Raw genomic sequence first — 1,076,107 nt, 5'->3', positions numbered from 1 at the left:
CCAGACCATTCTGGAACCATGGAGAAACTAGATCCACATCAAACCTCCACTTCTCCAGGACATACACTCTCTCTCTCTTTCCACACACACACACACACACACCTGTTCTATCACAAATTAGGTCTGTTCTGTTTAATTTTAATATTTTCTCTTAATGTTTTGGAACTCACTGTTTGTATAATGCTTCATGTAAGTGCTGTCTAACCCATACCTCTAACTAAAGGTCTTCATTCTTGGCTTGTGCAACTTCCATAAATTTTATTTTGTTTTATTCAGGTATGTGCAGGGAATTATTTTTCCAGATTTATATCACCTTATCAACTGACATGTAATTATATCCCTTACCATGATGTAAAGGGGCTTATTGCCATCTGTTTCCAACTTTGCCTTTTTTCTCTTTCGTGGAGAATTCCTCAAATTTGTCTTTCAGGCAAGAGAGTACTTTGTTCTTCTGTTGTGTGGTTATTTCCTCCGAATTGAACATTCCTGGTTTCAATGAGGAGGAAGACTCATAATGTTCAGGAAGTAAGTGAAACTTAGGAGGTTCAGAAGCATCTGAAACTTGCAAGCTTCTCAAGGCCCCTCCCTAAGGTTATGTAAGCAATGACAACTGCTGGCCTTCAGGAATTGTTGTCCATGGTGGAGCAGAGTTTTTGGTGGTGCAGCTGCCACTGAGTCATGTCCAGGCCTGTAAGTAATCCTTCACCTATGCTCCTTTAAGTAATCCCAATAAGATCACTGGTTTACTAAACTAGACTTTGGTGTAATTGTTTCCTGGTGGCATCTCCCCAGAGGAGAAAAAAAAAAAATCACGCATCTTCAGGTTCCCCTCCCTTGTAATCCCATATCTGTGCTTCATAGATATAGTTCCTCTTATTCCCCAGAGAACAGATGTTTTTGGAGTTTCCCTCCTCCCTAGCTGATTAGCCCTCCAGCTGCCTTTTGCTATCAAATTACTTTCCACCTATATTAGTTTCCTCCAGTCCTTGACTATATATTTGCTCACACTTGAGGATCAGGCCTGCATCAAGTGCTTTATAGCTGTTTGGAAACTCACAGTGTTTCAGGTTTTGATTGCAAGAGCCTTTCTGGGCTCTGCATGGAGGTAGTTTGGGTACTGGGGTGCCAGATATTCAGTGGTCACTAAAATTCACCAACCAGCGGCTGCCCAGTTATTTGTCTCCCAGTGGTGTAGAGAGTGAATGAGTGTAGGGAAAGTGAAAGAGAAAAGCGAACCCGACTTGATTTCAACAGACAGACAGTGTTTATTGAAGTGCAGCGAGGGGCTACAACCTTCCCACCAGATGGAGTCCCAAAGCATTCAGCAGGGAAAGGGGCTCAGCTCATAGGGGCGCTGTTTGAGGAAATGACAGGAATCAGGTGCAGTCTGGTGGGGGCAGACGAGTCACTGAGGAACAACAACATCTGGTTCGTTGGATCTTTCACAATGACTCAGAGGAACTGGCATAGCGGTTTTCTGCGGGGCAGAATGTCTCAAATCGTTTCAGTTCCTCAGAGCTTTCTGAGTTAAAGAAAGTTCAACAATCTTTCATGAAGAAAGTCCGCCAACCCTTCAATGAGGACAGAAGAAGGAAGGCATGCAGGAAAGGGTTTGCAAACAAGCTTCATTGAAGAGAGAGAACAAAGCTCTTCATAGAGGCTGGAGTGGGGCTAGCAGTTGCCTTCTCATAGCTAGGACGAAACACCCAAGCAGAAACAGCTTCTGGAAGGGTTTATTTTCACTTGGCGTTTCAAGGGGAAGTTTCATTATGGAAGGGAAAGCATGGCAGGAGCAGGAAACTGGCTCACATTGTCACACATCAGCAGTGAGCAAACAAGTCTGAGTTAAGGTAACACTGGTAAAGGGGGACTGGGCTGTATAATCACAAGCCCCCTCACTGACACCCCTCCTCCAGCAAAACTCCACCCCTTAAAGGCTCCATGAGCTGGGGATGGAGTGTGAGCTGTCATCACAAACACATGAGGATGAGGCTATGGGGACACTTTACATTCAAACCCCCACAGGAGGGGATTTAAAAAGAGGACCATAGCGGCTTTTATGGATTTGGAGGCTGGCTCATATAGGATATCGGCACTGTATAGATATGGATCATGGTAGGTCAACATAAACATATCCCGGGGGTCTTATTGGCGAAAAGGTAAGGTGACATTACACAGGTCAGCCTGTCAAAACTCTATGGAAGTCAGGAACTGGAAGTTGAAGCCAAAATTCTGAGGAAGTTGTAGGAACAAGAAATAAGAACAATAGCCGGGCGTGGTGGTGCACGCCTTTAATCCTAGCACTTGGGAGGCAGAGGTAGGAGGATCACCATGAGTTGGAGGCCACCCTGAGACTACAGAGTGAATTCTAGGTCAGCCTGGGCCAGAGTGAAACCCTACCTTGAAAAATCAAAAAATGAAAAAACAGAAAGAAAGAAAGAAATAAGAACAATAGACAGAGCAGGTGGTTGGCCAGTGTCCTGATGAGTCAGTTGGATGGATCCTGGGGCAGATGGGTCTCTTCTCTCCTTGAAAGTTGTCTCTCTGATCTCTTGGGAACTTTCAGCTGTGGGTGAGTTTTTCCCTCGGCTGGGCCTGGGCTGGCTCAGCTCAGGCTCAGGTCCAGCCGGGAAGGCCCCCCAGCCCTTACTCTCCATGGGTTCCTTATCTCCTCCAGCTCCACACATGGCAGCAGTGCCTTGAACTTTCTTTTGTCTGGTCACATGGACTCCTGAGCTACACGTGGCCCACATGGGCTTTTGGGCTGTACGTGGTGTACTTCTTTTCTCCCCACTTTATCTCCACTTACCTCCAGCCTTCCCGTTTACCCACTTCTTTGTAAAATCTGAATAAAATGTGGTATTTAAAAATTTCTTTTAAAAAAGAGCTGTGACCCTGATGAAACTACTTAACATGTTCTTCTAAGAGTTTCACCATAGGATAATTTAGGTAGCACTTAATTTTGGGTTCTTAAGGCTTTACTGAGGCGGTTTGGTCAAGAATCACAGAAAACTAACATCATAGACAGAAAACAGGCACAAAAAATGATGCAAGAGTCTGGTGCTTGTTTGCAGTGGCAAGTAAATAAACTTTTACTTAAAAAAAAAAGTTCCAGGGCTGAAGAGATGACTCAGTGGTTAAAGCACTTGCCTGCAAAGCCTAACAACCTGTGTTCAGCTCCCCAGTACCTACATAAACCCAGATGTACAAAGTGGCGCATACATCTGGAGTCTGTTCCCAGCAGCTGGAGGCCCTGGCATGCCTTTTCTCTCTGTCTCTATCTGTCTGTCTCTCTCTGCTTGAAAATAAACAAAATATTTTTTAAAGTTCTAAAGATGTTTATTTATTTATTTTAAATATTTTTATATTTTTATTCATATTTGAAAGAGGCAGATAGAGAGAGAGAATAGATGTGCCAGGTCCTTCAGCCACTGCACATGGACTCCAGAAGCATGTGCCACCTTGTGCAACCAGGCTTACCTGGGTCCTGAGGAATTAAACCTGTGTCCTTTAGCTTTGCAGGTTAGCACCTTAACCATTAAGCCATCCCTCCAGCCTGCAAAGATGTTTATTATCAACCATCATCCAAGCTGATTTCCTGCCCATTCCCTTGCCTCCTCACCATAGATTTGCAGGAGCTGGACAAGTACTCCGAGCTCGACCTCCAAAAACTCAAGACCTCGCCCCCATCTCATGCCCATGGGTCTAAAGATGGATAAGGACAAATAAACTGGAGTTTGGAGTCAAGAGAAAAGTAGATACTGAGTTTCTAAAATTATAATATTGATTTGAGGGCTGGAGAGATGGCTTGGTGGTTAAGGCACTTGCCTGCAGAGCCTAAGAACCCAGGTTTGATTCCCCAGAACCCATGTAAGCCAGATGTACAACATGGCACATGCATCTGGAGTTCATTTTCAGTGGCTAGAGGCCCTGGTACACCCATTCTCTCTCTCTCTCAAATACATACATACATACATAAATAAATAAAATATTTGTAAAAAAATTTTGACTTTAAAATTATAATACTGATTTGATAATTTAGATAATAATTGAATGTACAGTTTTATGGTTTTATGACTTTATAATTTGATACTTTTAAAATATTTTATCTCTGTTTTTATAACAAGAAGAAATGGGCAAATGGGGATTAACACAGTTTATAAAAATTAAGACATAAAAATTTAATGATTACATGATAGAATATATAATACAGCTAGGACTAGAATTCAGTTCTAAACTCAGCAGGAATTCTGCTCTAGGTAGAACAATTCACAGTGATTATTAATATCTGTATAGTATATTACAATAAGTATTATTTCAAACATAATAACTATACAATTAAAGAAGCATTCTTGAAACCCCAAAATACACATAATTTGCATACTGGCCTCTTCTGAAATTGAATGACACTTGGTTAATATAACTGAGTGGGAAACCAGTACAAGGCTCTGAGTTTGTTCCCAGGCATCACCAAGATAAATGAATAAGTTGAGTGCAGTTGAATGAAGCCTGTCAGCGCTTTATCAAGTTCCTGCAGTTATTGCTTTTCAATTCAATACTAACAGAGTCATGCATAACTGACCTTTCTGTTAGGAGGAACCCATTCTCTCTGTCTACTAGCTCCTCTCCTATAGCATGTAAAATATATTTTTTTAAATAGCTACTAACTAACAAATAAAAACCTCTCTTGATCTCCATCTCCATGTGAACATATGGTGAGCAATCCCGTTTCCACTTTCAGGATTCACACACACACTTGCATTTATATGGAACTAGGAAATATAGTTCTGGCCAACAGAATGAAGACGAAAGTGTGTGTGTCTACTCCACTTCTGAGCATAGCTCCTGACATGCCCAGTTTGCTTTCTCTTTCTTCTCCTGGCAAAAATCAAAACACTCAAGATAGTAGAACCATGCTTTTGAAGCAAGAAAGATCTTTGAGTTTAATGCCCTGAGGAGAGTTACCAGGGAGAATTTGTTCCTGGTTGAGACGGGCGTGATGGTGCACAACTTTAATCCCAGCACCAGGGAGGCAGAGGTAGGAGGATCAGCATGAGTTTAAGGGCAGCCTGAGACTACATAGTGAATTCCAGGATTCTAGGTCAGCTTGGACTTCAGTGAGACCCTACCTCAAAAAAAAAAAAAAAAAAGAAAAGAAAGTAAATAAATAAATAAATACATGTTTGTACAGTAGAGTTATATTGATCTTATTATACACACAAGGTGTTCTTCATAATTAATCTCCCCCATTTCAGCAAGTGGATACTCTCATTTGCTTAGCAGCATTCATTAACTTAGGGCCAGTGCCATAGGGGTGTGTGTGTGTGCATGTGTGTGTGTTAACTATACAGTTGCACAGGGTCCTACACTCACCTCATGTTTAATTTAATACTCTTGTATCACTATCTTGACATGCTTAATAATTTTACTTTTGGACTTGTGGGGTATTGTGGTCACCTTCTTGTTGCTGGGACAGAAGCAGCTTATGGGAAGAACGAGTTTATTGGCTTGCAGCCTCCAGGGGAAGTTTCATCATGGCAAAGCAGAGGCTGGGCATCCTATCTACAGCAGCTGGGAGGATATGGTGGGGAATTTACATTCAAACTACCACATGGGCAAAACTTTTTTTTTTTTGGGGGGGGAGGCAAGCCCAACAGACTAGCCTATTTTTATGTGTGTGTGAGAGAGAGACAGAATATGAGAGAATTGGCATGTCAGAGCCTCCAGCTACTGAAATCAAACTCCAGATGCATGTGCCACCTTGTACATATGTGCGACCTTGCACGCTCACATCACTTTGTGTGTCTGGCTTATGTGGGACCTAGAGAGTTGAACATGGATCCTTAGGTTTTACAGGCAAGTGCCTTAACTGCTAGGCCATCTATCTAGCTGTTGAGCAAAACTCTTGATCCTCCTGATTCTGCCTTCCAAGTGCTGAGATTACAGGCATACACCACCAGGCCACACTGAACTTATATTTTGTAAGTGAAGTTAAGTTGGTCTGTCTAATGCACATGGCTATTCAGTGAGCATGTGACAAGGGTGTGACAAGTAAATGTGCTCACTGTCAGCCTGAGAGGCCATGGCTCCTATCAATCAAGACAGTTGCTTTGAATGAGGAAAGAACATAATGTCAGCCAAAGTCACAGGGAACCTAAGAACTAGCTTTCTTGTTGTTTTATTCTATCAGCAGCTACTTATGCTGAAAATGATAAGAGGGAGAGAGGGAAGGAGAGAGGAATGAAAGGAAGGGGAGGGAAGAAAGGTAGGGCAACCCATACTTTTTTTCCTCTCAGCTTGTCCATACTCAGCAAGCTGAAGAGGGAGTGAGGTAGGATATGTGCATATCAAAAAGTATCACAGTCTTGGTAAAGCAGTGGTCCACTCCCATGTCCCAGCTGCTTGGAAATCTGAGAAAGACTATCATTTGAGCCTAGGGATTTGAGGCCATATTGGGCAACAGCATGAGAACCTTCTCTTAAAAAAATGACAACACAAGCGACTTAGTCTTGTATTGTATATAATTTCCAGAGTTCTACTAAGAATGGAATATATGATATGATATAAATGACAAGTGAAATATGAACTGTGTAATTTCAGTGATTTCAAATACAAGGTAAATGCTCTTTATATTTACATCTAACTTGGCATTCCACAGCATAAAGATGTGGGTTCCACAGTGTAAAATTCAATGAAATAATTTAATTTTTCTTAAATTTCAGATAAAAACACCATATACCAGCCATGCATAGTGGCATATGCCTGTAATCCCAGTGCCTGGGAGGCAGAGGCAGCAGGATCAGAAATTCAAGGCCAGCCTCAGCTACATAGTGAGTTCAATGCCAGATGAGACTACCTGAGATCCTGTCTCAAAACAATACAAACAAACTAACAAAAAAATCACAAATCAAGAGAGAAACTCTAGAAGGGAAAAGCCTTTCTATTTATAATCTTTATGGCTGTTTTTTCCCTGTCAATTTTTTTTTAATTTTTTTTAAATTATTTATTTATTTATTTATTTGAGAGCGACAGACACAGAGAGAAAGACAGATAGAGGGAGAGGGAGAGAATGGGCGCGCCAGGGCTTCCAGCCTCTGCAAACGAACTCCAGACGCGTGCGCCCCCTTGTGCATCTGGCTAACGTGGGTCCTGGGGAACCGAGCCTCGAACCGGGGTCCTTAGGCTTCACAGGCAAGCGCTTAACCACTAAGCCATCTCTCCAGCCCTCCCTGTCAATTTAATAAGGAGTTTCAGATATCCAGAGAGGCATTAGGCTCAGAAAATGATGTAGTAGTCCTTGAATCATGCTTTCCCAACAGAACCCTGTCAGATGTTTCTTCCCTGGCTTCCATAATGCAGCATATGTAACTCTGGGGAAACTACATGCTACTGGCTCATGAGATGGGGTCTGTTTGACTCAATTCGATAACTACTTTACATTTCTTACTCGTGTTCTTGAACACATGCCCATCCACAAAGAGGCTCATATCTACATAGTCCAATGAGCATGAAGCTTCTTTGATTAGAACTTATCAGGTCAGGCATGAATGATGTTGACAACTACTGAGACCATCTCGTCATTTTAAGGCTAAGGCTAACAATTAACAGAGAAACAAACCATGAGGAGCTCAGCCAAGCTTGGGAGATTTTCTCACTTTTGGTTACAGAAGCTTCTCTTTTCAGATGGCGGTGGCACTCGGGAGACTTGAATCTCATCAACATGCTGAGGAGAAGTGACAGAGTATTCAGCACCGAGACATCTCTGTCACACTCTCCAAGGTTCAGGGACCACTGTGGAAGAGATGGCAGAAAGAATGTAAGAGCCAAAAGAAAGAGGAGGAGTGCTTTGCAATGCTGTCTTCACACAAAGTGGCCATGGCATTCATGACCACACAGTGGCTGGTGCACTTACACAAAACCTGAAAATAGGAAAAATTGATGACATCAAAATAGAAGATAGACTAGTTGGAAACAAAAAAAAAGATTCCATGGAGAGAGGATAGGGGAGGGAGAAAAGAGAGGGTAATGGAAAAGCATTGTGCTCATTGTATATTTTTCTACATGTATGAGGTTGTCAAGAAAAAGAAAAATAAATGAAGAGCTGAATTCAGTTCTTGTTGGGTTCCTTCCTGCACAGGTAGTGCCGAGGGAAGAACCAGGCCTACTGGTTCCTCCCTAGGGGTTGAGGGGATGATGAGCGTCCCACGACCCAGAACCCGGAGAAAAACCACACTGAGTCGGGAGTCCTTTCCAAGCAGGAACTCACTTTATTGTTACAGGCGGGTGTTTATATAAAGTTGAGAAAGAAGGTGGAGACTTTAGGGTGGGGTGAGATGTAAGGGCCAATAGCATACCACTGCCGCGGACTGACTCTCGGGGAGATCAGGACCGAGGGAGAACAAGGGCGAAGGCTCAAGGAGAACTCGGGATTCGGCGAGGAAATGACAGACAGACACACTCTAGGTAGAATATGCTGCTGCAATTTACTGAAGGTTTCATGAAGATTTTATATAGATTGAACAGGGAAACTTAGCAAGCCAACAAGTGATCTCAGAAATCATTAATCTAAACAATCTTAAGTATTGTTCTATTGTAAGCATACATGCAATGTTGATCAGGCAGGAACTGTACCCAGTTTTTAAGAAGGACGCCTTGCATCATTGACCACAGCTTTACATGAATAGAAGCTTGGGGTAAGGGATGTAAGGTGAACAATAGGTTATTTATTTTTTATAAACCGAGCAGAGAGCCATCTCTTTCCACTTATAAGATTATTTATATAATCCTCATATTTATTATAAAAGTGTTTCTATCCAAAAGACCACCAATATTTTAAGGCTGGTTTAATGTTTTTCAGGAATTCTTTTCTTACTTGTCTAGAGTACAAGCACCAAGGCTTACGTGTCTTTGCTAAGCATTTCATAAATGGAAGAGAATGCCATAGCCTCCTTATTCCTTCATAATTCATTCATCTATTACCGAATTCATCATATCCTCCCTCATAGGGGAGTGGATCTAGGTAGTTCCCAGCTCTGGGAGTCTACTATCAGCCCTTGATCAAGTACTGAACATACCCCCCAGGAAGTTTCCTGGTGGGAAAGCCTAAGTTTTACAACTCCCTATCTGTAGAACTGTCATACTTCTAATGAACATTACCGATTAACATTTCTACTTTCACTTTCTCAGGATCAGTATTGTTCTAAAACATCATAAGCTGTTTCTACTCTACACCATCTAAAAACTGTTCTAGAGTTAATCTTTTATTCCTAGTAGAGTTATACATATCCTCCATTGCCCTAATCATAGGAGGGGCACATTCAATACTCAAATTGTTTTTTGTACTCTGATTGCGTGCAAGATTAATAGTAAGTGTAGCGTAGAAACTAGCTGTTCTTTGACAAACAACTAGAAGGGAGCAGGAAAGAAACAGAGCGCAGAACACAGCTCATTGGCACCGGCAATTAGGTCGTCGTGACTTCATGGGCAGCAGGAACCTTTACAGTAATCGACTGCCAAGGGGTCACCGGGGGCATCCCTCCGAGGAGTGCTGGCCCTCTGTCCTCAGCTCTCATCCAGTACAGAAGCATCTCTGCTTGCTACACAGGCGAGGTCGCCGTGGACGTACCATACCACGACCTTTGAGATGATTGGTTCTAAGCACACATGAGCGGGAACTCTAACTTCCTGTGCGGAAGTGGCAGGCCAGAGGCCATTTGGCCCCCTGCTGAGTCATAGCTGGGCAGAGGCAGTTAGGCTCAGGAAGTTCCACTAGGTCTCACATCCGAGCCTCTTAAGGCCCAACAAGTTCTCAGCCATCAGGGTAGCTGATTTTGATGCCAAGCCAAAAGCGAAAGTGTCAGTCTCTTAGTTATTTACAGTGAGAGTTGGAGGCAGAGAAAGTGCCAACTACTCCAGTCTCATTTCTGCCCTGGACCCGAACACCAGGTGAAGGGCAGGTGGGCCAGCCCAGGCATGGGGTCTTCTCAGTGTTAGGAAGACAGGGCTGTAGTGCTTGTGTTACATGTGTGTGTGTGATGTGCATGCATGTGTGTCTGCATGTTTGTTTATGTATATGAGGGCACATGTGCACTTACGCGTGCACGTATGTAAGTCAGTAGGTGTTGCAGTCAGGTTTGCATTGCTGGTAGATATCACCCACCCAAGAGCAACGTGTGGGAAAAAAGGTTTATTTTGGCTTACAGGCTTGAGGGGGAAGCTCCATGAAGGACATCACCCTCTGGCCAACATAAGGTTGATAACAGCAACAGGTGAGTATTCCCAACACTGGCATGGGGAAGCTGGCTATAACACCCATAAGCCCGCTCCCAACAATACGTTGCCTCCTGGACGCATTAATTCCCAAAACTCCATCACCTGGGAGCTAGAATTCCAAACACCTAAGTTGATGGGGGACACCTGAATCAAACCACCACTGTAGTCAATGATAGATGTCTTCCTCTATCAGTTTCCACCTTATTTCAGTGAGATTCTCACTGAACCCAAAGCTCACCAGTTCAGCTAGACAGACCAGCTCACAAACCCTGGAAACCCACCTGTCTCCACTCGGCTAGCGCTGGGATTACAGTGCTCTCCATGTCCCCAGGGCTTTATGTGGGTATTGGGGATGTGAATTCAAGTCCTCATGCTTGCATGCCAAGCACTTCACCCACTGCGCCATCTCCCTCATCTTCATGATCCTCAGAGCCTGCAATTCTGTGGACATTGGAAGGAAGTGGGAGTCATTTGGTGGAGGAAGACGTAGAGAAGGATGGGAGTAGAAAAACAATGGGGCAGGGCTAGAGAGATGACCCAGCAGTTAAGATGCTTACCTGCAAAGCCTAATGACCCAGTTTCAATTCCCCTGTAGTCACATAAAAGCCAGATGTACAAAGAGGCGCACGTGTCTGGAGTACATTTGCAGCTGCTGGAGGCTGTGGTACTCTCATTCTCTCTATCCCTCTTTCTGTTTGCAAATAACTAAATAAATATTTTTAAAAAAAAAAAAAGAAAAATAGTGGGTCAATGTAGAGAAAATGGTTGTCAAAGTTCTTAACCCTCCCCCATAGGAAGACCTCAGCAGAGTGGCCTACAGAATATGTCTGGGGCTGGAGGGATGTCTTAGCAGTTAAGGTGCTTACTTGCCTGCAAAGCCAAAGGACCCAGGTTTGATTCCCCAGGACCCACATAAACCAGATGCACAAGGTGGCACATGTGTCTAGAGTCTGTTTGCAGTGGCTGAAAACTCTGGTGCACCCATTCTTACTCTCTATCTGGATCTTTCTCTCTCTCTCAAATAAATTTTAAAAACAAAAAACAAAGACGAAAAAAAAATAAAATTTCTGCCCAAGCGTAACCTACTGCTAAGGTTAGAAATACAAAGGCTGGAGACATGGCTTAGCAGTTAAGGCGTTTGCCTGCAAAGCCAAAGGACCTTGGTTTGATTCCCCAGGACCCATGTAAGCCAGATGCACAAGGTAGCACATGCATCTGGAGTTCATTTGCAGAGTGGCTGGAAGCCCTGGTACACCCATTCTCCCTCCCTCACCCCCTGCCTCTTTCCCTCTCTCAAATAAATAAATATAAATATGAATATCAAAAAATATAGGAGTATGACTTGCCATAGGGGACCAAGACCTTAGCTACAGCTCCTCTCAGATGCTGCTTTGTATGCTGAAGCTGGTGCAAGCTGGCCAGCTTTCTCCCATGAGGGTGGCCAGGTAAAGGGATTCTGTAATTGCTTCTGGTGAGGTCTGGAAAATAAAATATAGCTTCTACTTCAAGCTGGGCTCCAGGTAAAGAAAGTGAAACTCAAAGCCTATCTAACTTCAGAGCTTTATTTATCTATTTACTTACTCACAAGCAGAAACAGAGTGAGAGAGAAAGAGAGCAGGAGAGAAAGAGGGAGAGAGAGAGAGAGAGAGAGAGAGAGAGAGACTGACAGACAGAATAGGCATCCAGGGCCTCTAGCCTCTGCAAAAGAACTCCAGATGCATGGACCACTTTGTGCATCTGACTTTACAAGGGCACTGGAGAATCAAACCTGGGTCATTAGGCTTTGCAGGCAAGCACCTTACCTGCTGAGCCATCTCTCCAGCCCCTTAACCCAGAACTTCAAAGAGAAGTTGGCTCAACGGTTAAAGGCACTTGCTTATAAAGTCTGTTGGCCCTGAGTTCAATTCCCAAGCCACCCACATGAACTGGATGGAAAAAAGAGGCACAGGCATCTGGTGCTCCTTTGCAGAGGCAACAGGTTTGGGCATGCCCTGCACACACATACACACATGCAAGCAAACTAACAACTTCAGCAAATCCCTAAATTTCTTTTTCAGTGAAATCTTTGTTATTTCAGCCCCAATCATTCCAGTCAATAAATTCCACAAACCAGATAATATATATAATATAATATATATAATATATAGTATAAACATATTTTTATATATTATATATAACATATAATATATATAATATATAATATAATATATATATAATATATAATATATAGTATAAACATATTTTTATTCAGGTTTAAATTTATTTATTAGCCAAGCATGGTGGCACATGCCTTTAATCTCAGCACTTGGGGTCTAAGGTAAGAGGATCTCTCTATGAGTTCAAGGCCAACCTGTGCTACCAAGTGAGCTCCAGGTCAAACTGCAGTGAAACCCTACCTCAAGTAAAAGAAAAAAATATTTACTTATTTGCATGTGTCTATGTAAATGGCGGTACCAAGGTCTCTTGCCTTTGGAAATGAACACCTGACACTGTGCTAGTTTTTGGTGTTTGGCTTATGTGGATGGCTTGGAAATTGAGTCAGAGCTGACAGGCTTTGCCACCAAGCACCTTGAACTGATGAGTTATCTTCCCAGTCCCTTAGTCAGGTTTAGTCATGACAACAAACACTAGAGATCATTTTACTGACAAAAAAAGGCTTGTTTGACTCAACTTTTGGTGGTCTCCCTCCATAGGCAGCATATCCCAGCAGGAGCATGCTGTAGAGAAAAACTATTCATGTCATGTCCTGAAAATGAAAAGAAATAAAGAAAAAAAGGGGGGTGGGAGAGACCAGCTCCCCACAATCTCCTTTGAAGCCATTTCCTGAATGACCTAAGACCAGATCTTAATAAGCCCTACTTCTTAATGATTCTACCACTTCCCAGTAGCCTCAAGCTCAGGGACTATGATGGTTTGAATGAACTATCCTCCATAGCCTCAGGTGTTTTGAAAAGTTCTTCCCCATCTGGTGGCAATATGGGAAGGTTGTGGAGCCTTTGGGAGGTGGAGCCCTGCTGGAGGAGGTGTGTCACTGGAGGGTGACCTCAAGCTCTGTTAATCTCGCCCACTGGGTGCTCAGAGCACTTTCACTCAGACATTTTCCTTCATGCTGATGTGGAGATGGGACTCAGGCTTCCTGCTCAGGCCCGCCATGCTTTGCCCACCTGGATGAAACTTCCCCTTGAAATCGTAAGGTGAATAAGAAAGAAGAAAAGAAAGCAACAAAGAGAAACTATATACTGAGGTTAACCCTGTCCTCGCATGAGCTCCTTCTGGTCAGGTGTTTTGTTCCAGCAGCAAAAAGGTGACTGTTAGAAGGACCAAGCCTTTAATATGAGGAACTTTGGTGGATACTCCAGATACAAACTGTAGCTCAAATGAAATATGCGATATATAGAAATATCAGGCTGGAAATACAGCTCAGTGGAAGCATGCTTGCCTAGCATGTGCAAGTCTTTTATTTACTTATTTTTATTTTTTTAGAGAAAGCATGTGTGCACGCATAAGAGAGAGAGAGAGAGAGAGAATGAATTGGTGTGCCAGGGCCTCAGCCACTGTAATCCAACTCCAGACACTTGAACCATCTAGTTGTCAGGCACTGCCAGGCACAGGCTGGAGCCTTCAGGAGACGGGCCTGAGCTGTCAGGCATGGCTAAGGACCCCTGGGCTACAAGAGGCCACCCCTTCTCCAAGCCCAGCACACCTGAACTTAGGCTTTGCCCATAGCCCTGTGACCTTTTGCCAGTTGCCTAGGAAACTCCTTATCAGCCATCGGCCTTCACACAGCCTGTCCCCTTGTGGCCCTTTTCCCGCCACTATGTAGATCACCTGATTCCCTACTGCTGGAATGAACATCCTTAGGCATCAGCTAGCAACCTTTGAACCCACCAATCCCCTTAGAACCCACTTCCCACCCTCAACTACTTATAAACCCATTTCCCTGACAAATAAAACAAGATGTTCACTGAGACTGCCTCCCAAAAGTGGTTCTTTCTTTGTGCTCACAGCTGCTCAAGAACCTGCTCTCCATAGTTGCCTGGATGCCTTTGGGGAACTGAGGCCCCAAGGATCCAGGGACCAGCAGCTGACGCCTGACCAGGGACCCTCTGAGACACTCCAGGGTAGGTGAGTGCTCTCCCAGAGGGACTGGAGATATCGGCCCATGTGCCCTTGCCTCCACGTTTTTGAGGGCTGGCAGGTTTCTCTTTCTCCTCCTTTATTTTCAGTTCAGGCCATCACGCAGGACTGGACACGATAAACTGGCAGCTGATGTCTCTTGGCCGAGGTCACTCTTCGGCATGACTAAAGGCCAACCATCCTCTGTCTGGACCTAGACAGCCTGTTGGGTGTTGGCAAAGACCTTCTATCTATTTCTCTCCAGCACAAAAAGCCCGTAACGCATCAACCTCATAAAAGCCTGTAGAGCAGGTCTCTTAAACTTGTGGATAAACGCTTGTGTCCGAACCACTGGGGAATCCCCCCTTGGGGATATTCAGCCCTCGGGAATGTTGCCCTCTGGCCTTAGCATCTCCACTCTTTTTCTATCATGAACAATATTGTCTCCCACCAAAAGGAATCACAGATTCATAGATTAAGGGCTCTCCTGAAAGTTAGGGGGATTAAACTCTCCCAAAGAGAAGCTATCTCCTTAGAAGAACTCCTCCAGGTCGCCCCCCTGGAATGATTTCTGGGGATCCACGTGACCTGGACATGTGGACCTGCATAGCTTACCTGGCTAGGACATGAAAAGTTCAGGAAGAAAATTTCCCCTCACTGTCTTGTCATCTCCTTTCGAGTTTCTTTGTTAGGGCAGCGGCAACCTGCAAGCCGGCTGTACAAGCACTCCAGAGCGGCTCGGGTCTGGCGGTGGACTCATGCACATCAATTGAGACAGTGGCGCCTTGGCCTGTGCAGGCGCAATGTCTCTGCCTCCCTTCCCAGTGGCCCCCGGTGGTCCTGGCCCCCCTCCCCCTTCTTTCCCCTTCATGAAGCCAGACTCTGGAGGCTCCCCAGACTGCCAGGCAGCCCAGGCCTGTCTCCTGAAGGCGCTAGCCTGTGCCTAGCAGTGCCCAACACTAGTGGGCATGTGTGACTTTGTGCCTGCCTCACCTTTGTGCACCTGGCTTACGATGGATCTGGAGAAAGAAGGAACATGCGTCCTTAGGCTTTGCAGGCAAACACCTTAACTGCTCAGCCATTTCTCCAACCCAAGTGTCTGGTTTTGATACCTAGTACTTGAGTAAAGAAAATGATCACTATGTTAAATAGAAGCATGTTGTGTATAAATAATGCTGTTTATATAAATCAACTCTAAAACTCTAGATTATCCTCTTTTAAAATGTATTTCTGAGACAGAGAGAGAGAGGGAGGGAGGGAGGGAGGGAGGGAAGGAGGGAGGATGAGTGCACCAGGACTTCTTGCTTGCTGTGGTGGTTTGATTCAGGTGTCGCCCATAAACTTAGGTGTTCTGAATGCTAGGTCCCCAGCTGATGGAGATTTGGGAATTAACGCCTCCTGGAGGGAGTGTATTGTTGGGGGCGGGCTTGTGGGTGTTAAAGCCAGTTTCCCCTTGCCAGTGTTTGGCACACCCTCCTGTTGCTGTTGTCCACCTTATGTTGGCCAGGGGGTGATGTCCACCCTCTGCTCATGCCATCACTTTCCCCTGCCATCGTGGAGCTTCCCCTTGAGCCTGTAAGCCAAAATAAATCTGTTTTTCCCAGAAGCTGCTCTTGGTTGGGTGATTTCTACCAGCAATGCGAACCGGACTGCAACACTGCTACAAACTCTAGATGTACATGCAATGTTGTACATTTGGGTACTGGAGAATTGAACCTGAGCTTGCAGGATTTGCAGGCAAGTGCCTTTAACCTCTGAGCCATCTCTCCAGCCCTTTCCCTCACCCCCTTTTTTGTCCTTCCCTTCTTGTTCCTCCTACCATATCTAACTCCCATCACTAATAAGTGTGCTTAGAAAGAGAGTAAGCAGTTAACAGGGAATTGCCAGATCCAATGGGAAAACACTAAGCTAGTGGGGGTGGGGGGAAGCCTTTTATGTGAGTGAATAAAATCAGGAAAATAAAATTATTTAAGGACTATGTTTTAGAAATAATATCAATTTTCAAACTCAGAAATATTCTCTACAATAGTTTTTCATATTTCTACAAATTTCCTATTACTGATTGACTAAAATTTCTGAAACTAAATACTAACGTTATTATATCAAATCTGTTAACAAATTCTGTTGTTGAATAAGGATCTTAGATGTAATAAAAAGATACTTTATTTATTTGAGAAAGAGAGAGAGAGAGAGAGAGAGCCAGACAGAAAGATAGAAAATGCATACATCAGGGCTCCCTGCCACTGCAAACTCCAGCTGCATGTGCCACTTTGAGCTTTTTCATCTTACATGGGTACTGGGGAATCAAACCCAGGTCATCAGGCTTTGCAATCAAGCATGTTTAACCACGGAGTCATCTCCCCAGCCTCCTAAATGCAATTTGGTTTTCACTTCCTCTTCTCCTCCTCCTCCTTTTTGGTTTTATGAGATAGAGTCTGACTCTAGCCCAGGCTGGCCTGGAATTCACTATGTATGTAGTCTCAAGCTGGCCTCAAACTCACAGCAATCCTTTTACCTCTGCAGGGATTAAAGTCATGTACCACCACACCTGGCTGAAAATATTTTAAAATTATTTATCATTTGTTTATTTGAGAAAGAGGGAGGGAAAGGGGGGAGGGAGGGCTGGAGAGATGGCTTACCGGTTAATCACTTGCCTGTGAAGCCTAAGGACCCCAGTTCAAGGCTCGGTTCCCCAGGACCCACATTAGCCAGATGCACAAGAGGGCACACATGTCTGGAGTTCGTTTATAGTGGCTGGAGGCCCTGGTGCACCTATTCTCTCTCTCTTTCCCTATCTGCCTCTTTCTCTCTCTGTCACTCTCAAATAAATACATAAAAATGAACAAAAATATTAAAAGAGAGAGAGAGAGGGAGAACAGGTGCACCACTGCAAATGAACTCCAGATGCATGTGCCCCCTTGTGCATCTGGAGTATGAGGGTTCTGGGGAATCGAACATGGGTCCTTTGGCTTTGCAGGCAAATGCCTTAACCGCTAAGCAATCTCTCCAGCCCTGAAAAATATTTAAAAAAAATTTAAAATATGAGACAATGGCTGCTCCAGGACCTACAACCACTGCAAACAAACTCCAGATGCATGCACCACTCATGAATCTTGTTTACATGGGTACTGGGGAACTGCACCTGGGACCTTAGGCTTTTCAGGCAAGCCCTGGTTTTCTCTTAACAAACCTTTGTTAGCTTTCTAACTGGGAAACGGGGTTTGTCATATATCACCTCACAAAGCAGCTGCTTTAGAAAAACCCTTTGCCTAACTGTCCTGTTGCTTCTGAAACTTTCTTGTAAGTAAAGCTTTCTGCTCATGGCCTCAGTCACATAGACAGAAAACTTTAAGCCCACCCGGGATAGGAGGAATCAGAAATGATTGCCGGGCGTGTTGGCGCCCGCCTTTAATCCCAGCACTCGGAGGCAGAGGTAGGAGGATCACCGTGAGTTCGAGGCCACCCTGAGACTCCATAGTGAATTCCAGGTCAGCCTGGGCTAGAGTGAGACCTTACCTGGAAAAACAAAAAACAAAAAAACCCCAAAAAACAAAAAACAGAAATGATGCTGAACTGTCTATGAAAGCCTGGATAAACAGGCTTTAGGAGTTAGTCCCAAGTCCATGTCAATATGAATAAATAAAACTTCTGATTTTCCACTCTGCCTCTGGTGCCCATTTTGGGAGCAGAATTTTTTTTTTTTTTTTTGGTAACATTATTAAAAAAAACAACAAACCAACCCAAAGACGTACCGCTGCTAAGGTTATCAGCCAGGTTGACCCCCAACTCCCCCCAACAGGCAGGACATCTCCAGGAAGAGACCCCAGCTTCCTGGATTCAGCCAGCTCCAGAATGCAAGGAAACAAGCCCGTTTTTTTTTTTTTGCTTCTACCAGCAGAGGGCGCCCATTCCCTTTTTTCCATGTCCAAATTTGACATACTGTTAACTCCCCCTTTTAGGTTCAAGAACAGGACTTTAAATGTGGGGCTTTGTCTATGCACAGGATACTTTTGAAGTGTTAGGGAAATAATGTCATTGTCCGGTTATATGACTCAGATCTCTAAAAAACTTTGTCCCACACAAAGAAACCGGACACCTAGAATGAGCCTTTAATCCGCTCCGTAGTTGATTTAGCACTGTCAAGGGCGATCTCAGTGCATTTTAGTTTTCTGTTGCTGTTTGCACCATTGACCAACGATTTGGTGACTTAAGCAATATTGTCTCATAGTTATCCATCACATATCTCAATGGTATAGAATCAAGGTCCCCAGGATAAGGGGAGGTCTCTCCAGCCCTAAAAATAGTTCTAAAAGGTGACTAATTAAAAACGCAGCATTTTCTAGCGACTGATATCCCATGGCAATATGACCAGCACATAAGCACATGGGTGGGACTCAACTATCAGGTTTTTATTTGTTTATTTGAGTCAAGGTCTCATGTGGCTCAGTTTGGCCTCAGACTCACTATGTAGCTGATAATGGTCTTGAACTCCTGATCCTCCTGCCTCTACCTCCTTACTGTTGGAATTACAAGTGTGTGTCATGACAGCCAATGTAAGAAAGTTATTTCTTTTTAATGTATATATTTACTTATTATTGCTTTGTGTGTGTGTGCGTGTGTGTGTGTGTGTGTGTGTGTGTTAAGGGGATGCACCAGGGCCGCTTCAGTGCAAGAAAATGTCAGACAGATGATCATTTTCTGCATCTATCTTTATGTGAATACTGGGGAATTGAACCTCAGCCAGCAGGATTTGCAAGCAAGAGTTTTTAACTATCCAGCCATCTCCCCAGTTCAAGAACTTTATTATTTATTTATTTGTTTCTAAGGTAGATCTCACTCTATCCAAGGCTGACCTGGGATTCTCTATGTAGTCTCAGGCTGGCCTCAAACTCACAGCGATCCTCCTACCTCTGCCTCATGAGTGCCGGGATTAAAGGCGTGTGCCCCTACACCCGGCGAAAGCTTTATTTTATTTTATTTTTAAAATTTATTTTATTTTATTTTTTTTAAAATTTTTATTTATTTGAGAACAACAGACACAGAGAGAAAGACAGATAGAGGGAGAGAGAGAGAATGGGCGCGCCAGGGCTTCCAACCTCTCCAGATGCGTGCGCCCCCTTGTGCATCTGGCTAACGTGGGACCTGGGGAACCGAGCCTCGAACCAGGGTCCTTAGGCTTCACAGGCAAGCGCTTAACCGCTAAGCCATCTCTCCAGCCCGAAAGCTTTATTTTTTATTTATTTATGAACAGAGTGAGAGAAAGTGGCAGATAGAGAGGAAGAATGGACATGCTAGAGCCTCCAGCCACTGCAAACAAACTCCAGACACATGTGCCACCTTGTGTATCTGGCTTACTTGGGTACTGGGGAATTGAACCTGGGTCCATAGGCTTTGCACGTAAGTGTCTAAACCACTAAGCTATCTCTCCAGCCCCAAGAACTTTATTTTTATTTTTATTTTCTGGGTTTTCGAGGTAGAGTCTCACTCTAGCCCAAGCTGACTTGGAATTCACTATGTAGTCTCAGGCTGACCTCGGACTCACGGTGATCCTGCTCCCTCTGCCTCCTGAGTGCCGGGATTAAAGGTGTGTGCCACCACGCCCGGCTAGAACTTTATTTTTTAAAACAAGAATTCATACCTTACACTTCGCTATTTAAAAAAGCTTCATTTGTTTTAGCATATTATTTTCTAATAACTTTCCTAAATTTCAGTATGAGAAATGAATGCAAATCAATGCAGTGCCTGGACTGTGGGAATAGTGTAAGCAAATTTTATACCTAAATGGCTCAAACCATGATAACATTAATTCAGAAAGGTAGACTGTTAATTTCCAGTATTGGTCCATATACCACTATAGTCATTATAGTGAGGTTCTGAGGACTATAGTTTTCAAACTTACATACGTCTTAAAGAAGATGTGTCTAATTTTTGAATATCATTTTCCAGGCCACTTTTTTTCTGTGGCAGGCAGGATGGGGCACAAATGGCTAATGGCAGTTCACAGCCTGGCTGCCATATTTCTGAAGAACTCCTGGTTCAGCTGCTTTCAGCACACACACTAAAACCTGTTCATTTACTTTTGTATTTTTGTTTTGTTTTGGTTTGCTTTGGTTTTTCGAAGTAGGGTCTCGCTCTAACCCAGGCTGACCCGGAATTCCCTAGGTAGTCTCAGGGTGGCCTTGAACTCATGGTGATCCCCCTACCTCTGCCTCCCAAGTGCTGGAATGAAAGGCGTGCGCCACCATGCCCAGCACTTTTCATTTACTTTTCTATGGAAGAGAATTTTGCATTGCTGACCTTGGATGATGGATGCAACTTGCGTCTCTGATTTAGAGAAAACATTCATTCAGCATTCCTGCCATTAGGAAACAACAGCAAAGCTATGCCAAGACATATGCTAGTTTCAAGTTTTATTTGCAAAGCATTGGCCTACTGTGTGTGCTACAGTGACACTGGTAAATTATTAAACCTCCTCTGTCCTGCTTGAGTCCCCAGTCTTGCTTACCTCTCTCTCCTCTTCCTTGCAGCCTGAGTCTGGAAGTAGTAACTACCTACTGTGTTTCTGCATATCATTTCTCCTTATCTGTGAAGGTTAATATTTTTTAATCTTTCTTTTAGTTATGTTTTTTATTTATTGAGGCAGGGTCTAGCTGTAGCCCAGGCTGACCTAGAATTCACTATGTAGTCTCAGGGTAGCCTCGAACTCATGACAACCCTCCTACCTCAGCTTCCCAAGTGCTGGGATTAAAGGCATGCACCACCATGCCTGGCTAATCTTTTTTTTATTTATTTGTGTGTGTGTGTATGTGTGTGTGTATATGTGTGTGTGTATGTATGCCAAGATTTCTTGCCACTGCAAACAAATGCCTATCAAGCTTTATGTGAGTGGCTGGGGAATTGAACCTGGCCCAGCATGATTTGCAAGTCAGCATGCTTTTAAATATTTTTAAATGTATTTGCGGAGGGGGAGAAAGAGAGAGAGAGAGAGAGAGAGAGAGTGAGAGAGAGAGAGAAAGAAGGAGGAGAATGGGAATAACAGGGCCTTCAGCCACTGTAAATGACTCCAGACACATGGACCACCTTGTGTATCTGGCTTACATAGGTCCTGGGTAATTGAACCCAGGTCCTTTGGCTTCGCAGGCAAACGTCTTATCCACTAAACCATCTCTACAGCCCAACCAAGCAACTTTAACTGAAGAGCCATCGCCCCAGTCCTTGTGATAATCTTTTTTAAAATTATGTTATTTGGGGGGGGAGAGATGGCTTAGTGGTTAAGTGCTTGCCTGTGAAGCCTAAGGAGTCCAGTTTGAGGTTCAATTCCCCAGTACACATGTAAGCCAGATGCACAAGGTGGTGCATGCATATGGAGTTTATTTGCAGTGGCTGGAAGCACTGGTGCACCCATTCTCTCTCTCTCCCTCTTTCTCTGTCTACTGTTATCACATAAATAAAATAAAAATTATGTTGTGTTATGTTATTTATTTAAGAGAGAAAGAGAGAAGGAAGAGAGAGAAAGGGAGAATGGGTACACCAGGGCCACCTGCTGCTACAACTGAACTCTTGATGTATGTGCCACTGTGCATCTGGATTTATGTGGGTACTGGGGGATTGAACCTAGGCCAGCAGACAAGCTGAGTCAAGTCCCCAGCCCCTGTGGTGGTTCATCTTGATTATCAACCTGATTGGATTGAGAAGTGACTAGGGATAGGTTAAGCACACCTCTGGGCATGTCTGTGAGGGTGTTTCCAGAAATAATTAGCGAAGGAAGGAAACTGGCCCTGAGTGGGGGCAGCACCAATCCTATTGCCTGGGACACTGGTCGAATGAAAAGGGGAAAAAACAAAGAGGAAACAGTCCACTCAAACGGCCATGCCTTCTCTCTGCGTCCTAGCTGTCATGCTGTGGGCTGCCCTGTTCTCACACCCTCTGCCCTATGGACCACGACCTCTGAAACCATGAGCCAAAACCACTGTTCCCTCCCTTAACTTGTTCTTTCAACAATCAACACACCACTTTCAATAAAACACACATGTAATACAGGAAAACGCATGTGTAATACATGGGAATTTTATCCTTATTGTTTCACAAAATAAGAAGTGCTAACTTCTCTGCATTTCCCCTTTCTAGTAAAAAATACATAGTAAAAAATCCTCCATCTCAATTGATAGTTTTTCATTTCTCTCTTTTTTATTATTATTAAAAAAGGTTACCATCACCATGGGAATTGCTATTCTTTTTCAATTATTGCCATTTGGTAAAAAGTGACTGTTGAGTATTACGGTTTGTTTGTTTTTGAGACATGTAAGCCCAGCTTGACTTCAGCCTTGTTATTTAGCTGAAGATGACCCAATCCTCTTGTTTCCACCTAATACTGGGATTTTGTGCCACTGTTTAGATCAAGTGGTGCCCTGCTATAAGCTATTTCATATAGTGTGTAAAACTATGACTTTTCCTTCTCCTTAAGAGGAATAACTATATGCCCCAAATGACTGGACTCTTGGAAATGTTACTGAGTAGAACGCCCTTTACTTTTGGTTACATTTACTTTCCGTCCTCTGATGTGCAGATATTGTGCCAACTCCAGAGTGGTTGCTAATCTCCTGCTCACTTGGTCCAATAAGCACAATATCATCAATATAATGGAGCAACATGGTACCCTGTGGAGGGGCAGGTGATCAAGAACCCTGTGAACTAAGTTATGACCCAGGGTTGGAGAGATAATATAATCTTGAGGTCAAACAGTAAACGTGTACTGCTGCTGGCCTTACCAGGTGAAAGAAGATTGCTTCTGGTGATTCTTAGGGACAGGTATGGAGAAGAAAGCATTGGCAAGATCAAGAGCTGCACACCAGGTCTCAGGAGATGTGTGAATTTACTCAAGTAAGGAATTCACATATGGTATAGGAGCTACATTTGGAGTCACTACTTGACTGACTTTCTAACAATCAACTGTCATTCTCCAGGGATCCATCTGTCTTCTGAGCAGCCAAGTAGGAGAGTTAAAAAAAAAATAGGACAGATATATGGGAAAATAGCTTCCAAATAAAAGATGTAGTGGGAACCACACCACCACGTCTTTCAAGTTCTTTATTGTGACACTGAACTCTGCAGTCCCTCCAGGGATGTGATATTATTTTTGCTTCACTATAGAAGCAGCTCATATGGCTTCTATTTGGTCTTTCCAACCATAATTGTCCTCCTTCACAGGTCAGGGAACCAACGTGGGGATTCTGCCAACTTCTAAGTATATCTACCCCAAATATGCATTTCTGTATTCACAGAATGAGTTTGGAGACCCACTGGGCCCGCCATGAGCCAGACTTTGGCTAAACCTTCATTGATCACCTTGACCTCCAGAAGTCACCTTCTCTCCAGCCCCCACTAAAGTGATTTTTATCAGATGTTTTGCCCAGCAATGAGAAGGTAGCTAATACACAAATCAAGCAAGACTTGGTACACTTCCTGTGTATTTCACTTCCGAAAATGCCATGATTAATCCCTCAGTACAAAATGCCTACATGAGTCAGGCCATTATGAACTCTGCTTTGACTATGCTATCATATGGTAAGCCCACTAACCTCACCTCTGGCCATTCAGCACTGCCATTTGGCCTTGTTATTCTGGGATCCAGTTAGACCCATTGCATATAAGTCGTCCTAATTCAGTAAACCATGGCTTCCACAATAAGGTCATTATAGAGGAGAGTAATGACAGAGCTCTTCAAGTATGCTGGTGCTCCCTCCCATAAATCTGTTTCTTACAGTTTTAGTGACAGGCACATCTTCTGGACCCTCCAATTGTGGAGGGTTTCACATGACCAGTTCACCTCAGCATTCCAATTCCCTTGCCACTCATTGGTTTGAAAATTCTGCTCTGTTTCTTTTATATCAATACAAATAATTTTATTTCTCTTTGCCAGCTTAATTCATTGGTTAAAGAACTATCTTTCCTCTTGATTGAGATTTGGGTCATCATCCTAATTCTATCATTTTTTTCTTTTATTTAGAATTTTTAAAAATATTTATTTGAAAGATAATGAGTGTTAGTGAACCAGGGCCTTTTATCTCTGCAAACAATCTCCAGACACATGTACCACCGTGTGCATCTGGCTTTATGTGGGTACTGGGGAATTGAACCTAAGTCAGCAGGCTTTGCAAACAGGCTTTAAATGCTGAGCCATGTCTCTAGCCCCCATTTTATATATTTTGAAACCAAGGTTCTTAGTTGTCATCTCTTCTGAAAAATTAATCATTTTATCATTAAGATGTCTTGCTTTTTTATATTTGTTATTTATTTATTTGACAGAGAAAGAGGGAGGGAGGGAGAGAGAGAGAGAGATAGAGACAGAGAGAATGGGCGTGTCAGGGCCTCCAGTCACTGCAAATGAATTCCAGATGTGTGCGCCCCCTTGCGCATCTGGCTAACATAGGTCCTGGGGCATTGAACCTGGGTACTTTGGCTTTGCAGGCAAACACCTTAACCGCTAAGCCATCTCTCCAGCCCAAAATGTCTTGCTTTTTATCTCAAATATTGCTTTTTATGTTAAATTCCATTCATTTGTTATTAATGACATTAAATGTTACCAGTGTTTGTATTTTGTTTTCATTTGTATTGAACTGTTTTATTTTTCTTATTTCTGTTTCTAAATTTCTGGATTATTTTTGGTGTGCCTCTTGAACTATAGGGGTTTGATTTTGCTTTAGTCATATAGGAGATTAAACAAAGTATCCCACATATGTGAGGCAACATCCTACCACTAAGCTATAACCTTAGTCCCTGGACTATGGTTCTTTTTGGGTGGGGAGGAGGGTGTTTTTGAGGTAGAGTTTCACTCTAGCTCAGGCTGACTTGGGACTCACTCTATAGTCCCTGACTGGCCTTGAACTCACAGTGATCCTCCCATTTAAGCCTCCTAAATGCTAGGACTAAAGGCATGCACCACCATGTCCAGTTGAACTATAGTTTTATCTGTTTGCTTGCTAAAAAATGAAATGAATGGTTTTTTTTATAATATATTAATAAATGAGTTACATCCAATTAACACATATAGTTGCCCAGTATGTTTGAATTCCTTCCTATTATCAAATTTAGGTCTTTTTTTCATTTTGTTTAGTTTTCTACTCTTCTTTAGGATTGATATTTTTCTTTTCAAAAAGTATTTAAAATATTTTATTGATTTATTTGCAAGTGGGAAAGAGAGAGAGAATGAATAAATATGGGCATGCTAGGGCCTCATGTCACTGAAAATGAACTGCAGACACATACACTATTTTGTGCATCTGGATTAACATGGGTACTGGGGAATTAGACTTTGCAAGCAATTGCCTTTAGCTACTGAGCCACCTCTTTACTTCCTATCTTAAAAAAAAATTTTTTTTTTCTAGGCAGAGTCTCATTCAGCCCAGAGCTGACCTGGAATTCACTATGTCGTCTCAGGGTGGCCTCAAACTCACGGTGATCCTCCTACCTCTACCTCCTGAGTGCTGGGATTAAAGGCGTGCGCCACCGTGCCCAGCTCAATAAAAATATTTTTTAAAGTTATTATTTATGTGTGTGTGTATGGGTGTGTCAGGACCTCTTACTGCTACAGTGACTTTGTAGCTTACATGGGTGGCTTGGGAATTGAACCAGGACTGACAGACTTTGCAAGAGAGTGCCTTTAACCACCAACCCACTTTCCCAGCCCCAGGACTGATTTTTTTTTTCTTTTAAATTTCACAAATGTTTTATTTATGCACTAGTGTGTATGTGTGTGTGTATGTGTGTATGTGTGCCCTAGAGCCTCCTGTCACTCCCAACAAGCACTGGACAGTTGTGCCATTGTTTGTACCCAGCTCACATGGATACATGGCTTGGAAAGTGAACAGCAGTCTTTGCAAGCAAGTGCCTTTAACTGCTGAGCCATCTTTCTAGCCCTAGAATTGATGTTTTATTTTGTTAAAAAATTATTTATTTATTTGAGAGAGGCAGGTCAACAGAATGAATGTGGGCGTGCCAGGGCCTCCCACTGCTGCAAATGAACTCCAGACACATACGCCACTTTGTGTACCTAGCCCTATGTGGATACTGGGGAATTGAACCCAGGTCCTCAGGCCCTGCAAGAAAGTGCTTTTAACCACTGGGCTATCTTTTCGGCACCCAGGATTGGTGTTTTCTATGTAATTTTTCCCTTCTTTGTTGAACTTGAAGCTGTACATTTATTTCTATTTTTTTAAAAATATTTTTATCTATTTGCAAACAGAGAGAGGAGAGAGACAGAGTGAGAGAGAATGGGCATGCTAGGGCCTCCAGCCATTGCAAATGAACTCCAGATGCATGCGGCACTATACGTCTGGCTTTATGTGGGTACTGGGGAATTGAACTTGGGTCCTTAGGCTTTTCAGGCAAGTGCCTTTAACTGCTGAGCCATCTTTCCAGCCCCAGGATTGATGTTTTATTTTTGTAAAAGCAAATTATTTATTTATTTGATAGAAGCAGATAGACAGAATGAATGTGGGTATTCTAGGGCCTCCTGTTGCTGCAAAAGAACTCCAGATGCATGCAACATTTTGTGTACCTAGCCCTATGTGGGTACTGGGGAATCAAACCTTGGTCATCAGGCCCTACAAGCAAGTGCTTTTAACCACCGGGCAATCTCTCCAGCTCCCAGGATTAATGTTTTCTATGTATTTTTCCCCTTCTTTGTTGAACTTGAAGCTATACATTTATTTTTGAGCATGCATATTCATCTATATTTTTTCTACAAAGTCTTAATTATGCAATATTTGTTTCTTCCTCCTGATCAAGACACAAGGTGACATGTACTCAGTGGCTCACAAAATACACACAATGATTTGTAAAATCCATAGCTAATTCCATTTGCTAGCTTAACTTACCAATTTTGGTACTTGACATTGCTTTTGCAGCTAATTTCTTCCGTCTGAGGTGACGTTCTTCTAACTGATGTATGTACGTGTTTTGATAGCTCTTTTGCTATAGGCTTGTAGTTTGTAAATTCTCTTACTTCTGTATGTTGATTTCATATGTGTAAACATGTACTTTTATGAAGCATTTATTCTATCCATCCTGTACAATGTGGCCAACTAGAAATTAAAGCGATGGGGCTGATGAGAGAGCTCAGTTGGTAAAGCTCTTGGCTTACAAGAGAACTTCAGTTCTATCCCCAGAACACACACATAAAAGCTGGGCAATGCGCTGGAGAGATAGCTTTTAGCAGTTAAGGTGTTCACCTGAAGAGCCTAAGGACCCAGGGTCAATTCCCCAGGACCCACATAAGCCAGATGCACATGGTGGCACATGCATCTGGAATTTGTTTGCAGTGGCTAGAGGCTCTGACATGTCCATTCTGTCTGTCTGTCTGTCTATCTCTATCTGTATCTCAAATAAATGAAATAAAATACTAAAAAAAAAGTTGGGGGCTGGAGAGATGGCTTAGCAGTTAAGGTATTTGCTTGCAAAGCAAAAGGATCCTGGTTCAACTCTCCAAGACCCGTGTAGGCCAGATGAACAAGGGGGCGCATGTATCTGGAGTTCGTTTGCAGTGGTTGGAGGCCCTGGCATGCCCATTCTCTCTCTCTCTCTCTCTCTCTCAAATAAATAAAATATATTCGAAAAAAAAGTTGGGCCTGGTGGTGCCCACTTGTTACTGCAGTGCTAGAGAGGTGGACACAAGTGGACCCCGGGGACTCACTGGCCAGCCAGGCTAGCTTACTTGGCAAATTCCAAGCCAATGAGAGGCCTTGTCTCAACAAATGATGGACAGTACCCAAGGAATGACCCCTAAAGTTGACCTTTGGCTTCTTCACACATGCACAGCACACACATATGTAACCATACCCCCCCTAAAAAAAATGTTAGTACAGAAATTTAAGAAAGAATCCTATCTACTAACCAAAGAGTGAAAAACTAAAATCTCAACTTTGGAACTTGTACTTAGTGAGTCAGTTATTGTCAACATCATCCACAGCAAAAAAATATCCGATATCACGTGTTACATGTAAAAGACTATGACTCTAAAATCATAACCTGGATAGGATCAAACCCATAAGCCTACGATTCATTCATGGAAAATGCAGAAAACAGAACAGTGTGGTTTGCAAGGGAATGTGGCCTGCAAAATCTAGGTGTGAGCAAGTCTCTGATCCAAGTGGAACAATCTAGTGTTTCCAGAACTAAGTGATACTGGAAAAGGTAGAGCAAGACACCAGTGAAGGGCATGTGAGAAACGACAGGGAGATGCATATCTCTTTTGCCTTGTGTGGTTGCAAATTCCCCCAATATCAGCTCTCCTAAGGCAGAGGCAGGCAGATCAAAGCATTTAAGGCCAACCTGGGCTACAAAGTGAATTCAAGTGATAGAGCTGTATCTCAGTGGTAGAGTGATTGTCTAACATATGCAAAGCCTTGGGTCTGATCCATAGCAACACACACGCACACACACACACACAAACACACACATGCGTACACACACACACACACATACATACACACACGTTCACACACATGTATATTTTTATTTATTTATTTATTTTTTGAGGTAGGGTTTCACTCTAGCTCAGGCTGCCCTGGAATTCACTATGGAGTCTCAGGGTGGCCTCTAACTCACAGCGATCCTCCTACCTCTGCCTCCCCAGTGCTGGGATTAAAGGCATGCGCCACCATACCCGGTCTACACATGTATATTTTTAAAGGGAGAATTAAGCTTCAGAGTTTAGACATAAGTCATGCTGAATAGGACTATTAAGAGAACAAGGGAGGGCTGGAGAGATGGCTTAGCGGTTAAGCGCTCGCCTATGAAGCCTATGGACCCCAGTTCAAGGCTCGGTTCCCCAGGTCCCATGTTAGCCAGATGCACAAGGGGGCGCACGCGTCTGGAGTTCGTTTGCAGAGGCTGGAAGCCCTGGCGCGCCCATTCTCTCTCTCTCCCTCTATCTGTCTTTCTCTCTGTGTCTGTTGCTCTCAAATAAATAAATAAATAATGAACAAAAAAATATTAAAAAAAAAAAAAGAGAGCAAGGGAGTGATGACTGCAAAAGTCAAGATGTGATGACTTTGTGTGAGGGAGAGGGAGGAAGGGGAAGCTTGGGACCTCTGGAGTAGCTTGGAGAGAGTATCCAGTTAGAATATAGGAGAGAATAAAGTCAAGGCCCCAGTCTTCAAGGAGTTTACATCCTACTGGGAGAGAGAAAAACCAAAAAAAAAAATATATATATGCACAATACAAAGCTAGTTTTTTCTGTTTTCTATTGCTATAACTGAGTACCACAGACTGGGTAATTACAAAAGGATAGAAACCTGGAATGGGAGATGGATCAGTGGTTAAAGGAGCTTGCTTACAAAGCCTGCCAGCCCAAGATCAAGTCCCTAGCACCCACTTAAAGCCAAAGGGCAAGTAAGTTGGCTCTGGCAAGGGGTGGGCATGGGCTATAACATCCCGAGGCTTGCCATAAGTGACACGCCTCCTCCAGCAAGGCTCCACCTCCCAAACTGCCACTGACTGAGGACTGAGTAGGAGGGTTATTCACATGAGGCTTATGGGGGACACTTCACATTCAAACCCCCACATAGACAAGCTGTAGAAAAAGCCAAAGAACTTGGGTTATAAATGAAGAAATCCCAGGTCTGCCAGGATATAAGGAGAGGGATTCTTATGGCACTGAAAAGAAATAGAAAATGGAATTCTGTCCAAAGTCCCAAGGGTAGCCTGCAAAGAAAGTCACTGAGCATTTGCGTCAGCGGTTGAAAGAAAAAAAGTTAAAGCCATTCTTGTTATTTCCCTGAAAGAGGTGGAGAACATGCTGGTAAACACTATTGTACATGCGGATATAAAGCAAAACTAGGCCATACAGGAGTGAGGGCTGAAAGCTATTTTTGATAACAGGAATGCAAGATGCTGAGGAAAAGACCCATGGCCAGTGGACTAATGGCTTATGATGAAGAAAATACTACTGTCCTAGCTTAAGAGGATTTAGCAGAAAGATTTTTGCCTTTGTGATTTTGAACTCTCAGGGGCTCATAAATATATATTGTCTAAGTCAGGCATGGTGACCCAGCACTCAGGAGGCTGAGACAGGAGAATTGCCATGAGTTCCAAGCCTAGCCTTGTCTAAAGTGAGACACTGCCTTAAAAATAAGTACACTGACTAGTAGAACAGGTTACTTGACCTTGAAATCATGGGAGAAAAACCATCCAAATATAGTATGGAAATTTACATTAAATACAAAAATTCAAAGATGGCTTTTAGAGACTGTTTCTATTTTCTTAACACAGACCACAGAATTGGAAGAGATGAGTTGTGACTGATGTTGCTGTGGTTGCCTATGAAGCCCCAGTCACAGGAAGAGAGCTTCACCCAGAGCCACGAGCATCTCTCTGCTCTTGGGAACCAGATCATGGTCTTTATGGAATTGGCCACTCATAGGGTTGTTCACGTATCAACACCAGAAGTCTCATGGTCAAGATCTGGACTTTTGTGACAAGGAGACAGTCTATTTGAACTATTTGAATTTTATTCTCTTTTGACAGAAGGTTTTGGAACACTCAGATAATCCATATCATGTTAGTATTCCTACCAGAGAAAGCAGATAAAACAATTGTATTAAGCACTCTCTGTAAACCCTACTGCAAGTCTCAAGGTTTTCAAGTTACCGGTTTCATAACCTGTAACCTTGTTAAATGTGTATGACCTAAATGTCAAGATCCTGCATTTTAAGACAGTTTTCTACAATACACATCCATAAATCCAGTTCACTGGAGGCTTCACAAATCAGAGAAGTAGAATGTGCCAGAGTCCAAGGATAAATGGTATTATAATGTATATTAGTTATATTACCTAAGTAAAGCCATGATCTGTTAAGACAGATAGGGATTTATTTCACAAGGCATCAGATATATTGCTAAGAGTGTTGTTGTAATTTCCAGTGTTGGTGAATTTATTAAAGCTCTTCACTTTCGTAGAGTCCAGATTGAGCTGCCAGGCGCTGAAACTCTCCTTCAGGGTTAAAAGCTTGCTTTACATCCAAACCTTTCCCATTCAGTGCTAAGTATTTGCTGAATGTTGGTCGAACACGCAGCTGCTTAGGAGCTGGAAGAGTTTGGTTTGGACGAGCTGAAATCAAATGAAAGTTTATTCAGAAAAGTTGTTGTAGGGCTTAGCAGTTAAGGCACTTGTCTGAGATGCCTAAGGACTAAGGTTTAATTTCCTAGTATTCACATAAGTCAGATGCACATAGGGGCACATGCATCTGGAGTTCATTTGCAGTGGCTAGACATCCTGGAGTGCCCATTCTCTCTCTATCTGCCTCTCTCTCTCTCTCAAACAAACAAATAAAATAAAATAAAGTTCCTCTCACTTTTTGTTAGAGAAGCTTCTCATTTCAGATGGCAGTGACCACTGGGATGATCCAAAAGGCACCATAGTGTCGAGAAGTAACAGAAGAGTATTCCACAATGAAATATCCCTATCATATCTTCCAAGACTCAGGGTGCATTGCAGAAGAGGTGGCAGAAACAATGTAAGAGCCAAAGGAGGGTAGGACTACTTACAAAGCAATTGGTAAGACAGAAATTAGCCTTGATATCCATGAACTCACAGTGCCTAGCTCTACCTCACAAGAACTTAATAGGAGAAAAGAACATAATAGGAGAAAAGATGATGATTTCAAAATAAAAGAGAGCCTACTTGAGAGGGAGAGGGGATATGATGGACAGTGGATTTGTGAAGGGGAAAGTGGGAGAGGGGAGAGAATTATCATGGTTTATTGTCTATAATTATGGAAGTCATCAATAAAAAAAGTTTTAAAAATTTGTTTTAACAAATTGATTAAACTTGATGTTCATGAACAAGCAGGAAAATGGAGGTGGGGGAAAATTATTACAGAGAAAAATCCCTCAAGTGGCTCTCATGCAATGCTGAGATGTACATTTCTGGTTCCTTCCCGCCGGCAGAGTGGCGTACCTGTCACGTCTAATCTCGTGTTACACGTCGTCACTCCCGCTTCATTCACTGCCGACACCGTGTACCACCCAGCGTCTTTCTTGTTGACATCTTTAATCAGTAAAGTTACCCTGCCAGCGTCATCATGATATAAGCTGAAATTGGAGCCCAGGAGTTAATATTTTGTGAGGTTTAAGTGATATCTCTGCCCTTCATAATCAGACATAGAAGAAAAAGCTGTTAAAAATTCCAAGCTGGGGCTGGAGAGATGGCTTAGCGGTTAAGCGCTTGCCTGTGAAGCCTACGGACCCCGGTTCGAGGCTCGGTTCCCCAGGTCCCACGTTAGCCAGATGCACAAGGGGGCGCACGCGTCTGGAGTTCGTTTGTAGTGGCTGGAAGCCCTGGCGCGCCCATTCTCTCTCTCTCCCTCTATCTGTCTTTCTCTCTGTGTCTGTTGCTCTCAAATAAATAAATAAATAATTAAAAAAATTCCAAGCTGTGGGGGCTGGGGAGATTGCTTAATGGTTAAGGTGCATGCCTGTGAAGCCTAAGGGACCAGGTTCAATTATCCAGGTTCCATGTAAGCCAGATGCACAAGGTGGCACAGATATCTGGAGTTCATTTACAGTGGCTGGAGGCCCTAACATGCCCATTCTCTCCCTTTCTCTCTCTCCGTTTCTCTGTCTCAAATAAAAATAAATATTTTTTAAAATTCCAAGCTGTGGGCGTGGTGGTGCAATACCTTTAATCCTAGCACTCAGGAGGCAGAGGTAGGAGAATCACCATGACTTCAAGGCCACCCTGAGACAACATAGTGAACTCCAGGTCAGCCTGGGCTAGAGCTATGCCCTACCTAAAAAAAAAAAAAAATCCCAAGCTGGATTTACTTCTTGCTCAGTAGCTTTTTTAGTTTGTTTGAGTTACATATCTTGGTTTTGGGGGCGGAGGTGTAGCTTGTGGTTAGAGTGATTGCCTTGTGTGCACAAGAGCCTGTGTTGAATCCCTAGCAACTCTCTCTCTCTTGTCTCCCCTTCTCTAAACCATCCTCTTTTCTATATCATTTATTTCCTGGAGCCATCTTTCTTTATTGTCAATAAAAAGATAAATCCTAGGGGCTGGAGAGATGGCTCAGTGGTTAAAGATGCTTGCTTGCAAATTCTCACACCTTGTTCTGATTCCCCAATACCCAGGTAAAGCCAGATGCACAAAGTGGTGCATGTGCATGGAGTTCATTTGCAGAGATCTTGGTGCGCTCATGCTCTCTCATAAATAATTTTTTCTTTCTTTTTTTTTTAAGGTAGGTTCTTGCTCTAGCCCAGGTTGACCTGAAATTCACTCTGAAGTCTCAGGCTGGCCTTGAACTCATGGCAATCTTCCTGCCTCAGCCTCCATAGTGCCGGGATTAAAGGCGTGTGCCACTACACCAGGCTAAAAAAATCAATTTAAAAAAGACAAATCCTAGGCTTACCTTATGTCTTCATTTTATGATTAGTGAATTCTGATACACACAGACACATACATATAATAGATCTCAATTTAATAATTTAATGTACATTTATTTTAAAAATTTTATTTATTTCCACATGTGTGTGTGGGGAGGAGGCACCAGAGTCTCCTACTGCTTGATGCAAATGAACACCAGATGCTTGCATCATTTTTTGTGGGTCCTTGGGAATCAATCCCAAACCACAGGCTTTGCAAGCAACCACCTTTAGCTGCTGAACCATCTTCCCAGCCCCTAATATATATTTACAATGTGTGTTAAAATATAACTGAATTCATCCCAATACACTTTAGGTAAGTGTAGAAATCCTTGTCTTACCTTATCCGGTCAGTGTTGAACTGAACCATTTCATTATTCCTCTTCCAGAAAAGCTTTGGTGGAGGTATAGCTGAGATCTGGCATTCAAATTTCACAGAGTCTCCCTCAAAAACTTTTTTGCTCTGTGGTTTGTAGATAAACATCGGTGCTCTTTTATGTTCCTTTGCTGCATGTTAGCAAGAAATCCAATAAAAAACGATTATGAAGTTAAAGCAAAATATTATGAAATTTGTATGGTGACATGAAAGCTTTAAAAAGCAACAGCAGGATTGGAAAATTTTGCTTTTAGTTCAAAATACGGCCACCCACATTATTATTTTATGATATTCAGAGTTCGTGAATGGTAAGATAATGATTTGTTGAATTTAAAATTTTTTATTTTTATTTATTTATTTGAGAGCTACAGACACAGAGAGAAAGACAGATAGAGGGAGAGAGAGAGAATGGGCACGCCAGGGCTTCCAGCCTCTGCAAACGAACTCCAGACGCGTGCGCCCCCTTGTGCATCTGGCTAACGTGGGACCTGGGGAACCGAGCCTCGAACCGGGGTCCTTAGGCTTCACAGGCAAGCACTTAACCGCTAAGCCATCTCTCCAGCCCGATTTGTTGAATTTATAACCATGTTGTGTTTAAGAATTTTAAGTCATCTCATCATTGGGAAGCAACATGCATAGTGGAAAGAGGACCATACAGTTCGGGTTTGAATTCTGCATCATGGGAACTCTAAGAACATTTACTATTATGTATGAGGCTGTGGGTTGGATCCCCGGCATTATTAAACACCTCTGTGGTTTGAATTCTCTATTATAGGGTGTAACTTAGCCCTAGAGTCTTTCCCTGTCATGCACACAGCTGTGGGTCTCATCCCAGCACTACTAAAAACATCTCTATTGGTTTCACAAGCCACATTCAGTTGGAGAAATTTGCTCAGTTTCTCTGGGCCTCGGATCCATCCTCTGTAACTAGAACTGACAGCAAGCAAGGTAGTGACTAATGAGCCCATCGTGTAAAATAACTGTTTGAGGAACAACTTAGATAATAAATGAAAAGATAACCTTGAAAATGGATAGCACTATACACAGTAATTATTATGACTCCCTGACAGCTAACAAGGGAAAAAAGAAAGGAGAAATTAAGGAATAATACTGTTAACTGGGCTTTTCTGAAAGAGAAAGAAAGAGACTAGATAGATGCCCACCAAGTTCTCAGGCATGTGTGTGTGTGCACGTGTGCATGCATGCGTGTCCCCTCACTATATACCGTAGAGGCAGGAAGATTGCTGTGAGTTTGAGGCCAGCCTGAGACTACATAGCGAATTCCAGGTCAGCCTGGGAGAGAGTGAGACCCTACCTCGGAAAAAAAATAAAATAAAAGAAATTCAGAGGGCTTAAGTGGATTTTCCTGGGCTGGGAAGATGGCTCAGTGGTCAAATATACTTCCTTGCAAAGCCTGCAGTTTCAACGTAAAGCCAGATGCACACAATGGTGCGTGTCTCTGGAGTTCGTTTGCAGAGGTAAGATGCCCTGGCACACCTATATTCATTCTCTCTCTCTCTCTCTCTCTCACACACAAACACAAATAAATAAATATATAAGATAAATAAACCACATTTCCTCCTCAAACTGCTGCATTTGAAGGGTTTCTGGGGAGGCTTACCAAGGACGTCCAGCTGCACGGTGAAGGTGGCCTCCCCGGCCCTGTTTCTGGCCACACATGCGTAAGCGCCTGCGTCTGACGCTCTGACCACTTCAAAGATGAGCGAGTGAAAGCCCTTCTCCGACACTATCATTTTGTGCAGTTCATCCGACTGCACTGGCCTCCCGTTTAGATACCATGACACATCCGGGGCCGGCAGCCCGCTCACCTGCAGACAGAAATGCAGCACTCTTTCCACTCACGTTAACAGCTTACCAGTGACCTGGGTTTGTGTTTGAAGATGGAAAGCAGACAGCAGTGGTCACAGACACTCGCTTGCAGAGCATGATGGCATGGATTCAATTCCCCAGCTCCCATGTACAGCTGTCTGCAAAGTGGTGTGTGTGTCTGGCATTTGTTTGCAGCTGCAAGAAATCCTGGCACACACACACACACACACACACACACACACACACGTCTGCATGTGCATGCACAAATAAATCAATAAAAATTCAAAAAGAAAAACTGGGCATGATGGCTCACACCTTTAATCCCTGCACTCAGGAGACTGAGGTAGAAGGATCACTGTGAGTTCTAGGTCAGCCTGGGTGATAAGGGCCATCATAGAAGGGAGAAAACAGCTATGTGTCCATGTGCATGAGAACAGCCTTGAAGCCCCATAGGAGGTAGTGAAGGAGAACTAGAGAAAAGAGAAGCAAGGACTATGTGCAGCAGGCTGATCAATGCCCTCCAGCCTCCTTCCCCCTGCCTCCTCTTGGAATCCTGTCCTGCCTGGAGACAGAAGTAACCAATCATGCATTGCCAAGGCTCATCAGCATTACTGCGTATGGTTCTTCACTATAAGAAGTGTGAAAGGGCTGGAGAGATGGCTTAGCTGTTAAGTGGCTTGCCTGTGAAGCCTAAGGACCCCAGTTCGATTCTCCAGGGACCATGCAAGCCAGATGCCCAAAGGGGCGCATGCATCTGGAGTTTGTGTGCAGTGGCTGAAGGCCCTGGAGCACCCATTCTCTCTCTCTCTCTCTCTTTCTCTCTCTCTCTCAAATAAATAAGGCAAACATGGCACTAATTGAACATCTTCCCAGACCCTAAGTGGCAGTTCTTGAACTGTCTGTATATGCACCTTGGCAGTAGCTTTCATTGACAAGAAATCTAGAGAAACATCTTATGAGAAATGAAGACAATAAAAATGTAGTCTCAAGGTTGGGGAAATGGCTCAGCGGGTAAAGTGCTTGCCGTGCACACGTGAGGATCTGAATTTGGACCCCCAGTACTCCCTGTACAATGTCAGGCATGGTAGTGTGCACCTATCATCCCAGTGCTGAGGAGGTGCGGACAGGAAACCCCTGGAGCTCACTGGCTAGTTAGTTAGGAGACCTTGTCTCAAATAATAAGGTGAGCAACTGTGGAAGACTCCCGATATTGACCCTGGCTGCACGTGCACCCATACCCAAATGTACACACACACCTGCATGACACAAGTATAGTTGTGCCCTCCCGGGTTCAGGGAACATTGTAGAAGAGGAGAAAAAAAAAAAAAAAAAAGAGCCAGAGGATAAGGAGCACTTTGCATGCTGCCTTCCAGACATGAGTGGCCATTGCACTTATGACCCCACAATGACTGTCGTTATCTGTCCAACACCTGCATAATACTGGGCTTGTCAACATTTCATCATGCATGATGGAGGAGGGAAGAAAAGCAAAATAGACGAGGGACTAACTGGAAAGAAAGGATTCAGACAAGGGAAGGAGGACAAAAGAAGTTAATGGGACGGGATACAGTATATACATGAATGAAAATTGTCAATAAAAACACATATTTTTTAAAGTGTAGTCTCTGAGCTGGGAGAAGGACTCAGTGGTTAAAGGTACTTCCTTCTAAAACAGATTGGTTCAGAGTCAGTTCCTCAGTACCCACGTAACCCTCTAAAGCCAGATGCACAAAGTGGCCTATGCATCTGGAGTTCATCTGCAGCGGCAAGAGACCCTGATGCACCCAGACTCTCTCTCCTTCAAAATAAATTAAGAGAGCCAGGCGTAGTGGCGCACACCTTTAATCCCAGCACTCGGGAGGCAGAGGTAGGAGGATTGCCGTGAGTTCGAGGCCAGCGTGAGACTCCATAGTGGATTCCAGGTCAGCCTGGGCTAGAGTGAGACCCTACTTCAAAAAACCAAAATAATAATAATAAAAGTAAATAAATAAATTAAAAAATCTTCTTTTAAAATGTGGCCTCTTCTAAAGAGCTGTTTTAGCTGAAGAGAAAGCACTGTGTCCTTCATTGGTTGATGGAGAATTAGGTGCACAGAGACACCTTACTGTTGCGACACCTTCACTAGCAGTAAGCATTATTCATTTCTATTTACTCGGTTCATCCTCATAATTTTATAAGGTAAATATTAGTTGTTATTCCCACTTTACAAATGTGGAGACAATAGTACAGAGAGGATAATGACCTGTCTAAGTTTACACAGCTACAAAGTGGCAGAGCCAAGATTTGAAATTGTGTCAACCTAGCTCCAGAATTTGTATTCTTAGCTCATTTTGCACAATACTTTTCAAGTTGTGCAACAAGCTATAAAGCAGAAAGAGGCCATTTCCCCAAACTTAGTATCCCAGTGTCCCTGTTCCCCCTTCCCCAACATTTAAAACCACTTCTCTTACTTTGAAGTCCATTCTACAGAATCTTCCTTCCTCAATGGACATGTTCTCTGGCACTTGAATGAAACGTGGTGGGTAGAATTTCTCCTGGATTGCATCCTGGTCATTGGCATCTGCACTTGAGGATGACCTGCTTCTACAAAAAAAAAAAATAATTTAATAATAATTGTGCATAAATGCCATTGCTTTTCCTTTCCCACAATACACTCTGGCCATTACATTAGAAAGCCCATAGCCTATTGCTTGGTCTGATGGTAACAATGGAGACAGGCTTTGGGGATGTATTTATCTGTGGCATGTTTGATGACCACTAAAGAATGTCGCAATTTAGCTGGGTGTGGTGGCACATGCCTTTAATCCCAGCACTCAGGAGGCAGAGGTAGGAGGATTGCTATGAGTTCAAGGCCAGCTTGAGACTACATAGTGAATTATTGGTTAACCTGGACTGGAGTGAGACCCTACCTTGAAACAAACAAAAAAATAACTAAAATAAAGAAAGAAAGAAAGAAAGAGAGAAAGAAAAAAAAGGAAAAAGAAAAATAAAAAAAAAAAGAAATAGTAGCATTTTAGATGAGACATCTCTATCACACCTTCCAAGGCTTAGGGACCATTATGGAAGAGGTGGCAGAAAGAATATAAGGGCCAAAGGATGGGGAAGAGTGCTGTGGAGTGCTGTCTTCCAGACACAAAGTGGCCACTGCATTCATGACCTCACAGTGGCTGTCCTTGCCTGTGCAAGGCCTACTAGTTCTCGTAGAGAGTGGAGGAGGGAAAAAATGATGACATCAAAATAGAAGAGGGACTGGTTTGAAAGAAGAGGCAGTTCAGTGGAGGAGGAAAGGGGTAAGGGGGCAAAGGAGGGTGATGGGAGGTGTGTATGTATGCAGGTTGTCAATAAATTTATCAAAAATATTTTAAGCTGATAAAATGTAGCAATTTAGAAACATCTGTTACAAATTGTGCAACTCTTTATTTTTTTAATTTAAAAAATATTTTATTTATTTGAGAGAGAAAAAGGGAGAGAGAGGGAGAGAGAGAGAGAGAGAGAGAATGGGTGCACCAGGGCCTCTAGCCACTGCAAACTCCAGATGCATGCACCCCTTTGTGCATCTGGCTTCTGTGGGTCCTGGAGAGTCAAACTGGGATCCTTTGGCTTTTCAGGCAAACGCCTTACTCACTAAGCCATCTCTCCAGCCCAACTCTTTTTATTTTTATTTTTGGTTGTTTGGGTAGGATCTCACTCTAGCCCAGGCTGACCTGAAATTCACTATGTAGTTTTGTCATGCTGGCTTCACTAGGTAACTTTTCTTTTTCAATGTGTACCCACTATTAGAACTGGATTTCCCTTATCATGAAAAAGTTGTTTAACATAGATATGTAGTCCTGATTTATTTGGCTAAAATGTTTTAAAAGCTTCTGAGATAGCTCTCATAATTAACATAACATTTTTGGTCATATCTTTGATATTGGAAAGTTTACACTGTGTTTTTAAAGAGGTAATATAGTCAACTTTGAGATCACATATAAAATATTACATTTTTAGAGCTGGAGAGTTTGCTTAGTGGTTAAGGCCCTTGTCTGTAAAGCCAAAGGGCCCAGTTTTGATTTCCCAGGGCCTACATAAGCCAAATGCATAAGGTGGTGCATGTATCTAGAGTTCATTTGCAGTAGCTGAAGGCCCTGGTGCATCCATATTCTCTTTCTTTCTGTCTGTTACTTTCTCTCTCTGAAATACATAAAATTTTTAAAAATTACATTTTTCGTGGAAAATATTTCAGGTAGCAAAATACATGCTTCTTTTCAAATTAAAAATAATTTGACCTGCCGGGCATGGTGGTGCACACCTTTAATCCCAGCACTTGGGAGGCAGAGGTAGGAAGATCACCGTGAGTTTGAGGCCACCCTGAGACTACATAGTGAGTTCCAGGTCAGCCTGGACTAGAGTGAGTCCCTACCTTGAAAAGCAAAATAATAATAATAATAATAATAATAATAATAATAATTTTACCTTACTTGGGATGTAGGAACTTGCAGCCGTGCATGTTCTGAGTTATGCTGCTTGAAGTGAAAACAAAGTAAGAATGTTAGCATGAGACTGTTACTATCCAATGATGCAGAATTTAGTAGTTGAAAGGCTTATTTCTCTACCGGTTGTAGTCTTATAGTTATGGTTAGGTTAGGATAACCATCACTGAACATAGAGAAAACAGGGGTTTGGAAAATGGCTTAGACGTTAAAGGTGCTTCCTTGCAAAGCCTGATGGCCCTGGTTCAATTCCCCAGTACCCATATAAAGCCAGGTGCACAAAGTGGTGCATATATTTGGAATTTTTTTTTTTTTTTGCAACAGCAAAAGGCTCTGCTATGCCCATGTTCATTCTTTCTTGCTCTCCTCAAAATTAAATAAAAAATATTTGTTAAAATAAAGCAAATAGTACCTACAACTTCTCTAGCAAGAATCTCCAGAATTCAGAGGACAGTTTCACAGGTACTATTTAGGAAAATTAGCTGGGCTTGTAACCAACTGATGGTGGCTCATGTTTCAGATGGCAAATTTGTGACAAAGGTTGGTGCGTCCCCTGGTATATTTGAAACATAGTACAGGCTGTCCTTTAGCAAAACAGGAATAGACATGAAGTCACTTGTGCTGACAGTAGACAGGGGGTGTTATGCTTACTGCTCAAAACTGGCACCAACAGCAGTGAACACGTATTAATTAGAATGGAAACTACTTCTCCTTTTAGCTCATGGCTCACGATCCTGTTGGATATCACTAGAGATTTGGATAGAGTGGTTAAAAACCTTGAAAAAGCATCAATTATTTTCTGTTCAATAAAAGCATATTGACCTCTTACGATTTATATCAGAGTAGCAGAAAGTTACTTCTAGTTGAAAACAAAAGCAGGGATTGATGAAAAGTATGAGTAAATATTTAGTGCATATTTTGTGTAAATATTGCTATTCTTGGCCCAGTGGAAATACAAAAGTGGAAAATACAGTCTTGGTACAAATATGTATGGTACATCTGTATAGGAACACAGAAAATCTGAGTACAAAAATTTTATTTTAGAGCCGGGCATGGTGATGCACACCTTTAATCCCACCACTCAGGAGGCAGATGTAGGTGGATCCCTGTGAGTGAGTTTGAGGCCAGCCTGAGACTACATAGTGTATTCCATGTTAGTGTGGGCTAGACTGAGACCCTACCTCACAAAATCAAAAAAAAAAAAAAAAAAGAAAAAGAAAGAAATTTATTTTGGTATGAATCTCTTCAACCAATATGTTTTGCCATTTTAGAATAAGCCTGAGGCTAGGGAGATGGCTTAGTGGTTAAAGTTGCTTGCTTGCAAAGCGTACTGGCCTGGGTTCAAATCTGAAGCCACCTACCTAAAGCTGGATGAGCATTCATTTGTAGCAGCAAATGACACTGGCATACCCACCCACATGTGCACAAATAAATAAAAGTTCATAAATTAACAATTTTTGGATAGCTTTAAGATTCTTTAAATTAAATATCAAAGCAACTCACCCATTCATCTATTTATAATTTTCAAAATTAATCTAAAACTAAACTAAAAAACTCAAAATATTCAAGTTAAGTGCTTACTTTAGTTTTAATATATTCATAGATGGGACATTTTAGTTATAGCATAATTTGATGACACTTGTATTATTTAGGTATAATGTTTTGAGTGCAGAGAACAATCAGATTACCTTTTCTTGATTTGTTATGATGTTTCTTTTGCTATTTTTTTCCCTGGTACTATTATCTTCATTTTACTGGTTTTAAACAATGAAATGAGGGGCTGGGGAATAGCTCAGTGGTTAAAGGTGCTTGCCTGCTAGAATGGGTTCAGTTTCCCAGCCACTCACTGGATGCAAAAAGTAGTGTAAATGTCTCATGTTCATTTGTAGCAGGATGAGACCCTAGCATGTGATTCCCCCTGACACACACAAATAAATAATAAAAAGAGAATGAATGAGAAAAACTATCAACCTTTGTCTTTGAAATTATATACTGCGCATTTATAATATTAACTGTCCCTCCTCATAGAGATGGAATTGAATCTATTTTTGCTGTAGTTTCCTGAACCTTGTCCAGAGTCCAGGACAGCCCATGATCTGTGAACACTTGTTGAAGGAATGAATGAGCTGTTAGCTCACCCAAAAGAAATTCAGGTTGTATCTTTGGTGTCTACAGTCTAGTTCTGGCTCCATCAGAACCTGCTGCAACCTTTTTGGTAGATCTACCTGCATTTAATAGAATTGACTTTTCTTGTTGCTTGGTTCTTCTTTTAAATTTTTTGTATTTTTTTTAAGAGAGAGAGAGAGAGAATGAGAAGTGCCACACCAGGGCCTTCAACCACTGCATTCAAACTCTAGACACATGTGCCACACATATGCACATGTGTTTTCATAACCTTGTACATCTGACTTACATGGGATCTGGAAAGTTGAACATGGGGGCTTCACAGACAAGCATCTTAACCACTAAGCCATCTCCCTAGCCCTTGTTGCTTGTTTTTTTTAGGAAGGGTCTCACTTTGGCCCAGGCTAGCCTCTAATTGCCAGAGATCCTCATACCTCAGCCTCCCGCATGCTAGGTTTAAAAGTATGTGCCACCACACTCAGCTGCATTTAACGAACAAAAATATAATATAATATAATTTATTTATTTGCAAGAAGATATAGATAGAGAGCTAGAGAGAGTGTGTGTAGGTGCACTAGGACCTGTAGCCACTACAAATGAACCATTTTGTGCATCTTATTGGGGAAGCGAACCCAGGTTGTTTGGCTTTGCAAGCAAACACCTTAACCTCTGAGCTAGCTCTCCAGGCCACAAATAAAAATCTTATTTTCAGCTTTCTGTATTTGGCAGTTTGAGTTCCCAGCTTCATCTCTGTGGCTCAGCTTCTTATTGACTGTGAGAGGGGAATGACAGGTAATCACAGAAGGAAGACAAAATAAGTCATCTCTCACTATGTTTCTCTTTGGGTGAAGTCACTTGTTTAAAGCTAAACTGGTCAGAGACATGCCTGTACATTATTCATTTTATGCCCTCCATAAAGCTAATCTCTTCTTGGAAAACATGCGTTTGTTAATCTGAGAGACATTGCTCATAAGAGGTTTTGTTTGTTTCCCAGGAAGCACTGTTAAATTTAGGAACATGACAAAATGAACAGGATGTTCCACTCATCACACAAGTTCATGTAAATCACTGATATGATTGACAGCTCATGATAAAAAGTTATTACGTGGGTAGTGTTTGAACTTCTATGTCTCTAAAGCTTCCCAACACAAATTCTCTAACCTTTAAGTATCTAAATAAAAAGCAATACCATTAATCTTTTGGCATTTTGAAATACCAGAAAATTGGTTAAGATTTTACTGACACACACACCACCTGTCATAGTAGTAATATACCTATTGGAAAAAGGCAGTGACTGACTTCTTTTGCTAATGCAATTTAGAAACACAGACACTTAAAGATTACAAAAAATAGAAGTGCTCCAAGCCAGACGCGTGCCAGTCACATAGGAGGCTGAAGCAGGAGGATAGTTTGAGCCAGTGTGAGGGCACCCGGGGCAACAGAATGAAGCCCTGTCTGAAAAAGAAAAAACCCACCAAGGCACACATTCCCATCATTTTAGTTTACCTGTGGCAGATCTGGGGCGTCACTGTTCTGAGCCTGAAATACAGCCGCTGCCGTCTGTGGTCCCAACAGTCTGCGGGCCATCTTCTCCTCGTAGGTCAGCCGCTGGAACACAGAGGTGACAGTTCAGAAAAGGTGTTGGAACAGAAAGATCTTAAAGCTATCACTTTAAGTCAGACCTGCAAAGTATACTCTGTCTTAAAATACCTTCGACAGTTATTAAAGAACCTTTTCTTCTACTCAAAGCGTTTGCCTTCCCTCTGTGTGTGTGTGTGTGTGTGTGCGTGCGTGCGTGCGCACGCCACTTCTCTCATCTATAGTAGAATCTCCTTTGAGATCTTTTAATTTAATTAATTTATTTATTTATTTGAGCGAGAGAAAGAGGCAGAGATTGAGAGAGGGAGAGAGAGAGAGAGAGAGAGAGAGAGAGTGCCAGGGCCTCCAGCTACTGTAACCAAACTCCAGAATCGTGCGTCCTCTTGTGCATCTGGCTTAGGTAGGTCCTGGAGAATTGAACCGATGTCCTGTGACTTTGCAGGCAAACGTCTTAACCACTAATCCGTCTCTCCAGCCCTTCTCTTGAGATTTTTTTGATCCCAGGAAAAGCAGGCCTAATCACATATTTTTAAAGTCTGTTTTTTTAAAAAATTTATTTATTTGAGAGCGACAGACACAGAGAGAAAGACAGAGAGAGGGAGAGAGAGAGAATGGGCATGCCAGGGCTTCCAGCCTCTGCAAATGAACTCCAGACGCGTGCGCCCCCTTGTGCATCTGGCTAACGTGGGACCTGGGGAACCGAGCCTCGAACCGGGGTCCTTAGGCTTCACAGGCAAGCGCTTAACCGCTAAGCCATCTCTCCAGCCCATCACATTTCTTTTGTAAAAAAAATTTACTTAATGTATTTGCTTCTTGCTACAGAAAACAAACATCAGGTGCTTGCATCATTTGTTTTCAACTGGCTTACATGTGTAGTTTGGGATTGAACCTGGATCTGCAGGCTTTGAAAGGAAATGCCTTTAACCACTGAGCAATCTTCCCAGCCCCATAATCACCTTTTTTGTTTTGTTTTGTTTTTCAAGGTAGGGTCTCGCTCTGGCCCAGGCTGACCTCAAACTCACAGCGATCCTCCTACCTCAGCCTCCGGAGTGCTGGGATTAAAGGTGTGCGCCACCATGCCTGGCTCATAATCACCTTTTGACAAGGCTCTTCCTAGTAAGGAGAAATTTCATCCTCTTTGTTCTGCATGTACTGACCTCTGTTTTTGAATATGGTACTGCACTTAATATCAGCAATACTTTTGCTAAAAATCCCTGCAAAACTGCCGACAAGCACTGTTGATTGAGAGCAGTGAGCCTGACGTGCTAAATGCATACAAGGCTGTTTCAAAGATAAGTAATGGGGTAGTAAAACTACATGGTAATTATAGCTATTATTTCTTTTTCTCTCAGTATTATACACCAAAGTGCACAAAAAGTTCTACTGACAATATTTCCTATTTGTTACTTGGTCATCAGACATTTTTATAGGAGAGCAAAATTTATTTATTTTCTTTTCTATAGTTTTGTTTTTATGAGACAAGATCTCATGTAGCCCAGGCTGACCTTGAACTCACCGTATAGCCAAGGTTAACTGCCAACTTCTGAGACTTCTGCTTCTACCTCCTCCTCCTGCCACCAAGTGCTCGGGTTATAGGCCTATGCCATCCCATCTGGTTCATGAGAAGGTGATATTTGGCGGGAAATTTTTATTACATCAGTTTGAATGATGTTTTTCATTGGTTTCATTATTTTCCTACTGAAAAACCAATAATGTAGACTAGCACACAAATGCCCCTCCTCTTTTTTAAAGAAAAGTAATTCTGGGATTGGAAAGACGGGTCAGCAGTTAAGGCACTTGCTTGCAAAGCCTAATGACCTGGGTTCAATTCCCCAGTACCCATGTAAAGCCACATGCACAAAGTGGCACATGCATCTGGAGTTCATTGGCAGTGGCTAGAGACCCTGGCATGCCCATTTTCTCTCTCTCTCTCCCCTTGCAAATAAATAAATAACAATAACAATAACTTTTGAACAAAGGTGGTTCTGTTCCTAGCTGCTTATATGGACATTGGTCCGTTAGACAGAAGTGTTTTCTTTTCTTTCTGTGGTGATGGGGATCAAACTCAAGGTCTTGCATTTACTAGGCAAGTGGGATGCTACTGGTCCATATCCTTAGCCTCAGACCTTTCTTATCAGAATTAGACAACTCCTAGAAATCCGAATTGGCCTTGTATACAAAATAGCTTGCCTACTTGATTTCCATTATGAAGAAGGGTGTCCTTGCATTTCAGCTTTCTCTCCAAGTCTTGGATCAGAGCCTCTTTGGATCCTTGGATTTCATGGTCAGGAGTCCTGGGTGTGGCCTTGGCACTTGCACTTGGCGATGGGTTGGCATTTACAGGTTGACCAACTGAAGATGGCTGATAGCTTTACAAAGGGGGAAAAATGATTTTCAAATTAAAATAAAAATAGAACTGACTTCATTCTACAAGCCAGCTGCAGACACACTGAGTTTACAGCTTGGAATTACTAGTAGCCCTGAGAGCCATCCAGGAGTTTACAAGAATGGGTACTGCCTGGGTTACATGGCAGAGGAAGAATGTAGATATAAGGAAAGGAGAATGAAAAAAACCTTCTGTGAAGATCATCCGTAGAGAATGTGAGAATGAGCCTGACCAATGGGCAGCTTGAGAGTCCTGCCAGTCTTAGAACTGAATTTCTCGCTTGGTGGGTGGGTGGGTGGTAAGCAGTGGCATGCATGAGCTGACTCACCTGGACTTGAATGAGCTGATATTTAGAATCTCTTCTTAGCTACCTGTGATCACAAATTATGGTTTGCAGTTGGTAGTTATGGAAGTTTCATATCAGGAAAATTGGCAAATGATCACTTTTTTTTTTTTCTTCTTCTTCTAAAGCCAAATGTTAGATGCTGGCCAGCACACCACCATCTCTCATGAATATTCCATCCCTTTGAACAGACTCTACCACTTCCACAGGCTCTGGCTTTCCTATTAATTTCCAGTTCCTGTTAATTTTATATTCAAGAAAATCCAAGTATCACACCACATAACAAGTAATGTTTGAAGTCATGACAGTTTCTTCAACATTGCCAAACTGAGCTTTTTGAGAGCAAGAAAGGGATCCTTAGAGGAAGATGGAAAATGAAATGTAACTGACGAAAAGGGATTTAGAAAAATCTTACACATTAGAAAAGCATTTGAAGAGTTTAAGTGCTTATTTCAAATTTTCCTAAACTTTGTTCTAAGGTATTCTTGCCTCTTTCCACATCTCTCCACAGACGTTGATGGAAAGCAGGGGCAGCAACAAGAGGGTGCTGTAAGTTTAGATCTATTTACTAAGACTCCAGAGTGTTTTATTCTGTTATAACCTCGTTTATTTATTTAGAACTCCACCTGGGGAGGTTTACATCAGTCTTATTACTATGAGGAAACTGACCACTGTCCTAGTGAGCATTTTATGATGCCACAATAAATGTTCCCTAGTTATCCATGTATGAGACAGCCTTGTCTGTTCTTGCTCACAATGTTCCCGTCCACATATATTCAGGGATCAGTGAAAGGGTTTGTGAGCTAAGAGGAAACAAAGCTCCTCTGAGTGGTGGCTTTTGGTGGCTTGACTGAACTTGGTTGGAATCCCAGTGTAGATTGTAGACATAGGGACCCTGCATATCCACTAACACAAAGCATGGGTGGTTCTGTCCATTGAGTAAGTGGATGCTTTGACTGTAAAAACCTGATAGTCCACATTCCCCTTACATTTCAGGTCTCTGGATTTCCTTGTGATATTAATCCTTAGCTAAATTCCAATTTGTTCCATTAATTAAGTAAAGAGCCGAAACAAGTGTTTAAATAAACAGATCGAATTGCTGGCCCAAAGTGACAAAATTTCCTGGGACCTATGATCTCATATATCTCCTTTATGAAATGATAATAGCCTATTATGATCATCATCTTTATGAAGGTCACACATGCTCATTAAAGAGGTGTAGAAACAGATAATTTGATTTCCATTATTTAACATACAAATCCAGAGGTATTATTACTGATAGCTAACCCTGAAATCACAGGTATATGTGTTATCTCAGTTTCTGAGCTCAGTGAATGATCTCAGAATCCTTACTTAAGCAGGCAGGTATATTAGATAGGATACCTGCTCTTACTTATAAACTAATTTTATAGTTGTACTATGCTTTATAGGTCTTGTTTTCCTATTATTGACTTTCTTTTCTTTTTTCTTTTTGAGGTGAGGTCTCGCTTTAGCTCAGTCAGACCTGGAATTCACTATGTATACTCAGGCTGTCCTCAAACTCACAGCAATCCTCTTACTTCTGCCTCCCAAGTGCTGGGATTAAAGCAGTGAGCTGCTACACCTGGCCTTTTTTATTTTTTTAAATTATCTATTTGTAAGCAGAGAGATAAAAAGAGAGACAGCATGAGAGAGCAATAGAATGGGTGTGCCAGGGCTTCTTGCCTCTGCAAACAAACTCCAGATTCATGTACCACTCTGTGCATCTGGCTTTATGTGGGTACTAGGGACTTAAACCCAGGCCTTTAGGCTTTGCAACTTTTAACCATATCTCCAGTCCTTTATTTTTTTATTTATTTGCAAGGAGAGAGAGAGGAGGGGGGGAGGGAGTGTGTCTGTGTGTGTATCATTGACTACATTATTAATTTTGCCACAGGTCAGAAAACTGGATCACCAAGCAGGTTAAGCATTTGCTGAAAGTCACATAGCAAGTTCTTTAGAAGGAGTCACTAGAATTAAAGTTCCCTTCAATTTCCACTGTGTGGCTTGACCAACTGAATAAAACATTTGCTAGATGAATGCAAAGTTAAAGAAAGCTTTCAAACTTCCTTAGGTCAGAATGAAAATGGTTCCTTAGGAAGACAGCCAACTTGAGCCCAACTTAACGATGCAGGAATTACAGACAAATGTTCATGGCTCTTGACCCCAAGGCTAGGCTCCAAACAGGTATCAAGCAGCCATGGGGGGATTAAAAGAGTTCTCTACAGTTGTTGAAGTGTATCAGCTAAAGCTTGGCCTTTGATCTCTGGTCTGGGGACCTCCTAGGCCTTCTCTCTTTTTTCCTATTTTGCCTTCAGTCTTCTCTTCTTAGTTCTGCACAGAGCTAGGTACATGGTTGAGGCTGTGTGTGTGAATATCTGTTTAATAATTTTCTTTTCTGGAATAGGGGTAACAGAATTTTACTGGGGAAATATTAGCTAAGAGTAAGATGTTTTATATTTAAATTGCTTATATAAGATACTTGGGGCTGGGCGTGTTGACATACACCTTTAATCCCAGCATTCAGGAGGCAGAGGTAGGAGGATCACTGTGAATTCCATGCCATCCTGAAATTACATAGTGAACTCCAGGTTAGCCTGAGCTAGAGTGAGATATTACCTTGAACCTCCCCCCCCACAAAAAAAAAAAAAAGAAAAAGAAAAGAAATTTGGGACTCTAAAAGGATGGATTCAGTGAAGGGGGAATTTGGGAGGGAGTTATGATCATGATATGTTGCTTATATTTATGGAATTTGTCAATAGAATAGTTAAGCGAAATTTGGAAATAGTAGAAAATGATCACCTGAAGTAAATGTAACCAAGAAAGATATAATGGCCAGGCATAGTAGTGCATGCCTTTAGTCCCAGAGGGATTGCTGTGAGTTCTAGGTTAGCCTGGGCTAGAATGAGACCCTACCTTCAAAAAACAACAACAACAACAAAAAAAAAAAACCCAGAAAAAAGAAAGCTATCATGAGATTTAGGAAGGGAAGTGGGACTCTGAATTCTTGAAGGCATTCTTTAAAAATATTAATCAAGACCACAGCAATGACAATTTCTAGGTCTAGAGCGGTTGATGATCAGACATTTCAAATAGTTCAACCTACAGGATTCTAGCAGGTTTCTAAGCATCCTGAGTTTGACTTTTAAAAGTAGGGACTTAGGTTTCTCTGCATGTTGGCTTTCTGTGGTCAGATCAACTTGTTTTCTGGAATTATTACCAATAACAGAATTTCTAGAAAAACTAGCTTAGTTACTTCAGTCACTGAATGTGTTCATTATTTCCACTTCAGATGTCATAAGCACCAGGACTGGATCTCTGCTTTTTATATAAACTAAGATTTCTGCACACTGCTTTGTGGGCCCTTTCCCCCTCCCCTATCTAATATCAGAGAAGTCTCTAGAGAAGACAGAAAAGTTAGCAGGAGTTTCAGTGAATGTGCCAGGAAGCCTGCAGCAAGGCATTTTCCATGAGACAGTTTCTGAGATACCTCGGACTTAATTCTCTGAGGTTTCTACCAGCCAAGAAGTAAGAAATCTGATAGCGCTCAGTGTGCTTAAGCACAAAGTATTCGGTTCATGTTTTAAAAAAAGCACATCACTGTGTTGTCCCTTTTCATATCAAATTCTTCCAGGACAGTCTTGGGGCTGTGAAAATGGTTATGTGCTTGCATAAGGCTCCAGGTGTCTTCTCCTGGACTTAGATCAGCCAGCAAGACTAAATAAGTTATGGTTTCAACTATCAGAGTAAACCTTAAGATCACAAGCTTCCATCTATTCAAACCTTCCTTCCAGTCATAATAAGAATGAGTCATCCATGTGAATGTCTGAATCCTAGATTTTTTTTTTAAACGTTAATTTTAAAGTATCTTAGCCAAGTGGATATGTAGGATTAGAGGGGGATATTGGTGGGAAGAAAAGACTAAATGAAGAAGAAACGTAATAGCCCTTGCTTATGTGAGAGGAAATCCTGGTTGAAGCAGAACAGACAGGTGTCCTTCATCTCAGCGGGGCCTGGCTCGGAGGAATTCAATTTACAGCAAGAAGAACTTCGTTTAGAGCCAAGCTAGAATGTCGCTGTTTGTGGTATGTTAGAAATCTGTCTTTTTTTTTTTTTTTTCTTCTGAAGGTGAAAAGTGATCGGTAAGAGATTGTTGTGGGGCAATAGGTCATTTGAATTTAGCTGAGTCTGGATGCTGGAGAATAGGTGAGATAACCTCTTAACTGCCAGCACCTTGCTCAGCGTGTTCCAGGAGGTCTATGGATCAAGGCTGTAAAACCCACACTGTCTTTTTACATGGTAAAGAACGAACCCACTGCACACCCCCAAAACCCTCTAAGACAAGCTCATTGCTTGTCTTCACTTACTTGGAGTCCGCAGTGGAAGGGACTTTACTGCTACTGTAGTCGGGGTGTGATGGCAATATGGAGCTGAGGAAGCTGGCCGGGGACTGGTTATAGGTGGCAGAAATCCTCTGGCCTGGGTTGGAGCCGGTGAGCTGCTGGGAGGCAGGGTAGGCAGAGGAAGACATGGTGATGTGAGAACTCACTGTGGAGGAGGCTGAGAACCGCTGCTCTGTACATGGACGCGGCTGGATGGTGATGGAGGACTGTTTGGTTTGTGGGGAGAAGCTGGAGGTCTTCGGTCCAGGGGGCTGCAGTCTGGAGCCACATGGGTTTTGGGACTGAATGAAGTGTTTTGGACGTTCGTAGTTAAACATGCTTAGCTCGTGTATGGAAGGTGAAGGCAGGGTATCACTGTAACTATTTGTTCCTGGAAAGGCAGGGTCCCGAAGATCAGGCTGCAAGGCTGGTCGCAAGAAATCAGAAGCAAACTTGGTTTTTCCCTGGTGGCTGAGGTCTTGAGAACCCTGGGCTCCTGGTTTTGGTGGAGTGGGTGTCTCTTGAAGAATGTTGTTCCTTCAAAAGAAGAAAATAATTAACTACAATTTTATTTGTTTAAACTATATTATGTGACATTAAAAACTAAGCTTATGGGCTGGAGGGGTGGTTTAGTGGTTAGGGTGTTTGCCTATAAAACCAAAGGACCCAGGTTTGATTCTCTAGGTCCCACGTTAGCCAGATGCACAAGGTGGCACATGTGTCTGGAGTTCGTTTACAGTGGCTGGAGGCCCTGGTGCGCCTGTTCTCTCTCTCTCTCTCTCTCCCTCTTTCTCTGTGTCAAATAAATAAATAAAAATGAAAAATATTTTTAAAAATAAGCTTATATGCTTTTAAGGTTGCCTCAAAGTTGAACTTTCCTAGATTCTATATTTCCTTTTTGTCTCTGTCCACACAAGTAGCGTTTTTCTTTTTGTTTAACTTTTTAACAGTCTCCATGCATATCATGATCATATCCATGCATATCATGATATAATCCCCTCTCACCACCTTCCCTCTCCACTGAATTCCTTCTTCTTTTCAAGTAGTCCTTGTTCCTTTTGGATGTCATCATTTTTTCTGTCCTTCTATTATGCAGGTCTTATGTAGGTAGCATCAGCCACTGTGAAGTCATGAATGTTATGGCCACATACAAGTGACTTTTCCCCTGAGAGTAAGACAAAAGGATTCATAGATGCTTGTTTGCCTCTGAGGGAAAGAGGATGCAGAGGCTCCAAGACATAACAAAATAATTGAATTTTCCAAGGGGCTAGTTTTGGAAAGGAATTCTTTGACATTACTCAATGAGATAATTGTATAGTCTTATGATTAGCTCTTATTGAGTCACTGCAGATTTGTCAACTTCAAGGATTTAATGATTTAAAATTAACAGCATGTAATAGTATAATGGCAACCTGTATTTACTATGAGTTCTGCCCCTTGTTCATTGAAAGTGCTGGAGAGCTCTTCCGACACCCCAAAAGTCTCGAATGAACAACATCTTAGCAGACCTAGGGAAGTGATTTACTGTGTATGAGTGTGTGTGTGTGTGTGTGTGTGTGTGTGTGTGTAGAACTTTAATGTTTATGTTGACTCATTTAAAATACTAAAATTCACTGCCTACTTTTCTCACATTGGTTCCAAGCTGACCATCAACAGAGATGGAGCGTGCGCTTTTCTCCACGTCTATTTATGATTTTTCTGTTATTTTTGGATTATACTTTTCAGTGATTTGGTCTTGATGGTCTCTTAATTATCTAGCTTTCCTTTTTATGACGTTTAACATACATTTCCGGCTAATTTCTTTTCAAATCAAATAGGAAGCATAGATGTAAATGGCACACCCATGAAGCTAGCCTGTACCTTATCAGGGAAAGACGCTGTGTCTCCTAGCTCTGCCATGGCCCACCTGCCTTCCTACCACAGACCCCCACTTCTCCTTTACTTTGCTGATAAAAATCAACCTTCAGGGTTATGCATGCCTGAGTTCTTCCTGCTACTATGATGAATCCAAGCAAGGCCATTATACACAAAAACTAGGCCTACACATTAAAATAACCCTCACCTGTTGGCCCCATTTCTATCCAAAATACCAGAAAAGTTAACCCAAAATACTTCACATAGTATAAGCCAATCCTGAAATGTTTACTTATTTACAAGCAGAGAGAGCCAAAGAGAATGGGCATGCCAGGGCCTCCAGCCTCTGCCTACAAACTCCAGATGCATGCACCACTTTTTGCATCTGGCTTTATGTGGGTACTGGGAAATTGAACCCAGATAATCAGGTTGTACAGGCAAGTACATGTAGATAGCTGAGCCATCTCTCCAGACCCTAATTTGAACTTTTAATTGAAAAAAAATAACCAAATTGTTTGTCAACATTGAAGCCAAATCTGATAAATATTTGAGTTACTATCTAGAGGGAAATTTTTTAAATGAAACTTTTCTGGACCAAACAAGTTTATTTTAAGATTTTTCTCTGTAGCTTAGAGTTACAATTAGTTAGAACAAAAATTCAACAAAATAACCTAGTGAAAGGCTCCATTGAAACACACACATACACATACACACGCACACTCACACTTGAAAAGTTACACAGTCCTTAATTTTATGAACAGTGAATATGTTCAGAAGTGCATTGTAGGAATGAACTATATTAGGTTTTTCAAATAAACATTCAGAAAGGCGGTGGGAGCTTAACTAGAACTGAAATAAAAACAACTCTTTTTCAAGGCAACTAGTTTTGTAGTTATTGGTCTGTTTATTGAAGAACGAATGTCGAGTGTGGTTCTTAATTTCCTGTCTGGTGGGGGGGGGGCAAATTATTCAGGCTCATTTCCAGTAGGAATACGCTGCTTCAGAAGAAACAAGCAGTCGACAGTATCCACAAATAGTTGTCTTATTTTTATTCACATATATTCTCAGAATGTGAACTGTCACTTATTGTGGTAATACAATCATGTTTTTCAAGCTCCATTAAAAATACATGCTTTCACAAGTTTTATCTATGTCTACAGATGTTCACAGAGCTAACTCCAAACAGCTTTCCTCATGTTTGTGGCTCTGGTTCCACAGCTCACTTCTGCAAGAGAGTTGATGGCAAGGCTATGCTATGCTCAGCCACAAGTAATGAGTATATCATAAAGATCTTATAAATAAAATGGTATCCCAACTCCTATTTTAAAAATATTTCTTTAGAACTAGTTACTTAATTTTAACAGCTAATATTAGCTATTAGTTTCTCTAATGTAGCGCAGACTTGTACAAAAGACTGATGGAAGACGTGCTGCATTGATAATACACTAGCACAATTACAGTCAGGTCAAATGTACCCTTTCAGGGAAAGATACTGTTTTAAAAATAATGGCACACAATTGTCTTTCTCCATCTCCCCTGTGTTCCCTGTGTGCCTTCCAGTTTCCAGTTATAGAGTGAATAGGTCCCTCTCTTTAAATCTTCCTATAACACCATTATGCAAGTGTAACCGTCAAATTTTTAAATCTGAAGATCTCCTTTGTAAACACTTCTTTGATTTGGACAAAAAAAAAAAAAAATCCCAAACCACAGCACAAATAAAAGAAGGGACTTACCCCGATTTCCAGAGGGTGCCAGCTGGGCTCAGCCCACTATTGAGGGGAAGGAAGAGACATCGCCTTCCCCTGGACGAATCTAGCAGCCTTGAGCCTGGTATTATAGCACACTGACTTTTATCAGCTGCCAAATAGTGACATCTGATGTGCCGGCCTGTCCGTCTACCTATACTGGCCTGTCAAAGTAAGAGTCTGCCATGTAACCACTCTCTCAGATGTCTTGGTGTATTTCAGGAGTGAGGTTACATGAGCTTCTGTTGCAGGCCTCTTTATTTTAGACATGAATTTTGACTTTGAGTTAAGCAAGCTCGTAGGGGGAGAGCAGTAAACTGGAAGATGAGAACAAGTATAAAGAAAACTCAAATTTCTGTGTTGAGGTGAGGGGTTGAATCTTCTTTGATGGGCAGACAAGGTCTAATTGGGAAACGATATTTCAAGATGAGTTTTTCTATCTAGTAAGACTTCACTAGTGATAAGGCTGGTGGTGAGAGGACTCCAAGACTGATTGGTGTTGCCTCTTTCTGCATCTGAACTCTTCTTTATTTGTACTTGCTTAGTAAGAGTGGGGGCGGAGTCTGACTCCTCCAGAGCATTCCTAGAGGAGGTGTGGTCTGGCTGCCCAGCAGGGTCATGGTGACACGTCACTGGGAAGGTAAACAGGTGGAAAAAATGTGATTTGTTTTCTTCAGCAAGCTTTCTGAATCTGTCTGACACACACACCTTTGGCTTAGTGCTTTTATTTTTTAAGACAATATTTTCTTTTTTTAATTTTTATTTACTATTTATTTGCAAGCAGAAAGAGAGTGAGAGAGAGAGAGAGAGAGATGGAGAGTGAATGGGGGAGAGAGCTGGCACAATAGGTCTTCCTGCAAACAAACTTCAGATGCATGCATCACTCTGTGCACCGTGCCCTATGTGGGTACTGGGGATTCAAACCATAGGCCATTAGGCCTTGCAAGCAAGCACCCTTAACTACTGAGCCATCTCTCCATCCTCAACTTAGCACTTTTATTCAAAAAGTGTTTTGTTTAAACACTTAAACAAACCAACCAACCAACCAACAATGTGAGTAGGGCTCCCATTACTTTCTTTCATCTCTCCTTACTCCTACCATATAGTTTTCTGTCTTTTTGGAGACCATTATGGGTATTTAAGTTTCCATTTAAAAAAAAATGTGCAGGGAAGTAAATATCTACAGAAGAAGAAAATTTCAAGCCAACAGAAGCAGTGAAATGAGGTAGATGGAATGAGGATCGGACCAATTCATTAGACTTATTTGCATTTAATGGCTCTGGTTTCCCTCCCTGCCACATCTTGCTTTAATTACCACCTCTATCAGGGTCCAATAAATACATGTTTGAACACATGTCAGCCATATAAAATTCTTCCCAGTGTTCATGTCTGACATCCATAGTTCCAGCTACTTAAGAGGCCAAAGTGAGAAGCTCACTAGTGGCCAGGAGTTTGAGGCCAACCTGGGAAACTGCCTCAAAAACAAAAAAAAAAAAATTCTGGAGCCAGACTTGGTGGCATATGCCTTTAATCCCAGCTCTTGGAAGGTAGATGTAGGAGGGCTACCATGAGTTCAAAGCCACCCTGAGACTACTGAATGAATTCTAGGTCAGCCTGGGCTAGGGTGAGACCCTACCTTGAAAAAACAAACAAACAAACAAAAATTCTGGAGAGATAGCTTAGTGGATAAAAGTGTTTGCTTGCAAAGTCCAATGGCCTGGGTTTGATTCCCCAGTACCCATAAAAAGCCACATGCACAAAGTGGCACACGCACCTGGAGTTCATTTGCAGTGGCAAGAGGCCCTGGCATGCCCATTCCTTCTCTGTTTGTCTGCTTGCAAATAAATAAATAAATAATTTTACAAAAGTCTTCATAACTGTTCCTTGCTTTGCAGTTCAGAGAAGGCTGGGTAATGCCTGTCTGGGTACAGCCATGACTTAGTGGAAAAGCATGTGAGATTTGATGAGTAGGTGGTGGCCTACAAAGTCTTATTTCAGGAATCTCCCAAAATATTTTCCACATCTGTTCTCTGATATTTAGAATTCCATTAACAGGGACAAAACCCTTTGATCCAAATCAGAGCCACTTGAAAATGCAAGTGTCATAAAAATAAGACTAGCTAACACAAACAGCATTTCCCCGAGACATTATTTTAGGCATATTCAACAGATTATCTGTGGCTGACATTTTGTTCTGCCCGAGAATAGATTTGATAAGGGCAAGGAAGAGAGGATCCATTAGACGTGAGGCGTCTCAGTACTAAAATTTGAGATATCTACTTCCCATCGAGTGCAGAAGACGTTGAGGACAAATGACCAGTGACCCAGTTTTGCTGAGTGGGTTCCAAAGGTGCTCTTAGTTGACGAGAAGTTTCGTTCTGCTTGTCCCTTGTTTCCCAGGCTTTGCCTATTCTCAGGGTTGATTGAGCATTTGTAAGATGTGATTTGTGTGCTAGCCTGCACGGCTGGTCAAGACTAAAGTTCTTCCTGTACAGGAGGATTGAGGAATCATGTAGGAATGAAAAATAGGTCTTCCTTTATCACAGCAGTTGAGGGGCTCCATTTAATAATCCATTATGGGTCTGGAGATAAGGGCTCCAGCGGTTAAAGGTGCTTGCATGCAAAGCCCAGCTGCCCAAGTTTGATTCCTCAGTACCCACATAAAGCCAAACTCACAACGTGGCACATGTGTCTGGTGTTTTTTGCAGTGGCAAGAAGCCCTGGCATGCTCGTTCTCTCTCTCTTTCTTCTCTCATTCCTTGTGTCTCTCTCTGTCACACACAAATAAGCATATTAAAAAGAGAAAGAAACCCATTATTAACCAGTTTCTCTGCCTTTTAATGTTGGGTTTACTTTTGTTTTTGTTTTCAAGGTAGGGTCTCGCTTTAGCCCAGGCTGACCTAGAATTCACTATGTAGTCTCAGGGTGGCTTCAAACCCACAGCAATCCTCCTACCTCTGCCTCCCGAGTGCTGGGATTAAAGCTGTATGTGTCTAATTTTTTTGAATGGTAGTTCAGATTTCTCATAAATGTGGCCATTTGACTGGTTTAGTTTTTAGTTAACAAAAATCCTAAGATCCTTAGACTGCAAGTATCCTTAATATTCCAATTTGGGTGAACCTCATTTCATATGGACCACAGAAGGTGACCTTTGCCATGTCTTTTCCCCTAGGAATTCAGTCTCCTGCCTCCACCTGGCTACAGCCTTCCTGCAGCAGGTTTGAGGAGCTTTTTGTCCTATCATTGCTAGAAACAGGATAGCTACTTAACTGTCGCCCATTCGCAACTCTTCATATATAGCCATTGCTGATTAAAAAAAAAAAAAAGTAAAAGAAAATGGCTCCAAGAGCTGCTCATGAAGGCAGCGATCAAGTGTTCATGAGAGAGACAGACAATTGGCACTCTAGGGCCTCAGCCACTGAAATCAAACTCCAGAAACTTGTGCCACCTAGTGGTCATGTGCGACCTTGCACTTGCCCCACTTCTGTGTGTCTGGCTTACCTGGGATCTGGAGAGTCAAACATGGGTTCTTAGGCTTTGCCAGCAAGTGACCTAACTGCTAAGTTATCTCTCCAGCCCTCAAGTTTATTTTTGATGAAGTTCATTTCTGCATTACTAGCTGAGAAACACACATTGTGGGTGGAAGGAATGCAGAGTGAAGAAAGCCAGATTTACATCAGGTTTTATGCCAGCGGGATGACTGAAGTTCTGCACAGACCCACAGTGAGAGGGCATGTGTTATTTGAAATATGCAGTTGAGCATTTGATTCAATCGTATATTTTGCCCAAATAGTAAGTAATTGTGGACTCCATGGAGTTTGGAGTTCCAGAGTAAAAATGATGGGATTAATTTGACATATTAACATTATTTGTTTGTTTGTTTGTTTGTTTGTTTTTTCATGGTAGGGTCTTGCTCTAGCCCAGGCTGACCTAGAATTCACTATGCAGTCTCAGGATGACCTTGAACTCACAGCAATCCGCCTAGCTCTGTCTCCTGAGTGCTGGGGTTAAAGGTGTGCACCACCATGCCCCGCTTAACATTCTTTTTTTAAAAATGAAGGTAGGACTTTACTTATTTGTTTATTTATTTATTTGATAGGGAGAGAGAGGGAGAGAGAATGGGTGTGCCAGGGCCTCTAGCCACTGCAAACAAACTCTGCCACCGTGCAAACAACTGTGCCACCTTGTGCATATGGCTTACATGGGTACTGGGGAATCAAACCTGGGTCCTTTGCTTTGCCAGCAAGTGTCTTCACTGCTAAGCCATCTATCTAGCTCTTAACATTCTTTTACTATCTCTTTTGGAGACCTAAGTGAGTTGACATTCTACCACACAAACTCTGAGTTTTAAGCAAAAAAAAAAAAAAAATCGTTTTTTAATTAAAAAAATATTTTGTTTACTTTTATCTATTTATTTTGAGAGTGAAAGGCAGAGAGAGAAAGAGGCAGATAGATTAAGAGAGAGAGAGAGAGAGAGAATGGGTGCTCCAGGGCCTCCAGCCACTGCAAACGAACTCCAGATGCTTGCACCCCCTTGTGCATCTGGCTAACATGGGGCCTGGGGAATCGAGCCTCTAACCAGGGTTCTTAGGCTTCACAGGCAAGTGCTTAACCACTAAGCCATCTCTCCAGCCCCATTTTTTATAATATTTTATTTTAATTTATTTATTTTGGGGGGAGAGGGAGAGTGGGTATGCTAGAGCCTCCAGTTGCTGCAAATGAACTTCAGATGCATGTGCCACTTTGTACACCTGGCTTATGTGGGTACTGGGGAATTGAACCTGGGTCCTTTGATTTTGCAAGCAAGCACCTTAACCACTAAACAATCTCCCAGCCTGCCAATGTTTTTTTAAAAAATATTTCTATTTACTTGAGAGAGAGAAAGACAGAGAACATGGGCGCACCAAGGCCTCCTGCCACTGGAAACAACTCTGGATTGTGTATCTGGCTTCATGCAGATACTGAGGAGTTGAACCTGGGCTGTCAGGCTTTCTAAGAAAGTCCCTTAACCACTGAGCCATCTCTCCAGCCCCCAACTCTGAGATTTTTTTTTTTTAATTTTATTTATTTATTTATTTATTTGAGAGCTACAGACACAGAGAGAAAGACAGATAGAGGGAGAGAGAGAGAGAATGGGCGCGCCAGGGCTTCCAGCCTCTGCAAACGAACTCCAGACGCGTGCGCCCCCTTGTGCATCTGGCTAACATGGGACCTGGGGAACCAAGCCTCGAACCGAGGTCCTTAGGCTTCACAGGCAAGCGCTTAACCGCTAAGCCATCTCTCCAGCCCAACTCTGAGATTTTTAAAAATTAATTAATGAACGTATTTATTTGTGAGCAAAGAGAAAGAAGGGGAGAGATAGATAGATAGAAAGACAGTATGGATGCACCAAGCCCCCTGGCCACTGCAAACCAGCCCCAAATGCATGCACTACTTTGTGCATCCGGTTTATATGGATACTGTGGTATCGAACCCTGGCTGGCATGCTTTGCAAAAGCATATTTAAGCCAGGCGTGGTGGCGCATGCTTTTAATCCCAGCACTCAGGAGGCAAAGGTAGGAGAATTGCCGTGAGTTTGAGGCCACCCTGAGAATCTATAGTGAATTCCAGATCAGTGTGGGCTAGAGTGAAACCCTACCTTGAAAAACCAAAAAATTAAAAAAAGCATACTTAACCACTGATCCATCTCCCCAGCACTAAACTGTAATAACTGAAACTTGTGATAACTGAAACATGAAGATGATTCCTGGTTTATCAGATTACCTAAGCTGGTTGCTCAGAAACCCCAAATGAGAAATAATATTACAGGCTGTTATGTGGGCATAATGTACCTCCTTATCTAGATTTGGACATTCCTGAGGGAGAGACTACCTGTTACTTATTTATCTCAACTAGCACAGGGAAATTCAGGGTAGACATTCAATAAAAGCTTGTTAACTTTTCTTTAATATTTTTTTGAGGCAAGGCCAACAGACTGCTCTTTTCTTTATGAGAAGGAGGGAGAGAGAGAGAGAATTGGCACACCAGAACCTCCAGCTACTGCAATCAAACTCCAGATGCACGCACTACCTTGTGCACATGAGTGATCTTGCGTGCTTGTGTCGTCTTATACGTCTGGCTTATGTGGAAGCTGGAGAGTCGAACGTGGGTCCTCAGGCTTTGCAGGCAAGTGCCTTAACCACTAAGCAATCTCTCCAGACACAAATTTACTAAATTTAAGGAAAATTAGAAACTCGTTGTCACCCCTGATGATTTTTCTTAATGAAGATGGGACTCTCGTGATAGATACTGTGTCATAATTTCAACATCTTTAAATTTTTAAAGGCTTACTATTAGGCACAGGTATTCATAAAGAAAAGTTTTAGATACCAGAATTGGCTATCTTTTCAGCAAGCTTATCTAACAGAATATTCTAACTCTATGCTAAAAGAATATACTTCAATAAGTGTTAAATAAGTTGTAGTCTTATTTATGTCTGACATACCTATTCTTCTCGGAAGTCATGAGGAATCTTTAATTTTTTTGTTATTTTTATTTATTTATTTAAGAGTAACAGACAAAAAGAGGAAGAGGCAGAGAGAGAGAGAATGGGCGTGCCAAGGCCTCCAGCCACTACAAATGAACTCCAGATGTGTGCACCCCCTTGTGAATCTGGCTTACGTGGGTCCTGGGGAGTCGAACCTCAAACCAGGGTCCTTAGGCTTCACAGGCAAGCGCTTAACCGCTAAGCCATCTCTCCAGCCCTCATAAGGAATCTTTATAGAAGGGATTTCCAGACCATGAAATCCCAGAAGCTAGAGAGGGTTCAAGGAGACCAATCCAGAACTCATAGTTGTAGCTGGGGACTGTCTTTTTCTTTTCTTTTCTTTTCTTTTCTTTTCTTTTCTTTTCTTTTCTTTTCTTTTCTTTTCTTTTCTTTTTTCTTTTCTTTCCTTTCCTTTCTTTCCTTTCTTCTCCTCCCCTCTTCTTTCTTTCTTCTTTCTCTTCCTTCCTTCTTTCTTTCTTTCTTATTTATTTATTTATTTATTTATTTTTTGTGGTAGGGTCTTGCTCTAGCCCAGGCTGATCTGGAATTCACTACAAAGTCTCAGCCTGGCCTTGAACTTACAGTGATCCTCCTACCTCAGTCTCCTGAATGCTAGGATTAAAGGCATGCACCACCACACCCAGTTTGAGATTTTCTTATCTTGATTTCAAAAAACAATGTAGTAAGAGAGAATATTTAGCTAACCTGTTTATAGAGTTTCTGCTGCACACTGGCCATTTACTGTTTCAGGTCTATTATTCTCCAAAACCAAAGTCTTTTCCTCTCTGTCTGTATTGTAGGAAACACTTGAAGTACCTGCTATCCCAAGGGCATGGAAACATGAGGAGCCAGCCCACAACAATACACAATTCTCTACAACTTGAGTCACTTGAAGGAAGCTATGACTCCTTCAATCTCTAACATGACATATTTCTCTCACTTTATAGGCCTAAATGCTACTCTTCTTCAAAAGGGTTTAATTTTGGTCAACAACGTCATTTGGTTATAGCAGATAAGTATTCAAGTATGTTCATTTACTGAGTATTATTAAAAGCACTTACTCTGGGCTAAGATGCTTGCCCGTGTAGCCCAAGGACCCAGGTTCAACTCCCTAGAACCCATGTAAGCCAGATGCATATAGTGGTGCATGTGTCTGAAGTTCATTTGCAATGGCTAGAGGCCCTGGCACACCTTATCTATTTCTCCCCCTCTCTCTGCCTCTCAAATAAATAATGTACTTTTAAAAAAGCATTAATCTAAAGGTAGCTTTAGTCTAGTAAAATGCTTATTGGAAGGTGTTTGATATTGCAAAAGCAAAAATATTTAAATGACTTTTGGCATCAAGTTTCTAAGTTTTTTTTAAAAAATTATTTAATTATTTGAGGGGAGGGAGAGAGGGGAAGAGAGAGAGAGAAAGAAAGACTGAGTATGAGTACATCAGGGTCTCCTGCCATTGCAAACAAACTCCAAATGCATGCACCACTTCCTGCATCTGACTTTATGTGGGTACTGGGGAATCAAACCTGGGTTATGAGGCTTTGCATAAAGTGCCATTAACCTCTGAGCCATCTCTCCAGTCCTGACATCAAGTTTTTAACAATCAATACATTTTGGTTGAGGTGTCTGTTGGGTGCTGGGAATGGTGACTGTGGTAGATTAGGAGGATTTAAATACAGTCTAGTTGGCAAATCACTGACTGAACTATCTCTTCAATTTTATATTTGTTTTCTAAACACAAGGACAGGTCAATCTTTATTCTAAGACTGGCCAAGAGGAAACCTACTTGGCAAAATATTTTACATATTTACATTAGGATAAGACATTGGGACTGGAGAGATGGCTTAGCACTTAAGGCGCTTGCCTACAAAGCCTAAGGACCCAAGTTTGACTCTCCAGATCCCAGGTAAGCCAGACACACAAAGGTGAGGAAAAAACAAGGTTGCACATGCCCACTAGGTGGCGCAAGTGGCTGGAGTTTGATTTCAGTGACTGAGACCCTGGTGTGCCAATTCCCTCTATCTCCCCTACTCAAAAAAAAAAAAAAAAAAAAGATAAGACACTGGGTAATATCACAGTTGGTAAAGTAATTGACATGCAAGCTTGAGAACACTTTAAGTTCCATCCCCAGAAGCCATGTTAAAATAAAAAGCCAGGAGGCCTGAAGAGATGGCTTAGCAGATAAGGTGCTTGCCTGTGAAGCCCAAGGATCCATGTTCGATGCTCCAGATCCCATGTAAGCTAGACACACAAGGTGATGCAAGTACAAGGTTGCACATGAGCACTAGCTGGTGCGCGTGTCTGGAGTTGAATTTCAGTGGCTGGAGGCCTTGGTGTGCCAATTCTTTTTCTTTCTCTCAAAAGAGAAGGATGAGGGGACTGAAGAAATGGCTTAGTGGTTAAGGCGTTTGCCTGTGAAGTCTAAGTACTGTGGTTCGATTCCCCAGGACCCATGTTAGCCAGGTGCACAAGGGGTGCATGCATCTGGAGTTTGTGTACAGGGGCTGGAGGCCCTGGTGTGCCCATTCTGTCTTTCTCTCTGCCTCTTCCTCTTTCTCTCTCAAATAAATCATTTTTTTTTTAAAGAGAGAGATAGAGAAGGGGGCTGGAGAGATGGCTTAGAGGTTAAGGCATTTGCCTGCAAAGCCAAAGGACCTCTGTTTGATTCCCCAGGACCCATGTAAGGCAGCTGCACAAGGTGGCACATGCATCTGGAGTTTGTTTACAGTGGCTGGAAGCCCTGGTGAGCCCATTCTCTCTCTTTCTTTCTTTCAAATAAATAAGTAAGAATAAAAATATTCAATAAAAAGAGAGAGAGAGAGAAGGATGACATCTGAGGTTGACCTCTGGCTTCCATAGGCATGGACACACGTGAACGTGTACCTACATGTACAAGTGACACACATGTGCCTCTCACACATGAGCACACACAGACACTGAATTCTATTTTGGGAAATGATTCTGCTTCTTCATAAGTCTTGTGTCACTTTAGCATCAATCTTTTGCTCAACAAATGACTGTAACAACCCCTTAAACGTGCATCTAAGCATAGGTGTACTGTCAGCCATGGTAAGAGGGCTGACAAGGTTATAGTGACCCCTCTCTCTGGGCAAGTTCCCCAGCAGCAGAAGCTTTGTCAGGATCTATTCGCAGAACCAAGAACATTTGCTGGAGGAGTGAATGTTAGGTCTTTCCATCCTTACCGTTGTGGCTGTTGCTCAGGGGAGCTTCCGTTAATAGTGCAGACATCCTGTTTTGGAACTTGGGTCTTGTATTCACCATGACTGGCTGGTTCAGGAACAGATGGCATAAACTTTATGGATGGTATAAACTTTATGGAGGCATGATATGGAGTTTGATCATTTTTCCAGGGAAAGGAGGCTGGCAGAAGGGGGAATTTGCTCACGGATAACTTTGGAGAACTCTTTGAAGTCTTTAGTTCTTTTCCTTCTGAAAAATATAATGACTCATTAAAGTAGATAAAAAACAGAGAATCTTCCTCTTGCCACTAGGCTTGCGATGGTTAATACCGATTCCCAACTTAGGAGGATCACTCTACAATCTTCTGGGAAACAAATCTCTGGGCATGTCTGTGGGGGAGGCTTTAGATTAGGTTAATTAAGATGGAAAGGCACACCGTAACTGTGAGTGGCTCCATGCCATGGGCTTGGATCCCAGAAGAAATAAAAAGTAGAGCGTGAGCTGAGCACCGCATTCATCACTCTGTTTCCTGACTGCGGACTGAATGTGGCCAGCTGCCCCACACTGCTGCCACCACGCCTTCCCCGCCATGATGTAACCACTCCAACTATAAACCAAAATAAACCCTTCCGCTCTGACCTTGCTTCTTGCCAGATGTTTGAACAAGAAAAGTAACTAGCATAAGTCTGAATTAGAGCAAGGATTATTTTTTTTTACTCTATTTATTTGAGATGATGGATAGAAAGAAAGAGGAAAATAATGAGAGAGAGAGAGAATGGGTGGCATGCCCAGAGCCTCTAGCTACTGCACACGAGCTCCAGACACATGTGCCACCTTGTACATTTGGCTTATATGGGTACTGAGGAATCGACCCTGGGTCCTTAGGCTACATAGACAAGTCCCTTAACTGGTAAGCCAGCCATCTCTCCAGCTCCAGGAGAGAACGTTTTTGAAATAACAGTTCACAATAATGTATTATGCATTGCAATCTTGCTGAAAGTAAAGTCCTTGTTTTAATTTTGACAAGAAAAACTGCATTGTGCCCAATGTGCAAGGATGTTTTGAAGAGCGTTACCTAAAGAAACAAAGAGTTTTGCAGCCGAGACTGCAGTCCCGGCCTCATTTTCTGCGATGCACTTGAACTCTCCAGAGTCTTCAGGAAATGCTTCTGTGATAATCAAAGTGCACACTGCCTCTGGAAAGGGAAGTGAGTCATCTGATTAGCATACGTGGAGGCCCCAAGTGAACAAATCAGTTGAACAGGAGCATGCTAGAATGAGTAGGTACTAGGGAATAAATGGAATTTGCTTCAGATTCAGAAACATCCATCTGATTATATACTTTGTCATCTGGGTGGGCTCATAAATTTTAAAAATATAATCTAAGGGGCTGAGGAGATGGCTCAGTAGTTAAAGGCACTTGTTTCCAAAGCCTGTGCCAGCCTGGGTTTAATTTTTCAGTAAATACATAATTTTGGATGAGAAGTGGTTCAAGTGTCTGGCATTCATGTGTAGTGGTAAAAGACTCTGGTGCATCCCCCACCTATATAATAAATACCCATATAAATAAATAAAACTTATTTTAAAAATACAACCTGCCAGGCGTGGTGGCGCATGCCTTTAATCCCAGCGCTCGGGAGGCAGAGGAGGAGGATCACTGAGTTTGAGGCCACCCTGAGACTACATAGTGAATTCCAGGTTGGCCTGAGCTACAGTGAGACCCTGCCTTGAAAAACCAAAAAAAAAAAAAAATTATATATATATATATATATATGTATATGTATACATATATAGATAGATAGAGAGAGATAGATAGTTACATAGATAGATAGATAGATAGATAGATAGATAGATAGATAGATAGATAGATAGATAGATATGGATCCTATAGGACTATTTTCTGAACTGAACTTAACCTATCAGTATCCCGGTACTTAGGCCTAGTGCTAATAAAAGCATGGCCCCTGTGTGATGTGCACTGCTGGACAGGCGACAACTAGGGTGTTTGTTGTCTGGATATCTCTCTCTCTCTGCTACTCTGTGGAGTTGGTGAATCCAAGTGGAATTAGAGGAAGAATCCATTTCAGAAAAAGGGATCTTGTCAGCCTGGCTCAGGGCTAGCTCCTTGGCAGCCAGAACAGCACCTAGCCATCATGTGTACTCAGGAAACATGTGCCAGGCAAAGGAGCCCCGGAGAGCTGCACAGCACACCTCACTTGTCTCGCTCCTGCCGTGTCCTCTACGCGTTGGCGCAGGGAACCTCAAAAGGGTTCATGACAGCAACAGCGATGCAGGATGCCTTGGAGTGCTGGTTTTGATTTAATCAGTCATCAAAATGTGAAAAACTTGTACTTACCAGGGACGGATGATGAACAAGCTTCTGAAAGATGAAAACAAGAGAAAAGGGGATTTAAAACATGACCTCTGGAGTTGCAGACATGGCTCAGTGGTTGCTTGATTACAAAGCCTGACGACCTCAGTTTGAATCTCCGGTACCCACATAAGGCCAGATGCACAAAGTGGCGCATGCGTCTGGAGTTCATTTGCAGTGGCAGGAGGCCCTGCCTCTCTCTCTTGCTCTCTCCTCTCATTCTCTGTCTCTCTCACAAATAAATAAAAAATATTTTAATAGATAAAATATAATGATTAATTTAGTTGGGAGAAGCAACCGTGTGTCTAAGAGAAATAACTGGAGGCAAATACTAGGTTGGCTGGAATCTGGAGTCCCAGACTACAGTCTCAGAAAAGACACAAAAATGAGCACTGAGCAGGGGCTGGGCCGCAGCTGAGCCCTGGTGCCACCACTGAATTGCTCCGTGACCTTGGCATCACTTCAGTCCACTAGGCCTTCATCCTTCTTCTTTGCTAGCAGATAACATCAGATGGAAATAACACCAGGTAACTGTCACTTCTCTCAGAATGAATCATGGCTGGAAACACTAATCCTGAAATGGTCTTCCTTTCTTCAAAAGAATCATTTTCCCTTAATTTTTGTGATTTGAAGAAAATAAAGCCTCACGTGGTGGCACACATCTTTGATTCTAGCCCTTGGGAGGCAAAGGTAGGAGGATTGTCGTGAGTTTGAGGCCACCCTGAGATTTCATAGTGAATTCCAGGGCAGCCTGAACTAGAGTGAGTGAGACCCTACCTTGAAAAACCAAAAAAAAAAAAAAAAGAAAGAAAGAAAGAAAGAAGGAAGGAAGGAAGGAAAGAAAGAAAGAAAGAAAGAAAGAAAGAAAGAAAGAAAGAAAGAAAGAAAGAAAATAGGTGGAAACAGGAATCAACAAAAATAAATTGTATTTGAAAATACCCAAAGTGAAAAAGATTAAGAAAATAGGATATTATAATATTACTATAGAAAAATATACAAAAGATTACTATTTTCCTCTGGAATGTGAGACTATTGGTTACTTAAGATTTTTCTTTATGTCATTTTCCCCCCAGATTTATTACAATGAACTTGTGTTAGTTTATTTTCAAAAACTGAAATATTATTTTGAAAAGGAATAGCATTCTTTATGAAACAAAGGAATGGCTATTCCTAAATGTAATGTGGAGGTAGTGTTTGTTCTGAATTAATAATTAAATACATATATTTTCTTAATTTAGCTGAATAACTACATTGTACTTTTACTAGCTTGGTTACCTTGAATAAGGTTTTTACATGTCTGATTCATAAAGCAAGGGTAATAGCGCGTATCTCCAGATACTTATGTGAAGAGTAAATGCTGAATTACAGAGTGTGAGAGACCTCAGAGTTCAGCCTGGGGTCGATCATAGTTGTGCTGTGCTCCAGTTATTTTGCAGAGAAATTATGCAATAAAATATTTAGAAAGTCAGGCATCTATTTTCATTTGTTTTACCCCTTAAGAAATATGCCCAGTCTCACATCTCTTTGTTGTTGCTATGCCAAGAAACCAGTAGGAAGGTCATTATGACTAGCGTCTATAAACCCATCTTTTCACAGTTACTAAATGCTTCGTTTAGCTGAGCGCTTGGCATGCTCCTCTCATGCAAACCATCCATTCAGGATGTCGAGGCATCAGGATTACCTGAGTCTAAGCAACATACTGAGACCTTGATATACAAAGATATAGTTTCATGGGCATGGTGGTGCACGCCCTTAATCCCAGCACTTGGAAGGCAGAGATAGAAGGATTGTGGTGAATAGTTCAAGGCCACCCTGAGACTACATAGTGAATTCCAGGTCAGCCTGGGCTAGAGATCCTACCTTGTAAACCCCCCCCCCCAAAAAAAAGTTCTTTCATCAATGCAAAAAGCTAACTTTCTTTTTTGGGGTATGTTTTCATTGACAAATCATTTGGATTTAAAATAACAGTTACTTAGCCAGGTGTGGTGGTGCACGCCTTTAATCCCAGCACACTGGAGGCAGAGATAGGAGGATCGCCATGAGTTCAAGGTGACCCTGCGAGACTGACTACATAGTGAATTCCAGGTTAGCCTGGGCTAGAGCTAAACCCTACCTTGAAAAACCAAAATAAATAAATAAATAAAATAATAAAATAAAATAACAGTTACTTGATAGAACTTGTCTGGCCTAGCCAAGCATGGTGGCGCATGCCTTTAATCCTAGCACTTGGGAGGCAGAGTTAGGAGGATTGCTGTCAGTTTGAGACCAGCCTGAGGCTACAAAGTGAACTCCAGGTCAACCAGGGCTAGAGCAAGATCCTACCTCGAAAAACCAAAAGCCAAAAAAAAAGAAAAAGATTGTTTGGTTTGTTGCATGTCAGGCCTTTAGCTACTTTAAAACCTGAATTAAATTGTAAGGGGAACTGGAAACCATTGCATTTGAAAGGTTTATCACAATACTTTTCCTCAGAATCCGGAAGTCCTCTGAGCTGGTGATCCGCTCCTTCCCTCTGTACCAGTGAACTTGAACGGTGGCTGTGGCCTGGACTCGGCATTCAAACACAACCAGCTGACCTCTGGTTGTAGAGATGTCTTGCAGATGCTGAGGAATGAGCACAGAGTTCTGTGAGGGGCAGAAATGATCATGCCCGCACCACGCAGACTTGAGACCAACCTCAGTAAGTGTGCATGCGCATACCTCCCCATTGTGATTGCCAGCTGATTGCAGTCAATGCTGAAGGACTTGGTAGTGTGCTTCAAGTTAAGTCTGGATTGTTTTTATCTTATGTCTAGTGTGGGGACATCTATCACTCCCTAAAGAGCCATTTTTAAAAATATTTTACTTTTTTATTTGAGAGACAGAGAGAAAGATGCAGATAGAGAGAATGGGTGCACCAGGATCTCTAGCCACTGCAAACTTAGTCCAGATGCATGTGCCAACTTGTGCATCTGTCTCTATGTGGGTACTGGAAAGTTGACCCTGGTTTCTTGGGCTTTGTGGGCAAGTGACTTAACCACTGAGCCATCTCTCCAGCTCCCCAAAAGAGTACTTTTCCATATTAAAAATAGACTAATTGAAAAGACCACCTTGTCGGTTTTGATGATCGTCTTGAGTCACAGATTTCGCCTTTCTTAGTGATCACGGTCACGTGGACAGTGTTGCAGTGTGTTAAGAGCCCAGGGAATCAGTTTACGGGACTTGGACCACAGCTCAACTCTCACTGGCTGGGAGAAGCTGCTAACAGGGACTTGGACAAGACATTTAGCTTTTGGGAAACTCAGGTCTTTTCTTTAAGAATTATAAGCCAGGCGTGGTGGTGCACGCCTTTAATCCTAGCACCCTGGAGGCAGATCGAGGCCACCCTGAGTCTACATAGTGAATTCCAGGTCAGCCTGGGCCAGAGTGAGACCCTACCTTGAAAAACCCAAAGAAAAAAAAAAAGAAATATGGCCAGCCAAACCTGGATGCTCTCAGAGCAGGAGTTGCATGGATACGTGAGAGGTATTTCCTAACCAGACCGGTCTCGTTTAATGATTCACAGATGAATGGTGCCATTTGTGGCAGCAAGGATACATTACATCCTTATCTCCTTCTCCTCCCTCCTCCAACCCCAGGGTGCTCCAGAATCTACAATCACATTCAGATTAAAATTTGGCTCTGGGGGCTGCTCAAAGGTTAAAGGCCTGATATCCCGAGTTCATTTCCCCAGTACCCACGTAAAGCCAGATGCACTAAGTGGCACATGCATCCAGAGTTTGTTTGCAGTGGCTGGAGGCCCTGTGACGGTGAACACGCCCTTCACCTTTTCTCACAATATAAAACGACAGTAGTAGCCAGGTGTGGTGGCACATGCCTTTACTCCCAGTAGTACTCAGGAGGTGGCAGAGGCAGGAGGATTGCTGTGAGTTCGAGGCTAGCCTGGGACTACAGTGTGAGTCCCAGGTCAGCCTAGGCTAGAGTGAGACCCTACCTCAAAGAAAAAAAAAATTTTTTTTAAATGATGATAGTTTCTAAAGTATGTTCCATCGTCACGTTTCTTTTTTGTTGCCCCCTTTGGTAAAGCCTGAGTCATGTAGCATGGATAGGTTACCTTGGTGAACACAGGGGCTACGGTACAAGTGGGTCCTGACAGGTGGCTGCAGGGCCTCTGAACCTGGTTTAAAGAATAAAAGAGAATGTGACACGTCCATCCATGTGGTCAAGCCCCCCGCCCCACAAAAAAAAACCCAGGCACCTGATGGCCATCAACAAACTGGATCAGTTCTAGTTGCTGCCTACCATACCCTAAATTGACTTGGTTCTCTCTTCATGTGTGTTTATAGTGTAATGTGGGTGTGTGGGGGTGGTGTGTGCACATGTGTGTGCCCTTGCAGTACCCGTGTGCTCACCGGTGGTGGTCAGAGCAAACACTGAGTGTGCCTCTCCATCACTATTCTGCCTTTTTTTTTAAAAAAATCTGGGCCACAGTCTCTTACTGATACCAGCGCCTGCTGATTTTTGCAGGCCTGACTCCCCGGTGTTTGCTCCCCTTGGTGAAAGTGAAGTCACAGGTGTGTGCGGCCGTGCCCAGCTGTTCACATGGGATCTGCAGAGTGGAACTCAGGTGGTCTCAGGACCCCTCAGGTCCTAATCCTTGCGCAGGAAGGGCACTCACCTGCTGAGCTGTCCCTCCAGCCCCAGATTTACTTTACTTGTTTTTATTTTTATTTACTTTTTAAAAAATTTAGCTGGGCATGGTGGTGCACGTCTCTAATCCCAGAACTCAGGAGGCAGAGGTAGGAGGAGCACTGTGAGTTCGAGACCATCCTGAGAATACAGAGTGAATTCCAGGTCAGCGTGGGCTAGAGTGAGACCCTACCTCGAAAAACCAAAAAGAAAAAAATCATTATTTTTATCTATTTATGTTTGACAGAGAGAGAGAGAGAGAGAGAGAGAATGGGCATACCAGGGCCTCCAGCCACTGCAAATGAACTCCAGACGTGTGTGCCCCCTTGTGCATCTGGCTAATGTGGGTTCTACAGAATCGAACCTAGGTCCACTGGTTTTGCAGGCAAATGCCTTAACCACTAAGCCATCCCTCCAACCCTACTTTTATTTTTTGATGAGTGAGGGAGAGAGAGAGAAAACTGGTGCTGTAGGGCCTCCAGACACTGCAACCAAACTCCAGACACGTGCGCCACCTAATGTGCCTGTGTGGCCTTGCATTTCTGTCACCTCGTGAGTCTGGCTTACGTGGGTTCTGGAGAGTCAAACATGGGTCCTTAGGTGTCACAGGCAAGTGCCTTGACTGCCAAGCCATCTCTCTAGCCCCAGATTTACTCCATTTGGATGAAGCCTCTAGTTTAAACTTCTGTTTGGATGTCTGTTGCTCTGCCACCACACCCAGACTTCTTTGTCTCCCAGCATGCATCAGCTGAGATGCCTGTATGAAACGCCAGGCAACTGGGTTTGAGAAAAGGGTATTTGCAAGCATTTAAACACTGCATATGAAATGGTTAAATAACGTCTAAATTTTACTGAGTAATTTTTCTCCCTCCATACAATTGTTCTTGTTGGATTTTTTTTTTTTTTTTTTTTGTAAAGCACCTACCTCCTTTTTGAATTAAAAGTGACATGATTCTTGAGTTGTTTTGAATATTCTTTTGTAGGGCTCTCTGTTCTGGTTTTTCACACAGAGAAACAAATGAGCCACAAAGCCATAGTGGACTTACTCCTGAGAACCATAGATTTCCCTCTTGTTATTTCAGAAGTCATGAAGCGGGAAGCTTTTCTCATGTAGATTTTCTCTTTTTTTGTTGTTGTTCATTTTTATTTATTTGACAGTGACAGTGACAGAGAGGGAGAGAGAGAGAGAGAGAGAGAGAGAGAGAGAGAGAGAGAGAGAGAGAGAGAGGGAGAGGGAGAGAATGGGTGTGCCAGGGCCTCCAGCCACTGCAAACCAACTCCAGACACATGCGCCCCCTTGTGCATCTGGCTAAGGTGGGTCCTGGGGAATCGAGCCTTGAACCGGGGTCCTTAGGCTTCACAGGCAAGCGCTTAACTGCTAAGCCATTTCTCCAGCCCTCATGTAGATTTTCAAAACGTAACATTGATTCTTTTTTTTGTCAAGGTTGGCTGACCTGGAATTCACTATGTAGACTCAGAGTGACCTCGAATTCACAGTGATCCTCCTACCTCTGCCTCGAGTGCTCGAATTAAAAGCGTGAGCCACTACGCCCAGCTACATTGATTCTTTCTTCTCTGGGCCCATGCCTTTATTACTGGGATCCTCTTCAGATGGTTTAAAGATAAACCTACCCTCTGAGGGTCAATACACAGTGGTTGAACTAAGGTGGAAAAACTTGATCTGATATCGGAGTGTTCATTGACTGGGGAGCTGATGGTCAGGGAAACTCTAGTGATTTTCTTCTTTCTCCTGTGGAGAAACAAAAATCAAAGACAGATCAGAGATCACTGATAGAAAATATCACTGGGGATCAGGAGATGGCTCAGCTGTTAAAGGTAATTACTTCAAAGCCTCTGCTGATCTTGGTTCAAATCCCCAGCACCTATGTAAAGCCAGATGCCCAAAGTGGCACATGCATCTGGAGTATTGTGCAATGGTTGGAGGCCCTGGTGTGCTCATTTTCTCTCTCATCCTCTTTCTCTCTCAAATGAGTAAGGGGAAGGAGAATGGGAGGTTGGAAGGAAATAAACATAAAGCTAAACCCAAAGTGAACTGCTACCATAGAAACCTTTCTTCTTGATAGGAGACTAGAAGATATAACTCTCAATAGGAGTATGGTGGGGGAAGGGGAGGATAGTCTGGTAAGAAGGTTCCTGGAGAGGGTGGGATGAAGCCTAACCTTAAAATATTTGACTCTGGCCTGTAACTACGCCAAGTTCCAGAAATCAGTTGCTACCCACAGTCAGCTGTTGATCTGCGAAATCTACAAGGTCTCCAAAACAAGACAGGTTTCTGTCAAGCTACTTGATTTCCTGCCTGAGGTAAAAGGTAAGACCCTACTGCTCAAAACACCACATGCTGCCAACATAGAGCACTGAGAGACCCAGCTGGAATCCGGAAGGGAACCTGTCCCCAGGTGGTTAGCCCATCTAGTGCTGGAAAGCGTTACGTGAACTACTCTGGGAAAGTGGCCAACATTGTGAGCAAGCAGAGCTCACAGGCTACTCAAAACAACCAGCCTGTCAAGACGTACACTCCTTGGGCAATGGTGGCACACGGCCTTGGGGGGCAACCAATGGCTTTCTGATTGGCAAAGAGGTCCGCTCAGTGGAGGGGAACCCACAGCTCGACCTGGGAACCAGGTCAGAATCCCATGGAGACCAAATTTATGGTCTCGACCAACAATCTTCCACTAGTCATTGGCCAAAAAAGGGGCTGCAGCCATCAAAAACTATCTAGATTAACTGTGCTTATCCCATTTAACCTATCCTAACTTCAGTCTCTGTTGGAGAATCTGTTCTTTTACAGAAGGTAGCGAGGCTGGAAGAGGTAAACCACCCTTTGCACTTCAGCCAATTCACAGCTGAAGCCACAGGGACTTGGTGAGATGAGCAAGGGAGCTGTTTCCATGGGGAGCCTGACCCCCTGCTACAGGGTGAAGGAGACAGACACTGAGGATACTCAACACACCAGAGCAGAAATCCAGAAGCTTCTGAGAGCTTAACACTGGAGACTTAAGAGTCACAGGTCGGGAGGGCATACCCAAAGGCGTTTCCCACCCCCAATGACTGACTTCTGCTCCCATAGCGCTTAACCCACAAGCCCACGGAGACTACCAGCAACCCCCCGAGGAGGACCCTCAGCGGATTGGGGGCAGGGAGGAGGGAAATGATGGTATCAAGACATGTGTTCGTACAAAGTATACCTGTAATATAAATCACTAAATAATTCTTTTTAACTTGTTGTTGTTATTATTACTATTATTTTTTTGAGAAAGAGACAGAGTGTGAATGGGCACACCAGGGCCTTTCAGCCTCTGTGAATGAACTCCAGAAGCATGTGCCCCCTTGTGCACATATGTGAATTGCACGCTTGCATCAGTTTTGCCTATGTGGGACCTGGAGATTAGAACAAGCATTCTTAGGCTTTGCAGACAAGTGCCTTAACCACTAAGCCCTCTCTCCAGCCCAATAAATGATTTTTTTAAATGAAAGAAAAAGGCTGGAGAGAGATGGCTTAGCAGTTAAGGCTCTTGACTGTGTAACCTAAAACCCAGGTTTGATTCCCTAGAACCCATGTAAGCCAGATACACAAGGTGGCACATGCATCTGGAGATCGTTTGCAGTGGCTAGAGGCCCTGGTGTGCCCATTTTCTCTCTCTCTCTTGCTCTCTCTCTCTCTCTCTCTCTCTCTCTCTCTCCATCTGCCTCTTTCTCTCTCCCTCTCAAATAAGTAAATAAAAAATATTAAGAAAAGCCTTACCGCATACATCTGAGTGCAGCCAGTATTACTACCACTGATCCTCATTTTGCACTGGACTTGGGGAATAATTTCAATGCTTTCCCCCCACATTGATTAATTGCTAGTACATTATCTTCTCATTGTTTCATTTTTAGTTTGTTTTGTCACTCTGGTCGTTTATGTTTATCAGAAGAAATAATTTATAAAGCAAATAGTCACTTTTGAAATTCTCCTCAATCTCATGTGTTTTTTTTTTCCCTCAAGCATAATCTCTCCATGTTCGGTTGTGACAACCCCACACCCGCATGTGATACTGTACATACGCTGACATCTTTGTAGTACAGTCCAGGCACAATCCCAGATACAAAACTTTCCCTTACTTCCCTTCCCTGGGCACCTGCAAGAAAGAAAAAAAATTATATTAGTCTGTCATTTGGGTTTGATAAAGTTTAGCCCAAGAATATGGCATTTGCTATAGGATCAGCAAATCAGTTACACATAGCAGGTTAGTCTCAAGCATCTGAATTCTTTTTTTTTAAATTGTTTAAAAATGTTTTGTTTATTTTTATTTATTTGATAGTGACAGAGAAAGAAAGAGGCAGAGAGAGTGAGAGAGTGAGAATGGGTGTGCCAGGGCCTCCAGCCACTTCAAACGAACTCCAGATGCGTGCGCCCCCTTGTGCATCTGGCTAACGTGGGTCCTGGGAAATTGAGGCTCGAACCGGGGTCCTTAGGCTTCACAGGCAAGCACTTAATCACTAAGCCGTCTCTCTAGCCCCAAGCATCTGAATTCTAAGGAAAAACATTCATCTTTAAAAACCCATTTGCGGCTGGGTGTGGTGGCGCATGCCTTTAATCCCAGCACTTGGGAGGCAGAGGCAGGTGGATCATTGTGAGTTCAAGACCACCCTGAGACTACAGAGTGAATTCCAGGTCAGCCTGGGCTTGAGCGAGACCCCACCTTGAAAAAAATACCCCCCAAAAATTCATTTGTGAGAATGGGAAAGATGGTTTAGTGGTTAAGGCACTTGCCTGCGCAGCCTAAGGACCCAGGTTCAATTCCTCAGTACCCATGTAAGCCAGATGCACAAGGCAGTGAGTGCATGTGCCTGGAGTTTATTTGCAGTGGCTAGAGGGACTGGTGGCCCATAATAATTCTCTCTCTGTGTTTATAAAATAAAGAAAACATTTAATATAAAAAGTAATGTTCTCTGTTGATACAGAGTCAGGGTTAGAATCCAAATATCTTTCTTCCCATATAATCCCTAAAAGTTCCTAGAAAATGAACATAGACATTTGAAACTTTTGCCATAGTTTCCTCTCATTGGGGTAGAGTATGTCCATGGTGCACTAAGAATAGAATATTTATTTTTCCTATGTGTAAGTTCTACAAGGTCAGACCCTTCATCTGTTTTGTTCTCTCCTGTATCCCAGTGCTTAGCACATCCTGAGTTACACAGGATATGAATAATAAATGTGTTGAGTGAATGAATTTGTCTTGCTTCTCATACTGTTTGAGAGACTTCAATTGCAAATCTTTGTGACTTCCAAAAAGTCTAACCTTTGAATTGCAAACTTTGGAGAGAAATTCCATAAACAACAGTGGAACTGGCAGTGGCAGGAAGATAAAAATGAAATGCCTCCTCCACCCCCCCCATCCCCCCAGACAGGGAAGATTAAGAATGAGTGTGTGTATGAAGCCTTGGGGACTTCTTGGAAGAAACACACCATGTGAGTACATGGAAGATCAGTTAGTGCGAGAGGCTAAAATTTCCTCTAAGCTCATTGGTGTGACTCCAAGGAGAAGCTGGGAAAAATTAGCAAAATGGTTTTAGTGGTGAGTGAGACTCAGGTTTTGTCACATGCACCAACTTGTTCTGTGCCCCCTTTTAATGTGAACAAAAAGAAGAGAGAGTTTAACCTTTTAAAAAAATATATAGTCTTTTAAATATATATTTTATTTATTTATTTGAGAGAGAGAAAGAGGCAGAGAGAGAGAAAATATGGGCACGCCAGGGCATCCAGCCACTGCAAACAAACTCCAGATGCATGCTCCCCTTTGTGCATCTGGCTTACATGGGTCATGGAGAATCAAACCGGGGTCCTTTGGCTTTGCAGGCAAACACCTTAACCTCTAAGCCATCTCTCTAGCCCCTAAAAATATAATCTTTTTATGAGAGAAAGAGAGTGAGAGAGACAGTTGGTACTCCATGGCCTCCAGCTATTGCAATCAAACTCTAGGCGTGTGTACCACCTTGTGCACATGTGCAACCTTGTGCTTATGTCACTTGTGTGTCTGGCTTATGTGGGACCTGGGGAGTTGAACATAGGCCCTTAGGCTTCACAAGCAAGCACTTTCACTGCTAAGCCATCTCCTCAGCCTTTCTCTTTAAATGGAAGATATCTTTATGAAGAGGAGGTCATACCAGTGATGCCTGACATTCCAGAAGTTTCCACTTCTGAGCTATCAAACATCAAGGACAAAGCTCCTAGCAGCCCATGGTATCAGCTAATCCATGGGGTATGGACGCCAACCGGGACATCCATCTTCCAACCAAGGAAGAGAGATGGTGGTAACTAATGGAACCAAGAAAAACCCTGCATTTTACTGCGGGCATGCTACTGAGCGACATAATCTGTGTCTCAAGATCATGTAGACATGGATAAGATGCAGAGAGGCCAGCAGGGTAGGGAGACACCACTAACTCAACCCTCAGCCAATCTCATTTATGGTTTCAGGTATGTCATGTGCGGGGCTGGAGAGATGGTTCAGTGGATAAAGGCACTTGCATACAAAGCCTGGAGGCCCAGGTTTCAATTCCCCAGTGCCTACCTAAAGCCAGATGCACGAAGTGATACATGTGTCTGGATTTGTGTTTGCAGTGGAAGGAGACCCTAGTGCACCCATACTCTCTCTATTATAAATATATGTTCAGGGCTGGAGAGATGGCTTAGCGGTTAAGCGCTTGCCTGTGAAGCCTAAGGACCCCAGTTCGAGGCTCGGTTCCCCAGGTCCCACGTTAGCCAGATGCACAAGGGGGTGCACGCGTCTGGAGTTCGTTTGCAGAGGCTGGAAGCCCTGGCGCGCCCATTCTCTCTCTCTCCCTCCATCTGTCTTTCTCTGTCTGTCGCGCTCAAATAAATAAACAAAATATTAAAAAAAATAAATATATATACACATATATATGTGTGTGTGTGTGTGTGTGTATTTTTTTTTTTTTTTGGTTTTTCGAGGTAGGGTCTCACATTAGTCCAGGCTGACCTGGAATTCACTCTGTCGTCTCAGGGTGGCCTTGAACTCACAGCGATCCTCCTACCTCTGCCTCCTGAGTGCTGGGATTAAAGGTGTGCGCCACCACACTCAGCTTATTATAAATATTTTTTTAAAAAAATGTCACTTATTTACAAAAAGGCCTTAAGTACCAGGTTCTCTTGCTAAAGCCACTTTTGATTACTGTGTACTTCTCTCTAGGGAAAAGAAAATGTTCTTTAAAAAAAAAAACTATTTTAAGGATATATTTATTTACTTGAGAGAGAGAGAGATAATGGGTGTGCCAGGGCCTCCAGCCACTGCAAATGAACTCCAGATGTATGTACCACCTTATGCATCTGGCTTCCATGAGTCATGGGAAATCGAACCTGGGTCCTTTGGCTTTGTAGACAAGCCCCTTAACCACTAAGCCATCTCTCCGGCCCAAGAAAAGGTTCTTAAAAGGGAACAAAAGAGGGTTCTTTTCCTCTATGCCCATGAAACTGCCATGCTTTGGAATGTCAAAATGAGAATGTGGGGCTGGGGCTGCAGCTGGGGCGCCTGCTTAGCACGCTTAAAAACTCTGGGGTTGGAGCCTCAGCACCGCATGAACGGGACGCATGGTACACGTCTGTAATCCCAGCACTCTGGAAGTGGAGACAAGGGGATCAGGAACTGAAGGTCATCCTCAACTGAATAGTGAGTTTGAGGGCAGCGTGAACTATTTGGGATGCTGCTGAAAAAAGAAGAAAAAAAAAAAAAAAAGGAAGAAGAAAGAAAAAAGGCAATGAACGCGTGGATTGAGAGTGCATGGGGGCTCTCTGTGTCACGGGCCCTGAACTGGTCATTCCTTCCTGATTTGAGGTAGCAGGAGGGGTGTCCTTGAGAGCAAAAAATAGCCAGGAACTTTACTTCAGTGAAGAGTTATGCTAGCAGGCTCCATGCCTCACGTAAATGGTAACCTTTGCCGAGTGTAACCCTAGCCCTTTGGAAAGAGAACAGAATTAGACGCCGCCAAATGAAGAGTCCAAGAACCTAGGCAACCTTGTCCTGGAAAGATGACAAGCTACATGGACACCAGGCAAAGGAACAATGATGTTGTCCTTTGAACATCGCTTGAAGAGCTAGGGTGTTATACTTGCTCCACTCAGTGTTCTGAAAAGGGGCCTCATAGCTCCTGGAAGTGTACCACAGCAGAAGGCTCTGGTAGTAGACTCAGTGGGGAAATGAGAGACAAAGAAGAGGGTTAACGGAGGTTCAGTGGCTGTACAGTATTTTGTGTCCATACACCACAGTAATGACAAGACAACACTAACCAACACAGTAAGCCATGGTTGGAGCATTCTTTTTATTTTATCTTTTTCTTTCTTTACTTGGGCGGTGGGGGGGGGGGCAAGAGGGAACACTGTAGCCACTACAAACAAACTTCGGAGGCATGTTCCACTTTGTGCTTCTGGCTTTATGTGGATACTGGAGAACTGAGCCTGGGCCAGCAGGCTTTGCAGGCAAGCGCTTTAATCGCTAAGCCACCCTCCCCCAGTCAGGAGCATTCTTCTTACATATTACCTGTTATTGATGTGATAGAGAGGTTTAGTGAGGTTGCTTCCTTTGCATCTACTTTAACATTTATTCAGATAAAGATAACTTATCTGACATGCCCACAAAGCCATACATTGTGCAAAATGGTTGCTTTTTATTTTTAATTTTAGTTATATTTTTAAGTATTTATTTATTTATTTAAGACAGAGAGAGAGAGAGAGAGAGAGAGAGACAGACAGACAGACAGACAGGCAGAGACAAAGAGAGAGCCAATGGACATGCCAGGTCCTCCTACCACTGCAAACAAACTCCAGACACTTGTGCCACTTTGTGCATCTGGCTTTATATGGGTGCTGGGGACCTAAACCCTGGCCATCAGGCTTTGCAAGCAAGTGCCTTTAACCACTGAGTCATCTCTCCAGCCCCTGGATTTATTATTATTATTATTATTTGAAAGTGGCCGACAGAAAGAGAGAGAGAGGGAGAGAGAGAGAGAGAATGGGTGTACCAGGGCCTCCGGCCATTGTAAACGAACTCCAGATACATGCGCTACCTTGTGCATCTGGATTATGTGGGTACTAGGGAATTGAGCCTCAAACCAGGGTCCTTGGGCTTCACAAGAAAACAACCACTAAGCCATCTCTTCAGTCCCCCTGGATTTGTTGTTGTTGTTGTTTTTCCGAGGTAGGGTCTCCCTCTAGCTCAGGCTGACTTGGAATTCACTCTGTAGTCCCAGGATGGCCTTGAACTCATGGCAATCCTCCTACCTCTGCTTCCCAAGTGCTGGGATTAAAGGCGTGCACCACCACGCCCGGCTCTGGACTTGTTTTTAATCATGTATTATATATAGCTTGTTTTCTTTCTTTGTTCCTTCCTTCGCTCCTTTCCCTCTCCTCTACTTGTCTCTCTCCACTTCTCCCTCTCTTCTCTATCTTTTTCCCTCTCTCCTTCTCTTTCTCCCTTCCTCTCTCCCTCCCTCTTTCCTTCTCTTCCTCCTTCCCTTACTTATTTCCTTTCTCCCTTCCATGACTGTCCCCTGAGCCCCAGGACCTTCCAGCCTTCTGCACAGGTACCCTGCCACTGAGCCATGCCCCCAGCTAGGGCTGAATCTTCCCAGGAGGACCTTGATGTCCCGAGGACATGTTGGTACCCGGGAAGACTGGGCATACACCTCACCATTTCTTCCCTAGTTTAGCAAAAACCATTTCTCACTCACAACAGTGGAATTCAACTTGTTCTGATCCCTTGACTCTCTCTTATGGCTTTCACATCTTTTCTCCATCTTTATCCCCCCCCACCTTCTCTTTTCCCCTCTTTGTTGCTTTGCAGAAAAAGAAATTGCCTCTCTAAAATTTTAACATACTAAAGTAATTTTCAAGGCTGAGCTAATGTTTCGTAGATGTTTAGAAATTTTGCTTCCTCATACATACACACTTTGCAGCCCCTTTCTTAGTACATTATCAAATTTCTTGATTTTTGCCCAGGTGTTCCTGATGGTCTCTTTACCCTCCCACAGAGCAGGCGGTCCACTGCGCCTCGCTGAGGCTCCTCCACAGCTAAGTGGCATTTGCATAAAACCATCTACTCTATGAGATGATTCCAAAAGATACGTACCAAACTTGCAGTACTGTACACATTTCTCTTTTTTAGACATTTTATTGACATATACACATGAACCCTGATGATGATCCTCTCCTACCACCTTTCTTTGTACCCCCTTCTTCCCCCCTTCACTGAACCCCTGCTTCCTTCCAACTAGTCCTATTCTATTTTGATGCCATTTAAAAAATTATTTATTTATTTGCAAGCAGAGAGATACAGACAAGAGAGAGAGAGAGAGAAAGAGAGAGAGAGTACCAGGGCCTCTAGCCACTGCAAATGAACCCCAGATGCATGTGTTGCTCCGTACATCTGGCTTTACATGAGCACCGAAAAATCAAACTCAGGTTGTTAGGCTTTGCAGGCAAGTGCCTTAACCGTTGAGCCATCTCTCCTGCCCCTTAATGTCATTTTTATTGCCCTCATATTATGCAGGTCCTATGTAGGTAGTCATGACTGCTGTGAGGTTAGAAAGGCAACTGCCACTTTGTACCACACACGTTTCTATTTGGACATCTATGTAGCTTGACCCTTCCTGTTCTTGTTTTCTTGTTATTTAAAGTCACATGGTTGATGGCCTTTCTCACACGGTTTCTGCATCAAAAGACAGTGCCTGGACGTGGGCTCAGAATCCACTCCTCCTTGCCCCTATTGCTGAGACCCCACTGGACTTGTAAACAGAATGTACTTTAAAATTGCTCGCTGGGGGATCTTCTGAGGCATATGGCCTTTCTCCTGTGGCCTGATATGTGGGGGGTCTGACTTCAAGAAGAGCTAGCTGAGGGCTAATCTCTAATGCCCGTGTTAACAGTTGGGGGGGCAGATAATGCATGGCCATGATGATTTTTGCTCACGCATGCCTGATACCTGATTTCAGTCACTGTCTCTCTGTCTCCCACTCTGTGTGGTATGTTATATTTAACTATAAAATGTTTATGTCTGTTATTTTACCTGTCACTGTAAGAGGACATTTCTCTTTTATTAACAAAACATTATTTTATTTATTTGCAAACGAGAGAGAGAGAGAGAGAATGAATGAATGAGTGCACCAAGGCCTCTAGCCACTGAAAATGAACTCCAGATACGTGCACCACTTTGCGATCTGGCTTTATGTGGATACTGGGGAATTGAACCCTGTTTGTTAGGCTTCACAGGCAAGCGCCTTAACTGCTAAGCCCATGTCTCCAGCCCATTTATTTTTCTTAATGCCACTGGCTTAATATGTAAATTTTGCTGTACAATCATGGCCAATTTTTAAAAGAGGCCATTCTGTTTCTGTTTGTCCTATGCCGACAGAGAGAGAGAGAAAGAGAGAGAGAGAGAGAGGGGGGGGGGGGAATAGGAGTTTTTGCCAAGAGAAATGCTGTGTGCACAGGACAATTAAGACCACATTCTGTCATTAGCTGGGTGTCGGATTACCCCCGTGTGTGCCAGAGCTATGTGTAACTAGAAGACTCCTAGGGAGGAGATTGTAGCATTAAGCAGGCTTTGCAAATTAAAGAAAAAGGCCATGCACACAGTCCTCTCTGAGCTTGATTTCTAATAGCTGTAAAATGACGTTCATTACCCAGGCATTGTACCAGCCACGATGTCGTTCACCCCGACATGCACAGATAACATTATTCCCAAGTTATGAATAAGGAAATGTAAGTTTAAAGAGGTTCGACCATGATGCCAGGGAGGGGAGCTCGCCCTGCTTCCCTAACTCTCTCCCATTAGCACAGTTCAGTTTAGCTCATTGTCACCTTGCCAGTGTGGAACCGTGTGGGAAACAGAAGTGGGACAGCGACGACACGCTTGTGCAGCAAGGAGCAGTTTGAAGCGCCAGGAAATGCAGGCAGAAGGTTCGTGACAGAGGATTTCGGGGGAGAGCAGGAGCAGTTGGGGAGGGGAGACGAGCTGAGGACTAGAGAGGAAGCAAGGTTTTGTATATTCCCATTGAATCTCAGGTCTTGCTCATGCCTCTGGGACTGTACAGAAATGATGTCCTCCTTCCAGTCCCCACAGTTTTGGTAGGGGAGGGGGCTGCCAGGAAGGTGGTGGGGTGAGACAGGACAGAGATGAGGTGGGGAAGGTTGCTGGGAGGGGGTTCCCCACAGTTTCACTTAAAAGAACCAGACCGTCTCAATCCTTGGACCCTGCCATTTCATTGTAACCCTTGGTTTTCCAAGAGTAACCCAATCACTCCCGATGATCACGTTTCTGTAATGACCCACACCACCGCACCCCATGATCACCCTCCTGTAGTGGCCCAAGCCTGGAGGCCTGGTGGACTGCTCTGCAACCAAGGAATTCCCATGACCCCCATGGTCCCGTAGGTATCCCCAGTCTGTAAGGAAAGGTGGGGCGTCTGACTGCCTGGTCGGAGCCCTTCTCAGACTTTCCCTGATGAAGCCTGTCTCTGCTGTTGAGTTGAATTTTCCCTCTTGTTTCATTTCCCACTTTTTCTAAAAGAAACTTAAGTCATTGTCCACTCAACACCCCAACAGCCTTCACGTCCAATTTTCACATCAGGTTATTGCATTTACTTCCTTTCACAATTTGTTCTCTGTTCAAAAGACCAGTGTCAGGAGGCCCTGGTGTGTCCATAGTCTGTCTGTCTCTCTCAAACAAATAAAATTAATGTTTTAAAGGCTCTACTGTTAAAGGTGCTTGCTTAGGGAAGAGAATGAGAGATTGTGATTTGGGGTTTACTCTGTTAACCACAAAATTGGAACAAAATTCTCCAACCTCTAGCTATTTATTGAGGATTCACTCAGTGTATGCCCTGATTTTACTACTTAAGTTTTGATCCCTCTGAGCAGTTTACAGAGAACTTTCATGCACGGGAACATTCACCCTGGGTTGTACCCTTGGATTCTGTAACCAGAGACTCACTGATCCCTTTGTGAATATCTTGGAAAAATGCAACATGCTCAGAGAATTGTTGCATTTAGCATCCACCCAACATTAACTGTTTCCTTTAAATATTTCATTAATTAATTTATTTATGAGAGAGACAGAGAGGCAGACAGAGATAGAGAGACTGGGTACAAACAGGGCCTCCATACGCCACAAACGCACTTCAGGCTTCATGCGCCACCTTGTGCATGTGGCTTACGTGGGCACTGGACTATCAAACCTGGGTCCTTAGGCTTTGCAGGAAAGTTCCTAAACCACTAAGCCATCACTCTAGCCCCAATATTAACTCTTTATTATCCACTGAAGTGATACCAGGAGAAAAAGAAATACAACCATGGAGGCTGAATCCACTTTCAAGACAGAAATGATGTTTGAAAATAGTTCCTCTCTTTGTTACCTGTCCTAGAAAGTGCATGGAGTTCTGGCTTATTGCTTTGAACAGAGTTGAATGACCATATTCTACATTATAACCTTGCAAATTTATTGCTATAGAAATCTCATAAAATTAGGGTGTATCAAAATACAATCAGTGTTAAAAGTATTCTGAGTGCTATTTAATTCTTTTGAGACATGACATACCTAATTTTTTTAATTTATTTGAACGAGAGAGAGAGAGAAATAAAGGCTGATAAAGAGCAAGTGAGCGAGAGAGAGAGGGAATGGGCATGCCAGGCTCTCAAGCCACTGCAAACGAACTACAGAGGCAAGTACTACCTTATGCATCTGGCTTACATGGGTACTGGGGAGTCAACCCTGGGTCTTTCGGCTTCAAAGGCAAACACCTTAATCACTAAGCCATCTCTCCAACCTCTGGTCTTGTTTTGAGTCTGAGTCAATCAATCTGTCTGTCTCTCTCATGACTATTTCTGGACCTTGGGGCAGGAGTCTGAAGATTCTAGGTCTCTACACCCCTATGGGACTGGGGTTATAGGTGCGTGTGGCCACACTCAGCTGTTTTATGTCAGATCTGGAGATTTGAACTTGGCCAGTCTGTGCCCCTATCAGAGCAGGAAGCGCAGCTAACCACTGAGCCTTAACCACTCCAACCTTGCTGCACCCCAAAGATCTTTAAAAATAAAAGTTACCAATGCTTAAGGGCAAAAATTGCAAAAGTTTCAAGAGTATGGAAGGTATAAGGTGAAAGAACAAATTGACCCTTTCTATCCTTAATTTCTTCTGTCAACAGTTACCCTCATAAACTTTGGGAAAAATTATCTTTTATAATAGTCTATAAAGATCTGATTTATTCTTCTAAGTTCCTACATAGTATTGTTTTACATGACTCATAATAGGTGACCCAATCTGTTACCTTTGGAAGAATATGCAGAGTTTGAAACAAAACTCAAGTGAATATCTCTGTATACTTCTGTCAGTAAATCTACGGCAGGGGGCATGAGGAGAAAACATGCATTTTACATTTTAATAGCTATGGCCACATTGTCCTTTCAATTGGTTCATCCTCAAAATGAGGATAATTCTTCATTCTATCCACAGTATAATATCTTACTATTTGATAAGGCCTGCATGTTTTTAATATTGACTCAAATGCTCTGCAAGGGCTATCAAGCATAACGTTGAGGCACAAGCTAAAATTATGGACTTGGAGAACTTGAAGCATATAATATCCTCTCCCTTTGTTGATTACGCAAGCAGAATCTTTGACCACTCTTTAGTCGACTATCATGGATGAAACATAAATAAAAATAGGTTTAAAATGCAAGTAGACTCTCCTAATTAATTTTTAATGTACATAAAACCACAAAAACATGTGCTTGCTTATGGGGTCTAATTAAATGGTTTAATATGCATGGCATAGCATCTAAATCAAATTAGACATATGTATTTCTTCAAGCCTTGTGAAGAATTTATGGAGAAAACATCGGGAATCCTTATTGCTTTTTAAAATTTATATACATTGTTGTTATCTATAATCATCCTAATGAGAAATAGAATACTAGAACTTCTAACTGCTAGCTGCATGTAACTGTCCACTGACCAATCTTGTTTACCAGTCACTTCTGCACCTCCCTTTTTAAACTATACTCAGAATATTAATAATTCATTTTATAGCTACAGTTTTATAATCAGAATACATTCAGGTCAGATCTTTCACAAATAATGCCTTAAAATATTGAGATTATAGTATTCTTCCCTTTTAAAAAATATACTACACTATCACACCAATTGTGCACTATCAAGATGATGTTTGGTCTTTCATATTTGACTTAAGGACCAAGTGGTACTTTACCCAGACGTCAACCTATTTTGAGCTTCATGTAAGTTTAGAAAATTCCTGGAGTGGAAAACACCAAAAGAAGGGAAGGGGGTCATGATATCACACTCTCCCAGTTCTGTCAAAAAATTTAAGGAGAGGAATAACATTGGAAGTTAATCTGCAGTTATGGACACAATTCTGTGTGTTGAAGGCTCATTCCTCTTCTGGTGCCACAGTCAGTCTCTGTACTAGGGCTGCTTAGGAAGGGCCCAAGAAAGCAGCAATAATGCTGGCATTTGGCTTGACAGTTGTGGCCCCAGTGGGACAGAGAGCAGAATTCTTGAAGGGGAATATGATCCTCGCTTGATTCTAATTTTATCTTTGTGGTACAGCTTTTAAACATGAGGACAGCTGGTGTTGGGTAAGTCTGTCGCCACAAGCTGTATGTGGTTGAAATAAAATTAAATATTTGAGGTCAAACCCAAATGCAAAGATGTGGAAACGACTGATTCGTCTTGGGCTAGTTCGCTTGGTGGAAGGGCACCGCTCATTGGGAACTACTAGCAGAAACTGAAGCTCAAGGTTAGAGGACGTGGGCCCTCGCTGAAGGTCTCAACTGTCCCTAAGAGGCAGAGCCGAGCTCCGGCTTTGCACACCACCCTCCACCCTGCTGATCCGATGATAGGGTGCACATACCTGATTTGTTAGCAACATCTCTTTCTTTGTCTTTTTCCCTTGAGCATAAGTTTGCTACCAAGAGTGAGGCCCATACAGAGGCCTCTGAAAATTCCCCCATGAGGGAATCCCAACCTCTTGTTAGATTCTTCCTAGGGGGACTAAATATTAACATGCTAATTGTTAAGGAATAAATCAGGGTGGTGAGCTCAGAGAGTCATTGTTGGCTCCTCTGCTAACTGGATTACTAAGGTAGAAAGGCACTATAAATAAATCAGGGCACAAATGCTCCTGCCAGGAGTTGAGTGTTGAGATAACTTGCCATCATCTGTTCCCCTAATGCCCTGTGCGGATAGGAGCCAGGATGAGGAACGGATTTGACCAGGACTACTTGTCAGTAAAAGTCCTCAGTGCTTGTCCTGGCATACCAGGGTATACCTCCCTCTCTAGGGTACAGCCAAGTACATCCAGGTGAGAATCTGCAACCAAGTTCACAGGAAATCACTTGAGCTCACCTACGTGTAAAAAAATATATATATTGTTCCTGGATGGCTTCTGTCAGTGGGATTCAATGTCTCCCCCATGTGGTAAGATTCTACCAGGGGTGGAGATGTTGGAAGGACCTCTCAGGAACTCAGCACTCTGGAACCAGATGATCCATCCATGTCACCTCCCAGGGAACAAGGAATTTTGACAGCTGAATTGCTGTCCCTGTGGTTTTGCGTGTCCTGAGCAGAAAGCCTTGATCAATGGCAAGTTACCTACAATCATCTGGGAAGAGATCCATGAAAATCCCTACCTCTTAAAAAAAAATATGAGAGAGCGAGAGAATTGGTGCACTAGGGTCTCCAGCTGTGCAATCAAACTCCAGATGCATGTGTCACGCTGTGCACAAGCACACACTTGCATCGCTTTGTGCATCTGGCTTATGTGGGACTTGGAGGGTTGAACATGGGTCCTTAGGCTTCACAGGCAAGTGCCTTAGCTGCTAAGCCGTCTCTCCAACCTACAAAGCATTTTTTTTAAAGTGTCAGGACCTGTTCTCTGTCTTGCTCCCAAGGAATTAAAAACATTTGATTCTCCTCTTCTGTAGCACCCATATTAGGAAACCTAGCCAATAGCATAGGTGGTTTCAAAGGTACTCCTGGCCTCTGTGTTGGCTGCCTAGCTTTCAGCCTCTGTTGATCACACAGGAAGAGCACCTCAGGCTGTCTTGGATTGAGGTACATCCTCGATCTCCAGCTTGGAAGGGGCATAAACTGGGATGACAGCTGAGTGTAGGAAGGGGAAGGTGTCAAGTGGAAGGGTGAAGGGTCAACCTACTCCACCCTGTTTGCGTCCCATCTTATTTTTTCTTCCTGAGGTAGGGTCTCACTCTAGCTCAGGCTGACCTAGAATTCACTATGTAGTCTCAGGGTGGCCTTGAACTCACAGCGATCCTCCTACCTCTGCCTCCCAAGTGCTAGGATTAAAGGTGTGTGCCACCACACCAGGCTTGCGTCCCATCTTTTGACTGACCATGTTTGGGGAGGTCTCATACTCTCAGCAGAAGCTAGAAAATAAGTGACTTGAGTTCACCACTAATAATTATACTCTAAGTGGAAACAAGAAGAAAAAAAAAAGAGGCAAGAAGAACCAGTCTCATGGTGTACAAAACATTTCTAGGTGGAATGTAAGGAATTTGGATTTTGGCATTTAAAGGGATTCAAGCTGCCCTTCCCCTTGATCCCAGACAGGGGATAGCTCACGCTTGTTAGGTCAGGGTGTGATTGTACTGATTTCAGAAATCTAATAGTGATGTTAGCCCAGGTTTCACTAGGGTGACATACAATGAGGTGGATATTTATGGAAGAGACTCTTTTTAAAGTTTGTTTTATTTGTAATGGACAAACGACTGCACGCGAAGGTAGATGTGGTGGTGCATACACACCTGTCACCCCAGCACTGTCCATGGTGATACGTGCCTGCAGCACACTATTCACACACGTAAGGTACGGAATCAGCGTAGGTCAGTGTGGAAATAGGAATGGATAAGTTACACACACACACACACACACACACACACACACACACACACACACACACAGTATTAGTTAGCCACAAAGATGAATAAGAGGCTGGAGCCAGATTCAGAAAGGTAAATATTGGGAGAGATGACTCAGCAGTTAAAGGCACTTGCTTGCAAAGCCTGATGGCCCAGGTTCAATTCCCCAGAACCCACATTAATCCAGATGCACAAAGTGGCAGGAGGCCCTTGAACACCCATACTCATACTCTCTCTCTCTCTCTCTCTGTTTGTCTCTCTCACAGACAAATAAATAAAAATATTAAAAAATAAAGTTGAGACAATGTATATCAAAACATCGTGTCATATATCCTAAATATACACATAACTATTGTTCAACTAAAATCAAATGCTTAAACAATTGTTATGAATATAAATAATGAAAATAATCTTAGTAGACTGTAATTGATTTACTTTCATAGTAAATTTACCTTCATTTTCTCTATGCATTAAATGAAAAAAATCAAGCCTTTATGTAAAAATGTAATTAGTATATTTAATATATGAATATGGAAAATAAACTTAAATTTCCAATACTTAAAAAAAATAAAGGTGAATATTTCATGTTTGGCCTACATGTAGAAGATTAAAATCCGAAAGTAGAAGAGGGTCTGTAGGGAAAAGGGCCCTGTGAGGGAAAAGGGTCAGGAGGTATTGGGGGAAAGACGAGAAAGGACAGTAGGGAGGGTAGATATGAACCAAATATAGTGTCACAGTGAAACCAACTAATTTGGACAATTAATATGCATTGATTATAATTTTAAGTAGAAAGAAAAAGTGCCAGGAGTGGTGGCACATGCCTTTAATCCCACCACTCAGCAAGTAGAGGTAGAAGGATTGCTGTGAGTTCAAGACCAGTCTAGAACTACAGAGTGAGATCCAGGTCAGCCTGGGCTGCAGGGAGACCCTACCTTGAAATGAACAACAACAAAAAAAAAAAAAAAGAAGAAGGAGAAGAAGAAGAAGAAAGAAAAAGTTAATGCTGCTTTTAGGTCATGAAAGAAACTAGGGACATTTCTGGTAGTTGTGCAAAGAAGGTTCATCTCTCTGGAATGAGTCATTAATCACACAGCCCCCTTCATCAAAGGATGGTGTGTTCTGTCACAAGAGTAGGAGTTTATGGCATGCATTCACGAGTGCTGACAACTTCAGGAGCTCGGTTGCCTGCAGGAATGTGGAACTCAGCATCTGAAAGCAGGTTCTTACAGGCTGGTGGAAGCTCAAGTGAGCTTGAAGTCATTCAAGCCAACCTTCATTTTTTTTTTTTTTCAGACAGTGGTCCAGGCTGACCAAAAAAAGCTATGTATTGCCTCAGTCTACCAAAAGCTGGAATTATAGGCACACACCATAGTGCCCCACTTTCTTACAACAATAAAAATAAGAACAAATAGCTGGATGTGGTGGCACACGCCTTTAATCACAGCACTTGGGAGGCAGACGTAGGAGGATCGCTGTGAGTTCAAGGCCAGCCTGGGACTTGAATTCCAGGTCAGCCTGGGCTAGAGTGAGATCCTACCTTGGAAAATAAATAAATAAATAAATAAATAAATAAAACCTTGATGTCAGAGAAAAGGACCGTTTGCCAAGGTAGTGAGATACTGCCAGAAAGATCAGGCAAAAATGTAAAATTTGCACACACAAGAAAGTTACTGAGCATCCTTCAGAATGCTGGAACTGATATGTAAGCACTTCCTCTGGTCCATTTCAGCTCTGCAAGGGTGGTACGACTGCTCTTGCCCACAGAAATGCAAAGGAATTTTTGTCTTGTGGCCTATAACTGGGCACTAACCCTACACACAAGAAACTTATATCAAAATTATAGAGAGATTGGTTTGGGGGGGGGAGGGGTCCTTGGGCAAGGGACATAGGAGGGAAGAGACAAAAGAAAGTTATGGGAGGAGACTATGATCAAAAACATGTACATATATAAAAATTGTCAATAAAAATTATATATAAAAAAGAAGTTTCTCCAGGCACTAAGGCAATAGCTCAGTTAGTAAAGTACTTGCCTGTTAAGTACGATGACCTGAGTTTGATTCCTGGTACCCACATAAATATGTCAGGTATCATGGCAAGTGCTTGTACTGGGAATGCAGAGACAGGGAGAATCCCTGGGGCTCCATGGCCAGCCAGTCTCACCCAACGGGTGAGCTCCAGACCAATGAGCAGCCTTGTCTCAAAAATAAGGTGGCAGTGTTCCAGAGGGATTCACCCAAGGTTGTCCTTTGACTTCCATGGGTTTACACACACACACACACACACACACACACACACACACACACACACACACACTAAAAATAAGTTTCTCCTCATTCCTTCCTCCCCTTATCACCTAGCAAACACCAATCTGGATTCCATGTCTATAGAATATTCTATTCAGGATACTGTGCAAATGGATTCATGCAATATGCCGCAATTGTTTATACATTTGGGTTATTTCTACCTGCTTGCAGCTGTGAGTAGTACTGCTCTGAGACATATGGAAATGTGCTTGCCTATAGGCCCATTGTCCATTCTCCTGGGTGTTTTCCTAGTAATGACAAGTTGGCATGATATAGTGATTCTATGCTTAAGTTGTTGAGGAATTGCCAAACTGCTTCCACAGAGGCTGAACTGCTGTACATTCCCACACGCAGTGAGCGAAAGCTGTAATTTCCCTGCATTCTGGAAAACCCCTTATTTTCTGCTTTTTAAATTCTAGTGGAGGTGAAGAGGTACCTGTTTGTGGTTTTGCTTTTTGCATTGCCTCAATGGCTAAGTACACTGTGTCCCAAGTGGGTGCCGGTCTTGCAGGAGTTTGAAGGTTGGATCTTTGAATCTGCTAGGTGCAGTGGCTACGTTCCCCTTACTGACACAAAGCACTCAACCCCGGAAGCAGCTCATGGGAGGAAAGGGTTTATTTCAGCTTGTGTTTTCAAGTCTCATCGTGATGGGGGAAGCATGACAAAAGCAGGAAGCTGGCTCACATTGTCACATCACCTCGGAGGAAGCAGCAAGAGTGAGCTCATGGTGAACAAACACCCAGTGGCCTGGACTGATAATCTTAATGCCTGACCCAAGTGACACCCCTCCTCCAGCAAGGCTCCACCTCCCACAGGCTCCACCAGCTGGGGATGGAGTCTGAGCTTTCATCACAATCACTGAGGCCAAGGGGGACATTTCACATTCAAACCCCCACACCTGGGCAGCTGGCTTGATCAGCCAGTGGGGTATGTATGCCTGTTGTCCTAAGTACTTAGAAACAAGGCTAGCCTGGGCAACATAGGGAAAGCCTGTGTCAAAACAAAAATAAACCAAGTAGGATTAATAAAAATGAAAATTAGACTGGAGAGATGGCTGAATGGTTAAGGTGCTTGCCAGCAAAACCTAAGGGCTCATGTTCAACCATCCAGATCCCACGTAAGCCAGATGCACTAGGTGATGTGAACATGCGAGGTTGCTCATGCACACAGGGCTCTGTGTGTCTGGAGTTCAATTGCATGGATGGGAGGCCCTGTTGTGCCAATTCTCTCTGTCTCTCTCACATAAAACAGAATAAGGAGGCTGGAGAGATGGCTTAGCGGTTAAGCGCTTGCCTGTGAAGCCTAAGGACCCCGGTTCGAGGCTCGATTCCCCAGGACCTACGTTAGCCAGATGCACAAGGGGGTGTACATGTCTGGAGTTTGTTTGCAGTGGCTGGAGGCCCTGGTGAGCCCATTCCCTCTCCTTCTTTCTATCGGCCTCTTTCTCTCTCTCTCTCTCTGTCACTTTCAAATAAATAAGTAAAAAAAAACAAAAAAATAAATAAATAAAAAACACAGAATAAGGCCAGTCTGTTGGGCTTGCCTCAAAAAAAGAAAATTAAAAAAAACAAAACAAAACAAATGGGTGTGGTGGGGCAAACCTTAAAATCTCAGCACTTGGAGACTGAGGCAGAGAGATCATAAGTTCAAGGCCAGCCTAGGATATACAAAGTGTTCAAGGCAGCCTGAATTTCATACTGAGACCTGACTCAAAAAAAGTGGGGTTCTGGGGGCCACTGTGGCCTTGTCTACTACATGTAGTACCCTAGGCTCGATCCGTTGCACAGAAAAACCAAAAACAATCAACAAAAGACCTATTGAGTACCTGTTTTGTCCCTGGTGTTCTGTAGGAACATAGTTATGAAAGTAAATGAGCCTTTTCTTGAAAAAGCACAGGGTCTGGTGGGATGACCAGCTACTTAGAAAAGTGCCTCCTTTATCTGCAACCGGTCCACTTTGGAAAGGAATGAACTTGGCTGCCCTGGGTTGATGACCTGAGCTGTTTTTAGCCTTAGGAACAACCTCAGGATGGATAGCATTCCAGGAGAACAGCTGCCTACTATATTCTGAGAGTGACGAAAGCGGCGCCTCTGTTTTTCCAGACCCACAGCGGTGACCAGTGACTGGTGACCGTCTCTGGGAAGGACAGCCAAGCCTTTACCCTCCTGGCTTCTGCGTTTGGGTGTTTCTGGTCATAGAATTTTTGGAAGGGCTGTTTCAGATACTCTTGCCTTTATCCTAAGGAAAGGGGATGTAGTAGATGGAAGGAATGAGAGGATCATTAACAATACAAGAGGTACCAAATTCATCTGTTGGCATTTGATGCCTACAGTAAGAGACAATGATGTTGATGGTATCAAGCTAGCGTGGAACCTGGCTTGATGATGTGGACCTGTAATTCCAGCACCCAGGGGATTGAGGTAGGAGGGTTATGAGTTTCATCTAGCCTAGGCTATGTAGCAAAACCCTGTCTTAAAACAATGACAAACAAAATCAATTACCATTCTTATGCCACACAGATCATAAGTGGCTAGACTGCAACAAGAAGGGTATTGGAATTCATTTGGTCTTTCATATTTAACAGTGAACACTAGGTCTCGAGAGAAGTACTTAGTCTACAGTTCTGGGTAGAGTGATGTCACAACCAGAGTTAGAATGATGTCCCAGGACCAGCAGGCAGGAAGCTGCAGTCTATAAACTAGAGTATTAGGGCTATGTTCTGTGTGACACACTGTGTCGTTTCTTCCCCTAGAATGTAGAATTTCTTACATCCTAGAGGGTTTTTTTAAATGTCTCCTGTTTTCCTCTTTTTTTCTGGTCTTAAGATAGTTGTCCACCCTTTCTTCACATACCAAATAACTCCAAAGTGCCCCCCATGACCACAGAAAATCCTCTACCAGGTTCTGAGCTGCTACTGGGCTCCAGGCTCCTTTCCTCACTCTCCACTGAATCCCATGCCCCGCTAGGCACTTCTCTGGTAGTATATAAACCATATGCCACGCTGGGTACTTCCCTGGCAGTACTATGAACCATATGCTGTGCTGAGGACTAGAGTAGAATGAGCAAGACCTAGCTCTTACCTTCTGGAGCATGGTGGAGCACAAAAAAGACAGACTTACAGACAAATACATGTAGCTATCCCAGAGTACAGTCTTCTCTCTTCTTAGTAAATACCAAGAACTCAGTACAGTACTGTTTCCTTTAGTCACTGAGGTGCATGTTAGACCTTCGGATCATCACATCCCACATCACTGGAATTCTCCTCCCATTGCCCAACATCTCCTCCTATCCCTAGACTCTGGTAGTACTTTTTCTAACACATTTTATTATTACTTTTTCTATTCTCTGCTTTTGTGATGTTTTGGATTCCACAGTGAAATTAAACAGTATTCTTCTGTCTGGTTTATTTTACTTTGAAATAGTGTCCTCTAAGTCCATCCATGCTGTTGAAAATGGTAGGAGTTCGTTCCTTTAAAAAAATAAATTAAAATGAAAAACTTTATTAAAAATTTATGCGGAATTTTGTGGAAGAGGGGGCAGAAAGAATGGAGGAGCCACAGGGTGGGAGGGAATATCCAGAGGCATTGCTCCCCCCCCCAATGCCTGACTGCTGCTCCCACAACCTCATGATGAATACCAGCAATCCCACTAAACAGGGCCCTCAGTGGAGTGGGAGCAGGGAGGAGGGAAATGATGGTACCAACACATGATGTGTTCATACAAAGTTTCCACTTAGTAATAAAATGATAAAATAAAGAAAAGAAAAAAATTACAAGTCTGGGGAGATGGCTTAGCAGTTAAAAAATCTTGCTTGCAAAGCCTGAAGGCCTGGGTTCAATTCCCCAGTACCCATGTAAAGCCAGGTGCTCAAAATAGTGCGTGTATCTGGAGTCTGGCAGTAGGAGGCCCCGGTGCACCTGTACTCTCTCCTCTTTCCCTCTTTCAAATAGACGAATAAAAATATATTTATTTATTTACTAGAGAGAGAGTCACAGATAGCGATAGATAAAAAGAGAAAGAATGGGCACACCAGCACCTCCAGCCACTACAAATGAACTTCAGATGCATGCTCCACCTTGTGCGTCTGGCTCATGTGGGTCCTGGGGAATCAAACTTGGGTCCTCTCACATTGCAGGCAACTGCCTTAACTACTAAGCAATCTCTCCAGACCTAAAAGTATTTTTAAATTTACATAATCACCATCCTGCTTTGTCCTCTCTTCCTCATTTCCCTCCTCTGAGCCACTTCTTCTTTCCCATTATTCCCTCTTCTATTTTAATATCTTATTTTCTCCTGTCCTCTTCCATCATCCCCGGCGGCCTGTTGATAGACCCTACACTGTGCAGGTCTTGTGCAGGTAATGGCAGCCACTGTGAGCTCATGAATACCGTGGCCACTCTGTTTCCAGAAGACAGTACTGCAAAGCGCTCCTTCCCATCCTTTGGCTCTTACATTCTTTTTGCCACCTCTTCCACAGTGATCCTCGAGCCCTGGAGGGTGTAATAGAGATGTCTCATTTAGTACTGAACCCTCTACCATCATTTCTTCTTAGCACTCTGGTGACTTTTGAGTCTCCCCAGTGGTCACAGTCATCTTGAAATGAGAAGCTTCTATAATCATATGTAAGAGCAACACTCATATATGAGCATAAACATAAGTACTTGGGGGGGACAGTTTGATGAGCGTAGTATATCCATGTGTCCTTCCTTTTATAAAAGATGAAATACAGGGGCTGGAGAGATGGCTTAGTGGTTAAGCACTTGCCTGTGAAGCCTAAGGACCCCGGTTCAAGGCTCGATTCCCCAGGACCCACGTAAGCCAGATGCACAAGGGGGCGCACGCGTCTGGAGTTTGTTTGCAGTGGCCGGAGGCCCTGGCGCACCCATTCTCTCTACCTGCCTCTCTCTCTCTCTCTCTGCCTCTTTCTCTCTCTGTCTGTAGCTCTCAAATAAATAAATAAAACAAAACAACAACAAAAAGATGAATAACAGTACATAGCATGTGTACACAACATTTTCTTCATCTGTTCATCCCTTGGTGGGCATCTAGGCCCCTTCCATCATGCAACTATTGTAAATAATGTCGCAGTGAACTCAGGAGTCCAAATATTTCTTCAAGAACCTGACTTTGTAAAGAACTTTCTTTTGCTTCCTTCATACCCCCTCACTCTGTCTCCTTTATCTCATGACTGCTCAGCCTGGAGTGAATGAATGAATGAGTGAAACAAAAAGCAGTCCTACTTAAGGATGGACAGGTTACGGACCTGGGCTGGGCAGGTCTATAAGGAATCCTGGCTTTGGTGTGAGTGGAACTCTGTGACGAAGCTTTAGGCCATTCCTATGTGACATTTGGTAGGTTGAAGAGCCTCAGCATTGCCCTTGAGGCTTCAGTGACCAGGATCCTTGTGAGATAAGCCAACTGTGCTTTCTGATAAACCTTCAAGGGTTGAGCCACCAATATGCTGAGTTCGAGCTCAGGGACCTTATCTATCCCAGAAGTTTCTGGATATGGTGAGTTTCTTGCCTGGATTCATTTGGTTTTCAGCACTTAGTCCTTTGCTCTGTGGTTAGGCTGCGCTGAAAAGGGAAGAACATCCCTAGAGACTTGGAAATGCTAAGCCCAGACCAGCCACACCAAGAAGGAAGGCTTAACTGGGTGCCTGTCACAGCCCACATGTAGCTGGTTGTGTGTTGGTGGAATAAATAAATGGAGCTTTTATCTTATCCCAAGGCTCCCTCCCACAAATGCCTATCCTGGGACCACACCTAAACTTGTCCTATTAACTTCCTACCCAGTAAGGAACGAATCATTAGATTCAGAGTGAGTGTATCTCCTGAGCCAGCATTGGAGATGTGGGTTCAAAGTCATGACTGCCAGGTACTTGGACATTAGACAAGCCGGTAGTCTCTCTGAGCTTTGGTTTCATCTACTGTAAAAGGGAAGAATATCACTTGTGCTGCCAACCTCACGTTGTTAAGAGAGCAACAGTGTGTTGTGGGGAGCTGAAGAGAGGGATCAGCAGTTAAAGGCACTTGCTTGCAAAGCCTGACAGCACAGGTTTGATACCCTGGTGCCCACGTAAAGCCAGATGCACAAAGTGGCACATGGATCTGAAATTTGTTTGCAGTGGCAAAAGGCTCTGCCATGCCCATTCTCTCCACCTCCCCCCCCTTTTCTCTCTCTCTGCTTCCAAATATAAATAAATAATGAAAGAGTGTGTTGTGACTCACCAAACTCTGCAGTTGTAGAGGAGACAGATGTGGTTTCCTTGGGGAAGGGGAAGGAGGAAGAAGCAGGGAGCAGGGTGGATTTGGACTGTGATGTCCACATTGAATAAATTGTTTTTTTCTAAAAAAAAAAATTATTTGTACGTATGTGTATGCATATTCAAGAGTCTTTCGTCACTGCAAACAAACGCTAGATACATGGGCTACTTTTTACATCTGAGTTTACATAGGTGCCGAGGAATTGAGCCCACGCTTGTAAGCTTTGCGAGCAGGTGCCTTTAACTTCTGAGCCATCAGCTCAGTCAACTGTTCTTTTAGTATGTCTCAACTGTGCCACTGGGGGGCAGCAGAGGCCCATCTTCGTCCTGTCTTTAGTGGAGAACGGTGCATGTAGGGAGGGCTTTGGACACGTCAGCTTCCTGCTGAATTTCTCCAAGGACCCACATTCTCAAACCAGACTCTTGGAGTATTTTTTCAGTATCGAAGAGGCACAAGAAGGGAAATAGTCTGTTCAAGATTAAGTAAGTAGTTCATTCAAGAATTAAACTGTAGCTGGCCATTGTAATACACGCCCATTCCTAGCACTCGGGATGCTGAGGCAGGAGGATTGTTGCAATTTCCAGGCCAGCCTGAACTACATAGCAAGTGCTAGTACAGTCAGAAGTACACAACAATCCCCCATCTGAAAACAAGCAGACCAGCCGGGCGTGGTGGCGCACGCCTTTAATCCCAGCACTCGGGAGGCAGAGGTAGGAGGATTGCCATGAGTTCGAGGCCACCCTGAGACTACATAGTGAGTTTCAGGTCAGCCTGAGCTAGAGTGGGACCTCACCTCGAAAAACCAGAAGAGAAGAAAAGAAAAGAAGAGAAAAGAAAACAAAAACAGACTGACGGCTAGACAAGAATTTAAAGTTCAACTAGATTTCTTCTTGCCTTGGGGACTTACTGGCTCCTTTGAAACGTGCTTCCAAGGCACTTGGGTGTGTGTGTGGCTTAAGGCATTTTGCTTCTTCTAATGGAGAGGATTTTGAGGGTTTTCTGAGGCAGAAGGCAACAGGAGACCTCTTTGTAGCATGTAATGGGGTAAATATATATATTTGTTTATTTGCAAGCAGAGAGGTGAGAGAGAGAGAATGGAGCATGCGAGGGCTTCCAGCTGCTGCAAACAAACTCCAGACACACGTGCCACCTTGTGCATCTGGCTTTACGTGGGTACTGGGTAATTGAACCTGGGTCCTTTGGCTTTGCCAGCGAGTGCCTTAACTGCTGAGCCATCTCTCCAGCTCCCTAATGGGGTAATCTTTAAGAAGTGATCCCAGAGCCCCCAGGTTAGGCACCCCAAGTGTCTGAAAGGTAAGTTGGGAACTCAGACTAGTGTGGTGGGCAGACTGCACTGAACTCCAGGAGCCTCCATGCCAGTTTCAGACTCTGCCCTTTGGCGTGGGGCTGACCCTCCCATGTCATTCATCTTGGAGGCACACATTCAAATGAAGCCATTCTCAGAATGCCCTCATTTCTGCCAAAAGTTTAAGAGGGAGGGAAATCACCTTGAGTTCTGGCTGTTGATAATCCACACCAATATGGAAGAAAGATGAAGTACAATGGGGACTTCAGGATCCAACAGATACTTTAAAAAAAAATTATTTATTTGAGAGTGACAGGCAGAGAGAGAAAGAGGCAGATAGAGAGAGGGAGAGAGAGAATGGGCGTGCCAGGGCCTCCAGCCTCTGCAAACGAACTCCAGATGCGTGCGCCCCCTTGTGCATCTGGCTAACGTGGGTCCTGGAGAATTGAGCCTCGAACCAGGGTCCTTAGGCTTCACAGGCAAGTGCTTAACTGCTGAGCTATCCCTCCAACCCAACCAACAGATACTTTTTCAAAGTCGGCCCCAGTTACTTACTTTCATGTACAGTTTTCATAGGTTCCAGTTTCCTAATCTGTGAAATGTTGATGATAAAAATCTAGGTTTCTAGACAACAACCTTGGGCAAGATACTGAACCTCTCTATGCCCCAGTTATATTGTCTGTATAATGAGAACAATAATAAAACAAATGATCCTACTTCATAGAGTTTTACGATTATTAAGTCATTAACTGAGCCATGCATGACATACAAGAAACACTTTGTAAGAATTCACTGTTTCTCTTTCGGCATTGTTATCATTACCCCCACCACGAGTAGTCTTGTGAGGACTAGAGGAGGCGTTATCTGCAAGGTGGAATGGATCCTAGGCAAAGAAAACAAGATCAGAAGCACAGAGATAACTATTAAGGGATCTACCCATTCTCTCCTGGGTGTTTCCCTAAAAGAAAGCAAAGCAAAGGCTGGAGAGATGGCTGAGTGGTTAAGTGCTTGTCTGTGAAGCCTAAGGACCCCAGTTCGAGGCTCAACTTCCCAGGACCCATGTTAGCCAGATGCACAAGGGAGCGCACGTGTCTGGAGTTCGTTTGCAGTGGCTGGAGGCTCTGGTATGCCCATTCTCTCCCTCTCTCTCTCTGTTGCTCTCAAATAAAAAGAAAAGAAACCAAAGCACATGACTTACCAGAACTCATACATAGGCCAAACATGGTGGTGTACGCCTGTAGTCCCTGCACTCATGAGGCAGTGGGAGGAAGATCACAGTGAGTTCAGGGCCAACCTAGGGTTCCAGGTCAGCTTGGGATAGAGTGGGATCCTACCTCGGAAAAAAAAAAAACAAAAACAAAAACAAAAAAACCAAAAGCTCATCCATGAGTGTTCAGAGCAGTTTTATATACAATAGTTCCAAATCACGAAGCTGTGGGTGTCCATTTTCAGGTAATGAGCTACACATATATAGTATATTTAGCAATAGAAAGGAATGAATGACTGCAACATACGGGATACAGCATGGCTTATTTTCAAAAAGAATTATGTGTGGTAGAGCCAGACAGGCAAAGAAAAGAAAGAAAGATCAAAATTAAAACAAATAAAAAGAAAGGAAGAGGAAAATAGCTTAACAGGTAGGAGTACTTGCTGTGCATCATGAGATCCTGAGTTCGATCCCTAGCACCCGTGTAGGAAGCCAGGCGTGGCTGTGCATGCCTGTCACCTCAGTGTGAAGGGCAGAGACAGGAGGATGGCTGTGGCTCTTCGGTCAGCCTGCCCAACTGAGAGAGGAGGGGGAAATAAGGAGCGAGGGGGGAGGCCACCCGATGTCTTCCTCTAGCTTCCACACATACACATGCATAGTGTGTGCGTCTGTCCTCACATGTCCGTACACCACATACATGCATGCATGCACACAAGGAACAGAATGAAAAAGAAAAAAAAACCACATATTGTACGCTTCCATTTGTATAAACTTCTGGAGGGTGCAACTTGGAGCTTGGCAGAGAAATTTAATGATGGTTGAAGATAGGCACAGGAAGTATCACATAAGGACACTGGACAGTTTGGGGGATGCTGGACATGTTAGTTTTCTTGGCCGTGGCAGTAGCTTTGTGGGCATACCTGCACATCAAAACTTAATAAATTAACGTTACATATGGGTAGTTTTGTATGTCAGTATACCCCAATAGAGTTATAGAGACTTAAAAGCAGACACCACAAAAGATTTACTCCAACTCAAGTCAGCAAACATCTCTTCAGCTTATGCTCTGGCACAAGAAATATGCTGGGCATAGGTGAGGCAAAAGCACCTGAATTCAGTCCTTGGGCTGAGGACATGGCCCAGCAATTAAATGTGACCTCCTGCAGAGCCTGCTGGCCCAGTTTGATTACCCACACAATGTCAGATGCACAAAGTGATGCACGTGATTGAATTTTTTTTTTTTTTTGCAGTGGCAAGAAGTCCTGGTGTGCCTAATCTCTCTCTCTCTCAACGTACATACTTACAAATAAATTAAATAAAAATATTTTTTTTAAAAATAAATGCAGGGTGGCTGGAGAGATGGCTTAGCAGTTAAGGCACATGCCTGCGAAGCCTAAGGACCCAGGTTTGAATCTCCAGGACCCACATAAGCCAGATGCACATGGTGGCGCATGCGTCTGGGGCTTGTTTGCAGTGGCTAGAGGCCCTGGCACACCCATTCTCCCTCTCTCTCCCTCTCTGTCTCTAATAAATAAATAAATAAGTAAATAAATCTTAAAAAAATAAAAATTAAAAATAAATTCAGGGGCTGGGGAGTTGCTCAGTGGCTAAAGGTGCTTGCTTGAAAAGCCTGCCAGCTTAGGTTCAATTCCCCAGTACCCATGTAAGGCAAGATGCACAAAGTGGCACATACATCTGGAGTTAGCAGAAACAAGAGACCTTGGTACCCATTTTCTTTCTCTCTCTTTACCCCTCCCCTCTTTGTAAATATATTTAAAAAATTAAAAAAGAAATTCAGTTCTTGATCTCAAGTCACATATTTTATCTTGAAAAAAATACTGAGAGCCATACTTTGTTTTGCTTTTCTTTTTTTGAGATAGGGTCTTAGTCTAGTACAGGCTGACCAGGAACTCACTCTGTAGCCCCAGGCTGGCCTCCCCAGTGCTGGATCTAAAAGTGTGTGCCACCATGCCCAGCTTACTTTCAGTTGTGCATGAATGAGCTTATTAGGGACACACCAGCCAAAAGTAAAAGAGGAAGCAGCCAATGTCAGATAAAGAACAGAACATCAATCTGGGCACTGAACAATACCAAGCAGAAATGACTGGAGCAGCCCCACTAAAAAGTAGAAGAAACAGAGGCTGGGAAGATGGATCAGCAGTTAGAGGGATTTGCTTGCAAAGCCTACTGGCACAGGATTTAATTCCTTAGCTGCCACAGAAGCCAGATGCAAAAAGTGGCACAAGCATCTGCCATTTATTTGCAGTGGTAAGAGGCCCTGGGGTGCCCACACTCACTGCCCCCCACAAATAAATAAAAATAAGTAAATAAAATAATTGTGTCTTTAAATTGAAAAAAGAAAACTTAGTAGAACATAGAACAGATTTATCACACAGCTAGTCAGCCCAGGGCTATCTGGTGTCAGTTTCTAGGAGTTGGGGGCACTGCTGCTGAGGGAAGGGAACAGGTGTCTTTTGGGACCCCAGGATGTTTAAAGGCTTCCAAATCAATAACTGGAAAATGTGTGCTTTCAGCCTCCCTGTTTCCTCATTGCAGAAGGGGACTCCATCTCTCTGGAAACCATAATGTTCTGCTCTGCCTTGACCTCTAAAAGTCTGATTTCTTTAATAGAACCCTCATAGTACCCAGTCTCCAGGAGGCTGGGTGCCCTGGAAGGCCTTTCATTTCTAGAAGCTGTTTGCTTCAAGAACCTGTCAGAACAGCTAGTTGGGAGTTAATAGAACACAGCAGTTACTGTCTTGTAGTCGCTGGGACAAAACACCCGGCCAGAAGCTGCCTACGGGGAAGAAAGGGATTATTTCAGTTTACAGTCTTAAGGGGAACTTTCATCATGGTGGGGAAAACATGGCAGAGCAGGCAGCTGGGGCATCACATCGTCACATTAGCAGAGTGAGGTAGCTCTGAACACCCAGTGGTTTGGACTATAAAATCCCAAGACCTTTCCCCAGTGAGCCTATGGAGGGCATTTCATTCAAACCACCACACAACCTAAGTGTCCATTGGTGGGTGAATGGATAAAGGAACTGGGGTGGAAATGCACAATGGAATTCTATTCAGTCTTTCAGAAAATATGTTTTATCTATTATATATTTGCAACAAGAGAGAGACAGGTAGTGAGAGAGCGAATAGGCATGCCAGGGCCTCTTGCTACTGCAAATGAACTCTAGACACATGGGACACTTTGTGCATCTGGCTTTATGTGAATGCTAGGCAATCAAATGCAGGCTGTTAGACTTTTCAAGCAAATGCCTTTAACCATGGAGCCATCTCTCCAGTCCTGATTTTGTCTTAAAAAAAGAAATCTGTTGGGCTGGGGAGGCCCTGAAGTTCTCTTTTTCATTTTTTTTCTCTTTCTGCCTGCAAATAAATTAATAGAAATGTTAAATAAAAAACCTTGGGTTGGAGAGATGGCTTAGTGGTTAAGATGCTGGCCTGCCAAGCCTAAGCACTCATGTTCAACTCTCCAGAACCCACGAAAGCCAGACGCACAGTGATGCAAGTGTGCAAAGGCTGCACATGCACACTAGGTGGCGCATGTCAGGAGTTCGATGGCAGTGGCTGGAGGCCCTGGTTGCCAGTTCTCTCACTCTTCCTTCCTCTATTCCCCACTTCTCCACCCCCGTCCCATTTCTCACATAAAAAAAGGCCAGTCTGTTGGGCTTGCCTCAAAAATAAAATAAAATAAAACCTCAACTACATTATAGTCTTTAAAGCTGTATCTTACTTTTTTTTGTATACTTAACATGATATGTAACAGAGCTTAATGTCTTTTTCTTGGTTCATTATTTCATGAAAAATGAAGCTCAGGGCTGGAGAGATGGCTTAGTAGTTAAGGTGCTTGCCTACAAAGCCCAGGGACCCATGTTCAACTCTCCAGATCCCATGTAAGCCAGGCACACAAAGGTGAGGCAAGTGCAAGGTTGCACATGCCCACTAGGTGGCACAGGCATCTGGACTTTGATTGCAGTGGCTAAGGCCCTGGCTCACCAATTCTGTTTCTCTTTCTATCTAGTGTGTGTGTGTGCACACACACACAAAGATCATAGGCTGATGAGCCCTGCAGTTCAACCACACTAATTTTTCTAAGTTGAAGTTTCATGCTACCTGAAGTCATTATATGCCTTTTTCAGAATATTATTATATTTCATTGAAGAAACATACAATGCACACTCACACACATTTTTCTTTCTTCCTTTCTTTCCTCCCTCCCTCTTTCTTTTTTTCTCCTCTCCCTCGCCTTCTCCCTCTCCCTCTCCCTCTCCCTCTCCCTCTCCCTCCCTCCCTCCCTCCCTCCCTCCCTCCCTCCCTCCCTCCCTCTCTCTCTCTCTCTCTCTCTCTCTCTCTCTCTCTCTCTCCCTCTCTCTCTTTCTTTCTTTCTTAGGCAGGGTCTTGCTCTAGCTCAGGCCGACCTGGAATTCACTATGCAGTCTCAGGGCAGCCTCAAACTCACAGCAATCCTCCTACCTCTGCCTTCTGAGTCCTGGGATTAAAGGTGTGCGCCATCATGCCCTGTTACATTCTTTGTTTTGAATAGTGTGTGTTCTTTGCACTCTATGGAGTTGTCTGGATATTACTCTTGGGATCATTTAGGAAGAGGCAGAGTGGAGCCTCAGGGGATTCATCACAAGGGTGCTTTAATAGCTCACTCAGCTCTGCACAGGTGCATGTGGGATAGTGAGTTTACAGACAAACGCTCACTCATACCATGGAGTCTTCTTTGCTAGAAACTTTTGAAGACATGAGAAATTTCTCTCAACTCAAAAGGACTTGAGGTAGATGACACATGCTTATTTTTGGACTACTGGCTAGAGGACTATGTGGCAGACATCCAAAAGTTCCAGTCTCAGGTTTCTAACGGGGTGAAGACAGGTCCATTTGACCCTGGTAAGAACTGGGTGAGAAGATGAGACCTTATTTTACTCACTGAGTGGCTCAGAGGCAGACTAAACTGGTCTGAATTATCCACAAACACTACAAAAACAGAGAGGAGAAGGCTGAGTTTCCTGAAATGTTCCATATTTCTTCTCACATGAGGTTCATATCTACTGGGCCCTAGCAACACTTAGTTTATATTACAATTTATCTTCCTAGGTAGCTATTTCCATATCTGCATTTTCCCTGCCATGAGGCAAGGCACTTAAGGGAATGGCTGGTGGCTGAGAGTGTAGCTCAATGGGTGGCGTGCTTGCCAGATGTATGAGGCCTTGAGTTTGATTTCTAGCACTATGTCAACCAGGCATGGCAACTCACACCTGGAATCCCAAGGCGACAGATAGCATTGAAAGCATTTCACTTGGAGATGGAGAAATCACTTCAAAACAAGAAAAAAAAAAAAAAAGAAAAGAAAAAACAAGAAAAAAAAAAAAGAAATCACTTAGCTGTTAAGGCACTGGCCTGCAAAGCCGAAGGACCCAGGTTCAATTCTCCAGGACCTATGTTGCAGCAGCTGGAGGCCATGTTGTACCCATTCTCTCTCTCTCTCTCTCTCTCTCTCTCTCTCTCTCTCTCTTGCTCTCAAATAAATAAATAAAATTAAAAAAAAAAGTCAGGAGTGGTGGCATGCTTGTAATCCCAGCATTTGGGCTGTGGTGGCAGGAGGATTACCACGAGTTAGAGGTCAGCCTGGGCTACAGAGTGAGACCATTTCCAAAATTTTTTTCTTTCTTTCTTAATTTTATTCACTACTTTCTCAAGGTTAAAAATAAGCACAAGAAAGATGATTGTCGGTGGCTCATCTCAGTGAGCTCTGTTTCATGAGACAGAGTCTTGTCTGGACTAGGGAGATGGCTCAGTGGTTAACGGTGCTTGCTTGCAAAGCCAGCCAGGCTGTGTTCAATACCCCAGTACCCATGTAAAGCCAGATACACAAAGTGGTGCATGAGTCTGGAGTTCATTTGTAGTGACGAGTGGACTTAGCACACCCATACTCTCTTTCTCTTTCTCACATAAATAATGAAAAAGTATTAAAATAGGCTTGGAGATATGGCTCAGCAGTTAAAGGTGCATGTTTATAGAAAGCCTGCCAGCCTGGGTTTGGTTACCCAGTACCCAAGTAAAGACAGATGCACAAAGTGGTGCGCCCATCCAGAGTTTGATTGTGGTGGCGGGAGGCCCGGATGCACTCATTCTCCCTCTCTCCCCCCCACTTGCAGATAAATACATAATATTTTAAAAAATAAAATGAAAAGTAGCTTTCTTAAAAAATATTTTTGAAATGAAATCATTTCTTTTAAAATAAGAAAGAAGGGTGTTGCAGTCCAGTTCTCATTGCTGTTAGAAATCACCCAACCAAGAGCAGCTTCTGGGAAAAAGAGATTTATTTTGGCTTACAGGCTCAAGGGGAAGCTCCACAATGGCAGGGGAGAACGATGGCATGAGCAGAGGGTGGACATCACCCCCTGGCCAACATAAGATGGACCACAGCAACAGGAGGGTATGCCAAACACTGGCAAGGGAAACTGGCTATAAAGCCCATAAGCCCACCCCCAACAATACACTCCCTCCAGGAGGCATTAATTCCCAAATATCCATCAGCTGGGAACCTAGCATTCAGAACACCTAAGTTTATGGGGGACACCTGAATCAAACCACCACAAAGGGGCTAGAGAGATGGCTGAGCAATTAAAGGCACTTGCTTCAAAGCTTGATAGTCCTGGTTCACTTTTCCGGTACCCATGTAAAGTCAGATGCACCATGTGGCACATGCATCTGGAGTTCGTTTGCAGTGGCAGAAGGCCCTGGTGTGTCCATACTCACCCTCTTTCTATTTCCCCCCTCAAATAAATAAAAAATATTTTTTTAAAAAATAAGAAAGAAAAAAAAGAAAGAAACTGAATTGAAGAAAAATTACTGTTCTCATGGAACCAGAATGAATATCATACTATTTAATGATATATGGAGAGTTCCTTTGGGTGCTTGGGGTGAGATTGAGGGCAGAGGAAAAAGGAGGGGTGGGGTGCTCAGAGGAAGCGGCACCCAAGTTGGATGCTATGACCTGGTTTTAGCAGTGTGATCAGAATTGTTTTACTAATGGAAGCTAGGATGAGCATTTCCTTATCAAGCAGGTAAAACTTCACAATAGATCCTAATTATAATACCCCCCCCCCCAATGAGGAGAGGTAGAAGGGTATGCAGGGGGACCACGGCTGTTGCCCGCTCCGGGGTCATAGTCTTACGGCTTTAGGATTCAGAAGCCATCACTTGTACTTCGTGCTTAGCTAGGAATATTATTTTTTGTTTATTGGGGTGTCGTCGTGTTGTGCTTTTATAGTTCATTTATCCTGAAATGGTAGAGACTAGAAATCCTGAGGAGAATGGGGGAGAAAAAAAGAGGGGAGGGAAAGAAGCAGAGAGGGGGGTCAGGAGAGGTGGAAGATTTTTCGAGAAGGGAAAAGTCACAGGTATTCAGAGACTATTTATTCCCAAGAAAACACAGTCACACTTTCACAATACAAGTAAGCTGCAGTTCAAATTTAACAAGTCTGAAGGAGGGCTGGTTGTCTAAGGAAATGATGAAGATGGTGATGATTTGGTCAATGCCTCTGAGCTCACGGCTGTTGAACCATATGTTAGTTACCTTTTGGAAGACAAACTTGCTGTGTGGGGGGATGAACGAGCTTTTAAAAATGTCTCAGGAATGAGCTACACAAGAGATTTCTGGAAACCTAGAGTTAATTATGAACAAGCTACTGATGAAAATCTCCTGGACTATAGAGTTATAATGACTCCTATTTAATATACATATATCAGGATAAATAACCATTTTGTATGAAATCTCTATCTACATATAGGCCATTCATTAGATGGAATGGTGTCTAGCATAATTGGAGTGCTAAAGAGTGTGGCCAGTTCTAGTAGCTATAATAGCATCATTAGTAAAGAAAATGTCTTGTGATATACCAAGGACCTGATTCAGGCGGGGAAATTGATTCTATATTACAATGTTTTGTTTAAATGTTAAGTTAAAAGCATCTCTTCTACGTTAACCGGGATATAATCAGTTAGCTCACAAATGATGCTGAAGGGCTTTCTGCTTTAGCTAATGCACAGAACAGCTACGTGGCTGAAAGTTACAGTTTCCAAATCTGGGAGAGGAACTGCTTCTTGACTAAGGAAGCATAGCATTGTTCCTGCTGGCCAGGTCACCAATACACTGACATCTGCGGACATCCCTTGAGTAACAGGATCAGGATCTAGAAACTGTTGCCCAGCCCTCTCTCCTGCTTTCCTATTTACCTGCTTCCTCACTTCCATTGGCCACCACTAATGGTGGTAGCTACATTGTTTGGATTGCTCAGTGATTAAGGTGTTTGCTTGCAAAGCCTGAAAGCCTGGGTTTGATTCCCCAGTACCCACATACAGCCAGATACACAAAGTGGTGCATGCATGTGGAATTTTGTCTTTTTTCCTATCAGCAAGAGGCCCCAGGGAACCCATTTCTTTCTGCCTCTCTTCTCTGATAATAAATAAATAAAATACTTAAAATTTTAATTTTATTTATTTTTTATTTGTAAGCAGAGAACAAGAGAGAGAGAAAGAGAGAGAGAAAAGGTATGCCAGGGCTTTTTTTGCTACTGCAAATGAACTTCAGATGCACACCTCAGTTTGTGCATCTGGCTTTATGTGGGTACTGGGGAATTGAACTTGAGGCATCAGACTTTGTAAACAAGTGCCTTTAATCACTGAGCCATCTTTACAGCCCATATTTTTCCCTTTAATTTTTTTGTTGTTTATTTATTTATTTGAGAGTGACAGAGAGAAAGAGGCAGGTAGGTAGAGAGGGAAAATGGGTACGCCAGGGCCTCCAGCCACTGAAAATGAACTCTAGATGCGTGCACCCCCTTGTGCATCTGGCTAACGTCAGTCCTGGGGAATCTAGCCTTGAACCAGGGTCCCTTAGCCTTCATGGGCAAGTGCTTAAGCACTAAGCCATCTCTCCAGCCCCAGATTTTTTTAAAAAGATTTTCTTGTAAGGAAAAGGGACAGGGATGTTTATGCCTGTGTGTGTTGGAGGGTGTGTTGGGCAGGCTTAGCCTAGTGAAAATCTGGTTACAGGGCTGGAGAGATGCCTTAGGAGTTAAGGTACTTGCCTGCGAAGCCTAAGGACTCAGGTTCGATTGTCCAGGACCCACATAAAGCCAGATGTACAAGGTGGTGCATGGGTCTGGAGTTCTGCAGCGGCTAGAGGCCCTGGCACACCCATTCTCTCTCTTTATCTGTGCCCCCTCTCATATGAATAAATGAAAACATTAAAAACAAACTGGTTACACAGCTTCTGTGTGTGCTTAGCGATGGCTTCTTTCTGTATCTTGCCCTGTCCCATGCCGTCACCTCTGCCAATCTTCCATTCAGGAAAGGGCCTTGATGTCGTTTTGGATTTTTATACACCTGTTGGTAGATGAGCCAGTCTTAAAGATCCCTTGGACTCATCAGTGTACATCGTGGAAATGGCGATGTTTTCATATCTTTCCCGGGGCGCAAAGCACCAGCAGTAGTGAAAAAGTATCAGCAAGTCCTTCTGGAAATTTTTGTTGAAAAAGCCATAAAAGAGAGGGTTTATGCAGGTAGAAACCATAGCAACCAAATGGCAAACTATAAATACCAGGTCGTGGTGACAGCTCATCAGCACCTCATGGGACCAGTCAAAGATGACATTGAAGATGTTCAAGGGCAGCCAGCAGACGCCAAAGGTCACCACGATGGAAATGAGCATGGCATTGATCCTCCTGTTCTCCCTGAACCGGCTCTCCTTTTCCCTCTTCCGGTCGGCCCTCCTGTGCCTCCTGCGGAGGCAGATGACGATCTTCAGGTAGCAGATGAGGATGAAGCCCAGAGGGACAAAATACTGAAGCATGAACAGCGAGGTGGAGAAGAGGAGCTGGTTCGTTTTGGAGGGCCAGATCTCCACACAGGCCACTCGGTGGGTGTAGACGTCGGTGGGGAGAGAGAGGTTGCGGAACGGCTCGTCTGTGAGGTGGTTGGACAGGAGTAAAGGGACAGAGAGCAGAAGAGAAAGGAGCCAAATCAACGTGATACCCCAGTAGGCATGAGCTATCCTGGGCTTCCAGCCACGGGGGTTCACAATCAGCTGGTACCTTTCGACAGCAATTAATACCAAGGAGAATATGGACACGGAGATGGAGACGCTCTGTGCATAGGATGTGAGCTTGCACATGGCATCCCCAAAAATCCAGTGGTCCATCAGAGTGTAGATGACGGTGAAGGGGACGCACATGCCACACACCAAGATGTCAGAGAGGGAGAGGTTGGCAATCAGTATGTTGGTGACGCTCTGAGCTTCTCTCTGCTTCTTAACGATTATGATAATGAGGGAGAGGTTCCCAAACAGGCCCATGATGAAGACCACAGTGTAAGCGATGATCAGTAGGAGTAAGGGTAGAGAGGGAGGCTGACAGGACTGAAAGTACGAAAATGCTGAGTTGTTGCTCTCTATACTGGTTTTACTAGAGCCTGGCTGGTTTGTCAGGGAAGGTTCCATCATGGCAGGATTGGAAGAAGAGATTCTCCGAGCTCGCGTAGGTTGTCTGGGGATATTTTGGGCATCAGTTCCTGTGGTATGGGGGCTCTGAAACTCCTAGTGGATAATTAGTTGGCTTAGTGCGTCCCAGTCTCTGTTTGTCTTTGGTGGAAACCCATAAAAATATCTTGAGAATGCTCTTGAGACCCTACAAAGTCAAACAGAACCCAGAAAATTAATGTAAGTCCTTAACAATATGGAACATTATGCTGGTGGGACAATGTCCCCTAGAAGACAACGGACACATATCAAGTGACCCTCCACATGCCACCTCCTCTAACCTCAGGATGCTGGATAGTCCTGTCAGGATGATCCTTAGACCTGGTGGGACAAGAATCATGACCACATCCTGTTTACCATACAACAGCCCAAATATCATTTCAGGTTCATGTGACTGTGTACCCACTTGACCCCATAGGCCGTGTAAGCCTTCCGTAGAGACTATACTGTGCAGGTCAGAGAGCCATATTTGGAGATGGGTTCTGCTACCAGTTGGAAGTTTGTATTCCATCCAAAATCCATGTCCTAATACAGAAGTATTAAGAGGTGGATTCTTTATGAGATAGTTGGGCCAAACAGTACTTACCCTCATGAATGAATATAAAATGAATTAAGAGCTAGTGGCAGAGTTCTTGCCTAGCATGTACAGCTTCCCTAGCTGGGCTCCGTCCCCAGCACTGCCAAAAAGAAAGAGAAAGAAATCAGTCAATCAACAGCGTCCCTTCTGGGATGGGGGGATTGCTTAGTGGTTAAGGTGTTTGTTGCAAAGCCAAAGGACCCAGGTTTGATTCCCCAGGACCCATGTAAGCCAGATGTACAAGGAAGCACATGCATCTGGAATTTGTTTGGAGTAGCTGGAGGCCCTGGTGTGCCCGTTCACTCAATATCTCTTTGTCTATCTCAGAAATAAGTAAATAAAATATTTTTTCAAAAAAGTTTGTCTCTTCTGCCATGTAAGCTTTAGTCCCCTCTTGATGATGTATCCACAAGGTACCATCCAGGTAAGTGGAGAACAGCTGTCACCCAATTCTGCTCCTGCTGGTACCTCGATCTTGGACTTTCTGGCCCCAGAACTGAGAGGATAAATTTGCATAGTTTATAACTTACCCAGTTAGTGGCATTTTTGCATAAGAGTACAGAGGGACTGGGGCAGGTTCCCCTAGAACATCACAACGTGGTACCTGTATAATTTGATGTAAGTCAATGTTTCCTTCCTCTTCAGTTTCCATCTGTAACAATGGGAATGCACAGCATCTTACTAGGTGTTATGAGGATTAAGTATGATCGTGCAACTAAACTGGTCCCTCACTACTAACAGAACACAGAGTAAATGCCGAGCATAGGTGTGAATTAAAATGTGTCCTCCCCATTGCCCAGAGCTAGCCAATAGCCTTCAGTCAGGGAGGGGCTAGAATTACAGAACTCAGCTGCTACGGGATAGCATATACCTCATTCTTTTCTTTCACTCATTCTTTCTTTTTTTTATTTTTTCCACTCTCTGGGGATAAAGACATGCTTTACACATACAATTTTTGGGTACAATGTGCTGAGCTTTGGGGGCTCAAAGTAAAGAGGTCAGTGCCTAGCCATCTACCAACTAGAGTTAACTTCAGAAACCATTCTTCCTTCCTATGACTCTCTTCTTCTGGTTTTCAGAGGATTGAGGACCCCGGTCCTATGGCTCAGCAATCTACGGTGGTCATAGTCAGCGGTATTACTCATGCCAGAAGGCACGGCAGGCTGTCCTAAGGCCTGCAGAGGTCATGCAGAAGGAGGACGAAGGAGGAGGGAGGAAAGACTTCTCATCTTGATTTTTTTTTTCTTTAGGAATTTGAGGGAAGCAACATACATAACTGATAAAGAAAAGTGAGCAATAGTCACGAAAGGGAATGAACTTTCATTTGCTATGTGAAATTACTTCAGCCTGCTCTCACATTCTCTCCTGAGTTGAAAGGCTTAGCAGATTGCTACTAGAAAGAAATCACCTCAAGAATCATTTTGTCTGCAACATTTTCCACAATAGACGCCATAATGAAGAGGATTCCGCAGATGAATAGGAACTGTTGATAAAGACAGGATACTTTATAAAGAGAGACGCAAGGGCCCTGTGTCTGGCTCAGACACGATGTGATTGCCAGGAGAAATAGCAATGTTTTTAAACAGTGGTATTTGAAATACAGGATTAGGGCTTGAATGACTCAGGGCTTCAAGAGGCCTAGAGTTCATAGGTACTGGCTAAAGGGTAATTTCAAAATAGACTTAAACTCTTATGCCAGTTGACAGACTAGAACTAGAAGAGAAATAGAAAGCTTTGGTTGCTAATTAAAGGCCTACTCCTAGGCAAGATCCACCTGGGGGAAGCAAGGAAGGAAAAGGAGATGGACACTCTCTGCATATGTGGTCTGATATGCTTGTTAGCATGAGCACTGGACTTATCTGGGACATAGCCTTTTCTCACAAGCTGAGTGATCCATTTCTTTCTTTCAAATGAAATTTTAAGCTGGCCACCCCATCTTGTGCCTTGTTATAAGGAACAATGAAATAATATCCTGATAATATTTTATAAACTGTCAAACACTGCCTGTTATTTTTATCATTATCATTGAGTGTGTTAGTCACATGGAAGGCATTTATCTAGTCCCCATCTTCCAAAGAATTAAGAATTTTTTTTAAAAAATTATTCATTTTTATTTGACAGAGTGGGAGAGGGAGGGGAGGAGAGAATGGGCGCGCCAGGGCTTCCAGCCTCTGCAAACGAACTCCAGACGCATGCGCCCCCTTGTGCATCTGGCTAACGTGGGTCCTGGGGAATAGAACCTGGGGTCCTTTGACTTTGCAGGCAAATACCTTAGCTGTTAAGCCATCCCTCCAGTCCAAGAATTAAGAATTCTTTTACATCTGCTGTGCTATTTATTTCTCCAACATCGTCTTTGTTGGGAACTTAATTTTCACTTGCAGAGAGACAACAATTTTGAAAGGTCCAAGACACAAGACATTAGCTAATGCCAAACAAACTCAGCCACATTGAGTGTGTGACTTCTTTGGAGCCCTATTGCCTGCAAGAAAGAAAGGCTGCCTATGAATCATGTGAAGCTAGGTATAAATAACAATGTTCACTTTACAGATGTGAAAATTCATGGCACTTTCCCCTGTTGCTAGTAGACAGGTTACAGAGGTGGGAATGAACTTTGGGAACCATTGTGTTGCCCCTTCTTACTGCTGTGGGCTCTTTTCATAGTGGGTAGGGTTACTCACCCTCCTGCAACAGCAGGTCTGACAAGCGAAAAGCCTCTCATTAGTAGCCGAATAAAAACTTGCTCTCCTGTCTATAAATATCTATGGAAACCTGGAGCTCAGAAAAACCAGAAGAACCTAAGTTGAGCTTCATGTGGGAGGACTCAGATATGGATTCAAGAGTTATAGTCCTTACTCCACCCCCACTGAGGCCTCAGCTAATTTCAGAGATTAACAAGGACATCCCCAAATATGGACTTTAAATCGCAATATGGGATTTATACTTCACGTAATTGGCAACTATTAAGTTGAAATATTTAAATCCTACTTATCTGTAAGCAAAGTAATACTAAGCCCAGATTCATAAAAAAAAAATTCTTGGGATTCATTTCTGTTTTAGGAAAGTTTGTCTTTGGCTTGCTTGGTTGAAGGCAAGATCTCAAACGAACAAGTGATACTTTGCACACACAAAATAGTGAGTATCACGTGACAGAGGTAGGCATCTTCAACCTTCAGCTTGGCTGTATCTTGCTCATAAGGCAACTGCTCTATTATTTATGTCTCTTAACACAACAGTGCAATGTTACATTATTTTTCTAGGTTTTGTGCTTATACGTTTCAAGATAAATAAGAGTATTACAACATGAAATAAACATGTGCATATGTTATTTACATATCTGTTAGTGTGTATATATCTTCCTTTCATTCACACAATTAGTTAGGAGAGTAGAGTTTATACATGTTTGTCTTGATCTATTTTATTTTTACTTTTTCTTCACTGTCTGACTATCTGTCATTCCCTATCTTGTTTTTCCTTCTCCTCTATCTAGAACACAGAAAACTTAAAGTATACTTTAGATGATTTATATCTATAGACTATAATATTTTGATGGAGGTAACTGAAAGTTTCTTCCATGCTTTTTTCCCCCTTAGACAGTGTCACAGTGGCCACAGCTCAAGTCCCCTGACCCTGAGAGTTCCATGTTCTTGCCACTATCTTATATTGCCCCCCCATTTTATACTTTTGAAAAAGGTTCTCTATTTCCTATTCATTGTTAAGAAATAATTTTATTTATTTGCAAGAGAGACAGAGGAGAGAGGGAGAGAGAGAGAGAGAGAATGGGTAGAGGATGGGTATGCCAGGACCTCCTGCTGCTGCAAAGAAACTCCAGATGTATGCACTACTTTGTGCATTCAGCTCTGTGTGGGTATTGGGAAATTGAACTCAGGTCCTTAGGCAAGTGCAGGCAAGTGCCTTAACTGCTAAGCCATCTCTTCAGCCCTGTAGTTCCTATTCTTAATTTTGAAAGGAGGTGATGTGAAAATTTTCTGCATCTTTTATATTACTTTTCCCTTCTATAACTTCAGAAAGTCTATGGCCTTGGGGAAAATAAAGATTTCTACGCCTCTTACTCCCCGGATATATACACATTATAGGGCTAGAGAGATGGCTTTGTGGTTAAGGTACTTGCCTGCAAAGCCTAAGAACTCATGTTTGAATCTCCAGGTCCCACATAAGCCAGACACACAGTGATGCAAGCTCACAATGCTGTATATGCACACAAGGGGCCAATGTGACTGGAGTTCATTTGCAGCAGCTAAAGGCCCTGGCATATCCATCCTTTCTCTCAAAAAGTAATAATAAACAAAACAATAACAAAAAGGTCAATCCAGCACCTTTCCCCTAAAGAATTCTCTTCCTTTCCTTAAATACTGTAAGACTCTATGGTTGCGCTAATGCAAATAACACTTTTGCTTGTTAGGGGCTTACTGATTTTCAAAGTAATGCCCTGTTCTTCAGTTCATCCATCAAGCCGTCATGCCTGATGTGATGTCTCACATGTGATCTCCACAGCAGCCCTGGGCTCTTGATGGGAATGACACTTTACACTGTCTTCCAGTGTATTTGGTCATTTCCTTTTTTGATATGTCATTTGTTAAAAGTATCAGTCAAATGAATTATCTATTGGATGAAAACAAAAGGAGTTAGAGTCTCTGTACACATCTTTGAACTTTCTCTAAGAATAAAGAACTGCCAGAAGTAACTGCAACAAGCACCAAAAAGCAAATGCTAACTCTCTCACAGCCTCATTAAAGTGTGCAGCTGCTCTGATTGTTCAGGATATAAAAATCTTCTTACCCTATTCAATTATTTGTCCACATCAGGTGTGGTGACTCACACTTATAATCCCAGTATAGTAGGGGCGGAGCGGGGGCTGAGGTAGGAGGATGGCTGTGAGTTCTGGACCAGCCTGATCTACAGAGTGAGTTCCAGCTCAGCCTGGGGCTAGAGAGAAACCGTGCCTCAAACAAACAAACAAGCAAACAAAACATAAGAATTATTTATCTACTAAGAGATTGACTTTGGGGGGCTTGAGAGATGGCTCAGTGGTTAAAAGCACTTTCTGTTCAAGCCTGACAGCCAGAGTTTTTAATCCCTTGAACCTGAGCAAAGCTAAATGTAAGTTGTGTGTGTATCTATAATTCCAATGGGTTTATGGCAATAGGAGGCCAAGTCAGTGCCTGTGGTCCAGCTAGCCTGGTGTCCTCAGTGGCAAAGAGACCCTGTCCCAGACAAGGTGGAAGGCAAGAACCAGCACCCCAAGATTGTTCTCTAACCTCCATATACATGCTGTAGCATGATTGCACTGCCCCCCACCACACACACACAAAGAAATTAAATTTTATGCCTACCCATTGCAGAAGTTTATACTATCTTAAAATTTGAGGATTAAATTTGACCCACACATTCCTTTACTACACTCTGATTTTTCTCTGCTGGAAATTGTATATGTCTTTTCCCTGAATTTAACAAGTGGCTCACTCATGAGAAGCGTTAGAGGAAAATACATTTCATTTCCCAAAGCTACTCTTTAAATTCAAGCCCATACACATTGTCTGGGTTGGCTTTAATTTTCTCTGAAGGTTAATGATGGAGCCTGCCATTTTCGGGATGTTAAGGTTTTCAATTCGCAAAGAGCATCACACAAATGTGTCAATGAAAGGGGGCTTAACTCTCCCAGTGAAAAGAAGTATACCAGGTTTTCAAGTTTATTTACTAAATAGAGACAAAAGTAATTAAGTCCCCACTGTGCCAAAAGTAGCTTTTGGAGATTTCTTTTGACAATTTTCCTACAATGGTACATTATGAAGCTGGAGGTTGCTTCTCAGACCACAGGAGCAGGAAGACAAGTACTACAGTTAAACCTGAAAGCATGAACATTCTAATTTTTATCAATCACGAGCTTTAAAATTGGAATATCTTAACACAAAATTGCTATTTCAAAAACACACTTGCAAGATTTTTTTAAACATGTTAGAAGTTTATTTCCTAATTTCTTACCTGTTAGAAATCTCCAGCTCTATGGCTCTCCTTTGGTCTGCTACAAGTTTTCTTTCCTTGTTCCCACTATTAGTATTTTTTTAAAGTTTATTTCTCTGCCAAAGGATGACCTACAAGCCATCTCTCCTTGTCGCCTTTCTTGGTATCCACTAAGCAGTCTGTGGCTGTATTTCAGAAGCTGCTTCCTGGAGTCACAATCCAGGAACCGGGCCAGAGAATCCACCTCTGGAATCCACTGGGCACTGTGGGCCACTGGGGAGCTGAAGGGGAGGAGTCAGGACGTGTCACTCTCTATCACTGTGTGGAGGTGATAACAAAAGGCTATCTTGAAAACCTGTGTATGAATCTTCAGTGTTGCTTCATAGTTCCTGACACATATAGCAAGTCTTCAAAACACACACACACACACACACACACACACACACACACACACACAAACACACAGTTGTTTTTTTTTTTTTAATATAGGGTAGCCCAGGCTGACCTGGATCTCACTCTGTAGTTCCAGGTTGGCCTTGAACTCACAGTGATCCTCCTACCTCTGCCTCCTGAGTGCTAGGATTAAAGGTATGTGCCACCACACCTGGTTTAAGAGAATATCTGCAGAATGAATGAGCTTGAACTCAGAAGACAGCACAAATTAAGGCTGGCAGATTTGCCTATTTGAAAAGTTTAAAACTTTTGACTAAAAAAAGTATAACTTTGATTAAGATACAAAAGTAAGGAAAATATTTATAGTTATGGTGCAAGATATTTTACTTTCTGAAAATATGTGATTGACAAGAGCAATACTAAGCTTTCAACAGACAGCCAGGCGAATGATATATTGGGGAAAATGGTTCACCATGAATACTCTGAGACATAGAAAACAGAGCAACAATGAATTATTTTCATTTATCAGATCATGAGACATTGGGAAAGGAATGTGTGGTGTGACAGTGGATACTGAAGGGTACTGTGTACATTACTGGGAAAGTAGAGTGTGGAATTAGTTCTTCTAGAAAAGCTGAAGGCTGCTAGGGGTGGCAGCATATGCCTTTAATCCCAGCATTCAGGAGGCTGAGGTAGGAGGATCTGTGAGTTCAAGGCCAGCCTGAGACTACAAAGTGAAATCCAGGTCAGCCTGGGCTACGTCAAGACCCCTCCCCCACAAAAAAAAAAAAGAAGAGAAAAGAAAAGAAAATTTGAAGGCAAACATCCCCAAAACCCAAGAAAATTATTTCCTTGGTCTCAGTGCTTATGGTTGTAGAAATCTACCCTAAGGAACTACCAAGGACACAGATAACAATGTTTACCTATGAAGATTCACTGTAGTGGATGTCTACATAACAGACTATTATGAAGCCTTTAAAACTGGCATTGAGGGCTAGAGACGGCTCAGAGGAAGAAGGTACTTGCTTGCCAAGCATGATGGTCTGGGTTTGATTTCCCAGTGCCCATGTAAAGCCAGTTGCACAAACAGGAACATGCATCTGGAGTTCAATTCAATTCAATGCTTTCAGAGCCTGTTGGCCTGGGTTCAATTCCCTAACTATCCATATAAACCAGACAGGCATTCATTGTGGTGGCAAGAGAGTCTGGCATGTACACACACACACACACACACACACACACACACACACACACACACACAAAGTCAAACAACCAATCAATCGATAAAAAGTGGATTGAGCAGATGGCTCAGCAGTTAAAGGTGCTTGTTTGCAAAGCCTACCCACCCTAGTTCAACTCCCCAGCACCCACGTAAAATCAGACACATAAAAATGGCATGAATCTGGCATTCATTTGCAGGGGTAAGATGCTCTGAGAATCCAAATGAATGTGCAGGGCTGGAGAGATGGCTTAGCGGTTAAGCGCTTGCCTGTGAAGCCTAAGGACCCCGATTCAAGGCTCAATTCCCCAGGTCCCACGATAGCCAGATGCACAAGGGGGTGCACACATCTGGAGTTCATTTGCAGTGGCTGGAGGCCCTGGCGCGTCCATTCTCTCTCTCTATCTGCCTCTTTCTCTCTCTGTCTGTCGCTTTCAAATAAAAAAAAAAAAAAAAGAAACCAAATGCATGTGCACACATACACACATGTGCAAATAAATAAAAATATAAAAAGAAAAAGAAAGGCTGGAGAGATGGCTTAGCAGTTAAGGTGCTGGCCTGCCAAGCCAAAGGACCCAGGTTCGATTCCCCAGTACCCATTTAAAGCCAGATGCACAAGGTGGTGCATGTGTCTGGAGTTCGTTTGCAATGGCTGGAGGCCATAGCAAGCCCATTCTCTATCTGCCTCTGTCTCAAATAAGTAAGTAAGTAAGTAAATAAATAAATAAATATATTTTTAAAAAGAAAAATAAAATAGTAAATAGTACGTAGTTAGAATATTACATAAGAATGAGTAAAGCCAGATGTGGTGGTGCACACCTTTAATCCCAGCATTTGGGAGGCAATGGAAGGAGAATCATTGTGACTCTGAGACCAGCTTGAGACTACACAGTAAATTCCAGGACAGTCTGGGCTAGAGTGAGACCCTACCTTGAAAAACCAAAAATAAAGAAATCAAGAAATAAGAGTGAGGAAAAAGTATGGTATAAAGCCCCAGGAACAGTATGATCTCAAATACATAAAACAATATAAAATAAGGGAAACATACCAATTAAGCAGACTGTTTTTAGAATTAGAATGATGGATTATTTTTCTTTATAGTGTTTGGGATATTTCTGTGTTTTTTCTCCAAGTTTTCTATAGTGAGTATAAATCACTTTTATAACTCAAAAAGTAATTTTATTTATTTTTAGGATACAGTGTCCAAAGTATTGGTCTCTATATGCCATGCATATTGGTGATAACATTTAATGACTATTAGAGGTTAGTTTGTCTCATTAAAATGCACTGCCTTGCTGGGTGTGGTGGCACAGGCCTTTAAATCTAGCAGTCCAGAAGTTGAGGTGGAAGGATTGTCATGAGTTTGAGGCCAGCCTGGGCTACAGAGTGAGTTCCAGGTCAGCCCGGGCTAGAGTGAGATCCTGCCTCAAAAACAAAACAAATCAAAAACCAAAAAACAAAATTCACTGCCTTAAGTAAGCTCATAGGCTAATATACTTGGATAGCAAGTGATATAGTTGATTAAAAAATATTAGAAAAAAGAATGAAATTTGATTTCCCCCATCTCTCCAGAGCCCTTGCATCAGTGATAGCTGCTGTCTTTATATTTATGGTAGTTTGAATGGATGGCCCCAATGGACTCGGATTTTAATTTAAATTGAGCATGCACCTTCAGCCCCGAGCAGGCAGAGCCCTGCTACAGGGGGCATGTCACTGGGGGAAGGATCTGAGTCCAGCCCTACTGGGTGTGTTCAGAGCAGTTTGAGCTCAGGCTGTTTCTGCTCGCTGGTGTTGGTGTTTGCTCACTGCAGTTGTTTCTCCCTGCTATGGGTCTATGGAAGGAAGCAGCTTCTTCTGCCATTGATGAAGTGCTCCCTGGACTCTGTTAGCCTGAAATAAATGCCTTCCTCCCATAAGCTGTGTCTGGTTGGATGCTTGTCACAGCCACGAGGAACTGGCTGCAAAATTAGATCTCTCTTGTTTAAAATAATATTTTTATTTTTATTTATTTATTTGACACAGAGAAAAAGGCACATTGAGAGAATGAGAGAGAAAGGGAATGGGTGCACCAGGGCCTCCAGCCGCTGCAAATGAACTCCAGATGCATGTGTCACCTTGTGCATCTAGTTTATGTGGGTTCTGGGGAATCAAACCTGGGTCCTTTGGCTTTGTAGGCAAGTGTCTTAACTGTTAAGCCATCTCTCCAGCCCTAGATCTCTCCTTCCTAAATAAATATTTAAAAAACAAAATCTTGGGCTGGAGAGATGGCTTAGCAGTTATGGCACTTGCCTGTAAAGCCAAAGGATCCAGGGTCTATTCCCCAGGACCCACATTAGCCAGATGCAAAGGTGACCCACATGTCTGGAGTTCGTTTGCAGTAGCTAGAGGCCCTGGAGTGCCTGATCTCTCTTTCCCTCTCTATTTGCCTCTCTCTCTCTCCAATAAATAAATAAATAAATAGTAATAAATGATTTTTTAAAAATCTGGTGAACAAGCCTGCAAGATCTACGCTTGCTCATCTCTCTGCTGCTCCTCCCTTGCTGCTGCTTCGCAGTGCTCTCGGCCTCTGGACTCCTCCTTTCTCAAGATAGACCTTTACTGTACTTGTGCCCTCTAATCCTAATTCTTTCTTTTTTCAGAAAATAAAAGGAGGTGTCACTACATTCTTAAAATATAACTTCAACTCTGACTCCTTTTAGAAATTACAAAAACTTTTAAATTGTCACCCACCTACTTATGAATAAATTTTCTTTTGCAGATGAATATCAAAAATGGAGACACTCAGCTGAGTGTGGTGGCGCACGCCTTTAATCCCAGCACTCGGGAGGCAAAGGTAGGAGGACTGCCATGAGTTCGAGGCTACCCTGAGACTACATAGTGAATCCCAGGTCATCCTAGGCCAGAGAGAGACCCTCAAAAAAAACCAAAAAAAAAAAAAAAGGAGAAACTACCAGGTGTGTTGGCACACACCTTTAATCCCAGCACTTGGGAGGCAGAGATAGGAGGATTGCAGTGAGTTTGAGGCCACCCTGAGACTACATAGTGAGTTCCAGGGAAGCCTGGGCTACAGTGAGACCCTGCCATGGAAAACCAATAAAATAAAATAAAAATAAAATGGAGAAGCTATCAGTAAGTTTTGATCAGGTATTGCTTATTGCCATTTCAAGTCCAAAACTTCTTCTCCTCTGCTCTTATCTCCGCTCTTCCCTTCTCCTCTCCTTTCTTTGAAATCCAGAAACCCTTAGGGAGGACTGAACAAAGTACACATCTGCACTGGAAAGAGGGGGTGAAGGTGGCAACCTATATAAGTTGATGAGGTAGCCTGTGAGGGGGTGGGGGTGGTGGAAGCCTAAGGCAGGTGTCATAGAATTTTTTTTCCCCTGTGGGTATCATGACATTTTTAAAAAGGCTGTGAAACATTATTTTAGGCAAAGGGAGCCATCTATGAAATGGCCTCACACTCAGACAAGCATGTCTTTAGAAAGGCAAGTAGTTCAGCATGTGCAGAAAGTAGAATTGATTAGGTGGGTGGTGGTTTTTGAGAGAAAAGACATCTGACAACCTCCACTGGACAGTGAAGCCCTTCACTGATATAATTAAAGTCATATAAGGGCTGGGGAGATTGCACAGTGGTTAAAGGTGCTTGCTTCCAAAGCCAGTGGCCCAGGTTATTTCCTAGTACCCACATAAGGCCAGGTGTACAGAGTGGTGCATGCATCTGGAGTTTTTTTGCAGTGGCAAGAAACCCTGACATGCCCATATAACCCCCACCACATACATACACTCTCTCTTTTGCTCTCTGTCTTTCACATAAATATTTTTAAAAAAGAGTCAAAATAATTCCTTTCTATGATCCTAAAACTGATCATCAAGGGCACATTAGTGAGGCTGTTCCCCCAACTAGTAAAGACCAATGTCTGAAACTACCCAATATACTTCTTGACCTCAGCATTCAACTTCAGACCATCCTAAAGAGGTTTCTCCAGCAGGTGCATCTCAGCATGTGAGGAGAGAGAAGAAGGCCTCCATCATGCCTATTTTCAAATAATTTGGTCAAAAGAATCCCTTAGTGGCTGATAAGATAGCTCAGTGGTTAAAAGTGCTTGCTTGGAGCTTCCAGTTAAGATGGGGGCGTAGGAACCAAACCAAAGCAGCCTGGGTGTGGGAGAATAAAAAATAACAAAATACACTCTTCTACTAAAAAGTGAAGGTGTATAAGAAATTATCAACCACAGCAGAGAAGTAGGAGAGATCCAGAGCATCTAGAGACTGCAGAAGCAGGCAGAAGTGGCTCCAGCAGCAGTGGCGCCAGGTCACAGTGGCCACAGCTGCCAGACTCAGCCTGAGCCACAGGAAAAGCCAGGTGAGGAGATTAAATATATATATTTATATATTTAATCAACTTTTATACTTACAGACAACAAACCATGGTACTTCCCTTACCTCCCATTTCCCCCTTCATAACTCTGCTCTCCGTCATATCCCCTCCCTCTCTCCATTAGTCCCTCTTTTAATTTGATGTCATCATCTCTTTCTCCTATTATGAGGGTCTTGTGTGGGTATTGCTAGGCACTGCGAGGTCTTGGATATCAGGGCCAATTTCTGTCCAGACAGTTGCACTGTAAGGAGTGGTACCCTTCCTTTGACTCTTACATTCTTTCCGCCACCTCTTCCTCAATGGACCTTGGCCTTAGAGGTTATGAGATGTTTCAGTGCTAGATATTCCTCTGTCCCTTCTTCTCAGCACTATGTTGCCTTTTGGGTTATCCCAGTGGTCATTACCATCTGAAAATTGACTAACTAGAGGTCAGAGTAGCATTAATATATGAATATGAACATTAAGTACAGTGATTTCAGGGCAATTTGGTGAGAGTAATATATACATTTATCCAGACAACAGCAGGCTTTATACTCCTAAGGCTCATGACCTCCTGTTCCATAGGATTTTTTTTTTCAGGTTTTCAGTACTAGCCATGTATTCCCTCCCATAGAGTGAGCCTTCAGTCCAATTAGTGAGAAGTTGTCTTTCCTCAGAACAGACATGCCACTGTTGCACTCATTCAGTCATTTGGCCTGTCTGACCAAACTTGAGGCTTCCAGTGGCAACTGTTTTCACTGCTGATGACTTCTGTCTCCCATAAGCCTGTATACAGTGCAGCTTTTTCCAGCTTTCAGATGGCTGGGCTACAAGGACAAAGTTTTCTGCTCAGCACCAGTTAGTTTCTCAGTGACCTCGGCACTTAGGCATGTGAAGTCTTCAGCAATAGGGTCTTACCATCTCTTCCTCATGGGAAACCAAGGGTCTTGGCAATGGTTTGGTCAAAAGAATTCCTGTAATGTTTTGGAGGCAACAGGGACCTCCTTGACCAACAACACACTAGAAGGAATCCCATTCCTGTCACTGAAAATTTTCTAGTAACAATCTATGGCTTCTGGATGTGCCATTATTTGAAAAAGTAAATTTTCATTTGTCCTATTCAGAATATCTTGAATTTTGATTGACCCTCCCACCTGCCCTTCTTTGATACAATTTCTTCCCCTGACCTCACTTAGCCTTTCCCCTCTCTGTAATCGGTTCTTCTACTTACATATAAACAATACCATCCCCTTAAGACCTTCACTCTCCTCCCTCCCTTATAGCCTTTTTCTAGCTTACGGGCCTCTGATACTGATTTTTTGGTTCCAGAACACACAGAAGTCTACACATTTGTAGCTAGAATCCACATATGAGAGAGAACATGTGATGTTTGGCTTTCTGGGCCTGGGTTGCCTCACTTAGTATAATCCTTTCCACATCCATCCAATACCCTGCAAATTTCATTTTTCTATACCATGGAATAGAACTCCATTGTGTAAATGTTCTACATCATTATTATCCATTCATCTGTGGATGGACATTTAGGTTGGTTCCATTTCCTAGGTATTTTGTGAATAGAGCGGCAATAACCATGGTTGTGCAAGTTATCTCTAAGGTAGTGAGAAGAGTCCTTAGGATATATGCCTAGGAGTGCTATAGCTGGATCATATGGTAGATCTATTTTTAGCTGTCTCAAGAATCTTCACACTGATGTCCACGATTGTTGGACCAGATTGCATTCCCACCAATGGTGTATAAGGGTTCCCCTTTTATTGCATCCTCACCAACATTTATTGTCATTTGATTTCTTGATGGTAGCCATTCTGACAGGAGAGAGATGGAATCTCAAGCTAGTTTTAGTTTGCATTTCCCTGATGGCTAAGGATGTAGAACACTTTCTTAGATGTTTCTATGCCGTCTGGATCTCTTCCAATGCAAACTCTCTATTTAGTTCCAAAGCCTATTTTTTAATTGGGTTGTTTGATTTCTTATTGTTCTGTTTTTGAGTTCTTTGTATATTCTGGGTATTAATCTTCTGTCAGATGTGTAGCTGGCAAAGATTTTCTCCCATTCTGTAGGTTGTCCCTTTGCTGTATTCACAGTGTCCTTCGATGTACAAAAGCTTTGTAATTTCATGAGGTCCCAGTGGTTGATTTGTGGTTTTATCTTATGAGCAATTGGGGTTATATTCAGAAAGTCATTACCTATGCCAATATGTTGAAGGGCTTCCCCTAACTTTTCCTCTAGTGATTTCAGAGTTTTAGGTCTAGTATTAAGGTTCCTGATCCACTTGGATTTGATTCTTGTGCATGGAGAAAGACAAAGATCTATTTTCATCTTTCTACATATACACATCCAGTTTTCCCAGCACCACTTGTTGAAGAGGCTGTCTTTCCTCTAAAGAGTATTTTTGGTATTTTTATCAAAAATCATGGGCTTGAAAGATAGCTTAGCAGTTAAATGCTTGCCTGTGAAGCCTAAGGACCCTGGTTTGAGGCTTGATTCCTCAGGACCCACATTAGCCAGATGCACAAGGGGGCGCATGCATCTGGAGTTCATTTGCAGTGGCTGGAAGCCCTGGCACACCCATTCTCTCCCTCCCTCTTTCTCTCTCCCTCCCTCCCTCCCTCTCTCTCTCTCTCTCTCTCTCTCTGTCTCTCTCTACTCCCTTACTGTCTCTGTTGCTCTCAAATAAATAAATAAAAATAAACAAAAAAATCAGATGGCTGTAGCTGCCTAGATTAACATCTGGGCCTTATATTCTGTTCCATTGATCTACACGTCTGTCTTTGTGCCCATACCATGCTGTTTTTGTTACTATGGCTTTGCAACATAGCTTAAAACCAGGTATGGTGCTACCACCAGCCTTATTTTTGTTGCTCAAAATTGTTTTGGCTATTTAAGGTTTTTTGTGCTTCCAAATGAATTTTAGGACTGTTTTTTCTATGTCTGTGAAGAATGCCATTGCTATTTTAATGGGGATTGCATTAAATGTGTAAAAATTAAATTAAATTAAGTGTGTAAAAACTGACATTTTCACAATATTGATACTTCCAATCCAAGAACATTGTCTTTCTATTTCCTTGTGTCTTCTGCAATTTCTCACTTGAGTGTTTTAAAGTTCTCATTGTAAAGATCCTTCACTTCCTTGGTTAAGTTTATTCTAAGGTACCTTATTATTATTTTTTTTTTTTGAGGCAAGTGTGAGTGGGAGAGATTCGCTGATTTCATACTTCTCATGTTTGTTGTTAATATATAGGAAAGCTACTGATCTCTGTGTATATATTTTGTATCCTGCTGCATTGCTAAAAGTGTTTATCAGGTCTAACAGTCTGACAATAGAATCTTTAATGTATAGAATCATATCATCTGCAAATAGTGATAATTGGATCTCTTCCTTTCCAATTTGTATCTCTCTTATGAGTGTCTCTTGCCTTCTTGCGACAGCTGAGACTTTCAGTACTATAGTAAATAAAAGCGGGGACAGTGAACACCCTTGTTTTGTTCCTGAATTTAGTAAAAAAGCTTCAAGTTTTTCTCCATTTAGTATTATGTTGGCCATAGGTTTGTCATAAATAGCATTTATTATGTTAAAATATGTTCCTTTCATTCCCAGTTTTGGTAATACTTTTACCATGAAAGGATGTTAAGTTTTGCCAAGTGATTTTTCTGCATCTATTGAGATAATCATGTGATTTTTGTCCTTCAGACCATTTATATGATGTATTACACTAATCAATTTGCATACGTTGAACCATTCCTATATCCCTGAGATAAAGCCAACTTGGTCTGGGTGAATAATATTTTGATATATTATTGTATTCTATTTGTCAATATTTTGTTCAGAATTTTTGCATCTATGTTCATGAGGGAGATTCTTCTGTAATTTTCTTTTTTTTTGTTCTGTCTTTTTCTGATTTTGGTATGAGGGTGATGCTGGCTTCATAGAAGATAAAGGAAGCCTTTGGAATATAAACAGACAAAACCTGGAAAGAACCACTCCTTGACATATTATAATTAAGCTACCAAATGCACAAACCAAAGAAAATATATTAAAAGCAGTAAGAGAGAAAAATCAAGTCACATACAAAGGCAAGCCCATCAGGATAACAGCAGACTACTCAACAACACAAACTTTAAAAGCCAGAGGACTTGGAATGATGTATTCCAAGTTCTGAAAGATAACAACTGTCAACCAAGGTTACTTTATCCTGCAAATCTTTTCATTCAAATAGAGGGAGAAATAAGGGCATTCCACAATAAAAGCAGGCTAGAGGGATATTCGAAGACAAAACCAGATCTACAGAAAATTCTTGAAAGGATCTTCCATGCTGAAGAGAAAGAAAAGCATACATATAAGGAACATGAAAAAACAAATTATACTCAAATACTAGTTAATCCAAGGGAGCAGAGGTAAAACCAGAACTACAAAACAAGAAAAATGGCAAAAATAAATACACACTTTTCAATAATAACTCTTAATATCAATGGCCTCAACACCCCAACCAAAAGACATAGATTTGCAGATTGGGTAAAAAGGCAGGATACTTCAATCTGTTGCCTCTAAGAAACTCAGCTTTCTACAAACGATGGACACTATCTCAGGGTGAAAGGTTGGAAAATGGTGTTTAAAGCAAATGGGCCTAGAAAACAAGCAGGCATTTCTATACTAATATCTGACAGGGTAGACTTCAGACCAACGTTAGTTAGGAAAGATAAGGAAGGTCATTTTATATTGAATAAAGGCACACTCCAACAGGAGAACATTACAATCCTAAACATATGTGCACCTAACATGGGGACTCCCAACCTCATCACGCAAACACTACTAGAACTAAGGTCACAGATAACATGAAACACAGTTGTAGTGGGTGACTTCAACACCCTACTCTCATCAATTGACAAATCATTTCAGCAAAAAATTAACAGAAATGCATTTGGATTAAATTAAGTCATAGAACAAATGGACCTAACAGATATATACAGGACATTTAGTCCAAATGCTGCAGAACACATTCTTTTCAGCAGCACATGGAAGATTCTCTAAACTAGACCATATATTAGGATACAAAGCAAATCTTAACAAATATGGGAAATTGAAATAATTCCTTGTACACTATTCGATTACAATGGGATCAAATTACAAATCAATAGCAAGAAAAGCTATAGAGCATACACAAAATTATGGAAACTAAACAATACACTACTAACTGATGAATGGGTCAATGAAGAAATTAAAAAGTAAATAAAGGAATTCATAGAATCAAATGATAATGAGAACACAACATACCAAAACCTCTGGGACACAATGAAGGCAGTTCTAAGAGGGAAATTTATAGTTTTAAGTGCCTATATTAGGAAATTACAAAGGTTGTAAGTAAACAACTTAATGCTTCACTTTAAGGCCGTAGGAAAAAAGAACAAAGCAGACCAAAACTCAGTAGATGGGAAGAAATAATAAATATTAGGGCAGAAGTTAATGAAATAGAAACCAAAAAAATAATCCGAAGAATCAATGAAACAAAGAGTTGGTTCTTTGAAAGGATAAACAAGATTGATAAACCCTTAGCAAATCTGACCAAAAGAAAGAGAGAAGGAACACAAATTAATAAAATTAGAGATGAAAAAGGTACCATCACAACAGATACCAGAGAAATTCAACAAATCATAGGGATATATTGTAAGAACATATATTCTATTATGTTTGAAAATCTGAAAGAAATAGGTTATTTCCTTGATTCTTATGACCTACCAAAATTAAATTAAGATGAGATTAACTACTTAAACAGACCTATAACAAGTATGGAGATCCAGTCAGTCATAAAAAAAGTCTCCCAACTAAAAAGAGTCCAGGCCCAGATGGATTCACTGGTGAATTTTACTAGACCTTCATGGAAGGACTAACACCACTGCTTCTCAAACTTTTTCATAAAGTAGAAAAGGAAGGAATCCTATCAACCTCCTACAAAGCCAGCATCACCCTGATAACAAAACCAAAGACAGAGCAAAAAAAATAAAATTACAGACCAATCTCCATCATGAACATAGATGCAAAAATTCTCAACAAAATACTGGCAAACAGAATACAAGCATATATCACAAAGATCATCCACCCTGGACAAGTAGGCTTTATCCCAGAGATGCAGGGATGGTTCAACATATAAAAATCGATGAATGTAATATGTTATATTAAAGGACTGAAGGACATAAATCACATGATCATCTAATTAGATGCAGCAAAACCATTTGACAAAATCCAACATCCCCTCATGATAAATGTCTTATAGAAACAGGGAATAGTAGGAACATATCTCAACATAATAAAGGATATTTATGACACGCTTACAGCCAACCTAATACTAAATGGAGAAAAACTTGAAGCTTTTCCACTAAAATCAGGAACAAGACAAGGGTATCCACTCTTATTTAATATAGTACTGGGAGTCTCAGTCATAGTAATAAGACAAGAGACACACATAAAATGGATACAAATTGGCCAGGCATGGTGGCACATGTCTTTAATCCCAGTACTTGGGAGGTAGAAGTAGGAGGATTACCATGAATTTGAGGCCACCCTGAGACTCCATAGTGAATTCCAGATCAGCCTGGGCTAGAGTGAGACCCTATCTCGATAAACAAAACAAAAAGATACAAATTGGAAAGGGCAATAAAAAGTTAACATTATTTACAGATGATATGATTGTATACATAAAGGACTCTAAAGACCCTACCAGCAAACTGTTAGGCTGATAGAAACTTATAGCAATGAAGCAGGATACAAAACAAACATACAGAAATCAGTAGCCTTCCTATATGCTAACAACCAACACACAGGATGAAATCAGAGAACCATTCCCACTCATAATTGCATAAAAAAAAAATAAAGTACCTTGGAATAAACCTAACCAAGTCCGTGATGACTTTAAAACACCCATGCAATAAGTTGCAGAAAACACTAGGAAATGGAAAGACATCCCTTGTTCTTTGATTGGAAGAATCAATAGTGTGAAAATGGCAATCTTACCAAAAGCAATATACACATTTTATGCAATCCCCATCAAAATTCTAATGGCCCACTCCCCTTTTGAAAAAAATTCTAATTTCATTCTTCACAGAAATAGAAAAAAAGCAATCCAAAAACTCATTTGGAAGCAAAAACAAAACAAAACAAAAAAAAAAACAAAAAAAACCCTCAAATATCTAAAACAATTTTGAGCAACAAAAATAAGGCTGATGATATCACCATGACTGATTTTAACATATATTACAGAGCCATAGTAACAAAAACAGCATGGTACTGGCACAAAAACATAAATGTAGATCAATGTAACAGAATAGAGGGCCCAGATATAAGTCCAGGTTGCTATAGCCATCTGATCTTCAACAAAAATGCCAAAAATACTCATTGCAGCAAATGGTGCTGGGAAAACTAGATAGATATCTCTAGAAGGATGAAAATAGATCCTTATCTTTCTCCATGTATAATAATTAAGTCCAAATGGATCAAAGACCTTAATATCAGACCAGAAACTCTGAAACTGTTAAGGAACAAGTAGGGGAAACCCTTCAACATATTGGCCTTGGCAGAGACTTTCTGAATATAACCCCAGTTGCTCAGGAAGTAAGACCATGGATTAACCACTGGGACCTCATGAAATTACAAAGCTTTTGTACAACAAAGGACCCTCTGAATAGAGCAAAGAGGCAACCTACAAAATGGGAGAAAACCTTTGCCAGCTATACATCTGACAGAGGATTAGTATCCAAAATATTCAAAGAACTTAAAACTAAATAATAAGAAATCAAACAACCCAATCAAATGGGGTATGGAACCAAATAGAGAGGACTCAAAAGAAATAGATGGCCTATAAACATCTAAAAAAAATCTTCTACATTACCAGACATCAGGGAAATGCAGATTAAAACTACATTGAGATTCCATCTCACACCTGTCAGATTGGCCACCATCATGAAAACAAATGACCATAAATGCTGGTGAGGGTGAGAAAAAAGAGGATCCCTTCTACACTGTTGGTGGGAATGCAATCTGGTCCAACAATTGTGGAAATCAGTGTGGAGGTTTCTGAGACAGATAAAAATAGATTTACCATATGACCCAGCTATAGGACTCCTAGGCGTATATCCTAATAACTCTTCTCACTACCTTAGAGATACTTACACAACAATGTTTATTGCCACTCTATTCATAATAGCTAGGAAATGGAACCAGCTAGCTGTCCCTCAACTGATGAGTGGATAATGAAAATGTGGCACATTTATACAATGGAGTTCTACTCAGTGGTAAAGAAAAATGAGATTATGAAATTTGCAGGAAAATGGATGGATCTGGAAAGTATTATACTTAGTGACGTAACCCAGGCCCACAAACCCAAATATCACATGTTCTTTCTCGTATGTGGATCCTAACTACAAATGCTTGGACTTCTATTTGAGTAGGAAGAAAACTCAGTAGCTGAGGCCAGTAAGCTAGAAAGAGGACATAAAGGAAATAGAAAGGGAGGGAGGGGCTCTTAATAGGATGGTATTGTATATATGTAAGTAGAAGAACAGATTAATGAGGGTGAAAAGGCCTAAGTGAGGTTAGGGGAAGAGATTGAGTAAAGGAAATGTGGAGGGATGGCTAATCAAAATATAAGAGGATAAGCCATATGGAAACCTACTTTTGTGGACAATGGAATACTCAGAAGCCATAGATTGTTACTAGAAAATTTTCAGTGCCAGGTATGGGATACCTTCCAGTGAGTTGTTGGCCAAGAAAGTAACAGATACCCCCAAAACATTACAGGCCATTGCCAAGGCTCTTGATTTCCCAGCAGGAATAGATGGTAAGACCCTATTGCTGAACATTCCACATACTTGGGCTGCAAGGTCACTGAGAAATCCTGCTGGAGTTGAGCTTAAAACCTCCTCCATATAAACTAGCTAACAGAAACCTGGAAAAAGCTACACTGCATGCAGTTCAATGGGAGAGAGACAAATCACCAGTGGAAATACTCAACAGTGGACACTGCATGACTTAAATTTGTCCAGCCAGGGCAAATAAGCCAACAGGTGCAATAGTGGCATGTATGTTATGGGGGAAATCAACCATTCTCTAATTGGACTGTAGGCCTGCTGCATTGGAGGGAATATATCCCTGATACTGAAAACCTACAACAGGTGTAGTCATGAGTCCTGGGGTTGTAACATCTGCTGGTGTCAAGATAAATATATATACTATGCTCACCAAACTTCCCAGTAAGCACTTCTCTCAATGTCCATACCCATATATTTTTTGTTCATTTTATTTATTTATTTATTTGAGAGCAACAGACACAGAGAGAAAGACAGATAGAAGGAGAGAGAGAGAATGGGCACGCCAGGGCCTCCAGCCACTGCAAACGAACTCCAGACGCGTGCGCCCCCTTGTGCATCTGGCTAACGTGGGACCTGGGGAACCGAGCCTCGAACCGGGGTCCATAGGCTTCATAGGCGAGTGCTTAACCGCTAAGCCATTTCTCCAGCCCCATACCCATATATTATTGCTACTCTCACTTTTGGTTAGAGAACCTTGTATTTTCAGATGGCAATGACCTTTGGATGACTCAGAAGACACCATGGTGCTGGGAAGAAGTGACAGAGGAGTGCTTAGCACTGAAATATCTCTATCATACCTTCCAAGGCTCCGGGTCCATTGTGGAAGAGGTGATAGAAAGAATGTAAGAGCCAAAGTGAGGGTAGGACTCCTTACAACGTGCTCCTCCAGACACAAAATGGCCTGGATATCTATGACCTCACAGTGTCTGACACCACCTACACAAGATACACACACACACACATACTCACACACACATATGTTTAAGCTAGGCATGGTGAAGCATGAATTGGAGGCCCAGCCTGGGGCTGTATAGTGAATTCCAGATCAAGCTGGGCTAGAGTGAGACCTTACTTTGCAAAAAAAAGAAATAGGGCTGGAGAGATTGCTTAGTGGTAAAGACACTTGCCTGCAAAGGCTAGGGACCCAGGTTCGATTTTCCATGTTCCACATAAGCCAGATGTACAAAGTGCATGTGTCTTGAGCTTGTTTGCAGTGGCTAGTGGCCCTGGTGTACCCATTCTCTCTCCCCTTCCTTCTGTCTCTAACAAATAAATAAAAAATTGAAATTGAAATTAAAAATAATTAAGAAAAAATTGCATTTAAAAGAAATGCCTTACAGGACTGGGAAGATGGCTAAGTGGACAAAGCGTTTGTCTCTTAAGCCGGAGTACCCAAGTTCAAGTCCTTTTGTAATCCCAGCATAATGAGTGACAGCAGATGGGAGGCAGTGAGAACAGAATTTCCTGGAAGCTCTTGCTGAGCACAGCAAAGAACAGTAGATTGAGAAAACAGAGTGAGAAACCCTGTTTCTAGTGAGGTAGGCAGGTGAGGACCAGAAAGAAATCATCTGCCCCCCCCCCCCACTGTGACCTGTGCACATGCACACAAATAATAATTTCCCTGAACCATGTGGGTTCATTTTAGGTCTGCTTCAGTGATGAGGTCTTGGGATTCTCTGTGTCTCTGGATATCTGATTTGGTAGGAAATGATGGTTCTCTGTGTTGATCTCCTTCACCCTTGTGCTGGTACCAGGTTCATCAAGAAAACAGCACCCTTGCTTGTTTCACCAATTATTCTTAGTTTCAGCTGGGGCCCTTTTGAGGTATGATGGGGTGGATCTCTCTTTAGGATCTGCATCTATCTGAAAAAGAGAAACAGATTCTCCAGTGGAGAGTAAAGTTAGCACCAGATAAATGGGATAACCATTATTTTTTTAGAGAGAATTTAATAGGTATAGGCCCTTTTGTAGCCCACAATTGGTGGTAGCTTAATAATGAAGAGCAGGCTCATTTTTGGATCTGGTTGTGACTTGTTTCCCAGCTCTACCTATGGGTTCTGTTCCACTGAGAGGACCAATTAGCTAAACCAAGAGCAGTTGTTTTCCTACCATGGTTGTGCACCACTATTGCACTTGTGTGAGCACAACACAATAGGTTATTTGCTGCTAAGTAGGTTAGACCATGAGTTGCTTGGACAGATATTGGTCATTTTCCCCCAGTTGCCCATGTAGCACCTTCTGGCACTAGACGCTCTGGCTGTCTGCAGACTGACTCTCTTCCAGCTTCCAGCCATGTCGCTCCATGTTACATGTCAACCACATATGATGTCTTCATCAGTAGGGTCTTACCACTAACTTTTGGTGGGTCATCAAGTACTCTGACAGAAATCTGTCATTCTTTTAGGAAACCTTGTGGGTCTTTCTCATCAAAAGCTCATTGTGGATGACAGCCCCATGCTTGTACTGGGAGTTACAGGTCAGTGCCCATGAAGAGAAGGAAGAAAAAGATAAGTAATATAAAAGGGATAGAGAGATGAGAGAGAAGAGGGAGAGATGGGGGGGGCAGTAGAAGATTATGGTCAGTCTTCATCATACCCTCTCCAGGGCCTTGTGACTCAGGTGTTTCCTCTAAGGACCTGGTGAAGGTTCAACCATTTGGTCTGTCTTTTAAGATGTAGAATAACTTTTTTAAGTTAAAAAAGTACACCTTAGAGAAGACTTCCATGATAGGATAATTTACTGAAATAGTAGTTTGAGCCGGAGAGATGGCTTGGTGGATAAGGTACTTGCCTGAAATAGTAATTTGTCTTTAATTCTCACCATTTTCCTGCTCTGTTTTGAGAATGAGCTTTCTTCTTTCTTTCCTTGAGCTGTTTTTCAGACATCTAAGCAGTGTATGTGCCTTTTGCTATTTTACAGCCTAAACTCATTACCTGGATTAAACCAAAGAGTGTCAGAGAAGAAGGGAAAGAGGCAAGAGCCCAGGAATGTGGGGGCATGCTACTACTTCAGGAGGCTTTGAAGAGAGAGGGCTCCCTGAAGGAACAGGGACCAAGATCCTGTCCCTCTGAGCAGCGTGGGGTGTGACCCGTCCTCCCTGTAGAATGGCACTCTGGAGCCCTGAGTCCAGGTCTTGGTATTGGAGTTAGTTACTGGACTAGGCACTGGAGTTCCCAATGCTGACCAGGAGCCCAGCCTAGGCTGGGAGGACAAGTTTCAGGAAATGGCAGAGTCACCTCCTATAAGGGAAAATGATTCTAAGACAAAGTTTATCCTCAGTGATCAGTCTGGGGAGCAAAGTTCAGGGCTCATCCTAATTCTGGATGCTGTGAAGCCTGAAGTCTCTGCCTTCATGACAGACACAGCCCCAGGATTAACTGTGGTTAAATGTCCACCTGCCTTCAGCGTGCTTTAAGAAGAGATTTGAAGGCGGGGTGTGGTGGTGCACGCCCTTAACCTCAGCACTCAGGAGGCAGAAGTAGGAGGAGCACTGTGAGTTCAAGGCCACCCTGAGACTACATAGTAAATTTCAGGTCAGCCTGGGCTAGAGTGAGACCCTACTTTGACAAACTTTAAAACTTTAAAAAGGAAGAGATTTGATAATACAAAAACATGTGATATTTTTCTTTATTTAGATCCATGAAATGACTCTCATACCCATGATCCCCCATTTATAGCTCTTAATGTCTTACACATGAAAAGATCTTTTATTCTTCAGATAAATTCAGTGTAAGTCTCTAATTGTGCCTTTCCTATGAGAACCAATGAGAAGGATATTTGATATTTGATATTTGATATGCCCCAGAAATTAATACCAGTTGTTCTTAGGCTGCCTTGAAAAGCTTGGTTCTCTCTCTCTCTCCCAAAAGCTGAGTGGTGGAAAGGATGCACAAGTTTGCCTGACATTCACTAGAAACAGATGCCAGTCTAGTCCCTTGTTTGTCAGAACTCTTTGAGCTGACTTGGAGCTGGGAGTGGGAATGCAGTAAAAATACCAAATATCTAACCCTCCTATTGCTTTTCTTTCTTTCTTTCTTTCTTTTTTTTTTTTTTGAGGTAGAGCTTTACTCTCGCCCAGGCTCACCTGGAATTCACTATGTAGTCTTAGGTTGGCCTCGAACTCATGGTGATCCTCCTACCTCTGCCTCTCGAGTGCTGGGATAAAAGGGGTGCACCACTACATTGAGCTAACCCTCCTATTTCTTGCAATCTTCATTTAAGCTGGGAAAGATTTAGCCTTGCATATGCCATTGTGACAGATGGTAAATAGACTTTAGGTAAATGATGGCTTGTAGACATAGTACTAGAAGTCCTAACCCAGGCAATAAGACAGTTTAAAGAGATAAAAGGGATACAAATTGGAAAAGAAGAATCAAATTAGCCCTATTTACAGATGACATGATCCTATATATAAGTGACCCAAAAGTCTCCACCTCAAAACTTCTAACAGTGATTAGTTCCTTCAACAAAGTGGCAGGATACAAACTCAACACACACACACACACACAACCCCAAATCAATAAACTTTCTATATGCAAAGGACAAATACATACAGAAAGAAATCAGTGACCCTATCTCATTTTCAATACACACACACACAGAGAACAAATCCCTTCTATTAACAGTAGCCAAGGATGTAAAAGATCTATGTAATGAAAATACGAAAACAATAAAGAAATTGAGGAGGTCATGAGAGGATGGAAGGACCTCCTGCGCTCCTGGATAGGTAGAATTAATACTGTGAAAATGGCAATTATACCAAAAGCAATATACAGACTTAATGCAATACCAATAAAAATTCCAGCATCACTTTTTCACAGAGATAGAAAAAATAATCTCAAAATTCATATGGAATGGCAGCAGGACTCAGATATCTAAATACATCCTCAGCAAAAGAAACACCTCTGGAGATACCACCATTACTGATCTAAAGGTATACAACAAAACCATAATATTAATAATAAAAAACCAGCATGGTACTAGCATAAAAATGGGCATATAGACCAATGAAATAGAATTTAAGACCCAGCCCTTAGGTTAAGTAACTACAGCTACTTGATCTTTGACAAAGGTCCCAATAATGTAGATTGGTGAAAAAACAACATCTTTAACAAAAAATGCTGGACAAATTGGATCATCACATGTAGAAAAATGAAACTAGACCTACTCATCTCACCATACACAAAAGTCAACTCCAACTGGATTAAAGACCTCAATGTAAGACCTAAAACTCTTCAAGTACTAGAAGAAAAAATGGGAGGACCTCCCCACAATATAGGAGTGGGGAAAAGACATCCTGAACAACACCCCCGTTGCCCAGGAAATTAAAGACACAACCAATGGGATCTCATGAATCTAAAAAGCTTTTGCACAGGCAAACATTCTATAAGCAAAGCCAATAGATTACCCACAGAATTGGAGAAAATGTTCACCAGCTATAGCACTGACAGAGGCCTAATATCTAGAACCTACAAATAACTCAAAAAACTTAAACAATCTGCTCAAAAATGAAGTAAAGAACTGAATAGGGAGTTCTCAGAGGAAGAAATAAAAATGGCTAATGTGCACTTAAGAAAATGTTTAATACCTCTAACCATCAGGGAAATGCAAATTAAAACAACTTTGAACTGGAGAAGATGGCTTAGCAGCTAATGCATTTGCCTGCAAAGCCAAAGGACCCTGGTTCGATTCCCCAGGACCCATGTAAGCCAGATGCACAAGGGCACATGTGTCTGGAGTTCATTTTCAGTGGCTGGAGACCCTGATGTGCCTATTCTCTCTCTCTCTTTTCCCCTCTTTCTCTCTCAAATAAATAAATAACATTCATTTAAAATAATCTTTGAGCTGGGGGTGGTGGCACACACCTTTAATCTCAGCACTTGGGAGGCAGAGGTAGGAGGATCACCAAGAGTTCAAGGCCACCCTGAGACTCTATAGTGAATTCAAGGCCAGCCTGAGCTAGAGTGAGACCCTACCTCAAAAAATAAAAAAAACAAACAAACAAACAAAATCTTTGAGATTCTATCTTACACCAGTAAGGATGGCAATCATTAAAAAAAAAAAAAATTAAATGACAACAAATGTTGGCAAGTATGTGGGTAAAGAGGATCCCTTATCCATTGCTGGTGGGAATACCAACTTGTACAGCCACTATGGAAATAAATATGGTGATTCCTAAAAAAGATGAATATAGAATTTTCAACAGACCCAGTTATTCCCTTATTACGTACTTTAAATACTCTATGCTTCACTACAGAGATATTTGCTCAATCTTGCTTATAGCTGCTCATTTCATAATAGCTAAGAACTGGAATCAACCCAGGTGCCCATCATTGGATGAATGGATAACAAAGTTGTGGTACACTTTACATAATGGAATTCTGCTCAGCAGTAAGAGAAAAATGATACACTGAAATTTATAAGAAAATGGATGGATTTAGAACAGATCATACTCAGTCAACACACACAATCACAGAAAGACAAACACTGCATGTTCTCACTCATCTGAGGTTTTTAACGTAGATCAGCTTGAGTTGCTGGCATACCTCATAGGCAAATTGAGGCCCAGACAATAGGAATGGAAGGGTTTGGGGGTAGAGGAAAGGGAGGTTTGGGGGGTGTTGCAGTCAAGTTAGCATTGCTAGCAGAAATCACCTGACCAAAAGCAGCTTTTGGAAAAAAAGGGGGTATATTTTGGCTTACAGGCTCAAGGGGATGCTCCATGATGGCCGGGAAAATGATGGCATGGGCAGAGGGTGACATCACCCCCTGGCCAACATAAGGTGGGCAATAGCAACAGGAGAGTGTGCCAAACACTGGAAAGGGGAAACTGGCTATAACACCCATAAGCCTGCCCCCAACAATACACTCCCTCTAGGAGATGTTAATCCCCAAATCACTATCAGCTGGGAACCTAGCATTCAGAACACCTAAGTTTATGGGGAACACCTGAATCAAACCACCACAGGGGAAATAAACACTAACCCCAAAATGAACTAGTACCATAGAAACGTTTCTTTCTGAAGACAGACTAAATGATATAACTCCTCAACAGGAGTATAGGGGGAGTGTCTGAAAAGAAGGGCCCTGGAGAGGGTGGGATGAAGCCTAACCTTAAAAAATTTTGGCTCTGACATGTAACTGCCAGTACCAGAAATTGATGCTACAAACATTGAGCTGTTGATCAGAAAGCCTACGAGATCCCCCAAACAAGACAGGCTCCTGCCAAACCACTTAACTGCCCTCCTGAGGTAAAAGTTAAGACCTCATTGCTGAAGACACCATATGCTGCCAACACAGAACCTGGAGAGACCCAGCTGGTATCTGGAAGAGAGCCAGTCCCCAGACAGCCAGCCTTTCTAGTACTGGAAAGCACAGCATGAGCAACGGGGGAAGTGACCAACAACAGTCCCAGCAACCAGGGGCCTAAGCTACTCAGAAGCAAACACCCTGACAAGATGTACACACCAGGACAATAGTGGCATACAACCTTGGTGAGTAACCAGTGGTTTTCTTTCTTTTTTTTTTTTTTTTTTGATTTTTTTGTTTATTTATTTATTTGAGAGTGACAGAGAAAGGGAGGGAGAGAGAGAGAGAATGGGGACGCCAGGGCTTCCAGCCACTGCAAACAAACTCCAGAAGCATGCGCCCCCTTGGGCATCTGGCTAACATGGGTCCTGGGGAACCGAGCCTCAAACCAGGGTCCTTAGGCTTCACAGGCAAGTGCTTAACCGCTAAGCCATCTCTCCAGCCCTAACCAGTGGTTTTCTGATTGACTTAAGAGATCCATTGGAAAGGAACCCATATCTGGAACTGGGAACTGTGTCTGAATCCTATGGCGACAAAGATTAGGCTCTCCAGTGTCAAGCTCCCACTAGTCTTTGGCTAAAAGAGGGGTTACATCCATCAAACTCTCCCTAAATTAAAAACACTTTCCCCATTTAACCTATGCTGACTTTACTCCCCATTGGAGAATCTGTTTTTCTTTTTCTGAAGGTAGTGAGAGTCTAGGAGATAAGCCACCCCTCACTCTTCAGCCAAGGCCAAGGTGAAACCACAAAGGAATTGGGGAGACAAGCAAGAGTGCTGCTTCCATAGTGAGCCTGACAGTCAGCACCAGGGTGAATGAGTCAGACGCTGAGGGTACTCAACACATATCAAAGCAGAGATGCAGAGGCTGGTAAGAGCTCTTCACTGAAGTACACTTAAAACACACCCACCAAGGTTCAGGAAATTTTGCAGAAGAGGTGGTTATTCCAAAAGTTTCACAGTTCTTAGAGATTTAAGCAACAACTGTGTACTAAAGCATCAAAATAAACTTTTTGGGTTGTGTGTGTGTAGTGTTACTTAGTCTTGCCTTAACAAGGTATCACAGGCTGGATGGCCTCAACAATGAAAGTTTATTTTCTCAGTGTTTTGGAGACCGGAAGTCTGAGTCATAAGAGCTGGTTTCTTCCCAGTTATCTCTCTCTCCTTGGCTTGTTGGTGACCATATTCCCATATGTTTTTCCATAGTCTCCCAATGTGTGCATCTGTGTTCCAACCTTCTCCATTTAAGAAGACACCAGCAGTATTGAGGTAGGCCCAAAAGGCTGCCTCCAAAGACAGTCACAGAGGGGCTGAGAAAGTGGCTCAGTGTGGTAGGATGCTTGTCTAGCATGCAAGAAGCCCAGAGTTTGGCCCCAGCACCCCCATAAAACTGGATGTTATGATGCATACCTGTAACCCCAAAGAATGTGAAGCCAGACCCAGCTGTATAAGAACCTCTCTCAAAAAAGTTCCGGGGAGAGCAGCTGGAGAGATGACTCAGTGGTTAAGATGCTTGCCTACAAAGCCAGTGAACCCAGGTTCAATTCCCCAATACCCATGCAAAGCCAGATACACAAGGTGGTCCATGCATCTGGGGTTCATTTGCAGTGGCTGGAGGCCCTGGTGTGCCTATTCTCTCCCTCTCTCTCTCTCTCTCTCTCTCTCTCTCTCTCTCTCTTAAATAAGTAAATAACAAAAAATATTTTTAATTTTTTTTGTTTATTTTTATGTATTTGAGAGCAACAGACAGAGAGAGGAAGAGACACAGAGAGAGAGAATGGGCGCGCCAGGGTCTCTAGCCACTGCAAACAAACTCCAGATGCATATGGCCCCTTGTGCATCTGGCTAACATGGGTCCTGGGGATTGAGCCTTGAACCGGGGTCCTTAGGCATCACAGGCAAGCGCTTAACCACTAAGCCACCTCTCCAGCCCCACAAAAATATTTTTAAGCAGTGTTTCAAAGACAGTGACAGGCCAAGGCCATAAAGGGTATGACTTTAATGTTAAAACAGGAGACGGTAGCTGGAGGACAGAATTTAATTTTCATAACAGTGCAGTTACTTATGTTATGAAAAAACATGAAAATGTAAGAATCTGTTCAAGGCTCTCTGATAAGAAAGCAAACAGTCAGAAGCAAATAGTAAACTAGGTTTCATCAGCTTCAGAAAACTCGGTGCCTTGTCTGCATGGTCTCTTCTCTGACCTATAGTGTCTCAAGGCAGTTTAAGAAAATAATCTTTAAAAACTATTTATTTATATATGAGAGAGAGAGAGAGAGAGAGAGAGAGAGAGAGAGAGAGAGAGAGAGAGAGAGAATACCACAGTGAAAATAGTATTTTAAAAAATATATTAATTAATATATTTTTATTTGTATCCATTTGTATGTGAATAAATTGAGGAGGGAGAAATAGTGAGTGTACCAGGGCCTCTCACTATTGTAAAGAAATTCCAGACACATGTGCACCTTTGTGCATCTGGCTTTACATGGGTACTGGGGATTTGAGCCCTGGCCGGCAAGCTTTGCAAGCATGTGCCTTTAACCACAGAGCCATCTCCCCAGCCCTTTTATTATTGTTTTTGAAACAGGGTTTCTGTTTCAGTCTGGTTCACATACCCAACCAAGAGCAGCTTGTGGGGAAAAGGGGTTGTTTTGGCTTACAGACTCGAGGGGAAACTGCATTGTGGCAGGGGGAAATGATGGCATGAGCAGAGAGTGGACATCACCTCTTGGCCAACATCAGATGGACAACAGCAACAAGAGAGTATGCCAAGCACTGGCAAGAGGAAGCTGGCTATAATACCCATAAGCCCAACCCCAACAAATTGCCATCAGCTGGAGACCTAGCATTCAGAACACCTAAGTTTATGGGGGACACCTGAATCACACCACCAAGTCTCATTCTAGCCCAGGATAACCTGGAATTCACTCTGTAACCCAGGCTAGCTTCCAATTCATGGTAATCCTCCTACCTTAACCTCTCAAGTGCTAGCATTAAAGGCATGGGTCACCATGCTCAGCAGGAAATAGTTCCCTATATTCATTCTATATCCTATGGTATTTTCTTGTAATTTTTTTGGCAATTTTTATGAGAGAGACCTAGAGAGAGAAAGTGAGGGAGAAAAGAGAGAGAATTGGCATGTCAAGGCCTCCAGCTACTGCCCTCGAGCTCCAGACACATGCACCACCTTACACACATGTACCACCTTGCATGCTTGCATAACCTTGGGCATCTGGCTTATGTGAGGCCTATGTAGTAGAACCTGGGTCCTTAGCCTTCTCAGGCAAGCACCTTAACCGCTAAGCCATTTCTCCAGTCCCCATGATATTTCTTTTCTTTTTTTTTCTTTTTCTTTTTCGAGGTAGGGTTTCACTCTGCTCAGGCTGACATGGAATTCACTATATAGTCTCAGGGTGGCCTTGAACTCACAGTGATCCTCCTACCTCTGCCTCCTGAGTGCTGGGATTAAAGGTGTGTGCCATCATGCCTGGCCCCATGATATTTCTTTTTTTTTTTTAAACTTATTTATTTATTTATTTGAGAGTGACAGACACAGAGAGAAAGACAGATAGAGGGAGAGAGAGAGAAAGACAGATGGAGGGAGAGAGAATGGGCGTGCCAGGGCCTCCAGCCTCTGCAAACGAACTCCAGACGCGTGCGCCCCCTTGTGCATCTGGCTAACGTGGGACCTGGGGAACCGAGCCTCGAACCGAGGTCCATAGGCTTCATAGGCAAGCGCTTAACCGCTAAGCCATTTCTCCAGCCCTGATATTTCTTGACACTCTTCAACTCCCTTCAAATCTGAGAGCAGAGTCGAGTCCAGTCTCCCTATCTATGGCTCTTCTTTGCAAACCCATGCAAAAGCTTGCCATGTTGTAGGTTATAAAATTTAGACCAGCAGCAGGTGGTGTGGAAAGAGCCCGTGTCTGGAGACAGAGCAGGTTCTCACCTGGCTGTTAACTTATTGTCTGTGACACTGAGGCAGGCTGTCTTCTCTGAGTCTCAGTTTCTTCACTGGTTATGGTTTTCTCACAGAGTCTGTGTGGGATCACACTTGCTAGTGGAAAGGAGCAGGTCACACCTACTGCATGTGACAATGTTGTGATGACACCATAGGTAGTTCAGTGGGAGCTATGATCTCAAGTTTTATTCCCAGTAGCCATTCAGATAGTTGTGGGGCTGGAGAATGTGTGGGAATGTTTTATATGAAAAATGATTGTGATATGAGGTCTTGTCTTTGGATGTGTTTTGCTTTCTGGGATATTTCTTCAACAATATGTTTCTAGAGTCTTTATTTCATTTTTTTTGTTTATTTTTTATTTATTTGAGAGTGACAGACAAAGAGGCAGATATATATAGAGAGAGAATGGGCACGCCAGGGTCTCCAGCAGCTGCAAATGAACTCCAGACGCATGCACCCCCTTGTGCATCTGGCTAACGTGGGTCCTTTTGGGGAGCCCCTTGGCCCGCATGGCCAAGGCCTATGGGGAGAGTACCCCTGGCCAAGCCCTAAAAATGGCGCCTGGCGGAAGTTCAGTGCTTGGGACAAACAAGTCCATATTTGGAGGAGTTTGCCATCTCTGCTGCTCATTGGTTTCTGATGCTCGTCTGGAGGGGTTGTGTGGCCTGGAGTGATTGGGCGGAGTGAGTGCGCGAGTGAGTGCGCTTATAAGGAATCCCTGCCCGAGGCTCGGGGGAGATGAAGCTTGAAGTTGCCTGAATAAACTGCTGTAAGAAGAACTGGTGGTTGTGTCTTCCTTGCTGGTCGAGGCGGACGTGACAGGTCCTGGAGAATTGAGCCTAAAACCAGGGTCCTTAGGGTTCACAGGCAAGCGATTAACTGCTAAGCCATCTCTCCAGCCCTGTTCCTAGAGTTTTTAATTGTCATTGTTTCATCACTGCTGTCCTATGCTTAATTTGCACAGTTCTTTTAAAAACATTTCTATGGCCAGGCATGGTGGCACACGCCTTTAATCCCAGCACTCGGGAGGCAAAGGTAGGAGGATTGCCATAAATTCGAGGCCACCCTGAGACTACATAGTGAATTCTAGGTCAGCCTGTGCTACAGCGAGACCTTACCTTGAAAAAATAAAATATATAAAATTTTATGGGGCTGGAGATATGGCTCCTTTGCCTGAAGGGCCTAACAATCTGGGTTCAATTCCTCAGAACTCACATAAAGCCACATGCACAAAGTTGTGTATGCATCTGGAGGTTATTTACAGTGACTGGAGGCCCTTGCATGCCCATTCTCTCTATCTCTCTTCTATCCTTCTCTGCTTACAAATAAAGAAATAAAAATAGAAATATTTTATGTGGGAGGAAGAGAGAGAGAAAATATGGGTGTGTCAGGGTCACTTGCCACTATCAACACACTCCAGACACATGTGTCACTTTGTATATCTGGCTTTATGTGGGTATTGGAGAATTGAGCCCTGACTGGCAGGCTTTGCAAGCAAGTGCCTTTAACCACTGAGCCATCTCCCCAACCCCAGAGGGTTCTTTTTATTTTCTTAGTTTTTGCTTTTTAAAATCTCATGCTTTTTTTTCCCCCAGGATTGCCATGTCTTCTCTTTCTTTGGTATGTGCGGTGCGTGTGTGTGTGTGTGTGTGTGTGTGTGTGTGTGTGTGTGCCATTTCTTGTGTGTGCACTCCTGCCACACAAGCATGCACGTGGGGTCAGAGGGCAGCTTTTGTGTGCTGGTCCTGCCTTCCCCCTCATTTTGAGGTAGAGTCTGTTGCTCTCATTGTTTCTGTTGTTCAACACTGCACTTTCCAGGTTAGTTGTTCAAGAGCTTCCAAGCTTCCAGGACAATTCCCTGTCTCTGCCTCCCTTCTCTCTGAAGGTGCCCTGGGATCGCAGGAGCCTACTGTAACTTTTGGCTTGTACGTGGGGTCTGGAGAGCCAAACTCAGATGCTTTTTTTTAAAATTATTTATTTATTTGAGAGTGACAGACACAGAGAGAAAGACAGGTAGAGGGAGAGAGAGAGAGAGAATGGGCACGCCAGGGCTTCCAGCCTCTGCAAACGAACTCCAGACGTGTGCGCCCCCTTGTGCATCTGGCTAACGTGGGACCTGGGGAACCGAGCCTCGAACCAGGGTCCTTAGGCTTCACAGGCAAGCGCTTAACCGCTAAGCCATCTCTCCAGCCCCAAACTCAGATGCTTTTGCTTGGTTGGTAAGCGCTTTCTCCACTCAGCAACCATCCCAGTCCAGTATATCTTCTTTCGTCTTGCTAAAACCCAGCTGTTTTAGTTTTCTTTTCACTTACTTTGTTTATGGGTGTGGTATGGCTGTGTGTATGTGTGCTTGCATGTATGTGGGCAGGCAGTGGAAGCAAAGGACAGTCTCAGGTGACTTCCTCAATTGCTTTCTGCCTTATCACCCTTAAAAAATTATCTGTGTTGTGTGTGCGTGCGCTCACACGCACATGTGCCACAGTACATATATGGAGGTCAGAGAACAATTTCAGGGTGGTGGTTCTCGCCTACCTTGTCTGAAAGAGGGTCTCTCTGTTGTAGTTTTTGCTGTGACAAAGACAAAACTAGCTGACCAATGAGTTTCAGGTGCCCTTGCCTCTGTCCCACTAAAGGCATATTGGGAATACAGATGCATGTGTTACTTTGTATCCACTTGTCCAGTTTTATGCTGGGGATACAAACTCCAATTGTCAGGCCTGTAGAGCAAGCATCTTTAACCACTGAGTTATCATTCCAGCCCTGAGATAGTATATTATTTATTTACATATTTGCTAGTTAGACAGACAGGGAGAGGGACAGAGAAGAAGGAGAAGGAGAAAAAGGAGGAAGAGGAAGAAGAAAGAGAGAGAGAGATTGAGAATGATTGAGTGTGGACATGCTAGGGACCCTTGCCACTACAAATGAACTCCAGACACATACCCCGTTTTGTGCATTTGGCTTTATGTGGACATGGGAATCGAACCCAGGGCACTGGCTTTGCAAGCAAGTCCCTTCAACTGCTGAACCATATCCCAAGCCCTGTTTCTTTTTATGAGACAAGATCTCACTCCAGCCCAGGCTGAACTGGAGCACACTCAGTAGACCGGGCTGGCCTCATGGTAGCCCTCCTACCTCAGCCCCCTGAGTGCTGAGATTAAAGCCCAATCCATCTGGAGTCTACTGATTTGGCTAGACTAGCTGGCCAGCAAGGCCTAGCGATCCTCTTGCTGCTGCCTCCTCAGTGTTGGGATTCTAGATGTGTGCTGCCACATCTGGCATTAATCTGGCTGGGCATCCAAATTCAGGCCCATAAGCTTATGTGAGAAGCACGTTGCCCACTGAGCCGCCCTCTGCCCCTGTTTGCACTTTACCTGCGTCTTCTTATAGTGCCCTTTCTTGCCACCTGTGAGCCATTTACTTATGCGTTTCTATTTTTACAGTGAGCGATTTCTCCTCATGTCTGGAAATTCTTAGCTGTTGGTTCACATTAAGGAAAAAGGGACTGAAAAAACAATTAGAAAAAAAAAAAGACAACAAAAAATTAGGGATTGGGACGATGGCTCAGCAGTTGAGGAAGCTTCCTTGCAAAGCCTGTTGGCTGGGGTTCAGTTCCCAGGCCACCCACACAGAACAGATTCGAAAAGCGGCACAAGCTTCTGGCATTGTCAAGACACACACACACACACACACACACACACACACACACACACACACACAAATAAATAAAGACAATTCAAGTTTCCCTGTGAATCATGGACTTCAGGGATGAGTGAAATCCCTTCCCCCACTTCTCCTCACACTTCTTCAACTGTGAATGAATGTGGGAAGCTCTTTTTCTCTTGGCCCTGAAAATTTTCTCCAGAGGTATCTGCCACTTTCTAGCAGGCATTAAGCCTGGTGCTGGTATTCTGGCAAACAAATGGGCAATATGCTAGGGATGACAACATATGCTATTGTAAGGACTCCGCTTTTCCCCTGTTCACCATGATGACAACTATGTACGCCACATTTATCCCAGAGTTTCTCTAATTCAGCCTTTCTCTTTTTATAATATTTTTATTTATTTATTTGACAGCGACAGACAGAGAAAGAGGCAGAGAGAGAGAGAGAGAGAGAGAGAGAGAGAGGGGGGGGGGAATGGGCCTGCCAGGGCCTCTAGCCACTGCAAAGAAACTCCAGACGTGTGTGCCCCCTTGTGCATCTGGTGGGTCCTGGGGAATCGAGCCTCGAACCTGGGTCCTTAGGCTTCACAGGCAAGCGCTGAACCGCTCTGCCATCTCTCCAGCCCTAATTCAGCCTTTCTAAGAGTAGAATTTTAAGTATCAGGGCTGGCGAGAGGCTAGTGGATGTTTGTAACTAGGGTAGCATGAGAATTTGGGGAATCTGTGTGCTTCAGTTGCAGACTTTTTCAGTTTATTTATTTATCTTGAGGCAAGGTCTCCCTGTGGTACAGGCTCATCTGGAACTCACGCCGTTGCTTGGGCTAGCCTTAAACTCACAGTTCTTACCTCAGCCTCCCAAGTGCTGGGGTTATAGGTGTGAGCCACCACACCAGACCTCTACCTTCAGGGCTGTCTGATGCCTCTAGTTTCTGTAGTCATCTGAAATTTTGCAAAGCCAACCCACTAGCTTTGGGACTTGTGTTTTCTCTGGTTTGTTATAATTTCCACTTGCTCTCTGCTTTCCAGACTCTAAAAACATGTTCACATTGTCTTTCCTGTTTTCTTGTCCATAAAGATCATATCAAACTGTAACAAAATACCACAGACTGAGTTAACTTAAACAGAAATTGATTTTTTTTTCTTTTTTTACAGTTGTGGCATCTGAAAGGCCAAGATCAAGATCAAGATCACACTAAAGTTGGATTTGGGGAAAGTTTCTCTTCTGGGTTTGTGGACAGTTGTTTTTTCCCAGTGTTCTTACATGGCCTCTTCTCTTGGCTGTGCAGAGTGAGGTCTCCAGAATCTCTTCCTTTGGTATGACAGACACAACAGCCCTATCAGATGAGGGCCCCAACTATGACTTCACTTACTCTTACTTTGGTCACCTCTCTAAAAGCCTTACCTTCAAATACAGTCACTCTGAGGATTTATGACATCAGCTTATGACTAAGGGAGCATAAATCAGCCCATATCAATCATTTCTGCCCTGTAAAATGTTTATGGTCATTTTTTAAAAAAGTATTTATTCAACAGAGAGAAAGGAAGATGTGAGTGTATGAGAGAGAGAGAGAGAGAGAGAGAGAGAGAGAGAGAGGGAGAGAGAGAACATGCCAGGGCCTCTAGACACTGCAAATGAAGTCCAGATACATGTACCACCTAGTGAACCTGACTTTACCTAGGTACTGGAATATTAATCCTTTGGCTTTGCAGACAAGCACCTTAAACACTAAACCATCTCTCCAGCCCCTTTCTGGTCATTTTAATGAATGGAGTTTTGGAAGTGTATGCCTCAGTTACTTTTCTCACTACTGGGACCAAATACCTGGCAAGAATCAGCTAAGGCAGGAAGGGTTGGCTTATGGTCCCAGGCATGGCAGCAAGAATGGGAAGCTGGCTAGTCACATTGCGTCTGCAATCAGGAAACAGAGTGAGAACAAGACATAAGACCAGGCTATATATCCTCCTGGTCCATCCCCAGTGACCCACTTTCTCCAGCAGGGTTCTACTTCCTAAAGGTTCTACCAGCTGAGGACCAAGTTTTCAAATACCTGAGCCTATGGTGGACATTTCACATTCAAATCACAGCAGCAGGGAAGGCATGAGAATGTGGCAGCTGGTCACATTGCATCTGTCATCCCTGAGCACACCCTCTCCCATTCAAGATGGATCTTCCCTCCTCAGATAAATCTTTCTAGAAATGATAGACAACACACCCAGCTTTGTGTTTCCCGGGTAATTCTAAATCTAGTTAATTGACAGTCAAGATTAACAGTTGCTAGGCATGATGGCACACGCCTTTAATCCCAGTACTCAGCAGACTGAGGTAGGAGGATTGCTGTGAGTTTGAAGACAGCCTAGGGCTATAGGGAGTTTCAGGTCAGCCTGACCTGCAATGAGACCTTGCCTAGAAAAATCAAACAAACAAACAAAAAGATTAATTGTCTGTGTTATTTTTCTCTGACTGAAGCAGTTTAAGGCTCTCTCTCTCTCTCCCTCCTTGCAAATAAATAAATCTTCAGCCGGGTGTGGTGGTGCACACCTTCAATCCCAGCACTCAGGAGGCAGAGGTAAGAGAATCGCTGTGAGTTCGAGGCCACTCTGAGACTACATAGTGAATACCAGGTTATCCTGGAGCAGAGTGAGACTCTACCTAGAAAAACCAAAATAAATAAATAATTTTTTAAAATAAATAAGTAAATCTCTTTAAAAATAAACAGAAACGGCAGCATAAAGGAGGGAAGGGCTTATTTAAAATTTGAGGGGATACAGTCCATCCTGGGGAGGAAGGTATGGTGGCAGGAACATGGAGCAGCTGCTCACATTCAATGCACCATCAGGAAGCAGAGAGTGATGAATGCTGATGCTTGGCTTAGACTTCTTATTCAGCATGGGATCCTGGCCCAAGGAATAGTACCACTCACAGTTAGCGTGTATTTTGCCGCCTCAATTAACCTAATCTAAATCTCTCTTACAGAATTCCCCCAAGAGATGTATCTCCTTGTTGATCCTACATTTTGTCAAGTTGACAGTCTTCTCACCATCACAGTATGTGATCTCCTGACCTGTTTCTTATTAATCCTTGAGGAAAATCTTGCTACTAATTATGGGATGCCACTTGATTCTGAGGGTGTCATATAACAACAGAAAAGCAAAATAGCAAACACTGAGGGGCGTGACTTGGGCTTCTGACTTGGACTCTGTCCCTCCCAGAGTGTAGGGATAGAGAAGATGGCTGGATTGGCTGCTTTTGGCTTCTGTTGGCTTTTCCAAGAAGGCAGAAAGGCCTCAGGCTGAACTAGTAAAAGAAAGACAAAAGGCCTTAGGAAAAAAAGAATGGTAGTCCACATCTGTAATCCCAACACTTGAGAGGCTGGGGCAGAGCCACAAGTTCAGCACTAGATTGGGCTTCATAACAAGTACCATGCCAGCCAATACAGTATCGCAAGACCCTTTCTCAAAAACTAAGTAAATAAAAAGTAAAACTAAGGCTGGGAGATGGTTCAGTTGTTAAAGGCACTTGCTTGCAAATCCTGTAGGCCCTGGTTCAAAACCTTAGTACCCATGTAAAACCAGATCCGTGCATCTGGAGTTTTGTATGTAGTGGCAGGAAGCCCTGCTGTGCCCAATAATTCCCTTGTCTCTTCCTCTTTTTTTTTTCTCTCTCTCTCTGTCTGTTTCTCTCTCACACAAATAAATAATTTTTGGTTTATTTATTTTATTTATTTATTTGAGAGCGACAGACGAAGAGAGAAAGAGAGAGAATGGGTACACCAGGGCCTCCAGCCACTGCAAATGAACTCCAGATGCATGCACCACCTTGTGCATCTGGCTTATATAGGTCCTGGGGAATTGAGCCTCGAACTGGGATCCTTAGGCTTCATAGGCAAGCACTTAACTGCTAAGCCATCTCTCCAGCCCAGTAATATTTTTCAAAGTAGAACTGAAGACCCAGTATGATACCTCTTACCCAAAGACCAAGATAGTCAATGGTATTGATCACAAAAAAAGATATTGCAGTTAACCCTCCATATTTTCATTTATCCAATATGAAGATTCAGATTGATATTAAACAATGTTTTCTTTGTGCAACTGATTATTTGTCAGCTATAGTCATGTGTAACTGCATCACAGAGAAACTTTATTTTATTTATTTATTTTTTCAATTTTATTTTATAAAAGGTTTTTTTTTACTCTAGATTCCCTCATTCCACATACCACCACCCACCTTTCCCTGAGGGCCCACCTCCATGGGCTTGTTGGTATTCACTGTGGGGTCATGAAGGTCTTGCTGTATGTGGGGTACTGTGCCTCAGGGTAATCCTACCCACTTTGTGGCTCTTACATTCTTTCCAACCCATCTTCCCCAGTGTTCCCTGAGCCACGGTGGGCCTGTTAGCAGTCTGATTTAGTGTTGTGTTTTCTGTGGCTTCTGGGCTTCTGCTTTGGTGGGTAGATTGCCCATGCTGTCTGTTACCATCCACAGAGATGCTTTCTACAGTATTATTAGGTGACTTTATTGCCCTGTAAACATCAGGGTGTACTCACCAAACTAATTAAGATTAGATAGCTCCAGTGCCTCGAGGGATAAAATCTTATGGGATGGTTAATATGTAGCCAATTATTGACAGTAATAATATATGCCACGTGACTGTGTTACAGGTACAGTTGACAAGGCATATTAGTGATGTGAAACTATCTTCCTTGGATTCTTATGTATTTTTGAGATATGAAGTTGAGAAATGAAAGGATTCAGAAAGGTGTGCCCATCATTTTTCCTTTTAGACCACTGCCTTTCTTCTGCTTCCCATGCTGAACCACAGCTCTTTATGTGGCAGAATGCAGGGCAGCATAGTGTAGAAGGTAGACCTTGGGCAAAATAATATGGTTATAGCTTCAGTTTCTTAACTGAAATATTTGCATAAAAATAACATACCTCGGCTGCAGTTACTTTCTCGTTGCTGGGACTGAACACCCCACCACAAGCAAATGGAGGAAGGAAAGGGGGCATTTCGACTTACAGTTTCGAGGGGAAGCTTCATCATGGCATGAGCAGAAGCTGGACATCACTTCTGGTGGGAGCAGCAAGGGCCAGCTAGCTAACACCAGAAAGTGGGCTGGATTATAAATTCCCAAGGCCCCTCTTCAGTGGTACACCATCTCCAATAAGGCTCCACCTCCCACAGGCCCCCCCAACTTTCCAAAACTGCCACCATCTTAGGACTAAATATTCAAACATGGGAGCTTATAAGGGATATTTCATTCAAACCATCACAATGTCTCAAGATTCTCAATAAGATAATGTATACTATGTAGTCTAAGGCACTGAAAAAGACGAGCTTCAGTGGGCATTTGCAAGACATAAATAGAGATCAGAGAATCTTCTTGGATCAATTAGGATTAGAGATTTAATATGATACACTTTTATTTCTGTCTGGCCTAGAAAACAATATTAGACAATCTGGTTAATTATAGCAGCCTCTTCGTATTCTGGGCTTATTTCTTTGCATCTAACTCCAGTTTTCATCAATAAAGTGTGTTCATTGCTGGGGAGCACCATATATCCCTCTGGTGGTAATAGCTAAAACTGACCACTACATGACTCCCAAGCAGGCACTTCAATACAGTCTCATCTCCAAGAAGCTGTTTTATCTTTTTATTTATTTATTTTATTAGTCAAGCCCAACAGACTGGCCTTTTTTATGTGAGTGAGAGTGAGCGAGCGAGAGATAGAGACAGAGATAGAGAGAATTGGTGCACCAGGGCCTTCAGCCACTGTAACCAAACTCCAGATGCATACACCCCCTTGTGTGCATGTGTGACATTGTGAGCTTGTGTCACTGTGCATCTGGCTTACGTGGGACCTGGAGAGTTGAACATGAGTCCTTATGTTCACAGGCAAGTGCCTTAACTGCTAAGACATATCTCCAGCCCTATTTTGTCTTTATATAGCCTAGGGTAGGGTCTTGCAAAATTTTCCCAGACTTTCTGAATCTCTTGACCTTTCTCATCCAAGGAGAGAATGTTTCAGTTTCTTTATTATTATTATTATTAAATTTTATTTATTTATTTATTTGACAGAGAAAGAGGGAGAAAGAGAGAATGGGCACGCCATAGCCTCCAGCCACTGCAGACAAACTCCAGATATGTACGCCCCTTTGTGCATCTGGCTAATGTGGGTTCTGGGGAATCAAACCTGGGTCCTTTGGCTTTGCAGGCAAATGCCTTACTTAACCACTCAGCCATCCCTCCAGCCCTATTATTATTATTATTTTTACTTATTTTGTTTCAAGGTAAGGTCTCACTCTAGCCAGGCTGATCTGGCACTCACTCTGTATTCCTGGGCTGGCCTCAAACTCACAGTGATCCTCCCACCTTTGCCTCCTGAGTGCTGGGGTTAATGGAGCACTGCCATAGTGGCTGTTTCAAGGTCTATTTGACGTTGGTTGAAGTCTGCCCTTCAATAGTTGTTTATCCTTCCTATATCCTTGAGTCCTGTGGCTTTTCACGTTACAGCTCTCTTAGACTTTACTTCCAGAATCCCCAGAGCCTCCTTCCTCTCTTCAGAAGGGAGTATTTCAATTCAGAGGACTCTGCTATACAACAATCCCGCCTGTTACCAATCAGCTAGCTGGGAGGTGGGTTGTCCTTTTTTTTTGCATCTGGCTTTAGAAGGGGCCTGGGGACTTGAACCTGGGCTGGCAAGCATTGCAAGCAAGTGTTTTTGACCACTGGGCCATCTTCCTAGCACACTCCTCTTGTCATTCTCGAATTGTAGCTTGTTGCCTTGCTGCTGTCAACAGCCCAGCCTGCCAATGGCTTCACTTTCAAATATCATCATATTAGGATTAGGTGTGCAACATTTCAATTTGGGGAGAAACATTCAATCCACTGCACCTAAGTGATCTGAGAGACAGTCAGTGTAAGTGTTCAATGTGAGGCTTGCACATGGCCAGCCTCTTGCTGGTCATTTCTGTGTGTGTGTCTCCCTGGAAGCTTATCCTCATCCTCGTCCTTTTCTTTTATTTTTGGTTTGTTTTTTTGAGGTAGGGTTTCACTCTGGCCCAGGCTGACCTGCAAATCACTATGTAGTCTCAGGATGGCCTTGAACTCACAGCGTTCCTCCTACTTTTACCTCCCATGTGCTGGGCAACCATGCCCAGCTTTTCTCTTTTTATAAGTCAAATTGGGTGAAGGCCTACCTTAAAGAGCTCATTCCAACTTAACCAGTTTTCCACAGACTTTCTTTTCTTTTTTTTAAAGAAGATAGTGTTTTTTAAAAATTTGTTGTTGTTTATTTTTATTTATTTATTTGAGAGTGACAGGCAGAGAGAAAGAGGCAGATCAATAAAGAGAGAATGGGCATGCCAGGCCCTCCAGCCGCTGCAAATGAACTCCAGTCACATACACCACCCCCTAGTGCATCTGGCTTATGTGGTGAGCCTTGAACCAAGGTCCTTAGGCTTCACAGGCAAGTGCTTAACTGCTAAGCCATCTCTCCAGCCCTTTTCTTTTTCTTTTTAAAATTTATTTATTTGAAATATAGAGAGAGGCAGATAGAGGAAGAGGATGGGTGTGCCAGAGCCTCTAGCCACTGCAAACAAACTCCAGACCCATGCTTTACCTTGTGCATCTGGCTTTTGTGGGTTCTATGGAATCGAACCTGAGTCCTTCAGCTTTGCAGACAAGCACCTTAACCACTAAGCCATTTTTCCAACCCCCAAGACTTTATTTTCAGTTATAGTTATAACTGGAGGTGTTGATGGTTAGGGTCTTTCATATATGAATTTGCAGAGAGGGTGGACATAATTTTGTTCTCAACAGAACTCTGCAAAAACAAAAAGATGTAACAAGATATTGGTTTTGTTTTTTTTTTTTTTTTAAAGTCACAGCTGCATTCTGGAAACACACCTGGCTATAGTTTTTCCTTTCTTTCAAATTCATTGTCTCCACTCTGCTTTTCTGGGTATAATTTACATAAAATAAAATGCCCTTTTCAGTTTTTAGGTACATGAGTTGTGTGACCACCACATTAAGTTAGGGTAGTATGTATCTTAAATGCACATGTGTGTGCACATGTGTGCTGAAAAGGCCATATCAGATGGTTGGGTGTCCTCCTCCATTGCTCAGCTGCGTATTTCCTTGAGACAGTCTCACTGAACCTCAAGCTGCTGTTTGTCACTCAGACTGGCTGACCAGTGAGCCCCAACAAATATGTCTCTACTCCCCCCATGTAACAGGTTACAGATGAGTGTGGTCAGGTCCAGCTGTTTATGTGGTGCTGGGGAACTGAACTTGGCGAATCAGGCCCTCATGCTTGTATGGTGAGCACTCTTACCTGCTGAACCATCTCTCCAGCCTGTCAATTAGGCTTTGGTAATCAAGTTTGCTGGGGGGGGGGTTGTGGGGGGGGTGGGGGGGTGGCGGGGGATAGGAACCAAATGTTTTCTAAATTTCATATTTCCTTGAAGGCTGAGATAACTATTAGCAACTTCAAGCCAAAGAAACAAATTGAGCAAACTCAGGCAATCACCCAACAGGTTAAATAGAAAAGTAGCTTTCCTCATTAATGGTTTGGTGGGTAGGAAACCGATTGCATCATTCATTTGTTTTAATGTACTCCTTGTTGACTGCTCCTGTATTTTTGTCACATTTTGGAGCTACACCCAAATACCTGAGAGCAGCCACTTAAATCAGGAAAGATTGATTCTGGTTTGTGGTTTCATATGTTTTTGTTCCAGGATTTGCTGCTCTGTTGATTCTGGTCGGCGGGTGTGTCAGAGCAGGGGTAGGGAGCGTGTGGGGGAGGAGTTTGCTTCATTGGAGACAGGAGGCAGCAGATGAGAAGGGGCAGGGGATAAGATACACGTGTTCATGGCAGGTTTCCTACTTCCTGCAGTTAGACCCCACCTCCCACCTTTCATCACTTCCATTTAGGCCATCACATTATTAACCCAAGTAAGATTAGGTTAGAACCTTCGAGATCTAATCACTTCTCAAAGCCCATCAGTGGGCAACCAAGTCAATGTCATGGGGTTTTGCATGTTTAAATCTTAATACCTTGTCCTGACCTAGTTAGAGTCCAAAAAGAGCCCAATGTCTACAGCACTTATCCTGTTTTTATTTTGCTGTGGGTTTTTGGAGCAGGTGCCACTCAATTCCAGGCTGACCTGGAACTCACTGTGTATTCTCATGGTGGCCTCAAACTCACAGAGATCCTCCTACCTCAGCCTCCCCAGTGCTGGTTATAGGTATGTGCTATCACACCCAGCTTGTCCTGGTTTTTGTCCTTTTTCTCAAAACATTCCTTCTGCATTAAAGTTTATAACAGATATATTTCTCTGTGAGTTTCTTAGCCAATAGAAATTAAACCTTTAGTAGAGTTCTAATTTAGGTGCCAAAAATGTGGGGGGCTGGAGAGATGGAACCGTGGTTAAAACATTTGTTTGCAGATGGTTGGCCTGGGTTCAATTCCCCAGTATCCACATAAACCCAGATGCACAAAGTAGCACCTCCATCTGGAGTCCCTTTGAAGTGGCAAGAGGCCCTGGCATGCCCATTCTTTCTCTATGTGCTTGCAAATAAATAGTAGAAACAAAGTGGGAGAAAACTTACTTTAGGAATTTCAACTTAGAAAATAACTGTTCCTTCAGAAATTAGTTTTGTACTATTTTAGCATTTACTTGATGACTTCAAAATGTATTTTTAAAGGTTTAAACCACCTGTACCTCATGCATCGGTTATGTCACAGTTACCATAAACATTCATGAGCAGGTTCATTGGCTCCCATATCTCACTCCTTTCCTTGAATTTATTTTTTCCCGTTTTTTAAAAACTTCTTTTTACTTCTATTATGCTGACATCTTAGGCTTCCTGATTTCAAATACTTAAGCTTCTTTCCCTCTTTTAACCATCAATTAGCAAATCCTGATCAGTGAATTTTTTTAGTTATAGTTAACACTTTTTTATTTTTATTTTATTTATTTGAGAGCAGCAGACAGAGAAAGAGGCCGGTAGATAGATAGAGAATGGGCATGGCACGGCCTCTAGCCATTGCAAAGGACCTCCAGATGTGTGCGCCCCTTGTGCATCTGGCTGACGTGGGTCCTGGGGAATTGAGCCTCGAACCTGGATCCTGAGGCTTGACAGGCAAGTGCTTAATCTTTAAGCCATCTCTCCAGCCCAAGTTAACACTTTTAAAACAATGCTAGTTTGGGGTCCAGGGAGATGGCTCAGTGAGTAAAGCGCTTGCTCTGTGAGCATGGGTTCTGATCCCCAGCAACCAAGTAAAATGCTGGGAGTGGTGCATGCTTGTAATGCTGTAATCCTATGGCTGGGAAGGAGGAGACAGGAATCTCCTGGGATTTACTGGCTTGCTGGTCTAGCTGAATCCCAATTTAGCAGAAAGACCTTATTTTTTTTCTTAAAAACTCTCCATTGGTGATTTTATTTTTTAAATGATTACTACCATTCTATTTATTTTATTGAGGGGGGGAGAAGGAAGGAGGGAGGGAGGGAGGCAGAGGCAGAAAGAGAGAATGGTTGTGCCAGGGCCTCCAGCCACTGCAAAGGAACTCCAGATACATGCACCACCTTGTGCATCTGGTTTATGTGGGTACTCTCCAGCCCTCCATTGGTGTGGCTGTGTGTTTGTGTGCGAGCATCAGGATCTCTTGCTGCTGCAAAGACCACTTTGTATCTGGCTTTAGGTAGGTGATAGAAAATTGAACCCAAGACAGCAGCCTTTGCAAGTGGATTTAACCACTGAGCCATTTTCCCAGCCCTCCACTAGTTTAATTATCTTCAAATGGAAATAGAAAGAAGTATGTCCTCTATGTTGTAAAAATTAAATGAAACCCAGTATGTAAACAACAGCTCTGTTCCTGGCACATAGTCCTCAGTTTACCCAAGTCTGAATTCGATGGATGCTGGAATATAGCTGTGACCCTAAATCAGTCCTTGTGAGCTTGCGTTCCAGTGGGGCAAAGCAAACACAGAGTACCACAGCTAGGGGTGGTGGCACACTCCTTCAATCCCAGCACGTAGGAGGCTGTGGCAGAAGGATCAACGTGAGTTCCATGCCAGCTTGGGCTAGTGAGACCCTGCTTCAAAGGACAACATCAACAAAAACAGGAAAGCCAGGCATGGTGATGTATGCCTTTAATCCCAGCAGTCGGATGGCAAAGGTAGGATCACATGAGCTCAAGGCCACCCTGAGACTACATAGTGAATTCCATGTCAACCTGGGCACAGTGAGACCCTATCTCGAAAAACAAAAACCGAACAAATGAACAAAAACAACAGGAAAAAATGTTTAGAAAAGTGGGGCACAGTAGCACACCTCGGTGTCCCGGGAAGCAGCTTAAGGCTTCGGCACCTACCTAGCATATGTGAAGCTCTGGGTGCGATCCCCACAGCCTCAAAACAGAGTGGGGAGGTTGAGAGCAGGGGATAGTTGCATTGTCATGAGTACCGTGGAAAAATGTTCTTGTCTCTAATCTCAGCACTCAGGAAGTCAAAGCAGGATTGTCCAGAGTTCAAGTCTAGCCTGTGCTAGAGTGAGACCTGGTCTAAAAAACAAGAAAGAGGGTACATGGCTCTGTCGTTAAAGGAAATTGCTTGCAAAGTCTGCCAGCCTGAGTTCCCTTCCCCACAAAAGCAAGATGCAAAAAGTGGTGCATGCATCTGGCCTTCACTTGTAACGGCAAGAGAGCCTGACACTCCCATACACACACGTGCAAATAAAAGATTTTTAGCCGGCCGTGGTGGCACACACCTTTAATCCCAGCACTTGGGAGGCAGAGGTAGGAGGATCGCTGTGAGTTCGAGGACACCCTGAGACACCATAGTGAATTCCAGGTCAGCCTGGGCTAGACTGAGACCCTACCTCGAAAAAGAAAAAAAAAAAAAAAGATTTTTAACTGGCTAGGAAGATGGCTCAGTGGTTAAAGGCAATTGCTTCCAAAGCCTGCTAGCCCGGGGTTCGATTCCCTAGTACCAATGTCAAGCTAAATGCACAAAGTGGCCCATGCCCCAGGAGTTCGTTTGTAATGGCCGCCTATACTCCATTTAAAAAAAAATCAAAAATTTTCTTCAAAAATAAAAATTTTAGGAGTAATGCATAGATGTATTAAATCCATCCCAAAACACTGACAAGAAGCCATGTCTCGACATTGACAATGTCTGCTGGAGCGAGCTAAGGGCGAAGAAGGGCATGGCGGGAGGTCCTCAGGGGCAGTGGGGAGGTCTGGGCCACACGCGGGTCACGGTGTCCGCGGCGGGTTTTGGGGCGCTCTGTTTATCTACCCCCCCCTGGGGGGCGCTGTGTGCAGGGGGGCATGAGTGGAACATCTGTGTCGTGGAGCTCCGGGCCTTCACCGAAGACCGTTAATAACGGCTTTTGGAACCAGGCCTTCGCGTCCATCTTTGGGGCCCAGCAGGGGCGCGGGCACCAGGTGTCGCCGTCCATCGGTCCGTCCGCACACACACACACACACACACCCCACCCCGCCCCCGGCACCAACAGTCAAGTTTTCAAACCGCCCGCGCGTGGCGCCCGAGAACCGCATCCGTTGGGACAGGCCCCGGGGCTCCCTTAGGTCCCACCCCCTGCCGCGGCCGCCAGAGGAGACTGGGGCGAGGGCGGGGGGCGGCCGGCTCCTTACCCGGGGTGGGGGCGCGGGAGGTGGAGGGAGAGACGCCGGGGCGAGCGCGCACGCGGGAGCGCGCGCGTGCCAGCGGCTTCGGAAAACGGAAGTGGGAGCGAGAGGCCCGGCGTTGATTGGCTGAACGGGCACGTCCCTCAAGGGGCTGGCGCGAACGCCACTGCGGAGTAGGGAGCGGGGGACAGGGGAGGGGGAGAATCAATGGGCACAGCCGCGGGGCCGTGAGTCCCGGGACTGCGCGCGGGGTTCGGGAGAAACAACCCCGTCCCCGCCTCATCCGGACGGGCCGGGACTCCCGGAGAGCCGAGCGAACGCGCCAGAGTCGGCGACGAGAGCCGGGCGAAGGCGATGGCTGGAACGGAGGCGCGGAGGGCGTGGGGTGCGTGGACGAGAGCGGCGCCGCGGCGCCGTGGGCGGGACTAGGCGCGGAGCAGGGCGGTGATTGGCTGCGGGCCCCGGCGTCGCCGGTGACAACACGGTTCGGGGGAGGGTGCGCGCGCGTTCAGCGGCCTCTTTGTGTGGTGCCCAGATAGGGGAGCGGAGGTGGCGGCGGGGCGTCGGCGAGCTCCGGCGGTGTGGCAGCGTCTTCCGCTCGTCCTCCCTCCGGCCGGCGCCTCTCCCCTTCTCCCCCTTCCCCTTCTTCCTTCCCTTTTCCCCCTTTCCCCCCTCCATCCCCTCTGTCCCCGTCGCGACGGACGCCGAGACGGTTGGGGCCGACGGCTCTAGGCCCCGAGTGGACGGCGGGCAGGCCTCGAGCGACCGGGCCACGGCGGAGGCGGCGGCGGCCCGCGGCTCTCAGGGCGGGGGCGTGGGCCAGGCCCGAGCGGGCGACATGGAGAATTCGCAGCTGTGCAAGCTGTTCATCGGCGGCCTCAACGTGCAGACGAGTGAGTCGGGCCTGCGCGGCCACTTCGAGGCCTTCGGGACGCTGACGGACTGCGTGGTGGTGGTGAACCCCCAGACGAAGCGCTCGCGCTGCTTCGGCTTCGTGACCTACTCGAACGTGGAGGAGGCGGACGCCGCCATGGCCGCGTCGCCGCACGCGGTGGACGGCAACACGGTGGAGCTGAAGCGGGCGGTGTCGCGCGAGGATTCGGCGCGGCCCGGCGCCCACGCCAAGGTGAAGAAGCTGTTCGTGGGCGGCCTGAAGGGCGACGTGGCGGAGGGCGACCTGATCGAGCACTTCTCGCAGTTCGGCGCGGTGGAGAAGGCGGAGATCATCGCCGACAAGCAGTCGGGCAAGAAGCGCGGCTTCGGCTTCGTGTACTTCCAGAACCACGACGCGGCCGACAAGGCGGCCGTGGTCAAGTTCCACCCGATCCAGGGTCACCGCGTGGAGGTGAAGAAGGCGGTCCCCAAGGAGGACATCCACGCGGGCGGCGGCGGCGGCACGCGCGCCTCCCGGGGCGGCCGCGGGGGTCGGGGCCGCGGAGGAGGCGGCGGAGGTGGAGGGCGCGACCAGAACGGGCTGGCCAAGGGCGGCGGCGGCGGCGGCGGGTACAACAGCTACGGCGGTTACGGTGGCGGCGGTGGCGGCTACGGAGCCTACGGGGGCGGCGGCTCGGCGTACGGCGGCGGCAGCGACTACGGCAACGGCTTCGGCGGCTTCGGCAGCTACAGCCAGCACCCGTCGTCCTACGGGCCCATGAAGAGCGGCGGGGGCGGCGGCGGCGGCGGAAGCTGGGGCGGCCGCAGCAACAGCGGACCTTACCGGGGCGGCTACGGCGGAGGCGGCGGGGGCTACGGGGGCAGCTCGTTCTGAAGGGCAGCACGGCACCGCACGGGACGGGACGGGTTGCGGGTGCCCAGCTCGGTCCTCCCTCCGGCCGCGGCCCCCTCGCCCCGCTCCCGGCGCCGGCTCGGAAGCTGGACTCGGTTCCTCCCCACCCCCCCCAACACACACACTTTTGTGTTACAGTCATTGATGGACTCTATTTTTTTATTATTACTTGGACCTTGGTCGTTTTTATACTAGCAAAGCGTCTTGTTTTGATTTGTGGTTTTTTTTGGGGGGGTGGGCTGGGGAGGGGAGGGAGTAAACTTGCTGATTCTGTAGCAAAACCTGGGGCGGGGGCCGGGGCGGGGCGGGCAGGGGTAGTTGACTTTGTTGTAAGGACTTGATACCTGGCTACAGCGTTTTCTATGAAACCTACTTGGATCCCATGCCTGAGATTTGGAAGCATATGTACAAAAATCATTTTTATGTTTTATTTTTAATAAATCATTGTGTTTGACCGTACAAGTCTAACATTTTTTTTCCCCCTAGGATCCATTCCTTACCGTTTTAGAGGGTATTTTTTTCTTTTAATTTTTGATGTGTACTTGGAGAAACTTAAAGAGGTCCTGTGGGTTTTGTTTGTTTCCTGTTGCCCTGCTAGTGATGTGTTGAATTTCCCCTTACAGGCAGAACTTTTGAAGTGGTGGATGTGGCTGTTGAAAGTTTCTGTGCATCCATCTCTTTGTACTACGCGATTTGCTTGTCATCTTGACATGGTTGGTCACTTCTCTGAGAATTTACTTCCAAGTATGTACTGTGTAGTTTTAAAAAATAGTTTGTTAAGCATGTGCTTTCATTCATAAGAACAATTTTAAAATTTTCAGATGACCTGATTTTCATCCCTCTTACTGGTTTGTTTATAATGAATGGTTACAAACAAGGGTTATATTTTACCCTTAACACTAAATGCATCTTTTTTGTTTGTTTTTGTATTTTCAGAGCAGGCTTAAAACGTCCCCACCCCCCAACCAATCTGAACTGTGTAGTCCCCTCAGAAATCCTTTCCCCAACCTGTGTAGCACCATCTACTGGCTGAATGGCAGTATAACTGCAAGACAGTTTGTTAAAAACTTGATAAGGACAGACAGTTGCCTGAGATTTGGCCATCAAAAATGGGTGCAAACTTGGAAGTTACACATTGACTTGTAAACTGAGATGGGCTCCAGAGGAATGTAGTTAACAATTTTTATCAGTCACTTTCAACATGAGATTTGAAAATGTAAACTGCTATACATAGCTTGGGCGATAGCCCCAAATTGCTATGACAACTATTGAACCAGCTATGTGTACTGGTATTTTAGGTGCAAGTTGTAAAGCAAAATATCTGTGTATTCTGCTTGGTTAACATGTATATTTGTAGCCCTTTCATGCAATAAAATTCAAGTTGTTGTTTATAAAAAAAAACTGATTACTAGGAGAAAATTTGCCTTCCTGGATACAAATATAGACTAGTAACGTTTATGGATATCACAAATAAAGAATTCAATTCTTTACATGATTGAGTGAGAGTATGTATAACCTGGTGGGTGGGCTCAGAATCAGCTAATGCAGTACACTTGATGTAGTGCTGTACCTCTTGAAATTGAAAGGCCAAGTATATACCAGGAGGCTTTTGGAAAAGACACTGAATTTTAAGTTAAAAAATAATGCTTAAGCCCCTCTTAATCACGGTGTGATTAAGGTTTACTGCCAAAATGTTTTCTTAGCCAGGACTCTTAAATGATAAGGATTATGAGAGTAGGTAATGGCTGATGAGTTACTTTTGACTGATGCTTGGTTCATATATTAAATATGTCTCTTAACAGATGTTTTGCTCATTTAAGTAGAAGTTGGACATCATCATTATCAGTTTTATGATGATATTCTACTTTTAGTGACAAATTACATAGGCTGTTTGAAAATTTTTTGGGTGGGTTACCTCTTAAAATTCAGAAAATAGTTTACTGATGTTGTTCATTGTCACTATTAAATGGTACCTGCTTAACTTTTGCTTAGTTTGGTGGGAATATGATTCTTGAGTCATCTGGTAGATCTTTTGGAAGTTTTTTCAGTCTAATGTTACTATAGTAATTTTTTTTTTCCATTATGGTGACTTCAAAAAAGTTGGTAAATGAATTACATGAAAGGACTCCGTTAGAAAAGCAATTTACTGGTCATATTAACTCTGCTATTTTTTTAACCTTAGAAGTTTCTGTAATTGACAGTATGAAGGAAAAAAGCATAATGGCCTTTTTAGTCATTCTGAGTTCTTGGTTCTTAAGGAGACGTTTTTGGCTTGTGGAGGTTTTTTTTAAGGGCAGGCAACCAATTTGTTTCCCCTGCGAGACTAAACATTATATTTTAACAAGAATTTATAAGTGGTATAGAAGCTAGTTTTTTAGGTTTTTTTAGGTTTTGTTTTGTTTTTTTTTTTTCTTCGAGCTATGAAGTCAGGCTGGCCTTGAATTCACTGTGATCCTCCTGCCTTAAGCCTCCTAAGTGCTGGGAGAAACTAGGATTTTTTTTTTTTTTTTTTTTTTCCTGGTGTGTGTGAGTGTGTGCTATAATTGGCTAATTTGAAAGTTTAAGATAAAAATGAGTCTATTTTGAAGATACCTGAATTTATAGTACTTTTAATTGAATTTCAGATCTTCAAGGCTTGACTTGAAGGTGACCAAGGTTCAAAGTGCTATCAGGTTTGATAAATATACCCAGGACTGTATCCTACTATTGGTAATTGAAATACAGCTTTCCTTTAAATCTAATTTTTTGTTTTTAAGCAAGGTTAAAGGTGAAGGATGCCTGAGAATTTGACATGATTCCCTCAAGACCATAAGTGACATTATCTGTTGTTTGATTTATAGGCTTACAAACGCCTTTTAAATATGCTTAAATTTGCAACTTTGCATTTGAGGTTAAATTTCCTATGTTTCTGGTGGTTGAAAGTGACTATTTGGGTATTGGGTTGAGAATAACCTTCATTCCTACAGTATATGAATTTTACCTCAAAAGGCAACACTTACACTTGAGAGTATTTTAATTTTGCTATCTACGTGGCATTATAATAGAAAATTTTGGCCTTATTTTGGTCTTTTGTTTTTGACCCAAGGTCTCTATGGATCATCCCTAGGTAGTCTGAAACTCACTATGTTGACCAAGCTGGTCTTGAACTTGTAGAGGTTCCTTGCCACAGCATCCTGCTCCTTTTGCCTTTTTGAGACAGTCTCACCAAGCCTTCTAAAATGGGGCAATGCTTTTCTTTACCATCTCATTGCAGAGTTGTTGGACATGTCCTGAATCTTAACCCCCCGCCCCTCAATTTTGTTTACACAAAGTCTCTTGAAAAGAATAGTAAATGTTCTGTAGTGTGGATGTAGCCAAACTTAAGACATTTCTGTTGACTGACAGGCTACCATTTCTTGTATTATAAAGTGATGAATACTAGCCTTGTAGGTTGTGATCTTGCTCATCAGATTTATACTAAGTGGGTGAGAAGGCTATTCAAATTACATGAGCCAGATGAGAAGGAAATACTTCTCTGCTATCAAATTCTTCTCAGGGCTTGCTATATGCAGGAAAAGTTACACATCCAGGCCCAGTGTGCTGGTGAACACTGTTCTTTCTTTTTCTGCTTTCTCCCTTTTTGTTTGCTCCAGCACTTTCATTGCAGGAATATTTGCCTAATTTTCCATGTTATGTTGATAATTACCACTCAGGTTTCTTTATTATCTCAAGAAATGGTGAGGAAGATCCTGTTGCTGTGTGCTTCACATTGTGATAAGTACTTCATAGGCATCATTTATTCCAGTCCTCAATAATTCTATGAAGAGATCCTTCTGTCTCCATTTTGTGTATTGGCTTATAGGCTGATTATAACTTAGGCAATTTGCCTAATATTTAGCTATTGAGAATATGAAATGGAAATCTTAAATGTTTTTTTGTAGCCTTGTTTGAAAAAATTATATTTCCAGTGTTTGTTTATAAGTAGAGCTGTTTATTTGTCTTTTTCCAGATATTTGCTTAGGTAGACATGTTCTTAGAATGAAACTGGTATCATCTATGTGTATATTCACATGCATAAGTGTATTTTAGTAGTAAAGAGATCTCTCCCTACTTGTACATATCATACAATCATATTGTCTATAGTTTGGACTAGCATATTTAAATTTTTTCTTGTGACAATTTAGGGTTCCCTTGAGATTTGGGTATGGTGACATGTACCCTAACACTTACGAGGCTTAGCCAGGAAAGATGCTGAGTTTGAGGCCAATCTCAAAAACACCAAAACAAAAGCAAAAACTCAACTAGAAACAAATGAATCCCAACAACTTTCGTGGGATTTGTCCTTTTTTTCCCCCTCCCTCTGTGCTGGCAGTTGAACCCAGTGACCTGTGTCACTCAAGCTGCATCAGTTTAGAACACTGAAGAGGGTAAAGAGAGAAATGGACTTGGGTGTAAAGAAAGCTATTGTTATGCTGATGTTCAGGAAATTTGCAACCTCTGAATAACAATAGTTGTAATAATTGGGTTTGGTTTTGTTAGTCCCCCTCATAATTTTTTTTTTTTTTAACTTGTAAAAATTTCCTAACATGTATGTAGGCCTGATCTGTGATTCTTGGCAAGTATTCATGGTAGCAGAAGCAGTTGTCTCTATATTGTGACTTACTAGTGTTACTAGCAAACTACTTAAAAAAAAATTCTTATTTATTTGTAAGCAGAGAGAGAGATAGAAGAGAGATAGAGAATGGGTACATCAGGGCCTGTGTAGCCACTGCAAACAAACTCCATATGCATGTGTCCTTTGTGCATCTGGCTTATGTGGGTCCTGGGGAATCGAACCTGGGTTCTTTGGCTTTGCAGGCAAACACTTTAACCACTAAGCCATCTCTCCAGCCAAAAAACCCCAGCTTTTTGCAGCAGTGATTAAATCAGTTCCTGATGGAAATGAAATGAGGTTTGCTGTAATTGCAAGGTTATGTATACCTGAAATTTGTAAAATAGCTGTATAGTTTCTGGAGCAGTGGGATAGTTTGAAAAGTAACAAGGGAATAATGAATTACTAGCTTCAAATTTAAGTTTAGAGCATCAGAGGTGTATTTGATGCTTAAACTTGGTCCTTACTAAATATAACGCAATGAGGTTTTTACTTTGGATATTTAATTTATTGCTTGTATGAAAGAGAAACACAGGGCTGGTTTGGAAGAATTATCCTTTGACATTGGAACTATTGTTTGAACTTTATATTCTCCCTGACTGAGAATTTAACTGCTATACTATAAAATACGCACTTATAACGAAGGTATTTTTAAGCTAGCTCTCTCTCTCTCTTTTTTTTTTTAAGTGCTGGGTCTCAAACGGTATTGTGTATACCAAGCGGTGTGAGCTCCATCACTGAGTTACAACCCCACCTATGGAATCTCCAGATGGGTGTCTTGGTTCACATGTGTAATCCCAGAGATGGAGAGGCTGAGGCAGGAGGATTGTGAGTTCCAGGCCAGCCTGGTAGCAAGAATCTCTCTTGAAAAAAAATTTTTTTTCAGACTAGGAAGGTCTAGAAAGAGCAGCTGAGTCTCTTATGCTTTTCCCAACTTCCTTACAACTAGCTTGAATCTGGATGACAGGCCCCAGGGAAAGGTTCAGGGAGATCGATGCCTTTGCCAGACATTCACCTTGTCTGCTCTCTTCCCTGTGCTGGCAGGTTCTCTGGCTGCTCTGATTCTTGAACCACTTTTCATGGTTGACTTAAAAACAAACAAAAAAGTGTCACTTCTTGCTCTAACATTTAAGGACATAAGCTTTAGTCATACAAAGAAAATAGTGTTATTTCTTATGCTAAAATTTAAGGAGGTAACTTTTGCCATTTAAACATTGCTCTTATTTCTTGGTACTTACTGTCAGTTTCACCCGATGTTTCCCAGGATCTGACAGTGGGCAAGGAGACAAGCATGGTCCCTGTTGTGTGCTGTGTGTGTTCTGGTGACTTTGTTTTCTTTTGAAATACTGCATCATTCTGTTTAGAATTGTGGTGCCATGACAGTATTCACAGTTTCCAAATAAGCACCATTGCCACTGAATACACATAGGATTAAAGACGCATCCTGGCATGGTGGCATACATTTATAATCTCTCAAGACTGGAGGCAGATGTAGGTGAATCTCAAGTTTGAGACCAGCCTGAGCTGTGTAGAAGAGACTTTATCTTTTAAAAAATCATTCTTTTCCATTGGTTATTAGTTTGTCTTTAAAAAAAATTTTTTTTTTTTTGAGAGAGAGAGAGAGAGAGAATTGGTGTGCCACAGCCTCAGCCACTGCAATGAAACTCCAGATGATTGAGCCACCTAGTGGGCATGTGCGACCTTGCGCTTGCCTCATTGTGCATCTGGCTAATGTGGGATCTGGATAGTTGAACATTGATTCTTAGGCTTTGCAGGCCAGTACCATAACTGCTAAACCATCTCCCAGCTCTAAAAAGTTAAAATATTTGAGCTGGGCCTGGTGGCACATGCCTTTAATCCTAGCACTTGGTAGGCAGAGGTAGGAGGATCACCATGAGTTTGAGGCTACCTTAAGACTACACAGTGAATTAGGTCAGCCTGAGCTAGAGTGAGATCCTACCTCGAAAAATAAAAAGCAAAAAAAAAAAAAATTAAAATATTTGAGAGAATAGAGATGGAGAATGGGTGCACCACGGCTTCTAGTCACTGCTGCAGATGAACTCCGGACGCATGCACCACTTTGTGTATCTCTACATGGGTATTGGGGAATTGAACCTGGGTCATTAGGCTTTGCAGGAAAGTGCCTTAACTGCTAAGCCATCTTTCCAGGCCCTATTAGTTTGCCTTTGATCCTTATTTTGCAGATATAATTTATGTATGAATTAATATCTCATAGTTTTTCCTTTTTTTAAGTTTTTTGTTCATTTTTATTTATTTGAGAGTGACAGAGAGAGAAAGAGGCAGATAGATAGATAGAAAGAGAGAGAGAGAGAGAGAGATGGGCGCACCAGGGCTTCCAGCCACTGCAAACGAACTCCAGACACGTGTGCCCCCTTGTGCATCTGGCTAATGTGGGTCCTGGAGAATTGAGCCTCGAGCCGGGGTCCTTAGGCTTCACAGGCAAGCGCTTTGACCACTAAGCCATCTCTCCAGCCCTCTCATAGTTTTTTAAAGTTATTTCTATTTGCAAGCAGAGAGAGAAGAGACAGAATGGGTGTGCCAGGGCCTGCAGCTGCTACAAATGAACTCCAGATGCATTTGCCACTTTGTGCATCTGACTTTACTTGGGCACTGGGGAATCAAACCCTGATTATAAGGCTTTGCAGGCAAGCATTTTAACTGCTGAGCCATTTCTCCAGCACTCATAGTTAAGATTGGCATCAAATGGACTGAGTTCCATTCCTTACCATTACTTTCCAATATTGTGACCTGGGACACTTTGGCTTGACCCTCATTTTTTTATCTGTAAAAATTGGAAGGATTGATAATGCTGCCTCAAAAGGTTTTACAAGCAAGCACACAGGTAAGGTACTGTCTCTGGTAAACTGATGTTTCCACTATAGCCCCTCATAGAAGTGACTGACTGCCACCCAGACCGCACAACATTCACCCAGTGAATGAGGTGCACATCATAGGTATTCCGTCTTTATCATCTTTAGTAACAGCTCTGTACTTCAACCAGCCTTTACTTGCCACATGAGCTTAGATGTGGGAGCGCCTCCTGCTTCAGAGGGGAGAGAAAAGAACTATGCTAATGGTAAAGTCTTCTGTTTTTATTGCAATAAGGAAGGCATAGGCAAAACAAGTGTGGAGAAAAGGTGGTTTAGAAAATCACTTTTGAGGATAAATCATTTTACCTTAATTACTGTCATAGAGAAGGTTGGAGAAGAAAGAGGTAGCAGACAAATGAAGACAAGTGTTTATACGTAGAAACACGTATGCTTGTTCTAAATACGATGCTCAGTATATTCACAGAGATTCTCAGTAGGGGATTAGTGGTATGGCTCAGTGGTTGAATGCTTGCTTGGTATGTTCCAATCCCTGGTTTGATTCCCAGTACTCAGAAAAGACAAAACAAAACAAAAAAATGTTCTTGTTGAATCTACTCATTAACCTTCCACAGTGAGGTAGCTGATATTCAGAAAGGTAGTTTTCCAAGAGTGATTGCTAAGGGGAAATGATATAGCTGGGAATTGAATCCAAGTCTGATTACGTTGGTCCTACTCTTAGTACTAAACATGGGCTTCCAAATAACAGCTAATTTGTGCCAAGGCTGTACGTAGTAAGATAAAGGAGAGTTGTGAGAATTAAATTGGAAAAAGTAAATTGGACCATACTGCTGAGTAGACAGGTAAGTTTATTCTGTGGGCAGTGAACATCACCAAAGGCTTTTGCACCACCTTGGTTGTAGTGACTTCAGGAAGATTATTCCAGTAGCGTTGAGTAAAGTAAGTGACAAGACTGCTGCGTGCGACAACACGTTAACCAGGGAAGAGACTAAAGCAAAGGATGACCGGAGGGGCCGGAGAGATGGTTCAGTGGTTAAAGGCACTTGCTTGCAAAGCCTGATGACCCCACTTTGATTCCTCACTGCCTGTGTAAAGTCAGATGCACAATGTGGCACATGCCTCGAGCTCATTTGCAGTAGGTAGCAAGGAGTCCTGGCCTGCCTTCCTCCCTCTCTCTCTGCTTCCCTGCCCCCACCCACTTGCAAATGAATAATACTTTAAAAATACTCAGTGACTTGGGCTTGGTGGTTTATGCCTTTAATCCCAGCACTCAGGAGGCAGAGGTAGGAAGATCGCTGAGAGTTTGAGGCCAACCTGAGACTACATAGTGAATACCAGGTCAGCCTGTGCCAGAGTGAGACCCTACCTCAAAAACAAAAACAAACAAACAAACAAAAAACCTTATTAAAGGATTCTTTACCTACCCTCCCCCCCAAAAAAATTACAGACTGACAGGAACTCCAGGGAGGTTATGTAAGCGGAATGGGAAATAAATGGGTATTTGGAAAATAAAAGAGAGGGAACAATTGGCTCGCAATTAGTATGTTAGTGGAAGGATGGTGACATTGGGAATGATTGAGAGGGTATTTGGATATACTTGGTGCTGATAGCACTGAGTCTTGCATTTACCTTTACAAGATGGTCACTGCTGGATATTGTCTTTTTACCCTTCCTGATCCACCCTACATTTCTACCCCTTCCTGTGTCCCAACAAGCACTACATACTTGGGGCTGGAGAGATGGTGCAGTGGTTAAAGCAATTGCCTGCAAAGCCTAATGACCTGGGTTCTTTTCCCCAGTGCCCACATAAACCCAGATGCACAAAGAGGCTTATGTAGCTGGAGCCCGTTTGCAGTGGCTGGAGGCTGGAGGCACTGGCGAGCATATTCTCTCTGTCTCTGTCTCTGCAAATAAATAAAAATATATTAAAAACTAACTACATACTCTTCCCTCTGACTTTCTCCATTTGATTTGGTCAGATCTAGAGGGTAAAAGGTTACGTCAGGATATCTGCACCCTTGGCAGTAGGTAATCCGTGGGCATAGCTTTGCTCTGTTGACTGTCTCACAGCTCTAGGTCTCTCCTGCTCTGCTGACTGTTTCTTGCAGTTTTCAGTCTCTCTTGCTTTGTTGACGACCTCTTGTAGCTCTAGGTCTCCTCTGGCTTCTGACTCATATCTTGTTAATTTTTCTCCAAAACTGGAGATTTTTAAAACATGCATTAAAAGATAAGTATCTGATTAGTCTTTTTCCTGTACAATCCCAATGTGCGTATTAACACTGCCACTGTTATGTACTTTATTTTTATTTTTGAGACAGAGACAGAGAGAGGGAGAGAATGGGTGCACTAGGGCTTTCAGCCGCTGTGAATGAACTCCAGGTGCGTGTACCCCCTTGTGTGCATGTGCAACATTGCATGCTTGCATCACTTTTGTGTCTAGCTATAAGTGGGACCTGGAGATTTGAACAAGCATGCTTCGGCATTGCAGGTAAGCATCTTAACCGCGAAGCCATCTCTCCACCCCTGTAGTATACTTTAGCTATGAACACAATAGTAGCAGTTCAGAGTTCTGTGAGTCCTTACAGCAAATCTCTGAACATGGGAGTTGGTCTTGGGGATCCCTACCACAAGCAACTTTTTTTGTGTATGCTTCTGTTACCAAGTGTTTTGAAAGTATCAGGTTTTACATTTTGGGGCAATTCGTCACATGACAGCGAACTCTATCTTACGGAAATACCTACTGGGCTGTTTCTGCTGGGCCTAGTTCTCCAGAAGTTCTCTTCCAATTGGTTGTAGTCTCACTTTTGTCCTTTAAAGAATTTTATTTTTGTTTATTTATTTGAGAGAGAGAGAGAGCGCATGAGAGAATGGCTGCCCCAAGGCCTCTAGCCATTGCGAATGAACTCCAGATGCCTGTGCTACCTTGTGCATCTGGCTTACATAGGTACTGGGGAATTGAGCCTCAAACCAGAGTCCTTAGGCTTCACAAGCAAGTGCTTAACCACTAAGCATTCTCCCCAGCCCCTCACTTTGTACTTTTGTAACTAGAATCGTCCATGGTAGCTGGTGGAAGTGTCAAATGAGGAAGGTGAAATTACGGATTTATTTAGTCAGAAGTATTAAAGTGTTCATAACCTTTGCCTCTGTGACTTTATTACTAGGAATTTAATCTGAGGAAACAAGTCAGTAAAAGGAAGCCATCCTGCATAAAGATGATCATTACAATGCCAATGCAAAAAAGAAAAAGGAAAAGGAAACCATTTAAATGTCAAGGGAAAATCTAACTTACACTCTGTCATAAGGCAAAATACTAACTGTTAATCAACAGATATGGGTAAACAGTTGGAGTATATGTATTTAAAAATATTATTTATGAGCTAGAGAAATTGCTCAGTATTAAGGCACTTGCATGCAAAGACTAACAACTTGAGTTTGGTTCTCCAGTATCCATGTAAAATCAGATGCACAAAGTGGTGCATGCATCTGTAATTTTTTTTGCAGTGGCTCTTCTCTCTTTGCAAATAAAGTATTTAAATATTTATTTGCAAGGAGAGACAGAGAGAGAGAGAGAAAGAGAGGATATAAATATGAGCACACCAGGGCTTCCTGCCACTGCAAATGAGCTCTAGGTGCATGTTCCACTTTCTTTATCTGGCTTTACATGGGTACTGGGGAATCCAACCCAGGCCATCAGGCTTTGTAAGTGAGTACCTTAACCCACTGAATCATCTCTCTAGCCCATACATTTAATGGATTTAATATGATTGAGACGTAAGAAATACAATTCAGATGTGTGCCACAACACAAATGACCCTTAGGAACAAGGTTGCTGAGTGAAATAGGCCAGACACAAAAGGACAAATACTTTCTTCGTTGGTGGGAGCACCCCTATGAGGTAGCTAGGGGTGCCCTGTCCTGAGAAGGAAGATAACTGAGGGCACCGCTCCATGTTGGAGAGCGTGCTCAGTGTGTGCCAGGCGCTCCGCTCCATCCCAAACAAATAAGATGAAATAGAGGTTAGCTGAGGTTGTCGGGGGGTGGTTGGAAGCAACTGGAATGCACTGTTTAAAGTGAACTAGGAAGAAGTCTTAATGATTAGAGGTGTTTGCTTTCAAAGCCTGCTGGCCAGAGTGCGGTTCTCCAGTATCCACATAAAGCCAGGTGCACAAAGTGGTACATGTTCTTAATGCCCCAGAATCGTACATTTTTATCTGTTAAAATGATAAATTGTATGTTTACTATCGCAGTTATAAAACACAACACATTTAATTCAAGGCCTTACATAAAGGTATAAAAAATCACATCCTTGAAATGAAAAAATGTAAATGAAATCACAGGAAATGGAAATTAGTTGCAAATATATACAATTATGAATGCCCCTTTAAAATGCTGCAGGCTGGGCAGAGGAGATGCTCGGTGGTTAAAGGTGCTTGCTTACAAAGTCTCCAAGCCCAAGTTCAATTCCCCAGTACCTACTGAAGCAAGATGCACAAAATGACACATGCGTCTGGAGTTCATGTGTAGTGGTTGGAGGCTCTAGCACATCCCCATGCACACTCTCCTTCTCAAATAAATTAAATGTTTTTTTAAGTGTCAAAGACCTAGTACACAGGAGGAGACACGTGTCACAACTTTGAGACCAGCCTGGGCTACATAGCAAGATTCTGTCTCACAAAAGCTAAAGAAGTGGGCTGGAGAGATGGCTTAGCGGTTAAGCGCTGGCCTGTGAAGCCTAAGGACCCCGGTTCGAGGCTCGGTTCCCCAGGTCCCACGTTAGCCAGATGCACAAGGGGGCGCACGCGTCTGGAGTTCGTTTGCAGAGGCTGGAAGCCCTGGCGCGCCCCATCTCTCTCTCTCCCTCTATCTGTCTTTCTCTCTGTGTCTGTCACTCTCAAATAAATAAATAATAAAAAATTAAAAAAAATAAAAGCTAAAGAAGTAAGTACTTCAAGAGTAATAAAAGATTTTAAAGTGCTACAAACTTTATTAGGTTCTCAACTTTATTACTTGTTTCCACTTTCTCTAAGCAGTAAGTTGTTTCTCTCTGACTTCTGACTGTACTCACCAGTCACTCATTTTGTTTTCACTATTGCTTGTGTCTATGTGTAATATATTTAACTAGCTTGTAAGCTCTCAGGCATTCTGTTGATATCAAATCTGTGTTGTTGATTTTTTTTTTTTTTTTTTTTGGTGTTTTTTTGAAGCAGGGTCTCACTCTAGCCCAGGACGACCTGGAACTCACTCTGGGGTCAGGCTAGCCTTCGAACTCCTGGCAGTTATCCTGCTTTACTGTCCTGAGTGCTGGGATTAAAGGTGTGCACCCCACCACCTTCAGACTGACTGATGTTGCAGCTGCCGTTGTAGTTCCGTGAGACTTACTTGGCTGAATTATAAGAAAGTTATTGGATCAAAGCAGAGATTTACCAAAATATCCTTACATTCTTGCTGGGTTTTTCTTTTTCTTTTTTTTTTCTTTTTGGCCATACTAAGGATTAAACCTAGGGCCTTGCACTGGCTAGGCAAGCACTCTACCACTGAGCTAATATCCCTAGTCTTTTTACTTTCTGTTTTGAGGCAGGGTCCCACTATGTTGCCCAGGATGGCCTTGAACTTGGGATCCTCCTGCCTCAGCCTCTCAAGTACCTGTGATTATAGGCCTGTACAACCAGGTCCAGCTTCATAAGGATTTTGCACTACTTTAAGCATGTGACTCCTGAGTTCCCCGGACCTAGCTGGGTGGAATGCTCCTACCTGTTACCCAGAATTCAGGTGGAAAGCAGAACCATTGCTAGTTCTGGCTACACGGTGAGTTCTTGTCTCAGAAACAACCGAGGCGTGGGCATGAGCCACCTGACAGAGCGCTTGCCTGCCATGTGCGGGGCCGGCGCGCCTTCCCTTAGCATCGCAGAAAAAGAGTCTCTGTACTTGCCACAAGTGCAGACCTGGCCTTACCTCAGTATGTATCACAGGATTCTTGATTTTGGGTCTGTGTGTTACCTGTATTTTATCTCATTGTGTCCCAGAAAAGAACTAAGTGGAGGGTGAGGCAAGAACACCAGATAGAGGGCAGGGCCAACTCGGGTCCATTTAAAGCTGAAAGAGTCAAAACTCGTTATTCATGAATTTTAAGTGAGTTTAAAAAAAAACTGTTTCAGGACAGATGCTATAAAAATGTTCTCTTGGGCTGGAGAGATGGCTTAGCGGTTAAGCACTTGCCTGTGAAGCCTAAGGACCCCGGTTCGAGGCTCGGTTTCCCAGGTCCCACGTTAGCCAGATGCACAAGGGGGCGCACGCATCTGGAGTTCGTTTGCAGAGGCTGGAAGCCCTGGCGCGCCCATTCCCTCTCTCTCCCTCTATCTGTCTTTCTCTCTGTGTCTGTCGCTCTCAAATAAATAAATAAATAAAATTTTAAAAAAAAATGTTCTCTTTTGTTAATAAAATGAAGTTCCAGGCTGGAGGGATGTCTTAGCAGTTAAGGCATTTGCCTGCAAAGCCAAAGGACCCAGGATTCCCTAGGACCCACGTTTAGCCAGAAGCACAAGGGGCACACGCATCTGGAATTCGTTTGCAGTGGCTGGAGGCCCTGGCATGCCCATTCCTCCCTCTCTCCCTCTCTGTCTACCAAATAAATTAATTAAAATAAAATATTTTAAAAAATAAGTTTTTACTTTTGTAATGAGGAAATACACAGTTTTACCAGCAGAGGGTGCCAGCTGTGGACTGCTGATTTGGGAGAGGAAAGCTCAGGGAGAGCCCAAGAGGCTTGAAAACCCTCGTCTGTATGGAGCCTCTTTTGGCTATCGCTGGTCTGGCATTTTGACTCCCTTGAGGTCTAGTTTTCCCCAAAACAGTCTCTGGCTAGGCCTGGTTGGTAGGTGGGGAGATGCTTGGAAACCTTGCGTGCCAGCAGTGTGTAGTATCTTTAGGGGTTCAGCCAGTGGCCAGGTGGAATGAGCTCAGGCCAAGCACCCAAAGGTCTGGTTCCACACATGCCTGGTTCCTCTTGGGTGGTCTTGAGCCAGTTGTTTTCTGTCTCTTCTTTATTGGGCTTATCTCTAAAATAGAGGTAATTAAGAGGTGGGGTCTGCCTTGTACATCAGCTAATAGCAGGATCTGGGTTCAAACTCCAGTTTTGCCATTTTCTATCTACTGGACCTAGGTCAAGTCATTTAAATCTCATAACTGCGGTTCTGTCACCTGTATGGACCTCATAATGTAAAGATAAAGGAGAGGGGAGCAGGGAAACGTAGATAGGGTCCGGCTCAGGGAATATGCAAGGAATGGAGCTATTACCATTCGGGACTGCTATCCTGAGTCAAAGGAGGGAATGGTCACAGGGTACTGCATAGTCTGAAAGATAGACAGTTGTCCCGGGGACCGTGCTTCTGATTCTATTCAGGGCATGGACTTCTCTCTCCTCAGGAGGAGGATGGATGGTGAGGGAAGGCAGACGTTCCTCTGGATCAGGTGCGATTCTGTTTCCCTTTTGACTTTTGGGGGAATCTCAGATGCCTTTTGAGTTTGTCTGGTTTTTTGGGGAAGTGGACTTTAAGAAGCTCATCCAGTGGTTCAGAGCCCAGAGGGGGCCATTTAGGTGGGAAAGATGAGAATGGGCCTTACTTCTGCTCTGATGATGTCCTTGCTGGCCTGCTGGGAAGAGTAACTGTTGGGGAAGAATAAATGCTCCTGGAGGGGCCCTACCCTGGGGATTCCAGGACCAGAGGGTCATGGAGGTTGTTTGGTAGCAATGGAATAAGCACTAGCATAAGCGGCAGCTGCTAATGGTTACTCAGTGCTTATTACACACCAGGTTCTCTGCCAGGTGCTTTATATATTCACTTTCACATTCAAACCTAACAACCCTGGGGGTGGGGCTCTGTCCTCCTTTTGCAGAAGATTAAAAACCAGACTTATGACTTGCTGAGGGTCATGTTTCTTGTAAGTATGCTTGGACCATGTCCTATCTGATTCTAGCAATCCAGGCTCTTTTCTTCATTGTTCTATGTGGTCTTTAGGTTAAAAATTTATTAATACTTATTTGAGAGTGGGGGCGAGGGAGAATATGGGTATGAACGGTGTACCAGCGCCTCTTGCCACTTGAAATGAACTCCAGATGTATATGCTACCTTGTGCATCTGGCTTTGCTCGGGTACTGGGGAATTGAACCCAGGCTGTCAGGTTTTGCAGCATGTGCTTTTATAACCACTGAGCAATCTCTCAAGTCCCTCTTTATGGTTTTTCCATCTAGCTGACCATTTCAGTTATTTATGAAGTTTATTAAAATTTCTCATTCCTAGCCAGGTGTAGAGGCTCATGCCTTTAATCCCAGAACTCAAGGACACTGAGTTAAAAGGATCACCATGAGTTTGAGGCCAGCCCAGACTACACAGTGAGTTCCAGGTCATCTTGGGCTAGAGTGAGACCATCTCAAAAAACCACCCTCTCCCCCCACAAAAAAAAACCCCACAAAAACCAACAAACAAAATGCTGAGCAAGGTGGCTCATGCCTTTAATCCTAGCACTTGGGAGGCTGAGGTCAAGGTAGAAGAATCACTGTGAGTTTGAGGCCAGCCTGCGGCTATAGAGAAAATTCCAAGTCAACCTGGGCTTGAATGAGACCTCACCTTGTTGGGGGGTGTGGGGAGATTCCCTTCAGGCAGATGCCACTGCGTCTCCTTACATTGCCTTCCACCAGAACCCAGCAGGGCCTCTTCTCCACCTGAAGACCAGCCTGAAAGACTGGCCAAGGCGGTGGCCCAGGGAATGTTTGGATAGTAGAATGAAAATTTGTGCGTGAACTCTAGAGACTGGCTCTTGGCTCAGCTCCGCCCTGGGGTTTGTGACGTAACTTCTCTGGGGCTTCTCCATTCTGTCTTATGGATAGTGAGTGGTGAGGAAAGTTGGATGGTGTGACACATTGTAGTAACACTGGTCAGCATGGCAAAAGTAGCTTGCAGAGGAAATTGTGATGTTTTTTTTTAAAAAAATTAAATTATATGTATTTAGGGAAGTACAGAAGCAAGGAAAGATACCTATGTGGCTTGAGAGCCCGCGTGGAGGGCCTGGGAAAACCATGGAGGAAAAAAAAAAGTTCAAAGAGCTCCTTCCCTGTGGGAAGTTGGAGGGGATAAACAGCCCTTGTGGAGAGTAAGGGCTAGTGGGCTCTGCCCAGCTGGGCCTAGGTCAAGCAGAGGGGAGACTCACCAACGGCTAGAAGTTTCCAAGTGGTCAAGCAGCACAGGGCTGGTGAGATAGGTTCTTACTAGCTCAGGCTGTCCTGGGACTTACTCTGTAGCCTCAGGCTTAAATGCATAGCAACCCTCGGGATTAAAGGTATGTACCACCACACTTGGCTTCTGCAGGGCTCTTTTAATATTTTTACTTATTTGCAAGCAGAGAGAGCGGGGAGAGGAATGGGTACTCCACGGCCTCTTGCAAACGAACTGCAGACATACGCCCTGCTTTGTGCATCTGGCTTTATTTGAGTCCTGGGGAATTGAACCCCGGCTGACAGGTTTTATAAGCCTTTAACCAACTGAGACATCTCCCAGCCCTTCTGTAGTGTTCTTAAAAAATATTTTATTTACTTGAGTGAGAGAGACAAAGAGAGAGTGAATATGGGTAGGCCATGGTTTCTTGTTGCTGCAAACAAACTCCAGACACATTTGCCACTTTGTGCAGCTGGCAGCTGGCTTCATGTGGGAACTGGGGAATTGAACCTGGGTTGTCAGGCTTGCAGGCTTGGCAAGCAAGCAAGTACCTTTACCTGCTGAGCTATCTCTCCAGCCTCCCTCCCAATATTTTAATTTATATATTTGTAAGCAAAGAGTGTGTGTGTGTGTGTGAGAGAGAGATAGAGATTGGGTCCAGCAGGGTCTCGTGTAAATAAACTCCAGATGTATGGCTTTATGTGGATACTGGGGAACTGAACCTGGGCTGGCAGGCTTTGCAAGCAAGTGCCTTTAACCACTGATCCATTTCCCCAGACCTATGTAGGATTTTCTCCTGGCCCTAACACTTGCATTTTGAAGCTTGAATATGTTCAAATCTTAACTATTTCCTTTTCTGATATTTTTCTTTCTCCCCTTTCCTGTACAAGGAAGGTGGGAATGAGGCAAGTCCAATGGATGGGTCATTTTATTCTCATGGCCCTCCTGTGAGTCACCACAGTGTCTTCCTGGTGGATGCCTGTACCATGCCAAAGGTTCCGGGATTCTGGGTCCTTGTTTGCTTGCTCAGCTTCTTGTGGTCCTGTGATTGATTTAAAGAGGAAATATCTGGACCACAGCCACAAGGCTGAATAGAGGAGGAAGGGAAGTAAAGGGAGAAAGGCAGGAGGGGCACTGTCCTGCAAAAGTGATGTTCCAGGGGTGTAGGATGCAAGTAAAATTTTCCCAGCCTCTTCTCACCTGAGGAAGAGTGACTTTGGGCAGTGGCCCTATCTAAGAGGACCCTGAGGTGTCAGGAGTGGTAGACTTTGAGAAGCACATCCCAGCAAATCTGAGTTCAGGAGGCTAGGTGAAATTCAAATTAGACTGAACAAATTTACCAGGTCAAAATTATAACAGCAGTAACATGTGGTGAGTGTCTCTCATACTTTCACACATATCACGTTGTCCCCCTAAAGGTCCCCATGAAACAGTAGAACCAGAAACGCGCTTCTTAACACGAATTACACTGAGAAGAAACAATGAAACATTTCAAACCTTGTTAGATTTTAGAACTGAAAGGGACTCTAGAGATGGTTGGGTTTGATGGCATCTTGTGACTGAGGCCTAGCACCGGGTTCTGAGTGGGGAAAACTAGCCAGCTGCCTCCAGTGGCCCTTGTAGAAGCAGGCAGAGCACAGCGGAGTTCTGGAAGAGGAGGCCCTGGTCTGCCTTTTGTGAAGTATCAGGGAAGAGCGTGAGCCCTTCTGTGTGTGTGTGTGTGTGTGTGTGTGTGTGTGTGTGTGTGTGTGTGTGTCTAATTGGCCTCATTTTCTCCGTCCCTTGGCTGGGAAACTCAAACTAGCCTCCTGCCTTCCCCAGATTATTTTTCATTAAAAATTTTATTTATTGGGTTAGGGAGATGGCTCAACGTTAAAGGCACTTGCGTGTAAAGCCTGACAGCCCAGGTTCGATTCCCCAGTACCTATCTTAAGCTAGATGAACAAAGTGGCACATGCGTCTGGAGTTCATTTGCAGTGGCAAGAGGCCATGGTGCATCCATGCTCACTCTCTCTCTCTTTTGGTCTCTGCTTGCAAATAAATAAAATTAATAACAGTTTTACTTATTTGCGTGTATATGTGTGTGCGTGTGTGTGTGTATAGATGGGTGTGCCCCATGGTCTTCTGCCACTGCAAATGAGTGCCTGTCTGGCTTTGCATGAATGAACAGGGCACGGAACCCAGGCTTGCAGGCTCTGCAAGCAAGCACCTCTAACCACTGAGCCATCTCCCTAGCCCCCGAAATTCCTTGCCTTGTTTTTTTTCAGGTAAGGTCTTCCTCTAGCCCAGGCTGACCTGAAATTCACTATGTAGTCTCAGGCTGGCCTCATACTCCCACCTCAGCTTTCCAAGTGAATGCTGGGATTAAAGGTGTGTGCCACCATGCCTGGCTGCTAGTCTTTCTAATAAAATTTTTCTGTTTATTTGCGCATGTGTGTGTGTGTGTGTGTGTGTGTGTGTGTGTGTGTGTGTGTACACGGGCGCTCTTGGCACTACAAATGAACACCAGGTGCCTGTGCCACGTTTTGCATTCAGCTTTTATGTGTGGCTTGAGAATTGAACCTGGGTCAGCAGGTTTTGTAAGCAAGCACCTTTAACTGCTGGGCCATGTCCCCAGCAGTCTTTTAAAAAAGTATTTTATTTACTTATTTGAAAGGGGAGGGAGAGAGCGAGACAGTGAGAGAGAGAGAAAGAGAGAAAGAAAGAAAGAGGCAGATAGAATGGGCACACTAGGGCCTCCAACCACTGCAAACAAACTCCAGACACATGAATCACCTTGTGCATGTGGCTCTACACAGATACTGGGGGACCGAACCAGGGTTCTTAGGCTTAGCAGGCAAGCACCTTAACTGCTATGCCATCTCTCCAGCCTCCCAATAGTCTCTTAAGTGTGCTCAGTGTTTGTTGTGACAGCTTACTGCAATGGTCATTTGCTTTTGCTAACAAATAGGAGTTTTGATATTTCTAGTAGCTCTTTCTTTCTCCTTCTCCTTCTCCTCCTCCTTCTTCTTCTTTTAAATAGTCTTGCTGTGTATCTCCATTCTGGCTTGGAACTTGAGATTACCCTGTTTCAGCCTCTGGAGTGCTGGGGATGACAGACACTATTCTTGGCTGTAGCTTCCTTTCCTCACTTTTCTTCCTGTCCTTCAATTCTTCTCTGTGTTCATCTCCATTCTGCCAAGGCTTTTCCTGCTGACTTTACTTCATCCTTCACCTGTCAGAGCTAGTCAAGATTTGGGGAGGAGGAGTGAGCACTAAGCTGTTGTCTACAAGCGCATTTCCCCAGGTGGATAAACTCCACTGTAGGCCACAGAGGGGCCTCCTCATTCCAGCAATTGGGCCAGGCCCACAGTCTCGCAGCCTGCAGGGAGGGGAGGAGAAGGTGGCAGGGTTTCTCTGTTAGCCAGGATCCATCTGGTCCTTTGCAGCGGGGGGGCAGCGGAAGCCAGAGACCCTGGGGTAGACCAGTGTCCAGGGCTGGGATGCCTGGGCAGATGTGGTGGCAGCTGGAAAGGTGGCACCGCTGTTGGGTGGCTGGAACTGCGGCTGTTCCTAGGAGACGGAGCCGCCGCCGCAGCAGCAGCAGCAGCAGCAGCAGCCTGCGGGGGAGGGGGAGCAAGTGGGTTGCTGCTTTTAGCAGCTGAAAGGGCTGCAGGGAGCTCTGGGTAAGATATTTTCTACCGCCGTCGCCGCCGCTTCTGCGGTAGAAGCTGCCTGGAGTAAGTGAGAGGAAGGAGGATCGTGAGAGGGAGGAGGTCTGCCCCGCAGCCATGCTGAATCACCGCGGCTGATCCCATCTCCCCGCTGGGCTCCTGGGGGAACCGAGAGCAACACGAGCCAGTTTCCCTGGGTGCACAGCCTTTCGTTCAGCGGCTGCTACCCCTGCTGGGCCTCGCACAATGGACGGTGAAAGGTATGTATGTGTGGAAGTGGGGTGTGTGTGCGTGTGTATGTGTGTGTGTAAGTGAACGTGTGCCTGCCCTGCAGCCGCTAGCAAACATTTACGTTTGCGTTGGCTAGGCAGGCTGGGAAAACCTGGCCCTGGGTGGGTGCTCCTAAAGACAGGCGGAATCAGAGCAGGAAGGTCCCTTTCTGAATCCACATTCCACCCAGGGCTCAAAAGCTCCAGAGATCGGGCTTCTGCTAAGACAAGTCTGGGTTTGCTGAGCACACACAGGGCAGGCAAGCCGAAGGGACTTCCTCCTGGCTGGCGCTGGGGAGTAGTTTCAGCACAGGTTGAATTAGGATTGCTGCCTCAGCCAGGCTCTTCCTCAAGGAGGAATGTCCTTTCCTGGGGTGGGCGTTTTTCTTTAGTGGTGCTGGTGGTGGTGGTTGGGGGTGGGGTGGGGTCCATGCCATACAGGACTGGCCTTGCATGCACCCAGGTAGTTGAATGTAGGAAGTACGACGGGCTGGTGGCTTTCCTAAAAGTGAGTGTGTGGATCCATGTGGGTGGGCGCTGACTGGTGTGCCTGCCTCCACACACGCATGTTCAGGGATGAAGGAGACAAGCCCGGTCAGATGGGCCCTGCTCTCAGCTGAGTTTCATCCGAATTAAAAAGTTTCCAAGTGACACCTCAAGGTCTGTGCTTTAAAAGGGCTCTTGATCCCTCCACCAGGGACTTAGGAAACAGGAATCCAACAGAAGGCACTTAAGGACTTGTGTTCAGTGGGAACTAACCAGCCAGGTTTTTATTTCCTGGCAGGCACATGCATATATGATTTTAAATTATTATCTGAGCGAAGTGCTTGGGTTGCTCCTTGCTGGCTACAGATCAGGAGTCTCGACAGTGCCAGCCTCCTCATCCCACGGGCTGGCGCTGGCCACTGGTGCTGGGGGCGAACAGGGCTCACCACTGAGGATAGAAGTCTGCGGGAGGGGTCACGGACTGCTCCTCTGAGCTGGTGAAATGGGAACAAGCTCCACGAAATCACTGTTTAGAGAGCACCTTGATAAACACTTCGTAGGGCGGAGCAGTGTCACGGAGCATCTGCAGGCTCTAGAGAGCAGGTGTGGTTGTCTGAAGAGACCCGTGGGTGATGCTCCTTATGGGATTGCCACAGGAAGACCCGGGGACCCTCTTAGACTAAGTGTGCTGTTATGCCGCCTCTTTCTGGACATTTCTTCACAACAGGAGCTTAGTGTTGAATTCTTGGTGGACTTTGGGGTGATATATACAGGCTTTAATGGGCAGTGTCCTTCCTTTTTTTTTAATTATTTACTTATTTATTTGAGGGGGGAGAGAAAGAGGCAGATATCTAGAGAGAACGGGTGTGCCAGGGTCCCCCAGCCACTGCAAACAAAGTCTAGACACATGCGCCACCTTGTGCATCTGGCTTACGTGGATACTTGGGAATTGAACTTGGGTTCTTTGGCTTTGCTGGCAACCACCCTAACTGCCAAGCCATCTCTCCAGCCCATATGTTCTGCTTTTTATCATTGGTCTGTAGGGTAAGAGAGACGTGATGGAGATGTTAAGGTCCTGGTCCGTGCCCACTTGCATACAGACCTTAGTTGCTGGCATGAGACCACCAGGTGCTGACTAAGCACTTTGAGGTCCTGATTGTGTCCCCGGTTCTGTGTTCAGAAATGTAACAAGTCTTCATCCCCACAAGTACTCTTCGTCAACACCAGCTACTGTCCTCAGCAGTGGCTGGCGTCTGTGGCTTCAGGACACCTGGGATAAATGTTTGTTTGCTTTTTCTCTACCAGAGGCAGGCAGTAGACAGGTGATCCGAGCTGAGCATCTCCAGTGCTCACCAGTTGCCCAGGTCATAACTTTGTAAGAAATATTTTATATATTTATAAGAGGGAGGGAGGGGAGACACACCCCCCCACCCACACACACAGAATGAGAATGGACATGTCAGGCCTCTTGCTGCTGCATATGAAGTCCAGACTCATATACCATTTTGTTGTTGTTGTTGTTTTTAAAATTTTTTTTGTTTTATGTTTATGTATTTATTTGAAAGTGACAAACAGAGAAAGAGGCAGAGAGAAAGAGAGAGAGAATGGGAGCACCAGGGCTTCCAGCCACTGCAAACAGAACTCTAGACGCATGCGCCCACTTGTGCATCTGGCTAATGTGGGTCCTGGGGAATCAAGCCTCGAACCGGGGTCCTTAGGCTTCACAGGCAAGTGCTTAACCACTAAGCCGTCTCTCCAGCCCCGACTCATACACCATTTTGTGCACCTGGCTTTATATGGGTGCTGGAGAATCGAACCTAAGCAAGCAGGCTTTCCAAGCCAAGAGCCTTTTACCACTGAGCCATTTTTCCAGCCCCTGTCTTTACTTTTAGTTCCTATTCCAACTCCAGTTTACATGCCAAACTTTCAGGTCTCCTGTGATCTGGCTCCTGTCTCCATTCCCATTGCATGCCCACGCATCCTTCAAGAGTTCTGTTGGCGTCTTTCATGGTCACCCATTCTATATACATTACTCTAACCAGCATCAAATTCTTAACTCTCTGAGTTCCTTCTGTCAGATGTGTCTCTTCCTCTGGTGCAAAAGCTATCTGTCAAGGATGTTTAAAAGAAAAGAAAAGGAAAGAAAAGAAAAAAAAACAAAACAAAACACTTCCATTTTTTTTTTTTTTTTTTTTTTTTTTGGTAAACCTCAGCTTTTCTAGTTCCCCAATGTCCTTAGGTACAAACCACTAGTTTGTATCTTAGACCGGAGATACATTAGGTCCTTTGTGCTTCTATTTCATATATCTTACAAGTCCCTGAACTTGAGACCCATCCTCAAGTGCAAGGATGGTGCCTTGTACTTCTTTCTGAGCTGACCACTTTGTGGCTTCACTGGTAGCAGGCACTGGACAATGATTTTCTAGTTAACTGATAACTAACAGAGGCAGAGAAGAGATTGAAATCTTTGACTGGAAGGTACATTCTTGGATATCAGCTTTATTAGCTCAGCACGTGTAACTGAACCCATGAAATGTTTCAAGGTAGAAGAAGAAGAGAGTGGAGTAACCTTGGCTTATAAGTTTCCTGGAAACAGAGGGTAAAGGGGCTAGGTGATTGGCCTAGGGTCACATGTCCAAGCTTAGGACTGGAGGGATCCTGAATCTGGCTTTCAGTCCACATTTAACCTGCTGAAGCTTAACTGGGGCTGTTTTAAAGCACTAAAGTTTCTAACCAAGATGTTTCTATAAATAATTTTCTTTCTTTGCTAGGAGGGTAAGAAAATGCCTTGTACCTTTAAATGCTGTTAATTAAAAGCACAAGGTTTGGAGTAGCATGAATTCAGTAAAGTGAAATACTTTACAAATTATATGACCTTGAGCATGTCACACATTTACAGAACTATTTTTTTCTGTTCTGTGTAAAAAAATACTATTTTTATTAATTATGAGCATTACTGTGTGAACACATTACATATTGCTCATATTCCATTGGGCTATACTCTTATGTCCTTGGTTCTCACACCCATTCCACTGAGGGCCTTCCTCAGTGGGCTTATTTGTATTCACTGTGGGGTCAGGAGTCCACCGAATCAGCCTCTGTGTGGAGGGGACAATGCCTCGGGATACTTCTTCCCACTCTGTGGCTCTTACATTCTTTCTTCAATATACTTCTTCCTCTTCCAAAACATTCCCTGAGCCTCAGCAGGTGTGTTATAAATTTCCTTTAGTGTTGAGCTCGCATCAGCCTCTGATTTTTTTTTTCTTTTGTTTTGATGAATTTTGAATCCTCAGTGTCTACCACCATCTCCCTGAAAGAGGTTGTCAGGCTAGCAGTGAGAGCAGCATTCATAACAGTATTCTTCATGGGTTGTAGTGAAGATTAAATGGGACAGTATGTGTGAAGCACCTAGTGAGTTTTGAGTAGATGATAGTTGCTGTTACCCCTGGTGAGGACCTATGCTCTGTTTTGCCCTAGGTGACTACAGGGCTGGAGGGTTTTCTTAGACTGACCATCCAGAGCAGATTATGTGAGGCTATTCCCATGGGAAAGGCTTAGGGAAAGCTTAGCAGGCTGTCATCTTAACCTCCTACTTAAATTATCTCTTCATAGTAAGAGGCTTCATAGGGCTTTTGTATATGACCTGTGTGTGTGTGTGTGTGTGTGTGTGTGTGTGTGTGTGTGTAGCCAGTTTCCCTGAGTGTTTATTATGTACTAAGTCCAGGGTTCAATCCTCCTTTGCAGATTCCTAAGGGATAAGCCAAGGGGTTAGAAAGTCATCTTAGGGGGTTGTCACATTAATGGAATGGGTGATGATCATGGAATGATGAAGTATTCCAGAACAGAAATGACCAACCTAGACCCCACACGGCAGGACAACCTTCCTTTTTATAGGCGCCCTGTGAGTGGTTTGGAATCATGAGCCAGAGACCCCTTTGCTCAGATCATGACCTTGAGAAGATCCTGTGAATTTGTACCTCCTGTCTCTGACTGCATTCCCAAACTCTTGAACTCTCTGACAGATTTTCTTCTTAAAAAAAAAAAAAAAAAAGGAAGGAAGGAAGAAGTAAGAGAGTGTATGAGAATAGACACAGAAGGGCCTCTTGCCCCTGCAAATGAATTTCAGACATATGTGCCACTTTGTGCACCTGGCTTTACCTGCACTGGGGAATCAAACCTAGGCTTGCAGGCTTTGCTGGAAGCACCTTTATCTGCTGAGCCATCTCCCCAGCCCTCTGCCTGGTCTTCTGGTGGTAAATCTCTTGAAGGAATCACTGTGGCTTGATGAGCTGGTGACTTTGTTTTCTGTTAGTGAAGGAAACAGAGCATAGACAGCAATTTCAATGACTTCCCCCCCCCCCTTTCTCTCTCCCCCTCTCTCAGATACACTGAAACTGGCAGTTGCCCTTGCTGTTGGGCTTTTATTTCCGTTGTGAAAACCAGCCTTGTGGATGAATTAGAATGCTTCCCATTTACATGATTAGTACAGTGAATAGACAGATAGTAAAATGGTTGCCTGAGGCTAGAGACAAGGGGAATGGCTGTCCCTTAATGGATATAGTGTCTCAACTTGGGAAGATAAGTTGTGGAGACAGATAGTGTGAATGTAGTTCATCTTACTGAACAAAATGATAAAAATTATGAAGTTTACATTATGTATGTTTAAAACACACACACACACACACACACACACACACACACACAAGTCCTGGTCTCTGGCAAATCTGTAGCAATAATAGAGGAAAACACATTTTAGAAAAGGCAGCATAAAAATGAGAAGTTGCTGGGCAAGGGAGATGGCTCAGTGTGTAAAGGGTTTGATGCAAAAGCACGAGGAGCCGAGTTCAGAACCCTGGCACCCATGAAAAAGGCCTAGCTGTTTTCCTCTTCCTGCTGACCAGGCACTTAGCCTTCTCCCCGCTCTGAGAAACCACAAGTGGAAACTCCTGTAGAGATTGTTGTATACCACTGCTTCCCAGAGCGGATTTGCACCCACCCCAGCAGTGGCCTTTGGAGCCATCTTTCCATTATGGAGATATACTTTAGTCACATAAGGTTCTGAACTGTAGAAATAAGTCAGCAAAAGGAGCTCTGCCTTCTCCACACCTAGATTTGGCTTTCAGGATTGCTAAGTTTTAGATCATTAAGTCAGATCCAGACCAAGAGAAAGCTCTGTTTCATTTATTTGTTTTTAAAATATATTTTATTTATTTATTTGAGAGAAAGAGGCGGGGGTGGGGGGGGAGAGGGAGAGAGAATGGGCGCACCAGAGCCTCCAGCCACTGCAAATGAACTCCAGATGCATGCGCCCCCCTGTGCATCTGGCTTATGTGTGTCCTGGAGAATGGAATGGGGATCCTTTGGCTTTGCAGGCAAGTGCCTTAACCACTAAACCATCTCTCCAACCCTTTTATTTATTTATTTTTAAGGTAGGGTCTCACTCTAGTCCAGACTTACCTGGAACTCACTCTGCACCCCAGGCTGGTCTGGAAACTGCAATAATTCCCCCTACCTCAGCTTCCCAAGTGCTAGGACAAAAGGCATATAGCACCCCGCCTGGCTTTTTTTTTTAAAAAGTTTTTAAAGTTTTTTCCTCTGTATGTTTTCTTCTTTTTAAAATATTTATTTATTTGACAGAAAAGGAGAGAGAGAATGGGTGCACTAGGGCCTCTTGCCACTGCACACAAACTCCAGACACATGGTGCCATCTTATGCATTTGGCTTTACGTGGATAATGGGGAATGGAGCCCTGGCTGGCAGGCAGTGCAAACAAGCATCTTTAATGATTGAAGTCCTCTCTCCAGCCCCATTCTAGATGTTTTCTAAAGCAAGTGCTTTACCTGGTGAAATCTGCCATTATAGAACTGACCTGTGCTTTATTGTTTTTTATTTCTGGATGAACCCTAAAAGTAGGTCAACTTGAACAGACCAATAATAACACTGTAAAAAATAGATTGGACATGGCTTTGTTCTAAGATTTTTTTCTTTTCATGTTATGTAAGCTTAGTGGTTCTCAGGTTAGAAATACGTGGCTTTTTATAATTGATGGGGATTTTCCAACTCTTTGGCCGACTTTCCTTTGTCACTTGTGAGTGTATATTGTGGCCTCACCAAAGCTGTGAACATGGAGAAGCTCAACTCTCCCATTCCAACCAAACACAAGCTTGGCCCCCCAAATACCACAAGCATGGGATATGTTTTCTTTGAGTTTTCTCTCTTCTTGCCTAAACTTAACTGCCTGAAATGAAGTGTTTTACTTTTTTTTTTTTTTTTTTTTTTTTTGGAGACCGGGTCTCATGATAGCCCAGGTTGACCTGGAACTCACTCTGTAGTTCAGGCTAGCTTCAAACTTATGGTGATTTTCCCACCTCAGCCTCCCAAGTGATACAATTAAAGGCATGTACCACCACACTTGACTTACACTTTAGATTTTTATAATTTTATATGTTTATTTATGAGAGAGAGAGAGAGGGAGAGAGAGAGAGAGAGAACGAAAGAAAGACGGAAAGAAAGAAAGAAAGAAAGAAAGAAAGAAAGAAAGAAAGAAAGAAAGAAAGAGGGCTCCAGGGCCTCTTGCTGCTGCAAACAAACTCCAAATGCACATGCCACTTTGTGCATCTGGCTTTCCATGAGTAGTAGGGAATCAATCCTGAGCTTGCTGGCTTTGCAAGCAAGCAAGCAAGTGCCTTTAACTGCTAGCCATCTCCACAGCCCAGAAGCAGTCTTATTGGCTCATGGAGAACCTAATGTGCAGTGATCAGCATGTGTTGTAGTCACCTTCTCATTTTGCTGGGCCAAAACCCTGACCAAAAGCAGTGGATGGGAAGAGAGGATTCATTTTGGCTTACAGTCTTGAGAAGAAGCTTCCTGACGGCAAGGGGAAGCACACCATGAACAGAAACATCACCTCTGCCACAGCACAGGGCAAACTGCAGCGAGAGAGTGAGCTGAACTCTAGCAAGAGGGGCCTGAGTGTAATACCCCTAAGCTCATCCCCATAAGCTTACCCCCAGCAATACACCTTTTCCAGCAAGGCTCTACTTCCCAAATTGCCATCAGCTGGAAACCAAGCATTCAGAACGCATAAGTTTGGGGGGAACATTGGATTGAAAGCATCACAACATGTCCACTGATTAGTTTTCAGAAATAACTTGTAAGAGTCAGGATAGCCTGCTGCTGTTCCTTTTCTCTCTGAAGGAGAATTGTAAGGCCACCACCAGAGGCCCCGTCGTCAGAAGGCTGTGTAGTGAATGAGGGCTGCAGGTTTCAAGCCCCACACAGGAGAATCTGACCTGAGGCTGAACAAGAGGACAGGATAGTGTTGGGAGGGACCCAAAGCTAATTCTTAATTTTTGTTTTTCTTTCCAAAAGACCCCTTTCTTATTAAGGGAATATTTATTTATTTATTATTTATTTTTGAGGCAGAGTTGCACTGTAGCCCAGGATGACTTGGAACTCACTGTGTAGCCCTAGGCTGGCCTTGAACTTATGGCGATCCTGCTACATAAGCTTCTGAAATGCTGGAACTAGAGGCATGCACCACCACACCTGGCTGTAATTATTTATGTAAAAAAGAATTTATTGGCAACTCCCATATATAGACCCACAATGTACTCTGATGATAATCCCCACTCACCAACATTCATTTTCCCTGTCTCCATTTCCCCTCTACTGAACCCCCTCTTTCCGACTAGTCCCTCCTTTATTTTGGCATTATTGCCCCACTCCATCATTCATGATGACATGTTGATGGGGACCAACATTTTCAGGTCTCATGTAGGTAATGACAGCCACTGTGAAGTCATGAAGGCAACTGCCACTTTGAGTCTGGAAGATAGTATTCCAAAACACTTCTCCCCATCCTTTGGCTCATCCATTCTTTCCTCTAACTCTTCCCACAATGGTCCCTGAGCCTCCAAGAGGGTAATAGAAATGTCTCAATTAGTACTGACCACCCCACTGTCACTTTTTTCTAAGAATTTTGATGAGTTTTGAGTCTCCCCAGTGGTCACCACCATCTGAAAAGGGAAGCTTCACTAAACAAATGAGAGGGGAACAGTAATGTATAGGCATAAACATAAATATTTGGATGGCAATTTTTTGGGGCATAATAATGTATCCACTTAGCCAAACAACAATACTTTCCCCCAGCCTAGGGCTTATGACCTCCCCAGCCATAGGCTGTTGACTAGGTTCTTAGTACCTGTTATGAATTCCTTCCCATGAACTTGGCCACAAGTCCAATCAGAGAGCAGCTGGTTTCCCCCATAACAGTCATGCCACTATTTCACTAGTGGGCACATCTTGCCTGGCTGTCCAGTTGTGTAGCTTGCAGGGTTGGTTCACTGCTGGTTAAGACTGTTGATGCTTTTTCTCTCCAACAGACTGCACAGCCCTTTCCCGCGCTGTGCCAGCCGGCTGGGAGGCAATGAATGCTCACAGCACCGTCTGCCTCTACGGAGAGGTGTTTTCCTATTCTGTTGGCTTTCTTCTCTTTATTCCATCTCATCTCTAGTTTGAACTACTGCTTCTGAGCTTTGAATCTCTTGAAGCTTTGGAGAGGGGACATAATTCATGAGCTTGGCCATATTCCATAGATTCCTCTCCCCTCATTCTTTCCCTCTCTTGATGCTCTGAAGCTCATCATTTCTTAGCTTTCCCACACCTGCACAGTCAGCCTGTCTGGCGGCTCCACCTGTTGCCCTGACATCTCAAGTGTACTTTTCCTTTGTACTCATCGTTTGGGGTTTTCCCCAGCATGGGAAGGAATCTAAGAACTTCACTCTTCTGCTTTCTCTTCCTTCTTTTCTAGTTGCTGGCTTTTTCTCCCCTTCCCTCCTCCTGACTTTGTATCATCATTGCAGGGGACTGGACTATGACCTCTCTTCTATGGTGGAGGGGGAGATGGGAAATTGAGGGGAATAAAGTTATGTTTACATTAGTGAGGGGAAGTGAGGAAAGACGCAATAGTGCAATAGCAGTTATACCCAATTTACTTATCCATTCATTAACTACTGAGTAGTTAGATGTTTTAGATGCCAAGAAGACAGAGAGAACTAAGACATCATCCTTATTCTCATGCAACCTAGATTCTCATGGACTTAAACTTGCAAAGGATGCTTATTAAATTTTCATGGATTTTAGACAGTTATTGCATTTAACCATTATCAAAACTAAATTATGTAACATAAATATATTAAAACACATATATTACGTGCTCAGAGATCATAGATTTTTATTTATTTTATTGTTACCTAGGGCTTTGAGGTTATGATTATTATAGCTTATAAAACAATCACTGTAGGTCTGTAAAGCAGCAGTACATATCTTTTCCCAAATCCCATGTTCAGATACATCATGCTGGTAGTTTGAAATCTCTCATTGTGAGACTTTCTATGCCATCGGAATTGGCAAATAATAGCTACAAATCAGGGTTCCCTTCCCCACAGCTGTGGTCAATACAGAGATAAGTGCAGAGCATTGTGGGAACACAGAAGAGAGGAACTGATTTAGTGGCTAGTGGAGGATGGTAGGGAAGGCTTTCAGGAGGATGTTAGAGGAGGTGACCGGAACTAGTTAGTCCTAGGAGAGAAGGAATGGGAACAGAAAATGCCTTATGGGAAGACAAACCATTACTAAGCAGAAAAGCCTATTGTATTTAGGCAATTAGAAGTATTTTAGTACTGTGGCCATGGGAAGGCTCCAGAACCATGGTGGGATTATGAAAAGCCAGGCTAGTTCTCTGAGCTTCATTCTGAGTACAGAGTCAGGACGGGGCCAGATAGAAATGTCTCAACCATGCTGACATTTTGGAGGAGGTCATTGTAATAACTCTGGATAGAGCTCATGCTGGCCTGAAATGATGTTGTGTAGTGTGATCAGGAGAAGGAATGGACTGCAGAGACGTCAAAAGGCATAGGGTAAGACTTATGACTGTGTGAGGTTCTCTGTGTGTGTGTATGTGTGTAGCTATTATGGAAAACAATTTGATCTCTGGCTTGGATAGGTGTGCAGGCAGTTGGTTATGATTCATTAAAAATTATGAGATAGAGAGAGAAAATGAATACTAGGGCCTCTTTCCACTATAAATGAACTCCAGATGCATTTGGATGTGGATGCTGGAAAATTGAATCTGTGACCTGCAGGCTTTGCAACTTTAACCACCGAGCCATCTCCCCAGTCCTGGTAATGTTTCTTGAGTTGGAACATATAGAAAGAAAACCTAGTTTGATTCCGAATAAAGAATATCAACTTTGGGGCTGGAGAGATGGCTTAGCGTTTAAGCGCTTGCCTGTGAAGCCTAAGGACCCCGGTTCGAGGCTCGGTTCCCCAGGTCCCACGTTATCCAGATGCACAAGGGGGCGCACGCGTCTGGAGTTCGTTTGCAGAGGCTGGAGGCCCTGGCGCGCCCATTCTCTCGCCCTCTACCTGTCTTTCTCTCTGTGTCTGTCGCTCTCAAATAAAAAAAAAAAAAATTAAAAAAAAAAAGAATATCAACTTTGGATATGTATGAGTTACTTATGTCAAATCTAAGCAGGGGAGTTCAGTAAGACACTGGGTATATGGGTTTGGAATTTAGAGGATAAGGGAGGTAGTGTGGTATGACAAGAGGTTCTGATATCTAGAGCTCATTTACTTTTATAATTAAAAATAGTTTTATTTATTTGAAATTGGAGAGGAAGAGATAGATAGATAGAGAACATGCCAGGGACTCTTGTCACTATAAATGAGCCCCAAGCATATGCGCTACTTTGTGCATCTAGCTTTTACATGGGCACTGGGGAATTGAACCCAGGCTGGCAGGCTTGCAAGCAAGCATCTTTAACTGTTGAGCTGTCTTTCCAGCCCACTTTTATAATTTTTGTATATTCATGTATAGTTCCCACCTCTACCATCATTTTCTATAATTGGAAGTTTATCCCAGTCTGATTTGCAAGTGAAGAGAACTCACTGATAACTAATGTAATGAGAGCCCAACTGTGGCGTGGCCCTAAGTTGGACAGGCTAAGCCACTAACACATACAAATGGTCCTTAGACACTTGGTCTTTGTCCTCTTGGCACATGGAATCTAGTGTGGGGATTAGGTGGTTAAGTTTGCACATGAAAAAGTAGGAAGACACAGGGCTATATTCTGTGTACCAGTTTAATGATAGATTAGAATATAGGAATTTAGCAAAGGAAGAGATCAGTTGGGGTGAGATATTGAGAAGGCTTCTAGCAGAGCTTAACTGGCCCCTAGTGAACAGGCATGTAGATTGTGAGCCAGGGAGAGGGAAGAGTACTTTTGTCTATAGTCAATAGTATTAGAGTAAGTGAGGTAAGTCCAGCAGTTTAGGTTCAGTCCCAGTCATGAGGCAAGAGGAGGCTTAAGTACTGGACAACAGATGTGAAGTTATTCTGCAGGCTGGAGGGTCTTGAGACTTTTTTCTCTAAGGTCATTTGAAAGGAGATCTGCCACAGGTACTGAATGCATGGAACAAGGGGAAGCGGGGTGGGGGAGGCTGTGAGTGAACCCCTGGCGCATAACCACATGGGTGGCTCCGGCAGTGAGGCTTATGGGAGTGGAGATGAAGGATATGACCCCAGGAGCCCTTTAGAGGAACATCTTGACAGGGTGTGCAGGAAGCACTTGGCTGGAGAATCCCTGAGAACAGCAGGTGGGTGGACATAATAATGGTCTACGCAGGTGAAGAAGAGAGTCAGAAAGGCTTGGGAAGAAGGGCCACCATGTCTTTTCTTTTTTTTTGCTGAGTCTTGACTGTCTCACCTGCACCTTGTTGCTAAGACGAAGCACCTGGCCAGGAGCAGCTGTCAGGAGGAAAGTGTTTACTTCAGTTTAAGGTCTCTAGGGGAAGCTTCACCATGGCAGGGCAAACATGGAGCCAGCGGGGAACTGGCTTACATTGTGATGTATCACCAGCAGGGAGCAAATCGTCCGAGTGACTGACCACACGTCATATCTCTTCAGCAGCAGGAAGGAGGTAATCAGAGACAGCTCGCTGGCATGCCCAGTGGGACTCTAAACCTGGACTGTAAACCTCAAGGCCCACCCACAGTGACACACGTCCCCTAGAGAGGCTCCACCTCCCAAAGGCTCCACCAGCTGGAGACTGACTATGAGGGTTAATCATACGCACTTGAGGCTATAGGGGACATTTTACATTCAGACCATTACATATATGATTTCTATTTTTTAAATTATTTATTTATTTATTTGAGAGTGACAGACACAGAGAGAAGGACAGATAGAGGGAGAGAGAGAGAATGGGTGCGCCAGGGCTTCCAGCCTCTGCAAACGAACTCCAGATATGTGCGCCCCCTTGTGCATCTGGCTAACGTGGGACCTGGGGAACCGAGCCTTGAACCGGGATCCTTGGGCTTCACAGGCAAGCGCTTAACCGCTAAGCCATCTCTTCAGCCCTGATTTCTATTTTTTAATTATTATTAGAGAGAGAGAGATAGCAAGAGAATATGAGCACACCAGTGCCTTTTCCTACTGTATACAAACTCCATATGCATCCACCACTTTGTGCATCTGGCTTTATGTGGGTCCTGGGGAGTTGAACCCAGACCATCAGGCTTTGAAAGCATCTCCCTAGCCTGAACTTATGATGTTTTTATTTTTTTAAGAGTATTATTTATTTACTTGAGAGAGAGGAGAGAGCAAGAGGCAGAACTAATGGGCATGCCAGGGCCTCTAGCCACTGCAAACAAACCCCAGACACATGTGCCTCCTTGTGTATCTGGCTTATGTGGGTACTGAGGAATTGAACCTGGGTCCTTAGGCTTTGCAAGTAAGCACCTTAACCTCTAAGTCATCTCCCCCGCCCTGTGGTTTCTTTAATAGAGTCTGGGCACCTGGGCGAGGCAGGCACATTGAGATAACTTCCAACAAATGCTTTCTGTGAGCTGCAGATAGGTTCTGGGCCTCTTTACCTACAGTACTAAAGGAATCATTCACCACAGGACACCAGTGTTGATCCATGCAAATAAACTGACTAGTATCAGAGCAGTGTGGGAAATTAATTGCTCAGCTAAACACCTAGTTGTTTGATCAAGTTGATTAGCTTGATAGATTCTGAGTCTGTTGAAGCGTATAATATGGAAAATAGCTTAGCTGATTAGATGATCCTTTATTTATATTTCTAAGGGAAAGAATGTGCAGGTCTTGCCTGGTTCATGCTTTTTGAATACATTCATGACTGGTTGCCCATTTGAACCTTTTTTTTTTTTTTTTTTTTTTTTTTTTTGAGGTAGGGTTTCACCCTAGCCAGGGTGACCTGGAATTTACTATGAAGTCTCAGGGTGGCCTCAAACTCATAGCAATTCTCCTACCTCTGCCTTCTGAGTGCTGGGATTAAAGGCATGTGCCACCACACCCGGACCCCATTTGTGTGTGTGTGTATGTGTGTGTGTGTGTGTGTGTGTGTGTGTGTGTGCATCAGGGTCTCTTGCAAACAGACATTAGATGCTTATATCACCTTTTGTGCTCAGCTTAAGTAGGAATTGAACTCGGCCAGACTGGCTTTGCAGTGAATACCCTTAACTGCTGAGCCATCTTCCCAGCTGCTATTTAAATCTTAACTGAGGTTTTACTTGAATGTTCTAGAATTCTGGACATTGAGGTACATATACAGGCTCTTGTAGCAGTCATTCTAGTTGCTTGGACAAAACACCTGACCAGAAGCAGGTTTTGGAAGGAAAGGGTTTATTTCTTCTTACATTTTCAAGAGGAAGTTTCTTCATGGGAGGGAAAGCAGAGCATCATATCTTGTCACAACAGCTGGGAGGAAACAGCAAGAGTGAGCTAACTAGTACCGGCAAGTAGGCTAGAGTATAACACTCCAAGGCCTGCCCCCAGTGACATACCTCCTGAAGCAAGGCTCTACTTCCCAAAGGCTTCACATCTTTCCCAGATTGACACCAGCTGGGGACAAAGTATTCAGAACACATGAGGCTATGGGGGACATTTCATTCAAACAACCCAACTCCCTTCAGCTTAAATACAGTACCCGCCACATCTTAGCCTCCATTAAGTGTTAAGTGATCTAACATTGCTGTATACTGAGTGTTAGAGTGGTTAGCCCACTCCTGTTTTGAGGGAGGAGGGATGAGGTCAAGAGCCTCCTACAAAGTCATAGCTCTTTATGGAGGAAGCTGAGCCCTAGCCTGGCTTCATTCAGAAGGATTCACTCTATGTGGAAGGATTCTGTAGAAATGCCCTCTAGGGCTCTTCCTTCCCTGTTGGGCTTTTGGCATGAACAGGCTGATGGAGATGATCCTGTGGCTGGGTTAAATGCATGGATTTGTGGCAGTTGCACAAGTGGGTTTACCCATATGTAATCTTTCTTTCCCCTCCTCTCTCTTCCTGTTCACAGAAGCAAGCCGAGTCCCCAGCCGACAGCACAGGCTGGGGAAGATGAAAAGAACCAAAAGACCATCACTGTCAACCCTGCACACATGGGGAAGGCCTTCAAGGTCATGAATGAACTGAGGAGGTACTGTCCCTATCTTCCCGTGCCCTCTCAGAGAGAACTTGAAAGGCGAGTTTCATCAAAAACTAAGAACAGAAGTCAGAATCCCACCACTTAGTGATTTTCCCTGACCACTCTTGGTCCATTGGCCTCCCCTTTCAAATTTTAAGACAGAATAGAGTTACTAAAAGAAAATTCTTTCTTTGTGTTTATTTGATGCCTATCACAGGGAAGAATTCCTCTGTGGTTAAACAGGTCTATTGAGAAACCCGATTTTTAAAAGATATATGAGAGAAAGAGAATGAGCATGCCAGGGCCTCTAGCCACTGCAAACTCCAGATGCATGTGTCACCTTGTGCATCTGGCTTATATAGTTACTGGTGAATTGAACCTGGGTCCTTAGGCTTCATAGGCAAGCACCTTAACTGCTTAAATCATCTCTTCAGCCCGAGAACCCTGATTTTTTAACTAAAGTAGCTGCTTGCAAACAAATACTAGAATGACACAGAATTGCAGATGCAAGTTTGTAGCTGTCATAGATTTTTGCTTGGCTTTCCTCTGTAGCCCTTTGGGCTGCGCTTGACTTGTCAAGACAGCCATGGGAATGGAACAATATCCCATTCCTGTGATGTTCTTGAAAGAAAGCGATGAAATGCAAATGAGTTCCTCCTTCCTGAACTGAATGGTGAGTGCATGCAGGCTGTTTGTAAGGCCAGTGTTCATGTTTGACAAGCTTGTTGCAAGACGGGTTCAGGGCAGTGAACATGTTTTTCTGTCTAGAGCCTGTGTACACAGTCTCCTCCTTATCACAGCATAGAAGCTTCCTCTGCCCCTGATGTCCTTTACTGTGTTCTTTATCCTGTCTTAAAGTGTAACTGTTCATCTCCTTTCCCTCTGTTTATCTTGAGCTCCTTGAGGGCAAGAACAATTAAAATAAAACTTTTAATTAACAACCTCCATGTATATACACAATATACTCTGATCATCACTGCCCCCACAACCTTTTTTGTCTTCCCCTCCCATGTTCCCCCTCCCCTGAATTTCTTGTTTCCAACTGAATTGATGTCATATACATTATGTATATAATAAAAATATAATAAATATCATATTACATATACATATACATATTAATAAAGAATAGAATTTTTATTGCCTTCATATTAAGGAGCTCTTGTATAGATGTCAACAGTCACTGAGAGGTCATGAATGTAATGGTCTTTATTTGTGTCTGGAGGGCAAAGTTCCAAAGCATTCCTCCCCTTCCTTTGCCTCTTACATTCTTCCTGCCACCTCTTCTACACTGGTCCCTGAGCTTTGAAAGATGTGATAGAGATGTCTCACTTAGTGCTGAACACACCACTGACATTTCTTTCTTAGCACTTTGATAAATTTTGGTCTCTCTAGTGGTCACCACCATTGGAAAAGAGAAGCTTCTCTAACCAAAAATGAGGGTAGCATTAATATATGGGCATAAGCATAAGTATTTAGAAGGCAATTTGGTGGGTATAATATATCCATGTAGCCAGACAACAGTAACAGCTTATGACCTTCCCAGCCACAAAGCATTTGAATAAGTTTTCATTGCCAGGGATGAATTTACTTCCATGATGTGGTCCTCAAATCCAATCAGAGAGCAGTTGGTTCCCCTGTAACAGATATGCCATTATTGCACCAGTTGGCATATTTTGCTTGGTTGGCCATAAAGTCTTGTATGTTTTCAATGTTAGTATTAGTGATAGCCATCATTAGCATTTTGGAAAATTTCTCTCTTACTTAAACCTGATTGTTGTTTCTCAGCACTAGGTTGAACATTTTTCTTCTGTCACTAACTGCTGTATGATATTCAGTGGACAAATGTTTCATTTTTGGTTTATTTAAAAGAAAAACAGGTCCCTGTTGTTAGATGTTAAGGATTCTTACTTTCTTGTATAAAAACCCACCTGAAGTTGTTACCTAAGCACCAGTGCAGTCTCAAGATCACGAGCATAGACTCTAGTACTTCCAAACTGTGTGGCCCTGGGCACGTCAACTAACCTCCCTGATCTCACTTTGCCCATTCTAAGAGGAGGCTAGTAATAATGGTGATAGTCTTACTAGGTTAAGAAGATTAACAAATAATAGCTTTGTAGTTAACTTCTCTCTCTCTCTCTCTCTTTTTTTTTTTTCAAGGTTGGGTCTTACTCTGATCCAGGCTGACCTGGAATTAACTATGTAGTCTCAGGGTGGCCTCAAATTCACGGTGATCCTCCTATCTCTGCCTTCTGAGTGCTGGAATTAAAGGTGTGCACCACCACTCCCGGCTAAAGTTAACTTCTTGTTGCTGGCACAAATACCTGAGCAGAGGCAGCTCAGGGGAAGAAAGGGTTTATTTCAGGCTTATAGAATGGGGGGAAGCTTCGTCATGGCAGAGGAAGCTGGCTCACTTCACCATACATCCATAGCAGAGAGTTAATATAGACAACCAGAGCTTGAGCTGGCTCAACATACCTTAGGGGCCTGGATTTAAGATCTGTACCCCCAGTGACATACTCTTGCAGCATAGCTCTGCCTGCTAGAGATGTAAGTAGGAAGCTTAATCAAAAATAATCTAGAGCTACTGACACTGAAACCACCGCAAAGAGTGAGCATGTAGTCTAGCTGTTAAATATTTGTGTACAAGCATGATTATTTCTATAGAACTAATTCCTACAACTAAAATTACTGATTTCAACAGCCTGGAGCATAATAATAACAATCCCTTAGATATTGATGGGGCCTGGTGAGCTTGATGATGGTCTATATGGTAGAAACATGGTAGTAGACAAGAAAATCACTCTTGCCCACAGTGTAGCTTACATTCGCATGGTATTGAAAGACTGTATGATAGCCTGGGGAGATGGACCAAGTGCTTGCCCTGTGAGCATGAGGACCAGAGTTGGAATCCCCAGCACCCATGCAAATGCTGGGTGAAAGTGGTGGCCTGCCTGTCATCCCAACCCTTAATAGAGAGAGATTGGAACTTTCCTCGGCAAGCTGGCCATCTAGACAAGGTGCAAGTGGAAAATGAACGAGGAAGATAGGCCAATGTCAGCCTCTGGTCCCCCCACACCCATATGAACACACACACCACACAAGCACGCATGCAGAAAAACCCAACAAGACCACCATCTTCTGCAAACTGAGATTGACTAGGTAAAGTGGGGGAAAGGAAAACCTGGGTGATGTTATTAGGATAGGAAGATGAGAGAGAGAGGACACTTTGGTTTGATGAAGTCCTAGGCTCAAGTATTTTGTCATGCAGACATGAAGCTAACGAAATGTTACATGATATTCCAAGGATCTGGGTTTGTTTCTTGCCCTGTTGTTACAACCCCCTCCCTCAGGTTTAAGCTATTTTAGTCCAAGCACTCATGTTCTTTGCAACTTATGAATCACACAATTCATGAGTTTCCTATTCTTTTAACTTCTATGGCAGAGAATGGGCTGTTGGCATGGTAACCGCCTAGCCTTCCCCTCCTCTGCATCTCACCACTCTGCACTGATTGGACCACAATGCATCTGGCTGGCAGAGCTCTCGGGAGTCTTTGGCTCCTGACTTGTCATCCCCCATGCAGTGGAGACGGGGTTCTTTCACTATGGCCCATACTCACCAGGCCTGAGAAGAGGGGCAGGGATGTTTAGAATAATTCACAAACTACTTTTCTTTCTTTCCCCCTGACTAGTACTATTTTTATTTTTTTTAAACTTCTTATTGACAACCTCCATATGTATACACAATGTATCACGGTCATAAATCCCCTCTCACCGCCCTTCTTTTCCCCTCACCTATGCCCACTTCACTGAATCCCTTCTTTTTTTTTTTTTTTCCAAATAGTCTTTGGTCTGTTTTGATGTCTTCTTTTTTTTTTTTTTTTTTTGTCCTCCTGTTATTCAGGTCTTGTGTAGGTAGCATCAGCCATTGTGAGGTAATAAATACCATGGTCACTTTGTGTCTGGAAGAGAGTATTGAGAAGCACTCTTCCCCTTTCTTTGGCTTGTACATTCTTTTTTTTTTTTAATTTTTTTGTTTATTTTATTTATTTATTTGAGAGTGACATACACAGAGAGAAAGAGGCAGAGAGAGAGACAGAGAGAGAGAGAGAGAGAGAGAGAGAGAGAGAGAGAGAGAGAGAGAGAGAGAGAGAGAATGGGTGCACCAGGGTTTCCAGGCACCGCAAATGAACTCCAGATGCGTGCGCCCCCTTGTGCATCTGGCTAACGTGGGTCCTGGGGAATCGAGCCTCGAACTGGGGTCCTTAGGCTTCACAGGCAAGCGCTTAACTGCTAAGCCATCTCTCCAGCCTGGTTTGTACATTCTTTGTAAAAATATTTTTATTTATTTATTTTTAAGGAGGGAGGGAGGGAGAGGGAGAGGAAGGAGGGGAGAGAGAGAAGAAGAAGAGGAGGAGGAGGAGAAATGGGCATGCCAGGGTTCTTGCCACTGCAAACGAACTCCAGATACATGCACTATTTTGTCCATCTGGCTTTATGTGGGCACTGAGGTATTGAACCTGGGCCATTAGGTTTTAAAAGCAAGTGGATACTATCCACTTATTTTTAAAGCCTGATAAACTACTGTGCCATCTCTCCACCTTCTATTTTTTAATTTTTTAAGGAATGCTTTAAATTTTCTGAATGCTTTGAATTTTACTGTTCTCAATTTTTTTTTCACTTATTTATTTGCAAGTAAAGAGAGAAAAATGGATAGATGAATATAGGCCATATGGGCATGGCAGAGCCTCCAGCCACTGCCGATGAACTCCAGATGCATGCACCACTTTGTGCATCTGGCTTACATGGGTACTGGGAAATTGCATCTGGTTCATCAGGATTTGCAAGCAAGTGCCTTTAATCACTGAGTCATCTCCCTAGCCCTTCTTATTAATACTTAATATTTTTATCCTTCACTTAATCACAAAGCTAGTTTAGTTGAACTCTTTGTCTTCTCCCTCCTTGTTCCATCTCCTTGCCCCTCCACCCTCCTTTTACTCTCCTATCCCCAACATTCCCTTGTCCTTTTTGAATAAAAATATTTTTATTTATTTATGTGTGAGAGAGAGAGAAAGAAAGAGGCAGATACAGAGAGGCAGACAGAGGAGAGAATTGGCATGCCAGGGCCTCTAGTCACTGCAAACAAACTTCAAACAAATGTGCCCCCTTGTGCATCTGGCTTATGTGGGTCCTGGGGAATCGAACCTGGGTCATTTGGCTTTGCAGGCAAGTGCCTTAGCTGCTAAGCCACCTTTCCATCCCCTTACCCCCTTTGCCCTTCATATTACTTATGGCCTGCTACCTTCCCCACCCTTATCTCTTTTGGGAGTGATTAAAATATTCTGACATTGATTGTGGGGTCCTGTACCATGACTGCTCTCCTCATCTCTTAACCATTTCTCACATCTGACCTCCAGACCCATGGTATCCATCTACATGGCTTCCTGATCACCATATCAGATGTGCAGTCAGCAGCTCATGCCCCAAACTTAAATCCTAATCTTAAAGAAAAAAAGTAAGCTAACATTTGCCAAGTACTGACTTTTAGCATTCTGAATTATCTCATTTGTGGCGTGTCTCAGTTCTGTTACACTCTGGGGACATGGTATATGTGCCCCCACTAGTGAGTGGTGGGGCAGAGGCAGGAGCCTAGGTCAGCTTGAATGCAATACTCTAGTTCCTTCCTCAGCGCTACGTCTGCTTTTCCCACAGCTGGGAAAGGGTATAGACTTACCTTTCCTCAGGTTTTTCCTCTGGAGGAGTATAATAACACAGAAAGAAAAGATGGCTCAGCAGTTAAAGGCATTGAAGGTGTTTTCTTGCAAAGCCTGCTGGCCCAGGTTTGAGTCCCAATATCCACATAAAGCCAGAGGCACAATGTGGTGTGGAGTTCATTTGCAGAGGCAAGAGGCGCTGGTGCACCCATATTCTCTCTCTCTCTCTACACACACACACACACACACACACACACACACACACACACACACACACACAACTCTCTCTCCCTACCTTAAGTGTTTGACTAGTTTCTCTTAGTTGTCTCCTAGGTTATGCTTTCTCTGGCCTTGAGATGCATCCTCTCCCCCATCAGAGCTGTTCTCACTGAGTTTCTCAGCTGGACTCCCTCTCCTGCTGGTCTCACTCCCATTTGTCTGGGAACGATCTGCCTCCCTGGCTCTGTGCGAGCTAGCCCACTCCCATCTGCTTGCTGTTCTCTAGCACTAAAAATTTGTTCCATCTTTCTGATTCTTCTTCATCCGCAATTCTTTTAATTAAATATTGGTAGGGACTGGGGAGATAGCTATAATGGTTAAAAGTGCTTGTTTGCAAAACCTACCAGCATGAGTTTGATTCCCCAGTCACCCAAACACATAAAGCCAGACACAAAAAACATTGCGAGCATCTGGCGTTGGTTTGCTAGTACTCAGACATACAGATGGATACGTAGACACCCGCAAATAAAGAAAAATTGGTTAGTAAAAAACTTAGTTGCTCTTTTAAAAAATATTTATTTATTTGCAATGAGACAGATTGAGAGAGAGAGAGAGAAAGAGAGAGAAGAAAGGGAGGGAGAGAGAGTGGGCACGCCAGGGCTTCCAGCCACTGCAAATGAACTCCAGATGTATGTGCCACTTTGTGCATCTGGCTTTATGTGTGTACTGGGGAATTGAACCCTAGGTCATTAGGCTTTGCATGCAAGTGCCTTAACCACTGAGCAATCTCTCCAGCCCCTGCTTACTCTTTATGAAATTTAATTTATTTATTTGTGTGTGAGAGAGAGAGGGAGGGGGAAGAGAAAGAGAGAGAAAGAGAGGGAGAAGACTGATGTTGGGCACACTAGGGCCTCTTGTTGCTGCAAATGAACTCCAGACACATGCACCACTCTGTGCACCTGGCTTTCCATGGGTACTGGGGAATCGAACCCAGGCAGCCAGGCTTTGCAAGCAAGCACCTTTAACTACTGAGCCATCTCCCAAGCCCTTTGGTTGTTCTTAAACGACAAGGACATGTCCATTTTCTCCCTAGAATCCTTAATAGAAGTTATTATGTCCAAGATGAATCTATTCATTGTTTTAAAGATTAAAAAAAAAAAACTTTGTTTTAGAGAGAGAGAGACAGAAACAGAGACAGAGGGAGAGGAAAGAGAATTGGCACACCAGAGCCTCAGCCACTGCATGCAAACTCTAGATGCTTGTGCCACCTAGTGGGCATGTGCGATCTTGCACTTGCCTCACCTTTGTGCATCTGGCTAATGTGGGACCAGGAGAGAGATTGAATATGGGTCCTTAGGCTTTGCTGGCAAGAGTCTTAACCGCTAAGCCATTTCTCCAGCCCCTTATTTTTTATGATAAGCTTTGGCCAGACTAAAAAAAAAACAAAAACCAGCTTGGCCTTGGTGGATTTTGCTATCCCTTTGGTTCCCACAATACATATCCCCAAAGCAGCTAAGGTAGGTGAGGACACAGAGGGGAACTTGAGTGCCTGTGTTCTCAAGGTCAGGTCAGTCAGTTCTGTGCTGCTTGTGCTGGTTTATCCTGACCCAGCTGCTGTGTAAAGCCTGCTGTCTTCTATGAAGTGAGGTCTTGGCATCTGGCTGCTTACAGGTACCAGAATCTCTCTGCTATTTTATTCCATATGCTCAGCACTTCCTGGCCAGCTCTCGCCATTGGAGCAACCCACCTTTGATCTTTTCTCAACCTAAGTGCCGACCAGTGATAAGGCATTGGGGTACATTGGGAAAACACCAAGTTTAGAGTGAAGAACACTGGATTCAGGCTTCCCTGACTATGGGAATCTCTTCACTTCTTTGGGCTTCATAGAGGAAATGATATCTAAGGGCATCTGGGCTCCAATTGTCTCAGCTTCTGATTCTGTGTCCCTAAGTGATCCTGAATGAGTGCCTCAGTTGCTGACAACTGTTAAATGTCATTTAACTAGAGATGGCAAACACGGAGCTTCTTTTCCATCTCTTAGCCATTGTAGACTGAAGGAGGGTCCAGTGGGCACTGGGGTTCCACAGAATGGGCTCTGGCTCTGGGCTTAAGCTACTTCCATTGAAATCCTGTCTCCACTTTCTCTCCTTCCTTCCTTCTCTCCCTTCTCCCTTCCTTCCCTCCTTCCTTCCTTCCTTTCTTCCTGCCTTCTTTCCCCTCTTTCTTATTGTTTTTATTTTATTTTTAGATAGCATATTTTAGGTATCATTATGGCATTTTGAAAATCAATTTATTTCAGTTGATTCTCCCAATCCTCATCTCCCTGGACCCCCATGTCTTCCCTTACCCTTCTTTCTGTTTACATGTTACCTGTCACAAATGTCCTCCTTCCTTATCATTTCTTATGACCTGATCTTGGTCACCATTCTAAATTTTTAGGTTTTACTCACTTTATATAATATATGTAGTTATTACAAGCTAGGATCTGTACACGAGAGAGAACATTCTATGTTCCCTTTCTGTGTTACCTTAAGAAAGCAACTAAATTCTTTGGGCCTCAATTCCCTCATTTGTAAGATATAACATAACAATGAACCCTAGCTCAATGCGTTGTAGGGAGGAGTCAATGAAATGAGAAGCATTTTAAAAGTGCTCGGACCAGACTTGTCACATATAACCAATAAATATTGTCTGTTCTACTGATAATACGACTGATAAGAACTTGTCAGGCTTATGAGGAAAAAAAATCCTCGCATTGAATGGGTCTTGATACTTTACTAATCTATAAACTCCTCAGATACCTATTCTTTTTAAAAGTGTTTTTAAAATTTATTTGAGAAGAGGCAGATAGAGAGGGAGAGAGAGAGAGAGAGAGGGAGAGGGAGAGAGAGAGATTGAGAGAGAGAGAGCACATAGGTACACCAGGGCCTTCTAGCCACTGTAAATAAACTTCAGATGCATGTGCCATCTGGTGCATCTGGCTTCATGTGGGTACTGGGGAATTGAACCTGGGTCCTTTGGCTTTGCTGGCAAGTGCCTTAACTGCTAAGCTATCTCTCTAACCCTCTTGATTTTTCTTTCTGAGGTGCTGGGGCTGAACCCAGCGTTTGATCATGCATAGCTGGCACTTGATCTCTGCCCTACACCTCCAGCCTTCTTTTTACTTTTCATTTTGAGAATTTCACTAGGTTGCCTAGGCTGGCAAACTCGCTCTGTAGCCTAGGCAGGCTTGAACTTGAGACCTTCCTGCCTCAGCCTCCTGAGTAGCTGGGATTATGGGTCTCTGCCACCCAGCGTAGCTCTCAAATATGGACTTATGTCATTCAGTCATTCATTTAGAAAAAAATCAGGGCCCACCATGAGCCAGGTATTTAGGCCAGCACCCAGGATGCAAGATCAAGCATAACAAGTCCCTTTCCAAGTTAACAGTGTAATGGGGATGACAACCACCTAAGAGAAAAGTTACAAGGGGCTGGGAAGATGACTCAGTGGTTTCAATGCCTGCCAGGGTGGGCTCAGTTTCCCAGTCAGCATGTAATACCTCACAGGTATTCCTTTGCAGTGGCAGGAGACCCTGGTGTGCCCCCACCTCCATACAAATAGATAAATAATTTAATAGTACTTACAAGATTCTTCTTGAGTATATCAGTTGGAGTCTGCATGGGGTCTTCGAGAATGCTGGTGGGTGCAAATAGCCTTCTTGGTGATGATGTCAAGTCCTGGTGGGAGGAATTGCAATTCAAGTCCAACTGCTTCTCACTGGTCTTGCATTGGAAGTGGAGCCTTTGGTCTTGCTGGTCACATGCCACAGTGCCACGCTTATCCTCCTCAGTATTAAGTCGGTCACTTGACTGACAGCCTCGTGCTTTGCCATGGTTCCCAGAGCCACTGTTGCCCTAATTCTCAGTTACTTCTGCTAGACTTAGGGAGCACAGTAGTGGAGGCAAATGAAGTAGCCTTGAGCTTTGAGCCCCAGAGGAGTTTGACCCCTCTTTGTGCCTTAGGAAAACATAAATGGAAGATTTATCAGGGACTTGGGGCAGTCCATCAGTCCAATCCCTTGCCCGTGCCAACATAGATCAAGTCTCTGTGACTTTTTCTTTCTTTCTTTTTTTTTTTTTGAGGTAGGGTCACTCTAGCCCAGGCTGACCTGGAATTCACTATGTAGCTTCGGGGTGGCCTCAAACTCACGGCAATCCTCCTACCTCTGCCTCCCAAGTGCTGGGATTAAAGGTGTGCATCATCACGCCAGGTTTTTGTTTTTTTTTAAATATTTTACTTATTTATTTGTTTGTTTGAGAGAGAGAATGGGTGTGCCTGGGCTGCTAGCTCCTGCAAACTCCAGACGCATGCACCACCTTGTGCATCTGGCTTTATGTACGCCCTCAGAATCAAACCAGGGTAAGCTTTATAGGCAAGTGCCTTAACCACTGACCAATCTCTCCAACCCTGTTATAGGTGTTCTTAAATTTTAATTTTTAAAACTTTTTTATTGACAACTTCCATAATTATAGACAATAGACCATGATAATTCCCTTTCCTCCCCCACTTTCCCCTTCACAAATCCACTCTCCATCATATTCCCTCCCTCTCTCCATTAGTCTCCCTCTTATTTTGATGTCATCATCTTTTCCTCCTATTATGAGGGTCTTGTGAAAGTATTGCTAGGCACTGTGAGGTCATTGATACCAAGGCCAATTTCTGTCTGAATGATTGCATTGTAAGCAGTCCTACCCTTCCTTTGGCTCTTAGATTGTTTTGCCACCTCTTCTGCAATGCAATCCGAGTCTTGGAAGATATGATAGAGATATTTCAGTGTGGAATGCTCCTCCGTTACATCTCAACACTATGGTGCTTTTTGGATTATCCCAGTGGTCACCGCATCTGAAAAGGGACATTCTTTCTGTTACCTCTTCCACAATGGATCCTGAGCCTTGGAAGATATGATAGAGATATTTCAGTGAGGACTACTCCTCTGCCGTGACAGCTTTTTATGGTGATAGTTTGAGATAAGGGGAAGGGGGAGAAGAACAACAGTGGTGTATGACACGGGTTGGTGTCCACGCTGTGATCCATCCTGCCCCCCTCGTTGGTGTCTTACAGTAAGCAGCTGTTGTGTGACGTGATGATTGTGGCAGAAGATGTGGAGATAGAAGCCCACCGTGTGGTCCTGGCCGCCTGCAGCCCTTACTTCTGTGCAATGTTCACAGGTATGGTGAGGGTGCACCATGACTTTTGGTACCGGAAGGATATTAAGGGTGGTGGCATGAGGAGAGGGAGGGAAGCTGTGGAGCCCATCATGAGGAGCATCTCTGTTCTCAGCTTCACACCATGGAGAAGCTGCTGGAACCAAAGCCTCAGCCAAGCTAGCTGGACGCGCCCTCCCTTGTCCTCCTCTAGGAAGAACGAGGATCACATGGTGCTTTGTTCTAGAGTTTTAGCATGTACCACCACTGTAGCAGTTCCCTTCCCCTTGCTGGGACAGGACTCCCCGCCACATGCAGCTGATGGGAGGAAAGGGTTTCTTTTAGCTTACGGTTTTTAGGGGAAGCTTCATTTTTGACAGAGAAAGCATGGCATGAGCAAGACAGCAGAGCATTATATCCTGACACATCAGCTGGGGGAAGGTAGCCTGAGTGAGCTAGCTGAACCCGCAGTAGGCTGGACTAATAAAGTTCAGGGTCCGCCCACAGTGACACACCTCTTCCAGCAAGGCTCCACTTCCCAAAGGCTCCACAACATTCCCAAGTTGCCACCAGCTGGGGACCAAGTGTTCAAAATACATGAGGCTATGGAGGGCATTTTCTTCTGCATTACCACAGTAATCATGCGGGGAAATTTTTTAACTGTGTAGATGTGTTGGCTCCTGGCTAAGCCTTCTAAACTCTCATTTTGTAAATGGGAGCCCTGAGGCAGACTTGTGAAAGGTCACACCCTGAGCGACTTTCTCTCCTTCTTCTTCTCCTTCTCCCCCTTCTTCATTTTTTTTTTGGAAACAGAATCTAACTACAATCCAGGCTGACCTAGAACTCAGGGTGGTCCTACTGCCTCAGCCTCTTGAGTGCTGGGATTGAAGGTGTGCACCACCACACCCAGCTGGCCTTGTCTACTTGACACTGGCCCAGTGCTTTCCCATTGGAACAATAACAACATTCCCTAACCTTTCCTTCCAGGCAGGACCAGGGACCTCGTAAAAATGTGGATATTTGGGCCAGTGATGGTGCATTTGTGGCGAGATGACAGAGAAATAGTCAACATCTGTCATGGTTTCAGCACCTTTGCCAAGTTGGTGGGAAAGGAGTAGCCTTGTCTAACTACCTTACCTCTGTTACATCAGAGCTGAATTCCCCGACACCCAAGGGTGTTTTCTGTCTGAAGTTCCTCCAAGCACCTCTGCTACATATGGTGCATGTGATATTCTAGAAGCCACTTCTGATGGGAGCAGGCCTCCTGTCCACTAGTTCTGGTCAGGTGCCTCTTGTGCATGCTCTCTAAGCACCCTGTGTCTGCTTTGAGTGTGGTGACCTTCACTGGACATCCTGCTCTTGTCCCGGTGCCTGTCATTCTCATGCTCTCCTGGAACTGGCTATGTCTCACCCTGCAATATGTCTCCTCCTCACAGAGGCTTCCTTTCACCACCCTCATCATAGCTCCACACCAAGCCTCTTGTTTTGAAAGAATGAATTTATTTATTTCAAAAATTCATTGACTGCCTCCATACATATATCCAATGTACTCCAGTCATAATCCCCTTTCATGCCTCTTGTTTGTTCTCCCTCCACAGAAGCCCTCTTCTTTCCAACTAATTCATCTTCTTTTTTATTTGATAGCAGGAAAGGGGGAGAGAGGGAGGGAGGGAGAGATAGAGATAGAGAATGAATAGGCGTACCAGGGCTTCCAGCCACTGCAAGTGAACTCTAGTCTAGATGCATGTGCCGCCTTGTACACCTAGCTTACGTGGGTACTGGGGAATCGAATGAAGCTCGTTCGGCTTTGCAGGCAAACACCTTAACCACTAAGCCATCTCCAGCCCTCATCTATTTTGATGTCATTTCCCCCCCCCCTTATTATCCATGACATGTCAATGTTATGCAGGTCTTGTGCAGGTAACAACAGCTGCTGTGAGATCATGTCTGCCCTGTGTGTCTGGAAGACAGTGTTGTAAGCTCTCCTCCCCATCCTTTGGCTCTTACATTCTTTCCATTACTTCTCCTGCAATGGTACCTAAGCCGTGGAGGGTGTGATAGAATGTTTCACTTAGTGCTAAGCGCTCCATTGTCACTTCTCAGCACATTGATGAGTTTTGAGTCTCCCTAGGAAATCTTGATATATTTACTCTTTTTTAAAATTGTTATTCTTCTACCTGAGGTGTTTATCGTACCTGATTCTGTTCTGCCTAGCTCCTTTTCATCCTTCATTACCTATAAGCATTAATTCTCCAGTTGGACATTTCTTTTACTTAAAAAAATTATTTTTATTTATTTATTAAAGACTGAGTGAGGGAGAGAAAGAGAATGGGCATACTGGGGCCTCTGGCCACTGCCAATGAATTCCAGATACATGTGCCACCTCATGCATCTGGCTTATGTGGGACTTGGAGAATTGAACCTGAGTACTTAGGCTTTGCAGGCAAGTGCCTTAACCACCAAGCCAAATCTCCAGCCCTCTTTTTCTTTTTTTAAAAGTTCTATTTATTAAAAAATAATTGTGTGTGTGTGTATGGGTGCCAAGGTCATCTCTTACTACCAGACACATGTATTACTTTTTTGCATCTGGCTTTATGTGGATGCTTGGGAATTGAACCTAGGCTGGCAGGCTTTACAAACAAGTGCCTTTAACCAGGCCCTAAGTAGGGCCTTCTTGGCCCCCATAGACTAGAGTAAATTTCTTTTTCACTTATTTCCAGTGCACCTTATAGTTTTCTTAATATTACTGCTTATATCAGTACTTTTCCACTACACATTTTCCCTTGTCAATCAAAAGCTTTGTAAAAATAAGAGCTAGATCTTAGTTTATTGCCTACCATGGACCTATTATCAAGTAGGTGCTTGTAGCAGTTACTTTCTCATTGCTGGAATAGAACCAAAAGCATCAAATGGAAGGAAAGGGTTTATTTCAGCTTATAGCCTTGAGGGAAAATTTCATCATGGCAAGAAAGCATGGCCTTAGAATTTACGCCATTGCGGAAAATCAAAATCACTTCTTGGTAATTTTCATAATAAAGGAGGCTTGGGGTTGGTGGTATGCAGACTTAATTTTCTTTCTTTCTTTTTTTTTTTTTTGCTATGGATTAAACAAAACAATAGTCATACCACCTTGCACTGGGTGGAAGTATGGTACCTCAGAAAGCACTTTGGAGCCATAATGAACTGGCTTTTATTTCTGACTCTAGCTCTCAGTAGACATGCAGGAATTCACTTAGTCCATTTGATGCTGTTTTCTTATCTGTAAAATTCAAATAATAATAGGGAATATATATAGGTAATGGGTATAAGTCAGCCTGCACAGAGTAGATATTTAATAAAATGTATTCTTGTGGTATAGAGGCATTCATAAATCCCCAAGCTCTTGTGGATATGAGTTGGATGTGACACCTGCCATCCTGCAGGAGCCAAGGGATGATGGCACAGTCCTGTGCAGGTGGAAGAGTGTGAGATTCCTGGGGTGGGGGTGATCATCACTGTGGTTTTGCTGCTGACCCAGCACTAACACCCTCCTTGTCTGCTTTGATTCTTATTCCGCCTAGGGATAAAGCCAGGACAGGGACATTCCTCGTTTCAGGGACAGAAGGTCAAACTTTTGCAGTCAAATGGCTCAGACTACTGACCCTAGCGTTGGGTAGGATTCAGTGACTGGGCAGGGTATCTCTTTCATGTGAGGTTGGCAGTTGCTGTGGGTTTTTGTACTCGGCTCTAGTCAAATAAGTGAACAAGGCATGTATGGATGAGGCTGGAGAGATAGCTTAGTGGTTAAAGTGCCTGCCCTGTGAAGCCTAAGGGCCTAGGTTCAATTCCCTAGTACCCATGTAAGCTAGATACACCAAGGTGGAACATGTATCTGGAGTTCATTTGCAGTGGCTAGAGGTCCTGGCGTACCCATATTCTCTGTCTCTTTCTCTCTCAAATACATAAATAAATATATTTTTTTTTGAAAAAGAATACCATCTTAGGGGCTGGGGAGATGGCTAAGCCATTGAAGGCACTTGCTTGCAAAGCCTACCAGCCTGGGTTCAATTCCCCAGTCTTGCACCTAAAGGCAAATGCAAAAACTTGAGTTCTACTTGCAGTGTGTGTTTATGTGTGTGTGTGTCTGTGCATGAGCGTACACACATGCACATAACTAAATAAAAATCTCAGCACTCATAAAGGATCGTTGTACAAGAAATGAAGCTTTTCTTGCTTCTCTCTGCCTAGTGCCCAAGACCAATTACAGCAGAGGGGCTTTAAGTTAGGAGTGAGGAAGCATTGTGTAACATAAGGACTCTTGGAGGTATCTATTCCCTTTAAGGATGTAGGCATTTGTAGGAGGATCAGCCTGTTACATTCTTCAGAGACTTGCCAGCTAGTCTCAGCTCGTCTACCACTTCTTTCCCCTTCTCAAGCTTTATTTATGTAATACTAGGATTGGATAGACCTGGAAGAAGAGCCAGTGATTTCTTTCTAGGGTTCTTGAATCATCTGTGATAATAATAGATTGTTTTTCTATTCTACTGCTCAACTAGAGCCTCTCCTCTCCTGATCTTGTTTGTCAGTCTTTCACGTAAAAAGATCTCAGCTACACACACAGTATGCTTGCTAACTAATGCTTGGACTCTTGTATTTGATGGGGGTGTGGAATTGCTTGTCTCTTGGATTCTCTATGGTTCTTATCATCTGCTAAGTACAAGACCCAAACATGGAACGTGGCGCGTGAATACTTAAAGGATTTCAAGACACAGCCCTGTATTTATTTATGTGTGTGTGTGTGTGTGTGTGTGTGTGTGTGTGAGAGAGAGAGAGAGAGAGAGAGAGAGAGAGAGAGAATGATAAGGGGTGTGCCAGGGCCTTGTGCCACTGCAAATGAACTCCAGACACATGTGCAGTGATGCACATGTGGCTTTATGTGGGTCCTAGAGAATTAAGCCTGGGCTGTCAGGCTTTGCAAGTGCCTTTCACCACTGAGTCATCTCTCCAACCCCTCCTTGTTCCTTCTTCTCCCTCACCTTTCTTATCACTTCTTGCTCCTCTCTGGTGTTCTCCTGTGTGGGTTCATAGTACATCCTCACTCTCATATCCCCCTTATTTACTTATTTGCAAACATTAAAACTTAGGATCCACACCTGGGAAAGAATATGCAATTTTTGTCTTCCTGGACCTAGGTTACCTCCCTTAGTATGATCTTTTCCAATTACATCCATTTTTTTTTTTCAAGCAGAAATTTTTGAGATTAAGCATGTTCTTAACACAATACAATTAAGAGAAATACTAATTTGATACATGCTGATCAATGTAAAAAACATTAAAGACATTTGTTTTCTATAATTAAACTGTTGCATTTCTACAGAGGAAAGTTTGCATGTATAGTAAGAGCATTTTTTAATGTAAAGTAATAACAGTCTTATAATTAGTAAACATGTACTATTTAAATTTTTTTTTCATGTGTGTTTATGAGTGTGCCAAGAACTCCTGCTGGTGCAAATGAACACCAGTTGATTGTGCCACATTTTTTGTGTCTAACTTACATGGGTGGCTGGGGAATTGAACTCGTGGTTTGGCAGGCATTGAAAGCAAACACCTTTAACCACTGAGCCATCTTTTCAGCCCCTGAGACAGTAGCTTTGAATTTGAGCCAAGGTGTTTGGGGCAACGTGTTTAGTGTTTGTGAAGTGACAGTGTGTGTGGTGCAAAGTGCACACGCGGTGAGCTCAGAACCAAGGCACAACGCGGTGTCGATGAGTGTTGCCAGAAACACCTTGGACTCTCTGACGAGTTTGATTTGAATTAATGTTTGGTTGTTGTATGTTCAGAAATCTTTTATTGCTTGCCAAGTTTTCCATGACCCCTACATTCAGTTATGAAGCCCCTTATGGGGTTGTGACTCACAGTTTAAGAGGCTGAATGGCATCTAGAAAGCTGTTAGCCTTTCTGAGAATTATAGGAACTTGAGGGAATCTGATAAAAATGTTCTTGCATCCTCCCACAAAGCTAGACTTTTCCATATATATATAATATATTTTTGAAATATAGTATATATATATATATATTTGAAATATTTTAATACCATTTCGGTAGCTTTCAGTTGTTTACCTCAAAGTTATCAAACTTTACCCAGACTCCCACACACATATTCCATGGACAGAAAGCAGTCAATCCAGGCATCCTGGCTGCCTTTTCATTTCAGAACTTGCAGAGGGGATGCATGCGTAAGAGAGAGAGAAAGAGAGAGAGATAGAGAGAGAGAGAGAGAGAGAGTCTTATTCTAGCTCAGGATAACCTAGAAATAACTCAGATTGGCCTTGAAATCACTGCAATCCTACCTCAGCATCCCAAGTGCTAACATTAAAGGTGTGAGCAACTATACACTGCACTTTTGTTGTTGCTTTGTTAACTCTTAAAAAATATTTTATTTATTTGAGAGAGAGAAGGAGAGAAAGAGGCAGATAGAAGGAGAAAATGGGTATACCAAGGGCCTTTAGCCACTGCAAATGAACTTCAGAAGCATATGCCACCTTGTGCATCTGGCTTATGTGGAAACTGGGGAATTGAACCTGGGTCCTCAGGCTTCACAAACAAGTGCCTTAACTGCTGAGCTCTCTCCAGCCCAGTTGTTAACTTTTTTACTGACAATTTATATACATTTATATAATGCATTTTGATTAGAATTCCCTCCCATTACCTTCTTTTAGCCTCCTTTCTCTGTCCCCTTCTTCTTCCCAAGTGGTCCTTCTACTTTGATACTTTTTTTTCTCTTGTGTGTATATATACGCACTGCATTTAATTAGGGTTTCCTGCATGACCATGTGTGGGGGATTATTTACTGGAGCAAGTACAATTTGTCAGTGGTTATACCACTGCATAAGAGTCTCCTGTTGTCCCAGCAACCAATAACTCAGGGAAGGATGGGCGTGTCATGCCATTCTTCATCATCAATGACAGAGTGGTGATGGGTACACTATTATGCACATCTTATACATGTGACAAAGTGCCATGAGGTCATGAGTACAATGGTCAGGTCATATCGTGAGGACAGTGTTTCACAGTGCTCATGTCCATCCTCTGGTTCTTACATTCTTTTGGCCACCTCTTCTGCAATGGTCCCTGAGCCTCAGAGGGTGTCATAGAGACGTATCATTTAGTGTTGGACACTCAACTGTCATTTCTTTTCAGTGAATTGATGAGTTTTGAGTCTCCCCAAGGGGTCAACACTATCTGAAAAGAGAAGCTTCTCTAACCAAAAATGACAGCAGCAGTAGTCTATAGGCAAGAACATAAATATATAGAGAGGGCAATTTGGTGGGAATATTATATCGGTTTAGCCAAATAATAGTAGTAGTTCTCCCCCCGCCCCGCCCCGCCACCCCAGGGCTTATGATCTTCCCAGCCATAGGCTTTTGATTAGGTTGTCAGTACCAGGCATGAATTCCCTCTTGTGGAGGTGGGCTTTTAATTAATCAGAGCAGTTGGCTACTCCACAACAGACAAGTCTATCACACTAGTAGCACATGTTGCCTAGTCGTCCAGTTGTATAACTTATAGGGTCCATTGCTGGTTAAGACTATCAATGGCATTTCTCTCCAGAAGCCCAGACACTATGACAGCTAGCCAGCAGGGAGGAGACGTCCAGCTAAGAAGCAGCTTGATTTCTCAGTGTCCTACAACTGATGCACATGGGGTATCGTCAACAGTTGGGTCTTACAGTCTAATTCTGGTAGACAACCAAGAGCCTTGGCAATAGACTGTATTGTTTTACCTCAGGGGACTTCCCTGACCAATATCTCATTGGGAGGGATCCCACCCTTGAAGGCCCACATCCTTAAACTAAGAATTGGCTATTTTTGATTTGACTTATTTTTTGTGATACAATTGCCAATTGGACTCTCATTAATGAATTTCCAAGTAGTTACTGAGAGAGAAAAAGTTTTTTTTTTGTTTTTTTGGTGGGGGGTGGTGGGGGTGGGTTCAATGTAGGGTCTCACTGTAGCCCAGGCTGATGTGAAATTCGCTATGTAGCCTTGAACTCACAGTGATCCCCCTACCTCTGTCTCCCGAGCGCCACCATGTCTGGCTAACTTTTGATTTCACTTCTCTGTACTTATTTTCTGTTTGTGTGTCTGAACTCAGTAGAGATTGGGAGCTGATATTATATAGGTAGAGAAGACCCAAGCATCTTTTCCATTTCCTCTTCATCTTGGCCTCCTACCCCAGGGCCCCGTGTGCTCTCGCCTCTCGTTGGTCTTTGTAGCACTTAGAGAAGAAGTAGAGATTGGCAGGGAGTCCAGCAGCGGGCTCCACCTCTCTGCACTCTGCCTGCTTTCCTCCCTGTTCCAGGGTCACTCTGATCTAGAACTGTGTCAGAACAGGCTGTGTGGATGGAGGAGGCATTGCCAGCTGTCTGTCCGTGCAGCTTGGAGGTGGGCGTCCGCAGCCCACATGCTGCCCTGTACTGCCTTTTCTTGGCTCTTGTGCATGAATTCCACAGAGACAAAACAACCACCCGGCTGTTTTCATACTCACACTAGGGCTTCTGAATGTGTGATTTCTTGTAGTCGGGCTGCCCTTTATTTCAGTGTACAAAGACACACGTGTCACCCTTTTTGTGGAGTCAGCATCCCTTGCTGACGGCGCCTGGTTCTAGAGCAAGGCAGGTGTCACCTGCAGAGTCAGGGGCCTCAGGATCATGGGGTTATGGGTAAGGCCCTCACAGCACTACTGGGATGAGTATCAGGGCTTCCCCGCTGTTTTCCCACCTTCGAGTCAGCTTTCCTTACTGCATACACCATTTCCTTCAAAAATACCCCACGGTTCACGTTATTCCCTTGTTGAAAGCTCTTCGGTGGTGCTAGCCTTTGGATAAAGTCCTAGATTCTTTGCACACGTAGGTCTCTGTAGATTCTGGCCTAACGCACCTCTCCAGCTTCCTTCTTTTCTTTTCTTTTTTCTTTTTTGGTTTTTCGAGGTAGGGTCCCACTATAGCTCAGGCTGACCTGGAATTCACTCTGTATACTCAGGGTGGCCTCGAACTCACAGCGCTCCTCCTACCTCTGCTTCCGAGAGCTGGGATTAAAGGCGTGCGCCACCACACCCGGCTCCCAGCTTCCTTCTTTATCTTGTACTTTGGACAGCTACAGTGGCCGCTTACTGTCCCACATCTAACCCATCCTTCCTCGTTGTTACTGCTTATAAACGCTTCTTCATTTGCTCACACCAGCTGGAGCATGCCTCCTCCCGGCCGCTCTGCTTCTAGGCAGGCTTTATCTTCCCTGTGGGTCCCCAGGATTTAGGAGCATGTAAGGGTTGTAACTGTGGACTCTAACTCCAGACTCCCTTTCAACCTACCTTGGCCTCTTCTTAGGTAACCATGACAGGATGAGTGGCTTACTTTCCTGAGCCTCATTATTTTTTCTTTATACAGTGGGGATCAGGGTTTGGAGAGGTGGCTGGGCCATTAAAGGTGCTTGCTTGCAAAGCCTGATGGCCTGGATCAGTTCCAGTACCCACGTAAGTCCAGATGCACACAGGGGCACATGTATCTGGAGTTGGTTGGCAGTAGAAGGAAGCCCTGGGGTGCCCATCCTATTCCCCCCTCTCAAATACATAAATCACTATTAAAAACTATAATGGGGATCATATGAATAAACATCACGGGTTGTTGTACAGTTTCAAAGAAGCCAAAGTGCTTCATATAGTGTTTGACCATAGTTAGCACTCAGCAAATATTACCTTTCCATGTTGCCATGGTACTTTGGACACACCTTTACTCTAGCAGCTACCTTCATGTTGCTGGGACAAAACACCCAAGAAGCAGCTTATGGGAGGAAAGTGTTTATTTTAGGGCTACAGTTTCCAGGGAAAGCTTCATGGTGGGAAAAGGCAATTGGCTCACAGTGTCACCTACCAATGGCAGAGAAGGAAAGAGAGAGAGAGACAGAGAGAGAGAGAGAGAGAGAAGGAAAGAGAGAGAGAGAGAGAGAGGGAGAGAGGGAGAGAGGGAGGAAGAGAGAGGAGCAAGATCGAGCTGTCTCTTTGTTATGAGAGAGAGCGAGATAGAGAGAGAATTGGCATGCAAGGGCCTCCAGCCACTGCAATCGAACTCCAGATGTGTGTGCCTCCTTGTGTACGTGTGTGAGATTGTGTGCTTGTGTCACTGTGCTTCTGGCTTACGTGGGACCTGGACAGTTGAACATGAGGCCTTAGGCTTCACAGGCAAGCACCTTCACCACCAAGCCATCTCTCCAGCCCACGTGCAGACCTCTTGCTGACCATCCCTGTCCCGTATGCAGTGAGTATTGCTTGAGTCAGTTATGACACACTGATTTGCCTTCCCAATGAAAACAGGCAAGAGTACAAGATGCTTACAACTTGGTTTGTGGCTGAAGAGAGAGTAAGACGATGGTGTTGGCTGGCTTCTTCTCCTTGTCCCCTCCTCATCCAAGGGCACAGGCAGGATTATGGTGCTTCCAAGATGAGATGGGAAGCCACATAGAGGTCAAAAGCATGCACCAGGGGCCACATTCACCTTTTGTTTCTGCCGTGATCTGCAGGTGACATGTCTGAGAGCAAAGCTAGGAAGATTGAGATCAAGGACGTGGATGGGCAGACGCTCAGCAAGCTGATCGACTACATCTACACTGCGGAGATCGAGGTGACCGAAGAGAATGTGCAGGTAACATTGCCCCAGCAGTGGCACGGTGCCCTGCACACTGGGGTCCTGCCCTTTCAGTGCCCTCTTGTTTAACCCTCCTATGGCTCACTGCAGAAGAAGCTGAAAGCTGCAGGCACTCTAGGTGACTTGCCGTTGCAGTTATCCTTCAATAGCTGGAACAACACCTGATCCAAAGCAGTTGATGGGGGCTGGGAAGATGGCTGAGGGGCTAAAGGCACTTGATGGCCCAAGTTTGATTCCCCAGAACCCACATAAGGTCAGTTGCATGAAGTGGCCTATGCATCTGGAGTTTGTTTGCCATGGCAGGAAGCCCTGGCATGCCCATACCAACCGCCTCTTTCTCTCTCTCAAATAAATAAATTAATTAATTAAAAGGTGGCTAATGATAGGAAAGGTTTATTCAGCTTACAGGACAAGTTTAATCATGGTGGGGAAAGCATGGCAGAGTAGAGGCTGGCCATCACATTTGGCCACATTAGCTGGGAGGTAGCAGCAAGAGTGAGCTAGCTCTGAATACCCAGTGGGCTGAACTAATCAACCTGAAGGCCTGCCCCCAGTGACACACCTCCTCCAAGGCTCCATCTCCCAAAGGCTCCATTAGCTTGGGATTGAATATGAAGCTTAATTAATAACACTTGAGGCTATAGGTGACATTTCCTGTTCAAACCCCCACAGGTAGTAATATATAATTATTAAGATATTAGGAAGTAGGAAGTAATAAGGTAGCAATCAGTAATAGGTCAAGAGGTAATCTTTACATTGTCACTCTAAATTACTGGGTCAGAGGCTCTGGAGAAAATGGCTCCCTCATTGCTTTGTGAGGGAGGCTCAGGAAGGGGGTTCAGAGGATGAGTGGAAGGAGGGAGGAAGCAGGACAGGAATGAATCCAGAGATAGAACTCAAGTGTGGCTGTTGGCTCACAGCACTCTTACCCTAGGCCTTTCCCATCTGTAAAGTGAGGGCCTGGGACTCAGTGACCTCTGGCCAGAAAAGACATGAACTCTGTCTGCCTCTGATTTGCTTTATCTCCCACCTTCTAGAGCTTCTTTAACACAACAGGACCCCACTGACATCCTGCCTCAAGCTCAGTCTTCTATCTGTAAAGCAGGGGTCATAAGAGCACCCCTTCTATAGGGAGCCAATGAGTTAGGAGCTGCATGTGTTCAAAACCCTAGCCGTGTTTCCTTAACAAGTTACTTACCTTCTCTGTGCCTCGGTTGTGGTTTTCTAATGTGTGATGGGGGTGTGATAATGGCATCTATCTTGATAGGGTTGGAATGAGGAATATAAGTATTAACATAGGCACAACACTTAGAACACGGCCTATCACATGGTAAACAGTAACCGTTACCTATGATCATCATTTGAATGTGGAATGTCCCCCGTGGCCTCTTGTGTCTTTGGTTAAGCCTCATACTCAATCCCCATGTGTAGGCCATTTGGGAGGCAGAGCCTGGGTAGAGGATGTGAGTCACTTGGGGGGCCCTTGGCATGTTACAACCCGAGCAGCCTTGCCTGAGTTAGCTCACTGTCTTGCTGCTTTCTTCCGGCTGCTGTGGCAAGACGTGACACCCAACCTCTGCTCTGCAGTGCTTCTCCTGCTACAATGAAGCTTCCCCTTGAAACTGTAAGCCTGAAATAAGTCCTTTCCTCCCACCATCTGCTTTTGGTCTGCTTTTTTCCCAGCAATGAAATGGTCCTGGCAACACTACTGTGTACAGAAGCCTGCTTTCTCCTCTGCCCAGGTGCTGAGGGGAGAAAGCCAGCTAGGAAGGAGTCAGATAGGGAGTATGAGTCATGGTAAAGGGTGTGGGGCTAACCCCATCTGATCCTGAAGTGGCTGTACATTCTCCCATGTGGGAGGATAGTGTGGGATACCTGTTCCCGGGATGTGCACAGGATGCTTGGCAAGGACAAAGGCCTCGGCCAGGCACCAGCTCTTGCTGAAGAGAGGGCTCTTTATGGGATGTGTTAAGTCGCTAGCAGTGGGGAAGCATGTTCTAGAAGGCACATGGCCAAGGAGTGTCTCAGTCTCTCCTCTGCTGCAATGTGGTCAGTCATTCAGTACATTTCTTTCTGAGCTCCTACCCTGTAGCTAGCAGACAGTATGGGCGAAGAGGTTACTGTGAAAGGCTACACCCTCAAGAAGCAGCTGCTCTGCAGGCGGAGACAGATGGCTGAGCACATGAACAGTCTACAGTGCAGTGGGTCAGAGTGGAGGTGTCAAGAAACAGGAAGGAGTCATTGCTACCCCGAGGAGGCTGGACAGGGCAGACCATGCTCAGGAAATGTTTGTGTTGGGCCTTGCAGGAAGAGGGGGTGGTCTGATCTGTTCTCTTCTCTCTGTCTTCCTGCTCATGGACTCCTGAGCCGTGAACCCCTTAAGGTGCCTGCTATCTCTCTCTCTTTCTGTGGGGCGGGGGCAGGGCAGCATATGCAGGGCCTCTGCTGGGAAGCCTCAAGTGGGGACTTTGTGGAACTGTCCTTATTTGGAATCAATGTGGTATACTGTTTTTTCCTTCTCAATCTATGGTTAGGTCAGGGGTGACCTTGATGCAAAACAAAATTAAAAAAAAAAAGTTTAGAAAGAGTTTAAATGAAAATGTGGATGCTTTGTCTCACTGGTAGGTACGAGTTAAGGTTGTGTTGTCTATGAAGATAATCTGATGTACTGAGGAAATAAGCGTGGAGACACAAGGCCAGAGACTTGGGACGTGGGTAAATGGCCATTAGTCTCTGTCCAGCTACACTGCCCTTGGAGACACCAAGTCACTCTTCCATGATAAAGGTGACAACAGTCTTTTTTTTTTTTTTTTTTTTGAGGTAGGGTCTCACTCTAGCCCAGGCTAACCTGGAAGTCACTCGGTAGCCCCGGGCTGGCCTTGAACTCATAGCTGGGATAGATAAAAGGTGTGTGCTATCATGCTCAGCTGCAATGACAGCTGTCTTGACCCGACACTCACTGATACTTATGGTAAACCAGGCCTGTGCAGGCATGTTTTGTAACCCTCGTTACCACCTGGTAGGGTCGCTAACACCATCCGCTTTGGCAGCTGATGAGGCTGCTGGGCAAAGGGTTTATAGGCCGCCTGGGTCACGTGGGGTGAGTGGAGTGGAGAACCGAACCCATCTCCTTCAGACTCACCATGCTCTGTGGCTGTCATGAAGTCTGGGTTCTTGCTAAATGAGTGACAACAGCCACAGCTCAGGCCCTTGTGGTTTATCCTAAATAAAAACTAACCTTAATGGTGTGCTCACTATGTACTGAGCATCGTGTTCACTGCTTTAAATGTGAGGCTCTGCCACAGCCTTTAACTTAAAGTGCTGCTGTGACCCTTCTCAGTGCCCTGTTGAGGAGACAGAGGCACAGAGAGGTCAGATCACTGTAATTTAGCAGAGATGCCGAAATTCAAAGTGACATGCTTCATCACAGCACCATGCTGTCCCTCCTCCTCTTGTCCTGTGCACCTCTCTTTTCTGCTCTCTCTTCTTGCTTGGTACTACTAGGCTAACCCGCCCCTAGTGAGGATGTGGACGAAGGTCAGCGTGGCCCTCCACCTGGCACTGTGGCGCGTGCCTGGCCCTGCCCCCATGACGGAGCTCCAGGAGGGGAGCTTTCCCAGGGGGGCCGGGCATTTCCTCTTGTTTTCGCTAGAGGAAGCAAACTCCACGACGGGATATCCTCTGCTGGGGTTTCACGTTATCCGAGGGAGAGGGGAAAAAGCCACACAGAACGGGGCCCCCGCAAAGGAAAAACAGAAGGTTGGCCCCCCCCTTTTTTTTTTACAAGTTGAGGGGAACTTGTAAACTCTTTGCTGAGGCTTGGCAAGGAGGTGAAAGTTACCCTAGAGCCTTTGTGACCTGGCGCCATCTAGGATCTCAATGGGCAGTTACTGCCACCTACTCCTCAGGTCTCGGCCTCTACCCTCAGGGGCCAAGCGACTGGGCACTGTGATTCTACCCAGAGTCTTCTTCGAAGCGGAGGACAGAGCTGGGCCCCCGCTGTCAGCCTTGTTATCACTGCCCCTTGAGGAAGTAGAGTTTCAGACAAGATCAGAGGAAATCCCCCCCCAAGTCTTGCTGATGTGGGAGAGGGAACGGAAGACAGTGACGTCATAGGTGTTTTACACTCATGTGCAGACCCCCCCCCCAAGCCCTCTGGATGGGGGCCCAGCCCACCCCTGAGCCACAGCACAGTGACATGTCTCCTGGTCTCTCCGTCTTCCTTCTCAGAATTCTGACTTCCTCCACTTTTCTTCCTGCCCTTCTCCATGAGTAGAGGGAAGAAAGAAACGGGCCTTTGACTCACAGCTAATCACAGTGGGAGATCAAAGACAGAGAAGGACAATTAGAAAAAAACCACAAGGCCTGCTCTTGGTAGGAAGCTGGCTTAGGACCACTTTCAGGCAGGAGGTGACCCAGGCAAGACAAGGAGTGTGGCAAGCCTCATGCCCTTTTATTTTAGTTATTTATTTTTTATTTTGCCTACTAAGTGGGTTTTGTAAACAGTGGGGAAGCCGAAAGCTATGTGGGTAGTTCTGTCCAGGGAGGTGTTGGAAACTGAAAGTGTAACTTTAGGAGTATGTTCAGGAAATATTTGTTATTTCATGTCTCCACTTGGTTGTCATTAGCTTGCAAACTTAAGCACCAAACTGTTGCCATCTCCCTGGAGAGGAGGAGGGCCAGGGTGGGGAGGGAGTGTGTGCGTTGCTGGCATGATCTTGCTGAGGCTTGGCAAGGAATACAATCTGGGGGTAGACAGGACTCTCAGAAAATCCTGACAACTAGTGGTAAGAAAGAAATAACCCTGACCTAAAGCTATTAAGTGTCCCAGAACCGAGGGGGTCTCCAGGAGCTTGTGAGAAAACTGACGAGGTCCCAGGCAAACTTGAGATGATTGGCTGGGGTGCAGTGGAGGTCACTGGGGACCTGGTCTAGAGCTTTCTGTTCCTGATGTGTATCCAGAGAGAATGGCTAATGGGTCTGCACTGTGTGAGCAGGCAGAGGCTAATCTGTCTCTGGCATCTGCTCGGCCAAGCTGAGTAACTCACAGGTTAATTGAGTTCCCAGTTTATGGCTGCCTAGTGGGGACGGGAGCTCAGGTTAGGTAAGGTTAGGTTTGGACTCTGGCTGGGTTCACCTGGGCTTTAAAACTCTTGAGGCAAGGGTGGTTTTTATCATTTTCTTCCTTAGGAGTAAATCAGTGGGCCATAAACTGAGCAAAACAAAACAAAACAACAATAACAACCCCCCCCAAACAAAACAAAACAAAACAAACAAACAAAAAACAACCACCAAGGACAAGGTGCTAAGTCTTGCTGGGGCATAGGCAAGTGGCAGACAGGGAGGAGCAGCAACTTTTCCAGAACCCAGCTGCCCCCAGGGAGAAGCTTAAGCTGGTAGACCGCAGAGCTGGCCTTGTAGAGACTACATATTTGGTTGAGTGTGACCATAGATCATGGGGAGTCTTCGAACAGAGGTGAGAAAGGGAGAACCATTGTCCCAGCTTTAGCACCATCAGTTTCCACACCGTGACCCTAGTGGAGGGAAAAGGCAGCTTCAGTTTTGACTAAGGAACAAGAGACCACGCGGGTGGAGATGTTTTAGGAGAAAGTCAGGGTCCAAAATTTAAAGTATTAAAAAAAAATACCAAGACATGTGGTGTTCAGAATAGAGAAAACAAATGGTTGCATGCCTATGGCCATGCCTTCCTGGGCAAACCATTGTGAACAGCTGAGTTTGGTTGGTGTAGCTTCCCACCCCCCCCCACCTCCGAATCCCACCCAGAGCCATGGGAACAGCTGAGAGCAAAAGGTCTGGGACTAGGCAACTGTTTTGAGGTGAATGGATGCGGGACTTTCCAAACTATGGAGCCGTTAATCAATTGTCTTGATCTGTGATTCTGTGCCCCCCAACCCCACCTTCTAAATTGTTTTTGAAAAATCACCCATGGAGCAAGGGCCAGGAAGCCCTGCGGGGACCCCTCCCTGTATGTGTGAGCTGGGGGCAGGTGTTAGCAGACGTAGGCAGCTTGGCAGGGGTTGGCAGTGTGAGCATCCAACAGGCCTGCTCAAGCCAGTCTTCCCCGGCTCCTAGAAAAAACACACGCACATACACCTGAACAAGAACTATTTCTGTTTTCTAGGGTACGCTATAAATACTCATGTGTCCTGTGACCTTTCAAAGCTCAGCTCTCCTTTGTCTGAGAATGTACCCTTTCTAAACTTTTTATCTCCTGGAGAGGAGGATTGCCTGAGTCCTGGGGGATCTAGGGCGAGTGTCTGATTTCATTCAGATGATGTGCTGCATAAACGCAGGGTCTGGTCTATCTTGCTGATGCTGACTAGTAGAACTTGAATCCGTGTTCAGTACACGGGCAGTTATTGACAGAGAATGAACAAGAGGGCGGCTCAGTGAACACCTTTCTGAGTGAGGCACAGTGCTTCTCAGACTCAGGCAACCATTAGAAGCAAGTGAGAAGATTGAAAAAAAAAAAAAAAACCAGTGCCAAGGCCACCTGCCATTCCTATCAGTTAGAATCTTTATTTATTTATTTGAGAGAGAGAGAGGAAGATAGAGAGAGAGAAAGAGAAGGCGTACCACTGTAAACAAACTCCAGATACATATGTCACCTTGTGCATCAGGCTTACCTGGGTACTGGGGAATAGAACCTAGGTCCTGAGGTTTCACAGGCAAGCACCTTAACTGCTAAGCCATCACTATACCCCAGTTAGAACCTTTGTAAATGGCACCTAGGCATCAGTATTTAAAAACCTTTCCTGGTGATTCGAATGTATAGCCAGCTATGAGGACCGGAGCTAAAGAGTCTCCTCCGTGTGTGCTTGGTACATGCACACAGCACTTACAGCCAGACTATTAGCTGCTAGGGTCACCTGAGTTCTCCTTAGAAATGAGTAGGCTTTCAGGCCCCACTGAATCTAAATCTGCATTTTAATCAGATCTCTAGGGATTGGTATCACCATGGGAAGCAGGGCTGGAGGGTGTAAGGATACAGAGGATCGCTGGTGTATGGGTCCCTGGAGTGGAAACGGGTGGGAAAGAAGGCTGGAGAGCAGGCTGAGAAGTTTGGACTTACTGGGTGGGCAGTGGAGAGCCAGGGACATATCCTGAGTGTGGGACTACAGAAAAATGGTCAGAGCAGTTATTTAGGGGATGAGCTTCTGCCCGTGGGATCTGGCATCTCAGAACCTTTCCTTCTCTCCTTGCAGGTCCTACTTCCGGCAGCCAGCTTGCTGCAGCTCATGGACGTTCGGCAGAACTGCTGTGACTTCCTGCAGTCTCAGCTGCATCCCACCAATTGTCTGGGCATACGTGCATTTGCAGATGTGCACACCTGCACGGACCTTCTGCAGCAGGCCAATGCCTACGCAGGTAACGTGGAGCTGCCGCCCCTCCTCTGAGCCTGTGGACTCAATGACTGAGCCTGCTGTGGGCCCTCGAAGATTAGGAGCAGTGTTTCGGGCAGGAAAGCAGCCATGGTTCAGTTAGGAAGATAAGGCATAGGGAAAGGTAATTAACAGCGGATTCATTTAGCTCATTGCCAACTGGAATATGATGAGTTGTAAGATGGATGTAGCATGGTCAGGAGAGAAAGGAGAGCTGAGAAGTCTGGGGAGAGGGTCTAAATGGAGCCCAGTGTCTATGTGTATGGATGTATATATATAAATTTGCTATTTTGAGGTAGAGTCTCACTCTAGCTCAGGCTAGTCTGGAATTCACTATGTAGTCTCAGGGTGGCCTTGAACTCATGGCGATCCTCCTACCTATGCCTCCTGAGTGCTGGGATTAAAGGCGTGCGCCACCATGCCCAGCTAAAACAATTTTTTCACTCTGGTCAAACTGTCTTATGAACATGATAGTGAAACAAAATTTGTCTGAAAATACCATCATGGAATCTAATTCTTTGTATTCTAATAAAAAAAACTTTATAAAAGATAAGAAAATCTAATAGTATTTTCAGGTTTCTAATGAGGAACATGTGCTCCCATTGTTTATGTATTGTCTTGCTTTTGAAAACCACTGATTTTGTTTAAAGGAATTAAAATGTATTGCAGGTATAGTGGCACATGCTTCTGAACCCAGCATCTGGAGGCAGAGGCAGGAGGATTGCCACAAATTTCAGGCTAGCTTGGCCTATATGGTAACTTCCAGGCTAGTCTAGCCTACGTAGCAAGATCCCATTACAAACAAATAAGATAGACAGACAAATACCAGCCTCAAACCTAAAAACAGCAATGACAAAACAAAATAAAAGAATTGAAATGTAGAGTCTGATTTAGCTTAAAGCTGTCTTATCTACTACCTACCTCCATTTGTAAACACTCATCTTTATTATTTATTTATTTATCTATTTATGTTTTTTGGTTTTTCGAGGTAGGGTCTCACTCTAGCCCAGGCTGACCTGGAATTAAGTATGGAGTCTCAGGGTGGCCTCAAACTCATGGCAATCCTCCTACCTCTGCCTCCCGAGTGCTGGGATTAAAGGCGTGTGCCACCCCTTCCGGCTTTATTATTTATTTTTAAAGCTTATTAATTAGAGAGAGAGGCAGTGGGGCAAGGATGAGTTCACCAGTGCCATGTGGCGCATGGGCAGCATTGTGAGCTTGCATCACTGTGTGTCTGGTCATGTGGAACTTGGAGATTCAAACATGTGTTCTTAGGCTTTGCAGGCAAGTGCTTTCACTGTTAAGCCATCTCTCCAGCCTGCTGATAACTTTTTTTTTTTTTTTAAGTTTTTTGAGATAGTGTCTCAGTCTAGCCCAGGCTGACCTGGAATTCACTATATAGTCTCAGGCTGGCTTTGAACTCTTGGTGATCCTCTGCCTCCCAAGTGTTGGGATTAAAGATGTGCACCACCACACCTGGCCCTGTGATAACTTTTATGAAGGACTTTCCCAGTGGTCCCAGCTCTGAAACCCTGTTGAGGCTTTATTGCCTTTGAACCCGAACCCTTCTCTTTTGTCTGCTCTCCCTGTGTTCTCCTTTCTGCAGCTTTCTGACCTGTCTACATTTTTTCTCAAAATGCCCTTTCTGTCTCTCTAGCAAGGGATCCTCACCATATTCTTGGGAGAGGCCACTGAAGTCTCTGCTCAGGCTTTTCTTAGCAAGAAGTGGAGCCAGGGCAAGCGTTTGTGTGCGTCGCAAGGCTTAGTCAGTATGGTGGCAAGACCATAATTCTCAGCTTCAGGAATTACCTGTCCCTTCCTTGTCCCCTGCGCTAGCCCTTTTCTTCTACCTAGCATGCTAATGACACGTGCGCATAGAATACATTTCCCATTCTGATATGTGTCGGCTGAGCTTTGGGACATATGCTGAACCTTTACCTTTAACAAAGCACTTTTAGCATCCATGTTTTCTCCCTCTGTAAAACAAACCCAAGGCTGAGTGAAGAGGATGGCGCTGGGGCCACATCTATCCTTCTGGTCCTGACACTGTCATAATGATTTGGCTTATGGCATCGTAGGTTGCACATGTGCACATGTGTGCACACAGATAGCTTGGTGAATTTCCTTTACCTGCATTTATTTCCTGGGTACCTACTTTGGACTTTGCCCCCCTCCACACTCAGCATCTTATGGGCATCATCTCATTCAATGCATGCAACAGCTGAGGAAACCAAAGCACCAAGAGGGGAAAAGTTTTGGCGTTGTCACTGACAACTTCGTGGGACCTAGACACCTATGAAATTAGCATCTGGACGTACCTGTGAAGGATAATCTAGATGCCTGTGAGGGAGGGGTGGTCTTGGTGAGATTAGCAGAGGTAGGAGGACCCATCTTCATTGTGGGTGTCACGGTTGCACGGGCTGGGGTCCTGGACTATATAAAGGTGAGGGCTGGCTGAGCAATGGCATTCCTCACTGTCTGCTTCCTCACTGGACTGGATGCCACCAGCTGCCTCAAGCCCCCACGTCCATGCCTTCACCACCGTGGCAGGCTGTAACCTCAAACTGTGAGCTGAAATAAGACCTTCCATCTTCAAGTTGTTTCTCGTCAGGCATTTGATCACAGCAGTGAGCAAAGAACCAATGCAGAATGTGTGTGTGTGTGTGTGTGTGTGTGTGTGTACCGATAGTCTGGCAAATTCCCTATGGCTAGCGTCTCCTGGGCACCTATTTGGGATCGCCTCCTCGGCTGGTAACGAGTGAAGCAGGATTCAAGGCCAGGCAGTGCTTGCTTCAGAGCTGGCCTCTACTATACCGCCTTTCCCAGCTTCCCGGCCTGGTTGGACTCAAGGCAGCCCCGTGAGTCACTAGTGACAAGTATAGGTGGCTCGAGTTGGCATTTTCATTGGAAGTGCGTGCCTGGAAGCCTGTGCCATGGAGTCACGAAATCCTAAGAGCAGATGGTGTAGACAGACAGACAGACAGTTCTCTGCTAGACATATTGTGCCATCATCTTGGTGTTCTTTCTCTTCCTGGTTGAGCCATATCCTCCTGGCCACCCAGAGACTGTTCCCTTTGAGCACGAGGGAGCCTTCCAAAGACTCCTGCCTTGTCAGTGTCCTTGTCAGTTGGATGCCCTCCTTCCTGTGGAGCAGGCCGTCTGCATGGCCAGTGACCGTCTCCTAGAGGTGCTCTTTGCAGCCCTCAGCTAGGCATAGCAAGGATGTCAGAGTGTTAAGGTGTGACGCAGAAGTCAAGGTTAGGCTGAAAGACATTAGAAGGGGAGAGCAGAGGGGAGATTGCATGGTGTTTAGAAGGGAGATGAAAATGATTACCTGTGTCTGGCTCCCGGTGCCCAATATGGGCTTGCTGTATTGCCTTGGTCTTCTGTACCTGGCCTTAGATAGGGCCTGGTACTCTCTGCCATCATTTTTTTTTTTTTTTTGAGGTAGGGTCCCACTCTAGCCCTGGCTGACCTGGAATTCACTCCAGTCCCAGGCTAGCCTCAAACTCACAGCGATCCTCTTACCCTTGCCTTCCCAGTGCTGGCGAGCACCACCATGCCCAGCTGTCATCACTACTTTTAGAGATAGAGCTGCCAGCTTGCATTGTCCCACTGGAAGTTTGGATGTGAAGCCAGCCACTAGGGTCCCATGCAAGCACAGTGTAGCTGCAGCCTACCCTGGGCTTGTGCCTTGCCTTGGGAAGTATGTTAAGAAATTGAAAGGAGATCTTATGGATCAGAACCAGGAGTCAGCAGCCCACTCTCCGAGGCTGACTGACCCCGGGCCTGTCTCCTCTGTGATGGGTACAGGATGTCTTGCTGTGTGTTCAGGATGCTTGGGGATGGAAAGGGGCAGGAGGAGCGTGTCCTGCAGGTACAGACATCCCCAAGGCTATGCTCTGGAGTCTCCTACCAGCATTGAGACAGCCTCAGAGCTAGAAAGACAGGAACTCTTGGGGTACCACTGCTACTATTGCAAACCTTGTGTCCTTTGGGGATGTATGGCTGTCTCCAGGGCTTCTGATTCTGGCTTCTTTTTTTTTGAGGCAAGCTCAACAGTCTGGCCTTTATTTATTTATTTTTAAATGTGAGAGAGCAAAAAAGAGAAGGAGGAAGAGAGAGAATTGGTGTGCCAGGACCTCCAGCTACTGCGATTGAACTGCAGACACGCATGCCACCTTGTGCACATGTGCGACCTTGCACTCTTGTGTCGCCTTGTGTGTCTGGCTTACGTGGGACCTGGGGAGTTGAACATGCGTCCCTAGGGTTCACAGGCATTTGGCTTCTTTCTGTCTAGACACACAGGCAGGTGTGTCTTGTGCTTCCTCCCCACCCTTAGTCTCCAGCCAGCTGGGCTCAGACTTTACTTGTCTGTAGCTCCAGCTTCCCTCTTTACACCATTCCTTTTCCAACAAAATTTTTTCTTCTTCTGACATTATTATGATGTTAATATAAAACACAATGCCATCCCCCCAATTATTAAAGAAAAGGTTACCAGCAGAAAGGCCATGAAAGGCACCATTACCCTAGCCAACGGGAAACATACAAACCTCAGTGTATGTCTTTCTCTGTGTGGGTGTATCATATTTTGTTTATTTATTTGAGAAAGACAGAGGGAAGGGGGGGGGGTAGAGAGAGAATGGGCGTACCAGGGCCTCCAGCCACTGCAAATGAACTCCAAACGTGTGTGCCCCCTTGTACCTGTGGCTTACATGGGAATTGAACTTATGTCCTTAGGCTTCATAGGCATGCATGCGCCTTAATTGCTAAGGCATCTTCGCAGCTCTTCCAGATATTTTTTTTATTGGCTAAGTATGTTTTCTAAAAGAAATTAAAATAATACTCAGCAGTATATTCTGAACAGCTTTCCATGTGTGAATCTACGTTTATATTCCATTATATTAAAACTATACATTGTGTGAGGCAAATTATCTTGGTGCAAGTTAGACACAAAGGTATGAGTAACAAAGTTGATCTTTTTTTGTCCACAGGCAAAAGTGGGAAGCATATTTGATATCTCTAAAGAATGGCTATATTATGTATTTTTTTGAGGTAGGGTCTCACTGTGGCTCAGGCTGACTGGAATTCACTATGTAGTCTCAGGGTGGCCTCAAACTCATGGCGATCCTCCTACCTCTGCCTCTCGGTTGCTGGGATTAAAGGCGTGCACCACCATGCCTGGCTCTTCTTTTATTTTTTGAGGCAACAGACTAGACTCTTGTTGTTTTGTTTTGTTTTTGTCTTTTCGAAGTAGGGTCTCACTCTAGCCCAAGCTGACTTGGAATTCACTATGTAGTCTCAGGGTGGCCTCGAATTCACAGTGATCCTCCTACCTCTGCCTCCCCAGTGCTGGAATTAAAGGTGTGCGCCACCACGCCCGACTTATCCTAGTCTGTTCTTTCTTTCTTTCTTTCTTTCTTTCTTTCTTTCTTTCTTTCTTTCTTTCTTTCTTTCTCTCTCTCTTTCTTTCTTTCTTTCTTTCTTTTTTTTGTTTTTCGAGGTAGGGTCTCACTCTGACTCAGGCTGACCTGGAATTCACTATGGAGTCTCAGGGTGGCCTCAAACTCATGGCAATCCTCCTACCTCTGCCTCCCGAGTGCTGGGATTAAAGGCGTGCGCCACCACGCCTGGCTTGCCTAGTCTTTTCTTAATGTGAGAGAATGACAGAGAGAGAGAACTGATGTGCATTCGAACTCCAGATGTGTGTGCCCCTCGTGCGCATGTGCGACCTTGCATGCTTGCGTCACCTTGTGCGTCTGGCTTATGTGGGACCTGGAGAGTCGAACATGCATCCTTAGGCTTTACAGGCAAGCGCCTTAACCACTAAGCCATCTCTCCAACCCTATTATTCTTTTTTTATTGTTATTATTCTGTATCATATGGATGCGATATAATTTATTTAGTGTTCTGTTGATGGGCATTAGTGTTCAGTTTTTCTTTTACAGGAAATGTTTCAGTGAGCATTCTTATACATAATATTTTGGAGTACACTTGGTCATATACCTGCAGGATATAACATTAGTAGTATAATTGGGTGAAAGAAACTTTACATTTAAAACGATAAGTCTAGCCAAGCGTAGTGGCGCATGCCTTTAATCCCAGCACTCGGGAGGCAGAGGTAGGAGGATCGCTGTGAGTTCTAGGCCACTGTGAGACTACAGAGTGCATTCCAGATTCCGGGTCAGGCTGGGCTAGAGCGAGACCCTACCTCGAAAAACCAAAAAGAAAAAAAGAAAGATAAGTCTGGATATGTAGCACATAGGTAGAGAGCTTGCCTAACATCACATGCACAGATATAGATGGATGCTAGATTGATAGATGATAGATAAACAGATAGACATTGTTAAATTTGCCTTCTCTCTGAAAAAAAAAACCAAAAAAACAAAAAACAACAAGCTAGAAAAATCCTGTGCTTGCTTTCTGAGAAGCCTCTGCTGCTTGGTGAGGTGGGAAAACGTCACCTCTCTACCCAGCAGGTTGTTTGGTTGGTTTCCTGTTTCGAGCGCCCTGTCTCTTCCAGCTGTGGCAGAAGCTTCCTGTTTTCTCTGGATCCAGCTTCCCTCTCAGGGTGAGGCCCCCAGACCCTCGGTCTGACAAGCGTTCATTCTGAGGTGGAGGACGCTGGGCTCCACACTGTGGAGCTGACTGCTCAGAGCCCCACGCCCTGCCCGTGCCCCAGCCCTCCTGGCACTCAGCGTTGGAAAATGCCCTCTCATGCTTTGCTTTTCTTACCCCTCGTCATTACTGTTACTGAGGACCGCTTAATCTTTAACCTCGGAGGCCGGGGCCAAGTTTATGAGGGTTTTTTGTTGTTTGGTAATTGGAAGGCCATGTGCCTGGTTGTGTGGTGGTGGGGGGGATTAATGGGACCTCATTAATGCAAGGGCAATTAAAATTCTTTGGCGATGTTGTTTATATCGACCTGCCAAAGCTGAGTTGAAACCCTCCAGCCGCAAGGTGGAAAAGCCATTGAAGTTCACGTGCTCTGGGAGAAAAATGGTATTTTTATTTTATTTTATTTTTTTGATTGTGTCATTTAAGATGATGGAGCAGGATCATTAAGGGCAGTAGAAAAGTTTGGTAAACCATTTACGACACGTGGCTCTCTTGACTCAGTAAGGCTCTTCTTACAAAACTGCTGCCCCTCAACTTGGCATGAAGAGATGGTGCTGCTGGTGATGAAGGAGGGAGGTTTTGCGATTTTAAGCACTTGCTATGAACTGGGTGTGGTGCTGCACACTTCACAGGCAGTTTGGTCTCTTCATTGTCAGGGGTCATTCTTATTTTCTCAGTTGACATACCCAGAGAGGGTTAGCAGCTTGCCTGAGCTGACAGAGCTTGTATGTGGCAACGCCAAGACCCATAAAGAAGCCATCTGACTCTGGAGGCTGGTGTGCTGAGCTCACTACTTACGCCTCCACCGTCACACGCCAGCGCAGGCTTCCTTCCCTGGGGCTGCCTCACTCCTGCCTCCCCTTGATTTCCTGTTCCCAGCATGAAGGCAGCAAATGAAGCAGCTGGGTAGACATAGTTTTAATTCAGGATTTCATTCATGTGTTTATCTGTGTCTTCTTTGAACATATTTACAATCATTCTCTTGAAGTCTTTTTCTGACGTTTTCTCTAAGTAGTTTTCATGGGGGGGAGGGGTGCAATTGCTGTGCAATTGTAGTTCTTGGGAAAAACATTGGCTTACTTTTACCTGTTACTCATTTTGTGTTCAGACTTACCTATCTGGGGGTATGCATAGGTCAGGTTTTTCTGGCACACCTGTATTGAGTATTTGGAAGGTTGCTTGGGGTTTCTTTTTATTTGTTGGTCTCCACTCTGCTATGTGCCACCTAGAGTTCAGTGTTGGTGGTAGTTGGTGCAGCATGGCATCACTTAGGTGATGGTATCAATGGCTTCTGGCAGGTCTTTGCCAGCCAACAGGGCAGCAAGTTCCATCAAGTCAGTAACAGTGAAATCTTTCAGAATATCCCTATAACCTCCAAAAGGTGTTTGCTTAGCAGCAATGATAACCACACCTGTCTTACCATTGGCTTTGATGAGTCTTGCTATCTTTGTCCCACATGTGGATATTACATAAAAACATGGAATTTTGAAAAAAAAACCTTATTCTTTTTTTAAAAAAAAAATCTTTGTGTTAGAGAGAGACAGAAAGAGAGAGAGAGAGAGAGAGAGAGAGAGAGAGAGAGAGAGAGAGAGAGGACAAGAAAGACAGAGTTGGTATGCCAGGGCTTCACTGAAATTAAACTCCAGACACTTGCGCCACCTAGTGGGCATGTGCAATCTTGTGCTTGCCTCACCTTTGTGCATCTGGCTTATGTGGGATCTGAAGGGTTGAACATGGGTCCTTAGGTTTTGCAGGCAAGTGCCTTAACTGCTATGACATCTCTCCAGCCTGTCATCATTATTCTTTCAATGGAAGTGTTTGTAATATTTCAGAGGGACTAGGCTATAATTTTTTTTTTCTTTTTTTGGTTTTTCAAGGTAAGGTCTTGCTCTAGCCCAGACTGACCTGGAATTCACTATGTATTCTCAGGGTGGACTTGAATTCACTGCAGCCATCCTCCTACCTCTGCCTCCCAAGTGCTGTTATTAAAGGCACGCACCACCACGCCCAGCTTGACTATACTTTTGAGATATTTTTATTTTCTGCTAGACTGGTATTCAGGAAAGCAGCTTCTGTCTCTAGTACTTCCCCCAAGCTAGAATATTGTTGGCAAAATAGCAACTACCGAAGGGTAAGCCCACTATAAATGTACAGTGATAGATAAAAAATAAAAAGTACTCCTTAAATTCACCACCTAGATCATTGATAATGCACTAAGATATTAGTTACTGTGGTATGAGTGGGAAGAATAAATGCAGTGTAAGGCTAATGATTAGCATTGCGTTGATAGAGAAAAAAATAGAAATGAGAGAACTAAATGGAAGGCACAAACAAGAGGGTTAAGGGGGTAAGGCCATTTTGGTTAAAGTTAGAATGAAAAGTAACAAAATGGAAACCTAAAAGTGTCCCAGATCTCAGTAGGCTCAGACATGGAGACCCAGAAAACCAGGCTAGTCTGTGATCTTTGGTAAAGCATATCAAAGGGAAAACTAGAGGAAGAATAAAGGAGGAAGGAGAGGGGGAGGAAAGATAAAAACAAGGAACAGAGAGGTGAGAACAGAGCCGAACAGAACTGGTCTACTACTAAGTGAGGGAGGAGTCATTGCGAGGCGAGAGAGTTAGCCAGGGTATGGAGAGTCTGGACGCAGTCCCCCATGGTTGCTGTTTGCAACCTTGACTCTCAGTGTTCCTTTTTCAGGCTCCCAGGTGCCTGTCAAAGCCCTGGGAAGTCGTTCATGGGCCCAGTTGCAAATGATGGTCACATGTCTGGGTAGTCCGTAAGGAGTCTGGCTGCAGATGCTGGCCCCAGGCCTGGGCTATTGTTCTTGAATACTCTGGAGGTAGATATTGGGTACAGTGCTTGCAACCCGTGTCTAAATGCTCCTGCAGACTTGGTCTCCAGCCAGGTTTCCTCTCACTGATTTTTCAGGGCTCTGATATAGGGTTTCAGCCTCACAGTCTAGAGGTGCTTTTCTGGATACACCCCAGGGTTTGGTCCTGGGACACTGCCCTGATTTCCCCCAGAGTGTGTGCCACAGAGAGTCTGGGGCTGTTAAAGCACAGGCCCAGTGGGGAGCTTTTAAAAATGGTGTCTCAGTGGAGAGCTTTTAAAAATGGCGTCTCAGTGGAGTGCTGAGAGGAGAGGGGTCTCCAGACATCTCTCCTCTCTCTGTTGTTTCAGCTTTTGTCTCCTTTCCTTGTCTTTCTCCTCTTCTTCTTCTTTCTCTCTTCAAGATTGTTTATTGGTAGTGCTCCATCACTCCTTTGCACTCGGAGCCGAGACATCCCCAGACTCTGCCAATCCTCCTGAGATGGATTCTATAGTTTTCTTGTTTTGGTTTTTAAATTAATTTTTATTTTAGAGAAAGCAAGCAAGCATGTGAGAGAGAAACAGAGAGAGAGAAGAGAGAGAGAATTGGTAAACCAGGGCCTCAGCCACTGCAATCGAATGCCAGACATCTGCGCCACCTAGTGGGCCTGTGCGACCATGCGCTTGCCTCACCTTTGTGCATCTGTCTAGAGTGAAGAGCAGAGCATGGTCCTTAGGCTTTGCAGGCAAGCACCTTAACTGCTAAGCCATCTCTCCAGCTCCTTATATTGGTTTTTAAAGTTTACTTTTCCTATTTTACTTCACCATTGGACTAGAATGTTTCAGCTATCACCTACCTTTTCTGATGGCTGTCATCTGGATCTCCACAGTTCATTCCCTAAATACTTTTGTAGCCTGTGCCTGTGTGTCTTCCACCATCCTGGATCCTCCTAGGGCCAGTGTTTTTTTATTCTGCCTTAAATCATTTATTTTTTAAATTATCAACTTCCATGATTGTAAATGATATCCCATGGTAATGCCCTCCCTCCCCCCACTTTCCCCTTTGAAACTCCACCCTCCATCATATCCCTTCCCCCTCTCAATCAGTCTCCCTCTTAATTTGATGTCATCATCTTTTCTACCTATTATGATGGTCTTGTGTAGGTAGTGTCAGGCACTGTGGGGTCATGGATATCCAGGCCATTTTGTGTTTGGAGGAGCATGTTGTAAGGAGTCCTATCCTTCCTTTGGCTCTTACATTCTTTCTGTCACCTCTTCCACAATGGACCCTGACCCTTGGAAGGTGTGATAGAGATATTTCAGTGCTGAGAACTCCTGTCACTTCTTCCTAGCACTATGATGCTTTCTGAGTCATCCTAAGGTGCCATCTGAAAAGAGAAGGCTCTTTACCAAGAGTAGCATTAATATATGGGTATGAACAATAACAGAAGTGCTTACTGGGCAGCTTGATGAGCATAGTATATACATTTAGCCAGACAACAGCAGACGTTACACCCCTAGGACTCATGACTATCCCTGTTGTAGGTTTTCAGTATCAGGGATGTATTCCCTCCCATGGAGCAGGCCTCCAGTCCAATTAGAGGGCAGTTGGTTTCCAACATGACAGACATGCCACTATTGCACCCATTGGCTCATTTGGCCTGGCTGGCCAATTATAAGGCTTGCATTGTCCACTGTTGAGTATCTTCACTAGTGATTTCTCTCCCCCTTGAACTGCATGCAGAAAGGCTTCTTCCAGCTTTCTGTCAGCTTATCTACATGGAGGAGGTTATCAACTCAGATCCAGCAGGATTTCTCAGTGGCCTTGCAGCCCAAGTATGTGGAGTCTTCAGCAATAGGGTCTTATCTACTTCTGGTGGGAAACCAAGGACCTCGGCAATGGCCTGTGATGTTTTGGGGGCATAAGGGACCTCCCTGGCCAATGACGCACTGGAAGGTATCCCATCCCTGGCACTGAAAATTTTCTAGCAACAATCTGTGGCTCCTGAGTGTTCCATTGTTCAAAAAATTAGGTTTCCATATGATTTTTAATATCCCCTTAAGTTTTGATTAGCTTTCCCTCAACCTTTCCTTTACTCAATCTCTTACCCTGACCTCACTTGGGCCTTTTTACCCCCATTAATCTATTCTTCTACTTACATATATACAATCCTATTAAGTACCCCCTCCCAGTTTTTAATCTTGGGGACTAAGGTAGTTATCAGAACACCTTAAAAATTCATGTGTGTGCACCAGTATCATTTGCCACTGCGATGAATGCCAGATGCATGTGCCAAGCTTTTACAGTGGTGCTGGGGAATAGAACCTAGGTTATCAGGCTTTACAAGCAACCGCCTTAACTGCTAAGTCATCTCTCCAGCCCCACGAACATTTGTTATTATAATCAGACAGCTTGGCTTTAAATCCTGGTTGTACCCTTATTGCTGTGTGATCCTGAGCATGCTAACAGCCGTTCTAACCTTCTGTTTTTCCATCTAGAAAATAGGGGCATTGACATTGACCTAAGCAGGGCTTTGGAGAGGATTAAGGGACATAATATATGGAAGACTCCTAGCACAGTTTTAGCCATCATTAGGAAATGTCTCAATGTTCTTTATGTCTGGTTTCTTGAAAAGACCCAACAACACATATCCAGAGAAAGTTCTTTCCTGGAAATGTGTTATTTCCTCCTTGTTTCCTCATTGAGAAGATTGGCATGTGTGCTGTTTGCCAGGGGAGGGACTCAACGTTATGTGTTACTTCTCCTGCCCATTGCTTCTCATTCAAATGGACAGGAACAGAAATTGTTTCATTAATCAGCACTTGGAATCTAAATACTTTGTTACTTATAGTAAAAGCTGCCTAATTAGAACCTTAAACAGAACTTTGATTTATTTTTAAAATGTTTTTATTTAATCTGAGGATAAGAGAGAAAGAAAGAGGCAGACAGAGAGAAAAAGAATTGGCATGCCAGGGCCTTCAGCCACTGCAAACAAGCTCCAGAAGCATGCACTATGTTGTGCATATGGCTTACACGGGTCCTGGGGAATTGAACCTGAGTCATTTGCCTTTGCAGGCAAGAGCTTTAACTGCTAAGCCATCTCTCTAGTCCTTATTTTTGTTTTATACTTGGATGAGAGAGAGAGGGCACATGCTTGGGCATACCAGCGTCTGCTGCTACTGTAAATTCACTCCAGATACATGTGCCACTTTGTGCACCTGGAAAATCAAACCTGCGCCAGCAGGCTTTCCCTAGTCCTGTCAGTCCCATTAAATTGGTTAGGAGCTGGTAGCCTCAGTGCACTGAATATCCAGGGCTTATTTTTTTCTTTTTGCTAGTATGTGTGCATGGTGTAGGCATGGATATATGCCCTTGTGGCACTCCATGTGCTTCCCTGCAGCAAGGGGCACTGGCCTGCTCTGACCGACCGGAACAGAATGCTGACTGTCCTGCTCAATTACTCTTTGAGCTGGAATCTCTTCCTGGTCCTCCCTTTCCCATCCCTTTCTTCCCTCTCCTCTTTTCCTTTCCCTTTCCCTCTTTTTCCTTCTCTTCCTTTCCCTTCCTTCACTTTTGTTTATTTACTTTGCATTAGTCCAAGTCCCTGGGGGATATAGAACCACATAGATTCTGTGGCCTTTACAGAGGATTGCTTTCAAGTTTGGCACAAACTGTGCCACTGGTTACCATGGGCACCAGTGGCTGTTGCCCAGATTCTGTGGGTTTGGTTTGGTTTCTCACCACAAGCTGCCGTGTTGCTCCTTGCTCTGTACACATAAGCACATCTCTTGTCCCGATCGAATTCAATTTCACCTCTGACATAAGAACCATCAGTTTTAACAAGAGCCATTTGCTTTCTCGCCTCCCAACACTCTGCTTCTTAGCCCAGCGCCACAGCCTTCCCCATGTATTTGTCTTTTCAAAGTCCTCTTCCCCGCAGGCCTCCCACAGGCTCAGAGATGGCGGGGCAGTGCAGTCTTCTTCTGTGTGAACCCTGGTTCCTTCCTTCTGTCCTGCAGATCTCCCCAGTCTCCCTTCACCCCCACCATACCAGGAGAAGCGGCTTGCCCCTCAGTTCCCTTGTTTCCTTCCTGCCAGATACCCCATCCTGGGATCCTAGGAAGATTTCTGGGTGATATTTCAGTGAAAGGTTCTCTACAGATCAAGAAACAGCCCATGGCAGAGAGAAGGGACTGAGACTGGAACCCTGCCCTGCTTGCTCCACAGGGAAAGAGGGGGAAGGAGGGGGAAGGGGGGGGGCTCCACAGGGCAAGAGGGGGAAGGAAGGGGCTCTACAGGGCAAGAAGGGGGAGGTGGGGACTTTTTTTTCTGTTTGCTTTCTTTCATCTCTGAGGTATCCTGGCTTGTGCATTCTGGCATTTCCAATCCTTAGAATCCATGTAAAGCTGGGTGCTATAGAGTGCCTCACAGCCCTCCTATAGTGAAGTCGGGGGGGGGGGGGCAGAAGAATCATGGATGCTCACGGCAGGAGGCCCTGCCTCCAACTGAAGAAGCCCTGAAGTTGTCCTCTGGCTTTTATGCATGCCGAGGCACACATGCACACATACACACATGTGCACACACACCTGATAAAAAATAAAATATAAATAAAATAAAAATGATAAAAAATAAAATATTCCTGAAACATCTTAAAATGATTTTATAAGAAATGATTTGAATAGGTATTTTTGTTCTTTTTTTTTTTTTTTTTTGTCATTGTTGCCACCATCCCTTAGCTGGATGTCCTTGTCCACCAGAGACTCACTGTAATAGGCTTGGCTTTGGGCAAGAAAGAATTAGGCCAAAGACTCCTTTGATACTTGACTCGGGACCGCTGGTGTTTGGCTGAGCTGCAGGGACCACTGTGCTTATACCTGGACAGTGAACGAGCTCAGTTGTGCAAGTGGGTCCCAGAGAGGCTTTTCTGCAGCGCTGGTATGACTCCTGACAGAGCGTGGAAAGAAACATAAACCGGGGTTTCTCTGCCCTTTTTAAAAAATCTGTATTATTATTCAGGACAGAGGGTGATACGTGCCTTTGCCGCCAAATTAAAAGGCTAGTTTGGGGCTGGAGAGATGGCTCAGCCGTTAAGCCATCATGCCTGCGAAGCCTAAGGACCCAGGTTCCATTCCCAGTACTCCTGTAAGCCAGATGTACATGGTGGCACATGTGTCTGGAGTTCGTTTTTAGTGGCTGGAGGCTCTGGCGTGCCCATTCTCTCTCTCTTTGTCTCAAATAAATAAATGAAAATAAAATATAAAAAAGTATTTTTAGAAAGGCTAGTTTTGCTACAGCCAGGATGCCTCTGTCTTTCTCTCTGGTCCTCCTCGTCCTCCATCTCCTTTCTGCCCTCTATCACTCCTTGGCCTCTACTCTGAGCTCCACAGATTGTCATGGCATCTTCCTCACGGAAGAACAGGGCTGTGTTATAACTTTAACTTTGTTTTCTTAACTTCTTCTCTTTTTGGAACAGAGCAGCACTTTCCGGAGGTGATGCTGGGGGAAGAGTTTCTTAGCCTGAGTCTGGACCAGGTATGCAGTTTGATATCCAGTGACAAACTGACTGTCTCCTCAGAAGAGAAGGTAGGATGTGGCCCTGTGGTGAAAATGAAACTTGTGTGTTTATCACTTTAGCCTGACGAACGTGTTCACTGCATCCTCAACTCTTTAAAATGAGAGGAATGGTGATGAAAAGCCTGCTTGTATTTCCTGAACATGTACAGTTTTTGAAAAATTATCTTTATTTATGAGAGAGAGAAAGAGAGACCTAAAGAAAGAGAAGGGCCTCTTGCCACTGCAAACAAAACTCCAGACATATGAACCATTTTGTGTATCTGGCTTTATGTGGATACTGGAGAATTGAACCTGGGCCAGCAGGTTTTGCAAGCAAGCGCCTTTAACCACTGGGCCATTTTCCCAGCCCCAGCGAAGGGTTTATGTTTTTTAGTTCATCTGGCCTTCATTGTAGCTGTGAGGAGCTGGCTTGACTGCGGTCCCTACATGTCGAAGAGAAGCTCAGTTCAGAGTCTGCCTTTGTCAGAATCTTTGCTCCAAGAGGTCAAGTCTTGGGCTGAAGCCCAGGCTTACACTTTTGACTAGGTTTTCAGCATCAAACATGAACTCCTTCCCATGGAGGCCCACATTTTACGCATGCATTATAAGATGCAATCTGATTTCAGACATCCAAGTGGACCAAACCTTGTGTATCCTGAAATAGGGGAGTTTTAACTGTTGTGATGGGTACCAGTGACTGGATCCAGGCAGCTGGCTTCTTCAGAGCTTGAAAATGGTTGGTTGAATCCTACCCCCTTGCCTAGAGAAGCAGCTAGTCTCCTGACAGAATGTGTGCAGGCAGGATGTGGTTAGAGGCTTCTGTCAGTTGTCAGCTAGAGTAATAGCATGTTCAATGTAGACAAAGAAAAAGAACTCATGGCATAAAGGAATGAAAGACCCCTTCTTTTCTTTTTTTCTTTTTCTTTTTTCGTTTTTTTGAGGTAGGGTCTCGGTCTAGCCCCAGGCTGACCTGGAATTCACTATGGAGTCTCAGGGTGGCCTCGAACTCATGGCGATCCTCCTACCTCTGCCTCCCGAGTGTTGGGATTAAAGGTGTGCGCCACCACGCCCAGCTGAAAGACCCCTTCTAAGGGTTATCCTTTTCATCCACAGAAGTGGGTAACGAGGGGGATTATTTATCCAGTAGAACTGTTCTAAGAGTGAAGTGAAGCATGCCTAGACCACAGGAAGCATTCTTCACAGAAAATATCGTTAGGACCCCTGCCGTGCCGTCTAGCGTCACCACTGGTGGTAGTGGTAACCACCACTCAGACCATCCTTCGGGGAGATGCCCTGCTCAGCACTCAGGCTTGGGCCGTTGGTGTGATCTAGAGCTCACTGGCTAGCAGGGGCTCAGAGGGGCAATGACCCCCATGCTGCCCAGCTTTCCCAGCACTACAGACCGATCTGGGCCTCTCCCAGGGCTCAGAGTCTATTCATCTGCCAGCACCACTCTCTTGCTTATGCCCTTTACCCTCCGCTGTGCTCAGAGTCCTTGAGCCCGTGAGGGTACCTCAGGCACCTTTGCTCCCTGCACAGTGCTGAGCTGTCCCATGCTGGTGACCAGCTGATTCCTAAGGGAGTGGAGGAGGCAGAGGAGCTGGACCTGACCTGAGCTAGTTGATAGTAATTTTGGGAGTAGTTTTAATACTTTCTCATAGACTAGGGCAGGTCGGGGAGCAAGAAGTTGGGAAGGGGCATAAAGTGCCGCTGTTCTCTCTCATTTTCCTTTCTTCTTCATGTGGTTTTTGTTTTTGTTTTAAAGTCCCTGCAGAATGCATCAGACGTTTTGTGTCTGGAGGACAGTGTTCCAATGCACTCCTCCCTGTTCTTTGGCAATTACACTCTTTCCACCACCTCTTCTGCAGTGGACCCTGAGCCTAGGAGAGTGTGATAGAGATGCCTCACTTAGTGCTGAGCACTCCACTGTCATTCTCAGCATTTTGAGTTTCAGTCTCCCCAGTGGTCTGAAAAGAGAAAGTTCTCTAACCAAAAGTGAGAACAGCACTTATATATGAGCATAAATGTAAATGTTTAGAGGGCAGTTAAGAGCCAGAGGATTGGGGTAGGGGGGAGTCCTTCGGAACATTTTTCTCCAGACACAAAGTGGCCAGGGCGTTTCTAACCCCACACTGGCTCTCGTTACCTGAACAAACCTTGCATAAATTGGGCCCCATCAATATGTTGTCATGGATGATGGAGGAGGGTTAAAAAACAGATGACATCAAAATAGAAGAGGGACTAGTTGGAAAGAAGAATGTAGATGGAGGGACGGGAGAAGGGGGCAAAGGAGGGTGGTGAAGGGGATTAAGATATGTGAGATATGTATATGTGTTGGGATAGAGAGAGATTGTCAATAAATTTATTACTAATTCTTTGGGGAGACCCTTCTTACTCCACCAGGATAGAATTCAAAGACAGAGAGGCAAGCCCCTCCCAGGTTGCCCACGCGGGAGGTGTGGTGGTTCAGATCTAACCATGTGAGCAGTTTGCTTATTACCTCTCTTTTGAGAGCCTTTGGTCATGATGTTCTCCACTGCCCAGGGGCAGGGAAGACAATATTCTAGGAAGAACACACTGTAAGAAAGAGAGCTAGGACAACCCTATCTAATACAGTTCTAATTCAAATCGTTGTGTGTTTTGAGTCTTTGCTTTCTTAGGCAGTGAGTATGTTTCTGTGACTTATCAAGACTGTACTTTCAGGGATCATTTCTATGGTTTGTCTAGGTCTTAATAACTCCATGTGTTCTTATGAAACATTAATGAGGTTTTCCACAGACAGCTCTAAGTAAATATTGATGGGAAATGGCCTGCATTTGAGACATACCTGAATAAGAAATTGGTTAAGTCTCTTTCAAAAAATACATTATCGGAGGCCGAGGAGAGGGCTCGGTGGATAACGTGCTTGCTGTGCAAACATGAGGACCAGAATTCCAATCCCAGGTGCACATAAAAGCTCGCTGGTCCCCTGTAATCCTCAGCAAGCAATTTCTAGTCCAGAGACGGAAGATATCCAAGGCCAGCTTGCTAACTAGACCGGCTAAATTGGCAAGCTCTCGGCTCAGGTAAGACACCCTGCCTCAGGAAAATAAAGGGGACAGCGGCTGAGAAAGATGCCTGATGTCAGCCTGTGGCCTCCACAATGCCCAGACACAATGCGCATGGACTCACATTCATGTTTGCCCGCGTGCATGCAAACACTGCACATGCGCACATTAGATGACTGTCATGTGCGTGTTTCAGTGAGAGCTCCAGGTTGGATTTTCCTCTGTATTCTAGCTTTTGAAAATGGGCAAGACTGTGATATTTTAGCTCCTGAGAGAGACTAGACCTTTAACTCCCAGGGTCACTAGCGTTAACGTGCTCTTTCCCGTGAACTAACCTTGGTGAAGGGACGCAGGTGGCAGTGTCGGCCGGCAGCCGGGCGCGAGTGGCTGACAGGTGTACCCTGCTGCTGAGGATCATCTGTCGGAAGCTCTTGAGACTCTGAGGTCAGCAACCAGCTTCTCAGCCTGAGACAAGATCAGATAATTAATTATATAAAGGGAAACATAACTTAAAAACAAGGTCAGGTCAAAGTAGTACTAAAAGTCCAGTTAAAAGGAAAAGGGGAGCACAAGGGGGTACATACTACATATTCAGGTAGCTTCTTTCTGGATCTTCAGAACTTGGAGACTGCCAGTTATCTGCACAGGGGAGAGAGGGTCAGTGGAGCTTACAGAGTCCTGTCTTTCTTATGGTCCGTGCTGGTGTCGAACCTGGATTGGATCCCAGAGCAGTCTTCACTTCATAGCTTCCCTTCCCCTTGCAGCTGGGGCCTCTGCTGGTCACTTAGCACTGTTGTCTGTGACTGGGACAAGGTCACTCACCTGGGACTCCCCACTTATTACCTTCCATAGTGACTGATGTTCTAGCTGGCAGTGCGTCCCTTGTGTGTTGGGAATGTGGGTAACAACAATAGCCCTGAGATACCTCCCACCCACCTTTCTTCTTTCTCTCTTTCTCCTCTCTCACTTCTTCCTCCCCTCCTCCTCCCTTTCCTTCCCTCCCTCTCATGTTGCCCATGAGACAGCTGGCGCTGGATGCAGCTCAGCCTACCGTGTTCACTGCTGATCTCCATCCCGGTGATCTGCTCCAACCATTCTTAGCATGAGGGCAACCTCAGTGGAGATCCAGAGTGTCTGTCAGCCATCACAATTTAGTTTCTTCCCCTTATTCTTCGTAGAAGCAAGGTGTGCCTCTTTTTACTCTCTACTGACTGTAGTAAGAAGCCAGAGAACAATCTATGTAAATTTCCCCATCCACTCAAGAAGGTCTGCAAGGGGCAGGGGAGGAGACGGCTCAGGAGATAAAACTCTTGTCCTGAAACTCTGAGTACCTGAGTTTGGATCCCTAGACACCACATGAGAACTAGAAGCTGCGGTGGGCTTCTGTAACCTCAGTGTGCCTATGGTGAGAAGGAAGGTGGACACAGGAAGATTGCCCAGAAGTATGGAAGGAAGCAGTGAGCCACAGTGAGAGACCCTGCCTCAAGCAAAGGGGAAGGCAAGGGTCAACCAGCAAAGCTATCCTCTGACCTCCACACACACTCTGTGGCATGTGTGTGCCCAGACTCATGTACACACAGAGAAATGAATAAATAATAAGTAAAAAGAATGTTTACTAACTGCTTTCCACGTGGCAGGGAGAGAGTTAGTCACAGGAGAGACCTTGACAAGTAGGTATAGGCAAGATACCTTCCATTACAGAATTTACAATCACATAGGGGATACAGGTTGCATCAGAAATGTATGAAAATAAATACATTGTAACAAATCGAAATGTGGTCGGAAGGAACCCACAGAGTACTGAGAAAGTATGGATTTAAAGCCTTTTGACCAAATTACTTCTCTCTCAACAGTTTGCTCAGTCATGTTGAGCAAAGAACTCTGTCCCTCCCTAGGTCACTTTCCCATTTATAAGTGAACAGTGTAGCTGTTTCAGATGGACTTTGTGAACCTGAAATGAAGCAGCTACAAGAAAGTGCTCTTGGCTGGGACAGCGGCGCAGCGGATAGAGCACTTGCCACACAGGCGTGTTTATGAGTTCGGATCTCCAGGTCCCACATATAAAGCTGAAAGCTGTGGTGGGCTTCTAGAATCCTAGTGTGCCTATGGTGAGATGGGAGGGGGCTGGGGAACAGAAGGCCTTTTCAGAAGCTTATGAGCCAGCCTGCCTGGCAACTGGAACAGTGAATAGAAGATCCCCCTTCAAATAAGGTGGAAGGCAAGGGCGGATGCTCAAAGCGGCATCTCACCGCCCGTACAAATGCGCGCTGAAAGGAAAGATCTCTCAGGCTGGTGCTTTCAGAATGATAACCGGGCAGTTTTCTAGAGTCCTTGCAGACACCTTCAAGTCGCTGGGACAAAACGTCTGAGCCAAAGCAGCTATTTTTGGCTTACAATCTCGAGGGGAAGCTGCATGATGGCAGGGGAAAGGATGGCAAGAGCAAAGGCTGGCTGCCATAGACAACACTGGTAAGCTTAGCCTTCCCTCCCCCCAGCAACACACCTCCTCCAGAAAGCTCTACTACCCAACTGCCATTAGCTAGGGATCAAGCATGCAGAACACATGAGTTCATAGGGGGTCATCTGATTCAAGCCCCCACAATCAGGGGACGCCTTAGACCAAGGTATTTCCCAGCCTGTGGTTTAACAACTGGCTGGCTCTCCAAAACACTTCCAAAGGGCAGGATTGTTTGCTAATTTGTTTGTTGATTTCTACTGTGTATATTTCCACCAAGGTTGATTTCTTAGCAGTGGGACATCAGAAAGCCTAGGTTGGGTGGGGATTTCACAGTGAGCTCCACCCTAGCACCCCTGTGTTGCCAGTGTCCTTGGTCCTGTGTGACAATGAGGGGAGACTATGGTGATATCACTCTTAGTTTCTTAGCATAAATAACGTGAGGAGTCAGATCCTTCAGGTGCCTGGAAGCCAAGTCTTCTTGATTTAAAAGCCCAAAGGTCAACTGGAAAAGAAATAGATTCTTAGGGTGATGTTCCAGGAGGTGTTAAAGACTGTAATTAGTGCTAAAGCTTAAAGACTTAGTTTTCTTAGGGGTAGCAGTTACTTTCTTGTTGCTGGTACAAAGCACCAGACCAGAAGCAGTTTATAGAAGGAAAGGGTTTAGTTTTGCTTACAGTTTTGAGGGGAAGTTTCCTCATGGTGGGGAAAAGCATGGCAGTCACGTCTTGTCCCATCAGCTGGGAGGAAGCAGCAAGAGTGAGCTAGTTAGCACTGGCAAGGGGGGCTGGGATACAAAATCCCAAGACCCATCTCCCAGTGACACAACTCCTCCAGCAAGACTCCACCTCTTAGAGGCTCCAAAACTTTCCCAAATTGCTACCAACTGAACACCAAGTATTCAGAACACATGTGCCTATGGGGGACATTTCACTCAAACCACCACACCACGGTTTTCAGCTACGTTTTTACCTGCGAAGCTCTACTCTCTAACACTCACAGAGAGTTTTGGAGTTAGAGATGAGTTCACATCCCAGGCTTACCACTTCCTGGCAGCGTGACTTCTGACAGTTTCTTATTCCCTGAGGCTGTTTCCTCATCTGTGAAGTATGAAAAACAATCCCTCCTTAAGAATTTCTGTAAAGATTAAGTGAGATCAGCATGCATGTAAGATGTTACTGACCAATCTTTTCCAGTCCTGAGTAACAAACCAGGTCCACAGACAGGAGTCTAGATTTTTCTTTCATGCCATCAAATTATCTTCTCTTTGCTATCCTGTTGTGGTAAGAACCATACTTAATTTCACCTAGTCAAAGCACTGAACCAAAAGCAACTGATCGGAGGAAAGTTGTTTATTTTGGTTTATAGTCTCCAGGAGAAATTCCATGAGGGCAGGGGAAAGCATGGCATGAGCGATGCTGGACATCACTTCTGTCACAGCAGATGGAAAACAGCAGCAGGAGAGTAAGTGAAGTTTTACCTGAGGGGAGGTGGCTGTAATACTCCCAAGCCAGATCACAATACCCCTCCTCCAGCAAGTGTCTACCTCCAAACTGCCATCAGCTGGGAACCAAGCATGCACAGGAGTTTATGGGGTGGGGAACACCTTTTCCAAACCACCTCGTCCCTTGACAGATAACCACCCAACCCTCTTAATTTGAATTCTCCTTCTTGATTCTTTTCTTAATATATTGTGGGCATTTTGGTGAATTTTCACACCATTGACTCTCATAAGCAGCAGCCTGGCCCTGGCTAAGGATGAGCACTGCCTCCACGTTTTGAAAGCTGGTGCAGGTGCCTAGAACCACCCATTTTAGTTGAGGTCCAGCCTGGCTTGTCTGCCAGTTTAGCCAGACTGTGAAGTAGAAATATCCAGTTCATCTGGTCTTCCACTGTCTGAGGGCCAAGAGCCTGGAATTATGGAACTGTCTCCAACCCTTCTGTACCTTGTAACCCCCGTGGAATTGGTTCAGCAATATAAACCAGTGAGGGAATGATGCTAGTTTTTGTTGTTTGAAAGCAAAACGCCAAGTATGCCTTCTGGGCAGCTGATAGTTTTTCCAGAGAACCCATGAGATATTAACATTTGCGTAAACATTACCCCATCCCATAATTGAAGCCTTCTGGTCCCTGGTTAGGTTATATAGAATAGAGGTTGACAAACTTTTCCTATGAAGGTCGAGATAGTGATTTTGTTTAGGTTAGTGGTTTGTTGAGTTTCCCCTCTGTTATTGTAGTCTGAAATCAACCTAGACAGTGTAGATTAATGAGTATGGCTGTAATTTAATAAGTTTTACTTACAAAACAGAAATGGACTGGATTTGGCCTGTGGGCTGTAATTCACCAAACCCTGCTAATAGACATTTGAGAGGCAGCTAAAAGAAATGTGGGAGAAGGCAGTACCAGAGTTGGGTTTGTGTTGAACCCATGTCTGCCTCTTTCTAGTGGTGGGACTTAGGCGGGGCATCAAAGGATCATAGTGTCGACTCATGAGATCGTCACAAGAATTCAGGAGGGAGTCTTCTGATGGGAACAGTCGTGGGGAATGGCTTTAGTTATACTGAAGGCCCAAGCTATTTATTTGAAAGTTTGTTTGCTTGTTTCTTTTTGAAACATGAAGTCTAAATGAAAAAAAAATGTGCTCTTCTCTAGTTATAGAGAAGGTCACGTTATTAGGGAACGACGTGGCTTTACCAGTTGAGTAGATAAATGAGGCCATTCACAGGAACCAGTCAGACAAGTCACATGAAATATAGAATAAGGTTAAATATCAACTTTGGAAGACTCAGATTAAATTTTAGCTTTTATTTATTTTTAATATTTAATTTATTTATTTGAGAGGGAGAGAAGGAGAGTATGGGCATGCCAGGACCTCTTGCCACTGCAAGCAAACTCCAGATGCATGCATCATTTTATGCATCTGGCTTTATGTGGGTACTGGGAATTGAACCCAGGCCATCAGGTTTTGCAAGCAAGCACCTTCAACTGCTGAGCCATGTCTCCAGCCCCCAATTGTAACTAAGTATCTGCTGATCAATCTTTCTCCACTGTTTAGTTTGTTTCCTTCCTTTGTCGACACATTGTTTTCTGATTCCTTGTCTAATTGAAGTTGTACAGAGACTGATTTATACATATATTTAAGAAACAAGACAAGTATTTTATTTTTAAAAAATTTAATTTTTGTATGTGTGTGTATATGCGTGTGTGCGTGTGTGTGTGTGTGTGTGTGTGTGTGTGTGTGTGTGTGTGTGTATAAACATCAAGGACTCTTCCCACTGCAAATGAATGAATGCCAGACACTTGCACAACTTTTTGCATCTGGCTTACATGGGAAGCTTGGGAACTGAACTGGCTGGTAGGCTTTGCAAGCAAGTGACTTTAACTTCTCAGCCACCTTCTGAGCCCCAGGACCAACATATTATCCAGAAAACATAGTTAGATTAAGAAAAATATTAATCTGGTACCACCACACATCATTGATGAAAGTTTTTAATTTTTATTTTGAAAATGTGAAAGCAACAACACATCCATATGATGTCTGCCAAGATTCACTAATCAAGAATTTGCTTCATCTTTTCCTCTCAACAGTATTATTCTTTCATTCTGCCAGGCCATTTCATAGTAAATTGCAGACGCCATGTCACTGTATGTATCACTGCAGATCTTGGCATACACCTCCTAGGAACATGGGGTTTTTTTCTAACCATCCAACTATTATTATGCTAAAGAAGTACAATATAAGTACTTGAATATTACCTGATATGTATTTAATACTCAGAGGTTTGTAATAGCCCCCAAACTGCCTTTGTAGCTTTCTTATTTTATCTTATTACGTGTTTCTTATTAATTCATAACCCACTCAGATTTCTGGCATCACATTTAGTTGCCACGTCTCTGTATGTCAACAATCTATAACCGTAACTCTGACTTTTGAAATTATATTTAAAAAAAATGTTTTCTGTAGGGCTAGAGTAATGGCTTAGAGGTTAAGGCACTTGCCTGCAAAGCCTAAGGATTCAGGTTCGATCATTCTCTGTCACTCATGTTAAGTCAGATGCACAAGGTGGCGCATGTATCTGGAGTTCGTTTGCAGTAGCTAGAGGCCCTGGTGCTCTCTCTCTTTCCAATAAATTAATAAATAAATAAATAAAATATTTAAAAAATGTTTTATATTTTTAGCTATTTATTGGAGAGAGAGAGAAAGAGAGTGAAAAAGAAAGAGTGTATGGGTGCACCAGGGCTTCTTACCACTGCAAATGAACTCCAGGTACATGCTCCATCTGTGCATCTGGCTTTACATGGGTCCTGGCAAATCAAATGTAGGCTTTGCAAGCAAATATTGTTAACAGTTAAACCATCTCTCTAGCTCTGACCTGTTTTTCTCTTTCACAAGATTAAGTTTTAAATAATGGAATGACATCACACTGCAAAATGTTTCGAGCATAGGTTTGTTTGATTGTCTCCCTACTATAGGATTCAGGTTAAACATGTTAGGAAGAATTCTACACTGGCACCTTTGTCCTTCCTTTGAAATCACAGTCAGGGATAAATGTCTATCCTGTTATTTGACGAAAACTCTGATCTGGTATGAAAGGTGGCGTTTGGCTGAGGGCAGGCTGCCACCTTTGTAAATAATGTCACCGGTGGGATGAGGCTTTGAAAACTGTGAGTTTCTTGTTTCTTTACCACTTTTGGTGTTAGCGTCTGCCAGTGATCTTTGATGAATCCTTTACTTTGACGGTGCTTGAAAACGCTATCCTCCTTCTCCTCCCTTTCTTCTTCTAATGTGTTTTTCCTTAAGTATTTACTACCTGATAGGCTTTTCTTTACAAGAGAGCCATTCTAATACTTTCAAAAATATCCTATGTGCTCCTGGGATTTTTTTTTAAACAGACTCGTTTATTTAAAAGAGCATAAAAGATGGGAATAGGAAAACAAAAGTTGAGCTATTATGAAATATCCAATGCATGGAAAACTATGTCAATTATTGTAACAAATGCACTAAATTATAATATAATGAGGGCTGGAGAGATGGCTTAGTGGTTAAGGTGCTTGCCTGAAAAGCTAAAGGACCCAGGTTCGATTCCCCAGGACTCACGTAAGCCAGCTGGATAAGGTGGTTCACGCATCTGGAATTCGTTTGTAGCAGCTGAAGGCCCTAGCACACCCATTCTCTCTATCTATCTCTTTCTCTCAAATAAGTAAATAAAAATAAAGTAAAAATATTTTTATAATATAATGAAATATTGCAGATAATATAATGACAATACAGCCAACTTTATGTTATACATGAAACATTTTTTACTTTTTTTTTTTTGGAAGCAGGGTCTTACTCTAGCTTAGGCTGGCCTTGAACAAATAGTGATTTTCCTACTTTAGTATTGGGATTAAAGGTATGCACCACCCTGCCTGGTTGCACAACACATTTCTAAATTATGAAAAACATATTTCAGAAAGAACAATCTATACAAAGAGAACAGAGGTATCTGGATATCAGATATAAAGACTGGCAGGATGAGGGAAGGGGTTGTAAGTATCAGAAGTCTCTTAAGTTCCAATATGCAAAACTTTCATCCTGTGCCTGCCTGGACTCTCCTGGGGTCTCTTCAACTTCAGGTTGGCATTTCCAGTGGCATTGGGCACTGGGGTCTCCAGGCAGTTTCCTCTGTGGCTGAGAGCTCAGACCCATGCTTAAGACACCCTGTAGATCTGTCCCGTGTGGCTTCAGGTCCCAGACACTGATCTCTGAGTTCCTGGCATCCTTTTTAAAATTTTATTTATTTATTTTACTACTACTTCTGGATTTTCTGAGGATCTTCTTCAATCTCCCTCTTTGGGACTGAGCCTCCTTCACTGGCCTCCTCTGAGGCTGTTTCTAGTCCACTGCCTAACCCAGAAGTCTCCTTCCTGGATGACTGTTACCTCCAGTCCTTTTAAAATAATTTTTTGTTTTTATTTTTATTTATTTATTTGACAGCAACAGACAGAGAAAGAGGCACCACCACGCCCGGCTTTGATTTTTATTTTAGAATGAACCATGATGATTGTATATTTGGAATGGCTGGCTTGTTACTATTTTGTGTGTGTCTGTGTGCATGTGCATGCACACATACACTCTCTTTCAAGGCATCTGATTATTCACAGACTTTGTATTAATTTTTGTGTTATTTTTAACATTTAGTTCATATCTACTAATTTGCATTTCTATCCTAAATAATTATTGGAACATATTTTTTTAAAAAAAATTGTTTTTTTTTCTATTGCAAGAAGAGCGAGAAAAGAGAAAGAGAGAGAAAAATGGGCACATCAGGGCCTCTTACCATTGCAACTGAACTCTAGATGCATGCGTTACTCTGTGCATCTGGCTTTATGTGGATACTGGGGAATTGAACCTGGACTATGAACTGTCATGCCTCTCAAGCAAGTCATCTCTTAATCACTGAGCCATCTCCCCAGGCCTGGAACAGATTTTTATTTTATTTTATTTGTTTGTTTGTTTGTTTGTTTATTTATTTATTTATTTATGAGCGACAGAGAAAGAGGGAGAGAGAGACAGAGAGAGAGAGAGAGAGAGAGAGAGAGAGAGAGAGAATAGAATGGGCGCGCCAGGGACTCCAGCCACTGCAAACGAACTCCAGACGCATGCGCCCCCTTGTGTATCTGGCTAATGTGGGACCTGGGGAATAGAGCCTAGAACAGAGGCCCTTAGGCTTCACAGGCAAGCACTATCCACTAAGCCATCTCTCCAGCCCTGATTTTTATTTTAGAATGAACCATGATGATTGTACATTTAGGATAGCATGCATGTCATTTTGTGTGTGTGTGCACTTGTGTGTATATGTGTGTACTTATATGTATATGTGTGCATGTGTGTGTGTGTGTGGTGTGCTCTTTTCAAGGCCACCCAGTATTTGAAAGCTTTTTTGTGTTATTTTTAGCATTGAGTCTTAGGTTAACACCTTTGCAGACGGTGTCTCACTTTTTCTTCACTATTACAAACGGAAGAGGTTTTTTGAGCGCCTCGTCTCCTCTTTCCAGGTATTTGAGGCCGTGATTTCGTGGATCAATTATGAGAAAGAGACCCGCCTGGAGCACATGGCAAAGCTGATGGAACATGTCCGACTCCCTCTCTTGCCAAAGGACTACCTAGTTCAGGTGAGTGCTAGCCTGCTCACCCAGGCGGGGGGAGGGGGGATAGCAGAGGCAATTGTGGGGAGTGGCATGACTGAGGGTTTCATGGGTCTTATGCATGGATGGAGGGTGTCACCCACTGGACTGAGTTTGAGGCGTGCAAGTGAAATATTAAGAGTTGAAGTTTCAGAAGGAGATGTCTTGCTCTGCTTGCAAGCTTGGAGTTATGCAACCTCTTCCAGCCTCACCAGCTTCTTCCACACATCGGGTGTTTCAGTTTCACCCAATCAAGGCTATGGTGGGGACTACGTTGTCAGTATGCATTGCGGGGGGGGGGGGGTAAGCATAGCTAATGTTCCCTAAAACCTGCTTTTGTTATGGAGGGCTGAAGAAAGGAGGGTAATTTCCACAATGTTCTAGGTTTTCCTTCTGCCATGAGGGTTTTAGGCAATTTGCAGTCCAATTCAGGACCATGAAAACCAGCTTGTCACAGTCGCCTCAAATACACGTTCTCCTAGCTCCACTAAGAAAGGAGGGACACGTTAAGCATTACGGGGTGCTCTTATGCAACCACGTGCTTTCTCACTTAATTCTGCAACAGCCCTTCGAGCCAATGATTACAACCCTTCTTTTACAACTCTGGGTTTTGAAGCTGGAAGACTGGGATTGACCAGCTACACACAGACCAGGCTCGGAAACTCACACTTCTAGGACCTTCCAGCCTGGCTATTCTCTGTCTTGTTTTCACCATGGCATGGTTTGTTGTGTGCAGTAGATGGCATCAGACACCCTTACAACCCAGCGGTGATTAAACATTCAACTGTGGGATCCTATAAAACACAGAAGCAGTCAGCCAGCCGTCTGCTGTTGCAGACAGGTTTCTCAAAGGATGAGGGAAGAGGTTTCACATCCTAGCTCTTGTTACTGCCTGTCCTAACTAACTTTTGGGACTTTCTAGAGTTCTCGTGTGGTTGACGTAGCAGAAGTCCTGATAGGACTGTTTGGGGATGAAGTAGTGTTCAGTGAATGCTAGCAGATACTGTTAATGTGTTGGAGGGACTAACTACAGGTGACATAGTATTCTCATGAGTCCCTGTAAAGTCCCTTGCCTGTGACCTAGTTGGCTGCAGGCCTAAGGGGTCAATGAAACACTGTTTCTCTTCCCCTGAGCCATCCAAGGCGCTCTTCAAAGCCTGCGTCCTACCACCTGCAATGCTTCTCCTGCCACCTAGTGGTAGTACATCCTCCCTACAGGAGAATTTCCCACAGCAAGGGCTGGAGTCTCAGTGTCAAACTCATGCTGTCTGGTGGAAGCTAACCAAAGGTGAACTGGATGTCTAGCACAGACTCACGTCCACAGTGAGGGCAGCGGCCAGGGAGCTGGGATCCAGAGAAAGCTAACCAGGCTGCAGAGATCCCTACTTACTTCTCCATCAGGTGTCCATGATGGAGACTTTCCAAAGACGCTGAGAACTAGTTCCTGGTTGTTGTCGAAGTTCTGGTCGGGTAAAGAAGGGTGTAGAAGCTGTGGCATGAGAACTGTGGTTGAGGGGCTTTTATCAGACCTCCCAAGGTTGGGTAGGCCTGTGAGAGGATGTTTCATTAACATTCCTTTGACCTTGAACTTCAAACCAGTTTAACCTGCTGGGGATGGCTCATGGTGCAGGAGGAGGAGAGGACACCTCTAGCCAGCTCTGTGCCCAGCCCTGCCCAGCTTCTGGGCCTCACAATCCCTAGGCTTTCTTTCTGGAAGCATTTTCAAGCATTATTTGAAATGTGTATAACGTGTTAAATAAACCTCATTGTTTTAATCATTCATGATGCCGCTCCACCATTACTATATTCTTTCCCCAAAACTTTTCATTGCCCTGTATTAGAACTCGGTACCTAAAAGCACCAACTCTGATGAGCTTTTATTTTTTATTTTTAGTTTTTGAAGCAGAGTTTCACTCTATCCCACGATGACCTGAAACCCAACCTGGCCTCAAACTCATGATGATCCTCCTATCTCAGCCTCCAAGTGTTGGGATTAAAGGCATATACCACCACTCCCAGCTCTTTTGGGGAACTTTTAATTTTAATTTATTTATCTAGTTTACATGGGTCCTAGGGAATTGAACCTGGGTCCTTTGGCTTTGCAGGGAAGTGCCTTCACCACTAAGCCATCTCTCTAGCCCTCATTTGGGGAATTTTAACTCAAGCCCAATAAATTCTTTGAGAGAAGGAGCTACCCTAGCATCACACCTTCCTGCCTAGCTTTCTAGATACTGTCCCTCACAACCCTTAAAAAAAACCTAGACATTTATGATCTGTCTCAACCTGGGTCGGTTCCTGTAGCAGTTACCTTCTCATTACTTGGAAAAAAGCACCCCACCAGAAGGATCTTATGGGAGGAAAAGGTTTGTTTCAGCTTATGGTTTTGAGATTTCATCATGATGGGGAAAGTTTGGCAAGAAGAGACAGCATGGTGTCACGTCTTGTCACATCAGCTGGGAGGATGCATCAAGAGTGAGGTAGACATGGACACACAGTAGGCTGGACTGAGAAACCTCCAGGTCCTTCCCCAGTGATAAACTTCCTCCAGCAAAGCTCCATCTCTCAAAGGCTCCACCTGGGGATTAAGTATGAGGCTGTGGGGGGCATTTCACACTCAAACCACTGTAGTCCTCAAGTGGGAGGGGAAAAGAAACCTTGCAAGGAAACAGCATTCCTCTGATTTATCTCTGGGGGAACAAGTGCCCAGATGTGGTGGGAACCTGGTTTTACCAGTCCATCTTTTCCTACCAGCTCCAAGGCTGTTCCGAAGTTGATGGCTCTGGTTGTATTTTCATTCCTAACAATAGATGAGGGTCCAGGAGAGCCTCAGCCAGGCCTTGTCCTCATGGTTTGAAGGCTGAGGTAACTGTAGTGTGTGTGAGTGTGTGTTTGTCAGGGGAGTGGTTCTTCTTACTCTACAACTGTACTTGAGCACCTCAGGTTAGAAACCACCTCTTTTTTTTAAGCCTTTTTAAAAATCCATACTTACAGACAATAAACCATAATTCCCTCCCCTTCCCCACTTTCCCCTTCACACATCCACACTCCATCATATCCCCTCCCCCTCTCCACTGGTCTCTCTTTTATTTTGATGTCATCATCTTTCCCTCCTATTATGAGGGTCTTGGGGAGGTAGTGCTAAGCCCTGCGAGGTCGTGGATATCGAGGCCAATTTCTGTGTGGACGATTGCATTGTAAGCAGTCCTACCCTTCTTTCGGCTCTTACACTCTTTCCACCACCTCTTCTTCAGTGAGCCCCCCCCCCCCCCCAAGCCTTGGAAGGTGTGATAGAGATGAGAAATGGCCTCGTGTTCGTCAGTTTCTTTCTGGAGGTCAGCACAGGGCCGCGCAAACCAGGAGACATTCAGTCAGTGTTGCTGTTGAGTGAAATTACTCTTTCCTAACATGATGTGGTGTTTCTGGTCGTACCACATAGTGCTCTGACCCGGGACAGAGGTGGAAACGCTAGAGTCAGTACTTGGGAATGCTTTCACCCTTTGGCTCATGAGGCATTGAAACTTGCATTTGCTCAAATCATGCTTAGATCCTGAGCTCTGGAATGTGGGTGGAGAAATGAGAGTTTCGGCTTAGATGGGATCTGAGGTGAGGCTATAGTAGGGGTGACTTGGTGCAGGACTTTCTGCTCTGGGGTTACTATTCTGTTGGAAAGAGCTCCACTGGCCACTTCTCTTTGTGAGACTTCCACCTTATTTTTTTGAGTACCTTATTTTACTCAGTACCCCCAAAAGCTGGTCAGTGGATCCTGCCACCTTCTCTCTTTCTATTTCTCTTCTGTCTGATCTCTGGCTATCTGCCCTATGCCAGGAGGAATGTGGGATGAGGCTTGTGGTTACTTGTCTTTTTGAGATTATCAATACCTTTAGTATGCCCATGCTATAGATGAGGAAACAGAAGTATGAAGTAGTGGAGCATTTAGGATAAGTGCCCAGTAAGGGAATAACTGGATCTGTTGCTAGCTCTGTGTTCATCCTTTTCAGGAACCTCCATATTGATTTCCATAGTGTTTGCACAAGTTTATATTCCCACCAGCAGAGGATAGGGTTCCTCTTTCCCCACATCTTCACCAACACTTGTTGTTGCTAGTTTTTTTTTTTTTTTTTTTTTTTTTTTAATGATTGCCATCCTTACTGGAGCAAGGTGGAATCTCATGGGTGTTTTAATTTGCATTTCCCTAATGGTTAGGGAGGTTGAACATTTTCTTAAATGTGGTAGAATTAAGATTTTGGTCACTTATCCTAAGTTCTCATGAACTCTGTGCAGTGAGCACTGATTTGTAACTCCAGGGACCTTTGTTGGAGTTGGAGATGATGTGGTCTGGGAATGTTCAAGTATGTGTGCAGGAATGAATGGTCCAGCATGGGGAGAAAGCTTGGGGCACGTGGCCACACTTGGAGCCAGGATCATGTGTGGGCTGTTACTCCCAGACAGTGGAAGAGGAGGCTTTGATCAAGAATAACAACACGTGTAAGGACTTCCTCATTGAGGCCATGAAATACCACCTGCTCCCTCTGGACCAGAGGCTCTTGATCAAGAACCCCAGGACCAAGCCTCGAACTCCAGTCAGCCTGCCCAAGGTAAGCCCCAGCCTACTCAGCGCCAGGGCTCGGGACTGTCCGGGGAAGGTGGCCTTCCACGCCTGCCTCCAAGTTGGTCTTGCCTGTGGAGCCCTGCACCCTGGTTGCGTTCATGACCTAAAAGATGGATTCCACGCAAATCTGCTAGAATCGCTCTCTCTTTTGGGCGGGGGGGCTTCCTTTCTAAGAATTTCCAGGTAACCTTCAGTGTTTCAGGGAGATTTGAGAATAACTTCTAGCTCTTCTCTCCTGTGCTTTATTATTTCATGCCATGGTTTGTGAAATATTTTTACAAAAAGCAGAAGCCCATAATAGCTCTCATTTCAGTCCACACACTTGGCGTGACTGTAGTATGCATGTGTGTGTATGCATGTTCATGTGCGTGAGCATGTGTGTGGAGGCCAGAGGTCGATATCACTTGCCTTTTCAGTTGCTCTCCACCTTAGTTTTTTTTGAGACAAGCCCAACAGAATGGCCTTTTTTTTTTAATGCATGTGTGTGCACATGAGAGAGAGAGAGAGATAGAGTGGCCTCCAGCCACTGCACTTGAATACCAGATATGTGCGCCCCCTTGTGGGCATGTGTGACTTCGTGCACTTGCGTCACTGAACATCATCTGGCTTATGTGGGACCTGGAGGGTCAAACATGAGTCCTTAGGCTTTGCAGGCAAGCGCCTTAACTGCTAAGCCATCTCTCCAGCCCTCCACCTTAGTTTTTGGGACAGGGTCTCATGGAACTTGGAGCTCAGTGGTTCAGCTGGTTTTGCAAGTTCATGGGATCCCTTTCCTCTGTCACCCCAGTGCTTGGATTTGAGGAGCATGCCACCAAGCCCAGCTTTTATCTGGGTGCTGGGATCCAAACTTCAGTCCTCATGCTTGAGTGACAAATACTTTGCTGCCTGGTCCTGAATGATTCCTGTGCTCACCATGGGGAGGGTCCTGAAGGACACAGGGGAGAGAATAGGCCTCCAGGAGCCTGACAGACATGGAAGTGTGGAAGGGAAGTGGGGAAATGAGAATGCATGAGGAAGCTGAAGGGGGAGAAAGGACTGCCCACAAGGGGACCCCACGAGGGAGAGTAGTCTATGCTGGCTGCTGACTGCTTGGTTCAAGCAGGGCCCTCCCTGTGTGGCACACATGCCCCTGGTGTACAGAAAGAGATGAGATGCTTAGTGATCCCTGGAGGCCTTTCTGGCTTAGCATAACAGGAGTCTTTCTAGTAGTCTGCAGGAAGCGGGGAGGGAGGAATGAGTCATGTTGGACATTGGCCATGGAGGCTGTGCCAGGAGAGTGTTTAGATCCTTGATGTGTCTTCCTCCTCTTCTTCCTCCTCCTCCCCTCCTCACATTCCTCCTTTTCTTCTTCTTCCCCTTTTCTCTCCTTACCTGTTTCTTCCTCCTCTTCCCCCTTCTCCTTTACCTCTTTCTTTGCCTCCTGTTCTTCCTTCTCCTCTTCCTCCCTTTCCTCTCTCCAGCTAGCTGTTGACATCCTCCCCTGCTGCTTCTTGGAAGGTTTCACAGGGTGGAGAAATAAGGTGCCCACATCGGGCTTTGCCCAGGTTATTTTTTCCCACTCCTCTCATGATTCTCGATCATACAGAATCTAATGGTTGCTGTGTTACCAAATGTTTCAGGTAATAATCCAGCAGCTGGTCTTTATTAAGTTATGTGCCAATCACCTCGCTGAAGGTACGCCACATGCATTTTATTCAAACTTCTCCTCCACCCTGGCAGGAGGTGACACTTACTACTTTAGTTCCACAAAGAAGGGAACTGAGGTTCAGACAAGTTAAGTAAGGGACTTGCCCAAGGGCTAATACAGTCAGTGTGGTAGAACCACGGTTAGAATATTTTCACCCTGCAGACCTGTCCCCTGAAGCATACCTAATCTTACACCTGGCTTCACCTTACCAGAGCATACTTCCTTTTTGTTTCATGCCACACAGAACAGAGTAAGGGCCCTGGTGGGGTTGGCCTTTTAGCTTACTGCATTTTAATGCTTTCATTTTGGTTTATGTTTTAAAACATTGCATTGAAACTTCTTTACATTGTTTAAAAAAATACAGGTAACTTTATTTTCAAACAGAGAGAGAATAAGAGAGGGGGTTGGGAATGGGCATGTCAGGGTCTCTTGCACCTGCAGACGAACTCCAGATGCTTGCACCACTTTGTGCATCTGGATTTATGTATGTAATTGAATCTGGGCCATCAGACTTCGAAGCACATGCCTTTAACTGCTGAGCCATCTCTCCAGTTCCACTTTATACTTTTAAGAAAGATTACTTAGTTTTCTTTAATTATAGATATATAAATTCACCATAGATAATCAAAGGACCCTGTAATTCAGAGATAAAAAAATAACAGTCACCTGAAATCTCTCTCAGGGATAGTCCCTTCTACTATTTTGGTGAATTTTCTTTCAGAAATATCTTTTTACGCTTTTTCATGAATAACTAAAACTAGACACTTTTAGATAAATGGGTCTTACTATGTGGACTAAAATATGCCCTTCTGCCCCCTCCCCTGCCACCTGAACCACTGCTTGAGATGGTATCAGCACAGGCAAAGTCAGCATTTAAGTTGTATGCCATTGAATCTTTGTGTTCGGTGGATGACACCTCTAACTTGTGTGTGAGCAATGTTAATCTATGTTCATCTGATTACTGACATTCTCTGTGTCTTTTGCCCTTCTTTTCCGTACTGGATTGCATGCTTTTTTTTACTAGTGATCTTAAAGGGTCTTCTCTGTATTTAAGACATTAGGCGTTTTCATGTATGGATTTTCTTAGCATACAGTTTTCCTCTTAAGTTGCTTCTGGTATTTTCTCCACACACGTGTTTTGTCTTTTTGTTTTCTTAGCTGTACCTTTGTAAGAATGCAATTTTAAAAATTATTTTAGTTCATAAGAAAAATTGTGTATGATTACCAAGTACACCATTACGATTTGAAATATGTATATATTATTGAATGGCTAAATTGTGCAAACTGACATATGTATTATTACCTCAAATACTTATTTTTTGTGGTGGGAACATGTAAAACTTTTACTTTTAATGAGATTTTCAGCAATCCAACATGTTGTTAACGGTTATCACATACTGCCGCCATATGATACAGAGGGTCTCTTGAAATTAGTCCTCCTTTGATCAGCGTCTTCATAATCATCTTCCAGCCCCTTCCCCAGCCCCAGTCTCTGCTTACCACCGCTGACTCCACTGTCTGTCCCTGTGATTTGGTTTCAGATCTCACATGCAAATGAGGTCCTACAGGATTTATTCCTGGATTATTTTACTAACATAATGTCCCTTTGGTTCAACAGTGGTGCAAATGACAAGGTTTCCTTCCTTTTGGACACTAAATAATATTCTGCTGTGTGTACACCCCACATTCTCTTCATCTTTTCACCTCTTGATAGACACAGGCTGACTCCATATCTGAGCCATAGTGATCTAGCACTGCAGCCTACGTGGAGTTGCAGATATCTTCTCGACAAGTTGATTTCATGTCCTTGTCATGCATACTCAGTAGAGGGATTGTCATATCATATGGCAGTCTTACTTTTAACTTCATGAGGAAATTCCCTTCTGCCCTCCAAAATGATTATACTTAGAAGAACAGAAGCTTAACTGTTTTTTTTTTTCAAATTTGCTCTGTTATACTTTATTTTGAGTCATGTCTAAAAACGTATGTTTACCTAACATATACTTTCTTCTCCATTCACTCTGAAAGCATAACAAGTTTTCGGCTTTGTAATGGAGGCCTGTGATCCATTTTGAGATTTATAAAAACATGTAGTATGGTATATTTTATATATGAATGGATATGTTTATAAATGAACATGTTTCAAGTATTTTATATGTGAATGTTTGTGTGGGAAAGATCCTTCTTTGGATACTCAATGACCCTGTCAATTTTGTTGTAAATAACTGACTACGTATGTGTTGGTCTGTTTCTGTTCTGTTCCTTTCATGGGTGTATCTCTCCTGATACCGATATCATGTTGTCTTGATGCTAATTTTAGGTCCTGGGGTACTGTGAATGCCCCAGGTTTGTCTTCAATGTTGCTTCTGCTATTCTAGTTCCCTTAAGTTTTACAGTCAGCTGAATTACTTTTATAAAAAAGCTGTAAGAGATGGTTGGGGTTGTATGCAGGCTCTAGATCAATGTGGGGAGTTGCTGTCTTAATAGTGAATCTTCTGTGGTTTTGTGTGCTTCCTGAGCAAGTTTGAGGGCCTAAGACCACTGGAGTTTGAATCTCCAAATCCCACATAAACAGGTGGGCTCAATGACCACACACACCTGTAACCCCAGTCCTGCAGGAAAGCAGAGATCCTAGAAATGTCTGAGGCCGCTTCCTCCAGCCTCAAGCTCTGGAATCAGTAAATAGACTCTGGCTCAAAAACAAGACTGGTCAGAAGATGGGGTGGAACACCCAAATTCCAGCCACTTAGGTGAGCACCCCTTGGCTGCATGTGAGTGTATGGGGCGCCACAGCACAGCACACCCTTACACACATATCACACAGCATAGCACACTCCTATATACACACCTCACAGCATACCACACCCTTATAAACATACTGCACAGCACACACATACAAGCAAAAAAAGAAGAAAACCAACAACACCCACAGCATCTCTTCTGATCCTCACCCACAGTTCTCCCACAGTGTATATCTCCTTTTATTTGTTCTTTAGTTTCTCTCAGTGGTGACTTTATAATTGTCCAAGTCTGAGTTTTGCATGTCCATTGTCAGATTTGTCTATAGGTATTTGATGGGTTTTGATACAAATATAAGTATTCTTTTCTATTTTCACTTTTATTTTGGCAAGACTCAGGATTGAACCTAGGAATCTGCATTTGCTAGGCAAGCACTCTAACCATGTCTCGAGCCCTGATGATGTCTTAAGTCAGTTTTAAATATTTTGTTTTTATTTATTTATTTATTTGACAGAGAGAAAGAGGGAGAAAGAGAGGGAGAGAGAGAGAGAGAATGGGCACCCCAGGGCTTCCAACCACTGCAAACAAACTCCAGACGCATGTGTCCCCTTGTGCATCTGGCTTACATGGGTCCTGGGGAATTGAACTGGGATCCTTTGGCTTTACAGACAAATGCCTTAACTGCTAAGCCATCCCTCCAGCCCAGCTCCCAGTTTATAATAGTCCATTGCATGTATGTAGAAATGTGCCTGATGAGAAAGGTTGTTCAATGGAGACAAAAAGGTGAGGGGGTGATGCAGCACTGGGTTTTGAATAGTAAGGGTAGTTTTAGGAGTGTACTGAGTGCCCTTATTTGGGCATTGGACACATAGTTAGGGTTTCCTTCTACAGTATGAGCTTCTCTACTAAACCATCAGTTCTGTGGCAGCAGGCACTGCCCATCTGTGTCCTTGGCACACAGCCCAGATCCTGGCACAGGATGGGCAGTATTAAGGATTTTCATGAATGGCAAGAGAGATGGTTTTAAAGAAATAACATTATGCAGCCTGTTTTATACTACCCCATGTCCTCCCCCCTGGAAGCTTTTAGCATTCATGTATGTGCTTGGCATGGCTGTAGTATGGGTCTATGTCCTAGTGTGTGTCTCCCTTTGGTCACTAATGTAGCATGCCCCTATGGCATTTGGCTCAGCTCACAAAGTCAGCAACATCCAACAAAACCAGCTGTCACATCCCCTGGGGGATCAGACTAAACAAACACAAGACTGTCAGCTATCATTAATTCATTACGCGAACTCATTCACTTACGAGTTCTCTCGTCCAACACAGTCCATGGAGAAGTCACTCATGGCCCAGCACTGGGGTAGGTGCTAGCGTGACAACGATTCATAAACTGGTCCCTTCTCCACGACAGAAGTGAAGGTTCCGCGGCAGCACAGTCTACAGGTGCCACAGTGTGTGAATGCACAAGAAGCTCACGGGCACTGGGGAGTCACAGTGAGCAGCGCTTGCAGGGGCTGGTGCTGACAGAGCCAGCTAAGCGAAGGCACGTTTTCTGGGGTGCTCCCCCCTGGGGACTGACCCACACTCTCTGATGGTTCCTCACAGTAACAAATGCTTGCTTCCTTGCTTCTTCCTGAGCCATTATTCTTACCATCAACACAGTGACACAAACAGTAGTGTTACCTATATCCAGTGACTTAGTAGCTTAGTATGCTAGGCTAAAGATCAAATAGTCCCTGTGTCATTTTGTCTTCTTGGTGGTCCTGGGAGCTGTGCTGTTGGAGAAGACTGAGTGGCCTTTTGCACCTTTTAGACGGCAGAGGCAGGACTTGAACCCATGACTGGTAGATCAGCCTAGGCTTTCAAGCACTGTACAGTGCTCCCCCCTACAGCCGTGGCTATGGTAGGTCTCAGTGACTGAGCACTTAGCGTGTGCCCGACATGGGGCTAAGTGATTTACATTTATTATGTCATTCTCATGATTGTCCTTATCTCCAGTTTGAAGGTAGAGAAATTAGATCTTCAGTTCATCACCTACTCACTGTGGCTTATATCAAGTACTGTATTCCAGCTTGCTTGATTAATGTTACATTGACTATTTCAGAGTTGCTTTTTCTTTTTTGAGGCAAGCCCAACAGGCTGGCCTTTATCTATTTATTTATTTTTAATGTGAGAGAGCAAGAGAGAGAGAGAGAGAATTGGCATGCCAGGGCCTCAGCCACTGTAAGTGAACTCCACACCTGTGTGCCTTCTTGTGCGCATGGGCAGCCTTGTGCACTTGCATCATCTTTTGTGCATCTGGCTTATGTGGGACCTGGAGAGTCGAACATGGGTCCTTAGGCTTTACAGGAAAATGCTTTAACTGCTAAGCCGTCTCTCCAGCCCTCAAAGTTTCTTTTCTAAAACTTATTTTTATTTATTCAAGAGAGAGAGAGAGAGAGAGAGAGAGAGAGAGAGAGAGAGGGAGAGGGAGAGAATGGGTTTGCCAGGGCCTCTTGCCACTTGAAACAAACTCCAGATACATGTGACACTTTATGCATCTGACTTTACGTGGGTACTGGGGAATGGAACCTGGGCCATCAGGCTCTGCAAGCAAGTGCCTTCAACTGCTGAGCCATCCTTCCAGCCCAACTGTCTCACAGTTCCTATGGACAGGTGTTCCAGAGTGGTTTTGTTGAGTGGTGCTGGCTCTGGGTCTCATGAAGCCAAATTGGTGGTCAGGACTACAGTTCGACAAGGGTCTGTTTGCAGAGGGCCTCACTCACACGGATGCTGGCAGACCTCTGTTTCTTGCCACATGGGCCTCAGGACAGGGTAGTTGGTCCCCCTCATAGTGAGAGGGAGCACACCCAAGGCATAAGCATCAGCCTTTTCATAATTTCAAAAAGAGTCCCACCTCCCTCTGCCTGTTTTCCAAGAGGAGGGGGCTTAAGTCCCATGCCTGTGTGTAGGAAGATCAAAATTTTCCGACCTGGCTTTAAAGCACAGCCAGTTGATGGCTGATCTAATTCATGACAAGTGTGATTGACTCCATTCTACAGCATGGCCTCTCCATCCACAAAAACCTTTCAGCTGGGTGCTTTGTGGAACGAAGCCTAAGCCTTGCCCTCTACGAAGTCTCTCTGAGGAGGTAAGATAGAAGTTGTCAGTGACCAAATAGGTAGAAGGAGAGGAGACACTTGACTAGATGAAGGAACAGACCTGGGGAATTCCAAGCCAGGCTGCTCGGGGCTTTTACAAGCTCTGTGCACATTGGCTTTCTGACAGACCCGTTAACACAGATGAAGTGCTGGAGAGATCTGCACTATCCTCAGCTGTGAATGTGTTTGCCAGCCAAGTCCTTTTTCTTAAAGGAACAGAATCCCTTGGGATAGCCACTGAGTTAGGTAATAAGGGTGTTTTTCCTGAGCCGCGGATGTGAAGATCATCTTGACACGTTCATGCTGGCACGGCTAACAGCATCATCCAGGCTCCCACACATTCACCACCCAGCACTTTCCCCGAGGCTAGGTTGCCAGGGACAACCAGAGGCTGTCTCTCAGCCGCTCTGAACCCTCCTACGCTGCCCTGCTCCACAGATGGAAGATATAAACGAAACATTTGGAAATGTACCGAACCTGGCACTTAGCCCGGTCATTCTAGGTCACTTGGCATCTCTGTCCACCTCTTTAAAAATGACACCAAAAGCCATTTGGGCTGGAAAGTGGGCAGGTCGCTCCCGAGTTGGGCTGTCCTGTTTTTGGTTCATAGTGTTGGAAGCAGAAGCTGTTGGCAGGTGGGTGCAGTGACCACACCTCCGGCCCAGGTCCCTTGCTTGGCACCATCTGTCTTCCATATTGTTCCATGTCCTGGCAGTCACCCTGGGGTCCTACGAAAGCCCTGTCATCACTCCTGGGATTCATGGTATCCCCTCCCCCTGCCTTATGCAGAGACATATGTGTTATTTCCTACCATTTTCAGGAGGGTTTTTTTTTTTAAATTTAAGATTATTTATTTATTTGCAAGGTCTCATTTTTGCCCAGCCTGACCTGGAACTCACTCTGTAACCCAGGTTGGCTTCAAACTCATAGCAATGTCCCTACTTCAGCCTCACCAGTGTTGGGATTAAAGGTGTATGCCACCATGCCTGGTGTCTTTTACTTTAAGTTTAGAGAGATTTTATTAGATTAAAAGGAGGAAAGAGGAGAGAATATAGACAGTGCTTGCCCATGAGAAGGCAGGAGGAACAGAGTAAAGCCCACCTAGAAATGTAGATTGGAGTCATCTGTAGGTTCTGAATGGGGACTGATCCTTTCAGGATCCTATTCCTGAAGGAAAGGGGAACTCCTTTCTACAGAGGGGTTCAGCTTGAGTTGAAGGAAAAATAGAATTTTTTTTTTTTTCGAGGTAGGGTCTCACTCTGGCTCAGGCTGACCTAGAATTAACTTTGTAGTCTCAGGGTGGCCTCAAACTCACAGTGATCCTCCTACCTCTGCCTCCCGAGTGCTAGGATTAAAGGTGTATACTACCACGCCTGGCTTTTTTGTTTGTTTTTTTGAGATAGGGTCTCACTCTAGCCCAAGCTGACGTGGAATTCACTATGTAATCTCAAGGTGGCCTCAAACACCCGGTGCTTCTCCTACCTCTGCCTCCCGAGTGCTGGGATTAAAGGCGTGCACCACCATGCCTGGCTGAAATCTTGTTTTTAATAGCAATTTTAAAATTTGTAATAATGAAAGCCAGCATTAACCTATTGACAAATGTACACATTGGTGCTTACTATTTACCAAGTGCTGAATTAGTGTTTTATATCACTCAAGCCTACTGACACTCATGAGAAACACCCTGTCATCCAGATAATGCAGGCACTGAAATGGGGCTTAGCAAGGTTAAATGACTTGCTTGTGGTGACACAGTTTGCAATGGGTGCCTCTCTGATCTAGATGTGCCTGACCTCCAAGCCCATGTTTTCTTCAGTCTTCCATCTCTACCCTTTGGTTTTGCCCTTCTGCTGCCTGGTTCTCAGACCTCCCCATACTATTTCTGCACCTTGCCTGTCAACCCTTGCCAGGAATCTGCATGGACAAGTCTTCTGGCTCAACTGGACACTCACTCCTTCGGATGAATTTTTGGTGTTAGCCCTGCGGCCCCACGCACCAGGGTAAGAGAGACTCTGGCTTCCTGCCCTGGCCCGAGGGACCGACTGGCTGGGCCTGCCTGCTGCCCAGCTCACCAATCCTGGAAGAGAGTCTGGACACACGCCACTCTTGCCCCATGGAGAACGTGTGCACAGCCTAGGTAGATCGCCCGAGTGGAGATTCCAGTGATTCATACAGTCCCATGGCTAGGGGAAGTGTCTTGATCTAAGTGCAGGGCAGAAAGCTCTGCCCTGCTCACCAGCGGTTCCTTTCCATGGCTGGTCTTGGCACATAAGGGCTCTTAGACACAGGCTGACTGGGATTTCGGTGAAGGGCCCTTATGCTTTTAGAGTTTTAGTCACACTGGTGGAATTGGAACGATCGACATAAAAGGGTGTTGTATATGTGTTTAAAAACTTGTTATGCTGGAAATTTCCTTTCTATCCTTTTTAAGAAATCACCCAGTCTTTCAGTAGTCTTAAGTGTTTTCCTTAAGGGGTGTCCAGTAACCAACCTGCCTCAGTGACATGCATCTGGGCCTTATTGTTTTTAAAATTTTTATTTATGAGAGAGAGAGAGTATTAGTGCGCCAGGGTTTCTTGACACCACAAATGACCTCCAGATACATGTGCCACTTGGTGCATCCAAGTCCGTCCATGGTATGTCACCCAGGAGTCTCAGTCATCCGAACTTCTGCATCCCTCAACACAGTGACAGCAGACCTGAGGTCAGGATTCTGAGGTACCCTGCAAGACTCCCAAGTACACTGTGGTCCTCGGGGTGGACTGATTCAATGATCACTGAACTAGAACTATTCTTACCCTTGAATTGATCCCTATTCCTGTCATGATTCGAATCATTCCTACCCAGCGTTACCCTGAAGAATAAATTATTAAAACCAAAACAGTGATCATGGCCGGGTATGATAGGATTCCATGTGTCTGTGGACCCCCCTAACTCAGAAGGTTGAGGCAGGAGGATTACTTGAATCCAAGAGTTTGGTGAAAGTTTGGCAACATAGTTAGTCAACACTGTCCTTGTAAAAACAAAACAAAACAAAACAAAACAAAAACCAATGATCATCCAAGCAATTGATTTGATTCCATGATTCCATAATCTCTGTTAAAGGCATCCTTAAATCTAGTAAACTGAGACTTAGGAGTGCTAATAAAGAAAGAAGTATGAGCTGGGGTGATGGCTCAGCAGTAGAAAGTTTACCTGTGAAGCCTACTGGCCTGGGCTCAGTTCTCCAGCATCTACATAAAGCTAGACACAAAAAGTGGAGCATCTGTCTGGCATTCATTTGCAGCAGCAAGAAACCATACCTCCTGCAAATAAATATAATGATAATTTTTTTTTTTTTTTGGTTTTTCGAGGTAGGGTTTCACTCTAGCCCAGGCTGACCTGGAATTTACTATGTAGTCTCAGGGTGACCTCAAACTCACAGTGATCCTCCTACCTCTGCCTCCCAAGTGCTGGGATTAAAGTCATGTGCCACCACACCCAGCTTAATAATACATTTTTAAAAAGAAAGAGGGTTGTTCAAATGGCTTAGTGGTTAAAGGCACTTGCCTACTAAGCCTGATGGCCCCAGTTAGATTCCCTAGTACCCATGCAAAGTCAGACACATGCATCTGGAGTTCATTTTCAGTGGCAAGAAGACCTGGAGTCTCCATTCTTTCTCTCTCCCCCCGACCCTGCTTGTAAATAAATAAAGCATTTTCAAAAAGGGCCTTCAAAAAATGACTGCTGGGACAGGAGAGTTGGCTTGGCAGTTAAGGTGCTTGCCTGCAAAGCCTAAGGACCCATGTAAGTGTGCAAGGTCACACATGTGCACAAGGTGGTGCATGCGTCTGGAGTTCAATTGCAGTGTCTGGTGGCCTTAGCATGCTAATTCATTCTCTCTCTCTCATAAAAAGTGATTGCTGAACTACCTGTGCCTGAGTGTTTCTGGACAAAAACAAAACAAAACAAGGGCCTGTTAAAGAAAGTGGTTCAATCCTCATCTTGCTCTGACGCCTTGTGGTCTTACACAACTAGGTCTGTAATTTCGGAAATGTAACGCATGTAGACTTTGGGAATACTCTTGTTTGACTAATTGGTCATTAGGATCAGGTAACTATGGAAACTGTAGCATTCCTGTAGCATTCAAGAGAAGACATTTATTCTTTTTACTCTGTATAATCAATACAGGTGGGAACAGGGCTCCTGATATGATAGGTTCTTGCAAAAACTGCTATAAAAATTGTATTTCTTCTGTCTGCAATGGAAGTGGAATACATCTTTGCTCTTCCTTCTTGCCCTGAGCTCCCTCCAACATGGATGGTGTCAACCTACACATACCTTGATGCCACTTCTCACATCCTCGTAGAAGTAGGTTTGAAAATGTTTTTATAAGTACAAAGGCGTGTGGATTTTGAAACTTTGTCATATAGTTTATGTTTTTATGAGGCAGGGTCTCGTTCTAGCCCAGGCTAACCTGGAATTCACTATGTAGGCCCAGGCTGGTCTTGAACTCATGGCAATCCTCCTACCTCTGCCTCCTGAGTGCTGGGATTAAAGGTGTACGACACCATGCCCAGCTATATGTTGTTTTTATACTCAGGCTTTATTTAAGAAAGGAAGTTTTCTATTTCTGCAATATGGTTTCTGTGTTAGTATGAAAATTCCCAGAGACAAGTCTGTCTCATATACATATGCCCTCTCTGACCATGGTAAGAAAATCTCTGGGCTATGAGATTTCCTAAAAGCTGGAGCAGTTTTTAATGAAACCCAATGTCTTATACAAGGAATTAGAAACTCTTTGCTTTGAGTGGATGTGTCAAAAGATGAAAAAAAAAAAAAACATACTTGCTTTTTTTAAAAATGTTGTTTGTTTTCTTTAGTGTTTCCAAAATTGTAGTCTGGTGTTTCAACATGCCTTAACGAAAGTAACACTCCAGTTTTGTGTTGCTTTCGTTTAACTATGTGTTTTTCCATTCAATGCCTGCATGTGCTATTCACCTTAAAAAGAGTATTTTATTTATTTATGAGAGACAGAGAGAGAGAGAGAGAGAGAGAGAGAGAGAGAGAGAGAGGGAGGGAGGGAGGGAGAGAGAACAAACCAGGGCCTTTTGCCACTGCATACAAACTTCAGACATATGCACCACTTTGTGCATCTGGCTTTATGTGGGTACTGAGGAGTCGAACCCAGGCCATCAGGTTTTGTAAGCCTTTAACACTGAGCAATCTCCCCAGCCCATACTATATATTTTAATTCATTCATTCTTTGTTTCTGTCTTTCGTGAGTGTGTGTGTGTGTGTGTGTGTGTGTGTGTGTGTGTGTGTGTGTTGGGACCTCTTGACATTGCAAATGAATGCCAAATACTTGTGCCTTTTTTTTTTTTTTTTTTTTTTTTTTTGCATCTGGCTTATGTGGGTGGCTTTGGAATTGCACCTAGGCCAGCAGGCTTTGCAAGCAAACGCCTTTAACTGCTGAGCCACCTTCCCAGACCCCATTTTTGGTTTCAGATAAATATTTGATTCCTCAACTTTACAGGGCAACATAAGGACATATGATTGTGTTGGTGATGGAGGCAGGTAAATTCCTTGCTCTGGCTCTAAGTGGGAGGCCAAGTCACTGACGGTGACGCCACAGGGCAGAGCACTTTGGGCAGGTGAGAGCCCAGTGGATTTGACATGGAACTTAGACACAGAAGACAGAGAAGTGCATAAAAAGATTAAGATAACTAGGCGTTAAAGAAAGACTTTGGAAGACATGTCTGCAGTAGAAGGATTGTGTGTGCAAGACTGGGAGGTGGTTGCAGTCTTGTGGAAGACACTTAAAGGCTGGTTTTATTTCCAGAAAGCAGAAATCATAGAAAGTTTGCAGGACATGTTGCCTTCAACTTACCTTTACTGTCTCAAAACCAGTACAGCACAAGTCCTAGGGATGTTTGTGAACATAGAGCAAGCCTCTCCTCCCTGGAGGAGGGAGTTGGGCATTGTCTGAAGTTTTCTAAGAGGCTGAGTTCATTAACATCCCCATGGGAACCTTCCCATGACTGCCTACTTCAACAAAGAATTAATGGTGGGAAGTAATGTAGACTCCAACTAAAAAGAGGCTATCCTTTGGCCCAAAGCAGTGGGCTCTGAGCCGAAGCTTTTGGGAAAGCCAAATGAAGAATCCTGAAAGCAGCCCCAGCTCAGGCCAGACCTACCAGTCTTAGGTTGCCCTGTAAGGGTTTATAAGGCAGACATGATTTCTGAGCTTTGAAGACGTTGCGACTCACATGTGGATCACAAGCACTGTGGACAGACTCATGGTGCATGCATGGTTGATCTTGAGTGATGGATGTCAGCTCTGGATTTTTCTCCTGAGGTTTGTTTACCTGTGAGCATACACAGGTGTGGATGACCATGCCTCTGCTCTAAAATCCATCATAGGGAGTAGAAAGTGCCATAATAAATCAGCATGGCGTGTCATCAGGAAATCCATATAAACCATGGACAGGAAATACTTATTATCATGGACAGGAAATGCTTCAGGATCAGTACATCACCCAGAGCTTGTTAGAATCGCAGATTCTCGTCTACAGCCATAGCCCCCTCAACATGTCTGATTTCTTTTGCTCTCAGAAGCTAAGGAGGGTTGGGCGTGGTTAGTGCTTGGATGGGAGAAACACAGCCACATTCTAGATCTATTCGGTCAGAAACCAGATTGGATGCAACAATCTGTGGATTTCACAACCCTAAAGTTTGAGAACCACTGGGTAGATCAGACAGGCTACAGGTCATGTTCAATCCTGTGGCTTGTACTGGCTAGCTGTGGCTGCTGCCCTTTTCTGTCCTCTTAAAAAGGCATATTGAGGGCTGGAGAGATGGCTTAGCAGTTAAGGTACTTGTCTGTGAAACTTAAAGGACCCAGGTTTGGTTCCCCAGGTCCCACGTTAGCCAGATGCACAAGGTGGCTCATGTGCCTGGAGTTTATTTGCAGTGGCAGGAGACCCTGGTGCACCCATTCTCTCTCACTTTATCTGCCTCTCTCTCTCAAATAAATAAAATAAAATAAAAGGTATATTGAGGGCTGGAGAGATGTCTTAGTGGTTAAAGGTACTTGCTTGCAAAAAAAAAAAAAAAGGTACTTGCTTGCAAAGTCTGCTAGTCTGGGTTCATTTCTCCAGCACCCACTTAAAGCCAGATGCAGAAAGTGGTTCATGTGTCTGGAGTTCTTTTGCATGACAAGAAGCCTGGGTGTGCCCATTCTCTTTCTTTCTCTCTCTCTTAAATAAATAAAAATATTTTTATTATTTTATTTTATTTTTTTTAATTTTTATTTATTTATTTATTTGAGAGCGACAGACACAGAGAGAAAGACAGGTAGAGGGAGAGAGAGAGAATGGGCGCGCCAGGGCTTCCAGCCTCTGCAAACGAACTCCAGACGCGTGCGCCCCCTTGTGCATCTGGCTAACGTGGGACCTGGGGAACCAAACCTCGAACCGGGGTCCTTAGGCTTCACAGGCAAGCGCTTAACCGCTACGCCATCTCTCCAGCCCTAAAAATATTTTTAAAAGGTATACTGAAATCCTAGTAAGTGATAGTCCTGTAAATGTGGACACAGTGCATTTGCACAAGTTTACTAAAATATTTAAACTATAGTCTTTATTTATTAACACCGCACATAGCAGTCACAACAACGTGGGTACCACAGTGAAATATGACTGCCCCACTAATGGGAATTATTGTCCCTTTTCTTCTTTGACCATGCTCTGTGTTAAGAAAAGCATCTAAACTGATATTTGGAAGACACACTCAAGTGCGTATATCTAGAACCAACAGCTCATAAAATAATACCCTTACTATATTTTCTGTGCTGTCCTATTAAATGTGTTCTGGTCTCAATCAATTACATTGAGAACTATGATCTGCTCTAGCAAGCAGAGGTGCGGTGAGTGTGTTTGGTCATGGACCACTAACTCCGTCTCAAGAGCAGGGGAAGGGTAGGGCCACATCTATGTGAGGTGGACTTGGGCCTCAGTGTCTACTCTGCCACTCTTTGCTGGGTGGCTTTGGGTCTTTTCCATGTGCTCTCTGAACTTTACTTTCCTCATCCATCAATGTCAATGGTAAAATGTACCTCAAAGGGTCAAGGTGACGAGAAAATGACAATACTTTGCGTGGTGTCTGGCTGAGGCCGTTCCTGTCTTACTTGTGGGATGACTACGTAGTGTTACCGCTATTTTTCAAATCATTCTCAGTTAAGTTTTGTGGTGACCACCTCTAAGCAGTACTTCACAGTAGTCTCGTATGCCACAATTAAATAAGGCCTTTCCCCTGGCAGTTTAGGCATTTAGGAATGCTTATGAGTAATCATTCCATCCTAAAAATCTATCCGTAGTGGCTCTATTTTGGAGTGGGGACAGAATGCCCACCCAGAAGCAGCTTGTGGGAGGACAGGGTATATTTTGGCTCACAATTTTGACTGGAAGCTCATCATTGGATGGTAGAGCTGAGGCTGGGCATTGCATTTTGCCACAGCAGCTAGGAGGTAATAGCAAGAGTAGGCTGATCTCTGGCAAGGGGCTGCAACACAAAGGCTCATCCCCCAGTGACCCACGTGCAGCAGGGCTCCTCCTCCCAAACTTCCACCATTTAGGGACTTAGTATGAAGCTTCCTCACAAACACATAAGGCTACCAGGGACATTTCACATTCAAACCGCCACTCTTTTCAAAATGTACCAGTTTGTTTCCATATAAAATTTAGCCCCTCCTCCACCAACCCCACGGATACTGAGGTTGTAGAGGGTAGACGTTTTAAGTGGCTTCATGGACCACCATCTTGAATGGGGCACCAGGGAAGTGTAGATCTGTGCCGTGTTTCCATGGAGGCGTGCTTGTTAGACTGTTCTTGAGTATTTGCACCTGCTGGTCACTACACGCAGCATCTCCGGAGATGAAGCCAGAAGCACGTGGAAGAAACCGGGGGTGGGTTGCCCATGAGTGCGGCTTTTGGGGAGCTCCAGCTAATGTGTACTTGTCTTTCCGGAGGTCATGATTGTGGTTGGTGGCCAGGCTCCCAAGGCAATCCGCAGCGTGGAGTGCTATGATTTTGAGGAGGACCGCTGGGATCAGATCGCGGAGCTTCCCTCCAGGAGATGCAGGGCAGGTGAGCTCTCGCGTCCGCTGAACATGGGTCCCTAGCTCCCTTCCTTGCTGGTCTCCACCCCGTGCTTGCAGGGCTATTTCTCATTCTCATGAACATCTCTACGTGTCAGGTTACCTTCCTTTCTCACCTGTGCAGCTTTTGGCTGCCTAGTCAGTCAGTATTTTTTGGGGGGGCAGCAGGGGAGAGAGTTTCAAGGTAGAGTCTCACCCTAGCCACAGCTGACCTGGAACTCACTCTGTAGTCTCAGGCCGGGTCGGGAAGTCACAGTGATTCTCCTACCTCTTCCTCCCAAGTGCTGGGATTACAGGCGTGCGCCACCACGCCCAGCTGTCAGTATTTTAGCATTATGTCGCCATGGCACATGTGTGTGTGGAGATCCAAGGACAACTTTAAAGTGTGCTGTGTTCCACTTTCTTTGAGTCAGGGTCTCTTGGGACCCTCCTGGCTCTGGCTCCCATTGTCATGGGCCCTTTGGGAACACAGACTTTGTGTCTGGCTTTTGGTGGGTATGTGAGTGTCTGAGGAATGAAACCCTGGCCACAGACTTTGCAAAAAGTGCCTTTAACCGCTGAGTTCTCTCCCCAGCCCCTGAGGTCAGTTCTTGAGAGCTCAAGCCAGTTCAGGTATTATCTCAAAATCAAGTGACGTTAAGGGAAGCAAGCAAGGGAAGAAATCCAGTGAGTTCTATAGTGACTTGAAGATATCAGAGGTTGGCCAATAAATTCTGTGGCTAGTGATTCATAGGCCTGGTTGGCCTTTCTGCGGTCACCCATCAACACGGGCAGGCAGCCACCTACCCTGACCTTTATGTCTTGCTCTTCCGTGCCTCCTCAGGTGTGGTGTTCATGGCTGGCCACGTGTACGCTGTGGGCGGGTTTAACGGCTCTCTGCGGGTGCGGACAGTGGACGTGTATGACGGGGTGAAGGACCAGTGGACGTCCATCGCCAGCATGCAGGAGCGCCGGAGCACTCTGGGAGCTGCCGTGCTCAATGATCTGCTGTATGCTGTCGGAGGCTTTGATGGCAGTACGGGTAGGTCCCGGACATGTCACCATACCCTCCCAGCCCGAGACACAGCCTTCGTGAACACTTGTGTTGTCAGTCAGTTCTAGTTCACTGCCCCAGGAACATAGCCCTGCGCACCAGTCAGCCGTGCTTCACTATAACAAAATGCAGTTCACCTCAATATAGAAAAGCCTTGGGCTGGAGAGGTGGCTTAGCGGTTAAGCTCTTGCCTGTGAAGCCTAAGGACCCCGGTTCGAGGCTCGATTTCCCAGGACCCACGTTAGCCAGATGTACAAGGGGGCGCATGCATCTGGAGTTCATTTGCAGTGGCTGGAGGCCCTGGTGCACCCATTCTCTCTCTCTCTTTCTCTCTCTCTCTATCTGCCTCTTTCTCTCTCTGTCACTCTCAAATAAATAAATAAAAATGAACAAAAAATTAAAAAGAAAGAAAAGCCTTAATTTGTCTTATAGGATTTTAAAAAATATATATTTATTGGTCATTTTTATATCTTCTTTTGAGAACTCTCTGTTCAGTTCCATAAGTTATTTTTTTTTTTTAAACAAGTCCAACAGATTGGCCATTTGCTTTTTTAATGCAAGAGAGCAAGAGTGTGAGAGAGAAACAGAGAATTGGTGTGCCAGGGCCTCCAGCCACTGTAACCAAACTCCAGACACGTGCGCCACCTAGTGTGCATGTGCGACCTTGCACACTTGCACATGGGTCCTTTGGCTTTGCAGGCAAGCACCTCAACCACTGAGCCATCTCTACAGCTCTAAAACTTCCTTTTTTTACTGACAACCTCCATACATATGTACAATGTACCTTGATCTCAACCCTCTTCTATCACCCTCCTTTTCCTCCTTCCCACACCACTGATCCCCCTCTTCCTTACAGCTAGACCCTCTTGTGTTCTTTTTATTTTGTTGTTCTTTTTCCAGGTAGGCTTTCACTGTAGCCCAGGCTGACCTGGACCTCACTCTGTAATCCTAAACTGGCCTTGCACTCACAGTGACCTTCCTACCTCCGCCTCCCGTGTGCTGGGATTAAAGGTGTGTGCCACCACACCCTTCTTCTCTTGTATTTTGATGTTATTTATTGTGTCCTCCTCCATCATCTGTGACAATATGTTGATGGGCCCAATATTATGCTGGTCTTATGCAGGTAATGACCACTGTGGGAGGTCATGTGTGGCAGCCACGCTGTGTCTGGAAGACAGTATTCCAAAACACTCCTTTCTATCCTTTGGCTCTTAGAGTCTTTCTGCCATCTGCCATCTCGTCTGCAATGGTCCCTGAGTCTTGGAGAGGGATGGTGTGGTAGAGATGTGTTCGTGCTGAACGCTCCATTGTCACTTCTTCTCAGCACTTTGATGAGTTTTGAGTCTTTCCAGTTAGTCAGTACAATCCAAGAAGAGAAGCTTCTCTAACCAAAATGAGAATATTGCCTTACAGTTTTTGAAGGTTCTAGTCTTTGGACTTGTATGGACCTGTGGTGAGGTGTTTCATCATGACAGCAGGAGGTGGCAGAGAATGTTTGCTCACTTCACAACCAGAATGCAAAAAGCAAAGAGAGAGAGAGACCCTACCATCTCTTCCAAGGGTACCCTTCTCCCAAAGACCTAAGGGCTGCTGGTTAGATCCCTCCTTCCCAAGGTTCACCACCTCCCACAATGCCGCTTGAGCACTGGCGAAACTGTTAGCATAGACACGGGCCTCTAGGACAGTCAAGGTCCACAGGCGTTGGCAGCTAGGAATATGTGGGTGGGATGCGCAGCTGCTTATATAACATGGTGGGTTCTGAGAAGACCCCTCCCCACACACATTCAGAGGAGCTCCTCCCCTTCCCTTGCATGCCTTGCAGCTTGCTTTTTTTTAAAAAATGTTTTATTTATTTATTTGAGAGCGACAGACACAGAGAGAAAGACAGATAGAGGGAGAGAGAGAGAATGGGCACGCCAGGGCTTTCAGCCTCTGCAAACGAACTCCAGACGCGTGCGCCCCCTTGTGCATCTGGCTAACGTGGGACCTGGGGAACCGAGCCTCGAACCAGGGTCCTTAGGCTTCACAGGCAAGCGCTTAACCGCTAAGCCATCTCTCCAGCCCTGAAGCTTGCTTTTTAAACACTTGGATAACCAGATGATGAAATTGCGTCTCAGACCACATGGTGGGCCAAGGCTACCCATGTGACATATGGTCCTTCCTCCTGCCCCATGGAGCCTCACAAGGCTCTGTTTCTACTGGGTATCCTTTCACTCCTTAATTTTATCTCATTTCAAAATTTCAACCTGAACCATTAGTGGACATGGACTTGGAGAGAGCGCATCCTGCATGTTACCAGGTAGATATTGCTGCAGGCAGGGGCTCTATTAACTACAGTGATCCCCCCAAGGGAGATTTAAAGAAAAAAGAATATATATATATTTTGACTCTCTCAATCTTCATTTGTGTCCTCACAATTTGCTGATATTTCTTAGCCTTTTCTTTGCAGCACTTATGTAATTCCAGAGTCTTTAAGACCATCTGAAGGCTGTCTTTGGTGAGCAGTACCTGGAAATTAAGTGAATAAAATGCTGGTGATGCATAATTTTATTTATGATGTGCTTTTGCTATAAGTAGAAGCTTGACTAAGTGATGCATTTAAAAAACAAGGGATAGGGCTGGAGAGATGGTTTAGTGGTTAAGGTGCTTGCATGTGAAACCTAAGGACCCGGGTTTGATTCCTCAGTACTCACGTAAGCCAGATTGCACAAGGTGGCACTTGCGTCTGGAATGCGTCTGCAGTGGCTAGAGGTCCTGGCATGCCTATCCCTCTCTGTATATCTGCCTCTTTCTCTTTCTCTCTCAAATACATAAATAAAGTATTTTAAAAATTGAAAAACAAACAACAATGACAAAAAGCCAAAAATCCCCGAGGGATTCTTTTTTATTTTATTTACTTATTTATTTGAGAGAGAGAAAGAGGCAATGAGAGAGGGAATGGCTGCACCAGGGCCTCTGGCCACTGCAAATGAACTCCACATGCGTGTACCACTTTGTGAAACTGGCTCACATGGGTTCTGGGGAATTGAACCTGGATCCTTAGACTTTGCTGGCAAATGTCTTAACTGCTAAGGCATTTCTCCAGCCCGGGATTCTGTTTTACTCCTGAAACAAGAATTCCAGACATTAGCAGATCTTGGCTTGGCCCAGTTGAACAAGGATTTCCAGGCCAAGTTCTTTGGGGTTTTCTTGTCTTTCCCTCATGATCACAATAAAGCCGTTATAACTCCAGCCAAGAGGTTTGGGTTCCAGGCAGTAACAAGCAGGAAGAGGTGGCGCCTATTACCAGAAAAGCAGAGGCTGTCCCCAAGACCCCATCTGATTTCTGCTTAGGTCCTAGTCACTTGGTGTCCCCTAGCTACAAGGGAATCTTAAGAAGTAAAATTTTAGCTTTCCAGCTTCTAAAGTAGAGGAAAGATCTGGGCAAAGGGGGCTGGGATAGGTGTTGAGTGAGGCGATCTCTGGTATTTACGTAGAGCCACATGATCCAACCTTCAGTGCGGTTCAGATGCACACCCTCTTCTTACCACCCAACGTGTGTATTGCTTCTTACTGTCCCCTCAGGTAGGCACAGGCCAGACAGAGGTGTGTTCAGCTGGGCATCTGGATCTGTGGCCCTGGTTTGGCCTCCCTCCAAGCTCAGTGTTCTTTCACACAACAGGGGAGGCCTGTGGCTGGGGAAGTCTCATGAGCCTCTTATCTCCTAGGTCTGGCATCAGTAGAAGCCTACAGCTATAAGACTAACGAGTGGTTCTTTGTGGCCCCAATGAACACTCGGCGGAGCAGCGTGGGAGTGGGCGTTGTGGAGGGTAAGGATGCGGGAGAGGGTGGCGGCTAGCCCTCTCCCAACCTGTGTCTCATCCTCGGTCCAGAGTTTGTGCTTGATACTTCCTTTACTGTGACTCCCTTTTTCCAGTTTCTGGCCAGGGATCCAAAGTAATAGGTAAGGAGGGCTCAGCTTCAGAAGTGAAGCTGTAAGCAGGGTCAGCAGGCTGGGAGGGAAGGAAGATCATTGAAAGGAAGTGTCAGCCCACCTCGTGACCACCTGTCAATAGCTCTGCTCAGAGTTGGGGAGGTGGGGGAATCCCTGAGTCAATATGGAAGCCAGGGATACAGTGTGGCAAGGGTGAGTGTTAATTTGGCTTTCTTAATTTGTGTTTCACATTAGCAGAGTGGTGAGAGAGACAGGTGACTATCCTGGGGATGGACATGGTGTCCCACACCTGCCTTGGCCAGGAAAGGTGTGTGGGGTGAAGCAGGAAGGAGTTGTGAGTTCAGACAGTGCTCGAAGTATGTAAAATATCTTTTATTTGTTACCCAAACCCTCTGGAAGAACATAAGTGGCAGTTAGATTTTTCTTTGTTTTCCGGATAGGAAAACTACATCCTGGAGAGGCTGAGTGATGTAACGTATTAAGATAGTAAACAGCAGGTCCTCAAACTTAGGTCTTCTGACTCCTTGCCCAGGGCTGTCTGATTGCACCCTGTCTTCAGACCATTGTCAAATGCTATTGGTAGGAGCTTCACACATATGAATTCAGTGTACCCAATGCAGAGAATGAGATCTGAGTCAAATCACCAGGATGGACAGGCCAACATGGGCAGGTTGGCATGTCCTCATGAGTGGCTAGCTGGGACATCTGTTCATTCAAACATGTAGATAGACAATCTTCATGTACACATGCAAGACCTTACACACACATGTGAGGGAAACATGCAGTGAGTTACATGTCAATAGAGTCTTTTCTCTCACTCCTTTTTCCATCTGTACCAGTACTGTTGAATTGAAATTTTCTTTTAAAGGTGCATAACTAAGCCAGTCTTCTTAGTAAGACAAGGAGTTTGTCTTTCTGCCATGGCAAATTGTTTCCTGCTTTCTTGGTGGAATAGAAATTGATTTGTCCAGCAGATTTAGGAGCCTTGTCTAGCCATCTTCCCTTTCCCCTTTTGTTCCTCAGCCAGGAATATCAAACAATAGAGCAGGGGTTAAAAATAGCAAGTCCCTGTTAATAGAGTCAAGGAGAAACCTTGAGTGGGTATTTTTTTTTTTCCAGCTGATGCAGAATTGGAAGGGTTAGAGGAGGTGCCTTTAATGGTCGTGATTTAAAGTGCTGCCCTTGACAGAAGCTTTTGTGAGCTCGCACTGTGTATGTGGAAGAAATGCTGTCTTCTGGCTTGCCCGGCGGGTATGGAGGACAGCCAGGGATTTGTCTCTCTTGCCTGTCCTACATCTGAAGCTCTTGGGCTTTGGGTCATCAAAGGGCAAGGAGAAAGTTTGTGGAGAATGTGCAGGAGGGACCAAAGTGGAGCCTGCTTCCCAGTGGCCATGAGGACACAGCTAGCTCATTCCCCTTGCCATCTTCTCGGTACCCTGGCTGTGCAGTCTGAATGACCCTTAGGAACTGCACGATGGTTTGCTATTGGTTGCCTTGGAGAATCCCTCCTTAGGGCAAGGGATAGTGAACATTCTAAGCATAGACAGAACCTTCCAGCAGAGGAGAGAGTGTGTGTTTTGGGGACAGTCCCATCTGAGCCAGCGCACACCCGTGAGTGGCCTGGACTGTGGAGGAACTACTGAGAGGTTTTGTTTGTTTCTTTGTCTTCTTAACTTTGGCCTTGTGAGGATCAAACTAGAAATGAGGGGTCTTCTCTTAAATAAATTATTTATTTGGGAGTGTGTGCATCCAAGGGCTCACCATGGTGTGTAAGTGGAGGTCAGAGGACAGCTTCAAGGTTCTCCATCTTCTTTGATATAGAGTCTTTTACTGATGCAAAGGAACTGCCAGATTGTACATGAAGCATCTGATTCAGCTGATCTGAGAGCCCTGGACTCTCCTGACTCCACCTTCCATTGTTGCAGGCGCTTTGGGATCACTGATGTTGCACTATACATATGGCTTTATATGGGTGCAGAGAAATTGAATCCCAGCTGGCATTTTGCAAGTACCTTTAGCTGCTGAGCCATCTCCTCAGCACTGAGGTGTGTCTCTTTCAAAGGGTCTATCGAAAGCACTACAGGGACAGAAAACACAAGCAATGATGGCAGGATTTCCATATCAGTGGCTCCCACGCCACAGCATAGTTTTGAGCCACAGAAACTAGGAACATGATTGTAGATTGTCTCATCCTAGTCTGCCCTTGATATTAGGAAGGCATAAATGCTCCCAAACTCTGTTTATTAAATGACCCTCTTAAAATAGATTAGCATGTAGCTGTTTTTATTTAGCTAACAGCTAGTCACTCTGGTGATAGCTCACGATGTCCCATGGATCGGAGGTCCACAGGTGAAGTAGGGATGCTTGATTCTTATCCACACAGAAGGATCTGTCCTATTATATCCTAAGACTAAATGTTAACCTCAAAACATTTGAATATCTGCTATCAAGCAACTCAAATACTAGTTTTACGCATCATTATCCCACCTTGTTCCCAGTGTTCAGCCCCAGGTGGGAATGATGGATGCCCTTGTGTAGGAGCTTAATGTCCTTTTAATAATCAAATCATTGACAATCAAGCTGGAGGGATGGCTCAGTGCTTAAGGTACTTGCCTGCAAAGCCTAAGGACCCAGGTTTAATTCCTTAGTACCCATGTAAGCCAGATTTATAAGGTGGTGCATGCATCTGGAGATCGTTTGCAGAGGCTGGAGGCCCTGGTACACCCATTCTCTATCATTCTCAAATAAATAAATAAAATATTAAAACAGATCACAATGCTTTGGGGCTCCTGTGAATGCTTTAGAGATCACAGGCAGTCTGCAGAAAGATTCCAGCCACCTCAGCCCAGAGTGTCACAGAATGCTTCACTCATCTATTCTACCTGCCACAGTTATGGGAGGAATGGGTATGGTGACTATAATAAGGTTTGGGTTCTCACGAGGAATAATGTTCCATGTTTATCCCTCTGCTGCTGAGAGCTTGTAGCCAGAAAGCTGGGTGCTTGGGGTTAGTTTTGAGCCCGCTAGCCTTCCATCTGCCCGGCGCTGGGCTCTTGTCTTTGAGAAGTTTTAACCTAGTTCTCCATCAAGAATACATTGAGCCCCAGTGGTGTCAATTTATAGCATTGTTCTGGGTATCTGAGGCCTGTAACAGCCACCTTCTTGTTGCCTATTGGAGGCACCTGACCAGAGCAGTTTATGGGAAGAAAGGGTTTGTTTCTGCTTATAGTTTCGAAAGGAGGCATCGTCACGGCAGGAAAGCACGGCAGGCCTGCGCAGGAAGTGTGGATCACATCTCCACATCACTAGTCTGATGAGCACCCAGGGCTCTGGAGTGATAAACCTCAAGGTCTGCCTGCAATGACATGCCTCCTCCCTCAAGGCTCCACCTTCCAGAGGCCCCACAACCTTCACAAACTGCCATCATCTGGGGACCAAGCGGTCGAAAGCACATGAGTCTATGGGGGACATTTCGCATACACTCAAACTGCACAGGGCCCTAATTTAGAAAGAAGTGCTTGTAAAGAGCTCATGGCTTAGAGCAAGAGAAAGCAGAAATGCGAAGGTCATTTTCCTGGCTGGGCGTCCAGAACTTTGATGGAGATAAGGATGCCTCGGTGGGCTACAGATGACCCAAGCTCTTGGTCCATGTGTGCCGCCTTCAGCCGCTCTGTCTGTTCCAGGGAAGCTGTATGCTGTTGGGGGTTATGACGGGGCTTCACGCCAATGCCTGAGCACCGTGGAGCAGTACAACCCAGCAACCAACGAGTGGACATACGTGGCGGACATGAGCACCCGGCGCAGTGGAGCAGGTACAGGCCACGTCTGTCTCCTCCACAGCTGTGTCTGCAGAGAAACAGCGGTACACCCTGTCTCACCTCTCTCCTTCTGCTTTCCTCTTATCCTCTGTCTCTCTCCTCCTCTCTTTCTTTGAAGTTGGGATTAATATCTCATTTATATCACACACATGATCACTTTGTCAGCCTTTTGTAAAAAGTATACTATTTTAATATATTTTTAAAAGAAACTTGGTGTTCTTTTTAATCCCACTGCCACATTTTAAACTGCACTGAACATTTAAAAATTAGTCTTGCCCAGGGGACCCCTTTGCTACAACCCATTTAAGTTCCTCCATCAATTCTCTTTATCAGTATTCCTTCTCTTCCCTTCCTTTCTGTCTTCTTCCCTCCCTCTCTCCTTCTTTCCTTTCCTTTCCCTTCTCTTCCCTTCCCTTCCTTTCTCCCTCTCTCCCCCCTTCCCTTCCAGCTTTCTTTCTTTCTCTCATCATTGTTTCTTTTTTGAGACAAGCTATGGCCCAGGTGGGCCTCACACTCACTAAGTAACCCAGGCCACACCCTGCTAATCCTGCACCTCTTACAAGTGAACGCTTGTCTCTGCTAGCATTGTCTCCATGCGTATTTTCTTTCTTCCATCCTCTGGGCTTGACTCTGTAGCCCAGTCTGACTTTAAACAATCCTTTTGCCTCAGTCTCTGAGTGCTAGGGATAACAGGTATGCAGTACTTTGCCCGACCTATGCCTCAATCTACATAACCTTTACCACAGCCCTAAAAAGTACATATAGTGGCTAAAGAAATGGCTTAGTGGTTGGGGTGTTTCTCTGCAAAGTCTAATGACCCAGGTTTGATTCCCCAGAAACCATATAAGCCAGATGCACAAGGTGGCATATGTGTCTAGAGTCCTGGGATGCCCATTCTCTCCCTCCCTCTCTCTATCTCTCTCTCTCTGCCAAGGAAATAAATAAATAAATATTATTTTAAAATATTATGTGCAATATTAATTCCACTTAGCAGGTTTAGAAAGTAAGTTCTCCCTGGGATGGAGTTATGTTTGCCCAAGGTTATAGAATTAGTAACTTGCAGAGTTAGAATTCTCCCTCCAAGTTTAATGTATTGTAATTCCCAAATAATGTCTCATTCCTATAAGTAGTGGGGCAAATGCTGTTCCCCTGGCTTCAGTGACAAGCCCAGCTTGCCTGTCTGAAGCCCCTGTCTTAGGGGTTGAAAGCCAGCATACAAGTGTTCAAGGCTGGGGATAAACCTAAATCCTTTATCCTCACTTCTCCCTCACTGACATGACAAAAAAGTGACCTCCTGAAAGGTTTTTCACTAGTGCTGCCTGAGGGGAGAGCAGACACTCTGGAGTCCTTTGGGCTTAGTTCAGCAGTGTAGCAACAGCCCCTCCCCCACTTGGTCTCCTCGCCATCCCAGAGGCCCACAGGAGGGCTGAGAGGGCAGCAGAGCCTGGGCCAGGCTCCTGCGGTGCATGGGCTGATGGGAGGGTAAGTCACAAAACTCTCCCCAGTGTTACTGTTCTCTTTCTCTCTCTATTTTTTGGAGATTGGATTGTGATCTCCTTTTCATAGGACCAAACACATGACCACTTCCTGAGCCTTTTGTAAAAAAAAAACCAAAAAAAACCCCCAAAAATCCTGGGCTGGAGAGATGGCTTAGTGGTTAAGCGCTTGCCTGTGAAGCCCAAGGATCCCGGTTCAAGGCTCGATTCCCCAGGACCCCCATTAGCCAGTTGCACAAGGGGGCGCACGCATCTGGAGTTTTTGCAATGGCTGGAGGCCCTGGCGCACCCATTCTCTCCCTCTCTCTCTCTGCCTCTTTCTCTCTATGTCTGTCGCTCTAAAATAAATAAAAATAAACAAAAATTTAAAAGAATCCTGCTTTAATAGATTTTTAAAAAGAATCTTAGTTAGTCCACTGGTTGGTTACAAAGGAGAGCTCTGATTTCATCTTGGAAGCATCTGTGTTTGGAGGACATTCTCCCGGGAGTGTGTCTCTGTGATCCTGCAGGTCCGCCCGTCCTCTCTGTGGTGCAAAGGCCTTGAGTCAGGAAACCTGAACTTTACCATCTGTCTGCTCTGGCTTGCCTTGTGACTGGGTAATCCCCTCTCCCACTTCTGGCCTTGTAATTCCTCAGGTAGAAATGAGTGGGCTTTACTCTTCAGACCATTCCCATTCACTAACCTCATCACCTCCCCTCCTCCTGATCTTTTAGTAATTATAGTTTCTAGTGTCTTCTTTGTACTTCATCCCAATCCTCTTTGGTGATTTGAGGCACAGCAGCAAGAGCTGATGGCCCACGCATGTAGGAGCATCCCAGCCCGAGAGCAGCCACATGCTGAGCTCCTAGGAATACCCCTGCAGTGTGAAGCTACCTATGTTGCGGCCAGGAGCTGTTGTCTGTGCTTGGAGCCAAGAACTCTACCTGTGGATGCGGTTGCCTTGGGGACACAGGCTACTGCTGGGTGGACATTGCTCAGGTCATTCCTGCTTCTCGGCTGGGAGCTCTAGCTAATGCCAAGCGCTGTCATTGATGTCTCTGGGAGTCACAGTGACCTTGGGTTGGAATAAGCTCTTTGTGGAGATGGCTGTGAAAACCCTGACCCCAGGCTCTTCCATCAGTCTTTCCTCAGTAACTTTACGTTGCTAAGACTTGGGGAAGGGTCACTTCTGAAGATGAGAACCCATGTACTTGTCATGGTGGGTGATTTCGGTGACAGAATACCCAGAGAGCAAGGATCTATGTCCTCTGGTTGCCCGAGGCCCAGTGGGACTCTGTGGACATCTATGAGCAGGCCTGCTGAGGGTTACACAGAGGTCCTGGGGCATGCCAAGTCACTGTCTTCCTCACCAGGGTGTGGGGGGCACTAGCACATAGTTGAGAGGAAAAGAGGTCCTCTCAGGGTCCTAGGGGAGCCAGTTTTTGCTGAGCCCACTGATTTCACTGAAGCCCATGTCCATTAGCCATTGTTGGCACAGCAGCACCCTCTGCTGGTAGTTTAGGAAAACTGCTACTGTGCTGGCATAACTGCTGGTGGATTTTATGCATTTGGTCATTCAGCCAGTCTCCGCTGAGAGCTTCTTGCCACCAGGCACAGGGAAGCAGACTTGGACAAGAGAGACACCCTCCTTGGCTGTACAAAGTTTGTGGCCTACAGATTGGGCCTTTGGATCCTAAACTTGTCTGCACACTCCAATGACCTGAGGAACTTTCTGGGCTTCTGGAAGGTGTTTCTGGGAATGTGGCCCCATCTTTCCAGAAAGCTCCCAGCTAACAGAGATGGATCCTGTCTATGTAAAGGAGTGATCCGCTAGTGAGCCGTTCCTGGAAGGAGAAACCAAGACCAGGTAAAAATGGTCGCCAAGAGGGGGAGTTAGAAAGGTATGTCCCAAACCGAGGTGGTCCAGCTACCTGCGCAGTTGCCCTTTTGAGATACCACCTGTTTGTGATGGCCACTGTCTCCTTAGATCATAAAGGGGTTTTAGTAGCTCATCCTGCAGCTTGTCAGTGGTGTAATGCAGCTGAGGCCCACCCACCCCATGGGCAGTCTGCTACCCTTGCCAGTTTGTTGGGAGAGGAGCGCAGAGGGATGGCTTATTCTACAGGACTGGCAAGGTGGTCTCCCCGCTGATGTCCTCAGCACATCTGCTGTGTGGCTAGTTTCAGTTTTCAACTGTTTCCTCAACTAATACAAGGCTGAATAATACAATATTTGGGGGAAGTAAGGTAATATAGGTAAGTTCCAAAGGAAAACAAGTGTTTCTTCCCAGAAATAGTTACTTTTTACGCATTGGTGAACTCCTTTATCTTTTTCTTCCCTTCTTTTCTCTTTTTAAAAATACTCTATTTATTTATTTATTTGACAGAGAAAGGGGGAGAAAGAGAGAGAGGGAGGGAGGGAGAATGGGCATACCAGGGCTTCCAGCCACTGCAAACAAACTCCAGATGCATGCACCCCCTTGTGCATATGGCTTACATGGGTCCTGGGGAAATCGAACATGGGTCCTTTGGCTTTGCAGGCAAATGTCTTAACCGCCAAACCATCCCTACAGCCCTCTTTTTTTGTTTTTTTGAGGTAAGGTCTCACTCTAGCCCAGGCTGACCTGGAATTCACTATGGAGTCTCAGGGTGGCCTCGAACTCCCTGCAGTCCTCCTACCTCTGCCTCCCGAGTGCTGGCGTAAAAGGCGTGCACCACCACGCACAGCTTTAGCTTCTTCCTTTTCCTTACTACCCGTTTCCACATTTGCACACACACACATGCATGTTTTAAAAACACAAGTGGGTTCATAGCTGCCTTGTGTCTGTCTCCAGGTTGCCCGTCTTGCAAGGAGGCGGGCAGGGTGTCACTGTATTTGTTTTGCAGATGAGGACACTGAGGCCCAGGGACACAGACCAGCACTCCCCAAGTCACCCTGTTGATGATGGCTGTCCAGGGCTGGACACCAGGCCTCCTGGTTCCTTGTTCCTATAGCGAGCCTGAGGCCGGGACACTCTGCTCTGCCTTTCAGGGGTTGGGGTGCTCAGCGGACAGCTGTATGCCACAGGGGGGCATGATGGTCCCTTGGTGAGGAAGAGTGTCGAAGTCTATGACCCTGGGACAAACACCTGGAAGCAGGTGGCGGACATGAACATGTGCAGGCGGAATGCAGGTAATGCGTCTGCTCTCTCCATCTCCCTTTGGAAGCCATGGGCCTCTCCCTGCACACAGCTGTTCTGAGTGAGAGGAGGAGGGGGAGACCCCTAGGATCGAAAGCTGAGATTGTAGCCTGAGCAGGGAGTTCCATTTGTCCCCTACCTGCGAGAGGCGGGAGGAGTACCTAGGACCCAAAAAGCTGGCCATCAGCTCCCCAACTTAGATTCCCAGTGGATGGAGATGACTCTTTCCACCCACGCCCCTGTCCCATGGCTTGGCTGGTAGCTAAGCTCAGGACTGCATAGACCTAAGCCAGGCAGTGGCATTTGGTTCTGTTTTCTTTGCCATTCCCTCACTTTGGCCCAATCTTCTTCCTCACAGGAGTGTCAGACCTTTCCCCCATACAGCCTCCCCCCAAACTGACTCTCCAGTGTAATAATCACCTTTGTTTCTGTCTGTCCATTTCCTGTCTCCCCTTTCTATTGATCCTTGTATTCTTTACTTTAGCAGTGATTGACCTTAGGGATTTAGGTCCATGCTTCCTGGAGCGTAACACCTGATCAACCTATTGCCTTTAAAAACATTTATTTCAGAGAGAGTGTGTGTGCAAGAGAGAGTGAGAGTGCCAGGACCTCCAGCCTCTCCAGATGAACTCCAGATACATGCACCCCTCAGTGCACCTGGCTTGACATGGCTACTGGGGATTCAAACCTGGGCTGTCAGGGTTTGCAGGCAAATGCCTCTAAGTGCTGAGCCATCTCTCCAGCCCACTATTGCCTTTTGAGCCACTGCCTATTAGTTTGTGTTCCATTCAGTGTGTGGCTTGTGCTTTGTGCCTCTTGGCTCCATGAAAGGGTTGGCTTTGCACACCTTCCCCAGGCTAGAAAGACTAAAAGGCGAATCTCGGGCAGATTTCTTTCCTTTATTCTCATACCTGTTTGCTCAACTCATTTGTGGCTGACTTGTTGACAGTGTAAACAGAGGTGACATTACTAATTTGCTCCTTGCCTGAGCCTGATGTGATACACCTTGGCATCTAGCCAGAAGGCTCACGAGCAAGGCATTTCAGAGCCCACAATGCAGGCACTCTATAGGGTTTGTGAATTAAGTCTAGATATAAACGTGAGTATATATATTGCTTATCCAGGCATGAGGAGATGGCTCAATGGTTAAAGGCATTTCCTTGCACAGTTTGTTAGTCCAGGTTTAATCCCCTAGCCACCCACATAAAGCCAGATGGGCATTAATGTCTAGTGGCAAGAGATCTTGCCACCCATATCTCACCCCCCCAAACTCACGTATGCACAAATAAATATTAAACAATAAAATTATTTCTTGAGAAGAAAAGGCCAAAAGTGGAATTTTGAAGCAGATGTAGCAACATGGGCAATGCTTCCATACAGAGTCCTGCACCCACAATCTTCTCTCTATTTATATAACATGGGGGGGGCAGAGAGAAATGATCTTGTTAGAGTTGGGGTTTCCCAGAGGCTGTGTCAGTGTGCACCTCAGACCAGAGCTGAATCTCTGTTGTTCACTAGGAAGGGAGGAAGAGACTCCAGAGCAATGGAGACCATCTTCCATGGGTCCTCATTTCTGATGTGCCCATTCTGACCTCTCCTGTCACTTCTAACTCCCAGGAGTCTGTGCCGTGAACGGGCTCCTCTATGTAGTCGGGGGTGATGATGGATCCTGCAACTTGGCTTCGGTAGAGTACTACAATCCAGTCACCGACAAATGGACGCTGCTACCAACGAACATGAGCACTGGGCGGAGCTATGCAGGTCAGTGGATTCCAGCTCCATCCATCACAGTGGGGACAGGAGGAGGCAAGAGAAACAACAACAAAAACCAACAGTGAGGGAGACCCTGACTCAAGCAAAGTGTAAAGGCTCCTTGAACACCCTGAGTTTATCCTCAGACCTCCACATTTGTGCCATGGTACATGCATACCCATACTTATCTATACAATAAGTGAATAGATAATGACAGATGACAGATGACAGATAGATAGATAGATAGATAGATAGATAGATAGATAGATGGATGGATGGATGGATGGATGGATGGATGGATGGATGGATAGATGGATAGATGGATAGATGGATAGATGGATAGATAGAAAGAATAGCTGGGGAGCTCACTCAGTGGGAAAACGGTTTGCCATGAGATCATGAGAACCTAGGTTCAGAGCCCCAGTTCTTACACAAAAGCCAGGTAAGGTGGTGTGTGACTGTCATCCCAGTGCTGCAGAGGCAGAAGCAGAGGCAGAGGCAGAGGCGGAGGCAGGAGGATCCCCAGGGCTAGTCAGTCTAGAAGAATCAGTGAGCTGTAGGGTTTGTGAATTACAAGGGAGAACAACTGAGAAAGACATCCAGTGCTCTCTTTTAGCCTCACACATGCACATGCACTCACACACATGTTCACCCATACACATACAAGCATTCATGCACATCACATGCACATATACATGCAAAAAGTGAAAATCACTTTTGGAGTTCTGGCGTATATTGGTGGCTTGTGAACTGAACCTGGGCTACCAGACTTTGTAGGCAAATGCCTTGAACTGCTGAGCCATCTTTTCAGCCCCAGCAATTTTTTTTTTTTTTTTTTTTTTTTTTGAGGTAAGGTCTCACTATAGCCAAGGTTGACTTGGAATTCATTATGTAGTCTCAGGCTGGCCTTGAATTCATGGTGATCCTCCTACCTCTGCCTCCCAAGTGCTGGGACTAAAGGCATATGCCACCACACCCAGCCTTTCCTTTCCTTTCTTTTTTTCTTATTTAATAGAGAGAAAGAGGCAGAGAGAGAGAGAGAGAGAGAGAGAGAGAGAGAGAGAGAGAGAGAGAGAGGGAGAGAGGGAGAGGGAGAGAAGGAGAGAGAGAGAATGGGTGCACCAGGGCCTTCAGCCACTGCAAACGAACTCCAGATGTGTGTGCCCCCTTGTGTGCATGTGTGACATTGTGCACTCATGTCACTGTGCGTCAGGCTTATGTGGGACCGGGAGATTTGAATGTGAGTTCTTAGGCTTCACAGGAAAGCACCTTAACTGCTAAGCCATCTCTCCAGCTCCTCCCTTTTTTTTTTGGTTTTTCGAGGTAGGGTCTCACTCTAGCCCAGGCTGACCTGGAATTCACTATGGAGTCTCAGGCTGGCCTCAAACTGACAGCAATCCTCCTATCTCTGCCTCCCAAGTGCTGCCCGGCACCCTCCTCCCACTTTTTTTTTTTTTTTTTTTTTGAGGTAGGGTCTCACTCTGGTCCAGGCTGACCTGGAATTAACTCTGTAGTCTTAGGATGGCCTTGAACTCATGGTGATCCTCCTACCTCTGCCTCCCGAGTGCTGGGATTAAAGGTGTGCATCACCACACCTGGCTCGTATTTCCATTTGCATGAGAGTGGTCAGCTCCTCTTGCAAATGCTTCCAGATTTTAGATGGAGGATTTGTGCCACGTGGGTGCCAGAGCTTTGGGTCATGTTCTTCTAACATGAGGCCCCTATTGCAATGAGCTGCTTTCACTTTTCCCTTCCTTTGGATTTTCTCTCACCTTGTCACACCCTCCTTCATTAAATATGAAAGATTTTAGAAGCATTTAGAGTGATTCAGTTCTCTTGGTGTTTTCCTGATAACTACACCTACTCTTTTTTTTTTTTCAGAAGCTGTACAGGGGAGAATGGGACATATTCTAGGATGAGGCAGTGATACATGGGCAGGACTTTTGGCTCCATCTGAATCTTAACCAGAAGGGAGGGCTTAAGTATGACTATGTATGCTTAACAGTTCATGTGTCTCTCTTTGCTGTCTGCCCACTGCAGACATACGAGGGGAGAAGACAAACAGAAAGCAGGCAGTTCTGTGTTCAACCCACTGAGTGAAGGAAGCTCTTGCCTTAGAATCTAGAGGGATGATTCTGAAATGCAAAATTGATGATGAAGTTATCTACTAAAGTGTTACTTAAAGTATTAAAAAACCCGAGAATTACTTAATGGCTGGCATTAGGGAAGCAGTTAAATAATCTATGGGTTGTTTAGGTTTTGAAAAAAAATAGTTATTATTTGAAAGAGGGAAAGAGAAAAGAAAGATACAGGAAGACCGAGAGAGAACGGGAGTGTCCATATGCTGCTGCAAACATACTTTAGGCACATGCGCCACAGTGTGTGTCTGGCTTTACGTGGGCACTGGGGAATCAAACCCAGGGTGTCAGGCTTTGAAATCAAGCACCTTTAACTGCTGAGCCATCTCTCCAGCCCCCTGGAATGTTTATACAGTTGGCGTATTATTTTTGTGAGGGGAGACAGAGTCTCACTCTACTCCAGGTTTATCTGGAACTCACTGTGTATCCCAGCCTGTCCTTGAGCTCTTAACTATTCTCCCATTTCACCCTCTTGAATGAGTGCTGGGATTACAGGTGTGAGCCACCATGCCTGGCTCAGTGAATACATTTTTTCATTTCATGAGAAAACATTTGTACTAGACTTAGGTTAAAGGAGAATGCACATTGTAAGCGCCCTGTGTGCCCAGTGCTATGGTGCTGTATTGGGGAGGAGGAGTTTGAATAGCTGTTGCTTCTGGAAGTGGATACTGGAGTCAGACCTGAATTTGAATTTCATCCCTGTCACTAGCCATGGGCCTCGGGGCTGGGTATTCAATCTGATGTAACCTCTATTGTCCAAATTGTAAAATGGGGATAAATTAAACTAAACCTCTTAGAGCTTTTATGAGAACAAGCTGTGATAATATGTGTGAAGTACTCAGCATGATGTTTGCCTGGTTGCTAGACTCCACCTGCTGAACGATAAAGATTATTGGTAGACCCCCTAGGAAGGATTCCGATTGATGGAGGTGGCTTACTTTGTATGATAGGAAGATTTTTACCCCCTTTGGGATCTTTACCATTTTCCTAACTTTCTATAATGACAGGATATTACTTTTGTACTCAAAAGAGAAAGCTCATATAAAAGGAATTCCCAGGGGAGGTTCATCACGGTGGGGGAAAGCATGGCTGAACAGGCAGCCGGGGCATCACCTCTTGTCACAGCATCAGGAAGGAAGTAGTCTGAGTGAAAGTGCTCTGAGTGCCCAGTGGGCGGGACTAATAAAGCTCAAGGTCCACCCTCCAGTGACAACACCTCCTCTAGCAAGGCTCCACCTCCCAAAGGTTTCACAAGTCTCCCAAAGTGCCGTCAGCTGGAGACTGAGTATTCAAAGCACATGAGGCTAAGGGGAACATTCCACTCAAACCACCCCAGGAACTGAGCCTGAAAATGCGAACAGGCATGCTTTGGGCCACAGGGCATATTGGCTGGTAGCAGAGCTAGGACTGGAATGCAGTCCCTGAAGTCAACCTTCTGTTCTTTTTTTTTTTTTTTTTTTCAGCACATATTGGATGTTTATTTCTTTGGAGTTTTTGCAATCTTTACAATTTAACCTAGGGCCTCACCCATGCTGAGCAAGTCCGCTAGAGTTGAGCCATGTCCCAGCCTAGTGTTTTCTGTTTTTCAAAGGGAAAGTGAAATGATAGGATGATGCTCTTTTTTTCTGTTTTTTTTTTTTTCAAGGTACGTTCTCACTCTAGCCCTGGTTGCCCTGGAATTCACTATGTACTCTCAGGGTAGCCTCGAACTCACAAGAATGCCCCTATCTGCCTCCTGAGTGCTGGAATGAAATGCAAGTGCTTGTCCTCACTTTTCTGCCGGCTGTGCATCTGGAACTCATGTGCGCAACATGAAACAGAGGCAGACAAACCCAGGGAATAGTTGAGTCATGAGGGACACTGCTTAGCTTGAGCCGCCCATCTCAACAGTGCACCTGTAACCTGGGACCCCCACCTGTACAGAAGTGCAAGCACATCCCACTTCACACAATGAGCTCGTTTTCTTCTTAGTGGCCATTCTTCATGATCAGTAGCTATTGAAATATATTCCTAGCTAGGTCCAGAACAGCACAACCTTCTGTTCTTTCCAGTCCATTCTAATCTCCTCTAAAAGTTGGCATAGAAAGGCTGTCACTTCTTTCTTTCCTTCCTTCTTTTTCAGATTTTTATTAACAACTTCCATGATTATAAAAAATATCCCATGGTAATACCCTCCCTCCCCCCACTTTGTCCTTTGAAACTCCACTCTCCATCATATCCCCTCCCTGTCTCAATGAGTCTCTCTTTAATTTTGATGTCATGATCTTTTCCTTCTATTATGATGGTCTTGTGTAGGTAGTGTCAGTCACTGTGAGGTCATGGATATCCAGGTCATTTTGTGTCTGGGGGGGGAGCATGTTATAAGGAGTCCTACCTTTCCTTTGGCTCTTACATTCTTTCTGCCATCTCTTCTGCAATGGACCCTGAGCCTTGGAAGGTGTGATAGAAATGGTGCAGTACTGAGCACTCCAGTCACTTCTTTCCAGCACCATGATGGAAAGGCTATCACTTCTAAAGTGAGGTCGAGTTGGAAATGGGCAGTGCCTCTGGGCTTGCAGGGAGGGTGTGCCGTGTGATGATGTGGGATGAGTGCAGTCACCTGCGGTGTTGGAGGGACTCTCCTTGTGGATGCAGTTGTCTGCTGGGACTTTGGCTCTGAAGAGAGGCAGCTTCACGCCATAGACTTCAGTATTTATCTGCAGTGATTTGAATTTAACATCGGGCATCTTAGATGTATCAGCTCATTCCTGGAGACAATGAATAACTGTTTCTGTTTCTTTTTTTTTAATTTCATGTTAGGTGTTGCTGTGATTCACAAGACCTTGTGACCTAAACTCCCACTGCCAGGAGGCGGAGGAAGGAGTGGGTGCCGCCTGTGACTCAGAGCAGTGGGACCGTGGTGACCAGATGACAGTTAACCGGGAGGGACTGCAGTGGTGTGAGAACCACCCTCCTGGGATTTGCCAGACTGGTGTGGACACTGATGACCACTTACTGCCCCCTAAGGTGCTTTGATTTTTGCCATGAGCAGTGGGGTTCCTGATAGCCCCAGCAGCACCTTTGGAGTTCTTTTGTTTGTGTGTGTGTGTGTGTGTGTGTGTGTGTGTGTGTGTGTTTCTACAGGGACAACAGAGAACCTAGCATAGTGTGTGTGTGTGTATGTGTGTAAGATGTAGTGTTCCACTTAGCTGGATTCAGCTTGGGGATGGAACAGTGTGATATTCTACTGGATTTCTTTACTACTGATCCTTCCACTATGCTAACCACCACACAACCTCTCTTCTGGATGTGTCCTCGTGGGGCCTCCATTACTGAAGCTGCTGTCTTTGAGAGGTGCAGCCCAACAGGCTGGCAATGTGCAGAAGCAACCGGCCCGGGGTAGCTCCCTGGCCCTGCCTGTGACCAAGATGTGACTACTTCAGCGCTAAAGAGCTTTCTCAGAGCTGTGCCATCCTCTGCGTACCGTGCCAGGGTGCAGACACCATCTGCCCTGTGCTCATGGCCAACACCTCTTCCTTGGCACTACTCTAGGATTCAGATGAGAGCTGCCCTGCCCGGGCCTCTGGTCTTTCATGCCATGGATTCTAGCTTTGTATCTCTTCAGCAGGGAAAATGAACTCTTCAGAGAAGTCCCAGGTAACGCACTGGAGAGAAATGTACAAGAAAACAAAAGAAAACCAAAGTGGTAAGGATTCTGTCCTTTCCCACAGTGGTCTCACAGAGGGACCACACTTCTCTGTGTTGCCAAGACACAACTACAGGCTCACACTTATTATGAAGGACTACTTACTAGAACAAGGGTTCTCACCCTTTCACCAAACCCAGAGATAGGTTTACCCCTGTGCTGGATGGGGCCATGTGTGGTTCTCATAGACATGAATGACTTTGAAGAATAGACTGGCTGGATCTGGCCCTTGACACTTGGTGGTGATGGTCAACTCTGCTTGACATCCCCACCTTCCTTCTCTCATGCTTTTCCTCCCAACCTCCCGAACACCCCTCTTTGCTTCCACTGTGGGGGAGGAGATGGTATAGTGGGTTCTCGATTAGAGCTCTTCCCCGAGAATACTTACATTTTAAAAGAAGAGTTTGATGAAAGCTTTCTTCATTCACACATAAAAATTATTAATGATCTAACTTCCAGCATCTGGGGGGAATGTGTGAAGCAACTGGAGACATAGACATTAAAAAAGAGCCCCAGAGCTGGGTTATTCCTAAGCTGGTAAGTGGATGTGTTGGAATTTCTGCTGTAGGAAGGGAGGATTTGAGTCTGGAAAATAGTCCCGCAGCCAGGAGCTGGGATTTAGCTCACTGCCATCAGGGTCTGTGCAAAGAAAACCACAGGGCTTTGTGGACCCTGCTTCCCAGCAGATTCTGTAGTAAGTTGTCACCCTCCTGTCCTCTGTCTTCTGCAAGCCTCCCTAGCTAGCTTGGAGAATTCACTGGATTTTTTTTTTTTTTTGAACTATTCTCCTGAAGCTTAAATTTCTCTTTCTGATGTTACACAGATTTTTAGTAGCCCTAGGGAGAAGCTAGACCCTCCGGCTTTGGGGGACCTAGAACAAAGTCTTCAGGAGAATCAGGACATATATTGGAGGAATGTTTTGGTTTCAGCTATCAATGGGGGACACTGACTTTGGAACTCTTCCTGGCTCTGTACTGGGAGCTGAAAGAATGAGATTTATATTTTGGAAGTCCCTCTCCAAGGAAGCTTTAGGACTTGTTTGGAGGGGTGGTGGTGAGGATGAGGTTGGAGTAAGATTCTGATGTGTCGTGTTCACACATGCACTCCATTCCAGGAGAAGGGAAAATCTCCCCTCCTCCACCCCACCACCTTTAACCTAGACTGTCCTGTTTAGCAGCCAAGATGAGGCTTGGTATTACCCTCCCATAAAGAATCCCTTCCCTGAAAGCTATCTGGCCATGTTTTCTGCTTTGGGTTTTCGCTGTTGGTTCCACCTGGCGTCTCCCTTCCAGCTGCTCCTGGAAGCTACGTTCATCTCATCCTCATGTGTCCTTTCTCATGGGGACTAGAATACTGGTACGTCATCACCCAAATGCCAATCTCTATCTGGGTTCTAGCCACTCAGAGATGCCATCCCAAAACATCTGTTGCTCCAATCTATCACCAGGTACAATTCCCCCTCTACACCATACTTAACCTTCACGTCTTTGCTAGTCACATGGTGGGTGACACCTCACCTCCCCTCCCTGCTAGGATGACTGTCATGGCTTGTGAATGCAGCCTTGATGGTGGTGGCACATCTGAAGTCAGGTGGTACTGGTCAAATGGAATTGAGACCCAAGGTTAGAAACCAGCTCAGATGCCACTTAAGATACCAGTCTGGGCCATGCAGAAGTCAGTTTCTGAATCCCAAAGTTATTTTTTCCTAAGTACCCAATGGCATCTCTCCATCTAAGATATTGAAGTATTATGCAAATGAAGTGACCTCATTTTTTGCTATGCAATAAGAATACTTAATTCTATCTCATGACAAGCCAGTTGCAATATCCCCTAAGATGCTTTTCAAAATGTCTCATTTTGGTATCTGTTATGTAATGTTTGTATATCTCTGAGCCAGATCCTTTTCAAAATTGCCTTTTTTTGTAAAATTGAAGCTATGGATAGCTTTCAGGCTAAAATTTTAATGTAGATATTTTTATAAATAATTTTTCAAGAGAGATTCGAATCGCTTTTTAATCGTCCATGGTAATGAAATGCTGTGTTCTTCGTTGTTCACTGGCGCGCGCACACAGTCCACGCCTGTCAGCACCTTCCCTTTGGGTCTTTCCCTCTCAGAATGGAGTTTCTAGTAGACGAGTCTTCCTCTTGACACCACTCAAGAAAGGCTGCTGAATTAGAAAACACGGTCCCTTTTGTTTCTTGAATTGCTAGGGGCTAATGTCCAACTTGACTTGGCATCTTATCTCAAGGTACTGCTTATCTCTGTCTGTTTCTTGGAGTCTTGTGCAGAGCTGGGGCTGGCTTGGCCCGTGTGGTGGGGGCTCTCATTGCCTGCCACCGAGCCTGCCCTCCAGCCCACACCCGGGGCGTTCCTGCGTCCTGTAGACCACCATCTTTCATCCTCTTTGGTCTCCTTGTTCTTCCCAAGTTTCTAGTGTTCAATGCCTTTGCTGCCAGGTCATGTCTCTTTTAGAAGCATCCGTCTCTCTACTTTAACACAAAGAGTCGTCACTGTCTCTAAGAAGAATGTGATTGGGCACAAGCTTTGCGGATGTTCACACTGTTTCCTCTAGAGCTATCTTCACTCTGAGCAGGGTTTTGTGTTTGGGTCTACCATAAAACTCGTGTTGCTTTTTTAAATCTTTATTTCTTTTTTAATTAATTCTGGGCCATTTAAAATTGCCTCCGTGCTTCCAAATTTGCACCTAGATGGATCAGCATGGGAGGCCCAGCACACTCACTCTGGTTAAGATGGAATTTCCAAGGCTCTTATGGCCTGCCGAAGCAAGGAGGTTGGAATGTATTTTTTAAAGTGTTTGCACTACTTAGAGTCCTAAGCCCCTCATGTCAGCTGTTTGTGCACCTACTGACAAAGCAGAAAATCCTGTTAGTGCTTCCAATATTTGGGGTTGAAAGAGACTTCTGTGGTGGGTAGTCACAACCTTCCGGCCCTGCGCAGCCTTTGCTGTGGGACTCGGGCTCACGGCTCACGGCTCATGGATGCAGCATCAGCCACGGCAGGATGCATGGGACTGCGGCATTTGCACAAACAAAATGCCCCAGCTCACCATTCTCCCTTTCGGCTATGAGATTGTAAATTATTCCCCTCCCCCACCATTTCAGTGGTAATTAAAGGACCCTTGTTGGACTTCTTGTCTAATTTGTATATGATGTGTAAAATACTTTCTTTGAAAGAAAACCGAAGACACTGAATGATGTGTGTGTCTGTATGGACGCACTGTTCCTGTGCTTAACACAGGCTGTCAGGCTAGATCACTGACTCCTTGTCCAATGTACTACACAGGTAAGCTCGTGGCTCTGCTGTTTAATGCATGGACGTTGGGAACAGTATATCTTGCACAAGAAAGCTTGTCATATGCTTGATCGGTTACAGTGATAGCTGAAGAAACATTTCGCCAAATGTATTATTTTAACAGAAATCATGTCCTCCTTTCCCATACTATATGTTTAATTTTAATAAAAACTGAATTGTGCAAACCATTTTCAATATTTCATTTCTATAGCCCAGCCTTCCCATTGTGTCTCAAACATGAAATAGACAGACTGCGTATCTTCAGGTTAAATTTTTTTTTTTCTCTCTCCAGGATTTGCTATGCAGTCTGTGTCCATCTGTTTTTTTTTTTTTTCCCCCCCGAGGTAGGGTCTTACTCCAGCCCACGCTGACCTGTAATCACTATGGAATCTCAGGGTAGCCTCAAACTCACAGCGATCCTCCTACCTCTGCCTCCCGAGTGCTGGGATTAAAGGCGTGCGCCACCACGCCCGGCCCATCTGGTTTCTGTCACTTGGCTCCAGCACAGTGTCAGACCCATGAAAACCTTCTTCAGTGAGGCCTAGTGTTGCAGTTACCATTGCACCTCTGGGACAAAACACGTGACCAGGGCTGGAGAGATGGCTTAGTGGTTAAGCGCTTGCCTGTGAAGCCTAAGGACCCCGGTTCGAGGCTCGGTTCCCCAGGTCCCACGTTAGCCAGATGCACAAGGGGGCGCACGCGTCTGGAGTTCGTTTGCAGAGGCTGGAAGCCCTGGCGCGCCCATTCTCTCTCTCTCCCTCTATCTGTCTTTCTCTCTGTGTCTGTCACTCTCAAATAAATAAATAAAAATATAAAAAAAAAACAAACACGTGACCAAATCCAGCTGATGGGGAAAAAGGGTTTATTTCGGCTTTACAGTCTTGAGAGGAAATGTCATGATGGCAGGAATGCATGGTAGAGCAGAGGCTGGATGCCACCTCCTGTCACAGCAGGTGGAAAAGGGCATCAAAAGAATGAGCTGAACTCTGGCAAGGGGGAGCTGCGCTATAACACCCCCAAACCCACCCCTAGCAAAATACCTCCAGCAAGGCTCCACCTGCCAAATTGCCACCAGCTGGGGATTAAGCATTCAAAACACATGAGTTGATGGGAAACATCTGATTCCAACAGCCTTACCAAGGGAGAACAGTCCCTTTGGTAAGTGACAGGTGGTTTGGGCAATGGCCATGAGGTCACTGGGGTTTAAACCTGGAGGGGAGGGTGCTCATCTATTGTGGACATCAATGTGGGAGCTGAGTGGCTTATGAAGTGGGCCTGGATGCTTGGCTTGGTGGCAACATCTCAAAGCCTTTGGCCCTGTGCTGCTTTTCCTCAGGATCATGGACAAGGCAGCCCTGCACAGGGAAGGTCCTGGATCTGACATTTAATGCATGGATGTTCAGAACCATATAGCTTGTATAGGAAAACATGTCACATGCCTGATCGGGTTGTCCCATTCAAGGTGACAGGAGGACATCCAAGGCCTAACGCTTAGTTGGAACTTGGGAGCCATGGGACGAAAGGCAGTAAGTAGGGCTCAGGTGACAGCAATCCCCTTCACCTCCTCCACCCAGCTGGGCTCTGTGACAGCCTCTCCTTTACTATGAGGCTTTCTCTCCACTGAGAAGCTGGGATTTTTTGCCTTCTTGGGTTCAAAAGCCCATTTCAGGCTGGAGAGCTGGTTTAGTGGTTAAGGTGCGTGCCTGTGAAGCCTAAGAACTCATGTTCGAGTCTCCAGGTCCCATGTAAGCCAGATGGATGGTGACGCAAGCATGCAATGTTGCACATGCACACAAGGGGGCGCACACATATCTGGAGTTTGTTTGCAGCAGCTGAAAGCCCTGGCACACCCACTTTCAAAATAAATAAATAAAAAGAAAGCCCATGCCTTTCTGATCCGTTCCCTCTGCAGACTATTTTGACTGAGCACTGTCACTGAGCTCCTTGTCTATGAGTGACAGTGTTTCTCCATTGTACTTAGCACCTGCTGAAGGAATGCAGAGTGTGGGCCCCAACTCGGGGCCAGGTTGTGGAGGCTTCTCAGACTCCCCACCATCTTGCTTTCTCTTGTTGCTGCCGAGGGTGAATGACCCTCTTGCAGGATAAATCAGAAATTTCAAGGAATGGAGACCTTTAGAAGCCTGCCGTGGAGGCTTTTGAGATAGCTCATTTATCAGCAGTGAACGTTTTCTTGAAGCCCTGATCGAGGGAGCCTGTCAGCAGCAAGAGCTATAGCCTTTATCTCGAGAATGACCCATCCGTGCAGCTCCATAAATCTTCCTGAGCCACAAACTGGAAAAGTCGAGGCAAGGGAGGTTGGGTGTTGGCCTCTTGGAGGCAATTTTCCCGAGCCACTTGTCCTGCAATCCTCCCAGACGTCCTCACAGATGCTAGACCATCAAAGGGCATCCGGAGCTGAGCTACACTGGAGGAGGTCACAACAATGATGCACACAGCCTGGCTTCCAAGGGGCCATTCTAGTTTATTTTCACAGGTGTGGCATCATCTCAGCCTTGGCAAGGAGAGGGGAGGGAGGAATATCTGTGTGGGAGGGGTACAGGCAGGAAGATGGGAAGAAGTGGTGGGGTGGGGGAGGGTGGTATAGGAATAGAAAGTTTTGGGCTGGGGCTGGAGAGATGGCTTAGCGGTTAAGCGCTTGCCTGTGAAGCTTACGGACCCTGGTTCGAGGCTCAGTTCCCCAGGTCCCACGTTAGCCAGACGCACAAGGGGGCGCACACGTCTGGAGTTCGTTTGCAGAGGCTGGAAGCCCTGGCGCGCCCATTCTCTCTCTCTCTCCCTCTATCTGTCTTTCTCTCTGTGTCTGTTGCTCTCAAATAAATAAATAAATAAATAAATAAAACATACAAATGTCAAAAAAAGAGAAATGTCTTTTTTTTTTAAAAAAAAAAGAAAAAAAAAGAAAGTTTTGGGCTGGAGAGACAGCGGTTAAGGCACATGCCTGCAAAGCCTAAGGATGCCGGTTCGATTCTCCAGGACTCAGGTAAGCCTGATGTACATGGTGGTGCATGTGTCTGGGGTTCTTTTGCTGTGGCCAGAGGCCCTGGCATGCCCATTCTCACTCTCTCTAATAAATAAATAAAAATAAAATATTTTTAAAAAGAATAGAAAGTTCTAGTATCACAGCGCCATGGACATAAAATTCTACGCAGTCTCTTAAGCCCTGCTCTCCATGCAGGACATTGAGACCCTGGTGATAAGCGCGGCCCTAGGCAGACGTTGGCAGTGCTCTCATGCTTGCGGAGCTAACAGCTCCCTGGTGGCTTTTCCTTGGTCCTGGGCTCACTGCTTACAGTGCCTTAGGTCTACAGTGAGGAGGTGCAGATGCTCCACAGGGCATCTCAAAGGCACTTTCCAGACACAGATGAATCATGCTCATGTAACCCAGCCCCCTCTGCCCTGGCGCAGGCGGCTGCTGCAGAGACCTGATAAGAAAGCCCATTGAACCATCTCTGAGCAGCCAGGTGAGGCTTTGCATACTCCCTACAAAGGCTGGCTTGATTTCTCGCTGCTTCTAGTGGGCATCTTCTGCCTGAATCTTATTCTAGGCACCAGCATCCAGCACATGTAGTAAGGCTGCCTCCAGGTAGATTCAGAGAGGTCTAGGAGGAGACAGATGGGGAAAATGAGTGAACTTGCCTTTGCTGTGACACTGGCTGTATCTCGCAGGGCACAGAGAAAGCTCTAGCGCTCTTTGTGACCTTGCTGGATCCCTACCACCAGGCTTGGGGAGTCTGGTTCACTCTGAAGCTCTGTGGAGTTACTTCCTTATGAAGGGCTTTGCAGTGAGTTGCTTCTCTCCCTCGGCTTCTGTGTTTGGTGTGTGTCTTCCATCCAGCTTATTAAGCTCTTCCCATGGGCGAGGCCGTGTTCTTTCCTGCTCTGGAAACATGGTCTAAGTGACAGACAAGATTTCAGGCCTCACAGGGCTCAGTGGAGTTGTGGAGAGACATAACTGTAAGCAATGTCTTGGGATCCAGGGTGAGAGCACAGGGGAGTTGAGTCCTTATTTTGGCTGGATGAGGAGCGTCAGTCAGGTGCAGAGGTGGATGGAAGTGTTGAGAAGGGAGGCTCAGAGGCTAGGAAGATGACATTTTAAGAAAGAGAAAGTAGGGCCGGAGAGATGGCTTAGCAGTTAAGCGCTTGCCTATGAAGCCTAAGGACCCCGGTTTGAGGCTCGGTTCCCCAGGTCCCACGTTAGCCAGATGCACAAGGGGGCACACGCGTCTGGAGTTCGTTTGCAGAGGCTGGAAGCCCTGGCACGCCCATTCTCTCTCCCTCTATCTGTCTTTCTCTTTGTGTCTGTCGCTCTCAAATAAATAAATAAATAAATAAAAGAGAAAGTACTTCAGCATGGCTGGATCATGGAGCACAAGGAGAATGTGCAAAGGCAAGGCCAGAAAGGAGCCATGACGAGAAGGCAGCCCTCTGTCTTGAGGTCAGCGAGGAAACTTCAACGGTATCTCCTGGGGCTGGAGAGATGGTTCAAATAGTTAAAGGCACTTGCTTGCAAAGTCTGATGGCCCAGGTTCGATTCCCATGTAACCACATAGAGCCAAATGCACAAAGTAGCACATGTGTCTGGAGTTTGTTTGCAGAGGCAGAAGGCCCTGGTGTGCCCATTCCCTCTCTCTGTCAAATAAATACATCTTTTTTTTTTTTTCCAATTAATATCTCCTGTTGGATTTCCCAAGAACCAGATTCTGAAATGCAGAAGGTCTAGGAAGGATGGAGGGAGGAAGAGGGAAGGGTCAAACTGAAATGCAATGCAGCAGAGGCCTCGGTTCCCCCTTTACAGAGCTATGGCGCTGGGGTTTTGAATGGACACAAAGAACTATTCTTTACTGCAGCAAAGTCATTAACACCAAACATGCAGGCAACTAAAGGCGGTGGTTGGGTGGGGGGGGGATGCTAAATTTGAATCCCTTCTATGAATTAAGAAAATTCAAGCCTTCTGTGCTTTAAATGATAACATCAAGAAAACAAAACAAAACAAAAAAAAACTCAGAGAATGTGAGAAAATATTTGCAAATCATAAATCTGATGACAGTCTAACATGGACAGCGCTAAAAATAAGTCACACAACACAATGTCACAAAGATAAATAATCCAATTTTAAAACCAGGCAAAAGATTTCAGTCACTATTTTCCCAAAGAAGGTAGATAAATGGCGAATAAGCAGCTGAAAGCATGCTTAGCACCACTTACCCCCAGGAACATGCAAGTGCAAGCCATATTGAGGCACTTGGGGGGATGGCTGGAACCCAAAGACGAGAGCGAGGATTGGCAGAGATGTGAGAAACCCACACCAGTGTACAGGCGACATGCTACAGCCTCTGGGAAGCAGCCGGTACTTCCTCCAAAGCTAACTGTGGAGTTACTGTAAGACCCAGCAGTTCTCCAAGGAATGTACCCCCAAAAAGTGGGATACATGACCACATGAAAACTTGCATGTGAATCTTTTATAGCAACCTTATTCCAATAGTCTCAAAGTGTGGGTAAACAACCCGTTTTCCATGCCCGTCAGTTCTGGTGAATAGATCAACAAAACTTGGCATAGTCATATAAGATATGATTGACTATATTGAATAATGTGATGAGATCTTATATTCCACAAAAAAGGAATAAAGTACTGATAAGGTGAGCTAAGTGTTTGGGTTTGGATATATCCTCTCCAAAAGCACCTGTTAGAAATTTAATCCTCAATGCAAGTGTGTTAGGACGTAAGAAGTGTTCAGGTCACCTGAGCTCCACCTGATTCATATATGATAGTGTTGATTTTGATGGGGCTTGTGATGGTTAAGTTTGTGTTGATGTGACCAGACCAGTAACGGAGTGAGAGACGTGCATCTTGGGTGTATCTGTGAGGTTATTTTGGGCAGGATTAACTGAGCAGCAAGTCCTTCCTTCCCAGCAGGTGACTCTTCTGCTCCAGGAGATGCCAGGACTTTTCTTCTCTTGCCTGGCATCCCTATTGCTTGATGGTGTATGCTGTGGCCTCACAGACTGAGTGGTGCCCAGCCCTACAATTCTTCAGCCTGTATCCAGCCTCGGGCACTGAGTGACAGCCTGGTTCTTCAACTTTCCTGTCTGAGGGCAGCTGTGGTTGGGCTGCTCAGCCTGTATCTTATTAGCTGATTTGATATATCCCCCCTTTCCATATTCTTTTTTTTTTTAAATTATTTATTTATTTATTTGAGAGCGACAGACACAGAGAGAAAGACAGATAGAGGGAGAGAGAGAGAATGGGCGCGCCAGGGCTTCCAGCCTCTGCAAACGAACTCCAGACGCGTGCGCCCCCTTGTGCATCTGGCTAACGTGGGACCTGGGGAACCGAGCCTCGAACCGGGGTCCTTAGGCTTCACAGGCAAGCGCTTAACCGCTAAGCCATCTCTCCAGCCCTCCATATTCTTTTTGAAAAATTATTTTTTATTTATTTATGAGAGAGAGAGATGAGGTAGACAGAGAGAGAGAGGGAGGGAGAGAATAGGTGCACCAGGACCTTCAGCCACTTCAAACTCCAGACACATGTGCCACCTTGTGCATCTGGCTTACGTGGGTCCTGGGGAATTGAACCTGGGTCCTTTGGCTATGCAGGCAAGTGCCTTAACTGCTAAGCCATTTCTCCAGCCCCCCATATTCTTTTTATTAGTTCTCTTTCTCTAAAGATCCCTAGCTCACACAGTGCTGAAAGCTGAAAATTTGATGCCTCTTCTCTCTCACGCTCCCATCCTTTTCCCTGCCAGGACACAACATGAAGGCCCTTGTTAGAAACTGACCTTACCAGCCTCCACAACTATAAGACATGAATAGCCTTGTCTGCTGCATTAGCATCCTCATTCGGATTTGGAAGCAGAGCAGGGTTGGGGCAAGTTAGTATTTGGATGGGAGAAATCAACATCCTTATATTTACATAGTCTGTGGTATTCTGTTTCAGCCACATAAAATAGACTAGACAACAGGCAAATCTTGACAGTATGTTAAATAAAAGAAGCCAGACTCAAAGGGCTACCTAATTGTATGATTGTGTTTCCATAAACGTCTGGAGTAGACAAGCCCGTAAAGACAGAGGGCAGACTGGTGGTGGTCAGGAGCCAAGGGAGAGAGAAGGGAGTGACTACTAGTGGGCATATATTTTGTCCCATGTCCCAAATACTCCTTCCACTGAATATTTTCTTCTTTCCATCTAGTCCCTCTTGTATTTTTTTTTTTCGAGGTAGGGTTTCACTCTAGCCCAGGCTGACCTGGAATTCACTCTGGAGTCTCAGGGTGGCCTTGAACTCATGGCGATCCCCCTACCTCTGCCTCCTGAGTGCTGGGATTAAAGGCGTGTGCCACCACGCCCGGCTTCCCTCTTCTATTTTGATGTCATCATTTTTTTTTTTTTTTTTTTGCAGGTCTTGTGTAGGTAGCATCAGCACTGTGAGGTCATGAATACCACCACCACTTTGTGTCTGGCAGACAGTGTTCTGCCAAGTACTCCTCCCTATCCTTTCCACCACCTCTTCCACATGGTCCCCTAGCCTGGGAGGGTGGGATAGAGATATATCACTTAATGTTGGACACCCCACTGTCACTTCTTTTCTGTACTTTGATGAGATGTGAGTCTCTCCAGTAGTCATCACCATCTGAGAACGGGTTCCTTTCTCAGCCATGGATGATGCCATGTCACTAGTAACTTTTGCCCAAATTGCTTGTCTCTCAAACCACAGGAACAATCTACTGCAATGAACAGATTCTTGTTTTTAGATATACATTTTCACTCAGACTCTTAGAAGTTGTTTGTGCTAAAATCTATTATCAGAAGACATCTTATTTATAAAAGCAATTGTTGGCTTCATCAATATTTCAGTTTTCTGTCATATACTCCAATGCCTAGACATATTTCCTGATGACACAAGGAGAGTTATGGTTTTCAATAAATGGAAGTCAGGGATGATGGAGTTGCAATCCCAGTGCTTCCTTGTGAAGTGGCTTTGTTGTGTCTGACAGAGTGTCCTTGACATACAAGCCACCTACGCCCCTCTCCCATGCTCTCTGGGTCCAAAGTCCCATGTCAGGTTCCTTATATACATGATGTCCAAGGTTGCTGGGTACATCTGCCTGAATTGCCTTTGGTAGATTTCCTCTTCAACAGGAAGACGGTGAGAGAAGGTGCAGATATGGGGGTTGTTGAGCAGGGGACAACTGTCAGACTAGATGACTGTGGAATGACATTTTAGACCAGAGGAAGGTTCCCCATACTTTGCCATTTGCTTCCTCTAGCCTGATGTTTCATTTTCATCCTGAGAGCTTAGGCAAAGAGGTTGTTGGTGGCAGTACAACAGAGCGTCTCTGTCAGTGGAAGGTAATAGTCCCCACAGCTATTTCTGTCCCGGGGTAAGCGACCAGGCACATCTTCAGAGGGGAGGGAGTGAAGGGACTTAAGTGTTGGCCAAGAAAGCCAGGAGGAAAAATCTGGGGGACAGAATGCAAAGTGGTTGTGGTGGTTTGATTCAGGTGTCTCCCCCATAAACTCAGGTGTTCTGAATGCTAGGTTCCCAGCTCATAGAGACTTAGGAAACAATGCCTGCTGGAGGCAGTGTATTGTTGGGGGTGGCCTTTTGGTGTTATAGCCAGTTTCCCCTTGCCAGTGTTTGGCACACTCTCCTGTTGCTGTTGTCCACCTGATGTTGGCCAGGGGGTGATGCCATCATTTCCCCCTGCCATCATGGAGCTTCCCCTCGAGTCTGTAAGCCAAAATAAACCTTTTTCTCTCCCCTGCCCCAAAGCTGCTCTTGGTCAGGTGATTTCTGCCAGCAATGCGAACCTGACTGCAACAGTGGTTAAGTAGGTAATGGGGATGCGCTGCTAATTACTGTCCCAGCTAATTGGTGTGTACATGGCTTGGGGCAAGTTTCTCTGCATGTGTGATTTTATCTTTGAGATGGGTATAATAATGGTCCTCGACTCTTTAGGTTGTTGGAAGTATTAAATAATATAATGTACATATGACAGCCATGGATGTAAGTATAGCCAACTGAGTGGAGGAAATGCTGTCTCCATTTCTCTAATAGTGCTCTGATTTTCCTCACAAGTCTCCCACTTGCTGACTACTGGTAGGAAAAACACTTCAGTTTTAGTCCAGCGTGGTAAATTTAGTCTAATTCGAAAGCTAAAGTAATCTTTCTTTTGGCAGTCCCTAGTCGTCTTAGGTAGAAAAGCTCAGCATCTCGCATTGGTCTGGCTCCCTTTCCTCTGGCCTAGGATGGCATCGGAGAACGGGAGGGGCTGGATGCTCGTGTCAGTGGAGAGCTGGCTCTCGTCTAGACGGGGCTGAGCAACAGCGGGGGGGACGCACAGCGGGAGCTTAGCGGCTTATGAAATTGTTGAGGGAGGGAAAGAAAAAGACCTTAATCCGCTGTGGGTCTTAGAACTTGCCACCAACCTGGTCGGACACTCTGCAATCATAAATAGCCACTCTGCTCCTGTCGTAGGCATGCCATCTCTGTAACGGTCTATAGCAGGAATGTGGGCATGCCACCAACCTCTTTCCTCACATTTTCTGTGCCCAATTTCTGTTTCAAAACATCTGATTAGCAGAACCCTAATTACAAGAATAAACCCTAGCTGCAAGTGAGCTCGGAAATGTTCTTTTGGTTTGTTTGCCAGTCTCTGTGTGACAGGAAGGGGGTCTGCAAAGCTTATTAACCTATTCTCGTTGTCTGCCACATCCTCCCATTGGGCCGTTCAACATCCACACATCCATCTCATGTATCCAAACAGCCATGGCAGTAGTAACATGCCCCCAGGTAACCCTGGGCAACTTTCCTCTGCAAACATCAAGGATAAACATCACCTTTTTCCTCCTACATGTCATCAGTCACTTCATCTCCTGGTAACGTCATTCCTCCTACAGCTCAGTGACCATTCTGCCTTGATATCATATAACTTAAAGCACAAATATAAAATTCATAGCCATAGTATTTACTAGTGCCTATATAAGATGCCAAAAAGGGAGAAAAATGAGGTGCTAAGGGTATATGTGCATACAGATGTATATGGGTATTACACAGCATCTATATGCACATATTTGTAAGTTAATATAGCACAGTGCAACACTCCAAACCTTAGTGGCTTAAGAGAATTATCGATTCCCTTTTTAATTTTTATTTAAAATTCTTTGCAAAATTTATTTATTTGTAGGGGGGGGAGAGAGAGAGAGAGAGAGAGAGAGAGAGAGAGAGAGAGAGAGAGAGAGATGCTAGGGCCTTTACCTACTGCAAACAAACTCCCAATGAATGTGCTACTTTACATAGATACTGAGGAATTGAACCTAAGTTCTTAGGCTTTGCAGGCAAGCTTCTTAACCACTCAACCATCTCTCCAGCCCAAGAATGACTGATTCTTGCTTCTTATTATCCTGTGGGCTGGCTGGGCAGTTTTTTGGTCTGATGTGGTTTGACTCATATTTGCTGGACTCACTCATGTTTTGGTTATCAGCTGGGAGATCAGCAAGTGGCCGAATTATCTGGAGACTCTCACATATCACTCTGATATTGAGGTTGGCGTGTTTCTGGGAAATAACTTTCTAGCAGGCTTGTTCATGTGGCAGTAATCAGGGTTGGGGACATAGTGAGAGGTCGAACCTCAGTGTGCTTTACAAATTATGTATGTATGTATGTATGTATGTATGTATGTATGTATGTATCTATGTATGTATGTATGTAAATATGTACCAGGGCCCCTTGCCATTGCAAACAAATGCCAGATGCTTGCACCACTTACTGCATCTAACTTTACATGGGTGCAGGGGAATTGAACCCAGGCTGACAGGCGTTGCAAGTAACCACCTTTGACTGATGAGCCATGTCCCCAGCTCCCATCAGTGAGCTTTGTGTCTTATTTGCTAATGTACTATGGACCAAAGTAAACTACATCATCACACAGATGGAAGGGATAGAGAAGTAGACTCTATCTTTTGTTGGGAGAAGAAGTCATAGGTATTTTGATATTTACCACCATTTTCAGACATACCTAATACAAATTATATGCAGGGCCATGAAAAATGTCTTAATAAATGTAAAAGGACTGATGTCATACAAAGCAGATTCTCTGACCATAAAGGAACAAAATGGGGAAATTAGTAATAATAGGATATTTAAGGTTGAAAACAAAATCCAAATATTTATAAATTAAGCCAAAACCTTTATCAAGCTTGGAGGAGGCCAACTGCAGAACCCTATCTCTTCATTTCTTTATCTGCACATGGTCTCAGTTTTTTTTTTTTTTTTACCATAATGGTGTTGTAGCCACCTTCTCATTGCTGAGACAAAATGCTGAATCAGAAGCAGCTCACAAAAGGAACAGGTTTATTCTAGCTTATGCTTTCCCAAGGGGAAGTTTCATCTTGGTGGAGAAAGTGTCATAGGCAGACAGCTGGGGTCACATCTGTCCTATCAGCTGAGAGGAAGCAGCACGAGTGAGATGAACCAATGAACACCCGGTGGGCTGGACTAATAAGCCTCAAGCCCACCCCCAATGACACACCTCTCCTGCAAGGCCCCACCTGTCAAAGGCTCCACAATCTGGGGATTAAGGATGAGGCTTAATCATCATAAACACATGAGGCTACTGGGGGCATTTCATATTCAAACCGCCACAGATGGCAAAGATTTGGGAAATTTTTCAGCTGATGATTCTTTTCTTTTATCAAAAATATTTATTTATAATAAAAATTGTGAAAAGAAAAAAAATTAAAAATTTAAAAAAAAAGAATTAGGCTTAAGGAAAAATATTTCTTTATTTGCAGGCAGAGGGAGAGAAAGGGAGAGAGAAAATAGGTGTGTCAAGGCCTCTTCCTGATACAAACAAACTCCAGATGTGTGTACCACTTTGTACATCTGGCTTTATGTGGGTACTGAGGAATCAAACCTGAGCCATTATGCTTTGAAAGAAAGTGCCTTTAACTACAGAGCCATTTCTCCAACTCCAGCTAATTGTTCTTTATTCTCTAGGACACAGCCTGTTGCTCAAGAAATTTTCCTCTAAGGATGGCTGTATTCAAAGCAGCTGTCTGTTATGACGTCTCTCATCATGCCCTAAATATCCGAGGACCAGTTCTCCATTTCCTTCTTAGCAGCATGAAGCCTTGGGTGATCTGCTTCCTGATAGTCGTGCTGGTCTCAAGAACATCCCCTCTTTCTTACTCACAATTAGTCAGAATCTGGCTATTAGCACTGGCTTTCCTACATTCTAGAGCATTGACTGGCATCTACCAATTATCAAAGACATATTAAGGGGGGCTGGCGAGATGGCTTAGTGGTGAAGGCATTTGCCTGCAAAGCGCAAGGACCCATGTTTGACTCTCCAGGTCCTACGTAAGCCAGATTCACAAAGTGATGCAGCTCCCAAGGTCACAAGTGCGCACAAGGTGGTGCATGCATCTGGGGTTTGATTGCAGTGGCTGGAGGCCCTGGCACATCAATTTTCTCTCTCTTTCTCTCCTTTTTCTCTCTCTCATGCACATAAAAAAAAAAGGCCAGTCTGTTGGGTATGCCTCATAAACAAACAAGCAAAAACATATTAAGAGAGACTCTGGTACCCTATTCTGAGCCCAAGGCAGATATCACTAATCAACTGGAGAAACTCTGTCTCATTGGCTCCTGCAAGACCAGGTACCAGGCACCTCCTACCAATCAAGCCAAGTTGGCACCAGAGACAAAACTGCTTTGCAATCGGAGTTTTAAGCATTTGGGTTCCTTTGTTTGGTACAAGTGTAATACAATATGTGGTGTGGATGCTTTGGAAGTAGCAGGCTAGAACAGAGGATCATAGTATTATGAATATGCTGTAACAGTCGAAAGAACATGAAGACAGCAGTTGAAAAGCTGATGCCACATTCCAAAACAGTATAAAATTTACAATATATTTTTTTTAAGTTTGAAAGAAAAGCGTCACACGCATATTCTGCGGGGAAACTTAACATCAGGCTGTCTGGGTCTTCCCCCAAGCCTCTTTCCTTCACAAAGCTGTCTTTCTCATTCTCAGATGGTAGGGAGATCCTGGAAGCTTTTCCTTCAAGGATCTGTAAAATCAGTTCTGTCTTAGAGCTTAAGAGAAAAAAAAAAATTCCTTACTTGCACACCAGAGGCCCCTCTTTGATTTCTATTTGCAAGTTTAATTGCTGCCAGCTCTTGAATTTCTTATGTGTGCCAGTCACTCCTGTGATGATTTATTTATGTGAGTCCTGGTATTAGCATTCCCATTCTGGATTATGAAAAGGCTGAGTGGTCAAGTCACTTGTCCATAATTGCACGGTTAGTAAGTGGCATTGTTAGGACGTGAATCCGCATTTGACTGGCATCCAAGTCTTAACTAGTATTTCCTCTGGTGTCTCCTTCCAGGGTCACAGGGTGCTCTGGGCTCAGAAGTTTCCTCTGCATTCTTTTACTCCTGGGAAGTCACAGTTACAGCTTTTCAATGTTTACTTCAGTGTCTCTCCACTCAGTTCTGACTCTGTAAAGTCTGCTTGTTTCTCAGACAGTGACAAAGCTTAAATGCATCAGTTCTGGGGCAGAGGAAATTGGTAGGGAGCTAAGGAAGTGTGGCCTCAGGCCCTTTCTACAAAGAGAAGTGGAGAGAGAGGCGGAAAAATGTCCGGGTAGGAAGGAGCAGCAGGGCCCCTAGAGCTGCTTTGATGCACCCCCCCCCACCACACACACAGGCAGAAAACCCCCCCTTGAGGGTCCCTTGTGGACGAGTCTCTGAGCTGTGCCTTGGGGACAGCCTGATGACTAAGGTGAGCTTGGGAAGCCACATCCAGGTTGAGATGAGAGTGGGGCACCTTGTGGCCTGTCACTGGGGAGAAGGGCGGAGCGTGAGTAAAGACACCCTTCTCACCGTGTGGTCTGATGTGCCAGGCCCTAGCAGAGCTGCAGGCCACACTCTGCCTTCTCTTCCCTTCACTTTGGCTAGTTGGGATGAGCAGCCCCATTGCCTTTGAGGCTCAGGTAAATGCTTGAACATCATGAAATAAGGAAGTGACGGGGGCTGCTCACTGCTTGACAAGAGACTGATCCATCACAGATGGGGGCTAGTAAGCCTGGGAGGCAGGTGTCCTGGCTCTTGGCTTAGCGACTCTGCCCACACCTGTTTTTTTTTTCCTTATAATATCTTAAGAAACTACGTTTTCCTTGAGGGGTTGACCCTTGGCTCTCAATATTTCTACTTTGATTTCAACTTTGGGGGAAGGGATGTCACTTTGTGATGGTTTCAAAGTGACTACAGTGTGGGGCTAAGGGTACATCCCAGAGTTAGAGCACTTGCTGTGTGTGTGTGTGTGTGTGTGTGTGTGTGTGTGTGTGTGTGTGTGTGTCTGGGTTCGAGCCTCAGCCCCTCAAACAAAAGTGCCTACCTACTATGTGTCCTGTGTTATGAGTCAGACTGTCTCAAACTTAGCCTCTAAGTAGGAAGAAAAGTTTCTAGCCTTTATGATTTTCTGTTCTAAGACAAAACATTAATTAATTAATTTTTATTTATTTGACAGAGAGAAAGAATGGATCCACCAGGGTCTCTCGCCACTGCAAATGAACTCCAGACCCATGCACCACATTGTACATCTGGCTTTACATAGGTACCGAGGAATTAAACCAGGGCCAGCAAGCTTTGCAAGCAAGTGTCTTTAACTGCTGAGCCATGTCCCCAGCTTATTTGTTTATTTATTTATTGCTTTTAAGAGGAAGAGTCTTATTCTAGCCTAGGCTAACCTGGAACTCACTATGTAGCTTAGGGTGGCCTTGATTTCATGGTGATCCTCCTCCCTCAGCCTCCAGAGCACAGGGGTTAAGCATGTATGCTACCACACCCAGCCTAATTTCCTTTAGTTTTAAATTTTATTTGTTTTGCCACTGCAAATGGAATGGTAGACACATGCACCACTTTTGTGTGCATGTGCGTGTGCATGTCTGGCTTATGTGGATAATTTGGAAATTGAATGTAAGCAAGCAGGCTTTGCAAGCAAGCACTTTTTACCACGGAGCCATCTCCTCGGCCCCTTCATGCCCTTTATGTAATTACTCAAAGACATCCCCTGCCTGGATGCTTTCCCCTTAGCTGTGCAGGGTTCCCGTGGGCTCCTGGCCTGGCACTTTGATTGTGGGTGCCAGCTTGGATCGTGTCCTTGTTCCCTGCACACCTCACTTTGCCATTCTTTACTCTCATTCCTCTGAGGCTCAACTACATACTGCTCTTCTCCACGGACGGACCCCAAACCAAATGAGAAGGCTTCCGTCCAACCAGGAGTCAGTGAGGTGACAGGGAGAAGTGATACAGCTCTTTGCTACACTGGCCATCTGATTTCCTTGGGGGTCCCAGAGATTGCTTCTGACTTCCTTTGTGTTAGCCAGGCTCTTCCTATTAATATAAGACCTTAGCATATAATTCCAGCATGTGATATTAGACATAGGCCCTGGGACAAACTATTGAGGCCCACTCGCTTGATATTAGACCCAGACCCTGTGTTACCCCAGCTGAGCAGAAAGACTGCAGGCAGCAGTGTGGGTGGCTACAGCCCCAAGTTCCCACCTCGGTCTGAGCCCTGTGCTGATGATCGCAGCACCGTTTCGGCAGAAGTGCTGTCTGGAGGTGGCAGGAGAGACAGAGTGCTCCCATGGTCTCAGCATAATTTGGTTTTATTACAAAGGTTTTCATTTTTGTTGGCAACATTATTCTTTTCGCGGAAGAAATTATCTTCGAATTATTTAATCTTACTCTCTTTTTCCTCTGGGGACACTTTGGGAGCATATTGCAGCAGTCTTTACACAGTGCTAGGAGAGCTGTCCTGCCGTTTTACTCATTACCACAGGGCCACATCGGAGGAGGAAGAAGTGCTGTATTCTTGCCACAGAGTCATCCACTCTCTAAAATAACTCAGGCATATTTGTGCTTTCTGGAAGAGAAGCACGGGGCTGGTTCACAAACCCAAAGGGCACCTAGGCAAGAGTTGAATTTTCTCTTTTTAAAAATATTTTATTTTTATTTATTTATTTGAGAGGAAGAGTAAGAGCATAAGGGTGTGGGGAAAGAGAGAGAGAGACCGAGCTGCCAGGGCCTCTAGCCACTGCAAACGAACTCCAGATGTATGTGTCACCTTGGGCATCTGGCTTTACGTGGGTACTAGGGAATCAATCCTGGGTTCTTTGGCTTTACAGGCAAGTGCCTTAACCACTAAGTAATCTCCCCAGCCCCAGTTTTCTCCTTAAAAAAAAAAAAAAGAGTTTATTATTTATTTGAGAGAGAGAGAGAGAAAAGTGGGGATCATGGGCATGCCAGGGCCTCCTGCCATTGCAAACTCCAGATGTATGCACCACTTTGTGCATTTTGCTTTATGTGGGTCCTAGGGAATCAAACCTTGGTCCTTTGGCTTTTCAGACAAACACCATAACTGCTGAGCCATTTTTCCAGCCCTAAGAGCTGAATATGGTTATAGTGTAGATTCTGCTATCCTTCTTAGAGTAACATGAGTCTAATCATGAGAGACAGGTCCTGGGATGCTTATCCATTTTTAAAAAATTTATTGACTTATTTGAAATGTTAACATTGTAGGCATTAAAAAAAGTAGTTGTGGATGGTAATAAAGTTGTTGAATCTTCTAGCTCAGTGTAGTCTGGGGAAATCCTGGAGCTGGAAGCCAGAGAAGGTGACTTTCAGGGATGGCTCAACCTCATGTGAGTAGGCCAGGTGACACCATGTGCCAGTCCCCAGTTCAGAAATAACCTAGAGGAAGACACAAGGCCAAAGTTCAAGTGAATCTCAGAGCAGGCCGCCTCAGCTTGACATATTCTCTAGCCAGGGCCAAGAGTTGAGCACGCCCAGGCAACTGTGGCCTAGCGGGTGGATCTTTGGGAAGATCCCCTGTCTGCTTCTTGGTTGGATGTTAGGTGGTCCGAGGGATGAGATGAAGGTCTCAGCTGGGGGATTAATCAGGAAGATGCTAGCAGAGATCAGAGTACCACAGACCCACAGAGACGGGAGCATTGAAGAAGCCCCCCCACCCACCAAAAAAAAAACAAAAAAAAAACAAAAAAAAAAAAAAAAAAAAACAAAAAAACAACAACCCTGTGTGGTGGCTTGAATCTGAAAACTCATGTGTTCTGAATGCTTGGTCCCCAGCTGATAGCGATTTGGAAGGTGGCACCTTGCTGGAGGAGGCGTGTTGTTTGTGGGAGTGGGCTTAGAGGTGTTATAGCCAGCTCCTCCTTGCTAGAGTTCAGCTCACTCTCCAGCTGCTGGTTTCCACTTGCTGTGGCAAGGAGGTGATGTCCAGCCTCTGCTCTACAACTTTCCACTGCCGTCATGAAGCTTCCCCTGAAGACCGTAAGCCAGAGTAAACCTTGTCTCACATCAGCTGCTTTTGGTCAGGTGTTTTGTCCCAGCAACGAGAAGGCAATCATGAAACCCTGGGTCTGGAATGCCACCATCAGCACACGTGCTCACCTGATTCAGGTGTCCACGCTTCCTGGCAGCCTTACTTCTCTCACTGTGGGGCTGACTACTGCCTCCTGTATGCCAGAGGCTCGAGGCAGCATGGGGTATTTCCACCATCTGTTCATAATGGCATGCTTATCTGTGCCCAGAAGACTGTGGAAACCTGGAGAGTAGATAGAGCCTGACATAGTGTCTGGCCTGGAATATAGTTTTTATAAATGACTGATAAGCTATTCTTTGGCATGCACTATGATATGGCATGGTATGATGCAATATGCTATGGTAGGGTGCAGTAGTGTGGTATTGTGTGGTACGGTGCTATATGGTGTGGTGTGGTGTGGTGCTGTATGCTCCGATATGACATGGTATTACGTGGCATGGCCTGGTGTGATATGGTTTAGTGTTGTGGTATGGTATAATACGGTATATATGGTGCAGTGTGATATGGTATGATATAATATGGTATGATATGGTATAGTATGATATGATGTGGTATGATACAATATGATGTGGTGTGGTATTGCATGATATGGTGTGATACGATATGATACGGTGAGGTAGTTTGAATGTAAAGTGTCCTCCATAGCTTCAGGGGTTCTGAATATTTGGTCTCCAGATGGTGGCAATTTGGGCAGGTTGTGCCACCAGGCCTGACATGAAAGTTGTTGGGCCTGTCTGGGAGAGGTGTGTCACCGGGGGGCGGGTGGACCTTGAGGTTTGTTAATCTAGCCCATTGGGTGTTGAGAGCTAGCTCACTTTTGCTGCTCCTCCCAGCTGCCATAGGAGATGGGACTCCCCAGCTGCCTGCTGCGCCATGCTTTCCCCTCCAAACGGTCAGCTGAAGTGAACCTTTCCTGCCGTCAGGTCCTTCTGGTCAGGACATGAGATGGTGACTGCTCCATGTGGCATGGCATGGTACGGTATGGTGTGGAATAGCATAGAGTCTACACAGAAAGACACAAAGCGGGCAGGAGACAATGGGACACACACTGGATCCAGGTCCCTTTCTGGCTCCTAGTCAAAGGCCTCTGGCTGTGTAGCCTTAGGTAAGTCATTTCCCTACTCAGAGGCTCTGTTTGCACATCTCTGATATAGCAAGAGGGATTCTGGAGGCCCCATGAGGACTCATTCTTTGCTTCAGTCTTTATGCACATGGATTTAAGATTGCCCATATCCAGAAAGGTTTTAAAAATTATTTATTTAGTGTGTGTATGTATGTGTGTGTGCATGCCATGAGAGGTCAGAAGACAACCTTGGGGTGTTTGTACTCCACCTTCTGAGACAGGCTCTTGTACTGCCACAAACACAAGCTTTAGACTGCATTCAGGTTTACATGGGTGCTTGGGAATTAAATCTGAGCCTGCAGACTTTGCGTACAAGTGCCTTTAACCTCTGAGCCATTCCCTCAGTCCCCCAGAAAGAGTTCTTGACCAAAGTGACTCAGATAAGTGATATTATTTCTAGGATGGGCTTATAGAGGGCCTGTGCTTGCTACAAAGAAATGGTCTGGAGGTGGTAGTGCCCAGACCCTAACTCTTGGCTTCCCCAGGCCTGGTGCCTCCTATGAGTAGAATCAACACCTCCTTTCTGAACCCAGGAATTTGACAAGGGCTAATATGTCTAGTGAGACTCTACAGAAAAGTTTGTTGAGATGAGATGAAGGATAACATTGAGAAATGACCTGGCATACATTTCTGAAAATATCAAGATTTTTTTTTCTTCAAAAAGTATTCATTTACGACTTAGGCTGCATTTGGGTGGGGTTTTTTCCTGCCTCTGGATAGCTTGTTCCTCCTGTTTTGGGGACACATTGGTGACAGGTGACAGACCTATTTATTCTTTTATGTTTTCCCATCAGGAGTACCACTTCTTCTGCCCATGGAGTGCTGGCCGGGGACAGCCACTTAGCTCTCAGTAGAAACGGGATCCCACATAGTGGAGATCTGGGGCACAGGGGCCCAGAACTTCCCTTGGGTTTCTCCACTTATTCAGAGAATCTGAGATTTCAAGAACAGGAGGCATGACTGGGTCGCTACCCCTGGAGCTGCTGCCAGGTCAGAGTGGGAAGAAACAGAGTCCAGTTCTTCTTCAAGTGGTTCTATTCCCACCCATAGTGCCCCCTGGTTCAGCACGAATGCTGTCATATCAGTCTATGACCCTCTCTGGGCCACCCTTCTCTCCCACCCGTGAACAACACTGCGCATACGACGCATCTGCATTCCCTGCCCCCCAGCCACTGTCTGCAGACAGCCAGTGTGACCTTGCTGCATGCAAACGGCTCTTGTCTTTTCCTGTGGCCCTTGAGATATAATAAACACTCTGCACATGGTTCCAAGAGGCCAGTGTGCGCAGATCCATCTCCTGCTTCAGGGTCATAGTCTCTCTGCCCTTAGCACCTCAGACCTTAGAATTCTGCAGAAGTTGTTCCCTCCACCAGCCATGCTTCCTCTTCTCCAACTTCACCAGTGATGTTTCTGCTTCAGTGTCCTCAGGCCTGCCGTGAACCCACCAAGCCAAATTCAATTACTTTACTAAATGCTCTCATCATTCAGCTTCTCTCCATGAATGTAATGTAGTTGTTAGTTATGTGTGTGTATTTTGAAGTTGCTTTACTCCAATTTTCTCCCCATCAGCCCAAGAACTCTAGGAGGGATAGTCTCTTGGAGAGACTGGCACACAGTTGTTGATAAGAGCTTTTTATTTCTTCTGAGTAGATGAATGGATATGTATCCCCTTGTTGGGTTTTCCTTATCTTTTCCCCACTTAAGAGCTTATCTAGAGGTTTCCTTGTATTTGTTGAAATGTGAATTTTTACTGTATAATAAATAGATGGAAATATAAGCAGATCCTATAGATTAAATGGCAGGTGCTACCTTCCCACGTTTCTATTCACTTCCACTCTTTGACAAGAGCCATGGCCTATTTCTCAGTGTGCAGGGCCTCCGGGTGCAGTTATAGTATGTGCATTTCCTCCTTAGAGCTCAGTGTGATCTGCCACACGTCTCTTGAAGGGCTCCCTGCCCTTGTGCCATATGGACACACTAACTTATCCACACACACACTTAGTGAGTACCAGGGAAAGCGCCAAGCCCTAGGGGATCTGCTAACAGCATAAGCTGTCAGGGCAGAAAGACCCAGAGTTGACGCTCGTCGCTTACCAGTGGTATGACATTAGGCCAGTTAGTCAACCTGAGGTCCTCAGCTTTCTAATCCGCAAAGCAGGGATAATATGGTGCACGAAGCAGGCAGCTATGGAGGGGGATGCAGGAGGCAGGCCCTGGGGGAGGCACCGAGGATGGCGCCTGGCACACAGTGAGGTGCACAGATGGTAGCTGCTGCCATTGCCGGTATTAATGTCAGCAAAGGGAAATTAACATGAGTGGGACCAGACACAGGCATAAATCCTCTGAAGTGTAGTTTGGTCTCTAGCCCTGCGGGTTTCTTCTGGGAGGACTGGAAGGCTGAGGTAGGTGGGCTGTGGGGAGCTGTATAGAAATCTGGTGGCCCTGTAGGGTTCTCAGGAAGTTTGCTCTGGTTGCATGTCTGGGGCTCCCACTCAGCATATGGGACTGCTTGGCTGGGAGCCCCATTTCCATGGGAATCTATGGGCTGATGGATCTGTGCAGAGAACTATGGGGTATATTATCCGTAAAGGGACAGAAGAAATGTCCCTTGGGTTTGGCTTCTCAGAGGATACCTCACCTTTGATCCGGGGGCTGCAGACGATGGAATTGTCCGTGTGTAGCTGGAGGCGGTGGTGGTAGAGGCAAACATGTTTCTCTGCTCTTTGTGGCAGACAGAGTGCTTTTGCATTGCTTGCCTTAGAAATCAGTGAACTAAATCTTTTAATTACAAAACTGAGGAAGAGATTTGTTGGCTTTCTGTCACTTGCCAAAATACCCAATACACACACACACACACACACACACACACACACGTATGTATGTATGTATATATATAAACTTAAGTGGAGGATTTGTTTTGGCTCATGGTTTCAAAGGGTTCAGTCCATGGTTTCTTGGCCCTATGTGCTTGGACAGAACATCATGGTCGACATGAAGCTGAGAGGGACAGAAAAGTGGGTCAGAGGGCAGCTGCTCCCAAGGACTCAGCCTCAGTAACCTACTTCATTCACTTAGGTCCAGCCTCCAGACATTTCCAGAACGTCTTAAAATCGCCCAACCAGCTGGAGACCAAAAGCAAAAGGAAAAAGCAAACCATGAGCCTGTGTGGGACATTTCATATCCAAACCACAATAAAGAGACTGAAGCCCAAGTTGTCAATTTGACCTTATTGTGAGCCAGTTTTTTTGCCTGTAAAGTAGGAACGTTAACATTTGCAGAGCTGGTGTGAGGATATCGCATGTCATGGGCCCAGTATGGTGCTGACTTGTAGAGGATGCGAAGCAAATTTAATTCCCTTCCTCAAGCACATCACTCCCATGTTCTGCTGCGTTTCTCTTAGTGTGTTGCAGTGACTGGGAGGTTTCTTGGAAGATTTCCAGTATAGCATGTGTGTGTGTGTGTGTGTGTGTGTGTGTGTGTGTGTGTGTGTGTATAACACAGAGTTTAGCCCTGCAACCATAAACCTGAATCTGAATCCTTGTCCTGCTACTCTTGGAGGAGAAAAATCTCAAAACGTGGGCAAATCTCAGGATTTCCAGGAAGCTGGTTTCCCTGTCCATAACCCAGGAGTGTCTGCCCACTAACTTCACTAGTTGAAAGCTTCCATGGAGTCATGGGCACCAAGGACAGTCATGCACAGCATACAAAATGCCCTTCCTCCTATGGCATTATCTCATGCAGGCCCTGAGGTAGGCTGATTTCTGCAGGAGAAATGACATCCCTGGGCGTGAACTCTGGGAGAGGGAGTTTGATGCGCCTTCCAGTGAGCCTCAGAGTGTGTGAGGGCTGGGAGCTGCCCCAGCTGATTTCCATCTGCAGGGTTTCTTGACTCTTTTTTTCCCTCTTCCCTGATTTGTGTTAAAAGCCGAACATTTCTCCCCATATTTCACTTCTAGTAATACTCTTTATAACCAAAAGTGAGAAGCTTCTGCATTGGCTGGACATAATTTCAGATTTAATGAGTGAGAGGGTTGTAATCTGATCCTAATTCATAAGAGCTAAGGGCCGGATTCTATTACAGAAGAGGCAAGTCTCTGGTTTATTTTCAGGAAAAAGGGCGATTTTACCTGATGCATAGGATGAGGTTCTTTTAGAAAACAGTTGTGGTAATTGTATCTTTCTTGTGTAGAGTTAATCACATTAAAAAAAAATATTTTTACTGCAGTGGCTTTCATTCTCTTATCTTACAGGCATCCTTGGTACACCCATCTCTTTTCTCTCATTAATATGTTCATTAATCCTCAAACATTTATTGTGCTTCACTAATCAGGTTAGAAGATTAACTAAAAAAATGGGATTTTCAGCAATTAGAAGCTGCAGGTCTGTCAGAATCAGAAAATACAGAATTTTGGTGTACAGACAGCTTCATTACCCAGCCTGGCTTTTGAGGATGATGAAATGGTTCAGCTTCCTTCCTGAATATTGGAGGTCTCAGCCCACACCCCTGGGGCTTTGGCAGAATGGCAGGAACAGTCCTGCTGACTTCCTTACATGTGTGTCCTGAGTGATAGGAACACATCCAGAACAGTCAGGCTTTAAAGTCCAAAACCAACCATTTTAGAATCTTGTCTTCCCAAGTCTGTGGGAACGTTTAATGCTTAGTTTTTGTTTTTTTTTTTTGTATTTTTTGTTTATTAATTTGAGAGTGACAGACACAGAGAAGGAGGGAGAGAGAGAGAGAGAGAGAGAGAGAGAGAGAGTGAGGGGGGGGGGAGAATGGGTGCACCAGGGCCTCTAGCTATTGCAAACAAACTCCAGATGTGTGCACCCCCTTGTGCATCTGGCTAACATGGGTCCTGGGGAATTTAGCCTTGAACCAGGGTCCTTAGGCTTCACAGGCAAGTGCTTAACTGCTAAGCCATCTCTCTGGCCCAATGCTTAGTTTCTTCATGGAAAATGTGAAAGTATTAATAGCAGCTAAGAATACTAAGAATTTACCTTTTTTTTTATCCTACTCTAGCCCAGGCTGACCTAGAACTCACTCTGTAGCCTCAGGCTGGCCTTGAACTCCTGGTGATCCTCCTACCTCAGTCTCCCCAGTGCTGGGATTAAAGACTTGAGTCACTACCATGCCTGGATGAGTTTCTTTCCCCTCCTTCCTTCCCTCCTTTCTTCTTTCCTTCCTTTCTTCCTTCGAGAACGAGTGTGTGTATGTGTGTGTGAAAGAGAGAAAGAGAGAGAACGTATGGGTGTACTAGGGCCTCTTGCCACTGTATACATACTTCAGGTACATGCACCACTTAATGCATGTGGTTTTATGTGTGTTGTAGTCAGGTTTGCATTACTGGTGGAAATCACCCAACCAAGAGCAGCTTGTGGGATAAAAGAGGTTCATTTTGGCTTACAGGCTCAAGGGGGAAGCTCCATGATGGCAGGGAAAACTATGGCATGAGCAGAAGGTGGACATCACCCCTGGCCAACATACGGTAGACCATAGCAACAGGAGAGTACGCCAAACACTGGCACAGGGAAACTGGCTATAACACCCATAAGCCTGCCCCCAACAAGAAGGCATTAATCCCTAAATCTCAATCAGCTGGGAACCTAGTATTCAGAACACCTAAGTTTATGGGGGATGCCTGAATCAAACCACCACATTTCACCCCAGGGCCCCATAAACTGATATCCATATATGATGTAAAATACAATGCATTCAGTCCAACTAAAACGTCCCCATAATTTTTATCAATCCCAATAATGTTCCAACATCCCCATCAACATCCCCATCATCCAAGATCTTTTAACTGAGCCATAATACCAAAAATTCCCCCCAAATCCATAATGATACAGGATAAACACTCACACTGCAAAAGATGGCATTGGGCATAGCAAAGAAATATTCAACCAATTCTATTTATATTTAAAACATAGCTTCAAGTCTAACAACTCTAGCCAGTGACAAATCTCCAAGTCCGATAATTCTAACCAGCAACAAGTCTCTGGTATTCCAATTCCACCCCTCCAGCTAGGCTACTCACAGTCCTGGGAAACTTCATCAGGGCCGGCAGTTCCTTAGCAGCCATCTCATGGTCCTGGCATCTCCACTGGTCTCCACTGCAATCCACGGTTCATCCTCATGGCCCCATGGGGTCTGTACGCAGGCAACCAGCAAACCTGCTTCACACTGCCCCTGGCCGTTTCCAAAACACAAGACCATGTTGCAAACTCAATGACCCTCTCTTTCCTGCATTTTTTATTATACCCCACAATTACAGGTTGGGTGCCAGTTTGTTAATCCAGGGGGGAATAAAGTAGACTTTGAAGAACAGAACACTCCTTGAGCACTCAGGCCCCTTCTAAAGAGTCTACATTCTTCCTGTTGCCCCAGTGCAGGTCAACTGGCCCAGTCTCAAAGGTTGTAATCTCTCAATTGCAGCTGAATGGGCAGTAGTTCACACAAAGATTTCTCTTTATATGCCATATCCCTCTGTTCATGCCAGTTCACTTCAAAGCAACCTTGCACAACTTTTCAGGACATGGGCATAACAGCAAGCTTCTCACACAAACTGCTAGCCCAGTCAAAGCAAAGCTCTTTCTCACCCTCATAAGCCAAATCTCACAGTCCATAGTTTTTACTGCATTCAGGTCTTGCAGCTCTGACTGGAATAGTCCATCAAATTGTACTTACACACTGCAAGGCATCTCTTAGGCCAAGGTTTCAAATCCCTCCACATTCCTCTTGAAAATCAGCTCCAAAAGGCCAAAACCACACAGTCAGGTGTCTAGCAGCAATCCCACTCCTCAGTACCATTGTACTGTTGCAGTCAGGTTCTCATTGCTGGTAGAAATCACCCAACCAAGAGCAGCTTGTGGGGAAAAAGGTTTATTTTGGCTTACAGGCTCGAGGGGGGAGCTCCATGATGGCAGGGAAAACAATGGCATGAACAGAGGGTGGACATCACCACCTGGCCAACAGACAGTAGACCATAGCAACAGGAGAGTGTGCCAAACACTGGCATGGGGAAGCTGGCTATGACATCTATAAGCCTGCCCCAATAATACACTGCCTCCAGCAAGCATTGGTTCCCAAGTCTTCACCAGCTGGGAACCTAGCATTCAGGACACCTAAGTTTATGGGGGACACCTGAATCAAACCACCACAATGTGGTTACTGGGGAATCAATCCCAGGCTGGCAGGTTTTCCAAGCAGTGCCTTTCACCACTGAGCAACCTTCCCAGCCTGAGAGTTTCCATTTAATGGAATACATACTGGGCAGCCCTCCACATGAATTACCTCATTTGATCCTGCATGGACCCAAAAAGAGAGATGTTAATTTTGTCCCTCTCCAATATGTGAGGAAATTGGAACACAGAAAAGGCAATTATCTTTCTCAAGGTCATACAGACAGTGCATGGTATAGTTGGAGTGACCAGGATGCAGCAAGTAAGCATTGAACTGAGACCAGAAATTGGAGTCTCGACCTTGATTATTTTGTTAATTTTGTGAGCTTGAAAGTGAACAAAGTTCTCTGGATTTCAAGGTTTTTTTTTTTTTTTCTTCTTCTTCTTCTATTGTGGATTGTTTTTGTTGTTCGCTTCTAAATGAGAACACTAGAAATCATGAACTTTTCCTCAGCCTTTTTCTAGCTCTCACGTTCTGGAATTCTGAGAAATTAGACTGAGCATAAACGGGTCACTGAAGTGGCCTGAGAAGAATCGTCTCCCATGCAGAACTCGCAGCTCGCCTTCATGTGCAGCCGTGACTCCTCTGCCCCGTGCCTGTGATTACCTTGCAGCGCCATCCTTCCCGGGCTCGGAGCACTTCTCTGCCGCCGACGCTCCAGGCCCCTTGAACATTGCCCTCAATTTCACAGCTTCTCCTCCTGTGCCCCGAAGCCTCACTGATGCATAAACAACCACACCAAAGAACAATGATTCTGTTTCTTGGTACCGAGGACTGTATCAATTTTCTGTAATTCCTTGTAGCAGAGTGAGCATACATTATAGAGTTCAAGTGTTCTGAAAATAAGCTATGAAGAATTGTTATCTGCCGAAAGAACCGGCGATTTGTCAGCTTCCGGTGTCTGAATGTCTGTGCTTTGCAGTGCTTGCTGGCTGGGCTAGACTTGGGGAAGCATCGAGCAGGGGAGGGGGTGCTCGGGAAGGAGTACCCCTGGCTCTCTGAGGAGAAAAATAATTTAGCAGTTGGAGCTGTGATGGGACTTTCACAAGGATCTGAAAGGGGCTATATGCAAATTGTGACACAGAAGTCTAAATTTACATCGGCATATCAAAGAAAAAGCGTGCACGCTTTGGTAAACACAATCCAATCGTACCAGGTCCACCTGCCTGCTGTCCTCACCCAGCACCAAGAAATCATTTACTTGTCTTCATATCAGCGCATCTCAGAACTGCTTGGTATTCTTGATATATAATTCTTCTTTTCTTTCTGCGATTATGTAACTTATATTTCAGTTAGGGCTGGCTGGCGCTTCTTGGTAACAATTGTCTAAAAAATGAAATAAAAGGAGTGTTTTCTACATCAAAATAGAAGAGGGACTGGTTTGAAGGAGGAAGGGAATCAGTAGGAGGGATGTGGGGAGGGGGCACAGAGAGAGAGTGTGTGTGCGTGATGAGAGGGGATTATGATCCAAATGCATTATGAACATATATAAAAATTGTTAATAAAAATGAGTCTTTTCTCTGATGTAATCTTTTAGTGTTCTTGATTTTTTGCAACTGTCCTTATTTTTTCTTTCTTTCTTTGCCTCTTCTTTGCCTTCCATCTCTTCTCTCCTAGCTGACTTTCCCCTCTTAACTTTCATGCAGAATTCCTGGAAGAGGTTGCTGGGTGATCACCGCTGTTGCAGGTAGGAGGGAAACCTAGCAAATTGCTTAGTTGGGCAGGCGCCGCACCACGGGCAGGACCTTGGACAGCGCGCCCCTCGTCTTCCGGTTTCAGTCGCTTTGGCTCATGTGTCCAGTGAAGCCAGGGCTGCGAAGGTTGCTCCGTGAGTTAAAGGCCCGTGCTTTCAAGTCCTGACAGTGAGGAGTTCAATTCCCAAGCCACTAACATAAGCCCAAAAGTAGTGCAAGTGTATGACATTCATTTGTACTAGCAAAGGGCTCCTGAACACCATGCACATGCTAATAAGTAAATGAAAACTTTGCAGATTTTCTCACCCATGAAGATCTCCTTTTCCAGTATTAATAAGCATTTTCAAATTTACCAAGAAAAATGCAACTTAAGTGTTGGGACTTCAATAAGAATGTCTTGAAATTTGAATAAAAACACATTCAACAGCATCATGTTAAGGCCAGATGGAAACCTGGAGAAGATTTTATATATACATTTACATCCAGACAGCTGAAAGTGGACTATTATGTACCCTGTTGTAGGAAAAAGTGTTTTGTTCCTATGAGCCTGATGTGCCTAGCCAAAATTTGTGTCAGAAAGTTAATTGTTGCCATCTATGAGTAAGGTGTGAGGGTTCTGTGACACTTGGAGAGGTTAAGAAGAGAGAGAGGGGAATAGAGAGATTGGGACAAAGACAGAAGAAGAGAGGAGAGAAGAGAGGACAGGAGAAGAAGGGAAGAGAGACAAGACAAAATGAAACTCTACGGGCTGGAGAGATAACTCAGGGTTACCAATGCTTTCTTGCAAAGCCTGACAGGTCAGGTTTGATTCCCTAGTACCCACATAAGATGCTTAAAGTGGTGCATGTGTGTGGAGTTTGTTTACAATGGCAAGAGGACCTGATGTGCCTATTCTCCATTCTTTCTTTGTCCTTGTAAATGAATAAAATAAAAAAATACTAACAAAAGCTTCTAGAGAATGCCTGAGTCAATGGCCCAGTGCTGTCATTGGCATTGGGTCATGCATTCCCTAGTGTAGAGTGCAGTGTGGTTGTTTTGGAGCTTGGCCTGTCTGAGATGGGGAAACGTAGGCTTGCAAAGGAGCTGTGCATAGGAAGCAATGCACATTTTGCTCTCACGGAAATAGTGCATCATACAAACAACATGCAAATCAGCTGTCACCATTTTGTTGCTATTCGCTCTGTAGTTTACAGGTCACAGAGAGAGGGGGGAGAAATAATATGGACATCAGGGAGAAGCTCATGAAGTAGAGCCCTTTTCCCCAAAAGCCAGACTTCTGACAGGTCTCTTCTGGGGAGTGAAGGCTGAAGATGGATTGCTACCCAGAGGAACTCCCTGCTGCTCAGTGAGCCAGAGAGAAGGATGGCCATTAAGAGGACCTGTGGCATCAGAGGTCCAAACATTTAAATAATCTTATTTATTTTTTAAATTATTTTATTTGCAAGGAGAGAGAGAAAGAAAGAGAGAGACTGAAAGAGAGAGAGAGAGAGAGATAGGAAACAGAGGGAGAATGGGTGCTCCAGGGCCTCAAGCCACTGTAAATGAACTCCCGACACATGTGCCCCCTTGTACATCTGGCTTACATTGGTACTGGGGAATCAAACCTGAGTCCTTTGGCTTCATAAACAAGTGCCTAAGACACTGAGCCATCTCTCCAGCCCCTCTTATTTATTTTTAAATCCATGGACTATGCAAGTACAATGTGGTGGTTTAAATGTAAAAAAAAATTCCCAAAGCCTCAAGAGTTTGTGATTAAGCCTCCTCCTTAGTCCCTGGTTGGTAGAGCCTTTGGAGGAAGAGCCTTGCTGGAGGAGGTGTGTCACTGGGGGCTGACCTTGAGGTTTATTAGTCCAGTCCACTGGGTGTTCCTTTCTGCTGCTGTGACAACATGTGATGTCCTGACAACCTGGTCTGCCACGCTTTCCCCTCCGTGACGAAACTTTCTTTTGAAACTGTGAACTGAAATAAAGCTTTTTTTCTCCCATTGGCTGCTTTTGGTCAGGCGTTTTTCCCTAGCAATGGGAAGGTAATTGCAACATGGATATTATAAAAGTTAAAGTGTATGAAAGGCCTTGTGTGGTATTTTTATTATTATGTAGGGATTTTTTTACTTTTGGCTGTTTAAATTTCGTGATTTGTTCTTTAATATCTTACTTTTGTGTCATGTTTTAAAAAAAAGATTTGACATTAAGATAAGGAACATTATAAGATTATAAAAATATGTACTGCTATATATTTTTCTAGCACTTTTATGGTTTATTTTCTATGCTGTTATGAAAAAATTTTAGGTAGTTCTGTTTTTCTAGTTTCAGTATCACCAGCTTCTCTCTTCCCCAGAGGGAACTATTGTTTGCTACCAATCTCTCATGCATTCTTTTAGAGATATGCTGTACACATAGAAGCATTTACAGACCCCGTTTCTCCCTCTTGGAACATGAACAACAGCCTACTGTATACTCTAAATTGCATCACTGTTTTCCACTGACACAATGTGTGAAGTTATTTCTGGGTGAGTGTCCATGCTTTCCAGGTAGTAAAGACCTTTAGGATCTGGTCTGTGAGGGAGGAGGGCAGACATTCCTGTGTCAGGGGTGAAGAGAATGTCATCACCAAGAGGCTCTGGTGCTTGTTTCATTTTGAACGTGTCCATTAGAAACAGGGTCAGAGAGCAGATTCGGGCCTTGGATTTCAAGGCTGTGTCAATATTCAGTCACATGAACATTGTGTGAGAACCACTTCACAAACTCCCCATGTCTTCTCTCTCTCTCTCTCTCTCTCTCTCTCTCTCTCTGTTGTGTTATATGGCGTGGTATGGTGTGGCACCCCATATGTTCATGTGCAGTGAGGGGTGTTTGCCTATAGTGGCCCATGTGGAACATCGGGTGTTCTGCTCCATCGCTCTTCCACCTGGTCTTATTTTGAGCCAGAGTCTTTTTACTGATGCCAGAGATTGTGGGGCTCTGATGATTCTCGGGTCTCTGCTCCTCTGCATGTCTGGGGTTACATATATGCAATGGCAAAGTCAGCTGTGTACATGGGCTCTGGAGATTCACGCTCTGGTGGTCTCCAGCCCCCACAGACTCTCATGCTTGCACAGGAAGCACATTAAACTGCTGAGCCATATCTCCAGACCCCTGTACCTTATTCATTAGAGATGCATTGGTTTTTACTTCCCCAAGTCTAGACAAGTAGAAATCATCCACATTTCAGGCTCTCACTGTTCTGATCAAAATAAAGATGGTTGATTTTAAATTCATTCTTTTGTCGTTTTCCTCTGACTCCTTTTATGGTTTCTTGTATGTATCTACATATGTATTATGTGTGCATTCGTGTATGTTTATGTGTGTGAATGCAGGTGCACCTATGCCATGGCACACGTGTGAACGTCAGAGGACAACTTCAGGAGTTTGTCCTTCCACCTTGTCTGAGGCAGGGTCTCTTGCTTGCTGCGGTGTTTGCCAGGCCAGGTGGCTTCTGTGCACCAGGAGCATCTCCTGTCTGCCTCCTGTCTCACTCTGCACTGGCCACAGTGTCTGGCTGTATGTGGGTTTTGGGGATTTGAACTCAGGTCCTTGTGTTTGTATGGTGAGTACTTTAGCCACAGAGCTAGCTCCCCAGCCCTGAATTTCATGGTTTTCACTGCTGTCTTTGGTACTTACTAGTTTCATTATACAAGTGATTTATTTTTAAAACTTTCATTTCTTGGAATCTGTTGAGCTTCTTGAATCTGCAGCTAGGTATCTTTTAAAGTTCAGGAAACTCCTCTTCAAATTTTGTCTCTGGCTCATTTCTGCTTTTGGAACTCTGATGACGCATGTTAGGTCTTTTCACCCTACTCCCCTTGTAAATTTGTTTTTGTGACAGATTTTATCAAAGCATAATGTGCATATCACACTATCCATCATTGATTCTCAGCCATTTGGCTAAGATCAGGTATAGTATCTGTTCTAATCAGTTCAATCCTATCTAACAACTTAAAGAGTATCATTCAATGATTATTAGTATATCAAGAGCTGTGATGGCATCATGATAATCCATCAAAAAATTGCTAATCTCCTCGAAAAGAAACTCCATGTGTTTTAACTGTCTGACCCAATACTAAGAAACCATAAATGCATCTTATGCCTGCATAAGGTCACATGTTTTGTACATTTTTGGGTTTTTTTTTTTTTTTTTTTGGTTTTTCGAGGTAAGGTCTCACTCTAGCCCAGGCTGACCTGGAATTCACTATGGAGTCTCAGGGTGGCCTCAAACTCACGGCAATCCTCCTACCTCTGCCTCCCGAGTGCTGGGATTAAAGGCGTGCACCACCATGTCCGGCTTGTTTTGTTTTTTTGAAGTAGGGTCTCACTCTGGTCCAGGCTGACCTGGAATTCACTATGTAGTCTCAGGGTGGCCTCGAACTCATAGTGATCCTCCTACCTCTGCCTCCTGAGTGCTGGGATTCAAGGTGTGCGCCACCACACCTGGAAGTTTTGTACATTTTATATGAGTAAAATCATATGATATTTAGTCTTTTCTAAGTGACTTATTTTACTTAGCATTGAATCATGAGGATTCATTTCTACAGAAATGTATTGGTACTCTACTCCTTTATGTGACAATATGTTATCCTGCAATTTGTCCATCATAGACTAGATTCCATCGTAGGCTGTTTACCATCATAGACTAGATTCCACTGGAGGCTGTTTGTCCATCATAGACTAGATTCCATCATAGGCTGTTTACCATCATAGACTAGATTCCACTGTAGGCTGTTTGCCCATATAGACTAGATTCCATCATAGGCCCTTATTTTTATATTTTTATTTGAGAGAGATACAGATATTGACAGAGAGAGACAGAGATAGAATGGGCACACTGGGGCCTTCAGCCACTGCAAATGAACTGTAGACAAGTGTGCCACCTTGTGCATCTGGCTTACGTGGATCCTGAGGAGTTGAACCTGGGTCTTTTGGCTTTACAGGCAAGTGCCTTAATCACTAATCCATCTCTTCAGCACTTATGTGACTTTTTTATTATAAGCCATTCAGTATGAGATACCATGTGAAGGAGTATCTCACTCCGGTCTTGGTGTGCGTTTCCCAGGTGTCTACTAATGCCCAGCATCTTGTTGAATGCGCTTACTGGTCACTTGTACATTCTCATTTATGAGATGTCTATTAATGGTCTTCCTTTTTGAAAATTATATCTTCTGATTTTAAAAAATTAAGTGTATTTACATATACTTTAAATAGCAGCCCCTAATCAGAAATGGTTTGGATATATTTAATCCTATTTCACAGGCTGTTTTTTTAATATCTACATAATGTCCTTTGAAGCAAAAATATCTTTTTATTTTTATTATTTATTTATTTGAGAGAGAGAGTTTAAGATAGAGAGAAAATGGACATGACAGACCCTCTAGCTACCAGCAATGAACTCCAGATGCATGTGCTACCTTGTGCATCTGGCTTACATGGGTACTGGAGAATTGAACCTGAGTCCTTAGGCTTCATAGGCAAGCACCTTAACCTCTAAGCCATCTCTCCAGCCCTGAAGCAAAAAGGTTTTCATTGTGAAGTCCATTATGTACCTTTCATTTATTGCTTGTGCATTAAATGTCCCGGGCAAGACTTCATTTCTTAATGGCCTGTCACAAAGGTTCTTATACATTATTATTATTGTCATTATTATTATTATTATTATTATTAGTAGTAGTAGTATTCTTAGGAGATATTTTCTTTTTTTTTAAATTTTATTTATTTATTTATTTGAGAGCGACAGACACAGAGAGAAAGACAGATAGAGGGAGAGGGAGAGAATGGGCGCGCCAGGGCTTCCAGCCTCTGCAAATGAACTCCAGATGCGTGCGCCCCCTTGTGCATCTGGCTAACGTGGGACCTGGGGAACCGAACCTTGAACCGGGGTCCTTAGGCTTCACAGGCAAGCGCTTAACCGCTAAGCCATCTCTCCAGCCCAGGAGATATTTTCTTATAAGAGTTTTATAGACTTGTCTCCTGCATTTAGCTATTTTATCCATTTTGAGTGAATATTTGTGTATGGTGTGAGATAAGGGTCAAACTTTGTTCTTTTACCTTGGCTATGGAGTTCTCTCAGCACCATTCACTGCAATGACTGGTTCTCCCCATTGAGTTGTCTCAGATCCTTGATCACAAATGTATTTTTAGATTTCCAATTACGTTCCATTGACTTGTATGTGTGTCCTCAGCCCACAGCCTTAAATACTGTAGCTTTGTAGTAAGTTTTGAAATCAGGAAGTGTGAATCCTGTAATTTCACTCTCATTTTTTAAGGATCTTGGTGATTGTAGTTATCTTCATTTGCATATGAATTTTAGGATCAGCTTGTCAGTTTCTAAGATGAAGCCAGGTGGGAGAGTGGTAGAAATTTAATCTATAAATTGATTTGGGGACCATTGCCATCTTAAACTGGTAATGCTTTTTTATGTATTGAGATCGTTATTTCTTTTTTAGTTACAATTTTATGTATGAATATATATAGTCTATTTTGATCATAATCTCCTCCTATCACTCTGTTGTTCCCCTTCCCTACACTCCTTCCACTGAACCTTTTCCTCCCTCTAACAAGTCCCTCTACTACTTTGGTCTATTTTTTTTTTAACCTTCCTTCATCATCCATGATGACTTGTAGAGAGGCTGGATATTATGCAAGTAATGACAGTTACTGTGAGGTCATGATGCAACAGCCAACATATGTCCAGAATACATTTCAAAGCAATCTCCTCTATCTTCTTCTCTTACATTCTTTCTGTAACCTTTTCTGCAATGTTCCCTGAGCCTTGGTTGGTGTGGGGGAGATGTTTCATTTAGTTCTGAACAGTGAAGTGAACTGTCACTTCTTAGCACTTTGATTAATTTTGAGTCTCCCCGGTGGTCACTGTAAAAGGAAGCGTCCCTGATTAACAGTGAAGTTAGCACAACTGTATGAGAATAAACAAAAGCTTTTAGAGGGCAACTTGATGGGCACAACACATCCATGTAGCCAGACAACAATAGCAGCTTCCTTCCTATGGGCCTGTGTCCTTCCATGAGATCAGCTTTAAAGAATATATTATTTATTTATTTATTTGCTTGGGAGAGATTGAGGAAGAGAGAGGAAGAGAGAGAATGGGTCCTTTTCTTTTTTCTTCCCCAGTAGCCTGTGTAACACTTTTCAGCACCGTGACAGCTAGACAGTAGGGAGGAGGCTTCCAGCTGAGCTCTGGCTTGACTTCTCAGTGACCTGCAACCCAAGCATGTAAAGTGTTCAGCAATAAGCTCTTTCCATCTAGTTCCGGTGGGCAACCAAGAGCTTTGGCAATGGCCTGTAATGGTTTGGGAGCCTCATTCAACATGCCACTGAGAGGTTTCCCACTTCTGGCAATGGCATTTTCCTGTCACAACATATGGCTCAGATTGTATTTTTAAGTAATCTAACAGAGAAGTAGGCTTCTATATGGCTTATTTATAACATCTTTAGTTTTGGTTAATCCTCCCTCACCCCCTCATCTCTGTCACCCCTCCCCTGGGCCCCAGAGATCCTTCTGTCCTCAGTATCTTGTCTTTCTGCTTCCACACCTGTTCTTATCTCCTCTTAAGTCCTCCCTGATCATCCCCTCTCAGGACCCCTTTCTAGCTTCCAGACCTGTAACTACAACTGACTGCTACTCACATTGACATATAAATCTAAAATTCATCACAAGAACCTGCATATGAGAGAATATGTAGCATTTGTCTTTCAGCACCTGGATTACCTCACTTAGTATAGTATTTTGCAGATCCATCCCTATTCCTCTAAATATAATTTCATTTTCTTTACAACTTATAAAAGCATATATAGTCTTCATAATCCACTAATCAGTTGATGGGCATCCAGGCTGGTTCTCAGAGCAGCAATGAGCATGGATGAGCAAGTATCTCTGTAGTAACATATAGAGTCCTTAGGGAATACGCAGATCCATTTTTTACCTTTTGGAGAAACCACACTGATTTTCATAGTGGCTCTACCACTTTCCACTCCCAGCAGCAGAGCTCAAGATTTCCTCTTTGCCCATACCTGCTCCAGCATTTGTTGTCACTTGAGTTTTTGGTAATAGCCATTCTGACCAAAGTGGGCCAGTGGTTCAGTTGAAGGGCAATGGGAGATTTTAGTCTTCTGAGGTAGAGGCATGATTGAAGGCATCAGGACCCATATGACATGGTGAACATGGTGCCTGGCACTGGCTAAACCAGGATACCAGTCAGCACTAGTGCTAAAGATAACTGGTTCTCTCTAAGGACAGCCATGGCATTGGACTCCATAGCTCAGTCTTAACAACCAACATAATGTATTTTTAAAATTTAATTTAATTTTTACTTATTTATTAGAGAAAGAGGGAGAGGGAGAGAGAGCGAGAATGGGTACTCCAGGTCCTACAGTTGTTGCACACTAACTCCAGATGCATGCATCACCTTGTGCGTCTGGCTTAAGTAGGTACTGGGGAATCCAACCTGGGTCCTTAGGCTTCGCAGGCAAGCACCTTCACTGCTAAGTCATCTCTCCAGCACAGCATAATGTATTTTTAAGTTATCATTTATTGACAACATGTCTTGTACCTCCCTCCGTGCTTGAGGCTTTACCAAATTCTCTCTTCTAATTCTTTGGAGCAAGCTACTGCCACCATCTCCAATTTACAGATGAAACAGACACTCCAGAAAGTTCATCACTTGCCTAGGGCCATGGGGATAATAAATATCTAAGCTGGTAAGTTTTAATTCCAGTCTTGGCTACTTTGCATATCCGTGGATTAAGCCTGCAACATATATCTTACTGCTGAGGGCAATGACCTCCCTATAGTGTCTCTAATGCTTCCAGAAACAAGGTTTGGGAATGTGTTTAACCTACAGCCTAGACAGGAGGGTGCAAGGACTGCGTAGTTTGGACATGGCTCTAATCAAATTAGTCAAGATGTAATGTACAGCATTTCCAAACACAATGAGGGAAGTGATGAAGAGAGCCAAGGATAGGGCAGGTTTAGAAGTGCTGCTATTTGGGATAAATGTATTGCTCTGATAGGTTTTTGTGAACTTGACCAGATCAGGAATGCAGTGAGAGACGTGCCTCTTGCGTTGGTCTATGAGAATATTTTCCAGGCAATATTAACTGAGCAGGAAGTCCTTCCTCCTGAGTGGGAGGCTCTTCTGCTTGGGATTGTATATAAGGAAGCTCTTGGAGCCACCCGGGTTTTTCTTCTGTCTTCCAGCTGCTGGTGTGGCTCTTGTGCCAGGCTCCCTTGCTGCCGCCGCTGCTGCTGCTGCTGGTACACTTGTGCCATTCTCTTGACCCAATGAACCCAGCAGCACCCAGTCCTGTGACTCTTCTGCCTGCACCCAGCCCTGTGGACTGAGTGACAGCCAAATTCTTCCATGTTCTGGTTTGAGGACAGTCGGGGTTGGACTGCCCAGGCCGGATCTTGTGAGCTTATTTAATAAATCCCCCTTCTTACATGTTCATCCTGTCAGCTCTGTTCCTCTGGAGAACCCTGACTAATCCATTTGCCTAAGTGATGTGATTTCTGTAGTCATGTTAAGAGTACAGTTTCCCTAAGCTTTGTTAAAAATTTATTTTTTTTAATTAGCGTATAAATTATTAGGCATTATTATAGCATTTTCAGATACAATTTGTTTTAGTTAATTCTCCATCTTCCCCATCCTCCTGTCCCTACCTGGCATCCTCCTCCCATTTTCTTGAAATTTTTATAATTTTCCTTTCTCTTTACTGCAAATTAAAATCTGGAAGGAGAAGAGATTTCTACTCTCTCTATTTCTTTTTATTTTTTTAAGGCAGGGTCTCACTCTAGCCCAGGCTGTCCTGGAACTTGCTCGGGAGTCCTACACTGGCCTTGAATTCAGCAATCCTCCTGTCTTGGCCTCTGAGTGCTGGGTTAAAGGTGTAGGACACCATATGCAGAAGACTCTTCATTTCTATTTAGTACAGTGCTCAAAGTCTTAGCTCAATAATAAGACAAAAAGATATCAAAGAGGTAAAAACAGGACAAAAAGAAGCCAAACTATCCCTATTTGCAGATGACATGATTCTCTACTTAAAATATTATCTGGAACCCACCAGGAGGCATTTATCTCATCCCATCTTATCTTACCTTATCTTATCTTTCTTATCTTATCTTATCTAGCACTTTTAGTGAAGTTGCAGGATACAAAATCAACATACAATTATCAGTAGCTTTCATATATCCCAATAATTAACTCACAGAAAAAGAAATCAGGAAAATATCTCAATAAAATGTTGTACCTAGAGTGTGGTGGCACATGCCTTTAATCCCAGCACTTGAGAGACAGAGTTAGGAGGATCGCTGTGCGTTTGAGGCCACCCTGAGACTACATAGTGAATTCCAGGTTATCCTGGGATAGAGTGAGACCCTACCTTGAAAAAAAAAAAAGTACCTAGAAATAAACCTAACTAAGAAAGTAAAAGAACTCTACAATTAAATCTTTGACATTGAAAAAATAAAACAAACAAACAAACAAATCACAAAGAGAATAACAGATGATGGAAAGACCTTTCCATGCTCTTGGGTTGGCAAAATTAATATTGAGGATCAGTAGTTTTTTTTTTTTTTTTTTTTTTTTTAATAGCTGCTGGGGCTGAGGACTCAATTCATAGAGGCCATTCTCTGGATTAAGGAATGGGCATTTTCAGAAATAGTGCTGTTTGGCTGGGGAGATGGCTCAGCAGTTAATGGTGCATGCAAAGCCTGCTGGCCCAGGGTCAGTTCCCCAGTACCCACATAAAGATAGATATACAAAATGGTGCATGAGTCTAGAGCTTGTTTGCAGTTAAGAGGCCTGGCAAATCCATCCTCCCTTCCTCCCTCTCTCTCTCTCTCTCTCTTTCTAATCACAAATAAGTAAATAAAAATATTGAAAAATAGGCTGGAGAGATGGCTTAGCAGTTAAGGCACTTGCCTGCGAAGCTTAAGGACCATGATTTTATTCCCCAGTACCCATGTAAGCCAGATGCATGAAGTGACACATGTATTTGGAGTTTGTTTGCAGTGGCTGGAGACCCTGGCATGCTCATTCTCTCTTCCTCTGTCTGCCTCTCTGTGTCTCTCTCTCTCTCTCAACTAACTAAATAAAAAAAAATATTAAAAAAAGAAGTAGTATTGTTGCAGCTTCTATGTTACACTGTGGGCAATATAGTGACATTCTCAGTGTGTAAGGGACAGTGCTATGACACCCCAGATCATATCATAGGTAGTGCTGAGACATCTGGTTTTCCATCATACTGTGGAGCACTGAGGAAATATTTGTGGCATCAGAAACTAGAGGAAACCACCCAATGGGTCCAGTATGATTCAGGCCTGGTGTGAATCCCCACCCATAGATGGTCTTATAACAATGCTGACTTCATTGGTGGTCCTCACATGTATTTGAGGTTAGAGAGGAATCTTGAGGAATTATATTACTTCCTTTTCTTCTTGCTGTAGCAAAAAACAGTTAAGGAAAGGAAAGGTCTTGTTTTTTTTTTTTTCTTTTTTTTTTGGCTTTCTGTTTGAGAGGTTACTGTCCATCGTGGTGGCAATAACACATGGTAATTGGCCACGTTATGTCCACTCACAGGAAGTAGGGAAAGATGAATACTGGTGTTCCACGTGCTTTCTCCTTTCTGTTCAGCCCAGAGCCCCAGCCTATGGGGTGGTGGCACCCACATACAGAGGGAGTCATCCTGCCTCTAGAAGTGCCTCACAAACACACCTGGAAGTGCGTCTCCTAGGCGATTCTAAATCCTATCAAGTGGACAGTTAAGATGTCATCATTACAGGGAAGACTCAGTCATTGTCCAGCCATTGTCAACCAAGGATATGCCTCTAAGGCACCTTCAGGCAAGGAAGATACTTTGAATTATCATGAGGCAATGATGGGTTCTATCCTGTCAACCAGGAGCAAGTTCAGGGAAGGAGGTGGGGGATGGAAAGAGAAGCATGATGTTTTGGTATCGTTTTAGTCTTTTCCTCTCACCTCTTATGTTGTGGCTGTGCCCTGCCAGATGTGAAAATCCCAAAGTGAGTTTAACTGGCTCAGGCTCATTGGCTATATCAGACAACCTGTTGTGTGGTAGATTGGTGTGTGCATGTGTGCGTGTATGTTTGTAAGGCAGGAGAAGGAATCAAGGCCTACAGATTCTTTTTATTACACTTAGTGTAGAATGTTTTGATTTTAATTTTTCTTCAATTTTTCCTTTTCCTTTTTTAAATTAATTATTTAATTTAATTAAAACATTTTTTTTTGAGAGAGAGAGAATTGGCATGCCAGGGCCTCAGCCACTGTAATCAAACTCCAGATGCTTGTGCCACCTAGTGCATATCACCTTTGTGCATCTGGCTTATGTGGGATCTGGAGAGAGATTGCACATGGGTCTTTAGACATCACAGGCAAGTGCCTTAACTGCTAAGCCATCTCTCCAGCCCCTTAAAAAAATTTTTTTTATTGACAATTTTGATACATGTATATATAATGCATTTTGACTATAATCTTCTCCCTTTACCTTCTCTTGACTTCTCCTTCCTAGCCCTCTCCCAGTGAACCCCTTCACCTTCCCAACTAGTCCCTCTTCTATTTTGATGTCTTTCTTTTTGTGTGTGAGTTTGACCCACTTAGCGTAATTGGGGTTGCTTTCCTGGACTGCAGTGGGAGATTATTTATCAGAGTATATGGCTACACCACCGCCAGTCACTCCTCAGGGAGGGCTGAATCTCATACTCTCTTAATCTCATACTCTCTTTCATCCTTCATGATGGAATGTTGATGGGCCTGACATTGCATGGTTACTGTACAGGTCAAAAACACAATGGTCAGCCTGGAGAGCTGGCTTAGTGGTTTAAGGCGCTTACCTTCAAAGCCCAAAGACACATGTTGGATCTCTCTCCAGATTCCACATAAGTCAGATGCACAAAGATGAGGCAAGCACAAGGTCACACATGCCCGCTAGGTGGTATAAGTATCTGGAGTTCAACTGCAGTGGCTGAGACCCAGGTGTGCCAATTCTCTCTCTCTCTCTCTCTAAAAAATAAATAAGATGCAATGGCTACTTCATGTCTGGAGGACAGCATTTCAAACACTCCTTCCCGTCCGTTGGCTCATACATTTTTTTCTGCTCCCTCTTTTGTTTTGTTCCTTGTGCCCTGGAAGGGGATGATGGTGATGCCTCATTTAGCACTGAGCTCTCAACACTTACTCCTTCTCAGCACACTTATGAGTTTTGAGTCTTTTTAGTAACCACTGCCATCTGTCAAGAGATGCTTTTCTTACTAAAGGTGAGAACAGCACTAATCTATGGGCATAAACACATACATATTTAGAGGACCATCTGATGGGCACACAAAATGTCTTTAACCAAACAACAGTAGTCACTCTCCTCTTAGGAAGGCCCACAGATGCAGTGAGACTGTCACACTGCCTCCACATGGCATGTGTCCTTCACAGCAGGGGTGACTCCTAATTCTGTGGTGCTTGCTGTCACAACTGCTCACCTCCGAATGACTCCAGGCCAGCCTATCTACTCCTTCCTTTATATTGACTTGAGTTTAGTTCTATTCAGTATCTAAATTCAGTTCTCCTGTGTATGAGGTTTCCCACCCATTTTGAGTGTGTTAATGCTCAAGAAAAGCTTAATTAACATACCATTACAACTACTTACTGGTTGTTGAATGCCCATGGGGGCATTTGAATAGGGGCTTAACGAAGAGACAGTCTTGTGCTTTGTGGAATAATTCTAATGGTAGCTACTGCTGTCACTAGACAATTCAGCACCAAGGTCTCCTGACTACGGAGAGAACTGCTAGAGGAGCCAAGGGAAGGAAGACAGGGGCTGTGCAGAAGGAATGCTCCCTCCTTTATGTGGAGAGCCAGGGGAGATAACTGGAGCAAATGCTATTGTGTTGGAGATGTTGGGCCTGTGTATGTATCACAAACTAATTAGGAGAACAGATTAAGCTGTTTTGGTGTCAAAATAGCTGTGGGGAAACAACCTCAACAGCAGGTTGCAGATGAAAGAAAATGACATGGGAAAGAAATGAACAACATTTTTGAAAGAAAACAATCAAGCTAGAGGGAGTGCAGACGGAGGGTGAGGCAAGGCACGGGGTTGTGGGTGCATCCAGTACATGACAACAGACACAGCCCAGCTTCATGTTTCCTTCGCCCCAGTTTCCCCCACAGCTCCTGCTGGACAGGTGAGAAGATGAGGGGGTGGTCACCAAAGAGCTTCAAGGGCCGGTGCTCTGCTCCTGCTTACTACTCCCGAAAGCAAGATCCTTGATCATAGCATGGCATCTCTCTGGTGGTTTCCATCTCCATCCCTTAGTAGATGCCTCTCAGATTTGGCTCCCTAACCTACAGGGATACCCTGAATCCTACTGCTCACCCCATCTGGCACTATCTCACTTAACAATCTTATTAAAAGCCTGTCTCCCTTTCTGTACTACCTGCATATATCATCCTCACAGCTTTTCCGAACTAATCTTGTGTCTCTACCCCTACCCTTGCCCCTTGCAGTTCCTGGTTGACACTAGGATCCCAGCTCCCAGGTCCCTGGCTTGGATCTCCCCTAGATGGTTTCTATTTCACAAGATAGCAACATGTCTAGACCTCCCTGATATAAACCAAGAATAGGACATAGACCAAGGCAGTGGATCAAACTGCAAGCCCAGAAATGGTATTGAACAGAACCTGCACTCTTGAAGACAAATGCAAGGATGGGAAAGGGGATTGGTAGGTGTTCCAAAGTAATAAAAAGCCAGCCCCCACTCCACAGTCACGGCCTTGCTGTTAGAACTCCTCTCTAGGTCTGAGGGAGACTTTTGGTCAATAAACTCCCCTCTTTGCCTTGCTACACCTGTCTTCCCACCTCCTAAATTTTTGTTTGATGTAGAAGCTCACTGCTACCTGCTAGCTACCAGCATCATTTCCAGCTCAGCTACTGGTGTCAGCATCCACCCTGACCTCTAAATCAGAAAACTGGGAATCTGTCTCGGCTCTCTTTCCACCACATATAGTCACTGCATCCCCATGCTTCTACCTTCTGTATCTATGTCATTATAAGCCCTAAATAGTCTTAATTTTATCACTACTGTTTAACTATAGTGGTCCAAAGAGTTGTTCTACTCAAATCTCTCCATTTTCTAATTCATTCCTCACACAGCAGACTGGGTATTCTTTCCACAACAAACACACTGATGTTATTTTCTTTCTTAAGAGCCTTCCACATTTCTTTGCTGTTCCAATTATCTAGCAGTGTATAAGAAAAGACCCTAAAACTTGGTAGTTTAAAACAACCAGTTTATTATGTCTCATTTATGGGTCAGGAATATAGGAAGGGCTCTGTTAGGTGATTCTTCTGTTTCATGGGGCATCAACAGTAGTCAGTTGGCAGCATTTGGCTTGTAATGATTTCATTCATGTGGATAGACTAGAAGGCTGGGCTCAGCTGGGGCTGTTGCAGTGCTTGCCTGTAGCTCCTCCAGAATTTGAGGGCAGTTAGTTCTTTAAATAGAGACCCATGGTTTTAACCATGAGAGCATCTGTAAATGAGGTGGAAGCTACTAGTTTTATGGCTTAGCCTTGGAAGTCATGAAGCACCATTTCCATAGTATACCATTGATGGAAGCTGTTCTATATCTGACAAATTTGAGGGTAGGGAGATTGCTCAGTGGTTAAAGGCACTTTCTTGCAAAGTCTGTCAGCCTGGGTTCAATTCCCCAGTAGCCAAGTAAAGCCAGACACAAAAAGTGGCACAGAGAGACATCCTGATGAGTGTGCATGTATGTGTGTGCATGTGAACATACACAAAGTGCAAATAAAAAAAATAAACGCTCCTCCCTGAAATCTACTAAGATTCAAGGGGAGGGGCATAATCTTCATCTGCAATGGCAGGGATATCAAAGAATTTGTAACCATCCTCCTAAACAGGGTGAAGGTTGATCTCCTGTAGCATAGCAGGTGTGGCCCTACTGATCCCCCAGGTCAGCATTCCCAAACTCATTGCCTTTATGTACCAAGGCTCCATTCATCCTTCACTACTTATAAGTCTTTGAGTAGTCAGTTTTCTTGCACAAATGGATTCCTTTCTGTGTTTATAATGGCTCTCTTATCCATTCTTCATCTAATGGCCTTCCAGTCCCCTTCTAGTCTCGGCTCCAGCCCTGCCTCTCACAGGAAGCCTTCTCCTGGCAGGGGAGGTACTACAATGAAGGAATCCTTCTGTGAATACTCACCTGGCAGGAGAGATACTATGATGAAGGAAGCCTTCCGCGAATCTGCTAGTTAGATCAGGTGTCTTCCCATATGCAGCCATGTAGTACTCAGTACTGGAATTCCTCTACAACCTACATTTCCCAGCAAACTAAAAACTGTTAGAGGGCAAAGATTCTACCTTGTTCACGTTTTTTTTAATCCTCAGAATGTACTCACAAGATCTTGCACATATTAATTGTTCATCCAATGTTTATTGAATCCCTTGTTTTCCCTGATTCTGTTTCCTCCTTTGTAAATTGCAAAGGTTGGTTAGCCTGAAGGATGATGAGACATGTGTATGTCCTATATGTCCCTGTCTCATTCAGTGGTGTCCTTGGCATAGAATTGAAAAGATTCTGAAGTTACACTGAGTTCAGCAAGGAAGAACATTAATGACCCATTAGTGATACCTACCATGGGCACAGCAAAGGGAGGAGGCAGCATGCATGCTGTCCATTTGATATACATGAAGGGAATATATATATATATATATATATATAATATTATATGTGTGTGTGTGTTTTTCTAAAATCCTGGACTATAAGAGTTGATAGCCAAGTTCAACATTCTCATTTCCTAGATTAGAAAACTAAAACTTGAAGGGAAACTGATTCATCTGAACTCAGAACCCAAGTCCTGAGTTAGATTGAATAAATAATTAATTTTCAATGTGAATAGAGGATTCTATCAAAGATGTGGCAGATGCTGACCATAGCCCAATGTTGATTTGTTTTCTCTTGCTCACTCTGAGCTTTCAGACAACTTGGAGATAGAACATACTAAAGCTTGAAGTCGGGTGTGGTTGCACACACCATTATTCCCACCTGGCACTCAGGAGGCTGTGGCAGGAGGATCGCTGTAAGTTCAAGGCCACCCTGTACTACAGAGTGATTTTTCAGGTCAGCCTGGGCTAGAGTGAGACTCTACCTCAAAAGAAAAAAAAAAAAAGGAAAGAAAAAAGAAAAAACCTGGATTTTGAATCCTGCCTATAGTTACTATCTATGTGAACATTGAGAAATTCCTACACATTCTGGACAATATAGGGTACAAAAGTGATATAATACAAGGAGAGCCTTTTTCAGTAAGGAATCCAGTGCTAACTAGTGACAGTAGCAAGATTCACATTAAGATTCACATTAAAATGAACTCTACTAATAGTACTAAAGCTTTTGTCCAGGCTTACTCCCTGGAGCTAGAATGAAGCCCCAAGCAGTGTGCATTGCAAGGTATGGCTCTAAGCTATCTGAATTCTCAGGGGTGACCTGGGACTTCCTTAAGGATAAATTGAAGAGTCTCATTTTCCTCAGCAGAAAGCTTTCAAATGGAACTGAGTGGCAAATAGTGGGTGGCTCTTGGGAACTGCTAGCGGACCATTACTGGAGCAGTCCCATTTCCAATCAGGATTTCTATAAAAGACTAATGACAGTTCATCTGATAAGCCTGATGGTTGAACAGGATGAAATCATTTTTCTTTGGTACAAAGAGAAGGACAAATGGTAAAGTCAATGAAAACAGTTGACTTTAGTGTGTGTGTGTGTGTGTGGGGGGTGATATCCCAATCTACGTGGGGTCAGAATAAGTATATCTAGAACTTGTTTGTACAGACAGTTGAATCATAATGAATTCAGTTGACCATAAAGTTTACAAAATTATAATGAAGTAGAGTAAGTTTCTTATGAAGTTTAAAAAAGAAGTAATTTGGTAAAAGTCAATAGAGGGCAATTATTGAAGGGGCCTGGTACTGAAGACTCAGGGAGCAGCGGGGAATGGTTAGGTGTTAATCTAATTTCAGGAAGGCTAATGCATGAAGCTCTCCAAGCAACAATAATAAATGCATTTCTAATCATCCCCATATTAAATTTAGAACCATGGAGAGGGGTACTTCTCTCTCTTCAATTTCATAGGAATGTAATTAACATGGATGTGGAAAACGTTAAAGGAAACAGAATTTGATTTGAACTTCATAGCCAATATCAGAATGAAAATTAAGATGTAGAGCTTTCATGGGTCTATTTCCAAGGGACTCTCCATTGTGATGGAACCAATTCTACCTTACACAGTTCCCCTGCTACTCCTGTTGCCCTCTCCTGGAGCTGCAAGGCAGCTGAGACAGTAGCTGAAGGAGGAGACAGCTGAAAACAGCTCGGTGTGATGAAGATGCCACAGGGAGATGAGCAGACCAGCTTGCACAGGAGAAGGTCCAGGCTGATTGTAGATGGAGGAAAATTGCCTTTGATTGACCATGAGCCCTTGGACAGCATGGTAATGGGACTCTTTAATCTTAGATGGGAGAGTTGGACATGGATAGAAAGTGGAAACACATGATAGATCTGATGGTCAGCAGTTGGCTTTAGTGCACAAGTGTGGTGAGCGGATCACCTCCCACACCCTAGTCACCTTCCCTCAACCTTCTGGGTAGAAGGTTTGGCTTCCAACACTGAGAATTTTAAAGCCACCTGTGGCCACCTGAGTCAAGAAAAATATTTCTTCCCTCCTAAAATTCTCCTTAATGTTAACACTTTTGGGACACAGTGTGGTAGTTTGAAGGAAATGTCCCCCATAGGCTCCTGTACTTTGGTCATCAGCTAGCGTCAGTCTGGGAGAGTTGTGGAACGTTTGGAGGGCAGAGTCTTTCTGGAAGAGGTGTCTTGCTGGGCACCAGCTTTAGAGTTTATTGGTTCAGCCTGCTGGGTGTAGGGAGGTCACTCTTGCAGCTTTCTTCCTGTTACTATAGAGATGTGGAACCCTAGTTAGTTGGTCTGTCATGATTTCCCTGCCATGATTCAACTTTCCCTCCAAACCCTCCTCTTCCATAATCTGTTTCTGGTTGGGTGCTTTGAATGCCAGCAATGAGGAGGTGACTGCTGCACACAGTAAAGGAAAAAGTGGGGAGAGTTTGGGAGCTCCTTTTTTTTTTAATTTTTTTTTTAAATTTTTTATTTATTTATTTGAGAGCAACAGACACAGAGAGAAAGACAGAGAGAGGGAGAGAGAGAATGGGCGCGCCAGGGCTTCCAGCCTCTGCAAACGAACTCCAGACGCGTGCGCCCCCTTGTGCATCTGGCTAACGTGGGACCTGGGGAACCGAGCCTCGAACCGGGGTCCTTAGGCTTCACAGGCAAGCGCTTAACCGCTACGCCATCTCTCCAGCCCTGGGAGCTCCTTTTGACTTTTGACAATTAAAGCGCCTGTAGTTTTCCTAACTCATATCCTGAAAAGAGGTGGTGCTTTGCCGCTGCCACAGTACATTGTTTCAGAAAGAGAGAGAAAGCATGCCGGGGCCTCCTCCCATCGCAAACTCCAGATGCATGCACCACTTTGTGTGTCTGGGATATAGGTGGATACTGGAGAACTGAACCCTGGCAGTTAGGTTTTACCAGCAAGTGCCTTAAACCATCAAGCCATCTTTCCAGCCTTCAGACATATTTTTAAAATATTTAATTAATTTATTTATTAGAGACGGGGCGGGGGGGGGGAGAGAATGGGTGCACCAGGGCCTCAAGCCATTGCAAATGAACTCCAGATGCATGTGCCATCATGTGCATCTGGCTGATGTGGGATCTGGAGAATTGAACCTGGGTCCTTAGGCTTCATAGGCAAGCATCTTAACTGCTAAAAACCATTCCTCCAGCCCCTCAGACATATTTGTAATAAAAGAGAAAAGAGATGTTTTTGGGGGAAAGTATGCTTACAAATTTATCTCTTTCATTAGGGAGGGACCTTTGTAATATTAGTTTTACCTTTAGTAAGTAGTTTAAGAAACACAGCCCCTTGGTCTGGCTACACATTAGAAAGCAGCATAATTAAAAGGACGAATTTAATTGGAAAATTGACCCAAAGCCCCATTTAGCCCCATCCAGACAGTACCAGGTTGAGGTTATGGGAGTCTGTCTGCTTCAGGAGTTGGGGACAGAGCTTGCTTGATTAACATGTTTCCTGGGAAATGGAATTAAGCCTAATGATTTCCAATGAAAAGGACTGCTAATTGGGGAGGCAATGTTGCTTAATTGGGACACCTGTGGATAATTAAAAGCTTCCTCCCAATGGTCTTGCCTGCTTATGACTCTGAGGGGCTAAGACAGTGTGAAGCAGCCAGACATCCGCATCCCTCTGTTTCAGTCTCTCCCTGGCCCCCTGTTCAAGGCCACCAATTTACTCCTTGGCACACGATGCTTAAGAGGTGCTTGAGGTCTTCCACTGACCTTGGAAGCCTTTAGATGCTGCTCCTGGGAGGTTTACTGAACTCCTTGGAAAGGGAAGAAGTAGGGTTAGGGGAGTGCTGATCCATCAGGGAGGTGGAGGCAAGAGGACCTTAACTACATTCAAGTTTGAGATTAGCCTGGGTTACAAGAGCTCCTGTCTCAAAAGTAAATAAGGAAAAGAACACTAAAAGCTAAGGGGCAGATCCTATCGACCTCTGTAACATATGACTGTGGCTGAAAGGGACATAAGGTTGAAGGCAGTACCCTTTGGAAAGAGGCGACCTGCTCCATGTGGAAGGGGCCAGGGTGGAAAACCCTCTAGATGAGGACTGGGGAAGCTGACTTGTTCCAAACTTGCCACCTGGCACTGTGATGCCAGTCTCTTCAAGCTTCATTTTTCCTCAATTTATCCCTCAAATGGGGGCATGATTATACCTAACCATGGAGGACTGATAGACCCTTTCATTTCTAGGTGCTGAGTAAAGGTGTTGGGAAAGGATGGGTTCTTCCTTCTTTTTATTTATTTATTTATTTATTATTATTTATTTATAGCTTTTCGAGGTAGGGTCTCACTCTAACCCAAGCTGGCCTGGAATTCACTATGTAATCTCAGGCTGGCCTCAAACTCATGGCAATTCTCCTACCTCTGGCACCCGAGTGCTGGGATCAAAGGCGTGTGCCACCACACCTGGCTCATTCTTTCTTTCTTGACAGAGTCACAATATGTAGCCCAGAATAGTTGTGAATTCTCAGTCTTCCTTCCTCAGTCTCCTAAGGAAGTCTCCTTAGATGTTAGGGTGTCTGAGTGAAAAAGGATGAGCTTTTAACCTGGGTTCTTAAGGACCTCAGTTCAGTGGGGTCACACAGACCCACAAACCAGCACTTGGCATGTGATGTTACAGGTCCTAGTGGACAATGAGGAAGAAAGAGGTCAGCAGTGCTCAGACTTCAGCTTGGAGAGAGGAGACGCTGCAGACAGTGAACGGGGAGGGAGTTTGATGTCTGGATAGGAGAGTGGGGGAAAGAGAGTTGACAGAGAGAACTAAATGTCCAAATACTGTGACACTTTCTAAGACTTGTCTCAGGTTCTGTGTCTCTTGGGTGGGAGGACATGCAGCCTGGTGAGAAGGAAGAGTTGGAAGGTGAGACACATGGGGTCGGGGGGACTCACAGGAGGAGGCTGCTCCTTCAGGGGTCTTGCTTGGTGGCTGTTGAAGAGGGCTTAGTGTGGGGGTGACAGGTCAGAAGTGTGGACGTGTTTCAGCCTTGGAGCTGAGAGCACAGCAGGAGGTGGGGAGACTGGCTGTGAACCCTTGCGCTTGCACAGTGGTCCCTACATTCATGCAAAGGCTGTGGGATCTCTAAAGAGATGGGGTGGCACGCACGCCTTTAATCTCAGCACTCAGGAGGCAGAGGTAGGAGGATCATTGTGAGTTGGAGGCCACTCTGAGACTACATAGTGAATTCCAGGTCAGCCTGAGCTAGAGTGAAACTACCTTGAAAAACCCAAAGAGAGAGAGAGAGAGAGAGAGAGAGAGCGAAGCAACTTGAGTTTGCCTCAGGGATTGTGTTGTGTGCCAGGGTTTGCATTTCTGGGCTTCTAAGAACTCTGCACCCCTTGCTCCCGTTGCAGCTAAGGACCCTTTCTTCACCTGCCCGCACCTCTTGCTGTGTAGAGAGAAGGGCTCCAGGACCTGACTTTGCAATGGAGACTTTAGGCAGGCCTGGGACTCCCACCTAGCATCCTCAGACAACAGGAATGAGGCAGGACAAGACTTTGGGGCTTCTAGTCTCTTCAGGGGGCTTAGAAGAGTGAGCTCTGATAACAGGCACAAACACAGCCTCACGCCTGAGTTCAGTGGGCTTGGGAAGGAGCGGGATTGAACAGCAGCCAGGCTGTGGGACACAAGGTGAGCTGGAGCGTGGATAATTGCTGCTTTCACTGTGACAGCCATCTCATGTTCTGTCCTTTCGCGCCTGGTGGTTTGGGTGACAGTATGGCATTTATGCGGCAATGGATAAGGAAGGGTCCCATTTCCATTTTTTTTTTTTTATGAGAAGCTGTTCCCAAGAGCTGGGTCACCTTACAGTATCGGGTGCTGGTTCCAAGTATCCTAAAGCTACTGCCTTGTAGTCCCATCCTAAAAAAAAAAATCTTCGGTTTTGAGCTATGATTTTCTGTAAAGTGCTTCTATGAATAGGTGCATTGCAGAGGATGAGTTAATGGGGATGAGGTGAGCTACGTGGTGTCTTCTTTTGGTTTTCCACCCAAAACTCTAACTGGACCACCCTTCCTCCTCTTAACCCTTATAATGCCAAATAGCTGGGCTGTCCCTCAGCAAAGTATGCCTTAGTCTGAGATTAAAATAGGCCTGTGTCTATGGGTAGGATGAATGTCTCTGCATATCATGACCCAACAGGTGGCTCTGACATTCTTTAAAAACGTTTTATTGACAACCTCCATACAATACATCCTGATCAACAAAATCCCCTCCCACCACCCTCCTTTATCCCAACTCCATTATTTCCCCATACTGAACTCTTTCTTCTTTCTGAATTGCCCCCCCTTCTATTTTGATGACATCACTTTTTTAAAAAAAAATTATTTATTTATTTATTTATTTGAGAGTGACAGACACAGAGAGAAAGACAGATAGAGGGAGAGAGAGAATGGGCACGCCAGGGCTTCCAGCCTCTGCAAACGAACTCCAGACGCATGCGCCCCCTTGTGCATCTGGCTAACATGGGACCTGGGGAACCGAGCCTCGAACCGGGGTCCTTAGGCTTCACAGGCAAGTGCTTAACTGCTAAGCCATCTCTCCAGCCCGACATCACTTTTATTTTGCCTTCAGATTAGGAGGCCTTGTGTAGGTAGCATCAGCGACCGTGAGGTCATGAATGCAGTGGCCAATGTGTGTCTGCAAGACAGCGTTCTCCCCACCCCTTGGCTCTTACATTCTTTCTGCCACCTTGTCTGCAGTGGTCCTTGAGCCTTGGAGGGTGTGATAGGGAAGTCTCACTTAGTGCTGCACTGTCGCTCCTTCTCAGCACTTTGATGAGTTTTGAGTTCCTGTGGACTCCTGAGGACAAGAACTGTTTTCTCCTTTGGTCTCTGTGTCTCTGGGAGGAGTGAAGTAGACACCCTTAAGGATGACCTTTCCCATTGGCCAAATAAGACTCTAGTATGAGCCTTCCCATTGGACAAATGAGACTTATTTCCCCAAGGGGTGTGAGAGTCAATATTAAGACCTTAGTACAAACTTGCTGGATGAAATGAATGAATTTACATTATTTCAGGGAATTGTTTCCCAACATAGGAAAATGGAAACCATGCTATACAACACAACTTTTTGTTTGTTTGTTTGTTTTTTTTGTGGTAGGGTCTCACTTTGGCCCAGGCTGACCTGGAATTCACTATGTAGTCTCAGGGTGGCCTTGAATTCACAGCAATCCTCCGACCTCTGCCTCCCGAGTGCTGGGATTAAAGGCGTGCACCACCACTCCCAGTTTACAACACAACTTTTTAAACTTTGGGTTGGATCTCTGTGTGGGGAATCTCTTAACTGAATGTGGGGGTCATGAAAGATTTGGCAACTGGGCTGGAGAGATTGCTCAGTAGTTAAAGGTACTTGCTTGCAAAACTGAAAGTCTAGGTTCAATTCTCCAGTACCCATGTGCTGTACATACAAAGTGTTCTTTCATTATAGAAATGGAATTGTGTTGCTGAGGGCGAACCTTGTGGTTTACTAGCCCAGCCCACTAGGTATTCAGAGCGAGCTCACTCTTGCTGCTTCCTCCCAGCTGATATGGCAACATGTGATGCCCAGCCTCTGCTCTGCCATGCTTTCTCTGCCACGATGCAGCTTCCCCTTGAGACTGTCCTCCCATTGGCTGCTTTTGGTTGGGGATTTCTCCCAGTCATGAGGCAGTCACTGCTGGAAAACTTGTAGCAGGATATTGATTCTTTTGACTCAGAGGTTCCACTTTTCCCTTCCCATCCCCTTGGAGTTCTGAGTTATCTTAATATTTTCTTCTGTCCTTGCAGGTTGGGTGGTCTGATAGGCTGGGAGAAAGTGGGGGGGGGGGAGAATAGAGGAATGTGTTTGTCCAGATTGGAAACTGGTGAGCAGTTTACTCTTTTTCCCCCCAATAGTTTTGTTTATTTAGAGAGAGAGAGAGAGAGAGAGAGAGAGAGAGAGAGAGAGAGAGAGAGAGGGAGAGAGGGAGGCACACTTGGGCCTCTTGGCACTGCAAACCAACTCCAGATACCCGAGACCCTTTGTGCATCAGGCTTTATTGTGGGTACTAGGGAACTGAACCCAGGCTGGAAGGTTTTACAAACAAGTTGCCACTAAGCCATCTCTCCAGCCCTGGTGAGCATTTTTCTTCATGGATGTCTGTTGTTGTGAAAGAACATTAATCTCAATTAAGCCTGATTCTGACATGATCGGATTTGGGCTGAGACTATCTATATCAAGCCTGGCCCATATGATAGTCTAGTCCATGGTATCATTTTTATCCCACAGGCTGATGTCCACAGTGGGACAGACATGCTTCAGGCTCTGATGAGAAAGAGACTCTATATGTCATGGCTGGTCTGGTCATTAGCTCCTGGGAATTTCACTAATTAAATTATAGTGTCTAACTGCTGATGACCTTTGGGGGGGCAGATTTGATATTCATTCTGGGGAAATTATTAATCACTACAATCATGGGGTACCACTTTTATCATCTTCCCAGAGAGGATATATTGGGAGAGAACTTGGGCCTCAGTGTTGAGTCAGGGGAGGAAGCTGGTTTCTTGGCTTCTCAGCTTCTGATGAGGGCCACGTGGGCTCCTAAACAGACAGGGTGGCAGGTCTGGCTTGATGGAATTCTCAGAGCTCCAAAATTGCTGAAAATCATGGCTCAGACTGTTGTTATCCTTGGGAACAATGAAGGGGTCATTAGTGTGTGGGCCAGACAGACTGGGTTAACTGAGAAACTCTAAGTACATGTGTGGGCTCAGAGCTGCAAAGGGCTGGCAACCATTAGCTACTGAGGGGTAGAAATGTGTGAACAGTGGGATCCTTGTCTTTGTACATAACACATGCTTTGGAATTCAAGTGAAAGTTGAATGCATAAAAGTTGAACAACTTCAATTTATGTTGCACATAGGAGTTTATGTTCTTAGAACTGGAAATATAACCAGATCCTAAAAATAAAACAAAATCCCTTAGCTATAATCTTAAATGAGATGATAATGCTTCATATGCATTTTAAAAAAATAAAATGTTCTTTTATAAAGTAGCATGTTCTCATACATTTAAGAACAGATACCAAATGAGCTTAGCACAAAGGCTGAGAACCAATCTACATTGAAAAGTTTATAATGATTAGTGGTAGTCAACTGCTTTCAACACATGTGCTATTTCTTTGCAAATTTGCCTTCATATTTGCAAATAACATGCTAATTCTCCTATTTCTGAAGTTACTAATTTTGGACATTATTTGATTCATGTTAGTCATCAGTAGACTTGGAATGATTACACATGATTTCCTATCCACTTTCCACCCCTTACCTCACTGTATACCTTCATCTTCCAATAAGATCACAGCCATGTGATGGATTTTGGTTGAATTAGAACTATATGGTCATATAGTTATGTGTATGTAACTGTAGGCTTCACAGGCAAGTGCTTAACCACTAAGCCATCTCTCCAGCCCTCTACTCCCATTTTACCTTATGCATACCATATATATATATATAATTTATTTATTTGGGAGAGAGAGAGAGAGAGAGAGAGAGAGAGAGAGAGAGAGAGAGAGAGAGAGGAGGGAGGGAGGGAGAGAACAGGTGCACCAGGGTTTCCAGCCACTGCAAACAAACTCCAAACACATGTGCCACCTTGTGCATCTGGCTTACATGGGTCCTGGGGAATTGAACTGAGGTCCTTTGGCTTTGCTGGCAAGTACCTTAACTGCCAAGCCATATCTCCAGCCCCACATACCTCATATTTTATTAGAAATCTTTATGCTTCTATTAAATCTTTTTAAAAGTACAAAGGATTGGGTTGGAGAGATGGCTTAGTGGTTAAGGTGTTTGCCAGCAAAACCAAAGGACCCAGGTTTGATTCCCTAATACCCACATAAAGCAAGATGCACATGAAGGATGATGATGATGATGATGATGGTTCATCATCATCCTCAGGAGTCTGCTTCAGAATACCCAACCTGGCTTCCACCCATTCTGTCATCTTCCTTTCCAGGAAGCTCCATAACTTTACATCCAGGATTTTGTTACTGGAACACAGCCTGGAAACTTTTTGGTGTACAAACCAGAAGCTCCAGGTGACTCAAAGGGACATATCTGTTCATGGTTGACCAGATTGGATCGAGGTTTTGTTTCACAAACATGATCATAATTTAATCTTATTTACTTTTAAATTACAAGTGATGATTCAGTAGCTTTTTCTCTCTCTTAAAAAAAAAAAAAAAAACTCTTGAAAACATTGCTTTAAGAAAACCAAAACTCACAGCAGCTGTGGTGGTGGTATGCAATGACTGAACTGTAATTAAGAGTTGTTATTATCCCAATTAGGCATTTGGAATGTCAGAGTAGGAACCCAATCAAGTCAAACCAGGCAAAGCAGGGTCAGGCTGGGGGCAGGCAGCAGGGTTGATTTAGGGAGCCTCCAGTGCCTTGGTTGGAGAGGTTTGCCATAGGATAAGGGCCACAAGGGATTGGTTTCTTATTTGTGGTGGGACTTGAGTAGAGGAGGAGCCAACCTTCTCAGGTTTGGGGGTTAAAAAAAAAAACAAAAACAAAACCAAAACCCAGCTCATATAAAAATACTGCTTCCCAGAGGATATCAGCCTTATCTATGTACAACAGACAGAATATCTGGAAGCACATTACCCCTTTATGAAAGTGGGGACCCACCCAGGGACATAGTACAATCCAATGCTGTCTTCTCCTAGAGCTCACAGGGACCCTTCCCCTGGTGTAACTCCAACTTGCCAGCTTCCCCCGTTGTATGGTTCAGTGTTGCCTTAATGCCACTAGCTGCCTCTTCTCCATAGGCACCATGACCAGGGTTCTACGCTCCCATGGCCTGCCATTACCTCGTGAATGTGCCCAACATGATTTGAGTGTCCATGCCTGTGTCTTGGGGTTTGTTGAGGGTGTCCTGTTGGTGGGCCAGAGTGGGACTGAGAGGGATATTAGAATCCAGAGTGCTAACAGTTATGCCACGGAGTCTTACTGTGGACGTATAACTGAGAAATGGCATGCCTGGAAGCCCCACTGGCGAGAGGTACAGCACAGATGGACAGCCAGAACGCAATGTGGTTGGAAAGGTCCCTTACTGCTAGTTCATGGCAGTGGCCTTGACACTTGTGATTTGGGCCCACTGGGTGTGGGGGGAGGAGGGGGAATTATGAATGAAGAAATGACCTGGGCAGAGTTGGGCCATAGAAGATGTATTAGGCTTTCTGTTTGTGGGTGCTGACACACAGGGAGAATCCCGGCAGCAGGCGACCACTCCTACAGTCCCAGAGAGAGTGATGAGGAGCTAGGAGTAGGTTCACCGTGGGCCAGAGGAATGGCGGGCAGGAGTTGGGAGCAGTTCTAGAGGAGCCCAGGTGCCTGGCAGGATTGTACAGGGGGAGTGAAGAGAAGGGGCCAGCAATATTGGGGTTGGGATATTTTAAAATTAGATAATTAGACAACGAGAGAGAGAGAGAGAGAATGAGTATGAATATATCAGGAAGGAGGGAGGCAGTTTGGAATGAGTCATGTGTTGGGGGAGGTTATCAGAAAGTTCCTAGACAGCATTAAGAATATGGGAAGTGGGACTGGAGAGATGGCTTAGAGGTTAAGGCATTTGTCTGCAAAGCCTAAGAACACATGTTTGAATCTCCAGGTCCCACATAGCCAGATGCACAGTGACACAAACACACAATGCCACACATGTGCCACAAGGGGCACACACATCTAGAGTTCATTCACAGTGATTGAAAGGCCCTGGTATATCCATTCTCTCTCTGCCTCTCTCTCTCTCTCAAAAATAAAATGATAATAATAATAAAAAGAATATGGGAGGTATATTGGGGAATCTCTGGTATGTAAAAATATAGGAGCCTTAGAGACTAAGTCCCCAGAGGATGCCAAGGCACATGCTTGGCCTGGGTTCAATTCCCCAGTACTAACAAACCCTAGAAAAATCAATCCTGTTACATACCTCATGGCTGGCTTCAGACCTCCACCCACACAGACAGGGAACAAGTCTGGGATGAGTCTATAGACTCCTGGGGTATCTCATCTCATCTGTCAAGGCTGTGGGAGGAAAGTGCTACTGATAAGGGGGCTCTGACTCTAGAATAAAGCAGGTCTTATCCCCAATGACCTCTGCTACTTATATGACATTGGCTGCTTTATTGAACCTTCTGGCTGTCAGTTTCCTTATCAGCTGAATAGCATAATTATGGGACCTCCTTCAGTGGTCCATTCAGTAGATGAGTGGGTACTCATTTTTGCACTAAGCACAGTGAGGAGAGACAGACAGATGCAAACCACAGCAATGAAATGTGGCAGATGGTAGAAAGACTGGACCAGGTAGGACTAGGAGCTTATGCGAAGGCCATCAAACCTAGGCCCTGGCATGTGTATGGGGGATAGGAGAGTTTCTGTTTCCTGGAGACATTGTTGAAAATGAATTTAGCGGTTAGGTTGAAGAGAGCCTGGGGCTTCTCAGTCCTGTCTGCTTAGGAGGATCTCCTGGGGGCCAGATCTCCCTGGACCAATTAAATCAGACTCCAATGGCACAGAGGAGTGGTGAATGGGCTCAAACATCGGTGTACATTTTTTTTTTTGTGCTGTAATTTTACCTAACTTTAACACAAATATTTGATTATCTACTACATACATTTGAGGCTATGACATGTGTTTTTCATGACTACAAATTTCTTTATTATAAAATATTTCATGTGCAATCTTTTAAAGATGTTTGACTTTCTCTTTTTTTTAAATATTAGTTTTTGTTTTTTTTTTTTTGGTTTTTGGAGGTAGGGTCTCACTCTGGTCCAGGCTGACCTGGAATTAACTCTGTAGTCTCAGGGTGGCCTTGAACTCATGGTGATCCTCCTACCTCTGCCTCCCGAGTGCTGTGTGCACCACCACGCCCAACTGAATATTAGTTTTTTGAGGTAGGGTCTCACTCTGGTCTCAGGGTGGCCTTGAACTCACAGTGATCCTCCCAAGTGCTGGGATTAAAGGCATGTGCCAACATGCCTGGCTTGATTTTCTTAACAACTATACTATAGATAGTACTTTTCAAATTTTCAAGACAAAAGGAAGAGGAAAGCAGGACAACAGATGACATGTACAGAGGTTAGGTGACTGGGTCATGTCATCTGATTCTTAGGTCACAGTTGTGGGACCAAAGATTTTCTTATCTAAAAATGTTATAGATTACTGTATTGGAGATAAAGGGACAGGTTAAAGAGATGGCTTAGTGGTTGAGGTGCTTGCCTGTGAAGCCTAAGGATCCAGGTTCAATTCCCCAGTACCCATATAAGCTAGATGCACAAGGTAGCACATGCATCTGCAGTTCATTTTCATTGGTTAGAGGCCCTAGCATGTCCATTTTCTCTCTCTCTCTCTTTTCCTCTTGTTCTCTCTCTCTCAAGTAAGTAAGTAAATAAATACATATATTTAAAAAAATAAGATAAAGGGAAATAAAGCCAATTACAGTTCCAGGTCATTTTATAACAGAAAACACCAGTGTCATTAATTTTTCAAAGCTCCGCTTGTGTTTGTGGTCCACATGTCTCCACATTAAGATCTGCCTGCCTGTCCTGTGGGTGCCAGGCTCCACAATCCTGGCCTCAGCATGCTTTTGCTCCTAGAAGCTAGTTCTTCCTCACATAATCACAGCCTGTGGGTGTAAAATTCTAACCCTTGTCTTCTTCCCATAGTTAGAGTGATACTGAATGTTTTTTCTTCCTTTGTCCCTAAGGGCAGCTTGAGGGATGATAAGATTGTCACCAAGTAGATCCACTATAGAGACATGCTTGCCATTTTCTGACTCAGTCTCACACTTAACAGTGTGTTAACTATTCAGGGAAGAAATTCTTCATCAGCTTCCTTAAAGACACACATAGGGCTTCGAGAGATGGCTCAGTGGTTAAAGGCACATGCTTGGCCTGGGTTCAATTCCCCAGTACCCACTTAAAGACAGTTGCACAAAGTACCACATGTGTCTGGAGTTTATTTGTAATGGCAAGAGGTACTGGTGTGCCCATTCTCTCTCTCTCTTCCTCCCACCCTCTCTCTCTCATAGGTCACTAATCCTCTCTGCACCTCCATCTATTGGGTCATGGCATCCTGTCTCATCCCATCCCATTCCCACCTCCCTCTGGGCTAACCTACACTGCTGCAGGACTGTCCAGTATTAGGCTATCAGCCCTGGCTTGATCCCACACCACTACTGCCCTGCAGGTTCACACACTGCACAGGCATCAGTATGCTTTGAAAGCATCCCGTGTGATCCTGATATACCACCAGGGCGGAAAATGGCTGAATGAGCCAAGGAGGGAGTGGGGAGCAAACAAGCAAATTCTACCAGGTATGAAATCCCAGAGAGGCAAGAGAGAAAGATGACTTCATGGTCTGAGGAAGTTACTTTAATATATTGATTTCAAATTATAGTTCACTAGTCATGAAACCAAAGAGTTTATCATGATGAACTTGGAAAAAAAAATACCAGAAGAAGTTAAAATTGAAAATGTCAAGGTCTGTTGTGTGCATTAAGGAATAATGTTCCCAGAAACATGTGAGTGGGATTGCTGGGTCTCCTGTAAAAAAACACTTCTTGCCATGGGCACAGTCAGTTTCTGAGAAATACTGGCTCTGCAGGACAAAGTAAATGCAGGGCGTGGGGCTGTGCTGGAGAGATGATGGTGGGCCCAGGCCTGTGAAAGGCTCTCTGGCTCTGTCCCCATCAGCAGCATTGACAGTGTCGGACACAGGCAGGGCTCCAGGTTAAAGCAAGCCTAAGCTATCAGACATGGCTGGGGCCCAGGCTATGGAGAGGTCGCAGCAGCTTGAATCCCAGACAAATCTCGGGTTTTGGACAGGAAGGCTCCTCCCCCCATTCTTGGTGGTCTCAGTGAGCCTGGACCCCCAAACAAATCTTGGACCTGGACCTGCAGAAGTAGAGCCACTCCCTTCCCCTCCAGCATCGGGTGCCTGGACATCCTGATAAGATTTAGGCTTCCCTCATAGCCCTGTGACCTTTGGCCAGTTGCCTAGGAAACTCCTTATATAGTATCAGCCAGCAGCCTCCACACAGCCCATCCCCCTGCGACCCATTCCCTATACATCTTTCTGCACAAAGCAGATCACCTGATTCTCTCCCTACATGCTGGAATGAACATCCCTATATGCCACCTAGGCATTGTCAAGGAACCTTTGAACCCACCAATCTCCTTAGGACCCTCTTCCCGCTTTCTTTCTCAACTGCTTATAAATACTCAGTTCCCTGACAAACAAATGAGCTGTTCTCTGAAGCTGTCTCCCAGGTGTTTCTTCCCTCCAAGGCTCAGGGTCCATTGCAGAAGAGGTGGCAGAAAGAATGTAAGAGCCAAAGGAAGGGTACCACTCCTTACATACAACTGTCCACGCAGAAATTGGCCTTGATATCCAGGACCTTGTAGTGCCTAGTAATACTTTCACAAGACCTTCATAATAGGAGAAAAAGATGATGACATCAATTAAAAAGAGAGACTAAGGGAGAGAGGAAAGGGATATGATGGAGAGCAGAGTTATGAAGGGGAAAATGGGAGAGGGGAAGGAAATGCCATTGTTTGTTGTCTGTAAGTGTAGAAGGTGTGAATAAAATATATATTAAAAGAAACAAACAAACAAACAAATAAAGCACTTTGAGGGCTTGGGAGATGGCTCAGCAGTTATAGGTGCTGCTTGCAAAGCCTGATGGCTCAAGTTCAATTCCCCAGTACACATGTAAAGCAAGATGCACAAAGTGGTGCATTTGTCTGGAGTTCATTTGTAGTGGAAAATGGCCCTGGCATGCCTATTCTCTCTCTCAAAATAAATAATAGAAATAAAAAAAAAAACAACTCAGTCCCCTGACAAATAAATGAGCTGTTCTCTAAAGCTGTCTCTCAGGTGTTTCTTCCTGTTACACTCACGGCTGCTCAAGACCCTGCTCCACAGTTGCCTGGATGCCTCCGGGAAGCAGGTGCACAACGCCCCCCCCCCCCAAGGAACCAGGGACCCACAGCTGGCGTCTGAACAGGGACCCTCTGAGACACGCCAGGGTAGGTGAGTGCTCCCCTGGAGGGACATCCTCCTCCTGAGGGACACCAACCCCCTGTGGCCGGTGCCTCCACATCCTAAGGGTTGGCAGGTTTCTCTCTTTCCACCTTTACTTTCAGTTCGCACCATTGCGAGGGACCAAATATGGTGCCCTCTGGTCTTGGCATTTTCCCTCTAAGGTGGCTCAGGTCTGGTGGCAGGCTCACGCTGGCTGAGACCGCGGTGCCTGTGCTCATACAACAGTGTCTCCACTTCCCTCCCTGGCAGCCCCAGCCCCCCCCTTCCCCTTCATGAAACCAGCCAGGGGGTACTCACGCTGTGAGGAGGCTGGACTAGGGAGGTGCCCTGTCCTCTCCCAAAGACCCTGTGCCATCTGCTGCCTCTGTGGATACCCGATCCCACCCTGGGTGAGAGCCTGGGAGCCGGGTGGGGCTGGTCCAAAAGTAGTGAGCTAGTACAAGCTCTCACCCCGCCCACCCGCTGACACCACACTGAGTCCTTTTTTCCAAGGTGGCAGTGCCAGGGGCACTGCCTCCTGGGCCACCACTGCTGCCACTGTGAAGACCAAAAAGAAAAAATTCATATTTAATTAAAGCCTATGGGCTGGAGAGATGGCTTAGCGGTTAAGCGCTTGCCTGTGAAGCCTAAGGACCCCGGTTCAAGGCTCGGTTCCCCAGGTCCCACGTTAGCCAGATGCACAAGGGGGTGCACGCGTCTGGAGTTCGTTTGCAGAGGCTGGAAGCCCTGGCGTGTCCATTCTCTCTCTCTCCCTCTATCTGTCTTTCTCTCTGTGTCTGTCGCTCTCAAATAAACAAATAAAAAATTTTTTTTAAAGCCTATGGTGAGCTGAAATTTTATGAAAACAATGCCATATTTTGTTACATGATATCATAAATATAATTACTGAGTTTATGTTCTAGGTCAACTTCAACTTACACAGGGGATTATTGAAAACAACAAAATTCTCTCTGAGGTGATGACTCATAATTTGTCATGTGTTTTTTAAAAGATTGTAATGTCCCGTTACTTAAAAGGAGGAGGCCTGAGTTCTAGACCAGCCTGCCTCAAGACAGAAACAAAAATTTGTCTCAGTTACTCCTAATAAAAGCACTTCCAAGTGTATTAGAGGTATTGATGGCATAAAACTGTTTTAATCTAGATTACCTCCTTGTCAGTGAGCAATAGGATTAATCAGTTTGGTGTAGTTTCTTGTAATAGTCTTAGATGACTGAAGGAACTGGGAAGGTATTTTTCAATGTTGGACATAGAATGCTTGTTATCATGTGAGCCACGGCCCTGGCTCTGCAAAGGACAGGCCTTGCCCTCTTTGATGCCAGTCAAGGCATGCTCCTTTGCCTGTCCAGCTCCAAGCTGGCCAGAGCTGAATGTCTCCTCAGTATTCCCATAACCAGGAGCACTTGTGTCAAGACACCCTCTCTCCTTTGGTGTGAAGGGCCAACTGCCCCATGGATAAATGTTCCCTCTCCCACTTATTGTCCGCCAATCTTGACTGTGCCACAGGGGTATCTCTCCGAGGAAGAAGCAGCAGCTTACCAGCTCCATCTGTGTCAAGCCCTGGGTGCCTCCGGTGCTGCAGAAGCCTCTCTTGTCCAGACCAACCACCTCATGGGGGACGTCCAAATCAAGCTTGACCAGGCCACGATATCTACTACTAACAGCCTTGCATCTCCCCAGAGACAGCTGAGCTCTCTCACGGGTGTGGTACTTCAAAACCATAGAGCCTCAGACCTCACTACTGTTGAACATGGGGGGACATGTGATGTCTTAGGAGAAGAATGTGATGTTTTTTGTTCATGAATCAAATATTGTTTAACAAAATGTTAAAAGTCTCAAAAAAAAAAAAAAAAAACCTCCGCAAGGAGCTGCTTGACCACTACCAGCCTGAGGACCCCACTACCTGGTTCTCTAAGCCTTTAGTCACTTGGCTTCTCCCCCCCCCGTCAGCCCCCTCCTTGCTATAGGAACCCTATTACTTGTATTCCCCCCCCTGCCTCATCAAATTTCTCAGACAACAAATAACTAATATTGCTAGCGTGGCTACTAATCACCATCTAGCTCTATCTGAACTATGATCAACTATAAAGATCTCACTCAGTATAACGATACTGCTGGTGCTCAATGGCCCTCTGAGGAACCAGGGACCCAAAGGAAGGGTTTCAGAGAGAGAGAGAGAGAGAGAGAGAGAGAGAGAGAGAGAGGGAGGGAGAGAGAGAGAGAGGGAGAGAAACAGGGTGGCTTCTGCATTTTCAGTGCGCGATTCCTTACCCTAAGTGCAGGTAGTATGTGGGTGTGCTTTTTTCGTGAATTAGGGAAGGAGTCAAGGGCATATGTAAAGAACACACCAAGAGGCCTGGAGGGGTGGCTTAGCCATTAAGGTGCTTGCCAACAAAGCCTAAGGACTCATGTTTAACTCTCCAGGTCCCACGTAAGCCAGATGCACAGTGACACAAATGCACAAGTTTGCATAGGCACACAAGAAGGGCACAACTGTTTGAAGTGAGACTCTACTGGCTGACGCCCTGGTGTGCCAAGTCTCTCTCTCGCTCATTAACAAAAAAGAACACACGAAGGCTGACCATGAACATTGACCTCTGCCCTCACCTCTTCTCTTAGTTGCTCCTCTGTGATGGGTCCTTGCCAAGACATGGGCAGTTCCTTAAAAATCTAACCCCTTATTCAGGGTGATGGTGGCATCCCTCTCATCTCTGTACCCCTTTGATGTTTCCATCTGGGAGTTCAGCATCACTCCAATTACTCAAGCACAGGAAAGAGAAGCCTCTGGAATCTGTCTTTTAAATTGCAGCACTGTTTGGGTTTCTTGTTCCCATAGATGCAGGGAAAAAAAAAAAAAAAAAAAGCAGAACAGATGTGACTAACGCTTTGAGAGAAAATTTCCTTTCAGCTGATATCAAACATAAATGTTGGGCCCCGAAGGGGGTGTTCAGAAAGTTCTGGCTTAGAAAATACTCCCTTTCATCTCATCTAGGCTTCCGTTCTTTGGCTGGGTTGGGGATGCCTTGGTGGTGCTAGGGCTTCCTGTTAGGAGCAGCAACAGCCAGACTGGAACCTCCCTGAAGCCCCTCCTGGCCTAGGTATGAGGGCAGGAAGATAAGTGACAGGCAGCCATATGTGGCTGGCCAATCACCACACTGGGCAAATCCTCCTTCCACCCCTTCCTCTACCCCAGCCACACAGGCCACCTTGCTTCTCTTGGCCCAACATCCTCCTGCCATGGGACTTCCTTTCTTATTTTTCTCTTGCTTGGAATACTTCTCTGCATATCTTCACAAATATCTCAGTTCCAAGGTTGACTTTCCTGCAGGTGACCTTGCCCGACCATAGATAAATTTTCCAACATTTTAAAAAAATTTTTATTTATTTGAGAAAGAGAGAGAGAGAGGCAGGCAGATAGAAAGAAAGAATGGGCCAGGACCCACGTTAGCCAGATGTACAAGGGGGCACAAGCATCTGGAGTTCGTTTGCAGTGGCTGGAGGCCCTGGCACGCCCATTATCTCTCTCTCTATCTGCCTCTTTCTCTCTGTGTCTGTCACTCTCAAATAAATAAATAAAAAAGAACAAAAAAAAATTAAAAAATAAAGAAAGAAAGAAATGGGCATGCCCGGGCTTATAGACACTGCCAATGAATTCTAGATGCGTGTGCCACTGTGTGCACCTGGCTTATGTAGGTCCAGGGGAATTGAACCTATGTCCTTTGGCTTTGCAGGCAAGCACTTTAACCATTAAGCCATCTATCCAGCCCTCCAACACATCTTACTTCTGTCCACTTGCTTTATTTTTCTGCATTGCACTATTCCTTTCTTTGTTAACTTCTAATTGACAACCTCCATACAAATCCACAATACGCCATGACCATAAATTCATCCTACTGCTCTCCTTGTCCACCCCTCCCCCAGCCCCACTCCACTCAATCCCTTCCTTGCAACTAGTTCCTGGTCTTTTATAATGTCATCTTTATTTCCCTTCTATTATTCAGCTCTTGTGTACTTAGTGTCAGCCCCTGTGATATCATGAATCCCATGGCCACTTTGTGTCTGGAAGACAGCATTGCAAAGCACTCTTTCCCTTCCTTTGGCTCTTGCGTTCTTTCTGTCCTCTCCTCCCCTATGGTCCCTGAGTATTGGAGGGTGAGATAGAGATGTCTCACTTAGTGCTGAACACTCCACTGTCACTTTTCAGCATTTTGGTGAGTTTTGAGTCACCCCAAATGGTCACCACCATCTGAAAAGAGAATCTTCTCTAACCAAATGTGAGAGAAACATTAATATGCAGGCATAAACATAAGTATTTACAGGACAGTTGGGTGGGCATAATGTATTGCATTTAGCCAGAAAACAGTAATACTTCTCCCCTAGGGCTTATGAACACCCCAGCCATAGGCTTTTGACGAGGTTTTCAGTGCCAGGCAGGAATTCCATCCTGTGGAGTGGGCCTCAAGCCCAATCAAAGGGCAGTTGCTTTCTTCTTGACAGACATGCCACCATTGCACAGGTCAGTACATTTGCCCTGGGTGTCCAGCCATAAAACTTGCAGGGTCCTCTGCTGATTAAGATCATTGTTGACTTTTCTCTCTCCATAGGCTGCAAAGCTCTATCCAGCATCCTGACAGATAGTCAACAGGGAGCAGGATCCTAACTTGATTTCTCCCACCGTTCCCTTTCCTAACAGACTATGTGTTGGGTTTTGGTGGTCTCTTCCCAGTCCGGGACAAGTTCCATGAAGGTGAAGACCGTATCTCCCCATGCCCACCTTGTTTACTCATGCATTCCCTCGAGAGCAGCTACAGGATACATGCTGTGTGGTGACTGGTGCTGAGCAGACATTTCTTTAATGAGTGACGTGTGTAGTGAACACAGGCTGACTCAGTCGTTCATCAGATCTTCATTCAGAAACCTTCCTTACCGACGACAGGGTCGGGACTCATTGGTTCTTTTCCAGGAGTTCTTAGGGAGACAATGTGACTCTGCATGGCTTCCTACCTGAGCATTTCCTTTGGGGATGACACTTTCTCTTCAGAAAGCTACCCTGCTTCCTTGGAGGCTCCCAGATGGCCTGTAGTGTTTGTCTTGGGAACTTACAATAGTACCAGTTGGGGTTAATATGGAAATCATCAGATCCAGTAACCTGTAGTTGTGTGACAGACCTATGTTATCACTTTCAGCTGTGGCCCTCAGGCCGCACCACACTGACTCCTGTATATTCCCAAGGCCTCCCTCCACTCCACAGAGGATAAGAAAGCCCAGGCCTCTTATTTCCTCCCCCGTTATTCTTTCTGATAGACTTGAGGCTGCTGGAGTCTCAGCTCACATGTTCAGAGTCATAGCATGCCTCATTGCTGTAACTCAGCATCTCCATCCTACCAGGCCCAGTCATCCTTGGATCTTGCCTCCCCACCCTTTTCTCACGTGAGTGCCAGGCACTAAGGTGTCGGCCACTGACCACTGAGATGTCCATTCTTCTAGCTACGTGGTCTTTCAAGTTCTGTTTACCGGTATCTTTTTTTTTTTTTTTGGCCACATTTGGAACCTCTAAACCTAAGGTTTAGATTGCCTACTACACAAGGGTGGTCTTTTCCACTTTTTCCACTGAGCACCCATTATTGTAAAGGCTTACAGAGAGAAACAGGGCTGGGGAGATAGCTCAGCACTTAAATATGCTTGCTTGCAAAAACCTGCTGGACCAAGTTCAGTACCCCAGTACCCACAAAAAGCCACTCAATGGCTAGACTCATTTGCAGCAGCAACAGACCCTGTCTCAGAGAGGGTGGAGCACAGTTAACTCTTCTGAAATTCTCACATGAACACACACACACACACACACACACACACACACACACAAATTTAAAATGAGATCTGGGCATGGTGGCATACGCCTTTAATCCCAGCACTCGGGAGGCAGAGGTAGGAGGATCACCATGAGTTCGAGGCCACCTTGAGACTCCATAGTGAATTCCAGGTCAGCCTGAGCTAGAGTGAGACGCTACCTCGAAAAACCAAACCAAAACAAACAAACAAAAAAAACCAAAAACAAACAAAAACTAGAAAAGAAAAAAAAATACAATTAAAAAAATAAGCAAACAGAAAAACAAAGAGAAATGGAAGTCCTTGAACCTGTTTAGCCACAGGTCACGATAACCCCCAAGGAAAAGGAGAAGTAATATACCCGTGATACACCCAGGATTATCAGTCAGAAGGGAAGTGATGGGAGCAGAGTGTAGAGAGGGTGGAGGCCATCTGGGGCAGAGGGGAACAGTGGCAAACCTGTATTTGAAAGGTGGGCTTATTTGAGCCTTCACTTTCGGGAGAAACTAATCCTGATTCTATATAAAACCCAGCTGCTCAAGCGCACAGCCAATCGGAGTTGGAGTTGGCCGAAGAAAGGCAAGCTGGAGCAGCCGAACTCTGAAGGACCTGGAAGAACTGTGCCTTGCTATTTCTGTACCTCTTGCCCCCCTGCTGCCAGCCTGGCCCGACAATGCTGGCTTTGGGACGCCGCAGCCCCTGATGGCATTGCTTCTCTTTCTACCAGCATGTGGCTTTGAATATAATATAACAAGCTCACCTGCCATAGGCCCGCAGAGCTCCGCACTTGTCGCCCTCAGCTCTGCTTCTCCCGCAAAGGGGCACATCAGAATCCAACCCCAGAGAAAAAAAATGGATCGGGGGGGGTTCAGTCCAGACAGCAGGCGCTTTTTATAGCTTTCAATGGGCTGTGAGTGGTGCCCAGAGCTGACAAAACATCTCCGAGCAATGGCTTCTCTGGACAGACTGTTTTGAGAAAGATTCCATTCCATTTCAATGATGACATTTTGAAGAATTTTTTTTTTCCACAGTCACTACCCCGTGTCTTCCCTTTTATTTTCTATAGGAAAAGTGTAAATGGGAATTAAAATGGCCCGAGAAAAATCTAGACATAAATATTAAAACACTTGGCTGCTGGTTAAAGGGAATTTATATCTGGAGTTTCTCTCTTTTACAGAAATTTGCCTTTTATTTTTTTTTAAATTTATTTATTTATTTATTTATATGAGAGCGACAGACACAGAGAGAAAGACAGATAGAGGAAGAGAGAGAGAATGGGCGCGCCAGGGCTTCCAGCCTCTGCAAACGAACTCCAGACGCGTGCGCCCCCTTGTGCATCTGGCTAACGTGGGACCTGGGGAACCGAGCCTCGAACTGGGGTCCTTAGGCTTCACAGGCAAGCGCTTAACCGCTAAGCCATCTCTCCAGCCCGCCTTTTATTTTTGATGGCAGGTTAACAGACACCACAAACTGTCCTTCTTGGTGTGTTCTTCCTCTAGCAATCCTTCCCTGTTCTCCCTGCTCACTTGCCTCTTTGTCGGGTGGTCTGGAAACAAGTGCCCACTCTTCAAAGCAGGGCTGGACTCTGGTGTTAGTGGGGTACATGCACAGGCGTCAGGCTGTAGGTCTTGGGGTGAGCAGCAAGCAGCCTCGCCTCTCAGGAGGACCTTCCTGCTCACTGTCACCATGGGCACACACATGCAGCCTGCACTTGCATCCAAGGTTTTGAGAGAAGCGGGCTTTCAGATTTGAAGGTGAGGGGTCCTGACTTGTTACATGTACGCAATGGAAAACCAACCCCACTATGGGGGTGAGATCAAACCCACCAATTCCAGCTGGCGGGCAGCCTGCAGCCTCACCTTGGGTGCCTCCGGCTTTTCCTGGCTCTGTGGCTGGTATGAGGAGCTCTGCTCTGGCTTGCAGGCCCGAGTGGCAAAGCTGCCCTCCCTAGGGATTTAGTTAGAAACAGTGATCTTGGCATGTAATGGGGAGAGGGTTGGCTGCAAGGGATTTAGGATCTGTACCACTTTCATGCCCTGCATTTCTGGGCTGGGTGACCTTGAGCAAGCACCTGAACTTGCAGCTTCCTCTCCCCTCCCTTCCCCTCCCCTCCCACCCCCTCCTCTTCCCTCCCTCCCCCTCCCCCTTCTTCCCCTCTTCTTCCTCCCCTTTCATTCCCTTCCCTCATGACCTGACTCACCAGGGAGGCACACATGGCATGAAACCAGGCCGTAGAAAGCTCAGGCAGGAGGGCCTTGGGATTTACTGAAGGGAGTGAAGGGGGATCATGGGGAGCTGTGAAGGAAGCAGAGGCCACACTAGAGAGCGCTGGGGGCTGGAGAGATGGCTTAGCGGTTAAGCGCTTGCCTGTGAAGCCTAAGGACCCTGGTTCGAGGCTCGGTTCCCCAGGTCCCACGTTAGCCAGATGCACAAGGGGGCGCACACGTCTGGAGTTCGTTTGCAGAGGCTGGAAGCTCTGGTGCGCCCATTCTCTCTCTCTCCTTCTATCTGTCTTTCTCTGTGTGTCTGTCGCTCTCAAATAAATAAATTAAAAAAATAAAATAAAATAGAGAGCGCTGGATCCTTCCCAGAGTTGGGGCGAGGCCCATGTGACCTGAGACTGGCCCCATGTGACCTGAGACTGGCTAGTGAGGGATGAGGACACATGGGAGAGAGGCTTGCAGCCATGGTCTGGCTGGGCCACAGGAAAGATTCAGGCCTTTGTTCTGAAGCTGATGAGAGCCACAGGCTTTCTTGGGAAGAATGGGAGGAAAGTGCAAGAGGATGTGTCTTACTGTGTCGGCTTTGTTTGGATTTCTTGAGACAGGCTATTGTTACATAGTCCGGACTGGCTTTGAATGTTGTGACCTCCTCTTCCCCCAGGGCTGGAGTGACAGGCACACAGCCGCACACGGGGCAAGAGGATGGATGTCTGTGTTGAGATTTGGGGGTAGCTCATGGGGGAACTGAAGGAGATTGGGAAAGGGGACATTAACGTCGCCTTAAGCTATGATTCGGTGCGATGTTGCCTGAGGCCACTTAGATGCTGGGGCTGGTAGGATGTCTCCTTTTGTACATGTCAGTGCCAGATGCTTGAATTTCTTGCTCCTCGCTTGACTTGTGGGCATAGCAGCTCTCCACACAGGCGTAATGCTGCCCCAGGAAGGGTGCTGTTGCTAGCTGAGCCTCAGCGCCCGGGCGCCAGCGCACACACTGGGGCCCTTTTGCTCTCCTCTGCTCTGGAGTCAAGAATTTGGTGATTGGAGCTAGAGAGATGGCTTAGTGGTTAAGCACTTGCCTGCAAAGCCAAAGGTCCTCAGCTCTATTCCCCAGGACCCATGGAAGCCAGATGCACAAGGGGGCGCACGCATCTGGAGTTTGTTTGCAGTGGCTGGAGGACCTGGTGTGCCCATGCTCCTCTCTCTCTCTCTCTCTCTCTGCCACTTTCTCTCTCTCAAATAAATAAATAAATAATTTTAAAACACTGGCGATTGTGCCTCTCTGGGAACTAATGATCCTGACATTCCATGTTACCCAGCCAGAGAAGTGTCAAATAAATTCTGTGTGTTCAAAAGCCATTCAACAAATATTTATCACAAGACTGGAGAGATGGCTCAGTGGCCAAGAGACCTTCCTGTGCAAACATGAGTGCGCGCGGAGGCCTGACTGCTTGAGTTCGATCCTTAGGATCGACATAAACAGATGGGTATAGACATGCTTGTCTTTGACCCCCGTCCAACAGGGGGACCAAGACTAGAGAATTGCTAGAGCTTGGAGGGTGAAAAAATTAAATGGTGTGTTCCAGGATCAGTAAGAAACTCTGGCTGGAATAAGAAGAGGTGGAAGAACGATGGAGGAGGGACTCCCCACATTCTGACGTGGCCACTACAGGCAAGTGTAGCACCCACTGCAGGCAAGTGCAGGGAGTCCCGCAAGGGCAACTACGGGTGCATACACCCCTCCCCCCCACACCACACACCTATCACTACTCACACAGAAGCAAAAAAAAAAAAAAAAAAAAGTGAATCACAGTTCTTGTGAGGTCTGGGAGCAAGAGAGCTGACTAAAGTAGAGGAGGATCGTGCTTTCCCTGGGGGTCTTCCTACAAGGCAGGGGCAGGTAGTGAAGCAGTATTGATATGTTTGAGTGGTGTGAGGCCCCGGTCTTGTCCTCAGCCCTTTCCGGAAATATGATGGAGGAAATCTGTGCACGGAGAGGAGCAGTTAGCTCCAGCAGGGTGAGGCAAGGTGAGAGAAGAGTGTCCCGGAGAAAAGAAATGGTGGACACGAGAGTGGAGGGAGGAGATAGTACTCATTGAAAAGTATGGGGGAGGGCTGGAGAGATGGCTTAGCGGTTAAGCGCTTGCCTGTGAAGCCTAAGGACCCTGGTTCGAGGCTCGGTTCCCCAGGTCCCACGTTAGCCAGATGCACAAGGGGGCGCTCACGTCTGGAGTTCGTTTGCAGAGGCTGGAAGCCCTGGCGCGCCCATTCTCTCTCTCTCTCCCTCTATCTGTCTTTCTCTCTGTGTCTGTCGCTCTCAAATAAATAAATAAAAAATTTAAAAAAAAAGTATGGGGGATTCGGGGAGGTCACAGCATGGCTAGAGACCTTGGCCAAAGGAACTTTTTAAGATTTCCCCTGTTGGCCCTCTTCTGGGAAAATATCCAGTGTGTGTATGTGTGTGTGTGTGTGTGTGTGTGTGTGTGTGTGTGTGTGTGTGTGGTTTCTAAGCAGTTTTGGACACAATCACTCAGTACACTCACATTCTTTTCTTGTGTGTACCAGGTACCCCACAGTCCAAATCAAGCTACTTCTCAATTGTTATCCATAGGAGGGGGCTTTGACACTCAGGACGTCATACCAGAAATTGTAAGAAATAATGGTTGCACACACTTGGCGCATGTTTATGGCTGAAGGGCCCTTTGCATTGTTCCTCTGAGTCTTGAGCCCCACACCAATGACATCATATAGCTGCAATGACAAAGGGACAGCCCTTTCCATTTAAAGAGAGGGAAAGAGCTAGTGGGGAATCTATCAGCTGCAGTGACCTTTCATGGTAAGCAGCTATGTGCCTGCTTTGAGACAATTATCTCAAGTGCCCGCGGGTACCAACTTCCTGTTGATAACATGTGGAGCTAATTACCTTGAAGAATTGAGGGCAGATGTTGGTGACTGCAATTAATTGGCCCTCAGAAAGGCTGTGCCTGGCTCAGGACCAGGAGCAAAGGCGGCCATCTCCACCAGCACCAAACTCCCCACAGCTCCACCTTCTCACACCCACCTCCCACTTCTGCAGCTGGGATGGGATGCCGTTATGGATACAGGATGCTGTTCCTCTCTCCTCCATTCGCTATGCCTTACTGAATGCTCTTAACCTCTTCAGTGAACCAAAAATTTGATTGGCTGACCATTTGCTCACCCCTCTCTCTGTTTATAGTCTCCTAGACTTGCAGGGGAGGAACTAGCAGCCAGTTAATCAAAATAGTCTATGGGCAAAAGGTGGGCATAGTAAAAGCCCCTGCAATATATTGTCCTTGAATGAGCAGCATTAAGATTCTGCCTCCATCCCTTCCGATGCTGTGCAAATTGAACGATTTGGCCAGGAAGTTGATCAGTGCTATGGTTCATTGTGTGTGCATGTGTGTGTGTGTGTGTGTGTGTGTGTGTGTGTGTGTGTGTGTGTGTGTTTGTAAGTCACATGAGACATTTTTCCCTGTGGAGACACAAGCACACATCTATTCACCCTAGATAGGGCACAGATGTCAGATCAAAGCACAGTTGCCCCCAAACCAGTTTTGGTAAACCAGTGAGTTTATGGGATTACTTGGAAAGCTGAGTTGAGGGGTTCCTCGCAGCAGCAGGGGTGACTCAAAGGCAGCTGTGTCACTGAACAGCTCACCCCAGCATAGGTGATGACTGACTGGAGAAAAGTCTCCTGAGCAGATGTTTACCCCTTATGTAGCCTTGGGGAGGGGTTTCAGCGGCTATAACCTTGGGGAGTGGTGGTGTGGCCTTTTAAGTTTCAGATCTCCCAGACTCAGCCTCTTGACTCCCTCCTTCTTCAAGAGGGAATAATTCAATTTGGAAGAATTAATTTGCTTTACAACAGTGAGTGTGCGTGTGGAGGGCCAGAGGTCAATAGTGGGTGTCTTTCTCAATTGTTCTCCACCATGTTTTTGGAGACAGAGTAATTTACTGAACCTGGAACTCCAACCATTCAAGTAGATTCACTAGCTAGCAAGCCCTGGAGATCCTCCTGTTTCTGCCTCCCCCACGCAAGGCTTTGATGTGGGTGCGTAAGATCTGCAGTCATGTCTGTTCTGCAAGGACTTGAGCCATCTCCGATCCCTTGTACTGTGGGTTCTTGATGGCTATAATTTATTTATTTATTTATTTTAGAGACAGCAAGAGACACACACAAAGAGTCAGACAGAGGGACAGAGAGAAATGGTGTGCCAGGGCCTCAGCCACTGAAATTGAACACCAGATACTTGCACCACCTAGTGGGCATGTTTAACCTTGCACTTGCCTCATCTTTCTGCATCTGGCTTATGAGGGATCTGGAGAGTAGAACATGGGTGCTTAGGCTCTGCAGGCAAGCGCTTTAACCACTAAGCCATCTCTCTAGCCTACAGCTGGAATTTTTAAGTGCATCATCTTTGTGGATCCTCAGAACATCTTTCAGAGCTTATTGTTCCCTTTGTCAGGCAGGGAAGCTGAACCCACAACGTTAACTAACATGTCCAGGTCACCCACCTAGACTATGAAGAGCCAGGACTTGAACTTGTAGGGATTGACTCTGGAACCACGTGGCTAGTCCCCATTCCCTTCCAGAGCTCGAGTTGCATGGACCAGAGGCTGCACCTGTCTCACTCACCTCAGCATAGGTCCTAACAGCAGACCACCATGAAGCTTCTGGAAGGGTTTAAATCAATACATGAGCAGAAAACCCAAATTGTGTGTGTGTGTGTGTGTGTGTGTGTGTGTGTGTGCATAAGATCAGAAAAGCCTCCCCAGGTCCCAGTTTGCATGCTTGCTCCCTCTTTTGTGTGTGGTTCAGTCTGGGGTATGTATGCATGAGAGGTTAGGTAAAACAGCAGTGTTTTTCTATGGGTGCTGAGTCCAGCAAAGTGACTCTTGTTGTCAAGAGAAACTCAATGAAAATATTTTTATTTATCTATTTGCAATCAGAGAAAGGGGGGGGGGGCGAGGGAAAGGGAGAGAAGGATAAATGGGTGCACCAGGGCATCTTCCATTGCAAACAAACTCCAGGTGCATGAGCCACTTTGTGCATCTAGCTTCACATGGGTACTGAGGAATTGAAACCAGGATGTCAGGCTTGGCAGGCAAGTGCCTTTAATCACTGAGCCACCTTTTCAGCCTGAAGCTCGCTTTTGGGTCATGTTGTTATTGAATGTGACAAGCCTGTGGTCCATTTGGTACCCTTTCTTATTTTCCAAAATCTTTAGCACCCAAATTAAGTTCATCATATTTCATGGTGTTAGGTAACCCAAAGTAAAAGAGGACCTGGACCGTATCATCCGTCCACTTTTCAGATACCTTTAGAGAAGCCATTCTCCAAGTGAATGGGATGTCTCTTTGTACATGCATATGTGTGCATGCACATGTTTGTGTATGTACATGAGTGTGAATGGGTACTACCACTCCCCAAGCTTAGCACATTGAAAGATTACTACTCTCTACCCATTGAAAGCTGCTTCAGTTGAGAAAAATTAACTTTTGCTTGTGTGCATGTGTGTGGTAGTGATGGTGGTGGTGGTGGTGTGTGTGTGTGTGTGTGTAATGTGGTTGTGTGTGTGATGTGGTGTATGTGTCCATATGTGTAATGTGACATGTGTATATGTGTGTGTGAATGTGTATGTGTGATGTGGTACTTAGGCTATGCATGTGTGTGTACCCCCAGAGCACTCCATGTTCTCACCTGCAGTGAGGGGGTTCGGGGCAGGGGGTTGTAGAGAATGTCCTACTCCAGTGCTCTTCTGCCCATCCTCATTTTGAGCAGGAGTCTCCATCTGATATCAGAACTATTTTGTGAGAGCCTTGTCGATTCCCTGGCCTCTGCTTCCCTTTGGGGAACTGGGGTTCCAGGCGTGTGCTGCCGTGCCCAGCTGTTTTGATGGGGTCTGGAGACTTGAATGTGGGCGTTTTCAGGACCTTTCAGGCCTTCGTCCTTCCACAGGCAGTGCGCCTCATTGCTGAGTCGTCTCTCCAGGCTTCAATTTGCAAATTTTAAATTATATAAACAAAACAGAAAGGAATGAAGGAGAAAGTTAAAAATATTATGTGCAATCCATCACCTAGAGCTAACTGACAGACAGATTGGTGAGCATTCTTTGAGTATATGTGAGTGTGTGTATAAAATACAATTTTTCAGAAAAACTGTAAATATTATTTTGCAACCTTCTTTCCTTTCTCCATGCAATATACTGTGGAGATCTTTCTATGTCAATGCATATGGCGGCCCATCACTCTTTTTAATGGCAATATAGGCCTCTATTGTATGGCTGTTCCATGATTAATTTAACCTGTTCCTTATAATTCACATTTATTCACATTCACTCCACACTGTAATTATCCATTTAATCATCTGTCTCTCCCTCTAGGCTGTGTGCTCATTGCAAGCAAGGGCATATCTAAAACCTACAGGCATACAATAGGTACCCCAACAAGTGTTTGGATGGACAGATGTATGAGTGAGAAGGAGAGAGAGCTTTTTTTTTTCTTTCATTGCTGTGGCTTGTTTCTGGCTAAACCTACGCTCCGCATGACAGTCCATTAACCCAGGGCCAGAGGGCATTTTAGTGATTTTACAGCGACGGTCACTGTGCTCTTTGTGCCATTGCTTTAAATCCTGTTGCCATAAAGAAGTATTTCTGACACCACAGTCAGCTTAATCCTTGATCTCTTTGAAGGGAAGTCTGTCAAGAGCCCATGAATTTCTTTGCATGCAGTTGTAGCCTCTCCCCTGCTCATCTCTTCCAGACCCACATGGGCTGCCCAGAGGTGATGTACCATCACATTTAGTTGGCTTTTGGTGGGGCATTTGTGGGGGTGTCAAGGTAATGCCCTTCCCAGGATCTTTTGGAGTTTCAAGCAAGATGTCTTAGCGTCATTGCAAGGTAGAGAGTGCTGCAAATGATAAAACTAATTTAAAATTTAAAAAGGAGCCCTATCCCAGGCGTGGTGGTTCATACCTATAGTTCCATCTTTTGTGAGGCTAAGGTAAGAGGCTCACCATGGCTTCAAGGCCAGCCTGAGCTACAGAGGTCTAGGATAGCTGAGGCTCACGTGAGACCCTGCCTCAAAACAAAACAAAACAAAACAAAACAAAACAAAACAAAACAAAACAAAACAAAACAAAACAAATCAGTTAATAACCAAAAGATATTTGTTTTTAGAGCTGTACCATGGGCTGGAGAAATGGCTTAGTGGTTAAGGCACTTGCCTGCAAAGCCAAAGGACCTAGATTCAATTCTCCAGGACCCACATAAGCCAGATGCACAAGGGGGCACATGCATCTGGAGTTCGTTTGCAACATCTAGAGGTCCTGGCGTGCCCATTATCTCTCCCTCTCTTTCGCTCCTCCCTGCCTATTTCTCTGTCAATCTCTCAAAGAGAAATAAAATGAAATTTTAAAAAAGAACTGCACAGTGAAGATAGAAACACAAGTCAATGACCTCTGAGATCGCCAATTAAAAATAAAATTCAAATGCTAGGTGCCTGTTTCAGAGGAGAAGAGAGGAAAGGGGAAGAGAGAGAGGGAGAGAAAGAGAGAGCAAGCTACTGTTAAACCTCATTTCCCACACTTAGCCATTGTCACATTCTCATAGTGCTTTGGACTTCAAATAAATTCAAAACCTGTATTTTTGGAGGAAAAGTAATTTAAGTACTCAAGGCTTACTTTCCTTATCTGTAGAGTGGTGTAATGGCCACTGCCTCTGAGAACGATGTGCGTTTTGATTAAAAAAGCATTTAAAATTCTGGGGATGTGGCTGAGATGGTAGAGTGCTTGCCCAGCATGAAGCCCTGGGTTCAATCCCTAGTGCTTCACACATCAGTAGCAATAGTGTATGCTTGCAATCCCAGCACTTGAGAGGAGGAGGCAGAAGGACTAGATGTTCAAGGTTATCATCTGCTACATAACAAGTTTAAGGTCAGCCTGGGTTGCATAAAAACTAAACAAAAAATAAGACAATTAAGCTATTTTTTATTTAAGAGAGAGAGAGAGGGTGGAGAGGGAGAGGGAGAGAGAGAAAGAATGGGTGCACCAGGGCCTCTGGCCATTGCAAACAAACTCTAGACACATACACCACCCTGTGTATCTGGCTTACGTGGGATCTGGGGAACCGAACCTGGAACCTTTGGCTTTGTAGGCAAGTGCCTTAACCACTAAGCAATCTCTCCAGTCCCATATATAAGCGATTTCAAGTATCTGACTCAGGCAACACAGTATGTGACTACTGTCACCACACAGGATAATACAACATTACTTTAAAATTACATTCTCTGTTCCATGAGTAATGCCTATTGCTGCATGACACTGGGCTGTGAGCAGAGATATACTCTGGCACTTGGTATGACCTGAATGTTTGTGATTCCCCCCCTCCCAAATCCATACGATTTCAAATATGATAATGTGGGTGGTTGAAATGTAAAATGTCTCCCATGGTTGGTGGCACTGATGAGAAAGGAAATGGCACCTTTAGGAGGTAGAGCCTTGTTGGAGGCAGTGTGTCATTGGAGGTAGGCCTTGACAACCTAGCACTCCTTGCTATTGTTTTTCTTTTTATCTCTCCTTCCTTCCTCCCTGCTGATGTGACTTGAGTTTCCAGTTACTGCTGTGCTTTCCCCAACATGATGGAACTATAAGCCAAAAACGAGCCCTTTTCCTTCTTTACTCTCTTTCTGCTCAGGCATTTTGTTTCTATAGCAAGAAAACAACTATGCAGATAGTATTAAGAAGTGGGGCCTTTCCCCCCAAAAAATTTATTTGAGAGAGAGAGAGAGAGAAAAAGAGAGAGAGGGAGAGAGAGAGAGAGAGAGAGAGAAATAGGCATGCCAAGGCCTCAAGCTAGTATAAATGAACTCCAGATGAATGCGCCACCTTGTGCGTCTAGCTTATGTGGGTACAGGGGAATTGAACCCAGGTTCTTAGGCTTTACAGGCAAGCACCTTAACCACTAAGCCATCTCTCCATCCCCAAGTAGGTCCTTTTTGAAGTGAAGTCAGGGGAAGAGATTGAGTAAAGGAAAGGTGGAGGGAGGGCTAATCAAAATCTAAGAGGTTGCAAATAAATCATATGGAATCCTCTGGTTTCAGACAATGAAACACTCAGGAGCCACAAATTGTTGTTAGAAAATTTTCAGTGCCAGGGATGGGATACCTCCAGTGAGTTGTTGGCAAGGGAGGTCCCTCATGCCCCAAAACATTATAGGCCATTGCTGAGGCCCTTGGTTTCCCACAAGGAATCGAAGGTAAGACCCTATTGCTGAAGGGTCCACATACTTGGGCTGCAAGGCCACTGAGAAATCCTGCTGGAACTGAGCTGATCACCTCCTCCATGTAGACCAGCTGGCAGAAAGCTGGAAGAAGCCACTCTACATGTAGTTCAATGGCAGAAAGAGATATCACCATTGAAGATACTCAACAGTGGATACTGCAAGCCTTATAATTGGCCAGCCAGGCCAAATGAGCCAACAGGTGCAATAGTGGCACATCTGTCATGGTGGAAACCAACTGCCCTCTAATTGGACTGGAGGCCTACTCCATGGGGGGAAACACATCTCTGATACTGAAAACTTAAAACAGGGGTAGTCATGAGCCCTAGGGGTGTAACATCTGCTGATGTCTGGAAAAATGTATATACTGTGCTTATCAAACTGCCCAGTAAGCACTTCTCTTAATATTTGTACCCTTATATTAATGCTACTCTCACTTTGGGTAGAGAATCTTCTTTTTTCAGATGGAAGTGACCCTTGGGATGACTCAGAAGGTATCATAGTGCTGGAAAGAAGTGACTGGGGTACTGAGTAACATCTTGATCACACCTTCCAAGGTTCAGGGTCTAACGTGGAAAAGGTGGCAGAAACAATGTAAGAGCCAAAGGAAGGGTAGGACTCCTTACAACATGCTCCCTCCAGACATAAAATGGTCTGGATATCCATGACCTCATAGTGCCTGACACTACCTACACAAGATCATAAAAGGAGGAAAAGACCATGACATCAAAATAAAAGACAGACTGATTGAGATGGGGAGGGGAGATGATGGATAATGGAATTTCAAAGGGAAAGTGGGATGGGGGAGGGAGGGTATTACCATGGGATACTTTTTATAATCATGGAAAATGTTAATAAAAATTGAGGTTAAAAAAAAGAGTGGAGACCTTGAAGCAGTTATCTTATTATTGCTGAGACAAAACACCCAACCAAAAGCAGCTTATGGAAGGAAAAGGTTTATTTCAGGATTGTAGTTTTTTTTGAGGGGGGAGCTTTTATCACAATGGAGAAGCTGGCTGACATGTTCATACAACAGCAGCAGGAAAAGAACACCAAGAATGAGCTAGCTCTGAACACACTGTGGGCTGGACTAATAAACCTCAAGCCCTGCTCTCAGTGACACACCTCCTCCAGCAAGGCTCCACTTCCCAAAGCGTCCCCCAGCTGGGGACTAAGTAGGAAGCTTCATTCCAAATGCTTGAGGCAAAGGGGTAGTGGGTGGGGGTGAGATATTTTATATTCAAACCACCACACACATGCAAATAAATAATTTTTTAAAGGGAGTGAGTTGTTTAAATTATTGAAATACCACCGTCCATAGGCTCACACAAATGTTGCTTTGAACCACTAGTTTTATGTACTTTGGCTCCCAACATGTTCCACCTAATGGGTGGTTAATGTCTCTTGCTGTCACAGACCAGGCTAAATATCTCTTGCTGTTATATACTTTTAAGAATTCAGGCTTTTGAAATTTTCTCTTGTATTAAACTTGCAGTGGAGTATTGGATTGCTTGGTTAATGTTCCTTTGTTTTTTTTTTTTAAAGCCCTTTATCAAAATGTTAAGCTTGGTTGATTTGCATAAAATATTTCCCCTGCAATTTACTCTCTATTACTTTTGAAACTCAAATTGCCTCTGCTTTGTGGGGCTGTGTGATGGATTCTAGGGCTGAACAAGTCTCAGGTCTGAAGCTCAGGGAAATAAATTGGAATCTGAAACAGAAAAGGAAGCAGAGGTTGCAAAGTCAGGGTTCAGACATCAAGGTGGATGATGCAGAAGTGTGTGATTAGATTGGGGTGTGGTCAGAGAGCGAGGGCAGGGGAAAGAGAGCCCTGGGGAGCATTCAGAAAGAACACGGTCACACTCCACAAAAGCAAATTTTTTTTAAATTTTTTTTTATTTATTTATTTGAGAGCGACAGACACACAGAGAAAGACAGATAGAGGGAGAGAGAGAGAATGGGCGCGCCAGGGCTTCCAGCCTCTGCAAACGAACTCCAGACGTGTGCGCCTCCTTGTGCATCTGGCTAACGTGGGACCTGGGGAACCGAGCCTCGAACCGGGGTCCTGAGGCTTCACAGGCAAGCGCTTAACCGCTACGCCATCTCTCCAGCCCCAAAAGCAAATTTAATGGACATCTTCAGCACGAGTCCTCCACCACAAGCACAGCTCGCCTCCCTCCATTCCTCCATCACAGAGCTTTTACTTCTCCCAGCTACCCCAGCATCGAGGCTGTATTCAAGCAGGGCGTTGGAGTCGCTGGTGCACATAAATCTGGAAGAAGATAGACAAGCTTTGTGACATCACGCAGAATTGCAAATGCCTGAGAGACGTTCTTGGGGCTTAGTGACAGGCTCCTACTGGTCTTGCCTTTCCCCAGAGACATCCATGTCTTCCTGCTCTGTTCAGTGCAGGGCCTTGCTCAGTGATGGTCTCCCTTTAAGGCAAAGCCACACAGCCAGAAAACAGTGGCATTCACGACTAGCAGATGGGCAGGCCATAATTAGGCAGCTGCTGTATCCTTATACTCCACTTTCTTAGAAAGAAGACTCACAGAAAATAGGGAGGGCTTCCTTGGTTGGTGTTGGGGGGGGGGTCTTCCCTTTGCATATCAGAAGTTCCTTTCTAACTCACCCTGGGCTTTTCTCTGAAACTTAGAAGTTCTAATGTTAATAGGAGCAAATGAATGTGTTAGGCAAAAGGTGGGGTTTGTGTGCAAGGAGATGGGGTTATATTTAGATCTATGTAATTAAAGATTCATTTATGTCTGAGCATCCTTAAACAGACAAATATAAAACTCATGAATACCAAATTCTATTTGGGTAACTGGCTGGAAGCACATACACATACATTTCTCTCTCTCTCTCTCTCTCTCTCTCTCTCTCTCTCTCTCTCTCTCTCACACACACACACACACACACACACACACACACTCTAAACTGACTCTCTATTCAAGCAGAAACCAAGGCCACCCTCAGTCTCAGCTCATGTCCACCAAGTCTAAAGCCCTGCAGCTGAGGGTTACAGTAATGAATTCTGCAACTCTACTCAAACAGGGAGCAGGGTAGCTGGTGGAAGGAAATACTAGCTTTATCAATCAGGCATCTGGGGAAACAGGAGCTTGAGCCCTTGACTATGGTATTGGTGATGGGGGTCTCTCATGGTCTTCTTTGGCTCACACCCCTCAAACTGGAGTGTCCTGTTTACTCTGGTTTTGAAAGTTAGAGTCTGTCTTAACATGACTTGTGATTGATAACTGACATGGGAGAGGCCCACATTGCTTCTGAGTGGCTTTTCTTGTAGAAGTTAAGTAGGAATAATGCTGAAAAAGTATTCTTTAAAGGCTCAGAGAACATTGTTCTAAGGGGGCGGGCAGGGTGAAAGAATGTAAGAGCTGCGGTGGTGTAGGAAAACATGCTGTGAGACATCGATCTTCCCCTGAGGATCCCTGTCCCCCACTGAGACGGACTGGTGCATTCATGACCCCAACTTGCTGAAGAGGACCCTTAGTGGAATGGGACTGAGGAGGGGGTGGTACATAAGAGTATAACCTGATGAGAATATGACCAATATGCAACATGTTCATACATTAAACTTCTAAATAAAATTTTAGAAGGATGAATGAGAGACTTTATAAGAATGTTACTATTTAAATGTTACTATTTAAACAGCTTTAAAAAAGTCAGGGGTCTGCTCCTATTAAAAAAAAAAAAAGCAATCAAATAGCTTTTCACTTAAAAATGCTTCCAAGTGAAGAACAACTCTCTTCCTCTGACTCTCTCTCTTTCTCTTTCTTTCAATTCCCAAATGTATAGCCAGTCTTGAAACTATTTTCATTGCCTTAGTGATGGTGAGGAAAAAGCCACTGACATCTGATGTTTTCACCCACCATTGCTCAGAGACAGTCATATGAAGTCACTGCAGCCATGTGAAAATAAAAGTGGGTACACTCATACCTTTGCAGTCAAGAGTGCTGGAATTTTCCTACTGCATTTTGCATTCTCTCCTAGAGTATTTGGCAGGAGCTCTTCCCCCCCATGAAGCATCACTGATGGACTCTATGCAGTTCTGGTTTGTTCAGCCTGGTGCTTATGCCTGAGATGTAGCTAGCATTCAAAGGAGTCTCAGATGGGAATTTAGACATTTGTAGTGTTGGGACTGGCAAAACGTATGAAAACCTGGGAAACTGGATTGAATGCATTTTGCATCATGAGACGGCCATGAGTCTAGGGAAGCCAGGGGTAGAAGGTGGTGGTTTGAATGTAAAATGTCCCCATAGGGCTCATGCGTTTGAATCGTTAATCCCTAGTAGGTACTGTTGTTTGAGAAGTTTGTGGAGCCCTTAGGAGGGGGAAGCTTGTGTGAAGAGATAAGTCACTGTGGTGGGCCTTGGATGTTATATCCAGCCCTGCTTAGTACTTTTGCTTTCTCTGTCCTTCCTCCATGTTGATATGAAGATATGACACCAGCTGTCTGCCCCGTCATGGTTTCCCTGCTGTGATAGACCTCCCTCAAAACTGTAGGCCCAGAAGAAACCCTTGCTTTCCTTAAGCTGCTTCTAGTTGTGTACTTTGCCCAATAATGGGGAAATGATAGCTATAGCCACAAATCAGTTTAATTTTATTTATTTATTTTTGCTTTTGAGGGGAAGATATGGACCTCAGTTCTGAACATTTTAAGCTTGCAGTGTGTGTGTGTGTGTGTGTGTGTGTGTGTGTGTGTGTGTGGTGTATAATTAGAGAGATTAGGTGTACACATGAAACAGGCAAGGCAGCTTGTAAGTCTGGAATTGAGGGAGGCATCAGGAATGGAGACATGGATTTGGGAATTGTCAGTATATGGAGGTTTGTGGACGACTGTGTGGAATCCTTCAGAAGGAGGATTTGTCTGTGCTCCTAGGGGTGAGGCAGCTCGGTCCTGTTTCCTCTTCAGAGAATCAACATTGGAGTCACTGGGGAGCATATTAGACATGCAGACTTCCAGACCCCACCTTGACTCAGCACCTATATTTTTCCAGACCATGGGTTTTATGTACACACTGAAGTTTGACGACTGCTGTCTTGCCTTTTCCAATAGGTGTATTGGCCATCTTATTGAACTTTTGTGAAAGATATATGGCCTGTGCCTAGATTCATTATTTTTTCAAGATATCTAGTTTTCCATTCATTAAAAAAGACTTCTCTGTTGTAGTGTCTTTGCTTCTATGTCAAAGATCCCTTCACTGTATGTGTGTGTATGCACTTGTGTTTAGATATTTATTTTTAAAAATTTTTATAAGCATTTTCCATGATTATAAAAAAAATCCCATGGCAATTCCCTCCCTCCTCCCCCACTTTCCCCTTTGAAATTCCATTCTCCATCATATTACCTCCCCATCACAATCATTGTACTTACATATGTACAATAACAACCTATTAAGTACCCTCCTCCCTTCCTTTCTCTTCCCTTTATGTCTCCTTTTTACCTTACTGGCCTCTGCTACTAAGTATTTTCATTCTCACGCAGAAGCCTAGTCATCTGTAGCTAGGATGCACATATGTTTAGATATTTAAATATTTTTGTTTTATTTATTTATTTGCAAGCAGAGGGAGAGATAGAGAAAGAATAGAGACAGACATAGAGAGAATGGGCATGCCAGGGCCTCCAGTCACTGCAAACGAACTCCAGATGCATGTGCCCTCTTGTGCATCTGGCTTATGTGGATACTGGGGAATCGAATGTGGGTCCTTTGGCTTCATAGGCAAGCACATTAACCACTAAACCATCTCTCCAGCCCATGTTTAGATATTTATTATGTTGGTCTACATTTTATTGTATTGATGTAATTGTCTATTCTTTTTTTTTTCAATTTTTTATTTATTTATTTGAGAGCGACAGACACAGAGAGAAAGACAGATAGAGGGATAGAGAGAGAATGGGTGCGCCAGGGCTTCCAGCCTCTGCAAATAAACTCCAGACGCGTATGCCCCCTTGTGTATCTGGCTAAAGTGGGACCTGGGGAACCGAGCCTCGAACCGGGGTCCTTAGGCTTCACAGGCAAGCGCTTAACCGCTAAGCCATCTCTCCAGCCCAATTGTCTATTCTTTAAATGAATGCCACACTGTCTCAAATGCAGTACCTGTATATTAAGTCTTTTAAAAATATACTATGTATGCATTTATTTGAGAAATAGACACAAAGAGACTATGGGCACTCCAGGGCCTCTTGTTGCTGGAAATTAACTACAGACTCAAGTGTCACTTTGTGTATCTGGCTTTATATGGGTACTAGGGAATTGAACCTGGATAAACAGGCTTTGCAAGTGTGGTGGTTAGTATCAGATGTCCCCATAATCTCATGTGTTCTGAATGCTTGGTTCCCAGCTGACAGCAATTTGGGAAGTGGAGCCTCTCTCTAAGAGGTTAGTTGTTGGGGGGGGGTAGATTTATGGGTGTTAAAGCCAGCTCCCCCTTGCTAGAATCTAGCTTACTCTCTTGCTGCTATTTCCTATGTGCTGTGGCAAAGGTGATGTTCAGCCTCTGCTCATGCCATGCTTTCCCCTGCCATCATTACCTGTCCCTCAAGACTTTAAGCCAAAATAAATACTTCCCTCCCATCAGTTGTTTTTGGTCAATGTGAAGATAACTTCAACAGTAAGCAAGCACCTGTAATGGCAGAGCCATTTCAGGCAATATGAAGCCTTTTTGCCATCTTTGGGATTGAATTCAGGGCTACATGTATGCTCGGCAAGCAGCTGCACCGCTGAGCTACACCCTTAGCTTCTGTATATTAAATATAATATTGTGTTGCATCAGTTTTCTGACTGCATTCTTTTTTCTTTCTTTTTTTTTACTGTATGTGCTTAAAGTATACATGTTATTTGCTCCACTTAACCTTCACACTTTGCAATTTGATTATTAGAGTCAATCAATTGAACATACTTTTCATCCTATGTGGTTACTGTTTTGTGGTAATAATACCTATAATGCATTCTTGGGACACATCTCCCATACCAATACAATATTACTGACTATAATCTCATATTATACATTATATCTCTTAGAGTTAATCCTACATAAATAAAACTTTGTGTCCTTTAACCTATATCTTTCCATGTCTACTGTTAGCCTGGTCCTGGTCGGCTTTATTTTACTTTTAAACTTTTTTATTAATACTTTATTTTTAGTTATTTATTTTTGTTTATTTATTTGAAAGTGACAGACAGAGAAAGAGGCAGACAGAGAGAGAGAGAGAAAGAGAGAGAGAGAGAATGGGCGCTCCAGGGCTTCCAGCCACTGTAAACGAACTCCAGACGCGTGTGCCCCCTTGTGCATCTGGCTAACATGGATCCTGGAGAATCGAGCCTCGAACCGGGTGAGAGACCCAAAAGAAATAACATGTAAATAATTAAACATGGCACTGCCATTGTTTGACAAATCATTGTGAACAAAAAGAGGAGCCCAGGCTCGGCTCAGATAAGGAACTAGCTGACTAATGTGCTGACCTTTGCTTCTGTAACTCATGCTCGCTTGCTCAACAGGACATTCCACAATACTTAACTGTGGGGGCCTCCGGCCTCTTGCAATAGATAGGTTCTGCAAGCAGTCTGCTGACCAGAGATAAGCAACTAGTAGAAATGTTCCTGTGCGTGCCTTCTTGGAACCAATCATTTTAAAAGATGCGATGTGATGCAACCCCTTTTCCCCCTTTCCGCTCTTTTTCCTTAATAAACCCCTACTTTTAGAAGGTCGGGGCTCTCTCCCACTCCCGCTGCGACGGTCTGTGTGGATAGAGACCCTGCTTAAGCTTGACATTAAAAGAAACCTGTTGCTTTTACATTCGTGTGTCTCGGCTTCTGTGGCGGTCCTCTGGGTGACTCCTGGGTGACTGGGGGTCTTGGCACAACACTGGGGTCCTTAGGTTTCACAGGCAAGCGCTTAGCCGCTAAGCCATCTCTCCAGCCCTATTAATACTTTATTTGTAAGACAGAGAGAACGAGAGGGCCTCCCACTGCTCTGCCCCACGCACCACTTTGTGCAACTGGCTTTACATGGGTACTGGGAACCAATCTAGCCTGTCAGGGTTTGCAAGTCAGTACCTTTAACTGCTGAGCCACCTTCCCAGCCTGTAATCTTTATTTTTTTAATGATTTTTTTAAATTAATTAATTAATTCATTTGAAAGCTACAGACACAGAGAGAAAGGCAGATAGAGGGAGAGAGAGAGAATGGGCGCGCCAGGGCTTCCAGCCTCTGCAAACGAACTCCAGACGCGTGCGCCCCCTTGTGCATCTGGCTAACGTGGGACCTGGGGAACCAAGCCTTGAACCGGGGTCCTCAGGCTTCACAGGCAAGCGCTTAACCGCTAAGCCATCTCTCCAGCCCTAATCTTCATTTTTAAAATCACTTTGTTGAAGTATGGTTGATATTTCAAAAGCTGTGTGTAGGGAGTACCAGCTCCAGACCTGTCCTGTGTCACAGAGCCCTGCCTTCTTTCTTTCTCTTAAGCTCTGCAATACTTTATAATCAAATCTTCCTAAGAAAGAAAAAGCTGCATATATTCCTCTTGTGCGAGGTGAGAACAGCTTGGCTTTGGACTTTCCTCTAGCTACTTTGAAGCTCATGGGATTGGGTTTTCTTAAAGCAAGGGATTTCTGGACTTATACTAACGGAATCTCCTTGCTGGGAGGTAAAACTTGCATTTCCTTGCTTAACATCATTTTTCTTGACTTGACATAATCTTGGTTTAGAAGGCAAGGATGACCCTTGGCTCTCTTGAGAAAGGACCTCCCTGCCGCTTTAACTCATTACAGCATTTGTCACACAGCAGGGAGCCCCCCGCCTCCCCCCCCCCCCCACCGCCCTTTGATAGCACTTGTTTGAAAATGGACGAATTCTTGCCAAGGCTGCTCTGTCCCTTTGGTTGAACCTGGTGGAAAGCATCTCAAGCAGGAGTGAAGTGCAGGGGTGTGGTGTGAGGGCTGGCCCTGTCTCAGAGCCTGTGACCCAAGTCTCTTGGTTTAACCTTTGGTTTGTTTCTTCCTGATGACTTTCAGCCCCAGCTTCTGTAAAGACTCCACTGTCCCGGATTTGCCTTAGCAACACGACCACAAACATTAAACACATCATTATCTTCCAAAGTCCACAGCAGAAAAATAGCTGAAACAATTTCCTATGAAACCATAATGTGTCCACTTGAACATCAACTCTAATTTCCTGAAGACTAGCTCTATTTTGAAGAACTGCTTGATTTTTTTTTTAAATTGAATTTTTCCATCAGAGAAACTGCCAATACTTACTGCTGGTGTTGTTATTTTTTCTTTACATATATATATATATTTTTTTTTGTCTGAGATTTAAGTATAAAAAGCTTCTCCCTTCCCTTCCAAGAGTTGAGTTTCCATAGCGTGACCAGATTGTACAATCCCTGCATGGGCTTCTGGCTTCACAGTGACATAAGAACATGCCACTGTCTCATTGTCCCATCTTGCAAATGATGGATTTTCCCCAGTGGCAAGTGGACAGATGGGGAGGTCAAACAATTCTACCAAGTAAAAAAGGTCTCAAGAGGTCCCCTCTCCAGCTCAGCCCACTGACACAAATTATGCTCAAGCCATTCCACACAGACAATGGCGTTATTACAACGACCTGCGAGAATCAGTGTTCTCTCAAGAGCATCTTGTGGGGGTGTTATATTTCAAACCAAGTCAGTCAGCAAGCACAGAGGACATCACTATGTAACAGATATGGTTTTAAGTGCTTGAGCACGCAGCACTGGGAGAGGTAAGTAAATAGCTACAAAAATCAGTGTGTGCATACCATCAGGGCAATGGAGCAGAGACCTGTGATACAGAGATGGAGGTGAGCTTGGTGCCACTAGAAAGGAAATGGCCAAGGAAGGGTTGGGATAAGTGTGTGGTGATGTACAAATTAGATTTGTGTGACAGTCACTTGGGTTCCATCCTATAGAGAAAGAAGCAAACAGTCAAAGGTCCCTAAGTGGGTAACCATGGTGAATTGCACTCACCAATCCATCTCCACACAGAGATAAACATGGACAATTTTTCTATAAGAAGTGAAAGATAGCTATGATTCCCGTGTGACATACAAGGACACTGGAATTCAGAAAGCCCTTCAGGACCTTGTGTCTGTGTAAACCTTATTCCTTTAAAATTTTTTTTTATTTGTGTTATATATATATACACACATATATATATATATATATATGATACACACACACACACACACACATATATATGCATACACGCACACACACACACATATATATATATGCATACACACACACACACACACACACACATATATATAGAGAGACAGCGTATTTTTGTGTCAGGGCCTCTTGTTAATGCAAATGAACTCCAAATGCATGCACCATTTTGTGCAACTACCTTTACGTAGGTACTGGGAAATCAAGCCAGGGCTAGTAGGTTTTGCAAGTAAGTGCTTTTAACTGCTGAGTCATCTCCCCAGTCCCTAGAAGCTTTTATTCTATTTTTAAAAAATAATTTTTATTTATTTGCAAGGAGAAGGAGAAAGTGAGAGAATGGGCATGCCAGGACTTCCTGTTACAAACTCCAAACACATGTACTACTTTGTGCATTTGGCTTTATGTAGGTACTGGGGAATTGAACCCATGGCCTGACCCAGACCATCAGGCTTTGCAAGCAAGCACATTTTGACCTCTGAGCCAGTTCTCTAGCCCCCCTTTATTCTTTTTATGACAACACTGAAACTTCTTTTCCTCTTCTCAGTCCTTTCCTTTGCTCAAAGCTACATAGGTAATCAAAGAAACTGACTTTTTCATAAATGTTGTTTCATAAACATTGGCTATCTTACTCTGGGCCCGTCATCTTTGGAACTAACATTTATCCTTCTGTGGATGGATGAGGCTCCTTTAAGAAGCCACACAGTCTCCATATTACATCTGGTCCCTGTAATAAATGTTTGCCCACATTGCCACTATTCTTGTTATAGTGGGCTTAATGTCAACATGTTAAGCTGTTTATTACAAGGTGATGAGTAAAAATAAAAAAATGTCCTTTTTCAAAAACTAGGTCAAACATCTCAAGTCTGCTATCGTGTTATTTAATCTTTTGTTATTAACTCCCATCTATTCTGCAACCTCCCCAGGGAGCCTGCAATGAGGAGGGATATTTTGCAGCCTGAAATGTGTGTTTCACAAGCTCTGCTTCATTAAATTGGAACAGAACCCATCATTTGTTCGTCTAATAGACACTTGAACGACACACCATGTATTAGCATGCCCTGGCACAGCTTCTCTTTGAGACACCTATGCAGTCAGAAAGAAACCAAATCTCATGCCCTTTGTTAGTCTTCCCCATCCAAATAGACTATAGGGTCTTGGTGTTACTTATAACACATATGGGTGAAGGCACCTTTCTGTCATGGAACAGTGGGTGTGACTCAAGGCACCTTATTTTCTTTCCTTTTGTTTTTTTTAATAAAAGGTGCTTTTATTGACAGCTTTCATAATTATAGACAACAAATCCATGATGATTCCCTCCCCTCCCCCACCTTCTCCCTCACAAATCCACCCTCCATCATATCCCCTCCACCTCTCAATTAGTCTGTCTTTTATTTTGATGTCATCATCTTCGACTCCTATTATGAGGGTCTTGTGTAGGTGGTGCTCGGCACTGCAAGGTCATGGATATCTAGGCCAGTTTTGTATCTGCAAGATTGTACTGTAAGCAGTCCTTCCTATCCTTTCTTTGGCTCTTACATTCTTTCCACCACCTTTTTGGCAATGGACCCTGAGCCTCGGAAGGTGTGATTGAGATGTCTCAGTGTTGAAAACTCCACTGTCCTTTCTTCTCAGCACCATGGTGCCTTTTGAGCCATACCAGAGGTCACAACCATTTGAAAAGAGAAGTTTCTCTAACAAGAAGTGAGAGTAGCATTACTATATGGGTATGGACATAAAGAAAAAGGCTTACAGGATAGTCTGGTGAGCACAATATATGTAATTAGACAGATAACAGCAGATGTTACTCTCTTAGGGCTCATGACCTCCTCCACCATAGACTTTTGACTAGGGTTTCAGTAGAAGGCACATATGCCCTCCTGTGGAGTGGGCTTCCAGTCTAATTAGAGAGGGGCTGGTCTCTCTCATAGCACACATGCTGCTATTGCACTCATCCAGTCAGTTGGCCTGGCTTGCCAATCTTAAGGATTGCAATGTCCATTGTTAGTTATCACCATTCATGACTTTTCTCTCCCATAGGGCTGCATGCAATGTAGTCTTTTTGCCATCTTTCTGTCACCTGATCCATGAGGAGGTTTTCAGCTCAGATCCAGCCTGATTTTTTAGTGAGCTGCAGCCCAAGCATGTGGAGTCTTCAGCAATAGGGTCTTACCATCTAGTTTGGGCGGGAAACTAAGAGCCTTCCAATGGTTTATAATGTTTTGAGGCATCAGGGAGCTCCCTGGCCAGCCACTCACTGGAAGGTATCCCATTATTGGTACTGAGACTGACTTTTTTTTTTCTAGTAACAATATATGACTTCTGGGTGCATCATTATACAAAAAAAGTAGGTTTCCATATGACTTATTCACAACATCTTAAATTAAAAATTTTTTAAAACATGTATTTGACAGAGAGAGAGAGAGAGACAGAGAGAGGAGAGAGAGAGAGAAAGAGGGGGAGAGAGAGAGAAAATGGGCACGCTAGGGCCTCCAGCCACTGCAAAGAACTCCAGATGTGTGTGCCCCATTGTGCATCTGCCTAATATGGCTCCTGGGGAATCGAACCTGGGTCCTTTGGCTTTGCAGGCAAATGCCTTAACTGCTAAGCCATCCCTCCAGCCCAATATCTTAAATTTTGATTAACCTTCCCCTCATCCTTCCTTTACTCAATCCCTTCCCATGACTTCACTTAGGCCCTTCCACCCCCGTAATCTATCCATCCACTTCCATATATACAATACCAGACATCTTGTTTTTACGGGGGGTTGAATGGTTAGTGACCTAATAAATCCTTAATGACAATACAGGTTGCAGTGAACTATTTATTATCTTAACCATGTTGAAGTGTGCTGCCCAGTGGAATTAAGTACATTCACATTGCACAGGCTTTATCACCACCCAGTCCTAGAACATTTTTGTCACATAAAACAGCAACTCTACCCCTATCGTATATTATCGCAGTCCTTCCTCCCCAGGCTCTAGCAATCACCATTTTTCTGTCTGCAAATTTGATAATATAATACACACACATATATATATATATATATATATATATATAAATGTATATATATATTTTTTCTTTGTGTCACTGTCTTATTTCATTCTGGGGCTCATCTACATTGTAAGCATTTGTCAGAACTTTATTCCTTTAGAGTCTGAATAATGTTCTATTACATACATCCACCACGTTTTCCTTAGCCATTCATCTGTAAGTTTCTTTTCCTTTTAGTTATGTGACACTGAGAGATCCTTTTCCTGTCCTCATCATGATGCTTCAGGTAAGGGGTAAAAAGACATTTAACTATGAATATTTGTGTACTTTAAATTGTGATAGGATGCACATAATGAAGCTTGTCATTTAAAATTATTTTATTTATTTGAGAGAGGGAGAGGCATATAGCATGAGAGAGGGAGAGGGAGAGGGAGAGAGAGAGAGAGAGAGAGAGAGAGAGAGAATGGGAGCCGGGGCATCTGACCAAATGAACTCCAGAAGCATATAACACCTTGTGCTTCTGGCTTACCTGGATACTGGGGAATCAAACCTGAGTCCTTAGGCTTTGCAGGCAAGTACCTTAACCACTAAGCCATTTCTCCAGCCCAAGCCCTTCATTTCAGTGATTGCATACATACAAATCAGTCTCAGTAATCATACTCACAGTTTGTACAGCCGTTACCACATCTGTCTGTAGCATTTTCATCTTTCCACATAAAACCTCTATATCCATTAATAGTCACTTTCTAGTTTCTCCTTCCCCAAGACCTACGTAATCATCACATTTTCTGTCTTTCCAAATTTGTATACTGTTGGTGCTTCCTATAAGTGAAACCACACATTACTTCTCCTTTTATGGTTTCTTTTAACTTAGTGTTGTGGTGGCTTGGATTGACATATCTCCCATAGCCTCATGCGTCTGTGATTAAGCCTCCTACTTAAGTCCCCAGCTGGCAGAGCCTTTGGGAAGCGGAGCCTTGCTGAAGGAGGTGTGTCACTGGGGGTGGACTGTGAAGTTTATTAGTGCAGATAACCGGGTGTTAGAGCTAGCTCACTCTGGCTGCTTCCTCCAACTTGCCGTTACCAGATGTGGCACCGCAGCTATCTGCCTTGGCCATGTTTTCACCACCATGATGAAACCTCTCCAAACTGTAAGCCGAAATAAACCCTTTCCTTCCATAAAGTGCTTCCGGTCAAGTGTTTTGTCCCAGTGATGAGAGGTAACTGCTGCCAGTGTTGTCACATGTTATAGCATGTGTCACAGTTTTCTCCTTTTATAAAGCTGGATAGAATTCTAGCCTGTGTCTATACCACATTTTCTTAATCTGTTAATGGACATTCATGTTGCTGCCACCTTTTGGTCATTGTGGGCATTGCTGCGTTAATTGTGGGTGCACAAATTCATATCTGAATCTCTTGTGTTCAATTCTTTTGGGTATATAACCAGAAATGAAATTCCCTAGTCACGTGGTAAATCTATTTTAAATTTTCTGAGGAATTTTAGTACAACTTTCTGTAGTGACTGTGCCATTTCATTGACTATATTAATAATTATTTAACTCACTTAAAATTTAAAGATGTAGAATTCATTATGTATTCTAATATTTTACAAAAAAGCCCCTTAAGTTAATATATTCTCTGTATGTTTCCTTTTGTTCCTTGAAAGTAGATATTCCTCTGGAGTCAGCCCTGACTCATTTTTCCCCTCCCAGGTCCAATATCTCAGCCATATGGAAATTCTGCGAACTCCTCATCTTCAAAATCCACCCAGAATCCTCTCACTTTTCTACCATGTCTGGTGTATAGCCTTGCTGCTCCATTTTCCCACAGTAATTAGAACAATCTTTCTGACACCTACCAGACCATTTCACTGCTCTGCTCAAATCTCCTGAGGTTTCTCTGGTTTCCAGAATCGAAAGATCTTAACACCATGGCAGTCCTTCAGTATCTTGTCCTTCCTTCTTATTCTCTGCTCCTGCCACACCAACATTCCAGCTGCGCCAGGCCCACACAGATGTGTTCTTCCTCAGCATCTTCTCACTTTGTGTTTTTTTTCCTCCCTGAAGCCCTCCCTGACTTTCTCCTTTCTCTCCCAACTCCAGCCACATGTCTTGGAGCTGCCCACCTTAGAGCCTGTTTTTTCCCTTTGAACATTGTTCAAATGTTGCTTTCTCAAAAAGTTTTCTTCAGGGCTGGGGAGATAACTCAGTGGCTACATGCACCTGCTGACTACGATTTGATTCCCCAGTACCCACATAAAGCCAGATACACAAAGTGGCACACACATCTGGAGTTCGTTTGCAGTGGCAAGAAGCTATGGTGCAACCAAACTCTTCTCAAATATATATATGAAAAGTTTGTCCAGATGCTCTTATTTAAATGTTTAAACTACCTCCTTTCCCATCTACCCCTTACAACTGCTCACATCTATCTACCCTCTCTTATCTCCTCTATTAGAAGCGTAGCCTTGTTCATTCTTGTGGCCTGGAGCCCTAAGGAGGGGCCTGACACATAGAGACATTTCTACATGACTGTTGGGTATGTGCTTGTAGCTGTTTGTTCGTGTACAAATCGTAAACTCTTAGAAGGATCTTGTCAGGCGAGGTGGCACAAGCCTTTAATCCCAGCACTTGGGAGGCAGAGGTAGGAGGATTGCTGCAAGTTCGAGGCTAGCATGGGACTACAGAGTGAATTCCAGGTCAGCCTGGGCTAGTGAGACCCTACCTCAAAAACTAAAAAAAAAAAAAAAAAAAAAAAAAAAAAAAAAAGACATAGAGAGTGGGAGAGAGAGAATGAGAGAGAGAAAAGCGTTTCTAAAGCCAGCCATGGTGGCTCATGCCTGTAATCCCAGCACTCAGGAGGCTGAGGTAGGAGGATCGCCATGACTTCCAAGCCAGCATGGGTTACAGCGTCACTTTCAGGTCAGCATGGGCTAGAGTGACACCCTGCCTCAAAGAAAAGCAAAACAAAACAAAGCTGAGAGAGAGATAAATTTCTCAAGTCAGATTTCTCATTTTCTAAAATGGAGCCCAATTTAATTGCTTTAATATTTTACTCAACTGGGCCTCATTTTCCTCAACTGATGAATGGATATAAATAATAAAACTTGCCTCATGGAATTAGAGTTGAGGGGACAGTGCAATAATCCAGGCATCCAAAGAGTTACTTTGCTTTCATTGATGCTATCTTTTAAAAAAGATTAATTTATTTGTTTATTTATTTATTTTTATGAGAGAGAGAGAAAGAGAAAGAGAGAAAATGGGTATACCAGGGCCTTGTAGCCACTGTAAACAAACTCCAGATGCATATGCCACCATTTGCATCTGGCTTATGTGGGACCTAGAGAATTGAACCTGGGTCCTTACGCTTTATAGGCAAGGACCTTAACCACTAAGCCATCTTTTCCAGCCCTGATGCTATCTTTTTGATTTCTACATTCTCCTTCTTCTCTGATCTCATTCCACAGAACAAGAAGTATCATTTTTAGGGCTCCATAATGTACATTGTGATTTCCTTCTTCTGTCTACAATCCCTGCTTGCTCTCTGCATTACCAGCAGTGCTATGATGAGCCCTTTTGTGCACGTTGTGAACTGGTACTTACTTAGACATAAAGTGTTTTGGATTAGTGTTTTACTTGGATTGTGGGATGAGGGACTCTGCTGATTTGAGTCAGATGTCCCCCATAGACTTGTGTGTTTTGCATACTTGATCCCCAGCTGGTGGCAGTTGGGAGGTAGATCTTTGCTGCAGGAGGTGTGTTTTTGGGTGTTGTAGTCAGCTCCCATTTGTCAGAGTTAAGCTCAGTCTTTTTTTTTTTTTTTTAATTTTACTTATTTGAGAGCGACAGACACAGAGAGAAAGACAGATAGAGGGAGAGAGAGAGAATGGGCGCGCCAGGGCTTCCAGCCTCTGCAAACGAACTCCAGACGCGTACGCCCCCTTGTGCATCTGGCTAATGTGGGACCTGGGGAACTGAGCCTCGAACCAGGGTCCTTAGGCTTCACAGGCAAGCGCTTAACCACTAAGCCATCTCTCCAGCCCTAAGCTCAGTCTTGCTGAGATTCCCCAGCTGCTGTGTCAAGGCATGATGTCCAGTTTCTGCTCTCCTGTCATCCTTTCCCTGTCATGAAGAAGCTTCCCCTTGAAACTATCAGTCAGGGGTTTTGTCCCAGCAACACAAAGGTAGCTGCCACAGGAGTATGGAAGGGCCTAGATTCTTCCTATGTGTCAGATCCAATACTCCAATGAACCTGAAAGAAGAAAACAGGCTCTGTGGTCAGATAGACCCTGGGGTAGAATAACAGTGATGCCATTTCCCAGCTGGAGGAAATCAGTCAAGTTATGTGGCCTTGATGAACTTCAGCATCCTTGTTGAACAAAGCACGCTCAGATGACCTGCCTCCAAGGGTTTCTGTGGAGATTGGGGATCCTATCTGAAGCAGGTCCACTTTAATGCCTGTATGTAGCAGGTACATGGGGATTAGTTCCTGTTTCCTGTTAGCAACTGTTCTTTACAGGTAATGAGTTCTGCCCTTTGGAGACTTTTAGTAGGGGAAGGTGGGTGTACTGTTGAGGTCTGATCAGAACATATGTTAACAGTTAACTCCTTGCTAACGGAAGGGAAGGGTTTATTTTGGCTTACAGGTTCGAGGGGAAGTTTCACAGTGAGAAAAGCATGGAAGGTCTGAGTGGGAAGCCTTTGTCACATCCCCACATCAGCAATAAGGAAGTACTCTAAATACTGGTCTTGGAGCTGGGCTATAGCCTTGAAGTCTAAAACCCTGAAGCCCTACAGCCCACCCCCAGAAATGTACCTCCTCCAACAAAGACCCTATGAATTTTCCAAATTTCTACCAGATGGGGACCAAGTATTCAAAACACATGAGTCCATGGTGGGTGTTTAATTCAAACCCCTACGACATGGTACTAGATCTTGGGAAATGCAAGCTTAATGTCTACACAGGTGAAAATGGGCTTTCTTCTTGTACTTCCCTCTTCTGGCAAATGATCTGACTTGATTCAAACATGCTGGGGATAAGGAAACTTCCTTCCTCATGTAGCATCACCTGTGAGTGCCCAGGTGTCCTGCCTGAAGTTACTGACACCCATGTAGCACTGTGACTTGAACCAAAGACCCAGGTTGTGGACACTCTCATCTGGCTCCTGCTCCTACTTCTGCTAAAATAAGCCTCCAAGTTTAACCCTAGGCTATGCAAGTCTTTCTCTCCTCCTTCTCTTGTCTTTTCTTTTATAACACTTATTTTAAAGGTGAGAGAAATTCAGTCTGAGTAGTAGAAGCTTCAAATATAGGATGCCTGGGGAAGTGGTTAGGTGGGAAACTTATTTTCTATAGCAGGAAGGGAAATTCATAAGTGCTTTTGCGATCTGAGGTAATAGGAAAGACCAGAAGAGAAAGGGAGAGATGGCAGAGAATAATTAAAATAAGTACAGAGATTGGATTTTTTGTTTTGTTTTTGGTGTTTTGAGGTAGGGTCTCATATTAGCTCAGGCTGACCTGGAACTCACTCTATAGTCCCAAGTGATCCTCCTACCTCTGCCTCCCGGGTGCTAGATTGAAAGCATGCACCACCACATCTTGAAGAATTTTAAAAATAGTAGTAAAGATGGCAATTATTTAAAATTTTAATAATAGTATTCGCCCACCCAGAGTGGGTAAATTTGGAGATAAATCTGAGTACCGAGACTTCAAAGAAATATTTTAAAAATTATTCATTTATAAGGAGGGAGATAGAGAGAAAACAAAAGACAGAGAGGGAGAGAATGGACATTATAGGGCCTCTTGCCACTGCAAAAGAACTCCAGATGCATGTACCACTTTGTGCATCTGGACTTATGTGGGTACTGGGGAATCAAACCTAGCTCTCGGGTTTTGCAAGCCAGTGCCTTTAACCACTGAGCAATCTCCCCAGTCCAAAAGCAATCTTTTCTTTCTTTATTTTTTTTTTGACCTATAAGATCCTGATTGTAATTGTTTGTTGTGTAGCAAGTTTTGGAAACCAAACTGAAGCTTGATTATGAAAAAAAGAGAAGAAATTAAAAGGAAATCAATGTTTTTGCCCAGGTTATGGCTGCTTGTCTTCTCTCAGCAACACTTCCTCACCTGTCATCCTCCTTCAGTGGCTCTCCCAGGGACAACTGGGTGACACTTTGATGCGGCAGTCAGTCATTATGTCATCGGTGACGACAGACCTGCTCTTTGCTTGAATTGCAACACGAGCCTTAGCGTGAAGCCCACCAGTCATACTCAAGGCCCGTGCCCATCCTCAACCAGTGAGCATGGAAGGAGGAATTATAGCCACACTTCTGTATCCTGGGGGTACTGGTTCTCAGACACCCTGGTTACAAAATCTGAAGAAGCTCATGTTTGTCATGTAAAGTGAGATGATACCTGCGCATACTGACACAGTTTACCTTCTGGTTGTGGGGATGAAATACCCTACCAAAGAAGCATAGGCTTTATTTCTGCTTACAGTCTCAGGGGGAAGTTTTGTCATGGCAGAGAAAGCAGAGGCTGGGCACCACCTCTTGCCACATCAGCTGGGAGGTAGTAGCAAGAGTGAGTGACTGCTGAACGCCCAGCGGGGCTAGATTAATCAGCCTCGGGCCCACCCCCAGTGACACATCTCCTCCAGCAAGGCTCCACCTCCCAAAGGCTCCCCCAGGTGGGGACTGAGTGTGAGGCTTCATACCACACGTCAGAGACCACAGGGGACATTTCACATTCTAAGTACCACCCACTTCCTCCTGAATACTTCTAATCATCTCTAGACTATTTAAAATGCCCAATTCAGTGTAAGTATTAGGCAAACATCGCCAGATTGCATTCTGTAGGAAATAATGGCATAAAAAAAGGACTGTCCACGTCCAGTACATAGGTAGTCATGGTACATAGACACAGCACATAAGCGGCTTGGCATGAAGGGTGTTGACATGGCTGCCGCAGAGACCGCGGACCTGAGAGATGGTGTAAGATCATAGAGGGTGTCCTCACATGTTTCTTCGTTTGAATGCATTCAGTGTAGAGCTTTATATGGAAAATTCAGGTTTTAACTTCTTGGAACTTTCTGGATAAAACAATACAACAACAACAAAAAAACATTTTCCTCCCAGATATTTTGTTTGAGTTCACAGATCCAGATCCTATAGAAATAGGGCTCACTGTCTTTGCAGCTGGGTTTGTGTTCCTCATTCTGGAGGCACCTGCCTTTCCGAGGCAGAGAGCTGAGAAAAGGGAGGCGGTGACTCAGAGGAAAATCAAGGCAGATTGAGCATAAGAAAAAGAATTTGGGGCAGGCAGAAGCCATAGGTCTCTGTGTCATTTATGATGCACTGGTGTTCACTTCCATCAACGTGTTCCTTTGTGTACATGAAAGGCTGCCCCGTGAAAGGCTTGTGTCGAATGAAAACACCCAAGCTTCCCAAGAATATAATCATAATGCGTCACCTTTTATAATTTTCCTCCCACCGCTGTGCACGTCACAAACAGAGGAACTGAACATAATGACTGAATTTGAGTTCAATGAAGGATTTGTACTGCCTGAATTACATCTCTGTGCACAAGGTAGGACATGTTAACTTAATTACCACCTTAGGCTACCACCCTGGGTATTAATCATGTGTTCTACCCAGAGAGAAAGACTGGGCATCATTTCTAAATGCAGCCAGCTTCCAATTATCCACACTAATAAGGAACATAGTCTATGGAGAGTCTACATACAGCTTCAGTTTGCATTAAGAAATGGCCATGTTTATTCCTTTACCTGAGTGAGTTATTTGTCTTGCTTAGGCTTACATAACACTAAAATGAGTTTGTGTTATTTGAAGTTTATACACATGGCCTGCAGTTTCTCAGCAACTCCTTCACAATGATGGTCAGCTTGGGGCCTTCTCTACTGACCTCAGACCAAGGTTCATGTGGAAGGAGACACAACAGTAACCACATACCACAGTATCTGCAGATTCTTTCATATCCTGCATCTTTCCAATGTTTCTGATTGAGGGTTTGGAACAGCCTTTTGGAGGTATAGTTGAGATGTCATTTTAGGTATGATATTTTGTCAGAATGGGACAATGCTTGTATGGTAGCTTAAATGAAATGTCCCCTATAGGCTCATAGTTTTGAATATTTGGTCCCCAGCTGGCAGCAGTTTGGGAAAGTAGCAGAGCCTTTGGGAGGTGAAGCTTTGCTAGGGGAGGTGGGTCACTGTGGGCAGGCCTTGGGACTTTATAGGCCAGCACCGTCTTCCTTTGCTGGCCAGCTCATTCTTGCTGCTTCCTCCCAGCTAATGTGACACAATGCGATGTCTTAGCTATCTGCTCTGCCATGCTTTCTCCACCATGATGAAACTTGCCCTTAAAACTGTGACCCCCAAATGAGCCATTTCCTTCCCTCACTTCTTCTGGTGGTATGTTTTGTCTCAGCAACAAGCAGGTAACTGCTACAGCCTGTAAGCTGAGTACATACCTTGTAACCAGCATTTTATGTTCTGTGTTGTTCTATGTTGCTGTGGCCCCAGAAGACTGAATGTAACACAAGAATCCAGGGTCAGAGGGTGGTATAACCTCTCCATCACTCCCAGTGACCCATTTAGAGAATTTTTTACTCTCTGTTTACAACCACTGCAGTCTCTGTCAGTTTGGATAGCCTGGGTTCCAGGAGGATTCTTCCTCTAGCTCACATAGTAGATGTTCTTCTGGACTTGCATTTAAGGATACTTCCTAGTTTCCTCATGCTGCAAGGCAAGCAGGAACAGAGAGGACTAATAGGCTCTTGCCATCAGGACAAGGAGAGCTGCCATTGCCAGTAAGGAGAAATATGACTTTCACTCAAGTATCCCTTAGGAACCTTGGTATCTCCATGATCAGTCGTGACTCTGGTAAATGCAACTGCAGCCTGGTAAAGGTGTGGTGATCAGGGGCTCAGAATCCACAGGGCTGTGGGTCAAGGCCACCCTACCAGGAAAGGCACATACACTGGCAGAAGTGCTAGCCAAGGGGAGAGGGGACAAAAATCCATCATGACCTCAAGACCAGGCACAGCGGCTATGCAACCCTTCTCTCATATGATCTCCCAGGCATTGGATCTTGACGTTACAAGTAGGTGGAGGGACCCTAGTGTGGTGAGTGGGTGTGAAGGGTGCCCCTTTTTGGAAGATTTTCCCTTAACATGGATCTCCACATTGTACTCACCGCCACATGCTTGCCATTATGACAACCATTGCCATGGGGGAGATAAAAGACCAGCCTTTCAAAGGTCACCAACAAGGGTTCCGACTCAGTAACTGAAGCTGGTGTTCAGTGGAGACAACAATCATACATGGCTTTTTTTTTTTCGTTTTCTTTTTCTGGTTTTTGAGAGGTGGGATGTCAAGTCACACTCCATAGCCTGCTACCTCCTTGAATTTGAGATCCTCTTGCTTCATCCTTCTAACTGCTGGAATAATAGGCATATGCTACCATGCCTGACTCTTTTGCTTATCCTTCTCCCCCTGCACTGTCCCTTCTCTTATTATCTTCAGAACATACTCTCAATAAATACTTCCTCATGAATCCTTACCTCAGGCCCTGTTTCTATTTCTTCAATAAATATCATTTTGCCTGGCTGTTCAGTGTTTCAAAATAGCACCACTGTAAGTGGCTATATGATGTTTTATTAAGCCATTGAGCTTTTTTGAACTGACTCTTTCTAGACATTAAGGTTATTTCCGTCACTGATAAATTTTTGTAAAAATTCTTAATTTAAGGTTACAACCCTATGTATGGAAATTAGAAAGCCAGTGGTCGCAAACATTGATGGTATTACTATAATTATCATGAACTTGCACTCTGGGAGGGGAGAAATGTACCAGTGCAGAACCCAGAGGCAGAACAAGGAAGCAACTTTTTCCATGTTTTTCAGCAAGAGAATAATAATCTTAAAAAGGCCCTGTAAATTTAATAGGAAAAGCACTATTTTATAGTGTTTGTTTTGGTGGCTAGGAAATTGTTTCATTTATATGTAGGCCACTTGTATTTCTTTGGTAAATTGCCTTTTCAGGGCTTTTGTCTGTTTCCCATGGATGCATTGTTTTCCACCAGTTTGTTTGAGCTTTCTCTGTCACTGACTCAGCAGATGGACTTTTCAGTCACCACAGGCTTCTGTAGTAGAATTCCAGGGTAAGAGGCCATGGCTCTCTCCTTTAATTTTATAGCAGAATAAATTAAATCCCAAGCATAAGTAGAGAAATGCATCATTAATTGAGCCCAGAGTTTATGACTCTCAGAACAGTTCTTTCCTTCCATCTTTATCAGAAGTGAGGGCTTGAAAGGTATGAAACTGGTTAAGATACCCAACAGATGGACAAAAAACTTGGTATATATGCACAGTTGAGTTTTATTCATCCATAAAAGGAATAGAACTTTGTAATTTGAAAGAAACTAGATGGAACCAGAGATTATCACGTTAAGCAAAATAAACCAGACATAGAAAGACAAATATCACATACTGGGCTAGAGAGACAGTGCTAAGGTTGCCTTGCACACATGACAGCTTGAGTTCTATCTTTCGTCCTTGTGATGGTTAATTCTGGATGTCAGTTTGACAGGACTTAGAATCACCATGGAAACAAGTCTCTTTGCATGTCTGTTAGGGATTGTCTAGATTAGGACGCACTCCAACAGCGAGTGGTCCCATTCTGTGGACTGGTATCCTGGACTGAATAAAAAGGAGTATTCAGCATTCATTTGGCTTCACTTCCTCTCTGCTAGTATGATGCTGGGGGGCTGGCTTCCTCCTCTGCCATGATGGACAGAAACCTCAAATCCTCAGCTGAAATAATCCCTTCTTCCCATAAACTGATTTGGTCAGGTATCTTGTCCTGAACTAATACAGTACCCATATAACAATGCCAGGCGTGGTGGTGCATATTTATAATCCTGACACTGGGAAGGGGAAGATGGATGCTCCTTGGAGTCTGTGACTAGGCAGTCTAGCTTCATTGGCAAGATCCAAGGCCAAGGCCTCAAAAGAGGATGGTGTTGAATGACACACAAGGCTGTCCCCTGGTCTCCATATGCATTCATGCACAATATACATTAAAAAACACGTTTCCCCTCATATTTCATGTATATATTTAGAGGGTCAAGAGGGAAGGGCAATAAGAGAGGGTAGTGAGAGTAAGACAAGTATCAAAATATCATGTTTTCCATCATATACATATATATATTCATACAAGCAGAAGGGGCATTATTTGGATGGCAGAAAGAGGACTGGCAGGAGAATGGAAAAGGGACAAGCGAGGGCAATGGGTGATTTACATGTGCAAGGTACAGTGGCATATATGCATGGAAATGTCTAACAAAAGCTACCACTTTAATGGGCTGGAGAGATAGCTTAGCGGTTAAGCGCTTGCCTGTGAAGCCTAAGGACCCCGGTTCGAGGCTCGGTTCCCCAGGTCCCACGTTAGCCAGATGCACAAGGGGGCGCACGCATCTGGAGTTCGTTTGCAGAGGCTGGAGGCCCTGGCGCGCCCATTCTCTCTCTCCCTCTATCTGTCTTTCTCTCTGTGTCTGTTGCTCTCAAATAAAAAAAAAAAAAACCTATCACTTTGTATAATAGCTAGAAACATTCTTAAAAGTTTAACAAAAAACAGAAGTGGAGGTTAAGAAGAATCGACAGAACAGCAGCCCTGTCACCCAGTCATCACTGGTAAGACTTGGTACGTGTCAGACCCATTGCATCCTGTCAGGACCTGACAGGTCTGGGTTGTGACTGCTGCCTGCTGCAGATAGAGACCATCCAGCCACAAGGATGGAAGCCTTGCGGAGCCTATGCAGCTCCCCAGAGACAGAGCTGCTTCCCAGACCCATGCCTCCCAACCCAGGAGGAATGCCCGTCACAATCCCATGTTAAAAAGCCCATGGAGAAACTAAAAGTTATTGCCCCACATTGTGTTCTGACAGCTATCACTGACTTTCCATGTGTTTTCTCTCCTGCCCCTCTACTGAAATCATTCTGTACCTCCAATTCCACAACTCGTTCTTCAGCTCTGCGTTTGCTCGAGTTGCTTCATAGCTTTTATAGGCATCATTGTAATGCCCTGCATAATATTCCTTTGTTGGGCAGATGCTAAATTCTTGGATTTAGTGTTCTCTCCAAAGAAGATGCTGGGAGAATTTCTAGGGTCCCCTGCTGTCTTCCCTTGATGGATAATTGCAATTCTCCCTGGATGGATAATTCCCTTCTCGCCACATGCTTTGAGTGAAACGATACAAGTTTCACTTGCAAATTGCCTAAGGGTATCTTTCATAGTCATAGGTGTCTCTAAAATATACGTGAATATGTATGTAACAAGGCAAGTTCTTTCTAACATGTTCACCTTTTAAAAACATTTAGGGGGCTGGAAAGATGGCTTAACACTTAAAGTATTTGCCTGCGAAGCCAAAGGACCTTGGTTCAATTCCCCAGGACCCCCGTTAGCCAGATGCACAAGGTGGCACGTGTGTCTGGAGTTCATTTCCAGTGGCTGGAGGCTCTGGTGTGCCCATTCTCTCTCTCTGTCTGCTTCTTTCTCTCTCAAATAAATAAATATTTTTTAAAATAAATAAATAAAGAAAACAAAACAAAGCATTTAGGGGCTGAAGAGATGGCTTAGCAGTTAAGGTGGTTGCCTGCGAAGCCTGAGGACTCATGTTTGACTCTCCAGGTCCCACATAAGCCAGATGCACAGTGACTCAAGAGTGCAAGGCCATGTCTGTGCACAAGGGGGTGCACGCATCTACAGTTCAACTTGCAGTGGCCAGAGGCCCTGGCATGCCAATTCCCTCTCACTCTGTCTGTCACTCTTGCATTAAATGGGCAGTATGTTGGGCCTGCCTCAAAAAAAAAAAAAAAATAGTGAGGATGCATGTGCATGTGGTTCAGATTTCTTTCTTGAACCTCAGTTTCCCCATCTGTAAAGTGATGAACTGACTGCTGTGTTTGCCTTATATGTGAGATTTCAGTAGTAAATTGCATTGTAAGTTGAAAAGCATTGCATAAGCAGTGAAGTATATAGTGCAGTATCCTACATGGTATTTTGCCTTGACAGCCCCATGTCATATATGATAGTTCTCATGTGTGAACTCTAGGTGCCCTGAATTCTGCATACTTGATGAACTTCCCTACACACTAGAAAGAAAGCCCACCATTGTCTGTCCATCTTTCAGAGAAGTAAGTGAGGCTCCGGGGTGTTTAATCAACTTGTCTGAGAGCTGATAGATGGTTGGAGGCAGAACCAAGGTTTTCCAGAGCTGCAACCATGGCTTTCATCCTCCCACAGGTCTGTCAGGGCTGTCTCAGACTATTTTGCCTTGTGACTTCCTTCCAATATGTATAAGTAACTCCTACAACTGAAAAGCAAAAGGGAAAATAAAGAATTTGATTTAAGAAGCACCGAAAATGTGAATAGACATTTTCCCCAAAAATACATACAAATGGCTAGCCAGTTTATGAAAAGATGTTCCATGCCACTAGTCTTCATGGAAATGAAAATTAAATTCACAGTGAGAAACATCCTCTTACCTTTTGAATAACTATTATCAATCAGGGATATGGAAGACTTGGAGTTCTGTACTGTTAATAGGGATGCAAACATGGCACAGCCGCTATGGAAACAATATGGAAATTCCTTAAGGATTAAAAATAGATTGATCATATAATCCAGTCATTCCAATACTGGGTATTTATTCAAAAGAATTGCAAGCAGGATCTTGAGATATTTTAACACTCTATGCTCATTGCTGTCCTATACATGGTAGCCAAGATGTGGAAATGACATGAATGTCCACTGATTAGTGAGTAGATTAGGAAAATGTGGAATGTACCCAATGCAGTATAATTAGACTTACAAAAGAAAGAAATCTTGCAAAATGTATCTACACTGCTGATCCTGGAGGATATTGAGTTAAGTGAAATTGGTCAGTCATGGAAGGAAAATACTGCATGATTCTGCTTCTATAGGGTATAAAAAATAGGCAAACTTGGGTAGGATAGATAGGTCAGCAGTTAAGACACTTGACTGCAAAGCCTAACTAAGGACCCCAGTTCAATTTCCCAGTACCCACATAATGCCAGATGCAATAGGTGGCACATGTATCTGGAGATTGTTTGCAATGACTGGAGGTTCTGGTGCCTTCATATTTTTTCTCACCATATCTGCCTCTTTTTCTTTCTCTCTCCTTCAAATAAATAAATGGGCAAACTCATAGAAACAGAGTAGAATGAAAGTTTATAGGAGCTAGGGAGAGATGGAAGTGGAATATTGTTAGTCAAAGGATATTTTGATTATATAGGATGAATATGTTATAAAGATCTGTGCAACATTTTGCTTATAGCTTATAAGACTTCATTATACACTTAAAAATAAATTGAGGGTAGATCTCACATTAAGAGTCCTTAGTACCATGATAACAAGAAGAGAAACGGAAGTACTTTCTGGACTTCTGAGTTGGTTTAGTGCACACCCATCTCTTCTCTCTTTTGGGGGTCTTGGTAGGAAATATTCACAGAAGGTTTGCTTATGACTCAAGATAGTTCCTTGGGTAGTTTTAGAAATCGTTTTGTGGCCTCAGCATGGAGTCACATGCTTGTAATTCCAGCACTTGGGAGGTGGAGACAAGAGTATCAGGAGTTTAAGGCTATTCTCAACTACCTGGCAAGTTCAAGGCCAGCCTGGGCTATATGAAGCCTTGTTTCAACAAAACCAAGAAAAATCCTTTTGTCTTACCTCATGTTTCAATAAGCTTGCTTGTCTGTGGTTCAGAAAACTGGTGTGGCTGGGGCTGGAGAGATGGCTTAGCGGTTAAGCGTTTGCCTGTGAAGCCTAAGGACCCTGGTTCGAGGCTCGGTTCCCCAGGTCCCACGTTGGCCAGATGCACAAGGGGGCGTACACGTCTGGAGTTTGTTTGCAGAGGCTGGAAGCCCTGGCACGCCCATTCTCTCTCTCTCCCTCTATCTGTCTTTCTCTCTGTGTCTGTCGCTCTCAAATAAATAAATAAATAAATAATTAAAAAAAACACTGGTGTGGCTGATTTGTTGTGTTTCCCAGACCCACCAGGCGCTGTGTGACTCCTCCAATTCTTTTTTCTTTCTTTTTTTTTTTTTTTCTGTTTTCATCACAGTGAGAGCCTCTTGGAGAGATTCCTCCATAGAGAACTGAACTTGCTCTCAGATTTGGAAACTTCACCAAGCTGCAAGTTCTTTTAGTACACATCTGGTTTGGGAACACAAACAAGCTCTCTGTTGACTTAACATTCCCTATTAGTCCCCAAGTCCCTAAGATGTGGACCTGCATCTACCCAAATTGACATATTTTTCAGGTGGTGATCTGGCATTGACTTGAGAGGGAAAAAGACTATTGATGGCATGTCTTGAAGCTTTGTAGTGCATACAGAGCTGTTGTGAATATGAGGCTGCGTTTCTTTTATCCATTTATTGCCATATATATATATATATATATATATGTATATCTATATATATATATATATGTATATATATGTTGTTGTTTGTTTGTTTTGGTTTTTTGAGGTAGGGTCTCACTCTGGCTCAGACTGACCTAGAATCCACTATGGAGTCTCAGAGTGGCCTTGAACTCAAGGCGATCCTCCTACTTCTGCCTCTGGAGTGCTGGGATTAAAGGCATGTGCCATCATGCCTGGCTGCTTTTTAAAATATTTTAAAATTTATTTTCAGATAGATAGATAGATAGATAGAGAACTCCAGGGCCTCAATCTGCTGCAAACAAACTCCAGGTGCATGCGCCACTTTGTGTATCTGGCTTTACATGGGTATTGGGGAATCAAGCATGGCTTGGTAGGCTTTACAGGCAAGCACTTTAGCCATCTCTACAGCCCCCATTTCTCTTCTTTAAGTAAATACAAAGTTAATGAGACAACGACAGGCATCTGTCATGAGGGTTAAATCAGATAACAGATAGGACTGTGTGGTGGTTTGAATGTAGTGTCCCCCATGGCCTGGTGCGTGTGGGATTGCCTACCTGGCAGGGCCTTTGGGTGGTGGAGCATTGCTAGAGGAGGTGTGCCCCTAGAGGTGGGTTTTGAAGTTTATTAGTCCAGGCTATTAGTTATAGTTTGCTCACTCACTCTTCTTTTTTAAAAAAATTTTATTTATTTATTTGAGAGCGACAGACACAGAGAGAAAGACAGATAGAGGGAGAGAGAGAGAATGGGCACGCCAGGGCCTCCAGCCACTGCAAACGAACTCCAGACGCGTGCGCCCCCTTGTGCATCTGGCCAACGTGGGACCTGGGGAACCGAGCCTCGAACCGGGGTCCTTAAGCTTCACAGGCAAGCGCTTAACCGCTAAGCCATCTCTCCAGCCCTGCTCACTCACTCTTGTCCTTCCCTCCCAACTAATGTGACAGCATATGATGCCACGCTTTCCCTACCCTGACGAAACTTCCCTCTGTAACTGTGAGCAGAAACAAACCCTTTCCTCCCATGAGCTGTTTCTGATTGGATGTGTTTTGTTTTGATTTCCCAGCAAGGAGAAGGTAACCGAGGCTGGCTGTTTCGATGTGTTGTAAGTGTGACACAATATCAGCCTATGCTGTTTCTATTTGTGCTGTCAGGGTTTATTTCTTGTTCGCTCCAGCTAGGACATATGCACCCTCCACTTCACTTATGCAATGGTTGATTTCACAGGGTTTTTTTTCCCCCCCTGGTGTTTATTTTCTTTTCTTTGTGGCAGATTCATTTGTTTTTAAGATTGGTCACCCTTCACTATGGCTCTGCATGTGGGGAAGAAATCAGAGAGGTGTGGGTGTAGGAGGGCAGGCATGGCTGCGGTGGGGGACCTGGAGAGATGGAGTGAGCCCGACTCTGGCGAACACATGCAATCAATAGGTGAAATTGATGTGTTCCTAAGAGTTACAGGCCCAGCAGGGTGAGCTGTTTTCCATAGTGACAAGAGATACAAGGTTGCACTCTCCCAGCACCCTCAAAGTGGGAGATCCTAGGAGTAGAAAGGTCTTGTTACTCCCTCATTGCTTCCACCTTCCCTCTAAGGGGTGTCTGGGGCTTAACAGAACTCCAACATAAACCTAGGAGCTTCCTTGCTTCTCAGGAGTAAGGAAAAATGCAGACAACTGAGCTCTGAGCTCTCCCTGCGTCAGTTAGCTTTGACTGTGTGTGTGTGTGTGTGTGTGTGTGTGTGTGTGTGTATTCACATGTATGTGGACACATGTGTGCATGTGTGGAGGCCAGAGTTCAACAATGGTTGTCCTCCTCAATAACTGTGGTGGTTTGAATGGGAATGTGTGTCCTCCATAGACTTGGAGTGTTTCATTAAGCTTGTAACTTGGCTCTCCAGCTACCTGGCTGGAGGAGGTGTCACTGGGGGTGGATTTGGGAGTCAAGCCCAAAGGTGTGTTTGGGGCAGATCTGATTCCAGCCTAAAGTTGTGGAGAGTGAGAGACAGCAGTTTGAGCTCTGGTGGTGTGTGCTTGCTACTTTTTGGTGTTTGCTGGCTGTTTGGTTGTTTCTCTCTGCTTGGATCTTTAAAAGGGAGCTGGTTTCTTCCGCCATTGAAATAAACTTCCCCTGGATCTGTAAGCCTGAAATAAATCCCTTCTTCTCATAAATTGTGTCTGATTGAACGCTCATCCCAGCATTGTGGAGCTAACTACAACTGTTGCTGTCCACAGTTTTAAAAAATATTTATTTATTTGAGAGAGGTGGAGAGAGAGAGAGAGAGAGAGAGGGAGGGAGAGGGAGAGAGAGAAAGAGAGAGACAAAAAACAGGCATGTCAGGGCATCCTGCCACTGCAAAGAAACCAGTGAATTAAACCTGGGTCATCAAGTTTTAACCACTGAGCAATCTATCCAGCCCCTCCATCTTATTCTTTGAGACAGGGCCTCTTATTGAATACACTGCTCACCAACTCGGCTAGACTAGCTAACTAGTAAGCTTCGGAGATCTGACTATCTCCATCTCTTCAGGGCTCGGCTACAGGTGAATGCCACCACACCTGACATTCTACATGGGCTCTGGGGATCTGAACTCAGCTCCTCAAGCTTGCATGGCCAGCATTTTACTCCCTGAGCCATCTCTCTGGCCTCCAGGTGCTTTGCAAAACACTATGGGCTGAGGAGCATGCAAGACGGACTGGACTCAGACCCTGTCTTCATACTGCTGAGTGTGTCTGGTGAAAGATGGCTGTGAAATGATTTTGTAGTGATGGTGAGGGCCTTGAGGCTGAGGGAGCCAGTGGAGCCTCTTCTGAGGGCTTGGAGTAAATTTCTGTCCTGAGAAGTGGGGGGTGGGAGGAGAATGGAGGAAATAAAGTTCTAGGTGTAACATCTCCGTAGGACATTCTAGTAGCTAGAATGAGAACCTTCCAAGCCACAGAGTCATTGGGAGATTTCCTGTGGCAGAAGATCAAGCAACAAGACTGGAGCATGGGTGCCAAGGGCTAGGGGAAGGACAGGAGAGACACAGAGCCTTGGGATCAGCAGAAGACACAGAGAGTCAAGTTGAGACCTTGAGCCTTGGGATCAGCAGAAGACACAGAGAGTCAAGTTGAGACCTTTGTGGTCATTGTCCTGAGGGAAGAGAGAGAGCCAGGGGCAGAGAGAAGGGGTCACATCTACGGGAGAGGTCTGTTCCAGTGCCTATGTGAGGAGTGACTTCAGTGGGAAGAACGAGACGGCAGAGGGCAGATGAGAGGTAGAAGGAGGCACATTCTTAGGGGTGCAGCTGTGAGGCAGTGTGGGCAATAGTGTCAAAGAAGTCACTGAAGGTAGGGACCAAGGTCAGAGTTGATGCTAGGGCTGGAGATGGGAATCCTGAGATGGGAACACGGGAGAAAGGGCAGGTTGACTGGGGTGTAGCTCAGGCCTTGCATTTGGACATTTGGAACTCAAGAGTAGCAGAGACAGTGAGATGGACATGCCATGCATCAGGGAGACATATGAGTCTGTTTGCTAAAAATAAATCCAGGTTGATGACAGGGTGCGATGACAAGGTACCTCTTTTATCAGATGCAGCCCAATGGGTGGTTCTTATTCCAGCCAGTGGAGCGTCCTGGGGAAGTGTCACATTTAGAACTTTATCTCTTTACTTCTGTGACCTTCACAATTCATCTCTTCTTTCTGTGCTCCCCCTCCTTGGCATAAAATGCTTATAGTTATGTCTGCTTCAGTCTAGCCAGAAGCACATGTTTGGGGATCCATTAAACTGAAAATAAAACATGTGGGGCTCTTTGGAAATAAGAACGATGTTCAAACAAGGTGTTATTATGGTTGTGCATAAGCCAATGAAAAGCAGAAATACTGCCCCAAGGCTCAGTATTGATCTTAGTCCCAGGTGCTTCTCACAGCCGAATCAATCTGACATGTTTCCCCCCCACCTCCTCCCCAAGTGCTGGCTGAGCGGGTGGCAGGTATCCAGCTTCCAGCCTCCTTCCCCATGCTCCAAGGTTAAGTCCTTTCTTGGCTCAGGCCAGCTCCAGCACCCCGCCCCCTTACCCATAGAGTGCTGGCTGCCCTTCTCGCTCGCAGTGGTTACAGGGAAGATTCTAGTTGTGAGGTTGGAGCAGAGCCAAGAGCAAATGCCCTCTAATTACACCAGGGACAGGTCTTCCCAGAAAAGCAGAGATTGGCTCTGTAGAACTAAAGGGAAGGTCGTACACAGCGGTTTTTTTTTTTTTTCAACTTTAGAATGCATTAAAGGTTATAGAATTGGCTTGAGCCATCCATCCATTCATCTCCAATGACTGTGAAATCATGTATTGAGTGTCCACTAATGTCAGACATCGAGATCAGCCTGGGGATATATAAAGGAGTGGAGTGGCGTGGCCTGTGGGCATCCTGAGGAGATGTCGAGAATGAAGCTAGATAAATGGCTGGAAGTCTTTTGACGCTTACAGGATGGGTTAACTTGCAGAACTTGCAACAGATGCAGGCATCCAGGGAAAGGTTGCTATAGTGACTGTGTAGGGCTCAGGGCTATTCCCTGAGGAGCAGGACCTAGATGCAGAGATGACCTGCGAGGGTAGAAAGCCAGGAGAGACTATGTCACGAGAGCCCATGGAATCAGCACCAGGGCCCAGCGGGGAGTTGGGAGGCGGAGTAGCTCAGGGGAGACTCACTAACATGACAAGTCATCTCAGTTAGGCTCAGAGGCAGATTCGAGTGGGTAAAGGAGTGAATCAAAGGCGCAGGGGCCAAAATGACATTTAGGGATGGCATTAGGGAAAACTGGGGCAAGCGGACTTCTGTGAACACATGATACACACTCTCCGCCATTCCCTACCCTCTCTTCCACTCAAGACATGACGCTGGACGCTCAGTGCTTTTCTGAGATTAACTAAATCCCGGATGAGGTGCTGCTCCCAGCACGATAATTGTGACTCCAGGGCTTTCCTATGTTTTAAATTTTTATTTTTATTTATTTATTTGAGAACGACAGACACAGAGAGAAAGACAGATAGAGGGAGAGAGAGAGAATGGGCGCGCCAGGGCTTCCAGCCTCTGCAAACGAACTCCAGACGCGTGTGCCCCCTTGTGCATCTGGCTAACGTCGGACCTGGGGAACCCAGCCTCGAACCGGGGTCCTTAGGCTTCACAGGCAAGCACTTAACCACTAAGCCATCTCTCCAGCCCGCTTTCCTATGTTTTAAAAGGTATTTTTATTCATTTATTTGCATGTGCTGGGGGGAGGGTACACCAGGGTCTCTTGCTGTTGCAAACGAACACCAGATGCTTGTGCCGCTTTTTTGTTTTTTAGTTTAGTTTTTTTTTTTTTTTTTTTTGAGGTACAGTCTCGCTGTAGCCCAGCTGATCTGGAACTCACTCTGTAGTCTCAGGGTGGCCTCAAACTCACGGTGATCCTCCTACCTCTGCCTCCTGAGTGCTGGGATTAAAGGTGTGCACCACCATGCCGGGCCTTGTGCCTGCTAGGCAGTCAAATCCCAGGCAGCAGGCTTTGCAAGTAAGCTCCCTTAAGCATTGTGCTATCTGTCCTGCTCTCACGCCTTCCCTTTCCAAGAGAGCTTCCCAGAGTGCACTCCCATCAGAGTACTGTCGGGATAGCTGTGGTTCAGGCTGTGCTTTGATCGACAGTCACCTTCCAACTTAAACTGTGACACACGTTCAACTACTGCACGTAGTCAAATTGTCGCAGCCCTGTCATTGCTGGTGGTGGCATGGGGTGTGTGTGTGTGTGGGGGAAGTATGACGCAGCAGACTCCCGCGAGTGACATCCAGTCACTCATCCATCAAATGCTGAATGAGCACTTGTTATATGCCATGAGATACCCTGGGCACTGGGGATGGTTAACAGAATAAAGCAGGGACACAGTGAGATGCGGTCAGATTCTCTTGGGTATGTTCACGGGTATGAGTGGGTAAGGGCAGATTCGTTGCAAATAAAGAAATAATATTCAGTGGAAGTGTTTGAACAGTCTCTTTCCAGGAGAGCTGTGACCATTAAGCTCCCTTCACTTCAGAGGGAAGGATAAAGGGAGATAAGCAAGCCCCCACTCAAGGCTGAAGTTGCATCTGCTTCTCCGAAGGGGGCCTGAAGGGGGCGCTCGCTAGAAAACACAGACAATGTCTCATAGTCAACAAGTTCCTCAGACCTGGGAATGCTGGGAATGGAGCCGTAGGAATCCAGTGCAGAAGAGCGCAGGTCCCCCACTCATCTCCCACTTCAACCTGTAAACCATGCCCTATGTTGATATCCACCTCTGTTTCTCTCTCTGTCTCTGTCTTTGTTTCTTTCCCCCTCCAGGGTCTCACTCTAGCCCAGACTGATCTGAAACCTGGAACTCATAGTGATCCTCCTACTTCATTCTCCCAAGTGCTGACATTACGGGTGTGCACCACTACACCTGGCTCAAGCTTTTCTCTTTTTGTTCTCTTAAAGTGTCGGACATTTTTACAATATTTAAGGCATCTCAAGGACAGGAGTTACTAATATGAAGTGTCATGAAATAGCAAGCTTGCAAGTCCAGGGGAAGGGCTTGGCCCCAGCCACCTGGGGCAATCTTTAAATGAGCTGGGAGCAGCTCTCAGAGCACAGAGGAGACGCCATCTGCTGGAAAGACTGCACCAGGTGTTCTTGCCTGGCATCTTCCGGGGCACACCTGCGCATTGTCAGACAGGCCCCGGGCAGAAACAACCCGTCTGTGTCCTTGTTGAGCTCCAGCTCAGGGGAAGGACACAGTTGGAGTGACTTCTAGTGCAGTGAGCTTTCAGCTTGAGAAGTGTTATATGCTCACAAGGACAGTTTACCTCGGGGCATGGCGTCGGGGAGTGGATCCTGGCTTGGCCTCCAGGCTCAGCAAGACTCTCAGAACAGGTGGAGATGAATCAGCTGAGGGATGCATTGATTTGAACTTGTTCGTTTGGCCCAGGTGAAAGCAAGCTGAGTGCTAGAGGGATTATGTTACCACTGGCCACTGGGGTCTGAACCAAACAAAGGCCAGACTTTCCTGGAAGTCAGAGCAAGAGGAGGGAGTGTGTGCTTAGGACGGTAGCTGGAAGCCCAGAACTTCCCAGGAAAGCGCCATGAAGCTTTTGGGGCTTGCGCTGAGTTTACGCGTGACAACAGTGTACTTCCATTTTTCTACATGTGACCTGGTCTAGACAGTAGGCTGCAGCTGGACAGCTGTGCCAAGGAACCGTGCCTGCTCCCCGGCAGCGGAAGGCATTTAAGCTCCTTCTGTCTCTAATTAATCAAACATGGTGGAGCATTAGGGAAAGAGGTAGAGGGGGGCTGGAGAGATGGCTTAGTGGTTAAGGCGTTTGCCTGCAAAGCCAAAGGGCCTCAGTTCAATTCCCCAGGATCCATGTAAGCCAAATGTACAAGGTGGCTCATGCGTCTGGAGTTCCTTTGCAATGGCTGGAGGCTCTGGCACGCCCATTCTCACTCTCTCTGCCTCTTTCTCTCTCATTCCCATACATACATACATACATACACACATACATGAGAGGTAGACGACTGTTCCAGAAACTTCCACCTCCCTCCCTTCTAGGAAAACCCAATTACGTTAGCTTTGAGCCAGGTGGTAGTTCGAAGCGATGTCCTCCACAGTCACATGTGTTTTGAATACTCCGTCCCCAGCTGGTGGTAGTTTGGGGAAGTTGTGGGGCTTTGGAGAGGTCGAGCTTTGCTGGAGGGAGTGCGTGGGTCCTTGGGCGGGAGGTGGGCCTTGAGGGTTATTAGTACGGCGCACTGGGCCTTGGAGCTCTCCCTTTCGGCTGTGTGCGCCTATAAGTCTTTCCCTGCTATGGTGCTTTAGGCGAGTGTTTTGTCCCCCGAGGACAGAAGACAGCAAGGGGTACCTACGGGGTCCTTGTGGGACAAGGAAGACTGGCAGCAGTGGCCAGGATAGGGTGGAGGATACGGACGATGCTGGTGGGCGCATTGACTCGGAGTGGGCGGTGCAGAAATTCATTCCAATCTTGCTGTGTATGAAAAGCACCTTGGAGCTTGTTTAAAGGGCAGTTTTTTTAAGGCCCTCTTAAGCAATAATCCATCGAGCGAGTTATGGGCCCTTGAACCAGGCATCTCTAGCTTTGTCTTTTTTTTTTTTTTTCTTTCCCCCACCGGCTGCGACTTCTTGGCCTTCTCAACTCCCTCAGTCTGGAAACCTGTGTCAGTCCTGCCTTGGAGCCACCTTCGGGGATCGGGGATCCGGGATCTGGGGCTGCGCGGGCAGCGCGACACTGCGGCTTGCGGCCGCCAGGGAGCGCCAGAGGCCTCGGCTGAGCGCTCGGGCTCCTCCGCCCGCCCGCGGCCGCCGCGCCCGAGCCCAGCCGCCGAGCCGAGCCGAGCCGAGCGAGCCAGAGCGCTGCGGGCTCACAAAGCGACAGGACGCGCGCTGCCGGCGGGTGGCAGGTGCGCCGGGGAGCGAGCCGGTGCTCAGCCTTCTCGGCGGACGGCGACGCTCGGGAGCTCGGGCATCTCAGGCCCGGGGAACCTGGTTGGACCCAAGGTATGTGCCCAAGAAGCCCTGCGCCCCAACTTGGCGTAGTGGCGTAGTTGGGACCTTCTCTTGGCTACCCCTGAGGCTGGCAGGGTCAGGCCCTGGAGCCGGGGGTTGGGGGGAATCTCTGCGCACCCCTCTTGCTGCCCGAGGCTCACGGCGGGTGAAGGGAGATGTTTTCCTTAGCTGTGATGGGGAGGCCCGGGTTGCGCGCACCTCACCTCCCCAGCTTCTCTCATTTTTGCACAAGCCTGGGATGCTGCTCCGAGCCCTTTTGCCCTCCCTGCCCCACAGCCGATGGGCACCGTCCATGGGAGTGCGGCTTGCAGGTGGAGGGTTGCTGGCTTGGGGGATGAGTACTGACGCCCCCAGATCCCAGTACAGCAGTCGGTGTGTGTGTGTGTGTGGGGGGGGACACACCGGAGAACAGGTGACAGGGGATCCCCTGTAGTTTGATAGCAGCTCTTAATTTGTAACCTAGCCTTTCTGCATTTGTATCTGAGTCTCTAATCATGGGGTGGAGGGGTATTCCAGATGTGCTAGGGTTGCTGCTGTTCCCCCCCTCCCCGCAACACCATCCCGTGACATCCTGGTCTCTACAAGCTGAAACTGATCCCCGAGGCGCCCGGACACCTGGTGCAGCCTGGGGGTTCGCGGTTGCGCGGTCCTCCTTGGCTCACGTCCCCTCGGTGTGCCCTGTCCCCAGATGCCAGCGATCGCGGTGCTGGCGGCGGCCGCGGCGGCGTGGTGCTTCCTCCAAGTGGACAGTCGGCACCTGGACGCGCTCGCCCGTGGCGCGGCCCTCAACAACGGCAATTTCCTAGACAATGACCAGTGGCTGAGCACCGTCTCCCAGTACGACCGAGACAAGTACTGGAACCGCTTCCGAGACGTGAGTACCGCAGCCAGCCGCCGATCTGATCTGCTGGGTGGAGGGTTGATGGGGTGAGGGTGGGGGGGAGGATGTCCGGGGGGGGGGGCGGGCAGACCTCCCACAGAGAACCCGCTGCCGGTGCTGCGTGTTGCCTAAAAGGAACTTTAAAGGGAACTTGGCAGGTCAGAAGCTTGTTACCTGTTACCTGGGCCTCAGGTGTGCGCATTTCCCAGACTGCTCGCAGGCGACTGCTCTCAACGGGGGCTCGAACCTGTGAGTAGCTTCTGGAGGCTCCTGGTGGCTGACGGACTTGGCCAAGCCCCCGAGGGCAGCTGCCAGGTTTAACAGCGACCCGAGACCATGTCCAGGGAGTGTCAGACAAGTCCCTGCTGGGCGAGTCGAGTTCACTAGGGAGCCAGGTGTGTGACAGGCGTGAGAGGATGTGGCATGTCATGGCGACTGCTGGGAGCGGTGGGGTGGCTTTGAACCTTGGAATCTTGAGTGAAAGAGAAAACAAAGGAAGGTGGGCCACGGAGTTGGGCTGCCGCCCTACAGAACGTTTGGAGGGGACAGTCTTGTTCCTGGGCTCCCAGAGGTAACTTCTGCGTCCTGTTTGTGCTCCAAGCCTGGCTGCCGCCTCACGCTTCACAGGTGTGCCCCAGATGATGTTGGTGGGCAAGGACACCTGGCGCAGTCTTCCCAGCAGATGGCGCCCTTCTGCGCTGCCAGAGCGGCTCCCAGCTCATTTAAAGACTGCCCGCGGTGGCCGGGGCCAAGCCGAAGCCCACCTCCCCGGGGGCCTTGTAAGCGTGCTATTTTATGACACTTAACATTTAATAATTCCTGCCCCCGAATTGCCTTAAATATTGTAAAAAAAAAAAAAAAAGTCCAGCACTTCAGAACAACAACAAAAAAAAAGAGGAGTTTGAGCCGGATGTGGTGGTAATTCCCTTTCATCCCAGCGCTCATGGGGCTGAGGTAGGAGGATCACAGGGAGCTGGAGGGACAAGCTAGTTAGCGTGAGTTTCAGGTTCCCGACCAGCACGGACCAGGGTGAAACCCTACCTCAAAAAGGGAAAGCTTTTATGTTCAAATTCATTGCCAGCAGGCATTTTTTTTTGAGCAGAAGTTGGTGATAGGTATTTTTAAGCAACATATATATATCCTAAAAGGACAATCCTGTGTGTACCAGCAAGCTATCATGGTGGAGTCTGGTTCACAGGTTGAGGTGGGAGATGGATGGGAGCCCTACAGTCTTCTGTTCTGGAATTCCTACAGTCCCATTCCCTGTATCCCTGGACTTTGCTTGCACGGAGTAGGTCCCGGGAACTTGTTGACTACGAGACATTGCCTGTGTTTTCTAACGAGCGCCCTCTTCAGGCCCCCTTCGGAGAAGCAGATTCAATTTCAGCCTTGAGTGGGGCTTGTTTATCTCTCCTTATTCTGCTTATTGCAGTGAATGACGACAGCTCTCCTGGAAAGAGACTTTTTCAAACACTTTCACGGAACATACTTGTTTATTTGGGGCCACGAGGTTCTGGACACATGTCACTGTGTCCCAGCTATGTTCTCCATGGCCCATAGTCCTCTTTCAGCTTCCCGCTGAGAAGCCCTGCTGAGACCACATCTTGCCTGTGCTGAGGGACGCCTTGAGTGTGGAGCTTCCATTCAAAGACATGTTATGGAAGAGCATAGGGGAAGCACTTCTATTTAGGATAGAAATGATCATGCTATTTATCTTAAAATGCAATGATTTTTTTTTTTTAAGTCGAAAAGCAGGACACATGAGCTGAGCTCTGGAACTGAGCGCCTCAGGCCAGAATTTGTGGGCAGGGCCAACTTTGCCAGGTGCGTCGGAGGTAGAGTGGGGTGGAAGACAGGGTCTGCTAGTGTTTGAGGTGTGTGAAAGTCTGCAGTGGCTGAAAGTCTACTCAAGGTTTGTGTTCACTGCGTTATACATGTACCATTTCTAATCCCCTCTGAGCTTTAAAATATAAAAAAAATCAAAATGAGCTGGGCGTGGTGGCGCACGCCTTTAATCCCAGCACTCAGGCTGGGGGGGGGGGGTGCAGAGGTAGGAGGATCCCTGTGAGTTCGAGGGCCACCCTGAGACTCCATAGTGAATTCCAGGTCAGCCTGGGCTAGAGTGAGACCGTACCTCAAAATACAACAACAAAACCCCCCAAAATCAAAATGTATTAAGTTTTATTTGAGAGAAAGAGGCCGAGATTTTACAATTCTGGGCCTCTAGCCACTGCAAATGAACTCGAGACACATGTATCATCTTGTGCATGTGGGTCCTGGGGAATCTAACTTGGGTCCTCTGGCTTTGTAGGCAAGTGCCTTAACCACTAAGCCACCTTTCTCCAGTCCTATTAAAAACGTGAGGGGGCAGATAGAGACATAATAGGCACTACATGACCTTTAGCCCCTGCAAACAAACTTGAGATGCATGTGTCACTCTGTGCATCTGGCTTTATTTTATTTATTTATTTATTTTTGGTCTTTTGAGGTAGGGTCTCACTCTGGCTCAGGCTGACCTGGAATTCACTATGTAGTCTCAGGATGGCCTTGAACTCTTGGTGATCCTCCTACCTCTGCCTTCCGAGTGCTGGGATTAAAGGCGTGCGCCACCACGCCCGGCTTGCATCTGGCTTTATGTGGGTATTAGGAAATTGAACCTGTGTCTTTAGGTTTTGCACGCATGCACCTTAACCACTGAACCATCTCTCTAGCCCTAGCCTTACATTTTTTAATATGACCTCCTTATATTACTTTAGGGTGGTGGTAGAAAAATACTGTGTGTGTGTGTGTGTGTGTGTGTGTGTGTGTGTGTAGATACACTTATTGTAGAGGTCAGAGGATGACTTTTATTCATTTCCTTGAGATGGGGTCTCTCCCTTGACCTGAAGCTGCTTTTTTTTTTTTTTTTTTTTTTGAGGTAGGGTCTTGCTCTAGTCCAGTCTGATCTGGAATTCACAATGTAGTCTCAGAGTGGCCTCGAACTTATAGCAATCCTCCTAACTCTGCCTCTTGAGTGCTGGGATTAAAGGTGTGCACCACTATGCCCAGCTAGAGCTGCTCTTTAACTGTCAGGGAGCTCCAGGGAGTCTCCTGTCTGTGCCCCTGATGGACCAGGATAATGGACATGCTTGGTCATGCCAGAGTTTTATGTGGGGTTTGGGCAATGGGGCTCCAGTGGTCTCAGATCTTCATGCTTATCAGGCAGGCACTAATGACCATTGAGCCATCTCCCCAGTCCCCTTAAAAGGTGTGGACCAGTGGTTTTTCCAAACTTGATTAATCATGAAACCCTCTTGATGTTCTTACTAAATGTCAGCACCCAGGTCTCTTTGTGTGAGGAAGGCTGGGCTCCATATTTTAAGCAGCACAGGACGATTCTGGGGATGTTTAGGAAGTATTTCATTAGTTATGGGTTAAAAGATTGTTAGGTATCAAGCATCAAGACTAGCATTTCTAGCAGCATACAGTATATAAAAGTGATCACTTGGTTCAGCATACCATTACAAACATCTGAAAATACTCAAAAAATCAAAACCTGGGGTTGGAGAGATGGCTTAGTGGTTAAGGCACTTGCCTGCAAAGCCGGAAGACCTTCGCTTGATTCCCCAGGACCCACATAAGCCAGATGCACAAGGTGGCTCATGCATCTGGAGTTCATTTGCAGCAGCTGGAGGCCCTGGCACACTCATTCTTTCTCTGTCAAATAAGTTAAAAAAGAAAATCAAAATCCCAAACATCTTGAATCACTTAGTATGCTTCATGGAGTTGTCTGAAGTCTGCAGTGGCTCAGGTGAAATTGAATGCCATTAACCTCTTGAAAATGTTGTGAACTTGGCCCCAGATGCTCTTTGAGGACAAGTCCAACGATCTTCAATAGATCATTTAATTGGAAAAGCCTGATCCTCTGGGGAGCACGGAGAACAAGAGTGCTTTCTCTAGCAGCAGGCAGCTCAATGGACCTTAGGTAAAGGGCCAGCTAGAATTGCAGCTGGTAAGCTAGCTTGCTCATTCTCACTGAGCCAAGACCATGTTTGAGGTGGAAGACAAACCTCAGTATGTTATGTTGTGGGTTTGTGTGTGTGTATGGCTGTTTGCATGCATGCATGAATGAATGTATGTGGATGTGTGTACAAGTACGTGTGGATGTGCATGTGGAGACCAGATAAACCTGGAGGGTACCACTCCTTAGGTTCTGTCTTTTTTTGAGACAGGGTCCATGGCCTGGATGGAGCTCACCAAGTAGGCTGGACTGGCTGGCCAGTGAGCCCCAGGGTTTCCCTGTCTGTCTCCCTTTAGTCTTCGGTTACAGATAGGCAACACCACCCCCAGCTTTGTAGATGGGCTCTGGGGATCAAACTCAGTTTCTTATGCTTGTATGAGAAACACTTCACAAACTAAGCTATCGGTGCAACCTTTTTTTCTAGGTTTTTTTCTTTTTTAAAGACTGTTAACTTTGAATGGCTGCATGTACTGATGCTTGTCAATTTTATTTTTTGAAATTCACTATGAAAGAAAACTTGTTCTTTCCCTCCAACTTACTTTGTTGGACTGGGGGGAAAGAGATATTTAGAAGCGATTTTTGATCTTGAGAAGCTGAAATCTCAGGGTTATTTTATGTTTCATCTGATTTTCTTTTTTGGATAGGGTGGGCAGGCTTTGTGTAGCCCAGACTGGCCTTGCAGTCACTTAGTTAAGGATGACCTTGAACTTCTGATCCTCCTGTCTCTACCTCCCACGTGCTGGGAATACAGGCATGTACCAGCCTGCCTGGCTTGAAGGACTCTTTTGAGAGGTGACGGTACCCGTTGGTGGTGGTTACTGGCCAACTTTGACGTGAACATTATGGTAAGACGTGTGCCCTGTGCTGTCAAGTGGGGGGGCTGTACCTTGCTGTGGATGACCTGGCAGCCCTACCTGGATACTTCTGAAATTTATATTATCACTCTAGACACCTGAATACTCACTCTCTCCTTTCCAAAATAAAAACCTTTAGAACTACTTCATGGCTTGTTGCCTGGAGTTACAATCCAGGAGGAGCACAACACTCAGATAATTATTCTGAGATGAATTTGTCGTCTGGTTGGTTATTATCCTTCTATAAAGACTAGAAATTCAGATGCTTTGGCCTAAGGGAAGCCTGGACTTCTGCACAAATACAATATTAAGTAGAAAAAAAACAGAAGGCAAGGGTTTGTATTGTCTGATAATTTCTCATCACTAGCTGTCATATGTTTAACTCCTCCATGACTTGAATTTGAAACAAGATGTTATAAGTTTGATTTGGCTTCCTGGCATCATTACTATAAGAAAATTCTATTCCTTCATTCCAACAAATGTCTGAGTACCCCTCAAGTCCGAGGTGCTGAACTACAAAAGTGGGCAAGGGTGAACATAGTCTTTTTCTCTCCTGTCATCTCCCATCTGCTGTTAACTTAAGTGTCTCACATTTCCTTCTTACTTTTTTTCAAAGTTAAGCTGTTTTTTTTTCTTTTTCCTCACAAAGGTAATACATGCTGGTTGTAGTGAGAAGATTTTAAAATTGCAGACAGCTAGCATTTAGGGAGCACTCTGGTAGGCATTGTTTAAAGTACTTTATATTTTATAACAGTCTGATGAAACTACTAGTGTTAATTTCCTCCTATTAACTGGGAGGTTTAAACATCTTGGTTGGGCTGGAGAGATGGCTTAGCGGTTAAGCACTGGCCTGTGAAGCCTAAGGACCCTGGTTCAAGGCTCGATTCCCCAGGACCCACGTTAGCCAGATGCACAAGGGGGCGCACGCGTCTGGAGTTTGTTTGCAGTGGCTGGAAGCCCTGGCGCGCCCATTCTCTCTCTCTCTCTGCCTCTCTGTCTGTCACTCTCAAATAAATAAATAAAAAAAAACAAAAAATAATTTTAAACCTCTTGGCTGATGTTCCAGACATGGGCTGTGGAAGAGCCTGGGCGCTGTAGCCCACCAGAGCTGAGCATCCTCAGGGTGAGCAGCTTCAACATGATGTTGCAAGCCTTCCCCACTTTGTGTGTGAGGACAACCAGGAGCCTTAGGAGAAGGAAGCCAGAAGACACAATGGACTGGGAGGTCGTGGCATGCCTTCTCTTCTCCTAATAATGAGCTTCTGATTTGATTAAAATAATATTGTTGCTTACACTAAACATGACATTTTCTTTACTTTTTTCTTAAAAAAATTTTCCACACATGAAACCAGCTCTGACATTTAACTCCAGGATAATTACCTTGAGGGAGCCTGAAGAGTCAGACATGTTGCCTTGGCTGGCATTTATTATCTTCCTGAGTGACCTGGGTTTGTAATTCTAATGCGAATGCATTCTCGTTCCCGTCTGGTGCATGCTCTGTGTAATGCGGCAGTCTCTGGAGTACAATGAGGTGGCCATGTGCATCTGATCCGTTCATGTGATCTTAACATCTCTGTTGAAATAAGGGTCAAGGGCAAGGAGGGCTTATTGATGGAAAAGGATCTGGCTCTTTCAGTGGAGTAGTGATGAGAGGCTGTGTGGCTTAGAGGACCTGTTACTCATTGGTTGTGGCAAGAACTTGGTTTGGGATGAAAAGCACCAGGAAGTGGTTTTGCTGACATAAGTCCAAGGGACTAAAATGAGTCTGTGGCCCTGACTCTTGAATGAACCCACTACCCAGAGTCCTCGGTACCAGGTGGCCCCTCCTAGAATTAATTCGTACCAGTCTTTAGATTGGGTGGTTTCAATGTTCATAGGCTCAAGAGTATTCTTGTTTTCTCTGGCCCTGCCTTCAGGGTTGCCTTGGCAGAGAAAAGCTAGGCCTTGCTGGTTTATCCAGCTTCTTGCCCCCCAGCCCCCGCCCCTGAATTTTCTTCAGTTCCTGGTTCTTCCCTGCCCTGTCTCCCAGGACAAGACTGGACTATTTCTGGGAGGCCCCATAACCTCCTACATGCTGATGAGGCACAAACCAAGATGTTTGGATAATTGGACCTATAAGATTCCCCTAGAGGAACTGGGCATTATCATTAGCTTAGCAGTTTTATATTGCTTAAGGAAATGGTAAGTGTTTTATAATAAATCATGGTTTACTTATTTCTTTAGTGCAATGGATTTCAAATAATGCACCCTCAATGTCTAAACTCAGACATACTCGAGGACTCGGTTTACCTTTATTGCGGTGTCTGTACATTTTACGTCCTATATCTCAGCTCACATGTGACCTTACCTCCATGAGTAAGAATTACACAGAAGAAATTTCCTGCAGGAGGTTAAATAATTTGCCCCCAGGTTACAAGTATTTTTCAGCCCATTTCATCTATGAATTTTAAGAGAGGGCATTTTTGTGTGCTATTACCAAAGAAGTCAGCATCCAGGATGAATAGCTCACTAGAACTCTGCTGAAAGCTGGGGTTACAAAGGGCTGTACCTCCAGTATGGAAGCCAACAGAATGTAAGCCCACCATGAAGGAAAGGGCCTACAGTCAGGCAACCTGCCAGTCTTCCCCTTAACAACGGTACATGAGGAGAAAAGATGAGAGGCTTCCTGAACCACGGACCAGGTGTTCTGGCACCTGATAGTCAATGTGCCTTTATTGTGCTCCACCCCCAAGCATTACCCCATTACTTTAAGTAGCCTCCAGTTGCCTACACTCTGAGTTTGACACTCTTCCTCTGCTAAGTGAGATAGTTACTGGTGAGGACTCTAGAACAAAAATGACTGAAAGCTAGTCCAGGCTGGCTTAAATGGAAAGGAAAACTTGGATAACTGAAAATTCTCATTATCTATGACTTGGTGTGAAGCTAGATTCAGAGGCACATGGTCACATCCTAGGGACCCACGTGAGGACTGGGTTAACACTGTAGAGTCAGTCATTCTGTTCCCCCTCTTCCATCTTTGGGCCTCATTTGTCCTATGTTTGTTTGCTAGGTTTATTAGTTCCCTCTCATGGCTCATGAAAAACTAGACTTAAATCTGTGTGGTTTTTATGCCTCAATAATTAAAATACAGTTCCAGAATTGAGACACATCAGAGTAACCTGTGCTATGTAGGCACCCTTTTAAAAATATCATTTATTTGTAAGCATAGTAAGTATAGGCTTGTAGGGCCTCTTACTGTTGTAAACAAACTCCAGATGCATGAATCACTTTGTGCATCTGGCTTTATGTGAGTACTGAGAATTGAACCCCAGGCCATCATTCTTTGCAAGCCAGTGCCTTTTAGCTGCTCAGCTATCTCTCCTGCCCTATGTATTTTATTTACTCTTAATCACTTTTCCCAAGTTAGTTTAAAAAAACACAAAACAACAAAAACCAGGTGATTTTTTTTCCCCCACCCCCAAGGCTGGGTTGGATGCCCAGGGCTGAGTTTGGCAGTTCCATAAGGGATAATGGATTCCTGATGGGCTAATGTCAGCAGATGCTCGATATGTTGACCAACCTGACAGGTTGTTATGAAGAGTAAATGAATGCTGTGAGGCTCTGGGCACTGCCTGGATTAATAAAAGCTCAGAGGCTGTTATTTTTATTAATATTACTGCCTGGAGTACTTTTCATGCTCTATCCTTGGAATCATAGCTATATATCCTGTGTATTTTACATCTCTTAGTAGCTGGATGCCTCTTGAAATAGGTGTCGATGTTTTGTCATGCCTTCAACACCACAGGTGGCCAGAATTTTGTGGACTTGAATTGTATCCAGAGCCACCTCTTGGATGAACCCCTTGGAGAAGAAAAGCTTTTAGGAGTCTATTAGGAACGTAGGCTGGTAGTCTTTGATGGGCGGAAATTTTAGTTATCATAAACAGTGGAAACCTTTTAGATCTAACCCTACTATCTCAGCAAGGAACTCACCACTTAATAATTCCTTTCAGAATACAGTGTTGCATACAGTTTACTGCCCCATCCCTTCCTAGAGTTTTGCCAGAGTCCAGTGCAGAAAGGAAGCTATACAGGGAATGTTCAAATGATTTGAATGAATGTGTGAACTCTATGCCATCAGAAGCCTGTTTCCCTAAGGGTTCCATGCTGAGGAATGCCCCCAGTGAGTGATACTAGCTTTGAATGCGTGTCTTCCTTCCACTGGTAATGACAGTGACCACAGATACCCATAGGTGGGATGCTATTGAGGAAGGGGAAACCTGATGGGAAATGAACCTTCCCTGAGATTCAAGAGCTGTGTGAAGTTCTCAGAGGTTGAGTCATGTCCTGCCTATGGGATCTCTCTCTCTCTCTCTCTCTTTTTTTTTTTTTTTTAGGTAGGCTTTCACTGTAGTCCAGGCTGACCTGGAATTCACTATGTAATCTCAGGGTGGCCTTGAACTCATGGTGATCCTCCTACCTCTACCTCCCAAGTGCTGGGATTAAAGGTGTGTGCCACCATGCCTGGCTCGGGATCTCTCTTAACCTAAGTCATAGTCCAGTTCTGGCAAAGACAAGCGTGTGCTTTTGACCATGGGATCAGTTTCCTTATCCTTAAGCCTGGGATGCTGAGGTGATGTCATGCAGTTCGGGGGATGACTGAGTGAGCATTTGGCACATATTTGGTGCTAATGATCTTTGACTGTCTGGTGAAACAGCTGCCCTGGTTTGCTTTCTGAAGCTCATTTCTTTTTCTGCCTCACCAGTGTGAGCTGCGGTGCATGGCCATGATGCTATTTTCTGTCTTGTATCTTAAAAACACTTTGGGGAAAATTTGTTCCATGATCCTCGAGCCTGTCTTCATTTCTTGCCAGCCTGAAAGGTGTGTGTAAGCTTTTCCATGGTCTGTTCTGTGACTTGGCCATTTCAGCGTCCTTGTCATGTTTCACAAGATCTTGACATTCCTCCTGAAACTGGCAGCTCTCCTCATGGAATAGCAGGGATGGGGAGGTTTTGCTCCCAGCTATCCCGGAATCCTGGTTACATGAAGGGCACCCTTGGGCATCCTCGTATGCTAAGCAGGCTCTTATTGGTGTTCCTATTAATGTTCAACTCTTGCTAGTCCTTAGTCCATCACAAAAGGGAGATGGCTCATTGTGTCCTATTGTTTGGTCCCGGGCTAGTTCTGGGTGCCGGAAGGTAGGTGGGACCCTGAGGTAAGGGGTCCAGCCAGCCTGGGTGTTCACGTGGCTTCCTCAGCTTCCTGTGTCCATCCTAGGAGGGTTGGACCAGTAGTTTCTTTGGGGAATAGTGAGTTGTTGATGAGGAAGTGGTCGTTAGATTCCAGCAGTGCTGGGAGCAGGACAGCAACACCGTTCATACAGCCCCGGAGCTCAGGGCCTTGTGTGGAGGCAGACAAGCCACTGCCCACCAGTCCCTGAGGCAGTGCTGTGAGGTGGAGGCACAGGTGCCCTTAGCTCTTCCTCCTCCCCAGAACACAGGCTAAGAAGCATTTTGACTGGGAAAGGCCTGAAAGTTGAGGCAACCTGATGGCCCCAGTGAAGTGGGGAATTGAAGGTGGCTGAGAAGTTTTGGGGGTCCAGACGTGGGAAAGCCCCTGTGTGTTTGCTGTATGATTCCATCAAAGAGAGAACTCTGCCCTATGTCTAGAAGGCATGCCTTACCCAACTTGAATTGAACATACATTCTGGGGGCTGAGAAATGAGTCAGCTGTGGGAATCGAGGTACACAGATGGACCCAACTCTTTGGAAAAATTGCCTGTTCTTGTCCCTTCTTTGTGTATTTCTGGGCCATCTTCTGTAGCTTTTTTTTTTTTTTTTTTTTGCCTTATGGATATCACACACTACCTTCCTCCCTCTCCCCAATTCTTCTGCATCTCTAGTTTCTTCGCTCTCTCTGTCTCTCTGTCTCTCTCTGTCTCTCTGTCTCTCTCTGGGCAGCTATTCTGAACTTTGGTGAAAACTTGATGGTTTCAATGTGAAATGTCCCCATAGGCTCCTGTGTTTTGAATATTTGGTCCCCAACTGGTGGCCATTTGGGATAGTTGTGGGGTCTTAAGGGGAGATGGAACTTTGTTGGAGAAGGTGTCTATGTGGGTGGATTTTGGGCTGCTACCACCCAGTTCATGCCCAGTACGTATGTTGTATCCTTCCTGCTGCTGTGGTAAGATGGAGCACTGGGCTACCTGCTCAGCCATGATCAAACTGTTTTTTTTTTTTTTAATTTTTATTTATTTGAGAACGACAGACACAGAGAGAAAGACAGATAGAGGGAGAGAGAATGGGCGCGCCAAGGCTTCCAGCCTCTGCAAACGAACTCCAGATGCGTGCGCCCCCTTGTGCATCTGGCTAACATGGGACCTGGGGAACCGAGCCTCGAACCGGGGTCCTTAGGCTTCACAGGCAAGCGCTTAACCGCTAAGCCATCTCTCCAGCCCTGAAACTGTTTTTTGAAACTGTAAGTGGGAAGAAACTTTCTTCCCCCTAAATTTTTTTTTTTTTTTTTTGGTCTCAGCAACAAGAAGTTTGCTGTTAGAGCTCTAATTCCCTGTGCCGTTTAGAAGTAAGACACTGCATTACCTGGACAGAGATGGTTTAGGAAATTGGGTTCAAAGTGAGGACTAGAATTTATGGAGCTGCTTCTCACTTCCAGCTCCCTCCCATCTTCTATTGCTGGGAGCCAAGTGGAGGCCAGACTTAAAGACTGAAGATGCAGACTGAGATTTCCACCCTTCACTCAGTTGAGGGGGAGGGGGCGGTGTCAGTCACTACTGTGCCCCTTGGGAATTTTGTGCAGGATGTGCACTTGACAGCCTTGCATTGGGGTCTTCCCTATGTACCCATGACAGGCATGATAAGAATGGTTTCTAATGGTGAAGAAGAAAGCTGCTGCTTTTGTGGACGTGTTTCTTCTAGGATGATATTACTAACGTCCGAATTAACGTGTTGGAGTTCCTTTTCTTATAACTTTATATATGAATTTGTCTCTCAGCTCACCGAGTTGATGTTGGCTAAAATTATCTGCTATTAGATGCAGTAGGGTTGAAAAGAAAGACATACAAGTATTGGTAAAGTTTTAGATTTTCCCTGTGTGATGTGTGCCATGTCACCCTGTAACTACCATTACCATTCCCCGGCAATTGGACAGGGCTCAGGCTCTTAGGCAGGGTGTAGCGGTGACAGTGCTCGGGGTGGTAAGCGGAACCTACCACAGGTGTCCCGGGCCGTCTTGGCTCGGATAAAAGATGGGCACACACACAGAGCGAAGCCTTCAATCTACATTTCAGCTGTCGACTATCTGTCCCTCTATGTATGAGGAATTGCTCTAATGCAGTCCAGAGAGGAACTGGGCCAAGTTGTGGATGATGAGCCATGGCCAAGGAGAACTGGAGCTGCCCAGAGGAGTGTGCTGGACCAGCATGGCAGACCTGCATCTTGGTATCTGGCAGGGCCTGGCCTCCAATGCAGATGTCAGCTTGCTAGCGAAGGGAACAGTTCCCATCAAGGAGAGATGGTGCCCAGGAAAGCGTACTTGGGATTGGCGTGCGGGTAGTTCTCAGAATACATTTTTGCAACATCACAGAGCTTTGCTATACATCCCAATTCGTCGATACCTACAGCTCCAACAAGATAAAATAAGGGCGGTATTCTCCCCGTATGCAGACAGGGTTCCCATTGACATCCTTGCAAAGAAAGATCCCGTTTCACGGTGGGTGTCACCATCAGTCTGAGCAACAGCCTTACTGTGAGGTTTTCCTGGGCTGGAACCGCATCGGATCTCTGATTGGCTCCTAGGGCATCAGGATAGTTGTGCGTGGGAACACAGTGGAGCTGATGCAGCGGGGTGCCAGGGGACCACCTCACCCAATCTTCCTGTTTCCAGCTGGCCTGATTCTCCAGGTGGCTCTGGTCTGATTTTGCATCTTCTGTCACAGAATTGATGTTTTCTGCACAGATGAGCTCAGGGAAATTGACTCTGACATTGACTTTAGTTTATAGTGAATAGGTATTGAGGCTGGAACAGTCTTAAGGGCATGTAATAGACAAGGAGTGGTGGATGTCACAGAGAATGTTTTCTCCTCCAGGAGGTGTGCCCTCAGGCACAGAGGTGGATATGCCAACAGTTGGAAAGCATAGAGGAGGCCCGAGGGACGAGGGCTGTACAGTGACCCTGCCTCCTTGAGTGGTATAGTGTTTTGTGGTTGGCCAGCGTGGTGATTTGATTCATCTGCCCACAACACTCATGTATTTTGACTGCTTGGTTCCCAGCTGATGGCAATTTGGAAGGTGGAGTCTTGCTACAGGAAGAGTGTTGCTGGGGTGGGCATAGGAGTGTTAAACCAGAGGACCCCCTTCCCCTCAATCCCTGCTTGTCAGAGCTTGGCTCACTCTGTTGAGGCCTTGTGCTAGCTGCTGTGGCAAGGAGGTGATGCCCAGCCTCGGCTTGTGCCATGATTTCCCTGCCATCGTGAAGCTTCGCCTTGAGACAGTAAGCTGAAATAAACCATTTTCTCCCACCAGCTGTTTCTGGTCAGCTGTTTTGTCCCAGGAACATGAAGGGGACTACTCCTAGATTTTGAAAAGACCAGGGACCACTGAAACAAAGACTTGTCAGTTTAGAAAATGGACGCCAGTCCGTGGGAGTTGGCAGTATTCCTTGTTCTGTGGTCATTGTACCATCGTAGCCCATGGACCCAGCTCCAACTTCCCCTTGCCCAACTTGGCTGTATTTACTCATCAGTGGTAAATTATTAATTACTGAACTTTATACAATTATTGCTAAGAGGGAGTAAATAGATCTGTTGGAAAGACTGATATGGTTGTCTGAGGGACTATCACTACTGTCCTGTTAAAGGATATTAGGATTTTCAGGTATTTGTGTGCTTGTGTGGCATAGCGACTCCCTTGTGGCTTTAGTGGGATTGTTGTATTGCATTTATCACTTTCATTAGGCTACAGTCTTTCTTCCTGTATATCCGGCCAGCCTTGCCATTACCTTGGGATTTGGACTATAACATCTGTGAGTCATCTTGAATAAGTCCTGTCTCTCTTGCAATGAGTACAAGTGAATTCTACCCCCAAGGGAAAAAAAAAATTAAAGTTCTATATCAACTGGTGTTTGAGAAATTGTGAATTTTTTTAAGAAGCTAGCTTTTTTTGGTATATTTATTTATTTATTTGAGAGCGACAGACACAGAGAAAGAGGCAGAGAGAGACAGAGAATGGGCACACCAGGGCCTCTAGCCACTGCAAACAATCTCCAGATGCATGCGCCCCCATGTGCATCTGGCTAATGTGGGTCCTGGGGAATCAAGCCTCGAACCAGTGTCCTTAGGCTTCACAGGCAAGTGCTTAACCGCTAAGCCATCTCTCCAGCCTTTTTTTTTTTTTTTTAAGAGCCAACTTTTTTTTTTTTGGTATTTTTATTTATTTAGTGGATTTCTTTATATGCCAGGTTTGTGGTTTAAAAATTGCTCACAAAGACTTTTCTATGTTTTCTGAATGTTTTCCTTTCTTTCCATGGTCCTCCTGGATATTCATCTTGGTCCTTCTAGAAACCAGATCCTGATTTCATAGGGTTGAGTGATTGCTTAGTGAGGTGTTCTTTCCACAGGGAGTCACTGGCCAGGCCACCATGTCACACAGTGTGCTACACACTTATGATACATCCAGCAGGAAGAGGACCAAACCGGGTTCCCATCTGAGACAAAGTGAAGAAAAGAGGTGGACAGCGGCTGGAGAAAAACATGTTCAAAGTTACTCTGCCAAGAAAACATCTGTAACTGCTCCACCAGAGTCTGGCAAGCTAGGCTTCCTGACACCTTGTCCTTAGGAACCTGGGCCAGATCTTTGGAGAGAGTCCGTTAAACCTTCCTCTCCTGTTGGTTGTCACTTGGACTGTCAATGACTTACACTGACATTTTGCCAGCGTCTCGGGACCTATGCACTGCCAACAGGATGGCACCAGTCTATGTGAGGTGTGCTCCCAGATGCTCGAGTGTGGCGACAGCCTTGTGAGGGCTCTGGGTCAACTTGTGTAGCAGTGGAGACGCAGTCACAAAACGGGTGACAAGTAGGCAAGAGTAGGCGTTTTTGGAGGGCATGATTCACTGTAGCATGACACGTGCAGGTCACAGGGTCCCCAAAGCCAAAATACCCCTGTAGCTAGCAAAAAGTCCAAGACAGTGTTAGACCCATCTTAGAAGTTCATCCTGTTCCCTCTTTGTAAGAACGCTCACAAATTCTAACTTCACATGTGAGTTTTCACTTTTTTTTTTTTTTTTTTTTTTTGAAGTAGGGTCTAATTCTGGTCCAGGCTGACCTGGAATTACGTAGTCTCAGGGTGGCCTCTGCCTCGAATTCATGGCGATCCTCCTGCCTCTGCCTCCCAAGTGCTGGGATTAAAGGCATGTACCACCATGCCCAGCTGAGTTTTGACATTCCTTTTTCTTTCCTAAATAGATTCATAAGGGTGTATTCTTTTATGTATGGCTTCTTAATTTTTGAATCCGTTGAACTTGAGAAACAGCGTGCACAAGCATCACATGTTTCTCATTGAATTACGGATATTCCTTATATGATGGATCTTTTAGGTTGCCAAGGGGCATCTGGGCAGTTGCCAGGCTTCGGTTGCTAGCTGAGAGCATTCCCTGGGGCATGCACTTTGGATCTCTGCTCTCAGGAGTGTACCTAGTGTAGAACCAGTGGTCACTGTAAGGAAGGTGAGCATTCAGTTGTAAGACATAGGACTGAATAGTTTTCCAGAGTGGTTAGGCCAGTTACTATTGGCAGATGAAAATTGTCTGGTAGAAGCACATGCAATCAGAACAGAAAAACCAGAAACAAGCCTAGAATGCAACTCACACTTCAAGTCACCTAAACTGTGTTGGATGTCTGTTTGTCAGGCACTTGCCTAACCTTGTGGAGCTTATTTTTAACTTGTTAATTGTTATTTTTATTTATTTAATAGATACAGAGAATGAGAATGGGTATGCCAGGGCTTCCAGCCAATGCAAACAAACTCCAGATGCTTGTGCCACCTTGTGCATCTGGCTTATATGGGTCCTGGGGAATTGAACCTTTGGCTTTGCAGGCAAGTGCCTGAACCATTAAGCCATCTCTCCAGCCTTGTTAATTTTTTTTTTGTTGTTGTTGTTTTTCGAGGTAGGGTCTCACTCTAGCCCGGGTTGACCTGGAACTCAGTATGTATTCTCAGGGTGGCCTCGAACTCACGGTGATCCACCTACCTCTGCCTCCCGAGTGCTGGAATTGAAGGCGTGCACCACCACGCCCAGCTCAGCCCTGTTACTCTTAAATATGGATATAATTTGATCATCAACCCATTGACTTGTCTTGACCCTCTCCTCATTGTTCTTCTGCTGAACCCCTTCTTCCCAACTAGTCCTCCTTTAATGTCGATGTCTCTCTTTCTTGTGTATGGGTGTGACCCACTGAGTTTGATTATGGTTGTCTAATTATGAGCACAGGTAGGAGATTTTACCACTGTAGAAAATCTGCCTACTGTCCCTTCCCCTTAATACTTCCCCCCCATTTCCTCCACCTCTCATGGCCTATTTCTAGTTTCCTGGCCTTGATGGTGCTCAGATCTGCTTACATGCAAATGTAAACAATTCAAAGCTAGGAGCCACATATGAGATAATGTGGTGCTTGTTTTCCAGAGCCTAGGTTACCTATAGGATATATATGATGAAAGTATTCAAATGTATTTTGCAGATGCATCCATTTGCTGCAGATGCCATAATTTCATTTTTCTTTGGAGCTGACTAGAGCTGCATTCTGTAAATGTACCACATCTTCATAATTTATTCATCAATTGTTGGGCATCTAGGCTGGTTCCATTACCTAGCTATTGTGGACAGAGCAGCCCTAAACATGGATGAGCAAGTATCTCTGGAGGCAAGTGTAAGGTCCTCAGAGTGTATGCCCAGGGATGGCACAGCTGAGTCATATGGCAGTCTATTGACACTCCCTAGTAGATGGAGGAAGAGATGGTTGCAAGACCCTCACCTGGCATTCTGATTCTCTCCTGCCCTCTCCCTGGCTGGGGGATGCTAGAGGATATAAAAAGTAGATGGCTAACTGGAAGGGAGACTTCATGATGCAGCTTCTATGAAGTCACCATCCTGGATTGGGGGGGGGGGGATTTGTGGTGATGAAGCTACCTGTGTGTCACCCAGGCTGCTGTACATAACAGTTCACCTGCCCTCTATAAGAAACACTGGTACGCTCATCAGTTCGCCACGTTGGACTTTGGTATCTATACTTTTGTCTGTTATTCGGTGCCCTGTTTGGGGTGAACAGACATGTTTGTGTTTCCCCATTTGTACCAGACTTCATAATGACATTTTAAAGGTTTATTTGTCCAGTAAATGTGTATTCTACAGTAAACTGAACCAAAGGTTCTGATAGTGCTTCCTGTCTGTGGTGGTTTGAATGGGAGAGTCTGAACATTTGGCCCTGCAGAGTTGGCCATTACTATTTTTCATTTAATTTTTTTTTTTTTTTTTGGTTTTTCAAGGTAGGGTCTCATTCTATCCCAGGCTGACCTGAAATTCACTTGGTAGTCTCAGTGTGGCCCTGAACTGAAGGCAATCCTTATACCTCTGTCTCCCCCCAAGTTCTGGGATTGATGGTGTATGCCACCACGCCTGGCTTCAGGCATTTTTGATTAAACTTATTATTCCATCCCCTGGTGGGCAGATTTCTGCTATGGGCTTGGGGGTGGCGGCATGTCAGTGGGCTTGGATCCTGGAGTCTAGCCCTCGGGTGTATCCTGGCGTTGGCTTTTCTCTCTGCTGTGCTCATGTATGATGGAGTGATCCAGCTTCTCCTGCCATTGATGGAATTTACCCTGGACACTATAAGCCTGAAATAAACCCCTTCCCTCCCATAAGTTGTCTGGCTGGATGTTTTTTCCAGCAATGTGGAGCTGACCACAACACTATTATTTCCCCCCATAATCTGACTCCATGATGGTCATTCTGGGGCATATAGGGCTTTCTACATTTAGAATTATTTCCTTTTGATATATCTTTAGCAGTAGAAATGCCTAGTGTACGGCATGTGCATTTTAAAGACCACTTACATATGTTACTGTGCTGCACCGATTCTATCCTCAAAAGTGATGAATGTGTGCTTTTTTATTCTTACTAGTACTGGGTTTTATTTTTTATAATGAAGAAAGGGAATGAACCTGGCCTTCTAAGATTCACGCGGCCCTGGTTCTTCACAGCCTCCAGTGGGAAGAGATGCTCCTCTGGATTTTGCTGGGAAAACATTCTGTGTGCAGAGCCTCAGCTCACTGAGCATTGGGAGGAGAACCCGTTGCTCTTTCTCACAACCGCACCTGGCCTGGTGAAGGCTCTGCTGAGCATGTTCTCCAAAGATCCCATTGAACTCGTGGTGGTGGTATTAATGAATCCCAGCCTCACTTACAATTAGGAGCAGATGCTCCAAGTCAGAATTTAAGTGCAGCTGACAGATCCCCTGTTGCTCGTACAACATACAGATGTTCAAGTGCCCTTGTAGAGGAAAAAGGTGAGAGGAGACATTTAAAAACCAAGTCCATCTTCAACACAGAAAAAGTGGGTTCCACCATGGAATGCAGACGGTGTCTGGGGCCCATGGCTCCGCCTTCACGTGTGTTGAAGACATCTGTCTGCTTTTCACTCCCGGTTTTTAATCCCAGCCACTGCTCTCACCGAGTCTGCCTGGGGCACTCACTTCTAAACACACAGGGAGTGGAGTTTCTCTCAGGCTGTTTTTGCTTCAGCGATGAGATGCAAATGCATGGGCTCTTTTGGTCTGGGTGAGCTCTCTGGGAACTTCCCGCAGGTTGGCGATTCCAAGTTGAAGGGAAGATGGCTCCCAAGAGACATCTGTGCATGTCTAGGGCTATTTTGGGTTGCCAGCAAGAGGATGCTGTGGATGCCTAGTGAAAAGAAGCCAGAAAGATGTGATAAGCACCCTATGCTGCATTGGAGGCCTCCTCAAATGAACCCTAAAGAAACCCCAAAAGAAATTGCTAGGAAGGGTCAAGATTGTCAAATGCTGGCCTAGAGATAGGATGCTCCTTTTATAATATCTTTTTTGGGCAAGGGATGGTCCAGATGGATGGAATTGAGAACTGGCATTTTTCTGGCCACTAGGCTTTGTTCATGTAAGACATCAAGGGGCTGGATACTTTTCTAGGTTCTGAGGGGCTCATGGAAACCAGATAGAAGAAACTCTCTACCTGCATGTAGCTTAGGATCAAGGGTACAAGGTTCTTCTCAAGATATTTGACCCTTCCAGAATCAAATGTCAGGACTAACTGAATGAATGGTTCCCATCCTAGGGAGATTTGATAGGTGAGCATATTCAATCCAGTATAATAAAGACCACAGTTTTTTTTTTTTTCCATTTTGTCAAGATAAACAGCTACTGGGTGTGGTATAAGAGACTGTATATTAGCCTATGAGTCATAGTGAATTGTCTGCGCTGCTAACCAGAAAGCCCGTTTGATTTTGTTACCCCAAAGGCTGGAAAAAAAAATCTAAAATAAAGATCTTTTTATTCTCTCAGAGCTGACAGCTTCCAGATGGACAGGCTGAGACTCTCCCTTGTTTTTATTAAAATTCTTTTTGGCTTATTTATTTATTTGAGAGTGACAGAGAAAGCAAGAGAGAGAATTGGCACATTAGGGCCTCCAGCTACTGTAAACGAACTCCAGATGCATGTGCCACCTTGTGCATCTGGTTTACATGGGTCTTGAGCCTCGAACCAGGGTCCTCAGGCTTCACAGGAAGCTCTTAACCACTAAGGTATTTCTCCAGCCCATTAATTCTTTTAAGTCTTTTATTCATTTTTCAAACAGAGATTGATGGAGAAGAGAATGGGCAAGCCAAGACCTCAAGCCATGACAAACAAACTCCAGATGCATGCACCACTGTGTACATCTGGCTTTTCATAGGTCCTGGGGAATCAAACCTGGGTAGTTAGGCTTTCCAGGCAATTGGCTTAACTGCTGAGCCATTTCTCCAGCCCTCTTAATTCTTTTTTTATTATATATTTTTTTATTAATTAGTTTTGTATCCAGCAAATACAGTCAGTTTGGTACCATTATTAGGCTCATCCATGACTTACCCCCTCCCCTTAGCCCCTCCTTGTTGAGGTATATGGGTCATGCATTGTGGAGTTAGCCCACAGTTATGGGTAGGATAAATGTCTCTGCATATCATGACCCATTGTGTGGCTCTGACATTCTTTCCACCCCCCCCTTCTGCAAAATTTCCCTGAGCCATGTTGGGTTCATTTTTGGTCTGCTTCAGTGATTAGATGTTAGAGGCCTCTGGGACTCTGGCTCTCTGATTTGGTAGGAGTTGATTTTTCTTTGTGTTGATCTCCTTCAACCTTGTGCTGGTACCCATTTCACCGGGAAAACAGCACCCTTGCTTGTTTCACCAATTGTTCTTAGTTTCAGCTGGGGCCCTCTTAATTCTTGCTTTACCACACCTTGGCAGTATCCTTTCTTTCCAACAGGATGATATCTGTCCATAGCTCACTTTTCCATATGCTGCATAGCCAATTCTAAAGACCCACTCACGTGCGCTCCACAGCACTGAAAGCCATGCCCTGTGGCTCAGTGTTCGCTGCTCTGGGCCTTGCGGGGAGCACTCTGGATTGTGGGCTGCATCTACAGGACTTTGGCTCCCATCTTTTGGCTTTCCTGAAGCTCTCTGCATGTCGCATACATGTTTGAAGATGTGCTGGGAGCCTTCTGTTCTTGCCCTGAATCATTCCAGCACCTTCATTAGGGGCAGCAGAGGAGACTGGGCCCACAACAAAGTCATTGAGCTCAGCTACCTCATACATCTCTCTACTTTTGGTTCAAGTCGTCACAAGCTTCTGTGACATGGAGGCGGCTGAAGGCACTCTCAGGTTTGTTGAGAGGCTTTCTGTTGATGAACTGATGGTAGGATAATGGGGTGTGCTGTGGGACTTACCCCAGGGCTGGTGAAGAGTGTCCATTCCCCCTTTGTCCTCCATCATTCTCGAAGCCTCTCCAGTGACTGGCCGGCCTCACATGCATCTTGGCTTGCTCTTGCGGTCAGCTGGTCCTACCCCCGAGTGAGGTTGCATGCCATAGGCAGGGAAGGAAGTGTGGAAATGGGTCATCTTTTTGGTTGGGTCTAAAAGACCCTTTGCACTTTGTTGGCTAACTCCCTGCCAGTATAACCCCAGTGTCACAGGAGCATGAGGGAGTATCTTTCTCCTCCTTAGCCTTGAGTTCATCTTAGTTCTACGGCACATGTTAAGAGGCACACCTGGGGACTGGAGAGACGGTTAGTGGTTAAGGTGCTTGCTTGCGAAACTTAAGGACCCAGGTTTGAGTTCCCCAGTGTAAGCCACATGCATGACGTGGCACATGTGTCTGGAATATGTTTGCAGTGGCTAGAGCCCCTGGCATGCCCATTCTCTCTCTCTGCCAATATATAAATAGAATATTTTTTTGTTTTTTGAAAAAAGGCAGGCCTGTCCTGCATCTTGCTGCTCCCCTCATCACAGCTATGGGAGACTGCTTTTCTCCACATTCATATTGATCAGAAGTCATGAGAGATTAAACGTCGGACCTCAACAAGCAAATCAAACTTCAGGAGTAAATTACTGGATACTTTGGTTACATCATAGTTTTAAAGTCTCTTTCTCTGTTCATCATTGCACTCCCCCACTGCAGGGTTGAACTTTTGTTCTCATTTGCTCACTGGGGTGTGTATGAATGTGTGTACGTGTTGTGTATGCATGTCTATACATCCTTGGGGTGCTCTGGATGGCCAGAGCTAAACACTGAGTGTCCTGCTCCATTGCCCTTCTGCCTGCCCTTACTTGAGCAGGAGTCTCTGGCTGGTACTGGAGCTTGACGTTTTTCACAAGCTCGGGTGATTCCCTGGTCTCTTAACTCCCCTTTGCAAACCTGGGGTTGCAGGTGCACATGGCTGTTCTCAGCTGTTTATGTGACATCAGGAGACTTGAACTCTGCAGGTTTCAGTCCCTCACCCCATGCCTTCATGCTTGTGCGGGAAACTCACTCAGCCACTGAGCCATCTCCAGCTCAGCATTAATATTTACATAATGTTTTCTTGACACATAACGCTGATCAGCAGAAGAGCTGGGCCTCTAAAGAAACAAGTACCACTATACAAGAAAGAAACTCCGTTTATGTTCTGTGGATAAGAGGGGCAGATAAAGATTGCTCTCTTCCCCTTATTTTTCCTCGAGTGATATTTTCATTTTGAGAGAGACTTGATGTTAGTTTTGTTTTTTGAGAGAGAGAGAGAATGAATGATCACGCCAGGACCCACAGCCTGCTATGCACGAACTCCAGACGCACGTGCGCCCCCTTTTGGTGCATGTGCAACAGTGCACACTTGCACCAGTGTGCATCTGGCTACGTGAGACCTGGAGATTTGAACATGAGTTCTTAGGCTTTGCATGCAAGCACTTTAACACTAAGCTGTCTTTCTAGCCCTTGATGTTAGCACTTGAACACTTGTATATTAGGCATGATTTCCAGCTTGAGGATGTAGAAATTTCAGAATGAATCTTGCCTATAAGGAGCTGATGCTGTACTTAAAAAAAAAAAAAAAAAAGGAGAATAGACACTGTGAGGTGATTAAGTTAATCCTGGAAAGGTCTTCCATGGGATGGTGGTGAAGTCCAAGAAGCCTGTAGGCAAAGATGCTGGTTGGCGCTACGATACGCCTTTTAGGGAAGATGAGTTAGTGTGCAAGAGGAAGATTATGATGAACAGAGGTAGTTACTACAAAAGAGTCTACCACTCACAGAAACCCCAGAGCGTCACACAGCCAAGGCTTTGTTTAAGCCAAAGGAATTCAATAAAGAATTTATTCCTACTTGTGAAGATCCAAGTTGTAACGGATAGCTATACTTCTCAAAAATCCCGTGTGCTTCATCCTTGTTGCATTACCCTGTCCTTGCTGGGACAAAACATCTGACCAGAGGCGTGTTATGGCAGGACAGTGTTTATTTCTAGCTTAGTTTGTAGGAGAGGCTTCATCATGGCAGGGAAACCGTTGTGAGAACAGACAGCAGCCCGTCACCTCTTGTCGTATCAGCAGGGTGGAAGCAGTAAGAGGTCTTGCTAGCACTGGTAAGGGGGCTGGACTATAAAATCCCCCCAGTGACAAACCGCCTCCAGCAGGGTTATGCCTCCAAAGGCTTCCCCAGCTGAGGATAAAGCTTGGTGCTTAGTCACAGACACTGGGTATGGGGTAACATTGTCATTGAAACCACCACACTCATTGTTCTTCAGGTCCCTTCATGTTCTAAAGAATCTTTTGTATGACAAGCATAGAAGTGTCTTCCTCTCTCCCCCCCTGCCTTGCAGCTCTTTATTACAGTACAGTGTGATGAGCTTCTCATGGCTCCATACTTCCCACTTTGTTTAGGATTCTTAAGTATCCCCTTGCCTCCCTGACATCTAGGCTGGAAAAAAAAAACAAAAACAAAAACAAAAACACCAGAACTTTACTTTTTAGAATTTGTTTATATCTATTTATTTGAGAGAGAGAACTTTATTTTTTAGAGGGAATAGGGTAGGCATGCAGAATGGGGAGACACGGGGGAGCGCTGCCGTGTTGACAACCCTTGGTTACCCCTGGAGCCACATTCTGCCTTCTCCAACACTCACCTCTCTCTGTTAGGAGAGCTGAAAACAAACCCACTTCTCTGGGCCATGTTATTTCCACACATCCTAATCTCTGCCTGCATAGGCTATACCTTACGTGTGCAGAGGAACACAACTGCCTCTCTGCAAGAAGCCACGGCATAAATAACAGGATTAGTATACTGAAGTTGGCAGGGCTGATTAGAACCGATTGTCTCGGGGCAGTATTGGTGGTCTTCTGGGAATTACTGCAGGTGTGTGTGTGCGCACTCATGCCCATGACTACGTTGTGTGCTTCATGGGGGTGTGAAGAATGAAGGACCGGAGATAGAAATTGCCTAGGCAGTTTAGGGTAACAGCGCCCCAAAGAGGAACAGTTCTTTTTTCTTTTGTTTTGTTGCATGGCTAAAAGCAGGAAATGTCCTTAAGTCCATAAAAGAAGGTCTGGTTTTTCCTTAGCTTTGTTTAACTTTATTTTTTCTCTAAAGGAGTTTCCTTTTCCTGAAAACCAGATGGGACACTTGGCACAGGCACTGGGCTGACCAGCTTATTCCCCATCCAGGCTTCTGAGTCTGCCCTCTTGTCCCTGACCCACCAACCAATCAAGGTCTTCTATATATGTTTAACCTTAACCAGTAACTTACATCCCTAAGTCACCATGTAGATCATCCCCATTGAACTACACCCCCCACAAACAAACACCAAACATGGGAGCTTTATGCTTTATTGTCTTTCCTAAAATCTTTCATCTTTGGGGACCCTTCCTTTTACACAGGAGCTCAGCCTTCTTTCCTTCTCTTAAGGTCTACAATCAAATCTTTCTAAATTTCACCCTCTAGTTTGTGGATTTCATCAGTTGAATTCATAAGATAAGGACCTGGAGACCACTGACTCTGGGAGTTTTGTGTAACCGTAGTACCCTAACTCCTCCTAAGATCTGAGAAGGGCTCTGTAGCTTTCAAAGGCACCCCAAATTTCTGCATCACAAGCATGAACAGCTGCCACTGTTGGAGGGCAGTCAGAAACACATGTCCCTGTTTACCAAACATGTATGAGCAAGCAGCTCATTGAGGGATTTTAATTTGGGAAATAAACATGAAGCAATTTTGTTTATTTTTATTTGCTGCTTTCCCATAACAACATCTTGGTCGATGTGTTTTCTATCATTTTTAGAATGAAAACCCAGTCCAGTTGAGTTTAACACTCCTACCTCATGGTAGACCTGGGATTTCCTTTTTTCTTGTTGCCTTGTATAGTCTCGACGTACAACTTGAGGAGTCAGTGTTGCAATGAATGTGTGAATGTGTTCTCTTCCTGCCAGTCTTGAGGTCAAGGGAGGCCCTCTGGAGGGCTTAGCTAGGGGCCTGCCTTGATGTACCACCTCTTCCTCCTGTTTTCTTTTGTTGGTTGCAATGGGCTAGGTTATAGTTGGGAACAAGTCAAAATAATATTTTTTGGCTTTAAACCACAAAGGTCTGTTTCTACCCATCTGTCATGGGAGGGGAGGGCACTGCTGTGTGTTCAGGGCAGTGGCTGATGAGGTCTCCAGCCGGCCTTTATGGTCACCATGGCAGGTGGAGCCGTGCACTGAAGAGACATGCATCACCACTGGGTACCTTTATACAGCACTTGGAGGATACGCCGGGTGTGAAAGTATCAGCAGGACAGTTCAGGGCAATCCTACCTACCGTATACCCAGGAGAGGGAAGTTCTGTGCTTGGCCCTGGAATTAATGACATCCCAGGAGCATCTTCTAGCTGTTGTCCCCTGCCTCCTGCTGATGAGACCCTCTCAGCAGGCGGTGCTCATAAAGGGACACATAGTGGCTCCCACTGGGCTGTTTTTAGCTCATTATTCCATCTCCTAAATGCTAATAAGTTTGCTCTACTAAACAATGGGGACACAGGCATCCCCAAAGCTGCCCCCTTCTCTAAGTTTAGCCAGTCCTCTTGTGTTCTCTCCCCGGCCCCCACCAATTTGGTCAGTCCCAGAACAAATTAGCAAACCCACTGCCTGAGAACATCTTTAAATGGAGACATACCTGTCCTCTTTATAAGCACCCGGTTTTGAGCAGTTGACTTAACAGCAGACCTTAGATAGCACATGAGTGGGGAATACGCAGCACTTGGCAAACCTCGTAAATATCCCAAGTCCTCCAAAGGCTGGTGACCGCCACTCTTTCCCTTACCCAGTCTCTCCTTAGGCAAACTGGGGAGCAGGGGAAGGTTGACGCTACAGTTACCTTCAGAGCACTTGACCCAAAGCAGCTGATGGGAGAAAAGGGCTCATAGTTTTGAGGGGAGGCTTCCTCATGGTGGGGAGAGGGTAGTGGAGCAGAGCTTGGCCATTATGTCTTGCCATGGCAGTAGGTGGAAAGCAGCAAGCTGGGGACTTAATCAACCTCAAGGTCTGTCACCAGTGACATGACTCCTTCAGCAAGACTCCACCTCTAAAGTGGCCACCAAGTGGGGACCAAGCATTCAAAACACACGAGGCTCTGGGAGCATCTCACTCAACCAGTATAGTGAGTGTGGGGCATCTTTTGCTCCCCCTTAGGAAGCCTCTAAGAGTTCTGTACCTTCTGAAAGCTTGTCCATTTGCCTTACTTTCTCTTTGTAAGAACATGTAGGAATTTGGTCTTGAGCTTTGGTCATAGATTAGATGACATAGATGAAAAAAAATCCTCCTTATTCAACATACCTGTGTAATAAGGGCCCTAACCTTCCTCTCTACGGCATAGAACTTGCTTGTAAATGCATTTCACTACTTAAGCTAATTTAAAAAATGAAAACCTTCTGGATCTGTGGACTGGCTTCTATGGATGAACATTGGAAAGCTTGCTGAATAATTTTTTTTCTGTTCAAATTTTAATATGGACTAGTGAGTGGGCTTGTTTAATTTCTTAAAATAAATATTTTATGGGATCATTGAGCTTATATTCTATTTCAAGTAAAACCAGGGGTTATTGCAAATCTGGAATGTTCTGATCTGTAATGAGATGTATCCTCTTTGTCTCAAGTCTGACAGTCTAATATGTGAGACTTTGATACATAATTGTTTTTCGTCTAGTAATTTCTTTTTAGGGGGCACTGATGCTGGTTTTAGTCTCTGAAGACATGGTATCTTACCACAAGTGATAGGGTCTCAGGGCCTCCTGTTGGGTCCCTCTGATCTGTTGGTAGAGGATTTTAGCTCATTGGATTTTGGGATCTAAAAATAATAATGGCTATTTATATGGAAGCATAGATGCACCAGGGGGTGCTGTGAGGCAGGCTCACTACCATTTTGCCCTGCTTATCATTTCCTATTAATATGTATATCTGCATACACACTGAATTTCTGTTCTAGGTACTTTCCACACAGCTAATGTCACAGTGACCTTCTAGTTGGGACAAAAGACCTGATTCAAAGCAACTTATGGAAGGAGAGGGTTTATTTTGGCTCATGGTTTTGAGAAGTTTGACTGTGGTGGGAAAAGCATAGCAGAGCAGGCACTTAGGCCATCACATCTTGTCAATAGCAACAGGAAGTAAATAGTGTGAGTGAGTTGGCATTGAACACCCAGCGGGCAGGACTAATTAACCTCAAGGTCTTCCCCCCCACCAGAGACACATCTCCTCCAGCAAGGCTCCACCTCCCAAAGGCATAATGAGCTGGGGACTAAGTCTTGAATTTAATCATACTCAAGGCAGTGGGGGACATTTTATATTAAACTACCAAGGCTCATTTAATTAATGTCCTAGCTCTCTACTATAAGATGAAATGGAAGGTCCAAATTAGTGTCTTGCCCAAGGAGAAGAGCTAATATGAAGAAGGGAAGTATTGAATCTGGTTTAACCCTACCCCTCCACTCCTGATGCAATGTAAATGTCATTCTATTTGATAGGACCTGGGACTCATTTGGCTAGGTTTCATGAAGCCAGGGTCCCTCTTTCCAGTGCCACTTTTCATAGCATTCCTTAACTCCAGGTACTGACTGAGCAGATACATGGAGCTCAGCCAGGGGGCTCTGTGGAAGCAAGACTGCATCTTCCTCTCAGATGCTCTCTTTCCCCAGGGAGGAAGCAGGAAAGCTTTGTCAGGGCTCAGTTGGCCATTGACTTGTTTTTGTCTTGAGCTGTGCTTAGGGGTTGTTGGCAGGTTGATAGCTTTGCTCTGATGTCCTGGCCCACAGCTAGTCCCCACTTTATACCTATGAACTCTCCTGAGAAGAGTCACAGAAGGCAAAGGCATGTGCTGGCATTGGTGATGCCCAACTCAGCTTGGCCTGAGTCTTCTCAACCCCGAAACTGACCAGAACATGTCTGCATGACTCTTCTCCAGAGTGTCTTGCAATGAGGGTTTTCCAATCATGACTTATAAAAATTCACTGCTTTTAAGCTATAAAATCTCATATTTTGAGAAAATAAAAATAGGATTAAAAATAGCACTTCCATAATTCATCACTCTAAGGTAGTTACGTTGTTTTATGCATTTATATTCTCCCATAAATAACGTTGTGTGGCATATATGCCCTTGTCGTGTGTGGCTCAAAATATTTATGGAAACATACATAAAATATACTTACTTTTGCCTTTGCCTCATAATCCACCCTTTCTTGTTTTCTGTTCTGTTTTGCTACATAAAACAGATTAAACGTTTTTTATTTTTATATTCAATATTTTATATAATTTATTCATAATTTATTATATAATATATTTTTGTCATATGACCTATTATATAACATACAGTTTATATAATATGTTAATATATCATTTGAACCCTTTCAATTTTTTAGACCAAGATATGATTTTATATATGCTAAGTTTTATTTGGGGGAGGGGAGACAGGCAGCCCAGGGTGGCCTTGAACTCATGGTGATCTTCCTACCTTAGTCTCTTGAGTGCTGGGAATTAAAGAAATGAGCCACTGTGCCTGGCATTCACATATTACATTGGGATTTAGGCCCTTGGTTTACTGGTAGAAATCTGTTCTTCCTGGATGAGATGGTAATGGGGTTGTGCCAGGAAGACGGTATGATAGGGGTCTCTCAGATCTCACCAGGAACTCTGCCTCCAAGGGATTGAAATCATAAGCAACCTTGGCTACACCACCCCACTCAGAGTGCGTACCTGGTCTAATGACAAAATTTGAACTACAGCCACCTGCAGTATTTCCCCATGAATTCATGGTGTTGGTCCAAAGTGAGCTCTCTCCCAGGTTCCTTCCTTAGTGGAAGGAGCTTGGCTCTGGGGTGTTGCTTGTCACTTGATGGACATTGTTTTTACTCTTGTTGACGCCTGTCAGCTGTTCATTTTTGACACCTGCCCAATCACCCTGGGTTTAATTGCTCTGCTCTGTTATTGCCCTTTGCTTGCAGGTCCTGTGGCAGGTGATGACTTCTCTCTGATTACAAGCCATAGCTGTCTCTGATCACCTTCTGCCCAGCCGCCTGTTTCCCTTCTGGGAGGTGGGATGAGTGCTAAGGTCCCTCCTACTAAGGGAGATGCTGGACCCTCCTGGGTTGAGCTGCAGCTTGCCACAGATCTGTTGTGTTGACTGCTAGCCTCCAAATGGCCCCAGAAGCCATAGCATTTATTTTGGGTGGAAATTATGGGTTCTCACATAATTTAAGAGTAACCACAATGGCCTTTACTCTCTAGCAACATCTGTCAGCCATATCACCAGCAGCCAGAATGGGGTGGACCTTTCTCTTCATTTTGACAATTATAACCGTACATGTAGTTAGAGTGGCTACTTTTGATTCAGGAATTTACCATGTGCTGAGTTCTGTAAGCGTCTCTCTGCTAAACCTTTGTAACAGCTGCATGAAGTAGGTGCCATCACTCTCTTTCCCTCACTCCTTCTTCCCCCTTTTCTCTCCTACCTCCTCCCCTTCTCTTAAATGAGGAAGCTGCCCAAATGCTTACAGCTGCTGGGGAGCAAATCAGAAACACGCATACATAATATGATGGTCTGAATGTAGTGTCCCCCATAGCCTCATGTGTTCATCATGAAACATCATACTCAGTCCCTAGTCGGTAGAACTTTTGGGAGGTGGACCCGTGCTGGGAGCAAAACCTGGAGGTTTCTTAGTCCAGTCCTATGATATTTACTAGCTAGCTCACTCTTGCTGCTCCTTCCCTGATGCTGATGTGTGAGGATGTGAGCTGGTGGCTTGGTCTGCAGTGCTTTTCCTGCCATGATGAAGCTTCTCCTGGAAAGTGGAGGGACTTCTTAGTGGTTAATGCGCTAAACCTTAGGACCCATGTTGGGTGCTCCAGATCCCATGTTAGTCAGATGCACACAGTTGAGGCAAGTATAAGGTCTCTCATGCCCACTAGGTGGTGCAAGTGTGTGGAGTTCGATAGAGGTGGATGAAGCCCTGGTGCACTGACTCTCTGTCTCTCTCTCTTTAAAAAAAAAAAAAAAAAAGAAAGAAAGAAAGAAAGAAAGAAAGAAAATGTAAGCTTGAGTAAACCCTTTGTTCCCATAAGTTGCTTCTGGTCAGGTGTTTTGTCTCAGCAACAAGAGGGTAAGTGTAATACAGAGCTAAACTCCTTTCTACAGTCTGGTGGTGAGGGTAGCAAAAATTGTCAACCTAATTATGTGAAAAATAACATTTACTTCTTGAAAATGTGTGTTTTGAATAGGTCCATCTGCGGCCACACCATTTCAGAACCCCATAAAGGATGTTGTATTTAAGCTCAAGCTACTGATTAGTACTGTCAGTGTTTAGCAAGTGCTTACCGAGTCCAGTCTGAGTCTAAGCACTCCAGAGAGTTTTCCCATATGCTTTCAACCCTGTGGAAAAGGATCTGTTTTCATACTGCCTCATGAAGAGACCAGGCTCAGAATGTTACCCATGTTGTCCAAGGATCAGGGTTCATCACTAGTGAGCCACGGTCCAGCCTTGGCTGGCTTGCCTTCAGTTCCTTGCTAATTTGCTTTATAGTCTGTTGTGAGGAGGGCCTGTCTTCATAACACCGTTTTATACTTGGCCATACATTTTCTCTGTCTATCAGCCAATGAGTCTGTTCTTAGTACCACAGGGAGATGTAGAGACTGCTCAGTGGGATATATTTAGTTGAGGAGACACCCCCACACTCATGCCTAAGGAATGTCCCATGAGGACGCTGGTCAGAAAAGGAGACGTGGAAGGTGTGTCAGGGCACGGTGCGATGGTCTGTGCTCTGCGTGGAGCAGAGGCCCTCTGGGTGTAGCCAGTCTGTGGGAGGTCGAGCTGAATTCAAGGGTGGGGGCAGTTTGACTCTGACTGGGTCCAGACAGAAGTATCTAGGCCAAGCCATTTTGGATACTAACCCCTTGGCAGTGGCATCCAGAGTGGAGCACAGTTGAACGATGTCTCAAGCTGCCACCCACAGTGAGCAGCAAATAGCTGCACCGGGAGACGGGGTGGTTTCTGTGCTCCTCTCAGCAGCGACCCCTGCCCCCGGGTGACTGAGACCATGAACAGACAGCACTGAGCCATCAGAGCACTTGAAAGAGACAAATGCAGCATGGTCTTTCCAAAGTGCCACGAGCTGACCCCCTGGGGGTCACCCCACCCCTCACACCCCCAATGCAGGTTAGTCTTCAAAAACTCAAAGTCGCCCAGTGAACAAAACTATCTCTCTCATTTTTTTTTTTTTTTTTTTGGCCCATTGTTTTCCTAAACTCATTTGGCTATGACACCTGCCGACTTTTTTTTTTTTTCCTTACTTACATACTCATTAATGCCTAGCAGAGTCAGCATTTGTATGAGGTATAAGACAGCACATTTCTGCAAGATTTCCACCTTAAAATTACTTAACTGTTAAAACGTTCTTAAACGTAAAAGGTTTAGCTCCCACCCTGGAGGAGATGGAATAATGGAGCCATTTTCACAGGTACTGGAAAGCTGAGGTTATCATTTCAAGCTTGTTTTTCCTCTTGAGTTAGAATGCTAAGTTCCTTGAGGGCAAGCCAGGGACCCTGAACCTCCTTTGTACCAGCCAGAGAGTTTTCTCAGTGCTGGCTACTCAATAATTACTTGTTAATTGATTGATTGAAGATGTTTGTTAAAGGCCAGAAAGTTAATTAGTTGAGGCTGGAATGCAGTTTTTTGTTTTTTTTTTTTTTCAACTTGCAGCCAGAGGCTTGTTTTGCCAGCCAGCAAACCCTACACTGAGGTCCTTCCAGCCTCCTGTAGTGTCCCCAAACAACTTGGAAAGCTTAACAAGCTCTTCCTTTGTTTAAGTAGTTTTCTCTGGGTGTATCATTCTTGCCTTCCCTCTTTCACATTATCACAGGTCGGAGCTGGGCAGAAGTGGGTGCCAAGACAACCTGTTGGCAGATGCTGAGTGTGTGTGGGCAGCCCTCTCTCCCCCAGCCCTATGTTACTACAGCTGCTTGTCCCAGGAGAGCGGGGACCTTAGATCACTTCTGCTTTGCTCTATCTGTGAGTCTTACCTGGGGAGTTGCATCCTAGGGCTAAGAAGGAGAGAAGTGGGCCTGATGCTGTGCTTCTCCCAGAACTGGCTCATGGTTGGGAATTATTAAGCACAAGAAACACGCAGCCCCAAATCTCAAGCCTTAATTGCATAGTTACGTACGCATTTATGACTGACAGGGTGTCTAAGTTTCACAGCATCAATGGGAAAGGCACTCCATTCTTAACAGGATTACCACGGAGGCCATTTGTCATAAGCATTCCAGTCCAGGTTAACACTGGTATAAGGAGGATGGCTAATTTCTTCTCCTGGCTGTTGTCATAGATTCTCGATGTAGAGAAGTGCATCCTCCTTTGAGCTGTTTGACACTTGGACCTGCAGCTTGCTGGCAAGGAGGAGCACAGGGAGTAGAATTTGCATGCCTTGGAGGATGGCTCTCTTTAAACACCCACTGGGCTGCATCTGTTTCTGGATCTGGTCTCTAACCTTGGGAATCGAAAGAAGAGCATCTTTATTTTGAGTGTTTCAGTTTTGTTTCTGCATTCGACCCGCGCCCTTCTGCTTTCTGCAAGTCCATGAGTCATTTAGCAGCGTTACTTATGTAAGAATTGATTAGGTTTCATGGAATGAGAGAAGAGCCTGCATTCTTCTGAGTGCCTTTTGGCTACCATTGGAGTGAGATGAATGTTGGTTACGGATAATGTGTCCTATTATGTACTAATATCTTCCTGGGCAAATTATTAAAATCTCAACACCCCAAGACTATAGAAGTCTTGAACATTGAGACCAAAGTGAGTTTTTTTTTTTTAATTCTATCTTGATAGTATGTTTGTCTCCCAAACCATGAAACCGTGGAGTGCCGATCTATCTGAAGTTTGTACTTAGTGAATTTAATCAGCTACTTGGAACCTTTCACATCTAATGGACTCCAAGGAGTTCATAGCTTTCTTATAATTTTATACATGTATTTTTCTTGATGGTACTTGTCAGTATTTTAGTTCAGTAGTAACATGTCACATTGAATATATTTCCCTACGAGGCTATAGGCTTCATAGGAGCAGAGATGTGGTGATTTGAATTGGATATCGCCCAATAAACTTGTGTGTTCTGCGTACTTGGTCTCCAGCTAGTGGCACTTTGGGAGGTGGAGCCTTGTTGGAGGAGTGTGTTGTTGGGGGTGGGCTTGGCAGTGTTGCCAAGCCTCCCCTTGCAGAGTTGGGCTCACCTCCAGCTGTTTTCCACCTGCTGTGGCAAAGGTGATGTCCAGCTTCTGCTCCTGGCATGCTTTCCCATGCCGCTATTGAAGCTTTGCCTCAAGACATTAAGGCTGTGGTATAGGTTCTGTCATGTCCACATAATAGGTGAGGTGAAAGATTGTTCACCTCGTGAGAGGGGAGTTGCTTGTCTGTATGGTCCTGCTAGTGTGACTCTGGCCTGTGCTCCCTTCGCCACTATCCTGAAGGAAGAATGTAAGCTGCAATGGTGCTCATCTCCCTCCTTGCTTACAAGCCCTATGGCTTCTGACCCTAGGGACTCCCAGGGCTCAGGGGCAGGTGAAACGTATGCACGTTCCACAGGAGAATTTTGGCAGTCACAGCTTGGGTGCTGCCTTTGTAAGAAACAGGAAGGAGCCTGTTAGCAGAGATCCTGCCATCACATCATGTAGGCCCGACCCTCTTAATGTCCTGTGAATTAGTATGCTCAGTGTGGAAGCCCAGGGAGAAATTCCAAGCCAGCCACTCCTCGTTGGTCCAAGAATAAAATGCAGTCGGGAACATAAAAGATGGTGGTTTTGGAATAAAACAAAGCCGTGTCCACCATGATTATAGCTCATTTTTAACTTCTGCATGATGAGATTAAATCAAATCATTGTTTGCACATTGAACCACATGACTCTGATTTGTCTGAGGCAGATTGGGGTATGGTGGGTATTTATACCAGTTACTAAAGCCTTCTGAGCATATGGTTTTACTTTTTTAAATCTCATTTACAAATGTAAAAAAAGCCACAGAACAAAATGTAAAACATTTGCGGGGAAAAAAGGGACATCGCATGAGACCACTGAGGGTTTGTGTTATGCAATGTCGAGGTCTTGTATTGGGAGCTTACTTTCTAGATGACTCTGTGCCCTAGGTTCTGGAATACGTGTTACAGAGACATCTTGGAACAGCTAGAATCTATTGTGTGTTTCTCTGTCTGCTGGTGTCACTGTGATATCTCCTGCCCCAGAAATGACTTTGACTGACTTCGTGAGCACTAGAGAAATGGTGCCAGGGCTGGATCTAGAAATTTCCAGTGACAAACAGCCAGGCAGTACGAATTAAAAATGTGTTGCCTATACAGCGCCTAACAAGTGTGAAATTCTTTAGAGAAGACCTTCTATTCTGGAAATGTAACTTGGTGTCTCCTAGGAAAACATCCTCTATGAGTCAACACAACTTTGCTCAGTAAATAGTAAAATTTCACCTCTTGGGAAAAGAGGAGTTCGATGTTTGAAAAGTGAAGTTTGCACATCTGCCTTCAGGTTGTTGAGAAGAAACTTAGATGCAGCTTGGATTTTAGACCAAGGCCTTGCTTCAACAGTCCTACTTAGCTGTCATGGTTTAATTCTTTTTCGCTTGTCATGATTTTGGCAGCATTTATTTATTTATTTATTTCTTGGTTTTTCGAGATGCAGTCTCATTCTAGCTCAGGCTGACCTGAAATTCATTGTGTATTCTCACGGTGGCCTCAGCTCACTGTGATCCTCCTACCTCTGCCTCCCTAGTGCTGGGATTAAAGGTGTGTGCCAACACGCCTGGCTTTTGGGAGCTTTTTTAAAACCTTGTTTACTTTTATTTATTTGAGAGTGACAGAGAAAGAGGCAGAAAAAGAGAGAGAGAATGGGCACACCAGGGTTTCCAGCCACTGCACACTAACTCCAGACACATGTGCCCCCTTGTGCATCTGGCTAACATGGGTCCTGGGGAATCAAGTCTCAAACCTGGGTCCTTAGGCTTCACAGGCAAGTGCTAAACCTCTAAGCCATCTCTTCAGCTCCTCTTTTTTTAAATACTAAAAGATTATGTTTATTGATGGAAGTATAGAACCAAGGGAAGGGAAATGAGTATACCATGTGGTTTGAGAGGCTATGTGGTGTGGTTTGAAAGGCCATGTGGTGGACCTATAAAGACCACAAACCTAAGAGTCAGGCATGGTGGCATACACCTTTATTCTCAGGATTTGGGAAGCAGAGGTAGAGAATCACTGCAAAATCGAGGCCAGCCTGAGATTACATAGTGAATTCTAGAGAAGCCTGAGCCAGAGAAAGAAAGAAACACAAAATAAAAGTTACAGAGAAAAAAAGAAAGAAAATAAAAAGAGCTTCTACCATGTGGGTAGTGGGAGAAGACAGAGAGAGCAGCCTATGTGGGAAGTAGAGGTTGGGGACTTCTCCCCTAGTCTCAGCCCTGCCAGGCCTAATCAAGGGAGACCCCCCACCCCCAGAACCTGGGCGTTCATGAGTCATTAGGCTGGCCAGAGAGCTTGTCCCTTGGGAGTTTTTAAGTGTTTTTTTTTTTTTTTAACCTCTAGTGCAATCATAAATGAATTAAATAAGGGTGCTGGATTTGTTTCTTTACTCATCTTAATTTGGAGAAATGTGATAATACAACATAACAAAAATGAATGGCCTAGGTGCTTGTTAGTGACTGTTTTGCACCTGCCCTTGAGTCCCAAGTTCTGGGGCTATCTTGTACCACCTCCTTGCCACTGGTCTCTCTGGCATTATTTTCTCCTGGTTTTTTGGCATGGACTCCCTGATTTCTCTGGCTGTGTCTAGTGTGGGTCCTTAGGTCTTCCCAGCCTTGGAGTGTTGGCAGTTTTAAAGTATCTTTTTTCAACTCCCTGGGCTATTAGACTCAAGAGGAAATCTTTACTATGGTGTGCATACTCATGCCCTTGGGACATTCCTCCTGCCTGAGTTGCTCCCTAAATTCAAGATAGATTATGCAGTTTCTCAGTAACCTCGCCACTCTTAGGGCCCTCTCCTAGGCATCTCCCATTCAGCACATGTGACATTGTATTCCTCCTGCTCTTAGACCTGAAAATTTTACTTTTGTGTGTTCCTGTCAGTGACTTAGCCATCCTTCTAGGAGTTGTGAGTTGTTAACTCTGGATTGTCAACCCTTCCATACTAGGGACTGTCCATTACACTTCCTCAATTGCTCTCAAATCCATCTTTTTCTTCCCAGTTTTTTGTCATCACTCAAATTCTGGCTAGGTCTTTCCAGAGGACCTTCAAGCCAACATCTTCTATATGGAACATGTTTCTTGCTTGGCCTGAACCCAAATCAAATCTTATTGCATCCCAGCTTCCTGTGTGTGGATAGCTCCTGTGGTGGTTTGATTCAAGTGTCCCCATAACCTCATGTCTTCTGATTGCTAGGTCCCCAGCTGATGGCAATTTGAGAGTTGGAGCCTCCTGGAGGCAGTGTATTGCTGGGGGTGGGCTTATGGGTGTCATAGCCAGCTTCCCCTTGCCAGTGTTTGACACACTCTCCTGTTGCTGTTGTCCATTCAATGTTGGCCAAGAGGTGATGCCCACCCTATGCTCATGCCATGTTTTCCCCTGCCGTCACAAAGCTTCCCCTTGAGCCTGTAAACCAGCATAAACCCTTTCCTCCCATAAGATGCTTTAATCTGTACTTTCTGCCAGCAATGTAAAGCTGACTGCAATAGCTCCCCAGTGGGTTAGAATTCTCTGTTCTTACTGTGGCTTCTGGGGTTATTGTGTGACTTGGCATCTCTTCACCCTCATACCTTTATCCCGTACCACTTTTTGAATTTCCCCTGTCAGTTTACCAACCCCAGGACTAAAGCTCCATCTCCTGCCAGGGCACCTTGAGCAAGATCACCTCTATAGTCCAGTGGCCCTTGCTTGGAGGAGACATTAGGCAATGCTGTAATACATCTGTTGCTGTTCAGTGGGAGGGGAAGGAGTTGCTAGTGTCATCAATCGAGAGAGGGCAGGGATGCCACTAAATTGCTATAGTGTAGAGGGCAGGCCTCCCAATGGAAAGTCATCTTGGACATGGTATCAGCAGTGCTAACGTTAAGAATCACCGCCTCTCCACTTGGTACCAGGTCAAGCCCAGTCAATACCTATAACTTTTCATGTTCTGCCACCTCAGGCAAGTTATTGAACTTCCTGTCTGTTTCCTCGTCTGAGAAACATGGGTAATAAGATTCTGCACGAAGAGCTGAGTATGAGAAGTAAATGAGAACACAGCTTGAAACACAGTAAGTACTCAAATCAATGTTAGCTGTTGATGTGATGATCAATTTAACCATCACTCTGTGATCTATTGTTTATCCTTTGACTTTTTTTTTGTCCCACCCATGTAAATTTGATCACCTTTCCTTGGGCGTATCCAGAATGCAAGGACCTCGAGGAAATGGTTTGTGACTTCGTTACCGCTGTGTAGCGATAAAGAGCCCAGAAGCAGCATCTAATGGATGTTTGACTGAATGGATGACTTCATTTTCATATATTATTAATGCATGCAAATGTCCTATATATGCAAATGCATTTATAATATAAAAATTTATATTGTAAATCAGTCTCCCATGGTTGCTAAGTCTAGCACATTGCAAATTCTCTAATGTAAGTATAAATTTTCTAACTTTGCCACCACTGAAATATTTAGCTATGAAACTCCTTTATTCCAGTGAATTTTGCTCATAAAGCTGGTGGTGAGAGAGAAAGCTCTTGGTACACTTAGAGGCTGCTTGGATCCTGGAAGGCCACTGTAGGACATCTCAATATGATGTTTATGAACTTACCTAGTACATTTTCTTTTAAAAAAATTATCTATTTATTTGACAGAGAAAGAGGGAGAGAGAATGGGTGAGCCAGGGCCTCCAGCCACTGCAAATGAACTCCAGACGTGTGCACCCCCTTGTACATCCTGCTAACATGGGTCCTGGGGAATCGAACCTGGGTCCATTGGCTTTGCAGGCAAACACCTTAAGCGCTAAGCCATCCCTCCAGCCCTACCTAGAACATTTTTTTACCCATGGGAGTGGATAAAGAAGCTTTAGGCCTTTCTATTGCTCATGGCTGATGTCCACTGGGGGCTAGAGAGCCTGTCTCTGTGAGAGTAGAGAGTACTTGGGAATTGGATAGCAAGTGTGAACGTCCTGGTAGAACTGTCTGAATGCTTCACTACAGGAAATTCAAGCATAGGGGCAGAGCCTTTAAGAGATCTTTGCCACACAGCGGTGTTCCTGTCAAGGGAGACCATCTTGACCTTAGAGAGTCCGAGCTTCAGGCCGGGTGCATGTTCACCCTAATGGATCACTGCCTGGCACATTATTTATCAGCCTAGAAAGTTCTCACTGATTCTTGAAAGCTCAATTCACCGTACAGTTTCCATTTTGAGCATACGCATGTGGAAGGCGTTGCTCTGGGTGCTGGGGAAGTGAAGGGATGCCCAGACGACCAGGTGTGCTGCTTCGGACCCCAGAATTCTGACTGGGGAGCTGTGACACAGAAGATGATTTCTGGGGCTGGAGAGATGGCTTAGTGGTTAAGCGCTTGCCTGTGAAGCCTAAGGACCCTGGTTAGAGGCTCAATTCCCCAGGGACCCACGTTAGCCAGATGCAAAGGGGCGCATGCGTCTGGAGTTCGTGTACAGTGGCTGGAGGCCCCAGCGCGCCCATTTTTTTTCTCTCTCTCCCCCTCTCTGCCTTTTTCTCTCTGTTGCTCTCAAATAAATACATAAAGAATAAACAAAAAATATGTTTAAAAAAGATCATTTCTGGTACTGATGCATACCGAGAAGGCACCATTGCGTATCATGTCATGATAGGAGAGGACCTGGGGATGGCTAGACCTTTCTGAGCTTGAGAAGTTTTGATTGGGTTTTCTCTTCGGCTCTTCATCGCTGTGTTCATTTCTGAACTATTAATCATGCTGCCTTCTATTACATGCATATGTGCCTCTTTCTAGTCTACATCTTGGCAGACCCTCTTAAGCTCTCAGAAGCATTCTATCTGAAATGAGCAATTACAGTAACAACGAACGTTTACTGAGTACCTGCAAGACAGTGTTCTAAGTGTTGGCCGTCATTTTCTTACTGAACGCTCACAGCAGCTCTACAAAGTCTATATTGCTAAAATGCTTCCTTATTTTTCAGGTGAGGAAACTGAGGTCCAGACTAGTAAGTGACCTGCCTGGCGTCACCCAGGCGGGAAGTGGCCAAGCTGGGATCTCAAACTTGGCAGTGTGATGGCGAATCTTCCTCAACCAGTACACTGATTGTCTTGCTAGAATCAAGGTCTGGGAAGTGGATCTGACCTGAGGGGTCCTTTCCCTGTAAGTCAGAGGGTCTTGTCTGGCCTTGGCCTGGGGCACTGTCAGGCCAGAATGAACAATGTGCCCAGAAGTGCCAGCCTTCAGTTACTGACAGAATAGCTCATGGTTACTGCTCTGGGGGCTGTTGCAGTTACCTTCTGGTTGCTGTAACCAAACACCTGATCAAAAAAGCAGCATATGGGAGGAAAGGGTTGATTGAGGTTTTGGTCTCAAAGGGACGCTTCATCATGGAGAGGAAATGTGGCCCACCTGAGCAGAAAAGAAGCCTTTACAGCAGTTGACGTCGTCCCAGTGAGTTTCCTAGTAACGCGTAGTATAGCTGGAGTAAAAACCTCAAGGTCCGCCCTCCTCCGCCAGCAAGGCTGTACCTCCCAAAGGCCCCACAGCTTTCCAAAACTGTCATCAGCTGGGGACCAAGTATTCAAAACACATGAGCCCTATGGGGGATGTCTCCTACAAGCCACCACAGGGAGCTTTGTAGATCCTGTTCAAGGAGAACTGTGCAGGGGACAAGTGGAAGAAGACATTTGTGTGGGTTTTGCCCCACTGATGCCCATGGGGCCCCTGGCACAGGGCCTTACAATCCTTCTTGCTAACTGGCCATGTGTGTGTGCAGGTGCAGGCTGGAAGTCACCCCTCCTTGGCAGAGTGAGAGGATCCTGCTTCCATCCTCCTACCTGGGCTCAGGAAACCAGTCTCGAGGACTTTTGTGTGTGTGTGTGTGTTTGTGTTTTGAGGTAGGGTCTCACTCTAGCTCAGGCTGACCTGAAGTGCACTCTGTAGTCTCAGGGTGGCCTCGAACTTACAGCGATCCTCCTACCTCTGCCTCCCGCGTGCTAGGATCAAAGGCGTGCACCACCATGCCCGGCTCTGCAGTTTTTATGAGTTTTAATTTCCCCATCTGTAAACTGCCAAATGTGCTAGCTAACACTGGCCTCCAGAGAGTTGGAGAATTATAGGTGATGGGATGTGTGAGTGCTAAGTGAGCGATCAGATGCCATGGAAAAGGAAGGAATTTTTATTATTGGATCATAGAGAGGTTGGCTGGGAGATGTTTCTGAATTATCTGAGGGTTTCATTTATTGTCTCTCATTCTCATTAGTACCAGTAAGTGAGACTTGTCTGTAGTTGGCAATTTCTAGGCTAGGAGGAAATTTTCTTTAAAGGCAGGTCTGCTTCTCATAAAGCCTCATTAGAGCCAGAAGAAAGGGGCAGAACAAAGACAGAGGCCCTGGAGCATGCCGTGACTTGGGGCCTTACATTTTCCAAAATCTCTTTCAATTGTGGTGGAATGCTGGCAATTTTACTCCTCTCTCTCCAGCCCTTAACTTCATAGTTAAGAGAGTTTTATTACTAACATTGACAGCGTTTCAGGGGGCTTCCCTCATAAGCTGCCTCAGTAATGAAGACATTTCTGGAAGTTTCCTTTCTCATGGATTGTGTGTTCAGCAAGTTCCCATTGATTTCTCCCATTTGATGTGAGCCCACACCAGGCCCAGCTGTCAGTGTTCTGGATGTAGCTAGTTTAAAAGAAACGAGCGATTCTATTGTTCCAAGTCTTTACAAGTCTGTGTGTCACGTATTCTCCAACAGATTTCTACCGAGGGAGATAAAGTTGTCCATTTTATAAGATGTGGGTTGCTTAATTATTGCATTATTTAACAAATATTTATTGAGTACCTCTATGTGCCAGGCATTCTTGTAGACACTGGAGAGACAGGCGTGAATAAAGGGCAAGTGGCTACAGCTTTCCTGGGTTTTCTATGCTAATTGGGATACAGACAACAAGCCAGGCAGACACATGCATGAGAGTTCTGGTGGAAGTAAGATGACTGTGACGGGTGATGTGGTGGACGTGACGTGCTTCCCTGGGTGTGCATATTCGGCGAGAGCAGTTGGGAAGGCCTCACTGAGGAGCTGGAGTTGAGTGGAGCCAGCTCAGTCAAGATTTGAGGGACAGTGGCAGCGAATGCAGAGGCCTGGGAGTGGGAATGCATCTGGCATGTCTGAGAGATCCCAAATCTGGAGTACGTGTAAGTGGCAGAAGTGTGGTAGAATTAGAAGGCAGGGCTGAGTGGCTTATGCAGGGAGAGTCATTGATTTTATTTTAGTGGCTACAGTCACATCCTGCGTACCCCCAAGTTCAAGTGTATTAAGTAGAAACCCAGAGTGGACTGTCCTGGGGAGGCTCTGTAGCCCTGTTTTAGTGACAGATGACATTGTCATGTCTCTGTACATCCAGGATTCCACCTGGAGTTTGTCTCCAGTCTGCTGGATGACAGGACAAGCTGCGTTCTGTCTTCTGCAGAGTTGGGATACATGGAGAAGGCAGGGACAACTGCTGAGCCTAACCCTGTGGCTCTTTTGTTGCCAAGTGTACCAAACAGGTGGTTTTTTTAAAATTTTTTTTTTATTTAAAAAATTTTTATTATTATTATTTATTTATTTGAGAGCAACAGACACAGAGAGAAAGACAGATAGAGGGAGAGAGAGAATGGGCGCGCCAGGGCTTCCAGCCTCTGCAAACGAACTCCAGACGTGTGCGCCCCCGTGTGCATCTGGCTAACGTGGGACCTGGGGAACTAAGCCTCGAACCAGGGTCTTTAGGCTTCACAGGCAAGCACTTAACTGCTAAGCCATCTCTCCAGCCCAAACAGGTGGCTTTTGATATGTTCCCTGACCTAGAAGATTCTCTGTGGAGGCCCCCCTTCCTAGCAGCTTTCTCCCCTGCCAGGAAGACTCGGGCGCACAGGCACGGAAGGGTCAGGGTTAGCCTGCAGGAGCGGGTGCCGGGCCTCGACTTGCTGAGCCTCTCCTCACTCCTGCATGTGCTTTCTCCCACCCATTTTGCAGCCTGCCCATCATCTTCATGTGACCCTCAAAGGTACCTGACTTGCAGATCTTCAAAGATTTGTGTGATGTCAGTGAACTAAACCCACACCACTTAGCCTGGCTTGCTTGCTGGTTAAAAAATTTAACGACTTATTTGCACGTGTGCGTTGTGTGTGCATACACTAGGGGCTCTTGCTGCCACAAAGGAAAGTCTGTCTGACTCCACATGGGTGGCCAGGGAATTGAACCTAGGCCGACAGGCTTTGCAAGCACGCACCTTTGGCCACTGAGCCATCTCTCCAGCCCCAGCTGTATCTCTGTGAGCTGTTGCCAGATCTTCTCTCCCAGGCCCATCCTTCAGAATCTTTGCTAACCTTGAGGTTAGAGTTGAGACTGATGCGGAGTGAGGAATGATGGGGCTGTCTGTAGTCCACAAAGGAGAAAGCTCTCTCGAGGAGACACCTCCACATTTCTTGAAGTGCCGGCTTGCATTTCTTGGCAGCATGCTGGCTGCCACTTTTATCTTGCTTTCCAGTCACTACCAAACAGAATTGAGTCATTTCTGTGGATTTTTCTCATTGGGTGCCCGTTTGCTTTATCCCTCACATGTTAAAGACTAAAGGAGACAAATATTCCAGGAACAGATTTCTTCTTTTTGATTCTCTGAAATTAGAAAAGCCAGCATTTTCTTGTTGCAATCAAAAGGATGTGGCAATGGTATTAGAGTGGGCTAAGTGTGTTTTACTCATTGCATCCCCAGTGACTTTAATATTCTCCAGTGCATAGCAAGTACTTAAATTCTAGGTGACTCACTGACTTCGACAGTGACACATCCTCACTGACTTAACTTCATTGGAAGAGACATCCTCCCAGAGCCTCTTTGAAACGAGCCATCTCATCCAGGTGGTAAACAGAGCAGCCCAGTCTTGGAATGATGGTCCCTCTAAGGCAGAGGCTTTGATTCTTCTTGATTTTGATCTGCTGAAGCCCATCCTCGAGTCTCCTCAGTACCCACCACCATCTCCAGAGAGAAGATTCTCTGGCTCGCAGTGGCAGCTTCTCTGATAGTCATTCTGCATTGTTCCCTGAGCTCTGATGAATGCAATAGTGATGACTCATCCACTATTGACGACCTCACAGAGGATACTGTGTCTGCCACAAGATCCGCACGATACTGAGCCCACCAACATTTTGATGTGGAGAATGAGATGGAGGAGGGCAAAAAGATTGAGACAGCAAAACACAAGGACTACTTGGGAAGAGGACTGAGGGTTGTTCAGTAGAATGAGGGTGAGAAGGGCAGCAAAGGAAGGTAATAGGATGGGAATGTGATCAAATTATGGTATGTTCATGTATTAAAAGTTGTTGATTTGGGACTTGGGAGATGGCTTAGAAGCTAAGGCACTTGCCTACAAAGTCAAAGGACCTAGGTTTGATTCCCCAGGACCCATATATGCTAGATGCACAAAGTGGCACATGTGTCTGGAGTTCATCTGCAGCAGATGGAGGCCCTGGTGCACCCATTACCCCTCTCTCTGTCTCTCAGATAAATATATTTTTAAAAAGTTGTAAATTCTCTCTCTATATATCTCCATCCATCCATCCCTGAGTGGCACTGAGTTTTGAAGGCTGAGAACTGCTTATAAGCTCCCATTGTCCCGCATAGAGTCTTGTCTCCCAAAGCCCAGAATGTTGTACCTGCTCAAGGTCACCCTGCATGGGTAGACTTTATCTAAATCTCAGTCCATGCCTGTACAGCTGCTACTGATACCATTCTGCTCCAACTTATTCATGTTTATTTCCTCTTTGATCTTCCTCTAAAAAATTTATAAGGACCGCTGTTGCAGCTGTCATGTGTGGGCTTCTACTCAAAACCACCATGTGTGAGTGAAGCTCTTTCTTCTTGATAGCCAAACCTCATCTTGGCTGGGGAGTTTTCTTGTCCCATGAGTCCATCTCAAATTCACATCTGTCCTCTCCTGGACATGGAGCTGAACTGAGAAGCCCTTGCATATTTAGTGGGTGTGTGAGCATTAGAGGACCTTAGCAACTGAATGATGAGCTGACTTATTGCATGATTTCCTCAAGAAATGTGTATATACCTATGGTGGTTTGATTCAGGTGTCCCCCATAAACGTAGGTGTTCTGAATGCTAGCTCCCCAGCTGATGGATATTTGGGAATTAAGGCCTCCTGGAGGGAGTGTATTGTTGGGGGCGGGCTTATGGGCTTTATAGCCATTTTCCCCATGCCAGTGTTTGGCACACCCTCCTGTTGCTGTGGTCCATCTTATGGTGGCCAGGGGGTGATGTCCACCCTCTGCTCATGCCATCGTTTTCTCCTGCCATCGTGGAGCTTCCCATTGAGCCTTTAAGCCAAAATAAATCTTTTTCCCAGAAGCTGCTCTTTGTTGGGTGATTTCTACCAGCAATGCGAACCGGGCTGCAACAATACCCTTTCATAGGCATATAGTAGTTGGTGGTATGTGTTACCGACAAATTTCTTCTATAAGCATATTTGGTATGATAATTATGCTCACATATATTAAAAGAATTAATACAAACTTCTCATTGGCTTGGGGTGATGATTGTTTGAGCCCACTATCCTCTGGGTCTGGGCTTGTCATCGCGCCCGGATATCATCATTGCGTGATGATGCATTCTTTTTTCTTAAATTTTTTTTGTTTATTTACTTGAGAGCAACAGACAAAGAGGCAGAGAGGGGGAGAGAGAATGGGCATGCCAGGGCCTCCAGCCACTGCAAACGAACTCCAGATGTGTGCGCCCCCTTATGCATCTGGCTAATGTGGGTTCTGGGGAATTGAGCCTTGAACTGGGGTCCTTAGCCTTCACAGGCGAGCACTTAACCACTAAGCCATCTCTCCAGCCCTGATGATGCATTCTTGCTTCCACCATTCCTTGTCATTCTCCTTGAAGAGAGTGACTTTCTCTCGTCATGTTCTTACCCAGTGGCGATAATTGTACCAGAGCATGCTACTGTTGAGTGAGCATTTGTTGCTTTGAATAAATATTCCAAAAGATCTTAATAGAACCACTCACATAAAAACTACTAGGTGGTTTGATATAAACATACCATCTGGACTCAGGAGTTGCCAATGTTCTTTAGTGCATTGTATGCCTGGAGAGTTAGAGGGAAAGTGTGCATTATGCCTTTGCTCTCTCAGAAGAGAAGTCACATTGGTAATCACTGAAAGTCTATGCAAGCAGCGACATTGTTTTGCATGTTACTGGTTAGGTTAGTCTGGTAACATGAACGTGATATATTGCACCCCGTCTAAAGGAGAGCTCTGAGCATCGGATGGGGTAGAAACCCTCAGGAAAGTAGAAACATCCAGAACAGGGATCACCAAGCACCACGGACAGCTCCCAAGATTTCTCTGGTTCCAATGGTGGTCCTCATGTGTCCCAGTAGAGTCCTAGTGAAAGAAGTGAGTCTCTCAATTCCCAGCAGTGAAGAGAGCTGATGGTAGCAAGAAGGAATGGTCAGATTTTAAGGGCAGATCCTCCAAGGGTCTCACTGCCAGGGCTATAGATGCTAAAGCCATGGAACACCCATATCAGCTCTAGCATTCATGTGCCATGCATGACCTTGGCTGCTCTCTTTACCGCTGTCTTTATTTAGCCTTCACCAAATAGCACTTCCTTTTAGAATACCCAGTTCAGCCAGCATGGGTCCTGTGTCCTAGGAAACATCTCGGTGTTCTGAAAGCACCTCCCTGAGATTGCTCCAGGTAGCCTAGTGTCCACAGCATTATCTTGGAAATAAATCCATCTACAAGTTAGGATTGTTCCAGATGAGTAACTCTGGCACCATTGGAAACTTGATTTGGCTCTTCCAGGCATAGATGCCACTTACTTGGAAATGCTAAGCTTTTTTTTTTCTTTTTTAATCATTAAAATAAGATGAGCTGTGTGCATAGAACATCCTTTGAGAAAAGATGCTGTGGAAGGTGATGGTGAAGCAGTGTTAGGTTGGTTTTAGAACTTGGCCTCATGTTGCCCTGGTTTCTCACCCAGTGAGCCGAGGGTGCAAAGTTTGAGAATTAAATGTGTATGCATCTGGTGATGGTGGTCTGTTAGGGTGATTAATCTAGAAAATAGACCTTAGACCTTTTTCTACATGGACTGTTCTCTCTGGGGAGAAAAAAAAATGGGCCAGGTAGGTTTGTTTTGTCACATGACCCAAATCACATGTGACAGCTTTTCAAAAAGCTGGTACTTGAAGGCAAAAACCCTTTCACACATACATAGATAGGATCTGACAGGACTCATGGCCCTGGGGTTGTAGAAGACATGTTATTTTATTGCTTCACCACAGCTGTTAGGATTAATTGTTCAAAGGAGTTCATTGTCCTTACCGAAACAAAATTAAGGGGAAGCAACATTCTCATCTTGCAAGCCATGTAACTTTCGTGTTTATGAATACTTCCATAGAAGAATCAATATCCATATTTGAATGGAGACTTTTCATTGTGAACCTCCGTCAGCGCTGCTGAGAGAAATAATTTTTAATATTTTAAATGTTAAGTTTTCATCAGCATGTGTGTGTCATGATCTCTTGCTGCTTCAAATGAATGCTAGATGTTCACATCAGTTTTTGCATCTGGTTTTTGAGGGTGCTGGAGAATCGAACCCATGCTGATAGGCTTTGTGAGCAAGCACCATCATCAGCTGAGCCTTCTCTCCAGCCTTGTTTTCTTCTTCTGAGGGGTTCATCTCATTTCCCTAACTACTCTTTGTGTATGACTGCTCCCTATCTCAAGAGTATTCTTAACTCTCCACATATTTTGAGGCACTTAGGTGGATTTACAGGGATGTGACATTTGCACCAGGGTCTATAGGTGCCATGAAAGAGACTTGGTCTGCTCTTTAAGGTGGACACTACAGAGGAATGTGGCTTTTTTGAGCATGTTGTGCACCCTTCTAGGTATTTTGGGGGGGACGTGGGGGAGGGTAGGGAACATTCTGCCCCTTTGCAGTTGCTTCAGACGACGTTGTAAGTGTCCCAGAGCTGGGAAGGGTACTGGCACAGCTGTTTCTTCAGGTCACGTTGCCCTCTTTTGCTGAGCTTCCATCTACCCTCCGGTTGTTGGCCAGGTACATCATTCTCAGTTAATATGGGCTGAGCCACGCTGACAGACACCTACCATAGTGTTTCATCCTGTGCAGATCTACCTTCACTCCTATCACCTCCTCTGTCTTTGAATGTGCTGGGTGGACTCTGGAGATACAGTTTTCTTTGCATTTCTTTTCTGACCCCTTAAAAATTTGCCCCTTATTTTTTCTATGAGACATCCCTGTGCGTCATAAATGTTTGTTGTTCACTAACGTGGTTTATATGTGGATCGGTCCATGCACAACTCTCCTTACCTTGGAAATGTGAAACCCAGGGTCTATGGAGACTGTCTTGCAGTCAGTCGTGTTAGGCTTGATTTTTCATTTCCTGTCTCCTCTGTGAGCCCCTTGAATAATAAATACAATGAACAATACTACTTGAACTCATCCTTAACCCCTAAGCTGCATCAGTTTTGTGATGTGGATACCTTCAGGGCAGTGATGACATTCATTCCTCAGTCATGCACCCTTGGCTTGTCAGTGATGCTGATGGACTTAGGAGGAAACTGTTGTCGAAGGGCCTTGCCTTGGATGGAGTGAAACATTCTGCCCCTTGCACTTAGAGCTGGAGATGCTTAGGAATGGCTCTTGGCACATTGGAGCACTTAGAAAATGAGGGAACATCATTTTACTGGCTTGAGCAAAACTGGTTTTAGCTTTCAGTGCCTTGATATTTTGAAGTCAAGTTCTCTTGGTTTTAAATACAGGGATAATTTCTGACTTGCAGGCTGTTTGTGGTAGAGAACTCAAGTTCTTGTTTTTCCTTTCTTGTGGCTACCCCAGAGTATCACAGGGAGAGCACAGGGAATTGACAAGTATTTTTAATGAGAGGAGTGTGGGAAGCACTTGCTCTGAGTCCTCTGTACTGCTCTTTAGTGGGATCAGGATTTGGGATTTGTTTTGGTGATGTTTGCATTGACTGTGCCATCATCACTTTCTGGAAGGACAAAATGAGTTCTGGTTTTCGTAATAGCTAAAAGCTGGAATCAACCCAGATGTCCATCATTAGAAGAATGGATAACAAAGATGTGGTATATATACACAATGAAATTCTATACAGCAGTAAGAAAAAATGACATAAAGAAATTTGAGGAAAAATGGTTGAACCTGGAACAGATCATTCTCAGCGAACTTACCCAATCACAGAAAAAAAATTGACACATAGTCTCACTCATCTACAACACCTAACCTGAATCTACCCAAGATACCTTACATACCCAGCAAGCACCTCATGGACTAGACAATAGGATGGATGGGAGGGTGGGGAGGGCATCGAAGGGTGGAAAACAGTAATCCGGACCCAAACGGCAATGGTACCATAAAATTCTACTTCCTAAAAGACAGACCAAATGGCTGAACCTTCATTAGACCCTTACAGGAAACACCTGAACCACAAGACACTGGAGAGGGTAGGATCAAGACTAATCTAAATCTCCTACATCTTTTTGTTTGGTTTTGTTTTTCAAGGTAGGGGCTCGATCTAGCCCAGGCTGACCTGGAATTCACTATGGAGCCTCAGGGTGGCCTTGAACTCACAGTGATCCTCCTTCCTCTGCTTCCTGTGTGCTGGGATTAAAGGTGTGTGCCACCACACCCGGCTCAGTTTTCTTTATAAGCCTGCTTACTTGGTCAGCAAACCAGTTATTTGTGATATGTATGAAATACATACATTTTTATTTAAATAAAAATGAAAAATAAAGCATTGTGGAAAAAAACTTGATCTTCTACTTCGATTCCTCCCACTCCCAGACCTCAGATTAACGGGTGATTTGAAAGTGTCTTGGACTTTGAGCATAATCAAGTAAATTTCTAGGACTTTGAGCATAATCAAGTAAATTTCTAGGCAACAAGGAAGGGTTTTCCCCTTGACCCATGTAGTCCTGCCATTTGATTCTAGCAGTAGGAAAAAATAAATGGAACTGCATTTAATAGATGCATACTGAGAAATTACAGCTAGGTTCTGTAAAGCAAACGGTGCTGTGGAGAACACAGATGAAGGGCAGGTTATTAGCTGTGTGCTAAGAATGTCCTGGAGGCAGAGCGAAGGTAGACCTCGGCATCCGAAGTGCAAGTGCCAAAACATACAACTGTCACTGAATTTTAGAACCATGCCTTAGGAATCTGCCATTGCTTTTCACCACAAAATATCCCATGAGTTATTAGATGGGGTGTGTCACCTGTGCATATCATATTTCAAGTGTTAGTTTGGCTGTTGGACATATCCAAACTAAAGACGGGAGTTCTTTCAAACACTGTTGATTATATCCTTGAGCCAGATGCACTTGATGTCCTTATGCAGCAGTAGGTATTAGCCAATTCAAATGGGAGAGGTGAGAATAAAATTACTTGGAGCCCATAAGACTCACTTTTCTGAACTGACAGCTTCAAAATGATAGGGGAAAATACTCTTCATTTTTAGTCTGTGCAACAATGAGCCAGAAGGACGGATTTAAAAGCATATTTCACTGGCAGATAGCTCGACTAATTATATCACTGTAGTACAGAGCATGCAGACAGCACAAAATGGTGAATCATACAAATCATTAGATCTGGGTTTATTTTATACAACATAATCCACATGGTGAGTGCTATATAATACACAGTAATAATGCATGGGTTTATTAGTAACCTGTAGAATTAGAAAGAAAAGTGCGTGTATAGTTTGGAGCAAAGAAGTAGAAGTCACTGAAATCTCATCAGAATGAGGGGAGTAAGTCAGTGGATTCCACTGGCAGCCTTTCCTACACACCAGAATTAATGTGCCACAGCAGGATTAAGATTTGAAAAGGAAGAGTAAAATGTATGTGCAAGACCAAACACAGTCTGGATGAGCTAAATCCAGTTTTTATTTCTACATAGATCAAGGGGAGAGGGTTACCAAGATGATGCTTGTTAACTATTCAAATGAGGAGCCAATGTAAGTGGGTATTACAGGAAAAGCGCATTAGCTGGATTAGTGAGGATCTTCCATGTTTCTTGGAGGTTGATTTCAAGAGTCTATTTGTGTTTAATGTAATTCTTCTGTTTGTGTGTATTGTCACATTAGACAGAGAAGGAACAAGAGAGATGACAGATGTCTTGCAAAATTGAAAACACTGTAAAATGAAATGTGATGGCATGGAGTTTACCTACCCATGATAAAGCTGAGATGTGACCTTGGACCAACATAGAAAATGTATACCATATATAATATATGTATATGTATGTGTATATACATATATAGTATGTATATGTGTATATATGTGTATGCGCACATGTGTGTGTAAATGTACACACACACATACTGTGAGAAGTCATAAGATTTTTATTATATTGGAATGCTTGAGGTAGGCAGAGATGGAATGATTAAACGTGAGTTTTATCCTCAGGGAGCATGTAGTGTTACAAGAATACTGCATAAATCAGAAGGGGAGGGTACTCTTAGATCAAGGACTAGGAGGAGAGAGGGCATACATCCTGGAAAGTATGAGAGTTCTGGGCTGCGTGAAACTATTCCAAGGCTGCCCAGGGGTAGGAGTTATCAGTGGTTTCAGAGCAGAAGAGAATCTTCTGATCACCCTGGCCTTAGAGAATTTAGTCTGGCATGGTTGGACATGATAGGGGAACTATAGTAGAGCCTTAAGGAATAAAAGCTAATGAAGTGAGGAAGAGGAGGAAGTGAGAGCTGAAGCAAGCACATTGGGGATGGATAGGAAGATGAAGACAAAGACAAAGCATCTGGCAGCCTTCTAGTATGGATCACTACTAGGGGAAGAAAATCTATGATTTTTGTTCCCTAGGAGGGAAAGTAAATCCTTTCCATTTATTGCCTCTATATGTGTCTTGCACACGAAGGGTTTTTCTTAAATTTCAACCTTTCTATGGATACATCAGGTGCTGGTGCCATCATTCCCCTCCTCCATGCCCCCACTTAGTAGGATTGCTGGGATTTGCCTGGAGTTGTTGGTTGTGAGAGCAGTGGTCATTTTATGAGGGGGGGGGGGTGTTGGAAATGCCACTGTCTATTCCCTCCCACCCTATGATGCTTATATATATATTTTATTTATATGAGAGAGGGAGAGAGATACAGAAATAGGTAGGTAGACAGAGAGAATGGGTGTGCCTGGGCCTCCAGCCACTGCAAACGAACTGCAGACTCGTGCGCCCCCTTGTGCATCTGGCTAACGTGGGTCCTGGGGAATTGAACCTCGAAATGGGATCCTTAGGCTTCACAGGCAAGTGCTTAACTGCTAAACCATCTCTCCAGCCCTGGTTCTTACATTCTTTCTGCACTCTCTTCTGCAAAATTCCCTGAGCCTTGTTGGGTGTGCTTTAAATCTCCTTTAGTGTTGAGCTCTCAGCAGCTTCTGGATTCCTGCCTTGGTGCATGCATTTTAAGTATCCTCAGGGTCTGTCTCCACCACCCTGGTTCAGGTTGTCAGGCTCACCACGAAAGCAGCGCTTGTGCTCATCTCACCAATTCCTTCTGTGTTTTCACCTGGGCCCTCGCTGCCATGCTAGGGGTGGTTCACCTGCTGTCATGGAGTCAGCTATTTTTGTCCTGTTGATAGATTTTGGTTGTCCTTGGTTCTTGCTACTTTTCTGAAAAAGAAAAGCAGATTCTGCAATAGAGAATGAGATCAGGGTAAGTTATGGGCATGAACATTGTTAATTTAGAGTGGTTTTGATGGGTATAACCTCACTTCTGGCCAAAGACTAGTGGAAGCTTCTCATTGGAGTCCATAATCTTGGTCTCCATAGGATTTTGACTTGTCTCCCAGTTCCAGGTACGGTTTTCTTCCCACTGAGCAGATCTCTTAGCTAATGAGAAAGCCACTGGTTACCTACCTAGGGTGGGTGCCGCTCTTGCACAGGTATGCACATCTTGCTTGTCAGGATGGTTGATATAGAATATACCACGGTCCCCTGCTTGCTTGCAATGGTGTTGGTCATTTTCACCCAGTGTTTCCTGTTGTAGTTTTCAGCATTGTATGGGTTAATCATCTGGGAGCTGACTTCTTTCCAGACTCAGCCAAATCTTTCAATGTTGTGCTTTGGCAGCATGTGTTGTCTTCACCAACAGAATCTTACCTTTCCTTGCAGGTGGGCAATCAAGTAATTTGACAGAATTCTGCCTTGTTGTGGGGACCTCATAGGTCTTCTCTCTGATCAACAGCTCAAGGTGGGTTGTGACCCATCTCTGGTACTAGAATTTACCAGCCAGGGCCAAATACTTTAGGATTAGGCTTCATCCAACCCTCTCCAGGTCCCTTCTTACCAGTCAATCCCTCCATGGTCCTACTGAGGGTTATATATTTAGTCTGCTCTCCAGGAGGACGGGTTTCTATGATACCAATTCATTATGAATTTGGTTTTGTGTCTACTTCCCCCATCCTCTTATTTGGTGCTCAAGTAGCATGTTATATTGACAGAAATTCAAGCTGTTTCAGTTTAGGAACCACAGATGAGGAGGACCATACAGTGTCTGCCTTTCTGTGCTTGTGTGAGTTCACTTAATATGATCTGTTCCAAGTCCATCCATTTCAGAGGCTTACTAACTAGAATCTATAAAGAGCTCAAAATACACAATAAAAAATATCAATCCACTCAAAAAAAAGGGGTAGAGAACTCAATAGGAAATTCTCTAAGGAATAAAAACAAATGGCTAATACTCACCTAAGAAAATGTTCGACATCCTTAATCATCAGGGAAATGTAAATTGGAACAACTATGAGAGTCCACCTTACTCCAAAAAGGACAGCAATCATTAAAAAAGTCAAATGACACTAAATGCTGGCAAGGATTTGAGACCTCATTCCCTGATGGTGGGCATGCAAACTTATATGACCACTATGGAAGTTAGTATGGAGATGCCTGAAAAAGATGAAAATTGAGCTACCAACTGACCCAGCCATCATTCCTCTGTTGGCATCTACCCTAAAGGATCCACACTTCACTGAAGAACTACTTGCCCAACCATGTTTATAGCTGCCCAATTGGCATTCCCTAAAAACAGGAATCAACCCAGATGTCCATCATTTGACAAGTGGATAATGAAGATGTGGTCCAGAGACATGGTGGAGTTCTAATAAACAGTAAGGAAAAATGATGTAATGAAATATGTAGGAAAATGGACAGACTTGGAGTATATGATTTTAGGCTCAAGAAGATAATAGATCCATTCTGATGAGAGAGGGTTAAAAGAAAAGTTCAATATTTTCACCACATATTGAATACATGACTATCTGCAGTTGTTAGGGTTTTGTATAATATTCAAATGTAAGGCTTCTTGCTAAAGACAGAATTTCAAGATGAGAGCAGCAGAGTCTGACCTTACCAGCATGGGGCCCCGTGTTAGACTTTGTACCTCTGACAAAATACCTAACCTGGGACGGGAGAGATGGATCAGCAGTTTTTAAGGTATTTGCTTGCAAAGTCAGCCAGCCTGTGTTTAATTCCTCAAGAAAGCCAGATTACAAAGCAGTGCCTTATATTTGGAACGCATTTGCAGTGGCAAGAGGCCGGCCCAGGCACACCCATCATCATTCACTGGAAAGAAGTTTATCCATGACCCTTGTCAGTAGGCAGGCTGGGAAAAGCGCCAGGGTACCGGGTCATGCAAATGTCCAGGGACCAAGCCAGACTTTACCTTCCCACCTCCTCGCCTGTTCCAATTGCTGGAAACAGGGCCTTTGAGAGGGGCCCTGTAGAAGATCATCGCCTGCTTTTCTGTCACTCATGATGGCTCAGTGGTTGCTGGGACTCCAGCCAGGCTTCTGAGACCTTTCTGGCCTTGCCTGGATGTGGTTTCTCTAGATGGGACTCTGTCTGGTGTGAGGCAGGGGACTTGCCAAGCACAGGGTGTGTTTATTCAGCATGTCTCACATGAACCAGAGGACATTGGAGGAATTGAGTACTTTGGAACTCAAATTGCATCATTGAGTTAGTTCTAAATTCAAGGTTCTAAGTGATAGAAAGAGCATGCTTTTGTATATGCTGCTGTTTGAAAGCTTCAAGAAGTTCTTTGGAGTATTAAAAAAAATTGCTTATCTTTCTTTATTCACACATTCTTAGATTCGAATTCCTTGAAATGGCTGCACCTAGTGGAAAAGGGTCTATTGAGACCTGTCCCCAAGAGCCTCCATACGTAGAGGTGGCAGGTGGAATCTGAAGGCCATCAGCCACCCCCTGGCTTGCCCCTCACAGTGGGGTTCTCCTGTCCAATCCTCCTATCCCTGGGAGATGTAAAGAACCAACCAGATTCTTGGAGATGGCTGTAAGAGGGGCATGGGACCACCTGGTTCTAAGTGTATGTCTTTTGGTGGCACAGACTTGATGTCACATACAGCTCTCACTGAAACAGTTTGTATGTAGACTTTTTCATAACATGTATAATGCCTGCTTGGTGTCAGAGACTGAATGTCACAGTAATACATGAAACAAGGCATCATGCCCCTGGGTTTCTGAGGAGAACCAGGTTCACATTCCGTGGAGAGGTTCATGGTTCTGGCTGACCTCATGGAGGTGGATGATTCTTCTGAAAATAATCAATATATTTGCATCTCCAAGTTCATGGCATGGTTCACAGGAAACCAGAGGTGGAAGCAACCTAAGTCTGTACCACATTTGTGAGGATAAATCAATGAAACAGGGTCTGCAAATAAAATGGAATGTGATTCAGCCACAAAAGAATAGAAATGCTGTCATGTGCTATGACACATGAGTGTTGGGCACATTCTGCTGGTGAAAGCGTTTTTCACTGACTCCAGCCATAAAGAGAACTACCGTACAATTTCATGTTATGGGGCGTTAAAGTCATCAGAATCATAGAGACAGAAAAGAGTTGATCTTGTAAGGTACCAAAAGTTGGAGGGGTTGATGGTGATTGGTCTAATGGACATCATATTTTGAAAGATGAAAAAGACCTGCAGGTTGGTTATGCAACACTGTGAATGTAAAATAACTGAACCATATGCACAAATGGTTGAAACTATAGATTTTTATGTTATGTGGGTTCCTTTTCTAAAACACAGTTTAAAACAACACATCTAAGTTGTAGGCCCTAAACCATGATGGCTTGTTGCTCATCTGTTAGTCCCCCCACCCTTGGAATCAGTATATTCCAGTTTTCTCTTGCTTTGTACCTCACATACTTTCTTCTTGTGGGAATCCCTCAAAGACCAGGTGAGACTGGTTCTGGGATCTTGCAGAGACCAAAGGGTGGGCTTGCCTTTCTCTGGTATCTGCTGTGGTGGACCCCTGCTCTTCCTATCCAGGTGCATCCAGGATTTTGTTCTCGTCCAACTACTCTCTTGAGATCCTAAATGTGTCGTCATTTTCTGTAGCTCCATTGATTAGTTGCATCATCAGGTTTGGTTTAATCACAGCCACTGCGCTGTGGACACATTGACACAAGGTACAGTGGGAGGAGGGGAAGTCTATGGAAACTTCCATTTCCCAAAAAGATAGAATGTAACCATTTTTTAAAATTTATTTATTTATTTGAGAGTGATAGACACAGAAAGAAAGACAGAGAGAGGGAGAGAGAGAGAATGGGCGCGCCAGGGCTTCCAGCCTCTGCAAACGAACTCCAGACGCGTGCACCCCCTTGTGCATCTGGCTAACGTGGGACCTGGGGAACCGAGCCTCGAACCGGGGTCCTTAGGCTTCACAGGCAAGCGCTTAATCGCTAAGCCATCTCTCCAGCCTAGAATGTAACCATTTTTAAGCATCGTTTAGATTTTTACTGTTAATAAATGCCTGGAACTGATTTTGGTGTTCATATTTAAATCCAAAGGGATGTTGTGGAACACACATATACATAATTTAAAGAGGGGCATAGAATTTTAGTGTTGGAGAAGGATCTCTGAGAGCTTTTCTTCCAACTTTCCCTTTTTTTTAAATAGGGGAGGAACTTGCCTGCGTGGAAACAGTGCAGAATTGTGAGCTCCTTTAATTCTTTGTGCTTTCTTGGAGTTTGAATCCTGTGGTGTCTTGAATCAGTAATCCCTCAGAAGCTCATGTGTTTTGGATGCTTGGTCCCTAGCTTATGGCAAGGATAGCAGAGCCTTGCTGGAGGAGGTTTGTCATTTGGGGTAAGCTTAGAGGTGTCATAGCCAGTGCCCCTTTGCTAGAATTTGGCTGACTTTATTGCTGCTGTTTGCCACCTGCTGCCCAGCCTCTGCTTATGCCACGCTTTTCACTTGCCATCTTGTGTTGGGCTCCTTCCCATAGTGCCGAGGGAAGAACCAGGCCTGCTGGTTCCTCCCTAGGGGTTGAGGGGATGATGAGTGTCGAACGACCCAGAAACCTCTCCTGGCCACTGGAGAAAAACCACACTGAGTCGGGAGTCCTTTCCAAGCAGGAACTGACTTTATTGTTACAGGCAGGTGTTTATATAATGTTGAGAATGAAGGTGGAGACTTTAGGGTGGGGTGAAATATAAGGGCCAATAGCATACCCAGACCTCTGAGATGATTGGTTCTAAGTGCGCATGAGCGGGGGACTCTAACTTCCTGTGCGGAAGTGGCAGGCCAGAGGCCATTTGGCCCTCTGCTGAGTCATAGCTCGGTGGAGGCAGTTAGGCTCAGGAAGTTCCACTAGGCTTCACTTCTGGGCCTCTGAAGGCCCAACATCTTGAAGCTTCCCCTGGAGAATACAAGCCAAAATAAATCCTTCCCTCCCACAACTGCTTCTAAATGGGTGCTTTGTGCCAGCAACAAGAAGGTAACTACAACAGATCCCTATATTCAGTGCAAGGGACCCAAACATACTAGAGTGTAATATATCCATTAGCTGGGTGCAGCATGCATCCACCTACCTGTGGCCACTTACCATGTTTGTATGGTTGCTCTCTGCAAAGGTGGGCTTCTGATGTGCTGTAAAAAGGCCAACTTTGTTTACAAGGGTCCAGTGGGCTTAAATCACTATGAAAACGAAAAAGCAGCTTGAGAATGTGGAAAAAAATAACCCTGGAATTAAACTTTTTTTGGAAAATGTTTATATTCATCTTTGACATCATGATACCTTTTCTGACTTGCCCTTGTGAGATACTCCTTGGAGACCTCCTAAGGTCTTGTGTTATTTTACCCTCCTGACTATGAAGGAAGTTAGTCATGTCCTGAAGCCTTCCTGTGTCCTCTAGCTCAGTGCCCATTCCACGGGAGGGACATTTCCAGTCTCTGTGTACTGAGTTTACATAGAGCATGCACAAGGTTGAAGGAAAAGTATGGTCACAAAACAATGTAGCTTCCCAAAGCCATATGAAGTGTCATTTAACAGGTTGGAATTGGCCCCATAAAACTTCATGGATGAGGTGAGATTTGATCTCATTTCTATAGAAAGGGCAGAGAATTGATGGTGATATTGCTGAGGAATAAGACCATACTCCATGAGGGTGAGGGGAGAGAAAGAGGAGAAGGCAACATACACAGGACCACCCCATGACATTTCCAGCATTTATATGAACAAGCCCCTTTGTGAGCATTCTGTCTCCAACTACCCTCCTAGATAAGGACAGTTGATTGAGTCACTGATAGATCCCTGATCCAAATTGGGCCAGTCAGAGCCTCTTCCTTGGGAATTCAGAGTGGGGACTTGCTGTACCAACTACAGGGGCTTTGGACATCAAGGGCTTGTTGGAGAGTATGTTTGAGAAGTTAGGCTTGATCTACTGTGCCCGAGTCAGTCAGATGTGATGGGATGTAGCACCCTCATCTAACCTGGGCCTAGAGCTCACGAGGGGGACCAGGGGTTGGAAGCATGCATGCTCAGGTTGTTAGCCTTGGACATCTCCACTACCTTGTGCAATAGAGGTGTGTGTACACACTTGGGATGATGGGCAAGAAGAGCACATCTTTCAGAAGTAGCAGGACATACCTGGCATGGAAGAGCATTGCTTGTGGGAAGGTGGGGCAAACAGGTGATAGTGGAAAAATAATTATATTAGATAAAACCTCCTATATAGAAGCCAGATGAGCAGGGCTGTATGAGAAGGGCTGTATGAGCCTGATGTGGCTCCCCTTTCATGGGTATCTGGATCATACATGTTTGCCTGGGTCCATCCATGTTTTGTCTGTTAATCTTGGTATAATGATGAGCACTGCCTTATTGTTACTCTGAGAGCCCACGTTCAATAACAAATGATACTTTTATTATATGATGAGTCTCTACAGAATGTCTTTAGCATTTTAAAAAATTTCTGTTTATATTTATTGATTTATTTATCTAGAGAGAGAAAGAATGGGCTCACTGGGGCCTCCAGTCACTGCAAATGAACACCAGGTGCATGTGCCACCTTGTGCATCTGGCTTACATGGGTACTGGGGTATTGAGCCTCGAACCAGGATCCTTAGGCTTTACAAGCAAGTGTTTAACCATTAAGCCACATCTCCAGCCCTAATTTAGTATTTTAAAAAATGCTTTTATTATAAGCAAGGGAGGAGAGGAAGGAGAAGAGAGGAGAGAGATATAATGGGCTCACTGTGGCCTCTTGCTGCTACAAATGAACTCCAGACAAATGTGCCACTTTGTCTATCTGGGCTTAGATGGGTACTGGGGAATCAAACCCTTGCTGGCAGGCTTTTCAAGCAAGTGGCTTTAACCTCTGAGCCATGTCCCCTGCTCTGTTATTGGTATTTTAAAATTGGGATTCCTCCGACTGGCCTGGAGCCTACTATGTAGCTCAGGGACTTTGGACTTGGAGCATTTTTCCTTCTCTGCCTCCCGAGTGCTGGGATTACAGAATGAGTCACCACAACGATGCATTGCAGAATTTGAAACACTAGAGTGACAAGGTCTGATTTCAAGAGAAGGGGGAGGGGTGACCTAGGAAGCAGAGGAAAGAATTATGGGGCAGAGAATAGAACTGGAGGTCAGGATGGGCTCAGCAGTGGCAGTGGAAAGGGAGAAGGGAACATTATCGTGACAGCTTGTGCTTGTGAACACATGGCTGCCTAGAGAGGGACTAGAGAACAGGGTTGAATAAAAACAGGCTCACATGGATGGTATTAAATTTTGTTTGGATATATGGTTTAGGGTCTGGAAACAGACATTTTATTTTATTTATCAAGAGAGTGAGAGAATGTGAATGCACATGCCAGGGCCTCTAGCCACTGCCAACAAACTATGAACTCCAGAATCATCTGCCACCTCATGCATCTGGCTTTTGTGTGGGTACTAGAAAAATCAAACCTGGGACATATGAGAATCATCTGGCTTTGAGTGAGTGATGATTGGTATATATGGGTGAGGCTGTCCAGGAAGTGTGTGTCTAATAAGAAAATGCTCATGGCTTGGTTTTAACAATGAAAGGAAGGCAAGAAAAGATATCACACAATGGGCACTGAGAAGGGCTAGCCCAAGATTGCAGAGGAAATCTGAGTGTAGTGGGGGAAACTGTTCTAAAGCTCTACTGTGGCTCTGGCACATCACTCTTCCAACCCAAGCACCCTTGCAGTTGGCTGATGTCAGTTGGGTTTAATGGGTTCAAAGATAAACAAACAGGTTTGAGGTTATCTGTCCAGCTGTGGTAGTTTGAATGGGAAGTGTCCCCCATGGCCTTAGGTGTTTGTGATGAAGCCTTAAACTCAATCCCCAGTGGATGGATAGAACATGTGGGAGGTGGAGCCTTGCTGGAGGAGGTGTGTCGTGGGGGGGGGGGGCCTTGAGCTTCCTGAATCCAGCCCCTGCTGGGTGTTCTGTAGCTCGCTCTTCTAGTACTACCCTGCTGATGTGATGGAATGTGATTCCCAACCTCCACGCTGTCATGCTTTCCCTGCCACGAAGGAAGGACGTCTCAAGACTGTAAGCAGAAACGGTTTTCTCCCATCAGCTGGTTTGGGTCCCAGCCTCGGGAAGGAACTTGCAACACCAGCCAACAGGGCAGAAATTGTAGATGATGGTTTGAATGTAAATGGTCCCCCCCCCCATAGGCTCAGGTATTTTTGCCTGGGCTTCCTTAGTCTCTAGCAGGTAGAGCCTTGCTGGAAGAGGTGTGTCACTAGGGGGTGTATCTCGAGTCCACCATGCTGTGTGTGCAGAACCAGCTGGTGATGTGTTTTTTTTTCTTCTTTAAAAAATTTTTTTTGTTGTTGTTTATTTATTTATTTGAGAGCAACAGACAGAGAAAGAGTCAAACTGACAGAGAATGTTCATGCCAGGCCCTCCAGCCACTGCAAACGAACTCCAGACACGTGCACCCCCTTGTGCATCTGGTTAACGTGGGTCCTGGGGAGTTGAGCCTTGAACCGGGGTCCTTAGGCTTCACAGGCAAGCGCTTAACCACTAAGCCATCTCTCCAGCCCATGGTGGTGATTTTTTTTTTCCTCTCTCTGCTGTGGATGTGTGATGAAGTGAGCTAGCTACCTCCACTGTGACGCAGCTTCCTCTCAAACCTATAAGCCTGGAATAAGCCCATCCCCACCCTCCATTAGCTGTTTCTGGTTAGATGCCTTGTTTCTGCAATGAGAAGGTAACTGCAATGCTTTCTGCAACATCTATATTCTTTTGCATTTCATGGAATAAGTGGTGGCCATTGCCATGGAGGCTCTCAAGTCTGGAAAGTCATCTCCCTTCAGGTGATTTCAGTCACTTGGGCTATGTCAGATTTGTGGAGATGGATCATTTCAGGTGTGACTTTGAGGCCAGCCACTGACCTCCTTTCTCTGCCTGGCCCTCCACCCCCTCACCCCCCCGACTCAGCAGACTGTGTGATGGAGGCTATATTCGGAAGCTTTTTCCAATGAAACATGGAAATCCACGCCAGTGGTGTAATTGCACTGTGAATTGTGGCCAGAAAATAAACCCAACAACAAACTTATTTTCTGTTGGGCACAAGACGCAGAGGATTAGCCACAATTAGTTCTGGCTGTGTTTTCCTTCTTGGCAAAGCCTCTCTCTTTTTTTTTTTTCCCTCCCAAGTGCCCGCGATGGATCAGCTGTATCTAAGTTACTGATGTCTGGAGAGTGTGCTGGGCTCCCTCCTTTGTAAGAACACGGATGCACACCCTGTCTAAAGTAGACTGAGCACCTACTCTGTGCATGCCTATCTCATGTCATTCTAGGTATAGGCCTGTGAGTAATGCAGCTTTAACATTCATTTGATTATTGTGGTTTCTCTGTTAGTTGGGAAAGCTAATTTGTCAAAGATCCCATGACTAACAAATGGCAAATTAGAGCTTTTAAACCAGCACAACATTCCCTTGCCTCCTCAGTTGTTCTCTGGGAATCTTTTTAGATTAAAAAAAAAAAAATCAGTCTTTGGCCTGAATCTATCCCCTGTCCCAGTGTAAAGTGACATTGTCCCTCGGTAGCTTCGAGGCGTACTTGGAAGAGAAGCAACTGGTTACATGTCCCCCAGGAGTTCTTGAAACAAACCATGCAGTGGCCCCACCTGCATCTGGAGCAGTTGCAGTCTGCAGATTAGTTGAAATCTCAGCAACAGTGGATCAAAAGGGCAGGAATGGGGTTTGCTCAGCGGGATTGGCTGCTTGACAAGTGTGAGGCCCTGGAGTCCATCCCAGCCTCCCCCCCAAAAAAATAGGTCCACTGGCATGCTGAGTCACGAGTAAGGGATGGCTCAGCTCTAGGTGTACAACAGACATTGGTCGCCATCTGGGGTTGGATAGGCTGTTTCTGAGAAACAGCAAATTGTGATACCATTGAACACCTTGTGGCCTTTGGGGACAGCCTTGAAGCCCTTTTATTCTTGCAGCCTTGTGACTCTGCTAGGAGCTCTGGACCTGCGCAGCTGTGCACAGCTTAAGCTGGCATCTTGGCACACACCCAGAAGCCTTCCCTTTGTTTAGGGCCCCCTGGCCGTGGATGGTATGTTGTCGTTAGAGTGGCCATGTGCTCTGCTGCTAACGAAGTTACCCAGGAGTCAGTGGCCCGTGCGCAGAGTCCATGCTGCAGGAGACACAGCCACCAGCGCTGTGTGGCTGGGACCCGACAGCAACTGCAGAGCGATGGCAAGGCTGTGTCATCGGCTACTTCTTCACTCCCCTTTCTGTACACTGAGCAGGCCTGTGGTGAGAGGTGGTTTGAGCCTGGCAGGTGACCAAAGCTGCTGGCGTGATTCATCTCACCAGTACTGTGATTTGAGAAAAGTTGTAATCACAGCCGCTGGGAGCTGGAAGGAACCTTTGTTCATTCCCTTTATCTTGTGAACGGAACGGAGAAAACAGAACTTGGAGAAAGGAAATCTCCGTCACCAGCCTCACTCATCGGCCCCTTGCCCCCGAGGGCCTCCTGTACTCCACAGGGCTGTGGAAGGAGGGCTGTACAGAGGTTGGAGTGAGCTCGTCTGGCTTCTGGTGACTAATGGGATTCATTCTGAAACACATGGGTGCTGAGTATTGAACAGTGGTTCATTCTATCTATCCCGCATCGTGAATGTGACAGATGCCGAGGCACTGACAAGTATGCAAGCATCAGCTGTCACGTTGGGACACTCCTTTGCTCTTCAGGTGATTAAAGAACTATGCATGTGCTCTCTGATAGGCAGGAAACAAATGAAGCCCTAGAGGCTGGATGGCAGCCTTTCAGACCTTGTTTGTGCCCAAGGATTCTCTTACTCACTTGGTAGTATCAGGGTCAATAGATACCATTTTATTTAGAAACTTACTGTTTTCTTCCCCTATTAGACAGGCTTATGCCCCCCCCACCCCTTTTGGGACTTGCTTTGGGAGCAGTCCTTTTTTATGGGGAAAAATAAAGCTGGTAGATTGTAAAAATAAAAGCTCAAATCAAATTTAGATATAAAAAAAATACCACTTCCAGGGAACCAAGTCACTATTCTGCTTTGATTTATATCAAGAGTTCATCATAATGTAGTTTAGATTTAAAATTTACTCCTGAGTCCTGTGAGATGATTTCATATAGCAAAGATGTTGGGTGGCTCTCAGGTAAGTTGAAGAGGTTTTGAAAGAAAACGCAACCTCTCCTTGGCATATAGGAATCCGAGTCATCTTGTAATAGAGATGTGCATACTCTTGTTGACAGCAGCCCTGTTCACAAGAGCCAAGTCATAGAATCAGCTTAGGTGCACATGAGCAGATGGGTAGATGCAGAGAATGTGCTTTCTATGTACAGTAAAGTATTATTCCGCCATAAAGAAGAACAAAAACTTCTCATTTGCAGGAAAAGGGATGGATCTAGAAGTTATAACATAAAGCAAAGCTAGCCAGACCTAGACAATCACTGCAAGTTTTGTCTTGTATATATTGTGTGGAGTGGGGAGAGGGAGAGGGAGAAAGAGAGACAGAAAATGAACAAGAACATACTCAGGAACAAGAAAGAATGGTGGGTACTGCTGGAGAAGAGGAAGGAGTGGCAAAGGAGTGTAATCTCCATAAGTATGATAAGAATGTTACTCAAATACATAAAATCATTGCACTGAAACCAATGGCTTGGCATAGCTTATGTACATTTTTCTTTCTAAAATACTTTATCTCTGAGAAAGGAGGGGATTAAAAAGTCTGGACGGGCGAGGGCCTCTTGCCACTGAAAATGAACTACGGATGGACGCACAACTTCGTGCATCTGACTTTAGGTCTTGAATCTAGGCCAGCAGACTTTGCAAGTTAGCACCGTTTACTGCTGGCCCATCTCTGCAGCCCAGAGATGTAACTTTATTACACCATACTATTCTATTTTTTTATTTTTATTTATATTTATTTATTTATTTATTTTGGTTTTTCAAGGTAGGGTCTCACTCTGGCCCAGGCTGACCTGGAATTAACTCTGTAGTCTCAGGGTGGCCTTGAACTCATGGCGATCCTTCTACCTCTGCCTCCCGAGTGCTGGGATTAAAGGCGTGCGCCACCACGCCTGGCTTATTCTTTTTTTAATTTAATTTATTTGTTTTTAGAGAGAGACAATTAGTGTGTGGGGGCCTCAACCACTATTATTGAACTCCAGGCACTTGTGCCACCTAGTGGACATGTGTGGCCTTGCACTTGCCTCACCTTCGTGCATCTGGCTTATGTGGGATCTGGAGAGTCAAACATAGGCCCTTAGGCTTTGCAGGCAAGTGCCTCAACCTCTAACCCATTACTACAGCCCCACCATACTATTCTTGTTGCATGTTCTTGAAGTCCTTTTTATTTTAAATTTCTCTGAGGGTATTACAGGCAATTATTATAAAGCTGCTTCTCTCCCCTTGAGAGTCTCTTTTTCCAGATTTCTCACTGAGTTGACCTGTTACCCTGTGGAAGGCTTTCCTCCATTGCCTGACAGTATTGTGTGTTGGTCCATTCTTTTGCCCTCTCCTTCTCCCTCTTTTTTTCTCTTTGTTTTTGGCAGGGTCTAACTCTAGCCCAGATGAAGCTGGAACTCAATCTGTAGTCCCAGGACGACCTCAAACTTAAGGATATCCTCATACCTCAGGCTCCCAAGTGCTGGAAATAAAAGCATGCACCACCACTCCTAGCATTGTGCTTGTCTATTCTTAACGAGCCTACATAGCTGCTTGGCGGTCTCAGTGTATGGATGGGCTGTAGGGCTCCAACACTCATTAAAGGGTGAGTTTGCCAGGATTCTAGAAGAAGCATCAGGCTTGATATTCATGTGTGTGTGTGTGTGTGTGTGTGTGTGTGTGTGTGTGTTCCTGGACCATTCGGACTTCCAGAGACATCACTTACTGTCCTGCATGGAAAATGAAGCTGGGGTATCAGTGCCCCTGGGAATCAGTGGGCATGAGAAGGCTGAGGGTTGGGAATATTGTCTGAGTGTTGTTTCTTCTGCCTGTTTTGAGAGAGCACACCCCTACCTGAGCTTTCTCAAGCCAGAAACCCTCTGATAGGCCTGATCTTAAACTTCCTGGGTATTGGATGGTAGGGAACGAACATGCGAACATCTCAAAATAAAAACTGGAATGAAGTTTTCATGTGAAGACAAATGGTGCTGTTAAGGCTGGCCAACACATTCTCAGAGGCGGAGTGATCACGAATTTGAGGGTCTTCTATTTATTCTTTGAGTTACATAGGGATAGCAGCCAGGAGCTTGCTGACTTTTCCCTTTAGTTAGCATACATTTTCGTACAAAGTAATGGATTTCGTTAAGATATTTTCACACGTGTTTTTCATGCACTTAACTCACATTTACCTCCCATGACCTTCTCTCGTCCCCCCCATTCCCTCATGTGGTGCCCTTCCTATTAATAGTCTCACTCCCTTCCTCACGCCTGTCCCCACTGTATTCTCTGTGTTCAAAATATAGTCCCTTACTTGATTATGAACACCACTATCAAGTCCTGCCATTCAATCTTTAACTATATCCTATTAATAAAAAGTCTATTTTGGGCTGGAAAGATGGCATAGTGGTTGACGTGCTTGCCTGCAGAGAGTAAGGACCCATGTTCGACTCTCCAAGTCCCACGTAAGCCAGACACACAAAGTGATGTAAGCACACAAGATTGCACCTATGCACAAGGGGGTGCATGTGTCTGGAATTCGATAGAAGTGGCTGAAGGCCCTGGTGTGCCTATTCTCTTCCCCTTTCTTCTTCTCCCCCCCCCAAAAAAAAAGGCCAGTTTGTTGGGCTTGCCTCAAAAGAAAAGAAAAACAAATTAAATGTATATTTAATGAATCTAGTAATTCTCTTTGTCTGTGTGGTTTTCAACACTGCCACATCCCGCCTAACCCATCATGGGAGCCTTGTATTTGTCTCTCTCCATTTTTTAAAAAAATCTTCCTCAATTTCTCTTTTTCTACCCTTTCCTCCTCCTCTTACAAAAGCTTATAATGTATTAAATCTTAAAAAGGAAAGGAACATTGGCATATGTGATACTAGGATGAGCCTCAAGGACATCATGCCAAATGAAACGAAGCAGTCTCTTTCACACAAGCAACTAACAAATACTGTATGATCTCACTTATGTGATGTGTTTAGAGCAGTCAAAAATCATAGCAACAGAAAGTAGAACAGTGGATGTCAGGGGATGTGGAAAGGATAAGAGGGAAACTGTTTCACAGGTAGTTTGGGGTACACAAGAGAACACTCTGGCTATGGTTTGTAAAACAATGTGCACAGACAGCCCGCGACTCTAAGAATGGATGTACGGTGAACTTTACATGTATCTGTAGCAAAAACACTTGACCAGAAGCAATTTATGGAAAGAGGAGGCTTGTTTCAGCTTACGGTGTTTTTCTGTTTGTTGTTGTTGTTTGGTTTTTCAAGGTAGGGTCTCATTCTGGCTCAGGGCGACCTGGAATTCACTATGCAGTCTCAGGGTGGCCTTGAACTCACAGTGATCCTGCTACCTCTGCCTCCCAAGTGCTGGGATTAAAGGTGTGTGCCACCATGCCTGGCTTCAGCTTACAGTTTTGAGGTGAGATTTCACCGCCGTGAGGAAAGCAAAGCAGAAGCAGACAAGCAGTGGGGGCCTCATGTCTCCACCGTCACAGCATCAAGGAAGTAGTCTGGGGACTGGGCGTGGTGCTGGGCTGCAAACCCTACAGCCTGTCTCCAGTGGCATACCTCCTCCTCAAAGCTCCACCCCCCATAGACCAGCCACTTTCCAAATTGCCGCCAGCTGGGGACCAAGTATAAAGCTGGAGAGATGGCTTAGTGGGTAAGGCACTTGCCTGCAAAGCCAAAGGACCAAGGTTCCATTCTAGTACCCATGTAAAGCCGGATGGACAAGGTGGCACATGCATCTGGAGTTCATTTGCAGTGGCTGGAGGCCCTGGTGTGCCATTCTATCTCTTTTCCTCCCCAACAAATAAGCTTTAAAAATATTTTATTTTCGTTTAATAGCAAATACATGAAGCTATTGAGGGACGGTCCATATTCAAAGTACCTCAATATATTACTATTGCGATGAGAATCTTAATCTTTATCTTAATGTTAATCCCTGTTTCTATCTTTTTGAGAGAGGGGAGAGAGAGAAGAGACACTATGAGCGTGCCAGGACTTCTTGCCTCTACGAACTCCAGATGCATGTGCTATTTTGTGCATCTTTCTTACCTGTGTACTGGGGAATTGAACCCAGACCTAAAGGATTGAAAGCAAGCTCGTTTAGCCACTCAGCAATCTTTCCAGTCCCCTCAAATCTCCTTTAAATACCCTGTTTCCTTGTGCAGACTACAAAGACTGAGAGATAATTTCCATGGGGAGAAATAACCTTGCTCAGCTCTAAAGAGTGGTGTCCTGTTCAAAACTGAAGTTTGCTAGGAAGACCTTGGCTTGATTGTATCCCCTTCTGCTTGTCAGGATAGGGTTCTCGTCAAAATGGCAGAGAATGTACCCCTGCTGGAAGTGCCAGTGGAGGTCATGTGATTACATGGAGGTGATTGATTGGACTTTCAAAATGTCAAGTTTGCACTGAGCTGGCTACGTGGTCTAGCCAACCCAGATCTGCAGGGTCACAAGAGCTTTCAGACCTATTGGTAATCCATTGGCTCATTCACCCAGGTACTGCTGAGCGCTTTCTGCCAGGCTCTGGAGAGACGAGCTGTCTTCTATGATGTGGTATTCGAAATGTGGTTATGCTATCTCAGACCTTCCTTGCATGGGGTAGTTTGCTTAGGAGTAAAACTATATAAAGCACATAGGAATAACTTGGCAAGAAATGTGGCTGAATCCATATGAGGAAAATCACAAAAATTTACTGACTGACATGAATAACTAGAAGCGGCTGCTGGTGGTTTTTCTTGGTGTGATAAAGATGTCAGTTCTCTCTAAAGAAATGTATCATTTTCACCCCGTTCTCATCAACATCTCAGCTGGGGGTTTCTCTTTCTTCTCCTTTTGGAATGTGTCATGTTCTCAAATATATGAAGAATAAACTGGCTGAAATTACCAAGAAAATTTTGAAAATTATGTGTAATGAGGAGAGATTTGCATTTCCAGATATAAAATGTCCTCAAATGGTGCTAATGAGGACCATGTGGTTTCCAGCTCCGGAGCATATCCGTGCATGGAAACAAGAAGCACCCTCACAGCTGAATGCGACCGAGTGCTTACCCTGTGATACGGGAAAGAATGGATTTCAAGTTCATCTGAATTACCTACTTGGGAAAATGTGATTCAAGCCTTCTCTTTTAAAATTTACCAAAATAAATTTTAGATGGATATTTTAATGTGATATTATTCTGGCTATGTGCAAAATTTGCAATCCAATGAAATAAAAACTAAGCAAAATTACACCTCACTCCGAAATTAGGGACATCAAGAGTTGCAGGCATGTCTGTGGAGGAAAATGTCATTGCTCTCCATAAAAATTATCATTTTTATAAGCTCACTTTCCCAATAAGTGGAAATTAAAATACTTATTAAGAAACTTTGAACAGATCATAAGGAAACCTATCACTTGGCACAATGAATATATATGCTAGTAAAAAAAAAAAAAATTACAAGGGCTGGGGAAAGTGGCTCAGTGGACAAGAGCACTTGCCAGGCAAGCATGAAGGTTTAAGAGGCCTGAGAGGCGCTGAGTTTCTTCCCCACCATCTGTGTAAGAAGCTGGGCATGGCCATGCATACCTTTAAACCCAGGTTCTGTGCTTGGGGGCAGGGATGAGGATCAAGGTAGCCAGAGGATAGTCACTGGGGCTTCCTGGTAAGATAGCATCACCAAGGAGCCGCAGCTCCAGGTTCCGTGACTCTTTCTCAAGACAACAATGGAGAACTCCTGACCTGCTTCTCTGGCCTCCCAAGTATGTACACAGGGTACACACAGATGTATACAACTACACGCCCCAACTAAAACAAAAACATTAAACTGAAAGCTTTCAAAAGCATATGTAACAAAAGATTAATCTTGTTAATACAGAAGAAACGTTAGTGGGGAAAAAGTTACAAAAAGAAATTGTGAACAAATGTGAAAATGTCCTATTTCCAGGGCTTCTCACCTTAATGCAAGGAACACATTTTATGCAGCGGGCTGTGTATGTGCATTTTTAAAGAACCCTGGATATCCTAGCAGCTGAGCAAAATGGCAAGTAGCAGTAACTGGAGGAAAAAAAATAACTGTATATCCACTGTATGTAGAATAAGCAAAAACACAGGAAAAATTAAGATGTTAACTGAAAGTTTAAAAATACTTCAAAGGAAAAACGATAGTTCTCATTGTGGACTGTTTATTACACTGTTGGTAGACATGGAGATTGATGTAACTTGTCACTACAGTAGTTGGGCAGGTATTACTGGGGACTTTAGAAAGTTAATCAATGTTATCCTAAGTGTTTCTCTCTAGGATCCTTCTTTTTTTTTAAATTTATTTATTTGAGAGTGACAGACAGAGAGAAAGACAGATAGAGGGAGAGAGAGAGAATGGGCGCGCCAGGGCTTCCAGCCACTGCAAACGAACTCCAGACGCTTGCGCCCCCTCGTGCATCTGGCTAACGTGGGACCTGGGGAACCGAGCCTCGAACCGGGGTCCTTAGGCTTCACAGGCAAGCGCTTCACCACTAAGCCATCTCTCCAGCCCATAGGATCCTTCTTAAGAAGATGTCTTAAGAGCTCATCATTGAAGTAGACTTAAGACACACCCACCAAGGCTCAGGGAATTTTGCGGAACAAGGAGTGGAAAGGTTGTAAAAGCCACAGGCTGGGACTGTTGTTCCAACAACCCACAACCCCACGGGAAATACTAGCAACCTCACTGAGGGGGTTCCCAGCAGCATGGGGGGGTAGATGGTACCAAGACATTATGTATCCATACAAAGTATGTTCTCAAAAAAGATGATGGCTCAGTGGCTAAAAGTGCTTGCTTGCAAAGCCTGGTGGCCACAGTTCAATCTGCAAACCATCCACAAGGCAGATATAAAAAGTAGCGCAGGTATCTGGTGTCCATTAGCAGCGGCAAATGGCCCTGGTTCATGCACACATGTGAAGAAATAAAATTTATAAAGCTGGAAACAAGCTAGAAATCTAGTCGAGATTTATTTAGAGATCATTGTGTTTACTTGATATAATACACTCTAGATAACCTTTTAAGATGTTTTTTAATTTAGAAGAGAGGCAGAAATTGGTGCATCAGGGCCTTCTGCCGCTTCAAAGAAACTCCACACGTGCACCACTTTGTGCATCTGACTTTAAAGTGCATCGAACTAAGGCCATCAGTCTTTGCGAGCAAGTGCCTTTAACCACTGAGCCATTTCTGCAGCCCACTTCATACAATTGTAATGATAGAGGAAGATGTAAGGTCATAAATAGAACCTGTCCATAGTGTCATAGAATAAGCATGCTTAGAAAATGCTTGGGAGGACAGAGACTAAAATGTGTTCATTGGTATTCTATATATTTGGTGAAATTGTTAGCATTCCTTCTTAGCTTTTTTTTTTTTAAATTTGTGACAACTTCTATACATAAAATGCATCATGATCAAGATCTGCCCCACCCATCCTCCCTTTGCCCCCTCCAGAATCCCCCTCCACTGAATTTCTTCTTCCCAGTAAGTCTTCTATTTTGATGCCACTATTTTTTCCTTCCTATTAGGCACGTCTTGGGTAGGTAGCATCAACCACTATGAGGCTGTGACCTCTTAAAATCCTCATTTTCTACATGGAGCATTTGTTTTTAGAATCAAAATCTTGTCTTGAAGTACTTACTACTTAAACAAATAATGCATTGAAATTTCAAGAAGCATAGAACTTCCTCAGTGATTAACATTAATAGTTGACATTCTTTTAAAAATACTTTATTTTTGCCAGGCGTGGTGGTGCACACCTTTAATCCCAGCACTTGGGAGACAGAGGTAGTATTGTCATGAGTTTGAGGCCACCCTGAGACTCCATAGTGAATTCCAGGTCAGCCTAGGCTAGAGTGAGACCTACCTTGAAAATCCAAAAAAAATTTTTTTTTTATTTTTTAGAGAGAGAGTACAAATACACAAACCATCATCTCTAGCCACTGCAAACGAACTCCAGATACATGTGCCACCCTGTGCATCTGGCTTATATGGGTCTTAGGGAATCAAACCAGGGTTCTTTGGCTTTGCAGGCAAACACCTTAACCACTCAGTCATCTCTCTAGCCCAACAGTTAATAATCTTAAGAAACTGAGAAAAATCTTTTCCTCTATCCTTTAAAGATCTGTAGCCACTCCCTGACATAATGTAGCCTGGATGTGAGATCTGAACAGGGCAACATGTTTGCATCTGTCCTGGAGATCAATCAGAGCTTATCTGTGTGGGGGATGCTTTGGGAGCTGAAGCAAATTCGACTGTAAAGATCTGAAGAGCAGTAGTGAGTGGGTTTTTTTTTTTTCCAAATGACAGTTGAGGAAGAAAGAAAGATCATTACTCACTGCCTATTTGGAGGCCATCCACGAACTGCTTTAAAAACTAGTGCACGGCCCAGCAACGCTGCCGTTTCTTCAGCTGGCCACTTTCCTTGGATCTATTTAATTAGATTTCAGCCTGGCATCTGTAGCCCCAGTAAATTCAAATAATTAAGCTCCATGATTTCTTGTATGTTATAAATGTCACTAAAATCACTGCTGCAGAACTGATCATTTCTTTGGTAATTGCAATTTCTGTCATGAATTGTTTAATCTCTGAGAGCGATTAGAATTTTGAAATTCTTAAAAATTGGACTCGACTGAATACCTTTATCTTGGATTGTGTCGTCTTGTGCATTTTTATTCATTTTTTTCCTCAATTATTTGTGCTGTTTACTAGTCTTCCCATATAGAGAGGGGTACCAGGGCATGCTGTCAGGGAAGCTGGGTGTAGGGTGGTGCTGGGGTGATGGGCTCACTTCACCTGCTGTGGTCGGTTATACCCATGTGGGGAACCCGTATGATTCAGGCTTTCTGGAGACCTGGGATGGAGCTGCATTGACCCCCTGCAACCTCCAAAGGTGAGTGAGATGTTCAGAGGTTTGCTGAAGCTCTTGCAGGCTGTGTGAGGGGTAGCGCTGCCGTGGAATGGGGCTGCCACGGATGGTCATTGTTACTACGCCTCCTTGGAGGACCCTCGATGCTACTGGGCCACTGGAGGTGGGGACAGATTTTGAGAATCTGAGATTTTGGGGTGTGCTCACATGAAGCTCAGGCCATGTAGATGCCAATATGTCTAGTGATCCTTCTATGAATGATGGGACTTCTTTGTCTGGTGTCTATCTTCTCTGCTCCTCCTGGTGAACAATTGCCCCCACCCCAGTGACACATCTCAGCTTGCATTGCTGTTACTTCTACCTGGAAACGTCTTTAACCCCCGCTCTCTGGTGCAGCAGTAGAGATTCCCGTTCTTCAAACAGTCCTATCTCTTCCTGGGAGCTTTTCTCAAACTAAAGAGACAGCTGCCTACCTCTGATGCCCACTTGTCTAAGTCTTGTGTCCCAGTCACTTGGAAATCTGCTTATAATTTATCTACTTGGGGATGCCTGTTGCCTTCCCCAAAGGTGGGAAATCACCTTACTCAGCTTTGGATGGCTAGAGAGGCAAGTGAATGGCCAGTCTGGCACATGAATAGAATTCCTTTCAAATGTGCTGATAGGGAGCAAAGCAGAGTCTGGCAGGGGGTGGTGGTGGGAGCTGAGGAAGGTAGGACTTAACCTGGGGGTGCGCACAGCTCGTGGCTTTATCTGACTTACGAATTCATTAACACATCCATATTAGATTGGTGCATTATGGTTTTACTTAGTTTAAAAGCCACATGGTGGGAAGGTATACTGAGACATTTTCCTCCCACACCCACAGACACTGACTGTTGTATTCATGATTCCACAATAAATAACAATACCCCCTCCCTCCCCATGGGTCCTCAGTGGAACGGGGAGAGGGAACAGAGATCATAAAAGTTTAACCCAATGGGAGTGTGACCAGTAAGCAATATATTGATGTAACAAAGTTCTCAATACAACATACTCAAAACTGTCACACATGTACTATAAGATTATCACTCCGACCTTCTTCCCAGGGGGTCACTGTCTCCTCGAGAGCACTGTTAGATAGTTGGAAGCACCAACCATCTCGAAACTATTCTCATCCTATAACATAGGAGCTTTTAGGCTGGAGAGATGGCTCAGCTAGTTAAAGGTACATGCTTCCAAAGCCTGATGGCTTGGGTTCGAGTCTCGAGTACCCACGTAAAGCCAGATGCACAAAGGGGTACGTGCCACTGGAGTTTGTTTGCAGTGGAAAGAAGCCCTGGTGAACCCAGTCTTCCTGTCTCCACTTAGAAATAATCTTTAGCCAGGCGTGGTGGTGCAAGCCTTTAATCCCAGCACTTGGGAGGCAGAGGTAGGAGGATCGCCATGAGTTCAAGGCCGCCCTGAGACTACAGAGTTAATTCCAGGTCAGCCTGGACCAGAGTGAGACCCTACCTCGAAAAACGAAAAAAAAAAAAAAAAAAAAGGAAATAATCTTTAAAAATCTACAAAAATATCTTTTCCCCTTTCCTTGAAGTCCCATGGAACTGCCACTCCATCTTTATGATCTATGAATTTGAACACTTGGCATACCTCATATGAGTTGAATTATATAGTAGCTATCTTTTTGTGACTATCTTATTTCTTTTAGCATAATGTCTTCAAGGTTCATCCATATTGTAGCATGAACGAGAATTTCCTTCCCTTTAGTAGTTGGTTAATCCATTGCATGTCTGTATCATGTTTAGTTTGTTTATTCATTCATGAATGGACCCTTGGGTTTCTTCCACCCTTTGGCCATTGTGACTGATACCTCCATGAACATAGGCACGTGGTTATCTTTTTAGTATCCCTTTCATGTCTTTTGGAAAAAAAGTTGCTAACTTGTGCAGTAATTTCTTTTTCTAATTGCTGGAAGCACATTCAGGTTTTGACAGTGCTCACACTATTTTACATTCCTACACAAGAATCACTCCTCCAAAATCTTGCCCATACTTGATACTTTCTTTTTCTTCTAAATAACCACTTGACTAGACGTGACCTGTTACCTTGTGGTTGGGGTTGGTGGGTACCTAATTATGCATTATACTGAGAACCTTCTAGTGGGATTATTGAGCATAGCTTGTGACTTGAGTCATTATTTAGCTAGACATGTCCTGGGCACTATATGACCATCATCTCAATTAGTTCTAGCTACAAATGGGTATCATAGGCTTTGATCATATTTGTATCACATAGACTCTCTGGGTTAAATAAATTGTCTAAATGCACTTTGCTTTCAGTGACTGTACTCAAGGGTGTCTGGTTCAAAGTTCACGTGTTTAATATGACATTAAATAAACATTGCAGAGCTGTTGGCCATAGGTACATGAAAACCTTCCTTCAGCTGCTTATAACAACGAAGGATGATTTTTTTCCAAGTAGTTAAAGATTGATGACATTGAAATAAAAGTGGCAAATTGAAAAGAAGGGAATCACTCAGTGGAAGGAGGATTCAGAAAGGGGAAAAGAGAGGGTGTGTGGAATGAAATGTTGTTTATAGAACATGGTCTATATGTACTAAGGATGTCAAAGTTTTTTTTTTTTTTTTAAGGTACTTGTGATTTTGTCACTGTAGTCATCTCTGTGACTCAACATCAGATTCATATGCCGGATGCTCTTAGTATTTTCTTATGACTTTTCTGTGGACAAAATAACAGGTGATGGAAGAATTGTCTAAGACACCATTTTAATAAGCCAGTGATGGAAATGCTTCCAGAACATTTGGCTGCTGCAGCTCCAGATAGCATGGGTATGAAGACAGGGAGGTGTAAGGGTCCAGTCATGTGAACTTACTGCTGCTTAAAACCAGGGTAAAAATTGTCACGGCAACCTTGAACAGATCCCTACAGACACTGCAACGGACCTGGATTGTACTGTGACCCAAGTAGATATCTGATGACCTGAGCTCTGTGGAGAGGCAGCAAGGGGCAAAGGAGCTTGCAAGGGCATTGGAGTACCCACATAGTCTGTCGTGGAATATGTCCCAGATCTTTTCCTCCTACTTAAAATTCCAAAGTAAGTCCTTTTTGCCTAATTCTAAACTGGTACCAATTTTGCATATAAGGTTTGTTAGACCTGGAAAGGAATATACAATAATTAGTAAGATATCAGAGAAGATGGATAAAAGGCTTAAGTAAAATCGGAGCCTCCTGGGGCACAAGGTGTGTCCAGTAACTGCTGAAATCTTAGGGACTTTCATAGGATCTGAAACGTAGTGGTTCAAAAAAAATAGTTGATTACAGGATTGGCCAAAAGATCACTTTAATATGCCAGTGGAGGAAATGCTTCCAGAACATTGGATCTTCTTGGATGAGATGGGAAGAAGTACCAGTGAATTGGTTGAGAATGAGCTAGGGTGATGGATTATCTTCTTGCCCACACATGAATAGTGCCTTTGATATAATTAATGTAATGCCATTGGCACATCTGAATCATAATTTAATTCCTAGTAAATACACTACTGGCAGAAATCAGACAGCAGGACCATCTTTTAAAGATGGATCACCTGCCACGTGGCTCTGTGTGCTGGGATGTTGAACACAGCTGTGTGCGGTAAGATCAGTATCACATGTTGATTATCTTTATCAAACACTGTACTGGCTGCCAGAAGGAAAGGTGACTTCTCGTGATGAAATGCTTTCTTGGTTTCCTGAGGACATGACGATTCCAGTGTGTGTGGAAGTGGACAAACAGAATTGAACAAAGATAAAGAGCATAGGTGAAGAGGGAAGTGAACACTTGGGAAAAGGTGGATTTCTGCAGGATTTCAAGAGCTGAATAGAGACTCATCATGGAGAGCTGAAGGAGGGGCAGGTGGGAGGATAGCAGAGATTTCCAGAAAGAGCAGGGCTATATCATGACTATATTGTGAGAGCCATGAGGAGAGTGGGGTATGGATGCTAAGAGTAAAGGAGAACTGTGCACCAGAGGAGAGGGTACCATGATTTTCTAGATGGGGAGCTATCAAAGACTGCTTCTGTGTCAGTATGGAATGCAGGCTTCAGGGTAGCAAGGGAAGGCTGTCTGGTGATAGGTGTATAAAGGGCCTCTGTGAAGGTAGGCTTGGGTGATAGACATAGGCCCAGCTGTGGAGATGGGATGGAGAAGTATCTCTTGAGAGAGATACTGGACATAATGTGGTGTTGTACTCCAAAGAGGGGAAATCAATAAGAGGAATGACGGGGCTGGAGAGATGGTTTAGCAGTTAAGGTGCTTGCCTGCAAAGTCACAGGACCCAGATTTCCGCAGGACCCACATAAACCAGATGCACAAGGTAGTGCATGTGCCTGGAGTTTACTTGCAGCAGCGGAGGCCTTTGTGTGTCCATTCTATCTGTCCCTGTTCTCTAATTCAATTTACACACACACACACACACACACACACACACATACATACATACATACATATAAATGTTTTTTTAAAAAAAGCAGAGGAATGACTGAAGATAATGTCTATAATTGTAGTCATCTTTGGGTGGGCCAGGGGCAAATGAAGGGATTAAGAGGGGACTTGGGGTTTGGCAGTGAGACTTGCTCTCTGTTTGTTCCTGTGGCATAGCTGTGCGGACATAAAGGTAGAAATTATTTTAGTTCATGGTTTCAGCATGCTTAGTGCGTGGTTGCCTGGCTCTGTTTCTAGGCCCATGGGATGGCAGAACATCATGGTAATGGGAGTGCTTAGAGGAGGAAGCTATTCATATCATGGTAGAGGAAGTAGAGAGCAAGACAGGGATTTGGGCTGAATTATAAACTTCATAGCCAAGCTGTTGTCTAAGTCTTTACTCCTTTGCTGACCTCTGTCCTTGTTTTCTTTTTCATGTGAACTGAACTGTCTACAATTTTACCCCAGAGAGTAAGCGGGCATTAACGGGAAACATCTTGACCCTGTGATAGAGGTCCACATAATGTAACTTCTATGGCCGCAAGAACTTAGGTCATCCAACTTCCTCCAGGGAGATGGTGGTAGACATTGAGGACAGTAAAAACTTGTTAAAGGAGAAACCTAGAAGTTACAGAGAGCTCTCCACCAAAGTAGACTTACAATACTCCCACCAACGTGCAGGGAACATTGCAGAAGAGGAGACTGAAAGATTGTAAGAGCCACGGAGTAGGAAGGTGTTTTCTGAAACATTGACCCCCCCCCCACCTGCACTGAGACAGGTGTGTTCATGACCCCACAGTGATTACAAACAACCCCACTGAGGAGGGTCTTCAGTGGAATGGGGACAGGAGAAAAGGGATGTAAGAGGATAACCTGATGGGAATATGACCAATCTGCAGTATGGTCATAATAAAAAATTCATGATAATAAAAATAATTACTAAAAGAGAAATTAGGTTGTGAAATACTAGGATATGGCCAGATGGTACAGGTAGCCCAGTAGCCAAAATAGGGCCTTTAGATGGTAGGCTAGGTTGTTTCTGTGTTATGATGCAAGCAGAGGTAGTATCATAGCACTGACCCTCCCTCTTGGAGGGGGATTCCATGACTGCTGAGCTCTGGATGCACTTTTGTGCAGAAGTTGAGGACACAGTGGAAAGCTCTGGTGTCCTTCATCTGGATTCTTCTTAGCTGTGGCTCACTTCATTGCGTTCTCCACAGCGAGGTGAAGAAACCCAACCTTACTTGTATGTGACGGTATTAATGACATAGATGAACACAGCCCGTGCTGCATTGGGGGTCGAGCTTCGAGTGGTGCTGGCCAGGGGAGTGAGGACTTGATATCGCTAACATGTGTCTGTTGGCAAATGGGAAAAGGGACAGCAAAGAGGAGACATCTCTGCTTTTTGCCCCTTTGATGTGAAGGTAATGTACATGATTTGTTACTGAGAACTGGTCACATCTTCCTACCTAGGAGCAAGAGGCTGAGAGACAAATCCCCAGGCAGGTATGCCAGCACCTCCCAGGAGCCCTTCTTCTCTGTTGAGGAGGAACCTGAGTCTTGGTGAGACACTTGCTCCCTGTGCCATGCACGACAGTGCTGTGATGTCGGGCTGGGTAGATTGTAGCCACGGAGAGGAGCCCGATGGGAAGGAGTCTCTGTCTGGTTGTACCACTCTGTTCCAGGGACTTCTAGAAATAGCAGGACGGGATTTCTGGAAGCAGGTGGTCTTATACTGTAGAAACTCAAGCCACATATTGTAGGCTTTTCTCAGGGCTTTGCTAATGGAGATGATCCAAATTCTTTCAGCAGCTATAGCCTTGAAATACGTGCAACATGTAACATTGCCATCGTTAGAAATACCTTTTGGGAACAAGTCATGGCTCTCATTTTGTACAAATAGGCATACTTCTGATGTGGGCCCAACACAAAGGTGCCAGCCTACATGATGTCTGGTTCATGATTATTGATGTTCCTTTTACATATGAATATGTCAGTAGATATTCTGAATTGCATATTGGTCTTATGTGTTCAGCAGAAATGAGGCCGTTCTTAAGCAATTTGCTTCAGGTCAATTTGAAGCTCAGCCCCCAGAGTCCTTACTTACGTTGCCAATGTCAGTTGATAGCTAGGGAATATTACCATGGAAGTGACAGTTTGTGTGAAGGTGGGTGTTCACACTGGCTCCCTGGAATTTGTCATCGCCTCCCTTCACACTTGAGAACAAGCAGCCAAGTAGTCTGATGGCTGAGCGGATCGCAGCTGATGTTAAAAGGTTATGCCACAGCACATGTCGTCTGAAAACACTAAGCAAGAGGTACCGTGACAGGCAGCTAGCATTTACTAATTGCTCACCATCGGTCAAGCATCCAAATGTCATGTATTAAAGACAGCTGCTGTGGTTATCTGCATCTGCTGGATTCAGAAAGAGAAATTCTTCCAAGGCCACACTGCAGTGATGAAGGCCAGCGAGAGTTAGGGGTGCTGGGCCATCTAAGTTGGCAGGAGGCCAGGAATGAGCCATTGTGTGGGTTTTTGAGCCCTTATCAGTTCAGGAGGTTTAGCTGTCCCCTAATTCTGGTAGTGGCAATCCTCCCTCACGCTAGTGTTGGAATTGAGCCCTTAATGATTTAGGAAGGGAATACATATCCCCAAGGGGTTTGAGTGTTTCATAGATTCACCCTAGAGCATCTGTTGGAGATAGGAAATACCTGAAATATCTTTGAAAAATCTGAACAAATCATGTGAGGTTTTCTTTTTGTTCTAGGATGTAGCATGACTGCTCATACAAAAATTTCCTCCTCTCTCAATTTCCAAGTAAAACTGGTGCTCCAAGAGAAACGTGCCATTATTTTGTGGTTTGTAAAAGACAGGGCACTTACAGGGGGGGAGGGGTGACCAGATCCTGATGAAAAAAATGTGGGTGTGCGGTTCGCTAATCCAGAGGTTACAGAAAGCAGTGCAGATGCAGGTGGCTGGAGAGGCCTTGGTTCTCTGCAGGGTTGTTACATGGTTATTCAGCAGTTGCACCTGCCTAGTTCTGTGTTTGGGAGACAACTTTGGCTGGAGACTTGTCAGTCATTCCATTTGGAGGGCAGGTCATGGAAGATGTGTACACAGGAGCATGGACGGGAAGATGTGCAATTGAGTAGGGAGGTAATATGTAGCCAGATACATTTGTTTTATTTTTGTTTCTTCTATTCATTCATTCATTTGCTGCTGCAAATGAACTTCAGACGCATGGGCCACTGTGTGCATCTGGCTTATGTAGGTACAGGGCGGTTGAATCTGGGCCAGCAGGCTTTGAAAGCAAGCACCTTTAACCAGTAAGGCGTTTCCCAGCCTGCTTTGGGTTTGCTCTGCTGCAATGTCTCTAGCAACATGGGCTTTTGCCATATCAATAGCTTTATGGAAGTCCAGGAAATAAGCAGCCCTGGCCGATCAATAAGTGCATTAGTAACAAATGTATTTTCACAAGATAAGGCCATTCATTGTATTAGACCCAATCTTAAGTGTTAGTTTAAAATATTAGCTTTGCAAAAGCATTTTAGAAATAGTCGATGGAAACCAAGGGGCAGCTTGATATTTTTATCTATGAAGCTGTTTGTATGCTTAAGGATGTAGATAAATCCTTTGGAAAAATTTAAAATACTTTATTTGGGGGGGGGGAGAGAATATGAATGAATGAATGCAAATGAGAATGAGAATGAATGGGCATGCCAGGGCCTCCAGCCACTGCAGACGAACTCCAGATACATGTGCCCCCTTCATCTGGCTTATGTGGGTCCTGGGGATTTGAGCCTGGGTCCTTGAGCTTCACAGGCAAATGCCTTAATTGCTAAGCCATCTCTCTATCCCTGGAATTTCTTTCAGAATAGAAGCCCATATTGATAATGAGGGCCTTTTCAAAGAATAAAAAACCAATTTAATTGAATAATTGATGAACAATCACGCGCACCCATTTGAAGAGTATACAGTTTAAGATTTAGCAAATGTGTAAACCCATATAAATCCCACCACAATCCAGGTTAGCACATTGACATCACCACACATGATCTCATATCCATTTGTAACCAGTCTCTCTTCTCAGAGGACCTCTGATCTGTCTCTGTAGTTGGGTTTTTTATATAAATAGGATCATATGGTAGATGATCTAGTTTCTTCTTCTTGAAATGATTTTTTTTAGATTTGTACATGGTATCCTGCATATAACTCTTTTTTTTTGTTAATTGTTGACTAATTTTGATAAATATCTTTATCCATTCATCTATAGAAGAACCTTGGCTTGGGTTCATTAGGTGTAGAATTGTCATTGGGTATTCAGGTACGAAGCATTTCTTGACTAAATTGTTGGGCAGTATCAAAGAGAAGAATGCTTAATTGTTGAGTCACATTTATCGATGGAACAAAACAGATTCTCAACATAGGCCCATGAATTTATGCCCATTTGATTTGTGTTTATAAAGATGTAAAAGTAATTCAGTAGGGAAAAGATCATCTTTTGCAAAAAGCAGTGCTATAAAAACCAGATACACACACACACACATATATGAGGAAACAGAATCTTGACTAATACATCACAACATATACCAAAATTAATTTGAGGGCTGGGGAAAGATGGCTTAGTGGTTAAGGAACTTACATGCCAAGTTAAAGGACTAAGATTCAATTCTCCAGGACCAATGTAAGCCAGACGCACAAGGTGGCACATAAGTCTGGAGTTCATTTGTAGTAGCTGAAGCCCTGGCCTGCCCATTCTTTTTTGGGGGGAGAGATGTGGTTTATAAGGTAAGTCTTGTTCAAGCCCAGGTAGAGCTGGAATTTACCATGTAGCCTCAGAGTGACCTTGAACTCACAGTGATCCTGCTACCTCTTCCTCCCATGTGCTGGGATTAAAGGTGTGCACCACCACACCCAGCTCATTTGCTCTCTTTCTGTCTGCCTTTTGCTCTCTTTCTCAAATAAATCTAAAAATTTTTTTTAAAAGTTCAAAAGGAATTACGTATCTGAAAATGAACAATGAAAATGATAAAACCCCTAGAAGAAAACAGAAAAATCTTCATTACCTTGGAGAAGGCAAAGACATTTTCAGATGACAGAAAACCATCATATAAAAAGAAAAATAAACTGAACTTCATTATAATCCCAAACTTATGCTATTTTAAGGGCATTATTAAGAAAATGAAAAGAGGGCTGAAGAGATGGCTTAGCTGGAGGCCCTGGCATGCCAATTCTCTCCCTCTCTTATAAAAAAGAATGTGAAAACACAAGACAAAAGATGAAGATAATGTTTTTAAAATTGTTTATTTTTATTATTTAAGGGTGACCGACAGAGAGAGAGAGAGAGAGAGAGAGAGAGAATGGGTGCATCAGGGCCTCCAGCCACTGCTGCAAATAAACTCAAGACACATGCACCCTCTTGTGCATCTGGCTTATGTGGGTCCTGGAGAATTGAACTGGGATCCTTTGGCTTTGCAGGCAAGCACTTAACTGCTAAGCTATCTCTCCAGCCCGAGGATAATATTTTCCTATACACATGTGAATACGCACATGTATCTATGTTAATATACATATATATTTATGTTTGTGTATATATATATATATATATATATATATATATATATATATATATGGCAAGGACATACTTATATAAGAAAATTAGTTTCATTCTGAGAATATGATCTGAAAAGGAAGTAAGCAACATTTTTTTTCACACAATACTCACAAAAGGAAGTTTTGAGGTGACCACTGAACACATGAAAAGATATTTAAACCCTTTAGTCACTGGGGAAAGGCCAATTTCAATCATCATAAGGTTCTATTCCACTTCCACGACAGTGGTTACCACAGGAGGAAAAGTAGACTGTCTACACCCACTGTTGGTGAGGACGTGAAACACACAGAACTGGGCTCCAAGGGCGTGAAATGGAACACACAGTTTGGAGATAGGTTTGGTGGTTTCTTTGTTTTGCAGTGCCGAGGCTCACAATGAAGGTTTTGCCCATGCTAGACAGGTGTTTTACCACTGAGCCACATGTCCAGCCAGGCAGTTTCTTAGGTTTTTTTTTGTTGTTGTTGTTGACAGTCTCCTGAATTTTTTTTTTCTCAATGAGTTGTGTATTGTTTTCTCTACTATATAATTTATTTGCCCCATTTTTTTTTTTTTTTACCTCTTTAGGGAAGGGAAGATCTTGTAAAGTTTTAAGGATCGACTCTGAGCAGATTGTATAAAGTTATTCTCTGATTAAGTCAAGGCAATACTGAAGAAAAGAATATGTTCAATTTGGCAAAACAATTAGTATAAAGAAAAGTATACATACAAAATCTTACATGTATATTTGTATATGTTGCTGACTGAGAACTCATGGAATGAACCAATAGCTTTTCATATATGTGTAGATTCAGGTTTTAATCTGGTATAATATTTCTTCTGCTTGAAGGATGTAACTATTTAGTGCATGTCTACTTGATCAGATAATTGTGATTTTGTATGTCTGAAAAGGATTTATATCAATTTCATCTTCAAAAATTTTTTTTGCTAGGTACACAATTGTAGATTTTTTTCACTTAGTACTTTAAGCATGTTAGCTGTCCTGTTTTCAGGGTTTCAAGAAATAGTTATTTTCCTTCTCTGTTTCCTCCATATGTAACAAGTCTAATTTTCTTGTGGTTGCTGTTGATGTTGTAGTAATTTAATTATGAAGTACCTTTTATATTTATCGTATTTGAGGCTCATTGAGAGTCTTGGATCTGTGTGTTAATAATTTTTTAAAATGTGTAAGTTTGTGAGAACTAACTAGGTAACTTGAGATTTGAGGGTATTTGGGAGTGTGACTTCTTAGAGGTGCTAACGGAACAGTAAAGGGTGCTAGCTAATGTATTCTCAATCATGGAGTAACTGGAGGTTGTTCAGCAAGAGTTTTCTTGTCTCCAGAAGCCTTCAGTCGCTTGCAGGCAGCCTGAGTGAAGAAGATGAAGGGTTTTATTATGATCTTGCTTTGCTTTCTTGTTCTGTGCTCTTAGGGCTGAGCTGCGGCAGGGGGTAGGTGCCTGGAGGTGAAGGACTCACCTGGATCAAAGACTGCCTGTTCACACCCTGTGAGGGTTCAGATGGTTCTCACTGGACTTTACAAAGGAGAGAGAAGGAACGCCTTGGATGCTCTCTGAACCTGTGTGTCCCTCTTCCCTGAGCCGCAGCTTGCCCCAAGCCACTGAACTTCCGCCGCTAGGCACATACCTCATTTGGATTTATCCTCCGCTCATATAAATCCCATTTAAAAAGTCATCCGGGAGGATTACCAGGAGCCCTGATTCAGCGCAGCAATATCTGTGGGCTTGTAAGAGAAAGGGGCTGCTAGGATGGTAGGAATCTCACAGTACCCGAGCTGTCTTGCCTTCTTCCCTAGCCCAGGAGTTATATGCAAATCTATTTACATTTTTAAAAATTTATTTATTTATTTATTTGAGAATGACACACACAGAGAGAAAGACAGATAGAGGGAGAGAGAGAGAATGGGCGTGCCAGGGCCTCCAGCCTCTGCAAACGAACTCCAGACGCGTGCGCCCCCTTGTGTATCTGGCTAACGTGGGACCTGGGGAACCGAGCCTCGAACCGGGGTCCTTAGGCTTCACAGGCAAGCGCTTAACCGCTAAGCCATCTCTCCAGCCCTCTATTTACTTTTTTATCCTGAAATGCCTTTTTCTTAAGCACTTGGAATTTAACTCCCCAAAGAACTTGTATTCTCTCGGTAGGACTCAGAAATAACTGCAGGTGTCTTCTCTTTGGATTGGCTTATAATTTTGTTAAGTCCCAAATTGGAATGCTTTCCTGGTCCCAAATGCATGCTCACCTGTGGACTGAGGGAGGATTGAGAGTCAAGGTCCTCTGTGAGGGAACAGGCTTTGCTGAGCACCATCCCTCAGCATGAGGAATGGGGTAGAAGATCCTTTTGTTACAGGGCAGTAAGAACACCCTAGAGATGACCTGTCATTCTAGCACCAGAACAGGTAGCATTAGAAGTTCTGGACATGAGGGAGGTTAAAAAACAGACATCTTGGAGCTGGAGAGATGGCTTAGAGGATAAGTGCTTGCCTGTGAAGTCTAAGGACCCCAATTCAAGGCTCGATTCCCCAGGATCCACGTTAGCCAGATGCACAAGGGGGCGCATGTGTCTGGCGTTCGTTTGCAGTGGCTGGAGGCCCTGGTGTGCCTGTTCTCTATCTCTCAGCTGCTTCCTGTCTGTTGTTCTCAAATAAATAAATAAAAATAAACACAAAAAAATTTAAAAAAGCAACTTGGGAAATATTTTGTATGATATATTTATGTCTTCATACATTATATACTGTATATTAATCACATTAATCACCCATTACCTTATCTTACTCACCTCCCACTGAACCCCTTCTACCAACTGGTTATGTTCATTTGATGTTTTTAGTTTTTATTTTGTGACCTAGTGAGTTTAATTAGGGTTGCTTGCATAAGCATGGGTGGGGTGGGGGGTAATTGACTTGGAACATGAACAGCTCACCAGTGGCTACACCACTGATGAACATGACTCGCCCCCAGGAAGCATTTGCTTCCAGTAGCTCCTCATGATAGGGGGTGGGGCCTTATGAGCTCTGGGAAATAGTTTTTAAATACCTCCTAGGAACACAGAGTAGTTATTGCAGGAGTTACTGAAAAAATGCAAATCTGTTACTTTCTTTTTGCACTGTTGTAATTGATAGGTGTACACATGGTCACATCCCAATTTAAAGCAATTTCTCAAGCAATAAACCATGGCTTGCAGGGTTCTTTGCCACGGGCGAGCAAGTGTCTTCCATTTAATACTGGGAAATGTAAACAGGACAAGCATTCCTTTTTCTTCAGGCTTTAAAATCATTAATAAAGATGTCTTTACTCCTGAAGGGAAGGGTGGCGAGCAGTCACATTTTTGCTATCCTACTGAATCAGTGAGTTTACCCAGCACATAAATTAGTAAATGCAGCTTTCCCCCTGCAGCATGCACTGACATTTTCCCAGAGATAGCTCTGCAGAAGAGGATGCTTGGAAGGTGGCCAAGTTACAAAGGACAGGCATGTCTAGTCACTGTCCCTCAACACCGGAGACACTGGCCCTTCTCTCCTAGAAGATGCTTATGTGACTGCAGGTGCTGTCGTGAGGACAAATGGCGTATGGGAAGGAAGTGACATCTGCCTGACCCATTAGAACTAATTTTAGTCTTTAGAATTAAGTTTGCTCATAGCACTATAAGTTGGATGAAGCATTTTTTAGGTTTTTATTGTTGAACTTTATTATCCTCTTGCATTTTCTTGGACAACCTCCATCTATATACCTAATATACCCTGATTGTAATCTCTTCTCACCACCCTCTTTTTCTCTCTTCCCCAACCCCCTTTTCTAACTAGTCCTTTTTCTATTCTGATGTCATTTTTTTTTTTTTTTTTTTTGTCCTCCATCCATGACAGTATGTTGATGGTCTCACTATTATGCAGGCAAGGGCAGCCACTCTGAGGTCACAAATCCAGCCAGCCAGCCTCCTTGTTGCCTTCACATTGCAAACCTAGACTGGGGCAGATAAGAGAACTCCTCTGAGCTGCAGGAGGCCCTGTGGCCCTGGAGTACGAAGGCGTAGTGAGAGAAGTGTCTCCAGTAGTCTGTCACCATCGCTGTCTCTGCCTATTTCCAGGTTCTTGGCGTCTTAGTCAATGAAAGGTGCACACAAGTGGTTATGCAGAAAGATACTTGATTTAGGGCAAAGTGATAGTAAAGATTTAATTCACGCGAGTGGAGATGACTCCACTTAAGCACCCCAGGAAGTGGTCTGGGGCTTCTCTTGATAGGGGTCTTTTGATAGGATGAATTGGATGTGGTTAAGTTGGGGATCTGGACTGATGACAGATCTTGGTTATATGAGCTGTCCTCTGTATATGTTCCTTCCCATGAGGCATCTGATTGCAGTCAGGTTGTGGGCCCAATTATGCATGGGCATAATATGGACAATAGGAATTTGTTCCTAACAGTTCCACTTAGAGACACAGTTTGCTTGTTATGCATGCACACAAAACTGGTCCAGGCTGCATGATTCAACTGCTGTTCTGTTCTGAACCCAGATCTATGTGAGAACATATGTGACATGCTTGAATATCTACTGACCACAAGAAGTCTGGTGGCTAAGGGGAGGAGAAAATGAGTTGATAGTTTGGAACAGGGTGTATGTGCATCTTTTATACAGGTGGGGGTCCCACGTTCTCCAGACATTCATTGCCAGGGGCATTGCATAGGAGAAGGGTGTGTGGACTCAACTTAAGCAGTGTCCCAGGTGGCTAAACTGTTCACTGTGCGTGCCTGCCTCCAAGGCCACATGCTCTATCCTGATGACATGGGCTGATTTCTTTCACCACTTTGTAATTTGAGTGGACTTTATTCTGGGCATTATCTCAAGTCCAGGACTTCACAGCAGAGTCCCGAGTGACTTTCTTCTTCTGTCCCTCTATATTCACTGATGCTGTGATAGCCACTCTTGTCTGGTCTTGTCCTATAGGGGTGAGGGCTGTAAGCAGTGATAGAAAAACTTAGTTAACCTTGGTTTTAGGGCCAAATAAAAAACTGTTTTCTTTCTAGAGAGGGTTAAAGCTATGGGCCAAAGTGAAATTTTGGTCCTGTGGAGAATTGTCATCATTTGTAGCATTTATTTATTTGGCTGAACTTTGTGATACTCTGACTTGCGTAAGTGGTCTTAAGATGTTTGATAGCCCTATAGTAAAGCTGATAAAGTGAGACACTTAAGGAACAGTGATTCATCTCAAAACACATAGCTAGGCAGTGGTAGAGTAGAAGGAAGCCCTGAGTCTCTTGGCTTCAAATCCAGGGTGCATTCTAGAAAACCACATTGGTTACCCAGAGGAATCATGTTTAAATGCCAACATCATCATGTCCTTCCTGTCTTTGCAGTCTTCTGGGACTCCTTGTCCCAGCTGTGGGCGAGCCAAGCCTGACCTGTGATGATTTGGCTGGGTCTCCCTCTCTGTCTCCATCACCAGTGCCCTCCTCTGCTCGCAGGCTTTTTTTTTTTTTTTCTAGCCCTATAAAACATGCTCTACCTTGCCTCTTCCCTCCTTGTCTCTTTCCCCCTCCACTCTCCTCTCCTGTCTTCTGTCTTCCCCTCCCTCCCCTGCCTGTCTATAAATAATCATATCTATCCTTCAGGCCCTGGCTCTGAGTTCCCTTCATCTGGGCTTTCTGGGCTCATTCCCAGCCTAGGTTAAATAGCTGTCTCAGCAGCTCACACAGCGCCCTCTCTGCTACATGCTGATAGCGTATGGCTGCGTGTGCCCGCGGGGCTGGGAAGGCAGAGACTAAGTCGGCTGTCTTCTCCACTGTGTTTTCATTCAGGTCCTCCCTGTGCCCAGTCAGTAGGAAGGTGTTCCTGATTCCTATTCTGGCAGGGGTCCACACTGCCACTACACTGAAAACACAACTTTTTGACTTGATTGTGGATTTTTTGCAGAGATACAAGGAAATGTTATTTCATTAAGTCCCTTAAACTTGACATGCTCATCTGTGAAGTCTGGCCTTAGGAGCAGGATGGCATTTCTTTTCAAATATTACTTTTTTACTTTTTACTTACTTGTTTATTTGAGAGAGGGAGAGCGAGCAAGGGTAGGGGGAGAGAATAGGCGCACTGCAAACAAACTCCAGACACATGCGCCACCTTGTGCATCTGGTTTACATGGGAAATCCAACCTGGATCTTTTGACTTTACAGGCAAGCACCTTAATGGCTAAGGCATGTGTCCAGCCGCAGGGTGGCATTTCTGCCTTTTGCATTTCCTGCGTCCCCACTTCCTTAACCTTCATTGTTGCTGCTTTTCCATCTGATTTTTCTAGGAAGGGAAGAAACAAACCCCCAAAACAACAAAAATGAAACGGCAGTTCTTTGCTCATGGGCTCTATGCCTGTGCCTCCGGCAGGGCCCATCAGAGGGCCGTGGCACACTTATCTCCTTCCTGGATCAGACGCTCAGAAGGCCAAGCGCTCATGGCTAAGCTAACCTCCCCTGCTTTTGCTGTGTACTCTAGGCAAACATCCAGCTGACCAGTCTCCAGTGAATACTTGCAGACTCCATTAAAATGCAGGGACATCTTCTTGGCCAATTATGCAAGGGACACAAGACAGAGCTAGTTTGGAATAATAAAACTAATAACGGAAACTGACACTGATGGTCCATGTAGCTACCACGCCGGTTGTCACAAAGTCGCCTTTCCCACCATTCTGCAACCAAGCTGCTTAGAATGTTATTCAAAAGACCCCGTTGTCGTGAGAAACCTGCATGGCCATCAATTTCTATAGGCTTGTCCATGCTCCCCGCCGCAACATCTTTATCAGTTCCGAAAATTAATTATCACCAGGAACAAGTGAAATCATACCTGGGAAAGATCTTCTTAAGTGCCCACGTGGCACTGTGGTGGAGTTTGCAGATGAGGGGAAATAAATCTGAGGGAAGGTGTCGTAATAAACCGGTACAGCATGGTGATTAAATGCCTGCGAAGGCCGAGTATCAGGAGCATGATAATCAGGGTATGAAAAGGGAAGATGTGAAGAGGTGACGAGATCTGTGATAGGATGTCTTAGGATGTGGGGGAGTCAGGGGAGGAAGTGTGGTCTTCTTCAAGGCTTGAGGGGCAGCTGGGGTTCACACCAGAACAGCTGTTGATGGTCGAGTTTGAGACCACATGTCCCTTGCCTGGCTTCCCTTCCTCCCAGCCCAGTCCTTAGCCCTTGCCTGAACCATATGATCTACCGGTAAATGTTCAGTTGAGCTAAAGTGAATTTGCACTGGACCATAAGCTCCCCAAGGGGGCGGATGTCTGTTTTGCTCAGCACTTAGGCCAAGCCAAACAGTTAATTTATGTCCAGCGATTAAGTGAACGGAGGACTTGTGTGGGTACTCTAACCTGAAAGGGACATGGGACCATCAAAAACCAAAGCAAAATTCACTCTGCCAAGCCAGTAGTTGGGAACCTGGTGCTGGTGTTTGGAAAGCAGCAGCTCCTTACCTCTTAGCCATGTAGTAGACGCACGCTGCCAATGTAAACTTCACTTAACCCTTAGGGACAATCCTATGGAGTGTGTGCTACCGTGCTGGTTTCACAGAATGGTAGTCAGAGATGTGGGTGGGGCGCCCAGGCTGTTGGACTCTATAGCCAGTGCTCTGAGTTGTTGCCAGGCAGACTGCCTACCCCGGATTTCTGTTAGGCTGGGACTTTTCTCCTGTGGGAGCCCATGCCAGTGTGTGTCATACAGACTCTTCTCCACGGAACACTGGCCGTTCCTAAAGTATGGCTTTCTCTTAACCCTTCTGCCCCCAGTTTGAGGAGGCAGGCATAGCAATAGAGTGTGACTATACTTATTATTTTTCAATATCTTCATTTATTTGCAAGAAGGGCGAGAGAGAGGGAGAGAGAGAGGAGAATGATTGAGAATATGGGTGCCAGGGCCTCTTGCCACTGCGCGTGAACTCCAGTTGCATGTGCCACTCTGTGCATCTGGCTTTGTGCTGGGGAATTGAAACTGGGCCCATCGGGCTTTGTAAACAAGCACCTTTAACCATTGAACCACCTCTCCAGCCTCCTGAATAGAGCACTTCACTGCTTCCAACAGGCTTTTCAAGGAAAAGGAACTCGTCTTTTGGGACTGTGAAGTATGGGGGGGAAATGTCTGACATTTCTTGGTTGGAGTTGGGAGTGGGTTGGAGACTATGTGGAAATAGGAGTGGCTTGGAGGCTCCTAGAAATCTGGAGGGATGGTTCCAAGGTATGTGTAAGACAGCCCTACTGGGTGTTCAGTAGCCATCTCAATTCCCAACTGCTGTGGCAAGAAGGGATGCCCAGCCATGCCTTCTCACCATGATGAAAATTCTCCTAGAGACTGGAAGCTGAAATGAAGCCTTCCTCCCATCAGCTCGTTCTGGTTGGGAGCTTTATCCCAGCACGGAAGAGGTAGCTGCTACAGCAGGCATCTGTGCACTTTGCTTCACCTCTGGTGTGCTTTTGCAGGTGAGTCCATTCTTGGAGTCAGGTGCCCTTTGCCACCAAACAAAGTTAGAAATGTTTGAGCTTGCAAGGGACCTTGAAAAAGTTATACAGGGTACAAAGTGGGGACCCGAGGGGGCAAATAATGTGTTCCCCGTTGGCCATCCCTAAGAGGTTAGGGTCGGTCTTCTTACTTTTCTAAGGTCAGGTTAGGGTGGCGATGAGGACAAGAAACGTATCTTTCAGGAGGGCAGAGGGTATGTTTCAAGGTCAAGTTCACCTTGGGGGCTTTGAGTTAGGTACCCATGGTGAAGGTCAGGAGCACCCTGGGGGCTTTGTGTTAGGAATCCATGGTGAAGGTCAGGAGCACCTTGGGGGTTGTGCATTGTAGAAGTGCCGCTTCCCAGATGGCCATGGTCACAAAGGAGTGTGTCTGTCCGCTGTAGGCTTCACCTTTAGTCATGTGGTAACAGCTCAGTCCAGACATCCACCTGTGTGTGTGTCTTCAGTCACCTTCCCCACTGCCTTGCGTGTCGCAGTTGGATGGGATGGCAGGCTCCCCGTTGGCGGTGACCTCACGTGCCTGAGGTGGTGCGTGCAGGTGGCGCATGGAGGTGGCTGCCAACACAGCCCCAGCATCACAACTGCGACCTGTGCTTCAGCAGCTCAGGACATGGACAAAACCAAAGCAGCCCCATAACACCAGGAAGCAAAGGAATGATGTGTTTGGAGATAGCGATAAGTGCTCTGAAGGACCTAACCACCGTGCGGGGAATGGGCCTTCCGTGGAGATGAAATACATGTACAGAGCCTCTCTTGGGTGGCGCAGAGCTTCCCGCCTCCAGGAGCTGCGAGGACGTCCCGTGGCTGGAACCCAGCAAGATGGGAGAGGGGTCGGCAGGCAAGTGTCTTCCCCAGTTTCTTTCTACTCGGAGTTAACAAAAAAGGAGTCTCGTTTCCTTTCAATTAAAAATGATCTCAAATTGCCTTTTCTCTTTAGATGGCAGCTGGCTCATAGTGACACTTATGGAGTTGAACATCTTAGATGGTTTTTTCCAGACCATAAAATTATATCCTGCTCCAGAATGTATTTCACTGGCATAATTAAGCTGTTAATTATCTCGGCGTTTATTGTCACCATATTTTAGCATTATTGCGGGATGCTGTTAATGTTTCATGGCGGCTGAGAGCAAGGGTTCAGTTCAAGACCCCTCTCTGCCCGTACTAGCCATTTGGCCTTTGGCAAATTTCTTCAGGTGATAGTGCCATCAATACAAACTTACCTAACACAGAGCCAATAGTAATAAGCACTCGCACTTAGGCTGGGACCAGACTAACTGGAATAATTCCTGTGGCTGTTTATGGCAAGGGTTTCATTATTTTCATTATACACATGTGGATATCAAGGCACAGGACAGTTCCCCGTTCCAAGACTGCTCACCCAATCAGAGAGCTGAAACCGGCAGCCAGACCTGTACTGCAAGCTCTTAATGAGGCATATTTCATAGCACTTCTTTCTGAGGTCACTGTGTCTAACATGAACAGATGTGTGGCCAGCACATACACGGTGGTCTTCCTTATGCATCTTCCTCAGATTTTCAGAGCTGTTCTCTGGAACCCAAGCACAAGGGCACAAGCTTTGGGTCAAGATGGCCTTTGTGTCAATGGTGACACCCGCCTCCCCACCAGCACCCAGTGCTCAAGGTATCCTGCATGTTAAACTTTGAGGTATTGATAGGCAAAGCAGCCTGAAAACTGGGGTCTTCCCCAAGCCCCAACCAGTTGTCTCCAGTGTCCAGGGCATGTGTCAGCTCCTGTCAGAGTCCTCCTTTGCTGAGGTGCTCCTCAGCCTCAGCAGTAATACTTCCCTTCAGGTGACTCTGGAATCCATGGGGAACGGCGTCAGCGGCTGGCAGTGGGTGTGAATGTTCTGGTAAGAGGCTGCCTATGTTGGAGTGTATGATTGTGAGCATCTCCCTGAGGCTCTGTAACCTTCCCAGCTCCTCAAGTGAGTGGAGATCTTGGTCTTGTCATTTACCTCCTCAGAACTGAAGACACTTGCCCTTCCTCTGAGCTGGATTGCGACAGGGGCCTGGACATCAGTGAGTTCCCTTGGGGCTTAGATTGAGAGGTGACAGAATGGGGCCATTGCCTGGCCACAGGCTCTTGTTTTCTCTTTCCCTTGGACAGCTGGCTGGGATTGGCTAGGAGGGGACTTGGCTGTTGCAGGCAGCCCGTTCTAAGCTTAGTTGTCCCTGGGTTCCCAAATGCTATGTGGTGCTGCACACATGCATAGGACACGTGTGTCCTTTGATTTCTTTTCTAACTACCCACACAGGTATGCCCTGTCCAGTTAGGAATTTATGTATTTGGCTGAACGGGGAATGCATTTAGTCAAGCTCTCTCTTTCCTTTGCCCTCCACAGTTAGGATTTTGTTAGTAGGCTTGGTTACCTCTACCTGGAACCACAGAAAGAGCCTGTCTTGGCCCGGTGCGTATCAAAACTTGTTCATGCCAAGAGGGGGTGGCTGTGGGGAGTGTGTGGTTGTGGGTGCTGAGTGCTGTTGGCAGAGGAGGAAGGAAGAGGAAAGGGTCTTATTCTTTACTCCCACCTCTGGCCTTTCTCCCAGGAGACCCACCTTAGACTCTCCCCCTTAGTGAGTTAGTAGCTGGCAGTTGGGCTGATTTATGGGGATAAGATGAGCTCGTTATGTGCGTTGTTGGTAATTATATGAATTGATGGAGGGATTTCCCTGCTGCTTCTCTTGGATGCTCACATAATCATTCCGGGTTGATTTTACTTTCTCAACCTAAACAGTGATGAATTTAGACATGAGCCTTCTCCAGTTCAGGGTGGCGTCTCGTCCTCCATCTCTGCATCTGTCACTTCGTAACGAGCTTGTCTTAGGTGAGGAGACTTGTAAAGTTTTCCAGCACCATGGATGACCAGGGATCCCTGCATCTTTGATAGGATTGTATTGTCCTTACCCTGTGAACAGCATCCTCTGGAAGGACCTCAGCCTGCTGACCCCTGTGACCAAAGGTCAACTCACTGATCACCAAACTCAAAGATGTTAACGTGTAAGCACACAGAATCAGCATCAATGCAGCCTAACACATTGTGTATGTGTGTATAAATGTACAATGTTGCCCATAGCTTTGAGTGTTCGTGATTAAGCATCCTCCTTATTTCCTAGCTGATAGAGCTTTACTGGAGGAGGTGTGCTGCGGGGGACTGGGCCTTGCCATTGAAGAATTCAGTGCCAGCTCTCTCTTGATGTTCTTTCTCTGCTGCTGGCCTATCAAGATAGGAGCTGTGCTATATTTTTCTTAGCCATGCTGAATCTTCCCCTCCAATCTGTGAGCCTGAAATAAATACTTCTTCCCACGAAATGCTTCTGGTCAGATGTTTTGTCTCAGCATCAGGAAAATGATTGCTACACACATGTATGTAGGTGTCAAGTACGTGTGGATGGTTATTCCCCTGCCATTACAAGTATGGAGGTCAGAGGACACCCACAAAGTATTGCTCTTCTCTTCTTACCTTGCTTGAGACAACATCTCTCTCACACTTATGCCCCTGGGAAGGCCAGAGTAAACTTACAGAGCTTTATGATTCTCTTGAGCCCACCTTCCATTGAGCTTCAGGATTCTCCTGAGCCCACCTGCCATTGAGCTTTAGGATTCCTTAGACTTTCCCTCCCATTGCTACAGGTGTGTTGGGGTGACAGATGCATGCACCACTTTGAACACAGATTTACGTTGGTGCTAGTGTTTTGACCTCTGACTGGAAGGCATGTAAAGCAAGAGCCTTCAGTCATTGAGCCATCACACTGGTCCTGATGTAGCATAATTCTCTGTGGGAGTTGCCTGTGCTGCCTATAATGACAGTGCCTGACAGAAGCAGCTTAAAAAGAGGATGGATGTACTTGGGTGCATGGTTTCAGATGGTACAGTCCATGTTAACTTGGCCCCTATGTGCTTAGGTAAAACTGCATGGTTGTAGGAACAGGCCTAGACAAGATTCTTTATTCACTTTATTATAGAAAGAGGGAGGTGGGGGGGGGGAAGGGAGCCAGTGACAAGACTCGCCCAAAGGAACTGCCTCCAATAACCTACTTCCTCCAGCTAGCTTCTGTCTCCAAAAGTTTCCATAACTCTCAAAATAGTGCCACCAGCTGCTGATTAAGTGTTGACTACATGAGCTTTGAGGTGACATTTCTTCATGTCCAAAGCAGAACGCTGGTTTTCAGTGGCTAATCAGACAGTGAGCTCAGACGCACCAGAGCTGACAAATGGCATGGGCTAAATCTGTCTTGCAGATGTGTTTTGTTTGGCCTGTATGTTTTTTTTATAATCTTTTGAAGATGTTAACATAAAAAATTTAAAAAAATCCCCAAATTCACATTTGTGAATTCCTGTTTCTCTGAGATAAATTTCAGGCATAGGTACCTGTTCTTTCATAGTTCTTTATAGACAGATGGCTGTCACTGAGAAGTAGCTGCCCTGATATAGTCCAGATTTCCTTTGTGTACACCATTAAACATTTCAATGGCATCTGGCCTCACAAGGCAATGGAGATGCTCCAGAACCAGACTAGTGAGTGAGGATGTGCTCAGTGACTGGTCCAGTGAGCGTCTCACCTGGATGGATGGAGACACCTCCCAGCTCTCCCTCTGCTTCCACCAGTGTCCTCAAGCCACACCCAAGTCTTCCCTCAGCACAGAGGTCAGACTGGTCTTCAAAGAGCCTGTCACTCCTCTGCTCACAACCTTGCTATGGCTTCCTCCCCCTTTGTTAGGGAGTAACGGCCAAAGTGTTCGTTCACACTGCCCCAAGTCCATTGTGACTGGGCCTTCTAACCTCTGCAGTCTGGTCTCCTTTCCCTCCCCTCAATCCCTCTCCTCCAGACTTACTACACCCTTCCTGTTCTTTAAACACACCATACCTCAGGGCCTCTGTCCATTCTGCCAGAAATACGTTGCCCTACAAATCAGCCTGGTTCTTTTACTCAACTCTTGCCTCACTTTCTCACTAATTATTATGTGCTACCCTATATCACCTCCTGTGTTTCCTATTTGCTGTATAGCTGCTTCTATCTTTTTGTTTTTATTTCAGCGTGCTAACCATCAGGTTCCTTATGACACTTTCTATATACTTGATTTTTTTGTCTTTCTCGCCCTCTCTACTGCATCCCTCCCCCATCCCTGCTCTCTCAGGCCTACTTAAACCTTTTCACTTTCATATCACATATTCTCTTATTCTCCATATCCTTCTATTCTCACTATGCTTCTCCCTGAAATCCTCCTGTTTTCCCTGCTTATGGGCCCCTTTCTAGTTTCTTGGCCTACTCCCACATAAATACATGCATACAGTAGTTAGAAGTCATGACCCACATGAAAACAGGGTTTGCTTACCTGAGGCTGGGTTACCTCACTTAAATATCTTCCACTACAAGGTCGGCTTTATTCCAGAGACACAGGGATGGATCAACATACATGCATCAGTGAATATAATGCATCACATAGATTCAAGAACAGAAGTCATCTCATGATCATCTCAACTGATGCAGAAAGGCCTTTCTGACAAAATCCATCATCCCTTCATGATAGGTCTCAAAGAAACTGGGACAAGAAGGAACATACCTCAACATAATAAAGGCTCTATATGATAAAGCTATAGCCAACATCATATTAAACTGGGAAAACTCAAAACATTTTCATGAAAATTAAGGGCTACAGTGTCCAGTTTCTCCACTATTAATCCTATAGTCCTGGAATCTTAGCTAGAGCAATAAGACAAGATAAATACATAAAACATACAAAAAACAAAGAAGTCAAATATTGTTTTTAATTGATAAATTTATGACCATATATTACATATAGATCATATTCCTATCAGGCCATCCTTTATATCTTTTCTCTCCCATCCCCATTCCTCTGAGGGCCTCTTAAGTGTGGTTTCTGGTATGCACTATGGGCTCATGAATGCACCAGCCAGTCTCTGTGAGGGGGAAGGGGAGAGCAATGCTTCAGTGTACTCCATCCTTCCCTGTGGCTCTAAAATTCTTTTCACCTCCCCTTCTGCAGTGTTTTCTGAGCCTTGGAGGGCATGCTAGATAAGCCTCCCTGAGTACTGTGTTCTCAGCAGCCTATGATTTTCTGCTTTGAGTTTTGAGTCTCTTTAGTGTTTAACACCACAGGAGTTAGTATTCTTCTTGGCAGATGATATGCTTCTCTATGCAACCTTTGTCAGATGATACACTTCTATATATATAAGCTTTAGAACTAATATATATATATATATATATATATATATATATATATATATATATAAAGAACTATATATATATATATATAGAACTAGTATATATATATATATATATATATATATATATATATATATATGTACATATAGAACTAGTGTGTGTATATATATATATATATATATATATATATATATATATTTTCAGTAAAGTGGCAGGTTACAAAATTAGTGTGTAAAACTCTGTAGCTTCCCTATATGCTGATAAGAAACAAGCTCAAGGGGGCTGGAGTGATGGCTTAGTGGTTAAGGCGCTTGTCAGCAAAGCCAAACACCCAAGTTTGATTTCCTAGCATTCATGTAAGGCAAATGCCCAAGGTGGTGCATGCATCTGGAGTTTGCTTGTCATAGCGGGAGGCCCCCTGGCACACCCAACTCTCGGCCTTTCTTGCCCTGGTTTTCTTGAATAAGTAAATACATAAATAAAAATATTTAAAGACACGCTGAAGAAATGGCAGAAATATTTTCATTCATAATTGTCTCAAAAATAAGATACCTTAGTTAAACCTTCCCAAAGAAGTGAATAACCTGTGCAATGAAAACCTTCAAACCTCAGGAGAAAAATTGCAGAAGACGCTAGAAGATGGAAAGTCCTCCCAGGCTCCCATGGATTAGAAGAATCAATATTGTGAAAATGGGTATTTTACCAAAAGCAACCTACAGATTCAATGTAATCCTCATCAGATTTCCAAGCCATTTTCTACAGAAAAAGAAAAAAAAAATCTTAACATTTATTTGGAAGCTTCAAAGACCTCAGATAGCCTCAGCAATCCGGAGCAAAAAGAATAATACTGAAGGAAGAATAAAGGTATCAGCATGCCTGGTTACTGTTACACTGCAGAGCCATAGTAACGTAACATACAGACACAAAACAAATACATAAAACAATGGAGGATCCAAACATGAACACATTGGAAACTTGCTTAAACACATCTCATTTGTCTTCTGTGTGCTAGAATTTGACAATAAATGGACAATTTTTCAATGAAATGTTGTTCCCATGCTGACTGTTGCATTCCAAGCACTGTGAGCACCCAGTAGACATTTAGCAAGGTTGGCTGTTGGATGTTTGAACACTAATGGGGTACTTCCTGAGAGGTTCATGATTAATGATTAATGTTTGTGATGGGATCTGGGAAGTGTCTTGCTGCCTGTGTGAGCTGCCCATTAAGGAATCCCAGCAGGGAGTGTTGAAGAGCCCAGGATGAATGAGAACCCTAGATTACCAATTCTTTGCCTAGGGGCATCCACCTCAATGTGGTCACCATGCTCCTCCATCCCTTTATTAGTGAGGGTGTGGGTGCAGCCTATACGTCAAATAGAAGAAATAGAGAAGATGGGACTTCTGGTTTGAATGGATACCCCCCCCCCCCAATAAATTCAGGATATTAAAGCTTGTCATTTAGATCTTCAGCTGCCTGGCTGGAGGAGGTGTCACTGTAGGCAGATCCTAAAGATATGCAAAACTCATGTTCCTGAAGTGTGCTTGCTGGTGCCGGTAGTGATTTTTTTTCTAACTACTTCTGCTGTTGGGGAACTTCCCCAGGATCTGTAAGCTTTCAAATAAAATCTCTTCCTTCTATAACTTTTGCCTGGTTTGGCAATTCATCCCAGCAACCTGAGGCTGATGACCACAGGACCCGAGGGAACAAATGCAGTGGCTCCATTCCTCAAGTCTTCTAGCTGGGTGACCTTGGGAACAGTTCGGGGATCACCTTTACTTCCAGGACGGGAGCCTGTCACTCAAAAGAATCTCCGAGGCTGTCCCCCCAACTCTGCAACGCTGTCAGTCAATGGCTCTCACAAAATCCCGGGGCTGTTTTTCACATTTCGCTGGGAATCTCCAGCAGAGCCATCTGTGCATCCCACCTGCACTGTGCCTTTTACAACCATTTCCTGGATCCAAATCAATTGCAATGAAAATAAACTTAAAAAAAAAATTTATAGATTTCCAGAAGAGATTCCTTTGGGAGGGGTCATATATTACCCTCCACTCAAGTATTCCAAACACAGTCTTGGCTGTGGTTTCATGTCCCTTATTGGTGTGTGTGTAGGGGGGGGGGCGAGTGGACAGGCTGATGTTGCGTCCCGTGCAGTTGTTTGGGGAGCCGGCACTTACTGTCTGCCGTGGTTCAGGTCCTGCCTCCGTCTCTACCTACTGACCAGTCACTGCAGTCAAGGATGAAATCATCCCTGCCCCACCAGCACCTCGGCCTAGTGGCGTAAAGCACACCTCATTTCCACTCCAGATGGTTGTCAATAAAAAGTGACATTTTAAAATGCTGACTAAATTCAAGCCTCATGAAATGCTTTCTTCCATAATTTAAATTCCTTTTTGGCGGCGGGAGGGGGCCCGTGGGGAGACATGGGCAAGTGTGTTTTTGTTTTGATGCTTATACGTATATTAATCTCACATGAACGAGAAATAACTGCAATGGCTGTACATTTCCCTAAAAGCTTTTCTAAGGGAAACCTAGTGGCTTCTACGGAAACAAATGAAAATCTGACTCGCGGGAATGGAAATAAATGGGCTTATTTTCTTGAAGACACGACCGTCTTGCACTTGTAACCTATCTTCCCTGGCTTTTCGGCGCTGGCCTCAAGGTGAAATCATGAACAGATGGGGCTCCTCACAGCTCCTTCGCAGGGAGATAGAAATGCCTCTGAGGTGACACTAATAAATGTGCCATTTCAAAGTGGCCTTTCCTCCTGGAACAGCCCGAGGCTCAAATCTCGAGATCTCAGATGGAATGGAAGCTGGTTCTCAGTGAAGATACCTTCAATTTTCTCCTACGAGAAAGAGACTCTGGGACCTGTGGGGAGGCAGGAAAAGGAGAGCAGTGTGGAGGGAGATGGCGGGCAGCAGAGGCACACGATGCCCCAGACTTGACTTACTGTTGGCCGTGCATCCTCGGGGAATCTGTGGACATCTCTGAAACTCCACTTCCCAGTTTAAAGATGGGAATGTGAGTGTTACATCCACAGTGTGTTCAGTAAGGAGCATCCTGGGTGTTAGCTCATAAAAGCTGATGTTTATATGTTTATTAAGTCCTATCCTTTCGCTGAGTTTCCTCTACCCTCCCTTCTTCCTCATTCTCTTTTCTGGTAGAGCAATTGACAGATAGATGGAAGTTCTCCATTACTTTTCCTCCAGTTTCCACAAGTGGCGCCTGGCACCCCACCCCCTCAACGCTCAAGTCGGCTGTTGCCTTGCCTACTGGAGCAAACAGGAAGGGCATCTGGCTCTCAGCTCCTGACTGTGGGTTGGCTTTGATGGGAGGATGCTCCGTGGCCCCTGGTATGTGCCTCCTTAACCTACTCAGTGCATTTGGGTCCAGCAAAGGCAGGGCCTTGGGGGTCAGGCTGTCTGTGGCCACTGTATGGGTCAGTCGGGAAGTGCTGTGGAGGGGCCTGTGAGCCGAGGAAGCTGCCTCTGACTTTTGTTCTAGAGCTGTCTTTTCTTCCCTCTGGGGCATACTTGCCTCAAATGTTGCCGGGACCATCTGTATTAGGGTATTTTCTCTGCTGTACCAGAGATGATTGGCTGAAGCAGTTCTCAAGTCCTCTCAAGAGCCCCCTGAAGCTCTGAAGGCACACTGAATTCTCCTCCCATTAATACCTCAGAGAAGAAGGCGCGTGCTATAATCCATGGCTGTTTTATTCCAGCAAACCCAGCATTTCATACTGGCATGCTGGACTGGCTGGGCAGAGTGGACAGAGAGGAGCAGATGGCTGCAGACACAGGTGTGCTATGTATTGTACATAGCTCCCCGGGAGGCCCCATGATGATCTTGTCTACTCATGAATCTTCCCATACTGTTGGCCAAGCCATTCTCACTCAAGACTCCAGTAATAAGGATGTCTTTCTGTTAGTACTGGTCCTGGGAACCTGCAGGTCGGCCTAGGATGGCTGAATGCAGGCTCTGGCTCTGCTGACAGATGGCAGGAATAACCTATGAGGATTGCAAATGAAATGCTACCCTCTTTTACTCTGGCCAGATAATCACCTAAGCACATCAGATACTGCAGAGCCTGGGAAGAGTGTCCATGACCACAGCCCCATGAGAATGGGTGGGATGCCTGCATTAGGGGTGAGGAGACAAGACTTCTTCAAGCTCATTGGTGGAAGGCAGACCTTGCATGGGTCAGCAAAGCTATAGCTGAGTGGAGGAGACCTGCTTCCCAGCCAGAGATGTGGGTGGACTCAACAGGAAGTGTGCTGGTTTTCAGGAAACATTGCCCTCAGACACATGAAGAAAAGAATCTAAACAGAGTTCATAAGACTGCTGACTTACCTATTTTATTAAATATTTTAAACTAAAATTCTAAACTACACCAATATTTCACGAGGTTGAGTTTTCATCGCTACTCCGGGTTTGCCTCTGCCGCTGGTGGGGTCTTTTGTTTTTCAGGGCACACAGTCTGGTTCCCATCACAGGCTAGGGCTGCATCTGTGCTTCACCCTGGGGTGTGGCTGGGAGCTGTGGTTGTGGTAGGGAGGGGACTTCATTTTTCATGATGGAATCCAGCTCATTTTGTTATTACTTGTACTGATATTTTATTATTATAGTAATAATCTTGATATTCTCATAAGCATATACTTCCCTCCAAATTCATCAGGATCTTTTCATTTAGTATCTACAGCTTTTGTATGTGTCTGTGTGTGTGTGTGTGTGTGTGTGTGTCTAGGCGTGTGCATGCCATAGCACTTGGGTGGAGGTCGGGACAACTTCCAGGTCCATTCTTGCCTTTCCACCTCATTTTTGGTGTTTGGCTTTCTCTATCTGGATTTTTCTCTGCTGACTTCCTTTGCTTCCCAGCCCACTGTTAGCAGTCTGGGGTTGCGGGAAGCCACCGTCACTTCTGGTTTCTTTACGTGGAATCTGGGGAGAACTGAACTCAGGTACTGCAGGCTTGAGTGGCGAGCGCTTGATCCACTGAGCCATCTCACCAGCCCCTCTACAGAATTTTGTGTGCTCATTTTACTTCTAAGTGGTGAGAAACAATAGAGAGGAAAAATACAGCCCAGTAAAGGGGACCTGGCCTAGGTGTTCCCTGGATGGCTGGTGGAGGTGCCACTAAAGGAGCTCATGCTTGCAAAGCTTGCTGCATGCCACAATGATCATTAGTACTGGGCATCATTCATGGTTACTGTTTTACAGTCTTCCCTTGATGTCTCCACTCCTGGCATATTTCAAAGCTTTGCTTTTATTGCTTTCTGCACCCTACATGGCCTGCTATGAAAAAATAGAACTTGGGAAAAAGAAAGGCCTTGCTAACATATAAATGCAAAGTGAGTATCTCTCAGGTGGCATACACTGTCCCCTTGCTTTCCATTGTGTGCACTTTGTTAGCTGTCATTTGCATGCAGGTGGGCCTCCCCATCTCCTTCATTTGGCTCTCCTCGCTGCCTGCATTGCAGATTGAGAAAATCTGAAAGGCCCTCTCCCAGCAGCACCTATGTGGTCGGGTCTCTTGACCCCATCTGTGAGCTGCAGGTTTTTGCCAATTGGTGCCTTTGGAATCTTCTCTAAAGCAGTTTCCATGTTGCTTGTTCATTTTGAGCAATAAAGAAGGGTTATAGGATTAGACGTGATCGATCACTTAACTAAGAAGGAATTGTGGAAATACCATCTATAAAATTGCCATAAAACTCTGTTAATCTGACAAACTTTCAAAGTAGAGAATCAATTAGATTTGTTGAGTATTTGTTTAGCTGTGGTCTTGCAGTGACTCCTGCTCTATTTACTCTCGTAATTCTCCCAAAGATTTGTTTCTGTCTCCCCGAGAGAAGAATGTGTTCTGCATATCCTATCGGCCTCAGCTTGAAGGGATTGGGGCAGGGAGATAAATTAAACAAATATTTCAGATTTGTTACTGTGTTTTTGTGAGGCATATAAGTTAATGATCCAAGGCCAGATACATTGCTTAATGGCAGATACAATCACATTAGGTTCTGCTTTTCCTTAGGGAGCAGGGGATGGATTGCAGCTCCGATTCTCTGGTTTAGCTCCGGGGGTGATGGGAACCTACCTCATGCAGATTTGTCTTGGACCAAACGCTTCATTTCCAAGCACCAATTACTTCGAAGGTATGACTTACTGTCACAGCGCCACATCTTGTTGTAAGCCATCAGCTAACAAGGCTGCCTCAACTTAGGTTTGCACTTACCCAGAAATGACAGGACAGCCAGCCTCATTGAAAATCTTTGCATTATGAGAATAGTGCAGGCATTGGTTTTTTTTTTTTTTTAAACTTCTTATTGGGGCCTAGAGAGATGACTTAGCAGCTAGCAGGTGAAGCCAGAGGACACAGATTTGATTCCCCAGTACCCGCATAAAGCCAGATACACAAGATGGCATATGCATCTGGAATTTGCAGTGGCTAGAGAGTGAGAGAAGACAGACAGAGAGATAGAGAATGGGCACACTGGGGACTCCAGCCACTGCAAACGAACTCCAGGTGCATGCGCCACCTTGTGCAGCTGGCTTACATGGGTACTGGGGAATCGAACCTGGATCCTTAGGCTTCACAGGCAAGTGCCTTAACTGCTAAGCCATCTCTCTAGCCCTAAAAACTTTTTTACAACCTCATGCATATATATATATATATATATTATGTACCCTGATTGTAATTGCCCCCCGAACCCTTCTTTCCAACTAGACCCTTTTCTATTTGGAGTAATCATTTTTTGTTGTTGTTCTCATATCATCCAGGTCTGTGTAGATAGCAGCTAGAAGCCATCATGAGGTCATGCATGTTCTGGCTACTTTATCTGGAAGGCAGCATCTCAAAGCACTCTTCCTCATACTTGGGCTCTTACCATTCCTTCCTCCACCTCTTCTGCATTGGTCCCTGGGCCTTGGAGGGTGTGATAGAGATGTCTTATTTAGTGATAAGCATTCCACTGTCACTTCTCAGAGTTTTGAGTCACCTCAGTAGTCACCACCATCTACAAAGTGAAGCTTCTCCAACCAAAAGTGAGAGTCACACTAAATATGTGCATAAGCATCAACATTTAGAGGGTGATTTGGTGGACACATGTATTCATTGAGCTAAACAACAGTAGCAGCTTCACCCCAGGGCTTACGAACTCCTCAGCCACAAGCACTGGACTAGTTTTTCAGTAGCAAGTCATGGAGTCCTTCCTATGGAGTAGGCCTCAAATCCTGTCAGAGCAGCTGGCTCCCCCTGTAACAAACATGCTACCAATGTGCCAGTTTGTACGGTTGACCTTGGTGACCAGTAAGGCATTGGTATGATTGGCTGCCATCTGGTTGAACTGATGGTGACAGAGGATCCTGGTCATTTTCTCTAGGTTAATGATGATTGACCCTACCAATAGTTCTTCTTCCTCCTTTTAGCATGTGACCATTCTCTTGTTGGGGAAATTCTCATCAAATACTTAGTAGGTCCCCATTTGCTGATGGTCTGTTGGATGCTGGGAGCAGTCCAGCCTTGTAGTCCGGTAGGAGTGCATGTATCATAGAACCAAGTGGCTCGCTGGAGCCAGGGACATTCTGGCCAAGTCTTAACAGATGTGTAGAGCTATAGGAAAAGGCTTCATTCACATGGTTGACTTGACTGGGCCTGTCAAGGCTCAGAGTGGCAGGTGTTCATGTTATTCTCACTTTAGGGAAGAAGAGCAGATGAGAAGGTAAGCTTCTAAGGTTAGGAGCTAGGAATGATGTTAGGAATGCACTACCATTCCAGAGCCACCTGCTCAACCATTGTACCTTTCCAGTAGGCAGAAAGACAAAACCCATAACTTGACTCAGTTTTGACATGGCAAAGGCGAGACATGAGGTGACAGAATAAAGCTCCTATCTTTCTTCAGGACCGGCTTGGCAACAGGAGTGGAGCTTGGAGTGAACAGAAACTTGATAGATTGTCTTAAGGAGTAAATGGTGCTGTAAGGAGAGTGAGGCTGGGAGAGCTCTGGTGGGTGGACATGAACAAGCAAAAATAGGGTGGAGGGATGGCTTAGCAGTTAAGGCATATGGCTGCAAAGCCAAAGGACCCAGGTTCGATTCCTCAGGACTCACGTTAGCCGGATGCACAAGGGGGTGCTTGCATCTAGAGTTCATTTGCAGTGGCTGGAGGCCCTGGTATGCCCATTCTCTATCTGCCTCTTTCTCTCTTGGTTTTAAATAAATAAACAAAACAAAACAACAGCAACACAAAACCCCAAAGATATGCAGCTTAACAGAAGGATAGCAAATTGTCAACACTCCATGTGGGATGTCCCATTCTCAAATATGGTAATGAGGTGGACATGACTCCATAAATCTCAGACCAGCCTTCGCTGGGTACAAGGCTACCAGTGACCACAGTATCAAGCCCACAAGGCTCGCATGGCTCTGTCCATGAAGGGGCTTCATAGAAAACCTCTGGACTTTTGATATGGCCAAGTGGAAGGATCACAGAACTTTGGAACCAGGAATGTGACCATCTTGGTTGTGTTTTTCACTCCTTTGTTCACTGACTAGGTAACCTTGGAGTTTTCTCAACTTTTCTGGACTTGGTTTCTTCATTTGTCAAATGAAAGTAAAACCATGAAGTAAGTAGATTCATGGCCCAAGGACATGGCTCCATGGTTAAAGACAAGACACATGCTTGCAAAGCCTGTCAGCCTGGGTTCAGTTTTCCAGTACCTACGCAAAGCCAGATGCACATAATGGCTCATGCATCTGGAGTTTGCAGCTGCAGGAAGCCCCAGCATGCCCATGTTTATATTCCCTCTCTCTCTTTCTGTCTCCTGTGCACAAGTAAATATGGAGTTTTAAAAAGATGTGTAGATGTTGGTGAATATAAGAGGTTTGAAAGAGTATAGAAGTGTGAGAGGTTCTTTGCAATGTACGTTCTTTATGTTAAAATACTTAGTTTGATGGTGGAAACCATGATCCCTGAGCCCTGACTGGCCATATTTTGAGCCAGATGAGCCACTTTATAAACAGGGGATTAGTGTTTGTGGTGACTACTGTGTCTGTTGCTTCCTATCTATAAGATAAGGCCATCAAACTCCACTTTGGGGGGCTGTTGTACAAATTAAATGAGATGATGAAACCTGAAAGCCTCCTGCAGCCAGATGAATGACCAGGGTCCTTACAACCTCGACGTCATGTGACGTTCACAGGTTGTTGCAGCATCTCCCACTTGATGTGAAATACAGTGTATCCCGGGACTTGTGAATACCACTGGCCTGATGTTTGCCACATAATCAAACACTCAGAGTTACTTAAAAATGTTTTCCTTTAAATCAATTCGTTAACTTGCAGCTTACTTAGTCTTAGGTAATCATGCATGTAAAACCAGATAAAGTGCCTCTTGACATACATTATTTAAACACATGTGTGCATGTGAAACCGCAGATAGTGTGCATTGATGTGTTATTTAAATACATCCATGCGGGCTTTCCACACACCTCAGTAGTATTGTATCTCACTTTAATAAACATAATTGAGTCCCTGTGAGATCCCTTCATGCTTACTGGAAGTGTTTACCTGGTGACTCCTCATTAAGAAATACAGCAGGCACCCTGGAGGTGATAGGTTGTGGAGGAGTGCTTTCTCTGAGGAAGTTTGGACAATGGAACAGACTGAATCACAATGAGAAACCTCTCTCCCCACCTCATCTGCATCCCAAGGGTTGATGGATTTGTCTCTCTCTAAGCAGTGGACCCCAAAGTCTCAGCTAACATAGCCTTCAACAAAACTGTGACATGAGGGAGTGTGACTGGCTGCAGGCTTATGTTAAGGAGTCACTCAGCACTGGCTGGATGCCATGAACATGTAACCTTCCTGTCAGTGCTGGGCATCTGGGATCCTTCTGAGAGGAAATTAGGGAAGGATTTGGCTCAGTGTGTTCCTATATTGATTATTCTGAGGGGGACACGCATGCCCACACATGAATAAAATCCCACTTGTGGGCTGGAGGGATGGCTTAGCAGTTAAGGCATTTGCCTGCAAAGCCAAAGGACCCTGGTTCGATTCCCCAGATCCCACGTAAGCCTGATGCACAAGGGGGCGCATGTGTCTGGAGTTTATTTGCAATGGCTTGGAGGCCCTGACACGCCCATTCTCTTTCTCTCTCTCCCTCTTTCCCTGTCAAATAAATAAATAAATCAAAATAAGACATCTAAAAGCCCTCCTGCATAGCAGCATGCCTATGACATGCCCCTGGACTCACCTCGTCGCCTCTCAGACATGCAGCTCCCAGGCCTTGTAAGAGCGGACTTGTCCCTGTGGCGCAGCTTGGAAGAGACACATTTCTATTCCATCATCTGCATCCCTTCCCCATCACCCTCAGCCTCCTGTGTCCCATTGCACACAGTGTGGCCATCACCCTGCAGATTGGCAGGTGCACAAGTGATTGTCTGACTTACTAAACATAGCCAACTGGGAATGAGTCCCAGATCTAAGTGCCAGGTGTGGTGTCGATGAGATGTGGGGAGCTGCACCCACCGGGATCAGCTCTCCTGCATAACTTACTTGCTTGCTGATGGGAACCCACTCACCTCAGTCTGGGAAAAATGCATCCTGTTTCCAGGCCTGCAGTTTCATGCTCTTCTGAAGAGCAATGTGCTTTTAATTTCAGAGATCAGATGAGATGACTGGTGTTCAAATGGCTGATACATCATTTTAAAGGAAATTACTTTGGCATACCTGACATTCATATGGATTGCTGATGAATGAGAAGAAGAGACCCAGCTCACATCAGAAATATTTCACCATTACAAAATATCATGGTCTGCAGGAAACAAAATCCAATAAAGTGATAAAGCCGTCGGATTGTCCTTCCAAGTTGCAGGCATGCAACCACTTGGGGACCATGTCACATTGGCATAAGCATATTACCTGGTGGGTGGCTACAAGGAAGGAAAGAGCCCAGGGTAGAGGTGAGAGGGCATGGGTTTGGCTGCTACTCTGCCCACCAGCCACCATTTATCACTGGTCAGCAGTCACTTCATCCTGCTTCAGCTTTGCTGGGTCATTAATTCTACTTGAGTATCTGACAAAAGCATCGCCTCTCCCTGGAAAACAGGTGCACATATAAAAAGTATTTTCCATCCAGTGAATGGCTTGGTAGACCTCATGATGAAGCCTGTCTATGGGCCTCAGATTTATAAACTTGGTGATCCTTAACGTCTCTCCCTGTTCAAGCCACCACTTGAAGACCACACTTGCTTTGTAACACACTCTTCTCCAGTAGAAGAGTTAAGAAGTGGCTTTGGTACTGGCTGTCTCACTACCAAGGGCCCTGTGAACATGTGCCAGTGCCGTTGAGTATAAGGCACTTCTGATCAGAGATAGAAACTGGAGGAAACACATACTTGGCCCAGGTGATGTGTCCTAGGGAGGCTGGACACATGTCTGATCATGTTTTCAATCACATTTTCACTAGCCTCAAGGTTGAAGACCACAAGGAGGTAATAGGCTAACAATGGAGACAGCATTGGAATATGAGCCTCTCTGATTCTCTGTGCTGACGACTCTGCCCTTTAAGGCCTAGTCACTTTAAATAGACGGTAAGGTTGCTGGCCCTAGCACTTCATGCCCTTGCCACATGATAACTGGATATACTCAGAGATGATTTGTTAAACAATTGATCATTAGAGGACCACATCATGGATACAGAGGTGAAAGGTCAAAACTCCTCTTGTTTAATTAAGAGTTTTATGGTTTACTAGTGAACGCAAGGTCTTGGCTAACAAAAACTACACAAAAACGTAAAAAAAGAACGATCGCATGAGAACTGAATGTGCCAGGAAGGAAGGCATTGCTTGGAGTTTGTCTGACTGAGGAAATCTCTGCCTGAATTGAAGGCCTTAACTTTGACAGGTGGATCTGAGTCGTTGTTACACAAATAACCCATGTTAGGGTTGAAAAATAGAGAATACTATTTATTAAACAAATCTGAAATCCATGCTGTTGAAGTTGTCTTCTTGTTGCTGAGAGAGAAGAAGAAAATCTGACCAGAAGCAATTAATAGGAGGAAAAAGTTTATTTCAGCTTGAAGTTTCAGGAAGCTTCGTCATGATGGGACAAGCCTGGGCGAGCAGGCGGCTGTGTGACATCTTGTCACAACACCAGGAAGGATGGAGTCTGGGTAAACTGGCTCTGGACACCCAGTGGGCAGTAAACCTCAAACTCTGTCATTCCCCGGCCCCCACGACACACCTCCTCCAGCAAGAATCCACTCCCAAAGGCCCCATCAGCAGGGACTGTGTGGGAGGTTTAATCACAAACACTTGAGACTGCGGGAGGTGCTTCGCATCCACACCACCATGTACGCTGTTGTGGTCAGAGCTACATTGCTGGGATGAACAACCAAGTGGATACAATTCTGGGGAGGAAGAGGTTTATTTCAGGCACCCAGAGAGAAACTACAGCAAGCAAAGCACCAATAAGCAGCAAGCGTGAACCCACAGAGCTCAAACGGCTTCTTCCACACCTCTGGGCTGGAGTCAGAACTGCCCCCCAGTGACACCCCGCCCCACTGCAGCAGGAATCTGCCTTCTAGGAGCTGACATTGCAAACTTAATTAAAAAACGTTTTTTGTTCATTTTATATTTATTTATTTGAGAGTGACAGAGAGAGAGAGGGAGAGAGGCAGAGAGAGAGAGAGAGAGAGAGAGGGAGAGAGGCAGAGAGAGAGAGAGGGAGGGAGAGAGGCAGAGAGAGAGAGAGGGAGGGAGAGAGGCAGAGAGAGAGAGAGAGGGAGAGAGGCAGAGAGGCAGAGAGAGAGAGAGGGAGAGAGGGAGAGAGGGGGAGAGAGGGGGAGAGAGGGAGAGAGGGGGAGAGAGGCAGAGAGAGAGAGAGAGAGAGAGAGGGAGGGAGAGAGGCAGAGAGAGAGAGAGAGAGAGAGAGAGGGAGGGAGAGAGGCAGAGAGAGAGAGAGAGAGGGAGGGAGAGGGGGAGAGAGGGGGAGGGAGGGGGAGAGAGGGGGGGAGAGAGGGGGGGAGAGAGGGGGGGAGAGAGAATGGGCATGCCAGGGCTTAACCGCTAAGCCATCTCTCCAGCCCTGCAAACTTGGCTGTCACATGACCTGTGATGGCTGCCATGGAGACAGCTTGACACAGCTCATCCCTCAGCAGGCAGCTCAGATGAGTGCTCAGGGTGATGACGGAGGCACGCGTGGAAGCCCGGGCACTCCCCTGAAACCCACATGAGCCTCTGCTGATAGCATGACTGTTGACAAGTCACACGGCTAAGCCTGCTTAGAACGTGTGACCACACTGCTACAAAGAAGTGTGGTCAAAGACGAGTAGGCTGAAGGTGGCAGGGGTGGGGGAGCTGTGAATGCAACTGACGAACTGCCTTACATATATATATATATTTTTTTTTTGAGGTAGGGTATCATTCTAGCCCAGGCTGACCTGGAATTCACTATGTAGTTTGAGGCTCGCCTCAGACTCATGGTCTTCCTACCTCTGCCTCCCAAGAGCTGGGATTAAAGGCATGCACCACCATGCCCAGCTGCGTTACATTTTCCTGGCTCAGTAGACTGATGGGACCTTACACATAGGGTGTCTGTTTCCAAAGGTATGGAGTGGCACTAGGTATGGTGGCTGGGTCTGCCAGGGCCAGTGTGGAGAATGGAGAGCGTTATTTGCACAAAGAAAGAGGTTGGACTTCATCTTGTCAGAAATGGAGGGGTGTGTGTGATGCAATCAGAGAATGCAAATCTAATATTGCTATTTAGGGTGCATTTAAGTAAAGGAGGCTGTGGAAGGGGAATGAGTCACCAGGGGCTGGAGTAATCCAAGTGTCGGTCTAGAGGTAGAAGGGATAGAAAGGAAAGCATGGGCTAGGGTGATCAGATTTGCTGTCATGGCTTTCATGAATTGAGTTCAAGTCAAATGCTTAGTGCTGTCTCATCATCTGAGCGGTACTCGGGTTATCCCATTTTACAGATGGCGGGGCAGAGAGGGGAGTGAGGTGCAGCTTGTCCATGGTCTCTCAGCTTTCCAGGCACAGTGCTGGGCGGTGAGTCCACATTAGCTCTCTCCAGGGGCCCGTGTGCTTCCCTGGGGTTCCAGGAGTCACCCCCATAACAGAAGGTGTGATTGCAGGAAGTTCCTGGGGTTCAATAACTACGTATGGGAGCAAGAAGAAGGCTGCATTATAGAAACAGCTGAGCATGCTATTCACAAGAGGACTGGGTGGGGTGAAGGAGGCTGGGAAGATGGCTCAGCAGTTAAGAGCACTTGCCACTTCAACACGAGGGCCTGTGGGGCCACGGACTGCCAAGTTTGGTTTCTCAGAACCCGTACATATCTCTTGAACCCGGTCTCAGGCAGGGAGGGGGTTGGAGACAAGAATCGTTGGACCTCCGTGAAAGAAGGCAGCTCAGGTTGAAGTAGATACAGACCCCCACATCAAGGAAATAGAAGAATGAGTGATAACCAATACATAAATTTTTTTTTTAAAGGAAAAGGAGTGCAAATATGGTGGAATTGTATGGGACCAGGAGTGGGTGAAGCAAGTAGAAAGAAAACTGAAGGGAGTGAAGGGGTGTGGCCATGTAGAGGTCAAGGTCAGCAGGGGCTTCCAGTGTGCTATAGAAAGAAGTTACAGGGCTGGAGAGATAGCTTAGCGGTTAAGCACTTGCCTGTGAAGCCTAAGGACCCCGGTTCAAGGCTCGATTCCCCAGGACCCACGTTAGCCAGATGCACAAGGGAGTGCACACATCGGGAGTTCATTTGCAGTGGCCGGAGGCCCTGGCGCGCCCACTCTTCTCTCTGTCTCTTTGCCTCTTTCTCTTTGTCGCTCTCAAGTAAATGAAAAATAAACAAAAAAGTTTAAATAATAAAAAAAAAAAGAAGTTACAGAGGCCCCTGGAGGACAGGATCAGAATTTGATTTAGAGCTGTGTTCACCTGCCGCAGCTGGGAAGCCAAGGCTAGGAGTTCTGGGGCCAGGAGGGCAGAGGCACGGGGACCCTCTGTGGGCAGGAGGGCAGAGACACAGGGCCCTTTGTGGCCAGAGGCACGTGGTTCTCTGTGCACTGGCAAGAGGAAGGGAAGAGGAGGTTGCTGATGACAGGAAGTTGAGGGAGAGGGCTGGCTACAGGAACAGGACCCAGGAGGCCCATGAGGAGAACTAGGACCCATAACTAATGGTGAGGAGAGGAGGAAGGGAGCCGCGGAAGTCCCCTGGAAGACCTGGTGGACTGTGAGGCCAAATGGGACTGGAGCAAGTGTGACAATTCCATTCAAATGTAGGAGCCACCTACTGCCCTGGCTAAGGTACACAGCTGCCATCTGGGAGCCAGAGGCCCTGCTGGATTATGCTGCTTCCTCAGCCTCAACCAGCCTCTAACTCCCTCCATACCACTCTCGGCTCCAGTCCTTTGCTGGAGGGCTTGTCCATGGTGGCTGCTGAACCCTGTCCTGACATCATGCCCTGCACACAGTCAGGGCCTCTGCATAGGTTTTTTTTTTCTCATATAAATCAAGACAGAGTGCCTTAGATGCCCGGGGAGGGAAACCCTATTGCTAGTAGCAACAAGGGCAGAGCTGGAGCTGGGGATTGCTCTGGAGGCCCCTCTGCCCCTTTGTGGTACTCAGTGGGACAAACGCTGGACTTAGCAAGCTTGACCACCTGTTCTCAGCCTTGCTGTCCTCTCTTCTATTCAAAATGGAAATAGCAAGCAGAGCAGACCTCACAAGGACTTTTTCTTTTTTCATTAGACAAATAGCTGGTCTTCCTATTAAAATGGTAATTTCCTTTGTTTAAAAAGGCAGATGTGGTCAAATTAAGCTAATCTAATTTGCAGTTTTTCATTAAAAATATATATGAGTTAGGCTGGAAGGCTGTTCTGGTCCCAGGGGTCATTGCGTTAGCAGCCACGGGAACAAATGTCCTTTATCTCCTTAAAGATACATACGGTTCCCAGGCAAGCATCGTTTCCTCATGTTAACTTCTCTGTGACCTTGTTACAGACCACAGGGGATTTTTATCTGCCAACTTGTCTAGTATTGTACCCTTTTTATTAAATAGAAAATCCCTAACTATCTCTAGGTTGCAGAATCCCTTACAGAGAGGGAAGAGGAGACCGGGTCTCCTTTAACAGGGAACACAGGACAAAGACTTGGCACTTTTGCATGGATGTGAGGAAGTTGCAGCTAGAGGGGTGTAGACACTCCTCTGTATGGACCTGAATTGGACACCATACTGAGTTTACTAGTAGGCAGGGCAGCACAAAACAGGGTCTGTGATGTTTCTTGAGGTTAAGGAGTGCCTAGACGTTCTCATAGCCCATCACTTAGGGCTGCTGTCACCCAGGATTTCCCCCACAAAATGCCATCAAGAATACCTACATGACCCCATTTAAGAATTCACTTGCTCTCGGGACTGAGGGCATCAGAACTCAGCTGTGGGGAATGCAAGATGGTGTGCCTAACTGGATTTTCTTCCTCATGTTATCGGTAAGGGACTTGGTTGAGATCCCTTTCTTAGAAGTTTTGGCATCACAGAGACCTGGATTTGGGCACTGTCATCTGCCTCATGCAGCTCTGTGGCACCAAGTCTGTGAAACGGGCATGCTACTTGAGTAAGCATAGACTTGTGAGTGCTGTGTGCAAGATGGTGCATGGTGTTAGGAAATGGTTCCTTTCCACTGGCTCTGAGACAGCCGTTCATTACGTGTTGGGAGTGTGTGTGTGTGTGTGTACACACATACTTTACATATCCCACAAAGTCAGAGTCAGTCCTGCTTGGAAGCAGCAATGGCACCTGAAATCTTGATGAAGGGTATGTGGTCCAGAGATTCCCCACAGTGTCAGAAACTAAAGTCCTAGCTCATAGTGTACCAAGTCTTCTTAGAGACAATGAGTCTTATATCAGCCAGTAGGTGGACCTAACTCAGGACCTAGGGAGCCAGACTCTTACGTAGTCATCAAAGCTCTACTGAGTCAGTTATGTCAGATTTTCAGTGAAACTCAATGAATGAAATTTATGGGCACTAACAGGAGTTTTAAAAGAACAAATTTAGTTTTAAAAATATTTTTATTGTTTTTTTTTTATAAGGAGACAGGTAACATGGGCATACCAGGATCACTTGACACTGTCAGCAAACTCCAGATGTATGCGTTACTTCTGTGCCTCTGGGTACTGGGGAATTGAACTCAGAAGCTGGCAGGTTTTGTAAGTCAGCACCTTTGACCACTGAACAATCTTCCTAGCCCAAGTAACTTTATTACAGAAAGTAAGTTTAGAGCAAAAATCTTATTAAATAGAGCAAAGAAACTTTATTGTATAGAAAAGCAAGAATAACAAGAACGAAAGTACAGGGAAGGTACCTGAACAGGATGATGGTTGTCTAGGGGTTTGTAAGACTTCTTGGCTAAGGAAATAAGTTGATCTTTAAAATGACTGGATTGAGATGTGGAGGTGTAGTTCTGGCCCAATTACCAATGCCCATGAGATGTCTCTGTGTCTCCTTTCTAATCAGGGAGCTGGTCACATTTCTCTCTGTCTTAGTGGCTGAGCCTGGGGAGTGTTCAGGGAACACTTGCAAGCTTTGCAAGGGAGGCAGAAGAGAATCGAGGATGGGAAACAAGGAAAACGGGGAGCTTCATGCTGGCCGTTGAGAGCCCATGGAGACTGGCTTTGTTGTTGGTACCTGAGCGTTCCTTCCTCTTGTCTGGTCGGCTTGGCTGTCCTGTACCCAGCTGCAAGCCCCCTTGTTCTTCTGTGTTGTTGATTTTACTGTTTTAATTCTAACAACATTTCCAATGCAGGACAACCAACAAAACTGCTTATTTTCAGGGCTCCGTCCCTTTCTCCATGACAAGTTTCTTCTTCCCACTCTCTGTAAATAGTGCACACAGATGCTTGGGGTCCACAGAGACAGAGTGCCCATCAGAGAACTTCTGAGGACTTGGAGATACTTCTGTTTTTAAAAGGGGATGATGTGACTTGAATGTAAAATGTTCCCATAGCATCATGCCTTTTCAATACTGGTCCTCGGCTAGTGGCAATTTGGGAAAGTTGTGGGGCATTTGAGAGATGGAGCCTTGATGGAGTGAGCTCTGGGGTAATACAGCCCAGTTCCAAGCCAAATAGACACGCTTCTTCCTTCTTGGTGGTGTACAGAAGTGATATCTGGCTGCCTGCCATCTTTCCCTGCTATGATGAAACTGTAAGCTGAGATAAACCCCTTCCTCCCAAGAGCTTCTCTGGTCATGCGTTTTGTCTCAGCTACAATGGCAGTACTTGGAGCTATGTTTGGATTATCATTTATGAGCTCGTGATAAACCATCTTCCTGGAAATGTGTCATACATGCTGTTTGTACTTTTTGCAAACCATCTTATTTCTCTTTGGAGTAAACCTGAGGTGCTTTTGTCCCTTTTTTTTTTTTTTTTTCTGAGAGAGGTTCTCATTTTAGTCCATGCTGACCTGTAGCCCAGGCTGGCCTCCAACTCATGGCAATCATCCTACCTCAGCCTCCTCAGTGCTGGGATTAAAGGCGTATGTCACCATGTCTGGCCATAGTTACACTGTTTTGTTGCCAACCTAAATGATGCCAACTTGTACAAATCACATCTCTCTATGTGATGGTAAGTGGATGTTCTGTGGTGAATTCTCTCTTCCTGAGCCCTTTTATTGTAGTGTCAAGAATTTTCTTTTTCTCTTACATGTTTGCTTATACTTAATTTTGAAGTTTTGAAGAGGCCATGGAGCAGAAGGAGGGTTTTGCAGAGCAGAGCCTGTAGCCATAGCAGAGGTGATGAAAGCCTCAAGTTCACACCTCAAGAGGTGTGAGCGCTGGGATCAGATGGATACTGGGTCCATATCCAAGTAGACCTGCAGCTGGTAGCCATTGTTCTGGTGAGTAGAGCTGTCAGAGGCTGTAAATGTCATCCCACCATGGTGCTTGAAGGGTAAAAGTGAGGCGTACCCTCAACATTGGGCTGCATAGGAGAAAAAAAAGTTTTTTGTTTTTAATTTAACAGTATAATTTTATGACCTTGCTTTTGCTGGATGTCATCTTATGAATCTACCAGCACCTCATCCTATCCCTTTACTCCCAGAGATAGCATCAAAAGGCATAGAAGAGGAGGAGGAAACAGAGATAGAGGAGGGGTGAAGAAAGGAGGAAGAGGAGGAGCGGTGATAGAAGGAAAGCAGATAGGAGGTAGATGAAACAGAAATGGAGATTGGAGAACACACATCTTACTTCAAGGAAAGAGGCCCGAGAAAGCAAGAGAATGGTATCTGGGTTTTTTGTGTCTGTACACTAGAGGCTTGGTGACTTGCCCAGTGGAAGGAGAGGTCAAAGGCAGTGTGGGCTAGTGCTTAGGGAGGGATCCAGTTTGGTCTGATCTCCTGTTGAGTTTTGTCCCAGTAATGAGGGAGATAGGTGGATGTGCAGGGAACTCGGATTCAACAGCTGTCAATATGGACGAGCGTTGACTTGACCTTTGATAGAACTTCCTTGCATGCCATGTGGCTATGCTGCCTGTATAATTTCTGTTGGCACCTGGAAGGGTTCTGTCACCAGAAGACAAAATCCTCATCCCTTAGGCTGCAGGCTCCATGAGAGCCTAGCTCGACTGTCTTTTCTATTATGTGTTTGTTTGCATGTTTGTTGACTGGGATTTTATTGAAAATATCTACTCTGTTCCAACTGTCAAATCATTTTGCTGTAATGAGTTTTTCTTTTAAGCGCACTTGTAATTGCTGCTGAGTTCATGGAGTAGGACATAGTTTGATGGTGTGGTGTGGGAATGGAGGACCTGGGTTCTGTTCTAAGCCTTGCCTCTTCCTCTCTGAGTTTGAACCATCATTGTGAGGGTTCCAAGTTTCATGTGTGTACCATCCTCAAAACTGGGGGGGGGGGAGTCACAAACTATATTTAGGGGCCATTGTATTTGTTTGCTTTTTTGTTTATTTAAAGACAGAGTCTTACTATGTCTTTCAGGTTCTGTCCAAATGCTCTTCCCTTCAAAGGCTCATGTGCAGTTAGGACTGTAGGTATGCATCATCAAAGCAATGTGGACTACTTAGGGTAACTTCGATGAGATCTCCTCTGTAAGCTCTCATGTTCTGAAAGCTTAGTCCACAGATGATAGTAACTTGGGAGGTGGCCTTGCTGGAGGAGGTGTGTTACTGGGGGTCAACTTTGAGGTTTATCAAAGTTGGTTTGCCAGGGTTGGCTTAGCTCAATTTCTTGCCATTGTCTTCCACCTGCTATGGTAGAAGTGTTGCCTAGCCCGTGCTGTGCCATGCTTCCCATGCCCTCTTAATGCTTCCCCCCACGACTGTAAAACCAAAATAGACAACTTTCCTCCCATCAGCTGCTTTGGGTTGGGTGTCTTGTTCCAGCAATGAGAAGGTGACTACAAGACTATTGCCCTAGTTCATTGCACAATCGAGAAGAATTGAACAGAGAGATTTTCCAGGCACTTGGTGCCCCTGCACATGCACAACCTCACCACTACCAGAGTGCAACACTGGCTACATTCCAAGAACCTGCACTGATACCTTTCATTATCCCGCAAAGTGCACAGTTTACAACTTCCTTGTGCACATTTTGTGAGTTGGGACAAATGAAGAGAGATTTGTATGCACATTATAGTACTGTACCAGGCTGTTTAATTTACCTGAATATCCTCTATGCATATGCTACGTCTTCATCCCTTTCTGCCCCCAACCTCTCCCAACCATATGAGATCTTACTGTCTCCATGATTTTGACTTTCCAGCCCGATTTACAGTTAGGATCATGCCTGTGTGGCTTTCTCAGGTTGGTTCTCTCACTTAGTGATATGTACTTAAGTTTCCTCCATGTCTTTTCATGCTTTCACAGCTCATTTCTTTTTAGTAACAAATAAGTCTATTGTCTAGACATCACTACCACAGTTTATGCATCCTCTTACTGAAAGACATCTTGATTGCTTCCAAATTTGGGCAATTATGAATAGAGTTGTTGCAAACATTTCTGTGATGGCTTTAATATGGATTTCAAAAATCCCAAGGAGGAAAATTGCTGGGAGGTATGTTAAAAGTTTACCTATAAGAAAAAAACAAAACCAAACCAAACAGCTGCCTTCCAAATGGTGGTACCATTTTGTATTCTACCAGTGATGAACGGGAGGGTGACTATACACCTTCACCAATGTTTGTTGGAATCGCTGTTCTGGAGTTTGGCCATTCCAGTGCACATTTAGTGGAATGTGTTTTAATACACATCAAAGCAAATGATGTGGCCCATGTTTTCATTTTTTGTTACTTATATCCCTTCTTTGATGTGTGTCAGCTCAAGGTTTGGGTCTATTTTTTTCTTCTTTTTTCAAGGTAGTGTCTTCCTGTAGCCATGCTGACCTGAAATTAGTCTTAGGCTGGCCTAGAATTCACAGTAATCCTCCTATGTCAGACTCCTGAGTACTGGGATTAAACTGAGTTCTTTCGTACTAAGTTTTAAGAGAGTTGTTTTAGGGGGTATATATATTTTTTTTCCCAAATTTTTATTAACAACTTCCATGATAAAAAATACCCCATGGGGCTGGAGAGATGGCTTAGTGGTTAAGTGCTTGCCTGTGAAGCCTAAGGACCCTGGTTTGAGGCTCGATTCCCCAGGACCCGTGTAAGCCAGATGCACAAGGGGGCGCACAAATCTGGAGTTCATTTGTAGTGGCTGGAGGCCCTGGTGTGCCCATTCTCTCTGTCTTTCTCTCTCTCTCTGCCTGCCTCTCTTGTCTGTCACTCTCAAATAAATAAAAATATTAAAAAATACCCCATGGTAATACCCTCCCTCCCCCCACTCTCCCCTTTGAAACTCCATTCTCCATCATACTTCCTCCCCATCTCAATCAGTCTCTCTTTTAATTTTAATGTCATGATCTTTTCCTCCTCTTATGATGGTCTTGTGCAGGTAGTGTCAGGATATCCAGGCCATTTTGTGGTTGGAGGGAGCACATTGTATGGAGTTCTACCTTTCCTTTGGCTCTTATATTCTTTCTGCCACCTCCTCCGCATTAGACCCTGAGCCTTGGAAGGTATGATAGAGATATTGCAGTGCTGAGCACTGCAGTCATTTCTTTCCATCACCATGATACCTTCTGAGTCGTTCCAAGGTCACTGCCATCTGAAAAGAGAAGATTCTCTACCCAAAGTGAGAGTAACATTAATATAAGGGTATGAACATTAACAGAAACGCTTACTGGGCAGTTTGATAAGCATAGTATATACATTTAGCCAGACAACAGCAGATGTTACACTTAGGGGGTATATTTTTAATAACATTCCTGTATTAGCTGTGGCTTTTGCAAATATTTTTTTTTCCCACTCAGTGAAGCCTCTTTCATTCTGTTGACAGTGTCTTCTACAAAAAAAAATTAATAAAACCAGTTTATGGAAGCTTTCTTTCATAAAATATATTGTTGAAGTTGCCTCTAAAATGTCCTAAAAACCCAAGCTCATGTTGATTTCCTCTTGTGTTATCTCCTAGGAATTGCATGTTTTAATCTAGCTCCCCCCTTTACCCCACCCTCCCCTGGACTACAAAGTGAGTTTCAGGCCAGTGAGACCCTACTTGCAAAAAAAAAAAAACAGACTGGTGTCTTTTTGAGAACGGAATCTGTGACAGAGCCATGGAACAATGGCTATATGAAGACAGAGGCCAAGACTGTATAGCTGCTATCACAACCAAGAGATACCAGGAGCTGGGAGAAATGAAGAGTAATTCATCTCTCAAACGTCTGGAAGGAATAAAGCTATGCTGGATACCTTGATTTTGTACTCTGGGCTTCAGAAAGGTGAAAAAAAAATATATATATTTAAGCTTACTGGCCACTAGTGATTTATGGTGGCAGCCACAAACACCTAACACAGGCACAGCAATATATTATCCCACCCAGGGAGCTGCATTGGTTCCCAGCATGGCTCACTGGTAAGTGATGAAACTTGGACTCAAACCCAGATGAGATGCTGGGGCAAGATTTGCATCCAAGGGCTGAGGGTGTGGGGTGTGGGGTATGGGTGAGAGCTGATTACTAATCTTTGTTGTCTAGCCACACCAGGCATTTATACTTCCCTGGAGGCCTTATTCCCAGCTACAGAAGACCTCCAGTGTCCATGGCCCAGGTGGAGCCCTCACAGGGAGGGCACAGGTTTATAGCCCCTGCCCATGCCACTGTGTCTGGAACAGACTTTATGTGGTTGTTCCACCTGGGGACTCAGTCACCCCAAAATGCAGCTTGGACTGGGCCTGAGGCACAGCACTGAGGGAAAGACTCCTCCACTTGGTCTGGGAGATAAAGGGGATTAGCGCGTGCCTTTGCGGTCCAGGAAAGAGTCACTTTCTCTGTGATCTGCAGATCCTAGCTTGTAATAGTTAGAGATGAGGCCAACAGTGGGTAAACCTCTGAAGATAAAGTGGTAACCAATTACGGTGAGTATAAGGAGAAGAGCGGGAAGATGATGAAGGGGAAAGGACACGTGTGGCATGTAAATAAAAGGAGGGAGTTGTTGAGGGAGGAAAGGGACAATGGGGAGGGGAGGGTGGATGAGAATGCTCTATAACAAAATTTTTTAAATTACAGAATGAATGATCCCTAAATCTCTGATTGGCAACTTAAAAATTACAGTAAGGTGACAGGTAACCTGGTTTGGCTGGTGGGGGAGCAGCTGCTGGGTTTCTGGCACTCAGGTTACAGTTGCTAATAATGCTCTGTGCTCCTTGGAAAGAGCCAGCTGGACTGGATCCCGGGCCCTGAGAGAGGAGTAGATGAGAGGGAGCTACCAGCTGAACCCCGCCCTGTGAGGTCGCACTGCCAAGCCAACCTTTGCTCAGGCTGGCTGGACACTTGCCTGCATTTTTGGGGTGAGGTGGCTCCCTCTAGGTCTGGACCCTTCTCTTCTACCTAGGGATCAAGAATACTTGAGGTATAGGTAGCCAGCAGTGATCAACAGTGGAAACTGAGGGCCACAGGGTGTGCATAAAGGGTAGGAGGGCAGAGATGATACGAGGCACCCCTTGTGGTCTTCTAAGACTTTCCTATTTCTGTGAACATAAGCATCACGACCACTCTTGGAGATAAATTGCTACATCTTGGCTTCACAGATGGGAAACAAGAGACTGAAAGGCTTAAGTTTTTGGTAACAGACTCAAGAATTCATGGCAAGTGGGCAGTGTTGGGATTAGAACTGAGGATCTTTCTGACTTCAAGCCATGCTTTGCTTTTGGGGCCCCAGACACTGCCTGGATTAGGGTGTGGAGGTGGCCAGGTGCGAAGCAAGGAGGACTATGGAAGGAGAGACTTGATGGTTTCCATAATTGTGACTGGTTCTGTCCCAGCTAAGCAGACGTAAGCGTGCCTCCCACATGAATAAGCTGTTTCCCCTGTGAAGTGCTGCCTGCCCTTCTTGGCCAGTTGCTCTTCTCAAACCCCATCTTCCTTTAGAAGTTCACACCTACACAGTGGACCCCCCCACCCAGACCATTGCACCCTCTCTTGTCTCCCTTGCTGGCTTAGCAGAGTGACCCCAGCAGCTATCACCTGAGGATGGCAATGAAGCCATTCCACCAATGAATTTCCACCCATTCTTGACTTTAGGCTTTATCTCCTTTCCCTCTTTCCCCCTCTCTGACATTTCATACCATGCCTAGAGCACCAGTCATTCTGTGGCATTTGCTGTGCCTGTCAGTCGGCTTGGTGTGTTGATTCGCCATGGGTCTTGGGGACTTTCTGTGTGAATGTCTTAGAGGGAAAGGAAGACATGATGAATGCTTGGGAAGCTCCTCCCTGACATTCTGATTCTTACCCACTAAGTGTTAAAGTGGCAGTGTTCAGAGATTCAGTCTCTGCAGGGGAATTAGTTTATATGGGCTCATAGTTTGCCCTCCTCCCTGGTGTCTGAATTACCAGAAAGCTGAGTTTGAGCTTCAGAAAAGGATGGTATAAAACTCCAGGGGCCCCATTGCTTCTGTTGTCACTCCAGCATGGTGGTTGGTGATGTGTATCTCAATACCAACAGCTGTTGTCTTGGCCTACCCAAGGAACAATCACACTTTCATAACACAGACTGACTTGATGTACAATTCATGGTTATGAAGCTGAAGAAAAGAGAGTAAACTTTCAGATCACTGATCAGGCTCTTGTGAATTCTATGTAGCTCCCCAATTCCTCTGTCTAGTAAGGGTGCTACCCAGAAGTGGGTGCAACTTATTTGTGGGTGGGTTTCTGAAGGAACGTTATCACTCAATCAGTGGCTTTTCATTGTTGAACCCTCCTTTGTGGTGTTAAATCTGCAAAGTGGCTCAGAAAAACATATATACCTTACCCAGGGTTTTTGTTTTTATTTGGCAGTAAAAAATAATGCATATGCACTTGATCTTTCTTGCATTTGGAGATTAAAATGGATTGAGTGTGTGACGCTCTTTTTCAAAGGACACATCTGTCTTTGCTGTGATGGAAAGTTAAAATGCACTTGCATTGTAATGGCTTTAGACCAGGATCCTGACATTATCAATCCCTGGGAGGGGTGGGGTAGTAAGTACCGCTTGCCATCCCTGTCTAGGTGGCGGCATCCCCAGCCTTGCATTCGTCATGACCTGGTAGTTGATGTTTGTGTCATCTTAGGCTACAAAGCACAGAGACGGGCTCACACTCCTGAACCAAGATGAGCTGCAAGGGTTTAACAGGGAAAGAGCTGCAGCTGTACAGAAGCCAACCTTCCCACCAGCCAAGCCTGGAGAATCTTGGGAAGTGGCTTAGGGCACAACTATGATCTTATATGTGCATGTGGGTGGTGAGGCAGGAAGGGGTGGTGGTTCTGGCTTCAGGCACATCCCAAAAGGTGACAGTTTGCCTTCTGCTGCTTTTCTGTCTCTTTGCTGATGGTCTCCCCATCCTCGCCAAACTTTAAACTCTTTCAAAACTACCCAAGGACACTGAGTGATGTCCTTCAAGGGATCAAGTCCATTGTGGGTGCTTTGTCTTCAGGCCCTGATCTCTGGACTGGTTATTGGGACCAGGGAGAATGAACCCTGGTACAGATACTGTGATGTGTGGTAATGGAACCCCTTCTGACTGACTTGCCCAGAAAGCAGCTGCCTGGGATTGTGGCTATTTGTCTTAGGCTCCTCCCCCGCTCTGGCCCAGGTGGTGATTCCAGCCTAACTCACCTGAAGGAGCTCTGGGTTCATTCATGCTCCAGCTCAGACTGCTCCAGTCGATACAAGAGGAGATTGGTCACCAATTGCCGCACCCTTTGAGATGGTTTCTGAGCGCAGAAAACCAATCTGAATGGTATGGAGCTGGAGAGGCTGCCTGTACCCCCAGTGCATTGCCTTCTCACCTCTCAGTAGAGCTGTCCCTGCTTTCCCTCTCTCCCTGCCTCCCTCTAGCTGCAAAGCCATGAAGGAAATCCTCCACTGACCTGTGGCTGTCACAAACTGAGCCTCCTTCGGGCAGCAATGTCCATGCAGAGCCCAAGAAGGGACAGGGTGACTGTGTGGCCTTCCTACCTGCTTTGTCTCCTGATTCTCAGCCTCGTCTATTAGTCAATCCTGCCTGGCTTCTCTTTAGGACAAGGGCTTCCTCTCAGTACCAATTTTGGCTAATTCTTTGCTTTTGGAATCTGTCCATGGTCAGGATGCCAGGGGGGCTTTCTTTAGAACACAGGGAGAGGATCCCGAGTATTGCTCCAGCTGGTAGTCATGAGGAAGCATAAATAGCCTCTCCACCACCACCTATCTGCCAGCGTATTTAATTGCTCATGTCTTGCCTTGTTCCAAAAACTTAATTTATTATTCCACAAGTAATGCATGTTCCTCGTAGAATTTTTTTTTTTAATGAATGTAACAAGAACAAATTGTTCCCTGATCCCAGGGAATAAGACATCACACATTAACATTTCAAAAAAAAAAAAAATTCTTTCCTCAACTTGAATCAACTTTAAACAGAACTTGTTGACGTAGCCCAGTATCAGGCATTCTTCAAGGCCCGTGCTGTAGGGAGGGACTGTGAGATTCCGGAGGAGAGGGAGATCTGCAGAGGCCTGTGTTCCATAGCAGGCAGTCTTCTGCGCCTACGCCACGGTTCATCTCTGCCTGGACCCAAACCTGTGTGCGGCCCTTCCCTGAGTGAGTGCTCATAGCCCAGACCCTCAGCACTTCTCCTTTGCACTTGCAGGACGGGGACTCTCCACCATTGGACTAAAAAGTGAACACAATTAGTCTTGGTTTCAGCTGGGGCCCTGGTGAGGTGTGATGGGCCAATTCTCTCCTCAGGATCTGTGTCCGTCTGAAAAACAGAAGCAAATTCTCCAGCCAAGAGTGAAGTCAGCACCAGATAAATGGGATAACCATTATTATTTTAGAGAGAATTACGTTAGGTGTAGGCCCTCTCATAGCCCACGATTGCTGGGAGCTTGATAATGGAGAACAGGCTCATTTTTTTGGATGTGGTTCTGACTTGTTTCCCAGCTCTAGCTATAGCACAAGGGGGAAGGAGATAGACACTGAGAACACTCAACTCCTACCAAACCAGAGATCCAGAGACACAAAGGCTCCCAAGACCCCATCACTGAAGTAGGCCTACAATGAATCCATCATGGCTCAGGGAAATTTGTGGAAGAGTGGGCAGAAAGATTGTTAGAGCCCCACTTGGGACATTATGCACAGAGACATTGCCTCTTACCCATGACTGATGGCTACCCCCACAATGCACGACCCACATTACGCAATGAGGAGGGGCCCCTGTGGAGGGAGGAGAACAGGGAGGAGGCTAACAATGGTAACAACATGGCTGTATATGCACTGTGTACGTAACTAATAAAAAAAGTGGACACAAGTCCAGAGCAGGACTTACCTGCTGTCCTTCAATTTGTCTAATCATACTGTGAATCCCATGAATAAGTATTGACTCTTTTGTGGAGCAAGGAATGATTAGAAATGATCAGACATGGGGCTGGCCTTCATGGTGCCACTCTGATGATGAAAAAAGACCAATGAGCAGAATGACACCAGGCGAGACCTCTGTGGGCCCTTGCAGAACACAGGAATGCAAAAAGACGCGTAGGTTACCCACAGTCCTGCCCGAGGCTTGACAGCTGCCCGTGTTTTGTTGGCATCGATGCAGAGGCGTACTGTGAGAGTTGGGCTGCTCAGAGATTCGGGACACAGCATATGGAAAAGAATCTGAGGTGTCAGGGTATGCGGGCCTGATGGGCAGGTGGATCTAGGGTTTCTGAGTAAAGACTTTGAAAGGAGTGCAGTAGTGAAGCCTGTGTGTGCATTTGGTGGATCTAATTTCCTCTGTACAAAGCCTACCTTTCAAATCCCTTTGGGTGGGGGGGGGGTTCTTGCCTGAGGACCTTGTAATCACTGAATTGCAATGCAAATTAAAGTGTGATTGTGATCAAACCGAGTGACTCCCATTACCTCTTTGCCTCTCTTGCATGGAAACCCTCTCACTGACAGTGAGCAAAGCTGAGCTGTGATTCTTAGCAGGCCCACTGCACTTTGAGACAGGGTCAGCTTTACTTTTAATAAGCAGAGTAAATAGGAAAGGCAACTGCTCCTGCTGCCCATGAAGGTGGCACTGACCTGGGCATGCTTGTGCTTTCTTTCTGGGTCCAGAAATACCCAGGGCTCAAGGTTGCTTGCTGAGACTGTAACTAGGTGGATCCCAAGGCTTTTATTTTTATTTTTTAATCATTATTTATTGGCAAGGAGAGAGAAGAGAGAGAGGCAGGACAGAGAGAGATAGAATGGGCACACCAGGGCCTCCAGTCACCACAAATGAACTCTAATCACAGGTGCTATCTTTTACATCTGGCTTTACATGGGTACTGGGGAATCGAACCTGGATCTTGTGCTTGGCATGCAGGCACTTTGACCAACGATTCATCTCTCCAGCCTGTCTTGCATTTTCCTAAGCCCAGCTTGCTCTCAAACCTGGAAATAATTAGTGGCGAGTCTGCACATGACATCTGCTGTACAGTGAGAGCCTGATGAGCTGGTGGCTGCTTCTTGTCACTTATGCCCATGTTGCCCCAGGTACTTGGTCATTGAATGGTCAGTGACAGGTTGGTCTCAGCCAGTTCTTTGGAGGTCGCTTATGGAGTTTCCTGTGGTGCTGCCTTTGCCTTCAAAAGCTTGGCACTTCCGGTTGCAGATGACAGGAATGTTCTTCTAAGCTCCTCTGAAATGGCAGGCGGGGCTCTCTCTGCAGACGGAGCTTCCTAGAATCAGACCAAATCTGCCCAGCAGGGTGGGCTAGGGTCGCCGGAGTCATTGTAGCGTGTATAAACCTGGAACAAAGCGATTCCCCTGCTCCAGTGTATTATTACTATGGCTGCTGAATTTCTGTTTGGGATGTTTAAAAGCTAATGTCACTTATTTATGAAATGGAAAAGTTCCCTCCAAACAAGTACCGATTGTTCAATCTTGAAAGAAAGTCTAATCTTACTATTTCTTTACCACCAAAGTAGACCATTACTTGCCTAAAAAAAGTCGGTCTCCTTATCTAAAAGTAGACTTCTGGATCAAATAATTGAGGTGTGAGGTATTCTTTTCTGTGAACTCATTTTAGTTTCTGTTTACATGACTGTCTATGTGGTACATATGTATGTATATGCATGTTCATATGTGTTTAAAGGTCAGAGGTTAACAGCAAGTGTTTGCATCTTCTTCACTCTAATTTTTTTTTTTTTTTTTGAGACATCAAATTCAGGTAGGCAAGCCAGCCATCAAGCCCTGGGGAATCCCTGTCTCTTTCTCCTTAACACTGGGATTGCAGGTATGCACCACCTTCCCCAGCTTTTACCTGGATGTGCAGGGCCCAGGCTTATGTCTTCATGCTTGTATGACAAACACATGACCACCAAGTCACCTCCTCAGTTCTGTTGAACATTTTTATTTAGAAACAATATTCCTACAGATCTGAAGTATAGAGCTCAGTGAATGTTGATCCCTAAATACACCTCTGGAACCATTAGATTCGGGTGTATTTCCAGTTTCCCAAAGGTCCCTCCTGCCTTGTCCATTTGGGAACTTTCAAAGGAGCCTCCCCCCCCCTGCTTTTATCAGTAGATACGAGTTTTATCTGTTATTGGATTTGATGTAAAATTAATTCACAGACTGGCATATATTGTGTCTGTCTGCTTTCATTCCTTACATCTATCAGGTTACCATGTTTTTATGTCTGCAGAGTTCATTTTCATTGCTCTCCCATATTCCTTTATGTGGATTTATTACCACACTGCCTCTGTCTTACTGTTGATGGATCTTTTGCTTCATCATGACTTTTTATTGAAAGCTTGGCGTGGAAGCCATCATTTGTCCTGATGATTTTAAGTGATGAACAGCAGGCTTCTCTTCTCACCCAGAGGACAATTCATATGGAATCCATTTAGGGAAAATAGGTGAGCTAGGAACTGCTGAAACTGTAGGGTTCCAGGGGTTTGGAGTCACCCAGTTATTTGTCTTCCTTTGTCCCCCATGGGTGGGCCTTGGGAAAGATGGTTGAGCTACCAGTCAGGACCTGGCTACCAGAACCAGTGCTGAGCAGGTTTCCCCTTGTTCTACATTCTTGGACTATTTAGCCTTACTTAAAAAAAAAAAATTATATCTAAGGAGAGAGAGGGTGAAAGTGCCAGACTTCCAGCTGCTGTACGCAAACTCCAAATACATGGTGCCCCTTTTTGCATCTGAATTTACATGGGCAATGGAGAATTGAACGTGGATCCTTAGGCTTTGCAGGCAAGGGCCTTAACTGCTGAGCCATCACTCCACTCCAGCCTTACTTTCTTTAAGCTATAAAATGGAGATTTGAAAAGAGGCTCCTATTATGGAGAAACATCAAGGGAGGTTAGCACTGCACGTGGTGGCGCTCAGCAAATGTGTCATGAATCGTGTCGTCGCTGGCACTCCCTGTGAGACATGGACTCAGGTCCGTGGTAGCAGCACTCACTTGCTGCTGCTCCAGTTTCTTGAAGACACGAGATACTGCAGTCTCTGGCTCCTCCTCTTCTTGTTAGGCTGTGCGCTCTGGTGGTAGATCAGCCACTTAGCAAGAAAGCTGGAGTTCTCTGTGCTGGGGCAACTGAATCACTAGAGCCCCGGCTCCCAGGCCCTCCTCGTACTGAGTTCCTGACTGGCCAAGTAAAGATGGTCTTGGGCTTCATGCATGAGGTGGGTGCTCATGTGGTCAGAATCCTGAAAATGTAGAAAGATATTAGGATGTGAATGGAACCCCTTTCGGGTTTTTATTTCACCCTGGCTTCTAGCCAAATGGGACTTTTGGAACCTGTCCCAGCCTCTCATGTAGTTGTGTGGACTAGATATTGCAGTTATTACAACTTGGAATAACAACAGATAACACTTATTTAGTACACATAGTCTGAACTAGATGCATTATTTAATCTTTACCAGAGCCCTGTGCAGTAGGCATGGTCAATATGTGATGGTCTATGCCCTGGTACCTCCCCTTCAAGGAGAATGGAACGTCATGAGAAAGACCTTTCTCTCTCTCTCTCTCTCTCCACTGTTACTTCCTGAAGCTAGAATGGTATGTTAGTATGGACTCAGTGACTGTGTGTGTGACATGAATGAATGAATTACTCTAGAATGGTGAGATGGCTCACCCAAGATCACACTGTTTGTAACAGGCTGAGGCAGTCTATTGGATATCACATTCCTGCTGGTCAACGGGCAGAGATGTACAAGAGGGCAGTGCTATGCAAGACTTGGGAGCCCATTCTGGAAGGATGAGGTGCAGGGTTGGAGGTGTACTCTAGGCACTTGTGGTCATGAGATTGGCATGCTGAAGGGAGCATGTGCAACATTGCCACCTGCTACCCAGTTAGGAGCCATGCCATTTCCTTTGTGGCCTCAGGACTTGCTGCCCTCAGGTGGCCCTGGCAAGGTAGAGGACTGCGGTGCGTCTCAGTCTGAGCCTTTGCCCAGATGCATTTCCCTGTAGGGGTGCAGGCAGGGCAGGAGGTGAGCCCGACCTGTGTCCACAGGTCTTGAAGTCCTGCACTGAGACCAAGGGCTGTCCATACTCGGGTGGGGGGTTTTCGTCTGCATTTTAATGAATCTCAGGGAGGTTTTGTAGGCCAGCAGGATTTGGGGATTCACTTCGACTCAAAGTACAGCCGGCAGCAAGCAGTCATCCCTTTCTCATAGTGCGGCCTCTGCTCAGAGTGTCCACTCCCATCATGGTTCTGCCTTTGGGGAGAGACTCCAGACAGCATGAGGCCAGGCCCAGGCCAGTGCTTGCTTTCTTGGCCTGATGCCTCCTGGCTTCCTGCAGCTCTGTCTCCAGCTAAGTAGGCACCTACCTTCTCCCATTTGAAGGACATGTTACCTCCTTTTGTGTTCAGCCTCTTTCTGTGTTTAGCATTGCCATTATCTGGTATTTTACATGGGCGTCTTTAATCAACTGTGTCTTATCTCTGTAACCATCACTCTCCTTCAGCTTCTCACATAGCAGCGAACTTTTTCTTTGACAGGTTTGAAATGCCCCGTGACATCATTTGGCTGCTGTTGAAAATGTCCTGTTTTCCTCCTCTTCCTTGTTTCTCACTTTGGAGTCCTCTGTAGACGGAAGGCTTGCAGTCATGGTGCCTTTTCTGGATGGTTGTTCAGAGAATTAAACGGGCTGTCTCTTTGTGCCTTCATTCAGCAAATGGGATGGTGTATCCAGCCAGTCCTTCTAGTGAGGGGTGAAGCTCCCAATTGCTTGAAGAAGGTGGGGGTTTGATGTGGCAAAGGTCAGAGGGGAGCAGAGGGGCACTTGGCTCTGGCTACAGCTGCCTGAGTCTATGTGGGGTCCTTGCCAAGATTCTTCCCATGGCTTTTATTCTTCAAGCCATCACAGTCCAATTCAATAATGACCAGCCATGAATGGTGTGGCTTGAAAGTGAAGTGTTCCCCATATCCTCAAATGTTTGTGGTAACACCTCATAGTCTATCTTCAGTTGGTAGAGTCTTGGGAGGGGGAGCCTTGCTAGAGGAGGTGTGTTGTTGGGAGCAGGTTAGGGGTGTTCTAGACAGCTCCCCTTTGCCAGAATTCAGCTCACTCTCCTGCTGCTGTTTTCCACCTGCTGTGGCAGAGGTGATGTCCAGCCTTGGCTCATGCCATGCTTCCCCTGCCACCATGAAACTTTCCCTTGAGACTGTAAGCAAAACTACTTTCCTCCTAACAGCTACGTTTAAAAAAAATATTATTTGAGAGTGACAGAGAAAGAGAGAGAGAATGGGCGCATCAGGGCCTCCAGCCACTGCAAACAAACTCCAGATACATGCACCTCCTTGTGCATCTGGCTTATGTGGGTGGTGGGGAACCGAGCCTCAAACTGGGGTCCTTAGGATTCACAAGCAAGCACTTAACCACTAAGCCATCTCTCCAGCCCCTAACAGCTACTTCTGTTTGGTTGTTTTGTCCCAGCAACATGAAGGTAAACTACAACATAGTAAAATTCAGTTTTTTAAAATATCTTTTTATTTGCATGAGTATGTATGTGTATTAATGGGTACACCAGGGTTTCTTGAGACTGTAAACAAATGTCAGATGGATGTACTACTTTTTGCATTTGGTTTTACATGGGTGCTAGGGAATCAAACTAGGACTGACAGGCTTTGAAAGCAAGAGCCTTTAATGGCTACACCACCCCCAAAAATGAGTTATTTTTTTTTTTAAATGAAAGCAGTTATAACCAGGTAGGTTTTATTACACTTGCCATGGTATCGTATTATCTTCTTCCTCTGCATCGCTTTACTTAATGGCCTATAATAGTCCTTCCAGTTTACACTAGAGGCTTAGGGCACATAATGTGTCCCAAGAATCATAGCCAGTATGGGAGAGAGCTGATCCCCCAAATCCTGGTCTGATTGTTCAGTTTCTGTACCATGCATTATGCACTATTAGAACTCAAAGCAAATCTAATCAGGAAACCTCATACAGTACAACCTGGGTACTTGAGAATGCCTGCTGTCTTCAAAGGGCTTTGAGCCCCAGGGTTCAGGAAGCCCGACAATGGCCAGGACTCTTTAGGGTCAGGCTGTGAGTAGAGTCCTGGACCCAGTGTGAAGTAGTTGGTGACCAGGTTCTGTGACTAGCTGGATAGCTGTGGACTTGGATCATTGATCCCAGGTTCCCCTTGGCGTTAAACAGGAAGATCTCATAGGATTCTTCCATGGTCCTTAGGTCTGTCTACAGGAAAAAAAAAAAAAAAAAAAAAAAAAGGTATTCTGAAATCTTGGTGAGGTTGAGAGACCCGATAAATGCATTAATTATTTTTTTCAGTGTATCTTAGTAGAGAAATTTGATAAAACTTTCCCAAAGCCGCAGTGTTTTCTTGGAGAACCCTCACTAGGGCGAAACTGTAATGACTACGTATGCCAGCAAAAGAACCTTCTCTTCCATCAAGGTTCAATCTAAATTAGCTGGAGACTTTACCGCGTTAGCTAAATGCCAGGAAAGATACATGTCACAGAGGTGGGTGTTTCTGTAGCTGCAGGACACAGCACAGCATGTTCTTTAATGAGTGACTGCCACTGAGAGGAGCAGCTGCCTTTCATTCGGGGAGACTGGTGCTCTTGAATAAAAGATCTCTATTTAGTATACTGGTTATTTCCTCTTTGACCCCCTTTCAGTCAAAATATGCAAGGGTTATTCCTCACCTCTTGCCATCCGAAGCTGTTAGAGGCTTATTAGCATTTGTTCTCGCGGATGCTCGTTGCATTTTAAATCGGGCAGGAACATGATTAAGAGGTAGAAAATCGGACTCGGTTGGCATGTGACTGTTGGCGTATGGCACAAGTGACCGGCTCGGCATTTAATCCCATCTCATGTGCTTTCATTTTCCTTGCATGCCCCTAGAGGGGAAAAGGTTCAATTCCAAGTCACGCTCCTGCTCAACAGGGGAAGAATGGGGACGAGGGTGGGTGTAGAATTGGCTGGTCTTGGGGATGCTAAGAGGCAAGCAGGGTCCAGGAAGCAAATCCTATGTGTCATTTACCCAAGGTACCCACAAAAACAAGCAGGCTGGCTGGGTATTTACAGAGCTTGGCACTGAGCTTAGGAGCGGGCAATACCTGTGGGTCCCAAGTGATCCACACCTGGCACCTGTGGTGTAGATGGCAGCTGTGCAATGAATTGGAACCTTTTTCTTGAACCTCTGTGGCAAACTGTGACTCACAGTGGGAGGCTGTTGGGAGATGGCTCGTGTTCGATGTGGTGATTATGTGTCCTTCGTGATGGGATTAGTGTCTTTACAAGAAGGGACACCAAGGAACTTAGCTCCTTTCTTTCTTTATTTTATGAGAGAGAGAATGGGCACACCAAGACTTTGAGCCACTGCACATGAACTCCAAATGCATGTGCCATCCTGAGCATGTGGCTTTACATGGGTACTGGGAATTAGACCAGGGTCCTTAGGCTTTGCAGATAAGCACCTTAACCACTAAGCAATCACTCCAACCAAACTTTCCTCCTTTCTATCGGCTACTTAAGTACAGTGGGGTAGAAATCATGTTAAGCCCAGGAGAGCCCTCTCCAAGTTGGCCAGCACCATGATTTTGGACTTCCAGCCTCTAAACCTGCAAGACATGAATTTCTGCTATTTCATCCATCCATAGTATACTGTGACATTTTTTTTTCCCCTTAGGGCTGTCTGAGTTGCCTAAGCCAGTGGTCTCCAACACTGAGAAGCTAACCAAACTCCCCATTGAGAAAGTGGCAACTGATTTTTGCCTGGGGGTTTCTCCTAGCTTGTGTTCTCTGTGGAAGGATCTCTTAGGTCTTGTCACTTATTTATGGAACCCTCATAGAGATGTAGAGTAGATGTGTGAGAGTGTAGGTGACAGCCTGGAATGGTATCAGACCTTGGACAGAAGAGGATGGGGAGGTCATTAATCACTCACCTGTTCCCTTATGTATATCTAGTGTAGGAGCACCCACCCTTCTCCAAAAAAACCTTTACTATAGCTGGCCTCTCCAGAGACATCCACTGTTGTAGTGTGTCTTGTTGCTGACCAGAGGAAGCTTATGGGGGAAAGAGTTCATTTTAGCTTATAGCTTCAAGAGGAGTTTTATCCTGGTAGGAAATCATGGCAGAGCAGAGGCTGGGCATAATATTCTCTGAGTGGAAATAGTCTCAGAACTTGCCTTGGAGCTGGGTTGTATTGCCCCATAGCCCAGGCCCAGTAGCACACACACCTCCTCCAGCAAGGCTCCACCTCCCAAAGTCTCTACCAAATTGCCACCAGCTCAGAACCCAGCATTCAAAACACATGAGGCTCTGGGGGAAATTCCATACTGAAACGATCATGTCAAAGAAGGAACTATAGCCGGGAGTGGTGGGCCACACATTTAATCCTGGCACTCTGGAGGCAGAGGTAGGAGGATTGCTGTGAGTTCGAGGCCACCCTGAGACTACATAGCAATTCCAGGTCAGCCTGGGCTTCAGTGAGACCCTACCTCGAAAAACAACAACAACAAAAATAACGCTAACTCCTTATAAGTTCTAGACAGACAAAGGGCTTCCAGAAAGATCAAAAATATCCAGAATTCCAAGACCACTTGCTTTCTTGAGTCCCATATGTCCTTCATAAGTTTTTATGTGGTGTTCTCTGACAGACATTTAAGTGCACTGTTGATGGAGAGTAAGAAGAAGAAACTTGGTAAGTACATAGGTAGGGGAGGGACACTGCAAAGGAGCAAGATCTCACCTCACAAATCGCCATCATCTGGGGCTCTAGATGTTGCTCTGGGTATCTGGAATACTCCTGAGGGTCTCATGCTGCCCCCTCCCACATGTGCCCAGGCAGAGCTGCTGCTGTCTAAGAGCCAGACGAGATGGCAAAGAAAGAGTTAAACCTGCACGTGCCAGGCCTGTGTGCAGAGCAACATCTAGGTTATTTCTCCAACACAAAGGGAAGGAAATGCAGCTCACACTGCATGGTGTAACTCCAGGTAGGCTGAAGGCCATCTTAATAAGGCCCAAGTGAGATTAATCCAGGGGAAGACCACAGGGTCCGCTGCAGCCCTCAGTCCTATGCCCAGCTGTGAAGGAGACAAAGAGAAGAGGCAGTAGGATGTTGGCCTTGGGTGTCTTGCTGGGAAGAAGGGCAGCATCATAGCAGGGTCCTCGACAGTGTCCAGGGGATTTCTAGCAGTTTCAGAGGTGTCTGGACATTGTGTGTGGGAGTGCTGTGTGTGTGGCTCCTGGGAACTGCTCCGGAGTCTAACTGGTTCTGTTTGGGTTGCACAAAATGTCACACCTGCTCTTGTGACACCTAGCTCATCCCCTCCCAGGTGTGTGCTCAGCTGTACCCTTCCTTCAGGTATCTTGAAGCATATCATGACTCCCCAATAGGGCCACTGCAGTTCTCCATTGTTCCTTTTAAAAATATATTTATATTTGAGGACAGGGGGGTGGAGAGAGAAACTGGCATGCCAGGGCTTCTTACCACTGCAAATGAACTCCAGATGCATGTCACCATCTTGTGCACCTGGCTTTATGTGGATCCTGGGTAGTCAAATCCAGGCCATCATGCTTTGCAAGCAATTGCATTAACAGCTTCCTTCCCTCCTTCATGGTACTTGCCAGTTGTAATTTTACTGTCTTAGTGTGACCCATTCACCCACCCACCCTTTTGTTGCTCATAAGAGCAGGACACTGCCTCTGAGCGATGCTCAAGCAAGAACTTGGTTGGGTTACTTCAAGTTATCGAGTGGTTCCTCTCAGAGCAGGGTCACTCTCAGTTGAAGCAGTGTGGTGAAGAAAGGGGTCATGTGACAGTGTATTTGCCTTTTAGGGGATGGCTGGGGTAGCTTAATAGTGCAGGAAGCCTGAGGTGGCAGACCTGACAGCTGGAGTTCCTACTGTGGTGTCCTAATGAGGGGTGGAGCCTGCCCTTTCACCCTGAAAGGGTCATGCCCCCTGTCTTCTGGACATAGCAGCTGCTTCTCTGAGTTCATGGTGAGGAGGCTTCACTCAAAGCTCAGCATGGTTGCTCGAAGCTGTGGCAGTTTGAATATAGCTCATGGGTTTTGGAATACTTGGTCCCCAGCTGGTGGCAGTTTGGGAAAGTAGTGGAGTTCTGATGTTCTGTGTGTCTGTGTATCTTTGTCTCTTTCTTAGTCTCTCTGTGTCTCTTTGTCTCCCCCCCCCCCCGTGTGTGTGTCTGTCTGTCTCTCCCTCCCCTGGCTTAGAAGTTTAAGCAGTGTCAGGTCTGGTGGTTGAAAATTAGAACCCCTGTCATCTGCTTTTCTTCTTTGCCTGTTCCGCTGTTTACTAGTCTAGGTGACAGTTGTTCCACCATTGGCCAGAGCATTTGTCTCTGTTCCTCTCATCTGTTCTCAGAGCTGTGCTCTGTTCCCTCTGATTCTGACATTCTCAGCTGTGGGCTGCGGGCTGTGGGCTGCGGTGGACTCTGCTGCCCCAGCTGTTTCTACCTCGACCCCTGCTCCATCACTTATGTTTCCCCTCCACCACCTGCCCATTCAGAGGAGCCATATGACTCTTGACAATTGGCAGGTTTCACTAGAACAGCATGGAATCCTGCGCAATGGAGGTGGTGAGTGGGATGGGAGAGAAGTAGGGTTCAAGTTTTGACCTTTCAAACCAGTTGAGGAAAGGACTTACTGCGCACATATTGGGGTACTCCAGGCCTTGTTTCAGACCTGGTCTGGCTCTCATCATGGACAAGCTTGTTTGCATGTCTGTCTTGAAACAGGAAGGTGGTATTGTTGGGGATTGAAGGAGACCTTACTTGTTTGGTAATGCATTCTTGTTAAATTTTTTTTGTTTATTTTTATTTATTTATTTGAGAGTGATAGAGAGAGAAAGGCAGAGAGAGAGAGAGAGAGAATGGGCACATCAGGGTCTGCAGCCACTGCAAACGAACTCCAGACACATGCACCCCCTTGTGCATATGGCTTACGTGGGTACTGGAGAATTGAGCCTCGAACCAGGATCCTTAGGCTTCACTGGCAAGCACTTAGCTGCTAAGCCATCTATCCAGACCTGTTAATGCATTCTTAATGAATGCTTGCAATTCTCTCCCAGCTTAAAGATTCCACATCTTCTATTCTATTCTGAAGATGTTGAAAGTATCCTGTTTCTCCTGTGAGGGCTTGGTCACTCATAAGACTGAACAGTGCTGTCTTGTACCAGGAGCATTGTGCAGGGACTCCTGTGACATTCCTGACAGGTGTGCCCTAGAACCCACACCTGTGTGTACGCTAGCCGACTCACTTTGCCTCCCGAGGCACTGGCTGCTCCCGTGGGGATAGCTCCCGTGATGGTTTGAATCAAATGTCTCCTGTAAACTCATGTGTTTTGAATGTCTGGTCCATAAGTGGTGGCAATTTTGGAGGTGGAGGCTTACTGGAGGAGGTGTTTCATTGGGGACCAGATTAGTGGTATTAGAGCCAGCTCCCCGTTGCCACAGCTTGGCTCACTCTCCTGCTATTTCTGCCGGCTGTGGCAGAGGTGATGTCCAGCCCCCGCGCATGCCGTGATTCCTCCTGCCCCCATGAAGCTTCCCCATGAGAGTATAAGCCCAGATAAAACCCATCCTCTCAACAGCTGCTTTTGGCCAGGTGCTCTACCCAAGCAATGTGAAGGGAACTACAACAGTTCCTCGGGATCGGCTTTGTCCCAGAGCTGCCAGAAGTTTGGGGCTGTGCTTTTGTGTGCCGATGTGTAGATGATGCTATGGAATATTTAATAAGGTCAGCCATAACCCATGTTTGAAAACTGTGTAAGTCGAGTTAGGGAAACAGCTTTGATTGCATGAGTAATATTTAAAGTGCCTGCTAAAAATACAGTAAATTTTCTGTCAATAATAGAAAACCTTCTGAGCTCTGGAGAGATTTTTTAAAGCAAGATGCACTGGCTCTTGCCCGTCATGGTGAAAGTTTTTCATTAAACAGATGATTCATGCGACGGGAGCGGAATGATTAACATGAATTATGGGGAAATGACTCAGACTGGGATGTCTCATTTATGAATGGATGAGGATGCAGATTTCTCCACCCTCAGTTTCTGTGACCAGAGGATTTAGGCTCATGAAGACCCTCAGAAAGGGAATCTTCTCCAATATTGTTGTTTGCTTAAAGGTAATGAATGCCTTCAGGTCCTATTTGCAGAGAAATCTCTTTCAGAGAAGGGCTATTCAGTTTTGTCAACTGTAGAATAGATTTTATCTTTTTTAAAATTTTATTTGCTTTTTAAAGAGAGAGTGGGTGGAGGAGAGATCAAGAGAAAGCATCGACATGCCAGCGCCTCTAGCCACTGCAAAACAAGCTCCAGACACATGTGCATCTGTCTTTACATGGGTCCTAGGGAATTGAACCTGGGTCCTTTGGCTTTGCTAGCAAACACCTTAACTACTAAGCCATCTCTCCAGCTCTAGAGTAGGTTCTAGAATTCCCCCCAATTTTGATTCCATTTGTGGAGGTCAGAATGTTTTCTTGGGGGTGTGTGTGTGTGTGAGGGGTATCCCTTTAACTCCTGGGCCTCTGCAAAGCCTAGAAGAAACTAAGATTAATTTAGGAGGAACAAAGCCTATCACACTGATGAATAGTATGGGGAAAGCTCTCCTTCTCTGTTCTGCTGATGTAGCTCTGTCCTTGGAAGGGCCTGAGAGACCCCCAGACTGAGAACTGTAGCTTTGGAGCAAAGAGGGCTGCTGATCAAGGAAGCAGCTGCTCCAGGTAGGTGTCCTGTAGGTGCTACCCTGAGCTTGCCTCAGCATCTTCATTAAAAGTGCCACCAGTAGAGATGGCTCATTGGGTGAGGTGCTTGTCTGCAAAGCCTTATGACCTGTGGTCAGTTCCCCAGTGTCCACGTAACGCCATATAAACCAAGTGGTACATGCATCCGGGATTTGTTTGCAGCAGCTAGAGACACTGGTGTGTTCACCCTCCCCTCCCCCCGCCCTCTGCTTATAACTAACTAGATAAATAAATATTTTTAAAAAGTGAAGCCTGGCATGGGTACTTAGATAGGTTTTCTTCTGTGTGGAGCTCACCTCCTGTGTCAGAGCTCTCCAGAGAACGGAACAAGAGAATGAACCGATATCAATGGGCACAATAGTTTGGCTATGTAATACAGGCTGACTTAACCTACAATGGTGGTGTGCATACCAGAGAGGTTGAAACCCAGCAGCTACTTAGTCCATGAGGCTGGAGACCTCATCACTCCCAGGTGGCACCAAAGACCTGGAGGATCCCTGCGGAGCCATTGGTCTTCAGGCTACTTTGGAAGGCCGAAGAAATTGGGTTCTGATGTCAGCATCAAGGCAGGTACACTCACCAGCAGGTTGCAGAAAAGGCAGCCAGGCAAGAAAGAACTACTCTTTTCCTAGGATCTCTACAGATGGGCTGTCACAGGAGGGTCAGCCTACTCTGGGGGAAACCCTTTCTTAGTTAATCCTTGGAAATGTCCTTTTAGACCAGCCCAGAGGTACATGTCTCTTACTAGAATCCTGAGCCAATCAAATTAACCATTGCACCGCCCTTCCAAGCACCAGGTAGTGGGTGAGGGAGTTCTAGTGGGTGGGCAGATTGCATACACCCTAACAAGTGCTTCCCACCAGCCCCTTTTACAGATGAGACGCGAGGCTGAATAACCAATATTAAGTGTTGGAGCCATGACTGGAACACAACTTTGCCTAACCCAGAGCCTTGCCCAACTGTGGGTGTGCAAAGGTGACTAATGACCTGGGCTGGAATGCATGAACAGTAGGTGTTGGGTACAAACCTGATGACTGTGGTAGTCTTTGGAGAGAAGGGTTTAGATTTGACTCCTCTGTGTGTGTGTGTGTGTGTGTGTGTGTGTGTGTGTGTGTGTGTAGGGCCATGCACATGGGGGAGTCTGAGAACAGCCTTGGGGTGTTTGCCATCTCCCTTACATTTCTTGAGACAGGGTCTCCCTTGTCTTACTCCACTGTGTGCTAACCAGCTAGCTGGCCTCAGAGCTGCTAGCTTCTCCTGGCTCCACCCCCTCCTCCCATTGCTGAAAGTGTATGAGGATCACACTCTGATTTTTAGCTCTGGAGTTAATGAAGCAGCCACAGGTGTGCAGATGGCGGTTTGGACCTTAGGGAAAACTGCTTGCAACTCCTGTCATTGAACTGCTACGCCCCTCCAATTAGCTGCCCTGGACCCAGAAAGATGTGTTGGAGGGGAACAGGTGTACAGAGGCAGGCTGGCTGTTCACTCCTCTGCTCGCTGGAGTAAATAAGGTCAGGGTTTATTTTGAGTCAGGAGCCAAAGGGGAGCTACTTAGGGAAATAAACACACAGCTGAGGCTGGTAGTGAGCCTGGAGGCCAGCCAGGCCCTGGCATCCTCGGTTGTTTGTGTTGAGATCTCCACACCTTCCATGCTCACTTAAATCCTCTTGCACACCTGTCTGTCAGAACCGGGCCTCTCTTTTCACTCCAAGGATGAGCTTCTCTATTTCCAGGCTGCCCCAGTACTGACCTGTCCAGGTTTACTCTAAGACAGCCATACTGTACTTGCAGGGGATGTGGATTGTAATACAAATCCTATTTTTCTGCTACCCTGGCTCATTTCAGACAGTCTCCATGTTGACATTTCTCCTCTGCCCGTTTCTTGGGCATCTACTCCATATCTGCTCGCACAGATATCATGATGGATGGAACAAATACATCCCCTTCACCGCTACTGCGTTCTCTCCCAGCAGTCCTAGAGCAGTGGGGCTTCCTAACTATGGGGCACAGCAAGGAGGCTTGAAGCATAGAGAAGCACTGGCTGTTCACTTGGGGTCTTGGAGCTAGGATTCTGCCTTAGTTCTTACTGTGTCCACTGTGCTTGTGACCATGAAGCTAAACCGAGAGCCAGTACAGCTAATTGCTGATAGAGGCTTTTCCTGGACCCACATCGTGTAACCCAATATTGGCAGAGGCTGAGTAAGCTCACTTCCTAGCCACATTCTTGTGTACAGTATAAAAAGCCTTTTGTCGAGCAATAACCTCCTTGTTGTGTGTCTGTGGCTGTAGGATTTGGGGGTCACTAGTACCCACCTAACTCCCCGAGAAAAGGATGCTAGACATACCTCAGGGCACACGTCTTTTTGAGCTTTTGAGTCCTGAGTCTTATTGATTGTCACTTAGTGTGATACAGCGATAAAGATGGGCTTAGTAAGTGGTCACCTGGTGGAGAGAGCACTGTCCATCTGGGTTTGAAGCCAGTCCTTATCATTTTGGCTCATTCAAATGCCTGACCCAGCCTAGCTTCTGAGTCAGATGAGGTCCAGAACATTCAGGGTAGGCATGGTCAAAAACAAGCCTTCTCCCTTTCTGACAACAAGCCTGGGCATATGATTTGATCCTCTCATGTCTTGGTGGCCTGACTCAAGGGCTATGGGAATTACAGATAGAAGATGGATAGTAGCTTTCCCATCTTAAGCCAGAGGTCGGCAAACTATGGTCTTTGGACCACATCTGACCCAAAGGATGCCTTTGTATTTCGAGTACCATTTGTATGCTGAGTACCATTTGTCCGCAACATGCTCGTTCCTTTATATATTGTCTGTGGCTGCTTTTGGACTACAATGGCAGTTTTTAGTTATGACAGGGACCATATGGCTTACAAAGCCCAACATATTTATTCCCTGTCTTTCTATAGTAAAAGATTGCCACCTGCTGTGTTAAGCCCATAACAAATGACAAGGGGTGGTTATCATTACAATTATTGTCCCTGCCAATAATTTCCACCCTTCCTGCTTCATAAATAAGTCAGCTTTAAACCAGTGGCCCTCTGTACTCTTGAGTTTTGGGGAGAGGGTTGTAGTTACCTCTATGGAGACAAAACCCCTGACCAAAAGCAACGCATGGGAAGAAAAGCTTTATTTTGGCTCACAGTCTTTGAGAAGAAGCTTCATGATGGCAGGGGAAAGCATGGCATGAACAGAGGCTGGACGTCACCTCTGCCACAGCAGGTGGAAACCATCAGCAGGACAGTGAGCTGAGCTCTGGCAAGGGGCAGCTGGCTGTAACACCTCTAACTAGCCCCCAGCACACACCTCTTTAAGCAAGGCTTCACTTCCCAAGCTACTGCCTGCTGAGGACCAAACATTCAGAACACAGGAGTGTGTGGAGAACAGTTGATTCAAAGGACCCCACAGGGACTGGTGGATTGTGATTGCCTGGTATATTGATTACTTTTCCTGAAGCGGTGACCATACACTTGACAGAAAGAACTGAACAACAAAGCTGATTTCTGCTCATTGTTTCAGTGGAGCTTCAAGTCCATCGGGGTGAGGGCAGCAAGTCGTGGTTGGGGCAGCAGCTGGGAACTAAGAATGAGGCTTAGTACCACTCACTTGAGGCTGTGGGGGGTCAGTTTACTTTCAGTTCACCACAACCACCTTCAAAATGGTGCCAGAAGCTGGGGGCGTGAGTGATCCAAACATGGACCTATGGGTGACATTTCAACTGTAGCCCCTGGGAGACACATCTGGACTCCCGTGGGTTCTGGTCTTCATGGTTCCAAAGCTGTGGCTTGAATTCCTTCCCAGCCCTTTTGCTTCTGATCTGCTGGTGGCCCCTCCTCTGTGCTCTGTTCTTGGCCATGGCGCTTCCTTTCCTCCATGCCTGACTGGCCAGGTCTGAAAGCAGCACTTCCAATGTCTTTTGGGTAAATGACAAATAGAGGGTCTTTTTCCTGCCTGTGTGGGTGTCCAGGGGATGGAAACTCCCAAGCTCAGGAACTTTGGGCCTCCACAGCCCTTCGTCGCTTCTCTTGTCCAGCTTCTGCAAGTCAAAACGCTTAAGCTATAGAAGCCTTCCCCCCACCCCTTACTAATTTCCTTTTTAAAAATACAAAGTTATCTTTGGATTATAAATACGAGACATATAATTCGCAGAAACATGGGAAATGAGGAAAACTCTGGCAATCAATCTAAGTCTTGCCACCCAGACATAACCGCTATTAGTGTTTGCAGAATCTTTCCTTCAAGATTCCTAATCATGTGTAAATGTTTACATAATTGAAATCACATTGTTTATGTAATTTCATTTCCTACATTTTTTTGCTTATTATATCATAACCATTTCCTCCAGCACTGAAGGTTCTCTAAAACTTTAATTTTTATCTGTGCATGGAGACAGCCACCCACTCACCCACCCACACATCCACATGTGCATGCATCTCTCCATCCCTCATGCAACACGTATTTTCTGAGTGCCTTTTACATCCCAAGCCCTGTGCTGGATGCCAGGGATGTGGTAGAACCCACTACTTGACATTCTCTCCCTTCACCGAGCTTATAGTCGGCCAGGGCATTTAGGCTGATGGTCACTATGACATTGTCTCACTCGGCTCAGGCTGCTTGAGCAAAATCGCATAGGTTGCATTGCTGAAACGGTAATTCATTTTCTCGGTTTGGGTGAATGGGAGGTGGGTCACCATGCCAGTAGATTCAGTTCTTCCTGACCTGCACATGGCCTCTCTGGCTGTGTCATTGCATGGTGGAGAGAGAGGACTCTAGTGTCCTGACCTCATCTAAATCCAATTACCTTCCAAAGGGTTTATCTCCAAAGACCATCACACAGAGGAGTCAGATTTCTTTTTTTTTTTTTAATTTTTATTTATTTATTTGAGAGCGACAGACACAGAGAGAAAGACAGATAGAGGGAGAGAGAGAGAATGGGCGCGCCAGGGCCTCCAGCCTCTGCAAATGAACTCCAGACGCGTGTGCCCCCTTGTGCATCTGGCTAACGTGGGACCTGGGGAACCGAGCCTCGAACTGGGGCCCTTAGGCTTCACAGGCAAGCGCTTAACCGCTAAGCCATCTCTCCAGCCCAAGAGTCAGATTTCTTCAACTCCTTCATCTCAGGGAGAAGGGGGCATGGTCATTCAGTCCACAACAAACATCACAAGGAACGAAGGTGACATAGGCAAGTCCCCACCACTGCTACCTGGATTGAGAAAAGCAGACTTCTTGGAGGTAGCTAGCCTTGCCTTGCCGTCATAATTTCTTAAGTATTTTATTTATTTATAAGACAGAAGCAGGGGGAAGAGAGAGAGAGAGAAGAATTTGAATGTGCGCCAGGGCCTCTAGCCCCAGCAAACGAACCCCAAATGCACGAGCCACCTTGTGCATGCATCTGGCTTAAGTGAGTACTGGGACTCAAACCTGAGTCCTTAGGGTTCACAGGCAAGTGTCTTAACTGCGAAGACATCTCTCCAGCCCATGAATTCATATCTTGATGTGAAGCTTGGGGCACCCTGACTGGGTAGCCCCCTTTGGAACGGCAGACTTTCTTTTGAGATGTATGTTAGGATGTGATTGCAGGAAAGGCCACCCATAGTTCCTGTTGATGGCAGACCCCAAGCAATGTTACATTATTCTCATGTATTTCCTAGCATGAGGCTCTTTGGAAATAAAGCAAGGCACGGCTGAGATGACTGAAGTCAGATTCATGGGCCACGGGGGAGTGTATTTCTAAAATCGAAGATGGGCTCCCCAGAGAGTCCCCTTCCTAGACTCAGTGGCACCTCTGAGGGCGAGAGTGTGACTATTTCTTGCCTTGCAGATTGAACCCTGCTGCTGTGAACTCATGGCTTCCCTGTGCCTCCAGGCTACTTTGGAGGGGTGCCCGGGGACTGTGTGAGCTCAGGTGACCATTGGATGGGTGCGAGAGAGGTCGCATGCCTTGTGAAGTTAGGTGACGGAACACTTACGTGAGGACAGAACTCAGACTCGCTGCTTTTCTGGAGTCCTGAGCATACAAGTACTGACTGACCGTGCTGTCTTCCTGCTTCCTGGCCACCTGTGGGTTTCCCTGAGGAGTAATGCAGAGAGACAGAAAGACGGGCCCAGAGTGATTACGTACCATGTCAGCGGAGCGAGAGACTCTCAGACTCTGCATCTGCAGTTAGCGGGGAGCTGCACCAGGGGTCGTGTGTGTGGTTTCCTCAAGGGGCTGAGATGGAAGTTGGTCCTTTCTCTCCCTTAGGATGGTCAGCAAGATTAGAGTTGTGGTTGGGGGCAGCCTCATGGAGACTCAGAAATACATGTTTTTGAAGTTGCTTAGGGATGAATATCTGAGGGTCACAGCCTCCTCCCAGCAGGGGACAGGGTAGCCACTTGGTTATGTAAGTGACACAGAGGAAGCTCAGTGCTGCATTATGGATGTCACAGAAGATAAAAAACAAACCAAACCAAACCAACCCAAACCAATCCACTTAAAAAATGTATCTGCCCATGCATTGCTTTCTGACTTTGTATCTTTATCCAAGCTAGGCAAACATAAGAAAATGCTGACTGCATTTTCTCCTTAGTATGGACTATAATGCTTAATAGTAATAATAATAAAGCTAAGCATGACTTCCCATTGACAAAAGCCTGCAAGGGAAGCATCAACACCATTTGCATTTCCTCACCTTCGTCTGTAAAATGTGGGAGTTATCGCTGCCCTGTAGGGTCTGCTGTTAGGATTAAATTAGAGAGCACATGTCTTTAACCTGCCGTCTGCTCTGTAGTAGGCGCTCCACGAATGGAAGCTATTATTTTTATTGATATAATAGCTAATTTTGATTCAAGGTTCAAAGTGCCTTGCATGTATTAACTCTCTTAATTGATTTCACATACTCGGAATCTCTGTAGATTGGGCTTTCATCAGAGGAGGAGCTGTTAATGAGGATGTAGGGCTGAGCTTTGCTCATTATCCTGGGGGCAGCGGGCAGGCAGAGGAGAGTTCGGTGACCACCTGAGAGTATCATCCAAATGCAAGTTTCCAGCTTAGCCCCTGGATTGTTTCCTAACCCAGGGATGTTGCTGCAAAGTTGATTCTTCAGACAGTTCTCCGCTCTGTTTAAGGGGGAGAGTTCTGATTTCACACGGGCATGATGCTCGGAAGATTGCTTCTAGTGCGAGTCTTAAACTATAGGCTCCCCAGTGAGCTTGATTTATTCGGACATGCATTGAGGCTAACTGGTCGGGATAGCCAATTTTTAGCCTTCGTCTCAGAAATGATCCCTTCAGAATCTGTCCTCTGCTCCATGCTGTAGGCTTTGTAATGAGTTCATCCCTTCAGAACCATCCAAAAGTAGCAATTAAATTGGATTTCAGGGTACCTGGATTCCTGATTTGATCTCAGATGTCTTGAAATTTTGTCCAGGAGACCCTTCAAGGTTTCAAGAGCTTAATGTGTTTTGAAGAGAGTCTCAGCAAAGGTTGAGCCAAGGAATATCAAGCTCTGGTATAAACAGTTTATCAAAACCCGATAGAGAATGTCTCTTAAACACATAGCCACTGGGGCATTTAAGTTTAGCAGGGAACAGCTGAACACCTATTGGGTAGATTGAATTTCTTGTGGCTGGTGGAATATTATGCTATCTAGGAAGATATTCTTGGGGTGGAAGAGCCTCTCTGTCAATATTTGTTGCACAGAAGTGACCAGAGTTACATGTTAATGTAATTTAAATGTGAAATGTCCTTCATAATCTCAGGTGTTTTGAATGCTTGATCCCCCAGCTGGCGGCAATTTGGGATGGTTGAGGAGCTTTTTGGGAGACAGACTTGCTGGGGGAGGTGTGTCATTTGGACGGGCTTGAGGTTTATTAGTCCAGCCCCAACTGGGTGCTCAGGGCCAGCTCCCTCAGATGACTTTTTCTTCTGCTGTGACAAAATATGGTGCCCTTGCTGCCTGCTCTACCATGCTTTCCCCGCCATGATGAGACTTCTCCTTGAAACTGTAGGCTGAGGAGACCATTTTCTTCTGTCAGTTGCTTCTGGTTGGGTGTTTTGTCCCAGCAACGTTAAGGTGTCTGTCACAAATGTGTTGTGTGGATGAGGGGCAAGAAACTGTTGTACTGGCTCCGAGCTGAGCCCCTTTTGGCCCCTTGGTAGGTAAGATTGACAGCAAAGAGATTTTTGTTTTTTGTTTTGGGACCCTCTGATCTTGTACAGTCATTGCGCTGTGATCTCTATCATGGACATGCAGCAAGCCATAACGTAGCCCCTTTCCTCTTCCTACTGTATGGGCCCCGTTGGGTCACTTGTGGCTCTGTGACTTCTGTACTGAGAAACCTTGAGGGTCTTCAATGAATGGTATAATCCTCAGGAAGGAAGTGTTGTCTCTCAGGGTGAAATGAACCCAGAAATGATTTCTTGGTTCCAAGGAAGATCTGTAAAGTTCGAGTGGAATGGTATCTCAAGGTAATGATATTTTATTCTGTTGGAAGATGGATTATTAAGAGAGGAAGCAGAGAAGACTGTGAGGATTCCACTTATTCTATTATGAAGGAATGAGAAAAATTCCATTTCCCTCCTGCCTCACAAATACTGTATGATACCCATTAGTCACAGACAGGCTAGATGCACACTGGCCTCTCCCAGGAAACTGTGTACGCACAGCCTGCGCCAGCACTGCGTGCCAGGCAGAATGGTGCCCCTAAATGCTTGTGTGTGGAAACCTGCTCACTGTTTCTCTCATATATATGATTTACACAACTCACAGCCTTTGCTGGTTCTCTCTAGAATGTTCTTTGTCTTTGTCTACTGAGCAAGCCCCTTCAAGGCCCACTTCAGGAATCCTTTTTTCTGTGCACATTTGTTTGACCCTCTTATCCCCAAAGCAGGGCTGACCTGATTCCTCTGTCTCCTCACTGACCTTGAACATTCTGTGGCTCCATTTCCATCCACCAGTGCTTTGCCCAGTTTAATGTGGGCTTTGGGACTGATTTGTTTTGTGGTACCTTATTTGTGGGAGCATGTGCCCCTCTGGTTAGTAAACAGAAAACATGTTCTGTTCATCTCTGTGTCCTCAGCAAGCAAACAGTATAGTACCAGGATCATGTTTACAGATGTCAGCTTGTGATGAGCTGAGTGATAGAGTCAGCACAGTGGCCTCAGGATGTATTTTCTCTAGGTAACAGAGCCAACGAACAGTCCTCTTGGTAAACTTACCTTCTGCTCAGAGGCACTTCTATCAGAGCGATTGTGCTGTGGGTAAGTAGATAAAAGTCCTTTGTATGGACTGAGGGAAAGGGAGGGGGACAGAGAAGTTTCCTAGTGATCAGGTGAGCAGGAGGTGAGGTTTCCCCTTGTGTTCTCAGGAGGAAGCCTGGGTTTCTGTGATCAGCATGCAATCTCGATGTTGTGGAGACTGCCTTGGGATGGGATCTGAGACAGAGAGAGGCAGTATGAGGAGATGCCATTTCCTGGAGGGTCCACACACAGCTCTGAAATAGTTTCCAGTAGAGGTGAATGAGTTCCATCTTCTGGGGTTCATGCCAGACACAATGACAACACAACAGAGAGGCACTCATTGCCACCAGTGTGCTTCTGGGCAGATACCAGTTCCCTTTTCCACTTCCCACCACGTTCCCTCAATGTCCAGATGGCAGTTTGTGAGTGAATAATTTATAATGAGACATCTTATGCATTATGCAGTGCAGCAGTGCAGATTTGAATTATAAATTGACCTCACTTGGGTTAATAAGTGGACTTTGTGCATTTGCCTTGATCTACTAAATTGGTGCTGAGTTAGGGCTTGTCAGAGGGAAATGGGATGTTTGGCCTTATCCGGCCTGCAATGAAGGTGGTGGAAGTGAGGTCCCAGAGCTTAGAGGAACTTCACAGTTGAGCCCTGGGGTAGTTTGAAAGTGAAATGTCCCCTGTAGCTCCATGTGTTCATGATTAAGCCTCATACTCAATCCCCAGCTAGGGGAAATTTTAGGGGGTAGAGCCTTGCTGGAGGAGATGTATTGCTTGGGGTATTACAGCCCAACCTCCCCGTTGTCAGAGGCAGGGCACGAATGTGGAGACTTTCCAGATGCTGTGGCATCATGTCAGGTCCAACATCTGCTCTGCTGTGCTTTCCTGCCGGGATGAATCTTCTGCTCTAACCCGGAAGCCGAAATAAACCCATGCTTTCCACGTGTTGCTTCTGTTTGGGTGTTGTGTCTCAGCAATCAGAATGTGACTGCAGCAAGCTCGCTGTTGAAGGTGAGCTTAGGGAAGGGCCAGTCCAGGCACAAGGATAGTGCCTCAGGTCCTGAAAAATAAAATGGTGGTGGAAGTGAGTAGCCTCCTCGGCAGCCTACGACATCCCAGGAGGTACGTGTACTCTTCTCAGCAGGACGGGTCCCAGATGGGCAGGTCCCCACAGGCTCCTGACCCACTGCTGTGTTCAGCTGCCACCACCACCCCAGGGCTGAGTGTCTGCTCTTCTGAGGGAAGTGCCATGGTGGGCAGGAGAAATTGTCAAGTCAAGGTTCTGTGGGGTGTGGGGGCAGTCTGCGTCAAACAGCTTAGTTACTAACAAAGGGGTCACAAAAGTGATGTATGTTCTGGGGGGAGGTATAGAGGGACAATTCCAGCACTGTTTACAGAATTCTCTTCACAAAGGTATGTCACGTCTCATGCCATGCCGGGCCCTACCTTACTGACTCTTCATGGTGGCTTTGAGAGAGGTTTGGTCCTGTTCTTTCATTTCTCCAGGATGGGAGCTGGACATGGAGATCTGGCCACTTGCCAATGTGATACAGTGATAAGTGAGCTGTGAAAGTGGGCTGTTCAGTTAATACAGGGCTTACTGAATGCCTTATGGAGGTTGGGTCCCCTCCTAGCTGAGGGTCACTGGTCTTTGTCCGTAGGGTAGCTATGTATTGGTGTCCAAAATACAAAATAAAGCCGATGTCAGCTGTTCATATCTCCTACAGTATCATGGCTCCTAGAGTTGATACTGTGTGATGAAGTCTGGCTCAACAGATACTGCCTGGCCAGTCTGTGGCATATTAAACCTCTGTGCCCTGAGTGATGTATATAGAGACAGATAAATGCCAGTCCTAATTTCACAGAGATTAGAGTTAGAGGCGGTAGTGGGGAGAAGTAAGGCATGCAGGTGACATGGCTCCAGGAAAGTTAGAGGGAGAACTCTTGTACCCTACTAAGGAATTCTGGGGAGGCCTCAATGAGAAATCAGGATTGAGACATCCTTGAGTGGGGAGAGTGATATTGAAGGCAGAAACCCACGGTGGGCATACCATGAAGGCTGGGCTGGAGTGAAGGATGTCAGTAATGAAGGAGACTGGAAGGGCTGAGGCCAGGACTGGGGATTTGTGCTTCAGATAGAGAAGGTTGGGGACCAGCCATTAGCTTCCCTGTAGCAGTGGGAATTGGGTGCACTTGAGTGTGATCAGACATACCTTAGGACACATTGTGGGGGATGCTGTTGGAAGGGAATGATGTTCAATCAGAGCGTTCTTCTTAGAGAGAACCCAAAGGTGAAGATGTTGGGAGGGGAAGAAGGCAGATGATGTGGGAGTTTCTTGCAGGAAGCAACTTTGAGGACTTTTAGAGTCAAGCAGTGGCTTTGGGGTATACTCAGGAAACATGAGGAAGTGAGGCTGGTGATTGTTTGGAAGGGAAAGCCATGTTGTTGTGCTGCACCATGTGGTCCTCAGGAGGCCAGCAAGTGTCTGTAGGAGAGTATAGGCAAGGAATGCAAACTTGGACATTCCCCTTCTGGAAGGAAAAGGCCGAGTCAGAGACAGAGGTGGAGGATAGAGAATGCACGACACACGTCCTCGCCCCTGCTGAGCGTCCCATCTAGGGAGGAAATTTAAGTCACGAACATGCACTAGCCAAGGGATTTGGGGAGCCATAATTGGTGTGTCACTGTTGTCCTCATTGGGAAGATTCTAAAGTTAGTGCCCAGGAGGGATCTGGCATTGGATGGAATTTGAAGGGACAGAACAGTCTGTGTTTAAGGGAGTCTTTTGTCTTCTGATTACAGACAGGAGTGTGAGTCTGAGGACAATGCCACTGTGAAGGTGCGTGGTGACAGGAGCAGGGCCACCCAAGGCCCTGAGCATGTGTCTGCATGGACTAGTGGCTTAATTTCTCTTTCAGATCTTTCCTACGTGTCTCTTTTTTCTAACTTGACTAGTGCCACAGTTGTACTTGATAAAGCCAGAGCTTCAAAGATGTTTGCTGTGTAAATGCCAGGAAAGCCTTTGGAAGAACTTGGTAGGTTTTTTTTTTTTTCCCTCCCCTTCTTCTTTTTCTTCTTCTTCACAGAAAATAATTGTGTGTGACAAGAGAAAGGAGTACAGAGATGGTTGTTACAATGACCACTCCTCTCCAGTCTACAAATGAAATATCAGCTACTCTGCCCTTCCCTATCTACGTTTGGACTAGAAAAATTATTTCACTTAACATTTGTAAGAAATGACATGATCTCCTGGGCCATAGCCCAACAGTGTCTGAGTGTGTGGTAATGGCTTCTTTTTCCTTGTGAGGGATTTCTGACGCCTCTCCTGTCCTTCTTTCCCTCTCTCCTTCCCTCTCTTTGCACTATTGCTGCTTGCTGAGCTCTCTCATAAGCTGGGCCTGACACCCTAGTGGCTTGGTAACAGATGTGGTCTGGTCCCTTCAGGAAAGAACATTCACATGTATTAAAACATTAATAATAAGTTGATGGAAATATAGGGAATTCCTGACAAATTTTACTTCAAGAATGGTGTGCCCCTCAGCAGTCAGCACATGATGACTACGTTGAGGTGAGACACCAGGCATGTTACTTGTTTTCTATCCCCCAAGTAGTTGACTATATTAGGTACCTATTAAGTACTTAATGAACGATTAACAGAGGTTTATTTTTTAAAGATGGAATTTAATTCTGTGCCTTTGAGGGAAAAATTCTAGTCTATTAAAATATTTACTAGTGTAATCACCACTGTAGCTATTATTAGTTGGGTCCTGTGGAGTACCCACTCTGATTCTAGATATTTCTTCTAAATCTTCACAAGGATTCTCAACAACATAGCCAAGGGTGGACGTGACTCTCAGTGAAGAAGTGAAGGCCCAGAGAAGGGAAGAGATGTGTTCCAGGTCATATAGTCCGAAAAATACAGAGGATCTTAGCCCTGTCCCATCTGATTCCAGAGCATGAGCCCTGCGTGTCTGTCCCACACAAGGAAACTCCTCATGTAGGTTCTCAGCTGCGCTTTCCAGAGCTAGGCTGAGTCATGCATGGTGCTTATGCACGTCTTGGTGTAAACCATCTGAAGATGAATGGGCAAGTTTGGAAACAAGATGGACAGGAAAGGTAAGCCATGGAGGCTAGATTCTCACCTCCTACTGGAGCATTTAGACCCCAGAGAATGGTCTTAGCCACTTAAGTCTCCCATGAATGATGTGGAAACACAAGGTCTGCTTCTGGCTGGATGGTGAAACTGCCACAGGCAGTGGGAAGCTCTCTGTACACGTATAGTCATTGTTGGTTATTGTCAGTCATGTTGACTCTGATTCTCTCTGAAAACCACAAGCCCTGGTAGTACAGCTGCCCCCACCCCCGATGAGGAGAGGAACATAGGTGACATCCCAAAGTCCATCAGAGAAAACTACTGAATGTCGCTGTCACTAAAGGGTCAAACTTCCAGTGCAAGGAGTCTCTTGCCAGCCATGATAGTTTTACCACACAGGGCAGTAAGTCCACACGCACAGCTGCAGTGACAGGGCAATTAAACATCTCAACATGTTGCCATGGAAACCGCTTCCTTTGAAACATTCATAGAGCACTTGAATTAGAGCATCTTGGCAGCCCAGCATCCTGCTTTTCCGATGCTCCTGTCTAGGGTGGCCTCGGACGCCCTGTGTACCTGACAATGACCTTGAGTTATTGACCATCCTGTGTCTGCCTCTCATGTGGTGGGATAACAGATGTGTAGAACCGCGTCCAGTCTATGCGGTGCTGCGGGTCAAACCCAGTGCTCTATTTGTCCTAAGCAGACCCTCGGCTAACAGAGCCGTAGCCTCAAGCCCTAGGTTCTTATTGCTGTTCTCGGCCACAGACACGGCTGCTGGTTGAGCATGCTTCTGGGTCCCAGTTGGAAATTCTGACCACATGTGTTCAAGTGGGTCATGATGAAATTGTGAGAGAAATATGTCCTTCATATTGGATGAACTAAGAGCTTATGTTTTATTATTGAAAAATAACAAAATCTGTGGAAATTTGGCCATGGAGTCAGATTTGCTGATCTTAGTATAGTGGTACTTTCACATTCATTTGATGCCATATATGATAAACATACTTATTTTGATATACTTTCTAATATTATTTATCTGTGAGGACACACCCACCCACTCCGTGGGAGCTCCAGGGCCTCTTGCCACTGAAATGAACTCCAGATACATGTGCCACTTTGTGTGTCTGGCTTTATATGAGTACTGGGGAAGTGAATCCAGACCAAAAGGCTTTGCGTGCAAGCGCCTTTAACCACTGAACCATCTCCCCAGTGCTGCTTGCTACACTTTTAATGACATATTTTCCACATTCTAAATGAAAAAGGATTCCACATTCTCATGTACTGGGCTCCACAAATTCATTTTACCACTGACATACTTTTTTTTCTACTGAGAGCAGATAGTTGGAGAACCATGATTCCAAGCTTGCTGCTAGGACTGCAGCCACATTGAGCTCTTGGTTGGACAATATTGAGCGCTTGATTACAGCCCTGCAGGATTTGCTGTGTGGTACTCCCCAATTGCAGACATGTGAGAAAATCAGCACCCCATGCTCTGGGTGAGTCCCACCACTGACCTCAGGTACCGCATGGGTGCTGAAGCCAAGCCCAGCTCTACCTGTCTACATGGCATGCAGAATTACAAGTGACCATTTTTGGGCCCTGCATTTGTTAGGTAGTATTAGGTAGCTATGATGCAACACTGGAGTAGCAGCCCTGCCCTTCAGCCTACCTTTACCCCAGGCCTTGGGTTTTCTCCCACTTTGCTACTGTCTACCCTTGATGTGACGATGTTATGAGGAATTGATTTCCCAGTTTTGCTCCAAAGCACTGTGTCTTCTCTCTGTCTTCAGAAAGTAGGGCTCCCATGCAGTGGATTCTGTTTGAACCAGTAAATGGACGTGTATCTCTCAAGTCTATCTCTTGTGTGGATTGTCTTCGGATCTCAGAACCTAAAGTTACATGGGCAGCTCATCTTAGGCTCCTTAATATACCCCTGGGCTAAACCTCTTTCCTTCCCTCCATGTTTTCCTCTGCCTTTGCACCCCACAGAGAGAGGTTGCTGACGTCCTAACCTCCAGCATCTCATTGTGTTGGTTTGAACACAATGTCCCCCATAGGCTCATGTGATTTGTATACTTGGTTCTAAGTTGGTGGCAATTTGGGAAGGTTAGGGAGCCTTGGGGAGGTAGAACCCCCTTCCTTCCTTCCTTCCTTCCTTCCTTCCTTCCTTCCTTCCTTCCTTCTGTTCCAAGGCGGGGGTGTCAGTCTAGCCCAGGCTTATCAAGAACTCACTCAGTAGCTCCAGGCTGGCCTCAGACTCAAGGTGATCCTCCAACTTCAGCCTTCCTCGTGTAGGGATTAAAGGCAGAAGGTGGACCATTGCTGGAGGAGGTGAGTTGCTGAAGGCATGCTTTGGGGTTGATACAACCCACTTCCAAGACCAGTGTGTAGACTACCTCCTCCCTGTGGACAAGTGACCATGTAAGCCAGCTAGCTTCCTGCTCTGCCATGTTGTCCCTGCCATGGCGAGGCGTCCCCTCCCTGGACACTGAGTTGAAAGAATTCCTGTCTTCCCCCAAGCTGCTCCTGGGTGGCTGCACTCCTATGAGATCCTTTTTGGAAATAGTCTTTAAGGAGAAAAGAGAGTGAAAATGAGATGATTAGGGTGAGCCCATAATTCATTATGACTGGTGTCCTCATGACAAGGGGCATTTGGGTGCCAAGACAGACATACATGGTGGTAAGGTTGAAGAGACTTGGTCATGTGAAGCTGAAAGCAAATATTGGCATGAGGCCCCTACAAATCACTGGATACCAAAAATGTTTGGTGAACCTCAGAGACTAGTGGAGAGGCATGGGGCAGGGCCTTCCTCACAGCCCTCAAGAAAAGCCAACCCAGCCAGCCTGAATCTTGGACTTGCAGCCTCCAGGACTGAGTGAGAAATACATTGCTCTTGTTTAAGCTGCTTGCCTCATGGTACTTCGTGACAGTAGCACTGGGAAATGAACTCACCCCCCTATACTGGCTGCCCTGGAAATTCCATCTTCCCCACAGCCCCAGTCTCAACAGATCACGCCCCAACCTCTCTCCTCACTCAGAAGAAACATTTGAATGCTCAGCTCTAAGAAGTGAGCTGGCTTGAAGTTGGGCACTCAATACCATCGACTGTTGAAGAACAGCCCCTCAAGTATTGCAGGTCTTTTGGCAATTATAGGCGTTATCCTGTGGATGTGCAGAATTGTAATTAAAAAGAGATGCAAATGGCAAACATTTTTTTCTATCCATCCCGTCCCTCTGTATGGGTTCCTGAGCGGCGCCATTGATTTCTTCTTTCAGCCGTGGGGCAGACATGCATTGAGAGCCACGTACATGTAAATAAGGACTCAGCCACCTGCCTGCTTTTCTACTCTTCAGAGGACTATTGATTCTGACTCAGGAGAGTTACCTGGAAGTTCTCTTTTCACTCGGGTTTCTTTCTTCATTGTGTTGACCTGCACCGGCGTGTGGAGGTGCACAAACGTGGGCTTTGTGAAGCACTTGCAGACTTGGCAGAGCTCTTTGGAAGGCCGATGGTGAGGAGGCCACTTCTTAGAACTGCATTGATCTGCAGCGGGTTGTTGAGGTGGGCACAGATGCTTCCCCTCCTCTCCCCCCCCCCCCGCCCTGCCGCCATTCACTGATAACGAAGTCACTGGGCTACAGAACTAACAGTCGGGCTTTCAAAGTGCTGTAGCATCTGTTTATTTATTTATTTTTGGCTTTCAATGGTGATTTAAGCAAGTCCCTATGCACCAGCCTTTCGGAGCATCCCGATTACCCGTGGCAACGGAGCGGCGATAGAATGGTTGCAATTTTATTTTATATAGAAACTACTTCCACACATTTCCTATGCTTGGTCTATGCAAATTGGAAATTTTTTTTTTATATTTTTGAGTGGGAGGGTGAAGAAATTATAGTTATGTGTGGAAACCCTGAGCAGGGCACACACACAAAAGAAAACTATCAAAGTCTGCTATAACCACAAAAAGCAATGCAAATGTTTCTCATTAATAATTCACAGTTAAGCACAGTCACTATGGCCCCCCTGTGTGGGACAGCAGCAAATAGCAATTTGTTTAGCTTTGGGAAAGGATAGTAAGTCACCAGGCTCTTAGGTTCTGTTTTGGTTTTTTAACTCATTTATGGGTTACATGTAGACAAATAACTTTGAAATGGGCACCTACATATTTGTCAGGGGGGGTCTCAGATTATAAAGCAGGTTTGGGTATGCTGAGCTGTAGGATTAAGGTCATGTCTCCTCTGTGGGAGTGTTTGGAAGAAGAGGCCCAAGCAGCCGGGGCTGTCCTTGTACTCAGACATGCAGGTACTGGCCCTAACTTCCAGAGGCAGTCAGGGAAGGGGTGCTCACCTCTGCATCTCATTCAAGTTCTAACCTCTGCGTCTGAGAGTAGGCACAGCCTAATAAGGCTGCAAACCATAGAAACGAATGCAGTCTCTTCCTTTGCTAAAAACGAGGCTGTGGGATTACATGACCTTTTTTCTTCCATCTCTGAGGTTCCTTGACTCAAGACACAGTATGAATTCGGGCTGGAGAGATGGCTTAGCGGTTAAGCGCTTGCCTGAGAAGCCTAAGGACCCTGGTTCGAGGCTCGGTTCCCCAGGTCCCACGTTAGCCAGATGCACTAGGGGTCGCACGCATCTGGAGTTCGTTTGCAGTGGCTGGAGGCCCTGGCGCGTCCATTCTCTCTCTCTCTCTCTCTCTCTCTCTCTGCCTCTTTCTCTCTCTGTCTGTCACTCTCAAATAAATAAAAATATTAAAAAAAAAAGACACAGTATGAATTCAACTTGGTGGTGTGGGCGGAGGGAAGGAGCAGGGGATATTGGATTACTAGTTAGCTGGCTGTCCCCAGTGTTAGCTCCTTGCATTCCTTTAAACATCATTCTGTGCTGTGAGTGTCCTGTTTTGTATGGAGCCCCAGTTGCCACTGAGCTGGCTATTTTTGTGGGGAAGGAGAGCATATGTGATTGCATCAAACTATTTCAACTTTTTAGCAATCTTCAGTTACCCAAGCTAATAGCACTGCTGCCTGGTGGCGGCCACTAGAATTGCAAACCCATGGTTTGGAGTAAAAGCATTGAAGTCACTTGAGGGAAGGGAAACATTGCGCTCTCTCTCTCTCGCTCTCTCTCTCTCTGTGTGTGTGTGTGTGTGTGTGTGTGTGTATTTACAATTACTGATTTGTGTCTGTATACGTGTTTGTACTCCAGAGTCTGTTGCCACTGCAAATGAACACCAGATGCTTGCGCCACGTTTTGTGTCTGGCTTTACATGGGTGCCTTTGGCATTGAACCCCAAGCCAGCAGCCTTTCCAAGCAAGTACCCAAGTGCCTTTGACATCTGAACCATCTTTCCAGCTTCTTGTTTTTGTTTTATAAAGGCACTTCCCACACGAGAGCAACTAAAACTAAACCTCTGTGTGAAGGATTCAAACACTTGTGTTTATAGAAGTGTCATTCTATGGAACCTCACGCCCTGGCACTGGGGTTTTATTGAGAGGGAATAATACTTGATGTGGACAGGGCAGGCCAGTCGGCAGCATCCTTGACCTCTTCCTGTAAATGCCAATGGTCCTTCTCTCTCCTCACATGTGACAGTCAGAATTATCAGCAGATGTTGCCTACTGTACCCTGGAGGGCAAAATCTTTCCTCTTTAGAACTGTCATGAAATGCTTCTCGGACATCCAGCTGATTTCAGTGACAGCATGTGACACAGGGTCACCAAGAGCTAAGACATGACAAGTGTCTTCGCAGAAGGTTATTTAATGTAAATGAGGAATGACTTCTGTCCTGAAAGTAGAACGAAACATTCAGGATTTAAGGCCTTTGTTTTGAGTTTTTAAATAGACATATATTAGCTGGGGACTTCTGGGCCGTAGGGTCTTGTATGGACTGGGAATTGTGCATTATTTCTTTACTCTTAGAATCTCTTCGAAACAATTTTATTTTTTTATTTGAGAGATAGAGAGAGGCAGATAGAGTGGAAGGGGAGGTAGAGAGATACAATGGCTAATAGAGAGAAAGAGTAGGGGTGTGTCAGGGTCTCCAGCCACTGCAGGCTAACCCCAGACACATGTGACGCCTTGTGCATCTGGCTTACATGGGTCCTGGAGAATTGAACCAGGTGTTTTTTTTTTTTTTTTTTTTGCTTTGCAGGCAAGTCCCTTAACCATGAAGCCATCTCTCCAGCCCTAGAATCTCTCGTAAACAGTCAAATTCTATCTGCTTCTCTACTTTGGGGAAAAGATTGCTTATTATGTGAACTATTTCTATATAGAAAGTCCATATTCCTGCTTTTCCTGCCTCCAGCTCTTCAGCATTTTCCTAGTAGCATGAGCTAGCACAACTGGAAGAAAGTACATGCCCCAGAAAGGTTGAGTCGAGGCTTGCCGTGGGGAAGACAGTTAATGGAGCACCCGTGTGGATCCCAGCCTGCTTGTAGGAACATTGTTGAGCCTGTGGGTGGAGGCGAGGCTCAATTCTCCCGTGGGACACCTGCTTTCACTCTCCCAGAGCTAAGTGCAGTATTCCCACGTTCTCCACTGTGCTGCTCCCTGGACTTTCAGTTACCTACAGTTACCTGTGCCTGGCAGATATTAAATGAGAAATCCCCTAAATAAATAAATAAATGTTCCTTTTACACTGTGTGCTACTGTGAATGCTGTCGTGAAGGTCCCCTCCTTGAATGAGAATCTCTTTGTCTGATCTGTCCATGCTGAATACATGACCTGCCTATTAAGCATGCAGCCAGCTCACTTCAATCACCATGTACTCATTGGCCACAGGAAGGAGGAAAAGAAAAGAGTGCGTACAATGAGAGAGGAAGGAAGGAGGCTCCAGGCCATACTCACGTAGCTTTCATTACAGTACATTGTCACAATTGTTCCACTTTACGAAGTTTTGTGGATGATAATACAATGCCCAACCCATAAATGAAACTTCACTATAGGTATGCATGTATAGTAAAAACAGTATAAGTAAGACTTGGTACTATCCATGATTTCAGGCATCCCAGGAAGCCTTGTGATGCATCCCCTGAGGATAAGGGATGTTACTGTACCTGTATTTAACCCTTCCACTGAGAGGTGGTTAACTGAGGATCCATAATTAGCACTCTCGTCTCCTTAGCACTATCTATGGGGCCACCTGATTCAGAGGCCAGGGGATCTTGACATGGGGTAAATGAGCACTGTAGTATGTTGTCTAATGCAGAGAAATGAAGAGGAGCCCAAGAAGGGCTTGTTTGCACATTCCTCCTGTCTGACATGAGGATTCAAAGCAGGGCTTGGAGCCTGGAGCTGCCTAGAGGCTATATTAAGAATCCATGTAGAGGCAGTTGAGGGGGCTGGATGCAACCAGGCGCTTTCTGCAAGCCCTGCCTACCGGTCCTCAGTGTACTCTGAGAGAAGTCGTCAGCCTCCTGGCACCTTATTGCTTCTACAGTTGAATAGGAGTGTTGAACATGGATCCCTCTAAGGCATGGGATGCCGCACCATTGTGTGGCTTTCAGATTTCTTCTGCCTTGGGTGAGATTGGGCAAGAGGATGCTGAGCAGGGAAAGAAAAGAAATGCTGATTAATTTTTGACTAGTCCACGTTTCCTTCCCACTTCATCTTGCTCTCCCAAAGGCCTGTAGGCATATCTAGATAGGTCAACATGGACACTCGGCAGGGTTCTGCTAGCCCTTGCTCCCCCTCCCCTAGGGGACTGATGGCCTGAAACTTCTGCTGATAGCCATTGGCGTGGACAAGCATCAGGGCGTTCCTGCGCTTGGTTGAAGGCTTTTGCGTCAGCACATCCAACACTCTGAAAGCTCCAGTCTGCTCTGGAGACACACAGTTCTTTTGGTGTCATACTTGAAGTGACGGCCTAGTGTCTTACCTAGTCTCTAGTATTAGGCGTTACATTACATTTGGTGTCACCGAAGTTCAGCTCATTCCCTGCGGAATTTTAGAGGGAGAGGATATATGTGTGTGTGTATGTATACGTATATGTGTGTATACGTGTATGTGTATATATGTATATGTGTGTATATGTATGTGTATGTGTGTGTATATGTGTGTATGTATATATGTATGTATGTATATATGTGTGTATGTATACACACATATATACATACACATATATGTATATATTCATTCCTGAGGGAGTCAGATAAGAACAAAAAGTCAGGAGGGACAAAAGGACCTAGGACTTGAGACCTGGAGCTTCTGTCCAGGTCGTCCAAGTCAGGGTTCCAGAATGGCCCCTTCCTCAGCCACAGGTAATTGCCTGTGAATTTCCCAGAGTCTTCCACTCTGACCTGCTTTCCTCTCAGAATCTGAAACTCTGGCCGCATTTTTTCACTTCAAATACTCTGTGAAGATCCCTGTTCCCCTCCAGGAGGCTGCTGCCTCTGCCAATCTACAGCATTGCGGCTTAGTTCTCCTACCTGACATTTTTCTATTGAAAATCTACTTTATTTGGCCCTGAGAGAATAGGAGGTAGGTCATAAAATTCCCTCATGAGGTTACAATTACCTTTGTTGTTACAGGATAGAGACTGTCTAGGCTAGCAAATGAATATTTTATTAGTCTTTTTAATTATTCATGATGATCCAGTCCATAGGGTGAGCTGGAAGATGTACCCAAGACATGATATTTAAAAAAAAATTTTTTTTACTTATTTACTTTCAAGGACAGAGCAGGGTGTGTGTGGGGGATGGGCATGTCAGGGCCTCCCGCCACTGCAAAAGAACTCAGATGCATGTGCCACTTTGTGCATTTGGCTTTACATGGGTATGGGGGAATTGATCTCGGGCCTTCAGACTTTGCAAGCAATCACCTTTAACCACTGAGAAGTCCCTCCAGCCCCCAAGACAAGATATTTTTGAGTGATGTAAGGTATAAAATGCCTTTAACATTCATGTCTTCTTCTCACAGAAAGAAATGCTGGTTTTAAAAGCAGAAACACTGGCTGTCACCCTCGCGAGTGGGCAGACCAAGGAGAGGAGGGTAGAGGTGCTTGATTTCCACACCCACAGTGCGCTTACTCAGGTGTCATCCCTGACTATGGTGCCTTTGGGAGGAGCTTCCTGCCGAGCCCTGTTCCTTACAGTGTCCTGAGGATATGAATTTGCCTGATAACAGGCAGTTTTGCAGAGATTTGCTCAACACCTGGAGCTGGGCAGGCAGCCCCAGTCACCGAGAGCACACTCACAGGATAATGGTGGGTCTCGATGTCCTGCAGTATGGCTGATGTGCTGGGTTTGAAACAACTCATGCTCTCTCTCCACCAACGTGACCAGAAAAGCCTGTTGTTTTCTTTCGTGCCACCACCTTAGAAGATACAAGAACTTGGAAATGGTGCTTTGGGGAATGCTTCTCTACTGGAATTAGTTGTTCCCATGCCATTGCAGACCCCTTCCCCCCAAAATTTTGCAAGCTTTTTGATGGGGGCAGAGGGAGGTGGTATCACCATCTGAGGTAGAAGCCAAGATCTACCACCCTGCCTAGCATATTAGGGCTCAGTAAAGAAAGGATGAACCAAGAGAGTGAGAGGCGTGTTTGTAACGTCTTGTGGTCCTGTGTGAAACTGTCAGTTGACATATCCTTTAGGGCAGCTGGCACAACCTCAGAACCTGAGAAGGGACGTGCTTCAAAAGTTTCCTCGTGGTCACAATGTTTCTAAACCTGAGACACGATCATGTCCCTGGGCCTAAACTACATACCTTAGCAGCATCCTGATTTCTTCTGTTTGGTGGTGCCTGGGTTTCACTAAAACTTAGGAAGAGGGAAGGATCTGTTGATGCTGAGCAGATCCTAAACTACAACTCTAGGGGCTGGAGAGCTGACTGAGTGTTTAAAGGTGCTTGCTTGCAACCTGGGTCTGATTCTCGAGCACCCACGTAAAGCAAGATATACAAAGGGGCACATGCATTGGGAGTGTTTGCATTGGCAAGAGGCCATGGAATATACGCATACTCAATCTCTCTCTCTCTCTCAAATAAGTACAGCTCCGTCTGTGATAGACCTGCAAGGCAGCCTGAGTCAGCACCCACTTCAGAAGACAGAATACAAGTTCTTGTCCCTGACACCTTGCCTGCCAGTGTACAGAATGTTCTTTCTTGAGACTGTGGCCTGCATGGTGCAGCAAAGACATGAGTAGAGACAGTTAGGAAACATCATGGAGGCTGAAGAGATTGCCCTGTGGTTAAAGGTGCTTGCTTGCAAAGCCTCCCAGCCTGGATTGTGCCCATGGACCATGTACAACCGAATGAACAAAGTAGTGCATATATCTGGAGTTCATTTGCAGTGCAAGAGGCCCTGACTTGCCCATGCGTGTGCTGTCTCTCATGTGTGTGTGCAATTGTACACCCTCTCTGCTTATAAATAATACATAATTATATATATGATATATTATCATGTGATATATATATTATCATGTAATTTATATTATCATCTGAGATATATGGGCTTTCAGAGTTGTGGAGCCCTCAAGAACCAGACTTGCAGTCCTGTGAATGAGACAGGAAAGAGGATGGCTCTCACATAAGATCTGAACTTAGAGTTATCAGGTAGGCAACTTTGAGTGTCCCAAAGCGATTCTACTCTTCAGTCTTCTTATATGCAAAACTGTAGTTAAGACCCGACACCCACTAGCTTTGCTTATTTTCTGGGTTTGGACGGCAGGGGAGGGGCTCCTGTTCTGGATCTTACTTCACAGAGGCCAAGCTTAACATTCAGACAGGTGTGTGCTTCAGCTCTAGGTAGAGGCAAGGTCAAATGACCCAACCACACACCATGCTATTGCCAAAGAATGTGGCTACGGACCACCACTATCCTGCCATACTTCACGGTGAAGGTCTTGAGTGAGCTGCAGGCAGGGTCCAGATGGTGAATGTCTGCTGCATTGCACCTGTGCGCTGGGGGGGGACAGCATCAAATGCTGCGGTTCAACTTCCTTATTTAAATCCAGTGTCAAAATGCTCAGTGACAGCAACTGGAGAGCAAACGTCCTCTGTCTCACTTTAATGTGCATTTTAATCCAGTTTTTTTTTTTTTAAATTAAAGTAGTCAGTGGAGGAGAATTCATGAGGAGTGTCCCACCATGCTCTAGTCCATGGCCCTTGTAAATGTCATGGCATGGCCTACCCATAAGCTTGAGACAAATAGGAAAACAAAAGCTATCATCTATAGGAGTGCACTGCATATCGCCACCAAACGGAGACTCTTGGTCTTGAAGAATGCCATCTTCAGGTTAGGAACACATGTCCCAGGGGTTCAGGTTTGCCATCTGTCTGGCCAGCTACTTCTTCTGGGCATCTGTTACCTAGACCAATATAAATCAAGGATTGTGGCTGAAATTCAAAGCCATGACTCATCCAAAGTTTCATGTAGGCCTCTGTGCTCACTTCAGCCACCCATACCAGCCCTCAGCACCTCTCTCCATGTAACAGTCCAGACTGTACCAGTGTCAGGAACTAAAAATACTTAAAAAAAAAAAAGCTGAAAAGTGGATTTTAAGATATATCTGAGAATTCAGTAGCAAGTAATGTTCAGAAGTTGTCTTCTCATTCTTGGAACAAAACACGTGACCAGAAGCAGCTGATGGGAGGGAAGGGTTAAACCAGGGCCTCCGGTTTCTGGGGGAAACCTCATCATGGTGAGGAGGAGGAGGGAAAGCATATGGCACAAGCAGGAAGCGGCCATGTTCCTGGGTGGAAGTCTTTGGTAGTGGTCTTGGAGTTGGGCTCAATGTAAGAAACCTCAAGGCCTACCCCTTGTCCAGAAAGTCTCTCCTTTCCAAATTACCACCAGCTGGAGAATGAGTATGAGGTTGAATCACAAACACATGGTGCTTTGGGGGAGGCGGGCTCTTTATATCAGACAACTACATTCTGGCTTCAAATTCAGTTTGCTGCTAGTTTATTCTCAGTTCTGTCCTGGGCGTTGGATCTGTTCATGAATATGCTGTGTCCTTAGAGGGTAAACTAGCGACAGAAGGTCCGGTTCTAATACCCATGTCATTTAAATTCAATAGAAAATGTCACTTAGCAATTCTAGGAATGTAGCTCCTTGACTTTGATTGGATCCTGTTCCTGTCCATGAACTAATGACCGTGGCCAGGAAGATGCAGTGTGCATTTATTGGCATAGGTGTGTACCAGTGCTCTACCCTGGCACTGGGATGGAATTGGGCACAGAGGCAGGGGCTGCGGGAAAGAGAGAGCCGGGTTCCAAAAGGAACTCAGAGAGATGGATGTGGGTGGTAAGGATGGAAAAGAAAGTGCACTCTCTGAAGATCCACTTGGTGCCTGGTCACTAGGGCTGTGTGCACGTATCTGACTGCATTCTCCAAGCAGATACGTATTTGTGCTCTGGTTTTGACCTTCTCCTGATGCAACAACTCCTGCTTTGTAAAACCAGTGGTGGTGATTGCAGTCATCATTTAAGTTCCTTCCACGTGACACACGGTGTTAGACACTCTGATACACTTGCTCTGACTTTTCTCTGCAGTAAGACCCCTAGAAGCTCTTACTAGCCCAATTTAAAGAAGGAGAACAGACCCTAGGAGGTGAGACATCTTGCAAAGTCGCATGGTTATTGGCAAGGTCACAGTGAGAAGTCAGTCTCATCCAGTGGCTAGCTGCAACCTAGTCACTAACTCCCCCTCCCGCAGGCGAGCTGGTTTGTGAGATAAGTAGGTGTTTGTGAATGCTTTGACAGACCAAAAGAAAGAGAAGCATCTTCCTATAGGAGAGTCACAGCCTTTGGTTCTTATGTTCTCTGTCACCTCTTCTGCTTGGAGGCTGTGATAAAGATGTCTCACTTAGTGCTGAATGCTCAACTGTCACTTCTTAGTACTCGAAGTTTTGAGTCTCCTCAGAAGTTACCACCATCCAAAGAGAAGTTTCTCTAACTCAAAGTGAGAGCAACACAAATATAGAGGCATAAACACAAATATTTAGAGAGCAATACTACATACTATATCCATTGAGCCAAACAACTATAACACCTTCTCCCCATAGGACCTGCCGAGCCATATCAGTCCAGGAATGAATTCCCTCCAATGGGATGAAGCCTCAAATCTAATCAGAGAGTAGTTGATAACTCCCTAACAGGCATGCCACTAGTGCACTGGTAGGCGCATTTTGCCTAGCTGGTCAGTAGTATGGCTTAATGGTGTCCACTGCTGGTTGAACCGTTGAAGTCTTTTCTCCCACAGCAGTGTGCATAGCACTTGACAACATGCTTGGAATTGTTTTTTGTGAAAAGCAGAAGTTCAACAAGTATTTACCAAGAAATTAGTGACCTTAGCCCCTGCTATATGCCCAGTACTGTTCTAGGCTTATAGGACACAGTAGTTAGCAAGGCAGATGCTGTCCCTGGCCTTTTTCTTGGGACGCTCTTACTCTGACCATCACACTGGAGGCTGCCCTGGGATTCTTAACTACTCTGTGGGTCCTTTCTCCAGGGTCTTGTGTGGAAGCCTGTTGGCCTCAGGCCTGGGAAGGAAAGTATGTCCTTCTATGGTTGTACTTTTGCTAATGTCTCCAGGCAGGGAGCTAAGGTGTAGCAATTCCTTCTCCTTGCTGGGACAAAACACTCAATTAGAATCAACTTCTAGGAGGAGAGAGGGTTTCATTCTAGCTTACCATTTTAAGGAGAAGTTTTTTCTCAGTGGGGACAGCTTCACAGAACAGAAAACTGAACATGGCATCTTGTCACGCAAGCTGTGAGGAAGCAGCAAGAGTGAGCTGAACTGAACATCTAGTGGTTGGACTAAAAATCTCAGGTCCCACCATCAGTGACACACCTCCTCCAGCAAGGCTTTACCTCCCAAAGGCTCTGCCCACTGGGAATTGAATATGAGGCTTAATCACAAACACTTGAGGAAAGTGCCTCCTTTTCTTGGAGTAGGGGCTTGTCTTGTAGGTTCTTTATCCAAGGCTCTTTAGGATATAAGTCACAAAAAGTCACTCAACTAAAAGGAAGGCAATCAGAAGGCCCTATTTAGGGTAGATTTATAGGCCAAGAAATGCCCTCATAGGGGCTTTTACCAAGACCCATTGACTGTTTGTGGTCTAAGAAGGTCACTGTCAGTCCTTTTTTATAGGTGTTCTTGTATTTTCTCTTGAGCCTGGATTTATCTTCCGAACCTGGTGCCCCAGTCAGAAATGACCGTCATGTGGGTTCCAGACTCTCCACAGTTAGTATTTCAAATTGCCAGCAGACAACAATAGTATGGAAAGTTCCAGTTCTGGGTGCCAGAGGAGAGAAGAACTAGTGTCATGGTGCGCCCACAGCCCTGGCAGCTGTGGTTGGTCTGAGAGGGGATGGCAGGTTCAGTGGTGCCAGCCGGGCTGCCTAGTCCTGTGCCTCTGATAAGCAGAGCCACTCTGACAGGCTGAGGATGTCATCCTCGTGGCTCCTGCCTGGTGTCAGCAAGGACAGTAACCTTTGCTTCAGCTTACAGCACTTGTTCACACTAGCTGACTATAGGACTAGTCTCAGCAGACCTTTGTCCTTGGTCTTAACACCTGCAATGAGATAGGGAATCATTTCATAAATTAGCACTGTTACTGTTTTAGAAATTTCAATGTCAGCACAGTTACCTGGAACACTGTGTGTGATAAAGATTCTAAAGGATAGAAAATCATTACTTGGGGTCAATAACCCTCTCTTACAGTAAGACTGTATATGCAAAAAAAAAAAAAAATTAGCCCTTTTCATAGAGATGGGAGTAAATATTTGTAGGGTCAGGAAAGGTGGCTCAGCAGTTAAAGGCACTTGCTTTCAAAGTCTGCTGGCATGGGTTCCTTTCCCCAGCACTCATGTAAAGCCAGATTCAAACCATGGTGCAGGCACCTGGCATTTATTTGAAGCACCAGGAGGACCTGGTGTGTCTACACACACACACACACAGACACATGAGCAAATAAATAATAAGAAAAAGCCTTTGTGCAAATATGCCCTTCTGGGATGAGACATACACTCTACACTGATGTTAATAATTTTGTTCCTGCTGTTCTTGTTCATATTAAATTGGACATGTAAGAATTTGCTCCAGGAGCTGATGGTCACATGTGTGATATCTGACTTAATTAATGTTTGCTTTCCCTGTGCCAGACCAAGCCCCCTTATGGCACCACAAAGTGGACCACTGAGGAGAATGAATATGCTCGTGGCAGAGAGGACTTCATCCTTGAAGGCTTGAGCTGTGGTGACGGCATGGGTTTAAAAAGCTGTTCAGTGTGAGGGTCTGTAGCAGTCACCCTCTTGCTGCTGGGACAGAACACTCTACCAGAAACAGCTGATGAGAGGAGAGGGTTTATTTTGGCTTAGGATTTTGAGGGGACATCTCACTGTGGTGGAGAAGGCATGGCAGAGCAGAGGCTGAGCATCACATACCTTGTCACAGTTCAGCAGCAAGGAGGGAGCAGCAAGAGTGAGCTAGCTCTGAGCGCCTGGTGGGCGGGACTAATAAACATCAAGGCCCGCCCCCAGTGTCACACCTCCTCCAGCAAGGCTCCACCTCCCAAAGGCTCCACCTCCCAAAGGCTCCACCTCCCAAAGGCTCCATCAGCTAGAGGTTGAGTATGAAGTGTCATCACAAACATATGAGGCTATGGGGGACATGACACACTCAAACCATGACTGGTACCCAAAGTGTCTTCCCCAGCATTGCCGGTGGCTCTTCCAGTTAAGCTCTGTGCCCATCCCTCCATAGTGCCATTAGACAACTGTAGTTCTTGGATAGGAAGACCGTTCTCATCCATGGTGTGGAAATTTGGAATATTTAGAAAGTATAAAGTAAATGGAAAACACCTGTAATCCCACTCAAGAGCACATAATCTTGATGTGCTAGTTGGCATGTGAATGTATGTCCCCATAATCGGAGGTATTTTTGATTTGGCTTGCAACTTGTCTCTAGCAGCCTGCAAGAGGCGTTGTCAGTGGAAGCGGATCTTGCAGTCCAGCCCTGAGGTATGTTTAGAGCCATTAGAGATCTAGCTGTTAGTGTCTGCTAGTTGTTTGCTTGAGGGTATCTCTGCTATGGATCTGTGGAAGTGAGCCAGCTTCTTCTGTCCCGATAGAACTTACCCTGGATTCTGGAAGCCTGAAATAAAACTTTTCCTCCCATAAGATGCTTCTGTCACATGTTTGTCCAGCAGTGTGAAGATAACAGCAATGCGCTGTAAACCTTGTGCCATGCTTTTTTTAAAAAAATATTTTTAGCACTTAGGAGGCAGAGGTAGGAAGATTGCCATGAGTTCGAGGCCATCCTGAGACAACATAATGAATTCCAGATCAGCCTGAGCTAGAGTGAAGACCCTACCTTGAAAAACAAAAGAAAAGAAAATTATTTATTTGTAAGCAATGGAAGGGATAAAGGGAGAGAAAAGAGACACAGAATGGCTACACCAGAGCTTCAAGCCACTGCAAATAAACTGCAGATTACATGCACAACTTTGTGCATCTGGCTTCCCATGAGTACTGGGCAGTCAAATCCAGGTTGCTAGGTTTTGCAGCAAAGTGCGTTAAACCCAAAGCCAAGTCTCCAGCCCATGCACACTTCTTGATTTTGTGTGTCTCATGGCACTGTACCAGGATGTATATTTTAAAAACTAGGAACACAAGATGTGATAGATGATGATGTGCCCTGCCTTTTGAAACTTACTTTCTCCATGCTCTTAACTACTCCATGATTACATTATTAGTTTTATTGAGACATAATTTACATTCTCATACAAGCCCACTTCAAATGTACAACTCAGTGAGTTTTAGTCAAGCTTTTCAGGTTGTAGAATTAGAACTGCAATTTAATTGCAGAATATTTCTAGCACTCCCCCAAACTCCAAGTTTCCACTTTGACCCCTACTCTCAGGCAAGTGCTGGGGTGTCCTGGGTCTGCTCGATGTGCCACACGTGATCTTTTCCATGTGGCTTTATTCCCTGAGCAGTGTGTGTTAGGCCCAGAACCCATAGGGGCTTGTTCAAGGGCAGCATTGGGTGCTGACTTTGTGCCAGTAGTTGTTTCAAATGTTCCTAGAGCCACACTGTTCTCAGGACATTGGGCCATCTGAATGATGTTGCCATCTCTCTATGTAGAGAAAGGCAAGGAGGGTAGCCTGGGTGTTCATGGGAAAGATCTGACTCGATCTTTGCCTGGGCTGGGAGGACAGCTATTGCCAATGTTAATAGGGCTGTGAGGGGAAGTGTCTTTCCATGCCTCATGGACCTCAACAGGGACTGTAACTTAGAAATGTCTAATTTGGAGAGACTGAAGGCGTGGGGCACGAAGCAGGAAGACCTGACTCCCTGACCAAACTCTCCACATTCCTGGAATTCAGACATCTTTGCCTTCCCTAGAGACCTTTCTGGAACCATTTGCTTTCTTCCCAAGTGCTTAGCAGACCCCCAGAAAATCTTACTGGGATGGATGTAGCCTATTTGCCCTCAGACAAGTAGAAATGATATAGTTCCTGGTGGCCGACCCTGTGCCTGGACATGCCAAAGGAGAAAACCGTCTAAAAGTCTAGATCTCAGCAGAAAACAAACTTGTTATGATGACCCCACACACTGTGGTCTTGAGTGCCAGTGATATATCCTCACGGCTTTGAAGCAAGTCTATCCAGAACCTGTGTGTTTGTGAACACAGTAGATTTTATTTTATTTTATTTTATTTTATTTTATTTTATTTTATTTTATTTTATTTTATTTTATTTTATTTTATTTTATTTTATTTCAGAGCACAAGAGCCACACAGGTACCCATAGACGTGTGGGGTGGGGGATGCATAACTCAGCTGGAAAAGACCACAGGAGGGTGAGCTCAGCTCAGCTGCACCCAGTGAATGTCTCTGAACCTCCCGGTCTTGGATTGGAGCCACCTCAGTTCATCTTAGCAATGACTCTTCGGTCATGTTCATCTATCTTCTCACTCCTGAGAGAGGTGTTTTTTTTTTTTTAACTTCTGTCTTCTATTGAGCCTTTTAGATAACTTGGATTGATTTCTTCACAAGTGGGTACACTTGTTTAGAAAAATGAGTGTTCGCAGAAGTACTAGTGTATTTAAAGATACAGCCTGCACATGCCACGCTTTACTGGAGCAGCAGGTTCTTGGCTTTGGCCGGATTGCAGTGACTGTGTTTGTTGACGAGGCCTCGGACATCTGATGTGTGGTATCTCTCTCTCCAGATACTGTGGGAAGCTTCTGCTCTGGTCTGTCTGAGTGAGAATCCCAGCTCTGAGGATGCTGAGAAAAGCAGCACAGAGGGAGAAAAATCTTATTTCTGGACCAAGAGACTAAGACCCATCAGAAGTCACGTGCTCAGACCCTGGTATTGGGCAGGGATGCATGGAGTACGTTAGGCGCCAAATGGTCCCTGAAAACAAAGGTGTTGCCACTGTAATCCGGGGCTGAGAATCTGCTATGATGCAGAAACGTGGCATGCTTATGTCACAGCATGGCTTTCTTGAGCATATGTGATTAGCTCTTGAACCTGACTTTCCAATCCCCCCCACTCCCACGTCCCCACTGGCTAGTCTCAACGTTAGCATTACAGTTAGAATTTCTCAGTGGCTCACACCTTTAATTTAGCATTCAGAAGGTTGATGTAGGATGATTACCTTGAGTTCCAGGTCATCCTGTGCTACAGTGAGACCCTAACAGAATTTCTGTCTTTTTTTTTTTTTTTTTCCTCTTCGTCCCGTGGTCTCTCAAGGGCTTGACCTCAGACACAGATGTGTGTACTGCGGTCTTCTTGCCTAGGTGGCTCAGCACTTGCCTGTCTTTCCTGGGTATCAGGACCACCTGGGTATGTGATGAGAGTGCAGGTCTTACTCTTGGGAATTACATCTTCCGTCAGGGCTGTAGGGTGGCCTCCACTGACAGTGTGATGGCTGCTGGCATCTGCAGACTTGTGCCTCTTCTTGGGCCTGGCTGAAGTCCTCCCCGAGAATCTCCCCGGCCCCCTCATCTGCTCTGTCACCCTCTCTTTCACAGCAGTGGTCATCGGTGACAGTGATGTTTGCCTTGCTCTCAGCATCTCGGCGGTGCACCTCAGCGGGAGCCGAGAAGGATCTGTGGCGTGGGTGGTTAGAGCCTGTGCTTTCAAACGTGGGGTGAGCATTAGTGACTTCTAGTTTGGTGCTTGGCCACTGCCAGGGCCTGGGTGCCCATGGCAGACTGGCAGGCTCATCAGAGGGAGATGAGCCACGACCTTACGTGGGAACTTCATTCATGATGATACTGCTCTAAGTCACAAAATACAGATGGAACAGTGAATGCTGTCTGGAAGATGAGCAGGGCCAGGCCTCTGTTGTGAAGGAGGGAAGAGTGTTGCAGACGGAAGAACTGGAGTCAAAGGAGGGAAAAAGTATGCACACGTGGTGAGGGTATGGCAGTGAGAGGCGACTGTGGGCTGAGGCAAGGCCGGAGTGAGCTTTGCACAAGAGCTCATGTACCCTGTGATGGCGGGGGGGGATTGTTTTCAGTGCAAAAAATGTTATCTGAGTTACATACATTGTAAGATGTATAAACAGTGGCTGAGCATGCAAAAGTAAGATGAAATAGTATGAGGAACAGTGAGGGGTTTCTTAGGAATGTGATAGAGACAGGATCGTTGCAGCCAGCTTGTGTCTTGTATCAGTCAAACGCTGTGTGTGACGCTGTGGAAGTAGGACTTCTTCCTCAATCTCGGCAGGCCTCCAATTGAAGAGATCCCGAAGTCCCTGTAGCCGGGGTGTGTGCTCGCTCGACTCTTTTCACCTTGCCCATTGTGCTGATGACAGGGCACTCGCAGAGGGGAGGCCCTGGCCATGGGTCTGCAGATGCAGGCTCCCGGTTGCCTGGCCGTTCCTCTTATCCCAACAGAAAAGGAGTCTCAGGGAACAACAAAAGTAGTGTGAAGGTGACGGAATGGCTGAGTGAGGAGCAGGCCCCCCTGTGAATCCCTGGGGAATCCCAGATGCTTGCGTTGCTAAGGCTGCTATGCACTTGCCATACTGGGGGTTTCAATCCCAGCCCCACCCCCTGTCTGCTGACTGTATGACTTTGAACAAGTCACTGACTCCTTCTGGCTGTCGTTCATGAAATAGCAGCGCTGATTCCTGCCTACCTTACAGAGATACAAGGTGGATTTAATGGTACGGTGGGCATAGAGTGCCTATTCCAGTGCCTCCTGTAACAGGTGCTCACTAAATAGAGTGATGAAAACACCCGTGGTTCAATGGCACTTGGCATGTGGCACTTAGATAAAATCTATAATGATCGGGGTGAGTGGAGGGCTGGGAAGATCTCCGCAGAGTCACATAGCTTTGCCAGGGGAGCTATGGGGTGAGAGCGAGGGGGCACGAACAAGCATGAGCGCTGTGACTCTGCGTCTCGGACTTCCCTGAAGTGTCGTGTGAGTGGGTATTTTTACTCTCAAGAACGGAATGCAGGTTACATCGCCGAGCACCAGCTTGAAATTTGTATTCCCTTTTGCTTCTCGCTCTCGGTGTGAATTTTCATAAGGCATCTGATGATGGGTTTTGGAACCTGTCAAGTCTTGAGATCTTAGAGAGATGTGGCTTTAAAATAAGTGTGCATGTACTTAACGTGTGAGTTGAACTGGCTTTCTCCTAATCTGACTAAAGATGGAGTGACCGTTTGCGTTTGGGCTGAGCTGGCATAAGGAGCTGAGAAACAGAATGCTAGACTAGGTCCAAAGCCATCCTCACCTTCAATTGCCCACCACTGGGTAGCTTCCTCCTGGGCATCTGGGGATCTCTGAGTCAGCCAGCTAAGGGTGCCGAGCAGAGAATGGCAGACAGGGAAGCGGCAGGAACATAAATACTAGGAATTGGGCTCACCGGTAATGTCTTAGCTCCTGTGTTTCAGGCAGCTCCTAGTGATGAAAGAGCTAATTTTCCGAAGCAGTGCCTTGTGCCGGGCAGAGCAGAGATGAGGTCCCAGCTCAGCTGCCCATGTGATGTGTTGGCCAGCTGGAGCCTCGTAACAGAGAAGGCCCCCCTGAGCTACCTGGAGGGGCCAAGGGACTCTGTCTTGTCAATGGAGAGTGACATGAATGACAGAGGTACAACTGACCCCAAAGTAGCCTGTTTCATTGACCTTCGATCCAAAGCCTTTTGTAGTCTGGCTGAGGACATCCATGGCTGAGCTAAGTGTGTCCCACAGACAGCTCCTCAAGCTGGCATCATAGGCTGCAGTTGGTATGGAAAGGGTTGGACGTGTTACAGCAGCTAGCAAAGAAGCAGTGTTCAAGGCTTGGGGAACATTGAAAAGGGGGAAGAAAAACTGTAAAAGCCATAGGGGGTGAGAAAGAGTATCCTGAGACATTGCTCATCCCCAGAGACTGACGGGTACATTGATTTCCCCACAGTGATTACCTCTAACCCACTGAAGATGGCCCTCAGTGGAATGGGGGTGTGAGAGAGGGAACAAAAGAGAAAAACCCAATGGGAATATGAGCAATAGGTAATGTGTTCATGCAGTAAAGTTCTCAACTTCTTTTTTAAAGGTGCCAAGGCTGGAGAGAGGGCTTAGCAGTTAAAACGCTTGCCTGTAAAGCCAAAGGACCCAGGTTCAATTCCCCAGGACCCATGTAAAACCAGATGCACAAGGTGGTACATGTATCTGGAGTTTGTTTACAGTGGCTAGAGGCCCTGGCATTCCTATTCTTTCTCTCTCTCTGTCTCTCTCTGCTTTTCTCTCCCTGAAATAAATAAATAAATAAATAAATAAATAAATAAATAAATAGAAATTAAGTTACCAGAGGGACACTTGGGTACACCCTTCCCTGCACTGGCTAACCCTGCTCCCTTCATACCTCACACTGCAATCAGTTTCCAGGTTATTTATTTATGTATTTTTCAACTTTTTATTGACAACTTCATACATATAGACAATATACCGTGATAATAATCCCCTTTGACTACCTTCCCTTTTCTCCATCCCTACTCCCCCCTCCACTGAATCCCTTCTTTCCAACTAGACTCTTCTATTTTGATGTCCTCAGTTTCTATTTTATTTTCAAGGCAGTATTTTTTTTAAGATTAGGCATTTTTCTAAGATTTACTCCTGGACTTGAGAGAAGGGGGGAGGACGGGAGAGAAGGAGGGAGGGGCAGAGAGGGAGAGAAAGAGAAAAAATACGGGTGCACCAGGGCCTCCTACCAATGAGCTTCAGAGAAATGTGTCACCTTGCGCATCCGTCTTGACGTGGGCACTAAAGAATTGAATCCTGGTCGTTAGGCTTTGCAAGCCAGCATCTTTAACCGCTGAGCCATCTCTCCAGCCCCAATTTACTTGCTTTTTAAAAATTGGGCTGTTGGGTGCTTAGAGTCTAAATAGTCCACATGAAGCACTGTGAATGAAGACTTTGGTTGGGTTTTCTGTTGTAGTTTACACCTGGAGTCTCTAGACAAAACAGCACCAGTAGGGGATGATAGATAATAGGAAGGGAAGAAGGAAGGAAAGGAGGAGGTAAGCGTAGTCGTGTCTCACAGTTTGTTCTCCAGTTATCAGCACAGAGGAGCTCGGTGACCCGCTGGCTGTTTGGCTGCACAAAGGCCCCATGAGCTGCTGCTATTTTCTTCCTCACACACGACTGCAGCTGGCTGTGGATAATGGAAAGTTAATCCCGAAGTCTAACGCAAGGACCTGTAAGAACAGTACATTTACTTTATTTATTTTACCCTGGAGAGACTTTGCCTCCTCACTTCCATGCATCGAAAATCCATAAGGTGAAACCTCTTGGTGAAAAAGGCAGGCGGGTGTGCCTTCCTGGCTCCACTAACGCTGGGTGTGGGGGGGACTTGTGTACCACGTTCATGTTCTTCACAGCGACCCCAGATCCTGTGTATATTTATGTTTGCCCACCTTACAGAGCGGGGAAATGGAAGCACAGACTGGTTATTTGCTTCACTCAAGGTTACATTGCTTGTAAACACGAGGCTTATAGTTAAAGCGAGTGCAGGCCTGTTGGGAGGGAAGCCCAAAGTGTCATTTAAAACAGCTGCGAGAGGCTGAGAAGCGTCTTCTCCTGGGAGGCTGAGGCCAAGTGTCCGGTTGATGTCTCTCTCTGCCTGACTGAAATGGAACCAGTTGTGTTGGCTTCTGCTGTTGGCATTAAGGCTGTTGCAGTTGCTTTCTTGTTGCTGGGACAGCACACCTGACCAGAAGCAGTTGATGAAAGGAAAGGGCTTATTTCAGCTTAGTTTTGAGGGGAAGTTTCATCGTGGTGGGAAAGCATAGCACGGGCAGGAAGCTGGCTCACATCGTCATATGTCAGCATTGGGGAGAAAGCAGCAAGAGTGAGCCAGCTGCCTCTGGCAAGTGGGCTGGATGGTAACATCCCAAGACCCACTGCCCCAGTGACACACCTCCTCCAGTAAGGTTCCACCTCCCAAAGGGCTCCACCAGATGGGGGTTGGGTATGAGATTTCATCACGAACACATGAGGCTGTGGGGGCATTTTTACATTCAAACCCCCACAGGGGGCATTGAGCATTCAAACATTTTATAGTTAATAATGATCTTACTATTTATTTTGTGGGTCATTTTTAAGTTATGAAAATAGATCTCTTGTTTCATGCCAGTGAAAGAAAGGATTAAGGAAACTTGTGGCAGAGAATGCTTGTCACTGGTGCTGGGCACTTGCTATGGAGCAGGAAGCATTTGTGAAGAGTGAAAAAGGGGTTCTTGAAAGTTTACCCTGTGAATCTGTTCTATGGAGCTGGGACAAGAAATCAGTCATGCTGGGGTCCGCTCATAGGAACAGTCCTTTGACCCAGTACCAGAAAGCATAGAGCTCAGGGATGTTGGAAAATTCCATTTAAATCAGTGATGAAGACAAATGATTATTATTTTCAGGCTTCAAGTGAAGTTTATTTTGAGTGAGGCTCTTTTGGACAACATCTCATGAGAAATGATGAGGTGTAAAGCAGTATGCATAAAAATGTACCCCATTTGAGAACATCCCAAGATAAATTCCTTGGTTGATTTCCACAATGGGCATAGACTCAGTAGGAATGGCAGATGACATGAGTTCAGTTAATCTCCAGATTAAAATTCTGAACAGTGAAACAGCATCTTTCATGAAAGGTTGAATCTCCCGATAAACTCCAAATTATATTCCTACCTTACTTAAAAATGTGTGTTAGCAGGTTTAACAAGATATTGGCACATTCTAATTTGAGATTTATTACAAGATGTGTGCATGCTTAATAGGGGCTTAATTATTCATATCCACAGCTTCCTGACAGTAACTTACTTCAACTTTAGATAATTCCTGGCACATTGGGGAATATCGACTTCTGCTGTTAAGCAGACCCAGCATAAGGAAAATCAAATACACGTGCAAGAAATTACCCAGGGTCACCAGCTCTGCTCAGCCTGGAATCTCCTTGGTGCCAGCCGGCCCAAAAGGTCCTTTGTAGCCCTGGATGAGGACGTAACCCTGCAGTGGGGAAGGCATTCGGGCCCCAGTATCAGGCTTCTCTAGGGTCAGTTTCAGATCGGCCCCAAGGGTTGAGAGCTCCTTCCCTGATTTCTTAATAGCTCTAGGATTCATGTAATTTTTCATCCAAAAGTGGGTCCCTAATATGTCCCTCCCTCAGAGGGTTGATGGAGGACAAATGGGGGTATCTGTCAGGTGGCGAGACAGAACAGGACAGAACTGGAAGTGCTGAATGGAGACTGTTCTTTCCCCTCTCTCATGCTCTTACATGGTAGTAACTTCTTAAAATAATATTTAAAATATTTGATTTATTTGAGGGAGAGACAGGGAGCATTCCAGGGCCTCTAGCCACTGCAAACAAACTCCAGAAGCATGTGCCACCTAGTGCATCTGGCTTTACGTGGGTACTGGATAATTGAACGTGGGTCCTTAGGCTTTGCAGGAAAATGCCTTAACCACCGAGCAATCTCTCCAGCCCGAGTGGTGAGTTTTAAGTAGAAAATACATGGAGTAGTGTGTAAATGAGTTGGTGCCAGACATATTGGGAAATGGGCATGCTAGATGTTTCTGGGTTAATGTGAATGCTACAACTCCTTTAGTGGTCAGCTAGCTTACTGTGGTACCTGTGTAAAGACCCCAAGGTCTCAGAGCCTGCTGTATCCCTGGTCTCACTTTACCCCCATGTGTCTGCATGTTGGCACTCCATCCTCCTTCCCTCCCTTCCTCTCCCCTTTCCCCCAGCATCTCTCTCTTTCCTTTTCCTTTCTCCTTTGATTTCTTCCTATCTCTTCCTTCCCTTTCCCATTTCTCTTTCTCTCCCTCCCTCTCCTTTCCCCCTTCTCTTTTGCAAGGGTTTTTATGTATGCTAGGCAAGTCTTCTCCCACTGAGCTAAAACTCCCCTCTCTCTCCTTTTTCTCCCTCAACCTTTGGTTCAAAAACAATGTTCTCAGATAGGTCATAGCTGAGTGGTCTGTATACATTATCCCCCCCCCATCACCATGGACTATTTACTAAGCTTTGTTTCCTCCTCCACTTTGAGCACTCCCTGGCTTGTTACACATCCATTAGTGAGTCTACATGCCCTGAATGCAAGTTGTAAGGAGGAAGGAGCTTTGATTTATCCCCTACGGTGTCTCTTCCAGTAGCTTCCCCATTTCACCTTCTTAACCAATAACGCATATATGTTCTTGTCTCCACATCATCGCTAAATCTTTTGCAAGTGACCAGCCTAACAAGTGTGGGTGAGATCTCATTACTGTTCTGGCTTGGATTCATTTGGTGGCCAGTGATGTTGAACACTCATCCCGCCTCTGTTGGCCATTAGCATGCTGTCTTTATGGACTCTCTGTTCAGGTCTTTTGTCCGTGTTTCAATCAGGTCATTTTCTGTTATGGAATTACAGGAGGTGCTCAGGAAGCTCTCTCGCCTGCTGTGCTGTGGCCTGTCATGAGTGGCTGGTGTCCTTTGTGGCTCAGAAGCTCATTAGATGGCTTCCCTCTTATCTCCATTTGCGTTTGCTGTCAGTGATTTGGTAGCATACCCCGTAAATCCCTGCCAACACCTGTGCTATGTAGCTTTCCCTCAGGGAGACTTTTGAGGTGAGTTTTTCTTAGGACACAAAGTCAAGGTCTGATTTACTCTTTGCAAGTGAACATATCACCACTGGTCACAGATACTTGGCTATCCACCTGATGTCATCTTGGTGCCCTCGTTGAAGGTCTTTGGCCATGTATGTCTGAGTTTAATTATGGGCTATTTTGCCTCACTACTATGCATCTCTGTCCTTTAAATTTTTTTTAAAAAAATATATATGTATTTATTTTGAGGGAGAAAGAGAACACACACACACACAAACTGGTATGCCAGGAACTCTTCCTGCTGCAAATAAACTCCGGACACATGTGCCATCTTGTACACCTGGCCCTATATGGGTGCTAGGGAATTGAACCTAGGCCAGCAGGCTTTGCAGATAAGTGTCTTTAATCACAAAGCTATCTCTCCAGCTCTGTCCTTTAATTCTACCACAAGGTTTTGATTACTGTTCCTTTGTAGCATGTTTTTTCTTTTTATATTTGGTTATTTGAGAGAGAAAAAATGGGTGTGCCAGGGCCGTTAGCCACTGCAAGCAAATTCCAGATGCATGCACCACCTTGTGCATCTGGCTTACATGGGTCCTGGACAATTGAACCTGGGTCCTTTAGCTTTGCAGGCAAGCACCTTAACTGCTAAACCAACCCTCCAACCCTGTGATGTGTTTTGAAGTCAGGAAATATGCCTCCAGCCTTTCTCTTTTTAAAGGTCATATTGACAATCTAATGTTTTCTATAGTTCCATTTAAATGGCATATTTTTCCCGTGAGTGGTGGCACATGACTTTCATCCCAGCACTTTCATTCAGGAGGGGAGGCAGAGGTATAAAAGATTGCTATGAGTTCGAGACCAGCCTGAGACTACATAGTAAATTCCAGGTGAGCCTGAGCTAGAGTGAGCCCCTACCTCAAAAACCCAAAAAGATTTAAAAAATGATAGGACTTTTAAATTTTATTTCAATTTCTAAAAACAAACAAACAAAACTGCTGGGCTTGCTAGTCTTCAAGCACTTCATGCTAGTACCTGGGAGGCTGAGGTTGGAAGATTGCCATGAGGTTGAGGACAGCCTGGAGCAACAGAGTAAGTTACAGGTCAGCCTAGGTTAAAGTGAGACCCTGCCTCAAAATCAAACAGGCAAGCAAGCAAACAACAAAGCCCAAAAGGCAAATCAAAAATCAAACTCAAAAAAAACATACATACTGACATTTGGGTTTTATTAGAAATTGTATTGAATTTTTATAGTATTTTTTAAGCTTTACAAAACTTTGCTTGCATGTATGTCTGTGTGCACACACTTACCCCAGAGTCTTTTGCCCCTGCAATGAATTCCTGACACTCACATCACTTTTCATGCCTAGCTTCTTTGCATGGTTAACTGGGGAATTGAACCCAGGCTGGCTGGCATTTGCCTTTAGTTCATGAGCCATGCTCCCTGCCTTGGATTTGTGTAGTATTTTGGGTAGGTATTTTCACAATTTAAAATTTTCTTATCTATAAATAAGTGATGTGTTGGTTTGAATGTAAAATGTCCCTCACAGCCTCAAATGCTTGTGATTAAGCCTCCTACTTAGTCTCTAGCTGGTGGGGCCTTTGGGAGATGAAGCCTTTCTGGAGGAGGTATGTGGCTGGGGACTGGTTGATGAGTCCATTCCACTGGATGTTCAAAGCTGCAAAACAGAAACCTGCCTCTTGTATGGTACTCAGAAGGCCCAGCACATTAGGTATGGATCCCAGCTGTGTTTTGATTGTGAAATGTTCCCCGTAAGCTGACATGTTTGAATACTTGGTCCTCAGCTGGTGGCAGCAGTCTGGAAGGTTGTAGACCCTTTAGGGTGAAGCTGAGAGAAGGCCTTGCTGGAAGAAGTAGATCACTAGGAATGGGACTTGAAGTGTTTTTTAAAAAATATAGCCCAACTCCACTTCCTGTCTAATCTCTGATTTCTGACTGTGGACACAATGTAAGAACCATCCTCTTATGCCCTTCTTCCATGAAGTTGCTTTTTTATTAGGTATTTTGTCACAGTAAGAAGGAAAATGTGCCGTACAATTCTCCTCTGATGCTTTTGTAAGAGAGACTATAAATTTGGAATCTCTCTTGATCATAAAGTGACCCGTTGAATCTCTTAATAGGATTGAAATGAAATGCCTCTTGCCAGCACTTTAAAAAATATATATATTCTTAGTTATTTACAAGGAGAGAGAGAGAGAGAGAGAGAGAGAGAGAGAGAGAGAGAGAGGGAGGGAGGGGGAGAGAGGGAGGGAGGGAGGGAGGGAGAGAGAGAGGGAGGGAGGGAGGGAGAGGGAGAGAGAGAGGGAGGGAGGGAGGAGGGTTATGGGTATACCAGGGCCTCTCGTCACTGCACATGAACTCTAGACACATGCACCACTTTGTGCACATGTCTTTATGTGGCTGCTGGGGAATCAAACCCAGGCTATCAGGCTTTGTAAGCAAGCACCTTAACCACTGAACCATCTCTCCAGGGCCCCTGTGCTGCCACTTTGGCATAGTCATTCTTGGTTTTTAGTCTGGGGTACTATGAATTTCTAAGTGACTTCTGGAGTTCTCATGAAGGCCTTTTCTACACCATTCATTTCTGCTAAGTTGGTGTGTGTTTGGGGGTGTGGCATGTGGGTCATCCTATTGCACCTTCTTGCTGATGTCTCTTGAGCATGTGTAGCCTCATGGCATTTCATAAGCTTGAGTCCCAGCAGCCCTTTATGGGAATCAAAGCCACTTTAAGTGTTGTCGTTGTCTAAGAATTCATTGTATAAATACACAGGCATTTCTCTTCAAAGGATGCCTGTCTGTGATGTAATGAGCAATAGACATGTTGAGATGGTGTGTCAGATGTAGAACTTTATTCATAGTTTATCCAAAAGTCGCCATCCGACATTACTTCTAAACACTTAAAGGGCAGAGGCAACTTGGGGCACTGAGGTCTGTGGGTTTTTCCTTGTGTAGAGATTTCCTTCCAAATGCAGTTTTCCTGGAATCTGTGGATCTTCAGTTCTGTGGTGAGAGGCAGCGTGACATTCAGTTGCATAGATTTTGTGATGTTTCAAACAGGCTCCATACTTTCATGGACTCCAGCCTTGAAATCCATCTGCGTGTGCCTCCTTTTATCCTGGGGGCAGAGTTTGGACACAGACTTGAACCACTGAGGTGGGGAAAGTGACTTATTTCAGGTTTAGTAAATTTTTTAAAATATTGTTTTTACTTATTTAAGAGAGAGAGTGATAGAAAGAGCACACCAGGACTTCCAGCCACTGTAAGTGAACTCCAGACACATGTGCTTCCTTGTGCATCTGGCTTACATGGGTATTGAGGAATCGAACTTGGGTCCTTAGGCTTTGCAGTCAAGTACCTTAACTGCTAAGCCATCTCTCCAGCCCTTATTTCACTTTTTAAACTTAGAACATCAGCAGTTGGCCAATATTAGGGGCAGAGGCATGAATTGAATGCTCTGGGTAAAATGACATCCACTAAATGTTTTCAGTGACTGGACAAGACTGTGAATGAATGACATTTTATTTTCTTCAGGGAATTGGGTGAATTTTTTAGAAAATCTATGTTATGGTGTAACTGCCATTAGCATCTTGTCTAAAGGTTAAGGAAAACATACTAGTCAGGTGAACTGTGTAAGGTCACCTTATATTGGCTTTTCTCAAAGCATTCTCTGATTTTTGTTGTTTTTTAAGGTAGGCTCTCAATCTAGTTCAGTCTGACCTGGAATTCACTATTTAGTCTGAGGGTGGCCTCGAACTCGCGGTAATCCTCCTACCTCTGCCTCTTCAGTGCTGGGATTAAAGGTGTTGCACCAGCACACCCAGTTTTATACTCTTAAGTTTTAGAGCCATAGCTTCCCAAACAACCCTGCTTGTAGACAAGGGAAAAATTAAACAATAAAACAATAGTTTTTTTTTTAACTCCACTTCATCTCTCACCAGTGAGTAGTGGATCCTGGTAACACCCCAAATCTCTTTGCATCCTTACTTAATGCACTTGGCAAGCTATATACCTTGCTCACCATCCACCAGAAACTTAGTGATGGGGAACAATCTTGAGCAATGTTACCTTTCCTCAGGGTACTGAAACTGGTTCCTGGGGAGGGAACTGAGAGAAAGCAGACCAACCCCTCAACAAAAGTAGATGGCCCTTCAGGATGGATGCCTGGAAATAGGGATTCTGCTTGCCGTTCTACACAATAGAGCTAGGCCATTTATTATTATTATTATTATTATTATTATTATTATCATTATTATTATTATCATTATTTAAAGAGCGCTTTCTCTTTACTCTTAGGTAGTCCACAGCTAACAATTTCAAGGAGCTGGTTTTATGGATGGCTGCAGAAATTCTCTTCACTCAAACCCAGTATCTATCCGTCAGCCTCTGCTTGGCACTTCACTGTGGCGGCAGCAGGAGACAGCTCATCAGAATCGCCCCAGTGAAATGTTATGATAGGGAAAAGATGAATAGATTACATATTTATGCAGTCTTGGAAAATGCAGTGGGACAGGGAGATGGCTTGTAACGGATGCAGTTACATTAAATGACTATTAACCTTCACTTGTTTGCAAATGTCTGCAGCATATATGTTTGTGCCTATGTGTGCTGGATGTCTTGAAAAATTAATGAGACTTTTGAAATAATCAAATTAAAAGTATTTGTTACCTCAGGTCCTGGTAAGGTACAAAAATAAAATGTCTGCTGAGAGAAAGGAAAATACAAATGGAGAGGGGAAAGTTACAGTTACGCAAATCCTGAGCTCGTTTTATCTGATGGAGTAGAGTAAGAGAATATATATTCTGTGTGACTTGGTTTCATTTGTAGATTATATTGATGAACTGACTCTTTTATTCTTTAATAAATAAATTTATTGATAATCTCCATTCGTATACACAATATTGGATGGTCATAACATCCTATCATCTTCCTTTGTCCCTTTCCCCATTCTACCTGCACTGAACCCTCTCTTGTTTCCATCTGGTCCCTATTCTCTTTTGAAGTAGTCAGGGATTTTGTTGATGATGTTTTTGGGCCCTCTTCCATCATCCATGACAAGATGTTGATTGGCCCAGTGCTATACAGGTCTGTCACAACCATGGTGAGCTCATGAATGCAACCACCACCTTGTGTATGGATAACATCACTGCAGAGGACTCCTCCCCATCCTTTGGTTCTTACCTTCTTTCTGCCATTTCTTTCTTTCTTTCTTTCTTTCTTTCTTTCTTTCTTTCTTTCTTTCTTTCTTTTTTTTTGAGAAAAATATTTTACTTATTTGGGAGACAGAAAATGGGTGCACCAGGGCTTTCCAGCCACTGCAAATGAACTCCAGACACATGTGCTACCTTGTGCTTTCAGCTTATGTGGGTGCTGGGGAATTAAAGCTGGGTCCTTAGGATTCATAAGGCAAATGCCTTAACCACTGCATCATCTTGCCAACCCATATGTTTTTAAAAATTATTATTATTATTTAGTAGAAACTTTGTATGGATGCATCATATGTTGGTACCATCATTTCCCTGTGCCCACTCCAATGAGAGCCCTTGTTAGTGGGATTGCTACTATTCACCATGGAGTTGTGGGTTATGAGTTAGGAGAGCAGCAGTCAGTCGTTTTGTGTGTGTGTGTGTGTGTGTGTGTGTGTGTGTGTGTGTGTGTGTGTTGGGGGGGTCTTTCTGCCATTTCTTCTGCAATTGTCCCTTAGCCTTGGAGAGTGTGATGGAGATATCTCATTTAGTGCTGAACACTCCACTATCACTTCTCCACTTCTCCTTAGTGCTTGGATGAGTTTTGGGTCTCCCCTATAGTCACTGTCAACTGAGATGAGAACGTTCTCTAACCAAAAGTAAGAACAGCACTAATGTACTGACACACACATAAATATTTAGATGGCAGTTTGGTGGACATAATATATCCATTTAGCCAAATGATAGTAGATGGGAGGAAGGAGGTGGCTTTGTGGTAATGTTTCATCGCTGTAAGAGCTAGGATTTTCCTTACCTTGATGCCTTGTGAGAATGGCTTTCCAGACGTGGTGAAGAACGGTGCCTGATGAGCTGAGCCATCCAATTTTCAAACAGGGTGTTTCCAAGAGGACCTACAGATGAGGACAGTTTGACTTCACTTGGGTTTGTTCACCCTCCCAGATTGAGGTGCTCTTTGTTCTAACATTGTCCCCTTACCTGCACCACGCTACCCTACAGAGGCCTTGGAACACACCCACCGTGCCTCAGCTACGAAAGCCCATGTCGTCTAATTCTCATGCTGTGTGAAGATAGCTTCACTGTCCGTCAGAGGCGCCCCGCCCAGAGCCCCTGCATGAGCCAGTTCTCTCTGCTCTATATCACGCCACAGACGGGGGCCAGGAGATACAGCATTTCAGCAATTTCACTCTAGGTGCCCAAAGGAAAGGCACACGATGCTCCAAGTCTTAGCATGTTTCTAAAGCACTCTGTGTTTACCAGGTTGATGGAAATGGGCGAGGGAGGTGACGGCTGTAGTTGTTGAGCAAAGACTCTTTTTCTAGACCATCCGAACTCAGTTCTTCCATCCGTAAATTGAAGGGGCTGGTGTGATGTACCCCAAGACCTCAGAAGGAAGAGGACTGCTTTGGTTTCAGTTCAAATCAGTATTGAAGGTTTGGGAAAAAAGGAAACATCCTCAGAAGGGTGTAAGGTGTCATTCCTATTAGAAGACATGCACTGGGTCTACAGAAGCAGGTAGATTTGTTCACCAGTGGTCTCACCGCTGGCTCACACTCAACACAGAAATGGCGTTATTTTAATTGTTCAACAAGGAAAATGGCATGTTGTGAATTAGGCTAATGGAGCTTCAGAATCCTGGTCTCCTGCAATTTAAGAATTCATCCTGGGAATGCATGAAACATTCAAAGAACAGAGGAGCTGAAGATGAGATCTGCAGGGCGGGGTGGGGGGTATCTTGAACAAGGCTTTGCAATCCCAGGGAGGTAAAGCTGTAGACTTTTACTCAGGCCCTGGCTGCCTTAGCCAGGGTGCTGGTAATGAGCTGTGTAAGCTGAGAGCCCTGGCTGTAGGCCTGGGGTTTAGCATGAAATGGAGGGCTTAAACCTGGAATGCTTCCCAGCACTTGGCTCTATGGGATGGAGGCTCTGATCAGAATTTCCCGAATCAACCACCTCAGGAGATGACTCAAGCCATAGCTGAAAGAAGGAACAGCTCTAGGTGCCAAGACATGAAAGCCTGACGCTTCAATTTGAGAAGCTAAGGGCTGGCTCAAGCCATCTGACTTCCCTCAGCTAATGCCTGCCCCCCGAGAGAGCCCAAGCCTCTCCTTTCCAGAAGCCCGGATGCCACCAGGGGCACATTGGAAAATGCCAACTGTTGGGTTTAGAAGCTGGCTCCGCAGTTAAGGACGCTTGCTGCTTAAACTGAGGGTGCGGAAGGACCTGGGAGGGCCTGAGACTCCCAGAACCCATGAAAACGGCTGGGTGTGGTAATGCACTTCTGTGACCCCCAGTCCATGAGGGATGGAGACCTGGGAATTGCTGGGGCTTGCTGACCAAAATAAGAAGCAGCAACAACAACAAACGCAGTAGTATCTCTAGCTGATAGCGCCAGGTTGAGACTCTGCTTCAAGGAAACACGTGGATAGGTGATAGAGAAGGGACCCCAAAGCTCTCCTTTAGCCTCCAAACGCATGTGTATGGCATGTGCATCTGTACACATATGCCATACACTGCATGTAATGCATCACACCGTACACACTACACACACACACACACACACAGAGTGTATTCAGACTCTTAAGCTCCTCCCCACACCTAGTCAGTCACCCTGTGTTTTAACAAGTCCCACCTTGGGGAACTCAATTGTGTGAAGAAGTCTGAGAGGCAAGGAGGAGGCTGTGAGCAGATCTGTCTAATTTGAGCAAATCTCCATGGCAGCTTGGCCCTAGTGGGGGAAAGGCCTGCTCTGTAGCTCCTCTTGGGGAGCTCAGGCTGTGGAAAAAATGCACATACTAATCACAGAAGGAGAGCACCTCAGCACCCAGCACTCCCGAGCCAGCGGCAGGAGCCTGGAGGGTTGCTGTGGTGTGCAGCCTGCCTTCCTGGCCTCGGGAAAGCAGAGTAGAGGAGGTAAAGCCCCCCGCTTCTGCCAGCTGTGGCTTCCTCAAGTACAAAAGAGCGAGGGAAGAATATGTTCTATTGAAGGTTGGCAGATTGTTCCCTAAAAGTTTGCTGATCCCCTGTTCTGCACTCATCCCCGTACCCAGTGCTGAGAAAAAAGACGGGTCCTTGGCACTCACAGCCTCCCGGGATGAGAGGTAAGAGGCAGTGGGAATTGCCTGCCTGCCGTTCAATGGCATATGAATTGCAAAGAAGCAGGGAAGGACCAGTTCTGGATCTTTGAAGGCTTCCTAGTGGAGGGAGATGGATTTTTAGCTAAGATCATAGAACTCTTGGCTGGCAGAGTTCAGCACAAGCTTCTCCTTGCTTCATTTCTGTCTGTGGAACAGGGAACAGGGGCACTGACGAGCTCATATGGAGGGGGATGGTAAGGGCTTGAGGGACGTGGCAAGATAAGCAGACGGGAGGAGGCTGGGATTTTAAGGATGCCATAAGCTTTCGAAAAGAAGCTCGGTTTGTCACATACGGTGGCTGTCTCACATTCCCAAAGACAGCTCATCTGCTGGGTCTTGTGACTGAACATACAAAGAATTGGACAGAGACCTTTACAGGCTGCTCACCTCACTGTAGCCAATTAAAGGTGGAGCGCTCATCGAGGCTGTCCCATGAGCTCAATTTGTGCAGCAGTGGCTTGGTGCTGAGCACAGGGAGAGAGGAGGAGACAATGAAAACATGGTCCAGACCCTCTGAACCCCATCAATACAGCAGGATCCTGTTTGTCCCTTTAAACAGAGTCAGGCTGCAATCAATCACTGGATATTCTAGCCTGGGATAAACAACAGACATGTGGCTGACAGTAAGACTAGCCGCATTTCATAGAGTGTGTTCCTGACACCGAACTGGCTGCTTTATCTATCTATGGCATTTCTAATTAAGTTTTATTAAATCCCCAAAGCAGGTTTTTTAAAATCTCTGTTGTACAGGTGATGAAAACGAGGCTTGGAAAACTTGTCACCAACAGAGTTGGGATTCCGGTGCAGTTTTGTCACATGTCAAGTCTTGGCTTCTTTCTATGAAATCACATACTACTTTTAAACCAAGCCCACAAGAAGCCAATGGGGTGACTCTAGGATAAATGGGTAGAGTGTGTGAGGTTGGATTTTTGGAGGTTTTTGAATGGCTGTCCGGGATGTTAGGGTCAGGTCATCCTACTTTCACTACCTTGTGTTGACACACTGATGCGTAGGGAAGATGTGACTGATGGCCTTGTGTGACACAAACCAAGCAGAGACACGGAGTACAAGCTTGTACTCTGAGGCTTATTGGGCTTTTGCAAAATGTGTGAACCAGGACAAAGGCCCCGGGCAGGGAAGCCTGAGGGGAAAGAGTCAGAGCCTAGGGCCAGACTTCAATGGGATGATCTGGAGACAGGGAACCCAGAGGGAGGGGTATAGAGATATATACAAGTGGGGGGGGGGGGAGGGAGGAGGAGGAGGAGAGAGCCTGGGTATCGGCAGGAGGTGGGTGCAGACTGCTCCAGCTAGCAGGTCTGTATTAACTTGTGGGGAAGCTTCGGTCCACTCTGCTTCTGTCTTCTTGGGAGATACTGGTAAAGGCATCTTTATTCCCCCAGGAATGTGGGGCCTCTAATCTTTCAGGAAGTAACCAGAAACACTGAGAAACCACCTCCCCCCACCATGTCACCTACTGTAGAAACCTTGACCCCAGGACAGTATTGAAAGACAGCACTAACAGGAGCAACTGCTGGGGCCAGTGGGCTCCTGGACAGGCGATGGATTTGACCCGCCCTTTTCTCAACCCATATTTGTACAGAGCAGAAATGTGTTGTTGGTGCTTAGCGGAATGAGGCCAAGCTCATTCTGAGGAACTGTGTCTCAGGCAGCTTGCCATGGTCAGCACGGGGAGAAAGAGATCTGATCCCAGTGCGTTGAAGACACATCAGATGTAGAGCAGAAAGGCCGGCTGAGGAGAGAGAGGACATTATCTAGCAATGCCTCTGCCTCTTGACCCCAGCACGGTGCTTTTACTAAAAGGCACATAAGGAAATGATTAACAAGCTTGCACGTGAAAGGCACATTAAGATGTAATGACTTCTTTGTCTGTGTCTTATGTTAGTGTACATCAGGGACTTTAGCAAGAACTTAAACAAGAACAAAAGCAAGAGCATTTCGACTTAAACTTAGCAGACAGAAAACAGGGTGAAAAACGGTGTGATTTGTATGAGATAAATGCTGGGAGACTTTTGGACTTCATCCATGGCATGGGGTCAGCAGGTCACCTGAGAGTACTTGGAAGGGTCGCTTGTGACCACTTTCTCCCTTGATCCTGCGATGTGGGACGAAAGGGCATCGAGTTCACGTGGCCACTGCACTCCTGATGTGGAATCCGTCTCCAACCAGGCAGTCAGTCTGCATGAGGGAAACCAGAGCCTGTGGCTTTCCCAAGGGCCCCTGTGAGGATGTTGGTGTCTGTGGTGGTTTGAATGTAAAATGTCCCCCATGGCTTTTGTGTTTGTCATTCAGCCTCAGACTTAATCTCTGGCTGGGGGAGTCTTTGGGAAGTGGAGCCTTACTGGGGGAGGTGTGTCACTGGGGAGCAGCCCAGCCCCGTTTGTTTGCCCCCACGCTCCCCTTCTCCTCACTGCTGTGAAGATGTGGCTCCTGCCATGCTAGAAATCTCCCCTCAGATCTGTATGCTGGAAAGAAACCCTTTCCTTCCATAAGCTGCTTCTGGCCATGTGGTTTTTATTCCCCAGCAATGAGAAGGGGTCTACTGTAGTGTCCATTTCTGGATGGTGTCCCCAGTAACACGCTGCTCTCCAGTGCTTTCCTGGCAGCAGGAAAAGCACTGTCTGCAGCAAGATGTGTGTCTCAGCTCTCCCTCTCTCTCTCTCTCTCTCTCTCTCTCTCTTTCTCTCTCTCTGCCCCTGTCGAGGCCTGGCTCTTCCTGTGCACATACACATCCTTGCTGCCAACCAGATGATTAACATATACCTTACCAGGAGCTACTTGAGTTGGCCCACCTGGGATTAGTCTGAGTACTGCCCTAAAACTACAATATTGTAAATATTAAAACTCATCCTTCCTGAGTTCCTAGGAGGAACTACTGGTGGGAACTTCAGTACCTGTTGGAAAAGGATGATAGGGACACGTTTTGGTCCCGGACATAGAAACCCACCCTTGGTTGTCCTCCACATCCCCTCAGGTGGAATTGTGTTTTCTGGCTGGGGTTCAGCGGTTTTAAATCTTGGATTAAAACAAGAGCAAGACAGGGACCTGAACCCCCTCTGGGCTGGGGTTCACAGTTAGCTAATGGTAGGAAACCAGGTGTGTCCCAGTCTGTTCTTCTATGGTGGTCAGTTGGACACAGCAAGCCACAAAGAAGTGGGCATTTCTACCCTGGAGGCAATTACTCTTTAAAGAAGGACTTCTCATACCAATATGTCTGCTGCTGGTGTGGTATTTGCTAGGTTTTGATGCTGTGAGAGTCATGGGGTGGGCATTGAGGGCAGAGAGAGCCTTCATTCCCAGAGGCTTTTGAGCTTCAGTGGGCTCCTGAACTCACTGCTTTACCCCACTCATGGCATGCCCTGAAGGTGGCATTGTGTCTCTGACCAATCAGAGTCCTGACTTAGCCGAGGACATTTGGGGATAGTCGGCTTTCTAATTTGTGTCCGGATGTAGGTTAGGGCAAGCAGAAGCAGGGTGGAAACCCAGACTCCGGCTGCTTTCTCACTGGCACAGTTACAAAAGGCTTTGGATGTGTGGGACATGGTTTTCCTGGCGGCTCCAGTTTTTTTTTTTTTTTTTTTTTTTTTTTTTTAAATTATGCCCAGGTCTTTCAAAAGGGAGTTGTGTTCATTGAGGAGTGATCGTCCTCTAAGTGTCATGATGAGGCCCCTGAGGTCCCAAGCCTTGAGGCTCTGAATGTTGGCAACAGGGACTAATGCCATTTCAATGCCATTTTAGCTCCTCCAGGGCTATTCCACTGTTAGAGATATGAGGGTTCTCAGTTTGAATATTGAGCCATAGCTCAAGGATTTTTTTTTTTTCAGGCATGTTTTGAAATGATATGTACTGAAACCTGGTAGAAGAAGGACCACCCTACAGAATTGGCATAGTAGTACCAAGCAATGGAAATGTCTCCCAACTTCCAAACTCCTACCATGTTTCTCTAATTTGGGGATAAAAATGGGAAGACTAACTTTTGTCAGACAGCAAGATCTAATTAATTCAGGTGAACTAAGTAAATCAGGGTCAAGGCATATACTCAGGCAGTAGACAGCCACTAAAATGATTCTCTAGGATCTTCAACAACTCAGAGGGAAGGGGCAAGATTTGTTAAGTGTGAAAATCAGGAAAGAGTGCAGAATTACTTGATTGGTTTGTGATTTCAAAGAAAGTAGAAAGACTGATACGGTAGACATCAAAAGGTTAAAAGTGGTTCTGCCTCAGAATTTGGCTTGTAGGTGATTAACTTATTTTTCTTATTTTATACATTTATGCTATTTCAGGCAATAGATGATAGCTGTAAGATGAAAAATCGGTGTGTGCGTGTGTGTGCCTAGATGTGTGTGTGAACAATAAACTTAAGGAAATCAGGAATAGATACTTAGAAAATCTGTAGAATTTAGCTGGACGACTCTTGCTTGTAGATAGGGCTAGTGCGACTCAGCATAGAGTAAATGGCTTGATACGAGAAGAAACTGTAAGAAAAAGAAAAAAACCTAAATGTTTTTAATATATAGCCAGATTCAAGCTAACAACTAACAAGCCATTCAGGAATACTTGAGAACTATTGAGAGTAGTCATGAATTTGGAGTCACCTCTCCCTCTCAAAATTGATGATGGAACCTAACACCTAGCATGAACACTTAGCAGGTGCTCAGGAAATGGTTAGCTCACTCCCCCCACCCACCGCTCCGAAAGCAATGTTTCATGTCTTCTTACATTAACACCATGGTGTTCTGAAGCAAATGAGAAGAAATGGCTTTGAATTTATCCCTTTTGGGTTAGTTGTGTTTGTTAAACCAATACCTGCGGCTCTGTCTTGTGGCCTGAGAGATTAGTACCCACTTTGATGCGTGCCCTTTTAAGATGAAAACAACATAGATTTGCAGCCTGGCCTGTGGGAGGTTTGCTCTTGAAGGAGAGTTTCCCCAGGCACAGCTGCTTGAAGAGGGTGCCTGTGTTTGGGAATGGAATAAACTTTTCTTTTCTCTTTCCTTCTCCTAAGAGCCAATTTGAGTTTGAAGCTGTGTCTCATCTCCCTCTGGGGGAGGTAGTTTTTTGTCTCTCCCTTGAGTTCGACATCATAGCCCCTCATGTATTGGGCTACAGTTGCAGTATTTCAAGGGACATTATTCAGTAGAAAGTAGACAGCAACCATTCCCTGAGTTATTAATTCATTAATAAACCCATTAAAGCTTTGTTTCCTTGTAGCAGTGATGAGTGGATGGGGACCCTCCTCCCCAGAGCCATCACTCTCAGCTGCACATCCCCTGCTGGTTGAAGAAGGGCCAGGCTGCGGAAACACCCAGGCGTTGTTGGATGACACGGCTATAGATTTTTGTGTGAATTCTCTTTTGTTGCAGAAAGCCAGCTTTGTGGACCCTGCGCTCATCAAATGCGTGCTGCTGGCAGGGTGATGGATGATTCTGGCGTGCTGGTCCACCCTGCTTTCTTCAGAACAATTATTTCGACTGTGCGCTTCCTTAGGGAATGGCTCTTTATGGTTAATAAATCAGTAAACAATATAAAAGTCTTAAATGAGGATGACTGTAATGTGGTCGCACCTGCATGCCATTGTGCTTTGCTGATAAAAATTACAGTGAGGTCTGTGAGGTCTGCTTTCCTTTTTCCTTTCCTTTCCTTTCCTTTTTTTTTTTTTTGGTGTGTGCGTGTGAGCTGAGAAAAGATTTGGTCACCACACAAACTCCAAAAGAAGACAAATATTTGTAGAGCCTTTTACACCGGGAGCTGGGTTAAGCACTTTATATACTTTTCTCCTTCGAAAGCAGTCGTATTTCCAATTTATAAGTCTGCCTGAGAGGACCAATAACTTGTCTAAGACACACACCTGATGAATAGTACAAGGTTAGATTCACAGAAAGTACCCCAGTTACAACATATTTGCTATGTGGGACTTCAGTGCCCTAGGGTTATTGTAGACATTTTCACAGGACGGTTTTTTTAATGACTTGACATGTGATATGTACACGTAAGGAAGGTCATTGAATGATACTTTTTTATTAAAAAAAATACCCATGGTGTGTTGTGTTTGTGTGTGTGTGTGTACGCACACATGCGCACCCCTCTTGTGTGGAAAACTCACTGCTTGAGGACTTTGGTAGGCACTGGACTGGACAGTGACATCACTTTTCTCACTTACTCTTTGTGGTAACCCTATCTTTAGTCTTCACCCATCCCTAGGCAGAGGCAGTCATGTGCTCAAGGAACACAGACTGGAGCCGATTTAATTAATTAATCAACAGAGTGGAATGAATGAATGGATGCACCAGAGCCTCTGGCCGCTGCAAACAAACCCCAGACATATGCTCCACTTTGGGTCCTGGGGAATCAAACCTGAGTTAACCCAGGCTGGCAGGCTTTAGAAGCAAACACCTTCAACCACTATACCACCTTCCCAGCCCTGGACCAGAATTTTGACTGTTTGAATTTGTTATAAACAATTCGAGAGTCAGCTCCCTCCATGGCAGAGGAGAGTGTAGTTAACAAGCCCTTAAGCTGTTTCCTACTAGTCCCAATAGGAAATGAGGAAGCACATGAGCAAGAAAAACACCAGGCCAAGGAGGGTGGGGGGAGTGTTTTGGCTTGGAAACAAAAGCTCCCCTCCCCCACAAAGAAACTCTTTGAAGGCTTGGTGGTGCTGTTTAGAGGTGATGAGTTCAGTTCTGAGCTAGATGAAGTATTGTGAGTTGAGCGGTTGGTAGAAGAAGCAGGTCAGTGGGGTGTGCTTTTGAGCAGTATCTTACCCCTGACCTGTGGCTTTCTGAAGTCCTCTGCTTTTTCCAGCAGTCCTAAGTGAGAAGCTTTCTAACACCATGCCCTTCCACCACGTTTCCTGCCTGGCCACATGCCTAAAAGCAGGCAGGCAGCCATTCATAGACGGAAACCTCTGAGACTGTGAGGCAAAACCGAATCTTTCCTCTTGTAAGTCGGTAGTTCTCAGATTTTTTTTTTCAGCAATGAACGTCAGGCTGAGAAACTGAACTTGGTGTCTAGGAGAAAGCTGGCATGGCTGGTTGGTGGGGCGGTGGTGGTTCAATCCAAAACTCTCAAGGCCCATTAGGGGGTCAGGAAGAGGTAGGCTTCATGGGCCAGAAACTCTGAGCAGGCATTCAGGGAACTCTATACTGCGCTCTGTATTTGTTTCTCACACCCTCTTCCTGTGGGCTCCTGTTTCCTTCCTTGGAGCCAAGAACACGATGGGAAAGCTTCCCTGGGAGGAGTGGGAACATTGTAGAGGACAGATGGCTGCGGACTAGGTGTACTTCACTTCTTCCTGAAGATCTGTCTCCCTTTGAATGGTATTCCCTCTAACATGTGATTGGCTTTTAAGTGGTTCTGATATAAAAATCATTTTTACTTTTTACAAAAAAAAATCAAATGATTTAGGAAAGCAGGTGTTTTTTCTTAAATCTATTATCTCATCACTTAGAAATAATAGTCAAACTTACATGTCTATAGTCATGTTTTCACTGCACCTATGTGCATAGCTCCCACTGTTTGTCTCTGAGTTTCTCATTCTTGGCTTCCTTCCACAGCTCTCGGCCATCTTTACCCATTAGTGCCTTTACACTCACATCACTGTTCTAATGGGTGCTCAGTGCTCCATAGAGTGGTTGTGAAATGTTAGGTTTTGGATGAGTATGGGTCAGGGTTCAGGGAATAGAAGCTACTTTAGGTGTTTACCGCAGGGGAAATTTTACACAGGTGATTGGCTATCAGGAGATGGAAGGGCCGAGAGGAGCAGGAATGTGTTGCCTCCCCTGGGCTGGGCCATGACAGGAAGTGATGTCAGAGGTCAGGAGCTGAGGCCTTCTGATGGGTGCTAGAACCCTAGCAGAGCTGCCCTGCCAGACAGCCATGGGTGCCCACAGGAGCAGAAATGATGAAAACGATGTGGTTGCTGCTGAGATGTCACTCAAAACTGGCAGGTGGGGAGGGACCCCAGCTTCACCACCATCATTGTTCTTGGCCACCATGGCACACTCCTTTTCTGTAGCGGGGGTCATGGGAGTGTGGGGAATGTCTTGCTCTCTGTCACAGAGTAGAGGATGTGCCCTGGGATCAACCATGCAAGTGACTGGCATGGGGCGGGGGTAGGGGAGACTCCAACCCCCCCCCATGGTAAAGGCTTTTATGTCTGCAATGGTTTGGGAGGATGACTCAAAGGACCTCTTTTTAGTGGTTGTGTCTCCTGTGTTGGCTTATGTCTAGTTGGGAACATCTATGGGACATGACCTCTGCTCTGTGACAGAGTGCAGCTTGGATGCCGTCAGCCTGCGGTCAGCCACTCTCCACAAAGCATTTCCCAAATGCCAGGCCCTTGCTCAGTACTTTGTATCTATCATCATTTGAGTCGCCCGTGGTGGTTTATGACACTGTCGCCCATTTCTTTTCAACAATGGCCTCCTTTTTTTTTCATGACATAAATGCAGACTTCGTTCCATGCAAGAGAGCTTCCTGGGAATGAAAGGGCTGGCTGACTCAGCACTCTGCAGGACACATACAGCCCCTGAGCCCCGCAGTGTTGTGTCCTAGACTTCAGACGTGAGCTGTCACCCTCCCCGGCCTGGCACGCGCCCCCAGGCCACACGAGGTGCCTCTGCTAATTTCACTCTCAGTTTCTGACAGCTGTAGACTGATTCACTTCTGAGGCAGAGATTTCTTTTTTTTAATGTCCTCTCTTAGGTCACCAGTCCCTAAAGGTCCACTGTTTTTTTGTTTCCATGTAGTAAAGGTTTTCATCTGGAGAATGTGCAATTCCCACCAACTCCATCATTCTTCCTTAGTTTTCATCTCCTGCAATAAGTTCTGGGTGAAGCACGTAATAGAAATAAACCATTGATCTGGGGACTGGACATATGGAAAGGCACTTTCTTGCAAAGCCTGCTGGCCTGGGTTTAATTCCCCAGTACTAATGTAAAGCCAGACACACAAAGTGGTACATGTGTCTACATCTCATATGAGGTGATAAGAGGCCCTGGTGCATCCATTTTTTCTTTACTTTATTACAAGAGAAAGATGCAGATAGACAGAATAGATAAACCGGGGCCTCAAGCCACTGCAAATGAGCTCCAGACACATGTACCACTTTGTGCATCTGGCTTTACCTAGGTATCAGGAAATCAAACCTGGATCCTTAGGCTTTGCAGCCAAGTGCCTTAACTGCTGAGCCATCTCTCCAAACCCCTGTTCTCTTTCTCTCTCTTTAATAAATAATTAATTAAATGTCAGACATGGCGACACAAACCTTAATCCCAGCACTTGTGAGACAGAGGTAGGAGGATTGCCATGAGTTTGAGGCCACCCTGAGACTACATAGTGAATTCCAGGTCAGCCTGAAGCTAGAATGAGACCCTACCTCGAAAAATATTAACAACAAAATGTTCTTCAGGAAGAGAAGCCATAGCAGAGGAAATGGACACCACGGAATGGATTCCTGTCTCTTCCCTTCCTCACCATGATGGATGGATGTGCTGGCTGGCTGCACTCTATGTACTCTTGGTAAAAAGTAGATACATACTGTTGGGCTAAAGAGATGGCTCACTGATGAAAGGTACTTTCTGTGCAAGCTTAACAATTAATTGAAATACCCAAAATCCATTTAAGAGTGGGTGAGCCTGTGTGTGTGTGTGTGTGTGTGTGTGTGTGTGTGTGTGTGTGTGTGTAATCCCAATGTACCTGTGACAGTGGGTAGCCAAATGGGAATGTATAACTTCAGAGACCAGCTAATCTGGTATTCACAAGTCTGAGGAAGGTGAGGACTAGCATCCTAAGGTTGTCCTCTGACCTCCACACATGTACACATACATACCACACACACACAACAAAAACAAAACTGCTGTGATTTTCCATGATACATTTTTGGTTGGTAGGAAAGGATTAGTTTTAAACAGGTGGACTCTCACCTTAACAGCGGCCTCCTTCCCCTTAAGCCTTTGAGCTCCATGAGATCAGGACCGTGATGCTGTGGTCTCTGTAGCACCTAGCATAGTACTAGGAAATGTAATTGATCTTATGCTGTGTGTGTTATATATGTATGTGTGTGCATGTAGAGACTAGAGGTGGACATTCTCATCCCTCAACCACCTTCTTTCTTTTGAGACATTTTCCCTCACTGAACATAGAGCTCACCCATTCCTCCTTAGTGTTGGGGTTACAGGCCTACACATCATGTCCAGCATTTGACATGGGCACTGGAGATCCAAACTCAGGTCTTTTTTTTAAATGTTATTTTATTATTTCTCAACTTTTTAAAACATTTTCCATGATTATAAAAAATATCCCATGGTAATACCCTCCCTCCTCCACTTTCCCCTTTGAAATTCCATTCTCCATCATATCCCCTCCTCATCTCAGTAAGTCTCTCTTGTATTTCGATGTCGTGATCTTTCCCTCTTCTTATGATGGTCTTGTGTAGGTAGTGTCAGGCACTATGAGGTCATGGATATCGAGGCGATTTTATGTCTGGAGGGAGCACGTTGTAAGGAGTCCTACCCTTCCTTTGGCTCTTACATTCTTTCTGCCACCTCTTCCGCATTAGACCCTGAGCCTTGGAAGGTGTGATAGAGATGTTACTCAGTACTCCAGTCACTTCTTTCCAGCACTATGATACCTTCTAAGTCATCCCAAGGTCACTTCCATCTGAAAAGAGAAGATTCTCTACCCAAAGTGAGAGTAGTGTTAATATAAGGGTATAAATATTAAGAGAAGTGCTTACGGGGCAGTTTGATAAGCATAGTATATACATTTTTCCAGACATCAGTAGATGTTACACCCCTAGGGCTCATGACTACCCCTGTTTTAAGTTTTCAGTATCAGGGATGTGTTTCCTCCATGGAGCGGGCCTCCAGTCCAATTGGAGGGCAGTTGGTTTCCACCATGATCGATTTGCCACTATTGCACCCGTTGGCTCATTTGGCCTGGCTGGCCAATTATAAAGCTTGCAGTGTCCACTGTTGAGTATCTTCACTGGTGGTATCTCTTTCTCCCATTGAACTACATGTGGAATGGCTTCTTCTAGCTTTCTGTCAGCTGGTCTACATGGAGGAGGTTATCAGCTCAGTTCCAGCAGGATTTCTCAGTGGCCTTGCAGCCCAAGTATGTGGAGTCTTCAGCAATAGGGTCTTAACATCGATTCCTTGTGGGAAACCAAGGGCCTCGGCAATGGCCTATAATGTTTTGGGGGCATCAGGGACCTCCCAGGGCAACAACTCACTGAAAGGTATCCCATCCCTGGCACTGAAAATTTTTTGGCAATGATCTACAGTTCCTGAGTGTTCTATTGTCCAAAATTGGAGGATTCCATATGACTTCTTTGCATCCTCTTAGATTGATTAGTCCTCCCTGCACCTTTCCTTTACTCAATCTCCTCCCCTGACCTCACTTTGGGCCTTTTCATCCACGTTAACATATTCTTCTACTTACATATATATATAATACCAACCTATTAAGCATAGTACTAGGAAATGTAATTGCTCTTACTCTGTGTATGTGTGTTGTATATGCATGTGCATGCATGTAGAGACCAGAGGTGGACATTCTTATCACCCTACCACGTTCTTTCTTTAGAGACAGTTTCCCTGAACATAGAGCTCATCCATTCAGCTAGAACAGCTAGCCAGCAAACTCTAGGGATCCTTCTGTCTCTGCCTCCTCAGTGCTGGAGTTACAGGCCTGCACCATCATGTCCAGCATTTGACATGGGCATTGGAGATCCAAACTCAGGTCTTTATGCACTCCATCCATGGAGCCATCGCCCCAGCCCTCGACTACTCTTTATTTGTTATGGGCCTGAGGATTCTGAAGGCGTTGTACTGAAAACATACTGGTACTTCCCAGAGAGGACAGTAGAGTCAGACTCTCCAATGGCTCAGGTGTATGTGGGGCTTTTGAAGCTTGTGATGTCTAGAAGCTTTCTTTGTGAAAGTGCTTCGGAATGATGTACGCCGTGGGGGTGAAAGTAATTATTTAGTCTGACCACAAAACAAGAAGTTTTGAAAAGCTTACCCATGCTACAAACATGGTCCAGTTAAGAAAATAACAGATGGCTTTTGTAAGTCACCCATCCAGCACACGTTGCTGATGGATCTGACCACGCTCATTCTCTGCTGCATGGTATCTGATTGTCTCTTTATAGGACATCAGTTTTGTAACAGTCTCTATAGAGAGATTGGAAAGATAGTTCAGCCTTCCTCTGGTGCCTGAGGAATTTTTTTTTTAATTTTATTTTTGGTGCTTGGCCGCACAAAGCACACAGCTTGTAACATGGATGTGGTCTACTTGTCACTGGAGGCGTCACAGCCAGAAAGCGTGGAGATGCTGATTCTTTCTGGGCTGCCCACGTGACTCCCGCCAGGAAATGCAGTAGTTAAGCTAAGCAGTGGTCTGGGTCGTGGCAATGGTGTGTTGTCGAGGATGCGTGGAGAAGTGCCAGGGTCTTGCCTCGGTGCTGTGTGTCTGTCGCTGGGAGACAGCTTCATGGTGTCAATTCCAGATGTGCCTGCATTCACACTTGTTCTTTCTCTGTGTGTGCCCTTGTCATGTGGCCTCTACGGTTGGCTCTCATGCATCACCATGACAATTGGGGGGTGGGAGGGGAGTTACCTTTCTTTGGTCTCAAGTAGTGCTGGCTAAAAATGAGAACATACTTCAAACAGTCATGATACAACTCTTGGCTGTGCTGGCTGATGGTTCATAATGATTGTGTCCAGACTGCATACCCACAGATAAGAGAACACTTTGATGTTTGGTGAATGATTCCCTGTGAACCAAAGAGACCTCACGGTGGGATGGAAGGAGGGTTCTTATACTCCTGCTCAACTGGTGCTCACCGAGACTGCCTGACTTCTGCCCCAGATCGGTTCCCATGGCTGGTCCTCAAGTGCACATGGGATTGTCACAGATGATCTCAGGTGGCAAATGGCTTTGATAACAACAATCACTATTGGGTCAGGATCAGACATGGGCATCTATAGGAGTCTTCACTTTGGTCAGGCCCCAAGAGGAAGTTTCTAGTATGTGAGTATAGCAGATCGATCCATTTGTTGTGGGGCTGTGTCAGTCCTTGGAAATCCCAGGTGGAGACTCAGAGGCACGATATGTCCTTAATTCCAAAGGTGGCATAGATAAAGAAACCAAGGGGTTAAAGGACTAGAATATTCTCTTGGATATGTCTCTGTTCCTTGTTTGGCTGAGAGTAAGTCTTTTCCTTCATTAATATCTCATACTCTTAAACTAGGCTGTTAAGGCATCCTCTTCTCATTGAGAAATAAGCCATGGAAACTAGATGGGAATTCACTATTGATAGCAATCACGCTCAGTAACTTTGGGTTAATGTATAGCTTCCAAACGAGGGTACTCTCCACTTGCAGGCAGTGGAAGACTAGAAGTCGCTCAGAATGTTTCTGAGGAGTTGGAGGACAGAGTTTAGAGCTGCCCAAAAGGCTAAAAGTGATGGGGGAAATCCCAAAAGGGAAGTACAAAGATCTTTGTGAGTTGTGCACGTGTCGATGGATGACCTCTGAGCTCGTGGGTTGGCAGATAATGCCAAGCTTCCTAAGCGAAAGCACCAGCTGCAGTCTGAAGGAACTGAGCCATTTCAGCTGCTGCTCAACATGGCAGGAGAAGCAGTTTGGAACTTGTCTATCCAAATTGTTAGAACTCAAAATAAAACATTTCCAAAAGGAAAAGTAAGAAAGAAGGAAGGAGGAAAAGCGGAGGAAGGAAAAGGAAGAAAAGAAACTAGAGAATCTACATTGTGTTATGAATGGTTTTCTATTATACAATAGGAATGGTAGATAGCTAAAGAAACAGGAATATATGTAATAGTTGTGACAAAAAGCAACACAATTGGCCCCAAGATGATCCAGGTGTTGTAATTCGGTGATAAGTACTTTGAAAAATCATCACAAATACGTTCAAAGGGAAACTTCATGAACCAATGGATGGAAGAATCTGATTATTGACTTAGAAACTATTTTAAAAATGAAAATTCTAACTCTTAAAGAATATAGTACCTGAAAAAGTACTGGATGAGATGAGCAGCAGAATGGAAATGAAAGAAAAGGCACTGAATGTGGAGTTAATAAAAACTATCTGGCCTGACAAAAACAGAAAAGACTACCAAAAGGTTATGGGAGGCATGTGGGACAGTACCACATGGCCTAATATATTTGTAATGAGTGTTCTAGAAGGAGAAGGAAAACAGGAAAATTTGGACAAAAAAAGTTGAAGAAATAATGACTTAATGTTTTCCAAAACTTGTGGAGAAAAAAATCCATAGCAAGATACAAAACAGAATTTATACAAAAAAAAAATAATAACTACACTGAGGAAGTTTATAGGCAAAGTGCTAAAAGGAATAAAATAGAAATGTTCACAGCATGGGGGGGGAGGCACATTATTTATAGTGAGGATGATGGTATTTTAAAAGTGCAACTCCTTCTTGGGAATTAGGAAGACCGGATAACAATGAAGCAGCATATTTAAAACCGTGAAAGAACATTCCAGATCTGGCAGCTCTTGAATCTTTATCCAAATTCATCAGTGATGGAAAGAAAGTATTTCCAGACCATTTGTCACTAACACAATAGTGCTGCAGAAGATGCTAGAAGTTTCCAGGTTGAAGATTATGAATTTATATTATATGTTTATGTATAAAATTATATATAATTACATACAATTATATATAATTTTATATTATGTGTAACTATATATATATTTCCTTTGATTTATTTAAAAGGTTACTTTTTAAAACACATTTTTGTAAGCACAGAAAGAGAATAGGCACACTAGGACTTCTTGCAGCTGCAGATATACTCCATATGCATGTTCCACTTTGTGCATCTGGCTTTATGTGGATACTGGGGAATTGAACCTGGGACAGCAGACTTGACAAACAAGTGCATTTAACCACTGACCCATCTCCCCAGTCCAACAGATGAGCTTTTAATAACAAAAGTTAAAGCACACTATTGTCATTCTTATAGATGTAGGTTATAAGTGATAATATATGATTTCATGCATAAGTATATGAACATGAGCAGTAGTGGCTCATAGGAATAGGATTTAGTGAGTAGAATGATGTTCTTTCTCTTTTCTAAAAACTTTTTTTTATTGACAACTGCCATAATTAGACAATAAATCATCATAATTCCCTAGGTGAATATCGCAAATTCACCCTCCATCATATCCCTTTACCCTCACAATCCATCAGTCTTTTATTTTGATGTCATTATCTTTCCTCTTATAATAAGAGTCTTGGGTAGGAAGTGTCAGGCACTGTGAGGTTGTGGATATCCAGGCCATTTTGTGTCTGCAAGATTGCATTGTAAGGAGTCCTACTCTTCCTTTGGCTCTTACATACTTTCGGCCTCCTATTCCGCAATGGACCCTGAGCCTTGGAAGGTGTGATAGAGCTGTTTCAGTGCTGGACACTCCCCTGTCACTTCTCAGCACTTTGGAACCTCCTGAGTCACCCCAGTTTTCACTGTCATCTCAAATGAATTGAGTAGACTGTTACAAATTGAGGACACACAGTGTAATCACCATGTCAGTCACTAAAATGCATAACACAAGGGATGGAGCCCAAACAAGTGGAAGCATCAAAAGTACATGCCATGCTAAAAGTAGAAAGAGGATCGAAGGACGGGTGGGAAAATGCTAAGGGTAAGGCACGTACCTGATGCCTCAGCTGCTTGGGAAACTGAGGCAAGAGGATTGTTTGAGCTAAGAAACTTGAGGTCAGCATAGGTAACATCAAGAACTATCATCCAGGGCTGGAAAGATGGCTTAGCGGTTAAGCATGTGCCTGCAAAGACAAAGGATCTCGGTTTAATTCCCCAGGATCCATGGAAACCAGGTACACAAGGTGGAACATGCATCTGGAGTTTGTTTGCAGTGGCTGGAGGCCCTGGCTTGCTCATTCATTCTCTCTCTCTCAAATACATAAATTACATTTTTTTTAGAAAAGCTATCATCTAAAACAAAAAAATTAGGGATGGGAAATATGGTCCAATGGTTAGCGTGCTTGCCTGCAGAGCCTACTGGCCCAGGTTCAATTTCCCAGTACCCAAATAAAGCTAGAGTCAAAAATGGTGCATGCCTCTGGAGTGAGTTTGCAGTGGCAGAGGCCCTGGGGCTCCCATTCGTTCATTCATTCTCTCTTGCAAGTAAAAATTCTTAAAAATGTGAATATTTGATCCAGTTTCAGTTGTATCAGAGATCACATTAAATATGAATAAACATACATGTATGAAGCAGTGACTATCAGATGGTCTACAGGAAGTCCACCTGAAATACGAAAGATGAGTAGATTGAAAGTTCGTAGAGAAAGGTATACCTTTGAGAGACCAGAATAATGAACCCGGGCTGGGGACATGGCTCAGCCATTCAGAGTACTGGCTATGCAATCGTGAAGAAACACGTTTAATCCCTGGCTCCCATGTAAAATCTTAGGCATGACCATACGTGCCTCTATTACCAACACTGAAGGAAGCAGAGACAGGAGGATCTCAGGGGCTTTGCTGGTCAGCCAGAATACCCCCCCCCTAAATATTATGCAAATGCTAAGCTAGGTGAGAAAACCAGTCTTGAGAGAAATAAGGCAGAAGAGCAAGAAAGGAGAGTACTGGACCTCTTCTGTTTGCCTGTGCATGCATGCACATGGGGTACATGCGTTAGCATACACACATGCATATAGCACACACACACACACACACACACACACACACACACACACACACACGCACACCCTGTGCCACATATGCCAGTTTTCCTTGTGCAGAATGCCTGGGCAAGGCTTAGGGACTAGACTCTGATGCAGGGTAACACTGGAGATTTGAGACTCTAAAGGGTGCTGTCAGAATTAATTAAGGTGTGTGGCACTTCCTAAGATGTTCAGATGAGGCGAGATACAACATGGTGCAATATTATTACTAATTGCACATTGTGTTGGCAGATCTCTTCATCGTGGTCCACTTGAGATTAGACTAATTTGTTGGGCTCGGCGAGCTTTCTTGCAGATAGCATTTCACATGCTCATAAAAGTTGCTGATGTGCTGTACATACGCTCAAAATATCCCTGAAACAAATGGAATTCTGTGACGACCTATTAGATTTATTTGAACTAATAAGCCCAGTGTCTATTGGACTGTGATATACATTGAAAAGAAAAAAAAAAAAGATGAGCCAGCTCACCACAAGGTTGGAATAAACAACAGTGGCCAGCAATTTTAAGACTGTGCCAGATGGGCTCAGGCCATAGGGGGTTACTAGACCCAGAAGATAAACAAGATTAAAGTGGAATTATTTCTCATTCCAAATCAGGATTTTTTTTCCCATGGTGTTTGTAGCAATGACTTGGAGACATGCAGCCTGCCTAGAATTTACTGTTACAGAGCTCCTGGGTGTGTGTGTATGTGCGTGTGTGTGTGTGTGTGTGTGCGTGCGCGTGTGTGCACATGCACACAGGCCCTTACAGTGATAAATCAGAGGATTTATGGATTTAATTTCCTCTTATTGCCGACTCCTTTCCCATCTAAAGATATGAATTTAAAAGTTAGAGTGCACACCTACAGGTAGTAAAATACCATTTTGTTTTTCCTCACTGGCTGAATCTCTGGAATTAAAATCACAGGAAAATCTTGTTAAAGAGGAGTCGATTCATTACGTGGAGGAGATTCATGTGCAGAAGACGGGCTGGCTGCGCACTAGCTCTGCTGTGAGGAGGACTTCCTGCTGACCGCTGAGAGTCTGGGCATGACTTCCTGGGCTGTGTGCATTTGCAGGCATCCGAGGCTACTGCTCTGTCCCTCCATGGTTTCTGTTTACTTCTGCAGTGGATTGTCTTCCTTGCCTGGAAGCCAAACCAAGGTTTTAGGAGTTTATGTCAGGATAATCTTCTATTCAGTGTTTTCCTTACAGCTGATAGACTTTCACCCCCTCCACTCAGAAGTCACCTATTCTAGATAAAAAATAAAAATGCCCCTCCATCAGACCTTGCCAATGAAAGAGACTGAACTCAGACCATAACTTAAGCACAGCCACATATTGGGCCCTATAACTTGGAGCCTCATGTTAGACTCCAGTCATGGCTGAATCCAGGCCTTGGGCCCAGCGTCTCCTTTTCTCTTGGCTGAGGCCCCTCTGGCTTTATTCTTGGAGATGCTTTTTTCCCCTCCCTCCCCCAAGAAACTGGAAGATGTTTTCTGACAGGTTCAAACTAGTTCCTTCCTCCTAGGGCATGTGGAGAGAGAACCCTTTCTCTCTGACATCTGTATGCAAACCCAAGAAGACTCTCACTTTGTTGCAAAGATCCCATAATCATTCCCAAACGAATCTCAGTGGCCTGGAGGATGAACGCCCATTGGCCAGGCCTGAGTCACATGGCCTTCTGTGTTGGGAGGGTTGGGGAGTGATTAACCATGTCTGAGCCCCAGGCTAAGGGCTCCCTCAGAAGAGCGGCAGAAAGATCAAGTGTGTGTCGCACTCTAGGTAGGCATCTCCAGATGTTCCATCAGCTTTCGTTTGTGTGGAAATCCTCAGCACCCAGCCCGCCCATCCTTACTTAGAGAGCTCCATTTGTGTAGGATTTGGTTCTGGCTTCCCTACGTGGAAGCTTCATGGTGCCAGGACCTCTTTTGGTTTGTGGGACTTGGGAGGTTATCACTGGCTTTGCAGGGGAAGAACTCTGGGTCCTGGACCTGCCTGTTCACATTCTAGCTGGGTGTAAATCTCTCTCTTCTGCGAGCATCATTTGTCTCTTGTGTAGGAGCGAGAACCGTAGGGCTGCATCCCAGGACTACTGGGAAAACCCAGTCTCAGCTGCTGAGGAGGCTGTATGTAGCCTAAAGCTGGGTGCATTGCAGGGGCTTATTCATAGGGTCCTTTCTCCTCAGGGCCTTGGTCCTCAAGTTCATTGCTGAAAAGGAGATCTCTGCTGAGTCAGGCAGGTCATCTCCTGTCCCTGTAGGTCTTCAGATAATTTAAGGGGTGGTATGACCTGTGACTAAGTGTGTGACTTCTGGAGCAAGACCCCACGGGCTGTCATCTTGATAGCTCTGTGACGTCAGGCAGGCTCAGCCTTAGAGTTCAGTCACTTGTGTGCAAAAGGGACAGGAACTTGAAAGGGCTACAACAAGAGATTGTGTTTTAAGTACTTACAGTAGAAGTTGGAAATGTCAGTTCACTGTGAGCCTTTCTGGCTTCTCAGACCCAGCATAGTTGGCACCAAGTAATTGCCCTGTTCCTCTGTGGCTATGGTGTGCCCATCAGGGGTTGACCAGGCATTGGGAAAACTTGTCCAATCTACCATGTGAGGCTTCCCTGGCTCAGAGTAATCCTTATTCCCAGCTAAGCAATGGCTCAGCTGATCGCAAAGACAGAAGAAAATAGACTGTATCTCTGTTCCTCTCATTTCTTAAAGTTTTATGTCTGCCTGTCTTCTTTGTTTTCAAGCTAGGCCAGGCTGACCTGGATATGTAGTCTCAGGGTGGTCTTGAACTCACAGTGATCCTCGTACCTCTGCCTCCCAAGTGCTGGGATCAAAGGCATGCACCACCAACATGCTGGGCATCATTTCTTAGTTTTCTCATTGAAGTATGCTATACATAGGCATCGAGTGTATGAACAGAATACTGATTCAAAGTGAGTACACATCTTGTCAGCAGTGAGATATTTCACTAAAATGGTCCCTGAAAGCCACACTGGGCATGCCCATATCATTCTCCTCATGACTTCTCTGTAGAAATGACTGCTTTTGTGACTTCTGTGCTTGCATAATGTGTGTGTAGTGTGGTATATGCACATGTGTGTGTCATTCCGATGATCCATATTGTTTGCCAGCGTAGGGAGTCACTTGCCTGTGGTGGCTGAAGTGGAATGTGGGGTGTCCTGTTCCATCGCTCTTTCTCCTGGTCATATTTTTGAGCCAGAGTCTTTTTTTTGACTAATTCCAGAGCTTACCAGGCTCCCACACCAATTTCTGCTGTTTTTAGGCACTGGGATAACTGGCATGTATGGCCACACCCAGCTGTCTTGATGTGGGATCTGGAGATGTGAACTCTGTCTCAGGCCTCCTTGGGACTTCATGCTTGCACAGGAATCTCTTAACTGCTGAACCATCTCTTCAGCCCCGGGTGCTTTTCAACATGCTGTACCTTTGCCTTGTGGTGAAAACTTTGCATGGAATAGCAGTTACCTTCTTCTGTCTGTCCTTGGTTCACTGGGTGCTATGCGTATGATACCTGCCATTCATTTCTTCTTTTGCTGCCTAGAATTCCCATCCTGCAGGCATACCACCATTTGTCTGCGCCACGCTGGGGGCCGTGTGAATTGTTTTCTTCCAGTGAGGACTGAGGGGGGGGGCGCATTTCTGCACCTAGGCCTTCTAGTATATGTCAACTTGGACACCTGTGCTTATTTCTGATGTAAGTGTGCAGACGTGCAGTCGTGAGTCATAGCTGAAGGTGTCTTCAGGTTGTCACAGCTGGCTTCCGGGTGCTCACCAATATTTCCTATACTTGTTAAGGTTAGAGTTCAGTTTTCAGCTGTCCTAGTAGATTTCAGACTTTGGACACCATCCCCCTGCCCCCCATGAAGTCTGTATTTCTACCACCTGCCTTTCTATCTAACTGGATTCTCCATCTTCATTTTATTGATTTGTATAAGGTCTTTGTACCTCCTGGCTGCAAGCCATTGGCATGTAGTATTTTTTTTTTATTTTTTTTATTTTTTGAGGTAGAGTCTTACTCTGCCCAGGCTGACGTGGAATTCACTACTTATGTAGTCTCAGGCTGGCCTCGAACTCATGGCGGTACTCCTACCTCTGCCTCCCAAGTGCTGGGATTAAAGGCATGTGCCAGGCGTGTAGGTTTTAAATGCTGCAAATGTCTTTTCTCACCATGTTCCTTCATGGGGGAAATGGTTGATCTGCTTTCTCCATTGCTTATCTCTTCCTTCATACATTCTAAATAAGATGCTTCCAGAAGAATGTGTTTTACTGCCTTGTTCAGCACAATGTACAGTTCTCTGGTTTGCTTTGACTTCCCACAACACAGGGTAAGTGGGGAAACTTGTGGTCTCCAATTGCTGCTGCTTTATGAACAATAAGAACCACCTTTCTTTATCTTCACCTCTGGCTTATATTAGGTTTTCTTCTTTTTACAAGATTCTAAGTGAGTCCCTGACTGCATTTTATATTTGAGAATACCATGCATTAACAGAAATCAACAGGCCAATCAAGCACCCCATTTTTCTTCAATTTATTTACTTAGGATTTTGAGACATAAACATATTATAATTTGATAATATTCCCCTCCTATTTCTCTTTTCCCTCCTCCCCCACACTATTCCAGTGAGACCCTCCTCCTCTTTCCAAGTAGTCCTTCCCCTGTTTTGATGATGTCTCATTCTTTCTCATCCACTGTGTTAAATGGTTGGTGAACCCATTGTTACACTGGCCTTGCAGGGTTAATGACCTCCACCATGAGATCATGCATGTCATGAATGCACTGGTCAGTTCTTGTCCGAAGGGCAGTGCCCAAAATACTCGTTCCCATTTTTCTCTGGAATGGTGACATAATGGGCGAGCCTTGGAAAGAAGAGGAATGAGAGACTGAAGTGAGCAGAGATAAGAATCATCTACTGAATGGCATTGCTGCAGACAAGTGATGTTTGGTAGGAGTGTTTGTGCTAGCATGAGTGATCTGGACTTTGTAGAGCCCAGGAAGCTTGGTTGGAAAGAGAAGCTCTGTTCTTTTCTGAGGTCATGCTGTCAATAATGTTTGGAGTCAGAATCCACACAAGGTTCTGTTGGACACCTCAGCTCCGAACCCCAGCCTTGCTCTGCTGGGGAACAAGAGTTCTCATACTTCCCAATGTGGTGAAATCCAGCTTGGTGAGATCACACTGTGAGAGTTCAAAACTCAGGAGAAGTCAGCAACCTTCTATTTTGCCACTTTCCACAACAGCAATACATCAATGGCGGTTATGTTTCCTCAGTGCCTTTAATGTGGTTTCTCTTGCCATCCTGGCAGGCATTACATGTTGTTTTCCTGGGGCAGTCTGTAAGACCTTGAAGTTTAGTGTGAAGTATGGTGGACTTTGCTCTAGCAGGAAGCTGTCCTTGAATTGCATGGGTAGCAGTCATAGTGCATCCTCATTTCTGCTTGGCAGCAGAATGGCTGCCAGGCCTGAGGAGACTTGGAGACACCAGCTTTAGTGTCTGCTACTTCCAGGCCCTCCTTGATTGAATGCTTTTGCTTTCTTCTCCACTGGCTACATACTCATAGCACTGAGGGCTTTAGAGAAAAAAGCAACAGTTGGTGTGGCTGGAGAGACAGGGCTGTCCTAAGGGGAATGAGTACTAAGCAGGTATAGCAGTTACCTTCTTGTTGCCAGGACAAAACATCAGACTAGATACAGCTGATGGGAGAAGCGGGTTTATTTTAGGCTTACATTCCCTAGAGGATATTTCATCATGGCATGACAGAGCAGAGGCTGGGTGTCACGTCTTGTCACAGCAGACGGCAAGAAGCAGCAAGACAGCGAGGTAACTCTGGCAAGGGAGGATTGGGCTTTAACACCTCCTCCAAATTTCCTCCCACTGTGGGTGTAGTCTGAGGCATAATTACAAACACATGAGGCTATAGGGGACATCACACATTCAAACTACCTCAGTAGGGAAAGAGACTCATATTTTGTGTGGTGGGAGGTTGAGTGTCAAGTCCTGGGGCTATCAGGTCCTCTGGCTTCTTGGCTTGTGTCTGGAAGGGAGGAGCAGATGGGTACCTGCGGAACATTTCAAAATGTCAGCAGCAATGTGCAGTAAGTCACACATGACCAGAATTAACTTAGAAGTTGCCTGTCTCAATGGAATTGTGAACATAGAGGGAGAAAAACCGGGCAGGAACAGGGAGCAGTGCTGCGCTGGGCTCCCTTCTGTTGGAAGAGGCCTCTCCAGTGTGTGAGGCCTGTAGTGGTTCACTTCTCGTTGCTGGGGCAGAACACCCAACCAGAAGCAGCTTATGGAAAGAAAGGGTTTACTTCCAGTTTAAAGTCTCCAGGAGGGGAGTTTCATCATGGCAATGAAAGCATGGCACACCAGCTGAGAGGAAGCAGCAAGAGTGAGCTCTGTAGCACTGACCAGAGTGGACTATGAAATCCCAAGGCTCACCCACAGTGACACACCTCCTGCAGCAAGGCTCCACTTCCCAAAGGCTCCAGTTGGGGACTAAGTAGGAGGCTTAATCACAAACACATGAGGCTATGTGTGTGTGTGTGGGGGGGTATTTAACATTCAGACCACTCCAGGACCATAACGGTGCCTAAACTGAGCCTCCGTTAGGACTCAGTACTTGTCACTTGTCAATCTCCTTCTTTTTCTCTGTAGCTAAGATGTCCTCTTACTGTGATTTCTCTTGATTATTGATTACCTTTAGCAATGGGATGCCTTCTCACATTTAACTTGAAAATAGTATTTTCTTGGTGGAAAGAATGTAAGACCCAAAGGATGGGTATAATTCCATGCAACATTCTCCTCCAGACACAAATAGCCTGGATATCCATGACCTCACAGTGCCTGACACTACCTACACAAGACCATCATAATAGGAGGAAAAGATCATGAAATCAAAATAAAAGAGAGACTGATTGAGTTGGGGAGGGGATATGATGGAGAGTGGAGTTTCAAAGGGGAAAGTGAAGGGGGGAGGGATATTGTTTACAATTATGGAAGTTGTCAATAAAAAATAAAAACTTATTAAAAAAATACAGAAAGGAAATAGCATTTTCTCAATTTTGGGACCTGTGGCTTCCACCCACCCATTTCTCCTTTCCCTTTGTAGGTACCACCTAAAGCTTAAACAGCTGTTTTCTGGGTAATTTTCCACCCTGCTGCCGGAGCATTTTGCAGTAGTGATGGTTCTGGGAATGACTGCTACCTGAAACCCACACACACAACGGCAGCATGAAGATGGGCTGTTCGGGGAGCCCAGAGCTTCATGCTTGCTGGTATCATGTGCTCTCCCGCCTCTTTGGTGGCTGTCTGGAGACAATCACAGAAACATGTAGGGACATTGAAGAAAACAAAAAACTCTAAACCTCATCCTAGGGGTTGGAGATGAAAATAGGGAAGAAAATGCAGTTTCTTTCATCTGTTAGCTAAGTCCTAACAACTAACTCAGTCTTTCTCTGACTGGGCAGGATGGGGAGAGAGACAGCATCTTCGAGGCCTTGAGGCCACATCATCCAACATTGTTATAGGAGTAAGCCCCTCCGTGACATCTGCCTCATTTTCCCTTCAGGTACAGCTGGAAAGTTTAAGGGCCGGAAGGGTCCTGGTTTCTTGGGTCAGGAGATTGGCCCAAGCTATCTTCTGTTGAGGAGTTTTGGGGCAGAAACAGTTTGTGATGTTTGGGTGATAAAGAGGGGCCAAAGCCTCCATGGGACACTCAGTCTGTGGAAGAGGGACCACAGGTGCCTGAAGTATAGTCATACCCTGACTCCTGCAACGTTCTGTCTGTGCTATCAAGGATGGAACCCACAGTGTGGAGATCAGAGCATTGAGGCCATTCCTCAGTGCCTCTTACTTGCCTTTAATGAGCACCTATTCATTGACACCAGTAGTCTCTGAGTGTCTGCTGTGCAGTGGGATGGCTATAACTCAATTCACAGTGCCTTTTCTCCACGTTTCTCACCTGGGTAATAATGACATCTGTAGTTCAAACCCTGTGTGAGGCAGCCCGTGTGTGTGACGCTGTCATCTGTCTTCTTAAGGCAAGCTCCATGGGTGCTGTGTTGGGCTTCCCTACCATGCTCTTGCTTGGTCATTCTATGCACTTGGCTCTGTACTGTCTCTCTTCACTCTGCCAGGCTTCAGGGTCCCTAGTTTTTGGTTGGTCTGCTCCTTGCTTGTTCTGCCTTCCTGAGCAGTACACTAGTGGCTAATTCACTAGTGTGGGGCCTTAGTGATAATTGGAAGGAGGGATAAGTAAAGCCCTATTCCTTGTGCTTGGATACCCTCTTCCGTGTAGATGGTATTTCAGCCCCTGAACTGGCTAGTCTTTGTACAGTGAGCAGTTTGCCTAATCATCCATGACAACCTCATGTGTTTGTCATGTGCAAAACCCATGGCCAGGGAAATATAGAGATGTTCAACACACATGAGTTCCTCCTACGGTCCTGTATCCCAGTATAAATTTGTTCTTTGTTGAAAATAGAGTGGCTAAATTTAGAAGGTTTTGAAGCCTGTTTTGCCGGCCAAGTCTAGCAGAGATCAGTAGATTATATTGTTAGGTTTCTTAAAGGGGAGTAGAAAAGGTGAAAAAAAACAATGTGAGCTGAAGTCTGTATATGACCCACAAAACCTAAAATAGTTACTGCCTGACCTTGACCAAAAAAAAAAAAAAAAAAAAAATCTATCAGTCTTACCCTTGGAGGACTAATGCTACCTACCTCAAGGAATAGCTGGACACAGGCTTTCACACTTGACCAACCCTCTGTCCAGGCTCTTCCCTCCAGACATGTGGGGCAAAAAAAAAAAAAAAAAAAGATTACCATTACGAAGGTCAGCCACCAAGGCCCGTGTGAGCCTGACATGAAGGTTACCTCTGAGTAGAGATGTACGAGTGGACTGTACCTCATGTCATTTTCTTACTGTGGGCCACATGCGTCACCATGTTTACCACCACCACAGGTGTGAACAGCCGTGATCTTCCTAACAAATAATCAACTAAAGGGGAGTATTGTTGGCACATTTTTCTGATAGTCTTTAAGACTGGCTATTTTCTTGAAGAACTATAACCCCAAATGGTTCAGTAATGAACTGGTGGAGGTGCTGCAGGACTAGCTCTCATTACAATGAGGAAGATTTATGCTCCCAGGTAGATTTTAGTTGCAGAGTCAAGAATCCTGTGGCCTTGTAAAGAGCCGAGAGGCGTTGTTCAGAAGCATGCAAGGTCTGTAGGCTGTGGCTGAGTATGTGTCCATCATTTATGTAATGTTTTCTCCAGCTGTGTTGTTCACCCACAATTGTTGTGTAGGAGAAGAACGGAAGGACCTCTGGAAAGCAATTCATGATAAAGTCACATTTCCCCCTGACGTGTAGTGAAGTGAACCCAGGGCGTTTCTAATGCGTTATTTCCATTTTGCCAATGGCCCATGTCGGTTCTGACCGGCTCAGAGCTCTCGATAACATTATACCGTTAGTACTGCCTAAAATGATGGCAGATCAGACTGTAGGCTAATGGCCGTTCGCTAGTTAACCCTTCATACACTACATTTTGGTCTTCCCTGAAGCCTGCTGTCCATTTTATGAGGCACATTCCTCTGTCCTCCAGTCCCGTTTTTACCCCAGTGGCCACATAGATAGACGTGACCTTGTGGGGCAGCATGCCTGGTGTGGGTGGCTATCTGCTTGACCCGTGACTCCCTCACCTACCACCCAGTCACAGGCTTTGTGCCTATCTGACCCTACGGCTCTTTCCCAAGGAGAAGCTACTTGCATGAGAGGTGCTAGTGAGCCTGGTGGACTGTCCATCACCTGTTTGGAACAGTGACATGGATATGACTTCATATACCCCATAGCAAACAGTGTGATAATTAGTGACTCCAGGCATAATTCTTCCTGACCAGGTCCCCTGCCCACCTGAGACCCTCCCCTTTGTTGGCTCTCTGCTGTGGAACCAAGTCCCCCACCTTGTTTCTGTCCTCTCCTTCCTAATTTCTCCCAGGATCTCACATGTTCCTCCCTCTTTATGTAGACTCAGGGTCCTCCACGTTTCAGCCCTGGAGGCCCAGCTTCTCCACTTTACGGTATCGTGTGATACAGTTTTCTGAGGAAAAACAACTGTTGCACTCTTTATCACAAGCAGCTGCAGCTGCTCATGGGAGACTCTTGGCATTGAGCCAATTCATGTGCCCTCGTAGGAGATAGGTGGGATTAGACAAAGATGCTGCATTGTAGAATCAAAGCCCAGCTCCTCCCTTACTGGCATGGTTGTTGCATGCCGTGAAAACTGAGAGTCATCCTTTGGGAAACTGCGTTAGTTGAAAGAATAGAAGATAAGGATGGAGAGGGTCATCCCCTGTGCCAGCTATAGTCAATGGTGCATGAGGTCCTATGGCCTGGTGGGGAGAGAGGAGGATACATAGAGGGTGGAAGGTTGAGGGGCAGGGAGTTCCATCTAGGGAGCTATGAGGAGTAGTGTTGTAGTTATCTTTTCGTTGCTGAGACAAAGCACTGGACCAAAAGCAGCTGATGGGAGGAAAGGTTTTGATTTTCCTTAAAGTCTTTAGGGAAGCTTCATGGTGGCAGGGGAAGCATGGCATGAACAGAAGCTGGACATCACTTCTGCCACAGCAGGTGGAAAACAGCAGCAGGGGAGTGAGCTGTTCTCTGCAAAGGGTGAGCTGGTTATAATAGCACTAAGCCTGGCCCCCACAGCACACCTCCTCCATCAAGGCTCCTCCACCTCCCACAACTCTCTTAAATTGGGGTGGGGATAAATACTCAAAACACACAAGCTTATGCAGGACAGTTCACTCAAGCCCCCCACAGGTACTTAAAGGAAATTTACCTCCAAAATTGCCACCAGCTGAGGGCCAGGAATGTGTGAGTTTATAGAAGACATCTGATTCAGAGGGATCTCACTATACTGGGATGTGACAGTTCTATGTTGTGGCTCCTTTTGGGACGTGTGGGGGTTTGAGTGAAATGTCCTGCATAAGCTCATGTGTTTTGAATACTTATCCCCAGCCAGTGTAAATTTAAGAAAGTTGTGGGGCCTTTGGGAGGTAGAACCTTGATGAAGGAGGTGTGTTGCTGGGAGCAGGCTCTGAGATAGTACAGCCCAGCTTCAAGTCTAACACTTGGACCGTTTACACCTAGATGATGTGGCCAGATGTGACACTCGGCCTCTGTTCTGCCACACTTTCACTGCAATGAGGCAGCTTCCTCTCAAGACCATAAGCTAAAATAGACAGTTTCTTCCTATCAGCTGCTTCTGGTTATGAGAAGGAAACACTAACCGGAGAGAGAGAGAAGTGAGAGAAATGGACATGCCAGGACTTCTATCCACTGCAAGTGATCTCCAGATGCATGTACCACTTTGTGCATCCAGCTTTATGTGGGTACTGGGGAACTGAACCTGGATCTTTAGGCTTTGCAGATAAGTTCCTTAACCAATAAGCAATCTCTCTAGTCCCATGCTGATTTTCTTAATCATTGTATCTTTTCATTCATGACAATTTGCAAAATCTTGCCATTCCCTCTTCCCTCTCTAGTCATTATCCTTCATCATCTTTATCTTCCATCTTTCCTGGACTAAGGATTACAAGAAGAAGAGGGTCAAATACCCTGGTAGGCTTTTGTCACTGAAGACAGGGATGTCACACATAGTGCCTATGGCCAGGAGCTGTCACAGTCCTCTTGCCTGACCCTGATGGAAGACTCAAGGAGTATGCTTTGATCCACAGTGAGAAAAGACCACAAGGACACAGAAGCCCACTGGGAGATAGAAGCCGGAGGGACTGAGTCAGTGAGGACAAGCCTTGCTTCTCTCAGACCCTCACCTTGCTCATTTCCAGGGTGCTTGTCCCTGAGGAAGTTGAGCAGGATGACAATCTGGGCCTGGGTTTGATACTGAGAATTAAGCCTCATGTCATCCCCTAGAGGTTTCCATCCTCTTCCTCTATAAACACCCACATCTGTACTGTTCACTGCAGCTAGAACCTGAAGGTGCCATTCTAGAAGGTCCACATTTATTTAGAATATAAATGGTTGTCCTTCTGAAGGTAGCTGTGGTCTCCTGGGAGTCAGAGACCCTTGTGGAGAAAGGCCAGGTCACAGTGTGTTTCTGCTCACTTCTTTGTTGTGTTGCTTAGTCTAGCAATCTACACAGCCGGTCACTGGCGATACTGTGGTATCCATAGGAGAGAGAGGCTCCACCCTGCCCAACTGTCCCATGAAGACTGAGCTAGAGGTTTCCTCTGGGCCGAACTGTCTTGAGAGCCCTGAAAGTGGAGGAAAGAGCCATTATACTGACTTAGAACCTGGAGGGCTTTTTTTCCCCAAACAAATATTTCCCTTTATATTATCACCTTATTATGAAAGCATCAATTCCTTCCTGGCTGGGTCTGGCCCCAATGATAGCAGAGGCGCAAGGCATATCAGAGCTAATGTAGATGTTCCCAGCCAGGATGCCCGCTGCAGACAGCTGGATGGACTACAGTGGCAGCCGACAGACAATGAGAAATCCATCACATGCGCGTGCACTCAGCTCTGGCTCACATGCATTAAGCTGTGAGTAATGTGATTACTTAAGTGGTGTCTTATTTACACTTTCTCACCGAACAGGGCCTGTCTTTTTTCCAGAGGAGCCATCACCAAGATTTGATTTCTTCAACATCTCCTTAGAGTCAGGATGGCAGTGTCACAAATACATTAATCCAGAGGAAGCTAGCAGTATATGTTTTTAAAACTGTTATCAGCTAGGGGCAGAAAATAAACTGGGATCAATTGAAGCCTGGCTTTGATTTCTTGGGACAGCCTAATGTATGCTGGGCATCTCATTATATAGATATGTCTCCCATAATCTTGGCAGGCACAATGGTGTCAGCACCATTGTTCTTAGTACCCAAATGAGGAAACTGAAGATTTTAAAAATTCTGGTTCTTTTTAACTTATTGTTTTAGTTGTTGACAACTTTCATAATTATAGAAATAAGCCATGATATTTTCCTTCCCCCTCACTTTCCTCTTCACAGCTACATTTTTGATCATATCCCCTCCCCCCAGGCAGTCTCTTTTATTTTGATCTCATCATCATTTCCTCCTATTATGATGGTCTTGTGTAGGTAGTGCCAGGTACTGTGAGGTCATGGATATCCAGGCCATTTTGTGTCTGTAAGCGTGAATTGTAAGGAGTCTTACCCTTCCTTTGCCTCTTATACACTTTCTGCCATGGGAGAGAGAGAAGTCATCAGTGGAGAAATGGAAGTTTGAACAGGTGAATTTGTTTATCTGGGAGTCCCTGAGATCATGATAGCAGAAATGTCAGGAGAAAAAAAGCTATCACTAGTGTTATGTATTTTATGTTTCCAGTGGGGATTTAGAACCAGTGACTTCAGCCCCAAGATGGGCTCAGGGCTGAGTTTTGTGGAAAGAGAGGCATGAAGAATGGCTGTCTGAGGCTTTCCTGGGCATCAAGCACATCACCACACAGTGTTGTTCCCAGATAGTCCCAGCAGGCAGCCCTGACAGTCTCGCTGCTACCTTAAATGAGGTATGGGGCCTGGAATGCCTTATTAAATCGAGCCACGATTTGGGTTTGTTTCCGAATTGTTACTGCATCATGAGTCAGAGTGTGATTTCTACCCCGAGCTCTGGGCATCTCTCCTGTATCTTTCTGGCAGAGGTCATGGGCGGCTCACAGGTGGGGTAGCTGAGGGCTAACCCCTGCTGTGTTTTTTGTATCTTTCATTTCCTTAATGAGGTATCAAAAATGCCAGGGCACAGGGAATAAATGAATGGGACACACTATTTGCCTCCCCAGAAGCAGGCTAATTAAAAGGGTTTACGGTTCCATTGAGCTGCCTGGAAGTGTTCCTTGGCACACGTGGCCCCAGAGAGGCTCTTTATTCTTGCTTCCCGTGTTTTGGTATGTGGCCACATTTCTCAGTCTCGGCTACTGGTGCACAGGGATCATAGATAGCAGACTTCAGTGCAGCGTGGCTGCATGTTATGTGACCTCAGCTCCCTGGGGTTGGCGTTTACCCTGGTTGTCACGTTGCAACACTGCCTTCCTTTTGTCCATCTTGTAAAAGTTAAATAAATGAACGCGTAGACAGTATCCATTGTGATTTGGTAAAATCTGAAAAATAAAAAGTAGAACCAGGAAGAAAACGCTCAATTCCCACACCCATTGACAGTCATTGTTACTATTTCGACTTTTCTCCAGTCCTTTGCAAGGAAATATTTCATTTATTTATTTGCCAGCAGAGAGTGAGAGAGGACAGGCAGTCCCCAGAACCTGTTGGTGCTGCAAATGAACTCCAGATGTATGTGCCACTGTGTGCATCTGGCTTTATGTGGGCACTGGTGGGAGGAAAGAGAGATGCAAGGCTCCTGGCTGGCACCGTGTCCTCTGAAAGGCAGCATGTGTACATTTGTGGAGACCTGCCACCCATAGGGGCCTTTCTCAGAAAGGTGGTGGGACCAGATTAACTTTGTAATTTGGACAAGATGGGTCTCAAGTCAAGAGAATCTGTGCATGCTAGAAAATTAAATTTTGCATGTCAGAAGACTACAAGGGCCCTGTTGGGTATAGTAATAATATCCACCCTATTGAGGATCCTTCATGTGTTTTTTTTTTTTTTTTTTTTTTTTTTTTCGAGTTAGGGTCTCACTCTGGCTCAGGCTGACCTGGAATTCACTATGTAGTCTCAGGGTGGCCTCGAACTCTCGGCGATCCTCCTACCTCTGCCTCCCGAGTGCTGGGATTAAAGGCGTGCGCCACCACGCCCGGCCTTCATGTGTTTTTTATATGCATGTTGCTGATTATATAGAATCTTTTAAGAAATGTATTTAATTATGAACTCTAGTGTATGAACAAGTCACGTTGGTCACATTCCCCTTGGGGATACTATTATGACCACTTTCCCCTCAGTCAGGCTACTGGGATTCACCATGGGGTCACGAATGCAACAGTAATTTTGCCTGGATAGGCCTGTTTTGTTATTAGGATATAGTTAATCATAATTGAAACTTGAATTTGTTTACATTTGTATGATAGGGAATGTCTTATAGTGTTTGAAAAGACCACTGATCACAGAATAGTTTAATCTCATAGACACTATCTGTTTCAACTAGGTGGGCTCTCTTTTGTGCATGAGGGTCACTGAATCTCAGGATGTGAGTGTGGCCTTTATAAGTTTGTCTGAAATTCAGGTTTCCAAATCACATTATATTTTAAAATTTATTTTAATTTAAGACAGAAAGAGTAAAAGAGAGAGATAAAATGAGAATGAATAGGTGTGCCAAGACCTCTTGCTGCTGCAAAATGAACTCCAGATGCATGTACCACTTAGTGCTTATGGCTTTACATGGGTACTGGAAAATCAAACTCAGTCCAGCAGGCTGGGCAATCAAATCCCTTTAACCACTTAGCCATACCTCCAGCCTTAACATTGAGTTTTCTCTAAAACACTCTTCATATCTGAGACTAATAAAATTTACATGCATAAAATATTTCATAATTATTTTTTATAGTTCCAATTGATCTATTTTTACTTGGGTCTAATTGGCAAATTTTAAATGTGCAGGATGTGACAGGATTGAAATTTTCACATGTATTATTTTCACAAAGCCTAATCCTCATGTCTATGTTCCTGGGACATCTCACTGCTGTAAACATCTGGAGGTGAATGTGAAAGTAGATATCATGTGCGTATTAATTCTGCGTGCCACAAAATATGCCTGGCATTTGTATCATTCTGAAACACTGAGACCATTCTTTAAGGTAGGTGCCAATGACTTTGTTTTATGGATGAGGAAACTGACTCAGAAACACAGTGTGTTGTGTAAACCCACATAGCCAATGAGTGCTGGAGCAAGAATTTTACCCCACATCTGCTTCAAAGCCTGCCCGAGCCCTTAACTCCATGGTTCTGACTTCTCTCCTTCCTAGACTTTGAGAGGACTACCTGTGCTTATCTCAGACAATTTGATAGCTTTTCCACTGAGGACAAGAGCATGGGTGGTTTTGATTGATGGAGACACCCCTGGTCTCAGTTTGAATATATATGAAGTAACCATTTAGCTTTCTTTGCAGGGTGGGGATCACCACACATAGCACAGTTTTGGGAAGGAACCTCATACTTACTTTTTTCTACTTTGGAAAACAGCATGCTATTAGACTGGTTCTCTCCACCCCAATTTGAATAGACTGCCAGAGACAAACTCCCAGAAAGGAGATCGCTTTGTGGTGGTTCAAATCCTTTCTTCAGCTAGAGGAGCCATGCCAATCCTATTCATTTTCCTTATTTCTTCTGATCATGTCTGTCTCACGTTTGAGGTCTCCTCCTCTCCAGCTGTTTTAGAGCTTCAAGGCAATAATGCATTTTGTTTTTCAGAAATGTGGATGTCTATGGATTTTGCTCATTGATGTCATTTGGGGATTTTTATTGAATTTTGCCCTTTAGACCGATGTCACAGTCAATTGCTCATTTAAGATTGTCACAGAAGGTCATCATGGCCCAGTGTCTGGATTTCATCGTCATTCTGCCTGTCATTCTACAGTAGTGCAGAGATGTCTGAGTGTACTCAGTGATTCTACCCTATCACCTCAAGTCTTTCCCTATGGACTATGTAGGTGAGGGGGGCCTTTGCAAAGGAAAAATGGTGGGTGACTTAAGAGAAGATACTTAGCTATGACCTTTCTAATACTTTGAAATTCTGATGCAATGATCAATAATGTTACATTCCTTTCTATTGTTTGATGTGATTCTTTTATTTTTTCCCCCATTTATAATGCTTTCGTACTCAGGAAGTTGAGGTAGGTTTTTGACTTTTCAAATGTATGTAGATACAGTGTTTAAATAGTTTCCTAATACAATGTAACTTGTATCCTAAATCTTTATTTTTTACAGTAAATATTTGTTTTTCTTCAGTGAACTAGGAATGCACACATTTGTTTGCCATTGGTATATCCAGGGGATTCAGTTTATCAAATGTATATAAACAGTCCATTTGCTGCTTTATCGTTTCTCATTAGTTATAGTACAAGTCCGATTGTCAGTTATTATCTGTATTTTACTGGTGGGTTATTTATTGAAGGAGCAGGGAAACTGACAGTGTTATTTTCTAAATCACTTTGTCTAAGGCCTGCAGGACTTTACACCAAATGTCAAACCAATTTATCAAAGAATTGCTCTATTCACGAGGAAGATGATTGAGAGTATGTGTGTGTACAAACATACGCCCACCTGTGCTTACACACACCAGTAACAGTTATGGGCATTTCACGGGGACTGCAGAGATGTTAATAAAACAGGAATGGCTTACTCATACTTGAAAGCAATTCAGCCAGGATTTATCATGTGCTGTGGAGTGGTACCTTAGGGAATAGCAGGCGAATAGAACCTATCCCTGCTCAGAAGCAGCCTAGTCTAGGTGTGCGTACCAGTGGAGGGGATAGAGATGTGTGCACATTGAAATGCCTTGATGCACACAACTCCTGTCCCTGGTGAACAGAGGGCCCATGAGCGATGCCAGGATTGCCTTGATTCACTGCCTAATCTGGGCCAGGTGGTTAGGCCATTTCCTTGAGAAAGACTCCCAGGGGTGGCTCTGATCCAGGGAGGAAGAGGGATAGGCTTGGCAGAGAGAAGACAGATACCACAACCCTTCTTGAGAGAGATGAGGGGATATAGCTTGAAATGATCTGGCTGTATGGGAAGCTAATTGCTTTTCAATAAATGAACTGCTTTGAACCATACAGCGGCCCACCTAGCAAGAATTTCTACTGCGGAAAAATTCAAGTTACAGGAAAATGGCATCTTATATAAACAGATTCCAAGATAGAACATGGTCTGAAACTTTCTGGTAGCTTCTCTTATTTCAGGGAAACCTTCTGCCCAACAACCAACCCTCTTCCTATTTGCCCCAGTCAAACCTCATGAAAGTGAAATAAACTGTTTTATGTTGAATTACCTTCAGAAAACTTTGGCTATAGTCACTTGCTCGATCTTTTTAACCTTCGAGTCATCTCTCCAGCTCCACTTACAGATCTTTTTAAAGGATAAGGTAGTATGAATGTGGAGTGCCCCCCCCCACCTTACGTGTTTGCGATTAAGCCTCGTATTTAGTCCCCAGTTGGCAGAGCCTTTGGAAGGTGGAATCTTACTGGAGGAGGGGTGTCACTAGGGAATTGCCTTGCAGTTTATTAGCCTAACAGCTTTGCTAGTGCTGGCTAGCTCACACTGTCTTCCCCCTTCCAGATGTTGTGACGGGATGTGATGCCCTGATATCTGTTCTTGTCATACCTCCCCTGTCATGATGAAACTTCCCCTTGAAATTGTCAGCTGAAATAAACCTTTGCCTCCCCTAAGCTGCTTGTGATTGGACAAGAAGCAGCTTCCTAGCGATAACTCTGACAAGGGCTATGGGTTTTGGGAGAACTGGCCTCCATGTACGATGTACAAATCCAGCCATGCTACTCCTGTACTATTAAGAAGACCCCAGTTTGGCTTCTTTGCCCTCTTGCACCTTGCTTCCTGTGCTCAAGATTTTTTTTTCTCACCCCTATTCAAGACAAATGAGGCCCCCATTTATTTTTTTCCAGGCCGGTAATTTGTATTATCTCAAGTAATCTTCAGATGGAACTGCAAGGTTCAAACAGTTTAACTGAAATATGTATGAGAGAGAAATTATCTGTTTCATGTGAGCTCAGTGCCTTTGATCTGTGGCATCTGAAGCTGTAGTATATAATAAATCATACCTCATTTTCATATTCAATAGAAGTTGGGTTTCTAGACTGGCTTCTCTTTGGTTCTGCCCCTACCTCTCCTCTTTGGCATTTTATTTTATGAGGCAGGGTCTCACTCTAGCCCAGACTGATCTGAAATTCACTCGGTAGCCCAGGCTGATCTTGAACTCAGTGTGATCCTCTTACCTCAGCATCCCAAGTGTGGAGATGACAGGCATGAGCCATCATGCCCGGCTTGACATTCACATTCTTTGCAGCTTGAAAGGGAAACAACTGGAGAATATTTGAACTAATTTTGTCAGCCATTAGGAGGCCATGGCACAGGGGAAGAAACTATTTTGCCATTAAAAATGGGCTGGAGCCATGTTATCATTGATTATACCCATCCATGGTGAAGGGACATTATCATCCAGATTATTGTGGGAATGTTTTGGCATTGTTTTGTGCCAGGCAGACTCAAAGGTTTCTCTGGAAGATGTATTATGGTGTGCAACACTCTAGTATAGACAGTCATCCTTTAATATCTGTGGAGGACTGGTTCTAAAATCCCTGAGTATACTAAAAGCTGTGCATGCTCAATCCCCTGGGATGTTCAAGCCCTTCATACCTGGTGATATAATGTTTGCATAGAGCTGACAATATCCTCCCATATACTTTAAATCACCTCAAGGTTACACATAGTAACTAATGCATCCCAAAGGCTGTGCCAATAATTACCACATTGCATTGTTTTTGGAATCACAAGAAAAACATCCACATATTTAGTGCAGAATCAACTTTTTAAAAAAGTGTTTTTGATCCTCTGTTAAATCTGCAGAATGGGCCCTTTAAGTTCAAATAGCTGACTGTGTGTTTATGTGTGCATATCATCATATATGTTAATATTAACTATTAAAATATATTGATATCTTTTTCATATGCATATCCATACACTATACATATATAAATAAATGGATTATTTCCTATAGGTGCTGGTCAGAATAGAATATCTCTAATACAGTTGAAAACACAGCATCAATTCCTTTGCACTGGCTACTGTAAAGCAATGATTTCACAGCATCCTATGCTATTGATGGTGATGTTTAGTTAGCGAGATGAATGGAGAAATGATGAGATTTTCATCTATGATGGTCAGGTGTAAAGGATAAAATCATTATAGCCATGGCTCTACCAGTCTCTCATTGTTCCTTTGCTACGTGCAGCAGCCATCCTCTTCCTCATCCTGGACGTGTAACCATCCCACACTTTCTTCCTGCAATTGATATGCTGATTTTTGAGATTATTCATTGCTGCCCTTGCACTACTTCGTGACTTCAGACATCCATCAGTATGATCAATCCTCTATTTAAATTGATAGGCTCTTTGAGGTTTTTAACTGAAAGTCCCTAAAAAGGAGTCAGAGTAAGTGCCACTTGGGAAATCGAATCAGCCTCTCCCTGTAAGAACTGACTGGAATATAGAGCAAGATGGTCAGCTCCCCTATCTAAGAAAGGCCTGACATCATTACACACTGCAGGGCAGTCATAAAATGAACCACCTGGAAAAACAATTTTGTCCTTCATCATTCAGCCTGGGTCATGCAAGTTTGTGAATTTAATACCCATGTTTACATGTACAACTTTCTAGTTATGATTTAATTTTTAATTTTTTTCTTTTTATTTATTTATTTGAGAGAGGGAGAGAGAGAGAGAGAATGGGTGCACCAGGGCTTCCAGCCACTGCCAAAGAACTCCAGATGCTTGCACTACCTTGTGCATCTGACTGACGTGGGTCCTGGGGAATCAAACAGAGAGAGGTCCTTTGGCTTTTGTAGGCAAGCGCCTTAACCACTAAACCATCTCTCCCGTCCAGGGTTTCATTTTTAAAAATCTGCTAATACTAGATCCTTGCAAGTCATTTTAAACTTTATCACTAGGTGGCAAAATTGTCAGTCAAGGCCTGGAGAGATGGCTCAGGAGTTAAAATGCTCTTCCTGCACAAGCATGAGGGTCCTAGTCTACCCAAGTTGGAATATCCAGAACCTACATCAAACACCTGGGTGTGGCCACTCACATCTATCACCCTACTCCTGTACAGGAGCAGAGACCTGAGAACCACCGGAGCTTGCAAACAGAGGACAAGCTCCATGGTTAGTGAAAGACTTTGGCTCAATTAAGAATGAGCAGAAAAGCAATGGAGCAGGACATGATTCCACAAGTGACACTTATCCAACTCCTTTTTAGGGACTTTCAGTTAAAAACCTCAAAGAGGCTTACAGCATGGGAAGCACTGGGATGGTGTAGGGATAGATACACGGCCTCCCAGACTGAGAACACAGAGAGATAACAGCACCGCATATTTTCCAATATGCTTATATTTAGATAGAAAATAAGACTAACGAAAAGCCTGACTGGTACCACCTGGGTTTCAGACCCCTGTAGAAGTGACCAGCCTCAGTATTGGTCAAGTGATGGTTCAGGACCATGGACACTTCTCAAAGTTTGTAGACTATGTGAGTCTGATGGATGAGCAAGTTCGCAGGTAAAGCTCTAAAAGTAGCGTTCCTTTATCTTTGGATTTTTGCACATTTCAGCTGCTGCCTGACCAGAGTTTCTCTCGGAGGCAGAGTGAATTAATAGAAGCAGCCTCAGCCTGTGTGGCTGGAAGGTGTGCGAGAATGACCGTGCATGCCCTGGCAGCAGCAGTGAGTGCAGAAGGCCCCTCCCCATGCCTGTCCATTGCACCCACACGTGCTCTGGTACATATGGTACTTGGTCTTCATGATCTTAGCCTCTGGACATGGGAGAGGTTGCCACCTGCTGTAACAAAAGCCATGACACCCAAGGTTTGTATTCATTCCTGACTTGTGCCTTGGAGTTATATTTTCCTGAGGCAGGGCCAAAGTAGTCAGACACAAGGAATAATTTTCCTTCCCTGCTTGGCCTTACTTGGCAAGAACCTGTTTGAAGGGCTTATTATGCATAATGAGTTTTCATTCAAGGTATGCTTTTACATTTTGCAGTAATTAGGTAGTAGTATTACATTTGCAGTGAGTTTCAATACCACGAGGCAGAAAGCCGCTTTTAAAAGCTTAATATTTAAGCTGTGTTCCCCCCCAAAAAAGAACTATGTAAAAATGGCAATTATAGTTAACCTGCAAAATGACAAGGTCCAGACAAATGTTTCACATTCCATACAAGTCCTGCAGGATGTTGAAATCACGAGGGCTAGTCTGTTCTTGAGATTAGTGCATGCTTTGCTTTAACATCAAAGAGAATGTGCCATGTGAAATTAAAGTAAAGGAACTTGTCTTAGGCTCCAGCCTTCCTTTGTTGGACACATACCCTGAGCTTCCAATGGCTTCCATGTTCTAGTAAAAATTTTTTAAAAAATCCAAAGATTTCTCTTTGCCCTTGGACCTGATGCTGTCCTCTCTGCATGAGGATCTTCCATCAGTGAACCACAGTGTGGATGGTTGGTTACCTTCATCCTCTGTTGCTGAGAAAGAGTTCATCCGGGGTTCTCTCTTCTCCTGCCCTTGTGAATAGCACAATCTACTAGTAATAGGGTTGTGTAAGGCTATGAGAATATCAACCATCAGGCTGAAAAAATGTGTTAAAACTCCTATCTATTGCCCAACTATACCTCACCTTAAGATCATTTCGTACCAACTGTCAAGTTTTAGAAGGCATGAACCCCCTTTCCCCAAATTCAGGTTGCACTTAAAACAAAAAGAGGGAGATACTGCAGAGAGATTGTTTCAGACTTTCTCAGTGATAGCTGATGATACAGCTCTCAAAGACTCCCTATCCAGTTAAATGAGCAGGCCAGGTATGCCATAAAAGTAAGCTAGAACAAAGTGGGCCATTTCCTTGTAGTTAAAAAAAAAATAGCTCAGTGCTGAATGCTTGGGATCCAGAGGAACCTGTTCATGTTTATTCATGCTCTGGAAAGTGGAATCACTGGCCATGAAGCAATATGTTCTGATTTTACTCTAAATCCAGTTTCTTAAGACCTATTTAAGGGCTTAGGTGAACTCAACAAGGATGTAATAAAGCCAGGTAATTGAATGACGAGGCCAGTGAAATCCACAGTAGATTGTGGAAGAGATAAATGGCAGCAGGAGACAGAATGGACAGTAGTTTACACTCATTGTACGCTTTGACATAAATGAGCTTCTCTCAAGGAGAAATCAGGGACTCATTTTGGACAGCTTTTTGAAGGAATCTATGACACGGATCAAATAAACTGGCTATCAGTCAAACGGGGTTGAATGTCCTCAAGATGGCTTGGGGGTGACATGCAGGAGTGAGGCCTCTCACAAGTGGCAGATGGCTCGGTTCATTGACCACAGGTTTGGGGGCTGGTGCCAAGGATGGGGGGGGCTAATGAGTGCAGAGCAGGGGTGCTGAGTGAGAGGAGAGTGGGTGTTAGGAAAGAGAGGGTTGTTAGAAGTAGGAAAGCGGTTAATATAACCCTGAGGAAGTAAGTGACTTAGTCTCGCACTCAGTCCAAGAACATAGATGGATGCACTAAACATGTGAGAGAGAGGGACGGTTATGAATGGACTAGAAACATCTTTACTTATCCATCCTTCCATGTCCAGAACAAATGCTGTTAAGATATATACACCTCCATGGTTCATTCTAACATTTCAATGGCCTCCATCTTTAGATTTTATAAGTGTTGGGAAACTGAAACTGCACACCACAAGACACATGTCTCCATGTAAAAGAAATGTTGACAGTTAAATTATCTGCTGTTACAAACACAGAGGCTTAATCTTAAGTGAGAGGCAGCCAGGCATCACCTACAGTATAATTGATAGCAAGCAGACCTCACATTTAGGCAGAGTCTGGGTTTATATGTCAAACCAAGACGAGTAATGCTGTTACTATATCGGACTGAAATGTCTTTATTAGCCCCAGTGTTTAATCCACACATTTTTAAAGACAAGAGTTTGAAAAGTAAATTGGTATTTTTGATTGCATGTTAATGTCTGTTTGGGGAAAGATTTGTAAGCTGTGAGTGTTTTCCTTTGTGCTTTGGGAAATGGGGGGGAAAGCAATTTTTACACAGTTCTGTTAGCCAATGTCTGAAATTTGACCTTTGTTGTTGATGTTTTTCTTTTGTAGGATGATTATTTCAGAAACTGGAATCCCAACAAGCCCTTTGACCAAGGTAAAGGAGGCAACGTTTCCCACCATATGCACCATGGGAAATATGCCGTCTCATGCTGTCTTCCTACATGCTGGGTTAATGCTCTCACACAGGCTGGCAAGCTGTCTTATTTGATTGCCTTTGGGGACCGAATTGAGAGGGAGGGTAGAAATTGTTTTATCAAATTGGGTATTTGTGTGAGGCTCTATCTAGGACAAATTTAAACAATTTTTAAATTTGAATTGATTAATACAATTATTGGTTGGTTTTCTTTTTTTTTAAAAAAAGCACTCACTGTTGATGGGAGTACAAACTGGTATAACCATTATGGAAATCCATGTGGAGGTTTCTTGAAAAGCCAAAACTAGAACTACCTGACCCATTAATGTGACTCCAGAGAATTCACCCTAGGAACTCTACTACAGAGATACTTGCTCATTTATGTTTATTGCTACTCGATTCACAATAGCTAGGAAATAGAGTCAGCCCAGATACCCATAAACTGATGGGTAGATTATAAAGCTGTGATACATTTACACAATGAACTTTTATTCAGCTGTAAAGGAAAACAAAATTATGAAATTTGCAGAAAGATGGATGGTTCTGAAAAGCATTATACTGAGTGAGGTAACCCAAGCCCAGAAAGACAAATGGCACATGTTCTCTCTCATGTGCAGACCCTAGCTTTGAATTTCTAATGTGTACATAAACTGGAGTGAGAGACAGCACCAACCAGAAAGCTGGAAATGGGACATGAGGTCAGAAGGGGAGAGTATGGTAGAACACCTGTGATGTGAAGGTAGACGAGAAGAATACTGGAGGTAGAAAGGTTTAAATGTGGATAGGAGGAGAAGAGAGAGAAGAGGAAGGGGAGAGAGAACTAAAGCTATAGATTATGAAAAAGCCATATGGCTAGGGAAAAAAAAAAATTGAAAAGAAATAAGGGAAAGTAATTTTAAAAAAGAAAGAGTAATGAAATGATTATAGGGGCTTACTTGGTAAATTTGGGGGCTATCCCCTGCACTTTCATTCACAGGTAATAGTGTGTCTAGAAATGGACCACAATTCAATGAGCCTCTCGTAAAAGAGGACTACTGAAAGGTATCAGAGAGCACCTGACGTCATTTGTCCAATGCCTCCTCTGTAGTACATAGAAGCTTGCTTGAGGGCTGCCGGGCCACTGGCTGCTGGGGCTCATGCCTTGGCAACAGAGGGCTCTTTGATTCTACCCAAGCAAGGAGAGAATGTTTCATCGTGACTGCTGTAAATTGCTAGCCATGGCCTTGTGTGAGTCATTTGATGAATCAAATCCATATTTCAGTTATTCCATGGCTGGCTGCTCTTGGTACACACACCCACTGCTGAAAACAATGGTAGACTGTATTCCAAGTATGGATATGCAATTAAGGCTGAAACTCAGAAGAGAGTCGTCACGTGGCATGTGGCACAGAGAAACAGTTCTTATCTGTGGCCTGAATTCTCTATGTGCTTATGATGGGCACCCTGAACGGAGGCACTGATATGTAATGTGGTAGAGGGGCCCCACAAAATGTGGTAGAGGGGCCCCTTTGTGCAGTCTACATTGTCACTTTAGTGAGTTACCTCCTCTGGGCTCTGGTTTTTCTTATCAGCAAAGCAGGTATCGAGATTTCCCCATGTGCATGAAATTCATCTAAAGTCTTAAAGTAGCACAACATTTTGTTCACTGATACACGCGCGCATGCCTTCATCTACTTGTTAGAGGTTATGAAAGCGGTGGGAGACTTTCTTGGCTCTGGATAGGCTTAGCTTGGAGGTTAGGGTGCTGGATGCCGGACATTCAATGGTTCCTGGATGTCCTCCAAGCCAGCGGCTCTGAGTCCCTTGTGCTATGACCTTCAAGAATGACAGATGCAGACGTGGAAGAAGGGCTAGTTAAACGGGGGTTTGCTAGAAAAGAAAAGGTGTGTGAAGCACAGAGTAGGAGTGAGTGAGAAGATCTCCAGAACAGGGAAGAGTCCTGAGTGGGTAGCCTGCTAGTGACTTGGATCAGGTGCTTTTTTTTCTTCTTTTTCTTCTTTTTACCCTTGGTGATCTAAATGAAGCACCAAGTTGGAGTGGATTGGATTGGTTACTTGGAATGGATTGGGGGCTTTTGATAGGCTGACAAGGTAGACAGGATTGGTTACTTGGTATGTGTGGGTCAGCTGATATCCTGGCAAGTCAGCACAAGTCAGGGCTTTTGACCTCTTGGAAGTCAAGGCTTTTTGGATTTTATTTCCCTAGACTTACTATGAAGTCACTGTGCTCATTGACTTCCAGGCCATACAGATGTCTGCTCATTCTTGTGCGGCCTCATCCTGACTAGGTGCCTACAAAATGGGGTCTACCTCACTCTATCCCTATCACAACAGTTTATCTCCAAACATCTAAGCTTCCACTGTGACCAGAAGCACCAAACCAAATCCCAAGCAGAGAGCAAAAGAACGGTTGGAGTGACTCAGAGTGAAGATCAGGAAGAGAGAGCATTTCTGATGTTGGTGGGATGTGTTCATGGCTACGATGCCAGTGCGGGCAAAGAAGCTTGGGAACGGCAGGGTGGAGGGTGGCAGTTCTGCTTGTGCGTGTGTGCCGATGGCTTTTCTTAGGAGGCTCTGCCTGGGCTATCCAAGACTAAGCTTTGCAGGGCCTTATTCATGTTTTAGTTAAACAGCAATCATTTTATTCCCTCTCCATTCAAGAGGGAGTTAATCACAAGAGTAGGGTGCCATGAGGATAGTTGCTTCCCAGGCCTCTCCTCGACTTGCTGATGGCCATACATTCACTGTGTCTTCACATGGTTGCCTCTCAGTGTGCGCCCTGAGTCTGGTTCTCTGCTTTTAACTTTTCATTGACAACCTCCATACGTAGAGACTATATGCCATGACAATAATCTCCTCCCACTACATTCCCTCTGCCCCCTCCTGTATCTTCCCTCCACTGAGTCCTGTCTTCTTTACAACTAGTCTCTCTTCTACATTGATGTGCTTATTTTCCCTCCTGTTATGCAGCTCTTATGTAGGGGGTGCCAGCCACTGTGAAGTCATGAATGCCACAGACACTTTGTGTCTTGGAAAGAATATTGCAATCCACTCTCCCTCCTCCCTATCCTTTGACTCTTCAATTCTTTCAGCCACCTCTTCCCCAGTGGTCCCTGAGCCTTGGAGGTTGGGATAAAGATGTCTCCCTTAGTGCTGAACACACCACTGGAACTTCTCAGCATTGTGAGTTTTTAGGCACCCAGCTGGTCACCATCAAGTGCCTTATTCTTTAACATTTTTAACAGTGACTAAATTGTCACCAGAATTCACATGAACACTCATGAAGGTGTTAGTCCTTTAGGTTAAGTGTTCCCCGTAAACATGATCGAACTTTTGAGACATCTTTAAAAGGACAGACCTTCATTCAGGAAGAATATTTATGGACACAGAGTGGCAAATTCCCTGCTGATGTATGATGCTCTAGCTTTTCTGCAGACATCCGTGATGGTCTCTTGATTATGACTGCGGCTCACCTGAGAGTTACCCCGAGCTAATATTTGATGTTAAGAACCAAAAATGAGTTCTCGTCCTACAGGATTCAGTAACCATCACATTTACTCTTGCCCGGGACTTATAAACAAATACAAAAACAATTGAGGGAAAACCTTGTGATCTTTACTAACATACATCAGAGCAAAATGCATAAAGGAGGGCATCATTTGCCATTTGGGGATTTAAATGATTACTTCCCTTGGTTTGATGATTACACAAGAACTTTGACTCCCCAGAAAGAACATGATATTTAAATCTGCTTAGCTACAAAAATTTTTGCTCTCTTGGGGGTGCCGGCAACTATATTGAGCAATGCCCTGCCCTTCTCTCTTTTTCTAGCTTGGCAGGCTTTAAAACTGGGTCTGTTTAAATGAATCCTTCCATAAAAGCTCATGACTTCAGGGGATACAATTGAGGTCATAAACTGAGTAGCCCCACTTACGGCCTGTGCAGGGACTATTATGTGCAGAGTTGGGAAGAACATCAGAGCTGAAAACAGCCTTCACTTAGAATATCAGTCCCAACAGATGACATTGATTACACCATATAGTGCCCCATAAAAATGTGTGGTTACTCTAGCAGTGTGTGGTGTACAATGGAGACCACAGGTACTGACAATGTGGGACATTTCATCTTCCAGAAAGTAGGAGTTGCCGGATTCCACTGGGAGTCATCAGAAAAGGGGTAACACGTCCCCTCCTAAACTGAGAAAGAGCAAAGGTGCGGGTTGAAGAAAATGTTCACATTGCACCAAAACAACTTGTTAGGAATCACATTCAGAGTTATTGGCAACAAATGCAGGCTGGACTGCTACAGAAGAGTTCACAACAGAGGTGAGATGGACTGGGCAGGAGAAAGAAGGCAGGGAATGGGGAAGAAAAGCCATCTTGGGGAAGACCAGCATGGTGTAGTCAGAAGTCTTTCTGTGGGTTGTACAGGGCATCCTGTGCCAACCTACTAGCTTTGGAATTTGTATTCAGAGTAGTGGGAAGCCATATAAAGTGCTTGATCAGGGGGGTGACAAGCTAGGTGACATTTGAGAGGATTTTGTTTGATGATAGGAGCCCTAGACGTGCTTGTAAATGATGTCACTCACATTTGACTCAGGTTGTTCCTCTTACAACATCAGTCATGGCCTAAGAGCTCCAGGCATTGGCTGATATGAGGGCAGACATATCAATCTGGCTCTGTGGCATGATTGCCAAAATGCCTTGGAGCTGCCAATGGTCTTGTGTGTACGTATGAACAGTGAAGGGATCACAGTGACCTGGTAAAAAATTACTGAGCTGCCATTGCATCCTGCTTAAAGATACTCAGCGGTCTGGAGAGATGGCTTAGTGGTTAAGTGCTTGCCTGTGAAGCCTAAGGACCCCGGTTCGAGGCTTGGTTCCCCAGGACCCATGTTAGCCAGATGCACAAGGGGATGCACGCATCTGGAGTTCGTTTGCAGTGGCTGGAAGCCCTGATGTGCCCATTCTCAATCTCTCTCTTTCTCTCTCCCTCTGTCTCTCTTTTTCTCTGTCACCCTCAAATGAATAAATGAACAAAAAAATTTAAAAAAAAAAAAGATACTCAGCTCTCAACAAGAGGGTGTTGTAGGGCAGGCACTCAGCATTATGTTATGGATGCCAAAGCAGTGAGGAAAAGAATGCTGACCTTGTGGTCTTCAAGGACCCAGACCTAGAATGCCTTTCCCATCTCTTTAAGGAAGTCATGAATGTTCCCTAGAGGAAGATAATAGCCCTTCAATCTGAGCTTCTCGGGAGGAATTCTTTCTGAGGTGAGGGTGAAGAAAGAGATCTTTTTAAAAAAATTTTTTTCCTCTTGTAATGATTTCATGCCAAATCTTGCAGAAGGACAGAAGGTTCAGAATTGAAGGGAGTAATTATTAACTCAGGTGAGAGATTTCCTTTGAGAAAGCACACAAAGACAGAGGCTCTCCAGAGAGCACTGGGAAGAAGTCATGAAGGGTGGAGGGAATGTGGGAGCAGCGACAGACAGGTTTCCATCTCCCACAGGTAGGAGACATGAAGACCATGGGCAGAACTCTGTGGGAGGCTGTTGAGGCTGTTGTCAGTTGCTTCCGCTGATTTCTCCATGGGCTGTGTGAGTTCTCCTAGGGAGACATGAACAAATACCCCTTCACTTGAAATGGGACACCCAAAGGCAGAACAAAGAAATGCTTCCACTGAATGTTTGTGTGGTGAACCAGTGAGGTTATTGAGCTTACTCAGAAGAGCATGGGCGAAGGGCTACTTGCAGGAGCACAAGTGGGTATTGGGCAGGCACATACCCTCAAAGTCCCATCCCCACAAAGGCCCATTCCCCCAGATGATGACTCCGTAGATCTTGCTGCTCAGTGTGCAGAGAGCTCCATTGGAGAGTGTTCTCTCCCAGCAGTTATTAGTTATGTAACCTTGGGGAAGGGACTTACTAGTTTTGTGAGTGATTTTTTTTTTTTTTTGTGAGCCATGTCAATATCCTGAGCTTCCAGGCACTTATATGTTTCCTTAGGCTTCAGAAACACATGGCCTCTCTGTCCTTTCAATTATGAAGAAAGAGCTGTGCAGCGCCCCATGAACCAGCTCTCCCCTCCACCACCAGAGCCACCTGAGAATACAGAGGCTACTGTTCCTCCACATGGGATCTGGCTCTGCACATGCCTACCGGAACGAAAAACGGCTACCACACTGAGACAGGCATATAGGGCATGTTTTTTCTCACATGTGGAATATATATTTATACATGCCATGAAAGCAGTAGGGGCTATTTTGGAGAAGGAAGGGGACCCATGAGAGGTAGATTAGAGGATAATTGGGGATAAATTTAAGCAACCCATAATGATACCCATGTATGCAAATGCCATAATGAAATCCATGATTTTATACACTAAAACTTATCTATTATAAAAGGAAAATCACTGGGCAGATAAATGTAGGAGACATATTCCCTGTGGTCATTGGGCATCGCTTGGGGATTCACAGCGTTCCTTGCACATTGAAAAGCCCCAATAAATCGTTCAGAAAGATGTCTTTAACCTACCCTGTTCCCACTTGTCTTGGGGCCCCTGTTGTCATTACTTTTCATTCCACACTTCCCGTGACCAGAGCAGGCGGTGTGTTCTGTGGAGCACACCTCTTGCCATGCGTGTCGTCTGGGGTCTTAATTGTAAGTTCCAGACTGTGGATCTAGGCAAGTGGCTCACCTTCGCTGATTCACAGCCTTCCTCTCTAGAAAAGCCCCAGAACTCCAAGGACTAGCATGGGGAAGGGAGGGTGAGTTAGTAACCGTGGTATTCAGCCAGTGCTCAGCAGGGCTGTTTCAACAAGGAGCTGCTCCTTTTCATACCTCCCCATCCTTTCAGCTACTCCTCCCTGTGGCTCCCCTCCCTTCCTACCCACGTTTTCCTTTGTTCTCCTCTTGATTCCTTCTGCTGGCCCTGAGTCACGGGGCTGAACCTCAGGGCTCAGTGGACACTATCCTGCCCTCCACTGGGTGGGTCACAAAGGTGATGCATCCCAGATCTCTATACTGGAATAGAAGAAATTTAGGCTTTTAATGCGTGTGTTCATTCATTCATTCACTCACTCACTTACTCAATTAAAAAACTCTCAAATGCTTGATGTTGACAATAGGGACAGCACTAAGGAAAAGTACACTTGCAGATCACCCCCAGTAACCAGTCTTGGAACATATGTACCCCCATCATACAGGTGTGCGATGTGTGTGAGTGTGGGCTGATGGGATGGGAAGCAGGTATAAACCCTACCTACTATGTAGGAACAAGAGAGGGTAATGAGTAAACCATATGCTGTTGCATGGACAGACTTGTGACATGCCTATGGCCACCTTCAACTTGGCCTTGTGCATCCTGTACCTTTAGTCTGAAGCCAGCTCCTCAGTGCTACTTCACTTACTTCGCTGGTGACTGTCACCTGGAGGCAGTGACAAAGATGCTCCACTTTTGTTTTCTACCTGAGAACCTGGCTTGATGAGGATGAATAGCCAAAAAATCCAGAGGGGAAAGGCATATATAATTTATGGCGGAACAATACTATTTTGCTTTACTTCTTGTTTGAGGCAAGCCCAATGGACTGCCTGTTTTTAAATGCAAGAATGATAGAGAGTAGCCTTCAGCCACTGCAGTCTAGCTCCAGATGCACGTACGCGCCCCTTTGCGCCCTGTGTCACTGTGCATCTGGCTTATGTGGAAGCTGGAGAGTCAAACTTCAGTCCTCAGGCTTGGCAGGCAAGCACCTTAATCACTAAGCCATCTCTCCAGCCCCCTCAAACCTATTTTTTTTTTTTAATGTATTGCTCTGGAGCTTCACGGAGTGGAGGTGAATAAGCTATGCAGTGGATTCTACCAAGTCATTTCAAGGCTCTACAGCAGTCCTTCTGGAAAAGAAATCTGTGAGTTCATGAGCACAGCAGTCATACCATTGTCCAGAAGATAGCATTCCATAGTACTCCTCCCATTGTCCTTTCATTCTTTCGACCCCTCTTCTGTCATATTCCCTGAGCCTTGGAAGGGGTAGCATCGATGTCCCACTTAGGGCATAGCAATCAATACATCCAATACTCATCACATATTCTCATTACCTTGACCAGTGGTGAGTCTCTGGATTAACCACTGCCCCCGAAGAAAGAGGCTTCTCTACCAGAGCTAATTTACAGGCATCTACAACAGTCACGTTTACTAAAACAACAGGAGTAACTTCTCCGCTAGTTCCTGTGACCTCCGTAGCCAGGAGGTTTACAGTACCAGGCATTAGTTATGTCATGTGTAACAGGACTCAAATATATTCAGACAATAGTTATGCCACTAACAGTCATGCCACTACTGTACCAGTGGGCGCATCATTTCCGGAAGGTTGGTTGTAGCATGGAGTGCCCACAGCTTAGTAAGGCTGTGGAGGGTTTTTCTCTCCCAGTAGCCTGGGTAGCACTTTCCAGCAAAGTGAAGGCTAGCCAGCATGGAGGAAGCTTCTCTTCAGCAGGAGGGTCTTACCGTCTAGTTCTGATGGGCAACCAGGAATGGTGGCAGCAGCTTGCGTTACTTTGGATTCCTCAGGGATTTATCTTTCTGACCAAAACTCACAGGGAGATATCCCATACCTGGCACTAGGGTTTTCATTTAATACCCTGTGGCTTCTTGGAGCATCTCTGTGTATCACAGCATTGGTGATTCCCTGCAGAAGACCTGCATAAGATAGAGCCCCTCAACATTTACTCATGGGTGGGGGAGGAGACCAGGAGGTCCCACCCCTCCTTGGCAGCTAATGGTTGCTGGGGAAAAAGAAGACATTTTCTTCAGTGATATAGCCACTAATATGTTGCCCATGCTTATGTAAACAAATGTATCACCAAAAGAAAATGCTAAAGAGTAGAAGAGAAACAAGTTCGACGAGGAAGGTGATCACTAGGCATGAGAAGGAGTTGAGAAAGTATAATGGGTTGAAAATGATTAAAACACATTTCTAAGCATGTATAAAAAGAAAATCCTGCAGATGGATGGCAATATTTTTGATGGATAACAGGTTTTTATGTTGTTGTTGTTGCTATTGAGTTTGGAGTTGCAAAGGGAATATACGCATGTACTCACTCTGTTGCTTTAGGGTGAAATTCTATTTGTGGGGAGATAACCAGCCCCAAGTGATGGAACACGAATGAGTTTAGATTCTCTGCCATAGCCAGGGCCCACTTGGGAAGAATTCATTGGTTTATATGGGTTTGACATTCCACACGTTAGGAGTTGTGGCTCCAGAGATTGTGTGTGGAGCTTCAAGAATGCATGGATGCTAGAGACCCCCTCCCCCACTGTCATTGGCTTTGAGGATGATGCTATTCCTTCCATGGTGAGTCCCAGTCATTCTTGCCCAGCAGTAGCTCACTCTTGGCAGATTTAGGGCATCTTCAGAGGAGAATCAAAGCCTGTTGAAACAGATCTACAGAGTATTATAGAAGAAGTAACCTAAAAAACATGAAGCCGGGTGTGGTGGCACACGCCTTTAATCCCAGAACTCGGGAAGCAGAAGTAGGAGGATTGCCTTGAATTCGAGGCCACCATGAGCCTATGTAGTGAATTCCAGGTCAGCCTGGGCTAGTATGAGACCCCTACCTTAGAAAACTAAAAACAAATAAAAATAAAAAGAATATGTGTGCTGCCCCCATGGCTAGCCAGAGAAGCTTCTCATGGAGATGGAGGTAGACACTGAGGAGACTCAAAATTCAACAAAGCTGAAAATAAAAGGGTGTTGGGAGCTAAACGTTGAGCAAGACACCTCTCTCATGCCTTAGGAGGCTTAGAGAACATTATGGAAGAGGAGGGACAAAGAATACAAGAGTCACAGGGTGGGAAGGAGTACTTTGGGACACTGGCCTCCCGAAACAAAGTGACTGCTGCATTCCTGTGCTCACAGGGGTTGTCATGATTGTCACAAGGCCTGCAACATCCTGAGACTATCAACATTTTGATGGTGAGGATGGAAGGGGAAGAAAAGAATGAGACATCAACATAAAAGAAAGACTACTTGGACAGAGAAGGGTGCTCAAGTGTAATAGGGCCAGGGAACTGGGGGACAAACAGGGTAATAGGACAGTACTATGATGAAATTACAGTATCTTCATGCATTAAAATTTTCAATAGAAAAAGTAAAGCCCAGAATAAGGTCCCTTTCTCTTATGCTGGTTGTTTGAATGGAAAGAAAGAAGAAAGCCTTTGCATGCTGACCATAATCTATTCTGTCAACATTCTGAGAAGTTCAACTTTTCCCTCTAAGGGCCTCTGCTTTGCATTCATAGTACCTTAATTTTTGTTTTTTTTTTTTTTCTTTTTTGGATCCATTCACCGGTTTTGATACTGGGAACTGGCGATTTTCAAAGCCTGTCAAGTTGGTGTGATGCATCTTAACAATTTCCTTCTAGGGGCCATACATGTGCAGGGGTCAGCTTTACCATTGTTCTTCTTCCTCTCCACACAGCTTCAGGAAGGTGCCACTCCTACCTCAGATCTGCAGGCTCAACACTCACTTGAACTCTGTCCCAGATGCCCATGCCCCACTCTAGACAAAACAACCACTCCCTCTCTATAGCTTCGGTATCTTGATTTGAACTGTGAAATCGCTGTTGCCTCTTTTTTTTTTTTAATGGAGTATTAATTTTTAAGTGTTTTAAATGTAGCGCACTAGCAGGGACGAAATGGAAAACTACTGACTCAGATACTGGGGTGCTCCCACTTGATCCCTGGCTTTCATCTTTGAAGTCCCATCATGTTAAAAAGTTGCCTCTTGCCTCTTGTGTCTTTGGCTGGCTCTTCCTACTAGCTTGTTTTGGAGATGTGAACCCTCAGCTGTATGGAGGCAGATTCCTGTGGGTGCCCTTTCTTGGTCCTCTTACCCATTTCCCTTTCCCCAAAAGCAGCCAGATCATTTGTTTGCTTTGCTGCCCATTTACTGATACACTCATTTCATCTGTACCTGTGCCATGTTAGCCTGTGCATGTTTTGAAGTTGAAATCAACATATCTTTCTCTAACCTGTTTATTTCCCTCAACATACTTTTTCTCATTCTCTGTATAGATAGTTGTAAGTCTAGCTGATTGATTTGTGTTATAGTATCTATTAGTATGGCCATGCTTACCTAATTACCTCCCCATTCACAGGCATTTATGTTGTTTATTTATTTGAGACAGAAGGAGAGGGAGAGACAATGGGCCCACCAGGGCCTCTTGCCACTGCAAACAAACTCCAGTCCCATGTGCCACCAGTGCATCTGGCTTATGTGAGACCTGGAGAATTGAACCAGGGTTCTTAGGCTTCACAGGCATGTACCTTAACTGCTAAGCCATCTCTCCAGCCCCTTATGTTGTTTCTTAGTTTTGCTCTTGGGACATTTGTTCTTAGCATTTCCCACACACTGACTGACTCCTCCTTCAATCCCTGAGCATGGAGAGTGGAATCTCACAGAGCCAAGGTGGAATATGACAGTGTCATTGTCAAAATGACCAGCTTTGGGCAAGTCACATGACTCTTCTTACTTCCAGTTTACCCATCATTGAAATGAATGCACCTAAGGCCCGTATGTCTATGACAGCTGAGTTCAGGTAGCATAGTTTTATGCATTTTTTTCCTCATAAAGAAAGGCAAAATGAAACAGTTAAAGTATAATGCTCTTATTTTAAAGTTACACTTTTAACCAATGAGGTATGAACATAACTTCAATAAAACCAGTGGAAATAAATGAACCTTTATACTTTTAGAGGGGGAGGGACACTTTGCATAAGCAAGAAGAAAGCTAGTTGTCCCTCTTGAAGCCCGTGGGACCCCACAGAGGTATGAAGGAAAGAGAATGGAGTTGACGGCTCCGGATCTTGATTCTGCCATTATCCCATGTCTCTTCCTTTGAGGACCTTGATCAGGTGTTTTTCATGTCTAAATGTGCATAATGGGGCTGGTATTAATGTCGCCATCTGGTGAGGCTTTTGTGGAGCCAGATGTGGTTATGCTTTCAGAGGCTGGGTTGTGGAACAGTTATAAACCCACCTGCCTTTCCAGCACAGTTGGTTTTCCTTTTGCACCCAGCGCCTGGGTGCAGTCTGACCGGCATGCTGTAGCAGCGTCTGGCCCCTCAGGTAACTGCCAGGCCCATGTCCCTAGATCCAGAGAGCAAGAGCCACTCAGGGCAGTGCTGCCTGCTGTGGATGCAGTTCCAGAGAACTGTAAGGTTAGGGAATTTCACCTTGCTGTTAGGAGCCGCTGTGGCTGTTGGTGACTGTGTTTAAGAGCATCTTTCAGCATGATCAAATCCATTTTAAAGACATGTTTATTACCTTTCTCTAAACTCATAAAATGTGGTTAGGTTTATAAAAAAAAGTGTGTGTGTGGGGGATATCTGTTTGCTACTCCACCTGCTAGGTAGAATGACGGGCCCTGAATTAATTATGCTGTATTTGTGGAGCTCTAATGAACCAGCTTTAGTTTAGGTAAATCCTCCATAGGGAAAAAGAATGTCGGCTGAATTTTAAAATTGATTAATATCACTGTTTAAGTTTTCTTACTGGGGAATGGAGAGTTAGATTCATGTTTTGCTCACTGGTACAGCAGGGGGGAATAACTACTTGGAGAAAATGCTGGACCTGAGATGAAGGCCTTTGCTTTGTTAAAACTCCTAATTGTGGGCTGGAGAGATAGCGTAGCGGTTAAGCACTTGCCTGTGAAGCCTAAGGACCCCAGTTCGAGGCTGGATTCCCCAGGACCCACATTAGCCAGATGCACAAGGGGGCATACGCATCTGGAGTTCTTTTGCAGTGGCTGGAAGCCCTGGTGTGCCCATTCATTCTCTCTCTCTCTCTCTCTGCCTCTTTCTCTCGGTCTGTAACTCTCAAATAAATTAATAAAATAAACAAAAAATTAAAATATTAAAAAACCTCCTAATTGTAATAGGTAGCCACCAAGTGCTGGAGATGGATGCACTGTCTACCCTGCCAAGAGATTATGTGTAACAAAGGACAAATGATCTGTTGGGAAGGCCCTGGACCTATACCATGAGTGATTTGGCTCCATTTCCACCTCTTGCTTTTCCCACCTATATACAAGGACACATGTCTGACTTCTCTGAGCCTTGGTTTCCTGGTCTGTGTGATAGAAATCTTGACACTGGCTACATCGATGATATGAGAGGATCTGCTGTATTGATCCTTCTCCTTACAGAGAATAGGACAAGGACAAGGCTTGGGAATGAGATAGGAGGACTGTTTTCTTTTTCTTTTTTCTTTCTGGTGTCTCAGATATGGAAGAATTTTCAGTTTCCTTTCTCATTTCATCAGAGTGTGAGCCAAAGGATGCACTAATCATGAAATATTTACTGCTCCCCTCTCGCTGATGATGGCTTATGCCACTGAGTGAGAAAGCCAGGCAGTACCAGCCGCCTGAGCATGAGCTCAAGGTGCCCTAACAGAAGCATGCAGCGTGGGAGGTCAGGTCAAGGGTGGCTGGTCAACTTCCTGGGTGACATCAAGAAAATGATCTTAGAAGAAGTGACTGCAGCTTTTCCAAAGATTGACAGATGTTAAGGGAGGGCCATGGCGGTGGTGGTGGGGGTGTTGTTTTTCCCCATTGCTGCCACTTGGGGCAATAGGAGTAAGGTTCAACAGTTCATATTAGCCAGGGATGACTGAGTCACATGGAAACAACTGACATCTAGCTCTCATGGTCATAGAGGACGCAAGCCTGAGCTCTAGGGACCAGCATCACTGAACTCTGAGGATGGCCTGTTCTGGGTTGCCAATGGCTAGCTTCTCCTGTCTTCATGTGGAAGACTGAGCTAGGGCATCCCTTGGGATCTCTTAAGAGCACTAATGCCATGGGTGGTGGTCGCAGTCATGACCTAATCACTTCCAGGGGTCTCCCACCTCTCAAAACTTCCATAATGGGGTTTAGTACTTGAACTTTTGAATTTGCAGAGATGTAAACCTCCAGTCTATTATAGGCTAAATACTTCTCTTAAGGACACACTTGTGAGTGGATACAGAGAAAAGACAGTATACTCCCGAGACTGTACTTCCACCCTTTTCCCGCCTACCTCTGAAGTCTGGAGGGCAAGGCTATCTGGTGGATGGAGTGGCACCAGCCCAGCAGTCTGGCTTGCAGGAGCCTGATTAGAGGAGGATAAGAATTATACAGATGGTCCCGGAGAAGGTATACGATATCAGATGCTATCTTTGCCAAAACAGAAGACCCCCCCCCCCCAAAATTGGATCCTTTGTAACTTTATAACCCTAAGTTGGCACAGGGCATGTGGCATCCATAATTCTAAGTCTCCTTCCATCTACTTGAGGAAATGTATTGTTTTTCTTCAGACCCCCCAATGAAAATGTTGTGCTCATGTGTAACCAAATGCATGCATCATAGCCTAGCCGTGTGCTCATTAATTTCTTTTTGAAGTTTATCTTCTCTGCCTAATTTCACCGAAAGGCTAACTTAAAAGCATATACAACTGAGCAGATGTCTTATTAGTTAAGTGTGCTTCCTGCGCAATCATGTGGGCCTGAGAGGAGCAGAAGAACCTGCCAGAGTTTGAATGTTCAGATTGCACATGAGCAGCTGGGTGTGACCATGTGTGCCTGCTAGCCCCATCTGCAAAGGGGAGAAAAGAGACCGAGGAAATTGCCCTGGCTTGCACAAAACAGCAAGCCCTGGTATCAGTAAGAGACTATGGCTCAAACAAGAATAGGTGGAATGGGCTAGAGAGATGGCTTAGCGGTTAAGCGCTTGCCTGTAAGCCAAGGACCAGATTCAAGGCTCGAGTCCCCAGGACCCATGTTAGCCAGATGCACAAGGGGGCTCACGTATCTGGAGTTCGTTTGCAGTGGCTGGAGGCCCTGGCATGCCCATCCTCTCTATCTCTCCCTATCTGCATCTCTCTCTCTCTCTCTCTCTGGCATTCTCAAATAAATAAATAAAAATGAACAAAAAAGAATTAAAAAAAAAATAATAGGTGGAAGAGGGATGTGGAAATGGCTGAGTGATTAAAAGTGCCTGCGTACAAAGAAGGGGCAGGAGAGTGATGGAGCTGTACACCCAATATTGGGCTCCAGCTATGTCAGGCAAGCATCACCCACTGCAGGCAAATATTTGGGGTGTGAAAAGGGCATACATACATGTGCATACAACACACACACACACAAGCACAAGAAAAATTAAAAACCTCAGGTGAAATAAACTTATAGTTAATCCCCTTAAGGGTCCCCAGAAGAGAGTGCATCAGGGTGAATACACTTTGTTTGTGCCATTGTCTGAAAGGGACAGGCATTGTCAAGATCTCTTACTGTATATCAGCGCTTAGTGGCAAACTTCAGTTCTATAAATTAATCCAATAATACTGAGCCCACAGTTTTCTAAAGGTCTGGCTTGGTATAGAGATAAAATTGACAACATGGCAGGCACCTCCATCAGGGAATATGTTGATTGCATCATTTCTGGTAAGCTGTTAGCATCGGGAGCAGAGTTCTGAGCTTTTCCTGGCAGGAACAAGGAGTTTGGGTGATATGTGCTGCCAATGAATGGAAGCAAATGAATATTCTGTCTTCAGCCAAGTGATGGCAGAGCCCATCTCCTATGAAGGGCTTTCCACCTCAAACTGGAATACGGATTCATGAGTACACATCACACTCACCTTCCTCCCTGTTGAGGTTGGAGGTCAGTCCTTGCCCACAGGACAGGAGGAGCATCCCACTTACTGTCATAGACTGTGCTGTCACCAACAGGTTCAGAATGTCACGTGGGCTTTGGGTGAGACATGCTTCCTTTGTACATGTCTGTATGTTTATGTCTATGTATATGTATATCTATATGCCTTCATATTTCAAATGCATACACATATGTATGTATATACATACATTCATTTTTCAAATGCATGCACATAAATCTGTGCAGATACCAGTATCTTGTAATAAAATTCTCAACTACCAACAGAAATACCTTTGGAGAGGTGAAAGGAAGATGTGGTTGGCTGATATTCTTTTTTTCTTTTAATGACAAGACTACCACCAGGGATCGATCCAGTAATGGGAGAAAGGCAGGGGTTGAATAAAGGGCAGTCTTCAGAAAGGATGGAACATCAGCTAATCAATATTTTTTACAAAGATTTTTCTTGACAGTGAAAAGTGTTTCTCATGGTAGAGGAATCTGAGCACATTGAAACCATTCATAGACAAAGGAATAATATATATATATACACACACACATACATACATAGACATAGACATATATATAAATTTTTATATATATAATATATCTATATCTATATCTATATCTATCTATCTATATATATATATATATGAAATTTACAACCAGAGAGAGAGATTGAACATGGATATGCCAGGTCCTCTTGCCTCTACAAATAAGCTCCAGATATATATGCCACTTTCTGCATCTGGCTTTACATGGGTACTCAGGCCATCAGGCTTTGCAAGCCAGCATTTTTAACCATGGAGCCATCTCTCCAGCTCTAGATTTGTTGTACAATAAGTGCTATGAAGAAGACATAAAGGCCTCAATACAAGCTCACAGAATGTTTAACATGAAGCCACACCTGTTTAGTAATCATTATGACCCTCTTGTGTGGTCACGATCACATGCCATCATGATCTTCTTATGTCATCACAATGATCTTCATGTGTAATCAGTACAATTGTCACTTTGAGCAAGGTTGGGCCCTAAGTCATTGTCTTTCTGAGATTAGGCAGAAGAAATCTTCTCTTTGTGATGACAAAATTATACTGTCAGATTAAGGATGATCAATTGTTATTCTCATTTATAACAGAGCCTAAATTTCTCCATCCCAAAACAGTTTCAAGTGCTTGGTAAGTAGGGATGTGTAGCAGTTAGCTTCTCGTTGTTGGGACAAAACACCTGAAAAGAAACAACTTGTGGGAGGGAAGAGTTTGTTTCTGCTCATGTTTTCAAAGGGAAGTTTCATCATGGCAGATAAAGCATAGCTGAGCAGGAAGCAGGTTCATGTCACCACAAATCAGCAATAAACTATTGTATTTGGAGTTGGGTTCTATTGTCCAAACCCCACCCCCATTGTGACATAGCCTCCAGCAATTCTCTACCTCCCAAAGACCCCACAATTTGCCCAAATTGCCACCAGCAGAGGACCAAATATTTAAAATGCATGAGCCCACGGGGGACATTTCATTCAAACTACCACAGGGTGGGTGATAGGGCACTGAGGGGTGAGCAACCCTTTGTACAAGCCTCACAGTCCATGCAATACGATGGCCACTTTGGAAATAAAACAGCTGTTCAAGGTCATCTGGGTTGTTTGACTTTGAAGGATATCTCTGGAAAGGGTGGATGGGAGTTACAAAGGGCTGGGTTGTAGCATTTTCCCAGCCCAAGCCCTGGATGGCTGTGCTATGCTTCTGTGGTAGTTTGGATGTTACAGTATAGATGTATGACCCCCAGAGACTCAGGTATTTTATTAAGTCAAGGTTGGATCTTCAGCCACCCGGCTGGAGGAATTGTCTCTGGAGGTGGATCCTAAGGTGCAGACTAGATGCATGTTGGAGGAGGATCTTCATCCTAGCCCACAGACATATGGAGAATAGTCTGAGGTCTGATGGTGTGTGCTTCCGTTTGTGTTGGTGGCGCTGGCTATTGGTGGATCTGGAGGGAGCCAGGTCCTTCTGCCGTTGATGGTGTTTCCTCTGGATTTGTAAGCTGAGATACATCCCTTCATCTCCTAAACTGTGTCTGGTCACTTGTTTCCCAGCAACATGGAGTTGACTTCAGTGGGGGAAAACGGAGTTACCATCTCTAGGATGCGTGTATGTATGCGTAGACAGCCACATGGAAATACTGCACTGGATGGGAACAAGGGCACTGGTTGATAGTGCTTCTGACCTTAGGTCTATGTAGTTCTGTGAGAGGCAAACCGGTTGAGAGGTAGAAAGATAGTGATTTTTCTTTCTTTTTTTTGAAAAAGTTAAAAACAGGGCTAGAGAGATGGCTTAGCAGTTAAGGTGTTTACCTGTGAAGCCAAAGGATCCAGGCTCCATTCCCCAGGACCCATGTAAGCCAGATGCACAAGGGGTACATGCATCTGGAGTTTGCAGTGGTTACAGGGTCTGGCATGCCCATTCTCTCTCTCTTTTTCTCTGCTTTCAAATAAATAAATAAATAATTAAAAAAAATAATTTTACTTAGGCCTAGAGAGGTGACTTCACAGTTAAGGTGCTTGCCTGTGAAGCCCAAGGACCCAGGTTTGATTCCCCATTACCCAAGTAAGCCAGATGCACAATGTGGCACACATGTCTGTAGTTTGTTTGCCGTGGCTGGAGGCCCTGGTACCCCCATTCTCTGGATCTACCTTGCTTTCAAAGATAAGTAAGCAAAAAAATTAGAAATATTTTTATTTATTTATAAGAAGACAGAGGGGGAAAGAGAGGATGGAACTCTTATCACTGTCAATGAACTCCAGACACATGAGCCACTTTGTGCACCTGGCTTACATGAGTACTGGCGAATCAAATCCAGGCAGTAAAGCTTTGCAAACAAGTGCCTTTAACTACTTAGCCATCTCCCCAGCCTGAGAGAGTGATTAATTTATGAAATGTTTCTTTATATGGTTCCCAGGTAACCTACCTAGCTGATAGATCTGAAGCAGATTCTGTTTACCAAGTCTTGTCTGTGTAACTTTGCAAAGAAAATCGGGGTAAAACCATACAATGAAAGCATTCACTGCAAATGCAAGGGACTGAGAAAGAAAACTGAGTTACTGAGTGTAGTTAAGAGAAGTAACAAATCCAGTGTGGTTAGTCTCAGTCTCATGAATTTGTGATGAGCTTTCCCTTTCTGCTCCTACCTCTGAACAGGGTTAAGAGTGGCAGAGGACAGAGCCACCATGATGCTATGGTCTGTCTTTCTTTAAAGATTTTATTTTTATTCATCTATTATAGTTGGGGTAGGGTGGGAGAGAGAGAGAGGGAGAGAGAAAATGAGAATGGGCATACCAGGGCTTCTAGCCACTGCAAACGAACTCTAGACACATGTGCCATTATGTGCATCTGGTTTACATGGGACCTGGAGAACTGAACCTGGGTCCTTAGGCTTCACAGGTATGTGTCTTAACTGCTAAGCCATCTCTCCAGCCCTGGTCTCTCTTTCTTGAGCTGTTGACACAGGCTCACTTTTTCAAATGCTGTGCAATTTCTTATAGTGGTATCTTCTACTGAGAAGATAGTGGTTTTGCTTTATGTTCTGATGTATGAGTGGATAAGGCAGAATTTGGGGAACCATTGTGTTTACAAGGGAGTTGCTGAGGGTCTGGGGGAACAGATCGGCCTGGTCTATCTTCAAGGAAAGTTCAGGCCCACCCATGAGCACCTGTCCTGCTCTGGAGGGTGGAACCTCTTCCACAGATCCCATACTTGTAGTCCCACGGGGCATAGACTCATAAATTCATGTGTGTGACATGGTTGTTACAGATGGGGAATTCTTATGTACATTCTGGATTAAATGTGACTTACATCTTAGTCTCTCAGACACCAAAGAATATGCCCTCGGACTTTCAGATGAAGGAGGATTCCCACGTGTTTGCAAAGTTTGTTTCTGCTGTTTGTCTCCACTCCCCTCTGCTCAATTCTGAAGGGAAGGGGGAGGGACTGCTTCTGTCTACACATGCATTTTGGCTGTGGAATTACAGGGCAGAAGAACAGTCAAGAGAGAGTGCCAGCTGCCTGAGAAGTATGGCAGGAACTTGGCTACAGAGTGTTTCCACTGCCTGTTCTCTTTATGACTATATGATCTACATGTTTCTGTTTTGATTCTTCAAAGGGAAATTTTCCTGGTGGTGTAACTTGGCAGATAGTATAGGTGGAGACTGGAGAATCGGTTATAAGCAAATTAAAGGTCTCTCATCTCATAGCCATTGGGCTGCTCCTTAAGTTATAACATGGTTATATTATGATTTTATATCATTTTAATGTTGTCACAATTCATGCATAACTTATCTCTGGTGTTCACACATCCTGATACCACAGCTTAGTTCGTCCCTAAGGTCTCAGTTTACTTGTCAATTAACCAAGGAAACCTTTCTAAATGACCCTAGACTAGATTAGATCAACTTCCCCTAATAGTCTATGTCTGACACAGGTGTAATTTAATAATTTTTGGTCAGTCATGAATATTTTAAAGTTATTACTATTTTAAATATATTTGATTTATTTTTATTTTGTAAAAAGTTTAATAAGAAAATGTACACGACCTGATTTCACATCAGTAGTAAAATAGGCCTTTTGAGAAGGGGGCATGAATTCCTCTGAAAAGCCACTGTTTAAACTCGTTCCAAAGCTTCCAACATGAATGATGCTATTTCCTCGTATGACCACCATCCCAATATTATCTTGCTGCCCACTAGTTGCCATTTCCACACATTCATTGATCACAAGATTCATGAAGGGATCAAATTCCCGCAGTATTCCTTGGACGCGTCTGCTGCCATTTAAGTTCAGTGATAACTTCTTGTTTATAAATATCTTCAGGGAAGGTGGGTCTTGCTCATGGTGGCTCATCAGCAGGATTCATGCTCCTTACCGGGGAGTTTACAGCCCTAATTATTTGTAAGAGAAAGAGAGAGAGAGAGAGAGAGAGGGAGAGAGAATGGGCTTGCCAGGGCCTTCAGCCATTGCAAACAAACTCCAGATGTGTGCGTCCCCTTGTGCATTTGGCTTACGTGGGTCCTGGAGAATTGAACCGGGATCCTTTGGCTTTGCAAGCAAACATCGTAACCACTAAGCCATCTCTCCAGCCCCATTATTACTATTTTAAAGAATCATTTATGCTGGTTTACAAACTTACTAGAAATGTAAGTTTGAGAACTCGGTAGAAGTGCTTACTTCTGACCTATTCCATCAGAAATCTGTGGAGGGGGGTGCAGTCAGTGATCTGTGTAGGACCAGTTCCCTGGGTCAGTGTAATACATACATAAATTGGAAAACCACTAATAAAATGGACAAAAAGCACTTTGCAGTCCAGTGGCAGCATGATGTTAGCTGGACTTTGAATGATGGCACACGGCTGCCCTGGGTCTGTGGAATAGGTGGTGGCATACCTGCAGAATTGTGGAGGAAGCAGTGAGAAGCCACAGCAGGTGAATGATTTGTACACGCAAGCCCGTTAATCAAGTTCGGCACAGGTATTTACTCTGCTCCTTCTGGACAGGTAAAGATTGCTGTTGCTCCCTTTCCTACCTTCCAGACTGCCTTGAGGCTTCTGTTTCTTCTGTAGCCTGAAGGTTACAGCCGTTCTTCATGCTTCCTGGGAGCCTCTTGGAAAAATTACCCTCCCCAGGCATGGCACAGAGGGGACCAGCAGCTAGTGTTGTCTGGAAAAGAGAGGGTAAAGCTGAAGGGGCAGATCAGGAAACTGAGCAGTGGGACCCACCTGCTTCTATACCTGGGTCATGAAGATCACCCAGAAAGACTGAGTCTGTGGAGAGAAGACAGTTCCTACCACAGACATCTGAGTGGGATTAGCAGATGGAGGCTTTCCTGTCACAACAACGAGAGTCATGTATAGTCAAAATATTAGGTCACCATCATGGGGCAGGCTCAGTTTCTTTTCATGTAGTCTTAGGTACCAGTGACTGGTAGATGTGGCATTAGTCTATATCCTATTAACAAAACCCCAGAGTAACTCAAGTTGACAAGCTATCATTTGTTCAAAAGTAAAATTTTGTCGTTAAGATGTTAAAAATATCATATTGAAGATCCACTAAGTCCTGAGCACTTCACACATTGTTAATTCAGTCTTACTTCTATGTGGAATCGGGGGTCTTCATGTCCTATTTCGCAGACCCAGTTAAGTCGGCGGCATTGAGCAGGGGCCAGAAGGCTTTTCTTCTGTGAAAGCTCAAATAGTGTTTTAAGCTTTGTGACACATGTAGTCTTTGTTGCAGACTTGGACACTATGCAAATGATGGGCATGGCTGTATGCCAGCGTACTTCCACTGTAGAAACTGAACTTTGAAGTTCATGTAACTTTTATAGGTTATAGAACAGTTTTAAAATATTTTCAAGTATGTAAAAATGTAAAAGAAGATTCTTAGGTCATGGGTCATAAATACAGGTTTAGCCTTGGGGCATAGATTGTTGACCACTGGTTTAGGGACACCTAGTGTCCAGATTGAAACGGAAGAGCGTCTTTCTTAGCAAGGCTTGAGTCTCTCTTGTGTTGCACAAAGAAGGAGAGAGAAGTGATTGTCAGCTTTTTTTTTTTTTTCCTACAAAAGTAAAATCTACTGCAAGCACTCCTAGTATTCACTGACAAGTTTGTCAAATTTTTAAGAAAGGCCTGATTTTAATTTCCACTGAACTTGCCCATTTGAGCTAAACATTAATTAAAACTTGGTGATGCATTTTGGCTTTTGAACTGACAGCTTAGAAATGAGAAGTATTTTTAAGGAACACAAACATACACTAGGTACATAAAATTCAAATACTTCAAAGGTCTACAAAAGAAAATATAAAGTTCTTTCACTATCTTATTTACTTTGATTCCAAAATTCTTCTTCTCAGAGGTACCCCTCTTCCCAACTCTACCAGAAATGGATTGTGATTAGGGTGATATTTAAATCCCTACATGCTTTTTCCTTGCAGAACCCTCTATATGAGTTCATTCATCAATACATTATATTGCTGCATCGTGTTCTGCTGTGAGATCCACTCCTGAAGTAGACCTGTTTCTTTAACCATGTTCCCGTTGTTGGACTAAATTGTTTCCAGTGTTTTTAGTTATTTAAAACAGATCCTGGGAGATGCTGAGCACACCCCTCTCATACTTTGGTAAACTTCTGTAGCATAGGCTTATAGAAGGTGGCATTATGTTCCAGGAAATGTGCAATTTGGTTGTATCCATATCTGTCCTATATTAAGTTTTCAAGCAGACTGGTGGAAAAATTGACTGTGTTGCAGCTACCTTCTCATTGACGGGACAAAATACATGATCAAAATGAGTAGATGTCTCATGGTCTTGAAATATTTCATCACGGTCAGAAGGCAAGGCAGAGCAGAAGCTGGGCATCACTTCTTGTCTCATCAGCTGAGAGGTAGTAGCAAGAGTGAGTGAGCTAGTGAATACCCAGTAGGGCTGACCTAATAAACCTCAAGGCCCACCCTCCAGTGACACACCTCCATCAGCAAGGCTCCATCCCCCAAGGACTCCAGCAGCGGGGGATGGAGTGTGAGGCTTCTTCACAAGCACATGAGACTATGGGGAACACTTCACATTCAAGCACCACAGTATCCTACTTAGATTAAATGCTAGCCTTGCTACTGGAAAAATAGATCCTTTCCTTTCTTCTATCATGTTTCCAGAGCTCTATTGTTTCTTGTTTGGTGAGAAAATAGGTCATGTTTCAAGAGAGTATGTGTGGAGTTGGTGCAGGCAACATTCTGGTTTTATGTTCCTGAGGTCTTCATGATCTTGGACATCTATTTAAAGAACATCCACCTTTGTTTTCAGATCATATGAAAAAAAAATAAATATGTTCTCAACCTGCCTGGCTAGGATTCTCTGACAAGTTATCAGCAATGGATTGTGAAAATTGTAGCTCATCCCCTTGAAAGTTTCTCAAGGCCTCACAGAGGATTGCTCATGGCTTAAACACCAAATGGCATCAACTGACCTTCAGTACCACGTGCCAGCTTTACACTAAGCCCCTCACGTGAATTATCTTTAAATTTGCAAACTGACCCCTGAAGATCGGCACTTCTCTCATCTGTGTGTTCAGGGAAGGAAATGGAAGATGAGAGTGTAGCAATGACCTTCTTGCTGCTGGGACAGAACTCTAGCACAGAAACAACTTATAGGAGGAAAGGAGTGATTGCAGCTTATGTTCAAGGGGAAGTTCCATCTTGGGGGGGGATGGGAAGTATGGCATGGGCAGAGAAGTGGCTCAATTCCTGTCATAGCATCTTGGAGGAAGCAGCAAGAGTGAGCCAAGCTATGAACTCCCAATGGGGCTGGACCAATACCCGCACCCAGTGACATACCTCCCACCAAGGTACCCCTTCCCAAAGGCTCCACTAGCTGGAGATAAATTATGAGGTCACAAACACATGTGGTTATGGGGGACAGTTTACATTCAGACCAACAGGGAGTTCCCTACAATTGCAAGGTAAATAAATGGCAGAACTGGGCTTTGAGCCCAGAGCTAACTGTGAAACTCTCATTCTCGACCACCAAGCACCTTTTCGTCTATCAATGATCATCTCAAAAATCAGGTAACAAGCTTGGGAAGGAACAAACCCTATTCACAGCTTAGCAGGTCTCTGACCACAAACACCACTGTGGTTGTTAATCTCTGTGGCTCAAATCCCTGGGTTCCCTTGAACAGTGGACGCCACCTGTATTCATCCTAACACTCTGTTATGTATGATTCATGCTTTTTCCTTTGCCATAAAGTCCTAATGCCTGTTTTGCCTCCAATTTCCTTTCATGTATATGGAGCAATATTGAATGTTTAATTAATTCCCTCCTCTGCTCATGTCCTTAACTATTGATTAGAACAAACAGTTGATATAATAACCATTAGATGTTTAATTATTTCTTATAAATGTTATATGAGTCCTGGGAATGGCCTTGTAAAACTCCAGAAAGTAATCGAAAGATACACTTATGTCTATGTGTTTTTTTCCATTTCTGAAACCAATTATTTTTCTAAAATTGCTTTTCAGATTGGCTATTAAGTTGAAAAGATCATTGTTTTTGTTTTTTTTTTTTAATACTGGCATCCAGACAATCTCAAACAGGATGTGTTTCCTATTAATTATGTTAGCTCTTTCCTGGAGACTTCACACCAGTAATACTTATTTTCTGTTTTTAAAGGGACAAGTGGTCACGTTCACTAATGTCTCTCTAATTTTGTGGGAGAACAGGAGGGAGCGAAAGGCTGATTATCTTTTTATTAACACCTAGAGAAGAATAATTAAGCTACCGAGGTAAACACTGTACCTCTAAATTGTTTGCCCATTCACATGAGCTATGTTCTCCACTAGGGAGAGGTCAGTTGTACCCCAGACACATGTGAGTGAAAATAGTATTTTAAAAGTCTCAGAGGGGCTGGAGAGATGGCTAGGCACTACAGTGCTTAAGTGCAAGACCTAATGACTCAGGTTCGATTCCCCAGTACCCACATAAAGCCAGATGCTCAAAGTCTCACATGCATGTAGAATCCCTTTGCAGCAGCTGGAGGCCCTGGTGTGTGTGCTCTCTCTCTCTTTCTCTTTCTCCTCGATCTCTGCTTGCCAATAAAAAATTTTCAAAAGCAAGAGGTCCATTTGAAAGAAGTTTATTTCCTCACTATGGATTGGGTTGGCCTTTAGTGTCCATGTTGGAGAACTGTAGACCAAGGTGACAGAAACTGATGTGTCAGGGAAGAACTGGTGTGCACAAGGCCACACGGGTATTGGCAGATGCACAGAGCCCTGGTCAAGGGGATTTGTAGTTATAGATGGAGGTCACAGTTTCTCTCACTTGGCTGTGAGCATTTTACATATAGGGTGGGGCAAAGGTCATTAGCCAGACTAGTCTCTCTAGCAGGACACATTTTACCAGGACCCATAGACACCACATTCTCTGATTGCATGCTCCAGACAATGCCAATCTTTTTATTTGTCTCAGCAATCAAATTTTTCATTTCCATATTACAGCTTGAGAATGCATCTAGGATTCAGCTCCAGTCTATGAACATCTCTTCTAAATACCTCAAAAACTTATTTTCAAATTCTACCTTCATTTTTCCTCCCGGAGTCTTTGATTTTGATAGCCACGCGGTGGAAGCTATCAGCTCACAGGCACCTGAAGGACAGTGTTTCTCAGAACCATCCTTCTGAGCCCCAGTTCACATTTAAATTTTGTCCACGTTGAGCTTTGTGGGTTTGTTTCTGTAGATTCCTACGCCCAAGCCTCTGGCTTTGTGCCTTTGTGCTTTTGCGTACCTGTATTGAACACAATAGTCTCTTTATGGGCAACATGTTATTTTTTTATATGCCTGACTCTATTACACCTGAAATGAAACCATCTCTGACATTTTCTATACTCACTGAATTTTTATTAGAGTTCTATCTGTCATCAATAATAACATACTCTGCAACACCCTTCTCTGGGATATTTACTGAGATTGCTGTGACTGTTGAGACAGAGAGGGGCTGTGGCCACCTTATTAGAAATAGTTTTGTTGCTATTGCTTTTATCTCATTAGATAATCCTTTAAGCCCTGCTCAGTGCCCACAGATGCTGCCTCTTCTTGCCAAGGCTGTTAGCACAAGTGCACAGGACAATGTGGTGGGTGAGGCTGGCCTGCCAGTCCATCGGTTCTCAGCTATTACAAGATCATTAGTTCTTGTGGGTGCAGTGATGACAGCTGGAGGTCCCCCACCTGGGGTCAGCCATACTCATTCATAAGAAGGGATTTAGCAGGTTTTTATGCAAGCAGAAAATTGAATCAGCAACATTAAATTATGACATTTTCCTGTAGAACTCATGTAAAAACTGTAAGTGTAGATTTGGACAGAGCTACTTCTTAGGTGGGCTAGTTTAGGGTCTTTGAGTAAAGCAGGGAGGTGGGAGGCTTTCTTTGTGACGTCTTACATTATCTCACAGGTCTTAGTTAAGCTTGTCTTATACGTGAATGTGGCCACTCACCTGTGAATTCTGACCTTGCTTCTATGGATGTTGTAGCATTACCTTGAGGATATCTTTGGTTTTAGGTCAGTGAGACTATAAACATAAAAAAAGACTCTGGTGCTGAGTTTAAGACATACTGTGTCTTAATAATTTAATTAATATAGTTCAAGACATAATACTGTGCCTGGGGGAGAAGGCACAGTGGGTAAAAGCACTTCCTTCACCAAGGACGTGAGTTTGATTCCACCACCCCTGTAAGAAACCAGACATAGCCACACATGCTTTAAACCCAGTGCTGAAGGGGTTGAAGACAAAGGATTTCTGGGGCTCCTTAGTCAACCAATCTAACAAAAAAGCATGGAGCTCTAGGGTCAGTGAGAGGCTGTGCCTTAGGGAAACAAGGTGGAGCAATAGAGGAGGCCACCTGATAATTCTCCCCTGGCCCCCATGTGTGTGTGCACATGGCACTCGCTGTATGCGTCACGTGTGCATACAGACATCCCAGGATACCACACACACACACACACACACACACACACACACACACACACACTCACACACACTTTGAGTGTCTGGCTTTACACGGGTACTGGGAAATTGGACCCAGGTTGTTAGGCTTTGCAGGCATTTGCCTTAACTGCTGAGCCATGTCTACAGCACCATTTTTCTTCTTTAAAGTCAGCAATGATAGCATGTTACACACAATGCTTTCCATCCTACTTTCTTGTCAGAACTAATGTATCTTGGAGGTATTTCCATATTTACTCATAGACCTCATGATTGATTAAATTTTCTTGTGTAGCTGTGTGCTGCTTCCATATGCAAGTATATCTGAATGTATTTAATTTATTTCCCATTGATGAACATTTGAGCAATTTCCAGTACTGTAATGTCATAAGCAGTGCTACAGTGAATAACCTCATATAAATGTCATTTCACACATTATGTGCCAATTCTTTACTATGACAGATTCTCAGAAGAAGGGTTACTGGGTTGGAAGAGGAATGCATTTATGATTTTGATAGCCATTGCCAAATCTCTGTCCTTTTTATAAACCCAGTGTTTAGAAGTAACTGTTTCTAAGCAGGTGGACTAATACATTCTTTTATCCTTTTGGCCCTTGTTCATCTTCAAAAGCTCTCCATATAAAGAATTTTGCCTTTGGTATATAACTTGAAAATTGAAATTGAAAATACAATTTGAGGGATGGAGAAATGGCTTAGCGAGGCACTTGCCTGTGAAGCCTAAGAACTGTTCTACTCTCTAGGTCCCACATAAGCCAGATGCACAAAGGTGAGGCAAGCACAAGGTTGCATATGCCCACTAGGTGGCACAAGTGCCTGGAGTTTAATTGTAGTGGCTGAGGCCCAGGTGTACTAATTCTGTCTGTCTCTCTTATCTCTCCCCCTCCCCTCCCCCTCCCTCCCCCTCCGTCTCTCTCCCCCTCCCCATCCCTCTCCCTCCCCCTCCCCATCCCTCTCCCCATCCCCCTCCCCCTCCCCTCTCCCTCCCTCTCCCTCCCTCCCTCTGTCCCCATCCCTCTCCCCATCCCCCTCCCCCTCCCCTCTCCCTCCCTCTCCCTCCCTCCCTCTGTCCCCATCCCCCTCTCCCCATCCCCCTCTCCCTCCCCCCTCTCCCTCCCCCCATCCCTCCCCCTCTCCCTCCCCCTCTCCCTCCCCCTCTCCCTCCCCCTCTGCCCTCCCCCTTCCCATCCCTCTCCTGCCCCTGTCCTCCCCCCCGCCTCTCCTCCCCTCCCCTCCCCTCCCCCTACTCCCTGCCTCCCCTACTCTTCCTCCCCCTCCCCCTCTCCTCCCCCATCCTCCTCTGTCTATGCTCCACCTCCCCTCCCTCCCCAGTGATACAACTCCCCCAGAAAGGCTCTACCTCCCAAAGGCTCTACCAGCTGGGGATGGAGTGTGAAAAAATGGTTTAGGCTGGCATTACATACGTAAACCACCTCAGGAAGAGTGGGCATTTTTGTACCATCTGACTTGTCTTGCTCAAGAACATGGTATAGACTCTAGTCCTGAATCTGTGCAAGGTATTTTTTATGTTTCTGTTTTGTTTGTTTTTAAAGCTTTCTTCTAATAGGCTTACAAATTTTTTAGTCCTTTGCTTTTTTTTATTTTAGGTGTACAATGTTAAATTGCATTCCTGCTTTGCCTAACCCTACACATTAATGGAAGTTTATGTGAGGAAGGCATGACTATTTGCAATTCAAATTATTTTGTTAGTTTTCAGGAATGGATTATTTTTTAACTTTGTTGAGTTGATTCTTTTTGGCATTTCTAAATATATAATTAGATTTTTGATAGTCTTACATACTCCTTTCCAATATACATATTTTTAAGACTTAATTATCTGCATATAATGTGAAATCTGCGTGGTTATGATGAATGCCCTGGTCCTGGTCCTGACTCTTGTTGACAACTTAAGAAAAAGAAATCACCTTTTCTCTGTACAGATAACACCTCAGATAGGAAATGTGGGGAGGGGGTGTTTCACACCAAACAATTCCCTGTAAACACAATTTGCGTGTGCTCCAACTCCGTTCAATCCCAAGACTGCCTGTAGTCCATGTCAGTCCCCAGGCATAAATTGACTCAGCCCCACAAGGCTGCCGCCACTTCAAATGCCAATATTAAGTCGCTGGCTACCAGCTGCGCTTCTAATGACTGACTATATAGTCGAGGATCCCCACAGCTCCCTTCCTGGATTCAGTAATTTGCTATAATGACTCATAATACTCAAGGAAACATTGTACTTGCTGTTACAGGTTTATTATAGAGGAGATTATAAAGGATATAAATGAACAGTCAGATGAAGAGGTCCCTGTGGAATTGAGGAATACCACCCTCCTGGCATGTGGCTGTATTCACCTACCCAGAAACTCAAGACACACCATGCTTCAGTGTCTTCAATGGTTTCATAGATGCTTCATGACACAGGCACTGTGACTGTTTATATTGACTGTCAACTTGACCTAGAGTCACCTGTGAGGGATCATGTACATTAGATTAGCCTCTGTGTCTGTATTTAAGAGATTACATTGATTTAGGTTTAGGTGGGAAGACCCACCTTACTTGAGGGTAGCACCATTTCATGGGCTGCAGCCCTGGAGTATATAAAATAGAACCGGCTAGGCACCAGCATTCCTCACCTGCTTCCTCACTGTGGCCTGAATGTAACCAGCTCCTGTGGTCATGTCTTCCCCACCATGAGGGGCTGTAACCTGGAACTGTCAGCAGAAATAGGCCCTTCTTCCTTTAAATTGACTTTTGTCCCAGTTGACTAATGCAGACAGGGTTGATTAAATCACTGTCCATTGGGTATTAAGTAAATCTCCAGCTCATAACCCCTCCATAGAAATGAGAGGGTGGAATTGAATGGCCCCACCCTCTAATCACGTATCACATGATTGGTTCCTCTGGCAAGCAATCCCTTTCCTCTGAGCGTCTCATCATTAGCATAAGCTCAGAAAGACAAATAAATGCTCCTCCCACTGTCCCACCACAGCTTCCAGTAGATGCCCCTCCTACCGTCCCACCACAGCTTTAAGGGTCTTAGTTCTCTAGAAACCAGAATTGCAGAGTAAATACTTGCTTCCCATTACAGCACACGTCACACCTTAGAGTCTACTACCACACATGTACACTGCCACACACCACGGAACCCCACCACGTACCACAATAAACTGCCACACTACAACATGCCATCACAAATCACAGAACACCAACACACGCCGTCGTACGCCGTCACACCCTGCAGCGCACCGTCACGCTTTATACTACACTGCCACATATCTCACACTGCCCTGGATCACACTGTCACACACCGTGGTACACTGTCACACCTTGCAGTACATCAGCATACACAACAGTCCACCATTGCACACCACAGTGCACTGGAAACCGTAGAATTGTCACACACAATAGCATGTCATCACACGCCACAGTACACTGATACATACCATAGTACAACAGCAATACTGTCATACACTGTCATACACTATGACACACCAGCACACATCACATGTACCAGCACACACCATAAGACGCTGACCCATATCATAACACACTGGCACCTGCCTCAGCATGCTCCCATACAGCAGAGTGCACTGGCACTCATTTCTGTGCGTATTCCTGCATTAAACACCATCCTAGCTTGTGGCTGAGATAAATGGACTATGAAGAGATCTATATAACCCTGTTCCATTGGGTCACTTTTGTTACTGTTGTGTAGAATGATGGGGAACCTTTTCTCTATACTGCTTCAGCATCTTGTGGACGGTTGTATGAATTGACAACTAAAAAAAAATAGGTACTAATATGCTAGACTTATTAACCTACCAGGATTTTTACATGACTTGAATGAACTTTATGGTCATATATTATATAATTTCCTTTTATTGTACTCGTTGGCTACTTCTGCTTCTTTTTTGCTTTGATTTTCATGAATTAGACTCACCTTGAACTTTCATTTTTATGCAATGGTTTTGAGATTTTTGCCCTTAATTTAAACTACTGAAATTTGCTTTTTGTATGAAGGACATTTTTAAAAAATAATTTCACACTGCACATAAGATTATCAGGAGTGGGTTTGGCTTAATAAATAGCTTAAAGGACCATAGTATATTCATGTATGTGAGTTCAAACTTAATAATGAAGACCAGGCTTATGTCCAGTATACATGTGTGGGAAGGCAATGTATGGAAAATTATGGAACCTCCTTGGAACTATTAAGAAAAATCCTTAGTTAAGTTAAAGAATCAGTTTAATATTAAGCAGGTTGGTTCATTTTTGTCCTCTGCCCAACCTGTGAGGAATTACTTTCAACTGATAGAAAGGAAAATCGATTTTGAAGAGGTAATGCCTGAGATCATGCAGGTAGCCCATGTACAGAATCATGTATAAAACTTGGAGCTGTTTGATCCCAACTTCCATGTTTTCAGTCACCAGATGTATTTTCTTTTTCAGTAAATGTGAAATTTGGTAGGTAATTGGAAATCAGAAAACCATTTCCTGAAGCAATAGCCTTGTATCAGTTATTTTTTTTTTCATTGTTGGGATAAAATACCTGACCACAAGAACTTAATGGAAGAAAAGGGGTTGAATTCCGTTCACAGTTGTGCCACAGTTCTGCCGTTGTGGCAAGGGGGGTCATTCATGGAGGCGGAGGTGTGACGGGTGACTGGGAAGCTGGTGTCACCTGTCACTAGCACAGAAGCTGAGGGAGAACAGGGGGTGGAGCCGGCTGTAATCCCTCAAGGCCTGCCCCTAGTGACACACTTTTTCCAACAAGGCTCCACCTCCTGAAGGTTCCACAGCCTTCCAGAAGAGCCCCGCCTGATGGAGATTAATAAGCCTGTGTGTGTGGTGGGGGATGTTACATTTAAACCACTACAAACTGCAACTTGTAGCCTACCAGTAGCTGGTGGGTCACCTGAGAGCTTGCTACAAATGCACATTCTCAAGTAACCCCCCCACATCTATTGCAGGAGGAGGAGATCCCACAGTCTCTATTGTGCTAACCCTCCATGGAGCTTGGGGGGAGGAAAGGGGGCTTCAGAATTCTAAGATTTGAGGCCACCTGTCTTAGAAACAGCACCCTGTCCCCTCTTCTATAGTCGAAAATGTAGCGTTTGTTATTAACCTGTTAGCTGTGAATAAGGGCAGAATGTCTCTTTTTTTCTCTACTTACTCTCCTGAAAGAAAGGCTAATCATTTGTTTGACACCATTTGGCTTGTTCACAAAAGGGAGTATTTGCTGAGTCAGCCTCCTTGTGAGTCGTATGAGAATTAAGCGCTTGTAAAATGTCAACAGAGCTTCATTTACTCATAGCCTCCACGTGGGCACAGGTCTTGAGCAAACTAACAGGAGGAGACGCAGTAGGAGTGATGCCAGCACTCAGATGTGCATGTTTTCCACGTGTGAGCCCTGCACATGACGTGCAGTGACTTTCTAGCATGGAGTCGGTGAGGAGTTGCCCAGCACCCTCCTGAAAGCCAAACCCCCTTGCCCCACCCTCAGAGTGAGTGAATAAGGAGAAGGTGAAATCATAATGCTCGGCCCACTTGACTTAATCTCCACACATCTCCACGGTAGCTGCTACTGTCACCGTCTCGTGGCTGGGATAAAACACCCGAGCAGCTAACAGGAGGAAAGGGTATACATCGCTTCAGCATGGCGGGGAAGGCACAGAAGAGCAGAGGCTGCCCATCGCATCTTGTCACAGCAGCAGATAGGAAGGAATCTGAGCTAGCTTTCAACACCCAGTGGGGACTGACTGATCAAGCTCAAGGCTCACCTCCAAGCTCCACCAGCTGAGAATCGAGTCTGAAGCTTTATCACCAACTCCTGAGGCTATGGGGGATATTTCACATTGAAACCTCCACAGCTGTCCAACACAGATATAAGTCACTTCACCTAAAAGGCTCAACCCAATTCATGATTTCCCTGCAATTGTCAGGTGCGTGCCTTTTGCCTTCTGGGGACTGAATTCATTTAGCTGGCATCACACATCTACAAAAGGCAAGCTACTTCCATACTAATTGGGTGAAGTCATTACCGAAGGCAGCGTGACTGTGAGCTAGAGCCCTGCTAATGTGGTTTTCGATAAAGTCCATCTCACCCCACACTGGTTGTAATTCCCAAAGCAGTCAGATCTGAATGGCATTTGTTTGGAGCTATGAGTTTACCAGTGACCACATATAGTTTGCTGGAACTAGCTCTACATTCCATTGAGGTACCTTGTCCAGGTTTTTTTTTTTGGGGGGGGGTCAGTAAACACATGCTGCTGTGGTAGAAGTTTCCTTGTTGTGTGTATGTCTGCATGGAGGTTGCAGATGATAAATGATCCCATTGGCAAATACTGTGTGGTGTGATCTGTGGTGTGAGTTCACTCGGGTTACCTTCACGTTCCCCAGTCCAGGGTGGCTATTCCAATGCCATGGTCTTTCTGGAGGCTTCCAATCTGCAGATGAGGATGGTAGAATTCAGAGAAATCCAGAGAGATCCGAAAGTGTGGATCTGTACACAGCTGACCTTGTAAGTGCTTGAGGTTTGCAGAAAAGGTCGTCAACCTGTGTCTAAATAACTGAAACTTTCAACAGAAATGTGTGCGCCATCCTCCTGCCTTGGCAAATGACCTCTTTGGGATGTGACCATAGGAGTGAGCATTCCTTTTCTTTCTACGTTCGGGTTCATCTTATTCCAGCAAGGACCTGGCATTAGCCTATGTGCAGTAACCAGCCTTGTCTAGGCTCATCCTCATGCTGGGCCATTCAGGACACCTTGAAATGATGAACTTTAAAAAAAAAAAAAAAAAAAAAGGCCCAGGCAGCCTCAGAAGTTGTGCCAGGGTCATTTGGTCTGCAATCCTGGAGTGCGGGGACCAAGGACGTGTCTAGAGAGATGCTGTGTGAGATCTGAATGGAGATGTGTTGTCAACCTTGCAGAATCCCCACTGCATTGGGATGGGCACTGTAGCAGTCACCTGCTCATTGCTGGGACAAAACACCCAACCAAAAGCAGCTCATTGGAGGAAAAAAAATCTTATACAAGCTTTTCATTTTGAGGGGATGTTCCACGGTGGGGGAAAGCATGGTACAAGCAGACCGCTGGCTCCTATCATCACGTACATATAGACGGCAGGCAGTAGTCAGAATGAGCCGGCTACACCCAGCATAAACAGAATAATACACCTCAGTGTTGTCCCCAGTGACACAACTCCTTCAACAAGCCCTAGCCCTCCCCACGAAAATAAAAAAAAAAAAAATGCTCCACAACCTTTTCAAATTGCCACCTGCTGGGAACCAAGTACTCAAATCATGTGAGCCTATGGGAGGAATTTCAATCAAACGACCACAGATGCAGTGAGGTGAGGGGAGGCAGAGGGTCGATCCCTGCCTTTGTCCGAGGACAGTGCTGGACAGATGATAAGTCTCATTTTCCTGGGCCATTTTTCAGTCAGCAGAGAGGCTGTGAACACGGGCTCATGAAGGCATGCGTACTCTCCACACAGACGTTCCTGGCTCCCGACGGTCACGAGCAGAGCCACCCCCGTGAGCTACCTGCCAGGTGCCTACGTCCCGCTTTCACACATTCCCAGGCGTACACTGTACTTCTAGCCCAGGCAGCGTCCCTAATTTATAAATAGACACAGAGACGCGTCTGCTTCACTGTAACACCTATACATGGACACCTTTCACAAAATATTGTACGGTGTCTTCACCCAGACATATACCTCTAAAGAGTGCACACTCACCATGTTTACTTCCATATGTGCCCCCAAAAGCAGGCATCTCCCCCCCACCCATTCTCGTTTCTCTAGCATGTGCCCAATGGCCCATGCCTGGCATGTTTTTCTTGTTACCAAGGTAACTGTGGTGTTTTGATTCAAGTGTCCCCCATACACTTATATGTGCTCAGTGCTAGGTCCCCAGCTGGTGGCACTTTGGGAATTGCAGTCTCCTGGAGGTGGCGCATTGTTGGGGTTTATGCGTGTTATAGCCAACTTCCCCTTGCCAATGTATGGCATACCTTCCTGCTGCTGTTGTCACCTGATGCTGTCCAGGAGGTGATGTCCACCCTCTGCTCATGCCATCATTTTCATGGAGCTTTCCCTCGAGTCTGCAAGCCAAAACAAGCTGCTCTTCGCCAGGTGTTTTCTGCTAGCAATGCGAAGCTGACTGCAACCATTGCTATCATAAAGGAGCCAGATTGAAATTTGTGTCTGAAATGAGGCTTTCAGGTTGTAAGATGCAGTTTTCATATTTGTATTTAATATTTTATATTTACCCACTGGAGGACCTTGGACCCTATTATATGTTTTAATTATTGCATACAAACTTACTATAAAACAGTCATGTGAATGGTCAATCTAGCCCAGGCTGACCTGGGATTCACTACACAATTTCAGGCTGGCCTGGAACTGACAGCTATCTTCCTACCTCAGCCTCCCAAAGGCTGGGAATAAAGGTGTGTGCCACCACACCCTGAGTTTTTATCTTTTAAGTTGGCATATATTAGTGTATACTTACAAGGCACTTTGCAGATTTTTTGGTACATTTAAATTATATTATTATTAAATCAGATTATTATATCTATCACTCATATAAGCATTTTTTCTGTGTTGATAACATTTAAGAACATCTGTGCTACATATTTGGTAATTCTCCACACATGAATGTTCTATAGTTATCTTGCTATGCACTACATCTCCAGAATTTATTACCTTAACTTATGTGTAACTTTATGTTCCATTGCCTAGCCTATTCCCTCCTCTATTTTGAGTTCTGCTTATGACTATTAGCAGATAATGAAAACTGGTTAACCTGTCTTTACTAGTGATCATAAGGCAATCAGTACTTAGTTACTGAGACACGTGTTATGTCTCTGTCCATGATACTCCCTCAGAAAGGTAGCACCTCTCCAAGCAGGGAAGAGCAGCTAGCTGTGGCTCTCTTGTCTGGGTGCTCCAAGAGCAGCATTCAGAGCACCTTAAAGCACGTTACCTCAGAGAAACCACACAGCCATACAAAATAGTTCTGGATCCTTCTGTGGGCTTGCCTCCCACCTTTGCTAGTGACTTCACCCTCATTGTCTCATCTCTAGGCTGATGCCTGGGGGAAGGCAGACACTAGTAACTCACTCTTCTTAGTTACTTCTTTTCTTTGGAGACACACACACACACACACACAGAGAGAGAGAGAGAGAGAGAGAGAGAGAGAGAGAGAGAGAGAGAGAGAGAGAGAGAGAGAGAGAGAGAAACAGAGATAATTGGTGCACCAGGGCTTCAGTCACTGAAATCGAACTTCAGATGTTTGCGCCACCTAGTGGGCATGTGTGACCTTGTGCGTCTGGCTAACATGGGATCTGGGGAGTCAAACATGTGTCCTCAGGCTTTGCAAGCAAGCACCTTAACCGGCAAGCCATCTCTCCAATCCCTTCTTGGTTACTTCTGTGACCATCCTGAGAAAGACCAGTTTTCAGCAAGCAAAAGACACAAAGAGTTTCACCAGGAAGGATATACAGGTGACAGGTGAGAATGTAAAAACAGTGTCCAACATCGCTAGTCATCAAGGAAGGGGAAGCTGAAATTGAGCACTGACCTATCACCACACAACTGTTAGAGTGCTTAAAATGATCAACAGTGGTAACACGATGCTGGCAAGGTTGTGGATGAGCCACCATGTCTTGCTTAGCATGGAGTCTCTGCAAAGCAAGTGTTATACAGTGCAGTGCCTGTGCTCTGGTACATATATCCCAGAGAAATGAAAAAACTCACCTTCATACAAGACCATGCCTGTGAATGTTCTTATAGTAGTTTTATTTGCAATAACTAAAACATATAATCAGGTCCAAGGTCCTCCAGTGGGTGAGTGGTTACACAAAGTATGGCGTAGTGCCATTGTGGGAAAAGTACTTAGCAATAACAAAACAAACAGAAAACAAGAAAGAATGCACTACTGATTAATACCACCACCTGGGGCAATCTCCAGGGAATTTTGCTGAGTAAAAAAGGACTGTTACCCAAATGTATAGATATATAGTTCTATTTATAAAACATTTTTGAGATGCGGAAAAGTTATAAAAGAAGGAAGATTGGTGCTTGCCAGGGACAAGGGATGGTAGGATCAAGCAGGCGAGATAAGCTGGGAGACGGTATGAGTAGTAAACGACAATTGCAAGAATCCTTGAGCTGATTTTTAGAACTGTTTTGTATTTTGCCAAGGTGGTGGATATGAAACTCCACACCTGTTTCAAAATGTCATGGAACTTACACACACACACACACACACACACACACACGGGGGGAGAGAGAGAGAGAGAGACAGAGAGAGGGAGGAAGAGGGAGGGAGGGAGGGAGGAGGGCACATAAAAAAAACTTGAAGAATTATGAGTAAGATCCATGGTTTATTTCAATGCCAGTATGCTGCTTATGACATTGTACTGCAGATTGGCAAGGTGTTATCTCCATAGACTGCATATAGGTTCATATAGTGTCTCTGGATTATTATTTCTTTTTGCATTTGCAGTTAAATATCCAATGATCTCAAAATTTTCAAGGAATAAGGGTGTGTGATAGGATAGGATCAAATTTAGTATACTTAGAAATGATCAAGTTGAGTGTGTGGGCAAACGTCTTTATTTCTAGACCCTTATAAGTACGTAGAGGCAGGAGGATCAAGAATTCAAGGCCAGTCTCAACTATACAATGAGTTTGAGGCCAGCCTGAGCTATATAAGACTGCATCAAAAATAAAAATAAAAGATCAACCAGGCTGATATGTTCAGAAAAGTATATAGAAGAATACTAAGAAATGTGACATTTAAAATTCCTGTCCTCAAAGTTGATAGATAAGCAGAAAATAATTTCATGCATATTACTTGCATTCTTAACTAAGAATGACATATTTAATTTATTTTATGTTTTATTTGCAAGGAGAGAGAATGAGAATTAGAGAATAGGCATGCCACGATCTTTTGTGCCTGCAAACCAACTCCAGATAACTGTACCACCTTGTGTATCTGGCTCTACATGGGTAATAGGGAATTGAACCCCGACTGGCAGGCTTTACAAACAAGCACCTTTAACTGCTGAGCCATCTCCTCAGCCTTGTGGCATATTTTGAAATGAAATTTTATCTTCTTACAGAATTACTAAAGCTTCATTGTATTAGAAATTTCCAAAAAGTGGGCTGGGGAGATAGATGGCTTAGTGGTTAAGGGGCCCCCCGGTATTTCATTCCTCTTGCTGGCCTCCCCTGTCACTCACTGTGCTGTGAGCTGGCAGAGAAACTTTTGTGTGTCTAATGAGGGCTCCTGTTGGACAAAATTAGAATGAAGAGGAGACCTATCGGTACCGGGGGCTTGGGTTTGCAGTGCATAAGCTCAACTTGCTGAGAAGACTGATGGATCTTCACGTAGGCCAAGTCCTAACAAACCCATGGATCAAAACCAGTCGGTGATAGTAGAGATGTATTTAAATTATTTCTAATTTCTCACACTGTTGCAAGGTAAATCCATTATCTAGCTAAGGGCTGCCATGGAATAATTACACTGAAAATATTATTATATTTGTACATATTTTCTCCCCCTCAGCAAAATGTATTTAAAAGTGTTCTTAGAGATGATTTTTAAAAGTCTTGACGTTTTGGTACTGCAATCCCATCCCAGATAACATCAAGCAATAGCTCAAAGTAGAATAATTTTTTCTGTTTTTGCGTTGGGTGCCATCTTGCCAACATCTACTCCTGGGGTTTACTCAGGCTGAGGTCTTGTTTGGATGCCCAGGCTTGCCCTTTGGCTTGTGTCTACGCATTGTGGGCAGCTGTTGTCTTGATCAGTATCGATTTTTTTTTAATTTAATTTATTAGTTTTCTTTTCAGTAAATACAGGCAGTTTGGTACCATTATTTAGGCTCATCTGTGATCTACCCCCTCCCATTAGACCCTCCTTGTTATTGAAAATGGGTCGTGCATTGTGGAGTTAGCCCCCAGTTATTAGTATGATAAATGTCTCTGAAAATCATGACCCAACATGTAACTCTGACATTCTTTCCGCCCCCTCTTCCGCAAGATTTCCCTGAGCCATGTTGGGTTCATTTTTGGTCTGCTTCAGTGCTGAGGTGTTGGGGGCCTCTGAGGCTCTGGCTCTCTGATTTGGTAGGAGTTGATTTTTCTCTGCATTGATCTCCTTCCCCTTTGTGCTGGTATCCAGTTCACAGGAAAACATCACCCTTGCTTATTTCGCCAGTTGTCCTTAGTTTCAGTTAGGCCCCTTCTGAGGTATGTTGGGGCAGCTCTCTTCTTAGGATCTGCATCTATCTGGAAAAGAGAAGCAGATTCTCCAACGGAGAGTAAGTTAGCACCCAGAAAATTGAGATAACACTTACTTTTTTGATAGACAGTTTGATAGGTGTAGGCCCTCTTATACCCCGTGATTGATGGTAGCTTGATATTGTAGAGTGGGCTTGTGTTTGGGTATGGTTCTGACTTGTTTCCCAGCTCCAGCTAAGGGTCTAGTACCACTGAGTGGATCAGTTAGCCAAATCAAGAGCAATTGATTCCTCACCATGGCTGTGTACCACTATTGCACTTGTGTGGGTATCACATCCGGTTAATTGTTGCTACTTAGGTTAAACAATGTGTTGCTTGGACAGATCTTGGTCACTTCCCCCAGTCGCCTATGTAGCGCCTTCTGGCACTAGACACGCTGACTGTCTGGGGACTGACTCTCTCCTGGCTTCCAGCTATGTCATTCCATTTTACGTGTCAGCTGCATATGGAGTCTTCAGCAATAGGGTCTTACCACTGGCCTTTGGTCAGTATCGATTTTTGACCAGAACTCTCTGAGGAACAGGCCATCGTCACATCCAGGATCTTGTTTGAGTTGCTCAGGGGTGCTCACCTCAGTGAAGAGGGGACAACCTCCGGATCCCTGCTGTGAGGGCTGCTGGCTGTGAGTCCTCCTTGGTTCTCTTAAAAATGGAGGGTGAGCAGCTGCCGAGGGGCAGATGTGACTTGCAGTGGGATCTTCTGTCTTCCTGTGAGCACTCAACTTTACCGCTTACGGCTGTCTGGAACCTGATGTTGTGATCCCTGGTCACCAACTGTCACAGTCAGGTTTGCACTGCTGGCAGAAATCACCTGACCAAGAACAGCTTTTGGGAAAAAATATATTTATTTTGGCTTATAGACTCGAGGGGAAGCTCCATGATGGCAGGGAAAATGATGGCACAAGCAGAGGGTCGACGCTACCTCCTCACCAACATCAGATGGATCATAGAAGCAGGAGAGTGTGCCAAACACTGGCATGGGGCAACTGGCTATCACATCCTTAAGTCCACTGCTAGCAATACACTGCCTCCAGGAGGCTTTAATTTCCAATTGCCATCAGCTGGGGAACCTAGCATTCAGAATACCTAAGTTTATGGGGGACACCTGAATCAAACCACCAGACCAAATTTGTGAAAAACCCTTAGAAATCTCTTATTTTTCAGATGAATGAAGGAAGCAGGCTTTGAAAAGGGAGGGGTCCACTTGGGGTTGGCTGTGCATTTATGTACTGGTAACTGTCTGTTGAGTACCTGTCATTGAGAACTTTTCACCAAGTGCTGTATTAGAAATGACTGTCTTGGCCTCAGAGACCTTATATCTTCTGGAAACAAACAACCTACAGAGGGCTACAGAGATGGCTTAGCAGTTTCAAGGCACTCTCCGGTGAAGCCCAAGGACCCAGGTTTAACTCCCCAGAACCCACATAAGCCAGATGTACATGGTGACATGTACATCTGGAGTTTGTGTGCAGTGGCTAGAGGCCCTAGCATGCCCATTCTCTCTCCCTCCCTCTCTGTCTATCTCTCTCTCTTAAATAAATAAAATAGTTTAAAGCAAGAAATGACCTGTGGTATGACTGCTGTGGGAAGTGAGGCGTGAGAATGCTAGTGGGGATCACATCAGGGAGACATAAACTGATACCCAAAGTCCACAGAAGGTGAACATCTGGAGAAGCAGGGAGGGAAGCCCTCCAGGCAGACGGCCAACCTCTTTAAACCTGAGACAGTGAAACCCAGAGGCCTAGAATGAGGGAGCCCACAGCGTGAGAATGGGCCTAGCACCTGAGAATGCTCCTAGAGAAGATGGACACTGTGGACATGGGTGAGAGAGGTGAGAGTCTGATCATACAGGTACATGGGGCCCACAGGGTCTTGAGTGGGGGTAGAAAGGAGAAAGCACAAAGTACTAGGAGGTGGCCCTCTGTGCTGGCTCCATCCCCTCAAAGACCCAGACTGTGTAGGTGACACTTTAGGGTCCGGCATCACTTACTGAGGATAAATGTGGATGTCTGTGCACTGTGGCACCTCAGCCCCCAGGGCTGAGACCATCAAGCAACCACGTGTGTGGTGGACAGATGAATTTGGTCGATAGTTTATTTCTGGCAGGAGCCAGTGGCATTTCCACTGGAAATGTCTGCCATCATTTTCATTTTGACATGAGGAGAATAAAGGCTTCCCAACTCCAGAAAGAATTAGCATGAAATGTGCCCATCAATCTCCCCAGTGCTGGCTGACTGTGCTATAGAACAGTGTGAACATGGGGGAGTGGTGGTAATGGTAAGTAAATAAAGTGGGTATGCAGCCTACTGATACATGGTTTTCAGGCCCCAGCTCTGGTCTGGATATCCCTGCTGGGTTTTGGCCTTGAGTCGGCCAAGACACCCAGTTCTAAGAGCTCACTGGCTTCCTTTGATGCTGGCTGCCCACTGCACTGCTGATGCCCACCTGGGACCTCCTTCAGGGCTGGACTGGTTTGCTTCAGAGATTCCCAAAGGGGTCTTTTATCTCTGTATGCCCTTTTCCCCAGTTCTTGAGCTTAGCTTTTCCTTCTCTTCCCATTTAGTAGAGTAGTCTTCAAAATGTAGTCCTCGGACCTGAAATATGGCATGCAGCTTGGAGGGTTCAACCTCAGACACATCAGCATCTCTGAGTCCCAGAAACCTGTGTTTGGAGGAGCCTCCATGAGAGTTGGATACCTGCTCAGGTGGAAGGTCACTGCCTCATCAGCTGTGAGTGCTGAGGCATCACGTTTCGTGCCATAGCATACGGCGGTGTGAAAGTGAGGCTTCTATTTGAATATGGGTGTGGGTGTATAGGAGAGAGTCTTTGCAGGGAGGTAATTATAGGGAACACCTGGTAGGGGTCTTGTGGCACTTGAGAATTCTCTCACACCTGCTGGTACCTAATGATGGCTTAGATGATGCTGCTGACAACTTTAAGGACCATCCTGTGTCCCAGTCACTTCCTGAAGCATTATGGACTTCTTATGTTCACACAGCGATCACTGTGACATAGTGACTTTTCTATTCCTTTTTGCAGTGTCTAAAAGCAAGGCTCAGAGCTGTTAACTAACGTATTCATAATCACCCGGCTGGTAGCAACAGTGATGGAACCCACCACAGGTGTGCACTTGACCATGGAAGCTAAATCTATGGGACTCGGCTCGTGCCCTGGCTTTTCTGAACATGGTCAATTTCAGAAACACCTGGGCTTCCTGTGGGCAGTTCTTTAAAATATATATTTTTAGTTCTGAAGAGAGAGAGAGAAGAATGGGTGTGTCAGGGCCTCTTGGCATTGCAAATGAACTCCAGAGGCATGTACTACTTTGTGAATCTGGCTTTACATGGGTACTAGGGAATTGAACCCCAGGCCATCAGGCTTTGCAATCAAGCACCTTTAACTACTGAGCCATGTCTCCAGCCCCTGTGTATAGTTCTTAAGCTGGCTTGTTGATGGGTTTTGGTCTCCAGCCTTGCAAAGAGATTGACCGGGAGGGGAGTTCCTGCTCTTGAAGTCTACTTAATCTGTGCTGCAAGAGCAACTTTAGAAGCACAAACAGGATCTAGCGGAAGAAGTGACACTTCACTTGAAATGCACACATGTGAATGTCTATAAGGCCTATGCCCTCAGACCTGTGGATAGAGACCACTACAAAGAGGAGTTGAATGGCAGTGGAGAGGTTGGTCAGTTTTCCCATGTTGTTATAGTGGCCTACCGGAGGAGCCAGTGCCTAGCATTGCCTACCCTTGACTCAGTGGAGCTCCTCTGTGTATTAAATAGGCAGCTGAACCAACCTCCATTTATTTAGGAGGTGAAAGGAACATTGGCTGAAGTTGTGAAGGTCTCCCAAAGCCATGTCTGGGAGACTCTTTTTTTTTTTTTTATGAGGGAGAGAGGGAGGAAGAGAGAGGGAGTTGGTATAGCAGGGTTTCCAGCCGCTACAGTTGAACTCCAGATATGTCTCTCACCTTGAGCGCATGTGTGACCTTGTGCACATGCCTCACCTGGTATGTCTGGCTTACATGGATTCTGGGGAGTCAAGCCTGGGTCTTTAAGCTTCACAGGCAAGCGCCTTAACCACTAAGCCATCTCTCTAGCCCAAGACTCTTGTTTTATTAGCCAAGCAGAGCTAGCTCCTTCCGGGCTGATCAGAAATGCTTTCTAAAAGTTCCTTATTGGTCCTGAAACATGCAGGTAGGGGAGTGCTTGGGGACTCAGGTATGAACTTGCTGATGTTTGATTTCATACCAATTTCCTTCCCAGCCAATATGCTTTAGAGTTTTCTTTTGGGCTGCTTCCTTCTTATGGACCCTAACTTGACAGTCTGTACTTTGAAAGCATGTCGTTTAATCCTAAGAGGAATCTATGTGCCTAAATGCATGGCAAGTTCTACATGCCTTCCTGCCCACATGGGAAGCTGTCCTGTGTCTATTATGACTCAACTTGCCATCTTCCAGATGTGCACTGGAGGCCAGGTAGCCATGGGCTGCAGCTCCTCAAGATTTCTCTCTCCCAATTAGCTTGTTGCCGAGTTCCAATAATATATTAAGCCAAGAGATTTTCTTGTTAATTTCCCCATAGAAAAGATGTGGCAAAGCTGCAGGGCGGCCGGAATTAGCTTACAAACAGTGCTGAGTTAGGCTGTTCCTCCTTTCGAATAATCAGCTGCTTCCTCAGAGAGTAAGTTTGTTTAACATCTGTAACAATGCTGGAGCTGAGAACTTGGTGGTTATTATTAGTCAGGGGGAAATCATCTCAAGAGGAAACTTCAGCATCTCTTGTTATCCAGCGGATGAGACCCTAAGAGGCAGGCTGAATGCTTTCACATGCAACTTTTGCATAAACCTCACAGTACGAATATTTTATACTTATTATTGACAACCTCCACACCTAGACATAATGTACCCTGATCATAATCTCCTGTCATCCTTCTTTTGTTCCTCCTCTTATGCCCCCCCACTGAACCCTTTCTTCTTTCTAAATAGTCCCACATCTATTTTGATGATGCCATTTTTTTTTTTTTTTTTACAATCCTATTTTGCAGGTTCTTGTATAGGTAGCATCAGCCACTGTGAAGTCACGAATGCCATGGCCACTTTCTATCTGGAAGACAGTATTGCAAAGTAGTCCTCCCCTTCTTTTGGTTCTTTCCTGCTCTCTGCCACCTATTCTGAACTGGTTTATGAGCTTTGGTGAGTGTGACAGAGAAGTCTCACTCACTGCTGAACACTCCACTGCAAGCTTCTTTTCAGTGCTTTGAGTTTTGAGTCTCCCCATTGGTCACCTCTGTCTGAAAAGAGAAATTTCTGACTTAATGATGGTATAGATGGTGTTCCTAGTAAGCATAAATATTTAAAGGGTGATTTGGTGGCCATAATGTATCTATTTAGCCGAACAACAGTAGTAGGTTCTCCCTAGGGCTTATGATTTCCCTAGCCATAAGCTTTTGACTAGGTTTTTCAGTATTAGGTATGGAGTAAGCCTCATATCCAGTCAGAGAGCAGCTCACAGTACAGATTAAAAGCTATGACCAGGGCTGGAGGGATGGCTTAGCGGTTAAGGTGTTTGCCTGAAAAGCCAAAGGACCCAGGTTCGATTCCCCAGGACTCATGTTAGCCAGATACACAAGGGGGCGCACGTATCTCGAGTTTGTTTGCAGTAGCTGGAGACCCTGACATGCCCATTCTCTCTGTCTGTTTACCCCACCTCCTCTTTCTGGCTCTCTCAAATAAATAAAAAGCTATGACCAATCTCTCAACCCCTAGCATTATGTCATTGTTCTGATGTTCCCTGACAGACAGGAAAGCTGGTCATGTTTTGGGTGACATCATCCCCATTTCTTGTATAGCTTTCCATATCTGAGCAATTCCTTGAGTGTTTTGAGTTGTTTAGCATTCCATAAATGCCATGTGGTCAGGTAGGAATCATAGTGTTGAAACATGGTTCTCGTGAAAGTGGTCCTAACATTGGAGATCACTCAGCAAATGTCAGCTCACTCATCTCAAATGGATAACACTGGCTGGAATTACACAATCAACAGAGCATTCACTCGGGAGGAAAGGGGAAAATTAAGGAGCACAGAGGAAATCCCCATAGTGATAGTGTTTATCTTGTCATCAGAATTTCATATGTCTTACACTGTAGTCACAACAGCAATGATTTGGGGGGAAAAAAAAGCTTACAATGAAGTCAGTGAAAATGTTCCCCCATGTGTCCGCCTTCTGAACTCCAGAGTGAGGCTGAGGACCAACTGAGGCACTTCAACATTACCTTCTTAGATTGGTCGGCATTCGCTTAGATTCCTCTGTATGGCATGGGGTCACGCAATGCAGTACAGCCACTCTGTCCTGGAAACCTATGTGCGTGGCATGATGCAAAGCAATAGCTTCTAAAACATTAGACAAAGCAAGAAAAACAAGACTGACAATGTCTAGTGTGATGGGAATACTGTCAGAAACAGGGTGATTGGCATGCTTCCGCTAAGAGCCCAGGTAACAGGAAGGGCCTCTTGGGCTGGAGCAGATCACAGCTCTCCCATGGGACCCAGGCTCAGCGCCCACGCCTCCTCGGCGTGGGGTGGAGGTGGGCCTTCACCGAGATGCTGTGGGAGGAGAACTGGTTTTAGCATTCCCAGAAGGGGATGTGTCTCATTTATCACCTTAAGCAGATTCATTGTTCTATAGAAACGCTTCTAATGTTGATTTTGCTGAGATTGATGTCCATGTTCTTATACCAACAATTGAAGAGCATGAATATTCATCCTGAGAAAATGAATTTAATGACAGTCTAAACAAACATCATAATGAATGGTTCTGATAGTTCAACCCCATGAGTGCAGCGAAGTTAAGTTTCACAAATTGGAATCTGTTGTCATCGTTACTCACATGGGTAGACACTGGAAGGTTTTTTTTTTTTTTTTTTAATATTATTTGACAGTGAGCAAGAGAAAGACAGAGAATAGGCATGCCAGGGCCTCCTGCCGCCGCAAAAGAACGCCAGACTCATGTGTAACTTCGTGCATCTGGCTTCGAGTAAGCACTGGGGAATCCAATGGGCTGTCAGGCTTTGGAAGCAAATGCCTTTAACCATTGAGCCATTGCTCCAGCCCCAGGTTCTGGAATTTTTATCTGCATTGCTGAGGTAGATTTTCTTGAAGCCAGACCTCTGCTGTATACTGATTCTCATTTTAGTGGCATGAGGGAATGTCATATCTAGATTTTGGCACTGCTGGAGCTCCTGTGAGGGTCTGATACTGGCCTGAAATTTTTCTTAAAAAAAGTATATTTTTTTATTTATTTGCAAGCAGTGCTGGGACTTCCTGCCAATGCAAATGAACTCCAAATGCATGCATCACTTGGAGCATACAGCTAGCCTTGCGTGGGTACTGGGAAATTGAACTCAGGCCAGCAGGCTTTGCAAGCAAACATCTTTAACTACTGAACCATCTTCCCAGCCCTGACCTGCTGACCTGCACTTTTATGTCATGAAGTCTTGTAGCCTTTTCCTAGTGTCTGTATCTAATTGGACATTGACTCTCAGACAGGTTGTTTGGAAGATTCTGAAATCAGTCTTTTGAAATAGAAATATCCAAGGCAGCAGCAGACCATGAAGAGGGAACTGTATTGAGTCCTTCTTAAAACTAAATACTGAGACTGGCATGGTGGTGCACTCCTTTAATCCCAGAACTTGGGAGGCAGAGGTAGGAGCATTGCCATGAGTTTGAGGCCACCCTGAGATCACCAAGTGAATTCCAGGTCAGCCTGGGCTAGAGTGAGACCCTATACCTCAGAAAAAACAAACAAACAAACAAACAAAAACCTGAATACCTCCCTTGTGTATGTTTGCAAATAATTTATATTTTTGCTCCACGTTTTCTCAACGTAAAGCATCCTTGTGTAAGCAGATGTGTTTCTAATGGCCATATTTCTGCAGCTGCTGAGATGGTAAGAGAGTATTTCAAGAACATAATAGGAAAAATACTTTGAAGGCATGAACCTATTGGGTCACATGTCTTAACAGTGAAGTAGGTGAGGATCTTTTTATTTATTTATTTATTTTAATTTGGGAGCGACAGACACAGAGAGAAGGACAGATAGAGGGAGAGAGAGAGAATGGGCGCACCAGGGCTTCCAGCCCCTGCAAACGAACTCCAGACACATGCGCCCCCTTGTGCATCTGGCTAACGTGGGACCTGGGGAACCGAGCCTCGAACCGGGGTCCTTAGGAATCACAGGCAAGCGCTTAACCGCTAAGCCATCTCTCCAGCCCAAAGGATCTTTTTCTATTGGAATCTCTCTTGAATGTCACTGTCTTCCGCTGTAGAACTGAGACACTCAGAGGCTGATGTTCAACATGGAAACCCACAACGGTTGTCTCCTCATTTTCTTACATGTTTCCTTATCTATTTTGAGGCCATTTACTGAGCACAAATACTGAGCACTGGTCCCTCAGCAATGTGCTAGGGAGGATGAGGACTGTGACTGAGTCCTGGCATCTAGTGTCCTCTGAATCTGGCCCAGCAGTTACACTAGGGAGCTATGGTGGAGTTCACAGTGTGAGGAGGTTAGACTCAGGTCACAGCCCTGCAATGACACTGGTCAAATGAATAACATTTTCTGCAATTTGGTTGGGATTAAAATTGTGATAAATTGACTTTTTTTTTGAGTATTAAATAGTCTAAATCCATGCCAACTGTAGTGGCACACATTTGGTGCTATTGAGCAAATGATTGCCCAGAAAATATTCAAGGCACCTTGTCAGGCAGGGCAGCCCCAGATGACGTAGTTACACACGCACAGAACAGATGAGACGGGCATCATCTGCTTCCACAGAACTGACCAAAGCAGTGCGCTCTCTGGAGCGAGGAGCTGTGGGTATGAAATGTAGGGCATGGTGTTGAGGTTGTTTGAGTTTGTTCTGGAAAGCTCTATCTCTGCTGCTTCCTTTTTTTTCTCGTGATGGTTAAAATTATCAACTTGGCAGGATCTAGAATCACCTAGGAAACACATCCCTGGACTTGTCTGTGAGGGAGTTTCTAGGTTAGGTTAGTTGAGGTGAGAAGACCCACCCTTAGCACTAATCCATGGGCTGAGGTTCGGGGCCATGTGGAAAGGGGAGGTTAGCTGGGCGTGGTGGCACACGCCTTTAATCCCAGCACTTGGGAAGCAGAGGTAGGAGGATCATCATGAGTTCGAGGCCACCCTGAGACTACATAGTGAATTTCAGGTCATCCTGAGCCAGAGTGAGACCTTACCTCGAAAAACCAAAAAAAGAAAAAAGAAAAGGGGAGGGTAAGCTGAGCTCTGGCATTCAAGGCTCTCTGCTTCCTGACGGGGGGGGGGGGGAGGAGTGAGAAACTGCTTCACATTCCTGCAGCCATGCCCTTCCCACCATGATGGACTATATCTCCTCTAACAACACACCAGAATCAACCCTTTCTTTTCTTCTTCTTCTTTTTATTTATTTATTTGAGAGCAACAGACAGAGAGAGAAAGAGGGAAAGAAGAGAGAATGGGCACATCAGGGCCTCCAGCCACTGCAAACGAACTCCAGATACATGTGCCACCTTGTGGCTTATGTGGGTTTGTGAGCTTGAGCCTTGAACTGGGGTCCTTAGGCATCACAGGCAAACGCTTGGCCACTAAGCCATCTCTCCAGCCCCCAAATCAATTCGTTCTACTCTCAGCTGCTTCTTGCTTGGTAGTTTGTCACATCTGTAAGCACATTAACTAATATATATTTCTCGGATATTAGTTCGTGCTGCTCACCCAGAAGCACCATGGTCAGGAGCTGCAGGCAGCCACCGTCAACCCCTTCCCTGGCCTCAGGGTATCCAGACACTCCAAGACTCTGAATACAGAATGTGCTGCTGAAGAGATAGGGCACTGGGTGTGTTGCCTGGGATAGGGTAGGAGACTCTTGATGTATGTTAGTGTTATGTTTTTACTATTTGACATTATTTGAATGGGGTCTAGCTGCGGATTGCAGTGCATTTATCAAGGGCCCAGTACTCGACAGATATTTGTTGCATGAATGGATGAGTGGATGGATGGATAATCCAATCATGGGTAGATACAGGAACTTTGAGCAGAGGTGCTGTGCTACTTAGTGTCTGGCCACAGTTTTTGTTGTGGTTGGTTTGCTTTTTTTTTCTTTTCTTTTTGGAAACTACTTTCTCAAGGAATTGGACCTGAGATTTTGTTTGGCAGTATTTTGAGCTTTTATTCATTTGGAGAAGAGAAGGCATGAGGGTTCTTAATTGGTGTAATTTTACCTTCATGAATTCAGAAATGTGACTCTTGGAATAATGAGTTCCCATTTTAGAAAGAAACATATTTGCAGAAATGCCAGCTCCCGGCTCATTAGGCCCGTCCTAGCACGGAGCTGTGTGGCTTTCCCCAGGGTAGACCCTGAAAGGCCTGGGATGCTCTCGCCTTTGCCAACCCTGCTGTCCCCAGCCAGAATCACTTCATGCAACTAAGAATTAATAAGAAATAAAAGGACCTTTGAGACCCTCACTGCCAAGATTCTGCTGGCTTGGTCCTCTGCAAATAACTTTAGATGAGTGGCTCTTAGTATCTTATGGTCCTTATTTCTGAGCACACAAAGAGCCCAGGTTGTTGATGTCAGCAGGCCACTGCCCAGGTCAACAGTTGATGATGGCAGTACTGACGTGTGCAGATTTGTCCATCCTCATCCCTTTTGAGAGGCTCTAAGCGAGCTCCCAGGAAGACATTTATGAATGAACCAGGCTTCTTGTGTGGACCTGTGTGTGGCCTCCACACTCAAAACTTGTGAACCATACAGCGTCTTGCTGGGACCCTCAACTTCTGACTCTCTTGCTCCTGTTCTTTGGAGCCAAGGTGGGCACTGCCTTCTTTGTTGATGATTGTGTTAGTGCTTTTTCTGTACCTTTAACAAAATGCACAAGACTGGGTAACTTATCAAAGACTATGTATTTATTTAGCTCACAGTGTGGGCAGCTGGGAAGAGCCTAGTGCTGTGATTTGGTGAGAGGAAGGTTGGTCTGTTTGTGTTTTGTTTTCCTCCTGAGATAAAGGCTCTCTGGGCAGCCCAGGCTGGCTGCAAACCCCAAGCCCTCATGCTTCACCCCAAGCGATGAAATTGCAGGTATGTGTCACCATCTCAGCCTGGCTGAGAAGATCCTTCCTGGCTGCATCAAGCCACAGTGGAAGTAGTGGGCATGCTAAATCAAGTCTTTTGTCCTCATCCTGTAAAGCCAACAATGCCATTCTGGGGATCCTACCTGTGTGACCTCATCTAATCCTAATTACCTCCCAAATGTCCCACCTTTCCATACTGTTCACGTATGACTTGAGGGGTCGTGTATCCAATGCGTGACTGTTCAGGGGACACATATAAACAACCTTTCATCTCTCCATTCTGCCTCAGCTGTCCCCTTGCCTCGCAGCCCAGTACAGCTTCCCATCGTTGCTTGCTGTTCCCTGCATTTCCCCACCAATCCTTCTTATCAGGCAGTATAAGGAGGAGCATGTTCTTGCAAAGGTCTGGGGCCAGTGTCCTCATTGCTTCAAAAGTAGTGGGTGAGCCCGGCTGTCTGTGAGGCTTCCATTTTTTTAAATTTTTATTTATTTATTTATTTGAGAGCAACAGACACAGAGAGAAACACAGACAGAGGGAGAGAGAGAGAATAGGTGTGCCAGGGCTTCCAGCCTCTGCAAACGAACTCCAGACGCGTGCGCCCCCTTGTGCATCTGGCTAACGTGGGACCTGGGGAACCGAGCCTCGAACCGGGGTCCTTAGGCTTCACAGGCAAGCGCTTAACCGCTAAGCCATCTCTCCAGCCTGAGGCTTCCATTTTAGGAGCGTGCTCCGGCTGTGTCTCGGGAGCGAGAGTGATGGATTCTCCTTCAGGTGCGGCAGGGCTGGAGGACTTGCCAACCTTCTTTTCTGAGCTTGAAGAAAATATAGTTCCTGCAGAAGGATCGAATGACTGGCGTGATTGTTCTTTTAATTTGTGAGTTTTCTGGGCTCTCTGGTTCCAATATTTATTAGCTCGACAAGAAGAAAACATTAATTTCTCAGCTTTACAAATTTCATTTTATTCAGAACAAAGCTGGAGAGCTGTTTCATAGTGGCCCGTTAATTGGATGACTGGTGACTTCCAAGAACCGTATGGCAGGGCTGGGATTTGGAATAATCTCCTTCTGGCACTTGATGTGGTCATCTGTGGTATTTCAATTCTATTATTTATGCAAGTCAAATGAAAGAGGCATAAGAAGATCTTACCAGTTAACCTGAGAGACAAGAAGTCAAAAGAGTGAGAATCTAGTTGCCACTGACAAACTGTTCCTTGAAACATCCCAAACCTCTAAATGGGATAGTTCTCCCGCAAAGCAAGAAGATAAAGAGTCAGGTTTCATCTTGAACTCTGACTAGCGAGAAGTGGTTCTCTGGTTATGGTGGGGAAGGAGTCTGTGATTGATTAGCCATGTCTGCCACAGGTATAGAGTGAGGGAGGGTGTGGCTAAGCTAGGTAATTTCTAAATCTACTTCTCTTCAACCGTACCTACATAGTAGTGGAGAAGCAGTGGGATTTTGGGGGGAAGTAGGATAGCACAGGGGAGAATAGTAGAGTTGGAGCCATTCAAATTATGAGTTGAGTAAGTTATTGAATCTCTGGGCTGCATTTCCTTCTTGTTAGAGAATGTTATGGTCCTTACCTTGTAAAACAGGAGAATGGAATCAGGCATTGTAAGTACTTTGCATAGGAGATGATTAATAAAAATGCCATCAAGCTGTTACTATTAATATTAATATAAGAAGTCAAGTTTACTGACTTCAGTAACAGTGGCTGACTTTGCAAAGCAAGTTTTTCTTCCAAATCACATGGTGACTTGCTCACGTGGATATAAATGACAACCTGGGAAGAGCACAGGGATTTAGGATCGCCCCTCCCTGACAAGGAAGCCCATTTTTAGGATCGTAGAACTTTTGAGCAGGAAGGGATCCCAGGGTCTGTGTTTTGTAGGGAGGAAACTGTGGTCTTGGTCTTGCGCAGAATTTCTGGGTGAGGTTGAGAAAAGCCGGTGACTCCTGTTGGACTCCAGCGTGTTCTTGACCTCATGTTCTTGACCTCACCCTTTTCCCGGAGCTCAAGATGCTCACGTGAGTACAAGAGGAGAGCCAGGCTCTGTGCAGGGGTGCTTAAGGCTCCTCTGACTGCGGGACCTCTGGGACAGTTTAGGTGGAAGCAAAGTGATTCTTTGCAGTCTCTGGAAATGTATTTATTTATTTATTCATCAGGATCAGCAAGAGCCTCCAATACTGTAAAGAAAAGCTTCAGTCAACTGAGTTTTGTTTTCTTTGTGGGTTTGCCTTGATTCTCTGTGGCTTCCCATGGGGTTCCTTGTCTGTTCCAAGTGTCCAGTGGGAGCCCGTCATCCCCTCCTCCCCTATCTTACTTCTGAACCTGACTGCCACCCTCCAGACTCCCCTCCCTGTCCTACGCGGCAGCACTCCTGCCTGTTTAACACCGTCCTCTCACAGTCTCCAGGGTAGAGTGCCTCCCGTCTGGCACACTGCCCCGCTGCCACACCGGCCTGCTTTCTCCATGCTCTGGGCCCTTGCCCGGGGCCTTCATCTGCCCTTTATGCTACACCTTTCCATTGGGACTTGCTGCTCATCCTGAAAAACAGCAAACTGTCACCTCTTTGAAACCTTTTCCCTGCATGGACTTTGTAAACCTCTGACTCCTGGAGGGAGACTTGTTAGGGCTTTGATCACCTCTACTCTCATTTTACATTTGTTTATTTTACTAATACATTGCACGATCATTGGAAGGAAAAATTCCGTGTTAGGTAGCAGCAGTTACCTTCTCGCTGTTGGGGCAGAACACCTGGCCAAAAGCAGCCGATAGGAGGAAAGGGGTGGCTTGTGCTTACAAGCTCTTGGGGAAGCTTCACCATGGCAGGAAAGCATGGTAGAGCAGAAGCTAGGCATCACATCACATCATATCAGTGGGGAGGTAGCAGCGAGAGTGAGCTGTAGTTGAGAACACCTTAGTGGGCTGAACTAATAGACCCTAAGGCCCGCCCCCAGTGACATACCTCCTCCAGCAAGGCTCCACCAGCTGGAGACTGAGTATGATAGAGAGAGAGAGGGAGAGAGAATGGGCACTCCAGAGCCCCCAGCCACTGCAAATGAACTCCAGATGCATGCACTTCCTTGTGCATCTGGCTGATGTGGGTCCTAGAGAATCAAACCTGGGTCCTTTGGCTCTATAGGCAAACACCTTAACTGCTAAGCCATCCCTTCAGACCTTTTTAAAAAAATATTTAATATTTGTTTATTTATTTGACAGAGAAAGAGAGAGAGAAATGAAATTTTTTCTTTTCTTTTTTGTTTTTGTTTTTTCAAGGTAGAGTCTCATTCTAGCTCAGGCTGACCTAGAATTCACTATGTAGTCCAGGGTGGGCTCCAACTCACCACGATCCTCCTACCTCTGCCTTCTGAGGGCTGGGATTAAAGGTGTGCACCACCATGCCCAGCCCAGCCCCTGATGATCTTTTTAAATGCAGAAACTATGGTCTGTTCTCCTCTGTATCACACCTTCCTGATGTTTAGGGCTTGCTTCAGTGACCCCTTCTTTCCATGCCTTGGCTAGTACCACTCACTCCAGAGCATCCTTATTTGATCAGGAACATTTCCCTGTGTTACCTCCTCACCTGCCAGGATTTGAATTTGAACCTGATTTGAGCCCCACTTGAACCCACTTTTGACCTTGGACTAACCAATAACTTCTTTTCGCCTTTGTCTGGGTTTCTTAGAATAGGTAGTAATGTGTCTCCAAGAACTTTGAATGGGTCTAAAATCTAAAGGTCCACCTTCAAAGGAAACCACATGCATCAGACTGAAGGTGGCAGTGACCTCAAAGAGAGCATGTGCTTCCTGGATCTGCACCATTTGCTGTACCAAGAGCTTAACAAAACTTGGCACTATAAACTCCTTGTGGCTGGGGAATAAAAACCATTTGGATGGGTAGCTTGAATCAGTCTTACATAGACCTAAAATTTCTTTGACATCCTAGGTCTCATCTGGAAAATCTGTCTATAATTTTCATTCCATGCCTTAGTAAACTTGGTATGGAAATGTGTCAAATTTGAATTTCAGGAAGGCATTGTCACCCCAGCTGCATTAGCTCATCGCCAACAAGGTGTGCTGGCATTCTGGCTTCCCTTCCTTCCTGAAAGAGTCTCAGAGGTCCTGTGGCAACACCTCTCCCTTCGCTTTCCTGAGCACCAGATGTCAGTGGAAGCATGAAGGGATGAAAGCAAGCAGAAGGCAGGTGTCTCTTTGCCCAGGTATAACCCAATTCCTTAACCCTGAGCTGGAAAGAAACCATGCAGCTTAGAAAGTGTCCTCATTGGTCTCAGATGAGAACACCTGTTGTTCTTAGTGCATTGTGAATGGTCAGAAACATTGAAATGACACAGACCTAGCTGTTCATCCCACTCCAGTCTCAGTATTTACCTACTGCCTTCTTTTTATTTATTTGTTTTATTGTTTTGCTCTAGTCCAGGCTGACCTGGATATCACTATGTAGTCTCAGGGTGGCCTTGAAATCAAGGCAGTCCTCCTACCTCTGCCTCCCAAGTGCTGTGATTAAAGGTTTGTGCCACCATACCCGGCTCTAATTTATTATTTTCAAATATTTTATTTTTATTTATTTATTATTTGACAGAGAGAGAGAGAAAATGGGTGTGCAAGGGCCTCTAGCTACTTCAAACAAACTCCAGACACGTGCCTACCTGGGTCCTTTGGCTTTGCAGGCAAATGCCTTAACCACTAAGCAATCCCTCCAGCTCCTAATTTATTATTTTTAATCTTTATTTATTTGAGAGACAGAGAGAGGGAGAAAGAGATAGGGACAGAGAGAGATAAAGAGAAAATGGTCACACCATGGCCTCTAGCCACTGCAAGCAAACTCTAGATGCATGTGCCACCTTGTGCACCTGGCTTACGTGGGTCCTAAGGAATCAAACCTGTGTCCTTTGGCTTTGCAAGCAAGAGCCTTAACCACTGAGCAATCTCTCCAGCCCTTAACCTAGCACCTTCTATTGATAAGACTTTACCTGCCATTAGCATGGGCCATAGTGCACATTCATACAGAGAACATGGTCTTCTTTTGGTCTGTACCAAACTAAGGAGTAAATATTTTCCCCTTGAAGTGGATACATGGAATTTAAAATTTTAGGATAGCGTTTGCCAACTAAAACACATTATCTGTGTAGGACTGGATTATTTCTACAACAGAATGACCGTGGCTGAATAGGCTTCACCTCTTTCGTGCTCATCCCCACACGTCCTGTAGGACGTAGCTCTGATGTGCTTTCAGAAGCACCTCAGGCCCCACTCTCTCTCTCCTCACCCCCCTCCATCCCATTCCAGTTGTAGCCTCACTCTGGGACTTGGCATATGAGCTGTTGATTGTTTCTGTTTATCTGTTTTTGGGCTTTTGTGGTACCCTAATTGATTTGAGGCTATATACCATAACTATCAACAAATAATCACTTCATCATTTGGCAGGCGTCGTTAGATCTGATGAGCGGTCATAAAGTCATAACTGTGTACTAGGGTCCAGGGAGATCATGGAGACTGGAGACACAGACCGCTTTTTTATGAATGAAGAATGGAACCATGTACTTGTTCAGTGCAGTGATGGAACTTTCTGGAGTCTGAATGGCTTTGATATGCATGGCAAGCAGTATTGCAAAGGGTTCTTGTTCTGAATCATGTAAACCTGGATTTTTATTCTGGTTCTGCTCCTCACCAGTTCTGTGACCTTGGCCAACTTCTGTCCCCATCTCTGAACTTGGATTATCTCCATCTGTAACAATGGAATGCTTGTTACAGGTTTGGGATGCAGTACCCACAAGTAATGATAGTAATTTTTTTTAATTATTTGCTAATATTTAGAAATACCTGTGTTCTGCTTATGTGATAAGTGTTAGGCTAAAGATTAAGCTGGGGACATAATGGTGACAGAGGTTCCCTTGAATCATTTTGGTAGTAGCTATAATTTTTTTTTTTTTTTGATTTTTCGAGGTAGGGTCTCACCCTAGCCCAGGCTGACCTGGAATTCACTATGGAGTCTCAGGGTGGCCGAGAACTCAAGGTAATCCTCCTACCTCTGCCTCCCGAGTGCTGGGATTAAAGGCGTGCGCCACCACGCCCGGCAGTAGCTATCTTTTGTCCAAGCCTCCGGGTGCTGACATGATTGAATGTGGTCCGAAATAAGTGCTCATTCACCGTGCGGCACTTTTGCTGTGTGTCTGGGGTGATTCTGGTGGCACTGTGTTTGCTCTAAGGAAAGAATGCATAAACCACTACTGGGACAAGATTTGGATCCGTGGTGCTGATGCACCAAACAAACATCAAGCACAGGAGGGAGGAAGATCATTATTATTATAGTAATAACCACTCCTGTGTGTGTGTGTGAGAGAGAGTCTCTTTCACTCTTTCACTGAAGTCTCACTGTGGTAGTTAAAATGTGGAAGTTCCCCCATAGCCTTATGTGTTCATAATGAAGCCTCATGCCCAATCCCCAGTTTGTGGCAATTTGGGAGGTGGAGACTTGCTGGAGGAGGTGTGTCAATGTGAGTGGACCTCAGAGTGTATTAGTCCAGCCCTACTAGGTGATAGTCAGCTCCCTTGCTGCTTCTTACCAGCAGCTGTGGCAAGATGTGATGTCTAACTTCCTCCTGTGTCATGTTTGTCCCTTCCATGATGAAGCCTCTGCTCCATACTATAAGATAAATTCAATCCTTTCTTCCCATGACCTGCTTTTGATCAGCGTTTCTACCCCCTCACCCCACACACACACTCAGCAATGAGAAGCTAACTGATTCACTCATTCAAAGCTCATCAAGCACACACAGCCCAGCTCACAGGAGTGCATCACAATGACTCGTGTACCTGAGGGTGTGTGTCCAGTGAGGGATGAAGATAGGACTTCAGCCAGAATTTTTGGGTCTCTGATCCAGTAAGTAAATAAATACTCTCAGGAGCTTGGTGGTTAGAAGGGAGAGAATAGCCTTTACGTTTATATAAGGTTGAACTTGGTTTTATTTTGTTATGTGGTGCTTTGAATGGCATGTCCCCCATAGACTCATTTGTCTTGGTCCAAAGCTGGTGGCAACTTGGGAAGGTTGTTGGGCTTTTGAGAGGTGTGTGTGTGTGTGGGGGGGGTCTTATTAGAAGAGGGGTGTTACTGTCAGAAGACTTTGGGATATGATAGCTCAGTTCCCACTTGCCAGTGCTAGCTCACTCTTGATGTCCCCACCCTGATGCTGATGCATGAAGATGTGAGCCAGTTGCCTGCTCAGCCATGCTTTCTTCACCATAATTAAACTTCACCTCAGGTTATAGGTTAAATAAAGCCTTTCTTCTCATAAGCTGCTTCTGGTCAGGTGTTTTGTCCTATCAATGAGAAAGTAACTACACCACTCTTCTATAAAGTAGACACAGTATTTCTTTGATTGAGGTTTGATGCATATAAAATAGAATATAACAGTTATGCAGAGCTTCATTGACTACTAGGTTAGTAAATTTTATTTATCAGTAGCATGTTTGTCAGTATAGTTGACATGAAGATGACCTGTTCTTTTGTGCTGCTTACTTGTTATGTGACCTTAGGTCATTTATTTATATTCCTTAAGACTCAGTTTTCTCATGAGTAAGTGGGGACAGTCATAATGACCACATACAGACTAAATAGCACGTGCTCAGTTCAGGCTAGCTGTCGCTGGGGTGAAGTGGATGGTTTTACGTGTCCTCTCCATTCTGCCCTCATCAAGAATGGAATCCATGAGCACAAGCCTTAGATTTACCCTCCTGGGCCCTCCTTGCCTGCCTGAGGCTCCCTCTCTTTTTTGAAAGGAGCCAGTGGCCAACCGAGGCACAGGCAGTTTATTGCCTTGGTGTGTGCTCCTGAACCAGGCTCCGTTTTCTTGTTCCTTGGTTTGTGTGCCCCTGAACCCAAATTCTAATGTCTTGTTTACTTAGTGTGTGTGAACGCAGGCTCTGTTGCCTGGATCCTCGGTGTATGCTCCTGAATCCTGGCTTTGTTTTCTTGTTCCTTGGTGTTTGCTCCTGAACCCAGGCTCTGTTGTCTTCTTCCTCAGTGTGTGATCATGAACCCAGTCTCTGTTGTCTTATTCCTTGGTGTGTGCTCCTGAACCTCGGCTCTGATGTCTTGTTTCCTTGGTGTGTGCTCCTGTGTTCCAGCAGCTTGAATCTGGACTTCAGAGCTTGGGGCTATGGTTGCCCTCTCCTTTACATTTCTACTTTAACCTCATGCTGCATTTTAACCACATAGGCCAGTCAACAACTAGAGGCTGTCATCCATGTATGAGAAGGTTAGACCATGTCTCTGGCTACAGAGATGCCAGAGTGACTCCCTGGGACGTTTTATTTTGGAACTGTAGTAGTAAAGGTTCTGACCTGTTGCCTTGGCCCAGGGCTTCCAGGCTTTTAGACTAAAGAGATAACTACATGGGCTCCTCAGCTGATTACTGGGAACTTGTTGACCAGGCACTAGGGAAGCAACTGTGGTCAGTGTTGGTCTGGACAATGTGTTTTCTGATTCTACCATAGTTGAATTGACAGCGTCTGTCATGAAGTATATGTTCAATACATATTAGCTGAATTAATAGAATTAATTGTGTAAAAACTGTGATATGAAGGGATGCTAAGGATTTATGCTATCATCAGTGGTGAATATTTATATGCCAAGCACTGTGATAACCAGTTACTATGAATTTTCGCTGAATCCTGATTTAAACAAAATATTTTATTTATTTGTGAGGGGTGAGAGGTGGGGTGAGAAGGAAGGGAGGGAAAAAGAGAAAAAATGGGAGGTAGAGAGAGAATGAGTATACCAGGGCTTCTTGTCACTACAAACCAGCTCCAGACTCATGCCCACTTTGTATATCCATCTTTAGATGAGTGCTGGCGAATTGAACCTGGGCCAGCCAGCTTTGCACGTAAGTATTTTTAACCACAGAGCCATCTTCCCAGCCTAGGTACTGTGGAATTCAACCTGGGCCAGTAGGCTTTTCAAAGAAATACCTTTAGCTGCTGAACCATCTCCGCGGCCTAATGAAACTCTGCTTTTCTCTGACACACCAAAAGCACATAGTGCACAATGTTTCTCCTTTGGTTATCAATTTGTCCAGGTGTTTCTCCCCATCAAAGAACCTGTTCTTTAGCAGATATTAGCCGGATTTTCTACAATTTAACTCAACATACCTATGTACGTAGACACTGTGTACCTAAAGCTATAGTCACATCCCATACATTAAAGGCTCAGCTACTCACCTTAGATGTCAGTGATAATCCCCTGGATCCTCTTGTTGATTTCGTTAATTTGTTACAGTAGTTCGCTGAACTCTCATTTATCTGCTTATTACAGAAAATGCTTCAGAGTGTAGGATAGAGGACGTGCTTAGGGCAGGGAGCGTGTGGAGGGGCAAAGGGCGTGCCTGGCTTCACTGTGCACATCGCCCTCCAAGATTCTGTGTGTTTCTCAGTCTGAAAGCTCCTAATCACGCCCTCTGCATTCTGTGCGGCTTAGTGACATGGGCTGGATTGACTGAAGCACTGGTCATTGGGAGGGCCTGTAGGTCAAGGTGTGTGACGGAAGGAAGGTAGCAACCTTCTAGTCTCGTGAGGGCCACTCTTAGGACCAGCCCATATTTTGAGGCTCTCTAGGGGTCGCAGCCTCAGGCCATCTCAGTAGCCATCCTAGAAAGATGCTAATCACGCTGGAGATTCCAGGGGTCTTAGGAACAGTGTTCCGGGAATTAAATTATTAAATTAATTTTTAATTGAATTGTTGAAGTAATTTAATTAAATTTAAGGAAATCAGATAGAACAAAGGATTTCCCTAGCAGTCCTTTCTATGAGGATTTTAGGAATTTGTGATAACTGGTCTCAGAAGCCAGGGGCAGAGATCACATTATCGTATTCAGCAATACCTTTATTAACATGAGTGCCACTGGGGCTGGAGAGATGGCTTAGTGGTTAAGGCATTTGCCTGCAAAGCCGAAGGATCCCGGTTCGACCCTCCAGGACCCGTGTAAGCCAGATGCACAAGGGGGCACGTGCATCTGGAGTTTTTTTTGCAGTGGCTGGAGGCCCTTGTGTGCCCATTTTCTTTCTCTCTCTCCTCCCCCCTTTCTCTCTCTCTCAAAGAAAGAAAATCTATTTAATAAAATGACAAGTATCATTGTCTTCTTTGCCCCTGTTGGACACCAGAACCTCAGAAATGCTTAAAGACACACAGCTAAGGGGCAGCTAAGGTAAACATATGAAGTATTCTACTCTTGACATGCTCAAAGGGGGCCAACATATGAGACTGTGGTCCCCTTACCTCTTTAAGCCTCCGCTCCTTTGTCTTCTAGGGAATGGAGTGGGGACTCCGGGGTCCCCTCCGGCACTGCTCACCTCGGGGTTCTTTCTGTTTGGGTACCAGCTGTGGACCTGTGTCTGACCACTGGTGTATGGACTGCTGAGAATGAGCACTGCACTTCCAAATTGCTTTGGCTCACTAGAGAGGACCACAGTGAACAGTATTTTGGATAGAGTGCCAAGGGAATGAACAACCTTAGAATTAAGCCTGCAGTCTCTGGGCACATTGCATGGGCCAAGCTCATTGGCAGTTCTAGGCCTATCTTAGCTGTCTTCCATTGTTGGCACAAAACAGGACAAGTGGAATACAGAGAGCGAAAGTAGAATGTGGAAGCATAACATGAAGTGTTGGGCAAGTCTCCCCCTCCCCACAGCCACTCCCACTGGCCATGCTGGTGGGTGTCTGGGTATCTACTTGATAATGGCTTAGCTTGGGAATGGTGACTCACTGGTCACATCTCAGCCTTCTGGCCCCAGTGTGGGAGTCTGGCCTGTACTGTCAATGGGTCTTTTGCTCCATGTTCTCTCTGTAACCACCTCGGGCTCATGGAAGGGTTGCTGTGAGGCTCTAGAGAATGCAAAGAAATGATTCAGACAAAAGTGATCCTTCTAGAGCTGGAGAGATAGCTTAGTGGTTAAGATGCTTGCCTGTGAAGCCTAAGGACCCAGGTTCATTTCCCTAGCACCTATGTAATTCCAGATGCACAAAGTGACATTTATGTCTGGAGTTTATTTGCAGTGGCTAGACGGCCTGGCATACCCAATCTCTCTCTGTATCTGCCTCTTTACCTTTCTCTCAAAAAAAAATAAATAATATTTAAAAAAAATTTTAGGGGCTGGAGAGTTGGCTTAGCAGTTAAGGTGTTTGCCTGCAAAGCCAAAGAATCCTGGTTCAACTCTCCAGGACCCAGTAAGCCAGATTCACAAAGGGGTATATACATCTGGAGTTCGTTTGCAGTAGCTGGAGGCCCTGGCACACCCATTCTTTCTCTCTCTCTCTCAAATAAATAAGTAAAAAAAATATATATTTTAAAAAAGAGATCTTTCTTTTGGGCTGAAGAGATGGCTTAGCAGTTAAGGCACTTGCCTGCAAAGCCTAAGGACCTATGTTTGACCCCCTAGATCCACATAAACTTACTGCACATGCATCTGGAGTGTGTTTGCAGTGGCATACTCATTCATATTCTTTCTCTCTCAAATAAAAATTCCAAAATAAAAAATGATCTTTTTAGGGCAGGAGAGATGGCTTAGCAGTTAAAGTGCTTGCCTGCAAAGCCAAAGGGCCCAGGTACAATTCCCTAGGACCTATGTAAGCCAAATGCCCAGCGTTACTTTGAGGTCAACCTGAGAACTACATATGAATTCCAGGTCAACCTGGGCTAGAAGGAAAACCTACTTAAAAAGAAATTTAAAAAGTCAATAAATAAAAGATCTTTCTAAAGCATTTCAAATACATAAAGCACATAGTTCATTCCTAACTCCCCAGTGACTGACAAGGATGGGATATTATGTTTTGAGTCTCCTGGATAAACAGTTGACCCAGTAGACTTGGGAGTGCTAAATAAGCAGGTGAGCTCCTGCTTGCCTCTTTGGATCAGCCCATTCTCAGTGCTCTTCTTAGATGAATTCCTAAAAGCCTTGGCCTGTGGCTTAGTTTGGGCTGGGTGGGGCCAGGAAAGTGTGCCTGTAAGCTTGTCAGTGAAAGTGGAAGGGAGGCTTCTCAGAACATGGAACAAAACTGAAATACTCTTAACTTCTGCGCAACTGTCTTCTACCTGTTTGCTCAACTCTTCAACGTATAATGAGGTAAACATGTCACCCTAAAATTCTTTAGAACCGGAAATAAGAGGAGAAAATAATGGCTGCTCTCCAGATCACTCATTCCTGGCTCAGTAACCAAAAATCAGTATCAGGCCAGGCGTGGTGGCGCACACCTTCAATCCCAGCACTAGGGAGGCAGAGGTAGGAGGATCACCGTGAGTTAGAGGCTACCCTGAGACTACATAGTGAATTCCAGGTTGGCCTGGGCTAGAATGAAACCTTACCTTGAAAAAACTGAAAAAAATAAAACAAAACAAAAATCAGCATCAAATCTAGGTGTGTGGGCAAATACACAAGTTGGATGAGACTACAGTGGGGCATTAAGAACATGAAAAGTTCTGGGTTCTTCATGCCCAGGAGCATAAATATGAATTTATTGATTTCAGAGTTTGAGAGACTGTATCTTACCCTGAGTTTCTTGTGTTTCTTTTTTAATACAAAGTGTCTGATGCGCAAATTTTTTGTTTTTTATTTTGTTTTTTTCAAGGTAGGGTCTTGCTCTAGCCCAGGCCGACCTGGAATTCACTATGTAGTCTCAAGGTGGCCTCGAACTCATGGCGATCCTCCTCTCTCTGCCTCCTGAGTGCTGGGATTAAAGGCGTGCACCACCACACCCGGCTTTTGATGTGCATCTTTTAAAACTTAATTTCAGTAATTACCATACTCTATTTGACTGGGTAAATGGTAGTTTCAAAATCTCTAACACAAGTAACTTTCCTAACCATTAAAAAAATTTATGGGCTGGAGAGATGGCTTAGCAGTTAAGCGCTTGCCTGTGAAGCCTAAGGACCCCGGTTCGAGGCTCGGTTCCCCAGGTCCCACGTTAGCCAGATGCACAAGGGGGCGCACGCGTCTGGAGTTCGTTTGCAGAGGCTGGAAGCCCTGGCATGCCCATTCTCTCTCTCTCCCTCTATCTGTCTTTCTCTCTGTGTATGTCACTCTCAAATAAATAAATAATTTAAAAAAAAGAAATAAAAAAAATTATTTTTATTTTTATTTATTTGAGAGAGAGAGACAGAGAAAGAGAGAAAATGAGAATGAGAATGTGTGCACCAGGGCCTCCAGCCTCTGCAAACGAACTCCAGACACGTGTGCCACCTTGTGCATCTGGCTTATGTGGGTCCTGGGGAATTGAGCCTCAAACCGGGGTCCTAAAGGCTTCACAGGCAAGCGCTTAACTGCTAAGCCATCTCTCCAGCCCTTCCTAACCATTTTTGAGCTGAAGGTTGGGTTTGTGTTTTGTGTCTCACTTGACTGACACTAAAAGTGAATTCTTAGGGGACCTGGGGAGAGCTAAGGGAGACAAAACACAGTCAGGCAGTATGCAGTTAGTCTGATTTCATCAAGTTCAGTGTCTTCTCATCTGTCACCCAAGCCGCTCTTAGGTTCTTTGCTAAAGAACTTATTATGAAAATGGTTTCACATTTGCTGCCAGTGGTAACGTTACCAGCTCCCACCTTCGGGTAGGATATTTACAGTGCTTCTATTGGTTTGAGTCATATGGGAACAAAATCAAATAATCACCCCATCTACCTTGCAGTTAGAAGCAATTCATTTGTGGTGTGCAGGTCCTACTGCGCTGGCTCTGATGTGGCCTGGTTATTTAGGGCCTTGGCAGTGTTAATAGCTTTGAATTATCTAATGGAAACTATATTTTGAAAAAAGCAAATAGTAAACCCTATGCCAGTAATTCTTATCATGGTGTGGGATTGGGTATGACAAGAGGGAAAGGTCATTGTTGCCACATTGACAAGAACACACCTAGGACATGTTTGTGAAGATGACCCATCGGGTAGAAGGAGAAGATGATATTTGAGAGTTTTCTCACAGAGACCCCATGAAACAAACATTATGATCCCAGCCCTAACAAAAGAGCTAAAGTCTACATACTTCATTCTTGGAAGTTTAAGTGTGATCTGAAAAGTCATGAAGAAGACCCATGTGTATCTATAAATCCTTTCTTCACCATCCCTGATATGTAACATAAAATCAGAAGGATGCTGATGCTTGTATATTGGTTTCAACCTCCAATGGTCCCTGTCAGGAAGGTTCCCCATGGCAGGCCTGCTCCAAACGTACACGTATATGTCCTGGGCAGCTGACTCAGACAGAGGCAGAGAGGTGCTGGCTGCTAACAGGCTTGCAAGGGGTCCTTAAACAGGCCACTCAAGTGCCCAACCTGGTTCCCCAGAAGGCCTGCACCACAGGATGTTTCTGAGATGCGTGACTGGATCCAAGGAGATCTTTGTTACTAAGGCTGGAGCACTGGGCTTGTAAATACTCCATACTCACACTACTCATCACTGACAGGTTCATGAGGTCTTAGGTTCAGTGTGTAGTCCCTGAAGAGGCCTGGCTGGGTTCAACTATGGAGTGGCCCTTTCTAGTTATCAAGCACCTTTGGAAAGTTTTATTCCCTCTCCAATTCTGTTTCCTTAATTATGAAATGGGGTTAATAATTACCCTATCTTTAGGAGACAGTTAAGAAGTCAATAAAGTGAGCCAAGTATATTTCATGAGACATTGCCTGTCATGCCATTAATGCTTAATAAATGTCAGCTCTGGTAATATTTATATGATGTTTCTCCTATTTGTACTAATTATGCTGGTTGTAACACATTAAAAGCAACTCCAGTTTATAGGGTTAAATTAGCATTTACTTAATGTGTCCATTAACTTGCTTCTCCTAACGTTCTCGAGAAGCAGCTTGGTGATGCAGATAAGAAAACAGAAATAAGTTGGGTGTGGTGACGCACGCCTTTAATCCCAATACTCAGGAAGTAGAGGTAGGAGGATTGCCATGAGTTTGAGGCCACCCTGAGACTCCATAGCGAATTCCAGGTCAGCCTGGGCTACAGTAAGACCCTACCTTGAAAAACAAAAACAAAAATAGAAAACCAGAAACATAGGGAGGCAAGTCCTGTATCCCAGGTAGCCAATTTTGCTCCATATACCTCTCTCCAATAATTTCTGCTATTGGTGTGTCTCCACATGGCAAGGATGTCTAATCTCTCTGTCTGTCTGACTGTCTGTCTGTCTGTCTGTCTTTGAAGGCATGGCTTGTGTGATGTGAAAGCAGGCAGGTTAGCCTCAAGTAAGGTGACCTAGAATACCAGCCATATTGGGGGCAAGAAGTTCCAAGTTGCTGGAGAGTTTTCTCTCTCAAGCCACTGAAAAGCTTTATGGTTGGGGAGGGAAAGGTAAGATGGGGAGAGCTTGGCCAGGAGCCCATCTATTTAGCCTAACTCGCAATGTACTCTGATTTAGGGATTGTTATTGGCTTTTTGGGGAAAAGCTTGGCAGCCTTCACAAAGACATTAAGATTTTGAACATAACGTGTGGTTCTGAAGACTGATTGCAAGGGCCGATATTTGCCTTTGAGCTCCTGGGCTGTGTGACTGTCTGCTACTATTTCCTGGTCTGTCTGCCTGCGTGTTCCTCCTGCCTTGGCCATCCAGGGATATATGACCTTGACCCTTTGGCATCTTCATGTCAAGAACCAATGCCTACAAAATGCTTGGGGCTGTGCCAAACACTTGGGAAAATGTGTGTGTCTTCTCTCTCACTTAACTGTTCCTCTCCCCAGCAACTAGCCAGGGCGAGCCCAGCACTTATTTCTGAGACGCAATCTGTGTTCATCACAGTAGGACGTGTCTTGCCTCCAGCAGCGGCTGTGACTTCATTGAGCGTCCTTTTCTAAAACAGGCCAAGAAGCCCTGTTTCAGGACCTGATGATGCAGGACGCTTGCAGTCATAGCAGTTGGCCCTGAGGACCGCTGTGTCCCAAGTACACAGTGCCCACTGTCTTCTCTGCGGGCATCCCGCCGGGGCTGGTGCATGGCTGTCGAGTGGAGCCTCTTTCATCTCAGCTGGAGGGGTGAAAGCTACCAGCCAGGATGTGTAGTCCATTCATTTCTCCTGGGAACTGTTGCCTGGCCCCTGCCTGCATACTCTCAGAGCTGGGAGGCTCCTGACACCCCTGGCAGGCAGCTCTTTGGGGTGGCGGCGGGGGAGCGGTAGTTTCTTGATATTGAGATGCAATCTGCCACTTCCTCCTCTCCACATAGGATTTTGTCTTTATTCGGTAGCCATGCAGAGATCAGGCCAAATCTTGTTTTACCTAATGGCCAAGATCGCATCACTCGTTCTTGCCTTAATGCCTTACCAAATACTACCCTACGTGCAGACACGGTGGCTGTCAATGTCCGCCTCCTCCTCCAGTGTCTGTTGTTCTCATGAAGCCTATAATGATAAGCAAGCACACGGGAAACTGAACTTGGGGCCGTTGTTGTAAAGAGGCAAATTGGCTAACTCTGATAAGGGCTCAGTCACCCTTGCAGGCATGGATGGGCCCTTCTTAGCAGGAACTGTTTAGTTGTGTCTGGATGACAAGAAGGACACAGTCCAGCAAGGGGTGGGCTTCCATTCTGAGCTAGCAGCTTGTGCATGGCCTTGAAGGGGGCAGAGCCTGAGCACCTTTGAGGAGCAGAGGCTAACGGGTGCTTCTGGGCTGTGCTGAGTGAGGGGAAGGTGGTGGGACGAGAGATTGCTGGGGGCAGCAGGGGCCTGTCGGGTTTGGACTTTATCCTGAAGGTACTAGGAAGCCATCCAAATGGTTTTAAGCTGGCCAGCTGGGATTCGGCTGTGTGGGATAATGCTGTGGGTTAGACCCGGGGATGGTAATGCACAGTTAGCTGTGGTGCTGCAGGTGAACAGATGAGGGCTTGGAAGTGCGGGGAGGATGGGGTGAAGCATGCTGAGAGGGCTTGCTTTGGGATACAGGGGGGTGGCTTAAACCAGGGAGTGACAAGAAGGGTGGCTCTCCATTTCTTCCTTGACCAGGATCCTTTGCCTGTGTTCCCATGTGATGGTCGGCTGCCAGGCTTCCGCATCCGAGTGGAACCGTTTTGGGCTGGATGACGCCCTCTCAGTCCCAGAGTAGGAATGCGTAAAGGGATTTAGGTTTTATTCAACCAAGTTTATCAAACTGCCTGTTTCTATGTTTCTGTGGTACTGGCTAGATATCATTGTGTTACAGATTCATTTGGGGTACTGGGGTGCTCCCTGGAACCCCAAACCCCCGAGTTCATATCTGCAAACTAACCAAAGAATTGGCAGTCCAGACTAAAGAATATGATTTTTTAAAATACCATGTTTTATTCAGATATCACAGGGGAGTAAGGAAGGGAAGGGAAAGTGGGGAGAGGGGAACTTTATCACGTGGTCCAGGAGCCCATGTGAATGGACATGGGCCTTAGATATGAGAAGGGATTTTAGAAAATGCACTTCCAGGGCTAGAGAGCTGGCTTACTGGTTAAGGTGCTTACCTGCAAAGCCAAAGGATCTCAGTTCGATTCCCTAGGACCCACATAAGCCAGATGCAGAAGGTGGCGCATACATTTGGGAGTTTGTTTGCAGAGGCTGGAAGCCCTGGTGTGCCCATTTTCTCTCTCTCTCTCTCTCTCTCTCTCTCTCTCTCTCTCTCTGTCTCTTTCTTTATCCCAAAGAAATAAATGAAAATAAAATATTTTTAAAATGCACTTCCAAAGAGATTAAAATGAAAAGCCAGTAATAAGAAGTGCCCCTTCTCATCCTGGTAGCCAAGCTGCTGGGGTTCAAGCTGCTGGGGTTGGGATGGGGTGTGGCGGGGTCTGGGAGGAAGATAGGTAATCTCGCCAGGGTGAAGACCCAGGTGTACTGTCCTGTGTAGTTCCAGGGCTGGAGAGGTCATAAGAAGGGCCTTCTCTGTGGGTCCAGAAAGATCTTAGAGTCTGTGTGCTCAGCACATCTGGGTACAACTTCACCAAGTATCCTAGTCAGTCAGCCTGGGCTCCAAGGAGGAATGCACCCATACCTGGGCAGGGTGTGGGCTCAAGAAAGATCTGATTGGGTGAGACAGAGAGATGTTGAACTCCACAACTGAAGCAGGTTGGGCCAGCTGAGAGAGGCAGTTCATAGGTGTGGTAAGGGTGCCTACTTGTGGTTAACCTAGCCTCTCACAACTAGTGATGAAAAAACACAGCGAGTAATATTAACAATAAAATTAAAGATTATATTTGCATCCAATGTTTATAAAACAAGCTAGTAAGACTTCATACTCTCCCTTCATACTCTCTGGTTTGGGGTTCCAGGTGTGCTATTTGTAAATTTTATTTATTTAAGATAAAGGGGAGGGGAAGATCGACAATATATGCACACCAGAGTCTTGCGCTGCTACAGATGTGCAGATATGTGTGCCACTTTGTGCATCTGGCTTTACGTGGGTACTTGGGAATTGAACCTAGGTCGCTGGGCTTTGAGGCATGGCAAGCAAGCACCTTTAACCACTGAGACATCTCTCCAGCCCCTTAGGTGTGATCTTGGCTGATGTGTCATAACCACCTAAGAGCCAGACATTGTCATTTTTTTCCTACAGGGGAGAAAACCAAGACTGTGCTTGTTGAGGTAACAAACTCAGGGTCCCCAATAAACACATCACAAAGGATTTAAGTCCAACCCTGTAAATGTCCAGAACCAACTTTCTTCCCAACTAGCCATGGTTCCTCTGTCTCTTGCTAAGTTCCCATGCTGCGGAATTCTACTCTGTCCTCCATCTGCAAGTGGCAGACATTATTCATCCACTTTACTTGCAAGGGATTTTCTCCACTCTGTCTCATTCGTTTAGGAAGCAGTCATAGTTGTGCAAGAGTGACATCGCTTCTGATCCAAGGCGTCTCTTTACACGTGCAGCTTCTGAGAGCATCCTGTAATTCAAAGAGTGGAAGCTGGGTAGAGTGAATAGCTTGTGTTGATGTCTCGATGAGAGGCTTGAAATTTATTCACTTAGTATCCAGAGAGGGGAGTGTGATTTCTTCATTTAACTGAAGTGTGCATAACCCTCCAAGTAAACACAGTAATGCTCTCCTGTGGGAATCTGTGTAGATGGCAGTAGTGATGAAGAGATCACAGAATGAACATCAGCCATTAGACACAGCTTCCTAGGGCTGCCCTGGGGAGTTACAAAGGACAGGCTCAGGCCTTTGTGACTTCATAAGCGTGTCTTGTGTCCTTCCTGGCCACCTTGGCTTTAGGAATTGCTCTCATCACAGGTAGATGGGGAGGCTAAAGAATGTTACCAGAGCAGGGGTGACTTCTCCTTTCCAGGAACCCCAAATCCTCCTGTGACCCAATGGCCAAGCCCAGAAAAGTGATCCAAACCAATCCACCATGTCCCCTACCACGCACTAGTTGTCAAATCTGGGGCTTTCAAAACAGGCTGTCATCAGCTAGTGATTTCTTAAACTAAGGGAATCGTTAGCTTAAATGAAGTTTCATTAAGACTCATGTTCTCATTAAGCATAAAATGGCTCGAAAAAAGCTCAACTACCAACATTTCTTAGAAGAAACTCAAACCTTGGCTAAGAAGCTTGACTCTCACCTTTGTGCAACAAGCAATCATGGTTTAATTAGTGGAGTGCTTTGATTTGTTGATTAGAGTAAGGGAGCATATCAAGGCCATGAATATGCATGCTGGTCTTAAAGTAACATTCAGATCCTCCTAGGCTGCTTTTCTGAAGCCGGTTGTCCAGTGACTTTAACAGGCTCATGATGAATATGGATGTCCCTGATTATTTATAGAATCACATCTAGTCCCATCTTTAGCCATTACAGCGTTATTTTTGAGTTGACTGTGACCTGATTCTTAATTCCAGGAAAAGAATGCTTGGTTTGTTTTGCTGGTTTGAAATCTGAGTTCTTCAAATGAAGAAGCCATTTCCTCCCACGAACACCTCACGAACCCTCCTACTCACACACTAAGGAAATGAAACCCAAGTACTATTCCATGCACCGTTTTGGTTTTCTTTACTCATAGGTACTCCTGGTGGCATTTACACATTCTGGGAGCCCCAAGAAATTGATGTGTCCTGGGCATTTTTATCTCTATATGATTGCATACATCTGTATCAGGATGTATAGAATCTTGTCTCAAATGAAGTGGAACTCCAGCTTGCCTGCACATTAGTCAGGCTTTTCCGGTTCACCGTGGTGCATGGAGCCCTCTGGGTTTCTTTTTCTTTATACTATAAGAGAAGTTTTGGAAATTAAATTGGCATCAAGATTCACGTGACCACATTTTGTCCAGATTATATAACAGACCAGCCACGCTTCTCCCTGCTGCGCTCTTTCTCTCTGTTTCTTTCCCTCCCTCTGATCTTCATTGTTCCATTACTAGCTTTTCCTCTGCTGGGATCAGAAGTCATGAGGACTCTCTGCAGCTCCCAGAATCTAGGTCCTGCAGAGGCTGGATGTAAGAAGCTCAGTGCCACTGACACAAAGTTCATGGTCTGCTCAGGTGACTGGTGACATTTTGCACTTCAGCCTTCTTGACTGTCCCTGTGTTGGGGAGTGCCCAGGTGCAGACATAAAGTCCAAGAGTTGGGGTGCCTTTAGCCCATACCTGGGACTCTGTGAGCTGATGTCTGGATGTCCAGCTGTGATAGACTGGCAATTTGTATTTAAATTGCAGTATTTTCTCTTCAAATTTCCATCCCCATGAAATGGAGCTGGTTATCTTTCAAGCAAGGTTCTTTAGGACTCAGGGAGAATGATGCTAAGAAAACGGTGAAGAGATAGGATGTCCCACTTACTATAGCTTGTCCAAGTCCAGGCTAAGGATCCTTTCATGATGGTGTGTAGATAATTGTTTCCTCTTTCCAGTTTGCTAGAGGAAAGTTTATACTAGATCACTGGTTCAGATAAAGAGAGACGTTTTCCAACATTAACACTGAAATTGGCACCAGGGCCTGGATAACAACCCAAATGTGGGACTTAGTTAATAAAGCTCTGTTTACATTTCCAGGAAGAATATTAAATCCCTCTCTGCAAACAGCTTGGAAGGTGTAGTAGCATCGATTCCAGGGCATGGCAGGAATGAAGTACGTTATTAACTTAGAAGCAGCTAGGCGAGCGGTCCTTCTTCCCCTTTAGAAGTTAATGATGAGAATGGGCATTTCTGAAACTGACTGAATGCTCTCTGGGGAATGCTTATTAAAATCTGACCATCATTGCTGGGTTCTGCAACACTTTTATGATCAGCTGTAACCTTATGAGGACTGTCTCGTTACGTCATCACCATTCCATCCATGGAGCCGCCAGACATGCGCCATGCCTCTGTGCTGGTGCAGCTCTTTCTGATTACCGTTGTTCTGATGAAATAATTTCCCCTTTTCTGTCAGTCAGACCCTTCGCTCATGCGTTCCTCAGTGCTTGCCACTGTCCTGTTGATGTCCTTTGTCCTTCCTGGGCCGATTTAAGTGGAAGGCTGCTTGAATCCTTGTGTCGTTTCCTTCTCCCAACCCCCGAAACTACTCCAGCCACCCCGACTCTGACTCATAGTGCCGGTTTGTCCTGTGGAATTTTTACACGGGTGCACTTTCCATTGCCTGGGTCACCCTCTCGATGCTTCAACTCACAGCGCTATAAACAGGAACTGAAACAGTTACCTTCTCATCGCTGTGATGAGACACCCAGTGAGAAAAGTTTACGGGAGGAAAGGATTTATTTCAGGCTTACAGTTTTGAGGAGGAGATTCACGATGGTGCAGAAAAGCAATGGCACCTGGCCTACAACATCACATAAACATATCCAGTGGAAGGAGGGAGGGGTCACACTGTCTGAGGAAGCTAGCTCTGAACACCCAGTGGAGCTGGACTAATCAACCCCAAGGTCCACCCCCGGCAACATGCCTTCTCCATCAAGGCTCCACCTCCCAACGGCTCCACTAGCTGGGGACAAAGTAGGCAGCTTAATGGCAAACATTTGATTCTATGGGTGATACTTTATATTAAAGCCACCAAAGAAACTTAGTTGTAGAACCAGTGGTAGGTTATAACCTCAGGAACAATTTAGAACTACCCTAAGCTTTCATTTCCTTGTGTGTCAAGGACGGGTTCCTTGCCATCCCCTGATTTATATATTGAGTGAGTATGCAGACAAAACATGGCTCTTTCTTTTCTTTTTTTTTTTGTTTTTTTTATTTTTATTTATTTATTTGAGAGCAACAGACAGAGAACGAGGCAGAGAGAGAGAGAGAGAGAGAGAGAGAGAGAGAGAATGGGTGCGCCAGGGCTACCAGCCACTGCAAACGAACTCCAGACGCGTGCGCCCCCTTGTGCATCTGGCTAACGTGGGACCTGGGGAACCGAGCCTCGAACCGGGGTCCTTAGGCTTCACAGGCAAGCGCTTAACCGCTAAGCCATCTCTCCAGCCCAAAACATGGCTCTTTCTCCAAAGAGATGAGCCAAACATGAATGCCTGTGGACCAGGACTATGGGTTCAGCCTGCTGTGGATTCCTTTACTGGTTGCACTGTGGAATTAGTTACTCAGGCTTTTACTAATCATGGAATAAAATGAAGTCATAGATAAATGCATTTACCTTATACATTGGTGGTAACACCAAGTAGGCAGAGTACAGCAAATCAGGGGACCCTTAGCTATGGATTTCACATGTTATCTGATCATGTTCTTTAAAAAACAATATTTTGGCCTAGCAGTGAAGATGTTTGCCTGTGAAGCCAAAGGACCTTGGTTCAAATCCCCGGGACCCATGTAAGCCAGATACACAATGGGAACATATGCCTGGAGTTCGTTTGCAGTGGCTAGTGGCCCTGGTGTGCCCATTCTCTCTCTGTCTGTCTCTTCTCTCTCTGTGTCTCTTCTCTGTCTCTCTTCTCTCCCTACCTCTCTTCTCTCTCTCACTTTCTCTGCTTACAAATAAATAAAATTTAAAAATAAGTATTTTTTTTTTATTTGAGAGAAAGAGAAAGGGGCAGACAGACAGATAGACAGTGAGTGAGTATGGAACTCAAGGGCCTTCTGCTGCTGCAAAGGTGCTTCTGTTACATGTACCACTTCAACTAGGGAATTAAACCCAGGCCATGAGGCTCAGCAAGAACTTTTAACTGCCAAGCCACATCTCCAGCCCAACATTCCTAACTTTTGTGTTGGTGGAAGCTGGTGGTCTATTAAGTTAATATATTCCGAAAGACTTTATCCAGTACTCCCAAAGATGTTAAGTCAAACACAGAGGTGGAAAATGAGAGGTTATTAAAGGATAGAAGATAGCCAGAGACTGATCGCATTGTTCCATCTCTCCACAACCAAAAAGCTCTAGTCCACAGCTCTGCAGAACCTTAAATTCAGATGTGGATTTTTCAGGGAGGGTCAAGTCACAATAAGTACCTCCTACATGCTGAACACAGTGTTAGCTCTACAGATATGACCATGACCAGACAAGATGCTCACTTTTGGTGTTGGAGGGAGCCTACAGTCAAGTACCACAAAAACGAAAAAGTTAAGATGTAAAGATGGCAGTTTAAGTTTTAGTGCCCAGGAGAAAGGAGAAAGAACGTTAGATTGTCGGGAGGTATAAAACAGGGAACTAACATCCTATTTTGCATTTATTTGAGGGTGTGACAGTTTAATTCACTAAGAGGCTGACCACAGCAAAGGCCACACATGAGTAGATTCAACTACTTCTGATGGTCCTGACTATGCCACCCCAGCGTCCCAAGCCTGTGCTAGAGCACATCCCTTGACTGCTTCTTCCTTTTATCCTTTCATAATGTTCCCAACTAAGTGGTAGTGATCCCACCATCTCCTTCTCATTCTCATGGCCTCTGTGTCCAGCACTGGATGTTCCAGCAATTCCTCAGGCACACAGGATTGAAATGCTTTGGACGGCTCGGTCTCTTTTCCTTCCCTTAACCCTCAGCCTCCTTCCTTGCTGACTTCCAGACTAGGGGCAGTTAATGGATCAAGGAAAAGAGTAATTGAAAGCTGGTGAGAGTCAGCAATAGTCACTGACAGTCAAGAAGCCAGCCTTGCTGCTGGTCACTCACCACTCTGGCTCCATGGTGACTCATGCAGAGGGCTCTCTTCCAACCAGCCTGACGATAGGGAACATAGACACAGGACAAGAGCTATGGTGAGAAAGAGAACCCACTGGAGGGAAAGAGGGGTTGCTGGCCTATGGGGCAGTAATAATAGCAGAGAAGAGTCAGACTGAAGCCTGGTTCTTCTGCAGCACGTGGGCTTTGCCCTAAAATAGGCTGTTCTGTGGCAGGCTTCTGTGGTCTGCGGAAAGCCAGAAGTACCTGGGCTGCTCCTGCCAGTGTGACAGGATCTGCTCACTCAGGCTCCAAGGAAGACGAATATTATTCCCTATTAAGGGTCAATGTGAGTGATGAAGAAAAAAAGTCATTGGGCACAGCCATGGAATGGAACCTCCAGGTCAGCTGTGAGCCCCAGCTAGCTGTTGGTTGGTCTTTGGCATACGGACATGGCAACATCTCAGAAGGGTTACTTTACAGATGGTGCTGAGAGACTTCAAAGTGCTATGAGGTTGAGAGTCCCTCCATGCCAACACCTCCAATGCGTACATTTGGTTGCTGAATATTCTGAGGAGTGACGTAATAAAAACTGCAGGAACATCAAAGAAGCTACCACGGCCGAGTTTTCATGTACACAAAGAAACTGTAGATCATGAAATCAGGCAATTTGATGGCACAAAAATTAAAATATTACCTGTCAAGAATAAAATGAAGCCAGTCAAGAAAAACACGACCAGAAGTAAATGAGAGAGATGATTTTAGCCATAATACATGAAAGTGTTTACAAATCATTAAACCATACCAAAGACAGGAGCCAAAGGTTTCATTGGGAGACAGCAAGAAAATATGCTCAATTTCACTGACATTGAGAGAAATGGAAAGTGAGATGAGATGGAAATTTTCTGCTCTCAGCCACCCTTTTCACAAGGTAGTGTCTTTCATCTTTTCTTCTGGTGATTGTCATATCTCCATCCTCTCAATTAGGCAAGTGCAGTGCTGGACAATGGAAGTATAAATTCTAGTCAATATTTGGTCACATTGAAGATTCAGGAAAAAAAAATAAAATCCTTGTGTTATGTTACTTGTAATTCACCATTCAGGAGTTTGTTTCAAACACATAAATTGAAACTAGGACAAGGACATAGGCAGAAACATAATATAGCAGCAAAATTGATAACAATATCATTCAGTAAGAATATAGTTGGCAAGCAATGATGATGGAGTGATTTGGGTATTGTTACGGGGTACGGTGTCACACAAGTAAGACCATCAACTCACAAAATGTGAGGCAAAGTTTTAATGGGTAAAAGGAAAGAAAAAGAAGAAAGCTGGTGTGTCAGGTCTGCACACCAGAGTTCAGGATCTCAAGATGCAGCCCTGAACTGTTTGGAGTGTCAGCTTTGATTGGAAATAACCACATGAAGCTTATAGTAAAAGCAGGATCCGGAGTTAAACCACAAAATTACATATGGTAAACAAGGAGGGGGGGAGATATTACAAGAAGTCACAAGGATAAATATGTCACATAGTCAGAAGTGAGGCAAGAAACATACTCTACTATGTCATCACAAAGATATTTAGAAACGGATACAGGGAGGTCATGGTATATTGCACAGAGGGATCATTCCATTCCTAAGGTAACAGTAAACACCTGCACTGCACAGAGGGATCATCCTATTCCTTTCACATCCCATATAATGACGTGTTATGGCACCGCTATATCATGTTTTCATAATAACTACATTGTAAGAAAGGTGAGTGAGTCAGATTATAACAAAGTTTATGTTGCATGGATACAACATTGTAAAAGAAAAGGCATCGATGTAAAGATGAGAAAGGCACTCTAAAACATTTATGGGGCTGGATTTACAAACTGCTTTATCCTTGTGCACTTGTGTGAGATGATTGTAATAATGGTGCCTGCATCCTCACTGGGTTACAGGTGACAGCCTGGCCAATACTGTTAACACATTTTATGGACATAGAGAGGAACCTTGGAGAATTAAAAAACTTGCCCAAGGTCAAAGAGCTGCTGGGAAGTGAAGTCTGCTTGAATCTACTTAATGGGTTCTTATCTCCTAGTACATATTGCCCTTCCATAGAAATGTGATCATCAGAGCTGGAAAGATGGCTCAGTAGTTAAGGCTCTTGCCTACAATGCCAAATGACCTGGGTGCGATTCCCCAGTATCCACATAAAGCCAGATGCACAAAGGGGCGCATGCAACTGGAGTTTGATTGCAGTGGCTGGAGGCTCTGCCACATCCATATTCTCTCACTCCCTTTCTTTCCTTGTGAATAAATAAATAAATAAAATATTTTTAAAAAAGAAATGTGATGGGCTGGAGAGATGGCTTAGTGATTAAGGTGCTTGCCTGCAAAGCCAAAGGACCCAGGTTTGACTCCCCAGGTCCTATGTAAGCCAGATGCACAAGGGGGCACACACATTTGGAGTTCGTTTGCAATGGCTATAGGCTCTGGCATGCCCATTCTCTCTTTCTCCCTGTCTCTCTCTACCTGCCTATTTCTGTATCTCTCAAAATAAATAAAAATTTAAAAAATACTTTAAAAAAAGAAATGTGATGATCAGGAGACATAAGAGGGTAGTGGGAGATGATTATTATCATAGTATATTGTTTATATAAACATATAAAATATACATATATAAATATAAATTTAAACAATATATCTATAAATAGTCAATAACATGTTTAAAATTTGATAATTATAGGAAAAAAACTTTAAAAAGTACTTTGTAGTCCTAAAGTAGATTTTCCATTTTTAGCTTTACTGTTTCTATACAAGGACCTGGTGAACAAGCCTCCCACTGTGTGGGCATTGTGATGACAGATGCATGCACTATTTTGCATCTGGATTTACATGGGTGCTGGGGAGTTAAACCTGGGCTTTCAGGCTTTGCAAGCAAGCACCTTTAACTGCTGAGCCATCCCCCAAGTCCTGTTTTTGTAGAGAGAATGAAAACTAGAATTTGAACCTCTGCTCTGTGACAGGCAGGCCATATCCCTTTATCCTTTGTAATCCTCTCAACAGCCTTGGGAGGTAGATACTGTGACCCTTATTGAGATCTCATGTGTGAGGAACATGACCCAGAGTGTCACAGTGACTTCTCTGTGGTCATCAGCCAATGCATACCAGTGAGGGCTGGAATTGGCAGCTGAATATCATGCAAAAGCAGGCACCCTCAGCCCTCCTCTCCCTCCTGGGTACCATGGTTCTTTTCTGAGCTACATCTTATCATGGGCACCAAGTCAAGGAGACACTATGAGCTTGCCAGGCCAGTTGCTTTCTGCTGAAACAGGGCCCTGGAGCTCCCATGCTTACATCCAATGGCTTCGGTTGGTTGACTGGGTGAGCCGTACCTTGGTGGGTTCTGGAGACCACTTAGAGTCAGTAAGCCTCCTTCAGTCTCCAGGGTTGGCAAGATTAAGGTGTGGCATCTCTGATCGGTGTCACCTTACTTGATTATTCTCTAGGTTACAGCTGAGCATCATTGTGTTTTCATAGCCTAGATTTCTCCACTGCTGAAGGTGGCTGTGTCATTGTGCCACTGCCGGGTGTCATTTTTCTTGAAGGCAGATGTGGATCCTCTCATGGACTAGTAGTCCTGCAGGGGCAAGCCCCTCAGTGACGCCGCGGTTCTTCATTGCAGTGAGCGGTCACTAAGGTCACATGGTGTGCTGAACCCCGTCCTGAGTACTAGCTATGCTGTACATGTATGATTCAGAACAAGCACAGCTCTTGCTCTCCTGGAGCCTCCAGTAAGGAGGAAGGTGTGCATGGTGGTTTGAATGTATAATGTCCCCCCTGGGCTCATGTGTTTCAAATATTTGGTCCCTGGCTCATGACAACTTGAGAATGTGGTGACGTTTCAGGCAGGTGGGGTTTTGCTGGAGAGGGTGTGTCACTGGGGGTGGACCTTGAGGTTTATTAGTCCCGCCCACCGGGTGCTCAGGGCTAGCTCATTCTTGCCGCTTCCTTCCTGTGGATGTGGAGGTGTAACCCAGGCTTTAGGCCATGCTGTAAAGAAAAGCTCCCCTTGGAAAACCATAAACTGGCATTAATCCTGCCCTCCTATGAGCTGCTTCAAGTTGCTAGTAGAGTGTTTTCTTCCAGTCCCAAGGAGGTGACTTCTGCAATGTGCTAATCACATAACTGCAGGGGGGGAATGTTAGTTTTTGCCCCGGCCAGCGGGGAGTTGAACAAGGACTCAAGGAGAAGCTAACCTGGGTGAAAGAAGGCAAACAGACACAAGAAGGAGACCATGCTAGGTGTTTGTCATGGCCTCGAGAGTTTATTCTTACATGTAGGTTTATATAGGGTTGTAGGGGGAAGGGGGCATGGTCAGGGCAAAGATTACAGAGTTACTGGTTAATCTGCAATGCCTTTGTTTCTTCATCAGCTACCGGCAGGATGGGGGAGTGTTTGGCCAGGTGTACAATCCCATTGTTTCTGGTAGTTGAATGTTAGGTGAGGAAGTAGAAACTTAACTTGCTATATGGCAGTCTTTGTTTGTGGTAGTTGAGTATTAGGTGAGGAAGTAAAAACTTATCTTGCTATATGGCAGTCTCTCTTAACATGGTCGAGGTTTGGTTCATAGCTCCCAACAAGTTTTAAACAACAATAAGAGCCAAGAAAGTACAGATAGGCAGGGTCCTAGAAGTTTATAAATGGGAAGATTTTGCCAGGCATAGTGGTGCATGCCTTTAATCCCAGCACTCAGGAGTTAGAGGTGGGTGGATGGCCATGAGATTGAGGCCACCCTGAGTCTACATAGTGAATCCCAGGTCAGCCTGGACTGGAATGAAACCCTACCTCAAAAAAAAAGAGGGCCTGGAGAGATGGCTTAGCAGTTAAAGTGCATGCCTGTGAAGCCTAAGGACCCATGTTCAATTCTCCAGGTCACACGTAAGCCAGATGTGCATGGTGACACATGCATCTGGAGTTCGTTTGTAGTGGCTAGAGGCCCTGGTGTGCCCATTCTCACATTCTCCCTCTCTCTCTTTCTGTCTCAAATAAATAAATAATAAAATCTTTTTAAAATGGGGGGGTGGGATTTGGCATAGGGAAAGGTGACCAGAGAAGGCTTCCCAGAGGAGGTGGCATTCCATCTGAAACTTGAAAGAGCTACACAAGCAAAGCCAGGGAGAAACAAGATGCTTACATGCCTTGGGATGTAAGGTATCATGTCAAGGAAGAGAGGTAGCAATAAGGCTGAGGTGTAGAAAGCAAGGTGAAGGCTTGGAGGAGATGAGGCAAGAGATGTGTATGTTATAGCCTGACCACTTGGAGTCATAAAGAGCATTGTATCTGGTATGGAATGTTGTTCTCCTGGCAGTATTGCGAATTAGTTGAAAGATTTCATGGCGACAGTGGAGGGTTAGATGACATATTAGTCACTCCAGTTGCCAGGTGAAGGGTGGCCTGGAGGGGATGGGTTAGAACTTTGGGTCTGTGACAGGTACCTCCTTGTTTCTGGAACAGAACACCTGACCATAAGCAGCTTATTGGCAGGAAAGGGTTTATTTTGGCTTATAGTTTCAAGGGGAAGTTTCATCATGGCAAGCAAAGCATGGCAGAGAAGCCAGCCAGCTGGGCATCACATCTCCACAGCAGCAGAAAGGAAGCAATCTACATGCTGGGCTTGGAACTGAACTGTAACACCACCAAACCAGCCCTCAGCAACACACCTCCTCCAGCAAGGTTCCACCCCCGAATTTAAACAACTTTACAATCAAGCCATCACATGGGTCTGAAGCTGGGAGGCTATTGTCATCGCTCAGTCTTAGAAGGGGCTGAGAGGAGGAGGTTCTGGAGAAATTGTGGCAGGTAGAGGAGAGGTGGTCTGGGAAGTGATTGAAGAGCTAGCTAATGGGGAGTGAGGGAGGGTTTCTGACTCTACTAGAATCCCCCACTGTACCAGACACTGACTGTGATACATATAAGATGTTAACTTGGTTGATGCAGGGGCACTGGGAAGGCCAGAAGTGGAAGGGGCCATTTTCTTGCTCCCTCATTACAGTCACTTTGGGAGCTGACTTTATTCTGTGGCTACATGTCTAAGCTATTTGGGCACTGGGACAGTGGGTCCACACAGTTTTGCATATTTGCTCAAGCGCCTTTGTGCACCAGACATGAATGAACCGTGCCATCTATCCCCGGAGACATGTTACCTTGGTGCTGCCAACCAGTCTCTTGCCCATAGCATCTTCTGGTCTCTGACAACATGGGCCAGGTCACTTCTCTTGCAGTATGTGATGACTGATCTAATTTCACGAGTCTGGAATTGTGGGTGGCTGTATGTCATGCCATGTTTAGTGGTGGCAGTCTCAGCTCAAGGTTGTCCTACTGTTGCCTGTGACCAAGTAGGCTAACATTCCTGCCTGGACCCTAACCTTTACCTCAGCTCTAGGGTCGCCCTCTGCTTGATAGGAGTGATGCTGATGTTGGGGCTGTGTGTGTACTTTGTTAAGAACTTTATTTTTCTTGGTGCTGAGGATTGAACCCAGTACCTTACCCAAACCAGGCAAGTGCTCTGCCACTGAACTATATAAATATCCCCAAGATACCCTTAGAAAACTAATACTACAGGCTGAAGAGATTGCACAGTGGTTAAGGCACTTGCCTGAAAAGCCTAACAACCTAGGTTCGATTCCCTAGTATCCATGTAAAGATGGATGCACAAGGTGGCACATGCATTTGGCATTCGTTTGCAGCGGCTTGAGGCCCTGGTGTACCCATTCTCTCTCTTTCTCTCTGTCCTTGCATATAAGTAAAATATTTTTAAAGATAACACCAGAGAAAACAATAGTCCTGCAACCTAACATCTTCCCTCATGTCTATGAGAGTCTGAATTTTTTTTCCCATGCCTGTATCAAGGCAGGCTTGCATGGAAGAGCCCATATGAGAATGTCCCATGGAACCCAAGTCTTTGAATAGACAGGAGACCCTGGAAGTGCAGTGAAATAAGTGTAGCGAAAGCCTGGAGGGCTTGCTGAAGACTCCAGGCATGATGCCTGGGCTGTCAGTGAAGGGGCATTAGGAAGGCTGCCACAGCTTGTTTACTTTGGCCTACAAAGGTCATTTGACATGGTTAGAGTGAGAAGTAAACAATAGAAGTGATGGATAACCCCTTAGCTTTGTGGTGGATTTAATAAAAGACTAGCAGCTGGCTGTTCTGTCTTCTTCGTTCACGTGTTAGATACAGAGGGCAGCTGAACAGAACTGGGGAATGAGTGCAGCCATGTTTATTGTGTTTAACCTGTCAAGCCTGATCAGGCAGGATCAGGGTTCCTTGTGACACTGGGCCTGGTGGCTCTCCTTATTCCCTTGACTCTAACTAGAGACAGGAAGGGGAGGGGAGGGGAGGGGAGGGCAGGGGAGGGGAGGGCAGGGGTGAGGAGGGGAACTACTAACTCAAGTGAAACTGTAGAAAGATCACTCAAGATCCCTTCAAAGTGCTAGCTCTGTTTTGGACCCAGGAGGACAGTAGTGTGAGGAGATGCAGGTGTGTCTAGGGTGTGAAGTGGGCAGTAAGGGGCTCACGTCGGGGGGGAAAGTGGAGACTGCAGGAGGAAGGGGCATGACTTGACTCACTTCATCATCTGCTAGAGGGCAAATCTATCCCCAAGTCCCTCCATATGTCGAGCACAGGGCAGTGCAGGCTGAGTTCAGAGAAAACAGACCAATGCCCTTGCCTTGGCTCTGCACACTCTGCACCATCCCATTGCAGGTTAGTGACAGGCTCCACGTTCTCCTTCTCTTAGCCCATGAACAAGCCTTTGCTTCTGCCAGAAACACTCTTCTACTCCCTTGGCCTACCTGCTGCCTGGGCACCATTGCTCCATATTTAATCCACTACTAACCAGTGTGAACGATGGAGGCCTTGTTGCTGCTGCTGTTTCTCAGCCAGCAGAAGGTTCTGAGACCCTGCCAGCCAGAAAGGAAGGGAAGTCATCAGCATCACCTGTGGTGATGTTGTAGGCAATGGCTGGTCAGACTCCTACCCTGCCTCTTGGGAATACTGAATGCAAAACCAGCTCATTGACCTATTGGAAAACCAAGAACCTGAGCAGTCTGCGAATTAAAGGAACAATTAAATAGGTTCCTTTCTGTTCAAGAGTGAGTGGTGCAGTTTTATGGTGAGGACAGATTGCTCATAGGGTCTATAGGTGCTATCTGCAGGGGAGGAGGACAGATAGAGGGCCATTTGGCTAGGGAGGGCCTGGGGGGGTGGCCCTGGAGGAACCTGATAGGTTATCAGCAGGTTGCAATGTCCTCTCTCACCCATCCTAATTTCCACTGTATTAAATCTCCCTTTCCTAACGTATCCTTAAAGGAGAAATAAATCATGTGCACCCTGTACCTATAGCCCTTTGTGTTATTATCACTAATGTAACTTCTCAGGGCAGCCAGACACTATTCATATTTCACAGTCATTTGCACCCCCAAAGCTATATTGGGCCATCAAGAATTCATGGACACCATCTAGACCTCCCATTTTATTTATTTATTTTTTTTTTTAACGCTGGTTCTACCCAAAGGTTTGAGGGCAGAATTAAGCCTGAACTGCATGATGATTGGGGCTTCAGCTCGCGCCTTTTCTTCCCTCCTCAATATTTTTTTGTCAAAGGAAGCCATCAGGCATGCCTTCTGTTGCAGTTACTTCTCTGTTGCTCAGACAAAACACCTGACCAAAAACAGCACATGGAAGGAAAGGGTTTATTTCAGGTTTACAGTTTTGAGGGGAAGTTGATCGTGGTGGAGAAAGCAAGGCAGGGCAGGCAACTGGCTTGTGTCTTTGTACATCAGTAGCATGGAGGAGCCATCAAAAGTGAGCTTGAGAACATGCAGTAGGGCGGATCTGGTGGAACTCACCTCAAAGTCCACCCCAGTGACACCCCCTCCAGCAAGGCCCCGCCTCCCAAAGCCTCCACCAGCAGGGGACACTCCACATTCCAATCACCGCAACTTCCCAGAGGAATCCTCACTATAGTCTTTGGAAACAGTTCATTTTGGGTCTGGGGAAACATCTGTGTCTCATTTCACTTGCTACAGAGGGTGCTGGGGATGGCTGGTTCTGGATCCATCCCTCGAGTGGCTCAGTGTTTCTCTCACACAGCTGCCAGCCCACCCTAGGGCTCCCACCAGCCAGTTACTGCCGCCAGAAGACTGTATGTCAAAACACTTCCTCCCCTCTCGCAAGCTCTCGATACATAACCCGATGGCCTGGGGTCGCCACATTATGGTTTGATCCTCAACGTCGTTTTGAGGTTGCCCACGCTCGTTCACTTTCGCTGTTGGGTTGGAGTCTGTTGTGTACACAATTAATCTGCCCCTCCTTCTAGTGATGGGTACCGAGTGGCCTCTTTGAAGGGTAAGTCAGAACGTGACACTTCAGCTCCACTCCCGTCCACTCTCGCCTGCGTCCTATGGGTCCACTTGCTGCCCTCTTGCTCCCCTCCATTCTAGTCCTTTGCTCTGCAGCTGGTCACGTGGTACTTTGTTCACTACAATTCAACTTTTTTTTTTTTTTTTTTTTGAGGCAGGGTCTCACTCTAGCCCAGGCTGACCTGGAATTCACTATGGAGTCTCAGGGTGGCCTCCAGCTCATGGCGATCCTCCTACCTCTGCCTCCCCAGTGCTGGGATTAAAGGTGTGCGCCACCACGCCTGGCTGACAATTCAACTTTTATACCCCATTTCAGTGTCACCCTATTAACTTCAGAGCTTTTATTTAACAAAAGATATTTGGTACTAAGGACCTCAGTGCATCCTTCCCAGGTCTCTTTATTGTGTGTGTGTGTTGGGGGTGTGTGGTATGTTTATGTATCATATGTACAGTGTATGGATGTGTGTGTGTGTGTTTAGTAACACACACCCTGTGTGCACAGTTGTAGAGGCCAAATTAGACCACTGGGTGTCCACCTCTGTCACTCCTCAGCATTGTTTGCCTATTTAAGTAAACATATACTGTTAGGCCTCATGTGAACAGATGGTTTGATCCTCAACATGCTTTGGAGGTTGGTCATGGTGCATCAAGAGTTCATTCACTCTAGCTGCTGGGTGGTGTCTGTTAATGTTCGCAACTAATTTTCCCATTTTTCTAGTGATGACCTCATCATCTTTCTGAAGTGTGAATCAAATCTCTTTGTTTTCCTTTTGCTTGCAGCTGCCTTTGGCCTGGATAGGAGGACCCATGTAGTGAGTGCACAGCGTTGGACAGATTCTGGGCAGGGAGGCAGTGTTGAGGGTGGGAGGAATCCTCCCAGCAGGCTCTCTCCATGCCTCCCCTAGTCCCTGGCAGGGGCTGTACTGGATGACACGGGACTCTGCTGCATGGGCTTGGGGTCTAGAGAGCTGGGCTGCTGTTCCCCTGCCCGGCTCTCCCTGTGTCGGCTTTCCTGTGGCACTCCCTCTTCCTTCAGTGACTCTGACCTGATTTCATACTCATTACTTTTCCTTCAGCCTTTTTGTCTACCTCTTCTACAGTAACGGGGCAACAGGGCAATGAGTGTATTAGCGTAGGGCATGCACATACTGGGATTCTCTGGAGCGAGCACCTCGATTATAATATAAGATGCATGGGATTTTTGGTAGTTTCCCCACAATGACTATTCACTCTTCAGCATCCCCAGAGGCCTTGTCCAAAAGGGGTGAAATTGTCAGAGGTGTATATGTAATGAAAGCCTATAAACAGATGATATTGTGTGGATACTGGAAGGATATAATTAATCCATGACATTACATTTCATATTTTCCAGTCTATGAAGAAGATACTTGTGATTTATGCAAAAGTTTGAACTATCAGATGAAACCTAAATTATGACAGACAAAAGTTTATATGTTCAAGGGCTCAGGAGATGGCTCAGTGGTTAAAGGCACTTGCAAAGTCTGTGGCCCAGTTTACCTATGTAAAGCCAGATATACCAAGTCGCATATTCATCTAGAGTTTCTTTGCAGAGGCAGGAGGCTCTGGCATACCCATATTCTCCTTCTCCTTCTCCCTCTTTCTTCATCTCTCTCCCCTGCTCTCCCTTATCTGTCTCCCCTCTCCTCCCTCTTCCTCCTCTTTGTATCTCCCCTCTCCTTCTTCCTCTTCTTTCTGTTTTCCTGTCCCTCTTCCTCCTCCTCCTCTCTCTCTCCTTGCATAAAGCATTTATGGTTCAAAATCCCAGTATATCATATATCTTAGCATAGCTTAAAAGTACATATAGTGTCTTGAGCCCCACATAATTGTATTGCTGTTTGTTTGCATGTTTTGATCATAGAGGAGGCCTTCTCTGGCCACCCATGACTTGAGATACTGCAGTTTGCCTTTTAAGAATTGTAAGAAAGGGTGATGTATAAAAATTGTGTATGAACCATGGGCTCACTGTGTGTTTCAATGACCACTGTGAAGTGATTTCCTTGGTTGGAAGCAATGCTGTACAGAATACTAGAGGGTAGGTAAGACATCCAGTTAGTCCCTCAGCAGTTTAGTAGAAGCATTATAAGCAGGAAAGTCAAATGCATTGCCAGGGCTGGAGAGATGGATTAGTGGTTAAGTGCTTGCCTGTGAAGCCTGGTTCGAGGCTCAATTCACCAGGACCCATGTTAGCCAGATGCACAAGGGGGCACACGCATCTGGAGTTCATTTGCAGTGGCTGGAAGCCCTGGCATGTCCACCCCCCCCCTTACTCTCAAATAAGAATAAACAAAAAAAAATTTTAAAAATGCATTGCCAGAAAAAGTGTCTGTTCAAGCAAGGACAAAATTGTATCCCCTCCATGAAGGGAGAAGTCCAACAACTTGCCTAACCCCAGCAAATGAGATTTCAAAAGTCATACTAACTATTCCTTAAATTATTTTTTATGAAAGCCAGTGTGTGTGTACATGAGAGAATTGGCACACCAGGGACACCAGACACTGCAATCAAACCCCAGACACGTGTCCCACCTTGTGCACATGTGTGACCTTGTGCACGTGTCACCTGATGTGTCTGGCTTACATGGGACCTGGGGAGTCGAACATGGGTCCTTAGGCTTCATGGGCAATCACCTTAAGTGCTAAGCCATCTCTGCAGCCCCATAGTAATGATTTTATCCTTCCACCTCCCATGACTTCCACTGAGAAAAGGGTACTTTCTTTCTGACTTAACAAGATCTCTATGACCTTCAGTGTTGCTTCTCCACAAACTCCCTTAGGAGGGGTGTTGACGAGGAAGGACAATAGCTAGATGAAGTGGAGTGGGGAGGAAAGAGCAAGAGTTGGCTTTGCTAAAGTCTTGTCAGCTGGCTCATGCGTTGGTTTGAATGAGGGTGGCTTGTGCTTGTGATGACAGGGAGGTCATAGATCCCCAATAGTCCCCTCTGTTCTGAGGTGCAGATATATTTGGGCACTCAGGGAATTTGCTTCCACAGGCTGCCTTGCCTACATTTGCCTCTGGAAGATTCTGTCCTTGTGACTTTTCAAGATGGAGCACTACATTTTCTTACTGCCTGTTTTTGTTACAATGCCACATTCTTCTTGTTCTCAATTACTGGAATGCACTTTGAAAGGCCTTATCTAGCAGACGCCGCACAGTTAGCATTTCTCCTGTCGGTATTGCTCTGGGGCCCTGCGGGGGACCTCCTCAGATGCTGGGCCCCATGCACATCTATTTCCTGCTTCTCAGCACCATGGTCTCCTCTGGTTACCTCAACACCATTGTACTCCATCACCTTATCATACACGGACCCCCACTGTGGTCCAATTGTTCCTTTGGAAGATTTTCTTTATGTATTTTACTAAGATTTGGAAGCCTCAATGGGCTCTGGGTGGAGAAAGGAATGCTATGGAGCTGTCAGGTGTCAGAGCTTTACAGCACATGCTAATTTGTCTACTTTGTTTCTTGAGTTAAAAAAAGGGAAACTCCCTGGGTGTGATGGCACATGCCTATAATTCCACCACTTTGGAGGCAGAGGTAGGAGGACTACTGTGAATTTGAGATCACTGTGAGACTACATAGTGAATTCCAGGTCAGCCTGGACTAGAGCAAGACCTTACCTCAAAAAAAAAAAAAAAAAAAAAAAAAAAAAAAAAAAGCAGGGGCAACTCAGGGCTGAAGAGATGGCTCAGCAGTTAAGGCGCTTGCCTGCAAAGCTTGATGACCTGGGTTAGATTCCAGTATGCACATAAAGCCAGATGCATGCATCTGGAGTTCATTTGCAAAAGCTCGAGGCCCTGGAGCACCCATTCAATCTCAATCTCTCCCTCTCTCTGCTTTCAAATAATTTTTTTTTGATAAAAGAGTAACTCAGCAAATTAAAATAATTGTTGAGACTCCTTTTCTGCCAGAACCAAAGTGCTCTGTGGGGAACTCCAGGGTCCTCCCTCTCCTTGTGGTCCGCAGACCATCTCCTGGTGTCAGCTTGGATATGGCGGCTGCTGTAGCTATCATACAGCGCTTGGAGCTCTTGAAAACTAGATTTGAAATGGAGGAAGTAATGGTCCCATAGGCCTCTCACCCAAAGAGAACAAAAGAAAAATATCCCTGTTAGTCCTGGGCATAAGAAAGGGTCAGTTTCTCTTGCTCTCTGTCTTTGTTCCCTCTCCCAGAAGCATTTCTCCATTCCTCCCCTCTCCTGCCTGGACTTCAACCCCTGCCCTTCCTCTGTCATTCATTCATTCATTCTCTTTGTTCCATTTGCTATGTTGGGTGCTGAGAAAGAAGGCCAACTTGACAGTGGTAACACACGTAGCTCAGCCTTGAGAAGGGAGTCAGCAGGTTCCCTGGGATATAGGATGAAGAGGCTGAGATGGGAGGGATGTTGCAAAGTGATAGAGAGAGGGAGGGAGGGAGGGAATGTGCAAGCCCTAGGGAATGGGAAGGAGCCAGGCTGAGGGTAGCTGGAGGTGGGGCTTGATGGAGGGGCTCAACCCAAAGCCTCCCATGTGGCTGGAGCCCTACAAAGTACAGGAAGAGTTGAGGGTGGAGATGAGGAGCCTGGAGACAGGTAGGCACAGAACATTGGCATCTCTCGAAGAAGCCTGTTGTCTGAGGGTGCTTTGTCGTCCTCGCCCCTCCCTGAGCTGGGGCTCGGCATCACTGCTCCGGTTGTCTCCCTTACCTGATGTCATCCACTCCTGGGGTGAAGTGTTGCCTTTGCAGGAATCACTGCAGAGCTCCCATGAGAACCTGGAGCAGCTTGGGGAGGGGAGTACATTGCCCTCTCTGCCTCTGAGGAGCTTAGGCCGTGCTGGGTAGCAGGTTCCAAGAATGAGTGGGGAGGAGAAGGGTCCTCCCAGTTGGGCAGGGAGTAGCTTGCATGGAGCTGGAGTGGAGATGGGCTTCCTGTAGCCAAGGGCTCGGTGAGTCTGTGAGGGCCACTGAACACACGTGCACCAGGCTTGCACTACCTCAGTTGTCTCCTCTGACTGGGTCATGACAATCCTCTCTCTGCGTGGGCTTATTCGGCTCATGGCCTAAACACAGCTGTGTGTGCCCTTGGGAGAAAGCCAAAAGCCCAGATGCTCACTGGAAATTGCCTGCCTTATATAATAATTAAGAAAGCAGAACTGTATTTCAAAATTGGCAGCATCTGTTCTTGTCTGGGGGACTGCATCTGCGGGCGACCACTGCTTCTGTGCCACCAACCCAGAGTCGTGTTGCTGCTATCAGAGTATCGGACCAGGTCAGGTGTCGGTGACCACGTAAGCTTGCCCGCAGGGCTAGCTGCCCTGAGGTTGGTAGTAGGCAGGGCTCCATGCTTTAAATAAGGAAAAGGGAGGCACCACGAGTAAGAGACTTGGTCCAAGTTCCCCAGCTGGGAAGGAGTGGAGCTGGGAGTTCAGTTCAAGCAAGTCTGACTTATCATGAGTGCCTTCCTGTGAGCTGTGGAGGGCAGGGGGACGTAGTCTGTGTCTGCACAGTCAATAAGGTGACACACAACTGTGAGTTTCTGGCCTAAAGCTGGAGCCTCCTGGGAATGTGCATCTGGGTGTGAAGTCAGATCTGAGACCTGCTGAGAGCCTCAGATCCTTTCCACCATGCACATATTAAGCCCGGGTCTGTGCCTGAGCCCTGTTGTCTTTGCCAGTGGAGGACTCAGCATGGCTGGATGTTCAACAGACAAGTGCCTTGGGGTCTGGACCATGAGAGACATGTCAACCTCATGGCCGGGTCCTGTCTGCCATGCCCTGTGGTCTCCTGGGGGATGAAGGGGATTCATCAAGCAAAATCCTAATCAGATTTCCCAGGCAGGCATCTGCCCAGCCCGATTTAGATTATCATACATTATCCTCAGCTCAGAGAACTTACGATGGTGGCAAGATTAGCTCGTGCTTTGCGTTTGCCCTGGGAGTTTACACAGCAGCGAGCCTGTTTGTCAGCTAATGCTCCAAAGTTTCCAGCCCCCATGGGGACCCTGTTTCCAACTCAGCTTCATGTTTTATTCAAATGCAGCAAAAGGGAGGTGCAGAGACCATGGCAAGCTAGAAGCTTCAAGGATTGGGAAGTTGCCATTGGCAGGGGGGCCCTTCCCAGTTTTTTCCTTCACTCCTTGGAACCAGCCCAAGATTTTTATTTCTAAGCCAGCAACTGGAGAGAATCTCGTTTAGTGGGTGTACTAATTACTCTTCTCATTGCTGTGACAGAACACTTGACATAAGAAACTTAAGGCAGGAAGGGTTTATTTTGGTTCGCGGATTAAGAAGGGATGCCGTCCATCCATCTTGATGGGGAAAATGCGGCAGCAGAAACATGATGCCTGCAAATGGTCACATTGTGTTCACAGTCAGGTAACAAAAGCAGAGAGGAAATGGGATATGAAGTATCAAGCCCAAGGTCCCACGCATAATAACTGACCTACCTCCCAAAGCTGGCTACCAAAGCTTCCACAGCCTTCCCAAGCAAGCAGCATCGCCAACTTGAGGCCACGTGTTCGAAGACCTGAGTCTATGAGGGGCCGTTCACATTCAAACCAGCACAGCGAGTAGAAACCAGCGTTCCCTGTGGACCGGAGCCTGAGTGGTCCCTGCTGACAGATTGTAGAACCCGGAAGCAGATTCCTTGACATTCTGCTCCCCTCGTCGGACACTGACAGTTGGCTGTCACTGATGATGGCACCATGCCCAAACTGACTAACGCTGTGCTCATGATTTTTCGTGTTCTATTTCTGGGCCAGACTACCCTTACCTGTCCTCATACACATCTGCGTTAGAAATATCCACCTCTCTCTTAATAAAGACATAGGTTCTGAGCAGGGAAAGAGAGACAGTTTATTCTCAGTCTTGCAAGGTCGGGAGCAGCCCAGTGGGGGGCGGGGGTGGTGCACTGCCTGCGCACAGAAAGAAACAGTCCCCGAGTGCAGCAGGTCCCTCCTCCCTCTTCCTCACTGGCTGGGTACTTGGGGAGATACAGTCTCCCCCGTGTGTTAGTATAACCCTCACCCCCGAGTTTCTGTAGCTGATCTTGGTTCCGATTCTGCTTTCCAAAGGCCTGAGGTGGTTAATCTATTTCTTGGGGCTTTCGTAGCTACAGACCCAGGCATGTATGTATTCAGTTTCTTCGCGGCCTGTCAATTTCCATTCTGGACAAAGGAGTCTAAATGGCAGCTATTCAGTAGTTCAGGTTTGTTGGGTCTGTAAACACGAGTCACGTGTGCATGCACAGGTAAGTGGTATGTATATTGACTATCATAATATTCTCACGTCTTACAATTCAACTATAGCAGGCTACACAAAATGACCTCAACTTCCCCTCCTTGTTGCGTGTTCTCATGCTGCTGATCCCACCAGGAGTGTTTGTCCCGCACCTGCCTGGGATCTCTGTATTCTTCAGTGAGGTACGTTCAACACAGTCCTCATTTTATACTGAGACTTTGCTGCCATCCGTGGTTCCCACTGTTTCAGACTTGTAGAGTCATTAGTGAAGTAGACACACTAAAGCTGGGGCAACCTTGAACTTGTGAGCGTAGCATCGCCCTTTCCCCTCATCTTCCTGCTCCCCTGGGCCTGGCCAGAGGCCTCACCCCAGCTTCTGGTAGGCAGGGGAGATGGGACCTAGTTCCAACCCACACACGCAGAGACATCCACATGAGCTCATGCTACTGCGGATTTTCATTGCCAAGCGCAGGAAATGAACAGCTCACCCATAGCCTTCCTGTGTTTCCTGTCTTCCCAATGCCTGAACCCCGGAGGTTCGCTATTTTAAGGCTGTGTCTGTCAGAGAATGGGAAGGAGGAGAACCAAGGCAGAGAAATGAGCCCTTCTCTCAGCTCTGACCTGAATATTCTGGAACTAATGGCTACCTGTTTTTTTTCTTTAGCCAAGAAGAATGTGGCATCTTGGCCTTAACAGGAGATGTTTGGGAGATAGCAGGGGAACAGCACCAAGGGACATCTCAAGGCTGTGGTGTGAAGTCTGAGGATATTGGTAGTAGTGAGCATTGATTTAGGTAACTGGAGATGTCTTTGAGTTTGGCATTCCTTCCTATAAAATCAGAGTAGTGATGTGGAGTTTAGAGCCAGGGAGGATAATTGAGATAAGGTCTGTTCCTTCAGAGAGTCAAAGCAGTCTCCTCCTCACTCACCCCACCCTAGTCTTCACCCCCTTCTTTAAGTTGACTGAGGGAAGGCTTACAAACATTGTTAGTGTGAGAGATAACATTAATCAATAATGCCACCTTACACTTGAATCTTTCTTCTGGCTGCACAGAGTAGGCTTCATTCAACTCGGCAAGAATTAACATGTGCTATGGGCCCCACCATCCAGCATGTTTTAGGAGATGAGTAAGACATGGCATTAAAAAAATAAAAATTTTAAAAAAGAGATTGGCTATCGCAGGGCTAGAGAGCAGGGGTTCTCACCTCTGCCAAAACCAAGTGGATGTCTGTTCAGCTGCTCAGTAGCTGTGGGGCATTGGCAAGGGTCTGGGCCTTTCTGAACCTTGTTTTTTTTTTCACTGTAAGATTGGGATAAGAGGGCTGGAGAGATGGCTTAGTGGTTAAGCGCTTGCCTGTGAAGCCTAAGGACCCCGGTTCGAGGCTCGCTTCCCCAGGTCCCACGTTAGCCAGATGCACAAGGGGGCGCACGCGTCTGGAGTTCTTTTGCAGAGGCTGGAAGCCCTGGCGTGCCCATTCTCTCTCTCTCCCTCTATCTGTCTTTCTCTGTGTGTCTGTCGCTCTCAAATAAATTAAAAAAATAAAAAATTTAAAAAAAATTAAAAAAATAAAAAATAATAAAAAAAAAGTTTGAAAAAAAAAAGATTGGGATAAGAACACCCCTCTGCAGTATTGTTCTGGAGATGAAGCAAGGGGGTTCCTATGACATCCTCGCTCTGGCAACTAGCAATGACACAAGGAATGTCAGTGACAGGACAGGGGGAGAGTCAGGCTTAGTCTTTGAGGAGCACATAGCCAGTGAGTGACAGGACAAGGAGAGTCAGGCTTAGTCTTTGAGGGGCGTATGGCTCCATTAGAAGGTAGCCTTACTATGTTTAACTCAGCCGGGCATGGTGACACACGCCTTTAATCCCAGCACTCGGCAGGCAGAGGTAGGAGGTTCGCCATGCGTTCAAGGCCACCCTGAGACTCCATAGTGAGTTCCAGGTAAGCCTGAGCTAGAGTGAGATCCTACCTTGAAAAACAAAAAATAAAACAAACAAACAAACAAACAAAAAAACCTTACTTTTAACCCTTACAAAAGCTCTGAGAACCCAGTAAAGCCATTCCTATTAATTCCTCCTTTTTGGCAAAGCCAGGATCCTGACCCAAGTCTTAGAGCTGGTAATCCATCACTTGAGGTATAGCATGTCTCTTCTACTTTCCACTCCGGCTACTGGACCTTGAGAATAAACTTGGGATGGTCTCTGCTGAGTGGGGATGAAACAAGGCCAAGGCCGTCTGTTAGGGTGCCCTGTGAGGTTTAAGAAGGATTTGGGCTGTGCATTGTTAGAGCAATGGGTGTCATGAGCGGGTGCTGGGACCTCTCTAACGAAGCAGAAGATAGTACATGACCCGGCAGGTCAGTCAGTCCTACAAGCCTGTGCTTCATCCCATGTGGAGACAACTTCAGTGTGTAAGTTAACTAATTGGTACCTTGTGACGGCCGGAAAGAAAGCAAATGCCTGCGCCTTTTCTGCAACGAAAGCAGAGCTGAAATCAGATGGTCCCCAAGGAATACAGAACTAGTACCTATATTTTTAGATCAAATAGGGACGAGGGGCAGGTACTTTGATTTGTATTGAACATGGTTAGAAACTGACACCTTTACTTTTTTTTTTTTTTTTTTTTTAATTTTAGCTCACCATGAATCTATTTCTTAGCAGGCTGGGGATGGGTTCTACCTTTTGCACAATCCCATTTTTATTGTCACAGAATCTATTTTTTAATATAGGAGGAATAATAATCCCTGAGTTTGAATAGCCTGAATGGCCCTAGAAATAAGCTGCCACCAGTCATTGATTAGCCAACTTGGACAAAGAAGTCCTCATTCTGTACCTCAGTCATATTGGTGTCTCAAAAATTTTTTAAAATGGCCTGGAGGGATAGCTTAGCAGTTAAGGCATTCACCTGCAAAGCCAAAGGACCCAGGTTCAATTCCCCAGGACCCATGTTAGCTAGATGCACAAGGGGGCACATGTGTCTGGAGTTCATTTGCAGTGGCTAGAGACCCTGGCATGCCCATTTTCTCTCTCTCTCTGACAAATAAATAAGTAAAATATTTTTAAAAATTAAAAATTTATTTGCATGTGTGTATGCACATGCACACATGAATGAATGCACGCCAGGACCTCTTGCCACAAAGGAATGCCAGCAGCTCAGACCATTGTTTATGTCCAGCTTACGTGGATGGCTTGGGACTTGAACCTGGGCCTGTAGTTTTACAAGGAGGAGCCTTTAAGCAATGAGCCCTCTTCAACCCTTATCATTATGCTTTTTATATTTTAATTATTTATTTGAGAGACAGCAAGAGGCAGTGGAGGGGGGGTGATGAGCATATCATGGCCTCCAACCACTGCAAACGAGCTCCAGATACATGCACTGATTTGTGCATCTGGCTTTTCCATGGGTACTGGGGAATTGAACCTGGGTCCTTAGGCTTCACAAGCAAGTGCCTTAACTGTTAAGCCATCTCTCCAGCTCCTTGTCATTATTCTTATTTGTTTATTTTATATTTATATATTTTTATGAGAGAAAGAGAGAGAATTGGCATGCCTGGGCCTCCAGCCACTGCCATCAAATTCCAGACAGGTGTGACATCATGCACTTGTGTCACTGTGCATCTGGCTTATGTGGGACCTGGAGAGTTGAGCAGGGGTCCTTAGGCTTCACAGGCAAGGGCCTTAGCCACCAAGCTATCTCTCCAGCCCCTTGTCGTTACTTTGGAGCCAGGGCCTGTGCCAATCCCTGGGGTGCAAAAGGACATGAGGCCCTTTGATAAGGTCACACTAAGCTCCTAGCCTTGCTGGGCCCAGGGAATATCATGGCTTTCAAAAAAGAAAAAAAGAAAAACACTATGGTCCTGGAAGTACTCCATAGTGGAGGAGTAAAACAAGAGGTGGATGGATAGGATTGGAGAGAGTAAATGCTTATCCCCAGTCGTGTAGGATGGGTGTGAGGGTGCTCCCACCTTCTCTATGAGCAGAAAGTGAGCTGGTGGGATTGGTACAAGACGCCACTCCTCCTCCTCCTCACCCAGGATCCTGGCGAGTGAGGCTTTAAATTTGAGAAGTCTGTCCTTCACTTATGCAAAGCCTCAAGTCCCTTGGCCATGGAGCCTCAGACTTCTGAAATGTGAGGTGTGGCTGTCCATGCTACACTCTTGGGACGCCTCTGTGCACATCAGACACCTCTTGCATGAGGCTTCTCTAAGGTGGCAACAACTGCAATATTTGTGCCATCGCAAGATGAATCAGGGCTGGGGAGTGGTTACAAGCACTTGCTTACAAAGCCTGATGGCCTGGGTTAGTTTCTAAGGTACCCATATAAAGCCAGCTGCACAAAGTGTCCCTTTGCAGTGGCAAGAGGCCTGTGCACCCCTATTCTCATTATCTCTCTTCTTGAAAATAATAAAAAATGGTGTTTTTGTTGTTGTTTTGTTCTGTTTTGTTGAGGTAGGGTCTCACTCTAGCCCAGGCTGACCTGGAATTCACTATGGAATCTCAGGGTGGCCTCGAACTCATGGTGATCCTCCTACCTCTGCCTCCCAGGTGCTGGGATTAAAAGCATGCGCCACCACGCCTGGCTAAAACTGTACTTTTTAAAAGAGATGAAATAGTTGAGAATTTCTCTCAGTTGTTCCACAGAGAATGTGGAACATGTATCTAACACAGGACTTTGAAAGCTGGACAGACAGACAAACGCCCTATTCTCATGGCCCTTCATTCCACCAGAGAATGCACAGTTGATAACCCAACACAGAGCTCGGCTGGCTTCAGGGCAGCTTCTCAGTGAAGCGGCAGGAAGGGAGGCTGGCCTCCTCAGTCATCCGGATAGAGAGATGGCCAAGGCATGGGATGGGCCAGGAATTCCACCTCCACCCCTCGCTCCCAACCCCCGCCCCCCACCCAGATGCCAGGGTTTGGAGGTGATTCCTGATTGGAGCATGTGGGTACATGCTATTGTTTTTTAAATATTTTTTAAAATTTTTTATTTATTTATTTGAGAGCGACAGACACAGAGAGAAAGACAGATAGAGGGAGAGAGAGAGAATGGGCACGCCAGGGCTTCCAGCCTCTGCAAACGAACTCCAGGTGCGTGCGCCCCCTTGTGCATCTGGCTAACGTGGGTCCTGGGGAACCGAGCCTCGAACCGGGGTCCTTAGGCTTCTCAGGCAAGCGCTTAACCGCTAAGCCATCTCTCCAGCCCGGTACATGCTACTTTTATCCCTCGGCCTCATTTGGAAAGATTTGAGGGATGACTACCTCTCCTTAGGCCCCAGCCCAACATCTTCCTTCTCCCCCACTTGGCTTCTCTTACTACCAAACATGCTACAGACATTCTTTTTTTCTTTTTTCTTTTTCTTTTGTAATACTGAGGATGGAACCCGGGGCATCTTGCACGCTAGGTACACGCTGCACCACTGAGCAACATCCCCACCTCTGCCTTTTGCTTGAGGGGAGGTCTCATTAAGTTGCCCAGGAGGGATTCAAACTCATTCTGTAGCCTAGGCAGGCTTGAAACTTCCATTCCTCCTGCCTCAGCCCCCCGAGTAGCTGGATTATAGGCCTGTACCACTGGGCTCAAATTAAGACTTTTTTTTTTTTTCCAGAGCAAAACCTGGGGCTTCATTATCTTCCCCAGGTGTCTTGTTCGTTACTTTTAATTATTATTTATTTTTTAGTTGGTATACACAGATTTAGGTCTCACTCATCCTTGCATTTTCAATACAATTTGTTTCTGTTTTTTGTTTTTCTCATTCTTCTTCCCAGTCCCCTTCTCTCCACCCCAAGTCCCCTCTCCTCCCCAGCTCTCCCCTCCTCTCTCATTTTAATTGCCTTCTCATTGCTGGGACAAACCACCCAACCTAAAGCAATTGATAGTGGAAATGATTTATTTTGGCTTAGTCTGGAAGGGGTGCTTCTTTGTGCCGGGGAAAACATATTATGATCAGGGGGCAGGGGGCATCACCTCCTTGTCACAGCTGGTGGAAAACAGCAGTAGGAAGAGTGAACTGAGCACTGTCGAACTAGGGCCTAAAAACCAAGGGAACAGTGACACAACTCCTCCAGCAAGGCTCCCAAGCTGTCATCACCTGGGAACCAAGCGTTCAGAATACAGGAGTTTATGTGGAAACATTGGATTCAAACCATCACAGCCGCAATTTCCCTTTCCTCCCCTCCTTCTGTTTACATATCATATAGTACAGTTCTTAAGAAGGTCCTTAAGGGTCTAGAGGAGATAATTCAGCAGTTATGGTCCTTGGCTTCAAAGCCTAAGGACCCAAGTTCGATTCCCCAGTACCCATGCAAAGCCAGATGCACAAAGTGGCACACACATCCGTAGTTTATGTGCTGCACCTGGAGGCTCTGGTGTATCCTTTGTCTGTCTTTCTGTCAGTCTGTATCTTGGCTTACAAATTATTTTTTAACGGTTGTTCAGAATGAACACTTGGGGCACCTAATCTTCTTTGCTTTGAATGCACCAGCACATCTGTGCAAGAAATGTTCTTTTAAATGTGTGTGGGTGTTCATGGAGGTTTTCAACTCTGTTATCTCAGAAGTTGTCCATTTTCTTTCCCCTCATTTCCCAATTCTGACTTTTCCCCTGGAGATGCCTTCCCATCGTCTATGTGCTCTCCCTCTCTACCCTCTGCCCTTCCGGTCACACCGTCCTCTCTAGCTTCCTCGTGCTTGCTCACTCTCTGCCCACACTGGACCCTCAGACTTGTTAGCTCAGCTCTTGCCAGAGGCTGTTTCCAAGGGAAAGGGCTTCTGGCTTCCTCCAACCCCGAGGTCTCTTTGAAGATGCCTTTGATAGTGTGGGTATGCCCTGGCAGACCTGGACCACACGATGCTTATTTGCCCACTGGCTGAAGTTGCCTTGATTTCAAAGAAAACAAATGTTGTCTTTAACTCCACATGGTGGACTTTCTCCGAGAGGCATTTCTGCAGGTACCGAAGAGGCGTGCCCAGCGTTGAAGCACTGAGGGGCCACTGCTGCTTACTCAGTTCTGTTCCCTGATCTCACTGTATCTGTTAAGGAATGTGTCCCCCCACTGTGAGGAGTCACTCCTTGTTATAAGTTAGTCCTTGTCTTTGGGTGCTATTGAGATACTTCTGTCAGAAGGGAGGACATGGTCTGAACTGGAAGGAAGGGAGAGAGGGAGGCTGAAAAGAAGGCACAGATCATATTTACTCATATTCTTACGTTAACAGATATGGCCACCACCACTCTGCCCATCACACCTACCACAAACGCCCTTCAGGAGAAAACTGTAAGAGGGAAAAGAAGCCATGGAGGATTTTTTGGCATTGAAACAATTATTGTTCCATTTCAAGGACTATATACCACCTGTTTGGTCCATACTCAGCTTTCCCTTTATGTCTATGTTCTCCTCATCCCCTGGTTGATTGAAACGATGAGAGCATCATTTGGGGTAACTTATTGCCTTTTCTAATGAAGGATTCAATTTTCCGAGGACTCAATAAGTGGTGTTCTTGTAGACATTGTTTAATTACAGATGACAAGTGGACTCTTGTGGTAAATAAGTGCTCACATATGTACGTGTGTGTGTGTGTGTGTGTGTGTGTGTGTGTGTGTGTGTACACACATGCATGTACATTCAAACTGACACTGAGGCTGGCGTGGAGTGAGATTTTACAATCACTGGAAGCCTATCAAGGCTCTGAGCCTTCTGTCCTCACGTGATCAGGACCTAAACAGCCACCAAGGCATTCAAGGATCTTCCTAATTTCTGAGTGGCGTTAGCGCCCCACTTGTTCCCATGTCCACTGCCAAGGAGAAACCGGGTATTCATCTTCTTGTTATTTCAGGGGTACACAAGGAAGGTGCTCGCCTCTGAGCCTCCAAGGTGACCTTGATGACAGATACTGAAGGGAACTGAGGTCATTCTTGCCATTCGCGTGATTAAAGAGCAGGGTCTTCCTTTCTTAGGTAAATTCCCACTATTGTGGGAATTACTGAGGGCTGTTCATTGTGGAGGCATTTATAAAGCAAGAGAGTCGCTGGTGTCAATGGTGGTTACCTTGGATTAATTCAGCCACTGGGGAGGTCTGGTGGAAGTTTAACACTATTGACCATCCCTGTGTTTGATATCTAGGCCTGGACGTTTATGCAGCATTAGTGTTAGCATCAGTGTAGTTGAAAATAGAGGTAGGGGGCTGTGGAAGCAGTGTCATGATAGAGTGATTGCTTAGCATGCTTGAGGCCCCGGGTTCAATTCCCAGCACCCCCTCTCACAACACACCCACCCACACACACACAATGTGGTGTAGCACAAACCTCCTGTCTTTACTATTAGGGCAGGTGGATTTTAATTTTAATGTGAGCTTTGAATAACTTATTCACTTTCCCCAAAGGGGTCACTGCTTTCCTGATTGGTGTGTGTGTGTGTGTGTGTGTGCACACATGTGCATGTAATAATCCAGAGGGTGGATGGTGGTGGAGGAAACTCGTGGGACTGCAGGTGATGGTCTGGTTTCTTCTTGGGCATATGTATGTGCTGAGGGCTCTGCAAAGCACTTCACTATGCATCTCCTAGAGGATGACTTGACAACCCAGTGAGATAGCCATGCTCACTTTTCAAACTCAAAGATAAAGAAAAGAAAAAAAAAAAAAACAGGTCAGGTACAATCAAATAACTTAACACAAAGTCACACAGCCGCTAATAATTAGAACTTGGAGCTTAAGCCAGGATATAATTTTGCCTAAGCTCCGGCCAGTGCTCCAAGCAGTGATTTTGTTACAGCTATTGCTACATCTCATTCTACCCAATTTTGGAGTCTACCTGTAATATTTTCTACCTCCCTTTTTCATACGTATACCTCTGTGCCTGGTGTGGGCAGTAATTTCCTCTTGCTCACTCTCATTTCCATAGTAATTTGACATTGTTTCTCATAGTATCTGGCACCTTTCTTTTTATAGTTATGTAATCTCCTTGAGGGTAAGACGAAATTGTAGATTGGGGCAACATGAACACAATGTAGAAGTTAGTTCTGAAAAGGCATGTGGTAGAGTTGGGCATGCAAAGGTGGGTGGGTGGTGGGGAAAATCTGTTAGGTTGAAGAGACGGGAACGTGCATGAAGGTGGTGACAGCCTCACCCCCTGGGTAGGCACCACCCCTTTCTCCCACCTCTTCAGAGTTGTGTTGTTACGGCGTTTAAGTTTTCCGAGGCAGTCTTGCTATGTAGCAAAAGTTTTGACCTCACATTCCTCCTACCTTTGCTCCATGAGGACGAGGAGTTCAGACGTGCTCCACCGCACCTGTCCCTTCCACTGCTTTCAGTGGACATGTGGGAGTCCTCTTTTCCAGCTCTCTGTCACTCCCTAAAGCATCCCAGGGTTGGTGAAGGGCCAAAGCTTCTCTAATGCCTAACCGTGATGGGATGTCTCGCTTGACCAAGATTGGGTACTTGTGGCTGCTAATGGGCCAACCTGGGAACAGACTCTGATCAAAGCAAATGCTCACTTGTGGAGTAAGGGCTGTGCCCCACATTCTCCAACAGTCTTTTTTTTTTTTTTTTTATTTGAGAGCGACAGACACACAGAGAAAGACAGATAGAAGGAGAGAGAGAGAATGGGCGCGCCAGGGCTTCCAGCCTCTGAAAACGAACTCCAGATGCGTGCGCCCCCTTGTGCATCTAGATAACGTGGGACCTGGGGAACCAAGCCTCGAACCGAGGTCCTTAGGCTTCACAGGCAAGCGCTTAACCGCTAAGCCATCTCTCCAGCCCCAGTCTTGTCTTTTATTCTGTCCCTTCTGATAAAGTTGCATGAAAAGATGAATAGGACCAGGCCCCAGGGCACAGTGCCACATAGGGTACCACGACTGCAGAGGATAGCTAAGGCGTGGCTTCAAGGAGAGCAGCAGAATCGATTGCAGAACTGAAAGTTAAGGCTTGTATGAAAGTTAATTAGCAACCGCAGCCTCGGAAAAAGAAACCTGCAGGGATATCTCGCAATTGCCTGGAAGAGTAGAAAGCCAATTTACCACCAAGTTGGGTCAGCTTGCTTGGTCTCCACAGAGAGGTGAGGAGGTATGGTTAAACATGGAGAGGAAGGGCTTCAGCTAGGTGCATGTGTCATTACTTCCTGGTACTAACTGGCAGGAAAGTACTTTGTATCAAATAGAGAGAGTCCCTCTTTCTAGAAGGAAAGCTTAAGCAATGTGTCTAAAAGGGATGACAGAGCTTGGAGTTCAGAGTCATCAATGCTTTGCCTCTTACATTAGGCTGGAGTCTCAACTCTGCCTTTTATTACCTATGTGTTTGGGGGCTTGTTAAGTAGACTTTCTGAGCTGTTTCCTGTTCTGTTATAAAGCAGCCATAATGTATACTGTATAGCAGTGTTAGGATTAAATTGTAAGTTGTCTATAAAATTTAGTAACTTTTTGTATTTTATAAGAGATAGAGTGAGAGCGAGAGTAAGAACTAGAGAGAGAAAGAGAATGTAGGTGTGCCAGGGCTCCAGCCACTGCAATCAACCTCCAGATGCACGTGCCGTCTTGTACACATGAGTGACTTTGCATCACATTGTGCTTCTGGCTTACATGGGACCTGGGGAGTTGAACATAGGTCCTTAAGCTTCACAGGCAAGTGCCTTAACCACTATACCATCTCTCCAGCCCAGAATTTAGTAACCTTTTTTTTACATGGAAGTTGCTACATAGATTACAGCTAGGTATTTAAGACACAAAATGTTACCCAGCCTTTAAGAATCAGTACCCCAGTTAAAGACATTTGAAAATTGCAGAGTACTTTTTAATGAAAATTATACTACTTTTATTCAAGGTCAGGCTGTCCAGAGTAAATAAGATGTTGGGTTTATTTGCTTTGGGGTAGAATTATCTCTATCCACTGTGGGAAAATTGACTACTTCAGTTATTTTCTGTGTGTCTTCCATTCACCAGGAGGAGCAACAAATTAAGTGTTCCCTAAACAGCGCAGCTTGGTGACTTAGAAATCTGTAAACCTGGAATACATTCATGATCAGGAAAACAAACAGAATGTCTGGGTTGGGGAGCTGGCTCTGAGGTTAAAGGTGCTTGCTTGCAAAGCCTGCTTGCCTGGGTTGATTTCCCCATTGCCCATGCAAAGCTAGGGGAAAAAAGTGGTGCATGCACCTGGAGTTCTTTGCAGTAGCTGCCAACCCTATTTTTCTCTCTCTCAAATAAATATTTTTAAACATCTCTAAAATTCTTTTAAAACTTGTTGAATATTTATGTAACTCAAATCGTCCTAGCTACTTGCAAACCTTTCAGTTTTTCTTACGCTGTAAAAACTTGGCCTTGTGCTATGTATAGGAGTGGATTTTCAATAAAGGATGATTAAATAGTGAATGATTTTAATTAAGCAAATGTTCAGACAATTGCTCTGTTATTATATAAGTAGACTTTAATTCTAAAATTATTTGAACTGCTTTCCTTGACTCCAGCAAGCCATCAACCACATCACTGAATACAGGTTGCATCTTATGAGTCTTTGAAGAGGTTTACAGAAGCCCAGAGGCAAATCAACAAAAGCTTACAGCAGCAGCAATATCTGGTCACTTCTTAACAAATGATGTCAAAGTTCCAGTTCTTTTTCAATTGGATGTAACCTGAATTCTGCGTTGCTATCCTTCCTGCTTTCTCCAGCATCTAGCAGGGCACACTCATCTGACATCCCCATTGGTAGCACAAAAAGCTTAAATTAATACTTTATCTTCTGTAAATCTCATTGCCAGATCAAAGTTACAAAACCAATTTAAAGACTAACGAGATTTCTCAGCCTTGCTTGCATGAGGACATGCATTGGATCCCAGTCCCTAGAACCTATTTAAAAATAGCTGGGTGTGTGGGGCTAGAGAGATGGCTCAGAGGTCAAAGGTACATGCTTTCAAAGCCTGAAGGCCTAGGTTTGATTACTCATTACCCTCATAACACCAGACATACCAAGTGGCACATGCCTCTGGAATTGGTTTGCAGAGGATAGAAGCCCTGAAGAAATGCACAGATATTTGTTCACTAAATAGCGCCAGGCAAAAATCTCTATGCTCTGACCTCATATGCAATTCAAAATAAAAATTATGTTTAAGCCATACACAAAAAACAAAATGCAGGAAAGATGAATCTGCCTTGTCTCTGTTATTTCCTATGTATGATTCTGGTCCATGGCTTGGTATTGGTTTGTTATTGTTTTTGCAATATCACAGTCTTAAGACAGTATTTTTGGTATGCTAATTACATGCTCAGTCTCCTGGGAGGGGGATGGAGTGGCAACTGGTTCACAGCTTCTGTTTCTCTGTCAACAAACAGTTTGAACACGTGATTAGCCCAATGTCCTGGTCACAGGAAACAGACTCCTGTGCTGGTTCTCACTTAAGAGAAAGGTGACTCCTGGGGATGGCAGGAGCTCCCAGAGCGGCCAGTGGGGAGAAACAAAGGGCCCTGCTAAAGTCAAGGTACTGGGTGTTGGGTCAGCTTCGATCTTGGCTGTTAGTGACTTGATTCCTTGGATTTTCTTTGAAGCACCCTCTGAAGATTTAGAGGTTCTAGGAAGAGGTCTGGTGCTGAGCTCAGTGACTCGTGAAAATAAGGGTCTGGTCCCTTCATGTGTGAGATGAGAGGCGAGAATCTCTGAGAATTGCCTTCCCATTGGCACGCCATGCGAGGTGTCAGACCTTGGATGGGGACGCATAATGAATGGAGACCCTCAGGGTTCTTTACACGCTCCACCTGAGCATTGCTTCTGTGACTGTCAGACAGGTGTATAGCCCGTACAAAGCCTTTGCTGTTCAACTGTGCATGCATTTTTTTGTACTTTTGGCTACTTTTATTTGAGAGAGAGTGAGAGAAATGGACATGCCAGGTCCATGTGCTGCCTTGTGCATCCAGCTTACATGGATCCTAGGGAATCGAACCTGGCTTCTTTGGCTTTACAGGCAGGTGCTTTAACCACTAAGCCATCCTCCAGCCCTGTCCATGCATTTTTATCACATCCACACCTCCCATAGGGGCCAGGGATCCTGGCTTATAAGTTTGACATCTCCTGCGTGGCATTCGGGAACTGCCTAGGGATCAATGACATCGCTATTTGCTGGATTCTGAATGAGTTTCTCTTTGTTAGTACAGATAGAGGCAAGCTGGGTAAGCCCGTGGTAAGGAGTGTGTATTGGATGCTGGAAGTGTATAGTTAGGGCTAGCAGCAGCCCATGGCCTCAAATAAAAAATAATGGATACCTCTCTGATTGCAAGCTGACTTTCAGTACCACAATGTGTATGGTAAGCCTGGGGTCACGGGTGGAAAGGTTGGAAAATAAACTAGACTTATCCCCTCAATTGCTTTATTAAACAATGCAGAGATGACAGTGTATGAAATATTGATATACAGAGAGCTTACCATCCTGCAGGGTGGAAGGGGCCTCTGTATAATTGGTTTTTCTACGAGACAACCTAAAGTGCTTAGAAATATTGTTACTGTTTCCCTTATGCTATCAAGCCATGTCTGTTAATGGAGGGATGGGACCAAGTGATTCTTGTGTCCCAAATCCTTATTATCCTTCTGCTACTGAGTCACCAGAATGACCAGAAGAGCAAAGGAAAGCATTCATATCCTCATATTAATCAGCTTGAAGGAGCAGGCTCTTCCTGTGAGTTTGTTTCAAGGATCATCCTTACCAATCTTTAAAAATCAGTATAGTATTATTTTGCTTTTCATTCATTTACCTGGAAGATTTAGACAGGTTGTGAGTCGGGTGTGGAAGCCAGGGCTGCAGTCTTTACCACAAAGGGTTTCAGCACAGTGCTTGGTAAAACTCCCTCGAGAAAGCCATTTTGCATAAGAGAAGTATGAAACCCCTTGAGTCACGGGCCAGACACTCTAGCCATTTGCTGGCCACAGAGGCAAATTGCCCATGGAGGTTCAATATGTAAGACAGGTAAGACAGTACCAGCTTCTCTGGAACTCTTAATGGAATTTTAAGACTCAGTAACCTTTATAATTGGAGGCACATAGATGACATACGTTTATTAGGGAGGCACAGTGGGAGTCACGGTGTCCTCTCACCTATGAATGGCAAATCAGACTCTAACACAAGCCTGCCACTGTGCAGTTATTTGCAGAGGACAAGGAACACCACTTGAGTGCCTACTGTGTGCCAGCATGGGGTTTTCCTCTCTTCCTTTCGTTTTCACTACTTTTTGTCATTTCACATATTTTTCTAACAAGTAGTTTGGCCCAAGAATAAGCTGAGGCTATCTGGGTAGAAATACAGATAGTTCTTCATTGCTTAAAACTGATGAGTAGGTTGGTTTGGCCAGTATTTTTGAGGTACCTATTATGAGCTGAATCCTAACCCCTCACATCAAGAGTGTGCCCCACCATTTCATCTGGTCACTTCTAGAAGGCGACTTCCCAGCCCAGCAGATGTTAATTGGTGTCTGGCCTGAGTCAGGTACAGTGGCTGTCTGTGTGCATATAATGACTAGGGAGGGCCATTCTGTACCTCTGGCTGTCCCTCTACCAGAGACGGCATTAAGCAGAAGTGCCAAACCTCCAATTGTGTCACATGTGGAGTTCAGCATGGACCCCGAATTGCTCCAGATGCAAGCTTGGTTCAGAGGAGGCTACATCTGCATTGGGACACAACCGGGTAGTCTGAGGAACACTCTCTCCAAATATCTGGTTGAGTTTGAATCCCACTGGAAGCTCCACAGAACCTGCTCTCTCCCCGCACCCCCTCCGGGAATCTCTAAAACACATATATTTATTTACATTCCTGCTGCAGTAAACGTCTCCCAGCTGTTTCGCTATTGTATGTGCTTGACATAGGGCACTGAGTTTAATGATGAGGGCTTTACAACCTCCCACCCGAGGCTGTAGATGTAGCTCATGACTCTGAGCACCTGTGTATACTGCTTAGCCTCTGTACACTTCGGTTTTCTTATAGTTACCTTGGCAGAGCAATAGCTTGAGTTTTTGTCACAAAAGGTCATCGACTGGGTAGCTTAAGCAACAGAAAGTCTAAAGTGGGATGACCAGCACGAGGGGAGCTGAGGGGAGAGGGAAAGGGAATGAAGCCCACAGGCTTTCTGGTCTCTGTAGGGGATGTTCATCTACTCCTCATAATGCGGCTTTACCCCATTACCTCAGATCACCATAATCACTTTCCTGCTGGTACCATTTTCAGACCGTCACCTTGGGGTTAGGAACCCAAGCCAGGGGCCCTTATGCCATCCATCGCCACACCTATGTCATCTGGCTCTCTCAGGTAGTATTTATGAAGAACCCTGCCCACTGCCTGGCACATCGTGGGCATTCTACAGAAGTGAGCTTTCCATCTGATGCATTCCTCTACTCTACCTTGCCCTTGCAAGCCAAGGCTTCATTTCATGTGTTGCCACCTCCCTCGAGTGGCTGGTGTAAAAGGAACGTCAGCGAAAGAGAACAAAGGAAGAGCTCGGATTCAGAGTGGGAGTTGCAAATCTTGGCTTGGCCGTGCCCTAGCTATGGGCCCCAAGACAGTGACTGTGCAGTCACCTTCTCATGGCTGAAGCAGACCAGAAGCAGATTATAGCAGGAAAGGGTTTATTTCCACTTATGGTCTCGAGAGGAATTTTCATTATGGTGGGGAAAACATGGTAAGAGCAAGTAGCCAGGTGGGTTTGGAGCTAGGCTATATTACCCCAAAGCACACCTACAGGAACACACCTCCTCCAGGAAGATGCCATCTCTGAAAGGCCCCACAGACTTCCCCATATTGTCTCCAGCTGGGCACCAAGTATTCAAAACACGTGATTCTACGAGGGACATGTCATTCAAACTACCATCGTGACCAAACCTCTCTGAGCCACTGGCTCTTAGCTGGTAGCTCTCACTTTCCAGACGTGTGATGAGTTTGGCAGGGGATGAACTGAAAATGCTGTGTTTTCTGATGCATAGCAAGCCTTCTATCTGTGTTACTTGGATGAGATCCACTTGCTTTGATCTCCAAAGTATGCCTTGAGTCAGCAAAGACCTATTAGCTCCCAGCTTGCCCTGACCCTGCCTCCTTTTCATGGGGGCTTTCCTGGTCCAGTGGGTAAGAACCCAAGCTAATAGCTACTTCACATGATGCTTAAGGAACTGAAAAAATAAAATAAGCTTGCTCTGATAAAGGTGTGTTGGCTTAGATCAAAGATTCATTTAGAAAACCAGTCGTTTTGAATGTGGGACCCTAGGATTGGACATGAATGAGCCCTGAGTTCCCAGTCAGCTCTGCAGCTGGCTGGCTTCGGAACCCTGGGCATCTCAGGCTCCTATTCCTGCATCTCCACTTGTCAACAGTAGCAGAAGGCAGTTGGCTTAAGGAATTTCTTCAAGAATCTTCTAAAACTGACGTGGAATGCAAGTGCTCTCTGGAGGTTCGTATGGGAAATTCAGCCCCTGCTTCTCCTCCTGTGTTGTCAGTCCCAGCCAGGATCACTTGTCATCACCCTACCCCCACCCCAAAATGTCTCCTGTCACCAAAACGGTTTTCATTAGTAGCCCCTTCTTGTGCACTTCGTAGATCTCCTCTAGGATTCTCAACTCGGAGCTACTGACATTTGGGCCAGAGGATTCTTTCCTGTGGGATACTGTCCTGTACACCACTGGGATTCATGCCCTCCCCGGCTCCTACTTCAAAAGATTTATAGCATTACTCCTACTCCAGCCCCCCTCCCACGAGTCACAGTGAGTGAAAATGTCTCCAAAAGTGGCCAAATGTCCCCTGAAAGGCAGCAGAGGGGACAGCGTCATTGATAACAGCATGCCTTCTCCCAGAGTCCTTCTTAAGTGAACATTGCAAGAGGAGAGAAGGTTTTCTCAGGAGCCTAGAGCATTAGAAATAATACCTTAGTCAAAGGTTTCTCTTCCCCCTAGGGATGGGGGATAGAGGAAAACAAACAGGAAAGTGAAACAACTTTCTTACCATCTTGAATGAAAAGTGTCCAAACTACCCCAAAGTGTTTTGCTAGGGACCTGAATTCACCACTGAAATAATCCCATGTCTCCTATGTCACCAAAGATGAAAATGGATAATGACAGCTCTCAGTGCTGACTCAGAATATGGCAGCTGCTGGATTGGATCTTGGTCTTAGTGTGTGTGCTGGAGGGCGGGTGCACGCATGTGTATGTGCCCATGCGGTGCCCCTGGCTCTGAGTGACAAGAGTGGAACACTGGGTGATTCTGTCCCATGTCTCTTCCTCCAGCCCGTCTGTTCTTATTTAAGCCAGACTCTTAGTGACCCCCGAGCTTGCTGTTTTTGTCACAAGCTCCAGTGATTTTTCAGGTCTCTGCTCCCTTATGGGACTGGGGTTACAGACACGCGTGGTTACACTCAGCTGTTTATGTGGGTCCTGGGGATTGAACTTGAGCAGGCTCTCAGGCCTCTTCAGGCCTTCATGCTTGTACACAAAGTGCTTTTAACTGCTGATCCATCTCTCCAGCCAGGATCTTATTCTTACATCATGGATATTGGATGGCTTATGGTACTGAATATTTGATGAAAACATAGGATTTTTTAAAATCGCTCTTCACATCTTAGATGTAGGCAACTCCTGAAGATGTTTTTCAATATACAGAAGCAGTTTGGAGACAGTAACATTATCTGTGGTGCCAGGGTGTTAGAAACAAAGCATTTATTCCAAACTTCTTGATCATTTTTTTTGTCAACAAAATATGCTGGCTGCTTTCTCTGAGAGGAGTTAAAAGGAAAAAAAAATAAAAAAGACAGGAGCTTTCAATTTGACAGGTAACAGACAAGACAGAAAGTAGCAAAACCATAAATCAAAATCACTAATCATAACTAACTTTGTAAAGTACCACTGATTCATGGAGCAAACAGGAATGGCCAGTGGAGCCCAGTGAAAAAGGTACATAGGAAGGTGGTCAACATCACCAAGACAGAGCATCCTCGAGGCTAAAACATCAGTTTGATGACTAACTGCCTTTATTTGGAGGCTGGTAAAGACTAAATACTTTAGACATCAGGTGTTTACTCTGAGGTATTTATTCCAGTATGAAAGTAGAGGTGATTCCAAGGAAGAGGTCTTTATCTCCTTTACTCTTAGATTCCTCCTAAAGTTGATATTTTTGCAGTACTCTCCCATTCCAAAGACACATTCTCTCTAGAAATATTTCATGTCCATCACAGATGGGAAGGAGGAGGAGGGGCTGGGAGTGGTGGTGTGGTCTGGGTGGGATGGGATCCCAAGGGAAGGAGGAGGAGGGGCTGGGAGTGGTGGTGTGGTTGGGTGGGTTTTCATGTGTTGCAATGTTGTCTCTCAGACTGGCTGATGTACAGCTTGTCTGGAATCTCTGAGGAAGGATTTAGCAGAAAGTCATTGAAAGCAAACTCTTGGTAAGGATTGAGGGACCTCAGTGTCTCTGAGCTGTCTTGCTCTGCAAACTCATCTTTCTCTCACACATGATCTTGCCATGTGCCATGAGCCCCTTGTTAGAATTAGTGCTCAGCTATTGGAACATTCTATTGACAGCTAGCCACTTTGTTCCAGGTTATCATTGATTGAGTTGAGGTGAACACATGATTTCAGCAGAACTAATCAGATAAGCTTGGTAAGGTATATGTAGCATTTGGATTTAGGATTGGAAGATTGCCAGTTTCTTCATGTGACTTGAGGCTCTCCATTCCAATTCATCATGGTAGCTATCCATAGCATCCATCTCTCTTCAATAAAGCCTGGAAAAGCTGCAGGAGAGATTGGTAGCTGTGGATTCTGTCACCCTACCCAAAGGCTAGCTCATCACAGAGCCACTCTGTATAATGATTGACATGTGACTGGGGTCTTCTTACAAGCCCGGCCTGCTCTTGGTTCCCTGTCCCTTTCTTACCACAGGGCTCCTTAGGCTATTTTCCATCTATGACACAACCTTCCCTCTCCCTAGCTGGCTCTATAGCAACCTCATTTCACTCATCACAGGGATGTGCACAGTATTGTTTTTTTTTTTTTTTTTTTTGTCTTTGTTGAGCAGCGTCCTGTGGATGGTGACTTACCCCAGTCACTCCAAGCCTTCTTAGAAAATAAGGTTTATCACATTTACCTGTCCAAGTGTGGCTATATTTGAGCTCATCCAGAATGTTCCATGACTGAGAATTGTGGTTTCTGATCGCAGATGCAGACAAAGTTTCTTTGTGAGTAACAAACAAATAAAAACAAAAAAGAGACCATGTTGAGGTTTCACAGGGAAAAAGCTATGGAGGCTGTGAGTAGTCATAAAACTCTGGCTAGGAAGTGGGAAGGAGGTGAAGGGAGACCAGAAGCCCAAGCAAGCAGGAGCCTCATTTACAGTATCCCTCTGCTCTAGGGCTCCCCTACACTTCAGAGCCTTGGGAAAGCCACTATATCCAGAGAACCAGGAGGGTGGCACCCTGTCTCTTCAGTGGAGAGTGGACATTGGGAGCCACAATCCCACCAACCTGTACATACTATGGAGAGAGATGATATTCTCTGTAAGGAAAGTGGGATGCTGTTAGAAAAAGGAAGTTGGAGGGCTCAAAGTAGACATCAGCTTTGAGTCTCTTATATAGAAAATTGCCTATAAAATTTTGTGCGCAGGTTTTAACCTGCCTGGACCTGTCTACAGACCTCTGGTTAATAGCAGTTTTCCCATACAGTGCAATTTCCAGTTATTTGTATTATTTCAGAGGTTAGTCATTGCCCAGGTGATGGGTTCTGTCCAAGTGTTTGGCAGAAAAGTCTGGAGAAGTGCTGCATTAAAGACACCTTGGTCTTCCACCTGTGCATACTGGATGACAAAAATGGAGCCAGGGGCAGCATCAGGATCAAGAGGTCCCTTGGTTGCTCCTTTGTCATGGAGTCACCTCTGGGATCTGCAAGCATTAACATGGCATAGCTAAGATCACAAAATAAAACAAAACAAAAAAAGCAGAGTAAAGCCTTTTAGTAAATTCTCCAGGGCAGAAGATTGCTAGGCTAATTACTGAAAGTTTAACAAAATTCAAAGGAGGAATAATTAGATTGCCTGTTAAAGCCCGAAAAGAAGTTATTATGTTGTTGGCTAAACAATGAAGAAACAAGACTTGAAGCTTCCTTTAAACCACAGAAGACTAATCTTCCCAGAGCTCATCAGCCTGACCATCCCAAAGCTCTGCCTAGGGAAGGCAGCCCAGAATGTGAATAGCGTGCACATTTTGTCAAAAAATAGGTTCTTAGGATGTTCAGAGTATCTGCTGCACACCAGCACCTGTGAGACCAGGCAGGCAATTAATGGGTCAAGAAGGGAGTAAGAAGAAACAGCAGAAAGGGAGAAGGAGAAAATGGAGGTCAGAGGATACTGTCCTGGGTGGTGATAGGGTAGAGAGCCCAAAAGTGGCCAGAATGGTCCAATTATAAGCCCTTAGAAATTTGTACAGGAATTCTGTATACCTTCACCATTTTTATTTCGCTGGAAAGAGAAGAGGCAGAATGAGAGAGAGAGAGAGAGAGAGAGAGAGAGAGAGAGAAAATATGAATATGAATGAATAAGAATGGGCATACCAGGGCTTCTAGCCACTGCAAACAAACTCCAGATGCATGTGCTACCTTGTACCTCTGGCCTACATGGGTACTGGGAAATAGAACCTGGGTCCTTTAGCTTTGCAGACAGACACCTTAACTGCTAATCCATCTCTCCAGCCCTTCCCTTCCCTTTTGTTGCTAGTTTATTTTGAAAGTACTCCATAGGCTGGTCAGGACATACCTGTCAGGACTCTCCTATGTGGCCTCTAGGACAGGTGTCCATGGGTCCACTTGGGATTGAATTCTTGTTCAGACCCTGAGAGCTCAGGGTACTTGAACAAATTCTGCATCCTCTCTAATGTTGATATAAAGCATAGCTCTCACCACAAAGAAAATAAAAGATAGTTTATTCTGAAGCCAAAATGAGTGATCATGGCCCTGGAACACAGATGGAGGTTACTCAAATGCTATGTTCTGACATGTGAACAGTTTCATGAAGGTTTTATATTATAGTTACCAAACAAAAAAGTCCTGAATCACTTTCAACTCCCTTAGTGTAAACATCAGGCAGCAAAGTGAGGAATTCTCCACCATAGGCTTCAGATGCCATCTGATGACATTTTAAACCTTTGGCTTGGTGGAAGCTGGTGGTCTGTTAGTGAATTACAAAAAGGTCATATCTGATCATTTGATAGTCACAAGGATCCTAAGTCAGACACAGAGTTGACAATAAATGGTTATTAAAAGGCTAAAAGTAGCCCAAGGTAATTTGGAGCTGATCCTGCAACATTCTCCATGATCACAGGAATTCTGTATGTCCATAAAACCTTATTCTAATTAGATGTGGAGCTTTTTGGAAACTTGAGTTTATACTAAAGCCGTTTCTTGGGCTGGAAAGATGGCTTAGACATTCAGGTGCTTGCCTGAAAAGCCTAACAACCCATATTTGATCGTATAGATCCCAAGTAAGCCAGACACACAAAGTGACTCATGTGCTCAAGGTCACACATGCACACAAGGTGGCACATACATCTGGAGTTTGATTGCAGTGGCTAGAGGCCCTGAGGTGCCAATTCTCTCCCTCACTCCTTCCCTCTCTCTCTCTGTCACTCTCTCTCATAAAAATTACAAAAAATAAAAATAAAAGCTTCTCTATTATCTGTGAAATGGGGATGGAGGCAAACCCTGTCCCCCAGGGTTGCTTTTAAGAAGTGTGCTGAATACCCCTACCTCTGATGGGATTCTAAGTGGCACTGGCAGAGAGATTGGCTTCTGTCAGCACATGGAATGACAGCTGTGACATGAAGAAGGGGTTCAGTGAAAGTTTATAGTAAACTGATAAATGAATTACTGGTTATTGTACTACTTCAGAGTAATCTTGGTTCTCCTGCTGACTAGAATGGGTTGGGGCAGGTATGGAGGCATGTCCCCCACAGGAACTATGCCCTGTGTGAATAAACACTACAGGCTGGGCACGATGAACTCCATGGGAATATACATGACAATGGAAGTCTTCAGTAGTGGGTCCTATCTGACACAACAGACTGTAACCGGAGTTTCAGGGCAAAAGAGCTGGTTCTTGAAGCTCCCAACAGGCTCAGTTGGACTACTAGATTATCCCAGTATGCCAGTTAAAGAGAAGAGTAATGATAAAAAGCAGAGAGAGAGAGGCCATCAGTGTCCATTGGAAAGAGGGTCAGCTCAAGTGTCCCTTACCTCATGTTCATCTTCAGGGTCCTCACATGAGCTTGTGGTTTAAATAGAAAAAGGACTCTGGCAAGAGGACAAGAGGATGCACAAACCAGCCATGTCGGGTCAAGGTCTGGTCTGGCTGATGGGTTTTCTCAGTTTGGTTCTGCACAGGGGTGGGAAGAAGTCCTTATGGCTTAAGGAGGGGACAAGCTCCTTGTCAGAAGACGGCTGGCTACTCAAGTCCCAGGGCATAGCTTCTCCATCATGGGAATGGCCTATGCCTTAGCAATCTTCTGCTCCTGGGATCCAAAGTGACTGTATTTACAACAGTGAGGACCTTGAGGTGCCTTTGGAGGGGAGGGGGAGAGTGGCCCAGAAGAGGACGTTGTAAAAAAAAGTTCACAGTAAGATGCATTACATACCTTCAACCTCGAAGGGGAATGAGACAGGCAAGCTATCATGTTTGTAGGTGACATTCCTAGAATGGCTACCATGTGTACTGGCAGAGGTAAGTGGATGGCCTCACACTGTGGAGGCACACAGACACCAAATGTTGATCTCTCCTTCACTGACCTATGGACCCATGTGAGGAATCAATGCTTTTTAGCAAAAAATAGTTTCTTAGTGCCTACTAGTCCATGTCACATAGGTCCCTTCAGCTTGGCCTACCAATACTTGGCTGCTTTCTGCTACTGCCTCACTCCTTAGCATGCACGGGCACTTTGGCTCCCCGCCAGTGTCCAAGAAACCAGGTATGTTCCCCAAAGGCCATTTTTCCTCCTGTGTGGCTCTGCGCTACTGCATCCATGAATGCCACTGCTTGAAACCAGAGTATACACAGTGTGGGCTGTTTTCAGCGTACGCTGTGGGCATTAGTTAACCATCAGTGGTGTTAGTCTTGGAGTTGGAAATGCCTTCCACTGAGGGAAATGAGGGGAACTTGTTAGATTGGAGCTCACAGCCCCAATGGCTCCGTCACTGTGATGAGGACTTTGAATTAGCATCCTTGGGGCCTCTTGTTCTTGTTGATTGGACAGGGTTTACAAAGAGCCCAGACAGAGCTTTTGTTTGACAGAGAAAGGAATACACCAGGGAGATTTGTTGCCCATTTAAAAAATGATTGGGCATGAAATGGATACTGTTTGGATTACACTGTAACATACACTCTCATTAGCTTTTTCAGGATCACAAAAGGCCTGGTGTGAGTTATTCCCAACCAGTGGCATCTGGGGCTGGGAAAAGGAAAAAAGTGTCGGTGAAACATTTGCAGGGGGATCGAGTGTTAGGGAAGGCATCTTCATTATCTCACCATTTTTCTTTTCCTTTTACCTGTATCCTTCACTGAGTGAAGACAATGTGAGCTTGGTGGCTACCTGGGTGATGATGAGTGAGGCACTGGGTGGTCAGGGTTCTGATACTAGGACTCTCAGGAGTGGAGCCCAGGCCTCCTGCGAGGAGACTGCACGGAGGGCTTGCTTAGCACAGCTGTAGGCAGTGGGTGATGCAGGAACTCCTAAGGGCAGAGCCCAGACCCACAGGAGGGCTTGCTGAAGAGGTCAGGATTGGTCCCACAGGGGAGGCAACTCACAGCTTTCCTGGGAAATATATCTATGGAATTTCAGGGCTGTGCTTGTGCTTAAAGTTAACACAGAATAAAAGAAAAGTCCAGTTTGGACTACTGTGGCCGGAAGGAGTGTTTGAAATGAATTGTGGGAAAGGGATGAACTAATGCTTACTGAGGACTTGCTGAGATCAGTGGTAAGCTCTGGCCATATTGTGTCATTGATTTCTACTGACTGCCAGAAAAGGAAGTTGCTGAGATTTCCTTACCGCTTGCAAAGGCCACATGATGCCCTAGGAGCTGCCGTCAAAGATGGAGCCGGTGCTGTCCGTTCCAAAGCTCATATTTGTTTGGTCTTCTTCCTTAATTCCTATCCTATCATGCTTTGCTTGCATGAGCCAAGTCAGGATTGAGGAAGCTTAAAATCCCAGATCTCTGAGCACTGTTTAGTTTGGTGGAGAGGCACTCAGGAAAGAGAGCTGGCTGTTCGCAAGTTTGGAACAAGGAATTGCTAGGGCCCTTTGGATGCGTGCGGCATGTTTCAGCAATGACTGAATAGCATGGGACATGAAAACTAACTTGGAGGCACAAGATGTATAAGACGTAAATGGCACAGCCCTTATCGAGCCCAGACTTGGGAGATGCAGCTATTCTTCTCACTTGAGAAGGTTTTGAAATAGCTTAGGATGTGCCCCGCCCAAGGAGCCCCAGCTCCACTCAGCACCAACTTTGTTGGATTACTTTCACACTCTCAGTCAAGGAATGCAATTTGATGACCCTGGAAACCTTTCCCAAAGAAGCAGACATGAATCTGCACTAATTGGGGAAAGAAAGGATTTGGAAATGAATAGTCTCTGATTACCCATTTACAAAACCACACCAAGTGTTTCTGAAAAAGTAACAGTGGGAGGGACAGAAGTAATAACAGCTTCAATTATGATATTAAATTTGATACGTGAGGAGCCAAAAATGCTTTATTGCTTGTTTATTGTTTGGCACATGAAAGGTTCTAAAAAAAACAGTGCAGGGTCTGCTGTCCTAACAGCCCTGGGATTTTTCCCCTGTGGGACTGTGATCTCTTGGAGAAGGTGACATGAAGGACATTGGATATAAGGAGCTGCTTTCTGGTCCTACCAGAAAGAACAATTAGCTTCTGAAGGGTCTTTGTGTCTGCTTTTCTTGGTATAGATTTCCCATCTCAGATATCAGTACCCTGGAGAGTTCTCCACTTTTTTTTCCAGGGCGCTTTAAACTTGGTAAACACTTTCAGCGGCTTTTCAAACTTGTCGCTTAAAGAGCCCCTAAGGGCGAGTCAGAACAGATACCTATCCTGAGGCTTGGTGGAGAGAACACATGGTCCATTACTGAAATCTCTTCTCCTCTAGCTTGCATGACCTTTGCATTCTATTCCCAAATAGATTAGGAATTGCTGCAAGGTAAATTCTAAGTCACCTGCTGCAGGGAGCTTCAATATAGACCTACCTTCTCCTTGGCCTACCGTAGTCTGAGAAGTGAGGCTTAGATTGTGGGAAACAAGGAAAGTGGTGGGTAGTACAGGCTGTGCTATGTGCAGAAAGTGTGGGACTCCTACTTTCTTCTCTCCAGCTGCTTTGGAGGCTCTGTTGGGAGGGGGCCTATGATGAGCACTTCTCTGAGGTTTTGCTCCATCACGGGCCACAGTGTAGAGTAACGGGCTTACTTGAGGAGCTGTGGTGCCATTTTTGAACATCCCTACCTCCATTCTGAGGAGGCTTTCTTCACAGATCTGGCCCCTGTTTCATTAACACCCACTTCTGCTGGGATCAATAGGACAAAAGACACCAGTGGGCAAGGGCGTGGTCTCTGGCTGAAGACCCAGGAACCTCAGCCCTCTATGTCCAACATGCCCCACTTACCAGCTGTTTCGGAGTTAAGCAGTTATCTGCTTATGTCAACAATGTATGCTAGATTCTTTAAAAAATTATCTCATATATATGATATGTGTATATCTATAATTATTTAATATAATACTTATATGCATATATTTAATTATGGCCATACTCAGTGTGTAAGCAGCATATGTTGGTACCATCCTTACCCTCATCCCTGTCCCCTCCTCTGAAGGAACCCTCCTCGTTGGGGATGCTGGTTATCTCCATGGGGATTGTGGGTCATGCATTGTGGGGGTAGCCGTCAGTTATGGGGAAGAGGCAATGTCTCTGTGTGTAATGTCCCAACTTGTGGCTCTAACAATCTTTCCAACCCCTCTTCCTCTAATTTACCTGAGCCAAGTTGGGTTCATTTTAGGTCTAGTTCCGTGATGGGCTCTTGGGAGCCTCTGTGTCTCTGAACCTCTGGTTTGGTAGGTGTTGAGTGTCCTCTGCATCCATCTCCTTCACCCTTATTCTGGTACCAGGTTTGCCAAGAAAACAGCACCCTTGCTCATTTACTCTATGGTTTCAGCTGGTGCCCTGGCAAAGTGCTATGAACTGATTCTCTCCTCAGGTTCTGCATCCATCTGAAAAACAGAAGCAGATTCTCCAACAGAGAGTGAAGTCAGCACCAGTTAACTGGGATAACCTTTGTTAGAGAGAATTTAATAGGGGTGGGCCCTCTTGAAGCCCAAAATTGGTGGGAGCATAATATTGGAGAGCAAACTCATTATTTGAATATGATTCTGACTTTTTCCCCATTTCCAGCTGTGGGTTCTTTTCCAATGAGTGAATCTGTTAGCCAATCCAAGAGTAGTTGGTTACCCACCATGGCTGTGTGCTACTATTGCACTTGGGTGAGCAACACATCAGGTTATTTGCTGCTGAGTAGACCTCAAGTTACTTGGACAGATGTTGGCCATTTTACCCCAGTACCACATGTAGCACCTTATGGCATGAAACAAGCTAACTTTCTGGGGACTCTTTCTTCCAGATTCCAGCCAGGTCTCTCCATGTTCCGTACAAACAGCATATGGTGTCTTCAGCAGTAGGGTCTTACCACTGACCTTTGGTGGGTCATCAAGTGCTCGGACAGAAATCTTTCTTCTTTTGGGAAACCTTGTCAGTATCTCTGATAATCAGCTCATTGTGGATGTTAACTGCATCCTGGTATGGGGAGTTACAGACCAGCACCAAGGGAAAAGAAGGAAGAAAAAGAAAGGTAATATAAAAGAGAAAGAAGAAAGAAAAGAGAGAGAAAGACAGGAGAAAATTAAGGTTAGTCTTCATTTTACTCTCTCCAGGGCCCTTTGATTCAGGTGTTCCCTCTAAGTAAGATCCTGATGAGGGTTCACCTAAAAGGTCTGTTTTATGGAACATAGAATTTTATGGTACCATTTACATTTGGGTCCAGTTTAGTGTCCCCCCCCCCACACACAACTCCTGCTCTCCCCTTTCCTCCAGCCCTCCCCTCCCTACTGCTAGATTCTCGAGATGCCTCAAGATGCCTAATGGGTTGTCAGCATCTCGAACAGATCCAGGTTTAGAGCCACAGATGAGTGTGACACTATGACGATTGTCTTTTGTGATTGGGTGAGTTTGCTGAGAATGATCTGCTCCAAGTTCAACCATTTTTCTACAAATTTCATTATGTCATTTTTTTTCTAACTGCTGAGTAGAATTCCATCATGTAGATATACCACATCTTGGTTATCCATTCATGCAATGATGGGCACCTGGGTTAATTCCAGTTCTTAGCTATTATGAATTGAGCAACAGAAACATGGTTGGGCAAATATCTCTGAACAGGCTTGGAGCTCTTAGGGTAGATGCCCAATAAGGGAATAACTTCATCTGTTGGTAACTCTATAGTCAACCTTTTAAGGAGCCTTTATATTGCTTTCCATAGTTGCTGTACCATCTCACATTCCCACCAACAGTGAAAGAAGTTCCTAGTCCTCTACATCCTCACCAACATTTGTTTTCATTTCATTTGCTATCCTTACTGGAGTAAGGTGGAATCTCATAGTTGTTTTAATTTACATTTCCCTGATGGTTAGGGGTACTGAACGTTTTCTTAAGTGTGTGTTTGCCATTTGTATTGATTCTTTCTTTTTTTAATAAGGCTCTTTTGTCCAAGCTTTTCATCAATAATCCTCCAACATAAATTTCCTTTTTTTCCCAATTTTTTAATGTTTTATTTTTTAATTTTTATTGATTTATTTGAGAACGATGGACAGGCAGAGAGAGAAAGAGGCAGATAGAGAGAATAGGCGTGCCAGGGCCTCCAACCACTGCAAACGAGCTGCAGATGTGTGTGCCCCCTTGTGTGTCTGGCTAACGTGGTTCCTGGGGAATCAAACCTCGAACCGAGGTCCTTAGGCTTCACAGACAAGCACTTAACCACTAAGTCATCTCTCTAGCCCATAATGTTTTATTTTTATTTATTATTTATTTGACAGAGAAAGAAGGAGAGAGAGAGAGAGAAGAGAGAGAGAGAGAGAGAGAACAGGCATGCCTGGGCCTCCAGTCACTGCAAACAAACTCCAGATGCATACAACCCCTTGTACATCTGGCTAACATGGGTTCTGGGGAATCGAACCTGGGTCCTTTGGTTTTGCAGGCAAATGCCTTGACTGCTAAGCCATCCCTCCAGCCCTTCAATATAAATTCTTAGGTTTCCTTAACTCTCAGACTTCCTGACACTCCATCAAAAAAAAATATCTGAAGCCCACAAATTCCTCACATACACACATACACACAAACACTCGGTGAATGATAGTGTGGCTTCATATGCATTGCATTGTTGTATGATCTTAATGCACAGAATTTAGGGAATGGTGAGTTTCAGTCCTCATTACCAGCCCCTTAGGGAAGGAGACATGGAAAGGTATGCTGTACTCAAGATGCATGGACTGAGTCTTTCATGCTTTGGTGTCAGCAGTGAGATGGATCTGATTAACTAGCTGAGGTTTTCTGGGCAAAGGGGACAGTTGCAGTCATCTTCTCCCTTTTGGGACAAATCACCTTACCATAGGCAGCTTATGGAAGGAGAAGTTTTATATCAGCTTACAGTCTTGAGAGGATGCTTTACCATGCTGGGGAAAGCTTGGCACAAGCAGGAAGCCAGCTCTCATCTTGTCACGTACAGGCAGCCGGAATGAAGTCGTCTACACTCGCTCACTAGCTAGCACCAGCAAGCTAAGCTAGGAAACCCGCCAGTGATGCATCTCCTCTAGGCTCCACTTCCCAAAGCCTTATCATCAACACTTGAGGCTATGGGGGACATTTTTACATTCAAACCACTAAGATTGGAAAGGCTGGACAGAACCATCGCCCCGGGAAATTGGGCCTCTGAAATGTCCATGGTCCCTTTCCTTGGTTGCATTTTCTGTGCCTTAGGAGAAGGTGAAAAGCACCTTTGAAGAATGATGACAATGATAGCTGAGCATGTGCCGGGTCCTATGCTGGGCATCTTCTCTGAATTACCACGTCAGATCTGTTTGTCTGTAACTGAGGCGCAGGCGGAGGAACCAACCCGTCAAGTCCTCCCGTCTCACGATGGAAAGATATAGCACAATGGTGCCTCCCCTCTCAAACCCTCGTCTCTCTGTTCCAGACTCTAGACCGTACATTCCTGGTGCAGTAAAATTTGGGGGAAAATTCCTGGAGTTTCTGAATTTCCACATACTAATGTAGCCAATTGTCTGGCTGTTGAATAATGATAGGATAATCAGCATCAAAAGAATTATTTCTGTGGATACTTTTGTTCTGGGAAAAGTTCCGTGTCTTTAAGGGATTTTTAATTGCATTGAAATACAGCACAGACACAAACCACAGAGTTTATGAGCCATCATGGTCTTTTAAGCATACTTTTTTTTTTTCCTGAAAATATCTGATATTTTTGTGCTTTTTATGTCCTCTTATTTTTTCCTAGGTTATAGAATTGGTTCTTTTGTATTTTGAGTAATTCTTCTTTGTTCATAAATGTCTTATGAATAATTTATGCCAATTATAATGAAATAGAACCCAAGAACTTTTACTGTTAAAACATTTTAATAAGTTCTGGCCATTTGAGGAATGGTAAAGTGATGGTTTCTCTGTGGATAGAGTTGTGCCCCTCACCTTAGAGGCAAGGCCATTTTGGGGTCTTGTTGAGAGCATACCACTCTGTCTCTATTGCCACCAAGGCCTTGTACATTCACCTGTCAATCAATCAATCAATCATGTGTCATGGATTGGAAACCCTTCACAGAAGGAGCCACAGTGGAGGAGTATATAAAAGGCTTCCCTAGTCCCCTGTATTTAAGTCAGAGACTTAATTCACTAAGCATTATTGCCTTTCTAAAGATACTATTCATTTATTTAGCAAGGAGAGGGAAAGAGAGAATTTAGGTGTTCACCAGAGTTTCTTGCTTCTGCAGATGAACTCTAGACACATGTACCACTTTGTGCATCTAGCTTTAGGTGGGTACTAGGGAATCAAACCCTGGCCACCAGGCTTTGTAAGCAAGCACCGTTAACCAGTGAACAATCTACCAAGACCCCCAAACATTGCTTTTGAAATAAGTCTTGACTTTTGAATTAATAATGGCCACCCAAGCTTATTCAAATACCCAAAAATCTGGCTTTGATCTCTGACCATGCAGTGTTTTCTACAGTAAAGAGTTCTTTAGGGGGTCTTGGGTATTTTGGTATATGGATACTTGGCCCTATAAGAATCACCTTTATCCCTATGATAGTCTGCTTGCATACATGGCCTAGTGGCTCTGAACATTGGCTTTGGTATAATCCTTACTAGGATTAAAGTTCAGTCTCATTGACTGTATGACCACAAGTAGGTTACCAATTAGTAAATTAAGAAAGAACTGATTTCAGAGGCTGGGAGATGGCCTATTTGCTAAAGATGCTTACTTCCAAATCCTGTCGGCTAAGGTTCAACGTTCCATGCGATGACTTTACAACCATGTAGAGCTGTATGCAAAAAGTGGCCCAAAGATCAGGCATTTGTTTGCCATGGTTAGAGAACCGATTTCTGTATGGGTTTCCTCACTGTTGAATTAAAATATATAATAGGTCTGTTGATGTCACTATCCACATCATCGTCCCCTGTCTACCTAAAACACTGTGCAACAAAATGTTCCTCCCTTCCCTTCCGTTCTATCTGGATGCTTCCCCTGTTCTCTTTTGACCTCTTTCTACCTCTGCCACCCATTTTCAAAGGGAAATCAGTTGCTTGTTGGAAGCACTGGTGGGGCCTTGCCCTCCTCACCATTCCAGAACAGCTGCGGACTAGGGAAAGTCTGGCTGGGTGGTTTAGGAAGGAGGCAAGCTACCAGGCTGGTAGAGTTCTGTGTGCACTGATTTTATGGTGCTCATTCCCACAGCTGAGCTGCTTCTTTCCTTCCTTTACTGTCTTCTCACTGTGTTAGGCCTATCCATGGTTGCTCATAATGTTTTGCTTTGCATGTGAGCAGAGGGGTCATTCTTGGGGCAGTGACTACGTTGGTGCAGGCAATCACAGACACTCCCTAACTCCCTCACCTTGGAGGAAAAAGACACAACCTCCCAGGGATGGACACTTTCTCTGGCCTTTGGCCATGACCTGTCTTCTGTTCTGCCCCTGCTATATACACTATTTTCTAGGAGGCAGAAGGCACTGGGCCTTCTTCTGTGGCTTGTGCTTCCAAAGCAGCCAGTGACAGGCACCAGCTGTGTTGACTCGTGGTTTGTGGGAGCCTGACTCTCAGACTGGCTGTCCAGAGGTGCCCCAGGAGGTAGATGAGCCAAGCAGGAAGATTTAGTTTCAAAGGGTGAGAAAGGGCGCCTTCTTCAGAAATGAAGATCTAATTTTTAGTCCTGGCTTTACCATTAAGGCGTTCTGATACCAAGAAGATGCTTTCCAGTCAATTTTCTTACTTTCAACCTAATTGATCACAGACAATCTTCTGTTAGCATTTGTGGGCTTACTTGTTCCGTTAGAATCACTGCATGACATTACAAGTAGATGCCATGTCATTATGAACCACTCCCCTGCATTATGTCCCTTTCAAATTCCCACATGGAAGTCTCTCTACCCCAAGATGGCCGTCTTTGGACATGAGGTCTCTAATGATGTCATGGAGGTTAAATAAAGTTATAAGGACTAGCATCCGCCCTTACAAGAAAACAGAGAGTTTACCATGTGTCTCTATGTATGTACCAAAGAAAGGCCATGTGACAATACAGCAAAAAGCTGATCCCGCCCAAGCCAGGAAGAGGCTCTCACAGAACCCCCTGCCATACCAGAAAGCGTCAAACTGTCAACCCCCCAAAATTCATTAAGAACCAAGTCTATAGTATTTTGTTACAGCTGCCCTATCAGACTAATACAGAAGGACATTGAAGTTTATAGTTATCCCTTATTAAAAACCGTTGAGATGAATATTTTGCCTAATATATTTGACTTACACAGTGATAGGATATTTTTTCCTTTAATTATGAAAATATCTTTTATTCTTCATACATATAAAAGTTGAAAAGATAATGTAACAAATGTACTAAACTCATCCAACTGCTTTCAAGCAGTTATTATTTAAGGGCAGAGCTGAAAACTTGCCCTTCCAAGCAGGCTGATACCAATTTATCATGAGCCCCAACCCACACTTAGTCATATAATTGGGAAGTTGCTCTTAAGTGTTCAAGCTAAGCGTCAGAAACTTTTAGATCCTCAGTTTAAGGGAACGGGAAGGAAGAATATCGTGGCAGTCGGTTTTGTCTTTTTATGGTCTGCTTCCATGTCATTGTGTGTCCTGTGTCACCCTCTGTAGGCATGCCTCTCTGTCCTTTGGCACACAGGTTCAGCCTTCTTTGCCACTCAGATGTCTGCCTGATCCGAACCTATGACCGATAGGGTCTTTTGTTCAGCTTCAGAGGAACGAGCCAGTCCTTTAATGTGACGCCAAGAGTGGTGAGGGAGGCCATTCTCCTTGCTGACAGCAAAATCTAATGGGCAGAATCTTCTGTTTTGTATTCTGAGGGGCTCTGTCGTCAGCTGCTAAACAAGGGCCTCTGGAGCAGGGGATGCACGGGTTACCATGGGGACAGACAAGCTGTTTCCACAGTTTGGTGTAATTTCTTTGTCAGTCATCCATTAAGTCACTCCTAATGAATCACTGGCCCTGTCTGCTCCTCAGATGAATCTTGAATGTGAGCAACCCGAGCACAGGGCAATCTTAAAAGCAAGGAAGAGAGGGCAGGCCATCATTAATGTGTAAATATTTTGCAAAACGGGTGACCTTCTGCCAGAGGAAGCTCTGGGAGCCACCAGCCTGGACCACAGTTCATGCAACTTTTAGAGAAGTCTTTTTGATTACTGGTCTCAGAGGATGGGCTTGTTGCTACCCAGAATCCTGTGTGACCTGATAGCCCTGGGGAGAGAAAGAGAATAAGGAAGTTTCTGGAAGGAGGATAGGGCTCTGAGAGCTGACTGACTGGCAGACCCTCCATCTCCACCTCACTGGAGAGGGGCCCCCTCTTGTTGGGAGCTGGATTATGGAAAGCCTGCCTGTTCTTACTAATGGATCACTTTCTCCACAGCATACACATGGGGAGACCCACTTCTGCTCCTGTCCTCTAACTGTGAAATGGAAGCGCATGCCAGACATAGGCAAAACCTATCATGTTTGTTTGTGGTCCCTTGGGAACTGGGAGACTGTGGTTTTAAGATCCTCCATGACTACGCCCACTCCCCCTCACCAGCCCTGACACACACACCCCTCCCTCACTCTGGCCCGCTGCCAGCCTGGTGAAAGAAACAGCAGTTCCCAAACCTGCCAACTCCCTCCTAGCCCAGGAAAGAGGGTTTTCTTTCAACTGGAGGGCCTTCCTCGGCCTAAAACCACTTTTCCATGCAGGCCAGCATCTCTGGGCGGCTTCACCTGAGCCTCCACAGGGCCCCGGTTACCTCCCCTGCATCTTCGAATGCGAATGACCCGAGAGCAGGAAGGTGTTACAGTCACCTTCATGTTGCTGGGACAAAGCACCTGACCAGAAGCCACCGATGGGAAGGATGTTTTGCTATTCTGGCTTACAGTTTCGAGGGGGTGAGCCGTGATCGCAGGGAAAAGCAAGAGGCTGGACCATTACCTCTGCCACAGCAGGGCAGACAACAGCAGCAGGAGAGTGAGCCAAGCTAACACTGGCAAGCTTAGGGCTTCACAAATCTCAAGGCCTGCTCCCACCAGCATAGCTCCTCCACCACAGATCCACCTCTCAAGTTGCCGTCAGCTGGGGTCCAAGCATTCAACACACGTAAGTTTATGGGGGACAGCTGATAAAACCACCACAGATGGACATCTTGTCCCCTGCAGAGATGCCGGCCTCCAGCCTGCCAAAAGATTCTCCCCACAAAGTAATGCTCTGCTAACGTTAGTCGAATCAACAGGCTTGGGCACCTCCCCAAGGGACTGAGGGACACTTTGTGTCAGGCCTCTCTCTCTCTCCTCTTGGCATCTCTGAGGTGGTAGCAAACACTGTGGCAGGTGTCCTGACCCGGTGCCAATTAGCCTATAGGAGATGCCCGTGGACAGGGAAAAGGTTTGAACCCAGACTTTAAAATCAATGTTGCTAATTAAAAAAGTAATTGATTGAGCTGAAAAACAAGTTCAGAAACTATTAAGAGAATTAAAATATCACCACTTTAATTGAGACCAAGGAATGAGCTTGAAAAATAAAATTAATTAAAAACTTTAAAAAGAATGACACGGGCTTAAAAAATAAAATTAATTAAACACACACACACACACACACACACACACACACACACACACGGCCAGTAATTAACTGGCTTTTGATTCAGTGTTCTGCAGCTCAACAAAACTCTTTAATTCATTCTTGTATTTTTTTTTTCTTAAGGAAAGTTTTTGTAAAAATTAATTTTGGAAAAAAAAACATTTAATGAGGAAGTCATTGTGTGACAATTGACCTATGGCTGGGTTTGGCAGGAAGCTGGGCGAGAAAGGAGAAATTCCATTCACTGAGTGCCTGTGGAGCCTGGCTGACCACATTATCCTATTAAGATCCACATGAGTCTTCTTGTAGGCCTGGTGACTCAGAGGGACTAGGGACACAGGGTGTTGCCTTCTGAAGATTGCTGCATCCTACCACAGAGTATGTGCCGAGAAATTAAAACATGGAGCACGGTCTCCAAGAAACCTTTAGCCACCTTGACAGGGAGGCCTCAAGCTGGCTCAGGGATGTCACTGATCCCAGCTCTCCCCACTTCGCTCCTGGACAGTCCTCTACTTTGTGAAAGGGTTTCTCAGATGCCACTTCCTCTGTTGATGTCTTCAGCTCTGCCAGTGCTGGGAGCCCTGTGGCTCCTGGGAAAATCATCTAAGGAGGCACTGCACGTGCATGAAAGTGACACGCTCTGCCTCCACGTGCCATCCTCCCCTTGTCCCCTTTCAACTGTCACTGGATTTCAAAAACAATGTGTATTCGGATGATTAAACAGCCCCTGACAGCTTGACTTGTTACTGTTTTGTTTTCTGTAAAGTTCATTCACTCTAACTAATTTGCATACAGGTTTGAAGTATTCAGATTCAATAATTAACTTTTAGCACATTGTTAAGTACATGTGTGGAGCCGAGTAATTTTTTTAATTTTGTTTTTGTTTTGTTTTGTGTTTTTGCAGTACTGGGAATTGAACCTTGGGTCTTATGAATGTTTGGCAAGTGCTTTACTCTGAGGTCTCTTCTGTATGTTTTTTTTTTTTTAAATTTTTATTTTTTATTTATTTGAGAGCGACAGACACAGAGAGAAAGACAGATAGAGGGAGAGAGAGAGAATGGGCACGCCAGGGCTTCCAGCCTCTGCAAACGAACTCCAGACGCGTGCGCCCCCTTGTGCATCTGGCTAACGTGGGACCTGGGGAACCGAGCCTCGAACCGGGGTCCTTAGGCTTCACAGGCAAGCGCTTAACCGCTAAGCCATCTCTCCAGCCCTCTTCTGTATGTTTTATTTTGTCACAGTCTTAATTGCCCAGGCAGGCCTTGAATGTACTACCCTATTTTCTCAGCCTTCCAAACAGCTGGGATCACATACCTGTATGACCAGCCTAGCTTAACTGGTTTCGTATTTTATTTGCAATGCATATATATGTAAAATGTCTGTGTGTATATAGGCATGCACATTTTGTCATGCATATGTGGAGGTCAGAGGACAACCTCGGTGTTTCTCTTGTATTCCACATTAAAAAAAAATTACTTATTTGCAGGCAGAGTTAGAAGAGAGACAGAGAATGGGAATGCCAGGGTTTTCATTCTCTGCAAACAGACTATAGATGCATTCACTACTTTGTGCATCTGGCTTTACATGGGTACTGGGGAATCACATTTGGGTCGTTAGGTGTTGCAGGCAAGCGCCTTAACCACCGAGCCATTTCTCCAGTCCCCCTTGCTGCTTTCAGGCCTCTGGATTCTCTTGGATCCATCTCCCATTGCCATAGGCACGTCAATATTACAGACATACATGTCGTATTGCAGACATGTGTGCCGCTTTGCATCAGACTTTCCATGGATGCTGAGGCTCAATATCTCTGCTCGGCAGGCTTGCAAGCAAATGCTGTTGGCCACTGAGCCATCAACCAACCCCTACTTATGTTTTAAATATTTTATTTATTATTTGAGAAAGAGAGAAAGAGGCAGAGAGTGAGAGGCAGATAGAGAATGGGTGCACCAGGGCCTCCAGCCACTGCAAAGGAACTCCAAACGCATGTGCCCCCTTGTGCATCTGGCTTATGTGGGTCCTGGAGAATTGAAATCAGGTCCTTAGGCTTGACAGGTGAGTGCCTTAACTGCTAATCCATCTCTCCAGCCCTCAGAATCCTTTTAAAAATAGTTAATTTATTTGGGGAGGGGGTGGCAGAGAGAGAGAGAGAGAGAACTGCTTACGTTAAGTATCAGTATTGTGGATGAAGACTGTTGCTAGCTTCCACTATCTTACCTAGTGGTGAGATTGCAGAGAGCACTGACTAGACAGAGACCAGGTGACTCAGGTGAGGAGGGCATTGCTGCACTCAGAAAAAGCAAGCAGGGTGCAGTTGCTCAGGTCCCACCCACACCCGCAGAGGGGGTGCTGGGACTGGTGGCTTGGTCCTGAGAGGCACGCTGCTGGGGTGTGCCTTCATCCCTTGCTTTTCCCTATTACAGTGTAGTTCCACCATGAAGGTTCCAATAAAATGGTATCAACTGAGCTCTACGCTTAGGTAGCTTGCTTCTGTGCCTCCCCCCCCCCCCCCCCCCCAGCAAGCAACGTTCTAGGTGAACAAGGATCCTAAATGATCCCACGCTGTGTTACTGTGCAGACAGGGATTTGGGCTCACTGACCAGGTTTACAAATTCCCTCTGCACTTCACACATGCAGTCAGTCTTAGGGATCAGTGTTTGCAGAAAGGGCGTTTTAGCTTCAGGGCCTCCCTTGAATGCCTGTGGGGATTAAGTAAACTGATCCAGTTAGAGGACTTAGTTCACACAAGGACACAGTAAGTGCTAACTGTTGTTCTAGTGACTATAGTACTGCTCATTTTGACAACAAAGGAACACCTGGGGGGAAAAAAAATCAAAACCAATACATATGAGATACTTATCATATGCTAGTGTAATGGGGTGCTTGGGGTTCAGGAAAGTCCTTGGACCCTAAAACTCCACGTTCGTTTCTAATTTTAATCAAAGAATTCACTAAAAAGAGCCTTAGGAGGGTGGTTTTTAAATTATTCTATTTATTGAGCAAAGTACAGAGCCAAGGAAAGGCACCCACGTAGCCAGAGATCCCATGTGGAGGGTCTGGGAAAACCATGGAAAGAAAAGAGAAAAAAAGAAAGTAAGTTCAAAGAGCTCCTGCCATGTGGGGAGCTGGCGGGGGTTGGGGGAAGAGTCAAGGCTAGGGGGCTCTCACCTTGGCTCAGCCCAGCTGGGCCTGAGGGAAACTCACCCACAGCTGGGAGTTCTCAAGTGCTCAGGTAGTTCCAAGAGCATGCCCTCCCCTTGCAAAAGCATTTATGACCTAACGGTGGTGGGTCTTGTCTTCCTGTTCAGGTGACTGGCTAGGACTAGGGACTATACCAGGAAGAGGCTAACCCTGACACCAAGTTCCAGGGGTCTGGACTTGGTCAACTACCCAATGCTTAAATCAAAGACCTCCTTCTTAGGAGAGGACCAGTTTTGGTTTTTTTGTTTGTTTGTTTGTTTGTTTTGTAAAACAGGTCTAAGGAACTAGGTAAGAGATAAGAAGTCAGATCATCCTTGATGTCTAGCAAGTGTAAACTTTCCTGTCTTTTTTTTTTTTTTTTTCTTTCAGGGCCCAGTCACCCTGCCCGCTCCCTCTTACCAGGTCTGTTAGAAGGACTTAGGGATCCTAATTCTTCCTGACCAGCAGTAAAGGTACCTCGCAAAAGGTCCCTATTTTACAGAGAGGAAGTGGAGGGACGGAAAGGTTTGGAAGCAGCAGATCCAGGATTCAGTCCAAGAAGCCCCCATTCTGGGTGTCTGGGTCCTTTCCTGACATGCAGGACCAATTTACCATCTTTGTCTCAGTCCTGCAGGCCACATGGGTGGCATGTGGCCACTGAATGTTTGTAAACTTGACTGTGGAAGCAAAATGAGTTCAAATTCTTCCCAGAAGCTTGCACGTGGACTGTGGTTTGATACGCATCACGTGAGGCTAGCCTACAATTTCTCATGTCTGAGACCCACCCAAGTGGAAGATGCCAAGTCTCCGATACCCCGGGTACTGACTTGGGAAGAGGCTTTAGCTGATTGCTGGGGTGAGGCTGCCAACGGTCTGGTCCCCAGGTTTCCTGAGATCCAGAGGTGGGGAGTGAGTAGAAGTATGATTGTAGGTACTGGCATGATCCCCATTAGTAATCATATGGTATTCTTAATCATTTTCTCAGTTTTGGAGGCATCTTAGGAAGCAAGTCAAAGCCTGAGGAGGGGCTAGGAGGAGACCACAAGGAAGAGATCACTGGCTGAGGCTGCATGAGCCTCCTGGCTTCTCATGCAGAGACCCTCAAGAAACTGTAGACTCATCATGGGATTAGGAAGCTCTGCTTGTAAAGTTTTGGAAGACTGTGAGGGCAGACCAGGGCTGTTCCAGCCATGTGCAGCCCATAGGTGTCTCTTAGTTTAAGAGCTGGAAGCAAACATCTTGTCCCTGGGCCTCAAACCAGCCTCTCTCTTATTGGATCCTGCTTCTCTCTGCTAAGCTCTTGCCATCTGAGAATGTCCCTTGGGAAGCAAGCTCTGCCAGGTGATTCCCCTGCGACCAGAACCAAGGTCTTGTTGCTGTCATGACAGACCTCTGGATGTATACTGGTTTCCACTCACAGCCACTACACCCCGCCGTAGGTTACGACTACGCTGAGCCAATGAGGCAGCCTAATGCCTCTGGGTGGATGCTGTGGGGTCAGGACCCTGGAGAGGTTTTTTTAGCAGCAATCTGACAAAAACTTCATGCTACTTCTGGGTCTGGGGAGGAATTATGGCTTTCTAGGTGAGAGCTGAAAACCCAACCATGGAGTGAACAATGCATTTCTTCTTGCATTCCTGCTTGGAATGCCAATTTGTTTAACCAAATGTTTGTGTGGGGATGGTTTGAGGAACATCCCTCCCCTGACTAGGGGAACAGTTATGAAAGATTTACTGCCTAATAGGCTTTCAGCCTTGAAGCTGGGAGATGGCACAATTGCTTTTGTTTTGCGGAGAATTCCCTGAGGCCTCCTCTGTGCCCAGGATAAGCATGTCTACCTCGGCATGCAGATTAGCCAGGGAACCGCTGCTAGGCTCATAGTAGAAAAAAAAAAAAAAAATGTCACAGCATCTGACCTTGCGCCTTTGGAGACCCTTTCTGGAGCTACTTGTGTGAATCTGCTCCGCCCTATCACCATCTCATTATTCCTACCCACAACTCTAGTTAATAGAGCAGCAGTTATGATTGCTCAAACATGCCTCTCTGCACTGGCTCCTCCTGGCCTTCCTGCCTGGCTTGCCCTGTCCATCTTGGCTTCACAAAATCCTGCCCAGCCTTCAAGATCCAATTCAAATATTAATGCTTCACTAATCTTTGCCCTAGAAATTGATCCCTATTTTTTCCTCTTGAGCTCTGCTATCATTTTATATGCCTATCATGGCCCTTATCTAATTCTGCCTTACACAATAAATATTTATAGTCTATGCTTTTTTCCCCTCTTCCTATTACATCTTAAGTTTGTGTGGCACAAAACTCTCTTGCACATCCTGAAGTTATCCAAAAACTTAAAATGGGTTACTTGTGCCTGTAGATTATATTTATTAAATTGAAGTGGGGGAGAACTCTATCCTTAAGGATTTTTTTTTTGTAACAGGAAGTAAAATTAATGCCATAAAAAATAATGCCAGATAATCACCAAAGAGGGATGCTCTTGGCAGCTCTTGAGTTTGGTATCATGTAAGATTCCAAAGGATATCTGTTAAGAGTAATTTCTGCTTGAAGTCATGATACTGTAACTCCCATTGCACGAAAGAATCTTGATGCTGATGTTGAGAAGATTGTGGGTGATAGATACAGAATCCCTCCTGGCTCTTTTTCTTTCCCAGTCCCCACCAGCCTTGGGAAATAGCGCAGAGAGCAAACACACGGTTTCATTAATTTTTTTCATTCATTTGTTTGACTTCTCTGGAGGCCCTAACTTCCTGTTTTCTATTCCTTTGTCCTCAGCCCTGGACCCATCCAAGGACCCCTGCCTGAAGGTGAAATGCAGCCCTCACAAAGTATGTGTGACCCAGGACTACCAGACAGCTCTGTGTGTCAGCCGCAAGCACCTGCTGCCCAGGTAAGGTGAAGAATGATGAGGCAGGGGAATGGCAGGGTCTGTGTCTGGGGCAAGGCTGGGGAGGCATGAGCCAGGTTTGTGCTCCCTTCTTGTAGGGTATTTCATGTAGGTATTCCTGCGGTGGTATGAATTTCAGACTCCAAATATGGAATTGCAAGGAATCTAAACTTCCTTCAAATCAGCTTCATTTTGACTGAGGCTTCCTCTGAGCACAGGGACAGAAACATCCCTTCATGTTCTTCATTGGCACCCCCTTCCTCTCCAAGGGACCCCAGTGTCCACAAACCTTGTAGCCAAGAAAGCAAAGGCCTGTGGTTTTGCTCTCCTGGTTGTAGCTGAAACTGTGAATGCAGTAGTTCTTCCAGAGTGCTTACAGGGCTGGGATGCCATGGTTCTCTCTCCCTGTCCCTGTCCCCCAAAGTGCCCTACAGGATGTGGCACATTTGTGTTTTTGCCTCCTCACAACCCTACACTACCATTTCTTCCAGGAATACTTGCTGGGGCTTCAGGGTTTCAGGGTACAACAACTGATTTCTTCATTTTCACCCAGAGAGAGGCCTTTGCCATCTTTTTTAAGGCCCTTAATGCCCTTGCTTGTTATCTCAATCCGTCCAGAACTTTCTATCCAGTAGGCTTAGGCTTTTGCATTTGTTGGAAAAAGCCTTGAGATCAAATTGGTAAAGTTTTGCTCTCACAAAAATTCTTGAGAAAAACTCTCTTTTTCTTACACACACACACACACACACACACACACACACACACACACACACAGAGAGAGAGAGAGAGAGAGAGAGAGAGAGAGAGAGAGAGAGAGAGAGAGAGAGAAAGAGAGAGAGAGAAGAGAGAAGAGAGAAGAGAGCAGACTTTAAGAAGTTGCAGAAATGGCCCGGTGGTTAAAGGCACTTGCTTTCAAAAATCTGATGGTCCAGGGTTCAGTTCCCCAGTACTCAAATAAATCCAGATACACAAAGTTATGCATGTATCTAGAATTTGTTTGCAGTATCAATAAGCCCTGGCTTACCTATTTAAATTCCCTCTCCTCCTCTCTTTCCCTTCCTCTCAGGTGTCTAATAAATTTTTTAAAAAAAGAAAATATGGAGTTGAGTTGGGTTTGGGAAGATGGCTCAGTGGTTAAAGGTACTTGCTTTAATGCCTGCCAACCTGGGTTCAATTCTCCAGCCACTCACATAAAGCTAGACACAAAAAGTTGTGCATGTATCTGACATTCATTTACAGCAGCAAGAGAATCTGGCGCATATGCATACACACACACACACACACACACACACGAGTTAAATTATTTTTTTTAAAGGAGCAGGGTTGGGAACAGGTGGTACTAGGGCCTATCCCCTTCCTACTAACCCGAGAAATACAGCGACACACACTGAAGTCATTCCACTGTGTTCAGCTATTTTCTTGTGACACGCTTTGGGGAACTGGAATCCGACTGAAACCTGCCTCCCTAGAACCTTCCTTGATCAGCTCCAGTTTGACCTCCTGGGTCTTAAGAACACATGCTCTCTCTCTCTTCTTAAGTTCTAGCAGCCACAGTTGCCTTGAGTGTTTCTTTTGGGATATGTTGTAGTTGCCTTTTAATCTTCTAAGTGATTTCCTCTGAGCCAACCTGGGGGGTGCCATCCCCTCAAATCATGTTCTAGTGGCAGAACAGTGCTTTTAGTGTGAGGTGGCTCCATTGCTTCTGTCTTTCCTAAGCATAACACCTCTGTCCACTGACCTGACCGCCAGGGTCATCTTACTGTGGATTGCTTCCAATGTTGATAAAAGTAGCATTAGCACTTACATCTATAAGACCAATCTACAAGGTATTAAGGTGTGCTTTGCAGTGGGTCCAAACTGGAAGTTGTCCTTGGCTGTGAAGATAGGCCTTGCCCTGGGATACCAGGCATTACACTCCATCCTCACATTTTTTCAGTAATCCTTCCAGTCATTTTTTTTTAAACCGAGTACATTTTTTTTTTCTCTCTCTCTTCTCCAAGTGAAGCATAGACAGAGGCATTGCTAACTTGCTTGTGTATCTACTATGCGATAGCCATGATTCAAATCCAGGACTTCCTGCCTCCACAGCTTATGCTTTCTACTTCTACTACAGCATGTTGACCTCTTCAGTCTGTCAGTGATTGTTTACCGTTCATGTTGAATGACAGTCCAAGAGGTACTGGATATGTTTGGTATGCCAGGCTCCTGATAGGCAATAAGGGTAACCATCTCTTTAAAAAGAGAGATGGCTTAGCGGTTAAGTGCTTGCCTGTGAAGCCTAAGGACCCCGGTTCGAGGCTCGGTTCCCCAGGTCCCACGTTAGCCAGATGCACAAGGGGGTGCACGCATCTGGAGTTCGTTTGCAGAGGCTGGAAGCCCTGGCGCGCCCATTCTCTCTCTCTCCCTCTCTCTGTCTTTCTCTCTGTGTCTGTCGCTCTCAAATAAATAAATAAATAAATAAAATTTTAAAAAAAGATGAAAGGAGAGGAGAGGAGAGAGGGGATATGACCCCCTGCTACTGCAGTCAAACTCCAGACGCGTGCATTGTAGGAAAAAACCCCCGCAGGGGGTCCCCACGCTCTGCCCGGATATGGCGACACCCCAAATCACTCACGAGAAGCGGTCTTGATGCAAACTGCAAGAGGATTTTATTCCAAGCGCGCTGGGGTCCACAGTCGTACACCGCACAGGGGTAGAGGACTGCAGAGCCCCGAATGCAGGAACGGGACAGTTTTTATAGGGTTTCTAACAAAGCCTGTGCATTAGACCAATCATTATTTAACATCAGGAGCCCCTGCAGGGTGTGAGCCAGTCAGTTTGTGCCACCCCACAGTTTCTAAGCCAATTAGTTTACTTTGTTCAAGCCCCTCATGGACCAATCATTCTCTTGTGACCTTGGTGGTCACCACTTGTGCAATTCCTTAGGTGGGGGTAGCAGAGTATGGTATCAGCCTCCTATGACCTTGGTGGTCTGAGGCAGGCTGCTACAGCTTATGGTGCGAGCTACTAAGGCTTACAGTGTGGGCTATTAAGGCTTATGGTGCAGGCTATTTACAGAAACCAAATAAGTGGTTTACTTTATTACTCATTTCCCATCCTTGAGGGCTATCTCATCCCCTTTTTACCTAGTTTTATATTAGGAGCAGGCTCTGATATGATGAAAAGAGGGATTCTTTACTTGCTTCTAACAGAGAGTAAAGCCTGGAGTTTGAGGTATGCAGGGGGCCCACTTAAGCTCCCTTTGGAGTGTGATAGTATTTCTGAGCTTCTGAATTCTTGGGCCTTTCAGCATCACTTCATGCATCTAGTTTTGCATGGGTACTGGGGAATCAAACCCAGGCCGTCAGCTATGCAAGCAAGTCCCTTTAAGTGCTGAGCCATCTCTCCAGTCCAAATAAGAATGTTTTTTCATTCAAGGAAAATCAAGTGCATTAAGGAGTGAGCTGTAAAAATAATTTTGTGCTTGTTATTTAAAGTTTTTTTTTTTTAAGATGTTCATATTCTAAGAAAACTAGTACCAATCTTCTTGCCACATGTGATTTCTGCCGCCTTTGATGAAGAGGAATATGTCAACTTTGATTGCAATAAACCAAAATTTTGGGGATAATGCTCAAGTTGTTTGACCATTTGCTCCCAGGTATCTATGTGTGTGCACATATGTAAGAGAGTCCTTCATATGCTTTCCCTCCCTAAAATTCACAATGCAGACCTTTCTAGACATGCCAAAGTGAGTTCAGTTTCAAACTCAAATCCATTTGAGATCAAGGAAGAAAGCTTGTTGGTATTCAGACATTTCCAGATAAAAGTGTCATTTTCCTAGGTTGACCATGTGTCTGACCATTACTCATTGCTTATGTGGAAGATGTCATCATCTCCTGTATATCCTGATAAAATAGTATAAAATAATTATGTATTAAATTGAATACAATCCATAAAATAATAATGGTTCAGAAGATAGGTTTAGGAATAAAACTACTGGGCTCAGTTGCCATGGTGGTTAGATCTTGGTGGTGTGACCTTAACACATCACTGTGTGCTTCTCCATCTGTTAAATGGATTCACAACCAAGGCTCTTGGATTGGATATTGTGTGAGTTTGTGTGAATATACGATAAAGATGATGCTGTGTAAAGCACACAGTATCATGGCAAATAATGACAGCTGGTCTTACAATTACTAAAACAATTCACAATGATAAGTTTCATTATTGAGTCATTCTGGAAATTCAGCTAGAAATGCCCAAAGCTGTGCATGTTCCTAGAAAAAAAAAAAAAAAAAGTAACTCCCTCTAGGGCCCTGTTCCCTTCTTGGTTTGATTATACTGTCTGTGAAGTTCTTAGGGGAATCAGTGTTTGAGGTTTATCTCAAGGATTACAGTGATATTTCTGCTGCCCCTTTGTGATTCACAGCAGGAAAATACTAATAAAATGACTGCATTTCTGATAATAAGGTTTATTCCTTTATTGGAAAAAAAAAATCCATTGAGGCCTACTCCCTTAGCATGATCTGGGAGGAGGCCTGGTCCACAGGGAACCTGTGGTGGTGGTGCTCACTGTGGTTGTTAGTCCAGCCTTTCTCCTGTTCTCTGTGAGGTGGGACTCCTCAGCCCTCATCCTCAGCCCTCATCCTCAGCCCTCATTCTCAGCCAAGTATGTCACTCTTCTCCCAAGAGTCTTGGACACCCTCCCAGATGAAACATCTGCCTTTCCACATTCAACTTCAGGGCTCCCCTGAAGCAGGGAGAGCATGTTGACAGCTTTGTGCAATTATTAATCAGGGGAGTCATCTTTCTTTCTGCAAAACATCTGTAGTCATCATTTCAACCAGGCAACTCAAGTGGTGAGTCTTGTTTCCAGGACAGTGAGCAGTGCTTATGGAGGAGAGGTGGCTGGATGGGCCCCATACTGGGACCGACTTTGCAGGAACATCAGAGCAGAAGGACAGAATGGGCCTCAGTGAGAGGGTGCTATTAGTGTGTCTTTTGTAAAACTGAGTGTGTGGAAAGACTATTGGGAGCACACATCTGTGGCCACCTGTCAGGGCTGACCACATGGTTTGGATGGGGTGTTAGGAAGGCAAGCCGGAAGAGCTGGCCTAGCTCTGATGGAGACCTCCTTGATGAGGTGGACATTTGCATTTGGCTTCACCCAAAAGTTTCTGTTGAATTCACCTACTTTTTGGAATTTTTCTAGAAAGCCTTTGTTTCATTTCTTCCTGCTGTTAAGAAGTATTGATGGGTGTGAAGGAAGGGTAGACTCTGGTAGTGAGTTCAGCCCCCTTAATTTCTCAGCAGTCCTCTATGTACCAAGGAGCAATGAAGATATCCTGCAGTCAGGAAAGCTTCACGAAGAAGTGGTGTTAAAACAATTTCGAGCTGGGCATGGTGGTGCACGCCTTTAATCCTAGAACTCGGGAGGCAGAGGTAGGAGGATTGCTGTGAGTTCAAGGCCACCCTGAGACTCCATAGTGACTTCCATGTCAGCCTGGGCTACATTGATACCATACCTCAAAAAACCAAAATTAAAAAAATCATTTTTTTAACTTAATGGTAGCTAATGCTAACTATATAAACTACTAAAAATTGAACAAGTAAAAAGAAACAGTAATAAGTAATCTGCATGATCAAATAATAGTAATTAAAATACTACAATGTATTTCTGTCTCTTTTAGTTGTGGATTTTTCTCATCGACTTGCTTTTGTCACAAGTTGTTTGATAGATAGTACACACATATATTTTGTGTTACTGTAAGTACATATATTACACATGAGTATTAGCACATGATTCTTCTCTGATAGTGTAAGCTATGCCTAAAATGTTGATGATTACATAACATGACATATAAAAAATTAACTTGAGATGGGACATCATTTTAGATATGAAGACTATAAAACTTGTAGAGGAAAATATAGGAGCAGCAACCTTAGGTTTGATTATGATGTCTTAAGCATGACACAAACACCAAGAAGGATAGGTGCAGTAAAAAGTAACAAATGAGTTTTCATCAAAATGAAAGATTTCTGATCTTCTCTAGACACTTACAAGACTAGAAGAGGAAGTCATACTGGGAGAAAACATTTCAAAACATGTACCACAAAAGATTTGATTTAACTAATTTATTTTTTTAAATATTTTGATTGATTCATTTGTAAGATGAGGGACAGAGAGACAGAGAATAGGCACATTGGGGTCTCTTGCCACTGATAATCAACTCCAGATGCATGTGGCATTTTATGAATCAGTCTTTATGTGGGTACTGGGTAATCGAACTTGGACTGTCAAGCTTTGCAAGCAAACACCTTTAACCTCTGAGCCATCTCTCCAGCCAAGATCTGACTATAAAATGTGTCACAAAATCTTAGGCACATGTGCTCAGTATGTAAGTTCATATGAACTCCATTTATAATCATAAAAATCAGAATCCAGTGTAACTCAATGTACAAACTGTGCTGTATCCATTCAATTGATTATTCCTCAACCAAGAAAACAAGTAGACTATGCATATGTTGTAGTCATCTTCTTGTTGCTGGGACCAAACACTTGGCTCAATAGCAGCATATGGAAGGAGAGGGTTTTCTTCAGCTCATAGGTTCAAAGGGCAGTTTCGTCATGGTATGGCAGAGCAGAAGCTGGGTATCACATATTGCCACATTACCTGGGAGGTAACAGCAAGGATGAACAAGCAAGAGAAGGCTTGGGCCTTAACACTCCAAGACTCACCCCAGTCAATGTACCCCCTCAGCAAGGCTCTAACTCCCAAATTGCCACCAGCTGGTGACTGAATATGAGGCTTAATCACAAACACATGGGGCTCTGGGGGAATGCTTTACATTCAAAGTCCCTCCTCATATAAAAACATGGATGAAACTGGCTGACATTAAAATAGACTAAAAAAAAGTATGTACTATATGATTTCAGTGACATGGAGTTTTCAAGAACTCCGACTCCTCCTCTGTGGTGAGAGGAAGCAGATCCCTAGCCACCTAGGGAAGAGAATGAGAGCTCCATGATGCCTAAGCTCAGTGAGGCTTGGCAATTGCATGGGCCCTTGGGGAGGCAGAGCAGTCAGACTCCAGTTTGGATGCCCGAGATCTTACTAGCAAATGAGTTTGCTTCCAAAGGGAAGGCTTTTTTAATTTATTTTGTATTTTTTAGTACAACAGTGTATTACCTTTCCAAATGTGGATTTTTAAAAATACTGCCTAAGCATTCTTAAGGAGACTATTGTCCTAGGGCCACAGAGAGCTGTGTCCTCAGGGGTTGTGTTTGGGTGGGGATGGCTGGTTCTCATTTATTGTTCTGTGTGGGTGGGAGAATGGCGTGGGGGAGGGGGCTTCCTCAGAGAGTGCTGAGTATTGATTTTCCCTCTCTGTTGCCATTGATTTTCATTTGGAGAATGGAAAATTGAGGCATTAGTTTCAGGCCTTCCAGACAAGCTACATTCTGCAGTTCTGCGGATATATTGTGAATGGGAGCAAAGGATGTCAGGATGGGACTTAAAATATGAAAGTGGACCCTTCAAAGCCTTGGGGAGCAGTGGGAACTCATCTATTTTTAAATAAGGAGCGAGTCAGCCCTACTTCCCAAAGGGTTGGGCCTCTCTAATGTAATGGCCCTTCATCTCCCACTCCCTCAGCATCTGAAATAACAACTAATTCTCTGCACTAGCCAAGAATGCAGATGCAGTCGAGGCTTTCGCTACAGTAAACCAATCTCCGAGCTGCCTCTCTTTTCTGTGAACTTGGGAAAAAAAGAAAATCAAAGCGTTTGAGGTCAGAGAGAAGTACATCACAGGATGTGCCTCAAATACCAAACTCTCAGAGGATAGTTGAAAGGATGATGGTTACTTTATCTCAGTTTTGTTTTACAACAAAGCAGTGCCTTCCACCACAGATGCTTTGAACGGGCTGATTACACAAACGCATAGCTGTGGAGGATTGGCAGGCACGTGGCCACATGGAAGGTGGGTGGTTCCCGGGTGCCTGTCGGGTCATCTAGTGTCTAACCCATCAAAGTGTCCCCAGTTATCTGCGTAGGGGAGCCTGCATCAGTTACTAAGACTGGAAGTTGATGTGACTCGTGCCCCTTCTCCAGGAGCCCATGTGTTGCCCGGGGTTCCCTTTCAAGCTCAGAGTCTCTTCCTGGTCAGTGCTGTAGTGATTGGTGGGAGGGTTTGTTAATCCTGCGCCGATTGTGGAAGATATACAGCGGAGTTTTGGGCTTGCTGTCTCCTGAGCCACTTTTGCGAACAGAACACACTTCGCCGTAATCTATTGTTTCGCCAATACATGCCATTTTATGTATTCGGTCTGTCTGTCATTCAAACCGCATGTCAAATGCACACCCTAGAAGAGGAGGGACAAGTGGCTGGCTGAAAACCAGCACCAACTGACTGATGACCGGGTGTGTCAGACGCACGTTGCAGGGGAATTTTACCGCCTTCTCACAGCGGTCTGTCAGGGCTGTACTGCATACGTAATTGCCATTTGACGGGAAGCAAATACATGGTGACCCTGGCTGTACAGGTCGGTCCCTCGGGGGCAGGCGTACATAGAGCTGCGGGCTCACACTCTACGCGCGTCACGGCCATGCTGCTGTGCACGCCCAGGGACAGGCTCTCAGGAGACAGTTTGCTTTCCTCCCTGGCAAACCCCTCCAGTCAAAGGGTTCCTGGTCCTGAATGTGACAATATGTGGAAGCCTGGACCCTCCTGTCTCTCAGTTCCTGCTCCTTCCCAAGCAATCATCCTGCACCCTGACATTAGACGCATTCCTTCATCTCTCTGCAAAATTGCAAAATCCTGCCGTTCTGGTTTTGTTCAATATTTTGTTTGAACTTGCCGGGTGTTTTAAACAGAAGTCGTGTCCATCTGTGCCCAGGATGAGGACATACCTGCTCATTCGGCCTTTACTGGACACAGTTGTGTGTGTGTGTGTGTGTGTGTGTGTGTGTTTAAATACCATATTTTTTAAAACATTTTTTTCTTTTTACTTATTAGAGAGAGAGAGACACACACACACAGAGAAAGAATGAATGGGCATATCAGGGCCTCTGGCCACTGCAAATGAATTCCAGATGTGTGTGCCACCATGTGCCATCTGGCTTATGTGGGACCTGGAGAATCAAACCTGCGTCCTTAGGCTTTGCAGGCATGTGCCTTAACCGCTAAGCCATCTCTCCAGCCTCCCCCCCCCCCTTTTTTTTAAACTCAAGCCAGCCACCCAAGTTCTCCCAGCCTTTGTTTTCCTCTCTGAAGCTTCAGGCATTGGTTTGGGGATGACAGGGACAGTAGAGAGGACAAAGCAATTCAGGGTGGGGATGTGTACTATGTATGGTATGGGGATGTTAGTCCCTTAGTGAGGGGAGGACAGAGTGAGATGCAGACATTGCACTGTGAATCAGACGTGGCGTTGTAAGACAAGGTTACCAGGTTAACTTTGCAGTTGCTGCTGCTGCTGTTTACTTTTTCTTTGAGGCAAGCCCAACAGACTGGATTTTTTTTTTTTTTTTTTTTTTTTTTTTGTGAGAGAGTGAGAGCAAAAGTGAGTAAATGGAGGTGGGAGGAAAGAGAGAACTGGCACGCCAGGGCCCAGCCACTGTATTTGAACCCCAGAGGCTTGAGCCACCGTGTGCGCATGTGCTACCTGTGCGCTGCATCACCTGGTACGTCTGGCTTACGTGAGACCTGGAGAGTCGAACATGGGTCCTTAGGCTTCACAGGCAAGCACCTTAACCACTAAGCCATCTCTCCAGTCCCTGTTTCTTATTTTCTTATTTCCTTTTTTTTTTTTTTTTGAGCCATCTCCTGTTGGCAGGAGGCAGAGAATGCTGTCTTGTTAAATTCTCAGGATGTGTGCATGCCCAGATGCTAATAAGCTATGTATCTGTGGAGCTGGGGTGGCTGATCACAGGGCTGGGGAGCTTTGAGGGACCTCCCTGCCGTTCCCTGCCTCTGTGTCTGGGGAGGTATTCGGTGTGCTGCCTTGGTCTGTAGTGCTGCCTGGCGTGGCGGGGTTGCAGGTGTTTCTGGGTGTCTGCAGTTAAAGACTGGCAAATTTCCCATTTCAGATTTAAGTGTGTGAGAAAGAAGGGGTTGAGCTGGGTATGCCATTTTCAGCAGACAACAACTATGTGATTCCCAGCTGGGATCAGGTCTTGCCGGTGACACACAGGTGTGGATTATGTTAACACATCTGTCCCGACACACTGAGAAACAAACAAGCTTGAAGCCTTTGCAGTTCTCTGAAGTTATTAAACTGCCTATCACCCATCGTGAGGGCCAAAATCTTCACAAATTCTGACTGTACGTTACGCAGGTAGATCGGAGCCCATGGGACACCTCACAGGGTATACCATATTTTCTTTCAATCTTTTTTTAAAAATATTTTTATTTATTTGATAGAACTAGTGAGTATGGCTTTATGTGGGTACTGGAGAATGGAACCCAGACTGGCAAACTTAGCAAGCAAATGATTTTAGCTGCTGAACCATCTCTTCAGCCTCTTTTTTACTTTTTAAATTATTTAAAAAACCTTATCTCAGGGGCTGGAGAGATGGCTTAGCAGTTAAGCGCTTACCTGTGAAGCCTAAGGACCCCAGTTCAAGGCTCAATTCCCCAGGACCCACGTTAGCCAGATGCACAAGGGGACACATGCGTCTGGAATTTGTTTGCAGTGGCTGGAGGCCCTGGCACGCCCATTCTCTCTCTCTCTCTCTGTCTCTCTCTCTCTGTCTCTTTCTCTCTGTCGCTCTCAAGTAAATAAATAAAAATAAACAAAAAAATAAAAAACATCTTTATTTCGAAGTTTATATAACTGTCTCCCACCATATTCCTCCATCCCCCCTCTAGTGAAGCCTACATTAATTTTCCTAGTTTGATACCTTTCTTTTTTTTTTGGTCTTCTCAATCATTCATGACATCCTGATGGGCCCAATATTATGCAAGTCTTGTACAGATAACGACAGCTGCTCTGAAGTCATGTATGCAATGACCACTTTGTGTCTAGGAGACAATATTAGAAGCACTCCTCCCCGTCCTTTGGTTCCTACTTCCTTTCTGCCACCCTTCTGCAGTAGTCCCTTGGAGAGTATGATAGAGAGGTCTCAGTGCTAAGCACGCGACTATCACGTCTTCTTAGCAAGTTTTGAATCTCCCCAGTGGTTAACCACCTTCCAAAAACACAAGCCTCTAACGAAAAGCGAGGGTGGCACTCATCTACGGGCATAAACACAAGTATTTAGAAGGCAGTTTGGTGGGCACAGCTTATCCATTTAGCCAAATGACAACAATAGCTCCCACCTCCCTCCCCCTCCCCCAAGCTTATAACCTTCCCAGCCAGGCCCTTGATTGGGTATTTTATATCAGTGTGCCATGTTCTTGAACAAAAGTTGTAAGATTGACTTTCCCCACCTTCATTTTATCTGTCTCAATTTCCTTAAACTGCTTTCTTTCCCATTCTTACAATAAATCTGTGTTTGCCTGCTTGCTGTGCTGCGAAACTCCTCAGGATCCCCACTTCAGGCTCCCATGTTAGATGTTTTACACTAGATTAATTTAACCAATGACCCATGAAAGGCATTTTTTTCCATGTATCTGCCAGCAACAGTAGGGCCCATCTGGGCCACTGACCCTACAGATTCTGGGGCCAGAAAATGGGGCTCAGGATAATTTAGATGAACATTCAAGCCTATCTTTAGAAGGACTTGTGTTTTAAATAGGATGTTCCAAGCTAATGTCCTATCTTTAATGTTATCTGTGTAGGAAGATGCCATTCACGGAGGGACAGGAAGAGGAAGTTAGTTTGGGGACCTTGGTTCCTATCCAGTGCTATCTCCTAAATGATGGTTTTATTTTCCAGCATGCCTCTACCTCCACATGATGAAAGACCTTCTCACAGCCTGCCTCGCCTCTGCTGTTTCCACAGCCAGGTGGCTGGGAGGCCATGCTTCCTGTTGAATTGCAGGGCTAACTTTGACATGTGACACTGGTCTGATGGCAAGAAAGAGGCCCTGGATCAACATCCCCTGGCCTTGAGAAACCCCCTAGAGGATAGTAAAGTGAAGGGTTGCCCTCACCTCTTGAGTTAGATCCTGTCTCTTGACAAGTACCAGGGAAGCCATGGCATGGTAGCAAAGGGTTAATAGTTTCTCCTGCTGGGTTCAGAAAGCTGCTTATATGCACTGAGGATAGTGAGTTAAAAGTACCATCATCAAATTTCATTAAGTTGTAGTTTATCATAATATCTTGACTCAAATATGCATATGGGTACCTTCCAGTAGACAGACACTGTACTGGGTGTTTATAATTCTGTGATGAATAGACACAGTCTCATAGATATTAAAGTCATATAGAAAAGGACACATTAAAAAGACAGATGAAATTGAGTGATCACTAATGATAAGTCTCACATGGCCTAAGGCACAGGGTGCCATGGAAGTCACTGTAGGTTGGTTAGATAGGGAAGGCCTGCCTCTTGGGGAAGTAAGCAATCATAACTCAGGCAAAGCTTCAGGAAGAATGATCTTGGTGGAGGTAATGGTCCAGAAAAATCACTCTGGGTCAGGAAGGCCCAAGGCATGCTTCCCTACAGGAAGCAAGAAGAGAGGTCAGTATACTATGGGAAAACTGGACAAAGGGTGTGATGGTGGGAAGGAAGGCAGAACTAGGTCCTGCCATGCCTCAAAGACCACGGAAGTAGCCTTGGTTCTCAGGCTAGGCATGACAGGCCATCTTTGTGGCTTTAAGTGGGAGAGAGAGAATTTTGTGGCTTAGAATGGACTGAGCATCCTTGAATTCTTATTCTTTAAGGTGAATTCTATGCTATGGATGCATGGGTGCAAGACCATCATAGTAGGAGGAAAAGATAATGGCATCAAAATAAAAGAGAGGGGCTGGAGAGATGGCATAGCGGTTAAGCGCTTGCCTGTGATGCCTAAGGACCCCGGTTCGAGGCTCGGTTCCCCAGGTCCCACGTTAGCCAGATGCACAAGAGGGTGCACGCGTCTGGAGTTCGTTTGCAGAGGCTGGAAGCCCTGGCGCGCCCATTCTCTCTCTCTCCCTCTATCTGTCTTTCTCTCTGTGTCTGTCGCTCTCAAATAAATACATTAAAAAAATTAAAAAAAAATAAAAGAGAGACTGATTGAGAGGGGAGGGGATATGATGGAGAGTGGAGTTTCAAAGGGGAGAGTTGGGGGAGGGAGGGAATTACATTGGAAATTGTTTACAAGTATGGAAGTTGTCAATAAAAATTGTTTAAAGTCCTAATGATCTCAGAATTGAACTTGTATCTTAAAAGCACCAGGACAAAAATATATGAATCGAACCTAGAAACTGAAAATTCCCACAAATAAAGCTGAAGTTCCAAGAAGGGAGAGGCCCTTTCCACCTGCAGTCGGGGTGAAAAGATGGGTGGAAGACATTGGCCAGTGGTGTTAATTAGCTTACACTAAGGGTTCAAGAGAAGATAAGGGTATTGGCTCAGACATATGACTAAATTCCAAGAGCTGTGTAGAGGCAGAGATGAGGCAGAGGATGATGTCCCAAAGCCCATCTTCTACGGAAGATTCTCCCTGCCCTCAAGACTCTTTTACACCAAACCTCTGTCTTCTTATACAGTAATTAATCAATAATTTAAACCAAGGCATGGCTATAAGGAAGGCAGCAAGGAGAGTGCCAGCATGTAGTAGTTACCCAGTAGAAGTTATTCACTGGGCTGGAGAGATTGCTCAGTGGTCAAAGGCATTTGTTTGCTAAAGCTTGCCTTCAGCAATTCCCAATTCTCAAGCCACCCACATAAGCTGGACACAAAACGTGGCATAAATATCTGATGCTTATTTGCAGCAGCAAGAGGCCTTGGTGCACTCCCCCTCCCCACCCCCCGACACACACACATCAATTTAAGGTTGTTAAAAAGTGAAGCTTTCACATGAGGCTCAAGGAATAGGGAGTAACAATTGTCACCATCCTAAATGTTGTTTGAGGTTACCTGAGATCACATGAGCCCCACTGTCCTTCACGTTCTGGGTGGTGTCTGCTGTGGGTTGTGTCTCTTTGTGTTGCTCTGCCAGAGTACCAAGACCAAGTGAGTCTCAAACAAAGGTATTCATTTCTCACAGTTCTGAAGGTAAGAAAAATTCAAGATCAAGTGCCTGCTGAGACTGTGGTCTTAATGTGATTGGTTCCCTGTTGCTTAGAGGGGATCTTTTTGCTATGTCCTTACATGATGGGAAGGGGTCAGGGACATCTCTGTGGCCACTTTTATAAAGTCATTAAGTCCATTCCTGCTTACCAGAACTAATCACCTCCCAAAGGGCCTGCTTTCAAATACCTTACCGAACTGTTCAGTCTAAATATAGCGTCTCGCTCTGACACTGCCAAGTTCATGTCCTCCTCACACCCACAACTTACTCACTTTGTACCAGCAGCCCCCACAGTCTTGAACTCATCCAAGCATCAACTTTGAAATATAAGTTGTAGGTCTCATTTAAACCAGATGGGAATGATACCCAACTACAATTCAATCTCAAGGCAACTGCTCAGCAGCCTATAAATCCAATGCAGGCTCACATTCCAAATGCAGGTTAAAAAATAAGCATTCAACCCAAAAAGGAGAGAAATCAGAAATAAAAGGATAAAAGGTTCCAAGTATGTCCATACCCTACCAGAACCAAAAAAAAAATTAAACGTTAAGCTCAAGAAACTTGAACTTGATGGGCAGAGGTTCCACTTTTCAGGAGCCCTGGGGCAGACATCTTGCCGCCTCCTCGAACACACATGGGTGGTCATATTGGTTCTTCCAAGCTTTGTTGAAAAACTGTTGGACCCCTAGAGAACCAGGGAACGCTGACCCACAGCGACTCTGTCCATGCGTCTCAGACCTTTCACTCCCCTGATCTTAGAAGTCCAGGCTCATGGCTCTGCTGGTACGGAGTTATGGTAGATACTCCACTGAACGTCACTCCGATGGGGGCTCTCTGTGGTGATCCTGCAGCACTAGGGCTCTGTCACTTTGGACCTATGATGGGCTCTAATGATTTCTAAGAAGGCTTTCTTGCCTTAGAGGCCATCTCCCCCTTGTTTTGGATGAGGGCTCCTAGCTCTCACTTGGATGGCTAACTCACTTCTCTCTCATCTTCGTACATAGTGCTTGACTTCTGGGAGGATAGCTGCCCCACACTACTTTTCCCAAACAGGTTTGGCTGGACTCACTCTTGAATTTTTTTTCCCTGCACACTCTTTGTGATAATGGTGGTGTGAATGTCAATTGTTGCCCTGTCCTCAAGTTTCCTATTGATTCCCCACCTGGTGGAGTGTTTTGGAGGTAGAGTCATGATGGAGGGGATATATTGCTGGGGACAGGCCTTGGGGTTGATTAGCCTACTGTGTATGTTCAAAACTAGCTCACTCTTATTGTGTTCTCTCTCTCCTCTCTCTCTGCTGTTATCTATTATGTGAGCCAGTTGTCATACTTTCTCCAGCATGATGAAGATTCCCCTTGAAACCAGAGCCTGAAATAAATCCTTTTTTTTTAAAAGCATTTTTATTTATTTATTTGAGAGCGACAGACACAGAGCGAAAGACAGATAGAGGGAGAGAGAGAGAATGGGCGCGCCAGGGCTTCCAGCCTCTGCAAACGAACTCCAGACACGTGCGCCCCCTTGTGCATCTGGCTAACGTGGGACCTGGGGAACCGAGCCTCGAACCGGGGTCCTTAGGCTTCACAGGCAAGCGCTTAACCGCTAAGCCATCTCTCCAGCCCTGAAATAAATCCTTTCTTACCATAAGCTGCTAATAGTCAGATGTTTTGTCCCAGCAACCACAGCATAACTGGTACAGATGCTCTGAGAATTTTTCCAAATCTTAGAGTTCTGCTTCCTTTCACATTAATAGTTATGCCTTTAAATCATTTTACCTTAAACAGTTAACAGGAACCAGGAGGTGCATATACACCAATACAGGAAAGTGGTGCCAAGACATGAAGTACCACTGCAACCCAACACCCACATACCCCCCTGAAGACCTTACAACTTTGGAAGTTGGGACTTCAATATGGGAAAGAAGATGCAGAACATTGCTTTGTAATGAGGGTCACATTTAGTACATGCTCAGTGCACACTTGTTTCCTGGTGGTCTTTACACATTTAGTACATGCTCAGTGCACTCTCCTTTCTGGGTTTTCTTTACCCTTGCAGTGTGTAGACACCACATGTGTGTCAGCCTCACAGGGACACAACCTGTTGACTATTCATGTCCCTTGTGCCTGTAAGGGTTTGGTACATGGCAGGTGTAACCTCCCACATTACTGGGCATAGGGAAAACACTCAGAAATTACCTAGGGGACTGGCAAGGGAAACTGGAGTTAAAATGTGAGTCTCTTTGTCCCTGGGAAGGAGCAAGATATCCAGGGTCTGCCCTTGCCTGATGTGGGACCAACTGTTCTAGGGTCTGTAGTCTCTGTTCACCTTGTCCCTATGCTAGATGAATCTAAAAGTTCAGCTCTCCTCTGGAGTCATGGGATAACATGCCATTTATCCCACTGTGCTAGTTGAAATATGTCCCCCATGGCCTCCTGTAACTCTCATTCTCAGTCCCCAGCTGGTCGCAGATTGGGAGGTAGGTCCTTGTCAGCGGAGATGCGTTCCTGTGGACAGCCTTAGGGGTGTTACAGCCCAGCTCTCCTTTGCCGGAGCTGGCTCACTCTTGCTGCTACCTTCCAGCTTGTGTGGCAAGATTCAGTGTCCAGGTTCCACTCTGCCACGCTTTACTGCTGTGATGAAACTTCTTGTCCATACTACACGCCTTAAATTAATTCTTGACTCACATCAGCTGCTTCAGGTCAAAAATTTTTGTCTCATTAGCCACAGCCACAGGTCTGCGTTCTTCAAACTGCAGCATAGCCTTTGGATCTATCTGAAGGAAAAGTCGAAGAACAGGCATACATTGAGTTATAGTGTGTCCATGTGTAAGCACTCAGGAACCCTGGGCAAACATGCTCGGAGGCAGATGCAGGGCTGCCGGAGGCATTCTCAGAGAAGAGTGCCTCATGGCACCCTGTTGTAAAGACTGAGACTGACAGAAGTTAAGCCCAATAGAAACAAGGAAATAGGCTTAGTTGTTGAAGATTCCAGAACCTTTTTCTCCTGAAAGTTCCTTCCCTGTGAGGACCACAGTGTGAAGAAGGTCCACCAAGTCCATCTTCTTTCTTCAGGCTCTGAAGAGAGCTTTTTTTTTTATTTTTAAGATTTTATTTTCATTTATTTGTTTATTACAGAGAGGGAGAGAGAGAGTCAGAATGGGCACACCAGGGCCTCTAGCCACTGCAAATGAACTCCAGATGCATGTGCCACCATGTGCATCTGGCTTACGTGGGTCTTGGAGAATCTAAGACTTTACAGGCATGTGCCTTAGCCGCTAAGCCAGTCCTGAAGAGATCTTTGAGGTAGGAGACAGGTAATGCCGCTCCTTCCTGCCTGGTTTTGTGATGACCCAATTCTGTTGTAGTCAGCTTCATGTTGCTGGGATGAACTTCCAAACCAGGGAGAGTTTGTGAGAGGAACAGGGTTTATTGAAGTGTACAGATCCAGGGGCCAGTTCCATAACGGTGGAAGAAACTGGCGCCTTTTCGCAGGTCCACACAGAGAGAAAATACCACCACCAGCACTGCAAGCACTGCCCGCTGTGTACCTTAGGCTGGAATTCCAAGTTGCAAACCAAACCAAACAGACGCGTGTGCCCCCTGTGCGCATGTGTGACCTTGCACGCTCGCACTGCTGTGTCTGACTTATGTGGGACCTAGAGAGGTGAACATGGGTCCTTAGGCTCTGCAGGCAAGCTCCTCAACTCTCCCCAGCTCTGACGTACAAGCTTTAATAAACTCCCGAATCGATTGGGGGATATCCACTCAAACCACCATGGAAGCTTTGTGGGTGACGATGTCTCCCGCAGCTCCTCACATGCCATGCTGCAGTTAGCATCTAGCCTGCCTCTAGCCCTTCCCTATAAACCATCATGGCCCCAATGCCACATGCCCATTTTCCTCACTTGCTAAGATAGATCCTCCCAGGATGGAGTGTTTTTGCCGCTGGTGACCAGGAAACACAGGTGTGGTTTCATTCCTCACATACACTCATCCTACGATAATTGTCTCCAAGGTATGCGAATGATTGTTTTTGAAGATGATACCAGTGAAGTCCGTGGTGGAATTTCACATGGTTACCCTGCCCTCACACACCCAAGCTTACAAGCCCTTAGCCAGAAGCTGTGTTAGAGATCTGCTCACTGCTCTGGACCCTTCTGGGGGGAGACAGAGCTGTGGGTGCTTAGGGAGAGGGTGCTCCATGAAATTCTCAGCCCTGGGCTTTAGCATTTGCTTTTCTCTTTTCTTTTCTTTTCTTTTCTTTTCTTTTCTTTTCTTTTCTTTTCTTTTCTTTTCTTTTCTCTTTTCTTTTCTTTTCTTTTCTTTTCTTTTCTTTTCTTTTCTTTTCTTTTCTTTTCTTTTCTTTTCCTTTCTTTCTTTCTTTCTTTCTTTCTTTCTTTCTTTCTTTCTTTCTTTCTTTTCTTTCTCAGTTAATATATCCATTCTACATATAGCATCTAATATCTCAGAGCCAGAAATGGGTCTGTCTTTATTAGGCCAGGGAACAAAGAAGACTAACAAGTAAGTAATCAGACTGTAAAGCCAAAGGTCAGTGGGTAAAAGTAACAGTTTCTTTTCTGTCCCCTGTCAGGGAGAAATGAATTTTTAAAATAGGATAAATATGAGCCATTGACCTAGGGGAATAAGGAAAACTCAACTTTTGCTTACATTTCCCTAACAGCTTGCTTTCACGTTGCTAGCTTGGCAATTTTCTACAACAAAGCACATTTTTAGTTAGGGAGAGAGGGCAAGAGAGAGAGAGAGAAAGAAAGAAATAAAGACTGGGATAGAAAGCATACAGATTTGTTTTGTTTTGTTTTTTGTCATTTTGTGTTGAGGTAGGGACTCATTCTAGCCCAAGCTGACCTGTGGTGGTTTGATTCAGGTGTCCCATATAAACTTAGGTGTTCTGAATAGCTAGGTTCCCAGCTGATGGAGATTTGGGAATAAATGCCTCCTGGAGGAAGTATATTGTTGGGGGCAGGCTTATGGGGGTAGGGTAATAGCCAGTTTTCCCCTGCCAGTGTTTGGCACATACTCCTGTTCTTGTTGTCTACATTACGTGGGCCAGGGGGTGATGTCCACCCTCTTCTCATGCCATCATTTTCCCTGCCATCATGCAGCTTCCCCTTGAGTCTGTAAGCCAAAATAATCCTCTTTTTACCACAAGCTGCTCTTGGTTGGGTGATTTCTACCAGCAATGCAAACCGGACTGCAGCAGTAAAGTGGTACTGAGGAGGGGGATTGCTGCTAGACACCTGACTGTGTGGCTTTGACCTTTTGGAGCTGATTTTCAAGAGGAGTGTAGAAGGATTTGAAACCTTGTTCTAAGAGATGCCTTGCAGTGCTATAAGTATAGCTTGATAGACTATTCTGGTCAGAGTTGAAAGACCGGAATGCAGTAAGAACTGTGGACTGTGAGGTTTGGCTTATGAGGGTGAGAAAGAGCTGTGCTTGGACTGGGCTAGCAGTTTGTGTGAGAAGCTTTCTGTTATGCCCATGTCCTGAGAAGTTGTGCAGGGTTGCTTTGTATATAAATGAACTGGTGTGGGCAGAGGGATATGGCACAGAAAGAAAAATCTTTGGGTGAACTGCTGCCTGTTCAGCAGCAATTGAGAGATTACAACCTTTGAGATTGGGCCAGCTGACCTGCACTGGGACAACAAGAAGAATGTCGACTCTTTTGAAGGGGCCTGAGAGCTCAAGGAGTGTCCTGTTCTTTCAAAGTCTGCTTTATTCCCCTCTGGATTAACAAATTGGCACCCTACCTGGTATCGTGGAGTATAAGAAATGTAGGAAACATAGGGTCATTGAGTTTGCAACACGGTCTTGTGTTTTGGAAATGGCCATGGGCAGTGTGAAGCGGGTTTGTTGGATGCCTGCACAGAGACCCCATGGGGCCATGAGGACGAACCATAGATTGCAGTGGAGAACCAGTTGAGATGCCAGGACCAGGAGATTGCTGCTAAGGAAAGCTGCCAGCCCGGATGAAGTTTTCTATGACTGTGAGTGGCATAGCTAGAGGGGTAGAATTGGAACTCCAGGGACTTGTTGCTGGTTAGGATTATTGGACTTGGAGATTTGTCATTGACTAGAGTTGTTGGACTTGAAGCTACAGAGTTTGATGTTTGCCCTGGTTGTTTCAAATCTTGTATAGGTTGACTATGTCTTTGCTGTGCTCAATGCCACCTTTTGCAGTGTAGATGTTTATTCTGTGCCATTATGGGTATTTTGAGGTTATTTTTTTGCTATTATGGCTCAGTTAAAAGATCTTGGATGAACTATGGGGATGTATGAACATCACTGGAATTGATTAAAAAATCTATGGGGAATTTTAAAGTTTAATGAATGCATTGCATTTTATATCACATACAGTTTATGGGGGCCTGGGGTGGAATGTGGTGGTTTGATTCAGGCGTCCCCCATAAACTTAGGTGTTCTGAATGCTAGGTTCCCAGATGATGGAATTTTAGGAATTAATGCCTCCTGGGGGCAGTGTATTATTGGGGCGGGCTTATAGGTGTTATAGCCAGTTTTCCCCTGCCAGTGTTTGCCACACTCTCCTGTTCCTGTTGTCTACTTTATGTGGGCCAGGAGGTGATGTCCACCCTCTGCTCATGCCATTGTTTTCCCTGCCATCGTGGAGCTTCCCCTTGAGCCTTTAAGCCAAAATAAATCTCTTTTCCCACAAGCTGCTCTTGGTTGAGTGATTTCTACCAGCAATGAGAACCGGACTGCAACATGAAGGCACGTGCCACCCTTCCCAACTGAAAGCACACAGTTTTGCATGGAGTTCATCTGAGTAAATTTTAAATGTTCCGCAGAATCTGCTTTACCGAGCCCTTTATTTCAACTGGCTGTCATTTGTCACTATTTTTTTTTCCTTTCCTTTTTTGTGCTTTTTTTTTTTATAAGAAAGGAAGAGAATTGGTGTGTCAGGGCCTCCAGCTACTGAAATCGAACTTCAGACACATGTGCCTCCTTGTGCGCATACACGACCTTGTATGCTTGTGTCACCTTGTGCGTCTGGCTTATGTGGGACCTGGAGAGGTGAACATGGGTCTTTAGGCTTCGCAGACAAGTGCCTTGACCTCTAAACCATTTCTCCAGCCCTGATCTATCACTCTTAATGAAAGATGACCATAGATAGTCTCTAGCAAGTTAGTGACATTTACGTGGCCAGCCTGCAAATCTTCCTTTTTCAGTATGGGATTACTGAGGGAATCAGAGCCGAAGGCTTAGTTTAACTGAGACCCCAGGACACAGATATTTGGTGTACAACTCTAAGAAAACTTTGATTCAAGTAATGCTCAAAATAAAAAAAACAAGTATGAACTTCTTGAGTGCTGGCTGTGATTCACCACTGTGGTGGTCACCTTCTCATTGCTGGGAGAAAACACCACACCGAATGTAACTTAAGGGAGGAAAGGGTTTGTTTCACCTTGCAGTTTCCAGAAGGAGTTTCATTACAGCAGGGACAGCATGGCAATGCATAGGGTGGCCTTCACATCTTGTCATATCATCTGAGCGAGTTCTGAACACCCAGTGGGCTGGACTAATAAACCTCAAGGTCCACCCCAGTGACACACCTCCTCCAGAAAGGCTCCACTTCGCCCCCCCCCCCCAACAAAAAGGCTTCACTAGCTGGATAAAAGGCTTAATCACAAACACTTGAGGCTATGGGGGACATTTTGCATTCTAACCACCACAACCACAAAATTTGTTCCTGATTCTCTTAGCTATCAAATGGCCTGATTTCTCAAGATGAATAGCACATTGGTGGTGTGTATATGCATGTGCATGTTTTGAGTCAGGTTCTCACTGAAACTTACTATGTAGTCCAAAGATGTCTCAAGTTCAACATCTCTCTGCCTCACCCTCCTGGAGATTGAGGGTACAGATGTCTGTCATTATGCTGTCCAACAGCAAACTCCTGATAATATATTTCTCAAAAAGTTAGTTCTCCCTCAGTCTCTAGTGCTTTGGACTATGACTAAGACAAAACCAGTAAGGTAGTACCGCTTCAGAATAAATTCACTTTTTCATAGTAATGAAATACCATTATGTTTAATAATAATTACACTGAGTACATGTTCCAGGCAGTGCATTTAATACAATGCTAGCTTTATCTTTGACATTTCTTGCTCAATTTGTGGCACAAAATTTGTGGCTAATAAGTGTCTGCTGAAAAGATAAAGTCTCTAGTTTCCTGTATTTGAAAAAAAGTTCATGCCTTTAGTTCTGATCACTTAGCTTAAAAAGATTGTCATAATATTAAGGTGAACATTTGATTCAAATAAGGTAGGTTCTGGTTCATGGTCTGCATGGTCCTCCTCCTTACACCTTTGAGATTTTTCTCTATTCTGTCAACTTGGATTTCTTGAAACATTTCTAGAGAAGTAGAAAATGGCAACCAAGTGTGACCTTAACAGTACGCATTTCTTTAAGAACTCTGAAAAATGTAGCTGGGCGTGGTGGCGCACGCCTTTAATCCCAGCACTTGGGAGGCAGAGGTAGGAGGATCACCATGAGTTCGAGGCCACCCTGAGACTACATCGTGAATTCCAGGTCAGCCTGGGCTAGAGTGAGACCCTACCTCAAAAAACCCAAAAAAATAAATAAATAAAAAAAGAACTCTGAAAAATGCACTTTTTTTACTTTAGATTCCGAGCCAATTAGTCCACCAACATGTAAGAGAAACAATAGAAGGACATGTGGAGTCAAAAGGCATGAGTTCTAGTCTTCAGACGTGATCTCTCCTGTCTTGTCTGGGTGTGTTTCAGGTCAGGTTGTGTCCTCTCATTCATTTTCAGGTCACTTGTACCAGCTCAGATTGTTCTATGGTCCTGGAAATTCTTGGTCAGTCTAGTGACTGTTCCCATCTGGGAAGAGTGATGCTCCTCCCAGCTGCTGTGGCCATCCTGCAGTCTAGACGAAGGGCAGGTCACAGAGTTCAAGGTTGAAATGAACCACAGCCTAGAAAGTGACACTTGAGTACAGCTAGAGAGATGTTCTTGCTTTTGGATACATAGCTGGCATATAGCTTTTTGGGTGCTCTGATATTACTCTATGACTTCTTAATTTGTGTGTGTGTGTGTGTGTGCAAAGGCATGCCAGGTCCAATTGCCACTGCAAACCAACACCAGACACTTTTACTACTTAAAAAGTATTTTATTTTTATTTACTTATTAGAGAGAAAAAGAGGGAGAGATAGAGACAGAGACAGAGAGAGAAATGGTATGTCAGGACCTCCAGCTGCTGCAAACAAGCTCCATACGCACACACCACCTTGTGCACGTGGCTTATGAGGGTCCTTTGACTTTGCAGACAAGCACCTTAACTGCTAAGCCATCTCCCTCCAGCCCCCCCCCCCTTTTTCTCTGAGTTCAGTTTACATGAGTGGCTTGGGAATTTAACCCAGGTCAGACAGATTTTTGCAATCAAGTACCTTTAACCACTGAGCAATCCTTCCAGCACCTTCTATGACTTTTTAACTCTCCACTTTGCTTATATGTTTGAATGCACTCACTTTAGAAACATCTCTGAGGACCTGCTTTAGAAGCATGCCTATTGGCTAGCAGCTCTCTGCTTGACCTGGGGCCTGCTGCTTTCCCTTGTCCATGTATAATAAGCCTTGATCTGGGGTGCACTGTGGCCTTTGCCAAACAAAGATGGAATAAAGCCACATAAGGGTGATGGCTTTCTGGTGGCTGACATCCCGGATGGAGTCAGTGGCTAACCTCGTCTCAGTGCCTGGGGTGCTGGGTAGTGGGCATGGCCCATGGTTCCAAGTCTGCTTTGCTATGAAATCTCCCCTTCTCATTTTCCCTGGCTGCGCCTGTGTTCTGCTATACTTCTCCTTTCCATTGGGGCCATTGGGAGGAGTCCATAGGGTCATTTGTATAAAGAGCTTGTCTTGGTTTGAATCAGACATTCCCCTTAACCTCATATTGTAGAATGCTTGGTTCCTAGCTGATAGCAGTTTTGGAATTGGTGCCTTGCTGGAGGGAGGTGTTGTTGGAGGTGGGCTCTGGGGTGTTATAGCCAGCCCCCCTCCTGCCTGCCACTGTTTGCCACCTGCTGTGACAGAAGTGATGTCCAGTCTCTGCTTTAATCTTTCCCCTACCATCATGGAGCATTCCCTCAAAACTGTAAGCCCAAATAAACAACTTATCTCCCATCAGCTGCTTTTGGAATGGTGTTTTGTCCCAACACAACACCGGTGCTCAACACAGGTTATATTACTGATTACCAGTGGTGCGGGTTATCATGTCATCAGTTGTAGAGTAATTCTTCACTGACTGTTCAGCTACTGTTCTTATTGTTACATACTTGGCCTTTTAAACTTCAGCCTTCCCTAAACTATGTGTCCTGCCCCATTGAGTGTCTAGCAGCACTGGGGAACTACCAAGCCCAGATAATTATTCTCTTTCTGTAGCTCTCTTCTCTTTGCTTGGAAAGGGAGACTCTCTTTGGACAGGATCTTGTATCTGGTGCCTTATGCATTTGGCAAAGGATACTCGAGGCCATGTATGCAAAACCAGAGAGTCTGTCATGTGTGAGCTTGTTGCTTTCATCACAGAAGCTTTTGCAAGTGACGCAGACCATTCTGCTCTTCCATGCAATTGGATGACTTAATGCAATGACTCCCATGAACCGAGGAATCATAGCATCACTGTACATGACAGATTATTTCAATGGCTAATATATTTTTCATTTCAATTAGCAATCATTATTTTCTTTGTGGGTCAAAATAGCTACTCTGACAAGTATCTGAGTATCTCCCATCCTTGCTTTAGAAGCAATTAGTTTTTGATTTTCGCAAACAAATTCAATTTTATTCCTGAGCAGGCAGTTTGTTATTAACATGAAAATAAAACGCATGCAATCCTTTCATTTCGGCAAACAAACACTATTAGTACTGGGATGTGATTGTTCCTTGATGGTTCTCCACAGCCCTGAGCTGACAGTGCTGTCTTGGGTGATGAGCAAACAAAGATGAAATGGCAAAGAAGGTCGGCTGGCTGCAATGCTTATGCAATTCTGTTTTCCAGTCTATGAATGGGTAGTAATGACACCCTCCCTCAGAGGGACTCCGTGGCGGAAGAATCAGGACAATGTGTTGGGGCCTCTCGATTGCCATGTGGTTGTTTCATAAAGCATGAGGAGAAACCCCATTTTGAGGTTTTCTCTGGAATTGCTTTACTCTCGCTAGTGATGGCAAACATGGAATGTAGCGGTACCCTGAAGAGCAGACACTGATTTCTGAAGTTGTTTACTTAGAAGTGAGCCCACTGCCTCTTCTGCTGCAGCGGCTGTGGTTGGCCACTTCTGAAGCCAGCACTCATCTGGTGCATTTATTAAACAGCAACAGGAGAGCAAGGAATTAATAGTACGTGAATAAGGAACAAGGCATTTTGACACCAAAAATATTTTTTAAACATTTACTCAAGGGACTTAGGGACATGACCAGTGAGCTCTGTTGACTCAGAAAACACACACACACACACACACACACACACACACACACCATTTATCACCTGTTGTTTTCAACATTCTTGTGGGCAATTCATTGTTTTCAACATCCTATAGCTTTCATAGGCTTGGTCAGCACTTCAACACCTCACACATGCAAGCATTGCTCTGGGCCAGGAGCACCACCAAGCCCCTGGGGAGGTAAAACCAGGAGCATGGTTTCAGGTCACATCAGCATATCCAACATTCCTGTCAATGTTGATCATCTGTGCTGTTCACAGCAGAGGCAATGCAAGGCATAGGAAATCTGGTTCCATTGTTTTAAGCAGGGTGATCACTTGGTTGTAAAATAGCTTTAGAGTATATACCCAACTTGGTTACAGGATGGGGATAGCAGATTAACAGGGAAGGCATCTCACAGAAACATCCCCAGAAAAGTTAGTTCTCAAATCCATAAGCAGCCTTGCCACAGTTCACTTGCACAATAGTAGAAGGAATGTGAGTAAAATGAATGGCCCTCCTTTAGTGACTGATAGAGGGGGAAAAACAAAGTCAACATTTCTACCAGGTGTATTTTTAGCAGCCACCCATTACCACGCCTCCCTCTCCTCGTTAAAACATTTTTTGACAGAGATTGTTGAATTGCATTCAGCGGTATTATTCCGGTAAATTTATTCTTGGAGATGTATTTATTTCTGACAAATTACAGTCCTGCCACATTCTGGCTGTGGGCTCTGACCAGAGTCCCACTCGGTGATAACAAGTGAATTGCTCGGTCACAGATCATGTCACTGAAGTCTCCCTTTATTTCAACTTGGTCAAAGGTGGTGATGGGGGACAGGGTGAGGCGTGGCAGGGCCAAGTCAAAAACCAGGTCAGGAATCACTACGCATGAAGCTGGACTGATGGTGGCATTTCTGGGAACTAGGACAGGAGTGCCTAGAAGACAGTTGCCATGACATGTTCAATCAATCCTCCTTGTCACTGTTGCAGTCAGGTAAGAATGGTTTTAGCCACTAGCAGTTAACTGTTTTTATAAAATATGAATATTAATGGACTGATTTGCATACTGATTGTTTCGGTTACCTTCTCGTTGCTGGGACAAAACACCCAACCTGAAGCAAGTGATGGGAGGAATGGATTCATTTTGGCTTATCGTTGTGACAAGATGCTTCTTGTGGTGGGGAAAGCATGGCAGAGCATACAGCCAGGGCGTCACATCTCATGGCAGCAGCAGGAAGGGAGCAGTCTTTGTGAGCCAGCTTTGAACACACAATGGGCAGGACTACTTAAAGCTTGGGGTCCACTGTCAGCAAGACATCTCCTTCAGCAAAGCCCTATGTCTCAAAGACCCTACCAGCTGCAGATCAAGTGGAAAGCCAGAGCAGGAATTTTATTTATTTATTACTTAATCACAAACACTTGAGGCTATGGAGGACATTTTACATTCAAACCACCACAGTGATTTCATAGAAATCCTTTGATTGGCATTCCCAAGAATTGTTTCAGAGTAAAACAAGTTTACATTGGAAATGTCAACATGTGGTTCTGTGTAGTACTGTTCACTTGTTAGAAGACCTCATTCATGTGGTAAGTATTGCCCCAGTAATGTTGGCTGGCAGTTACCAATATCTAATTGACATTTCTTTTCTTAATTTAATTTTATTTATTTGAGAGCGACAGAGAGAGAGAGAGAATGGGCACATCAGGGCTTCTAGCCACTGCCAACAAACTCCAGACACTTGCACTCCCTTGCGCATCTGGCTAAAGTGGGTCCTGGGGAACTGCACCTCGAACTGGGGTACTTAGGCTTCACAGGCAAGCGCTTAACCGCTAAGCCATCTCTCCAGCCCAAGTTGACATTTCTTTATAAATAGCACTAAACTTAATATTTCTTACTGACTTAAAATAAAATTTAGGGGCTGGAGAGATGGCTTAGCGGTTAAGCGCTTGCCTGTGAAGCCTAAGGACCCCGGTTCGAGGCTCGGTTCCCCAGGTCCCACGTTAGCCAGATGCACAACGGGGCGCACGCGTCTGGAGTTCGTTTGCAGAGGCTGGAAGCCCTGGCGCGCCCATTCTCTCTCTCTCCCTCTATCTGTCTTTCTCTCTGTGTCTGTCTCTCTCAAATAAATAAATAAAAATTAAAAAAAAAAATTCTAAAAAAAAAAAAATAAAATAAAATTTAGGATGTGGTTAAAATAGAAAAAGTAGACAGACTTCTTCTGCATAGGTAGGCAGAGAAAGAAAGATGGGGAGTTATTTTCTCAGAGAAAAAGGACAAAAATTAATAATTCAATCACCATCCTTCTAGGAGTATATCATATGCTGGAGGAGAGAGACATATGAGAGCTATAGCCCACTGCAGTGAATGTCACCCTGGGTGTGACCAAGGTGGAATGTTGGGACAGATATCAACACGATTGATCTTACCTGGCATGAGGGTCACAGGGTCTGAAAAGGATACACAGAGATGATGGGTTAGAAGCTTGTGCAGGAGTAGACATGTGGTATGAAGATAGGAAGCAGTTGTCAAGCCCTTTAAACCTTGTTTTCATGGCACATGATGTATCCATATGAAATATGGATAATGTTGTTAATAATAATATAAAAATTCTGTGAGGGAAAAGAAAAAAATAAAGAGGCTTTATAAGCATCCAATATGGCTTGCTGGAGAATCAGTTGGGAGGATTTGAAGTGGGGGGAGGGCGGGGAGGGTTCTAAGTTGGGTTCCCAGGCTTTCTGCTTGCCATGCCTGTATTCTTTTGTAATAGCAGTGGCTTTCTAATGTTTGATTAAGTAGAATCAAGGTGCTTGCTTGAAGGCCAGTCAAGAAGCCTGACCTAGCAGAGGTTACTACAGAGTCATAGTGGAATGGATTTATCCCTCTACCCCAACTGCCTGTGATGGCTTCCTGGGGAGGTGGCATTTGAGCTAGATTGAAAGAAAGAAAGGGGGAAGGGAATGATGTACATGGGAATGAAGCCGTCTTACATGGAGGAAAAGCCACATGATGGAACAAAGGCCATCGTTGTTGGGCTTTTAGAAACAGCTAAGGATGGCTGGAGCAAAATCTAGTGGTGACGAGAGAGAGAGAGAAATTGATTTTGAGCACATTGGGGATAGGAACAGGGCAAGCAGAAACCTCTGAAGTTAGGCTGGGCTAATTTGACACTAAAACTCAGAGTCTGGAATATTCTCTGGTAGATGGAGAGGAAGTGAATGTTTCATGGCTGGAAGTTGTCTGATCAGATTACAGTTATAAACCCTTCCTGTACTTTCAAAACAGAAACACTGGAAATTTTGGTAGAACTTGGAAAGAAAAAGTGAGAAAAGATAGTAGTTGTTTAATAGGCAGACTAGGAAATGCTGGTGGTGTCTGGTGGTTTGCCACATCCCTCCCTATAGAAGGCAAACAGGCTGGGATTTTTCTATGCAGTGCTATCAGCCTATAAGAGGTGAAGCTGCCTCTCAGCCTAGCCAGGCTGAGATGGAGTTGGCTTAGCGACCAAGAAAGGCTGACAGGACCTACCTCTACACCAAATTGCTGTGTCACCCCATTGATGAATGTTTATGATGCTGGGCACAGCATTCCCATCAAGTCACCTCCAATGGGTTTCAATTTTCACTGGCTGAAGAATTAAAATGCTTGAATCAGAAACCTTAGTCCCTTGGTTATGTTTTATGACCTGTACTGAATGGAGAAATTGAAATATGCACACAGTTGACAGGAAAGTTAAGCATTTTTGGCTCACATATATTCATATATAACCTGCACACTTGGCTTCTCAACAGAGGTGACAGGTTAGGGTTTCATCTCCACTAGGGTTCTACCTTGTTTAAGAAATAAAGCTCCTTGGTTCACCCTAATGTACCAAGCGTGCTTGTTTCTTTAGAAATAGGAAAATATGGAATGGCTGAGGTTTTGAAATGAAAGTCTCCAAGGTATTCTAGGCGAAGTCAGAGGTGGTTTATACCCAGACACGATCCATGCACCCCCCACCCACCATTGGGTCTGTTGAGCCCCCTTCTCTGCAGGTCAAGAGCCAGTGGGACATGTTTTCAAGGGTCCTCTACTTGTATAACTGAACCCCAGTGATAACAGTGCAGATCCCTAAATAAGAGATACAGAAGTCCTAGGTGAGTGCAGTGGTTTCCTGGAGAGCTCTCTATGATGCAGCCATCACATATCTGTATGCCATTGCAAGCCACTTTCCTTTGTTGCATATTTCTCATTTGGTATGGTGAGGTTTCTTATCTGGAGTTGGGGATTTACTGTGGAGTTATGACTGCATAGGTACACCCAACCAGGCCCTCTAGCATGCACCGGTCTTACCTCCGTAAGACCTCCCATCTGTGTGGTGTCCTCCTCTCCCTCCTCGCCTTTGGCTCAACACTCCTCCTGGGGATTCTTACGTAACATCACCACACATGTCCTGTTTACTCCAGCAAGGTTTCCACTCTTGGTATGTTGCATTGGGATTGCTTTTTGGGAACTTAATTTTTTTTTCATTGTCTTCTCTCTCTCTCTCGCTTCATTTTTGTATTTATTTATATTTTTGTTGAGCATTTCAATGTACAAACATACTATGAGTTCATTGTATTCCCATCCTATTATTTTCTCTTGTCCCCCTTCCACCCCTATTTCATTGAGAGCCCTGCCCTTTCCAGGTAGTCCTTTTCTTCGCTCTTATTATTATTATTATTTTGTTTTATTGAGGTAGGGTCTCACTGTAGCCCAGGCTGACCTGGAATTCACTATGTAGTCTCTGGGTGGCCTTGAACTCACAGCAATCCTTCTACCTCTGCCTTCCCAAGTGCTGGGATTAAAGGCATGCTCCACCATGCCCCGCTTCCTTCTTCTGTTTTGATGTCTCATTCTCTTTGTTCTCCTCCAGCCTCTTTGTTGAACGTTTGATGGGATTAGAATTGTGCAGGCGTTAGGGGGTAGCGATAACCACTGTGAATGCACCGATCAGTTCTTGCCCAGATAACAGTGCCTCAAAGTACTCCTCCCAATCCTGTGGCTCTTACATTGTTTCCACCCACTCTTCCAGAAAGTTACCTGAGCATCAGAGGGCCTGACAGAAATGTACTTAAACTTAACAGCCTATTTTCACCTCTGTGGTGTTCCTCAGTGTCTACCACCATCTCCAAAGAGAAACATTTCTGACTAATAGTGAGAGCTGCTCATATTCTTCCCACTTCCTCCTTAGCAATGTTCCCTGAGTCCTGGTGGGTGTGGTAGAGATGATTTATCTACTAGGTGCTGGGATTTCTCTGGTCACCTTGATGAGTCTAGAGTCTCCACCTTCTGGGAGAAGAATCTCTTCAGCTTTGTGGGGACTGACCCAGCAGAGGGCTGCTGGACGCTTGAACTTCTTCATGCATTTACTGATTCATTGTCAATATCAGACAATCAACTGTGTGAATGTGAATAATGATGAATGTGAAGGGTTGTGCTGAAGGAAGCATGCCCTCTGAGATTAACCCTGTGCTGAAAACCCACTCCTCTGCAATGTGGAATCCCTACACCTGAAGCCAGCACAGATCCCGAGAGGATGAAACATGTCTTGTGAACAGTTCTAGGAGACCTCCAGTCCATGTGATTTGTAAATTCAAATGATGTTTCATTTTCCATTCCAGATAGAGAGCAAAGCCAACATGGATAGCTTCTAGGGAAACAGAGAAGCATTACAAAGAGCACTCTAAATAGGTATCCTTCCAAGAATTTTAGTTTATATTCTATGTTGGGCTAAAAGAGCCAAAAGCAGAGATTTATCCTTGGACACTATTGCAATTGCCTTCTCATTGCTGGGACAAAGCACTTGGCCAGAAGCCACTGGTGGATGGAAAGGGTTCACATCACCCATGGTCTCGAGGGAAAGCCCCATCATGGTAGGGAAAGCATGGCAGAGCAGATCTGGGCATCACAAGCTGTCACACCAGCAGGGAGGTAGCAATAAGTGTGAGTCAGGTAGCTAATACCCAGTAGAACTGGGTGAATAAACCTCAAAGTGACAAAAGCCCCCAATGACATACTTGCTCTAGCAAGGCTCCACCAGCTGGGGATTGTGTATGAGAATTAGTTATCCAACACATGAGGCTATGGGGGATATTTCATGTTCCTTCAAACCACCAAAGACACGCTGCATCTGGGAAGGCCGCTCTAGGCCTTCCATGACCTCAGGTACAACTCTTCCCATTCCTCTTTGAGCTTTAGTTTCCCCCTTGAGCAGTACAAGCAAGTTGGAATCCAGATGATTTCAAAGGACTCTTGCAAGTCTTTCCTCTCAGGCTCTTTGGTCACACAGGCTTGGAAGCACTTCCTCTCCAGCCAAACGCCAGATTGTCCCCAGGGCTGTGTTGTGGGCATGCACTCATTTTTCTCTGTTACTCCCATGTATAGGTCTGTAAACATACCTCCTTCCTCTCCCTGCTTCACCTCAGTTGTATATGTGAAGTAAATTAAGAAGCAAGTTGATGTTCTTTCCATATGCATCTCTCATTTTCATTCATTTGGAAGAGGACAGGATAGCTCAGGCACTTGAGGGACTGCACCCAATACAACAGGTGTGTCCACCTTTCATGGGTTGGGAGAATTCAAAGGCCCTGGGGATTGATCCTATATCTACAACGATGAAAATTTCCTTATCTGTTTTCATTTATTGGGGCAAACAATTATATAATTACTATCATTTTGTTGCTTCCTATTGTAAAGGTTTTATTAGTCAGACTTGCTTTGAAAAATACCCAAGAAAAGCAAATTAAAGGGAGAGTTGTTTACTTTGGCTCATGAACTCAGAAGTTTCAGTCCATAGTCTGGATCTGATACCTCTGGGCCTTTAAGGCAGGACATCATGTTGATAGTATGTACCAGTGGCTATTCAGCCCATGGTGGACAGGAAGAAGAGAAAACAAATACAGGAAGGGATGGTTATAGTTCCCAAGGGCGTATCTTCAGTCATCATCTTACAACTGAGCCCCACACCTTTTGCTTATCACCACCTGGTGCTATATTCTGTTGAGCGATTGATCCACTCATTGCCTGAAAACCTTTGGGCTCTAGTCACTTTCCAAAGGCTGGCCAGTTAGCAAGCCAGTCCCTAAGCCACAGACTCATCTGAGCTCTATCATAACCTCATAAAGTGTTTCTGCTACCTTCATATGTACATGAAAACCTGGGATTCACAGAATCAAATATCTTCTCAAGGTCATACTATGACTTAGTGACCAAGCTGAGTTTGAACGTAACTTAGGAGAAAACCATAATGGCCTGGTCAATTATTCCAGGAACACTTCTGTTCTCTGTGAAGTTCAGCCTCTCAGCCACTGGAGTCACTGCACAGGGTTTTCTGGAAGACCAGCCTTAGTTAAGGGAGGAAGGTTGGCAGGTATTGTAGGTCTCTATTTCAGTGGTTTATGACGCAATGCTCTGGTCGCTTCTGTGGGCACAAGCCATCTTAATAGTGTCATTCATCACTATGACAAAGGTAAGAGTCAGGGGAATGATAGCTGGGATGAAAGAGGAGAATTTGATGCTATTAACACTTGGAAGTGACATAACCTCAGAGCCTCTATCAAGTGGCAAATTAGAAACTATACTAAAATTACTTTAAAATATACCCAGGGCTGATTTTCTACAATCGTAATAAAGCCTTCTGTTTGAGTTTAGAGATGCATTTCTGTGTAAAGTGCTCACAAGAGGGTCTGGTGTGTTGCCCCATGTGGAAGCCACAAGTGAACCCCAGGGGAATCTAAGACTGTGAAAGGTGTTTGCGTCTCTTGCATCGTGTGGTACCTCTCCCTTGTTGTTTCTTTAAAATGTGTTATGAAGTTCCTTCTATGTCAGTCTGTAATGGTTTAAAACAATTCAGAAGCTTCTCTCCTTTTCTTGGTTTAGCTGTTGGGCAGAATAGAAGATTTTGTGACATAATCTTTGTCCCTGTGTTAATGAGTTTGTAGTGGTTTGAATGTCCAATGCCCCTCAGAGGCTGATGTGTAAGAATCCTGGATCTCTAGTTGACTGTGCCATGTGGGATAGTGGTGGAACCTTTAGAAGGTGGAGCCTTGCCGGAGGAAGTGTGACACTTGGGGAGGGACTTGAGGTGTTAAGCCAACCTCCATGTGGGCTCCTTCCCGCCTCCTGACTCTGGCGAGATGTGATATAGGCTTCCTGCTCTGGCCTGCTATAGCTTCCTCGCTGTGATGAAACTTCCCCCTAGAAAATGTAAGCTAAATTAAACCCCTTCCCTTCCATAAGCTGCTTCTGGGAATTTTTTTTCCAGCAAGGAGAACACAACCGTTAGAGTCGAAACGAGTACCAGCCCTGGACAGAGCCCTCAGGAGCTCCGTGCCTTTGAAGATTACTTGAACATATATATCTAGCCTTGTACTCTAGGAACCTTGAGGAAACATTAGGGGGGAACCAGAGCTGCAACTAAATTATTCCTTTTCTTCCCCTCATCCTTAGGCAAAAGAAAGGAAATGTCGCCCATAAACACTGGGTTGGACCTTCAAATCTGGTCAAGTGCAAGCCCTGCCCGGTGGCACAGTCAGCCATGGTCTGCGGATCCGACGGCCACACCTACACATCCAAGGTCGGTCTTCACTGTTATCCTGCCTTATTATCAAAACTGTGCCAGGCTGAGGAGATGGCTCACCAGTTAAAGACGATGACTTGCAGAGCCTGATGGCCCAGGCTTGATTTCCCCAATAACTATGTTGAGCCAGAAAAGGGGTGCATGCACCTGGAGTTTATTTGCAGTGGAAAGAGGCCCTGGTGCATCCCCCCCAACCACCCTGTGCATTCAAATAAAAATATAGATACATTTTTTTTAAATTCCAGGCCTCCTTATCCTGTCTTTGTGTACAAGTAGGGGCTGGGGCAGCTTGGTGACTCTGGGTTTTGCCCTGAGATGCTGTACAGGAGTACATTAGGAGATAGTCTGGCCAAGTGAGGCTACCCAGAGTGACATATTTCATCCAGTCAAGGGCTAACGAGAAGACTGGTCCCCAGCCACCTTTTGTGTCTAGGTGTAACATGTAGCCTGGGTGTGTAGGGAATTGAACTCCAGCCTGATAGGGCTTTGCAAGTGCTTTCAACCACTGAGCCATCTCCCAATTCTCAGGGAAGGGTGGTTCCTGAAATGCTTGTGATCTTGAATGAATCTAGAAGGGCCTAGAGAACTGAGGTATGTATACTGCCCACAAGACACCTATCACATAGCTTGGCTAGTGGGGAACAGCCCAGGATTTGGTGCCTTGTGGATAGCCTGGTGGGACAGTGGAGGCCTGGAACTTCCCATCTCCTCCAACCGAGCTGCATGCTTTCATGAGCTTCATTGAGTTTCTGTGTCAACTTCCCCCTGTAGGGTGGACCCTGTGGCTTGAGAGTTGTTCTAGGAACCAACGCCCTGGTCACCTTGGGCCACAGTGCAATGTGGATGATTCTTAGGCTTCTCTATCCCCATCTGACTCTGCCCTTATCATACTCAGGCTGGCCCTAGAGCTATGGAGACTGCACAGGCCTCCAAGAACCCTCACTGCCATCTACCTCTGGAGGGTTACCTGGGTTGCCCTGAGGTCATGGCTACTTTTCCTTACTGACCTTGTCTTGTATGTTGTTTATCGGAAGTAAAGTTTTACCCACCCACCCTGAATCTCTGCATGTTTCTAACAAAGAGAGTATGTCTCACAAAACCAGGAGCCAGCAAGTGGAGCTGGGTCTGAATGATATTCAAACCCATGTAGTTCGTATATTACCTTGGCACGATCAGTCTCTTTGTTCATGTAACAGGTACTGTTTGAGCCCTTGCTGTGTACCAAGCAGCATGCCAGGTGCTGGGGAAGCATGGTGGGAGTGAAACCGTTGGCTCCTGTCATGGGCAAAGTCAGTAATCTTTCCCCTACCTGAGTACAGCCCTGCTTCTCTGCTGAAGGTCAGGGCCAGGGACATCCTGCTCAGAACAGCCCCAGAACATAATAGCCTTTCCTTTCTCTTCCTCCCCTTAACCTCAGATAGAATCAGTTTGAGACAGAATCCAATCACAGGCTTGCTTCTGAGCATGCCTGAATAGTGGATTTATAGGGATCGTTGACAAATTTTTAGCCTTCATTCCTAAAGGCATCTTGCTTTCCTTTTCTTGCAAGGGGGTGTTGGGGGCTAGATGCCAGATGTAAGGGCAGTTCCCAGGATGTCTTAATAAATAATGCTTTGAATATAGAGGCTCTGAGTAGAACTAGGCTTCTGCATTGCTAGTAGGTTTCCAGGCCATGGCCAGGGTGTGGCCCACAGACCCCACTTTGAGTGTGAGGGCTTCAATTTGTAAAGGTCCTTCTTCATATCCCTACTTCTGTCTGCTCTCTCCCCAACCCCATAATCCATTTCTGGGGAACAGAGGAAGGGTTGACAAAGTAGCAAAAGTTCCCCTGTACCTCCCTGACTTAAGTCTGGAAGGCTTTTATTCTGCCAACAGAACTAAATTGAGACTATTGTCACCATTAGCGCTCTCCAGAGACTTGAGTCCTTCCTCTTTCAGAATCACAAGAAGGGACATCTGTCTGTTGGTTCAGGAGCTACCCATGGAACACCTCCCGAGCTTCCCTGGCACCATGCAAAGCATGGAGGGGGTGGGGACTGAGACATAAATTCCTGCTTACTGAGAGGTTACAAGTGGGTTGAGGAGTCAGAAATAAATAGATAATAACTCATCAAATGAATCTGTAATTTTAAATTGTAGTAAGTGTGGCAGAGTCGGAAGAGAGAGGAAGGGAAGGAACGGGAAGGAGAAAAAGGCAGAGGAAGAGAAAGAAGAGGAAGGAAAGAAAGAGGAGAGAGGGTCCTGCTTTGCAGAGATGGTCCCTCTAAGGTGATGTCTTTGAGTTGAGTTGAAGGGTAGGGTGTTCTTGGCATGAGCCATGGCAGTCTGGCAGCATGGTATGTTTCTGAGCTACGTGGCACTAATGGTAAGGGGTGAGACATGCGAGATGAGGGGGCATAACTCACACTGGACACTGTTGAATGGGATGGACAGTGCTTAGTAATCCAAACATATAAGCAAGCCATCTTCATCCTGGGCCAAGTTACTTAGCAAAGCGCTCAGCCTGGGATTCTGGCACAAAGCTAACTGTTTGTGATGCTTTTCCTTTCATGACGATCCCAATGTGTGCCATTGAAATGACTCCCGCTCTGGAGTAAACCACCTCTGTTCCTCAAGCCTCACCTCGGATACCAGCCATGGGATGCCAGTAAGGAATTAGAGCTGTCCTCAAATCCTGGTCCAAACCTACCCCTCTTCACATTACATTTCACTCACAGAAGGGATTTAAAGTGCCACCTGCCGTGACCCCTGAGTGGCAAGGGCCAGTGGTGACCTTTCGGAGGCGGTGGCCTCGGTTACTGCAGCTCTGATATCCGGGCCCTGGAAGCTCCTTGCCCAGCCAGGGGGGAACTGACCTTGGAGGACAGAGTTCTCCTGGTGTGATGGGATTTCTGAGAGTCAGGCCTGTTCTCTGCCACCAGCTCGGCTGTTGATAACTGACAAACCAGCAGCAAATACCCATCTGCTATTATTCATCCCTTGAACCCAACACTTCCATCTTTCATAGCTATTAAACAATTATCCAATGACTCATTTGTGTCTAGAAACAGAAGAGAGACCTAGAGATGAGGACTGCTGCGGAAGATGACATTTTCTTGCCATCCACAGCAGTGCTCATGAAAGCCTGGGTGGAAGCTCTGGCTTTCCAGGGCTGGCATTTCTTTTCCTTTATTTTTTACTTATTTTTGCCATTTTTGTACATGTATACAATATGTGTTGATCCTATTCCCCCTCCAATTAACACCCTTCTTCCTCATTCATCCCATCTTACTTTCATGTCTTTTTTTTTAAACCCATTGAGTTACATTAGAGTTGCTGGTATGATCACAGATAATTACTGATGAACCCAAACTCCCCTCTTCCAGCAACCATTGGCTGCCATTAGCTACTCTTGAAGGTCTGCTGTCTCATGTATCCTTCCCCTCATTGATGATGGAGTAAGGGCTGACATATAGTATGAAACATGTGATATTATCTTGTATATTATTTTTTTCAAGGTATCTTAATAGTTGCTAACAATCACTACCAAGAAAAGGTCATGTCTGAAGTTCATGGAAAATATAGTCCCTCTTGGTCATATTTCCCCAAAACAGGAAGTTCAGAGGACTAGAACCAATTAAAGGGTGGACTGGTGAGGCTTCTGCAAATGGCTTCAATAACACGCTAATTCTTAGTCTCCAGGATGTCAGCCCTGCAAGCAATCCAGGCATGAGAGGAGTCACTGGTGACTACTCCGTGTTGCTCTTCAGAAGCTGAAGCTGACATTGTTTGGGAACATTTGGGGGTTGGGCCTGCTCCCCAGCAGACCTGTGGGATGAGAACTTCTTTACTTGCCAGTGGCTCAAAGGGACAGCCTTGCTGTTGATTAAGAAAACAGTGAGACAACCGGAACTGAGGGCGGTAAAGCTTGCCATCACTCGTGTGGGACCTCAGGAGCCTGGAGCCCTGTGGTCACGAGGAAGGTGGCAGCAGCCAGGCCAGCTGCAAGGCGCTCCCTCTTCACAGCACCGCAGAGGACACAAGGCGACAGCTCTTGAATCCTTAGAGTCTCAGGTAGTGAGTGGGGGGGAGCAAGGGGCTCCACACAGACTCTAGCGGTCAGTACTGGCTAATAAGTGGTTCCACACTCCATTACTTTGATATTCTGATGTTTCTCAAAGGGCAACATTAGAAGTTCGGTGACTCTAGAGCAGCATTCCATGACACCTAGCTAACTACAAGTGATTTTGCCTTGTCCATTAAATAGCTTGAGATGTGAGGATGAGTTCTCAATGGCAGTGCCCCAGTTTCCGTTCCCTCCTCAGGCCTTGCTCACTGGCAACTTTCTTTCCTCAGCCTGAGGAAGCTAAATGTCATTTGATCCTGAGAGCTCATTTCCTTAGCAGGAAAACCCTCAGCTATCAGTTTAGAGTTTTTGACCTACTTTCATTGTTTCCCTCCCTTTTTCTCCTCCACAGGACTTTAGGGGAAAGCTTCAGTGAGATGTAGACTATTAATTGTGTCATTGTTAGGATATTGGTCCTGGCTGACATGAGCAAAAATCCAAATGAAGCAGAGGCTTACATGCATCAAGTTAGGATTGTCTCTCACGCGAATAGTACCCCAGAAGCAGCCCAGGGTGGACACGATGCTTCTAGGCTGGTTGACTGTGACTGGCTTGGTTGGCTGTCCTGTCATTCTCAATAATAGGAATGGTGGAGCTTTCTGTGTAGGTGTGGGATGGCATCTCCACCCAGCTAGTCCTGTTATAAGAGGAAAGGAAAGGGGCACCACTCAGAGTTACCAGGGTCACTTTGTCTCTCACCTCATTATCCACAGCTTAGTCCTAAAGGCTATAAAGGAGGCAGGGAAATGTTTTTATTCTAGGCAGCCATGTGGCCATCCAGAGTTTGAAAGTGATTTAAGGAATGCCAGAATGAATGTTGGGGTTATATAGCAGCCACTGCCCTGACAATTTGATATTTGAATAGGAGTATTAAATAGGAATAATAACAGTGATAAGAACACAGTACTTGTTATGACAGCATTTAAGTGCAGAAGTAATATTTCTTGTATCTCATCCAATGGTCTTAACGCACCTATGAGGTAAGTAGCATTCCTAGGCCTAAAGTAAAGTGAAAAACAAAAGCTGTATGTTTTCTCAAGGTCAGTGCTGTCAGTGAGCACATTGGACATTTGAAGCCCAGGCAACCTCAAGTGTCACGGTTATAACTTCTCTAAATGACAGACATCTGAGAAAGGTGTAAAATCCCAGTTGTCCCGTCAGAATGCTTCTGACTTCAAGTGACAGGAGCCTGCGTCCCTAGGTCAGCTTAACCCACAGAAGGGAAACAAATGTCCGTTTTACACAGGGCTTGAAAGTACTCCCCAGTCCTGGACCTCAGAGAAAGACAGGAACAAGTACTGTTGGCAACAGTGCGCTTCCCCTGGTCTTCCTCCTTTCCATCTCTGCTTGGTTTTATCCTGCTACTTGGCTGTGTCCCTCTGAACAGAAGATGGATTTTGAAAGCCCCAGATTCACTTGTTTTCAAATAGAAACTCCAAAATATGTGCCTTACTGGTGTCACAATTCCAGGGAAGGATTCTGATTGGCTCATTTTGAATCATATGACCATCCCCCAGTCAGATACTGTGTTCAGGCTAATGAGGCTCTCTGGGCATCTGGCCTGCGTTGGTCTTGTGAACCTTCTTCCTTTGCTATGAAAAAGGGTTGGATTTTGTTTTTCAGCAGAAGAGGGAGAGAGAAAACATGTTAAAATGAATAAATATTTAAAAGTACTGTTCTACACAATACCTTTAAACAATATATATATATAATTAATATATATATAATATATAATATTATGTAATATTGATATTATTATATATAATAATAAACTATGTAGATATAGATATAATTTGCAAGGATGAGACAGGGAGGAAATAGTCACACCAGGGCCTCTTACCATGGCAAGCTAACTCCAGATGTATGCACCTACTTTGTGCAGTGGGTATGGGAGAATCAAACTCTGATTGTCAAGCTTTGAAAGCTACTGTCCCTTTAACCAGTCTCATAATCACCCTCTCAATGACAAATATGCCTTCCTCTTTGGAGTGCTTATGAAAGTAACACTACTATGGCATTAAGGCTGCTTCCAGCAGTGATATTCATAGAGGGACATAAGAGACAAGGAGACAGGCTTTTCTATCACATTCTGTGTAATTAAAGAGAAAGTTGTCCTAAAATAACCAGTATGAGCTAACCTCGGAATTCTTTGAAAGCATTAGACATGATGCTTAAGACTTTCTTTAGATCATGGGGCACACTAGTCTTCAGTTCTCCTCAGCCTATATTTTCCTTTTAGACATACCAAGGTAACAGTCATTTTGGCTCCTGAGGATAAACGTTCAGGCAAAGTGGTTATTGTGACATTTTCAGAAAGCACAGTTGTTCAGACACCATCCATCTACATGCATCTGCCATATTTATGCCAGCAGCTTTAGCCTGCAGACGAGTCACAGAGAGCAGAAGGAAGCACCCCAACTAATCATTTTACTATTTAGTTCCACGTCCTATATGCAAACACTGTTTAGCCAGGATTTGAAGAGATTTTCACTACTTCTCAAATGCTCTGAGTAGAATGCTGTGTCATTAGTGTGTTTGTTAAAATTACATGAGGATGAGCAAACTTCTTCTTGCCAGTTCAGTTGAAAGCACAAAAATCCACTTGGTGAGGCCATTACCTGAGCACAATGATGCCTGGACTTCTTTTATTACAAGATGAAATTAAGGATTGGGTAAGATTGCAAAACACACGAGCTACTAACTGTTTAAAGTCTGGAAAGGCCCCTGGCCAGGAGGAGTATTCAAAGCACTAGAAATCTAATCAAATAATTACAAGCAACCTTAATTAAGTTTATGATCATGTTGCTTCTACTTTTCCTTAAGAGAAACAAACAAAATATTCCCCGTTGACATATTACTTACATGATCACGATTACACTCTTTCTCAACATTTTATGAGGATATTTCAGCCCCACATCTAGGTGGTGCTTGAAGAAGTTCAGCTCATGTTCTAAGCCTTGGCCAGAGCATGTATGTGATGTAAGGGAATTGGGGAATCCTTTATTCTTTAATTAAAACTGGGCTTAAAACTTACCATGAAGTGTTTTCATAATTGAATACTGAAAGTCATGACCTAATGATGCTCTCATGTTTACCAAAGCAATTTTTTTTTCTTCCAAAATGAAACCTTCTGGGATTTTAGTTTTTAGATTAAACTGAGACACTCAGGTGTGCTAAGCAAACTAACCTATCAACTAAACCACATCCTCTAGCCCCAGAAATCTTCATAAATATGCATAAAACAAAAAAAAATAATGCCTTCTCTAGGTAAGTATGCCCTTCCTAAGATGATAGGTCCTGTCCAGTGAGATACTCCTAACAGCACCCTCTCGGTAGCTGGGGGAGGTTTTGTGGCCCAAAGAATGACTTTCTTAACTTCTCCTGCAGTGCTAATGACAACTGGTTTGGATCTCCGACATCTCCAAAAGAGAGGCTGGGCAGTGGCAGCCAGCTGAGAAGGTGGCTGAGAAAGAGGTGCCTGAGGCTCCTGAGACCCTGGACAGTTTGGTCAGATTAAGTGCATCATAAAGGGACATTTGCTTTTTCTTTGCAGTAGAGTGACTGAAAGATAGTGACATGTACCCCAGAAGGAAGGATGCCCCAGAGTTGGACATGAGCATGAACTGTGGCTTTGTGCATATTATTGTCTACTTAAAAACTGTCTGGCCAGTCAGTTGATCCCTCTTTAGAGCAAACCAACATATAACTCAAAAGACACACAGCAGGCAAAGGACAGGCTGCGGTAGAACAGAGAGTACATCTTTTTCATTATGGTATATCAGTCTCTAATGATGGAAGAATTCAAACCCAGCACCTTGCAGATACAAAAATATACTTTGTTGTCATTACCTTCTCATTGCTGGAACAAAGCAGCCGATGGCAGGGAAAGTTCTTATTTTGGCGTATAGTCACAAGAGGAAGCTCCACGATGGCAGGGGAAAACATGGCGTGAGCAGGGGATGGACATCATCTCTGCCACGGTAAGTGAAAAGCAGTAGCAAGAGTTGAGCTGAGCTCTGGCAGTGAGAGAGTTGGCTATATCACCCCCAGGCATACCCCGATAGCACACCTCCTCCATCAAGGCTGCATCTCCCAATTGCCACCAGCTGAGGATGGATCATTCAAAACACACAAGTTCATGGGGGACATTAGATTTAGACCACCACACTATCAGTGGGAAGCATCTCCAGCCCAGCCCTCGGGCTTTTGTGCATCTAATGCTCAATGATGGGGTAGAATAGATGGAGCTTCCCATCCACATCTACCCTCACCAGAAAGGAAAAAAATAAATAAATAAATAACTGTGCTCCTGGGATTTCAGCTATGAAGTCTCAACCTAAGCATTGTTTCCTCAGCGAGGGTTCTTGTGTTCTTCATGCCAAGTGAGACCGTTTCTTTCCTCTGAATTCTGATTAGCATCACGCATACTAAAACGTATGTCCTTGAACATTGACCACATCCCAGGAGTTGTCTGTATGCATGTGTATATCCATCTCTATGATAGACTGGAGGGCCTGAAAACCCTGGCATAGAAAATGCTCAGCTGTGAAGCACAAATCATTTGAATGATTAAGCTCGGAAAATTGAAGAGAAATCCCTGGTTGAGGTTGGAGGGTACCAAAAGGCAGATGGGATGTTGAACATGGCCTTGTAGGATCAGGGAGGTTGATCTCATCGAGAGACTTTGGGTGAGCAGCTGTATGCAGACTCTAGATAATTCCTTAAGGCCTAGTTGGGACTAATTCCTCCATGGGAAAATGGAACGGAGACCCTCACAAAGAAATGTAGAACTTGCAGCATGTTCCCCCTGAGTTCACAGCGTCATTTAGATTTTTAAAAAATCAGCCTGATGGTGAAACAGGACAACAAGAACCTTCGTTAGTCTCAGCTTGGACCCTGGATAGAGGGAGGAAAAGCTAATCTATAAAACCATAGCAAATCTCACCCACTGAAGTAAAGCAAGCATGGTACAGAAAACACATGAAGGGCAGAAACCGAAACCAATCATAACAGTGGCTGGTAAGCTGTCCCGTGGGTGCACACTGTAAGCATTTCAGCCTGAGTATTAGCTCATATGTACTGTCTTTGCATGATGGAGGAAAGTTGAAGCTAGTAAATTGACCTAAAGTGGTTTTAGTGGTTTGGATGACATGTTCCCCCATAGGCTCATAGGTTTTGAGTACTTGGTCTGCAGCTGGTGGCAGTTTGGGGGAGTTGTACAGCCTTTGCGAGATGGAACCTTGCTGGAGGAGGTGTGAAAAGATGTGATTTTTCCCCAGCTGTCTGCTCTTGTCATGCTTTCCCCAGCATCACAAAGCTGCCCTGCAAAACTTAATTGGGGATCTTGTCCAGCAATGTGGAGGTAACTGCTACAAGAGAACGCACCAGAGCACCTGAAAGAAGCAAGTGCAGATCCTCCATGGAGTCTTGAAAGTCAACTGGAGCACCACCAGATTGTTTTTCTTGAACACACCAAAGGAAGTAAGCCACATGGGTGTAAGGCAACATAAACATGAAGAACAGAGCTGGAGTCCCAGGAAATTGAGTGGTAGACTTTTAGAAAGAGAACATAAAACAAGTTCAAGGGGGGGGGGCAACTTGTTTACAAACAAGACTCTTTAAGACTTGGACAATGAATTATACCTTACCAAAAGCTGTCAGACTCATTAGAACTGTCTAGAATAGAAAAATCTAATCACAAACAATCACCGTGAAGAAAACAGACATCTAACTGTACTATAGGAAAGAAACCAAGGTTCCAATTCCCTATTCTAAATTTGGCAATGAAAGAGTAATTAAAGATGTGAGGTTACTTAACCGCACCACAACCTTCTCATGTGTTTGTGATTAAGCCTCATACTAAGTTCCTAGCTGGTGGAGCCTTTGGGAGGAGACATGCGACTAGGGGTGGGTCTTGAGCCCTTTGGGTATTCAGAACTAGCTCACTCTAGCTGTTTCTTCCCCACTGCCATGACAAGAAGTAACTCCCTGGCTATCTTTTCTGGGACATTTCCCTACCATGATGAGACAAAACTGTAAGCTTAAATGCTTTCCTTTCAATAGCTGCTTCTGGTAGGTGATTTGTCAAACAATAAGCAGGTAACTGATACATCCACTTTTTTTTTTCTGTACAAATTATGTTTAAGGGTGAGCCTAAAGGATAATTCTGTCTGAAAATATGTTTCATAGGAAGATAAGTGAATAAATGCAGAAATAATAGCATGAGAAAAATCACCATTTCCTACCTCTAATGATAAAACTGAAGTCATGAACAGTCAAGCATGGATGAGATAGTTGGACTACTCTTGGTGGTAAGCTTCGTGTTTTTGCCACCTGAACCACAGGCAACTCTTAGGATAATGTGAGTAGGCAGCCAGCCTTGCCCTCTGACTTCATGCAATATAAGTTCACAGCAGCACGTTCCGTTTATAGATATGTGAAGAAATGCCAGAGGAGATGAACCCAGTTCCCATTTAAAGGCAGGGTAGCAGCATAAAGACATGAGAAGAGACCAAAGAGAATCCATCAGACAAAACCAGAACCTGAAATATACAGGAGTCAGAAAGTGGACCCTATTTATACATGAAAGAATGTGGAGTGGGAGACATGGCTGAATCTAAATCAAAACAATGAACCAAAACTAAAAAACAAAAAGATGTGTTTGGGGACATTAAGGAAAAATGGTTATAAATGATTTAGAATTAGACATGGTGTTAGCATTATAGTTAGTAAGAATAAACAAGTACACACACACGATATAGATTCATTATGAATTCTAAAATAATTTAGACAAAATGAAAACAAACACAGACAGATTAAATGAATGGAAGAAGCTTAAAACTGCTGAGCTGAAGCTGGAGAGTCACTGCTCTAATTTTCCTTTGGCCCATATCTAGAAATTTCCCAAATTAAAAAAGCAAGCTTTTCAAGGGAGAAATTATCTTTAATATTATCTCCAACATGTTGAATATATAATTGATATCAGTCAAAGATGGAAGAAAATATTGCAGGAAATTTTTAGGAAAGACAAGAGTGGCAAATTTGTGAAGTTATCAAGGCATATATCTCATATACTTAAGTACAAAGCCTAAAGTATAAAATATTTAGAAAAAGTAGGGGAAAATATTTGTGGGTTCTGTCTTAGGTAAATAGTTCTTACATGTAGCCCCCAAAAAGCATGCTTTGTAAGAAATATAAAATGTTTTCTACACGATTTGGCAACTAACAGTGAATTAGAAAAGAAACCATGCCTGGATAAAGGAAAATAAATCTGATAAAGAACTTGCACAGAACCTTGTAAAGAATTCTCTACATTCAATAACAACACTCCTCTCCACAAATAGACGAAAGATTTGAACAGAAATTTCACCACAAAAGGTATGTGTATGATAACCTCCCCCCCCCAACCCGCCAAAAATGCTTAACTTCTCTGTCATCCAACCACATTGATGTAACATCATAATAGGGTGAACTAAATTAATGACTGATTTTTAATACTCAGAGAGAAATTTGGTCACAGTATATCCATTCATTCAAGTGCCAATAGTAGCTTCCACCATAGGTTCTCTGACTTTCCCAGCATATACAAATCCCGTCCTGTGGAGCAAGTCTCAGATCCAATTAGAAAACAATTTTGTAACCCTCATAAGTTATGGCAGTAAATCAATAAGCTTGTTTCTATATGTTTCAGTCCACTTTCTGGTACCATGGAAAAGATAACTAAGACCAGGAAAATTATAATGGAAAGATCATAAGGTCTGCAGGTTGGAAGTTCAGTGCGGTCTGCTTCATAACATGGAGGAATTCACACAGCAGCACGTAGCTGCAGAAGAGGGGCAGGGCATTCCCTATCACAGATGAACTCGTCCCTCATAAAAGGCAGGAAACTGCTCATAAAAGATCTTCCTCCATGACCCAAAGACCTTCCACCCTCGTCTGGATCTTAATGTCTCCCCCAAGGCCCATGTTTTGAAGACTCCCTTCTCATCTGCTCATCCTGGTGGGAGTTGGTAGAACCTTCAGGAGGTGAGACCTGGTAGAAGCAAGTTAGATCACTGATGGCATGCCCTTGAGGGGGATAGTGAGATCCTGACCTCTTCACCTCTTTTTGTGACCCCTGGGTAGAGAATCTGTGTACCGCATCATGCTACACACTGTGACTGTCTGCCTCTTTCTGGCCCCAATGCAGTGCACTCAGCCAACCGTGGAGTGAAGCCTCTGAAACCAAATGTCAAAATCAACCTTTCTTCAGTTTTTTATTTTTTTTTTTCTTGTCACTTTTGTCACGGTGATAGAAAGCTGACCTAAATCCTCAACTCTCAACACTACTGCACTGAGAAATTAAGAGTTCCAACATGGCTTTTTGGAGACACACTCAAACCATGTTGTGTAATAAGAAAATATGCAGAAAAAAAGAGGGATGAACTGTTGATGTATGGAACAACATAATTAGTATTAAAATAATTCTGCTAGCCTGGCGTGATGGTGCGTACCTTTAATCCCAGCACTTGGGAGGCAGAAGTAGGATGATTGCCATGAGTTCGAGGCCACCCTGAGACTCCATAGTGAATTCCAAGTCAGCTTGGGGTAGAGCGAGACTCTACTTCAAAAAAATATAATAATACTGCTGAGGGCTGGAGAGATGGCTTATCAGTTAAACACTTGCCTGTGAAGCCTAAGGACCCCAGTTCGAGGCTTGATTCTCCAGGACCCACATTAGTCAGATGCACAAGGGGGCGCACGCATCTGGAGTTTGTTTGCAGTAGCTGGAAGCCCTGGCACACCCATTCTCTCCCCCCCCCTCTCTGCCTCTTTCTCTCTCTGTCACTCTCAAATAAATAAATAAAAATGAACAAAAATTAAAAAAAATAATTCTGCTGAGAAAAGCCAGACCAGAACAATAACATATATTAATGACACTGATATAACTTTAGAAAATACAAGCTAATCTTTATTAAAGGGAGTAGACCAAAGGTTAGGTAAAGACAGAAGGGTAGGAGGGATGGATTTCAAAGGGGTTTAAAGAAGCTATGAAGGATGATGGCTGTGTCAGTCACTTGGGTGATGCTAATGGTTTTTATATGCAGATGTGTGCATTAATACTTATCAAAGCTCCTTGAAATGTCATCCTAAAATATGTATAGTTTTATATATTAATTATACATCAGTTGAACTGTTTTAAAAGTTTAGTATAGGTCAAACCTGGAGAGTGTCCAACAGGTAGCACATCTTTATAGTTTCCTATATTTTATTTACATATGTCTCACCTTCGTGTGGACATCTGTAGCAGCTACCTTCTTGTTCCTGGAACAAAGCACCCAAGCAGAAGCAGTATACAGAAAGAAAGGGTTCAATGTGGCTCCAAGACTCGAGGGAAAGCTTCATCATGGCAGGGAAAGCATGGCAGAGCAGAGGCTGGGCATCACATCTTGTCATATCAGCTGGGAGTGAGTAAACTCTGGCAAAGGGGAAGCTGGACTGTAACACCCCAAAGCAAGCCCCTAGCAAGACACTTCCTTCAGCGAGGCTCTACCTCCCAAATTGCCACCAACTGGGGACCAAGTTTTCAGAGCACATCACAGCATCATTTAGAAAGACACTTTTATTTTTTCATTTAGCCTAAGTAATGACAGAACAGACTTGGAATTTTCCAAGTGATCTTTTTTTCTCCATCAAACACTGAAAAGATATAAAGTTGCCATGAATACTCCATTGCTTTGGATTCTTCTTCTATGAAGAAACTCATGGCTTGAAGTTATGTCTTGGGTATTAACATCTTTCTAGGAATGAAGCCTAATTTTCATGCATTGATGTTGCCCTTCTAACCCATTCTTGGGATGAAGAGGTCGTGAGGAAGTGAGAATCAGGGACATGGGCCAAGCTGGGGCTTCCTGGGGCTCAGAGCAGGTTTCCTAAGGTGACCTGTGGAGCAGCTGGTGACATTTTAAGGGCAGCCTGCTTGGGTGGGAGGGATGGTGACAGTTCATACTGTGGTAAGAAGAAACTGCACAAAACATGTTGCTGTCTGTGAAAGGAGAGTCAGTGGTTATTGGAGGTCAGACTGAACAACAGGTTGGATCTGATCTCTGGGACTGATGCCACAAGCCTGGGGATCCAGGAAGATGGCCTTCTGACAGTCACATGGTTGAGACACAGCACTTTGTCTTCTGGTTTTTCAGGAGCTCCAACTCTACTCTCTGACTCCATTCTTTACTCAGATGTCCAAGTCCTCAGAGTTGAAAGAGGCCACCTATGTTTCTGGAACCTGCCTCGGCCTCTCTTCCAAGATAGTTCCTCCAGAGTCACAAACACATCCACCGTTTGCACAGGTTCTGTGCCCAGGTTGCTCCCTGAATTGAGAAAAGGCAGATGTGGAAACAGGTTGTGATATAGATTAATCAGGCCCGGGAGCCAAAGGACAGTCATTGGAAGGCTGACATTTTTGTGGCATGGCTCAGAGCTTGTTGAGTGGAACTGGATATTGTAGCCTGAAGATCCAGCTCAGCTCGTGACTTTGAAGAGGCTAGGTAACCTCTCAGTGCTCCAATTCCCTTTTCTGCAAAAATGAGAATAAAGGATCGTTGTGAGAATTATACTTGCATATGAAGTTCTTAGAACATCATCTGTCTCATAGATAAGCCATCTATGGTATGAGTTGCTCTCTCCTTAGTCCTCCCTCTGGCCTCAGTATTATCTTCTGTTCATGAAGTCTCTATCTCCAACTCCCAACTAGGTGAAGTTGGGCCAGTTCCTAAACAGTGGAGGTGGCCATGGTGACGGTGACAACAGGGACTTCTTCGTGAAGGCATGCCCTTCAGCAGGCACTGGGTGTGGCAAGAATTTCATGGCAGCTCCCAGCACGGTAGATTCTCAAGCTGTAGGTAGGACATGATGTTCAGGTGCGGTGTCACGCAGGCCGCAGGTAGTGAGGAAGAAGTTAAGGTGAACTTTTCAATGTGATGATAGGAAGGGAATAGCACTCTGCCCACCCCCACGGGGGTAGGGGGAATGTCATTGGCTCTCTGTGACATCATTTAATTTCCACTCCCGTATTCATTTGGTTGTCAAATGCTTTCTGAGTCCCTCTGATGTGCTCAGCATGTGTGCAGAATACTAAATAAAAAATGGATGGAGCTGGCTGCACTGCCCAGAGCTTGCGAATGAGAATAAACATCTTTGGTCACTGGGTTGGCTGTTCCTGTGCTAAAGGTACTCAGGCCATCCAGGTGTGTGAGGAGGCAGAGAACTGTGTACAGGCCCCTTGCTCCTGGGAAACCCTTCACCCTCAGGAATTAAGCAAAGACTCACAAGGACAGAGACCAGGGTTTGCTCCAGAACCCCCTTCAGGGGCTAACTTTACCTCCTCTGATTGGGCCACCCTGCCCCAGATCTTCCTCATTCATACATGGCCCATAAATGCCAGTAACTATGTTCCGTAGAGTTTCTACCATGATATGCTATTATACAATTATGACACTGGTCCTGAGATGTGTATAGAGTTAAAGCCCTTTCTTCAGCTCACACACCATGCATAGAGAGAGGGCGGGGGGAGAGAGAGAGAGAGGCTGAGGCTCAGCACCTCTCTGACTCCCAAAGTCTCCAATATCAGAACAATATCAATCCAGACTCATCTATTAGAGGGCAGTTAGTTACAAGTGATTAAATATTTAAAATTATAAATATATAATCTTGCAAGTAATATAGCTTTAGGTAAGACTTTGTGAATCTGATCTTGGCAAATGAGTACAAACAATCACATGGACAGTTTACCAGTTCCTTTCACTCAACTATGCTTTTGAGATCTGTTCCTCAGAGTCACCAGCAGGGTCAAGGTTACCTGATAAGGTTGGCTCTGTGGGCACTATGGCATCCTAAGCAGGTAGTCTAGGTGTCGGTAGTGGTGAGATAGAGGGCTCAGGCGGTAAAGACAGTAACTGCTCCCTTTGGTTCAGCCATTGTGTGGGTCCCCATCTCCCAAGTATCTTACTTAGAAGTGGTTGTCATGGCAACCTCTTTGTTTTTATTTTGGTCTTGGACAATGATCATTGTCTCAGCTGCCTGGCAAGAGGAGAAGCCATGCATGGACAATGAGTATAGCATATTACTGAGCTATTTCAGGGGTCACTGCAGATAGACAGTGGGCGGTCCACAGAAGCCCCACTACCATCCCACATAAATGGAGGACTTCTGTCATATGCCCATAGCACTGTCAGTCACCCCGAATCATCTCAGTGCTTCCACCCCCTCTGCATGCATGGCTCTCCTCCCTTGCTCCTGCCTGCCCGCTTCCCACCCAGACTCCTATTCTTCTGATAACCACAGCTCCGCCATAGGAGGGAATAAAGGGCCCTGAGGTTACTTGGTTTTCACAGCTCATAGGTTTGCTTGATTGCAGGTTTTGTAGATCCACATTTTTATCCACGGAACTGTCATTTTTCTTGACCTGCCACTTCAATCACTCAAAACAGTACTGCTAGACTACTTTAGGAATTTCTCAGGCTTTTTTTTTCCCTCTCATGTGTGTTCTATCAACCCAAGGATGGTAATAATTAATAATTAGTGCTGAGAATGGAGAACTACAGCTGACTTCCACGTTCTCCTTGCCAGCAGGGCCCCCATGTCACAAGAGGGCACTGCAGGGGAGTGGGGGTCAGCCATGGGCACCCATGCATTCTGTGCTCAGTAAATTCCATCCTCACAACCAGCTCGGGAAGCACCATTCCATCTGCACTATCTACAGAGGGAGTCACCATGACTCGCATGAAGCTTTCTTGCCTAAAACCATAAGCAGCAGAAATGAAACCTGATTCTAGATTTACCTGAACTCAAACAGTCTTGTCTTCTGCTATTAGTTGCCAAATGTACAGAGTTAATTTTTTCCTGATTTAACTGCAGTCCACAGGAATACCATCGTGCATGTGTGAAGTAGCTTTGGATGACCTACAGAGTCATTTGCTGAAATGTTCTTTGGGTCCTCACATTTAATGTGGCCATCAGAGTGGCCCTGATTTTCCTTGACCCCAGCCCCTCTCCCTATTTGCTAGTGACTCAGTGCCACACAGTGACTTCCTTACTGGTCTCTCTGTTTCCATCATAGTTTGCCTGCAGACTGTATGTACCTCACAGAGAAGCTGAGACACAATGGCTGAGCCAACCCAGTGTTTCCCTCACTTGCACAATGACCTTCTTCTCCTGCCCTGCCTACCCCATGGCCTCCACGTCTGACCCCTGCCTTGGGTCTTTTCCTGTCTTCCTGCCACTCCAGTCTAGCTACCTCGACATGCTTCTCTGTCTCCAGAACACCAAACTTGTCCCACACGAGGGTCTCTTGCATGCACTATTTCCTCTGCATCAACTCTCTCCCCCTGGAACTTCTCATACTGGCCTCTACTCTTCATACCAGCCTTAGCTGGAGGTCATTGCCTCTGAGAGGCCCTCCTCACCTTCCACAGCACTAGAACTACCTTCCCTCAGCTCCTTCCTAGCCTCTTGCTTTGCATTCCTCATCCCGCAGGCACACAGCAGGAAAGCATGTGGTCTCCCCTGCTTTTGAGGAGGGGGAATCTCTTGGAGAGCCAGTGGCTGAGCTGTATAAGGGGAGGGCTCCCAGTGAGAAAAGTATCATGTAGAAGCAAGAATGCTGTAGCAAAATCCAACTCTTCCTTTGACCTCGGTCCTACCAAAATCTATATCCTCACATTGCCTTTCTGACTTTCTGTGGGTACTAGGGAGACCCAAGCTGGCAGGTGTTGCAAACATGTACTTTTAATCACTGAGCCATTTCCCCTGCTCCTAATTTTGTAGTGGTAAGATTAATTATTCTCTCTCCCAGTGAACTGTGAGCAACTCAGAATTGTGACTCCGATTTTTGACTCGTCATGTTATCCCCCTGCAGCATGAACAATGACTGGCACAGAAAAGCAACTCAACAGACACATACGAGAAGAGAAAGTGCTTGAGGCAAGAGGAGGGACCGGGCTGGAGAGGGGAACAACGGTCAGATTAGGAAGGACTCTGTGTGGCCTATTTGTCTCACAGAGGGTTTATTACTTGTTTAGAATAACTCTTGAAATTGTTTTTTCATCCCATCTTAGCACTCTTTGACTAGCATTTTTATATTCCCAGTGCCTAGTATGGTGGCCAACTTGATTAACATTGGTGAAAGGATGGAATGGAGTAGAGGAGAAAGTTAGTCTTTGGAAAGATGGAGGAAAAAATTACCTGTAACTCTTGACTTTGAATGTTGAGTCCCCAGGTTCAGATAGAAAGCAAGTGATGTGTTCCGTGCATCTGTGTGCACCATTTGGCCAGTTTCCCCGTGTCTTCCCTTTGTGGCCCTCTGAGGTGGTTTGAAAGAGATGCACCCCCACACCCTGCCATAGCCCCATGTATTTCAAATACTTGGGCCCCAGCCAGTAGAAATTTTGGAGGGGGGGGAGCTTTTCTAGAAGAGGTGTGTGACTTGGGATGGGCTTTGAGCTGTTTATAGCCCAGCTCCTCCTTGCCAGAGCTGGCTCACTCACTGCTACTTCCCAGCTGTTGTGGCAAGATGTGATGTCCAGCCTCTGCTCTGCCCTGCTTTCCGGCCACAATAAAGTTTGCTGTTAAGACCCTAAGCTGAAATAAACCCTTCCCTCCCATCAGCTGCTTCTGGTTGGGTGTGTCGTCCCAGCCATGAGAAGGTCACTACAACACTTTCAGGTCCCCTTTGACTTGTGACCATTGAGCACCAAAGGGTAGAACCACGGGGGACCTGTGGCCCCGGTTTCATAGCACCTGATGCTGCCTTTGCTTCTGGTCTCGGGTCAGTTTCTGGGACTGTGCTAGCGTGTAAGGCGCTGAGACAGGGCAGGGAGGGGAATGTGAAACTGAAACCGAGCCAGAGAGTAGTGTAAGAGAAAACGCTTCATGAGCACGGAGAATAGACTTGCCTCTTGTCAAAGCCCCTGGCTTATAAACCCCAGGGGAACAAAGAGGTTTGTGTTGTTTTTTTTTTTTTTACCATTAAATAATCTACCTGTTCTGTTCATGCCCTTCTCCTCTCAGCTTGGGAGACTATGAAATGTTTGAGAGATGTGTCATGCGGTCAAGATGAAACCCTGCCCAGTGACTGACCTTGACTGGGGTCTGCCTTTCATTAGCCACAGCCAGCAGCTGCGCCTACCATACTCTGCCCTGGGTGGGGAGCCTGGGGGAGGAGAAACCTCAGCAGCTGGCCTCATGCAGGGGCGACCAGGCTGGGCTTTCTTTGCGTTTCTGTCGGTAGCACGCTGGGTGGCGCTGCAGAGGAAGGTCAGGTGTCCCCTAAGCAGCCTCCGCTTGTGCCATATGTGATGTGACGCGTAGTAGAAGTGCTGGAGATGTCTACAGGTGGAGCCTGGTGTGGGCGGGGGGGTTGTGCAGTTCTCTTTCACAGAGAGGTGCCCTGAGACTCACTGATATGTCTGCTGGCTAATTGCTTCTCTGCAAGAAGTTTAAAAATTGCCTAGCAATTTTGTTGACAAAAGGACGAACCTCAAATTGCCATTTTGCAGTGAGCGATTTGTTTGTTCCTCAGGAATGCTGAACCCCTTTTCATTGAAATGCAACCTTAAGCTAGCAGCTTGTCTTGTGTAGGATTTACACATTTTGTTAAAGGAAGTATTACTTCCATTTCTGCTGTTTTTTAAAAAATATTTATTTATTTATTTATTTGGGGGGGGGCACAGAGAGAGAGAGAATGGGTGTGCCAGGACCTCCAGCCACTGCAAACAAACTCCAGATGCATGTGCCCCCTTGTGCATCTGGCTTACATGGGTTCTGGAGAATCGAACTGGGATCCTTTGGCTTTGCAGGCAAATGTTTTAACTGCTGAGCCATCTCTCCAGCCCCCATTTCTGTTGTTTTAAGTGAGACAATATTTCCACATTGGCTCTGTGCTTCCATGTTATCCCAAGCAAGCCAGAGGGTGCAAAATTGGTTAGGTAGAGTCCAGTGTTCATACGCCAGACTGGTTATTGGGGAAGTGACATGTTTGGCCTGTCAGTGACCTCTGCCTTACTTTTATACCACCTCCTAAGTATAATTCATGAGATACCATGATTGAGGGCATGTTCTGTTTTGGATCTGGTCTAAAGATATCCCAGAAAGGGTGCAAAGAGGTAAAAAGGACACCACCTTGTGCAAAGATCAATGTTGGTCTCATACAGTGTGTTTGGTCTCACAAGATGAGGCTGTTGGGAAGCAAGGGCTCCCACCTGCCTGGTCCTTTCTACACAAGACCTTCTCCCTTTCTGCTTCACCAGACACCAGACCTCATGGGGCTGCTTGATCTTGGATTTCAACCTCCCAGACTAAGCCAAATGAACCATTTTTTTTTTTCCCATTATGAAGTACTCAGCCTAAGGTATTTGTTATAATAAAAGAAAATGAGAAAATATAAGAAATGGTTAGTGAGAGTAAAGTCATCGTGATGCTCCTCATATTTGGAAAGGAAGAACAGGGCTGGAGCTAGGTGAGGATAGTGGCTAAAAGAGTTTGGAGGTGCTGGCTAGAAAAAAAAAAAAAACAAAAAACAGGACATTCTGGGTGACTCTGCTGTCTGCTGAGGGTTCAGAAGAAAAAGTGACTTGGAAGGAGCCAAAAGGAAATACAGATTAGATAAGCAGTTGTGACCAGGATGCTAATAAGGTGGTCCAATGGGAATCCAAAGAGTCTGCTAGCAATTGGAGCAAAGGTCATCCTTGTTATAACACTGCAGAGAACTCAGATGAGCTATGCCCATATCCTTGGGCTTTATGGGAAGCAGAATTTAAAAAACCTATGACCCAGGGTGTTAGCCAGTGGAAGAAATCTCTAACAAAAAATAGAGATGAAACCCCTCAAATGCTTCTGACTAGCTGCAATAGGATTCAGAAGCAATGACAGGACCTAAAGGCAGAATTTAGAATTAGAGGATAGTATAAAGATTTGGTTAATTCACTGCCTGGGCCAGAAAGGAACTTGGGAAAAGCATGTGAGCGTACAACTTGATGAACAGATGAGCACAGCTAGCGAGAAACCAAATGTCAGAACAATGGGGGAAAAGGCACTGAGTGTATCTCAGGCTCAGAGGTCAAGGGCACCGAGGTTTTTATATTGTTTATTTTTATTTGAGAACAACAGACAGAGAGAGGCAGAGAGAGAGAGAGAGGGAGGGAGAGAGGGAGAGAGAGAGAGAGGGAGAGAGGGAGAGAGGGAGAGAGGGAGAGAGGGAGGGAGGGAGGGAGAGAATATGGTGTGCCTCCAGCCACTGAAAATGAACTCCAGATGTGTACGCTCCCTTGTGCATCTGGCTAACTTGGGTCCTGGGGAATCAAGCCTTGAACCAGAGTTCTTAGGCTTCACAGGCAAGCACTTAACCGCCAAACCATCTCTCCAGCCCTTTATACATACATACATACATTCATACATACGTACATACATACATACATACCTTGATTTTTTTGAGGTAGGGTCTCATTCTAGCTCAGGCTGACCTGAATTCACCACGTAGTCTCAGGGTGGCCTTAAACTCACGGTGATCCTCCTATCCTCCTACCTCTGCCCTCTGAGTGCTGGGATGACCATGCCCAGCATATATACATACATATGGTTATTTATTTATTTATTTATTTATTTATTTATTTATTATTTGAGAGTAACAGACAGAGAGAGAGGGAGGGAGGGAGAATGGGGCACAAAGGTTTCTAGCAATGGGCCTTGGGTACTTGCCACAGTCTGCATGCCCCGTGCTGCCTCATAAATCTGCTTCAAGCTTTACTCTGTGCCTGCAGCCCCAGCCTTGGCTCAACATAGCCTAACCACAGCTCATGCCCTTGCTCCTAAGCAGCAGACCTTGTGCTCACCTGGTCCTGACACTTCCCACATAGCAAAATCTGAAGCTGTAGGGCCACGAATGTTCTACCAAGACGTCAGAGGCAAGCCTGGGAGGCCAGGCAGGGAAACCTGCTGCACAATATTACCTGCTAATATGCCTAGTGATGCCACGGAGTGGCACCACCACTCTTTAGACCCCAGAGTGGCACAGCAACTGGCATCGCGCAATGTCAGCCTGGTGACTGGAGGTATTGACTTGAAAATACCACCCCAGAGAGCAGCCATGTGCCATGTGGCCAGCTAAGCCATGAAAATGAAGTTGCTTGAAGCTTTGGGAACCATTGGCACACTATTCACAGGGTGCCAGGCCTAGAGGTTTAAGATTTAATGTCTGTGGCCTGGGGAGGTGGCTTATTGGTTCAAGGCACTTGCTTCCAAAGCCCACCAGCCTGGGCTTGATGCCCTAGCACCCACACAAAGCTGGATGGGCATTTATTTGCAACGGTAAGAGATCCTGGTATGCCTGCACACACATGTACGCATACAAATAAATAGAAGTAAGAAAAGGAGTGCTGTCTTGCTGAGAGCCAGTGATCTCTTATTCTCCTGTTCCTTCCTCTGGAATAGGAATGTTCTCCTTGTAAATATTATTTACTTTGTGTCCCTGCATCTTGGAAGTACCTAACTTGTTTATGAGTTTGCAGGCTCACAGCTACAGTCTCCTTGTGTCTCAGAGGAAACCTGAACTTGCGCACCTGAGTAACGCTCGAATGAGGACTGCGGGCTTTGGCTGACAATATTGCATCAGGAGCTTTTTTGTGTCACTGAGACAAAAATACCTAGAATGAACAAGTGAAGGGTGAAAAGATAGAGGCTCCTGGTTTTGTCCATAGTCACTTGACTCAGTTTGGGTGTCGGGGGCACGTAAGAGAAAGATGCTGAAGTCATGGTGGCAGAAAGGAAGATTCCCGGGGGCAAGATAGGCAGGCCTCCAGGGACCCACATTTTCAGTTAGACCCCAACCTCCACTTCTTTCTGAAGCCTGGAGAGTGTGAGAGAGAGGTTTCATTTAGTGCGGAACGACAGCAAGAGATCTTGAGTAAAGTATATGACACAAGTGATAGTGTTAATTATGACAAAATAGCTTCCATTTATTGAGTGGCCCAATATGGCAAGAGCCAGGCTTCCACGGGCTCACTTACTACCTGTCAGTGACGTCAGGGGTACTTTTCCTCCCTCGGAGGGTGCCAGTGTTCATAGAGGTATAGCATGTAGCGTGTCTGAGTTCACACAACCCCTCCCCACACCCACAGCCCTTTCAGATGCAGCTAGACGTGTGGCCTTCACCTTCAGGGAGGAAGGAGAGAGGTCATGCGGCGATGCCTACTACAGTTTATTGGGTGACAGAGAAAGAAAAAGCCTTTGCCCTACTTACTTCACCAATCCCTCTTGGAAGCTGCTGCTGGTACTTTGTATTGTATGGATCTCATCAATTTCAACAAATGTTCATTAGGATTTCCCCTACAGCTAAGGAAGTGTCAGCTTGCCTCATAGGTAAGGTTTCACTAACATTCAATTAATCAGGTCTCATTTTCGTAACCTTGGGCAAAGCCTGGGGCTTCTGTGGTTCCGTTTATATATGCAGAGGCGGAAGCTGGAGATGCTTCCGCATGATCCCACGCAACATGCTGTGCAGCCCCCCCCCCCCACCGCCCCGTATGACAGAAGGGAAGGTGCTTTGCTGATAACGGAGCATGGCTGAGAGCCAGGGGTGTCTTTCCTTTGTTACCGACTTGCAATGAAGCATGTCCCCCTTCCCCCCCCCCCCAGAATGTAAACTTCAGGAAGACTGGAGGAATATTTGGCATAAGCTCATTCTCTAAATAGCACCTGGGGCTGGTAATGCCAGGTGTATGCCAGGCATTTGGTAGCCATGGGTGGACGATCAACTGCGTAGATGTATAGATGGTGGAAGGAATGAATGAGAGCCCCAGGAATGTTCACCCCCACGGAGTGTGTGGAGCCTGGCAAACCACCTCCCTCCCCACAGAGCCTTTATTCCATTCAAGAGTAGACGCTGCTCCTCCGGGATGACTTTGCCCATTTTCAGGAGCAAAGCAGAGAACCTGTTCCCCCATGTTTGAGCCCTGCTCTCCTTGGTGACAGATCCTTGCTTAGGGCTGCGGCTTTGCTCAGTTCTGGACAGCCATTGTGACCACAGTGGAGTCATCTTTGTAGGCAGGGACACTGCTGCTATCTTGCTCGGTGACTAGTCCTACCTTGGTGCGCACAGGCAGGGAAAGGTTCTGCCCCTACCGTGGGGAACAAAAGACTCTCAGTGTTCTCTCCAGGCCCATGCTCCTGCCCTCCACAACCAAACCCCCATGCCCACTTTCCCTCGGAGGGGGACGGGCAGCTGCCATTGGTATAGTCTTTGCAGATGGCGAGGGGTATCGACTGCTGCGAGCTTCCTCTTGGTGAAATGCCACTCGCAGCTCTTGCCTTTTAAATGCCTGGGAGCTGGGGTCGGTAACGGCTCTAAATTTAAACTTTGGCTTTTTCTTTCTAGCAACCTATAGGTCCTTCTGCACAGCTGCCATTAGGTCTGCTTCCCTCACGGGGGCTCTGTTCCTGGTGGTCTGCTTTGAGAGCACATGTGCGCGTGTGTCAGCACGAGCTGTCGGACATGACCACCTAGGAACACTGAGATCCAAGACTCTTGTGGCCTCTCATGGTCTGTCATTCTGCTTCTGATGGGACCCTTCTGCTAGAATCACATTTTGGTAGTTTCCTAAAAGATGACATATCTCATTATTTTTAAGTTCTATTGCTTTGCTGTGTGTCTGATGGTGATGAGTGGAGATTGTAGAGAATACTCTGTATACATCCCCTGCCTTCTACATAAATTAGACCCAAGGAGAGTCCTTTGCCTCCATGCAGGATATGGGAGTAAGGACCATGAGAGGAAGCAGTCAGAACTGATGAGGTGGGCTTGGCATAGGGAAATTGGGTCATGGGGCAGTTTAGCAGAACTGTAGGTACAGACTGAAGAATTCAGTAGACATTGTCCTTTATGTTTTGCTTTGGATTTCGTTTTTTAGTTTTAAAAGTGTTTTTCAGAGGCTGGTGATACATCCATTTCATCCTATAAAGTCTTTTATGTAGCATTAATTTCTCCACAATGCTTTTCAGAGGACCTTTACTAGGCGGAGTCAAAGACACTCAGATGCATCCCTCTGTAGCAGATGCAGCTCTCTCATTGCCTTCCTGGACAGAACATGCTTCCGTTACCTCCCTTCCCTCGGGTACATCCTTTGCCCTGTCAACACACATGGTATTGATGCTCCGGGGAACAGGGGGACACAGTGAGCCTCTCCCCACTAGGACCTCATAGCCTGCAGGGGAGAAAACAGAGGTTGGCTGCCCAGGTTGAGTGGGGAGCCCTGGGTGGTGCAGCCTCTGTGCTGTGCCCTGTCTGTGGTCAAGCAGATGGGATGGGCATTCATACAGAAATATGGTGTCTTTGTGGATGACCATTGAAATGACTCAGGTACTCCGGGCACAGTCTCAGGTGGAATAGAGACACCATAGTAGCTGCTGCTTCCAGAGTTTTCACAGGAGTGCGGGCAGGGTTGGGGAAGGGGCAGAGTACTCAACAATAACAGAACTGAGCATCATTGTTAACCACAATATGGATGTGAGAACGACTCTGAATGGGTTAATGGGCTTGCTTGAGGTCATAGAGTATGCAAGGGCTTTGTGTCTGACATTGTTCCAATTGTGTTATTAAAAAAACGTCAGGAAGCTGATGTTTGCTACTGTCTTCCTTTTCTGCCTGCATGCCCCCAAAGGGTACCAGTATCCCTGACCCTGAGAACACTGCCTATCACATTGTAGCATCGCACATTTTGAGAGTGAGAGTGACGAGGCCTTTCTTGGCTCAGATGGGCTAAGGCTTTCGAGTTCACATCACATGTCAAAGAGAAATTAAGAGATGGGGACAAGGAGGTGAGAAGGGAAAACATAGATTTTTATTAAGGAAGGTATGAAACAAAAAAAAAAAAAAGATGCTCTAGAGAGTGAAAGGGTTTCCTGGTAGAAAGAGAGAGGGGTTTGCAGGATCAGGGGCCTGCGGCCGGAAGTAAAAGTGTGGGAAAGCCCCAGAGTGCTGGGGAAGCCTGCTTAGGATTTCTACTGACATCCAAAGAAGGGAAAGAAAAAGTTAGGCTCTCTGAGTTAGAGTAAGCTCTGGGGTCTGTGAGCAAATGCCTTGAGGGAGGGGGTTCTTGAAGGTCTAGTATATTGTACCACTAAGGGGATAATTATTCTTTTTTTAAAATTTTGTTTATTTTTATTTATTTATTTGAGAGTGACAGAGACAGAAAGAGGCAGATAGACAGAGAGAGAGAGAGAGAATGGGTGTGCCAGGGCTTCCAGCCACTGCAAACGAACTCCAGACATGTGCACCCCCTTGTGCATCTGGCTAACGTGGGTCCTGGAGAATCGAGCCTCGAACCGGGGTCATTAGGCTTCACAGGCAAGCGCTTAACCGCTAAACCATCTCTCCAGCCCGATAATTATTCTTAATACCTCTTTAGCATGTCTGTAGGTAAGGAGTGGGCTCTAAAGAACCTTGTTCCTCTGGTCAGGTGAAAGTACCTTTTCTGGGCTGCAGAGATGGCTTTGCTATTAAGGTGCTTGCCTGAAAAGACTAAGGATCCAAGTTTGATTCCTCAGGACTCACTAAGCCAGATGGATTCACTTGCAGTAGCTGGAGGCCCTGGCATGCGTATTCTCTCTCTCAAACACTCTCCCCACGCCCTCTCTCTGCCTCTTTCTTTCTGAAATAAAATATTACAAAAAATAGAGGCTGGAGAGGTGGCTTAGTGGTTAAGGCATTTGCCTTCAAAGCCAAAGGACCTTGGTTCGATTCCCCAGGATCCACGTAGGCCAGATGCACAAGGGGTATACGCGTCTGGAGTTTGTATGGAGTGGCTGGAGGCCCTGTTGTGCCCATTCTCTCTCTCCCTCTGTTGCAGTCAGATTCACATTGTTAGTAGAAATTACCCAACCAAGGGTAGCTTGCGGGGGGAAAAAAAAAGAGGTTTAGGGCTGGAGAGATGGCTTAGCGGTTAAGCGCTTGCCTGTGAAGCCTAAGGACCCCGGTTCGAGGCTCGCTTCCCCAGGTCCCACGTTAGCCAGATGCACAAGGGGGCGCACGCGTCTGGAGTTCGTTTGCAGAGGCTGGAAGCCCTGGCGCGCCCATTCTCTCTCTCTCCCCCTATCTGTCTTTCTCTCTGTGTCTGTCGCTCTCAAATAAATAAATTTTTTTTTTTTTTTTTACTAAAAAAGAGGTTTATTTTGGCTAACAGCCTCTAAGGGAAGCTCCATGATGGCAGGGAAAATGATGGCATGAGAAGAGAGTAGACATCAACCCCTGGCCAACAGTAACAACAGAAGAGTGTGCCAAACACTGGCATGGGGAAACTGGCTATAACACCCATAAGCCCGCCCCCAACAATACACTGCCTCCTGGAGGGTTTAATTTCCAATTGCTATCAGCTGGGGAGACTAGCATTTGGAATACCTAAGTTTATGGGGAGCACCTGAATCAAACCACCACACCCTCTCTCTGCCTCTTTCTCTCTCTCTCTCTTTCAAATAAATACAAAAATAAAAATGTTTTAAAAATTACAAAAAAGAAAGTTACTCTTCTAATATTATCAGGGAAGCCAAAGGTGGGGTCCTTCCTTGAAGGACATCAAAGCCTACCTACAACCGTGAGTGCTCAACCCGTATTCGCTGAATAAGTGATTACAGCAGCTCCTGAGGAGTTCTTTCATTCTTCAGATCAGGAAGCGAGGGTACGGAAGGAGGAAGGAGCACATGTGCCCACGAACCCAAGTGTTTTCTCATAGAGCTTTTACCCCTCTGCTCTTCATAGAAGCCAGAAGTACAGTTGGTGAGGATTTGAGTGGCTGACCCATTGCTTCCCTGTGAAGTCCACACTGTCGTCCTCCCCGTCCGGCACAGGATGGGGATCAATGAGGATCTGAATTATACTGCCACCATGACACGACAGGGGTGCCATGTGGTCCACAGCACAGAGTTCCCTGGGATAGACGTGAACACATTATAGCACAGGCCCCCCAAGGCCAAGCCACTTCCCTTCAGCCATGAGCTGTCCCTCCCGCCCCCAGAGCTTGATGTGAGAGTGTTTGAAAAATCACTCATCTGAATGAAACATAAATTACATTAGATGGAGAGCAGCTAGCTTCCTGGAGATCACAGTTGTCCTTCACTAATGAAGTTTGGTCTGATTAATGCAGGTTCTGGATTGACATCAAAATATACAAGTTACAGACTTAGCGGGGGGAGGGGGGTGTGTGAGTGGAACTAGTTTGAATGTTCTGTCTTTGAAATCGGAGGGTGGGGAATGGATCCAGAGAAGCTTGGGCATAATGAGCCCTTAGGGCTTTGAAGCAGCTTCCTTAGCTCAGACCTTGGTAGACTGAGGCCCTGCCTAGGCTGTGCCATGTCCAAGGGCACACAGCCAGAAATCTAAGGCTGATTGGGTCTGAGAGAGAGAGTAAGAGAGAGAGAGAGAGAGAGAGAGAGGAAAGAAAGGACATGAAACAGTAACAAGTGCTTCACTTCTTTCCCATTTCCTTAGACTCTGGATACCTGTCATGTGTCCTTATCTAAATCTACCATATCCTGTAGTTTTCCAGGATTTTTTTTTTTTTTTTTTGTCCCTGCCTCCCACTACTGACTTCTTCCTGCTTCGCCCCTCTAGAGCTGGGCAGCTTGCTTCCTGCATGGACAGAGCCCCATCACCATTCCCAAATTTCCACTTCAGGCTCTCAGCATCTCATCCTGAGACTGAGCTTTTGACAGGTAGCCTGATCTCCCTGGCTTCCCTGGAAGGCTGGTTTCAAATCTCTTTCTTTCTGTGCACCCATCCCAAGAAGTTAACCAGAAATGGGAATTGCTGCATCACAGGTTTACACCCTAACCAGCATAGCGAGCTCCCCTGTACCCACGAATAGCTCAGAATCACAGGGCTACAGTTCTGGCCTCACAGGAAGATGTAGTACCATAGGAGAGGCGCTCTGTATAAATGACAGACCTCAGACATTTCTGGCCTTGGCCTGAGCAGAGAGGACCATTAACACACAGACTTGCATCACAGGGCAAATGGTCACCAGTGTCAGCATCTTAGGGTGCCCGATCTGGCTGCATCATCTTTCATCAGGTCCTAGAAGAAATGAGATCAGACTCGTTTTTATTTTTCTTTGCGGAGGTGGGGGGTGGCAAGAACTGTAATCAAAAGAAAGGGAGAAATGACAGCCTTTAAATGCCCTCTCCAGTTTCACACCTTGGCTCTATCATCAGAGAATGAACTCTTAGGAGGGCATTTTATTACTTAAATGTATTTTCCACAGAGGTGATGTCAAGCAAAGAAAATCCTCTCTGAGTTATCCGGCTCTTTCGTTCAGCGCTTAAAGGGTCTTTCATCTCTAAGCAGTAAAATCAGGCAGTCATTCAAAGTTTGAGTCATTATTTCATTTGGAAAATATCACCTTAATCTTATTACATTTGGTCAAAAGTCTGCTTTGGCATTTTTGGTCAACTTTCTCTCTGGTTGTAGTTCTGTTGGCTCTGATGAACACGCACAGACTTTACACACCAAGATGTCTGTGGTTTGTTTCCTCCAGAAAGTAATAGGGAAAAGAGGAAGAAATTAGGCTGCAGTGCTGTTAGAAAAGTGAGGCTGAATTGGCTGGTGATGGTTATCTCGTACCAGCCCAATGTGAAACTTTAATGGCTTTTTTTTTTTTTTTTTAACCTTGGGAGATGCCGGCTTTGGATAGGAGTTGGTGGACATGCATAGCCGGTATTTGTTTTCTCATTGGTCAGAGTGTGTGGAGGACAGTTAGGATGGGTTGAATACAGACTCTCCTCATGTACTCTGTCCGCCTCTTCTCCCCCATCAGTGATGCTTCTAGAAATTAGAGGAGGAGGACTTTTCAAAGCACAGACTCTGAGAAAAGCTTCTCTGTGTCCTATGTGGTGCTAGGCCAGCAAAGAAATACAGAGAGTATAGGGACAAACCACACCCAGGGCCATCCTTTTGAATGCTTGTCTGCAGGTGTCTTCACACCAGCAATGCATGCCCTGTCCCCCAACCCACGGAGTGTGTCAGCACTGAGCACAGGGCTCCCTCCATTCACCACACCCGCATCCTGGCTCCCAGTAACAAAGTGCCCATGAAGCCCGCCTTTTCCAGGTTGAGAGCCAGGAGAAAATGAGTTTGAAGTCACAAAAGAGCCATTACTGGTCTGCCTTGTTGCTGTTATAGATCTGATAAAGACACCTGCCTGCACTGACCTCCCCTGTCATTACCGAGACAGCCATCCCGCGGCTGGCTTTGATGGCCATGAAGTCTTCTTCCTGCTGTAGCTGCTTAGAATATATCTGATTTTCCTCCACTTTTTCTTTCTTGAAATCTCTCTCTCTCTCTCTCTCTCTCTCTCTCTCTCTCTCTATATATATATATATATATATATATATATATATATATATATTATTACTTATTTATACATGTAGGGGTCCTCGCTATCCCTGGGGATCATTGGCCACTGACGTCTTGGGCACGGGAGGAGTTGAGGGGAGCAGGGTGAGAGGGTGACTGGCAGGGAAGTCTGATGTGTAGCCCTTTGTCTCGTTTATTCAAAAGGGCAGTGGGTTCATAAACACTTGGCAAAGGTTGAGAAGGCACATACAGACTATAAGGTGATTGGATACATAGGTTTTTGGGTCGCTATCTAACTGGTTGGCGTTGGAAGGCAGAAGTTGTGAGGGAGAAGTTGCAAGGGAGACAACAGAAGCATTGAGAAAAGCTACATGACTTCAGCCACATGTTGGATGGCTACAGCAGCAGGGAGACTGTTGACGACCACATGAGGGTCTCTTGGGCAGCTGGCCACAAGGTCAGGAGCCGTGGGTGGGGGGCAGAACCGTAGACTATGGAGTGGTCAGGTGTTTTTGGATGGGAGGGCCAGCCGGTCCTGTCCCCTCTGGGTGAAGATGAGGCACGCTACGACCTCGTGAGAAGGGGGGTGGGTTCCCGACGACAAGGCCTGCTGCAACCCCCACAGCCCAAGGTCCCTGGCCATGTCCAACAGCCCAAGCCAGCTTTCTCTCAGTCCCAGACTGTGTTTAGCAATGTCCGACATACGTGCGTGTGTGCACGCACATACACACACACACACAACACACACATAGAGGCGTGCCAAGGCCCTTACTGCATGCATCACTTTTTGTGAGCAGCTACAGGATTTTTGCAAACAAGTGCCTTTAGCCTCTGACCCATCTTCCCAGCCCCCAAAAGAGCAAGAACCTTCCATGGACAATGGGACTGTGGCAGAGGCCCTGTGGAAACATTCAGGAGGGACAGTTCCTCAGTGCTTTTCTAAATGTACAGTGACGAATCTTCAATACCTGCTGCCCTAACACATGGTGCAGAGAATGCCCACCAGTGTAAGAGCCGACTTTGTTGGAAGAACAAGTTTCTTCCAGCACTGTGGGCTTTCAGGAAGGACCACTGAACTTGTAAAACACCTTGACCTGAGAACACGCACTCAACTCTTAAAAACAAACAAGAAATAAAGCATTCATTTATTTAGTTGCAAACAAAGAGAGAGAGAATGAGTGCTCTAGAACCTCCTGCTACTGCAAATGAATTCCAGATGCATGAGCCACTTTGTGCATCTGGCTTTATGTGGATACTGGGGAATTGAACCCAAGTCATTAGGCTTTGCAGGTGAGTGCCTTAATGCTCTCTCTCTCCATCCCCACCCTCAGCTCTTAAGAGCACAGAGCAGACTTCAGAGTCAGGTAAGCAAGAACAATTTCTGGGTCTCCACCTTAGAGCTGGTTTCCACTGAGCAGTAGCATACGTGTACTATACAAAAGTCTTCAAAGCCCAACAGCTATATTCCCATGGGAAGAAATTTAGGCAATGTTGTAGTTTCCTTCTTGTTGCTGGGACAAAAATGCCCGAACGTAAGCTCACGATGGGAGGAAAACGCTTATTTTAGTTTGCAGTCATGAGGGGAAGCTTCATGGTGGTGGGTAAAGCATGGTAGACCAGGGTGGGGGGTTACAACTTGCCACAGCAGCTGAAAGATAGCAGCAAGAGTGAGCTGTTGAGCACCAGCAAGGTGGCTAATAAATTTCAAGGCCCACCCCCACTTCCCCCCACCTCCCAGTGACACACCTCCTCCAGCAAGTCTCTGCCTCCAAAATTGTCCCCAGCTTGGAACCAAGTATTCACTTCACAGGAGGCTATGCAGGTGGAGACATCTGATTTAAGCCACCACAGGGAGACAGAAGGACACTGAAGGAACAGACACATGGGACTGTGTATAGCTGAGGGGTGTGACTTGGAAATAGGGTTGCCTTCCAGGGGCTCTGCAGCAGAGGAGTGGGGGGGAGCACCTAGGAGTTGGTACCCTGAGGAAGGAGGGCTTGGGGTGGGGAAGAAGAAATCCGGCCGGTGAGGGAGCATAGGCATAGAGCAGAGCCTGGGGAGCAGGGGGGCCTGTGAAGGTCCCAGGACCATGTTGCTGGAGAAGCAAGATGAGGACCAGATGGGGACCAACCTCAAAAATGAAGGGCTTGGATTTGAATCAGGACTTGTGAGAAAAATGTTACCAGTTTGGGAATCTATGGTCTGGCTTCCCTATATGCAGGGGAATCAGATGGGGTAGTGGGAGGGAACGTCCAATCCTTGCATCTGCTGGATTGTCGAGCCAAGGCACGCCCAAGCCTGGAGTTGGATGGTGAGAGATGACTTAATATGGTCTACTCGACTGGGTATGATGATCTCAGAACCAGTTAGATACTAATGACATTTGTCTGTCTGTGTTTGCGTCTACCCTCCCACCAGCGTTTCTTTAGTGCCTGATCTTTTATAGATCCTTCTTTGGCTGTGGGACTAAGTTCATGACTTAAAGGGTAGATTTCATAGCACTCATAAGGAGATATGAAAGAAAATGGTCATCAAAATACAGGGCATATGAAACTTAGGAGTGGACACAGGTGCTAGGAGTGCCTGGGCACATTACCGTAGGTTCCTTTGGGCAGGGGGACTACAAAGACAGACATCAAAAAGAGTCTCTGGGGACATAGCAGAGAGGACCTAGGCGGACTATGTGAGGATTGCCCGGTGGTCTGTCAGCTCCAGCACAGTGGTCATGTATTTGATATGTGGGGGGTGGGGGTTGCCATGTGGGTTGTGGATCAACAGTATCCTTTGCTCCTAGGCTTAAAACAAAACAAAACAATTTTTTTTTTTAAAAAAAAAGCTTTTGTTATCAGAGGATGACGGGGAGCAAGGAATAGTTGTAAGCCAGGGTGGATGTCACACCACACACCTGTTTGCATTTCGCAAGGCCCGCTCAGGTGCAAAGCCGTTGAAGGGAGGATGAAGGCAGGGCTGGCAGAAGACACGGGACAGAAATAAGACGTGCTTTCTGCCCGTGCCAGCATTGCTCCCAGCACTAGCCATCCTGACTTACCCATCCTGTCTTGCCTGCTGACAGCTTCAGGAGACAGGGTTATCTTCATTTAGTGATAAGGAAACAGACTTGAAAAGATTATACAAATGGACCCAATTCTCACCTCCAGTGTACAATGGAGCTTGAGGTGTCAGAGGCACCCCTAGGTTAACTGGGAGAGGTGGGGACAGAGGAGTGTGTCCCTGACAGCACAGCATCACAGCTGGCGAGCTGAGCGCAGGGGAAGAATTAGGTCAGAATTACGGAATTCTGACCATAGAGGACCCGGCTCTGACCCATGACACAGCCAGCTGGGAGAGCAGGCTTAGGGTAGCCTCCCCCAACCCCGACCAGGAAATCAGGACAGCCGGAGAGATGGAATCTCAGGACATTTATAGCACCAGAGACATTTCTATTTTAAGTTGCTGTGGGTCCCCCCCCCAGAACACATTCTTCCTTTCTTCTGGAGCTGCCTGAACCCACACATCCAGGCTAGGCGAGAGACATGGATGAGTGAGGTCCCCATTTCCACACTGCCTCTTGTGCTGCTTTTAAAATTTTTTTGTTAATTTTATTTTTATTTATTTATTTGAGAGATACAGGCAGAGAGAAAGAGTCAGAGAGAGAGAGAGAGAAAGAGAGAGAGAGAGAGAGAGAGAGAGAGAGAGAGAGAGAGAGAGAGAGAGAATGGGCGTGCCAGGGCTTCCAGCCACTGCGAACGAACTCCAGATGCGTGCGCCCCCTTGTGCATCTGGCTAACGTGGGTCCTGGGGAATCGAGCCTCGAACTGGGGTCCTTAGGCTTCACAGGCAAACACTTAACCACTAAGCCATCTCTCCAGCCCCCTCTTGTGCTTCTTGATGGTTTGTGGCTCCCCCTTTCTCCTCCTCCTTCTCCTCCTCCTCTTCCCTCTCTCTCTCTCTCTCTCTCTCTCTCCCTCCTTCCCTCCTTCCCTGTGTCCCCCTTGTATTTCTTCTCACTTTCCTTCCTTTCCTGCTGGCATACCTCAAGTCTGGCTTCTTTTCCTGCTGTCTCCTTAATTTAGTGTTATTTTTATTCTTTTGTGTCTTCCTTTTCTCCTCTCATCTGTGAAATAAAGATGATAGTTCCTAACATTTGGGTGTGGGGGGATGCGGGAATTCTGGGAAGATGACTAGTGAATTTCAGCAATCTTGCCCACCTTCTCGGGGCACAGACTTGCACCAAGCACCAGGGTTTAAGTGCGAGGACAGCTCCCTCCAGGAGCTGGCTCTCAGGCCTCCATCAGTCCAGAGGCTTGAGCCCATGAACCCGACTTTCTTTTAAGGCCCGGGCTGGGCTTCCCTGGATTTCCCACTCCTGCGGTTTCTGCTCAGAGAGCTCCTGTGTGTAGAAACAGTTCATCTGTCTGCTTGGAATGGCAGTGGGGCTCCCTGCCTTGGGGAGAAGTTAAGTTCCTGTCACAGCAGCCTCTGGAATACAAAGGGGTGGTGCACCCATCATGTGATCCAGGTTAGGGGATGACCAGCCTCACTGGTAGAAGTTACCTTTGTTGATCACAACCCTTCCTGGACATTATTCATCAAAACTGTCACCAGGGCTCTATGCAGCTGCATGTGGGAGAAGTAGCTGACAACTGTCTCCTCTCTGCCGCTGCTCAGCAGCCTCCAGCAGGGGCCTCCTGCCTTCTCTCCCTTTCATCATTCCAATGTCGTTTCATTTCTCACCCCTCTCCTCTACCACATCACTCAGCCCTCCTAGAAGCCCAGAAAGGCTATGCCAAAGCCCTAGCCATGGTAGGAGTCGCTGAGTTGTCACTTGCGGCATTGCCCTAGGGAGACACATTGGGGGTTTGTATTAAAAATTAAATCTGCTGTTCACTTGCTTTGTCTAGGTTTCTGCTTCTTTTTTTAAAAAAAGTTATTTATCTATTTTCATGTGTATGTGCGTGCATACACACATATTCATGTATATGCACTTCGGGGTCTCTTGCTGCTGCAAATAAGTCCCTGTCTAGCTTTACCAGGATGGCTGGGGAATTGAACCTGCGCCACCAAGCTTTGCAAGCAAGCACCTTTAACTGCTGAGCCATCTCCCTAGCCCCTTGTTTTCTGTTTCTTTTTGTTTAATTATTTATTTGTTTGAAAGAGAAAGACACAGAAAGAGAAAGCAAGAGAGAATGGGTGGACAGAATTTCCAGCCACTGCAAAGAAATTCCAGACACATGTGCCACCTTGTGCACCTAGGTCCTTTGGCTTTGCAGGCAAGCACCTTAACCACTAAGCCATCTCTACAGCTCTGTTTTCTGCTTCTTAGTCAGTAAATCGAGCATCATGACACCCATCCTCATGGAGTTGCAGGCCCTGCGTACGCCCTGTGAATGAACATATACTTGGTCCTTGCTACGTGCCAGGCCGTGTGTAGACAAAGATGTCTGCTTCCCTGAAGAAGTACGCAAGAAAATATACACCAGGACCATGTGGGAACGTGAGGACATCACCCGGGGACAGAGGGGCAGGGGTTTGGAGGATTTTTTGGCAGGCTGACACAGATCTGACACTTTGGTTTCACACTCTGTCCCTGAATCACCATCCTGCTGTATTTTGGTATCAGTCAATTAAATACCTACTTGGAGCCCTTTTCTTGTATGGCTGAGAGGAAATGTGACCTTGATCAGTTCGTGAGTTTGCCTCCATGGGGCTCTGTTAAGGTCTGAACAGTTCGTCGGTCACAGTGTTGGGTCGGGGTAGAGAAATGTGTCTGTTTGCCAGCTCTGAGTGGGGAGGGCTGCCTTCTGCCCTGAAGCCCTTCCTCATCTATGCCGTCCACCAAAATTCCAGACGGAGGAGATATGCCGTGAAACATTAAAACCACGAATTATCTGCAGTCCTGAGAGATTACTGGGCACAGATGACAGTGGGCATCAGCCAGGAAAGCACCCATGATGGGGAGGGGGCAGTGTGCAAGGCTGGAGCCGGCTGACAAGTGTATGGCCCGAGAGCATGCCCCAGCAGGGTAGAGCCCTGGGGGAGCGACTGTCCTCACTGAGCTGCATCACCCAGAGGGGTCCACCAGCAGAAGCGGTAGAGTTGCTCCAAGCTGAAACCTGTCACAAGATCCCCCGCCTTCAGGGAGGTGGCATCTGTCCTGTCCCCCACGCCTCACGCTCCCTCCTATGGAGCTTTGAAATGCTGCACACCAGTTTTCTCACACAATTTACAGAACCTTTCTTCTGCCTGCACCGGAAAGCAAACAACGAAGTGCGTGTGCATGAACAGGGCTGAAAGCTGCCTCCTTTTCTTCTGAAAGTCAGTCACCAGCAGCAGACTTATTAGGAGAATAACCACAGACACATTATCTGGCTTCCTGCCTCAGTTTCCCCCTTTGGTACAGCAAACACTATCCCTACAAGGCCTAAAATACTCCAATTCCATGCAAATGTTAACAACTAGGACTCCTTAGTGAAGACCTGCAATTTTTTTTTCCTTGCATACATTAGCAAGCAGAATCCAGCCACTGCCCACTAGGAGCCTGCCCCCTACTGGGGACTGAAGCGATTGCAGCGGTTAAGACGGCCTGAGTGCTTGCTGGGAGATGTGGGGTCGGGTAGGTGGAGGGGTAGCAGGCTTCTGTGAATAACCTCACAGCCCCACAGGGCTATGCAAGTTGCAGTGTCTTTCCAAGCCATTCATTTTATAAACGTGCCCAAGGAATCACACACTCATCACCAAGACGAGGCGGCTCGATACCATTTTGACACATTTGTGCTCCGACTGTGCCCACGTGGACCCTTCCGTCTGAACCATCTAGGTGCAATTTGCAGACATTGTGATGCTTCATGCCTATGAAAAGCAAAGGCCCAATCTTTATTTATTCATATTTTCAGTTGGAGTAGATTGAGGTATCATTCATTCTGGCATTTTTCCAGCACAATCTGTTTAGCCAGATGGGGCAGTGCATGCCTTTAGTCCCAACACTTGAGAGGTTGAGGAAGGAGCATTGCTGTGAGTTCAAGGCCAGCCTGGGGCTACAGAGTAAGTTCCATGTCAGCCTAGGCTAGAGTAAGTCCCTGCCTCTAAAGGATGAAAAATTAAAAAAAAAAAAACACAAAACTTAAAAAAAAACAAAACAAAAACATCGTGTGCCCAAATACAACCTGTTAGGGGTGATTCCTGTCCTCTCACTGATCCACAAGCCCTCTCTCTTTTTAGCTCCCCTTCGTTGGTAACCCCTTCTGTTTACATGTCACTTGAGGCACGTTCTTTCTTATGGCCGCTTTAGTAGGTATTTTTCACTACACTCCTGAGAGCAATAATTCTGTCATCTCACCTAATAATACAGTTCACATTAAAATCACAGTGATTTCCTCCAAAGTGTCTTTTATAGCTCTGTATATTGTTATCCAAGAGCTAATCAAGTTTACCCATTGCACTTGTTTTCTCTCTTTCTTTTAATCCAGAACAGTTCTCTCCAGCCCCAGGGTACTACTGAGGCAATTATCTTGTAAGATGTCCTCAGCTTGGGGTTGGGTGATTGGCTGATATCGTCATGAGGAGGGTTAGGCCCAGCAGTTTTGTTAGAGGAACACAGAGGCGTCCATGGCCATGCACCCTGAGCGTGCCCAGTCTTATCAGAGTGTCACTGGGGCTGTTGTCGTCATAGTCTTTCTTCCTTGTCTGCACCACAGCAGGAGCGTGCCAGGTCCTATCATGGTGGTCCCGACCTGGCCTGGACCCTCGTTCCCTGTGCTAGGAGCTGACTGCCACATATTGTATTAAAAATGTACATTTTCTTCATGGTTGCAATGAAATACTCTATAGGGGAACACTTTAGAGTGCCTGTGGATGCCTTGTTCTCTACTCAAGCTATTGTTTTTGTAAACATGAGGCATCGTAAAAGTGGTGATTTTTCTAGGTATAGCTTCCTTCTAAATGAAGCTGGCATCTTTGTAAGGAAGAGCTCTTGTGCACAGTCATAGCGGCTTGCTTGGGAAAGTTCTGCCCTCCTTTGGAACTCTTAAATCCTGAGAGACAGACAGATAGAAAACACACAAAAGTGCATACACACTAGACAGAGTCTGAACTCACACATGTTGACCATCATTTGGTAACCAAGGGACAGGACTTTGGCTCCATCCAGAGCCCTACCAAACATGCATGCATGTATGTATGCATTCCTTCCTGTCTTCAACAAATGCTCATGACATACCTGGTATAGCCCTCTCCCATGAAGTTTAGATGGCAGGTGCCAGTGACAGCCATGGCAGGTGGGCGTGGACAAGAGAGAGAGGGAAAAGTAATGGGAAGTTTCTAGAACACTATTGTAGTCAGCTTCTCCTTGCTAGGACAAACATCAACCAGACACAGCTTATGGGAGGAAAGGGGTTTATTTCAACTTACAATTTCAGGGGAAACTCCAACAGTGGCAGAAGCAGCTGCTTACTTCCATAGACCCAAGCAGAGAGAAACAACTGCAGCAAAAGCCATCACCAGCCCCAGCCAGCAGGAACAGCCAGAGTTCCAACTACTCTGAACACGCCCAGTAGGGCTGGAGATCTAGCCCCAGTGACATGCCCCGTGTAGCAGGGCTCTGCCTGCTGGGGGCTGAAGTTGCAAGCTCAATTTTAATAAAAGTCCCGAGCCTATGGGGCCATCCATTCAAACTGCCATATTCAAGCAACTACAGGTATCATGTGTGGAATAATCAGAAGATCTAGAAATGCAGTGTCAGACCAGAAAATAGAATGAACAGGGTGGGATGCAGACGAGAGACTATGCAAAGGTCCTGGGGTAGAAGACTCCATTTAAGAACAGTAGTGAAGTTGACACCATGAAGAACAGTGAGAAGAGAAGGGGCCATCTGATGCTTCCAGTCTGCAGCCAATAACTTCATATTATTTAACCCAGCAAAGGCCCAGGATTATTTCCCTCCTCCTACTGTGACATGATTTTGGGTGAATAAAAACAAATCAGAATTCATCAACTGTGAACAAAATTGTCAACTGTGAACCGTTAACAGTCTGGTTTAAAAATAGATGATAGGTTGATGAAATACAGTGGAGAAGGCGATTTAAATAAAATGTTAAAAATAACACTCAAAGCATGCGAGGCACCACAAAGGGGGTGGCATGGTGGAGCAATGTACTGAGTCCAGAGCTGCGTGAGCAATGGACCGGACAGAAGTTATTAGTTTTGCCTTATAAATCATAGAAGAAAAAAAGATTTACTGGCCATTCATAGGAAAACATTCACTCATTCCAACATATTGGTGCGTTATGCAAAATGGAAGCAAAGACTGGCTGGGAAATCTGCTAGCACATTTATTTTTAAGTAGGTCAACATTTTGAATGTTTCTACACATCTGGGCCATCTCTGGTGCACTTCTGTTTCTCTGTTTCTTGATGATTGGTGTGGTGTTTCTATTACAACAGGCCAAGGGTCTAGAAGCTTCAGGATTTTGTTTATATTTGTATGAACATCGGTGCACTGATGCATGCTTAGAAAAGTCCTTCATTTATTTCCTAATTACTCAACTTATCTCCTTGACAGAGTTAATGCTAATTATTTATATAACCACTTTATCATAAAATCAATATAAAGACTTGGATTTTTCCTATTTATTTTTTTCTGTGATGAGTCACAGCTGATAAAACTTGGCTGTTTTTTATGTCCAGTTACCTCACATCCTGAGACTACTGATCCATGGAGAGAGAGAGAGAGGGAGAGAGAGAGAGAGAGAGAGAGAGAGAGTGTGTGTGTCTCCAGTAGACTTGAGCCATCTTGGTACAAAGATCTATGCTTTTTAAACTTAAGACAAAGCATTTCCACTCTTTACAGTCTATCTCTTTTGAAAATACTAGATAGGAAATAGTGGGGACTAGGAAGATAGGGAGATGACTCACCAGATAAAGGTGCTTTCTTGCAAAGCCTGTTGGTTCAATTCCCCAGCACCCATATAAAACCAACACAAAAAGTAGTGCAGCTTTTATTTGCAGCAGCAAGAGACCCTGAGCAGCCAGTGCATGCATGCACACATGCACACATAGGGCGAATAAGTAAAATAAAAACACATTGGTCTGTTGGGCTCCCACAACCAAATACCACAAACTGGGTGGCTTGAGGGACAGAGTTAGTTCTTGCATCACAGCCCTGGAGGCTGGAAGTTGGTGATCAAGCAACTAACGATGATTGTGCCTTCTGAAGGTGGTGAGGGAAGGACCACTGGATGCTGCTCCCCTTGCCTCCAGTGGCCTCAGAAGTTCTCAGGCTTAGAGCTGATCTTCACCGTGGGTCTTGTCACTTCATCCTCCTTCCCTGGGTGACTGTGTATCCGAATATGCCCTCCATAGAAGGATACCAGTAATATTGGGTTCAGGTCGAACCTACTGAGCTTGTTTTCACTTGCTCACTATAGCAGTTACCTTCTTACCCCTGGGACAAAATGCCCAGCTTGTGGCAGCTGGTGGGAGGCAAGGGTTTATTTTGGCTTACAGTATAGGGGAAAAGTTTCATGACAGCAGGAAAGCATTGCAGAGCAGAGGCTGGGCATCACATCTTGCCACAGCAGCTGGCAGGAAGCAAAACGATAGTGAGCTGGCTAGCACTGGTAAGCTGGGCAAATAAACTTCAAGGTCCACTCCCCAGTGGCACACCTCCCCCAGCAAGGCTCTTAAACTGCCACCAGCTGGGGATGGAGTGTGAGGCTTCATCACAGATACAGGAGACCACGTGGTACATTTCACATTCAAATAGCCAAACCGAACTGACCCTGCTGTCAGTGAGGCGCCGTGCTGGGTTGACAGGAGTTTGAACTCATTTGGACATCTTGAGCAGGGCAGCATGGGAAAGCCTGGGCCAATGGAGCAGTTGTGACACCTGCCTTGTGTTTCCAGGATCAGCACATACCAAGACCAGGGCATGTGTTTTGATTGTCCAGCCAGGTCTGTCACTCGGCTAGGTCCACCTGGACCTGGGCCCTGTGACTTGAAGCTCAGGAGAAATAGTTGGATCCCTCTACTTAGTAATCAGGGCCCACTCCCGCTGTAGAACCCAGTGCACAGGAAGTCCTTTGCTCTACGAGTCCCCCAGACTCAGTGTAAAACTGGCATAGTGATCACCTTTCATCTTCTTGATCACCTGTGCCTCAGCGAGAACCTGGGAGGGAAGAGGATGGTAAGTACCTAGGAGAATCACTTCACATGGAAGGGTTAGACAAGAGCCATAGGAAAGGGAAAAATTCATGAGATTTCCTAATCTGTTTTTCTGTTTTTACTTTTATATTTTTATTATTTATTTGCAAGCAGAGAGAACCAGAGAATAAGAATGGGTGTGCCAGGGCCTCTTGCCACTGTAAGCAAACTCTAGGCACATACATACATGGTGCATCAGGCTTTATGTGGGTACCAGGGAATCAGATTTTGCAAGCAAGTGCCTTGATTACTGTTGTAGTCAGCTCTATGCTGCTAGGCTGAACTTTCAAACAAGACAGTTTATTGGAGGAAGGGATTTATTTCAGGCTTACAGATGTGAGTTGAGGTGCGGGGGGCCGGGGGGGAAGGCTCTATTTTCTAAGTCCAAACAGAGGGAAACCATCAAATAGCCAGCACCATGAGCAAGCTCACAAACTGGCAGGAAAACAGCAGGGAACTCCAGGCATAGCTCAAGCTCTCTGTGTGCCTTTAGATTGGAAATCAGATTCACTCTCAGTGACACCTCCTCCAGCCAGCTGGCTGGAGACAAGCTCTTACAGAAACCCTGGAGAGATTGCTTAGTGGTTAAGGTGCCTGCCTGCAAAACCAAAGGACCCAGATTTGATTCCCCAGGACCCATGTAAGCCAGATGCACAAGGTAGTACATGCATTTGAAGTTTGTCTGCAATAGCTAGAGACCCTGGTGTGCCCATTCTCTTTCTTTCCCTCTACCCCTCTCCCTCTATCCTTTCTCCCACTTGTTTGAGATCTCCCTCCCACTCTCTCTTTCTATCTGCCTCTCTCTCAAGTAAATAAATAAAATATTTTAAACATTCTGAGTCTACTGTGGGACATGACTACAAACTACCACAAGCACTGAGCCATCTCTCCACCCTGAGATGCTGTAATCTTGAGCATTTGGAATGCCTCTATCTGGCTGAGGCTCAGGGCTCAGGTTCAGAGCTTCCCCTCTTTCTGTATAGCCCCTCAAATGTGGATTTCTCAGAGCAGCTGTGGCTCTAACTGGGTTGCGACCTCCAGAGAAGCCTGTACATTTTGATTCTCTTTTATCTTAAAGCGTCTGGTGCAAAAATATGTATATTATTCATAGATATTGCCAAGTCTAAAAGCAAAGCAAAAACCTCCAAACTGAATGCGCCTCTGTAAAAACAAAGCATCACCTGTTTTACTGATGCATCTTTGGGCTTCTGTCTGCCCAGCACCACGGCCTTCCCAAGGGAGGTGCTTCTATCTGATGACATTTGTCATGTTCCCCTCCTTACAAATGAGTTTTTGCTATCTATGTATATAACTCCTGCCTGTTTGGAACTTTATAAAAAGGTGGAATTAAAGCCCTTTGAGCTACATTTAAATGCCGCATATTGTCCTGGAAGATAACATGAAACAGATCTCTACCCTTGAAACTTGGCTTGACTAGTGTAGATAAGGACCGATTTCTTGGCGGCCCCTGTCTGGAGTAAGAGAGAGAGAGGCTGGCTGTCTCCGTGGATCGCTGCCAGGGACGGAGCAGGCAGGAAATGGTATGCTCAGCCTCAAAGGAGATTCAGTCACGGCATCTGGGGTCAGGCAGGGCCACGCAGGGAGGAGGCGTGTGGGGTGACTTCAGCCATGGCCTGGGGCAAGCGCGGAGGCTGAGAGCCAAGCCTGGAATGAGGAGCTTCAAGAGAAGACTCGAAGGAGACGTGCCCAAAGGGCACGGAGCTCGCCGATGGAATGCCAGCACCCACCTGCCTTGAGCAGGAGCTTGCGATGCCCCTCGTGAGCAGAACAAATTTCTGGCAGCAGAGTGAACACAGCCAATGTTTCGTCCGCCTTTATCATCCCGCAGTTATTTGTTGAACACCAGCTATGAGCCAGGCTCTCTGGATAAGACAGAAAACGAGGCTCTTCCAGCTGTAAAGTTCTCTGTGGTCTGTGGAGGGGAAAGCTAGCCAGTGTGGTGAACAACTGACCTCCACATGTTGGCCACTGACATCAGTCAGTTGTCTCCTTGTTTGCGTCGAGGTCTAGCTCTGGAATTCAACCTGCCAGCTCTGCTCCATGTTCTCTGCCCCTGTGTTACCGGGCAGAAAGAGCGGCTCTTCCCTGGCACACAGCGTTTTCATGGTACAGGGAAAGTACCATGGTGAGATGTTGGAGCTGGTGGTTCTTGAAGAATACCCCACGGAGCCCGCTCCATCTCTGCCGCTGGGGACTCAGCTGTCCCAGCAAGTCACATGGCCAGTGCTGGCACCGTGGGGTGGAGAAGGCAGGTGCGGGGCCACAGGATAGATCCATGAGTGTGAACCCAGTGTAGATTCCTCCCTCAGAGAGAGGGTGGAGACTGGTAAGAACTAGTATTTTAGTCTATCACAGATGACAATGATAGCCTTATACAGCCTTATGATAAATGTATATAATTTTAGCTTTATAGATGTTCCCCTTAAATCAGTGTGGCATTTTGAATGGGAGTGTCCCCCATAGTCTCATGTGTTTGTGGTGAAGCCTCATACTCAATCCCCAGCTGGTGGAGACTTTAGGAGGTGGAGCCTTGCTGGAGGAGGTGTGTCGCTGAAGGCAGGATTTCAGGTTTATTAGTCCAGCCCATTGGGTGTTCAGGGGCTCGTTATGGATGATAATCTTTCTGCTGATGTGACAAGATGTGACATATGACTTCCTGCTTGGGCCATCCGTTCTCTGCTGTGATGAAACTTCCCCTCAAAACTGTCAGCTTGAAATAAACCTTCTCCTTCTATAAGCTGCTGCTGCTTAGGTGTTTTGTCCCAGCAATGAGAAAATCACTACTACATTTAGCATTAGCTTAAAAAAAAATAACTGGTTTGAAAAACCAGTAGTCTGAAACTGAGGCTCATTTGAGAGAGCCCACCCAGAAGGGGCAGTTACAGGGTGAGTCACAGCTGTCCTCATGGAAGCCCTACAATAGCCACACATGCTGGGCTATTTGAAGAGAAGCCTTTTAAAGTGGCAACTCTTCTGGTGGCTTCTGATTGTCCTTCAATGGATCCAGGCTGTTTGTAGTCACATCCCATAGCTGTGACTCCTCTCTGCTCTGTTCCTGCACACTCGCGCAGCCTTTGTCCCTGAACAGTCCTGTGCACACGCTCTTAGAAAAACACTCTATTTTGCCTCATATTAGACCCATTGATGTAGGATGCTTGGCTATGATTTCTTCCCATATCCACTCCCATGTTAATACCACACAGGGCACATGCTGGAGACTTCACAAACATGTACAGTAGGGGTTATGCAGAGCTTAGAACCAGGTTTTACACAAGTTTTCCCTGGGTTCATAATCCGGACTGACTGACTGAGCCAGTATTCATGAGCATGCATACACGTGAGTGCTACTTTTCAAATGCTGGTGGCCTCTTTTTTTTTTTCAAAGCTATGCATTTGTTTTCCAAGGGCAAGTACTGTATCTCCTCTTGCCTTTCTTTTAAAAGATCTCCCCAAGGCACGTGATAAGAGCTGCATGCACAGTGGGTGATCAGTGAATTTTGTCTATCTCTTCTTTGAATTTCCACCAGGTACCCAGGCCATGGGCCTATGCAGAAGACTAATCATATGCAGGCCTTGATCCTGAGCATTTGACAAGCAAAATGGGGAAGGAACTCTCAGATAACTCACACTTAGGCCAACAGCAAAGGTGTAGAATTAGCCGCACAGTGTGCTATGGAGTGCCTGCTCTCTGGAGCCCCATCCATGTGACAGAAAGTGTCTCTGGCCCTTAAGGGCTTAGCTTCACTGAAGTTAGATATGCATTTGAGTGTTAAGAGGGCCCTCACAACTTATTTAACCTCTCAGAGTCTCAATTTCTTCTGCTATAATGTAGGAATAATAGAAGTGTTGGTAACTGTTGCGGTCTATTACACTTGTAAAAACCTCCCTTCTCTCTCATCCGTGTTCTGAGTCTGTTGAGACTTAAAAGTAAAGAGCCAGAGGAAAGGGACCCGAATACCACCATTGTTGCTGATAAAAGGTGACAGGAGGTCACAGCTTACTGGCCTTCCAAGATTGAATCTTGAAATTAAGTACATGTTTCCATTGAATCCTAAGCTCATCACGCAGCCTCAGGAGTTCTCCAGCCAGTAAAGGACCAGTGTAAACCTAGGTTTGGGGCAGGGGCAGGAAAGTTTTCACTGTACATTGTCCCCAGGGGAAGGAGCAATCCTTAGATGTTCCATCCAAACTTACAGAAGAAACTGTTATACTTTTTTGCAATGGTTTAAATATGAAATGTCTCTCAGGCAGTCTCCAGCTGATGACACTATTTTGGGAGTTTTGGAAACTTTAGGAAGCTGGGTTTAGTTGGAGAAAGTAGGTCACTAGTGATGCATCCTTGGGGGCTATATCTTGGGTTCCTCTCTTTCCCACTCTGCTTCTTCTTATTTATTTATTTTTTTTTAAGTAGGGTCTAACTCTGGCCCAGGCTGACCTGGAATCCACTCATGGTGGCTTTGAACTCACAGCAGTCCTCCAACCTCTGCCTCCCGAGCGCTGTGACTAAAGGCATGTACCATGTCCGACTTCACTGTGCTTCTTGCTTACCATGATATAAACTGTTCCACTGTACCCTCCCCATCATAATGGACAGATTCCCCTAAAGCCACGAGCACAGCACATCTTCCCTCCTTTTAGGTTATTTATGCCAGGCATCTGTCACAGCAACAAGGAAACCAGCACTCTCTTCCTAGGGAGGAAGTGTGTGAGCAGGTTACTAAGAATGTTTTCCAAGGAGGACTTCTTCTACGTTGAGGAATTGTGGGGGGAAAGCCCTCTGAACTGAAATGGAAGGGTTTTACGGACCGTACAGGACTCCATGGGTGTTATGTTTCCTATCCTTATGAATAGTAATAGTTGAGCTCGCTGTGTTCTGTTCCTGCAAAGCAAGCAATAGTTTCAGCCGTTGGCCAGGAAGCCAAGTAGGGGGTCTGTGGGAGCTACATTCTGATAATCCATTCTCTCTTCCCTGTCTCTCTTGCAGTGCAAGTTGGAATTCCATGCTTGCTCTACAGGCAAAAGCCTCAGATCCCTGTGTGATGGGCCCTGTCCGTGTTTGCCTGAGCCAGAGCCACCGAAACCCAAGGCAGAGAAGAGTGGTGAGTGGGGATCTGGGGGCTGGAGCTGGCTGATGTGGCTCAGCTCTGTCTCTATGGCCAGGGGCCTGACGTGCATGCAGCAGGGCTTCTCAGGCCCCTGCTGGGGAGATGGGCTGACTTGGCAAGTAAGGTTTTCAGCTTGTTTGGAGGCCCTACCCCAAACCACCTGCTGTAGCCATTAAAGAACAAGAGGAGAAATGAGAGGCTTTGAAAAATGTGTTAAACCAAGATAGGCACTAGGTTCTTTTTGGTGGTCAATTTGCTACAGGGTGGGATGGGCGGGTTGTCAACATCTCAGGCCAGGGTCCACCCTCTGGTTAATCTTGGTCTTTTCTTGAACTCTAAGCTTTCAAATCCATTGAATTTTTCAAGGGCAAATATCAACACAGACACTGAAGGGTTGTCGCTGTCAAGGAGTATTCTCCCACAAGCATTTCTTCATTAGTATACTCTGTTTAGAATTCAGCATAGAGCCAAGGGACAGATGAAAGAGGATACCTCCCCAGGGGCCTCTGTTTTCCCTCTAGGCCTCAGAGGCCCAGGAGAGCCTGGGCTTCCTGGGATGTTTTCCTGATGGAGAACTGATGTCCCACTGGCTTCAGCCCCTTTGCAAGCCTTCTCTAATGAAACCTAAGGTAGGAAGTTGAATTGTTGTTCAGTAGTGTTGAGCTTTCTCTGCTGTGATCATGGCGGGGTGTGTGACAGTGTGTATGAACTCATGTCTTCTAAAGCCAGCAGCCACCTGCTTAGGATTGGGGAAAATGAACAGTGTGAGAGAGCGTGAATGGATCTGTTTTTCTAAGTTATCTTGTCTCTTTCTCGGCAAATCAATGGAGACTTCAAGTTTAAGTTTGGGTATTAGCCTACAGTAATACTGTCTTTGGAAAGTTTAACTCGGAATGGGGAAGAGCTGATCTTTTGCATTTGAGACCAATTTATTTCTATCATAGCAGTGAGCAAACTTACTAAAGCACATAGGCCTCTTTATCATTTGGTCATAAAAAAAAATCTAAAGACCTGAAGTGTTCACATTGTAGGAAGGTCAGATCCTTCTCTGTCCAGGTTCCTGGTCTTGTCAATAAAAAGAATTTATAAGGTGGCACAAAAGGTTGGCAAGCAAAAGTTAATTTTGGAGGAGAAGTGTATGAGGAAACAAAAGTACTTGCTGGATAGCAGCATGGGAAGCCTGGACAGTGAGGCGAAGGTGGGGCTGTTTCTCTTATGAGTAAGCAGGTGTGAATGGAGGAGGGTGTCTAGGGTGCGGTGGTTTGGTTGCAATCTTCCTTTGATGTAGATCCCGTCTGAAGAGTGTGTTGAGGTTGCATCAGGTTCACTGCTGGTGCTTAAAGTCAGGCATGGTATGTGCAGGGGCCACTTTCCCCCAAGTGCTTGCCCTTGCTGGCAGAGTATCCCCAGCCAGGCGGGGGTCATGCGCTTGTCATTTGTTGGGGTGGGTGGGTGGGTAGGTTGCTGCATATGCTCAGGGGGTTTGTGGCTGACAGTGAGTATCCTGAAGAGCCAAGTCAAACTCTTTCCTGATTAGATGAGAGGGATGGTTGCTGAGCTGGATGATGAGACAATTACTGATCGTTCCTGCTTTCTGACTCCCTTACCTTGTAACCCTTTCTCATTAGTTAGCTATATAGTCCAGAAAACTCTGTCTGAATATGTCTAGAGAATCTTCATAGGAAGTTGTAATAACCTACATTATTCCAGCTACATTGTTTATTGCATTTATTTTCTGTTCTGAAGGAAGGGAATTAATCCAAGAAAGTCTCTGTTTTGCCTGTGGCATACAGAGATAAGCAGGGTACCTCTCCACATCTGCTAATGTTTCCTCACTGGCCATAACAAAATAACAGACATACCCATTCTGGGGGGAGAGCAGTTTGGCTCTCCAGTGAAGAACAACCTTGTTCTTGCTTTACACCTGAGGACATAAGAATCTCTCAAGTGTGGCCCTCCAGGAATGTCTTTGATATGCTATATTTTCATGATGATTCCCTCATGAAAATCAAAGCCAATGTTTACTGGACCTATGCAAGTAAGTCCCTTGCTGTTAAGCATAAAGAGACTGAGAAAGAGTGTTCCAGAACTCTGAAAGGTCAGTGAGAACAAGTTTGCCATTTAAAAAATATTTCAAGACATTTGCAAAAGCTTGCACTACTAAGTCAATGGTGAGAGACAGTTCTGGAAAGCAAAATCTTCATCATACCGTAGCAAAGAAGAGAACATTCCAATACAATACCAACAATCTTCTGAAACAATCCAAATTGCATTTCTATATCCACTCCTGTACTATGTGCATCTTTTCTGGAAAATATTTACACAGTCCTGAGTGATGTGGAAGCCTCACATGTTCCTTGAGCTACAAGTAGCAGCTCATGCTTGGGGTGAGCTCTTTCCCTGGGGTTCTAGAACTGTCCTTGGTTCGTAGTTCCATTTCTAGGCTGTGACTTCTGGCAGAGTTTTCACATAAACCTGAGATGGAGCAGATGTTATCTGCGCATGGCAAGTGGTGATTTGTCTTTTTTTTTTTCAGTGCTCAAAAGTATCCTAATGGAAGAGAGTAGAATCCCCTACCAAGATATAACATCCACACCTATTTAATCTGGATCTGATCAGCGTTGCCTTGGAGGATAACAGCATGCTGTGGGCAACGAGGCCTTTGACAGTTCCCTAGGGTCATGATGTAAAACATTTCCAGTGAGTGAAGTTTGACCCTGACAAATGTGATCCAGGGGAGGCTGACCTTTTCCTTGGACTTGATGGCTGTCTCCGTACAGCTCTCGGGGTGGCTCCATGACAGGCAATGATGGCTTGGCTGAGGTTGCAGCAGATGGGACAAAGAGGCAGGGTGGATGCAAGGGACAGCTCAGAAGTGAGGTGGAAGACAGCTCTCAGCTGATACCCGGGCTGTGATGAAGGCGGGAGGAGGAAAAGCTGATCATGATGTCACCTTGCCTTACCTGCCAGCGCCCTTCAGGAAACAGCCAGGAGAGGGTGTGGCATCTGCAGGCAGTCTGCCTCAGAAAGGCACTTTGTAGTTCTGGAATGTACCACACTCATTTCTTGAAAAATTGACATTGAAGTCTTACAAACACAAGTGAGTACAAGATGTGACAATATTATCATCAGTGTTGCTGCTAATACTCTGTTTTTAGCCTTCTCTCTCTCTCTCTCTCTCTCTCTCTCTCTCTCTCTCTCTCTCTCTCTCTTGAAACACCATTTTATCTGACAATGAAAACATCCACAGAGTCACTTCAGGGTACATTCAGTGCGTTCAGGGCTGTCTCTAAGCTGTGAGAAGGAGAGATAAGGGGTGGGGCCTCCTGAGTTCTGATACTGATGCAATGACATAGATTGTAATTCTTGGGCTTTGACCCACCTACGTGGAGGTGGAGTTCTTGCCATCTTCAGTTAGTTGGTGACCAATGGTCTGTCCCCACAAGGTCCCAACTATGACTTCTGTGAACCCTATCCATTAAGGTCACATGAAGTCCTGTCTACTCTGCCCAACACTTCTGGGTTTACTAGTTCCCTAGCCCTGTCCAGGGATACAGAAAACATGAGGAAGACCTCCTGTGGTTTTTCTATTATCAAGGAGGCTGGGGTGAAATTAAAGCCTCAAGTTTCTTTGGATCTGCCCAGAGCCACTCCTATTCAGGTCAGAGGACATTAATAGGAGTCTTGCTTCCAACTGGCTTTTGTATTGATAGCCAAAGCACAGGTCTTCATCCCACTGGAGCCATCCCCTTGTCTCAGATTGCCTCTTCCCAGCCCAGAACAAGAAACAGATCAGAAACAGAAGAACCATGGTGTGGTGGTTTGATTCAGGTGTCCCCCATAAACTTAGGTGTTCTGAACTCTAGGTTCCTAGCTGATGGAAATTTGGGAATTAATGCCTCCTGGAGGCAGTGTATTGTTGGGGGAGGGCTTATGGGTATAAGAGCCAGCTTCCCCTTGCCAGTGTTGGGCACACTCTCCTGTTGTTGTTGGCCACCTAATGTTAGTCAGGAGGTGATGTCCACCCTCTGCTCCTATCATTGTTTTCCTCTGCCATCATGGAGCTTCCCCTCAAGTCTGTAAGCCAAAATAAACCCTTTTTGATTTTCCCACAAGCTGCTCTTAAGTGATTTCTGCCAGCAATGTGAACCTGGCTGCAACATATGGTAAAATGTACATTTCTTGAGAACTCACCTGCCTCCCCCCATTCTCCTCCCAAGAGTCTCCCTCATTAGAGTCCAATGTTGATCATTATTAGGTTTGAGGGTGAAGTGGCTGAGAGGACGGGTCTACTTGCTCTCTTGTAAGAATTCTCTGCTGCTTCTAATACTGCTCCCCCATTTTGCTCTAAGACAGACCTAGCTGTTGTAAATCAGAAGGCTTTATTTCTGCTTTAAACCTCACTAGCATTTTGTTTTTTGAAGCCAAATACTGTGGTTGATTTTGCTGTCTTTATTTACCTGCCATCTTCCCTTTGATGTGACCTTTGGAGTGACCCCTGAAGAGCTGATGGGGGGTAAGGTCATCCTTTAATATCTCTGAATATTTCCTAGTACCCTTCTCAATGATGACCTTGGGTAAATTATCCGCCTCAAGAGCTTAAAGTGACAACTGCCCCCACAGAACATTAACAACAAAGCCAAGGGGGAGCAAAGCTGTTGTTTAAAGAGAGAGTTGAGGGACTGACCATGTAGCTTGGTAGAAGAGCAACTGCTTAGCGGAAGTCCCAGGGTTTGACCCAAGCAAGGCGTAAAGGAGGAGGGGAATATGGAAAGCTATGCAGGAAGCCTGCATTCCACGCATGGGGGAGCGATAATCTCCCCCAATCGCACTTGGTGTTTTTCAGCTCTCAGCAACCAGGCTAGTCAGGAAGGCACTTAGAAGGAGCACTACTGCTTAGCTGCGGGCTGCTGTTGCTGCCCTCTCATTAGACCTCAGCAAAGGAAGGTCTGAGGTGCTGGTTTCTGGATTTTTTAAAGAATATTTTATTTATGTATTTATTTATTTGAGAGAGAGAGAGGCAGATAGAAAGAGAAAGAGAGAATGGGCGCTCTAAGAATTCTAACCTGAACAAACTCCAGATGCATGTGCCACTTTAAGTATCTGGCCCACATGGATACTGAGGACTCAAACCTGGGTCCTGAGGCTTCACAAGCAAGAAAGTGCCTTAACCACAAAGCCACCTCTCCAGCCATTAAAAAAAAAAAAAATTATTTAAAAGAGAGAAAGAGAGAGAGAGAGAGAGGCAGCTAGGGAAAGAAAGAGAGAGAGAGAGATGGATTCTTCACAGTGGTGAAAAATCTCAGGAGAACCTAGAACTCAAGATGAGAAGCAATAAGATACATTTAAAAATATGTTTTCAGTTATTTGTGTGTGTGTGTGTGTGTGTGTGTGTGTGTACGTGTGTGTGTGTGTGTACGTGTGTGTAAGCACACTAGGCTCTCTTACTGCAAATGAATGTCAGATGCAAGTATCACTTTGCATCTGGCTTTACACGAGGGACCAGAGAATCAAAGCTAGGCCAGCAGGCTTTGCAAGCAAGTACGTTTAATTGCCGAGCCATCTTCCCAACCCCTAAGCTACCTTTTTTGAAGTAGCTAATTCTTTTCCCCTCTAAACCGCACCCCTCTGTACTTCTGCAGCCTGCCTCATCTCCTCCTGTCCCTCTCCGAGCCGCACACTCCTTCTTAACCTCATCTCGGCAGCCTTTAATCCTGATACCATTCACCCTGCGTGGGAGCTCTCCCGAGCTGAAGGGAGGACTTTGCAGAGTCATGGGTCTCAGGTCAGGAAATTTACCCACCGTGATATCTTATAAGAGCACCCCTCTGTTCTGGAAGGGAAGGCACGTGCATGAACGCACTTATACCTGTGACTGCATTTTATGTTGTACCACAGTAGATTATGTTTACAGGAAGACCTTGACTTGCAGGGATCTGAATTTAGTCTCCACATACCAGGGAAGAGCCCTTCTGAGAGAAAGAGAGAGGGACCCTGGCCTCAGTTCAGTGAATGGGTCGCTGAATTTCAGGTACAGCTCGCTGCGCCTATGCTCACGGCCTCGCATCACAGTCGGCCTGGAGACGGAAAGAGTGTGTGTGTGGCAGGAGTTTAATTTCCCCTGAGTCTGAAGTCACTTGCCCAAAGCCCACATTGTCAACCACGAGGCAGAAAAATGTCACTGTGTTCCTAAAAGCAACACCGTTTTGAATGAAACTCTGCAGCCTGCCCCTGGGCTCCCCCTAGAGAAGCAAACCCAGAGAACAGGGCTCTTGCTAAGAAGAGCCTCCTTCTGCCCACGTGGTTTAGGGTTCAGAGAAGGGATGGGGAATCAGCTATCCATACTGAGACCCGCTGGAGAAGGCTGGAAAGGTCCCTGCTACAGCCCTGCCTCTGCTACTCTTGCTACTGCTGGAGGCAGGAGCAAGATGGAGCACAGAGGGCTTGGGGAGGAAGGAGAGCTGTTGTCTTTCTCCAGCAGGGCATGATAAAGAGGAAATAACTACTTCCCTCCAGCTGAGCCCTTTGGAACAGTAGAAAAAATTGTCTACTGCAATTTTCTTTTCTCAAATAGTGTTTTCCACCTGAGGGCTAGATTCTTGGGGGGCGGGGGTGGGAGAATCTTGGGTTGACAGACGGTTGTCTAATTCCATTACTTATCACCAGTGGATTTAGGGAAATGTGTTTCAATGGGAACAGGAGGCGGTGCAGAAGAGACCGGGTAGAGTTCCTCCTAGCTGTGATGTCTCAATGGAAAACATCCTGAAAGAGTCCTGCTGCAGAGGCTCCAAGACGAGAAAATGGATCTTTGCATCCAGGAGAGAATGCTTTCCTTCGGTGCCTGTTATGTAACACGGTGAAGGCCCCAGGCTTGCAAACCTGTGATTTAAAAGCAGTTTATAGTAACCTTTCCATTCCCATTCTGCTCCAGGCACTTACTATTCAGTACCACATCATGGGCAGGAATTAAAAACACAAAAGAACATTTAATTTTTAGGGACCTGTTATTTTAAATGTCATGACCTTAAAAAAAAAAGTGTGAATTAAATCGACTGCTGCCTGAAGAGCTAAAATGCACTTGTCAGGACTCTGAGTAAGAGCTGACTATGTGGCTTTGATTTCCATTTGCTCCTGCTCCATGGGACAGGATCTGGAAGGTAGAGCGGGGCTCCTCCTGGGCCTGCTGGTAGGAAGTGCTGCAAATAAAGAGAAAAAGGAGAGTGCATTGAGCTCCATGATGGCCGGAGGTGAAACCGGAGTTGAGAGGAGGGACGGAGGTTTGAGCTGGGAATTGAGGGCTCTGACAGCTTGCTCACACTGATCTCTTCTGTCCTTGCTCTTAAAATAATTACAAATTATGTCTAATGGTGGTGGAGGGAGATGGTGATGGCACACACAGTTAATCCCAGTACTCAGGAGGCTGAGGTAAGAGGTTCACTCTGAGTTTGAGGCCAGCCTGGGGTTACAGAGTAAGTTATAGGTTAGGCTGGACTACAATGAGACCCAACTCAAAAAAAAAAAAAAACAAAAAAAAACAACTGAACAAGGGCTGGGGAGATGGCTTAGCCGTTAAGGTGTATGTCTGCAAAGCCTAAGGTCCCAGGTTTGATTCTCTAGGTCCCACGTAAGCTAGACGCACATGGTAGGGCCATGTGTCTCAAGATGGCTTGCAGTTCCCAGGGGCCCTGGCAAGCCTATTCTCTCTCTGTCTCTCTCTCTCTTTCTCCTTCTCTATCTGTCTCTAATAAATAAATGAATAAATCTAAAAAAATCTGAAAAAAATTAAATTACAAATTAATATATGAAAAATATTGTGGCAAAATGTTCATGTTGCTAATTCTTAAGAATTTTTTCAGCATGCACCTTCAGTTATCTTTATAGATACATGCTAACATCTTAAACTTTATTCACCCCAAGTTGGAATGTTTTATTGCCTGACTTAAAACACGTTTTGTATCTTGACTTTTGCGTCTCATAGATGTCTTCTTGTACACACACGTGGTTCTTTCCACACGTGCGTATCAGTTTCTCTCTGTGTGTCTGCCTCCACTTGTCTCACCATCATGTTAAATCATGTTCTTAGCCTACTTCACTTGTTCATTGAAAGGCAGGCTTCCCTTGGAAAGAGAAAGAAATACGCCTGCCACACATATGCCTACATACCCTGTTTACAGTCTCCTTCTCATTGCTGAAACAAAACACCCAACCAGAAGCAGCCGATGGGAGGAAAGGGTTGATTTCAGTTATGGTTTTGAGAAGTTTTGTCATCGTGGAGAAAGCACGGTAGGATAGACAACTGAGTATCGCATCTCGTTATCAGTAGCAGGGGAAGGAAGCAATCAGAGGGAACTATAAAGACACCCAGTGGGCTAGGCCAAGAAACCTCAAGGTCCACCCCAATGACACACCCCTTCCAGCAAGGCTCCACCACCTAAAGACTCCACAACTTTCCCAAATCGCCACCAACTAGGAAGCAAGTCTTCACAACAAAGGAGGCTGTTATAGTTCTTTTCTTATTGCTGAGACGAACACCCGACCAGAAGCAGCTTATAGGAGGAAAGGGTTTATTGCAGGCTTAACGGATTCCATGGTGGAAGAAGCTGGCTGCCTTCACCATCCGTCCACAGCAGAGAAAGACACCAGCCAGTACCAGCAAGTGCAAAGCTGGCTGTGAATACCTTTGAGCTGAACTCAAGACCCACTCTTCCCATCCATAGGCCGTCTCCAGCCTGGCCTGCCAGAGAACTAGGTAGGAAGTATAGTCAAAATTTGCCTGAGACTTTAAAGCCATCTATACTCAAACCACTGCGGTAGCTATGGAGGATAGTTTACATCCAATCCACCACACTGTACAGGTAACATCCACATATGTGTGAGTGGTGTGCATTTTAAACTAAATCTTAACCGTGGTTTTGGTACTCCAGGGACGCCTTTGCTGGTATCAAAGCCTTTGCCGACAGGGTGTTTACAAAGTGAGGGACTTAATATCCTCGTGCATTTTCTCCTCATTCCGCTATATATATGCTTAGCTCCCTGGACTTTATCAAGACCGCAGCATGAGCTCATTGTTCACCACCATATTGTGCTTTTCAGATAGCTCAGTTTCTGACCTAGCTCCTTAAAGATAATACTCCATTTTTAATCTCTCCTGCAGTCAACTGTTCTACCATGTCCCGGCTATGTGCTGCTGTGAAAAAGATAGCACTGCAATAGAAAATACAATAAAATTATCATCAGAAGAAAACACACAGTACACTTCTCCAACCACAGGATGTTTAGCAAAATATTGGCAGGCCCGTCTCCTAGATCCAAGAATTGAAATAAATGAGAGGTGGGCCTTTGACAAAGTGGGGAGCAAAGGAAGGAGCAGCCCCATTCTTAACAGGTGGGAATCAAATGAGCTCAATTTTACCTGTAAGCATCACAGAATTGAGCAGTCACAGGAGCAGCATTGCATCAGTGTCCTCGGCCTTGGTGTCACCAATGTCAGGATGACAGCAGCGTCCTTTGTCAGCCGCATGGTCACATTCGGAACGGTTCATTGTTGCAAACCCCAGAGTGTCGATGAGTTGTGGGGGGAGGGGAGGAATGCCACTTTGATTTCATGTGAACACATACCCATGCCAGATAAAGAACAGAAGGAGTAGTTGAGAATAAATAGCGATAGACATTCAGGTCAGTTGAGACTGCAGTTAAAAGAAACAACCCAGCTCCCTCTGGTCTGAAGAGGCCAAGGAGAAGGGAAGCCTGAGATGTATGTCTGCTCCACGGTGCTTAGGGTAAAACCTTGAATTCTCCTCCTAGTCTCCACGGGGGTGGGGGAGGGGGCTCCAAGAACCCTCCTGTTGGAACAGCCGGGGTTTCATAGCAAAAGAAGGCAGGGCTTGTACTTGAAAGTTCTCATGGTTTCCAGATCTGGGATGAGCTCAAAGGAGAAATTGCTTGAGAGTAGATTGGGGTTTGGGGGAGCTCTGGAAAGTAGAGGCAGAGGATTATTAAGACAGGGGACAGCAGAGGGCTGCAGAGAGCAAGTTCTGTTTTCCAGTCTCCCAGAAGCATCATGAAAAGTCTTGCTGAGGAAGAGCACTTCGTATCAGACTCCTGTGCACCCTTGCGGAAGATCTCATAAGGCGCTGCACAGCCCTCCGGTTGTGCCCCACTCTGGCAAGGTGAGAAAGGCAGTTGGGGAGTGTTGCAGTCAGGTTCGCAATGCTGGTAGAAATCACCCAACCAAGAGCAGCTTCTGGGAAAAAGAAGTTTATTTTGGCTTACAGGCTCGAGTGGAAGCTCTACGATGGCAGGAGAAAACGATGGCATGAGCAGAGGGTGGACATCACCCCCAGGCCAACATAAGGTGGACCATAGCTACAGGAGAGTGTGCCAAATACTGGCAAGGGAAAACTGGCTATAATACTTATAAGCCCGCCCCCAACAGTACACTGCCTCCAGGAAGCGTTAATTCCCAAATCTCCATCAGCTGGGAACCTAGCATTCAGAACACCTAAGTTTATGGGGGACAACTGAATCAAACCACCACATTGAGCTTGTCCCCTCGGCCCCAGAACAGAGAATACTGATTTTTGGTGTCAGTCTTGGCCTATGGTCCAGCTGCTGGATTCTCTTGAATGGCTCTTGTTACTAGGTCATAGGTAGTAGAAGAGTGAAAAACTGACTGATAATTGACTGAGTCCTCCAGACCCAGCCGAGAGTGGGATGTGAGTATGCAACCCTAACTCCAGGAATCTCACAGGCAAGGGATGCTGATATGGTGAAGCCGGAGTTAAAAATCAAATGTCAAAGGCCAGAAAATTAATCCTCTTCAGACTTCTAATAGCATCCAGTGCACAAAATTTACTTAAAATCACTTTAAGTTTACAACAATGAAAGGGGTATGGGAGATGGCTCAGCCGGCACTTGCTCGCAAAGCTTGCAGGCCTGGGTTCAATTCCCCAGCCACCCACATATGCCAGAAGGACATTCTTGCAGCAGCAAGGGACCCTGGTGTGTGCATATGCAGACACACAACACACATGCACACACACACGCACGTGAATAAATGGAAATTTAAAGGAAAAAACAGAGGAGGCTAATAATCCTGTGGAACTACCAAACTTAAAGGTGTTCCTGAGGCTAAATTGGCCTGGATCCATGTCCCTGTAGCTCTCCAAATCATAGCATTTCTTAGATGTTGTCCTAGGCCTAGCCTGTCCCCAAGGAGTCTTCAGAGCTCAGCTGCTTAGAGGAGTTAACATCTGTCACCTTCTTGGCAGGATCCTAGCTTATGGTCCTACTTCCCACAGGTCCTCCACCCCTAGCCCCGACTCCTATATCAACTGGTGACTGCTGTGGGTTCCCTCTGCCTGCCAGGCTCTTGTCTGACTCACCCCTGATGGTCTGTCCTCTCCTTCTACATGTCCAGCTCCAGTTTTGCCCACACTCCATTCATTGTAGGCTGTGTGCACCGCATCCAGCACAGCATGGCACAGATTAGATTAGGCCAGCCTCGGTCATCTGTGGAAGGAGTTATGTGAGGGGAGACACAGGCTCTTACTGTTGGCTCAGCACATAGACCTGAGCTGCTTGTGCTGGTGAATTAGGGTCCTAGGTTGGAGAGGCAGACTCCTCTATCCAAAAATACTCATCTCTGCTTCCCCCAAGCGCATCATTCTAGGCCGAACCATAGGCTGCCTTGTATCATCGTCCTATCGCAGGCACCTGTGTGTGGTAGGAAAACAGAGGCAAGCTTAACAACTTGGCTCAGTCAGGTCTTTTCACTCCATCCCTGCATCTCCATGACTTATGAGAGGTCCCTGGTGTTCCAAGAAGCACATACGCCTCTCTTGATGGGCAGATAGACACAAGGCATATTTTGGCATGGAATGTACTGTCCACTGTTCTCTTGGGCTGCAGTGAGAATATAGAACACATTTTTAGGCAAAGGAGGGAGTAGTTGGAGTTGGTAAGAGGTCTCGATTGGGTTGCGGACTAGTACAAAAGTGACACGTGGTTCCGTATAGTGAAACAATTGGGCTCAAACCCAATGACCGCTGTGCCCAGTGGGAAACTTGCCTATCCAGAGAAAATTCTGTGAGCAAGATCCCCCAGATAGGTTTCTTCCTATAACTTGTTGTGAAGACCTCTGTGCTCTATTCAAAATCAAAAGTTTAAGGCAGTCTCTCAAGAGCTGTTTTTGTTGTTGTTGTTGTTGTTGTTGTTTTTCCCACCTAAAGCTAAAGGCAGTGAGTGACTGAGTCCGTTGATAGAAGTAATGTGCTTTCAGCCGTCCATCCATCCATCATCCAGCCATCCAGCGATCATTAAGAGCTCATTCCGTGCCTGGATCCTGTGCCATTTCTCCCCACGGTGGGGCCACAAGCACTCTCAAAGACCCACACATCAATAATGTGTTAGTCACATGTCCACATGCGGAGTGTACTTACGTCCCAAGGTTACAGTTATATGGAGCTGAGCGCCTCCCATCTCTTTATGGAGTTGGGTTTATGAGTCCTGGACACCGAGGGCTTTTATTGTTTTCTGAGTATGTTGCTATAATTTTGACCTACATTCATTGCAGCCTCTCAGGTCTGACTTTATTTCAAGGAAACTGACTTGAAAATGTAGGCAATAATACTATTTCTGTTGGACGCTCAGTTCTGTGGCATGTATACCATGAGAGTGTGACCTCCTAAATAGTTATGTCTAACTTATCCTGAGATCCCCAGCATATAGGGACTTCTGGATATACAGACACAACCAAGTATATTAACTTGTAGTGCAACTCATACACATTTAATAAGAGTAATGTTTAAATACATGAATATCCAGGACCTAGTATTCCCCATCTCTTGTGACTGTTTGTTCCATGAGCTCTGGACATCCTGTCCTGCTGGGAGGAGTTGTCACTCACATTGTCATCTTAGGTCTGTGGGTTGCTGTCCTCGGCTGTGTGCAGCAATGACCAGAAGTGAACCCTTTCTCTATGGTTTCCACAGTAGGGCTGCTCTCTAGGTAACTTCCCATGAGTCTTTGCGTATCTTCCAGTTTTAGCAAAGCTGGTTTATACTTCTCCATTGTTTACCTCTCAGGTGCACACAGTGGGATTTGGTTAAAGGCAGAACTATAGATGAAAATTGTGAAAGCTATGAGTTGGGACACTTTTGGGTGCTCTGAGAATCTCCAGCACGTGTAGTTTCCAGAACTGAGCTAGTGAACTTAGAATGGCCCTGGGTGGGAGCTCCTCATGCATCTGAAGACAAAGGAACAGCAAGGATGGTCCATGGTACACACCTATGGGTCTTTGCCCTGTGCAGGAGGAAATACAGCAGAGGCTGTCCCACTGGAGAAGACAGGTGTGTGGTACAGCAGCAACAGGCATAATTTTAGGATTAAAAAGAAAATTTAGTCATGTTTGTTATAGAACACTATTAAAATACTTCAAACTGTAAAGAAATTTTTTTTGGAATTACTCAGTCTCCCAAATTGAGTATGATCACACACTATTTTAATATCTTTATTATTAGCTTAATAGCACATAATAGCCCCATATCATCAATTATTCTTTTAAAACTTTAATTTTAATGCTTCCACGATATTTGATTATATAAGTGTAGTATAATTTTCATAACTTGCCTTGTATTACTGAACATTTATCTTCTCTGTAATTTTTCATTATCATAAACAGTGATTTCATGAACATTATAATGTATTAACTTTTTAGACACCTTAATTATTTTCATGGGTTTCATTCCTATCAGGAGAGTTTCTGTAAGATAGTCTATCTAGTCTAAGACTTGTGCTGCATGGCAGATAGGGAAGACAGACTACAGGATGCCTACTCAGAAAGCCCTTGCCAACTTCAGATACTGAAATTTTTAGATTTTTTTTTAAACTCTGTGAGTTAAGGAAGAAGGTGGCTTCATTAGCTTAAGACTTGGTTCTGTGGTGTGTAATTGTCTCTTCAGTTCCCACCACCTTAAGTGAAAGAGGGTTTTTCACATTTTCATATCAACTAAGTCACATGGTAGGAAGGATAAGGCTGGTACGGAACCATCCTCCATCATGTGGGGCCAAGGCACCTTTGCTTCGACAAGTGCCCTGGATGGCCCACCGTGTCTACTAGAGCTCCGTTCATGCCTTCTGCAGGTCACTCAGTAGGAGAAATCAAAGAGCGTCCTTTCATGTACAGTTCTGTGAATTCAGACAGGATTCCTCTTACATCTCAACAGCCAACTCAGTCTGAATTTGGTCTCAGTCCAGTCCCAGGTTCTGGTTCCTACTTAAATGCTGGGAAGCAAAGAAGCCAGCTGGGAACCTGAACGCTGGGTCTTGAGAGGTAATTACAGAACCATATCAAATGTTAATTGTTCACATCTTTAATTATACTTAGGATTTGACTTGTACATGTGTGCATTCTATTTGTAACTCTTTTGGTTTATTTTTAAGAGTCTCCTGCAGAGCTAGCCAGGTTCTCTATCTTGTTGTTGATTTTTAACTAACCCATACTCCCTAGAATTTCAAAGTTAAGGCCCTGACAAAGTTTTCTCAAAAGTTTACCAGGCAATTCTTTTATATAATAAGGATATAAATACTTTGGATATTTTCCTTTTTTTTTTTTCAATGTGTCATTGCTTTTAAAATGTTTTGGGTAGGATTCTTTTGCTTGTTTGTTTGCTTTTGTCTTACTGCAGTAGGGTCTCCCTTTATTTCCCCAGACTTGCCTCAAACTCTCAGTCCTCCTGCCTCATCTCCAAATGTGGGATTTAAAATGAACACCACTCTATTGGACAGTCTTTTGTGATAGACTAAGACTTTAAGGATTTTCTACACCAGGTTTGTCATTGTTTTCTTCCAGCATCTCTGGCTTTGATATGTGTGTAGACATCTCTCTCCCATTGTGAGGTCAGGTGAAACTGTCACCTTTATTTTCATTCTGTCTCCTCTTGGTTGATGCATTAATTTGGTATCACCCAAACAGAAAGAACTGGTGAGGCTATGAGTGAGTATCTGTGGTGGTTTGATTCAGGTGTCCCCCATAAACTTAGGTGTTCTGACTGCTAGGTCCCCAGCTGATAACAATTTGGAAATTAAACTCTCCAGGAGGCAGTGTATTGTTGGGGGGGAGGGGGACTTGTGGGTGTTATAGCCAGCTTCCTCTTGCCAGTGTTTGGCACAGTCTCCTGTTCCTGTTGTCCATCTGATGTTGGTGAGGAGGTGGCATCGACCCTCTGCTCATGCCATTGTTTTCCCCTGCTGCCATGGAGCTTCCCCTCAAGTCTGTAAACCAAAATAAACCCACAAGCTGCTCTTGGTTAGGTGTTTTTTTTTTAATTATTTATTTATTTATTTGAGAGCGACAGACACAGAGAGAAAGACAGATAGGAGAGAGAGAATGGGCACGCCAGGGCCTCCAGCCTCTGCAAACGAACTCCAGATGTGTGCACCCCCTTGTGCATCTGGCTAATGTGGGACCTGGGGAACCGAGCCTCGAACCGGGGTCCTTAGGCTTCACAGGTAAGCGCTTAACCACTAAGCCATCTCTCCAGCCCTAGGTGTTTTTTTTTTTTTTTTTCTTTTTCTTTTTTCCAGCAATGCAAACCTGACTGCAACCCAAGGCTTTCTTCCAGAAACCCTCACTTTACACTGTAAGAACTGGTATTTTGTATTCTCGCCACTGTGCTTCACATTTAGAATAAAATTCAGAGAGTTATGTCTGTGGCCCACTCATGGATGGCAACATATAGTTGAACAAAAGACTTTTACCATCAATCTAACTAACCTTTTCAGGACGGAATACGAGGAGTGCAGCTATAACGTACTGTGAATAGGCAGCTGGAAAAATTCTTTTTCCACAGTCATTAATCTTTTCATCTACCGAGTTTCAAATGTTTTCTGACCATTTTTATCTACTCATTCTCTTATATGATATTCAGAATCACATTTGGAAATTTCAACAATGAGATTTACAGTTTGTTTGGAGGTACTATCAGGGGAGCGCATCTACTTGCATACCCTTGAATGAAGACAGGTCTTCCTCTATTTGGGGAAGGTAATTCTCTTCAACCAAGTATGTAGCTTTGGGAGGGACACGGATGGAGTGGTGAGGGAGGAAGGGGACACCCTTGTAGCCAGCCAGATCAGCTGAATCAACCCCAATGACCACTGGGGTGACAGATGCTGTAGCCAGATGCCCTCACCTCTAACAGTGAGCTTTAGATTGGATTTACAATGTAATTTGAGAAGATGTGGTAACACAAGGGCTGAGTTGCTCCCTCTGGATGCATGGTACATGTCTCTATCCAAGTTTCCTCAGGAAACATCTGCAGGCTCTCTTAAAACATTGGCTCCCTATTTCTCATCGCATCTAGGACTAGGAAGTTGATGTTGGCAATTGCTTTATGTGAAGGAAATCTGTTTCCCATTTCTGTTAAGATGATTATTTCAAATAGGAAATCTTGATTCAGATAGGCTTTTTTTTTTTTGGTTTATCATGTGGGATCTTGTATAGAAAATTATATCATCTGTAGATAGTGGGCATTTTCATCTTTGGAAAATAACTGCCATTTGTTCACAACTACAACTGCTCATTGCTGTACTGATGTGTTACTTAGCTTGGATTGCCAGTGGGGGAGGAACTATCATCTCCATTTTAACGATGAGAAAAGAACCATTCAAATTGGGCCAGCTCACACCTTCAGCAAATGACAGAGATAAGGTTTGAGCCCAGCTCATTCTGACTCCTGAGTTTGGAGTTCTAAGAATGTCACTGAACTATCTGTAGGCTGTTTCTTTGTTTATTTTTATGTGTGTTTTATTGCTTTGCTTGTAACTTCTGGAATGGATTGACTCAAGTAACCCTTTGAAAAGTGCCTGTGGCATGGTGAGCTATGATTTTTTTTTTTTTTTCTGGAGGTATTCGTGGTCCTCAGCATTGTGAAGGCTGTTGTCCAGTCGGGCCTGTGTCATTCTGGTGACCTCCTCTCACACACCTCTTGAAGACACCCCTCCTCACTCCCCAGATCCAGTCCCTTCCCCATGATTCTTCTACTTTTCAGCAAATGGTATCCAAATCACTTCTACTAATTTCCCAAAAAAGTCATTTCTCCACTATTTTTAGAAAAGTTTTCAATTTTCAAGAACATCATAAATAAAAAGTCAGTTCTAAGATAGAGCCCTTCCTCCACTTCCCTGTTGTTAACATCTCACATTTGTATGATGATTTGCCACAATTAATAATCCAACATTAATGCATTCTAGACCATCAAAGCCCAGATTTTCATTTACACTTCCTCAGTCTTTATGAAGTTTCCTTTTCTGTTAAAAGATCTCATCCAGGATGCCATATTACATTAGTCATCTTCTCAGCTTAGGGGTTTGTTGCACTGTCTTGACATAAACCACCATTCTCCTCACTCCCCAAGAGCATCCATTGTCTGCATGACTGCCACTGTTGGTGTCTTCATTTCTCTCCCTTTCTAGAACATACTTTTAAGAAGTCACATACACTGTTCCTGATACTGAATGCTTCCTCTACTCAGACCAACACTCGGGGCAGATGCCTGTGTCAGTTATTTGTAATTAAACCCAGGAGATGTCTCTTTTCCCCATATTTATTTTGCATCATGTATTTAGATGAATGTGTATTTGTATACATTTATATTTGAACTCTATTAATCCAATCCTGAAATTTCATTTATTTATTTTATTTTATTTATTTGAGAGGAGGGGAGAGAGAAAGAAAGAAAGAATAGGCATGCCAGGGCCTCCAGCCACTATGAACTCCAGACACCTGTGCCACCTTATTAATCTAGCTTTACGTGGGTACTGGGAAATCAAACCTGAGTCATTTGGCTTTGCCAGCAAGCACCTTAACCACTAAGCCATCTTTCCAGCCCTGAAATTTCATTTGAATTGCTCCCATTTTGGCCAATAGAAGCTCCTTTTCCTAGTACTGTGTCCATTTGACATACTTCCAATTTAGCTTAACAATAAAAACATGATTAATTTATATACTGACATATTCATTCATTATTGCACTGTAGACTGAATCCATAGCAATGGGCATATTAACCATGTGTTCTACCGCTGAACTATACCTCAGTCTCCAAAACTTAATTTATATGTATATTTTAAAGTTCTAGTACCAGATACTTTAGGCCCATATAATATATTACTTAAAGCGCTCATAGAATCAACTATGTCTCTTATGTGTTGAAGCCATTCTGAGTTCTTCTATGGGAGAGTGGTGGACAGTTCAGCACTAGGCATTAGCTGTGTTCTCTACTATTGGTATATCATTGACAATAAAGGAAATATGTGTGTGTACTGATTCTCAGTATCCTGCTCTGTAAACACTTAGGAATGGTTTTGCTAGATGGTATACGTTGTGTAGATTTATATGAACCCACCATATTGGTTTTGCCATTTTGCTTTTCCACCTGCACAATCGTGTGTGTGTGTGTGTGTGTGTGTGTGTGTGTGTGTAGAGAGAGAGATGAGAGAGAGAGAGCTCATATAGCCATATGGTAGTTTGAAAGTGGAGTGTTCCCTATAGGCTCATGGATCTGTGGTCAAGCCTCATACTCAATCCAGCTTGTAGGATCTTTGGGGGGGGGTAGAGTGTTGCTGAAGGAGGCTTGTCACTGTGGACAGACCTTGAGGTATATTAGCCCAGCTGCAAGTCCAGTGCTTCAGGTGACTTCCACACAGACATGTGGCAAGAAGTGGTGCCCTGTTGTCTATTCTCACCACGCTTTACCTGTCAGGACAAAGCTTTCTCCTGAGACTCTAAGCTTAAATTAAACCCTTTCCTTCCACAGGCTGATTTTGCTCAGGCATTTTGTCCCAAGAAGATAACTGCTACAATCCATAAATTCCTCAGTATTGATCCATTTGTATCTAGATGAAACTACGTGTGAATTCACACTAATGTTTCCAGCAATGACCCATTATCACTTGGATCACCTAGACTGACTACTATACTTTTGTCTCGATCTTTTACCACTAGCCTTGTGTGTGTGTTCCTTCATGTGTATGTGTGCACAAGCATATGGAAACCAAAGGACAACCTAGAGTGTCATTCCTAAGAAGCTGTCTGCCTCATTAGAGGCAATGTCTCTTATTGGCCTGGAACTTAACAAGTAGGCTAGCCTAGTTGGCCAGCAAGACCCAGGTTCCTTCTAACTCCCCATCCTTAGTGTTGGGATTACAAGCAGCTGCCATTTCAACCAGCTTTTTTTATATGTTGACTCAGGATTGAACTAGGTCCTCATGCTTCTACAGCAAGCCCCTTACCAATAAGCCATCCCCTCAGCACTTGCCTTTAATCATATAATCTCCACTCATTCTAACAGCTCAGGCCATAACCTTGGTAATACGTTGAAATTGTTTATTCACTATCTACATTTCATCCTAAATTCTTCTGACATCCTAAATGATTTTCTTAAGATTTACATACATTAATGTTCACATACTGTGCTATAAAATTCTGTAAGCTTTGAAAAATTCCTAATGTCACATACCTCTCCTTATGGTATCAAAGAGAACCATTGCTCTTAAAAATTATCTGTGTTTCATGCCAGTCATGGTGGCACACACCTTTAATCCCAGCACGTGGGAGGCAGAGGTAGGAGGGTTGCTCTAAGTTCTAGGCCAGCCTGTGACTACAAACTGAGTTCCAGGCCAGCCTGAGCTACAATGAGACCCTGCCTTGAAAAACAAATAAATAAATAAATAATTTGTGATTCACCTTTTCAACTACTCTCTCTCACCCTTCCTTAACTCCCTGGTTTCTAATCGTTTTGTCTTTTCTAGAGTGGCTTAAGAATGTCACCATATATCATATGTAGCACTTTTAGAAAGACTTCTTTCATTTGTTATTAGATATGTATTTTACAAATATTTTCTTCCAATGTTTTTAGCAGTTTCCATTGTTTTGTTCTCTTAACATCATCATCCACAGAGCCCAGGGTTTTAACTTTAATGTGGTTCAACTTATCTATTTTTTTTTTCCTTTCATAGACTGTGTTTTTAGCACTGTATCTAAGAATTCATCACAAAGCTCAGGATCACTTAGATTTTTCTCCTATGTTTTCTTCTAGATATTTTATATTTTTTCAACTTACATGTAGGGATGTCATGAGTTAATGTTGATATAAGAGATAAAAGTCTGTGTCTAGGTTTATTTGTTGGCATTTGTGTTTCCAGCACCAATTTTTTTCTATTTTACTTAAATTTTGAAACTTTTTATTGACAACCCTCATACAAATACACGATGTAGTCTGATCATAATTCTCTCCCACCAGCCTCTTTCGTCTCTTCTTTTCTATACCCCTCTCTAGTCAACCCTTGCTTTACAACTAGTTCCTCTTCTATTTTGATGTTACCATTTTTTACCCTCATATTATGCAGTTCTTGTGTAGGTAGCATTAGCTATTATGAGGTCATGAATGCAAAATTCATTTTCTGTCTGGTAGATAGCATACCGGAGCACTCCTCCTTCCTTTGGCTCTTACATTCTTTCTGCCACCTCTTCTGCAATGGCCTGAGCCTTGGAGGATCAACACTGTTTAATGACAATAGTTACTGTTCCTTCATGGGTGTATATTTCAGTATTTTATCTTATTATTCTGTTGTCATTTTTTTTTTCCAGCACTACCACCCTGTTTTATATTACACCTAGAAATTGGGTGATGTGTACTTTCTACTTTTTCTTTGATGTTATAGTGCTCTTAAAATACAATGTGACATATGTATTAAAGGAAATATGTTTGCACCCCCCCCCCCAGCCTTTGGGTCTGAAACGTGTTCTTTGGACAATAATTCAGTGATGGCCTAGCACATAGTAGGCTCTGGCTTGTCACTTGTTGACCTGTGGAAGGACATTGAGGAGAAAAAGCCATAGTTCTCGAGAGTCAGCAAGGGGCTGAATGTACCCATGCCAAAGAAACACCATGAGCCCCATCTTTCCAATCAGGTTTCCCAAGAGAAAGCCAGTTTCTAGTACTAACGAGCAACCTAAAGGGATAGGAAAGGGTTTGAGAAATCGATGGTTCTTAACAGTGACAAATAATGCAGGGCTGGGGAGACAGCTCTGTGGAGAAAGTGCCTGTGGCACAAGCATGACGACCTGAGTGTGGGTCCCCGGAACCCACACAACGCTGGATGCAGCAGGATGCATCTGTAATTCAAGCATGTGAGATGATAGAGACACAAGGATCTCCAGAAGTTCCCAGGCCAGCTGGCTGCCTGCAGACCCACCGGTGACCAAGAGATCCTACGTCAAATATGAGGTAGAAGGCCATGAACAATATACAAGGTTATCTTCTGGCCTCCACACATGTGCCATGACACACACACACACACACACACACACACACACACACACACACACACACAGTGGTTGTTTGAATGTGAAATGTACCCCAGAGCCTCAAGTGTTTGTCATTAGTCCTCATACTCAATCCTCAGCGGGTGGAAGCTTTGCTGGGAAGTGTGTCACTGGGAGGGTGATGGGAATTTTTATTTATTTATTTGGTTTTTGTTTTTTGAGGGAGGGTTTTACTCTAGCCCAGGATGACCTGGAATTCACTACGTAGTCAAATGGTGGCCTCAAACTCACAGTGATCCTCCTACCTCTACCTCCCAAGTGCTGGGATTAAAGGCATGCGCCACCACGCCCAGCTCCCATGGGACTTTTGAGTCCCCTTGTCAGGGTGCGCTAGCTCACTCCTGCTGCTCCCTCTCAGCTGACGTGACAAGATGTGACACTCTGGCTGTCTGCTCTGCCATGTTTCCCCTGCCGTGATGAAACTTCCTCTTGAACTATAAGCTGAAATAAACTCTTGATTTCCATAAGCTGCCTCTGGTCAAGATTTTCCCAGCAATAAAGGTTTCCTTACATAGACAGACACACACACTTGCACAGAGAGATTTTTTTTTAATTGGATTTTGAATAGACTAGAACTTATAGTTCAATAAGGATGAGATAGAATTATTTTGTATAGAAATGAATAATGTTCCATCAAGATAACAGCCATGTAAAATCTTTATAGGTCATGTATTTGCTTTGGCCTTGTGCAGAAATTGAGAATTGGATGGTATCTCAGGAGGTCTTGATCCCTTCTGCTTTTTGTGGAATGTTTTCTAAAATTGTATTTAGTTATTTGAGTGAGAGAGAGGCAGAGAGAGAGAAAGAGAGAGAGCACGCACATGCGAATGTCAGCATGGGTACACCAGGGCCTCCAGCCACTGCAGAGCCCAGACATATGTGCCATCTTGTGCATCTGGCTTACATAGGTCCTGAGGAATTGAACATGGGTCCTTTGGCTTTACAGGCAAGCACCTCAGCCACTGAGTCCTCTCTCTAGCCCATGGACTGTTGTTTCTTTTTAATGTTTTTTTTTTTAATTGTTTTAGAAAGAATTGATGTGCCAGGGCCTCAGCCACTGCAATTGGTCTCCAGATGTTTGTACCACCTAGTGGGCATGTGTGACCCAGAGCTTACCTCACCTTTGTGCATCTGGCTTAGGTGGGATCTAGAGTCTCAACATGGGTCCTTAGGCTTCTCAGGCAAGTACCTTAACCACTAAGTCATCTCCCCAGCCCCATGGACAGTTCTTCCCCTCCTCCTCCTCTTCCTTTTCCTTTTCCTCCTCCTTCTCCTCCTCCTCCTTTTCCTTTTCCTCCTCCTTCTTCTCCTTCTCGTTCTCCTCCTCCTCCTCCTTCTCCTTCTTCTTCTTCTTTTGCAGATAGTTTTCTCTGCCTGCTTGCCCTTGTTCTGGGTTGGCTTGGAGATTTTCTCCAGCATTTGTCTCCTCTGTGCAAGGAATACACATGCTCTGTAATGAATCGCCCAGCTCTCTTGCAGTTTGGGGTGAAGAGACATGCGTAGGCTGGATTGGCAACAGATGGAACTCATCAGGATGCATTAAAATGGTCGTCCAAACTGTCAGGAAGTGCTCACCTGCTGTAAGCTGGCCGGTTTACCTCTGTGAATTGCTGGGTGGGACCATGTCAGCTGGACACCAATCAGTTCTGAAGGTCCTTGCAGCGCCAGGCTCAGAGCCCAGTCTCTGTTGGCACCAACTTCTAGCAAAGCGCTGGGCAGCTGCTAGACACAGCTAGAACGGGCATCCAAGTGAAGGGAGAATGGCATAAACCCCAGTGAACATCTGACTGTATGTGGGAGCTCCACTTTAACCTTCAGCAAGCTCCCCTGGAAGGTGTCCTTGGCAGGTCCAGGACCACAGCTGCTTCTGCTACTCTTCAAAGTGTGGGAACAACAAATGGGTTGCCTGTGGGACCATTTGGACCCTGCCAACCCAGAGAAATACTGGCATGCAGAGAAGCTTGTCCAGGTGGATTCGCTAACCACCTGCACAGCCGTGGTTACCCAGCATTGCTCCGGGTGCCTGGGACATCCCCTCTGACTGGATGGAGTACATCCTCTTCCTGCAGAGCCTGACGGATGCTGCAGCCCAGCAGAAGCTACAAGCTGCTGAAGGCTATATAGGCTCACACAGACTTAAGCCCTGATGCTGGGGCATAGGCTGTCATTTTTCAAAGCCTCGCCTGCTGGTGTCATGGGCTCTGCCCATGGGCTATGGCATCTGGTTCATGCTCTGCATGTGTGTGGTGGTGAGATAGAAGTGTGGCTTATGAAGACTTACAGGGAAATCTCACACATACCAATGCTGGTGTTCTGTAAGAGCCAACATACTGGGTGAATGCCCGGTGAGGAAAAGTCATAAGGAAAGTTTGAGCGCTCAATGGATCCTTAGTATGGATAGGACCACTGAGGTCTTCAGAGACCCAGATTCATTATTTCTTGTCTGTATTTTTCCTGAGGTTTCTTCCTCTTCTCCCAAGCTCCCCGTGTTGGCAGAAAGTCCCTGTCTCATCAAAGAGTGTGTGGTGGGCTTTTTATTTTAAACACACAGTGTTCACCATGGTGTTGCTGCTGGATTCAGATCTGTGTTTAGTTCAGAAGCCCACTAGGAGATCACTTGCCTGTTTGAATGAATGTCTTTAGTGGTGAATGGAGAAATAAATGCATGAAAATCCATATACCTTTTAATGCCTATAACACATCAATAAGCAGTGTGCCATGTGGTCATTAATTGTGAGGACAGCCAAAGTCATAGTCTTCAGCTGATTATATACCCTGACCACAGGTTAGGTCTTGGCTCATAACTCTGTCAGTCTGTGTCACTAAAATATTATTTCTTTTTAAAAATATTTTTATTTATTTTCAATCAGTCTGAGAGAGAGATAGACTGAGTATGGGGGCATCAGGCCCTCCTGCCACTGCAAATGAACTCCAGATGCATGTGCCACTTCGTGCAACTGACTTTACATGGGTACTGGGAGAATGAACCAGGGCCATTAGGCTGAGATATCTCTCCAGCCCCCAAATGCTATTTCACATAAAAATAAGGGAGAGCCACTGCAAAGCTCTTCACCCACCATGCCATGGTTCTGCATTGAATATGTATTTCAACTCCCTTTTCCTACTTTCTTCCTGCTCTAGTTCCCAAATCCCCGGTTCTATCCTTGCCTCTCCATTTGAAAAGGTATGTTGCCTGTTCGGGTGAAATGTTGATACTGTGACAGTGTCTGGAGGAGGAGAAGGGAATGAGTAGAGTATTACAATCCACCCCTCCCAGGCCTGGCTCTGACCATTGTCCTCAACCTGCTTCAGTGCCAGATGCCAGAATCCTGTCTCCTGGGTGAAGGCTATCTCTCAAGGCAGCATGACTTGGTAGCCAGTGAGATCTCCCATAAATACCAGCGTTTGATGACCAGAAGTCTGGATCTTGAGATTGGTTTGTACAGCCTTGCCCTCTCCAGAGAAAAACAGGAGAGCATTGAATTGCATCCTTCCGAACCCCAGCTAGAACTTCTGCCTAATGCTCCCACAACAGCCCCACAGATAGCTGTCACCATGTGAGGCCAGGACATCATCTCACAGTGAGATAGTGAAGTCTGCTCTTCCTTAATACCCAGTTTGACAAAGGCATTTTTCTTTTTCAAAAATTTTTAAAATTTATTTATGTGTGTGTGTGTCTGTGTGTGAGAGAGAGAGAAAGAAAGAGAGAGAGAGAGAGAGAGAGAGAGAGAGAATGGGCACACCAGGACTCTAGTCAGTGAAAACGAACTTCAGACACATGCACAACCATGTGTATATGGCTTACATGGGTTTGGGGGAATTGAACCTGCATCCTTAGGATTCACAGGCAAGCGTCTTAACCACGAAGCCATCTCTCCAGCCTGACAAAGGCATTTTTTCTATTCTGTGATAGATGTAATGTAGACTCTACTACCAACCCTATCCATGTGATCATGAAATATGTAAATACAGGTACTGGCTGCACATATGTGAATATGACCAGCACCTCTGCTCACCTTGCCTTGACCCCCAACATCAGGCATAAATCACTGAAGAGGTTTCTGAAGGTCCATTCTTACATTAATAGTGTGGTGGTTTGGTTCAGGTGTCCCCCAGAAACTTAGGTGTGCTGAATGCTGGGTTCCCAGCTGATGGAGATTTGGGAATTAACACCTCAAGGAGGCAGTGCATTGTTGGGGGCGGGCTTATGGGTGTTATAGCCAGCTTCCTCTTGCCAGTGTTTGGCACACTCTCCTGTTGCTATTGTCCACCTGATGTTGGCCAGGGGGTGATGTCTACCCTCTGCTCATGCCATCATTTCCCCCTGCCATCACAGAGCTTTCCCTTGAGCCTGTAAGACAAAATAAACCTCTTTTGTCACAAAAGCTGCTCTTGGCTATGTGATTTCTTTCTTTTTATTTTTTATTTTTTGGTTTTTCAAGGTAGGATCTCACTCTAGCCCAGGATGACCTGGAATTCACTCTGTATTCTCAGGGTGGCCTCGAACTCACGGCGATCCTCCTACCTCTGCCTCCCGAGTGCTGGGATTAAAGGCGTGCGCCACCATGTGCGGTTGGTTGGGTGATTTCTACCAGCAACGTGAACCTGACTGCAACAGTTGTCAGTACATATTGATGTGCCAGGACATATGTTTTGGGCTAGAAACTTCCATGAGTTCAGAGAACAGAGCTCACCCCAGAAAAGTCTGCAGGTAAGATCCAGGTAGAACACGGTCATCTGTCGTCTTGGTTGGAGAGGACAGCGCGTGTGACACACTTGTGCACCTGCCGGAGTTTAGTTGGAAGGGGCCATGGGTGCCACACGCTTTCTCACACTAACCTACTGGGGCATGAGGAGGTGGCTGCTGGCATTCCAGGCAGTATAGAAATGGTGATGAGCAAACCTTTGAAAGGCAGTTTTATTTCTCAGTATCTTATAGAAATAAAAAAGAGGAATTTACGCCTCTAATTGCTGGTATCAGAGCCAGAGCACCTGCTGGTTCTAGTCACTGCCTCTACTAGTGAGCTGCCTCTCTCCCAGGGCTACTGAGTGGGTAATCTAAAAGGGAAATAACTTCTGGCTGGGGGGTGGCTGGGGCTTATTGTTGCTAACTGCTCACCCATGGCTATCGCTGTCTCACTTCTCCTCTTGAGGGGAGAAATCAATCGCATTTGAAATGCTTTGCTAAGTAAGTGTTTTTGAAGCAGGTTTCCATGGTTGAGGTGGGTGGGGTTAGCTCCAGAAAGCCTGGGGCAGGAAATGCCAACCAGGTGACAGGCCCCTTCCCACTCCATTCTCACCTTCCTATCCTCCAGAGCAGGTGCCTCCATAGTTGGAGTTGGGGGAATCAGGGTTGTTGCAGTCACATTCTTGTTGCTGAGCAGACACCTGACCAGAAGCAGCTAGTGGGGGGAAAGGGTTGATGTCAGGCTTACAGAGTCCAAGGAAGCTTCACTGTGGCAAGTGCTGCTGGCTCACTTCATCACACAGCCACAGCAGAGAGACAAGAGCCTGCCGCAGCAAGCACAGCCTGCCTCTGAACGCACCCAGCAGGCCAGACTCCGCCCCTGGGCCCGCCCCTGGAGCCATAATTCCTTCCTCACGCTCCACTTAATCAAACACACCTGAGGCTTGTCGGCAGCAGGGAGCATTTTGTTCAAACCCCCACACTAGCCATTCCTTCATTCACCATTTGTTCTCCATGATGCATTTTGGGGCATTGTGTTAAATCAGGATATGCCATCTGGGCCCTCAAAGATCTCCTATGTGCAGGGAAGATAGACACTTAGGCCGTGAGGGCTGGACAACATGGCATGATAGAAGGAAAAACAACTTGGAGAGGACAGAGGGAGCAGATGGGAGAGTCAGAGAGGGTTTCCTGATAAGACAGATGTCTTCCGATTCCTTGCGATGGACTCCGGCTTGCCCACAAGCTCTGCATGAGCTATGGGCAGTAGAGCAAGCAGAGAAACCTGGGGCTCAGTGATCAGGCCCTTCCCAGGATGGCCTGGTGCACAAGCGCTGATGTGAACACGAGATGTCCAGTGTCCAGGCCATCGCAGGAGTCCCAGGAACATTAGCTCCCAGCCCAAGAGGAAAACAGGCTCAACTCTCCTCGACCTGTCCCTCTGCCAGGGGCCGCACTTAGCTATGGGAGTCCAGCTCTCTGCCGCTTTCATCAGGTTCTCTGAGGGCTTCCCCTTCCTGCTGGCTCTTCACCGCGTCATTCCCAGGAGTTCATGAGAGTGTGGCTCCCTTCATTCTTGTTGCTTGCTCAGTCCCCAGCATGGAGTGGCACTCTGGCACAGAGAAGATGTGCAGGCCAAGAGAAAACATAGCCCACCCCCACCATGGTCTTGCCCTCTCCTTCCCTTGCTGAACTGAGAGAGAAGGTGACTTGGGTGGTCCCTTGGGTACTACAGGTTAAGGAACTGCCAACAGACACATGCTGCACCCCGGAGCCTCAGCTTAGCCTAGACACTGTCCCAGCGAAGGGTCATCCCTGCCACAGGAAGACATACGGTGAACATAGGACCGTGTTTTCTTCCCATGGCCAGGGCAGCAGAAGTGTCGTGTCGTGCTAAGAGGACTTTCAACCAGACAGGCCAGCCTACAGGGTAGCAGCCATTGGCCCTGAGCAAGCTGGCCCTGGCCCTCTCTCTGCTCTCTGCTTGTGTGCCACGTCTTCTCTCACCTGCCCTTTCCTCTGGAAAAGCAACCTCCACCTTGCAGAAAGGTGTCTGCCTTGGGACTGGGGCTCTGCTGGGAAATGGCTTCCTGGAAGAGGGTGAGATCCCTATACCTTCCCCTGATACGGGAACTTGGGGGGTTTCTCTGACAATGCGCCAATATACACCAACACACCAATCATTTTGGGGTGTCTCCGGACCCTTGTCTTACTAATTTGAAGAATGAACTCCACAGACCGGATGATACGGTTCAGAAAGATTTTATTCTAGCTTAGAGCTTTAGGATGGGGAGCTTTGAGAGGAGGGGAACTAAGGGAAGGAAGGAAGACCTAGCTCCTGCCTAAGGTGAGAAAGTCACATGGACAAGGAAGGAGGGAGATGGGGAGCAGAGCTCTTGCCCAGGGAGGCAAAAAGAAGTTTGAGAAATCCACCTCAAGATTCAGGTCGGGGTATTTTATGAGCAGCTGGCCAGGGGTCAGGATTTCTGGAAAATTTCAATCTTCACAGAAATCTTAATTCTCTAGGAAGGGTCTTCTCAGAAGCAAGTGGCAGGGCTTCCTAATGGGGCAAAGATAGAAAAGGCCAGACCCTTCAGTAAAGTAAAAGTAAAAAGTAAGGTAGTAAAGTGTAATGACCTAGATTTTCCCCTCCAGGCCAAAATATAAGTTCCACATCTAGTCAAGGAGAAAGCCATTCATTTTGGGGTCCTGCCACCCCTAAACTGCCTCACTGTGAGGATTCTCCCTGGGGAACTGGCAGACCCCCCCCCTTCCCCCGGCTGGGGAGCAGTGGCCGTTGACAGGCTGTGAGTATAGCTTGTGTGGCATTGTGTGAAACCGCTCGAATTCTCCTCTCCACATTCAGGCAGAATGAGAGCGAAAAAGTCACAGTGCAGACACCTACAGAAATAGCACTAATTTGGCCTGTTTTAAATTCAGGTGCTAACTTGTAGCCGTTCTGAGCATGCCAGGCTGAGCTGGAGGGGCTGCATGTGGCCTCACTGGCTGGCAGGGAAGGAATCCATATGACAGGAGGAGTCACGCAATGCAAACACTAGCCACAGAGTCTGTTCTGGAAGCTGCCATGCCCCCATCCCCCTCCGCCCAGCCCCTGTAGAGACCATGCTGGCCTGCACCTGAGGCCTCTGGACCACAGGCCCATGCCCTTTTGCGCTCTCAGATTTTCCTCCTGGGCTGGCTTTGTCCACAGGAAAGGACAGCTGCTGTTGTCCATGCCCATCATCCATGCCAGCCCTGCCCCAGATGCCAGCTCAGCAGTGCCCTTTCTCAACTATTGATCTGCCATCACCATATGGCTACACTGGACATTGATTATTTCCTTAATGATAGCCTGATATCATTTCTGAGTTGCACAAACCTAGCTTTCGCCTCTAGCTGTTTCCACCTAGCTTGGTGACCAAAAAAACAAAAGTCATTTAACCTCTCTGAGCCAACCTCAGTTCTCTCAGCTGTGAAATGCATATGATGATGATGCTTGGCTCACAGGAGCTTGGTGTCACATAGGACTTGGAGTAGCTTAAGTGGACGTGGTGGTTTGAATGAAAATACCCCCCATAGTTCATGCATTCTTAATACCTGGCTGCCACTTGATGGCAATTGGGGAAGATTGTTGGGTCTTTGGGAAGTAGAGACTTACAAGAGGAAGTATGTTGCTGGGGGCGGGCTTTGGGGTTTACCAGTGCAGCCCCACTGGGTGCTCACTAGCTAGCTGATTCCGACTGCTTCCTTCCCACTGACTTGAAAATGTGCTCCAGGCTTCCTGCTCGGGCATGTCACGCTTTTCCTGCCATGACGAAGCTTCCCCTTGAGACTGAAAGCTGAATAAACGCTTTCCTCCCATCAGCTGCTTCTGGCTGGGTGATGTGCCCCTGCAACAAGGAAGTAACTGCCACAGTGGGTCATCATGCCACGTGCTGTTACCAATACTCCTGGCTGTAAAGTCTGGCTGTGGGTCAGGACACCTGCCTACAGTTATGAGACAATGAATATATAAAAAAAAATACATAAAAATGGGCTGGAGAGATGGCTTAGCAGTTAAGCGCTTGCCTGTGAAGCCTAAGGACCCCGGTTCGAGGCTCGGTTCCCCAGGTCCCACGTTAGCCAGATGCATAAGGGGGCACATGCATCTGGAGTTCGTCTGCAGAGGCTGGAAGCCCTGGCACACCCATTCCCTCTCTCTCCCTCTATCTGTCTTTCTCTCTGTGTCTGTCGCTCTCAAATAAATAAATAAAAAAAACATAAAAATGGAAATGCATATGAATATGTACAGGTGGAAACACTAATACACCTATATAAATGCATATAAATCTGTTTCTAGTTTAGGCCAAAATCAGGGGGACAGAAATCCTCGGTCTGTGTCTGACTTGCCACAGCACTGTCATAACCTATAGAGAGGGGAAACCAGAGCCAGGAAAGATGCACGTGTCAATTGATCTCGGTGCTCCAGCTCCCAGACCTGGAAGATGGCCCTTCCCCTGGAAGGTCAACTGGGCTCCTGGGATGGGCCACCTCCTTCAGGGGCCTGCTACGTCAGTGCAGTGAGTCCTCTCTACCGACAGATGTCTGTGGGGATTTTACAGTCTTGCTACGGTGAACCTCACCTTTTAGGTCACTTCAGGGGGATTGTGAGGAGCCCCCGGGATCATCTTGGTGAAATGCATAAGGCCGAATTTGGCTCTGGCAAGTGATCATCAAGCCATCTCAGTAGTGTTGGAGATGCCCATCAACCGTGCTGCGGTAGCCTCACTGTGCTTAACATGCCAGATTGAAAACCCTTATTTCCTTCTGGGTCCCTCCAGTGCTCCTTGGCGGCAGGGACCTACTGTGCACCATCCCTAAACCATGGGATGTCTGCGACAATGTCCCCTCATGAACCTTGTCTCTAGTACGAGAGAACGAACACAGCACATGAACCATTACAGATGACTGAGTCACCTGCTGCTGACTTGACGGGACATCCTGAGTCAGGGTCAGCCACCGTGCTAAGAGAAAGAAAATCAAATGCAAAGGTCTCTGCCCATGTGACATTTACACTATAATGGTAGACATGGGGGGGGTCATAAGAATATAAACATGGGGGTACACAACAGCAAGGTGACAGGTCCTGAAGTCTGACCACAAGGAACCATGGGAGAGAAGAGGAGTTCACCCTGACCACCTTTGGATCAAGGAAGGAGGGCTTCCGTTGGGAAGTGGCCTCAATCTGAGGCTGGACATATTTGTAGGAATTAACAAACCCAAAGGGAAGGAAGTGGGGAGACAGATGTTTCTAGCAGGGAGACACCGTCATGCACTTCCTGACTGTAAGTAGCTCACAGTGTCAATGAGTGAGGGAAGGATGGAGTCCTCGTGTGGCAGAGACAGTGAGGAAGAAAACACCTGCTGGAACAAACAAACTTGGTTGTATTGCATGTGTGACTCCTGCTATAGACCAGAGTCCTCTGGGAGGAGTCTGACCCCTAGGTGACACCATGACCCCATGTTTATACTTCTATATAAGATGCTCAAAAATATTCCTAGAAAAACAAGTGATCCAGTATAAAACTGTACAAATGATCTGAATAGACACTTCTCTAAAAAACAAAGAAACACAAAGGGCCAGGGAGTATATGGAAAAAACATGCTCAATATCATTAGCTATAGAGGAAATGCCAACCAAAACTGCAGGGAGATATCACCTCAGGCCAGTTAGGATGGCTATAATCAAACGAACAAAAGTAACAAATACTGGTGAACCTATGGAGAGAAACATGTTCTTAGACACTGTTGGTTGAGATGTTTGCTCTTCTGGGGGAATCTACCTTGCTTATTCTCACAGCTCTGCAGCAAACATGTATTTGGTTCTGACCAAGTAATGTGTACTTTTGGAGTTGCAATGTATCTGGAGGAGATGAACAGATACAGAGAGAGCTAAAAATAAAAATGGTCATCTTGCCTGGAGAATATACTGATATGTTCTGCCCCTGAAGCCAGGCCTACCCTCTATATATTTGTTAATTGTTCTTGCTCATGTTACTTTCGCTGCCCTTTTAGTGTGTGACCTTACAGTTAGGATAAAGAGTTTGTGATTAGGCTCTGCCTTTGTGAATTTAATATTGACCTCCTTGAATGGTGTCAACTCTTTAACAGTAAGGTCTGCCCTTTGTCAGATGTCCACTCTGGGGGCTGCTAGTGCTGCGTGCTTATTGAAGGGAATGCATTGACATGGAATCATGTGCTAACAAGAAGCAAAGCATGGTCCTTCTTGGAAGTCTCCTATGTGTCATTACAAGGAGGAATGTGCTCTCCTGATGCTAGGGGGAAAAGCTTGCCAAACAAAACTCCTCACTGCTGTTAGAATCACTACGTATTATAATCTTGAAAAGCTCTTTAGTGACTAGGTTTTCCCACGGGGGGAGTATTTCTGTCTAGAGAAATGGTGTAATTGTATTTGCTGAGTTCAGGATCAGCTGGGGCACTTCTGAGAAGTTCAGCCCGAGATCCAACGGCATGGACACTGCCTATAGTCAGATGGAGCCGTAGACTAGTAGGAAAGATTCTGCTCCTGAGATGAGGTTCCTGGTGTGAGGTCCGCCCTGATCCTTGGTAACTAGAAAGCTCCGGACAAACGGCTTCCAAATCAATGCTGCTGTGGGGAGAAGGTTCTCACTGTACCGCATTCCCCTAGGAGTACAAACACATTTTGTCAGTTTCATTTGCAATGCTTGTGCTATTTTCAAGACACATTATAAAATGTTAATTATTGAACATTTGGGAAATCCAAATTACTTGAGCACAAGAGAAAGAAAGTAGAGTAAAAACTAGCAAATATGGATTCTTGTTTTATTTTTATTATTTTTGTTTTTGGAGACAGATCTACAAAGGTTCTATCTCCCTATGCAGCCCAGGCTGGCTTTGAACTCTCAAACCTCCGGCCTGAGCTTCCTGCGTGCTGGGTGTGATTACAAATGTGAGCCACTGTGCCTGGGTAAAATACAGATTTTTAAATGATTTTCATTTTGAAAATCAAAATTTTAGTTGGCATATAAAGTAACAGATATCATTATGAAATTTTCATATACACACACACACACATCATTGTACCTTGTTATGTTTTCTTCCACAATACCTCCCCTGTTCTTCCTGCTCTCTTACCCCCACCCCTTCAAAGTGCCTTCTTCTGGTTCCATGTAATATGTGTATACAAATGTGTGTGTGCATTTTCTTCAAAATAGAGATCTGCATATAAGTAAAAATGTGATATTTTGGGCCAGAGGGATGGCTTAGCAGTTAAGGCATTTGCCTGCAAAGCCAAAGGGCCCAGATTTGATTCCCCAGGTTCCACATTAGCCAGATGCACAAGGGGGCACGCGTCTGGAGTTCTTTAGCATTGGCTGGAGGCCCTGACGTGCCCATTCTCTCTCATCTCTCTCCCTCTTCCTCTGATAAATAAATAAATAAAAATAAAAGATTTTTTTTAAATTGTGATATTTTGTCTCCCTTCACTCATTACCCTCTCTGAGCCTCAGTTTCCTTTTCAGTAAAATGGGGTAAGCGTTTCCTCGGGGCTACAGTGGGCATTCTATAAAACTGTCATTCAAGTGTAGGATTTCCTCTTTACCTGTTTGTCCCTCATTGTCTTTAAGGATAGAGTTTGTGTTTTATTTACTGTTTGTAAGTCGAACAGGCCTTAGAATATAACAGATGGTCACAAGAGATCTGTTGATCAAACACTAAATGAACTAATTCAGAGGGAGTGGTGATGTAAGCAGAGGCGGCAACGGTTCGTAGCAGGTATTTTAAGCACAGGTTTTTCCACTGTTGTCAGTGTGATGTTAAGGCTCTTTCCCGGCTTTAATCATCTTGTGTGTACATGCACATGTTTGTGTGTTTTAGCAATAGTATTGTCTTAACAAAAAAAAAATACACATACACACACACACACACACACATATACATATACATACATACATATCTGTGTGTGTGTGTATATATATATACACACATATACATACATACATGTATATATATAGTGTATATATGTATATATATAGTTACCATAGTTGCAGTGCATGAAATGTACAGAGCACATAATTACCGGAGTTACAGTGTTGCATGAGAGATCTCAATAACTTATTTCTCTTGCCCAACTATAATTTTAAGTCCCATATTTCCTCATTCCCCCAGCACCTAGAAATCACTATTCTACCCTTCGATTATTTGAATTTTTTCAGCTATATCATAAAAATGGAACTGAGTGCTATTTATCTTTTAAAAGTTGGCTTATTTCACAAAGCATCATGTCTACAAAGTCCTTCCATGTTGCCCCGCTACAGGATGCCCTTCTTTTTAAGGACTAAATACCATCCTGCTGTGTGTGAAAACCAGATTTTCTTGTTAAGAAATCTTTGTTTTCAAGAAGAGAGAGCATCAGAGTGAGAGACAGCAAGAGAGAATGAAAATAGGCCCACCAGGGACTTTTGCTGGAGCAAATGAATTCCAGATGCCTGGACCACTTTGTGTATCTGGCTTTACGTGGATCCTGGGCAATCAAGGGCAGGCTGTCAGACTATGCAAGCAATTACCTTAACCACTGAGAAATCTCTCCCAGAAGCCACATTTTCTGTATCCATTCATTGGCCACTAGACACTTAAGTTGTTCCCACATCTCAGTGACCATGAGATCCCAATTTTGGTTCTTTGGGAAAAAAAAAAAAATGGGCAGAAGTGGAATTGCTGAGGTGGTCTCCAGTCTTCTCTCAACTTTATAGTACAGATTGACAGATCTAGTCATCTTTTTATGTCCCTGCCCTATCTTTCTGGTTCTCCACTTTTCTTTGATATCAGATATCTCCTTTCATAGAAGGGTGATCTTCACAATTAAGAAAAGATAGTTCTCATAGCCAAATATTCAAACTCGTGGGCATCAGCAGCATAGAGGGTGGTAAGCAAGGTGTTTCTCACAGACTCTGCATGGATGCCTTAAAAATTCTGATCAGCCAGAGGTGGGTGCTCCTTTTATTAATCACAGAAAAGTTCTGGCATCCTAGCTTTAAATCAATGTTGTATTTAACAAGAAACGAGCAGTCAATTGTGACTTTTTTTTTCCAGTAAACGGATGCAATTTAGTACTTATAGAATTTATCTGTCTAGCAGATCAGCAGCCGAACATAAGTTTAATTACTCCTGTCACCCTTGGCCACACTCTCCATCCTGTGCTAAAGTTCTCGGGGTAGGGCTACCTACAACTGCCAAGTTTTTCTGTTTAAAAGCCAAGGTTTCATTCCTTGTCACTTAGCAAATTGGTCAGCATTTTACCTTCAGAAAGAAGCTACCTGCTTAATATAAAGCCACAGCGTGAAGCACAAGCTGACAGGTTGCATGTCTGGCTGATCCCATGACATAGCAAAAAAAAAAAAAAGAATGTACTTGTTGGAGCTAGCAAGGATATTTGCCAGTTATGTGTGATTTCCCTAGGCAGCCCGTATGGCTGTGGTTTTCACTGCCTTTATCTGCCTTGTACCAGAGAAGTATTTCTGTGTCTTTGGGGAGCAGTCACAAAAGGGGCTGAATCAGCTCCATCTTCTGTCAGTCCCACGAGAGGAGACAGTAAAGGAGCAGACAGTGAGCATCACTGAGGATGACAAAACATTGGTGCTTTCTCCTCCCTTCACATAATTAGGATATTGAACTTGTCTGGGCAGGGTTGTGCAGAGGATGATGGGAAAAGGATCCTTGCCTCATGGCACCTTTTCCCCTCTTCATCTAGTTTCTGTCCGATTTATAAGTCGTACTTCCACAACAATTCTTTTGGAGCACATTTCTTATATCACAGACTTAGAAACGTATGGCAGTTGTTAATCCACCTGCCTTCTAATCTGTCCGTAGTGTATGCCAAACAATGGCTATCTAAGTTTCTTTACAGAATGTCACTAGAGAGGTAGAGAGTCTCCTGGCCCAAGCCCAGGTTCTGTTTGTTTTTGCGGGATGCATTGGCCCTTCTGTTTTTTGTTGTTGTTGTTGTTTCAAAGACTTTGAATCTTGCCAGGTGTGGTGGTGCATACCTTTAATCCCAGCACTTAGGAGGCTGAGGTAGGAGGATTTCTGGGAGTTCAAGGCCAGCCTGAGACTACATAGTGAGTTCTAGATCAGCCTGGGCTAGAGTGAGACCCTACCTTGAAAAGCAAAAACAACAGCAGCAGCAATGACAAAAAAAAAAAAAAAAAAAAAAAAAAAAAAAAAAAAAAGACTTTGAATTTTTACTTATGGGGGGAGGCACATGTGTGGTGGTCAGAGAACAGCCACAAGGGGTCTCTTGCTGCTGTAAAGGAACACCAATCCCTCTCCTGTCCCCACATTGTCACAGGTGCCTTGGGATCACAGATGCATGCTCTGCTTTGCAACAGTCTTCATGCAGATGCTGAGAGGAGCAAGCTTGAATGGGCAGGCTCTGCAAGCAAGTGCCTTTACCTAATGACCCATCTCCCTTGCCCTGCCCCTGCTGTTTTTATTGGAGTCTGCTCTGCATCACTAAAATATCACTAAAATAAACCACTGACCTCCATTTAACTTAACGACCATGTAGTCCCAAACTTACTAAGACTTCCTGAATGCTAGTTAAGGTTCAACAAACTATACATATGAACATGTTTAATTTTATATTCATCGTCTCCCTGGGAGGTAGCTACTATTCCATTCTTCTTAAATTTAAAAAGCAGAAATAATTGCATGTGTGGGTATGAGTGAGCCAGAGTCTCTTGCCAGTGCAAACAGAATGCTGGATGCTTGTGCCACTTTTTGTGTCTGGCTAACTTGGGTTGCTGAGGAATTGAACATGAGACAGCAGGCTTTCCAGGCAACAGCTTTAACCAGTGAGCTATCTTACCAGAACCTACTCTCCCATTCTAAGAAGGAGGATTTGAGGTATAGGACCTGGTTGTTTCAGTCGAACAGCTATTAAGGAGGGAAGCCTACATTCAAATCTCAGTAGAGGGCCCCAGACTCCACCCTCAGCCCTGCCTTGTGATGTTGTTGCCTGTGTCACTAGCCAGGCTGTGCTGCTAGAGACCAGAACCAATGTTAAAGAATATGGGGGGACAGGGTGCTACCACCCCACCTGGGGCTGACCGCTCCTCTGTGTGGTGTGCTGCTGAGATCCCTCTGGTGGGTAGAGTCCAGTGGCAACTGAAGCCTTTGGAAGCTCTCTTACTCAGGTTTGGCATTGATCCTTGAAGCAACTACTTTCCCATTGCTGGGACAAAACACCCGAGCAAAAGCACCTTATGGGAGGAAACGGTTTATTTCAGGTTGCGGTTTCAAGGGGAACTTCTATCATGATGGGAAAAGCATGGTGCAAGCAGGAAGCTGGCGTACGTCATCACGTATCAGTGGGAAAGCAGGAGTCTGAGTGAGCTGGCCAGCTAACATGCAGTACGGCTCGACTAATACACCTCAAGGTCCACTCCCAGTGACACACTTCCTCCAGCAAGACTCCCCTAGCTGGAGATTGAGTATGAGGCTTAATCACAAACACACGAGGCTGTGGAGGGACACGTTATACTTAAACCAGCACAACCCTGGCTTCTGGCTAGTTGTCACAGCTGGGGACACTGGCTGAGACACATGCATACAGACTCTTTAGCTTTCTCAGCTAGCGCCTAAGAGCACATGTCCAAAGACAGGCAGAGTGTCAGTCCTGTGGGCTGGAAAGAGGGAGAGAGAAAAGGAAGGTGACAAACACCTTTGATGACCGAGCCTCAGAATAACAGCTTAACACCTTCCATCACAAGGTGCCATCCAAGTTCAAAGGGAGCAGACAGGGGCCCTGCCACCATCTACGAGTCATGCCAAGGTCATATTCTAAGGAAGAGAATGTTTTGGTCATGTCTGACAAATGCAATCTGTCATGTCATTTTGTCCAAGAGATATTTTCCTTCTCGGGCAGAGGCATCTGCAGTGAGAATTTCTGTCGCCATAGATGTTTCCCTTTCAAAGCACTGACATCAGCTGTTTTCTCTGCGAGACATCTGGGTATTCAACTGAAATCAATTATGCATCTTGAGCAGTATCAATCAATGGCAAACATTTTCTTCTTTGTCCCAAGCAAATCACGAATAATTTAGAGTAATTCCTCTGATGTCGAACATTAACCACAGTAATATGTCGTAGATTTGCATTCTCTTTTCAGATTTCTCTAGTTCATTGAAGGTAGTGCCCTCTCCCCAGCAATATTACTGTGAATAGTTAAGTCTGAACTGCGTTAAGGAGTAAAGATTTCTTTTTGAGATTTTAGTTTATTTGCCTGTGTGTGGTTTGCGCCAGGGTCTCTTGCTGCTGCAGATGAATGCCATATGCATGCAACACTTTTTTTGCATCTGGTTCTCCTGGTTGGCTTGGGAATCAGACTGAGCTTTGCATGCAAGCAGCTTTCACCCTGATCCACCATCCTAGCTCCCATGAATAATCATTTCTAAGGAGTATATTTATTATTTTCAGATTGTTAGATTTAATCACTAATCTCTTCTAGTTTATGAGACTTGTGAAAGGATAATAAAGATCTACAACATTAAAGATGTCATCTACACCACCATCACCTTATGTCACTTTCTGACCCTACCTTCTTCTCCCCCAGCCCACTTTAACCATTGTCCAGATTTCTGTGGGTTGTACCTCATTAATTTTCTTTCTGGTGTGGTGCACATTTATATCCTGCAGTGACACAATGCTTAGTTTCACTTGTTCTGTAGCTGGAATCATACTGTATATATCTTTTCAGTCCATGCTGTATTTCCAAGATTTATCTGTGTTGTTGTGTGTAGCTGGGTTTCAGTCATGCTGACTGTTAAATCATTCTCAATCGTGTAAACAGTAATCTAGTCTACTTTTGATGGATGTTTCTGTTTATCAGTTTTTTTCCTATTATAAACAGTGCTTCTATTAAAATCCCGCATGCACACGAGAAAAAAGCTATCCTTATACATCTAATATACATGTACAAACTTTCTTCTCAGAGCATGGCAAGTACCTAGGAATAATGAAATTGTCGACAAATGCTTGTTTATAACTTTGCTCAAATGCCAAAATGTGTTCCACTGTGATTTATCATTTTTATACTTAATATATAAAAGTTTTGGTACTTTTGCATTGCTTGCCTAAACTTGGTTTCTGGTTATTTCTTTTTGTTTTAACTCTTGTTAATCTGATGTTCGTTAAATGTATCTTGTTTGGGACCTCTGCCACCTGGAAGCATCTTCCATTTGTTTTTGTTGTTGTTTTTTGGCTTTTCTTATTCCTTAAGTTCTGGTCCAAGGATCTTGGAGATTTTTGTTTTATTTGAGAGAGACAGAAAGAGGGAGAGGAAGAAAAGAGAGGGCATGGCCCACCAGGCACCTCTGCCACTGCAAATGAGCTCCAGACACATGTGGCACTTTGTGTATCTGACTTTACTGGGGAATCGAACCAGGGCCATCAGGTCTTGCAAGCAAGCACTTTTAACCACTGAGCCACAGATTTTTGTATTGGGTTATGAGTTCTCATTTATCTGCAGGAGACTTCTTCTGCTATGCCTTATCCCAGGGTCGGGTTCCACATCCCCCTCACGTGCTTTATTGATGTGCTGGGTTTTCCATGCTCTTGGAGCTGTCTGTCAGAACCCAGAAATTGTTAATCTTATACTATTAATTCTTCAATAATATACGAGAGTATACTCTCGTGTTGTCTTCCGTGGACTCCACAGTGTTTTCCTTACAATCTGAATGTGGTACTGCTACAGCCACAAAGACAGCTTCATGGTGATGTGGACTTTGATCATTGTGTTTTGACTCAAGTTTGTTGTTTCAGCTTTTAATAAAAAGGAATTCTGATATTGTCAGCATATAGCCATAGAGACTTTCTTACGTGGGTATTATATTTTGATTTTTGGAAATCCTTTTACATTCCTCACTTGTTTATCCTTTTTTTCTAGCTTATTTGTTAATAGCAGACAACTACATATTGGTTTTCATTATGCTATATTTGTCTTAACTAAAACATTCAGCCCATTTTGTAATTCTGATTTCTTTAATTTTATTTGATAGGGAGAAAGAGGGAGAGAGAGGGGAGAGAGAGAATGGGCATGTAGGGCCTCTAGCCACTACAAATGAACTCCAGATGCAAGTGCCACCTTGTGCATCTGACTTCCTGGGGAATTGAACTTGGTCCTTTGACTTTGCAGGCAAGTGCCTTAACTACTAAGCAATCCCTCCAGCCCTTTAATTTTATTTATTTTATGGTGGGGGGGGAGATGAAGAAAGAGAGAGAATGGGCATACCAAGACCTCTGGCTACTGTAAATGAACTCCAAATGCATGTACCATCTGGCTTATATGGGTACTGGGGAATCAAACCTGTGTCCTTAGGCTTTGCAGGCAAGCACCTTAACTGTTAGGCCATCTCTCTAGCCCTACTTTCTTTAATTTCTTAAAAAATATTTTTGCTTGTGTGTATAAGCAATATGGTGAGTGTGTGTGTATGTGGCGCGCGTGTGCGCGTGTGTGTGCGCGCGTGTGTGTGCGTGCGTGTGTGTGCGTGCGTGTGTGTGTGGTGCATACGTGCATATGTGTCCTTGCGGTGCCACATAACATCACTGGCAGAAGCCAGAGTGAAACATCTGGTGAGCTCCTCCATCTCTCTTCTGTCTGGTCTTGTTGTGAGCCCTTGTTCTTTCACTAATTCTGGAGCTTGTGAATCTCCATGGACCCTCTGCTCTCTGCTCCCCTGTGGTACTGGGGTTACAGCAGCTGTGTGGCTATGCCCAGATATTTTATGCGGGATCTGGAGACTTGAACTCTCAGGCCTCCTCAGGCCCTCATGCTTGTGCAGGAAGTGCACCTAACCACTGAGCAATCTCTCCAGCCTGTAATTCTACTTTCTTAATATTTTCTGCTTCCTATTTGCTTTTCTTTTTTCCATGATTTTTGCTCCTTGTGGGGTGTATTTTTTTTCTTAATATTTGTTCATTAGTTTTGAGGCTACTCACACTATTTCTATATGAACAAGAACTAATCCAGGATTTTTGACATGTATATGTTATCTGTCAGGGTCTAAAGTTTACCCTTCTTCCAAACTGAAGTGAGAACTAAGGCCAGGACTGAGACTACGTTAGCCCTATTTCATATGGCAATGTTGACATGGGCTTGCATTTGATATTTGTGGAGCCTTCTCAGAGGTTAGCATTGTTGAATAAGGCTTTCTTTGGATTTGTTTGCCTGTGGTGGTGTTTTCACGGTCATTTAGTTTTCTCAATACTTTCCCTTCTTGTACTTCAGAACCTTTGTGTGCTGTCACTTTGGAATTCCTGCGAGTCTGTTGGGGACAGGTCTTATTTGTGTCACAATGCCTTGACTTTTCTGTCATTCGAAGTACAACCCAGGCAAATTCAATCACTGGAGCTGCATTTTGAAAATGTTAAGGTGTCATAATGATTCCAAAGCATTATTTGTGATAAGAGACCAAACCAGAAGTGTGAGAAACCTTATATGTCCAATAGAAAGTCCATCCACAGGCACTGAACAACCACAGGGGACCATGTTTCACAGGCCAACAGAAGGCATCGGACCGTGCTCACGACCGAGCGGTAAGTTATACAGATGCCGCAGTTATCTTGCCATGGCTGGCACAAAACACCCAACCACAAGCAGCTGGCTGGAAGAAAGGGTTTATTTCCCTTTACAGTCTCAAGTGGACATTTCCTCATGGGAGAGAAAGCATGGCAGAGCAGAGGCTTGGGCATCACATCTTGCCACAGCAGTCAGGACGCAGCAGCCAGAGTGACTTGGCTCTAGCAAGGGAGACCTGGGCTATGACACCTAGGACCTTCTCCAAGAAGGCTCCACCTCTGAAACTGCACTAGCTAGGGAATGAGTACGAGCCTTAATCACACAGAAGACTACAGGGGACAATTGACATCAAATTACCACAGGAGAACAAGGCTCAAACTATATGTGCAATATAATAACCTTTCCCATAGAAAAACCCTGAGCGAAATTTGGGAAAGATAATACAAAGCAATTAAAAATCTCGGATGTTGAAATCATAGGATTAATTTGCATTTTTTGCATTTTCTGATATTAATTTCCTCCACAAGCAAGCATAGTGTTTGTAATTAGGAACTAGTTTTTGTTTCTTTGATGACTTAAGGTTGGAATTGTTTTCAAGAAGGCTGCATCATTTATATCCCTAGCAGTGTAGGCACGGCAGTTTCAGTTCTACTTCCTGCTAGCTTTATGAGCATACTGACATATTTCATGATTATTTCCATTTTTAATGGATATAGAAGTTAGTTTTTTTTTATGTCTATGTCTACTGGCCATTTATCATTCTTTGTTTAGAATGTTTGCGCCTATCTCTTGTTGATTTTTCAATTAATTCTTAATTGTTTTCATACTGACTTAGAAAAGTGTTTTATATGTTAAAAAAATACTGAGCTTGCCTTTTTTCAGTTGTGTTCCAACTTGTTTTTCTTAATATCATTTATAAAAAGTTGATTTTTTTTTCATAGAAAATGATTCCATAGGACCGGGGAAATGGCTCAGTTGGTAAAATGTTTGCGTGCAAGTCTAAGGACCTAAGTTCAGATGCCTAGAACCCACATAAAAGATAAACATGGCTCATGCCCATAATCCAAGTACTGTAAAGGCAGAGGAGGTTCCCTGAGGCTTCCTGGTCTAGATGAATTGGCGAGTTCAGTAAGTAACCCTATCACAAAAATAACAATAATCAATGACGGTCGAGAGCAATTGTGGAAGACACCCAAAGTCAACCAACTATCTAGTGGAGGTTTAAATGAAAAAATGGCCCATGTAGATGACTCGTGTGTTTGAATACTTAATTCCCAGTTAGTGACACCGTTTGGGAAGTCTGTGGAACCTGCAGGAGGCGAAGCCTTGCTGAAGGCCTGGAGGTTTTATAACCTAGCCCCATTTCCTGTTCTTTCTGTTTACTTCCCCCTTCTGATATACTCATGTGACACCAGGTTTCCTGCTCCTGCCAAGCTTTCCCTGCCACCACAGAATCACCCCTCTAAACTGCAAGCTGATACAAACTCTTCTCTTCCTTAAGCTGCTACTGGTCTGGCATTTTGTCCAAGCAATGAGAAAATAACTGATACCTACGTCTGCACACGCATAGGCACACATGGACACATGAGCCTGCACACGTGTACCCACACACATGCATACCCTCAGAAATGGTAAATTAAAGGATTCCATGTGCTTTTGTGGAAAAGAAAATGAATAACTAGAAGTAAGGTAAAATATGTATTCAATAAAGAACCTGGTGTCCATTTTTTGGGGGGGGGTTGTTGTTTTTTTGTTTTTTGTTTTGTTTTTGTTTTTCAAGGTAGGGTCTCACTGTAGCCCAGGCTGACCTGGAATTCACTATGGAATCTCAGGATGGCCTCAAACTCACAGCAATCCTCCTACCTCTGCCTCCTGAGTGCTGGGATTAAAGGCGTGCACCACCACGCCTGGCCCTGGTGTCCATTTTGACAGGGAAGTAAAATAAGCTCCTGAACTATGTATCAAACAAGCACGAAGCAAAGAGAAGCAGAATATTCCTTTTGGGGTTTGTCACCTACGGGCTGGGAGGGGTTGTCTCAGCATACTCTCCTCCATGGCAGCACGGTTCTATACCTTTGCACATATATATTTAATGGCTGACATTTCCCTTTCTAAGACTATGGTCCTTCATTTGTTACTCTCTGACATACTTAATGGAGGTGGACAGGGAGAGGAGAAAGGAGGAAGTCCCAAGCACCTCTCTACACAGGACGCAGATTACACAGCTCATGTAAGAAATTATTACAAGACTTGCCCCACCTGACACCAGCAACCCCAAGGTCCGCCTGCTTAGTTCTTCCTGTCACCTGAGGGCTCATTGCTCTCAGTGCTGATGTACAGAGAGTGGTACCTGCTCTCCTCAGGCTCGGGTCGTTCATGTGGGTACTGCTGGCACTTTAGGTGGCACTTTCCTGAGCACTAGTAAAATGTAGCAGCCCTGGCCCCTACCAGCTATTTCATCTGTGACAAGCAAAAATGTATTTAAGTGTGGTAGCTATCTTCTCATTGCTAGGACAAAACACTGGATCACTTCTCCTCATTGGTGGGAGGAAATAGTCTCAGAGTTAGCCTGCCAAGGGGAAAGCTGAGCTATAGAACACCCCAATGTCCACCCCCAGCAACACACCTTCTCTAGCAAGGCTCCACATCTCAAAGGCCCAACAAGTTTCCAAAATTACCACCAGCTAAGGACCAAGTATTCAAATTACAGGAGCCCATGAGGGACATTTCATCCAGACCACCACATTTATGTTCCCTTGGACAACACTGATGCTGATTGAGAACCATTGTAAATTGACGTGAGACAATGAAACTGAGAGGTTTCCTACAAAGCTTTGGAGAACTCTACAGATTGTACTGAAATGTGACAAGTTTCGGAATCAATTTGTTCTGATGGAACTGAAGCTACCTGCTGATGGTTCCCTCTTCCACAATGTGAATGTGCCTATAGCAAGTATTTTCATGAACATAAACCTTTTATCTTTATATTCACTTTTATTAACATTTTGTTGAATTTACTTTTGAAGTAAGCTCAACAGCCTGGCCTTTTTATGAGAGAGAGAAAGAACAAAAGAGAGAGAGAGAGAGAAAGGGCACACCAGGGCCTGTAACCATTGCAATCGAATTCCAGATGAGTACACCACCTGTGTACAAGTATAACCCTGCAGACCTGCATCACCTTGTGCATCTGGCTTACATGGGACCTGAAGAGTAGAACATGGGTTCTTAGGCTTTGCAGGCAAGGCCTTAACTGCTAAGCCATTTCTCCAGCCCTTTCTTAATATTTTTAAGGCATGATGATAATTCTATAGCTAGTCAAGGCTGGAACTCACCATGTAGCCCAGGCTGGCCTCAAACTCATACCAAGCCTCCTGCTTTAGCCTTTGAAGTACTGGAATTACACAGGCATGAGCCACCACTCTGGTTTGTAGCTTCTTTTGTTGCTTGAGATACACAGAGTTCCCCTTCATTGGTCTTTGAACAATTGGTGCTGTTAATTATTTTTATCTGAGCTTTTCATCCTTATGAGGCTTTCTTTCACTGATGTGTACTATGAGGTGGCACCTTACCTTTTGGTAATTTTTTTTCTTTTAAAGTAACAAGTGTAATGATGTCATTAGTTGAATACTTCTATTATGATGTTCCTTAATGCATTCATCAAGCTACTGGTTCAACAGAGTCCTGTACCCTATTTCAGGGCTCTTTGTAAAAAATCATGTAACATTCTCATGTATTTTTTTTTCAATTATCAGAGCAGAGAAGCTCCTCACTTACTGTTTGTTCATAGATAGATATAGCTAGGTGTCGGGAATCATCTAGCTCAACATATCCTGTCCCAATTTTCTTTTTTAAAACTTTTTTATTATTTATAATTTTTTAGAGAGAGGGAGAAAGAATAGATGCACCAGGGCCTTCAGCTGCTATGAACGAACTCCAGAAGTGTGTGCCCCCTTGTGTACATGTGTGACATTGCACATTTGTGTTCACTGTGCGTCTGGCTATGTGGGACCTAGAGATTTGAACATGTGTTCTTAGGCTTTTCAAGCAAGCCCCTTAATTGCTAATCCATCTCTCCAGCCCTCTACTTTCCTTTAAAAAAAAGAGATTATTTGCAAGCAGAGAGAGAGAGAGAGAGAGAGAGAGAGAGAGAGAGAGGAGTATGGATGCTCCAGGGCCTTTCCCATCACAAACAAACTTCAGACACTTATGCCACTTTATAATTCTGGCTTTATGTGGGTACTGGGGAATTGAACCTGGGCCATAAGGCTTTTCAAGCTAGCACCTTTAAACCACTGAGCCTTCTCTCTAGTCCTCATCCTAGTTTTCTTTGGTGGCTATTTAAATCATGAGAGTGTCAGTGTGGGTCTCTTAACTCATTGGTCACTGGAAGAGTCACTGAGAGCAAGTATTTATGAAACTCCTGCCATGTCAACCAATTGTCAATGGAGGGACAGAACTGCAATTCCATCCATGACCTCTGAAACGCTGTGGACTGGCAGGTAAATGGGTGTCAAAAAAACCTGCCAGCACTGCTTCCTGTGTCCCCTCTGGGGCTGCTATGGCTCAGAAAAGCAGTGTCAGCCACAGCCCCTTGACATGAGCCATCACACCAACAAGGGAGGAGAGCTTTCCCAGCATGCCAGGGGCCTCAGGTACTCACCATTTGGCAGGAATCAGCGCAGCTTCCAGAACACCAGGCAGGCTTAACTGAGCGCACAGGCTTGTTCTTGGGGCCAAGCCTCTCTCATCCTTGGTCTCCCTGCTCATACTTGTCCCGGGTTTTCCACTGGACCTCCTCCAAGCCAGCCTCACATTGCTGTCAATGTGCAGCCTTAACTAGATTGGGTTTTTCTTGTTTTCTTCAAATAGAGCAAGTGGTTTAAGTGCATGGCAAATGTTGGGGGGCCTGAGCCATCTTTTCTTGAAGTTGTTCTTTACTCTATGGTATGGAGTTGGGCTTCTTTGTAGACAACTAGAGAAACCTATCCAAACCCTGTACCCAAAACTATGCAAGAAGTCAGTGACCACTTGTTGTATGGCTTCAGCAGCAGTTGCTGTCAAGCTGACCCACGTCTGACTTTCCAGTTTTGTCAGTGGTTTTCTGCTTTTGGTACAGCCTATTTCCAACAATTTCTAGGTCTGTTTATTTGGGAACTTCTGTTTGAATTTGAGCTTACAAATAGGGAACCCGGGGAAATAGATCAGTGGGTGAAACGCTTCCTGAGAAGATGGCTCAGTGGGAGAAATGCTTCCTGGGAAGATGGCTCAGTGGGTGAAGAACTTGAATCCCCAGCAGCCTCGTCAAATGCAGGGTATGGTGATGTGGTCCCAGCGCTGGGGAGGCACAGACAGGAGCCCCCCCCCCATACACACAGGGCTTGCTGCTAACTCATCTAGCCACACAGGTGAGCTTCCAACTCAGTGAGAGACCTTGCCTCAAAAATATAAGGTATAGCACAATTTTGGAATACACCTGATATTGATATCTGGCCTACAAGTGTACAAAGCCATTGCTCATTATTTCTCTCTCTCTCATACACAGACACACACACACATACGTATGCACATCATACATGCACTGACACCACATACATATAAACATGCAAAAATAAATTAAAGCCAGACATGGTGGCACATGCCTTTAATCTCCGCCCTGAGGAGGCAGAGTTAGGAAGATTGTGGTGAGGTTGATGCCACCCTGAGACTACATAGTGGATTCCAGGTCATCCTGGGCTAGAGCAAAACCCTATCTCAAACAAAACAAAACAAAATTTTAATTAACAATGAACTTACAAAAATGTCTATTTTGGGCTGGAGAGATGGCTTAGTGGTTAAATGCTTGCCTGTGAAGCCTAAGGACCCCGGTTCGAGGCTCGCTTCCCCAGGTCCCACGTTAGCCAGATGCACAAGGGGGCGCACGCGTCTGGAGTTCGTTTGCAGAGGCTGGAAGCCCTGGCGCGCCCATTCTCTCTCTCTCCCCCTATCTGTCTTTCTCTCTGTGTCTGTCGCTCTCAAATAAATAAATAAATTTTTTTTTAAAAATGTCTATTTTATTTTTTACTTGTAAAGAATTTCAAACGATATATCAGACAACATTTTTCTAGGAATTTCTTTTGTTCAAATTTTTTATGATTTGCCAAATGTATGTGTGCCTATGCACATGCGCAATGGGGTCTCTTGCCACTGCTGACAAATTAATTCCCCGTTTGGCTTTACTTGGCTGGCTGGGGAATTGCACCTGGGATTGCTGAGCCATCACTCAAGCCCTCATCCCAGGAGTTTCTGCCTGTGCTGCAGCTCAAGGTATGAGAGACCTTGACTAGTGTGCACAGCAGTGTGAGACGGGAACACCACTTTTGCCACACCTGCCTGGGTGCTGCTGCAGAGCTCTCAAGGAAAGTGGCACAGCTTGCATGTGATTGTCACGTTTACAGATGTCTAGGGGTAGGAATGCACAGGGTTTGTGGGTGGTCTGATTTTGTAGTGAAAGTGGCCTTCTTCCAGAGGGGCATTTCACAACCTCATTTTCTGACTCCATCTGCACAAGGGCCTCTCCCAACTAACAAAACTGACCTGTCTGTTTTGCATCATTTCAATGAGAATATCCCTCAGACTCCCGAGTTAGGCGTCTAAAACATGGGATGCTTTCTTTTCCTGTCACTCAGTGCTGTTTGCTTTCACTTTACAACCGCCTGCCATGAGGTCACTATCAAGCGCTTACGTGCCACAGCCCCTTGAAGTGGTCCCCTGACTTGATGTGTCATCAACCAATCTGGGCCCTTCTTTCCCATGTTTCCCCTGATTCCAGGAAAACAGATGCCATCTGTGGCCCAGAAACAAAGCCTGTCACCTCATGAAGATTTGTATGCAGAAAAGCATGCCCTCTGTCGATTATTATGTGTATATGTGAACACAGCAAACCCTACTTTCCATCTGTGTGGCGGTCTAACAAGGAATGCGGAGCGCTTGGCCTCCTAAGCATGTCTTCTGATTCCTAGTCTGCTGTCACAGACAGGACAGACTGTGGGGATGGGCCCCAAGTGTGAACATGAACATAAATACCAGCGCTGTGAATGTCTGTACCCTTGAAAGCGCTCTGCTCTCTAAGCAGCAGGTGGATTTCTCTTCCCTCCACTAAGACAATGATCAGCCTGCATGATCCTCTCCACAGCTATGTAAGCTACCTTTTGGTGAGAAGTAGAAAAATGAGGCTTTCAAAAGTCACTTTTACCCAAAGAGACGTGATTTAGCACTAGCCTAATTCAGCACGGGGTGGGGGGGGCGGGGGGGAGGGGCGGGAGGGGCTTCCTATTTTGTAGAAGTCACCTCCAGGTAGCCTTGGCCTTTGTGTGCCCTGACAACGTTCCCCAAGACCTTTGCTGCATACACAGTAATGATGGTCAGATAAGTGAGTGATTTCCCTCAAGCCCTTGGGGGGGTTTTTACATCATTCTTCAGGATTACACAAGCAAAATGAGCTAAATAAAAAATGATGTGTGCTGACTCTGTCAGGAAATGAGCTTGTCAAGATTCTAATATCCCTCGAGATAGAAAATTGGATTACTGAGTCTTAGCTACACACACATTCCATTCTGGGTGCTAAGCCCAGGTATATTGACACAGAAAGTCCCTCTTTTTTTGATAGATTTTAGCGATCGGAGGGTCTTTCTCCTCTCACTGTTTTGAGTAGTTAAAATCAGGATCCAGGAGATTTTGCTTAGTTGGGTAGATCTGAGACCACATTTACGGTAAGACTCCAACTTGTGAGGCGCTCACGGCCTCACTTGTAAACAAGCAAGGGTCTATTTGTGAAACTGAGTGTGTGTAGGTCACACTCCTACTTGGCACCAGGTGGACAGTGAAGAAAGGGTCAAGAAGGAGGTAATGTGAGAGCCATTGCTTGTGACCTGTGCTGGTTCCGTCCTATCAGGCCATGGCTGTTGCAGCCCCCTGCTGATCATCTGGGAACAACGGTCTTGCTGAGATGCTAGCCATGCAGACTCTCAACGTTGGTATAGTTCTGAGCAATAACACCTTCCGTCTTGTTGGTAGTAGCCACACTTTAAGGGGTGAGGCAGGGAGAGTTTTTCATACTTCACAAACATTCTAACTACCATCTGGCTATTCCATGTTAAAGAGGCCTATGAATAATGCATGTTTGACTTAAAATCTGAAGGTATTTGCAAGGGCTACAGAGAAGGGGGAAAGGTCATTTATTTCACAGGTGTTATTAGAAGCCAATGACTACATACAGTGGTTGGTATTTGGATGGTGGATAGATTATAGAGGTGAATAATGTTCTCTTGGACACATTTTTTGAACTCTGTTCCTCAAGGCTGCAAGATATTAACGATGGCCTACTCAGAAGTGTGTCTACGATTGCATAAATTAGAAAATCTCTACACAGATTTAAATACAGTGTCTCTAACAACAGACTGCAGTGCAAGTTATCAAAGCAAGATGGAAGCTGTGCCAAGTGGATTTCACCATGAAGTCCTCTTCTGGAAATATCCACACATGTTGAGGCTCTTTGAGATGCTCTTCTTGTAACAAATAGCCTGCTGTTTTTGTCTGACCCTCAAAGTAGTTAAGACTAAAAGCCATATATATATATATATATATATATATATATATATATATATATATTTAGCTGGGCATGGTAGCGTACACCTTTAATATTTCACTTTTATTTATTTATTTGACAGAGAAAGAGGGAGAAAGACAGACAGACAGAATGGGCGAACCAGGGCTTCCAGCCACTGCAAATGAACTCCAGATGTGTGTGTTCCCTTGTGCATCTGGCTAATGTGGGTCCTGGGGAATCCAACCTGGGTCCTTTGGCTTTGCAGGCAAACACCTTAACTGCTAAGCCATTCCTCCAGCGTAAAAGCCATATTTTTTAAAAGATCACAAAGTGATGAAAAAGAGTTTCCTAAAGGTTGAAACTTCAAAACATCAATAGATGATCAATAGAACAAAAGAAGGAAAAGCAATATGCATATGTGGCAGTCACCTTCTCCTTGCAGGGACAAAACAGCCAACTAGGAACAACTGGTAGGAGGAAGGGGTTTCTTTTGGCTTTTGGGTTTGAGGGGAAGTTTCATCATGGCATAGGGGGCAGTGGCTGGGCATCACATCTTGCCTCAGCAGGTGAAAAGTAGCAGCAAGTGAGCTAGCTAGTACTGGTAAGCCCGGCTAATAAACTGCAAGGTCCTTAACCAGTGACATACCTCCTCCACCTCCCAAAGGCTCCCCCAGCTGAGCACTGAGTGGGAGGCTTTATCATGAACACATCAGGTGGTTGGAAGACAATCTGCATTCAGGCTACCACACCATGCTCCTCACATGTAAGAGACCTGTTGTTAACCTGAAATTGTACACCTCCTCACTTTTCTTCCCATCACTATCTCACACACATTCACATTAACTGTTTCATATGACATGTGGGAAAACCATAGATACTTTTATAATCTACTGTTCCCACTTAATTTATTATAAACACTTCCCATGCCATAATATCCTTTGCCATTATAACAGTTACCTTCTCATAGCTGGGACATACCCTGAGAGTTTATGGGAGGAAAGGGTTTATTTCAGCTTACAGACTCCAGGGGAAGATCCATCATTGTGGGTAGAGCATAGCAGACTAGGTAGCCAGATCGTTACATCTCATCACAGCAGCAGAAAGGAAGTAGTCTGAGTGTCCAGTGAGCAGGACTAATAAACCTCAAAGTCCACCTTTAGTGACACACCTCCTCCAGCAAAGCTCCACCTCTCTGAGACTCCGTAACCTTCCCAGGTGGCCACCAGCTGGGGACCAAGTATTCATAACATATTAGCACATAAGGACATTTCACACTCAAACCACCAGTCATACTTATTTAATGGCCCCTTCCTATGTCATAATACCCTTTTATCTCATACTTTTTAATGGCCCCTTCACGTTCCAACACAGCTGCAAACCCTCTGGGCCTGTCCAACTGCAGCCCACAGGCCACCAACCTAAGATAGCTAGCAACATGGCCAAACGTTAAACTGTAAACTTACTGAAGACTGAGATACTCTGTGATTTTTTTTTTTAATTTTTTGGTAACTCAATTACATGGTTGTCAAGCATGACCTGATGCTGTGTCACAAAGTCAAAAGTTTGGGCATATCATAAGTCCCTAATGTCACACATTTGTTTCTGGGTGATGATTGCTTTTCCAATGACAAGCATTGCCATTGTTTGTAAGAATGCACTTAAACATTTGCTTATTTGACTTTAGTTTTGTATAAAATCTACTGAAGGGTTGTAATTTTGAGGTTTGTATATCTCCTAGATTAACTGCTATATAGCCTGTTTGGCTTTGTTCTTGCTGCAAACCTGATCTGCCACTTAATAACTTGCTGAATCTTCAACTGTCAGTCTCCATAGCTATAAAATGGGAATAACAACAGTGCTTGCCTCATTGCATCCCTCTTAGCATTAGTGAGACTTTCACTTGGTTGTGTGTGTGTGCACATGTGTACTCATTGTGTATTCTGATGCATGGGAGGATGAGAATGAGAGAGGGAAAGTACTGTGTACCAAGACCAACATGACTTCCGCGTGCCCCGAAGGCTTCTTTCTCCCCAGTGCTCCCTTATTTTTTGGCAATGGTGGGCCCCTTCTCAAATGATGAAATTGCAGGACACAGCAGGACTGATATGGCTGTGGCCCAGTCCTGAATGTGATGCCCAGGTCTGCCCGCCTTAACCCCTTGACTTAGACATGTTACATAACATCCTCTGGTCCAATGCCTGGAGCTGAGATATTAAAGTTCCACCTGAGAGAAAACCGGTGTGGTGACTCAGTGAGGTCATATCGCTATGTCTAGTGCCTGTCACATAATAAACACTCAGAAGCAGCCAGGTGGTGGTGGGGGGGGGAGTCACTTAACCTCCCTCAACCTCATGTCCACATCTTTAAGAACGAAATCGTAATAAGGACTCCAAAGGCTTTCAATCACTATGATTAGGTGGGGTGAATTGGCATGGTTCTTGGATTTAGGGGTTTCACACAGGCAGCTCTGGAGGCGTCTTAGGGCTTGTGGTGTTGAAGAATGTGACAAGCTGGATTGCACTGGTGCCAAGTGGACACCTGGAGTTGGCAGTTTGCACCCTGCCAATGAGCCAGCTCCTTAGGTGCAGTGTTAATGAACCACCTGTCCTGTAGCCTGTGGATACGAAGTCACTCACACCGGCCCTCGCATCTGACCTGCATAGGAATGATAAACTCTATAACATTGGCTTGTAAAGGTGGCCCTTAAAGAAGCGATACTTTTTATTACATGTTTTAAAGTTTTATTTACTGGGTGTGTGTGGTGGGGGTGCTGGGGCTATATGACATGGTGTGTGTGGGTCAGAGGACAACTTTCCTGTGTGGTAGGGGGCGGTATGACATGGTGTGTGTACATACGTGTATACGTACATACAACTTTTGTGTTGCCTTGAGGCCAGATCTCTCATTACTCACAGCCCCATTGATGAGCTTCAGAGAAATTCTCCTGTCTCCTCCTCCCTTCTTCCTGTAGGTTCACTAGAATTGCAGAAGCCTGCCATAGGCCCAGGCTCTTCTGTAAGATCTGGGGATCCGAAGTTAGGTCCTCAGAGTTGTGTGATGGGCTCTTTATCCACTGAGCCATCTCCCCAGCGCCCCTGTCACATTTTCAGTGTAATTTATTGCTGATGAGAAATGAGAAGGACTAAGGCAGCAGGTCTGGTGGAGAATGGAGACAGGGCACGGTAGGTTGCAAAGATGCTTAAAACTATACCAATGCTTGTGGTGCTTAGGGAAGGCCTGGAATTTTCTCTCTAGGTGCAAGGAGAAAAACAGGTGCGAGAAAACTGTGTGAAGTGTGAGGAGTCACAGTGGAATTGAGTCTGAAATGTACTCCCACCATGAATTCAACCTCCAGACGCTTTATAAGCTATAATTCCTAGGAGTCATGATACCATAATAGCCACTTAAAATTAGACTTGTTCAAATTCTTGTTTATGTCCAAGCTTCACACTTATAAACTTATTTTCATTCAAATCGGAGCTCATCCGTTCCTACAAAGCAATCATTTTATATCCCTTTCAGAATGACTCTGTATAGTTCTAAAGTTGTCTTGGAAGAAGACACCTTTGTTTTCTTCAATGCTCTGAAGTGTGAGGTCTACATAATTTGCTAAATGCATCGTGTTTACATATGCATAAGCCAGTTATCTCCAAATCACCATCTCTTGCCGGCACTACTGGCTGGATGCGTAAACAAAATGAAGCTTAATTTTCTATAAGCAGCCTGCCATGGTTTCCAAATAAGCTTGCAAAGACACAAACAAACTAAATTACAGAGTGGTAACTACACAGACAGGGATGAGAAGCCAGGGCCGAAACGAGCCAGGTGTGTGAACTAGGTATGCCATCATGCAGTTGCTGTGTACAGACAAACAGAATGACCCTGCAGGGATTGCCCACGCTGCTGCCAGCCTGGGGCTGAGATCTTGTGTGTTAGCAGTGGGCCCTGATAGCCGTATTTTACTTCCAGATGTCCTGTTAGTTCCTTTGCTCGAGCTTGGGGAGGACCGTGTATCTGTGCTCAGGGGATTACCAAGGAGCAGGGTCTCCTTTTCCTAAGTAGTTCCGAGTGGACAGAACAAACCATAGACTTTAACTCTTTGGCTGTAGGTTCAAATGTCAGCATTGATGTGCCTGCCAAGAAAGGGGTGTAGGCTGGTAGGAGTAAGCTTTAGGCTTTAGTAAAGACAACAGTGCTACCCCCCCAGGGCATTCAAAGTCTTGGCTCAGACCAGTATCTTCGTGTAATAAGTCTCTCTCTCCTAATTCCTGTCCCTGCGAAATCCATTCTCTGTTTGGCTGGAAGACAGTTCCTGTAACTTCAGCCCTCTCCCTCATCCTCAAAGGAGCAGGCTGGCTGCTTTGTGCTTCTCTCAGTTCTGCATGCAAGTCTTAGTGCTTCTGTGGCCATGGGAACATTGTTTGCAGTTCATTCAAGGTGATCATATTTGTGGTGGTTTGAATGAAACAGCTTCCATAGCCTTGTGTGTTCTGAACATTTGGTCTCCAGCTGGTGGCGATTTGGGAAAGTTGCGGAGCCTTTGAGAGGTGGACACTTGTTTGAGGAGGTGTGAGTGGGGGCAGACCTTGATGTTTATGAGAACAACCTACTGAGCTTCAGAGATTCCACACTCTGGCTGCTGCCTTCCAGCTGACATGGCCAGATGTGATGCCCAGCCTTTGCTCTGCTATACTTTCCCTGCCAAGGTGAAACTTTCCCTGGAGACTGTTAGCTGAAATAAACCCTTTCCTCCCTTCAGCTGCTGGGGTGTTTCGTCTGAGTAGGTAAATGCTACAATATTATTTCCACGGTGCCTTCTGCAAGCCTGTCAATGCTTGCCATTTGATCAGGCACTGTGTCCAGACCTCGAGGTAAGTCAGGTGTGACAACTGTAGCATCCTTGCTGTTTTGATTTCTGAGTCCAGAAGGGACAGCAGGCTGTGATGTAGCACAAAAGGGTGGGCAAGTATGTATTGGGTCCAGGAGCTGCCCACAAGGTGTCTTCCAGGATGGGTATTGAGAGGAGACTGCTCAGATGAATGTAGTCTGATCTGAACCCTGGCTCTCTGTGTAGGAGCATTGTGGAAGAGATAAGTCTAAGTCCCTGGTTAAAATTTCCCCAAGTCAGTATCTGGGAAAGTGTTCTTTTACAATCAGGTGAGGGAAGACTGAACACCAGGCAAGGGCCATGTCTTAATCACCTCCGAATCCCCTTGAATGTCTGGCTCAGGGAGTGCTGGAATTGAATGCAGACTTGCCTCAGGGTTGAGGGCAAAATTGAGGACAGAGCTCAGACTGTGTTGATTGAAAAATTCTGCATTTAGGGCTGGTGAGTGGCTTAGTGGTTAGAGAGTTTGCCTGCAAAGCCAAAGGACCCTGGTTGGATTCCCCAGGACCCACATAATCCAGATGTACAAGGTGGCACATGCATGTGAGGTTTGTTCGCAGTGGCTGGAGGCCCTGGTGCTCCCATTCTCTCTCTCTCTCCCTCCCCTTCTTTCTCTCAAGTAAATAAATAAAAATCTAAAAAAATTTAAATTCTGCATTTACGGTTTATTTTTCCCCTTTGGGTTCAAAAGAAAAACGTTAGCATGTGGCATGAGAATGGATGGATAGGTGCAAAGTGTCCTGAGTAGCAGTGTACAAACCCTGATGATCATACCTCGGCTTTCTCCCATGTCTGACATGTTGTCTGACGCTACATTTGTTCACTTATTCACTCACTCGTTCCACACACCCCAGCTAGCCATCTGTGCTGCTTCAGCTCCTGAGTTCCGCTCGGAGGAGACACCCAAGTGAGTGTGACATGTAGTGCTTCCATGCAGGGAGCAGGAGGTTATGAGAGAGACTAACAAGGAAACAGACTTCATGTGTTTCTTTTGTATATCTATTTGTGTATGCATGTGTGTGTGTGCGGGGGGGGGAGAGGGGGGAAGGGAGGTACCACGGTCTGTCCCCACTGCAAACAAATGCCCACCCAGCTTAACATGGGTACTGGGGAACTGAACCCGGATCATCAGGCTTTGCAAGCAATCCTTTTTAACCATTAAGCCACCTCTCCCTCACTGTTGAAAGTCAATCAAAGGAATGCAGAGGTTCTCCTAGTGGCCTAACAGCTCCTTCTCCACACTGTACTATTAACTCCTACAGACCCTTGAATAGGCTCTTGATGCATTTAGAAACACATACAAATAGCATCTCATCAGCACAGTAACATGACACACACTGCACTTGACTCTTAGCTTGAACAATCCTGTGTGTTATCAAGATTCTCTCCCTTTTGTCCCCACCTCTCTCTGAGCTCGAACTCAGGGCCTAACATATGTTAGCCAAGTGATATACCGCTGAGCTATATCTTGAGCCCTTTTATTTTTATTTTGAAACACCTTTTTTCCTAAGTTACCCAGACTGCTTTTCTTTGTCCGTTGTTTGAGGTAGGCTCTAGGCTGACCTGGAATTCACTATGTAGTCTCAGGGTGGCCTTGAACTCACAGTGGTCCTCCTACCTCTGCTTCCCAAGTGCTGGGATTAAAGGTGTGTGCCACCATGCCTGGCCAGACTTTTTAAAAAATTTTTATTGACAATCTCCATACATACACACAATGTAATCTGATCATAATCCCCTCCCACATCCTTCTTTGTTCCTCCCTTTTCTGTATCCGCCCCCACTGAACCTTTTCTTTTTTTTTTTTTTTTTTTTGTAACTAGTCTCTTCTATTTTGATGTCATCATTTCAACTTTGCTAATATTTTATTCAGGTCTTGTGTTTGGTAGTGTTAGCTGCTGTGAGGTCGTGAATGCAATGACCAAATTTTGTATAGAAGAAAGCACCCCTCCCAACCCTTGGCTGTTTCATTCTTTTACTGCCTCTTACACAGTGATTCTTGAGCCTTGGAGGGTGTGATAGAGATGTCTCATTTAATGATGACATGACACTCTACTGTCACTTCTCAGCACATTTTATATTTGTATTTATTTGTTTGAGAGAGAGAGAAAGAGAAGGAGAAAGAATGGGCACACCAGGGTTTCTAGCCACTGCGAATGAACTCCAGACGCATACACCACCATGTGCCTCTGGCTTACGTGGGTGCTGGGGAACTGGTCATGGGGCTTTGCAGGCAAGTGACTTAACCACTAAGTTATCTCTCCAGCCTGAGTTTTGAGTCTCCCCAGGAGTCACTGCCATCTGAAAAAAAGAAGCTTCTCTCACCAAAAGTGAGAGTAGCATTCACAGATGGGCATAAACCCAACTATTTACAGGGCGATTTGGTAAGCATAATATACATTTAGCCAAACAATAGTAGTTTTCCCACAGGACTTAGGCCTTCCCAAGTCATAGGCTTCTGACTATGTTTTCAGTACCAGGCATGAGGTCTCTCCCATGGAGCAGCCTCAAATCCAATCAGAGAGCAGTTCCCAGGCTGGTCTTGAACTTAACTATATGGCCAAGGCTGGTCATAATCATGCGATTCTCTTGTCTCACCTCAGGCTCCTGAGTACCTGGGATTATAGGTATGTACCGCCAGGCTCACAGTCTGGCCATCACTTTAAACAGTAATAAACTTAACATATGATTTTTCTTTCCCATCACCTCCTTTCCTTTTCTTTTGCTCCTTGCATGTGCATTTCTCCCGCTTGGGTTTCTTTGTCTATAAAGTATGTACAATCTTGTATTCTTGATTTTCTGTCCTTTAATGATTTCACCTGAGCCTCAGCTATTAGATATATAACGCAATCCACAAATTGATCCCCCTTGTTCTTCCCCCTCTTTTTTTGTTGTTTCAGCACTGAATTTTTAGAGTGTATCCCACTTGCATTCTTGCCGCAATCTTCCCCTTTGTCCCTTTGCAAGGAACTTCATTTCACCACATCCTTACATTGGCTGCAGTGAGTTATGCAGTGACTCTTTTGAAGGGCTCATGGTGACAACAGTCCCCAGGTTACTGCATTTCAAACTGGGCTTTTGCTTTGTTTGTTCAGGTGGATGTAACATCCTTGGTTCATGCTTCTTTTCCAGAGTAACTTGTCGATAGCTCTGCTTGCTGTCCCCTCTGGTTTTGAATCCGGAGGTGGTGAGATCTGAGCACAGCTTTGTTCTTTTCTCTCACGCAAGTTCCTGGGATATGTCTTTTTCGAGCATATTGACATTTCTTTCTTTTGAAAATCCAGTAATTTGATTAGGACGGATCTTGGCATTGACCATTATAAGTCCATTTCCCTTGCTTACACTGTGCCTTTTCAGCATGCAAAATCAACTCATCTTGATTTCAAGAATGGCTTAGAGGATGATATCTGTAGCAGTTACCTTCTTGTCGCTGGGATAAAACACTCATCCAAAATCAACTTATGGAAGGAGAGGGTCTATGGTGGCTTACAAGCTTGAAAGAAAGCTTCATCACGGCCCAACAGAGCAGAGGCTGAATGTCACATCTTGCCAATGCAGATGGCAGAAAACAGCAAGACAGTGAACTGGCTCTGGCAAGGGGGAGCTGGGCTATAACACCCCAAGTCCAGCCTCAAGCAACATACCTCCTTCCAGCCCTTCCAGCAAGTCTCCACCTTCCAGATTGCCACCAGCTGGGTATTTGATATGAGGCTTAATCACAAACCCATGAGGCTATGGGTGACATTTCACACTGACAGTGTCACAGGAATCTGAAGCTATCCTATTCCACTGTTTACACTTGATTCCTCAGGGGTGACAGTTATGCATAGGCAGTATTTCCTCAGCATCTTCTCCTGAGCTCTCACAAGCTCCCGGGCCTGCTGTGTTGCCTGCTTCCTTTTTCTGTGCTCCCTCCTCTCATTCTCATAGCCTTCCCTCTGGTTTTGGGGGTCTGTTCACCCTGACACTTCTTCTCCTCTTCTGCCTTGCCACTTGTCTCTCTCTGTTTTTATCCAAGCTCCTTTATTTATTTATTTTTTTCTTTTATCAAGGTGATGGACTCATTTGAATTTATTTTGTTTTGTGTGATCCACGTTTTCCTGTTTTTCTATTTTCTACTCAGTGTTCTTTTCTTTTCCAAAATTATTTCTCTTTATTAAATTTTTAAAAGTAATAAATTACTTTTTAATTTTAAAAGTAATTTTTATACCTTCGTTTTAAAGCTTACAAAGTCCTCTCCCACCACCCCTCCTTCATCCCCTCTCCCACCTCACTCCACTGCACCCCTCTTCATTCCAAATATTCCTTCTTCCATTGTGATGTCTTTTACTACCCTCTTTCATCATCCATTACAACCTGTTGATGGACCCAATGTTGTGCAGGTAATTACAGCTGCTATGAGGTCATGAATAGAACAACCACTTTGCATCTGGAGGACAGAATTCCAAAGCCCTCTTCCCCATCTTTGGCTCTTACATTCTTTTTGCCATCTTTTCTTAAGTAGTCTCTGAACCTTCATAGAGAACTGTGATAGATATGTCTTATTTAGTGATGATCACTATCTCCTCTCTCAGCACTTTGAGGACTCTTGAACTTCCAAGCAGCCATCTGAAAAGAAAAGCTCCTCTAAACAAACGTGAGAGTAGAACTAATACATGGGCATAAATGTAAATATTTAGAGGCCCATTTGGTGGGCATAACATATCCATTTAGCCAGACAACAGTAGTAGCTTCCCCCCCCCCACCCTCATTGCTTATGACCTCCCCAGCCATAGGCTTTGAACTATGTTTTCAGTATCAGGCATGGAGTGGGCCTCAAGTCTAATCTGAGAGTTGCTGGTTGTCCCCATAACAGGCAGGCCACTATTGTACTGGTGAGCATATCTTGCCTTGCTGGCCAGCTGTATAGGTTGCAGGTTTCACTGCTGGTTAAGACTGGTGATGACTTAAATAAACTTTTAAAAGCACAAAAGCAAAACAGTGTCATAAGTTTTACTGCTCTGCATTATTGAAGAGAAACTTGTGGCTGGAAAGCAAGGGACCGGGCTACCTGCAGACTTCATGGCCCAAAGGTACCCAGCTTCATTTGCTTACCAGCGACAACTGGCTTCTAGTGAAATGGCTTCTGTGTAATCCCATCATCTCTGTGTCTGTGAAGTGAACCAGGCACAGGAGGCCTCTCCCCTCACTGCGCTGTTATCTTGGTACAACCAAGATGAATCTGGCAGCCTCCCACTTGAGCACAGAAAGAACTATTTTGCAGGCGTTTCTGAGCTCTATGCAACAAGTCCTTTTTCTTCTTAAGCAATCTGTTTAATCTTTGCCTTTCCTCAGACCCTTTCCTTCTGCTGAGGAAAAACCTTTGGTTTGTTGCTTTAGGGAGGAGCCCCTTGCCTCTTGGAAACAGATTTGTGTTGTTCTTGTTAGCTAGTGTTTTTACTGGCCCGCCTTCATTTCCATCTGGGTGGGTTTTCAATACTTTACAAGGCTAGGGATTCATATTCTCCCTTTCCCCACCCTTCCATTCTAGTTTCAGTCAAAGTGAAGTATACAGGCTTTTATTTTTATTTATACTGTTTATTATCTATTTATTCAGGAGAGGCAGACAGATGTCGCTAGCTATGTCCTGCTACCTCGTTTGATACTGAATCCACAGACAGGCAATTGTGATTAAATATAGCAGTTTTCCTAGAAACATGAATGACAGTGGCTAGTATTCTATTCCTGTGTTGGTTACATGGTCCTTTCTGTATCTAGAGGAGGTCCCTGGAGGTTTGGCCATCGGCTGGCTCTCATGCCAAGTCACTGTCTCCATTCATGCCCCAAGGGGAGTACAGAAGAGAGAGTTGAGTTGTGTGGCCTGAAGGGTAAGAGGACTAGTGAGTGCCACACTTAGCCTGGCAGCATCTCCATAGCCTGTAGTCCCTTTAATGGTCATGGGCGGTGCTTCCTTGGATGCGCCTTATGTCATCCCACTCCCTCACCCCTTTATCCACCAGACACATGGAGAGTGGGCGTGCCAGGCTGCACACAGCCCAATCCTGGCTCCAGTCTCTACCCTCTTACCAGAATCCCAGGAGATGCTACTACTGGACCTTGATCACAGAACTGCATGGTATTATTGCCCAGCCTATTAGCCTGTATAAGGTCCACACTAGGCCCGAGCCAGGGAAAGACCTGGGAGAGGTAAAAGAAGCACAGGGCTCTTAATTTGGCCTACCTAACTCCTAATTCCTCATTGGATCTTTGAATCCAAGTGTCCAGTGTCCTTCTCCCATCCTCACCCCCTAAATTAAAGAGCCATTCATAGGTTCCAGGCTTCCTCTTATAGTCAGTATGAGAGCTCAGATCTAAGGCTGCCCCAGGTGGCCTTCCTCCAATCCCTTGTAGCTTTCTGCCTCCACTAAATAGTCTAGTACAGTTCTATCACCTATTTATGTACATGCATGTGTTATAGCTTTAGGCACTGAAAACAAGCTAACACTACATTTAGTAAAATCTAGATTGAAGGGCTAAATTGGAGTAGGTTAAACTGGGTCTTAGAAATAGAGATCTTTTTTAGCATTTCTTATTGAGAGTTTTATTACATGAACATACTTTAATTTGATCATATTACCTACCTATTTCCTCTTTTGTCCCTCCTCCCCCTCCTCTACTCCACTGAGATCCCTCTTTTCTCCAAGTACCCTTTCTTCTATTTTGATGCCTCATTGTTTTTGTCCCCCTCTGTCCTCTATGTCAAAATGTTGATGGGCCCAAAACAATGCATGTCCTGTAGGGGTCATGAAAACCACTGTGGGGTCATAAGAACGAGGACTTGTTTTACATTGCCTTCAAAACATATTTCTGTCACTAAAATGACATTCAGCTTTAGAGTTGGCATCTGTCCTAGAAAAAAAAATCAGTGCTATGTCCTAAGTCACATCTTAGGACAGATAGGTGCATATGTAATGCATAGTAACAGACTGCCTTAAGTAGACAGCCATGCCTATGCTTTTGATACACATTTATGATTTGCAAATAGATTGAACCATACTAAGGTCTGTGTACTTTTTCTGAGTAGAGCAAATCTTAAGTGGAAAACATCTTTGGTCATCATTTTTTTTTTTTTTCAAATGGCTTCCTCAGTGTTTCTAAGTCTGCCAGCAGTGAGGTCTCCCTTTCCAACTTCTCCCTGCATGACAGCCTCCTCCTGGAAGCCCTCCCTGACGGCAAGTGGCTCCTTGAGCACATATATTAATATAGGTAAAGTGACGCCAGACAACAGCTCTGCCATTCCGCAGTGTTGCGCCCAGACATCGCCTGCCGCCCCCTCGCCACGTGCACCCCTACCCAGAGCTCTGCCACTCTCTGAAGTCCAGGCTGAGCCCATTCATACCCTATCTTGGGGCACCTGCCATTGCTTGTTTTAAATGACAATAACAGCTATTATTTCTCAAGCTTAGTCTTTATTAGCTGCAGGCCCAAGACAGTTGGTCGGCCATGAATCTTCAGTAAAACTCTGGCCATAATTCTGTGTTTTATAGTCACTGCTAATCTATGACAGGTCTCCTAGGCAAGCCCCAACCCACTGACTAGGAAATACATTTCAAGCCATAACTGGCATTTCTAACCAATATTTTGCATATTCAGGTTTTTTGTTTTTTGCCCTGGAGTGTGAAAAAGGCTGTGGATTTTATCAGAATGTTTGAAGGCTTATTTTATTTGGGTATCCTTTCTGCTAGACTATTCAAGGAGAAAAATAAGTGTTACTCTACTAATGCACATTTACAAATGTTGTGTGAGTTCTAAATGTATTTCTTTTTCCACTTGAAGGATTATCAGTAGGATCAAGGGGAACATCAAGTCTCCTTAAATCAGGTTACCAAGAATAGTTTAAATGGCTTTAATAGGGAAATTTATCCATCTTTGCTTGCAGGTTGTTCCATTAATTAGTTTAACTCGTCTTCTTCCAAGTTTAATGTCGGTATTTTAAGCTCTTCCAAAGACTGCTTTTTAAGAAGGATTTTTATTAGCAAGCTCCAAAATAACAGGGCCTTAATTCTTTCCTTGTGCCTGTTTTTACTTGAAATGATACCTTCTCCATGGATAAGAGAACGTGCATATATACTGATGTTTTAGGCACTGAAGAGTAAAAACTGAAATTATATATTGTAATACAATTTAATTTACACAGGCATAACCTGTCCTGCCAAGTTAAGCCCCAGTTAGAAGGTGGGGTTTAAAAGCTCTTCCTGGGGCTGGAGATATGGCTTAGCAGTTAAGTGCTTGCCTGTGAAACCTAAGGACCCTGGTTCGAGGCTTGATTCCCCAGGACCCACGTTAGCCAGATGCACAAGGGGGCGCATGTGTCTGGAGTTCCTTTGCAGTGGCTGGAGGCCCTGGCGCGCCCATTCTCTCTCTCTCTCTCTCTCTATCTCTAATAAATAAACAAAAAAATTTTTTTAAAGCTCTTCCTGGAGCCCCCGTTGGGATTTCTCTCATTGCAATTCCATGTGTCTAGAAGCTCTAACATTAGCCCCTCAAGTGTGAGTGCTCCCCACTCCTGGCTCCTCCCTACTCCTGGCCCCTGAGGTTGTTTGGCACAGCAGGCGGCAGGGTGTTAGCTATTGTTGGTGTGGAGGGCTTAAGTGTCAGCTTTAGGTGAGATTGACACTGCACGTGCACTGGTCGCCTTTGCGGGGACAAAACACACAAACCAGAAGCGGCTCGCGGGACCACAGGGCTTCTTTTGGCTCGTGGTTTCCAGGAGAAGTTTTGTCATGGCAGGGGAAGCACGGGCAGAGCAGACAGCAGCACATCACATCATCTTGGTGGAAGTAATCTGAAAAGTGAACTAATGAACACCCAGTAGGACTGGACTACTAAACGTCAGGGTCCAGCCCTGCGACACACCTCCTCCACAAAGGCTCCACCTCCCAAAGGCTCCACCAGCTAGGAATCCAGGATGAGTCTTGATCGTAAACACAGGAAGGCAATGGGGGACGTTGCGCATTCTAACCACCACATACTGTCACCGTCCTCATTTACAGGAGAGAAAGCAGGGGTACAGAGAAGGGTTTAGAACAACACCCAGTTCACTGAGAGCTGGCTGGCAGACTCAGAAGCCCAAACCCTACGCTCATCATTCTGTGCCAGAGGGGCAGAGATGCAGGTGCCTTTGGGAACCTGAATTGTGGGACAGGAGCTGCTGAACTGCCAGCTAACAGCCCCGGGGCATGAATTTCAGCATTCTGTATTCATTCACCATGGTAGGACCTGGGAGAGATTAGTGAACTTTTTTCCCCTGAAATGTAACAGAGGAGAATCATGTCATTTCATGTGCAAATACCATATGATCTGTAGGTCTTGGTTTCAAAATGTTTCGATTTGATCAGCCACCATGCCTCCGTCGTGCACAAACACAGTCACAGGCAATAGATGCTGAGTGTGGACTAGGTAGCAGACATGGTGTGGTTGGTGCACGGGGACATCCTACTTGAAGCCTTCCCTAATCTTGCCCAGCTAGGCCTGCTGCTGCTGTCATTGTGCACTTGAGGAAAACTGACTGAAAGCTCTTTGACCACAGATGCCGCTGGAATCTCTGGTCAACGTTGTCTGTCACCTCTCCTGTCCTCCCCTTGAAAGCACAGTCTCTCCAGTCATTGCTGCTTGTGCTATCCGAGCAGTTTCAGGCCTCATTTATGCACCAGTTTATCAGAGCACATGTTCCTCAGGGAAGCTTAGACCCACTGCTTACTTCTGTCCTCTTTCAAGCTCCTGGAGAATGCTGCATCCCCTCCCCAGCTTCCCTGCACATTGTCCAAGCCTGGACGATGTCAGCTATACAGCCACAGGAGGGGTCGCCAGTGTCGTGAGCATGCGACGGTGGAGGTCAGAAGCTGGGCCCAGGGAAGGTTACCTCGCCTTAGCTCAAATCTCAGCTCTGAGAGGTATTATCCCAGCGTCTAAATCTGCACCCCAAAGAAGGCTCAGCCAGACCTTTTACAGGAGTTGCTAATTGCAAACACTCTGAGCGCATTGATCCAGAGCCGCTCTGATTAAGTAATTACTCACAGCGGCACCTAGGCGGGCTGAAAGAGATTACAGCGAAAGGACTGGCGCCGGGTCTCCAGTGCTGAGAGGCCTTGCAACCTGCTCTGAGAGAGAACTTGAGTCTGGCCCAATTCTTTAATTACCTTCGGAAGCACCAGAGTTTAAATTAAATTCTGATGGTTTTCATATTACCTTCTGCAGAACCTTGAGGTAAGCATCGTGAGGCTGGGGTGGAAGGAGGTCAGGCGTGGGGTTCTCCTTGGGCCTCCTCAGCTACAGAGTTCTTGCATTCGAGAGACCAGTAGTTGGTCCCCTGGCAGAGGTTCACAGATGCCACCAGGCTGTGTGATGTCACATGGGCCATTTTCAGACATCCTCAGTTGGATGTTCAAAAGTGGCTTCAGTCACCTTTGCCGCCATCTGTCCCTCTGATCAATGTCAACACTAGCTTTGAATAAAACACTTGTATCCTCCTCATACCTGCGTTGATCTATCACTTGGCATTTCATGCACCTCCATTCCCTTTCAAACCCTCTTTGGAAAGGGCTATTTTGTCACCCAGCCCCCAAACTCATTAACAAACAGAATTCATCTTAGCATGTGGCATAAGGCCTTTGGGAACATTTTTTTTTTTTTTCCAGCAAGCTTGAATTTCCTAGCTCCCGTTTCTGTTCTCTCAAGACTATCCCCTATATATTTGTTTGTTTTCAAGATAGGGTCTCACTCTGCCCCAGGCTGACCTGGAACTCACAGCCTCCTACCACTGCCTCCTGGGTGCTTGGACTAAAGGTGTGTTACTATTCCTGGCGTATCCCCTATTTTTAAGGTCCAAGGAGGATGGGGCATATGAGCCAAGGTCATGTAGAGCTAGTATGGGGTAGAAACAATGCCTGGCTCCCCCAGCAGCTGATGCTCTGTTGACTGACCAGCCATTTCCCTTTCCCTTTGTCCCCCCATGCTGCAATCACCCAGAAAGACTTGTTCTGTCTTCCTCTGTCAGTTGGATCTCTGTGTTCTACCTTGGCCTGAATGCCACTGCTTGCGAACAGTGTTGTCTTAGAGCCCTTTAGAGCTCCAGGCCTTGGGTAAAGACAAGAGGGTGCTAGTTAGACAGGACATCACGTCCACGGCCTAAGCTGTACACAGCCTTGGAGCTGCATGTGCCTTGTTTCTACCTGCTTACTTCATTCTGGTCATCCTTTCCAAACAAAAGCCTGCGGGAGAGCACCAAATTACCTGGGCCTTTACCGGCCTCACTCTGCTTCCCTGGGGGAGGGAACTGTCTTTGTACCTGCTGGGGAGCAGCGTGCAATGGCGTTATACACTTTTCCTAATGAAGCACCAGTGGCTGTACACGTGACATGGAGCAGCCTGGGCTGCAGGCCTCCCAGAAGGACATTGTTCTCACCCCAAAGCTAATGAAGGCAAGAGTGTCACTAGCTGCTCTCTCCATTCTCTGTTGCTGAGCCAAGTGCTGCCTGGGCCACCTGCAGAGCTTTGTGTACGGTTAACAGTCCTGACATCTTGATTTCTTGCAATGCAGAGCGTGGACCAAATATATTAATTGCCTAATTAGTGTTGGGTACCCAGTCTGCCTTTGGAGTTTGTAACCAATGTGTTCCATCAGGCATTCTTTCTTTACATAGATATCTTCTGAACAACTCCTACATGTTAGGTAGTAAGTAACTGCTGGGAAGACAGGTGTGAGGGAGTCAGACTGATCTCCTGTCACAGAGCTTGTCCAGTTGGGAGAAAGCAAGCAGAAACGACAACCTGAATCTCCTATTATCCTGCCTATAAGATAAGCAAGGGGAGATATTATTCTTCACTTTATCTTTTTAGATTTTATTTTATTTATATGAGAGAGGGTGAGAAAGAGGCAGATATGGGGGAGAGAGAATGGGTGCATCAGGGCCTCTAGCTACTGCAAACAAACTCCAGATGCATGTGCCATCTTGTGCAGCTGGCTTACGTGGGTACTGGGGAATCAAACCTGGATCCTTAGGCTTCCCAGGCAAATGCCTTAACCGCTAAGCCAGCCATCTTTCCAGCCCAGATATTATTCTTTATATTACCTCAGGCTTGAAGACAAAGCATGACTATAAACTTTTAACAGGTACGGGAATGTCTGTTGAACACGTGGGACATGGGAAGGGAAAATGAAGTGACTGCATTCCTGTGGCGTGTCAGTAGCGGAAGCTATGCTTGGCTGGTCTCTCATCTCACTACATACAGCGACATGTGCCAAGCTACCTCTTGCCGTCGCTAAAACTTCAGGTTATAAATGACAGCAGGAGGGTTCTGAGGGTCGCCGGGAGTGGGCTGCATTGCAGGCTGAGGCCGACTCACACCAGGTTCCATGCTGCCATGCGCAAGGGGCTGAATGGGAAGTCTTCTGGAAAGAAATCACCCTGAAAGCTGAAATGTGCAGGAGACACAGGCTAGGCAGCAGGGCCAGGGTAGGAGCGGCAGGCAGGCCCTGGCATGGAGGCCGAGAGAGAGGGAGAGAGAGAGAGAGAGAGAGAGAGAGAGAGAGAGAGAGAGAGAATGCAGAAGAGACTGGCAGGTCTTCAGGGCTGATCCTGAAGGCTGCTAACCTCCCATTGTGAACTTCAGACCTGACCCTCAGAGCGACCAGGAGCCTCTGAAGTGGTCCCAGAATGAAAATTACTTGATCTGAGTCCAGTTTGTAAAGATCACGTTGACTGTGAGATGGGGAAGGGGTTGTGGGAAGCAAGACGGGAGGCTGGGGGAGGCCTGCTGTGGCTCTCTCAGAGGGTGGCAGATGTGACGACACAGGCTGGAAGGCAGTGGGGACAGCAAGGAGAAGCACATTTTGTTTGCTGTGTATGAGACAGAAAGACAGACTGACCGGCAGGAAGGACAAGATAGAGAAATCCGAGACAATTCCCAGATGCCTGCCCCGAGGCTGAGTATCTGGAGACACTCACAGAGGGACTGTCCCTGCGTCCCAGCAGTATTGTCCGGGTCCCAGCCCTGTTGGGCCAGACTGAGTCATGTAAGCAAGGTATGCAGTGATTTACAGAAATGAGGAGGCACTTGGGGAGACATGACTGAGGTGGAGGATGCTGAGCAGAGACTCCTGGGAGAAGGGAAGCATAAAAAATAAGCTGAAACCCAAATGGAGTTGGGAGGAAACAAGACTGAAAGTGAGAGACTTTGCCAGAATGTGTCCCTCAGGAAGGTAAAGCGGTCAGACAGACCAGGATCCTGGTCATCATGACTTAACCAAATGCTCCCCGGGAGAGAACCCTCTTCGTCTAAAGACTGACTCTGCTGGCCTGAGCACCCAGTTCTCCCACCAGGAGGTGTGTGGAGCCCAGTAGGACCCCTCCGTGGAAATGCCAAGGACCGTTCCATCTCTCAGCAGACAGCGTGTGAATGGCCGTGGATACAGTTTTACAGTTTGCATGAACATGACCCTTCCCCAGGAAATAGCCTTTGGGTTCCTCCTTCCCAAGAGCATAAATCCCAGCTAGTGCTTTCACCCAGGTGGTGATGGATGCTTGGAGAGACATTTTTCTCCTAAAGCCTGTGTAGTGGCTAAAAGTCCAGACCTGAAAAAACAGTTCACTGCAGGGTACTGTCTGGTTATTTTCTTTCCTCTAACACATACCAAACACCAGGCAGACTGTACCTGATTTTTTTTTTTTTTCCTTATAGGAATCACTCACCTGAGGACACTATGAGTTAGCCAAGCCCAACAATTGAGTATCTTCTATCTCCATTTCTGTTCTCTGATCGATCTCTCTCTCTCAATTTAGTCCATGGCTTCCCACTCGTGGGCTTGTCCCTGAGTGGCATATTCACTCTTTCAAGATTTCACCACCTGATTTGTTCAGCCATCCATAGCCTCTGTACTCCGGGAAGCCTGTGGGAAATCCAGTGGGTTTGTGGAGGTACAGGTTACCTGCACGTGTGCCAGGATTTAGTGAGACACGACTGACCCTTTTATCTTGCAGTATATCATATCTTTGCAAGTTGGCTTGGCAATTTTCTCTGCTTGGTGGACATCGTGGATACCTGGTGTGCACAGCAATAAAGAAAACAAATGAATGAAACTAGCTTTCCATTTTCAAATGCGAGATGACTGTGGAGTCCACACCCTGTCGTCAGAAAATCACACTGCTGTTTGGAGCCGAGTGTAGTGGTTACCTTCTTATTGCTGGGGCAAAGCATCCAGCCACTGACGAAAGGAAGAGATTTATTTGCTTACAGTCCCATAATGGGGGTGATAGTATGGCAACTGGGTATCTATCTTGTCACATCATCTAGGTGGCAGTAGTCCCAAGTAAGCTATCTCTGGACACCCAATGGGCTGGACTATAAAGCCCCAAGGCCCACCCCAGCAACACATCTCCTCTAGCAAGTTGACATTCCTCAAAGGTCCCCATAGCCTCCCAAAGGACTGCCATCTTGGATCCAAGCATTCAAAACACATGAGCTTACAAGGGGACATTTCATTCAAACCACTACAGGTGAGAGATGTCAGTCTAGTGCGAGCCGGATTTCCCAGGGGCTCTGCGTTGGGACAGGTCAATGGGTTAGTGTGGCTTCTTTCTGAAATCAGAGTTGGTACCTGGGCAAAAAGCTAGAATCTCTTGCCTTCAGCCATACACCCCCATTCCTCCTCGTGAGCATCGCTTAGCAGGAGATGTTGGGCCCTGGCTCTTAGAGGCTTATTGTCTATCCTTTCTTCTCATCTCAAAAGGCTGAAGGGAGGGCTGGAGAGATGGCTTAGTGGTTAAGTGCTTGCCTGTGAAGCCTAAGGACCCCGGTTCAAGGCTTGATTTCCCAGGACCCACACTAGCCACATTCACAAGGGGGCGCACGTGTCTGCAGTTCGTTTGCAGTGGCTGGAGGCCCTGGCGCGCCCATTCTCTCTCTCTCTGTTGCTCTCAAATAAATAAAAATAAACAAAAAAATTAAAGCCTGAAGGAAGGTAGGAGACACACTCATTTTGATCTGTAGCTATCATAATGATCTCCACAAAGTTGGAAAATTCAAAATATTAGCTACCTTCATTCCAGTGCCAACTGGTATGTCACCCTGTGGGCTGGAACTTTCCTGTACGGTGTTGTCCAGTGTGAGGACCCACCACATGAGACGTGTGAGTACTAGAGTGAGACACACTGAGGAGCTACATTTTTAAATGCGTTTAATTTTAATTCATTCCAATAGGGAAGCACAAATACCTGCTTCTACTAACTTCCTGTGTGGCCAAAGCCAGCTTTGTTTTGGTCCATCTGTCTTACTGGTATGAAGTTTGCTCTAAGGTGGCCTACAGATCTTCATCTTTTGTTTGTTTTTGTTTTTTCAGGTTATGGCCTTGCTCTAAGCCAGGCTGACCTGGAATTAACTCTGTACTCTCAGGCTAGCCTTGAACTCATGGCGATCCTCCTACCTCAGCCTCCTGAGTGCTGGTATTAAAGGCATGCACCATCATGCCTGGTTTTTAGATCTTCAATTTAAAAATAATAATTATAAAAATAATAAAAATCACTGCTGGCATATCTCTGTTAAGGACTTAAAACATAATGTCTTACTTGCGGTCACTTAATGATGCTATATTCTGAGTCTACTGATAAGGAGATGGAAATGCCAAGAAGTTAAAAGAGATGCAGGCCTGCAGGTCTCCTAGCCAGTAAGTGGCAAAGCTGAGATTCACTCTTGGCAGAGTGACCCCACCGTGTTCTACCCCTCTGCCCAACAAGTAATCCTGATGCTATTTTCTGCCTGGTGTCTCAAGATACTATTGAGTCCTGCCTGTTTGTTAAAAACCAGGCAGTGACTTGAGGTCACTGGCAACTTGGGTACAGTTCTAGGTGCACTTGCTGCCTTGGAGGTGAAAGCTGAGATCCTAGCTGGGCAGAGTGCGTAGAGCCATCCCGGGCCTGGACATTTCCCCACTAGTTTGGAGGGTGGAGAAAGACCTTTCAGGTCTGATCTAGAAAGCTGGGTCTAGCCTCAAGCCTCAGCCAGCTAAGAAAATAGGGGCTTGATTAAAGTGAGGAAACGTCGTGGGGTATGCTTTTCTTCCTAGCCTCCGTGAGGCAGATGGACGGACCTGAGCACCTCAATTCAGTCAGAGCCTACTATTTGGGGGCTGCTGTGGAGTTGGGATGAGACTTTCCACATCTCCATTACTGCCCCTTGGCTGTGGAGAGCCAGTGCGCTGTGGATTCTGACCCAGCTGTGCTGAAACTCTGTTTTCCTCAACTTCTTGGCTTGCTTGCTCCTACACCTTTGAAATTTGGGAAAATCGGCTATGGTGGGGATGGGGAGGACCACTTCCTTGCCCCTTTTTATTCACTGGGATTTGGGCTACTTGTGTGACTTTTAAGTTTCTCTTCAGTTGCTTAAAACCCACAAAATATCTTTGCTAGGATCCTCCTTTTCAGAATTAGTATAGGACCTAAGGAAACATCAGACGCCAGTGGCAAGTCAGCTCCCTTCTCGCCTTTGAGATTTCCCCTCACGTCTCAGCCTTCTAGAGACCTTCAACTAGCTCACAGTCGCTCCTCGCCTGCCTTCCATCTACCCATAGGGATTTTCTTTTGTTCTAGCAGTGTGTGTCGGCTCCAGCTATTCTCCAAGCCCTAAAAAAAAGGAGTTAAGTATAGATGGGCTGTGGTAGGTAAAAAGACTTCTTCCATGGAAAAGGCATTTTTCTTTGGGCAGCAGAAAGAACCAATGCCTAGAAAGAAGGCTAGCAAGATAGTCCAAACCTCATGCTAATATGAAATGGGGAGCCTGCTGCTCCTGGGGTTTCTTGATGTCCTAGGTAGCACCTCCCAAGGAACATGAGCTATTCCTGGGTTTGAACCTCTCAGCATGAGCACAGCGGAACATGCCATGTTCCGTGTGGTTACCAAGAGAGACCCGGGTCAGTCTCTGGAGGATGCTGAATAAAGGTGAGGCTGCTGCAACTTGAATTTGCTCAGAAGCTATCTAGGTTCAAGTGTGAACAACCCCACTTGTCCCAAGGCTCTCAGCGCTCAGTGCGTGCCCCTCTTTCCTGGTGATGGCAGAATCCCTGGGATGTCCGCAGGGTGCTCGGGTCAGCAGCCCTGCCCACATCTCACCATCTGTTCTCTGTTTCCTTCCAGCCTGTACTGACAAGGAGTTGAGGAACCTTGCTTCCCGGCTGAAGGACTGGTTTGGGGCTCTTCACGAAGATGCTAACAGAGTCATCAAGCCCACCAGCTCCAATGTAGCCCAAGGCAGTAAGACTCTGCTTTCGCTGTCTCACCTCCCCTCATTTATCAGAGAGAACTGAATTAACAGTAACATGTTTGGGTTGAAAAGAGAAACACGGCATTACCTTAACGTGTCCCAATTTTAGAGATTCTAAGAAAAAGACAACTTTTATTTTAATTATTTATTTATTTGGTTTGTTTGAGGTCGGATCTCACTCTGGCTCAGGCTGACCTCAAACTCACGGTGATCCTCCTACCTCTGCCTCCTAAGTGCTGGGATTAAAGGCATGCACCACCGCGTGTAGCTCAACTTTTTTAAAAGACTGATTTCAAAAGTACCATGTTTAACATAGGCACTTAAGAAAGCCTAATACATAGAAAAAAATATGTAAGTTTTTATATACTACCAGTTTTAAAACCCTATAAGCATGCTGTATAAGAATTACTTTAAAGTGTTTTCCTTATCATGTATGTGTATTACAAAGCTTGCTTATTTTAAGACGGGTTTGCCATTTAGAAATACTGCTGCTGAGTGTTCTCCTACGTTGCAGTTGCCAAACAGGATTGTGATTCATGGGTGTAACAATTTAAATAGGCCTTTAATCAGGGACATTTAGGTTGCTGCCCATGTTAGCAACACTGGAACTAGCACGTTTGAGGAGTTGAGTTTGTAGATGCCAGCTACTCTTTATTTTTGTTTTCCCTCAAAACTCCCAGATGAGGGCTGGAGAGATGGCTTAGTGCTTAAGCACTTGCCTGTGAAGCCTAAGGGCCCCGGTTCGAGGCTCAATTCCCCAGGACCCACGTTAGCCAGATGCACAAGGGGGCGCACACGTCTGGAGTTCTTTTGCACTGGCTAGAAGCCCTGGTGCACCCATTCTCTCTCTCTCTGTGCCTGTCACTCTCAAATAAATAAATAAAAATAAAAAACAAAAAAATTAAAAAAAATCCCAGATAAGCATATCCATCTCCCCGGCCATGAACATGTAGGTTCTGCAAGGAGGCTCCAGGGCCTCCGCTCCTTCCTACAGGGGAGAAACCACATCGAACCTTGTCTGCCGCCAGGGAGCAAGCTCAGGGTGGGCCTCGCGTTAGCACTCTCTCCATGCTTGGCACTCCGAGATGGTTGGTGGCGGGGAACTCCACACACTGTAGCCAACCAACACGAATCTTCAAATGCAGGTCGGTCTTGTGTTTTGAGTCAGGGTCTCTCTGGCCTGGAACTCGTGGTGATTCTCCTACCTCAGCCTCCTCAGGGCTAGGATGAAAGGTGTGAATGAGTACGCCCAGCTAAATGGAGGCAGTTTTGCCAAAGGCTTTTCTGTGTCATTTTGCTATTACCTGGTCGAAGTAGAAAACGCACTGCTTAAAGCAGACTATGTCATCCTTTAGCTTCAATTGTGAAAGGAATGCTCCCAGCTTGAAGGCAGGAGTTGCACTGATGAATCTTGCCATCTAGTTTGACCAGCAGATGCACTCCAGCCAAAAAATAAATAAATAAATAAATAAAATGTTGCCCATCCCAGGCAGGTGGGCACTCCTTCTGTCACAGATACTTGGGAATCTAAGGCAAGAACCCAGGATTTCCAGGCAAACCTGAGATGCCTAGGCAGCTACTGTCAGCCCCCTGGAGATGCCCACGAAGAACACTGCTGTGTGGACAGTTTTAATAGCCCAGATCTTTCACTTTAAGGGCAAGATACTGAAATCTAAGTGTACTAAGGGCAGGAGTTCTTAGTAGCTGTGTCTGTAGGAAGGTGAGGTGAGACCAGTTTTTGTTTTCTTCTCTCATTCCTGCTGGAAGGTTCTTGGGAGTTTGTGGAATAATTCACAAGGGATCTAGAAAAACTTTTTTTTTTTCCCTGAGTCCTCCAGGAGCTGCCTAGCCTTGGGCTTTCTGAATAACCTTTCAAGAGAGAGCAGACTGCTGGGATGTGAGCTGCTCCTTGTAGCCTGCCGTCGATCCCCAAGAGACCTCTCTTATAAGACATCTGGGGAGCCTGCAAAAGACTTGTTTAGCTAAGAGAAAATTGAGTCCCCGAAGTGCTATAGGTTTGATGTCCTGCAGTGAGCAGAGCAAAGGGAGCATAAAGGAATGATACCCCGACAGCCCACGAGGCCGGAGAAAGGACTGACCTTCTCATCAGCCCATGAGATCTGAAGGGACAGGCTTGAGGCTGACTTAGTCTGTCCTGTCTCTGACTACTGTGGACTCCAGTGTGATATTCTTTGCTGAAAATTGACCAGTGCAGCACAGCAGGATTGGCCTATAAAGTATGTGCCCACAGCTTGGCCCTTCCTTTGCTGATCTTTCAGCATCCTATATAATTGACTTGTATTACATACCATGTCATGCACGAACATCAGGAGACAGATGACTGTCACATTGAACCATCCTTTGGAGGCCCTTGACTATGAGCGTAGGGACTGTGAACAATCATGGCAGGCAGGCAAGAAGGGGCCATGTCATAGTTCATAGCCCCAACCTGGAAAAAGGTTGTAAAAGATGTATTATATCAACATGAATAAATTTAAGTATGCAAACTTTCTGTTAGAAAGAGTAAACTTAGAAGTAGCTAATAAATTTCTAAGAAATATTTTTATGGCATGTATACCATGTGCTTATCAGGCTGAGGCAAAGTGAGTAAGTCTGATTAACATAGCACCAAAGCGGGGAAGCCCAGGGTTCTCAGAACTCCGAGGATGGCCGTACACAGGCGTCATTCCATGAAGATGACATTTGCAAAGTCAGAGTGGGCAAATACATGGCTGTATCTTACATCTGGCTCACTAAGCAAGGGTTCTCTGAGGACCACGCTGTATGTAGGGATCACTGGAGAGGACATTCACCTTCCTCTCTAGTCATCAGCACACATGGCACCTTAGGCCAAAGGGATATCTCTGGGAAATGCATATCAAAGAAAGCAGAAGGGAGCCTATGAGAGGAGGCGCTGACGATCGACCAGAATCTTGACATGTCTTTATCTATAAGGTGGAGATGACAGGGTGCCATTTCAACAGGGTTGCTACTAGGATAGGTAAGATGACCAGGTTCTTAAAGAGTGTGTACATGTAGGGACACACAGTTGACTTCTTATTTTCAGAATTCCAGGAACATAGAAATCAGTCTACAGAATGAAGCCAGATTGCATCCTGCGCCTTTGGCTCTGAAAGAAAGATGAGCTTGAGGTTTGGGGCATCCTTCCCAGATTTCTCTGCAGTGGCTTCCACTGTGGAAATAAGTAATTCTTTAAGAAAACTGCCTCCTCTCCCCTGGGGAATAAGAAATTATTGTGTGTGTTGATTTGGATTCCATCTCATGTCACTCCTGAGGGAGCTGCAGGAAAGAAGAATGGGACCAGCAATAGTACCTGGCTTACTTTGCCCTCAGGCTTCAAACTGTTTGGTTTAACAGTCCTCTGAGATATGATGGAAGGTTCTAGATTATACTTGTAGTTTTCATTTCACTGCTATTTTTCCCACATATCTTATGTCCGTTTTTCATTACTATATGCCTTACAATGCTGGCATTTTTTTTTTCCTTTCAGACATGCCTTATTTTAAGCAGGTTTCATTAGTGAAATCCCATCTTCATATCACAGAAAAATTAACACTGAAGATTTATTCTCTTTAGAAAATCTTCCCTTTGTGCTGTAGCGCATTTAATATTTAGAAAGACAAAGCCTGAAGGGAAGAGGAGTCAGATAAGTCCTGGCTTCTCGGGAGCACAAACTAGGGGGTGACGGGATGTACAGTTCCAGTCCTGGTGGTGGCTAAGGTGACCCTTTACCTCATAGGGTTTGACACCAGCATCCTGCCTATCTGCAAGGACTCCCTGGGCTGGATGTTCAACAAGTTGGACATGAACTACGACCTTCTGCTGGACCACTCAGAAATCAATGCCATCTACCTGGACAAGTATGAGCCCTGCATTAAGCCTCTCTTCAACTCCTGTGACTCCTTCAAGGATGGCAAGCTCTCTAACAATGAATGGTGCTATTGTTTCCAGAAGCCTGGAGGTAAGAGGAAGTCCTAAGCCCCAGGCAGCCATGCTGGGAACAGCAGGATGCATGTGATCTATTAGGGAGATGGTTAGAGACCCCTTCATGTGAAGACACAGCTAGGGAGTCAAGAATTCATCTCTGTTTCTCCTTTTAACACAGTGTATTAGAAAACTGGACTGGACAAATAGCTTAGGAGTTAAAGCACTTGCCTTCAAAGCCAAAGGACCCAGGTTTGATTCCCCAAGACCCACAATGTTACACATGTCTGTGGAGCTCATTTGCAGTGGCTGGAGGCCCTAGGCAGGGCCATTCTCTTTCTCAAACAGAAATACTGAAACAAAGGAAATTAAGGGCATGAGCAGGAGTCTTATTTGAGCCTTCCCTCCTAACAATATTACATCTCAGCTTTTTGATCTATAAAAATGGGTGTATAGACTCCTTTACTACATAATTCCCAATGTGAAAAACACTGTACAAATGTAAGAGTATCTCATGTTCCAGTAGCACACAGATATTCCATGTTCGCCTTAGAGAAAGCCACTTGGCATCACCTCTCACGTAAGCATGGACTTGTGCAGCGTGTCCTTCAGAAGGTGTTTAGTTATCAACAACTAATAAAGAATCAAGATCTGGGGGATGGATGAAGGATGGTGTGCTGGTTTGATTTGGGTGTCCCCCATAAGCCTAAGTGTTCTGAATGCTAGGTCTCCAGCTGGTGGGAAAATGGAGACTCCTGGGAGTGATCTGTTTTGGGGGGCGGGCTTACAGGTGTTATAGACCACTTCTCCTGCCGTTCATCTGATGTTGGCCAGGAGGTGATTCTACTCTCTGGCTCATGCTCTCTATAAGCCACAGTAAACCCTTTCCTTCTACAAGCTGCTCCTGGTCAGGTTCTTTGTACCAGCAACACAAAGCTAACTGCAACAGATGCCTACCAGGGTATCTCTGGTCACCCCAAGTGATACAGAAAGTCTCATGACTACCATTGTCTGGCTCCCAGTGTGTGTTTAGCACATGGGGGGAGGTACGTTACTCAAGGGTTCATCAATCTGGCTTGAATTTGGATTTCAATCCCCAGGAAGGAGGTAGTAAGTAATCATAAATTGTATGGTATTTATGCACCTCTGCAATAGATAGTACATACAGACATTCCAGGATTATAAAATATATTCCTAGAAGCAGAATGTCAGATCAGAAAATAAGTACCCCTTTACATTTAAGCATGGTTTCCAATTTTCCCTTCAGAGAAGTTGTACTCAATATTTTTGATGACAGTAAAATCTCAGAATATCGATTTCTCTGAGGTATTATCATACTTAGATGTCGTATCTCCTAATACGTCATTATCACAAAGGAGGCTGACATCTCAGACACTCCATTTCCTTTCCTTCAAAATGACTACATGTTCTTTGTACTTTCTTTTTTCTTATTAAACTCTTGTGGTTTTGTTTTTTAGTATGAATCTCTCTGTAGATTAAGGAATTTGGAACTTGCTTAGTTACAATTATTACATTTTTCCCAGGGATAGATTTTAACATAGTTGACTGTTCGTGTGTGTGTGTGTGTTTTGGTTTTTCAAGGTAGAGTCTCACTTTAGCCCAGGCTGACCTGGAATTCACCATGTAGTCTCAGGGTGGCCTCGAACTTGTGGCAACTTCTGCCTCCCAGGTGCTGAGATTAAACGCATGTGCCACCACGCCTGGTGGCTTTGTTTTCATTTTTTTAATTCTGTGTCTTTGAAATCATCCATAAAGCCTCAAAAGATATTTCTCACTTTAATTTAGTATATTAATTCTCTTGTGTTTTCTTTAATACCTTTTTTTGTGGCTGTTTATTTAAATCTTTCCCTGGTCTAGAATTGTGTATATGCACAATCAAAGCAGACCTAGCTTCAAACCTCAATGTAGTCATCTTGTCGCCATTTTTTTTCTGCTTAATTTAAAATGCTGCCTGTAAAATGCATGCATATTTTATATTCATTCCTGCATACTCTATCCTATTTATCTAACTATTCATAAATCAACTCTATTTGAATCACACTTGTTTTATGGTATGTCTTGTGGGTCCATCTCTCTCTAGCCATTCATCTTTGTTTCAGAATTTTTCTAGATGTTCAAGTTTCCCTGCCTCTGTGAACTTTAGAATCCATTTGCTATGCGTTTTAAATTTTCCTGTGAGCTTGGTAATAATATTGAATCCTTTTATCTTATAACAGGCTGTCAGCCAGTGGCATTATATTTTTCTGTTTTTTTTTCTCTCTCTCTCACCAACATTTCCCTTCTTGGTGGTGCTATTATAAATTAAATCTGCTTTTTCATTATAGCTCCTCACTGGCAGTTGCTTTGTGTCAATTTTGTTTCCAGCCACCTTACTCAAATTCATTTTGTTTGTAAGTTGTTCTGGTTGGCTGTCTTGGTTCTTTCGGATGTGCAATTGATAAAATCATCTCCATTTGCATATTTATTTTCCCTTTCAATTTTTATGCCTCATTTCTTTCTGCTTTCTACTATATCAGCTAGTACTTACAAATTAAATAATAGCAGTCTTTTTATTTTAGTATAAAGTACTTGTAGCATGGAAGCTAATGATAACTTTAGGCTTGAATTTATATAAAGCCCTGTGGCTTTAGTGTGGGTTCTGGAAAGCACAGGCTTCATGCAGGGGTGAGATGCCTGGGTGAGGTGATTCGCCGCCTTAATCTGCAGCAGAGCTGTTCTGCCAGCCACAGGGCATCTCTCTGGGCAGGCTCCCCTTTGCCACCTCCCGTCTGTGCCATGGTGTGGCATCAAGGATAAGTTGGGCAAAATGATTTGCTTCTCATTTTATGTCCTCCTCTCACTTTCTTTTGGTAGGCAATTCCTGCGTTATCTATTAGGTTCTTGCCATCTCCTGTCCTAACCACAAACCAGCTGCAAGATTGCTATCTTGCTCGGATATTACTTAATTTCTTGCATTCTTTCATCTGAAAGCTGAAAGATGGTGAGGAAGCTATTTAGAAATTGTAGACGAATGATGTGTATGTGTGAAGCTCACGTTTCCCCCCAAAGCCCCCATCAGCTGAAGACTAGGTGTTGAGGCCTGACGTTCTCTTTGTGATTAATTGTAGTTACCTGCTTGATGATGGCAGAGCAGAGGCTGGACATAACTTTCTTGCCAACAGCAGCAGAAGAATAAGCTACACCCTGCGAGGAGGAGCCTATCCCCAACCACACACCTCTAGCAAGGCTCCACCTCCTAGGTGGTCACCACCTGAGGAACAAGCACAAAAAGCTCATGGGGAACATCTGATTCAACCCACCACAGATTAAGTGTGTGTGTGTATTTTACAGTCAAAGCTAAGTAACTCAGCTCTTAGAAACTCTTCAGATTGTGAGGGCTTTTAAAAAAGATTCTTGTGAGAATTACCTTTATCAGATCAAGTATTTGTTTCCTTTATTCTAGAAAATGTAAAGCCAGTGTAAGTTTTTTTTTTTTTTTTTTGTCTCTTTTATGGGTGATTTGACCATTGTGCCTAGAAGCCAGAGGGATTCTTACTCTGTTTTTCAAGGATATGAATTTTCTAGACCATGTCTTAATTTTGTTCAGTCCAACTTATCCTTTTCCCCTGAGAAATGTCATGTTCCTTTGTAGTCTAGAATTAAGGTGGTGTTTTGTTTTTTTTTATTATAACTGTCAGGAAACTGCTTCTTGGCAGTCTGACTTTGAAACCTCTGAGTGTGCATCTGACTGGTCTTTTCTCCAGCTTGTCAGCACCGCAGGATCTTCATATGCACTTCGTTGCCTTGAATATGGTCTTCCTTTCTCTAATTGCCCATTTTCTTCTTTCTGGGTCATTTTCTTCCTTGAGTCTAGACCTCTGTGCAATGACCTCTAGCCCTCAGGGTCTAACTTTTCATTAAAATCCTTAATGCCTCAAGAGAATCTTCCTGTGCTAACTTATCATCTCGGTAGCAGACATTCTCCATTATAAACTCCACTCATGTGGAGTTTTGTGTTATTCTTCCCTGTGTACCTTCCAAAGTAAATTTCAAAATATTTTTTTCTTTGATAAACAGTTTTGAAAAAACTTCTGTCAGAAAGTGTGAAGGAAGGGTCTTAAAATTAGCAATGTGCTTTACTGGTCAATGGTCTGATTTATATTTTCCTTCTTTTAGAAATAAAACCCTCTATGCACCTACAGCTTCAAAGATGATCTCTTCCACTTGAAAATGGGGGTGACACTGGCACCCACCTTGCAAGGCAGTTGTGAAAGATTAAGATGTTAGAATATGCCAGGCGGTGTTATAGAGAGTTTTATACTTCAGTAAATGGCAGCTATCCGTCACAGTGAATACTCCCTTTTACAATCACAGTAGCCCTGCTCCATCTTTCCTCATTACCCCAAGTGAAGTCAACAAAATCTCTCTTGCATCTACTTCTCTCACACAGAAAGCAAGCCTGCCTTTGGGCCGGGTGGCCATGTGAAAGTCACAGGTGATAGGTATAAGTAGATGTTTTAGAAACAAAGGTAAAGGCCCAGGGAACCAGCATCTTACCAGTGCCACAAGGACAGTGGGACAGCAGAATGGCCTCCTGAGAACATAAGTCACCATCAGACCCCCAAGAACTAGCCAGGTCCCTCTGTCTGGAATGAAAGTAAATTCTTTAGAGAGGTCGCGCAGGTCCACGCCCACCGTCCTCCCCACGTAGCCTCATGCTTCCCCATAGGTGTCCTCAGCTCGTAAGCGTGTGGTTCACAGAACACGCATCTCACAACTGAGGCCGAAAGTGCCGAAGAGGTTCAGGAGGAGCGGAGGAACCCGGACTGAGGGTCTTACTTGGAGCCGCCCCACTTTGTTGCCTTCCCACATGGCTCTGATGTCTTCACAGGTGTCCCTGGAGTCCTGTCCTTGACCTTCCCAAAGATAGATATTTTAATCCTCTTTCTCTATTGTGACAGGAAGGACTGGGAGTAGTTCCAATGTTTTTCACCCCTGGCTATTTGATTCGGAGCTCTTGCCCTTTAAATAAGCCTTAGTCAGATCCTTCCTTCCTGATTAAAAAAATAAAAAGTCTAAAGTCTAAAATAAATTAAAAAGTCTATTAGCAAATCACATATCAGACACATGATATTTGCCTGGATTGGTGGTGGTAGGAAGAAAAATTCCTGTATTATGCAAGTAGCCTCCAAGTGCTATTTTAAGTACCTTGTGGTAGGAGGGTTTTTGTGTTTTAATTAGTAACATTAATGGCTCGAGTTTGCTCTGATATATGGTATCAGCATATGGAGCAATCCCTCTCCCAGGTGTGCCATTGTCTATTTTACACCAAGAGTAAAGCCAATCATTAGAGATTATACTCTGTAGCATCTGGAAACTGATATCCATTAAATTATTTTTGTAGGCCTTCCTTGCCAGAATGAAATGAACAGAATTCAGAAGCTAAGCAAGGGGAAAAGCCTACTGGGTAAGTACAACTCCTTGCCACTTGTTTAAACAACTGATTAAACCGCACACATCTCCTGTCACGTTCAGCTTTGCACTGGGTATTCAACTACACAGCCAGTGTCTTGTGGGAGACATTGCTCATCTGCAAAGGTGGGCCTGCAGCCCAGGGCCATTTCTGCTGCTAAGCCCCCCCTCAATCCTGGTCTACAATAAGCCTTGGATTTGTCTTCAAGTAAAGCCAATGAATGGAACTAATAGGCGTTTTTCCAGTTCTTAGAATAAAAGGTCCACACGTTACATTTCCCTCTACTCCCCAGAGCAAGATAAGGTAAAACCCCTTCAGAATTTATCAGATAGAGTCAAAGGGCAGGTACGTCTGTTTCGCCGTGGACAGACGTGTTAGTTACCTAGACACTGAATGAAATGGTGGCATGGCCTCCACCCCAGGCCGCCCTTAGCAGCCCTCATTTGCTGTAAAAAGAAGCCTCTTTTTCCTCCCTGGCTTTTTAAGAAGGGCTGACAGCTGCAACACAGCAATTCCAAATTCTTCTTGTCAAGCATTCAGAGGCAGGTGCCTTCCTTGTACAAGCAGCCTGCTATTTCAGAAGACAATCCATTTACTTGAAGGAAATGGGCAGTCTATGAATTCTGGAAATTTCTCCAGAATTTCTGGGTCACCTCATATTATGTTGCCCCTCTTCCTTCTGCTTTTTAAATTCTTTGACACTTTCCTAACATGTATGTATTTTTATTTATTTAACAGATTATACTCTTTCATTCCCTCTCCCCATTTCACTGGCGCTGGCCTCAGTCGGTCCCAGTGGGTTATGGGGAGAAGGTGCCTCGGGATATTCCCGCCCACTCTGTGGCTCTTACAATCTTTCTGGCCCCTCCTTCTGCAATCCTCCCTGAATCACAGCAGGCCTATCGGGCAGTCTGACTTAGCATCGAGTTCTTTGTAGCCTCAGGATTTCTGCTTTGATAGGTTTTGCTTGATCACCATGTCTGCCACCATCATCCTGGAGCCGGTTGCCAGGTTAGTAGTGAGAGCAGTGTTCACCTGACCCTCCCCTGCCCCAGTTACCTGCTCTTTCCAACTAATCACCATCCGACTTTCATTTTTTTTTTTTTCCCCCCTTAGACCCACTGACTTAAATTGCTTGCAAGGGCATGAGCAACTGACCAGTGGTTGCACCACTGATTAACTGGACTTCCCTCCCCCAGCATCTAGCAGTCTACATTGGCCACGCTAGGAGGAGCAGGGTCTTCTGAGCGCTCTTACATTCATGATGATAGTGGCAGACTGTCTTGTGCAGGAAACTACAGCTGCTGTGAGTTCATGAGTCTAACAGCATTTCGTGTCCAGAAGACAGAATCCCACTGCTCTTACATTCTGTCCCCCGGGTTCTCTGATGTCCTCAGAGGTTTAGATGCTCAACCCAAAACAGGACAAGAAATAAATAAATCACTTGTTCTTGGCACTTTTACCACCTATGCATCTCTGCATAACCCTCAGTGATCCAGGCTTCAAGAAGCACTGATCTATGGAAACAAATATTTTGAAGGCTATTTGACATCCTGTCTATTGAACTTAGCAACAATACTAGGTAAATGTCCCTACCCACAGGCTTTTGGCCAGGTTTACATTAAGAGGAAGGAATTATCCAATCAGAAAACTACTGGTTTCCTCCAAAACAGCCATGCCACTATTGCACCATTGGGCATATCTTGTGAAGCTCCACAGCTAGGTAAGACTGTTGACTTTTCTACCCCAGCAGCTTGCATAACAGAGAGGATGCTTCCAGCCTGAGTTCTTTTTTTTTTTCTTTTCACAATTTTTATTAACATTTTCCATCATTATAAAAAAAATCCCATGGTAATAATACCCTCCCTCCCTGCCCCATGCACTTTCCCCTTTGAAATTCCATTCTCTATCATATTACCTCCCCATCTCAATCATTGTAGTTACATATATACAATACCAACCTATTAAGTACCCTCCTTCCTTCCTTTCTCTTCTCTTTATATCTCCTTTTTAACTTACTGGCCTCTGCTACTAAGTATTTTCCTTCTCATGCAGAAGCCCAATCATCTGTACCAGCTCGATTTCTTCACATCCTGCAACTGAAGTGTAATATGTCTTCAGCAATACAGACTTACCATCTAGTTTTGCTGGGCAACCAAAACCAATGGCAACAGTATTTTTCCAAAGAGCCTTTGTAGTGTCCCTGACTAGCAATTTACTGAGAGGATCTCATCTCTGCCACTAGAATTTTTTATTAATAAAATTCTGACAACAGTTGAATCATATTATAGGTCTGGTTTTAGCTTTTTAAGAAGCCTCCACAATGCTTTCCATACTGGCTATACCAAGTTGCATTCCCACCAAAAATTCAAAAGGTCCCTCTTTACCCATACCCTTACTGGTTTCTTGATGCCAGCCATTATGACTGAAGTTAGATGGAATCACAGAATAGTTTTAATTTGCATTTTCCCGATAGCTAGTGATCCCAAACGCTTCTTAAAACATTGACTAGTCCTTTCCACTTCTTTTGAGAGCTCTCTGTTGAGCTGTAGTGTCTGTTTTTTTAAATTAATAATTTAGTTGCAAGCAGACACAGAAGAGAGACAAAGAATGGGCACCCAGGGCCTCCAGCTACTTACAAACTCCAGATGCATGTGCCATCTTGGGCATCTGGCTTATGTGGGTACTAGAGAATTGAACCTGAGTCCTTAGGCTTCAGAGGCGAGTGCCTTGACCACTAAGCCATCTCTCCAGCTCTATTGTCCATTTTTTTTCAAACTGTGTTATTGTTTTTCTTGACATTGAGTTCTTTGTATATTTTAGATATTAATATATTAGGTGTATAGCTCGAAAAATTTTCCCCCATTCTTTAGTCTGACTTCTAATTTCATGTGATCCCTTTTGTCAATTGCTGATCTTATTTCCTGAGCACCTGGAGGCCTTATTATGCTTATATCGTTTAGTGTAGTCTTGACTTTTTCCTCTAGCAGGCTCAGAGTGTCAGATCATATGTTGAGGTCTTTGTTCCTTTTGGAGTTTTTGTGCAGGGTGAGAAATAATGATATAGCTAAAAGCTTCTACCTATAGATACTCTTAGTACTATTTGTTAGTTTTTTTTAATTGGTTCCAGTGAATTATGGGTTTATATCTGGCTCCTCTGCACTATTCCACTAACCTACAGGTATGTTTTGGGCCAGTACCATGTGGCTTTTATGACTGTGGCTCTGGAGTACAACTTGAAACCTAGTACAGTGATATTTCCAGAAGTATTCTTATATTCAAGAGTGCTTTGGATCTCTAGAGTATTTTGGGCTTCCATATGAATTTTAGGACTGTCTCTTCTATTTCTGTGAAGAATAGCACTGTGATTTTTATTGAAATTGCATTGAATTGTACATTTCTTGTGGAGGATGGCCATTTTCATCATATTAATTCTTCCAATCCATGAGCATGGGAGGTCTGTCCATCTTCTACTGTCTTCCTTAATTTTTTCAATATGTTAAAGTTTTCTCAGTAGAGGCATTTCACTTGGTTGGCAAGGTTCATTCCCAGATACTTTTGAGGCTACTGTAAATGAAATTATTTCCTTAATTTTATTTTTTCCTCACCATGATTGTCATTGGTATAGAAGAATGCTACTAATTTATGTATGACATCAAAGCTGTGTTTGTGAGCTCTTAGGGTCTAGATTCTTCTCCTGTATACAGAGGCATCTTTCTGGTAAAAGGCAGAGTAGCTAGATCTCTCCTCCACAGGTTTATCCAGCCCAAAGACTTAAGTTGACTAACTGTATTTTCCCATGTGGACTGATGTTTGGGTTTGAGTAATATATCTAAATCTGCATGTAATTCAAGTAATTATGTTTTTTTTTAAATATTTTTGTTCATTTTTTATTTATTTATTTGAGAGCATAAGATAGAGAGAGCAATGCAGATAGAGATAGAGAATGGGAGTGCCAGGGCCTCCAGCCACTGCAAATGAACTCCAGACATGTGCACCCCCTTGTGCATCTGGCTAATGTGGGTCTTGGGGAATCGAGCCATGAACTGGGGTCCTTAGGCTTCCCAGGCAAGTACTTAACTGCTAAGCCATCTCTCCAGCCCACAATTATGTTTTTTTAAAAAATATTTGAAGCCAGGTGTGGTGGCATATGTCTTTACTTTAATCCCAGCACTCAGGAGACAGAGGTAGCAGGACTGCCTTGAGTTCAAGGCCAGCCTGAGACTCCATAGTGAATTCCAGGTCAGCCTGGGCTAGAGTGAGACCCTACCTTGAAAAAAAAACAAAACATTTGAGAGAGTGAGTATGGGTATGCCAAGGACTCTTATCACTGCAAACGAACTCCAGCTGCATGTACCTGTGCATCTAGCTCTATGTGGGTACTGGGGAATCAAACCAAGATTATCAAGCTTTGCAAGCAAGTACCTTTAACAGTTGAGCCATCTCCCAGCCCCAGTTATGTTTTTATTTTTGGAATATACTTTCCATGGGAGATGGATATTTTGTTGTCATCTCATTCACCAATAATGAAACACACTAAGTATGCCCTCAGAATGGCCTTGTTTTCCATGGAGGCTCATGACCACATAGGAAATGCCTACGTTTGTCTTATCACCAATCTCCCAGATTTGGACTTCACTTGAGCTGACTCATAAAATGGCAGTTACTTGTTTACAAATTATTTTTCTGCATGGGGAAATCTCCTAATATAATATATGCATATTCAGGGATATTCAGACTAAAATAAATGAAACAAGCAACAACAAATTATAATCAGCTATAATTACTGCCTACTTAGAAAAAGCTGTAATCTTATTAGATTATAGATTTAGGGCAACACCTGCTTCCTAGAAACCTGGAGGCTCAGCTCAGTTTTATTTATTTTATTATTGTCTATGCCTGCGGCAGCTGAGTAGGAGAATAACCGTTTCCCACTGTCTTCCTTCAAAGTCCTTGACTGAGAATCTGCCCCCAGATCTTTCTTTTCAGTTTCCTTCTGCTATACCATGAAAACTGGGGATCACATATGCTGGCTTGAATTCCTATGTAAGAGGGTATGGGGCTACTAAGCATCTAGTGGTGACCATGGTGTTGGGACACCTTCTCACCTTTGATCTTATATGAGCTCTCAGAACCTGAGCATCTTGAAATAGCCTGGTCAGTAGACCCTAGACTTATTCAAATCTAAATGTATTGGTTCAGAATTGTAGCCATTTCTACCTCCAATGCCACCCCTTGGTGGGGGGAAATGTCATTCTGTGCAATAAAAGGTAAATTTTGAAAACACATTCTTAGGGTATCTAAGACATCAGAAATAAAACAGGGCATAGAAATGCACTGTGGTACCAGGGGCAGGATGTGACCTGTCAGGTCCCAGTAGGAAGCGCCCCTCCAGAGGAGCACTCATCAGCATTCTGTAAGGAAAACCCAAACCTTTATGCACATAGTTTACCTACAGTTACATGGGAATCAGACTGGTAATAACCTTCCACTGGCAACACTACTTGAGAAAGAGAAAATGGTATTTCCAAAGTGCTGAAGGGAGACAAGTTTGAACTTAGAATTTTAAACTTATCTCAGTGCTTGTTAAAATGTAGTAGTCTATGTTCCAAAACTCTCTGAGGTTCTGTATACTGACCAAAGTATTTATCAGAAGATGATCCTGGAAAAAATTCTGACACACTGTGAAAAAGAAATGGCAGGCTCCTAAATCCATGTAAGTATGGCCTATAAAGGTTGTTGACAGCAATGAAAAAATGTAGGTAAAATGTGTTAAATTTCTGGCTTATTCAGTAAGAAAAGGAAATACAGTTTGCTTTTGGTCATACCATGGAGAACTATGCCTCTCTCTGGAAAAGTTAAAGAGTCACTACCAGAGGGCTGGAGAGATGGCTTAGTCGTTAAGGAGTTTGCCAGCAAAGCCAAAGGATCCTGGTTTGATTCTCCAGGACCCACGTAAGCCAGATGCACAAGGGAGTGTACGCATCTGGAATTCGTTAGCAGCACCTAGATGCCCTGGTGTGCCCATTATCTCTGTCAAATGAATAAATAAATTACATATTTTTTATAAAAGAGTCACTACCAAAATATCAGAAAGAGCATAACCATATGGAAAAGAAAACAAGCAGTTATTTTTATAGGAAGGGAGAACCCTGACAAATAGTCACAAATATGGTGACGGAAATAAGAGTAAGCAAATATAAACACAATAAATGCGAATGGGCCAAGCTCATTGAGAGAGAAACTATTGATTGGTATTGTTCAAGTTATACCTAAAGCAGTTGTGTAGAGAACTGAAGTTAAACGATGGAAAGTATTTTTATAACAAGAGTAATCATGTCTGCCAAGAACAAGGAAATGTGGAGGTGTTCCTTCACCCTGCTGCGCCATCACCAGGTCTACTTGTAACTTTAGGACAGACTGGAATAGCCGTATGCAGTGGTACCACCCAAGTAGGCAGAAAAGGATCGAGAAGAATGGAACAGCATGATTAACTTATATGCATTTCTATAGGTTAGCATGAAATATGTGCCGTGGACAACCCCACAGAAAACAAACTGCAAACAAGCAGTTACCTATCACACTCACTGGCCCTGATATAACTGGAGAAGTAAAAGGGCAGCAAAGTAGTCTGGATTCTACCCTGAACTGAAGGAAGAGAAGGCACTGGCCACCAGCCTATAGGAACAACTCAACGCTCAGGAATGTACCTGCCCTTGAGGGCTCGTATGAGAAAGAATTAAAACTATATTTTTTTCTTACTTAAAAAAAACTTGTGCCGGGCGTGGTGGCGCATGCCTTTAATCCCAGCACTTGGGAGGCAGAGGTAAGAGGATCGCTGTGAGTTCAAGGCCACCCTGAGACTCCATAGTGAATTCCAGGTCAGCCTAGGCTGGAGTAAGACCCTACCTCGAAAACAAAACAAAACAAAACAAAACCCAAAAAAAACATAAGAACATAACTGAAAAGATTAAAGCAGAAAATAATGAAATGAAAACTAACGCAGCATACTGGAAAGGGTTTGATTCGTTCAACAATCCCATGCACTCGAGAAGCAATGGCCACATGGCTTTGATGCTGTGGTGAACGGAGAAGTGAGTGGTCCAAAGCCAGGCGTGGAGGAACACTGGGTCTGTGCCTCTCCAGCTTTCCTATGCAGAGCTGGCAGAGCAGATTGCTGGGCCCCTCTCTCTGCAGGTTTGAGTGGACTCAGTATGTGTGAGGTAGGGCCAAAAAACCCTTATATTTCTAAGGGGTCTCCAGGTTATCCTTGAATAAAGTTATAAAAACTAGAACTATCATGGAAAATGTTAATAAAAATTAAAAAAAAAACTAGAACTATAGAGCAATTTATAACAGCTATGAAAAAGTTTACTCATTACTTTTCTCATCACTATAACAAAATTCCGGCAAGAACAGCTTAAAGGAAATATTTACATTGACTCACAATTTCAGATGTGTCAGAAGAGAGGATGAGGGCAGCGGCCAGGGCACATCCCATCTCTTACCAACTGTAGTAAGGTACAAGAAGCATCTCAGCATTGCCATCAGAATCCTGAGGTGTCCTCTTTCCATTTAGGGACCCTCCACTCAGGTAACACTGGGTCCTTAGATGTGCACTCGACAAGATCTCAGCTGATAAGGTTAAACCTTATGTCACAAGAGCTTCCCATGCTCAGGACTTAAACATGGTTCAGAAAAGGGCAGGCCAAAGGCTTGTGGGTGTGCTGAGGTCACAGGAGATGAGAGACAGGGCTGAGGGCTCTCACCTGCACAGCACTCTTGGAGGCGAAGGGTAAGCCAAAGTCTTGAAGTCATTCTTTAGACGCAATGGCTAGAGTACAGAAAAAGAAACAGCTAGATTATTTTATTAACCAGGAATTTCAATATAGAACCTTAGTATGCCTCAATCATTTACATGTCTTCAAAATCACCCACAAATTGAACAAGTGATTGTTAATAACAAAAGTTCATGGCCAAGTAGTGTTTTTACCAAGAAAGCAATGGCAAAGGTGTATAATAGTATACCACTTGTAAAAGTATAAAAAAGGCAAAAAAGTAATTTTTTCAAATATTATAAACAGTAATAACCGTTTGTGATTTAAAGGGCAAAATAACTGATTAAGAAGAGGAGGAATCCTCTGTGTCTTCCAGTGAGACGTTTCACTCCAAATTATCACTTTAACAAAATATTTGAGAGAAAGAGGCAGATAGAGAATGGGCGTGCCAGGGCCTTCTGCCAACAAACTCCAGACATATGCACCAGTGTGCATCTTACTTCATCTGAGCAACTGGAGAACCAAACCCAGCCGTCAGGCTCTACAAGCCATCTCTCCACCCTCCATTTATCACTTTTTTCTTTGAGGCAAGTCCAACAGACTGGCTATCATTTTTGCAAGAGGGGGGAGAGAATTGGCATGCCAGGGCCCCCAGCCACTGCAATCAAACTCCAGATGTGTGTGCCACCTTGTGCATCTGGCTTATGTGGGATCTGGAGAGTTGAACCTGGGTCCTCAGGCTTTGCAGGCAAGTGTCTTAATCACTAAGCCATCCCTCTAGCCCAGTTTATCAGTTCTTAAAACATCTGTAAACTGAGAAGCAGGGAAGTCCCTGGCTCTTATCCCTCTCTTGGAGGCAGGATAGCACATCAGTGGACAGCTTGGAACATTGTACTCCATAATTCACACAAATACTTGTCATGTCAGCAGTAAGTGCAGAAATTGATACCATAACAAATGGGAAGAAAAAATAAGCCACATTCTTTCTTACAGGTGTTTGGGAGAAATGAGGTGAAGCTGGGAGTGATGTTCACCAGCAGGTTCCCTGGCTAGATTATGAAACTGAGGCAGAGGGAGATTACATATTTATTAAATGGTAACAGTGAGTGAACATATATATGAAAAAAAAATATATATATATACACACACACACACATGCATATGTATATTCATGTGTGCATGGCTTAGATCTATGCCTAAGTATCCAGTAAAGGTTAACTATTATCAAGGCTGTTTGAAAAGTGAGTTCCTAAGAGTCCACTGCATTTGACCCCTGTAACCTTGACAGACTAATAACCAACCAGTACCATTCTAATCCTGTTGACCCTATGAGCATTCAGAATTGCGTGATATTCTTCATCCCAGTCTTGGACCGCACTTACCCACTGCCCCCATGTTCCTGCAGGGGCATTCATACCTCGGTGTAACGAAGAAGGCTATTACAAGGCCACGCAGTGCCACGGCAGCACGGGGCAGTGCTGGTGTGTGGATAAATATGGGAACGAACTGGCCGGCTCCAGGAAACAGGGCGCCGTGAGCTGTGGTGAGTAAGACATTCTATGTCAGTCCCACAGTTCCCCGGGGGGGGGGGGGGCTCACTGTTTAAGGATCACATCACGACAGAACTGAGAGAGGCAGCTCTGGCTATCCATGGTTGATGGTGGCATCACTGGAATGCTGAAACCCCACAAACCCACACACAGCCAGCTTTGCGAGGGGTAGGGGCTCTCCATTATGAGCCAGTGAGCAGATGTCACCACGTTCCAGTCAGCTTGGCAAACTTCCTGAGAAGGTAGACTTGTCTGGGGCATTCTCGGGCTCACAACAGAGCATCTTGTGCTGTCTGCCCCCGACTGGGCAGGGGCGCCCCCATGATTTTAGCCTGCCAATCCAGCCCCAGGATGGCCCTTGAGGAACAATAGCAGCTAACCTGACACCTTTCCTTCCCACGGCAGAGGAGGAGCAGGAAACCTCGGGGGATTTTGGCAGTGGTGGCTCTGTGGTCCTGCTGGATGACCTGGAGGATGAACGGGAGCTAGGACCAAAGGACCGAGAGGGCAAGCTCAGGATGCACACCCGGGCCGCGACGGAGGACGATGAGGACGAGGAGGACGACAAGGAGGATGAGGTCGGGTATATATGGTAGTGCCCTCAAGGGGAGAGGACACGCGTTTTGCACAAATTGCAAGTCACTTCCTGCATTTGTATCTAAGACTCCAAGGCACCTCGGTCTCTTCTCCACTGTTGCTCTCTGTACCTGGCGTAAGGTCTGGAAGACACTTGCTCATTCCCAGAGCATTCTGATTTTACACACGGCTGTGTGGGAGAAAGGATGTTTTCATTTCCTGTTTCCATGTGTACTGGATAAGAGAATGGCTGGCTGAATTACAGCCTCCTCCCCTCCTGTGAGGTGTTTGCAACTAGCATGTGATTTGTGTGCAGGGAGCCCCCACCCTCTCAAATGCCCAAGACCCCCTCTGACTCCCCACATCGGTGGTTACTACAGCATGGTTCCCAGCCTTTCTGGTGTCTAAGTGCTTTTCTTGTGTCCTGTAGATGTTGTGGGAAACGCACCACAGTGCACCCTTGAGCCCCTGCTCCCACTAGCCGTGGTATTTATCAAGCCCCTTTTGGACAATTCATTTTTTTAATTCATTTTGAGGGTCTGGATGCTTCTCTCTGCACATGCATGAGATTGTGTGTGTGTGTGTGTATGTCTTGTGCAAACACACACCTCTCAGAAAAGCCTGACTCGTGTGAAAAACACAACGAATCAACTTGTTCTGACCCAGAAGGCAATTTCTAGGATAAATTCGGATCAAGGTTTGGTATCGCACTAACAGTCGGCACCTGCAGAGGGTCCTTCTCTATGCAGCGGCAGTACCCGAGCCTCTTTGATTTCGATCAGCCTCCACTTGCCTAAATCGCAGAAGCCATGCCAGTGATCACGCAGCTTCCCAAGCCATGTCTTCATTTCAACTCAGCCCCCCCCTTCCCCCCCCCCACGAACACACCTTCCCTACCTACTCAAGGGCTTTTTCTAAGACAAGACACGCACACCTAGAACCTGTTCTCAGAAAAGACAGTAGCAGGGTATGCCCAAAAATAAAATTTAAGATCTTACTGTTTTGTTTTTGTCCCTTTTCTTTCACAAATCACAAAGTCTGGTTATCCTTCATTTGAAAGAATCCCAAATGGAGACCTAGAAAAAACTTTCTAGTAGCACCTGGAGGCACCGTCCAGGCACTACTGACAAAGTGCTTCTGCCACTGCCTTTCTTCCCTGAGCTCATTAAAGGAATCAGTAGGGCCATCGTCTCCACCTTCATTCGGACTTCTCTTCCCACAAGAACCAAAGAATCGACTTTGCAAACAGCCCCAGTCGGGCCAGTGCTGGGATGCAAACCCCACGCTGCTTGCTTCCTTTCTAGCCAGTTTCCCTAACCTACGAACCAGGCCAGATTCCCCTGGCTTCCCTTCCCCACAAGACAGCTAGCTACATTAACTCAGGCAAAAAAAAAAAAAAAAAAAAAAAAAAAGTGCATATACAGCCAAACCAGGATCACAGTGGCAGAACCAATCCCCCACCTTAAGTTAGTTAGCAGTGCCCAGTCTTCACACAGGCTATGCAAAGCAACATCAACCCTGGAGTTGTTCTCAATGGGAAACGAGAGACTTGGTACCACTCACTCCTGTGGCCAGACAGACACAGTATGGCCAAGACTCTATATGGAATTGGGCCTGATGGAGACCAGAGAGCTAGACTGGGATCTTAACCCCATCACTCTCATTTCCACGGGTATTTTTTTCCCCACTCAAGCAAATCTGAGATCATAATTTAGAAAGCAGGTGCTTAATAACAGCTAAATTATAATGGAGTACATAACAATTCAAGGACTATTAAGATATCTCTGTTTAGACCATCAACTAAAACCATTGTTACTGTTTCCTTTGAGCTTGGAAAAGTACACAGGAGAACAAATTAAAATCGACAAAATTGCTTTCTCTAAGAGAATGCCAAGGATCCAAGTGAACCATGATCTTCATTTGCCTAATTATCTTATGACGAGTGTCAAATAAAGATGATACTTTAAGATCCTTAGCATTAATCTAATGATGGAGAAGAGCACTTAACAGGCAATTCCCAGGAAGGTAACAAGAAGCCATTTCCAGATCAACTGAACAACATTACCATCCCTTCTCACACCCCATTCTGGCTTGACAGCATTAGGTTTTTAATGACCTGGAGTACTTTCTACCAGTGCTTAGGATTCAATTTTGAGTTACCTTATACTTAGAAGTAATTCTTTTGGGAAGGTGCCCTTTATTTAGAAGTATACATAAATTTTGGGTGTTTTTTTTTTTGTAATGGTATTTGTGATAACTCATCCCTTCTTTGAGACAGGCATTAGATTGAACCCTAACTTATTTTTAGAAATCCTTTGGGGAATAACTTTATAGAATAAGAAAGTTATTTACCTACCATGACTGTGGCATCTAACTTAAACCTTAGGATTTTCTTTGGCCATGGTTAAGTTGCCTACCATATGTGTGTCTTTTATTTCTACCAATATCTGAGGCATGGGAATGCCTTCATATTGAGTTTGAGGGCTTTGGAATAGTTTCTCCTTTATGCTCATTTCCCTATCTACCCATAAAATGCAATGTGTCCCTCCAGGTCTGCCCGCTGCTCTTCCCACAATTCCATTGGGTCTGGTTTTGTTAAACCTCACCACACTGTACACTAACATCCAAGAGCCCTTTCTACAGTGGTGGTTTCGGTCTTTTTCTACCTTTTGCTCAAAGTCACTATGTTTGTCCTTGTTCCATGTGTAGCTTTGTAACAGAACACATCAAATCCAGAGTGTCCGTCTGTTGTCCCAATGGTAGATGAAATAGTGACGTAGAAACCCTAGTATTCTGAATGCTTTTCCGCGTAGACTTCGCTGGAATGTGAACACACCTCTTTGGTTAATAGCAACTGCTGAGCTGTAGTCCTGAGTAGGTGCATTTCTGTCTGTCTAAATAAATTTTACTTTGTCTGCAACATCAGGTGTTGGCGTTTTGTTAGCTTGGACAGGAACTCAACAGGTCATGTCCCCACACAATCACTTCAGGGCAGTCTGGGGACTGCCACAAGTAGAGAAGCTTGACCAACGGGTAGCTTGGCCCCTCTGTTTTCCCTACCACATGCACACTTGGTTCCTCCTCAGAAGAAATCCCCCTGATCCCTCCTTCAGATGCTTTTTTCCCCTCTCTTAGGCGCCAGTTTTAACCCTTAGCCACCACATTTCACTACTGCCATCCTGATTGGACTTGAAATTTTCCCAACTACTCCTGGGGTAAGGAAAGTTGGCTGCCTCTGTCACAAGTGCGCAGATGTAAAATCAGCAAGAACCCAGACTGGGAAGAGCAACCATTCCTTCTCACATCTGGGCCAGTGTGTCCAGGACTCGATCACACCCTGGGCAAGTAACTTCACTGTGCAGAGAGGTAGAAACAGTCTGATGTGTAATTCTCCAATTTTACAATCTACAGGCTGACAGTTCAAGAAAGATACTATTTCAATCCACTGAGTAACTGACACAGGATACACTATGAGACCTCTAAGGTGCCAGGGACCATTCCAGACTTGTGGACATGTGGGAAAACATTCCCGGTTCCCTCGTGATCCACAGGGCTTCCCAAGCAATGCCTCACATATCTCCTGAAATTGCTCCTTCAGGAATGCCATCTTGACCTTCCCAAGGTATCCATCATGGAGATACACCAGAGGACCAGAACTCCAGCTTTGCTCATGACAAGAGTTTTGTTTCTTTTGAAACACCATGGCATTTTCTCAAATGTTTCATCCTAAGATTCAAAGCAAGAGGAAGATTTCAAAACACACTCAATTGGTCTTTCTAGATTAACTGCCAGATGTAGATATCTGTATTGGAAGGATGGCTGCCACCTGCACAGGAAACACAGTTCTAAGAATACAGAAATGAGTCGGCCACGCTGCCTGCTCTTTCGTCGTTCCCTTCCTTGAGAAGACAGCTTGCGCACGCTCAGGCTTCTACAGCTTGTCTTCCTTAGTTCCTGCTATCCCTCGTGGCCTGGTTTTCCTCCTGCTTCTGGAGCAGTTCCTATAAGTTCTCCTGAGCATCCCTGCTGTGTGACTACTTTTGTCAAAATTGCTGCTCTGTTATTGGGTTCCCTGACCCACTTCTAACTTTGCATCCTTTCCCTGGCCATCCTGACCCATCTGCTTTCATGCACCCTGATTCCACTCTAGGGAACCCCCCCAACTATATCTACAGCATAGTGTTTGACTTCTGCCCCCTTTGGAAACAACTGCCTCCTGTGGAGCCATGGCTCATGAATGTCCCTCTGACACTTCAGTCCATGTGCCCATGGAAATAAGTTTCAGCAAGGCTTCTCTCTGAAACCCCAACTAACGTAATCTGTAAAAAGAGAAACTGGTAAATGCATCTCCATCAAAGTGAATAATAGATCATAAACAAGCTTAAATGATGACAAGAGACTAGAAGATATGGGCGGCACGACCCAGATGAAGGACTAGAACGGGAGATATGTCTATCCTCACACACACAACCAATTACAGGCCAGGGTTGGGGAGATGACTCAGCGCTTAAAGGTGCTTGCTTGCAAAACCCGACAGCCTCAGGTTTGATTCCCCAGTAGCCATGTAAAGCCAGATGCACAAAGTGGCACATACATCTGGAGTTTGTTTACAGTGGCTAGAGGCCCTGGTGTGTCCATTCTTCTCTCCCTCTCCCTTATTTCCCCCTCTGTCTCTCCCTCCTTTCCCCTCCTCTCTCTCTCTCTCTGTCTCTCTCTGTCTCTCTCTGTCTCTCTCTGTCTCTCTCTGTCTCTGTCTGTCTCTCTCTGTCTCTCTCTGTCTCTCTCTCTGTCTCTCTCTGTCTGTCTGTCTATCTCTCTCTGTCTCTCTCTCTCTGTCTGTCTCTCTCTCTGTCTCTCTCTGTCTCTCTCTCTCTGTCTGTCTCTCTCTGTCTCTCTCTGTCTGTCTCTCTCTGTCTCTCTCTCTCTCTCTCTATATATATATATATACACACAGACATATATATACACATATATATATACATGTGTGTGTGTGTATATATATAATAAAAATACTCTTTTAAAAAATAAAAACACAACCCAAAAGACTATTAAGGGAAAGATAAAAACAAACAAGTCATTGAAAATATAAAGAAGGCAATCAAACTGTGACTAGACTCACCCGACATCAGGCAAATACAAATTAAAGTAATTGATAACAAAGCAATAAATGAGGCACAAAGGGGTCTATAGTCTGGAATATTACTCAGCAGTCAGAAAAGTGAAGGAGGACCAGGGTTGATGGTTCGGTCCATACAGTGCTTGCTGCACAAGCGTGGGGACATGTGTTTGGATGCCTAGCACCCAGACAAATGAAGGGTGTCAGAAAATGGACCTATAGTCATGGTGCTCGGGAGGTGGAGGCAGGAGGATTCTGGTATGCTGGTTAGCTTGTCTAGCCGAGTTGATGAGCTTTGAGTTCAATGAAAGATACTGCCTCAGAAACTGCTTTCTAGGGCTGGAGAGATGGCTTAGCAGTTAAGGCATTTGCCTGCAAGGCCAAAGGACCCAGGTTCAATTCCCCAGGACCCATGTTAGCCAGATGCACAAGGGGGCACATGCGTCTGGAGTTTGTTTGCAGTGGCTAGAGGTCCTGTCGTGCCCATTCTCTCCCTCTTTCTCTGTCAAATAAATAAATTAAAATGTAAAAAATACTTTAAAAAAAAAACTGCTCTCTACTTGGACTGAAGGCCCACTCTATGGGAGGGAATACTTGCCTAGTACTGAAAACCTGATCAAGAACCTATGGCAGGGGAGGTCATGAGCCTTAGGGGTATAAAGGCTGCTCTTGTCTGGATAAATGTATATATTATTCTCGCCAAACTGCCCTGAAACCAGTATACTTAATGTTCATATTCATATATTAATGCTACTCTCTTCATATTGAGGTGACCACTAGGATGACCCAAAAGGCAACACAGTGCTGAGAATAAGGGATGGAGGAGTGTCCAGCACTGAAACATCTCACACCCTCCAAGGCTGAGGGTCCACTGTGGAAGAGGTGGTGGAAAGAATGTAAGAGCTAAAGCAAGGGTAGGACTCCTTACAATGCAACTGTACAGACAGAAATTGGCCTCAATAACCATGACCTCACAGTTCCTAATGATACCTACACAAGACCCTCATGATAGGAGAAAAAGATGACATCAAATTAAAAAGAGAGACTAATGGAGACAGGGATGGGATATGATGGAGAGCAGAGTTGTGCAGGGGGAAGTAGGGAGGGGAGGGAAATATCATGGTATATAAGTATAGAAGTTGTCAATAAAAAATAAAAATTTTTGAAAAAGTAAAGTAAGCCAGGCTTGGTAGCACACACCTGTAATTCCAGCACTCAGGAGGCAGAGGTAGGAGAATTGCCACAAGTTCAAGGCCACTCAGAGTATATAGTGAATTCCAGGTCAGCCTGGGCTAGAGAGAGACCCTACCTTGAGAGAAAAATAAAAAGGTAGAGGTGAGAAAGACACCCGACGTTGATCTGAGGCTTCCACACGCAAGCTCACCCACATGGATAGGAACACACATATGCACACCACACACGTGCACATGCAGGAAAATAAAAGAGAAGTCAATTGGTACCCACTGGCTTAGAAAAACCTCTGAGATATTGGTTATATCAGAAAAACACAGGCATATATATATAGAGAAGCAAATATGTAAGTTATACATTGGAAAAGTGCTACTACCCATGTGTCAGAATCTACTACGGCATTAATTACTTCCTGTGTTGTGATATGATACTTGACAAGAAGCAACTTGAAGGAGGAAGGGCTTATTTGGTTTACAGTTCAAGGGACACAGTCCATCATGGTGTGGAACATGAAGCAACTGGACACACTCACTCCCCAGATAGGCAGGCAGGAGGATCACTAGAAAGGGAGTCGTGGGGAGGGATGGCAAAGAGAGAGGGAGCCTCCTGGGAGCTGGGATTAAAAGGCCTGCTCCACCAAGCCTGGCTAGAGTGTCTGAAACAGTGATCCTGCTTTATTCTTGACCGGCTCCAGTACGTGTGGCCCACCACAATGACTGATTCTCAAAAGTCAATGCCCCCACTTAATTCTAAGGTTTCCCACCCAATTCTGAACCAAACCTAAACTTCAGGTGTCCCTCTTCATATGCAGGGAATATATTTGAAAACCTCCAGGGAATGTCTGAAATGAAGGAGGAGTGTAGTTTACACACTTAATCCATGCCAAAGTGAGGTTTATCCTTGGGATATATGCAGCTCAACAAATTACAACAACAACAAAATCAATGTAACATACACTGACAGAATGAATCATGTGAGCATATCAATTGATGCAGAAAATTATTTGACAAAATTCAATAGCTCCTTCTTTAAAAAAAATACTTTAACCATTCTTATTAGCATAGTGTTATAAAGAAAACAAATGCTAGGTTTAAAATTAATGTTAGGGTTAAAACAGTGAGGACAGAAACACTTAGGAAGGTAAATAGAAGGTCTGTAGTTGAGTATGAGCTAGCCTAGCTGATCAGATAAGAGGAAGAACAGAGTTCTGGGGAAAGCAGCAAAACCAGTCTAGGTAGGCAGGCTCAATGTGGATCCTATGAAGCCCCCCTTCCGCCTCCCCCCTCCCCAAACATATGCAAGGCACTCTTGTTTTTTTGCATATCCTTAGTCTATCTAATTACAACAAACTAAGAGGTAAAAACAGCTTCTAAGAAAGCCTTCTGGGGTTGGGGAGATGGCTCAGCAGTTAAAGGAGCTTGCTTGCAAAGCTTGCAGTCTGGATTCAATTCCCCAGCCACCCATATAAACCAATGCAAAAAGTGGCTCAAGCATCTGGTGTTCATTTGCAGTAGCAAGAGACCCTTGCAAATGGCCTTACACCACCACCACCATCCCCCAATACACACACACACACACACACACACACACACACACACACACACACACTCACTCACACTAGTAACAACAAAGAAAGTGTCCACCTATTCCAGACTGCCCCATTGGAACTAGATACTAGGTAACCAAGGAAAACTAGTTGTATCTTGGGAACTACATCTGCTGTGATAAGAAGGACCTTTGTAGTGAAACATTGTTCCCAGGCCTGGGGAGGATACTTAGTGGTTAAAGGTGCTTTCTTGCAATGCTTACTGGCCTGGGTTCAATTCCCCAGTGCCCATGTAAATCCAGAAACAAAAAGTGGCAACTGGGGTGTGTTTGCAATGCCATGCTTCCCTAACTCAATAAATAAATAAATAAATAAATAATTTTTTTTTTCAAAACATGCTTTAAATCCACAGTGCAGACCCCATGAGGCAGACCACTGTGGTCTCTGTGGAGCACTGACTTTGCTGACCTGCTTCTGTTGCTTTGCTAAAGGAAATTCTCTCAAACTGCCTTGCCTCTTCCCTCATTCCTTGGAAAAGACAAGAACCAAGGGCACCACAACCACCACTGACAGGGACGGAAACTCTCACTTGAAGCAATGAGGCAAGAGAAAGACAGCCAAATTGGAAAATAAAATAAAAAAAATTATCTTCATACAAATGCATGTTTTTCTACAGTAAAAACCCTAAAAGTACCACAAAAAACCCCTTAGGCCTAAGAAATTACTTCAATAAACTTTTAAGGTAAAAAACAAACACAAAAATCAGTTGTGTTTCTATGTGAAAATATGAAAATGAATCAAGGAAACAATTTAACTTATGCTAACATTAAAAGAAAATTAACAAACCAGTATGGTGGCACACACTTGCAATTCCAGTACTCAGGAAATAGAGGCAGGAGAATCAGATGTTCAAGGTCATCCATGGCGGCATCGTAAGCTCAAGGTCAGCTTGGGCCATGGACTATCTCCAAAAAATTAAATACCTGGGATTAAAATCATAAAAGCAAAGATTTGTCTGTATTGTAGAGAAATTAAAAGACATGCTGAAAGAAATTAAAGATCATATAAAGGGGAGGAAATCTATGTATATAGATTGGAAGGCTTAATATTGTTAAGATACCAGTACAGGAATAGAGAAATTGCTCAGTAGGTAAAGGCACTTGCTTTCAATGCCTCATAGCTCAAGTTCAATTCCCCAGAATCCCCACGAAGCCATATGCACAAAGTGACACATGTGTCTGGAGTTAGTTTGCAGTATCAGGAGACCCTAGGATGCCCATACTCACACACACACTCTCTCTCAAATAAAAATATATTTTTTGTAATTTCTAAGTTCAGTATAGTCAGTTCAATGAAAACTCTAACATTTACAAATTCAACAATTTACCTTAGCTATATTCCCAAACAGTAATATTTGGAGAGATAGAAACACCCATTCAAAAATCCACATGGACTCTCAAGAGACCTGAATAGCCAAAATTCTCTTGAAACAGTACAACAGTGGAGAGCTTATCACTTCCTGATTCCAAAAGTTACAAGGCGATGATGAAGAACTGGTTTGGTGCCAGTGTGTGTACAGACGCATTGGCTTGTAGAAGAGGCCTCACAGATAAACTCTCATGTTTGGTCAAATAATTTTCAATGGTGATACCAACAAAATTCAATGAGGAAAGAGCTTGTCGGTAAATTGATTAAAAGAAGTATATGTCCCAAATGAATGAAAGTAAACCTTTACTTGGCACTATTCATAAAAATTAACTGAAAGATCTAAATAATAAGAACTGAAAGTATAAAACTCTATAAAAAAAAAACATGAAGCACAATGAAGGATGGCTCAGCTGTTAAAGGTGCTTGCTTGCAAAGCCCACTATTCAGGGTTCAATTCCCCAGTCCCCACAGAATGCCTGATGCACAAAGTGACGCCCCATTGCTCACACTTGTGGCTAATGCATAAAGTGGCCCATGCATCGGGAATTCATTTGTGGTGATGGGAGGCCCTGGAGCCCTCATTCTTTATTTGTCTCACTGCAAATAAATAAATATGAGTTTAGAAGGGAAAAAAAGTGTTATGATATTGGGTTTAGTTTCTTGGATGAAATATCTTTTGGTTTTCACAGGCAAAAAAGGGGGAAAATTAATCAAAAAAATCAAAACCTCTGTGCATCATAGGACAATTTTAACATAATGAAAAGTCACTCACGCATGGTAATAGGAAAATGAATTAAAATCACTTATCTGATAAGGCATTAGTATCCAGAATATATAAAGAAATTTTACAATTCCACAATGGAACTAAGGTAGGCAAAACAGATGACTAAACAATTGTCCAAATACATCAAATGGCCAAAAACACATGAAAAGATACTAATCATTGGGGAATGCACACACCAAAGCCACAACAGTGAGACACAGTTCATACAATTAGAATATATTTTTTCCCTAAAGTAAATAAATGTGACCAGTGTTGTCAAGCGTATAAATAAATCAGAGCCCTCGTGTGTCCTGGTAGGAATGTAAAAATGGTACATTCACTACAGAGGCTCCTCATAAAACCATCATCAGATACTGCAATCCCACTCCTAAGTATTCACATGAACAACTGAAAATAAAGACTAGAACTCATGCCTAAGTTCATACGGCAACTTTACTCACAAGAGCCAAAATAAATCTGGCAACTCAAAGTTCCACTAAGAGAAGAATGTGTAAACAGATGTGGCCTTGTGCATATACAATGTTTGCATGTGCTAGAACAGGGACGGACCGTAAAACATCATGCTAAATAAAACAAACCCACTCCCAAGGGCACATATATGACCCCTCTTCCATGAGGAATCAAGAGTCACTAAGACTCAAAACAAAATAGAACTGTTCCTACAGGATGGAGAGGTTTCCCACACCAAGTTTCAGTTTGGAAAAATGAAGTTAGCTCTGCATAGTTGGCAGCGCACACAGACACATGTGTACCACCGTTTTCAAAAGAAAGGTCATTGCTGTCCCATTCTTTCTCACTTTTCAGTGTAAAACCATCACATCTTACATGAGCAGGTGCTGTCTGTCAAATGAATATTAATGAGCAAATAAATGGTAATGAAAATGGGGAGGAGGAAGAAGACAAGGAAGAAGAGTATGGAGAAGAAGAGGAAAAGGAGTGTTGGAGAAGGAAGAAAGGTAGGAGAAAGAGGGGGGGAGGAAAAGATGGAGGGAGAGGAAGAACAGGAGAGGGTAGGAATAGACATGGGAGGAAACAAGAGGAGGATGGGAGGAGGAAGAGAAAGAGGAGTGTATAAATAAAGGACCCTGGGTCTCACAGAAGGGACATCTCATCAACACCTCTACAAAGACTGAACTTTGGATGAATCGTGAAACTTAAATTTTAAAATGATCCACTGAGCAATGATTCATTTAGTACAAAATTTACCCAGGTTAAGTCCGATTTTATTAAATGTATTAAGCACATCATACCTAATTTTCAAATATTTCCATTACACCAAAACGAACCCCAAGGCCTTACTATGTAGCCTTTATCCTCCCCTATCCTGAACCCCAAGCAACCAGCAACTCTATAGATTGTCCTGTTTTAAATTAATAAATAATAAATAAAATATGACTGTCAGATGATTTGGTGAGAAGGAAAATGCAAGTGTGTAATATTAGAAATGAACATGAAGCATGCAGCAGTTGTCTTTTCATGGCTGGGACAAAACACCAGACCAAAAAGAGCATGTGAGAGAAAAGCTTAGTCCTGTAGTCCCCAAGGGAAGTTTCATCCTGACAATGGATGGATGACAATGGCAGGACACAGGCTCATTTTGTCACAGGTTAATAGTGAGGTATCAGATATTCTTTGCTGAGCTGTGAACACCCAAAAGGGTTAAACTAACATAACTCAACGTCCAGCCCCCGTGACGTCCCTCCTCCAGCAAGGCTCCCTCTCTCGAAGACTCCACAACACTCCAAAATTGCCACCAGCTGGAGACCAAGTATTCAAAAACATATGAGCTTATGGGTGACATCTGACATTCAAACCACCACAAAGCATGGCTACAAATGAAACTGGGGTTTAAAATGTAATAAAAATAATTAGGGCTGGAGAGATTTCTCAGTGGTTAAGCACACTTCCTGCGCAAGCTTGAAGGCCCAAGACCAGCTGGGTTTGGATCTGTGGATTCTACGTAAGCAGCTGGGTGCTTATACCCCATGGGCCTATAGCCCCAGTCCTACAGGGTGGCAGAGAGCTCAGGATGGTCATAGCCCAGCGAGCTCTGAAATCGGTGAAGTGACTCAGGCTCAAAACAAGACCCCTTGGAACAGCGATGGAAACTGACACCTGACCTTTCACTCTGGACACAGGAAGTGGGCACACCCCACTGCAGGGGGCACATGCACATGAATGTACCATACCATTCGCACACGGTCCACATTTACACACACAAATAAAATAAAACTGCAAACCAATTGGGGAACTCAGATAAAGGGAAAGACTTCAGAAATATAAACTTCATAGTTGTCACCAAGGAAAGGAAAACTATTCAAAAAGTAAATCTAAAACATAACAGCAACCTCTCTTAAAGCATACACACCTCAGGTGATTGACACTATTTTAGGGAATAAGGAAGGACATAGAAGAGAACACGTGGCAATCCTCTTATGAAGCTGGAATGGCCTTAATACCAAAACCAGGGATGCATTTCAGAGGAAACAAAAACTTTTAAATCAGGCTACTAAAGAGAGATGTAGAATTCCATAAAAGCTCTGGCAAGCCAAACAAAGCCACAAGGAATGAAAGCAAAGAGGCCAAGTCAGCTTAACCTAGAAATACACTGGCTTAATATTTGAAACTACGCATTTTGACATCCTAACTAATTAAAGATGCCTACCAAGAAGACATGAAAGATGCACCAAATAATTTATGATGCTTTTATTTTTAAATATGTTTAGTCAGTAAACTAAGAATAAATGGAAGTTGATGAATTTAAACTTTGTTCAACTGGAGAACACCTTCCTACTATGAATAGAACACACCTCTTATGCCAGGGAGAAATCCTAGACACTTTACTTTTTTATTAATTTATTTTTATTTGAGAACGACAGATACAGAGAGAGAGAGAGAGAGAGAGAGAGAGAGAGAGAATGGGCACATCAGGGCCTCCAACCACTGCAAACAAACTCCAGACACATATACCTCCTTGTGCATCTGGCTTACATGGGTCCTGAGGAATTGAGCCTCAAACCAGAGTCCTTAGGCTTCACAGGCAAGCACTTAACCGCTAAGCCATCTCTCTAGCCCCTAGACACTTTACTTTTTTTTTAAATTGTTTTTGTTCATTTTTTATTTATTTATTTGAGAGTGACAGAGAGAGAGCAAGAGACAGAGAGAGAGAGAGAGAGAGAGAGAGAGAGAGAGAGAGATTGAGAACAGGTGCACCAGGGCTTCCAGCTACTGCAAACGAACTCCAGATGTGTGCGCCCCCTTGTGCATCTGGCTAACGTGGGTCCTGGGGAACCAAGCCTCGAACCGGGGTCCTTAGGCTTCACAGGCAAGCGCTTAACCGCTAAACCATCTCTCCAGCCCGACACTTGACTTTTAAAACCATGATCAAGCCCACTCTTTGGCTAAATGGACATGTTGCACCCAACAAATTACCTCTGAGACTCATATTCATGCTGCCGACCCAGATGAGCAGAGGAGCGAGCTTCACTGCGCAGATGGCGGAGATTACAGGGATGACTCACTCATCAAAGTGCTGAGAAGAAGAGACAGTTAAACACTCAGCACCAAATAAGACATTTCTATCACACTCACCATGGCTCAGGGGACACTGGGGAAAAGGTGGTAGAAAGAATGATAAGACTTAGAGGATGGGGAAGAGTGCTTTGCAACATCACTGTACTCTGGACACATGGTGGCCCGTCGTGTTCATGACTTCACAGTGGTTGTCACCTACTTAGTATTGGGCCCATCAACATGTGGTCATGGAAGATGAAGATGAGACATATTAAAATGAAATAAAGACATCAAGATAGTAAAGGGACTGGTGGGAGTGAAGAAGGGGTTCAATAGAAAGGTAATGGGAGGGGCAAGAGAGAGGCACAGGTGGGAATTATAATCAGAATACATTTTGTTACATCAAAAAACTTGTCAGTAAAAATATTCATGAGAGGGCTGGAGGGATGGCTTAGAAGTTAGGACGTTTGCCTGCAAAGCCAAAGGACCCTGGTTTGATTCCCCTGGACCCATGTAAGCCAGATGCAAAAGGAGGCGCATGCATCTGGAGTTCATTTGCAGTAACTGGAGGCCCTGGTGTGCCCATTCATTCTCTCTCTATATATGTGTGTGTGTCTCTCTCTCCCTCTCCCTCCCTCCCTCCCTCCCCTCTTTCTGTCAAATAAATAAAAATAAAATGTATTTTAAAAAATATTTATGAGAAAAAAAATTAAATCTGTAGCAAGAATGCCACCATCACCAACTGTAACCAACATATCATCAGGGAGGTAACCCTAGCAATAAGACAAAGGCAAAGACACATCCTGAAAGGGAGAAATTAACCTACCATCACTGGTGTATGAATGCCAGAAGCTGACAGAAATGCTCTCCCAAAATATTTATAACATCATGAGGATTATTAAAAGTTCATTAATTCGACAAATGCTCACAGAACAGCTACTGTAAGTGAAGTATTAGGAGGCTGAAAAGGTTGTCCAGTGGTTATAGCCCCTTGCTTACAAAGCCTGTCATCCCAGGTTTAATTCCCTAGCCACCCATGAGAAGCCAGTCAGACATTCATTTGTAGCGGCAAGAGACACTGGCACACATGCACACATGCAAAATAAATTTTAAAAAATTTAAAATATCTTATTTATTTATTTGACAAAGAAAGAGAGACAAAGGAGAGAGAATGGGCACACCAGGGCCTCCAGCACTGCAAACGAACTACAGACGCATGCGCCCCCTTGTGCATCTGGCTAATGTGGATCCTGGGGAATCAAACCTGGGTCCTTTGGCTTTGCAGCAGGCAAATGCCTTAACCACTAAACAATCCCTCCAGCCCTATTTTTTTTTATTTTTTGTAATGGTGCTGAAGATATGGCTCAGCAGTTAAAGACACTTGCTTACAAAGTCTGACAGCCTGGGCTCAACTCCCTAGTACCCATGTAAAGCCAAATACACAAAGCAGTGAATGCATTTGGTATTTGTTTGCAGTGGAAGGAGGCCCGGGCATACCTATTCTCATTCTCATTCTCTCCCTCCTTTCCTCACTACTTACAAATAAGTAAACAAAAGTATTCTTTTAATTTTCTTAAGATTTTTTTTCAAGGTAGTGTCTCACTCTAGCCCAGGCTGACCTAGAATTCACTATGTAGCCTCAGGGTAGCCTTAAACTCATGGCAATCCTACTACCTCTGCCTCCGGAGTGCTGGGATTACAGGCATGTGCCACTCCGCCCAGCTTCAAGTATTATTTTGTATGTTAGAAATACAGTCATAAACAAAACAGGCTAAAATCCCTGACTCTCAGCTTATAGTCTAGGGAAGGAAATAAAAATAAGGCAAAAGAGAAATCACATACTATATTAGAAAGTCCCAAGTTTAGACAAAGTGGAGGAAAGAGGATTGGTGTTTGACCCAACATGGGAAGGGAATGGTTTAGCAACTTGAGAGCATTTCTATATCCTAACCAAGTCCTAGAGAACAGAACCACTATACCATCTTGTACTACAACCAAATGAGTCTTACTATAAATAAAAGTCACTAAGAATGTGCAAGACTTTTTTTGAAATATGTTTGCAACATCTACTAGGAAACATTCCTAGGAAGACAAAATTGATAGGGGACATGACAGTTTTCAGCCCAGTTTATCTGGTCACTTCTGCTGGTCATCACAAGCACCCTGCTTAATAATCTGTTATTTTCTCCTTGATTTTTAATCCCTTTACTTTTCTTGCTATCTACTTCATGAACTCACTGGTTTGCAACTGAAAGTATGACTGTAGAAGATCACACCCAGACAGGACCGTCATGTGTTAGTTACTCTTTCGTTACTATGTCCATAGAGCTGATAGAATAAGCTCAAAAGCACCAAGGACATATTTTGGCTCACAATTTCAGAGAGTCACAATCCTTATACCTATTAATTCTAGGCCCACAGTGAGACAGAACAGAGTGGCAGCAAGGGGCACGTAGTGGAGGAGACCCAGGTATAACTTTCCAAAAAAAAGTAACACTCCCAAATGACGTACTTCCCTTTAGTAGATTCCATCTCCTAAAGTTTCCAGAACCTTCCAAAACAGTACCACCAGCTAGGGATCCAGCATGTGACACTTGTGCTGTGGGGATATTCATATTCAAACCAAAACACCTGACAAGCCAATTTTAAAATGCAATGTAAGAAGCCAGGAATAATCACGACCTTCCTGAAGAAAAGAGAAGGGCAGGTTGTGTCAGCCGTTAAGCTCTGCAATGATGCCATAGTAATTTTTACAATGCAGTACTGAATCAAGGAGACATACTATCAGTGGGGTGGCAGAGAGCACTCAAAAACACACCCTTAGATGTACAGATGCTCAGCTAATGAGAACAGAGAAACTGCCAAGGTGCAGAGTATAGATGGACTGTCTAACAGTGGTATTATAATTACTAGAAGGCCAGTGATGACTATTTGATTTTATTTCACACACACATAAGAATCAGTCCTCAAAGGATGATAGACCTAAGTATAAAATATAGACAAAATAATAAAAATATAATGGGAAATTTTCTTTGGCACCCAGGCAACAGAAAGGCTTTTTACAATATAGCCAAAACCACTAACCATATAGAGAGAAAAAAAAAAAAAAAGATGGACCATTCTGGCTACATTCAAGGTAAAGACTTCCACTCGTCTGTGGGTCATCGCGGCTGCTCCCTTATCTTTGCTATTGCACCAAGTACAGCAGTAATCACAGGTGTGCCAGTATCTCTGTGGAATGCCGAGAATCCCTCTGACATATCCAGGAATGGGAGAGCTGGTGTAAATTTTAAAAATGGATAAGTAATTTGGGCATGTAATTCTCAACAAGTGGCTAACATCCAAACAAGGGCTATAATCTACATGAAAAAGTGCATGATAAACTAGGTGTGGCGGTGCACACCTTTAATCCCAGCACTCAGGAGGCTGAGGTAGGAGGATCATCATGAATTTGAGGCTAACCTGAGACTATGTAGTGAATTCCAGGTCAGCCCGGGCTACAGTGACATCCTATCTTGAAATCTGCCCCCTCCAAAAAGTGCATGATGACATTAATAATTTGGGAAAACATAACTCAGGAGCACAATTAGACTCCACTGTTCACTCACTAAGGTGCTACACACCAATATGGGAAAACCTTATGAAAACAGCATTGAAATCAGAAATCAAAAATATTACATACTGTGTAATTCCACTTAGAAAATTCTTAGAATATATAATACTAAGCTGTTGTGTTTTGGGTACAATTTACCTGATTCAATGGCAAAATAAACAACAGATGACTAGAGAAGTCATGTCCCTTTGGCTTCCTAACCTGAGTATAGGTTCTGTTCCCTTGTTTTATGATCATGGATGGAATATTATATTTGTATAAATGTGTGTTGTATTACACAATGAATAATTTATAGAAGTAAAGAGGATCTGGGGACATGGCTCCATGGTTAAGGCACCTGCTTGCAAAGCCTGCTGCCTGGGGTAGAATTCCCCAGACACCCAGCAAAAGCCAGATGCACAGTGACACAGGCATCTGGCATTCATTTGCAGCTTCAAGAGACTCTGGAGTGCCAACACACATGCACAAATAAATAATTTTTACAAAAGAAGAAGGAGGAGGGGGCATACTCTTTTTTTTTTTTTTTGTAGAGGCTATGAGCTCAGACAGCAGAGGGGAAATGGGCTCTAGGTCACCATAGATGAAATTTAAGGGCAATCCTGGACCGCCCGCCTTAGACCTTCTACATCATAAGAAAACAAGCTTCATTCTGGCAGATTTCTGTTTCTTGATGCCAAATCAAATCCTAATTTTTTCAAGGTAAGCGTTGGACTCAAGGGCTGGGGGAACTGTTCAGTGGTTATAGGTGCTTGCTGGCACAGGTTCAATTTCCCATCCACTCATGTAAAGCCAGATGCACAAAGAGGTGCATGTGTCAAGTTTGGTTGCAGGGGCAAGAGGCCCTGGCACACCCATATTTCTCTCTCTCTCTCTCCTTGCAGATAAGTAAAAATATATATAAATGAAATTTAAATTTAAAACAGAGTGGATTCAATACTGCTCACACCTAACAAGCATCTAATACAACATGTGAGGCCAGTAATTAGTTCCAGGAATGGTACAAAAACAGGAGACCGAGAAAGGGGATGCCGGGAATCAGACAGAAATTAGGCAATTTTGATTAGCTACAACTGGACAAAGTCAGTCTATTTCCTAGAAGAACTTCGGTCACCTGCCACGCCTGGGGAGAGATGGCTAAAGTTGCTGATTCTCTTGTCCTATGAAAGGGTCACATCAGAGTCACTGCCAAAATAGTAGTTTTTATGAAAATTGGCTTAAAGTCAAACTCTGCTAAAAGAGGCCCTTTCAAATGTCCTTGGTTCCTCAGCAGGCTCGGAGCAGCATCCTGAAAGATTTCTTTGTCAGAGCTGAATCTCATCTAGCTTTACAAGTGGAGTCCCAGGTCTGAAATAGAGCACTAAGCAGGAAATCCAGGATGGGTCACACTCATTTTCCAAAGTAGACCGAGCCCAGATTATTTTACAGTGAGCTATGAAGCAGAGCTGAGTTTTTAAATACATAAATCCAATAAGCCTGTTGGACTCAGGACTAAACCTGTATCTTTACTAGAATTATTCAACCAGAAAATCAAAAGTTTCCCTAAACGGAATCTGAAATGATCATTGCATTCAGTTAAGTCCTTGGATCTTAGGGTGGGGAGGAGAGGAGCCAGTGTGGGGAAAGCTGAAAACCCAGGCTACGTGGGTGGTACAAAGTTCTGTGAGCCCCGATTCTGTTTGGAATGTAAAACAAAACCTCGTTAGTGATCTGACACACACAAGCTCTGGCTGCATACAGCCATCCCACCATCAAAGGGGAAGACGACCTACATTTGTCTGTATAGGCTTTGCATTTGTTGTTAATCAGCCCAGCAGACATCATCCTCGACCAGAGAAGAAGGCAGAGTTTGGCCTTGTGCATCATTCTCCCCAGGAAGGGCAGCCAACCTGACAGGAATGATTTGTTACACAGAGAATGTGATGTTTCCTTTTAGAAACTACACCTCAGGCATGTCAAAAGAAAGCGGGTGCCTCTCCAAACAGTCTATAGCAGTCCCCAGCTTGATCAAGGGGAGGATTCAATGGCCCAGACACCCTGGCTCACAAAGGAACGTATTGTAATGTAAATGATCCTTCTTTCTCAGGGAACCCAGAGCCTTTCACAAGCAACACACGGAAACAAATGGTTTCTCAAAGCCCAAAGACAGAAATAAAGCCCAGCAATGTAGCAGGGGCTTGTCTCTGGGAACTTCTGAGCTACCTAAAAGCAGAAATAACTGACTTGTGCAGTGCCAGGATCTCCAGAAGGTGGCTAAGGGGCAGCATCTCCCCCCCAACCCCCCATACACACATCACATCCACCACACCCATAAGGCTGGAGCTCCTAATGGTGATGCACTGAGCACCCACCCTGGATAGATGGATGGGTTTATATCAAGTCTTCCACTGTACTGAGCACTGAGCGTTGGACAGGAGGAAAAATTACTTTCCTCTAAAAGTGTGTCCTGGGGCTGGAGAGAGGTCTTGACGGGTAAGGCTCTTGCCTGCAAATCCAAAGGACCCAGGTTCAATTCCCCAGGACCCACATAAGCCAGATGCACAAGGGGGAGCACACATCTGGAGTTCATATCCAGTGGCTGGAGGCCCCGGAGTGCCCATTCTCTCCCTCCCTCCCTCCCTCCCTCTCTCTGCTTATTTCCCTTCTCTCTCTCTCTCTCTCTCAAATACATAAAAATATATTTTAAAAGCTGGGCACGGTGGCACACACCTTTAATCCCAGCACTTTTGGGAGGCAGAGGTAGAAGGATAACCATGAGTTCAAGGCCACCCTGACACTACATAGTGAATTCCAGGTCAGCCTGAGCTAGAGTGAGACCCTACCTCGAAAAAATATATATATATTGTTGTTGTTGTTCATTTTTTATTTATTTATTTGAGAGCGACAGACACAGAGAGAAAGACAGATAGAGGGAGAGAGAGAGAATGGGCGTGCCAGGGCTTCCAGCCACTGCAAATGAACTCCAGACGCGTGCACCCCCTTGTGCATCTGGCTAACGTGGGACCTGGGGAACCGAGCCTCGAACCAGGGTCCTTAGGCTTCACAGGCAAGCGCTTAACCACTAAGCCATCTCTCCAGCCCATATATATATATTTTTAAGTGTGTCCTCTTGTGGCAAAGGCAGAGCAGAGAGGGTTGAGGACTAAAACTGCTCAGTGCCTCCATTAGTCTCCAAAGAAACAGTACACAAACACACGCACAAATCTATTAAATCAGCTCACAAGACACTTGCTGGGCTCGTCCAACCACAGCCATCCACGGACAAGAAAACTGAAGAATTCGACAGCAGCTCAGTCCACAAGGCCAAACGAACAGCAGAAGTTCACCAGGAGCAGCTAGGAGAGCCAGGCACACATCGTCCGCCATCATCAAACAAGAGAAGAAAAGCCCTGGTGGCTCCTGGGCCTTCCTGATACTCAGTCCCTCAGTGGAAGGGTGGCCCACTGGGGAGGAAGGACTTCCTGCTCAGATAATCTAGCTTGGAAACCCCTCACTGGTGTGCCCAAGAAGGCTTCTCTCACCCCATTCCTCATCTGGTCAAGTTGACAACAAACTCAACCATCACAAGTCTGCCCCTTGTTAACTTGACACCAGACCACATCTTCTATCATGCTTGGTTTCTAATAGTTGATAACTTAAATTAAGCTTAATAACACTTAACTACTGATGTTATCTCAATCGATACTAATCACAGAGAAACAAGATTAAAATCAAAGACCTGGGCTGGAGTGATGCTCAAAGGTTAAGGCGCTTGCCTGCAAAGCCTAAGAACTCTTGTTCAAATCTCCAGGCGACACGTGGCCAGACGTGGTGACGTCAGCTTACAATGTCACACATGCGCACTAGGGGGCAATGCGTCCGGAGTGTGTTTGCAGCAGGATGGATGCCCTGGTGTGCCCATTCTCCCTCTCTCTCTCAAAATAAAATAAAATAAAATAAAATAAGTCATCTTAATATTTGTATACAGAGGCATAAACACTTAACTAGGACAGAAACACAGCAATTACAATCCTCATTTCTGAAAGTGGTCACGTGGTCTTAGCCAGTTATTTCTAATTGCCTTCTGCTGCCCATTCTTTGTTGCCTTGGCCCTCAGCAAGCACCTGAGCAGGTCCTGGTTCTTTGCCTGGAAGGGTGATTCGCTTACTTGAAGAGCCCTGATGTTGTCTGGAGTCTCTTGGAGTCAATGTCAATACCAAGCCAGTGTCAGTAGACCCCAAAAGGTCTGGTATTTCCTTTTCCACAGCGCACACTTGCCCTAGTGAAAGACTCCAGGGCCCCTTGGGTAAGGATGGGAGAAAGATTAAACTTTTAGAATGGAAGGAGGGGCCTTTCTCGAGGGAATATGGCCTCCCCTTTATTCAAGGGGTTCTGGGTCCATAAACTGTCTCAAATCTGGAAATCGATGGACAAGCCATGATTCCCTGATGCTATGACTCAAAGCAGTCTTTGTGTTGCTTTGCTCTAGAACGTTTCTGCTTCTGTAGATCAAGCAGAAACTTAGAATGCTTCCAATCACTTCCGAACACCAAGCTTGATCAGCCAGTACCAAACCACCCTAGTCAGCCTGTTGTGAACATTTGTGCCTCTGCTCCCCATCATGGCAAATATGCTCACCTCACTTCTAGGGATTCAGTGCTGCCATTTGGCCCTCATTATTCTGAGATCCAGTTGGACCCATTGCACATGAATCATCAAATTCAGCAACCGCAGCCCTCACTGCACGGTCTGCATGACAGAGAAGAGCAATGACGGAGCTCCTGGAGCATGCCGCCACTCCCCTCAGAAACCCGTGTCTTAGTGTCAGCGAAGGGAACATCGGGTCCCTTCCACTATGGAAGATAAGGCTTCACGTGTCAGGTCTACTCCAGCACTCCAGTTTCCCTGAGCCTTTGAATCCCTTCATCAACGTTAAGCCAAGGGATACCAGCAGCTCCAGCTCATTCACAGTAGGCCATCCTTTGCCAACAGATCAAATACACTCTTGGAACCTTCCTTAACTGCATGAGCTGTGCATTATTGAACCTAGGATCTCTGATCAATGAGCCCACTTTCATAAACTCAGCCTGAGCTAGTTTCACATTCCTTCCTCCATCACCCCCACGCCCTTAAAATTCATTCCCACACATATTCCCCAGATCTCTGTTTGAATGAGTTAGAAAAGTTGATGTTCTTTAAGGGTGTATCTCACCTCCTCACAGGTCATACTTTCTACCTCATCTCTAAGGGGGCCTGCTTAGCCTTAAGTCTGGTTATAGGTCTAGAGGTAAAACTGGGGGGACACTGAGGGACACCAGCACTGTCTGGCTTGGCATCTCCTTCAGAGAAGGTCATTGTCAGTTCCACAAACAATTCGTAATACATCCCTCAGGCAATGGTGGAGCAGGGGCTACAGACAGCAGTACACCTGCTGCTAAATATGGGGAAGTGGGGCTGGGGAGCTTTCTTAGTAGTTAAGACGCTTGTCTGCAGAGCCAAAAGACCCAGGTTTGATTCCCCAGGATCCACGTAAGCCAGATGCACAAGGTGGTGCATGTGGCTGGAGTTTGTTTGTTTGCAGTAGTTGGAGACCCTGGTCGCCCATTCTCTCACTCACTCTCTCTGTTCCTCTCTCTCAAATTTATTTTTTTTTTATTTGGGGGACTACTTCCTCAGTCAAAATAAACCCATGGGAATCTGATAGTCTAACACCCTCAGCATTACTAGGGCCTTCCCACACAACTGATACCAGGTTACAGGACCCCACTCTTTCCCAATCAGTGCCCTCACTGTAACTGCCAACACCTGTTGCAGCAGGAACTTGAACCTGTGTTGGACGTCAGCCAACCCTATAATGAAGCCTTGAGTCTGGTTTTCTCCCACCTTAAGCTCTGTGGCTTCTACAGAAAAGTCTCTTCCTGGGCACACTTAGAAACCTTTGATGTACATCTTGAGCTGGGAGGTTTCATCTTTGATCTTATTCTTCTCAGTGTTATTTTATCCAGAGTCACTAGAAGCAACAGGCCAGCACCATTACATTTCTGCCTTTTCCAGAAAGATTCAGAAGCCTCCGCACACACAGTCACTAAATCCCTTGCTCCTCACAAGGAGCAAATTGGGATCAAGCACATCTCTCTCACAGAGTTCTTGAGATAGTTCACACCACGTATTAGCAGCACTCTCCTTACTACCAGAGCGTCTTTAGCAGGGCCAGAGTTGGAGAACCAACTCCAGATACCACCAAGCCCACCAGAGAAATTCATCCTTACAATTCTGTGTTTCCAGTCTCATTCCTGGAACCATTGTCTCTATTAGTCAGGGTTCTCTAGACGAGCAGAACTGATAGAATGTACAAGTATATATAGATAGTTATTAAATCAGCTTACAAGATACAGGTGGGGTAGTTCGTCCAAAAACACCTGGGCACAGATGGGAAACTTGAAGAACCAGGCTGCCGCTGAGTCCAAGAGCTGGGATGCAGGTCACAGGGTCGTGGACCAGGGACCGCTCAGCCCGCCTCAGGGAAGCCTTACACAGAGCCCCCGGCCAGCATGACCACTGAGCAGAAAAATCCTGGCTCCTCCTGCAGCTGCCTCATATACAGTCCCCACGGGAAGGCCCACCCACTCGGAAAGAAGGACTTCCTGCTCAGTTAACCCAGCCTGGAAGCGCAGTCACAGACCTGTCCAAAAACCACATCTCTCCTCCCTGCATGCTGGTCTGGTTGAGTCCACGACACCTGGGCTCCAGAGTACTGGTGACTGTCCACATCTGTAGCCTGGCCACCTCTGCCTGCCCTCCCACAGCCCCAGCCTTGCCCCTGTGCATCTAATCCAACTTGTCCTGCCCACCCCAAGATCTTTGCACATGCTGTTAGACTAGAATCCTGAATTCCAAATGTTGTATACATTCTCATTGCACACAGAGGTTTAAGCAAATAGGCAGGCTAACTAACTAGCCTAATGTAATCCAGCCAGAAACTATCTGAGCAAGAATTTGAATGCACGTAGTGGCTCAAGAAATCTGTGCGAGAGGAGCCAGTTTATAAACAAATGGGAGCAATCAGATTGGCAGAAGAGAGACGAGAGGCTGGGGTGTTTTCTTTCCATCTGTGATGGGTGGTAACCATGATGGTTAGAAGGCAAAATGTCCCCCATACCCTCATGTGTGTGTGGTTAAGCTTCATACTTAACCCCAGCTGGTAGAGTCTTGGGGGATGGGGAGCACAGAGTCTTGCTGGACGAGCTGTGTCACTAGGAGTGAGCTTTGAGGTTTATTAGTCCAGCTCCACCTGGTGTCCAGAGCTAGCTCACTCTAGTGCTTCCTCCCAACTGATATGACAAGATGTGACAACCCAGCTGTCCTGCTATGCTTTTCGCCCAGGATGAAACGTCCCCCCGCCACACACACACATGAACCATGGGCCAAAAGAAACCCTTTTCTTCCATCACTGCTTCTGCTTGGGGGTTTCAGAGGTAACCTCTACTTATTAAATGTTTATTATAAAAACATTTTCAGATAAGGAATCTAAGACTTAGAGTTTAGTAACAGATAAAATAACCAACAAAGCAGCATAAATCAAATGCTACTCTGTACTGCTTCCCACATAAAACTCCTGGAAATAAGAATGAAGAGCACCCCACACTTGGGGATTTTGGTCACGTACCCGATTACACAGATAAAGCCTTTTCAAGTGAGCAAAGTGGATGGGCTTTAACTGCCTCGCTCCCTCTCCTGAATGAATTCAGCCTACTAAGGTATAGAACATGGCCATTGACGGTGGCCGCAGTCTTGTACCAGTAGGCAAAGAACCTTGCTCTTCTTTTTGTTTTCTGTCCTGGAACATTTTTATTTACACAAGTGACAGTATTTCATGTCTTTAACAGTTGAAGAATGTTCTGTTGTGTGTATACATATAGGCATATAGACACATATATTTTCTATATCCATTCATCCATTGATGGGCATTTTGACTGCATCGGTTTACCTCTCTCTCTTTTCATATAGATAGATAGATAGATAGATAGATAGATAGATAGATACATAAATACATACATACATACATACATACATACATATATAATTAATTACAGACATACTAAGTATGGTATATCATGTATTAGTACCATCCTTTCCCTCATCCCTGTACCCATCATTCCTAATGCTCAGACATAATGCTGAGCAACTCACAGCAGGAGGGCTCTTCTCAGCAGGCGCTCTCCCACTCCTGTACTAGATCCAGCCTACTTCTCACATCATCCAGGTCCTCCCCACCATTGCTGAATTCTAGCTGCCCTGGCCTCCGGTGTCCATTCTAACCCACGCATGTGAACTTGAAGAGGACCAGTCAGCCCTGGTGAGGATGGCACCTTTGGAGACATGTTCTGACCTCAGCAGCTGGTTTGGTTGCTCTTTCATTCATTCTGCAAAACTAAGCTGAGCACTGGTGACATGGCAGGCCATATGCAGGGTGTTGGGGGTTAGGAGAGTGAACACGATATCTTCCCTTCCCCTGGAAACAGACTGTGTCTCTCAGCAGGGGAGAACCAACTAGCTGAGTACAGTGCAGCAACTACTCATGTAACTTGTGATGAAATGAGACCAAGTAACATGAAATCGTAACTTAGGATGCCTTCATCACACCGTTTGGCTATCCACCGGCCCCTTTAGCCATGTTTTGCATGGCACTTTCCCTGGGGATATGTGAACACACATCTATTCACACCCCAAAGGGCACAGGTGACAGACCAAAGCATGATTTTGCCAAAATCCAATTTTGGTGAGCCAGTGAGTTCATAGGGCTTTCCCTCAGAGCATGGGTGAGGGATTTCTTACAGGAGTGTGGGGACCCAAGGGGGCCATCATATCACAGTTTCGTCTCCACAGCTGCTGAGATAGAGTTCTTTATCCCTTGATTCTCTTCTCTACCCTCTAGTTATTCCATTCTACCTCCAAAGCCATGAGACCCTGTCATTCATAGAGCTGGCACGGCCGGGGTGGGGTTCTGAGATCACAGGTAGGGTCTGACAACCTTCCCCATGCCCTTCCTTCTATGGGGGAATGCCAACAGGTCCAATCTTGAGAGTCTCTGTGAGCAGTCCCTACTGCATCTAAGAATTGGTTGCTTTTCTTGGAGAACAGCTCATACCACACTGGTCAGAGTCTGCCCTCAACAGTGCTTTACTGCGCCTATCACTCTAGGGGTTATAGGAACACTTGGGGAGTGGTCTTATGACCTTTTAAGTTTTGTTCTCCCAAACTTGATCATCCCAGTCTCCTGAGCTTCTTTCTTCCCTCCAGAAAGGAATGTTTCAATTTGGAGAAATCTGCTATACAACACCATTAGTGCCCAGTTGTGAGACACAAGCTCATCTCATAACCAGGGAGGCTACATCTTTCATCTCTGTCTGAGAAGGATGAAGCTTCATGCGACCAGACTCTCCCAGTCCACACAGAGTAGAAAGTGAAGATCACAGGGTTTAGTGGCTTTGCCACCAAGACAGAAGGAATAAAAGAACTGGTAGAGAAAAGAGAGAAACTTTGTGCAAGGTTAAGAGGGAGGAAGACCTGAATCTCTGAGCTTTTTCTGCCTGTCCCCCACCAACCCCACCGCCGGGCAACATCCAGGACATGTTCTTGACAGCATGTAGATAGCTGTGAACAGAGTCCCGGGTTCCCAGTTCTTCCAACAGCAGCCTGTGGGGAAATGGATGGAACAGTAGTGTTAGTGGGAGACAGAAGGAGACGACAGCCAGGCTTTCCCTGCTGGCCCACACTGGCATGAAGAGGGTAAGATGCATTAGAGAGAACCCAGACCAGCTCTCAAGGAGAACACTGAGGTCTACAGGCCAAGAAAGGCTGATGGAAACTTCCATGCCTCCTTCAACACCGGGAGCATGAGAGGGATGTTCAGAGGGGACCACAGATAGACACTGCCTCCTGTTTTCCCTCACGATATGTCCCCAAATCACCAACATTCTCCAGTCAGAGCTGCTGCTGTTTTGGTATCCTTAAATGACTTGACACTCTCCGATCACAGCTGATGACATTCTGATATATTACCTCTGAAAATGGATAGTAGGTGTCCTGGTTGTTCTTGAAGTTTCTCTATTTTGTCTTCTCGGATGCCCATGTTTACTGGCTGAAGTCTTTGCTTGAAAACATCATATTCTGTCTCTACAGGCAGCAAAAACAAGATCCACATTGTCTTTAAAGAAGACAAGGCTCGGGCTGGAGAGCAGGCTTAGCAGTTAAGGCGTTTGCCTGCAAAGCCAAAGGATCCTGGTTCAATTCTCCAGGACCCACATGAGCCATATGCACAAGGGGACGCATGAATCTGTAGTTCATTTGCAGTAGCTGGAGGCCCTGGCATGCCCATTCTCTCTCTGTCTGTCTCTCTCTCTCTCTCTCTCTCTCTCTCTCTCTGTCTCCCTCTTTCTCTCTCAAATAAATAGATAAATAAAAAATATGTATTTTAAAAAACAAAGCCAAGGCTCATCTTTCCAAGGGACATGTCTATTTGTTCCTCCCCTTGCTGTCTCTTCTGTGTTTCAGAGCCATGTCTTCCTTGGCCTTGCCACTTTCCATTGCCCACACTTCCTTGTGAGAGAGACTGTTTCCACTCACCTCATCTGCAGGTGGGAGAACAGTAGCCCATGTTCACAGCCTCCGCATCCGCAAGACCTGTTCACTGTTCCTCTCTGTTTCTGCCCTCAGCCCCATCAACAGGCATTCTTCTCACAAAGGACACCCGTGACATTCTAACAGAAAATATGGTGACCTTTTCTCATCTTTATACTGTCTGACCTTTATGGGCATCTCACAGGACAGACCAACTCCTCACCTATGTGGAAAATTCACTTTTGTTTCCATCATCCTGTAGTTCTTAAACTTTTTTTTTTTGTTTGTTTTTCTTATTCCCTTTGCCTTTCTTTAGTCCCCGTTACAGTTTGGATAGGAACCCCCCACCACCACCGAAGGCTCATATCTCCAACCAGTGCCCCGATTAAGACATGACTGGATCATGAGGACCCTGACGCAGCTGCTGTCTTGTTGCTGGGACCAAACACTCAACCAGAAACAGCTTATGGAAGGATAGGGTTTATTTCAGCTCATGGTTTCAACAGGAAGCTTCATCATGGCAGGGAAAGCATGGCAGAGCAGACAGCCAGGGTGTAATATCTTGTCACAGCAGCAAGGAAAAAAGCAACAAAAGTAAGCTATCTGACACTGGCAGGGGAGGCTGTATTATAAAATCCCAAGGCCCCCGCCCCCCCCGTGACATGCCTTCTCCATCAAGACTCCATTTCCCCAGGAAATCACCAGCTGGGAAGCAAGGGTGAAGCTTAATCACAAATATGTGAGGCCAATGGGGGACACTTACCATTTGAACTACCATAGACACCAACTCCTCCTCTCCAAGTTAACCCATTGCCAAGGTTATAGCTGAATGGTATATTATTAATAGGTGGGATGTAGGCAAAGGAACTCGATCATTTAGGGACATGTCTTGAAAAGCATAATGTCTTCCTGGCACCTACCTCCACCTCCTCTTTCTGACTGGGATAAGGTGAGGAATTTTCCTCACCTTCCAGCATAATGTTCTCATTCACTATAGGACTGAAAGCCGAGGAGCCAGCCAGCCCTGAACTGAAACTACAAGCCAAAATCAATCCTCCTTTAAGTTTTCCTCCTGAGGTATTTTGGTCACAGTGGTGGCAAAACTATTTAGTACATTCCCTTAAATACATAAACATTTTTGAAGCGTGCCTTCTTCTTCTGATAGTGGAGGTCTGGGGGTTGTCTCATGCTTGCATTTGACTGTGAACAAACACATCTTTGTAGTCATGTCCAATCCCTAAGCTAAAGTCATCTTACCTTTCTACCTAAAATTTAACTTACCAAGTGCATACATTATTATTTTTTGTTATGTTTATTTATTTATTTGAGAGTGACAGAGAAAGAGGCAGATAGAGAAGGAGAGAGAGAGAATGGGCCTCCAGCCACTGCAAACGAACTCCAGATGTATGCACCCCCTTGTGCATCTGGCTAACGTGGGTCCTGGGGAATTGAGCCTCAAACCGGGGTCCTTAGGCTTCACAGGCAAGTGCTTAACCGCTAAGCCATCTCTCCAGCCCCCCCCCTTTTTTTTGAGGTAGGGTCTTACTCTAGCCCAAGCTCACCTGATACTCTGTAGTCCCAGGCTTCCCTTGAACTCATAGTGACCTTCCTACCTATGCTTCCTGAGTGCTGGTATTAAAGGTGTATGCCACCAGACCCGGCCTAAGCACATACATTTTTTTCCTGGTCTGTTCTTCCCAGTAGCACCACCACGTTCTTGGCCTATATGACTGACATTTTGAAGTTATATTTCAGACTCTCTCCTCCTAGCCTACCTCCTCTCCTGCTTTCCACAGTTGATGAGATTATGGGTTTAGAAATGTCTACTGCTAAGTAGCCATACAGTTTCTTCCAGGAGGGACCTAGGATCAACTCAAGCACTCCGATCCCCTTCCTACTCCTTGCCCTACTGATCAGAAGAACACATTACAGGCACTGTAAGGGTGAATAGCCAGCCCTGCCACTAAAGCACAGAGGGGCTGGTACAGAGTAAGTCTTGCCAGTTGACACACTGAATTAGCAAACTCCAAGCCACTGCTCCCAGGGAAATATAAAGTTAAAAATCCTATGAGCCTCTGATCACAGTATTTTTACCAACAGATTTTTGCATGACCCTATCACATGTGTTTTTCTGCTTAAGGACATGTTACTTCATATCCGTTGTCAACTCATTGACTTTGGACTGAGAGAAGCAGTATTATACATTGTGTCTGAACAAAACTTACCTAATATACCTATTGCTCTGCAAGGCAGCCTTCTGGAACTTAGAATCTAGGACAAGCCTCCAGTATCACGCACAGGGGTCATTTTAAACAGAACATTACCAATGAAATGAGCAAAAGTGTGAGAAATGTGGTGGCATGAAATAAACTGCCAGGGGACCCTTGCCCAAGGTCTGAGAACCCAAACAGCCAGACAGAAAGTGAAAGAGTCGTCTTGTTCCACCTCGGCTGGGAATAGGAGTGTTTGGAAAATTCAACAGCTTCACCACTACGTGTTTCCATGAATTATCACTGAAAACAAGTTGTTCATTTGGGGGCGATAAATAAATTTTAGCCAGGAGGCAAAACGGCAAATATGGAATCTGTGAACGACGAGAATTGCTCATGCTCCCTTCTCATGCACCACGGCTTCTGCCCTGCCAAAGCTGCTATTTCTGCTTGCCTAGATTTATTGCGCCACCTCTCCCCTGTCCTGCTTGCCTATCCTAGCCTGACACTTCCCAATCCCCCACCCCCACCCCATCCTGTGATCCCATTCTCCATGCCTGAGTTCACAGACGCTGGCCAGCAGTATCTTAAGATTCCCCCTCCCCCTCCGCCAGCCTCGCTCCTCTCCAACTGACATGCTTCCCAGCTGACATGTGACAGAACATGCTTAAACTTGGGGCCTTCTTCTCAGAGTCTCACTGTGCAGATGGGGAATTGACTCTTTGCAGTCTCTCTGTTTCTTAGGCCACTTTGCGAAACCCCATTATCAGTCCATGGAGAGGAAGGTGTTTTGTGGACTTGAATGCGTGCCACCCTCATCCATCAGCAAGCAGTAATTTAGCAGCTAATATTGTCAGTGGCGAGAACACGGACATCTAACAATGAAAGAGAAGAACTCCAGTAAGTGGAGGTGAAAGAGTGATTGATTGGCGTGCTTTTGTGGATGTCATTTTGTTTACGAGAACACCACAGAAATAACCCAAGCGGCTATAAAGAATGAAAACAAGTGCTTTGGGCTATCCCTGCCGTACATATCTGAAGAAAGCCAATCTGATCTGCCTTCTCTAACTTTACTTCAAATTGGGTAAATGGATGTCTCACCATCTCTACGGCTAGGCATCAATGTCTTATAGCCCCACCGTATTTGATGAGAGAAAAGTAGGGAATAACTGAAAATACGTTTTTGAGACTAAAAGTAAAAATTGAATCCTCATCTAATGTTAATTCACTTCCTCCTTCCCCCACCCCTCCCACAGCTCTTCTGGTTTCAGCTTTGACCTGTAAAAAACTTCAAGGTCCAGGCTGGAGAGATGGCTCAGCAGTTAAAGGCACTTGCTTGCAAAGCTTGTTGACCGGAGTTGTGCCCACGCAAAGCCAGGTGCACAAAGTGGCTTATGAATGTGGAATTCATTTGCAATGGCAAAAGGCTCTGGTGCACCCATTTTCTTCCCACCTCTCTGTATTCCTCTCTCTCTACTTTTTCTCTCTCCCTCTCTCAAAAATATCTAAGGAAAAGGACACTACTGGCTTTACAACAAGCTGAAAAAGCTAAACAAAAGAAACCAGTAAGTTTTCTTTGATATATAAAAGACTTGAAAAAATAAAAAGAGACTGGTGAGATGGCTCAGCTGATAAGGCGCTTGCCTGAAGCTAAGAACTGTTTTCAAATCCTCCAGATCCCTCATGTAGCCAGAGGCAAGTGACGCAAGGATGCAATGCCACGCAGAGCCACAAGGGGGCGCACGCGTCTGGTGGGTGATCATTCACAGCTGCTAAGAGGCCCTGGTATCATTTCTCTCCCTCCCTCCCTCCCTCCCTCTCTCTCTCTCTCTCTCTCTCTCTCTCTCTCTCTCTCTCTCTCTCCCCCCCTTTCCCTCCATGTGTACGTGTGTCTCAAAAATAAAATAATAACATTAAATTAAATTAAATTAAAATAGACTTAAGGTTTCAGGATGAATCACCACCCCAAAATCTAGGGAACCAGGTAGGTAGAGAAAATCAGCCTGGATGAATTTACCTAGAGCAGAAGCCTGGATGCCCAACTTAGAAGGCATGTGATGTCCATGACTTCCCAGAGGCTGGGTGTGACTATGTGGAGACACTCCTGGGGGTTGCAGTCTGGGGTGGGGGACAATGGGGTGGGCAATCACCTCATGATGCCAGCAGGGGCGGATGTGACCCTTTTTAAATACACCTGAGTGTTCTCCAAAACAAAGGGTTAGTCTCTCATGATAGAAGACTTTCAGAGGGCCCCCCCACCCCCGCCACCCTCCATCTTGCCTAGACAAAAGGGACAGAGGCAAGTCATCTGCCCCAGCCTCCCTTTAACAATGCTGCCTAACCCAAGGGCTGACAAAGGATGACAAATATTTTACAGGATGTTTTAATTATGAACACAGTAGCATCTAGAGTCACAATAAATAAGTAAATAAGTGCACACGTAATACACCCCACAGCAGGTCTACATAACAAAAAACGTCAACATAGCTGTAAAGTGGTCAAAAGAGAGAGAGAGAGAGAGAGAGAGAGAGAGAGAGAGAGAGAGAGAGATCTTTTCTGAGATGTAGAGACTTGCTGACAGAAATAAATCACCACATAGACACCATGCTGGTAACTGAATCTGCCAGAGGGAACAATTTTCTGGATGCTAACAATACTTTATAAAGTTTCGAGAAAACCCTGGGTGAGTAGTTTGCCTTCTGACCTAAACATTGCAATATCCTTATAAGATTTAAGACCACCTTGGTTGCTGTGAGTTTCCAATTGCTGGACTTGCCTCAATTCTGGTTATTTTCTCCCCAGAACGTGAAACTGTGTTCACTTTTTGTTTTGAAAGCCCAGCATACCTTCCCTCTAAGGCACACTTGTTCAGTATGACTGAATCTGCATTTCCCTGTTGGCAATCTATGTGCACCAGAATAAAAATGGCTTGGCTTTTATCTTAATTGCCTTTATCATCTCTTGGTTTACAGTCTATATGCAGAAAACTATAGAACTTTGGTAAGAGAAACAAAAATTTGAAAAGCATTAGAGCTATTCTGTATTCATGGATAGAAGGATTAATGTTTTGGAAGGCTGTTAATTCTTCCCAACTTGTTCCAAAATTCCAGTGTCATACCAATCACAACCCCAGCAGACAATTTTGTAGATATCAACAAACTAATTCCAAAATTTCCATGGAAATGCAGCAATATACGCACTAAAAAGTAACAAAGCCAGAGAAGTGGCAGGATTTACAATGAACTATAGTAACCATCAGAGCATGGGATTGGTGAAGAAAAGATGCATAAATCCATAGATTAGATTAGAAAGGAAGAGGTGGACTGGGTAATGTACTGTCAGCTGATCTTTGATGAATGGCCCAAAGACATTTGAGTGGGGAAAAATAGCTTGTCAACAAAGGAACAAGTGTGTATCAGAATAAAAAAAAAAAAACACCTCCATGTAGACATGCTCTTACACTATTCACAAAAATTAACTCAAATGGGTCACAACCTGAAAATGAGTATAAAATTATTCAGCTTCTAGAATTTTCTTCTTAAAGAACATAACATAAGTGACTTTGGGCTTGGTGATGGATTTCTAGGTGTAGCATAACATGAACCAGGAAACAAAAAGATGGGTTAGTTTTACTTTGTTAAAATGCAAATCTTTCAAAAACTATTCAAATCTTTCCTGTGAAAGATAGCGCAAGCTGGAGGAAAACATTTGCAAAACACATGTTTGATAAAGCTGTATACTTCACCTCACTGGGCACTTCCCTGTGAATATTTATGTTTCTTAAAATGAGAAGATTGGGCTGAAGAGATGGCTTAGCGATTAAGCGCTTGCCTGTGAAGCCTAAGGACCCCGGTTCGAGGCTCGGTTCCCCAGTATTCATGTAAGGTAATGCATGCATCTGGAGTTCGTTCACAGTGGCTGGAGGCCCTGGTGCACTCTCTCTCTCTCTCTCTCTCTCTCTCTCTCTCTCTCTCTCTGCCTCTTTCTCTGTCTGTAACTCTCAAATAAATAAATAAAGATAAACCAAAAAAAATTTTTAAATGAGAAGATCAGATGTCAATTTTTCTAACTGCATTTTGATCAGAACTGGAAAGAATATCATGTTTGGATTTCATTTGCTGCTTCCAACTACTGATCATGTTCTAATTTTCAATATCTATTGCAAGAGAGTAAGCTAAATATAATCAAGGCTTGTTTATGCATCATCTCACTCATTAAATCCACCCATTGATGAAATTTCAAGTAATCCCATACTTTAACTGGATATCCTCACCATTTAAAATGAACTTCTCTGATGGACCTTATGAATGAACACTTTCCTTATTTTATTTTGAGCCCCAGGAGCAGCATAATAAACACACTCAAACACATGTCTTTCATTTGACAGCGGGCTCTTCTTGTAAATGGGTAAAATCATAGCTCTCTCACATAAGAATATATCTCAATAGCATTTTTCCCAGAGGGGTTAGCAGAATTATATAAAATGTTGAATCAACATCATGGAATTTGGTAGCAGAAAGTCTTAGGTTGTCATGCCGAGCATAAAACCAAACATAGGTATAATATAAAACTGTGGTTAAATATCCCCCAGGGGAATATAGAAATTATAGTATTCAGATATAGAAACTGGAATTAGTTGCTGCCTTTTTGCATTTCAGAGTAACTCTTTCTGAGCATTGCAGAGAAAGTTCTGGGATTTGGAATGATCTGTTGGGGGTGAGCCTTCCTTCAGGACTTGCCAACCCAGCACCCCTCACTTCTGCTCGTAGATAGAGTGTATGGAGCTAAGGCTTTCTGAAAGTTCTCAATAACAATCACACCCACCCCACACACGCACTTGATCAGCAGTGTTTTGTTTTGTTTTGTTTTGTTTTTCCTTTCAACTCTTAACATCCATCCAGCTTGCATTCCTCTCAGCCTGTGGCCCTCACTGATAGTTGTTTGTTCTTCCTCACTTTCGATGCCTATTTGGTTTGCTCAATATAATTCACTCTCTCTCTTCAGTAGAGTCTGCCACAGATGTTTTGCTCATGCTGATGCCATCAGAATAAAGAAGATGCCACCTGCAGCAGTCAGCTTCTCATTACAGGGACAAGGCAGCTGACCAGAAGCAGCTGATGGAAGGGCAGGGTTTATTTCGGCTTACAGTTCTGAGGGCAAGGGTCACTGTGGAAGGGAAAGCCTGGCAGGCATAGACAGCTGGGCATCACATCTCCACAACAGCAGGGAAGCAGGAGAGACAGAGTAAGCTGGTCATGAACACCCAGAGGGTGTTGGACTCATCCACCTCAAGGTCTGTCCCCAGGGACATGCCTCTTCTAGCAAGGCTGTGCTTCCTATAGGTCCCACCAACCGGGGGCAGGAGAGTAAATACAAGTCTTAATCACAAATGCGGGAGGCCAGGGGGACCTTTACATTCACACTGCCACAGCACTTAGTCATGTGGGAATGACTGTCCTGCATTTCTTGCTTGTTGCTCTTGATAGGACACAAAGGACAATCAAGTGGGGTGTGCCCACTGTTCCGTTTGTTTGTTTCAAATATTTTTATTTATTTATTTATTTATTTATTTATTTATTTATTTATTTATTTGAGAGAGAGAGAATGAGCATGTGCACATTAGGGCCTTCAAGCATACAAACTCCACATGAGCGTCCCACTTTTTGTATCAAGCTTTACATGGGTACTGTTCAACCAGGGATGTCAAGCTTTGTAAGTAAGTGCCTTTAGCCACTAAGCCATCTCTCCAGGACCCCCAGTGTTCCTTTTGAATTGATTAAATGGGCACAACCTGGAGGCTGATTGCTTAACTCTAAAACAATAAAACTGATCCATTAAAATAAACACGAAGGCAAAGTGAGGCTGATTAATCCTTCTGCTGGGAAGCTTGTTTGGTTCAGAGATTTAAGATGGCAACTTCTGGGGTGGAGAGATAGATTAGCGGTTAAGTGCTTGCCTGTGAAGCCTAAGGACCCTGGTTCTAGGCTTGATTCCCCAGGACCCACATTAGCCAGATGCACAAGGGGGCGCACGCGTCTGGAGTTCGTTTGCAGTGGCTGGAGGCCATGGTGCGCCCATTCTCTCTCTCTCTCTCTCTCTCTCTCTCTCTGCCTCTTTCTCTCTCTGTCTGTCACTCTCAAATAAATAAATAAAAATAAACAATTTTTTTAAAAGAAAAGATGGCACCTGCAGTATTTGACAGCTTACCCATTTCTGTTCAGGCCTGTGGCAGCTGAAAGAACCCAGTGAGAAGAAGGCTAAGGCATCTTTGTTAAAACCCACTAGTCATCCCTTTCTGTAGACCCAGAGGTGGCTCTGGTGGTCCGAAAAAAATAAGAAATCATTTCTTCCCCTAGGAGGAGGCCCTGCGTGGGAGCATTTGCCAGAGTTTTTGTCACACCGAAGCTCCCCTGTGCCTGTCCGATAGTGACGGCTCTAGAATCACTGCGTGACACAGAGGCGTCTCTGCCTCTGCAGAGAGAAGCTCTTGGAGGTGTAGCCGCTCCTTCCCTCCAGACGCAGAGCCAGCCATGTAGTGGGCTTAGGATTTCCTCCTAAAAAGGCACTCTGACATTAGGCTGCCTGACAAGGCAGCCGGAACAAACACACAGGAAGGTACAAGAGAAACTGGGGATGGAGACTGGGAAGACTCACTCAGCAGCTGAAGGTGCTTGCTGTCAAATCCTGTGGCTCTGGGTTCACATCCCCAGCCACCCATGTAAGCTGGATGCAGAAAGCATCTGATATTTACTTGCAGTGGCAAGAGGCCTTGACCCATACATACACACAAATAATTTTTTTTTAAAAATTGATTAAGTCTTGAGTGTCAAGTCAGATCAATTGATAGACACTGTAAAAATGCGTGCCGAGTACCTCACACCGTGTTTAAACTCCAGAGCTTAATTCAGAACGAAGCTTGCTTAATTAGAAATGTCTGCCTGCAGGAGAGAGAGCAGGTCCCACTGAGGCACCAAGTTTGAGCACTTCAGACTTGTTACTTGAGTAAAAGACATGTCTGGGGCCAGGCAGTTACTACTTAGCATACTAAGCAGACTCGTTACGGTCTCAAGTGTTGGAGGGCTGCGATGGGGTTGGAAATGAAGCCACTCCTTTTGAGCATGCGTGGAACAATGTGGCATGCAGGTTCTGGACTGGGGTTTATGCCCCCCTCCAATGCGTGCACACGTGCGCAAACACATATTGACACAAGTTGATGTCTACCCTTGGCAGTTGATGTTCTATGGAAAATACTCTAAACCAGTTTCTCAACCTTTAATATTCACAGCCATGACTTGGGGGACAGATTCTGTTTCAGCAGGTGTGGGCATGGGCCTGAAGTTCTCTTTCTTTTTTGTTAAAAAAAAAAAAAAAAAAGGAGGGAAGGGGCTGGAGAGATGGCTTAGCAGTTAAGGAGTTTGCCTGTAAAGCCAAAGGATCCCAGTTCAATTCTCCAGGACCCATGAAAGCCAGATGCACAAGGTGGCACATAAAGCTGGAGTTTGTTTGCAGTGGCTGGAGGCCCTGGCAAGCCCATTCTCTCCCTCTCTGCCTCTTTCTCGCTCTTAAATAAATAAATAAATAAAATATATTTAACAACAAAATAATCACTTATTCATTGAGAGGGAGGGAGAGAGAGGGTGTGCATATTGGTACACCCGGGCTTCTTGCCATTGTAGATGAACTCCAGACAAGTGTGCCACTTTGTGCATCTGGCTATAGGTGGGCACTGGGGAACTGAATCTGGGCAGTCAGGCTTTGCATGCAAGTGCCTGGAACCAGTGAGCCAGCTCTCCAGCCCCTGATGTTCTCTTTCTAACATGTTCCCTGGTAGTGCCTCAGCTGTGGATCAATCACACTAGAGAGCAAAGTTCTGAGTGCACAAAAGGCTTCACATTCCTCATGGGCTACAGACACAAAAATATGGCTTACAAACTCAATACATGGTCATCAAACTCGATAGCCTTGTCTTTCCTGCATCAACTCCTTTGCTCATTCCAAAGCAGTGCCAATGGCTTTTGTTCAGTCCTCTGGTGGTCAATTTCTTTTCATCTCAGGGCCTTTGTACAGACTGTCCATCTGGCCTGGAGTGCTGTTTACACCCCTGCATTTTGGGATAAAATATAGGAGAGATGGCTTAGCAGTTGAGGTGCTTTCCTACAAAGCCTAGAGTTCAATTACCCTGGGCCCACATAAGCCAGATGCATAAGGTGGCACATGTCTGGAGTTTGTTTGCAGAGGCCCTGGCACCCCCCCATATTCTGTCTCCCCCACTCTATCTCTCTCTCAAATAAATAAATAATAACATACTTAAAAATATACTCATCCTTCCAATCTCAGCTCAAATATTAAGCCTACAGGAAACCTCCCTGTGGTAGTTTGATTCAGGTGTCCCCCATAAACTTAGGTGTTCTGAGTGCTAGGTTCCCAGCTGATGAATATTTGGGAATTAATGCCTCCTGGAGGGAGTGTATTTTGGGGGGCAGGCTTATGGGTGTTACAGCCAGATTCCCCATGCCAGTGTTTGGCACACTCTCCTGTTTCTATTGTCCACTTTATGTTGGCCAGGGCGTGATGTCTACCCTCTGCTCATGCCATTGTTTTCCCCTGCCATCATGGAGCTTCCTCTGGAGCCTGTAAGCCAAAATAAACCTCTTTTTCCCAGAAGCTGCTCTTGGTTCAGTGATTTCTACCAGCAATGTGAACCGGACTGCAACACTCTCTGATTTCCCTACCCAGAACAATCATCTCCAAATCGGCTCTCACTGAATCCCTTGGTTTTTTTTTTTTTTTTCAATTAGTGTATCTTTTATTTTAATATTTTAAATATTTTATTCTAACATCATCTTCCCCCCTCCCCACTATTATGTGGTATTGTGTAGGTAGTATCAGCTACTTACATTGTGACTATCAAGACCATTTTGTGTCTGGAAGACAGTATTGTAAGCACTCTTCCCTTTCTTTTGCTCTTGTCTTCTCTCTGCCACCTCTTCCATAATGGCCCTTGAGCCTTGGAAGGTGTGATAGAGATGTCTCAGGTAGTGCTGAACACAGGGCACTGTCACTTCTTCTAAGCACTATACTGAGTTTTGAGTCACCCCAGTGGTCGTCACCATCTGAAAAGAGAAGCTTCTCAAACCAAAAGTGAGTGAAACATTAACATACGGGCATAAACGTAAGTGTTTAGAGGGCAGTTTCACGGGCATAATGTATCCATTTAGACAGCAGTAGTAGTTTCCCTCCTAGGGCTTATGACCTCCCCAGCCATAGGCTTTTGGCTAGGTTTTCAGTACCAGGCCTCAGGTGTAATCACAGAGCGGTTGGCTTCCCCATAACAGGACATGAGCAGGGGGCCACCGCTCTACCGGGCTGGCCACTGCCCCATGCCTGGCTGGTTGGCTTCCCTTCCTCTGGCTTTGCTTCTGTCAACCTAGGGATCCACAAGTGTCACTCGAGGCCTCTGGGTTCCTTCCGCTTTGTCTTATGAATCTGCACGTATTCAAGGCGGAGAAGGTCTGGCAGGGCCCTCGTGACTGGGAAGTCATATCTCCCGACACTCTTGAATTTCTTGCCTGGAACTTGCGTGCTCCTGCTCATGGTAGAAACTCTCCCTGCCTAGCTGTCTCCTTTGCATCTGATGGTAGGTTTTTTGCAAGTCTTGTTTCTCAAATACAAAGCACCACAGGCTGGGGATTTGTCACAACCAGCCGGGTGAAGCTGAGTGGATCGTGTTTGTTTGAGCTAATACTGTGCAGGTCTGAGACTCGAGGGTGAAGCGAGCATTGGTTTGCAAAGTGGCAGCTTTGCTCGTCTCCTAGAACGACTTGTATTTCTTAAGCCAGGTCTTTGAGGACCTGGAATCATCCTTCTCCTCAGACTCCATCAGAGATTTGGGAGGGCATCTGCCCTAGATTTACTTGGCTCTGGGACTGAAAGATGCAGCAGTGGCAAGCTGACTTTGGAATACTTGAAGGGTTTACCCTCTGACACCTGCATACATTTTCTTCTCTAGCCCAGGACCAATTATATAAAAGACCATATGGAAAAATACTTCACTAGAAAAGAATAAAGTATGTCTAAGTTTAGATTCAGATGGCCAAGGGAGGCTGGTTGTAGCCAGGGGATGAAAAATTGAGCCTTGGGAAAATGTGAACAGCAAGGCATGGGGAGCTCATGAACTTGATGTTCAGGATACCTGAACTTCCATATTAACTGTTTCAGATCCCTTTGGGATCTTTGGGCATATAGGTTCCTTCTTGGGCCTCAGTTTCTTCCTCTGTAGAGGAGGAGATCACACTCTACAGTCTAAGATCCCTGTAATAAATTAGCTACAAGGCAAAGGTAATAATGTTGATGGTGAAAAACAGATAGGAAGGACATCTCTGTTGAGAGTGACCTTATTAAGATATAGTATTCCTAAAAATGTGTGAATTAACAATCATATTTACTCAGTTTGTAAAGAACTTAAATTCACAATTATCACTTAAGTAGAAGTATCTGGAACAGGATTATTTCAACTCTTTCCTGGAGCAGATCACATAGGAGGCAGAATAGATGAGCAGCTGAACTCTCGTGGACAGCCTGTGGCTCATACACGAACACTCCACACCAGTAAGTATTGATGGAAAAACAGACTCCTTTCATCAGACACGAGTGTCTTGGTCAGAGATTAATGATGCACGGAATGCAGCTGTCACCCATATCAGCACCCATGTGAAGGATTCACTGGAAAGAGGCAATCCCCTAGACGCCCACTGGCAGGTCCCTCTCTGCACAGAGCTACAGAAGCCATGCGTCCATTTCCAGAGTTTTTCTCCTTATCTTCATCTCCCTCTTGGATTCTCACTAAGCCCTTAACATTAGAGCCATGTGTCCTGGCAGCTGGCTGCCTTTCTCTATGTCCTCCTCTCACCTCAGCTAGCGTGTGGTTTTGGTTGAGTGGCACCAAGAGCCCCTGACATCCTGCACAGTCTTTGGACTGCACCATCCCACAAGGCTTCTGTGGCCCTCAGGAGAAGTCCACTCATTCCTGCTGCAAGGGTCAGTTGTACTGTGTCACCATCAAGGCCACCCAGCTGTGCCCTGTCAACAAAGTGGATATGGGTGGAGGGGTTCCAGAGGAGGGGCTGTGAGTAGAACAGTCACCGCTACATTTAGCAAGTAAGTTCAGTGAGGGCTGGAAAGATTGCTCAGTGGTTAACGCACTTCCCTGCCAAGCCTGACAGCCCGGGTTTGATTTCCCCAATTCCTATGTAAAGCTAGATGCACAAGGTGATGTAGGTGTGTGGAGTTGATTTGCAGTGGCAGGAGGCCCTGATATATGCCCATTCCCTCTCTCTTAAATAAATTAAAGAAATAAGGGAAGGAAAGAAAAGAAAAAAGAAAGTTCAGTGAAAATGGCTGTCACTACCTGCACAAAACTTGTGTAAGGGCCAGAGAGATATCTTAGTGGTTAAGGCACATGCATGTGAAGCCTAAGGGCCCAGGTTTGATTCTCCAGGTCCCACATAAGCCAGATGCACATGGTGGAGCATGTGTCTGGAGTTAATTTGCAGTGGTTAGAGGCCCTGGCACACGCCCATTCTCACTCTATCTCCATCTTTGTCTTCCTTTCTCTGTCTTAAATAAATAAATAAAAATCTTTTTAAAAGCCTGTGTAAGGGCTGGAGAGATGGCTTAGCGGTTAAGTGCTTGTCTGTTAAGCCTAAGGACCCCGGTTCGAGGTTCGGTTCCCCAGGTCCCACGTTAGCCAGATGCACAAGGGGGCGCACGCATCTGGAGTTCATTTGCAGAGGCTGGAAGCCCTGGCGCGCCCATTCTCTCTCTCTCCCTCTATCTGCCTTTCTCTCTGTGTCTGTCGCTCTCAAATAAATAAATTAAAAAAAAAGAAAAGAAAAGTAAAAACCTGTGTAATATGAGGGCAAAAAACATTAAAAAATAACATCATAATAGAAGAGGTCCTACTTGGAAAGAAGCGGGAGCTCTGTGGAGGGAGGGTGGTAAGATTATGATTAGGGCACATTCTGTACATATATGACGTTATCAATAAAAAGTTTAAAAGTTAGGTCTGGAGCGATTGCTCAGCTGTTAAAGGCATGTGCTGGAAAAGCTTGTCAGCCTGGGTTTAATTCCCCAGCACCCATGTCAATCCAGATGCACATAATAGCACATGTGTCTAGAGTTTGTAGGCAAGGGGTCCCTGTACACCCACATACACTCTCTCTCTCTCTTTCTGCTTGCAAATAAATAAATGAAAAATGTTAAGCTTAAAAACATAAATGATTTTTTTAAAAAGTATATAGTGTATCTGAGAGTAATGGCTCATACCTTTAATCCCAGATGAGGTAAGATTGTCATGAGTTCAAGGCCATTCTGGGCAACAGAGTGAGTTCCAGGTCAGCCTGTGCTGTTGACCTTGCCTCAAAAACAAACAAGACGAAACAGTGGTATTTTGAACAAAAGTTCCAGAAAGCAGCTGTGCCTACTTCAAACATCCTCTAAGGCTGATTAACTGATTAGAACTTCTGTGATTGTGAAGAGATGGACTGTTATAGTTTCAGAGCCAAATTAACCTGGGCTATCTTTAGCCCCCTTAATCGCCGTTTTTTGCCACCTCTGTGTCTGAATGAACATCCTTGTAGCTATCAGGTAATCAGGTGTGTTGCAGTCAGGTTCTCATTGCTGGTAGAAATCACTCAACCAAGAGCAGCTTGTGGGAAAAAAAGAAATTTATTTTGGCTTATAGGCTCAAGGGAAGCCTCTGTGATGGCAGGGAAAATGATCACATAAGCAGAGGGTGGACATGACCCCCTGGCCAACATAAGGTAGACAACAGCCACAGAAGAGTTTGCCAAACACTGGCAAGGGGAAACTGGCTATAATGCCCATAAGCCTGCCCCCAACAGTACACTGCCTCCAAGAGGTATTAATTCCCAAATCTCCATCAGCTGGGAACCTAACATTCAGAACACCTAAGTTTATGGAGGACACCTGAATCAAACCACCACAAGGTAGAACAGACCAACAGCTACCATCAACCCAAAAGGCTAAGAATGTTATTAGTTACTATCTGAACCCTATAGCAGGGATCTCCCCACTTTGCTGAAATCTGCCTACCTGATGTTTCCACCAATGTATTTAAAAAGTGCATTGGTTTATGACCTTATATTGTTTGGTTACTATAAACACTTCCTAAAACTAGTAGCACATTGGAAAAATAAAAAAAAATAAAATAAAGAGCAGTGGAAAAAAAAAACAGAAATATGGAGCTGTACAACAGGAAACCTGGGGTCACATTTTGCTTTCCTAAGAATGGGTCTGGGGGATGGCTCAGTGGATAGAAGATGTGTCATAGACACATGAATACCCAAGTTCAAATCCCCAGAACTCCCATCAAAAGCCAGATGCTGTAACAGGAGTCTGTAATCCCACCATGCCTAGTGCAAGATGGGAGGTGGAGGTAAAGAGACTCTGCCAAAAGTCCGCACACCAGTCAGCCTGGTGAGTGCAGTGAACAAGGGCAGACCCTGCTCTGCCAGGTGGAAGGTGGAGACTGACATCCAAAACTATCCTTTGACCTCCAGGTGTGCACCATGGCACACAAGCATTGTGACACGCGCACACACACACACACACACACACACACACACACACACTCACGCACAGTGAACACCATTAATCTGGAATAATTAAGAGTGGAAGGGTAATGAACTTAAAGGTTTTCTCTCTATGGAGCCCTATGTCTATAATCTTACTTGTCAGATAGATCAAAACCCACAAATTCAATCCCATGTCCAAACTCATATGTCAAATCCAAAGGAACAATTTGAGAGCTGGAGAGATAGCTCTTGATTAAAGGCACTTTCTCACAAAGCCTGGGAACCTGGGTTTGATTCCTCAGTACCTAGGTAAAGCCAAATGCACAAGGTGGTGCATGTGTCTGAAGTTATTTGCAATGGCAAGAGGCCCTGGTGTGCCTGTTCTCAATCTCTCTCTTTCTCTGCTCGCAAATAAATTTAAAGAAAAAAAAAAAAAACATTTCTCAAAAGGAACAATTCAGAGATACAGATGTTTAAACTCATTGCTTTTTATTTCTCTTTGAAAGATAGTTGCCATTTTCAAATAAAAGGCAGCTTCTTTATTTCCATGTGAGAAATAGCAACTGAAATCACCAGGTCCATAGCCTCCTGCAGACTGCCTCCTCTGTCCCTGCATTGGCTGGCACTAGAGACTAGACGAGTCACGGCTCTGCACGGCTCCATGAGACAAAGGGAATACCCACTCAAGCAGTGGTCAGGGTATTGTGCGAAGTGACGTCACCGCAGCTCTCCCACAGACGTTTCCCAAAACCCATCGATGCGGTGCTCTGCTTCAGATTCATCCCATAATGACCAGGGGCAGCCTGGAAGGGGAGCGCAAAGACAAAAGGATTCCACGGGTCTCCCCGCACAGCGTCCTTCCTCCAGACACTCACGCACAGCTATCTCGTCCTGAAAACTTACAAACAATGATAATGTATCAACTGCAAGACTGCTACGATACAGCAAAAATAATTTCACATGAACAGATAACCTTTCTGATCATCCCCCCACCCCAGATGCTGGGTGACATTATCTGTGTTTACAGGAGAACTGTGTTTCTTGGATTAGTTATCTTGTATGTGGAAAGCAGATTCTGCGTTATCTTTGCTAGTTTGGTTTTGTTTTCATTTTCAAATAAAAATTGGGGTGTCAGTGTTTACACTGATAAACTGTCTCACCCCCTTTCCTGTCTTTCCTCTATTAGGTTGCTCTCCTCAGTGGCATAGACAGGATACCCGTGAAGCTTGAGCTCAAGTCCAGAAAAGGTGAGAACAGGAATATGGTCTTGTTTCATTGAAATGAAACAGAACCATAGGAGTGATACCTCTAGGAGGAAGTACCCTTGAGACAACCCACACTTTGTCACATGTTAGCTTTTGATTCTCCAGCTAGTCATTTGATATGGATAATGTCAATTTGTTTGTTAATTAACAATTACAAATTTATTTCAAATCTGTCTCTAGTTTTTAATTTGACAAATAACATTGCATTTTTATCAAATTTTGAAATATATATGCATGGTAGAAATGTTAAATCTAGCTAGTTACCAATGTTGCCTTTAAAATTCTTTTGTTTATTTGCACGTGTTTGTGTATTTGTGGTGGAAGCACATCAGGGTCTCTTGCTGCTGCAATTGAATACCTATCCAGTTTCACATGGGTATCAGGGAATTAAACCTGGGCCAGGCTTTGCAAGTAAGCACCTTTAACCACTGAGCCATCTTCCCAGCTCTAACATTTTCTTTTCAGTGGGAGTTATTCTGCAACAAGTATTGCTAACATGCCTTTTATGTGTTAGGCAAATACCCTTGAGGGTATAGCAAATGTCTAACAGAGTTCCTTCTTCCATGAAGAAAAGAGAGTGTGAACAAAAATTCTGAGGGAGAGATGTGGAAGCACAACATGGTATGAGCTCTCACAGGAGGAAAATAAGCTTATAACATAATAGGAACCTAATTCTGCAAGTGTGTGTCTGTGTGTGTGTGTGTGTGTGTGTGTGTGTGTGTGTGTGTGTGTTTGTGAGAGCGTGCGTGTGCGCGCGCGCAGAAGTCAGAGACAGAAGAAAGGCTTCCTTGATCTTGTCCACTTTGGGTATAAGGAATTAAGAAATGTTATCAAGTTATTGTGAAGGGTGTTTATTCAGCCTATTTCAATACTCTCGCTGCTCAGAGGATTTTATTAACTTCGATTAATTTTAAGATTGAGTGAGAGTGGCTGACAATAACAGTTTACTGAGAATTACCGTATTTTGTGGGTCAGTATATTTAGGTTGAATTATGGTACCTTGAACAAGTTAGAAGTTTCCAGAAGCCCTAGTCCAAGGATGGCAAGGTATGTCACAGTATTGAGAACCCCTCTGTCTTATGCTTTCTTTATGCTGCCATCCTTAGCACATGGCTTCTGCTCACAGCCCTAGAAGTTTGTGGCCCAGCCACCCTAACCCCATGCCAGGAAGCAGAGAGGAGAAAGGAAGACAGGATGATGCTCTGTCATTTCAAGAATACCATGTTTACCCTTCTGCTCTGTTATTGGCTGAAACTTAGTGGCATGGCCACATGCACGAGAAGCCAGGAGGGCTTCTTCTCCCTAGAGGGCCACATGTACAATTAAAAATTAGGAAAATTAACACCAAGGAAGAAGAGGAAGGTAAGACTGGACAGCAAAGGGCTCACTCTGCCACACTCCCTACAGAAGACTTCAGAGAAGGCTCATAGCATGGACCTAAATCCAACAAGTTACAAAGGGTCTTTGTTACTTTTTAAACTTGCATTATAGTCCTCCTCTTCAAAAGACTCTCAAAGCTGGGTGGGGGGGGGGTGGCTCAGGGTTAAATGCATTCCCTGCATGAGCATGAGGGCCTTGGGGGGCCTGAGACTGCCCAGGTTCAATTCTCCAGACCCCACGGAAAACAGCAGAGCATAGCCACACATGCCTGTACTCTAACCCCAGTCCCACAGGGGAGCCGAGCTCTGAAAACCTTCAGAGCCCCTAAGCCCCAGGATTAGAAAAAGGAGACTCCAGTTCAAAAGAAGACCAGACAGAAGAGCGATGGAGCTGTTCACCTGACATTCTACATGGGAGCAACCCGTCCACAGGCAAGGATATGGGGTGCCACAAGGGCACTTGTGTGGGCACACACCACACAGACCACCAAAAGCAAAAATAAAAGAACCTAAAAAAGGCTCTCAATCTGAAGAGCTGAGGACCCCCTCCTGTAGACTCTGGTTCTTCTATTATTGGCCATCTTTGTTCTTTGTTGCCCACAGTGGGATAGTAATTCATATTTTAGGACCCTTGATTTGAAGCTCAGAAAAGTCCTTAAAATATCTCTTCCTGATCTTCTGCAATGTATATGGTAGACATTTTGGAAAATTCATACAACTTTAATAAAAGAGAAAAATTATGGGCTAGAAAGATGGCTTAGCAGTTAAGCACCTGCCTGTGAAGCCTAAGAATCCCAGTTTGAGGCTCAATTCCCCAGGATCCACATTAGCCAGATGCACTAGGGGGCACACACATCTGGAGTTCGTTTGCAGTGGCTGGAGGCCCAGGTGCACCCATTCTCTCTCTCTCTCCCTCTCTCTCTCTACCTCTTTCTCTCTCTCTGTCCGTCACTTTCAAATATATAAATAAATAAACAAAAAAGAGAAAAATTAAACTATAATTTCACCATCAGATATAACTTCTATAAACATTTGGAGCAATATCTACCTTTTACTAAACATTGCAAAAGTAAATACCCTTTAGGTTAAAAAAAAAAAAAAGCCAGGTAAAAATGTAGATGTTGAAGAAGGCAAAACATGAAAATTGCCACTTGGTGACCCTCACTTGGACTCATTCATTTATTCAATCTGTGGGGAAAAAAAAAGGAGCATCTCAAAGCACTTCTTGACCAATGACACCGTGTTCTGTGATGTCTTGTTCCAGCTGACTCCCTCCCGTTTGGGGTTCCGTTTCCTCAGCGCAGGTTCCTTTCTCAGGCTGGCTCTGTTCTTATAGATGCAGCACACTTTCCAGCAGTCTCCAGGTGGAAGTCTTCCTTGTTCCTAGCCATTACGTCACCAATGCCACAAACCAGAGTCTGAGAATTAAACCATAGTGGCCTTGGCTAATTCAGTCCATTCCCAAACCACCCCATTACCTGGGAGATGGTCATTCTTGCAAATGAGCATAGTTTATATATATCAACTATTTAGCTTTTCCTCTAGTGAGAGGCATTTTTGTAATGTTTTTATGCTGATCTTGAAACAATGTCTTTTTTGGGGGGGGATTTATTTTGAGACATAGGGTTTCTGGGTTCAGGGTTGTAAGCATTTAAAACATGGGTAAATTCTAAGCTGTTCTCTCAAAGGCTTCCTCATGAATACTCCAGAGAGAAGGATATGAGAGTGTATGTTTCCTTAACATCACTGAGTATGATCAATATGTTTAATTATTTCCCATCTACCAAATAAGAAATGTGACCTAATTGTTGATTTAATTTTCATTTCCTTGATTACTAGTCAGATTGAACAACTTTTTATATGTTTATAGTCTATTGCCATTTGTTCTTATGCTAATTGCCAGCCTGTGTTCCTTCTCAGTTTTTCATTTTTTGACATTTAGAGCAGCTTTGTATAATTTTGAATATTAATCTTGCCTATAATTTGTGTCATAAACATTTCCTCTTTGGCTGCGACTTATTTTTTTCTCAAAAGTTTATTGTGAAAAATTTCAAATACTCAGCAATTTGAAAGAGCATTGTTTTTCATAGCTTTCTTTACAATAGCTTTTGCACACAGTTTATATTTATCTTACATATCTATAAGCAGTGGTTTGTTTTAAATTTCTTACATTTTTCATGCTACCTACTGGGAGATTTAACTCACTCCAAGGTCATTAAGGTTATCAAATAATTATCATTCATTTTACCTCATATTATCATGGCTTTAGAAAGAAAGTTCTTCAGCCCACCTCATTTATACTTTGGTGAGAGGTCAGAGGGATGGGTCAGGTCTAATTTTTAAGTGTGTGTGTGTACATGCCACAGTATGCACAGTATGAATGTGGCAGTCAAAGATACCATTCTGGGTGTCAACCCACAGATCCCACCTTGTTTGAGGTAGGATCTCTTTATTTTTCACTGCTGTGTGCACCAGGCTAGCTGGCTCGTCAGTCCCTATGGATACATCCATATAGATACTGCAAAGTTAAGACCACATATTCTGAGATACAGTCACTTTACTTAGAACAATTCTTTCCAGATCCAGTCATTTTGTAGCCACCCAGGGACACCAGCCCTTGATACTTGAATTTTTATTATCCTTCTTCCTTTGTTGATTGCTGCTCAGCTGTGGGATGTCTATGCAATCATTGCTTGCCCACATCAACTTAATGCTGCATGGAACCTTATATAACTTGCTAATCTGTTGTATCATTTTATGTAACCTGCTTTGGGTTAGTTAGCTAAATGCAAGAGTCTTAGCTGCCTCTGCGGATATTAAGTCACATGCTCTATGTAGAATGCTTGTGCCTTCCTCATAAAAAGAGCTTCACATCCGTGATTATCCTCCCACAGTCACTTCCAGCAAGTCCTAAGCCTTGCCCCGCGCATCTTGCGCCCCCATAAACAGTGACAATATTTGCCTCCCACAATGCTCTGGTGCCCATATTACCTTTGGTCATTAGGACCCAGCAGGCATGTTAAATGTTCTTGCACAGTGAACACTGCAAATGGCCCACACACAGATCATGGGTAGCAATGGGTTCAGAACACATGGAGAACTGATTAAGCCAGAAACAAATGGAGATTGTCCTCGGATGAGCCTCTCCAGCGTCCCATCCACACTGGCTCGCTCAGAATGGTAGGGGGCCCTGAGATGAGAGGCCAAGAAGGCAGCACAATTTTCTAAGACAGTGGGAGTCTTTAGTTCTGTTGAATTAGGAAATGGTTTATTACAGTGTTGCCAGAATTTTCCACAGGCGGGCTGCCTCAGCAAGGGTATCCATGGCTCTCAAAATTCCCTTGTCACATTTTCCATTATAGTAAATGTGACTGCCGATTTCTGCGCTCTCACACTGATGTCTTGCATTGCTTTCTCGTCTCCTAATTGCTCTTCTCAGTAAATCCAGAGAAGAGTCGAAGGTTACAGCTGGGTAGCAAGGACTGGAAAGGTAGTTCAGCCCGACTCAGCTACTGGGCTCCAGGGATCTGTGCAAGATGCACTCTGATCCATACAGCATTCTCTGGGCTCAAGCAGGGGCCTTCCAAGCTATAAAGCTGGCTAGCCACCCTCCCGCTTGATGTGACATGGCCAGTCAGAGAGAGATGGAAAACATCCTGCCTCAGGCCACTTAAATCCCAACTTGTGTATGTTCTGTCCACCCAGATTTGCTCTGAGGCTGGCTCTGCTGCAAGCGCCTTTTCCTCATCTTCCATTTTCTCATTTCCTAGGTCACCTTTTTATTCCTTTCCCACATAGTTTCTGACAAATACTAAGCCTTGATAGTGTTTCGAAGGGCTTGCACTCAACATATGTAGACATAAACCTGGTGCTGGAGCAGGGTGGGATTATGGAGTAGAGGCAGGAATTTTTGTCTGCTTTTAAAACAGAAATATTTATTCAAGAGAGAGGGGAGGGCACAGGTACAGCAGAGCCTCCTGCTCTATATACAAACTAGATGCATGTGCCACTTTATGCATCTTGTTTACATGCGTACTGGGGAATTGAAACTGGGCTGTCAGGCTTTGTAAGCAAGCACCTTTAGCCACTGAGCCATCTCTCCAGCCTTTTGTATGCTTAGAATAGGGCAGGGCATACTGTAAGTGATTAGTATGTGCCTTTGAATTGTGGATGGATGAATGAAGAATGCTAAGTGCTCCCCTCAGCTTGTTTAAAAATAATAAACGTTAGTATAGAATAATACTGATTATGTAAAAACACTTGGGCAAAGTATCTGAAGAAAATTCAAATACTAAGTGTGTGCCTCTACCCAAGGGTGTCAGGATGGAGCTGTACATTTCGATCCAATTTCAAAACTTTCTAGGAAAACCTTGAGGATTGAGATAGAGGAGGTAGGATGAATCAGAATTTCAGAACTCGGAAAGACTAGAAATTGTGATTTGTTTTTTGTTTTTTTTTTTTTCATTTCTAGGATTCCTCAAGCATTAGCTAGGGCTTCAAATAATAGCCCACTTGCATTTCTTACACACGGATCGAATCGGGTACTAGTCACAAAGACAGTTTATTTACTCATAGCTCCCTCAGGCTTGAATTATACATAACAAAAAGCCAAGACACTCTATCTCAGGTCTTCTAAAAAGCGTGTCTAAAAATGCCTCACTCACAGCACTGCCTAGACCGGTTTTTAGAGCTGGTGGTCAAGACATCAGATTGTCACTGGACTACTCTTAGAACCAGGAGGAGAATGTGTGGAACATTCCTACAGAAGCACTTTCAATGCAAAGTGCTGAGAACCTAATACAATTAGCTTCTAAATAGGGTCCATAGGTCACATTAAGGTCAATTAACCTTTCTGAGTCTCTCTAATCCAACAGGACTGTTCTAAGAATTAGATGGCGCATGCAGAGTGCCTGGCACAATGCCTGGCACATAGCACCAACTGTAACTACTAATTCTCTTCACTCTCACAGTCTTGGAAAGATGAGCCAGTATTCCCTTCAACACCCTGACCCCATAATTAGAAACCTGGGCGCGGTTTCCAAACATAATGGAACAGTTTCCATTTGCCCTGGAACTTGCTGCTGGTGCCCTGTTCTCTCCCGTGTTCTAACCAGACACCTGGTACTTCAGGTCCTGCTGGCCGGGATTCTAAGGGCTGTCTGCTTGCTTGCAGATCTGCCACTGAGCCACATTATTTTTTTTTTTGCCTCTTGCAATGCCACTGGTAGCTTCACGGAGACATCAAGAAGGCTGGTTAAGGCAGCAGGTACCTCTGACATGGATATAGCTCCCATGCCAGCATGGATGCATGCGTGTCTGCCTTTCTCAGATACCCAGCTTAAGACCTGGACTCTGCAAGACCTAGACTCTCTGATGAAGGAAGCAGTGGGAAGGCTAACATCTTTCTCAGCTTTGTGGATAGATCCCAGCCAAGAACAAGGGGTAGGGTTGGGTCAGAGTCATATGTGGTCTCAAACCAGTCCTCTACCAAATGCCTTCCCTCATCTGTCTTTGCATTGCAGATCCCACCCTTGCCTCCTTTTTGGAACATTTTCTGCCCCCCTTTTAGAGCTCTCACATTGTAATAACTGTCTTTTACATCTCGATTGCATTTCCCTCACAGAGAGTATGCGCCCTGTCCAGCCTGCTCCACTGCCCTGCAGTCCCCAACACCGGGAACACGAGATCACCTCCTCACTCAGCTTGGGGGAGGGAAGGCTACAGTCAGAGGCAGGACAAACCAAATTTTGCAGCTTCCTCTCCTTAGCCATGTGAACTTGAGAGAGTGACTTTGTCCAAACAAGTTTTCTCATCTGCAAAATAGGCGGACTAATCATGTTATCTCACAGGGGTGTGTTAGGTTGAATGAAATGTCCCCCATATGCTCATGTGTTTTGACTACTTGGTGCCCAAGCTGTCGGCAATTTGAGAAAGTTGTGGAGCTAAGCCGGGGGAGGTGTGTCACTGAGGGTGGAATTTGAGGTTTATTAGTCTGGTCCACTGGGTGTTTGAGGCTTGCCCATTGGACCACTTTCTCCCAGCTGATGTGACCAGATGCATTGCCCTGCCATCTTCTTGTGCCATGCTTTCCTCACAATGATGAAACCTCCCCTAGCAATTATAAGCTGCAATAAACCCTTTCCTGCCATAAGTGGCCTCTGGTTGGGTACTTTGTCCAAGCGACAAGAAGATAACTGCTACAAAGTTCTCTGATGATTAAGTAAAATAATCCATCAACAAGACTTGGAAAAGTTTCCATGTAGCCAAATGTGTAATAAACACTTTCTAAGCTACTTAAAAAAACTTCACTTTTCCCCCTAATTATTTCACTCATATTTTCCATGATTTTTCTCCTAATAAGACATAATTGATCATCTAGCTATCTACCCTCCCATCCAACACTTGGGACCCAGCAATGAAATCAGAGCCAGTATTTGCCTCAAGGAGCTGGCAGTCCTACGAGGAAGATGGAAATGAAAACAGGCTTACCATGATATGATACCTGTGACCGGCTTAGGGCCTGCTAGCTTGGAACCCCACGGCTGTCCCCAGGGGTATGAAAGCTATGGCACAGATTTTTTTCTTATTGCCCTTAGCTGCTCACTGAAGCATCTGGAAGAACAAATTGGAAGCTCTGGTTACGCCGAGGTCTGGAGGAGTTCACACAGTGTCTAGATTTCTAGCAACCAAGCAGGGTGTGGTGGTACACACCTTTAATCCCAGTAACCTTCTCTTTGGCCATCTGAGAAATACAACCACTTTGTTATTTCAAGAGAGAGAAAGAATGAGAATTGCCATGCCAGGGCCTCAGCCACTGCAATTGAATGCCAGATGCTTGCACTACCTAGAGGGCATGTGTGACTTGAGCTTGCCTCACCTCTGTGTACCTGGCTAAAGTGGGATTTGGAAAGAGATCGAACATGGGTCCTTAGCTTCACAGGCAAGCACCTTAACTGCTAAACCATCTTTCTAGCCCCACCCACTTGTTTTTTTTTTTTTTTTTCCACATAGGCTAGCATGTCTTCTAGAACCTTTGCCAACAGGTTAGTTGATCTAAATTACTCCATGATGATGGTCAGCTCCCACTCTGGATATAATCCTAGAGTCACATGGCAAAGGTTGCAGGTCACCCAATGCCCTCTCAGTTCTTTTCACCGTGAAGCGCTAGGTATACCATTTCAAACATGGAGTGAGATATGCCAGTGGCAGACGTTTAGAGATGTCAGTTCCACAGATGTCCGTCCCAATCCGAGATTAATCATAATGCCTCTGAATCATCACACGGAGCTCTGAGAGCTCACGCCTAGAGAAACAGTGTCCAATTAGCTTGGGGGATTATAACAGCCTGTGAGCACAGTATTAGCTGGGACTGTGATTGCCATGTAAGCCAGCTGGCCTTTCTCTTATGCCAGCCAACCTAATGCTGATGAAACAACATATGGTCTTCAGAAACCAGGGGAGTGTGGGCAGCTCTTCATGGTCCTCACAACCAAACTCGAAGGCTACTTTCTATATTGCTACTCACCCTTGCATATTGTGTCCTTGCCAATTTGCACCCATCCTCCTCCTGGAAGATGCCAGGTATTCTGCCAAGGCAATGCTTATGTGTCCCCAGCGCATCGGCAGATGGGCTGCGTCTAGGATTCCTGTTTCATAGGTGTTCATAAGGTTGTCTTCCTATATTGATGTGATGCAGGTCATCATGTTTTCCTCCCAGTCTGCCTGTAGCCTCAGTCTTGAACTGCTCAAGGGTAGGACAGTGTTTTCTCGACTCCAGTGGTTAACGTGGAGTTGGTATTAACTGGATATTGGTGTCCTATGAACATATAATAGAGTTTGGGTCATTCTCGCAGGCAAAGCACAGACTGCCGCTGGTGAAGAGCTCAGAGACATGGAGTTGCCTAAGATGGCCTCTGGATCAATGAATGATTACCTGTAGAGCTGGTTGGGAGACACCAACTGAGACCCTTACCTTACTACTGTCCCCACACATACCAACAGCTCTAGGCATTTCACTATTACATTTTACTTGTGTTTGCTCTTATATTCTTGGCATGTTTTTTGATCTGTGTGGTATACCATCTTTTTTTGTTTTTTACTATTTTCACGACAGACGTCATAGATGTTAATAATCTTATTCCTCCACCTCCTTCCTCCATGTTCACAAGGCTAGCTTCACTTTATTGTGAATATTGCTGCTGATTATGGCCATTTCATGTCTTCTCTACTTAATCTAGAATCCCCCATTCACTGTCTGCTGTGTTTTAATTCTTGCACTGTAGGTATCACTATTATATGCTTGTAAGGACAATTCAGCTTGTTTTGAAATCTGAAAACAGGCACCTCAACGTCACTATCTGCAGATATGACCTCAGTGTTCTGCTTTTCTACTAACAAAACTCTACTGTTTCTATCTTCATCGATGTGACTTGTTTTTCCAGCAAATTCCAATCCAAAAAGATATAAGTTATAAATAATTTTAAATACATGTACTGAAATGTACTTTGCCTGCCATAAAATTCACCCACATTATACATCCAGCATAATGTCACTTAGTATAGCTACAAGTATGCTGTGCAGGAAACACGGGCCACTGAACTGGCTGGATTACTTGTCTTGTTATCATTGGCTGTGCAGGCCAGGACAAGTGATACCATGGAGAATGGCACTGCCTTCCTCTCTGACTAAAATGAGATGTTCACTTGTTGACAATGGATAAAGCCAGCTCTTATCTAACATTCATGTCCCTATTTGTGGATACTCCCACAGTTTGTTATCCCCAGAACCTGGGAACCCTGGATTTTCCTTTTTCTTTTCTTAGAGGACTCTCTAAGCCAGGCTGACCTGGACCTCTCTCTATAGTCCCATGCTGGCCTCCAACTCACAATGATCCTCCTACCTCAGCCTCTTGAGTGATTGCATTATAGGTATGAGCCACCATGCCTGGCTTTTTTTAAATGAAATTTTGTTAAATAACAAATAAAATGGTATGTGAGCCTGGATTTAATCATCACTTTAAAAAACTCACCTTTGTGTGCTCCTATGCGTATATGGGTAATGTATATGTTAATAAACTTGCTTTTATTTTGTTAAAAGAAAGAACACAGGGTGTTGGAGAGATGACTCAGTGGTTAAGGAGCTTACTGGTAAAGCCTAGTGACCTGGTTCAATTCTCCAGTACACATGTAAAGCCAGACGCACAAAGTGGCACATGAATCTGGAGTTTGTTTTTAGCAGCTAGATGCCCTAGTATGCCCATCCTTCCTCTCTCTCCCTCTTTCTCTCTTTCCTCTGCTTGCTAATAAATAAACAAATATATATATATTTTAAAAAGAATAGGGCTGGAGATATGGCTTAGCAGTTAAAGCACTTGCCTGCGAAGCCTCAGGACCCATGTTCAACTCTCCAGATCCCACGTAAGCCAGATGCATAAGGTTGCACATGCACACAAGGTGGTGCACAAATCAGGAGTTTGACTGCAGCAGCTGGAGGTGCTGGTGTGCCAATTCTGTCTCTCTCTCATAAGAAAAATACAAAAAAATAACAGACAACTATATAATATACTGAAATAATGGTAATAAGCTTAAGATGCTATTTATTTAATATACAATGTAATTCACAATCTATATACTTATTTAATATAACTAGTTTTAAATTAATATGTATCTGCTCAGTAGCTACAAAGAGGCTACCTTTTAGTAAATCTACCATAAATGGAAATTATGATGTTAAATTGGAAATGTATTTAACACACATCATAGTTAGCTTTACAGCAGATATTCTATAAAGTGTCAATTTTCATCCCACCGGTCCTGTGGCTGACTGGGAGCTGCAGATCTCTCCTGCTACCCAGCAAGGATAGAAAGCTTTATGCCATATATTGACAGGTCAGAAAAAAATGAAAATTCAAAATTCAAAAGACATATCACATCATGAAGTTAAAAATAAAAGTAAGCTAAAGCACGGTGAGTGGAGGACAATCTATCACTCAATTTTAATCTTTTTTAAAACTTAATTTAATTTATTTGAGAGAGAGACAGAAAGATGCAGATGAGAGAGAGAAGAGAGAATGGACACGTCAGGGCCTACAGTCACTGTAAGTGAACTCCAGACGCATGTGCCACCTTGTATCACTCCATTTTAATGTGCCTATGTTTTAGCAAGTGGCTTGGTAAATTCCTAAAGAAATGGCAGTGTGCTTTTGAGCTGGCAGGGATCAGCTCCAGCCCACCACAAGCAGGATACTAGCTCGGATGGCAGCCTTGGACCACGCCCACCACTGGCAGGACGCTAGCTCAGATTGTGGACCAGGTCTCCTGGACTCCGCACACTGGTTTCACAGGGGAATGAGCTTCAAACTTGCCCAGATACCTGCATGGTCAAAGAAACCTGGCCACTAGAAGTGCCCTAGGTTACAAAGCAGACCCATCCTCTCTTTATTTGCTTCAAGTCAGGGTCCCTACATTTGTTCTTGAAACAATACCTGTGAGCCCTGATGGTAGTGGAATTTTGCAGAAGGGAACACTGAACTGGAATCTGTCCAAGGTGAGGCCCCCAGCTGATCTCACAAGGAAGCCTGAAGCTCAGAAGGTTCTTTGGGGTCATCCTGCATTGATACAAAGTGCCCACGATTTTGTCCGTTCCCATCCCTGGTCACTGACTTCGGTCCCTGATTACAGTATGGCACTGGACAAGGTGTTACCTGGGAGGTAAATCCATGGTGCTTCAAGACATCAGGTCTGAGCCAGAGTGGGTCCTAGCCAGCATGACTTGGGAACTTGCTAGAGAGACACGGCTTTGGATTCAACCAGAGCTACTGTGGTTATCTGAACATGAAATGTCTCCACAGCCTCATGTGTTTTTAGTTAAGCCTTATACTCAATCCCCCAGCTGGTGGAGCCTTAGGATGTGGAGCCTTACTGCAGGAGATGTGTCACTGGGGGGTGGGTCTTGAATGTCCTACAGTCCATCCCTCACTTGCCAGACCTTAGCTTGGCAAGATGTGATGCTACACTCTGCTCTGCCATGATGAAACTTCCCTTGAGGCTGTATACCAAAATAAACTCTTTTCTCCTATAAGTTTTTGGTTGGGTGTTTTGTCCCAACAACAAGAAAGGACCCACAACAGCTAATAAATTAGAAATTCAACCAGGATCTTCTGGTGACCCTGATCATTCTGGAGTTTGAGAGTAACAGCCTCACACACTTGGATTCTCTGAATTTAGGTCTACTTATCTTCTCAAAACTTCCCTCAGGGGATAGGGAGATGACTCAGCAGTTAGAGGTGCTTGCTTGCAAAGACTGAAAGCTGGGGTTCAATTCCCCAGTACCCACATAAAGCCAGGTGCATAAAGTGGCACATGCATCTGGAGTTCATTTGCAGCGGCTAGAGATCCTGGTGCACTCATACTCACTCTCTCTCTCCTCACAAATAAATTTTAAAACAGCATTTTTAAATACTTACTGCAAGCCCCCAAACAATTTTTGTTTATATTGGCTCTTCACATGAATTTCCTTGTTAGAAATGATAAAAAAAGATGTTGGAAATATTTTACCAGTCTATTTAAACTAGTAAATTCATCCTTTTATGAAAATAACTAGATTTTCCAAATTAGAAAAGAAGAGATATAGTGACATTGTTTCACATTTCTGCAAATCTTGTCAGTGCCTAGCTTAATGGGAGACAGTTGTGTTCTATTGTTTTTACATCCACTCTATTTTTATCTCACTTGTGGATTTTTTTAAAAAAACATACATTTGTAAGAGATTAAAAATGAAAAAGGCAAATAACATGCCAACGTTATATTATGAAAATAGTTTGACTTCATGGGTCCTAAAAGGGGTCTCAGGGACTTGAACTGTGAAGCAAGAGCCCTTGTCTTGTCTTTAGGTGAGATATCGCTGGAGCGCCCTGCCGTGGTTCTGGGTGGTGAATATCACACTGGGGAGGTCAGGCTGTGCTACGACTGGCAAAGGGCTTGTCTTCCTTCCTGGAAGAGGATGCAGTTGGAGTCAAGCTCAAATTCTGCACCCCTCTTCAATTGGGATGGGGGGGTAGGAGGCTGCCTCTCCTTGTCTCTGTCTCAAACTGTCTGTGGTCTCTGCACCTGCCAGGGTCCCATTGTGGGGAGGGAAAAATGGCGTATGTAAGCTGCATCTCTGTAGGAGAAGTTGAGAAAGGGAAGTTTTACAAAACCAGGAGCTTAGAGGGGTGGTGGTGGTGTGGAAGGATGGGGCAACCCTCTAGCTTGGGTACTTTGATGGCACTGCTCACTACTCTTGGAAGACCAGATCCTGGTGTAGCTGCAGCTCTGGTCCAGAAGCTTGCTGCTCATCTCTGGTCAACCTGGATGGTATTGCTGGAACCTGGCCAGAGCTCTGTGGAAAGAACCTCCGCCCAAAACTGTGGCCTGAGGTCGAGCATCACAGACGACAGCCTGGGGCAGCTGAGCGGAAAGGAAGAGGAGGTTCGCCCAGCCTCCCTCCGGCGGCTTGTTCCCTTACAATCGAACTTCACTGACCGGGCTCAGCCAGAACCTGGGACACAAAGGGTCACGCAGGCGAAACTCACAGGGTGAGCTGCAAGGCACAGGACAGGGCCCAAGGGAGGTGGGAAATGGATCTTGAGCACCCGAGTGGAGGCTGTCCTCCCAGGAGGCCCTCCGTCTAGCACTGCCTATATTCCTTCTGACTCAAGGAAAGGAAGAGAAGTGGTCCATTTAGCCCAAGCAAAGACACGTAATATTCTGCTTTAATCTTACTTGGCCCGCTACGTGATCTTGAACAAACTATTTAATCTGTATGCATCTCAGTTCTCACCTCTGCAAAATGATGATAACAGCGCATACTGCACGGGGCGTTTCGAGACTGGCATAGAAGGTGGACCACTGTCACATGTGGCCTGGCCCACCAGAGGCCACCGTGAATGGCAAATACCCTTGCCAGGCACAGATTTCCTCCTGTGAACTTAATCTTCATCAGTGCTCTCGCGTGCGCTTTTGCAGCCCCATTCTCTCAAAGGAATTCTTTCCTTTTCTCAGCAAACATGTCTGAACATCCCTTAGCCTAATTCAACTTAGATTCGGTTTGTCAAACTAAGTGGGGCCGTTGGCATTTAGACGGCACAGCTCACTATTCCTGGCAGGCCGGGCCCTGGGATAGAGGCAGCCTCGGTCCAGAGCTAGCTTCTCCTTTGTGGTTATCCTAGGGGACGCAGCCAGCAAATTACTTTAGTCCTCTGCGGAGTGCAAAAAGAATGGGCGGCCAGCTGCTCTGGCCAGCTCTGGTCGTAGGAAGTCTTCCGTCAGAAACATGGGGACATGTTCGGAAAGCAGGGCCTGGCTCAGTGAGTGTTGAACTCTGCCCTGCGGCGTCCTGAGGGAGCCTGGGAAGGTTCTGTCAGTGGTAAGGACATGCGTGTCACAAGCTCCCCTCAGAACTGGCGCTGGGCATGGAACACACTCAGTCCCCTGATGCTCCCTGCATTCGTTTGGGGCCACAGAGGGTTTAAAGGAGCCTGTTGTCTCGGAGTTGTGGAATTTGTGGTCCTAAGTAAGGTTGTCAGCAGGCCTAGTTCTTTCCACATGCTGTGAAGCCAGGACCTGGCAAATAGCCTTGAAGGTGGCCATCTTTCTCAGGTGTCTCTCCTGACCTTTCTATCTATGCTATCTGAGCCCAAATTCCCCCTTCGTTTTTCACTCTCTCTCTCTTTTTTTTTTCCAGGTAGGGTCTCACTCTATTAGCCCAGGCTGACCTGGAACTCATTTTTTTTAAATTATTTTATTTATTTGAGAGCGACAGACACAGAGAGAAAGACAGATAGAGGGAGAGAGAGAGAATGGGTGCGACAGGGCTTCCAGCCTCTGCAAACGAACTCCAGACGCGTGCGCCCCCTTGTGCATCTGGCTAATGTGGGACCTGGGGAACCGAGCCTCGAACCGGGGTCCTTAGGCTTCACAGGCAAACGCTTAACCGCTAAGCCATCTCTCCAGCCCTGGAACTCATTTTTGTAGCTCTAGGTTGGCTTCAAACTCACAGTGACTCACCTGCCTCAGCTTCCTAAGTGCTGGGATTGAAGGTGTGCACCACAGCACCCAAATTTCCCCTTCTTATAAGATCTCTAGTTGTATTGGTTTTGAGCCCACCTAAAAGATCTCTTTCAAATGGATTACCTTTGTAAAGAGCCAATGTATCCCCACATAAGGTCTCTCAAGTACTGAGATTAGGACTTCAGTATTTAAATTTTGGGAGACTTAGTAAAACTCATTATACCTGCAAATGGCTCTTAAACCATTCAGTGTTCACATAAATAAACATATCTACAAGATTCTCAAATTGGAATAGTCACATAATTTTCTTTTTAAAAAATAATTTTAAAGTGCATTGCCAGTTTTAAAAAAATATTTTTATGGGCTGGAGAGATGGCTTAGCGGTTAAGCGCTTGCCTGTGAAGCCTAAGGACCCCGGTTCGAGGCTCGGTTCCCCAGGTCCCACGTTAGCCAGATGCACAAGGGGGCGCACGCGTCTGGAGTTCGTTTGCAGTGGCTGGAAGCCCTGGTGCGCCCATTCTCTCTCTCTCCCTCCATCTGTCTTTCTATGTCTGTCGCTCTCAAATAAATAGATAAAAAATGAACAAAAAAAATTTAAAAAAATATTTTTATTAGCTCGGTATGGAGCCCACGCCTTTAATCCCAGTACTTGGGAGGGAGAGGTCGGAGGGTTGCCATGAGTTCAAGGCCACCAGGTCAGCCTGAGCTAGAGTGAGACCCTACCTTGAGGAAAAAAAAATATTTTGGGCTGGAGAGATGGCTTAGCGGTTAAGTGCTTGCCTGTGAAGCCTAAGGACCCCAGTTCGAGGCTCGGTTCCCCAGGTCCCATGTTAGCCAGATGCACAAGGGGGCACACGCATCTGGAGTTTGTTTGCAGAGGCTGGAAGCCCTGGCGTGCCCATTCTCTCTCTCTACCTGTCTTTCTCTCTGTGCCTGTCGCTCTCAAATAAATAAATAAATAAATTTTAAAAAAATATATATTTTATTTATTTATTTTCAATGAGTGGGGGGAGAGGGAGACAAGAGTATGGGCATGCCAGAGACTCTTGCCACTGCAAACATACTCCAGACACATGTGCCACTTTGTGCCTCTGGCTTTATGTGGGTACTGGGGAATTGAACCTGGGACAGCAGGCTTTGCAAGCAAGTGCCTTTAACTGCTGAGCCATCTTCCCAGTCCATATAATTAATTTTCTTTTTGAAAAATTGTTTTGTTTATTTTTATTTTTTTATTTGAGAGCAACAGACAGAGAGAAAGAGGCAGAGAGAGAGAGAGACAGAGAGAGAGAGAGAGAGAGAGAATGGGCATGCCAAGGCCTCCAGCCACTGCAAACGAACTCCAGATGCATGCACCCCCTTGTGCATCTGGCTAACGTGGGTCCTGGGGAATTGAGCCTCGAACCGGGGTCCGTAGGCTTTATAGGCCAGCACTTAATGGCTTATTAATAAATTTTCTAACCAAGCATTCCTGCTAAAGGCAAGCTCTTTTTCCCATTCTCCCTTGGAGTTTTATCCCATTTTAATTTTGCCTAGTGTCCTTGTGTGCCAAATCTATTGGAGAATTCACAGAATATGGGACTGTTGGCCACACTGGCCCCTTCCCTTTGCTCACAGCAGGTCCCTGGATAGCGCTAGATGAAGCGCCTGGCAGAGAACTTGGTTTCAGACTTCATCTGTCCCACATCTGTCTCTGTCAGGTCTGTGGCTAAGATAGTCTGACAGCCATTATTTGTCTTGTCAACACAGACCAGGAATAGAACATTGAAGCTGAGCTCTACCAGCCTGCCCTTTTCTTCATCCTGTCCCACACCAGTGTCTAGACTCCCAGGGCATGCCAGCACCTACCCTCAGGGCAACAGAAAACGGGGCTTTTCTCTCCAGGGCTCAGAATGCTCAGATTAGCTCCAGGCTTTTGAGTGTCAGACACTCTGCTGCCCAAAGCTAATATTTCTCCAAGGCTCATGGGAGAGCCTGAGTCAAAGGTAGATAGGAAGGACATTGTGGGCATTTCATTTGCCACAAAGGCATCTATAGAAAGCTGCATGCTTAAGTACTGGGCTGGCCCAGGGGAGACAGGTGGGTGAGCCACACAGTCCTGCTCTCAAGGAACAGATAGCTGCTCTGAGAGATTCACTGTGGCCCAGGGTAGTGGAAGCTGTAGGAGGCTGCACAGAAGTTAGCCTGGGCTCACATGGCCCAGCCTGGACTAGAGTGTACTCTGTGTTGCATCTGGGGGATGAATTCCTGCAGGTTCTTCTTGTTGCTGAATAACCCAAACTCCAGGGTCACCAATGCTGGACTCTGTATGGTTTTCAGCATAGATTCATAGGACAGGCTGATGGCGTTCCTAGAGGGATGGAAAACGCACACTGCCCATCACCCGTGGCAAACAGTTATTTGGTATGTAGGTTCTGGACCAGGATAAGAAAGTTTCTTTCCTCTTTCCCAGGGTCCATCTGAGCCGAGTCCCAAAGAGTGAGTGGAGGGGTCTGATTTAGAGGTAGGGGTGAGGTGACTTACCCAGCCACAGAAAAACTACTCAGTAGTGACTAAAAGAAATAATGGGGGCTGGAGAGATGCCTTAGTGGTTAAGCACTTGCCTCTGAAACCTAAGGACCTCGATTCGAGGCTCGATTCCCCAGGACCCACGTTATCCAGATGCACAAGGGGTCGCACGCATCTGGAGTTCGTTTGCAGTGGCTGGAATCCCTGGCGCGCCCATTTTCTCTCTCTCTCTCTGCCTCTTTCTCTCTCTTGGTCTGTTGCTCTCAAATAAATAAAAATAAACAAAAAAAATTAAAAAAAGAAAGAAAGAATAGGGTGAGAAGCCCTGAGGATAGGGCTTGCTGGCCCATCAGCTGATGCTGTTCTTCAGTATTGTGTTTCCTCCTCACTGTTGAAACTTTGGTAAAATACCAAAGTTACTGCCTGGTCCATACCGTACTTACTGTAGATAGTAAAGTAAGGCTAAGTCTTAGAAAGTGGACAAGGATGGAACAGAAGGTCCTCTGAGGCCAACTGATGGCATCAACTGAATGACTGGTGGAAGCAGGTTGTTTTCTGTCAGAGGAGCTATTAGAAAACATGTCACCAAAACTTAAGTTACACAAGCTACCAGTAAAATCGACTCTGATAAAAGTCATACACAAAGTCCCTTCAGGTGCAGGGTAGAATGCAAATATAGTGGATTTGAGTAGCTAAGGAAAGGACAATCGGCCCAGGAACCAGATGGCTGTGGTTTGAGGCCGAGGGGACCTGCTTACTGTGATGGTGTGGGTAGGTTAATTTTGTTAAGCTTTGATTTCATCTTCTAGACTAGAGAAATGTAATCTTGGTATGAGACAAATACAGTTAGAATATTGAAGTGCATGGAAAGCCTCTATGTAAATGTGAATAAGCTTAAATTTTAAAATTAAACAGTGTGGGCTGGGGATGTAGCTCAATGATACAGTACTTGCTTGACATGGGCCAAGCCCTGGGTTTGCTTCTCAACACTGAAAGGGAGGGGAAAAAGGAAGAAGTAAAAACCAAGTGATATGAACCCTCTTCTCCATGAGCTCCGAGAACAGAAGAACTGAAAAATACAAAAGGATGGCTGGAGAGTTGGCTTAGTGGATAAGGAGCTGCCTGCGAAGCCTAAGGAACCAGGTTTGAATCTCCAGGTCCCATGTAAGCCAGATACACAAGGTAGCACATGCATCTGGAGTTCATTTAGCAGTTGCAGGCAATGGTGTGCCCATTCTCTATCTATCTGCCTCTTCCCATCTCAAATAAGATGAAAATTTTAAAAAGAAAAACATAAAAGGAGAAATTATCATGATGTGGACTTCAGACCACCTGTAGGCATAATCATGGAGGGTGATTTGGGCGCACTCACGGAGGGCGTTGTGGACCTTGGACCACCTGTGGGTGTGCTCATGGAGGGTGATGTGTTGGCTCATTTTAGGTGTCCACTGATTGGGCAGCATCATTTCAGGGACAGTTTGTGGAGGTTTTCACAATAGCCTGGCTTCTGAATCAGTGAGCTAGGCAAGAAGATTCCCTCTCACCCAACATGGGTGGCAACATCTCACTTACTGATGGCCTGGACAGAAGAAAGGGGTAGAGGAAAGGCAAGTTTTCTCTTTTCTTTAACAGAGATACTTTTCTTCTCCTGCCTTTGGAAATCAGAAGTCAAGATTCTCAAGGATCCATGATGCAAACCATGGGTGCTCAGTCCTCACCACCACCTCCACCAAGAAGAACCAAAGTAAAAGGTGTCTCATTGCATTTTAAGGTGGATGCTCCTGGAAGGACACTGGCAGTGACAGAGAGGAGGGAGATTGGGAGACCTAAGGCCATGTCTTGGGAGAAACAAAACCCGTGTCCCAGTTGGAAAGGAGCCATGCCTTCAGTGAAGACTCTACATGGAGGATTAGACCTCCAGTGACTATGGGGAGTTGGAATGGTACAGGTACAGAGCCAAACTGTCTTTGGCTGTCTGAGCCCCTAAATAGCCATGAATTTCCTACCTCTGTGAGCAACATAACATTCATGTGTCTAACCTCTAGCTTCTACCTCACCAAAAGCTAAGAATGTCATTACACAGCAAAACCAGTATTCTCCTCTGACCACTGCCCATAGTGTGCAGGGCATGGGTGTATCAACACACATGTGCATGAACTCACATGTCTATGGCAGAGATTGCTCCACTGTTTTGTAACCTAACTGACCTACCTGATGCAGCCACCAATGTATTTAAAAAGTGTCCTGATGTATGACTTTCTGTTCTGTCCCTAAGTTGGAATGTGGAACTGGGGTGGGTCCTAAATCTCTGTTCCTGAGCCATGATCATTCATATCAGCTCCAGAATAAGTGATCTTTTATTCTCTTTGAAGTGAGATCTGGTTTTGCATTGACAGGAATATCTCCCTATTGTACCAAGTTACATACACTGATTACTTTTTTTGAGGCAGGATCTTGCTGTAACCCAGACTGACCTGGAATTCACTATGTAGTCTCAGGGTGGCCTTGAACTCATGGTAGTTCTCCTCCCCTCTGCCTCTCATGTTCTGGGAATAAAGGTGTGCGCCATCATACCCATCTTATACTGATTGGTTTTTTTTTTTAACGAAGTTGAAATTATCTAGGATTTAGGGCCCATACTTTTACCAGTGCACTCCACCTGAGAGTCACACCACTGGCGTTCTTGCTTTAGGGCCTCTAGACACAGCCTCCTACATGGTAGTGGCTTCTCTGGCTTACTGGTTCTCTTGAAAATTCTGACTAGTCTAATAACTAGATCTGGGGATTTGCAGAAGGTGAAAAGCGGTAACTTATGATTGATATTTTTCAATATTTCATTATTTATTTATTTACTTATTTGAGAGAGAGAGAGAGACTAGAGAGAGGGGAGGGAGAGAGAGAGAATGGGTGTGCCAAGATATCCAGCTCCTGCAAACAGACTCCAGATGCATGCGCTACCTTGTGCATCTGGCTTACATGGGTCTTGGGGAATCAAACCTGGGTCCTTTGGCTTTGCAGGCAAGCGCCCTAACTGCTAAGCTATTTTTCCAGTCCTGAATTGGTATTTCAATAATTGTTTTTATTATGACGAACGTTACAGTAAAAACATATTTCATACTGGCCATAATCCCACCGGGTTCCTTATGTTCCCCCTCCCCTGCCCCCATTCCACTGAGCGCCCTCATCGACGGGACTGAAGAATGGACAGGAGTTTTCCAGGTTGAAGAAGGTGGAAAGAACCTTCTAGGCAGAAGTGAATAAAGGGGAAAGGCTCTGGAGGTGTGACAGAGCAGCACCTGGGGGAGGGGACATCCTAGCCCGTTCGTACACTGCTGTGATAGAAGACTGGCCTATTTATAAAGAGCGGAAATTTCTTGCTGACAACCCTGGCAGCGAACTGTCAGATCTCGAGCGCCAGCTAAATCTACCAGGTGCCTTTTGCTGCAAACTCCAGGGAGGAGGGCAGTGTGCTCTCAACACAGCAAGAGTGGGAAAGAAAGAATTCAGCCTCACAAGCCCTCCCGACAGCAACACGCATCTATGCAGAAGGGCAGAGCCCTCCCAACCCGAACCTCCCACTAGGACCCTCCACCTAGCACTGTTGCCCAGGAGAACTTTGCAACGTGGATTAAAAAACAAATAAATATTTAAAAAATATTTGTGTGTGTGAGAGAGACTGGGCCTCTTGTCACTGCAAATATGAACCTCAGACACATGTACTACTTTGTGTGTCTGGCTTTACATAGGTACTGGGGAACTGAACTCGGGCTCTCGGTCCTCTCAAGCAGGTCCCTGTAACCGCTGATCCATCTCCCCAGCCCTCTAACATGGACTTTGGAGGACAGGTTCAGACCGCGGTAGCAGCTGGAGAATGCTACGGCTGGGGCACAAGGGCGGCATGGGTTATGGGAGAACAGCACGTGGAGCTGGGAAGGGGCAGGGCGCCTTCATTCTGACAGACCACTCAGTTTTTTACCTTTATTTCTTTCCTTCTGTTTATTAATTTAGGCTTTGCTTTCTGCTTTTTTAAGACTTTGAGATATCTCCTTAGGTTGTTTGAAATCTATTTTTTAACTATATACTTGTTTACGTAATCTTTCCTCTTTGTAATGCTTCCATTTTGTTTTTCAAGGTAAGGTCTTGCTGTAGCTCAGGCTAACGTGGAATTAGTCTTGGGCTGGCCTGAAACTCACAGCAATCCTACCTCAGCCTCCCAGGAGCTGGGATTAAAGCCATGTGTGCCACCACACCTGACTTCTTCTTTGTAAGTTTTAGGTGAGTACTTATCAGATATAAACTTAGGTTTGTACTGCATTTGCTATATCCTGTAAGTTTCACGTTACATCTCCATTTTCATCTAGGAAATGTCTTTGCAATTTCAATGTCTCATTGTTAGTTCTAAAGTGTGTGTTACACGTGTAATTTCTAACTGTGCTGTTGACTTTTCTCTCATTGTGATAGGGTGCAGAAGTGGCTGGGGAGACTGGTCAGTGGTTAGGAGCTCTTGCTGTGCAAGGATGGGGGCCTGGGAATGCCTAGGACTGCCAGCACTTCCATAAACAGCTGAGTGTGACCCTACATGTCTGTCCCCCCAGTCCTGCTGGGACTTTCTCACTGAAAAAAACAAAACAGAAAAAAGCAAAACAAAACCAGCAGCTCTGGGTTGAAAGACTGTCTCAAGGCAACAGGGAGATGAGAGAAAGGGGAGGGAAGAAAACCAGTGTCCTCCTCTAATCATGGCAAACACATATGCATACTCTACACATACATATACTCATACATGCATGTGCACACAAAAAAAGAAAGAAAAAGATAGCCAATATTATTTCAGTATCTTGAATTTGTTCAGAATTGTTTTGTAGCCTGTTCTAGAGTCAGTCCTATATACTGACAAAAAGCACACAGTTCTGCATTGTAGGTGTCTGTTAAGCTCGTCTGGGCAACAGTATAGCCTCCCTCTGTTTATTTTGGGGGAAGTCTGTCTGAATGATCTGTCTGCTGATGAAAGTGGGGTGTGGAACTCCTAGCCTATCATTGCGATGGAGCTTCTTTCTTTTTGGTTTTGAGAAGGGATGAGGTAAGGTCCGACTCTTCTTAGAAAGTTCATTCTGGGGCTGGAGAAATGGCTTAGCAGTTAAGGCACTTACCTGTGAAGCCTAAAGATCCAGGTTCAATTCAACAGGAACCCATGTAAGCCAGATGCACATAGTGGCTCATGGGTCGGCAGTTCATTTGCAGTGGCTAGAGACCCTGGAAAGCCCATTCCCACTTTCTCTCTCCCTTCCACCCCTCTCTCTGTCTCTAATAAAAATAAATAAATAAATAAATATATTTTTAAAAAAGTTCATTCTGGCTACTGTGTGAAGCATGGGCCTGTTTGTGTATGGTGGTGGAAGGAAGGATAGGGGTAGAAGATAAGTAGGAGGAAACTTATAATGGTCCAGGCAAGGAAAGCTCGGAGCTCAGCAGGGAGGGCTGTCTTAAGAGGACATAAACGTGAATTCTAAGTGAGTGTCCAATGGACAAATGTGCTGAGATTGTTTCTGATCTTTCTTTTTGGACACACTCAAATCTTCTAAGTTTTGAAAGGAAAAGTTCACCCTGTCCCCCCACTTATGTGTTATTGTTGTGTGTGATGGCAAAAAGTAGACTAAGATAAACTGCTGAGGTGGTTTCCATTTAAAACAGTTCAATGTCTTATTTAAACAAGGGGGTTCATTTGTGTGGATAAATCACACAAGCAGAGAAACCCAGATGGCTCTCATTGGAAAAGAGCTCTGTATACAGGCCACCCTTTAATGTTCTTTCAATGAGACCCTCTCCCTTTCCGAGCTCTGTCCACAGCCGTCCTTAAACGTCCCTGCAATGGGACACTCACACTCTCTCTCTCTCTCTCTCTCTCTCTCTCTCTCTCTCTCTCTCTCTCTCTCTCTCTCTCTCTCTCTCTCTCGCTTGCGCGGGGGGGGGGGGGGGGGGGGGGGGGGGGGGGGGGGGGGGGGGGCTGCTTTTGAAGTCGATTATGGAACCGCAGTGCCCTCTGCTGGCATTTTGAAGGTAGAGCTTGACATTCTCCTTTCCAAGCTCTGAGGAGTATTTTGCCTGCAGAAATGGTCTATTTTTAATTTATATGGTTTTGTTTTGCTTAGTTAGAGACCAAACTACGGAACCATTTGGGACCAAGAGCTGTGGTTGAAATGAGGATCACAGAGGAGTCTAGTTTTGTATGGACGATGTAAAAGAGACAGGTGGGCTATTAAACAAAATGAGAGGACTTGGATTATCTGAAACTAGGCTCACATGTCTGCACCTTCTACATAGCCTGTGACCCCAGAAATCACTTTCTTTGGCTCTCCCATGAAGCCCTTATGAGTACGAGATGTGATGGCTAATCTAAGAGCATCTTCATGTGCCACACATTCAAGTTTTTAAATTCTGATATTTCCTTATAGGAATATGTTTGATACATATTTTTGTGGGGGAGGGAGGAAAACTGCTGGCAAATGTCAGAAACCATAAACAAAGTTCGCTGACCTTTGGAATGCAGAGTCTATCCTCAGAAAAATGTGTAAAAAGCTATGCAGACACAAGACATTACAGCGCTGTGTTGGAAATAATCCAATACAATAGAAGTTAGAAATAATCCAATATGAATGTCTAAAACATGAACAGAATGGTGAATTTTACAACAAAGCTCATAGGAATTTTCAATTAGATTTAAATATATATGACATAGATGATGCTCAAAGTGGCTATATGTATTAGATGTGCATAAAAACAAGTAGGAAAATCTTTGATTAGAAACAGAAAACAGATAAAACAAGGCACTGGTAAGGATATGGACAAAATGAATACTTTCAGATACTTTTGGTAGAAATAAGAATTTGTGAACTCACTAGGCAGCCTTTTAGAAGAAATCATTTTTAAAAACTTGACATACAGGGTTGGAGAGATGGCTTAGCAGTCAAGCACTTGCCTGTGAAGCCTAAGGACCCTGGTTCAAGGCTCAATTCCCCAGGACCCATGTTAGTCAGATGCACAAGGGGGCACATGCACCTGGAGTTCTTTTGCAGTGGCTGGAGGCCCTGGCATGCCCATTCTCTCCCTCCCTCTCTCTCTCTCTCTCTCTCTCTCTCTCTCTCTCTCTCTCTCCCTCCCTCTCTCTCTCCCTCTCTCTCTGTGTGTGTGTGTGTGTGTGTGTGTGTTTGTGTATCTCCGTCTCTTTCTCTGTCACTGTCAAATAAGTAAAAATTAAAAATTTTTTTTTTAAATGACGTACATATGTTGTGGTTTGAATGTGAAATGTCCCCCATGGGCTAATGTGTTTGAAGACTTGGTTCCCCAATGGTGGCACTGGTTGAGGAGGCTGTGGGGTCTTTAGGAGGCCGTCTTGCTAGAGGAAGTGGGTCACCGGAGGGGGGGAGAGGGGTTGTATAGCTTAGCTCCCACTTGGTTCTGGCACTTGATGGATCTGACCAGTTGGCCTCCCACTCCCAACTGCCGTGCCTGCCCCGTCACGATGGAAAGTATCCCCCGGAACTGTCGGCTGAAAGAAATCCTTTGTTTCCTTAAGCTGTTTCTTGTCAGCCCTTTGCTCACAGCAAAGAGAAAGTAACTGATAAGGCACATGATTTTCTTTTGGGGTAATTACCTCAGACAAAATGTTGGAGATGAGCCCCAAAGATGAGCCTGAGGCTACACACCCACACACACACACACGAAGATGACGAGAGACTGGCAACACCTCGCCTGTCTACCCACAGGGAGTGGTGACATCAATTATGGTATGTGTATGCACGTTATGGTATGTGTATGCACGTCCGCATAGACAACGGGATTCCATGGGAACAAAGACATCCAATTCTTGATGCTTAAAGAAAGCAAAACAAGACTTCTCACCGGTGCCCCTGTTACACTGACCAGAGCCTCAGCAGGACCTGTGCTGTCCCACTTGCTTGCCACTTGCCCCCCATTACTGAGTCCTTGAAATGTGGCTAGATTGAATTAACATATACTCTAAGCACTAAACATAAATTAATTTCAAAAAGCTAATCTAAATATGTCAAGTATCTCTTAATTGTAATAATTGTAATAGATTGCCTATTTCATAATAGCCTTGGATATAGTTGAGAAATAAAATATATTATTAAATTAATTTTACCTATGCTTAAGATTTCTGAAGATGTGACTTCTACCATAGTGGCTCGTATTATACTTTTCTTTTTTTTTGAGACAAGCCCAACAGACTTCCTTTTTTATGAGAAAGAGAAAGAGTGAAAGAGAATTGGCGCACCAGGGTCTCCAGCCACTGCAATCAAACTCAAGATGCGTGCACCCCCTTGTGCACATGTGCAGCCTTGCATGCTTGTGTCACTGTGCATCTGGCTTACATGAGGCCTGGAGAGTTGAACATGAGTCCTTAGGCTTCTCAGGCAAGCATGTTAACAGCTAAGCCATCTCCCCAGGCCTCATATTATACTTTTATCGGACAGTGCTCTCTAGTGTCCGTAGCCTCAGTGGCAGAGGATGTGATGAAAAATCCTGTTGACTCCTAGCTTATGCCTAGAAGTGACACACACACACACACACACACACACACACACACACACACGTTGGCTTATCTGTTCTTGAACAAATGCAGTTACACTGGTATGTCTGACTTTAACTGCTCTTCTCCAATAGACCCAGAAGGTGAGGGTAGAGGGAGAGGAGCACGCTGGGGGATAACTCTCCTCCACCTATACTGGAACAGCATGCAGTGTTGAGTGGACTGTGTTAGGTCTGTATGTGCTGATGTGGGAAGAGTCCAAGACACATTGTGTGGTGAAAAAGTAAATTTCTTAATAGTCACTGCATCACAGTTTATCAAACACACATACAGAGACTGAACAGAATTACATGTTATACAGGGAACCATCTAGAATAATGTCTAGAAAGATCTACATAAATTTCAAAATACTGGCTCTCTCTTTGGAGTGAAGAGTAGATTTATCTTTGATGCCTGAATATATGATGATAAGACTCTTCCTGCTTGGGATAATGTCTTTGGCTTACCCAATTCTGCCCTCTTGTACCCTGGCATACCTGGAGGATGGTAGCATCATGGATACAGATGGGAAAGGAATGTGAATTATGTACTTACTTCATGTAATTCCTTCCTTATCACAATACCCCTTCCTCCTGTTGGGAGGCCCTTTCCTCACAGTGGTCTGCATTGGGTCCTGATTAGTATCCCTCTTACCTTCAGGCAATGCACAGGGCTACCAAAAGCCCAATTACAGTGCTAAATTAACATCACTGAGAGCTTTACAAAAGGTAGTGTGGGGCTGGAGAGATGGCTTAGCAGTTAAGACACTTGCCTATAACGCCTAAGGACTCATGTTCGACTCTCTAGGTCTATGTATGCCAGATGTTCAGTGATACAAACATGCAAGGTTGCACATGTGCACAAGGGGGCACATGCGTCTGGACTTTTATTGCAGTGGCTGGAAGCCCTGGCCCACCAATCAATCCTCTTTCACCCTCTCTCCCCCCCTCTCTCTCTTTCATTCTATTACATAAAAAAAGGACACTGTGCAAGTGGGACTGTCACTTGTTTTTTGAGGGTGGGGAGACAGGGTATCATTCCATTACCACAGGCTGGCCTGGAGCCATATAGTCCAGACTAGCATCAAACTCATGGTGATACTCCTGCCTCAGCCTCCCCAGTGCTAGGACGGCAGGTGTGAGCACCATGCCCAGCTCAATTTCCTAATTTTAAAAATAGTATTGGGCTGGAGAGATAGCTTAGCAGTTACGGCACTTGCTTGCAAAGCCTAAGAACTTATGTTCAAATTTCCAGGTCCCATGTGCCCAGATGTACAGTGATGCAAGTGTGCAATGTTGCACATATGCACTAGGGGTTGCAAACATCTGGAGTTTGCTTGCAGCAAGGCTAAAGGTCTTGGCATGTCCATTTTTTCTCTCTCTCTCTCAAAATTAAAAAATAATAGCATTTAACAGAATAACCTTAACTAGGTAAATAACTCACAAATTAAATACCAGCTGCAGTTGCTGGCTTTTATTACACCTGCCATCTAGTGATCACGGAGGTGGCCTGTAGAATTGTCTGAGTGTTTAAAAGGGGGAAAAAAAAAAAAAAAAACCTAGCCAGACATGTGAATGCCTGTGATTCCAACATTTCAAAGGCAGAGGCAGAACAACCACAAGTTCAAGGCCAGCCTTGAGTTCTAAGCTAGCAGCGTTACACACTGAAAACCAATCTCAACACTTAAAAGAAAACTAAAAGGGGAAAATTTTTAGTACTTTGTTTTTATTTATTTATTTTAAGAGAGACTACGAACACGCCAGAGCCTCTTGCTGCTGCACATGAACTACAGCCACATGCACCACCTTGTGCATCTAGCTTTATGTGGGTACTGGGAAATGGAACCCCAGGCCATCAGGCTTTGCAAGCAAGTGCCTCCAACTGCTAAGCAATCTCCACAGCCCTCACGTACTCTTTTCACATTGTGATCAACTGAAGCTTTGCCTCCACCACTCTGCACCATCCTGTGGCTCTTGCCTAACTAAGTGTCAAACCATCTAGGTTCCTCTCTTCTGTCTATGACTACAATTCATTTCATTTTCCAGTCTTCCTCCATGTCTCTTCCACTCACATCACACCTCAGGACACTTCTATTTCTCAACTTTCCAGCTACACAATTGCATTAAAACAAAACAAAACAAAACAAAACAAAGCAAAACAAAAAACCAAGCACACCACTAAAAGACTGCATAATTGTTTTTTATGGCGATATGTCTGATAAATAATGCTGAGGCAGTAACATATGCCCATTATTCCCAGCACCCATGAGGCTGAGGCAAGTGGTGAGTTCAGGATAGCCTAGGTTACATTATCCAGTCTCAAAATATTAATGGATTAAATTAATAATATTGCTGAAAGATTTGGGGGGGCTTGATAATTACAAAATAATAGCTGCTTAGCAACTTCTTATTTAAGTACACGTTCATTTGAATACACTTCTGATATAGCTACCACTCTCTAGTTGAGTTCAGTACAGCATTACTTTAAGTGAGCTATGAAACTTTAAAAACTGGAAAATCTACTGTGGATAACCTTGAGTTAACATACAGCATCAAATAAAAACTCAAGTGATAATTTCTTTAGCTGGGCATGGTGGTGCACACCTTTAATCCCAGCGCTTGAGAGGCAGAGGTAGGTGGATTGCCGTGAGTTCAAGGCCACCCTGAGATTATGTAGTGAATTCCTGGTCAGTATAGGCTAGAGTGAGACCCTACCTCGAAAAACCAAAATAATAATGATAGTAATTATAATAATTTCCTTAGATCTTTAAGGGGTTGGAAATGTAGCTCAGTTGATAAAGGGCTTACCTAGTATTCACAAAACCTTGGAGTCAATCCCAGCACTGCTAAACCTGAGTAACTCATGGGTGGTTGTATACTATTCATGAAACCTTGGTGTCAACTCCAGCATTGCTTCACCATGGGTGGTGCTGCATGCCTGGGATCAGTTCAAGGGTATCCACATCCACAATGTCTGGAGAAAAAAAAATAATAACGTTTGCTGATGTTGTGGTACTTTAGCATAAAAGCAGCCCTCCTTAAAAAATCAAAAATCAAAAGCCAGGCATGATGGCACATGCCTTTGGTGCCAACACTTGGGAGGCAGAGGTAGGAGGACACCCTGAGATGACATAGTGATTTTCAGGTCAACCTGGGCTAGAGTAAGACCCTACCTTGAAAAACAACAACAACAACAAAAATCTAAAGTCTGAAAAAATTCCAGAGTGGCAGCTTGCTGGAGGTATCTTGGCATTGAAATAAATTTTCATTGCGTGAATAGTTTTGCTTTCCCGTTCAGTAATTCATATAGGAACTACAATACTTAATTCTTTCATGTTGAGAAAAAAAAAAAAGACACCTGAGCACGATGGTGCATCCCAGCACTACTGAGCTTAAGCAAGAGGTCTGCCACTCGTTTAAGAGCTCCTGGACAGTCTGGGGTACTGTGAGATGCTATCCTCCACCCTCAAAAAATATAATAATAATAAAAAGAAGCTAAATGAAATAATTAACTTTAAGAAAAGCCCTACTTTACTTTCGAAGAATGCAGATAGAAGCAAAAGCCCACAGAAAACTCATTTACAAGAAAGTATTTTATTAGAGAACTGAAGAAAAATGTACTCAAAATGAGCTCGAACTTTGACAGCATAGTTTTAAATTTTTGCATTTATTTATTTGCACTGCGTGGTGGGTGGGGGGGGGTCGGTGCCAGGGTTTCTTGCCACCACAAATGAATGCTCCTCTGGCTTTATTTGGGTGGCTGGAGAAATGAACCACAAGGACAGCAGGCTTTGAAAGCAAGCACCTGTTAAAGCCATCACCCTGGCCCCAGCAAAGTTTGTTAGCATATTTTTTAAATTATTTTGTATCTATTTATTTATTTGACAGAAAGAAAGAGGGAGGGAGAGAGAGAGAATGGGCACACCAGGGCCTCCAACCACTGCAAACAAACTCCAGACACATGTGCCCCCTTGTGCATCTGTGGGTCCTGGGGAATCGAACCTACATCCATTGGCCTTGCAGGCAAACACCTTAACTTCCAGCCCACAAGGTTGACTTTTTGATATTCAGGGTGGTGGTTGTGGCTTACATGTTTAACATAATACTGGATTCTTTTAGGGCAATTTTTTAAAAATAAAAATATGCTAATAGGACTGGAGAATTGGCTTAGCGATTAAGGCGTTTGCCTGCAAAGCCAAAGGACTCAGGTTCGATTCCCCAGGACCCACGTTAGCCAGATGCACAAGGGGGCGCACTGAGTCTGGAGTTCATTGGCAGTGGCTTGAGGCCCTGGTGCACCCCTTCTCTCACTCTCACTCTCTTCCTCTTTCTGTCAAATAAATAATTTTTTAAAAAAATTTAAAAAAGGCAATCTCCGGAATAATGAATAAAACCCTGATAAAATTACGAGTTAGTGAGCAGGTACTTAATGAAGAATGATTTTGGTCTGACTCCAAATACTGTCAGGGGGTATCTGGATTTGTTCCTGGAAAGGAAATCGGGGCGATGAGGAGCTCATCACTGGGATAAGTAAATAAGGTGTAATTAAGCAGATGACACCCAAGGGACAAGAGAAAGATAACTTACCAAAAAGTGACAGAAAGGTTACAGGTAGGTACGACTTTAGTAAAGGATAACAGGAGCATCCCCAGGCAAAACAGAGGCTCCGCCTCCAAAGGGACAGGGGCGGGGCACCGAGCCCGGCCCCGCCCCCGCTGACGTGGCGAGGGCCAGGCGCGCGGGCTGCCGGGCTGGGAGGGCTTCAGACTCGGCGGGTGCCCGGGCGGGAGCGCAGCCTGCTGGCGGAAGCTGGTGGCTCCCACACCGACAGCCACTGGCACGCGACTTTCCCGAACAACCTGCCTGGTAGGCACAGTTGCTGGCCCCAAGCCGCCCGCGGGAACCCAAGGCTCCGTCATCTAGAACCAATGTCTGGCCTGCGGGATCCCGCGAGAACCGGAGATCTCGCGATGCCGCCCGAGCACCTCGAGAGCTGCCGGCAGAACCAACATGGCGGCGCCCAGGGGAGCTGAGTATCCCCGAGTTTGGAGCTCGTGTTTCCTTAGCGGGTTCGGAGAACGTGAAAAACTGTGGGCCCAGAGTCCCTCCACGTCTCCTGTTAGCACCTAGTAGAAGGTGGACTTGCCATCTTACAGCACCGACCACACTTGGAGTTTTCATAACCAAGGGTTGGAGGGCTACAGACTTAACCTCCTAAGATGCGGACTCCACCTCCCACTGGGTGCTAACAGGAGACCGGAGAGTGAGCCACACTCGTAACCACCCGAACGAGGACCCAGGCTGGTGTGTGCTTGGCTGCGCCGTACCTCCCAGAATTGATAGATGTGAACTAAAGTTCCCAGAAAAGCGCAGCATCGGCCACACCTACTTCCAGCGAGGCCGAATGAACTGATAAAACGCCTGTGATCACTGAGAGGTGGCATGTTGCAAGGTCAGAGTCGTATTACCTTGGGCTACGTTTTAGCCCCCTCAGTAGCCATTATTGCCCACCTCTGTGTCTGTCTGACCTAACATCCACCTGACTTATCAATTGATAAGTGTGACCTTTTTGGAATATAATGACAGACCACCTGCTTCCACCAAACCAAGGTCTAAAAATACCATCAGATAGCATCTGAGGCCTGTGGTGGGCATTTCCCTGTGTTGCTCTAACCTGCCTGGTTGTCAGCCAATGTGTTTGAAAAGTGCCTTCATTTATGACTCTTTTTAGTTCTGTAACTATGAAACTTTCATGAAATTGTTAACACGTTGGGACATGGAATATGGGATAACCTAAGTCTGTGTTCCGGGTCCATGGTCACTCATATTTGGCTCCAGAAAAAATTGTCTTATCGCTTTTAGAGTGAAAGCTAGGTCTTTTGCATCAACGATGGGAAAGAAGGCTAATGAGAAAACATGGAGTTGCAGGTTGTAATTTGTAAATTATGTGGCGTTGAAATAAACTGTTCTACACACTGAGGAGCTTTTCTTCCAATGGAACTAAATATTTTAAAAGGAGCAAATACTAATAATGGGGAATGGTAGCATTGTTTCCTCCCTCTATGCTGTATCTTCTCTAGTGCTTGGAAATGTAAGGAAGTGACAGAGTCATGTCAATGAATATGACCATAGTAAGTTACATGGAAGCATGAAAATCACTGTTTGGTACAACTAACATGTACCTATCAAAAAGAAATATCCCATCCTCCAGGTACCATCATGTCTGTTAAATACAACTGTATAATCTAATTTCATCAAAACCTGTGTAGTTGGACACTTCCTTGACATTTGGTAGATAAACACCAGCTTGATAGATAACTCCTTCTAGTAATCCACTACAGCAACCAAACCTATGAACAAGGGGTACTTTTTTTTTTTAATTGACCAAAAATTTCTCAAAAAAAAAAAAAAAAAAAGGCAAGGCCATGGAGGTGCATGCCTTTGATTCCAACACTCAGAAGGCTGAGGTAGGAGTATCTCTGTGAGTTCAACGACAGCCTGAGGCTACAGTGAGTTCCAGGTCACTCTGTGCTAGAGGAGACTCTGCCTTGGAAAAAAAGAAAAGCAACAAGAAAGGAAATTCCCGTGTCCTTCCTTGAGTGTACTGTCAAGATTTTATCACAAGTTTTTTTTTTGGTTTAACTTTTTTTTTTTTTTTTAGATACTTTGTTCACTATGCAAAGCATGTTATTAGCATGTCATTTTAATTATAAAAGTATTTCTCTGCAGTAAGTTTAGAATCAATATCACTAGCACTATTTCATTCTTTTAGTCACCATTATTTCTTGGCATTCCTCTAAAATCAGCAACCTACAGTTATCTTTGATATTACGATCTACCCAGCCTCTTTCCCTTTTAGAGGATAAGCTACTTGGTGTCATTTCAAGAACCGTTCTAGAACTCTGCTATCAAGTTCACAATGATGGCAGTTTAGTGTTTGTTTGTGACAGAGGTTTGCAAATATTTTAGCCCAGGTTGACCTTGACGTTGAAATCCTCTCGACTCAGCCTCCAGAGCACTCTTGATTGTTAATTTTTGGGTCGTCATAACTTCTTTTCAATGGGCCAGATCCATAGTCAATCTTCCTCCTCAAAGATCTATGTTCTGGGCTAGTACCAAGCCATTACTAGAGCAGCATGCAAGTACTTCCTGCCATAGCCACCCCCACCACAGTCACCCACTCCATGAAGGCAATGCTGGTACCTCCTGGCTAGCAAACAAGAGGACTCTTGAGGTGGGTGTATGTTTTGGAAGTATGTGACCAATGTCTGCAGGACACAGTTGCCACAGTGCCCAGGGCCTTGGAGCCTTCATGCATATTTGGGGATTTTATGGTAATATCATTATTTTAACAGATCCAATCAAAATCATTTTTCTATCAGCTGGAGATACTGGATTTAACTGAGGTGTCATCTACATGTATGAGATCTATTCACATTCATAACTGTGCAAGTGCAGAATGTAAAATCATTATAAGAAATAGATTGTAGGAGGCTGGGGATGGAGCTCAGCTGGTACAAATCTTGCCTAGCATGCAGGAAGCCCTGGGACCCCATCTCCTGCACTGTCTAAACTGGGCATGTAAGCACATGCCTGTCCTCACAACACTTAAAGGGTAGAGACAGGGGGATCAGAAATTCAAGGCCATCCTGGGCTATACAATAAGTTTGAGGCTAGCCTGGGATACATGAGACCCACTCTCCTGTCTCTCCCCCTACATACACACACACACACACACACACACACACACACACAGTTTTTAAGTGTTTTCTTGGCACTTTATTTATGGATTAACATTTTGATTTTAATATCTATTCTCTGCAATAATATTACATACAGCAAGCATACTTTATGAGCAATATTCTAATAAATACATTTAAATATATTTAATATTAAATATTAAATTAAATAAATATTAAATGTAACTTTTCCTTAAAAATATTATTTATTTCCATATGTTTGTCAGTGTGTGTGTGTGTGTGTGTGTGAGTGTTATAGGTGTGCCAAAGCCTCTTGCTTTTGCAGATGAACACCAGATGGTTAGCTTACTGGGGTGACTTGAAAAGAGAGCCTGGGCTGGCAGACTTTGCAAGCAAAAGCCTTTAACCACTGAGAAATCTCTCCAACCCCTTAAATGTGTGATTTTATTCAACATCTTAGAGATTAAAAATATCTTTACAAAGTCATTCATTGTTTATCCCATTGCTATATGTATGTATCTCACAGTGTGATTAGGATAAAAACTTTTATAAGTTTTGTGAGTTTTATTTTAAAATGCTTAGGTTGTTTCTTTGTATTTATTACTTAGAGTGGATAGAGCTTCTGAAATATGTGGCTCAATTCCTTGGACCAGTTCTGGAAAATTTTTATTGACTCCTCAAATACTGCTTCTGACTGTTCTTTTTCACCCCAGTTTCCAGGGCTTGGCATCTCTTTTTTTTGTATTATTTTGTCCCTGTGTGCTTCAGTCTAGACATACCCTTCTGACTTACATCCCAGTTTATTAGCTGTCATGCCAACTGTTTCTAATTCTACTTTGGTAATTTTATGTTTTAAATCTCTGTTGTATTTCTTCTGTGTGTTATAGTTATCTTCTGTGAGTCAGCATTTAGTCTTTGCACACAGTAGTCACCATTCTGGCCATGACAGTACTTGGATCTTCCATGAGCCTTTCTCTGCTGTCTGGTTGATTTGATGGATATTATTATACTCTCCTAACCACTTGAAGCAAGTTCTAGAAGACATGATCTTCCGCCAGAGAGCATATGTTGTTACTTTTGGCAGGCAGCTAATCTAGAAGAAATCACCATTAATACAACTATGGATCTGCCTTCATTCTTTGAGAAGGCTGGCCCAGTTTGGTGTGAAACCATGTAAGTGAAGCAAGTCTGGGGTATTTTCCAGGGCCTATCCTTCTAAGCAGGTCCTGAAATCTGATTTTCCCTTAATTTAATTATAACTGATATAAATCCTTTGTTCAGGTCTTCATGTCCAGCAATGTCTCTAGAACAGAGGATGCCCACTTTTAAGTGACCAAAGAATTTAATACTCTGTATAAAAGTGACCAGTGACCAGAAGCATCAGTTTAAACACTCAGTATTAATTCAGACAATTTCTTCATACCCACTGAGGCTCAGCACATATTGATAAAGAGGTAGCAAAAAGAATATCAGAGAAAGAGGATGGGAGGAATGCTTTGAAATGTTGTATTTGACATATATGGTGGCTGTCATTATCTGCACAGTATTGGGCCCATCAACATGTTATCATGGATGATGAAAGAAAGCAAAACTACAGCCATTAAGGTGATGGATTGATTGGAGGGAGAAAGAGGCTCAGGGGAAGGTTTATAGGAAGAATGGGGGCAATAGAGTGATGGAAGAGAACTATACCAAAACACATTTTGCACATATATAAAAGTTGTCAATAAAATCATTTAAAAAATAAAAGTAATCAGAGTTCATGAGAGCACAAAAATCACAATACCCACTTAGGGTTAGGGAGTGTGGGGGACAAAACACAGGACACAAATTACACCAAGTGAGTTAGAAGGGGCAGAAGTTGTAAGAGAATTATTTTAAGACTGTGCCTTGTTCAATTCCACTCTTTTTTCTTTTCTTTTTTTGTTTTTTCAAGGCCTGGTCTCACTTTAGCCCAGGCTGACCTGGAACTAACAGTGAGCCTCCTACCTCAGCCTCCTGAGAGCTGGGACTAAAAGAAGGTACCACCACCTTGTCCAGAAAATTCCATTTTTTCAATAAATTTCCTACCCATAACAGTGAGGATAACAACTGCATCTAATTAATGAGCTATTAATTAATTATCAATTAACCACAGTTGTTGAATAAACATTTCAACAAATGACTATGCCACACATTTATTGATAGATACTGATTTTCTACAGAGCCCATGCTAACAAAAGATTTGGAATATAATTATGAGCACCAAGGAACCAGGCTGACTTCACTTCTGGGGGCTGCAGACAGGGTTAGACAGGGTTAGGAGCAACAATTTGCAATCAGAACTCTGGATCTACAGGGAGCATGCTTCCTCAAGGATCCCAGAGAAAACAATTTAGCAAAGGGCACAGAGATTATGATTTATTTTATCGGCTATCATACAAGAACATTCACATATGCTCCGAGTAAGCCAATGCCATGCTGCCTGTAAAACACACCGAGAATATCTGTTTTCCCCTCTCTAATCTTCAGTTTCCCTCCCATTTGGAAATCGAAGGTGTTCACTGGATTTTCTCTAAGGGGTTTTATAGCTGCTGGTCTATTTTCTAGTGTTTGTGATTGACCGGTGAGTGAAGACGTTTCTAGGTTCAATGTGTTCTTAATACTTGGGAAAACTAGAGGGCAGGCAAGCTACATGCACAAAACATGAGCGCTATCACAGTGAGGCTCTGGCTAAATTCACATCCTCTCTTCCTGCTGGGATTGCCCTGCTCTGACTAGCAAGCAGGAATTTTTCTCCTCACTTACATTTCTGACCTGAGACAAGTTTGCAACCTTTTTTTTTTTTTTTCTTTTGTGCCCCTTAGTCCTGTTCCATAACTGAAACTTAGAACTCCTGAGGTGGAAATAAAATATTTGAAGCTGGGAAATCCTTGGCATGAGGTATTTATAGTCAAGACCCTTTTGTGGATGATCAAAGCCCCTACCATTTCAATTCATGAATGAACAGAGTCCGAGAGGAAATAAGCGCTTTCGTGTTGCGCACCAGATAGATACTTCTTTGTGTTGAAGTGATAGGGAGAAAACACAGAAGAAAAGCTTCCTTGGATGGTGTCTGGATGACCTGACAGCTAGCACCCTGATGCTTACAGAGCTGAGGCTGGCCACCTCGGTGTAATTAGAGGAAGGGACAATTCTGGGAGTTTGCAAAGGTGACTCCTTTCTCTGGAAAACCAGAGAATGAAGGGCACACATCAAACACAAGAGGAATGATTTTAATTTTAATGTAAGTGATGCTGGGTATGAGCTGTCATCGGCAGAGACCTGCACAACTCATTAGCCAGGCCCTTCAATCCTGTTGGCCTTAACTACTCTGTTGGTACATAGATGGATGTGCTGCCCAGAGAAGGGGGATGTGAAAAAAGTCTCATAACCTGCCTACATCAAAGCTTCCTCTACTGTCTTGGTCTTGGAATGCTAATTCCTTATGCTAAAACTCCAGTGAATGAAGGTCCACCACTGTTTTTGGAATATGTCTAAGCAATCCACTCCTCACACCCACGTGATGCTGCAAATTCTGGCTAGCCATGATGCTGAGACCGAGGAAATAATCACACCACAGAGCAAATGGTTTTGTTTATAATAAACCATTTCTTTCATTGGGAGAGGCTGCCAGGATTTCAAGCTACCACACTTCTATTTGCTGATTAAGGTCTTAAGGCCAATGTAATGTTTCTAACCTCTTGTCTTCCCAGGGAAATTTGGTTTTGGTCAATCCTGTCAGTAAAGATGAGCTTTACAGCAAGTTGAGATCAATGAGGGAACCGCAAAGGAAGTAATCAATATCTTACATTCATCACAAGTCAAGTAGCAAGGATGCTACTTTGGGCACGAGGCTTTTATTCAGTCCTTAGAAGTGGCCATACTCTGGAGAGATCATCATCCCGATTGTACAGATGCAAAAACACAGGCTCAGGAAGAAGAAAACAGTAAAGCTTCAAAGACATTTTAAGATGCTACGGAACCAAGTGGGGTTGGTTTGATTTTGTTTTGTTTTGTGGTGCTGAAGGTGGAACCAAGGGTGTTGTGCTTGCTAGGCAAGTTCCCACCACTGAGCTACATCTCCAGCCCATGTTTGACTTTAACATCTTTAAAATTTCATTTCATTTATTTATGAGAGAGAGAGAGAGAATGAGCATGCCAGAGCCTCTAGCCACTACAATTGAACTCCAGATGCATGCACCACCATGTGCACCTGGCTTACTTGGGTTGTGGGGAATCAATCCTAGATCCTTAGGTTTCACAGGCAAGCAACTTAACCACTAAGCTATCTCCAGCCCCATGATTTTAACATATTGTTTAGTTTAGTTTTTTAAGGCGGGGTCTCACACCAACACAGACTGACCTAGAATTCACTTTGCAGCCCCAGGCTGGCCTCACACTCTCAGAGATCTTCCCACCTTAGTCTCCAGAGTGCTGGGATCAAAGGCATGCACCACCAAGTCCAGCTTGATTTTAACATTTTTTCTCTAAATCAATTGAAGTTCCTGACTAGAGGAGTTAGGTATTAATCAATGGAGCACCCAAAGTAGGACATAGAGGCAGATAAAGAGGATAAATGGAGGTTGACAAGGCCTGAGAGGCTCTGTGATATTAATCCAGGTAGTTGGTATTGTGTGTGTGTAGGACAGAGGCGTGCTGATCTAGCAGCCAGGGCTGGTACTGATGCTGTGTGACCCCTGTGCTTTATGGAGCAGGTTATGTGCACATCCTGTTCATTTTCTCACAGCTAGCAAAGAGAAAAGGCAGATCTGGTGCTGCTAATGTTAGGCTATGTTTGAATGAAATTTTATATGATTGGATATTGCCTGATAATTTTCCAGAAGAAAGGAAATGCAAAGAGAGAGAGAGAGGAAGAGAGAACGCCTTCTATAGTTTCCTTATGTTCAGATGGGAAAATTTGGGCTCAAGAAACTGAATTTTATCATTGATTGGGGAAAGCATTTTGTAAGTGAAGGAGTCTTTGCATGGAAGCATTGGTGAATATATCCATGGTAGGTAATCCTCTCCCTATGCTGGCTAGTATCTGAGAGACATTATGCAATAACATCAAATAATACCTCTTGTATGTGTACTTCTCATTAATATATTTAGACAAATAAACACTAAAACAAGGGCTGGAGAGATGGCTTAGCAGTTAAGGCACTTGCTTGCAAAGCCTAAGGACTCAGGTTCAATTCCTCAGTACCCACATAAGACAGATGCACAAGGTGGCACATGTGTCTGGAGTTCATTGGTAGTGGCTAGAGGCCCTGGCATGTGCTCTCTCTCTCTCTCTCTCTCTCTCCATCTATATATGTGTGTATATCTGTCTTTCTCTCTCTCTCATTCTTACTCTCTGAAATAAACAAATAAACAATAAAATCAGACCTTTAGGGATGCAGAGCTATAGGTGGACACTGAGTATCTACTGATTGGGAGCTTTGTGTATGTTCATCACAAGTGGTTAGTAAATGCAGACACTGTCCCAGCCTTTTCGGACCCAGGATTTTGTATTGTTTGGGCCCACATGGTAGATATGCATTGATCTCTAATTGGAGTGGAACTTTTATTTTCCAGGTTACTAAGTAAGATGAGTACATTTACATGTCCATCAAAATGTCTTAAGTAAGCCAGGTGTGGTGGTGCACGCCTTTAATCCCAGCACTCAGGAGGCAGAGGTAGGAAGATTACCATGAGTTCAAGGCCACCCTGAGACTACACAGTGAAGTCCAGGTCAGCCTGGGTTAAAGTGAGAGCCTACCTCAAACAACAACAACAACAACAACAAACAAACAAATAAACAAACAAAACAAACCCAATGTCTTAAGTAGAGGAGGAAATGAACAGAGGGGGAGCTGTCCTGGTTGTTTGTGGAGAAACAGGTCTAGGGAACTAGGCAAAAGATAAGAAGTCAGATCATCTTTCATATTTAACAAGTGTAGACTCTCCTGCCTTTTGGGGTCCTGTCACCCTAACTGTAGCCCCCTCTCAAGGGGATGACAGCACAGCACAGCACAGCACCTGTGAGCAAGAGAGAAGAACTACAGTAGAAAAAGCTGGGGCTAGAGAAATGGCTTTAGAGGTTAAGTGCTTGCCTGTGAAGCCTAAGGACCCTGGTTTGAGGCTCAATTCCTCAGAACTCACATAAGCTAGATGCACAAGATGGCACATACATCTGGAGTTTGTTTGCAGTTGCTGGAGGCCCTGGTGCACCCTTTCTTTCTTTCTTTCTTTCTTTCTTTCTTTCTTTCTTTCTTTCTTTCTTTCTTTCTTTCTTTCTGTCTATCTAGCTATCTAGCTATCTGCCTCTCTCTCTCTCTCTCTCTCTCTCTCAAATAAATTTAAAAAATTAAAACTTTTTTAAAAAGAAAAAGCTTAGCGGAATGCTGAGAACTGTGCTTACAAATTTCTGAAGGTGTTCAGGATTAGAACAAGAAACTGGAACTCCTGGGAATTCTCTGGAATCAACAAATTACTAAGTTTTACTTGAAGTACTTTTAGCATTCTTTATATAGTACTTAAAATTATGAAGGATATATGAAAATTTTTGCTAACAAGAATAAGTAAGAAGAATAAGGAAATGTAAGTTCAGTGTCTTTACAAAGAACGGGCGCCTATAATAATATCCAAGCACTGGAGATGTCAGCAAGCATTATTAGATAGCCTTCCAATAATGCAGTTTTCAGATCTCCTAGCAAGATTAATGACACTACACAGAATCATGTCAAAATAGCCAATTTTGTATGCAAAACTTGTTCCTGAAGTGCCATGGTAGGAATTGTATAAAATATACTGTGTGCATAAACTTACTGATGTTCAATTTGTTTGCAGGAACGATTCACCATTAGTGTGGGAAGGGCAGGACACACACTCACCACAAGGACAGCTGCCAGATGGGATACTGATTATCTTCAGGCTGACGTCTGGGTACCTGGTAATGTCCACTTTAACCTTACTCTCTCCTGTCAAAGCTTCCTGATCTTGTTTTCAATTGGTGGATTCCTTTGAACAATGAATATTTTGATGATACTTGTTATGCCTTCTTGCTCAGAGAGGATTTATACTACTTCCCTATCCCATTTTTCTGATTTCTTGAAATAGAACTCCCATAAGACATGGCTATACCCTCCCTGGGTATATACCTTAAGGACTCCATACTCTACCACAGAGAAATTTGCACATCCATGTTTATGACTATTCTATTTACAATAGCTAAGACTTGAAATCAGCTTAGATGCCCATTAACAAGTGAATGGATAATGAAAATGTGCTGATATACACAATGGAATTCTACCCAGGAGTATGGAAAATGAAATAATGAAAATTTCAGGAAAATAGATGGACCTGGAAGAATTATATTAAGCAAAGTTATTCAAGCTCAGAAAGAACAAGACCACATGTTCTCTCTGATATGCAGATCTATATGTATATATAGATGGGCAAAGAGGGCTAAAGCCTAGGTAACCAGGAGTAAGTCTAAAGAGATGAGCAGGAAGATGGGTGGGGAAAGGGTGAAAGGACACAGGTGACATGTATACAGAAGTGGGGAGGGCACTGGAGGGGAAGTGGGAGGAGAAGAGGCCTGGGGAGAATAGGAGGATGAGAATCAACTAAAACAAATTATTATTGAAAAGGCCAGAATTCAGGCTGGGGAGATGGCTTAGTGGTTAAGGCACTTGCCTGTGAAACCTAAGGACCCAGGTCTGATTCCCCAGTCCCCACATAAGCCAGATGCACAAGGGGGCACATGCATCTGGAGTTTGTTTGCAGTGGCTGGAGGCCGTGGTGTGTCCATTTTGTTTCTCTCTCTGCCTCTCTCAAATAAATAAAAACAAATAAACCGGACATGGAACCGCATGCCCTTAATCCCAGTACTCAGGAAGCATAGATAGAGGGATTGCTGTGAGTTCAAGGCCACCCTGAGACTATCTAATAAATTCCAGGTCAGCTTTGGCTAGAGCCAGATCCTACCTCACAAAATCAATCAATAAATAAAATAATACTTAAAGAAAATGCCAGAATGAGTGATACCTAAATCTCTTATAACCCCAAAAAACTTAAACTAAAAGAAAATCTTTTAAAATATTTTTATTTACAAATTTTTTATTTTAAAATATTTTTATTGTTTATTTGCAAGCAGATAGTGAGCAAGTGTGCACGTGTACGTGTGAGAGATAGAGAGAAAGAGAGAGAGAGAAAGGACATATCAGGCTACTAGCTGCTGCCAACAAACTCCATGCCACTCCATGCATCTGGATTTATATGTGGGTACTGGGGAATCAAACCCATGCTGTTCAGCTTTGCAGGCAAATGCTTTAACCACTGAGCCATCTCTCCAGCCCAAACTTAGAAAATCTTAATCACAGTTACTTTTAATGATTAGCTGATTGACAAATTATAAACAACAGCTAAGTGTTTCATACTTCAGTGTACAAGATAGCCTTTAAGAAAAAAAATCAACACAGAAATAAGATGGATTGATTGAAAAGAAATGAAAAATCTGATTATCTCAAGTATTAATGAACAAATCTCCCAAAGTCAAAAAGTAATCTCAATTCTTTTATTTGGTTCAGAATCCAACCCAGTGTTTGAGATTCAGAGCAGAAAGTGTAAACTGCATGGATCACCTATTCATCTGTTGGCTTATGATGGTGACCCTGGTCGAGCTTCCAAGAGTACAATCTTCTCCAGTCTATATCCAGACCTCTGGCACATACATTTACCCAAGGATGTGTTGTATTGGCAATGCTGAATTCTGTACCCGAGCTGCAAGGATGTTTTGTTATTTTTCCATCTATGTGTCAGATACTTAGCCACCCCTCTGTGTGCTTGGCAAGGCCCCCTTTGTTCTGGTGCATGTGCCATGGCTTTTTCCTCAGGGGAATATTTTTTGAAATTATTTAGGAATATAGGAATAAAGAAACCGAGAGGAAAATAAACACTATAGATAGGTGGAGGAACACAATATTCTAGAAGAATCTTAAAGAACCATAGCTATTTATAGGTATCTAAATAAATGGCTTTCTTTAATTGGAAGAAACACTTCTGAAAGAACCTCTTAAGAAATAGGACAAGAAGATAGTGGTGAAGTGGGGAAAAATGATCTAAGGCTGCCTGCCTGCTGTAATTTTTTCCTTCAGAAAGAAATCAGCATTATTACAATAATCAAAATTATCTCACTATCACATGTACCAAAACTTTTAGAAGTTGTTTGAAGAGGTGGATAGCAGATTATCTGAAAAGATTTTTTTTTTAATTTTTAATTTATTTATTTGAGAGCGACAGACACAGAGAGAAAGACAGATAGAGGGAGAGAGAGAGAATGGGCGCGCCAGGGCTTCCAGCCTCTGCAAACGAACTCCAGATGCGTGCGCCCCCCTGTGCATCTGGCTAACGTGGGACCTGGGGAGCCTACCTAGCCTTGAACCGGGGTCCTTAGGCTTCACAGGCAAGCGCTTAACCACTAAGCCATCTCTCCAGCCCAAGATTTTTTTTTTTAAAGTAGGGATAGAACCAAGAAACTGATTGGAAATGGGAGAAGAAACCTTTAGTTTGGTGGTAGATTGCAGAACTGAAGTTTTTTGTTTGTTTGTTTGTTTTTGTTTTTTCGTGCGGTAGGGTCTCACTCTAGCCCAGGCAGACCTGGAATTCACTCTGTAATCTCAGGATGACCTCAAACTCAAGGTGATCCTCCTACCTCTGCCTCCTGAGTGCTGGGATTAAAGGCGTGCACCACCACGCCTGGCCAGAACTGAAGTTTGTTCTGTGAAAGTATTTGTGGCTAAAGAATTTGGGTGTGTTATTATTGTATGCTAAGAACACATTGTATGCTGGAGGAAATGGGAAATATTTTCATCATTTTTTTAATCAACTGTTTTTCAAAGTATAACTTAGTTGTTGATCCCACTTCATGCCCATTTTGAAGAAATCAGAATTACAAGGTAGTAATCATATGAATCACATAAACCTTAGAGAGGATGCTCGGCCCTGCAACACAATGTCTTATCTACCATATTGAATGGGGAAAAAAAAAGCAGCAGTCAGATCTGCAGGCAATGAGTTTAAACAGCCACTGGAGGGCGATAAAGGACCAAGCTGGAAGGGTGCAGGCCCTCTGGACTAGGAACCCAGGTGGAGATTGTCCTCAGCCAGGAAGGACCTTCACGCCGAAAAGGCTCTCAAGGAGGTTCAGAGGGCTGGAAAGGCAGGAAATGAAACTGTCCAGAGTCACGTCCCTCCAAACTTCCCTCCCTTGTAAAGTATGCCTCCAATACAGTCCTTCTAACTGCATTTCCCCTTCATTCCAACTGCATGGCCGGTGCAGCGAAGGCCTGAACTCTAGCACAGCCCGTTGAAACCTGGCACGTGCGCGCGCACACACCAGCCAATCATGGGAAAGCAACAGCCCATTTTTCTCAAGCCAGGCAAAATACCCCAGAGCAGAGAAATTCACAAGTCCAATCAAGTTCTGTTCCACAAGCTGCTCTAATTAAAGCCCAGGCTTCCCGGGGGCTCTAGGAAGCCTGACAGATGGGCCCCCATCGTAGATGGGTCTCCAGCCTAGCTTCCCCGTCACATTACTGCCCACTCCCGCCTGCAGCTCACACAAACTGCCTGCTTCCCTTTAGTGGCAAGGCGTTGAGTAACCATTTCCTCCCGGAGGGATGAAGGAGACTCAGGAAACTCACAAGAAAGTTACAAGATGCGTAGGCCCCCCTCCCTGAGGTTCTGTAAGCAGTCAACAGTTATTGGAGTGGGGGTGGGATCAGGTGAGGCTCTTGGAAGGAACTGCCTGCAAGTTGCACAGCAAACTCCAATGTTACCATCCGTGCTAGGATTTTTTTTTTTTTTTTTTTTACAGTGACTCAGCATCCGAGGCCCACTCTTGCTCCTGTCAATAACCCCGATCAACTCATTGGATACCTACACCAGAATTGTGTGGCCCGTTACCCTACCTGGGAAGAACTGATGTTTGCTGGTGTTCCCCCCAGGGAAAGTCACACAACGTATGGGAACGTCCCTCTCTACCCCCAGCTTCAGAGAAACTCCCATGTTGGGGAGAAGTCTAGTCTTGGGGTCGGTGGGGGTTGATGTAGGGATAGTTTAACTGTCCTTGTTTTCCACCGTGGCATGGCGGCCAGCTTAGCCCATCCTCACAAGAGCAGAGCAGGCAGTGGCCTCCTCTCTGATGTCCACGCTGCCCTCCTCACCTTTGACAACGTGTCTGGTCACACCACTGCGCTGCGGCTCAAACCTCTGCCTGCTGAGTTCTCATCTTCTTTCCGGGGTCCTCATAGTCTTGAACTCTCCTCCTCCCTTCTCCACGTCCTCGCTGTTTCCAGAAGCAAAGTTTGCTGTGCTCAAATAATGTCGAGCCTAGTTCTTTGCTCAGCTGGGGATTGTGAATGCAGACGCTGAAGGCAAAATGTGGAGAAGGATGCTCCAATTAGAAAAGCTCTCCTCCTGTGACTGGAAGGGAAGGAAGCAGAAGTTTTGGAGGGAGAAACTGAATTACTCTGCGGGCCTGGCCAACTTGGGAAGGGAGCTAAGAGAAAGAATCACCTGTCACATGTTAGGCTGAAGTGGCAAGGTCCTAAGGTCCTAAACCCTTGAAGACATGTCACTGGGCATGTAGAGCTCTCGAAGTAGTAGCTTATCTATAGCTAAGGCAGATCTTGGAGGAGCTAACAACCGGAGGCCATTACTGGAGTTGTTAGGGTTGGAACCTGGGCTTTGGAAGCCTCAACAGCTAGGTCTTAGACACCCATCCTCAGCAGGCTAATTAAAGAGACGAATAATAGTGGAAAGCAGAGAAAGGAGTGATTCAGTGGGGTCACAGGGGTCTCTCTTTAGGATCTCTTCACTCTTGTCAGGATGGGTACAGGGTGGCTACTGATGGCATGCCCCAGGCACACCCTTTCTTGAAAAGACTTCTACGTGAACGAGCTCCCAGTGCTGCAGGACTTGAGAGCGATGGAGCCATTCTCAGATTCACTTAGGGGTTACAATGCTGGATGGTCAACGTTCACTAGAACTCCCCAAGCCTGTGGCTGTCGAGTTTGTTGTCTTGTGACTGGAAAATAATTGACAGGTGGAGACGTGGTAGTTGGTCAAGTTAAGCAAGATTTTGTGTGTGTGTGTGGGGGGGAGGTTTGAGGTAGGGTCTCACTCTAGCCCAGGCTGACTTGGAATTCACTATGGGGTTTCAGGGTGGCCTCGAACTCACAGCGATCCTCCTACCTCTGCCTCCTGAATGCTGGGATTAAAGGTGTGCGCCACCACGCCCAGGTTAAGCAAGATTTTATTTTAGAAAAGTTAAGCAGAAATCTCCCAAGGTGGGAGGGGCCCTGAGAAGGTAACCTACCTGGTGACTTGCATCAGAGGTCCTTGTATCCTTAAGAATGTGAGTTGGGGGCTGGAGAGATGGCTAAGCAGTTAAGCACTTGCCTGTGAAGCCTAAGGACCCTGGTTCGAGGCTTGATTCCCCAGGACCCACATTAGCCAGATGCACAAGGGGGCACACGTGTCTGGAGTTCGTTTGCAGTGGCTGGAGGCCCTAGCATGCCCTCTCTCTCTCTCTCTCTCTCTCTCTCTCTCTCTCTCTCTCTTTCCCTCTTTCTCTGTCACTCTCAAATAAATAAATAAAAATTTAAAAAAGAGAATGTGAGTTGGGGTAGATTGGGTTGGTTACTTTGAATGTACATGGGGGTTTCACTCTTGGGATTGTAAATATAGCACCAAGGTCAGGGTGGATGGGATTGGTTTTATTGAACGTATATGGGAGCTCTTGAAATAAATGAACAAGGACATAAATAAGGACTGGGCGTAAGCTGACATCTTGGTGAGTCATGGTGAGTCGAGGCTTTTTGGAATTCAGTCCCTGTGCTCTGTTCTGTGGGTTTGTCATTAGTGATATTCTTTTGAGGCCCACAACCCTGGCTAAGTACTTACAAGATGGAAAACTAACTTACTTGGAATTCCTATCAGTAGGAAGTTTTTGCAATAGTGTTGGCTTCTTTTGGGTCTCAGAGCCAAATTGTCTGAACCAGCCCCTGGCCTTGGATCAGGGCATCTCTTCAAACGATGGGGAATACCAACAGATGGAGCTACATTAGGACACTCACTGGCCGAGCCCCTGCACAATCATTTCAGCATCTGCTCTACTGAGGGAAAGAGGCAGCTTTGTGACCACACAGGCTAGCCTCGTTTCTGCCACAAGCCAGCTGACAGTCCCCTAGGCAAAGTGACAAGCTTGCTGTGTCCCACCAACCATGTGTGCTCTTTGGCCTGTGGTTGTCTGTGAATGGAGGAGCGCTGGCTGCTGTCAGGTGTCTATGACTTTGTCTCACACAGGCCATGGCAGCTGTGAGCTCCCTGGGGCGGGCACTGCCATTCACACCTGCGGAGGTGTGGGAGGTGTGAACAAGACCATCCCTTATTTCAGCACTTCTCAGGTCACATGGAAGCTTATTTATCTGAACATCACTTCACCTGCTATTGCAGTTAGCTTCTTATTGCTGGGACAAAACACCCAGAAGCATCTTATAGGGAGAACAACAACAACAAAAAAAGGATTTATTTCAGGCTTATAGATTCGAGGAGACGTTTTCATCATGGTGGAGAAAGCGTGACGTGAGCAAGAAGCTGGCTCACATCTTGTCACAAGTCTTAGGGGTGGCAGTAGAACTACACTATGAATCCCAAGGCCCACCCACAGTGGCACACCTCCTACAGCAAGGCCCTACCTACCAGAGGCTCCATGAGTTGGGGACTTAGTATCAAGCTTAACTGCAAACACATGAGGCGATGGTTGACATTGTATTCAAACCACCACATCAGTCTATGAACAATTCTAGTTTTTGTTTTTTTTTTTTTTTCTTTTGGCTGAAAACATAAGGTCCAGCCTACAGCTGGTACCCAACACCTCAGCTCCGATACTTGAAACATACTGTAACACATCAGGGACTCAGTCACCCTTCTGGTTTGCTCATGACACCTTCTGGGAGTAAGTGCCCATTTTCCTTTGCTCTCGGCCCCCTTTTTTTTCTGGATGCTCATTGGCAAGGGAGGCATCACAGTTCCTTGTCTGGGTTATAAAGCTGATTGTGAGGGAAGCATTTTGCCACAGCTCACTGGTTGAGTGGCAATTTAGTGTCAGCCGGACAAGGCTGTCTGAGTGCCTTCCTGTCAGGTCTCTGCCCATGTGAAAATGTGTGGATTATTATTTTTTTTTTATTCTGTTGGTCATAAGAGGAAAGCTGTACTTCCACACGAGGAAAGCCAGAGCTTCGGTGAGAACACAAAGACTCTAAGTTTGGCCATTTCAAGAAATTGCCCCCTTGTTGTTCAAGGAAGAGCATTCCATTCTGCTCCATAAAGCCTGGCGCAGAGGGACAAGTACCCTCTGTGGATTTTCCACAGGTCCCTGTATGTCCTTGAGGAAGTCTGCCTATATTATAAGGGGTTGACGTCCCCCATCTGTGATACTTGTCTTGCAGGATAGCTGACACAGGTCACTAGCCTATGTGCCAAGGGGAAAGTGCTCAGCCCTTGTGTCTGCTTCACCTAACGCTGTGTGATGCATATGCAGTGTTACAGCCTCCCAAAATGAACTGAGATGAAAACCAATGCAGCAGATTCGAGAGAAGTGGAGAGGAAGCCCAGATATGCTATTTGAAATGTGATTTCATGGAGGGAAACATGGAGCACCCATCTGGCTTTGGGTAGCATATATACTTTTTTCCCACAGGACTGCATATATACCCACCTACCAGTTCTCCCCAAAGCCTGCAGTTGAGTCATATTCTTACGGTGGGTGGGAGATGCTGCAGGAAGTTACGTGAGGTGAGGCTGGAGGGGCGGCCATGCTCCAACACTTCCCTCACACCACATCATCTTGACCTCAGAACGCCTTTTTCTGTTGCAAGATGGTGAGTTGAGGTTGGTACCCAGAGACAAGGGTTTTTAACTGAACCAAATGCCAACCAGCATTGGACCTTTTTGGTCAGCAGGCAATGTTAGCAGTGAGGGGATTCTCCCAGGACTGGCTGTATGCATGTTAATTGTGCAGTGAAATCTAATAGATCTAATAAAAATTCAAATAAATTACTAGTGTTCAATTACTTACAAATGGGTTGTAGCTCTCTGCATCTTTATTCATTTTCTTTTTTGTCATCTAGCTTCCAAATCACTAATGCAGACTTTTAAAATCCTAAGCAGGAAATTTATTTTCCTACAAACTTGATCTGTGTATGTTTATGAATTATTATTTTGATTTATAATTACATTTAGTTAAATGATCACATTTGATTCAAATTAAAACACATAGCTACAATTTACATTTTGGTTAAAAGAGCTTGAAAGACAGTTACCTGATAACCAAGGTCTCTGCAGTAAATGACTTACGTGAAAGGGTCTGGTTGATAGAGGACAGCAGCCCTCATGTGTCTCCAACAAAAACTTTCACACTTCTTTCTTTACACACAGATGACTCTGTGTTCCCTCTCATGTTCTTACCATCTCCTAGGTGTGCGGTAGGAGGCAAGGAAAGAAGGTTTTATGGAAAGTTCTGGATTTTAATGACTTCCTTTTCAAATTTTCAGAGGTCATACCAAGGTGAAAAGCTTTTTTTTTTTTCCTACTATGGCTTATAGAAAATCACGGACTGTATTTTCTCAACGACTCTTGCCCAGACCTATTTTCCAAGCAAATAGGTGTGACCCACTTCTGAAGTTATCATGTTAACATTCTGAAAGGCTGGAGGCTGATTCCAAAGATGCTCTCAACACCCTTCCATGAATCTTGTACTCTTCTTAAGATGGTCATCATTTCATGAGAAATTTGGCTCATTAACAATAATCACTGTACCAGATGGTAAGGGGAGCCAAGGAACAGTCTAATTCAACATACTGCCCATCAGGTTCATCTCTTAACCTCCTCAGACTAGTTTGACAACATTTCGATTCATCTTCTCATAATAAAGACATGACATTACAAGGAGATAACAAAAGAATGTCTCACAGGCTTTGGAAGTCATATGGAAGCCAGAGCTGGTCAAAGGGGTGGGACCATGGGATACATTTGAAGTAGAAATCAAGTCTGGTGCTCAGGAGGAGTCTACTTTGAAGACTGGTATCCATTCAGTCACGAGGCATTTTACTCTGCGTGCTCAGCTCCGAGGTTCTATCCTCCACTTACAGCTACTGTGTTTCAATCTCCATTTTTATATCATGAAGGTCTTTAAGAGGTCATGGTTCATAGCCTCCCTGTCCTTTGTTCCCTAGAGTTTTAAGGATTTTTGATCATGCCATCACTTGTTCCCTGCAGTAGTTGAGACAGGTATGGATATGGATATATTTGACCTACACCTGCCAGCGATGCTGAGAGCTGCGGGAAAGCAAGAGGCGTATGGACACGAGCAGGCATTGATGGTGAGTCAGGCTTTGAAATGCTACTATGGTTTGAATCTTAAAGGTTCCTCTAGTTGCAAATGCTGAAACCTTGGTGGATAGACTGCAGTTCTATTAGGAGGTGATAGAACTTTAGTAGGTGAGGCTTAACACAAGGATGTCAGGTTATTGGGAACATGCCCTTGAAGGTAATATTGGGACCCTAGTTCCTCTCCTCTCCTTTCCTCTCCTGTCTTTCTACCCCTCTCCCTCCTCCTCCTTCTTTCCCCTTCTTCTCCTCCTTCTCTTCTTTTTCTTCTCCTCCTCCTTCCCTCTTCCTTTTTCTCTTCTTCTTCCTCCTCCTTTTCTTCTCTTTCTCTCTCTCTTTTCCTGACCATAATGAGGCAAGAAATTCCCTCTACCATGTGTCTCTTGCCATCATGGTATTGCTCACCACAGGCCCAAAGGCAACAGTGCCATGTAACCATGGACTGAAATCTCTAAAGCCTTATAAGTTGATATATCCCCGGGTCTTTTATTATGTGACTGAAAACTGTCCTGAATGCACTGCTCATTGAGACCCTTGCTAGAGGGCCTAGTCCAGCTGTGGGAAAGTTGGGGGAAGAATTGCAATCTAACAACTGCCAGAGAAAGTTAGCATTGGCAATTGCCTATGTGGGGCTAATTCCCGAACCCACCCAGAATCTTCCAGTTACCAAGTCACTTTCAGGTTAAGGCCTCGGAGTACATGCCCAATAGTCCCACATGTGAAGTATCTTCAGCCTCCTGACAATTAGGCAGGAAGCAGCTCACCAGAAAGCGGCTTCAAGATTCTTATGGAAACAGAAGTTGGGGTAAGTCTGTCAGGAACCAAGGCTAGTGGCGGGGAGGAAGCAGAGATTGAAAGCTGTCAAAGGTCTGGCAGAGAGGGACCTGACCAGCCAGGCACTCCCAGAGAATAGGGAAAGAACAATGACAAATTCTAGTTTGGAGAGACTGCGAAGGACTCTTTGATGAATTCTACTGTGCTTGTTCTTATCAAGGTGTGACCTTGTCCTATTTACAGTGTCCCTGTCCCCTCCTACCCGGCCACTGGGAGAGGGGCAGAGGAAAGGAGCACCACAGAAAGGAATCCTATTTGAAAAAGGCTTTGTTTCCCTATTTTCTCCAGAGGTGAATGCAAGGCAGTATTTCTCAAAAGGACAACAAACTTGTTATTTTAAATTGCAAAGTAGTGTCACTCTTTAAGGTGCTGTTTACTTTCTATGGAAGCCAGGAGGCTTCGGAAGCCAACAGGGAAGTGCTTTGTGTTATGTCAGTGTGACCTTGTGATTTTTGGCAGTGTCATGGTCCAGGCAAGCTGCTTTCTGGGACAGAGATCCTTCAAATGTCATACTAGATAGATGAAAAGAAATAAAAATTAGCCTGGGCATGGCCAGTGAGATTTCCTTCCCCAATCCTGCTAAGCACGTAAATGACCTTACAGTTAACATTTCCTCTTTACTCAAGGAGATAAACTTCAGACTGTACTTTTTCCCGTTAAATATCTGTCCTCCGAATCCAAGGGCTTCCTTGTATGTGTAATGATGGGATAATAAACAGTGCCTGATTTACAGATTGTTGAGTGAGTCAGATGATATCATACGCCCAAGCCATCAGAAACCCAGGATCTGGTCTCTGCCTATTGCATTATATACATTATATAATCTTTGACATGTTGTGCAGCTTTTTTTTTTTTTTTAGATCTCTTTACTCAAAGAAAAAGTAATAATAATTCATTGGGATTATAACAGAGGGCTAGGGACTCAGGAAAGTCCTTGAACCCTAAACCCTTGGTTAGTATCTAATTTTAGTCAAAGAATTAAATAAAAAAGGACTGAGGAGGATAATTATTAAATTAGTAAATTCACTGAAGGAAGTACAGAAGTAAAAAAAAGGAGAACGAATAGACCCACGTGGTTTGAGAGCCCATGTGGTGGGTCTGGAAAAGCCATGGAAAGGACGGGAAAGAGAGCTGAAAGAGCTCTTGCTGGGTGAGGAGCAGGACGGGTAGAGAGCCAGTGTGGAACGTAGGGACTAGGAGCTCTCCCTTCTGCTCAGCCCTGATGGACTGAGGCAAGGAGCCACTCACCAGCAGCTGGAGGTGCAGGAGAGGTTGGGCACCACAGAGACCTTGTTCTCCTGTCACAACCATACTTATAACCTTATGCTGGTGGGCCCCACCTGCCAGCTTAGCTCAACTGACGGACAGCTGGCTGATTTGGGCTAGGGACTGTCTCAGGAAGAGGCTAGCCATGACACCAAATTCTGGGGGCTGAACTTTGCCCAGCCACATTGTTAGGGCTAGATTTAAATCCACCCTGCCAGGAGGGGCCCAGGTTATTTGTGGAAAAACAGATCTAGGTAAGAGATAATAAGTCAGATCCTGCTTTGATCTCTGGCAAAGTGAAGACCACAAAGACAGACCCAAAACCATTCCTACGTTTGTACTTTCAGGGCCCCAGTCACCCTAACTGCCTAAAAGAGCTACCTGACTCCTTCTCAGGATGCTATTTAGTTTTTTTTTTTTTTTTTTTTTTATGTTTATGTGGGATTTTCAGCTCTTTATGACGGGGGAAATGAAAGCATCAGAATATGAATCACAAAGTAATAAATATAAGACTTCGTTCAATAAGAGATGGAAGCCAGGAGGCTTTACATGGCCATCAGTGAGGCTCCTGCCCAGCCCTTCGGTGCAGCCCATACCAGCACTAATATTCGGCCTTTAAAAATAAATGCTGAAGCTCATAACTTCTGTCCACGTATAGAATCCGCACTGGCTTGGGGTAATTTTTGCAAAGTACCAGTTTCTTTCTCATAATTTACATTCCCTTTTCACTCTGTGGGGGCTCCAGGCAAATGCCTGCAGGAGTGTGAGTTTGATTAAGCCTCCATGGGCTCCTGTCAGTGCTGGGGTGCTGTGCTGTTTGTGGATAGGCTGGTATTTCCCAACACACCAGGCAGCAGGGCTGAATGAAGGCAGTGTTCAAGCCGGGCTCCAAAAGGGGCTTGCTGGCTCCGGTCGGGGGGGGGGGGGGCTCTTGGGGACTCCAAAGGCGGATTCCCAGGGTTATTATAATGGTTTGAAACAGTGCTGGAGAATTTCCTGATATAGGAAGCATGGTGGTAGGGTTGAGGACAGAGATGAGTTTAGGGAGAGAGAGACTGTGTGTTTAGGAGGTTAGGGGTGGGAAGAGTCCCCCATTGCTGAAAATCCATAGTCCTTGATATGGGGACCTTGTCCCTATGATGTAATGAGGTTTAGGTGCCATCCTAGGGTCTACAGTCCCTTCCAGGGAACACTAGAGCCAGTATTTGGACTTTAAAATATTTTTTTTTTTTGGTTTGGAAATTGAGCAGTCTCTCTTGCTTTTGAAGCTGAATCTATTTAGCTTATTTCATTATAAACACATTGTTCTTCTGTCTGCAATTCTAGTCACCCAGGGTAGTCCTTCTTAGCAACTCTATTCCAGTCATCTAAGACTCCAAGAATTATGTCAGGCTTTGTTTCACAAACCTATAACAGTGGTCAACAACGGCACAGGACTCATAATACAGCAAATTCTCCCTGTGGGCTAGCTATGGACCCTACTCTCTCCGAAGCCCCAGGGAATTTAGTCATCAGTATGGAAATTGCCCCTGTTTCATGAGTAAGACAGTCATAGCTGAGTTAACTAAAATGACATAGCTAGTTAAGTGCGGAGTCAGGTTGTCTGGCTGTGTGGTGTTGAAATGGTTAGTTTGCCCATTATACCATTCATCCAAGGCAAATATTCCATCTGGTTTAGGGGCTGTAGAAAGGAAGTATAGGAGCTGTGAGAACAATGAGGGTGGCCAGATGCAGCCCAGAGGATGTGATATCAGAGACGAGACCTCACGTGCTCATCTGCTTGTTAGCCAGGCCAGATGGGGATATGGGTTCCAGGAAGAGAAGAAACAAATGCCAAAGCATCATGCAAGACAGACCTTGGCTGGTTTATACTCGGGGAATGGGAAGGATCCAGGGCAGCTGAATCAGATTTCACCATCACAAATGAGGTGTCAGAGACCGTGTGTTCATTCAACAAAGACAACGTGTCACAAGGCATTACACTTAATTCTAAGTAAAACTGCATGAACTAATCAGATATAATATTTTCTCTTGTGATGCTTATATTCTATGAGATGAAATGAAGTCATAACTTCTTGATCTTACCTGGTAGGAAAATCAAAGTTGTTGGAAAAAAAAATAGGCAAACAGTTGAGTGACATATTCTTTCAACGTCATAACAGGCCCCTCTCCCTTTTTTAAACAGAATCAACAGTGATTCAGTCGTGGAGAATAATGTACTTATGTTTGGCTTTGCTATTTGCCCTTATAAAGTCAAAATGGCAGTAAGCCCACCATGTGGGTTGTAGTTGTTTGAATGTAAAATTCCCTCCACAGCCTCAAGCATTTGCAATTAAAACTTGTACTTGAGGTGGGTGTGGTGGCACATGCCTTTAATCATAGCACTCAGGATGAAGAGATAGGAAGATCACTGCGAGTTCAAGGCCAGCCTGAGACTACACAGAGAGTTCCCGGTCAGCCTGGGCTACAGGGAGACCCTCCCTTGAAAAACCAAAAACCAACCAAACAAAAAAACACTTTTACTTGGTCACCAGCTGCTACAGACTTTGGGGAGGTGGAGCCTTTGAGGATGGAGCCTTGATAAAGGAGGTGTGTCACTGGGGGAGGACATTGTGGTATAATAGCGCAGCTTGCCAGTGCTAACCAGTTTTACTCTTGTGGCTTCCTGCTAGCTGCTGTGACAAGATGTGATACCCAGCCTCTTCCTCTGCCATGCCATGACTAAATGTGCCTCTTAAGACTGGGAGCTTAAGTCAATAACAAATTGATCAGCTTGCCTTTCCAGAGGTAAGAACGCAGTGCAGGTCTAAGCAGGCTGACCTCAAGAGGTGGGACTGGGTAAAGCAAATGCTGCTCAAGTCTGGTTACCCAAGTTCAATTCCCAGACCCCATGTGAAAAGTCAGAAGCTGGGCTGGAGAGATGGCTTAGCGGTTAAGCGCTTGCCTGTGAAGCCTAAGGACCCCAGTTCGAGGCTCGGTTCCCCAGGACCCACGTTAGCCAGATGCACAAGGGGGCGCACGCGTCTGGAGTTCGTTTGCAGAGGCTGGAAGCCCTGGCGCGCCCATTCTCTCTCTCTCCCTCTATCTGTCTTTCTCTCTGTGTCTGTCGCTCTCAAATAAAAAAAAATAAATAAAATTAAAAAAAAAAAAAGTCAGAAGCTGCGGCAGGCTCCTGCAATCCCAGGGCACTGATGGTAAGACGGGAGTAGGGACGGGAGAATTTGGAAGGTCCTGGCAAGTGCGGTGTGGTTGTCAGCTCCACGTTGCTGGGATGAACTCCCAGACAGACATAGTTTACAGGAGGAAGGGATTTATCTTAGGCTTGCAGGTTCAGGGAAAGTTCTATCTATGGTGAAAGAAGCTGGCTCCATTCATAAATCCAAGCAGAGAGAGAGAGAGAGAAAAAAAAAAAAAACCCACCAGCAGCCAGCACCACAAGCAAGCAAGCATAACCCAGCAGGGAATAGCAGGGAACTCAGCAGGGCTCTGACTGTCCTGCATGCCTTTAGGAATTACATCCACTTTCAACCCATCTTAGTGTTGGAACCTCTGGAATTACCCACAGTGACATGTTTTCCAGGCAGGTGGCTGGAAATCCAAGTTTTAGCAAAAGACCTGAGTCTATTGGGGGACCTGCCTTCAAACTACCACCTGCAGCAATGAGCTTTGGTACAAGAGAATAAGAAAAAAAAAAAAAAAAAAAAAAAAAACCTGCTTCAAAGGAGGAGGGAGGTAAGGACCCACCAAGTCCGTCAAGTTTTTCCCTGACCTTCACATACACACACACACACACACACACACACACACACACACACACACACTTCTTGGCAAACTCAACAACCCTAGTTCCTCAAATTGCAAATTGACAAAATTGAATTGAAGTAATAAGAGTCATGTCGAATGACTTATGTGAGAAGCATGTTTCTTTAAGCAGCTTTTCTTTTTTTTTTTTTTTAGCCAAAATAGTTATTTATTAATAACCTAAGGTTTTACATTCTTATAATAAATTCCAACTCAAAGCTTTACATCACAAACATCATGGAGCAACTTGACTCCCTTCTTCACGATCAGATGCATCCCACCTACCAAATGGGCGGGCACCTATGCTCACACACACACTTCCAGTTTTGTACATTTTTGTTTTTAAAAAGGAAAGAAACCAACCCAAAGTTCTTTAGCACCTTCCTGGCTTCCCTGTCAGTGAGTCACATGCTTTGACACATCCTCACCGTGTCACTTTGCGAGGCCTGAAGCTCTTACGGCTGTCACTGTAGAGGTTTCACTGAGACCTGCCCACGCCATAAACACACGGAGGAAGCACGCCTCACAGCTGCCACAACCCAAGCAACTACTTTGGTTCCTGGGATGGATCCCCCTCCTCCCCGCCCCACATAAAGATATTTCCAGATTCCCACTATCTCCCTTGACATCTCACTCTCTCACCTCCCACCTCTTGTTTTCTTTCCTTGTCTTCTTCTTTTTTTTTTTTTTAATTTCTGGTCGTTGGCCAGCATTAGTTCTGGTTCTGATGTGTGTTCTCAATAAGCTACTTGCTAAAGTGACTGCAATCACTGCGGTTCTGGTCTTATACTCTGTTCTCTGGGCAACCTCTGCTGGGATGAGGGGGACTCTTCTTTTGGATGAGAATAGACAGAGTCCACTGTGTTGGTCATCTGGGTTCATCTGCTTGAACATTTGGGGGCTCGTATAACTAATCAGATGTTTTGTACTTCCCGCACTAAGAGTGGCCCTTTGAGCAGCTGGGCAGTGAGTGTGGGCAGCTCCGTATCTGCCCTTCTCCTAGGACTGAATTTGTAGAAGGGCAGTTGCACTTTCTATAAAGGTTTGGATATAAGTGATTAAGACAAGCCTTATTCCTTATTGTGAGTGTGAAATGTTTTCCTTCTCCTGCATGGTATTCATAAATTAGATTATAATGTTTCCTAATTAATTGGTTCATAGAGGTTTTAACCACTTATATTAATCACATAGCCCCAGACTTCTCAAATTGAAAAAAAAAAATACTATACTTCTGATATGTTAAACAGCTTTAGAACATTCTGGATTTTTCAAAGAATCATAATTCATGAACCAAAGCAGATTAATTTCATTGTTTTGACTTAACAGTGGTCATATGTTATTTTATTAGCAAGGAGTATGATGCAAGATTTTAAAATGAAAGACTTGAAGGACTGGAGATGGTTCTGTTGTAAAGTGTTTGCTGCGAAAGCATGAGGATCTGAGTTCAAATTCTCAGAGCAAGTGTAAATGCCAGGGGGCGGTGGAGTGTGTCTGTACTCTCAGTGCTGGGAATACAGAAAAAGCAGTTCCCCAGGGCTCATTACCTAGCTAGTATGGTAGAATCAGAGAGAGGTCATGTCTCAACAAGTAAGGTAGAATGCTGGAGAGATGGCTCAATGGTCAGGTACACTTGCCTGCAAAGCCTAAGGACCCAAGTTTGATTCACCAGTACCTATGTAAAGCCAGATTTACAAGGTGGCACATGCATCTGGTGTTCATTTGCAGTGGCTAGAGACCCTGGTACACCCTATTCTCTTCCTCTCTTTCTCTCTCTCTCTCTCTATCCCTCCCTTTTTCTTTCTCTTACTCTCGAATAAATAAAAATAAAATATTAAAAGAATAATGTGGAGAGCAATTGAAGAGATACCCAGTGTTAACCTCTGGCCTCCACCTATATGGGCTACATCCTGATTTATGTCAGATCAGGAACCAGAATACTGTATACATGCATACCCAGGTGCATATATACCATAGGCATACATGCAGTGAGAAGGTTACACACACACACACACACACACACACACACACACACACACACAATATATATATATAGAATATATATATATATATATATATATATATATATATATATATATATATAATATTCTGCTTGAAGAGGCTCATCTTAACTTCCCCAAATTTTTTTTACTAGCTTGCTTGTCAGACAAGCTAATACCATGGCTATATAACATTGACAATCATAAAAAGTATAAAACTTTTAACTAAATTGAATTATTCTAAAGTAAATTTAACTGGCTTGAACTCAATAATTCTGACAAACCTTTTATATCAACAGCAATTAAGTTTGTTACATATCTGTTTGAATAGAGCTTCTAACACCCACAGTTAACTTTAAAAACATGCACTGATATAAAATTGAGTTAATGGTTAATCTTTGGCTACTTGGATAATTTCTAAGTAAAATAGAATATAGAAATCTAGGTTAAGGAGCATGGTCTAGGACTCTATCCACGTGGACTTTTGGTTTCTATGATTATGTTACAGAGAGCATACATCTTTGGGTCTTGTCAACAGAAGACTTCTTTTTATGCCACTTGGAGGTGTTAAAGGCATTCTGGTGACTACTGAGTGTGTGTGGGGGGAAGGGGGGTCACAGTATATATTCCTTGGAGCTTTTGGGTCTTCATAGATGACTTCCTCCCACTCTCTGATTTTTCTTTGAAATAGAATTTTAAAGATCTCAATTTAATAAAGAGGGTAGGAAGAGCTAGAGAATCTTTACCGCTGAGCCCAATATTGATGGACAACTCCAATTTGATTTCTTTCTGTTAAAGGAATTAACTAAGTCAAGTGTGTGGCTCATGCCCGTAATTCCAACTCTTGCAAGGCTGAGAGGAGGAACACTGTGAGTTCAAGACCAGTCTGGGCTACAGGCCAGAAAAAGAATATTATATCCCAACAGCAAATCTAACCCTGCCACAACATAAACTACTATCTACATATGGTTCTGATTTTCTTCTGTTGTTTACACGAATGCCCACAGGGCACATAGAGACCAGTGGGATAATCACTCTGAGGTTCTGTCTCAAAAAAAAAAAAAAAAAATCAGCCATGTTGGCAGAGCACACCTGTAATCCCAGCACTAGGGAGCCAGGACAGCCTGCTTTACACAGTGAGTTCAGGATAGCTTGCTATAATTTGAGATTCTATCTCAAAGAAAAACTCTTTACAAAAACATAAAAATCAGCCATCTCCCCAGCCTTTTCTTAAAATTCTTAATTTAGCTATTTTGAAGTAAAACCATAATTTGCAAAAAAAAAAAAATCAAATCTTGGGTGTATTTTACATATACAAATCTTTTGATGTCTCAATGTTCCTGTGAAAACTCACAAATATGTATTCTTTAATCTTACAGAAAAAGAGAAGCCAGAAAGGATTAGGTCTGTTTTACATTCATTAATTGACTCAACACAGCTATAAATGGAATAATAAGAACCAATTTGTTAAAGCAAAGAACAATTTTTTTTGTAAGTAGAATGTCATTACGTTTCAGAGTGAACTTCACAGAGGTATTCTGGAAGGTCCTAGGTATTTCTCAGTTCTTTCACTGACCATAATATGATTTTGCCCAGTAGGGGACAGACTGTGGGATGCTGTCCTCTGTGTATAACAGCTGTCACTGGCTTCCTCAGAGCAACTGTGACTACTCACTAAGGAAACTGTTAACAGAGTCAACAAACAACCTACATAAGGGGGGAAAGTCAGTTTGGAGAGTTGACATAGTGGTTAAGGAGCTTGCCTGCAAAGCTAAAAGACCTCGGTTCAATTCCCTAGGACCCACATAAGCCAGAAGCACAAGGTGGTACATGCACGTGGAGTTCGTTTGCAGTGTCTGGAGGCCCTAGCGCTTCCATTCTCTCTTTCTCCCTTTCTCTATCTCTCTCTTTGTGTCTTTCTCTCTCTCAAATAAATAAAAATAATAAAATATTTTTAAAAAGGAGAAAATCTTTGTCAGCAATATGTCTGACAGAAGATTAATACCTAGAATATACAAAGACTTCAGAAAGCTAAGCAATAAAACATCTAATAGTCCAGTCAAAAAATGGGCTATGGGTGGCTGCAGAGAAGGATCTGCAGTTAAAGTATTTGCCTGCAAAGCCCTATACCTGGTTTTTATTCCCTAGTACTCATGTAAAACCAGATGCACAAAGTGGCACATGTATCTGGAGTTTGTTTGCAGTGGCTAGAGGCCCTGACATACCCATTCTTTCTCGTTATCTCACTCACTCTCTCTCTCTGCTTGCAAATAAATAAATCTATCTATCTATCTATCTATCTATCTATCTATCTATCTATCTATCTATCTATCTATCTATCTATATAGTTTTTTGAGGTAGGGTTTCACTGTAAACCAGGCTGCCCAGGAATAATTCACTCTGTATTCTCAGGGTGGTCTCAAACTCATGGCGATCTTCCTACCTCTGGCCTCCCAAGTGCTGGGATTAAAGGCGTATGCCTCCATGCCCAGCTTTATAAATGAGATATTTTTAAGGTGGGCTATAGAAAACAGAGTTCTCAAAAGAAGAACTATAAATGGTTAATAAACATTAAAAAACACTCAATATCTTTGGCCACTAAGAAAATGCAAATTAAAAACTACTTTGAGATTCTCACGCCAGTTAGAATGGTTATTATCAAAAATCAAATGACAACAAATGTTGGTGAGGCTGTGGGGAAAGAGGATCCCTTATTTACTCCTTATTTACTGTCAGTGGGAGTGCAAACTGGTACAGTCTCCGTGGAAAACAGTATGGAAGTTTTCTTTTTTAAAAGTTATTTTTATTTATTTATTTATTTAGGACAGAGAGAGAGAGAGAGAGAGAGAGAGAGAGAGAGAGAGAGAGAGAGAGACATATACATATATAGAGAGAATGGGTTACCAGGACCTCCAGAAAATGAACTCCAGATGCATGTACCACCTTGTGCATCTGGCTTATGTGGGTCCTGGGGAATTGAACCTGGCTCCTTTGGTTTTGCAGGCAAATGCCTTAACCACTAAGGCATCTCTCCAGCCCTGGAGGTTTCTTAAAAACATAAAAAAAATAGATCTTCCAAATGACCTACACTATGCTGCTCCTAGGCATATTCCCTAAAGACTCTAAAACCTTTACTATAGAGATACTTGCTCAACCATGTTTGTGGCTGCTCTATTCACAATAGCTAGAAGTGGAACCAGCCTAGATGTCCATAAACTGCGAAATGGATAATGAAGATGCGGTACATAGAAACTATGGAGTTTTATTGGGTTGTAAAGAAAAATGAAATGCAGAAGAACACAGATGGATCTGGAAAAGGTCATGCTGAGTGAGGTCACTTGAGTGGAGTAAAACAAACACTGCATATTTTCTCATGTGCAGATCCTAGTTTTGAATTTTTAAGTTGCAAGAGACCTTCAAAGTTGGGCCTGATGGTGTTCCCTCGTATAAGGAGCAGGTAGGGTGGCTCATCAGACCCTCACCTGGGAGCTCAGCCATTCCCTCCAACACCTCTGCCATCTGTAGGTAATTGTGTCCCAGCTGCACAGGGTCTCGGTCACTGCTAGAGTATTCAGAGTGTGGGACATTAACTAGAGGGGAGATTCCATCTCTGCAGCTGTGGGGACGCCATCGTTCATGCTGGAGCGGGACTTTTCAATAATACAGCGGCTTTGGGGTCAGCTATTATTGTAGTTCTGTTCTTGTTGCTGGGACAGACCCTACCAGAAGCAGCTTATGGAGGAACATGTTTACTTTAGACTTACAGATTCTAAGGGAAGCTTCACCGTGGTGAAAGAAGCTGGCTCACCTCATCCTGCATCTACAGCAGAGAGAGAAAAGGCTAGCCAGGGCTTCAAGCTGCCTCAGAACACTCCTCAGGGATGAACTCAAGATCCGTCCCCAGGGACACACCTCCTCCAGCAGGGTTCTGCTTGCTGGAGACTAAGTAGGAAGCTTAATCAAACAACTTGAGGCTATGGGGACGTTACATTCAAACCACCACAGCCACCTTCCTGTAAATAAGCCCAATAAACTCACAGGCTCACCAAGTTCTATTGGATGAAATCATGACTTTAGTCTGCTATTGGTACCTTATCTGTGGTTGAGTAGATATTTATGTCTCCCCAGGAAAAGTTCATGCAAAAGAACATTAGATTCTTAGAAAAGGAATGTTGTATCCAAACAGAAAATCTAACCTCCCTTTATTTATTTATTTTTTTTGGAAGGGGGTAGGGATGGCTTCTTAGAGCCATTCCTCACGTGCATCTGGCTAACGTGGGACCTGGGGATTCGAGCCTCGAACCGAGGTCCTTAGGCTTCACAGGCAAGCGCTTAACTGCTGAGCCATCTCTCCAGCCCAGAGCCATTCCTTTTTGATGTACTTATTATTTTGTAAGCAGACAGAGAAGAGAGAGAGAAAGAGAATGAGTGCAGCAGGGTCTCTCGCCACTGCACACGAACTCCAGATGCATGTTTCACTTTGGGCATCTGGAAGTACGTGGGTACTGGGGAATTCAAAACCAGGTCGTTAGGCTTTGCAAGCAAGTACCTTAACTGCTGAGTCATCTCCAGCCCCTGCCTCCATTTTGATACTACTGTTTGTATACAAAGTGAACCACAGCCATATACTGCAGTCTCTGGCTGGTGTCTTCTTTCTTTTGCTTTACAAAGGCCCACAGGCTGCATCTTCAGTGAGAAAGAACAGACTTGGAGTCTTGCAGAAAGGACCATATTGGGTGCTGACAATTGCTGAAATGTCTTATCTCTACTTCAAGGGATAAGCTCCAGAGAACAAGGCTGACATTCTTGAGACGACGTCAGGCTGTATCAGGAGCGGGTCAGAAGTTCCAGGATTTGTTTGGGTTCAGAAACAGTTTCAGGAAAGCAGCTGCTCACTCAAGACATGATGAGATAAAGTTATCACAGTTTTGGTAGAAGGAATTCCTTGCTAAGGGAAATTTAACTGTCGCTGTTTGTTTTGAAATATTATTTTTCAATATCCCATTTCTGATAGATGTATGTGGAAGATGGAAAGGTAACAGAACACTGTTAATGATGCCTGATTTTGCCAGTATATCCCATGTTGCAGGCAGGTTCGCATTGCTGTTAGAAATCACCCAACCAAGAACAACTTCTGGGAAAAATAGGTTTATTTTGGCTTACAGGCTTGAGAGGAAGCTCCACGATGGCAGAGGAAAATGATGGCATACGCAGAGGGTGGACATCACCCCCTGGCCAACATAAGGTAGACAATAGCAACAGGAGAGTGTGCCAAACACTGGCATGGGGACACTGGCTATAACACCCATAAGCCTACCCCCAACAAAATACTGTCTGCAGGGGGTGTTAATTCCCAAATCTCTTTCAGCTGGGAACCTAGCATTCAGAACAACTAAGTTTTGGGGGACAACTGAATAAAACTACCACACCCCAGAATGCAGAACTAAATTATTTTACCGAGTTTCTCTGCACAATTATTGAGTTATTTGCATAGTAGAGTGAGGCTCTCATTCCTTTTATACTGAGGTTTTGTTTAACAAGTCAATTGTGCAACCGAGGTCTTGTCTGGATGTTCATTACAACTGGTTTCCTTGAAGCCAAGAGAAGCCCCTTGGAAGGGCTGGAGTTAACATGTGAAGCCAATGTTTGCCAAAATAAAACCAAGGATTCTCTAAAATAGTGCAGTTCTCTCTCTGTGGTGTGAAATGGGAATTCATGGGTTTTATTTCTAGTCTTAGGACACAAGATAAAATAATGGAGTCTTTAAAAAATATATTTATTAGCCAGGCGTGGTGGCACATGTCTTTAATCAGGAGGCAGAGGTAGGAGGATCATCATGAGTTGGAGGCCACTCTGAGAATACATAGTGAATTTCAGGTCAGCCTGGACTAGAGTGAATCAATCTTTATCTATCTATCTATCTATCTATCTATCTATCTATCTATCTGTCTATCTATATATATATATATACACACATACACACACACACACACACACACATATTATTTATTTATTTATTTATTTGTATTTGAGATGGAGCAGGGGCTGATGGGCACACCAGGGCCTCTTGCCACTGCAAAGAAATTCCAGATGCATGTGCCACTTTGTGCATCTAGCTTTACGTGGGTGGGCGCTAGGGAATGAACCCAGGCTGTTAGGCTTTGCAAGAAAGTGCCTTTAACTGTGGAGCCATCTCTCTAGCCACTGGAGCCTTTATAAATCGCAACCTGAGGTTCCATCATGAAGTCCCCATGGAAGTCACATCTCTGGCCTTAGCTCCAGCAGCAGGAGGAGGCTTTTAGGGTCACTTGATACCTCTTGAAGCTTTGCTTTTACAGATTATCAGACTAACATGCAGTCTGTTTTGTAGTGACGAAGAGTAGTCTATGATCAAAACAGGGCACTGTTAGAAAAAAAAGAAACTTTAAAAACTTAGAAATAAGGTCAAAAAGTACAGTGGGACTATCATGTTTGTCGCAAATCATCGTGGAGTACCATTTCATGGTTGTCTCTGGGGATGAACTATGAAGGAGAGTGGACCTGTGTTTAGTTCTGGTCTTACACAGTTAGATGCAGTGAGTTACATGCAACATGTAGATTTCTCTGTGTTTAAAACAAAAATCCCAAAGGTTGTACTTTATAGGTTTCAGTATATTCTCATTTTCTATCTAATAGTGAGGTTTGTTTTTTTTTTTTTTTTCAGAGTGCCTTTTGTGGCCAACTATGTAACCATTTTTTAAAATATTCTTTTGAGCAGTTTATCATAGCACTGGGCTTCTCATTGTTCAGTTAATAATCTTTGACACATAGTCATGTGATATGAGTCATGCTCTTGGTTATTCATAATTACAACTGGACACAGGATCTCTGGAAAACTAGAGAATCTGGTGAAATGGACTCCCTTGGCTTACTTAGCTCCTCATCAGCCAATCCCAACTGATGCCACCGTCACCTCCCTCTCATCCCTTTCTCCCTGCTCAGTCACTGAGCAGTAGCTGTGGGCCAGTCCATCCTCTTTCCAGTCCTCTTGTGAGCCGCCTCTAAGAGTCCAAGGCCTAGGTCATGATTTAGGTCTCTCTTTCCAGGGAATAAATCAGTGGCTGCTTCAAGCTGCTGCAGACATAAATACATTCCTGGAAGGACCAGGGGAAAAGATGTTTCTGCCCCATGCTGCCCTCTTGGGCTTCAACTCCTGACAGATAAGCTTATTTATTTGTCCAGTGATTTATACAAAACTTATTTAATTCCAATTCCAATACTTATTTGTGTGTTAAGACCCCAGAAACATATCCTAGCCATAGTGGACGGTTTGACTTCATTAGGGGAAACGGCAAAAGCTGCCATGGAAATGAGCACTCTAGGCGTTATTGCTGGTGCACAGGCTGACAGTTGCAAACACAGCTAGCAGCAATGACAGGTTAGCCCAGAATCAACAGAAGCTGATTCCTTTCTCTCACAGTGTGAAGCATGCATGGAGGGCATTCGAGATCCCAGGCTATAGGCACTTTGCCATCTGCAATGTGTCCCGAACATCATGTTCTACTTGCAGGTGGATGGACAAATAGATGATAGATTTGGAGAGAAATTGACAACTAAGAAACCCAGAGTCTAATTGGCTCTCACCAACACTGTCTGGAGGCAGCTAAGATGTAGGTTGTATCTGCTCAAAATACATCCCTTTGGGGAGATCTGCCTGGCAAGATGTACCCACTAAGGCAACAGAGGCATGTCTGTTACAGGGGAAACCAGCTACTCTCTGATTGGACTGGAGGCCTGATGCATGGAAGGGAATTCATACCTCTAGCAGAAAACCTGCTCAAAAGCCTATGGCTAGGGAAGATCTTAGGTCCTAGGATGGAAGCTATTACAACTGTCTGTCTAAATAGATATGTTGTGCCCATCAAGTCGCCCTCTAAACACTTAGGTTTATGGCCATAGATTAGACCTGCTTTCAACTTTGATCAGAGATGCTTCTTTTTGTAGTGGGAGATGATTACTGGGAAGACTCAAAGCTCATCAAAGTGCTGAGAATAAGTGACTAAGAAGTCAACACTAAGTGAGACATCTACACCACTCTCTTTCAGGCTCAGGGAACACTATGGAAGAGGTGATGGAAAGAATGTAAGAGACAGAGTGCGGGGAGCAGGGCTTTGAGTGCCGTCTTGTGGACACGAAATAACCTCTGCATTGATGGCTTCACGGTGCCTGTTGCTACCAACACAGGACCTGCACAGTATTAGGCCCATGAACATTTCCTAGTGGATCATGGGGAGGGGAAAAAAAGAAATCAAAATAGAAGAGAGGTTAGTCAGGGAAAAAAAAAAGGGATTCCTTGCAGGGGGTGTAAATGAAGATAATGAGAGGGGATTATGACCAAAAATCAATTATGTACATATATGAAAATTATCAATAAAATTTTTAAGTACCACAATGAGGGTAATTTTATTTCTCCACTACATAATTTTCAGGAAGACCCCCTTCTGGTTTGTTTTTTTTTTTTTTTTTTTTTTTAATCCTCATTGATAGAAAACCTTCAGCTTCATTTTCCCAACTTGCTTCGTTATGCACTGAGGACTGTTGGGTGGCTGATAAGGAGACAGAGCTCCCAGTGGTGAGCTTGGATGACCACCAAGGCCAGTACTGCTGCTTTCCCCTTGTGGCACTCGGCCGGTGGTTAGGCCCATGGAAGGCATTTAGTACTCAGGGTCTGAGAGTCCAAAATCATAATTCCAATGTGGGTGGGACAGGCCGAGTCACGGTCAGCAGGGAAGGCGGACGCTGTACGTGCAGACATCAGTAACTCATGACCCTTGTCCTCTCCAACCCACCATCCCGGTAACTCATGTTTGGCCATCATGTCTTTTTAATTATTATTTCAATCTGTGTGGGGTTGAAAATCATTCTTAGCTCCTGCCTTAATACTCCCTATTTCAAACTCAGCTAGCCATGGAGACAGTCACCATTCCCAGACTGAGAAAGATATGATAATTGGCAATGATTTGAAGCCCAACCTCAGCTCCTTGAATACATTGGAAGAAACTGAGGTACTTTATCCTCCAACAATTTATTTTAAAAAAATATTTATTTATTTGCAAGCAGAAAGAAGAGAGAGGGAAAGAGAGAAAGAAAGAACAGAAATGCCAGGGCCTCTTGCCACTGCAAAGGAACTCCAGACACATTTGCCACTTTGTGCATCTGGCTTTATGTGGGGGTTGGGAAATCAAACCCAGGCTATCAGGCTTTGCAGGCAAGCGTCTTTAGCCACTGAATCATCTTTCCAGCCCTTCCCCTACAAGTTTTAAGCTTGGAAGAACATACAACCTGACCAGTACACACTCTAGACACAGTAGCAGGGTCCTGCAGTCTGTTTGAGGAAACTGGGAAATGAACACCCCTTCACCCCCTCCAGCCTCCACTGTTAGAAGAAAGGCCTAGATAAATCTTTGTGTACATTGTCAAAAATAATAATTGACTTTGTGCCTTGTTTGAATAATAACCCTCAAGTCAGAACTCTGCTAGTTATGATTCCCATGGTCATTTTTCATGATTACAATATAAATATTTCAGAGCCAATGACTGGTATATTTAATAGTGATGCTAAAATCTTTTTTTCCCTTGTGTTTATTATTGCCTCTAGCTACTTCATAGTGCTATGTTCTTAAAATAACACTTATTACTATAAAAAAATTTAGGCATACTTCCTTTTAGCCATAGGGAAACAGACTAGAAAAATGTGAGACAACTGTCACATAATTTGTGATAGACTAGTTTTCCTAATTCAAATTCAGTGCCTGTCTCCTCCTGTTTAGATTAAACACACACACACTCACACATGTTTTACTAGAGCCTGCGAATATGTAGTTATCTTTCTTTTTAGTTACCTTTCTGTTGTTGGGATAAAACACCCAGTGAGAAGCAGCTTATGGAAAGAAAGAGTTGATTTCAGCTGAAAGTCTTGAGGGGAAGTTTTATCACACTTGGAAAGCATGTCAGGTCTGGGCAGGAAGCCTGGGTCACAATTTCCACCTCAGCAGAAAGGAAGTAGTCTGAGGACTGAGCTTGGAGCTGGGCTATGTCATCCCAAAGTCCTCTCCCAGTGACACACCTTCTTCAGCAAGGCTCCACCTCATAAAGGCGCCACACCTTCCATAAATCGCTATCAGCTGAGGACCTATGAGTATCCAACACATGATCCTAAGGGGAACATTTCATTCAAACCATCCCAAGTCCTTACATCTTTACATCATAATCCCCTGCACAGGCAAATTCACCCCGTTTTCCTTCCACTATCAGTTGCTGAACCAGCAGACTGCAGGCACTCTCTGGAGAATTAACCCAACACCAGCGTTACCAACACTTGAGACCAATGTGGTCCTCAAGAAGGTGAAGTGTTTAGGGAAAGTTCTGTCCAGTAAGTTAAAGACCAGCCCCATGGACCTAGATGGTTCAAACTCCCTAAACCAGAATGACATGAGCCAGACTTGCTGTTGTAAGTTTCGGGAGTCTGAGACCACGCAGACAACTCTGAGGCAAAGATGAAAGTTTTTACCAGGTGGTGGGGGGCACGAGTTGCCAGGACTGACTCTTAAGAGCAGAGCACAGTCAACTTGATATTCCAGATAGTGGGCTTTATAAGACTTTTCAGTTGGGGGAAGGTGAGGAAGGCAAAAGAACTCCTTTATTCTTTACATTAACCATTTCAAATAGCTGAGACCAGAAGTGACCAGGTGATCTGGGGGATAAAGGGGCAGGAAAGCAAGACCTGGGGCATTGTTAGGCAAGGAAGGGATAATGGCTGGGTGGTTCCTTGAGGAATGTGGATGACCCACTTCCTCATGTCTCTGTCGCCCTCCTGCTGTCCTAGGTGACCCCATTTTTGGGAGCCTGTCTTGACCTAACAGCTGTCAGGGGAACATTCAGAGGAGAAATACTGGAGCCAATCTGAAGATAGTCAGGGAAGGTGGATTCCTCAGTTGTACAAAGAAGAAAGACACTCTAGCAGAGAGCTGAGTCGTGACAAGGCTTGAAGATAGGACACAGCAAGGCAAGATTAATTTCAAGTAAGTAGAACAAAACAGAAGCCACAGATAAGGACTGGATGTGTGAGGCTACTGTCTCTGTTCACAGCCCCCCTGAGCTTCCCACAGCTATGCTAAGCTCTCCCCAGCCAGTAACTGGCCATCTTTTATCTTCCCACCATTGTCTCGCACTTGTAAAACTAAGAATAAAATTTGTGGTGCGCATGTGCCTACATGGGTGAGGGATTTACAAACAACAAAAATCAATTTAGCCTGGAAATCATCTGACATTTCTCCTATTTTGGTTATCTAGATTTTCCATACAGTCTCACTGTATTTAAGTCAAAATAGAAGCTGGTGTTTTTTTTCCCCCTGTTTGTGTTATGATGATCAGGGGGTTGTCTGGGGACATAAGACTTATCACATCAGAGGTATCTATTTACATGAAGGGCCATGAGGTACCTCATTGTATTACTTTAGGGGAAAAAAAAAAAACAAGGAATTTATTAAGCCCAGTCGATTAGCACTTTCTTAAACTAACTGGGAAAAGAAAATTCATTTTGAGGATTCATTTAATTTGCTTTTCTGGCTCATTCCCCTGCAAAGGAGTTTCCCCTATTTAAATTACATAAAGTTGGATTTCAGTGCTGTGGGTAAGGAACCAAGGCTTGGCAGTAGCAACCACCTGATTTCAGAATGTTTTGCTACCACAGTTGAATTAATTTACTGAAGGAGCTTATTTCTACCTGCTGGTAAAATCATCCTTATTGAGCCATGCGTTCTACGGCTTTATTTTCTTTTTTCCCCCCCTCATAACCCTCACTTGGTGCTTCCTCATAGTTGAAAAAAGGGGAAAACAGGATGAGGTTATGGCAACACCGATAAGCTATCGTTCTCTTCACGTGCCTTTGGGCCACAACAGCTGTGGGGGACCTCACTAGACCCAACGTCCAAGGTGACACTTCCCAGTGGATCTTCGGTAGGCGCTAAGCTGGCATTTCAAATACCCTGGCTGGGGAGAAAAATCCTTTCCATGAGGTCAGGGACAGGGCATTACAAGCCAAGAACATTGAAATGACGAGGACTAGTCTGACCATAGTGGCTAGCTGGACTGCCTGGCCCTTTTCCTGATGGCATTGCATACTCTAAATTCAGGGGCTAGTATGAAAGCTAAAGGAAAAATTAAATCATGGAGAGAAAAAAACAACTGTGAACAGTGTGTTGAACTATCTGACAGGCTTGGGTTAGGCATAGGAATGTTTTGCCTCTTTGGTTGGCTGTGTTTATTCTTGGTATACAAATGAAGTATAAAAGGTGGATCAGTCATGCAGCTCTCTGGAGAGCTGGGGTATTGGAAAGAAGATGCCCCGGTATTTTGAGAAACCTGTCTAGAATCATACACTCCATGCAGGGAGGTCACCTTGACACAAGGCTCTCAGCAAATACTCCAGAGGACATGTTTGCATTTGTCAAAGTTGGTTTGATGGTGTTTCAGCGTGAATAATTATTACAAAGTTCATCATAGGACATTTGAACTGCTCTGGACATACAAGGCTCTTCTGTGTTTTTTGTTTGTTTTTGGTTTTTCGAGGAAGGGACTCACTCTAGCCCAGGCTGACCTGGAATTCACTATGTAGTCTCAGTGTAGCCTCGAACTCACAATGATACTCCCACCCTGGTTACCCAAGTGCTGGAATCAAAGGAATGCACTACCACGCCGGGCCTAAGGCTTTTCTTCAGATAAATGGGAGCTTCATGTGGCCAACTTGCCAACTCTGTATGACCTCACCCAGCAAGTCAACAAATGCAGGGAGTTCCCTGCTAAGATTTGGGTCCTTCTGGGCTCCCTGCACATCACTGGCTCCCTGATTCTATGATATAGGACAGCTCTTCAAGCTACAGATTGGGATGGCTGGGACTTTAAGACCAGAGGCAGTGGAAACATCCAGAAAATGGTGGAAGATGAAGATGAGTTTGGCATCTGGTGATGTTCTGGCTTTGCATCCCCTGCAAGGGATCATTTCCCCCAAAGATCGGTCATGACAGCTGACTTCCTAACAAGTTCAAGCTTCTCTTGCATCTGACTCCAAAGCCCCAGTTTCCACACAGATGTCTCGGGCAGTGCAGGCCCTACCTCAGGCCCCCAGGCCTCACTGCTCTGCCTGTCCAGCTTGGTACCATTTGACATTCTCAGGCCTGACTTCTGCTGCATTTCCCCCATGCCTGCTCTGGCTTCTCCTTGCTTTTGGCTTCTCCTGCCTCGGAGCTGACAGCTGGCCATGACTGTTCTGACTGGACTGCGGAGAATCAGTGGCTCTTCCTACCTGGGTGTGCTGGAGTGGCTTCTGAATCAGACCACAGTCCTGGAGCGAGAGAGGGAGCGGCTGCCAAGCTCCGCTTTTGGCCATGCCTAGAAATGGGAACAGTCCAGCCTGTCCCACTGGGCTCCGCAGCTCATGGTCTTATCCAAAATTAGACGCAGAATTCTCACCTTGAGAGGCACTGTCTCTGTATTTCTTGTTGAAGTGACAGCCCACCTGACTAGCCTCCGTCGCCAAACTCTTAAATTTTTGTTTTTGCGTTCCTTCTCCTTTCTCTGCTCACCATGACAGTCGCCAGTGATACTGAACTACTTGGCTCTGATTCCTCTAACAAGCAAGCCATGGCTATAGGCATGCAGAGGCTACTCTCCTCTAAGCAAAAATCCCACCCCAGAGTTCTGAGTGCATTTTGCTTTTCCAGGATTCTGATCTGATCCCCTCACATGTCATGGGCACGTGAGTATTCAGGGTGCACTGTGAGAAGGTGAGCCTGCAGAGATGGAGATGTAGGAGTTATTTATAGATACTAAGAAGGTACACTGAGGGGTTGGAGAGATGGCTTAGCAGTTAAGAGCTTGCCTGTGAAGCCTAAGGACCCCAGTTCAAGGCTCAATTCCCCAGGACCCACGTTAGCCAGATGCACAAGGGGCGCACGCATCTGGAGTTCGTTTGCAGTGGCTGGAGGCCCTGGCTCACTCATTCTCTCCCTCTCTCTCTCTCTGCCTTTCTTTCTGTGTCTGTCACTCTCAAATAAATAAATAATGAACAAAAAGAAAAAAAGAAGGCACACTGGGTACACCTGTTTTCCCATGAACATTGATGCTGACTTTGTAGGTAGGGCTCAAGACCGTTTAGAATGAAGAAGCCATCACCCTTCCCACCCCAACTTAAGTCTCAAATCTTCTTGTTTTTAATTTATAGATCTGTGTATTGTATGAGTGTTTCAATGTTTTCATTATATAGGCCTTGCACATTCTTGGTTAGTCTTATTCCAAGGTATTTGATTGTTTGTGTGTGTGTATGTATGTGGCTATTGAAAATGGGACAGCATTGATGATTTCTTTCTCATATATTTGCCTTCTGCATAGGAAGGCTACTGAATTTCCATGTGTTGACTTTGATCCTGCCACTTTGTTGAAAGAATTTTGCTGGGCTCCTCTCCAGCAAGTAGGTAGTGCTGAGGAGGGACCAGGCCTGCTGGTTCCTCCTAAGGGGTTGAGGAGAAGGAATGAACGTCAGATGACTGAGAACCTCTCCTAGTCACCAGAGAAAAACCACACTGAGTCAGGAGTCTTGTGGAAGCAGGAACTCACAGGAACTCACTTTATTGTTACAAGCAGTTGCCTATATAATGTTGGGGATGAAGGTGGGGATTTTAGGATGGGGGAAGAGGAAGAAGTTCCACTAGGCCTCACGCCCTGGCCTCTCAAGGCCCAACACAATTTATCACCTTTACAAGTTTTATGGTAGAGTCTTTGGGGTCACTTATGTAGAGGATCATGTCATCTGCAAATTGAACTAGTTTGACTCCTGCATTTCCAATTTGTTTCCCTTTTATATCTTTCTCCTGTCTTGTTGCTTGGGCTATGATTTCTAGTACTATGCTGAAGAACAGTGGTAACAATGGACACTCCTGTCTTGTCCCCGATTTCAATGAGAACTCCTTGATTCTTTCCCCATTGAGTATGACTTGACTTAGGTTTTAGGTACTTTGTATATAGCCTTTATTATGTTGAGATATAAACCCTGCATGCCTAGTCTCTCCTGTGCTTTAATCATGAAGGATGTTTCATTTTGTTGAAGACCTTCTCTACATCTATTGAACTGATTATGTAGTTCTTGTGTTTAAGATTATTTATGTGGAGTATTATATTAATCAATTTCTGTATGTTGAATCATCCCTGCATCCTTGGGATAAAGCTGACTTGATCAAGGTGGATGATGCTTTTGATGTGTTGTTGAATTCTATTTGCAAGGACTTTGTTTAGGGTTTTTACATGTAAGTTCATCAGTGATATAAGTCTGTAGTTGTCTTTTCTTGTTGTATCTCTGTCTAGTTTTGTTATTAGGGTGATGCTAGTTTTGTAGAAGGAGTTGGGGAGCATTGCCTGTTCACTGATTATGTGAAAGAGCTTAACAAGTGGTTTCAGTTCTCCAATGAGCATTTGGTAGAAGTCGGCTGATAACCCATCAGGTCCTAGGCTTTTCCTTTTGGGGGGGTTTTTGATTACATTTTCAATCTCCATGGATGTGACAGGCTTGTTTAAGAGATTTATCTGCTCTGAATTTAGTTTTTGTAGGTGGTATGTGTCTAGAAATAAATCCTTTTTTTTTCCAGTTTATCAAATTTTGTGATGTAGAGGTTTTGGGAGTGTGTCCTGACACCAATTTCAATGATCTCTCTCATGACCTCTCCCTTTTCATTTCTAACTTTATTAATTTGAGATTTCTTTTATTGTTTGATCAAATTGCCCAGGGGTTTATCAATCTTGTTTATTTGTTCAAAGAAACAGCTCTTTGATTCATCAATTTTTAAATTATTTCCTTAGTTTCCAATTCATTAATTTCTCCTCTCATCTTAATTATTTCTTTCCATCTGGAACTCCTAGGGCTAGATTGTTCTTGTTTTTCTAACAGCTATATGTGGTCTCTGGCCTGACAGGGCCTCATGCTTCAGTGGTGGCAATTGCTCCTAACTGCTGAGTCTTCTCTCCAGCCTGACTTGGTTTATTTGAAAAACACCAATTGGTAGGGAGAGGACTAACAAATGATAGCCTGAACAGAAGATACGATTCAAACCAGAGTGAGGAAAATTTTTGTACTCTTAAATTCATGGCTTTTAGCCTGTCTGCACCTCAGCGTTCTCGTAAGTAAAATGGGAGCAAGCAGATGTACAGTGTTTCATGCCTTGAGCAATGTGGTTTCCTTTTCCTGGAATGACTGAAATTTTCATGCCACACTCAGGGTCACTTTTTTTGAGCCCTCCCTCCAAGAACCCCAGGAAAAGTGACCCTTCTCTCCTTGGAGGTCTCCTAAATTCCATCACGTCCATCTAGGTACCTACAAGCCTCCTTGATACTTATCTCTTCATAGAAAGTAAAGTTCTATCAGCTTCTGCCAGAGAGTCATTTTCTAGAAGGTAGGTGTTGATTATTCATTCTCATAAGCCCAGTGTTGAAAAATGGCAGACATTCTGAATGAATAGTAAGGGGCTGTCCTCAGCTGAATGCTATGATTTACCTGGTGTGGGGGAGATCCCCTAACATAGTAGAATAGAAGAATTGGCCTTTGGTAGGGATGATCCTGAAGGCATCAAGACTCCTTGGTATTCAGACATTGTCTCCAACATGCTGTACTTGTTACCTTCAGAGGCAACTGTGGGTCAGGTAAGCCATCACCATTTAGCAGCACATTATCTGAAAATCACATCTATAGAGCCTAAGGCAGCACATTCCATGAAGGGCTTAGTAACATAGGAAATATCAGAGTCTGAAGCCCCTTAGAACAAGATTGACCTTAGTGTGTATCTTGGTATAAGGGGGACAGTATGTAGGGCTACTATAAGCCACAGAATATCTGATACATTATGCCCCCAGCATAGCTACCCCCATAGCCCTCTGAGGTCCTGGAGCCTCTAATGCCAGAGGGAATATGGAGGTTACAGTGCCCAAAACTTTCTGTGTAAGAGGAAATGCCAGCTCAGTTGGTACAGAACAAACACACACTCAGCCTTGCCCCTCTGGGGCCTGGTTGCCTAGGAACAGGTATAAATCCAGTGGGATGAGAGGTTTCAGGGAGATTCCTGATATATTTTAAGACAGCAGGTGACTCAGTCATTCCATTGTAGAGTCAGGATTACCTTGACGTTTTTAAACATCTGTCATGTCCACAGAGCCAAAAATCTGGTGGTTTCTGGCCTATTTAATTATATTACTTTCATTTTTGTATTTTACTTACTTAACTCCATTTGAGACTGGATCTCTGTATATAGCCTAGGCTGACCTCAAATTCCTGCCTCATCCTCCTGAGTACTGGAATTACAGACATTCACCACCATTCCCACCACATTTTATAAACAAATTTATGCACATATAGTTTAACTACAATAAATTGAACTCATTTAAAGCATCTAATTGAAGGGCTGGAAAGATGGCTCAGAGGTTAAAGCAGCTAGAAGGGATTGTTGTATCCTGGACCCTGATGAAGTCCAGCAAGAAGAGCAGTAAGGGGAATGTCTGTTGAAAGAATCATGGATTCAGTGACTTGAAGGGGAACAGTCACTTGGAGGTCTTCATGAGTTTGCCACTTGATGTATATTCAGACAGCCTAGAATGGGTCTTATATGTGGCCTATTGATTTTTATAGAGTTCTTAGGCATAGAGGCGAAAGACTGTAGCCGGGTGTGGTGGCACATGCCTTTAATCCCAGCACTTAGGAGGCTGAGGAAGGAGGAGGATCGCTGTAAGTTCAAGGCCACCCTCTGACTGAATTCCAGGTCAGCCTGGACTGGTGCAAGACCCTTCCTTGAACTCAAAAAACCAAAAGAGAAAAAGAAAGAAAGAGAAAGAAGGAAAGAAAGAAAGAGAAAGAAGGAAAGAACGATGCAGCCTTTATTCTTACCTCCCAGAGGAAGCGGCTCACTGCCACATCATGGATTGAAATCTCCTCCTGCTCTAGCGCACGCTGCAGCCCCATCTCCTAGCTGCCCCGTGGGTGCCGAGCAGTCCACACACTATAGGGGCCTTATTAGAACACAAGCACATGGTGCGATTTCTATCTATTTCTGGTGCTGTCCCCTAGTCTCGCATGCCCTCCCCACCTGTCTCCCATGCCCTCTCCCCAGGTTTCAGGTACAAGCTCAAATCCCCTTTCTTTGGATCCTAACCCTCACAGCACACTTCTTACTGATCAGCCACGGACTGTGGCATCTTCACCACCTGCCTCGTGTCTGTCTGTCATGCTAGACTGCAAGCCCCTTTGGGGCTGTTGTACAATCTCAATTATCCTGAAAACCCGCTGTCTCATCCACAGCTCTGCACACAAAGCTTTCAATCAACACTTGTAGAGTCTAGTTGCCCACAGAACCCTTCATGCCCATCTCCCCAGATGAACTGAGGCAGAGGTGTCTTCCATACCTGGAGGAACCTGGCCTTAGGTCCAGACAGACATCCACTCGTCACCTTCTGCGTGCACTTTCCAATTGCAATGTGCTCAATGAACCGTGGGCACAGTCTGAAACATGACTCATCTGTCTTCACTCCTGGTTTTTGCAGGTCAGAAGGCCAGTGCAGCTGGTCTGAGTTTTCAGCTCTGTTTCGCAAGGCCTTGAAATGTCTGCTGGGCTAATTTCCTGCCTAGTACATTGGCCTTTCAAGTAAATGTGGTTGTTGGAAGAAGTCAGTTTTTGTGGCTGGAGGACTGAAGCTGGCTTTTGTCTGGAATGCTCTCCATACCTAAGGCCCTCTGTATTCTTTCCCTGCCCCTTCTGGAGCTAGCGATGATGTGATCTCCCTCCTCACTAAGGACTCCTACAGTGCAGTCAGTTCCTCTGCTGTGGTTCCTGGCCACCCCAGGACTGCTGCACATTGGTCTCCCAGAGGTGTCCAGGCAACTGTGGAGCAGGGTCTTGAGTGGCCGTGAGTGCGATGGGAAGAAACATCCAGGAGTCTGTGTCAGAGGACAGCTTGTTTATTTGTTTATTTATTTGGGAATGGGCTTATAAGTGTTCACATAGGGGCGGGAAAGGGCACAGGGTATGGGTCACAGGGGGATTGGCTGTTGAAGGCTGCTGGCTGATACCTCATTAACATATAGGGATCTTACGGGTGAGTGGTAAAAGGTCACATGGCCACAGGAAAACTGAAACTTAAGCCTCATCAGGATGTCCAGGTGTCCGAGGTGAAGGGAGGGAGCAGCGAGATTATCGGGGTCTGGGCCTGCTGCAACCTCCTGCGGCCTGGGGCCCTTAGCCATGCGTTACAGCTCAGGCCTACTTTAGCCTCCAGTGGCCTGGGGCCCATAGCTGTACCTGACACTCTACGTAGTCCCCCCTTTGACTAATTCAGTTGGTGAGTAAACTTAAGATCTAAACAATGTTTTCTTAGTGTAACATGACCCACTTATGAAACTTGTAGGTCTTATCCAAAGGAATTATAGAAAGCCAACAACCTTGGGATTCATCTTAGAACTTTGCCCACCACACCCCCAGGTATATAATCTTTCTTTTGCATGCCAGTCGACAACAGATAAGTAAACTGACCTCAGAGAACAATGGTTAGGGATTCAGTTAAAAATGGGAGAGAACCAGTTTGACTCCTGGCCTTTCCGTTTCCTGCTCGTTTTACAGTGTTGGTCTCAGAACTTTCCCCAGCATATCTACAGAACAGAGCATCTGGATGGTGGGTCTTTGCGATCATTCTATAAGACACTTGGTAACAAAGGCAAGTGAAACTAAGGCTGGTTGATAGTGTCTAGCGGACTTCTGTTTAGAAGGGTAGCAATTGCTGAAATCACCCAGAATGAGTCCAAAGACCTAGTGGAGATGATTAAGAGGGAGAGCTGCTACTGTCACTTGGCTAAAGGGATAAATTATGCCCACCAGATTGCCCTATAAATATTTATGTTTTATGCTCATATATCAATGCTTCTCTCACTTTTGGTTAGAGAAGCATTTTTTTTTTTTTTTAAGATGACTGTGAAACACTAGGGTGACTCAAAATTCACCAATGTGCTGAGAAGAAATGGCAGTGGAGTGTTTGGCATTAAGTGAGACATCTATACATCACCCTCCAAGGCTCAGGGCACACTGAGGAAGAGGTGGGAGAAATAATGTAAGAAGCAAAGGAAGGAGAAGAGTGCTTTGGAATACTGTCTCCCAGACACAGAGTGGCTGTGGCACTCATGACAGCGCCGTGTCCGATGCTACCTCCACAAGACCTGCAAAGCAGGAGGGCAAAATAAATGATTACATCACAATAGAAGAGAGACTAGTTGGAAAGAAGGAGTTCAGTTGAGGGGGTGGGGGTGGGGAATGAGGACAAGGGAAGGTGGTAGGAATGGATTATGATCAGGGTGCACTACATATATGTATGTACATGGTACACTATAAATATGTACATAGAGAAAGAGAGATTGCCAATAAAAAAATTAGAAAAAGTATAACAAAATCTTATAAAAGGCTTAGGTCATTATTTGTCTTGATAAACATGGCATCATTCCCTGTTCATGATGCTTAGATTTCAATAAACATGGTACTATGAGCAGGACAGAGCCGGGAGATGGTGACACGTGCCTGGCTCTTGGGACACAGCTGACATGGGCTAAGTGAGGCCAGTCCTGCTCAGCTCTGTCTCCATCAACCCTTCCCGCAGGTATTTTCTGCTATTGTTGACCTCCTCCTTCGAAGCTGACCGGGGACCTTCATAGCAGTGTCCCCTATGTTCAAGCTTTATCCCAAATATCATCTGAATTCTTCAGAAAACGTAACTGTTCTGCTTTCTGTTACCTCCAGGCCTAGCTGGTGTCTTCCTGATTAGGTACAAGCAGAGCTGAGATGTCAAAGAGAGCACAGGTCAACATGATGGCTTCTTTCTGGTTCCCGATGTTTTAGGAAGAGGCCTTTGGTATGAACCAAAGTAGACGTCCTTCCTATTCCACTTGCCTGGGGCACAGACCTGGGGCTTTGTCCCGCTGGCCCACGTGCTCAGTGCCCACTGCGACGGGCACCTTTGTGACCAAAGTCTGGGGACTCCATTCTTCCAGGAAGGAGGAATGTCACTTTAGCGCTCGCCACAGATGCCAACTTTGTTGTTGTTGTTTTTGAGGCCAGAGGCTCACTCTAGCATGGGCCGACCTGGAACTCACTCTGTACCCCTAAGCTGGCCTTGAACTCATGCTGATCCTTCTACCTCAGCCTCCTGAGTGTTGGGACTAAATGGTGTATGTCACCACACCCAGCTCAGATGCAAACTTTATTTTTCTAAGCTGAGCCTTGAACATAGAACCTCTTGCATGCTAGGCAAATATTGCCCTACTGCTGAGATATACTCCCAAGCCAGTATCTGCTTCTCTTCTCCTCTCCTCTCCTCTCTCTTCTCCCTTCTCCTCTCTTCCCCTCTTCTCCTTTGCCCTCTCCTCCTTTTCCTTCCCTTCCCTTCCCCTCCCCTCCCTTCCCCTTCCTTTTCTTCCCTTCCCTTCCTTTCCTTCCCCTCTCATCCCCTTCCTTTGCCTCCCCCTCCCCTCTCCTTCTCTTCTCCGCTTCTCTATCCTATTTCTTCCCTTCCTCTTCCCTTCCCTTTCTTTCCCTCTGCCCATCTCCTCTCTGTTCCTTTTCCCTTTTTCGCTCCCCTCCTCTCCTCTCCACTCTTCTTCTCTCTTCTAAATGCCCTTCTCCCCTCTTCTCTTCCTCTTTTTCTTATCTTCCCTCCTCCTGGCCCCTTTTTCTCTCTGTAGCCCAGACTGAAACTGATTTTGAAGTTGAGATTGGCCTAAACTCTCAGTCCTCCTGGGCCAGTCTCTCTAGCGCTGGGACTACAAGCCTGTATGGTAGGAGCCACCATATTCTACTCTGCATGCTTGAACAGCTCTTGTCCTTTATCTTTTTTTTTGGGGGGGGGGGAGTTCGATGTAGAGTCTCACTCTTGTCCAGGCTGACCTGGAATTCACTTTGTAGTATCAGGGTGGTCTCGAACTCATGGCGATCCTCCTACCTCTGCCTCCCGAGTGCTGGGATTAAAGGCGTGCGCCACCACGCCCGGCTTTGTCCTTCATCTTATGGCTGTAAGTCAAGACACCACCTCTGGGTCACAGAACTATGAACATACAGCAGGAAGATTCGATTTCATGTGTGCATTGGTACCAATGCCATTCTGTGCCAGACTTTTTTAGGTGAAAGAAAGATTTGCTCCATCCTTTTAGGACTGTACCCTTCACATGTCTGTTTTATTTAGATAAGACAAAGTAAAACCCCAGTGTCTCCTCCTTTTCTGGACACCAGTAATGAATTTAGGGACACAAAAATTCAATTAACCTTTCTCAAAGGTGCACACATTTCATTCTGCGAATGCTCGGGGCCTGCTCTTCCCAAGGCTGAACTGACTGGCCTCAGAGCTCTGCCCAGTCACGTGCACTCAGGTGTCTGTGTCAGGGAAACCACATCGGTTGTCCCAAGGAATCGATGGTGTTGGTGTGCGGCTGGAGGAGGGGCAAAGTGAGCTGAGCTCAGTGGCTTTTGCTATGCTGCTGGGGAACTCCTTGGGGATAAACTGGAAGTAAGTGAGCATCCCTCTGGGAACCGTGAAGTCCCAGAGATCTCCTCTGACTGCCTATCTCCCCACCGCCTATCTTGGCTTAGGCTAGCAATGCTTCTCACCCTCACATAGGCTCAGTTCCCACAGGCAAGGTCCAGGCACACCCTGAGTGGGCCCCTCCCCACGGCTCTCGGGAAGTTTTGATGACTGGGTACGGGGATACCTGTCACCTAACACTTGTAGCATTTCCTCTTTGTCTGCTGCTAATCCTGCTTCCGGCCTCACTTCACCCCCACATGTACATTGTGCATTCCTCGGGGCCCCACATGGACTGAGGTGCAGCTCCCCCTTGTGTCATGACATGACACACCCATGGGCCATTGCACATACACGTTTTCCTATCAGTAAGAAAAGGGCTCCCTCCCCTGCTCACACTTCACAAGGCTCACTCCCACTCCATCCCAGTCCTTGGTCCACTTCTCTAGGAAGCCCCCCTCCCAAACCTGGGGCCAGAGCCTTCCCTGAGCACCCATGGCCGCCTGATTTATCATTTTAGAGGGGACGCTACCTGTGGGCTGGCCTGTCACTCCACTGGCTGTTGGACCCTTTGGCTCTCCAGTAGAATGCCTCCCATCTAGGAACCTTTGTGAAAGGAAGGGAAATGGGATGCCAGGAAGACAAGGGCAGAAGGAAAGGGAGGAGGGAGGCAAAGAGGAAAGACAAGAGGAGCATATGGAAGTGAGAATGACATGGGCTTCAAGGCAAGCGGATCATAGAGACTTGAGGCTAGCACAGGTCCCGACCCCCAGGCTTTGCCGCCATATACAGTGAGATCCTATGCCTTGTTGAGTCTTGGTTTCCTCTTTGGAGCTGGTAGTTGCTGCATTCTCTGGAACTCTATCTCCTTATGAGCCCACCAGTGGGGACAGCTCTGCCCTGATCCCCTGGTCCCTGAGCACCAGTTGTGCCCCCAAATCTAGTCCCAAGTTTTCTGCCTGTTGCTCAGTCTGAGCAGCCCATGATTAGGTTGATGAATGAGTTTTCTGACCTGAGATTTTCATCAATTAATGGTGAAACTCACCGCAGCCTTTCAGATGGCCAGACAAGCCAGAACAAATGAAAACTGACAGGGAATGATCGGTGGGTGTTTTTAGGTCAGGTCTGTCCGTCGCTCCGTTAATCTATTCCATCAGCAGCAGTAGTACAGGGCACCGAGGCTGGGTTCCCTCAGAAGTGAATGACTCAATGAATCCACCCTCCTCTGGCACAAATGCCAAGGCAGGGCAGGATGTGAGCTGTCAGGGTGCCACCAAAGCCGTAGATGGAAAAATAGGTGGCTGATCTTTTCCCCTCACATCCCTCAGATGCGGGCCTATGCAAGAAAGGAAGTGGTCCAATTCATTAGCTAAAAGTGCTCAATAAAAGGGAGTGACTGGGTAAAGACGGGTCAATACTCAGAGCTTGCCATTTGCTTTTGAAGATATTCACTATGAAACATACATAAAACATGGGGAAATGCTTTTAAGATAATGTTAAGTGGAAAGATAAGATGCAGAACTGTATTGATAATCTGGTTATGATTATGCAAGCTAATGAGAAGGGAAATCCTAGAAATGTATGTATAAAGACAAATGATAGCACAAAGAACTTTGGCTGCTAGAATATCTACCCTTTAGAGACACATTTTCAGTCTACATTTTGTAAAAAATGTATATATTTTATGTTGTTAAATATCACTAAATATTTTCAAAACAATCACGTAAAAGGCCCATACGAGGCCATTTTGCTCTTTGGCTCCCAATTGTGGTTTACATGACTATATTGGCCTCCTAAGGAAGCTATTTCTAAGGAAGCAGGGTTCCAGGCCACAGCCATAGAGGCCCCAAACTCAGAAAGCCTAGGACTAGACTCAGGAAGCCAAAGTCATTAAATTAAAGAGTGATAAGTTTCACACTGTTCCACAGTGAGGTGATCTAAAATCTCTATCCTTTTGAATTAATGAATTAATGAATTAATGTGTGTGTGTGTGTGTGTGTGTGTGTGTGTTTTCACATGCACGCATGCATGCCATGCCACCCAGGTGGAGGTTGAAGATAACGTCAGATTGTCTGTGCGCCACCTTCTTTGGGACAGGGTCTTTGGTCATTGCAAACAAACTGCAACACAGCAAACAAATGTCAGACTAGCTGGCCCATGAGCTTTGCATTGTCTTGGCTCTGCCTCCCGTTGCTGTGAGTGCCTTTGGGTTCACAGATGCCTGCACTACTTTCCACGGGCTTTACATGGGTGCTAGGGAGTTGAACCCAGGTTGGTAGGCTCTGTAAGCAAGCACCCTTACTATTGAGCTATCTCCCCAGTCCCATCTATCCTGTTTTATTTTGTAGACCAAGGAACCTGCATCTCCAGAGAGTGACATCATTTGGAAAACATGTGACAGAAATAGGACTAGACCTCATGCCTATTCTGGGATGGCCCTGTGGACTTTGGGTAATTAGGCGGTATTTTAAACTCCTTGCTCCTCTGAGTTTCTTGTTAGCAGATGATAGGGCTGTCCAAAGGCTGCTCCTTCTGGAGTGGCCTGAGCTCAGGGAATGTTTGAGAATGCTGATTGGAGTCAACGTGTTCTTCTTGTGACCTTTTTATGAACAAAGGCATTAGCTTTCTGGATTTAAAATGTTAATACTGAGGAATGACTAGAGGGCCCTTGCCCCAAAGGCTGGCATCATGAGGGCTATTTAACTCAGCCTTCAAGGCAGAGACATTTATCCTCTCATCCTTTGAAGGATAATATAAGGTTGATATGTCTACATGGGATACTGGAGGGCAGGCTGTGCCTCTTTTTCTGACCAGACCACTGGTCAGCATGGGTAGCTGACCTTCAGTCTGGAGCTCAGAACAGGGAGATGACCTTGGACACACTACCTACCATAGTGGCTGCCTAAGTTCTGAGTGTTTTTTAATAGCGACTCCATGTGGCACTCACACAGGGCTTTCCCAGCCAAAGCTTATCAAAGTTGCGATTTTCCTCAACTATTTCTCATTAAAAGATAATTCTCAAGAGATGTTGGGTATCTACCTACTGATTTTTTTTTATTGTTGTTGTTTTGTTTTTGGCTCCTGTGGAAAGAACTGTACCTGGGACCTGCGTCCCTCACCCACTGTGCCAAGCAGGCCTACTCACTCTCTGCGGAGAAGGTCAGAGGTCTAGAGAGCAGCTGGAGGCCCTGCTAGAGGCTCATTCAAGCCATCTCAAAGGGGAAATAAAATATCAGAATACCCAGGACCTGGCACAGGGACAGAAAAGCAATTAAGAAGCAGGCTGTTTTAGGTGCCAGCAATGATAATGATGACAGCTCACGTTCAATATTGGACTCTTTTCTTCCTGGTTTCCTCCCTTTTCTCCCTGCTGGGCAAAGAGTGTCTGCTATTGGACAGCATAAGGAGACAAGGGTTTTGTGGAAAACACCACAGGGCTCCTAGGGACATTTAGTACAGCAAGACATACAAGATACAATGGAGTCAGGTGGGAAGAGTATAGTAGTTTGAATCGGGTGTCCCCCGTAAACTTACGTGTTTTGAATGCTTGGTCCCCAGCTGGTGGCAATCTGGGAAGTGAGCCGCCCTGGAAGAGGTGTGTTGCTGGGGGACAGCTTTTGGGTGCTAATATCCAGTCCCCTTTTGCCAGAGCTCAGCTCACCCTCCAGCTGC

The 1,076,107-nt window shown here is 44.8% G+C and overlaps 5 protein-coding genes, 1 long non-coding RNA gene and 2 pseudogenes across 12 annotated transcripts; 4 read left to right on the top strand and 4 right to left on the bottom strand.

Moving 5' to 3' along the window:
* Window positions 1-30,874: 30,874 nt before the first annotated feature.
* On the bottom strand, window positions 30,875-64,780 carry Myot (myotilin). 2 transcript variants are annotated; one of them, XM_045152722.1, is made up of 10 exons: window positions 64,660-64,780; window positions 51,320-51,871; window positions 46,400-46,574; window positions 44,113-44,214; window positions 40,466-40,515; window positions 38,461-38,593; window positions 35,802-36,009; window positions 34,146-34,311; window positions 32,345-32,478; window positions 30,875-31,495 (listed from the first exon to the last, which is right to left on the bottom strand). In XM_045152722.1, the coding sequence occupies exons 1-10, from the start codon at window positions 64,764-64,766 to the stop codon at window positions 31,323-31,325; spliced, it is 1,800 nt and encodes a 599-aa protein (XP_045008657.1). In that variant the 5' UTR covers window positions 64,767-64,780; the 3' UTR covers window positions 30,875-31,322. The 2 variants fall into 2 exon arrangements, with proteins under 2 accessions (XP_045008657.1, XP_004665151.2); XM_004665094.2 differs by lacking the exon at window positions 64,660-64,780 and adding an exon at window positions 54,922-54,998.
* Window positions 64,781-110,139: 45,359 nt separating this feature from the next.
* On the bottom strand, window positions 110,140-111,258 carry LOC101597816 (neuropeptide Y receptor type 6-like). Its single transcript, XM_004665093.2, has one exon. It carries the CDS (start codon window positions 111,256-111,258, stop codon window positions 110,140-110,142), a length of 1,119 nt encoding a protein of 372 aa, XP_004665150.2.
* Window positions 111,259-160,764: 49,506 nt separating this feature from the next.
* On the top strand, window positions 160,765-163,562 carry Hnrnpa0 (heterogeneous nuclear ribonucleoprotein A0). Its single transcript, XM_045153318.1, has one exon. It carries the CDS (start codon window positions 161,125-161,127, stop codon window positions 162,052-162,054), a length of 930 nt encoding a protein of 309 aa, XP_045009253.1. The 5' UTR covers window positions 160,765-161,124; the 3' UTR covers window positions 162,055-163,562.
* An 18,549-nt stretch (window positions 163,563-182,111) lies between these two features.
* Klhl3 (kelch like family member 3) lies at window positions 182,112-300,327 on the top strand. 4 transcript variants are annotated; one of them, XM_045152515.1, is made up of 15 exons: window positions 182,112-182,673; window positions 197,548-197,667; window positions 208,689-208,795; window positions 219,325-219,446; window positions 226,676-226,838; window positions 241,754-241,863; window positions 254,374-254,490; window positions 258,948-259,097; window positions 275,684-275,801; window positions 276,636-276,833; window positions 280,553-280,654; window positions 284,463-284,591; window positions 289,104-289,244; window positions 290,869-291,012; window positions 295,941-300,327. In XM_045152515.1, exons 1-15 carry the CDS (start codon window positions 182,660-182,662, stop codon window positions 295,967-295,969), a joined length of 1,764 nt encoding a protein of 587 aa, XP_045008450.1. In that variant the 5' UTR covers window positions 182,112-182,659; the 3' UTR covers window positions 295,970-300,327. The 4 variants fall into 4 exon arrangements, with proteins under 4 accessions (XP_045008450.1, XP_045008452.1, XP_045008451.1 ...); XM_045152517.1 differs by lacking the exon at window positions 197,548-197,667; XM_045152516.1 differs by lacking the exon at window positions 280,553-280,654.
* Window positions 300,328-331,467: 31,140 nt separating this feature from the next.
* On the top strand, window positions 331,468-331,602 carry LOC123461753 (annotated as a pseudogene).
* Window positions 331,603-414,803: 83,201 nt separating this feature from the next.
* Window positions 414,804-949,304, top strand: Spock1 (SPARC (osteonectin), cwcv and kazal like domains proteoglycan 1). Of its 3 annotated transcripts, XM_004665088.2 has the most exons (12): window positions 414,804-414,932; window positions 415,630-415,815; window positions 634,672-634,680; window positions 641,727-641,772; window positions 773,518-773,632; window positions 807,708-807,834; window positions 854,514-854,628; window positions 926,936-927,052; window positions 930,823-931,044; window positions 936,412-936,474; window positions 945,664-945,801; window positions 946,214-949,304. In XM_004665088.2, the coding sequence occupies exons 2-12, from the start codon at window positions 415,630-415,632 to the stop codon at window positions 946,402-946,404; spliced, it is 1,329 nt and encodes a 442-aa protein (XP_004665145.2). In that variant the 5' UTR covers window positions 414,804-414,932; the 3' UTR covers window positions 946,405-949,304. The 3 variants fall into 3 exon arrangements, with proteins under 3 accessions (XP_004665145.2, XP_045008964.1, XP_045008965.1); XM_045153029.1 differs by lacking the exon at window positions 634,672-634,680; XM_045153030.1 differs by lacking the exon at window positions 926,936-927,052.
* Window positions 662,094-662,378, bottom strand: LOC123461419 (annotated as a pseudogene).
* A 41,229-nt stretch (window positions 949,305-990,533) lies between the features above and the next one.
* Window positions 990,534-1,000,426, bottom strand: LOC123461626. Its single transcript, XR_006637752.1, has 3 exons — window positions 1,000,146-1,000,426; window positions 999,110-999,232; window positions 990,534-990,874 (listed from the first exon to the last, which is right to left on the bottom strand). It is a non-coding gene; the product is annotated as an uncharacterized LOC123461626 (long non-coding RNA).
* Window positions 1,000,427-1,076,107: the final 75,681 nt, after the last annotated feature.

Source organism: Jaculus jaculus, chromosome 6 (genome assembly GCF_020740685.1).
Source record: "Jaculus jaculus isolate mJacJac1 chromosome 6, mJacJac1.mat.Y.cur, whole genome shotgun sequence".
Taxonomy (NCBI): domain Eukaryota; kingdom Metazoa; phylum Chordata; class Mammalia; order Rodentia; family Dipodidae; genus Jaculus; species Jaculus jaculus.
Note: the sequence above shows the minus strand (reverse complement) of the source record. Positions and strands in the feature narration are given on the sequence as shown.

Excerpts from the sequence above, each read along its gene's own strand:
- Myot (XM_045152722.1), bottom strand. The coding sequence starts at position 64,766 with ATGCCATCTGTTCCTGAACCAGCCAGTCATGGTGAATACAAGACCCAA. Across the intron at positions 40,516-44,112 it reads ACGCCCCAGATCTGCCACAG|CAGCATAACTCAGAACATGC; the intron begins GTAAACTAAAAT and ends TTTCACTTCAAG. Across the intron at positions 36,010-38,460 it reads TCTGTAGAATGGACTTCAAA|GTGAGCGGGCTGCCGGCCCC; the intron begins GTAAGAGAAGTG and ends TTCTGTCTGCAG.
- LOC101597816 (XM_004665093.2), bottom strand. The coding sequence starts at position 111,258 with ATGGAACCTTCCCTGACAAACCAGCCAGGCTCTAGTAAAACCAGTATA.
- Hnrnpa0 (XM_045153318.1), top strand. The coding sequence starts at position 161,125 with ATGGAGAATTCGCAGCTGTGCAAGCTGTTCATCGGCGGCCTCAACGTG.
- Klhl3 (XM_045152515.1), top strand. Across the intron at positions 276,834-280,552 it reads AGGCTTTGATGGCAGTACGG|GTCTGGCATCAGTAGAAGCC; the intron begins GTAGGTCCCGGA and ends CTTATCTCCTAG. Across the intron at positions 284,592-289,103 it reads CACCCGGCGCAGTGGAGCAG|GGGTTGGGGTGCTCAGCGGA; the intron begins GTACAGGCCACG and ends TCTGCCTTTCAG.
- Spock1 (XM_004665088.2), top strand. The coding sequence starts at position 415,630 with ATGCCAGCGATCGCGGTGCTGGCGGCGGCCGCGGCGGCGTGGTGCTTC. Across the intron at positions 931,045-936,411 it reads TTGTTTCCAGAAGCCTGGAG|GCCTTCCTTGCCAGAATGAA; the intron begins GTAAGAGGAAGT and ends TTATTTTTGTAG. Across the intron at positions 936,475-945,663 it reads CAAGGGGAAAAGCCTACTGG|GGGCATTCATACCTCGGTGT; the intron begins GTAAGTACAACT and ends ATGTTCCTGCAG.